Genomic DNA, 984944 nt, shown 5'->3' with positions numbered 1-984944 from the left:
TGAGGTCCTCAGCAGAGACTCCTTGTAATAAAAACACAGATGAAGTAGAGAAGAACAAACAGAGCTTTAATAACATGCATACCTCCTATAAACATGAGAGAGACCCAGGAAAACTGAGGAACTCCCCAAAATGGGCCAAGCCTTCACCTTCTCACCAGCTTCAGCTAGTGACACAGGACAGGTGTTGCCAGTGGAAAAGGCCTGTTACCGAAAGGTTACCAGGAAATAACAAGTAACAAGAGTAAGGTTGTTACAGAGATCTAAATAGTTGCCTTGTCCGCTGAGAAGTTTCTGGAGACTTACTCATCTTTCCCTTCCCAGTACAGGGAGGGAGAGAGCCTGACCAATGGAGTTGTCCCATATAAATCTGAATGCTCTTGCAAAAAGGTGACACATAATTGGTTTCCGGAGTTTTCCCTGTGTCTTAGTTCTTAAAAGTAATCAGCCCAAAATAATCCTTATGCTAAGCAGGCATACTTGGGGGTGACCAATTCTGCCCCCCTCCTTCAAGGGAGAGCAGGCAGAAAGGTAGGTAATGGCAGGTGAAACCAAAACCTATAAACCATGTCCCTTTTGTGCTTGGTTTTTGCAACGGCATGCTATTCAAACCATGGAACTCTTTTAAATAGCAAGAAGCATAAGCATGGGAACAGAGGGTCAAATGTACCCTCGCTAGGCAAAAAAATAAAAAATAAAATCAAACTGGAAAAAGAACGGTGGAACGTGGAGAAGGAGGAGAGTGATTAAAAATGCAAACCAGAAGGAGACTGGCTCCTATAATATTTATTTGTGACAGGTAAGTCAGTCCATCATATCACCTGAACCATGGAGAATTGTGCTATTGTATTAATTACTCTCTTTAGTGACTCTCTGAGCTTCGGACTATTTAAATTCCAGGATGAGAAAGCACTAATGGATACGGTATTGTAGATGTAATGAATTAGTATTTCACGCTGTGCTACTATCAGAGAGGGTTTTCAATGGTAACCCACAGACTGGCAGCGCCCCATGCTTTTAGTGTGCATTCAACCATTCGTTCCTATTAGTAACAGAGCCACTCTGGGGTCATGTAAAAATTCAAAAGGGAAGAAGAGGAAAGTAGGTGTCAGTGGGACACTTCGGGAAGATTAACATGTTTTGTTGTGAGGTTGTTTATGATACACTTTCTTGTGTACAATGACAACAAGACCCCAATAGTTTGTATTTGAAAGGGAAATCACATGTCCTTTAAAAATTACAAATCAAACCGGCTTTCAAACAGGAGTTTTATAAAAAGCATACTTCCCACACAAACTCCATTTGGCAAATTGGCACAGATCCCATCCGTGCCTTCACACTTAACCATTTCCACCCCTAACCTGGCCTTCCACATACATAAGACAGACAAACCCACAGGCTTGTGGCAGAACATTTCAAGGGTCCAACACAGTTGCTCATTAAAACCTAATCAAAGGGACGCCTGGGTGGATCAGTCCACTAAGCGTCTGACTTTGGCTTAGGTCACGATCTCAGGCTCCTGGGATCTCCGTGGAGCCCCAGCTCCCCATTTAGTAGGAAGTCCGCTTCTCCCTCTGCCCCTCCCCCCACTGTGCACTCTGGCTGTCTCTCGGATAAAGAAATGAAACCTTCTAAAAATAAAAATTAAAAAAAATAATAAAAACGCTAATCAAACAATAGAGTGGCACTACGTTGCACTGCACATGTGCTCTGCTCAAAGTGTCTTCTGAGAAGAGTCCAGGCCAAGTTTTCCAAGAGGAGGAAAGAGCCCGGAGATGAGTGTCTCTGGAGAGGTAGGCACCAGGCCAGGTGTTAATGTCAGGAAAAGCACAAATGAATTGGTCCCCTTCTTTATGTATTTCATAATGTTACTTTCCACTCTTTCTAATGTCTTTTTAATAATATTATAAGTCCTCATGCCAATATTTCAAAATGTCTTGAATTGGAAAACAGTCAAGAAGAAAAAAGACCCTTCCCCCACCTCTCAGGCACATCTCCCCCTCCCCCGCTGCCCTGCTAAACATCTGCTGTCTGGATCCTCTGTACAAACTCAGTCTACCTCAGATCTCTGTGTTCTTCTCACTTCAGCCTTGGCTAGGCTTCCCAGAAAGCAAAGCCTGAGGCAAAAGCTTATGTGTAGTATTTTATTAGAGAGTACAATCCCAGGAAAGTGGGATTTAGGGAAAAGGGGAAGAAGAGAAGGATGTGAGACCCAGTATAGGGCAGGTTATCATTCCAAGCTAGCCACTTTGGAACTGAGTGGCACTGGTTGCTTGATCGCATAGGACTGTCATCCAAGGAGCCATGTGAACAAGTGTAACTTCAGACCACGTGTCTGGGGAAGGAGAAAGGAAGGCCTTCTCTGCCAGCTCCCATCTCTCACCGGTCAAGTTCCTCTTTGTGGGATAACTGCCCCCATACATCTGAGTTGCCCAGGTGTGGCCATGAGCAAGTCTCAAGGCCTCTCTTGCTTCCGTTCTTATAAAAATAGAAGGCCCAGGGCATGATGGCAGGGATACTTGCAGCAAAGACAAAAGCTGCTCTTGAGTGGTGCCTGCAAGAACTTGGCCAGAACCCAAGCAGGGCTGGATATACAGCAGTGGCTAAGCCAGAGCCAGTGGCTTAGGACCCCGGAGGGAGATGAGTCTATCAGAAGCACTCCAACCCCATTCTTGCAGTGGGCCCTGAAGCCATGATCGATCATTCCCCACCCCCGTTCTGAATTTCCCTTATGCTCACCCAGCACTGTGGCTCGTCTGTGTTGCTTACCAGGAGGGCTGACCCGAGCTTCGTGGCTGAGGGACTGGTTGGCTTTCCCTTATTGGGCTGCAGTTGTTTTAATTGTCCGTTTCTCATCCCCACTTTACACGAAAGCATCAGGAGACACTACAGTGCATCCCTGGATTCCAGACATACTCTCCCTGCCCCTCCTAGTACCGCATGATAGGCTCGAGCTACCAATTTACAAGAACTGCTTTACTGGCTTTTGACACACAGACCTGAGAAACCAAGAATGCTGGTGGAGTGTTTCAGCCACCAATCATGGAAACTAGAGCCTCTAACCTAGTAGAAACTAAGATTGCAGGGGCCGGAACCATAAATGCAATAATTTGGCCTTTGGGTGATGGCCAGACGGGCCCTTCTTGTTTCTGTCTTTTTGGTTCCCAGGTTCTTGTATTCTAACTACTAAGAACATAACATATCAGACACTGGTTAGTAAGAACCACATGTACATTAATATATATAGGATCACATACTGACCTGTAAGATGTTTTCCCTAAGCTGGTGCCTTAGCTGAGCCTTTGACAGGCCAGTCCTTTGCTCCATAGAACAAGCTCTTTCTGGGTAATGATTTGTATAGAATAATGAGAGAATTCTCTTGCTCTATGCTCAAGGCTGCACTTCCTTTGTCATAAAACATGTCAAAGATGTTCTTATATGGGATGGGTCAGTAGGTTGAGACCCTGACAAGAAGGAAGGTGAACCACAAACTGCTATCTCTATCAGGATAGAAGGGTCTGGTGTAAGGGACCCGTACTAGCATCTGACTGGGCTCCCCAAGGAATGGTGCAGAGGAAGGCTCAGCACCAAGCTCTGCTTCTGGGAGGCTGGGTAGTCAGCCATAGAAGTATCTAGATGTGTCTTGGTGAGATGGAGACCATGCTGTTGGGCTCATGTTGAACTTCCATCCCTGCCACCATGGCTACTCTGTTCATAGGCCCATTACACCTACACCGGAGCTGCCAAAGATCAAAAGGCTGAGTGTACACAATGAGTCATCCTATTCCCTAGTTTTTGAGATCCTCTAATTCACTGGATAGTCTCCCTTGAGCATTACCATGAGACACAAAGACCTGCATGCTTCGTGCCAACTCGCAGATGCCCATCCACGTATATCTTCCCCAGACCTCTTTGTCCCTGATCTCCAATATTTTTTCTTCTAAGTCCCTGAACAACCAATCAATTCATTAGCTGTTCCCAAGGGTCCATATATATCCATATCTCAGAGCACTTCTCCATCAATCCAATAGGAACAACTAAATATACTGCCAGAAGTCCTGCCCAGTGGGTATATTTCTTTTCATCACTGTCTTTTGGGATTATGCTTGGTTGGAGCTAAAATGTAGCACTAGTCTAATATATACCAGTATCAGTATATCATGCTGACTTATCAATGAACTATAAACCAGCCCCAACACATTCAACTGATCATACAAAACCCTACCACCACCACCATGTGTGAGTTGAAGGACAAGTATTAGCACTTTAGAAGTAGATGACAAGGTAGATCAAGCCACTTGTTCATGTAATTTAATCATGTCTTCTGGATCTCCTTGGGGCTAATTCCAAATCAAGAGTTTCCAAAACGATATCCTTAGGGTGTATTTTCAAGGGCCATACCTGCTACCAACTGGCTTATCCTGGGTCCCTGAGAGAGCAGAGCCTAGAATTAAAACAATCATAATAAAATAAATTTAAAAGGATACGTTGCTGTATTAGGGAGTACAATGCAAGGGAAGCAAGATGAGGGACAGAGGGAGTGAGGCAGAGAAAAAGAGAGCCCATGCAGAGAGTGTTAGGAAGCAGACTGCTACTTCGTATTCATCATGATTGATTATTCAGTCTCCGGGGGGTGTCTTTGAAAGGGCTGTATGAATAGATTCATCTTCAAACAATCCAACTGTGGGAAGTAGGAGGTAAAAATTTATCTGCCAGCTCCCATAACCAGCTGGTCAAATATTTGGTCCATGCAGCAGTTGCCCCCAATTTTCCAGGGTTGTGCATGCATGGGACATGGGGGAATCACGAATACCCATGGGGAAGTCATGAATACCCATGGGACAATCACAGATCCTTGTTGCATAGAGACATCTCACACCTCAAGCGTCAAAAGCAAAGCCTGAGGGTAGGGGATAAGAAGTAATGTGGTAGGAACATGATGCAAAGTGCTAGCAGGTCAGAGCTCTTAAGAGTTTGCTGAAGCAACTTCTGGGCAGGAACAAGTGGCCAAAGGCCCAGGAAACCAGGAAAGTCAAGAGGATTTGAAAGGCAACTGTCTGATACAAGCTTTCTACCTCTGCCATTCCCCTTCTCTAGGTCCTAATCTTTCTTTCCTAATTTTTCTTTTCTACTAGCGTCTGTATCCGTACCCATAGCTATCATCTACAATGCTAATAATGCCCTCTCCTCTCCATCCTTCCTTCTGCCCACCAAATGTATGCTCCACTATAAACAAAACTACAAAATAAGCACAGGGAGTTTTTGTCTTCTTCCTTCTTACTACTTCCTTTGGGATTATCTCACCAAGTTATTCTCAACTCAGTATAACAGGTATTTATTATATGCTTGGCATCTGTGCTACAGAATAAGAATTTAGACAGAGATTAAAGAAGTGACTCTTGTCCTGATAAGCTTACAATCTAACAGGAGAGACACTACAAAAGTAGGGCACTTCTAACCTGGAGGACTAACCAAGTTTTCCTGAAAAAGATGACTCTTGAGCTAAGTCTTAAAGGAAGAGTAGGAATTGGTCCAGCAAATAATGGGAAAGGAATTCCAGGAAAAGAGAATCACCTGATCATGGCACAGAGACTACACAGGGTACAGAGAGAACTGCAATCCATTCCATGTTACTTGCACATAAAATGTGATATAGTAGCTGGCTGGGGACTAGTACATCATGGGAGATCTTTTATGTCATAATCAGGAACCAGATGGTGATTCATTAGGTACTGTCAATCCACTGTAAAATTTTAAACAGAAAGAGTAAAAATCAGAATTACCTCTTACATACATCACTCTGGATGAAGAACAGAGGATCAATTTATACCATCAGGGAGACTTAGTTGTAATGTTACTGCAGTTGTCCAAGCAAAGGGCGATGAAGGTCTGACCCAGTGGTTACAGAGGGTCAGAGAGAAGGAAAGAAGTTAAAGATATATTTAGTGGTGATATCAGTAAGACTTCATAACCAATTAGATATAGAGATTGAGGTGAGCAGAGGTGATTGAGGTGAACAGAGGTACATTGGGTAACTTGAGGATTTCTGAACTTGAATTCCTGAGAGGATGGGGTACAATTAGCTGGGATTGAGAATATGAAAAGAGATACAGCTTTGGCAGAAAAGATGATATAATCAGTTCTGGATATGTTAAGATTGACATGCCCATGGAACATCCAAGGATTACCTAGAAGGAAGCTAGGGCTGGAAATATTTGTGAATCATCAGTCTGAAATTTGTGGTTAAAACTATAAGAATATATGAAATTACCCAAGGCAGCAATCTAAAGGGAGGAGATGAGTGGACCATGAATAGATCCATAACTAGGTCCAATGTGTAAGCAAGAGGCAGACAATGAGTATGGCACAAAGAGAAAGAAAAGGAATAGAGAGAGAGAAAACAGGACCCACAGCAGAGTTCTGTTGGTCAGGAGCATGTAGCGATGCTACCATGAACAAAAAGAGGAATGCTTCATTCTCTGAGAATAAAGAGAAAGAGATAAGTAAGGATCCACGTCTAGATTCAGTGAAATTTGATGTTCAGTTTGGTGGGGCTGGATGGCCCCAATTTTCTCAGTCAAGTAGAGAAGGAGGGGCATGATGGACCTGAGGGTTGAGTGGATGGCTTGATGAGAACAGGGCAGGTATGGCCTAGTCCCTAATAGTAATAGGATAAAGAGGGAGCATAATAAATTAAAACTTTGAAGTATCATTGTACAATTTCCTCAACAGTGAGCAGCACCTGGCAAGTAGGAGGGAATAAAGCAAAATACGGTACTGATCAAAGGCTGAGGTCCGGTGGGCTAGGGGTCCTAGGAGGAGGAAGTTAAAAAGGAGTCGAATCAGTTCTATAGTCCACACTAGTGGGAGAGTAGAATGAGGCCAGCATTAATTTAGGAAAACAAAACAAAACAAAACAAACCCTGAAAAATCATGAGCTGGAAGTTTAAGACTGAGAAGAGGTTGCAAAGAACAAGAATGTGAAGGAGTTAGAATAATAGACTCTGGTCAGAAATTGGAATATGAGTTAAGATCATTTGCAGCTGCACAGGGCCCCCCTGTAATGCCACATCCCACCTCTCTGTACCCAGGCCAAGCCCCATTAGTGCCAGCCCCAGTTCCTCTTCTCTTCCTCATCAAATTGTATTCATCCTGCATCCCATGCTTTGGAAATTCAGTTAAATGAATTAGGCTAATCTGTTGAACTAATCATGATAAGATATTGATGGCTGATGAATGCTTGGTGTGTTATCCATCCCAGAAAATAGACTCCTGATGATAATGACTTAAAACAGTGGTTCTTAACATAGCAGTCTCCTGCCGTGCTATTTCAACAATAAGCTCCCCCGGGGCTCCAACTTAAGAAATTCGGATTCAGTTGCTCTGCGATGGGAACTGAACGTCTGAATTTTTGCAAATATCTCCATTAAAGACATAGGTCAATGGAATAACCACTGGGGAATAGATGAGCCCTCTTCCGGTTCCTCAAATCAATAACTCCTTCTATATGTAGTTGACTTTGGTGGTCATTGTTGCTATCTCTCTGTGAAGCTTTCCTGTGCCTCATCTTTTCACTTTTGTATTCATTTCTGATCCATCTTGCCATATCCGAGACAACTTTGGTGTCATTTTCCTCTGGACACAATGAGATTTATGACCTAAGAGGAATTCATCAGAAACTTTTTTTTGAGATTCAGAAATAGATTTGGGAGCCATCATTTATAGTGGTGTTGCTAATTCAGTGTAATCTCCAGCCACCGGTGGCCATCTTCCCAGATATTGGTAGGAGTCTGCCTACAGAATGAAGCCAAGCAAAGGTAAGCAGAAATGACATATGAGTACCTATTCTTGTCTCTGGTTCCTGGAAATCTTCCTTCAGTCCTGTGAGCTGCCCCAGTATCCTTCCCATGTATGAGAGCCAAAAATATCAATTTCAGTCTCTTAGAAGAGAAAAAATCCTGATTAATACATATGCATGGAAGGCAAATTTTTCCTGAAAACATCAACCTATATTCATTTCTCTGGATTCATTTATTTGCATGGATGAGAAAGCCTTTTACAATAACACATCTGATACTAGAGAAGACTAGAGTAGACTCTCATTAATGTGACTGGCCAACAGGAAGGGAAATTGGGGGGAAAGTTCTAGATGGTAGAATATATTTTATGAGAAGCATTATTACATTTAAGAGCAAAAACAACTGGAACTAGTGAATAGTTTCCCAGGGATGTGTTTTTGGTGAATAAATGCAAAGGCAAGTCAGCCTATTAATGAATCTGTGAACTTGCCTTCCAACCTTGGTTTTGGCACTACCCCGACACATGATCTTAGGTAAATCGTTCGAGCTCTCTCTGTCCAGTTTTAACTGTAAAATGTCAACAATATGATTCTAGATTTTTTAAAAATCAGCTTTAGAAGTATTAAAGCTAAATGATAGAAGCATTACATAATTGTTAAATGTGCAAAGGTGCATAAAATTAGTTTGGCCTCAATTCAGATTCTCTTTTATCTTTTTTATATTTTGCAAATTTGCAAAGCAAACCTTTGTGAAATGCATGCCATCTATGTCAGCCCAGTCCCAATGTGAATGTTCACAAATTAGGGTCTGAATCAATGAGCTTGGGTCATACCCAAGTGAACAGGTGGGATCAGTACTCTCACAGAGGGAACTCTGAGAAATCTCTATCAACAGCCAAAAGCTATAAACTCACCGTTGCTTCTTATTCCTCTTTAAGGCAGAACTAGAGAGGAGAAGCTCTAGATTTCCCTTTAAACTGTCCCCATGAGATAATTAAACACAGATCTTTTACTTCTTAGGCCGTCTCCCCTATGGGTAAAAGATGTGAAAGACCAAGGCAACATATGTGAAAATGTGTCAAGCAAAAAGAAAACCCACTTATTTGAACATCTTAAAAAATCAAGATAAAAAGGAGAGTACCAAGGGAGTCATAAAAAGTTAGCTCTAGGCCAGAGAAATGTTGCTTTTAATTTCTATATAGTAGAAGAAAATTTAGCAGCATGATAACACTTTATTAAAAGGTATATCTTTAAAGATCTGTCTTATCAAATTTGAATTGGGGAGACTACATAAGGAAGTTTAAACTGACACATGCTGACTGAGCGTTTATTCGGTAAACAGGATCTACCACTTACTGAGAAATACATAGGGCATCTCTTTCAACCCAAATATTATGTAGGTTTCAATGAAATATGGAACAAGGGAGGGGAAAAAATAACGCCCATCTTTTATCTTCACCTACCTTTTAAGATTGCTCTCGGTCCAGGGGCTGTTGTGCTGTGTGTGTGTGCCCATGCAGATGTCTAAGAGCCCATCACTGTAGGCATTAAAACACACAAAATAGAGGTATAAAAACTGAAAATGAGAAATTTGCCTATAACTTTGAACTGAGAGCTTTTTGCTTCCTTTTGAGTTCCAAATCCAGCATTATTTTTTGCAGTTTGATTTAATCATGACATTGAACATTCTTTATACATATACGGCTTACTCCTTTAATTTAAAGCTTAGTGTGTTGCATCAGAAAAATAAGCCATCGGAACAACTCAGGGCTAACTATTTGAGCAGCGTGCCTGGTTAACCCGGTCAATCTGATACATTTGTTCTCTGCCTTCAGTGGTTTTCAATCCTGGCTGTATATTAGAATTGATTGAGGACACAGACGTCGTTATATGTGCCCCCCGTTTTGTGATTCTTCATCCTTGACTTTGACCTTCCCCTGTCCGAGAACTTTGCCCTTCTCTCTTTACATCCTTCCTGCTGTGGCCTGGACCACACCCCCCATCTGTTCCATCACCTTCCTCCCAAGATTTACTGTAAAACTATGACTGTGGGTCAGTGCTATACTCACCACTTTCTACCCTCATGGAGAGAATTAGCCAAGATTGGTGCTGCCAGAGACTCAAAGTCCCAAATCTAAGTCAGGTCTTTAATGCTGCATGGTAACTTTTACGTTTTTGTTTTAATTCCATTTAGTGAGCATACAGGGTTGTATTAGCTGCAGGTGTGCAATATAGCAATTTATCCATTCCACACAACATCTTGTGCTCATCGCAGTAAGTGTACTCCTTAATCCCTTATTTTATCCATCCCCCACTCACCTCCCCTCTGGTAACCAGCAGTGTCTTCTCTATAGTTAAAAGTCTGTTTCCTGGTTTGTTTCTCTTTCTCTTTTTTCTTTGTTTTGTTTCTTAAATCCACACATGACTCTCTAGCTCCATCCACATCATTGCAAACAGCAAGCTTTCATTCTTTTTTATGGCAGAATAATATTTCTCTGTGTGTGTGTGTATCGCTGGACACTTGGGCTGAATCCATATTTTGGCTATTGTAAATAATGCTACTAAACATAGCAGAGCATATATCCCTCTGAATTAGTGTTTTTGTACTCTTTGGGTAAATAGCCAGTAGTGTGATTGCTGGATCACATATTAATTCTATTCTATTATTCTATTTTCAGTGTTTTGAGGAACTTCCATACTGTTTTCCACGTTGCGTTCCCACCAACAGTGCATGAGTGTTCCTTTTTCTCCACATCCTTGCCAACACCTGTTGTTTTCTTGTGTTGTTGATTTTAGCCATTCTGACTGGTATGAGATATCTCATTGTACTTAACGGTTTGCATTTCTCCAATGATAAGTGATGATGAACATCCTTTCATGTGTGTCTTGGCCATGTGTATGTCTTCTCTGGAGAAATATCTGTTCATGTTTTCTGCCCATTTATTAATTAGATTAATTGCTTTTTGAGTGTTGAGTTGTATAAGTTTTTTATATATTTTGGCTACTAACCCTTTATTGGCTATGTCATTTGCAAATATCTTCTCCTGTTCCATAAGTTGCCTTTGAGTTTTGTTGGTTGTTGCCTTCACTATACAGAGCCTTTTCATTTTGATGTAGTACCGGCAGTTTATTTTTGCTTTTGTTTCCCAGGAAACAATGTCTCTCAATATGTCTCTCAGGAGACATACCTAGAAGGAGGTTGCTACAGCCAATGTCCGAAAAAATACTACCTATGTTCTCTTCTAGAAATTTTATGGTTTCAATTCTCATGTTTTGGTCTTTAATCCATTTTGAATTTGTTTTTGCGCATGGTGTCAGAAAGCGGTCAGATTTCATTCTTTGCAGGTTGCTGTCCAGTTTTCCCAGCACCACTTGTTGAAGAGGCTTTTCCCCCCATTGAATATTCTTGCTGCCTTTGTCAAAAAAGAAGTGACTATATAATTGTGGGTTTATTCCTTGATTTTCTATTCTGTCCCTCTGATCTGTGTGTGTGTTGTTGTGCCAATACCATCCTGTTTTGATCACTACAGCTTTGTTATATAACCTGAAGTCTGGAATTGCGATGCCTCTCACTTTGCCTTTTATCCCCCGTGCTTGCTTTGGCTACTCAGGTTCCATACAAATTTTAGGATTGTTTGTTCTCACTCTGTGAAAAATTGTTGGTATTTTGATAGGGATTGCCATAAGTATATAGAATGCTTTGGGTAGCATAGACATTTGAACAATATTTGTTCTTCAAATACATGAATGTGGAATGTCTTTTCCATTTCTTTGCATTGTCTTCAATTTCTTTCATCATTGTTTTACATTTTTCAGATTACGGATCTTTCATGTCTTTGGTTAGGTTTGACTCCTGGGTATCTTATTATTTTTGGTGCAGTTGTAAATGGGATTGTTTTCTTAATTTTTCTTTCTGCTGTTTCATTACTGGTGTGTAGAAATTCAACATATCTCTATACATCAATTCTGTGTCCTGTAATCTACTGAATTCATTTATTAGTTGCTTTCTTTTAAAAGACTTATTTATTTATTTATTTATTTTAGAGAAAGAGAAATACATGTGTGAGTGGGAGGGGGAGGGGCAGAAAGAGATGGAGGGAGAGAATTTGAAACAGACTCCTCACTGAGCGCAGAGCCCAAGTGGGGGCTCAGTCCCACAACCACAAAATCATGGCCAGAGCCAAAACCAAGAGTTGGATGCCCAACTGACTGAGCCACCCAAGCACCCCGTGTTTATTAGTTCTAGCAGTTTTTTGGTGGAGTCTTTCTGGATTTCTATATATAGTATCCTGACATCTGTAAATAGCGAAAGTCTTTCTTCGTCACGGATTTGGGTGGCATTTGATTCTTTTTCCTGTCTAATTGCTGCAGCTAGGACTTCCAAGACTATGTTGAATGAAAGTAGTGAGAGTGGACAGCCTTGTCTTGTTCCTGACCTTAGGGGAAAAAGCTGTCAGTTTCCCCCTATTAAGGATGGTGTTCACTGTGGGTTTTGTTATAGATGGCCTTTATTATGTTGAGGTATGTTCCCTATAAACCTTTGTTGAGGATTTTTATCATGAATACATGTTGTACTTTATCAAATGCTTTTTCTGCATCGATTGAAATGATCATATTGTGCTTGTCCTTTCTCTTATTGATATGATGTATCACACCGATTGATTTGCAGATATTGGACCACCGTTGCAATCCAGAAATAAATTCCACTTGATTGTGATTAATAATTTCTTTAATATATTGTTAAATTCAGTTTGCTAGTATTTATTGAGAATTTTTATATCTATGTTCATTGGTGATATTGGCCTGTGTCTTTATCTGGTTTTGGTATCAGGGTAATGCTGTCCTCATAGAATGAATTTGGAAGTTTTCCTTCCTTTTCTATTTTTTGAAATAGTTTGAGAAGAATAGGCATTAACTCTTCTTTAAATGTTTGGTAGAATTTGCCTGTGAAGCCTTTTAGTCCTGGACTTTTGTTTGTTAGGAGTTCTTTGATTACTGACTCAATTTTTTTGCTTTACTCAAATTTTCTATTTCTTCTTGTTTCAGTTTTGGTACTTCATGTGTTTCTAGAAATGTATCCATTTCTTCTAGATTGTCCAGTTTGTTGGCCTATAGTTTTTTTATAGTAGTTTCTTATGACTGTTTATATTTCTGTGGTGTTGGTTGTTATTTGTAATTTTATTTGAGCCCTTTCTCTTTTTTTCTTGATAAGTCTGACCAGAGGTTTATCGATTTTATTGATTTTTTTCAAAGAACCAGCTCCTGGTTTCATTGATCTATTCTTTTTCTTTCTTTCTTTCTTTCTTTTTTTTTAGTTTCTGTATCATTTCTTTCTGCTCTGATCCTTATGATTTCTTCCTTCTGCTGGTTTCGGGTTTTGTTTGTTATTCCTATTCTAGTTTCTTTAGGTGTTAGGTTAGGTTGTTTATTAGAGGTTGTTCTTGCTTCTTAAGGTAGCAAGAAGGTATTGAGCTGTTCCTATAAACTTCCCTCTTAGAACCACTTTGGCTGCAACCCAGAGGTTTTGGATCTTTGTGTTTTCATTTTCAATTGTTTCCATGTATTTTTTTTATATCTTCTTTTATTTTTTGGTTGACCTATTCATTATTTAGTAGCATGTTCCTTAACCTCCGTGTATGTGTGGTCTTTCCAGATTTAGTCTTATGGTTGACTTTGAGTTTCATAATGTTGTGGTTAGAAAATACGCATAGTATGATTTCAGTCTTCTTCAATTTGTTGAGGTTTGTTTTGTGGGCAAATGTGTGATCTATTCTGGAAAATGTTCCATGTGCCCTTGAAAAGAATGTATATTCTGCTTTTTTCAGATGCAATGTTCTGAGTATATCTGTTAAGTCCACCTGGTCCCGTGTGCCAATCAAGGCCATTGTGTTTGTATATAACTTCTTCTATATATAGCAGTCTATATTGTTGATGGTTATTTCAGTTTGAATCCATTCTTCTGTCCTCCCCATATTTTAGGTATATGCCATTATATTTCATATCCTTTTTTTGAAAGTTCCTTGACTGGCATTTTACAGAATTTTTTTTTTTTTTATTGCTTATGTGTTTCCTACCTCTATACTGTCACTTGGTCTATCTTTTCCACTCTAAGAGTTCCTTTTAATATTTCTTACAGAGCTGGTATAGTGCTGGTATAGAGCTGGTATAGTGGTCATGAACCCTTTCAGTTCTTGTTTGTCTGAGAAACTCTATCTCTTCTATTTTGAATGATCACTTAGCTGGGTAAAGTGTATTCTTAGCAGCAGTGTTCCCATTCAATGCTTTGAATATATCATGCCACTCTCTTCTGGCCTGCAAAGTTTCTGTTGAAAAATCTCCTGCTAGCCTTATGCTTTTTCCCTTATAAATTTATAATTTTTTGACTTGTGCTTTAATTTTTTTCTTTATCAGTATATTTTGTGAATTTAATTATATATTAAATTTATATGGTATCGGTCTATTTTTGTTGATTTCATTGGGCATTTTCTATGCCTCCTGGATCTGGATTATCTTTCCTTCCACAGAGTGGAGAAGTTTTCAGCTATTATTTCTTCAGATAAATTTTCTGCCTTCTTTTCTCTCTCTTCTTTAGCTGGGCCTCCTATAGTATGAAAGTTACTACATTTGATGGAGTCACTGAGTTTCCTAAGTCCATTCTTATTTTGCTTAAGTCTTTTCTCTCTCTTTTGTTCAGCTTGATCACTTTCATAAATCTGTCTTCTAGGTCATTGATTCATTCCTGTGCTTCCTCCATCCTGCTTTCATTCTGTTTATTGAGGCCTTTGTCTCTTCCATATTATTCCTCATCTCTGTGTTAAGGGTCTCGCTCATGTCTTCCACTGTTTTCTCCAGTCTGGTGAATAACCTTATGATCGTTGTTTAAATTCCCTTAGATCGGGGCACCTAGGTGGCTCAGTGGGTTGGGCCTCTGCCTTTGGCTCGGGTCATGATCCCAGGGTCCTGGGATCAAGCCCTGCATCGGACTCTCTGCTCAGCAGGGAGCCTGCCTCCTCCTGCCTCTCTCTGCTTGCCTCTCTGCCTACTTGTGATCTCTGTCTGTCAAATAAATAAATAAAATCTTAAAAAATAAATAAATAAAATAAAATTAAAAATTCCCTTAGATTTCTGGCTGTGGCCTTGTCCTGGTCTTTCATTTGGCATATGTTTCTCTGTCTCCTCATTTTGTCTGCCTCTCTGTGCCTGTTTCTGTGCGTTAAGAAAGTCTGTGTATTAAGCAAGTGTCCTTTGCTCTTGAAAGTAGTGCTTTTATGAAGAAGAGGTGCCCTGCTGTGGAGTGTCCCCTGTTCATCAGAACCTGGGATTCAGGAGAATGTCCTAAGGTTGTTATATCTGAGTCATTTTTCCTTTCAGCACAGTCATCTACACTGACTCTACCTGTTGGGGGCTGTGCTTGCTCTCTGTGGTGTTAGTGGGATCCAGGCAGGCCAGTTGTGAAAGGGCGTGCCAACTGGGGAACTTGGGAGCAAGATAGTGTTGTTAGAAAAATTTGCACTGGGCCACGAGTCCTGTGCTAGATCCCTGGAGGCACGGTTGCAGCTGTGCACCTGGTGGCTGAGCAGGGTGCATGAGCGGCCTTAACAAAATTTGCCCGAGCCCAGGGCTGAGGCCAGCAGGCTTGGAGTGGGCAAGTCTTCAGTAGAACTTGTGCCTGTGGTGCACTGTTAGCGGGTTAGGTAGGAAGTATCTGTGCAGCCCTGCCTCCCTCTGGCGGTTCTGTGTTTAGGCTGGGAGTGAAAGAAAGAAAATAGCACCCCCCAGCTCCCTTGTTTTCGGGGAACCTTCAACATGCTCTGAAATGAATAGGAACACAGGTCTGTCTCCCATTTGTTCCAGCACTGTGGGAGTAAATTGCCATTTTTTATGCTGCCTCTTTGGGCAGGCTGCTGTCTCTTTAAGAGCAGCAACCCAGCTGTCACTTGCCTTCCTAGCTCACTGAGTCAGCTGAGTCAGCTGACTTTTAAAGCTCCTGGCTCCAAGTCCCCCTGATTTTACAAACTTAGAGAATTCAGAATCCCCTGGTTTCTGACCTTCCTAACCTTTCAGATGCAGCTTCTTTATATTTATTTGTGGAGTTTGTTCTGCTAGTCTTCGGATTGCTCTCTAGCTTATTGACTTGGATATGGGTGCTTTCTCTTTGTAAATGTGGGACGGGTTGAGTTCAGGGTCCTCCTAGTCCACTACCTTCCCGAACACCTGCCTGGTAATTTTTTAAAAGAGTGTTCTTTATGTGTTGCCAACACGTCCAATCAGCCAAGAAATAGTCATCGACCCTTTACTCAGCACAGTTTTAGGTGCTGGAAATATAATTTCAAACACAATAGATAGAGTCCCTGACTTCACGGAATGTACATTTCATGGAAAGACACTAAAATAAGTATACACAAATAAATGGGTATGCAAATGTGGAGAACTGATACATAATATTAAGAAGCCAAAATAGGATTGTGTGGTAAAGGGGTGCCGTGGGTGGGGTAGTGGTGACGTGCTCTCAAGATTGGTCTTGGGGTGAGGTGACTTTTGACTTGAGACCTGAAATATACGGAGACAAGCCTGAAGATAGCGGGGGGAGAGCATTAAAGCAAAGGAGCAGCAAATGCAAAAGTCCTGGAACAGGAATGAACTTGGTGTGTGTGAAGGGCAGAAAAGAGGCCCGGGGCCTTTAGGAGTGGTCAAAGGAGAAAGTAAGACAAAACAGTCAAAGAGATGGGCAAAGAACAGATCCTGGGGGCCTTTTAGGTGCTGTAGCCGATTTCAGATTTTTTTCAGATTTTATCCTAAGTGTGATGGGAGACCAATGTGGGGTTTTAAGTGGGGGCTCCACATGAGCTGATGATGGCTTCTTTTAGTCCCATTTGCTCCTTGGCCTCTGGCTCTGTTTCCCTCATTCTGCCAGTGATCTGGCAAAAGTGACCTATTCTCTTCCATTCTTCTCCATGGCACTTGGCCCAATCACCCAATCTCTTCTTCCCTAAAATCCTCTCTTCCCTTGAGTTCCATGGCACCTAACTCTAGAATTTTATTCCTAGTCTCTGCCCTTTCCTGACTCCTCATCTCTTTTATGGGATTCTCTTTTCCATTTACTCTTAATGGGTGCTATACTTCGGTATTGTGTTTTGGGCCCTAATTTCTCCGTATTTTACACACCCAACCAAGAAAATGTCTTCTACTGCCCATGCTTCAAATACATCTCTGTGATAATGATGCCTGTTTCAGCTTTCGCCCAGATCTCTTTTCCACGCTCTGGGCCTGTATGGCCAACTGGACCCTTCACATCCTCACATAGATGTCCCAAGGTACTCCAAATTCGTTATATCCCAAACTGAATTCATAAACATTTCTCCAAAGCCGTGCCTCCTTTGTACTTCCTAGCTTAAAGAATACCACCCCATCTAATAAGTTGCTTAAGCTAGAATCAGACATCATACCCGACTCCTCTCTCTCCATCTGATGACTGGCTTGGTTCAATCTGGTTTTCCCTTCATAGCATCTTTCCATTATGCCCACTCTCCTCTACCCCCACCACAACTGCCCTGATTTGACCCTCTCTCTATCTCTTGCCTCTGTCAGTGCTATGCTCCCTAATTAGTCTCACTTATTTAGGTCTTGTTTCTCTCAACTGCACTCAGGGTGATATTTATAAAGCACAAATCAATCACACAATCTCCCACTTAAAAATCTGTGAGTGGCCCTCCACCCCAGGCCTCTTTTCCTTGAGGATGAACCAAAACACCTAAGCATGATTTCAAAACCCTCCATGATTTGGCTGCTGCCTACCCTCCTCCAAATTATCACTCCCTACCTCCAAGTCCATGTCCTGATCATGACAAACTATTGGCAGTCCCTTGGCCACCCCTCCTCTCACTTCCCTCAAAGCTCTTCTCTCTGCTTGCACACTAGTCTTTGGGTTACACCTCTTTTCTCTTTGGCAACTCCAGGTCTCAGCCTAGAATTACCTCCTGCAAGAGTTTTCCAAACACATGCCCCACCTCCAACCCGTTTTTCCCTCTGAAAAACTGATAGGATATGATCCTATTGTATCATCAGCCACAATTTTTTTTTAATGAAATAGAGAAGAAAGCATCCCCCTCTGTATTTAGACCACCACCCAAAAAGCCTGCTTCCTGATGGGAGTAGATATTGGCATAGCTAGGTTCAAGGAGAAAGGGGCCCTGGACCCAGTTTTTGGAAAGATCTCAGCATAGTAGCAGCAAACCTATGATTGAGCTTATGACTCAAGAGGGGACAAGCATGTTGAGGCATTAAGAATCTATCCCACTTTCTTGGGCATAGTACCTAGTGAGGTCAGGTTCCCAGGGAAGATTCAACAGGAATCTTAAGTAAATACAATGACCTGAGAAAAGAAGCCATCCAGCCTGGAGAGGCCCATTAGGTGAGAATGTGAGATGTCTTGTTGCCTTTCTGCATGGATGTCCAAACAAGCACATGCCTACACAGATGCTTAAACATCAGGTGACCCTCCTGCGTCCAAAACCTTAGTAAATTGTAAGTTCCCGGAACTTAGACCAAAGCTAGGAAAAGGAGGAGAAATTACACGTTAACAGAGAGCTGAGCTTCCCTGATGACATAGGAACTCAACAAATAAAGCCAAATTAAAGAAAAAATAAAGACATATTTCTTCCACGTCTGAGTTATGAACCGAGATTTGTACTACCCCTCTTATTCTGAACAGCAATCACCTATTTGTCTGCTTATCTCTCTAACTAGACCATAACACGCCTTGCCCAGAACATAGAGGCTGGCTAATAATGGTGATCAGTACATATATGTGAGTCACAGTTAAGAGCTCTGTGACTCTCAGTCCACTGGGGAGACAGACAAGGATACACATAAGTAACTATGGGGCAGTGGGTTCTAGTGGAGATACATATATGGGGCGCTGGGAACACTGGAGGGAACAACTGAAATGCTCGCTGAAAGTCCAGGAAGGCTTCATGGAGGAGATGACATTTGCACTTAGATGTGAAGATAGACAACAGGTCTTGATAACCAGTTGGATCCTGCATCAGACCTAGCTAATGATTTCATCCACTTATAATTTGGATACACACCACTTCCACTGAGAGTCAACACAAAAAGTGCAAAGATGCATCAAGGAGGGCACTGAGTGCAGACTCTAGAAAGAGACATTTGCAAAGATAACAGGATAGTGTGCATTTGACTCTGTGTGAGTCATTCATTCTTCCTTCACCTTTTTTCCACCTACCTATGCTGGTGTCATCTCTGCACTTTACATTTGTATTGTGGGTTCACAAACTGTGTGCTAGAAGAGCACATTGACTCTGTGCTAGAAGAGCACATTTGACTCTGCCATCTTGTAGAATAGTGCTAACTAAGGTTTAAGGTCAAAAAGTAGAGTTGAAACTCCGGAGCCAGATATTTTGGGTCTAATTTTGCCCTATTTCCTCTGCCATAATCTTTTCCTACACAGTCAGTTAAGCAAACACAGTATGTGGTCAGTAGGGAGGAAGAAAATGGGGCCATGTGCTTTGCAAATGTCAAATCCTTATTCAAGCCAGGGGCTGCCTAGGAGCAGTGGGCTCTTCTAGTCTTTGGCCCCTCCCATCCCACCTTTATAAAACTTCCAGTCTCTCCTTTCTTCTTCCGATTTGTTCTTTTCTTCCTCTTCCCCTTGTCCCTTCTCTAGACTCTGACCCCCTGCTCCAGCATGGAGCGCCGCAATGTGAAGCTTTCTGTTAGCAAGCACTGGTCCCAGCTCTACTCTTACAAATTGAACAACTGGGGTCATCTAGCCCGGTGATTCCAACACTTCACTCTTCATCAGATTCATCTGAGATTTATTTTTTTCTTAAGATTTTATTTATTTATTTGACAGAGATCACAAGTAGGCAGAGAGGCAGGCAGAGAGAGAGGAGGAAGCAAGCTCCCCGCTGAGCAGAGAGCCTGATGCGTGGCTCGATCCCGGGACCCTGAGATCACGACCTGAGCTGAAGGCAGAGGCTTAACCCACTGAGCCACCCAGGCGCCCCTGAGATTTTTTTTTTTAAGCGAGTGCTCATGGCCTCATTTCAAGGTGTCTGAATTTAAATATTCTAACGTGAGTTCTGGGCACCGGTATGTCTCAGTGCTTCCCCAAGAGGTTCTAAAGTGCAGTCTGGGGTGAGAATCACTTGTTTAAGCTTTCCCTCCATATTAGGTTTTGGTTTTTGTGGAGGTTTGTTGTTGTTGTTGTTTTCTGTAAAATGGTCATTGGCCTAAACAATATTTAAGAAAACTGATATCTTTCTAGTCTCTGACGTCCCACTCAAAGGCCCATATTGGTGGATCCCTGGTGGAAAAGTTGGGTCAGGATTGGGAGTTACAGAGGAAGAGACAGTGAAGTTCGTTGCAGATAAGATGCAGAGAGGGAGAGAAGGGTGGGTTCTGACACTGCGGATCTGGTTAGTCCTGGTATCTCTGATAGGAGAAGGTTTTGTGGTTTGGTTTGGTTTTCCTTTGCTTTGTTTTTCTCAAGAGAGATAAGCACACTTTCTTTGAGGAAAGTGCCTTTTAAGTCCTACCTTGGGACATATACTGATATGATTTGAATACTCTGGCTCTTTTGTTTGTTGTTTGTTTTATTTTAATACAGAATCTACAGCCAAACAGCCATTTTGTGGAGCTCCCCAGTCCCACCCAAATTCTGTACATATGAATATCTGTCGAGAATAAGAACAAAAGATTCTCAAAGGCACTTACTCTGGGCATTTTTAGTAAGAGGAGAGACACCCAGTGTTTTCCTGTATTGCCGGATCGGCAGTACAGATCATTTACTCTAGAGATCTCTTCCCTTCCTGATTTAAGAAGTGGGTTGCTAACAAAGGAAACACTTCAAAAGCCAAGGAGCTCAAACATCTGTGGCCTCCGGTATACGCAAGGGTTTCTATGCGTGACACCATGAGCTGGAATCCTACACATCAACACAACTCTGATTAGTTTGATTTGTCAATGGGTATTAAGTTGGGGTTATTATAGACTCTGAGTAACTCTTCCACTGGGGGCTCAGCATGTTTCAAGAAGCAACATGCCATGTTGACAAAACATTCTACTCTTCTTGAGTCATCACAGAAGCACTAAGAAATCAAACAATTCCATCAAAGAAAGCATTTGTGAAAATGAACCCACTTACCAAAAGAGGGAGTCTACAGTTTCCTTCTCCCCTTGTCAGTTACCAGTATTTATGGGAAGCATTGAGTTTCCTTTTTTTCCCCTCAGTGTCTCATTTTGAATGCTCTGCTCCATGAGGGAGAATAGATTCACCTTGATTGTCTACTCATGGTCAGACCATTCAGGTTCTTGGTGACAGCAGCTCAGTCAAGGTGAGGATTCTCAGCCATCATGTTTCATGGTCTGTGATGAATCAGGCTGGACCCCTAATTTACTTGAGGAGAGCAGTAGATTGTGGGGTTGGATGACTGAGCTTCAACCACAGACCGCCCCCTCCCACTGCCCTTACTAGTTGTGCGGCCCCAAAGTGTTTAATTGAACTCTCTGATTTTCATTATTTAGTAAATCTAAAGGGTCCCTGTGAGAGTTATCAGTGTCCAAGAATATGTTTTCTAAGCTTTGAAGTGCTATCCACATTTTAAGATAGTTCTTACCATCTTTCAGAAAAATTAAGAAATGCCCTCTCATGGGGGATTTTCACAATTTCTAGTTAGCAATAACTTCTTTCCATTGGCAGACAGTATTTGCTGCGGGCGGAGTTGTGTCCCTCTGAAGGATACTGAAGTCCTAACACCCAGGACCTGTGGAAAGAGAGTCCTGGGAGGTGATCAAGGTGGTGATGAGGACATGACAGTGGGCACCCAATCCGATATGGACTATGTCCTTATGAAAAGGGGGAATTTGAACACAGAGGCAGAGAAACTTAAAGAAAGAAGACCGCCATGTATCAGCTAAGGAATGCCCCAGGCTACCAGGAGCTGGGGAGAGGCCTCAAACAGCTTCTCCTTCACAGCCCTCAGGAGGAACCAGCGTTGCCGGCACTTTGATCTCAGACTTCTAGCCTCCAGAACTGTGAGACAATAAATGTCTGTTGTTTAAGCTACTCAGTTTGTGGTATTTTGTTATGGCGGCCCCAGGAAACTAATACATTATTATTTCCGGAAGACCTGAAATGCCCCGCAGCTCAAATTCTGAGCAAGAATCTTTTCCAGTCTCCAGCAGAGGCTGTTCTCAAGCAAAATAAGAATGGGAGGTCATGATCTCAAACTTGCTGCCTTTGGGAAGGTTTCTGGGGTTTAGATGGCTTGAGATACCTACCTGGACACATGGGGACGCACATCACCTGTACGGGAGGCTGATGTGTGGGTGCCTGTCCTCCCCATACACTTAATCTCCACTGCCTGATTTCATATTGGCAGGCTTGGATCCGTGAATGCTTACAGCAGAAGTTCAAATTGCTTCATTATATAATTTTAACTTTTCAAGTCGAATTCCACTGTATTTGCACGCCCAAACCATGATGAAGGTTTATTCTCAAATATAAAATAAAGATTCATCCAACTTCCCTATGCATTCAGCTCAAGTTTGAATTATAGCCAACACTTATTTTAGAGGGGTGATCAGTAAAGAAGTTCCTCGGGGTGCCTGGGCGGCTCCGTGGGTTAAGAATCCATCTGACTCTTGGTTTTGGTTCAGGTCATGATCTCAGGGTCATGAAATTGAGCCCCATGTCTGGCTACGTGCCGGATTGTCTCTCCTTCTTCCTCAGCCCCTCCCCCACCATTTACGCTCTGGAAAGAAAGAAAGGAGGGAAGGAAGGAAGAAGAGGAAAAAGGAAAGAAGTCCTTGTAGTGACATGGTATTAACCCACCCTGCACATGAGCATCACCTGGGAGTTTTTAGAAATAACTTTAGAAATAACCCTCAGAGATTCCATTTCAATTTCATCCGGAGGATGTCCCGGATATTGAGATTTGAAAGCTCCAAGCCAAGAGAGTGAAAGACTAAGAAAGTGTAGGTTCTGGAGGGAGTCACCGGGGAGCTGGGATTGTGGTCTGCCATGTAATGGCTGTGTGCTTCATCATTTGTGAAACGGGTGATATTCTTACATACCTCATAGTCTTTTTAAATTTTTAATTATTTATTTTTAGAGCAAACCCACATGAGTGGGCAGAGGGAGAAGAAGAGAGAGAGGAACCTGACCTAGGGCTCTATCTCAAGACCCCCAGATCATGAGCTCAGCCAAAATCGAGAGCCTCACTCACTGAACCTCCAGGCTCATACTCATAGTATTTATGTGAGCATTAAAAGAAAGAATGTATATAAAGTGCTCAGCCCATATTAAGTGTTATCGGGAACAAATATTTCCTTTGACTGTCCACTTATGGATTTCTGGGCATGTTGGGTATTTAGAAAAGGCATTAAAAATGACCCTACATTAGCACATCACAAAGCCACACAGTTGGCCAGTCATAAAACTTAGATCGGGATGATGAGAAATCTTTAGTCACAACTTATGATTCATCTGGAAAAAGAAAAAAAAAAAAGGAAGAAATAAACATGTAAAAGGTTAATTCTTTTAAAAGGAAGTTAAGAGCAGAAACCCTTGAAATATTTCTACATTTCTCAATCTGCTCTGACAGGTTTTCTGCACTCTGTGATTCAACTCAAAGAATGGAAATCAAGTTAAGAGGAAATAAATGGCCTAGTCTTATTTTCAGGGGCTCACAGGAGGTCAAAGGTGCTATAGGAACAGAAGCATTCTACAGTTAAGCAAAGTGAAGGTCACAGACATAGTGAGTTTAAACCCTCTGTAGCTTCTGCCCCTACAGGAAATACTTACCTTCTACTCCTTTTGATCTTTATTTGCCTGTAAGGATTATGTTATGAGAACACCCACACAGACATTAAAGGAAAAGCCATAGAATAACCCACCCCCACTTTCACAAACAACTCACCATCTCAGAAAACTACTTTCAAGTTTTAAGGTTAGTGATTTGAGATGCCTCCTTTGTAGAGACAAAGCATGGCCAAAATGGGGCAAGAATCACATAATGTAGTTTGTGTTATAACTGTAATGTATGTTAAATATTCAGTTATAAAAAGTTTCCCTTTGCATTCATAATTATAAACTGACAGGTTCATTTAAACATTGTCAACAAGAAATCAGAATTCTCACTTTTTAATGCTTCAGTGGAAAGAAAGCCCTTAAGGTTTGATATCACACACACACACACACACACACACACACACACATAATTTTAAAGATTCTACCAAGCCTTTCTTTGAAAATAAATTACTCTACTTCCTGATCCAATAATGTCAGCCTAATGGCTAGGATACACTTGTTTTTATTCTATAATAATGTGAACAATTTTCATTTTCTCTTTTTATTTAATACTTTTAAAAACGCAATATGCTTTCAGTAAAATAGAGAAATTAGAAAAACAATGGCTGGTTAAAAATGAAATCCAGATTTTTCTCTCTATGTTCCCAATTTTCATAAAATGCACGCTCTGTAAACAAGAGAAACGGTCAAACAAGCTTGTTTCCAAGAAGCCTCACCCTTTAAACAGAAGACACCCGGAGGGGGAGGTGAATAACGATTGCTATATGTGGGCAGCCATAATTCCATAATTAATTTGTTTTGAGCTTTGTGAAAAGCATGCTTTGTCCCAGCAGAAAGAGAGGGCTTTGTCGTTTTCACCAGTTATATCGTCCTAACCCTCAATTGCCTGAGCCTGTTACATTGTTTTTTTTTTCCCCTAGACTGAGTACTGTACTTGTTGGCTACATTCCTTTTTCTTTTTTTAATCCCCTTCTGTTAAGGTGACTATCCAGAGAAGCAGGCGTCCTGGAGGCAGCACCACTAACTTAAACCTTGAGGCTTTCTTTTCTGTTCCCAAAGCCACCCCTGTCCAAACAGCTACAGAATGTCCTAATCGTTTAAATAATAAAAGGCACTTTGGCCAATGAACTGCCAAAATCATGCCATCAAGGTCTCTACCACTAGATTAGAAAATTGCTTAACATCACCTAGCTATAACTGAAAAGGTTAGATGTGATTCGAAGGAGAAAAGAAAAACGCAGCTGAATTTAAGCAGGAAATGATGGGAGTAAGCCACAAAGGAGGAAAAAAAAAGAGAGAGAGAGAGAGAGACAAGTTTTTAGACCCCTGTTTTTCAAAGAAGCTTCTGGTGGCTAGAAGTAATGATTTCACGAATTAGAACATGATCTATAACCATGCAGGTGTGTGAACATATCTAGAAATGTAAGATCGGAGACACACCTCAAAATAGGACCATGCATGTTTTTTAAACTACTCTGTATCTCCCAAAAGGATTACTAAGTAGATACAGTAATATGAGAGGAGGTCATAAATCTCTGGTTATAAAAAGAAATACTTGGAGAGAAAAAAATACATGAAGAGAACTAAGGAAATAGCAAAGGTGTAAAAGAAAATAAAACGACTGAAGTTCTGCTAGCTGCCTACAGCTACACAGCCCACCCCCGATGCACCCAATCTTGTCCAAAATGATGCTAGTCGTATTTTTGTATGTTTCTTTCCAGTTGTTTTTGTATTCGTGCACTTAAGTGTGGGTGCTGTAAATGTGGATGTCACAAACTTGAAATCTCTCAATGTGTTTTGCTTGCTCTCACCGTGTGTGCGTGCGTGTGTGTGTGTAAAATCTTAAATGAACAATACCAATCAGAATTCACCTAAAAAAGTAAGATTTCTCTCATCCTTGAATGAAGTGGTAAGTGGGCGCCACCTGTTATGGCAAGAAGAGATTGGGTAGGACTCCTGCCCCCTGAGGTCCCTCTCTCTAGCAGGCCACGCTCCCTCCTCTCTATGCTGTTCCTTAATATGGCTCAATTTCCATTGCAAGTAATTACACATGTGTACAGCATAGATAGATTTTTCAGTCTCTGGTCCTTAATAAGGGTGGGAAAAAGAAAGATGGAGGACAGGGGGAGGAAACTGATGGTAAAAGAGAAAGAAGACTGCATATTCCAGAAAAACTGGAGAAAGGAAGATTGTTGCAGTTTAATGGGTATCTTCCTTGCCAGTTTCACTCACTATGATGCCTCTGTGGACTGCTGGCAGTTGTGTTTGCAATCCCTGGTAGCAATACAAAACATTGATAATACGTAACATATAACATACTATGACCTGCACTTTTCACTTATTTCAAAAGTCTTTCAAAGTTATTCCACCAAAGCATGGTTTATTGGCTTCATAATGTCCTACAACATTGTGTGTGTGTGTGTGTGTGTGTGTGTGTGTGTGTGTGTGTGTGTATTCATGTACCTTAAGTTGTTGGACATTTAGGTGGTCTTTAATAGTTCATTAATATCATTAGCATCGCAGTGAATATCCTTCTACATAAACCTTAGAAGTAAAAACCTTTAGAAGTGAAATTCCTGGGTCAAATAGTAAGGATCTTTCTATAAACATTTTTTGGCACTTATTACCAAGTCACTTTCTCAACAACAGTTTAAACATTCCCCGGTCATATATGAATGGGCCCATTTAATTGTACCTCATTCTGCCATTACAGATCATCGTGTGAAGATGTTTACCAGTTTGATGGGTAAAACACTGTATCTCATTGTATTTTAACTTATACTTCTTGATTCTTATAGAGATTTTATATGCACATCTTTGCTCTGGTAGAGTATATATAAATGACATATATGAAGGTTGAAGCAGAGGTTGTTTCCTCCTACATAGGACCAGTTAGGGATGGATGTTTACAAAGGAAAGTATGAAGGCAAGCAAGTGGTCATTATATTACTATAGTTATCACACTCAGAAAGGATGCTGAGAGAAATGGTTTGAAAGGGAGGTGAATGGATGATCAGTGCCATCTTCAGAGATCCAAGAATAAACCTGTGGTGGGGTGCCTGGGTGGCTCAGTCAGTTAAGCATCTGCCTTGGGCTCAGGTCATGATCTCAGGGTCCTGGGATGGAGTCCTGTGTCTGGCTCCCTGCTCAGTGGGGAGTCTGCTTCTCCCTCTGCCCCTCCCCCTGCTCATGTGCATGCTCTCTCTCTCCTCAAATAAGTAAATAAAATCTAAAAAAAAAAAAAAGAAGAAAAAGAAACCTGTAGTTTCTGCTTTCTGCCTTGATCTATGAGTTAGATATGTTCACAGAAAGTCTTGTTGAAATCACCATGTTCATTAATTGTCCACTTGAATTACATTTTGACTTTAAAATGCTTTACACTTGTTTCTGATTGTCAATTACAAGATACCCGCCATGTAAGGAACAAGGGTGACTCTAAAGCCAGACCAGTGGGTTTCCAATGTTGCCTCTGTGACACTACAGCGATCATTTACCCTCTCTGTTGCCTAAAAAGTTTCCACCCCTGTAAAATGAAAACAAATAGAATCTGCCCCATAGGTTGTTATGAGGATTTAGTGAGTTAATTTTTGTAAAGACTTTAGAACAGTGTCTAGTACATAGTATGTGCTATAGGTTTGTTAAATCAACACACTGTGCCTCTAATTTTCACTTCTAGGCCCTTCTACTTATAACTGTGTCTCAACTGTTTAGTGACCTAAGGGAATGCTTAGGTGCACTAGCGGAAATCAAATATATTGAGGGACTCTTCACAATATTTTGTAATCTAAACATAATCTTTGGGCATTACACTTGGATTTTCATATATTGAGATATCTTAAATTGTGGCAAACTGGCAGCTGTGTTTTGTTTTCCTCTCTCTAATGAAGAATAAAATAGGAATTAGAGGAACCAGTTGGAGCTGTGTCACAAGCAGTTAGTAATTTCCTAACTTGCCAGTCAACAAAGAATTATTTTCAGTGAGCTCGAGTCCCAATTTTTAGAGCATTAATGTAATTATAAGTGATTTTAAAATTTCTCATTAAGTGGTGACTTAAGGAATCTTTGGCATCGATTGGCTATTGAGTTAAATGATTTTAATTGTTAATCTTTTACTAGAAGAGTTTAGTGTATTTTTTTGTTTCTTCAACAATATAAGTGGATATAGTTTCTATTTATTCAATACAGACCCTAATAAAAGTACCTAATTTTTTTTTTTTTTTAAGAATTGTAGTATTCTTTGTATCAGTAACCCCTCAGTGTGTAAAACAGAGCAGTGCAGGTCTGTAGACTGTAACAAATTGTAAGCAAAGTTTATAATAGTTAGGGGTAAGAGTTCACACATGCATAGCAGTTTTATAGAGTAAATTTTATGACTATTAATTCAAAATAATTTAAAAAGGGGGTTTATATTTTGTGTGACTTTGCTTTACATTTTTCTAGTAATTCAATTTTTTATGAAATTTTTTATGTATTTTATGAAAGTATTCACTTACAATGTATTGGAAACTAAAAAAAAAAAAGAAAAAGATGGTTTCTCACCACTGCCTTCTCTAGGGTCAAGAGGGAACCTGCTTTGGCATGCTAATGGATCATTTGATTGCCAAAGAAACACTTTCTACAATCAATCATCACTCAATATGTTTTTGTTGGTGGTTACCACGTGGAGTTAAATTAACAAGTTACGAAGGATTTAAATCCGTATCTTCAAGTGAATTTGCTGCATACCTCAGTTTCAGCTAAGTCTGTCGGGTTTTGGTTCAGGGAGAATGATGCGAAGCTTATCTTTTCTTCCTCGTGGTTCAGGGGCAATCGTCCTGGCCAGCCCGCTCACCTCTAGGAGATGTTGACACTGTCTCATCGGCTGGAAACTTGGTCATTGTGTTTGCCTTTTCTCGAAAACTCAGATCTCCCTTTTAAAAACCGGTGAGGAGTCCTATCTGTAAGCTCACGAACCATTTCAAGAAAAACAAAACAAGATTATAAGATCCATGTTGCAGGTTTTATTCCCTGGCTTGGGACCCAGGGACCGTCTGAACAATACATCCTTCTTCTGGGCATTCCTTTGTCCCTGTTGGAGTGAGCCGCGAATCCTAACAACAGCGGACTGGGAATTCAAAGAAGGACATGACACAGCTTTGAAAATCTCATCTTCCGTGGCAGTACAGGAGTTAAAGCTTGAATTTCTTTTTTTCCCACTGTCTGTATCAAATTTGGCCTGTGATTCCTTTGCATGGCATGAAAAGCAGCGGGATGGGTGTGAGTCTCCTCTCTCTTCCTTTCTCACTTGTAAAATATGCCTGGCAAAGACCACATACTCCCCTCCCCCCAGCTTTAATCCATTTTGCCCTCCTGTTCAGCTGACTAAGGCTCCAAATGTAAAAAGCATTCCTTCCCAATTACTAGAAGGGCCTTGGCATCAGTAGAAAATATTCGGTACATATGTAGACCCTAAATAACACATTTGGCCTTTCCCTATATTTAGCAGTTTCATAGCAATCTCTTTAGAGATTCTTTAGAATTTTAACAAAATAAATAATAGCCATTTTTTTTTTTAGCGCCCATAATAGCAATTCTCAAGTCATTGACTAAGCAACAAAACACACGTCTCTGTTCACAAAGCTTTCCATTGCATCAGGTGTTATAAGCCAAACATGGAAGCCCTTGAAATTCCATTCAAGTTATATTCATTTATTTAAAAAAAAAAAGAAGAAGAAGAAGAAGATGAAGAACAAGAAGAAGAAAAACCGACCGCCTTTGGAAGTGCGTCTCTATAGACATCATTAAAGTGAGGATATGTACAATACACATTTTATGTAACTGAAGATGAATGGTTAACTATTCAGGTACAGATCTCTTCCAGCAGGAGCTGATGCATGCTGCAAAAACACAACACAGCAGCTGTGTTAACTGCCAAGTCACTCTGTATAAAATAAATATAATAGAGAGACGAGGCCCAATTTACAAAACATCAGCTTCAGTCCATCTGAGCCTATCAGAGCTACCAACAGTTGAAAATGCATTCGACTAACCAGGCTTAAGAAAAGAAGGCTGGGCGGCATTTCCGAGTGCCCAATATTGATATCCAATATCTAATAAGATACAAGCGTACTTTAATCATGTGCCTGCTTGGTTGACAAACAATCTCAAGTGTGGCTTTTTATGTTTGGCTTATAACAACTAATACAAGAGAAAAGCTTTAAGAACATTTAAATAAATGCATTTTGATGCCTACTGGATGACATCGGGTGCCTTTATAGACAACCAGAAATGAAAAATAATAATCACAGTGATCTTGCTGTTTTTGTTTAAAAGTCAGTTTAGCATCGGGTTACTGGAGTCAGCAAGTAAAAACACAGGGGCCGTAGTTAAAGTTGGCATTCAGGGGGGAAAAAAAGCAAATAATTTTTTTTTTATTATAAGTATGTCCCATGCACTGTTGGGGAAGGCATACCTACACTAAGAATTTGCTCGTTGTTTCTCTGAAATCCAGCTTTAACAGAGTGTGCTATATTTTATCTGGCAATCCTTGTCTATCATCATCGCTACACTATGGTTTGCTATGAAAAGCATGCAAAGCTGGATCCTATTCCAGGGTCAAGAACAAGTGCTAGAGATTCTGAGCTCATTCCATCTGCCAACTTTAAAACACTGGCACATCAACAAGACCAGGAAAGCTTCCTTAACAGAAGTAGAATGAATGCATTTCCAATTAGTCATTTCAGATTCTTACAGCGAGAGAGGGACTTTACCCACTTGAGCTGAAGTTAAGAGGTGAAAAATAAGAAAAAAAAAAAATCTGGGACAAGCTGAAGGGGAAAGAATATTTATCAGGAGATAACAGAATTAGGAACAAGTAAGAGTAAAGTAAGACTTTCTAAAAGGAAAAAGATTATTTAGGATAATCATATTCCTAGGACTCAAGAAACAGAGAATGAAAAAGAGGACATAAAAAAAGTATATATTTTCCCCCTAACGAAGCACTTTTATTTTTATTTTTTTAATTTTTAAGTTTTTGACTCTAAGGAAGTTAGACGTTTTGTCTTTGAGAAATTTCCTGAGACATCATACCTGCTTTCCAAACCTCTGTTCAGTAGTTAGTCTAACATCCCGCTGATGGAGAAGGCCTGTTTTCTTTTATTCTTTGGCTAGTTCATGCCTCCAGGTGCTTCCTGCTCCTCTCACGTGTAAGATGAGCTTTCCACAGACCTTCAGCTTTGGCTCCGATGGCATTGACCATGCCCCTGTGAGAGACTATCTGACTGGGTAAATTTCATGCTCGCTGACTCTCTCTCAGCATTTTTCAGGGTCTTCTGCAAGGACCTGGGTCTGGTGTGAAATGCAGACTCCTGGGCTCCTGCCATTGTCTCCCTGCTGAGATTCTGCCTTCCAATGTGCTTTCCAGGTGACTTTAAGCCCAATACCGGTGGAGAGCACAGGGGTGCCCTTTGGGTGGAAAAGGTACAGACAGTGGGGTTGCTTTTGTTTAGATTTGGGTTTGGGTTTCTGTACTTGGGAAGAGGCAGGGATAGCACAAAACCTTTATTTATACGAATAGGAGAATGTTGAGTCTTATGCTGGCGATAGTAGGACAATTCATGAATATTGCTTTATATGGATTGGATTCTTAACACATTGGGAGAATTGCCAAGAGCCAACTATTGAAGAGACATTATAAGCAATGACAAAATAATCTGAGTTTTTAAAGGGGTAAATTTGTCCAAATATGAGAAAAAGAACACAAATCAAATTAAATCTTGTAATTCATACAGTGACATGGAAGAAGATTATATTTTTCAGCCCAAGTTTGCACAAGGCTAAGCTTAACCTTTGTGTTTTATGTATAGGACTTTTATTCTTGGTTTTCCTGACTTACAGATGAAGAGTTGGCCCAGTTTTGAACAGGGCGATATTTTTATTTGCTTGTTTTTAGTGAGCATGTTCACAGGTGAAAGTGAGCAAATCACTCTGATGGGCTTTCTCTTGGTAGGAAGGAGCCATCTGATGCGAAGCTGTTCTGAATCAGGAACGTAGTGCTTGGAGGAAGCTGAAAAGGAATCCATGAGATAGAGAACGTGGAATTACTCTAGGGGGTATATAAGGAAACACTTGGTCCTCAAAGTTGAGAAAGCAAGAGCAAAATATTCCGTGTGTTTTGGACTCAGTATGACCTTTAAAAGATCATTCATCTCCCTCATCACCAAATACTTACAGGAAGTGGGTCTCAAAGTGTGTCCTGAAAGCTAGGGTCTCTCTAGGGGGTCCTAGGGATATAAGCCTGAGATTGAAGCAACCGCTCTTACGCATCCCTAACCTGATCCAGCCTCAGTCCTCCCCGGTGAAAAGAGGCTCTTGGCCTGAATAGTCCTCTGCTGGAGGGAGGGCCTGCCTGCAATGGTCCTTCCTGGGGTCCCACAGGCCCACCTTCTGGGTCCCGCTCCTCCCCCAAAGGGCGACTAACCCCGGGAGCTCAGGCTATTTGCTTACTTTTTGCGTGTGCAAATGTCCTCATCCGCATTAACAGAATGGGGGTGCTTCTGGTAATTGAGTTCATTAACAAGTTAGTCATGAGGACTGAACAAGTTAATACCCCGAAAGAAATAAGAACCTTTCCTTCTACCTAGTAATAAACTTTCACTCTTACCTCTTTCTGTACTTTAATCTGGTGCAGACTTTATTCAGGGGGAAGTTTATCTTGCCTTTAAAAAGTTTTTGGAAGGACTAATGCCTTAAAATGTTCTTTCATAGTTTATGAGCATGTTTTTGTCCTCTTGTCCTTTGACCAGAAGCCAAGTCCCTCCTCCTTTTACCCATTAACCCTGAACCCCAAGAGTTAAGGATTCCTTCCCTTTCTTTCCCCAGATCTGAATTCAAGGGTGTGTTCCCTTTCTTTCCCCAAATCTGAATTCAGGGGTGTGGGCGAGGGGTTCATGCTATAAGGATGATGTATGCCATTGCAGTCCCAGAAACTATTTCCTTATCGTCTTTTGTTTTTCTCTTGCTAACTTTCTAAAGGGAGAAACATTTTACTAATTATCTAAGCATTGGAAACCCTTTGGAGGTCCACTCTGCACAAATGCTATTATTATCACCCACATTTGGTGACGTCCTTGGGGATTAGAAGTGTTATGTACATGTTTACACATTATTACGATGTGGCCCAGGATCCCCAGGGAGACAATAATACAGCCCAGGAAGAAGCATGAAGCCCCAAGGAGGCAATGGTTTGGGTAAAAGGCATAAACTTCTTTTTAATTTCAGTATAAAGAGGATTGTACTTCTGAAGAGAGTCATTTCCAGCCATTAAGGAAAGTATATTTGTAGAAGAACAAGCATATGTTGGCTGAGCGTTTGCTGCATATTTTAAGGAAGGAGTCCTTCGAGAAAAGGGGGATGGGACACATTTAAAATGCTGTGAGGGGCATTTGGAGTTGACTGGAAGAACTCCCTGATAATAAAAGCAGCCTGCTTCCAATAGCTGTCACCACATCTTTCCCTGTGGAGACTCGGGAAAGAAGAGAAATCTTCTTTCTTGGTAGGTTCTGCCTAAAAGCAAGAGACAGGAACCCTTCCTCCTGGCTGGTGATTTTAAGGAGTAAGGTCATCACAAAATTTGAATCATATCATGTTCTCTTTAAATCTACTTTTCCTGGGGTGGCTGGGGGGCTCTAGGGGTTAGGCATCTGACTCTTGGTTTCAGCTCAGGTTATGATCTCAGGGTCCTGGGATGGAGCCCCCCCCCCCCCGCCCCCCTCTGGCTGCAAGCTCAGGGTGGAGTTTCTGTCTCCTTCTGCCCCTCCCCCTGCTAAAATAAGTAAATCTCCATTCTTCCTTGCTGGGCAAGTCCCTTCTTGGTGCAAGTGTCTCCTTACCACCCCTAACATGGGCTAAACTCTCTTTTCAACCAAGAGGGGGGAAAAAAAGAGCCCTAGATCATCAGTGCCTTTAGCTGGTTTATGTGTCTGGGTCCATTGTTTTATTAGCCCCGTGAAGTTGATTTTCCATTTATGGTAATGACCCTGAAAATTCCTTTTAAAATAAGTGTAAGAAAAAGAGAAATGTGATGGACAGAGAGAGGATATCAAGTAAAGCTCACATGACCCGCAGCTATGAGGGGAATCTTGGTGACCTGAGACACTTTCTGCCTGGAGCCCCCTGTACTGCATGATTTCAAGGTCTTTAATCTCCAGAGTCTTGCCAGGACAGGGGAAGAACTTCAGCTGCAGATTCTCAGCTAGAACGGGGTGAAAGCAGAAAGCCATGCTTAAGAGGCAGTGCTTTATGAAAATAAGGAATCTGGACACTCACAAAGGAACCACATCAGCCGAGAGGAGAACGGGAGATGCTAGAGAAAATAGTCTTGTTCTTGATACATACATACATATATATTTTTCTAACATCTGCTGTGCACAGTTTCAAATGATCATTGAAAAGATGTTCAGCTTTAAAGAAAGGACAAAAGATGCACAAATTGAGGGAGAAAAGCACACACCCTTTTCGGTTCCTGTTCAGAGAGACTCTCCATCCCCTCCTTCATGCTATTTACAAACACAAGAAAGGAGAAGGGAAACAACAACAACAACAACAACAACAACAACAACAACAAAGAAGCCCGGTGTAGCAGAGTCACTGCCAGCGAACACACAGTAAATTCTAGCTTGTTAACAGCTCGATTCCAAATTATTTTTTGAAAAAACCCATCCTAGCAGTCATGTAGTTCCAGCCTCTGAGGGAAGCTCTGAGACGGATGCTTGTGTCCCAGCACCCAAGCCGCGCACACTCACACACACACTCACGCTCACACACTCACACTCACACACACACACACGAGGAAGGAGGAAACTAACCAGTCCTCTGACAGGAATGTGAAAGCAAAAATCCGCGAGGCAGGAGGAGTGCCCCAGAGGAGGAGGCTGCCTGCGGCTCGCCGTAATCTGTAAATGATTGCCGGTGAAGTCTGGAGGCTTCGGGCTTGATCTGTGTTTGTTCCAAAAGAAAGCCAAGGAGGACGGTGTTAATAAAGAGAGATTTAACCGAGAGCTGTGCTTGGAATAAAGTGGGCTACAAAAAGGTCAAATTTGATCAGTCGGAGCAGATTACAGGGGCTTGAGAAGGTGGTGCGGAGAACTGAGCCGGGCCTGGGAGGGACCCAGCGCGGGGCGGCCGCGGGGGTGGAGAGTGGCCCGGACGCGCCCGCGCTCACCGGCCGGGGCGGCGCGCAGAGCCGGCGCCCCCCGCCGCCCGCCCGGCTGCCCCTCGCCCCGCTCCCCGCTCCCCGCCCCGGGCCTGCGCTCGCCTCCCGCCCCTAGACCATGGTGTCCCTAACCTCCGACTCGGAGCCACTCAGAGCCCGGAAAGTTTGAAGGTAGGCCTGCTTTTCTTTCTCTCCCCGGCCGTCCCCGCTCGCCGCCGGGTGCGTCCCCGCCCGCGGGGAGCCCGTGCGCTCCGAGACGGCCGCGCGGGGCCGGCGGCGGGACGGGCGGGCGTGTGCCCCGTACGCCCAGCCCGGGGCGCCCCGGAGGCGCGGGGAGGCCTCGTCCGCAGGGCGGGGTGCGGGCGTCGGGGCGGGGCCCGGGCTCGCGAAGTTGGGGGCCGGCCCCGGCTCCCCCCGGACTCCGCGCCCACGCTCGCGCCCGCGTCCCGAGGGCGCTCGGCCGGGAGCCGGGCTGTGGCCCCCGCTGCGGGGACTGCTCCCAGAAAACGGTGTCCCTGCTCCTCCTGCGGGAGTCTGGGGAGACATGGGTTCCTTCCTCCTCTCACCAGCCTTCTTCCTCTCGCCCGGGTCTAACTTGGCAGAGCCAGCCCTAGGAAAGGCTCAGCAGACCCTAAACCTGAATGAGTACCATTGATGAGCTGAGGTCTTCTCGGACTGACCCTAAAAAGGTGAACTCCGACCTCTTCATCTCTCAGAGGCCCAGGAAAATGAGAATACAAGGACAGCACGGGGGCGGAGTTCATGCATCACCCCAACTTGGGTCTGAGTTGACCCCTTGGTAGGGTTCGTGATGAATCCCAGGTTTCACTAAACACCAAATGCTGTTTGCCAGAAAACAAAACAAAACAAACAAAAAAAAAAAACCCATTTGGGTCAGTTTTTGAAATATGAAAGTGTTAAATTGAGGGATGTTTATCAAAAGTCGTTCTACATGGTGTCATGCTGTCCCAAATGCCTACCCGCCCCCCAAAACATGGCTCCATTGGAACTAAACCAAGACCCAAAGAAGGAAGAGAAGTGTGGACCTTTCTGGGACCTCTTTTTCCTGACATTTATCTTGTATTAGCTATTACTTATTTGCCTCTTAAGAGTGCTCCCTTGGGGTTTGTCTCATTTTATTATTTTTAAAAGCAACAACATACTGGAAAAGAGCAAATAAAAGAAAAAATGGTCAATCTTCATTTTATTTTCCTTATTTAAGATTCATACATCTTGTTTTCGAGAACTTCACGCTATATAGGTATGTCATATAGTCTGTGCCATTCTAAAATCTGCTTTCTCCAGTTAACTATCAAATGTATTTCCATGTTTCTGCCTACTCTTTGTAACCATAATTTCAGTAACTAAATAAGGCACCATGATGTTGATATACCTCATTTTACTAAATTACTTACTTTTTCCGTTGAAGATTTAGATTGTTCCCAGTCGTTGATTTGTATGAACAACACCACAATGAACATCTTTGTGCTGATAACTCAGTATATATATGTAAATATGTGTGTGTGTGTGTGTGTGTGTGTGTGTGAGAGCTAAGTAGTCTTTTCAACTCATTTATTTATTTGGAAACAGCTCTTTTGAAAAGGGATGCTTAAACTATTAGTGATATGTTGATAGTATTTAACTTTTTTGAAGACTAAGAAAAGGGCAGGATGTTTTTTTATTTTCTTACTAAAGGACAACATATTGAGATGTAGTATTTGTTGTTCATGTACCTGTTGAGGTATTTACAGTCCCCAAAGGACTTCTGACTGCATAGGATACAACTCTCTTGTGAGCTAGCAGCCCATTGGTAGTGATGCACTGTTCTGGGTGCTAAGGTTCTTATCACGCAGATGGTGGCTGCAAGAAATCCATTGTTCGGAAGCAGATGAGACCAGGTAAAATGCTACAGGAAAGGTATAAGGGATCACTGGGGTCCCAGAGGAGGCAGACTGTCCATTCGGAACATTAGTAAAGGGTTCCCGAAGTAGGTGACATTTTAGAAAGGTTACTGAAGGATCCGCGCATATAGCTTTTTGCTTTCATTAAATGTTCCCAGGATTTCTAGATGACAGGGCATGAACATTTTTACAGGTTTGTCTGTGATACTTTCTTCTGTTTGTAGGTTTAAAATTAATTTTAATGGAGAGATGGCAAAGTACCTCTGTAAATGTTCTTTTGATGTAGCTATTAAAATAAATTTTATTGTCCTTTTTCTTTAACTGGATTAGTAACCTACTTTTAAAGTTGAAATATGTCTTAAGAGTGCTTTTAAAAACATTGTTTTGGATGAATAACTTATTAACATTATTGCACAAGTGGATAAGGTGAATTCTATCTCAGTAATGTGTGTGACCACGGTTATAAATTGTGGTAATGCAGCCCTCCAAAGGCCTTTTTAATAATATTCCGGGTCTTAACCCGTTAAAAACTCAGTGATAATGTTTTCTTTCCCCTCAATGTGTGCCTAACATACTGAACTTGATTTTATGCCTAAAATGAGTAGAGCTTCACAAACTTAGACTGGCAAGGCCTGAGAAAGGGCATCATTTTTACACTGACCTCTTTGGGTACCCCAAGTTCATTCTGTCCACACCTTCTCTTGGCAAGCATTATTCCGTCAGCTTTTAACTGTGTTGATCCTTTCCTGGGGTAAGGAATTATAAAGGGACTCTATGGATTGTTTATGGATTGCATTTTAAATTCCATGGTTGTGTACAATGAGGCATCCTTTTGGCTAATTTCTGATTCATTGAGCGGTTTGCTGGCCAACAGTAAGTGGCTGCCTAGCATATGTGGGAGGAGCAAAGATATAACATGACCTTATAAATGGGATAATCTAGCAGGAGAATGAAGAGGTGTATGCTAACGCCGTACAGGGTTGTGCATGATAGGAGTTATGTTAGTAAAATGCTTGGGAAATCCAGATGTGAGAGCACCCGTTACAGTACGGAAAGGGAGCACCATTGCTGTCCTTGTCTGACTAACAGATGAGCAGAATGCTTGATATGTGCTAGGGGACAGGCTTTCAGACTCGCATAATCTGGAGTACTTTCAGGTGTTTGCTCCAGGCCATGTACCTAGAGTTCTGCCATACCTCTTGCTCCCGGAAAGTGATCTCCATGCATGATTTTTAAATCTGCTTACATCGCATTTCAGTGTTTCAACATAAGACCTGGTGGTGGCCCCCCAAGTTCGGTCATAAACCTTTCTCAAGAACTGCATATTCAATGTCCTTCCATCTTTGGTCCTTTTTGTCAAATGGAAAAATCAAGGTTGGTAAGGGTGCTGTTGGCTGTTCTAAATAGTGTCTACTTCAAAAGGCATCACTTCCACCAAAATACATGCCAATCATTTTCAACAGGAAGATTCCCTTCTTGACCATCAAGAATGTATAAACACAGAAGCGTCCCTCAGAGAATCAAAATCCTCTAAATCAAGAAAAAATATTCACAGCACACAGAGGAGGAAAAGGAAGTGACAATGAAAGGAACAAGCCTGGCCATATGATTGATACGAGATTTAATATTCACTGGGTACTTCTCAAGGGAAAAACGTTGACAGTTGAGGGGAATTAACTGGGAGGAGCTTCCAATACCCGGGCTCTCCCTGTGCCCTGGCCCAGCCCCTGCGTCACTTCTGTGGAACAGTCTAGAATATACCAAATCTGGTTTAACTCTCCCATTTAGAGATGAGGGAGTTGAGCCCAGAAGATGAAGTGATAAAGGAGGTCAAAGAACTCATCAGTGGAACAAGTTGTCTCCACTCCCCTATCTTCTGAGGGGCACATTCACTTCCATTCCCTCCCCCCCCTCCCGATTTAAGACACTCAGCCCAGACCAGCGCTCAGAGCTCCCAGATGTCTCCTCAGCATAGCCAGCTTTATGTCCCAAAGATGACTCAAGGTTGCAAACTTGCCTATAATCTCCCCCAAGACCTGGCTCTTTTCCGGTACTCACAGACTTATGAATCACACGGCTATCCAGCCAGGTACTCAAATCAGAAAGCTACGCATCCTCCTCGCAGTCCCTCATTTTCCCTCTTAATTACATCCTCACAGTCACCAGCTCTTGTTGATTTCAACTCCCAGACACTGACTCTCCACTTTCCTCCATTTTCCTTGCTGTGGTTTTGTTTTGCTCAGATCCCCGCGCTACCTCCCAACACGTTTCTCTGCTTCCATTCGTGCTCTTGTAGTCTGTTTTCCACACGAGAGGAATGAGAACACTTCGAAAGCCATAAATCAGATCATGTAACTTTGCTATTTAAAAGCTTCCCCTTTACTCATCAAATAAAAGCCAGCGTCCTCATCCTGACCTACAAGACGGCGTCTGACCTAGCCCTCCACTACCTCTCCAGCCTACCTCCTGCCTCTTTTCCACAGCTCATCTTCCTCCAACCCTCTCTGGTCTGCTTTCTCTTCCTCAGACAAGCCAAGCTTAATTTGGCCTTAGGATATTTGCATCAGCAACTCTTTTTCCTGGCCTGGAAATCTTCTCCTTGGCTGTTTGCAGGGCCAGAGGCTGCTTGTCATTAAATTCTTGGCTCAAGTGCCTCCTCCTCCAAGAAGCCTTCTCTGACCGCCCTAATTTAAAGTTGCCCAAAGTCACTTGCTAGCATTTCTCCCTGATAGACTGAACTATATAAAATTGCCATATTTAGCCATTTTGGGTGGATAAAAATCTTAATTTCATATAGTTCAGCTAATATTCTTTTGGTAGCACTTACCAATACCTGCTATTTCCATATGTACTTAACTTGTTCCCTCTCTTCCCCCATTACAATATATGGTTTGTGTGATAACTGGGGTACACCAGTGCCTAAGATATTTCCTGACACATAACAAATAATGAATGAGTTAATGAAGAGAGAACGAAGTGGTCAGTGTTTGTCTCCCCCTTGTCAATTTTACACTCCGTGAGGCCAGAGGCTTTATGTGTTTTGTTCACATCCAAATGCCAGTATCTATCACAGTGGTGGCTGTGTGATGTGGAATGAATGAATGACTCCTGACTCCCAGTTGAATAATTTCATCCTCAGGTTCTCATTCCGGCCCTAATCCACAAAGGGAGTGGATTTGATAACATGGAACAGTTGTAATTCTCTGAGAACCAAATAGGTACCTATTATTCAAGCAGAATTTATTCTTTCTACACAAGAGAATGATCTAGATCAGGGATTGGCAAAGAGAGAAAATACTTCAGGTTTGGGGGGCCACACAACCTCTGCTGTAACTTACCTACTCAACTCTGTCAAGGTAGCGGTGAAAGTAGCCCTAGGCAATATGCAAATGACTGAACTGGGCTGTGATGAATAAAACTTTATTTATAAAAACAGGCAGTGGCCTGGATTTGGCCCATTGGCCATAGTCCACCTCTCATTTATTATCTAGGCTAATGCTTTGACTCACAAGAAAATAGAAGTGGCCTTGACAGATGTTTTCAAATCTCATATGACAAAGTGCATATTATAAACTTGCCTCATTATTGGGGGAAAAAAATTTAAAGGAGGCTTAGTGATATTTCAAAGGTCAGAGATGTCTTAGGTCACGAGGATGTGACCTCACAAAGATGCGATTATAGTCTGGAGGAAGTTTATGGGTTATCATATCCCTTAAATGTTTGGATGAGTCGTAACAGTACAACAAGATACACTTTTGCCTTTTCCACTACGGAGTGTGTGAGAAACTCCCATTAATGAGAACAGCACATGTTGATGGAAAAAATAGCCCAGATCCTGACATGTTTTAAGTAACTGCTTGGCCTCGTTTCTTTCTTTCTCATTGCTTTTGCTCTAGTTCATTTAGGAGACATTCCCCTTTCACATGCCTGATAAATCTCCCAAGATGAATTCCACATTCACAGAGGAAAACATGCTCTGTAATTTTGAATGAAGGCCATGTGTAGATACTCGTCAGCTCCCATGACGTGACCTCTTGGAGATGCCTGGAGTGGGGAGAGGTTATGGCGAAGCTCTGTTGGTGTCCACTGAGGGTAGGCTGGCCATCTGTAGATCAGGGATTAGTCCTCTTTGAGGGTGACATAAGAATTACTCGTGCTTTCTCTGTGCCAGGCGTTATGCTAAGTGCTTTATATTTAAAAGCTCATTGGATCTTTGCGACAGCCCTATGACGTAGGTGGTGGTGCTGTTGCTCCCACTGGCCACAAAGTCGACTTGGGTTTGGCTAACTCAACTTTGAAGAGCCAGAGCACTTACGAGATGATGTCATATACTGTCCTGACATAGCACCTTTCTTTGGTACATTGGTAACTTGATGAAGCATGCTGCCTTAACTTAACTATGTCTCAGATGGGAAAAATGTGCACCACATCATTCTTCCTTTTCCCTCAGGGAAGTCTGAAGAATTGTGACCCAGTTACTGCTGGGTACTTAAAAAAAAAAAAAAAATTCAGAGCAGGGGGATGTAGGCTACGAAAATAGAACATCCAGTAATAATTCTCAAGGTAGAATGAATTATGTGTTTATGAAAAGTGAATACAAGACCTGGGCCTTTTAAATAATTTATTGTATTGGAGAATAATCTATTTTTCACAAAGCATGACTAATGGAGCCCATGACATAACTAATAATGACAAAGGTTATTATAAAATCACATCAAAATGTAAAGTAGAGAAATCCTGTTATCTGTTGGTTGGATGCTACTGACATCACATTTTTGTCTCATTCTGGCATTGAAAACAAAACAAAACAAAACAAATCCCCTCATGAATTGTCTCCACTCCACTGACACAAATAGTAGAGAAATGCTCAGGTGAAGTATGTTCTCTGGCCCCCCATCCTGGATGGGTCCGTTTCACTTGTGGGCTGAATTAGCCAAGTATCAAGTAGAAAACCAACAAATCCAGATCATTTGAATCTTCTGTTAGGAGAGACACAGTGGAGGTGCCTGGGTGGCCCAGTCAGTCTGGCGTTCAACTCTTGGTTTCAGCTCAGGTTGTGATCTCAGGGTGGTGAGATCGAGCCCCACGTAAGTTTCCACGCTCAGCGCGGAATCTGCCTGAGATTCTCTGTCTCTCCTTCTGCTCCTCCCTTCCTCTCTCTAAAGTAAATAAATAAATATTTTTTTTTTTTAAAAAAAGGAATAAAGGAAAAAACTCCTCCTGTGATCCGGTAACATCTCTCAGAGGTCAGAGACCACAGTGAAACTGTTTTCCCCAAATAGAGAAGGATCACATGCCACTTTTATTCCATCATTTGGGAAGAGAAAGCAGAATGTGCTACTTACCTGCCTACACTCCCACACATGCGTTTAGGCTCAAAGGGTCAGAATCCTAGAATCACAGCTGTAAAGGATGCTTAAGGAGAGGACTCAGGGTACAGGTTTCCCGTCCATTCTCAGGCAAAGCCCCTGCTTAACCTCCCCTCCCTTCCCCTCTTTGATGCAGTGAGAGAGAGGGTACCTTGAGAGATCCGCTGATCACTCTCCGTTCTTCGAGCCAGTTAAAAAAAATTTTCCAACCCCCCCCCACCAATACCATATTATTCACAGACCTGGGCTGTCTGTCGTGTTTACTGCTGTGTCTCCAGCTGTGCCTAGTCCTGACCCAGGTTGGATACTTTCCAATTTCAGCTGAGAATTCTCACTAAACCTCTCTCTGCGCCTTCCCACTGCCACTCCAACCGCCCCCACCCCACCCCCACTCTCTTCTCAACAGGAAGATTTTTCTTTCTCTTAGTAATCATAGCACTGAATCGAAACCTTAGATCCTCAAATGCAAGTACACATTTTCTCTCCCGCGACATTTATGTACATGTCAGTTCCGTTAGCGGAACTGAGAACTCCCGGAAGACGGGAAGGTCCCTGTCCGGTTCATCTGACCATCCACTGGCATCCTTTGTATCAGCAGAGAGAGCGCTTGGCGGAGCCGGTATTTGCATGGACGTGCGTACATTCCTCCTTTGTCAAATGGGAAAGCGAACCAGATTATATCTAAAGACCCCCAGCTATAAAATTATATGATCAATGTGCGGTAGAACAAAGAGGCCCCCTCCCGCAGGAGCCACCTCCAAGCTGTCCCAGGCATCCTTCTCCTGCACTGTCTAGTTTTTCTCGCGGCAAAGCAATTCTCTTTCTATTGATCCTCATTTTCTTTCAAGGCTGTTTTATTCCCAATCCCTCTGTAGAGTTGATGGCCTCAGCCACAAACCTGTTTTCAGATGTTCTGTCTCCGAACCAGGGCTCTAATGTAAATCACCTGTTCCAGGGATGAGCTTTGCTGACACGTACTGACACTAGCCATCAGAGGACGGTCCTTCGGGGCTGGATATGGCAGTCTTTCCAGGTTGCAGGTGCATCAGGTAACGATGGCTTTGGAACTCCAGTTTCGTTTTTCATTGCCCTAGTTTTTCATTCTTATAGAGACACAAATGTCTAAGCCAGAAAAAAATTGTCACAGGCCTGTGGAAACGGCAGCTTTATGTATTTTATCATGTTTCCTGGTGGGTAAGTGAAAGATTTTTGTAAACTGGAAAAAACACTGCCCTCGTTTAAGTTTGGTATGTACACGTGGCGCACTTAGCGCTCCTTCTGAGACTCCGCACGTGACCTCTCTTTCCTGCTGTCGTTAGCATCGTTATTGACCATCCCAGCCGTTCTCGAGTGCCGCCGAGCTCCCCTGCTCTTGCCTTCTTCCCCAGGAAACACAGGTGTTGAGAAGGTTTGTTCCAACCGGAGCTCCTGAGTGTAACTTGGTAACCCCGTTCAGATCGGCCACTTGCCTCTCAAGAGCTCCCTCGTCGTTTAGTTCTGACGCTACGGGGATGCAGTTTAAATGACTGTTGGAAAGTGGGTATAATTAATACAGAACATGGTCCGGTGTTTGTGTGCCTTGTGAGGTGATCGCCACCGTAAGCCTAGTTCACGTCCATCCGTCAGCACGTTCCCATTTATAGGATCGTTTTTTCCCTGCGATGACAACTTTGAAGATCGACTCTCTTAGCGACTTCCAAGTATGCAGTACAGAATTATTAACTGTAGCGTCCATGCCCTACATGCCGCCCCTGGGACTTCTGTATCTTATAGCGGGAAGTTTGTACCTTTTGAGCCCCTTTACCCGTTTCTCCCATTCCCATCCCCCCTCAGCACCCCTTCCCCCCACGTCTGGCAACCACCAGTCTGTTCTCTGTATTTATGAGTTGGGTTTGGTGCTTTTCCTTGTTTGTTTGTTTTTTTAAAAATCTACATGTAAGTGAGATCATATGTCTTTCTTTGACTTAGTTCACTTAGCATAATACCCTCAGGGGTCCATCCACGTCGTCACAAATGGCAGGATTTCATTCTTTTTTATGGCTGAGGCATATTCCATTCTGTTTCCGTTTTGTGTCTATATGGGGTGTGTGGGTGTGTGTGTGTGTGTGTGTGTGTGTGTACGCGTGTGCGCGATGTGTGTTTACATCACTCCTCTTCTTTATGCATTCATCTATCGATAAGACACTTGGGTTGTTTCTACATTTTAGCCGTTGTAAAAAATGCTGCAGAGAACATGGGGGTGCAAATATCTTTCCGAATCAGTGTTGTCATTTTCTTTGGAGAAGTACCCAGAAGTGGAATTGTTGGGTTGTATTTTTTATTTTTCTATTTTAACATTCAGTTTATTTTTAACTTTTTTTTTTTTTTTAAGATTTTTTATTTTTTGGACAGAGAGAGACTCAGTGAGAGAGGGAACCCAAGCAGGAGCAGGGGAAGACGGAGAACGGGCTTCCCGGGCAGCAGGGAGCCCGATGCGGGGCTCGATCCCAGCACCCTGGGATCACGACCTGAGCCAAGGGCAGATGCTTAACAACTGAGCCACCAGGTGCCCCTATTTTTAACTTTTAAAAGAACCTTCATAATGTTTTCCACTATGTCTGTATCGATTTGCATTCCCACCAACTGTGCACAAGGGTATCCTTTTCCCCACATCCTCACCAACACTTGTCATTTCTTGTCCTTTTGATAATGGCCATCCTGGCAGCTGTGAGGTGATATCGTTATAGTTTTGATTTACATTTCCCTGATGGTTAGTGGTGTTAAATACCTCTTCATGTACTTGTGGGCCGCGTGTGTGTCTTCTTTGGAAAAATATCTATTCAGATACTCTGCCCATTTTTAAATTGGGTGATTTGGGTGTTTTACTGTTGAGTTGTATGAGTTCTTTGTGTATTTTGGGTGTGAACCCTTTATCAAATACATCCTTTGCAGATATTTTCTCCCATTTGGTAGGTTGCCTTTCGTTTTTTGATGGTTTCCTTTGCTGTGCAGAATGGAATGTGTGTGTTTGTTTGTATTTTCTTATCTGTTCCTTTGGGTTGTAGAGTAACTTCCATGAAAGCAGAAATCACGTCCCTCTCAGAAGGCCCACTGTGCTGGGCGTTTATGAAATGTGCACATTTGAGTGACATAACCAATGTAGTTCTCTTACATGTAGATGGAGACTTAAGATTGGGTGCTACTCAGTGGCATTATGGTCAGGGAACCCAAGAATATTTGGGTTCTGATATTAACCACGGCTACCTTTGATGTACAAGTTTCCAGAGGGACTGAGGAGACCAGACCAAGATGCGGCCCATCATTCTCTCAGCTGAGGATTCTGCAAACCATTTGTTTGGGATTCTTTTTGTAGGGGGGAACGCTGGAACATTCTATAATACTTAGCCTCCCATTCTGCCAGTTCTGCCAGACCCAGACCCTCATGGCCTAAGAAAAACAAGGACAAATTGAAGGAAAATAATAGTTTGTAATTAAATGTAGCATTGTCTCAAAACCCCGATATGTATCAATCCATTGAGTTGGGCCAGACGATGCAGAATATCCATTTTCACCCGCAAATCTAATCTAGATGGTCCCGAATAACTTCTGCTCAGTTTCACGTTGAAACCTCAGTCTATTTGTCAGAAATGTTTCAGCCACAGGTAACCAAATACTGAATATTTCAGCTCCATTTTACAGTGGTCTAAACCAAGGGTTGGCGGGGCACCTGGGTGGCTCAGTGGGTTAAGCCTCTGCCTTTCGCTCAGGTCATGATCTCGGGGTCCTGGGATCGAGCCCCGCATCAGGCTCTCTGCTCAGCGGGGAGCCTGCTTCCCCCTCTCTCTCTGCCTCTCTGCCTACTTGTGGTCTCAGTCTGTCAAATAAATAAATAAAATCTTTAAAACAAACAAACAAACAAACAAACAAGGGTTGGCAAACTTTTTCCATAAAGGGCCAGTTAGTAACTATTTTTGGCTTTGCTGATGAGCCATATGGTCTCTGTCACAACGACTCAACTCTGCCATGGTAGTAGCCGCCAGAGACAATATACAAATGAATGGGCATGGCAGTATTCCAATAAAACTCTACAGAAACACGCAGTGGGCTGGATCGGCACACGGGCCATAGTTTGCTGACTCCTAGGTTAGCCAAAAGACTGTATATGCTCCAGTGAGTTTTAGACCTTTCAGAGCCAAGGCAGCCTGGACAGCAATAGGGGAACTGAACTAGAGAAAACAGCAAGAGAGAATATATGTTTCTCCAGGTGCTCTGTGCTGAGCAGGCCTAAGCTGTACTGGGCATTGGCCCCTGGAAAGAAGAGAGGGTATATAAGGAGTGAGGGAGGGATGGCTGGACTGTCTCCGACCCAGGAACACCTTTCCCTTGGACCGACTGAGGCAAGAACCAGAGCCACACTTTGCTTTTAAAGGGAAGACTGAGCCCTTCTACTCACCTGTCCTTGAGAGTCACCTGGGATCTTATCAGCCCGTAACAAGAACTCATCCCTTTGGGGAAGGGGAACAGGTCATGAAGTGAGACCAAGGAAGGGAAGAAAGGAAAAGAGGATCTTTGCAAAATCTGCCCTACAAGGATTACAGGAATCTGTGGACAGAAGGCAGACGGGATAATTTATTGCCCGATGCCCAAGACACAGTGACTTCTAAAGAAATACAACTTGATTCTCGGAGTCTTTGGTCTATACCCGCTACCGCTGTCTTCATCATCACAAAATTGACCTATTCTTCAGGATGTGGCCACGCATTTTTGTATTAAACAAACCTAAAGCTCATTTATGGAATGAATGCTGGACCGAAAACATGCATGATCGTAGCAAGAAGAGATAGGGCGTCTCCTGGAAGCCCACGTTTTCTGCTTATAATGGTAACCTTTGCCCCCACCCTCAAGAGCCGTTCATCACAGTCATTGCAGAATAAGAGTATCTTTGCAGAAATTTAGGATTAAGACCTGGCCCTGGGGCCAAATGAAGTAATAGGGCTTTTCCAACTTCCTGTTGTGCTGTAGGGCTCTTCAGAGAAAGAGATCCATCAGGTATAGCTTACTATGAATTTAAATCAACAGAAGATGACCTCAGGGTATCTACATCTTAAGACTTACTTCCAATTATACTGCATGGAGTGTGTGTAGGGGGGTGGGAGAGTAGGGACAGAAGAATTCAGGAATTAAAAGAAGTCTGGTGAGGCTCTGGGTATCCCTGAAATCAAGCCCCTTAGGTTCTGTCTAGAAAGACCTGAGTCAGGAACACTCCTTGGTTATGAGAGCTCTCTCCACTCTTGACTCTTACTTAATAAATTACCTCTTCACAATAAATTGCCGTTAAATTACCAGATCAAAAGTGTCAGTTTCCCTTGTCAAAGAACTAGAATTACACGAGAATGGGGCTTAGAGAAGACCACTGGAGAGGAAAGTGGTTTGAGGCAGAATTTCTTAAAGACTTTAATTTCATTTATAATTTCTTCCCCACGGGCACCCGCCCCACCCCAGATTCTAATCAGGTCCCCTCCTGACTGGCTGCCTTTGTCCTCCTCATTCCCTGCTGTCCCCTCAGAACAGGAGGCAGATTTCATCTCGGGGCACCTGGCATTGCTGATGACAGACAGAAAGTGGCAGGAAGGAACAGCATAATTTGCTCAATGCATATTTCTGTAGGAAAGGAAGGAGAGGGTCATTGTTTTCACCGTTGAAAGAGGGGTGAGTGTGTTTGAGGCAAACAGCTCCTGAGAACCTGGATTTTGTTTCATTAAAAACCAGTAACTGAGTTGGAGAGTAAAACCCGTTTCCCTGGCTCCCAGACTAGTATTTGCCTTCCTGTCTTCTCTCATTACAGAAGGCAGGCAGCAAAGGTGGTTTTCCATTTATTGAACATATCTTGGGCAGAGCTCTCATAAGGGAACTGGTGTGTTGTGCTTCCGAATCGTGGTTTTAAGCTCTGTCTGCAATCAGGCAGAGCTCTCTAGAGGATAAAGCTGTATTAAGCTTTAATTCTCTAGTTAATTTTTTTTTTTGTTTCCATAAGATTGGTTTCCTTGTCTTTTACTTATTCTCTGCAGGTCACCATTCAGCAAATCAGCACAATCACCCACACTCTCAAGGAGCCCATTAGTTAGACGGGGATCAGAGAGAAATATTTTGCATATAAACCATGGCATAGAAAAAGAGAGAATAAGAAGATTTGCAGTCCTTGACTCTGTTTCATAGCTCCGGGTTTTCGCCCCAGTAATTGGCTTAAATCCCTTTTGATCATCATTTCGTATTTTTTTGGCAGACAGTGTTTTTTTTTTTTTTCTCTTTATAAAAACAGGGAATGTTTTTTAACTTGTGGTAACACCATCCTCCCCCATTGATCTTTTACTTTCATTGACCCCTGCGACTGCATTTGCTCTGAACTCTCATCCCCAAACTGTGACATAAAAGTGTAAATCACATCTTGAGGCAGTAAGTTTTTGCACTTGCCATTGATACACACAGAGACTTTTGTTAATGTGAGTTCAGACGAGAGAAAATTAAACCTGTTCTAGAAGGTTGTGGAAAATGCCCTAATGTTTCACAGACCCATTGATTTAACATTTTGATTTCTCTTTATATCTGATTTAAAAAAAATAATTGGAGGCAAATTTAGTTAATTTCGTGTTATAAGGTGATTCTGAGAGCTGCCTCTCTGCTTCCGACTTCAGATAAGCCTCTGTTTAAAAAAGTATTTGCTGAAAACCTAATCTACCTGATTATAGCAATCAGGATGTTTCGGGTATACTGAATGTATTTTGCAAATGCATGGTTTAATTATGACATTCTCTGTGTCCCCTTTCCTATAATTATTTTTCTCTGCATTATGCACATACTGAATAGCCAAAGAGCTGTCTGTAAGGAGGAAAATGAATACGGGCAAAATTAAATGTCCAGTAAGGAACGACGAGCCTCTGTGCAGATATGGAAAACCAGTCATATCTTAAAAATACAGTCCATTCTTCAGAGGGGCCTTGGGTAAACAAACTGAGTATTACCCAGGCTGATCATATGGCACTAATTTGCTGCCTTGCTTTTCCATTAAACTCTCCACAGGTGACTCCATATAACAACCGAGTTTAGTATATTTCAGATTCAGGTAATGGATTAAAGTTAAGCAGATATTCTTTTAAAAAAGACAGCGTGTAACCAGAGGCTGTAACTAGAGTTTTCAACGTGAAAACCTCTAGTACAGGGAAGATAAAATATGTGAATAGGCACGATTCTGACTCTTCCTTAAGAATGAAAATCGGGAGCTAGAAAAGAAAATTGGAAGTCTGTAGGTCAGAATTGTGCGGTGTCAGCAATTTAGACAGGGGACTTGGAAACCGGTTCCAGGAGATCCAGATGGTACACAGCAAACACGACAGGCAGTGGAGGGGTCGGGGGGAGGCTGCAGGGAGGAAATCGATGTTTCATCTGAGTCAGCTTTAGCAGACAGGGGATGAGTGTCTCTCCCTATATTAAACTCTCGGTCCTGAATTTTGGGCAATAACACTATTACATGGTCCAGTAATGTCAGCCAACCTGTTGCCGTCCTCACAATTTCTTCTTGCGTAGTTCTTCCTCACTCAGCAAGCGATGGACACTGTTAATATCTCTTGTACATAAAACCACACACTTCTGCCGTTACTGGGATTGGCGTTGAGGTAAATAACATTGTTGGGGCGGTATCCCTTCAGAAACTACATTTTGAGGCTCTCAAGCAAAATCTCACGAGGTAGGTAGGTAGTTTGGTGCTGCTAAGAGTTCAGTGACCCTCACATCTCCAGCCAGACCGAGATGGTCATGTCACTGGCAGGGGCGTGTCGACCATACGTCCAGGTGCCAAGAGCCAAGGACTGGAGCGGATCTGGCTTCCCAGGCACTTACGTAGTCCGTCCAGAAGAAACGGTTTCTCTCTAGGGAGGAGGTCCAGCTTCCATCAAAGACATGATTGGAGAGGCAGATGAGAAAAAACCAGGCAGCCTGTTCTCTGGGGTCTGAAGGAGGTCCCAGCCTCCATAGCTCCAGCAGGCGGCCTGGCTTCTTCCATGTGGAAAATTGAACTTCTGAACCACGGTCAGCTTGGCTTACTCTGTGTGTGTCTGTGTGTGTGTGTGTGTCTGCGTGTGTGTGTCTGTGTTTCCGGTGGTAGGGGTGTGCTTGGCTGATGCTATTAATAGCACGTCACCAAGTAGACCCTGCAATCCCGGTTGCAACAAGGAAGGAGTCCAGATTTGGGCTAACTGTGAACAGGGCGGGGGAGGGACGGGAGCATATAAGTGGTTGTGTGACCTCTGAGCTTCTGTATTCTCATCTAGAACATGGGGATAATTCCTGCCCCATCCACCTGTCCAGGTTATTATGATAACGTGAAGCATTTTCACAATGACTCTCACGTTGATTTTGTTTCAGTTATTCTCTAAGTTTTATTTGGAATTTTGAAACAACATGGAAGGGGAATGTGAGATGCTTGGGTTTAGCAGGAGGGAACCGGAGTTAACTGAGGGCAGGGGCAGGGCTCTGCGTTGACCCCACTTGTAGAAAAAGTACTGAAATCAGCCTGGCTCTGAAGCTGGAAACCATGACTTTTAGCCTAAGTTTCACATGAAACTGCCCCGGCTGAGGTTACTGGTCCGACTGCAGTGGCCTACTTGTAAACCTCATTGCACTTGAGCTCTGAGAGGCGTTAATACCGTTGACTCACCCTTTGTCTTTAAGAAGTTTCCTCTCTTGGCTTCCAAGAGACCACACTCCACTGGCTCTGTTCTGTGATCAGTGTTTTTTCCTCTCCTTTGCTGCCTCCTCTGCATTCCTAGGTCTTTATCTGTGACCTTTTTCTCCCCTCTCATCGCCAAGATACAAAACAGCCCTCCAAAAGGGCTGGGTGGAATTTACACAAGTGTTTTGTCTTGCTGAAAAGATTCTCTGTTTTGATCTCCGTGTGTGTGTGCCTTACAACAGAGCTCACATCCTGTGGTTCATGCCCACGGCCCCTTGTCTCCTGCTGTCCCATGTCACACACATGCCTTTTCTGGGGGTCCCAGGGGGCATGCCGGCTTGCAACTCTTCTCTGTATCTGCACCCTTAGCACAGCAAAGTTTCAAGGACTCACGCATAACGACTCTTTAGTTTCTCTCGAAACTTCTCTCGGAACTATTTTGTATATTCCATCCCCTGCCTGGGTATCCCGGGGAGGTCTGTAACCTGTCCCAGACTGAATTCACGGTCCAGGTCCGTTCTCAACTCTGAGCAATGACTTTATCCACCTCCCTCTTCCTCCTTAGAAACCATGGACTTTCTGGGTTGGTCTGTTTTCCCGCAAATGTTATTGAGTACCTAAGGTGTACCAGCTTTGCCCTAGAGGAGGAGAATTCAGTGGTGAGCATAAACAGACCTGGTCCCTGCCTCATGGATTTTACTGTCTGGTCAGAGAGAAATGCATGAATGAGATAACATAAGAATACATACAAAATGGTGCCCATGCTACAGGGTAAATAGGCGTGTCGTGCCATGAGAATTACATATGGGTCTCTGAGCTGGTTAGGGGTGTCAGGAAAGGCGCTCCTATGGGACAGTTAGGCTGACAGCAGAATGTGTATAGGGCTTAAGTAGCAAAAAGAGCAGTAAAAGGTGTTAAGACACAGTCTGGGCCTCATTGAAGATTGTGTTCATTCATCCTCGGAGCAATGGAAACCGTCCTGTTTTTCAGCAGTGACTCATGAGTGTCTGGCATGACGGGGGTGTCATCTGCCAAGATTGAAGCCTCCAAGAGAGCCAGAGGTGGGTTGATTTCAGGCCTCGTGAGTCCACAGTGCCTCCCATCCAGCTAAGAAGACATCTAGAGCAGTGCGTTGACCCTGTGCTTCTGGGATTCCAACGAGCTAGCTGGAGAAATCTGTGACTCATTTGTGTAGGGGAGATAATTGAAGGCGCATGTGGCTGTCAAATGCCTACATGCGACATTGGCACAGGAAGAGAGCGAGACCTCGGATGGAGGCTTGAAAAGTGCCAGTGATCCGTGGCTCCGCTCCTGTCCCTCCCACATGTATTTCACTGCATTTGATACTTCCATGTTCTCCTTGGAAGCACCTGTTGAGCTCAGGTCCGTCTCCTCTTCCTCACTGCCCCTGCCACAGTGGAGGTCTTCATTGGTTCTTTCATTTCCATTGTTTCTTTCCATTCTTCCATTCTTCCATTCTCACGGGACCTCCTGCCACTTTCCTTCATGACCCCAGAGCTTCCCACTACGCTGCTGTCATTGTCGTCTTAAAGGACATGTGTGCTCGTTGGTCTCCTACTTGCAAGCTTGTGGGACTTCTTGTTCTCTTGCAAGTGTCCTGTTCATATGTCTGCCTAGCAAGAGTCACCTTGTACTGTAGCTACTAATCCAAGAGTCTGTTTCCTCCCTGGCTAAAAGGCAGTAAGCTCTCTGACCGGGGGCGCTAGACCTCACCCAACTTTGCATCTCCAAAGCCTGGAAAGGCATTGGCCTCTAGGAGTGGTTCCTTGCTGTGAACACTGCTGCCCGCTGACCTTCACTTCCGTAGGTACAAATGCAGATAAAGCCCCTTTGCCTCTTACACAGACGGACCTCAGGGGTGCTTTGGCAGCAAGGGAACGGAATCTCCCCACCTAAAGGCGAGGAATTACATAAGTCATGCTTAAAAGAAATAGCAACACATACACAATCTTGTGTTTTTAAGTCAGTAGTCAAAGCTGCTTTACCAGTTTAGGCAGGACATTATTTTTCCTCAGAATGAAATGCCCTCAAAACCCCATTGGATTAAGTTCCATAGAATAATTATGTATGATCGGTGAGAAAAAGTTCAGACTTCAATTGGAGAACCTCAGGGGAAAAGGTGTCTTTTTCAAGCAGTTAACTCTGCATACTACTTGTATGGAGACCTGACTTACTAGATTACTGTTTTTCTCCAATTTGGGAGTTTTGCCTACTGTCTTTTCATAGGAAAGAGGGAGAAGGAGGGAAAAAGAAAGAGGGAGAGAGGATGGGACAAAGAGAAGGAGAGAGAGAACATGCATTTGAGTAAGTTTTGAAAGCTAGTCATTTGAAGAAAAGAAAATTAGACTATTTATTACAGATTTTTATTTTTTATCTTGATGCAGCTGGCTGGCCCTAATACGGGGCCTAAAATTGATACATTCCAAAGAATCCACTTATAAAGACAATTTCTGTACATTTCCAGGATTTTCACTTGTAAGGGCTATGATGGGTACAGATAAATCCAACATGGAATTTTTAGAAGTTATTTACTTATTTTGGCTAGAGTCTACATGTATAGGGGCTCTTAAAAATAGGATATTTTGTAGACATGTAGCAAAAAGGCCCTTAAAAATTCTATTCTTCTGTTGTTTCCTTGGGGCGGGGGAGGGAACCACAATCAGAACGCACATTTTAAAGCATATTTTGGCTACATAGAAACAGGAAAAATATATATAGGTATGGCCTGTATTCTCTTGAGTTCTAGTTAAAAATAAATGTGTAATGAGCCTGTAGCTGAAATTACATACTATTAAGTCAAAATCCAATATCAGGGCCCTGTCTCAAAGCAATTTAGTTGCCCAAATTCTGCTTTTACAGACTATACTAGCACAGCCTTACAGGCCGGAAGGGAAAGTAAGGAGATCAGAGTACTTGCAGGGATGGAAATTGGTTCTAGGACTATTACCCCATCTGGTTCTGGGAATGGGGAGTCTTGATTCATCTCATGCTATGACCTGTCAGATTTAGATCTCCCCCTTTTCTGCACATAATGCTTTCAAAGTATAGGCAGGAGAACTCAGGTAAGTGAGTCTGCAAACTGAGCCGTGCGTGTATGCACGAATGCATGTGTGTATTCGTGTGTATATGTACATGTGTGTATATGCTTTTTGGTTTGAAAATCCAAGTGTGTGTGTGTGCATGCGCACGTGTGCGCGTGTGTGTTTGCCTACAGACAAAACAGTGGAGTGATTGAGTTGTGTCCAATGTATGTGAAAACCATCAAAACAATTTTAGTCATTTAAAAATACTGAACTAAATGTGGTGGAGAAAATATCAATAATAAATACTTTATAAGTATAGTATCAGCTGCTATTTGAATAATGATCATTTGCCAAGCCCTATCCTAAATATTTACACTTATTGTCTCATTTCATCCTTGCAACCGCCCTATGAAGCAGATACCATTATCATATTATCATCCCCCTTATAGAGATGAGGAAAACAAGGCACCAAATTTGCCCAAACTCATACCATTAGCATGTTTGCTTCTTTCAGCTCCATTGGCAAATGAACAATAACTACATTAAACCAAAAAAATACATTATGTATTTATATTTAATATAGATTTTATTTTATGCTTTAAAATGTACATAATTTATAAAATATATAAATTTTATACATATGTGGACAGAGAAAGAGAGTTTTGTGTCTGATAGAATTGGAGCTCATCACAACTGAGAAATCAAAGTTCATTTTCCCTTTAAAGACCATTTAGAATTTGTTCCCATTATACAAGTAATCTTAGTTATTAAAGCTTAAAAGTAGAAAGTCTAGCATATTAAAAATCTATGTAAGAACTTTGTGAAAACCCTTTGTTTTATCTAAATAATGAGCTGTGCTATATGGGTCAGCTTCACTAAGGAATGCTATTAAGTGAGATTGCTATTTATTTGGCGAGCAAAGACAGTTTCCTAGAATTTTCCATTTGTTTCATCTCACAGTATTTCTCACCTCTGCATTTTATCTACCAAACCCCCAAAGTTCAAATGCATATCTGGAACCAGAGGCATTGCACCAAAACTCTGGAAAGAATAAAAGTGAACCGAACTTGAGGGTTTGTGAGATCTGTGTCAGACCAGCCCTCGACACACGCGTCCGGCATCCCCGTTTCCTTCTCCACGTGATGCTGGGATAAGAATTATGTGCGGTCTCCCACCTGGAGGATTTAACACTAGTACCGTCAAGCCAGACCTCCCATAAGAATGCAAAGTGTAAACCCACTTAGAATGACTCCTTTCTTAAGCAATGTCAGAAATATTTAGTCTCTGTTGCCGAGCTGACGGCGAGGGAACCCCAGCCAAAGGAGGTCGGCTCGGATATGTGCCTGTACGTCCAAGCTGCCGGATAGCATAAGAAAATGTTTAGAACAACGAATTGTAAGTTGAAGGCTTCAGTTCTCACAGAAAGTTGGGTCCAGCACTCACTCACACCTCTTTAGCCTCTGATGAGGAGGGAAAACCAGGGGAGGGTTCTGGTGCTGGGCTGCCTCATGGAAATATTTCATCAGGCGGTGACCTTTCTGTGCGTCGTTGTTTGTCGTCTCTGCTTTCTTGGGCATGCTGTTTTAATAAGCATTTGTAATTGTAATCTGCACAAGCATCTTAATAGTTTCCAAAGAGACTTGGATACTCATTTGAGCTGTTTCACAATTGGAAATTGGCATTTGTTTGGAGATGGCTCTAGTAGGATCATTAGCTTCAACCTCCCTGGTGTTCCCTTGTATGATTTCACTGGGTCTTTCTTGGGAAAGATGCCAAAGGTTTAAGCTTCCAACAGTGGTGGTAAAGTCTCTGTGTTCCTATAAACCGTCATAATGGTACGGTTAATATTTGCACACATATTTAAATATACCTCTTATTTTTGCTTTGTGGGGGTAAATCCATCATGAATGATTTCAGCTTTCTAGATATCTCGAGCATTAGCATACATCTCCACAAAGTCTTCTGATGTAACACCAAAGAGCACAGAGGACACCAGGCCGTGCACCTGCCTGGCCAGGAAACTGAGTAAATCACTTAATTTCCCTAAGGCCCCAGTTTCCTTATCTGTTCAATGACAAATTGGTACCAAATCCTCTCTCAGATAAGACGCTCCCATTACAGAATGCTTGTAAATCCAACTCCCGGTTATGGGGTAGGCTATTCAGGCAGAGATATTTTAAGAATAATAATATTGTCTACCTGCGATGAGCAGGGGCTCTGTGCCAGGAGCCGTACTAGGAACTTGAAGGACAATCGTTACTCTTAACCCTTACGGAATCAGATTAGGGGGCTACATAACCAAACAGATGCCAGAGTAATCAAGCCGTAAGAGGCTTCGTTGCTGACAGATTAAAACCTCTCATTTGAGCATTAATGTATTACTAAAATAAAACAGCTTATTCCTACTTTTACTAAGTAAATATCATGCAGGTATTTGATGAATATTAATTGGATGGAGGAAAAAGAATCATTAGTCTTTCCAGGGTTGCACTTGTCTTGAGTTGCCCTTCCCTCGAGGAAGATGATTCTTATTTACATTCAGCAGGTGAGGATACCAAGAAGCATGGGGGTTGTGTAACGTCCTCATTTGTCCATCCACATGTGGCCATGATGGGCTTCACACCCAACGGGACTCATGCTCTCAAGGTCACAAGATTGAGCAAATGAAGACAGAGGCTCTGCAATTGAATTTGAACTTCAGATAAGCCACAAACAGATTGAGGTATTTTTTTAGTATAAGTATGTCTCAAATGTTGCACAGGACATACTTACACTAAAAAGAAAAAGGTATTATTCATCTGAAGTTCAGGTTTAATTGAGCATCCCATATTTTTATCAGGAAGCTCTACCCATGAGAGCATTCTGTGATGGAATCTGGGTCCCCATCCTTTGGTGGATGTGTCGAGGGTAACCAGGAGGCCCTGTCTCTGAGACATCTGAAATCCAGAGGATGAAACCGAAATAATAAATAGAAAATAGAAACATCGGGGGCGCCTGGGTGGCTCAGTGGGTTAAAGTCTCTGCCTTCGGCTCAGGTCATGATCTCAGGGTCCTGGAACCGAGCTCCGCATCGGGCTCTCTGCTTGGCAGGGATCCTGCTTCCCTTCCCCTCTCTCTGCCTGCCTCTCTGCCTACTTGTGATTTCTGTCTGTCAAATAAATAGATAAAATCTTAAAAAAAAAAAAAAGAAAGTAGAAACATCGTCAAGAGCACCCGAATAACCTTAGGAAATTGAGCTTACTCATTTTGCTTTAGAAGCCCTGTTTTGGAATTTTGCCTGTGGGGTTCAGAATTTGCACTGCTGTGGGCACCATGATAGTGTATGCAAAGTAATCACGGGGGCAGAATCACAGAATTTCAGTGCTGGGAAGAGGATAGCCATTAGAATCCACAGATTCAAGTCCCTTGTTTTATAGAGAAGGATACACACTGCAGAGTCAAAGTGACCAGATCTAAAATGCAGTGACTTAGCTTCCTTTCCTTTAGGGAATGAGGGGTGAAGGAATGTTCCAGGTGGTGTAGCACTAAGTAGATAGGAATAAATAATCCTCTGGCTTCCTGAGAATTTTATCGTGCTCAAACTGTTTGCAGGTATCGAGATAGGGAATTCCACTCTCTTGACCCAGATCCTTGGGCCACCAAGGGGCATATTCTCCATTTTACAAATATTTTATGTTCCTATGAACAGATGCGACTGTCCACCCGTAAGTGTTGAAAGCTAAATATCTAAACAGTAGGTTGCATGGGGATTTTCACCTTTCTTCCTACATTTCGCTAACTTGCTAAGAATTATTTCACAGCTAACACTCTGACCTCTCAATAATGTCTCCTTCTGAAGGTATACACTAGAAAAAGAGTAACAAAACATAAATCATTTATCTTTGCAACAAACCACTCTGGAAAAGCATTAGGGAAGAAAATGTGTAAAGAAATGGCTGAATAGGACTTAGCCGTAGATTTTACAAATTCATCATGCCCTTGACCCCAGTTACCGAGGATGATCTGGAGTAGACTGTGCCTGTGGTAGCCCTCCCTCTAGACAGGGAAATTATCATGTTCCCTTGTGTATCCCAGTGGAATGGAATTATGCTTGGGAAGCATAGTTACTCCTTAAAATATGTCTGAAAATTCCTTGTGTCATATTTGGCATTGATTTTGTATTCCTATATGTAGAAAATAACATACAAAAGGAGGGGTGTGTATGTGTGCTCCCGTGCGCACACACGTGCATGTGTGTGAACACACGTGTATACATTTATTACAAAGATGAACGAATGCAAATCATGAGTGGAGAGGTGTGTGTTACAAATCTTATTTTTCACACTTTTAAGAAATAGAACTAATTTGGATTAGGAGCACAAAGCCACAAGATCACACATCAACTCATTAGGATGACACCATCAACAAGTGTTGGCAAGGACATGGAGAAAGGGGAGCCCTGGTACATTGTTAGTGGGACTGTAAAAAGGTTCAGCCAACATGGAAACCAGTATGATGGTCCTTCGGAAAATTAAAAAATGAAATGCCAGGGGATCCAGCAATTTCCCTTCTGGTTACGTAACCAGAAGAACTGAAAGCAGGGTATGAAAAAGATGTCACCACACATGTTCATAGCAGCCCTATTCACGATAGCCAAAGCTGGGAAGCAACCCAGGTGTCCGTCAGCAGCTGAGTGGGTAAACCAAAAACAGTGTTTTGGAATTCCACACGATGGAACACTACTCAGCCTTAAAAAGACCGAAGACCGTGACTGAACCTTGAGGGCGCTACGCGACAATATAAGCCAGTCTCAAAAAGACACAGAGAGTTTGCTTTCACTTGCGTGAGGTGTGGCTATTACTCGGATTCATACAGACGGAGAGTCCAATGGTGGTTTCCATGGGCTGCAGGGAAGGGGAATGAGGAGCCGTAGCTTAATGGTTATAGAGTTTCAGTTTCGTGAGTTGGAAGACTTCTCGAGATTGGTGGCCCAGCAACAGTTGTACCTTTAATGCTGCTGAACTGTATGCTTAACAGTGGTTAAGGTGGTACATTTTACGTTATGCGTATTTTACCATAACTAAAAATAGCGCACTAAATAAGCCTAATTTGGTCATTTGCTCATTTATAAAAGCATCATTTATGGAACATCCATTATGTTCCAAACAATAAGCTAGACCAAGAATGCCCAGGGCTGACACTGATATTCTGAGGTACTTTAATGGGTATTCAATAAATAATTATGGAACAAAATGAATGCATTAAATAATAAATGTTTAGACTTACTGGAGATGACGCTGTGCCTCATCAGTAATATTTATCATGGGCATGGGAAGGGGAGGTTGAAGAGGTGCTTACCTGTCTTTTATCACTGCCCACTGAGTCACAAAATGAAAGCTACCATATGCCTTTAAAAAACTCAACGTTGGGACACCAGGGTGGCTCAGTTGGTTAAGCGTCCGACTCTTGATTTCACCTCAGGGCATGATCTCAAGGTTGTGAAATTGAGCCCCATTTCGGGCCCCTCACTCAGGGTGGAGCCTGCTTGGGATTCTTTCTTTCCCTCTCCTCTGCCCCTCACGCATGCCTGTGTGCTCGCTCTCTTCTCTCTCTCAATCAATAAGAAACTCAAAGTCTCACAATAGCCAAAAGGAGTAAACGTGGAAAGAAACAAATTCTAATGTGAATTTACAGGTTGCAGAATAACCCCATAAAGGGATGGTTAATTATTATCAGTATTACCTTCTGCATATGCTATTTTATCAGTGTAATAGGGACTAATGTTTATCTTGAATATTGATTTCAAACCTACCTACGCTGCTCACTTTTGAGTCATTCTTTGATGAAAGCTAAGTAAATAAGCAAAGAATGATGCTTTACAATAGTTGTAATTATTTGCTTATTAAACATGGAATTGTTTAAAAATACTTTTAAATGGAAATCAATCCGTAATCCAGGAGTGAGGAAACCTGTATTGTTGTCCCTATCTAATCGTTAAACTATGGACCTTCATCAGATAGATCACATTCTCTTTGAGACTCATTTTAAGATCGATAACATCTTTAGACTTCTGGATAAGGTTCTTTCCAGAGATGACTTCCTGTGAATTCATGAATTTGAAATTTTGATGGATTCTGATCAATTTGTCTGTAGTAGGGAGTTTTTAAAAATTCTTAATAATTTCATGTGATTTGGATTTAAAAATCTTCATTCCTTACCAGCAGTTGATCTAAGGGATTTGCTCTGTTGGATTTGTAGGTATAGCAGACTTTGGGATGTAAGGTTGATGGATTTCTTCTGGGTACCTTTCTAGTAAAAGCCTTTAAAATATACGTCTGCCTCTAGGCCTTTGGGTAGCTAGTCTCCTGAGAGACAAGAAGAAAAGGGGTTGGGGGGGGGAGACTGAGGTGCTTGGGACACAGATGAGCTGCTCACAGTTGCCCTGTCAGAGCTGAAATGGTTGGCTTCCAGCCCTGCAGAGTCTGACTTCTATAAATGCCATGTGTTCTAATGGAGTCCCTCCATTCCAAGTAGTTTATCTTTGGAACTTACATAATATCATTTTAAACATACAACTGCATTTTCTAAAATCCCGTAGGAGCAACCTCTAACCCATTGGTCAATTCTGTTTCTCTGACCCCCATTTATTTGGTGTCCTATCGTGTTCACCTCTTTGGCTGCCTGGCATCAGTAGGGAAGGGCTGTTGAACTATTTAGCTAGTGGAAGGTCAGGATGCAACAATTTTTGTCGAGAAGAAGTTTTCTAAGACTCCTTTCTTTAAAAGGCATGGGTGTTATCCCAAAATAGAAGTCCCTCCACTTGGATACATAAAAGCAATCATGTAGCTTAGTGTGTGAAAAGATTTCCATAGGGCAGGACAAATTGTGGGCTATTAAATGCCTTGGATTTAAAAAAAAAAAAAAGATCAACAGGAAGATACTGTAGAATTACAGTAATAACACAAACAGTATTTATGGCAGATTGTTGGAGTCTGAGCTACAATGTAATCATAGCTATTGTATGGCAATAGTGTTGACTTCAATGCCAATCTATTTCCTGAAAGCTTAAGAAAGCTTAAAAAATATATAACATGGATCATATAATATGTCACTCCAGAACGAAGCCAAGATTGACTCCTCATTTTATAATACTCTTCCTTGGGTCCTTGAAGGTTTTATTATTATTTTTTAAATTAATAGTTTACAATCCACTCCCTTCCTTTCTTTTTACAGCTCTTCCCACTCCTGATGCCCTGTGGGAAGGACTGACTAAGGAAAGAAAATAAAAGGACTGTGGGAGAGAAGTTCGTCCAAAATAAGCCCCCTAGACCCAAGGGGCTTTATTTCATTTATTTATTGATTTCTTTCTTTATTTTTACATAGAGAATATTCACATAAAGAGCATAAGAGATTTGTAATTCCCATAATTTGGTTGGAAGAAGCACACAAGTGCATACTTCCTGTGTGTTAGTCATTTTTGGTTGCCTAGCTGCAAGACACAAATATATTGCGAAACTCTTTTTTTCATCACAATCATACACATCTGTCAATGAATCGACTCCCCTAACTTGTTTTGTAATATGTGAAAAACAAAAGACGTCACCATATCAAATTCCAAATTTCTGATTACTCCAAACTTGCTTAACTCTATGCTCAGTCCCTGATCTAGCTTAAGTGTCACGCTGTCTGAGGTGGCATGAGCGAGAATTGCCTCAAATAAACCAGAAGTACTGGAAATGGGTGGTGGTGGTATCCTGGGGAAATTTTTTTTTTTTCCCTGAAGCCAGCAGAACAAAGACAGAAATGTTCTTATACACTGAGATGAATTAAATTCCCAATCGCAAATTTCAAGTATGTTAGCATTATTCTAGAACAAATTGCTCCAGTGTTGACTTCTTATAGTGTAATGAGTATTCTGAGATACTTGAATACGATCCCAGATTCCCTGGTGTTTACCTCCCCAGGGTTGGCTGAGGGTCATGGCTGAGATAAAGGGTAGCAAAGGCCCTTCTGGAACAGGGCTCACAGAGGCACTTCTGTCTTCCCTGTGGCCCACCGCTGGTTCAGGACATTCTGCCCAAAGAGGTGATTCCGTAAGTCCTAAAGGCAGGTGTTGAAAGAACCATGAGAATGGGTTAACAAGCTTAGTTTTCTTGGACTTATCCTGTCCACAAGGTAAGGGTAAGAGCTCTTTATTGTACCCTATACGAGATCATTGACTCTCACAGGCAAATTTGGGACTGCCCTCCACCAAGGCAACTGTCCTGTACCCGTGTCCCCTCAGGGAAAACTGATGGTTTCCGACACATGGTAGGCATTTAATAAATACTTGCTGAATGAACACCACTTTAGGGAACTTCGGGAAGTGGGTTCAGCACAGGAATTCTGGAGCTGCGGATACAGTCGAATGTCCTTGGGTTCTCTCCTAAGACACCAGACATGAAAATAAATGGGATCACCATCACACACAGCACAAGCACGTTCTTCTTTTGCAGTTTCACACTCAAACTCAACTTCTTGACACCTACCATTTTAACAGTAGACTGAAGGAAAGAGTAACCCTTTCTTGGAGCAGTCGGAACTCTGTGATGAGTGTGTAGGTGGAATCAGGTGACTACACAGGCTATGACTTAGAGTCTAGAACCCATCCTGATGGCAGGATCTTCTCCCTGGGGTCCTTGAGAATAGTCTCAAACTTATCTCCTCCCTGCCCAGTGCCATGTTTTTAGAGTGGAAATACCAAACAGACAAAATATCCCCAAGATGGCGCAGGCGACACACTAGAATTCTAGGGGAGAGAAGATGACATGCAAAGTCAGCCCATTGCTAAGAACAGTCCTGGATAAGACGCTTCCCTCAGGAGTCTACTTTCCTCACTAGGAACCACCATCGTACACCATTTTAGAATTCTCCATGCCAGGTGCAACCCCTGGCCATGTTTGAAATTTTTGAGACTAATACACTCGCAGAAGGTGTAAGTGGTATTTTTTTAAATGTAAATTTTTTAAAATCTGGGAAGCAAAGGTTTTAGTAAAGAGGAAAAGTGTAGCCACTTTTTACCCTTCGTATTTTTGAGGATCATTTCTCATGCATAAAACTTTTGTGATAATGCCTTATGTTTATGGTTTGTCTTCTCTCCAAAAAGCTTTAAATCTTTTCAGAAATATGGCATGTAGCCCATTCTCATCAACCTGCTTAATGTAAATGAAGCAATTCCAGACATAATTCAAAACCACGAATAATTTTAAAAGGCATTTATGCTTGATTTTGGAATGTACATGGCATTTTTCCTTACCAACTGTGTTTATTAGACTGATACTCAATTTGAGCTCCTTTTCCATAGCGCTCAGCAACTGATGGTATAAAGAAGCTGCCAAGAGATCTCTTAAGGCCAGGACAAGGCTAAACCAAGAGTGAGAATTTGCTGTAAAGAAGCTACAAAGTGGGAATTTAGGAGCAAACTGTATTATCTCATTTATTCTCACATTGTCCCTGGAAACTAGGTAGAAATATAATCAAGGGTTTTGAATGGTGGAGATCAAGGAGAGGACGGGAACAGATCTGAACTGGAAAGGATGAGGGATGGGTTGGGATGTCCAAGACCACAAGGCCGGTACCACGCCCGTTCTAGGCCATGTGTGTAATTTTAAATCTCACAACAACGTGAAGTTGCTGTTCTCATTTTACAGAAGAGTCCAAGAATCAGAGACATTAATGAACATGCCAAGGACACACACCAGGGAGTGGCATAAGGGGAGGAATACGCAATTTTTTTTTACTTGATCTCAAAGTCTTTCCTCTTTCTAGTAGAACCGGAAAGGTCTCTAGATATCTTAAGTATCATGCTTACAATGGAAATTTGGTTTTATGTGATACACAAGAAAATTATAAAGCTCATGAACAGCACAGAAGGAAACCTGATACACTTAAGGGGCAGAGTGCTAACAGGCAAGCCGTTCAAGGTGCCTTTATCCCACTTCCTCTCCAGAGGACGTGTATCGGTGGTGATCCAGCATATCTGCCCAGGCTTCACACCTTTGCATCATCTCTGTTCCTTTCTTCTCTTCTCCCCAACCTTGTCAAATTAGTAACACAGTGGTGACTGTCTTAACCTTCTCAATATCTCTCACATCCGTGCCTCCCCTTCTCCCTGTTTCCCCTTATATGGGAGGCTGGGATATAAGTCAGTGATGTGATACCTGGACTCCTGCTTTTCTCCCCAACTTTTCTTTGTATTATGTGGCTTATGATCAGATTAACTTTCAAACGTTTGAGTCCTTACCAGGCATCGGAGCCTAACCTCGAATGCCATGGGAGGCAAAACAGGTGTCACCCTGTCTTCTTGAGCCTATGACCTAGGGGAGGAAATAGACCAAGACATGTAAGCCAATTCTTACTCTTAAGATCATAGAGCTCTAAAGGATGTAAGTAGGGTAAGTGAGATAGAGGACGGTGAGGAACCTACTTAAACAAGGGGGCCTCTCTCAAGGGGTGATATTTAAGCTGAGAAGGAGCTCATTTCGTGAAGAATCAAACGGGAGATCGCCAGGCAAAGGCGGCAGCAGGTGAAAAGCACCGGGACGCGAATGAGCTTGTCTGGCTGGATGATGATGGGCGAGGGGGGACGAAGCCTGACAGAAGACAGGTAAAACGAGCAGGGGTCTAATCACACAAAGCCTCGTGGTTCCCGTCAAAGAGTCTGGTCTTTGTTCTGTGTGAGAAGGGGGCCATTGACTGGGAGGGCTCTAGTGTGACGAGATGTGTATTGGAGGTTCTGAGAGAGAGCTGGTGTGGTTGAAGTACAAAGAGAAAGGAAATTGTGAAGCAAGGCGAGGCCAGAGTGGAGATGGGGCAAGACGGAGCAGGGTGTGTTAAGTGTTTTTATTTTTATCCTACGAGCCAGAGGAAGCCACGTAGGTATATTCAGGAGAGGGTAACTGGTTGGCATTGTTACAGCAGAGAAGATTGAGGTAAATAAGAGAGGAAGCAGGAAAACCCAGCAGGAGGCAGCTTCAGGGCCTCATGCAAGAGAGAAGGGAATGGAGAAAATAGACACATTTAAGGTAATTAAAAATTATTTACTTATTTTTAATATTTTTATTTTTGTAATATCACTTAAGATAATATCTGCCCTCTTAGCAAATTTTTAAGTACATGATACAGTACAGTTAAGTATAGGTCCTACGTTGTACAGTAGATGTCCAGAAATGATTCATCTTGTGTAAGTGAGACTTGGTGCCTTTTGAATGGCAGCTCCCCAATCCCCCACCCTCAGCCTCTGCTGACCACCATTCTCCTCTCTGGTTCTAGGAGTCTGACTGTTTCAGATTCCTCATGTAAGTGGAATCATGCAGTGTGTGTCTCTCTGTGTCTGGCTTATTTCATGTAGCATAATGTCCTCTGGGTCCATCCATATATAGACGCATACATTACACACACACACACACACACACATAATATATGACATTTTATTTCAGGTAATTTTCACTTTTTTTGAGAGAGACAGAGAGGAAGAGAAAGTGGGGGTGGTGGTGGGAGGGAATCTTAAGCAGGCTCCATGTACAGAGACCAATTTGGGTCTTGATCCCAGAACCCTGAGATCATGACCAGAGCCACCAAGGTGCCCCTATTTATTTATTTCAGAGAGAGACAGAGAGTGTGTGTGTTGGGGCATGGGGGGAGCAGTGCAGAGGGAGAGACGGTCTTAAGCAGACTCTGCCGAGTGCAGAGCCCGATGCGGGGCTTGATCCTACAACCCTGAGATCATGACCCAAGCCAAAATCAATAGTCAGACACTCAAATGACTAAACCACCCAGGTGCCCCTCAGGAAATTTTTATTTTTTTTTTAAAGATTTTATTTATTTATTCGACAGACAAAGATCACAAGCAGGCAGAGAGGCAGGCAGAGAGAGGAGGAAGCAGGCTCCCTGCGGAGCAGAGAGCCCGATGCGGGGCTCGATCCCAGGACCCTGGGATCATGACCTGAGCCGAAAGCAGAGGCTTTAACCCACTGAGCCACCCAGGCGCCCCACCTCAGGAAATTTTTAAAATGTAAAACTGATAGGACTAGCTAGGGGATTGGTAGGGACAGTGAGGCAAACGTCAGATTCAATATCTCCCATGTTTCTGTATAGAACTAGGAGGAGTGTAGTCCTATTTATGGAAATGTGAGCTATCTGAGCACAATTGAAGAAGGAGGAAGCGAGATCATGAGAACAACTTCAGACATCTTAAATTTGATATGGCTCTGACATAACTCTTAGGCATCCCTGAGAAGCTGTCACAGACAGCTGTATCTGTATGAATGGAACTCAGAAGAATTCTCTGCTAAGGATATAAATTGTGGGATAAAATCAAACAGATGGAAATGAACCAAACCATGAGAATGAAAGAGGTCAACGGGGGAGGAAATATAGAGGAAGAGGAAAAGGGAGCAGGTGGACCGGGAGAACACTGTCCCTTCAAGGTTAGCCAGGGAGCCCAGGAGGAAATCAGGAAGGAGTGGTATTACAGAAGCTCATTTCAAGGGGGAGTGATCCCTACTTCTCATGCCGAGGGAGATGATGACCAGTGGAGGAGTGGCTGGGCAGAAGCCATTCTGGAGTGGGCTGAAAGGGGAGAGAAGGAAAGGGAGACAATGCATGCAGGTGAACCATCACCTGAAATCCTCATCTGATTCTGTTCCTTCCTTAGTGGGAGACTGTAGATGGCTCCCTAGGCACTGCGCTACTCCCTTTACTTTCAGAATTCTTTGTGTCCCAGCTCCCAGGTGGAGGCTTTCATGATTGCCCTGATTTTTTTCACCCTTTGAATTTTATAGCACATTCTGTCTGTAACCCCTGTTGTGACATTTATCCAATACTGCTTTAATTCATGTTATCTTTTATGATTTATCTAGCCAAAGGTTAGAGACCAGGATGGCCATTACACTTAGCAATCTCCCAACATGTAATCTTACACATATTAGTACATGGGATTAATTGCCTGACTGGTGGTGACATTCTCTCCTCATTCATTCCTAATTTTTGGGTCAGTGTCAAGAACAGACCCACCCATACACCTCTGTAGATGCCTTCTTGAGGAGAAAGGCTAGCAGGATGAGATCCAGATCCAGTAACCATGTTTCATTTCACCTTTAATATCTTTCTTTAAAAAATTAGGATGTTTTTAGATTTATAGGAAAATTAACAAAGATAGTACACAGTTTCCATATACCTCACATTCACTTTCCATGATTATTAACATCATATAGTAAGTGGAATGGCATATATATCACATTAATGATCAGGTATTGATACATTATTATTATTATTATTGCTGTTGTTGTTGTTTAATACCCACACTTTGTTGGATTCCTTAGTTTGTACATGTCCTTTTTCTCTTCCAAGGACCCATGGAGGGTATCACATCACATGTAGTCTTCCTATCTCCTTTGTCTCCTCTTGACTGTGAAGTTTCTTAGATTGCCTTGTTTTTGATGATCTTGACAGTTTTGAAATGTACTGGCCAGGTATCACGTCTCTCACTTTGGATTTGTCTGATGTGTGTCTCTTTAGACGGGGCGGTGGGTTTTTGGGAGGAAGGCCAGAGAATTAGCTAAGCGCCACCATTCTTATCATATCCATATCAAAGCTGCATTCTAGCAACATGGCTTATCACTGTTGATGTTGACTTGATCACCTGGTGCCTGCCACGTGTCTCCACTAGGAAGTTGTTCTTTTCCCCTCCTTTCATGCTATACTCCTTGAAAGGAAGTCACAATGCAAAGCCCACACTTAAGGTGTAGGGCGTTATGCTCTACCTACTTGAGGACTGAGTATCTATGAAGCTTATTTGGCCTTCTTCTGCATGGGAGATTTGTCTCTTGTCCTCCACTTAATTAGTTAGTAAACCATTTACTTATATCATGATGAGCTAGTAGATATTTAAATTTTTATAATCTGACACTACTTTCTTCATTTTGTTCCTCAAATTCTTCCAGGTTTGGCTATTGGGAACTCTTTCAGTAGTCTCATTAGTCCCTTCGAAGTAACCCTGTCCTTATGGGATTTTTTTTTTTTTCTATTTTGTTATATTTTGAGTACTTCCTTGCTCAAAGACAAGATGCTCCATGTGCATCTTGAATTTTTCCTGCCCTAGTCTTAGTGTCAGCCATTTCTCTAAGGGACCCCATTTCCGTTTATTGGAGAATAGTATTAGAACCAAGATCAGGGCAGTAGGTATGCTCACTACTACTGGGTTGTCATTCATGTAGGCCCATGGACATGACAGGGCTAAGAAATATGGGTGTATATAATAATGCATGCATATACACATATCTCTAAATATTTCTGCAAATAATACTCCTTAGCAATATTAAGTTAAAGATAAGTTCACACTAATGTCTCTAACTCTAATCCATTACCTTCCCCCTTTTTATGTGCAGATTCCCACTCTCACAGTGAGACACCTGGATCTCAGCTATGCCATCCATTTACTTAAGTGTTCAATTTCACTTGTCATAGTGATTTCAGAATGTTAACCCATACTTATACTGCACTGGGAAACAACACTATCAACTAGGGTACAGTGCTTATGCATAGTTCCTTTTGTCTTTAGTCTTACACACTCCACTCATTTCCTGTTATATGGTCAAAATCTTCCCCCTTTTGTGAGGTTGTTTCATAAGTGTGAATAAGTTGTTTCCTAAGTGTGAATTCTTTTTGTCCCATTCTGAATCACATCCTGGGATCCCCTGAACTCCTCAATTATTTTTTTTTAATGTGTGTAAATTAAGGTTCACTCTTTGTGCTGTAAGGTTCTAAAGGTTTTGGCCCATGCAGTGTCATGTACCCACATTTTAGTAAGAAAGAGAATAGTTTCACCACCCTAGACTTTCCCTTGTGCTCCCACCCCAACCCCTAGACAACTACTCAGATGTTTGGTATCACTTTGGTTTTGGCTTTTCAAGAATGTCATATATATAGACTCATACAGGATGTAGCCTTTTCAGACTGGCTTCTTTAACTTTGCAATATGCATTGGAGATACATCCCTGTTTTTGAATGATAACTTGGTAGCTCATTTCTTTCTGTCAGAGTCGTGTTCCAGGATATAGATATACCATAGTTTGTTTATCCTTTGACCTATTAAAGAACAACTTGGTGCTTCCAGCTTTTGGCAATTCTGAATAAAGCTGCTATAAATATTCATGTGTAGGTTTTTATGTGGGCATAATTCTTTAGATCAACTGGGTAAATAACCAGGAAGACGATTGCTGGATTATAAGCTGAGACTATGTGTAGCTTTTAAGAAACTGCAAAACTGGGGCGCCTGGGTGGCTCAGTGGGTTTAGCCTCTGCCTTTGGCTCAGGTCCTGGTCTCAAGGTCCTGGGATCGAGCCCCGCATTGGGCTCTCTGCTCAGCAGGGAGTCAGCCTCCTCCTCTCTCTCTGCTGCCTCTTTGCCTACTTGTGATTTCTCTCTGTCAAATAAATAAATAAAATCTTAAAAACAGAACAGAAAAAAGAAAAAAAGAAACTGCCAGACTGTCTTCCAACCCAGCTATGCCATTTTGCACTCCCACCAGCAGTGAATGAGAGTTCTGTTGTTTCCTCTCCTCACCAGCAATTGGAATTATCAGTTCTTTGGATTTGGGTCATTCTAAAACATGTGTAGTGCAGTGCTATCTCATATTATTTTAATCAGCATTTTCCAAATGACATGATACTGGGCATCTTTTCATATACTTGTGTACCATGTGTATGTTTTATTTGTTGAGGTATCTATTCCTATCTTTTGCCTGTTTTTTAAATCAGATTACCTGTTTTATTAAAAGAATTCTGTGTATGTTACATACAAGTCTTTTATCAGATATATGGTTTTGCAAATATTTTTCCCAATCTGTGGCTTGTCTTTTCATTCTCTTAACATTATCTTTCTCAGACTAGATTTAATTCTAATGTCTAAATTATCATTTTTTTTTCTTAAATGGGTTGTGGTTTTCATGTAGTATCAAAACAAACAAACAAACAAACAAAACCAAAATCCTCCTCATTAAACACAGAGTCATAAAGATTTTCTCCTATGTTTTCTTCTAGAGGTTTCATAGTCTTGTATTTTAGTTAATTTCTGTGGAAGGTCTAGATTTGTGTCTAGAGTCATTTTTCTATGTATAGATATCCACATAGTATTCCAGCACCATTTGTTCAAAAGACTATCCTTTCTCCACTGAATTACCTTGAACCTCTAAAAAACAAAACTGGTTAACTATGTTTGTGTAAATCTATGTCTGGATTTTCTATTCTATTTCTGTAATCTGTGTGTCTCCTCTTTCACTAAGACCATACTCTCTTGATTATTGTAGATTAATTATAAGTCTTAAAATGGGACAGTGTGGGGGCGCCTGGGTGGCTCAGTGGGTTAAAGCCTCTGCCTTCGGCTCAGGTCATGATCCCAGGGTCCTGGGATAGAGCCCCGCATCGGGCTCTGCTCGGCAGGGAGCCTGCTTCCTCCTCTCTCTCTGCCTGCCTCTCTGTCTACTTGTGATCTCTGTCAAATTTAATAAATAAATAAATAAATAAATAAATAAATAAATAAATAAAATGGGACAGTGTGAATCCTCCAGTTTTGATTTCTTTCTTCTGTATTGTTTTGACTGTTCTTGGTCCTTTCCCTTTCCATATGAGTTTTAGAATAAGTTTGTGTATGTTCTCAAAATAACTTGCTAGGATTCTGAGCACATTAAATCTGTATAGATCCATAGATTTATAAGTTATATATAAGTATATAGAAATCTATAGATCAGGTTGGGAACAATTGACATCTTAATAATATTGAAATCTTCAAAGCATGAACACAGACTGTTTCTCCATTTATTTAAACTTTTGATTTTTTTTTTAAAAGTCACTGTTCTTGTAGTTTTCAGTATATAGGTCCTTTATATGTTCTGACAGATTTATACTTAGTGTTTCCCTTTTCTTTGGTGCTATTATTTGGTGTTTTTCTTTAATTTTAAATTTCAATTGTTTATTGCTGGTATGTGGGGGAAAAAACTGACTTGTATATTGACCTTGTATCCTGCAATCTTGCTTTACTTGTCCATTAGTTCCAGGAGATTTTTGTAGGTGCTTTGCAGTTTCTTACATAGAAATCATGTCATCTGCAATTAAAGACAGTTTTATTTCTTCCTTTCCAATCTGTATACCTTTTTATTTCTTTTCTTTTTTAAGATTTTATTTATTTGAGAGAGAGAGAGAGAGCACAAGAGCGGGGGGTAGGAACAGAAAGAAAGGGAGAAGCAGAATCCGCTCTGAGCAGGGAGTCAGCTACTGGGCTCAATCTTAGGACCCTGGGATCATGACCTGAGCTGAAGTCAGACACTTAACTGATTGAGCCATCCAGGCGCCCCTCTCTGTATTTCTTGTTATTGCCCTTTTCCATTAGCTAAGACTTCCAGGATGATGTTAAATTGGAATGGTGAGAGAGGATAACTGTGCCTTGCTTCTGGTCTTAAGGGAAAGGTAGCCAGTATTTCACGGTTAAGAATGATGTTACCTTTAGTTTAGTTTTTGTTTGTTTGTTTGTTTCTTTGTTTTGGTGGATGTTCTTTATCAAATTGAGGAAATTTTTCTACATTCCTAAATTTTTGAGTTTTTAAAATCATGAATGGGCTTTAGAATTTTTAAATTTTGGTTTTTTTCTGCATCGATTGACATGATCATAAGGGGTTTTCTGCTTTAGTCTGTTGATAGGGTAGAATACATTAATTGATTGGTTAATGTTGAACTAGCCTTACATACCTAGAATAAATTCACTTGGTCATCATGTATGACTTTTTTACAGGTTGTTTGTGATTTGCTAATATTTTTTGAGAATTTTTGTATTTATATTCATGAGAGATATTGATCTGCAGTTTTCTTTCTTACAGTGTGTTTATGTGGCTTTGATATTAGGATAATGCTGATCTCCTAGAATGGGTTAGGTTAGGAAGTGCTCCCTCTGCTTCTGTTTTCCAGAAGATAATGTAGATAATTGATATTTCTTTTAAAAGTGCTTGGTAGAATTTACCTATGGAGCCACCTTGACCTGATTCTTTCTTATATCTATCTTTTTTTTTTTTTTAAGATTTTATTTATTTATTTGACAGACAGAGATCACAGGTAGGCAGAGAGGCAGGCAGAGAGAGAGGGAGGAAGCAGGCCCCCTGCCGAGCAGAGAGCCCGATGCGGGGCTCCATCCCAGGACCCTGAGATCATGACCTGAGCCGAAGGCAGAGGCTTAACCCACTGAGCCACCGTGGCGCCCGTCTTATATCTATCTTTAATAGATATAAGGCTCTTTAGATTGTCTGTTTCTCCCATGAGTTTCACTAGCTTGTATCTTTCAAGGAATTGGTCCATTTCAGCTAAGCAATCTGATTTGTAGCCATAGAGTTGTTTATAACATTACTATATTATCCTTTTATGTTCATGGGATCAGTGATGATGATTCATCTTTTATTTCTGTTACTGGCAATTTGTGTCCTCTCTTTTATTCTTATTTTTCCAGACATTTATTAACTTTATTGATCTTATCAAAAAACCAGCTTTTGGTTTCATTGATTGTATTTATTGTTTTCCTGTTTTCAGTCATTGTTTCCAATTTTTGAATTATTTCTTTTTATCTCTTTGCTTTCAGCTTAAATTGTTCTTCTTTCATTAGTTTCATAAAGTAGAAACCATTACTGATTTTGATCATTCTTCTTTCTAATAATGCAGTTAGTACCATAAGTCACCCTGCAAGCATGCTTTTTGCTACCTGTCACAGATTTTCATAGGTTGTATTTTTATTTTCATTAAGGTCAAATTATTTTAAAGTACTCTAGTACTCTTAAGACTTCTTATTCAATACATGGCTTATTTAGAATGAGTAATCTGATTTCCAAATATTTAAGGGTTTTATGGCCACCTTTACTGATTTAGTTTCATTTAGTTCAGCCTGAGAGCATACTTTTGATGACTTCTACTCATTTAAATTTTTAAGGTGTGTTTTGTGGCTCAGAACGTGGTCTCAGAATGTTCTCTGAGAGCCTCGGAAGAAAATGTATTCTGCTGTTGCTGGATGAAATATTCTCTAAATGTCAGTTGGATCAAGTTGATTGCTGGTGCTGCACAAATCACCCAGATCCTTAAACTGACTTTCTCCCTGCTTTATCTGTTGGTTATGGACAGAGGGGTATAAAGCACTGACCACGTTTTGATCTTTGAAACAAAAGCACCTCCCAACACTGCAGATCCAGCTTCTCTCTGGGTCTGTCCCAGTTGTCTTTCCATGAACTATGAAAATGAGTATCCTTGAAAAGTGGTGGTAGTGAATTCTTTGGCGGTAGAGGTATAAAAAAAAATTAGACTGGGCAATCACCTGTGGAGGATATTTTGGAAGAGAATCATGAATCAGGACAAAATTGAATTTTTGATTTCTAAGGGCCTTCCAAGTATGGGATCCTGGATTCTCGTAGGGATACTTTTCACCTGACTTTTCTCCTTCTTTGCTCCTATTCTGGTTTCTGCCTCATAGACCTGCTAATTTTGTCCTCAGTAATACGAGCTACCAGTTCAGTAAAACCTAATCTGTGAGCTCTGACCAGTATGCAAGAGTATATTTATTGGAAGACCCGGGGGGGATCAAATACCTTCCTAGCTTTTCCCTAGATCATCCTCGAATATGAAGTGCCTCTCTTAAAACATTCAAACCCAGGGAAAAGCCATCCATACCCCACTATAAGCCAAAGGGTCGAGTCTGGAAAAGTTAGAGAAAATAAGGAGCCTCGACCAATACTTGTGGTCAAAACAGTGATTCTCTTGCTGCCTTCTCCTGGAATAAAATTGTAAAAGAGAGAGTCAGAGACAGAAGTAGAGACAGAAACAGAGGCAGAGAAAGAGAAGGAACTCCACATCTAAAACATTTGAACTTGGATAGTACAGGAGATTCTGCTAAGTGGAAACAGACAGACCAGGGAGGATTTACTCTACTGCAAGTTGCACTTTTATCCCCAGAAAAATGAGGAGCCTGGGGCAGTGCTGGCAAGTGACTCTTTTTTATGATACCTATAAATCAGTTGTGCAAATCAGCATGTGTCTTATGCCTGACGCTAAGGAGGTTTTCTAAACCTGTCTCCTCTAGGTACTCTCTGTTGACTTTTCTTAGGCTTCTCTTACTTTAGGAAATTGTAACCATGTTTTAGGTCCATAAGGAAGGGGAGTTTGATTAAGGTTAGGAGAAAAATCCGGCACAGAGCCTGACATATGACCTGACAAAGGGACAGAAAATTTGCAATCAGAATTGTCTTGGAAACTTGCAAGAGTACAGCTGCTGCTTATTGCTCTCCTCTCCCACAAGGACTTTCTTTTGAGAAGGAGCCTCGTAACTAGTCATTAGTTCTCAGAGCTTCATGTTAGATGGATGAATGACCAGAAATTTCATTCCATTTTTGTAGAGAAGAGTGAGAAACAGTGAGGTTTTAATTATTTGCTCAAGGACCAGACTGTCTTCTAATTCCAGTTCCTGTTCACCGCTTAAGCCGTTTCCTAGCCTGTAATATTTATATGACTGCGTAAATGTTTTATTTAATGATGAGTGGCTTTTGCCATCATGGATGGGAAATAGGTTTGACCAGTTTTCATGCTTGAGTAACCAGAGTCTCTGAGAAGGTAAGCTTGCCCTTTGAGGGCCTCAGATGAGAAATTTGTTTTAAACATATTTCCAAGTGCAAATTAGCTTTCTTAAAGGGAAAAAGAAAGAGAGCAATCCCAGTTTTCCATCCATTAGCCTCCAGCAATTTGCTCCAAAGAAAATGGGAGTTGTTTTTATAAATAGCCGTCTGGTATTGTGATGAAATCTATGGAAACTCCCTAAAAGTTTAAAACTAAACAAAGTAACAAAACAATATACACGTGCGTGTACGTGCACATGCGCGCGCCCGCGCACACACATACACAGGGTTGTAGCTAAATTCTGCCATCTGTCCCTGAGCTATTTTTTCCCAAGAGAAAGTGCCTTTAGGAAGAGGTGCAAAGAGCGATTCTAAAAGCAGAAGATGAAAGTGGATATTATGTAACCATTTGGCTCCGTGATGAGCAAATCTTCAATAGCATAAGTCAAAATGTATGTGTATCTGTTTGGCTCAGTTTCCCCATCTGTAAAATGGTTCATTGGCCCAGGAGGTAACTTTTATTTTGGGCATTTGTAGTTTGAACAGATTCTTCCATCCTCCCTGAGTTCAAGTCGGAGCAGACATTTCCTTCTACAATCTTTGGGACTATTTATAGCAAGAAGTCTGTTCCCTCCTCTTCTGCTCAGACCTTGCATTTTCATGCTTAAATCTGTGTAGTGTGGCCTTCTTGTATCCCAAGGTTTCAGTGTTGTTTCCCAGCATCTTTGTGCTTTCCAGGACCTGGTGGTTCGTAGAGCTTTTTTGCTGGCAATGAAATCTCTCCCCTCACTGCCCAGAATTTTTCACGGGTGTTCCCTGTATCAATAGAGCAGCAGCTGCTGCCTGGTCAGTGAGGGGCTAAAGGAATCTGCTGGTGTCTTTTCATCTTGGCAAATATTGTTCCGATAAGCAAATAACTTTCCAAAAATCCCAGAAGAATCTATGTATGTGATAGTTTCCCTGTCACTTTCTTTTCAGGAACTTGTCTTCATTTTGATGTTTTTATCACCAGGGATAAAGATTTAGAAAGGATCCATAAATTGCGGGAGAAAGCAGTAATTGCCTTCTGAGTGGAGGGCAGCATGCAAAGCCAGTATGAGTCCCCGAATGGTCCAGATCTGTAATGGATGTTTTATACCTTAAGTTAGCATTTAACACAAAGCAGAAGGATACCCTTAGAGGTATGCCTGCGAGCAGAGCGCAATACTTACGAATCTTGAGATAAAGCTCTGTTTTGTGGAAGTGAGGTTTGAAAACAATCTAAGGGAAAGTTATGTTTTCCTAAAATAAAAATTGAGTTCAGGCACCAAATTTTGTACATGCTGTTTAAATAAGATTTGAGCCCTTTCAAGTGATTGCAGGTTTTGGTTTTCTGTTTGTAATTCCCTCTCGCAATTTCCCCATACCTGCTTGCCTAAGGTTAAGAAAGCTATATCTGATGTGATTTCTTTTATTACCTACATATTTGATGTACAATTTTGATAGCTAAGTCTGTTAGTAACCTTGATGAAGGAGGTCTAAGAAACCTAAGCTGTACCTTAATATTTTTACTTATGAGAGACGTTTATATAATATATAATATATCTATAAATAAATATGTGTATAAACACAAGGGAAAGATACAGTAATATGCAATAATGTTATATATACCTACAATTATATATTATGTAAAAGTAGTTTCTCTATATCAGTGCATTTATATATGCAGAGAGGGGAAAATGGTGCTGCATTTGGTGTAAAGAAAACTGCTAGTCTTGTCACAAAGAGAATTCAAAAATGTCATTTCAATTCTTTCCAATCCCTCATTAATCTGTGAAACAGTGATGATACCATCTGACCTACTCGCTTTATAGGCTCAAATGAGAAAATGTTCTGGCGGGGGGGGTGGGGTGGGAAGACTGTAATATAAAGTCCAGGTGGTATCCCCGAGCTGCACGTGGTTGAAGAAATTCACATTCATTTGCCTACGTGTATCTCGCTCTGTAAATACTCACGTGATTTACAGCAAATACAATGCAAAAAAAAAAAAAAAATCAGATTCATGTTTCTAAAAGGGAGGATGGCTTTCCTGTTGAAACAGCACCATTACAGGACTTTCAGTATCAAGTTGTTGTGAATTTTTAAAAGGTTTCCGGTGTCAGGAGCACATTTATGCTAGAAAGCAGAATGCGTAATTTAAAGCGGAGGGTCCTGGCCCCTGGTTGGTCCTCGGGGGACCTGTGGCCCCTCCCACGGGGATTCTGATTCCCTGGGTCTCAGCTGGGGCCCAGACCCGGTGTAGCTCGAAGCACTTCCGGGATGCTAATGGACAGCCAGATTTTACAGCATTCTCTCTGAAGTTGAAAATACAATGTTTAATACACAGCCAGGGAAGGGGACTACACTGCAGTGACTACATCCAAGTAAATACTGTAAGCACTGAATTTTAACCGGGAGACTATCGCAGCACGTATATAGAGAATGATCTCTTCCCCCTTCCACGCCTACCTTTCTCTCTCTCCTTTCTCTTAACCTCCAGGTATACAAGTCCATCAGGTAACTGGAGATTACAATTTCCTGCTCTATTGTGCATATCAGTTCAGATTAAATCCTTTAGAGGAAATTTCATTTCCTATTCCTATATGAAATTGGCCTTTAAAACAAGTACATTTTAGGTAAAAGTTTTTCTATTTGATATGTTCAGTACATTTTTGTTGCGATAAAAATAGTATGGAGCTGAATAAGTTTGAACCGTCTTGAGTCAGGGAGGGAAACCATGTCGTGAGTCTCACGTTCGCGCTGACACCTTCCCCTCTGTGCACTGCTCTCTCTAAAATTAGCACCGGTGCCTTGACTGTCCGGGTGGGATCATCTCGTGTATCCTGCTCTTGAAAAGCATGCCATGTGATGCTTAAAAACAGCCAAAGATCAGGAATGTTGCTTTTCACCGAAAGATGCTTCATGGGAAATTCAAGTTTGGTTTAAGTTTATGAATGGGATGAAGACAGCAGTCTTTAATTATAGCAGCTCAGAAGGCTTGCTGAAGCGAGAGTTCTATTTTGTCTCCCTCTCTAGGAGGCTCCCATGGTGGTGTAGGGATTTCTAGTGTCTTCCCTTCAGAGTAGGAGGCAGGGTGTTAGTTTGGGCCCTTGTGTGGCTTCTGTCATCCTCCAGGACAATGGAGCCCACAGAGAAAGGACATCAGAAGAGCAGGTGTGAGAGGGAGTCTGATAGGAGGAGACACCACCTTGTTTATGGCACATTGGAGTTCTGTGTTTAAGAAGTCCCTGCCTTCTCCAGTCCATGACTGTCGACTGCCCTCACATGGTCTCAAGCAGAGGTTGTCCAGCTCTGGGGATGTAGGGGGAAAGTCATGAGGACAAGCTCCCTCTCAGCTGTTCTCGACCCCGACCAAATTCACATGTTGCAGCCCTGATCTCCCATGGGATGGTATTTGGAGGTGAAGCCTTTGGGATGTGATTAGGTTTCAGTGAGGTCAGTAGGGTAGAGCCCCCAGCATGGAATTAGTGTCCTTATAAGTAAAGGAAAAGACCAGCGCTCGCTTCCGGTCTGCGGTGTGTGAGGAGACTCTGCCAGTGCCTTGGTCTTGGACTTGCAGCCCCCAGAACTTGACAAGTAAATTTCTGTTGTTTATAAGTCTCCCAGTCTGTTTATTGCAGCCTGAGCTGACAAGAAGTCTTGACCCTTGACTCCCCATAATTCTTATATATAAAAAGAGAGCTCAATTACAAACAACAAAATCCACTTTGACTAATTTTTTTTACCCTTTATTTTAATTTTTGTATTTCATTGTATTTAATTTTTTTAGTAATGTTAAACTTGCAGAAAAATTGTAAGAATAGTGCAAAGGATACGGTGTATCCTTCTCCCACATTTCCTGTTTCTTAACATCTTGCCACATTTGCTTGAGCATTCTTTTGCACATATTTTTTTTTAAGGTTGTATTTATTTGACATGAGAGAGAAAGCAAGAGAAAGCCCGAGTCAGGGGGAGCAGCAGAGGGAGAGGGAGAAGCAGGCTCCCTGCTGAGCAAGGAGTCTGGCACGGGGCTCCATCCCAGGACCCTCAGATGGTGACCTGAGCCCAAGGCAGACTCTTAACCGACTGAGTCAACCAGGCACCCCAAGCATCCTTTTGTACATATTTTTTCTGAATCAATTGAGAATAAATTATAGATGCTGTCCTTTACTTATAAGTTCTTCAGTGTGTATCTCCTAAAACCGAGTATATTCAGTTAAATAATCATAGTGAAATTATCAAGATCAGGACATTAGTGTGAAACATTACTATGATACAGTCCACCTCATTCAGAGTTCTTCAACAGTCCCCCAAATGTCCTATATACATAGGAATAAATATTTATCTATTTATATATGGCTAAAAGTATTTTCTCTATTTTGTATATATGTGTATGCCTAAAAAATATATTTAAGCCATACACCCCCACACATGTGACTTTTCAAAATTGGTCATTTAAATAGCAAGGAAAATTATTAAATCGTATTAATTAAATTATTAAATAATATTCTATTAAATATTAAATAATATTATATATTATATTATATTAATATATATAATATATATAATATATATAATATATATAATAAATATTAAATAATATTAGTTTGGTAATCTCCAAAAAGGCCTGACAGCCAAACTCTGAAGCTACACAGCTAGGGAATAAAAAGCCAAACAAAAGAGAGGCTGTCTCCGGGAAGAAAAACCAGTGCTTCTCTGCTCATACCTACGTCCCTTGGGACTGAATTCTAGAACACCACTCTGGCTGCCCAGAGTTCTTTGAAGGAGTGAACTGCTGGTACAGGACCCTCTGCCTTTATTACTCACTTCTGAATACCGACACCCGATGGGTAGAACCAAGTCACAGACCTTTACCCCCAGTTTCTAGGAAAGATGGAAATGCAAGTTTTCTGGCTTCCTAGGATCTCGTAATATGGGAAATAGTCAACATTTAGAAGGGGTGCTCAAGGGTGATGAACAGCCACAAAAGATAATAGTAGCAATGCTGTTGCAAACAATGCTAGCTAATATTATTGACCACGCCTTCCACGTTAGGCATTCTTTTAAATACTTTTCTTTTTCTTTTTCTTTTTTTTTATTATTTTTTAAAAGATTTTATTTATTTATTTATTTGACAGACAGAGATCACAAGCAGGCAGAGAGGCAGGCAGAAAGAGGTGGGGGGAAACAGGCTCCCTGCTGAGCAGAGAGCCCGATGCGGGGCTTGATCCCAGGACCCTGGGATCATGACCTGAGCCGAAGGCAGAGGCTTTAACCCACTGAGCCACCCAGGCGCCCCAATACTTTTATTTTTCATACATTGAACCCTCATAGCAACCCAGTAAGATGGATTATACTGTTCCCCTAGTTTATAAGTAAGGAAACAAAGGCATGGAGACATTTAGTAAGTTGCTCAAAATTCCTAAGAAGGAAGAAGCAAAAGCCGAATTCCTACAAATTCTTAATCCTCATGTCTTCTCTTTTCAAACACATACTAAAAAAATTGGCAGTTTTTATTAAAATTCAGAAATTGCATTCTTGGGCATCCATTTCAAAGAAATGAAAAGTAAGTCAAGTTCACACAACAAATGTTCATAGTTTTTTTGGTACCAGACTTGCCCTCCCCCCACAAATGACAAACGATGATGGAACAATTAGAGCTTCATATGCAAAAAGTAAACTTTGATCCTCACAGCACATTCGAAATAATAACTCAGAATGATCACAGACCTAAATATAAAACTTAGAACTATAAAACTTCTAGACAAGGCATTAGAGAAAATCTTTGTGGCTCTGTGTAGGCAAAGATTTCTTAGATGGGACTCTAAAACCCTGATCCAAAAGTTGGTAAATCGGACTTCACTGAAACCAAACATAACGGAACAGTCTTCTCTTTGATAGATATCCTTAAGAGAATAAAAAGACGGGCCACAGTCTGGGAGAAAATACTTACAAATCATATATTTGATAAATGAATTATATCCAGAATATATGAAGAACTCAAAACTCAACAATAAGAAAACAAATAGCTCAATTTTTAAAATAGACAAAAAATTTCAATAGGCACATCCCCAAGGAAGCTATGTGGGTGACCGATAAACACAGAAAAGTTTCCCCACATTGTGAGTTATTAGATAAATGCAAATTAAAACTATAATGAGCTGCTCCCGAATGCCTATTAGAATGGCTACAATTAAACAACTGACGATATCAAGTGTTAGGATGGGAAGGAACTGGAATGTTGTCATAGGGGCTGGTAGGAATACAAAATGATACAGTCACTTTATAAATCAGTTTGGTAGTTTTTTTAAAAAAAGTTGAATATATGGCTGCCACCTGATGCAACCATTCTACCCCTTACTCAATAGAAAGGAATTTATATTTCCATACAAAAATGTGTACATGAATGTTCAGAACAGCTTTATCTGTAATAGCCCAAGCCGGAAGGAACCTGGCTGTCTTTCAACAGGTGAATGTTTAAACGAACTGTGGTACACCCATGCCAGGAATACTACTTAGCAACAAAAAGAAATAAACTATTGATTTACACCACAAATTGGATGGATCTTAAGGGAATTACGCTGAGTGAAAAAAAAGCTAATTCCAAAAGGTGACGTGCTTAAATAATTCCATGAATGTAGAATTCTTGAGATGACAAAGTTAGAGCAATGGAGAACAGGTTAGTCGTTGCCATGAGAAAGGTACGTGGTTAGAGAAGGGCAGCGTGATGAATCATCACGGTGATGGAACTGTTCTGTATCTTCACTGTGGTGATGGATACACAACCCTCCACATGTGATAAAATATGCATGAAATGGAACATACATTAAAAAGTTAATTAAAAAACTAGGGAAGTCTGAATAAGATCCAGGAATTATATTGACATCAATATCATGCTTCTGATATCATACTTATAAATTTTGAAAGATGTTAACAGTGGGGAAAAGTGGGGAAAGAATAAACAATCTCTATGTTCATATAATTGTATATGAATCTACAGTTATTTCAAAATGAAAAGTTTACACATATACACAAACACATATGTATTAAAACAATAGGATGAGATGAAGTACACTTTCTGAGGTCTTTAATTTTCAAAAAGCCGATGTTGGAGGCAGAACCAGAAACATGTAATTTATTTTCGTATATCCTTTTTTAGAACACGGAATTAACATTTGAATTTTACTTGGGCTCAGGATGATTTGTGCATATAGGATACAACTATTAATCATTATTTTAACTTTGTATTTTTCGAGTTTATCCGTCCCAGGTTCTTGGTTGCAGTAATAAGAATGGGCTTAATTATCAGGCTACCATAAACAAACAAACAAAAAAACTATTTGGTAAAAGGATCTGGGGAGCTCAGAAAATCCACTGGAGGGCTACAGAACCAGTTTTGGAAACAAGTGGAAACCAAAGCAGCTCTGGAGGTCTAGGAAACAGAATTACATAAATAGAGTGGTCTTATGGTACGAACAGGTGGCTGGGAAGAATGCACTCCAAGCATTCTTCGGTTGTAACATCACTTGTTCATGGGCCAAAGTCTAGCAGAAAAGCCCTCCCCATCACAAGACTTAAACATCGTGTGCCTCCCTCCTTCCTATATAGAGACAATGAGAGCAAGGATCTGGCTTTCTTGGTTCCCTCAGTGAGGGCCAGACACCAGAGTTTAGCATTGCACTAAAGTTTCCCACAATGTAGAAGGTGTAGCTCCCCTAGAGAAAATGGGGAAGCCATTAGAAAGGAGACATGAATGCTGACTGACCAGCTGATGATGCATGTCTGCCTCCACAAGGATGTCAAAGGGAGAAAAAGACCTACACGTACACAAAAGTCAAGGAGTGTGGTATTTAAAGAGTACTGAGAAGGCAAATTTTCTGCCCCCAAATTCCTTCTTTGTACAGTTTCTAAAATTCTATCATTTGGGAATACTTTTCTATTAAGAATGAACCCTCATTTAACAGTCCATTTAAAATATGCATTCTCCTGGTACTGGCAAAATGCCAAGTCAAGAATCCATAAATATTAACATCGAAGTTGTCTGGGGAACAATTGGAGGGCTCTGTGTCAACAGGAGAACAGATTCTGGAATGTGGAAATTCAGAACAAGGCTGTACCTGCTCTAGCTTTGTCTGGAGCCGGCCCACCCTCAGGAACAATTTTGGGGGCAGTGTACCTATTTTAGATGTTGTCAGCCCAGGCTATGAAAACCTGCAACGCAAAGCAGGATCAGGAGTCAAGTTATGTATGTGCTGTGACTACTCGCGAGATGTTGTGCCAGACCTGCAAATGGCCACTCATTCTAGAAGTGAGCATACAGGTGCAGTCAGCAAAAAGTCCACAGGTAAGAAATTGACTCTATTCAGACATAACCCAAGTAAACCCCAGGATCTATGAAGCTTCTCTCTGGCACAGTAATTCATTCAAAGGAGCAGAGTCCAGATACCTTAAGTACTTACTAGGAAATATGATCCCATTTTTATTTGCATTTCCCCCAAAAAATGTTTAAATGAATTGTGTCTGATTTCTAACCCAAATTTCCCAAAACACCTTTCTTTATTTTTCTACAGTCTACCTCACTATACCACAAACCTGAGGATTCTTTCTTCCCATCAACCTTCAGCTCTTAATCCAAACCCATTCTTACAACTCATCTTTCTGTCTGCTGATATTTCCCGCTTCACATATAAATATTAAAACGTCTGAGTGCAAGCCAGATATCCTCACTCCTCTCCTCTCCCTACCCCAGTCTCCTCGCTGATTGCCTTGATCTGGTTAAGGGCATAGAGCTCTTGGGGGACAAGGAGAATAAAGACCCTTTTCCCTCATGATGATGATTGGTTCTATTACACAAGGTTAATTAAACGTTAGTGGGTAGAAGTGGTTTCCAGGTGAGGAAAATTAGGGACAGAACCCTCAGGTCAAGCATGGATAAGTAAGTTCACCTCACCAACACCCTGGGAATAGATACAGCTATGCCAAGCAGACAGAAGTCCATCAAAGTCCACCTTCGCCTGCTACGGAAACTTCATCTTTGGGTCATAAATGCAGGTCTGCCTACCTCTCTCTGGTTCCTGAATTGTTACCACCTTGTGCCTTGCATTCGAGTCACAGTGAGAATCTGTGCATGAGGCACAGGCTTTATATATTTTCCCAGCACTCACACTGAGGGGCTTCAGGCCCCCTCTGCATGTCAAGATGTCCATTTGGCATCTACTCTCCCAGTCACTTCCTCCAGCCTTGTAACTCAGAGGTGCTCTTGGCATTCCCATCTGCAAGTGTGATCAGGTGTAAAAGAGGATGTGATACCAAAGTGACACTGCTGTCACCTGGGATGGACTTCCTGCAGCTGACACATGTACACACCACAGCAATGCACGGCCTGCTCATCTAAATCCATTGGCACCAAGGAGAGCCAAGGACAAGGGCTCTGATAACAGGAAATATAGTGCCCTGTCACCAAAGACTAGCAGAGCATAGAAAGATTTAATCCTTTCAATATCCCTGGCACATAAATCCTACACAGATTGTGACTTTCAAAGGTTTAGCTCCCAGACTTAGGATATAGCCTCTTTCTGACACACACACAAAAAAGGAAGCTTCCCATTCATTGTGCTACAGAAGGTTTCAGCACAGAGGGAAAAAAATCAGGGTGGTTAACTGAAATAGCTCCATGACAGCAGTTTCCAGAATTTGTTCCATGGAATACTAATGTCCTTGGAGGTAGTAACAGGTACTAATATTCAGCATTAATTCCAACTTAATATATACTGATTTTCTACTGAGTGCTAGGCATGATTCTAGGAACTGAAGACCCATCAATGAGCAAAAGATACAGAAATCAGGAAAGGTAATAAGGAGATCTCGGTTTGGAGAAGCTGGATCTAAGAATAAGTCTTGAGAATTTACTCTACTTTGCACAATTATCTGAAAAACTGAAATGTCAAGGTATCAATGGAAATAGAATACAACTACCAATAATTTTATATAATATAAATATATTATACAAATCAATATAAGCTGTTTTAAATTTTAAATTCATTTTAAATTCTGACTTGTATTTTCAGAGAAAATAAAATCTAAAAAAAATCTCTTGGAGAGAGCTTTTTTTGGACAAAAAAATAACTAAATTCTTAGATTTCTTTGATGGATGGGATCTACTATTGTCTTCCTAGTTAATCTTTCCGGAGAACTTAAAATTTCTAAGTGGAAGACAGAACTATGTAAACAAGATGAGAACTTCCACTACCTAAGGAGAAGATGGAAATTGATATTTCAGTGACAACTGTGGTTGGCACATTGATTATATTTTGTTTTAATCCTAGCACTAACCCTATTATATGGTTATTAATTCCAACGCAAATTTACATTGGTTTTCCTAACTAGAAAACAATAGAGCGGCATTTTTTTTTTAAACCAACCAAGTGACCAGCACCAAAACCCAGAATTTATCTACAATAATTCATATACACATAGTATTTTTTATATCTTTTATTTGATCCTTCTAGATACAGAGATCCTCAAAAGAAATAGATGCATAGTGAAACAGAGGGACTAAATATTTAAAGGCTTGTGATTTGGGAGGAAAAAAATAACTGCATTTTGGCCAAAGATGAAGAAAAAATGCTTTATTTTATTTGCTGTTCTACTCACTTAAATCCTTTGATCAAAAAATACATAATGGTTATAGTATTTCTATTACATACTAAGTTTTGCTTTATTATTCTGACTTTGTTAGCGTATTACTTTAACTCTGGGTTAATAAATAAAATTTTCATTTCCTTATTAAAATCAACCCTTCTAGTTATGCACTGGTTTACATCCATTCTCACTTTCTTAAAGAAAGTGCTTCTGAAATACATACTTCTCTCAAACATCACCAGATTTCTCTTCCTAATTGGATCATTTCCACTGGTGTATAACATTGCTGTATCTTTCTTCTTCACACAAGCAAAGAATCATCTTCTGAACTTCTGTTTCCATACTTGATGGGGAAATTAGTATTGGGCTTGCCCTCTCATCATAAACAATTAGAAAATTGAATAAAATATACAAGTCAAATTTGTTTGGATTTTGGACAGCAGGCACCACAGGAATCTAATCCCTTAGAGAGGGAAACAAGTGAGGTAAGCCCCATAATCACCCCAGATTTCTGCCTAGAGCCATTTTCAGGAGTGCAGCACAGGAAGGGTGAACCCAAGGGGTGAACAGCAGTCTCATTGAATTGAGCAGACAAAGATTTGAGCTCAGAGAGGCTTAGGCAGATGAGATTTTCAGGGGTGAGATCCAGCAAAGTAGCTTTTCAGAGAAAATGCTTTAAAAATCCACAAGATCACCTTAAGTCTTTGGCTGAACTCTAAGCTTCTCATGGATTGGTTGGGTGAAGAAGTACCAATGATACTATAAATTATAAACTTTATCAAGTGTTCAGAGAACGAGGAGATACTTGAATTCTAATCAGATAGAGTGGAGTGACATTGTTAAACTCCCAAATTATTCAGAAAAGACCCCCAAAATATTACTTCTTAGTAGTAGGACTAAATTAGCCCTGGAGGAAAGAATACTATAGACTCACCCTAATAAAGCTAAAAAACAAGTCTCAGACGGATCAGTCTACCCCACAAGTAACTTAGTTGCCTACCCCAAGACATACTTTAGAGGAAGACAGTAGTGTAATATTTAAAATGTCCAACATCCCATCAAGAACTATTAGATGTACAAAGAGGCAGGAAAACTTAATGCATAGCCAAAAGAAAAATAAGTCAATAGAAAAAGACCCCAGAATGACTGTGATGATAAAATTTGCAGGAAAGGATTTTAAAACACCTATTAGAAATAAGCTGAAGAATTTAAAGGAAAACATGGATATAAAGAGTAAAGAAATTGAATATATAAAAACACAGCAAAGATAATTTCTAGAATTAGAAAATAGGGTTTCTAAAAATTTTAAAAGTCACTAAATGGGCTTAAGAGCAAATTAGAAAATATAGAAGAAAATGTCACTAAACTTAAGGACATAGCAATAGAAATTATCCAGAGTCAGAAAGAAACTCATAATAAATGCTGGAAAAAAAAATGAACAGAGTTCCATTGAGCCATGAATGAATTTTAAGTAACCTTAACTGTAATTTGGAGTCAGAGAAGGGAGTGAGAGAAGAATAAATAGTTGGTGAAATAATGACTGAAATATTTAGTCAATGATGAAAACCACAAACACCAAAATTCAAGAATTTCATAGACACCAAGCAGGGATATCATCATTCAGTAGTATGGTGCTGGCTTGTTTATATGGTAGAAGGAGTAGCAAGAGAGATATGACCCTATTATATGACTATTTTTCAAGACTCTAGCTTATGTCCCATTCTCTTATGTCTAGTTGGCACATCAGTTCACAGGATCTGGGCCAGATTCAAAAGCTGGAGAAATAAACTATATCTTTTGATGAGAGAAACAGCAAAGTCACATTTCAAAAAGATGGGTACATTGAGATAAAAGGAATGTGTGGCCATTTGTAATCTCGGTCACTCCATCAGAGAAACCTTTCTGACTATCCTATCTAAATATATCCATTTTGCATCCTATCACACTCTGTATTCTTATTTTGTTTTTCTGCCTAGCATTTATAAGTAATCAAAATTATATGAAATATTAATTGACCTACCCCACTAGGATATAAATTGCATGATATTTGTTCTTTTCCAGTGCCTTATTTACAGCAAAGGCACATAGTACTTGGTCAATAAATGGTTGTTGAATGAATTTTGAAAAAGCAGAAATAGATATATTTTCTGAAAAGCACATAGGATGTACAGTCTTTATTTTTCAGCAGGACATTTAAATAATATTGTCCTGGGGCATCTGGTGGCTCAGTTGGTTAAGCGTCTGACTCTTCATTTCAGCTCAGGTCATGATCTCAGGGTTGTGAGATCAAGCCCCATGTTGAACTCTGTGCTGTGTGGAGCCTGCTTAAGAGAGAGATTCTGTCTCCCTCTCCCTCTGCCCCCCTCCCTCTCACTCTCTACTGCTCTCAGGTATACACACACACACACACACATATATACACACACACATATACACACACCCACACACATATGTACAGATATATAGACACATGCACTTACATATACATATATACTTATATACTTAAATATATGCACATGTACATATATAAAAGATTATATTATATATCTCATGTGTATTATATATAATATATATTATATTTAACTCCATTAAAATATTCAGAAAGCTAAGAGTTTATATACCAAGAAGGAATGTAGTTTTATCTCACAACTCTTGATAAAACTCTATACATATAGGTATAACTTAAGTTAGGACAATGTGGTCTCTTTATCTTCTGTATAATTTTTATATTCCCATAAGGTACTCAATAACTAACAGATGGTAAGTAAATATTTATTTTTCTTGGAAGAACTGACTTTCAGACTATCATGCCTAGGCACTGTAAAAACTGGACTTTTTCTTTTTCTTTTTTTTTAAGATTTTGTTTATTTATTTGACAGACAGAGATCACAAGTAGGCAGAGAGGCAGGCAGAGAGAGAGAAGGGGAAGCAGGCTCCCCGCTGAGCAGAGAGCCCAATGTGGGGCTCAGTCTCAGGACCCTGGGATCATGACCTGAGCCAAAGGCAGAGGCTCAACCCACTAAGCCACCCACGCTCCCCAAAACTGGACTTTTTCAAGAAGTCTTATGGAGATTATGTGTGTTCCCCCCACACACACCTTTTTTTTTTTTAACCACACTTAGTCACTTTTTGCTTGGTTTTAAATAAAAATATGATTCTAAAGACCTGAAAGCAAATCATTAAAAAAAACTACATCAACAACAAATTGCGCATTTCCTTGAAACTTAACAGTCAGATCAAAGCTTGGTCAAAGGCTCAGGTTGGTCAGGGTGGTTAATTTTTTTTACCCTAATTAGAATGTAATTTCAGGATTTCTTAATCAAAAGCAATTTGGTATTTTCATTTTACTGGTTCAGAGGCAAAAGGCTAAATGGAGTGAGTATTAACACTTTGGAACAGGACGATCTGACCATTTTTCGTACTTTTCCTATTACCTACTTTGCTAAGCAAACAAGGAAATGATGAATAGTCACAACAGCCTAACTCACGTTATGTAGTCTGAAAAGAGAAGAGGAGAGAGATTTAGAAAGAAGATGACCTAATCCTTCAATTAGTAGTATTTCACACAGGACATTTTTTCTTGATTTTCTGCCATCCTATCAAATAATCACATGGGCACACACATACCTTTTTACACTAGCTGGGATCTTTGGTTCACAGAACTCCGAATAACTGGCCTACCAAGGTCTATCAGTTAGCCCATATATGACACAGTGATGTTTCTCATTCTTACTAGAATTTTTGAGTATTGCAGAATAATGCAGATTTAGAAGTTTAGGGTTTTGAGTTACCTGGAAGCATGGTGTTGTTAGTTATCATCAGTAAAATAATGTTTATTTCCTCAGATGAATTCCTAACCTAGGAGTTCTCAAAGGTTTTGAGAACTTCTTCACATCTTAAAAAAATAGATTATCATATGGTTTCACTTATTTGTGGAGCATAGAAATAACATGGAGGATACAGGGAGATGGAGAGGAGAAGGGAGTTGAGGGAAATTGGAGGGGGAGATGAACTATGAGAGACTATGGACTCTGGAAAACAGTCTGAGGGTTTTGAAGGGACAGGGTGTGGGAAGTTGGGTAAGCCAGGTGGTGGGTATTATGGAGGGCACGTACTGCATGGAACACTGGGTGTGGTGCATAAACAATGAATTCTGGAACACTGAAAAGAAATTAAAAAAATAAAAATTTATAAAAAAATTAGATTATGCTGAGTGAAATAAGTCAAGCAGAGAAAGTCATTTATCATACAGTTTCACTTACTTGTGGAACATAAGGAATAACATGGAGGACATTAGGAGAAGGAAAGGAAAAGTGAGTTGTGGGACATCAGAGGGGGAGATGAACCATGAGAGACTGTGGATTCTGAGAAACAAACTGAAGGTTTTAGAGGGGAGGGGGTTGGGGGGATGGGTGAGCCTGGTGGTGGTATTATGGAGGGCACGTATTGCATGGAGCACTGGGCATTGTACATAACCAATGGATCTTGGAACACTGCATTCAAAACTACTGTATTTTATGGTGACTAACATAACACAATAAAAAAATTTTTAAGGATCTCAAAGAAATTTTTTATATGTGTTACATCTATCAATATTTAACCTTGGAAATGAAAACTTAGAAAATTTAAAAATATTAATCATTTAATAATCCATTGCATGTTTGTAGTTTTTTAAGAAAATGTATTCATAATTTGTCAACAATCTTATATAATAGTAATATTTTACCAAAATTAATTGGTGAGAAAAGTGGCATTATTTTACATCTTTGTGAACCTTTTTAGCATCTTACATAAGAAGACAACTGGGTTCTCATGCGTAGTTCTGCATTTATTCTGTTGCAGTACCACACACCATGCAGGCTCTAGAAATATGCTACAGTGCACCCAGAAAGAACAAAATCAAAAACAGCAAATAGAGTCTTAACATTATTTGGAACATAATTTGACTTCACAGACCTCCTAAAAATAGTTTCTGGGACCCACAGGTGTCCCCAGGCCACACTTTGAGAATGTCCATCCTAATCAGTTCAAAGGACTTCCCTCTCTGGCTAGAGTCTCCTGATGGCAATTGTATGACTGATAAAAAAGGAAAGACAAGTTGTCAAAAGTATAACAGAAAAAAAGTAAATTGTGTTCCTTTTGATTCTTTTTTTTTTTTTTTTTTAATTTATTTAGAGAGAGATAGCAAGAGAGAGCTCATCAGCTGGGGGAGGGACAGAGAGAGAGGGAGAGAGAGAATCCTCCATGCCCAACAGGGAGACTGATGCAGGCCTCAGTCCCAGGGCCCTGAGATCATCATCTGAGCCTATATCAAGAATTGGATGCTTAACCCGTGAGCCACCCAGGCACCCCTTATTCTTTTTGATTCTATGGCAAAGCTCGGTTTTTAATTCAGTTGATACATTTTGGTACATTTTTAGAAAAGAAAGATATATTTGCATGGTCTTACAAAAGCTGAGTATCCCTAGAATGTTTCTCAGCTTTGAAGGGTGTGGTAGGTAAGTTAATCAAAAAAGTTAGCCTCTGGCCACTTTACCAACCAGTCAGCAACTCTGTGCTTTCCCAATCCCCCTCCTTACCTGTAAATTCCTAATATTTTGCAAGAATTGGAAATTCCCACTTTAGAAATGATTAAAAAAATGTTTTCTTTTAAAGTGAAAAGTGTTCAAAGTTTATATCTTTAAAATTCCAATTCTCCTAGAAGACATGATCAAGGCAGATAAAAATTATATCCTTGAGTTTGTGAAACTAAGACAGAAGATAATTAATATGCTCAAAGGTAGACAAAGGCCCTTGACTCCCTAATCATTATATAATTAGAAATAATCTCTAGAATACAACAGGTCTAATAAAAGGAATTGGCAGAGTGAACCTGTTTTTTAAAATTCTCATTATGTCCAGCTCTTCAAAATGCTTACAGTCAAGGTTCTTGGGACATTTTAATGATAATAAAGCTAGTTCTTCATATTAATATATGATTTCGATCTATGGAGGGATACGTCTTTGGAAATATTAATATATAGTTTGCGAGACTGTAAGTTAGACCAGATGAATAGAGGACAGTTAAGCATGTAACGGTTGTAATATCCATGCATTCTGGTTACTAGCTGTGAATAAATTATCACTGAGCTTAGCTTAAAACAATCACTTTATTTTGCTCACGGTTTTGTAGGTCAGGAATTCAAAAAGGATGTGGCCATGCAGTTTTCACTTAGGGTCTCTCATGTTGGCAGGGCTGCAACCTGATCTGAAGGTGCAACTGGGGAACAAACATCCAAGCTTGCTCACTCATCTGCCTGGCTTTTGATGTGGGTTGTTAATTGGCCCATCAATCAGAATGCCTATATGTAGACTTCCCAATGTGACAGTTTCCAGTGCAAGATTTCAAACTTCTTTTTTTGGCTAGCGGACCCTAGAGCAAATATCTTAAGAGGACTAGGCAGCAAGTTCTCAGTCATTTCTGATCCAGCTTCAGAACTCCACTTGGCATCATTTCCACTGTATTCTTTTGGTTGCAAGAAAGTCATTAGGGTCAGCCCAGATTCAAGAGGAGGGCACATGGACGTTACTTTCAATGAGAGGAATGTTCAGTAGTCTGCGGACATGCTTCAAAATCGACACTCCATGCAAGGTTTAGAGTGCCTGCCTTAATACTTCCAATATTTTCTGTGGAGACAATGTAATGCAGTAAAATTCATTGTATCTTTATTATATTCTAAAATATTCATGATCACATGGAACGAGTTTATGTTCAGAATTCTTATTTTGACTCTGTTAAAAGTGTTGTAGTCTGTGTAAAGGAAGCAACCTCTTTTAACAAACAAATTCTAAGGAATTCTTTTATTTTGAAGTTAATTTGTTAAAAGCTGCAGGTTGCTAAGTCATTGATAGAATTACTGTTCAAGTAGTACTGTATTAAAAACTTTTCGGGTAAGTTCTGTGAAAACTATTGAGAGAAGAATGGTTTTACTCTTCTGGTTGGTGAAAACATGAACATTAAGGGGAAGTTTTGTATATTCTCAACAAAGTTTTCACTAATATAACCTCGTTTTCTGTGTGGATGTAAAAACAGAGAAGAAAACTAAAAAGAAATCCCTCCGTAGGGGAGTCTGGCTGACTCAGTCAGATGAGCATGTGACTTGATCTTGGGGTTGCTAGTTTGAGTCCCACGTTGGGTGTAGAGATCACTTAAAAATAAATAATAATCTTCAGAAAAAGAAAAAAAGAATTCCTTCTGCAGAATTAAATGTACTTCAACAGTGGGCAATAAATGAGGGAAGCTATAAGCCTAATTCCCAAAGCCAAAAATGTCCATCACCTACAAGCTGAAGGAAACTCTAAGGGCTCTGGGGTTGGCCTAATATCCAAGAGCTAAACCAGATTCAGGACGGATTAACCACCAAGGCAGAATTTAGGGTGAGTTAAAATGAAACATTATAACTTAGGACTGAGAATTAGAACAAAATTAAATTGAAATTCATAATAATTTATAGAGACAAGATGGTACTTTATTTTAGAGGAAGAAATTTTATCAGTCACAAGAAAAAGCTTGAAAAGAGAACCCCATATGAATTTTAGGTAAAAGTCCCCCTTTCTGTTTTGCCTGGATTATTGCTGTTACCTCCTAACTATACTCCATGCTTTCACCCTTAGCAGCAAAATTATTTTCAAAGCCTAAGTCAGTTTCAGAATTTTCCAGGTAAAATGCAAAGGCCTTGCGGTGACCTGTGAGGCTCTACATGATCCACTCCCACTATTTGCCCCCTTATCCAGTTCACTCACCTTCTCAATCAGGAACTCATGGCTTATTCTATTTTTTTTTTTTAAGACTTTATTTATTTGAGAGAGCTAGAGGGCAAGAGAGAGCATGAGCAGAGGAGCAGGAACAGAGGGAGAAGGAGACACGGGCACTCCCAAAGTAGGGAGCCTAGGACCAGCCTGGATCCCAGGACCAGGATCATGACCTGAGCCGAAGGCAGATGCTTAACTGACTGAGCCACCTGAGTGCCCCATGGCTCACTCTTTCCCTTCCTTCCGAGAATGCCATCAAGGGTTTGTTTAACAGACAGATGGGAAGTTAGGTCTGGAAATCAAAGGAATGTTCTTGTGTGGAGATCTAGAGTTGAAAGTTGTGAGAATTGCTTTCATAAAAGTAGAGATAATGGAAAGAGGACATCATTAGAAGAAAATGTAAGGATGAGATCTTAGAGTTCTAGTTCAAAGGGACAAATAGAAAAAAATAAATAATAAAAGTAGAGTTCAGAAGAAATGAGGAAAGAAACGTGGCAGCCGAAGAAATGTAAAGTTCTAAGTAGTAGTAACAACGATGTCAAGTTTTTCTGTGCTTAAATTGGAAAGGGTTAAGTGTAGGCCATTGACTTGGTAATTAAGCATCTGGAAGGTATCCACAGAGTTTGAGTCAACAATTCCACTAGAGCCACCTACTGAAACCACCCAGTTGATGTGGTATGTATGTATTATATGATAGCAATATGTGAGTTCATGTTAATTTTCTTCATCAGTTTCCAACTGCCCAGATCAAGACCCAAAGAATGAGAGGGACTCATCTAGAGTTGGGATTTTCCATTGTCAAAGAACAAAACAAATAACAACAAGTCTTTAAAGAGACGCAAAGCCAATTTTATTAACAGCCCAGGCAAGAAAACCTACACCAGTGAGGGGATATTCTGAGTAGTTAGCTGGAAAAGAAATCAGATGCCAGTAAGTATTGGGAGTGGGGTGGTTCACAGTGATCATGCAAATTAAGGATTAAAACCTAGCACTGTACATAGAATGGAATAAATCCATAGGTCTGTACAGGGTTAATTTTTAAAAAATCTCATTGCTTCTTGGTCAGGAAAGAGATTTCTGGTAGGTCCAGTAAAGTCTGGTCTCCTGGGTCACTCAGAATTTAACAGCTTCAGCCTCTAGAACGAGTTGTGATGGAACACAATATTCCGTTTGAATACCTTTAGGCAAGGACTTTAGTAAGTGGGGAATGTTCTCTTCAGGCCACGGGACTGGGAGAGGAGGACAATGGGAACAGTTCTCTGTGCATTTGATGGGCTGTGTCCATGGGGCCCTTAAGCTGGAAGGAGAGGAGGCTGTGATGGGGAATGAGTTGCATGAACCTGTGATTGCAGTAGTGATCGCAGAGTCAAGGGCATGCTGCTGGGATGGGGGCGGGGCAGCAAAGGAAGGGATCCAACCAGATCTGAAAGCCAGAGTGCTGGATGTGTCATCTGCATAGATTTTAGAGTTTCTTAAAATGATGGTAACTGAAATTAAGGGTACTTAGGAAAGATGACTCCGGCTGTGGTGAGAGGCAGGCGCAATCAAATCCTGGGAGCCTCAAAGTAGCGGAGGTTTTGCGATGGTCTAGGAAGAATACGGATGAACAGGGCGGCCTCTCATCCCTCCTCCCAGCTGAGCCACGTGGGCAAAGAGACAGAAACGTTCTCACTAAAGTAGCATTCATCTTCATATTAGCCCTCCGAGGAAGGTATTACCCCAATTTTACTGATGAGAAAATTATCTAGTTTATGTATTTTCATATGTGTTCACAGCATGTTAGCAGATGCTAGGGATCTACTGATCAGCATTTGTTTACAACTTAATTTCCTCCAAGTCATTTTACATCTCTTACCTTCCTACAACACTGATGTTCAGGTACCTGGGTTCAAAGCCAGCCCAGCTCCAGTGGTACGAGCTATGTGACTTGGGGTAAGTTCGTAAATCTCTCTAAACCTCAGTTTTCTCATCTGTGAAATGCGTCTGAGGATGCAATTCGGTATGCATATCAGTGTTTTTGATAATAGCACAGAGTGAGGGGTTAATAACAATTGAGTGAATGAGTAAAAAACAGATTGATTTATATAAACACACACACAAGCTTGCGTAGTATCTCGGATAGTGTTCTGGCTCTGCCACCAACCATTGTTGACCCCGAGCAAATCACTTCAACACGTAGGCCCTTTCTTCACCTTATTATGTATTAGATCTCAGAGAAGTAGGTAAATCCTCAGTAGTGCCTTGGGTTAGCCCCTCATGCGTACGTCTGCCACGGTTCTTAAAGAAATCACGTGTATACCTGCCCCCTCTAGATTGGGCTCTTTGAGGACAGAGACTATGTATTAATTAGCTCAGGCTTCCATAACAAAATATAGCCTGGATCGCTTAAACTACAGATACTTATTTCTAACCATCCTGAAGGCTAGGAAGTCCCGGATCAAGGTTCAGAGCCTGGTGAGGGCTCTCCTCCCGGCTTGCAGACCACCTCTGTCCACAGAAGGGGAATGAGCAAGTTCCCTACCTTTCCTTCCCAGAAAGGCACTAATCCCACCATGAGGACCCCATCATCATGACCTTGTCCAACCCTGATCACTTCCCCAAGGTCCCACGTCCAAATACCATCACGCTGGGGTTAGAACTTCAGTATAAGTATTTGGGGAAGAAACAAATGTTCAGTCCACCACAAACCAGCTTTAATCTCCATGTCCCCAGTACTTCACATGTCATTTTCCTCTCAGGAAAAGATTGTTGAAATGTTAAAGCCCCTGCTTGTCTCCAAATTTCATCATCTTGAAGTACAGTAATGAAAAATATATATCTACAATATAGTCATTTCTCCTTATATAATAAAAGAACCTTGGGTATTTTCAAAGTCTCATAGTGTGTTGTTGTTTTGATATAGCAAGTTTAATTTGCTGTATCATTGCATATTCATTTAAAAAATCCATTTTAATAAGTGCCCTTGGAAAGAGAAATGAGGAAAATTATCTTTCCCTGTTAGATAATTTTCATTCATGAAACAGAGTAACCATTACACAGAATTCACCCTGTGCCTCACTCTTCATCTGTTCTCAGTAGGAAACATGGTCTGTTTCCTTCTGTCTTCAAGGGGAAATATGGAAGGAAGCCTTCCAGTGACTAACGTAACACCTGCAAATGCCTAATGGGATTTTCTGAAGCCACCCGGATAAAGAATGTCACAAAACAGCATTCAAGTGGTGTGCAGGTTGTTAGTGCTTTTCTCCGGTCTCAGAAATACCACTGTGCATTTCAACACGAGTTATTACATATTCATCTCTTCTAATCCTCCCCCCAAATAAAATACATTAATGTGTTCCCATTTAATAGAAACAGAACAAGCTAAAATGCTTCTAATTTTAATGAGACCTTTCAAGTCTGTATTGCAATTCTGAGAGTGAGTCACAAAGCGTTTTATTACCCTTATATTCACATCTAAGTCGTTCTCAATAAGTTTTTATTGCATGAATGGAAAAAAATATTAATATAGTTTAGTATACTAAGGGACAGCTCCAAATTCCCAGGTTTGCTTTGCCCAGCAGATAACATTTTTGCATCTGCCTTCAAATTTATCAGTCTGAGATCCTCCGAGGAGTGTGTTTTCATTCATATTCCTGGTAACCTTTCCTTTTTATTGTGCTAATTCATTAATTTTTGCTACTATCCTAAAACAAAATGAAGGAGAGAGGAAAATGCAGACAGTATTTGAAAACCAAACTGAAAAAAAATAAAAACCCTCTCCAAAAAGATGAAGTGAGGGAATGAACCTGTTTTGCTGTAGATTGCAATACACCAGCTACACTGTGGGGCAAATTGGAAAGGTTAAAAATTTGTCTGAGTGATTGGTTTATTCTTTTCAGTGCCAATATTATAGAGTTCACAAACTAAACGTGGCAGGAACATGGCCATTTGGGGATGGATTTCCAGTCCCGTGACTTGCCAGTAGCAGGGGTGGATGTATTCGCATAGACCCTGGAGGACGCTTATCCTGACTTCAATTCCTCTTTGCCACAAGCCCATGGAGAAAAGAGAACAAAGTACTCCAGTTTTCCCTCTCTTAAAATAATCTTTTCAGAGTTAATCCTTTTTTCAATTCCGTAGGTGTTATCAGACCTACATCTTCACATGGCTGAACTTTGCTTCCTTCAGCTTGTTCTGTTGACTTTTTCCTTCTGTCTTGGAATGTTCTGGCGTAGGAAAGAGGGAGAAGTGTGTCTTCACATGTAATAAATCACTTATCTTGAGCTCAATATTTGTGTTGAAATGATCCTCCACTCACGTCCTTTGAAGAGTAAGGCATGAGTTAGTAGATACACATTTGTAAGAAATGTAGAACATTAAAATCTCTTTCTTGTGGTAAACAGGGTATATGGAGGGAGTGAGTAGTGGTGTGCTGATAAGTGTTTCACAGCCCACCCTCTGGCAGACCAAAGCCCTGAATTGTTGTGTCTGCAGATTTCTGTAATGCAGATGTTCCACCACGGCCGATTTCAAGCTACCTCCGTGATGTCAGTAAGCACAAATCTAGGAAGATACGCACAGTCAGCTCTCACCACTGCATATTGGCAAATAAAGCCACAGTCCGAGCCTTCCTTGTGCATCATCTTCCTATCTGGGGATATTTACAAATTAATGACAGGTGGAAATAGTAACTGGCTTGGATTTTTTAAAATCTATTAACCTTTAAATATTTTATGGGTAAAACTCTTAAGTACTAATGAGGTCATAAAAAATACAAGTACATCAAAGAATTCAATAACATTCTATTTTTGGATCAAAACTTCTCTCGCCAGCTTTCTCATCCCTTGCTCTCACATAGCTCATCTTTTATGCCTCCACTTTCTGCAGATTCTTTTCTTTCACTTCTAAAATCAGGCAGGTCTCTCCCAGTTTCATGTCCTTTCCCTATACAGGTTAAAAGCCACGGTCCGTTGCTTCAGTTAATACCTGCCAGAACCCACAGCTGTACTATTCTCCCTTCCTTACCTGCTCTTTAAAATTGCAGTCCAAGATCAGTCCAGTCAGATGATTTCTCTCCTCCCACCCTGCACAGCGAAACACAGATGGAGAAAATCCCAGCCCCAGGCAGGTGTTGTTCTTCGGGATGATCATTTGCAACATCAGCCTGGTCTTCAGACGTGTCTGTAAACTTCTGCCGGACTGTCTCCCGTTGCCTGCATATGGCATTTCGAATATCTATCCTTTTCCTAAGCCTGATACCCCATCTTTTTCTCTTTCTTACCAAATGCCAGTGCTTCCAAATTCTCACCTCTCGTTTCTCACCCATTCAATCTGTGAATATATTCATCCTTGTGCTTGTTCTTGTCCCTTTTCTGCTCTCCTCCTCTGAAAGTGAAATTTCTGTATCAGTGTTTTGGTACCTGTTCCAGTGATCTGTGTCTGGTTGACCTACGACCCCCCAAATGAGTGGATTTAAAGCCATTTATTGTTTTCTCCCATGGGTCTGTGGGTTGATTGGGCTCAGCTGGGCATTTCTCACTGGGCTCTCTCATGCGATTGAAGTCAGATGTTGGCTGGAGCCACAGTCATCTGAGGTCTTGATGAGCAGGCTACCCAAGATGGCACACTTGGGTGGCTGGCCATTGATGTAGGCTGTTGGCTGGAAGTTGAGCTGGAGTGTGACCAAAGAACCTACACATGGCCCCTGCATGTGGTTTGGCTACTAACAGCCCAATGCTGGGTTCCGAGAGACAGCATGCCAAGAGCAAATATTCCAAATGATGAACGTTGAAGCTACTAAAGTGCATAAAGTTTAAAGGTTGTGCCCAGAAATAACACAATGTTCTACTTGCATTCCGTTAGTCAAAGCAGTCACAGAGCCCACCTAGATACGAGTGGAGAGATAAACTCTACCTCCTGATGAAGGAGTAAGCAAGGCCACGCTGCAGGACCTATGGGATGGGAGGTATTATTCCAACCACCTTTAGGACCTCCAATCTGCCAGTACTGAAAATCTCCTTGTTTTCATTCGCTTTCCTCCTACTTGCTCCCCTCCTGACTTAGCCCAGAAGCAAGCTCTTATCTCTGTGTCACTAAAAAAAAAAAAAAAAAAAAAAAAAAAAAAAAAAAAAAGTGTAGAGGTCAATGAATTCATTACTTATGTAAGCTTTTCTCTGTGTATTATACTTCAGTAAAAAGTTTAGGGGCACCTAGGTGGCACAGTTGGTTAAGTGTCTAATTCTTGGTTTTGGCCATGTGATCTCAGGGTCGTGAGATCAAGCTCTGCATCAGGCTCCCTGCTCAGCGTAGAGTCTGCTTGGGTTTCTCTCTGCCCCTTGCCCCCAGTCTTGCACGCTCTCCCTCCCAAAAATAAAGAAATAAATAATTTTTAAACAGTTTAAACATAGTAGAGAAGGGGAAGAAACAAACCTGTGGACCTTCATTACATGCATTTTTGGTACTAACTTCAATGCTCCGTATTACCTCAGGCTTAACATCTCTCTTCTTAGACTAGAGAACTAATTAGTGTTTACCACCAGTATAAAAGTCAGAATAACATCGGGATAAATAAAACTACTACAAATATTTCTAACATCGGGATAAATAAAACTACTACAAATATTTCTAACATCGGGATAAATAAAACTACTACAAATATTTCTATCTCTATATATCTATCGCCCACCTATCATCTTTCTATCTTTCTATTTATCTAGGAAAGCAAAAAATTTCAATTTTTGCATGCCTTACATTCTTCAATAGCAAAATGAGGTAATAAACTGGCCTCCTAACTCAGATGTGGGGGGATCCAATAAGGTGCGGAAGAGGTTTTGAGGTCTATGGAGAGAGTATGTTCATGTAAATATAACATATTCGATTTCTGTTATAGTTCCAATGAAAGGTAAAATAACACCCCTTCCAAGTTGAAGTAAAGATGGTCCTGTGTAAACATTTTAGGATAGAATTTCTCTGTCCAAGCAAGCAGGACAAAACATTTCCTAAGCTCTGGATGTAGGGAGAAACATGAACTAGGGAGTGTTCGCATCATCTGTCTTCCCTCCTGTGCTGTGTCCGCTTTTTCTGTGGACTCCCTCACAGTGCACGCATTCCCTCTGTGTCATTCCATAATGGATCTCTGAAAAATTCAACGATTAGTCATTGAGATCCTTTTATCTGGACGCGTCAGTATATTAGCACCGCATATAGACATTTAAATCTTCTCTCTAATTAAACAGTAGTTTTGGTTTTCTTTCCATGCGAAAGCAATTTGGGCATCAGGGCACAAGGGATAAAGGTCCTCAGAACCCCTAACAGGAACACCACTGAGGCTCTCCATGTCACTCCATACTTCAGTGATTTCTAAAATACCAGTAAATCACCCAGAAGCTTTAAGAAATCCATCCTTGAACCAGTCCTATGTCAACAGTCAGGTCTTCTGATGCTCAGTGTAAAGCCGTTTTGACACTGAGTACATATGTGAGCTAAGAGCAAAACTCGGAAGCGGGAGTTTCCAAATTAGCCAAAATCCCTTCACAAATTCTTGACTTTCTTCTTGTGTCCATTTTTAAAACCTCGCCTTCTATCCATGTGGTCCTTAGCCCATCCCCTCCCCCACCGTCCCCAGCCAGGCATCCGCAGACATCCACTGTGTCCCAGGCAGAAGCAGAGCACAACGGCAGCCCTCGCAGGGGGAAAGTCCTCTCCAAACAGTGAAAAGTGATTTACTGCCTCTTTTTTGTTAATACATCTCGGTTGCCTCCAGCCTTGTTATTTTTCTCTAGACATTACTGGACTTGAGAACGCAGTGGCCCGGAGTAGACAACAGGCAGAACACACTCTACCCCACCCCCACCTTGCGCAGAAGAGCTACTCCCTTGCTGTTGCACCATAAATAATTTAACAATCTCTTCCAGGCAACACAGTCAAGATGCAGATTTAATTTATTCCCTGGGAGGACTAAAGGTGGCTCTATAGACCTGGTTCACAGTCAAGCAGAGTTGGGGACACTAGTTCTTTTCAAAAATGTGTCAGACTTACAGAGCGCGTGCCCTCAGGTCTAGCACCGAGCACCATGGCCAGGAATGGCTGGAGATATTTCGTTTTGTTTTTCCCCGGAGTGCTCGCCATCAAGGAAAGAAACTTGACTCCTGCTGGGAAAGGGAGATGGTACTGATGTAACATGTGGCATTCTGTGTGTGTGTAAGTTCACAGAAAAATGGAGGCAGCGATTCGCATGTTGACTGGTGATTATTTCATCTTTTTTTCCATCTCGTTACTTTCTTTAGAAGGCTCCTTTCTTAAAAGCACCCCAGTGACCTGATGTCTGGAGTTGTTGTCTGAGGTAACACAACCTGGAAAGGACACCTAGTAGGAGCTACAGCCCCTTTGCTCTTGTCAGTCATGGTCTTAGCAGGAAAAGAAAGAAAGGAAGAAAGAAGTTCTCAGTCACAGGGTTCCAAAGCCTTGTGATGAAGGACTGCTGGGTATACAGCCTGCCGGGCTGGCGGGGGGTTGGGGGGGGGGGGGACGGGGGCAGGGTGGGGCAGAGATCGCACCAGAAGCAGGACCCAGGAGCAAGGAGAGGGCATAGTTTTTCCAAAGAGGCAAACATAAGGAGCCGCAGGGCAGAAATGCCCCCATCTCTCTCTCTCTCCTTCTGCCCTTCTATCTCCAGCTGCTCTCCTTGGCCCAACCCAAGAGGAGCCAGCTGGCAAGGGCTGGGAGACACAGTCTTGGGGCTCAGCCTCCCAGAGCCCAGAGGGATGGTTGAGATCGGGGGTGGGGGCAGATCACAGGGGGCTACCCAAAGCATAATGGATACAGAGCGAAACACTTAGGCGTACTTAGGTCACCCGTAACTACAAAATTGAATATATTGCTTTCCACGTGTCACCTTCCATCGATGTTTTACAAAAACATATTTTGCATTTCAAAAAAGCATCCATTTGAAAGATCTTCTGGTCTGCCTTTTAGTTCCTCATTTCTAGAAAATGCTTCAATGTTTTTCATGTGAAGTCTTTTCCTTTGGAAAGCATTCCTCCCAGCCTGTCTCCCTCCCTCACCTTCTGCTGTGAGGGCATTTTCAAACTATGCAGAGTATGGCTGGATTATTTTTTTTTTTTAACAAGTACTTAATAATGCTCAAACTTTGTTTTCAAGTCTGGGTTGCTATGATTGTATTCCTAAGGAAGTTTGTTAAGTTTTGGAAAGCCTTGTCTAACTCGGAGGCCTGACCTGTCCCTCTGACCTTGGAGGTGATTTGAGGAAGTGACATAAATTCTCAATTGTTTAAATGACTTTGAGACACAGAGAGAAGACTCAGTGCAGAAGGTCAAAGTAGCGGCGTTCTGCTAACATTTTACAAAATTCTCAGTGAAAAGTTCCCAAAGAATGGAAAAAGATCCCAAATTACGTGTCATCTGATTCACTTCACACAGCTGCCAGCTGTCTCCAAACGTGGATGGTTTTCACAGAGAGCTCGGAGGAACAAGATAAGGATTCCTTCTGATCCATCTAGACTACTGACAAAAGTCCAAAGCCATACCAGCTCTACTGTAAACATGTAAAGTAAGCCCATAGGAACAGCAACAGAAAATTGCAAAATGTCTTCTGTAGGCTAGTGAGCTTTTCGTGTTTTGGGCCCCACCGGGAAAGGAAAGAGGAGAATGTTGTCTTTTTGGTGAAACCTCTTGCCATGGAGGACCTGTAACATGAAATTATGTTATTTCTGAAGTTGTGTTTGTGCTTTGTATGATACACAAGATTTGGGGGGGGAGAACACGCTTGGTTATAGGGTTCTGAGGTCCCACTTCATAGGTTGCTTTTTCCAGTAGTTTCTGGGTGACCCTTCCTGGCACTTAAAACACAAACTTAAATCACTCAAGTTTCTCCCTCACTTCGTTGAGTCAGCGCTCCTAGCTTGGTGCATATTTGGGTAAATGTAGACACATCCTCTCATTGGCTTATGTACACACATATATTGTACCAAGCTGGCCAATGTAATATTTATGTTTGTACTTTGAGCTGCCTAAGATTTTGTCATAAAATCTAAGGCTGCTGTAGGGGAGAGAGCACATAAAACTTTCATGACTAGTATAAAAAATACAAAATGTTATCATTAATATTTAATAAAATTTGCAGCAGTCAATGAGCAAAATCAATGTTTTTTAATTAAGTTATTCATTTGTAATATGAGCTGTACCTTGTGTGTTAGCGTGGCATTTAGTGGGTTGGACTTAAAATAAATAAATAAACCTAATTTTAGCCCTTGGGGTAATGGTATTAGTAATAAAACTATTAATTGGCTGCCTTTTCTTTGGTAAGCAAACAGTGTTTCTCCAGTGACAGCATCTCGTATTCAGAGGTGTTTTATGATTCTCGAGCTGGCTGGTGTCCAAGATGTTTAGTAAGATGAATTGCAGTTCAGACTGTTTATAACAGGTACCCTCGTGCTCCCAGCATATTGTTTGTCTCGCTAGGTCTCCTCTAATAAGAATCCGGGAGGCTGAGGGCTAGAAGTTTATACAACATGCGTTGGGTTTTTCACCAAGGCTTAGAGTTGTTGTCGTATGTTAAAGAAATTAGGGGTAAGCCATCAGCTGTTAACCTTCACCTTCCCCCCCACCTCCCTCTGGAATTCATCTTTTCCCTCTGTAGTCACGTGTGCTTCTCCTTCTCCGGAGTCATTACGGCTGATTTGCAGAACTTTGCTCCTCGTCCAGCCACTGTTGTAAGGGTGTGGAGGAAAGGGTTTGCTAGAAGCAAAGCTGAGCTGTGGGATGCATTCTTTTTTCCTTACGGCCGCTTAAAATTCAGGTTTGATTGGCATGGTGTTAAGCTAGCCTCTGTATATTCCCTAAACCTAGCTGATATAGATAACACACTGAAATTACGCCTTAAAAACCGTACTGCTCTATTCATGATATGCTTTACCCAGATTGAATGTGAAGAGGACGCTTCACCTGTGCTATACAATGGTGCCCGTACCATATGGACCGTACGTTGAACCGTCAGTTGAATGCTATAAGCAGAGCTCTAGGGGTTTCTGACACAAGCTTTTGAAGTTTTCAAGAGAAATGGGCATTTCCCCACCCCCCCTTCAACCGTAATCATTAAAAAAATGCAAATTATTGGTGTGATTTCTAAATGCAAAAAAACTTAAGCACATTTTATTACATTTATTGAATTTACCTATGGGGACATCACGAAACCCTTGAAGGCCTAACGCAAACAAAATATCCTGAAATGAATAAAAAGTAGTATGTATTGGTAAGGTGTGGTAAAAAAAAAATGGGGCTAACTCGGTAACTTCTACAGAATAAGCAAAGGGAGACATGCATCTCGAGACATGTTCCAGACTCACTGATATAAAATTGAAAGTCAGGGGAGGGAGGGAGATGTTAAACAAATTTAGCAGGGTAGCCACACACAAAAAAAGTAAATTTTAAGAACCTCAAGAAATAAATATCAGATTTAACCTGTATTTAATTAAAATAGCTCAAAGATGATTTCTGTGAATACATACCCTTTGGGGGTTAGGAGAGGGTGGGAAGAAAGTGTACTACCTTCTCTTATGCGTGGCTTTTCTAGCGTGTTGAAATGGGTCAACCTTACTGCCAGTCCCTCACAGTGGTTCCTTTCTTCATCTCTTTAATACCGAATTCAGTTTAAAATAAAACCCAATATTCCAGCTAAATATTTCAATTCCCACCAGAAGTATAATTTAATTAAGCTCCAAATATTTTTTTTAAAAAATACAAAATAAAATCATCCTCTCTACATATGCCATTTCTGCTCAGTTCCAAAAGGATAAAAAACTGCATTTGTGTAGTTTTGGTTCATCTATCACTTTGTACATTTTTATGGATTTTTATGTGTAATCACATTTTCAGAGGGGATTTTTATGTGGTCTGCTCCATTTCTGCAGAGTTATTATCTTTTGGCTTTAAAATTATAAAAATTGATACACAATCTTTGGTTTCTCTCTCTTTGGGAAAGTGATAGGTAGCCATTTATCACTCACTGTGACAAGCTAAACTTGCTTTGTTTGCTGGAGTGAAAGATGACTTTTACTCTTGTTTCTGGTACTTCCCCCTTCTTACTAACAATGGCGGTGGCAATCATAGTGGCTTTGATGTGTGTGTGTTGGAGGGGGAGGCTGGGGATAGGCACCTTCTTCCCAAGCTTCAGAGAGAATCTGCATTTTTTTCTTCCAATAGCTCAATAAAATATGTTATTTAAAAAGGAATTTATAAAAGAATTTAGACTTCCATCTGCCTGTCCTGGTGAGGCCACTCTCCATACATTGCTTTCCCCTGTCTCTCTCTCCCAATTTGTTCTTTACAAGATGACTGCTCTATCAGACATAAAATGCTGCCTTTTCCACTTAACTATGCAACGGCTGCTCTCTGTACTTCGAGGGCAGATTTAATGGTGCATTTATATTCCATTCAGACTTGAACACAGCAAGAGAAAACTTACCCACCGGGATCGTAAGTACTGGTGGCATTTGTGGGATCTGAAAGCTTTGCACATGGTACTGTATTTACCTGAGCCATTCCAGGGTGTTATCATTAAAACACAATTGTGCTTTACAGGTGTCAGCTGAGCATAGGTGAGGTTTAGAATCATTTTTATACCTCTTCCCCATGGTTTATGTCGAGGCTCATTTTAATCTCTGGGTTGGAGGAAAGGGCCCTATAAAAAAAAAGCCTCACACATATCAGAGTGTCTTAGAAGTGAACCAAATGTCAGTTTCCATTTGAATACCGACTGGAGAAATGCCTTCTTCTGTAATATGGTAGAGGAAATGCTAAGTGGTTAAGAAGCAGGGCGATGATTTGGAGGAAGCTGTCACAATAGGCTGGTCTGCTGAGATTTCATTTAACCCTACAGTTAAATGTGCTCGGAGACTGAGTCCCCAGCGTGGCCCAAAGAGGCCTGCCACTGACAAGAAGGTCACAGTATATCCCCTCTCTGACTCTCCTCTCACAGAATGGGGACTCTCACTCATGGACAAGTATGTCCTACCACAAATGAGATGCGGCCAATTGGGCTGCATTTTATAAAGCCAGTCAGTTTTTAGGGTTTTTGTTTGTTTGCTTGCTTTTAGTTATTTATTTGCCAGAGAGAGAGAGAGAGAGAGAGCACAAGCAGGGGGAGCAGCAGGGAGAGGGAGAAGCAGGCTCCCCGCTGAGCGGGGCGCCCGACACGGGGCTGGATCCCAGGACCCTGAGATCATGACCTGAGCTAAAGGCAGATACTTAATTGGCTGAGCCACCCGGGTGCCCCCAAACCAGTCATTTTTAATGCAGTTTGACCACTTTGATTTTCTGATGGCTGCAAGAAAAACTTGTCAAGTATGGACATGGCTCTTCACTGGTCACAGCCTTCCCTCCATAAGCCGGGATTCCTGCTCCGTGCAATGCTCCCCCACTTAAAGGATTGATTCTCCTAGGTTTTCCTCTGCTTCCTTCCTCCTGCTAAAACTTGCTGGGAAAGAATCGTCATCAAACATTCCTTCATCTGAAGGTGAAATTGCAGATAGAAATTCAGAGCTGCTTTTCTTAAACATAGCAATGTTCCATCAGTGTTGGTACTGAGATCGAGCCACCCTTGAAATTCCTAAACTTGTGTTCCCTCAGCTGGAAAGTATATTTTTACAGTCCTCTTCATGATGAGCAGCTTTACATTGCTTTTGAAAGAGTCCTAATCCACTGTACGTCTAAAAACTCCCAGCTATGGCTCCATGATGGTGAGCAACGAGTGTAGACCACGAATAGGCCAAATGGGGCTCCTTTGGTGATGCAGGCAGGCAGGGATTCAGCCTCCCTTCATCCCATCCTTCAAGCAAGTGTGACTAAAATGTTTTTGAATAGATGGAAGAATCTCTCTGCTACCCAGATTTGGGGAGGAAGAGCTAGTGAGGCTGGGAGATAATGAGTAAGGTGGAAGGGAGGGAGCCTTCATTCCCATCCATAGTTGGATAGGTTCTCCATCCATCCAACCATCCAACCATCCATCCATCCATCCATCCATCCACCCATCCATCCATCCAACCATCCAACCATCTATCCATCCATCCATCCATCCACCCATCCATCCATCCATCCATCCAACCATCCAACCATCCAACCATCCAACCATCCACCCATTCTACTTTATGCCTGTGATGTTCAACAGGCAGGCACAGCCTCTGGCTTCCTCGGTTGACAGCATGTGTCTCTTTTATTAGTCATTCAGCCAGAAAGGACGTGATTTTCTAGCAGCTTGAACCAGAGCATGCCAATGAAGATGCACCCTTCCAAGATGGAAACTTCATAGACCAAGGGGGATGGCCGATAGAGGAAAGAGCAGCACTGGGTCACTGGGCCTCCCTGCCCTCACAAGAAGCCCAGCAGCCCAAGCTGGAGATGGGCGGCCTGACAGCAGAGACTTCCCAAATGTGCACAGAACGACTACTACCCCCACACCATTCAGTGTGAGGAGCCCAGAAGCTTCCCCTACACACACACGATAGCACGCACGTGCACACACACACACATGCGCATGTGCATACACACACATGCACAGTGTGACTATATCGGGATCCTGTGTCCCTAAACTAGAGGGAAGACAACTGATCCCAAAGTCAGTGTCCATCAGCATGGGCCCAAGAGCCACCCTGTCCTCTGCTACATGGAGGCTCTGGGATATAAACCATAGATCTTTCTGTGAGGCTCTGAGCACCAGGAGTTAGCCTCCTGAAGGGAGAGGAAGACACCGCAAACTCCTCCTGCGTGTGAACCCTTTAACAAAGCCTCGAGCCCTGAGCGTCTGTGCCACGCCGCTGTCCATTCATCTTCGCAAGCCTGCGGTTCGGGGCTCCTGTCCTCTCTGTGGGTAGAATGCTACCTGAAGATCTTGCCTACAAATGACCAGATGGGCAGCCGAGCGAGCGGCTCTGCACTGGTAAGCACCTTCCTCCATTGCACAGACGCCGTCAGTTTCCGCCTGAGTTCTCTCAAGCTGGGGCGTATGCTGACCAGACTCTCCCCATCTTGCTTTTCCGAGGAGCGACACGGATCTACTTGTGGCCAAGGGGGTTTGTTTCTAATTAGAATTGAGACCACGTAATTGTTTGGGACAGAAAACATGGACTTTCTTTCCCTCCCATGCACAGATGAGACCAGCTGTACCTATTACGGCCTTGTCCCGGCACCTCCTTGTCTCTGTCATGCTCTGGGGAAGGTCAGGGTCAGGGAACGTGAAGCGCTCAGGCCGGTTTGCCACTTCAGTCCCTCCCGCTGCCCTTGAATGCATTGTCTGAAGAAACAAAGTTTTGATCGTGTACTTTCTGCATGCCCAACTCCTAGGTCTATCCACAGCCTTTTTTGGTTTTTGTAAGGGTCACATGGGGCCGTTAATTCCTTGTCTCTTCGTGTCCAGGGAAATCACTGGGATGACTGTACCCGCAGGTCGTTATCCTCCAGCTAATCGAATGATAACGGGTAACTCCAAGCCTGCACAACACTGTACTTCCTCATAATGGAAAGTGAACACTGTCGCTCTTCTGACACAGCTGCACGTTTAAGGAGGAGACCTGGAGAGTCCAGCACCATGCCCGTAGCCAGGATGGAAAACAACGCTGGCCGCGCCTGGATCTCTCCAGACACCTGCCCCTCAACTCTTCTCAATTGTTTGGGAAGCAGGGCCAGACTCTGGCTACTAGTTTTAAATGCAACTTAGTTAAGCCCAGACTAGAAACCGGATTGACGACATCACTTTGACTATGTGTTTAAAAAGAAAATTAGGATGCGTGGGTGGCTGAGTCATTAAGCACCTGCCTTCGGCTCAGGTCATGTTCCCAGAGTCCTGGAATCAAGCCCTGCATCCGTCTCCCTGCTCAGTGGGGAGTCTGCTTCCTCCTCTGCCCTCCCCACCCCCACCTTCCCATACTCTCTCTCTCTCTCTCGCATAAATAAATAAAATCCTAAAAAAGAAAAGAGAAGAAAAAGAAAATTGAATTGTTTAGAGCCCGGTTGTTGCGAAACTCATTCTTGACGTCATTGATACTCTTGATTCTCAGAATTGTAAATAAAATGGGGTGTTGAGCTTACCAGGACTCTCCCAGGAAGGTCTGCATTGGAACCATTCTCAATGGATCGATGGCAGTTCTATTTAAAAAGCTTTCTAGGAAAAGAGTGTACATGGCAACCATCTCAATCCTTTGACACTTGAGTTCAGGAATCTCTCGTTCTGCCTGATCTGAATTCTTCCCAGTCGAGCATAATCCCATTAGCTCATGTCCGTTAGGCCTTCTACACAGAAAGAAATGCTGCCTCTCTATAACTCTTCTCCTTCATAACCTGAAACCCTCTTCCTAAGCCTCCTCTTCACCCAGTCGAATAATTCTGGTGTTTTCAGAGTGTCGCACTGCCTGCGCCCGCCCACCGCCTCGCCACACACACCCCCCCGCAGATTTTGCGGACTCCCTCGTCTAGTCCGACGGTAATGGCATCACAGAGCTGACCATCTTCCTAATTAGAAAACCTGACATCTAACCTCCTGAGAAATCTGACACGGAGTGAACTCAAGCAGCTCAATTTTCATTTTTAAATCCATTTAGCAAATATTTATTCAGTCCGCTAAGTAGAAGAAAATGTGCTCCATCTAATGGGAGTCAGGAAGGGTAAGAGAAGGTTCCTATCTTCAAGGGCCGCAAATCTTAAGTCTGTGAACAGCTAAATACGAGAACACAGCATGAGTCGGGGGCAGCACAGGGAAAGGCTCTTCCTTACGCCCTGAGGAAGTATTGGCTCCTACACATTCTGGGGGGACTCTTAAGGGGTTGGGCTTTACCAGGGATGATAAGCATGGGATTTGGGTTTGGGAAGCCTTAGCCCTTCTTCCACGCCTACTGTTAATGTAGTTTTTGCCATCTTTAACTTACAAGTATCTGGAAAACCAAGTGTACTCGCATGTTAGGCCAGAATATTCAGAGCAGAGAGACAGTAAGGATAATGAACCTATTCTAGAAGTTCTCAGGCCTCATTTCTTAGTATGGTCTGATAAAGAAAGATCCAGAAAAGCACATCCCCTTATCCAAAGCCTTTTAGGAAATGGTGACTCTAACCTGGAGGGTTCTTCAAATGAGTTTTGGGTTAGAGAGACACTGGCTATATTCTCTGCTGCAAAAATCTGTGTGACCTATGGTTTGTAGAGGAGGGCCCAGTCTCCGTAGTGTGAAGAGCAGGCTAGGGAGACCTGTAATATTGCACATCCCTGACGTGACCCCTCTTCTGAGGAGCTGCAACCAGGCCAAAGCCAACAGAAGTGGAAGTAAGTCTCCAGGAGGGGATGAGGACACAATCGCACTGGCAGGAAATTGACTCTCTGTGGCCCCCAAACACAGATCTGAAGAAAACCTGCTATCCAAAGGGTGAGGGCCAGGGGAGGACTGGACGGAGCAGCACATCCTTTGGTCCTGAAAGAGTGGGACCCCTGTCCAGGGCAAAGAGAGGATTCTTGCACAATAACTAATTATAATCCAGTGCTTCTGATGTTTTTCCTTAGGCTCAGAAACAAATCATATAGTAGAGACTGATCAGTGCCTAAAAGTTGGTGGTGGTGGTTGTTTTCTTTTCAAGTGTGGAGGGTTTAAGGAAAAAAGAAAAACCTCACTGTAAACCTGATAATGGGAGCCTATTAAGAAGGTCATTTTTCCTACTACTTTTTGGTGTCAGTTTTCTTTTTTCTTTTTTTTTTTTTTTCCAAATCTACTGAGGTGTAATTGACAAATAAAACTGGAAGGGAAAATGTACAAGGTGATGACTGGATATCCGTATAGACTGTGAAGGGAGCCCCAGCTAGTTAATTATCTCATACATCACCTCACATCAATGCCTTTTTTTTTTCTTTTGGTGAGAGCATTTAAATTCTACTCTTAGCAAATACCAGCTGTACAGTATGGTGCTGTCAGCTAGAGTCACCATGTTATACATTAGACCCTCAGACCTTACTCATCTTGTAGCCGAAATTTTACTGTTCCTTTTTGTTTGTTTGCTTGTTTGTTTGTTTTAGGAAAGGAATGAGAAGGGGAGGGTGTGGGGCAGAGGGAGAGCGAGAATAAGCAGGCTCCCCGTCTAGCACAGAGCCCAACGTGGGGCTCCCTCTCACAACCCTGAGATCATGACCTGGGCAGGAATCAAGTGCCAGACACTCTACCCACTGAGCCACCGACGTGCCTCTGGTAGCTGAAATTGTGATCCCTTTTACCAGCCTCCCTGCTTCACCCCCCACCAGCCCCCGGCAACCACTTTTTTCTTTCTGTTCCTATGCGTTCCACTTCTGTCTTAGATGCTACATATAAGTGATAGCATACAGGATTTGTCTTTCTCTGGTGATTCCACCTAGTGTAATGCCTCCCGGATTCATTAGTGTGATTGCAAATGCCAGGATTTCCTTCTGTTTTAAAGATGAACACTATCCCAATGTATATATACTATTTTGCGCATCTTCTTTATCCTTTCATCCGTCTTTGGACGCTCAGGCTTCTTTCCATACCTTGCCTATTGTGAATAAAGCTGCCATGAACACAGGCATGCAGCTATCTCCTTGAGAGAAAGACTCATTTCCTTCAAATACCCACCCAGAAGTGGGATTGCCAGATATCTGGCAGTTCTAGTTAAAATATACATATTTTTAACTCTCTTGAGTAGCCTCCATACTGTTTCCCACAGTGGCTGCACCAGTGTACATTCCCACCAACAGTGCACAAGGATTCCGTTTTCTGCACAACCTTGTCCGTACTTGTCATGTCTTGTCTTTTTCATAATCGCCATTCTGACAGGCTTGAGATGATATCTCATTGTGGGTTTGATTTGCATCTCCCTAATGATTAATGATGTTGAGTGCCCCTTTTCATATACCTGTTGGCCGTATATATGTTGTAGGGTTTTTTTAATGTTAATTAAGATCCTTTGCCCAATTTTTAATAGTCTTTTGGTTATTGAGTTGTCGTGTTCCTTGTCTATTTTGGATATTAAACCCTCACTGGGTATGTGGTTTGCAAACATTTTCTCCCATTTGGTCAGTTACCTTTTCATTTTGTTGAAGGTTTTCTTTGCTGTGCAGAAACTTGTAAGTTTGACAATGTCCCACTTGTTCATTTTTTGCTTGTGTTGCCCTCGTGGTTTTCATGGTCTTGATTTGATTTCATTTTTCTACCCCCCCCAAATAATTAGTTCACTAATTAATTTCTGAATTTGTGTTTTCTCTTTCTATAATTTCTATTATCTTTTACATCTTCCTGTTTTCTCTTTTTCTTACTCTCGTAAATATGATGCTTAATTTATTTTTATTCGTTGCTTAATAGATCTACCCATTTGTAAACTTTCATATGTTGTGTATTAACATTCTTAGTACATATTAGTTAGTAAAGGTTTTAAATTTTTTCTAGTAGTTTGTAAATTTTTAAATTTTCTATTTAAACGTTATTTAGCAGAAGTATATTTTTTTGTTTTGCTTTATTTTTTCAGATTTCCAAGTGGCTAGATAATTTTGGTTACATTTTCATTATGAAATTCCAGTCTTACTGGATTGTGATTGGTCAGAATCTATGGCATTTGTAATTCCTTCTTTTTTAGCGATTAAAAAACTATTTTGATAGCCTATGATTGGATCAAGGGTTTTGTAACAATTCCCTGATAGCTGCCATGTAAAATTAAATATACATTTATTCAATTTCCCCATTTTACAATATTCCGATCTTTTATCTCCTTGCCTTTTTAAAAGAATTCTTCATCTGTCAAAGACTGAGCGAGTTGTAATTCTCACAGAGTTTTGGTTTTGGCCATTTCTTTATTCCTAAATTTTTGATTTAATGACATGCTACCAGAATTGTCACCTACATGTTGGATAATTTCTTGAAGGATTTTATTTTTTAATAGTGAAAATGATGTTCTTTCTCATTTAATGTTTCTTGTCTTTAGTTCAGATTTACTTTCAATTATTATTGCCACCCCCACACTCTTTTTATGTGTGGCTGCCTGGTAAGTATTATCTCTTATCTATTTTTTCCTTTAACATTTATCTGTTCTCTTGATTCCCTTTACGACAAGTTTATAGTTGGGTTTTTTAAACCAATTCTTCAAGTCTTCATTTTTAAAGGGGATTTTAAACCTTGTTCACACATTGATTTTCTGTCTCAGCCATAATGTGTGGACCAGCTTCTGTCATTTTATACATTTCACATTTACGTGCCTGTTTGCCTAATTTTGTCTTTTTTCCTTTCATTCTTGCCAGTGATGAGGAAGGTACGTTTCTGGAAGGTAGAAAAGCTTTATTCACTCTAATGACACAAGTAAAGAATCATTATTTTCATTCCTCCTTCTTGTATGATGAGAAATTAACCTTCTGGTTAATCCTTGTGTGGTAGAGAAGTCCAGACCCTGGTCATTACTGCTTCGTAATTTTTATCGCTAAATTGTTCATTGTCACAGGAAGATTTTCTTTCAGAAATTATTTTTAACATTTGTGTTTGGTTTGCGACTTTATTTACAGCTGTGATTTGAATGTAATCCTATGGGTTTAGCTTCTTTATTGCTTACCACAATCCTCTCACACCTTGACATTCCCGGGCTTCAAGTTTTGACTTTGATTCATCTCGCTCGTAACTGGAATAGATTTGCATAAATTTTTAGAACTAGTACACGGATGATATATTTTCGGAGACCTTGCATATCTAAGCAAAGGCTTACTGTTGCTTTAAGATCTGAAAGCCATCTGGCTGTGTACAGAATTCTTGAGAAACCCAACTATTGCCTTCAGAAAAAATTTTGACTTCATTTTTTTACTGGAGTTTACAAGTTGAGAAAGAAAAGTCCGAGCAAGGAAGACCTGCCTTTATTAAATGTAAAATATTTCAAATCTATGTCCCCATCCAAAGATTAGTAAAATTAGTCAAAGGGAAACCCATCATCCAGATGTAACATAATAAAGTGGTTTTTTTTCACCCATACCTCGGATCTCTTTCCCTTTTTACAGGAATAAAATGTTAAGCGTGGTGATGTTCCCAATCTCACGTTTGATGAGAATATTTTGCTTCAGTCTTGACATTTTAAAAATCTCGGTCTACATGTAGTTATGTATCTCTTTAGACTTAATATTCTTTTCTGGAACACAGATCTTTTCCCATTGGCTGGTTTTACTTAGTTCAAGAAAGTGTTTACTGAACATTTTTTTAAAATTTTAAGATCCCACCGATTATAACATGCATCATTGATTCAGTTATAGTTGTGTACATACATGTGTACGTGGGTGTTTGTGTATGTGTGTGTACGTAAACCTACATCAACGAGAAGCTTCCACAGTTATTAACAGATGGGGGCGGGGGACTGTTCTAGCGTCCCCGAGATGCGGTATATTACATATCTGTTTTGCTTTGTTTTGTTTTCCTTTTGGTTTCTTGGGACCAGTGGATTTGTTAGACACAGAATTATCAGTTTGATCAGTCTGATCTTTTTTACTTGTTGTTGTTCTCCTTTAAATTATCTGTAACTTTCCCTCGGCATCCGTGTGCTTCTCTACACGTCGTTCCTTCTGTGCTGTCGCTGCCTTAAATGCACATTTTCATGTACTCAGGTATTCGTGTTTATTTTCTTAGATGAATTTCTTCTCTGTCAGTTGCCTTTTCACACCTTGACCAGATCCCTGCCTCCTCTAATTTTGTCATCTCTTATTTTATATCCATGACCTTGTCAGGGGCATTATGTATATTAACTGATTTAATCTTCACACCACACGGTGTGCTGTTATCCTCTTCCTTTCGCAGATGAGGAACTGGAGTCCCAATAGGCTAGATAACCAGTAGACGGCCAACTTGGGATTTCAGGCCAGAGATTTGGCTTCCAAACCTCTCCTCCCACCCCTGCTGCTCTTAATGATGAAATAATCCTATTGGTGTCCTCGCTTGTGAGCTATATTTCCAGTGTATCTGCAGGATGGTGGAGCCTTTCTTTTATGCTAGTGCTTCTTCTCATAGACCCCCATATCAAATATCTGTTGTTGTTCTTTTGACTGATTTTTGAACAAAGAAAGATTTCCTGCACCCAGTGTCTGTGAGAGATTCATCTCCTCTGCTACCTGGTGCTTCTAGAACCCCTGGTAGACTGCTACTTGGTGCTCCCAGAACCCCTTTTGCCCTCCCTGAAGCTTGAGAGCAAGTGGTTGGGTGCAAAGCCCCGTGACGTTTCTGCCGTGCAGCTGGCCAGGGTCCAGTATGATTCTACTGTATTGAGTTTCGGAAGTCTCTGCGTGGCAGGATAGTACTTCTTCTTCAATATGACTTGCCTGTTTGGCAGTGGGGGCAATTTCTGCCAAAGATCAATGACATTTTCAAGAGGTGGTTTTCTTTGGTAGTGCTACTGCACTTCTGTGTCTTTTAATGTATTTTGAAGGGCACTGCAGAAAAAAATTAGCAAGGGAACCTGGCACCGCTAGCAGGTCACTGTCATAATTTTGAAGAATGCAGTTATTGTTGCCATATGCATTTATTTGGCTAGATTTCCCATTTCTTCCAGAATGGTCATCAGCCTCACTTCGATTGCTATGAGCTGGCTTTCTGTTACTTACTTTTAGTGTTGTCTCTCAAAATAAAGCCGTTAGCAAGAAGAGGGAAGTTGAAATACTCAGTGAGGTAGGGAAGTGGGGAAAGAAGAAAAAAAGAAGTCACAGACTCCCTAGAATGGCCCCAGGACTGCTTATACAGCTATGGTAGAGCCGAGTTGAAATGTGGATTCCCTTGGAGTTTCTGACATTCATCTCTACTCTCATTACTTGACCACAAAGGGAAAGTGCTCTGTTGTCACTAAATTACTTGCCTGAACAGGGAAGAAAGTTTATATTGGTTTAATCCTCATTCACAGCTATGAAAATGGGCCCTCTTTTTTCTTATGAAATTCAATTCATTATTGGAAAATCCCACTGCTAACATGAACAAATTGAATTATTTCATTGAGTTTTATTGCTCTAAAAAGCAATTCCTTCATCGATGAGAGGAACTCGGTAATGTACTAAGAGAGGAAAAATGGTATACTTAATGACAAGGATATGCCCCATGTGAATTTCCTCCCTGAAGGTTTTCCTGTGATTGGGGCCCTTGATAAATAAATAAAATGCCTCTTATTTTTCTACTCTTCTTGTGTTATTATTCTATTATTCCAAAATTTAAAATATTAAATAGTCACAGTCAATGTTGTGGGTACAACACTAAGCTTTGGGCCGCTTGCTTGCCCCCTCAATGCAGCCTCGGGCTAAGTGTGCCCTGATGTGTGGTCTTGTTGTGACTATAGCAGAGCTCATTTTCACCTAGTTTCTAAGCTCTGCACATTGGAGGATGACAAAAGTGCTATTGTCATTCTGCCTGTCTCTTGAAATGCTAGTTCCACACTTTTTAATTAAGATAAGATAGCACTGGGAGTAAAAAATAGTTTACTTTCATTCTTATTATATTTTAACAGGCCATCATAAGATACCCCCCCAATACTCTGTCATTTTGGTAACTTAGTAACAGACACATTCACCCTTTCCGTGGGTGGCCTTGCCTATCTATGCCACTTTTCAAGAGCAGTGCCTTAGACAAGCTTTGCACATTTAAATAATGAGAAGGGGGGGGCGCCTGGGTGGCTCAGTGGGTTGAAGCCTGTGCCTTCGGCTCAGGTCATGATCTCGGAGTCCTGGGATCGAGCCCCGCATCGGGCTCTCTGCTGTGGCGGGGAGCCTGTTTCCCCTCCTCTCTCTCTGCCTACTTGTGATCTCTCTCTCTCTGTCAAATAAATAAATAAAATGTTTAAAAATAAATAAATAAATAAATAATGAGAAGGGGAGCAAATACATGTACGTGTGTGTGTGTATGTATATGCATATATGTGTATATATATATGCATATACATACACACACACATATACACACAAACATGTACATGTAAGCAAAACAGAACGGAAATGAGATCTGTGTTAACTGACCTTCACTGTGTTTATTTCCAGCTTGAAAAGTCCCCATAGAAATTGGGCATTTAAGAAATAAAATTTAAGAAGGACAGCACTTACCACGTTCCAAAATGTTATTTCCTGTATCATAAGGAAAACAAAAATCTCTTACTCACGCGATAGTGTTGAGGTTCCCGAGCATCTCCGCGAGGGCGTGCAGAGGGCTCGCCGTTCTTTCTGAAGCCGCCGTTACTGGTCATGGCCGCACTGCCCAGAATGGCGTTTCCAGCAGCAACTGGAGTGAGCTGCGGGCTCCTCAGGCTGCCCTGGGGAGAGTGCCCCTGGGGACCTGTGCCCGGACCCCACCACCTAATGCTGTCTCTGCTGTGGTGCCCTCACTCTGAGATGACGCTGGGCCTGGGTGTGTCCAGGGGAGGCTCGTCTCCAGGGGGACTGGGGGAGTGGGGGAGAAGGACAGGTTAAACCAGGTCGCTGCTGAGACTTGACCATTGCCACTTATAAAAATGACTATTCTGTGTGGTTAACCTAACACATTCCTGTCCTGCGGCTGGGTATTAAACAGGTGACATGAAACGTTAGGGAAAAAAGGAGAGGGGGGAACAAGGCATAAGAGACTCAAGGATAGAGGACAAACTGAGGGTTGATGGAGGGAGACCGGTGGGGGGATGGGCTGGATGGGGGGTGGGGATTAAGGAGGGCACTTGTTGTCAGAAGCCCAAGTGTACGTAAGTGATGAATCACTGAATTCTACTTCAGAAACCAATATTACACTATATGGTGTAATACCCAAATTTTAAGCTTAAATTTAATAAATAAATAAATATTTAAAAAGAGAAGAAAAGAAAACTTAGACACTCTCACAATGATTTCCCGCCTCTTTCCTCTTTGCTTCCTCTGCTCTTCATCAGAAGCTGTTTGGCAGTATGATTTAGGAATTAGCAAGGAATCCCAAGGAACACCGAGGAAACTTCTTTTTCTTTCAATTCTATTTGAAAACAAAACCAACAAAACATACACTGAAAAAACAGCCAAGGCTGAGTCAACAGTCACCTCGGAAGCTATCTTCCAGTTTTGCGGCTCTCTACCAGCGCTAAGAATAACCATGAGTACGTGGATTTCACTGAGAGCAGAAGCTGGGTATTATCCAGTGGCCGGCTTGGGGCGAGCCGGACCCGCGCATGCCCACTGCTGGCAAGAGAGATCTTGGTGATGCAGAAGGTGACCCGTACTTCTCATCTCGATTCTGCACCGAACTGCTGTCCCTTGCTAACCCCGCAGTACTTGGAAAGATCAAAGGTCGGGGTCTCAGTTCACACAAATCTGAACAACAGTGTGCTCTCAGCATTCCCTAATTTTTAATTTCCTTCCATTCAAAGTGATGTCTACATTCTTTATGATGACTTTTAGGACTAAGAACAGAATTCACCCTCTCCTTTCTTGTATGTTTCTTGTATGTTTCATCTCTTTTCTTGTATGTTGCACTCTTTTGCGGACTCCCACTCTCAACACACACACACACACATACACACGCACAGTGTTTTAACCATCTCAAGACCCATGTCATTTCTAAAACATACCTTGTACTTAAGGGACCACAGCTGCTTCATGATGTTTTCCTGAACTTGAGAAAAATCTGTATCAATGAGGGCCCAGATGAAGTTTTCTCTTCTTTGTGAAAGTCTTCCCAATGAAATCCAGTCTTCCATGTCTTGGCAATGGTATAGGCTGCAGGAATTTCTTTGACTCCCTTGGTCCTTTTTTGTATCCAGTGCTCACCTGTGTAAATGCACATCTCTATAGTTCATTAATTGTTGCATTTTCTGCCCATAGGGCAGTGACTGGCACGTGGTTACTGCTGAGTGACTGATTTATAACATTAAGTAATAGGTCTTTACCAGTAGGGTACCTGGGTAGCTCAATCGGTTAAGTATCTGCCTTCAGGTCAGGTCATGATCTCAGGGTTCTGGGATCAAGTCCCATGTCGGGCTCTCTGCTCAGCACAGAGTCTGCTTCTTCCTCTCCCTCTGTACTCTCTCTCACTCTCTCACTCTCTCTCTCAATAAGTCAATAAAATCCTTTAAAAAAATAGGTCTTTGCAGACGTTATGTGGATATCCGCATCACACAAAGGTGTATGTTTAAGGAAACATGCTTTCTAGGTGTGCTAAAAAGTGAAGTCATAACAAAGCTGTCAATGATAGATAGTGGTTGTTTAACATTGTGTAAGAAATGTCAGAAGCACAGTTTTCTGAATCTTAGAATCTATGCTTTAGATTGGCAAGAAACAAACCGAAGACGGGAACTTTATTTGTGATGAGCTGCATTATGAAACTCAAGGAACCTTCTGAAATGTACAAAAACAGTTCCATACAAGAAGAAAAGTAAGTCAAAAAAACAATTCCGTGTAATCACAAAAATGGCTCCATAAGCCCCTGGCAGGGAAAGTTGAAATCTCATTCCTGTTATTGCTGATAACCCTAGTGGCCTAAGTCACGCAAAGGTGATCCCCTGTAGTTCTGGAGACCGGAATTCCTTCTGGAGGCTCTCGGGGAGGATTACCCCGTTGCCTCTTCCAGTGTCTGGAGCCGCCTGCATCCTTTAGACTGTGACCCCTCCTCCAACTTCAAAGCCAAGGCTGCTGCACCTGCAGCCCTCCTCCTGTCTCACCCTTTCTCTGCCTGCACCTCTCCTTCTCTGACTCTGAGTCTCCTGCTCCCTCTGTCCTCTGTAAGGACCCTTGTGATGCCACTGGGCTCAGTTAGATAATCCAGGGTATTCTTCCACCTCAAAATCCTTAACTTGATCATACCCGCAAAGTCCCCTCTGCACATGGTTGGTGCTGAGTGGCTGATTTATAACATTAAATAATAAGTAACATATTCACAGGGTCCAGAGACCAAGACGAGGATATCTTTGGAGGGTCCTTATTCTGCGCACCCTGTCTTTTGGGGCCAGAGAGGGCTCTGTCATTTCAGCTGTTCCAATGGTCTGGACAGATGGTCTTTTCTATTTTTCAATCAGTGTCCCAGCCAGAATCGTTTTCCTTCCTCTCCTCTTTCTTTAGGGAATTAGTGAGTCCCTGCTGAGTGTCAGGCACTGGTTTCAGCCCAGGTGAGCGGTACCAGCAGAAGACACTTGACTGTCCATCCCCCCCCCCTTTTTTAAATATTTTATTTATTCATTTGACAGACAGAGATCACAAGTAGGCAGAGAGGCAGGCAGAGAGCCCAGTGTGGGACTCGATCCCAGGACCCTGGGACCATGACCTGAGCCGAAGGCAGAGGCTTAACCCATGGAGCCACCCAGGCGCCCCTCCACCCCCCTTTTGACTCTTCCTTCGAGACAAAGCTGTTGGGATTCAGCTGTCACTCAACCTGGTATTCCTTAGGGGAGCCTTCCATAAACAAGTTCGAGCATCAGTATGTTAGAACCCTCATTGAACCTTTCAAAATCCAAAATGCTGGCGAAGTCCTCACCGAGGGGCTGCCCTCCTGATACTTACACTTCCTGGCAGGTAAGACTGTTGTGAGGAGATACACAAGCAACAGTCTGACAACTGGAAGGAACAAGCTCGGAACATTTCTGTGCATTAAAGAAGTAAATGAGGAGCATGCCGACATTATTTATAAGTTGTTTGCAGCATGCCAAGCCAGGAGCTGTCACGGGAGTTGCATTTCTAGACAGGGTGGGATTGGGGGTGCAGTGGGGAGGGTACAGATTTTTGTCTGGGTGTCAGAACTTCCTGAATTTGCAGTTTAGAACAGGTGCCTTGGCAGCCTCTCTTAAGACTTAAACTCCCTGTCGCCAGGTCGAAAATAACTGGGGACTGGCAGAAGCCTAGAGCTGTTCCTTCCCAGATACGTAGCATTGTTATTCTTTTCTAAACACCACTTGTGGAATATTTAATGCCAATCCAACTTGCAAAGCCATCTGATATGAACACATCATTCCGTAAGCATTTCTGACAGTGAGTGTCACTACGCATCTTTTTTATCACCCTCCCTTTTACAAGGTATCACAGATAGCACGCCAAGTTCAGCTGTGATTAATAGGTCTCTCTCACCATTGACTTCACTGGGCTCCAGCCTACTAAGAAAAATGTGACTGCTGATAAATCTCGTGTGATAAGAGCTGCGTTATGTAAGCAGGTTGGGCAGGCGTTTCGGCGCATATTATTATGACAGTGCGGTAGTTTGCAAAGTTCAATGGAATCGACGAGGCCTCTTGTTGCATTGATTTTCTGGGCTTCTGTGGAGTGAGAATAACAAGCACTTTGAGTACAGAAACCATGTGTGCACATAATAGAGATTAGATCGTGTGGCTGCTTGTATGTATTTTTTCGAGCCACTTCCAGAATATGGTACACACTTGAAAAGGAATAATTTTTTTATAGGCATCCTTTTATTTTATGTCTTCGAAATTAATATAGCATAGCTCCAGGTAGAACACGAAGTTGAAAAATTAAAAATTGTCTCTGAAGGTCCTTGGAGCAAAGTCGGAACACAGTGACGCTCCAGCTGGGCATGCAGGGGACTGTTGGGCATGTCAAGTTGTATATGTGTGTAAGATTTATGGATGAAATGACACACTATTTGGGTTACTAAATTTCTGAATGACAAGAGATTTAAATGGTGAACAGACCCACCTCGGGTTTGATGGGAGCATAAAGAACATTCCTTCAAGGCATGACTTGCTCACTGGAAGCATTCCGAAGGAATTTAATTGTGCACATGGGGTTTTAAGGGGCACGGAGGAGGCTTTCCTGTGGATTGAAGTCTGGGAAAAAAAGTTGGGGGAGCAGTTTCATGTCAAAGCATCACTCGCAAGCACAGCTAAGAACGATCGCTTGGTTACAGAGCAGCGTGCGATTGTAAGGAGTAGTGAGATACACGAACCCCAGTGTTGATGAATTTCACACGCGGAGGGCGGGGTCTTCTACGTTAAAGGCCTCCGCCAGTAGCTCTCATGTGTGTCCCATGAATGCATGACTCAGGCTGCACAGACAAGCCTGCATTCCCTAAACGTGAATTTTTTCATGCCTCCCAGCTTTGCTGAAGTGGTTCTCTGGGCCTGAAACACTCTTTTTTTTCTTCTGGTGATCTCCTGCTTCTCCTTTAAGGTCCAGAACAAATAGTCATTGCCACCTCTCATCAGAGCTACTGAGTTTCTCTTCTCAGAAATCCACTAACTCATTGTACTTACTTCTTTTATGACCAGTTCATTGTTATTGATCTTCAACATGGTCTGCCCTCTCCCTACTCTCCCCCATAGATTGTGACCTTGGGGGCACTGGGTCCCCGGTGACTTTCCACCTCTATATTTCTGCCTTGCGCAAGCAGACCACAGACTCGGTGAGTGCTTACTCAGTGATTGAAGGACTCTGTGCCCAGAGAGAAGAAACACCAGCCAGTCAAAGGGACAGCCCATCACCCTCTATTGTATTTCTTATCTGGTCCAAGCATGTAAAACTCTTAATGTAAAACCTTCTCTGATGAAGAAAGCAGAAAAGGGTTGTAGAATTTAAAATCCTCTAATATAAGATGTTCATGTGGGCAGATCCAACAGAGAAGAAAGTAAGCCTGGGGGATTTTCACTCTGAAATCCATGGATTTGCTTTCTTGTTGTTTTCACCTCTTTCCAGTAATTCCATGTGATAGAAGCATTTTGCAGGGGTTAATCTACACGTAATGAAGTTTCAAAGAAATCATATACTGTACTCTACTCATGGAGCCCTGGGGTTTTTCTTTTTTAGGCAGCGTGGTACAAAACAGTGATAAATAAGCTGATGTTTATCACTGTAGGTAATACTTTTTTTCTTTTTTTTTTTTTGCCATCCCCAAAACAACTGTGTATTATTGTGTGTAGTTTCTTCATTAAGATCAGGGGTTTTGCACATCGGCCGACAGAACTCGAAAACCAGAGACATGCAAGATCTAGGTGACAAGTTTTATTTCCAAAGATCTCCTGTGGTCCCTAGCCCATGACAACCTGACCTTTGCTTTCTCATAAGAGTAATGATCAATGTCCGGATCTAGCCCGCATTTAAGCGCTGATCCTTCTGCCACCTCCAACCATGGACCTGCCTTCCAAGAAAGCACAGAGCCCCCCCTCCCCTCTGGATTTGTAGCAGAACGGTAACACTAGAGAGGTCCCCAGAGTCATGTGACTCAAATCCTGGTTCTGATTCCGAGAAAAGTCAATAGCCCATCTGGACTCCACAGTAATTCCTTGTTGAGTGTAGAGTCCCTTCTTGTGCATGACAAATTTGGGGAAGTTACAGGAGGACAGCCCTACACAATGATCAGTCAACTTTTAACTTAATTGTCCAGCCTAAAATCAGAAATGTGCAGATTCCTGATACGTAAAGAATGGGGTTGGGGTGCCTGGTTGATGGCTCAGTTAGTTAAGTGTCCAACTCCTTCAGCTCAGGTCATGATGTCAAAGATCAAGTCCCATATGTGACTCTGAGCTCAGCGCAGAGTCTGCTTGACATTCTCTCCCTCTCCCTCTGCCCCTCCATTCTCTCTCTCTCTCTCTCTCTCTCTCACTTTCCCTCTATGATAAAATAGATAAAATCTCTGAAAAAAAAAATAAAGAATGGGATCCAAGAGATGAAGAGGACTTATGGGTGCAGTTAAGTCTTATGACTCTCTTCTCTCCCATTTCAAAATGAGAGTAAAATTAATAGCGCAAAGGAATGAGGTAATGACATACCCAGATGGAAGGTTATCCAGTCATCTGTTCTCCCAACTTCTGGAAATCAGTGGTATTTCCATAGATCTTTATATCTATACCTGAGGTGTGCAGGGCTATATTGTCCATACCACGCAGAGTGAAGCATGGAGGAGGGACCACACATTTGGAGGTGGAGGACATGGAACCACATGTCCCTTTGCCACTCCCCAGCTGCATGATCCTACACCAACTTATCAGACTGGTGAGCTCCATGGAACGTCATGGAAAAGTCACTTTGGAAACTAAAAAGCATAATACAGCATTTGGTGGTTCATTATTCCAACTAAGCCTTGAAAATAGGGCTTTATAATTTTCCTGATTTTTCAATCCAGTCTGATTAACATGAATGTGATTTCATTTACTCTTTGTCCACTTGTTGAAAGCATTTGTCCTGAAGCCCTATGTTCCTCTCCTCCTTGGAAGGGAGGATGCCTCCTGGGAGAGGTGAACTCGGGTTTTGGTAGCAATCCACAGTAGAAAAGAGAGGACAGCGATTAGAGAAGAGAGAGAGTGGGGCAGCTCAATGCTTAGAGTGATTTTCCTCTTTTGTTTACAATTACTTCCAGAAGAGGGGTGCCTGAGTGGCTTAGTGGGTTAGAGCTTCTGCCTTCAGCTCAGGTCATGATCCCAGAGTCCTGGGATCAAGCCCCACATCGGGCTCTCTGCTCAGCATGGAGCCTCCTTCCCCCCAACCCCTCTCTGTCTGCCTCTCTGCCTCCTTGTGATCTCTGTCTGTCAAATAAATAAATAAAATCTTTAAAAAATAAAATAAAATAAAATTACTTCCAGAAGATGTGACATCCATATTTTAAGGCAGAACCAAAGTAAATCACTTTTGGATTGCCTGCGTAGGATTATTCATGCTGATTTCCTGACCACATTAGTGTGAGCAGTTGGGGACTGGCTGTGCTGTCGACCCTCTCTGATAGAAATCCTTAGCTAAAGCAGGTCATTTGGGTGGGAAGGAAGCAGTACTTACTTTATACCCTTCAGAGTCAAACTCAGTAGAAGAATCGCCATTCCTTCTTCTAAAAGAAGTTGGAAAGAGTAGCTGTGAAGACTGGGAATTGAAAGCTGGACGTGACGAGGTGCCTGGGTGGCTCAGTGGGTTAAAGCCTCTGCCTTCGGCTCAGGTCATGATCTCAGGGTCCTGGGATCGAGCCCCACATCGGGCTCTCTGCTCAGCAGGGAGCCTGCTTCCCTTCCTCTCTCTCTGCCTGCCTCTCTGCCTACTTGTCGTCTCTGTCTGTCAAATGAATAAATAAAATCTTTAAAAAAAGAAAAGAAAGTCGGACGTGACAAAATCCAGAAGCTTTATCTTTCATCACCTATGATAGCAATAATTAATAATAATGGGCAAATTGTACTGAATTCCTTCTATGGGCCAGATGCAGTACCAAGTTCTTAACTACGTCAGCTCATGTAATTCCATTCCTACACCAACCCCGGGAGGTATGGATCCTACCCCCCATTTTTCAAAAGAGCCAACAGCAGCTCAGATCGTTGACGTCACTTGCACGGCCTTTAAGAAGCAGAGCTGGGACTTCAGCACACATCTGACCTCGGGCTCCTCTTCACTCCACGACGCTGCGCTGCTCCTTCTGTGTTCATTAGCTAGATGAGCTGGATGGATGGATGGCTTTAGAGGGCTCCAGGCCTTAAGGTCAAACAACCTCTGGCTTCGCATCTCAGTTCTGTCACTTATTACCTCTGTGGTCTTGGAAGAGTCTGTTAATCACTCCGAGCCCTGTTGTTTCATCTGTAAAGTGTTGTTAATGCGGGGCCTCCAAACCTCACAGGATCGCTGGGGGAACCAGATGACATAATGCGTAGTGAGTGCTAGACAGATGCAGGGTCTGCTTACGACCCTTCCTGCTTGGAGTGCTGTCGCTCGCAAGGCTTATTCCTAAAAACACATTTGTCTTAAAGCTTTCGTATTACTGTAAGACGTGGACGTTTATCAAGTAGTACAAGCAATGATAGACAGTAAAATCCTTCATTTAATTAGAGCCCAAATAAATAGAAACTCTTAATTAGCTACATTGTTTTTGTTGTTTTCTTGAACACTGCTTTTGAGAGCAAGAAACAATAAGAAAATAAGTGAAAAGCATGAATTTGCTAAAAATCCTGAACAGCTTCTAAGATTTTTCTGGGGTCACAGTCGAAGATCATTAGATCATGAGATCACGGACATCAAGTCACTTGTCCCAAGTCACTTCCCGGATGAGAGCCTGCCACCCAGACTCCTGGGGCTCTTTCTGTCACATCTCTCCTGAATGTCTCTCTGTACCTCCCCTGTCCTTGGCCTGATGTTGTACACACTTGTGTTCAGAGCGTGAGCTCCCCATCCGTGCGGGAAGGCACACCTGTCCATTCCTGGAGGCTGTGCTCATTCTCAGTGAAATGACTGCTTTTTTTTTTTAAAGATTTTATTTATTTATTTGACAGAGATCACAAGTAGGCAGAGAGGCAGGCAGAGAGAGAGGAAGGGAAGCAGGCTCCCCGCTGAGCAGAGAGCCCGATGCGGGGCTCAATCCCAGGACCCTCGGCTCATGACCTGAGCCGAAATCAGAGGCTTTAACCCACTGAGCCCCCCGGGTGCCCCAAAATGACTGCTTCTTAAAAGACTTTCACCCACAAAGGCTAGAAATAGAAATTGCAAGTTATCAACATGACCCGTTTCCCGAACTGTCTCATGAATGGGTTTTTTTCTTGTTGTTATTAGCCTTAGATGGTACTGGGAAAATCAGTTTGCACGGTAACCTGAACTTCCTTGGGGCACAGACTGAACTTGAACTGGTCATTCCTCTGACCCATGGCCAGCCTCTTTATATGGCCCCAATTCACGGGAAAACTGCTAATGTCACTCCTAAGTCTTGTTTATCACTGTTACGCAGCACTAGAGAAGATCAGAGGCACACGAAGATGATTTTTATTTTTTTGGTCCAAGGTGAGCACAAGAAAATGTGTTTGTCAACAAGGCGTAGGTCGCGTCGGGACCCCCTCTCGGGCGGAGGAAGTAGCGCTTGAGAGAACAGAGGAAGGGCCGCAAAGCCACACGTGGCTGTCACTTTTCGTGGTCCTCCTTTTCTTATGACTGTTTCCTCTTGATTGTTTTCCTTCTAACGCTGACTCCTTTGGGGCATCCTGGACAGTGTGAGAACAGAACATTCACACATTCTGCTTTCAAGCGGGGATTAGAATTAACTGCCCTTTAAATACAGCAACAAATTAATCCAGCCCAAATCCCAATGAGAGAGGTCAGTAGAATTCTTCTTACTTCACAGATGGAGGGCATTTCCCACAGAGACACACGAGAGGGTAAATTACTTGCTCAAGGCCACACAGCAAGTTACTGAATGGCTTGGAAGCAATTACACATATAGAAAGATCTTAATTATTTGAGCCCTAAGATGATAGAAGTGTCATGTTATCTGAGGCATCCGACAGTTACTCCACAGTCCAAATGGTTGCCATATCAACTACCACGAGGTCGGGAGCAACCAGCCGAAACCCCCGAGTCGGGCGGGAGCAGAATGCAAGATTTATAAGAAAAGCTACCGTTGCATTCTTGCCTCTGTCCATAGGACTTAAAACCCCAGCCTGGCTTTCCTGTGCAGGTGCCCAGAGCAAACTGAGTCTAGGAAGGTCAGCACTGAGAGCTCTTCCTGCTTTCCAGAATCCAAGTTCTTGGACTGGAATGACCAGTGATGAATGTGAGTCAGAACCATAAAGATAGTTTTAACAAAAAAAAATGTTTCTGACCTGATTCTCATGGGGCAAAAAAGTCCCGGTGATAGATTATTCATTTGGGGCCCAGAAGAATTGGAGGTAATCTCGGAAGTTTACCTCTTGGGGCCAGAGGCCAAAATTTGCAGCTCAAAGAGGAGGTATGATGGGAGCCTGAAAATGGATAAAAAGCCAAATAGAATAAAATGGGGGTCTAAGTATGAGAGTTGGTAACATGTGACCAGATTTCCGGAGATGAGTCATCTTACCAGGTCCATAGCACCAACACAAAGGCCTTAAGGTAGTGGGTAAAATTGCTAAGCTTTGATATTGTAAGTAGCCCAGCCGCACCCTGAGATTCTAAGAGTAACTTGATTTTGCTGGTATTATTCTAAAGCGGGTCCTCTCTGTCAAAGCCACAGATACATGGGGCAGTTTAAACGATAACATGAAGGGGCGCCTGGGTGGCTCAGTCGGTTAAGCATCTGCCTTCGGCTCAGGTCATGATCCCAGGGTCCTGGGATGGAGCCCTGCATCAGGCTCTCTGCTCATCGGGAATCAGCTTCTCCTTCTCCCTCTGCTGCTCCCCCTACTTGTGCGCTCTCTCTCTCTCTCTCTCTCTCTGCATCAAATAAATAAAGTCTTTAAAGAAAAAAAAAAGATTACATGAAAATTCCTCTATCATGGAGACCCTCAGAGCTACTGGCTTTTGTCCTCAATAGTCAATCATACTAACAGATCTGGGTTATAGGCAGTTAGTATTGAAAGCTTGTCTGAATTTAGGAAAGCATTGGATAGCTAGAAAGAGTAATTTACTGTGATTAACTATAAAATGTGCCCCCTGAAAAATAAATTTGTATTAAAGACAGGCAGCCTGTTGGGCACCATGTGTGTAAATGGCACTAAGCCAATCCCCAAACTTACAATGCATGCCACCTTGTGGCGAATCCCCTCCTTCTACCCCCTGCTGAACCCAGTCTGATGATGGATCCACTGGAAATCTAACATGATTTCATTTTCTCTTTATAAACTGAAAAGTGTCTGTCCACTGAGAAACCCAAAGCTGTATTTTTAGAGAATTTCTCCTCCATTGCTCACACCTGTAGTCTCTGGGCAAGATTGTGAAGTAGAAGTACCAATAATAGCTAACATTTAATTGAGAATCGAGTGCTAGTTGCTACACGCCTGGCACTGTGCTGGGTGTACTGATATCTGATAGCACGTGAAATCCCCCCAGGAGTCCAGATTTAGCCACATTTTACACACAAGGACGCTGAGGTGCACAGAGGAGGAAACCCGCTCAAGGTCACATGCTTACAGGGGACAGAACCAGGACTTGGACCCCGGTGTTCGGACTTTTGACCCACATTACTGTGCCACCTCCTAAAGTCCTTCATGGACTCACCCAGTAATGCTGTTTTCCTAGGAAAGAGTTATTAGTCATCTCGATGTGAATCTGACAGTATCACCCACCTGATGCATTTTAATCTTAGCTGTAATTACAAAATTGGAAACTTATTTTCCAATCCAAGAAAAGTCAGCTGGGGGATTTCTCCTCCTGATCATGGTGGTGTAACAGGCACCCGACTTGGGCTCTTGTCTGACAAAACAATAAGAGAAAGGGACAAGATGTATTTAAGAAGTAGAGTTGGGCGCCTGGGTGGCTCAGTGGGTTAAGCCGCTGCCTTCGGCTCAGGTCATGATCTCAGGGTCCTGGGATCAAGTCCCGCATCGGGCTCTCTGCTTGGCGGGGAGCCTGCTTCCCCTTCTCTCTCTCTGCCTGCTTGTGATCTCTCTCTCTGTCAAATAAATAAATAAAATCTTTAAAAAAAAAAAGAAGTAGAGTAAAAAATTAAATATGTTTTTGAAAAAAAACACAAATTTGCAGGGTACTGGACACCCAACGATGAAGTATCGATAGTGGTCCTTAAGAAATGAGAGACTAATGACGTGAGTTCTCAGTCGCCCTAGTTGACTGTCATGAGGGAATTTTCAGGCCATGGCCGGAGCATGGGGAGGGGAGTAGAGCCAGGGGACTCCCTGAGTTGAGGACACAGAGCTGAGAACCTCAGAAAACTGGCATGGCTGGGGTTCCCATGAGTCTTGGCGAATAGAGAGCTACATAGAGAAAAAACTCCAGACACCTCCGGAAGGTCCCTCTGGAGTAGTCACCCGAGTACTGGTCAGCTTAGGGACGTGAAGAAGCTACTAGAGGCTGGGGGCAGAGCCAGCTGAAAGGATTAGAGGCAATAGTGCCTGGCACTCTCCAAGGGCTGAAAATAGTGCCTGATTCCATCAGCCACACAGGAAGACCTCAAGATTCACAGGGCAATGGCTCCAGCATACGGAGGGGTCTTGTCTTAATAATAGGGTGTAATAAGTCATTCATCGAGCGAGACCTAACTATCTGCTGCCTAGAAGAAACACACTGCCAATGTAAAAATATAAACTGAGTCCAAGGAAAAGATTAGAAAGGTATGCCGTGTGTATTGGGTTGAAGAATGGCCGCCTCCCCCCAATTCACATCCACCCAGAATCTTATGCATCTAATATGCAAATGGAGTGTTTGCAAATGTAATGAGTGACAATGAGAGGGTGTGGGGGGGGGGACTCCTAAACCCAGTTTGACTGGGGAGGGTGACTCCTAAACCCAGTTTGACTGGTGTCCTAACAAGAAGAGGAGAGGAGATGCAGAAACAGGGGTGCTTCCGGGAAAGAAGACCTGGGACCACAGACAGAGACTTGAATGACGGTGCTGTAAGCCAAGGCAAGCCGAAGCTTGGCGACAGCCCGCAAAAGCTAGGAAGAGACAAGAGCTTCTCCCCTAGAACCTCAGAGGGGGGAGCACAGCCCTGCCACCACCTTGACCTCAAACTTCTGGACTCCAGAACTGCGAGGAAACACATTTCTATTGTTTTAATCCACCCAGTTTCTGGTAATTAGTTACAGAAGTCCTAAGAAAGTAACAGATACTTTGGTACCGGGGTACAGTCCTAAGAAAGTAACAGATACTTGGTCAAGAATCCAAGTGTTGTTATCACTAACAATTTGGAAGTGGTTTTGGAATTAGATAATGAATAGAGGCTGCCAAGAATTTGGAGGTGCGTGATTAAAAAAAAAAAAAGCTTAGATTGCCTTGAAGAGATTGTTGGTAAATATTCAGATGTTTAAGGTGATTCTGGTGAAGGCTTACAGGGACATGAAGGCCATGGTGAAGGAAGCTTCTGTCACGGACAATGCATGTGTCATCAAGAACAGGATGTCGGTAGACACCAGCGTTCAGGCGCTCCTGGTGAGGCCTCAGAACAGAACAGACATGTTACTGGATGCCAGAGGGAAACCAGTCCTTGTCGTGAAGCGGCAGAAACCGTGGCTGAATTGCACCATAAGGCTTGGTAGAAAGTAGAACATAGAAGCAATGAACCTGAATGTTTAGCTGAGGAGACTGCACGCAAAGTGTGGAAAGTGTGGCCTGGTTTGTCCCCGTTGCTAAGAGTAAAATGAGAGGAGAAAAAAAAAAATTGGGGGAGGAACTTTTAAGCAAAAAGAAGCAGAACTTGATGCCTGGGGAAATTATCCGGCTATCCATAGTGTATTCTGGGAACAAGGGCAGAGGGGTGGCCGCACAGACCTTTGCTGAAGGGATCCGCTGTGTGAGTCATGGGTTCAGTCAATCACCTCGGCAGAAGCCAGGAATAGAGATGAGTTATCAAGAAAGGATCTGTAGAAATTCTTCCCGTGCAGCGGTGTGGCTCCCCAAGCAGACACGGAAGACCAACACGGCTTCTGAGAGCACGACAGCAGCAAAAACACTTGCAGTTTGGACAGAAGGGGACAAAAGCAGGGTGAAAAGGCAGAAGGCTGTCCGATTTCGGGTTCTAGGAGCAGGAAAGGGCTGATGGAACCCCTTGGCTACAAACTTGCCCTACTTTTCAATAAAATGGAAGAAGGGGTCTGAGGATTGAGCTACAGATGGAGAGGGCAGAGAGGCAGACCCAAGGGAGGGGCCCCTGGGGTCTCCGTGGGCTCAGAGGCAGGGCTTGGTGGCATCTCTGCCAGCCCAGAGAGCTAGGAGCTGGCTCAGCCGTGGTGGCCCCAGAAGATGGACCAAGCCTCAAAGAATTAGTCTCAGACTCTGAAACCCGGTAGAACTTGCCCTGCTGGGTTTCACACGTGTTCAGACCATCAGCTCCTTCATTCCTTCAGTTTCTCCCTCACTCCCTCTCCCTCCTTCCCCCTGCCTCTCCGGCTCCTCTCCCTCTCTCTCTCCTTCTCTTCCTCCATCCCTCCCCCTCTGGATTGGAAGTGTCTATCTTACGTCTGCCCACAATTGTGCTTCAGAAGTGGGTAGGTAACTTATTTTCAAGTATCGCATGCCCACACATGGACAGGAATTTTCCCAGGATGTACCATACCCACCATCTCACCCATATCTAATTTAGATGCTTTATATAATGATATCTGGAACATTTTGGAAGTGATGATATTTAGATAAGATTTTGAATTCGAAGTTAATGCTATGGGTGGGGGGATAGGCTAGATGGGTGATGGGGATTAAGGTGGCCACTTGCTGTGATGAGCACTGGGTGTTGAATGTGATAAGTCACTAAATTCTATTCCTGAAACTAATATTGCACTGTATGTTAACTAACTAGAATTTACAAACTTGAAACATTAAATAAAAATAAAGTTAATGCTGAGACGGGTTACGACTTTGGAGGATGTTGAGATGAAGTGAATATATTTTGCGTGTGGTATGAATGTGAATTTCGGGGGTCTAGACGGCAGACTAGTGTGTCTACTACTGAGTAGTGTCCCTCCAAAATCATGTCCCCTCAGAATCTCAGAATGTGACCTTGTGTGGAAATAGGGTCTTTGCAGAAAACATTCTGGATTAATGTGAGCACTAAATCCAATATGGCTATTGTCGTATAAAAAGAAGAGAGGGGAAAAAAAGGAGGAGGAGACAGAGACACAGACACACGCAGTAAGACGGACATGAGACAGTAGAGGCAGAGGCACACCAAGGATTGTTGGCAGCTCGGAGAAGCTGGAAGAGGCAAGGAAAGGTTCTTTCCTGGAGCCTTCAGAGGGAGTATGGCTCTGCTGACGTCTTGATTGTGAACATTTAGCCTCCAGAAGTGTGAGAGAGCAAATATCGGTTGTTTTAAGCTACTCATTTCCTAGTATTTTGTTACAGCTCTCTTAAGAAAAGAATACATCAGGGTAACACGAATCAAAAGAAAGTTGGAATGGCTTTATGAGTAATGACAGTGTAGCTTTTAGAGCGAAGACTATTACCAGACACAAAGAGGGCCATTTGGTAATGATAAAGGGATCCGCTCATCAGTGTATCAAGAGGAGATAGAAGTCCTGAACTTTTATGCATCTAAAAACAGAGATTCAAAATACGGGAAGCACACACACTGGGAGAGGAGCAGACAGTCCGGCAACAGTCAGAGATTTTTAGCACTCCTGTCTCAGTCACTGGTGATACGTGCCGACGGGCAGTCAGCAAGAGCACGAACGATTGGAGCCACACTTGAACCAAATTGACCTCATCGACATTTATAGGACATTACACACAACAACCGAATTCATATTCTTTTCAAGTGCATATGGAACATTTAACAAAATAGACCACATTCTGGCCCATGAAACAAGTCTCAATGAGTTTAAAAGTATTCACATGGCAGAGAGTAGACCCTAGGACCAAACAATTGAATTAGAGATCGATAATAGAAAATCGCTACATATTTGAAAACAACGTACTTCTGAAGAGTCCAACATACTTCAGAACAACACACACTGTCACCCTTCTGATGTATCAAGTAAATCACGTGGAAAATTGGTAAACATTTTGGATTGAAGAAACACAGACACACAGCAAATCAGTGTCTGTGCGATGTCACTAAGGCAGTTTTATGGGGAACTTTTAAACCCTTATATTGGAAACAAAAGTCTCAAATCAATGACTTCAGTTTCCACATTAAGAAACTAGGAAAAGAAGAGCTAATTAAGCACAAAAGATATGGAAGAAAGGAAACAGTAAAGGTGAGAAGAAACAGAGAAAATTAATGAAACCAAATGCCAGTTTGAGAAGATTGATAAAATGGCTAAACCTCTTGCTAGACTGATTAGGGGGAAAAACACGACTTACTAATATTTAAAAAAAAAAAAAAAAGGAACCATGTGCCATTAGAGATTCTCCAGCAATTTTCAAGGATAATAAGGGAAAATATGAACAACTTAATGCCAGTAATAAAAATTTAGATTAGAAGCCAATAAGCTTTTTCCATAAAGGGACAGATAGTAAAAAAAAAAAAAATTAGGCTTTGAAGACCACACGTGGTGTATGTCACATATTTTCTTTTCAATTAAAAAAAATTTTTTTAAAAAAACACTTTTAGGGTATAGGCTATGGACCAACTGCTGACTTAGAGAAAGTGGCTATATTCCTTGAAAGACAAATTGCTGAAGAAGAAATAAAATACCTGAATAGCCCTATGTCTAGTAAGAAATTGAATTTGTAGTTGAACAATTTCTCACAAAGAAAACTCCAGGCCCAGAGAGGCTCATTGGTAAATTCTACCAAATAGTTCAGGAAAAAATAATACAGTTCTACACAAACTCTTCCAGAACAGCAAAGAAGAGGGACTACTTCCCAGCTCAGCCTATGAGACCAGTGTCAGCCTGTTATCAAAACCAGAAGAAGATGCCGCAAGAAAGTTACAGGTCAACATCCTGTGAATATAGATGCAAAAATCCTAAACGAAATTTTAGCATATTGAATCCATAACTTGTGAAAAGGAAAATTCACGATGTCCATGGAGGTTTTATGGCAGGAATGCAACATTTGGGAATCAATTACTGTAATTCACCATATTAACGACCTGAAAGAGAACAACCCGCCGCCGATCATCTGATACTCGCAGAGAAGGATTTGACAGAACTCAACATCCATTCCTGAAAAAAGGTCTCAGAAAAATGGGAACAGACAGGAACTTCCTCAATCTGTTATGAAAAATTCTCTGCTGTTGTCATACTTAATAGGGAAAGACTTAATGGTTTGCATCTGAGATCAAGGACAAGACAGCATCTGCCTCTCCCTTTTCATTCAACGTTATCCTGGTTCTGGCCAGTGCAAGCAGCAAGGCCCTGGTGTAAAAGCATACAATGAACATCACCAGTACTGAAAGAGAAGTGCAATGTCTAGTCAAAACCAGCATGATCGCCTATTTAGAAAATTCTTCAGAATTTACCAAAAAAAAGCTGTTAGCGCTACTAATAAGCTTCACAAATTGGCAGGATGTAAGATCTATATATACTAGAAAATTGTAGTTCTGTTTACTACCACTTACGATACAATCGAAAATATTAAGTGCTTGGGAAGAAATCTGACAAAAGATGAAAATCTGATCGCTGAAAACCACAAAACTGCGGGATCTTAGGGAAGACCTAGGTAAATGGAAGGGCACGTTGACTCATGGTTCAGAAGAATCACAATCTTTACGATGTCAATCCTCTCTGAATGGATCTATAGATTTAATGCAGTATCAGTCAATATCCCAGCAGGCTTTTCTTGTAGAAATTGACTAAAATTCATGGGGAAAGGCAGAGGGCCTAAAATAACCAAAATAACTGTGAAAAGGAAGAACAAATTTGGAAGGCTAACACTACATGATTTCAAGACTTATTATCAAGCTGTAGTAATCAAAAGAGTGTGATATTGATATAAAATTAGACAAACAGATAAAGAGAACAAAATAGAGAACCCAGAAAGGGACCTACACATATATAGAAACCAGATTTATAACAAGGATGCAAAGGGGAAATGGTGGGTTTTTTTCAGCATATGGTGCTGTACCAATTAGACATCCACACGCAATAAACAGACTTTGATCTTTGTGCCAGATTAAAAGAATTAACCCCAAATGCTACAGGGCTAAATCCAAAACTTAAAACTATAAAACTTCTAGGAGGAAACATTGGAGGAACTCTGTGGTTTTGGGTAAGCAAAGATTCTTAGATACAACTCTGAAAAGAATAACCTAAAAGTTGGTAAATTGGACTTCATTTAAAAAAAAATCTTCTTTTTGAGAGAAACTATTAAGAGAATGAAAAGAGAAGTCACAAAGAGAAAAATTTGTAAATTATAGATGAAGAACCTAAAAACTCAACAATAAGAAAAAAACCATTATTTTAAATGTTGGGTAAAAGATTTGAACAAGCATGTTTCCAAAGAATATATATATATATATATAGATGTCATAAATTTTTTTTTAAGATTTTATTTATGTGTGACAGAAAGAGATAGCAAGAGAGGGAACACAAGTACAGGGGAGCTGGAGAGGGAGGAGCAGTCTCCCCGATGCGGGGCTCGATCCCAAGACTGGGATCATGAGCTGAGCCGAAGGCAGAGGCCTAACCCACTGAGCCACCCAGGTGCCCCTAGAAGATATATAGATGTCAAATAAGCAAGAGAAAAGATTGTCAACATCATTAATTATTAGAGAAATGTAAATTAAATCCACAGTGAGCTACCACTAAACACCTATTAGAATAAGCGTATTTTTATTTATTTTTTTAAAGATTTTATTTATTTATTTGACAGACAGAGATCACAAGTAGGCAGAGAGACAGGCAGAGGGAGAGGGGGAAGCAGACTCCCCACTGAGCAGAGAGCCTGATGCGGGGCTTGATCCAAGGACCCTGGGATCATGACCCGAGCTGAAGGCAGAGGCTTAACCCACTGAGCCACCTACACACCCCGTAGAATAAGCATATTTTTTTAAAAGATTTTATTTATTTGAGAGAGAGGGCAGGAACAGCGGGGAGGAACAGAGGGAGAGGGAGAAGTAGGCTCCATGCTGAGTAGGGAGCAAGATGTGGGACTCAATCCCAGGACCCCTGGGTTCATGACCTGAGTTGAAGGCAGATGCTTAACCGACTGAGCATCCAGGCACTCCTAGAATAATATATTTAAAAAGACTGATCATACCGAATCATGGTGAGAGAAGTACGGGACCTAGCATATGCTCTTGTACACTAATGGTGGGAATTTAAAATGCTCCCATCACTCAGAAAAACTGTTTGGGGATTTCCTTAAAAGTTAAATAAACACCTACCATGTAATGTAGCCATTCTGCTCCTAGATGTTTGCCTCAGAGATTGGAAAGCACACAATTTCTATACAAAGATGTGTACATGAGTGTTTATAGCCACTTTATTTGTAAGAGTCAAAAGATGGAAACAGCCCACATGTCCACCAAGAAGAGAATGGAGAAACAAACCATGGTGTATTTGTACGATGGAATGGTCCTTAGCAATTAAAAGAAGGAACCATCAATATATACTACAACATGTATGGATGTCAGAGTGACTATGCTGTGTGAAAGAAACCAGAGCAAGAAAAAAGTAATGCTGTATGATTGTATTATATAAAATTCTAGGAAACGTGAATGAGTGTAGAGTGGGAGAAAGCAGATCAATGGTGATTTGGGAATAGGGGGTATGGGAGGAAGGGGACTTTTGGGGTTGATGAGTATGTTCAGTGACTTAATTGTGGCAGTGATTTCATGAATGTATATATATGTCGAATTTTACCAAATCCTACATTGGAAGTATATTGAGTTTATTGTGTATCAGTTATACCTTAGGGAAGCAAAGAGGGAAGAGGAGCAGAAAGGGAGGGAGGCAGGGAAAGGAAAGGATGATAGGAAATTTCAACTTTCAGAGAAGTGGTCTGGGAGGTTAGGTTAGTGAAAGGAAAGTGAGAATCTCCTTAAGGCTGCCCCATATCGTTTCCTAATCTGAGTGAGATTGGCCCCGAACTACACATGTAAAGCTAAGTGACATCTTCCACGGGGATGTTTGCTCAGGTGGTTCTATTCACGCGTACTTTTTACGGCTTCTCTGTGATATTTTTTGAACGCCAGGGCTCTGCCGGTGCGCCATCCCAGAAACGTCCAACCTTTCTCCTCCCAGGATGTTAGAGGGAAAAGTGGATGACCACATACATATAGGATGCCGGCCACAGTTGTGGTTTAAGACTCATTTATTATTATTATTATTATTATTATTAATATTAATATTATTATATCTCCTTACTTTCTTCTTAACCCTTACCACAGAGAATTCTATTAATTAGAAAATTTTCCAATAAGCAAAATGATTTGTGAAAATAGTAATTTTAAAACGAGTGAAAGATTGATCACATTCCTTACCAAAATGGGGTTCCCAGAGGGCCCCTTAAAATAGCAAAGAATCTTGAGAGCATCTAAACGTGATTCAATACATTAAAAATCGACTTTTGCACGTATTTCAGGAACCTACCTTCATCCTCTCAAACCAGGCTGCCCAAGTGAATGAGTTTTTTAATAAGCTGCCCTTTCTTTTGCGGGGCCTCTGTGGGACATGGATGTCCACCCTGTATCCCCCTTACCGTCTCCTGAGCCCTTGGTGGAACCTGGAAGGTGGCAGAGAGCGGTGCCTTGTGTGCTGCTGAGCCTTCTTGCAGAGGACCCTCTGGATCTCTAGCGCCCCTGCCGGATGGGAGGCCCCCTACGCGGCCACTGGGGAAGTGACCTCGGCTCATTGTCACACTGTCCCATGCAGCCGACGCCAGGTTGGTGCACACCTGGAGACCGTGAGCAACGTGCTGGGAGTGTGGCTCAAGCTTGAGCACCGTGGAGGGCCCTGACACCGCCTCTCTCCAGAAAGCCGAACGCCCTGTGTTGCCCTGGAAATGCCTCCTCACTCACTGGGCCCTCAGGTCAGCTGGACAACCCTTTAAAAAAGAACAAATTTTGTTTGTCAGCCTGAGCTATGCCCACCGCTCTCCTTCCTGCAGCGGCCACCGCTTATCAGCCTGTGGATCGCCTCCAGGCCTGTTTCTACGCATTTCCATGCTCACGGGGACTCGCGGAACTTCCTGTTCCATGTTTGTTTTGAACATCAACAGCATAAAACGCAACCTATATTCTGCACCTTATTCTTGTTATAATTCAGCACGCCTTGGGAGTCTATGCGTTTTCGACCACAGGACGCTGCCTCATTCTTTCTAACTGGCTGCTCCACAACGGCTATTTCTAAAGCTCTTCGGCAATGGGGATGTCGGGCAGTGTAGCCAGTACCGTGTTTGTGGGCGTTGAGATGGTTTTGGTTGCAGACAGAGCGATAAGGAATGGCCCAGTCGATGCATTCCTGTGCATATGAGCAGGCACGGATACCCGGAAGGAGTTTAAGCTGACCTTTAACCCTAGACCTGACCTATTTGATATCCCCTTTCAGTACCTCTAATGCATATGGATCTTCTTCATGGAAAGTATATCGGAGAACCAGATCTATGAGTAAAGTTGGGAGTGAAACTTTTCCTTAAATCTCTGTTTCCCTCATTTGGGCCATTAGGTTGTATAGAGAACCCCCCCGCCCCCCGCACCGAGGTTGTCCTCCTACTTTTGGTGTCTTTTGACCATGATTCACCATGATTTGTTTTGTTATCTTGTTTTAACTGTTTGTTTTAGAGTTGGACAAGCCTGGGTTCAAATTTACTTGACTTCTCTGAAACTCACTTTCCTCATCTGAAAAATGGGCTTATTAACAACAGACAGTTGTGGAGAATGAGGGAAAGTTTACGGAAGTGCTAAGCAAAGCGATTGAAACGTAGGAAGACCATAGTAATGGATGGCTGCTGTGGAATAAATGATAAGCTTCACGATATAAACTGCACCCAAATGTATTTCAGTAGTTTGAATATGGAGAGTATTTTTTTTTAAAGATTTTATTTATTTATTTGACACAGAGAGAGAGATCACAAGTAGGCAGAGAGGCAGGCAGAGAGAGAGGGGGAAGCAGGCTCCCCGCTGGGCAGAGAGCCCGATGCGGGGCTCGATCCCAGGGCCCTGGGATCACGACCTGAGCCGAAGGCAGAGGCTTTAACCCACTGAGCCACCCAGGCGCCCCTGAATATGGAGAGTATTTTTAACAGGAGCAATTTCTCAGTGTATTAGCATCTCTGATACTGATGGTCTGTCTTCTGGATGGGATTGTAGTTATATGCCCCATACACCACTGCACATGCCTGTGTTAGGCTTGTGTTAATTGCCGTTAAGATTCCGTCTATGTTGGGGCGCCTGGGTGGCTCAGTGGGTTAAAGCCTCTGCCTTCGGCTCAGGTCATGATCCCAGGGTCCTGGGATCAAGCCCCGCATCGGGCTCTCTGCTCAGCGGGGAGTCTACTTCCCTTCCTCTCTCTCTGCCTGCCTCTCTGCCTACTTGTGATCTCTGTCTGTCAGGTAATAAATAAATAAAATCTTAAAAAAAAAAAAAAGATTCCATCTATGTTGAGTATTAGATAATCCAAGGAAAAGGACCTTAAAAGATGACCCGTTCCAACCCCCCGTGTCCAGGTGTGTAGACCTTCTCTAACAATGTCTTTCTCAGGACAACTCATTCAACCAGATAAGTGGTGAAAATATCCTTAATTTCCGGAGTTGTATTACCTAATTTTCTTCTATCTTCAAAGCCATTTGGGTGATTAATTTTCAATTATTCCCAACATAAATGGGAAAGACCTGGAAAAAAAAAAAAAAAACCCTCTTCATTGATCCAACATATTCAACTTAGTGAGCATGTTCTTTACGGCCACTCTCTGATCCGGATACTGGTGACAGAAATGGACAAGAGAGATCATCTCTGGCCTCATAGGCTTACATTCTAGGAGGGGAGCTGGTGATCAGGTCGAGTTGAGTTGGGGTCCAGATTATAAGGAGGTAACATTTCTCTGATCCCAGTGAGGCCCCTGATTCCCGTTCTGCTGATTCGGACAATCCATGAGTTACTAAACCAAGGGACAGGTTTGTCACGATCCAAGGACTTCATTTTGGCATGGCATAGCCTGGATACTGCCTAAATATGCAGCAAATAAACAAAGAGACAGTGTTCCGTAATACAGACCTAGAGAATGCCTCTTTCTAACACAAGCGATTTTTCCCCCAAAAAATCTTGAACCAGAAAGCATACTCTAAAAATGTGGCATTTCTTTTTTTTTTTAATTTCTTAAAGGACACACACACGTGTGCACGTGTACATGCGTGAACATCCACACACACAGACAACTCAAAGGGAAAATCCTTTCATGGCTTGCAGCAGGCCCTGGAGATTTAAATACTGAAACCTCCAATTTGTACCAATAATTCATATACAGCTATATGGGGTGAAAAAGGTTAATGATGGAATTTTTTTAAAAGTATGTTCCATTGACTATAAATGGCAGATCTGACAGTTAAAATGAAAATTGTTCCAGAAGAAACTTTAGTCAAACTAATTATTCGAGACGTTATAAGGATGTATAATTATATTCTTCACCTTTTAAAAAAAAGTTTTATTACAAATGTGCTTTTAAAGAACAAGTAGAAATAAAAGCTGTAATTGTTCTTAATTATAGCTAACTGTAATTGCACTCAATTGCAATAGCTGAGTATCACCAGTGGCTAAAGAAATCCTGGCATACAGAAAGTACACCCACATTCATGAGATGAGGTATAGTTTTATGAATATTCTGTTATCTATAATTTAGCTCTTTTACTGTTGATTCCATTTCTGTTGGTTTTATTTTATTTTATTTTTTTTTTAGTGATTGTAGAGATATAATTGTCATCTGTGAATGTGTTGAAGGTTGGAGATTTCGTCTGGGATGGGTTCAGAATGCCTATTGCCACCGAAAAAGCACATTGGCGATTGTTAAATGAGAGATTTGGACGTGACCCATCGTGGTTGAATACACAGATTTGAATTTTTCGAGGTAGTGATGAATACTGCATTTAATTTACCCAGGCAGAGTCCAAGAAGCGACTGGGAAAATCAGAAGGATCGAAAATAGCATTAACTATCCCTCTGCGGACAGCCCTGGAGTCGTGTTATTTTGAATGGGTGAATTTGAGGAGGTGAAAGGGTCCCCTGGATGAGAAATTTCATCTTGCCCCTTTCTCTGTGCCCGGAACTCAGACTGAATTCTGGGTTTCTGGCCAGACCTCTGATGTCCGTGCCAGCCTTTACAGTCAGAAGGGCTGGGCCCCCCTCACTTGACTATTTTGTCATGAACTCTGGAACCTCTTGGAGCCCCACTTGACTGGTCTGGGAGATGAGGGGTAATAGCACAGTCCTGTTCGTCACTGAGGACTGGCTCAGTGGGTAGATTGAAAATAAGTAAGTACACTGTTGGAGAGAAGAAGGGAATTCTTTAGTTTCAGCATTTTATTATGTGTTTATGGCTGCTTTACTGGAAAGTGAAAAAACAAACAAAAAAATAAGATTCCCTCAAATCATATCAGCACAATATTTATCACCTTTCAATTTCCATGGACGGCTGTCGTGAGCTTTTAACACTACAGCCAGAATCAACATTGACAGAATTTCGGGTTTTTATCTCCCCCTCTTTTTTTTTTTTTTTTCATTAAAAAGCGGGGAGGAGGGGCTCAGTGCATTGGGCTGAGCCCCATTCCCCACTGCAGAGTGGAGGCCAGGTCCATGGATAGATATAGAAGCCCTTTGAAGAGGTATTCATTTGGCAGAGGTCATGGTTACATCCCATGCCAAATAGGAGCGCATCTGTCTCTTGTACTTCTGGATGGTGGGCGGAAACCAGCAAGGCCCCGGGGCCTGGGTCCCAGCCTGTGCTCCTCAGAGCCCTCCTGCAGCCAGCACCTGGCAGGACCTCCAGGTCTCAGCTGTAAATGGGCGGGAAGTAGTCGTACTCTTCTCCGATCTCAAACAGCCCAGGAGTCAGGAGGTGGTGTAACCGTCTCTACGCTGTTTTCATTCTGTCGCTTCATCCCGCCTAGAGTTTGACTGTGGCTGTCAGAAACCACCACCTTCTCCCTCTTGTCTCCTGCCCTGTGTCCCCCATGGGTCTTCGGTCCTCCGCCCCCTTCCGCCAGGCCAGAGCCCATCTCCAGCAGGCGCAGCCCTGCAAGCTCTCACATCCATCTCAGCCGAGCAGTGGTTTTTGAATTTAGGTTCCCGGAAAGGGCAGCATCTGTAAGACAAAGTATCCTTCCACTTGCCAGAGTCTGGTTCATCAGTCAAGATTTCAGCGTTGTTATGCTGTTGAATTCTCTCTGGATCTGTTATTCCCAGAAACATCCAAGGGGATCATCAGGGATGAAGCCAGATAAACTCTCACCCTGCCACTTATAAGCAGGCATTCCTTTGTGCAAGTGTCTGCTCGGATGGTTTCCACACTACGCGGTCAACCTCGTGAGGGAGGGATCTGTGTTTATTCCCCGCTCTGTCCCTAGCACATAGACACTGGCACATAGTAGGAGCTGTAGAAATGCATTTGTTGAGCAAATAGATAAGTACATACTAATAATATACGGTAACGAATTTGGTACCAGTACTTGTCGGTTGATGGATTAGGCCATTAGTCAAACATTACAATGCAGGCTGGTATTTGCAAATCCCTCTTTGATTCAGAAATTATCAGGAGTGGGGATGATTTTCTCTCATTAAGAGGACTTATTGGTGATATTACCTCCCTAGGAATGAATAGAGAAAAATTAGGCATTACTGAAAAATGGGCCTCCTTTCAGACTGATGTATCAAAGAAAAAAAATTATTTTTGATTAATAATTTTGTGATGGAGTTTCCCTTAAGCCCACTTAGGAATTACAGTAAGGCTGAGAACACAATCATCCAGCAGTATTAAATGCAGAGACCTTTTAGTAACCTGATCCCCCTCCTTCTGGCAGAAGCATAGAATTTGAAGAAAATACATCTCTTCTTCTCCTTTGTGTTGGTTTTGTTTTGGTTTTGTTTTGCTTTTTTTTTTTTTTGGAGAGATGTCATTTTGTGAACAAAGCTTTTAAAATGTAAAAAAAAAAAAAAAGGTACACATACAGCCTTGCATGTACATTGTCTGGTTTTTTTGTTTTGTTTTTGCTTTTGCTTTTTTGCCTCTGAGAATATAAGTTTGTACATGAAACATCAAGTGCCACTTGTAGGCTCTGTGACCGTCCTCCAGGGCTGGTTACCTTCGCTATGGCTAAAGTCTAAATAAGTGAGTTTTAGTGAGCAGGAATTGTTACCCGTGGCCGATTCGGGTCCTTCCTGGATACGTGACTTAACCGTGGGGGACTCCGGAGCACAGAGCGGGAGGACGAACAGGTAAACCCAAACGTGTGCAGAGACGCATTTCTCTTCCCAATGCCCCCAGCAGCGCCGAGGACAAGCCTCCCCTTCTCAGGTGTGTTCCTGAGCTAAGCATCCGGATGGCATTTTGGAAAGAAAGGAGAACAGAAGGACAGAAGGGGCAGCAGGGCTGTTCGAACCGTGGCCCCTCACAGGTGACCCCGGGGGGCAAGCTGGGCCGTGTCGCAGAGCTGATTGAAGGAAACCTTTGGCGATTTTGTGTTCAAGGCAGCGGAGCGCCCTAACACAGACAGAGAAAGGCACGCAGTTGCGGGTGTTTGATGTAGGGAGTGCTCGAATGATCCTAAGATGTTTTGAGGCAAAAGTGTTCTTAGCAAGAACTCTAAATAGGGTGTGCCCTATCAGGAGGCTGGATGGGTCCGTGATGAGATTAAATTAATCTTTTTTTAAAAGATTTTATTTATTTGAGAGAGAGAGAGACAGAGATAGTGACAGAGATAGTGAGAGAGAGCACACGAGTGGGGAGGAGAGGGAGACGGAGGCTCCTTACTGAGCAGGGAGCCCAACGCGGACCCCATCCCACCACCCAGGAGCTTAAGGCAGACGCTTAACGGACTGAGCCACCCCAGAGCCCCGAGATTAAACGAAACTTCTCCCAGCCGGTCTTCCGATCACTCAAATTGCACGCGTGCCTGCTGCCTGCGGCCAGTCCCTGTGGCTCAGCACCCCTGCGGTTTGTACCCGTTTCCTGCGGGGACTGGTGGAAGGAAGCTCCATCGCCCCGTGGGGGTGACCCTCGGCCAGAGCCAAATCCCAAAAGTGATAAAAAGAGAAACGCCACCTTGTAGACCTGATGCTGTGGACAGTGCGCAGGAGGTCACGTCCACGGTCGCGGGCTTTGCGGAGGAGCCTGGAGAGCTGCTCTGCGGGGCTGGGCTGCGGGCGGCCCCCTAATGTGAGTGTCGCCGGCTGCAGTGGGACTGGGAGGCAGCGGCCTCTGAAACGGCCTCGAGTGTCTCTTGTCAAAACCCGACGTTCTCGAAGTGTCAGCCTGAGTGGACGGGGGTCTGGTCTCCCTCTTCCTTCGCAGCATGTTGCGTGCGGGGACCCAGACTGCCTGTCGTGTTTTCTCCACCAGAGCGACCCTCGGACTGTCTGCTCCGTGCGGTGGGTCCTGGGTGGGTAGTTGCTGAAAAGAAGTGTGAGACACAGCGGTGCGAAGGACAGAAGCGGGCCACGACGTCAAGACGGGGGAGGAAGTGGCGGTGTTTCACACACCAACGCGTTCCCTCGGTCTCCTCCCAGAGAGCCCTTCCCGGCCACCCTACAGATGATACCCCGTGTCACCCTGCGTCTGTCCCGCTCCTTCCTTCTTCAGCACCCCTGCTGCGGAAGGTGGAATAAATTCCCACGTGCTCACTTGGTTTTGGTCTCTCTCCCCCTCCTCCATGGTAAAGCTGCTGATAGTGGGGCTCACTCTTTGTTACCTGCTACCCAGGCAGCAGCCCTGTTCCCCTGAGAACCCCGGCTCGGGGTCCACCCTCTTTCCAGGCCTGCGCTCCTGGGCCTCTCCCTCCTGTGCTGGCCACAGGGGGCTTTGCTGGAGCCCTGAGCCTGCACTGTGGCCCGGGACAGGCCTGGGCAGCCTGCAGGTCTCCGATGAGACTGGCCCTGCCTCACCCTGCTGCCAACCCGACCCCTTTCAGCAGCTGAGACCCCCCTCTCCTCCTCTTCATGCTGCTGACATAGTGGGTTCAATGTGACCTCCGTCACCAGGCCACCTCGGCTGGTTTTCTTTCCCACCCGCCTTCCCTCCTGTCCCGCCACTGCCCTTCCAACCGATTCTATAGGTTTGCCTCTACCCCTGTCTTTGGGCTGGTCCCATCCTGCAACAAAAAAAAAAAAAAAGGAAAGAAAGAAAGAAAGAAAGAGAAAAAAATGTATGTATGTATACACACATACGTGTGTGTGTGTGTGTGTGTGTGTATATATATGTATATTTTGTAGCTTGTAAATATTGTGTAGCAATATCACATCCTATTCAAAAGCATGGACTCTGAGACCAGCATTCCTGGATTCAGATCCTGACCCTGTCACTAGCCATGTGGCTCTAAGAAGCTACTTACATTTTCCTGCCTCATTTTTCTCATCTCTGTCATGTTTAAATCATAGTGACGACTGCATGAAGCTTTTGTAAGGGTTGATGGAGTCGGTTCACATAAGTGTCCTATAGTAGTGGCTGGTATTAAATGAGAGTCCGAAAAGTGTGAGCTTGGGTGGGTGTGCTTAGTTTTTATGTGGGACTAATTGCTTATGTCTGTACACAGACACTCATGCGTGGCAGCATGCACATGAGCAGAAATTTTAATCACGTGAGCAGAAATTTAGGAGAGGTGGAGGAGGAGGGAAGAACTTAAGAGGGGACAAAATAAAGAGAACATAAAGACAGACCAATGATAGATGGATGAGGACAGTGTTGGATGAAGGGGAATGAGCAGCATCTTTGGGCTTTCTTCATCAGAGAGGAGATCTCTAATGTGTTTCAGATTTCCTGGAGCTAAGGTTCACCATGTAAGACAAGAGTTAACGGTCTCAAATTAATGTATTCATTTGTAATGAGGTTTCTTTTTTTTTTTAAGATTTTTCTTTAATTTATTTATTTGACAGAGAGAGATCACAAGTAGGCGGAGAGGCAGGTAGAGAGAGGGGGAAGCAGGTTCCCTGCTGAACAGAGAGCCCGATGCGGGGCTCGATCCCAGGACCCCGGGATCATGACCTGAGCCGAAGGCAGAGGCTTAACCCAGGCGCCCCTGTAATGAGGTTTCTAAGTGACTCTTCTTGTGGCTGTCATATTGGGAAATAGATCAACTTTAGATGCCCACCCTTTGTCCCACGCCAGGTGACAAAAATAAATGGATGAGTAAAAATAAAGAAAGAAAAAGAAAAAAAAATCTGCTTCGTGGTCATACTTTCACTCTTAATTAAAGAAAACCTCACCTCTTCTACGACTGAAACGTTAAATCATTTTCAGGACACGCAATAAAAATACAACAGATTTTGACAGTTTTAAAGTCTTGGGACTTCTAGAAGAATCCAAGGCACCTACCGTTGGAGAGAAACATCCCAGGTCTTCAAAATATTTATCGTGCTGCCACACAATTAGCATGGGGGCTCTTGTCCTCTGTTTTATAGTTGTCAGCTAATTTTGGAAACTGGCAAGCTTACAGAAATGGATGGTGTGCTCTTGCTTCAACACTTCCTAAAAAAAGAACTGTTTGCATAGTTCAGGAATGGAAAGGAATAGGACATGATGAGGAAGAATGCTATTTCAGACAGATGATAAAAGCTGGCATCACTGTGAACCGGCGAATGCCTTACATACTTAAAGGTTTTTTGTTTTTTTTTTTTTTCCTTAAGGGATGCTAAATAATCTACAAAAAAAGAAAAGCTGTATAATACCCACGGGACACTCATCTGCTTTTGAAAGGTGCTTGTCTCTCTCTCTTTTTTTTTTTCTTTGATAACATTGAATTTATAGCACAACCTCAAACTTATAGGGAGATTTCTTGTTTGTTCACATTGGTGATTGATCCAACAACTCCAGATCAGAGGGCAGCACTGTTATTACATTCTGGGATTTAGAGAGCCAGGATGCAGAAGAAATTGCCCAAGGATATGCAACCTGTCGCGTGCCCTCCATCATTTTAGTCTCCTTCTTAGCCCCCAGGACAGCTCTATGTCTTGGGACACGGAAGTGTGCTTTGTTGTTTTTGTCATCATTGTTTTCGCTTAGTTTTTAGCATTCTGCTCTCTTCATAAAATCAGATTATCTTAGTAATGATACCAAAAGAAAGGAAATTAGTGCAATTGCTGTGATTCCAACAGGCATTTTAAGAAATGAATGTAGGAGATGGGAATTACCTGAGAATGGAAATGTTTCTTGGTTCTGTTCCACTCATATATACTGGTTGTCTGGGTTTTGCTAGGGACTGAGTCTTCAACATAACAAGTAAGTCATGGTCTTTGGCTTAAAGGAGCTCTCAGTAGTATAAAAGTCAAAAGTATCCACCCTTTTATACCTGATATAATATCCCTTATTGGAGTATAAACAGTTGGAAAAAAGGATTCAGGATCTAATTCATCTTGGTGTCTCTGAAAGCACCCAGCGTGGTGTGTGTGTTGAACATATGCTAAGTGTTCACCAAATGTGTTGGATAGATATTAGTGCTGAAGATGAATTATGTTCAGAAAGTCATGGTAATGGTGGACACTGGAACCCCATGCAAGTTCATTGAAAAAAGCCTCGTCTTTATTTCTTAGAGCAGTTTTAGGTTTACAGCAAAATTAACAGGGAGGTACAGAGATTTCCCATATTCCCCTTAACCCCACAAATACACAGCCTCCCCTCACTATCAGCGTCCCCTACCAGGATCGATATCATTGATGAACCTACAGTGACACATTATTATCACCCCGAGTTCCATAGTTTGCATTAAGGCTCACTCTTGGCCTTGTGTATTCTATGAGCTTGGACAAACGAATAAGGACATGTGTCCCCCTTTATGGTACCATATACAGAGTGGCTTCACTGCCCCAAAAATGTTCTGTATGATACTTTGTTAAGTTCTCTCAAGTGGGTTTTGATGGAGCGTTATCTAGATAAAGCATAGCATATTATGCTAAATGTATTTTCCTCAATGATTTCTTTACAAAAGAAATGTGAATGAAAATGTGAATAATTCAGATTATTTATTAGCAAATGGGTAAAAATGAACAGATCGTCACTTTAAAAGCGCTAATGTTTTTGCTGATCTCAAAAATGGCATTTGGCTGGTGAGCCCAGCTGCATTAGTATAGTCAGATACGATGCTTCTTTCCCTCTCCGTGTTCTTTCTTGAAATTGTGGAGCTACATACTTTGATGGAATCATTGGGCTTTTTTAGGTAACATCTGATAATTTAAACTGTGTTCATACATTCATGAATGTTCACTAAAAAATTACTTTTCCTATGAAGTGATATCGGTAATTCTAATGTAAATTTTTGAGTACACAGTTGTATAAAACATAAATTTCCCCTGCAGGTACTTCCTATGTGGAGGGCAGAACTTTCTTTCGTAGCCTTTTTGTGCTAAAAGTAGGCCGACACTTTGAGTGCGTGGACCCCCCAAGTGGAGTCCTGCACTGTCTTTCATGCATACATCACACCTATAACTGACCACCTGTTTCTAGTTTATTTTTGAAGAGGAACAAGAACTTAAAACACATGTGAAAATCACGTCTTTCATCCCCCAATATTTATGGTTTTCTTGCCCCTAGTCTTAATTCAAGATCAGTTTTTTGTAAGCTACTCATCATTTTTACTCTTTCCAAAGAATGTCACTTCATTTTCAAAGAAACGAGAACTCTTCCACAGTCAGTTTTCATTGGCTTTATATCTTGTTTAATTAGATTTGAAAATAAGAATGAGTCTCCTTAACATAAATTGGTTGGGGAGCAAATGTAGCCTACTCGTAGTCAGCGCGCACACTTAGGAGGTGCCACGAGCCAGTGAGATGGGCACTCCTGACCAGGCTCAGCCGCCATGTTTTTCCATGGGAGTGGAGAATATTTCTCAGGCCAGTAAGGTTTTGAAACAGAAGTCAATTACTGATCCGTCAACTCTCTTGTTCTACTGCAAAGGTTCTCCACTGATGGCAGTTTTGCCCCAGGAGCCATTTAGCAATGTCTAGAGACATTTTATTTGTCACAAAGTGGGGGGGAGGGTGGGTACGTACAACTGGCATCTAGTAGGTAATGGCCGACGCTGCTGCTAAGCATCCTAAGAGCACAGAACAGCCTTTATGGCAAAGGAATTTCTGGTCCCAGATATCATTGTAGTTGAGGCTGAGAAATGCTGCTCTACTGTGGGATGTAAGTGGATATATTATAATATATGTCCCACATTTTTAAAAAAGATACAAGGGGGACTCATAGTATTAAATTACATACAATCTGGAAAGCCAAAATAAAGAGTTAAAAGATTGGAAAGAAGGAAAGATCATGTACCTTGGCCCTGGGATGCTGCTATTACTATGAGCAAGCTCACAACATAGATCTAACCCTCCAGGGCAACAAGAAGGTCAGAAGAGATCATTAATTCATTCCTTGCAAATCGAACAAATATTTATTGAGTACTCACAAATGTTGGCCTCAAGTTACAAAATAGTAAATACTAAAATAGAATTTAAAAGATGCTTGTTGCGATCGATGTTATAAAGGAAGACTAAAGGAAGGGGTGTCTCATAGCTGGGGTACCCGCAGTTCTGATTCTGTCGGGAAAGAGAGATTTCTAATGCAGGCAGGGAATTCTTAGAAGAGAGGAATTCATATAAAGCAACGAGTAGTGTCACAGACAGAACTTTCAGCTGTGGTTCTTGCTAAAGGACTGGAGGCTTTTTCTCAAAAACTAGTTTCTGTAGCCATCAAAGCTGTAAGTTTCATATTATCTGGTTATTGGGGCACCAGGGTGGCTCAGTCAGTAAAGCATCTGACTTGTGCTTTCAGCTCAGGTCCTGATCTCATGGGTCCTGGGATGGAGCCCCACATCTGCTTGTGATTCTCTCGCTCCCTCTCCCACTGCCCCTCCCCCCACTTGTGTTCACACTCCCTCTCTAAAATAAATAAATCAATCTTAAAACAATTATCTGGTTATTTAGGAAAGACTATTTCTATAGGAGCCCAGCATAATTCACTCATTTATAAATCGTTAATTTAAGGTAGCATGGCTCTATAGGAAGCAGCAAGCCCAGGGATTGTCACAGACAGTAGGTAGGAGAGAGTTTTAGAGGCTGGGAGGGCCAGAGAAAATTCCCGGAGGAGGAAGTCCTTTATTTGGATAGTCAATATGAGTAAAAACAATGTAAGTTTAAGGCTGAGATTCCTAATCCAGAATACACATGGGAGTTGTAGGAGGTCCACGTCTGTAGTTGTGCACCGTATTTTGGTGCCCATGTACTGGTGTATTACTATTTTATCCTATGTAAGGGGTTTGTATCTTTAATGAGATTCTTAAAGGGACTACATGACCCGAAGAAGATTATGTACCACTGTTCCTAAGAATTGCACCTTTACTAACCCACCTCCACTTTTATCATTAAGCCTCTGTCTCAACCTCTTACTCCTTGCTTCCTGTAATTTCCAAGAATGCATCTCTGATTGAAAGATAGAATATTGCAATTAGGAAAAAGTTAGTTTTGAAATCTGTCTCTTATTAGTACACTGTAAAGCTTTCAATTAGTGACTTGTCTTTCGTGCCTTTTGAATTATCATAGCATGTGCCTTCAAAAATCCCACCTGGTAGGACACTATAATGAAGAAATAAAAAAAACAGCAATTTGCTAGTGGAAGAATTGGATTTTGTGCTGTACGTGTTCTTTCTGTACTGTACGTGAACCTCAGGTGACAGAGGTCATCTACACAAAGACACATGCTTAAAGAAACTTGTTCCTAAATGATTCTTGGAAAAAGAAATACAAGCGCTTTGTTTAACTGGAAAATACCTATAAGGTGGTTGGGGATTTTCTTCCCTTCCCATTTTCTTTCTATATGTTGTACATTGTCAGATTTTAATGTTTTAAGCAGAAAGCAGGGATAGATATTTTGCATGTGTGTAAAATCTCATTGAAAGTAACCATTGAAATGTCTATGGGAATTAATGAGAAATGTGGTTAGTCAATTGTAAATTTCTGGTGTGCATCCTGAATTCTATCTCCCTCACACATATGATATTACCATGCCTTGTTATGTTGTGTTATGGTTTTATAAAACAAATTTTTATGATTTACCAAAATAAGCTAATCATATATATTTTCTTTTTCTCCTCCAGAGAGACAACTACCGAGTTAGTGGGAAGTCTACCAAGGTGAGCAGGCTGGCTTTGCTTATTCTGTGCACGATTTCTGATATACCTCAAAAGAAATCCTGTATCTTCTTGGAGAGGCCTTTGTAATTTTCTCTTCCTCACATTAGATTTTAAGACCTCATATTTCATGATGCAAATGCCAGAAATTGCGTATGAGTCACACATAAGAGATGTAACCAAGAAGATATGAGAGAAATGTCCATGTATGGCTTAGAGAAATCATTCTCATTTTTTGAAAGTTATATCATGCATTTGGAGATATATATATATATATATATATATATATATATGCTATATTCTCTGCAGGAACCATAAACATGTTGCTTCCCTTATTATATTCATGGGAATTAGCAAAATGAATTGTATCTTTCTTCCATATATCTACTATTGTGATTGCGTCCAATGACTTACAGAGTTAGGAAAGAATTCGGAGCTCCCGTGAAAGAACTTACATCATAGTTTTGATGATAATATAAATACTTTTGTATTTCTTATTGTCATTAAAACAAATACTTAGTACTATTATCTCACCAGGAAAAGAAATCAATATATACATTGATCTGTGTGCTTTATATATTTTTTATATTTTATGTCACTGTATGAAATAAGATATGATTAACAGGATGTATATTATAGGCAACTAGCTATCAAAAATGATTACCACCGGGGGACCTGGGTGGCTCAGTGGGTTGGGCCTCTGCCTTTGGCTCAGGTCATGATCCCAGGATCCTGGGATCGAGCCCCGCATCAGGCTCTCTGCTCAGCAGGGAGCCTGCTTCCTCCTCTCTCTCTGCCTGTTTCTCTGCCTACTCGTCATCTCTGTCTGTCAAATAAATAAATAAAATCTTAAAAAAAAAAAAAAAATGATTACCACTGTTTATTAGAAGAAAGAAAAAAAAGAAAAAAGGGAGTGACAGTATTTTAAGAGGTATTTTAGCGGGCATCATAGACAGCACCTCGCATCTTTCCTTCGTTTTAAAAGGTGCTCCGTAACCACTTATGAATGAGTGAATAGGGCATAGGGTATTGCCTGGGAACTGCTAGAAATGAAAATGATGAGAGTCTTGAGAACAAGAAGAAGAGCCAGCAGAATGTGATAATGAACAGCACTAGGAATAGGGAGAAAGTACATATCGTCACCATCTGTTACAGGAGATAAGCACATTTGGTTGCTTTTTTTTATGTAGAGAAAATCTTTGCTTATAGGCTCATGATTAATATTGCCAAAAAAAAAAAAACCCTGTTTACTGTGATCCAAATATTTAAATTATTCTATGTCTTAATTCTTTGGATGCCATCCCAAAGAAACTTTTCAAGTGCGTGCCGGTTTACAGGGTTCAAAGCGGACGTGTGTTCTGGTGTACGTGGTCCCCACTGGGTCTGTTTGTCATTGTGCTTTCGCTAGGAGAAAGTTCACGGTGAAGACCTAAGCATTTGTCATTTTCAGAGAGAGAGAGAGAGAGACTTGTGGGTCTGCCCACGTTTGTGGTGAGGAAGTTAATCCCGAAATAATGGAATGCAGAATGACTTTCAACTTTTCTAGACCAGCTGAGGAGCAGACCACCCTCATATTGTCAGATGAAACCCACATGGAGCTATCATCACGCAGATAAAAATTACTCAGATGTCTGAGAGACCCGGTGTGCACCCTGAATTCTATTAAGTAGCGTGTTCTATTGTGAATACCCAAAGACAGTGCCCGTGTTCACTGCGAAGGACCTTTCACTGTAGCTGGTTTATTACTCGAGGGAGGATCCGATCCCTTCTGCAGTGTGAGGGGAGGTATTTTGGTAATGAGCCTACCTATTTTTTTTCATGGGTTGTTGCTATTGTAATGTTGCGTCGTGTTGAAAATAAACACGACAACAATCCCATCCTAACTGCCGTTCGCAGTCATTGTAACGCACAGCAATTAGGGCGTGAGAAATAATGTCAGTTCTCCCTCAATGACGCTTCTTCTAATGTGGTCTCAGGTCTCGCTTTACTTTCTCCAGGGCAGTGTGGGACCTATCCATTGACAATTATTTCTCTTCCTCGCATTAACATGAAATAACGTTAATACCGTTGGTGACGAATCCTTCTGCTGGCGGCAAACTACTTCTTTCACTTGCACTCATTTGTTTGTAGAGTCTTGTAGAATTCAGTCTGTTCTTCAGCTTCCTGCCCTGTTGCACATTTCTCTCCAGTCTGTCACTGGCGAAGTGCAAATGAGCCCTGGAAAACCTTGGTGCTATTTAGAACAAGGCACCTGTAGTTATTTTGTTTGTGGGTCGGCTAATGATGAGTGGAACATGACACTTTGTGTTTTTTATCCTTTGAGTCCTAAAAATGTGCTTATGCTTTGACATCTAGGAAAAATGGAAAATTCAGGCAATTGCTAACTAGTGATATGTGGCTGGGAAGGAAGACGGTGGCATTTGAAAGCAGTTTTATGGTTTGGTTTTCATCGGCTTTGACTGTCTTGAAATTTTCTGCAAGGCCATTTACAAATATTGCACAGGGGTGGAGAATTTCAACTTTAATTGCTTTACATGGCATTAATTTCAAGTGGCTGGCCGCTGGTTGATGATATTCTGTGAAAATGTACAAATCATGTAGCAGTGGGTTGTGTCTTGGTAGTTAAAAATGCTTTGAAGTTGAAATGAGATATGTGCACAAGGTGCTCGAACAGGTACCAGGGTTGTTTTTCATTACTAATGATAACCTAAATGTGTTTTTGAGTTCTTGCCATTGCTGAAATTAAAGCCCGGGAATAATATGTCACCAGAAAAAATTAGATTATATGAGCAATGTGCGCTAAGCATTGTAATTATATTATACATATTAAAACCAATGATCTCGTTGGGATTAAAACAAATATTTAAACTGGCTACATGTACTATTCATGCTGCCCTCTTTGTCTGGAAGTGTCCTGGAAATGGAATGTATGCTGCTCGTTCTTGAACTGTGAAAATGATCATTTTCCATCTCACAGGTGACTCCCTGCCTTTATTTTGCTGTAGCAAAGAACAATTTAGCATTCTGAACAGTTGGTTGTTTTTTGTTTTGTTTTGTTTTGTTTTTTGTTTCCCATTACAAGCTTGTCTTTCAAGATCCTTTTTAATGGTGAAGGATGTTTAGGTAGATGTGTTTTAATTAAGTTATGGTAAAGCACCCAACTATTCGAATGGAAAGGAGGCACTAAATTAGGCCAGTGGGGGTTTTAATATAAATGATGCTTAAACAGAGCTAGCCCTTGATTTTGGATAGCAGAGTAAAGGTATATGCAAGGTTTATATTAATGGAGGTTTTAGCACAATCATGTACTATTAGTGGCTATTTTTTTTAAGTTTTTTTTAAATTTATTTATTTGACAGACAGAGATCACAAGTAGGCAGAGAGACAGGGAGAAAGAGAGGAGGAAGCAGGCTCCCTGCTGAGCAGAGAGCCCGATGCGGGGCTCGATCCCGGGACCCTGGGATCAGGACCCGAGCCGAAGGCAGAGGCTTTAACCCACTGAGCCACCCAGGCGCCCCTCTTAGTGGCTATTGTTGACAAAGGGAAAGCATTTTAATTCTTTGCTGACATAGTCCACTTCCCTTATATAAACTGAATATTATGGAAAATAAAGCAATGGAATAGACCTTAGTAGAAGTAGCTAAAGTGCTACAATAGTTCATATAGCACAACGAGAGGTCAGGATGCTCATTGAGGATAATTAATAAACAAAGCTTGAAATAATTAAGTATGTAACTCTGAGGCCATGTTTTACGAGATTTTAGCTGTTGGAGTCAGGGGCCAAAGATGAAAGTCATGAAAGAAAAACTTGGACTTTTTTCTCATATTTTAATCCAACAACTTGATCTTTTGTCTATGCCTTCTTTGCGTTGATAATGGAATATAAATATCAAATGTATTGTAACTGAACCCCCGATTTCTAGAGCACCAGCATATGCCATAGGATTATTATTTGAGATCCTCTACCAAGAAGACAGAACTGCTTTTTTATGTGACTGTCGGAGATAAAAGTCATTATATTACAGTTTCACCTATGGAATTTTAGTCTTCGGTTGATCTTTGTTATTTGGAATTTGAACTGAACAGATTCCACGTAGTGGAAGAACAAGACTGAACTTTCTGATTGGCCATATTTCTCAGTCATGGGCACTGGGTTTTAAGTTCAATGTCCGTGCCCCACGGAAGGCTTTGGTAAGGAAAAGAATCTCCTATTTCTTGTTGTCTTCAATATGAAATGCGATCTTCTTTAGAAATTAGAAGATAAAAATGTTGGTGACACCAAAAGAAAGGCAACAAAAGCAAAAATTAACAAGTGGGACCATATATCAAAGTACAGAGCTTCTGCACAGCGAAGGAAACATCAACAAAATGAAGAGGCAGCCTCCGGAACAGGATCAAATATTTGCAAATCATATATCTAATAAGGGCTTAATATCCAGCATATATAAAGAACTCATACAAATCAATAGCAAAAATACAAACAATCCGATTAAAATCTGGTCAGGAGACCTGAGTAAATGTTTTTCCAAAGTAGACATACAGGTGATCAACAGGTACATGAAAAGGTGCAGCATTACTAATCATCAGGGAAATGTAAATCAGGACCACAATGAGATACCTCCTCACACCTGTTGGAATGGCTATCATCAAAAAGACCAGGGATAACAGATGTTGGTGAGCGTGTGGAGGAAAGAGAACCCTAGTGAACTGTAGGTGGGAGTGTAAATTGATGTAGCCACTGTGGAAAGCAGTATGGAGTTTTCCCTAAAAAGTAAAGATCGAACTACCCTGTGATCCAGCAGTCTCATTTCTGAATATAAATGAAAACAGGATCTTAAAAAGATATCTACACTCCAGTGTTCAGTATAGCTTTATTCAAAACAGGCAAGATATGGAAATAACCTAAATGTCTGTCAACAGACGAATGGATAAAGAAGATGTGTCTACATACATACATACATAGATACATACATACACTAGAATATTATTCGTCCATGAGAAAGAAGGAGTTCTGCCATTTGTAACATGAATGTTTATGGAGGACATTATGTTAAGTGAAATAGGCCAGAGAAAGGCAAATACTGCATGGTATCCCTTATTTGTGAACTCTGAAAAAACAAAACAAACAAATGAATAAATGAAACTCATAGAAACAGAGAGTAGAAAATTGTTTTCCAGGGGCTGGGGAGTAAAGAAAGTAGGGGGAAAAAGGTGTTGGTATTTCCAGGCCAACCTCTTACTAAGTAATCTGGAACTGATGAACATTTCATGTCTTTTTATAAACCCTAAGAAAGAATAATTCCCCCAACTCTCCTGGGACCCAAGCCTGGTGCAGTTGAACATTCAAAAAAATCTATCATTTATTCATTGATTCAGCAAAGACGCATCAAGTACTATATGCCAAGGATAGTTGTAGGCTCTTTGGTAGAAAACAAACAGAACATTGTCTCTTCCCCTGAAGTAGTTTAGTCTGGTGTAGCAGGCACAGCTCATCAGAGTGCTGGTTGGAAAATGTTTAATGCCATAAGATAGGTAAGACAACTTAGATAAACAAACAAAAGGCACTAAGGGCTTTCAGCAATAGGATGAGGCACTTCTGACTGGAGGAAACAAGGACAGCATCCTACGGCATCATGAATCAACCTGAGCATGACTTGCAGGATGGGTCAGGATGAAGCATGTGGCGGTAGAGAGGGCTGCACGCTCCACACAGAGGGAGAGTCATCACAGAGGCCCAGGGATGGCATGCAGGGAATGGGAAGTGGTCCTTACTGTTGGATAGTGTGCGGAGGTGGGAAGAGGAGTTTAGGGGGTGACTGGTTGATGTAAGGAGTTTAGACACCAGTCTGAGGAGCTGTTATTCTCTTTGATACTGTTCATCCAGAGAACGTTCTCAAATGTTTTTAAAGAGCAATCTGGGCAAATTAATGAAATGGATTTGGGGGAAAAAAGGAATTAAAATCCCCACAGAGGACACCATTATACCCCAAGACCTTACAATCCTCAGAAACCTCCCAGTCAGATTCACTACCTAGCTAACAATCAAAAAGAAGCCACGCATCTTAGATGCCATTTCTTCTATGAGGGCTTCTTTGTCCTGAAGGGTTTTATGTGCTTCCTGTTAATTTCCAAGGCCCCTGGGTACTAACTCCTATCCTAGCATTTGTGTCATCTGATACTGCAGTTTAATGGAAGACTTAGACACCTTCTCTGCTAAGTAGAAACCACATTGAGATCCCATTATTATTCACTATTTATCCTCAGTACCTAGCAGTGCCTGAACAAAATATTTATATCAGTCTTTGACCATTTGAGTGAATAAAGGTTTGAATGAATGCATGAAAGTTTGAGTTAGTATCTTAGTCAGCTCTGGCTGCTATAACAAAATACCATAGCACAGACTGATGGCTTAAACAACATTTCTTTTCAAGGTTCTGGAAGCTGGGAGGTCCAAGACCAAGGGGCTAGCCAATACAGTACTCAGTGTCTGGGTGAGGACCTGACCCAAGGTTTGCAGATGGCTGCCTTATTGCCTTATGCTCTTATGGCTGGGGCGGGAGGGAAAGAAAGCTCTCTGGTGTCTCTTCTAAGGGTTCTAATCGCATCATTTGGACCCCACCCTCATGACCTCATCTAAATATAATTCCCTCCCAAAGGCCCCACCTCCTAATTCCATCACATTAGGGGTTGGGGCTTTAACACATAGATTCGGGGATTTGGGGGGTAGTAGGAAGGGAGCAAGCAAGCACTGAAGAAGGCTTCTCCCGAGAACCAGTGGTAGACCAGATGTATGATTTCTGCCTTCTCTTACCCTGCACATGCTGCTCACTGCTTTATATACTTGGCACCCAGAAACATTCATCTTCATGGCTGAGAAGTTACTAACCTAAATTTGACTGTTACTATGCTGTTTGGAGCTGTTGCTGTTGAGTTTGTGTTAGCATAGAGCTTAGAAGGTTGGGCTTTAGATGTGCTTGAGTCTTGTGTCTGCTGTTTCTTAATTGTGTGACCTTGAGCAGGTTAGTTAAGATCTGTCTCAGTTTTTCATTTGTAAATTTGGAAAAATTATGATACCTATCTCAAAGTGTCAGTGTGAGAAGATAAAGCACATAATCAGTTTAGCTCAGTGTCTGGCACACAGAAAATGATCAATACATGGTAGCTATTACAGGGGTCCATTCAAAATGGATTTATGCTAATTATTTTCACCAACATTTGAGCACTGTCCATATCTAAGACAAGCTCCCTTTTGTACTGTAAAAAGCAGCCGAGTGAAGTGGCTTCTCACATTTGCTCTGGAGCCAAACTCCAACCCCTGCTCAAGTCACGTTTGGCCACTTACTAGTTCCGTGATCTTGGATGAATGTCTTCCCCTCTGTGTGCCTCATGGTCTTTCTCTGTAAAACGGGGATAATCATAAGACCAATAGTCCTGAGAATGAAATGAAGTGATACCTATAAGGTGGTCAACACAGTGTTAAATTTGTTATTTTATTATAAAGAAATTAGAGTTGCATGCTGGTTGAAATTTGAGGTGGAGAATGGAGAAGCAAGCCAGAGGCCATACACACCTCTAAGTCATAGGTTAATTATTCAGTGGCGGAAGTTTTTGTCTTGCTATGAATGATTATGGAAATAAGGGAAACATAATAAAGCAAAATGCCCCAAACATGAAATAAAGAATTCCCTTGACCTTGCTATCCTGCATGGAAATAATGATTACCCAAAGACAGTGTATACGAAGACACTGGCCATCCAACATGGGCAGCTCTTTCAGAAACGTGCCTTTCATCACTTCTCTAAATTATCTAAATCAAAACATTTCATTCTTTATAGATGTATATGAGCCTGTAGTGACTAAATTAAATTGCACTTGTTTTATAATATAGAGTTCTGGTGTGTAACAGACTATCAAAAGAATGATCTTTACATGGAAAACTTTAGAATACTGTTAAGTTACTCACTGCATGACCTATTTAAACAGCTCAGATTCTTCTTGTTGTAGACTGCATAATTAAATTTTAAATGGAACATGATAAAGAAATTATACTGGTGATCTCCAGAGATTTTGATACCCTATTTGGCTCTTTATAAGAGTATGGCAAAGGCATACTTTAAAATTTTAATAAAGGCCTGCCCTAATTTTTTTTTTTTACATTTTTCTTATCTGCTCTGTAACTCAAAGCTATGTTATATTATCCACAAGTGTTACCTGAAATAAATGATCAAAATAAAAATTCTTAAAAGCACATTTATCCCAATTTGATAATTCCATTATTGGCACGCACGAGAGCTTTTTGTGTATCGGTTGAACTTTTTAAGATAAAACCTGCCGTTTTCTGAATTTGTCACCATAGAGAATTGGGGCTTCATTCATTCTGTTTGTGGAAGCATCCCTATCTTTAGAACTTCCAGAGCGAAGGGGTAGAAAACGGTTTCCATGGAAGATGTAATTTTGCAATTAGAATTCCTTATTTGCAATGTCAGAGTTCCGCTTCCTGAGATGGAAGGGAAACTACACACGCATGCACACACACTTGCATACACACACACACACACACACGCACACACACACACAGAGCCTGCAGGAAGGTAACCCAGAGCAGAATGAGGAGAATTCCTGGCCCCAGCATTCACAGAGCTATTGCGGCCTCTTGGATAAATAATTTTGTTTCCTAATCGTCCATCATTCATTTTCTTTTGCATTTAAAGGGACATCACCAAGATAAAATGATGTGTTAAATACAGTTTTCTCATATTTACTTAATACCACTTTGTCATAGAAAGTATACTCGGGGGGGAGAAAAAGTTGTTCTCGCTTCCCTGAAGGGTTCTTGATTTTGCTGTCTGCTGAGCTTTGACAAAATACCAGGTGGGAGAGTTGCTCTCCCTGTTCGGAGCTGGCTTGGTTTTTGCACCTTCGGAAACACTAGCCTCCACTGAGGTTTGGACTTTCCAAGCTACCAGTATTCTATAAATTAATAAAATTCACCTTTATGTATACATACTTTTTTTTAAACCTCATGAACCTTTCTTTTCCAGTTAGATTTTGTAAATGTTCCTGTTATGGATTTCCCTTTTCCTTCTTTCTGGCAGAAGTACAGATTTCTTTTGGGCCCAAACCACTCAAGCATCCTCTGTTGTTTCCATTTTTCAAATAAGCAACATTAAACTCACATAACAGTATATAAAACCAAACTGGAACAGTGACACAAGCCAACAGAGAAAATAAATTCACCATTTAGCCCGACTATTCATCCTTAACTCTCTGTTTTTCATGCTTTTTTAGGGGGAGAGAGATGTAACTTTAAAGAGTAATGCTGGGCTGCAGAAGGGATTCTAAAGAGAACTCCGTATGGGGAGCATGAATAGTGGAACTTCTACTTTACCACTAGAATACAACATTCGAGACCCTTCCTCACCCAGATTCAGACCGATGGAACTAGCATCTACAAGACTGACATCCGGTGCCTCATAATTCATTAGAGCGCACCAAGTTCCCCTTCCAAGGTAAAGGGACTTCATCCCCAAATTAGGCTCTAAGTGAAATTAGGTTTCTGTGGATAGTTCACCATTAAAAAAAAATATTTAATGAATAATGAAGATGATTATTGACATAATAAATAGTGAAATTTTAAAATGCCCCTGTTGGTACTAACAATATCATTATTGCTAGCTGCATCATTGACTCACCCATATGAACAAGGAAATTTGTAAGGCTCTATGGAGGTTGCAAGGTACCATGATCCCTGCCTTTAAGAACCAAAAGACTCGAAAGGTGGAATTGTGAATCGTAGTAGGAGAAAGAATGCTTTTCCTTAGATCCTAGTCCCTCGCGCAGTCTGTCACGTAAGAAGTTGGGAACATTTTTATTGAATACCTTAAGTGTTATGTAAATTGACCAAATATTTAAGTTCAGAAGGGAGAAAGGCCATTTTTTTTGTATGACAGTCGAAAAATGTCATGATGGAGGCTGTAGATCTTCTGGGAAAAGAAACAGCAGTAACAAAGCAAAGAGTAAGAAATAGGGAGTGTCCCGAAATGGAGACTCAGCTGGCTGCTTTCAACCTGACAGTTTGTTGAGAAAATAGTAAAATAGGGGATTAGAGAAGCAGGTAGAAGCCAGCTTGCAAGCTTTAAAATGATGGGAAGAGTTTTGCTTTTGGTTTGCTTTGTTTTCAGTCGGCTGGGGGAGGCATTTGAGCAGGATGAGTATATGATTCAGAATGTGTTCTTAGGTGACTTGATGGTGTCCTGCAAAAATGTATCCCAATGGGGATACACCAGCCTGTGAGCTCCCCGAGGACGAAGACCATGTGCATTTTGCTCATCTTTTTATCCTTGAACCCCTAACACAGTGCCCACAGCACATAGTAGGGGCTCAGACATGTGCCAAATCAGTTAATGAGTAAATGGGAGTTTTCTTTTCTTTTTTGAAATGGGAGTCTTCTAAATAGCTCCAGTGAGGATAATAAATGCATGAACTAGACTGGGCTCCATAGAAAGAAAAAAGCCATGGTTGATTACAGAAAATATTGGGAAAAACAAATCAACGTGACTTGCTTCAACCTGGGCAATGAAGGAGGGAGCAGTCCAAACGATGATCAGGTTTCCGGGTTGGGAATGTCCTGGTATCACCCACAAAACCCAGGGAGGTCTGGAGTTAGTGTTTGCTGGGAAGTGCGGGGTTACAAAGAGGGTTGTTTTCTGTTGAGTTTGAGATCAGGCCAGATATCCAGAGGAACGTTGCTGGTGGTCTTGGGAGCTGTTTGCACGAAAGTCTCACTGTCACTGTGTATACACAAATGGGTTTCGCCGTCATCTTTCACAGTGGTGCCCCTTGCCAAGTGAGGCAAGATTCAAGTTTGACCAGGGAGTCCTCGAGGACAAGTAATGTCGAGGCAGAGATAAGTGTAATACTGAATGGTTTCTAGTTCATTCTGGCAAGTTCTCAGGGGAATAAAGCGAAGAGTTCTCTGGGGTGCCTTCCATATTCGACTACGCTTTCCTTTTAAACACCCACCTTATGTGCCATCTTGTTCCTAACATTCACCACAAAAGTCTGGTACGTGACACTGTTCAAGGGGTTCTCTTGGCAACAGAACGGTGCATGCCTCCTGCTCTCATTTGGCCTTGGCCTGGTACTGCTTGGCTAATTCCGTCATGACTGGAGTTTTATCTTTTCTGGGTTCTTGCCTGATGCTCCAGCAGCTGACAGTGTTCAAGCTGAGAAAGTCTGATCCAAGTTCAACGTCCACGATGCAAGAGTTTCTCTTTAATATCACGGTGACTTGAAACCCAAAAGAAGCGCAATGTATTTGCTGCTTATTTTGTAAGCTCACCGTGGCATTGCCTAAATATTATACATTACCGTTTCCTGTAAAAGAGTGGAGATTCGTTTGGGGATGCCTCCGGACAACTTTTGGTATAGCAGTGAAGGGAAAATCGGTCCCAAAGAGGCTACCTGGTAGTGTACAGCCCAGGGGCTGTCGAGCCGTGTAGATTTTAAATTTTGCTTGTGAGTGTGTACACTCATTCATACATCATACGGGGATGCTTGTGTCAACTGAAACATGATGTTCCTGTGCTAGCTACAGTAGAGGACAGGGCAGTAGTCCACCCTCTCTGTAGTGTCACTTTCCATGGTTTTAGGTAGTCGCGGTCAGCCACACCCAGGAGCAGATAAGCTTCCTTCTGGCCAAGAAGGGGGATTGCAACCTCACGCTGTCATAATGCCTACATCATTCACCTCTCTTCAGCTCGTCACACAGGTATCTTATCATCTCACGGCATTGCACAGAGTTAGGGGGAGTACAGTGGAATACAATATTTGGAGAGACCACATCCACGTAACTTGTATTACGGTATCTTGTTATAATTATTCTATTTTGTTTATTGTTCATCTCTTTCTGTGCCTGATGTATGAATTAAACTTCATCATGGGTGTGTTTGTATAGGAAAAAACACAGGATATATGGGGTTGAGACGCCAAGGATTCAGGCGTCCACTGGGGATCTTGGAATGTGTCTCCTGTGGATAAGGGGCGGGGGGGGGTGGTGACTGCATTACTTTAGAATTGGGAAGTGAGACCCCATAAAAGAACCAAGGTCTGGAGTGCACGATGACGTCAGCGTGGGCGCCATTGACTTCTCAGCCCAGTGACCGCAGACAGTGCTATCATACGTCACTCCTCTCTCTTCCTCTCCACCTCTGGCTGGATTCTCTCCCTTCTCTGCTACGTGTGTGCAGTGTACTTGACTTCCAGAAAGCAAAAGAAGCAGTAAGACCTTTAGAAGAAGCAAGGTGAAGAAATGGTTTCTCTCACTCAATACAAAAATAAACTTGCCACAAATAAATGTTTTTCCTTTAAAAAAAAAAAAGTTACTCAGTGGAACAATAATCCCATTTTAATGTAGAAATTGCCCAGAGATCAGAAAGTAATCTGCACAAGAATTGTGAAAATATCCTTGTGTTGGGTGAACGTTCTCCTCCCCACCCCCACCCCCACCCCCACCCCCGCACTGTATCTCCCAGCTTGTTGCTTTTCTGTCTGTTGAATGATAGGACTTTAGAGCTAGATGGAGTTACTCTGTGTCATCTCCTTGTTTAACAGATGAATAGAGCTTCAGAGGGTCCAAAGGAAGTCCTCATGACCACACAATTTGGGTTTGCTGGACAAGCTGGTATTTGCTTAGTGTGGATGGGGTGCAGGTGTCACTAAGGCTTGTTTGGGGGGCCATAGGTGAGAAACCCCTTGACTTTCTGGTTTTTCTGGACCTCATGCCACCGCCACACTTCTCTGGTAACTTCTGGCCCATTCCCCTCCTAACCCTGGGGACAAAAACTTCATTTTCAGTGTTTCCATTTATACCGTGTTATGTCATGTTGTACAACAGTGTTTCTCCAATTTGAGTGCACATGTAAATCACCTGAGGGTTTCACTGAAATGCATATTCTGATCCAGTTGGCTTGTGGTGAGAACCTGAACTTTTGCATTTCTAGCAAGTTCCCACGGGAGTTCTAAGGATTCCGGTCAAACAAGACCACCGTGTCAGCAGCAAGGGACCATGGACCCGCCAGCCACATCTTGTTTGAAAGAAGCAATGGTCACTCACCAATTCTAATCCAAGCCTTCAAGAACGGATGCTTTTAATCATACTGTTCTACCTTATCTGTGGTTGGCTTGTCACTATTTACTTTTTGAGAAGACACTACAAAGCGTTTTGGAAACCGCCACTACAGGAGTAATTTCTTTTCAAACTCTGAGTAATAAAACCACTGTAGAAGCCTGCAGATTGAAAAGAACGAAATAAAGGTGGTGTTCTATTATCAGGCCTGTATGAGTTTAGGATACAGTATCAATCAAGATCTGACTTTCAATTCTGAGTTTATGACAAGTAAGCTATCATCAGAGGAGAGACCAGAAGTTTGCTATTAGAAAGTTTTTATTTTGCAAATAGGAAGTTTTATTTATGTCAAGTAATTGAGTTCCCATTCTGTACAGGGACTGTAGACCATATAAGTCTAGGTGGCATGACAGCATGAAAATATATATCCATATTCAGGAATCAGTTTCACCACTGTCGTCAATTCATGGAGTATGGAGCTGATTTCTGGAAACTGACATTTATAGACTATGCAGATGTTAAAATTGTCTTTGGTTTATTCATTCCATATGAAGCTGAAAAGTATTAGAGAAATAATATTGCTTCTCTCTTTTTCCCTCTATTTCCTATTCATCCCGTCCCCTTTACTGAAGTAAACTGAGGTGTCTTGGATATAGCGATCTAATTTGCAGTGACTCAAGAGGGGGAAAGAGAGAGACAGGTAATCCTGAATATTCAGAATTCAGTAATGAAAAATAATCACTTTAGTGAAAAGCCAGCTGTTCTTTGTTTTCTAATAGGCATGTGATGTTGATAAAAAAAAAAAAAAATACCATTCGAGTAAAGTTTACCAAGAAGAATTGGTTTGGTTCAGGGTCTAATGCTGTTTTGCAGAATAGGAAATGTTTTTTTAGCTTTCACAGAAAGCTGAGTAGTACAGCCAGTCCAAAGACCCAAATGCCAAAGGATTATCTTTAAGTTTAGAGAATGAAAAATGCCAGTCACATGGTAATTCTTTCAGAGAATATGCCTGTGTTTTCTGTGTCCTTCAAATTTCACTTGAATGAATACTTTATGGATTTTCACAACACTTAGGGATATGTTAAAAATACCATTGCAAACCTACCAGGCAGCTTAACTGTAGAGGATTCTGAATTTGAATTAGTTTAGCATTCTGCTATTTTCCTACTTGGGAAAAAAAAAAAATAGGAGTGTTGTGGCAATTTGGTAACTTTTCTGTGTCCCCGCAATGAGTTTGTCAGGTCAAAGAGTTTCCCCCAAAACTAATCCTGAGCCAAAGATTGGAGTCCAGGGACTTGAGGGAGTGGGAAAGTGACGCAGGAAGGGAGGACAGCCAGTAAACATATGCTTATGAGTGGGTTACTGCCCAGGAACCCCAGCACACCGGGCACCCTCGGGACACTGTCCTACTGAGAGGTAAGCCAGCTGGGCTATCGTCCATAATGGCTTATCCTTCAGTGGTTGATGGTCCTCTGAGAGCATCACTCTTGGGCACTTCCTCTCCCCCATACTCGGACCACACACTCCAAAGTCCAGGAAAATAGCTCTTTCACTCCCTGAAAGACAGAAAGAGGCAGAAATTCACAGGCTCCTGGGGAAGGATCTGCAGGGGACCCACCAGACACACTAAGGGCATTAAAGCAGGGCATGGGCAGTATCTTATCAGTGCATCACTGTTATAGTCCCAGCACTGGTTACAGGGCCTGGAACCCAACAGGTGCTTAATGAATATTTATTTAGTGAACGAAAGACGGAAGAGGGGGAGGGGAGGGAAAAAAATGAATGACTCAGATTCGGAAAAGCCAGCATTGGCTACACATTAGCCAACAGTGTTGCTACATCAAGGATTTCAGAGAGGTTTTTTGGTTTTTGTTTTCTTAAGGTTTTATTTATTTATTTATTTTGAGCGAGCGAGCGAGCGAGCGAGAGAGAGAGAGATAGCGAGTGCGCACACGTGCGCATGAGTAGGGGGAAGGAGCAGAGGGACAGGGAGAGAATCCCAAACAGACTCCAGGCTGAGCACGGAGCCCAATGTGGGACCCGATCCCGGGACCTGGGATCACAACCTGAACTGAAACCAGAAGTCAAACACTTAACCAAATGAGCAACCCTGGTGTCCCACAGAGTTGTTTTTTTTCTTTTTTTCTTTTTTTTGTTTTTTTTTAATGGTATTTTACTTCTGACTTAGGTCCCCAAGCTCATAGCTACATTCTGTGCTCACCAGATTTATTATGCATGTGGAGATGGGCAAAGGAAAGACAGGGTAAGCATGAGAGCAGGTAGCGCCACGTATCTACCCCCTCAACTCGAGGGGCTGGCTCTAGGGGACTTCCTCCTTAAACATCCAGGGTTAGGTTCTATCCACATCATTTTTCAAAAGGTTAAGCCTATGTTCATCTTTGACTATTTACTATACATGAATTTCCAACATTCCAGTCAGTTTCTAGTTATTAGTGAATCATTGAAGAGCTTGCGGTGTGCATTATCTGTGCTAAGCCCTAGACTAGAAAACAGGGAAGTGACTGGCTTCTTGGTTGTGGGGAAAAGGACCGGGACAGCAAACATCTGGCCTCTCGACAACAACAGAAACATGACTTTGCTTACCTGGATGTTTCCAGATAGCAAGATGTTAGTACAACACAAATGGTTTTGTTTACATTCTACTGACATATTTGAACGAAGAGTACAAGATTCAGTAAATCACACAGATGCTTCAAATACGTGACGCTAAGCGTAGGAATATCTAGAAAGAGCATGTATTGCCTGGAATTATTGTTCTGTTATTTCTCATTATGTGGGTAGATTGTTATCACCTGAGAGTGTGTCTCTGGAACCAAGCATGGATGGGAATATGTTCCTGTGTGTGGGTGGTATGTATGTGTGTTGGGAGGAGGCCTTGAGGGAGGGACTCCTTCCAAAAATAAGTGGTTTTGTTTTGTTGTTGGGTTGTTTTTTTGTTTTTGTTTCTGTTTTTGTTTTTATTTGCTGGTTTTGATCATGTGGATCTTTTGAAGCATTCACGATTGTCCCTTGATTCAGCAAATGTGTAAAAAACCTCAAAGGGCCGTTTCTCTACCAGGCAACAGTCTCCCACTATGACAACTGTGTTAACTTCGTAACTGATAGTCCAGGCCTGCTCTTGTGTCCCTTTCTCTGGGGCATAAGTGATGTTGCCATAGATAGATCACACCAGGGGAAAAAAAAAAAAGAGGCACGTGGGAAAGCACCATCAAGTGTGCAGAGTTTGACAGTATTAGCAAAGAGTTAATAAGTTAGAAATACGTATTCCTTGCCAGAAACAGAAACACAAGCAAAAAGAGTTTGGCAATGATTGCTTTTTTTTTTTTTCTTTCCTGAATAGTGGAGAAATGTGCCTCAAAGACACTAAGGCCCACACGGTCCCAGACTACTGAAGTGTTTCCATGCCCTCGGGTCTGCGACTGCCTCTCTTTCTCTCTCTCTCTCTCTCTCTCTCTAGGCCTCCCATGGGCCTGGAATTGGGGGTGGGGGGTGCAGGCTGGTTACACAGTGCTGTGGGAATTCACCCCATAAACACTTGCTTTCTTCTAGCAGGACTCCTAGCGCCTGACAATTTCCTCATCCTGATTTATTGATTTAATTTTTGGTTGGCAGTGGTGGTAGTTATAAAGTAAATCTACCCCAGAAAAAAAAGAATATTTTGGGAATTCATTAATGCTAACACTACACTTGGATGCTAGACTTTTTCCATCTGCCCAAAACAGCTACATAAAACAAGCAAGTGACACGAAGCAAGCAACAACTAATTATCTCCTCCATTTATTCTGTTGGGATGGTGGGAATTGAACGCTATTTTCTTCTAAATAGTTAACCTTGAAATCAAAAGTCAAATGACTTTCACTGATGCCACATCTGTCATCATGTTTGAATATCAGCCATGCATTTCTCTATCTCCATTTTGACTTAGGATTCAGGGGGAAAAAAAAATGTCTTGGGTATATTTCTTCCCAACTCTTCAACCTGTTTTTGTGTAACAAATTACCCCAAAATTTAGCAACTTCAAGCAACAAACACACTGTTATCTCAGTTTCTCTGGGTCAGGAATCTGAAGGCTTGCGTTTCAGGAGCTCTCACAAAGCTACAAGGGAGGGTTTTGGCCAGGGCTGTGATCTCATGTGAAAACTCAACCGGGGAAAGACCCACTTTTAAGGTCATTCACGTGGTTGTTGGAGGGATTCAGCTCCTTGTGGGCTATTAGAATGAGGCTCCACAGCCTGGTTTTCTGTCAACCAGGGCTCCCCCCACTTTCCTACTATGTAGGCCCCTCCATAGGTAAGATGGCTTCTAATATAGTCAGACATGAGATATGGTCTGCAAGATGGAAGTCACAGTCTTTTTATCACCTAATCTCATCAGTGACATCCTGTCACTGTTACTGTATCCCCTTCATTATAAATGAGTCATAAGATCCAGCCCATACTCAAAAGAGGGATTGTACAAGGACACAAACCCTAGGAGGTAAGGATTCCTGGGGGCCATTATAGAAGCTTCTTACACAAATATGATTCCAAATTGCAAGCTGATGGAGAGTGTTTTGTTTTGTTTTGTCTTGCTGTAGCTTAAATGTTGTGTTCTAGGACAAACTCAATTATTTGTGGTGATGTGGATTAGTATTTTGATGGTGAAGAAGAACGAAATCATAGGGCCAAGAAAAATATGATCATTAATTATTTCTTCCGTAATAGAAAATTGCCCCCACCCTAGCTAAGAAGGAACCAAAGTCGAAGCCCAGTGTAGGCTCAGGACAGGACTCTGCGTCTGCTCTAGGGGATGGTGAGATCCGTATCATTATGGAAGGACTCCCCGTGAGGGGCAGAACTCCCCCAATGGCACTGAAGCGAGAGTTGGTTGAGTTCTGAAGGGAGAAGGACTGGTAGACCCGGGATCTAGACAGATGGCAGGAAGAGAAACGTAAGTGTGCACTTCTTACTGGAATGAGCAGATTCTCATATAGATTCTCATATATCAGGTACCTGATATAGGACTGGATTGGAGGGGGGTGGGGAGGGATGCTCTAGGACTCTAGAGCCCTAGGCAAAACACTGTTCTCAACAAACTACTTCTGTCACCTCCCTCAGATGGTTCCTGAAGGGGTTGACTTTGTAACTTGACCATCTGAGGGTGGGCTGGCCATGGCCCAAAGGGGAGTGTTCTGCCGACACAGGAGTAAGAAAATCCAGACCGTAGTCCCTCCGCGATGATATAGACAGTATGTCTTGGGCACACGTTGCCTCTTCAGGCTTACGTAGCTGATCTGCAAATGAGAGCTTTGCCTCTACTCCCACCAACAGAACCTTTCAGAGTTTGCCAGTGACTCATTACAGCCAAATCCAATCCCACATATAGACACTTGAGTGCCCACACTGTTGAGCCTCTCAGCAGTATTTGATATCGTTACCATTTCCTTCTTCTTGATATACTTCTTCCCTCATTGTGGATATAAATATGATTTCAGAAGTCATTAGCAAACAGATAACCTTTGAAGCTTGGGAGCATACTTGACCCGGGAAGGAATTTTACATGTGAAGGGCAGGGAGCCTGGACTAGGACCTCAGGAATTACATGCACAAGGAAACAGGGGGATAGGGATATCCAGCACAGTTATTGACCTGAGAGGTAAGAAGGTAGCCAGGTTGGAGTGGGTTTAGAAGGGAGTTGGAAGTGAGCAAGTCTAGAAGGTTCATTGAAGACACTCAGCATCAGAGGGGACAAAGAGAGGCAGTGGTCGCTGGTGGGAAACGATGGGCTTTGAGGCATGGTGTTTCTTAAAGACAGGAGAGATGTGTGTGTGACTAAATGCATAGAAGGAATCGGTAGAGAGGTTGGGGAAAAGGGGTACAGTCCTTGAGAAGGCAAGAGGTTATGGCTCCCAGAGCACAGGTCAGCTGAAGAGGAGAGAGCCCACACTTCCATTTAAACAGGATGGAAGAAAGAGAAGGTACCGGGGGATTCAGAGCAATCTGTGGGACTGGTGGCATCCGTGGGTGTCCTGACATTGTACCCAAGAGTAGACTGGGACAGTCGGCCGGTGGCCCAGGAGCGTGGGATGCTGTTAGTGAGCTCGAGGCAGGGCAGGGAGGACAGGGTTAGGGTGGAGACAGCTCACTTCATATCCCCTCCTTCCTGCCTTGCCACCTGCTCTTGGGCAGTGGGACGAGGAGGGGTGTATAGCAGGACAGACGAGAGACCAAGAACAGGAAGAGGGGAAGAGTTCCCAGCAAGGCCAGGAAGGGAGCAGTGCAAGCGAGGAGAGTCTGGGAAGGCCTCATGGAGGAGGAGGTGGGACTCAGCCCAGGCCTGGGAGGGTGGTCAGGACTTAGGTGTTCAAGGGAGGTGGGAAAGCAAGTAAGGCGGGCTCAGACTTGCTCCCTGCCAGGGCCTGGCCCGTGTTTCCCTGTCTCGCCACAGCCTTTCGTCAGAGATGCCAAAGCTTACCTGCGGGCTTGCGGCCGGCAAGACGAGTAGGCAGCCCTCGACCTGAGGCCAGTGTCGCCTCCACTTCGTGCCACCCTGCCTCTAGAGGGCTGCAGGCTAGTCGAGAGCCACGTGTGTGAGCAGTAGCTGGGTTTGCCAGGACCCTCTGACATTGGCAGTATCCATGCCTCGCTGCTGGACCAGTGTCAGTGAGCCTGGGACTGGTGCTCCGGCCCAGTGCAGGGGCTGAGACCTCTGGGGGCCCTGTGTGCATGAGTGGCGAGCAGTGATCAGAGCAGCCCCAGAAACTGAACCCCACCGGGCGGGTGGCTGCCGCATACCTGACGTCCGGGGGCGGGGAGGCCGCGCAAGGGCCCGGGGGCAGCGTCAGCAGCTGTTCCAGGACGGAAGCCCGGGAAGGTGGCGGTTAACGATGTTGACAAATTTCTGACTGGGCTATTACAGTGTGTTAATGTGCTCGCTCAAACAATATGTCTCCATCTTCCACTCTCTTTCCCCCTGCTGGTGTGATTGAGAAAACCGCCGCGACCGCCAGTGCGAGATTTATACAAATCGCGTAGCAGGGGACTTGGGTAGGAGCAGGGGGCCCCCTTTGGGAGGAATTTACCTTTTAAAACCAGAGGGGGAACAGGTGCTCTGGAAATGGCTTGTAACTGCACGAGGGTGGGGATGGCATTCCTGAAGGGAAAGGTTACTTAGATTAACAACACTCCGCTGAAAATGATGACATCCTGGCTCTGTCATTAAAACAGGTGGCTGTCATTATGGCCGCTCACTCATAATGGGAAGAGAATACTGGTGAGAGAGATTTATGTAGGCCCCGGAAAGATGAAATTGCACATAAAGGAGGAAACAAGGCATAAAGAGGGCCAATTTGGGGAATTTCTCTCCCCAAAGGGCCGCACGTGATGCTCGTTAATGCGGTGGCGAGCGTGTCACCTACGCAGAGGCTTACATCACCCACCAAGCCCTCGTTTGTTCAGGTTTATTCAAGTACCATTTGGAGAAGATTTTTTCCCCCTCCTTTTTGGACGTTTTCCCTTCGTTTGAGAGAGTAGTGAGTATAAAAATTTACTGTGTACAGCAGAACTTACTCTCCTCCTTGTCCTACAAATAATGTTGGCGGCCCCCTCCCCGCCCCCCACCGGTGGGAATGGAGAGTCATTCTACACATAACGGTGAGGTCGGGGGGGGGGGGGCGGCGTGCTGTGTGGGGTTACTGATGGGCACAGGGGCCCTCTGCCTCTTTTCTTAAAAACGATGCTTTAAAAAAAATGGTAGAGTTTCAAGAAAATTTTTTTGAAGATTTATTTACTTATTTGAGAGAGAGAATGCACCCACAAGCAAGGGGGTGAGGCAGAGGGAGAAGCAGACTTCCCGCTGAGCAGGGAGCCGGACGGGGGACTCGATCCCAGGACCCTGAGATCACGACCTGAACCAAAGGCAGACGTTTAACTGACTGAACCACCCAGGCACCCCCACCCCGGCCGTTTTATTTTTAATTTAATAAACACTTATATGGTGCTAATGCTTGCCAGGCACTGTTCTAAGCATCTTTTAAATAGTAATTCACTTAATACAGCAAAACTTCTAAGGACTATTATCATGTCCGCTTAGAGATGAAGCAGAGATATGGACCTCCCCTGACGTCACACGGCTTGTGCGTGGCCGAGTTGGGGTCCCGGCCCAAGCAGACTTGTTCCGGAGGCTCCGAACCACGACAAGACACCCACTACCCACATCGTCCTTAGTTTCAGTTTTAGGAGGCATTTCAGCTACTCGCTGGCCCTGTCTCGGAGTCTCCCGTCTGATGAGAACACAGTCTTTAAATCTCAGCGTGTTAGATGTTGGTGTATGAAAGGTCGGGAAGATACCAGAATGGCCCTGGAGCTTGAGCAGACAGTGGTGTTTTCCATTTCTCGGGGCCCCTCTGAAATGGGCAGCGTGTGCCACAGTCAGACCCTCACAGCCCCGCTCTGCGTGCTGTGCGGATGGTCGGGGGAGGTAGGGTAACCTTTTAAATCCGTTAGAAGTGCTGGTGCTCTCTCCCAAGCATAAAAGATCACTGCAAAGTTTCAGATAGGCCTACCCACCTGCTATGGCCGGCCGCTCACCGACTGCACAAAACCCTGCTTTCTGAGGCACCGTTGGAAGGATCTGGCTTCGGCGATCCTGAGCACATTTTTCCTGGAGATTTAGAGCTGACTGGGCACAGATGGGAAGCAGTGTAATTTACCCTTTTCCTCTCCTCGCTGTTCACCGGTTGACACAAGACATGAACGGCTCTTTTGCCTTACAAGGCCTAGCCAGATTGCCAAGTAATTACCTTGATTTATGAGGGCAGGAGTAGAAGGTAGCGTGAAACATACTTGTTAACTGAGGATTACCACTCCCGTAATTTGTAAATTATTTCGTGTTGTGTTAAATACCGAACAAGCAGATTGAAGGGGGATCAGTATCTTACTACCTCTGTGTCCTTCATGCCTGGCTTTCGATGTTTGTGGAATAAAGATATTAATGAGTGGTGAGGACATGAGTAATGAGAATAAAGAAATTAATGAGTAATGAGGATCTATACCCAGGTACCTAGCACCTAGGTACCTAGCATCTGGAGTACTCCCTGCCAGATGCATGCAGGCGTTCAATGATGCCTCCAACTTTCTGCATCCAAGGTCACCCATAGTGGAGTACGACCAAAGTCCTCATCTGTGCCACAAATGCGTAAGAGAAGCGTGTCATTTTAGAAGAGAGAGGAAGTGCTTTGGCTTTGGGGGAAAACGAAAGTCTTCATGAAGAGGGTAGCCGAGAAAGCTGGTAGAGGACAGGTGGGACTCCAAGCTCCAAGAGAGTGAGGCCGGAATGTGCAGAAGACACGCGAGTCACGTGCCGCGCAGGCTGCGGTGTGTCGAGGTTACACAGAGACAATGAAGCTGGAGATGGGTTCTGGATGTATTTGGGGGGTTGTTAACTGCATGCAGGGGCACGTGCGCCCGTATACCAGGCAGTAAGGAGCTGTCGAGGAGTTCCAAGCAAGGGTCACAGCTCATCTTTGGCCAGCTTGGGCTCACAAGTGTCCGTAGTGACGGTGGATCTGGGAAAAGCGCAACCAGTTGGGAGACCATCAAAACCACCCAGAGAGAGGGAATCGGGAGGGACGTTGGCATGGCAGTGGGCAAGGAAAGAGAAGACGTCTCAGAGAATAATTTATAGGAATCGTAGTCATTTGGTCACGAGCAAAGAGCAAAGGAGGATTCAGGTACAACTACAGATCCGACCCGGGGACCAGTGGTCGGGAAATCCGGGGGATGGAGAGGAAGAGCCGCGTGGGAGGGACCGTGGGGCGGAGTCTGTGGGATGGGAAACAGGGAACCGTAGATGCACACGTGGAAGTTAGAGGCATGTGGGCTGGGGTGTGGAGTTCAAGGTGATGCCCCGGGAAGTATTGGTTGAGGAAAAGAGGAGGACTGAGTCCCGAGGGAAAGTAAGTGAGGTGAGGTAAGCGGGCAGGGCTTACACCAGTAAGCGCAAGTCACCGAGAGTGTCAGAGGGTAATATCTGGTGAGTGCACAGGGCAGCCGAGAATGGAGACTCGCATTTCCTCTGGTGTTCAGTCTCCGGACCCTGCTCCGCAGGTCGCTGGGTCTGTGTGGACGGCGCAGCTGGCGGGGCCTGCACAGCCCCGGGGCATGTCCACGCGGACTTCCCCACGAGCCTGGTGGGGCCCTCGGGCCTGCTGACCCCTCCTGCCTCCTGCCCACTGTGGCATTTCTTGGGTTGCTGGAGCTCGGCCATCCTCTGACGGCTTTCCGGGCTCCTGCCCTGGAAACCCGTCATGTATTCTCAGCCCAGCAAGAACTTTCGTACGAAAACCAGACCATGCCCCACCTCCCCTCAGACTCACACCGAACGCCACAGGCCTCCTGTGAGCTTCCAAGCCCAGGAATCTCTGCCTCATCCCCCGCTGGTCCCCACCTTGGTCACTCCGCCCCAGCCAGGCCAGCCCCTTCGTCCTCTCCCTCCAGCTTTGAGGGCTTTGGAGGGAATGCTCTTCCCTTGGGCAGACTCCTGTCTCCCATCCTCACCTCTGTGCAGGGTTTGCTTAACTGTCACCTTCCCTGTGAGGCTTTCCGTGGTGTCCCTATTTCAAATCACACTCCCAGCCCGACCCTGCCCCCAGCATCCCTTCCACTCTGCCCCCCTTTCCCCTGCAGTGTAAAGACGACTGGGAGTGTGGACTGTGGGGCCATATGCCCAGGGGAGAGGGAATTCTTGGCTCTTCAGTTTCCCAGAAGCAGGACCTTGGGTGATTACATCAACCTCTTGAGGCCTCAGTTTTCTCATCCATAAAATAGAGATGCAACAAGAATGGGGCTATCGTGAGGACAGACGAGGTTCACATAGAGAAAGTACTTAGAACAGTGCCTGATAGATAGAAGTTCTCTGGGGCACCTGGGTGGCTCAGTTGGTTAAGCAATTGCCTTCAGCTCAGGTCATGATCCTGGAGTCCCAGGATCGAGTCCCGCATCAGGCTCCCTGCTCAGCGGGGAGTCTGCTTCTCCCTCTGACCCTCTCCCCTCTCGTGCTCTCTTTCAAGTAAATAAATAAAATCTTTAAAAAAAAAAAAAAAGTTCTCTGTAAGAGTTCCCAGTCATTATTCCGCAGTGTCGGGCACCACTGGGCATTCTGTGTGTTTACTAGTTTATTTGTTTCTTGGTCCATCCCTGCCCACTAGTACGTTAGCCCCACCAAGGCAGGGATTTCCGCCTCTTGTTCACTGCCATATATCCCCAGGGCCTAGACACCTGACGTAGAGTAGCCTCTCCGTAAGCATTTGTTGAACAAACGAACGTTGTTGTTGTCTCATCTTGGCGCTTTTGTGTGTCTGGTGTGCTTCGGACATTAAGAAGAGCAGGTCATAAGCTGACAGCATCAGCTGGTTCCGACTCTGGACCCTGCAATCCTGGGTCTGTCTCCCATTGGCGAGTGGCCATTCCTGCCAGGGCCAGAGTCCCCAGGCCTGTGGAAGAAACCTTCATCTCCTGGTCCCCTCGGCCGCCTCCGCAGCTCCGGATCTCCTCCTCTTCTCCCTCGGTTCTAGTCTCATAACAGGACTGCCAAGGTGGAGCCCCGGAGGGACCCTCAGACTTTGGACCACGCCCTGCAACGCTCCCCCCCCCCCACCCCAGTAGAGAGCTAACCCCAGGACTGGTCTCTCAGATGACGGCCCCGCCTAGGCCTCGGCAACAGTGTTGGCCTCTCTACTGCTGAGCCCAGGCGAACACTGGAGGCCGAAATTCTGCTCTCTCAACGCATGCCAAGGCCACATCCAGCGTCACCCCGGCCAATGCGCAGCTGAGAACATGAGTATCCCCGCAACCCTGAGAGGGCCGCACCCACGTAGTCCTTCACCTTTCCGCGAGAACAGCAGCAGAGCGCGGTAAGGCATTGCATTTTGCTATCCGAGTCTAACTAGGCGTGGCCATGCGGCTCCTTCTCTGAGGGTCCTAGAGGACACTGACCTGCCTCCCGCTTCTCACAGCACGTTTCTTTGTGTAATACAAAGGGCCCTTCGATTTAAATTAGTTTGGTAATCTGGTCCACTAACTTCCCAAACACCATGTCCTAGTTCCCAGTAGCCCGGTAGTTCAGAGAAACAGTGGGCCCGCCCGCGCATTCATCCCTCCGTGGGCTGCCTCGGGCGGTAGGGCCGGTCACTGAGCGGGCCAGCGGCCGTCTCTGATAATACCACAGAGCCCTCGTGTCTTGATCCGCTCTCCGTGGTTAGAGGGACAGGCCTGTGTTCAGCGCAGAAGGAGGACTCGGATCTCTGATTCCCTTGGTGAGTACATACTGTGTCCTACGTTGTTCCCTGGAGTTCCATGAAATGGACACGTATCAAAGGGTAGTTTTAAGCATAACCTTATGCGATGACCCAACCTGGTGACGGAACCACTACTCATGCCCCCTGAAGGCCTTCTAAGTGTAATGATTTTGCTGAACAACACCAGCCCCTCCCACTCGTTTTCCCAACTAGCTCTTCCGTGAGACACAAAGCCTGGGGTGCACTGAGGCATTCCCTGTGCTCGCCTTCCTCTCTGCCCACCCCTCAGTGTAAGGGGCTGCAGACCCCGACCTTGCATGGAGCCATCTCGTAGACTAATTGAGCGGTGCTCTAGGCCTCACCAGCTGGGTGAGCCAGAAGCAGCTTCTCTTTGCTCCCAGCCTCCACCTGGCTCACGCAAAGGCACATGGGATATGCAGTACGAATTAGCAGATGTGAGTTACCAGCTCGGTCCTGGTCACACAGACTAACGCTCAGAAGGGATCCGGGTTGGCATGGGTCTAGGATCCCGGCCCAGCCCTGCTGTACTGCTCACTTCTCTCAGTTAAACTAGGGGATGGACCTCTGCATTATACCAGAAACCCCATCAGACCACATAACGAGAGAGTAGGTATGGTGACACCTGTGGGAGGACTCAGGGGAACAGCCTGGTGGACCTTCTTTGACCATGGCCCTACGATTCCGTACTCTTGGGCAGCCCTGCAGTAGAGCTCACTGTCCAGCAGAGCCCTCGCTATGCCTTTCTTCTCTATCACCAAGAAGGGAGTCTCTGGGAGTTTACATCTTACCATTAAATCTCTTTCTTATCCAAAGTAGAAGCAAAAAATGGAGTAGCCTCACAAGGATGCCCTTGAAGGTTAGGCCTGGAGTGCTGTGCCCTTGAATGTTTGGGTGGTCCTAACCATGGGGCCCACTGCCAGAACCTCACGTTGTCTCATGACGCGTCTGGGTTTGGCCATAGAACTTGAGATTCTGCTGCTTTATCAGGCTTCTTAGAGGTCTGTGGGCCCCAGCCTTGTCCTCTACCAACTACCTTGGCTCTTTTCAGAACATTTCAGAAGGCCTTGAGGATGGTGAGGAGGTCAAGGCAAAGTCTGGCCGTCCTTCAGTAGGGGGGGGGCCTTCTTCTCGGCTACAGACTCAGTTCTGCCCAGGGGTCTGAACCACGGAGCACTTCCCCTCTCTGCCTGCACACATCCCTTTCTAAGACGAGCAAACTCCCTTGCGCAGAAGCCATCACGTTTGACCTTCTAAGTCATGGACCCTTGCCACCTCCCATGGTCCTTCTTCATGTGACCGATCCCTTGTTGAAACTCCTTCTGCCCCATGTACTGGCTGCCACTGGCTTCTTGCACATCTTCCTAGTTTCCATTATACTTACCTAAAATGTATGCTGCCTGCTGCTGGACATAGCAGAGGGAGAGCAACTGCCTTTCCTGTATTATTGTCATTTAGTTCCAAATATTGCCTTGGCCTTGGTCCCCCGGAATGAACACAGACACACAATGAGTGAAGTCAGTATTTATTCAGACAGAATTAGGAGTGCGGGGGAGGGGGTGGGGGGCAATCTCCAGGGGGAAGGAGAAAGAAATACAGGGTGAAAAATACTTGGTTTATGATATATTTTGAATGTTCATGTCTCCCCAGAATCCATATGTTAAGGTCCCAACCCCCAAAAGTGATAGTGTTAGTGGGAGGGATTTAAGTCGTGAGGGGGGAGCCCTCATGAATGGGATTAGTGCCCTTATAAAAGAGGCTGTAGAGTGGACCACTCAGCCCCTTCCACCATGTGATGAAATACCAGCTCTGAGCCAAGAAGAGGGCCTTCCTGAGAATATGACCTTGCCAGTGCCTTGGTCTTGGACTTCCGGTTGTCCAGAACTAAATTTCTTTTGTTTAAGTGCCACCCAGTCTAAGGAGTTGTGTTATAGCCCTGGGAGAAGACCGTGAGAGCACATGAAGTCTCCCCTCCCCGAACCTGCGGGTGTTCCCTGTGGATGCTTCCTCCTCCTCTAAGGCTGCCCCTGAGCCGCCTCCTTCCCATATTCTCTCTCTCTCCATTCTCTCTGTCCCAATTCCAAAGTCCCTGCATTTTCTGGAATGTGCTGTCAGTCCCCAAACCCGACTGCTTCCCAAGGGGGCCGTGTCTCTAAGGGGTCTCTCCCCAGACTCCTTTCACCACCGTGGACAAGAGAGAGGGGACGCAGAGTGCAAAGTGGAGGGCAGGATGGCGTGGATGGGGGATGACAGGAGGGGCTCTCACTCGGGGTTGTGGACGGCTGCTTCTTAAATCCCACCCAGAAACCCAGACTCACACCATAAGGATCCGTTTCCGGCTAAAAACCCTTCCTTTATCTACATCAGAGATTCACATTCTTCTGGTTGACAGAACTTTGACTTTGTTCTATGCTAAAAGAGTATTTGTGCCCTTTCTGATCCTGGGTTGATTGAGGGGGCTGTCGGATTACTGTGGCGAGCAGGAAGCAGTCCCTGCTCACGCTGCCCTCCTTCAGTCTGAGTTTATCCCCTGGGGGAGGGCTGGGTTGGGATCTGGCCACGCTTGTGCCTCTTAACTGGTTTGCAAGTTCTCTGTGCCCTGCTCTCACTGTGTGCTCTTTTTTTTTTTTTTTTTAAATAAAGATTATTTATTTATTTGGGCTCCTGGGTGGCTCAGTTGTTTAGGCAACTGCCTTCAGCTCGGGTCATGATCCCGGAGTGCCGGGATCGAGTCCCACATCAGGCTCCCAGCTCCACGGGGAGTCTGCTTCTCCGTCTGACCTTCTTGCTTCTCATGCTCTCTCTCACTGTCTCTCTCTCAAATAAATAAATAAAATCTTTAAAAGAAAAAAAAAAGATTATTTATTTATTTATTTATTTGACAGACAGAGATCACAAGTAGGCAAAAAGGCAGGCGGGGGGTGGGGGGTGGGGGGAAGCAGGCTCACCACGGAGCAGAGAGCCCGATGTGGGGCTCAATCCCAGGACCCCCGCATCATGACCTGAGCCGAAGGCAGAGGCTTTAACCCACTGAGCCACCCAGGTGCCCCTCACTTTATGCTCTTGAACAGAGCAGGAAGCTTGAGCTGGGGAAGGACCTTGTAGTTTTGGGTGTCTGGGGACCCGGAGAAACTTACTCTAAGTTTGTTTCAATTGAGAGCAAGTGCCTCGCAGTCCGTTAGGATGGTCGGCTTCTGTCCGTGGCCCCAGCGGACACCGGGTCTGAGCCAACAGGGCAAGAGGCTTATACCCATCAGGGTTGCAGAGGGAGGTCTAGACAAAGGGGCAAAGGAAATGCACAGTGTTCTTACAAACAGTAGCAACCAGAGGGGGAGATGGGTATGGCCCTTAACATGCTGTTGATTTCATTCTGAGGGTGGGAAGAGCGGGGAGTCTGCTCTCACTCCACACCCTCTCCCAGGGGCTGCCCTTTACTGGGAAGTGTGGAGGACGTGCAAGGATTTCACCACAGAGACGGGAACTGTCACTATGTCTATGATTTCCCACCACCGCCACCCTCTTGGATACTGAACGCCATTTACTTATTTATCATTTTTTGCATAGAAAATTGCAACTTTTGTGATTAAGTTGCCTCAGGCCACAAGTTTAAAACATAAAAGCTCGGGTAAAAATATATGAGACAGGAGAGCAGCCGGCAGCGCACATTAAGATGTCTCCTGTGAACGCCTGTTACAAAGGTAGGTCACGCCTGGTGTCCGACGAGCTAAACCCACACCAAACCGAAGGAGAATTTCCATGAAAAACACCTTGTAAGTCAAGTTTCAGCACAGTCAGACTTTCACTTTTGGGGATGGTACAGGGCAGCAGTCATGCCCTTGAGATCTCATTGTAGTAACTCGTGAAAATAGCTCATGTCCCATTGGTGACCCTCCCTATTCTGTGATCTACTATTTAGCTTGACTTTGGGTGTCTATAAAAGTCAGTCCCCACAGTGCTCAGGATGCACTCTTTTAGCCTACCGGGCACTCATCTTCAGCACCTCCCTCTGGTTTGTAGCTCCAAGTACTCAAGCCCGGATTTTGGTAAATTTCTGTTCAGTGAATAGCCACCCACCAGCGGAAGGGCGGTTGGGTGCGTGGACATGGCGCCATGCCGTTCCACTCCTCCGAGGATGCTAGTTTTGAACATTGGAGCCTTCCTCAATTCTATGCATTCTGCTCGGGCTTCCCAGTTCAGCCAGTGTCTCTCCCTTAAAAACAGGCCCTTTACTCTTGGGCAAAGAGGAAGGAAGTCGACTCACACTTTTCCATTTGAAGGACCCTCTGGTCCCCCATGCAACTGCACATCTTGCCTTTTTGGCCCTGATATAATGAGGCCATGGCCAAGCACGCAGACTCATGTGAGAGGGGACAGGCGCTCTGTGTGGAGAGAGGTCTGGGTCTCTTCTCCAAAGACCAGTCACTTCTTCTAGTGACAGATTCCCTCTTAGTCTTTTACACTTGGAGCTTCTGGAGCTGTCCCTTCGGCCCCACCGTCCAAAGTGAGGAAGGGGTGTGGGGGAAGGCAGAGAGAGACAGGACAGCATCAAGCCAGGGCAGTGCTCGGGGTCAGGCAGGGCAGGAGCCACGCTCGGGAGTGAAGGTCATGGGAGTGCAGGCCCCAGAGCTTTTCTACAGACGAGAATGTTTTTGGACATTTTCAAATGTCAGGGAATAGCAACAGGGAATTAGTACATCAGAATTCCTGTCTTAGTTGTACGTTCTGAGGGAAGATCCATGTCATAAAAAACTCTTCAACCTTACCTGTTGGAATTCTGCACCTATTCTGTACTTTTCTCATCACGGCCGTGTGGTCCACACCAACACAGGCAAGAGCCGAACTCCCATCCCTTTGAAAAACTGGGTGCTGCACCAAACCTCCAAAGACGGCAGCTACAGCTGCACACGGCTTTGGAGTCGGAGACCCTTGAGGTGGAGAAGGAAACCTTTACCTGAGGAGGTAGACGGGAATTGGACTCAGGGCAGGAATGTGGCAGGGCATGGACCCCGGGAAGTGACATGTGCTGGGGAGTCCCAGAGTCTCTGTCATAGTGTCCCTTTCTCTACATAAATATTTTAACACTAATCTATATCCATGTCTGGCTACATCTATTTATTAAGAAAGAATTAATGACCATGAGATGGTCCAGGAAAAAAGATTAGTGGCTTAAGTGTCTACTTTAAAGTGATTTTTTGTTCGGGTGCTTGTAGAACACAATTATGGCCTATGGCTTTATGGGAAGGATATAGCCTAAAAAATCAAGCGAAGATAGTGTGGAGTAGTGATGCCTTGATTGTTGTTCACCATTTGGTCCATGTGTAATTAATTTTCCTCGTCCTTCCTGTAATCAGGCATCCAGAATGATCTGTACATTTTTAAGGGGCTCAGGTTTGATGACAGTAAAAGATGATGCTAGAGAAAATCAGACTGACGAGTCGGTTCAGATGTCTGCATGATAGAAAAACAGTAATAAAAATGTCATCACCTACATATTGTAGGAAGATAAAATGCAGTGCTCCTCACGGATGAATGGTTAGTCTCATTCTGTCCTCAAGCCATAATCAATTGTGCATCATTAACAAGACACAAAATCTTTACTAATTAGCTTTTATGATTATATTGTTATTGTACTGAGGCATTTAAAGCATTGGAGATAAAGGAGACAGGATTGCCCACACGAAGAAAGAGTCATTGGAAAGGGGGACAATGATGCCATCTTTAGAAATTTTCACTCACTGTTACCATCTGTAATTTTTAATTCAATTCACTGTGAAGATTAATATTTTTAGTAAATGAGTGACAACTGTTGAAAAGAAGGAGAATATTGAATGTGCGTTCACACCAGGAAAACGGAAAGAAAGTCGGCTGTTGGTTACCTAACACGAAGGACTGTTCATTTTCTCTTTGCTTGAAATTTTCAGGGCTGTTTTTTTATTTTCCTTACCATACATATAATTTCTTAAAAGTTTTTCTTCTCTAAATATAAGTAAAAGAATTAAGTCAATTAAAAAATAATAGTTAGATACGTACCTTACACCAGCATGCGTTTCAAATGGATCAAAGATTTCAGTGCAGAATACAAGACAATAACTCTGTCAGAGGAAACCAGGAGAGAATTCTCCAATAACATCAGAGTGGGGAAGCCTTTTTAAAACTCTGATACAAAACCCAAAAGCCATACCAGAAACAGTAGATAAATTTAACTTCTAAAAAAAAAAAAAAAATTGGCATGGCAAACTAACAAATACAGGGTGGAAGAAATAGCAATAAGAAAAGTCAAAAAATAAATGACAAGCTAAAAGAAAAATTTGCAATTCATATCACAGACCAAGGCCTGCCAACTCAAATATGTAAAGAGCTGCTATAAATCAAAATGACAAAGTCCAACAAAACGACAGAGAAATGGGCAAAAGATAGGAATAATCATTGCCCAGAGAAGAATATTGAAAGTATCCTAAAACATACTAAGATAGGCACCACTGTACTTGTAAGGCAAATTAGACTATGAGGGACCCCCTCGTGACCATTGGTAAACCAGAGGTTTGGCAAGAGAGTGTGTTGATGGGGGGTATGAGAAACTGGCTCCCTCTTGTTGCCGATGTGGTTCCAGATTGGCCCAAAGTCTACAAAGGGTGAGTTGGTGATTTCTAACAAAATGAAAAATACACAAACCTCCCGATCCAGCGATTTCTCTTCTAGGAATTTATCCTGCAGGTGTATTTGTGTGAAGACATTTATTTAAGAGTTACTCAGTTCTGCATCATTTGTACGAGAAAATGCTAGAAAACCACCTACCTGCCCTTCTGTGGGGAACCGGATTCAGTCATGAGACCTCACTTCAGCAGAATACCATGTTTCTGTAGAATAAAAATGAGGATCTTCTGTGTGTACTGATTTGGAAAAATCCCCAAGATATATTGTTAAGTGAAAAGAAAAGAAAAGAAACAACAATATGTAGCCAAGAGTACATAAATTTGCTTTGTTCAAAAGGGGGGAAAAAGTAGCATACAGGTGTATTTGTTATCTAAAAAAGATAAATTATAATTCATAGTTCTTAGAAGATTCGCTGCCTATTCCTAAGGCCTCAAGTAGCCAGTACTTCTCCCATTTCTGTTGTCTTTCCTTCTGGTTTGAGCAATCTGTGTCAGGGTAAGTGTACAATTTTTAAAGTTAAGTGTACGTTGATTGCCTGCTGGAGCTCCGCAGATCTATCTCTCTTTAAGCCTCACAACCACACGCTCAGCAAGATGGTACTAACTCTCTCCATTTTACAGATGAGAAAACTGAGACACACAGGAGGGAAGTGATTCGCTTCAGGCCATGTGGCTAAGAAGTGGCAAAGCCAGGGTTTGAACCCAAGCCTGTCTGAGTCGAAAGCGTGTGTGCTTCTCACTCAGCCATATTGGGCAAGTCAGCCTCTGGGGGCCACGGTGTCTTTGCCTCTAGCTGTGCCTCAGGGCGCCCCCCCATCCCCCGTGGATTTAGCAGCTTCCTAGGCCCAATCCCTAAACTACCACTCCCGCCTTCTGGAGTAGACCCTTTACATGGGGGTTTTTCAAAGCCCCACAGATGATTTGACCCATGGAGGACACTGGCCCCCCATAATAGTAATGATGACACCCACTCATTCACTCACCGAACGGCCAGTCAACCACACGGTCCAGGTGCCGTCCATACGCCCATCTCACGGATGCAGAGACTCGGGCTCAGAGAAGGAGGGACGTTGAAGGCTTTGCAGGTCCCACAGCTGGTCCGGGGTGGGAGCTGAGATTGAAGGACGAGCCGTCTGGCTCCCGGGCTGTCATCCACAGTGCGATATTCTTAGCCACATGCTGTGCTCAGACGCACTAATTTCAGTCATGAGACAAGACGTGGGGATGTTGTCACGGGGATGTGCTGGTGTTTGTGTAGGCGGAGGAGCCAGTGGCCGCGGGGGTCCCTTCATGCTACTCACAAGGAAACCAAAGCTCAGAGAGGCAAAGGAGGCCGAGGCTCGAATCGCTCAGCGGAGCTCCCTGCTTCCTCCTGGGCCCATCGCTGCAAATCACGTTGTCATTTGGAATTGTTCAGACGGAAGTGAGCAAAGATTGCCCTTGTTAGACCGAAATGGGAAGGGCAGGGCAACGGAGGGTCCGCCTGCCCTGGCTTGTAGTGGTCTCACGTAGATGCATCAGTCCACGGGTCTTCGTGTAGCAACATCCTTCTTCTTCAACATCCTTGTTTCTGGCTGTTTGATGGGGAGCTTCCCTAATGTCGATGCTGAGTTATTTTACTTTATCGCTGCCGCAAAACTGCCCTTAAAAAGAAGTGAAGGAAGGACGAATGTAAGCTTGGGGTCTCTCCACTCTATTTCTTCAAGCGCAGCCCGTAATCAAAACTTTAGGGTTTTAAGATTCTTTTTAGAGGAACTTCTTTCTGTCACAGGGGGAAGCTGTTCCAGATACTGTGTTTACGTGCATGTTCCTGGCCCTTCCCAGCCATTTCCCTGCGGGTGGCAGCAGGCACATGGGCACGCTCTTGGGGGTGGCCCAGACGTGGATCCAATCCTAGTTCTGCCTCTTATAAGCACTATGACCTGAAGCAAGTGTCTCACAACTTCTCTGATCCTTGGTTGCTAACTTCTCTACCACGGTATTATGGGGTGGTTTTTTTTTAACATCTTGTTTATTTATTTGAGAGAGAGAGAGAGAGAGAGAGCATGAGCAGGGGAAGGGGCAGAGGGACAGGGAGAAGCAAGCTCCCCGGTGAGCAGGGAGCCCCACCCGGCCCTCGATCCCAAGACCAGGACCTGAGCCGAAGGCAGACCCTTAACTGACTGAGCCTCCCAGGTTCCCCACCAAGATGTTAAATAACATCTACAGTACAAGATGGGGGCACGCGGTTCTCTGGGCACGCTAGGAGTGACTCACACCTAGCAGATGGCCCTGAAATCCCAGACCCTTTTATAACGTAACAAACTCTGCCTCCCTGTGTCATCAGCGGCAGGTCCCAGCTCTGTTTTCTGGGCCCCCAGGAGCATGCGTAGAATCTCCCACAGGGCACCCCTCAAACGATGTACAAGCAGCCATCTTCTCTCCCAAGTCCTCTCTTGGCTTCGGCACTCTGGAATTGTTGACTTTTCCCCATGTGGTAATTCATAGTCTCTTTCTCAAGTGACCCGTTTTCCTACTAATTCTCTCAAACTGGTTTTTGTCTTCAGCCATGACCACGGGTATTGGTTAATTTATTGAAAGCAGTAATTACTAGTAATGGTACCTTAGCCCTGTGGTCGAATTAGCGTGCTTTTTTGTGTGTACGCTTCCTAAGGGAGTCATTCCCTCTCTGGGAGATGATCCCAGGAAGCCCTCAGTGTGAATGTAAAAGGATGAATTGATCCACTTGTGAGGCAGTGTGAGCTGAGGTCAGAGGAAACTACTGGAATTAACCGAGTTCTGCTTTATTTATTTATTTATTTTTATTTTATTTTATTTTTAAACGGGGTTCTGCTTAAAACAGCAGTTCAGGAGTTTGCCTGGTGGACTGTTGAATAGTCCCCTCTCTCCCTCCTTCTCTCTCTCCCTCTGTCACTCACTTACTAGAAAGGAAAAAGACAGGTCAAGGTCAGTGGGAAGACCTCACATGGCGGCTTTCAGGGTCCCGGCCTTGCAGTAGAATGACTGGTCCTGACAGAGCTCCCCAGCTTTTCACTGGTCTCAGCATTTATGTCTCTTCAAAAGAGCTGCCCGCTGGTGGGTGAGACCTGGTTTGGAGGCCAGAACAGACCTACGAGTCCTTTACTCTCAAACTGACCGAGATTTCTGTCGTGTCCCCATCGCCCTCATTGGGATGGTGTCGTCTGCTTCACCGTCGTGCCCGGCCGCGGGGCTGCTCACGGGGGACCACGTTAGAAGTGCGCCCTGTTGTTCGGGGGGTGGTTCTGTGGGGTCCCGTTGGCGTTGGCGTTTCTGTTGTCTGTTTCCGAGGGGCGCGGGGACTTGGAGAATGTTCGGGAAGAGTTCCGCAGGCAGGGCTGAGGTAGACAGATTGGATGTGAGTGATTCTGGAGGGACACGTAACCGAGCCTGGCTGAAAGCTGTACTTCGTCAAAGAAATGTTTAGACCAAAATAAGCACGGATCTGTCTCCTTGTCTGTCCATCTGTCTCGAGAGGAGGGCGGAGGGAGGGAATTGAACGGGTTTCAACGAGAAGGGAAAACGTGTTCAAGCTTGAGGGAGATGTTCCCCTGAAATGTGGGCTTGGCTTCTTCCCAGAGATAGCGCGTCTCCCCGGCTCCGCGGCGGACTTCCCGGGGATCTATCCTCAGAAGGACTACGTGTACCAACTCATCTGTTTCTAGAATGAACCACATTTTGAAAGGGGGAGATAGCACCAACCGTGGAGCCAGGGAGATGGAAGTGAGAAAGCCAGCCATCTGCCCGAGCTATTTTGCCCCAGGCTGACTGGCTGCAGGGCACGTGCGGGGAGCGCAGAGCCTCCTGGCAAGGCTGGGACCCAGGGCCTCGGGTTGGGAAGGCTGACGGCCCTGCCCTCCATGTTGAACTGTGTCCTCACTGCTCCGCCTTTCCGATACATTAGAAAACACCCAAAGACTAGGGCCGCGTTACCACCGCTGTGTACCTACGTCCTGTGTTTGGTTGGCACGTCACAAACTAGGCCAACACATTTTTTGTCGTCGCGGGAAGCTCCGGATTCGGGCTAATAATGCCGTGGACTGATGTCTGAGCCCTCCCCCCACCCCAGATTCATATGTTGAAGGCTTAGTTCCCAGGGGGATGATATTAGGAGTTGGGGACTTTTAGAAAAGGTGATTACCTCAGGAGTGTAAAGCCCCCTGGAACAGGCTTCGGGTCCTTATCAGAAGAGATCTGAGAGAGATCATCTCTCCCCGCCATGGGAAGTTGGAACAAGAAGGCGGCCATGTGCAAACCAGGAAGAATGTCCTCACCAAGAGGCGGAAACTTCTGGCATCTTCCTATGAGACTTCCGGTCTCCAGAACCAGGAGAAATCAATGTTTGTTGCTTATACCACCTTGTCTTCGATAGTTTTGTTCCAGCAGACCCAAACAGACTACGCCAGATATGTTTCATGGCGCTTTACAGCTATGACCTCCTGCAGATCTGTCATCAGCGTCGGTAGGCTTTCTTTACGGCCCACCATGGTTTCTATGTTGCATTTTACTTTCAGTGGCAGACTGTGATTATCGTCCTTAAATATTTCCTGAGCATTTAAAACACTTTGAGTTCTGCTCAGAAAAAAAAAAATTTTTTTTTTCTTTAAAAAGGAAATTGTTACATGCATTTTACAAGGGAGACTGATCCGCCTCCAGTTGGGTGCTCTGACAGACGTGGGATGGCAAGAATGTTCTTGAATCTCCAGCCTGTGTGCTTCAGTCCGGTTCTAGTAACGAATATGACATTTTCTCTCCTCGGGTCTTTCTGGCCCGTCTGCAGAAGGCGCTGTCATCACGTAGGCATTGCCTGGACTTTTCAAAGACAGAGAATGACCCATACCCCAGGGGGAAGTTACCTTATTTTCCTTTGTATAAAAATGTTTTTTCGTCTTCTGGATGAAAAAGCATGAGGTAGGTGAAAAGTGTTACAGCCTTGAATTATCGTTTTCCTTTTCAATTAGCACCAGTAGCTGTCACCTTGTGTGACCCAAACTGAAAAAAGATTAGCAGCGGCATCCTTTCATTCCCGCGCCCCGTGCTTATCAGCATACACGCGAAGCTGTCAGGATTCCTGCTTCGGGCTCCAAAACTCTCCAGCTGCTCAGGATGGCTTTAAACTGCCATTCGGATTTTATAGCCAGGTAGTAAAGCTCCTAGAAGACCCTCCAGCCCGTGGCACACTCCTCCTTGAGGATACTGGAGCTCTAGAAGCCGCAGACTTGACAACTGGAAAGCTTTCTGTTATGTGTGCTCTAAGGATAATGGTGGAGGACTTGAAGCAACATGTACTTCTCTCTCCATTCCTACCCATTGTTAATGGCCAAGGGTCTTTTCTTTCCCCTAAATCTTTGCCTTTCAAACCGCAGGAGGCCAGCATCTTTGAGGCACTGAACCAATGGTCTGCCTTCCCGTGCAAAAAAAATCCAAGTGATTGGTATTCATGGTGTGTCTCCTACCCACCCAGTAGAAACAATATACTGGGAAAGCTGGTTGTTAGAACGCTCTGTCAAATGGAAACCTCTGTTAATTGATAGAACCATGCTTCCCTGGGCATAGTGAAAACTGAGGTTCGTAATGGTGACCGAGAGGCAGTGAAATATTCTGAAATATTCTGAAATGTCTGGAATCATCAGAGAAAGACTAAAATGTGTTCCGTGTGTTTTAGTGTTTAAGTATTTTCTTATATTCCATATCTTGCAAACTGGTAATGCATACCTGGCATTTTTGATAATACTCTATTAAACAGTTTTTGATTTGACACAGCATCCCATTTCCTACCCGAGCAGGGTGGGTAGCAAAGACTTCTTGTTAATCTGGCTGGTTGTTCTGCTCAAGGCAGAGTTAGGTCATTCTTATTTTTTATGGCGAACCTAATAGGTATTAGAATCTGCCTCCTTTTTCTTCTTAATTGGGCATTAGCTTTATAGATTTAAATATGCTAGGCACATTTTAGAGGGGGAGGTATTGTAACTAGTTGTGCCCCCAGCCAGACAACTCGCTCCTCCTAAATTTCCCAAAGTACAGCAGTCTCTTTGGCTAATGGGATTAAAGAGAACAGAACAACGATGAGAATCTCATTGCTCTGGTATCTCTACCTGTTTCCTTAGCACAGCCCCCAGCTGCTGAATGGACTTTGAATTCCAATATGATCCTTTTACAACTCATTTTTTTTCTTTTTTTCTTTTGAGGCCTGAGGAAGGCCAAAGAGTTAATTGGGAATTATAAGGCTTCTGTTCTTTTCCCTAAAAAGAGAGAGAGAGAGACAGAGAGAAGAGGTAAGTTCTTTAAGTAGGTGAGGGGATTTGGAGTAGGGGATAATGATCTCAAGTTTTAAAGGAGACCCAAAGGAAAGCTGACCTCATTTTATTGGCAGAAGATTACACTGTGTATTTATAGTTTGGGATATTGACTTCCTGAAGAGAAAAACCAAAAATACACTGTGAAATATTACTGTGTTGAAGGAGTGCATGACATTCTCACGCAGGTAAATTTCTTCATTTGACTCATTAAACAACATTACCAGGGACACAGATTTAGTTCAAAAAAAGAAAAGATGTTTGAAATTTTTTCCACATTATTTAATTTAGGCTTTTTCAGTTAATTTTTCATTGTCTTTCTTGGTATACTTTTTCTTTTTTCTTTTTCCCACCTCAGATTTTTTTTTTTTTTTTCCAATCCAAGTCCAGATGAAAGGTGAAAATCGAATCTAAAGTTAGAAAAGGCTGTTTCTTCTTTCCCACTTTTAACCCAAAAGCCCCACGGGAGCACATGAAGGTTTCAGAAGAAGCAGAATGGGGTTCTGGGTGTCAGTCCTCTAGCCCTGCCCTGTCTCCTTTGGCTTTCTGTAGCAACACACAGGTTTCAAAGAGCCCTTAGAACCTCCACTTGTTCTAGAATATGACCATAATTCTGCCATAAGAGGTTTTTGTGCTTGAAGTAACAGAGAAAATAGAGTATAACAAGAAGTCTCTTTCCAACAACTATAGTGAGGGAATAGAGGCAAGAGGGGAGATGATGGGAGAAAAGTCAGAAAAAAATTTAATATTTCTTTGAAGATCTCTGAGGGTCATCCAAACCCTTGGCTAATGCCAAGGTAGGTTCTGCTCTGTTGCTTGGCCTTCTGATCCCTGCATTCAAGTGTCATGATTTAATGTAAAATACCATCTTGGTAAGTCAAATGGCTTAACCTTCTCTCTAAGTAAATTCTGTTTTTGTCAACACTGAAAAAGTATTTCCCTTCTATTCCACGCTTAAGGATGTTGTCTTTAACCTTGGCCACTGAATGGGGTCTTTCACATTCCTCCCGCATCGAGGCTAAGAGCTTTCCCTCAAAATTGGTCAGAAGTATGTGTACAAGCAACCCATGAAGCTAAGACCTAGAGACGTAAGTGAAGAATGGGACAAGAACGTACACGGGCTGTTGCCTGATAGACGGAAGTCTCTCCAGAGTTCCTCTATGTGTTCACATCTAACGAGAGGTTCGCTGTATCCCACATTTGTTTGTAATGACCAATTTCTACTTCGAAGGAACCTTTTAGTCACTTGGTTTATTGGACAATAATAAGGTAACTCGTGAACTAGACTTAACTTATGACTTTTGGGGAAGCATAGCAAACTTAAGTCAGGCTAGAAGTCACATGAATAGGGCAGCGGTGACCCATTAGGCGAAGAAGGGGGCTCACCCTCCTGAGGTTGTCAGCTGACCATGTTGACCCCAGTATAAGTGTAGCAGTGAGTCCTTAGCCATCCCCGCTCTAGCCTGAAATTGCCTACTGACTCCTGGAGATGCCTCATGAGCAAAGCTGTTGAGTGCCCACCATATTCACAGTTGTCCAAAAAAATTCAGAATGATGTTCTCCTAGGCCAGAATCTAAATTCTTTTTTTTTTTTTAAGATTTTATTTATTTATTTGACAGAGAGAGATCACAAGTAGGCAGAGAGAGAGAGAGAGAGAGAGAGAAGCAGGCTCCCTGCCAAGCAGAGAGCCCGATGTGGGACTTGATCCCTGGACCCCGAGATCATGACCTGAGCCAAAGACAGCGGCTTAACCCACCGAGCCACCCAGGTCCCCCCACAGAATCTAAATTCTAATACCATATACTCCCATTCAGCCTGAAAGGATAAATTAGAATCAAGAAGATATTAAACTAGATGGCTTCCTTGTGACACTGAGGAAAAAGCATGACCAGTAAAAAAGAAAGCATGATGTTTGGATAGTATTTTGCAACGACTGGACAAATTTATAATTAAAAATTTTGAAAGCCATGGTATTCCTTTACCAGGGAAATTCGAAAATCATTCGGTGTGGGGGGGGGTGCTCTCCTTCCCCCACCCTAACTTTGGTGTTAAGAATAATTTGATAATGTCGGGGCACCTGGGTGGCTCAGTGGGTTAAAGCCTCTGCCTTCGGCTCAGGTCATGATCCCAGGGTTCTGGGATCGAGCCCCACATCGGGCTCTCTGCTCAGCGGGGAGCCTGCTTCCTCCTCTCTCTCTGCCTGCCTCTCTGCCTACTTGTGATCTCTATCTGTGAAGTAAAAAAAAAAAAAAAAAAAAAAAAGAATAATTTGATAATGTCTATAAAAGTGCTTTATATTTATCAGAATCTAGCACTGAAGAAATTGAAGCTATTTGGATGGATGCTATCAGTGATTAAGGGGTAAACTGACCACTTTTAGAAGGTGATTTAACACTTTCAGACCTTTACGATGTCATTTAGTGCCTTGGAAAAGGTAATTTACTAAATGGTATGTTTGTAACTTAAAAGAATTAATGACCACCAAAAGTGAGCCAGTTATTCCCTTTTTTTAGTTTTAGGATCAGATCTATAGAATTATATGTGAGGCCATCCACCTTTCAAAGGGATTTGATTTCATGTCATTTCAGCAACTTAGGAAAAAACTATCTTGAGAGCAACAGAGAGCCTGGGGCTTTTGATTTGTCTGTTGCACATTTTCAGACACATCTACAGACAGAATGAGGAAACAGGGGGTTTTGTTTTGGTTTTTGTTTTTAATTTTAAACTGCATGTGAACCTTCCCTTCTCACGTTGTCATTTTGGAATCAACACAATCATTAAGCCTTCTCAGGCAGAAGCGGAACCTCTGTTTAAATCAGACAATAGTAATAATAACGGTAGCAAATATCCAACTTATGCAGAACTTTTCAACTTTACAGAACATTTTCCCGTCCCACTGCCTCACAGTTGCAATTATGAATTAGCTATGAAGAGCTTTTTTTCTGGTCAATAAGAAAGGCTCTCAGCTGGGCATGAAAACCTCTCTCAGCTCCTACAGCATTAAAATACTGCCATTATTTGCTGAGAAAGGCTGTGGAGTCACTGTCTTTGAAGACGGAAAAAAAAGCACATTTAAAGACAAGATTAAATTTAGCCTAACCCAATTCTTGGGGTCCAGGGGAAAAAGCTTTAGCCTCTTTTTTTCCTCACTTACTAGAGGAATATCTGGCCATCAGTATTAATTATCGGTTTGTAAGGCAAATGTTGAATCATATTCAAGTAGATACAGTCCAGCAATATGGTTCCCGCCCTTGAATATCCTGTCGTACAGTTAAGTTGGTGCACATTTGATGATGTATTGTCCTGTCAGCTTTCCCTTGATTTCATGTGTGTGAATTTCCCCAACTGGATTGAAAACTCTTTTAAAAGTCAAGACTCAGGACACCTAGGTGGCTCAGTCTGTTGAGTGTCTGACTCTTGATTTGGGCTCAGGTCATGATCTCAAGGTTGTGAGGTCAAGCCCCATGCTGGGCTCCTCACTGAGCACGGAGTCCGCTTGCCCTTCTCCCTCTGCTCCTCCCCCTGGTCATGCTATCTCCCTTTCTCAAATACATAAAATCTTAGAAAAATAAAATAAGAGGCAAGACTCATTCTCGGAGCTGTTTCAGGGCTCTCTACAGGGATTATTACCTCTAGCGCCCTTAAAACCACGTACAGAACCCATGATTGCTATAATCCCTGGCCTAAATGTGGTGGATTCATGAGGCCAGTGGTTCCCAAACTTGAGCATGGATCAGAATCATCTGGAGAGCTTGTTAAAACACAACTCTCAGCCCCACCCCCCAAGAGTCAGGTTTAGAAAATATGGAATGGGGCTGATAATTTGCATTTCTGAGGACTCCCAGGTCATGCTGATGCTGCTGATCCCAAGGCCACATCCTGAGAATCACTGCATCTGATTAATGCTTAAAGTCTCCTTCAGATTTTATTTGCTGATATGTCAGATCTCTACCAATTTTTAATTGGAGTTTAAGAGCACAAAGCAACATCACTCATAGAAACAAATGTTGTCAAGTAACTAGCTTCTGAGTACAGAAGTTAAAGAAATCAAGCAGAGCTCCAAAAATATCAGACCATGAAAGAAGAGCTCGAACTGAGAAATGATAATAATTTTCTAAGTGAGGATGTATTCCACATCCTTAACATGGCTACTACTCAGCCTATGAATGGATCATATTCTGGTTTATTTAGTGTCTGTGGTTTGGAACTCGAAATGTGCTTTGCCATTGAAGACCTGTGATAAACAAGGGTAGCAAATGTCTCTCTAAGTCATAATTCACCTGGAGATAGTTCTAATAATACCACAGGTTCTAATACTGGGTTTCTCAGGGGGAAACCCTTGGGATTCACAGTGGTACAAATCACCACCAACGAAATAAGGGCCCCAGACAGCAGAGCATGGTTGGGGGGTGGAAATTCTGTTTTGGGCACACGGCGGTTCCCTTGGCAGAGTGGGATGTGCTCCGCCATGCCGTATTGTGGGGCTACTGCCTCTTCCATGGCGGCTCCCTCAGATTCCATCCACCCTTCCCTTTCTGTCAGCCAGACAGTGATGTGGGAGAAGGGTGTGTCTTTCTTCCATGGATGGTCATGGCAAAGCCCCATGGGGCTGAACGGTTCAGGGAGAGCTCCCCGTATGTGGCATAAACCACTGGGGATACTTCTGGTCTTCTTTCTCGTAGCTTCTATCTTTCTTCTCAAGGGCCAGCAATGGACAAGCCTACTTAGGTATTTCAGTCACCATCGTGGTGGCTCTGCCTCGTCTCTCACCTTCTTCCGTAGGCTTCCCACTTTACCCTCAGTCCTACTGTACCTTCAATCTCTTCTTGATCCGATTTACAAAGAACTTAGAGCGGCTGATCGAGATGTTTCTTGGGACACCCGCTCACTTGCTCTTTGGGGGAACTCTCATAGTACCTGATGCTGAGCTGGTCTTCTCTGTTGAGAAAGGGAAGCATGTCTGGGAAGAGGAACTTGAGATTGGTAGACAGGACCGGGTGGCCAGAGACAGGACCAGGATAGCCACAAGGCATCATGAGTTAGCCTCAGCCCCGTAGCCCTGTGTCACCGCTTGGACTGCCTCAGAACCCAGCCCGAATCCCACATAACAGCGGGTTCTCTATCATTTGGGACTAAAGGAATAGAAGAAAGTAATCATCATTGGCAAGTCAGAAAGAATAAGAAATTCCTCTAGCCACCTGATGAGTATTGTTTGAGGTGAACTAGAACAGTTATTCCGAGTTGGCCATTTGTGAACCAGGGAATTCCTGAGTAAGCACACACGTGTGTGCACACACTCGCAAAGACACACACACACACACACACACACACACACACACTGTAATGCCTACATGGATTTCAGTGATTCCTAATTCATTCTTCCCTACACCTGATTTCACACAGAATTATAGTCTGTATAGTACGAGTTTGGGTACTTAGAGAAACAAGCCTCAAGAAGGAAATAAATGTGTAAGGATTGTATGAGGAGAAATGTCTATGAGAGAAAATGGGGCAGGAGCTGGAAGAGGCCGGGAGAGGCCAGAATGCAGTGCACGGCTGACCCCGAGGGAGGGGAAGGCTGTTTGGAAGCTCCCAAACCCAAGGACAGTCTGACGAAGATTCCACAAGGCTTCAGGAGTCCTTGAGTGAGAGCTGGCCTGTGTCTTCCAGGAACAGGCTTGCCTCAGTATCCCTTCTGGGCCCAATCAGTGGGGAGCAGCCCGTGGGAAGCGTGAGCTGGAGCCAGTGTGCTGATGGATCCGGAACTCAGCAACTATGGTCCGTTACGCTTCTTGTAGCTGGAACGTTCCGAGAGGGGGGTGTCCTTCTGCGTAGGCCAGCGGCCAAAGCGTCTCAGGTAAATGTGAAAATTGGGCTTTGCAGTGGGAATGGTGCGATGATATTTGTTATTAAAGTCAAGAAGAGGAAAGAAAAGAAAAAGAAAATGCTTCATTATCTTTAGTACTTAGTGGAGGGCACAGGTCACTAAAAATCCACTGTGATCTGAAAGTTTTGCTTTAAGCCTACGGGTTCAGCCTGTCTGTCCCTCCAGACTGGTATTAAGACCCGGTTAGAGTAACAAAATGAACTGCCTTGGCCTCCCTTTACTCTCAGTGCTCCATGAAGCAGCAACAAAATGCTATAGAGTTGTCAGCCGTGGGAGGAGGGGACAGTGGCGGGTGGGGGTTGGGGAGGGACATAGAGGGAGATGCTGGGAAAAGCATCAACTTAATCATTGCTGCCTAATAAGCAAGAATTGGCAGTGCATCTTTTTTTTTTTTTTAAGGATTGCTAAAACTTTCATTCTTTTGACCTAGAAAAAAATCTTGGCCTTTAAATGTGGAGCACCTAATTTTTCATTTTATAAATAATCTGTATTCCATTGCACTGGGTGGAATGCATAATGATGTTTAGAATACCAGCTGCCACCTAGCGATGTTCTCAAAGTTAAATATACATATATACATACATCATGCTGTATTTTAAACTATGTAAATAATTTGCTTTGTGTCTCTTCTGATGGCGAAATGGAGAAATGAGGAGTTATGATTTCCAAAACTCAACACTTACTGTACATTTTATGCTGTTTGGGGTGGGGTGCACAGGGAGCAGGAGTCTTTTAGATAATTTGCTGCTGCCTGTGCATTGTGTTCTAATTGTATCATACTTCGCTCTGTTCTTTTGGGCTGAAAATAATGTGTAACAAAAATGACACCGTATCAGTGGATTTTGCTTAAGAAGTGGTAAAAGAAATTCAGGCATCAGTGTGGGACAGTTGCTTGATGTGCAGTATTTTCTTGGGAAGATTCCAGACTAAAGGTCCAGCCATTATGATCACTGATAGAATTTCTTTTTGTGATGGTTAAAGAGATACACTTCTAATGATTGGAGGTAAAATTCATAATGAGGTAATGACTCTAAGGTCTAAAAGACCTTCTTTTCTTTTCTTGTTTGGAATGAGACTACTTTAACTGACTACTTTAACTACAAAAACGGGATTAACAAAGACCTTGATTTTTCTGAGAGGAAGAATGGCTGAGGTTGGGACTATGATTGTACAGAAGTACCCAGGGGCTATTTCAGAATGTGGGACTTGGGCAAACCCCAAAAGGCATGGATTAAATTCCAATAAGTCACAGGCAAGGGTGGGCACGAAGGGGAGACAGAAACAAGGATGTGTCTGCGGACCATGACTCGCGAGGGCTTCCAGGATTTGAAGAAGGTGCATTTTCTTATGTGAAATGGAGACTTATCCATTAAGTAGAGCAAATAATTGCCTGTGGATCAACCAGTCTGTCCCCCTAGTTTACATAATAATGAGCAAACGACGAACATTCCTATTTTGCCACACATTCAGAAACTCATGCAGTATTGAATTCGGGCTCTGAGTCTCTCTGTCTCTTACAACACACACACACACACACACACACACACACACACACTCGTAAGCACGCACGGTCATGTGTTCACTAACCCACTCTACAAAAAGGAAGGAATGGTTTCTACTTCCTTGCCTCAGAAGACATATCAAATACAGACGCGTGTCCTGTACGTCTGAAGTAACGCGCAGTTACTTGAGGTCTGTATGGAAGGCTCCCCACAGAAATGGCAGTGTTGGTCCTCAGGTAAGTGAATTATCTGTAGCAATTAAAGATATGTACATTTAATGGTCCTGTTTTCAGTGGGATGTTGGTGGTGCCGGTGTCTTAGGTTACCAACTTGCCACTTAGTAATTGTTGTTTAAACACTAGTTCAGGATGAGGAACAACCTCTCCCAGCAACTGTGTAGACTAACAGTGAGGCCTCCTCAAGGAGCAGAGGGGGGCAGCCTTCTGATTAAAACTATACTTTTAGAATGGAATAATATCCATTTCTGTTATTACTTCCTTTTTTTAATTAGGTTCAGTTAGCCACTGTGTAGAACATCTTGAGTTTTTGATGTAGTGTTCAATGATCCATTAGTTAGGTCACAGCACATGCCCTTCTCAATACCCATCACCCTGTTCCCCCCTCCCCCGACCCTCCTCCACTCTGAAACCCCCAGATTGTTTCTCGGGGTCCATAGTCTCTCATGGCTCATCTCCCTCTCTGATTTATCCCCCTTTGGATTCCCCCCTCCTTCTCATATGGTCGTCCGTGCCATTCCTTATGTTCCACACATGAGTGAAACCATATGACAATTGTCCTTCTCTGCTTGGCTCACTTCACTTAATATAATTCCCTCCAGTTCCATCCATGTCAGTGCAAATGGTGGGTATTGATCCTTTCTGATGGCTGAGTAATATTCCATTGTGTATATGGACCGTATCTTCTTTATCCACTCAACTGTTGAAGGGCATCTCGGCTCCTCCCACAGTTTGGCTCTTGTGGACACTGCTGCTATGAATATTGAGGTGCACGTGCCCCTTCTTTTCACTACACTATATCTTTAGGGTAATTATCTACTAGTGCAGTTGCTGGGTTGTTGTTCTTAACATCTTGAGGAACCTCCACACTGCTTTCTAGAGTGGCCGCACCAGCTTGCCTTCCCACCAACGGTGTAAGAGAGTTCCCCTTTCTCCGAATCTTCACCAATGTTTGTTGTTTCCTGTTTGGCTAATTTTTGCCATTCTGACTACTGTAAGGTGGTATCTCATTGCGGTTTGATTTGTATTTCCCTGTTGGCCAGTGATGTTGAGCATTTTTCGCATGTGTCTGTTAGCCATTGTATGTCTTTTTTGGAGAAGTGTCTGGTATTATTTCTTAACAGGGCGTTAGATAAAAAGTTGAAATATTGTAGAGAAAAACAGCTGAGAGGCTTCTGTTTATGCAGTCTGCGTAGAGCAAAAAATGTTCTGCAGAAATGTCTTCTGAGTACACCCAAGCCCACTTTATCCAAAAGTTAGAGATAACTTAGTAAGTTCTTGCTTTGAATTGCACAGGCAAGAAAAGCCTTTTAAAATAATTGTTTTTAAGACGATTACCAAAAATACTGATTATTTCATACCTGTAAGTGGTAAACAGTAATCACCAAGAACAACTCCCATCTTCTTGTCTAGAAAAAGATGTAGTTCCAACAAGGTGGAAAATATAATCTTGTTCAGATCTATTATACACTCCTCTTTCCAGATTCTGGTCTTGTATAAATTGCCTGACTGAACTCTTAGTTCCAGATTAGCAAAACGAACATAAAATTTTTTTTTTTTACCCACAAGATTGTGGTTTGTCTGGGCTCAGCTTGTTTATTTATACTCTTCAACCCACTGAGAGTAAACTGTGTGTTTCTTTACTCCTATTTTTAGTTGAAAATTTGGGTTGTGTGACTTCAGGTATCGGGAATCAAATAATAAAATAGGGCCCCCAATTACAAATCAACAGATGGATGGGCATGCCATTGTTAAGGACCCTGTAGTGAATTAGACATCCTCTTACATGGAATCATTGACATCCAACAGAAAGGCAATGAGCTAAGATTGAAGAGGCCTGGGATGTGGATCGCAGATGTCCTTTCTTGGACATAGTCCGTTCTTCGGGGTCTTCATATCTCTTCTTCTGGCTCCTGTCCCTTTGGAATGGCTTGCATTTCTGGCATGGCTGTCTTCTCCACTTCTCTGCTGCTCCTTCCAGGCCCAGGTCAAAGGCTGCCTCTTGCAAGGAGCCTTGCCCAGTCCTTTCCATCTGTCCTGAGCACCTCCTTCTCCGTATTCTTGTGGCTGGCTACTTTATTTGTATGTGCAAATTCCACCATCCCTTTTCCATCTGGTTCCTATCTGTGTCTTCGGTGCCTTGTCCCCACACCTACCCCTTCTACCCACTCTCTCAACCCACATATTCGTGGCTTTTCTCTATCTCTTATTTTTCCTTGCAGCCTATGAATGTGCACAAGGCTCTTCCATCCTTAAATGTCCTGTTGACGCTACATGCTAGTTCCTATATCTTCTGTGTCTTGCCTTTCAAACCCAAGGTTCTGGAGGGAGTAAGCAACGGGCACTGTTTTCACATTCTACCTCCTTATTACTCAGTCCTTTGCTGCCTTACCTGTGTCCTTACTTCTTCACCGAAACTGCTCCGGGAAAGGGACTCGATGCCTTGCTAACTGTCAAAATGTAGCCCGTATCGAATACTTCTATATTGGCTCTCTCTGTGTACTGAGGTCATGATTTCTCATTTAGGAAAACTCACTCTAGGTTTTCCCAAAGTGTGCTCTAGGGGACCTGAGTTTTGAAGGATGGGAATAGGTTTTATGTAAAAGGAAGAGTTCTGTGGTCAGATATTTTTAGAAAGCTCTCTCTATATAATCCTCTTTAAAGATTCATGCCACAAATTAGCAAGGCAGTTTTACTTTAATCTGTAAAGCTTATCTTACTATAAAACTAGGGATACCCTTTGAGAAATGCTGCCCTTTAAATATGATTCCCCATCACTGTTCTCTCCTGGTTCTCTGATTTCTATGATTATCCTCCTAATTCTCTTCTGTTTCTGTCTCTGTCTCTCTATCTCTGTCTCTCTCTCTTTTTCTCTTTTTTATTTCCCAGTGTTGACCCATTCTTCTTCTTTTTATATATTCTCTCCTTGGGTGAGCTCATCCTCTATGGTTTGGCGTGTCTCCTCAATATCAGTGATTCCCCATCTGGGTCTCTACTTCTGAACTTCCCATATACTAGAAACTCTATATCCAGTTTTCTAGCATACATCTCCCCTGGATGATCTTCAGGAAATTCAGGTCTAACATGTCTCAAATTGATATGGTTATTTCCACCCCCACCCCCCGTTTTTGACCTGTTCTTGTTCCCGACTGGATGGTATGAAGTAGTGGCATCCATTGAGTCAGCCTTCCCAGAAAACCTGGGGCACAGCTGACTTTGCCTGTGGCTTCACTCCGGATTCGGTGATAACAGGATGGCCATGTGATGGAAGGCTATGAACGGAGGATGGAGAGTTTCTTTCCTCGCAAAGAATACAGAACTCTAGGGAGATGACAAGACAGGACAGAAGACAACAGAACAAGCTCCCAGATGCGGTGCGACTTCTGGGGCCCCAGCTCTCCAGGCCACGCCATCTGAGCGGAGTGCACATTCCACTGAGTGTAAGAACTTTCGCCTGTAACATTTTTAAAGGCCATTACACCCTGGCAGTCGCCCACGCTGGGCTCTCCTAGAGACCGTGTCCATAAGCCTGCCTACTCACCATGTGGATGAGGCGTGGTGTGAGTGGGACGATCAGTCACCAGCTCTTTAAAGACTGTCTTGATGTAGAATTATGACAGTTTGACTCAGGTCCCCTTCTTGAGTCCCTGGGTCCTGCTGTCTTCTTGGTTTGGGCTTTTCCTTTACAGCTCCATTTTTGGTGCCTTCCATACACTTTGTTGTTACTTTCTATATCAACGTGCGGTGGTTGTAGGGCAGTGTACGTAAATGGAATGTCATGGATGTGGGATCAGACACACCTGTGTTTAAATCCTATTCTCCTTTTTCAGCTCAAATGGCTTTGGACGGAGCATTTGGAAGCCTCTGTAAACTGGGTATAAAAATATCTACCTTATAGGGGACCCGTGAAGATTCAACGAGGTAATTCCCATTAAGTGCCAAGCACGTAGTAGTCATTCAATAAATGGTGGTTAATATCACGTACCATGTTGGATTCGTCTTTGCTTCATGGACTGGATATCCTTCCTCCATTCTTTCACCAGTACCGGAAGTTTACATGTATAAATTATATAGTTCATATATATTCTCATCCTAATTAAAAGTTTTCACACAATTTCCTCGCTAAGTGCTGGGAAGGTGTTAAGAGACAGTAAGCCTGAAACTCAATATTTAGATAAATAAAAAGTACAGGGTATTTTGAGTCTCCATAAGATAAACTGGATTTGGGTTATAAAGCCTTATTTGAGTCTCTCACATAATAAAAATCTATGAAATGTAATTGATCAAACTCAAGGAGATGAGGAGTCCTACAGACTCTTCCGGGATTTGAACTTAAGGTTTTAAACAGCCTAGGCATAGCAAACCTGAAGCTTAGTGCATTAAGCCATGCCCGCTGGCTATTGGATTATAGGCAGCAATTTACTATTAGTGAAAGGAGAAGAAATTCTTGATTTATTGCTTCTTTCCCTAGTCCCACCTCTCAACTACGGTAAGTAAATTAAAGAGACTATCTTAAAGAAACATTAGGTCCTGCCTAGTTCAAGTCTCATGAACTGAGTAGAGTTGAGCTTCCATTTTTACTGTAAAGGCAAAGTACATAGTGATTTTGCAGTGTTCGGACTCAAAAAAATTTATCTTCCCATGTTGGCCAGGACACTATTTAGATATTTATCTGAAAATGGGTGTTAGTCACTTGTAATCAACAGTAGATAGATGGTGGAGAAGAACACCGGCCATGTTTAGGGTTCATGGGTAGGAAAACAGGTAGCAGAAAGCTCACGCTCTCCTCTTTTCTCCTTGTGTCTTGGGAGACTTTATTTCAATGGTTGATTTTACCCCCGTGAAAAAGATGCAGGGGTTGGAACTGGGAAGACCTAATTTCTAATGCCTGGTCCACAAACTGACCATTCAGTTTCCGTTTTCCTTCGTTGTCGGATGGGAACAACATCAGACTCATGGAGATCTTAGACTTGAATTTGTTATCATGAGCCACCTTTGGAAGTGACCGAGAGCAATTGGATTATCGTTTTAAGCTGACATTCCCACGTGCCTCCTAAACACCCAGCAATACCATACATGCATTTGCATAGAGAGTGGTAGGCAGGTCCCTTCACTGTTGTTTTGCAGATAAAGAGCGGGCTGGGGTTTGGTGAGCGACACACCCCAGGTGACACGGCTGGTAAGTTACTGAGCCCAGTCCACAATGTCCGTCTTCTGGCGGAGAGGGCATGCTTCTCCCGAACATCACGGGCTGGCTGCGGACGCAGTTTGTGTCCGCATTTATCTCGGTGACATAAACGTGTCTGATCTCATGTCAGGCTTGGTGATTCTTACCTGAAGCTCTTTTATCTTGCCCCTTTCTCATGTCTTCAGTCTCAGGGAGGAGAACTTGACATCGCCTTTAATTTTGTCCCCTTTTACTTCTACCCTCTTTCCTGGGCTCAGGACCTGGTTCTGCTTTCTAGTCCTAGCTTCCTGACTGGTTGGATGATGCAGGGCACCTAGCGAGGCTTTGGGCATCACAGAGTGATTGTGGCTCTAAGGTTTTGATGATCACCAGCCTTATGGCTGACCTCGAAGCTCAGACCACAGCTGCGTATCCGTTTCTATTGACTGTCATTTTCCCTCCGCCTTTTAGGATCTGAATTTCAGAGATGTCCCCTGTTTTCCCTTGAGGGAACTCAAAATGCTGCTTGTTGACAACCTTGGGTCCCTCTCTGGGTCACATCCTGTATGTCAGGCCTCATCATTCACAGAACATTTTCCAGGTAATTGTTCTTCTGCTGGCACAGCTCAGCTATCGTCTTTTCTGCTGTTCCCATCACAGAGTTATTTTTGACTACAGATTCCACCTACATATCTGTGTCCCGGAAAGATATTCTGGTACCTAGAAAGTTCCCGCTGGTTAATTTTCTTCTGTCAGGAGCATTGCCCGGATTTGGACCTACTCTTGACAGCTTCCCACGGGCGAGCACCTGCAGAAACCTGCCGGTCACCACAGGTGGATTCCAGGACCTGCACGGGGTCTAGCGCTCCTTTCGGAAGTCGAAGCGAGGATGAAAACTCCTCGGTTCTTCCTGAAACTGTTGGGGGAAAAGCGAGGGCAACTTCAGCTCCCCACAAGTCATTTTGTTATTCAGAGGGAACAGCAGGAGCCCAGAACATCTGTTGTTTCCAAGGCGTTTACACAGACACTTAGCGATGCATCAGGTCCAATGGTGTTCGCGTGGTATTTCCAGATACTCTATCAGCAAGCGGTATTTTTAGTCTCCGGGGAATATTGTACATGGTAGACTCATCGTTGACATCTGGCTGGTTCGTATGCAGCCACAGAGATCTTTCAAAACAAAACTGTTGCAAAGGAGAGTTAAACCCAGAATGTCACTTGGGAATAAAATGTTCCCTTCTCTGACTGTCTTTCCTGGTGTGAAATGTACAAATTCTTAAAGATTAGGAGTCAGTTGATTTAGATCCTCCAAAGCACAAGAATGGAAAGAAAGCATTTTTTGGAATGTCATCCCCTTCCGAAATTATGGGGGAAAACTGTACAGTTCTTTCTTTAAAAAAAAAAAAAAAAAGGAAAGTAGAAGAATTTTGCGCGTTGTCTTCACTGGGTTTATTATTCAGGAGCATCACTATCTGCTTGCTGGTCCGTTCACTGCTGTGTGCCCCGGAATTGGATTCAGGTCAAATTCTGCCTCCACTGCTTCATAGCTATATGGCCGTGAACATGACGTCTGACTCCTCGGGGCTCAGATGCTTTCCCCGTAACATGCAGATGTGGGCAGCCCCCATCTCTTCAGATTGTCGTCAGGAATAAATGTCTTACCTACAAAGAGTTAAAACCAGGGCCCAGTGCAGTGAATGTGTTCGATAAATGCCGTTTGAGCGGCTATTCGGCTATTACATGGGAGTGAAAGGACTAAAGAAGGTATAAGGGTTTTTTTCCCCCCCTTTCAGAGAAAGGTGCTACATTAGATGATTCTTTTTTGAAGTTGATCCTAGATTTACAAAAAATGTTTCTGTGAAATCATCATACTTGACTCATATTGAAATTACATGACTCAAAAATCAAAACAAAACAACTGCTCTCAAAACATTTCCAGACTTCCCAAGGCACGGGTTGTACACCACTGTTCAGTTATTCAGAAACCAAATGTCTAATTTTAGCCTAATGCTTGGCAAAACCCAGCCCTGTCGTAGTTTAACAATTTCACTGCCGTCTTGCTGCTCTGATCATTTCAGTCTTGGGGGAAAAACGATCAAATGTGACTCAGACAGGATTTGCTTCCTTTTAAAAAGCTATGTTAAAAAGTAGGTTAGCTCAAGATTTTATGCTTCTATTTCTGCCTTTGTTGATGACCTCGATTGGTGGCAAATTAAAAAGGCAAGACCAGAAGCGTCCCGGGTAGCACTTAGGTCTCTGCTGTGGTTTGTGTATTTTCGAGACATAAAGAGGTAGGAGAATGGTGGCCACAAGTTGACCAGCGTCCAGGACGATTGAATTAGAACTCAAAATTGTACCCTACGTGCCAAGAATGCAATAACAACAATTTGGAATATTATAGTAGCTTATGAATGGGATACGAGAGCCACATCTACCAACTGTCTAGGAAGCAGGGGGCAGGAAGAAATTGGCCAGCCTCAACATCTCCTGATTTTGTTGGAGGCTATCACGCCAAGCCTGCAAACTGAATAGGAAAAGAGGAGAAAAAGTTCGGAGCATAGGAAGAGACAGTTGCAAAGCTGGTTTCCAAACAATATCAGGATTTCTGATGCCTGTGAAGAAACTTACAAAAATATTCAGGAGCAAGGAGAGTCGTATGTAAGCATATTTCATATCTTTTGAGAAGTTGGGAACCAGTTTGGGCTCCTTGGCAGGACCCAGTTGGTGTTTGCCTCATAGCCCATTTCTAGGATTCAGACTTCTTATTTCGAAAACCCTAGGAACTGTATTCCACCTTTCAAGATCCAGTCAGTCCTCCGCCCTTGAAGTTCTTCTCTTCATTCTCTGGCCCCGGGTTTGGCCGGCATTTTCCGGGAGGAAAGGTGATTGAAACACAAGGGCCTGAGAGCAAGAAAAGACTGAAGTGGAGTGTATTGGGGGTCCCCTCTGCACACCCTCCCTTATTCTCTCGGTTCCAGGCATGTGTCTTCCATCTGGCCAGATGAGATGAGGCCCAGGAAGTCCCTGATCCGCAGACTTCAAGTTGTAAATCCAAGAAGATGGGAGGGCATCGTGGGAGTTGCTTAAATGATCAGAAATGATGACAATTACAATAAAAATCACATTGGATTATAACTCTACAATTTGCAGAGTGCTTCCGCTAGAGAGCAAATCAAACTTTATGATGCTTGTAGGAGCAGCACGACCTCAGAACACATTTGGCAAAGCTTAGGAATCGGGGAAAATGGAGTAATGACACTAATAAAGTGAAGGAGAAAAATTCTATAATTACAAAGGTTTGCATAACTATGTCTCCAGCCCCTTTTTGATAAAAAGAGATTTTTTTCTGTTCCCCGGGGTGGTTTGAAGAAAGCCAATGGACATTCTAAAATGAGAGAATGTTGACAGCCCTTATAGAGACAAAAACAAAAGGTGATAAAGAAGACAGTGTCAAGTCAACACGAGGCAAAAACCAGGACCCTAGGCCCCATAATTCAGTTAAAAGACATCTGACCCCCTCCCCTGATAAATTGCTAAAAACAGAGGAGATTAAAAAAATGCAAGGAGAGCAAGAAAGAGAAATTGCAGTCGCTTCAAATGTCAGAGAAAGTAACGACAGAGGAGTCCTCACAGATCACACTTGACCGCGTTTTAGTACAATACAGTTTTGTTAACCGCGGGCACAGCGTTGCATGGCAGAACTCTAGAAGTTACTCCTCTTGTATAACCGAAACTTTATGCCCTTTGATTAGCAATTAGCCAAGTCCTCCTCTCCCTCAAACCCCCTCCTGCCCCACCGTCCTTGGCAACCACCTTTCCGCTCTCTCCTACGTGTTTGACTCTTTTAGAAAACTCAAGTCAATGAAACAATGCCATATCTGTCCTTCTGTGAGTGGTTTATGTCGCTTAACATTAGGTCCTTAGAGTTCATCCATGTTGTCAAATACCACAGGGCTCTCTCTCTCTCTCTCTTTTTTTTTTTTTAATATTTTATTTATTTGACAGACAGAGATCACAAGTAGGCAGAGAGGCAGGCAGAGAGAGGGGGGGAAGCAGGCTCCCAGCAGAGCAGAGAGCCCGATGCGGGGCTTGATCCCAGGGCCCTGGGATCATGACCTGAGCTAAAGGCAGAGGCTTTAACCCACTGAGCCACCCAGGCGCCCCATCTCTCTTTTTGAGGGTGAGTAATATCCCATTGTGTGTATGTGTGTATATATGCGTGTGTGTATATAAGCGTGTGTATATATATGCGTGTGTGTATACATGTAAGTGTGTATACATGCATGTGTATATACACATTTTCTCTATCCATTCATCCATCAATGGACATCTTGGTTGTTTTCACATCTTGGCTATTTGAATAATGCTGCTGTGAACTCGAAAGGGCACATGGCATTATAAAAACCTGATTTCAGTGCTTCCAGAATATGTACACAGAAGGGGGATAGCTAGATCATATGGTAGTTTTATTTCTAATTTTTTTGAGGAACCTCCTTATTGTTTTCCATAGCAGCTCTGCCTTTTGTCTTCTCACCTCTTGCATACAAGGGTTCCAGCTTTTCCGCATCCTTGCCATCCCTTGCTGTCTTTTTTTAAATACTGAACAGCCACCCTAAAAATTGTGAGTGATAGCTCATTGTGGTTTTGACTTGCATTTCTCTGATGTCTAGTGTCATGGAGCGTCTTTTCGGTACCTGGTTGCCATCTGTATGTCACCTTTGGAGAAATGCCTATTCATGTCGTTGGCCCATTTTTAAATCTAGTTGTTAGTTTTTTTGCTGTTGAGTTATAGGAGTTGTTTTGGTTTTTTGTTTCTTTTTTTTGTTTTGTTTTGTTTTGTTGAGAAAGAGAGAGTGAGCCGGGTGAAGGGGCAGGAGGAGAGGGAGAGTGCAGAGCCTAGGGTGGGCCTTGATCTCATGACCCTGAGATCATGACCTGAGCCGAAATCAAGAGTTGGACACAAGCAACTGAGCCACCCAGGCACCCCAGGTTGTAGGAGTTTTTGATATATTTTGGAAATTAGCTCCTTATCAGATACTCCGATTTGCAAATATTTTCTCCAGTTCCATAGGTTGCTTTTTCACTCTGTGGTTTCCTTGGCTACATGGACGTTTTTGGACCTTTGTCTTGTACCACACACCAAAGTCAATAACTCAACGTGGATTGAAGATGTAAACATAGGACCTTAAGTGGTAAAACTCCTAGAAGAAAACAGGGGGAGGGAGGGGGACATGGTGACCTCAGTCTTAGCAATGATTTCATGGATGTGACACCAAAAGCACAGACAACAAATGCAAAAACAGACATGTGGGATGTTGTCAAGCCTTGGTTGTGTTTTATTTTCGACCATTTCCAGTGTTTGTGCCGGTGCTCTATTTGTTACGCATTCGAATTTCTCTTCCCAAATCATAGAGTTTTATCTTTACAGATGGGCCTGTTTATTTAAAAGAAGCTGTGCCATTTTCTCTCTTCCCTCCCAAAATGCTCTCCATCTTATTTTACCAAGAATATTCTCTTCAAAGGCCTTCTTGGCTCCGAGGCTCTGGGACGTCTCTATTTTCACTGTGTCCTACAAAGCCCACATTCTCCGCAGCCCAGCTCTCTCCTTTACCATGCTGTACTCAGCAGATCTGCTCAGCTGTGCGGGCTGTCTTACTGGTTCTCAGCAACACCAGTAGGATCCTGCCTCCGCAGCCTGCGCTTGCTCTTTCCTTGACTGGAATGCTTTTCTGATGGCTCATGTGCTCTCCTTTCTCCCTCTCTTTCTTACACACTTGTTATTTGAGTCTGGTCTGATATCACCCCCTCAAAAAGGTCTTCTCTACTGCCTCAAATCAACACAGCTTTTATTGCATCTTTAAGATACCACAAATAGGTCTGAAAAATCATCCGGCATCTTGCTCTTTCTGTAGCTGGACAGCTTAGATCTTATTCGTTAGCTTGCGGAACTCTTCCTTCTTTCAGAAGCATAGGTACCGCCCCCAAATTTTCTGATATCCTTGCTTTTTAACTCGGTGGCTTGCTAAATCAAAGCATCTAAAGTGTGATACAAGTTCAGTGTCATTTCCTTCAAGATTTAACTCATCTTTCTGGGCTTGAGATATTGAACGAGCAACACCTGGCCTTATCCAAACCCTGGGATGTGGTTTTCCACCAAGAAATTTCAGATTTCAGCAAGAGAATATTCTCCCAAATAACAACGTTGAGGGGGAAGCAAGCGCACACAGACCTCATCTTGTAACCGAAGTCCAGTGCAGCACCCGTGAGCACACTCTGTACGTGACTACAGATAGAAAAGACCTGGCTACTGTTTGCACTATTTCTCCACCATTTGTCACGTCAGAGCTTCTTCTTTTTCTTTCCAAGAAGACTGAGTTCCACACTGATCTGATTGAAGTCCTTCTGCAGGGTTCCTCTGGGGCCCTTCGCAATAACAATGCATCCCTTCAGAGCGATGTCGACATTTCCTGGAATGTCCACGGTCTGATTGCCGAGATGGTCTTCCTTCTTGCAGTAGATGAGCAAAAGGTACAAAGGCCTTCTTTACCAGCATATATAAAATATCCCTTAACCCACCCTACCCCCCTCTCATCACCTTTGCCCTCCTTTCCTTTTTTTTTTAAGATTTGATTCTGTTATTCAATACCTGTCCTGGGATCGCATATTAATTTGCACATATCTACACGTAGGTTTTTACACCAAAGGACAAAATCCTGAACTACTAGCATATGAGAGCTATGGGTTAGTAGCCCACGGCCTATCAACTGAATTCCCAGAGCTGGTGTATATTAGCTGCCCAGTAATACTATTAAATGAATGAATGTTCCCTGCTTATCTCATTCCTTTCTTCTCATTTGGATCCCACTTTATTATACAGACTTCTAGAAGATACCTGTAATCAAAGATCTTTTCTCTTAAGTCAGTGCAGATGTTAGAACAATGTGGTTTGTTGAAAGGCTAAGGGGGGGAAATGAACTCACTCACCTGTACTCACCTGTCAAAAGCATTTATGGGCTTTTACCACTCACTTAGCAGTACCCTCCTACTACATTTTGAGAGCACTAAAAAGTAATAGCTGGAAGAAGGGGGATGCTTGTGGTCTGAAAGATTGACGCTTGGACAATCTGCAACTACAGCCATTTGCACAGGTTAATAAGTACTGCACAGGTTGGCATCTATATGTGTAAAACCCTACGTTGCTACACCTGCTTTATAAAAGCAAAGATATATACATCATCGTCTGGTGCCCAAGTATGCATTCTTTTCACAGAGATTCTTAGGAAACGTAAGTGTTTTGAACAGTGCTGGCTATAGCTACTCCCCTTTCTAGGGTTTCACTAATTTTATTACATTTTGCACTCACCTTTTCCTGCCGAGATATTACAGTAATAATAATACCTAAAGTTTTTGTGCACTTTCTATGTGCGAGGCATTGTGCCAAACACTGTTCGTGCATTTCCTCATTTAATCCTCTCTACTCTGTTAAGCAGGTAAAATTATATTATTCTCATCTTAGGACTGAGAAAACGGAGACTTTACAACAGCCACACAGTTACTCAAAATTTCAACCTTGGTCTCTCACATTTCTAAGCCTCTGCTCCTGACTGCTTCGTAGACCACCTCCTCTACTTCCTCGCACCCTAGCCCGCGAAATTTTGCACTCTTGGATCACACAGAAATCATAGGTCGAGGTATAGGATGACCCTGAACCCTCCAAAAGCATGTCCCTCGTGTTCTGTTTCTCAAGTGACAAAACCAGCTTCCAGATTAATAGGACATGAATCGTTAGCTGCAACAGAAATGTATGAACTTGGCTGTCCTGGGGGCAGACTTGATCCAGCTTAACCTAGAAATATCTAGATGCCTTGAAGAAAGGGTAGACTAGAACCCAGTCCTGCCAGGCTAGAGGCCTAAGAGAAAGGAGGGGAGGTCAGAGCGAGGAACAGTGAGGGTCAGGAAGGAGCTCCTCATCGAATCAGAGGATGTTAAGAAAGTGTATCTCACACCTTCCTATCACCTGTACTTTCAGCTCTGGTGTGAAGGAAGCAAGTTGGTTCCGTCTCCAGACTAGATTTCATTTTATGACCTGAGGCATATTCATTCAGGCAACTGGAGTATTACATCTTCCCTGCAGCTATTTTAAAGCTAATTAATGTATCAAGCACTTTCCAGTTTTCCCATTCTTGTTCGTAACTACCCCAAACCTTCAATTTCTAAAATGATTTTGCTTTTGAAGTGACTTTCATTTCTTAGGATCTACTAGAGCTTTCCTCTCGATTTTTTTCATATTGGAAATTTTATGAGAACACCATGCTTCTATATTTGTGCATTTAAATTGTCAAAAAGTAAGTTGTCAGGATTATAGGCTGAAGAAGTCCCTTACCCCAGCAGTTCTGCTCTATGAATGGGGATATTAACCCTTCACTGACTTGAAAGCTGCCTCTTAACCTGGCAGGTTGGCTGGGGTACTAATTTTCTCTAGTTTTCCAGAAGATAACTGCAGAGACATGGGCTCATACAAGATGAAAATATTAAATAAAACTAGTGAAACACTTAAATGATGTACTTTAAACATTTTTACTTAAATACCCCATATCCCTGTATAGCATTATATACACACGTCATAGTGAAATGAACCAAAGGTGTTTGGGGGAGGGTCTTCATAAGTAACCTGTACCCAAGTTGACAAATCTTCCCTCGCCTCACAGCTTTCTTGGTTGACCTGAAGAGCAAATACACATATAGTGCAGCTCTTCCCCTGCACTCAGAAATTGGATCTACGATTTTTATTGTCCATAAAGGCCCAATGCTCTGCTAGGCGCTATTGAAAATATATATATATATATATATATATATATATATATATATATATATATATTTTATTTATTATTTTTTTTAATGTAGGTTTTGAACCTTGCCCTCAATGATTTAAAAACCAGGCTTTCAATTTGCATGTACCCTCTGCATTCAGTTATTGAACTACTGAGTGGAGCATGAAGTCTCATCTCTATGAGTTTGCTGATTTTTTTGTTTTTTAAGACCTCAGGGATGGAGAGATCATAAGGAACAATAACACTTATGAAGTGTCTATTACGTGACAGGTCCTTGACATCTATTCAATTATTTTATCTTTGCAACATGCAAATAAGGTTTGCATCATTCCTGCTCTCCAGAGCGGGGGAGTGGGTTCAGATAAGAAACTTGCTCAGGGAACCACAGCAGGTCACTGAGTCAGAATTGCACTCTCTGCTCTGTCTTACTCTAAAATCCATCTTCTTTCCAGCACACTTGACATCTGGCTGTAAAATACAAAATTAAATAAACTTGGGATAGCTGCTTAATGTGATCAATGTAGGCAGCCCAATAAAATAAACGAAGGATCTAAAATAGGTATTTTGCTTTCACTAATTTGGCTTATTTAACTGTCTTACAGTTACAAGTTAAAGGGATAATTGTGAAGTCTCTAAATTACTTTAGGTTATGTGGACATAAGCCTGATGCTGTTTTATTCTGACTCTAATTATGTTTAATTTCATATTCCTAATAGCTCCTTGTCTAGTGGGTGTCCTAGAGGATAGGGCAAGGTACATTTTCAGCTTGTCTTTAGTCGTGGATTTTCAGAGGTCCTTAGAGCAGGACAGTGTGTCCCCCTTTAAAGACAGTCCATTCAGAAAAGTCAGGCTTACAGATACACTAGGAAATAATTTGCTTACAAAACAACTTTTCTCTCTTAAAGGAATTCACTGCAAATTTTGTTTAATCAGCCAGGCCCTCGAGTATATCTAAAATAGTATTTTAATATATGAATGTCAACAACACTTCTTTTAAGAAATATTTTTGTTTTGTGGGTCATCTGGGTGGCTCAGTCCTTAAGCATCTGCCTTGGGCTCAGGTCATGATCTCAGCGGGAAGCCTGCTTCTCTCTCTCCCTCTGCCCCTACTTGTGTTCCTTCTCTTGCTGTCTCTCTCTGTCAAATGAATAAATAAAATCTTTTTAAAAAGAGAGAAATATTTCCGTTGTGTTAAGTGGGGCACATCCGCATCTAGAATTGATCAAATGTGTGTCCTTATGTAGAGCACAAGACACTTTTCTCATGTGATCTCATTCATTCTTGTAATAGTTTTCAAAGCAAGGGGCAAGTGCAGAGATGAAGGGAACCAAGGGGTGTGAGTGTGTTCGCCCAAGTTCATTCTAATGACCCACATTGCAAACCTTGTGAAACTTTGGGAGGAAATGTGATAATAGGTTGCCCCCACTTCTTCTTCCCATTTGACTGGGAATTAGGTAAAATTTATTCTATATATAACACACAGGAAGATGTTTAAACTGTAATTGTGTGCAATTTGAAGGAAATATTCTTCCAGCGGAATAAAGATTGACCTACTCAGGAATATTGAAAGGTACAGGGTTCACACTTTCGTGGTAGTATTTTATCATTTCGAAAACTTATTCTTAATAGACCGCCACATTACATTTCAGTAAAGTGGTTTCATTTTCTTTAACAACCATTAATAGCTATTAGAGGTAAGAAAAAAAAAATAAGGCTTTATATAGATCATTAAAGTACACTTAAGTAATATGTAATTGACAATTAAATCAGCATGGCAATGCATTATCATAAGTTTGATAGATCTGCCTTTTCTGAAGTACTGAGAAGAAAGGACTCTTTGTAAGACGCCCCGCTACAGACTAATCTTGCACTTTAATTGATCACAAAGAACACATTGTCTTCATGTATGTGCTTGGTAATCATCTTCTTACAAGTTGCCTTTTGTGAGGATTTTGATGCCGTGTGTGGGAGTTCGGTTCATGCCAGAAACAGTGTTCTTGGTGAGATTTGGAATTAGCAATAGCCACCTTTAACCCTTTGTCCTTGTTGTTGTCATAATATGTAAAAGTGTTGGTGCTTTCTTTCCACTCTGCAAGCCCGCAGTGCCCCTTCTCGCTCCTTCTCCTTTCCTTCACCTCTCTGAAGACATACGAAAGTGTGGTCATGGGGCTGGGTCTCAGCACTCCCAGAATGCCGGCCACACTGATGACGCGGTCCCCTGTTCCTGGGCAGCCAGTGGGCATTGACCTTATCCCGTCAAGCCATTGAAGAAACACGCAGGCCATATCTGTTTGGGAAATTTGAACTCCCAGCATCCCCCGCACCCCTCCCCCCGCCAAGAAATTTATGGACTTACTGTCTAGAAATCGTGGTGTACACCGTTTCTACATTGAGATCAAAATATAAAAGCATAACTGCATTTGAGAGGAATTCTAACCGTTCCTATATTTTTCCCCAAATTTTAATTAATTCCCACTTTTCTTCATTCCCTTTTACCTATAATAACAATGGAATCTGTTTAGTGTAAGCCTTAAAAATATAGAATATATTTTCTGTATTTCGAATTATGAAAACGAAAAAAAAATCAAAAGATTAATTTCCACCTAATTTGCTAGACTCTGAGATAGGTTAAGGTACCAATAGTTTTTTTCCCCCTTAATATCTTATGAAGATATTTTATAATCTGGACATAGTAAAGTTTAATGTGAGTCTGATGAATCACATAAAGATTTATCTGCTACACTCCATCTTCCTACTATTATTTAATTTATGGGCTTTATGTGAGATACATGTATCACATTAAAAGTGAAAAAGCGTGATGAGTGATTTTTAAGTAGTTTTAAAAATATTGGGATGAGTTAGATATTGATACCCAATCAGTAGAAATTATGATTTTAATTTACCAAGGAAGGAGAAGGAAATCTCATACAATCAGACTGAGTTTCTTTATGCTGTAGTATGGCTGCATGCACACAGCAGCTTCTGGGTGATTTTTTTTTTTTTAATTAAATTGAGTTCATGAATTCAAAAAGTTTAATCCACACCTAACATGACTGGGGCACAGCCATAAGGGGTGATTCAGCCGATCTCCCCAGGCCTCCCTCACCATAGCTTGGCCAGTCTGGCTGGAAGGAACGTGTGAGACAGGTTAGCAGCCAGAACCCCAGTGCTCATGCGTTCCTAGTGCCATATATAAAGGTACGTAGGAGATGATTAAAGAAGGCACTGAACTCACAGAGGGCCCCCTGCTCTGCGGACTTCGGGCAATAGTAGCAAGGCACGAATCCAAGGAGTAACTGATGAAAATGTCAAGAGAATGCCGTAGAAGTGTATCAGCTACTTATGTTATGGGAAGAAGCTTTAAGTCGCTGCTTTTCTGAACGTCAGCCATGGACGGACTTCTTGGCAATGGTGATCTTTAATTTTTGAATCCCGCCATCTCAATTTGATTCTGCTCCTTGAAACGTGTTTCATGGTAGTAATGAAAGAAATTAAGATTGGCAAGGCTATCGAGAGCCTTGACGGCGGAAACCAGCAGCAAGGTGGCTGGTAACTTTAAAGCATTGGGTAGTCAGCAGTGAGAAGATCCTAACCCAATTTCAGAGACTTTGTTCTTCATTCCTGGGGGTGCATTAAAACCTCCCTAATTCAAAGCAGTCTCTGAAAATTGGAGAATTTCCCAAATGTAAACTGGGTTTGTAAATATTGTACTAAACTAAGGCACACACATACTACTTAGCTGTATGAAGTAAGTTAAATGAAAACAAATATATCATTAGGGCGCCTGGGTGGCTCAGTGGGTTAAGCGTCTGCCTTCAGCTCAGGTCATGATCCCAGGGTCCTAGGATCAAGCCCCACATTGGGCTCCTTGCTCAGCAGGGAGCCTGTTTCTCCCTTTTCCTTCTCCCTGCTCATGCTTTCTCTCTCTCGCTTACTCTCTGACAAATAAATAAATGAATGAAATCTAAAAAAAAAAAAAGAAAGAAAGAAAACAAATATGTCACAACAGGACTATATTAAATATGCTTTCTAAACTTTAAAATGGCAAGTTGCATCATTAAAAAATTCTTAATTTTAAAATTTTACCCCCCAAAATTACATCTATGGGGGGATTTCTGGTTACAGTGGTGTTTTGATGTATACCCCCTGACATAATTCAAAAGTAGAATATGTTAAAAGAATAATCCTCCACAACCAATTATGGTTTGTGCCAAGAATAAAAAGATATTTTTGTTTTAGAAAATCTGCTAATAAAATACATCACCTTAGCAGGTCAATGAGAAAAAAAAATGATTTTAAAAGATACACAGTAATTGAATTTAAATAAAATTTTTTAGAAAAAATACGCAATAAAATTAAACTCAAATCCTGGGGTGGGGGATGCTCTTAGAAAACCGGGAACTTTAAAAACTTAATAAACAACAAGTATTTTAAGCCAATCACTGGATGAGAAATGAGCAAGCTTACAAATTATCATGGTTCATCAAATGATGTTCTGAAAGCTCTGGTCATAGGAATAATACATGGAACTGAAATACTGATATGGTACTTAGAAACAAAGATGAAAAATGTATCGTTTGCCCGTGGCGTGAATATAAACATGAAAAGCAAGGTGATTGGCTGAAAAATCTCTAAGAATTTAAGTACAGTATAATAAAAAATGTTTTAAATCAACAACTTTACTAAAAGTCAGTAGTAACAGACAAAGAAACTACTCGAAGAAAACATTAAGTCCTCCCTGAGACAGAAATAAATGAAGATTTTAGTAAGTTTAGGGTCAACCCATCTTTCCAGGTGGAAAGAGCAAATATTATAACGATGTTCAATTTTCCCAAATATATCTAAATTTTCCCATCAAGTACCGATCAGAATCTCAGTAGAGCTTTTTAAATGGGCCAAGGTTGTTCCAAACTTCAACTTGAAGTTCCCTTTGCACAGTTAGAGTAAAAATTAGGGTACTTGCCATCCTGGGTGATATACCAAGTTCTCCTGTTTAAATCAGTGAGGTTCCAACATAAAGAATGACAGAGAAACTCAGTAGCACTGAAGCTAATACATAAACACACTCATCATACGCTAAAAACCATTGGGAGAAGAATGGATCACGTAATCAAGGATACTTGCAAAACTGCCTATTTGTGAAAGACAGAAAATTCAGGTGGAAGCTTACTCACCAAAATAATTCTAAATGAACCAAATAGTAAAAATAAAAATGAACAAAACACAAAGGCAAAGATTAACCTACTTTTAGGATGAGCCAGACATTTGATGTAAAAAATAAAATTATAAAGAAAATTATTAAAATATGTAGCTATATAAAAATACTAAAATTTAGTACCAGAGGGAAAAAAATTTAAGTAAAAGTAAATAATGATCTGGGGGAAAATTTATGAATTTACAAATCCTTTTATAAAAATAATTAAAATACAGAAATACACGTAGAACGACCCAATTCAAAAATCTCCAGTTTATGATGAAGGCACACGAAGTGACCAGTCATCAAAGAAGGCAAATGACAATAAATATTAGGGGAAAATATTTACCTTCAGTAGAAAAAAATGGAAGTGAAACCGTGAAGTAATACATTTCACTCATCACATTGTGAAATTTAAAATTAAATAGTGGTGTCTTTGAGAGGATGTGGAGTCATGTACTTAGGTCCTGTGGGGGAGTGTCAGCTGTTGCAAATCTGCCAAGGAATTTGGTAATATATGTTAAGACTTAACACAGTTCCCTTCTATCAAAAGAAAATCAGAAACACTCACATTCACATTTAAGAGTTCTCATTTCAGTGTTACGCGTGAAAATGAAAATTGGGAAGCACCGTAAATATCTAACCTTGGGAAAGTAGCTAAATAAACTATGGGACATCAGTAAAACGAGATGAAATCCTTGGAACACATTTTCAAAAATCATTACTTATGGGAGAAAAACTGCTCATATTGGGAATAAAACCAGGATTAAAAATAATACGATCCATGCAACCCCAATTTTATGTGGAAAAACGAAGTCTATGCATTGAAAACAATTAGAAGGAAATGTGCCAAAAGTTACACAGTTCTTTTTCCTAGTCAGATTTAGGTGATGATAATTTTTCTTCTTTATACTTACATGTATCTCTGAGCAACATTGTGAACATGGATTGCTTTTGTAATCCTTAAAAATAATAAATGTTATTTTTGTAAGACTCACACTGTATGTCCAAGTTATCACAAAATCTGAGTTAATGGCATCTAAATTAAGAACATTTTAATGGTAAAGTTTTAATAGTATGATATTATATGCTCAGTGGGAATTCGGCATATTATATTGATAAGTTTCATTTGTAGCAAGATGCTAAGTATAGACTATACAAAGGAAATTATTTTCCAGAGATTTCAGGATGAGTAATTGTTCCAACAAGCTTTGTTCAGCCTGAAACAACCTTGCAGTGGGTTTCAGTATAGTGCTCCCCATCCCATTGACCGACACACTGTCCCATGTATGTCAGCATGGCTCGGGGATCATGGTGGACGGTTTGGGTTCCCTGTAGCTTTGTACAACCTTCGTGGCTTTGCAGGTGTGCTGCCTATAAGCCTTCATGTATAGAAATGGGAGCAAAATGCATTCAGGTCCTTATAGCATTTTTGGAGGGGTGTATGTGTGTGTGTGTTTTCCTATGAAGTATTCCTTTTGAAGTTCAGAGCTTAGGCAGAGAAAGCATGCGTTTGGTGGGTATAACTTTCAAATGCTTAAAACAGCAACTTTAATCTCAAGTGCTGATTGACACCAAGCAAAATGCAGCCTCTCTTTGTTCTCCAGCACACAGTGGAATGTGTGTGTGTGTGTGTGTGTGTGTGTGTGTATATCTGTGGTGGATCTATATGCACGTGTATGTGTGTGTGTGTGTGTGTGTGTGTTGTTTCATGTAAGGAAAAGCTTTGAAAGGTTCCCCCGAAGACACTAATGAATTTGGCACCCTTCAAGATGTGTCTCATAAGTAGTAATTCTAATGACAGGCCCGTGACACATGCTCTAAGGGAATGTGACAACAGTCCCAGTTGGGAGGACGGCTGCTGCAGAGACCTGCTTTCAGCCCCCAAGCTCTGCCCTGGGGAGAGCAGGCTGTATAGACCTCTGCTGACCAGGCTGAGAGCTTCAGATACGGCATCGCACAGGCCTTTCAAGAGCAACAAAGTGATCCATGGGTCAAGGTGACCATAAACAGCCCACATCAGATTAGATCATTACCCAGAGACAAGGGTACCTGAAGGAGGAGTAGGAAGGTTTTACTTTCCAGGTATTTTGTTTGCTGATTGTTTTTGGATGAGGTTCAGGCTTTTTATCCTTGTCAATTTCCCCAATAGTAGAGGTGGCTACAGAGGGGCATGGGAGCTTTGGTTGCGAGCGGTCCCCAAAGATTTATGAGAGTGTACCATAGGAAAAAAAAATGCTCTTCAAAGATGGCTTGAGTCACATGGAACCTCTGTGGCCTTTTGAACATGTGAGCATCTTAAAATAGAAGACCAGTGGGACGCCTGGGTGGCTCAGTGGATTAAGCCTCTGCCTTCAGCTCAGGTCATGATCTCGGGGTCTTGGGATCGAGTCCCGCATGGGGCTCTCTGCTTGACAGGGAGCCTACTTCCTCCTCTCCATCTCTCTGCCTGCCTCTCTGCCTGCTTGTGATCTCTGTCTGTCAAATAAATAAATAAATAAATAGAAGACCAGTAACTTTTGATCATTTAATTGGGCATGGACCATGTCATGCTTTCCCTTTCTTCTAGACTCATCTCTCCCGTTTCCATTTCATGCACCTCTATTACTTTCTACTTCCTTACACCCCTGTGCCATGCCTCTCTCCATTACGGTTCTTTGATCATTTGGTCCTCTGTTTATTTATTTTAGTATACAAGTATTTATTGAGTTTCTACTAGGTATGGCATCTTGGAAGGCATGAGAGATATGGAAATTATCATCATGGCCTCTAGTCTCAAGAAGCTGACACCCTAATTGGGGCACAGAAGAGAAAATTAATTAGCTAGTCAATTGCTGCAATAAAGCTGCATACAAATGATTACACAGTATAGTAGCTTACAACAATACATGTTTGTTCTTACACTTATGGGTGTGCAGGTCAACGGTTGTCTGGCAGATGTACGCTGGGTAGCGATCTTTCAGGCCGTGAGTCAGCTGTGTGTGACTCCAGGCTGCGGATTGGGCTCAGATCTTCTTCATGCATGTTTGTTTTGGGGCCCAGGTAGAAGGGCAACAGATTCTTCGGGGCATGCTTTTCTTGTGGCAGGTTACAGAATGAAGACCCACACTAAACCACACAAAAACATTTAGTATAATGCCTAACATTTCAAAGCTGAAACAAGACACATTGTTCTGTGTTCGGTTGTTTTAAAGATTATTTATTTGAGAGAGAGCAAACATGAGCAGGGGGAGGGGCAAAGGGAGAAGGAGAGAATCCGCAAGCAGACTCCATGGTGATCACAGAGCCTGACGTGGGGCTCAATCCCAGGATCTTGAGATCATGACCTGAGCCAAAACCAAGAATCAGACACTCAACCGACTGACCCCCACCCAAGCTCCCCTAAAGCAAGTCACATTGTTAAGCCCCGTGTCCATGGAGTAGAGAAATATATTCCACCACTCTCGTACATTACAAGGCAACATCGTACAGGGAAGGCATGAAGAATCGGCAAGATAATCGAATCTACCACAGTCGAGTCTGATAAGTGGTACAAGAGCAGTGTATTCAAGGTTTCAGGGAAGTACGGAGGAATATCTTAGAGGAGGGGTATATCCATCCGGTCCAACCAGGCAAGCAAAGCCAGTAGGATGGATAAATAGGGGATGAATGGGTAGATAGATAGATGGAAGATAGATAATGAATGGCTAGGGAATATAGATTAATAGTAGATAAATCATCGATGGATGGATGGAAAAGTAGGTAGCAGATAGATATACAGACAGATAATGGATGGATAGATTGATGATACATAAACGGTAGCTAGATGATTAGCTAGCTAGCTAGATGCCTACATAGTTGTGACAGGGGGTTTTGATTTTACACAGCATGGTGAAGCAGTCTCTGTAAGATTTTCCTGCACCTGCTGATGGAACTTGACATTCAAAGGCCAGATAGTCAAGAAGGGAAAATGGATGCGGAGTGGAGGACATGGAGGGCAGACTGGAACCCATTGACACTGAATGCTTGTGTTCAAGGGTGGACTGAAACACATGTCAGCTCTTGTTGCCTCTGCCTTGGGGACCTTGATGACAGAGGTGAACACACACCTGGCCCAGCAGTCAGAGAAGCTCAGGGAGGATCTGAGGAAGGCAGAGCTGTTGCGGGCTCAGCAGCCGCTTCACACCAAGGAGGCAAGTCAGCACATCAGCAGCAAAGTGTGTAAGCTACAGAATGACTGCTGCTTCCCTCTGTCCTTCACATCTCCTAAGAATCTTCCTGTGGCTCACCCGGCCAGAAACATTAAAAGAATAAGAAGTAGAAGAAGAAGGAGGGGGAAGAGGACACGAACTGAAAATCTGGGAAGTGCAACTGAGCATAGGCTAGTCGACACGTGACCCAGCCATCACAAGGGAAATCGTATCCAGCTCCTAGAAAGAGTAAATTAGAAAATGCTTTCAGGGAAGGTGATATTCGAACTGAATCCTTAAGTCCTTAAAGGTGAGCAGGCGTTAACCAGGAAGGAGGAATGACCATTTAGGCAGGTGCGGAGCGTGAAAAAGGTAAGGCTCAAGAATACGGCCAGACCCACCGGGAATACATCATAGTCGATGTTGGGTTTAACCTGCTGCCGCAGAGGAGCATGTACACCAGGGGTGTCATGGGGCACCTCAGGGAAAGAATTGGAAGAGGCTTATTATAAACAAAATAGGGCTTCTGCAGGTGCCACGGAGGTTCAAGGACGTGGGAGTCAGTTCTCATTGGCTGTTTTTGACAAGTATTAGTCTCGTTATGGACTGAATCACTCTCCACCCCCCAAGTCCATATACCAAAGTCCTAACCCCCAGGAGGTCAGAATGTGATTGTATTTGAGGATAAGGCTTTTAAGTGGGTAATGAAGGTTGACGAGGTCCTGTGGGTTAGATCCAGGAGAACTGGTGTCCTTATAAGAAGAGGAAGGGACACCCGGGGGGGTGTGTGCCCAGAGGAAAGCCGTGTGAAGAGGTGCTGAGGATAGAAGTGTCTGGAAGCGGGACCCCTGGGTGGCTCAGTTGGTTAAGCCACTGCCTTCAGCTCAGGTCATGATCCCAGGGTCCGGGGATCGAGTCCCGCATCGGGCTCTTTGCTCGGCAGGGAGCCTGCTTCTCTCTCTGCCTCTGCCTGCCGCTCTGCCTGCTTGTGTTCTCTCCCTCTCTCTCTGACAAATAAATAAATAAACAAAATCTTTAAAAAAAAAAAAAAAAGAAGAAGAAGAAGTGTCTGGAAGCTAAGGGGACAGGTGTCTGGAGAAACCAAACCTGCCAACACCTTGATCTTGGACTTCCAGCCTCCAGAATTGCGAGAAAGCAGATATCTGTGGTTTAAGCAACCACCCACCCTGCCCCCAGTTTGTGGGATTTTGTTACAGCAGCTCCCACAGACTCATACAGGTAGCTGGTAGCTTTTGTCCAGAAAGCAGGAAGGCGGGAGCAGAGCTGGAGTCGTCCCTGGTAACGAAGCAGTCGGAAGGGAAATGGCGTTATTTCTGCGGTCGCGGTGTCTTTGTCTTTCTCTTGTGCCACGTGGTCTCCAAGTCTGGTTATTTTTCTATTCTGGGAGAGTTGTTTGTGTTTCGTTGGGAACATCACGGCCTACCTGTCAGCTACCAGCTGCCGGAGCTGCTCCCGGCCTTCCCGATGGCGGACGCCGAGCGCCGTCTTACTCACTGATGCAGAAATTACACGGAGTCTCCTGTGCTTATTTTGTTGACTCCAGATGCCTTTGCTCCATGTACCAGAGTCGCACCCCGGCCTCACGCTTCCTAGTCTCTTGTCTTCCCTCACGTTGCCCAGCACTTGTGCTGTTCCACACAGACTTTCTCTTGGCCGTCGCCCACGCAAACTGTCCTCCTCAGACTGGCCTCCCCTGCTGGGGGTGTCCTCACACTTCCCTTGCACACCCTCCCCCAGCGCAAGCGCACCCTTCGGGATCCTCCGCGGAGGACCCCGCTTACTCCAGCCCCGTCTCCCCATGTCTCCTTCCCTGCAACTCCCAGAGAATGTCGCAGCAGCGGACCCCGCTGGGTTCTTTGCTCCCCGCAGCTAAATTCTGTGTGTCTTACAGGATTGTCTGTTCCCAGGGGGCAGGGGCCATTTCTAGAACCTCTTTTGAATTCCACTGCAGGTAGCGAGACGGTAGTCTCCTTCAGATACAAAAAGGGTGGTTGGTTTATGACATCATAGTTTTGTTTCCTTTTTAAAGTGGGACCGTCTTATGACATCTTTGTGTTTCCTTCGCTGCCGGGAGGGTGTCCTTGACTCACTCCTGTATCCAGCCAGCGAGCCAGCAAGTATTTTTGAGTGACTATTTTTGTGCCCAGCACTCGATGTTTAAGCCAAGCCCTGAAGGATACGCAGAAATAAACCCGGTGAGGGGGTGGGATCGCCGGAGAGTTTTGCGCTGGTGGGCAACCTCAAAGCGTAGCGCAGAGGCGAGGGGGACCCCATGGGTGAGGACCGGGAACAGGGTCCCAGTGCGGAGGGCACGGTGCACCAGCCGAGAAGACCGGGAGGTGACGCTGGTGTGGGAGGTGGGGCTCGTGAGTCATGGTCTGTGACTTGGACTCCATCCTCAGGGCGGGGAAGGGGGTAGCCTCTGAGGGGGTGCCGAGCAGGAGGCAACTGGGACCATGTTGCGGTAGCAGACACACAACCGCTGATGTGTGCAACGTGGTCCAGAGCCAGTGGGACTGGAGGGAGGGAGGCCCCTTAGAAACCGGTAGCCCGAATTCGGGTCGTGCAGATGGTGAAAAGTAGGTTGAGTTCTTGAGAAAGTTTGGTTCAAAGGACCCTCTCACTGTCTCTCGGGCGAGTTTTACTTCCAAGCATTCTAGTTCCTAGATATTTCTATTCATCAAATCCTGCTTTGGTGATGGAATTAAAAGCAAGGTTTGGTTTAAAAAGCACTGACAGCTCTTCTTCTCTAAGTATATGGTGCTTCGCGAAAAAGTTGGAAACAATCGGCCCCGGAAATGTCATCCAAGTCTGGAGTTCTGTGGTTCCTTGTAACTTCTGGAATCTGTATCTGGCAACGTCCACAGACACCTTCAAAAACGACTTTGCTGTTGGCCTTTTTGAGCCGCTGGATCCAGCCGGCCCGTCGGCCGCGTCTGAACCCGGGAGGTTCTGAGCCCGTGTTCTGTTCTGCCAGCTGGGTGCCGCCTCCTCGCTGGCCAGCCGGGGGTTAGGGGCGGCGAGGAACAGCGGGGCGCCTCTCCGTTCGAATTCAGGAGTCAGGGCGAGCCGCGGGGGGTTTGGCTAGAGCCTGAGGCTGGGGCAAGCCAGACAGTCCTGCCCGGCTCCTGGTCCGGTGACATGTGGTTGTGGAAGTGGCCCGCGTCCTTTTCAAGCGAGGCCGCCTTCTAGAGTTCTCACCGCCGTGCCCAACTGATTCCTGAAACTTTCGAAACGTTCCTGCCTCTTATTTGTTACTGCCCTGCGTTTTCGTTTCGCATCCAAACCAGTAATACACGATCTCCTAGCCAGCAAGGTGAGTCTAGACTTCAGGGGCATATGTTCTGTCTCTCCAGTGACGTCTGAGCCCCTTAGTGATGTGCCTGCTCGTGCCTTCGCTGGGGCATCTTGCTGGCAAAGCCCCATTTACCCTGGGGTTTGGGCCTTGTTCCAATTCTCATTTTGTCCACGCAGTGCTCCTCCCCGGGGGATCTCACCCACGCCTAGAGGTCACTCTAACTGCCTGCCACCTCCATGCAGGAGGCCTGCCTCCCGCTTCTCAAGTTGAGCTCGTTCCCCATGGACCCTGCACCTTTCTTGTCTCCTTGCCGTGCCTTTTGGGCTCCCTCTTGGTTAGCAGATCATCATCTACCAAAGCGACTTGTTAGCACCATCAGAATGACCCTCCCTCCTCTGTTGTCTCTGTTCCACGCATCCAGTTGTCCGTGAAATGGTTCTGTCCCTAATTACATCTTTTAACCGCCCGCCCCTTTCTGCCTTCTGGATATCTACTGCATAGACAGTGTGGGATAGGGAAGAGGACTGAGCCTGACCCCTGATCTCTGCCACATGCCGCCTTTGTCGGCATGGGCTCTCCTGACCCCCAGCTCCCCATGTCCTAGGTAGTGTAATGTGGGTGATGATCTCCACTGGCTGCCTTTCCCCGTGAAGGGAGTGATCCGATCTTACACGGAGCGTCTCCAGTAAAGCCCAGCCGATGGGCAATGGTCCACAAACAGAGGAACCCACTTCGAAGGCCACCTCGTCTTCTCTTACTTGTATGGTGGCCTCCCTCATGCCCTCCCTGCCTCCCAGACTTCTCTGCATTCTTGCTGGAGTCTCCCTTCCAAAACAGCCATCCATCTAGGGCCAGAGACGCTGCAGAATCGGTCCTGGCTTCCTGGCGCGAGTTTCTAGTGTGGAATGCAATGTCCTTCCTTCCTTAGCTGCAGGCTACTTTCTGTCTCATCTCTGGTATCCCTTTGGCCTCTAGAAGCTTCCCTTGAAGATCAGAACTCAGTCATGTTCTTAGAACATTTACCATAAATATACCAACATTAATGTATGTATTATTATATATAGGAGTTATATATAATATTAATATGATTAATATATGTAACTATATTTAATGTGATATATACATATGTGCATAGGGGTGTGTGTATATATAAATAGGAATAGGAAAGTCAAAGTAATGTTGAACATCTAGCCCTGCCATGTAAAACAAAATCAATTTAATACACTTTTAAAAGTGAGGATACATCCCCTGAGGAGCTGAGTTAAGGAAATCTGCGTTCTGTCTTATTTCTAGTAACAGATGGAGGATGGAAGTGATAGGAGGGTAAGCTGCTGTCGACCTCGGGAACCCCGGTGAGTGACAGGCATGAAAGGCCAGACTTCCCTGGCATTTGCATGTGCCCAGTCCTGGCACTGTGGCACAGTTGGCTACAGACTGAACTACCTGGTGTAGATCTCCTCCTGAAAATGAACAAAACCAAAATGAGACTGGCCTCTGATTCTTAATCCCTGCCCATTAAGGACACTGGCTTTATGCAGGACGTCACAGAAAACACTCTGTGATGTGCATTGCTCTCGATTCTGGAAGTTTTTCCCATGCATGTCATTGTCAACATCCAGTCCTACCTACTTGGAATTTATCAAATCCCAAACTTAAGCATTATGGGAAGTAAGGAGGGAAATACATCTGTTGATCACTTGATTGTCTATAAACCCATATATAGGGTACTTTAAAGTTAAAAAATAAAGATTAAAACAGCAAGCTTATCATTCCATCTCCGTGACTCTATACCATACTTAAAGCCAGGAACCGGCCCTCCTAGTTTCCATAGTTGAGCATGGGAAATGTTTCACAAATTGTATCAGAGAGCTGTGAGCCACTGAGATCCGGTCTCTTAACAAGAAGAATGTGCCTCCCAGAGAAATCGAGCCATTGAACAAATGCTTATTAAGTGTCTACCATATGCCACACAGCGTTCCGAAGTCGTGTTAAAATGGGGTGAGTCTCTGCTTTCGCGTGACTTCGTTTCAGGTGCAGGAAACAGATAACAAACAAGTAAACAAGCAGATGATTTCATTTCAGAGTTATATATAAAGAAATGTAACATTTAAAACACCTGCACATTCTGGAAGAGCTGTGAATGTGTGGTGGGGGTTTGGGGAACCCTTTCCGAACCATCTGAGTTTCTCTTTCGTCTCTGCCGTAGGGTCATGTGAATCCCCATCTTGGCCTTATCTTCCTGTGAGGAAGACTTGCCTGCTCCCCCCACAACCTTCCTTATACTTGTGCCATTTACTCCTTAGGATCCCCTAAGATCAAAACCACCAAGCAGGGGCGCCTGGGTGGCTCAGTGGGTTAAAGCCTCTGCCTTCGGCTCAGGTCATAATCCCAGGGTCCTGGGATCAAGTCCCGCATCGGGCTCTCTGCTCAGCAGGGAGCCTGCTTCCTCCTCTCTCTCTGCCTGCCTCTCTGCCTACTTGTGATCTCTGTCTGTCAAATAAATAAATAAAATCTTAAAAGAAAAAAAAAAACAACACTAAGCAATAGGGATCCCAAGGGCACCAAATTCTACATGTCCATTGAGCGCTCGTGGGCAAGGGTCAAGTTACAGAACCGCTTCACCATGGCCATTTGAACAGGTGGAAAGGCAGCTGTGTGTGCACGGGTCTGTCTTAAAAATAGCAATAATACACTTGGCCCATTTTTCATGCGAATGTTAATGCCTAACTTAAGTATAGTCACCTGTGGCCTTCTCAAGATTTCCCATCTGCCCATGAGTGGTCCTTGACAAAACATTAGGCCAAAAATTGCTGCTCGGTTGTAAACATGTTGTTTGCTAAGTCATAGGAGTTCATGAACCAAAGTTAGTTATTTGATCAACTAGGTAGCCCATGCGTTCCGTAGGAATTCCTTTCCTTTCTTCAACTTGTCTTCAGAAGACCTTTCGCTACCTACCCAGAAATAGTTGTCCAGACACACTGGTGTCTGTCTTTATAGCATCTTCCCTTTATAACAAGCAGTCATCCTTATTCTTTATAATACCTCTTAAATGTATCTAGTGCATATCTTCAAGTGGCTTCTTGGAGCTCTAAGTACTTTATGGTTTATTATTTATATCTACTTATTGATAAATATCATACTTTATCATTTTAAGGGGCTTTCCAATTATTCTTGCTAATTACTCAGTGCCATGCCCCACTCATCCCAGTAAACCTCTCCATTTTGACATGAGTACGGAGTCCCACGGCTCGTAGAAGGGATGTTTGTTTAGAGCTGGGAGGCCTAGGACTTGCTGGGATAGTGGCCTCCTGCTTCTGCAGCCTGACTTGGAGGTAACATTTGAGCGCTCCCGTGACAGGAACTCGTGTTACGTGAATCCTCGGGTTACCATCAAACCCTTCCTTTACTAACGCTGCCCGGGTTTACTCTAAAGCAACTGTCAGTTTTATGCGTTAGGTAGCGATTTGTGATAGCTATGTCCTTTTGGCTTTGGAGGGTTTTCTCCTCAAGGCCAAAGAGAGCCCGGGAGTCTGAGAGAACAGAATTGCTCCGTAGTCTGTTCATTCCGGCTCCTGCGTCTGGTGCTGCTCTGGGCTCTCCCCTGTGGGCAGACTTCACTACTTGGCCTCCATTTTGCCCATGGAGACCCTTCCTTGGAGGCTGATCAAGCTGATCAGAGAAACTCTGGATCAGCTCTGGACAGATAGACATTTATCTATTCACAAACAGAAATATCAACTTTATTGAAAACCTATTATGTGTCAGGCACTGACATACTAGAAATCCATTTCTTGTAGACCTCGATCATTGCTTCATGTTTACTTCATGCATTCTCTGAATGCTCTTTTTGTCTTTTGTTGCAATGTGATTTCTTAATTAAATCTGCCAGTTCTTTGTATCTGCTATGGTTTGAATGTTTGTGTCCCCCAAAATTTATTTATTGAAATCCTAATGCGCAATGTGATGGTACTAGGGGATGGGGCCTTTGGAAGGTGATGAGGTCATGAGGCTAGAGCCTTCAGGCATGGGGTTAGTGTTCTTCTAACAGAGGACCCCCCCCGCCCGAGAGCCTCTGCTTCTGTCACCATGTGAGGACGCAGTGAGAAGGTACCAGCTATGAAACAGGAAGGGGGCCCTCCTCCAACGTGACCATGCTGGTGTCTTGACTTGGCAGCATCCAGAACTGTGAAAAATAAATTTCTGTTATTTATAAATCACCCAGTCTGTGGTATTTTGTTTTAGCAGCCCAAATGGACTAAGATAGTCTCTAAAACTAGCAGCAAAACAGATGTAATGTCCTTGATGCCTCCATATTCCAAGATTGTTCTTTTTGGATGGGAAGCTAAGAGGTGGGCTACATTTTGGTACTATCCCATCCGTCATCAAAGAAGGACTCTGTATTGCCTGGCCCTCCTTCTCTAGCACAGGTCATCTTGTACATGGCCATTGAAACACTCTTTTCTACTTACCTTTGCAATGTAAATGTCAAAGTGCAAAACTAAGGTATAGAAGCCAGAAAAAAAGGTATAGAAGCCAGAAAAAAAAGTTGTTAGTGTTGCATTTAGAAATTCGGCTTTTAATTCTAGAAATTACCGATAACATAAATAGATGCACATATAATTTACCTTTGAGAAAATTTTTGGGAAACTCAAATCTAGAAAGGTCAAGAAATCTGACTGATTCTCAGCTCCCTCCCATTGTCCCACATTGCAGGCATTTTTTTAGTTTTCCCTCCTCAAGCTTGGATTACTAGGTAAAAATTTCATTTATATAGTTAAAAACCTATATAGAGGGATACAGAGGCACTGAGATCAACTAAGTTTTGCTGCTGTTCTTTGCCGATTACTGGCCACAATCTTTTTGAAAGATTTTCTCTACAAACCATATTTCAGGGTTGCTAAAAATCAACTCTCTTTAAATGACCTCAGATAAAATAAAATAAAATAAAATCATCCTCCAGAGTTCTTAGTCTGTCTAGTTTCCACTCAATCTTCATTTGAAATAAAGTTTTGAAAGGAATCAGTAAATACTAGTAGCCAAAACATAATCTTTTAATCAATCTTTCATTAATCTACTATCTATCCTCTGTGTTTATTAACATTGCGTTAGAAAAGCATAAGGTTTGGGGCGCCTGGAGGCTCAATTGGTTAAGTGTCTGACTCTTGATTTCGGCTCAGGCCGTGATCTTAGGGTGGTGGGATGGAACCCCATGCTGAACACGGAGTCTGCTTGAGATTCTCTCTCTCCCTCCCTCTTGGCCCCTCCCCCAAGTGTGCTCCCTAAATAAATAAATAACGCTTTAAAAAGAAAGGGGCATAAGGTTCATTGCACTAAATGCTCCTTAAAAGCCGTGCCTTGCTTGGGTGTGCTGGGAACACCTGGCCCCAGTAGAAACACTAGATCACCCTGCGGAGCAGTGGAAAGAATGTTGGCCCAGGGGCTGGTTTAGACTGGATTTCCACACTCAGTCATTATTGCAACTTCTGTGCTCAGTCTTTCTATGTGTGAACTTTTTCAACTGTGAAGGTAATGGTACCGGGTCCTCCTGCCCCACAGTGTTGTTGTGGGGATAGAATGGTCTAAATGTGAAAGGGTCCTGAAATTTAAGACACAGCAACATGTGTTAAGGAAATCTCAGTGCCTTCGGCTACATCAACTGAATGCGTGAATTAGAATAAAAAGTGAGCCGTTGTGGGTTTTTTCCCACATATTTGTTAAGGAAACCACATAAAGGAATTGTGAAAATGAAATGGTCTTTTCCCCAAAGTTCCCATAGTTAAAAATAAATTTAGGGGCGCCTGGGTGGCTCAGTGGGTTAAAGGCTCTGCCTTTGGCTCAGTTCATGATCCCAGGGTCCTGGGATCGAGCCCCCCATCGGACTTTCTGCTCAGCGGGGAGCCTGCTTCCTCCTCTCTCTCTCTCTGCCTGCCTCTCTGCCTACTTGTGATCTCTCTCTCTGTCAAATAAATAAATGAAATCTTTAATAAATAAATAAATAATTCATTCCTTTATTTAAAAAATATTTATTAAGTACTAGCTGTGGGAAAGTTATCCTATTGGGTGGGTTAAGAAGTGCAGAGATTAATCCCATGGATGTGGAGTCAAAGATTTACCACCCAATATGTAAATGTTAGAAATAAGACAGCTTCTTTCTATTCACTCACCTTTATGACCCCAAATTCAGCACACACGACTGGTGGGTATAAAAACCTTAATCAGTTCATCTTAGTGGAGTTTGGACAAGTACTAAAGTCTTACTTACCTCAATCGCGGTCTCATTATTTAGGTCCCTAGACTAAAAAGGGAGTGGAGAAAATGTAAATATTTATATATTTATATAAAATATATAATTTATATAAAATATATAAATTTAAAATATATATGAATATATAAAATAAATATATATTTAAAATAAAATATTAATATTTATATAAAATATAAGTATAAATATTTAATGGTTTGATTCACTTCCATTCCTTACTACTGTGGATCCATAATTCATTTCCCTGTAGGAAGAGATGCATGTACTGAAGCACTGGCTTCTGATGCTTTGAATCCATTTATGGATATGCAAATGCATTATTGTTATACATTAGTACTTGCCTCATAATTTAGCCCCCTTTAGATATTGTATACAAGTATTCAACAAGGTGGGTGTAGAAAGAACGTACTTTAACGTAATAAAGACCATATATGACAAGCCCACAGCTAACATTATACTCAGTAGTGGAAAGTGAAAAGCTTTTCCAGTCCAATCAGAAACAAGACAAGGATACCCACTCTCACCACTTCCATTCAACATAGTATGGGAAGTCCTAGCCAGAGCAAGTACGCAAGAAAAAAGAAATAAAAGGCATCCAAAATGGAAAGAAGGACATAAGATTGTCATTATTTGTGGATGACATGATATTATATAAGGAAAACACAAGAGTTCACCAAACATTCTGTTAGAACTAATGAATGAATTCAGTAAAGTAGTAGGATGCAAAATCAATATACAGGAATCTGTTGTGTTTTTATACACTAAAAATGAACTATCTGAAAGAGAAATTAAGAAAACAATTTCATTTACAATTGCCTCAAAATGAATAAATTACCAAGAATAAATTTAACGAAAGTGAAAGAGCTATATACTGGAAACTATAAGACAATGATGAAATTGAAGAAGACATAAATAAATGGAAAAGATGGTCCATGTTCATGGATTGGAAGAATTAGTATCATAAAAATGTCCAAACTACCCCCCAAAAATCTACAGATTCAATGAAATCCTTATCAAAAGTTCAGTGGCATTTTTCACAGAAATAGAACAAACAGTCCTAAAATTTATATGTAACCAGATAAGACACCAAACAAACCAAGCAATTTTGAGAAAGAAGTACAAAGCTGGAAGCATCACACTTCCCAATTTCAAACTATTTACAAAGCTATAGTAATCAAAACAATATGGTATTGTCCTAAAAACAGACAAATAGATCAATGGAACAAAACAGAGAACTCTTGGGGCACCTGGGTGGCTCAGTCAGTTAAGCCTCTGCCTTCGGCTCAGGTCATGATCCCAGGGTCCGGGGATCGAGCCCCGCATCGGGCTCCCTGCTCAGCGAGAGCCTGCTTCTCCCTCTCCATGTCACTCGCTCTGCTTGTACTCTGTGTGTGTGTGTGTGTGTCAAATAAATAAATAAAATCTTAAAAAAAAAAAAAAAGAACAGAGAAGCCAGTAATAAACCCACACTGATATGATTGATTAACTGATGACAAAGGAACCGAGAATATACAATGAGGAACAGAGTCCCTTCCATAAACGTTGCTGGGAAAACTCGACAACCACATGCAAAGGCATGAAACTGGACTATTTTATGCCCGACCCAAAAATTAACTCAAGATGGATTAAAACTGGAATATAAAATCTGAAACCATAAAACTCCTGGAAGAAAATATAAGCAATAGGTTCATTGACGTTTGTCTTGCTGATGATTTTTTGGGATCTGACACCAAAAGCAAAGGCAAAAGAAGCAAAAGTCAGTAAGTGGAACTACATCACAGTAAAAAGTTTCTGTACAGCAAAGGAACCATCAACAAAATGAAAAAGTGCAGTACTGAATAGGAGAAAATGTTTGCAAATCATGTATCCGATAAGGGGTCAATATCCAAAATATAAAAAGAACTTCTACAAATCTATAGCAAAAAAATAAAACAAAAGAAAACAAACAAAAGAAAAACAAACCAAAATAAAACAAAAAAAATTGAACAAGCTGAATAGACATTTTCCAAAGAAGACATACAGAAGCCACACAGGAGATGCACAGAAGACACACAGAAGACCAGTGGGTGTATGAAAGGATGCTGAACATCAAAAATCACCAGAGAAATGCAAATCAAGACCGTAATGAGATCACTTCCTACCTGTCAGATTGACTATGATCAAAAAGATAATAAATAACAAGTATTGGAGAAGATAAGAGAAAAGAGAACCCTTGTGCTTTGTTGGTGGAAAAGTAAATTAGTGCAGCCATTGAGGAAAGCAATATGGATATTGCTCAAAAAAAGAAAAAAATAGAACTATCACATGATTCAGCAATTCCACTTTTGGGTATTTATCCAAAGAAGATGAAAACACAAACTCAAAAAGATATATGCACCCCCATGTTCATTGCAGCATTATGCACAAAATCCAAGATATGGCGACAACCTTAGTGTCCATCAATGGATGAATGGATAAGGAACACATGTACACACATACACACACACACACACACACACACACACACACACGCACACGCACTCATTGGAATATTATTCAGCCATTAAAAAGAATGAAATTTTGCCATTTGCAGCAACATGGATGGACCTTAAGGGCATTATGCTAAGTATAGTAAGTCAGAGGGAAGACAAATACCATATGATTTCACTTATATGTGGAATTCAGAGAACAATCTGAACTCGTAAATACAGAGAACAGAGGGAAACATGAGCAAAGTTGGTGAAGAGAGCCAGAAGGTACAAATTTCTAGTTATCAAATAAATCATGTTGACTTAATGTACAGCATGGTGAGTTTAGTTAGTAATACTGCATTCCATATTTAAAAGTTGCTAAGAAACAAACAAACAAATAAATAAATAAAAATTTTAAAAAGGGGCGCCTGGGTGGCTCAGCGGGTTAAAGCCTCTGCCTTCGGCTCAGGTCGTGATCCGAGTCCTGGGATCGAGCCCCACATCGGGCTCTCTGCTTGGCAGGAAGCCTGCTTCCTCCTCTCTCTCTTCCTGCACCTCTGCCTACTTGTGATCTCTGTCTGTCACCAAAAAAAAAAAAAGAAAAGAAAAAGAAAAAAGTTGCTAAGAGAATAAATCTTAAAAGTTCTCATAAACAGAAAAGAAATTTTGTAGCTGTATATGTTAATGGATATTAGCTAAACTTACTGTGATGATCCTTTTCCAGTATATACAAACATCAAGTCATTATGTTGTACACCTGAAACTAGCATTATAGGTCAGTCATACCCCAATAAAATTGTTTTTATAAAAATTTTTAAAGAAATTTATGAAAATATTAAGAAAAGAGCTTTGTGTCTTAGCAGCACAATTTCCCCTTTTTCTAATACACAAAACCATGGCCAATGTCAGGCAAATCCTTCCTCTTTTTTAAAAAATTATTTTATCATATATTATATATATGATATTAATATATCATAAATATATAATATAATATATAATATCAATATTATAAATAATATTATTTTAATATTATATTATTATTTTGTTGTTGTTAATATTCACACTGACAGGGGGCTCCCAGGTGGCTCAGTCAGTTAAGCACGGGGACTCTTGATTTTGGCTCAGGTCAGGATCTCAGAGTTGTGAGATCCCGCTGGCTTTGGGCTCCACCCCGTTTTGGAGCCTGCTTGAGATTTTCTCCCTCCCTCTCCCTCTGCCCCTCCTCCCACTCGCTCTCTCACTCTCTCTCATCCCTAAAAAAATAAATAAATAAAAAATATTTGCACCTACAAGACATACCCAGTTTCATTACAGGATCTTCAGGGGCTTTAAACAAATTCATATTTGTTGCCCTCCATTTAAGAACGGGGGTCAGAGAGAGCCACACTAAGTGATTTCTGCCTCCGCGAGTCACTAGAGGAATGGCTCCAACTCCTTCTCTCCCTCCAGGCTCTCTCTGGTTCCATGCTCATTTATGTGATGCTTATCTTGCTTCTAAGGAACATCTTGGGTTTTATATGATATCTTTCATTGGCAAGGTAATTCATTTTTGCATATTCACTCCATTCACTTCCAGGTGCTATAATGAAGGACGGAAATGTGAAAATACGAAGTTTTAAGGACAAACATTATTTCATTGTTTGACCTTTGTCGAGTTATTCATCATGTTGTCTTACTGTCTTCCGGAGACAGGGATGGGGACTGCTATCAGTCACGGCTGCGTATTGTCCTCAGTGCCTTGATAAGCTATGCGAGATTATTGTCCAGTAGACTGAAGAGCCCTCAGCACCTTCCAGAACATCTCCATTTCCCTGGCTGTGGGCCAAGACTAAGTTCAGAGGTCACAGATCTAGCAAGATACTGGGTTGTAGTCCAGATCCTCAAATAGGAGAGAGACAGAGCGCACCATTATTCTCCCCACCCCACTATTATTCCCATGGGCGTTGTAACTCCAGATTATTACTGAGGTGCTGCTTGTGCTAATGCAGGACAGGGACCTCCTTTGAACCTGGGAGTGAAGAATCCAGCGTTCGGTGACCCAGCCGTGTTCCAGGCTGTTCCCTGCTCCGTTCCACCCAACTGAGAGCAATCTTGGCTTCCTGGGAGCACAGAGCACACTGATGCCCTGGTTTGCACTTTCGGACAACTGACCATTCTGTTCATAGCATCTCGTCTTTTCTCTCTGTGTTTAGCCTGCTGTTTTGCTTGGCTAATCTGCATGGAATTCTTCTAATTCCAATAAACACAAGTATAATGGGTATTTCCCTGGCCGACTGTATCTGCTAAGCCCGTTGGGTATAATGAAGCAGGGAAGCAGATTTTTCTTACTTCAGAAAAGACCATTTAATTGGTCTTTTGAGGAGGAGGCTCCGGTGTCAACTAGGACTTCAGTGTGACCAAACAATCTCGGCATGGCATCGCCTGCCTCCTTTAAATGCCCTGCTTCAGGTGAACTCTGATCTGCGAGAGCTCTGGAGTGCACAGAGTTAAAATATTTCCCAGTCCCCCAATCTTTGTCTTCTGCATCCCTGACCCAGGGTGGGGCTCAGGGTCTTGCCCTTGTCACTCTTCCTGAGGACAAGAGGCAAGGAACAGATGAACCCAACTGTGAATTCAGTGTCCCAGAAAAGAGAAGCAAAAATCCTTTTTAGCACACTGACCTATCCAAATCCTCTGGTAGTCATCTGTGATGCTTGCGGATCGCAGTTGCTAGCCTGAAGAAAATGTGGCATTGGCTTGGCTAGGATATGTATGAGAAAAAGGTAAACGAGTTACTTCTTTTTCTTTCCCATTTTTGAGGCTGGTAAGTAGGAGAACGAACACCAGGCAGGCTTGGGTGAATGCAAACAAGACCCCTATAGGCAGCACAGTGTATTCATGTAAAAATATGCCTAGACAACATAACTTGTCAGAGAGGATTATTTCTACTTAGTGAATCTGCAGGAGCCCCTTTGCTCCACCATTCAGAATTTGACTAGAGAGGAGAGTGGGGAAAGAGAGAGAGAGAGAGAGAGAGAGAGAGGGAGAAAGCGCGCATTAGTGAACAGCTACTGTGGCATTGATGTTTGAGCGTACTTCTGAACCAGCTTTTGTTGAGACTATCAGTGTATCAGTGTAGAAAGCATGCGCTGTCCCAAATCCGCTGTTACTATGAGAAATGAGGAGCTGCTTTTAAGGTATGTTGTTGTGTCCTTTGTTTTTAATGTGTGCTTTTCTAGTTTCTAGAGCCGGCTGAGACAATAATCACGCTCGGCATCAAGTAGCTTCCTTATCTTAGAGGGGGGGAAAAAGAATCGAGAGAGAGAGAGAGAGAGAGAGAGAGAGAGAGGGAAACGAAATCGAGACCAAGGACTGGGAGAAAGGGAGCCAGCGAGAGAAAGAGAAAGGACTGCCCAGTGCGAGTTATATTTGCACGCGTTGCCTTTTGAAAGCATATCATGAATTTGTTCCCTGCTATTTGTGAGTGGCCAGCGGATAATTTTAAAGGCTCTGAATCTGGCTCTTGGTTTGTCTTTTCCTTTGCAATGTCTAAGCCTCTCATTATCATGCACTCTGCATGGAATAATCACCGAAAAAGGAGCTAAGGAGACTCCATATTAGACTTGCGTTCCCAATACCGCTCTAATCTGGACTTAGCCTACCTAAATAGTCCTTCTCTGTTACCAGGTTTGGATCAGTTTATCCTGTTTGCCAAAATGTGTACCTGTTTAAAGACCTCTGTTCATGCATGGCGTCCTGGGTCCCTATGTATTGAAAGCAAATATTTGTCTCCTGCTTCTTGTGTTAGGGTTCGATCACATACCAAGAATGAGCCACCACTGACCTTTTGGGAAGCAGAGAAAGAATTATGATGGAATTGGCATCCTGCTTTGAAAAATGTAGTCTTTTGTTTATTTGCTAGCAGACATTGTAGCACTGAATACATCTTTGGGTCTGACAATGGGACCGGTTGAACAATGGAGCTGTCAAACTAGCTTAATGCATGTCTGGGTCTTTTTTTTTTTTTCTTTCTCAACACCCTTTTTATCTGCTTTAATCTTGTTTGTATAGACTCTACAGAATGAAGAGCTTTTAGAGCGGCTTGTTTGTGGTTTTGTGCTTTTAAAAAAATTTAATATCTACCATTCATAGAGCTTTTTGCATTTTGCAGCGATGTTGGTTGGATTAAGTTAGAGATTTATTGCTTACCTCTCTGTTAACTACAGAAAGCAATGTATTGATTGAGACTGCTTGTAATACCATTATCATTCTGGCAAATACCTTGTTATCAGACATGCCTCTACAGTGTTTAATGCTGGAGGATTTTAAATTTGCCTGTTTGGTGGACTCCCGGAACATAGCAGGAAAGAGAAGTTAAGGGGCATATTTTTGATATTTAAGTAAATTGTCATTTCTAGCCTCTTCTTCCTCTTTTGGCATCCAGGTAGACAGATGGTTTGGAAATTCAAGGACACGTGAGAACTTTTGCCCTTAGAATATTGGTCATAAACTATTGTTCCATAACCTATTTAAGTTATTAAGTTCAAGGTCTCTGTGGAACAAATTGATTGTTGATATATGGTTATGTGCTCATCAAATGCATTTTTATGCAGAGCAAACATTTCTCATGTCTTCAGAAATCTTGCTTTTTACAAAAGAAGCACTGGTTTCTAAGGTGAAAACAGTTCAAAAAGAGGAAATGGAGAAAATCTGCTTCAAACTTCTCAAATATTGAAACCATTCTTACTCTCATGCTTAATGTAAAAGAACTGGTCCTAGAATGCTCAGTGGCCTTGATTTACATGAAAATCGTCTTACTAAGGTTGGTTTCTTTAAAGAATTTCTCTTATCTAACACTTGAGTGTCTGGCTTAATTGGTTGTTCTTGCCACAGCAAAATAATGAAAACTGTTCGTAAATTTACGAAGGAAGATTAAGGACCTAATTTTTAAACACAAAAGGGAATCACCTTAAAGGGGAAAAAAATTTTTTTTAAATATTTAGTTACAAATATTTCCTCTTGAATTGTACTGTGGTTCAAATTAGGGATGCTCTCAGTAAATAAGGAACAAAACGCATTCCGCATAAAAAACACAGTTAGGAAACAGTAACTATTTTTTAGAGTTTGGACATGCATTTTAATTTTTTTTAACTTAAGGTGAAATGTTATGAAATATCTAATTCAGAACTATTAAAATTAATGTTCCAGGCTAAATAAATTGCATTCTCAAGTGTAAATTTTCTGTTGCCAGTATATTCAGAGCCTGGGTGGACCCAAAAGGTATTTGTAAGCATAATAATATTTCAAAAGTTATCCATTGTGAATAGAGTGGATTTTAAATGCATACTTAATATGTTCTCTTACTTCCAATGGGATCTGGACTGCTCATTCCATCGGGTATGCCAATAATTGCTTTTAGGATGAGCTCATAAAAGGTAATTGGCGAAGCTTTATATCTGAAGCCCACTGTTACCAGCACCCCTCGATTCTGCTTTCCTGGGAAATTTTTATTCCAAACAAAGGCTGCAAAGCAATTTTTTGTGGTTTGGGAGAAAAGTAGTCCTCTGTGCTCCCTAGCTGCTTGTCAGTAGCACACTGAAATAAGGAAATAACTTGGAAGCCTCCATGTTGAATTTTTTGACTATATTACAATTATTTACCTGTGATCCATTCACTTTAATCCCTGGGTGGTCATAATTAGGTCCAAGAACAAGGGAGATCCTTTCTTACTTTGCTTCTCCTGTGGTTTGATCGATCACCAGCTTTCGGAATTCGGGGACCCCCATTCCTGTGTCCAGCTTGCGGGTATCTTTTCCTTTAGCCTCATGGGGACGGTATGAGGCCGGAAGTTGGCAAACTTGGCTGTATCTAATTGCACAGCAGAAAGAAGATATGTAATCTGTATCCTGCCATTAGCCTCCACGTGGGATGATCCCCCCCATAGTGACCTAAACAAATGTCAAGGTAAATTTTAATTCTAAGCCTCGACTTGCAGAAAAGGAATAGCAAAAGATTCAAACTGGGAAAATGGCTTCTTTCAATAGAGTAACGATTGTGCCCAGAGTCCCTTCACACACGAGCCTTGGGAATACTCACACAGCTGTGTTCGGCCGAACACAGACCGAGATCTGTAAGCTCCGCGTATTAATACTCTTTTATTTGTTCAGATGAAACCTCACATTTTTTTTTCTTTTTTAAAATAGGAGTGTGTGCTGTTGCAAAAATACGTCTTTGGGGCTGAAAAACAAAGAGCATTTGATTAATATTCTTATCTTGAACTTGATGGCAAGTGCAGATTGTGCTTGAATACCTAGGAAGTCATTCACAGAATGATTCAATACCAATTATTGTCATCAGGGGGGTTAATTAGGTGAAAATGTGACGGATGGAAAGTTCATTGCGCTCCGCCCTGGAAACGCCCAGGACAGGTAAAATGCAGAAGGAGGAGGGTTGTGTGGAGATGGTGGTTCTGGGCTTAAGGGGCCAGAATTTATAGACGAAAACCATCCCATGAGTTGGTGTAACTGTGGCAGTGGGGAAATAAGAAATGCCCAACTTCTTTTCTTGAATGGAGAGGTCTGTAAAGTCATTAACAAGACGCAATTCATTCATCGGCACCTTCCGAGCCCCGTAGCATTTCTCTGAACCTTTTCCAGCGGGAGAAAGTATGGTCCATTCTGTGGCGCAGTAATGCCTTGGTTCGTCTTCATCAGCCGTCACTGACTGCATTTCTTTCCCCACTTTGGTAATTCCCAGGGGCGCTGGTGGAGAGGGGCGGGTTCCCCCCCTCCCTGAAACTGCTGCTTCTCCGATGGTTATTGGCTTTGGGAGTTTTTCTGGACTCACGGTGACTTGTTCTGCAGGCAAGACCTAGGCAGTGGTTTGGAGAGGACTGAAGTTCGTGGCATTTTCTTAACTGACATTGGGGAGAGGGTGTCCGAGGAAGGAAAGCATGTATGAGGCTTTAATGTGTTGCCCATTAAGAACTGAAATGAGGGGGGCACCTGGGTGGTTCAGTGGGTTAAGCCGCTGCCTTCGGCTCAGGTCATGATCTCAGGGTCCTGGGATCGAGCCCCGCATCGGGCTCTCTGCTCAGCAGGGAGCCTGCTTCCCTCTCTCTCTCTCTGCCTGCCTCTCTGGCTACTTGTGATCTCTCTCTGTCAAATAAATAAATAAAATCTTTAAAAAAAAAAAAAAAACTGAAATGAGGTGTCCAGGGGCCGCAGCACCTTTCCAGTCACATGGTAGCAGTCTACAGAGATGGGAGTGACACGGAAGCTAGGCGTACACGTAAGAGTGTGTGTGTGTGTGTGTGTGTGTGCGCGTGTGTGACCCTCCATGCAACTCTGAAAAGTGCTTGTTAACCCTAATTTGGGATGAGGTACCCTTTGTTCCCACACCCAACCTTCTGCTTCATGCAATGTCGTTAGTGATTATCACGCACAGGTATGTTTTGTGGCTCTGTCCCTTTTTTTTCTGGCGGTGACTGATCTCAGCGCATTTTCTTGTATGTCAAGACCATCACGGTTAACAGGAAATGGCGTCTGTGGGGAGGAGATGACACCAGCCCGGAGTGACATGTATTACCAGGGCGGTTTGGGCTGTTACCTCAGCCCATTCCAAGTATCCACCCGTGACTGGCTGCTTGGGATCGGGGTGAATCACTGGGGTTTATAAGGCACAACTTACCAGCATGCCCTTCAAGAACAATAAAAACTAGGATCTCCCCCAGAAAATCATTCAGCTTGACAAACTTAGGAGGGCTTGAGGTTGAAAGTTGTAACAATGATACACCTACGACACCTGGCTTTTTTAAACCCTGTCTTGAGAAAGGTTGCAGCTGCAATGGGTTAAAAAAAAAAAAAAAAAGCTTTTGGACTCTTTGAACTGGCTTACCCATTCATTCAGATGTGATTCAGGAAACGTCTCTGGAAATGAAAACTCCCAGAGTCGGTGGTAAGAGGCGTGGTAAGTTCCAGCAATTAGGATTCATTTGGACAGTCTCTTTGGAAACTGACCCGATGAAAAGAGATAGAGACCTCACCCCAAGCCCCAGGATGCTCAGGGCCCGCTCTCTATAAACCACAACCTTCCCCTTCCCTCTGGTTTAGGCTTTTGGCCCTCAAAATGGAAGGTGTCAGTGAAACTTTAATACTGTCCGAACAATACGTTAGACTGACTCTCTCTTTTCCTTTCTGCCTGCCCGTTCCAGGTTGAAACAAAGATTGGGTCGGTGGGATTGGGGGGTATGGGGGAGATAATGATTGGAAGTAAGGAATAAAACCAAAATTTAAAAACAGTCTATGCCAGGCACTGCATTGGGTGGGTTTAAAAAATTTTATATAAGTTAATCCTCACAGACATCCGAGAGTGACAGGTAGACATGTTTCCATCATTTTAAAGATGAAAAACTGAGACGGAGAAAGGTAGAACAATAGTTCTGCAGGCCTACAGCTTGTAAGGGAGGGATTTGAACTCAGGACTCAGCCAAACTCCTTCCCCGCTAAACTGAAAGCGTAACTGTTGGGTATCTGACACTTTAAAGTCATCCGTTCCTCTCGTGCTGCCTTTGCACCACGGCCTTTGACTTGCACGTGCCTCAGAGTGTTGCCACCGAGGAAGTGGTACCGTAAGAAAAAAATAATGAATACGAAAGGAAAACTCGCAGTGGTGTTTGCTTCTGGCTTCTAATGACTCCCCTTCTGTCCTCACTCATCTGCCTTCTAGTTCATGAGGTCTTTGAATTAAAGCATGCTTTGCCTCGCTTTCCTCGGGCCTTAAGCTCTACAGTGGGAATAGGTGTTGGCAGGAAAAAGAGAGAATTTTAAAACATTATGAGGTTGAAATGTAACTTTCGGTCCGTCAGAGGGGCCAAAACCTGTCCTCTTACAATCATAACCAATCAAGGCACAGGTATATGTTGAAGTCCATCTGAGACATAGTTCCAGACATCTAGAAACTCACAACAGTCATCAAATGGTGGAAACATAGCAAGTAGAACGCATCAGGGTGTGAGGCAGAGGACTGGGAATTGAACTGGCCTGTGCAGTAAGAATGAGTGATGAGGATAACTGTCCTGTTATTAAAACAAAGCAAAGCAAGATCCTTAACTTCCTCTCCTTTCTTCCCCAGGCCCAAAGTCTTTCACACCTCTCCTGCTCCCTAACTGTGCCATATTCCTACGAAATAGGACAAATGTACCTATCAGCCCCAAAAGCGCCTTGAGACTGAACTATTGGGTAACGTAAAGGTTTACACTCAGCAGTGGAGATAAGATAGGATAGGACACGTTCCACTTAGCTTGGGAAGATAGCTAAGTCACCTGTTCCCAAAGACTTAGGGTAGTTCTTTTAAGCAGAAGAAAAAAAAAAAAAATATTTGCCCCTAATGGACTTTAGGGGAATTAGAATCAAAAGCAAATTTAAATAAAGAGTCATCTGGGATTTTCAAAAACTTCTATCATAAGCTAAAAATGGCTAGAGATTTGAACCATATTATAGGGAAAAAATAAATTTCCTGTACTCAAAACCTTAATGTATTTTCAACCTACATGTCATTTTAATAGCTTTGTTATGTAATTGCTATAGTAATAATTAGGTTGGCACATTACACCTTTTATTTGAGGATCATGGTGGACTTTGATTTTTCGGCATTTGTCCCTATGAGGAAACGATGGCCATGCACATGACAGAGGTCTAGCTGATGAATCAGTACATCAAATGACGCGTTCCCCGTGTCCATCATCAACTCTTTGACAGAATCAGATGCAGAATCAAACAGGTTTGGTTCTTAAATCTTCTCACGTTTTTCCCTCAGTTGGAAAGGAGCATTTGCCTTCGAGAGTGTGACCTGCACACACCCTGTCAGATGGTTTCTGGTCCTGGTAACCAAGGCTCTGTGATGGCGACCGGTCATCATTGTGGGCAAAGCGGATTCTTGTGTTTTGTTTTACAGAAACCCGAGATTTTGCCCCCTTCATTTTCATTCTTCTTCCAGATGTACTTGTTTAGGAAAAAAAGAGAGAGACGTTCAGGCACATGGGGCTGTCACACCTCTGGGACTGCCTCTCCAGCTGAGGTTTGGACTGTTGCCAAGATCTGCCTCAGACAGCCCCACCCCAAGGCAACTGGCATTTCCTCGTCCCCCCCCCACCCCCGCCACCTGTTGCTCTCTCTCTCTATTTCTCTCTGGACCTCATGTCTGCCCCACTGCTGTACCCACCCAGCTGTTGGGCTCAGCTGTTGCATTTCATCAAGCAGAAATTTCTCCTTTTTTCATGGAAGAACACGTGACAGTAAGATGAGAACTTGTGGCCAATCGGGGACAATCTTTTGTGGGGGTTGGGAGGGGGGATGTTGGAGGGCACATTGCCAGAGAATTAAACGCCTCATTCTGATGGGTATAAATGTTGTTCCTGCCGCCAGCCTGGCACCAGATAAGGGTACCTGGTGTAGTCCGACCCATCTCGGGATCTTCCGGAAGCCAGTGGAACATTCCTCCAGAGGTTTTCACTGAGTGCCTTCGTGTGCAGGGCACCACACTAGACCTTTTGCCTCTGCCCACTGTTTCTTCACTCTTCTCCATGTGCCTGTCCTGTGTCCTCACTTCATGGGACACACAGACTAGCAGCCTCCCCCTCCCGCCCTCTGGTAATGTCTGGAAAGGAATCCCCTGGCTCCCTCCAAGACAGCTGCTCCCAGTTCAGAAACCAGCTCTGGTCAAGGCGAGGCACACTTGCAGATAAGCAACCAACCACAACTCCCTTCACTTTGATAGTCACCTGCCTCCTCAGACATGCAGCTGTAGGGGGGAAGCTTCTGGCATTGCCTGGCTGCCATCTGAGAGAGAAAGCGAAGAGGGGGAACAAGAAGAAGGCAGTGGCGGAATCATGGAGAAAGGCAAGGGGAAGGCCAGGGTGGAGAGGGAAGTGATGAGCTGGCTGGGCTCTGGGTCTGACAGACCCACCGTGTTAGCATTTCATCCCCTTGGAATGGAAGCTTCTGGAAACTCTAGAGGGGCGTCTCATTTCGGAGCACGAAGGTATGTATACAGAGAACCATCTTCATTTTGAGGACCTCTTCAGAAGGAAGATAAATTCGCCATTCTGTATTTTTGCTTTATTAAAAACAGATTCAGAAAAACACAAGATTGCAAAAAGCCAGTAGCAGCTGTTCTCGAGGGAGAGTGACTACTTAAAATTCCCGTAAAAATGTAAAATAAGACTTTAATAACTACTTCATCTTTATTGGCATTTAATTTTATTTAAGTCATTTTAGGGATGTGACAAAGTCACCATTCCAGAAGCTTTCGATTGAAAATAGGGGCTGGGGCGGGGGGGGGGGCGCCTAATGAATAATAAAGTGATTGTTTTGAATTTATAATTGGTGATAAAGGCATTTTTAAGGGATACCTTTATGGGATGAAGAAAAAATATATTTAAATGTATCACTGAAGGATCTGTTTGGGTTTTTTTAAGCACATGAAAAACACCATTGTTTATGTTTGCAAGTTGCTAATGATACTGGAGTAAGCCAAGAACAAACACATGGCCACAAAGTCAGATACTCTCTCAGGTACTTAAAATTCATGTGGATTTCAAATTTATTGGCTAGAAAGGATGGGAAATCCCCTCATAGGGCCTGTATTTCTTGCTCCAAATGGCTCTGAGCACATTAGGCTTTTTTTTTTTTTAAGCTAAAACAGCTCTGTTAATAACATTTGAATTTGAAAATGTGATAGGGGAAAGATGTTTTGGATTCCAGTTTGTAATGGTGAACCAGAAGTGGAGAGGGTTGGGGGAGAGACCCTTTTGTGAAGGAGGCTTTTTGAGTAAACGGAGCAGGACTGATAGAACGATGATAGCGTAGCCGAGAGTCTGGTGCTTTTAAAGAGATTGCAATGTGTGACGTCGTGTATGGGAACAATTAAGAAATGGAAACTTGTCATAAAATAGACAAGGTGGTCTGTAGGGGAAAAATAATTGTTTGCTTATAAACACCAATCACCATGTCTCAAGCACCCATCTCTAAGTTATGGTTGTAAACTTTGTGCAAAAATGTTGAAAGCTCTCTAATCAAGGGACTATATTCTGGCTCATTGATGGAGTGGGGTGACAGCGATAGGATTCTTCTGGTTATCTCAGTGTGTACTCTGTGCACAAATACATTTTATTAGCACGCCGCTGCTATTGAGAGTTTTGTGGGTTTTGTTTTTTTTTTTTTAATGCCAGTGATAATTCAGTGCTCAAACAATGACCACTGGAGAAAACTCAGTTTGAGATGAGGCATGGGGGCGGGGGGGAGACTTGCTGAAACAGCACAGTTCCCCCCGATTGCCTTGGAAGGCCTCATATAAAATGAGGTCATTCAGAAACTTTCCCTTGAAGTGCTTCCAATTCTTGAATTGCCTTTTGTTTGGGAAATGAATAGCAAGTTGATTAAAAAAAAAAAAAAGACAATTAGGGAAGGTAGGGGGATGGGCCTAGGGAAGAGGTTAAGGTTTTTCTACAGTGAAGTGAAAACTAGGAGGAACCTTCGTTGTTCCCAACAGACGGGTCCCCAGTGATGGCGGCACACAGTGGTGTCCCCAACCAGGTCAAGTCCATGAGAGGGCCCCGCTGAGGGCCTCATCCCGTTTCTGGGCTGTTGATAAGATCCTTGGATATAAAATAGCTCCATTGAACCCGAGTGTTCAACAGCGGCCCAGTGGAGCTGTCTGCCAAAAAACCGACTGCCAAAACATGATACCTGATGGCTCATTACTGCATGAAAATTAAAAAAGGGGCCCCATTGAGTTGTTTTTAGATTTTGGTTTTTCCTTCTGCCAAAGCAGTGAAACGAGAAATTTATGCCTTTCATCAGGTGATATTTGGTTGGGTGTTTTTGTTTTGTTTTCGTTTTTAGACTCAAGAGCTTTTGAAATTGGTATTTTTTTAAAAGGGCTATTGTGCATGTGCTATGATCATGGAAACAACACCCTATGGGTGTGTGCTTGTGTGTGTGTGTGTGTGTGTGTGTTTTGTTTCTCTTTGGCACCTACATCAGGTACCTGTACAATCACTGTAGTATTTATGTATTTGGCAGCCAAACTATTTAAACTCAGCTGCCGTTCATAAGCGTTCCTTGGTTCTCATCGTCACGGTATCCAATGTAAGAGTGAGTTTTCTTTTTGTATCTGACCCTGGTTTTGCTTCTAACTTTAAATGGCAAAAGCAAATGTGCTTTGAAAACCCGGGTACGCTGTAGTTGTTAAATAAGGCAATAACCTATGCACTTGTAATTCTGTCTCTATGACCTACTTACACACTACTTCACCCTCCTCATAGTATGATTAAAAGCTGCTTGGAATCCACTATTGCCTCAAGGGATTTGAGGCTAGAATTTAACAAACTGCTGAGAAGGCTTAAGTCAGTAAGAAGGCTTCCCTACAGCTTCTCCCAACTAATTCACATGCAATTAAAGAGAAAATAAATATTTCAGAAGTGTACATGTTAATGAAGCTTCTTTTACCTTATAGAATGTAGATATGTAGCTTTTTGGAAATATTTCTCCCTTTGATTAATGCGCTTGTGTTTTGCTTCTGTTCTGGAGGCCAGTTCTGTTCATTCTTAAAATAAATTTGTTATACAGTCAGCTCATTATATACATTTGGGATTTATATAAATAATATATGAAAACCAAGAACTGACAAGGTTGGTCTCATTTATCCAGTTAATTACTTTATTAAGATTATTGAAAGACCAACAAAATTCTTATAATTTCAAAGGCAGCCTGTAGTAGCAGAGCTAGAGAATAAATGGAAATTAGTGCTATCAGGAAAAGTTTGGGTACTTTGGATCCAAGAATTCATTTTATTGTGTCTGTTTTTCAATTCCGTATAGGAACCGAGACCTTGTTCCTCAGAAAAGCAGTATTTTCAAATGAAGGTTAGTCCTAGCCCTACATTGGCCTTGGAATTAGAACTATCTCGGTCAAAACCAGATACGTGGTTCAGCTGAAGAAGGAAATCGGGTCCATTAAGTATGTATGGACTTAATTGAATACTCCAGGCCTGTTACTTCATAGCGCTCAGTCCATCAAGCCTGGATTTAAAGTTGGTATATAAATACTTCTTTTCCTTCATCATCTCCAAAGATGGTCAGTTTTCTCATCCCCCAAGAAGTTGGTGAGAGTAGATCTTTTCTCCATGTTATTGTGTTTGATAACATCTCACACCTGATACATCTGACTACACACGTGACTTAATTGTTTAACCCCCTGGTTACTGCGACTACATCGCCAGGTGTGAAAAATAAGTGATTACCAGAAAGAGGCAAACTGGAAACTTCTGGTAAGCAATTAATGATGCTGCTTTGCACATGACCTACGAGAAGTTTTAGGTACTTGTGACATTGTGAGATGTTTGGTTTCATCCTAATAACCAAACAACGACAACAGTGAGTGAGAATGCCACCATTTACTTACCATTCGAGAATTTTGCAAATCACTTGGGAAAATTAAACTCCCTGCTTCACTTCATTCGTGAGATTTTGGCCATTCTCAAGCCCTATTAGTAAATAGTTGCAAATCTTAAAATGGGTGTTGAAGTTTCACGTCCACTACGTTATAGATCTCACAGCTTTTCAATAAAGTCACCATTGGTTTTCGGTAGTTGTATTAAATCCTAGGAAAATGACAGATTTGATTTCTTCTTAAAAGAAAACGTGATTACTGCCATTCACATTCTCCCAACTTCGTCTTCGTTGTGGAGAGGATACAAAGGCGATGTAATTGTGTGGAGATTGAGTCCTCTTTGTCCTTAAAGCATTGGGCTAAGTGCCTAAGTGTCACTTGGGCCATTTATCTGCTATTTGCTTGGACTAGCCACGAATGCTTTATCAGTTGTTATTGTTAGTTCATACCCTGGCGAGCAGATGCCCAGAAAAGCGTTTCAGCAAACACCCCCGGGGGTTCCGTGTCCCTCGGGCTTGGGAGCTGGGTTTTGCCGGGCATGGGAACTGGGCTCTGGCAATACGGTGGCACTAAATCTACCAGAGCGGTTGTTCGGGCCTCGTGCCAGGCGCCGTGGAATCAGGGAATTGAGCGCAACTGGCCCGAGTCAGCGTGCTGAACTAGTTTGCCTTGCTGCAGGCTGGGGGCCCTCGGAAAGTCGGGCTATTTTTAAAGCTGGTGAGCTCAGCTTCCCCAGCCGCCGGCCTCGGGCGGGTCCCTCCCTCCGGGGGCCGGGCGGGCCCGCAGGGGTTAAGCGGCGGCGCGGCGGGCGCGGAGCTCCGCCTCCGCTCCCCGCACCTGGCGCTCCGCAGACCGTCGCCGGGGCGCTGGCTTTCGGAGGGGATTGGCGGAGAGCGGGAGGGGAGAGGATGTGACAAGTGCCGGCTCGGGCGGCCGCCGCCGGGAGGCCGCGCGCACCTGTCCCTGCCCGTCTCGCGCCGCCCGCGGCCGCTCGGACGCGCGCACAGCCGCCCCCCGCCGCCCGAGCGCAGCGCAGCGCGCGCGCCGAGAACATGACTTCTGCCTTCAAGCTGGATTTCCTCCCGGACATGATGGTCGAGGGCCGCCTGCTAGTTCCCGACAGAATGTGAGTGTGAGCCCCCCCACCCCCGGCCCCGGGCACGCGTGGCCGCTCTCCCCCGCGCCCTCGGCCGGGCGGCTGCCGCCGGGTCTCCTCCCCGGAGCGCCGGGGAGGGCGAGAGCGGGCGGCGGCTCGGGGCCGGCCGCCTCCCCTGGGCTTCGGAGGCGGCGCTGGGCGCGCGGCGAGAGTGTCCGGACGTGCGGCGCCGAGCCGCGCGGGGACCGCGGTCGGGGTGGGGGAACCGGCGAGCGGGGCGCGGGGACCGGGGCCGGGGTGGGGGACCGGCGAGCGGGGACCCGGGTCGGGGCGAGGGGCGGCAGGCTGGGCGCGGGCTCCAGGCGGGGACCGGCGAGCGGGGGAGCGACGAGCGGGGGACCAGGTGAGGAGCGGCGAGCCCGACGCGGGGTCCGGGGGTCCGGCCGGCGGGGCGCGGCGAGCGGGGCGGGGTGTGCGCGTGCACGCTCGTGTCATTTGAAATGCGGGGCTGATGGGGCTCTCGTGGCCCATTTAAAGATCCCTTCTCACCAAATGACCCGCTCCTCTGACTTCGATTTGCGAAGACTCCTTTCTGGTGGTAGGAAGAAGAGGAAAAAAAGGGGGGGGGGAGGGGGACGGATAATTATAAAGTATTAAAATAACCCGGTGTACTCTGTTGCAGAAATTAGAGGTAATTTTTACGTAATCATGGTGGTTTGTCTGATATGCGGTCTGTAATTTAATAATTAATGTGATTCTGGTGGTTTTGCGTGTCGTCAAACTAGGGTGGAGAGTTTATTGGGAGAAGTAAAGAGCTGGGATTTCGGAGGAAAGTGGATCTAATTTTTATCTGGCTCGTTAGTCTTGACAGGAAAGTTTGTCTTATCAGCTCAGGCGCTATGGGGTCCATAGCGTCCACTGGTATTCAGTCGTGTTACGAAAAAGAAACCTGCAGGGATTGCCAGAGCGGGCCGGAAAGGTCTGTGTCCATTTTAGACTGGGAATGTGTAAAATTCTCTCTTACCAGGCAAGACATCTGCTAGTGAGTCCGGGCTGCCGATGATCTAGTGCAAAAAGGGACTGTTCTCCTTGGGAAGAGTACATACAAAATGTTTCCTCTTCTACCCGCCATACGATTTCACACCCATATTCTCTCTGACACCTTACTATACCCTTTGCGATCCGTAGGCCATTCAGAGCTTTATGATCCATTTCTCTAGCAACTAACTTTCCCCTTAGGTGCTAGATTCATTTTCTAGCATGTTAAATGTTGGAGAGATTTTTGAGAAACTCCTCAGTGGCCAATTATTTGAGCCCCTGGGATTACCAAAAAAAAAAAAAAAAAAAGTGGGGGAAGGCAAGCATAGAATCTGTTCAGTGCAATTGCCCCTCCAGTCGATATGAAAAATGTGGACTTGCTTGCACACACGATCAGGTTCATTGTCCCAACTAAGATAATCACATAACGTAAATTAAAATATTGAACTTCCTTTTGGCAGTTTTCTCTGGGAAATTTATCTTGATTACTAAGGTTCCCATGATACTTGTTTTGCAAGATCTTGGTCCTGTCCCCCTGAATATAGACAGGTAGATATAGATAGATAAATGTAGTCTGTATAGATGTGTCATATTTGTACGTTTGCTATTGAAAGTTTTGTATTTTCTGCTCTCTAGAGGAGTGTGGGGGAAAAGGAATTGGCTTGATCGTGAACTTATGGTCACCTGCTACTTAGGTGATTATAATATATCTAATGAATGCTCTGTGAATTTAATATGTTAATGGTCTCCCAAAGATGCTGACGCTTGTCAGTTAAATTATGAATTACGAAACTGTAACTTGTGCTTTTCGTTTGGTGGATGAATGTGACTTTTTCAAACTGTTTGCTCTGAATAGAGCTTTTGTATCTCAGTCACGGAGTCTCCTGTGCAAACCTTAATATAACTTCTACCCTACTTCTACACGCTTGTTGTTTCCAAACGGTATCTTTTGGAACTAAACTCCCATTGTTTTCGGTGCTGTCAACTATCGCTTAATTGAACTTTCTTTTAGAAAAGAAAAATAGAGGTTTTGTAAATATTTGTTTCTGAGGTAACTATTCTGTTGTCTTAGTCCCGAGAGCACTGTAGCATGTTTTCCAAAATAGTTTGTAATTAACTCACATTGGAGACTGTCTTTGGGGAACAGAGGTGTGTGGGAGGGCATATGACAAGCTGAAAATGTTTGAAACCAACCTAGCAGTGTATCTGATCGCCATATGCATGCGGTTGAGAAGATAGCTGTGCGGATTTATTGTTTTGGGGACTGGTTGTCACATATGGTATATTGCTATTTGGACTAAATTGCAGTCGGCTTGATGTTGGCCTGTTCCTAAAAGGAACTTAAATAAGCATAGGGGCTTTTCTGGTGTTGATTTTTCTAAAGCAGTAGGACATATTTGCAATGGCGTTCTCCCACAAGAATATATTACATAAGTTTGCAAGATGTAATATGTTTGAGTCCTCAAGGCAGATGAACAAATAGTTTTTCAGATGAATTATTATGCTTGATGGCCCCACGAGCCATCCAGTGTAAGGCTCTGCAGTGGGTCTGAATTGTTAGGACCTATGCTTCAAAGTCTTGGTTTTTTAAGCATTCAGGGTCGAAACTATAAATGGAAATAGACCTTTTGAATAATCTTAACTACTAATGTTTTGTCTTTGTGTGGCTGTAGAATATCATTTGCAGCAAAGCATAATGAAAATAGAAATAGGAACTGAGTTCAAAAACGTTATTTTAAACTGGGGCATTTCGGAACGGGGGTAGAGATGCGGGTTTCCTTTGTTTAACCTTTTTAATGATCATGTAGGTATTTGGGGGTTTTAGATGTTTTCAAATTTTTAAACAGAAAAATCTAAGAATAATGTCTTGGAAATGAGAAATTGCAGGTGGAAAAAAATCTACAAATGCATCTTTAAAATTATCATCATCTGTGATATTAGAATAACACACCAAGAAGCTAGCAATAAATTAACATGAAATTTTTTTTTCTCACCTTCAGTCAGTAACCTTGTTAGAAATGAAAAGAGTTAGCCTGAGTGTAAATCCGTCAACTTGGTGAATTCACCATTTTTGTTTATGAAGTCCTCCCAAGTTAAGATAACTGGAAAAATGTCCGTCAGTGTCCAGTTAAACTGAAAGGTGGTTCTAAGGGACTTTCATTGTTCAGGTTGAAAGGGGCTTTAGAGACCATCTGCATCTGGTCAAACCTCCTCGTTTTATAGATTAAGAACATTTTTGGGGGCAATGTGGCCAGTTCTGGGAGGCAAGGCAATTACTGCTTTTTCCCTTTACCTCCTTAAATGACGATAACATGAGTCTTTACCTGAACACCTACTGCGCGCCAAGGCACTTGATTTATCTGTCTCTAACCTTGACGATAGATCTGCAGGGGCCATATTATACCCATTTTACAGGTCATGCTTAAGGAGGTTCTGTGCTTGCCCCATGCCTCAGAGGCAGTAAACAGCAAAGCTATGGTTGGCTTGTGCGTGTGTTATATAAAAGCCAGTTCACACATTGCTGGGGAGGGAGGACAGAACTGTGAATTAAATATTCGATGTCGATTTTTATCAGGAAACCAGAATTGTGCCACATGAGAATGGTTGACCATTATAGGAAATACATAGCACTTGTCAGGATTGACTTCCTTATTTAATTCAAACTCACACTCTTACTCCATCCGTTAATTAAAGGGAATGTATTTTAATTAAAAATACTTTCTGGTTTAGAAGGTACCGGCAAGATGAAGGTCAAAAGCGCGAGGGTCTCCTTTTTTCACCCCCAGATGACATCTGATGTGTATTTGGAAAATGCCAAAAATAAAAGACAGCAATAACTGAGACTTGTCACCTGATTCCTGGATGATTGTGTGAGGAATTAAAGACAGAAGTCTCCAAAAGAAGAGTTCTGTATATGGGTTTTTAAGGAAAAATTTAAAAGTATACTTCCAGGTAGCATTTCTCAGTAAGGAATACATGCGTTAGCATCGGCTACTTCCTGAAACCAAAAACTCAGGCCATATTGGCAGTTTGGAACACTAATGTTATCTTTGATCTGGGTTAGGGGTATTATGCTAATTGTTAAGTATGGCTGTTTAATTGTCATTTGCTGGATTGGGATTACTCTGGCATCTCTTGATGAGATGCTGTGAACTAGGGGCCACAGGAACCTTGCAAGACAAGATAAAAAAGGAGATAAGATTTTTCAGATAGGAACCTAGTAATTAAGATTTCATGGGCTCATTTAGAATGTTCTCCACCTCAGAGCGCCTCTCCCCTCCCCGCTCCAACAGCTGTAGCAACAGTGTACTTGGCCTCTGATAAAAGACTGAAATCTACTGCACGCCCCCCCCCCCTTTTTTTTACATAAACTTGCAAACTTTGCATTTCTCCTTACCCCTTCCTTGTGGTTTTGTGGCTTACAGATGAAATGCAGTTTCCAGTTAAGGACAGGTACCATGTTGACATGCAAATCTTCTGATAAACTTGAGTGTCCTACGACCAGCACAGGATGTGATCTCTGGCTGTCCTGCCGAAATGCAGAATTGTGCTCATTTTTGAGGCCTGTGTGCAGACTTCTGCACGGTCACTGATTTATGTCATTGCAGCACATTCTCAAATCCACCTCGCAACTGGGAAACAGTATCTGTAAGCATCCTTTATCTGATCGGCATTCCTCAGGAAACCTGACATTTTCAACATGTTTCAAGGAGCTAAATTCATAAGCCACCAATGTGTCGCATTTCTGGTGCTGAACTTAACCCAAACTTGAGAAGTCTGTATTTCCAATTGGAGAGTATTTACTCTGGAGGATTGTGTTTTTGTTTTTGTTTTTGTTTTTCAGGGAAGGCTCAGATTTTTGCTTTTTATTTGCAGATTAGGGCCCCACGGAGGGTCAGCTGTTTGACCCTGCCTTGCGTGTTCTGCATGACACGGAAGGGAGGGTCTGCAAAGTACTCCTGGTTTCCAGTTCATTAGCACCCATAAGTTCCCATGCCCCCATGTCTGTTTCCACTATCAGGGAGGGACCGGGAATACGACAGGCCAGCGTCACCGGTGTGCCACTTGGGTAGCAGTGCAGAAAATGTGTTTTTATTTTTCCTTAAGAGAGAGCTGTTGTTGCTAAAGCTAAGAGACATAGAGCTGCACATCCCTGGAAAAACCTTTGTGGGAAACAAAAACTAATTAGCGCCGTAAATGCAATGCTCTCAGGTAATTGTAAAATAATTATTCCCCTTTAGCATTATCACTGTTTAATTGTGCCATCCAGTCGTCTCATGCTCTGAATCTAGATGCGAAGGGATAGAAACCTCCTTCTCCTCCTGGGGTTTTCTTTTTTCATTTACTGTGAGCTTTCGACTCCTCCTAAACAGGACTTTAAAAAGAAAGGGGGAAACGGGGAGATTTTTGAACGGTTTCACCCTTTCCATTTGGCCTAAATCACGGCGGAAAGTGATTACTCCACCTGGTTTTATAGATAGACAATTCCGGTTACGTGGTTGCATTGCCTGGTGAGAATATCTGAGGTTTACACGTTCCCAGAGCTGCACCCGGAGTTTTACGAGCGGTCTGTTTCATGAACTGCAGATTGTGTATTATGTTCAGATACTGAGAGTGATACTTCAACATCAGCTGATACTTTAAAATGGAATGCTAATAAATATGTAATCCTACGGCTCTCAAAATGACAGATGAGTACAAATTCCGTTTTTGGTTAAATTTTAATTACTCCATTTGAATGAATGCCTCAGAGCCAACTTGCCAGCAAATTATTAGACCCATTTTTTTCCCCTTCTGAAGATTTATGTAAATTAGGTTTAGGCCGTATTTAGACTAAAACATCATTTTGGTTTATTATCCCGAACTTCTCTACCAGACTCCTGTGCCCTTTAACTTAAGGTCGGATTTTAAATAAGTCTGTTCTGAGGAGGTCTCACTTTCAATGGTCTGTGCTCCCTTTTGGTCCATAGGACGGTAAGAGTCAGTCCTACAGATACATGACCGAGTCATGAGATTCCTTTAATAGTAACATCACCTTAAAAGTGGGGTTATGGGATATTTTGATTTTTTTTTAAAGATTTTTTTAAATTTATTTGACAGAGATCACAAGTAGGCAGAGGCAGACACAGAGAGAGGAGGAAGCAGGCTCCCCGCTGAGCAGAGAGCCTGATGCGGGGCTCGATCCCAGGACCCCGGGATCATGACCTGAGCCGAAGGCAGAGGCTTTAACCCACTGAGCCACCCAGGCGCCCCGGGATATTTTGATTTAAAGTCTTTTTTTTTTTTTAAGGTCTAATAATTAAGGAAGTCAGAGTCCTTCATCTCCTCAGTAAGAGTGCTTATGCCTGTGACTTACGACTGTGGACATCCAGTTCCCCCAACCCATCAGCTGCTTTGTCTGGCATTTATAAGGTCCAGTAGGGCCCGAAGATCCCCCAGTGGCACAGATGATGGTGGTGACTCACTCCTCAGAATGCAATTAATTTGACATTTTGACATAACTTTTGGACGGCTTAAACATGATTTTTGTGTTTTAGTACCATGGGAGAGTGACTTAGTTCTTCAGCTTTCCTACTAGGATCTAAAGTTCTCTGATTTTTACACTGCAGTGCCTAACTTCCATGCTTTTTTATAAAGAAAGTTCATGGTTGGACTTGGGCTCACTAAACTTTAAGGTGGTATTTTATATCCTTTCCCATAAATTATGTCTTCGTTTTTTCCTGGGTTCCTTCTATAGGAGAGTTGTACCACATGTATCTGCCAAAATAAAATCAACTGGTCCTCTCATAAGTTAAAAGAGCAAAATAGCGCTCTTCACTTGGCTGTGGTCAGTAGACATAAGGGCTGTGTGTGTGTCTGTCTGTCTGTACACATACATATGCGCATATGCATATATGTGAAAATATGCATATATGTGAAAAATATATATATGTTAGAAATGATCTTACTGGGCATAATTCTTTACTTTCTTAAAATATCTTCCGCTTAGTGATCTTTGGCTATAAAAGTTATGAAATTGTTAGATACATTGTAACATAGGAAACATGTTGTAACATATGTAAACGTGCCTATGTTTGTGCTTTATTATCTTCACAACTGAAAATTTCAAGATTTGGGAAGCCTCAGCATCTTGACGAGGGATGGAGTCCGATGGGTGGTCCTGCTGGAAATAGGGCTCAGGGCCATGTTCTGACCCTTTGGCCTAGAGCTTCTATTAAAGGTGAGAGAAAAAAGTCCCCCCGGTGGTGCTGTCCCAACTTACTGGGTGACCCTTTCTGTCCTCGCTACAAAGTCCCAGGACCTGGGGGCCCCTTCTGTTTCTCAGCTGCAGTCAGGACGTCGCTGCCATCAGGATCTTTCAGGTTTGGAGTAGGAAGGAAGACCCTTCACAGATCAACCTAGACAGTTGACCCTAAAAGGCCATTTTCTTGGGTGGACATAGCTGATGCTGGCCAGACCACACGCCTCACCTTGTGCCTCTTGGCTGCTGCCGACCACCCTCCTTGGAGATGCGGATCATTACCCTAGAGCTTGCTGGCCCTACAGCGCAGAGTGCTTGACACTTTCATCGTGCCTGGTGAGAGTTCCGCACGTGAACGGAGCCCCTTAAAAAGGCTGCCGTGGCAGGGATGTAGGGACCTGTGAGGGGCTAGAGCGAATCGGTGGAAACCATCCTAGCACGCACGGTTGTTTTCTGCCTCTCTCCCTGCATCTCCAGGGTAGGACGTTGGGTGTCGCGCAGGTGAAGCAGAAAAAAAGTTGAAACATGACATTTCATTTGTTCCTTGAAAAACCTTAAGGGAATAATAAAGATGCTGTGGGGAAGCAGGAGAAAGGCAGGTTCCGGGAGAGGACTCCTGTGTGTTGATGGAGTCGGGCTGCTCTGTTTAACCCTTCACTCCCGATTCCCTGCACCCCCCTCAGATCTCCTTTAGGTCCCGAACAGAGCAGGTGCTTCTGAAGTTGGCTTTCTGCCTCTCTCTAATTGATAGCTCTTTCCTTCTCTTCTTTTCCTCTTCCCCAAGCCTGTTTTATTCAGCCCTGCCCAAGAGCCTTCTCCGCTGGGCAGAGAAGGGGTCCCCTGCGTCCAGCTCTCGGAACCGGGAGCCCGGGGAGGAGGGCGGCGTGGGAAGCCCTCGGCCATCACTTGGAGGAGACTCCGCGGAGCAGCTGCGTGTTTCTGTGCATCAAACTGTATTTTGCCTTCCGACATTAGAGAAGGGGTGTTGCGTTTTCCGCGTGAGCAGAAGGGGAGCGTATTTCAGAATGATTAACTTTACGGAGGCCATTGTCTTGGGCAGCTATATTTGGCTCTGCTGCAGCTGTGTTTGCTTTCTCGAAATTGTCACCAGGAGGCCTCCAACGGCAATTATTCCCTTCAGTCCACGCTGGTGACATCTTTCCTCGTGACGCCCGTTGTCCACCCAGCCCTCTCTCCTTGGTGTCAGGATTAAAAGGCGACCCACCAGTCCTTGAGAAGCCGGATGCCGCTGAACACCGCTGGCGCCTCCCCCCCAAAGCGATTTCTTAATATCAAGTCGTGTTTATCTTGCATGGTGATGCTCCCTGGCAGGATTCTTTTTTTTAAATTTTTTTTAAATTTTTTTTATTTACTTATTTGACAGACAGATCACAAGTAGGCAGAGAGGCAGGCAGAGAGAGAGGAGGAAGCAGGCTCCCCACTGAGCAGAGCGCCTGATGTGGGTCTCGATCCCAGGACGCTGGGATCATGACCCGAGCAGAAGGCAGAGGCTTAAACCACTGAGCCACCCAGGCGCCCCTGGCAGGATTCTTATTTCTTTTCACAAAAAGCCGTATTTTCCTGCCTCTCCCCCCCCCCCACTTTCTCTCTTTTTTCCCTTCCTTTTCTTTTCCTCTTAGATGTCAAAGGTCACTTCTAGCACCTGCTTTCCTGCCTTAACCAGAGCCGTCCCGAGCAGGGTTCCTCCCTTCCCATCCTAAGCGGTCCCTGGCAAACCCCCGTGCTGGAAGAGAGACTGAGGCAAAGCACTTCTCTCTTAAGAGAACACTGGCCACAGAATTCACTTTTCTCCAAGGAAGAACCTAGGAAACGTTTTCATTCCACTGGCTTAGTGTGTGGGTTTGAATTTTGACTTAGAAATAACTTCCTCTTGGATTGTGTGCGCGTGCGGGGACACTTGCCCTGTGTTGGGTCTGCTTACGGGCGGGGGGTGGGGAGGAGACTGACGTCACTGGGCGTGTGGCCGTAGGGTGTCTCCAGCGCCGGGCTGGACGTCATCCTTCACTCAGCAACTATTCCCCGGACTTGTCTCCTGGTTAGTTCCATGCCCATCTCTGGTCTCGGGGACTTGTCAAGATTCCCCATCTAGAAAATAAGGATATTAAGATACACTCCTTATCTGTCCCACAGAATTGTTGTGAGGCTAATGTTGGGAAGAGAATGATAACCTAAATATTTTATAGCTTCATGGTACTTGAAACTGCCCACAAGTTCACCTGCATTTCCTGGGAGAGTCAAGTACAGTGAAACCTCATTACACTGACGAGTTAATGTGTTCTCCCTCAGAACATTTGTGCTTTAAAGTCTCAGCCAAAGACCCATAAAGCAGTATTGCTCCCATATAAACTTCCAGAAAATGCTCAGTCCCCAGGACAACATTGTAAAGGCTGATTTTTTCCCCCCTCTCCCTTCTCTGCATGATGATTGAGAAATAAAATGCAGTTCATCTTTCAACCGTGAACTTGTGGTCCGGCCTTCCGTCCTGGGATAGGGCTGAAGCAAAAAGCAATATCTTCACCCAGTGTACCCATATGCGTGTTCTGAAAAAGCCCATCTCTACAGCAGCCGAAACAGATTTTGATTTTCTTGCGGGGAGAGAATGGACCACACAATACCCAGTCTGGTTCCCAGTAGTGGGACTCCTAGCCCTAACAGAAACCCAGCCACTGGGAAAACAATTTCAGTGATGTGCATATGGAGAGGGCCTGTTGTAAACCCTGGCATCTAACCACCTCATTAGGAGCTCAGGCCCCAGAATGCCTAGAGCTGAGAGTCTCCAAAGTGGGAAATGACTTGGAGAAGGAATCTGTGATTTTTACGAGGTAGCGCAATGGGTCTAGGGTGTCTGTCCAGGTGGCGCCCGGCTGTAGGGTACGTCATACTTATTCTGGTCTGTGCCTTAATAAATGGTCCCTGGCTTCTCCCAACAGAGCCGATAGGGTCCTTGAGGTCCTAAGAGACCAGAGCTGCCTGAGCTAGTGTGAAGATTTGCTCCTAATGTTATAAGTCACTTGATTAAGATCACACCTGTTCAGATTCAGTTGCGAAGCCGACAGCCTGTCTGAGCCCGTTGGTTGAAGGATGTTCCCCAGGGATGGGCCAGGGGAAGAGTCCGCACCTGTTCTGGCTGAGACAGTGACGCTGACCGAGGATCTCTAGGTCACGAGCATGACCTCCAAAGCTAAGCGTGCCCCGCCTCCCAGAACAGACCGCCTTGCACGCGGCTGAACCGGGCCGTCAGAGTTGATGGCCGGTCCTCGGCTTGTTGTGCAAGGAGAATGAGGCCTGGGGCCCAAAGCTGGCGGAACCTTTGGAGAAGGGGCCCGCCACCCGGATGCCACAGGTGCTCCTGAGCAAATTGACGGGCACTTTGCAACCAGCACATTCTGTCTGCTCAGTGTCAGAGAAGCCGAATTAGCTTTGCAGGCAGCCTTTCAGTCGGGCCAAGATTTTGTGCCCAGTTGTTATAAAAAGTGACCAAAATTGGACGGTTGTTAGCCACAGAAGCCACGTGGTGGCCTTTGTCTTGCCCCAACGGTGTCTTGTTTTTCGGATCTACTCAGAACGTGATACTTTTGATCCAAATTGATTTCTAGTTGTCTGTTCAATAAAATAATGATGTCTACCCAGAAGCCAAAAAAAAAAAAAAAAAGTTTTCTCATGTCAACAAAGCTATAATTCTTTGACAACTAAATACTCCTTGTCAGATGTTTTTCTCCTGATCACTGATACTTTAAAGGATGCCGCCCTCCTGTGGGTATACCTTCTGGAATGTTTTATGATACTAGCTGAGGATAGGAGCCAGCCACTAGGCTAAGGAATTTATATAAATTATCAGTAATCTTCAGAAAAATTTTTCAAGATGAGTTGTATCGTTCCTATTTTGCAAATGAGAAGAAGTTCTAGACAATGGAAGGAGGTGTCTGCTTCGAGGCACCCATTTCCAAAGCCTGAGGTCTTTTCCTTGTGCCTCCTAACGTTGTGGTCCGGGAGGCTGCTTCTGTCTTTGAGGGATTCTTAGACCCTTCCATACGGTGAGCAGATTGCATTTCTGGGTATGCTGGCGAGTGGGCAGCTGATAATGTGGATTCTGAGTATGAAATACAGTTTCTTAGCTATGACCTAATCATGATCTTCTTTTTACGTGCTCTTTCCCATAAATTACTTGTGCTTGATTTCATTTCATAGCCAGACCAATTTCTGAGTCTAGAAGGCAAGAGTGTTGGGAGTGATGTCAGTAGGAAGGGGCACCATAGCTGTGTCAAGCTCTCTTAACGCCTCCGATCACACTCACTGCCGAGATGAAGAAGCCACTAACGTTGAATGTTAAGGTGGATACTTCTCCTTCCTTCGAGATAACCGTACGTTTCGCGAAGAGGTTTCTTGTGAGGACTGAGTTTGGCACCTGGCTTTCTCCCTCATTTATTTCCAACTTCTTAGTTTTTATATCCGATGGACAGGTGCCCTTTCTCAGGGGCACCTTGAGTTAGAGAAAGGCTCTTGTGAGTTAGAAAAAGGCTCTCAGGTAACATTCAGCTCCACCGTCCCCCATCAGTCGGTGACTCTAACTCTGTGCAGTACCCTGTTCCCTGCGGTCTCACCACCCCCTTCATAAGTGGACCTGATAGGGAGGCAAGAGCATAAGCCAGTCTCTGGACCAAAGGATTTCAGATGATTGACAGTTCTGTCACCTTGAGTTTGGTGTCCTGTCCATTCCCAATGTCTGTAAACGTCAGCCCTCCCCATACCTTTGTGCACAAGTGCAGAAGCATCTGATGGGACTCTGAATTTTCAGCCCTATTTTCCATTTTGTGGCTATAAACCCAATGTAAAGGACGGGGTAATGGATGAGGTAGGGTAGAATCCGTGCAGGGGTTGGTCCAACCCTGAACCCATCTCCTATAGAGTATTAGCTTGTTGAAATGCCTTTACTCTTGGCAGGAGACAAGCGTCACAACCCAAGAGGCTGTGATTTGAGTGGAGTGTTCGCGCCCCGTGCTTATTGTATTCTTGCTACTGATGCAAACATTATCTATAATTACATTTTCAAGTGACTGAAAATTGCAGGCTTTGTTGAACAAAAATACAGCCAAAGAATGGAATGTATACCCACTCCACCCTCATTATAAGGCTTTCAGAAATCAGCCTGGAAGGCCCAGCACCATGGCTCTCAGCTACAGGATACCAACTCCATTCTCCGATGTTTGAACACTCTGTCGAAATGCTGGGTTCCCAGTGACGATCATATAACTGGAAGAAAATGCGAGGACTGTTTCAGCACTTGGTTTGCGCCGTTGTCCCCTCAGTCACAGTGGCGTCTCCTGTCACAAATCCTCCATTTCCAGGATGTGACACGAGAAACCACAGTTGGATTTAGATGCAAGCATGATGGGCCAAGTTGATAGAGTTGGTTGAGATACAGACGCGGTTGCTTTCCTGGGACAGACACTATTCTGTTGCTGTGACATTGTGTTTTTACAGTGCCCCCTCCCCCCGCCCCCCCATAGGCCATGATTGAAACAGACTCTGATGTAGACAGTCCTGTAAGGTAGGCTCTTCTTTGGTCTGAGAGCCTGGCCGCGAGGCACGATAGACATGCTGGCCAGTTTAGCCTTCTTAGACACAGATGAGATCCTCTTTCTAATTTTAGTGAGAGCTTACACCACTTGGAATTTAAAAAAAAAAAAAAAAAAGAATCTGACATGTTAGAACTTAGTATTTCACTCATTGTTGATTTCCGTCTTAACACCCAGGGAACCAATGAAATAGAAGAATGTTCCTTGGTTTCGGAGGTAAAGCAAACAGGAAGAAGAAGTCACCATTAGCGTTGTCACTCTGTCTGTTGTTACTGTTTTTAAGGTATTTGTCATTTATGTGATGGTTCAGAATGCCACAGCTCACTCTCCAGACCCTGGTAGAGTTCAGATTCTCAGGAAACTGAAGAAAAATCATGGTGATGCTTTAACCCAGAATAGGAACAGCGGTTGACTGGGGTGGTTCAGAGAAGCCAAAGGCTGTTGTTGCTGATTCTGTGGAGCCCTGACAGGTAGGACAGACATGCCGTCAAACAAGTGTCTGTTAGGTGATAATTAAATTGTAAGCAGTTGAAATCTGTTTAGGAAGGCCTGCTGTATACCTGGTTGGATGTTCCCATATACATATATATGGGGTTACACATTCTAACATAAATTAAGAACTCGAAGGTGGGCTGGGGTTTGGACAGACCCCTTTACATATAACATGAAAACAACCACCTATACTCATTGTTTTTAACATTCATGGAGTTGAAATTAAATAATACTGGCATCCAGTTAAAATGCTTTCTATGTAATACAACACATCAACAAGTGTTGTGGGTTTTTATCATATATACTTTTATTTATTTATTTTTAAAGATTTTATTTATGTATTTGTCAGAGAGAGAGAGTGAGCACAGGCAGACAGAGTAGCAGAGGGAGAAGCAGGCTCCCTGCAGAGCAAGGAGCCCGATGTGGGACTCGATCCCACGACGCTGGGATCATGACCTGAGCCGAAGGCAGCCGCTTAACCAACTGAGCCACCCAGGCGTCCCTCATATATACTTTTAAATGTAAATGGATGACTGCAGCTTTTGAGACAAGGCCTCTGCTGGGAAAACTCTTGAGATGTAGCCAGTCTCCGTAATCTCATTGCCCAGTTGCAAGGTGTAAATGAGGGCAACTCAATTTGTGTATTTCACAGATTCCCTCTGTGAGTCACAAGTACCCTTCTCTGATGTTCAGCCCCCCTCCCCCTTTTTTTGACAGTTTATGTGTTTATGTCTCTAAGTGCCTGGGCTTTTGATAGCTTGGATTCTTAACCAATCAGCAAATCTGACTTTAAGAAATGTAATTATCCCAGAACCAAAGTAAATTAGCTTTTAAAGTTATCTGACTCTCGAGGTTTTTTGTCTGCCCCTACAATAGCAGATTGATTCCACGGCGGTGTGGTCAATTCAACACAAGTCAGAAAGTACAGGGCAGTTTTTCAGTTTAAACCACAGATTGAAGAGTTAAAATTAAGTTGGACAGCAGAGGAGTTTAGGATTTATGAGTCACAGCTGACCTATTATTTGGCTGAAATCAATCAGTTTGTTGTCATGTGGAAACCACCTAAACATTTTCTGTACTGAAAAAAAAAAAATCTTTTTTTTTCCACTCTAAACTGCCTCCCAGTGAACAGGAGTTGTAACTTACCTTCATCATCGTTCTCAACAAAAATACTTTAAGTTTCATAATGTACTGGCTGGTTGCCTGCCTGTTTTGGTGTTAAAAGTTTTACAAAATGTTAATAGCAATTCCTACTCTAAGTGCAACATTTGGTGACTCTGAGCTTCAGTCATCCCTGTTGACTTTGTTTCTTCTTTGGGGAAACACTGGTTTAAAAGAAGACGGGTCTGTGCTGTGCGCTGCTTGGGGCTAATAAAGGATTCTCTTGTTGGGAAGTAAGAATGTACCTGTTCCTTCCGAAGACCTCCATTCTTCATCTTCTACATCCCATTAGGTAAATTACATAATACTGCCTCATCGCTTTTTTTTCCCCTTTATCTGGATCTTTCCTAGAGTTCTTACAAACCCTATTTCACGTGTTCTTCATTACTAAGAACCCAGTAGAGAAGACAGAGTTTCTTGGTGGAAATGTTCATGGACGTTAGCACTTTGATCATCTCAGGTGTTTGGATCGCAGAATCCAGGTAGTTTGAGGGATGGGGGCAAAATCAGCCTCAATTATTAAAACCTGGGCTGTTGCAGTTCTTTTTCATCTAAAACAGCTGCCCGGGTGTAGAAGGGCCGTGCTCTGTCAGGTCAGATAGGATCTGGTGTGATCCACAGAATTAATTGTGCAAGCAAAGAAATCTGGGTTCTATCTAGTCTGCCCTCTTGCTCCCTGAACTTCCTTTAGACACGCTCTGTAATTTACACTCGATCTGGAATCCTGAGGACAAGTAGCCATGGAGAGTAAAAATAAGCCATTGGGATCGCAGCCACTTACCTGGCATCCCAGATAGGACCTCAAGCTCCTTTCATGCTCCTGGTGCTCGAGGTACAGGGAGTAGGTGTCCTGGTTAGCTGGCCTACTCCCAGTTTATGCCATTTGTCCTGGCATTGTCATTACTAGCATCCCTCTGTCAGCCTAAAAAGTGTCTGAGTTTGGGTGATAAATTCTCGCATCGGGTGCCATTATCACTAGCTTTCTTAAATATAATACAAACGTGTTGGCCAGCTTTGAAAAGTCTATACATAGGAGTAACCCAAACCTCCCCCACAAAAAGGGTTTTCCATGCTTTTAGACATTCAGAAAAAAAGCAATTTCTAACCTCTCTTTCTCTGACCCATTCCCATACCTAAATCCTCATTAAGAGAAAATTTGACAAAAAATTGTCTTAATTTTTTAAAATTTTTTTCCTTTCCAAGATTCATTGTTTATGAACCACACCCAGTGCTCCATGCAATCCGTGCCCTCCTTAATACCCACCACCAGGCTCACCCAACCCCCATCCCCTCCTTTCCAAAACCCTCAGTTTGTTTCCCAGAATCCACAGTCTCTCATCTTTCATCGTCCCCTCAGATTTACCCCCAATCACTTTTCCTTTCCTTCTCCTAGAGGAGAACGTAGGCAGTAACCTCTTCGACATCGACCGCAGCACCTTCTTGTAAGACGTGTCTCCGAAGGCAAAGGAAACAAAAGCGAAAATGAACTTTTGGGACTTCATCAAAGAGAATTTAACAAAATTTAACCAAAGCTTACTCTTGTTCCTAACGTGTCTGCTCCCTGCTGGGCACTTTGGGATGTGCTGTCTCCGTCACTTAGGTTTCTCTCTGACCTGAATCTGGCGTCCCGGACGTTCCTGGCTACAGCCTCGCCTGGACACCCTTGCCGCCACACCCGGGTTCCCCGTCGGGGGACCGGACACCAGCCGCCTCGGTGTTTAACGCCTTCGACTCCGTTAAGCTCATGAGACGGGTCCCTCGTTCTGAAAGCTCAAATAGGAAGCTCAGTTCCTCCTGCTGACTTCAGCTGGAGCATGACCAGAGCGAGAACATGATCCGATGGCACTGCCTTTGTTTGTCCCCACGCTGTCTTTTGTGAAAGAGTAACAGAAGAGCCGGCCGAGGTATAATGACCCCGGGGGGGGGCGCCCAGCTATATTTTTGAATTCTAACCTCCGGGATACTTTGGCACTCTTCAGTGCTAATTGCTTTCTCATTCAGTGCTAGGATTTCAAAGGATTTGTGAAATATGTGTGTTTAAAATCGATTTCCTGATTTTTACATTTATACCCAGCTGTTTGTTATTCAGTTCAGCCATCAGCATCTGAGTCTCAATGGACCATGTAATGTGCAGCTGTAGCCAGATGTAACGCTTCTGCTCCCTAACTGTTTCTGTGAGAAGCTTCGAGAGGCAAGCTAAGGACTGCTGATAACCATGTTGCCCACACTAATTTACCCTCTGGAGCGACACAGATTCTGCTTGGCAGTTTTGTTTCATGACCAACAAGCAGAGCAATGTTTGCGATCTCCAGGCCTGGTAGTAATGTTGACACTGTATATATCAAGTATATATCTGCATTGATATGAAAGGTACTTGTACAGCTAATTCAAGCCGCGGGAAGTTGTCTGATCCGCATACATAAAGACTCTGGAAGCAAGGTTGTACTTAAGAGACATCAGCCGGGTTTCAGATCAGACCTTGGCCTGGATTAAAACAGGTTCATAACCTGGTCTCTTGAACAGAGAGACTGAGGATTTTAGGATCATTTCTTTTCTGTCTGTAGTCGAACCTTGTTTCTAATTTGCATTTATTATTCAGATCTGTGTTTCCTTTTGTATGTGTGTTATGTGTCTTTGTTTAGAGGCTACCGCGTCTACTAAATTTAATTACTTCCCTTCGAGGCTTTAAATTGAGGGCAGCTTCTATTAATTGTTAATTACTCTCCCCTGCCATTTAGACAGCAAAGGTACAGTTACTAATTGTGGGTCTGTTTTGTGCAGTGACAAGAGGCTTCTTCAGCCTCAGTATTTACCTTTCTATGGGGACCAATTTTTATTTCTCTAATCTTATCTTTTATTAAACATAAAAGTAGACATTCTAGTGATATATTGGCCATTCCTGTGATCCAGTGTTGTTATGTATCCTAGAGGAGTGAGTGGAATCGTATTTGGCTCTGTGCTGCCATCTGGTGGTGCCTTGGATCTCTTTTCGCCCCCTAAGAACAATTCCTCATGGGAAGGTGGTGGTACCCTTGGGTCTCTGCCTTTGCTGGTGCGACCCCACATCCTCTCTGGGGATTTAAAATGAACTTCATTCCTAACTGGTGGCTGAGGGAGAGCATCAGTGTGGCTCGGTGTTTTTCACATCATCAGGTGCTCATTGCGTATCTTCTAGATATTTGTCAAAATGACTGTCGTCTTAAAATTCCTTACTTGGTCTCCGTGCGTGGTTCTTTCTCCTTTTCGGACTCTTCATGTCTCTCACCTCCCGACTCCCTACACCCCGTTTCTTGCCTCCTGACTGTGGGCCTCTTGCATCCCGGCCCCTTGGCTCTCAGCCTGTCATCCTGAACCTTCGCTTTCTTAGAAAGCTCGTATCCTCAAGCGGGTGTCTTTTGGTGAGCTGTGTTTCTGCCTCGGTAGCCTGCACTTGGTGGCGGTCACGGGGCTTTGGGGAGGGGGGAGGGGGGCGGGGGGCGGGGGGGGACGGAGCCCGTGTGCTCTGCCGTGGCTGCTTCCTGAGTGTTCTGGAGTTGGCCACGGTCCCATTTCAACAATTTATTAAGAGCATTATAATCCCACAAAGGGTTTTGTAAGTTACTGAAAGAACACTTGGAGTTGTTTCTTCCTTTATTTATTGGACTCGGTGTTTCACAAGATGAAGTTCCCTCCCAGCCCAGCCTGGGCTATTTCGTTTCTTACTGACATTTTAGTCTTCTCTTTGAAATGGATTTGCTGTCATCTTGGCTTTCATGTCTTGATGTGCTCTGGTCCACAGCCCTACAACTTTAGTTTAAAAAAAAAAAAAAATCATAAAGGTAGAGGGCAAGGAAGAATCAAGATATAGGTTGAATTAATGGGCGTGGCAAAGTAAAAAAGCTTTAGATCCCTCGGGAGCAGGCTTATGGCAAAACCAAAGTGATTTGAGTTTGGGGTTTTTATTATTGGAGCTTGTATACATGCTCTCCAGCACCTCCAGGTAGCCCCGTTCCGTGATAAGTCTGCCTCCCCTGACAGTGATCATAGGCACAGGAGCCCCAGCAAGTATGGGCAGTGCTGGGTCCCTCTGTCCCTGGAAGTGGCTGCCCCTGGGGGGACCGAGCCACACAGACAAGGATGAGCAACAGGTCAGGGTTCCCCAGAGATATGCGTCAGCCTCATTTGAGAAACGACTTCTCCGTTCTCTCTTCTCCACCCGTGTCTGGGCTTCTGTTTGAGCAGAGCCTCTGATCTACATTTTAAAGAAAAGAACGCCCCAGAGGTGGTTTGCGGTGTGTTACATCACCAGGTTGTGCAGGTAGGGGTATGCAGTGTGTGAAACTGAATGTCTTTCCGACTGCAGTGCTTATTACTAAGTTATTGATACAGGATGGTTGTCGACTTAGGCAGAGTGTGAAGGAACCGATTACTCTTCCCAAATGCATTCAGAGGGTAGTAGTTCTGGTGCAGGAACAGTAGGAATTCTGACGGGATTTCTGTGGTCAAACGTTATGCACTACACAGCTCTAAAAATGAATTCCACAGTGAAACTCAGAATATCCATTGTAGCACTGATTTTGTACATATTACACCTGTAAATTTATGTATCGTGAGTTACAGATGGAAGGGGTTTGATAAAACACTATTTCATAAGGATTATGGTCTTAAAATGTGCTATAACCTTTGTGTAAGTATCCCACATGAAACCATTTTAATATTTGGAACTTCATACATGAGCTTGAAATCACGATAATTATTTTAAATGATACTGGTTGGGTTCACTTTTATTAAAACATTTCTGGCAGTAATGAAACTCACTTATTAAATGTGATTTTGGAATTAAAAAATGGAAGGCTCTACGAAATCTTTAAACTGGAGGAGGGCAATGTAGGCCCTTCTGTAGGGAGCCAACTACAGTACCTTCTCATTCCAGAGCACCCCTCCCCCATCCCAGGCTGAGCATCCCTCTCCTGCTATTGGGTCCTGGGCACGTGCATGTGCAGGGACGCATAAGCCGCAGTGCTCATCGGCGGCATCTACCATGGTCTTACAGCAGCTTGGGTCCTGGCCAGGCTCTCCCATCAGACGACAGGATCCTGAGCCCGGAAACCAAGATGAAGTGAGCTTTCTGACCACAGCACCGACCAGCTCCCACTCCATATGGCACAGAGTAGGCACGAGCACATAAAATCAAAGGAAAACGGAAGAAAAGTCGAGAACTCCCTGTTTTGAGTATTGAAATGAACTGAGCAAATGCTCACGGGGCTCCTACCATATGCCAGGATGTGGGACGTGAAGACAAAAAGCCTGTCATCGGACCTAATGCCAGTGCTGCCTGAGCTCTTGGCGTTCCGACTCTGGGGGTAGGGACCCCTGTAGTCATGGGGAGCGCTGCCAGTGCCTCCAAAATACAACTCGAGGTCCGAAGCTGTAGGCTTCATTATTTGCCCCGAGAGACACGACTCTGTTTATTCCGGATTTGCCCACGTGCACGTTGTCTTCCTTGCCTGAGCTCTGTCAGCTTCTCAATGCACATTATCGAAGAAAACATTTTGAGTCACAAGTTTATTTTTGAAGCTTTATTTAAAGCCACTCCGTGGAAGATAAATGTTAAATGTGCTTCATAACTTTTGTCACTGAAGTGAGAACTTCTATATCCGTTTTTCAGGCTAGTTTTATTACAAAATGAGGAAAAACTACATATCAGTTACATTTCACACCTTCACGCCAGTGCTCCTGAAGGAGACCATGGGCCCAAGGCAATTCAAATATGCAGATACATTTTTTTAATTCCTAGTGACTTTGGGACACGTCATCTGTGTTGAGTGGCGGGGGGTGGGGAGGACAGAAGTAGTATTTTCTCTGTGACGCTTCCATTAAGCTAATATTGTATCACTTCTACCAAAAGGATTTCAAAAACTTTCAAGGGATTGAAGAAGAACAGAATGTGTTTGGCTTTTGCAGATTTTTAACTGAAGATTTCCCATCTTCAGGGACGTCGGCGTCTCTCAGGGAAATGGCAAATTTAGAAAACTTGTACAATTTTCATGTCCTTGACAATGGGACCATGGGGTTCTAAGGCAAAGGAGGACAGGAGGAAGTGTCAGGCCAGGCAGGACAAGGGGAAGGGCAGAGTGGCACCCGTGGGCCCGGCCACATCCTCGCCGTGTCCAGGTCCTTGGCTGTGCGTCGCCTCCGACCACATGGAGATAACATGACACACGCAATCGCGAGACTGACGCACCATTCTGGAGAAGATGGAAAATAGGTTCTCCTATACGTGAACACAGTGACTCCTGCTTAGTGCTTGATAAGATCTGAATCTGCTATAACGATGTTTTCATGTCGAATAAGTTGTATCCCAGGATGAAAGGAACAAGAGTTTATGGAAACCTTTCAAAGGTGTCATTTCCGTGGAATTCTCATGATGGAGCGGTAGAGCTCGGAGCCACCAGGAAGCCCCTGCTGGAGGCTGCATTTCCCACGTGGTGGTCTATTTCGTTTCTGTTCTTCGTCGCTCCGGTCTGGTTGATCTCTCCCTTTTCCCTGCCGGGGTGGGGGGGGGGGTTCATTCTCCTTTCGTGGGGCAGCACGTGCTAAGTGCTCGCTTCCGGGCCGGTCCCTGTTTACTGCCGCTGGGGGAGCCCCGCGTCTTCGGAGTTGTCTCCCATTCACAGAGAAGGTCCTGTTGCCAGCTTCCTGTCTGGCGAGTTCTCGTCCAACCACAGCGCCTTCTCCCCTCCAGGCCGTCTTCCACGCCCCGGCTGTGTGGTGCCTGCTGTTGGGCTCTGTCTCGGTGACAGGCTATGCTAGTGGCTGTTCCTCGAGCCCCTGCCACTCACGGGGTCTTACTCAGTTAGGGAGGCTCTAGCAATTTCCCACACACTGGGCGGTTTACACAACACTTACTTCTCACCCAATGGAGACTTGGAGGTCCAACAGCCAGGTTGGACCCTCTTCCTGCCGGTCGGTGGCCACCGTCTTCCTGCCCGTCGATGGCCATCAATGGCCACCGTCTTGCTGTGTCTTTACATGCAAAGCAGAGGACACTGGTCTCTTCGTCTTCTTACAAGGGCACTCGTCCCAACAGAGGGGACCCCCCTCATGACCTCATCTCAACCTAATTACCTCGCCAAAGCCTACCTCCAGATAGCATCATTTTGGCAGATAGGACTTCAGGATAGGAATTTGGAGAGAGAGAGACACAGATACTCTCCACAACAGGTAGTGAGACTACAAAGACATAGAAGCAGGCCCCGAGAGAGAGAGAGAGAGAGAGAGAGAGGAGCCACAGTCTCCACTACTAAGAAGGACTGGGAAGGTGACCAGATGACATCAAGACCCACCAACTCTGAATAGTGGTTTACTATAAACACATTCTTTGGGATTTGCCTTCAAACCGTGGGGCGGGAGAACTTGAAAAGCCACACCAGAGAAGGTTTCCAAACCCTCTCATTTCATGAGGCTTAGAAAGTAACGTTAAAATTGCAGAGAGAGAGACGACACCGAGATTGTAAGACTTCATACGAAAACTGTAACTCCTGTCTCTTAGTTCGACACATGTCGAGTTTCTTCTGCCCCATCAGGTCACACAAACTTTGCACATCTGGGTTTTCCAGATCATTATCTTGAGGAAGTTACTTTGTATGAAGACATATCTCTGGGCCCTTTTCCACAATGTTTACCCCATAGGACCTTTGTAACCTTCCATCTGGACATGACCAAAATCCCTTTGGAATTGAATGGATCCTGGAGATTTTTAAAGTGTTGGAAGCTGATCTGGTTGGATAGTCACATTACGGTCAGTTCTGCCAGGATTGTTTTGATTTTCCTGTCTTTGGTGCAGACCTAGCTCTAGCTTCCTGAGGTTAGTCTCAGCACCCTGAATCTGGGTTTTACTAAAATTATATTGTGATCGAATCATTGGGACACATGTGTGGGTCCACGGTTAGTGATGGTTAGAATCAGGATAGTCTGGAATGTTTGTGGTGAACTATTATTACGTGATTAGGATTTCATTAATAAGATGAACAGGAAAGTTGGGGGCTTAGCACTGGGTCGATACGTCAGGAGATTATCAAGGAGCTGGTTTTGTGTTGGGGGAAGGAGGTGACAGGGCATTTTATATTTACCCCATTTCTGTTTGTGTTTTCGTGAGTGTTCCTTAGGAGACGCTCTTAATTCAGAGCCTTTTAAAGCCTGACAACATTGCTGTAAGTTAAGTGAACTTACACAGGGTGCTTAAAGGTTCAAGTTGTTTGAAGCCTGAGGTGCTGATCGAGGCAGACATGAGGACAGGATTGGCAGACATCAGTAGCCGTCCCAGCTCCCACGTGACTTCACTGTTCCCTCTGGACTTGAAAGGGTCACCTTGACGTTTCTCCTACAGCAGAGTTCGGCCCATTGTCCTTTTCTTTTGCTCTGAGAAACTGTGGCAGTCTCTCCATTCCCTGCCCAGTATTATTCTAGTTTGTTTTTATCTGAGATGGAATTCACTTAGCACCATAGTCACCCCCCCCCCAAAGTGGACAGGGGTCTGAGTGTATTCCCAAAGCTGCACAACCATCATCCCCCCAAAAGTGTATTTTCAGAATATTTTCATCACCCCCAAAAGGAAGCCCCATCTACCCCCCTTTGCCATCCCCTCCCAGTCCGCCTCCCAGTCCCTCGGGCAAGCAGTCTGCTTTCTGTGTCTGTGGGTTGGCCTGTGCTGGACATTTCACATGAATGCAGTCGTGCACAATGTGGGCCCTCGTGTCTGGCTGCTTCCACGTAGCATATGTTTTCAAGGGGCTCGGGGTTGCGGGGTGGACCAGCACTCCATCCCTCTTTAGGCCTGAGCGTTACTCGGCTGCCTGGGGAGACCCCGCCTGATGCATCAGCGGACGGACATCTAGGTTGTCTTGGCCGTTAGGGACAGTGCTGCCGTGAGCGTGCGTGTACAAGCGTTGACGCAAACGTGTGTCCATTGGGTTTATGCTTAGGAAAGCAGCCGCTGGGGCGTGGGGTGATCCGGGGCAGCTGCTGCACTGCCTCCAGCATGAACGCCCCATTCCACATTCCTGCCAGCAGCAGGGGTAGCAGTGTCTGGTCTCTCCACATCCTCACCAGCACCTGCCGCTGTCTGTCGCAGTGTCATTTCTGGTCCTGTTTATTTTGTCGGTAAAGGAAAGAATATGGACGGTGAACCCCAGTGTGCTAGGCAGGGCCAGGGACGGCGCGCGTGTCTCTGGTTGTTCTCACCGTTGTGTCTGCCTCGCTGCCTCAGGGAAAGCCGGGTGAGGAAGACGGGAGAGAATAATTGTTCGGGAATTATCCGTGCTCCGTTGGCCCTCACCAGAACAGGTTGTCTGTGTCCTCCTCCCCCTTGATCGCATCCGTGGTGTCTCCACCGCAGCCTTCTCTCCCAGCGGCAGCTTGAACAGGCAGCCGCCGCCTGGTCTGTCCCCGCTTGGGTGTGTGGCCGGCATCTCGGACTTGTCCCCAGCCAAATTCTCGTCCCGCTCCCGCCTCCCGTGCCCATCTCGCTAACGGGTCGCCGGCCGCCGGGGCCAAGCCCTCAGCTCTTCAGTTCCCCTGTCCTTCTCCACGTGCAGCTCCTGGACAAGTCCCTGTGCCCCGTGCCCACCCGCAGCCCCCCGTCTTCAGGCCCCTCTGCTCGCGCTGCCCGGATTGAGCCGTCGCTGCCTCCCCCGGACATGGTCTTTCCCCGGACGGAGGACCATACGAGTCCCCGGCCCAGCGGCTCCCTTTCACACCCACCAAAAAATCCAATGTCCTTATACTGTCCTAAAGCCCCCTCCTGCCCACTTTTCTCGTTCCCTGCCGCCTCCGTCCTCCCCTCAGGTGCCCTGCCCTTGCTGTCTGCTCTCGGTCTCGAACCCTCATCCCCCAGGCGTCCTGCGCGGCCTTGCACTCCCTCTACGTGTCTGCTCGAAATGTCGCCTCATCCGTAGGCTCTCTCTGACCCTCCTTGTCAAAACTCGCAGTCCCACTCCCTTCTATGCGCTTCTACTTCGTCTCCCTGAATGGTGTTTCTCATGTAACCTACGGTACACATTTACCCATTTATTCATTTTCCACCTTGTCTTCCGGGATGCGAGCCCCCAGACAGCGGACACTTCTTGTCATTGGTCCGCGGCTCTATCCTCCTGCCTGGAATAGTACTGGGCCTGTGTGGGGCTCTCTGTAAATTACTGTCCAGTGGGCAGGCTATTTTATTCTTCTTGACATCACTCAGAGTCTTTTTGCTGTCAACCTATATTGGGTGAGCATTTAATCTTTCTCACATTCTGCAAAAGATTTCCAAGCATTTTTGCGTAAATTTGTGTAAGCCTTTCTCTAGCACACTTCCTTCATGTATAAATTTGCTCTAATGCTAGGCAGGTGCTTTGGAGGCCTCCTCTGAAAACTGTTTTTCCCCCCAAAGTACCAAAGATGATGATTATATTATTGTCATTTTTATTACTCAATCTGGTTTTAATACATTATAACAGTATGGACCCTATTAGCCGAGTACATGATAATAGCCTTGTATTATAATACCCTAGGATATAATAGTGCGGTGATACCTAATTTCTGTGGTTCTACTAATAAGGACCTCACTTATATTCACGTAGAGCTCGAATGGTTTAATAATAAATATACAAGGATAAGAATCTGCCACTGAGAGTCTTATCTAAAACAGGAGATACCGCTGTACCGAAAGGGATATTGACAAAGTATACCCACATATTTTCGTACGTTAGTTTTATTCTTCTTGCTGTGTCGCACGTTATGGCCAAAGATTCCAGATTGTGCAGGTACTTTCCAACCTTTCTCTTGTCTGTTTATTCCATTTCATGCAATTGCCAAAAATAAGTGAGGCTAATATTAACTTTGGTGGAGGTAATGTTCCAAGGCCTTCCAGTAGTACACTGAATCATTCAGGAGAATGTGAGGCAGTGGTTAGACTGGCTCCCTGCGGGCCAGCTCCCCTGACTTTGAACCTGCCTTCACTCTTGAGGCACTGTGTACCAGAGACGTTATCTCTGCCATCTTCCCTTTCCTCACCTGTACAATGGGGGGAGTAGCAGCCGCCTCGTGAGTCTGAGAAGTCTGGGAAGGTGATTTATATCAAGTCCGTGGCACGTAGTAAAATGCCCAATAAATGTGAACTGCAATTATTATTACTATTATCATTTTAAAATATTTGCACTCTCCGAAGAAATATTCTTTAGCAAAGTGGTGCTGGGATGGTTGTCAGGTAAAGAGTCGTAAAAGGGCTTTAAATGGGGCAATAAAATGCAAATGTTTTCCCCCAGAACACAGAACCGCATTGCATTCAACTCGTTGAAAATAACAAACAGAACACAGATAGAGACCCCCTTAAGGTACCATATATGTTTATGGCCTATTTAAAGAATGAAAATGGATCTTCCTACAGCACTGATTCTGGCCGAGATACTCCCAACACCCATTAGCTTCTGTGCTCTTTGAACTGGGTTGAGAGCCCACACTCTTCTTCCCTTTGGCATAAGCTTCTGGGGCTGGAGGGGAGAAAAAGGAGAAGGGCCGGGAGGTTGTTCTTAAAGGCCGTGGCGTCTCTTCAGGGAGTCTGTGAGATCAGTGAGACTGAGCTGTCCGCTCTCTCTGGCTCCGTTTTCTGACCCGCTGCCATTGAAGGTTTCCATGTCTCCCAACCAGACTGTAGGCCGGTGGTCCCCGAACCCCCTTGGGTGCGCGGAAGGCCTTGAATGCAGGGCAGGCCGTGCCCAGACCTTCTCATGTGCTGGGTCCCCGAGGTGGGGCTGAGAATCGGCCTTGAAACGGGTTCCCAGGTGGTTCTGCTGCTGCTGGCCGGGACACCCGACATCCCAGACCTCGGCTGCAGTTTGAGACCTCCCCAAGCCCTGGGCCCCAGGATCGGGCACAGAGTATGCGCTCAGTAAATACTTACTGGTTCGATGTGCCTAATGACACCGAAATGAAAGATAAAGGGAAGATAAAGTATATTAAGGTTCTCATTAAGTGCACTGCCTGATTCTCATTAAGAATGTCCTGATTTCTTTTATGTCCTGGGCGTGTGGGCTCCGTGCTCATTTTCATGGCTCCTTTGTCCCTGACGTGCTGTCATTTTTATCTTCTCCAAGGTTCTCCTCCTTTTACCCTTTCTTTTCTCGGTGTGTTTTAGAGAGAAGCTAATCACAGCCAGCAGTACCCTCAGGGCCAGTGCAAAGGAGAACCCGTCCACCTCCCAAAGAATTTTGAGAAGTCCCTTATCCTTAATCTCATTTCGCTGCGGGTCTCCACCCCTGAACCAGCCAGTTGAAGCTCTTGGCCTGTTGCTTCATTGTCTAAAAATGTTACATTTGATTGAGATGGCCCCCACCAAGATAACATTTGATTGAGTCACTGGGGAGAAGAAAAGATTTATGGAGAAATGATACAAAACAAACTGGATTTGCAGGGGAAGGATTGTTTGGAATCATCACGTTGCCAGATTCATTGTTTATTTCTCCCCTGTTTTTCTGACTTGTGAACACTTGGGTATATCTTCACCAGAAAAGAATTTTTTTGTGGGGGGGGGTGAGAGGAGGAGGGGGGAGGTGGGTTGTTTTGCACATCCTTTCAAATCTTCCTATTTGAGCATCAACAAATTATACAGGAAAGTGATATTCTCCTTCATTAAAATAAATTAAAAAACCCTCTGAGTTTCAGTTTCCCCTGACCTGTACCACTGGCCAGGGAGCCTTCTATGTGAAGATGAAGACATTTAAATACATTCTCTACCAAGTTTTCTGAGTCTGATTTTCACTCTGCTCGCAGCCAGCACCTAACTTGTTCTTAGATTAGTGTTTTCCAAAGTGGGTTCTGTGGAACACTGTGGGGGCGTGTTTGCTGGAGGAAGAGAGCCCTGGAGCAAAAATCAAGCAAGCTTACAAACACAGGCTTCAAGTGTCTCTGCTTCTTTCATTCGGGAACTGTCAGAACGTTAGTATGGCTGGTGGGCATCGTAGACGCTCTAGGCGCTCAGTGGCCGTGGAAACTTTCTGTAGGGCATCCTGTGGCATCACTTGAAGAGCAGACCTTGTGAGGCTGTGTGAAAACCCTCGGTGGGCTCACCCTCTCTGGTCCCTCAGGAAGTCTCAAAGGTACAGGATGTAGAAAGCCGCTCTCCCCCGAGCAGTCCCATACGAGAGACACAATTTCAGGTCCCTTTCCAAAGCAGGAAACCCCATTCGTTAGTAATTCTGTCACTACTTAAGGCTTCGGGGCTTTGCCTGTTCTGAATGCTGGCTTCTGGTTAAATTTCTTTGGAATGTAGAAATTTTCACCCTGTACTGTTTATTATATTCAGACTAAATTTCACTGCCTAATTCACCCGGCATTCTGTGGCTAAATCACTTCTAGGGTAAAGTACAGCAGAAAGGTCATGAGTTTGGGGTTTTTGGTTTTGTTCCCCCCTCCCTGAGATGTCAGTTTTCAGGTTTATGGAAAATTCAAGTTAATATTAATTTGAAGTCAGACATTCATAATGTAAGCAAGCCTACGAAGCCACATCTCCGAATGTCAGAATTATTGCTTGCCAGTTTTTACTCTTTCAAGGTCATCATTTGCCTTCTGCCCTTCCCCCAGTGCCCGCCTCGGGCCACATTCCTGTTAGCAATATTCTGTGTGTCATGTAGCTTTTCTCAGTCACTACAAAGTGCCAAGGAAGTGTCGTTGGAGCAGGGAAGGCTATTAATCTCCGAGGCTCTGTCAGAGGAAAGAGTAGAGTTTTATAGCTGCAGGTTATTAACGCTACTGACAATAGAAAAGTTGACTTTTTTTCCTTTGCGCTGGGGCGATGGCTGCTTTTTTGAACTTGGCAATGAGCAGCCTGTGCATTTTTAGCTGTTTCGGAGTGCATGTGTAAATGTGAGGAACGATGAAACCAGGCATGCCCTTTATAAAGAGATGGTTCAGTTTTCTGGACACACTGTGTTGTCTGTCACTGCCCAACTTCACTCCTCACTGCAGGGTGTCCGCTGTGATAGGGAATGTCCCCAAGCCACCAGCCCTTGTTTTCCATGTCATCCCCCCCACCGCGCCCCCACTTGAGGACTGTTGACATCTGGAAAGAGTTAGATCACCCCCACTTGACAGCGATATTATGCTCGTTAAGATCTACTGAGCTGTGAAAACACATCCATAAAACATCGAAGGTAGAATTTAAGAGCACGGTTGTCCTCTCTTCTCGAGGGGCCATCCAAACTTTTTTAACGTGCTCTGTTACAAAGCACTGTCATTTTCTGTTGCAGCCGGTCTGGTTCTCATTCATGGACTCTAATTATCAGCCAGGTATGTGAGTGCGTTGGTGAAAAACTTTCCAAAACGCACACACATGTCAGTGTGTGGCACGTACGTGTCCTGAGCGCAGCATACCTCATCTGAATGAATGGCAGGGAGCGCGACATCATCGAAGTTGTCGGGAAAACAGAAATTAGGTATTTTATATCCCTCCCTTTGTCCCTGCACGCTGCCTTCCTGTATCCAGAGCGAGAGGAGCTGCAGAATGTGTACAGAATCGAGTGGGATCTGGGGTGTGACCTATTACCCTGAAACATTGGCAAGAAGGAAATCATTTCTTGTTTTCTGCATGTTCTTATGTAACCTTGAACAAACTGTTCTGTCTTTTACTTTTTTCCTTGCTGGGGAAGAAAAAAAAAAAAAAAAACCGAAAACTTCAGCCTTGTTTTTGATAGCTGTACTCGTTTATTGTGCCTTTTTTTTTTTTTTTTTTTTGGAAAGCACATCTCTGTCCACGCTCCCCCCCACCTCCTCTGCAGACTTCCCAAGCGTTGGATTACAGATGCGAGCCTGGACTGAGAGTCCCAGGAACTTGACTTTTAGCAATATTTTAATTATTTGGAAGATAACAGAGTGTTCAAGTAGGCTGGTTCCCATCATGGCTCCGCTGTTGCGTTCTGATGTCAACAGAATTATGCGAGCCTGGGTGATCTGCTTCTGTCTCCTCATTTTAGGGCAGAAGTGGATGGAGAGAGGTTAAGACACAGCGTACAGAAAAACAATAACACTGCAATACGCTGGACCTTTGATTTTTACCTTGTTCTGAGCCACTCAGAAACTGCCTTTATTTGGTGCTTTTCATTCCCCTTTTCCTTCCAACTTTTTTTTTTTTTTTTTTTTTGGTCTCTCCTGTCCTTTGCTTAGTTCGGATCTCTTCATTCTCTTTTCCTGTCCCAAACAATCAAACTTGCCTTGTCATTTCGTTTGTGCCCCCCTCCTCTCAAGCAGCATGCCCCACTTCCCAAGTGTGCCGGGACACAGGAGGGAGAACGGAACGGTCCCCAGAGAAACCGTGGATTGGGATGTCCTGTCCACGTCCTTCACACGGTTGGATTTTTCTCTTGAAAGAGGTTGTGTTTGCACTCCAGGTGTCACGGGGAGGAAAGTGCTCGGTGTGACAGCCTTCGCCCACTCTGTTCCCACAGTTGGAGGCAGAGTGAGAATCCTGCATGGCACGTGGGAGAAAGAGAACAATATGGAGTACAGGTCCTGTCCTCTTGGAGCCCTGCCGCCCCGTGCTCCCTCAGATGGGTGATAAACATTGCTGGTCCCCGGGGCCCCCACGCAGGGACAGGCTGTCGACGGTTTCCTCGGTTCGTAGCCCAGGCAGGCTCCCTCCGGGTTTCCTGACCCACTGGCCTCCTGCTAAGGGCGGGGAGCTCCATGGCTATGGGAGGAATTAATGAGCCACGGAAAGTGTGTCTCTTTGAGGACACAGCATCGTGTGTGTCCCAGCCTCTGTCCCTGCAGCTCCCGGAGAGAAATCCAGTGTAAGAGGCTTGAAAACCTCCTGCCTGTGTTGCTCTTTTGAGTGGAAGAAGAAAATGCAACGTTGAACAGTCATGATGGCACGTTGCTGGGACATCTTGATGGTTTGGGGTTTTACCTCCTTCTGGGACATGCAGGAGATGCTGGACACTACAAAGGGGTGGAAACTGGCGAGTAGGGGACGCCTGTATTGTCAGAACGCGGCCTTTTGTGAGTGGGGCTGTGTCTCTCACTTGGTTCTGCTGGGCCGGGTCTGCTGCTGGGAGGCCGCTCTCCCTGACCCACGGCTCCGGGCAGACACCACATGTTCTCTTCCAGTGTTCGAGTGTTCTCTTGTATTGGGTGAGCAGTTGGTTCTGCAGAGCCCACGTTTGTCAGTCGTCACCCCTCCATTCCCGTGTGGTCACTCTGTCCCCCCAGCTGTTGTGCCCCTCTCCAATCCCTTCCAGCCCACGTGGGCAGGCCAGTCAAGCTCCGGGCATCTGGTGGGGCCTCTTCCCAGAACATCTGTGCTCACCCTTCCCGCTCTGGCTCTCAGAGCTCTGCAGACTGCCACGTGTCTCTTACCTGTCACCCCACTTCACCCACACTGGCGAACACATAGTTCACTTACCTGCCTCCTTGCCTGTGTCCTGACTCCCTCTGGGTAAAACTCCCCTTCATGAGGGAAGGAGAGTGCAACAAGCCCACCTGCGTCCCAGGACTGGGTCTTCCTCATCTGAAGGCTCAGCTGGGCACGCCGTGGGATCCGGCGTGATCTCTAAGCATGGGGACATTCTTAAAGGTGGAAGATGGCGGGGTCTGGGAGAGGTGAGGACTCCAAGCTCAATCTCAGAGTCTCTTTGGCTTCTAGCTTTTCTTAGAAAAGGCAACTCAGCTTGAAAAGCGTAGCCTTTTAGATCCTTCTTGAAAGAGCACTTGCGCTGGGTTGAACGGGGGCCCTCCAATGATATGGATACTGTCTGGAAAATATCCTTTCAGCCACATGTCACATGGGTTGCTAACTTACATTGTGGATATTGAAAACAGCAGAAACCTACACGGTTCTCTTTCAGTTACCCATTTATTATTTATGGAAAGTATTTAAATCCGGCACGGTTGGTAGCCTCACTTCTATTCTTCCGGGTTTGCCTCTCCGGCTCAGCTGGCTTAGGACAAACCTGGTAACCTAACTGAGCAGTGCATGTTCATGAATCCCAGCCCAAGGCCTCCCCAAATCAGAAACTGCGTCTGACCGGTCGTTCAGTGCGTACTGAAACCCTGCTAAGTGGCCAGCACCACATTGTGGGCTGGGGAGGGTTTCAGAACAGCTGTGAGGACTCCCTTCATAGAGCTTCTATTTGAGAGGAAGAGAGAGAGTGTGTCTCCACAATTCCAAGCTGTTTAAGATGTATAAGCAAGGGATTTGATTTAATTCAGGGCAGAGCTGGTCAAGGCTTCACTGAGGAGGAAATGCTCAAGCTTTGTATAAAAGGTCTTCCCGATGTCTACTGTAGAGGATGGCTGCGCAGTTCGATGACCCGAACTGCTTCCTAGACGTTCAAGGTTTTTTCCTCACGTGTGTTGTGTGCATTTCTTGTTACTACTTCCTGCTTTGCTAAATTGGGTCTGTGGACCGTTGAGGGTAACTCTGAGAAGACTTTAACCAATGGAGACCATAACCTTTTTTCAAGGACATTGCAAAATTTTGTTCAGATAATCTAGTTTGTAATTGCTCTGATCTGACCTTGGTTGATGCAGACACCTAGGACACATTTTTTTTCTTTCTTTTAACATTTTATTTAGTTATTTGAGAGAGGGGGAGCAAGCACAAGCTGGAGAGAGAGAAGCAGGCTCCCCACTGAGCAGGGAGCCCGATGTAGGACTCGATCCCAGGACCCTAAGATCATGACCTGGGCTGAAGGCAGACCGCTTAATCAACTGAGCCACCCAGGCACCCCTAGAATTTTCTCTATACGATTACCCGTCTGTGTTATTCGGCCTTAGAAACCACCAGACTGGAGTGTGGTGATACATGTTTCTTTAGGAAATGTCACAGGGGCTTTGGCTGCTGTCCTGGGCTTTAGCAAATGGACTTCTGCCCTGTTCAGAACCAAGCAGTGTCATATTTAAAAAAGTGAAAAACTAACTGCAGATAGAGAAAATATTACTCACTTTTTATCATGTAACGGTCTTGTTTGTTGGCACTCGTCTGGGTCCTTATAAATTTCTCTGACACTTAGAGGTAGGATTCTCTACAAAGACAGCCTGTCTTCTTGTCTGATCCAAACAACGAGTCCATGAATGAGACGGTCCTGTCATTGTGGTGGGAGACAGAAGGAGACTGGAGCCCAGGAAGACGAAGTGGGCGGTCAGGTGCCACGGCCAGCAAGTCAGGTAGCGGAGGTCTTCCAATGTCAAAATCTAGTCTTTCTGTCTCAGTAACAGACTGTGCTGCATGAATGCGTCAGAGCTGGTTATCCTCCTTAACTTGCCTCCTGCCCAAAGACTGAGTTATTAAAAACAAACAAACAAACAAACAAAACAGCCAAAAAACACCTCTTCCCTATAATTTTGTAGCAGAGGGTCCTCTCTTTCAAAGATGGTTATTTTATGGAAAACCAAGGTCATAAGATAGGAAGCTGCATTCTCACAGGTTGGACGAGTCCTTCAGAAGAATCCAACTCATCTCTGCCTTTAAATTATCCGCCATAAACACTATAATTATGTGACACATTCTCTGGATATCCATTATTATTATTATTGCAGCCAATTTCTCAACAAAATGTCACACGAGAGGATTCTTTTCTTCTTTAGATCAACTGTTAATTAGTTTTCCCTCAACAGTCTGTCTTCAGTTAAGTAGACGGATGCTCTGGTCTCCTTCAGAGCTTTCCGGTGGGCAGCTCCATCCCCGAAAACGGCTGCGAGTCTGTTCTAACACCTGAGAGACTTCCAGGAAAATAAAACTCTTCCAGCACGTTCACTGTCCGTTTCAGCTGCATGCTGTGGCTGGATCAGGAGGCGCACTCTCAGGGTGTGGTCATCTTCTCTCTTTTCTCCCGTTTGTAGTCTAAAGATTTTTTTTTTCTTTTATATCAATGCATTTCTGTTATTTTTATCCCAAGAAACACATGTTTAAAAGAGACGGAACCAATTTATCTGAGCAATCGTGGATGTATGCCCATTCTTCTCTCTGTCAACTCATCTTGAATGTACTTTTGGCCATTGGTTTATAGTTATTAATGATACATTTTATAAATAAGGGAACTACACTTGGATCATTTGGAAAATATGGGAGAAACAAATATCTCGTTTGGTGTTGTCCAAACATAGCCACAGTTAATTTCCATGTGTAATGGCTAATGTGTTTAGAAAGCAACAGATTCTTTAACTCAGGTCCTCAAGGTATGAGGAGTCATGAGATAAGGGACTCAGAGAGCCTGCCCACGGAGTGTGTAGTCATTGCCCAGAGGCCGCCCCCGAGCTGATGCGTGTTTAGATAGCAGTGGTGGTGGGGTCCGTCCATGTCTATGCCTCTACTACTTCTGTCGTGCCTCTCCTGCACCAATGATTCGGTCTTTCGTCTTCCTTTGGATTATGTTACCATCCCATAGTTACTGCCATGTCTTTGGGAAGACACCATTGATATTTAGGACTGAGGCTCTTCTAACTACACAAGGAGGGGTGGGCCTAAGGTGCTAAGGTTTTATTTTGACATTAAAAAAAAAAAATCTAACATCAGCTCTCATCATAATTCTTAAAATAGTGTAGATAATCTCAGTGACTATTAATAGGACTATCTTTTCAATAATTTCAATTTATGAAAAATCTACTGCATGGTCCTTATTGATTTCATTTCACAGTGGACCAGAGAGGACTCTGTGCACAGACACTGCTTAGGTGAAATGTGAAAGTCAAATAAAGATCTGAACAGTAGAGCCACGACACTATGAAGGGAAGACCATGAACTCCCTCTTCCAGCATATGCTATGAGCTATAATCCACGAGCTAGCTCTAGTAGCTGCTGAGAATTGATTGAAATGTAGAAATTACCATAACGGTCATAATCTTTACTCCATGTGTCATATGTATCATTCATACAAATTTTTAGTTGCCCAGAAAAACTGAGAAAAAGTGTTGATGCTTCCTCTGTCTTTTCTCTCTGTGTCCTTTACTAGTCCGGAGTAAGTGTAGGTGACACATGCATACACAGTCACACAAAACAAGTAGGTAGGCTGTCCGTTTGTAGAATGCCTTTAAAAGTAAGTCTTAATGATACTCATTCTTACTCTACAGTTAGTTCTACAGTTTCACCACAATCAGAGCACCTTATAAATAGGGCAAATTCTTATTTCTACCAAGATTCTGAATCGGAATAATTGAAAGAACAATAAGGTGAATTGTTGTCCTGACAAAGTGTGATCATTTTTATATAGAATAGTTTTAACAGAGGTATGGATAATTTAAGTTCATATAAGTGCATTTCCTCCTTTCAATAATTTCCTTCTTCTCCACATGTCCTCATGACTTACGAGCTCCTGAGTAGGTGAGCAGGAGAGATGTGCTGGTCCTAGATGGTTTTGAAGACCTGTTGTGACGCTGATACTCTGTAGAATGGGTTATGAGGAAGAAAAACAGAATTTTTTTTTTTTTTTTTAGTCCCATCTGCTTACCCAAACTCTTGAGAGCTCTGAAAAAGCACCTCACGTAGCTTAAAGCCGGTGCCAGCGCTAGCCGCCATCTTGGAAAGTCTTACCAGTGACTCTCTCCTGCCTTCCCTCTCCCCATCTGGTCTAGCCCCTGTTCAGCCATTTCTGAAGGTTCCTTTTCAGTCCCAACTGCTGTATTATTTAAATCCCATCTACAGCACTCACTACAAGCAGTGCTCAAATCTGCTTTTGTATTTGAAAACAAAGCTTTAAAAGCAACCAGGGGAGCCACACAGAAGAGTGGTGATTTTGTGACAATGGCCTAAATCCAAGAAATGCATTTAGAAAGAGTTTTTGTTTGTTTTCGGCAGAATTGCTTTCAGTGTGTTTGTCCATTGAAAATGGAGAATCCTGAACGCCCATGTAGATCAAAAAAATCTCTGAAGGAAACTGGAGATTTTTTTGTTACAGGTAGAAGTGTATGTGTACCGTGGTATTTTATGTTCCATTACCTTATAAAACTTTAAAATGTATTTTATAGTCATACAGGTAATTCATCCTGCATATATATATACACACACACACACACACACACACATATATATATACACACACACACATACATACATATATATACACACACACATATATATACATATATATACACACACATATGTATACACACACTCATATATATACACATACACACACACACATATATAGATATGCATGTATATGTGTGTGTGTGTGTGTGTGTGTGTATGTATATGCCCTTTTACACTCTGTGGTATTTTTAGAGTTATTCCGTAAATGGGGCTTTGTTGTTCCTATAGGACTGGAATGGCTAGAATGAATGGTTAGATTTTCTGCCTTTTTCTAAAACGCATACCTAGGAACCCATGGCTAAGAGCATGCTCTGTGGTTTGTACTCCGTCAGGCAGCTTGTACAAGGATCTCCATACTGTGACTATCTCTGTACAAGATCAACAAATTGTAAAATGCAATTATAAGCATAAATCCCACAAAACGCATGATGCAAAATGAGGGAGGGGATGTAGTTGGAGCTCTGAGGATCCCTTCTATAGGAAGGGGAAAGTGTCTGACTTAGAAAGGAAGGGAGTCAAGGGTTATAAATTTTACTAGTTAAGAATGCAATTTTTACCAAGAATGTGGATTTATTTTTTGATAGAAGCCTGAGAGTACATGTAAGAGGAATCAGAGTTGGAGGATTTATTTTCGTTAAAATAGTGGACCACGACTCCCAGAAGAGGGCAAGGAGACGTTAAGAAAGAGCTGGTGCCAGATGGGAATCCTTGAGATCAATCAGGGCATTCCGTTCCAAGAACAAAATTTTGAAAGGGCATAGGCAGTGGAAGTGACTTTGGAAACTTAGTCTCCCCCCCCCCCCCAAAAAAAACCCCAAACATGGAGGTCTTAGGACTAGGTGACTCTTATAGACAGTGGAAGGTGAGGCTCCTAAGAGGAAAATCTAGAGCCAAGGCCAGGCTCCTAAGCACATACTGGGGAAGGGCGCCCTCCCCCAACCCCTCACACCCTCCCCCCCCACCCCAGGAGCAGAAGAGCATCAGGACCAGCTGAGTGGGCGTATCCAAGTCACCTGCTCTCAACTGAATATAGAACACTGGGCCCAGGGGAGGCCATGCTGGGAGGATCAGCAGGCAGCTGCACCGGTAGGCTCCGGAGCCATCTGGGTAATAGGGAAGCTGTTTGTCCTGATGAAACATCCATCTCAGGAGGCAGCACGTACAGCCTCTGAAAGAGTAAGAGGTCCCAGCTCTGATTTTTAGCAAGATGCCCTGGAGCTAATGAGCCCTGGACCTTGAGAGCATCTCCAGCCTGGGTCTGGGAGGACGCTGCTGGCCCAGGGTGGCAAAGCCCAGCGAGCTCCCAAACCCACTGCCCTAATTCTTCTGCCCGCTGAGCGGAATCCCTCACCGGAGGGAACAGTAGTTCTTGTGACTGCCTTGAAATACAGCCAGGTAATTACCTGGAGGAAATTTTCATTTTGCTAAATGTTAATCTGTAGAGAGAATGAGAGGAAAAAGAAAAACGAGTTAATGGCATGATAAACAACCGCTCGCCACGGAACTCTTAGAAGGAAGCCCCAGACAGAGTCTTGTGGGGGAGGATTTCATTTGAATAAGTGTTAATCCAAGAATGTCTGGCCTTTTTGGATACAAACACTAATTATACACTCAAAGGCATTGAAATATTATTCCTTTTTTTTTTTTTTTCCCTCCAGTGAAACCCTTGAAGCTGACTTTGTAAGGGTGAGGGCCCGACTAGGGATGATGACTGTTGGGGTATAGACTTGGGGAATACAAGAGCGGCAAAGTGTTTCTGCTTTGCCTGCTTGACCAAACCTTTTTCTCCATCTTCTCAGAGTGATGCATTTTAAGATACTACATCCAGTAAGATTCTGAGATATGCTCGCAGTCCACCACAAAGAACGATCCTAAGAAGCAAGACCAGGGGCGCCTGGGGTGGCTCAGTGGGTTAAGCCTCTACCTCCGGCTCAGGTCATGATCTCAGGGTCCTGGGATCGATCCCCATGGTGGGCTCTGTGCTCAGAAGGGAGCCTGTTTTCCCCTCTCTCTCCCTGTGATCTCTCTCTCTGTCAAATAAATCTCTAAGAAGCAAGACCATTTACACCTACATGGATGGAACTGGAGGGGATTATGCTGAGTGAAATAAGTCAATCAGGAAAGACAATGATCATATGGTTTCACTCATATGTGGAACAAAAGAAATAGTGTGGAGTACCACAGGGGAAGGGAGGGAAACTGAATGGGAAGAAATTAGGGAGAAAAACTGTAAGAGACTCTTAATCCTAGGAAACAAGCTGAGGGTTGCTGGGGGGGGGGGGAGGGGGGGTGGAGAGATGGGGTCACTGGGTGATGGACTTTGAGGGCACATGATGTGATGAGCACTGGGTGTTACATGCAACTGATGAGTTACTGAGTGCTGCATCTGAAACTAATGACGTACTGCATGTTGGTTAATTGAATTTAAGGGAAAAAAAAGCCATGCAAAAAACAAAAACAATAAAAAAGCAAGACCAGGAAAAAAAAAAGGCAGCAGGACGACTAACTCTGCTTGCCGTTTGCAGGATGTATATGAAATGGGATTTTCTTCTCCTCCGCCTCCTCCTCTCTTCATGTCTAGGTCTTAGAGTGCCTAGAACTAAAGAAGAGTCTGCACAAAATGGGGAAAAAAAAAAAAAAAACCTTCGTCCCCAGCCAAATGGGAATATATTATTCGAAGGAGAGAGCCCCCCTAACTCTCATGTTAAAATGCCCTCCCCTGGGACAGTGGGAGAGTTCAGCATGCCCCCAGCTGGATTTTAGCATTTAAGTGCAGTGCAGGAGGTGAGAAGGAAAACAGACCCGGCTGGCCTGAGCGGAGCCACGTTGTCCCGTCGGTGGACGCATTCGGCTTCGACTGTTCTCCTGTAGGCTTCCTTGACGGAAACTCCCAGGGCTCCTTGCAGCGCGTTACAGCACATCTGCTTTCCGCCTCGCTTCTCCAGGCTGTACGAGCTCGGCGATAATGTGTTGCATGCAAGTGTCAAGCGTTCTTTTTCAGCACCCCTCCCCCCCCCCCCGAGCCAGTTGGGCAATGCCCCGCTTACTATATTTTGACTGTGAGGGGTGCTGCAGACATATGAAGGACCTCCTTCCAGGTCCCACAGCAGGGGGCAGAGCCGCCCCTGGCATACAGGTGTTCTGCACCACCCCACCTGGTCGGTGGGACCGTGTGGGTTCAGCGCACAATGGTGTGATTTCGGTGGGTCAGCCCATAATCCGTGTTCTGATCCTCAATCCCTTACTTTTTAATTTGACTTGAATCTAACATCTGTATGGGGACGGTCACCCTGTCCTTCAGTTAGTCTGTCTTTATGGGGGGGCTTTATGTGGCCTGCCTTGTGGGATTTGCGGGGGAGGGGGGGTTATCAGTACAGAACGGTAGGCCAGTAAAGAGCCCTGGATAAGCAGGTGCTTAGGAAGAGGAGTCCTTGCCCCACAGCGAGGCAGTGCACCCTTGCAGAGGGAGAGCGTCTCGAGGCTGGGCTTGCTTGAAGGACAACGTTGGGTGTGTGACCACGTTCCTCTCTCTGCCTCAAGGCCCTGAAAGCTCAGACAGAGGCAAGGAGGGAGGAAAGGTGTGCACAGTTGCAGTAAGCACGGAGGCCCACGCTTTAAGGTCGATGAGGGTCAGGACAGAGGACGGAAATGTGGTAGATGAATCCAGCCAGGAGGTAGCTGGGACAGAACCAGAAAGATATTAATACCTAGGAAAACTTAAGACCCCCCCCCACCCCAAACCCATCTTGTTGAGTGTCTGAAATGCCTCCAATGTGCAGGGTTTCTGTCTCCTGCAAGGGTGTGTCAGCGAGAACCTAGATCCCTTCCCTTTCAACTTGAACTTGATCTGATGAACCACAAGCTTCACGCTTCCAGTGGTCTGCACAGGGCAGAAACTCAGAAACAGCAGACTTGGCCAGAGCCCTCTCTCTGTCTTGGGTTCTCTGCCTTTAAAAGCTTATCTGAAACACTCATCTTTGGAATTAATTAGAAGCTTGTGCTCCAGATGGAAGAGAAGAGCCATCCCGGCAAGGTGGGGATAGAAGGCTGTGGACTGTCCGGGTCAGAGAGCAGTTTATCTGAAGAGTCAAATTGCCCCTTGTCTCATCAAGTCACGGAATAGCTGTAGGTCTCGGAGGTGCCCGAGGGAGTGTCACTTTCTTCAGATACCTAAGATCACGTGGGTATACTTCGTAGGTGCATTTGGCTTCTCGGTTCTGCGTGAGCGGCCCTCAAGCAACAGCTCTTCCCGGGTAGGTCAGCCTGGGAACCACTTTTCCACCATGATTCACACCTCCTGAGGCGTGACGTGTCCCCATATCAGATTTGGTCCTTACAGTCAAAAATATACAGGAAAAGTACAATTTAAAGTATTTTTGTGGTAGAGTTTCTAAGTGTTACAACATTCTCTGTATTTCAAAGCCCCAAATCTGCCCCCTTTAACTTTCTCCTCAGGTGCCCTGAGTTCAAATCCTGTCTTGTTGGATGGGTTTTGAGACTGGCTGTGTTGGAGCCTGTTACACGTGGGGGCGGGGCGGGGGGGGGGCTGCTGTGTCTTTGACATTTGCTCCCCGCTGGAGAGCTATGACACGATTTGAAATCACTAAACAAGAAATGCTGATTTGAGGTGGACCAGGAACTGCTACAGCCCTTGTGATTTATCTGGAAAATGTAGACCCAGAAACACGATCACGTCAGTAGTTAAAACTGTAGGGTTTTATTTACCGATTTTTATTTGAAAGCACCACTGCACGCAGGGAATGTACAGAGCATTTCTATCTCAGAGGAATTTGGGAATCACGTTTTAAGTTAAAGCCTCCTAGAGATGAGGTTTATTTCCTGACTTGATGTGAAATGTCCTTGGAATGTGCTTCTTGCTTGTCAGTGTAGATAAAACATCATTATATAAAAACGTTCAGGTTTAAGATTCAGTGTCGTACAGATCAGTGGTTTTTTTTAAATTTTGGCTACGCATTAGAATCACCTGGGTAATTCTCGAAAAACACGGGTGCTTGGGTCCCACGCCAACCCGTGAAGTCCGTCTTCCTGAAAGGTGGAGGCTGAACATCTTTGTGGTTTTTTGTGGGGGTGGGGAGGAGATCCTGTGCTTTTTGCTTTCTATGTATGTGGCTCCCAGAGAACAATGTTCGTTCACTGGGGTTGTCTCCACTCCGCCGAACTTTAGGAAACTTCATTCGAGAGTCTGTCCCACCAATACTTTAAGGCTGTGCTGTGTACCAGGCCCTGTTCGAGGCTCCGCTGGGGAGAGCCTTGATTCCCTCCTCTGAGTGTACATTTCTTGGTTTGGGTAAAAGATTCTTTATCGCACCTTCTGGAAGTCTGCATGTATCACTAACAGGACCATCTCGTTCTGCTGATAGATGTAGCACCGTTCTCGGGTCTGGGTCAGGTGGTCAGAATCGCTTCGGAGTACTTGACTTTTTTTTTTTTTTTTTTAATTTCCTCCGACCTGGGATTTCGTTTCTCTTCAACCACATGTAGGATTTGGATTAATTTGCCAAGTTTAGCAGGTTCCTCTGTACTCCTCATGGAGCTCTGTGGTCATTGAGCCAGAGTCATTTTTGTTTGCCTGTTATAAAGAAGCAAATAATACGCTTTCTTTTTTCCAGAACCCTGAGCTTCAGAGTTAAAATGTAGCAATACTTCATAGTTTACAAAATATGTTTAACACTGTGGAAGAAGGAGTCCATACATAGTATCAATTTAAATGGTAGTGATTCTGTTTAAAAGTAAACCCAACGTTCAAGAGTGAAAGACTTTAAATTATTCGGTCATTTTGAGTTGTTCTGTGTCAGACTGAGTATGATTATCACAGTCCCTTCGGCATCTCGAAGCCAATATTTTCTCTTCCCCGTTCCCCAATAACTATCTGAAACCCTGATATATAGAGCATGAACACCAAGGATAAAATGCACATTCAATTAGGCAGAGACTCTCCGCTGACCTAAATAGCAGTTCATTCGTGTGATAATGTGACCTGAAGTCCTAGAGACGAAAATCTGTCGCGTGAGCTGGGGTAAGCCTGGCACAGTGCAGACTCTCCCTCCGGTGGTCAGGCGATCGTCTAAACTTAGACCAGGCAGAAAAATGTGGCAAAAGCTTTGCAGGCCTGGTGTCCATTCCAGGAATGTTTCTTTCTCAAGATGTGTGTGTAATTTGTCACCCGGAATATCCCTGGTAATCCTCCCAAGCTCATCTTTATTAGCGTGACGCACGTTGGTGGAAAAGGAATGGAACCCTTTAACAACTGATACAGTTGGGAAACGTGCCTTCTGTTCGAGAAGGTTATCTCTTCGGAGACAGCCAGCATGCTCCAGTATCTGGGGGAAGCCACGAGTTTGACAGCCATTTCTATTACCAGAGCATCTGTACCTGTCTGTATATGCAAGTGTGTGTTTCTTAATCACAGTGAATGCTTTTTCAAAGAAAAAAAAAAAAGGCAAGGGTATCCTTTTCTTCCCTTCAGGTGTCTTCCAGTAGATCTGAAGGTAAATTCCTATATTGCTGAAAGGCGATTTCTTACCACTGAAACTACCGCAGATTTCTTTTGGAAAGAGATGGGTAGAGACAAATTCAACACTAGTTCCTTTACTACCCAGAAAAGGGTCTGTTGTGATGGTTAGGGATTTTTCCTGGATCATTTGAATAATAAGGGATCGTGAGGTCACCAAGGCAAGATGGGAAGAGGATGAGGTTTTCTTCTTCAAACCAGTAGGGGAAAACGTAAAGACAGTCTAAAATATTAAGTTCCACAAATATCTATGGACCATCAGTGAGCAAAACAAATGCCCTAGCCCTTTTGGTTCTTACAATCCAGTGAGGGAGATGACAGGTAGACACTAATTAGAACCCATAATTGACATGAGAAAGTGATTAAGTGCCCTGGGGGGAAGATAAAGGGGAGTAAGGGGAATTGGGAGGGGCATATCTTTTGGAGGAAGGGTTGCAACCTTAAACAGATGTCAGGGCAGGTTTCACCAAAGGGGAGGTATGGGGACAAATACAGGAAACAGGTGGGGGGGGGGTGTTAGCCGGGTGGTCATGCGGGGGAGACAGTGCAGTGGAAATGCTGGGAGTGTGCCTGGCAGGTTGGAGGGCGGGCCAGAGGGAGTAAGGTGGGGTGGGTGTGGGAGGTAGCAGTAGATGAGGTCACAGAGGAAAAGGCGATGGAGACCACGTAGGGCCTGGAGGGCCTTGAATGGACTTTGGCTTTATTCCAAGTGATGCAGAAAGCCTTGAGAAGGACCAATCTGCCTTTACTCCGTGTTTCCCCACCCATCAGATATCTGGGCACTATTTTTTTTTTTGCCCTTAAATTTCATTTCTTTTCTGGAAATGCAGGCTCCCTCTTCATTTTTATGTCTATGACAAGTATAACAACAATGGCCAGTGTTGGCTAGACTGCCGTTCCCCGTATGTGCATGAAGCCCTGCGACCCTTACAATAGGCATGAGCAGTAGATACTGTCATTTCCATATCACAGGTAAGGAAAGGAAAGTGAGACCTGGCGGGTACAAGGAACTTACCCAAGGACCTTGGGCCTCACAAGTGGCAGAGTCCATATTCATGCCCAGGCAGGGTGTCTCTAGATTCCTGGCTCTTGACCCCAGTGGTAAAACACTCATGCCTTCCCTGCCCTAAGTCGTCCACAGCCTTCCTGTTAAGCAACCTGCACCCAGCGCCTCCCCTCCCCACACCTGGATGAGTAGAGGAAGCTGTAAAGCCAGGCTGGGGAGGGCGCTGTTCATGGGTTATACCTTATGGGTCGACATGTGGCTTCCAGGGGTCCGGAGCGATGCGGTTGTCGGAGTCATCTGTGGGGTCGTATCAAATTATAAATCCCCCAGTTATAACCTAGTGCCCTCTGTGCCCCAGAGTAGGGGTGGGGAGACACAGAGAGACTTGTGTATGTGCCCGAGCAAAGAACCGCAGCTAATGCTAGGACCCCTCCCCACCCAACCCACTCGTGTGCATGTTGCCGGGTCGTAAACAGCACAGTCGAGGGGACACTCCCCCGGGGTGTGCAGTCACCATCACGGGGCCTGAGAAATGTCCTCACCTCCAGGTGGACGTGATAGTGAGGGAGTGGAATTTGTGACTTCACTCCCAATTCCCTCCTACAGCCAGTTCTTAGTCACTTAGCGTCCCTCTAACCTTTTTATGGCTAGTAAGGATGTCATCTCATGAATTCGCCTGTGCACTGTGGAAGGAAGGACCCAAGCCTCTAAGAGAAATGAATGAGGCAAAGCCATTCGGGAGGAGGCAGCCAGTGCAGCCTCTTACACGAGCGCCTGACGGATTCAGAGACACCGGGCTGGCTTTCAGTCATTCTGTTTTGTGGCAACAGGCATGATCAGAGCCAGAGGAAGTATGTTTTTGGGGTGCCGGTAAGAGGCAGATCCCTCACGGGGGAACTTCCTACATTGGCAGAGGAAGCCTGCCACGGGCGGGCGCCACCTACATAGCGCGATGCCCTTCCGGATGCGTCGGAGCTGACTTTCTGTTTTCCGGGGGTGTGGCAGGCGTCCCACTTCTGAATAACACCCCGCAGGAAGGCAAGGGGAGAACAAGCCTTGCAGAAAATCCTGCAACTACCCACGCAGATAAACCAGATCTAAATACTGATTTAAATGGAATCCGAGCCCTCTAGACGATACCGCGCGGTCCCCGCTGCCTCCCGAGCCAGACACTCCGTGTTTGCGGATCCTTGTAGAAGAAATAGAACACGCTTCCCTGGTGGACGGGGGCGGACACAGACTGGAGGCAGATCAGGCGTGAATTTGAATCTCTCATTTCCTGCTCGTTGGTTCTGTGACCTTGGGCAAGTGATGTAACCTTCTGGCACCAGCTTTCCATCTGTACAAATGAGAATAGCATCATAGTCACTTGACAAGATTTTGAGACTTTAAAGACCAATCAGTGTAAATCTCCTGATTCCAGTAGGGACTTGAGCAGGTGTTTCCTTCCCTGTCGTCCCTCATCATGCAGGAGGGGGTGGGATGGGCGGGGGAGAAAATATATAATCTTAAAGGGAGGAACTATGAAACGATAATGGGCACTTAAAAGTATTTCACATAACGGAGAGAAAAAAAACAGAAGTGAGTTTGGACTCACTTCCCTAAGATCCCTGTTGAGAACCTACTGTGTGCCATGCTTGACTCGGGGGTGCTGAGGTGACACGGGAGATAGGATTCCAAATAGTCCCTGTCCTCCCAATCTTGACGGTTTTGTGAAAGAGCAGACGCTGAGTAAATACTCATCTGACCAATAAATCAGAGTTGTGCTTAGTGCTCTGAAAGATGAAATGATAGGGAAGTACGTAACCGGGGAATTGGACATAGTTAGGGAGATCCAGAAAACCTTCCGTGAAGAAAATGGCAACAGTGCTGATTTTAATGTGAGTGGCTGTCTTTAACCCTCAGTTTACTATCAGGGGCCATTGGGTCCGGTTTTTGGCTTTGGAATTTCTTTTTGAGCAATCTTAACTGTTTTTACATATTGCTTCTTCATAAATTTTGGCTCTTAGAGGTCTGCCAAAGAGCAAAGAGAAAATTTACTAATTTCTTCTAAAGCAGGAAACAGTGGATTCTGTCTTAGCATTACTCTGTGGTTCCACTGGACTCCTGCAAATCCAAGATAGATTGTAGGATCATAGTGATCTTCTATTCCCTGTATCTTGAAACAATCTGAGGCTGAGTGCATCCTTACTCATCAATTATTTCCAGCCATGCTAAAAAAATAAACACTGAAATGGTAGGAAATCCAGAGAATGATGGAATCATCTATATAGATGATGAAATGGTGAAATAAATTGTTCATTATTATATTGTCCTTGAGTTTCCTTCCTGTATTACTGCAGTCTTGCATCATCTTTCAAGAAGGTATAAAAGAAGTCTGGAGACACCATCTTTGTACCTATTTTTTAAAATATTTTATTTATTTATTTGACAGAGATCACAAGTAGGTAGAGAGATAGGCAGAGAGAGAGGGGGAAGCAGGCTCCCCGCTGAGCAGAGAGCCCGATGCAGGGCTCGATCCCAGGACCCTGGGATCATGACCTCAGCTGAAGGCAGAGGTCTTAACCAACTGAGCCACCCAGGTGCCCCTGGAATCTTTAACTGAACATAAGAACTTAAGAATCTTTAACTGAACATAATTGAGCTTTCAGAATCCAAAGATGGCGAAGAAAATTGATGGAGGGAGTCATCTCATGATTATTACATGAATTAGAAGGTAAATGCAGAAAGACCTATAGAAGCTCTCTGGACTCTCGTGAAATTGAGTGGTGAAATTGATTGTGAAATGTAAGACTGATTCTTCAGACAAAGGTATCCTAGGTGAATTTTCCCCAACTCAGGAAATCAGTGAGCCAACAATGCATTTCAAAGGGCAAAATGGAAATACGGTATTCTTATCTACTTACCCATCCAATAGAACATACTTTTTCATGAATTCTGCAACAAAAACCTGGACCACCCCATTTCGCTGAAAGGTGGTGTGACCGTATTCTTTCATCCTTGAGGATGTTTATGCACCAAAAATTTTCTTCGTGTGCTTGGTGACTGGACACATGTGGTAGGTACACAAAGGCGGTTAGAAGAAATAGATGGTGTAGAAATGGAAGATCTTCAGATCGTCTTTCTCATTCGTAGCAGCACGACTACATCTAAAAAGGAAAATACGGTGCCGTCAAGCCAAGAAAATGACTGTGCTCTTGTCAGCAGAATTACGAGGCATCAGATTGTTCAAAGATACTTTGTTTTGATGAAGCAATTATAAGAAGAACCCGAAGTAATAACAAGGTGTAACTCACTAGGGTTGCATATCGGGAGCTGGAATCATTGTTTGCAAGATGGGTGTGTTCCAGCTTAGTCAAGACTACTGATGGACAGCCAGTTGGATTCAAAGGATGCTGCCCAGTTAGGATGTCTGGACCTTCATAGGAAAATAGAGAATACAATGTTGGGTTTGCCATGTAAATTCTTACTAACATTTCCCTTTTTTTAAAATGGTATTTTTTATTTGAGAGAGCAAGTGAGAGAGCATGTGAGGGGTAAAGGTGGGGGGGAGAGGCAGAGGGAGAGAGAGACTCTCAAGCAGTTTCCATGCCCAGGACAGAGCCCGACGGGGGACTCCCATCTCATGACCCAATGAGATCACAAACCTGTGGGATCACAACCTGAGCCCAAATCAAGAGTTGGGTGCTTAACCAACTGAGTCACCCAGGTGCCCCTAAATTCTTCCTAACATTTCTGATAAAGTTCTTTCCACTCTCCCTTCATTCTTTTGTAATTATTCATTAAATTTATTCCAAATAAGTTTTTAAAAAATTCAAAGGCTGGGGTACCTGGATAGCTCAGTCAGTTAAGCATCTACCTTCAGCTCAGGTCATGATCCCAGGGTCCTGGGATCGAGCCCTGCGTTGGGCTCCCTGCTCGTCGCCCTCTCCCTTTGCCCCTTCCCCCCACTTGTGCTCCTCTCTTTCTTGCCCATTCTCTCAAATAAAGCTTTTAAAATTTTTTAAAAATTAAAAATATTAAAGGGCTTATTGGAAACAGATGGCAAATGGTGGTGACCACTTTCTTGGAATACAGAGGGTTCATCAGGCAAAATGTGAGGGAAGAGAAATTAAGAGGGAACAGCGTGTGCCAAAGCCCTGAGGTAGGGGAAGAGTGTTTAATCTCAGGAACTAAATGCTGTCTCATGAGACCACAATGCAGAGGGCAGGTGGAGCAGACTGATATGGGGCTGGAGACAGGACTAGGGGTGCCCCGATGTATGCTCTCTAAGCTTGTTGAAGATTTTTGTCTTGATCCTAAGAGCAAGGGAAGCCAACACAGGGTTTTAAGCGGAGGACCAGCCTTATCACCCTTGCATTTCAAATGAAGATTGCTACATTTGAGGTGATTTTTGAAGTATTCAGGAAGTATCAAGTAGGTAGTCAGGTATGTGGGACCGGACCTCAAAGAGATTTTCAGGCTGGAAATTTAACATTGTGGTTCATTTACATTTAGTGGGGTGGAAGATCTTTAGTTACTAAGATCCCCTGCAAATGTGAAATCAGCCAGAGGAAAGCGTAAAGTGAGAGAAGATCTGCACCCCGGCCTCTGTGATGACCAATAATTTTTGCCCGGAAGAGGAACATGTAAAGGAGACAGGAAGGGGCCACGTAGCAGTGAAGAAAACACAGGGATGTGGTGTGAAGGAAACTGGAGGGGACAGATGTGCCCCTAGTGGTCAGATAAGAGTGATGCTTTTCAGAAAGCCAGTTTTGAACTCAGCATGGAGATTTTTGGTAACCTCGGTGAGCACAGCTTGGGTAGAGCGATGGTGAGGTTACAGGCCAGATTGGGGTTAGCTGTGGGGTGAGAAGTGAGGAAAGACATGCAGCTGACTTGATAAATATGGCCGTTAGGAGCAGTCTGGTCATGTCACATAGCCGCGTAAATACAACAGAAAATTTGCTTTAATCTCATTGAATTTTTATTTATGCAGGCTCATTCTGCTTTAATTTAAATGAGGATTTCCCTTTATCTGAGCCATCAAGAATTTTCTCAGATTTTGCCCAGGTTTTGGGGACGGGCCTGTCCCCAGTCTGTGAAGGGCATCCAGGTTGGTTGCCAGGCACCCAATAGGTTCCCCTGGTCTGTCCCTCAGCCTGGTGCTGCAAGCTTGGCTCATTACGTGCATTTTACAGATGACAAAACCAGTCAATTCCCGATGTGTTTCCTACCCATGATAGCATCTCAGTTGAAATAACGGGCTACTTCTCCCAAGAGATTTTTCACGTGGAAACCCAGAACCTTGGGGCTGTTTTTACTGTTGTGGTTTGACCTATACTCTTAGGATCAGTCAGAATGGAAGCAACGGAAAACCCAGAAGTTTTCCTTCCTTCCCACCACTGCCTTAGGGGACATTTCTCTCGACTTCCTTGTGCCGGACTTAACCCTTCTTCAGAATGACAGTGATGACACGGGGTTGCTTCCCAGAGGCTCTGGCAACACAGAAAGGTGTAGGATTGGTTTCCACGCCCTCACACCCTAAATACTGTCACCTCAGCGCTTTGTCCAGCGTCGGTGGGGTCACGGCGGGAGAATATTCGGACGTCTGTACAGAGAAAACCGTGAGCGAACAGAAGTGTCACCAGCGTCGTTCTGCTGGGTCGGTGCCACCCCGGGGTAGACGGAGGAGTCCATGGGGACTGCCGGGGCTCAGCGACGGCCCCGCACGGCGCGCTCTTCTGACTCCACGGAGGATGGAGCCCACGTAGAGCTGGAATACCTGCTTCCGAGTGAAAGAGAAGAGAGGCTCGGTGGGAGCAAAGGAGAACAGGAATGTTGGTTTCTTCTGCGGCCATTTTCCTTCCAGATCAAAGCACCTGTTGAATGTGCACTTGACCCCGAGGCGCGGGCTTGGAAGCCGTGCGCGTTGTGCTCTCCTAGAGTTTGCTCCGTGTCTGCATCTGCGGGGAACTCAGAGGACCCCTTATAAGTGCCTGTGACAAGACGTTTCTTTGCCTTCAGGGGAAGATTCCGGGGCCACAGTCGCGGTCAGCAGCGTTAAGGACTTGGGCGTGTGTTTTCTGTGTCAGCTCAGGTCTGTGCTGAGCCCGGCGGGCTGGGGCACGACCACCAGCCGCCGCAAAGCCCCGGCAGCCTCGCGTCTGAGCGGTGACCGCTCCAGCTCTGGGTGGCACCGGAGACCGGGGACTGGGGGCAAAACCGTGTCCATGTCCTCTACTGAGCCCGATCTTCCGTCCCTCTGGATTGTAAAACAAACATCCGTAAAGAGGCAGCCCTGCCACAGACAGGTACCCAAGAGTACTTTTGTACTCAGATAAGGTTAGCAGCATATAGCCATTAAGTCTAGAAGACATTTTGAGTTAGAATGGCCAAAATAAAAAAGACAGGAAATAACAAGTGTTGGCGAGGATGTGCTAAAAAGGGAACCTTTGTGCACTGTTGGCGGGAACACAAACTGGTACAGCCACTGTGGAAAGCAGAATGGAGGTTCCTCAAAAAATTAGAAATAGGAATACTGTATGGTGTAGTTTACCCAAAGAAAAACAAAAACACTAATTTGAGAAGATACATGGACCCCTATGTTTATTGCAGCATTTTCTGCAGTAGTCAAGATATGGAAACAACCTAAGTGTTCATCAGTAGATGAGTGGATAAGGAAGATATGGGGGGCTGTGTATGTATGTAAAATAGAATAGTACACACCCATAAAAAGGGATGAGATCATGCAGTTTGAGACAAAATGGATGGACCTGGAGAGTACTGTGCTAAGTGATATAAGTCAGACTAAGAAAGAGAGATACCATATTATTTTATTCGTAAGTAAAATCTAAAACAACAACAAATGAAAAAACAAAAGGCACAATCAGACCCGTGAATACAGAGAACAAATGATGGATACCAGAGGGGAAGGGGGTGTGGGGGTTTGAGCAAAATGTGTGAAGGGGAGCGGGAGACACGGACTTCCAGTGATGGAATGAGTAATTCACAGGGATGACAGACACAGCGTAAGGAGCGTTATCGATGATACTGTAGTTGCCGTGTATGATAAGTACACCTGTGGTGAGCATAGCATAACGTATAAACTTGTGGAATCACTGTGTTGTGTACCTGAAACTAATGTGACACTGTGTTGTGTCAACTATACTTAAAAAAAAAAAAAAAAGACACAAAGGCTGAATAAGTATTACTGTCATTTTGAAATATTCATTTGGTGATGTCCTTTTAGGTGAATTCTGTTTTCTCATTATAAATCAGAGGTACATTAACTGGAGGGGGAAGCAAATGTTCCTGAAATATTAAATGTATTTTTAAATAGAGGAAAACACTGAAAAGAGCTTATTTTGAATAACTATATTGAAGTGCTATACTAACTCATATCATGCAACATAATTAATACATATTTTACAAATATACTCTTGTAAGAATGTATTATATAAATCTATAATAATACAAAATATAAATTCTGTATTACACAAAATGTATATTACACAAACTAAATACAATTCTTTAATGAATATTAACGTACTTAAACTAAAATATACCAAATCATAGCCATAATACTGTAATCATAAAATACTGGAACATCTCAAAAGTTACGAGTATAATGTTTGCCCTCAGTGTCACTCCATTTGCCTTACAGATCGCCCCCCTGTGGATGGACCCATCTCTGAAGCTTTGACCATTTGTCCTCACAGTATTGTAGCATTTTCCTCTAGAAAGGCTTTTTTGGGAGAAGGCAGCACAGATCTGAAAGAGTGCAGTGAACTTGTAGGAACGTCTGCAGCATATATCAGTTATGGGACGTTTCCTAGCATTTAGGATATATTGATAAAAGCACAATTCAACTGCGTAAATTTTTAAGATCTTCCTGGCTTTATTCAAATATTCATGAATCGGGCAGCATCTAATCTAGCAAGGAGAAAGGAGCTCCACAGAGCTGTACAGAATGAAAGACTTTTATAGGCAGAAGAGAGTGGGAGCAAGGACATTCCACTACACGAAAAAGCAGGTTGGTTATGGCAAGTTCACCTTCCTTTAGGGGGCGGCAGGGGTCTATCAGGCAAGTTCACCTTCCTTTAGGGGGCGGCAGGGGTCTATCAGGCAGATGACCTCACTTGTGCTGACCGGCCAGTTCCTGACGGACTGGTTTAAGATACCATTTCTGGGAGAGTCAAAACTAAGTTAAGCCTCGGTCTGGTGATGTGGGGTGTAGCATAAGCAAGTCCTTTTGGGACTTGTCCTCTGGTTTTTTTAACAGTGTCTAAGTTTAATGAGTTACTAGCTTGGGGCGGTTATAGGACTAGCCAGATTTGTGGACAGCTTCTGTGCATCAGCCACTGTGCCTACACACTCGTGCAGATCATGTGGTTTCAAGTGGAGAGGTTTTTATATTAGGGTCCGCTGTGCCTCACCGGTGAGGGGTTAGCATGGCCTGAAAATGGCCTGGAGCCCTGCAGCATGCTAATCCTCCTAAACACCCACCTTGTGGAGACCTCCCCTAGGTGCAAGACGGAGAAGGGGAGGGTCACAGGGTTACACGTGGCCATGGAAGCCCATGGGTGTACTTTTGTATTTTATGTAGTTCTGTGAAGCAAAGTTAGAATTTAGTTCAGAATTTCTTTAGAGTCCTTATTTGGCCATTCATTTTGAAATAATTCAAGACATTTTCATAATACAACCGGATGTGAAGAAAGTGAAAATATTATCGTAAGAGTCTTAGAACTTGGAATCTTGGGATTTGAAAGGCTGTTTTAGAGAAATTATCTCCAGCCTCTGTGTCCCAGGCCCCTGAGGGGACGGAAGTTATTCCCAAAAGTTCTGAAATCTTTGAACACATCAAGCTTTGGTTGTAGACTCACGTATGAAGTATATGTGAAAATGTCTGTATTACAATATTTGTCCAATCTAGTTGCAGTTTTGATCGGTAAAAAAAAAAAAATACGTATTAATAAATTCAACGTAGCCTTGTATCCTTTTGTGTATTCTCAGTCATCAGAAACCAAATGTTCGACTATTGTCACCCAAGGAGTCTAAAACTTTTTCAAAATGGGCTCAAAAGGAGTGGGTATGACTGTTCAAGGGAGTTTTTTAAAAACAGCCAGAGATTGGAAATTACTTAGTGATTTTGGCTTTTAGCCTAGTTCTCCATTCTTGGAAAGTAGGTCTGCTTATTCTCAAGTAAAATTTCATCATTGAACACCTTTGTTTTCAAACCACCTTGCACTTCCTTAGAAGACACTTGGGATTAAAGGGAAAGGTTTCGAGCCCATGTCTGGTTGCCGTTCTTGGTTTCCCTAATTAATATTCAGTGTGAAATAAATTGCCTGCTCTTCTTTGAAACGGACTAAAAAATGCCCTTCATTTCCCTGTGGTCACTCTGTGAGCGAGTGTTGTTGGCAACATTTGTGTAAGCAGAGATAAAGCGTGTGGTACAGAAATATATCCAGTGCAGTGGAGAGAGCAGTGGCGGTTCTGAATGCCACAGAAAGTATAAATCATGCATTACACATCTGAGTGATCATATGAGCAAAGTTCTATTTGAACCTCTGCCTGGGAGAACCATTTCTTTAGTGAGTACTCCCTGGCTACCTTGCCCAGACATGGGATCGGTGGGTTGTTACTGTGTTCAGTTCTCCAAAGCAAAACCACTGAATGGCCTCTAAGTGGCAGATTCGTTGAGAGCTCGTTTGAAGTTACGTATTTGAATTTTGGAATTTATTTTCCCATTAAAGTGGTTTACGTGTAGGTTCCCCAAAAAACCTCCTTGACTCCGAAGAAAAGGGAAGGATTTTATTTTGTTTTTGTTTTGTTTAGTTTTGTTTCTAGGTAGAGAGAGGGCAGGGGAGGGGCAGAGGGAGAGAGAGACTCCCAAGCAGGCTCCACCCAATGCCAAGGCTAGGCTGGATCCCAGGACCCTGAGATCATAACCCATGACCTGAGCTGAAATCAGGAGTTAATCCCGTAACCCCCTGAGCCACCAGGAGCGCCTGAAAGATGTTTTCGATGATACTCTTCTGGTATGCTCTATTAGGATGGAAAGATGTTCCTCTGTCCTCATCTTCAGGCCCTACGTCATCTTTCAGGAATGATCTTTCCCTTTGCCGAGGACCGTGTGATTATCCCCTTCTTCCTTTGCGACTGCTTCTGGGTGGCAGGGACATGGACGAGCCCCACGCTGTGGCTCTTCATGTGTAAGGGACATTCGTTCATAAGTCATCTGAAGACATGTTTATATTTTATAGAATGGAGAAACATAGTGCTTGCTCCGTGCCCACCTCCCAGCATCCCCCTGGCTCATCATGTGCATGTACGAATTTTAAACAGAAGAGAGTAGAGGTTAGTGTGAAAATTGCCCAATAAAATGATGACCATCCATGACACACCACCTTATGAAGAATCACAGATTCAATCAATGTGTGGGGCCCCAGCCTGTGGACACCTGACATGTGCTCAGGGAGGTCTGTGGCACACTGTCACGTGACTTGCAACACGTGCCTCTGGAAGGGTTTGTTTTGTTTTTTTTTAAAAGATTTTATTATTTACTTGACAGAGATCACAAGTAGACAGAGAGGCAGGCAGAGAGAGAGAGAAAAGGAAGCAGACTCCCTGTTGAGCAGAGAGCCCAATGCAGAGCTCAATCCCAGGACCCTGAGATCATGACCTGAGCTGAAGGTAGAGGCTTTAACCCACTGAGCCACCCAGGCGCCCCTGGAAGGGGTTTTACTCCAGAAACCTAGACTCACCCATGCTTTTAAAGGGAGGTTGCTCCCTTTAAAATAAATAGACTACATGAATTCAGGTGTCCAGGGTTTAAAAAGCAAAATGTACGCTCTCTCCTTTGTTTCCATTTGGCTTAGCATTTACTAGAGCCCTGTCTTGGGGGAATAAAATACACGCAGCCAAGCCCTTGACATTGATCCATCGGCAAGGATGAAATGGGGAGTGAGAAGCCCTAAGAATTCTTAGAAGCCAAGAGTGGTCGTCTTCAAGGAGCCAGGCAACCAGATACTATGACATAATGGTTAGAAACATTTTAGGCAAGAAAAAAAAGACTAGTATTAGAGCAACATCTCAACTAACTGCAGTCTTTAATTTACTGCTAACGTTCACAGTCTCCAAATGACCAAATCAAGACAACTTTGCTTTTTCTTCCTGTTTTGCTAAAAGCTTCTTAAAAATGATGCATCATTTTTTTAGTGTGAAAAAACACTGATTATCTCCGAACAGTAAGGGTTTATTTTTTTAATCTTGAGTTATTCAGAAATAAAATTCATGATTTCTTGGGCTTGTTTTTTGTTGTTGTTGTTGTTGTTGTTTTTAAAGTCCAGTTAGGTTACTGGTAGACATAAGAAAGTAGTTCTTTCAGCTTTTTAAAAAGGAAATGGAATATTTATCCTCCTAGATGGAGGAAGCTTGTTAACAATATTGCCAGGTGCACGCCTGCCTCACCTGACTCCTGATGGAGAAAGGATGCTAGAAGTAATAGGACCTTCATCTCAGAATCCCAAGTGATGGTCAGGGCGACTAGATTTAGCAACAGGCACAAGGGGACAGAATCTGTCCTTTGGCCAGCGTAAGGACAAGGCAGCCGCTGTGAGGTTGCGTCTGCATTGCAAGGAGCTGGGCTGGCTACATGACCCAGCCAGAGCTGGCTAAGCACAGCCTGAGGGCTTCAAGTGTGCATGCTTGTTTCAATATCCACAGACAGATCTAGATCCACGGCTGCCTTTCCCTGCCCGGATGTTTCTTAAGTGAGCCTTCTAAGGTTGTTTTACAATCCAGAATTAAGTTAAGTAGTGGCTGATAACAAGGGAAGTTTGAGTTCACAGCGTAACCCCGAGCACCCCGCGTTTCTAGCCGCAGTGGTCCTTTGAGCCTCTCGCGCTTCTCGCGCTGTATTCTAAGATGCTGTGCATTCATTAAAGGGAAACTTGATGGGACAACTGGCATCGCCTGGATTGTGGGCATTACCAGTTTGCAGCTTCCTAAGCCTGAGGAAAATTTAAATTACCTGGTTTGAGCTCCACAAATCAAGGCATTGGTAGTCAATAGCAGAATTTCAGGCTTAAAGGGGATTGGCCAGGGGGAGGGGGATGTGTGGGGGAGGGGGTGGGTAGCTTGCCTTGCAAATTTAACTGGGTTATTGATGATAGCGTGTAGCTTGCAAGAAACAGGTTAGAGTAAAGGAGAAAGGTGTAAGAGCACTGCTGGGCTTGGAGATAAGGTCTGGCTCGGAATTCTTGCTCTGTTACTTAATGCCCCGTGACCTTAGGCAGATGACTTTATTTTTCTGGACCTCCACTTCCCTCACCTAAAAAGTGGCAATTTCCTGAGTTCTTTGCAGTTTTAAAAACCATTAACTCTGGGACAAGCGAATGTCTCCGTGGTGACTGTGGTTCATACAGTGCCCAGGGTTATCGTTATAAATACGAGATTTTCAGTGTGCAGAGTGGTTGTAGGAGCAGCGTTTGCAAAGTTGGAAGGAATATATGCCACAACATGCCGGAACAGGAGACCTCTCGTTTGCTTCTTTTATTTTATTTCAATTCAACTTAAGTAACAGTTTAGTCAGTTTCAGGGGTAGAATTCAGTGACTCATCCGTTGCATACACCACCTGGTGCTCATTCCGTCATGGGCGCTCCTTCACGCCCATCACGGGGTAACTGGCTGATGGGCTTCTTTTATTCTGATGGAAGTTTTTACCATGATTGTAATCGCTCATGTTTTCTTTCTTTTTTTTTCTTGAAGGCAAATTCAGGTGAAGTAGGGAATACTACACTGGGAAAAATCCTGAATAATTCCTAGTGGGTTAGTCCTGATTAGTCCAGCTTTTAAGGTGTTCTGTAATGCTTTCATAACTAGAGACTTGACACCATAAATGTGAGCAAAATATCAAAAGTAATTAAGTCACCTTGTCGGCATTAGAAAGTTCTGTCTTCCAAATAAGCAGACTTGTATACATATTCTTCTGTCTCCTGGAAGAGGATGCAAGTCTTCTGAGCCCTGTAAAAATGTGTTGTTAGTTCTCTTAGTAAAACATAAAGTGGAAACTGGAAATTCATTATTTCCAGAGGTAGTTATTTATTGCCGAACGTGTTAAATAGGCTGATGTCCTCTGAGATATATTGAAGTACAGGGTGAGCCTCTCGACAGATGAATTATGAATGACTCACCCATAATCTTAACCATACAGTTCACATAAACATAAAATTAATTTCACTTTTATGGATTCCGGTTCCCCTAGAAATTATGTGAGTAGCAGCAAAATTTGTAGGAGTCCGATTTTCAAACGGTTACATCAGGATGTAGACATAAATAATGCTTTAAAAAAATGTTAGGAGCTTTGCAACTGAAGCCCAGAATAATCCTCGAGAAAAGTATTCTGTGGGGAATGAAAGTTTCAAATGAGGGTTGGGAAGCGGCCCGTGTCGGTAGACTAGAGCAGACCGTTTTCTGCTAGTTCAGGGTCATCGTTTACAAGACTTTATGTTTCATCCATTTAAGGTTTGGATGCATTCCTCTGGAGGACAGGCTGACAGAGGGATCAAGGGTTTCTTGAAGGCACTCGGCCTAAATTTTCTTTTAATTTCCCCTTCCAGTTCCTCCGTAATTGCGCTTTCTTGTGTTACCCTAAAAGCAGTTTGTGGGGAATGTACGCAATGGGAAACAAGAGTTCAGCAACATTTCTCTCGTGGGTGCTACAAATTTCACCTTTCATAAATGTATGCTTTGCTCAGAGAAAATGAGCGCAATGGGAATGAAATCATGGCTTTTCCGGGGTTGAACAAGTTCTGCCCACATTAAACGTGCAGATGAACGGAGAATAATCTGGTTCCGAGTCCTGGCAGGGAGAGGTTTCCTGAATGTATCTTTCACTGTCTTCGCTTTAGTGCGGAACCCGTGCGTACGGCTGGCAGCTTTATTCTCTCGGTTTCCTCCCATCTTTCGTGACCTGTCTATACCCCCTGCAAACGTACTCCTCCAAAGGCTAGGTCGAAATATAACACCCACTAAAAGCTTGAAGAAGGCGTAATTGTATCAGATCACAGAAGTGTGGATGGCTCTGTCTCTTCAGGCACTGCCTGCGGAAGTTATGGAGAAGAACCCAAGACAGCAGTTCCGTCTTCCCTTCCCCTGGCTGTGCCCTTGACCCGTGTGGGGGAAGGTTCTAGAGCTGTGGCTGCGTGGCAGGCATGATCGGGGCCTGATGGTGCTCTTGGGCATGTCCGTTTCTTTCATTCAGGGACTCCTCCTACTCCCGTCTTTGGTAGAAATGTGATATGATTAAAGAATTAAGTAAGCAAACACTTTTGGACTGAAAGAGATTTGTTTTACAGTAGATGAATTCGCTTGAGCAGATCGCAGCCTCTTTTCAGGGGCTGTTTGTATTTCGTGAGTACAGCTAAGGTGTTATGGCGGTGTCTGTCCTTCACGCCCTGAACGTATAAAACTACTCTGCCTTTTATAATTTTTTAATTTTTTTACCTCCTTACCCTCTCTGCGACTTTAAGCATCCTCTCGAATTTATTGGCCTTGAAGTAAAAAAGAAAACATTCTTAAATTTGTTCCAAGGGCCTGGGGCGGGGGAGGGGAGCACATCAGAAAAAAACATGTAAATTTTGTAAGTTGTGGGGTTTTTTTGTTTTTTGTTTGTTTGTTTGTTTTTAGGATCTACTGGAAATAAAGTCCTATGACCTAAAGGATTTCTTGTTCTGTAATTTCTTCATACTTTATCAGCTAGAGCTTAGTTTTAGCATATACCTAGCTTTTGGGTTGATGTACAGCTATTACCTTAACAAAAATATGGGGAAAATGCAGATCAGTGGAATTTAGCTATTCAAAATAGAAAGAGGAGCTGTCACTCAGCCTTATCTCCTGGGCTGGCTTTTCCTACCACCTGGCTGTATCGTTGTGTGTGATCAGAATTACCACAGTACAGTGCAAACAACAATACCATTTAGTAGTAAAAAATACGACTTTGAGATCTGTCAGTATGCTAGCCATTTGTAGGACTCATAACACTAAAACAAAAATGAATCTGGCTGAATAACCGAGAGGATCAAAGTCATTTGTTCCCTGGTTTGTAAACGTTTTCTCCATGGTGGTGAGTGCTAACAACAGAATGGAAAGAGTTTTGCCCTGGGCAGGCAATAGTTCAAATGCTGGCTCTGCCACAGTCACCTTAAACAAGTCCTTTCACTTTTCACAGACTTTAATTTTTTCACCTAAAAAATGGCAATAATACAGACTCATTATGAGAATTGAGTAATGTATAAAAGCTCTAAGGAGAGACCCCTTTAGTGTTTCCCTTTGCTTTTTTCTATCTTTGTTTAAATAAATGTGTCTGCTTACAAGTCTTTTACCATCTTTAATGAATTATTTCTGGGCAAGAGCCCAGTGCCTACCCCATTGTGATCACTTAGTACATATTCGTAGAATGAATGAGTGAATGATGACGTGTGTTTACTGGGATGGGGCTATTCTATTTCCTCTACCAGACAAGGAATGTAGAGTTTGAAGTTTACCCAGGATCACCCAGAAGGTGGATTCCTGGCCTACAGGGGACATCTAGAGAAGTGTATGACCTTGTAAATTTCAGGCAGCGCCGGTGTTAGACTGGGAGGTTTCTATATGTGTCGATCTTTGCCTCCCTCTCAAACACTCATTTTGGGCGCATATGATGAATGCAGGACTCTGAGTCACATACTGGGGACCTTTTCACTGTGTACTGTGCAGAGAACCTCACCACGTGCTTTGTTTAAAACTTAGGTGGTAAAGGGCATCTGGGTAGCTCAGTGGGTTGGGCATCTGCCTTTGGCTCAGGTCATGGTCCCAGGGTCCTGGGATCGAGTCCCACATTGGGCTCCCTGCTGAGCGGAGAGCCTGCTTCTTCCTCTTCCACTCTCCCTGCTTGTCCTCGCTAGTTCTCTCTCTCTCTCTTTCTCTGTGTCAAATAAATAAAATCTTTTTAAAAAAGTGATTAAAAAAAGAAACTTACATGGTAAGGAGAGGAAGGGGCTGTCCTGGGTGTAGAGGAGAATGGTGTCCCTTTGTTGGGACAGCATTTAATTTGAATCAGAGTCCTTATAGTCACTTAATGGAAAGGAAATCCTATGTGCTGTGATTTGACCCCTGTCTGCTGTCATTCGAACTAAGTCTAGCTGGCTGTCTGTTCCTAGAGGACTCCATGCTTCTGTTTTCTGTTTCTAAGCTGGCTGTGTTAGAGGAGTTAGTTTGGTATTTGAAAAAATTGGTGTTGAATTTCTGAAATGTTGCTTGAGCATCTATTTTGTAGAAATGTGCAAAAATCGTTCTTTAAAAGGTGCTTATTGGGGCACCTGGGTGGCTCCGTGGGTTAATAAGCTCCTGCCTTTGGCTCAGGTCATGATCTCCGGGTCCTGGGATCGAGCCCTGCATTGGGCTCTCTGCTCAGTGGGGAGCCTGCTTCCCCCTCTCTCTCTGCCTGCCTCTCTGCCTACTTGTGATCTCTGTCAAATAAAGTAAGTAAAATCTTAAAAAAAAAGTGCTTATTTTGGAGAAGAGGGCCACCTCAACCTTGTCATAAAGTCTGTAGTAAAGTGAGGAATTACTAACCTACCTTTGCTTGTTACAGGTAACGTTTTTCATATAGCTGGGTCTTGTCTCATGTTAATAGCATCAGTTAGAAAGTAAGGTGGTTTGAAGAAGCTAGCTTTACCAAGTGATGTCCTGTTTACTAGGTTGGCAAAAAGACCAGAAAAGAGGGAAGAAATCTTGAGGGTGAATGTCTCAATCTCAGTACTGTAATTGAAAGAGCATCTCTTGAAAATTCAAGTTCACTGTTTGGATTGACATCAAGCTAAGTCATACCCGGGATAATTCGAGTTTAAAAAACTGGCTAACGAATGCTAGGACAAGAGCATGGCACTCATGATAGAATGTGTTCCCAGGAAGGACCTTACATCAGAAGCCTGCTTCCCTGTTTGTCACTGTGACAAATTCCAGATTCACATTCCAGCCAGAACCTTGAAGGGCTGAGAGAGGAAAAAGAGAGAGGGGGAGAATCCACCAACCACACACGTTGGAACCTTCACGTAAAGATTCTCGTGCGGGGTCCGCGTAGAAGCAGGGGGCAGTTTGGACTAGGGTGTTTTGCTAAGTTCATTTTTCTCTGAAGTACGTGACACAGTCTCTTGCCCACTCTTGTAAATAAGTGTTGCTACAGGGTTTCTAGTATGCATGACCTGGGAATTCTCGATATCCTTTCTTGGGAAAGAACAACTTTCAGGGTATGTTGGTCATTTAATGGATGCATTGTCCTGGGACTCTAGTTTCCCTATTATATTGACGCTTTCTTCCATAACTTGTCACTCACACATTTTTTCTCACGGAGGCCAATATCGCACTATCCAGGCCTACTTTTCTTTCCCCAGAACTTTGGAATTTTCTTGCAACTTTGGCCAGTGTATCAGAGAATGGTAAACATTCTACTGGACTGGGGATGGAACCCCGCATTCCTCGCTTCTGGTTGGAGCCAGGGTTCTGTGGAGGAGAGAGGAGTAAGGGAGGTTAAATAATTTCTGGACTCCAGCCCTCCCTGCTTCCTTACCCACTCCTCCCCCCCACGCAAGTGCTCTCTGAGTTCAGAACTCTAATTACTCCCAAAAAAGCACACCCCAAAATGATATACAGCCTGCCGCTCTTTCCAGGAGAGGACCCTTAATAAAATCTGTCCAGCTGCAAGCAACAGGCGAGCTCATATCTCCTACTGAAATAATGGCAGACAGGAGTCCCGTGACCTGGCCCAGGTGGTGATATCTCTCTCTTAAACTCTCTTCCCTCCAGGTTTCCTAGAGTTCCAGATCACCTAGCTGTTTACTGAGCAACAAGTACTGGTGGCTGTTCCTTGCAGGGCCGTGTGCGAGGTTTCCCTGCAAGGTGGAAAGCATGGCGGCCTGGGAATCCTAGAACTTGGGTTCCGGACTTGGCTTTGCTATGAGCAGCTGTGGAACCGCGTATGAATTCACTCCTCCCACCTGGCTTTCTCTGTTCTCATCTGTAAAAGGAAGGGGTTACTTAAATAAGCTCCGAGGTCCCTTCTACATGTAAAATGCTGTGATTTCCTGAAAACAAATGTAAATGGAAACCTAAATTCTTTCTACTCTTGGTATGAAGCACATGGTAGTTTACGGCTAATCCCGTGGTTTGTGGTTTGGTTGGCCACAGTGCTAAACCCATTCTACCCATGGGAGAAACAGCCTGGTGCTCTAAGGTACTTATTGGAGCTGGCAAAGAAAGCCAGACCTCCAGGCAAACACACCAGAGCTTGGCCATCCTTCAAAAAGCCCCTTTGAATGTAAGACCCAGCCCTTAGGAAATCACTGGTGTCCTAATACGTAGAGCGGGATGAGGGTCACTTTAGATTAGTGTCTCCAGATAGATGCCAGATCAAGAGTTCTGTTTATTCCAGAAAGAAATGTTCCTGTTCTCCCTGCACAGAAACTGTCACCTGTGAGGAGGGATCCTAAACCCAGGTCCCGTCCCGATATGTATCATGTCCTTCGGCCGTGCTTTCTTTTTCTATCCTGACTGGCAGCAAGGTCGGAGGTCACCCCGACCCTTCTGTTCCTAGCCCAGCCATCTGTTGACAGCTGACACCTCTGTTGGGAGAACAAAAACGAGCACGGTTATCGTTTTGACAGATGCCCATTATTGGGGGCTATGCCAACTGGCAGCTTCCTAATAATAGGAAGCAAACGTGTCCTTCAGTTTCTTGGCTCGTCTGCGAGTGGCTTCTAGGAGCTCTTGAACTTAAATGTAATTGAATTTAAATAACAGAGAGGTGGAGAAGCCAGTGGGGGCTGGTGCTCAGGGCAGTCTGGGGACCGTGCTATGTATTCGATTCTGTCGTTGACGTGAGCGGGAATGTGCCCAACAACCAGCCCGTGGATGGAAGAGACCTCCTTGGGTTCTCCCTGAAAGCTTTTACCAGGTGGTGTGTCACGCCTCCTCCCTCTAAAACCTCTGCTCAACCGTCTGCTTTTTTTTTTTTGTCTTTTCCATGTTTCCCATTCCTCTTTTCCTGCAGTGAGTGAGAAATGCATTTCTCATTGACCCTTCCAGCAGAGTTAAGTGGTTCAGAGCAAGGACTCTGTGCTCGGCCCGAATTGGGAGTCTTGGTTCCAACACTTACTCGGGCAAGCCGCTCAACTTCGCTATACCTCGGCCGCTTTGTCTTTAAAAGTGGGGGGTGGTGCTGAGTAATGCTTTTCCCGTTGGGTGGTAAGGAAGAGGAAATTAGAGAAGGGACCAAGAGGGTTTTGCAACAGAGCCTGGCGAGCGGTAGTCAAGTCTTCATACTTCCCGTTGCCAGTCGCTGCCAATCGGAACCACCAAAATATGGGCTGTTTTAGGCTTTATTTACCGTTCTCTCAGTCCAGGGAGCCGAACCCCACGATCAGGGCTTCAGAGCAGTCAGCAGCCCACTGACTGATCCAGTCCGTGCTGATGATCAGTGGTCTGAGCAAATAACTTCAGTAAAGAAGAACAAAACTACCATTGGGTAATTCATTTCCCTCCAGAAGAATCCAATTTCTTCTTCTCTGGCTGGGGATAACCCCCACAAGTGAAAAAACGTAATTCTACAACTTAGAGCGGCAGCTTTACAGATGGCATTTGTCAGAAACTATGGAGGTAAACAGTAATGAAAACCTAGTCCTTGTTTTTTTTTTTTTTTTTTAATCTAGTTGGACAGATAGAGGTATATGCAGACACAAGGTTGACTGTATCTTTGGATAAATACGGGCCAGAAATGGTCCCTGTGCTTAGTCTCAGTGTGCTGTGTGGAATTCTACACTCGAGGTGTGAAGGCTTAGTAGGGGGCGGGGGGCTCTGTGAAGGGGGAGATGAGCATCGTTTGGAAAGGTTGATGATGACATATTGGAATTTGATTAGGGCTTTAAGAAGGTAGTACATTAGCAGGCATCCTCAAGGGTAGGGTTGGGAGACAGAAATGAAGAAATCGTACTCTTGAATTTATAAGTGGTATAATCCACAAGCAGCAATTTCAGCTTTTAAATTGAAAATAAATATGTTGCTGAAAAAACTAGCCGATTTTCTATTGGTGTTGAAAGCTCAGGCTCTACCTGGTAATTAACAAGTCCCTGGGAAAAACATAAAAGAAAAAAAAAACAATATTCCAGGTTCTGCCAAGAGAATGTGAAAATTATGGTCTAGATTATAAACCCTTTCAACAAAAAGGCCATTATCGTGTAAGTGCTAAGGTCATCAGTATATATGCTTTTAAATAAACCCAGTGGCCCTTTTAATATCATTACGGAAATGCAAGCTCGAGCACATTAAAAGTATCCTATTGGGAGACTTTGCTATTCCTGTATTTTGCAAAGTAAGTTTTTAGGAGGCTTTGACTTACTAAAATGTCTGCAAGTAAACACCCTGTGGCTTTATTAGTTGGTACGGGAAGTGATCTTCTAAATATTCAGATACAGCACCGATAGGGTTGTCTTCCGTTCACATAAAGTTTCAGATGTGTTACACTGATTTTGCGTTCACTCCGGGTGCTGTTCCGCCCCCTGACACGAAGAGTGAGTACAACCTGTAGCTTTCTGTGACACCATCACGGAAGATACCGGAGATCATTTCCCCACTCTGTCCTTGATAGATTGGAACACTAGACCCAAAGATAGGAAGTGCCTTGACCAACGTCACACTGCTAGTTAGTGACAGAGCCGGGTCCAGAAGCGAGACCTTTTACCCCCTATTTGGGATTCATTCCTTTTTACCCTTTTTCTGTCCGTTGGAAAACAAAACAAAACAAAACAAAACTGGGCGCTTGCAGATTTGAACCCGTATTCTGGAACACCACGAATGCAGAGTCCAGGGGATTACAAGGACATTTTGACAGACAAACTTACTTAAAGCAATAACCATAGTTAACATTTATGAAGTTCTCCTGAGAACTGGTACCTGTATTAACGCACTGAAGCCATCCCAGCAACCTTGTCCTACCAGTGCTGTTATTTCCACAGTTTACAGATGGACCCTGGAGGCTCAGACACCGACCTCACACATGGCGGGGGTGCGCGGTGCCGAGAGCCATGCGCGCGCAGGCAGGCAAAGACACCTTTGCCCTTACTTGACACCTTCTTCTGCTTCTCCTAACCGGGAGCTGGTCACTGGAGCTTTTTGTTTCTACCTCCCATCTGCGTTGTGTCCAAAACAGTCTTTGCAATTTTATGTTAACTATAGCAGCAGCCCTGCTGGAGTTGCATTTGAATCCAGGATCACTGCTCCGTTTCCAGAGATGCCCAGGACACAGAATGATCGGGAATGAATCAGGCATTCCGAACAAAGGTACATCTGCACTGCGACATTGGTTTTGCCATCAACGGCAGCCCCGGAGCTAGGGGACTGTCCCACAGAGGGGACATGGCCCCTCCCTGGTTGAGCCAGTGATTGAAACTCCCTTCACATGGTCAGCAGGGGCGACCATAGTTTTCTCTCCAGCTAGGGTCAGTGTCCACTTGGAGACAGGACTCCCAGGTGGACAGCCCATGAGCCAGGTGAGCTAAACATTCCCTACCTGGGTCTAAAGCTAGATGGGGATAGAACTCTAACATCATTAAATAAAATAAAACCATGTCATTGGGAGAGATGGGACCAAGCAGTCCCCAATATTTGATAACACTGGAAGAGCTCTTTTCCTCTCCACAATTAATCCATGTCTCCATTTGCATTTGTTTAAAAAAAAAGAAAAAAAAAACCCTCCCTGACAGCACCAACAACACAACAAGAGAAATGCACAGCCTGAGCAGTAAATCTCCCAAGGCATTCAGCGAGTGCCACAGGGCTCATTAATCTTGATTATTTCCCGTAATAGATAACTTCACAAATCAGCTATTATTCCTAATCACGCACATAAAGATAACGGACGGGTAATAGCTTCCTGCATGGTGAGACCAAAATAAAATTTCATTTAAAAATATATTTCTGCAAATTCCGGGGAAGGTTGTTTTCAGCCTCCTTAAAGGGGCAGGAGGACATGGGGAGAGCAACCAGCAAAAGAGAAATTGATCCTCAGGGATTGGGTTTTTTAATAGAATTAGGGGTTTGATTTTCTTGGAGACGTTGGCTGTCTCATGTGTCACGGTGTCACTGTGAGGTGGTTTTGGGAGACTTCCGGCCAGAGGAGGCAACAGAATTGTACAATTGTGATCTCTAGAAGGAATTTAACCAGAACACCCAAGAACAAGGAAACTGCCCAGGAGTATCAGGGCTGTCTTGTAGCTGTAAAGTTAGTGTTAGAGTTTTTGCTAAGTTTGTTGAAATTGTTTATCTTCATGCAATATGTGGGTTATCTCAGATACCAGCTACCACACAGAATGAACAACAACAAAAAGGGGGGATTCCTAGGTGATGAGAGATGAGTTTCTTACATATTTAGGTAGTGTCTGGATGCTAATCAAGCAGCACCCATTAAGAAAACACTTTAATCTGAAACCTGAAAACTTCCAGCTTTTTTGCAAGAGGCAGAAACACATATGTCACTGAGTGCTGGAAAGAGCTGGCCAGAGTTGCACAGGTGAAAGAAATTAGCAACTGGCTTACCCTCCTAAATTAGGCCTTTCTGAAGGCTTCTCGATTGACATGGGAAATGGCCTTGTTATTATACAGTGAGCCGCACCTGTCCATCATTTCGTTATCAAATGCCAGTGCATTCCAGCAGGGCCTGGAATGAGATGCCTCCCATTTATAATATGGACTCCGTGTTATTCAATCAGTAGGAATAACTTGGCCTATCCCAACAATACATATCCACATAAATGGGTTCATAACTTAGGCATTTTAAACCGACTGCATTACCACACAGCACTAGCAGGAGTATGTTCCTTTACAGACCTCTTCTCAAAGCACCCAGAATTAAAACTGCACTCGGAGCTTCCCCCCCCCCCCAAAGTTAGGGAGTGCTGCCTTCGCAGGACTTCCGAAGGACAAACCAGACGTGAACCTTTGGAGGGCCTTGAATTTGTGTTTTTTTAAATGTTAAGGTGAACGAAAATTTCCAGGCAGACGATTACACTTTCTTTTTCCCTCCAATGAAGTTGTGTTTCTGATAGACTCCCAGCAATGATTGAAATACCAAATGCCCTTTATGTGCAAGGCAGCGTTTTAGGCAATGGAGATAGAGAAATATCCAAGACAGGAGACGCGTTATTAATGAAGTCGGCAGTAGAGCAGAGGAGAAAAGATGCCAAACCATATACCCATACGAGATGAAAGGTGAACACACCAGAGTGAAGGTGATGAAGGGCTGAGGCCGTTTGCTGAGGCCGAGCCGTACAGAAAGGAAACACACGGGTATCGTCCTGGCGATGAGAAGCGGCGTTTGAGGCAAAGCCATAGAAGAATTCTGGACATCTCTGGACAAGAGTGACTAATCCAGTTGGATTGAAATGGGCAGTGCAAAATGGGTGATAAGGCAGGGAGCATAAATTTAGGCCACATTTTAGAGGACTTAGCATGCCGCGCTGAAGAGTTTGGACTTTGCTCTGTAGACATTGGACGTGTTTTAAAGGCTTCGTAACAGGGGAATGACATGGTTAGGCCTGCGGTTTAAAAAGATTAATTCAGTAATAGACAGAATGGATTAGAGGAGGCAGAGCATGGGAGCAGAGCCAGTGTGGGTGACTGCTGCTCCCCTAGCTTCTGCCCCAGCTTGCGAATGCATATGCCAAGAACTCTGCCGTGGGCGACAGGGGGAGCCAGGCAGAGCTGGTGGGTTTGCTGGCTATAGCAGGTCCGTACTGCTGTGTAACAAATCATCCCAGACTGTGCGGCATTAAACAATGACCCTGTCAGTATGGAATCTGCACAGAATCAATATGGACAGGGAAGGGTGGTGATGTCTAGGGCCTCAGCTGGGAAGGTTCAAACAACTGCCTGTGTCCCAGGGGCCTGAGGACTGGAATTGTTGACAACTTCTACACTTTACGTGTGTGTCTGAGATAAAACAATGGCCCACACCAGGTAGGGTGCTCAGGACAGGTTTTAATCAGCAGTATATACTATTGTAGCGGAGAAGAGAGTCCAACATGACATGAACTCAACTTTGATTTGTTTGGAGGGGACTGGAGTTTTACAGGGAGAATGACAGAACAGGGACCCCATGGGTGGGGCCCCAGGTCAGGAAGTGAAACAGGACAAAAAGCTGGAGGGAGGAGGGATTGGTTTATGTGACACCCCTCTGGGTTTGTTAGCTGGTGCTTAATGGAAGTTGGGATCCTACCCTCCACAGAACCTGGAAGACAAAAATCTATCTAAAGGTGTTGGAACAAATGGTAAATGTTTTTGGCAGCTTTGAGTTTTCTTAGGCAGATACTTGAAGGGAGGGCCAGGGTCATCTCAGGGCTGGAGCTGTTGGCATCTATGTCCCTGTTTGCATAAGTCTTTATATGCCACAGTAAAGACTTCGTGGAGGAATGGCTTGAAGGGGAGAATCTCTGCCCTCGGACGTGCGGGGTTGCTTTACTAAGAAGCCGGGCACTGCCGGAGCCAGTGGCCACGGTGCATGCACGCCTGGCCGTGCTTGCTCACTGGGTTTCCTGCAGCATAACTCATGGGTTTTCAGAGAGAACGCTGCTGGAGGGGGCATGTTCCAGCAGAACCAGCAAGAGCTGCACGGCCTCCGTGACCTAGCCTCAAAAGTCAAATAGCGCCACTTCCCGCTGGGCTCCTGCTCTCCATGGGTCTGACTGCAGAAGAGCCGGTGGGATGGGGAGGTCATTCCGCCACCTTTGGAAGACACAGCCCGCGCCACAGAGGTTGCCAGTGACCGCAGCAAAGATGACCGGTTCAGTTTTGCACTTGCTTAGTTGGAGGTGCCCATAGGACTTGGGAGGGGGGCAGGGTATAGTAACTGAAAATACTGGAATTAGACTCCAGTCTTGAGACAGCGCAACATTTCAAGGAGAGGGTATGTGCCGAAGAACGTCAAGGACCATCACAGCTCCTTCCAGCCCTGCCCTGAGAAGGGCAGGCTGAGGAGCCCCCGACCCCGAGGAAGGGGACAGGGGACTCAAGAGAACACGGTCATGGAAGCTGAAGGAAGGACAAGTCTTTAAAAGGAGTGGTACTATGTGATCTTGAGAAGAGTTCCTTTGGTGGCTGGTAGAGGCAGGAACCAGGCAGCAGAAGACTTATGGAGTAAGTAGTTAGTGGAAAAGGAGAAGCAATCAGGAGCATTTTATCTCTGGAGTCAAGAGCAAAAGGTAGTTCAGAGACATGGCCAGCTGAAGAGCAGATTTCTCTCTCTCTCTCTCTCTCTCTCTTTATCTATATATCTATATATCTATATATATAGATATAAATAGCATTTTCCTTCCAGATTGAATTGGAGAATACAGAGTAAATCATGTCTGATCCTGGATATTTCTCTTTTTAGAGAAACTTCTCTTCCCCCTCCCAAATGAAAAGGAATTTCCGTGTTTCTTCTGTTTAATAGTTTAAAAGGAAACATGGGCTACAATATTCAGATGTTTTAACAGACTTGCCTGAGAGCTCACCAACAGATTTGTAATTTAGAAATGTAGGTAATGAAGTTACAGCATTGTTTATGATTAAAAGAAATTAGGAGTAATCTAAACATCCAGCAGCAAGGGAAATACCTAAAGAAATTATGCCATTTCTACCTAATGGAATATCTTACGACCACTTTTAATTAGAATAATAATCAGGGAAAATGACTAATATTTATTTACTATTTTCTATTTGTCAGAACTTGACTGGGACATAAGGGATCTAGTAGAAATTCACAAGCAATTCAGTGAGAGCTAGGCTTGACCTTCATCAATTTATAGGTGAAATTAACATAGTTTAAGTGAACAATTGTGCATGTGTGTGTGCAATAAAACTTAAAAATACAGGCTGGAAAAATATCAAAACACTAACGGTGGTTGTCTCAGGCTGTATGTCTTCTTCTGTTGCCTAAATTTTCTGTAATGTGGTCATGTTTTTTAAAAAGAGAATTGTCACATTCAGCATCATTCCTTTATCACTCTTAGTTCATGTATGATCCTGGGTAGACTTTTAAGTAACAATTAGCTGAGTTACTTCTGAAATTCCTACCGCAAGGGACGATCTCAAGAAAAAGGTACAAAGCAGTACACCCACAACATGAATGTTTGATTGGGCTTTTGTCCCGCTGGCTTCCTGGAGGAAGGGGCTTGTGCTTGGGAGCAGCGGGCCTCCCCCACCCCACAAATGCAGGGCTCGTCCTTTAACCCACTGCTAAGGCATCCCTGCACTTGGGGGCGCAAAGTGAAATTGTGGGTCTCTCAGGAGATGTGGGCAAGGCAGTTGCCCCTGGGGGCTCTGCAGCCCAAGAATGAAGACTCTTGTGAGAAACCTGGCCTCTTTTATAGAAGTTAATCAACTTCTTTCAGCCTTGAGAGAAGACTGACCCACATGCCCAGGACCTACAAGAAAGGAGGCCATGAACACGTGAGACAACCCCTCAGAGAAAATTAATGTGCTCTGACTTTTCTTTTAATGCCTTTCCTGGCTTTTTTTTTTTTTTTTTAAGTTGCTAAACTATGCTTGTGAGGAAATATTAAAATGTAGGTCCCTGCAGTCAGCTGAGCATGTTCTCTGTTGATAGAGCATACAAGGAAAAATTAAAGGTGGAGGGGAATAAAGGTGGGGTGTTTTTTTATATATATACCAGCCTGGTAGTTTCTAAACTCATTTTTGTAAAATTTAACCCATAGAAAAATGGAGAAAGGTCAGCATTAGAATCCTCCTCCATGAGTAAAAGTGACCTTGCTGTCAGAATTGTCTCCAAAATGGTCACACGTAGCTCTCAGTCAAGTGTAGAATGAACGAATGTCAAAGATTTATTTAACTCATCAGGAAACCTGTAAGGTGGTAACACAGATTTATGGAGCATTTGAGTAACTGGGCATTTATAGGCATTTAGAAAAGAATATTAGCATAAATTTTCGTGATTGTATATAAAACTGATTAATATCCTAGAAAGTCATAAACCACACCTTTGGGACCTGTACTATCAAATGAATCCGTATGTAGCAAAGTCAGACACAGACGCATTCTAGAGAATTAAGATAATCACGGGGCAGAACTCACAGTGCCCCATCCTGAGACGACGAGGGGCGTGGCGTGCTACCCCAACCCATCTTCCCTTGTAAGCTTCAGGTCATTTTTCTTACCACCACACCACGGTCCAGGTTTTTTCCTCTCTGCTTTTCAAAGAGCCTCGAGAATTTTAATCCAACTTCCAGCTCTGTTCATTAGAACAGAAGTGACCAAAACAGAGTCAGGCTCTTGCAAGGGGGCCTTGTGGACACCCCTCGGTCCTCTTGCTCCTTAATTTCAAGCCACGGCAGCTCAGAACGGTAAATAAATACGCACCCTCCCAGCTGCACGAATAGCCGTCCTCACACATGGGCCCCGGATAGCTTACTTGTAGCCGTGCTTGAATCTGCAATTTCACTGGCCTTTGCACTTCTCGCTTAAAGAGGAGACGTACTTCCTGGTGTTTTGGATGCTGCCCAGTGCAGTCCCTCCCGTCCAGTGTGTGACAGGAGCCTGTGCAACATGATTGGCATCAGTCTTAATTTCCTATTCTGTCGGAGAATTAGCATGCCGGTAGATGCAAAATGACGTGGTCGCTTGCAGTGGTCTCCGCCAGCCTCTTTGTTGGTGGTGGTGTCGCATCTATAGTCTGTTGGTTTTCTTGACGGAAGACAGAGTTAATGCTGCTGTCAATCATCTTGTGGGACCCTTGGCCTATTGGTGCTTCTCATAGGGCAGTAGTTTGGTGTTTGAGAATTCGTTAATGTGTTAATTTCACCTGCCTAGTCCCAGGATTGGAGTTGAGCCTTAAAAGCCCTGACAGGCAACATTGTTTTCACCTCGGGGTATCTCTGCCCTCGGAAAGGGTACTGTGAAATTCAAGCTAGCATCAGTTTTAATTTATTTCCATATTTAAAGTGCACACGTGCCATATAAACGAGGAATGGAGAGGAAGAAGGGTGTGAGAGGTGCCACCAAACTGGGCTTCCCAATGAAATGGGTCTGACACGTGCTGCAAACTGGGGAACAAACTTGATGCTAATAGCAGTCCGCATGCATAGAACAATTGAGCAATTTTGAATTCACCGGGGAACAACTTCTTTTTCACTTGTGTTCATCCAGGCCCTTTTTTTCCAGCTCAATCAGCCAGTCAGTTCCGTGAACTCGACCCAAGTTGTCAATGCGATCCCAGCCCACCGCTCTTTTCTTGATTTCGGTTTTACAGCTAGAACTCCAGAATGGCTAATTAATAAGGTCAGCTTGTGATATAATTATGATAGCTTCAGACTGTACCTCGACCACTCAGCCTAAATGAACTCTTCTGAGGTTGAGCTGGTATTTTCCATCATTGTCATGGGCAATTAGTAGCCACTTACAATTGGTTACAGTTCATTTCTGCTAATGGTATCGGGATGAGAGCCTATCGACCACATGACAGGCCGCATGAGTTCTAGGAGACCGGATGTCCAAGTGGTAGGTTGGAAGCCGTTCCATTTTTCACGCCAGTTTGGAAAACTGGCTTTTGTGGGTTCCAGTGCTTTGTTTTTACTCAGGTTTATGAAAACGTGTCTCCGTAGCAAATTAACTTGCTGGAGACCTAGTTGCCTGATGGAATTGAATCGTGGTGCATTAACTTTCCACCAAGTAGGGAACAACGACAGGACCTGCGTGCTATTTTAGAACTCTCCGAATCTGTGTTGTTTTTCTGCAATGCCATCATTTCGAAGAGTAGCTTCGGAAAGAAAAGTGTGTCGGAAGCAGCCCTGATTACTGAGGTCCCAGTTTCTCCGCTCTGCGTCGTCCATTTACGGGCAAAGCCGCTGCATTGTTTTTTTTTTTTTTTTGAAATCACCTTGTCTGCCTCTTCCTCATTTTTATTATAATGAACTCGGGAATGTTTAGTAGATCAGGTGACTTGAAACGGTTGACTGTTTTCCAACCTTCTGATACTGAAGTGGTCGACAGTAAAGCTTCCATAACAACCAGCCTCTTCCTGAAAACATTTTCTCTGGAAGGGGAACAAAAAGCAAACGGAGCTGTGCCTCTATGTTAAATACATTTGCCGATTTAGTTTTAAAGGTGAAAAAACGAGAGAGTGAGGTCGTTTCAGGCACTGTGGGAAAGGCCTGCCTGCACACAGAAACCTTCAACATCAGATAAACATGTGCGAGCGGACTTGGTAGAAACTCCTAGAGTGGGGCACGTTGGCGAGAGTTCCAGTGCAAAACCTTGAAGAACGCACTGCGCTTGTTTTAATTGAATATCATTTTGTCTATTAATTAATGTGTCCGTTCTAATTCCCCAGAATGGCAAATAATGATGTGTGAAAACAGTATAATTGCATTTTGATATTTTTGGTAGAGTAATAACGGGATTCGATTTGCTTTTGATCTGGGAAGTTATTTATTATTCCTACCCGTCATTCATCCTTTCTAATCATATCTGCGTCCGTTTTTTGTGGGTATTTTGAATGCTGCACCGAGGTCGGCGCGGGCCCTGAGATGTTGCCCTGTGAAACTTGGCGCAGGGGAGTTCCTTCCTGTGCTCGTGAGCAAAATGCTTGTGCAACTGTGCACTGGAGAAGGGGCGTGCATGTGTGCACACAGGTCCACTCACATACACCGGCTGAGGTGCCAGAGTTTGTGACTTAATTAAAAGGAGAATCCTTGCCCTTTTTTTTTTTTTTAATTGTCTGCCCCCTAATTCCAGAACATGTCATTTGGATGGAACCGTCAAGGGCCATCAGAGTGGCCGTCAGTGATTGCCCGTGGCCCCTGTTTCCGCTCTGCCGGGGCTGGCTTATTTTCTCCATCCACTCGTGCTGGTTTACCTGGGCCGGGATGCAGCCTGGGATGTTTTAATCCGTGACCCGCAGAGAGCTCAGGGCAGCCAGGATTCACCAGAGGCGTGTAAACCTCCATGTCTGTCGTTCACATTTTAACTGTGACAAGGAGTTGTCACTCGGAAACCGCCTCTCAGCTTGGGAAAAGGCCTTATTTATTGCCTTTCAACTGGAGAAAGGTGGTGGTGGGATTTTTGTCTGGAGACCAGGGAAAAAAAAGAGTGACTGAGGCAGACATGTGATCCTTCCCAGTAGGAGAAGCCAGGCTCCGGCATTCATCATGATGACGGGAGACATTGAGATGAAATTCTTACAAAATATGAGACCAGCACTTAGGACAAAAGGGATGAAACCCTTTGTGAAACCCCTTTGTGAAAGAAGATCCATTTATTGTAGCAGATTTTGGGAGTAAAACTATTAAAAAAAAAAAAAGTCCCTGGTCTTCACAATTTAACATTTTGCCATATTTATTCTATATTGTCACACAGAGTGCTTGGGCATCTGTGTCACATTCCTAGGTATTAATAACCCCTTTTATCTCCCCCTGCCTTTGTGCTGACATCAAATCTGATTTTACAAAGACAAGTAAGTAGCCTCACATTGACCTGCATTTATTTGAAAGGTATTACGAGCCCAGTGCAGAGAAGATGCGTTTACCTCTAGCTCCAAACAACTAAGACTTAAATAATGCATTTTCAGCAAGGTAATCTATTAGAACAGCTCTCCGGGGAAGTGTTGTGTTATGAATGGATTCTGCTTTTAAAAATCTCCATTTTGTTCTTCCCTCCTACTAATTACTTCTTTCTTTGTCTCACCTCTCATTTGCATTACTTAATCGTAAGAAAGGGAGTCTAGTTGGTTGTTTTCCCCTTTACAGATCCGTACACTTAGTAGTGGTAAGTGTAATGTTGACTTAAGCTCATTTCCGTTGACGGGAAACTGCATTGCCAAGGAAAAGATGCTTGCTAATCGCTACATCTAATTACAAAGAAGAGTAAATCACTAAAAACAAATTAAGTATCTTAAATAAAATGGAAAATGAAAGCAGTTAACAATCAAAGAGGGAAAATGCTGCTGTCTCTCCAGTCTGTTTCTTGCACTAATTGAAGGCAGCCGAGGTTTTTGGAGGGCTGGCCAGAGTAGGGTTTTGGCAAAGCTTTTCTCCGTGGAACCAAAGGAAAAAAAAATCGGGGCATCTGGGTGGCTACAATCAGTTAAGCCTCCGACTCCTGGTTTTGGCTCAAGTCGTGATCTCAGGGTTGTGATCAGAGCTCTGCGTCCAGCACTCCGCTTAGAGTCTGCTTGAGATTTTCTCTCCCTCTGCCCCTCCCCTTGCTGGCACTCAAGCTCGCTGGCTCTCAAAATAGCCTTAAAAAAAAAAAAAAGGCTTAGATCTTAGTAACTCTAAGTATCTTTTGCAAAAGGGGGAACCACAGGTAACTTTCCCTGTTGGGCGCTGTGGACCCGCTCACACACTTCTTCTTAGCTCCGGATGATGGAGGTGACTTTCAAATCACGGCAGCCCTGATTTAAATAAACTGGAAACTAATGAGAATTTTATACTTGACCTTAATCTGAAGAGGTCTGAAATAAGCTTATTACTAACCAAATCCTCCTTCTCCTTCTTGCGTTTCTTTAGTACTAGTTCCTTATGCTTTCAAATGCATGCCAATCTGCTAGATGTTAAAGCCAACAAGGAAATGAAGTTTCTAATCACTGGTTCAAAAAAATGTGGTCTGCGGAATACCATTGTCCCTCACAAAATTCTTCTGACCATGTTTTATCTTGACAATTTCCATATTTTTCTATCTTCACCCAATTTAGCGATTTATGACATTTCCCATTAGTATCCCAGCAAAAGTTGGGCTGACCTTCCCATTCTTTTCCGTGTCTGTGGCTATTGTAATAAAAATCAAGAGAGCAAAGATAGAATTATTTCATTGAACTGTTAACATAAGAAACTTACCTTTAAAAATGCTTCTATCGCTTCCCTTTGGCTATGTATCCATAAAGTCATTCCATTTGCTTTTCAAAGTCCTTTGCCTACTCTTGATCTATGTGAAGAGAGATCAGAAAGGTTTTAAAGTAAATTTATGAAGAAGGGAGTTTAGGTTAAGAGAGATGGATTGGAGGTGGAAATCTGGCCTGGGAGGATTAAAATGCCCAATAAAATGACCTTCTCGGTTCTATTCCTCGACCTAAAAACACTCGCCTCCCACTCTAATAGGCTTCCACTTGACCCTGAACTCTGGGACCAGGAGATCTGGAGCGGTGCAGTGCTCCCGTTCAGTAGCTGGGTCTCAAGCCACCTTGACTCTGTCTGGGACGTTCTGCCTTAGTTCTGGAATCCGAATCTTTGCATGGGCTCCTCATGACCGGTGCCAGCGTGCAACATGACCTGTTCTTCCATTCCGATTTTTAGGATCCTGTGGGTACCTGGGTTTCTCCGGGGTTTTCTAATATGCTAAGCTGGGGCAGGTTTCTCTCACCAGCTGATACGCTCTGCCATTACAGTCACCCATGATCGGGGCTTTCCCAGGTTGGCCCGAGGTCGGTCTCTTCTCCAGGCTGTGGCCTTCTGGAACATGACCCGTCTTGCCCCCAGCCACGTAAAATTCTAACGTAAGTCCCGTGAGGTGGGGTGTCACACTCCTGTGTGCGTCAGTTGTTCCAGTCTGACAAGCAGTGACCACTCATAGAGGGGATGAGGTCTTGCCAGGAAGTGGTATGTTGTCCCCAGACGCTACCCAGAAAAGCAAATGCAGGATTATGAGGCAAAGAAAGCCAGAGAGTGAGTAAAGGTTTAGAGTTCTGCCTTTTTGAACTGGTTTTTTCTACCCGTATGTTGTATTGAATGGGCTAAGCAGGCCTGGGATAAAGAAGCTGGTGAATCGTGTTCTTCACCCTGGACCGAGAGAGGCCCTGGGGAGCCGTTGCCTTTTCTTTCTGTGAAGGGTCGGGATCCCGTGTGCCCTTGGCTCTGGTTCAGCCCAGAGCAGAAGACTCAGGTGTTCAGCCTTAGCAGGTGGAGGGATTCATCTGATTCTCACTTCCGCTCGGCCCATCGGCCTCGCGGACAGAAGAACCTGGATGTCCGCTCAGACCCCGGTGTGCTGTAGAGAGAGGAGGATGCCAGCCTCAGAAAGGGAGGACTTAGTGGGGAGGAGTCGGGGATGGGGGGGGAGCAAGAGGAGGGAAGAGAGAGGATAGCCCCTGAAATCTTGTCTGCCCCGGGAGAGAGGAAGCAGTCCCTGTGGGCGCTCTCATTTTTTAAAATCTAAGACAAGGAATCTGTGATATGTACAAATACGTATAATGAGTTTATTATTTTCTCTGCAACAGTAATTAAGACCCCAGGCAGTGGTCTCTCTGATCTTTCAATCCGCGGATGGGCCTCCGGGTCCTTCCTCAGCGTGGCTAGTCTGGGGGCTGAGCGGCAGACCGGGGCGGCTGGACTCTGCCTGCAGTGATAACCCCCGCCAGGCCGCCGGCCAGGGCTGAGGGTGGACAGGCTCCCCGTGCACACGCCGGGCCTCCCCCCCGCCGGAGTGGGTGTAGGAAGAGAATATGTGAAACTGGGTTTGGCTCAAAATGCAGATAACGGGCAGAAATACAAACAGGGTTACACTGTCCAAAACACAGGCATGCCTTCGGGTAGAAATCTGGCCAGAGAACTAGGACCGTCCTCCTGGGGCAGCGTGACAGCCCTTTCCCACCAGCCAGCCCGTCCTTCAGGACCCTCAGAGTACGCGAGTCCGTTGGAAGGAACTAGTTGGAAAGCCGGGGGAGATGTGACATGTGACTTTATGGGGAAATGAATGTACTCTCGGAATACCTCACCTTTTTAATAGTGGTGTGTAGCACGGGCTGTTCTGCTCCTCACTAAAAATGATTAATAGCCCCCATCCATCATATTGTACAGTATGGTACATCTGAGTAGCAGAGAGCCTATAAAATAAACTTGGCAATAAGTCACAAAAACATTCGTATTTTTTAATAACATTTTTGAAGGAGAAAAATCTGTTTTTCAATAAATTCTGGCATGGCTTCCTTCCAGATTTTATTTCTCATTTAAAATTATCTTGGGGTCGATTTTTTTTTTTTTTTCTCTTCATTGGCGTTTTACTAGGTGTCTGCCTAAAACAAACACATTTCAGAGACGGATTAAAAAGAAGACTAGCGCCTCACATGCACTTCCAGGTTTCTTTCTATTCCTGCTTTTCTCTAGTAGTGATGGCATTAACACCAATGTAATCAGTTAAATTCGACTGAAATTTTATAGTCCCTGTGACTCATGATCATGTAAAATTACTTTTCAGCTCAACACATTCCTATGTAATTACCTCTCTAGATTTGACCTTTCTTCACGGAGTAACTTATTTCTGCTCACTGCTGTGTAAATTACAGCCTTTATTATACAGTGGTAGGTTGCTATCATTTTTAAGGATAGAATTCTGAATTTAATGTGTATTACAGAACTATCCTGATGATCAGGAACAGAGTTTACGTTTATCATGCATAATCACCCAGGGCCAATACAATGGAGCTCTGGGATATCAGCTGAGAGTGATACTAATTGTAGAAATGCTTCTGTCCCCCTTTACATTCCTAGAAAGTGAGCACATTCTTCACAAGTGGCAAGGGGCCGCCTTTGTGCCGGGCCAGATAGGCATTCCTAATAAATATAGGTGGATTATATTGTCTAGGAAATGGAAAAGGAATTTTGGAAGTCTGTGAAATTCATCCGTGTACCTGAAAGGAAAAATACGACACCCGATCTACTATTGTTCCCCCACCAACCAGCAGCTGAACATTAAATCTTAGTCCATGAATATAATTACGTACATGTTCCTGTCTAGAAAGTAGTCCCGTGGGGCGCCTGGGTGGCTCAGATCATGATCTCAGGGTCCTGGGATCTAGCCCTGCATTGGACTCTCTGCTCAGCAGGGAGCCTGCTTCCCCCCCGCCCCCGCTTGCCTCTCTGCCTGCTTGTGATCTCTCTCTCTGTAAAATAAATAAATAAATAAAAATCCTTAAAAAAAAAAAAGAAAGAAAGAAAGAAAGTAGTCCCATAGCATTTTTGTAGTGTGAGACTTTTCAAAGCAGAGAAGTGACTAGCAATCACGCATGTTCAAACCCAATGAACAGATAGCTCAGGAGAGGTAGGAAAAGCTACCTCTCCTTCTGTGTTTGTAGTACTAAGAGGTCTTGTATACCAGCTGTCCAGTCTTCTTCTTGTCTGTGAAATGAAAAATTTAATGCAGTGACACAAAATCCACATGAAAATGCAGATGACCAAATGTCAAACCAGCAGGCCAGGAAGAACTTTTTCCACTCGGTACCTTTGGTGCCATCTAGATTTTGAGACTTGATGATTGTTTCTAAAACACTTTGTTTCGGAATCTTGGTAGACAGTGAGAGGGGAAACCAGTGGGATGATGTGATGAATTATATTTGGAGGGTGAGAGAGGGGGAGAGGCTTAAGTGATAGCCCAGGGTTTCTTGAGTGCTCGAGTGAGTGAAGGTCCTGGTTGAGTGGGGAGTGTTAGTGTCTGGGAGGGAGCCAAGGTTGGAAGAAAATGATCATGAGTGCTGCGTGTTAGGTATGTGGAGTGCTCTGCGGTACTTGGAGACACCCCAATGGACTTGTCCAATAGGGAATTGGAGGCACAGGTCTGGACTACATGAGGCGGGCCAGGGTGGAGATACAAATTGTGCCTATGTATAGGTAGGAGTGATTTCAGTCCTGAGTGTGAGTGAGGGTGCTTAATAACTCCCCAGCTTGTAGAGGAAGATGAGCCTTCCCCGCACACAGAGGAGGAGTGGCCCAGGACGCTGTATGTCCTAGAACCCAAGGCGGAAGGGCATTTCAAGGTCAGAGAAATTGACAACCTAGACAATAAGACACGCGGCTTTCTCTGTTAAACTCGGGCATAGTCTAGGTTTCTTTGTAAAAAATCAGCTGTGCTTTCTAAGCAGCAAGGATATGCCCTTTCTGACTGGCTGACTGGTATATTTTCACCTCTCTGACACAACAGAAAAACTTCCAACCTCTACCTACCCAGCATTGTCTCTCCCTTGCCTGGAATAATTCTGCTTTAATATCATCCTGTGGGAAATGTATCTAGTTTATTGCTCCATTCTTTCTCTCTTATATGGGATCATAATGATCTCTCCTTTTGTTGACAATTTGGATAATGACGGGAAAATATCATTATTGCTGACGTATCCTGGTTTAAAGCTGTTTCCTGGGAGAACACGTTGAACTCCCATAATAAAGTTATAGTCCAGATTTAATAAATGTATTTTTTAAAGTGTATTTTCTTCCACATCGAAGCAGTGGGGCCCTTTATTGAACTAACGATAATGACAGAGCTCTTGATCAAGCTACCGTGTTAGAACGAGAACTTCCCTTCTCCCTTTTCTTTACTACGCTGAAGTTTCAGTTGCAAAGTTTGATGCTCACCCTTAGTGGGACTATAATCCAGTGAACCCATTGCGTAAGCAGAAATAAATTCACAAAAATAGCAATTGTTGTTTACTTAAGCTTTTCTGTCCGTGATAAAAATAGACGTTCAATAGATTGTAAGATCCTTTCCCTAGTATGCCCGTTTTAAAATCATCGATTGAAAGAAAAAGGCATTAATTGGTTATTTTTGGGGGGTATGAGGTAAGAAAAAAATTAAAATATCTAAGCAACTCTCAGTTCACAAAGTAACTTTACTTTCCCTGTGTAAACAGTTTCTGCCCTAGCTGAATATGGGACAAAGGTAGATGGTATCGATTCCTTTGGAAGTTAAACTCTGTCTTACTGAGGCTTCATTATATTGAAGTGTTTTCAGATCTTAAAATACATGGGCTTCTGTTCTAGCATCAGAATCACAAATGGTGGCCTGTAACGTCGGTGGGGATGTGCTGTTTGTCCCTGAAACTCAGGGCCCAGCTATCCTCCAGGTGCCAAGTTCAGCCATGCTTGTGGAATTTAAACATCATCCATACTATATTGACTTCTAAATCTTTATCTCAAGCCTTCCTTTCTTTTCTTGAATTCCAGTAATTTTCTGTTGGAAATCTCCATATGTCCCATAGGCAACTGCATTCCACACAAAATGGAATTCCTAACTCCCCCTCTAACTTGTCTGTAGAAGCCTTAAAAAAAGTCGCCCAAACAGTGCATCAGAATCCTGCTTAACCCCTTCTCTCTCCCTCGACCGCAGCTCACAGAACTCTCAGTCCTGTGTTTTCTTAGTAAATGCATTTTTAAAACTGCGTCGCCTTCCCCTCATCATGTGAGAACAGACCCTCACCCCATTGCAAAATTACTCTCTTGGGCCACCTTCCCTGCCTCAATACAGAAGTCACAGATTTTTCTAGAACCCAGCCATGTCATTTCCTATTTGAGTTTCTCTAGTGCCTCCCTTAGCCCAGTGCCTGGAGTTTCAACAGCTTAGCATTTCCACAGGCACCTCACTATGTGGCTCCAACTTACTTTTATCTAACTTTTTAGTTAGCAACTTGTATACACTTGTCACCCAGCCATACAAGACCAACTACGGGTATTTGAAGAAATGTCTGCCTTCGGGGCGCCTGGGTGGCTCAGTGGGTTAAAGCCTCTGCCTTCAGCTCGGGTCATGATCTCAAGGTCCTGGGATCGAGCCCCACATCGGGCTGTCTGCTCAGCAGGGACCCTGCTTCCCTCTCTCTCTGCCTGCCTCTCTGTCTACTTGTGATCTCTCTCTCTGTCAAATAAATAAAATCTTAAAAAAAAAAAAAAAAGAAAGAAAGAAATGTCTGCCTTCTCACAGCCAACCCCACAGCGTGCTTCCTTCTTTGAGTTATTCATCATTTAAGATTCAGCTCAGATGCATTGTTTCTGTGATGGCCTCTGGTACATTGGTGGCTACATTTTTTATGTATTTACATTGTAAATATATAGCTGGTTACATTTTTTTATACATTTTAATATTTTGCAAGAGACAATACAGCCTAGCGCTTTTTTTTTTTAAGGTACAGGATTTTAAACTACCTAAACCTGAGCTTGAAACCTGATTTCACCAGGACCAATGACGCTCAGTTTATTTGACCTCCCTGAACCTCATTTTTCTCATCTGTAAAATGGGGATCACAGAATACTCTTTCTCTTAGGGTCTTCATAATGACCTCTATAAACTTCATAAAGGTCTTGACACATGAAATTAAACCCCGTACCTGGCACATACTTATTTGTAAGGTCATTCTCTTCAAGATTGTAGGTTCCAATAACTGGTCCTTAGTAGAACCCCAATAAATATCCAGTAAGTAGATAAGCATGGGTGAATTCACACAGGCATGCAGTCCCAGAGATCATGGTAAAAACTATTATAAGACATATTGTTATTAAGATCAGAAGGAAAAATTATTGGGCATTTTAGAATTAGATGAGCAAAACCAAATAACTCCTGAGTTTATCCTCTCCTGAAATGTGAGAAGCCTGGGTAGTGCTGTTTATGGTGGGTCATTCTGTTTTCATTTAGCAAAGCACAAGAAGTCCTGAGACAGAGAAAGAAGGACCGACACCTAGATTTTGCTCTTAACCTTTTATCTCCAGCACTAATACGGTTATCACTGGTGTTGACTGCTTTTTACATCATACCGCAATTAAGGTACCATAAGTTACGTCATCGAATACAATTCCATGCACTTGGAGGAAATGAATTTTTAGAGTCTTATTCCTCTTGTATTTCTGAGTTGCTTGCATTTTGCCATGTGCTATAAACTATTACAATTTTCTTCCAGATGATCACGTTCTGTAACCTTCGTATAAAGAAAAAACTGGGCTCAGCTTTCAGGAAACACAAAATGTTCTGGTGAGGCTTACTTTGTGAACCTAACGTATTTAGCAGAAGTAGTGAGAGATAAGAAATGCTCTTGGGGAAAAAAAGCAAAATATCCTTGAACTAAGAAAAAAATCATTAGACACAGGTTATAGATCATTTTCTCATAATGGTCAGTGGAGTTGGTAGGTGTGGGAGTCATCGGGGGAAACCATGGGACGTTAGAGCCTTCCAGTCCTTGTATGCAGTTGATGTGTAGCCTGGCCCCATGGCACGGGACTCGCTCTGGTGACCTGCTGGGGAATGGGGGACCCAGGACCCCGGAACAGACTGCCACTTACAGCTGTGGGGTCACCTTCTCTGTAGATCCACAAACACTGAAAAACCTGGTCGCCTAAGAAGCAGTGGGGCCCAGGATCTTCTTTCCAATCCTCTAATTTCCTGATTGGCAAAATAAAAACAGTGGTCTGGAGACCCATCCAGTCGGGTTGGTGTGATGGGGAAGTAACTTTCTGCAATACAGATTGACGAAAGCATCACCTTTTCACTGGGTGAAAAATTGTAAGTCGTCCTTTTTATGGTCTCCATGGGTGATGGGGGCCAGAGGTCCCAGAGCCAGACTATCTGGGTTGGTATCTGGGTCTGCAGCTTTCTAGCCGTGACCTTGAATCAGCTGGTTTGCTTCCTGAGGTCCCTTGCCTCATCAGTGGAGGGGATGATGAAGTCCCTTCTCCAAGGATGTGCCGCGGGGATGGTGTGTGGGTGAATCTGTCGTTGCTGGTGCAGAGAACAAGTGCGAGCTGCTGCTGGGATGAGCGGGCCATGACTTCACTTATTTCCAAAACACCAGCGACCCCGACTACCTCTGCAGCCCCTGCGTTCACTGGCATCCAGCTGTTGTTTCTCAGTTATCCCGCTACAGGTCAACTCTGAGTTTCTTTCAGGGCACAGGGTACCCCTCTGAGTCCATAACCTCCGTGATGTTCTCTCCTTGCCCCTGTTCCCCACGTCAGGACTCCGTCCGCCGCTCATACTGCTCCTCACCCTGGCCTCCCTCTACTTCTCCAAGCGCCCCGTGCACACCTCTGCCCCGGGGCGTAGCACCCGCTCTTCCCCAGTATCCACCCAGGCCAGAGCCCCCCCGCTCAAAACAGTGTAACACCCTAGTTCCGTGCAAGCTCCTACCTCTAAGATCTCATCATAGCTCTTAGTGTTACCTGACTGTAGTGTGTTATTCGCTTACCGAAGGTCTCCGATGGAACAGAAATCAGAACAAAGCGTGTGTAAGCAGCGCCTCGACTGTTTTCATGCAACATGGCGACTGTACCAGCACTTTCCATTTCAGAGAATCGACCTAAGGTCTTTGTCAATCCCATGTGTGCACGGCATCACATACGTCCTGATCATTTGAAGAAGGTACTACTAGCCCCTTTAAAGACAGACTGAAGCAAAAAAAGAAAGAAAGAAAGAAAGAAAGAAAGAAAGAAAGAAAGAAAGAAAGAAAGAAAAAGGCATTTAAACCCATCTTGAGACTTGTAATGTTAATCCTAGAACATAAGCAGAGCCTTCATTTCCATGCAACTTTTGTAATGAGGACGAGGACCCAGCATCCACAGGACATTTGAAGGAGACGTGTGAAGCAGGAGTGAGAAAATTAATACATAGATTAAACAGTGACTGCTGTGTGGAGTCGAACAGTCGTTGCTGGTGTTTTTGTCCGTCTTGCTGGACGGTGCTAACTGCCGACCAGGGAGCTGGGGTTTGTAGTTACAGTGACCGTGAACAGGGCCCTGGCCCTGGGGGGTCAGGAGGGTTGGCGTGCAGGCGTCCTCTCACACGTCCAGGGTTACTCTCACCTCCCTTCCGAAAGGTCGTTCTGGAACCCCATCTGCTTGAATATGTTCCAAACGCAGGAGAACCAGGCTGCTTTCCTTTCCCTGCCCCATTTCCTCTGCTAATTCTGGTGCATTCCGGAGGGAGTAAAGCCCTTCCAGATGTCCCACTTGAAACGGGCTTATGCTTGTTGGAAGCTAAGACTTACATCATTTCCATTAGCGACCCGCTCCGCTGCGCCAACCAGCTTCCTCTGTGGCTCCGGGCTGTGGAGCCACCTGTCATGCCCGGCAGCCGCGGCGTCACCAGCGCAGAGGCCCGTGTGGGCCTGGCGGGCGCTGCAGTGGGGGGGTCGAGGGGGTGGCGGAGGCCTCTTGCACACCTGAGGCCACACACCTGCTCTAGGAAGGCAGCTCTGGCAGATCCAGGCAACACTGGCGTGCAGACCCGTTGTCCCAGATTTCTCCGGTGTTCTGCGTGGACCAGGGATCCGTTCTTAATGCAGAATGTGAATGTGGGCAGCTAATTCAGTGACTCGTCTAAGCGGGATCTGATGCCTGGTCCACCTGCCTGTGCCCTTTGTTCTCGAAAACAGTCTTTTCCCTTGAGCCGCACTGCACACCGACAGGAAGCATCCCAGGTCCTCGCGCGGCTCGTACGGTAAGACCTGTGGATTTGGGGGCTCAGGTAGCCAGGCTGTCAGAGGACGGTGGGCATCTCACCACATCCGGGGAATGGCTGCTTTTAGTTTGAATCTCTGCCTCCTACAATCTTGAGAACCTGGTAAATAAGTACCAGCATTGATCTGCACCGCCTAATCTTACTGAGTGAACGCTGCGCTGTGTTTTCACCGAACGTGTATTTCTAGAAGTGAAACCATCTCAACTCCTTTACTGAATCCTCTTTCAAAGGTCCTCACACCTTGATCCTGTCCACATTCCAGGTTTCAAGAGAAACAAGCAAGTCAGTCTCCAGCCAGTGACCCCCTTTCCTGCCCCGCCGCCCCCTCCAGTTCCTCCCCTGCCCATTCAGGTGTCCAGAGCTGGGGGACAGAATCACTCTCCTCTGTACGTGGCTCGTCACCACCATCAGGCCGTGCGTCTCTCTCCCCACGCAGCCGCCGTCCCCATTCCCGTGCCCTTCAGAGTTCACCGCTGTCATGCAGTTGATGCTGCTATAGACACATCTGTGACCTTGGAAAATGCCTCCTTGCACGGGTGAATTGTATGATCTACATAGGCGGTATTATAGATTCTGGTTCCTATTTTTTTCCTCCCAGACAGCTCTGGTTCCAGAGCTGCTCGTGCTGCTGGTGTGCATCTCATTCCCTCCCCGTGGCTCCCCCGTGGTGTGCCCTCCCACAAATCTGCCACGTTTTATCCGTTGGCTTCCGTAGTGACGTCATCGTCACCGCCTCCCAAACGATGCTGGGATGCACATGCATGTCCTCCTCTGGCTTTGTGGGAGAGCCAGTGTGGGTTGGGGTCTCGGGATCCTGGGGCATGAGCACACCGCATCTCCCCAAACACAGAGCACTGCTCAGAGCAGTGGACGCAGCGCATCCTCCCTCCGCCAAGAAGGAGCCCGGCTGCTTTCCCACGCTGCCGCGAGGCTCTCTTTGACTTTCCAGTTCAACTCTGATGCTGGCTGCATCCTTGTCATTTAAATCGGCATTTCTTGGAGGTCTAGTGAGCTTGGACTTGTCTTTCTATACTTCTTTGCCACCGGGACTTTCTCTTCTCTGAGTTCTGTTCATATTTTATGCAAATTTTTCTATTATTTTTTTCTTGCGGATCTCCTCTATAGTCTAGATGGTAATCCTTTGTCCACTTTTTACAGATGGCAGGTGTCTCCTGTCAGTTTTGCCGGGTGTCTTCTGTTGTGGGCAGATCCATCAATGCATCAATGCATTCCTTTGTGATTTAGAAAAACATCATGCTTAAGGACGCCTCCTTCATCCCCGGTTATCGAGAATACTTTCCAATACCTATTTCTAGTGGTTGTGCCTCACGTGTAGACCTTTATGGCTTACCGAGGGGAGCTCTGGGGCATTTGTTCTGTTTTTACGGCAGAGAGGTATCGATCCAGCATTTTCTCTCTATAGAAAGCTTGTTTTTATAGCACCATCTCTAGAATTTCCCATCTATTTCCCCCTAATTGGTGTCACTCAATCATAGGACAAGTTGTCGCATCCACATGGATCTGTGGTAGGACCCTGATTCCGTTTCTCAAACAGCAAACACACCTGAGCTTCCAAAGTACCAGGAACCCCTGGGCCCTCACATACCTAGTGTGTGGACGGACTCGAGGCGTTTCTATCCAGAACTTCAAAGCTGAACATGCCTTTAAATATCACCTACTTCATGCTCTTATTTTTTCATATGAGCCTGAAATTTAGTGAGATCCAAGTCACCTCAGGCACGTGGCAGACGCAGGGCTGTGCCCCAGGTGCGTTCCAGAGCCACCTGTGTTCTCCGAATGGCGCACGGCTGCCTCCCTCTTCAGGGGAGAAGCAGGCTGGTTTTCAGCCTCACTTTCTACTTTGGCCTGTCCGTTTTATGGGTTTCTAGTTAGTGATCAAATTTGTTGGTGTTTAGGTGTGGTTATTTTTCATAACTATTGGGTGCACATGTTTTGTATTTTCTGATCTGTCCGTCTCCCCCCCCCCCCACTTCCTCCCTACATTTCTCCCTGCCTCCCTGCCTCCCTGCCTCCCTTCTTACAAAAGGTGAATTACTGGTACGAGTCTAGGAAGCATGTGGGAATCTAGCCAATCCAGGACTGCCTGGGGTCCTCTTGATGCTTTGCATTTTAATAGATGTTTCAGAAAAATTAATGTTATTCCTTCCCTGATGCATTATCTTTGGAGGCATCACAAAAATATGTGTCTCCATGCGAGAGGCACTCTCTCCATCACTGAGTGGAACAGAAAAAAATGTCGTGGAACAGAAAGAATTATGTTTTAACCCACTCTCCTGCTTGTGCTCTGCCCCGCCTTTTGCCTCATGTGGACCAGACCCGGTCCAGGCTCCTACGTCATGGCTTTGCTTGCCCTAGACACTGCTCGGTCTGTAAATACGCCGGTTCACGAAGTCGAAGCCGAAGAACTTGAATCGGCAGTAGCAACCTGAGGTGTGGAGCCTCGGAACCGAGAGGGAGAGGAGGGAGGTTCGGTCCCTTGCGTCTGCTGTCTGCCGGGGGAGGAAGGTGGAAAAACCGCTGGCGTGGTCTTGCTGGTGCCGTTCTCAGCAGCGCACAAAGAGGGGCCACTTCCGGAATAGCGGAGTAAAACGTGCTGGAGGAAGCGTCTCCCCCAGTGTGCCGGCCTGACCGCGAGCCCCTTGTCATGGAGCGTCGTGGCCATGGCTAACAAGGCACAAGGCCATTGGGGAAGGCAGTAGAACCCACGTTTTACTCTATCCTCCTGCTCGGAATGGCACAACGACGTGCATGTGTAGCAAGCATGTTGGGAGAGGGGCCGGCCGGTTGGAAGGTAAGCACACTGAACATTTAGTGTGTGCTCTCGGTTTCCACTCTCTCATCTGCCTCTGCCCCGGGAGCTGGCAGTTGGAAGTGATTGGAAATCCTTTGATGAGATACTAATGTAGCATTAGCAGAATGGTGTTTGTTTTGTTTTGTTTTGTGTCTTGTTTTTTACTCTGGGCCTCCTAATGTGCATCTTCATCGTGTTCTTGGGTGTTTTGTTTCCTAAATTTCTCTGTTGAAGATGGGCATAATGACCACACAGAGTTATCGACCCACCTGCCTTTCTTGGCAGGTAGGTCCTCTAGCAAGATCTAGAAAGAAAGGAGCCAGAGAGATGAGGGGCACTGTTTGGATGCTTTCGTAAATGACGGCTAGTGGTTGGTTTAGTTAGGATTGATTCCTAAGAAGAATGAGCTGAGTTTTTCGGGGGATCCGCAATCAGTGCACCCTGCCTCCTAAACTAAGAAATTTTTCTCTTCCCAGCAAAGCCTCGCAGAGTTGCGGAGGAAGGCTATTTTCAATTAAAAAGAGGATTTATTTTTCTTTTTCTTTAAATGGGCAACCATTCTTGGTTTCTGGATTGCAGAGGATTGTAAATGCTTGTCTGGCTGATGTGAAAGCATTCTCTCTCTCACTAAGCAACTTGCCCTTATGTCATAGAGGTTACAGATGAAAAATGATTGAAATCCTATGAATGACTTGTCTGCTGCCTGAGTTTCTGGTGGATACATTGAAACTCAGTGCGTTTCCACGAGCAGTTTGAGAACAAATCAATACCTCAGACAGCAATACATTTTGGAAAGAGACTTCTCCCTTAAAGCGGAAGTTGCGTCTTACGAATTTGGTTGACTTACAATAATCAATAATCAAATATTTGCGGTAGAAGAGGCCAGTTCTCTGACGAGACTGTGCAACCTGTGTGATAGACCTGGTTTTCGCACAGAAAACATGGAATATCTTGGGGATACCCCAGGATAGCCTTTTTTTTTTTTGGATCTGTTGTTTATTTCTCACGTGCATGTTTGGTTTTCAAGGGGATTGTCCATATTTGCATGTTCAACTACATGTGAAATATGGCAGAATTTTGGCAACGTTTGCAACAGATTCCGAACTGACACTCTTCTACATACCACGTCTTTATTGGACGTTAACACCTCCTCGAGAAAATCTTGATTTCTAGGCTCCTCCGTGTTGTTCTTCATCTCAGCCACGGGGGTCATAAGCCTTTTATTTTCTTCAAGCTCTGACCCAGGAGGGAGAGAGCATTCTCCAGAGATCAGTAACGAGGGAATACATACAAAACTCGAGGTTATGGGTTATTTGATTTTAGAAGGAGAATCAGAAACTACAGAAGTTGAAGAAAGGTGAGGCCAGATTGATCTTTCTAATGAAGTGCGTGTGTATTACACATGCACACATGTATTCCCAGCTCTGATTTTACACACACACACACACACACACACATTAAATGGGAAGGAGTAGAGCTGTTGGTTGAGCTACTACTGGTTCATCAGTTTTTCCACTGGTAGTGGAAGTGTGGGATGCAAAATAGACCACACGTGTGGTTTTTTTGTTGTTCTTATTGTTGTTGCTGCTTTATACATTTTTAATAACAAAGGAAGAAGGACACGTGGTGGGTAGCCAGAGAAACACCTTTATGTTTATTAAAGGAGAAGGAATTCATGTGGCAATAAACTGGACAGTAAGACTTATTTAGGGGAAAGCACTGGTGATTATCAGTGCTAACATAGGCATCTGGGAGGCAAGAGAAGTTCAGTCAACAAAAATTATTTACAGAGAAAAGACCTGGCCAGTGCAATGAAATAAAGACGGAGGGCAGTTTGGGAACTGAGACTTAATGAGAAAAAGCATTGCATTTTCACACACGTAGCCCATACCTGAAGCTTGGGCCCCGACTCCAAAAACACCTTATTGTCTTACTACCGGTATTTGGAAAGCCAGTGAACAGGGAAATGCAATTTTCAATTGCTCAGTGAATCAATATCTTCTTATTTTAAAATAGAGATGTCTCCACCTTGCCTTCTAACCCCGAGACCTCGGTGATTCTTGTCAAGGTAATACGAGCGCTTCGTTTCTCAGGAAGTGTTTCCAAAAGGACAAATCAACATTCTTTTCCACTCCCTGTTAAAGTGGCCTCTTTAGGTGTTTTAAATTCATTGAGAATACCATCATCAGCATCATCATTACCGTTAATATAATTATCATCACCACTAGATGGTGCGTGGGGAGTTGGCGGCACTGGATATGAGAGGATTCGTTCTCCCGCATGCTACCACTAATTGGCTGGTAAGGGAATATAGCAACGTTTCCGAAGGTAGAAGAAGGGGGATGATAACAGTCTATGGACTTTTCTCATTAATTAAAATTATGCTAAAGACAGAGTGGTGGGGTTAGCAGTGGCAGGAGAGGCAGTCTTCCGTATGAGCACCCGTGCACACACACCGCCTCCCCAAGTAGGGAGATGGTGTTGACGTGTCCTACATGTCCTGTCGCAGAAGCAAGTATCCCTTAGGTCAGAGTTGGGAAGGGCTTCCGCTGTCCTGGGAGGGCTGGATCCTAGAGACGCCTCATGAAACGCGGCAGGCTGTGTTGACTTCGGTGCCCGTGTGCCGAATTGCCCGAGTTACGGTTCTGCCTTGTTTCTTCCCTCCCTCCCCCTCCCGTGCTGCCAGGCCAGGAACATAAGAAAGGAAATCACGGTTCTGGACTTGTCGGGTGTCATTTCCCAGGACCATCACTTGTTGATTTCTTCTTTCTTCTGGCGATTTGAATAGACTTGAGGGAGTTTCTGCTGTCAAAAAATGTGCTGGCTTCTGGCTTTGTGGCTAACATCTTGTGTCTGGCTTCCTCTAGACTAAGGATGTAAGAGGAAGGAATTATAGATGGTTCAATTAAAGTAGTAATTGGGCAAAAACAGCTCATAACAAATCCAATTCCGGGAAACGCTTCCACGCTTTGAATATTATGTTCCTCCCTATTTCTCCTGCTTAATTTTTTTTTAACGTGATACAATAGTTCAGTTAAGGATTCTCTGTGCCTCATTTGTCTTTCTAGTCCTGGTGCCTAACATAGGGCCTGGTGCGCGGAACATACTGAGAGTAAAAAGGATAAGTGAAAGGAGAGCGAATGATGGTCAGAAAGACCTCTGAAAAGGTTTTGAACCCCAAAATAGTCATTTCTTAACATCCACAGCATTAGAGTCCAATAGTATTTATGTAGAATACCAGGGTAAAACAGATGTGAAGGGGCGTTAATGAGAAAAACTGACAGTGTCCGTAAATACACAACATGTTGAAGAAAACTCGACCGTTTTACATGTTATGTCAAATCTTTGGATAACACCAAATTTGGATTCATCAGAAGTCACTGGTGGCTATTTAAAGCAGCTAACACTGTCACTTAGCTCTACTCTCCTAGAGTCCTAATCAAAGGAGGACTTGAGGTTAAAGCCCATGGCTGGAATTTCAGTGCAAACACCGCTCTCCAGGTGGTGGTGGTCGATTTTGAAGAGCAAAGGTTCTTATCAGGTGGTTGTCTAGTTGTAATGGGCTGGTAGAGGCCCTTTAATTCTTTGGTGGAAATGTAAATGTATCCTAACATCTTAGACCTCACAAAAAATGTTTATACTCCGGAAAGAGCGTTGCCTTGTCTGAACACCCACAGCAGAAAATGCAGTAATCTTAGTGAGAAGCATATAATTGTAATCTCTGATCCGCCAAAACATACAACCAACACCGCACAATCACTTGTTTTTGTAAGGTCATCAGTTCAATGAGTAAAGAACTTTGTGCATTTCTGTCTGTTTTGTATCACCATTGAGTTCCCAACACACAGTGCATGGTGGTGGCACATATTAGGATCTTAATCAGCGTGTTTGAGTGGGTGAATCCAGATTCCACACCTAGAGAATAAAAGTGACCCTCCATAAGCGTGCAGAGATGTGCCCATTGCAAATTGTCGAGTACTCCGGATCCTGGCAAGTTGTCCAGATACTCGAGTATCTGGAGGTCAGCGAGCTAGAAACAGGGAGGTGTGTACGCACACAAAATTTTTTTTTCCTCTTCATTTTGATTGGTAACATTAATTCAGGTCGAGTCATAAGCCACATACTCACAGACTTTCAGACTTTTAGAAGGATGTGTGTCGTTTTCTGCTTTTTATATCCAGCCCAGAAGCTGCACAGAGCCTGAGTCCATGGACGTTTAACCAGTGTTCATCAGCTTGTTGGAAAGGGGAAGGGAAGAACGCATTGGGTCGTTGGGGATCCTTGCCCTTTCTGGTCTGGAGAAGGAAGCGCTTGCTGGTAGTAGGAGGGAGTTGCGTCCGTGCGTCACAGGGACCCATTATCCGTATGTGCTGAAGGGCTGTCAGATCTGAAGTAAATTTAGAGACCCGCTTGTCCCCTTAGCCGTTCATCACTGCTGATCGGCTTCGGTGGCAGGCAGCAGTATTTTTAGAGAAGCAAATGATATGGAATTTCTTCATGTACAGAACATTAGCTTACCCCATTACTCAAAGCTACTCAGAAAGTCACAGCTGACACTTGACTGAGCTGCCAAGGAAAAACAATAGCCCTAAGAAACAAAATCCTGAAATGTGTGATGAAAATATACGTAGACTCAAATTACTCCTCACCATTGTTCATCCAGTGTGGTGGTGCTAGCGGTCCGTGGTATGAAACACGGACTTTTCACGGCAATCGATTTTATGAAGGTCTCTTCACCCTATCGTAGAGGGGGAACACTGGTTGATTTTTCACATCTTCTGCCACTCTCCTTTGAAACCTACGTGACACTTCGGCTTTGACAACTGTTACGTGGCGACGAAGCATGAAGGGCCGCGCTCCCTGTGGCAGCCAGCACGGGGCGCGGATGGCCTGGTTTTCAAACGATGAATGCAGGGAAATAGCAAATGATTTTTTAAATAGTCATAATCCGCTGGGATGGTATTAGTAATTTCTAAGATAAAATCCTTCCAATACTATAAATGAATGCATTTGAATTGTTTCCCCGCAAGAACCCTAGACTGCAGAAAGTTACAGATAATCCTTCAGAAGATCAAAAGACTAAGCCATATGAAGTTTTAACTAGCGGTAAATGGCCGGGTCTCTTCCAACGAGATCATTTTCAGCACTCTGTCGTTGAGACGGAATGGTTTTTAAGATGCAGAGATTTCGCTGGTGAGTTTGATCAGCTTATTCTATGTGAAGTCTGTTTATTCATATATATGCCGTATGCACGAGGCCTCGTAGACTCGAGGGCTTACCCAGACTGACGGCTGGAGTCCGCCGTGTTGGTGCTGCAGGAGAACTGGCGACCACGGTGGCTGGATAGGTTTCTTCCTTGGATCAACCCATGTTAATTATTTGGTAAGATCAGTCCATAGTTTTTCAGCTGTTGAGAGAAGAGTAAGCCTCATGAACCCAGGGACTAGGTTGGATCTCAAGTAGTGAGAACAGACTAATGGTCACCAGAGGGGGGTGGGGGGGAATGGGTTAAACAGGTGATGGGATTTAGAGACACACTTGTTATGAGGAGCCCCTGCGGATGTATGGGACTGTCGAATCACTATATTCTATACCTGAAACTAGTGTTACACTCTATGTTAACTACCTGGAATTTAAATAAAAACTTAAAAAATAAAATAAAACCTTGCCCTTAAGTTCTACCTGTAAAAAATTTTTTTAAACTGAAAAATAAAGTCAGTGAGGAAAGAGGCCCTCGGTTCCTGCAGGTTCTATTACCACGCTCACTTGAAAGATAAGGAAACTCACATTCTTAATGGTGAGAAACAGAAGCCTTTCCTGTAAGATCAGGAGCGAGACAAAGATGTTTACACGCGCCACTTTTTCCCCAATAATTTTGGAAGTCCTAGCTGCAAATATCAGACAAGAAAAAGAAAGAAGAGGCATCCACATTGGTAAGGAAGAACTAAAATTGTCACTATTTTACAGATGATCTGATACTACATATAAAAAACCCTGAAGACTCCACCGAAAACTATTAGAACTAGTAATGAGTTCAGTAAACTTGCAGGTTACAAAATTAATATACAGAATTCTGTTTGCTTCTGTACACTAGTAATGAAGTAGCCAGAAGAGAAATTAAGGAAACTATCCCACTGGTACCAAAAAGAATAAATGCCTAGGAATAAATTTAACCAAGGAAGTGAAAGACGTATACTCTGAAAACTATAAGACAGTGATGAAAGAAATTGAAGGTGACCCAAACAAATGGAAAGAATCACCATGCTCATGGATTGGAAGAATCAGTGTTGTTAAAATGTCCATACTACCCAAAGTACTCTACACACTCAGTGCAATGACCATCAAAAGACCAGTGACATTTTTCAAAGAATTAAAACAAATCTTAAGATTGGTACAGAACCACAGAGACCCCAGATAGCCAAAGCAATCTCGAGAAAGAACAAAGCTGGAGGTATCAAATATCCCAGATTTCAAGAAATGCTATAAAGCTGTAGTATTCAAAATAGTATGCTAATGGCACCAAAGCTGACACGTAGATGAGTGGAACAGATTAGAGAGTCCAGAAATGAACCCACACTTATATGGTCCATCTCTGACAAAGGCGCTGGGAAAACTGGACCCACTCTTTTTTTTACACCAGATAGAAAAATAGACTCAAAATGGATTAAAGACCTAAACATGAGACCTTAAACCATAAAACTCCTGACAGAAAACAGCCTATGGTGTCAGCCTTAAAGATACCACTTGTCTCCTCAGGCACGGGAAACAAAAGCAAAAAAACCCAAAAAACAAAAACCTATTGGGACTGCAGAAAAGTAAAAAGCTTGTCCACAGTGAGGGAAATGATTGACAGAATGACAAGACAACCTACCAAATGGGAGAAGATAATGGCAGATGATAGATCAGGTTGGGGGACTAATATCCAAAATACATAAAGACCTTTTACAACCCAACACCAAGAAACCCCAAATTAAAATCCAATTAAAAAACAGAAGACCTGGGGACGCCTGGGTGGCTCAGTTGGTTAAGCGGCTGCCTTCGGCTCAGGTCATGATCCCAGCGTCCTGGGATCGAGTCCCACATCGGGCTCCTTGCTCTGCAGGGAGCCTGCTTCTCCCTCTGCCACTCTGTCTGCCTGTGCTCACTCTCTCTCTCTCTCTGACAAATAAATAAATAAAATCTTTAAAAAAAAAAAAAATTCTAAAAAAAACAGAAGACCTGAATAGACATTTTTTTTCCCCAAAGAAGACATCCAGATGGCCAACAGACACATGAAAAGATGCTCAGCATCACGCATCATCAGGAAATACAAATCAAAACCATAATGAGATACCATGTCCCACCAGTCAGAATGGACAGTATCAAAAAGACAAGAAACAGGGGTTCAGGAGGATGTAGAGAACAGGGAACCTTGTACACTGTTGTTAGGAATGTAAATTGGTGCAGCCACTCTTGAAAACAGTGGAAAGGGTCCTCAAAATATTAAAAATAGAAATCCCATGTGGTCTTATAATTCTACTACTGGGTATTTATCAGAAGAAAACAAAAACACTAATTGAGAAAGGTACATGCTCCCCTCTGTTTACTGCAGCATTATTTACAGTAGCCAAGATTGGGAAACAACCTAAGTGTCCATCATAAGTGAAGGGATGAAAGATGTGGCCTTCAGATACAGACACGCGTATACGTAATGGAACATTACTCAGCCATGAAGAAGAATGAGATATTTTGCCATTTGTAACAACGTGGAGGGGCCTCGAGTGTATGATGATAAGTGAAAAATGTCAGACGGAGGAAGACGGCGAATACCATATAATTTTACTTATATGTGAAATCCAAAAACAAAACAAAACAAAGCAATAATCTCTTAAGTGCAGAGAAAAAAAAAACTCATGGTTGCTAGAGGGGGAAGGGGGAGAGGATGGGTGAAATAGGTGAAGGGGATTAAGAGATACAAACTTGCAGTTATACAATGAATAAGACAAATGAAAAGTATAACATGGAGAATATAGTTGATAATATTTAAATAAGGTATGGTGACTGATGGGAATTACACTTATCGTGGTGAGTATTGTGTGATGTATAGAATTGTCAAATCAGTATATTTTACCAAAGAGAAAAAAAAGATAAGGCAGCTCAGCCACAGAGAGTTGAGTAATTTGTCCAGGATCACACAGCTGGTAATGGCCGAACTTGGATTTGAATCTGGGTGGTCTGGCTCATGACTCCATGCTCAAACCACTGTGTTGGGCTTCCTCCCAGCAGTTGAAGGCATGATTTGTGAATCACACTGACAACCAGTGATCCTTTCTCTAACATAATGTAGTTTACTCCTTTATATCATCTCTCTTCACTGGCATCTTTTGTAAAGACCATTAAGAGAGATTGTCGAATGGGGTGCGCCGGTTTAGAAGAGCCTGTGTTTGAATTCGGACATTTACTACCCGTGTGGCTTTGGAAGAATCACCATCCCATGTACTCTCATCACCGAACGGGAAGAGTGATATAAATCCTATCACCATCACAAAGTCAAAGTGCTCTGTAAAATGTAGAGCACTGTAGGAATGGGTTGGGTATCGTTCAGGAAGACCAGTGTTCCTCCAATGTTGAGAATGTCCAAAGGGTCCTCACTGTCTTCCTATAGCTCTGGCTTACCTGTTCCTCCCTGCACGTGCCCTGGAATTCCCCTCTAAAGCTGGGTCTCACTTGAGGTCATGCTGGACAACTACTGGGGGTTTATGTCTGACTGTTTAATATTTAGGATAGAAACAAAGACGACAGATACGATGGGGTCAGGACGTGAACGTGATTCCTAGAACAGAGTCTTGACTCGAGGTGATGAATAACACATTTGCTCAGATATTTTTAAAAGTACCAGGCTGTCCAGAGAGGATCCGCTTTGAAGGGGCCCTGTCACTGACCCCAGGTGATGTGACATTGAACTTCTGAAGGGTCAGGCTTAGGTTAATAGCATTCATCTGAGCTTCTGGTTCTGCTCGTGTAGCAGCTAACTCATGCATGCCCAACATCACGGGCCATGTCATGCCTCACAGCCTTTTTCTGTGCTGTCCTCTTATATGCTTCTTGTTGTTGTTGTTTTTATAAGGCAAAATGTATTCAAAGCATTCTCCCTCAAAAGGCATTTTGCTCTAATGGCTGTGTAGAAATGTTTACTCTCTGAGTCTATGTTTTTAAAAAACAAAAGGGTAATCAGAAGCATTTAATTGTCTTAGATGCTCTCCAAATAGTAATTAAAAGCTGTTTTTTTGTTCGGTTTTGCAGACGTATAAGCATGCCTGTGAATTAAATAAGGCCCTGTGTCAGGCCTGATTTGCACAGCAAAGGTGAACTATTTCAGTAGTGCCAGAGCCCAGGGCTCCTCGCCCAATTGCACAATGAGTAAAGCCCCGTTAACTGTGTTGCTTCCTCGTCCCTGTTCTCAGTAGTCCTAAGCCAATGTGCAGAGTAATGTTCTCAGGATGTCTGCGCTCCTTGGTCCTTGTTTTCTTTGTAAGTGGCATGCTCAGACACTTGGCATTCCCACAACTTTGAATAACAGGACCCGAAGATAGGTTACTTAGGTGAAAAGTTAGTATATTCGATACCCGGTTCAAAACATTCCCACTTAATGGAAAAATCAAGGCACGGCTGCCTCCCATTTTTGCTTCAGGTTACAGCCAGTCCCTGGAGAAGGTGAAGTCTTTAATTTTTGGATTCTTGGCCTTTGGTTTCCCCACCAATTCAACAGGCTCGCATTTGGATACCAGCAAAACAAAAGGTACAGAAGTGCCTCAGCTCATCCTCTTCAAGGGAGAGAAAAATCAAAAGCCTGTGAGCGTGATTTTATAGCTCAGGAGTGACTTCTCTTGTCCTTGAAGCATTTGAGCAAGAGACAAGGAGGTCAGCGAACCCTGAGTCTATTTTGGTCCTGACCAGTGACTGGTGGCTTGACCTTTCTCAAGTCACTTAACTCCTCTGTCAGTCTCTGTGAAATGAGGGTGGAGGCACTCTGGTGTCCTGCCTGTCTCAGGGGGTGACTCCATAAAGAAAGGGGAGCAGAGTCGCTGGGCAGAGTGGCCTGCCGAAGGCACGTTCCCAAGCCACCCTGGTTGACCAGATACATAAACAAAGCCAAAGCCAGATGGGGACTAATGATTTCTCAATAAGGAGACCTACCAGGAAGGCGGTGTAACCTTGACACCCTGTCTCCGCGTGTTAACAACGGAGGTGTGATGGTCCAGAGGTACGATTTCTTTTTTTCCCCGAAACTTTACATTTCTTGAGTAAACCAGAACAGATCCATCGGAGAGGACTGGATACAACAGAGCAATAAACCGAGGAGGTGAAATTCCGTCAACGTGCTTCCTAAAACTCCGGTTTTACTTCGTGCTCATCCGTCTTTCCTGAGGAAGGGTCAGTGTGGACCCGCTACTTCAGAGAAAGCTTGGGAAATTCTTGTTTCCATCCAAATTGGCCTGCTCAGAAACCTTGCATTCCGACAGCTTTCAGGGATTCGGGATAGCAAGCGTAACTTTTCTGTGAAAGCATGCGGCAGGCGCTCTCGTGGACCTTTCCCTAGCATTTACAAGAATAGAGAAAATTTCTGTCGTAACATGAATCAAATGCGTGGTTCCCTCTCACACAGCCTGTTCATTATTCTCTCCGTTTCGGGAGGGAATATCATCTTCAGAAATGTCATGTTTGCACTGTAGATCTTTAGTTTCTTTTTTGTTGACAAAGTTAATATTTTAATATTTAAAAATCTTTTATACATTATAATGTGGAATTCAGAAACCCAGTAAAGAAATGGGCAAGGGATCCAAATAGGCTTTTCACAGAAAAATGCAAATTGCTCACAGGCACAAGCAGGCACGTCCAGCCTCGCTCTGAAATTGATCGGAGGGCCTGGAACCCTTCATGGTCACGAGGATGGCTCTGTCTTCGTCCGCATCCCGGCCGCACCATGTACTTGGCTGTGGGCTCTCCCCCACCCCCTCTGTTCTCTAAGGTGTCACTTGCATACGGCAGATCTCACTGAGTGCGTCGCTGATGCATTTTGGTAATGGTACACAATCCTGTAAGTCTCCCAGGGACCACTGTGTTCCTTCCTCCGCCTTCGGTGTACCAACAGTTGGTTTTCCGGACACACCCAGAATTGGACTAGAGGCAGGTACAGTGCTAATTCCCCAGGGGAAGGGGAGGTTCCTCCTAGTGCTTGAACATTCTTGGAGCACTTTCCCCAGGGGCAGGGGACACCGACTTCAGTGAGTTTCCCTACCAGGAAGTGCAGGCGGTTGCAGACAGGAAGGATGCGCATTTAGCTGTTAATTTACCGCACTGAAGGAAGAGGATTCCTGGCTTCTGGTGCTGGGGAGCAAATATTTCCCCAGGAGTTGACTTATCAGACGCCAAGACTCTCCCCATCCCGTGTGCTCCTGCCTTCCAGAAGCAGAAAGGAAAACTTTGCTGGGTTTTCTTCTTCGGTTCTTAATGTTCTAACGGGATTTCATTTCCATTGTTGTGGGAAAAAAAGAGGAAATTTACCGAGGGAAAAATCAGACTCCAAGCTTACTTTATATTATTCGAAGACACGCTTAACCCCTGCCGTCTCCAAAGCTGAAATTCCTGTAAATCACAAGCATCTCCAAAGACCCACCTCCAAGGACCAGCTTGCCCTGGGGGAGCACGCTTGCTCTTCCAGAACCCGAGGGACGGGAACGCTCCATTCAGCCCCGAGACTCCGAAAGAGCCTCCGCTTCCACCTTTCCTGCGTCGGGGGCCTCTTGCTTCATCCTCCAATCCCTGTCCCAACCTCCAGTCCTCCCAAGCCCTCCATCTGCGCTGGCGGTGTGGGCCCTTGATTTCCTAGATGACGATCTGGAGAAGGGCCATAGTGGGACCCGCCGTGGGAGCACTAGAGGCAGCGCTCAGGCCCTTATAAACACTTGAGCGGTGCTCCTGTCGGAGGCCTGCAGTCCTTGACATGCAGCGTGACGGCAGGTGTGGATCAGACGGCGCGTGGACTGGCCAACCAGTGCCTCTCGAATCGACGCCTAAGAGCTGTAAACGGCCTCTGTCCATTTGAGGCGCCGAGAGCTGGCAGGTAGTGGTTCAGCCTGTAAATGAGCCCAGTGTCTGCGGTTTCCATGATATAGACCCCCAGGTGTGTTCCTGCCAGGGACACGAATCCCCAGCTTGGGCCCAGATCTGGCCTTAGAAGTTGACAAGTCCACACAATTGGACCTTTCAACCGAACGCTATTTTGCAAATTCAGAAATAATGAAATTCCCACCAATTTCCAGGCATAGCAAACCAATTTCTCCCTTGATGGGTCCAATTACATGGTTGGTGTAAAATTTTAAGACCTATCATAGTGTTTGCTGAGGCTAGCCACTCTCCCTGGGCTTATGAATATCCAGCACATGTAAAGTGTCTGACTATTTGTAGGTCTGCACTATTTGTGTGAAATCGAACAGGCAGATTTTTCTAACCCCCAGCCAGTAAGCAGCATCTTCTCTTTGGCAATACCCCTTGCTCCTTCCTCTGTTCTCTGTCTCTCTGCTCCCCCCTTCCCTGACAAAGATTTGAGGCCCTACTAAGTGTCAGACTGCGAGTTCTGCTGGGGAACCAACAGAAACAAAGCCGGTTCATGCCCTCGTAGAGCTTGTGGTCAGATAGAGGAGACAGGTGTCAGCCAGACAATCACAGAAATAAGCGTAAATTACAACTCTGATCACTGGGATGAAGAAATCGTGCCCACTGCTGAGAGGTTAGAGTCTTTCCTTGCTGTCTTTGACTCCAAGAAAAGAGTGATTTTGGCTGTCTGTTTCTGAATGCAGCCCCCCCACCCCCCCGCAGGGCTTTTTGCCGATGAAGTCTTTTGGGAGGTCTCCTTCTGGGTACGTAGAGCCTAGCGTGCTGAGACAAATGGTCTGAAGACTAGAGAATAGAGTTTTGTATGTCTGTCATGGAAAGTATTATATCTTTTACTGAGGAAATTGGCTCCTCAAGGAAGGGCTCATATAGATGGTGGAGGGTGGGGGAGGGGAGGGGCATTGTCCTCCTTTTTTATAATTTTATCTGTATTTGCCAGGTAACCGCATAGCCTAGAACCGTGGCCGAATGTGAGCCCATTGTCAAAGGTCTGGCATGCTTCAGCTCCAGGTGGTAAAGGCATCTCTGGGAGCTACCTTTGGTTGCTGTCCTGCCTTCTATCATATTTTTCAAGCAGCCCCTGAGAGGAACGTTCATTTTTTAAAAATACGCAGCGCTGTTGAGCATTTGAAGCAGGGTTTTACTGTAAATGGGTCTGTGCAGCAAGGCCGTACCTGCGTACCTGGGTCCTTTCTGGATATAACATCCCGTCAGCCCCGATACCGTGCAGAACAGCCTTGCTTCGCAGCCTTACTCAACTGGGTTTCTTTTTGTTTTCTTTTCTTTTCTTTTCTTTTTTTCCAATAACGATGGTAACCATTAGAATAACATAAACCACTTGCTAATCAGTTTAGTAACCAAGGACATCGGCTTTACACAATACAGAGCCAAACCGAGAAGGCGTTTATGATGTTCAGAAATTACCTGTTAGACAAAGTCAAAAACCCTAAAGATAACATCAGTTGACTCTGTGCCTGTTTCCAGCCACCTGAACCCTTCAAACTCTGACTGCAGAAACTCCCCAACTTATGCGCATTCAGATTGTCTTCAGGAACGCCTGGGTGGCTCAGTCAGTGAGCATCCAACTCTTGGTTTAGGCTCAGGTCATGACCTTGGGGTCTCGGAATGGAGCCTCACATGGGCTCTGCTGTCAGCGGGGGAGTCTGCTTGAAGGTTCTCTCTCTCTCTTCTTCTGTCCCTCCCCCACTTGCACTCGCTCACTCTCTCTAAAATAAATAAATCCTCTTAAAAAAAAAGTCTTCAGAAAGTAATCCCTCCGTAGATAGTATTCCAAAACCTTCCTGACTTGATAATGGAGGGAGCGGACCCTCCTTTTTCCCTCCTCCTGCATTTGGTCATTTAAAACCAGGAGGAATGGACCTCTTCAAACCAAGAAGTCATGGGGAAAAAATGGTCTCATGCGGATCTACTCAACTTTACTTACGCATATCGGGTGTTGATGATGGCCAAGCTCTCTGTGTAACAAAATAAGACTTTAGCCCTCGGGAAACTTATAGTCTTGGACACGCATCCGCGAAGCCGTTGTCAAGTGGGAACTTGCTGTCGTGAAATAAATACTTTGTGCCTGGGAGCCGGGAGCAGGGGTCCTGATCCAGTGCAGGCTGGAGGCAGGAGGGAGAGAAACTCCCCAGAGGAGAAGGGAAAGCATCTCTCTGTCCTTAAAAGCCTGTAGTATAGTTGCAATGTCTGGTGCCGAAATGTACAGCTTTGGGTGTCAGTCTTTCTCAAGTGACCAAGAGGAAGAAGAAAATAAGGGCAGATAAACTGGACCTTTGGAGTTGCCCCCATTTTCCGGGTCCCTCAGTCTCCAGTTGTAGATTTGTGGCATGAAAGCCACAGACATGAAGGGAGGAGCCCTTTTCCACAACCAGGAAGATCCGTGGTGTCCAAAGTGTTCTTGTGTCGTTGGACATTCTGAAAGGCCACCATCAGGGGCGTGAACGGGCGGTTCCTGAAGGCACACACCACACCACGGCTCGCGTTGCCAAGGCTTATGAGCCATGATTTTTCTACCATCAGGCCTTTTCAGAGGAGTCCTTTATGGTTAGCATTTCTGACACTGTTCCTGTTCTCATCATTGAGCTACTAAAGACACAAGTCGAAAAAGGGGTTTGAAAATAACAGGCCCCAGAGCAGTCCGTCATGACTCTAGAAACTACATGGGAACCGGGGAGCCTGGGGGAGCCTGAGTCTGAGGCAGGGGGGCAGGGAGAAGAGTGTGGTGATGATTCTCTGTAATGTTCCGTCGTGCTGCGGAATTCTTGCTCTTCGTGGAGAAGGACCGGCTGTGCCTACCACGCAGGGCAGTGGCCAGCCTTCTGGAGGGATGAGGAATTGGCAGGTCCCAGTCTGTAAGCTCTTCTGCCAGACCTGGACCTCTGGTGGAGGACGTCTAACGAAACTACGAGACATGGCATCATTATAAAGTGAATGCCTGTAGGAACGTGAGGATGTGTGTCCTCCCTCTCTCTCTTTCCCCCTCTCCCCTCTTCCCTTTTTCTCTCTCTTTCCCCTCTTTTCTCCTTCTCTCTCTCCCTCCCCCCTCCCTTTCTCTTTCTCACCTCCTCCCCCTCCCCCACCTTGTCTCTCAACCCTGAAAGATGAGACTTACGTGTATATGCAGGCCTCCACGCACTTACTGTGGCCCTGCTTGTTCTTAATGACGTCCCTGTGAACAGAGATTGGCTCCAACTGTCTTCGTGCCTGTTTGGGAAAGGATGATACCACTTAGCTTCTTTATACCTCCTAAAGGTGGAAATGTTGCTCAGTTGAAAATAAATTGCAGTACAAATATGCATGTAATTCACTTGATGTTTACATATCTAAAACAAAAAAGGATTCAGCATTTTAAAATGTAATGTTAAGTGACTCTTGAAAATTTTCTTAAAACTTAGTGGCCATTTATTTCAGGCAAAGAGGAGATTTAGTAAAGCATTGTCCCCCACGTGTTCATTTATTCAACACGATTTGCTGATGCCTGCTCTGTGCCCAGCGCTGTGAGAATTTCTAGGTATACAGTGGCTCATACAACATTTTTCATTCCTCTCATGGAGCTTACAACCTGTAATCACGTGAAAATTTTCAAAAGATGTTCAACGGATTCAAAATCCCTCTGATAGATATTCATAAATTCCTCTACTAATCACTTTCTGTAGCTTGTGGATGATGTAATACTTCCCTCTGACTCCCGTGCGCTCATTTTAAAGAAAAGCATGAGGTGGTTTCTTGTAGACCAGGATGGCGGAGGAAAGCACAGGCTGAAATTCTCTCTGGGAGCCGCAGGTACATCCCATACAGGCACACAGTCAAATTTACCTGCTGACCACAGGACATTGTTTGTTTGTTTGTTTTAAGATTTATTTATTTATTTATTTGACAGAGATCACAAGTAGGCGGGGGTGGGGGGGGGAAGCAGGCTCCCTGCTGAGCAGAGAGCCCGATGTGGGGCTCGATCCCAGGACCCTGGGATCATGACCTGAACTGAAGGTAGAGGCTTAACCCACTGAGCCACCCAAGTGCCCAGGATGTTGTTTTATAAGTCACATCGATCTAAATGACTCCCTTTCTAATGGGTCCTTCTTAGCTGGACCATTACAGATGATGGTTTCAGGTTCAGCAGGCTCTCTCTTGAGACTGACCTGATGAGTGGTGGAAATGGCCAGGAACTTGCACGGACGCCACGTGGGGACCTCTGTGCCCACAGATCGTTTAAAGAGCAGGTGCCGTTTGCACCATGCCCTGAGCCTCATACCCTTGACGCTCGGGAGGAAGAGTCATCTCTCTTGTGGGCTGTACAATGAACTTGCTTGGGCATAAATCCAAACTTTGGTGAACCAGAAATTGGGATTATTCAGAGACTTGGATTATTTGTGATGTGGTCACAGGGAAAGAGCCTCTGGGTATGACACACTGATACAGAGAGGCAGGTGTACAATGGCTAATTCGGTAAAAAATGAGAGTCTCACACAAGCAGCCGAATCACTCAGAAAGGATAAGTCACCCTTCACAACTAAATTTTGAAAATACTCTTCCTGTGAGGGATGGAGTTTCTCCTTGCACTCCTGTTTTTAATAAACCAATGATCTATTATCTAATAACGCGGCTTCTTCATTTTCAGTTACTCTAAAATGGCACAGTGGTCCAGAGTTGATGCTATTAAAATAGTGATGGTGACGTTTTGTCACACCGCCTGTCACCTCTCAGTGTCTCTGTCCCACCTCCTTCCTTTGTCACTATAGCCTTAAATCCTTGCTGCCCCCATTAAAGTGTCTACTTGTCTCCTAAAACTCATTTATACTGTTTGTTTTTGATGTCTTCCTTGGCAACTTAATTTATATGCCTGCTATTTTTCAAACAGAGTAATGCTCTGTGCTTACTTGAATTTCCTGTTTTTTAAAATCGCAGCCTTTGGGCTTGTGTGGCTTCTGCCAACCGTTCATCTTCTTCTGTCAACATCCGCTTATAATTTTCGGTAGATTTCCTCAAATCTTCTTGCCATCACTCAGAATAAGATCTCTCTCTCCATTTGACCAAAAAAAAAAAAAAAAAAGTACTAAATATTTTTTGTACAACTCCGGCAGCCATTTTCACCTCCTTTGAGTAACTAAAATGTGCTGTCTAGAAAACCATGATGGGGTAACAGGAATTCCTTGATGGTGACCCGTGTCTTAGAAGACAGTTAAACCTACACCTGAGTTTGTGGTTTCGTGCCCTGTATTTATTTCCAGCTTCTTGTGTGATAACCAGGGGATCTTGAATCCTGCCAGAACCCTGTGTCCCCTCTGCATCAGCGAAGGCCTTGCTCGCACGTGACTGCTCTCGTGTCTCAAGAGGCCAACAAGAGACCAGTCTACTTACAAGAAGATCAATATCGCCCTTGTAGAGTAGATTCTAATATTAAGCAAACAAGGAGTAAGAGAGGAGTCTGACCGATCTCCAGAATGTCCAAGATAGCATTATCTACATGCAAGTAGAAACCCCCCGGGCGTGTATTAGTAGCTAGAAGACAGGGATCATCTTTTCAACTATTTTCTGAAAAAAGAAAACATTGAAACCTTGATGATGTGGACAAAAACGGCCTTTCCCTTGGTTAACTCTGGTTGCAGCTGATTAATACGACCCACAGAGCTGTGTCTAAGTCAGTGTTGGCACACAGAACGCAGTGTTCTTAGTAAGAGGAGAGAAGGAAGCTGTCATATCGGTCGAAGCCGAGTGCGTCTGGGAGGTCTGGCCGGTTTTATGATGGACACATTATTAGCGGTTGGCATTTTATATTTCCCACAGCCTTGCGATATACTCCGAGCGTTCGCCCTCCTAGTTCATCACACACCAAGTCATCTGGGCTCATTCATACTTTCAGCCATTCATTCCGCAAACACGGACTTCATGCCGGCATTGTCACAGCTCACAATCTCCCCAATACGAAACCATTTGGGGCACAAGCTAACCCTGAGGAGATTGGAGCCTTCTCGACCATCTCTGCCTTCACGGACTGCCTGCCCGTCCTTCCTTCCTTGCCATGATGCAGTTTTGTCTTCTCTGATGCCCCGCGGCATTTTCTTCTTCCCAGGCACTTATCACTACTTTGTATTAAAAGTGCTGAGTTCCGAAGTGCGCATGCGTGTGTATATATCCTCCTGCCTATGCGTGTATACGTACATATATGTATACATAAAATATATTTATATTAATGGCCCTGAGTTCTGAAATGTCTGTGGTTTTCATATTTCTAACCATATTTTTGAGAGTAGAGTGTATTTCTTTTTTATTCCCCATAGCACCACTGACATAATCTTTAACATTTGTTTGTGTTTATGCATTGCGAGTGGACATTTGTATACGGGCGTGCATTAGTTTAGGCGTATTTGTATAGCTCTGTGTGCCTGTATTTGTGTCTGTGTATATGTGTCCTTGTGTGTGTGCGTGTATATGGCTATTTGTGTTTGTAAACACCAAGCGACTAATTGTTGGGGGAATGCATATTAATGAAGCCCAGTCTGTTACAAGAGCACTTCCTTTCTCTTCCCTGCTGTATCTTTTCACTGTTGGTTTATGCACAGCCCCATGTTGAAACTCAGAGAGAGGTGACCCCTCCAGTGTTAGAAATGTGAGAAACCCCGAGCTGTTGAGTGCATTGACTAATAAGACAGAGAGAGATTCACTGGACGTCCAAGACGAGCTCAGCCATTGTTGCACGGAAAATGTGGTCTTTCAACGAAAAGATACTGTAAAACAAAATAACTTGCATCAAATTGCAATTCCATTGAAAACAGTTCCCGGCAAAACAGCTTGAAAGTTTGAGTATTTGACTTTGTCAAACACTTGGCAGGGTAGTGAGGGGTTGAGTTGGTGCCAGGAAGCCCTAGAAACCTGAGGACCAGAAGACAGGTTCAGACTGAGTGCCTGTACGTTTGTCCTAAAGGAAGCCAGCCCTCATCTGTCTGGTCCATGGGGCGTCCACTGTACTGAGAGCCCAGAGGACCTCCGGGTTCGTTATGGACATTGTGTGCTCGGTCGCTAAGCAGAAACTGCCATGACATCTTTGCAGGGCTTAGGTTGCTAAATTTTATTTTTATTTTATTTTAAGTTTTTTTTTATTTTTTAATTTATTTTTTATTAGGTGGCTAAACTTTAACCCTGAGATCCGTCCTCCTAGCTGAGGAGGGTTTCCAGTTAGCTGCTGGTGGTTATCTCGGACTTTACAGTTCTCTTCTGAAAGCTGACTTGGGTGCCCGTCTTTGTGACCGTTCGTAAAGTCCAAAGAAAACAAGTCAGCACCACGAGTTTTGTGGATAAAGAATCTTCTAGTGTTCTTCCAGCTCACGCCACCTTCCCAGTATTGTCTGTGTGCTCCATTAATACAGATCCATGAGCCACCGTGAGATGTCCCCCACCATGTTGTGCTTGCTTCCTGGTACTGACAGGGAATAATGAAATGTTATACGGAGGAAACACTTTGCAGCGAGTGGCAGCTCGGTAGTAAGTTGGTCTTGGTGATTTCTTCAGGGAAAGAGAAGATCGCCTGGTGGAGAAGAACAACCGTGTAAAGGGTGGGCCCCAGAATCTAGTTTTGCAGCTGGTGACACGTAAAAGCCAGCACTCCGAAAGATCACTCTTAATGAAAGAACTGGTTTTTTAACACTAACTCACAGAAAATCCGTAACAGATTTTGAATACTAATGTGGATGGATATTGACCTTTAAATCTTGTGTTAATGATATAACCCTCATTTTTAAAAAGTGGAGAATGTGATTATTCAGACCTTGTTCTAAGAGAAGTTACAGTTCATGTCTAACGGTGTGGTTCCGTTATCCTCGGGTCATCCTGCTTCATCCTGATTCGCTCCTTCCTGCTTTGTTCTTAGGAGTGTCACTGCTAACTCACATGTCCACCAGGGTGTGGTCAGTTACAGGGGAGAGAAAAATCATCCACATCCTTGCAAAAAAGTTGCTTTTTAATAAAGATCTAACCTCTAACACAAGCTTCCAGGCCAGTTTTAATCGTTGTCTTATTTGTCCATTGGTACCAGTTCTTACAAGCAGGTCATGGTTTTACAAGGGCAAAAGCCTGGTATAGATGAGGGTAGAATATCAAGGGAAGGTAATATGGACATATTTTTATCCCAGCGAAGCTGAATGAGCTCAAGAGAGCAGCCAAGGGATGAAAATAAACCACCTTCGTAATTGAGCACGTGTGGGCAGTAGAGGTAATGTCATCGAAACCCACATGATCCGCAGTACTCAAGGGACTGTGTGTTAAACAGTGACAGAGCCCAATGAAATTGTCTTTGTGTTATAAATTTTCAATTGCAGAAAGTTACAGCTCATTCAAGACCTAATATCCATAATACAGTCTGACGGCAGCAAAATCACTCCAGCGGCGAAAGTCTGAAATGAGAAGCAGTGCTGAATGCCTGCCTGGGAGAAGAGACGGACACAGCGTTAACCGATGCCATGTCCGAAGGGTGACCTAGAACGCAGAAGAACGGGGCCACCAAGTGGACCCGGGGGCCTCTGCGAAGCATGCGTCCAAAAGATTGGTCATTTGTGCAGTGAAATTTGCTTCGTTCAGGCACCAGCTAGGTTTCTCAGCCTCAGAACGGGACAAATACAGATTCTGAATAGCCCCAGGCTTCCAGTGCTGGTGGTTATACGCCTAGGGTATTACCGCTAGGAATGGCGGAAATGTTGGGCCACCTGTGAGTGATGGAAATGCCATTAATTAGTGCCCTCATGTTCGAAGCTCTTAAACTATAAGGAGCTTGAAGAACACAGCGAGGCTACATGTGTGCTCTGCCCTAGAACTCCAGCGAGCATTCTGTCATTAAATAGGAAAGTAGGAAAGTCCTAGGAGGGAGGGAAGAGACATCTCATTTCTCCTAAAGAGATCCTTGAGTGCATAAGGAACCATTAAGGAAGAGAGCATTCAGTAAAATAATAGCATCTTGGAGCCCTGAATCGACAGATAGCAAGACCCTCGATTTCTTACCTTAGATCACTAGAATTCTTTAAACAGTTAGAATCTAGAAAGCTAGAGCTATTAAGGGTACCCCCTTTCACATCGCAGTCTCCTCCCTCTCCTCCCCCAGTGAAATGCTGGTTCCTTTCTTCACGTGTTGACCTTGATCTCCATCGAAATACTGGTTCCTTGATCCCAGAGTGTCCTCTCTGGTACCAAGAACAACAGTGAGAGTACAGGGTGCTCCACATTTCACAGTTTAGAGGCGAGCACGGCGATCGTGCAACTTATGACGGTCACAGTAATGACCATTGTGAGGGGGAAGTCTTGTGCATACCTGTAAAGATAGGGAATGGGCTCACCTCTGAACAAAGGGACCAATATATGAGGTGTGTGGGTGGTTCAGTCAGTTAAGCATCTGCCTTCAGCTCAGGTCATGATCCCGGAGTCCTAGGATAAAGTCCTACCAGCATCGGGCTCCTTGCTCAGCGGGGAGTCTACCTCTCCCTCTGCCTGCCGCTCCCCCTGCTGGTGCTCACTCTCTGACAAATAAATAAATTCTTGAAAAGAAAAGCCAGTATTTCTTTAAAAAAACCAATTTCTTAAAAACAAAAGGGAGGGGCGTCTGGGTGGCTCAGTGGTTTAAGCCTCTGCCTTCAGCCCAGGTCATGATCTCAGGGTCCTGGGATCAAGCCCCACATCTGGGCTCTCTGCTCAGCGGGGAGCCTGCTTCCCCCTCTCTCTCTGCCTGCCTCTCTGCCTACTTGTCATCTCTGTCTGTCAGATGAATAAATAAAATCTTAAAAAAAAAAAAAGGAAATGATATACATTAGGCTAATCTGAGACACATTTATTTGTATCACTTTACTTAATCCAGTAAGTATCCAAATTGGATATGATACTCATTAGAGCAGTCCCTGCTTCGTAGAGGAAATAGGAATCTCAAAAGAGTCAGTGATGTTCCAGGCTGCACACCACACCGTTGCCCGTCCTGGAGTGTCTGTACTATTCGCCTGACTTCCCTTATCCAGCCTCTTCCTTAGCAAAGACACGGCTGCCTCACAGAAGTGAAGAAGTCATTCCTTAGGACCGAGCCTGCGAAGAACTCTGAAATCTTGCAAGATTCCTGTGCCCCAAGTTAGCCAGCACTAAGCAGAGAGGGAATAATGTAATACCTGTGCAGCAAAGTTTGTCACGGTTTCACAGTCAGCAAGCCTCTGTCATGCATAGGTTCCCGTGTATTTTTTTTTTTTTTCTGGTTAGAATTTTGTGTGCTTGGCTATTTTGTGTACAGCGTAGAGTTAGGGGCATAATCATATTTGCATGTGTCTCACCAAGAAGGACATTACACTCCCTTAGGGAGGCGAATACCGCTCTCTTCCCTGTCTTCTGCCTGAATGGACACGTTGTAGTGAAGCCAAACATTCCAGCCTGGAGAGACATTGTTCCCCAGCAAGAACTTATGGCTCTCCCACTCCCCTGTGAGTCTGCAGTTACTGTTCAGAAATCCGCATTTACATCCCACGGTTTCGCTTCTTGGTAGTACAGAGGTACAGTGGACTTGGTCTTGGACGCCCTTCAGAACCGGTCTCCAAGTGTCCCCTGAGAAGATGCTTCCCCTTGGGAATTGAGAGAGCCACAAAGAAACCTTTAAATCGAATTTGTTCTTACCTCATCGGAGATGTGGGACTTCGGTGTGGTCCGGCATCCCTGTTAAGGTCTCCCGAGGCATGATGGGCTTTTCCTTCCTGCACTCCTCTTTCTTGCGGTTACCTGTGGGGGAGCTGGTCCTCTGTGCTAGGTGCCGTCTGTGAAGGGGGGGACTACGGGCCTCCACTTCTCTGCCATCCCAGCACCTTGAGGAGAGTGCCTGCCGCGCCACCGACCTTTGGTACGAAAGCTTGTCTGTAAGTGTTCGTGCTTCTGTTGGCGGTGGGACCCGCAGGGCAGGGCAGGTGAAGAGAACCGGGAATGCTTGGGTCCTTGATTTTCCTGCACCCTCCTCCATGCACGGAGTGTTGCTCCTGGTTGGAGGAGGTGGGGCAGAACTGGAAAACCTGGGGGGCAGATGTCTGTAAATTTGAATTGAAACGCTTTCCTTTTAAAAAGTTGAAACCACTCTGGCCACTGGCTTGAGCAATTAAAGCCCAAATCCCAATGCCCAGCATCAGGGCTGTTGGAGCAGATCTCATGTGACCCTTCATTGCAATCCTGCATCTCCCTGGAGTTCTAAAACAGTGGGCATTCATACTGACTGGTGCTTTCAGCTGAGTGACCCCAAGAGGAAGGCTGAGTCCCTGGTCCTGATTCTCGTGCGTGGTTCCTCCCAAGAAGTCACGTGACCTGCATTGCCCCATTCTGGTACAATGTCTTGTAATGTTTTATGCCCCATCTCAGCTTAAAATACTGCTTAATTTTCCCCCCACAGTGCCATCAATATCTCGGTGCTTCTCTGAAAATAAATCATGTGCAGTTTCTATATTAACCTGTGCACCTCTTTTTAGGAATTTCTCCATTCCCTGACTCATCTTTTTGTGTGTATGTGTGCATGACAAGGGGAAGGTGAGGGGCCAGGACCAAGAACATGGCTTGTACATTGTTTCTTTTGGTTTGTCCAAAAAACTGAGCTTTCATCAAAGAAAAATTCATTTCTTCGAACTTGTCTCCACTGTAGTTCAGGACTTAGCAAACAGATTTTCTGAAAACGAAAATAATTGTACCAGTGGCCATGATGTACACTATAAGGAAGTCTCTTGCCTTTCTAAGAAATATTCTAAATATTCATAGTCATTGTTTCCTTTCTTTTTTTTTTTAATTTTTTATTTATTTGACAGGCAGAGATTACAAGTAGGCAGAGAGGCAGACAGAGAGAGAGAGGAGGAAGCAGGCTCCCCGCTGAGCAGAGAGCCCGATGCGGGACTCGATCCCAGGACCCTGGGATCATGACCTGAGCCGAAGGCAGAGGCTTTAACCCACTGAGCTACCCAGGCGCCCTGTTTCCTCCTTTCTTAAAAGATAACAAACTGAGGTCTCAGAGCCAGGGGTGCTGTCAGCTGCTGTGCCTTCGCGACACTTCTCGTTGGTCTTGCCTTTATGAAATTGGCCGGTACTGCTCCCTGCATTGTGGCCCAAATAGCACAGGCTCCCCTGACCAAGGACCTTTCATGGGAGTCCGGGCAGCAGGTGGATAAGGTTGTGCTTGTCTGCGTCTGTCAATACCAGCGTGCCTGGGGGAATTGGTGCAGAGTCTAGGATCCCTCCCTCGACCCCCAGAATCAGACTCTCTGGGGTGAAGCCCGTGATCTTGGACTTCTGAGCTTCTAGGTGATTCTCAGCTCGTTGAGAATAGTGGCATCCACTGAGTAAATATTTATCATGGTCTCGAATGCACCAGGCGCTCCACTAGGTGCTGGGAATAGAGAAACGCACAGAAGCAGATGTGGAGGCCCCAGTCTGCTGCTCGACACTTGTTTAGAAATGTGACTCAGCTTTGGACGGTCAGGTTCAGGGAGACGCCTGAAAACCCGGGGCTGACATTTCCAGTGTTCGTTCTGTTCCTCAGAGAAAGGCACTGTGCCGATCACTGGTGCTCATAGTATAACATGGTTCCTAGGCTCTACGAATTTTACAGTCTGCTTGGGAAAACAGCATGTATGAAAGTTAACAGTCAAATAATTCGGTCCTCTAACAAAGAAACCACAGTCTGGTACATGGTTAATTGCTGAGTGGTACTAAGGGTAATTAGCAGTATTTGGGGTGTTACTCTTTACTTCTTCCATCTGGATTTTTCCCCATGCTGAGTCCACTTCATGAATTTAAAAAAAAAAATTTAATGTATAGCCTTAAGTAGCACTTAAAATATCCCCTATTACTTTGTAGAATATTTGGAATTTTTGAAACAAAGGCCACTTCTTCTTCAGAGAGCAAATCATTCTGTGGCTTTGCCGTTAGCCAGTCATAAAGTAAGGGTTAATTATCTAATTTTGTAGAGGTATATTCAGATAAACTCAGCATTTTTGTTCTCAAAATGCTACCTACTTCGAATGAATCCGTGTGTGTGGATTATGCACATGTACATGCATAGTATACAGACATGAGAAAAAGCCTGGGAGAAATGGAAATATATGATTCCAGAACACATTAATTCAAGTAAAAGTTACGATAGAGGAACTTTTTTGTGATCATTTGAGATAGTAGAGATTGCCACAGGCTCCTGTTGTGGAGGATACCAGAGTATCCTCTCTGGGAAATTGTGAAGAAGTCAATAGATTAGAGTGAGTTAGAAATGTCCTATGTGATATTCCTCAGTTAGGTCTCCTGGGATTGGCCTTCGGGGATTTAAAGACTCGGGATGGAAGGTGCATTCTTCAGGACGTGGATGCTTACAAGTCCCAGAGGGTAGAGGCCACCTCCATACAGGACTGCGCGTGGGTACAGGGCTGGGCTTCGTCTTTGGGGTCAGAAAATTCTGTGTTCATGTCATGACTCTCACACTTCACTCTGCGGCCGTGGGACTTAATTCTTAGACTCATTTTTCTCATGTGTAATGCAGCCTCTGTAATCGTACTTGCCTGGTAGGGATAGAGAATTATATTAAATACGTGAATAGATGTTAAATGCTTACCCAAAGGCTTGGCACAAAATAAGCTCTCCATAACTAGTAGCTCTGATTATCATCGTTATTTATTGTGCTTAGAAGAAGCCAGTATGTATATTTTTTATTTGCCCTTCCCAAAAAAGTAAGGCAAGTTAGGTTCTACAAAATAACTTTTCGACCTTTTTCAACAACCATTTCTGTATACACTTCAACAAACAAGTAAACTTTTCTTAGTAGAATTGCCCATATTCTTTCATTGATGTGTAATCTTCCGGTGTCTTACTTTGTAACACATACCCAAAGGATGATAGGAATTTACAATTGCATTATTTACTGGTAGATCTACAAAGCAGTAATAGCTCAATTTAGGGTGGTAACAATAATCTGAACAAAGTTAACACTTTGTGGGGTGCCTGGGTGGCTCAGTGGGTTAAGCCTCTGCCTTCCGCTCAGGTCATGATCTCAGGATCCCGGGATCGAGCCCCGTGTCGGGCTCTCTGCTCAGCAGGGAGCCTGTTTCCCCCTCTGCCTGCCTCTCTGCCTACTTGTGATCTCTCTCTCTGTCAAATAAATAAAATCTTAAAAAAAAAAAAATTGGCACTTTGTAAAGCTGGGCTGAAGAAGAATATGGCAATTCCCATAAAAGAGGCATTGGGATATTGACAGTAATAATTATGGGATTTTCACTTCCCACCAGCTGTTTTTTCTTAAAGCTGTGTACCTATTAAACATTAGAGTGTTTCCTTTTTTAAAGATTTTATTTATTTATTTGAGAGAGCAAGCATAAACTGGGAGGAGAAGCAGACTCCCCACTGAGCAGGGATCCCCATTCGGGACTCGATCTCAGGACCCTGGGATCACAATGTGAGCCGAAGGCAGACACTTAGGCACCCAGGCACCCCTAGAATGTTTCTTTAAAAAAAAAAAATGAACAGAGATACAAAATAGAATTACCTTTGCGCTGAGGCTAAGGCCAAAGGCCCCAGAGGGGACCCTGGGCCACGCTGGAGGACACTTGCTAGGGGTCCCACCCATAGCTCTCCACTACTCCGACCCAGCTGCCGGCTGCAGCCCGGGGAACTTTCGACCGTCCAGTGCTGCCCGAAGCAGCATGACTCTTCCTTGCTTCTCCCCTGGCTTTTCCTTTAGAGACTTGCTGTTATTCCCTGTGCGGACACACATCCCAAGGGCGTTGAACACGATGACTAGGGCCGCATGGCACAGTGGTTACCAAAAGAAGCCAGCCCTCTAAGGGTTGATAATCTAACAGAGTAGACTAGCCTGAGTACATGCCGGCAGATTTCTCTTGTCAAAGGATCGGGGCAGGTAGCACGAGCTGCTTTTGCCAAACGTACCTCAAACCCTGTTCTCTGTTAGGGAGCGGGGATGGTGAGGGGCCTGGCACATGCTCAGGGGAAACCGTCTGTGGAGTGCATCGAACAGGGCCACGTTCTCTCCCCTAAGCAATGTATGACGTTTTCAGATGGAACCTTGGTGACTGGGAAAGGCTGTAAATGATCAAGCAGAAGGGAGAGAAAGTCATTGCTTAGCGCATAACGTGAGCCTCAAACGTCCTGAAGGAATTCCACGCAGTTATAGGTGACTGAACCGGTGGGAGTTAATATGCAATTACTCTTTTTTACAGTATGGTTGGAGCAATTACATCCTATTTATTCTATTTTCCTTTGGAAATACAGTAGAAGGTAATTATAATTAATAACTCTAAAGATAGGCTCAATTACTTAAGTCATGAAAATGAATTACCATCATCACATTGAGAATTTAGCAACAGCCCCATATAGAGAGTGTCTACAGAAACGATGATGCTTCCGAGAATATTCTTGTGAAGAAATCGAGATGAGCAAAGGCTCCGTTTATGGTGAAATCAGTACAATTTTAAACAATGGGAAAAATTACCTGGATTTTGTGTCTTGCCAATACCTTTAAATCCTTTTATACTTTTTAGGAGTCTTTCATACTTTTTTTGTTTTTATTTTTTTTTATTTTTTTTTAGAGAAAAGGCGTATGAGACGAAGCACGGAGGAAACCAGGCCCAAGCTTTTTTTGCTTTTTTTTTTAAGATTTTTTTTTTTAATTTACTTATTTGACAGACAGAGATCACAAGTAGGCAGAGGCAGGTAGAGAGAGAGGAGGAAGCAGGCTCCCCGCTGAGCAGAGAGCCAGATGCGGGGCTCGATCCCAGGACCCTGAGATCATGACCTGAGCCGAAGGCAGAGGCTTTAACCCACTGAGCCACCCAGGCGCCCCAGGAGTCTTTCATACTTTAGTTGGAACTATAAATTTTTAAATTATAAAAATTACGTTTCAGGAAAGCTTATCTTCGCAAAACACAGTTTAAAAAATAGTTTTAAAAGAATGAGAAAAGAGATCCTATTAAATTTCGGGATTATTTTTCAACCATTGATCTACTTTTTGAGGAATATTTTTAAATAACTAGAAAACCATACATGAATATTAATGGCATTATGTGCTAAAAGGGGCCGTATTACTGTTTCCTTATAAATATTTCAGTTACTTTTTGGGATGAAACTTTCATGCAGATTATGTAATTTTTATGTAAAAGCGAGACCTACAGGCGAAAAGTTACTATCAACAATTTCAGTGAGTTATTTCAGTGCAATTAATGTATACGTTTTCCCGTTACTCTTCTGCTCCCTCCTTCAGGGGGCCATGACTGTCAGAGAGCTAAGAGGAATCCCCCTGGGTCTTCTAGGTTATAAAACCTATCAAATCTTCACTGCTTTCCTCTTTTCTCTTCCCCCTGCCACCACGTCTGGTTACTTGCTTTATCCTGTAAATCCTAGTTCTACAAATCCCTATTCTTTGCCCCTCCTCTTTCCATCCCCAGCACCCCAAATTAGGCCTCCTCCTTCAATTATGTTTTATTCAACATACACCCCCTCGAGTCATAGAGACCAGACTCTCAGTAAATCCCTCCACGCCGCCTTTCCTTCTTAGTCCCCTTCTCCTCACCACCGTTGTTACGCCTGTGGACTAAGCTACCTTCAGTTTCTCATCTGCATTCTCCTCTAGGACGTGAAGCCAGAAATAGTTCCTTGGGATTTCACTTGAACTGAAAGTCAAAATGCCCACTTCCAGTTTTTATGGGATGTCACGTGAGCTCAGCATTCTGTCTTGGAAAATAGCCTCACCGCTTAATCAGTTAATCAGAAATACCAAACAGGAACTACATTTGCCTTAAACGAAATCTGGTTGGTAGGTTTTTACCCTTCCCCATTTCCAGGTACCCAAAAGAATGGGAATTGTATCTTAGACTTCATCCCTGCATGTATATATAAGTGGCCCATTTTGTCATCTAGGATGCTCAGATGGTTAAGCCACCATCTAGGTGGCTCAGATGGTTAAGCCTCTGCCTTCTGCTCAGGTCATGATCCCAGGGTCCTGGGATCAGGCCCCACATCAGGCTCTCTGCTCAGCAGTGAGTCTGCTTCTCCCTCTCCCTCCATAATCTCTCTCATTTTCACTCTCTCTCAAATAAATAAATAAAATCTTAAAAAAAAAACAAAACAACACTATGGACGTTAGACTCCTCTTCATTCTGCCTCGGTCTACCTTGTAACCTCAGGCAACTCTCCTCATCAGTGATTGTGTTTGCTTTGACCAGACACATTTTGTTTTATAAGAACATGGTTCTTTTATCTTCAAATTTTAATTTAACCTCCAGTTAGTTAACACACAGTGCAATATTGGTTTCTGGAGTAGAGTTCAGTGATTCCTCACTTACGTACAACACCTAGTGATTCTGACCGCAAGTTCCCTCCTTCATCCCCATCCTGCGTCTAGCCCATCCCCCAACCCCCTCCCACCATCAACCCTCAGTTTGTTCTCTATCTTTAAGAGTCTCTACAGTTTGTTTCCTTCTCTGTTTTTCTCCCACTTTTTTACCCCCCTCCCATATGTTCATCCATATTTTCTTAAATTCCACATATGAGTGAAATCATATGGTATTCGTCTTTCTCTGACTTATTTCACTTAGCGTGATACATTCGGGCTCCATCCATATTGTGGCAAATGGCGAGGCTGCATCCTTTCTGATGGCTGAGTAATACTCCATTGTATATATATCCCACATCTTATAAGAACATATTTTTAATTATGAAAGAATATTTTGATATGTTGAAGAGTTGTACAAAATGCCAGATTCTGCTTATCACATAAATTTAGCTCTTTGACATGTAATGTGTTCATATTCGTGATAAGTTTCTGGAAATAATGCCTATCCCGACTTGCATTAAAAATAGAGTTGCTGGCTTAATTTTCTTGAAATTCATCCAGAGAGTCGTTCATTCGGTACAAATTTTAACCACTCACCCTGTGCCAGGCGCTGTGTTGCGCTCTAGGGTGACTATTTGAAGGTATGCCCCCTTCGTCAGGAAGGCTACCCACTAAGTCATTTATCTGGTGTCGTGGTAATCTGACGTAGTCTGGAGTCAGGGACTGGAGTGAGAGTGGACAATTCCCTAAAGAGCATTTCAAGGTCAAGTAGGATTTGGTGCAAGGAATGGACCTGAGGCAGCCCAATGTGGCAGGACAGTGGGAGACTGAGTTCTGTCCATTGGAAACCACTGGGTCTGGAGGACATGCGGAGGAGTAAAAGAGAGGTGGTGGAGTCAGCCCCAGAGAAACTCTTAAAATTTTTTGATCATTCTGAAGAGTTTGGAGATTATCTAAGGGAGCTGGAGCAACAGAGACAGGTGTGCATTGTGAAAAGCCTCCTCTGGGAGCCAAGTGGAAAACGAGTTAGTGTGGTGTAGACCAGGTATTCCTGGAGCGCAGGGGGAGACCAAAGCAACAGGCCTTGGTTCCTCAGGCCCTGTGCTATTGACTTTGAAGTGCAAGACAATGAATCATTGCATATTTATTTAATTCCTGTTGCATTTACTTAGATCCTGAGGTGTCTTGATAGATGAAGTTGAGAATCCCAAGGACTGTTTCCACCTGGTTCCTACCCTGGAGACATTGAGAGTCTAGGTGGGAAGAAAGAACAAAAAAGAGGATATAGTAGACAGTTTGTCCTAGAACAATACACAAGCTTGGGCCACCAGCCCTCGTGCAATCAGAAATCCACAGATAACTTTGGACGACCCCCAAAACTTAACTACTAATAGCCTACTGTTCACAGGAAGCCTTGCCAATAACCTACAGTTGGTTAACACATACTTTGTATGTTCTGTGTATTATTGTCTGTATTCTTACAATAAAGTAAGCTAGAGAAAAGAAAATGTGACTAAGAAAAATCCCAAGGAAGAGGACGTGCATTGACAGTATTGTATTTGCGGGGGGCGGGGGGTGGTGTCTAAGTGGACCCATGTAGTTCGAACCCATGTTGTTCAAGGGTCAGTTGTATAATATTGTCCTAGCGTGCAGAGTACTTTCACATACAGTATCTTTTTTTGATCCTTAAAGCAACTGTGATGTATCACATTTTTACAGGTGACATTTTATTAAAGAATGCCTGTACCCCAGATGTATTTTCATGTTCCACAGCCCTGTTTGTGAGCACTGGGGTTGCAACCCCAACCAAGGTCTTTGGACCCCGAGGCATGAGATCTTGGCACTGTACCACACAGTCCCATGTGTTAAATAATATAATAATGGCGTAAATGTATAAGGTGAAAATATACAAGATTACGTAAAATGTGATTACTCATCAGATGGCTTATATAGACAAGAACTGGATGGTTGGTTTGGAGAAGAATTAATCACTTTCTGTATCTTGGATGGTAATTTGCTTCTTGATGGAGTAGGAAGCTAATTCTAGGGTACAGAAATGGAATGAAGAAATGTGCAGAGGCAGACAACAGGATAGAAAAGCTTGTGCTTGAGGGTTCTGGTAGGGAAATAGGGAATGAGTGGGAATTGCCAGTCAGACTCAAGGGTGAATAATTTGAATGTCAAGATTAAAAGTATGTGTGGGCGATCCTCAAGAGAGTGGTGATGACAGGGGCTTTAGGAGTCGTGCTCAGAAAAAAAGAGCTCAGTGGCCATGTGTCACATGAACGGGTGGGAGAGGTTTAAGGTCAGGTCGGTTAGGAAGAGGTTACAGGGAAGCCAAGGTGCTCCCTCCTCCCCAGGAGGGCGTCCTCCCTGCTGCCCCCTTCACCTCTCCCCGTTCTCCTTGGAATGCCTCCACCTGTCCCTCTTGGACCCGGAATCACATACTTGGGATGCCAAAGTGGTCCTCAGCCCACCAGCTCCTGAGGGACTCCTTTCTGTTACTTTCTCTTGGTCCCAACACCCCAGCTCAATCAAGCATTTGGCTCGTGTTGAATAATCATGACTCCTCAATGTTCAAAAATCTTCTCCCTCTTGAAATGCTAGGGACTCTCAGAAACCCACGGCTGTCCAGGTCTTGGGGACTCCACCAGGGCAATCTGAGATGTCAGGGCGAGGCTTCCTGTTCCCTTGCCGCCATGTTTGGCCCGGCTTGTTTCCCGTCACGCCGCACAGTTCTTGCTGGTGCTCTCTACCTACCCTCGTCGGCACGTAGGATGTCTGTGTTCGGAGCAGTTTTCACCCCAGGCGGTTTGGTGGGAAGTTTCCTGACATGTATGTCATCCTGTCCCCTCGTCGTCCCATTTTTCTAATCTCTTGCATCCCTCACGTCAGTGACCTTCACCCTGCACACAGCTCAGCGTGCCCCGTGTTATGTCATGAGGTTTCTCCCCCAGTTCCCAATCCTTACCAAGGCATCTGTCTTCTCCAGACCCCGCGTCAACCTTTCCTGTGTTCCTTGGAGCATCTCTTTGCACGTATTGTCATCTTTTATTAAAATACATTTCTCTTCAAAGGCTACCCCTGACTTTTTTTTTAAATATGTTATTTTGAGAGCAATGAAATGTCTTTGCCTTATTCCTCAAAGAAAGGGGGAACTCTCAAATAAAATGCACACACTCGCAGTGGCCTCTGTCCCTGGCCTCTTCATGGCGCCGCCATTATCCCCAGCATGGTGGCCCGGACCACGCCCTCCTTCCCATTTGGCCCCGTGGCACAGTCCCCTTTCATCTGCAGGGATGCGCGCTGGGCCCCCTCGTTGGTGTGTTTCCTATGGACATGACCTAGTGAAAATGCCACATCTCATAATGCTGGGACAAAGCGTCCCCGTAATTGCCTCCAGAAGACATTCTACCTTGACAACTCAGTATCTCGCTAATTTATGGTGAGGTCAGAAGAGCAGCAGACTTGTTGGGGGGGAAGAGAAGCAGAGCTTCCCCTCGTCCTCGCCACGATCTGTGTAGTTGGGCGAGCAGGCCGAATACACAAGTCGTAATCTGATGTGGTCTTGCCAGATTGCGCCATGAGGGGATGTCATAAGGAATGTCATCCGCTCGGGACAAGACCCAGCGCTCCGTGCGAAATGGTTCATGGTTGGCTCCATAAAATGGGCAGTGTGTGGTTTTCCAGTAGAATTTTAGGGCTTATTTCACTTTGTTCTCCAGATTCCTTTGTTAGCCTGATGTTGGGAAAGTAGATGACACGATGGTAAAGGAAGAAGGAAACCTCAGGAACAAATTGATAGAAACCTAGACTTTTTTTTTTTTTTTTTTTTTTTGAAGAGCTTTCTCCCTCCTCCTCCACAGTGGAGGCCTCCCAAGGACATGCTGATTGGGGGCCAGGAGCTGAAAACATGCTGTGCACTGAGGCTTCCTTGTTTATTCCTGTGTTTCTCAGCAAGGCGGCTTAATAGAATTGGAATATGACTAAAGCCAGCCACTTAGTGTAACTGTCTGCATCCCTATAATGCAATAGCCAAAGGTAATCTGCTTGTTAGGCACTTTCCTTTATGATCCTAGCAAGTCCCACATTCGGGAAGCAAATGTTGTATTTACCATAATCCACGGAAGGAAAAAGCCAGGGCTAAAAATACAAAACAGAACAAATGTAAAACATTGCTGCCGCTCCAGTCTTGTAATTGGTCTACAAATGAGTCGCAGGCATCTGTGTGGTGGAGATACTTTTATGTGTCGCCGAAAGAGCTGGCTCCTCTTCAGATGGCCCGCCAGGGGCATCGGGATTCATAAGCGGCTCTGAGACGCCTTTTGTGCTGACCAAGCAAGTAACAGCAGGTTGTATGTGGGGCTCCCACGGTGGGAAACGTGGCTGCCTGGTGAGCGATTACATTTACTATGAGAATCAGGTAAGACTGTTCGCTCAGAACCGTTGGGTGGGGTGGAGATTTTCAAGGGGGGCGTTGCTCTGGGAAGTCTGTACTGTGAAATCAGCCAGTCAGGAGAGGGGAGCGATGTGGAGGGACGGAGCACGGAGAGGAAGTGAGCTGCAGGGTAGGGGCGTGGTGTCTGCGTGGAGACAGGGGGGGACACTGAATCTGTTTCGACCTGAGCATGGCACGGCTGCAGGGAAACCAAGCAGCACCCAGAACATCCAACCAGTCCCTCTAGTGTAGATGAAGGACCTTCACTCTTCGTCCTTTAACATCGTTTTCAATACTGGCTAAGCTTCGTGGCGCATCCTGGTTGCTTGGATGGTGTCAGGCCACGTGGCTTCCATTTAAAATGTGACTTTTATATGCTGCTGTTTACCCTGTCTGAGAAACAGTCACTCCTCACTCGTGTGTGCATGTTTTCCACATTCAGGTATTACTTAACTAAAAAAATCAAAGAATGTTGCGAGAGCGCCCATACTCTTTCCAGGTGCTGGATAGGTGTCCTTGCAAACTCGTTGTTTAGTGGAGGATTTGGGGTCTTCAAGTAATTAGCCCAGGGTTAGATAGCAAGAATGCTCCTGAGCTGGGATTTCAACTAGGGTCTGGCTAGCAACACCCTCCCTCTTTTCCATTCATCACACTTCTAAGAACAGTTTGTAGTACTCAGTAAATATCGGATGAGTGAATGAATGAATCAGTGATTCAAATAATAATATCTTATTAGTATTTGGCACACAATCGTATGAATTTTTCCAGACGGGCTCAACATGTAACTGACCATGCTTTTCACTAAGTTATCTTTTTTCTAACATAACAAATGTATCTCTACACCTACTATAAAAAAAATAAAATGGCTTAAAAAATGAATAAACATAACTGGGGGCACCTGGGTGGCTCAGTGGGTTAAGCCTCTGCATTTGGCTCAGGTCATAATCTCAGGGTCCTGGGATCGAGTCCCGCATTGGGCTCTCTGCTCAGCGGGGAGCCTGCTTCCCCCTCCCCCTCTGCCTGCCTCTCTGCCTACTTGTGATCTCTCTCTCTCTGTTAAATAAATAAATAAAATCTTTAAAAAAAAAACAATAACTGTGTTTCAGATCCCAATAATCACACTTATTTGCATTTTATTTTTTCTAGCTTTATTGACATATCCTTGGCTTGTAACACTGTGTAAGTTTAAGGTGTACAAGATGATGATTAAAGCAATCAAACTTTCACAATAAAGGAAGGAGACGTTTTGTTACAATGCAAACCAGAAACTTTGTTTTCCCCTTTGGCTCTATTGTTGTTATCCCTCGTGTGGCCTGTGTGTCTGCTCTTCGTCCTTAGCTGGCGAAGGAAAATTGCATGCAAGGAGGAATGAGTGTGTCATTGGGTTCCTGAGCTCGAATCCGGCGTTCCCGGATGGCCACGGGCTTTGGTGTGCTCCCTGTGGGAATTGTTGCCATTCACGGTCCTAAGTGGGGAATCTTTCCTGTAATCTGAGCGGTCTTTTCAGGATTCTTTGTTTCTGAATCCAGACCTGCCTTGACTGCCCGTGTCATTAGATCGCCCTTCCTCCACTTACAACCCACAGCCGTGGCCCTCAGCGTGTTCAGCCGCACAGTTTTATCTTTGCCTGATCCTCCCTCACGTCTCCCAGGTGAAAAAATAAGACAGTGCAGCAGTCAGCCCAAGGCCGTCGCACACAAAGACAGAACTAGATGAGACGGGATGTTTACTTAAAAGGATGGTGCCAAAATGGTAAATACGATTTTACAAATTTGGACTCAGATTGAATGGTGCCTTAATAAAAGTTCCAGGGAGTCCTTAGAATTTTGGATCAGGCCCCGGGGGAGACAGATGATTCATCTGATCTATCCATCCACACACACACCCACCCCCCCATCCCTGTATGCATCAGGCTCTTTGCCTGACACACAGCAGCTTGAAGGCGATGACCGCAGAAATGAACGGGAGGGGAAGCACCGAGAAGAAACCGCTACCTGAGATTTTCAGGTTTTTGTTTTTGCAAAGGTTGATTCCTTGGGGAGAGGAACTTCAGCTTTTTATCAGTTCCTGCCTTGTCCCATCAGTGAGAATCCTTCATGCCTGCGGCAGTGGTACAGGCAGAACTTGAAGGCTGGCCAAGTCAAAAAGTCTGCACTTGGGTTGGTCTCTGAATGTGTAACGAATTCTTGCTTGAACACGGTTAGCTTCAGAGGTAGAAGTAATTAAAAACCAATGCTACTTCCCTCCCTTTTTGTTTCCTTTAATATGATGAGCCCCAAGAGCTTCTGTAGTCATTAAAAAATAAAATAGTTGTGCAAAGCTTGTCCCCATAAGCCTTTTTGAGCATGGCCCCCATGCATACAAACCAGGATGTCTTTGTTAAGTAGAGTAAGCCTGTTAAAATGATTGAGCTCAGTGTTTCATAATCACGTGGCAATGGATGTGAGGCAAGTGGATTTCTCCTGGATTGAATGTGGACTGTAAGTTACAGGGGTCCACACGGTCAGGTTGGCAGCTTGTACTGGGAGGAAATTGCTCTGCTCATAATCATCTCCATGGTGTAGACTGGACCTTGCAAGCTCCTGTGTCACTTGAAAGTTCGTTTTTAGGAACACCTGACCGCAAGTGTGTAAAACGGCCAAGCAGAGCCTTGCCCAGGCTCCCCACATTGGGAGATTTCCTTCCTCCCAGCAGGGGCAGTGGTCGCAGTGGCAGCAAAGAAGGTTCTCCCCCACGGAGAGCCACGCATCAGAATGACGGCTGCCCTGATGGCGTCAGGGGTAGTGTGCATATGTTAGGTTAAAACAAAATTTACATTAAATGAGTTCTAGAGCTTAGTACCATCGAAGCTGCCCAAGAAAACCCCACATTCTTGTTTATTTGCGATACGACAAAGACCTGGTTTAATAAGGGGTTCCTAGGCCTTTCTTTACTGCATTCATCAGACTGCCTGGTCTTAAAACTGACCGAGTGAAAGGTGGTCCTTGCGCTCATTCACACCGTGCAGACTGGTTAGAACTGCTTTTGCTGACCGTTTGGGATACGCAAAGTGTAAATTTTGGAAGTGAATTTGCCCGTTGGCTTCTTTCTCCTGTCTTTAGCCAACGGAAATACGGGGCTGTGACTAATTGAAGCTGAGACTCAGGCAGCATAGAGACATCCATGAATCATAATGAAAGTTAAGGGCAATTGATACTTTGGCCGGCTGGCAAAGGGACACACCTTTTATATTTTGGGTCAGAATAACATTGTGTCCTTTCTAATTCTTGAGATGCTTGGCTTCCTAAAATGACCGTCTTTATTTAGATTAAGGACCCATTTAGAGTAGTTTTAATAATGTATGGTTTCATACGTAAGTGGTTCCATAATTTATTTCACCATTATTCTCTGTCAGGGTCTTGAATGTTATTGTTAATTAAGGAGGAAAATAAAAAAAAAAGAAGAGCCGTATCTCCCTCCAGTCAGCCAAGCAAGATGCCCTTATTATCGATTGTTGTCTTAAAAACAAACCCACAACAACCCGGGTAGCCTGTCAATAATGTCCAGTTAGTGAATTAAAAATGGTCTCGGTAGAGCTCATCATGCCGGGTTCACAGGTGAACTGCCTCCTCGCCAGAACCCATTTATCACAAGTAACCAGGGGAACCTTCTCCTGATTGACGCCCAGTGCCTCCCCTCCCACACCTACATTATTAATGTGCATATTAAGGAGATCCTCCGCCTTCCTGGGCTGATGCATTTTGACTTTTCCACACAGCTGAAGCCACAGATCTTTAGGTTTTCTGTCCTCTAGGCAAATAGTCCCAAAAGAACAAATCCCTTTTATAAATGCAATACACACGACTGGGAGCCTCACGGCCAAAGGGGGTGGGATTTCCAGAAGCGGAGTCTGAAGTCAACAGGAGGGTTTGCTCCTTCTGGGCGCAGCTTCAGGACACATCTGGCGTTCTGTTACTTCTAGACCTTTCTGTGCTTTGCACTCCTGGTCCCCGTGTGCCGAAGTGGAAAGTTGCCAGGGTATCCACAGAGATCCTGATGTTTTGGGTCACTAATGAAACCTCTATGTGCAAGCCTCAAAAACACACTGATCTCAAAGCATGTCTACAGTTTCAGCAGGTACATAATTATCATCCTGGATGTTCCCCCCTGCAGAAATGAACCCTGTCCTCAGGGATTCATGCCTTCATTCAGGTGTACTCTCTCTAGTCAGCTGATCTTCAAAATCCCAGCGCCTTTGTGCTGTTAAATATATTCATGATCCCGCGGACACAGGAAACCTCACGCAGTTCTCTATCCCAGGAGAAATGTGGTTTCCAACACTGATGCCGTATGACCTTGGGAGGGGAATTAAAATCATTTTCATAGGGATTTGGGTTGTTGTTCTTAAAAGTTCTGCATCATCCTGTCCTGGATAAGTTTTTTGCCTTTCAGCCTCAGTAGTATTTCTGTTTCATTGCTGTTTTTGGTAACGTAAGCCATGAGTCCTTCCGGGTGGTTTTGCTTTCCCTCCATCAGTCTTCGAGGAAACCAAACAGATCATGATTTTCAAAGTAAACCTGCAGTTAAAGAGACAAGATCATAGGTATCGAACTGTCCGTGGCTTAAAATCGTCATGCTCTTGGCGCAGTTCCTGACTGAAACACTATTTCCGTCATGTGTCCCATTTTCAGAGAAACATGAACCCCGTCACCCCCAAGTCCCAGAGGAACTTATGATCTGTTCCACGTTGTCCTGGAAGGGCTTCTTGCGTGGTAGTTTTAACGACTCTAACGGTTATGGAACTACCTCTTCAATGTATTTGATTTGATCGTCCTTATAACATTATCTATGAAAACAAACACACAAAATTGGAAAGCTTTTTGTGACACCTTTCAAAGCGGAGGGTGGGGCTCTGCTGGTCATGGTGGGCACCTGTCCCCTGCTTGCTGTCACCTAAGGCTGAGACACCAAAGTGTAGTCAAACCTCTCAACATTAAGCAACAACAAGAAGAAAACAAAACAAAACAAAACAGAAAAAAAAAAAAACAACTAAAAAGCAATTTGTTTTCTGCTTTCACTTTTGAACTCCCTGTTTAAGCCCTGCCACACTTAAACTGTAATCTCCTATTTATTTCCCACGCGTATAACCTCCTTCTCTTCAAGGAGTCTATTTAGCAAATATTGTCAGTTCTGGAAAATTATGATCGTAATTTTGGTTGCCCCAGTTTGGAGCTGTCATTTTAAAATTGAAGAACTATCGTAATATGCTTTGTGGCGGTGCTATTAAAGATAACAGTAATTATTTCAATAATTTAAAAATACCAACAATAATCATCGCAGGTGACTTTTCTGTCTCAAGACGGGATTGCTCCAAAACCTTTCAAGACTGATGTGGAATGGTTTGTGAAAAGTTCGAACAGGAGCAGAAGAGAATGAGGAGTGCTGGTCAGAAGCCGAGAGGTTGAGGATACTTAACTGACTGGTCCGAGTTGTGCTGTTTATAATCTTTCTGTTTCCATGACCACAAATGCTTCGGGCAGTTTTTAGTAACATAGTATCACATTACTTGTTACTTGATTTACTTGATTTACAACTGAAAAGGTTTCAGTCTCTAAGCCCCATAGTTCAAGTGGAGTTGCTAAACTTAAGCCTCACGACTTTCCCGTAGTGTTCCCTGGATTCAGGCGACCCCTTTGGCCCTACTAAAGAATCCCATCGCTTGTGTCTTGAGATTTGTATGTGCTCTTGAGTTATTTTTCCTCCCATCCTATCCCCCTTGCGTGGGATAACCAGAAGAGAAATCAAGGAGTCTGGGAGTGTGCGATGATGTCGTAGGCTGTCGTCGTGCTGGTTGTTGCTGGGTTTTGGGTGGTTTTGTGTTGTTTTATTTTGCTCTGAGGGAAGGATATGTTAATTCCTTCCTCCTGAGTGAGGTGGAGAGGGTTTTGAACTCTGGAGTCTTCTGTTGGCTTTATCACACCTGCACCTGGACCGTAAGGCACGTGCAGGGGACAGCGTGTGTGGCGACAAGCCGTGGCGTGGGTGGGACTCCTGTCCCTGGAGAGCCAGCCTGGCCACAAGAGAGCCAGGAGATCTTTGTGTTCCGTGAGCTAAACCTTCTGCTAAACGGAAGCCCAAGACTTTCTTGTGGACCAAACCGTAGCTGGAGTCGTCACAGCCTCACTGGGATTTCAGGCAGGGAGGAAAGGCTGGAGGGACCGGCTGTTAGGAAGAGAAGCGCAGGCTTTCTCCCCCAAACCGGAGCGTGAGGTTTGAGCCGTTCTGTTTCCACTTCCCCCTGGATCTCCCTCTGTCTTGCTGGATCTTGCAAAGCTGGGAGAGGCGCCCACCCCTTAGAGTGGGAGGCAGCCCCAGCACGTGATGCGGCAGCCATATGGAGTGACAGGGAACATTCTGAAGAGAAGAATGCGCCGTGGGGAAGCAGTAACTTGTAACTTCTTCAAAAGCTGCGCCACACGTTTCTGCCCTAGCACCGAAGCCCGGTGACGTCCAGAACGTTGGGTTTGACACCATCCGTCTTCTTCCTGGAAAGCGGAGCGGCAGGAAAGGAGTTGAGAGGAGTGATGAGTGTGCCTCGGACTGCATGTTTGTTCCCCCAGAATTCCTATGTGGGACCTGACGCCCCGGGTGATGGTATCCAGAGGTCTCTGCACGGGCCTTTGGGTGATTGGGTCATGAGGGTGGACCCTCCTAATGGGATTAGTGCCCTTATAAAGGAGAGTGTCTTCACCCTTTTCATTACGTGACGGCGCAGCAAGAAGACAGCTGTCTGGGAAGCAAGAAGTGGCTCATCAGACTCGGAATCTGCCAGTGCCTGGGTCCTCGACTCGAAGCCTCCCAGCTTATGGTATTTTTGTTAAAGCAATCCAGACAGAGACAGGGGAGGTTGGAGCAGCCCGCTGTTCCCAACGTAGACTTGTAGCAGAAGGAGTTGTTTTGCCCCAGAAAAAGCATAGTCATGTAGTCCCTTCAAAAGGGACCAAACATTGGACAGAAAGAAGAAAGGAAGGAAAGGAAGGAAGGAAGGAAAGAAAGAAAGGAAAGAAATATTATGATACTTGGTTCAAAACCTTAGACATTTGGTTGCACCAGGCCCTAAGCAATGAGAAATGTAAGCGTGGTGACTGTTTTACTCGTCATTGTGTTTTGAAACGCAGTGCCTGGGCACTCAATAAAGTTGTTAAATAAACAAAAAAATAACGGTGGAATGAAAAAATGGTTGGCGCCCTATGGCCAGGTCACAGAGTATTGAATTGGGAAGAATTCCTCTGGGGAGGGGGGGGCTCCTTTTGTCTTCAGTTGGCAGAATTCTCACCCTCGTCATACTGCAGGGTCTTCACGGATGTTCACAAAGAGAATATAAAAAATGTGTTCCGTGTCGGAATCCTCTTTTCCAAACAAAGGGAACCTTCTTTTTTCCTGCAGGGACTTTTCGTCAGACCTGGCCCTACACTGTTTTCACAGTTCGACAGCACGAGCCTGTATGTTCCCAGTGCATCAGGCTTGCAGACACACAGAGCTGGCAGTTTGGGGGACCTGACAGGTTCTTCTGGGGAAAATTTCAGTGGCACACGTTTGACGGTTGACTACTCCAAGGTGGTGTCAGATTCTGGATTCTAGCGACCCAGTTATTGTTAGCCAACAATGAAGAGAGAGGCAGGAGGCCGGTGGCCTCGACCCCGTTACCACGAGGCTGGCTTTAGCGTTTATTTCCCGGACAGTTGCCGTCTGCCATGGTCAGGCCTCATGAGCTGAGCTCTCAGCTTCCGGAAACAGAGATTAACCACCTTATAAGAAAAAAAGTCCCGTCCATTAGTGGGTGCAGTAAGGCCTTGCCTCATGTCAACAAGAGCATCATCGGAAACCGTCACCGGTGCCTAATTTTCCCACAAAACCAGCCGTTACTTTTTTTTTTTTCCCCCTTCTTCTTCTTCAGACTGACCCACCATATTTTAAGCCACTCCAGGGGGGAGGGGGGTCTGTCCCCTCTCCTCTTAAATACAGATAGATAGATATTGCATTCCTAATACTCTCTCCCAGGTTTTTTGACAGGTTATACATATGCTAATAGAAATAAGCTTATTATTTGGAGCACAGAGCTGCTTGTCACCGAAGCTTCATTAACACCGTTATCACCACCTGACATTTATCTTATAATTTTCTAGAGCTGACTGTTGTGTCTCCATGGAAACCCAAATTGCAATTGAAACAAGTACGGTAATAAAGGCATCCACCGAGATTGACAGCGTGCAAAGCCTGGTTACATTTGTGTCTAGTTCCTTGAGTCGCTACAGCTAGAGAGGGAGAACGCTCACCTTGGGTGCTTGGGATTAACTCTGTCGCTTCGTGGGTCTGCCACAATGGACTACGTATATGGCCAGTGGTACCCTACCGTCGCGGGTCCTGATGTTAGCAATTAGGTCGCTCATTTTCCCTGGACTCCTCCCAAGCCCTTGTGACTATTGGATGTAAAATTAACCGTGATCCTATTTGGATCCACAAGGAAATTCTTCCTGGATGACTCTGACACGGTGAAGTGTTGGCCAGGCCTCCAGATGGATTCCTTTCTGGGCACGGGGAGCGACCACGGACTTGTACTATTTCTCCCCGTTGATATCAAGGAACCTGTGCTCTTTTAAGTTCATGACTTCCCATCAGTTTGGTTGATGCCTCAAAGCGAAGAGTCATGAAACTGGAGTGGGTCCAGAGTGAATTAATCTGAAATTAATTTGATTCTGAAAGATTCCATCTGGCTGTGTTTGGGAAAGGCAGTTAGACAGATACATAAACAAATGATCATCTGTATTCATTGTGCCAGATGTAGTGTCAAAAAATGAAGAAATGGCTTTAAAAAAAATCAACTGTGGGGAATCTTGATAGAACGATATTCAGCCTCTTGGAATAACAGCTATTAAAATTTAGCACGTAATCCTGCTTTTATTCTTATTTGTTTAGGGGGTTCGGTCGGATGGTGTGTTTCTAAAGAAATCAGCAAATTAAATGTCAAAGCCTATTTTAATTGGTGATTGAAGATGCTAAATGGAATTTATGAGATGCTGGGGGAGGGGGTTTTATAGATTTCTCAATCGAAATGTGGTATTTGGTATTGATTTCGTCTTAAGGCATGATGTTGGAATTTGAGGTTTAGCATTTGGATTTTGCCTTTTGATATGTACTTTTGTAGCATGACCAACTGGCATGTTCGTATCATAGGGAAACATACCCGAGGAGCTGACGTGCATGGAATTCTGGAAGTCTTCCTTGAGTAATGCTACAGACTTGGCAGTGTTTTTCCATTACTTTTGCGAATTTCTTTAAGCAGACTATGGGAGAGGCGAGTGTTTTGGATTGCTATCTAGGAATTTCGTGCAGTCTCTATAGATCCTCTTGTTTCCTTTTCTTATGCTCGGACAGAAAGCTTCTAGAAAATTCATGACTAGTCCCTTGAATGGTATCCCAGGCATCCATTATGGGCTTTTTAATCTCCGGTTTTCAAACCGCAAACATCATCTTTTGTGATGTCTTAAAGAGAAAGAATTAAAGTTTACTTCTTGATCAGTGAACAAACATAATTTACTTTAGAAAAACAAAATCCCCAAAGGGAGCAACTCCTCTCTCCCCAGATTCCCACCCACTTCCCTCACTCGTCCCAGCCAAATGCAACAAGAACCACAATAACAGACTGGTAAAAATAGAACAGGCAACTCGGAAAGATTAACCCCCCAAAAGCTGAAGTGTCTTGGCAAAAATCAGCCATTGCATTTAATGGCAGCAAATTAGATGGTATCCAGATATCGAATTTTGATGCACAGCGAGTATTAGGATGAGAGAGAAAAGTCTCAGATACCTGGGGCCCCTGCGGGATGAGTCGGCCTTATTAGCTAAGTTTGCCCTCGAGTGGAAAGCGTATCCCTTAAGGCACAGGTTCTCTGTTGTCTCATTTTGAAGGAACCCTTCTCAACAATGAATTCTATATTTCCCTGCCTTCTGACCCAGACTTAGTGAGCATCATATGGCTCTTTCGATGAGCCAGGATTGCCATCATACAGGTTCACTATTCTGCGGCGCAGCTGTCCTTGGGAACTCGTGGAGAACAGACGTCAGCCCCAGCTCGGCATGGGCTTTCCACTGCTGTGCGCCTCCGAAACCATCCAGAGGCGCTCACTCCCTGGGCCGCCATCTGCAAACCCTCTCCTTTGCTACCTGTGGTCTCCCGTGGGTTTGAAAGGCCGATGATCAAGGCTGTGAGAAACCAATGTAAAACATGGGAATCTTTGAGGAATGGATCGAGAAGCTCCCCCAAAGAACTGAAAGGGAATAAACATCAGGGGAAGAGTTTGGTGACATACGTTTTGACTGCTCTGAGGTCCTCTTTTTCCTGAATTCTCTTGCTGACAACCCACAAATGTACGAGTTTGAAGGCATTACCCCAAAAAGAAATACAACTGAACCTAACAAATTGTTAGTCTACAGAAATACTTATCTTCCCTCACCAGTGGATGCCGTTCTGTGATCTGAACGGTCATTCATATGACGTGATTAGTTTGTATATATATATAGTCAGCTTTAGACTTTCCAGATCAGTGGAAGGAAACAGTGGCATGTCTAACCTCCAGCACATTCATATCAAGCCTTACACTGCTGGCTGCCTCCCTTAGGCTGGCATTCATTTTAGCTTGTGCTCCTTGAGTATACATCACGGATGACTGAGGAAGGCAGGCCAAATGCAGGTTGAAGAGAGACCAGCCTGAGATTCAATTTGGGCATTGATAAATGATAAAACGAGATGAATGGACTGATAATCAATATTTAACAGAAGGGTAGATAGAGTTCTGAATACAGGGCAAACAGAGGTCAGTGAAATCTTCGTCCTTTCATCCAAGGTAGGAGAGCTCCCTGAATGGATTTTTGTTTGTTGGTAGGTTTTTAAGGATTTATTTATTTATTTCACAGAGAGAGACACAGCGAGAGAGGGAACACAAGCTGGGGGAGTGGGAGAGGGAGAAGCAGGCTTCCCGCCGAGCCGGGAGCCCGATGCGGGGCTCGATCCCAGGATCCTGGGATCATGACCTGAGCTGAAGGCAGATGCTTAACAACTGAGCCACCCAGGCGCCCCTCCCTGAATGGTTTTATCACCAGAATGGCCAGAATTAGGACAGTGGCAGAGCGAGCTGGGGCAAGTGGACCCAGCGGGCATTTAGAGAAAAATAGGCATAACTCAGTAACTCATTTGTAATAGGTGTATCGACCGTCAGATTCAATAAAACAGTGCCAAATGGGATAACGTGGTCCTTTGTAATCGTGGTTCTTTATAATTGTGTAATGTGGGACTTGAATTTTACAACTTCAAAGCCTTCTTGCTCTATCAAATCTCATTATTCAGAATATATATGTTAGGGCCACCCTGAGACTGTGCAGGCCCCGTGCTCGCCTTCCAAACGAGGTCTTCGCTAAACATCGTACTTAGAATCGCACCCCTCCACCTGGCACTCCATGTCTCTGTCCCGGCCTTCATTTTTCTCCACTGAAACAAACTTTCTAACTTTCTCATCTCTTGAAAGATTGCCCTGTTTAGCCGTCTTACACTCCCTCCCATCCCCCGTTGATACAAGCTCCTTAAAGGTAGTCTTAACCTCACCTTGTTCATTGCGCTCTCTCCAAACCTTGAAGAATGCCTGGACCGTGGGGTCACTGTATCAATACCTGTTGAGTTCGTGATTGAGGAAGACATCCCCCACATGCAGAATTTCGAGGCATACGGTGTACCGGACAGAGGGCTCAGTTAGTTACTGTTTCCGTAGATTCAGCGGTCGGAGATGGGCGAGGTCTTGGGCTGGCAGGAGATCTGCATGACGTGTGTGTTCTGTGTAAGACATTCCTAGTCTCAGATTTGGCGCAGGGTAGGAGGCCGTGGGAGGCACTCAGAAAAACAGGGACGTCACACGTGAAGCCAGACTGGAGGAAAGGAAGCGAGTTTGCGGTGGTTCCAGAGCCTTCTGCTGGCCGTGGCTGTAGGAGAGCAGATAGGAGGGTTGAGCGGCCCAGGAGGGAGGGGACTTCTGCACACAATGTAGCAAACCACAGGAGCACCAGGGTAACTGGCCTCCGCGGGATGTCGTGGGGAGTGCTGGATGCCCCGGGAGGGGTGCGGGAGCTTCCGTGGATGCCGGTGGGCCCCCGCTTTCTGGCCTCCTTTTCATCTCTCCTTCACACCTAGCACCGCGCCTGACGTACAGCAGGTCTTCCGTAACTGCGTCCTCTGAGGGAAAGGAAACAAGATTTGGGGAGAGAATCCAGTCCCAGTGGGTTTGACAGAAACCTGCAAGGGAGAACCGTCCACTTCGGCCACCGGTGTGTCTTCAGGGTGTGGGGAGTGTTGCCGGCCTCCCTGCTGGCTTCCTCTTGCGTCAGTAGCTCCTGGCAAAATAGTTGGGCCAGGGCTGGCAGCAAGAGTGACATGACATGCCTCAAGGAACGTGGTGGCCAGGACCTGGGGACACGGTGTCAGTGCTGTTTGCCCTCTCCCTGTGTGTCCCTCATTGTCATCGTGTGCTGCTGGCAGGTGACTGCGGGAGACATCTTAGGTAAAGATCCGCACTCAGTATGGGGAGTCCCCCCACATTTGTCTTCATTTCATGATTCACATTTTACCTTACTTGACAAGGGCCAGACCGGCCTCTTCCCCATCAGCCAGAAGGACCACGTACAGTGACTTGCGCCAGCAGACAGGTGCATTCTGCGGCACTGAGCCGTGGGTGCCTGGGGAGGGCACCGAGAAGGGGCATGTACCCAGGGGCAGGGTGCCCCCCCCGCCCTCTTCCCATCTACAAAGTGGGGTCAGCAATACTGACCTCAGCCTTGGCGGGGGGGATTAATTAATGTGAGCTCCTCGAGGACTTGGAAAATGTGAAGCCTGATCTAAATCTTCTATGTGACTATTATTTCCCTATTGCCATTTCTGAAAGTTCATCTAAAAAACCTCTCCCTGTGCAAATGCCTTCTGCTCTGCTCTGAAGTCCACTGAACTATTTCTGGTAAATCACTGAGTGAAATGAGTTCCCTGGGCGGAGGCCACCCAGAGCCAACACCTCGTGGCGTTCCCGGAGAGGGTTATTGTACGTCAGACTGCACACACCCCAGGATGCCTCCAGACTTACTGCTTTGTGGGGGGTTTCCACCTATCTGCTTTTTACTAGCAGTCAAGTTGGGACAAGGTAATAAGGTTTCCCTTTTCCTGGGTGAGTCCAGATGCCTGTGCTGTGTGGCCTTTTCTGCGGGAGTCACTTCCTGCGAGGCAGGGTTCCCTTGCGCCCTGGTGAACAAGTGCATAGGTTTGAGACCTCCCTCCAAATACAGCCCAACATTAGGTCCCGAGATCCAGCAGGATGCCCATCCCAGGTGCGCTCTTTCCTGGTGAAATTCACCCAGGAACGAAATCGATGTCCCGTACATTCTCGGTAAGCCGGGTTTTTCCGCCCCGCCAAAGCACAGGGATGGACATTGTCTCCTTCAGCGACTTAGGGTAGGACTGGCTCTAGTTCATCTTCTGTGAGTTCAGCAGCTGACCTCCAGGTGTCTCGCCTCGGGGATTTGGGGCCTCATCCTGTCACCGGCGTGGCCTGGGCTCGCAAAGCTTTGGTGACCCGCGGCAACACTACCTCCCAGGCGAATACAGGAGTGTCATTGGTTTCGTCCTCTCATAGGTGAGATAGCAAACATCCAGAGAATTATGTTCCATTTACCCAAACCATTCAGCGACTCCGAATCCCACTGTCATTAAAGAGTAGCAGTGTCAGTCCGGTGGCAAAGGTGCCGTGTTGAAAGGCAGCCACAGAAGGTGGACGTTTCCCGAAACGGTACGTTTTCGAAAGGACATGTGATTCCCAGGCTTGAAGTTAGAGGATGAGCGATTCCTTTCTCCAAAACGAGAGGCCATGGAAGGTTTAGAATTAGAGGGTGGTGCCTTCTGAGCGGGTCCATGTCCAGGTCTCTGCCTGGTCACCCGTGGTGCAGTGGGGGACGTGGCTGGTGCCGAACCCCGGGGGCCACATTGCCAGTGGATGGTGGAGAGAACTGTGGTTTTTTTTGTTTGTTTTAAGATTTTATTTATTCACTTGACAGAAAGAGAGAGAGAGAGAGAGAGCGCCTAAGTAGGCAGAGGGGCAGGGAGAGGGAGAAGCAGGCTCTCCACTGAGCAGGTTGCCCGATGTAGGGCTCTATCCCAGGACCCTGGGATCATGACCTGAGCCGAAGCCAGTCACTTAACTGGCCGAGCCACCCAGGTGCCCCTAGAATTGTGTTTTTCAATAATCTTCAACACCCTGGACAGTGTGAAAGGTGGTTCACAGTACTGGATCTCATGCCCGTCCTCCTGCTGCCCACGCCCGCCGGAAGGCACCAGGCTCCTTGCCAGCTTCCTTCTGCCTTTGCCTTATGCAGCTCAGTCTTGGACAATTTCCTTTGATCAGCAAACAAAGCCTGTTTCTCCATGTGCTATTACTTAAGTACAAGTGATATTAAAAAAAAAAAAAAAAAAAACAAAAAACCATGCCCAGGCCTTTTGAAAGAGTATCCTGTCATCTGACTGAAATGTTGGGACTGCAGTTGGGATATTGGGACGAAGTGGCACAAATTGAGAGAGATGACACCCGGGTAGCCGCTCCGAGTCATCAGCCAATCAGCGTGGCCGTCTGAGCCCACAGGCCACTCTGCATGGCGTAGGGACACCTCGTCAATGCCTAGCCTCTGCCTTAGTCACCTCTGAGCCCCAGGGGACTGTATCCAATACAGACGGGGAGTCCCCTCAGGCTGGAGGCAGCTGGTCTTAGTACCTAAATTATCTTCTCCATACATCATCACCTGGGCCCAAACCAGAGTCACAGGTTTATAGAAATGAGGAGCCAGATGAGAACGAGTCTCTCTCTTTGTTCTGCCAGTAGGGAACCCGAGGTACACAGGGGTGATGGGGTTTACCTGGGACCCCCCAGGGAACGCAAGGCAGAGCCATGCTGAGAACCCAGGCCGTGCAGTCCACGACCCCACACGCTTGCTCTCCGGTGCCTCCGGCACTGGGGGCATTTTCCTGGCCCCTTATTCTTGTTTTCCCAAAACCTCCTGATGAAATCATGTTTTAGCGAATTTCAACTCTCCTTACTTTTGTTTGTTTGTTTTTTGAAGTATATTTGCAGCTTGAAGTATTTAATTAAAATTAAAAATTGTTTCTCGGTGGCTCTAAGCCCATTCCAGGGGTCTCGTAGCCCACTTGTAACTGGTGGCTACCATGTTGGATTGTGCAGTTAGAGAACGTTTCCATCACTGCCCAGCATTGGGGCAGCACGGAGACAAGATCTTCTAAAACACAAAAATAAGATAGAGGAAGAGGATAGGAACAGTAAGATTGTTGATAAACCTTCAGGGAGATTAGCTGTCTTTATACAAAATTTTTCCAAGGCAGGGCGTCCTTTTGTGTTGATTTTGGGTTGGTATGTCTTCCGAAGGGGCATTTTATGTCTTTTTTTTTTTTTTTTTAACATAAGTACAGTTACTTATAGCCACTTACCATTTCTTATACCCGTTTTATAAGTTTGTTATTCTCCCTTTCCTATAGATTAAAGGAGATAGAATGCAGAAAGTTGCTCTCCAGGCCATAGGATGAAAGGAGCTACTGGTTCTTTTGTTATCACACTCCAAAAGGGAACCTGCAATTCACCTGGCCTTATACAAGCTTGTTGTCCTGGAATTAATAACAGTGATATATTGAATCAATTATTATAATTTTGGTAACATTTGACTGCTTAGAGGAACCTCAGAAGATTTTGCATATCCTCTGTTGATCTAGTTTTCTTTATGCAAAAATGGAGTAGGGAAGTAGGTCAGTGCCTGTGCTAAAAGCAAAAAAGTAAGCGCACTCATTTTTTTTTTCCCCAAACGTCATTATATTTTCGTCTTGGCTCGGAGACTGATACCACCAGTGCCCGCTGGCTTGGTGCTCTCTAACTCGTGGTCCGATTCCATATGGCATCTGTCCTAGAGGAGCCTCAGGTTTGGCTCCTCGCCAAAACCAAGAGCGGCATTGGCGCTCAGTCTCTTGTAGCTTGGAGGTGAGGTGCCGGCAGAGATACGGGCGCTTTCGTTGAAGGCCTGCGCGTGACCCCTGAGTCCTCCAGGAATCGCAGCCTCCAGAAACCCTACTCATGGAATAGTGAGTGATGACAATTGGCCTTAACATCTTAACGTGTCCAGATTCTGCAGACACCTGTTCTTAGGGGTGTGGCATTGGAAAAGTCACTTTACCTCCATGCCTCTCAGTGGCGTCATTTCCTAAACAGGGCTGATAAGGCCACCCCGTGGAGCTGTTGCCATACCGTATGTCAGGTACGTGGCGAGTGTTCTGGCAAAGAGGAGGCTGTCAGTAAGTATTTGCCTTCGAATCTGATTCCCATACAGGGCTAGGTGCTAAAGATGGCTAGGGAGTGCAGAGAAGTGAGCCAGTCCAGTTTTCTAAGCCTGAGGTCAGTCTAGTAAACAGAAGATCTTACTGAGACGGGGGGTCTCTGTTCCCATAATTATTGCTCTGTGAAGGGCACATGCGTTCTCTGTGGCCTCTGGCGGGCGGCCCCAGTGGTCTAGCTGTGGACACATCATTTCCGGCTTCCTTAGAAGTGTCAGCATGCACAGCCTCCTGAGGACAGAAGAAGTCAGTAAGTCTCTGCTAGAAACACGCATCAGCCAGGGAGAAGACTGGGAGTGCAAAGAAGGGGGAGCTTGCCTGCATCAGAGCAAAGTTAACCAGTCTGTTGTGGTACCACTAGGATCTCGTCTGGGGGTCAGCCATGTGGGGTCGGCGAGGGTTCGGGCCGCCGGTCCCACACAGAGGCTTTTGATTGAGAAGATGTGCTTTTGCGGTAGTTTGTGTAAGAAATAGACGCCGTTGGATCTACTTAAGGGATTGTCAGGCGCTTAGCATTTAACGATAATCTTTGGAAAGGTTCTTTGCAAAATGGCAAGTAGTTGGGAAATGACGTGTCCATGTGGGTGAGAGGTGCTCATTGATGTTACCCTGTGGGGATAGAGAGGAAGGGAATCCATGGAGATGGAGACGTTGTTATGTGGTTATTGAGAAAAATGTGTTTTTTAACATAGGCTCAATGGAGTGTCAAGTTCAGCATTGACCCCCTCCTTTCCATAGATATAGAAAGGGGTGTGTGTGTGTGTATGTGTGTGTGTTTCTCTTCGTGCTGCCTTTTATTCGGCTGTGTGATTCTAGGAACCCAGCAGGATTTGCTCTTGGCCTTGTCTTCGCTCGGATTTACCCTGAGCCATTCCCTCACAGCCCAAGGGAGACCTGACACAGTGTTCGGCCACATGATGGATTAGAAATGTTTCGTGCTTTGGAGCCCGTTGGGCCTAGGTTTGAATTCTCCTTCTATAGTATATAAGCCAGTCATCTTAAGAAAGGAACTCAATTCTTCGATGTTTGCATCTAGAAAATAATACTTTCTCATTGGGTTGTTATAAGGATTAGAAATGAGTGTAAAACGCCTCCCACAGCATCTGGCATGTAAGTCCTCACTGAAAGATAGGCAGTGTTGTTTAGGGTATGAATTGTGTTTGAGTCTCCTCTGTGAAAAACTGAGGATCGAGAAGAAGATTTGCAAAGGGTCAGTCATTTCCGAGCGCATTCCGAGTGCAGAGACGCAGTTTAACAGCAGAAAAAGCTAACACTGCTTAGACCCTTATCCCGGGCCGCGTTCTGTATCAAACACCCAACTCTGTGACATGGCATCTGTCACTCCCATTTTTTTAAATTAATTAATTAATTTATTTGACAGAGAGAGATCACAAGTAGGCAGAGAGGCCGGCAGAAAGGCAGGCAGAGAGAGAGGGGAGGGGAAGCAGGCTCCCCGCTGAGCAGAGAGCCTGATGCGGGACTCGATCCCAGGACCCTGAGATCATGACCTGAGCCGAAGGCAGCGGCTTAACCCACTGAGCCATCCAGGTGCCCCTGTCACTCCCATTTTATAGATGAAGAGTTTAAGGCCCAGAGTGGCACAGTTCAAAGGGGGTAGCCCCGGAATTCAGAGCCCATGCCCTGAGCCCTGACAGCCCACTCAGATCAGAGATCTGCAGGCATCTCTGCAGGGTGGCTGATGGGGAAGGTTTATAAATAGGCACCCACAGAAAGAGCAAAGGCATGAGGCGCCAGCCCTCTCATCAGCTTCCCTTCCTTTAGGCACCCCCATGAGTCTTTCTTGAGGAAAGGAGAAAGGCCCCCATGGGGCAGGCGGTGCCGGGATGCTTGCTCTCAGTTCTGGCATGAGGACTGGTGTACCGTCCCCAACCCCTCCATTGTATTAACTACGCTCTGTCCAGACAAGATGCAAGAGCCCCATTTGTGGAACTTCCGTTCCCCCTTAGCTGAGACCTGTGGCAGTGCCTTCCGCTTTTCAGGCTCGCTGATTGTCAGCAGCGGTAACCACAGCCCTTCCTGGCCCAGAAATACATCTTGCCACACTCTCTGCTCTCAGTGAGCTGTGAGCATGACATTCTGTCCTGCGTGGGGCTCTGCCGCCCACACTGTGCGGGAGTCAGCTGGTGGGTGTGGGGGTGGGTTGCAGAGTTCACTGAATCCTCCAACGGCGATTTGTGAAGACGTATAGGTGCCTGAGAACAAGGTGAACGATCGTCCTCTACCACAAACGAGCATCACACTGCACCCAAATTGTGGAAGGCAGATTTTGCACTCAGTATTTTATTCGGCAGAACATTTTTATAATAATAAGTTTGATTAGAGAAAAGCTCCAAAAGTGCTTCAAGTTAAGACAGTCTGATTGTTTATCTCAAGAATTTATAAAAAAAAAAAAAAAATTAAGTGGTAAACTGGGAGGGGTCAGAAGAAGTGGAAATCAGAGCCAGGACCTAGTGAAGAGTATTTGCCGTCATTTTCCTCTCGGGATTAAATTGAATTCAGGATTTCTCCTCTCCACAGGCTTTTTGTTTGTCTTTTAGCCATCACGCAGGGTCTTTTTTTATCCAGAGCTGGGGGTGATCTGAGCTAGGTCCACAGCGGACGGAAGGTACTCTGGTGGTCCTTGATTGTGGGCTTTAACCTAATAAGGAACCCGGCTTAAGATCCTTGAGAGGCTTCTCATTATTTCCCCCAGGCTACCCGGAAATAACACCTGCCATTTGCAGTGAAGTTTTAGTCCCTGTGGCCCCTTTCTGACCTTTCTGCCTCCTGAGCTGGGGGCTGGCAGTGGCCATGGAAGTGGCTCTGTAGGTACCGTATCTGCCCGCCCGTACTTGCTTGGGTCCATTTTATTTTCACAGGATGGGATGTGAAATCAGAAACCCAGTACTGCAAATGAATGCCGCTCAGGGCATTCAGCCTTGTCACTTGGCTGAGTGGATGGGTTTAGGGTGCATTCAGGAGAGTCGGGGTGGGGGTAGGGGGGCGAGATGAAGGAGGGTAGGGGCTTTTGCTTTACTGTTTACTGCAGCTCAAATAGGAGGGATCCAAAGTTAAAAAAAAAAAAAAAAAGAATACCTTCATCATCATATTACATGACGTTGACTAGAACGGCAGAACTCTAAACCTGAGCCTTCTCTCTTCCAAATGATGGTTTTGGAAAACAGCATTAAAGAAGACTGATATGTAAAAGCTTATGGTCTCACTCTTTGTATCAGCCCCAAATATTTACTGAAGCTAGGAGAAGAAAAGGCAGACTTTCCTCTTTTCTCTCCCAAACGTGTGATTGTTTAGAACTCAAGTACAACATCTGGAAGTCAGATATACAGAGAGCAATTTATGGAGTGTGAAAGATTTGAAATATTCAGTGTCCTTTAGTGGGAACTCAACTTTCTGGGGCTGCATTTTTTTTTCCCCCGGCACAAAGCAGGCATTTCTGAGATCGCCTTTGCCTCTCTGAATTAAACCCTTTGTGCCTGGATCCCATAAACAATGTGCTTTTTAAACGGGAGCCCCCTCCCTGCCCGGCCCTTTTCTCCAGCGTGGGCAGCCAATGGGCTGCGCCGAGCCGCATTGCTGGAGCACTTTCCATTCTGAGCAGCAACAACGTCCTAATTTGATGCACACATGGATGCCTCGCGCACTCTGCAAATTCATCACCAGCGTCTTGCATTAGTCATCTGACGGACTGCCAAGTGTTTCATTTTCTTTTCATGTGACTTTATTATTACCACCTCTCTCCTCTCTTCCAAAACCCTCCAAAAGGCGGGGGGGGGGGGCGGTGGCAGAGGGGGAGAATCCGACAGAAACCCAGCCCTCCCCTTCTTTGCACACGAGATCCAGTGTGGGGCTGATAAGGCTGCCGATGCGTTGGTGGCAGCCTTGCAGAGCGAGACCTGCACTTAACTTGCAGCTGCCTCCCGAGCCGGGCTTCAAGATGTCCACGCCCCGGGTGACAGCCGGCGGGGCGCTGCCCTGGGCTCGGGCGGCGATGCTGAACCGCAGCCTGCAGTGAGAGCCCGCAGCCGCTGCCGCCGCCGAGCAACCTAATGGTGCCTGTGCTTTGTTTTAGTTCATCAAATTTCTCCGACTCATTAGGCACTTTGCCCCGTGCTCCTCTTCCTCCTCCTTCCGCCTCCCCGCCCCCACCCCCACCCCCATTTTTTTTCTTCCTGTCCCTCACCGTGCAGCCCTAACTCTGGCTCCCGGTTCCCTTTTTGACAGTAACGGCACAGCCAACAAGATGAACGGCGCTTTGGATCACTCAGACCAACCAGACCCAGATGCCATTAAGATGTTTGTCGGACAGATCCCCCGGTCCTGGTCGGAAAAGGAGCTGAAAGAACTTTTTGAGCCTTACGGAGCCGTCTACCAGATCAACGTCCTCCGGGACCGGAGTCAGAACCCTCCCCAGAGTAAAGGTACAGACCGCTGGGGGGGGGGGCGGGGGGGGGCACCGGGTGAGGTGGAGGGGGGCGCGCAGTCGGGGGTGCCGGGGCTGGCAGGGGCGTGGGGGGGCACGCGGGCCCTGCGGGGCTGCCCAGCGCCCCAGGGAGGGAGGACCACGCGGGGAGCCGCCGCCGCCCCGGGGCTCGGGCCAGCCGGGCTCCTCCCCGCGCCGGCCCCCGCGCCCCCGCCCCGCCGGACAGGTGGACCGAGCCGGCCTGGGACGCGCGGGAGGGAGGAGTGGCGGGAGCGCGCGGCCGCGCCTCTGTCCAGGCGCGTGATTGCTCTCCCGAGGTCACTTCCTCGGCGGCGCAGGCTCCTCTCGGGTGGAGTGCCTGCCTCTCCCAGGAACCGTGCTGCTCAGCCTGGCGTTGCCGGAGCTAACTCTTTCTCCCTCTGCCTTCCCCTTCTTGCCGGTGCAATTACGATCGCACTGGACTTTTCCACAGCGTGTGGGGACCCTGAGATGCCTCCCGCACAGTTAGTGCAGTGCCACTGGTGTAAGGAAGAAAGGGTGTACTTTTTAAGAGGGACATCAATTCTTGGGGCTTAGATGGGGATCCTTAAGTGAAATGTGCCTTTTCGGGCGGGAAGAAGCGCCCTAGTGGCCTGAGATAGTTAGCGCACCTTCAGAAATGCGTGTGGTTTACGCCCTTGCCAGTGGTGAATTTCGAGTGTACAGTCTGGTGGTTTTTACTGCCTCCATTTTAGGACGAGGGTGATGGGGAGAGGGGGTTTCAGTTATTAAAATAGAGATCAGAAACCTCTTTACAGCACGGAAGCTTCTGTGTACTGGAGGCATCCTTTGTAAGCTCTGTGCAAACTAAATTTAAAAAACATCTTCTCTGCTGCTTGCTACTGTTCAGTCTTTGCGGATGTTCTAACCTTGCTTTCTTATTTTTGTTCTTTCTGTTCTTGATGTCTTGGGCTGTCTAACCCAGGGCTCCCCTGTCTTCTGAGTGGATCTTGCACTTTATTTTTCTCTGCTCCTTGGAAATTGGGTCTGCCCTATTAATTTATTTCTCTGTTGCCTCTCAGGAGAGGTCATGCAAACTCATGGTTGGGCTTTGTACCTGTGGTTGACTTGAATGCATGAACATTGGCACACACGTTTTCTCTGAGCCTCCTTCCTACTGTCAAGGTGAAGGGAGAGGAGGAAATCATCCTTGAGACTAATGCTCTGTGACCCTGAGAAATGGTGGGCTACCTCATGTTCTCTCTAGCCGCTGTGGTCTGATAGCGCTTTGGGGAACCTTTGAAGAATTTTAAAGCCGGCACTCATTTTATAAGGGTGGACAGACACACCTTCAGATTATGTTCCTAGGATTCTGTTTTCTGTCTCAAGGCATCTAACACCAAGAGTGTTCTTGGCTTACGTGGAATTTTGTCCCCACAAACTCGATTGTCCCATAATTTGAAAAAAAGAAAATCACCTACCTAAAATTCAGTAGGATTTAAAATGTCATAAATTGGGGCAACATTGAGAATGTTGTCGATAATATTCCTGAATTATTTACCTGCGTTACTCCCAAATGGAGAAGACTAGAACTTGTTTTAAAATGTAATTTCCGTAGTATCCTACTGAGGAAAGATGGTACAGTGCACCAGACTAGTGCTAAAGAGTGACCAAATAAGGGCCACCCCGCCCTCTAGAATGATACCCCCGGAGAACTAGCCCAGGGGCAGTAAGCGAGGGTTTTGGAGCCACAGCCATACTTCATCCCAGTCCAGGAAAACATGCCTCCAGATTTCAGTTTGTCAGCATTTTTCAGGATGACATATGTGATCAAAACTCATTTCTTCTGTCACCTGATTACTTGCATTTCATTTGACTCAGAGGCTGCCTGAGCCAGGAGACCCTCCTCTCAGTCAGGCAAGTGCGCATGGCCTACTTCTTCTGCCATTTTCTCTCTTTTCCCCAGCGTTCCCCTGAACGCTGTCTTGACCTGGCCGTGTTTGAGACTATGCAATTTGTTGACCTCATTCACTAGGTCTTACCACCAACCTCATTTAAATAGTTGGCATAAGCCCACCGTCTCGGAGGGGAGAGGAGGCCAGAGGAGGGAATCAACTGTTTTTGAGCATGCAGGCTATACACCGGCCTGTTTTAGGAGTCCATTCCTTCAGGTCTTATGAAAATCCTGAAAATAGGTGTTGGTCACATTTTAGAGATGAGGAAATGGAGGCTCTGTGGAAGTTAGGCAACAGCCCTGCAGACCCAGCTAGTAAGTAGCAGAGTAAGAAACTGAACATGTTCCTCCTGGCTTTGTGTGCTCTCCCGCCATGTGCTCACCTCGCGGAGAGGAGGCCACACACCGGCTTTGCGCCATGTCAGGGTGTGGGCCAGAGGCCTTCTCCTGTACCTAAATGCTCCCCCAAATGAAAGGAAGGAATTCTGCCCTTCACGAGCAAGGTTGATTTGGTCCCTGGCTTCGCGTTTGGTTTTCATGCTCACGGGTTTAGATGGTACAGGATTCCAACTCATGGTACCATGGGATAGAAGCTACAGATGAAATCATTCAAATCTTACCTCTGGAAATAGAGGTCAATTCCCATTACTGCGGACTCCAAATCTCACATCAAATATTGCTTGAAGTACGTGGGCCGTCAGCCAAAGCTTGAAAGGATTTTTGTTACACAGATATCTCTGTTTTAACGGTATTTGTTGTGATGGGATTTGAGCTGCATAATGGTATTCCCTTCAGAGGATTACAGCCCTTAGCCACTTGCAGGCACAGCTTGTCTTGACCTCATACCTGTGTGTGCCACGTGGTATTTTCCTGTGCACACGTGCTGTGGGACCTCGCGTTTGCCCTGGTCCAGACTCTGTCAGCAGAGTATGGTCGTCATGTCTTCCCAGGGCTGATGGCACAGCTTCAGGTAACAGAATTTTCTACATAACCATGGTCTGAATGATCTACGCAGGCCTCTTGGTGTGGCCTTGAGTCATTGCCTCCCTGACACGGGAAAGAGACAAAATCGGGTCATTACCTAATCCAGGTGCATTAGGTTTTTCCTGTCATTGTGCACCTGATGTCCTTAAGCCTTGAAGCATCAGAACTTTCTTCTGTATTTTTAAAGCATCCTCTAAGCGTTAGAGCCCAAACTGTCTGTGCCTCCTCCCTATTACTGGATGCGTTGGCTTAGCAGAGTCAGCAACTCGGGGGAACCCAGCTCAGAGAACTGTCCCATGTCCCGCGACTCATGGAGATGATGTTTTATTTGGAGCCGTTGGTCGAGTCTGTGAATGGTGAGAGATACCACCTCGTAGCTCAGAGCATCGGTTTTGAAGTCAGACAAGCGTAAATTCGAGTTCTGGCTCTACCAAGCCTTGGGCATGTTACCTAATCTCCATCTGAGGAGGGAGGCTGTGCTCCTGGGGTGGCTGAGATGAAGGTGGGAGGAGCTTGTGTGGCGCCGCTGACTCTTACAGGGGCTGTTATGGGCGCTGTCCCCAGGAACCTGCGATCTAATAGGGACAATGAGGCCAGCGCACAGGTAACGGTAATATTGAAGACCATGGGATAAGGACGAGAAAGAGAGGGGCCTGTTTGAACTCTGGAAGTTCGGGGAGGGAATGAATACTTAGCCGCTGCGGAGGCAGGAAGACAGGGCATCTTTTCCACATCTCCAAAGAGAAAAACAGGGTTTCCTTCAGTAAAGACAGTGTTGAGCGTTACAGGTGGATGGCTGGGCCTGATTTCAAGCATGGGGGGCCGGGGGGAGGGACGTGTGGGGCAGGTTCTGGGAGCTGTGAATCCTGCTAGAGTTCTAAGGAGATGTAAAGTCCACGAAATGAAGTGCCAACGGGGAAAGTCACGACACCTGGAAACAGAGGCCGGAGCCAGTCCTTAGAAGGCCTTCCCTCTCGGGTTAGAGTCGAGAAGCTGACGGGAGAGACTGCTGAGGGTCTGCGAAGGCCATGGCCGTGAGGGGAACAGAGACCAGGAGACCAGTGAAGTGTGTCGGCTGCCGCCCACGGGGCCTGAACAGAGATGCCGGTGGCCGTGGCCGTGGCCGTGGAAAAGGCGCGTCCTGAGTGACACAGACATGGCGGTGGTGGGAAGAAAGGAGGCTCGATAGCTCAGCCGAGGCGGCGATGAGCAGGAGGGCTTGGCCTGGCCCGGGGGGCGTGGGGAAGCAGCCGCGGAGGGAATGGGAGGGAGAGGGAGCCTGAGTTCAGCTTTCAGCGCGTTGAGTCTGCGATGCCACGGTAGCGTCAAGAAGGATGTGGGCCAAGGAGAGCCACTGGCTTTGGTGGCCGGGAGGGTGCGAGAGCGTTTCAGAAGGTGGAGGCCGTGGGTTGTGTAGGTTTACATGTGGGGCTGTGCATAGAGACTGCCCTTTCTAGTGGGCCGGCCTTTTTTTTTTTTTTTTCTTTAAGAAACTAATAAACACAGAGAGCAAAAGGACATATCGAAAGCACAAGAAAGACCAGAATCAGGGTGCGTGAGGAGACAGGGTGGCTGAAGGGCACGTGGAAAACGGTAGAAGGGGCCCTCAGCTGAGACAGCAGAGCCGTTAGAAGGAAGTAGCAACAAGCACATTTCAGCCTCCTGGAGCGAAGTGGACAGTACAGGTGCCCCCGTCTTCTTAGGAGACAGGTGGAGGCCGGTGGAACGGAAGATGTGAGGAGAAGGGATCTGACTTAAAACGACTGCTTTGGAAAACCCAGTGCGAAAGAAGAGCGGGGTTGCTGATGAGCAGGGAGGCCCCGTGACCCCGGGAGGGTGAAGACTGGGATTAGGGCCCTGAGGCTTGGGGCTCTGTGAGCGAGCCTAGACTGGGGATCACCTGTTGCTGGTGAGGCCGTGGACAGGCGCAGGACAAGGTCAGGAGGGGTACTGGAGTGTGGGGACTGTTCCCTGAGACCTGAGGTAGGGGAGCTGGTAAAGGCAGAGGGGTCGCTCTGGCCCGGGACTGGCAGTCATGAGCGAGGAGCCCACGCCCCACGCCTCCACGTGGGGGTAAATGCTGTTCCTTGGATCGTCGCTCTCTTGCTCGCTCTGTTCTCCCCGAAACCCTGACCCGGGACCCTAGCACCCTGGAAAAGCGTACTCCGTCACCAGCGCTAGCCACACGGTGCTCCGCTCAAGTATTCAATGTTATCCTCGAGTGTCGTCAAGTTAAATGTTGTTCCTCCGATTCTGCAGGGAGGGGAACTGAGGGGTCTCAGCATCCAGAACGCAGTCGTTTAACATTTGACATTGGGGGGTGGAACCAGGCCCTGGGTCCTGACCCGAGGCCTCCCTGATCACCCCTGCCTCCCTCCCCACCTCCCCCTCCCTCCCTCTCTCTCTTTCTGCAACTTCTTACCCCAAGAGAGGCCAAGAACAGGAAGTAGCTGTGTCGCTATCGCTGCGTGCCACAGGCCCGAGGAACACCACTTCCTTTTTTCTTGAAATGTGCTCAGAGGTCGTGGCAGAAGGGTCCGCACAGCTGCAGCCCCCGCCGCGCCTGGAGGCCAGAGTGTTAGGGAGGGAAAAAAATAAATCCCTGGCTCCTCTGGGAAGAGTTCCTAAGTTTCAAAAGAGCCGTTCTGTGGTGGTGGCGGCGCCGGGTGGCATGTCATCTTCTTGATGGTCGGGCTGCTACTGGGCCGGCGGGACAGCAGCTCGCCTCGGCCGCCCGTGCCCTCGTCCCCTCCGGCGCTGCTCTTCCGCTCTGACCGACCGGGGCTCCCTCCTTCCCTGCCAGACGCTTCTGCTTCAGGCTGCGGGAGCTCACCGATAGCCTCGAAGTCTGGCCTCCTCTCCAGGGGAAGGGCGAAAGGCACCCAAACCCAATCGTACGCATTTCAGAATTTGCCAGGAAGACAGCCCCCCCACCCCCAGCCCCAGTCCCAGTCCAGAAGATTCTCCCATGTTAGGGTAGAATGAGAGCAAACTCCAGAGCCTGTAAGGGGCTTAGAACTATGTGTTATCTCAAGCTCCTGAAGAGGATGCCTCTTAGTTTCCTTTATTGTTACAGTAACACTGTCACAAACTCCCTGTGGTTCGCGCATTCAGTGAGGGGACAATTGGGCTAGCTGCCCGTGTGGTCTGAGGAGAGGTGACATCTTCTCGAACTTTCATCTTTAAAATGTGAAAGGCTGCAGAGAACACCTTTGACCTTTTTATGGAAGGAATCCCATTGGAGGACTGGGGTGGGAGTGTTTTCACGGTTCATGCCTCTCCTTTCTTCCTCAAAGAACTCTTGTCAGAAACTTCCCTTAAGTACCAGAAGTGGACTTGGAACCAGTTTATTTAAGCGATGTCATCTCAAAATCCGTAATTGAGAAAGAATTCAAAATGCAAGAAGGTGAACCAATTTTACATTTCAGTGCACACAGGTAGTTACAGGATTTCTGCCCTAAATCTCTTGGGAACGAGGGTTGCTGCCCTCGATTTTCTGGGACAGGCCCAGTTTGGGTAGCGCTCTCTCAGTGGCCCACAGGAAGGATCTTTCAGCCTGAATTAATTTTACGTTAACGGAAATCGCTGTGTAACTTCCTGTGCCATCTTTTTGTTGTTGGCTGACCGAGGTCCTACAGGATAAATGTAAAAGGTGGTCAGAATTTTTATATTCATGCAGGCAGGGATCCTGATCACGTGCCTATGAGAGGAGGGGTTCAGTAGTTTTATCATATGGCTCTATGAAAGATTTAACAATTCATTGTTTTAAATGGACTTCTACATTATTCTGACTCATGCACACTGCACCCACAGCACTGATGGGGATAAATTAAGAAAAATGTTTATTAGCCTCCTTTGGGTTACAGTGAGACGGACTCCCTTTAAATGCCCCCTCCCCGCCGCTCTGATGCTGACACTCCCTGGACCATGCTTGTCTAGCCCATCTCTGAATTTCTGTCCCTTCTATCAAAGGGCAGCTTCTTCCCCAGCAGATAATATCTGTCTTGGGCACATTTCGATCCTTACATCTCTGGAGAGGCAAAGAGGAAGAAAAGGAAGGAGGGAGCCCCAGAGGACACACAGAGAGAGCCAGATTCAAGGACGGAAAGAAACTACTTAAGGCTGCTTCTAACCATTTTGTCTTCTTCTCCTCTGTCTGGGACATCAGCTGGTCCCCAGCCATCTTGTCCCTGGTAGGTTTGCTTTTCTGGAATCAACGTAACAAAAGAATAAAGAAAACAGGCTCTAGATGAGAGGGGAATGGATTTTTTTGGTAGAAATTTACATGAAAAGTAAGCCCAGGGCTCCATGGCTTATGTCTGTTGGGATCCTTCCAACACATGTTACGGGTTGACTAGAACAGCGAAATCTAGATGATCTCACAATTTGCATTTCCCATTGAGTGCATTGTACTTTGCCAGCCTAGAGGTCTTATTTGCCTTTTGATTTGCCCCCAATGAGATTTCTCCACATTAGACTTGTTCTCCCATCAGTTACACAAGTGAACCACTCTGGCTTACCATATGGTGGGTCATTGTGAAACCATCTTTGGAAATGACAAGTCCAGGTTCCCAGTCAGAAAGACCGTGTTTTCTTAGAGTCAGTTGCTCTGAAACACATATCCGTGGCTCGAGAGCTGGCGTGGCATGACCTGCCCTCCCTTCCTCACTTCCACTCCGAAGACCCCAGATGATCAGGCAGTCAGGTTGAAAGCTTAGCTTTCTTCCTCCTTCAGGCTTTGCTTCTAATTAGAATTTAGCGTTAACCATAGTTAAGTTAGATTTTAGAAGTGTTTAGAATCCTGGCACTAAAAAATGTAAATAAAGTCATTATATACCTTGTGAAAAAGCGTATTGTCTTTAATCATCCCAACCATGGTGAAACGCACAGGGCTGTTAGGACAGCTACAGTCCTTCCTCCTGTGTTCTTAGATGCTTCAGAGACTGAGTCTTCTTCTAGGACATACGGCCCCAGACGTTGACAGGATTTAGGCACGAGGTCTCAGGTTCTTTGTTCCTTGTCCAAACCTCGCTGATCCTGAGATCATCCACTCACCTGCTTTCTTCTCTGATCCTGGCTAGCCCAAACCTCCCGTGAGACCCGGTCTCCCTCCAGACACGATAGTGCCAGGATGTGCCGCTGGGAATACATGTACGACGGTCACATTGACCTTCAAGACCATTGGAAACGAAAAAGGGTTGAAAAGATAATTGGCCAAATGGTGGGGGTGGGGGGAGGTAGAAGGTAGGCTAAAGTAATAGGATTTAGCAGCAGATTGGTGGAGGTTTTCGTATTCTGGTAACAGAAATGATGGGTGATAGTCCATGGGCTTTCAGGACACTCGGTCAAGAGAATTGGAAACGTTCTGACCCCTGCTGTGAAATTCAGCGGAAAATCAAACATTGGGTATCTCGGTGATACAGGAGGTATCATGCTAGAGAAATTTGCAGTGAAGAGGCCGGTTATATGAATTAAAGAATTAGGGCCTTCCAGGGTGTGAGGGTATTTTCCAGTCGACTTTGGTGAGCACGGGCGATGGGGAAGGGAGCACATCATAAAGGCATTCGTGGCAGGATGAATGATGGGGTTCACGGACTTCTCAAGGCCCGTGGACAGACACGTAGGCAGAAGCATCCAAGCAGCTTTCTGCTCCAGATGGAGAAGAGAGCTAGTTCGCTGAACAGGGTCAGGTTATAATGGTAAAAACTAATGGGTCTGGGAGAACGGGCCTGGCAATTGAGACACCACAGGCATAGGTGTACGGATCGATATTTTTTCACTCTCTATGTAAATTACTGAGAAAGATGCCCCTAATCCAGTTTCCACGTTCGGGCATTCATTCAAATTGGAGAAACCCGATCAGAGAAATATTCTTTGGACAGTGATGGGTTTAAAGAATAAAGAAATGTCATTTCTCTATTTCCATTAGGGGGGATCATAAATTGGAATCAGAGATGAATTAAAGGATTGAAAGGGAGTATCCATTCATCACACTCCTTGATTGACCCAGAAGCTGATCAGTATCAAGTATTTGGGGGTGCAGCAGGCCTGCAGTCTATGGAGATGAGTCCTGAAACCCAGCACGCACATGGCTTGACACTTGTCTCTCTGTCGTGGTCCTGTGTGTCATGAGCAGTGTTCAGAGTCTCTTGCCAGCGAGGCCCATGAATTGCTGCTCCTTTTTTCTTTTTTTTTCCTTTTTTTCCCCCCTGCCTTCTTTTTAGTTTTGGGTAGAAGAAAAAAATTGCTTCCTAAATTCCTATAGTTTAAGGGGAGCTGCATCATAGACACTGGAGGGACACAGTCGTAGGGACCCTAGGGGACACGAGAGACAATGCCTCCGCCAAGTTCATGGTCAAAACGATCTGCGAATGCTAAATGTTACGAATGAAGATAGCAGACACCAAGTGGTAAAGAACAGGTAATCCGCCACCTTGCACAAAGAGCTTTTTTGCTCTGCTCTAGGCCGCTGTGCCCGATATCAGGAAATGGTATTGAAGATGGATCAAGGAGACGGAGGCTTTCCAGAGGAGAGCAGCATGATTCACAGAGGTCTAGGAAGGTGAGCCCATATGGAAAGGTCCAGGAGGTTAACTTAAAAGGCCTGAGAGCATTGAGTCACAGGAATGAAAAGGGAGGAAGGCTGTAGCAAAACATGAAAAGAGAGGGATTGTGCTCTCAAAAAAAAAAGGGAAAGAGAATATGATTGAACTTTTGAAGATGCTTAAGTACAGAGCGAGGCTATATATAGAGAAGGTCTTTGAATTAATGCTAGACCCCTGGATTCTGCTGCTCAGACTTAAAATGTTGGCACAGCAGCAAAGTGTAGAGTTTGAGCCAAACTTTGACACAGAAGAGGTGGCGAACTCAGAACATGATGAAAGTTACGGAGATGGCCGGCCCGCTGACCCCCGGCCCCCAGCTGTGGGCCTCCGGCCGGCGCTCTCCTGAGGCCTCATGCCTGGCTCTTTTGTAGCAGGGATTGGAGCCTTGAAAGCCCTGGATCCTGTTTCATGTCGACCAGAAAAGATGAAAGACGTGGCCCGGAAAGCTAATGCCGCGTTTGCCGAAGCGCCATCACGGGGCCATAAACGTTTATCGGCCCCTACTGTGTGCAAGGCGTGGCACTCCAGGCTGGGGACGGACAGACGAACAGGCCATGTCCGCTGCCCCAGAAGGAGAGGAGGAATGGGACAGTAGGAAAGACAGGGTGGCCATAAGTTCTTCGAAAGCAGAGAGTCGGCTTGGGGTGACACAGCGTCCATTTTGTGCATGGGAACGTTGTCTCTTTGGGAAAGGACACTCCAGTGGCCGCGTGCGCAGGAATCTTTGGTTGTTTGTGTAATAAAGGTGAAGGGAGGGAGTTCGGGGAAGAAGGCGTCCGATGTTTATTTTCCAGCAACGGGCCCCCGATGTCCTCGTTCCCCTTTTCCATCGTCTTTAATTTTCCCACTTCTTTCTCCTCCCTGGAGGGCGTTGAGGACAGGAGGAGGCTAACGTTTTCATGAAATGAACCTTCTGGAAGGTTCCCCATAAAATGCGAAGTGGTTTGCTGCCCTCCTGTAGGAGAGCACAGACGTGGGTGACACGTCCGCGGGCCCTCGGTAGCCTCTTTCCGTGGAACATCTGTGGTTCACGGTCCTGTGGAAGGATGTCTGCCCCTGCCTGACACAGCTACATCCAGCTGGTGCTCCACAGTGACCAACAGCCTCATCCATGTAGGAGGCGTGCGTGTGCGTGCGCTTGTTGTGTACTTACACAGCACACACATCCGTTTTAAACTCTGTGGTGACACAAAGGACGTTTCTTCCAACACCGTTTCTTCAGATGGTTGTGTCATTTCCTCCGTGGGCGACCACTGAGGAATAAATTATTCATAGAATATTGAACGTAAAGTGCCTCTTGCGGGGCCTGGCCTGTGGTAGGGAGTGGGTAAAGCACAGGAAATAGCATAGAGTAGCGCGAGCCCGAGGAGACAGGGATGGGGACATCGTCACGGCCTCCAGGCTGCATAAACTGTGTGTGTTAGGAAGACTTTACAGAATTTTTGTGTGCGCAGACACCTCCGAATGCTTCTTTCTCAACTAGTTTGCTAGGAAATACTAGACGTGATTTAAATAGGCATTTTACAGGGAGCAGAAAGAACGTGGTGGGAGGAGGCAGGGGGAGGGGTCATCAGTAAAAACCGGTGATTTCCGGAGACAGAGTATAAATGTTGGCAAAACAAATATTTGAAACTCTGTAGCGGGCGGCCTATGGATTCCAAACCCGAGCAGTTATTCAGAATTCTTGGTCCTCTTGTCCTGGCCTCGAGGACAACAGGCTCTTTCAGAATAATTGTGTCTGATTATCTTGCTTTGGCCCAAATTTCCATGGACTCTGGATAATAACTCTAGGCCTTACGTCATGTTGCTCGGCACACTGGGCTCTGTTTAATACTGAGACGCGTTGTAGTGATTGACACCAGCGTAACCCGGAGTCGGTGCAACCCGGGAAAGAGGTCAAGTTCCTATTTTTCACTCTCTGGGCTGCTGCTTAGAGATCCTCCTTCAAGCCAGGTTGGTGGGTGTTTGTATAGCTGAGTGCTTGGGTTTTGTTTATGTGTGCGTGTGTACGTGAATATTTTGTAAAGGATTTTCGGTTGTTCAAGAGAGGATGTGAACCAAGCTGTTTGGATGTGTTAAAAAAAAAAATCAATGGAAAGCATTGCCTAATTCATAAACCCCCACCATGCAGGAAACACACCTCTCTTTCGCACCTCCCACTTCCTTTTCGCTGAGGGGGAACCAGATCAACTTGGTTTCACTGTCTAGATTAAATCAAAAATGTCAACGGCCGAACTGCAAGCGGGGTTCTCGTGTCTTGAGTCCTCTGTAAGATGCTCATGAGTTGTCCAGGCAGATAGGACATTTTGAGATAAAGGATCACTGGTTTTGCCCTTTGTCTTTAGGACCGAATGCTGTCTTGTTTGTTTGGGGCAGGGATGCTCGTTATGAGCCAGGAAGGGTTGAAGAGGGCCCTTCTTCTGCCTGCCCTGCCCCGCGTGTTCTCCCTGGGGCCGGGATGGAAGCTGGAGAGAGGGATGCAGGCAGGTGCAGTCTCCGTCAGGCCCTGGGTGGGGTCGTGGTGTCCCGGTGGTGGTCTTAAGGGACAGCCACCCAGTGGCTCCATAAACCAAAACCTAGTTTGGCAAAACATTGCTTCTCAGCAGGGTGAGTGAGAAGACCTCGGAGATGGGTGTCGAGGTATCTTCTAAGGGGTGAGACAGATCACTGAACCTAAAGTAGTCCTCTGAGAGCTGCTGCCGTCTACCTGCCACCCTCCCCCCAGCCCGCGCCCCCGAGCGAGCCACAGGGCTCAGGCGGAACCAGGAAACACAGTTTCCAGGCTCGGGCCTCTCTCGTCCCTGCCAAGCCCGCTGCTGAGTGCGGCACTCTCTTTGTGAAGTGGACATCTGTCTAACGGGAACTGGATTGTGACCACCAGTTCATTTTCCGCGGGGCCCGTACAGCTGCCAGATGGTGGTGGGGCTTAGCTGTTTTGCAAGTCCAATACGGGTCGCGTGCCACCCCCCGGGGGGCGGGCAAGCGAGGGGGTCCCACCACCGCGCCTGCGGCCCCGCAGAGGCAGTGCCTCCGAGAGCCCAGGCTTTGCTCTAATCTCCCAGAAGGAAGGCTTCAGGCAAGGTAATGAATAAATTAAAGCCCCATTTTTAAAAAATCAGGTCTGTGGGGTTTTCCTCGCTGTCTAATTGTTCGCTAATCTGGACTTAGGAGAACAGTTTTTAAGTGGGACATGTCAGGCTTTTACTGCACAGATTAAACTCCGAGGCAAATAAAACTGTGACAGCTTAAGAGGCCACCGGAAGTCTGCGTCCAGTGACAGAGTTGGAGCGTTAAAGCTAGGCCAATGGGTCGTTTGAAGGCCTGCCTCCTCCCTCGAGGGTACCGCGCCCAGAACGCTCGGACGAGAAGAGCCAGGCCTGCCTCTCTGTGGCCCGCTCTTTGCCTGCATTAGCCGAAGGAAGCCCACCAGTCGGACTGCCCTAGCAACACGGAATGCTGTGTGGACACAATATTCCGAGCCACGTTCGCCATGAAGACGCTTTGTTTTTAGAACACTTCAAAGCGAGGAAACCGTTAAGCCCTATCGCATCCTCTCCGCACCCCTCCCCACCAGCCACTGCCCCCACTGCCCCAGGCAGAGGATACCCCCACTTTATGAAAGAGGAACCTGAGACAAAGATTAAGTGATGTTTGGAGCAAGGCTGATAATGCCAGGGAAAATCGCTGATCTGGTCTTAAAATCGAACACATCCTTCGGAGTAATTTTTATAATGCGCCTCCTTCTTTTACCTACGCCACGTGGGTGCCATATGACCTTCCATCTAAGCCTTAATGTTGTATGTGGAGTTCAAAAGGCAATTCAGCTTCCCATTTACTTCCCTGGCATTCATTCAAATAAAAATAGGCGCATAATACCGCACCGTAAAAATCAAAGCCCAGGGCACACTTTGAAAATCTTGGGGAATTTACAGTACTTATTTTCATAAGTATCTTTCATGCGACGAGCATAAATTTCCTTGTTAGAAGGCTGTGTCTTTTTTAATCTCTGAAACGCCTGTGCCGAGCTCGGTGCCCGGCATGAGACGGGCAGTCGGAATTAGCTGCAAGTTGAACGGGTGAGGAGGCTACTCCGTCTCTCTGATCCAGCACCAACGTGCCCGTTTTTTGCAGAGTTACTGCAGAGAAGCGGAGAGAGGCTTTTCATGGCTCTTAGAATGTGTTTTAGGAGCCTTCCGTGCCAGGCAGTGTGCAACGTAGGGTCCTGGGGATACAGAGATGGAAGGTGTGGCCCACGGCCGCAGGGAGCTCAGGGTCTGGTGGGGGGATGGTGGGGTGCCCCGGGGGTGCCCTGCTCTGAAACGGAAACCTTTCACTCCGTTCCCCGGGGATGCCTGCCCCCAGGTCACCTCTGTCGACACTCCCAAATACACAGGCCTGGGGCTTCCTTACACGAGGCTCTACTCATTAGCCTGCTTATCAGCAACATGGTGTCAGGGGAAAAGAAAAAAAAGACAAGCCAGTGAAAGAGTTTCCTAAATCGTAAAACCCTGTACAGATGTGAGATGCAGTGGATGGTTAGGTGCGTGCTTTTCCCGGTGCAGGTTGATCTCCATGCCATGTTTCGCTTTCACTCACCCTCTCCTACCAAATCAAATGCCGGCTCCAATAAAATGCTATTGGAATTGGCCCGTGGTCAAACCAGAAAGGCTCCATGGCTCTGGGGTGCCAAATGGTGGCGGGGGAATGCTGAGGATAAAACGCTAGTTTCTGACCCACCTCCCCAGGCTACTTGGCTTGTGACCAAGAGCACGTTACTTGACACCCCCGTGCCTCGGTTTCCTCATCTGCAAAATGGCTCTGATGGTCCGCGGGTTTGCGGAGATCATACGTAGAGCCCTCAGCCCAACAGCAGGTTAGTACTCCCCGTCCCCTTGGGGAGAGGACACTGAAACCCACTTCTGCCAGCAACACCCCCGCGTACAGCCTGCGGTCAGCACCAACTAGGCTCTCAGTAAGAGCGGGGTCGGTACTCGGTCGTATGAACCCCAAAACAAGTGATCTTTATGCGGAGTCCCTGCCCCCGTGCCAGGTCCTGCACTAAGGGTGACAGTGTTATAATGTTACAAGGTCCTGTGATCGCACAGATGCTCGCAACTCTCCTAGGAGGCAAATACTCTGTACTGAGCCCATGTTACAGCTGGGAAGACAGCGACTGAGCAAACAAACGCGTCCTAAGTACTTTGTCCTGAGAATCCGGCCTCCTGACTGCCTGGCCTCCGGAGCTCCTTAGATCACGCTGGGTGTGTCTGTGTTCTTGGTGTTTGTTATTATGCTGAAATCATCCATTTCACTTCAAAAGGCACTCTCCTCTGGCATCTCTGTACGCCTGCCACTTGGCGCAGCGGGTAACCAACAGGTGCTTAATAATGTTTGTTGAACAATATTGAATTCTTCCCCAAGCACTCCTTGGCTTTCAGCAGGCGTGCCTTGTGTCCTGTCCATCTCCTCTACCTAGAGGTGTTACTTCTTCTTCTTCCCAATTCCGATCGCTTGTATGCTGGCCTTTCAAAGACTAGTGCGAGTGTCATTTCATCCATAGAAGCTCCTTCTGGAAACCCCATTAGAATTATGTCCTTTCCACTGAGATCCCCGGGACACTATGTCTCCCCCTCCCCATGCACAGTGGTTTCTCTGTCACGCTGCAGTAGCATGGGCGCTCATCTTACTGAACCGGAAGCTTCTGGCCGGCATTCGGGGCATTTCAGTCCATTGGTTCACCTTCTAGAACCTCACAGAACTGTCTTACGACAAAGCATTCAAACCATCCTGGGCATCAGTTGTGTGAGTGTTTGCAGAACATTCAAGGGAAAGAGCTCCTTTTTTCCCTCCAGCCTTGTCCACCTGTTCTTTCCTCCTTTCTCTTTCCATGGCACGTTGGAAGAGTGGGTCCCGTTGCATTCCCAGGTTTGAATCAGCCGGTGGGCACTGCACGGAGCATGAAAATATATTGTTTCAACCGAAGCAATGGAAGAAAGAGAATCATTTGAGGGTGTCACTGTAGTGTGAAAAGCTTTGACATTCAAAATAAAACAAGGAAGGAGAAAAGCAGTTGACTCTGTAGCTAGAGTCTCCAGCAGGGACAGGCTCCGCGCCCTCGGAGCAGTGCGCTCACCTGAAACCCCGCCAGACTTACAGATGTTTCCTTTGGCTCGGGCGCGAGGAGCCACACAGCCGTTCTCAGGAACAGTTCCAATCTGGCAGGGACTGATGTAACAGGGAGTGGGGCAGCCAACAGAGAAATGACTTCATAGGTCTTACCCATTTCTAGTTCCTTAGATCCTGGGGAGCACATGGCTCGTTCCCTCCGCGTTTTCATACATCACTTTATTCACTTTGTGCCAACACATACAGCTTTTTATGAGCCTGGGAAAGCTCCCCTCCGCCGAGTGCATTTCTGGAACTCGGTGAGATGAAGACCTGGTGGGCTTCACCTCTGGGCGTGAGCCTAGAAATTCCCTGCAGGTCACATGTAGGTGAATGGAACTCCTCCAAAGTGGGGTTTTTCTTCCCTCCGGGACTCAGATTATAACACAGAAGAAAATGTATCCGCCCAAGAGGGCCGAGGGAGGGGGTGAAATTGAAGGGAGGGAGAGACCATCCCAAGGCTATGTCTCTTGCCTCTGATCTCTAGCCTGAGGGTTTTAAACTGCCCCTTGGAACGAGACGTCCCGCTGGCACACACCATGCCCACAGCCTGAACGCGCCTGTCTTCTGCTGCCTGTCCCTGTCGATGGTGCCACCTCCTTCCCGTCAACCAAAGCTTCGGATCTCCGGAGCTTGAATCTGTTGCAGTCTTCTAGCCGTTCTTTTCCATTCCTCCCTCAGTGTCCCGTCTTCTTAAAGTATCGTGTGTCGACCCAAGAGCCTTTCAGAGGCATAATAAATGCAAAATACAACGGACACAACCACACGTTTAAAGTTTAGTATCTTGTAATGGGGGTACACCTCTGAAGCTATCACCACAAGGAAAGGAACCTATTCATTACCCCAGCAACTTCCTCTTTTTCTCTTGCGATCCCTTCCCTTCCCGACCCCACACCCAGGCAGCCAGGGATGCTGTCTGCCATCGTTAAGTTTCTGTTTCCTGGAATTCGTGTAACTTGTAAAGATGTGCCTTTTTCTGACCCGATGCCTCTCACTCAGCTTGTGTTTCAAGACTCAGGATCAGTACTTCCTGTCTCTCAGCACTACGTTTTAATGGCTGAGTCACATTTCGTTGAATGGCTATACCTCTGTTCTCCACTCTGTGCATGGGCCTTTGCGTGGTTTCCAGATTTTACTGTGAACTTTACAAACAAGGCTGCTGTGAACATTCACGTACAAATGTCTGTGTGCTTCTGTGTCTCTTGGAGACATTCAGGAGTGGAACGGCTGAATCAGATGGTAAGCGCAGATTTAACTTTGTAAGAAACTACCGAACTGTTTTCTCAAATGATGGTACCGTTTTGTGTTCTCCCCAGCGGTGTGGGCGTCCCAGACCGTTCATGTCTTCGCCAGCACTTGGTATAATCAGTGTTTCCAATTTTAATCATTCTAAAAGGTGTTCATTGCCATATGTCATTGTGATTTTAATTTTCATATGACTAGAGACATTAATCATCTCATGTTCTTATTCAACACTCCTCTTCCTGGGGAAGTGTCTGTTGAGATATTTTGCCAGTTTTTTTTCTTTTTAAAGATTTTATTTATTTATTTGACAGAGATCACAAGTAGGCAGAGAGGCAGGCAGAGAGAGAGGAGAATGGGTAGCATTATCATGTTTTTTTGTTCCTGAAAGAAAAATCATTCTTTTACCATTAAGTATGATATGAGCTGGAGGTTTTTCATAGATGCCTTTTTTCAAGTTCAGCGTGTTTCTCTTTCCTGTTTCCTGTTTCACTGAGAATTATCATCAGAAATGGATATTGGGTTTTGTCCGTGGCTGCTTTGGTGTCTTTTGAGATGATCCTATGAGACTCTGGCTTTCTTTTTTAGTTCAGAAATTTGGTGACTCACACAGATTGATTTTTGACGTTGAAATAGCCTTGCAAACAAAACAGGGCGCCTGGGTGGCTCAGTTGGCTAAGCGTGTGCCTGCGGCTCAGGTCATGATCTCAGGGTCTTGGGATCCCATCGAGCCCTAAGTCCGGCTCCCTGCTTAGCGGGGAGCCTGCTTCTCCCTCTCTGCTGCTCCCCCTGCTTGTGTGTGCGTGCATGGGTGTGCACTCTCTGTCTCAAATGAATAAATTAAAATTAATGTTAATTAATCTATTAATTAATTTTAAAAATAAAGTGACCTTGGATTGCTGGGACATAAACCCCATTTTATTATGATGTGCAGCCCTTATGGGATTCTATTTGCTCAAATTTTACTCAGAATTTTTGCATCTGTGTTTAAGAGGAGGGGTATTGTTAAGTGGTTTTCTTCTCATTTCTTTAGCTGATTTCGGTTTGATGTAATCCTGGCCTCATGAGTGACTTTGGGAAGTATTGCCTCCATTTCAATTTCCTGGAAAAGTTCATGTTGAGTTGTGTTACTGTTTTCTTAAATGTTTGGTAGAGTTCATGCAGAGGCCATCTGAAGTTCAATTTTTTTTTTTTTAGAAAGTTTTTACACACAGATTTAATTTTGTTAGTACATATAGATGTAAATGTTCTTAATGTATGTATATATGTACCTGTATGTACCTGTGTTAGGTTATATGTTTCTTGTTGAGTTTCTCTCCTCCAGAGAATGTCTGTTTCATCTACCTTGTCAGCTTTATTGGCATGAAAATGCATGTAATGTTCTTTTATCCCTTTAATATCTGTAGAATCTATAGTGATGTCACCTCTCTCATTCCTGATACTGACAAATTATGTTTTCTCTCTTTTTTTCCTTCATCGGGCTAAAAGTGTCTCAGTTGTATTTGTCTGCTCAAGGACCTAGCATTTGCTTTTCTTGATTTTGGTTTTGTCTTTGTTTACTCGATTTTATTGACTTCCACTTAGATTTTTATTCTTTGTTTCCTTTGGTTTTAATTTGCTTTCATTTTTTTTGGTTGTTTAAGGTGGAACTGAGGTCATTGATTTAAAATCTCCCTCCTTTCTTGATGACCCCTTTGAATATTTCTCTCCGAAGTACTGCTTTACTTACCTCCCACAAATTTTGATGTGTTGTGGTTTCATTTTCATCCAGTTCTAAATTCTAAATTTATTTTCAAATTTCCTTTTTGATTTCTTCTCTGACCTGTGGTTATTCAAAGTATGTCATTCAGTTTCTAAACATTTGAACATTTTTCAAAGACTGTTCTATTATTGATTTCTTATTCTGTTTCATTGTGGTCAGGGAACATAACACACCTTGAATGGCTTGAAGACTTTGAAATTTGTCAAGAATTACTGCATGCCCCATAAGATGGCCTGTCTTGGTAAATGTTCCATATGTGATTGCAAATCAATATCATGCTGTTATTGGACTAAATATGCTACAAATTTTGGCTTGGTTGATAGTGTGGTACAAATCTTCTGTATACTTACTGGTTTTCTATATCCTCATTTTATCAGTTATGGGGAAAAAAGCTATCGAAATCTCCAAATATTATTGTGGATTTTTCTATTTATCCTTTCAGTTCTGTTATTTATTTGCTTTATGGATTTGGAAGTTCTCCTATTCAGTGCATAAATGTTTAGAAATTTTTATGTCCTCTTGATGAACTGACCCTTTTATTATTTTGAAATAACCTTTATTTCTGGTATTATCCTTTGATTTGAAATCTCCTTTGATAGGTATCAATATAGCCACTCAAGTTCTCTTTTAAGGAGTGTTACAATGGTCTATCTTTCTCCATTCTTTCATTTTTAACCTGGTTGTATCTTTATATGCAAAGTAAATTTCTTGTGTATAGCCAAGAGTTGGGTCTTACTTCTTTTTCAATCTTTGTAACAAGTTCTACCTTTTAATCGACATATTTGCTTTGAACGTTTAATGTGATTTTTGATCAAGTTGGGTATAGGTCTACCATTTCATGGTTTGCTTTTTATTCCTCCTATCTGTTCTTCGTTCTCTTTTTCCCTTTTTCTGCCTCCTCTTAAGGTTGTTTTATTCCATTTTATCTTCTTTATTAACTATAAGACACTCTGCTTTGTTATTTTAGGAGTTTCCCTAGGGTTTACAGTATATACCTTTATCTTACTACAGTTTACCTTCAAATGATAGTATACAACTTCGCATATAATTTGAGAACCTTACAGTAGTATACTTCCATTTTTCCCTCCCAGACTTTGCACTATCATGGTCAGACATTCAACTTTGACATATGCCATAAACGACACACTACCTAGTTATTTTTATTGAGGTGATCAGATTTCCTTTAAAGAGATTTAAATAATAATAAGGAAAATATTTTTTTTCTTATTTTTATGTTGTTATTATTTCCAGTGCCTTCTATTCCTTTGTGTGGACCCCTATTTCCTTCTGGTTTCATTTTTCTTTTGATGAAAGACTTCAATTAACATTTCTTATAGGGTAGATCATATGTTTTTAAATTCTTTCACCTTATGTATGTCTAAAATCACTTATTTCACCACCTTTGTTTTTGTAGTATATTTTCACTGGGTATAGAATTCTAGGTTGACAGGTATTTTTCCTTCAGTATTTTATTTTTTATTCTTTCCAGTTCTTTTGAGAGTTGACATACAGCTTTGTTTCGTTTAGGGTATAAAACATGGTGATTTGATTGATATATATATATATATATATATATATATATATATAGTAAAATAATCACCACAATAACTTCAGTGACCACTCATCACTTCACATTGTTACAGATTTTTTTCTTGTGCAGAGAACTTTTTTTAAGCTTTTTTCTTGACCACTTTCAAATATACAGTACAGTATTTTTAACTTTAGTCACCATGCTGTACAGTAGATCCCCAGGTCGTATTCCTCTTACAATTGGAAGTTTGCATCTTTGACCACCTCTGCCCATTTCCCCCACCCTTCCTCCCCCACCTCTGGTAACCACAGTCTATTCTCCGTACCTGTGAGTGATTCACAGTCTTTTCATTTGTATTGTTCTGGATAAGAAATTTGATGTCATCCTTACCTTTATTTCTTCATTTATGACTCTTCATTCCTCCATCTTCTTTTAAGATTTTTTTCTTTATTAAGGTTTTAAGAAATTTCATTATAAAGTGTTGTGATTTAGTTTTCTTCGTATTTCTTCGGCTTCATTGAGCTTCTTGGATCTTTGTGCTTACAGTTTTCATCATAACTGGAGATTTTTCAGCCCTTACTTTGTTCAGATACTTTTCCTGTTCCCTTTCCCCATTCTTTCATGGATTCCAATTACTCACATATTTGACCACTCAAAGTCACCCTGTGGCTCACTGATCTCCTCCTCTTCCTCTTCTTAAGTCTTCTCTCCGGATTTCATTTTGAAACACGGTTCACTAATTTTTTTCTTTAATGTTTAATTGGCCTTTCATCCCATCCACTATCTTATGTATCTCAGATGTTACAGTTTTTAGTCTCTAGAAGTCCATTTTGGGTGCTTTTGGTATTTTCCAAATTTCTACTTCCCTTTTGAAATATACAAATACTGGGATAAAAGTCATTTTAATGTTCTTGTCTGCTAATTCTAACATCTGTATCCATTCCAAGTGCTCTCAGTTAGTTGATTTTTTGCAACGTGGACCATGTTTTCCTCCTCCTTTGCATGGCTAGAAATCTTCACCAAGATACCAGACATGGTGAATTTCATCTTACTGGGTTCTGGACATTTTTGTATGCCTCTAAAAAATGTTGAGCTCTGTTCTGCACTGCAGTTAAGATACTTATGAGCAATTCAGTTGTTTTGAATCTTGCTTTTGGGATGTATTAGGCCCGTCTGGGACAGGACCCAGCCTTGGGCTACTACTTCCGGGGTCAGGCCTTTCTGAGTTCTCTACCCAGTGTGCTATGAAGTCATTTCTCTAGTCTGGCTGGTGGGGATGGCATTATTCTTAGTTATTAATGCTTTGGGGTGCCCCACCACCCCATCTTTGATAGTTTCTTCATGCACGTGCCCTGACTGGTGTTCTACCGTAGCCTTCAGGGGCAGCCTTTTCAGGTGCCCGGGGTTCCGTCTGTGTCGTTCTCTCCCCTCAGGACTCTCTGTGAGTTCCACCTGTCCGTCCTCCCCAGACTCTCAGCTCCAAATTCTTAACATAGGTTGTCTGCCAAGTTCCAGCTGGCTTCCTGCTCCCCGTGCTGTGGCCTGGAGACTCTTTCAAGCCCTCAGCTGTTTTGAGGCTGGACGTTTATCCATCTCAGCCAGAAGCAGAGGTCTGTTCTTCCGGATTCTTTCTCTTACTCTGGATTCATTTCTCAGGGCGCCTGTTTATCCAGAGGAGTCACAATACTGATAAGAGCATGTGAGCGTTTAGTGGCACCACGTTGCCTAGTCAGTAAAGGCCAGAAGCTTCCACCATGTTAGTCAGATCTTCCGTAATCCCCCACACCCTGCTTTTCCTAATTGCCTTCATAATCTCTGTTCCTCAGATTGATTCTTTATAAAATGGAATTCCTGGACTCCTTCCGTTTCTCTCTGTAGCCTGCCTTTTTTTGAGCACCTGCCTTTTCCAACAAATTTTTATTTAATCTCCAGGTTGAAAATAATCTTCTTTCTCCAATTCCTTGAAGACTCCTACGTGCCTCTTGCATTCCCCCGCTCACCTTCTACCGCGTATTAACTTATTTATGCACAGATCTTAGCTCCTCTAAGTATCCATAAATCCTTTGAGGATTTATTCATGTCTCATTCAGAGCCTTTTAGAAAAATATATGATGTGGACAGTGTAAAGCAATCCTTATATGTCTGTTCAACACACACTTAATTGGAATCAACCCAGAAAAGTTATCGATGGAATTTTAGCCCATTGATGAAGAATATTCTAGGCTAAAAAGCAAGTGGAGAGATTCGATAGTCTGCAGGATGCTTTAGTCCCACTCCTAACTGAGCTGCTGCATTTCCTTTCTTCTCTGTGTCTCATTTTGAAAATGAGAGTTGACATTGTCCCTTTAAAGAATGACTCTCAAGCCAGGGATTTTTATATTGCTATCTTTGTCTTCCCATAACCCAGTGCTGTACCTGGTTCAAGAAATAGCCCTCTAATCACAGTGGTGACTCTCAATGGGAGGTCCTCACAATAGACTTGTTCTTTAAAATAAAAAAAATTCCACAAAGTAGACTGGATCAACGGATGTGGCAAGGACAGTTTTTTTGTCTTCCTAATTCTGTCTGAAATACTGGAAGCATTCAAGAGAGGAGAAGGCACAAAACTGAACTCTTGACTCTGGGCTTTCTCTCTTTAAAAAAAAAAAAAAAATCCATTGAAATGGTTCTACTTATTTGAGGTGGCTAGAGTAGTCTGACTGGTCTGATTCTGAGAGACGGAAAGTAGAATGGTAGGTGCCAGGCACTGGGTGCCAGGAGAGGGGAGGAGGAAGAGTGGTCCAGCGGGCACAGTTTCGGAAGATGAAAAAGTTCTGGAAGTAGAAGTGGTGATGGTTGCATGTCCCTGTCAATGGACTTGATACCACTGAGCAGGACATTTAAAAAGTCCATGTTATGGACAGGTGATAGGTAAACCTGAGGTTCAAGTCCAGTTCCTGTACCTGCTGGTGGTGTGAAGGTAGGGAAAGCTGCTTATGTGCTCTGAGTCTGTGTTCTCCTCTCCTTGTGGGGCCCGATGCACTGAGCTTGAAGTGCCTGGTCCGGTGCCTGGAACATAGCAGGCGCTCACAAACGTTCTCTCTGTTCTGCCCTGCTCAGCTTTACAGTGATTATCTTATTTTGAAAACTCTGCCCATGTATTTCTAATGTACAGAGTAAATGAGGCAAGATTGATGGCTTGGGAAGGCGCATGGTTTGGTTAAGCTCAGCCTGTCTTCCTGTTGATAAGAGGCTGAACCACGAGAACCCTGGGACCGCGGTCTCAGGAGATGGCCCCAGGAAGGAAGACTGTCACAGGTCTGCGAGTTTCTCGTGTCATCCTTGGGGAGACACCCCTGGACCAGGACTCACCAGGTGACCAGCTCCCTACATTGAAGGCTCAGAAAGTGACCCGTTAGGAGGCACGAAACGGGGACCCACCAGCTAAAACCCTGGAATCCCTGAGCTGCTGGAGGCAGTCGGAGCTTCAGGGAAGCCTCTGCCGCCCTTGCTCTCCGTTAAGTGTGGACTTCTCTGCGTACATACCCTCAAGCATCCTCATTTTCAAAGCTCAGATCTTTTCCAAATCACCAGGCTGCTTTTGTAAATAAAAAATAGTTAATGGTTGTTTCATTAGTGTTTAGATTTCCAAGCAGAGTGATTATCCACCCTATGAATGGAGAGAAATCTCCAATAAAAAGGGAGGGAGGGGATGTATGTGGGTGCAGATGTCATCCCTCTGGTTTCTCTTGCACCCCTCCCCCCACCCTCCCGTGCAGAGTCCCGTACCCACCTGCCCCTCCCCCCATGTAGCTTTCACCTCTTAGAAACTCAGTAACGCAGAGAATTTTCCCGTGGAGGTATGGAGACAGACAGCGTGATCTGAACTGCTGCCAGTGGCCTAGAGGAGCCAGTTAGCAGTGAGGAATCGTCCTCTGTTCCTCTCCGGCCTCACGTGCCTCTGTGGAAGCCCATGCATCAGTTTTAAGGAGCGAGCGGTCCCGCGTGCACAGCTGTGGGGCCCCTTGGGCTGTGGTCGCGTCAAACCCACTCACACCAAGTGGGGTATGAGAGCCTGGTTGTGGTTCAGGTGGCGTTCCTCTGGCACATGCCACCCCCAGTGCCCCTACACCCCTGAAGAGGACCCCCGTTCATCCCAGTGATATTCAGAGGGAGATAAAAGGATGCCATTCCTTAGAACCACCCACCAGGCTGCCCCCCTTTATTCTGGTAGCATTACAGGGCACTTGCCGTGTCCATGAACCGCGTGCCATTTCTCACCTGCTCGTCGCCTTGAGGGTGGGTGTGCCGCCACCATCCTGCCTGGCCTTGCCACCAGGCCACTGACTGGTGGGGGGAAGCTGTGGCAGCTGCAAATACTGGTGGACTAGATTTGGGGGGAGCTGCTGCTAGTCCATGGACACCACCCCATCATAGGCCCCCCCTGTGATAGTCTGTTACAACGTCGCAAGTGAGCATGTGAATTGGGAAGTGTCTCTCCAGGACTTCCCGGATTCACACTTAGAATGTTCTCCTGCATGACCTGGAGTAAGTTGCATGCCTTCTCAGGGCGCTCAGGGTAGGAGACTTTGAAGAGAGGCACTGGTCTGCAAGAATGCCTGTATTAGAATCACCTGGACAATTAAAGCAGCAGGAGGATCCGGGCCTGGACCCCACCCTCGGGAATTCTGATTTAACTCCTCTGTGCGAGGGCCTGGGCAGCATCTACACAATTTCAGGTGAATCAGATGTGCAGCCGGATGTCTGAAGACCCTGGACGGACAGGAAGAGACGTTCTGAGGCAGGGTCAGGCACTGAATAAATCCAGCTGGATGGTCCTATCATCACGTTTTCCACTCACGTTGGCGATCCCTAAGATTTCACCTGGCCAAGTGTAAAGTTACGGCCATCGCGACCAGGTTCTGCTTTGTTTTTCTTAACATTGTTTCCAACACCCTCCACCGCCTCTGTGTTTGTGTGTGTGTGTGTGTGTGAGAGAGAGAGAGAGAGAGAGAGAGAGAGAGAGACTTCAGCGTGGTGGTCCACCCTCCTGAACCCAGATGCTCCCACTGGTGAGCCCCTCCCAGAGCGTGCAGGGATCATCCCATGGAGTGTCATACTGGCCTTTCTGGGGGGGGGACGTGGTTCCAGCATGGACTGTGAGAGGCCAGGCTCTGCAGGCAGCAGGACTGTCCTGGCTGGAGTCCTGTCACTCTCCTTCAGTGACGCCCTGCCAGGTACAAGGGGAGGGAAGGGGTTTGGGTGGATGAGGCAGTTAGTTTCCGTCTCCAAATCTTACAACGAAGAGTCTGCAAGCAATCGCAGGTTTATGTGAATGAAGGGTACAACTCAGAAGGCTCACCTTGACAAGATAAGTGCAGCCATTATGTTTAAAAGAGCCCAGAAGAACATTTCAGCACGGACCATGTTAACTAAGCAAGGGTGTAACTGAGCTCACACACAGATCTGCGCGCCCGCCCGTGCCCCATCGCTGCTGCTGCTTGCGGCATGCGAGGCCCGGAAGGTGAATCAGACCTTCCGAGTGGCAGAATTTTACCATAGGAGAGACACCTTCTGTGGGTCCAATTCAGTTTTTGCTGCAAGGAAAAAAATAGTGCCCGTTTAACCGGAAGAACGTGATCTGTATAAGGCCCTGTTTTATCTTACGCATGTTTGTATCACTTTGTTAATGGAACGGCTTTTCCAAGAAAAGCTAGGACGCATGAGCTTATACGGTGCCTCACACTTACAGATGTGTACTGGAGCAGTTCTCAGGAGAATCCTGGGGAGGGGGCGAAGAGGGAGCCCGTTTCGTGGAGGGGCAGGTGGCTGTGTGCAGTTGAAGCAGTCACAGGGCTAGGCATGCGGTCACCCTGGGGATCGGACTCATGGTCTTGTTTCGGTGCTTTCTCTGTTGCACAACTTTCTGCCTTTTTTTTTTTTTCTTTACATCGAGCTTTAAAGAAGTAAAGATTTTTCTATTCTCATCTTGAAATGAAAACATGAGGAAATCGAAAAATTTTTGAAGGGAGAAAATCAGCTTCAGCCTAGTAACGCCAGTAAAGCCACCGTGACGTTCTTCCAGCCCCTTGAGAGTCATGAAGTTTTCAGAGGGTCCCCTGCAACACTCCAGGTCCCAATCCTGATCACAGACGCGGGAGAGGAAAAGTATAGGAGAAACCACCGAGATCCCCGAAGTAAACAGTCCCGAACATGTGACCTGGCGCCTCGGGTTGCTTTTACCAAAGCTGAGCGACATGCTCACATCTTACGCTTTTTTACTAGGAACAGGATATTACGTTACAGAGTCGGGTAGCAGTGTCTGGCTCTGGAAGAAAGTAACAGGGTTGCGAACACGCATAGGTATCATTCGCCAGGGAGGAGTTGGACTCCCTTTTTTACGTGCAGCCTGTTTCACGGAAAACAATTCACAGCCATATTTTATAGCGCCGTATGGGTTATAAAATTACCGGTGGCTCCATGCGGGGCATGCCAGGATCTCGAGAAGGAGTGGCGGTGAGCTTTGATCTCCGTGGCCTCTGCTCTGAATTCTCATTTCCAGCAGGCTCCTTGTAGGTATCCTGTGCAACTAGTGCCACCGCAGCGTAGTGGGGAGATGACAGCGGCTTTCCCTCCTGCAGCTGAGAAGGCGCTTCTGAAATGCCCTTTGGGAAGCTGTAGAAACATCTGATATTTACTATCCCCGTTCCTCTCCGAACTTCAGCTCACCTCCTATCACACCTCTAGGTGTGATAATATTTCTCATTCTCTTACAACAGAGTAATGTCACACTTGGCACTTTTACTGTCCTTTTCCTAGAATCTCCCCCAGAGTGCTTTCGGAGAGTGTTAACTGCTATTTGGCTCATTTTTCTGCAGTGGAGAAAACAGAAACCCACCAGGCGCCCCGAGGAGATTGAGTGTGCCCTCAGTGGGTGGTTCTGACCAGCAGTGAGTCAGATCTGGCATTCCCTGACCCTGTTTCTGTGGTTTGTCTGTGCTGGGCCACCAGGTCTGAGAGCCAGGCCTTGGAATCCTTTCTTTTTATCTCTGACTCTCCCCAGACCATCAGGCGTGGCCGTGCACCTGCCACATTCACTCAGACCAATAAACGTGCTTTTACAGGAAGCAGCGTCACCAAAGAAAACAAGACAGGAGATGAATTGTGTTTCAAGTGTTGGCTGGCCTCTGATTGGAGTTAGGACAAAAATTAATTTGCCATTACCTGGGTACAGCAAACCAGGCTGTACTGGCAGGCCTTGTCGTCGCAACCCTCTGCTCGCTGGAAAGGCGGGGTGGGGGGGAAGGGGTCAAAGTCACTAAGACAATAAACAAGCCATTTCCAACCTGGTAATATTTTATATGAACTGGCAGTGCTGTGCTTTCTGTCATCTGTCTTCTGATGCCTCGTTCAGCGTTGCCTCCCACTTGAGGCCAAGAACATTACAGCTGTGCCAAAGAGTGGGTGGAAAAATAGCCTTATTATTAACCTATGTTGAAAACATAATGGCTTTTTGAATGTCTTCATTCACCGATGCAGTCACACAAGATATTAATACTCTTTTTTAAACATGGCAGAACAGAGTCTTCCTTTAAACCTCTTTTGTCCGTGTCTGTGGGGCACCAGCACCTCGTGGGAAAAAATTAGCCCCTTGAAAATGACTTTCTTTTTTGCATGGCCATATAGCCTGAGTTCATAATTGGGCTATTTTTATTGGTTAGCGGCTGTATTATCATATAAATCCGTGAATATGTAATTTAGAGTCATTTAGAGCCCTCATTCCACGGTAACCCTGTGCGGCACACGAGCGTCGTTAGCCTCTTTGTAAAGGGAAAGGAGACACGGAGAGTAATTTGCCCGAACCTGCTCAGCCTTTGCTGCGGCTGATCCAGGTTTATATAAACTGGGGCGTTTCCATCGCCTGTTGGATCAGAACTTCCGTCCGCATGGACCCCACCTGTCCATAGAGCATGTCGCATCGTCCTCTCCTTCATCCCCCACGGTGGCCCCCGAGAGTGGGCGGGGGGGAGTGGGGGTTGGCAGGCAGCGCAGGGATCTGTGGTTGAGGGAGGCTGGAGACTTGCCCGCGTTCGGACACTTGGGACTCAAGCAAGCCTGTGGGACTTGGGCCAGGGCCCGAGCTGTGACGTCGAGCATGCTGCAAAACCCAGGGTCCTTCCGTTTCGGGGGTGGAACCGCACCCCCTCCCCTACCCGGTCTCATCCATGAAAAAGGCTTTGTGGCTTCAGGAGCATCCATTCACCTCTCCAGTTTCAGTTCCCATAAGAGACGAGGGCGCTAGGGGAGCCAAGGGTTCCTCATCCAGTGTCACCGGGGAAGGAGAAAACCAGGATCATTTTCTGCGCTCGCCAGAAGACAGTTCATTGTCCATGTCTCCCCAGGGAAAGCCGCAGTGACATTTATTGACTGTCCCTGGGTGAGCCAGTCTCTGTTAAACAACACACAGTAGAAGTGACAGGGACGGCCCTCAGGGGGCGGGGCTCCCGCCACTGCCCAGCATCTCTGTGCTGTTCACCTGCAGAGTCAGAGGCGGGAGGCGGGGCAGGCACCTCTGCGATCTCCCTTCCCAGATGGGCTCCTGGTATTTCGGTACACGGAGACCAAATCCGTTCCACTTCGTGCACGCTTCCTTTGTGGCTGTGTATTCACTGCTCAGGTCAAGTCACGTGTCGGTGAGGGACCTTCTCTATCTCTTCTGATGCCGTTGATGGCTTTCTTAAGGATATTTCTTTGGATTTTAAAAATTGTGTTGTGGTACCTTCGAGGCCGTGGCAAGATAGTCCTTTTTAATACAAAAGTTGGGTCCCCCTGTACAGTCGCAGTCACTCGCTAAGCAGACCCCATCTAACTATGTCAACGTTGCCGGTGATTTATTGCTTAAAATTGGAATCAGCTGATAGTCGGTTCCACCGGTTTTAACTCGGCAGGGTTAATCTGGAACCTGCTGGTACACACGAAATAGTTGTTTTATCTGCTGTTTGAGACTGATGAAATGTGCAGAAGACGGCTGTGTAATCAGTCAGGTATCTCTCCGGGTTACAGCTTCTTCTGTATGGCAGTGCACCATCTCAGAAATAATTATTCTGCCGCAGTTAAAACATGGGAGCCGAAGGCCGGGGAGCTGACAAAGCCACGGTGTTCAGCGAGTCTGTTTCTGAATTGGGCTGTTGTGTTTTGTTATCTCCCGAGAGGGAACACACGAGTTGCGATGGGCAGACCTCCTAGGAGCCTGCGAGCTGAGGGCAGAGGCCTGGGGCACGGACACTTAATCTGGTGCCAGTGTCCTCTTCTACCTTTGATCTTTCATTTTTAGATAAACTAGATTAGAGGAAACGTCTCGTTCCCTCCTCGAGACCTAGACAGGCCCCTTGGAAACAAGGATGCTGATGCTTAGAATTTTCTTTTGTTCTGAAAGCAGTCAAAAGATATCGAAGTTATGTGAATTTCCGGGGGGGGGGGGGAGGGGAATAGATTCTAGACCACTCTCTACTTTTCCACGTCTTGCTTTCATAGGCAGCTACTGAAGAAGACCTGAAAGGTCCCTTGGTCTGCTCCAGATCTAGTACCTTCTACAAAACTCCTCTGAAAGGCGAGCACCATAGTGTTTGGTTTTGTTTGTTTGTTTGTTTCCCATAAACCGTGATGTCTCAAGGGATACTTTTTCCTGTTGACCAAGATGCTAGGAGTAATCCGTACGCAACTTACTGACGTTTCAAGGAAGACCCAAGACTTGAAATAAAGTCTTTTTTGTAACGGTCTATTGGTGAGGTTATAGGACCTGTCTTTGAAGCAAAAGTGGAATGTAAGTTTTTCTGTGTCTAGGAAAAAAGACTACAATGAATTGTAGTCTGGGGCAATTCTCGTCTTGCGGACCAAGCGTCCCTTATCTGTTGGGTGGCCAGGGACACCTGATGGGCAGGGGTTTGTAGAACGGGGATGAGTCCGATCTACAAGTGTGTGATTACTCTTTACAGATGAGAGTTGATCAAGGAAAAGATGATCGTTTTATTAGAACCCAGGAACATTATCTCTGGCACCAGCATCTTTCATGGAGGCGCACGGAAAGCCGTTCGGTTAAGGACACATGTGAGATGCTCTCTGTGTGCTGCTCTGAGGTTTTACCCTCCTTGGTTCAGTTGCTGGTTGTCTCTTTGCCCCTCCTTTCCCTCTCAAATATACAGCAGGCTCCCTGCGAGCCGACTTCCATCCCTCCAGCCAAGCGCGGCTCCTGTCATTGCCTGAACAAGGGCCCTGCTTCCTCTTGCTGGTGGTTATAAGCATGAGAAGATGTCAGGCTTGGGGACAGAGCAGGCCCAGAGGTCACTTCCCTGTCTGCAGTCTGGATTAGACCCATCGGGCCTAGCAAGAGGGACTGACGCATGTGGCCCCCCGCCCTCCTCCCTGAGTATGCCTTCTCTTGAAAACTACATTTAATTACATGGAGTCCATTTCTAGTCACAGTTTGGAGCAGGCTGTCCAGACTCCAGTCAGCTTGTCTGTTATGAGGAAAAAGCCATCAATATTTTAAAAGCTGCTGACAGGCAAGAAGTTTGCCCTGATGCCTGGAAACTTAGAATTTTTTTTTTTTTTAACTCTCTGTGAAATCTAGTCATTGTGTCTCTACAGTTGTACCGAGGAAGGCTTAACATAGAACAAGGGACGTGATGAAGACTAATGAGATAAAACCAATCAGAGCCGGAGGCGTCAGATAACCTAGATGTGTCCTGATTGTATAGCCTGAATTTCTCACCTGGGAGCTTTCCGGAGCAGCCAGCACCCAGAGATGCCCCAGCATCAATGTCACAAAACTGGGTCATGGGAGGTGTGGTCTGCTCTCGAGAAGGTATTTGAGGGCAGGCCTTCCAGGGGCGGATTTTTGACAGTCCTTCCAGATTTCACCTTCACCCAGACTTACTGGCATTAGGGAAGTGCTCCCGTGAGGGGTTTGGAGGGAGGATATGAACTCTCCAGGGTCACTAAAGAAGCTCTATTAATAGTGTGCCAGGACCAGAACCAGAAACTGTAGGTTTCCCAGCTGCCCCCACACTCACTTGTTCAGAACCCGTTTATGCCCAGCTGTCTCTCTGCCGTCCAGCCCCACCCTTAATTCCATTCAAAATGTTAATTTTTCTTTGTTCTGAGATCACAGCTCTGAAAACCTCTTCTTAGAGCAAAGATACTTAGTCTTTTTGTACAGCTGTTTAGAGTCCCATAAAATCGCAGCCAAGGAAGATTTAAAAAAGAGGTGAATTTATTAAATTTTTTCAAATGCCTGTTTCCTAGTTATTCATCGCAAACACCTCGGCATCTCATACATGCTGTTCTAGTGGGGCCTGTGCTTATTTCTGTGATTGTTGAGAGGGCTTTAAGACAAGGAGGGAGCTACCTAGGTACCAAAAGGGCTTGAAGACACCAGTTGCTCGCTCCTGTCTCAACCCAGGGAAGTGGTCCAGGATAATACCCTTGCCCTCTGCCACGTCCAGACCCCCCGCGACTTCTCCAGGTCAGATGTCTGTGTCCACCTGCACAGCACCCCTGCCCAGCACCCACACTCCTTTGAGATTTGCCCCTGGGTTGGGGCACTAGAGGAAGGGAGCTGGGAGTAAGCCTGAGTCACTGCATCACTGGATTTGCACATCCTTTCACTTGTGGACGGACTGTCACCCTACAAGCCTGTGGAATTAAGAGTTGCTCCTCTCGGGGCGCCTGGGTGGCTCAGTGGGCTAAAGCCTCTGCCATCGGCTCAGGTCGTGCTCTCAGGGTCCTGGGATCGAGCCCCGCATTGGGCTCTCTGCTCAGCAGGGAGCCTGCTTCCCCCTCTCTCTCCCCACCTGCCTCTCTGCCTGCTTGTGATCTCTGTCAAATAAATAAATAAAATCTTAAAAAAAGAAAAAAAAAGAATTGCTCCTCTCTGAGGATTGCAGTGGGTAGACGTGCCTCTCGAGAAGCATTACCTCCTCTCAGTCTAGCTAATTTTACCAAGTGGTTCGGTCAAAAAAAAAAAAAAAAAAAAGAAGGAGAAGAAGGTATTCTGACCATGAAACGGATTTAAATGCATTGCGCCCGTCATCTCCCTGATTTCACTAGACACACACCCCCTTCTGGCTTCTGAAACATGCTCTGACCTCCTGGCCTGTTTGAATCCGGGCCCCTTCGGCAGATGTGCTGAAGGTGTGGGGGAGGGGCCTGACATGTTACTGTTTCAACTGTGTTTTTGTATTTTTTTACCACTAGGTGTTGCAGTAACCAGAATAGGCTTGCATCCTATGATAGACCCCAAAACGGGTCAGGGCCTCAGACCCAGCAGAAATCTCTTTCTTGCTCATGTCACTAGTCCTTTCTGGGTGTTCTTGGTGGTGGGCAGCTGTCCCCCACCTGCTGGTCCAGGGACCCAGCCAGCTGTATCTTCCGGCTCCGCCTTCTTTCCTGTCTGATCCATCCAGAAGAAAAGGAAGAAAAATATGGAAAAGTTAGGTCCCATCTACTAAAAGCCCTGGCCCAGGGCACCGGGGGGAGGGCTCAATCCGGGAAGCATCTGCCTTCGGCTCATGTTGTGATCCCGGGGTCCTGAGATCGAGTCCTGGGTCAGGCTCCCTGCTCGGTGGGAAGTCTGCTTCTCCCTCTGCCCCTCCCCTCCACTCGTGTGCTCTCGCTCTCCGCTCTCTCTCTCGCTATCAAATAAATAAAATCTTTAAAAAATTTTTTAAAATAAATAAAAGCAGCAAATACCCCTCACACTTCCCTCCCTTAGACTGCCGTGAGCCACACCGCAGGAGGCTCGCTAACACGTTCCCCCGTGGGCCCTGCGCCAGTCCTGGCCGGTGGTAGGAGAGAGGACGTGTGCAGTGGCAGCGCGTGGCATCTGCCATGGGGGGGTCTTTTCCTGCAGAGCTCCCCAGGGTTCTAAGAGAATGAGTCTCGCTGGGGACATTTGTACAGATTTTCAGCCCTTAGCCCAGGACGTCCCCACCCAGTAGGACCCCAGAGTGGTTCCAGGAATCCATTTGATTACGCACACTCCCAGTGATGATTATCTTTAGGAACAATTGAGAAACACTGTTATCGATGCAATTAGGTTGTAGAAAGACTGTAGAAAGGTGCATTTTTGCACTTTGAGGCTGGGGATCATAAGTTACAAGGTAGGGTGGCAGACCAGATGAATGAGATATAACTCCTGGCGCCCTTGTTTGACTGTCTTTAGCCTTAGAATTTGGCTGTAGGCCTTGTTGTATAGACAAGGTTATGCTCTGACTCCCGTGGGTAAACACTGTTAGAAAGCTGTCCATACAGTTACTACGGTTTCTTTTAGGCCCAGAGTTATTTTACGGTTTCTGTCAGATGCTTGGAATATACCAGCTTATGACAGCTCTTAACACAGGAGCCAGTGTGTAAGATGGACTGGGAATGAAATCTTGGGCATTTATTTTGCCTCCTGTCATAACGTTGAATCTTTTAGAAACCCACCACCGGGGGAATTAAAAGCGTAACTGTATCAGACGGAGAGTGGTTGAATTATTTATCAGTGACCTCAGTCCAAACATGAAGGACGGAAAGTTCGCCCCCCAGCCTCCTGCACCTGCCAGACAAGTGACACGGGATGTGAGGGATTCCGTGTGTTGCTCCCCGCGGCACACTGGGGTCCTGGATGGCTTTCTTGGCCTCCTGGCCGTCACGAGGACCACATGCCCCTCGACGGATCTGCATGTGCTCGGGGCAGTCACACCGACGTTAACATTAGCCCAGGACAGTCACACTTTGGAAGGTGACCCTTCCTCTCTCGCCAGTGTAGCAAGTGCTCCGGAACAAACCAGCAAAGAGACCTGTGATCCACTGTCGGGGATGGCCTGAGCCCTTGACCTCCCTGAGTGTGAATAAAATCTCCAACTGCCTGGGAGACCCTACGTGGTGGGGCAGGATCACCTCTAAGTGCAAAGAAGTGTCATCATCATTTGTTATCTGCACAGTTAGGAAGCAGCCGAGGCTTGGCTGTGGAAGGGGTCCGTGGTGCCCCGAGCCCGGGAGCTCACTGCCGAGGGTCTCGCAGAAGGCCTGCCTCCCACCAGGTCCGAATGCTCTCGCGCGCAGGATCCAAACAAGCAGCGGCCCTTAAGTCCAAAAGAGCTGCTTGGAAATCCATCTTCATCCAGTCCTCTCAGGATGGAAGGGGAGGCTGCGGGAGACTCCTGTTCTCTTCTCTCTAAAGGTGTCACAGAAGAGTAAGTGTCATTGGCAATGATTGAGAGAAATGGAAGTTTTTAGATCCGATCCCGCTTCCGTGTGTGCGGCGTGGGGAAGGCTGGCTGATCGATGGCGCGTTCTTCTTGAGTGAAACCAAATGGCCGCTAATCAGCGTGTGGCGTGTAGAGTTTTCTGTAATCTCAGAATCAAGGAGATATTTCACTTTTCCCTCTGAGGTTTCCCAGGCGGAGATTCTGTAGGCGAAGAAGATGGATCTTCTCTCCACCTGCTAAAGAATGAGCACTTACATCTACCGCTAAGTTTTAAATACATCAAGTGCGCGGACCGTATATTATATTTTTCTTGTATCCATAATCTGTTATACTTACTTAGTTTCCTGAAAAATGGAAGGCCGTGCTCAGCAGACGTGAGGGTTGAGATTTAGAACAATGAGGCACAGTGGTCTTCGGCACAGTCTGTGTCGTTGGATCCAGGGCCCAGGATGCAAAGTGGGGAGAAGGAGTGATGGAGAGAGCGTGTGGAGCTTTGCCTGTAGTATCCTGGGTTCCTGTCTCTTGTCCCAGGATGGTCACTGACATTACCCCCTTCTACTTGCCCAAGTGTCCCCACTGGCATGAATTCTTGAATCACCCTAGATGTAGAAGGCGGCTTCCTGGTGCCCATAAAATGATGCCCTACAGTAGAAGGAAGAAAAGCACCTCATCTTTCTTCCATGGGCTCTAGGGGCCAGATTCTGAGCTTGGTGCTCTGTATACATGATCTTGCTAAATGGATGAAACAAAATCTGTCTCACCCAACCGGTAGGCAATACCCATCTTAGCTCAGAAACTGGTCAGTTGAACCAGAGGACTTTCTCGGGAAGTGAGCGGGGTGTTGCCTGGACGGTTTTTATCTCCAGTCGCCCCAGTCAGGGAGGCTCGTGGAACATGGAGTCTGGAAGGAAGCCGTGTTGCTGTGCGGCCAGCACATGGGAAAATGGCCCCAGGACAGTCCGTTGAGAAGTGGATGCCCAGCATCATGCTGCGCCTTGTGCACGGGACCGAGGAGCCTTTCGACGTGGCCCCCCGGCCCTCTGAGACCTTTAGGGGTCCTTAGGTGGGCATGATGCTAAGGCGGCGCCTCCACTGTGATAAGACAGCAGTTGATCAGGCGGCCAGTGGTTTTCTTCTTGCGTCTTTTCATGGTGACGGGAACTCTCAGAATGAAATCCAGCCCCTGGGAAACCCTCTGTTCACAGGGTGACTGAATTCACTTCTGACACATGTACCCCAGTTCTCCTCCTGACCTTGTCCTCCCCTGATCCGAGACCTTTAGAGTGGCCTCTCCTTGTGCGCAGCCCCGCGTCCCTGTTTACCCTCCCCTGTTGTTGCCGACAGAAAGGGAAGTGACAAGCCTGTGGCTAAACTCCTTTTATAATAATGAAACCCGGATGTGCCCACGAGATGGTGACGGGTTTTATTTCAAATCACAGACTGTTTCAGGGAATTTTTGCCTCCTGGGGGAGAACCATCAAGCGTACAGTTGGCTAAAATTTTGTTGGCCCCTGAATAGGGAAGTCATCGAGAGAATCCCATTAACATTGATTGACAGCTCCGAGGCCATGTAATGCATGTTCAAAGAACTCGGAGGCCATGCAAATGGGTGAACTTGGCTGGTTCCAAGTAATTACTTCAGAAAGCAAGACAACAAAATCAATTCCAAACCCTATTAAAGGGTGAGTGGTCATCACTTACGGGAGAGGCTCCCTCGTCTCCCTCCATGGAGAGATCGGCGGGGAGCTGTGCGACACTGTGGCAGGCGTGTCCATGCAGCCTTTCTGTGCCTCAGTTTCCCGTGTTACAACATTGGGGTGACGCTATTGTGGCCTTCACCTGTCTCTTTGGGCGTGGGGCTTACAGAGGAACATAACCAATTCAAGGTGGACGAGAACCTGGCACATTTATGAAGCCCTTTGATGTCTACGTCAAGAGCTGTGTCCCTCCATTTTCATCAATTATGTTGTTTAAGAGCATAACCCCGAGGCGTAATTGCTGTTCCTAACCCCATTTTACAAATAAAGAAACAGAGGGGGAGAGAGGTTAAGAAATTTGCCAAACACCCCGTCAGTCCGAAATGCTGATAAGGGCTGACTACTTCCCTCGCCGGCAAGCTTTATGAATGAAGCAGGACCGAAATAGCCAGTGTCGCTTTGAAAACTGTCACAGTCTCTGCCATGAGAACTCCAGGCCCAAGGATACTTGCCTTTTATCCCCAGAACATCAATTTATAGTTGGCTGCAGAAGCGCATTTCTCCTATGAGTTCCGCTGTCCCAGGCGATTTGTAAAAATATCTCCCTCCCTGATCTCCACGCGCATGAAAGATGACTCAGTTACCAGGGGAGTGGGTGAGACAGTTAGCACGGCCAGAAATATCAGCTCTAAAGAATCCCCACCACAGGAAAAAGACCGGAATCGGTACAGATCTTGACCTTAACCGGCACCCAGTTTCGTGGCTCTCTGTTCCAGGGTGGCCAGAGAGACCAGAGTTAGGAAGGAGTTACGACTTTCCACACTTCGATTCCAGAAAACAAAACAAAACAGAAAACACCTTGCTTCTACCTCAGAGTGAACTGCTGTTAGAACAGTGCAGCCCCAGCCTAGAACAGGCCCTTAGAACACGCGGATACAGCAGTATCAGGGATCAGTGCAGAAGGAACCAGGCTCAGCTTGATTTTACTCATGCTAACGATACTGGGCCCGCACTCAAAATGTCCATGAATATAAGCCGCCCCACCCTTGAAGCTGGATCAAGAAGTTGAGACGAGACTGGCCTGGCCAGAAAGCACCATACAGCCCAGTGTGCTGAGCTGAGAATCCTAGGAAAACAGATATGATTTTAACGTGCCTCTCATTGCTGCTAGGCTCCTAATTATAATGCCATCCTGATCTCAGGAGAATGCATCCTACGAAATAAACTTATACTAGAAACTACTTTTAATGAGGTCCCTCAGTACTTGGGAACCTAAATCCTTTTTAATTGGATTCAAGGTAGAACTACCTTCTACCACATTTAACCCTGGGATGCCTTCCTTCATCTCTGTGAAACTCCCTTGGTTAACCCAGTCTGGAGCCCTGTTCAAGTGGCCAGGCCCTTGGAGAAGGGGGCATTCCCGCTGTCCCCTTGGGTACCCATGACTGCCTCATCACCAAGACTCTGAGGAGACTGACCTGGCCCACCATGTGGGTTTTAGGGAGACTTCTCCATACTTCCTTCGGTTGGCTTATCAGGTTCAACCTAGAGTTATTTTTTTTCCTTACCTTCAAAGAAAAAATAAGGTCCTCCTTTCAACTGTAGAATTAGTCTTTTAGAATGGAAAACCAAATCCAAAGCTTGCCTGTTACCTTGCCTTCCAAAGATCTAATGACTTTCCCAACAAAGGAGGCTGCTTGCTTGCTTCATCCTGCCCCCTAGGGCTCCCTGACAAACACAGGCACCAAGGCCTCTCGCCTTCCCATGCTTAGAGTGGAGTTGGAGTGTTCGAGAAACGGCTAAATGCTGTGATTGTCCTATCTGGGGAAAAGGTGACATTAAAATTCTTCAGATACTTCTCTACAGCTATTAGACATCTGAAGTGGTTCATCATAAGTGGGTTGTTTCAGAGGCGCAGGGATGGGGAGAGAGCAGATTCCAGCAACTTTGCCCTTGACGTCTTTTCTGTCTATGCTGCGTTCTTGTTGGGATTTACATAATAATGGTGAGGCAGTGTTCATGGCGCACAAAGCTATGCACATCCGTCCACAGTTGCTTTCCCAAAAGGCCTGAAAATGCAGTAGATTTAATCTAGGTCAAAAAAAAAAAAAAAGGGAAGAAGAAGAAGAAGAAGAATTAGAAAAAAAAACTCAATTTTCTTGGCAGGAGATTTAGAAAGTGTGCCTGGGTTCGTTCACAGGGCCATGGGAGTATCAGGAGATAGTTCCTCCAGGAGAAGTCCCCAGGGCAGCAGGAGAGGGGCAGTAGCCTAGATCTGGTGGCCAGTTAACAGAACATGGTCACAGCGGGTCAGGTGCGGAGTCTGAGGAAAGTGGATGGAGTTGCGCAGAGTGGGTGAGATCCTCCTTTCCTTGGAAATTCGATTGAGGTTTGCTGTGGAACAGTAACCGTGCTGGGGACAGGAGTCTGGGTTCTCGGAGGAACATCGATTCCCTGCCCCAGGCACCCAGAAATGAGAAGCACAACTCCTGTCTTCTCGTCGAGATTCCCAGGGGGTTCCCCAGGAATCCAAACCGTGATGTCCACATCATCCCAACACTGAAGGCAGAATGGGAGCGTTGTTTCTCTGCTCCCTAGGTAGTGGCCAGATGGTAATACTTTTTACATCAGGGTGCCAATTATATCAAACTCTATAAAACTCAGCTAATTGGATATGGTTTCATTAAAAGTTGGTTTCTACAGGAAGTGGCCTTTGTGTTGGGTAGCTGGTATTGTAGCTGGGGAAGTCCCAGTCTCAGATAGAGAAAAAAAAGGTTGTCCCAGGAGACTGTCCAAAGTTTAAAACGAGGGGTTTCTAGGTTGCAAGAAGACATTTTTGGTGCCATGGAAGGTGGCAGCTGTTCTGGGGATCTTTCAGAGAAAGGCAGAACCTCTCAGGTGGCGTATTCTCCTTTGACGGGCATTGTTGTTGAAGGCGCTGTCAGTCAGGAATTACCCAGATGGTTATGCCTTTGCTCTTAGCTGCTTGTGCGTTGGTCGATAGTCTGCTGACTTCCTCCACGGGTGATGGAGAGTTGGGTTACTAGCATTAACCGAATGGAAAATCCCGTAATTCCAATGAAGAGGTACAGAAGCCAAGAGAAGTCCATGCCCTCTTAACTTCCTCTAATTTTTTTCTCCTCAGTTTTGAGTTTAAAGCAAAAAAAAAGGACTGGGACGAAGAACAAAACCCTTCATCTTCTTGGAGGTCCTTCCCATAGATGACCCACGTATGCTTGTTTTATTCCTTTCCTTCACCGTGGCCATGCTGGTGTGGCCTCCAGGTTCAGAGCTGCCGCAGTAAGGAAGTCGTGCACGGGGCCACGTAGACATGCTCAGCCCGGGGCCTGGGTGTTAAATGTGGCATGTGAAATCAGAGCATGAATGGTGACATCCCATCTTGGGATCCTCTAGAACGAGCCAGGTTGCGAGGGCAGAGTAAAAGGGATAAACACCCAGGACCATCGAGGCCGTGAGTTAACAACATTGCATTTGCTAGAGGTCTCCCCTGGCGGGGCCAGCTCTTGGAGGGTAGGCTTTGGGCTGAGGGAGGAGAGCCATCCATGCCCCTCCAAGGGACCAGTTTGCCTCCCAAAGGGCCTGCGTGGGTTGGACAATGGCACCTCGTCATTGTCTCTTTCCTTGAAATGCTAAGGGTCACCTTCCAGACCACTGGAAACTACTTCCCGTTTTTGTTTTTGTTTTGTTTTGTTTTGTTTTAAGGTCATTGCCGAGTTTTCTTTAAAAATTTAATGCAGGGGATTTTTGACGGGGTTTTTTTGAACCTTTCACTGCTTTCTAGAAACTGAAAGTCGGGGGTCTCGTCAAGGGGGAGGCCAGTGATTGATAGTCGAAACCTTTAGTGTGCGGAAGATTCACTCGAGCACAAATGTACCACTTAGATCAACAACCTTTGGACTCTGAAAAAAGTATTAAATTCTCTATACAGTGGCTAAGGTTGAAGGAGAAAATAGATTACAAGAGGAATCAAGCATGGGCAGTATGTCCTCTTTTGACTTAAACTGGTTTGTGTGCTGCTGACTTGACAAGAAGCCAAGATCCCAATGGCAGTTCAACTTGCGTAAAGCAGGCACCTGCTTTGCTTGCAAATGTGCATACAAAAGAGAGCCTCATTCACAGAAAGAATAAAAACATAGCGGGTTCTCTCATTTAGCCTTCCAGGGCCTTGGTCCCTTGATCCGTTGGCCCCTCGGAATTCAAAGACAGCCTTTAAAGGAATTCTCAATTCACAACATGATGGCTTTGTCGATGTCCTGAATTCAAATGTATCTTGAGCTAAATATGTCTGCCAGGACTCTTACTTTGTTTTTGAAGGAAGTAAGTACAGTGTTCAGTCATTAGCTGATCATTTTGTGGCTGTCTTCAGGTGTTTATGGGCTGAGATTTAGAAAGGCATGTAAATGTCCCATGTCTGATATGTTGAATGGCCTTAAAGTCGTGGACAGTCCCATGGATGGAGTTCACATGGGGAGACGGGTGTTCAGGGCAGAACCCCATATGCTCCCAATGTGAAATACTTTTATCAGCTTAGCCAGAGTGGTGGGAAATCTTTTTTTTTTTTTTTTTTTTTTTGCTTTCTCTCTTCCGTGCTGACACTCTTCTTCGGGAATAATAACTTAATATGGAAAATTGTGTATTTCAGAAAACGCTCCATGATTTTCCATATTAAGATACTACAAAAGAGTAGCATCAAAAAAAAAAAAAAAAAAGAACCGTTAGGACTAGAACATTCCAGAAAGGCCCTTTCTCCTATTTATGAGAGTACCTTCGAAGGAGTGTTTACCCCAGCCTAGGCCGATAGCTCCTTGAGAATCATGAGGAACTTTAGTAGGATAGCCGTGGGGAGGGCTGGTTCCCTGTGCCATTGCGAGTGTAGACTACTGGCATGGGATCTGAAACTTCCATCCCGTAGCTGACAAGTGACTATTCCAATAACTGAAAATCACGAAGTCACTGACCTCCTGTCTTTAAGCCTGCGTTCTCTAGTACAAACTGTCTTGTCATCCATATTGTAGAGTAAGACTCAAAGCCGTCTTTTTAAAATGGCCCCTCCAGAGCAGGAATCCTTCATTCCATTCCTCCCCAGTGCGACAGGGTTTGGCAACCTCAGAGGACATTTCATTAATCAGTATGGTGTCGGTTTTCCTAAGGGCAGAGCTAGTTTTAAAACCTGGTTTTTGGTCTCTTTCTCTAAGGCTGTGTCTACACTGCCCTCCAACTGAAGAATAGAAACAGTGCTCTTTGACTCAGGGCAAGGCATGATATAAACTGGTGATCTCTACGTAAGCAATGCGTTTATTTTTCTCTGTGAGTATTATTACCGAGAGTTTCCAAGTAAAGATTTTCAAGAGAAACAGCTGTGGTTTGAAAAGATGTGTGATAATCCAGATGGTTTCTTTGAGGATAAATCTACTTGATCATTTAAAATTAAAGTCTTTCAGTAAAGTTGAGTATCTTTATGATTTTAAATACACTACTGGTGCGTGTGTGTGTGTGTGTGTGTGCACACACGCGTGTGTAGATATCATTGGCCTGTCTTGCTTGGGGCTTTATCTTTGGAAACAGCAAAAACCTCCTGAAAGTGTCTCAAATTATTCTGCAATTAAGCCAGCAAAATACCTGAGGGAACTCTTCGTGACAGGCAGAAAACTCTTTGTGAAGAGATAAAGTCAGACGCCAACTACCCTGTTTGGAGTAGGTAGCACTTAGCCTCTGTGGGAACTGCCACTCTCAGCTTCTGAGACAAAATGGTCTAATCATATCTCACGATTCATTACAATGCTGATTGCACATGGTTTCACACGTGGAACATACGCAATCAAATTGCTAAACTTGTCACTGTGTGGGGATCTGGGTGACCAAAGGCTCCCCATCCCCCTCCCCAACTCACTCTTTCGGGGCCCAGCGTCCATTTGCTGCTTGCGAACCCCCCAAAGACTTGCGCTGGTCGGCCTTCGTACATGGCTCTCTGCCCCCCAAGATCTCCCCAGGCCTTGTCTACCGTCAGCGTCGCTCTCTCTTACGTCGCCCTCCTAGGAGCTCTGCTAGGTGTTCCCAGTGCAGCCGCAACAGGAATTCCCAGGGAGATGTGAGTGACCCTGTGTGGGGGCCTCCCACACTGGGACTTGGTTCTGGAACCCCCTCCCAAGTTTTACCCCCAAACCTGTAGCAGCCACGAATTTAAGAACCCCTGGTGGGGAGTCATGGGGCGGTGTCGATAAACAGACCCGTGAGAGGTGGGTTGGGGGGAGGGGGTGCTCTGAAGTCCAGAGCCCTTATGGATACAATGAATTGTCAAGTGTTGGAAAGTGAGACGCTGTCTAGGAACGACGGGCGGGACATCACGTTTGTCCTTTCAGAGTTTCGGCCGCGGGCAGAGACTCCGGAAGGGGCAGATAGAGGTGGCAGGCCTCGTCGGGCAGCGCGGTTGTGAGCCCGTGTGGTGTGGTGGAGACCTGCACGTGGGGTGACTGAGCCGCCTCGAGCAGGATCCGGGGGGCCCGCCGCACCCCTGACCGGCCGGACGGCACCCGTCCCCGCTAGCCCCCCGTGCCCCTGGCCGGGACACTTTGGTCTGCGCCATGGAGCAGAACCTTCTTCGACACTCCACGGGCAGCTGGGAGGGAGGGGATTCCAGAACGATGCCGATGCCAGAGGGCTTGAACCTCTTGGTGCCCGCTGCAGCCGAGGGCCTTGGCCTCGCAAGAGCCCCTGGGCACGTCGGTGTTTAACCGCCCGCCTCGCAAGGGTGTTTGAAAAAGGACCCGCTGAAGGAGGGAGGTCTGTCCCCTGCCCCGGACTGCGGAGCCATCTGGTGTCGCCGCTGACCTGAAAAGGATTCCAGTGACTTTCAGAGCTGACTTACAGCTGGCGCGGGGAAATCTAAGGGACAGGTGGTTCCCTGAACAGCTGTACGGCCAGATAGGGGAGGCAGGAAAGAAAATCCCACCTTGGCTGAACCGCCATGGTTTTCTGGGATCTGCGGTAGCTCCCTGGCCTTTGGCCATGATAATGACCACATCAAGGCAAATAATACTTCTCCCTTCCTTTCGTTGAAATAATCTCAGCAGGTTAATGAATCTAAGATTTTAAGTGAGCGTATCAAGTGAGGGATGGATGAGAAGGACTGGTTATTAGCTGGGAGGGTTCTCTTAGAAATAGGGGTCTTACTCTGGTGGTGTGCAGGCTCCTGGGTCTTTGGGGGGAAAGCCACAGATTGCTCTATCGAAGGTGGTCCCCTGAATTGGTAGTTCTGTGTTTATCCTGCAAATTGAAGATAACTTAAATCCAACGCTGTTTTTAAGTGAATTAGTTTGCGTGCTGAAATGAAGCACAAGTTCTTTGTAGCCCAAGAAAAGTAAAGAAAAATTTTGACTTTTTTAAAAAAACTTGCTCTAAACGAAACCCTTGGGCTGTATACCCATGTTGTTTTGAGGACTGTAGGCAGCCCTGGGTTTTTTTCGCTGATGGAGAGGTAATGAAACCAAAGTGGCTAAGGTACAGAGGAAGTAAGCTGTTTCTGCCCAAGCCACTCAGGAACCAAACATATGAAACTGAAAGTAGAGTCCGGGGTGATAGTCCCAACCCTGTTGTCTTCCCCAGAACCCGCATGTTTGTGCAAGTTGTCCGGTGCATGAGGGTACCCAGCCGAGGCTACCAGCAGAGGCAGAAATTCAGCCCAGACCCCGCTCACCAAGCCTGGGGCCAGGCGAGGAGCCGTGCTCACCTTTCCCAAAGCTGCTCGGTGTGTTTCCCGAGCACAGCACTGAGGGGGCTGAGCTGCTGGGTGGGGGGTCGGGAAGCAGATCGCCGGTGCACCCACGATATTGTGCTGTGCATTACAGCTACAGCCAGAGCTGTTCTTGGCATCATCTCCAAAGACTTTGGTTCAGATGGGTGTGGAGTAAAGGAAGCAAGAGCTGTGCACAGGCTGAGGAGGGTCTGTCGCGGGAACCCTGACTTCACTGTATCAGCTGTACAAGCAGAGAGGACCCTGGACGAAACTGGAAGGAGTCTGAGATTTGGGGTGTCTTCCCATCTGCCCTTTTGGACACGAGACTCCTCTCCGCATTCCTTTCCTCTCTGCTTCCCCATCTCCTGCTCACTTGCCTTTCCCCAAACACACGCGTGTGCGCGCACACACACACACACACACCCCACACTGCCTTCTACTCACTAAGAACTTTGTTCAAGAGGAAAGCGCTTTAGCCAAATGTACACAAAGATGTAAACCGCTAAGAACAATTAGATGATTCCATCCCCACGGGGGGAGCATTTTAATACTTAAATCAGAAACAAACTGCACCGTCCTAGTGCGTTTCGGGCGGCGAGAAGTGGTGGGGATTTTGTCGGTTGTTGAAGGCAGGAGCACTTCCTGTGTTCCCAAGACCTTCCCGTCTGGGCCTGAGCTCGTCCAGCTGGACCCACACGTGGGATTCACTCAGGAGCCTCATCTCTGCTCCTTGGTGCTTTTATCTTTTCACTGATTCAGTTCTCCATTCGCAGTGCCCCTGCCCTTCCTTCCGCCGCCCCGTGCGCGGGTCTGGGCTTCCTTCTCAGCTCTGACCTTGGCCACGCTGGCCTTTCTTCTTCTTCTTCATCTTCTGAATTGCTTTCTCTCCGGCCAAGCACATGCCACTCCACTCCTCGGTCTTCTTTCTTCTAAGCTTCCCGCTCCCCAGATCCGTCGGCTCGAGGGTATCAGACTCTGCCTCCGTCCAGAGCTCTGGTTATCGCGGGTGAAGTTGCGAGGTTCCCCACTGCTCCCTTCTCCAGTGGCCACCACTGTGAGCCCAAGAGAGGGAGAGAAGAAATTACTGAGATTCCGTGAGGACCTTTCAGAAGGCAGGGGTTATGTCTCTCTCTGCTTTTCTTACTATACTAAGCCCAGTGAGGCGTAGTTGGTAATTTTTGTCTTCTTCTTCTTCTTAGAGTGATTACAGTGGGTTGTTGGAAGCTGGGACTTGACTTCCTTGTTTAAACTTATTCCTAGATCCGAAGCAATTCCTGTAGCGAGTCTTGGGCTCACATCATGCCACTGAACCCAGAGTCACTCATTAAATTGAACATTTCAGTAAAAATCAATCCATCAATCAATCAATCAATCTACATCAGGCCAAATGAACTCTGGTCACAGAAATCAAAATAGCTGAAGTGAAAAACTCGTCTAAAAAATTGGCCAGTCTGGGGCACCTGGGTGGCTCAGCCAGTTAAGCATCTGACTTGATTCCGGCTCAGGTCACGATCTCATTCCTAAGATTGAGCCCCACGTCAGGGTCCACATTGAGCTTGGAGCCTGTTTAAGATTCTCTCTCTCTCTCCATCTCCATCTGCCCCCCCAACTCAGTGTCTCCCCTCTCTCTCAAAAATAAATAAATAGTAAATAAAAATGGTCAGTCCATCTGTGATTCTTTCAAGAAACTCAACGATTTTCTATTTCTTCCATCACGTCCGTGAACTCCGACATTTTAGGAGTTTCTGATCCTTGGATGCCTGTAGTTTGAGTGCCAAGAAGCAGTGATCATCTTCTGCTTTGGCCAGAAGGTGAAGGTTTTGTATATTTTGTATAGTTTAATCTTGGAAGACTAAAACAAAATCAAATATACAAGTTTCCAAATCTCTTTTCTAAATGAGGAGGAGGTATCGTAGATGTGTTTAGATGCTGAATGAATGGAATTGAACTTTATTTTCTCCTGTGCTTTAAAGATTTTGTTTATTTGTTTGCTTGTTTGTTTAGAAAGAGAGAGAGAGCAAGCGAGTGAGCATACGTGCGTGACGGGGGAGGAGCAAAGGGAGAGGGAGAGAAGCTGTCTCCAGCAGACTCGGAGCTGAGTGCAGAGCCCGACGCAGGGCTCAGTCCCACGACCCCGAGATCATGACCTGAGTCGAAATCAAGAGTCAGACATTCAACTGACTGAGTCACGCAGGCTCCCCTCTCTACTCTTTTGAATGAGTTTTTGTTTTGAAAAACGACAGTGCCAACCTTTGATGGCTTGCAATGCCAACTCCCGTTGTCAACTCTGCCTTTTTTTTTTTTTTTTTTTTTACTCTTCTTTGTCTTGTTTACTTTATTCCCCTAAGTAGAAGCAAGGCTGATGCCAGAGTGCTGTGCATTTCTTTCATGGTCCTTGGTGAATGTACTCTATCTGGTGTGAGTGAGTGCCCCTCCAAGCCCTCGCCAGCTCCCTGACCCCATGCTTTAGGGTGCTCAAGTACAACTCAGGGTCAAATATTTCGTCTTCCTGAGCACATCTCCCCGCTTTCCTGCCTCAGCACAACTTACAAAGACAACTCAGCTCCGAGGCATCATCTTTTATCTTTAAATTTTTAAAGATTTTGTCCACCCCCCTTTCCCAAGCCTGACTGTACTAAAACCTACCTGCTGATGAACAGATCATTAACTGGCATCACTATCTGATTTAAACCGCTGTGCTTACCAGCATCTTTGGCTGCAAACTGAAGGAGGGGTCAGCCATCCTTCAGAATGCAGAAGTAATGGTGTAAGGCTTCAGCACCATTTTCTTGGGTGGAGGAAGGTGGCTGGGAAGAGGGGCTTTGCTGGTCTCTCCTGGGGGGGCATTCAGCCCAGACTCCCATCAGCTCTTAGATATAAGGAATCAAAAAGTTGCCAGTTGGTGTGCTGTAGCCCTACGTAATAAGACGTGGGACAGTGTGCAAACATGTGTCTGGGTGTGTGCCCACCTATACCGTAACAAAATTCCCAAACTGGTTAAAACAGCCCTACATTTTGGCCCACAAATACTGAGTATCTCATATATGGAACTTTGCATTATATACTATTGGTGGAGATAAAAAAGAAAGAAGGAAGCAGCATCCCAGCTTTTCAGAACCTGAAACGGTGTTCTACACCGCTGAGTTTAGATAGTGTTTTAAAAATGTGATGTTCTGGAATATTCTTTAAGGAAATGAGAGTGACTGCAAGTTTCTGCCATTGTCACTGTGATTAAGCCCTTCTCTGTATGCAGTCGCTACACCAGCCCCATTAACATGTCACCCACCACTTACCCACCCCCCCATCCCTGAAGAGCTGCGTTCCAGGCGGTTGGTCCACAGAGTCATGAATTGATCTCCACGCGGGTAAAGCTCGTAAATACGGTTTGGGTGAATGGCACTGGTAAAAGCCTGAGATGTTATTACTCTTCTCATGCCACTTTGTTATTTTTAAATTGCGCGTCCTTTTAAGTTGATTATTTGTTCGCCATAGTGTCCGTTATATCTAAGCAAAGCATTCACAGAAATTTCTAAAACCTTTTCATTTCTCTCTGTAGGTTGTTGTTTCGTAACATTTTATACAAGAAAAGCTGCACTTGAGGCCCAGAATGCACTGCACAATATTAAAACTTTACCTGGGGTGAGTCGGTTTACTTTTGTACCAAAATCACTTTATTGCTTGAAAATGGTCCTTTCAACTGAAGGTTCTAGTTATGGGCTCTTAGTGGCAAAAATGACTTTGGTCTTTTGAGGAGTATGAGCTGACCCCTCTGTTCCCCCCTGCAGCAGCCAGACCAGCTGGCCGGCCCAGAAAGGACTGGCATTAATGCTGATGGAAAGAGCTCTCAAATAGTACGTCCCCTGGTCAGAAAATCAGAGTGACCCCACTGGGTAGCAGCGGCTGCCAAAGAGTATTGGGTGGGCTAAGATTTTAAAAGGGAAAAGAAAAAAAAAATCCAACACACAGGAGAAAAGCAGATGGAAAGGGAAAAGCTTTTACTCACCAGGAGCCCCTTTTGAAATTTAGTCTCAGATTTTCTTTTGAAAGGACAAAATGTACCCTGTACAGCCATAATATTAAACCTCCTAATGGTTTCTCAACAGTCATTGGTGGTTAACAAAGTCAGTGTTTTAATGCCTAATTTGTGGCTTCATGTTGATAGAGAACAGAAAATACAAAGCTTACAATTTTTTTTCCATTTCCTTCCTGGTAATATTTGATGATTAGTACAATTCACTAGAAGCAAACTGATGTTGTATGTAACTACTGCATCCGAATACATGATTTCTGGGGGTTTGTGGCATTTTTATATATTGCATGCTGGCGTAAAGTGTCCTGTGCTGTTTGTATATTTTCCCCAATGACCCGAATATCGGTGATGAATTCATTTACTATCCTAACGGTGTGTATTGGTTCTAATGAAGAACATGTGGTGAGCCATGTGATAATAATTTCATTGCAACCTGGTTTGATCAGAGTATAAGAAAGATAATACAGTGTCCCTCGTGTTTTCAGGGCGTGATTCTGGCTACCATTTTGCCGTCTCTGTAGATACATGGACACCTGTGTGTACACAGGCTAACATACGCGCACACAGGCATTTGATGACCCATCACCCCAGAGAAGAGAACATTTGTTTAAATCACCTTAGGTCCATTGAAAATTTCATAGCATTTTGTAGTGGCAAGATACTCAAGAAAACGTTTTCAAAACATTAGCTTCTTAGCCACCCCAAAATAATAAATTATGAACCGTGGTCTTCACTCCTACCCTGTGGCTTCTCCCTTTTCCTTAGAGGAAATCAAAGAGCAGAAGAGTCAGAAAAGCAAGCATGGTCTATCAGACTTTGCCCTCCCTGTTTTGCTACTTCTCCCCAAAACTTAAGGTGGTTTTAGTAAAAGTCAGCTTTTAGGACATCTAAGTGCTTTTGCTCAATGACTTTTTTTTTTAAGTATTATTTCAGCTTCGTTTTCCTTATAAATGGAATTTTTTTCAATGTAAATTCTAGAAGGTCGCAGGGTTAGGTCGCATTACCAAATGAAGAACCCAAGGCAAATATTTACAGGCTCAGTCAGTAACAACAGAAAGTTTTTTGGTTTGGGGTTTTTTTTTATTTGTTTGTTTGTTTTATTTCTCAGTCTCCTAATCACACCGAAAGACCACTTTGTATTCCTTCTTTTAAAAAGAAATACTTTATAGTAATCAGCACACCAGATCCCTCCTAGGTATGTTCAAAAAAATTCCCGAGGTGATGAATTTATTTAGCATTTAGGGTATATATCACATTCTAATTTAAGTTAATGCACAGCTGGGGGCATTTGAATTCATCCACTCCGCTAAAACTTGCACAGCTCCTCAGGACGCCATCCTTATTGGCAAAGACACTCTCAAGAAGCCCCGAGTTCATATGATGAGTGGGCCATGTTGAAAAACCTACAAGGGGGCTGGCAGGTCTGCCTCTGTTTAGGACATCTTACCCTGACCCTTTCCTAGCAAACAAGGAACATCTTCAGTATTTAAAAAAAAAAAAAAAAAAAAAAAAAATTGCATATATGGTCTGTTTTTCTCTTCTTAAAAATTCTGCATGCAGAAATCAGGAGCGGTGATTTTGGAGACCCGTTAGTAAGCGCAAGAGTTCTGGAGTTGGAAAAGATAGCTTGGGGGTTGTTTTTTGGTTTTCTTTTTCTCCGGTTCGGCTTCCTTTGCCCCATGACCTACAGCGGGTTAGAGGGAAATTGTGAGGAGTCTGGTCTGATTTGTAGGCTTCCGTCCTTCACGGCACGCGCCGCAGGTCCATTCGCCACTTCAAATGAGGTAAATGGGCACAGGGCTCCCTATGTTGCATTTAGGGATAGTTCTGTGTGAAAAAACAGCACCCCAAACAGCTAGAGGCAAAACATGAAAGTTGGTTTCCTCTCAGCAGCAAGCTTTTGGTGGACAGAAAGCAATGCGACCAGACATAAAAGATTAATGCATATTTGGGGGGAAAAAATATTACAGGGTGGCTTGCTGTTTGATTACAAGCCTTGGAATTAGTCAACATTTCCATAATTCTAAACCAATATACACCTGTTTTCCCACTGTGATGTGAAGGCACAACTTAATTTAACAGAACCCCTGCTGTGCTAAATCTCTCATTAACTACCAAGTGAGTTCGGTAATTTAAAGTTGTAGCACTACTATTTTAACTGGTTGCCTTCATATTATGAAATTAATAAGAAATTAATGATGCACTTTGCCATATGCCTTCAATTTCTTTCTGAATAAAAATAAAAGGGATAAAGAAAAATGCATCAGCAGCTGACACTTTAAAGCTTTTCTGGTTGTAATCATTTTTCCTGCGGATAAAATCCATTAAAAAGGCACTTGCTGCTTTTTTTTTCCTCCCCCTAAAGTGTCCAAAACTTTCAATTTAAAACAAGATCAAATAGTGCTGGGTTTCCCCCGCTCCCTTGTTTAATTTTCTTTTGCAGCTGATGTTTTATATCATAGGGAACTTTCATCGTGCACCCAAACTTGATTGATGGTTAGGGACCTGTCTTTCAGTCTTGAGAAAAGCAAAGAACTCAGTATGGCAGAGGGAAAAATGCTGATGGAACTATTTTACTCTGTTGAATGAATTTTTCTCTGGAGGCACCCCTCCTTCATGCCTCGTGTGGGTCCTAGAGACCCTTTCCATAGTGGATGGGGGATAGAGCGAAAGATCCGGGCAGAGTCCTTAAGGACACACTGTTCACCCCGGGTAACTAAGGAAGACACGGGGTCTTCCATTCTGTGAAACGCTCACCATAAATCCTAGAAATACACTGTTGGCACTGGAGGGAGCTGATTCAACAGCTCAACCCAGGGAGCAGCAAAGAAGGAGCATCTGGGGTCCTTCCCCTGGGCTGACCGTGGTCTCCTCCGGAAAGGGAGGCTTGAGGCCTGGCAGCAGATCCCGTCTCAGGCACGAGACCTTACTTACTCCTGACATCTCGGTAGGTGAACAAAACAGTAACGATTCTCAAGCGCCTGCTGGGCACCAGGCACTAGGCTGGAGCAGGTCATGCGTGCTCGCAGGCCTGTCCTGGAGGTGCGGAGTGAGACTCCCGTCACCTCAAGGGAAGACTTCTGGGACGTCAGGCAGGGCCACGTGACCAGCCGTTGGCTTGGCTGCAAAATTGTTAGCTGGGCCTTTTCCGAAGCGCAGCCGTCGGTGTTCCTGGACAGATTTTGGTTGCCTCTGCCTTGACAGTGTAGCAGACCGGGCCCAGAGGTGGCTCCTTTTGTCCAGGAAGGCACAGCCTACCTGGTAGGGGTAGTCAGGAACAATGTCATCGCCCACCGTTGTATTTCCCAGAGACAAATCTGTGTGAAGGCAACTTGCAGGATTCATTTTCATTCTCACCGACCTGATTTAGCTTAATTAAAAAATAAAATAAAGACCTTAACTGAGGCAGGGGAAGACCACCACGATCTCTTCCGTAATCAGACGCCCAGAGCCACAGAGCCCCCGTGCCAGGGTCAGCACCGCGCCTTCTGTCATTGCCTTTTCAAGGTCTCCGCGCATATTGTCTCTAGCAATAAGGCTTTCTGATTGAAAATCTACAGCAGTATCGTTAGAGCATTCACTGTATAAATTAATTTAATTAAGGATGTAATAACAGAGGAATACAGTTTTGGAAAAGCTCTTAAATTTTTACAGCAAGGAGGAATCAGAATCTAAATGTCTTGTAAAATATTAATTGCAAATTTCTTCCAGACATTTTCTCGGCCTGTGCCTTACCTTCTCTTCTCTTTAGAATCACGACCAGTTTTATTAAATGCGGTTTCTGTGAAGGGGCTGTTCCCCGAGAGAACATTTGTTTAGAGCGCTCCATTTTCGTGGTGGCTGACTGAAAGGTGTTTTATAATAGCACATGCGACGGGAGCGAGGACTGCACGTAGATTGGAGATATAAAAACAAATGAGCCTCATCCAGTTGGAAGAAGCAGTGAATAAAACTGCCTCCTGGGACCAGTGTGTTCACCCACATGAAGTGAGGTGGCCCCTTCCTGGCTTGCCCTGGAAGACATCAGTTCCTGACGTGGATAGGCACGTCCCTTCCTCCCCGGTGGCCTTCCTCGCAACTCTCTGTGGAATTGTACCCCTGTGTCCTTTAAGAGCGGAATCCTGGGATTTAATATGCTTTCACCAGAACAGCTTGGCTCTCCCTGGGACCAAATTCAGTTTACCCATTGTAATGCATTTTGAGGTACTCCTTTTCCCTGAGCCCCCCCCCTTCTAATTATTAATATGTGTTTAACGCCCTTGTTCTCAGAGCCACGATAATTATTTTATCATTACCATCATCTTTATTATTTCTGGCATAAAATCCCTCAAACCCCATCTCATCCTATCTTGGATATTCCTTGCCCCTCCCCCCCCCCCCCCCCCGCCCTCAAACGACCTTATTTAATCCAGGCCTAAAGAGGCCGGGCTCGATAAAGTTTCTTCTCAAATGCCATTTATTTAAAACAGGAAGAAACAGCCGAAACATCTGCCCAAGCAGATTTCCGGCCTCAAAATCCTGTTTCATGGAGAACCCACAGAACATCCATGCACTGCCTCGACAGGTCACCTCCCAATTTTTATTGTTGGCCCAGAACTGCTCTGAGAGCTAGAGAATACGGCAGCAGCCGCGCCGCCTGGAGCGGAATCACCCCAAAACGAAGCGAGCCCCGCACGCCTGTAGGTGCTTCATATTGAGCAAATAGCTCTGGGACGTTTAGTGCCCAGACGAGTCAGTTTCATACAACCTTTCCAGAGATGTCAAGTCTTGTTCCCCCATAATGGCAGTTCTGCCCACACGTGTTCCGAGTGCCCCAGAACAGAAGATGAATGTGAATTTGCTGATGCGCATGTGCACGCGCGAGGTGCCATTTACATCCTGTACCCAGAGCGCCCTGTACGTCTCTGTGAACCTAAGGCGGATACGTGTCACACGTCCACACGCGGGTATCGGTGTGGCCAAATAAATGAAACCGGGAGGAGAGAACTTAAAATCCCCTTTTCTGTTCGTCCCGCCAGCATGGTCGTCATTGCCTCGTAGTCACCTTTCTTGCAGGAGGCATCGGGAGCCGTATCTTTCTTATGTTCGTTGGTCTCGTTGGTTGGTTTCTTTGAGTCAGGATCAAGGCAGACGCTCCGTCCCCACGTGAGGGTGCTTGAGAGCTGCCGTTTACGGGCGATAATCCCTGCCTTCCACCTTCTTAACAGAAGAGGAGGCGTCGAATGAGATAATGTATGTAAAGCTTTCTGAGCCGCTGAAGAAATGTGCTTCGAGGACCTTGTTTCTACTTGACAGGTTCTGTGGGTGTGAGCTCCTCTGGGTAGCAAGCCAGCGCACCAGCGCATGGGCCACGTAGCGTGCCACGTAGTGTGTGAGCTGGCACCTGGGCTCGGGGTACGTTCTGGGGGTCTGCATCTGCAGAATGGGGCCTGGGCCGAAATAGTTGGCCTCGTAGGGCTTGCCCAAAGCGGCCGTTCTGCTGCCTGCATAGTTTTTAGTGTAACACTAAGTTCTGCAGAAATGAAAGCGAAACAGAAAGCAAGGACTCTTTTTTTTTTTTTTTTCTTAAGATGACCTAGTGAGGGACCGTGGTGGAGAGTGAGTGTCACGGTGCGGGTAGGGAGCAGCGGCCCTGGCGCACCTGCCCACCTGCACCACGCCAGCATGGAGAAGGGCTCAAGCTACAGAAAGAAGCAGCCGCAGGTGGGACTCGGCCGACATGGCCGGGGTGCTGCCGGCTCTTGGTTTAGGCCTGGAACCGATGGTGAGAGGTTGGAACAGTCTCGGGGCCCAGCGGGTTCCCAGGCTGCAGGCCCATCCCAAGGGGTCTGGGGAAAGCACGTTTTAATGACTTAACCACAAGCTGTTGGAACTCGTCTCTTCCACCCACCTTAAAATCCTCCCCGGCCGCGGGAGCGGAGGGTCTGCTTTAGGCCGGTGGGCATTCGGTTCAATAGCTTTGACCGGCAGGTGGTGATACGTGGCTTTGATTAGCTAAAATGAAAAACCGGTTACTTTTAAAATAGGACGCACTCAACACAAGGAAGTCTGTGGGAGAAAATGAATGACAGGTCGTCGGTGGTGAAAAGTCAGAGATGACTGAGCAAAGCAGCATAGCCGGCCCGGGGTTCGAACAGGCGGCGGCGGCTGCACCACCTTTTGATGGTGGAACTTCCGGGAAGGACTTGCTTATCTGGTTTTGCAAGCAACGGAGTCTCAACTCATTACCTAGTCACCGAGACCGTTGGGAGGGCTTCGGAGAGCATCCGTGCAAACGACCGAGCTCGGGGGTCCGGCCAGGGGTGCAGAATTGCCCCGTGTTGTGGAGCAGGACTGCGATCCCACTGGTGACGTGTGAGGGCACCATAGGACGGCACGGTGGCCAAAAAAGAAGTAATAGTCAGATATCAGACGTACTCGTTTCTCTTCGCTATCCTGAGACAAACTTGGGAATATTAAGCTCGCTCATCAGATCCCCGTTCCATTAGAGACTGAAAGGTTTTAGGAGATTGTGGGGAGAATCCATGAATTTGATTAAAGGTGTGGATGGACTTGCAGAGGAAGGAGTTAAGACAAATGAAAGGGGAAAGGTTTTTTTCAAAATTTTTGAAAGATTTTATTTTTAAGTTCTATACCCAACATGGGGCTCAAACTTACAACCCCAGGAAAAAAATTTTTTTTAATAAAATTGGAAAATAGTTCAAATTACGCCCTCAGAGTATTCTACAGTTTTCGTGAGAACTCATCCCCTGAAAATGTTACTGTTGTGCCGGATGGATCATGAATCTGTCATGTGTGGGGTGGGCACAGCTTGGGAGACTGGGTCCAGTGCCAGGGGGCTGGCTAGTTCTCAGTCTCAAGCTCTGGGCCATGAAACAGTATGTGACATGTGGAGAAGGTTCTCCCCGGGGCCCCAAGGTTCCTCCCACCCACTGAAACATGGAGAATGGTGGAGCCGGGGGAAGGGGGGCCAGGTTCAAAGGGAGTCTTAGAACCCCTCTTAGAACCCCCAGTGGGCCAGATCCAGTGCGGCTGGGTGCAGGGCCAGCAGGCCGGCCCCTGGGAGGCAGGGAGGGGAAGACGCTTCGTGTCCCCTTTGCTCATTTGAGCCACAGACTGTCACCGTGCACAGGTGCTCAGGAAGTCTCATTAGCATTATGACATAAGCTATTAAAGTTGTTTTGATAATAACGCAGTATCTCAGGACCATATCATTACTGCTGTCCCTACCCACGAGCCACCAAGATGAAAGCACGCACGACAAACAGTTGCCTGCCGGAGATTGCAGAGAAGGGATACGGTGACAAATGTTCTCTTTCATACTCTGTATTGTTCCTGACTGTCATTACTTCCCACCAGCACTCAGAACGAGCACGTGTGCTGCCGTCCCCTCTCCCACCAGCTCCGAGGAGCTCTGGAAAGTGCTTCCTCTCTTCCCCTGGGAGACGACATGGTTGCCCTCGTTGCTTCTTTGAGTCCTTTCTAGTTGTGCAGCACTTTCTCCCTCCCGTGCCTTGTCTACAGTAGTGTCCTGCTTAAGGAGGAACGTCTGGGTGTACCTCTGTCTGTCTGTCCGCCTGTTCATCTGAGCAGGGAGCCAGGCGGATGGACATGAGTTGGTTTGCTTCAGGGCTGGGTTAGTGACTTCAGAGGACAGCTGACACTTGAACCACACTGGTTAGAGTGGCGTGGGTCCACTTACGGTGGAATATTTTTATATACATGCAGTACTGTAAACTGGATTTTCTCTTTGGATTTTCTTAATGGCACTTTTTTTTTTTTTTTTTTTGCCAGCTTACCCTGACTATAAGAATACAACGCATAATACACATAACATAGTTAATGGGCTGTTCATGTGACCAGTGAGGCTTCTGGTCAACAGTAGGCTTATCAGTCATTAAGTTTTTTTGAGAGCCCAAAGTTATACATAGATTTTTGACCACACCGGGAGACGGCGCCCCTAGCCCTCCCACTGTTCGGGGCCACCTGTGCCTCCTAGAGATGCATCTGGACCATTCAGATCCCCCGGACATCTGCTTCCCATGCCCCTCTGGTTTTCAACCAACAGAGAGCTGACCACTCATAATTTTCCTACCACAGGAAAGGAGGGGGAGGTGACGAGGGGTGACAAGTCTGTCTGATTCCTTGCTTACAGCCTTGGTTTGGCAAGTAAGGGTGCTAACCTGATGAGGCTGTAGGATTATTGGTGGATTTCTGTTATCTGTTTGATTCCTGTCCCCAGTTAATGCGGGTAAGTGAGTCACCTGTGTTTGTAGATGGCTTTACGGTGTTGTCATCCCTTCTAAAAATATTTCAGGTGATGTATTGATAGCGTTCACCTTGTTGTACTGAGGACACTGAGGCACTGGGAGATTAAATTAACTTCTCTGACCTCCCCTAGCAGAGCAGTGACAGCACTAGAATCGGAAGCCACAGTTGCTGAAATTCCCCAGTCGTGTGGTCTCCTGCGAGTGGGCCGGGCATGGTGTTCACCGCATCCTGGGGGTGGGGAGCGGGACTCGGGAGGCCGGCCCAGCGCAGCAGCGGGGACCCTTGCAAAACTGACCGTGTGTTGGCTGCCCAAGTATTGGGCTCCATGGGGAGGTTCCATGACTCTGTTGCTCAGAACAGGCCCAGCATCTCCACAACACAGGGCAGGTAGCCTCTGGCCCCCGTGGGCTGGTGAGGAATGGAAACTCGAGAGTGACTTGTCTGGGGTTAGACAGCTGGTGACCGTGAGTCCCTGAACTTAGAGGCCCCTGTCGGGGGCGTGGAGACTTGCAGGTCCTGGGCCCAGCCGGGTCCCGCCGTTCCAGAGGCCTCCGGCGGCAGGTACGCTCCCTTGGCACTCCCACGGCTCCAGTGATACTCAGAGCGCCCGCGTCTACTCCCCGGGCAGCTGTCCTGAACCGAATCTGTATCCTCAACTCCGCAACCACGTGAGCTGGCCGTGTCCACAGTGAGCTCCCCTGAGGGGCAGGGCATCCGGGTCCGGGTGCTTCGCTAAGCAGGCCGCCCCGGAAGGCAGCTGGTGCCCTCCCCCAGGGGCCGGTCCTGACGCCACCCGGGCACGGGCCCTGGGCCGTGCCGCCTGGCCAGAGAGCAAAGCCACACGCTCTGGCACAGGCTGACCCCACCCGTGGGTACAGCGACTCGGGTCTGAGGTTCCTTACACCAGGCCCTTGAAGAGGGAGCCCCCCTGGCAGAGGCAGTCGTTCCTGTGAGAGGAACTGCTTTGCACGAGTGATTGTGAATGCAACACCTTTCTTCAGAGGGGTATGGCTTTACCAGCACCATCTCATCAACATTCATGTTATTAGGGTCCTTTTCTTTATCCGCATCCACAGGCGCTCGGTCCCAGTCCCCAGGCTGCATTCTAATGCCCGGCTCTGTCCAGCTGGCCTCCCCTCCAGCTCTTGGCTCTGCGTCCATCCGCAGGGGAAGGGCAGGCTGGGGGCCGGGCTCATCTCAGGAGATCGGGCACAAACCCCGTGGCTCACCACCCCGAGCGTGAAGCAGCAGGCCAGCAGGCAGGCCGGGCCGGCCGAGAAGTAGGCGTTCTGCCGCCCTCCATCGGCACACCCTCCCCCGACCCCGTATCCCCCTGATGAGTCTGCAGGGCCCCCGGAGCGTCTGAATCCTCCGCTTCTGAAAACAGGGGACCAGGTGCTGCACCCCAGAAGAGGGCGCTAGGAAAGAAGCAGCAAGCACCGTGGCGGGGGGGGGGGGGAGGGGGGTCGCACACAGCCCCTCCACAGCTGCCCAGGATGGCAGCCACACTCACAGCCACCAGAGAGTCAGGGCAGGGAGACCGGGTCAGCAGGGCACTTTCCCTCAAGTCTAGGGAGCCTGGATGTCCTCCTCTCTCCGTCCCCATCCATCCACCTGCTCTGTTCTCCCCCTTTGCTGAGTGCCAGCTGCGACAGAAGGGCTAGTGACGTGGTCGGTTTTATCTGGGCATCATGCCGTGATTGCTTGGTTGACCTGAATGGAGACACGTGGGTGTCATGGACACTCGGTCATGTGGCTTCCCCGCCGCTGGCCTGGTGGTAGGAGCAGGAGACAGGACACCCTGTGATGGCACGTGGGGTTAGGCCGGGAATTCTGCGATCTCGAGGCCACTGAGTCCTGTGCCCCCTTCCTTTATCAGGGACCGGAAGGACCAAATTAAAGTGAAGAACTAGGTTCCCTAGACACTCACCTCCACCCTGAAGGTTAAACTGGGTGACCGCGGGTCAAATTCTGCCCTTTGTGCGCTTACCCACGATTGTGCTATGGTTCATTTCTTCAGAAAAGCACGTATGTAAATACAGTACAGGGAAACTATCCCAGGTGTTTTGTGCTGAGGGGTACGTGAGGTCCAGTGCACAGTAGAACCAGTGTCCTCGAGTCACATGGGTCAGGAAATAGTTAATTACGGTCATTGCATATATACTGTAAGCTGGACATAAACGCAGAACAGTAGTTCTGGAACTCCAGAAGTATGTTTCTAACAAATTTTGGTTTTATAAATGTTTTGTCTACATGACCGATATTTTTCAGTGACTTTCAGAATTGAGATCATTTTAACCAAATAGCAATAAATGTTCACTTGATAAGAAAATAATGGTAATAGTTAACGTTTACTGAGCGCTTACTATGTCTTGGGCACTATGCCCAGGGCTTTAATTATACACCTGAGCTCATGAAAAGAATAAAATACTCGGTAAATAATAAAACAGTGAGTAATAATTTGTTTCTCCCTCCCCTACCCCCCAGTTGCCCTTTAAGTGGAAAGTCTGCCATTCCAAATTTAAGAGCATCAAAGTAATTTCTACTATTAGGGGAAAGTTCTTTAATGAATCTCTGGATGTCTCTTCTGGCTAGTAACTGACTTCCCCCACTAGACACAAGGGTGGTGTGAAAGACAGCTGTCCTCTAATTGCGTTTAACTTCGCCTGTAATCCTAATGCGTCCCTCACATCTGATGATTCACTCATACTTACCGACTAGCACTTAAATACGAAGAGGCACTTTATCCTCGGTTTGGACGAGTCGTATCTGAGATTTCTTCTGCAGCTCATGGAGGCGTTAACTCTAATCACAAATCCTACCAAAACTCACAAGTGCCATCGGGGCATCAATTAGAGGATCCTAACCCCTGAGTTACCCAGATCATGCCTGAGTCAGCATTGCCCAGGTGGAAAAACCCCTGGAGGGTCATTAACCAAAACTAAATGATCGTCAGTAAGGAAAGGAGGAGTCCCAAACCTAGGAAACCCTGGGGCTGCTCTCGGGCTTGCTTTCTGTTTGCTTGAATGTGGTTCTCTGGGTCAGCAGAGGAAGACAGGGCGTGTGGGGGAAAACAGACCCTGGCTCATCACAGGTCATGGACTGTGGAAGCTAAAAGTGTTTTTTGGAGACAGTACTGATGTCTCCAAATGACAGATGAGGAAGCAGAAGCCCAGGACAGTTAGGTGGCAAGGTAGAGTGGGAACAGCAGCGTGTGTCCCCCGACCACAAGCCTGTTGCTCTTGTCTGCATCTCACGCCACCACAATTTCTGTACGAGACTGTACCAGACACGTCACTTAAAGAACCAGGAATTCAGGGCCAAACGCCCCCTCTGTCCATGGCATTACCACTGTGTGATGTGAGGCAGGTGAACGTATGGTGGTTCCTTTTCTCCTCTATTCTTAGATAAGAATAATGTTCTTCCTGGCCATTTGCCTAAAATCACAGGTGAACTGCGATGAAGAAAAGCAAAAGCGGCCCCAAGTTTAAGTCCGTTTGCATCTACAGCAAGGGCAGCGATTAGTAACTGGGGCTGCCCCACAGACTCACCTGGGAGCTTTTGAAATTGCATATGCCCAGGCAGATTAAGCAAGGATCTCCCAGGGGCAGGGAGCCTGACATCCGTATTTTTAAAGCTCTCCAGCTGATCCCAGTGTTTAGCCAACTTTGGAAACCACGTTGGAGGATGATCACCCTCAGCGCCAAGGGCGAGGTGACAGTGATGCACCCTTTCCCTCCTTCTGCTCATCTGGGTGCGTGGGAGCACGCCCACCGGCGGGTCAGCCTCCCACCGGCGCAGGTAGCCTTGCTACTCCGAGTGTGGTCCACGGGCCAGCAGCGATGGGATCCTCAGGAATGTGCTAGAGAGGCTGACTCCAGGGCCTTGTCCTGGACCAACGTTTGCCCTGGATCCCGGGTGCTGGGTACGCATGGCGGTTTGGTGCCTCCGCACCGGTGCCAGGCCTCACCAGGACTGTTCCGGGACTCGGTCCCACATCACTCTAAGCTCCGACTGCTCGCGCACACCTACCTCCTGTGGCGGAGTGGGTGTGTTCCCGCCTCTCTCTACCCGAGAGGGCCGAGCTCCTCCTTGGCCGGAGACGGCACCACCTTCCCTCACTTCCTTGTGGATGTTCTGGAAAGTGATCTGGGTGACCTGACCATGTGGGGACAGGTCGGGAAGGGGGTGAAGAGGTCGCTGGCGTAGGAGCAGGTCCTTTGTCGCCCCGCAGCCTCTTTGTGTCTCCCGCAGCCGTCATCTCTCAAAGACCTGCCGGAAAATCTCGCATGAGTGAGACTGACACAGGATTAATGTGTCCCGGCCTCTGAGAGGATGAGTGCACTGGGTGCTGTTTCCAGCACAGGCTTCCTGGCCAGCATCAGCTCATGCTAAAGCAAGAGGAGCAGGTCGCTGCCACACGGAGTCAAGCTGTAACTCGGCAGCGCGGTCCCACCTTGCACAAACTATCACCTGCCTCACCTTCATGGACCTGCAGGTCCTTACCAGGGGGCAAAGCCCTTACCACCCCGTCTCTCTCGGCAGCCACAGCTTGAGAGGCTCACGCGGACCGAGAAAACGTAACGACCACATGAGCGCGAGGGTAGAACATCCTGCCTCCTGAGAGGTGTGTGTGTGCGTGTGTGTGTGCGTGTGCGTGTGCGCTAGCCCGGGAGGCCTGGAAAGCACGTCCCCTGTCCTACGGGGCGGCTGTGGGATTTCCCCGAAGTGGGCTCTGACGGTCCATCCCACCTTCTGGCCGAGCTGGGATGGGTGTCACACGTCGGTTGTCCACGGTCCCTGGAAGTACAACAGAATCCCGGGCCACGGTCTCTGAGCACGGAGTCCTGTGTTGCCACAGAAAAACTCAAACCGCCGTGGCCAGCGCTCGCCTGGGTCCCGCCGCTGCTGTCAGACCCGTGTCAGCGCTTGAGCGGTGGCCGTGACCCAACGGGAAGCAGAAGGTGAACCGAGGAGCGAGGGCGGAGAGGAAGCCAAGAGGGGCCGGGCCGAGAGAGGAGCGCACCCTGAGGAGAGGACGCATTTGGGGTGCCGTTCCTCCTGTGAGGGTGTGTTGGACCGGCATGGGAAGGGGGCCCCGGGAAAGGCATGTGCGGGAGAGAGTCAAGTCATCGGGCCTCCCTGGGAACTTCGCAAGCACACGCCTGTGTCTGTTTCGCCGACGTCCTTGCGAGGACGAGCCCTCCGCTGAGTTCGTGCGCCCCGAGGGCAAAAGCATCGTCGGCATCGTTCTTTTCTGACCTCACCTCAGAAGCCAGGCCACATCCCCTGTGCCGCCTGCTGTCAGCCTACGGTCCACGCACAGCCCCAGCCAGACCCCCCTTGACAAGGGAGGTGCCGAAGGACGCGGGAGGAGCGCACGTCGGATGCCGCGTTTCTTCCTCGCGCTGCTCTCCCCACTTCTGCGTTTCGCTCTCTGATTGGAGCTGAGTTAATAGACTGGGGCTACAGAGGAGCTTCTCCTTCCTAACCGTGCATTTTTGGAGACACCAAACCATGCTGTCCCATCGCTGCTCACAGTGACTCTGATTGCCATGGGCTGAGCCCCTCGCCCTTGGCCTTGGGAAGAAGCCCGAGTCCGTACCCCTCATGGCAGCAGGAGGCAGCGGCCACCGTCCTCACATCAGTTCACTAGAGAAGACGAGCTCTAGACTCCCAGCCCCACTGATGCACCGTGAAAGGGAGGGAGTGAGCAAGCGGGAAGACGTTTTGGTCTTTGTGGCCATCTTTGGAGACGCCTCCTCAGGGCGCTTTGACGTGCTGGCCAAGCAGAAGTGTGTCGCACCCATCCGTAAGGGCGCACCCGTGTCACAGTCCTGTGCGATCGCCTCATGGGAGGTCGTCACCCACGTTCAGGGACGGGAAGAGGAAAATGGAAAAACCCTCTGCGTGCACGTCACGGACCTCTTGGGAGGCAGGTCTCTTGAAGGCGTCGGTACACATTGCCTGGGCCCCGGAATAGCGTCCCATGGACCGTGACCTTCAGTATCTTTGGCAGCCTTTGGTTGGGCCGATGTTGGAGCTGGAGTTCTTTGGGTGTGTTCACAAGCATTTTATCTAGACTCTCTTCTCTCAACATGATACGCCCTGCAAGTCATACGGTAATGCCGATATTAAACATTTCCCATGGTAACTTTAAAAGGGCTTAGTGGGAAAACAAAAAGTTACCTTCGACTTTACAAAATTCTAAGCGATGAAAGAATAAATACGCGGGCTGGCGGGGCACGGCACTGATTTACGAAAAGGAAGTTGGGTCTGGCCTAAAGCTTGGAACGGGGAAAAAGCTGGGGGGGTGGGGGGTGGAGCAGAGTTCACGGCACAAGAGAACCTCTCAAGACACCTCAAGCCACACGTCTTCCAGGTGCCTCCATTAGGCAGCAAAGACAAGTGATTGATCACCTACTTTCTCCCGATAAAAGGGACCGTGCTGTTCCTTGCAAGGATAGCGAGCAGAGAACTCTGCCCCGGGGTTCTGTTTTCACCCGTTGGCTCTCACTCTGCATGGGTTCTGATTTCCGTCATTCATCCTCAGACTTCCTCTGGTTCCGGTGCCTTGCTGCCTCCCAAATCTTGATCTTGAAATCTGACTTCTCTGATTCTAGCTGGTTCTGGAGAGTTCCATGCTGTTGGTCCACAGGCAACTGTAATACTAAAGCCATCTTCCCGCCAGCACCCAGGCCCCCGTCACGTGGTACCTGTCTGAGGGGATGGGGACACCCCCCCAGGACAGAAAGCTGGAAGTCCTCCTCAACCCCTCCTCTTCCCATATGGCCCCATCTCTGGCCCCATCGAGGAAATCCCGTTTACCCTCTTAGCAACATCTCTGGAATTCTGACGTCTTTATGAGTTGGGACTAGCTGTCACCTCAGCTAACGAAAGCATAGAAGGGATTAAGAGATTCTCGAAGCTCCCCATGTAATGACTACACTCTTTCGTCTTCCAGGCGCTTCCGTGAGTGGGAGAGGATAGGGTGGGATTAGGACACTGGGGTCGCCCATGATGCCCGGTGTGCTCAGGAGTGTGTGAATATGGTTGTGTTATGTCATACGGCAGAGAAAATGGACACACCTGATGGTCTTAAGGGTGAGATCCGACCTCCATACTGTGTCCCTTCCTTTTTCTCCAGCTTCTATGATATTCTTGTTCACACGCTGCGTTCCAGCTGTAGGCCCCCACACAAACGTTGTTTCACTTCCATGAGGGTGAAATCGAATATTCCTTCACTTGTGGTCCACTGGAGCCGATGCCGAGACTCAGCCTGTTCTTGCTGAACGTTATTCCCCGCAGTCGTTCATCTAACCCTCTCTCCTGTAGTGAGCTCCAGGCACCTCAAGGAGAGCGAGCATTCTCAGAGCCCAGCCTCACACCGGAAATGCTGCTCAACAAATGTGTGCTGAATGCACGAACTCAGGAATAGCTTTCATTCATCGAGACTCTCAATATAAAAAAATCTCAAGGGTCCTTTACAAACTGGTGGGGTACACGGAGGGGGGTGGGAGAGTGGTCCCTGTACTTGGGCTCTCCCTTGCAATCCTTTGGTCAGGTTAGACCCCTACTCTACTTTGTTCCTTTTTTTCTAATTCAAAATTTTTTCAATCCAGAAGACCGTCATTTTTGGTGAGGCACAAACATGTGTGGTCACAGTGCAGTTTTTACTCTGGTTGTAACTCCTAAATGAATTAAGAAAATAAGAGTTGATAATCCCAGGTTTCTCTGCATCTTATTATCGGATTCAGTCCTCATAATCAAGCATTGAGGTTTCCATTATGATCCTTGCTTCAAATAAGAGTTCCCCGAGGCTTAAGGAGGCCAAGAGGCTTGACCGTAGGTACTGGACTTGGCCCAGTTGGGCCACGACTCAACCCCAGACCTTGTGATTGTAACTGTGATGTTCTTTCCACTATAGAACTAATAAAGCAGCCCCGATTTCCCAAGACCTCAGTCAGAGAAGAAACCATCAAAAGAGATCAGTCATTGCAGTCCAGGTGCCATCAACAAAGGCTTCTTGCGTTTCTTCCTTAATGTAAAAGTGTCTCCCATATTCATAATGTGCCCCCGTTCTGAGTTTTCCTCTGCCGTGTGAATTTTGGTTACAGTACTATATACTCGAAGGCCCAAACCAGAATCTGGTCTTTAGAAGACGGAGCTGCAGGGTAAGGGTATTTATGGAAATTGAACCATCATAATTTCCCTGAGCGCTGCCAACAAGTAATTTACAAAGTTGGTAAACGACCTCACATGTGAGAATGGAAGGTAGAAATCAAAATGAGACAGGAGAATCAAACTCCAACTCATAAAGAATTAGCCGCGCTGGAGGAGAGATCTTCATTTGGCAAAATATCAGCCAAAGTTGAGGACTACTGTGGAAGGCGAGATGAATAAATAGAGTTGCTAAAAACAATATCAGATGTCTCGCTCAGACGTTTAATGGATTTACATTTTAAACATGGCTAATATGAAATGGCCCTTACGGCATTTTTTTTTCAAACTTGCCATCTCTTTTTAGTAGGGAATCATTTTTTAAAAACCAGCCTCATTTGTTTAAAAAAAAAAAAAAGGTACTTAATCATTTTTGCCTAAACGTGATTAAGAGAGGAAAATGATACAAGTTATCTGCTTCCGTTCACTTAGTATAAATCCCAAAGGCCACGGAGGGAGCTAAGGAAACAAATGGAGAGAGGCCACCGAGTGAGGTGTGGTGTTTGTCTGTCTGATGTGAGGTGTGGTGTTTATTTGTCTGATGTAAATGGAGTTTACATCCTAAGCCAATCAAACCACTGCATTTTTTTTTAAGATTTTATTTATTTATTTCGCAGAGAGAGAGAGAGCAACAGCGAGAGAGGGACCACAGGCATGGGGAGTGGGAGAGGGAGAAGCAGGCTTCCTGCTGAGCCGGGAGCCTGACTCAGGGCTCAATCCCATGACCTAAGCCAAAGGCAGATGCCCAACGACTGAGCTACACAGGTGCCCCAATGCATTTTTTTTTAAAAAGATTTTATTTATTTTTTTTATTTACTTGACAGACAGAGATCACAAGTAGGCAGAGAGGCAGGCAGAGAGAGCGAGAAGCAGGCTCTCCGCTGAACAGAGAGCCCGACGCAGGGCCCGGTCCCAGTACTCTGGGATCATGACCTGAGCCGAAGGCAGAGGCTTTAACCCACTGGGCCACTCAGGCGCCCCCCCCAATGCATTTTTTATTAGAGGTTGCAACTCACAGAGATGGAAATGTTAGACACTAATTAATAACGTGGCTATGAGAGCAACTCAAACAGCTCCCGACTCTGACACTAAGCTAGGGAAGGATCAGTAGAACATGAAACTCAGTGGGGCTTTTCTGTGGATTTGATGAGACGCCGGTACCCTGTCAGAAGGTTCAAGAGCAGATGCAGTGGGCTTAAGTTTCCCAAGTTAGTTTTGAACCGGAGGTTTTAAAGATTTGCTTGATAGAAGGGTATTCTTGTGGTGGCTTTAGTTTGCCTTGAAGTTGAAAGGGAACCTGAGATTACAGGATAAAGCGGCACTAATCTTAACAGTGTCGAAGCCGCAGAGAGTGGACGAAGGGAGCCCGGCGCAGCCCGCAGAACACCCATGGGCTCCACGGTTGGTACGGGGAGTAGTTTTGCTTTGTGTCAAGTTCACGTTTAATTGTGCTCATATAGCTCGTAAATAGTGCTGATGAATTACTGGAAAGCTCTCTTACAAAGGGAAGAGCCTACCTGAATTGAACATGGGGACTTTTCACGAGTGCGTTGGAAAGAACGTCATGCAGGTTCATTGCCGTGCAACAGACAAGGTTGCGGTCTATGACGTTGTCCCTGTTCAACTGTTTATGATCTACAAAAGGGCAACGGCACACGATTCAACCCAGTAGCATATAGGAGTTCCCAGGTGCCGGATATACAGTGGCCGTGCCGGCAAAGGAAACGCCGCCTCTTTATGCCTGGGGAGGGTCACTGCACCTTTTTGTGGATAAGCGTATGGATGCAGTTCACGTACGAGGAAATTGTCCAGTTCGACGGGAATTGAAGAGAAATGTTGAGCAATCAGGAGAAATAAGCCTGAAAAGGTAATTTGGGGTCAAAGCGTGGAGTTGTTTGGAAGGCCAAGGAGCTGGAATTTAATTTGGCAGATCATGGAAAGTTTTTGAGTAAGAGACAGAAATTACTAGACCAGAGTTTTAGGCAGATTAAAAAGGCAGTGGTGTATGAGATACTTGGGTGGCAAGGACTGGAAATGGGGGTGGGGGGGTGTATTTCAGGAGTCTGAGGGAGCAAGAACCAAGAGCTAACAAGGTGGCAGCAGCAGAAGAAATAGCAGGGAGTAAAGAAGAAAAACAAATTGAGGGGAAATGAGATCTACACGGAGAATTCCTAGGGGAAGAAAACTCAGTGAATGTAGGGCCAAGCCAGCGCGGCGGTCAGGTGCAGGTCTGGGGAGACGGACCCAGCAGCTGTCTAAGCCAGTGTGCCAGCCTCCAGTGGGTGACCGAAACTCGGGGGCAGGCCAGCAGGTTGTGCCGTCCAAAGGGTATTTCCTGCGGGATTGCGGCGGGGCTGTGGCTGAACGGCTGAGTGAGAGGATTCTGGGAAGCAGTACCAGGAACTGGGTCGAGCCCCAGGGAGGAGGAGAGCTCCCAATGTGGCCAGGCCTCCGGGCTGGGGAGTGAACAGGTGCGGAAGGGCCAGGGCGACAAGGAGGCGTCCCCACGCAGAAGGAGGCACCGTGATCCGCGCTCCAGCACGCAGGGCTCAGCTCATCCCCACTCACAGGGGGGCAGAGAACAAGGTAGTGGTGAACGACCTGAAAACGGCTGGTGTTGGGGAAAGGAGCGCTGTAAGCCTGGCTGTCTGGGTTCCCCTTTATCCCAAGGCTGTGTGAGAGCTGAGCCCAAGGATGGCCGTTACGGGCAGAGGCCAATGTCAAAAGGACAACTTATTTTTAAACCGGACTCATTTGTTTTAAAGTATGAGATTATGCTCAGTTTGTGGCATGCGGAGTCATAGTATCGGGAGTATAAACGGACTCCCCAGGCCGTTGACCCCTCCTTAACGACTGGGCCAGGCCTTATTACTTCAGCGTGTGTTTTGTGTGGCTCGATTAGGCAGTTTGTCGAATTTAGCATCTGGGTAACATCTGGAAGAAGGGCTCTTGGAGCATCCATCACTGGTTTTGGAAGACAATTCCACAATCAAAAAGAAATCATGATTAGAAAGGATATCTGTGTCTTTCCCATTTAGTAATAAGGGCAAATTATTACCTTTCTCTTAATTTTGGCTCATTAATCAGTAGTGATTGTGATCTCCCAGCTGTCGCATGAAACCCTCGTGTGGTCTTCTGCTGCACTTGGGGCGGTCCCAGCAGCCCTGCGATCCTACAAGCCTTTCCTTACAGTGAGTCTGCCCATCCGTCTTCATTTCTAGAATGGTTTTGTGCCCTCCAGTGTTTTTTGGTCATTAAAACATATAGATCTCAAGAGTCTAGACAAAGCAAAGTACAGTCTTACAGTTTTAACTAGTCATGCTCTGCTTTTCACCAAATTTATTTGGGAGCTCAGCTTCTTGGGTGAATGGCCGCTTGTATCTGAAAGATGCAGTGACCAAGAGGGGTGGCCTGAATTGTCATAAAAAAAAGGGGGGGGCTTTCTGTTTACAGTGTTGCTAAACACAGTAGCAGTGCCCTTCTACCGGAACAGCTAATGAGGTACCAAACTTGACTGGAGGGTTACAGACAGACACAGGTTAACCTTTCTCAGTAATATACTATAATAGTTTCCAGCAAAATCAAACTAGGAACCCAGCAACATTCTCCTCGAACAGCCAGGCTCCCGAGAGCCAAGCATTCCCACTTTGTTATAACACTTCCGTTTCCCTCGCATCCCGCCCCTCCTCCTTTGAGCCTGTCCATTTTTCTTGTAATTTGAGGAGTAAATAAAGCAAAATGGGAGCTTGTGTAACTATTTAATATGAAAACACAGAACCTAATCAGAGCTCATGAGAATAGTAGATGCCGGGCTGGGGCTTCTCTTGGGTGTGTGGGTGCGAACGGAAGGTGACACAGGCTGTGACGAGGACACTGGCTCACAGATGGGGTTGTGCCATGGTACTTGACAGCCAATTAGAGGAATCTGTCAGAAATGATGACTTAATCACCCTAACAGACTCCAGATTCCCTTATAGAATTCCACCCAGAGTAATCTGATTTTCCCGCCACATTTTATTTTACTTACTTTATTTTAAAAAAATTTTCCCCAGGACTGAATGGTTATGCTGCTTGCTTTTTCCCCCCTCTGGTATCGCATATGATGGTACTAGGAATGCAAATAGTATCCTTACAGCTAAGCAGGCTGCCCTGCTGCCCAATGGGCCAAACACAGATCTATAATTTGGGTTCTGTGGGTTTTTCTCCTGGGTTCGGGAGTTGAATGAAACTAGCTGCATGCATCCCAGGTGAGCCAGAAAAGCCATTCTTCCCCAGTGTGTTATCCTGGCTTTGAAGGGACTTTTCTCCCCACCTCCGGGAAACCTTTATGCTCCGTGAAATACTAAGGATGGTAATGACTTCATTCTGCCTTCTGCCCTGGGGGCTTTAAGCACTTTGCAGGTATCAGTCAGGGGCTATCGGGAAGAAATAGTTCTTTCCACTCCGAGTGTTCTCCCCTGGTTGTGATTTGCCGTGGGAAGAGAAAAGGTGACTCTTGTTTCTTTACTGTCATCATGTTCAAAGCCACTTCTTCCCCCTGGCTTGGATCACTTTTATAAAAATTTGGGTTAGATCGCAAGTTTTCTATACCCTGACCGCGTCAGCTCTGTTCGTGGCGGTGCCCAAAAGCGATCTGGAACACCCGTGGGCTCCAAAGTGGAGACGGATCCCACGCGCTCTGCTTCCACCAAGGAATTCCGTCTTGAGAGGGCAGCTGCGAGCTCCATTTTCTCCAGACTTCCCAAAGCCATGTTCCAATAGATGGGCATTGTGCAATCCAGTCAGTTAACATAAAAAATAAAGCTGCCTGCCAGGGCTTTCTGGTGTCGGAGATGCTCGGCCAACTCCAAGGGGTCCACATGGATTGAGTACTTTACTGCACCACCCATTTGGGCGGAAACCACAAAATGTAGGATCCGTTCTTGGCAGGGATCCTCTCTGAGGCTAGATGATAGTTAAGGTTGGTCGTCGTCAGTCCACATCTCATCAGGGTAAGGGGGAACATTTCAGACAGCCTGGCCCGTGAAACAGACCTCAGGGTCTGATGCCATGGTGTGTGTCTTGTTCAGAAGGGCCTGACAAAGGGGCTGTGGGAGAAGCGGCACTGAGCATCTGCCCTAGGACATGCATATGGTCGGACGTCTCGTCGGTGGGCAGTACTTTCCCAGCACGGCTGTAGGGCTGTGCGCTTTGGTTTCCTTACAGCCATTTGTGTTTTCTTTCCCATGTTTTTCGTGGAGGAAACCTAGCAATTCCTGTTTTGAGGCTAACTTACAATGTGTCTTACATGCGTGTGAAATACACACACTAGTGTATGTCCACACACATGCCTGTGCACACTGCCCACGTGTGTGTATGAGCTAAGAGGGAAGAAACTTACAACTAGATAAGCTTTGTGTTTCATGTGGAAGAGGGGAACTTTGGTAATTTTACTGCTTCTTAAAAACCCCGAACTCACTCACAGCACAACTGTGTGGATATGTGCCAGAGGCAGGGTGGAGGGGTGTCAGGGACGTACGCTCCAGCCTGGGACAGACCCGAGTCAACCCCTGCTCCACAACTGACTTGCTCTCTGTCTGGACCAGGTTACGTGGCCCTCCCTCTCTCTCTCCCCAACCCTCCTTGGCTCCCTGCATGTACCTGCCTTGGGGTTGTTGGAACAGTTGAGACACATAAAGAGCCTATAGCAATGTTTGGCACAAGACAAATGAAAAGGAAGGATTTCCTCTGTTTTCACACACACACACACACACACACGCAAATCTCACAAAAATTGGGGTTGCCCAGGTGGCTCAGTCGGTTAAGCATCTGCCTTCAGCTCAGGTCATGATCCTGGGGTCCTGGGATTGAGGCCCACATCGGGCTCCCTGCTTAGTGGGGAGTCTGCTTCTCTCTCTCTCTCTGTCCTTCCCTCCCATTGATGTGTGCGCGCACGCTCTCTCTCTGAAAATAAATAAAATCTTTATAAAAAAAAAAATCAGAAAGTTGCCTGAATTCTCTACTTCCCTTACCAGGTGTGACTTCCCTTACCAGCTCGTTGTGGCCAATGCCATACTCGATTTGACTCGTCCTGTTTCCGGCAGACATGCCATTCTGTTAGAGATGTCTTCGCAAGTTGACCGGACTAAGGTTCTTAGTAAGGCTCAGTCAACATTCCGGAAGCCACCTTTGTCTCTCTTCACCCTCCCCGACACCGAGCCTCGTAGAACCATGACCGAAAATGCCACTGTCACCTGCCTGGAGAGTCCGGCCAGCGGACGTGGCTTTGGGGGGCCTCGCCGCAAGGGAGGACCCCTTGACAGTGCAGGCTTTCCTCTGCGGGCATGGCACGCCTCCGGGGGAGGCGGATCTTTTGAAACTTCTTTTTCCCGCTTGAACCACCTTTTTGGAGAAAAATGCAAGAAGTACAGGTGCTCTGGGTGTTTCACGGTGTCCTGTGCTGCGAGGCGGGCGGTGGTCTGCACCAGCTGGGTCTGCACCATCACGGAGGGAAAGGGAAGTTCCCGTTGGTCTTGAGGCGCTGGAGCGCTGTCATTTTCTCACCTGGTGCGTGGCTCTTGTGTGAAGTCACGTCTTTGCCTCCCCTCCCCTTCCCTCCCTTTAAATATTTTATGGGCAGTGAGCTTATAATATGTACCATCACGGCTGTCCCCTCAGGGGTCAAGACAGGTTTAGTAATGAGATGCCGAAGAGTGACTCTGTAAAACCCACTTCAGGTTCAAAAATGGCATGTTTTATTGAATCTCGTGTTAAAGGTGGTTCACTCATCAATCGGTGATGGCTGGGGTTAAACAAGTTTCAACACAAGTTCTCCTCGGTGGGAGAAGCCAGCTGTGTCTCCCTCCCCCGGGCCCTCCAGACTCAGTGTTAACACCAGCTCTCGAAGCTCAGACGCACCCCCCCCCAACCTTGCTGGTCACCAGGGCAGGAAGGTTTGGAGAAACCACGCCAGACCTCGGATTTCACACGAGCTCCCGAGAGCACGGCTCGGGAATGCGGGCGCTCGGCGGGCTCAGCGCATCTCTGTCGCTGTGACATGACGGGACTCGTGAGGCAGTCGGCGACAGCCGTCCCCAGGGTCCTGCGCCATTCCCTGTACGTGCGGTGACCTCCACGGACTGGGCGCGGTGGCTTTGCACCAACGTTACGTCCTCATGTTCATTTCCGTGAGCCGCAGCCAGGCGCTTCCGTGACGACCGGAGGGCAGCGCGCTCAGGAGTGAGGAGCGTCTGGCCCTGTCAGGGAACCCCCCATTCTGAAGACCAGCGGTGGGAAAGCCCAGTCTGGGGCCCTATGTGTATACAGGGGGACGAGGGGATGGACACCCAAGTGCCACTCACTCGTTAGGAGCTCGGAGAGGGGGAGGCTTTGTACCGGAAGGCTGGTGCGCCCCGACGCCGACCAGCCGCTTCCCACGAGAGGGCCCACGCCAGGGGAGAGCAGCCTGCATGTCCCTGACGCCGTGCTCAGATCTGCTGCGAGCCTCCGCCCTTGACCTTTAAGAAGCCCCCACTCCCTGGGAGCCTGAGCAGGTCCCCAGGAGATGGACCCCAGTGACCCGCCGTAACTGTCCTCTTCTCTGGGAGGTCCCACCTTCTGTACGAGGAACGGAGCCCTTAATACCCAGACGTCACCGAAATTCAACAGCTGATTTCTAAGGAACACGCCTGGCTCCAGTCTTCACCGCCCCCCTCCCTGCACCAGGGGGGTAGGAGCTTTTAAAATGTCCCCTCTCATTAGATTGCATCTGTTCTTAAACAAACAGGGCTAGAGACCAAGAAGTTCACCAGTTACCTTCATGTGTAACTTGAGGCAAAATGTTGTTCTACAGTGAAATGAAAAATTCATGGGCAAGGAAATCTTCAAGGAAATAGATTTAGAAGGCTTTCTTCACAGACGTGCAAACTTGACGCGGTATGTTAAGTCAAATTTACTGCCACGAACAGGATCCGTTTCCAAAACGATTGATCTTGGCGTGTCCCCAGGACAAGCACCACGCCGACGGGGGGTCCTCTTGTCTTGCCTCGCTCCGAGGACAGCTGACTGGGACACGAGTAGTAGACTCGCGACTCCTGTTCCACCGCGCCTCCGGAAGTCGCCCTGGGGATGTCACGGGCTGGTGTGGGTGCGCCAACACCATGGACAGATCGGGACAGTACGGTCCCCTGGGGACGTTTTCAGACACCGCCCACCCCGTATGCTTAGGGAGATGCAGATTTGACCTCGTTAGCAGGTGTCTCCTAGGAGACTCCTTGCAAAAGTTCCTGGAGATTGTCCTCCTCTAGGGAACCACCCTCGAGCCTGACTCTGACATTGCCTTAGGATGGGTGAGGCATGAGGGGATTGGAAGCCTGACGGCCAAATTCCCGGGCCCTTCCTCTGGTCTGCAGTTGTCAGCTGGGACCTCCAGGTGTAGAGCAGAGGCTCTGCCCCCCTCGCCCCTGCACACACACCCCCGCCCCCTCAGGCGGCGGGGGCAGCCACTTTCCCCCATCAGACAGTCTAGAGAAGCAGCAGTCAGGCATCCTGGGTCTCGCAACTTTAGCTCTCAATGACGTGGTGAAGGTGTGCTGCTGGCCATCAGTCTGGTTCTGAGTTTTCATTCAAGCTTGAGTTTCCATCTTGAAGTTCTCCGCTCCCCGAACACATCCCTGGTTCTTAGCCTTGTCGTGCTTTAGGTTATTTCGTCTTTGGTGAATGATCTCCTTCAGTGACTTCTCTTCCTTCTTCTCTCAGTTAGAAGGTCATCACCCCATTCGCTTGTAGCAACAGAGCTGGTTTTCTCTTGTTCTGTGCCTTGGATATGTGTTTTCTGCTCTGAGACATCCTTCCCTCAGGTCCTAGGAGCATTAGGATTCCTTCAGAATTGAACTCGAACACCGCTTGGGCTCACACCCCTTCTCTGGCTTGCCCTCCCTGGGTGTGCATCCGGCATCTCTGAGTCCCCACACCACGGGTCTCAGTGTGCGTGTGCCACTGATGTGTCTGTCGCCCCCACCATATTATAAGCTCCATTGGGTCCAGACTCATCCATCCCTGTGTTCGCAGCATCTAACAGGGCGTCTGGTAAACGAAGAAATCAGTGAACAAACGCGTAGTGCTAGTCTGGGTGCATCAAATCTTTGAAACCATTTCCTGTGGTAGGAAGGGAATCTCTTTATTACACCTTGAAACTTTCTACTAGAATGTGGGCTCCTTTCCAGTCACTTTCCCACTCCACCCAACAAAGCTCCCAAACTTCTTTGGGCTCAGGAGATTTTGAGGAGATGAAAGACCATTACACGAACAATTCCTCCAAACTAGGTTTTTTTGGTGGTGGTGTTTTTTTTGGTCTTCCTTGTTTCCCATAAAACTGTAACTCAAATGAACTGTTATTGACAAGGAGCCGTTCTTAATACAATACCGATCGAACACCTTTCTCCAAGAAGGTCACGGTGCTTTACACACATGATCTCTGTAGTCTTCAGAACATACCTGAAGGGGGGCGACTGCCCATTCAGAATTCGCCGTGCTCTGACAGCCCAGATTTGTGCAGCTGACTTTCCCTCTCTCGGGGCTGGGGGAAGACCACAGTGGAGTTCAAGTCTGTAGGAGCAATGGCCGAGTTCTTACTAGTGATCTTCTATCCAGAGCCTTTGGGACAGTCTCAGGTCAGAAACAGAGCTGGGTCTCCTGGCAGCTGCAGGAAAACCAAGAGTCGAGTCTTAGAGTAATACTCGTCACCGAGTTGCATAGATGACGGGTTCGGGGAGGTCAGAGGAGGGAGGGCGACCTCTGCCTGACGGGGGATAGCAGCGTCTTCAGTGGGTGGGGCCTGCACCCTTCATTGTAGGCTCGTGTGTCCAAGTCCTGTGTCGGGCGGTTAGCAGAGAAGCAGTGTGATCTGTGGGTCAGTGGCCCTGGGTTAAATGGCAAGAGCTTAGAGTTTTGATCCCAGATCTGGCGTTAGTCAGCTGTGCGTGTCCTTAGTGAAGCCAGGCCTCCCTTCAGACGTAGAAATGAAGAGCGTTGGGCTGGATGCTCCCCGGGCCCTTTCCAGCTTTAGAGCAGAATGATTTCTGTTCTTGCAGAAGCTCCCAGAGCTCCTGCCCCAGACCTCCCTGCATGTCGGAGGTCCATCTGAATGCCCGTTGTGCTCTGTCTGGGGGCCTTTCCTAATGTTGGCCAGTTTGTTCTTCTTTCTCTTTGTGCACCTGAGCCACCATGATGGATCGAAAGCTCGCTGAGGGCAGGAGCCCTGTTGGTTCATTTTCGTGCCCCGTAGGTAGTGCAGGTACACTTGCCTCCTCTCTCCTTGCCTCAGCCTGAGTCTCACAGCTCGTTGGAAACGCTGTATGGAAAAGACAAGACTGGAAAAGACAGACTCTGCCTTCTCATTCTCTGCCCCTGACTCCACTGAGCTTTTCATATTCCCCTCCCGCCCTTGGCATCAGATCTTCTGGAGATAGTCGTGTCCATTTCTCCTCTCTCCTGCTGCTCTCCCTGTGACTCCCCCACTCTGAATAATTTAGTGTTCGGGCCCACCACCTCACAGAAGCTGCTTTTGATCAGTTCCCGGAAGAGTATCGTGCTGTCATAGCCAAAAGGATCCTTCGGCGTTTTCGTCGTAGCGGCGGGCGGCGCATGCTCGGACCACCGCCTTACTCTAGAAGCTCTCCCCCGAGACTCCTGTGGGACCGGCTGTTCCTCTCCATCCCTCTTCCATTCCTCTTTCTTGATATTCTCTCATATGATTCTCTTGATATTCCTTGCCTCTTGGCTCTTTTCACTTCACGTTTCCTCCCGGACAGTCTCACCCACGCCCACGGCCCCAGAGCCATCGCTACAGCCTGAGACACACACTCCAACTTCTCTCCAGCCCCAGTCGCATCGGGTGTGGCATGTCCAGACCTGCACTAAGCAGTCTCCCCCAAAACCACTTTCTCACGTTTCCCCGATTTGGGCCATGCTCCCGTGATGGTTCTCTCTCCCCCGCCTCCCCACAGCCAGCCAGTTGCCTCTGGGGTTTAGACCGTCATCAGTTTCACTCAGATATTCCCAGTAGCCTCTCAGCTGTCTCCCCACCCCCCTCTGCCCACCCCAGTCCCTCTCTTTTATAATCCGCCCACCACACTGTAGCCAGAAAGGACTTTTCTGGAATTCAGATTTGCTCTTGTGGCCCTTGCTCCTCGAATCTTCTATGCCCGCCTTGACTTGTAGACACAATTTCAGTCCCTTTGTATGCAGGATCTCGGAGACCCAGGACCAACTGTGTCTTCTTGCGCCCTTCCCCACACATGTGTTGGCCTCCTTGCTAGGAGGAAGTGTGCTTTCTCTCACCGCTGTGCCTTGCACACGACACTCTCTTGGTTTCAGACGCCATCTCCCCCTTTTCTACCAGCAAGTCCAGCGTGGCCTCTAGGACTCGAATCACATATCCCGTTCACTAAGAGCCTTCGCTTTCCTCCCCAGGCAGAGTGAGCGCCTGCTCCCATGAGCTCCTGCACAAGCTTGCTCTGGGTCGAGCAGAGCACTTCCCACGTGGCTCCTGGCGCTGTTGGCACATCAGCCGCCTCCTGTACACACTGAGCACCCGAAGGGCCTGAGCTTCTTCTCTGGGCCTCGTCCCCCAGTTCCTAGCCTAGAGCCTGAGACCCAAGTGGGTGCTTCACCCCTCTGTGCTGAGTGGGTGGGCAAAGGCCGGTAGAGGGGTAGCCCCTAAGGGACGCAGCCTATCTTCGCCGAGCACTAGTGTAGGACAGAGCTCACCCTACCCAGCCCAAACCAGGCCTTTCCACATTTTAGTTCTGTCTGCTTTTTGGAGATAAATGCCAGTCTTTTCTGAATAGATTGAAAAGTATCTTTTCCGAAACGATACTTGCTGACCCGTGGACGTCCCATTGTCATTCCAGTCTGTCCTCCACAAACTGAATGTGTTAATAGAGCAGGAATCCGAATAGACCCCACATGTCAAGGCCTGTGTCCTGTGCACGAGAGCATCTTGCCTTTTAGAACAGACGAGGCAGCCATGGATTATTTAGCCCCTCGTCCTCTGATGGTACTCCCTCTTTGCTGTTCCCCTTGTGTTTTGAAGACCCGGCCAGGCGTTAGCTCCACATGCCCCTGACTGTCTGATGATAATTTCCCATCATTTAAGTGCCGGAGCCAAGTACCATACTGCTTTCCTTTAAATTAGATAAAACCCAGAACTGGGGCTTGCAAGTGCTGGAAGTCCACTGGGGGGATTAGAGGTTCAGCGAGAATAGGACCCATTCGAAAAAAAAGCATTTGCACGGCCAGTGATTCCATCTACACCGGGACTCTGAGGTTCCTCGGGGTCTAGTGAAGTATGAAGTGCGAGGACCTTTGAACGTGGTTGGAGGAATTTATTTTAATTGGAAATGGTGGTCACATTCAGTACTTGGTGGATCGCGCACAGCAGTGAGGTGGGCATTGTGTAAAGAGCCACAGAGCGCTGGGGCACCACGACTCAGGACCTCGGCGCCGCGTTGTCCCAAGGTCCTCCTGCCCCTGCACACGGACCGAGTGGACCCGATCGCAAGATCCGTGCCTCCTGCCCTTCCTCCCCCGCCCCCTCCATCCCTTCAGTAGCTCCGCATTCCTGGGTCAGACTTTGTGTTTGGAGAACGTACATAATCGCGCCTCAGTCAATCCACCGCTAGACCTTCAAATTACCCATGACCGTGAGATCTAAGAAAGATCATGCAGCAGAGCGCTTGGCCGCCAGCAAAACAGAGAGCATCTGCACTGAAATGTGTGACATACTACAGAGTAACAGTAGCTCACTTCTCTCAGCGTGTCCTGTGCGGTGTTCACGAGACCCCCTTTATGTGCCCTTTCCTCATTTTGTTCCCGCCGTGCTGGTGTCACCTCTGTTGCACGGATAAGGAAACTGAGTCTCAGGGAAGTTAGGATGCTCGCCCGAGATCACGTGGCAGTGGTAATGACCATGAATGGCAGAGCCAAACCTGCCTGCCCGATGCGGGCAGAAACTCTGCTGAGTGTCAGAACCGGGTTGCAAGCTCAGGTCCGGCTGCAAAGCCCAGTCCTGTGCCGCGGGGCCAGGTGGCGCAAAGGGTTCTGTTCCTGAACTCCGCAGCAGGCGTGCATTTTCGCGGGGTTACGTTTGATGGAGAGAGATCCGTTATTACTGATGTGTCCTCGGAGCAGGGCGAGGTCTTGAGCGTGCGAGTGCGGGGTTTCTGAGGCTGTGCGCGCAGTTGTTCAATCTGCCTTTACTGTCTCGCTTTTGTGTTTTTAGATGCATCATCCCATCCAGATGAAACCTGCAGATAGTGAAAAGTCAAACGGTAGGTGGTGACCGACTGTCTCGTGTCCTGCTGTCTGTCAATGAGGAAGTCAGCGGGGGAGGGAGGAGCCGGCAGGGGAGGAGGCAGGGGAGCTGCTCCTGGGATTTGCCCCGCACCTGGAGGCGGAGAAGTTCGCCCTCCCGCCTCATAGGTCTCTGGCATCGAGATGTGTGAAGACGTTACAGGAGATGGTTTTTTGTGCCCCCCTGTTCGGGGCTTGCTCTGTGTGGTGACTTGGTGGCCTTTGCCTCTAGTTGGTCCCCCGCCCACAGATCATGCAGCCCAGGAACCCCGATGGGGAGGAAGGACCTCAGGGTGTGCAGAGCAGAGGAGTGGAAAAGGGCTCGCCCACCAGGAATCCCACTCTCTTTTCTCCTCCTCTGGTGTGTTCCTCCCTGGCACTCTCCTCTAAGTTGTACCGATGCATTTGCATCCGAATTCATTCAGAATTCAGCCAGCTGATTACATAAACGGATGCTCAGTGCTAAAATATGCATGGGACACGGTCTGTGAAATCATTGAGACTTACCTCTCCACGACGTGGAGGGGCCAAGAGCCGCATTTGTCTCCCCCAACTTGCTGCTTGCATCTACACCTGTCTTCTGTCCCCGTTTTGTTCTTTGAATGTACTGAAGTGTGTGTTAAGGAAATCTTCTACCTTCTCAGACCGCGGCACGTCTCCGTCCCCCAAGACTGACATAATCAGCACTGTTTGCTCCCACAGGCGGGTTTGCAGCTCATTAATTAGTAATCAGGGCAGAAGCCATGCACTCAGAGATCTGCATATCTGCAAATGTAAATTATGATTGGGGTCTAACTCTCTCCACAAGGTATTTTTTGCTAATTGTAGTGCATCCCATTTTCTGGCTTCTTCACAGACTAGGAAGTTGGGAAGAAAATTCCAAGTCGTAGCGTGGTACCACCAGCCCCCCATTGGTCTGTCAGGGACTAGACTTGGGTGCCCGCCTCCCACCCCCACCCCATCTTCTCCGCCACCGCACCTCTGACAGTCTGCTCCCTCCTTCCTGTACTGTGTACCGCAAACCCTGCATCCGGCATCAGAGGGTCCAAAACCTCGCCCCGCTTTCCTGCTGGACCCGGGTCAGGTGACTTCACCTGTAAATTCAGCAGTTACCCCGTGATGACTTCCTGTGCCCCAGGCCTGTTAGCTGGGGCTGGGCTGTGGCCCCAGGTTTGAAGCAGAATAAGGGAAAGGACTACAAAGACACTGTCCTGACCCCATGGAACTTACTGACGTTGAGTCTGCTGATCTGACGGTCACTTAACGACTGAACTTGGATCTCCTCATTCATGAAATGGGAGTGATGGTCACTACCTCCGTAGATTGGCTTTTTTTTAATTTAAAGACTCACATAAGATACTCACAAAAGTGTTTTGCAAATGGTAGACCACCACTTCTATAAAATGAGGGTTATTGTTACCTCCCAGATTTTTCTCTGGCCTCATAGGGCTCTGCACTGAGAGAGTCGACAGGCGGAAGACCACGTGCCCGTGCTGACTCCTGGGCCTTTTACCCCAGCAGTACACAGTCCGTCCTGTTCCTCCTGGGAGAGAGGAGTTGTGTATTTGGGGGATGAACCCTGTCTGAAGGTCATCTGCGAGCTCCTGGCCCCTAAGAGATGCTCCTCCTTTGGACCCTGAATTCTCTAGCCTGTCTCAGGGCAAGGGCCGTGAAGGAAGCTTTGTCTTATTTCTGAACCTTACATCACTGTTATAAAATCAGGGTGAATAGGAGACCACCACTGGAAACGTTTGACCTGACATACCCAGGTGGTGGGACCATGAGAGGGTTTCTTCTTCTGCATTTGCTGCTCTAGGACACAACGCCTGACTCAGAGAATCCGTTCCCTGGGCTAGCCGCCTGGAGGTCGTACCTGGCTGGCCACCCTTGTTCCCAGTGTCGGCTCTGGATGCTGAGGCCGATGTCCGCTCTGGGTCCAGAACCACAGCAACGGAGTAGGACTGCTGTCAGCCAGCCATTTTGCACAATCTCAGAAGCCAAGCAGGATTAGACACTGTTTCACTAAGACACAAAGTTACCTAAAAACACCATTGTCCAGGAAGCAGCTCAGGGTAGCTGGGAGAAGCTATTTCGGGGAGCCCAGACTTGACCCCTGACCCAGCACGTGTTAGCTGGGTCCTTGGGCGGGTCCTGTGACCTCACCCAGCCCCCGTATCTCCGGCTGTGAGAGGGGGTTGCGCAGTCCACAGTCTGAATTCGTGTAACGCCCACCTTGCAGGGGGGCTCTGGGAGCACACGAGCTGACGTCTGCAAAGAGCTTCGCGTGATACCCGGCACTTAGTAAACGTCCACTCGGCCGGGTCATCCGCGCCCTTGTGGCCGGTTGAGGCAGCTGCGTTCCCGTATTTTGAGCAGTCAGGGCTCCCTTTCATAGCAAGGCATAGTTCTGTACACACGAAGGGAAAAACCGCCTCCGCAAACCATCCCGTTGGGCCGGATCTTCCTTTGCTCTGCGGAGTGACCTTCACTTTCTGAGTTTCGGGGGGGGGGGGAGCGGGGTCAAAAAGTATAAGCGGACAGAAAGCGCCCTTTATAGCATTTTTCTTCATGGAGGTGCAAAGCCTATGCCGAGTGTTTCGAAGACTGAGCAGGCTTCAGGGTTCTCCTCGGACCTGGCCGAGGAATCAGGAGCGTCGTATCATTTTCTAAAGCAAGTATTAAAAGGCGCAAGTCCTTTCTGATTTCACATGGCAGTTTTGACAGGTAAGCGTAGTTTCCAAAGCTCAGAGAGCACAAAGATTTCTTTGGCTCAGATGCTCTCGGTAGCTCCTGGAGTTGTGAAAGGGAGATAACGAGCTCTAATTGCACCTTTATTGAGTTTACTGACATTTATGGATAGCACAAAGGACTCATCACAGTTAGACAGTTACCATCTTCATTATCAGTATGTTCGGCTCTTGGAAACTTTGTATTTGCTGAGCAAGAAAGGGCTGCTAATCACGGATTAATTAGTGATGGACAGATGAATTCCAGAAAGCGATCACTCTCGGAAGCCCTTTCGTCCACCTAGAGATTCTGACGAAGGGAACCGCCACGGCGAGCCCAGAGCCGCTAGGCTGCTCTTGGATCCACCGTGCCCTTCAGGATTTTCCTGCTTGGGCTTTCCAGATCTCCAGGCCTCCTAGAGCCTGCCCTCTTAATTGGCTCTGATTTAAGCTGCAGCCTCTAGCGTCTTTCTGCAAACTCACAGCATTTTACTTCTGCCCTGGTGCTCCTAACTGTGGCAGGTGTTCAAAGAAAAAAAAAAAAAAATCCCATTCTGGATCAGCAATAAAATGCTGGGGTCTTTAAGAAGAACACAGTGAATAAATACCCAAAGTTCACAGATTGCAAGTTGTCTTACCATCCTTCCACCACGTACACTCGGTAGCGGCTAGGCCAGAGGCTTGAGGAGAGGCATGGGTTCCAGATGGCAACATACCCTAGTGCAGACAGGGTCACCATCTTTCATTCTGTATGCCATGGGAGGGCCTCTTTTCCAGCTTTGTTTGCTGTGCAGAAAAAGGTACCAGCTGTGCAAGATGGAAAAGTAAAGTCAGTTGCCGGATCTGAAGTCGGTCTAGCAGTAAGTGCTAAGAAAAGCGTAGAGGTCACCTTCGGTTCTGGAACTGGGGGTCTCAGCAACCAGCCAGTACGAACCAGTGTTCACTCTAAGGTCATGCCCCTGCTTGAGAGAGTTGGTGTTTTTGTTTTGTTTTGCTCTACTTTGCTTTGGTTGACTCTGTAGACAAAGCATAAATGCCCCTGCTTTAACCCTCCAACCTCACAGCTTGTCGGCGTCGCTTGGAGCCGCACATCCAGAAATGCCAAGTAAGCCCTTTCTTCCCAAGGCCTCCCAGACCCCTGGTGTCCGTGCCCTGAGTTCGGAGCTCGTGGGTGCAGATGACGGAACATGGTCGGGGAGCTCCTCCGAAGATGGGATTCATGGGCATCCCCGTACTCTCGCTTTCGGAGGCACTGGAAGAGGAAGAAATAATTTTGAAATTCAAAGTGGAGAGACTCACGGATTTGGAGGCAGTAATTAAATGCCATATGTTAGCACTAACACATTGAAAAGTTGTTAATTAATTCAGGCCGCCCTGAATCCAGGTGTGACTTTGACAGATTGTACACCAGGGTGTTCGCACAGACTCACAATTAGGGGTTTTTCAGAAATGAAGTTTCTATTCCCCGAACTTAGAAAAGTCCCCACTTGAAACTTAAAATGTTAACCCTTTCCCACACCACGGGAGGACAACTTGAAATGGTCGCTGGTTATGGGATAGCTTCCGGTCCCGTCGTAATGGGCGATGGGGTCAGCCCACCTATACGGCGCACAGTGTGAAAGGTGTCATCCCTTGGCCGGTTGTCAGTTATCCTTAAAGAAAGTAGACTTTTCCCCTGAAGGCAGGGACCTAGTCTTTCCTTCCTTTTTTTTTTTTTCTTTTTTAAATTCCCGTAAAGCACTTAACACAATACTATAGACACAGTATGTTCCTTTAAGCAATCCACATTCCCGTGGATTGGAAACCAAAGTGAGCCACTGCCTGCCCATGGACACTGAGGAATAAACCCCACCAAGAAGTTCATCAAAAATCGATGGAAAGTTCAGTGAACGCAGGATAATTATGTTTGTTTAAAATGCTGACAAAGCCGTCTAGGGATCCTCAGCCTGGGAATGCCAGGAATAAGTTCTACAGAAAAGTTTTCACCGGGAAAATTCAAGGGGGGAAGAAAGCAAGGAGTGAGCCATTCTCCGCATTTGCCCTTTAAAGCACACGCGGCCCCAGCTGTCAGGACCACGGGGGACTAGGGCGATCGAGGGATTGCAAACATCCAGCTTCCCTGATGGGGCGTGTGCACGGGAGGGCATCAGCATTTCGGAGAGCGTCTGGATGGTGTAGGTTTCCGTTCTATTTCCTTAGCAACAGTTTGGTAATGAAAAGAGCGTTCTCTTCCATCTCCCGACCCGGGTTTAGCCGGCGGGATGCCTCGGAAGCCAGGGTTTGTTGGCAGGTGGTTTCCAGTTCTTACTACGCATCTTAGGAAAAAATCATTCTTTTGTTTACTCGGGAGCTGCTCATTGAGCTTACGCCAGCATCCGCCAGAGCCCCATGCCATCATGATAGGTTTCCTAGTGAAACCAAGGACTCCCTGGGAATTTATCATTTGCTTCCCTTTGAAAGAGCTAAAATGGGATCCTTCAGGATTGAATTCTATTGAATTTCTTCAATAGAATTTTTTTTTTCACTCTCAAGATACCAGTCACAGCTTCCTCCCGTAAAAGTCCCAGGGATGGTGAGGGGCGCAGGGGGAGGTCACAACCGCAACTCCAGGTTTGCGGCTCCCTGCTCTACCATGTTCAGTCCGTTCCTTCCCATCGGGGGGATGCTGTGTTCCCTCTGGGCCACTGCGTCACCCTGGTGGTCCCAGTGTTGGTGAGCACAGATGCTTCCTTCCACCACTTTTCTGTAGATCTCTGGTTGCTCACCTACACTGATGGGCGAGAAAAGAGCTTAAATGTAAGATTGTTCATCTAAGGGAGGAAGCGAGGTCCTCACCAGCTTCCCCCGATGACTCAGAGCCAATGACACCATTGCCCACATCCACTCTGATGAGGTTTAACCCAGGACAGGGTGCTTCTTACACCTTGAGCCCCTCTCGACAGGAGCAGCAGGAAATGATGCCTGTGGTGCCAAAGCCTGGTTGCTTTCCTCTGTCCGCCTCACCGTGTGCTGCCCCCAGGCGTCTCCCAGTCTCGCCCTTGCTCCTTAAAGTCCAGCTTGGATGCCGCATCCTCCGTCGGCCAAGCCTTTCTCAAACTCTTGGCGCACGATCCGTAACTCATGGCGCTACGGCGTCGCAGCCTCCGCCCGGGTTCCTCAGAGCCCCCCGTTTCTCTGCACTGACTCAGGAGCTGCCCGAGGGCAGAGTTCGGCTGGCGGGTGGGATTCTGGGCTTCAGCATTTCCGCCCCGCCCAAGTACTTCAGTCACCCCAGCCGGGTAGCAGGGCCCCCCTCTCTTTGCTCCTTAAGAAGGACATCAAGAAAAGAGAAGAATTTAAACCCATCTTGTGGGTGACAAGACCAAGGTCCTCAACTAGGTGGCAGGGCTGGGACCAGGTGGGTCTCCTGACCCGGCCCTGCTGTCCACTGGAGGCCTCCTCTCCCTCCTCTGCTCTCCTAGGAAACGTCACAGAGGACAGGACTGGAGCCAGGAGTGGGACAGCAGGTGTGGTCCAGGCTAGGACCCCCCCCCCCTTGCTGAGTGACCCCAGGCAAGTTCCTTCCCTGTCCCACAGGGTTGGGGGGGTGTCTTTTAGAAGGACACAAAACCTCTTTCAAATCTCTCCCTTCCAGTGGCTGTATGGGGGGGAGCCTCTCAGAGCTGCACTGTCCTCTAGAAGGTCACCTGTGGCTTTTTAAATTTAAATTAGTTGCAGTTAAATCACAGTAACTATGCAGTTTCACAGTCACACGGCTGGCCACGTTTCAAGTGCTCAGGAGCCCCGCGAGGCTTCGGCTACTGCAGTGGACGTCACAGACTGATCGTTCCCCTCCTGGACGGCGCCGCTCCAGAGGGCACCTCCCCGGGTCCCATCCCTGCTTCCCCGACAGATTCCCCCCCCAACCCAGCCAGCTGGACTCACACACCGAGAGCACCTCACCCTACACAGTCTAAAATGCATTCTTGTTGTTTAAATGAAAAGGAGACACTGACTGTCCAGGGCAAGAGTGAGGGAGACAGAGATGAGAGCCCGTTAGAGAGCAAAGGTAAGATGACAATGCAGCAAAAAGGTGTGCACACAGCGGTGGACGGCAGGGCCCTTCCCGAGCCAGCCGGTGTGAGGCGCTGCCCTTGCTTGCAGTTCTAAGAAATGGATTAAAATGCAACACAGGAAGTAATAAGCAAGACTCCTCTCCGTGGACGTCTGGAACGGGGTTTTCTCTCTCTCTCTCTCTCTCTTTTTCTCTTTCCTAAAAAAGGCTGCAAACACTGTCCTGAAATCAGTGATAATTGAGCCTTTGAGGCTAAATGTAGGCTTCTTATCCTGAGCGCAAGCTTGTAGATTTTGAGGAAAATCTCATCAGGTCATCAGAGGCAAACCTTTCTCAGTCTTTCCCTCCTGGCCATTTCCAAGGTTAGAATTGGCGTGTGGTTGTCATGACACCAGAACTCATTTCTGGTCATCGAGAGTCCTGTCTCCCCGGTTGCCGAGAACAGTTACGGTTCCCTCCTTGCTCTTTTCTCTTCTGGGTTCCAGCCCGAGCCTGGTGCCACCCCGATGGGATTCTCCAGTGGCCACAGTCCCATTCTGTCCTGACAGCTGCTTTGCTCTTCAGTTGCAAATGCAGACCATGTCTTGTCCTGGTTAGAGCTGCATAGCCATCATGACGGACAGACGGACGGATGGACCAACAGCAGGTCATTTACTGGCTCTCCAGAGAGAGGAGCATCTCCCTTATCTCTTCTTATTGTCTGGATCCATGGAGTCAAGCTATTCGAAATTGGGGGAGAAGATTTTCTCCAACTGCCTTATTAAAAGTTGTGTGGCGGGGCGCTTGGGTGGCTCAGTGGGTTAAGCCTCTGCCTTCGGCTCAGGTCGTGATCTCAGGGTCCTGGGATCAAGCCCCGCATCGGGCTCTCTGCTCGGCAGGGAGCCTGCTTCCCATCCCCCTCTCTGCCTGCCTCTCTGTCTACTTGTGATCTCTGTCAAATAAATAAATAAAGTCTTTAAAAGTTGTGTTTCCTATCGTGCTTCCTCTGTTCGTCCTATTTTTCTTTCCCTGACTCTTTCTTTCTCTGTCATTCAAGTTAAAAGAACATCTACAGAAAAATTCAAAGGCACATTCCGACGTATGTCTCAGTCACGGCCGCCTTGGGCCAGTGCGTGGGGCTTAACCTGTCCATAAGCTCTGCAAGTTTCCCAACAGGGTGGGGCGGGGGCTGGGACTTCACAGCGTCTGGTGTCCTCTCAAGGTGTGGCATGGGTAAGGACGAGCTCACAGAGGAAAGCAGTGTCTGGGAAGGGCTGGGTGGAGAGCGGGTTGGGTGGGGGGGGTTGGCCGGGGAGGAGGAAGCAGGCCTGGAAGGCGGAAGGGCTGGCCTTGGAGCGCGGCTTCCTCTCACATGACCGCCCCCCCCACCCCCACCACCACCACCCCCCACCCTGGGCTTGGTGCAGTAATGAGGCATTGATTACGAGAAAAGGGATCAAAATGGCCTTTGCTCATTCATTATTTTTATCTCCTAGCCGTGGAAGACCGAAAATTGTTCATAGGAATGGTTTCGAAGAAATGTAATGAGAATGATATCAGGGTGATGTTTTCTCCATTTGGCCAGATAGAAGAATGCCGGATTCTCCGGGGACCCGACGGGCTGAGTCGAGGTGAGTGGGCCGTCTATCAAGTCTCTCCCCTTAAGTGCTAATTGGAACTCTGTGTCACAGTCAAGGTAGACGTAGCCACCGCACGCAGCAAGAGGTTACCCTGTAACGTGTCCCCTGCGGTCGAGTTATCCACCGTGAGCTTTTCACCGTAGTGGAAGGGATCGCCTTGTATCTCTCAGGTCGAGAAGGTCTGGAAGCCAGCGTGTTGTCTCAGGCTCTCCCGGCCAGCGGGGAAGCCGACGGGCCGCCCTGTGGTTGTACAGCCCTTCCGACCTCAAACTGAAGTACGTTTTGGGGGTGAGGGAGAGATGTGGAGGAGGAAAGAGAACATGGGTTGTTTTCATCTCAGTCTCTGGCTTCCTGCTTGTGCCCAGGAGAAACGTGAAGTGGATGGGCCCCTTGACAGCCATAGAAACCAAGGGAGAACACCGGTGTTCCCAGGCAGTGCAGAGCAGGTAGGGGCTCAGAAGAGATGGGCCTGTCTCGGGCTACAAGGGTTTTATTTTCAAGATCAAAACTCCTGGAGGCCTGAGCAGGGAAGTTCATGAAGTGGCAGAGAGGTGACCTGGTCCCGGAGATCGTAGGCTCAGCTCTGTCACCGTGATAGGAGCAGAGGCGGTGGCTTCAAGCACTGACGGAAACCAGCAGTTTCACAAGCAGCTCTCCAAGGGAACTGGAAAGAACCGCTCTCTCTCCATGTTTTCCTCTCCTCGGACAGCGCCACACAGACCCTTCCTAAACCACTCAGGAGGCTGCAGTCAGAGTGTATGCATAAAATGTATTTTTCACCTCTTCTAAGAAATCCCCGTGTTTGTAACACAGAGAGGATCTCATTCTATTAACGTACTCGCTGGTGCAGTTTCCGCGGGGCTGATCAGCACCTTCTTGTCATTCCCAGTCTCTGGTTCTGGGCCAGCACCGCCATCTCATACCTGGTGCTGGAAGGAGAGGTCGGGCCTTAGGTCTCAAAGCACTGATTTTCACCCATCTCCCTCCTTTTAGCTAAACGCAGCACCATGTGGGGAAGAACATTTGTTCTTTTGACTTTGAGACACGAAACCGCATGATGTCAGCTGCTAGAGGGGGAAGGCACGGGGAACAAAAGTTTGCCGCCTACACCCACCTCCAGAGCCCTGCACGGAGGTAGTCGAGGGAACAGGAGAAGGAGGCGGAACAGCTTCCGGCTTGCGGTGCTCGTGTTTTCTTCCCAAGGTGGTTTTAAAAGGAAGGAGGCAGGGGAGTGACAGCTGGAGCGTTCCCCAAGAGTTGCGAATGTTCTCATTCTGCCTCCCTGCAAACGCGGGCCTCTCTGAAAGCCGCCCCAGATGGGTCCTGAGCGGGACCCTAGCCTGCAGACCCTGAGCCGTGGCTCGCCACCCATGCAGTCACCGGCGTCACCCACGGCAGCCCCCCAGGCCCGTGGCCACACAGCCCCAGGGGGATAGGAGGAGGCTGGGATCGCCACCCCGGCACACCCGCTCCCCAAGAGCTCTCCCATCACCTGGGGTCCTCTGACTCTGCCAGCAGTTGTGAGAGATACCCACCCGCCCAAGGGGACCAACCCGGGGTGGAGGAGAACCCCATGAGAAAGGCAGTGAGGCTAGACGAAAAAGAAAACACGGAGGAGACGCGTGATCCTGTCTTTGCAATCCCTGTCCCACTGCCAACGCAGCAGCCCGAACCCCTCTTCTCTCCCCTTATTCTCAGCCACACGCCCGTCTGGGCAGTTTCTCATTCCCCAAGGCATGTAGCACGGAGACAGAACAGAAAGCAAGGCCCTTCACTTAATCGTGGTGAAATTTATAGGGCCCAGAGGTCAGTGACCCCGAGACCCAGTCCCAGGCCTTCCGAGTTCCTCATCCTAGCTCTGTGCCTCAGTTTACCCTTTTGTGAACGGCAGCAGTCACCGTAGCTGCCCCGCTCCCAACCCAGGGCTTGGCTTAGGAGAGACCTCGGCTCCTGCTCTACCTCTGCGGGCCCGGGGTCCCCGGGCACGTTCCCCGACCATCCAGGGGAGACAGTAATGAGAGCGTCTTCAGTTGCTTGAGCCGACGGGCGTTATCTCTGCGGACGAGATCTGCCAGGCGCCCGGGCCCCGCAGGGGAGAACAGGACGAGGCTGCGGACACGAGGGCTCGGCTAACTTGATCTGCCGGCGGTTGGTGAGCCAGCACGGGACGCCGGAGCAGCCGATGTCCGCGGGCATTTCAGGAACATTCTCACCCGCATTTTATGCAGATGCTGGCTCGCTGTAAAAAGTCGACTCCTCCTCCCTGCCTTTTTTTTTTCTTCCTCCTCCTCATCCTTCTTCTTCTTCACAGAAAAGTAATTTCTGGGGACCTGATGAGAATTCCCTATGGCAAAAAAGAAACTACTCATTTATAACCACTTGTTCTGAAATACAAAGCTGGACAGTGGTCGGTTTTTCAAGCAGGGACTCCCGGGTACAGGGGACAGCTCCGGAATCAGTGTATTTGTGAGAAGAACAATCTTTTTTGTGCCACTCTTTTGCTTTCATTAAAGAATTGCAGTTTTCAGTCAAATATTAATGAGTGTCTCCCATTAGTGGCTCTGCAGATAAAGGGTGTTCAGCGTTTCCCATCTCCCTGCCTGTTGCTGGCTCAGCTGTTTGAGACAAATAAATAAATAAAAACTAAGTGAAAGGAAAGGTGGGCTGCTCTGGAAAGCACCTTCTAAGCCAAACGGAGTATGAGCTAGTTCAGGAAAAAGGTTTTGCACTCAAACCGTTTGGTCGCAAGGGAGAGGTCCAGAGAAGTGGTTCACTTTCCCGGCTTCACTCCTGCCCAGTTCCGCTACGAGAATGAAGACAAAAGAGGCGGTTCTTGTCTTTCTCCGCCACGTGTCTCCTGTCCAGTCTTCTCTGCCACCTCCATCGCTTCCCTTCCTCCCTGCAGGCTGCGAAGCCGAGGTTTCCCCAGACTTGTAGGATCGGGGCTCCCCCACTGATGTGGAGTAGTGGGCTGCCGGGACCCACAACTCTGGACTTTGGCTTAGAATCACCATCTTTAAAACAAAAATCGTCATCTCCATATTGGCAAGAAAGAGCGTTTGTAAAGTCCTGTCAGGACTCTGCAGCCCCCCGATTTGTGCCATGTTCCACATCAGAACCACCCCCCCCCGGCCCACCCCTCCCTAGGAATTGTCATGGCTGCACACGGACCAGCAGCTGGCATCTACCAAGCACGCTGAAACCAGCGCTCAGCAAGTATCAGGAGTCTGACTCTCTACGCAGTGTGCCCACAGCTAAGCATGGATTTTCCCCTCTGGGGCCAGTAACCCATTCTGCCATCTTTTCTCATTTGAAAAACCTGGTTTGAGGTGCTTTCCGGCCCCTTCATTATACTCAGATCCTTCTGCAACAGCAGGCGGGCCTCCCAGGCCTGCTGAATGGACCTTCTTGGAGAAAGCGAGCAGGATGCCACGAGCCCATGCACAGGAAGTCAGATGGGGCATCTGCTCTCAAAATCTAGGCTGGAAGTCTTCTCCGCCCGTGAATTTACTTATCAGTGTCCCCTCAGCCTGTTGGTTTCCTAAAATGCACATGTTCTCACTTACCCGTAACCCCACAGTCAGAATGGGCTGTCTGGGTATAGTCTACGCGGCTTGCTTTCTGCACCCTGGCAACGACTCTCCGTAACTTGGAGACCAGGAAAGAGTTTCTCTCCTTTTTCTTTCCCCGTGAAGTGTAGTCAGATCTGCACTGCCATGTAAGGTAACTTTCTGCTTGTTTAAGAATATTCCAGCTGTGTTTACAGTGTTCCAACGTCCTCCTGCCAAAACCCTTGACAAATGAAATTGGCAATATTTTCAGGGATGTCGGCAAGCCCAGACTGGCTTTAGCCCTTAAATCCTCATTTGTTTCCATTATATCTGATCAGAATATTAGGACAGGGCTTTTGACTTTGGAAATATGTACCTGGAGCGGACTCGGTTTTGATCTGGACGTCTTAGGCGTGCCCGCTTAGCATCTAAACAGACGTGGAGGTGCGTAGCAAATACCCCAGGGTTATTAACTGTATTTTGTCATTCTGAGGGCAGTCTCTGAAGCTCCTCGCAGGGGTGAGATTTCTGCAAAGCAGTGAGTCCCCCTCCGCACTCAGCCTCGGGCAGCACGGACAAGCCGTCTCTCCACGCCAGTTCCAAATGAACTAACCCAACCCTGGGGATGGTCCATTTGTGCGGTAGTCGGGAAGTTCTCATGTTGTAGTGATAGGTACGCTTAATAAATTCTGCCACTGCTAAAAAGATACAAGGAAAATTGGCTGCATTAAGAACTTTCTCTGGCCGAATGGGAATTTACAAACAAGTCTTCCCTAGGCCGCAAGTACTCTCACGCTGCCCAAGTTATTTTAAATTATCCTCCTCGTTTGAAATCTAGCAGGCTGCTGCTTCTCTTTCAAAGAAGAGGCAGAAAAGCAAGAGGCCCTGGCGTTAGACGTGCTTTTAAAAATTCCTTCCTTCCTTCCTTCTTTCCTTCCTTCCTTCCTTCCCCCTCTCTCTCGCTCTCTGTTTTTTTCTGGCGCAGACCAAGAATTCATCTCGTTCTCTCAAAATTCTCCTGCAGCTGAGAGAAAGGGTAGAACACCTGAGCGAAGATAGCTTTTCGGTTGAGATGACAAGTGTAATAGATGTGTTCCAGAATTTTCTCTGTGACAGGGCCACGTGCTTTCCTTAGATCCCGTCTGTAGGAGGAAATTACTTGGAGAAACCTTTCTCCAGTCAATCATTTATCTGTTTTAGCAGTAAGAAGGCAACCTCACTGAACTAGGAGGAGTTCGGTTCCTTTCATTTCTGTGAGCAATCTCTGACATTCTGAAAGTAGTAGAGACAATAAATAATTGTAAGGTAAATGACAGGTTGGCCACAGTTAAGTTATTTTTTTCAGCTATTATGTATATGGAGAGGCTTTAAGACAATGATAAACAGACTACCTCACCTAAGGAAAACAAAACAAAAAAAAACAACAACAAAAAAAGATTTTTTTTAAAAAAGCTTCATTATCTTGGTATATGTGATCTTTTTTGCCCCATTCTAGTTTCTCCTGCGTTTTAGTCAGTAGCCAGAGAACTGACTACTGAGACAGGACATCCACTAGTCTAGAACAGAGGAGGGCTGACCCTGAGACATTCTAGAACAGTGGAGGGCTGACTCTACAAGGTCAGAGAAGCTGGCAGCCAGTCTTCATGGAAGGAGCTCGTATGACCCTATATTAGTGAAAAGCCACAGATCTGAGGCGTAATCCTAAAGTCACCACCATGTTTTCAGTGGTGGGGAAAAGAAAATTAACGTCTAACCAGAGGACTAGAGCAGAAATTACAAAGGTTAACAAGCTACCAAGCCATGAAACATTGGGTTCTGAAGTTGTGGAAGTTCAGAATGGCAGAGGGAGGGAAATTTTCAACATGCACACTCCCTTTACAAATGACAGTAATTTCCCTCTTAAGTAATTGAACACCGCACATAGTCCGAACTTGACAGACCCCTGACGCGACAGGTTCTCTCTTGCTACACCACTGCCAATAGAGTAAAAAGGTTAAAGGAGTCATCAGATTTGTCAGATTTTTTTGGGGGGAGGGCGTGCAGTAAGGGATCTGTAATTAGAAACATCAGTCGAGCTTTTAATTGCAAGTTTCAGAGAGTAAAGAGCAGTCATTCAAGTTTATAGAGACGGAATTTTATTGTTCTGTTGCTAATACTTCTGAGACCTGCTAATTGCTGTATCTTTCTCACTAAGTTACTGAAAAAGTTCTGCTTGTTCTGAAATTGTGGTAAATGCATAAACTGTGCCTTATTGATTTCTGTTGACATTTTATATGTGTTTTTTTTTTTTAATGCATTCTTAACCTCCATTCAGAAACTGTCAGTTTGACACATGTTCCTGGATAATAAGAGCAAATAAAGTGAATGAAACAGCCTTCTTGACTATTAAAAGCAGAGTTAGGCCAGGCTTCATGTGATGTCAGGTATATCTCCATTAGAGGATTTGCAAAAGCAAATAATTCCATTGTGGTCTCAAGAAATGGAAGAAGACACATCTTAGTGTTCTCGCCTCTGTTAACGATGTCGGTGATAATCACAATGCTCTTGAAGGGGTATTATTCGGAGACGGACGGTAACTTCGGGGCTCTCGGATTGTAGAGCTGAGTCACAATATGGAAGCGTGTAGACGTGCTGTCCCCTGTCACAAACTGTTACACACACCTTCTAGATGCCTCAAAGAAGGCTCCAGATCGCTTTCCCTGATGACAGAAGCTACAGCCAGTGGAGGAGCAGGCAGTGTGTTTAAATAGTAAGCTTCAGTAGCTGCTAGAATGTCAGAGAAGTGTATGAAACTGCTCGGCATTCATAGCAAGCTAGACCTCGGGCTTCTTGAGGCTGGCCTAACTGGGAGGTCAATGAGAGAAGACTCTCCCGTGTACTCAGAGTTTTGTTGTATTCAAAATTACGGCATGATGCACCAAAAAAAAAAAAAAATGCATTGACTTATTTTCATGACTGGATGTTTTTGTGCTTTGGGGATAATGGGCAGGTGTTGCTTTCTCTTATTGCTGTTTGATTAAAAGGTGCTAATACAGTATTGACTTGATAATCTCACCAGGTACTCAGGCAGAGCAAAAGAAGAAAATATATTTTATGGCTCACAAATTGATTTACATAAATCAAACAATCTGCTGGGGGGGGGTATTTGTTTTTGGTTTTGGGTTTTTTTTTTGTTTTGTTTTCTTGGTTTTTTTTTTGGATGTAGAACATTCTGTTTGGCTTACTGGCCACAGGGGCAATAATCTTGCATTGCAGATGCCAGTATCCCACTTTCATGCATTTACTCTGAGATGACAACAGGCTCCCGCCTCTCGGTGTTTAGATCTGCTTCATTTGGAAATCTTTTAAGTAGTAATAATAATAATGTTTTGAAGAAATTGAGTGGAACACTAAATTATTCTCTGATACCTAAGTTCAAACTGTGCAGAGCTAAAGAAGCTGAAAATCAATGCACTTTTAAAGTCATTAGAGATCATAAGTGAAATAAGTCTGCATTGCTTTAGCTAAGCTTTTAGTGTGCTGTGGTATTATTATAAAATCAGCCTGAATCTGCATTAATTTCACAGTCTTTTTCTCTAAGAAGCCCAAGGGTGCACGATGAATAAAATGTAAATTTCAGCAGACAGTGTTTTTATTAGTGAAAAGGGCAATGAGCCATGTAGTTGGAACGGTGACCTGCACGGTGGCTAGCACCTGCCACCAGGCACTGGGGCAGGCGCTGTGGGTTCTGGTTATTTTACAGCACGAGAAATAAAGAGCCATGGAAAGTTCAATGGGTCTCACCGGAAGCGTTCAGAGAACTGTACATTGTCTGCTGGATGTTAAACCTTAGGTCAGATCCCAGATGCATAGCCGAAACCACAACTTGGAAAAGTCCTAAAGATTTTCTACAACTTAGAAATCCAACGCAGGTTTTAAAGTTTTGCCTCATATGTACTATCGACTATTCTCAGAGTAACAGAGCATTTGTTTTTGTTCATAATTAATTATCCCTAAACAGGTCCTGCAGGCCTGGGGTACATTTCTCTGCATCTGAATCATATCAGTGTATGCGTATACATGTATATGTTTTAACTACCCAGAAGAGATCAGATGTATTAATTTGCTGACGTTCTGAGCCTTTGGAATTTTATTTGCTGATTTGCCCTTGGTGTCGAGGATTTTATTATTTGCTGCTTAAAAAATCAACGCTAGAATATGAAATCCAAAAGCCCGAATGTGTGGATGCCCTGAGTCGAGATGATCAGCCAAGGAGAAAAATGTAAAATAGCAACTTTTTATTTTAGAAAATGCAGACTAGATCTTGCTAATTTCAGACCCCCCGTTTAAAACCAAAGTGCCCAACTACGTTCCCCTCGTCTCCATTTTAAAAAATAAACTAGTCAATACATAAATCTTTTCTGCTTTGGTCAGATTAGCAAGTCAGCACTGTGAGTCAAAAGCAAACTAAGATAAAACCAAGAGAGAAGTTGTTGATTTTTATGTACTACTGAGAACAGTGGCGTCCTGTGGCAGTTCTCGTAGACTGTGTTGGTTTAACAAGCGTCCAACCCTTTTGTCTTGTTGTTTTTTGTCTTTCCTGCTCCCTGTCCCCTTGTTTCCCACAGGCTGTGCGTTTGTCACATTTTCTACAAGGGCAATGGCACAGAATGCAATCAAAGCCATGCATCAGTCTCAGACCATGGAGGTACTGTATCATCTGCCCTTTCTTTGTTTTCTTTGTGCAAATGATGGGGAATGGTAAAGCAGCTCTCTCCTGTGCGGATTGTTCAGTGACAATCACAGATGGACACTTCCACCATCTCCTCCATTCATTCATATTCATCCTCTCTCTCTCTCTCTCTCTCTCTCGCTCTTGCTCTCTCGCTCTCTCTCTCGCTCTCTGAATTTTGCCCCTAATGACTTGAAATGCATTTAGTAGAACCTTCCACGTGCTGTACATTATTTTTTGAGCCTTTTATTGCAGCGGCCCTGGGCCCTGCCGCACAGCAGTCATGATGCGATGTCAACCACGACTCCTCCTCGACCTCTCAAGGACCCAGCCCGTTCCTGGTCCAGGGTTGGTACGGAGTCAGCCTTAACCGCCATCCCTCCAAATCACAGCCCGCCCGGTGCCAGTCACAGGGCTCTTTTTAATTTTTTTTTCCTTTTTCTGTTTTTCTTTCTTTTTTTTTTTTCCCTTCAATGTGGGCTCAAGTTCTCTTTAGTCCAACAGAATTGTGTTTTTGCATCAAGAATGTCGGGAGAAAATTAAGACCTCTCCTACATTGTTTAACCAATGGAAATGTTAATGGATGAGAATCCTTTGAAAAATTAGATTCGTCTTTTTGCAAAAAAAAAAAAAAAATGCACGATGAAAGAAACACGAAGGCTCAAATCTGGTCTCCTAATGAGAGATAGTGGCTTTGGGGGAAGACGGATACGCCGATGTGAGTGTTTCACCCACTCACGTAGATAGATGGCTCTGTACTTCTAGTCTGTGATTTGGGTCTGGCCTTTCAGAATTTTGCACAAAAGCATTCCAAGAGTGATATGCTGTGACTTACTCTGTACTGTCTGGTAGAATCATTTGGGAGTGCATGTTCTGTACTCTGTATATCTGTGTACGGGTGATCTTTTCTCAAGGTGGCCCTGTGGTGTTACCTGAAGTTACGTTTTCATCTTCTGGAAAGCAAAATATTTACAATTTTATTTAATGTGCAAAAATTTCTTTACGGATCGTTTGCGCTTCTTTTTTTTTTTTTTTTTAACCTCCTTTGGGGGGGTTTATTTTTTATTTATTTTTTATTTGTTTGTTTTGTTCGTTTTTTGCAATGCTGCATCTCCCAAAGCATGCTGGGAGCTAAGTGATCATTCCACGTCATGTTTTGTGGGCAACTTTTTTTACAGTGAGGCGGAAGGTGGGTGGACAAGGGGGGCAAGGAGTGTGCATGGCCTTGTCATTAAGTGTTTCCTGTACTTTTCTGAGTTTTGATATCAGCATTGCAAAGCCTATTGTCTTTTTTGAGCTTCATTTTGACTTTGATATTCCTAACATATCTTATATAATCACTGTGTTTTCCTTTCAGTGCAATGCATTTTTAAGACACTCACACCCCCCTACCTGAAGGCGAGCTCAGGTGAAAATCGGCCACAATAAGAGATAATTAGCAGGATTTGAAATACCTAGGGATCCAGTCTTGTACGACGTGCAGTCACACTTGATGCTGTGTTTGTCCCCCACTTTCTCTCCAGCTGCTCCATTATTGGGATCAGTCTGAATCCCAGCCACCCTTCAGTTTGGAGATAAAAAAGTACGGTTAGGAAGGAAAAAAAAAAAGTTTTCACCTGTATTTACTATCTTCCATACATGTGCTTCTTTAATCATTTTTATTTCCTGTAATTTAGTGATTGGTACCTTAGATGATTTTTTAACCTAAATTCTTTCAGCTCTAACCCCAGTTCCTCCATCAGGGCCCCCTGAGTAAAGCTACAGAGGACGCTGGTCTGTGTTCTCCTGTGTTCCCGCAGGGAGAGAGCTCAGGAACATAGCACAGACCTGGGTATGAACCAGAACCAAAGAAGAATAAGGCTCAGAATGAAAAGAATCTGCAGGAGAGAATGGGGCGTATTCATTCTTAAGAAATCCTTGACCCTTTGGTATTAACATCTGTAATATTTTTTTTTAAAAATCAAATTTGGTGCAACTTGTTTTTAAATCTGGAACACCCAGGCTCAGACAGAGGGACCCTCAGACATTGAAATTTCTCGTTGGATTTAAAAAATATTGACATTTAAATGGAAGATTTTATCATATGCCAGTCACATTATAGTTGTACAACCGAAGTTTGTTGGATTTTTTTTTTAACTAATTTTGTTATTTTCAGGACGCTGGCTCACATCTTTAACCAAGATGTATTATCTAAGAAACTTGAATTCAAAATGATTTGAATATTAAAGTTTGAAAGAACATGTTCTTTAAAACAATTTTTATATCGTACCTTCTGTTTTTCCACCTTCCTCCAATCTGCACCCATCCCAGTTTCCCTTTTTACAGCTTAAACAAGTTATTTTGGACCTAAATTTTGCTTCTTTATCTCTCTTTTTTTTTTTTTAAGAAGAAAAAAAAACAGTAAAGGTACTCTTAGGAGGAGAAGCTATGATTTTTTATGGAACAAATTAGATACAACAGTAACAGCCCTTTCCATACAAAACCCTCCCTCTGTATAATTTCCATCTCCAGAATATTTTGCTCTCTTTAAAGCAACGAAGTGCTGAAATACAGAGCAGAAGAAGAAAAATGAAGTATAGATTTTTTTTTTTTTAAGTGGTGGAAAGATTATTTTCATGCGGTTGACTGACATTAAACGTTCTGTCCTGTGGCCATGGCTACGCGCTGAAGACCGGGACACTGCAAGTTCAAACTGAAACCAGCCACCTCGTTTTTCACACATTTTTAAAAATTTTGCTCATAACAGACACGGTAGCCGCACGTATTCACAGCTACATCCCCAGTAACTACTCAAGGTGATAAGAAAGACACACGCAGGTTTGTTTTCTAGGAGAAAGAAAAATGACCCAAGGGGAAGGGAAAGAGAAAGAGAGAGAGCTCATTTAAGTAGGAATACAAAATTTCTGAGACGGGAGAGAGAGGTCTATTATCATGCTGAGTTTCAATACAAGTTTTGTTGTTTTTTTTTTTTAATCACCTAGGTAGAATGACTTCTTTTTATCTCAGCAAAATTTAACAGCTTTAATGGTGAGGAGATGTGTAGGCAAGCCATAGTAAGAGGGAGAAGGGTGGGGAGGGAGGAACTCGTGTCTCTGCCGCGTGTTGGCTGAGGGGCGAATGTTCCAGAGCGGCTCAGGGAGGGACGTCTTCCTGCTGGACACTCAGGCCCTTAGTTTCCCTAATGAGTTTCTCCATCTCGGACATGAATTCGTCCTAGTCTATAACCCTTGGCCACGTACTCCCCCACTGCCCCTCCTCGCTGCCCTTTAAAGGGAACGGAAACTGAAAAGAAGCACCTAGAACGGTGAGCTCCGTTGACGAGAGAAGCCAGGGAGAGGCCTCCTGCCGTGCCCCGTACAGCTGCTTTCACTAGAATATGCTGCGGAGACCGGTGGTTTGCAGCGGCCCTGGTGAGGGGGATAGAGTAGATGCGTCCGAGAAGGGAGAGAGGCCTCCCTGTGCCGCTGGGCCGGGCCGGGCCTGTGTCCTCAATCTCTCCTGCCCCAACCCACGTTTCCTAAAACAAAACCCCCCTCTCCCATCTATAGTGCTGCGTCGGGAGGACTCCCGCACTCCAAAGTTCAAAAAAGCAGCCCCCACAATGAAAAGAGTGAAAAAAGAAGTACGAGGACAAGGGACATGTTCCTTCCCATCGCAGGATCTCTCCTTCTCTGTCCCCCGCTCACGCGTGGGGACTGGCAGACACACAGACAAGTCTGTCTTGCAGGCAAGCGAAACCACGGAGCTTAATTAAAGAACATTGATAAGGTCTCTTGTCTCTAAGGAGGTCCTGGAAAGGTTGGAGGAAGACAGCGAAGAGAGGAGGAGAGGCAGTGTAATAAGCAGAGCAAGAAAGCAAATGGCTTCACCGACCACCAGATCCCCCGAGAAAGCAGTGGCAGTATCTGGAATTTTCGGTTGATGGTACTGGTCAGAGAAGAAGAAGGAATATCAGGCCATTAAAAAAAAAACAAACAAACAAACAAACAAAACCTTCCAGAAGGTTCCATGTGCTCCGAGATAGTTGAGAGAGCTAGGTCCAGTGCTGAGTGTCACGGGAGGATTCAGCCAGGCGGTAACCCCCCTCTTCACTTTCCGCTGTGTCTGACCACAGGGCTGCTCCTCGCCCATCGTAGTGAAGTTCGCGGACACTCAGAAGGACAAGGAGCAAAGGCGCCTCCAGCAGCAGCTGGCCCAGCAGATGCAACAGCTCAACACTGCCACCTGGGGGAACCTGACGGGTCTGGGCGGACTCACCCCACAGTACCTGGCGGTAAGTGCCCGGCCGGGGCCAGCGCCGGGTCCCCGAGAGGGCGGAGGGGGCCGTCCCCGCTGTGGCCTCCCCAAAGCACCTCACCCCCCCCCCCAACAAAGTTCTCAAAAGAATTCCGTGTGCGGCATTTCGAATCTATTATTGAGGAAATTATTGAGATCAGCATTGATGCAACATAGTTGTCCGAGTTAACTCGATTAGCATCAGGACATGACTCATTCTGGCCCGAGGTCGGCTGGGCCGAGGCCCACGGGGCTAAGTCTCTAACCGCTGTTTCTGAGACCTCGTAACGTCTTGTGTGACAGGGGGTGGCACGCTTGAGGACAGCCTAGCGACCCCAAGGCCAGTGTGGCCCGAGAGGTGAGCGCGTTCCATGCCGGGACCGCCAGCGAAGCCCCCTCGGCCATGCCATTCGGTGGTCCTGGCCCTTCCCTGCGGAACCGCAGTGACAAAATCAAACATTTCTCCATCTGTTTGGGACCCAAACATGAGACCCTATTTCGGGGCAGATAAACCCAATTCTTTCAACCACCCCGGTAAGATACCGTGCGTCGCTATGAATACAGCGACCGGAACAAAGACCGTTCCCATAGCAAGATCTAAGCCTCACACGGACCACTGACCTCCCCGTGGACGTCGCAGGATCCTTGTGTAGCCTGGGAGGGGCCCTCGTGCTGACCTCGTCGCCCGTGAGGCAGATGGCAGCTAACACGGGTCCCGGTTTTTATTTGTTTCTAGTTGAGCCCCGCGAACCCCTGGTACTCTAGCTTGTGCTCCTGCTTCGGCTCCTACAGGCTGGACCCCCCACTGATGACTGTAAATTCGCATCGCGAGTTTGGGACTGGTGCCCTGGCCTGTCCGGTGTGCCCATGTGGGGCGCGTGCATGTGTGTATGCGTGTTCTGTCCTAATTCTGCCACTTGGCACTTTAACTGTCCCCCTCGGGACCGCGGGGTCCATTAGCCTGCGCAGCTTGCACGACAGCCCCCCGACCATGAAGGGTAGGTCCGGGGAGCCGGCCGGTGCAGGCGAGGAAGGAGGCTCCAAGAGCTTTCGCAACCTCACCGAGCCCGAGCTGCTGGCGGGCGGGGGATTCCTGCCCTCTGCTGTGGCTCACGTTCCTCTCGGTGCCCACCCGGCCGTGCCCAGGGGGGTCCAGCTGTTAACACCTCCTAGTGCACGTTTGCTCAACGAAGGCGGCGCCTGCTTCTCCCATCCTCGCTGGTGTCGTTAGTAAGAGCATTGACTGACTTTCCCGTCGCCCTATAGCCATCTCTGAGTCCTAGCCACAGAGACCCCGGGAGCGATTGCATCAGAGGTCTTGCTAAAAAAAAAACAAAACCCGTACTTGCTCTGCCATATCGTTTTCTTGGGCTTTCTGTCTGAAATTTAATGAAACAAGAAAGGAGTCTTGTTAACGACTTACGAGCTGAACGGCCGTTTGTTTCCACCAAACTTGTGCTTTTCACTTACTCATAGACCATCTGTTTGTGGATACCAGAACTGGTGTCCGAGATGGATGTCAGGCTCGCCTTTTCATAATTTCTAAGAATCCAGCTTCCTGCTCCACCGTTTCTAAAAGCCCAGACTCCTGTGCCTGTCCCCCGACTTCCGGCCCCTCTCCCACGCCCCACGGCAGACGACTGTCTCTGGCATGTGTTTCTGTGACCGCAGCTGCAAGTTATTTCATACCCTGAAAAAGAATTCATCTCAGCGTCATTTATAAAAACATATTTTTCTATGATGTGAATGATGTCTGCTCCTACTGTGGGCTTTCACTCGTTCTCGACCGTGTCTGTTCTGCCCCTTGCCCCCGGAAGACCCGTTTCTTCCCAAGAGCCCTCAGCCTTCAAGGCGGCCCCTGCTTGTGGGCTGAAGGGTCGTTTCTGACTCTGGCCCCCAGAGAATGGCCATCCGTGGATGGAATCCTGGGTAATAGTTTAAGGACACCCCACGTATTTCCACATACCTCAGTAGGTATTATTAATTCCTCGAAACATCTTCAGAGCTGATTTAATTTGACTTCGCTTTAATTTTTAAACATACCTGGTAGGAAAGGGAGTAAGGGCTTACAACCACCAGAGAATGGGAAACCCATGAAATCGAATCAAAATAAGGGATTTCTGTCCATGCAAAGGGTTAATCCCTCACTTCTCCTTCCTCGCTGTTCCCCGTGTGTGTGTCTGAGTCTGTGTGTAGTGCAGTGCATTTCAACAAGTCAGAAGGGATGAGTAAACATCACAGATGTTCCTCTGGTACCTGTCCCTGCTGACCCCCTTACCATCATGGTAACCGAGACTCGGGTCAGATCGGCCACTGGATTCCGTTCCACTTGGTGCTTCTCAGTCCGTGGAACGAGCCCATTTCTGAGTCCTGCCCAGCTGTAGATTTCGCTTGCTACTGAACTCAAAAACAGCCTCCCTGACCCAGAGGAGTGACTCTCTGTGTGGCTCTGCCATGCTCCAAATAAATTCTCAAAGCTATTTGTAAAATCACAAATCGGTCCTGTCCTCCTAAGCACATAGTATCATAACATTTCTCAATAATAAGTCTGGTGTCTGGGGACATCAGAGCAAAGGATAACTAGATGCTCGCTGCTCTGTACAGCAATGTCTGTCTGATCTACCTTCCCAAAAAGCGGATATCAAAAAATCTAGGTCAACGGTACGGCCCTCACGTTAGCCTATAATTCAGCTGAATTGGACCGGTAAAGGAGCACTTGAGGACAGTAGCCACACGCCTTTATCTTGGGGTATCCACTGATTTGGGGGGTGAGATGTGTTTTTGAATGCACCAGGGAAGGATGCAGGCACAGGGATTTTAACTTGTGTTTTGAAAAGCAGCCGACATACCTGTCACGCCCAGTGTCATTGTACCTCACACCAGACACTTCTAAATTCTGACCAGTCATATGTCCCCCTCTGCCAGTGAAGACCAGCTTCAGATGGGGCCCAGGTGTCCCTGGGTGGCCGTGCACAGGTGCGTGTGTGTGTGTGTGTGTGTGTGTGTGTGAGAGAGAGTAGTTATCGTGGTGATGTCTCTCTCGGCCCAAGAGTCCATGAAGCCAGGCGCTCCCCGGGGAGGACGAAGACTGCTAAGCTGTTAGACCGAGGGATGGGCCTCAGTTGACGGAACTGAGCTGTGGCGACCACTAGGCTACAGGGAGCCTGCCTTAGTCACGCTGCGTTGGTGTCAATGGACGTAACACCTGTCGTTAAAAAGACCAAATGGATTGTTTTAAGGCAGCAATGGTACTGAGTTTCCCCAGTGTCTGCGTTTCTTAACAGAGATTAGACTTTAATATGGATTTACAGCCCATGAATAGGAAGCAGCAAGCGACTGTATAAACGCACAGGAAGCTGGACAGCTCCCCCCCCCCCCCCCCCCCCCCCCCGCCTCCGTCCAGAAGCTTCCTCGTCCCGTGTGCACTTTGGTCTGACGGTCCGCTTCTCCCTCCCTTTGCAGCTTCTACAGCAAGCCACCTCCTCCAGCAACCTGGGTGCGTTCAGTGGCATTCAGCAGATGGCTGGTAAGTCGTGGCGCGTGCCTTTGCTTTGGACCATGCTGTTGGCTGGACTCGGGTGGCTCCCGAGGGCTAAGAAGACAAGCAGGGAAGAAAGAGAGAACAGAGAGCAGGAGAGCCGTGAGCAGCCCTATCGGCCTTCGGGCTCAGGTGTTACCATCAGAGTCCGGGGCTGGGGAGCTGCCCTCCACCTTGGACCTCTCCAGCCAGGGCAGGGGGCTGGGGGGTGGGCAAAGGGCTGCGAAGCCCGTCGTAACCACCAGAGTTGTTTGCTATTTTTGTTTTTTGATGGGATTGATTGCTGGGGAATTTCCAACAAGATTCCTTCTATCCAGGGCAGTCGGAATGATTGACGTGCTTCTGAAATTTTAATAAGAAGCAGTCAATAAATATTCTGACCTCCATAATGAAAGCCAAGATTGTAGGCCTATCTTTGATACAGTTTGCTGTCCCCTGATAGCCGTAGACAATTAACAGGGTGCATTTCTTTTTTTTTTTTCTTTTTTATTTTAAACTTTGGTACCCTCGGTTGACAGAACTGTGCACGAGAAGCTTTTATGCGCAAGTATAATCTTTGTTCTTGAGAAAATCAAAGTGGGGCTGGATCTGAAAGCTGGCTCATGAAGGATTTCTTTGTAGAATGAGCTGCGTCAGTAGTAACCCAGGTGCGATGATTAGTGAAAGGTCACTCCTAAGGCGTCACCTTCCGGGCTCCGGCCCTAACTTCCTTGGGGCTCGAGAAGGTGGCCCGCACCATCCGTCAGAACACAGATGCCATCCACCTGCCCTGAGGGCCAGTGAGGGAACGTTTCCCTTGTTTGATTCCAGAAAGATGAGGGAGCGAGGGCAGGAAAAGAACAGATTTGGGGCATATTAGAATCAAGCGCCATTTGTTTTTAACAAAGGACACCCTGACTCAATGAAATGAAACCTTGAGGGTACAGAATACAAACCAGATTTTTTTTTCCCCTGTCTCTGTGAAAACACCTTTTTTCTCGGTTTTTTTTTTCCCCCTAAATAATAACTATCCTTGGTTTTGTTTGTTTGTTTCACTTTGAATGGATCTGGAAGGACTTCCTCCTCACGTGTGTTCCGTGATCGCCAGCCCAGCCCTCCCCCGTGGCCCCACAGACTAAGGGGAACCTGTTGTCTGACAGGATATGTTGGCCTACAGTTAAAAAAAAAAAAATGCAGAATTATTCATTGGGCTTTAAATCTCATGACAGTGCCAACGTGTTTTATTGTAATACTGCTCTCGGTTTACTAGGGGGAAAAAATATGTTAAAATGGTAAGTAGTTCAGTCCTTCAGCAATATATTTATGAATACGGTTTTAGAGGCTTGCCTTGAATCTAAGGATCACAGGAAACGGTTAATGTTTAGTTCTGCAAAGGGAATTGGAGAGACAAAAGTGAAAAATACTCAGGGAGTGCTCTGTTTTCAAGAGAAAACCTCCAGATTACGGCTCTACAGGAAATACGAGGATTTGTCATGTTTTCAACCAATGCAAAATTTATTTTCCCCTGTAATGGTATGGACCCACCCAGATCCAAAATTAGGATCTTTCCTTAGAGGAAGCCTCCGGCTCTCCCACTCCCACAGTTAAATTATGCAGAGAAGGTCACTGGGTCCTGAGGCGACGGCCGAGCGCGTCTTCCCAGGTGGACAGAGCGCCCTGTCGCTTTTCAGTGGACCTGGGCTCCTCTGTCTCGCCAGCCACAGGTCAGGATGGTGGCATTTACATGCTCTGTGTGCTCATTAAAAAACTAAGCTATCCAGGAGTCACCTTAGAAGGTCCACGGAGCAGATGGCTAATATAAAGGCAGTCTGTAAGTGCTCTGGGCCTTCCAGAATACCCCCTTCCTGAACCTTCAACATATAAAATTCAGCACACTAAGTCTGCACAGGCTGCGAAATCAAATGTTGAGCGGTCCATGATCCACCCTCACCTTGAGCGCTCCGAGTATCGAGGATGTCGATGTCAGGGCTCCGTGTGCTCCGTGATTTCCAGGAAGGTAGTTTCTTCATTCCTAGGGAAAATCCAGCTCCTTCTTCCTGAGTGTTTAAAGCACGGTGGTTTGGACTACATAGTCTATATATTTTCTGCCAATAAAATCAAGTTATAAGGCTTCCTGCTCTTTTGTCATCTCCCGAAGTAGGACTTCGCTTTTGTCTTTGCCAGTCATCCGGACCAGCATTACAGAGTGAAATGCTAACAGAAGTACCTCTCTGAAGGAGGTTTCCGTGGGACACCCAGATGGCACAGTCGGCTGAGCATCCGACTCTTGATTTCATCCAAGGTCACGATCTCAGGGTCATGAGATCGAGACCTGCATTGGGCTCCACACTCAGCGCAGGATCTGCTTGAGATCCTCTCCTGTCCTCTGCCCCTGCCCCCTGCTGGCTCTCGCACTCTTTCCCTCTCTCTTTCTCTCTCTCTCTCTCTTAAAATAAGTAAGTGAATCTTTAACAAATAAAGGAGGCTTCCCTGATACCCCCATATGGGAGGGGTGCCCTAAAGCCCTTCCTTCCTGCCTTTCCTCCCCTACCTCCCCAAACGCTCCCAAGCCATCAGGCCCCAAGAGGCACTTGGCCTGGCTCTGCTGAGAGGTGCTACTGAGTGGACGAGTGGACGGCTGAATACGTGTATAAATCGACAAACACAAATTGATATTTTGGATACGTTCCCAGGGGAGCTTAAGTTAAACGCCCTATTTTTTCAGTGGAGAAATTTGACCTTGGCCTTACCTTCTGAGCCAAGAAAACATTACGTAAGCTAATGACAGTATCTTCACGGTTGGGTTGCCGAGGATTTGGCAACTGTGGGTTCACGATCAAACATGTGGCCAAGCACATGGCCCGCGGCATCCGGTGAAAGTGATAGGAAGAAATCCAAGAGGCCGTTTATCCCAAATCCCACCCGAGGTTCAAATGCTTATTGAGGGCTTGAGATCGGGGCCCACTTCAAATGGGAACCTACATGATTCAGACACAGTTTTTATGTCTTACGGCATAAAATATACTCCACTTGTAAAGTTCGAGCGATCCAGCTCGGAACACTACCACCAGAGAGAGAGAAACATTCCAGACAGCAGCAATCATATTTTGTGAACAACTCTCAAAATATAGTAGTCTGTCCTTCGGGGGATTGAAGTTTATCACTAAAGTCTAAAAAATGTTTCATTTGAATGAGCAAAACACTTTCTGTTTGAGCGGAAAATAAAGCCACAAAAAGAAAAACATTTTCGACAAGTCATGAGGTATTGGTCTCAATAAAACGGAATGAGGCATCGGCTAGTTTCCCCAAAGTGACTGACCATTTCCCTTTCAAACTGAAAAGAACTTCACATGTGTTTCATGATTTTATGGAAGGGAACCTTTACTGAATATGGAATTTAAGAGCAGAAACTACATCAGGCTCAAATCTGTAGAAGCCAAATGATTTTACCTGTACTGCCTGTGTGTCCTTAAAGTTGGCTGATTTTTTTTTTTTCCCCGCCTAAAACTTCTAAGAAAAACTTGTCCATTTCTCACCCAACTGTGATATTTATCCCAGGAATTTCTGAAATCTCAGAAACTTGGGCCAAGAGTCTGGATTTTTTTTTTCTCCCTGAAGAAGATGGAATTAGGGAAAAGTGACTTTTTGGTCAATAATTTTTTTTATAACCACTGTCCTCTCAAAAGAGCATCGCATTTGATAAGCAAGGGTCCTATTCCACAGTTTTGTTTTTAACAGGGCTCCTTGCAGTTATCACAGTTTATCCTCACTGCGTGCCAAGGACAAAACCTGCACTTCGTTAACTCTGTTGCACTTGAAAAACTGAAGTGGGAAATGTTAGATAATAACTCGGTGAGACCCGCTGGACGGACTGACATCCAGAGTTCCAAGGAAGCCCTGGCGTCCTGCTTCAGGGGGGCAGGGGGCCACCGAGGATTAGAGGGTCATGAACACACTTGCCCACGTCACTGTGCTGGGACGCAGCAGGTCCAAATTTCCAGCACATCGGAGCCCCGAGCTCCCGACCACCCCAGACACGGTGTGCCTGTTCTCAGCAGGTGCAGGTCTGTCCACAGACACACAGACTGCAGTGACCTTCCCCTACACACGGTTTCACGGGCCGAATCACGAATCCAAGCCACAGATCAGTAATGCAGAGAGTGCTCCAGAACGCCACAGAAAGCAGCAACAGTCCCAGGAAAGCTGCCTCCCTTCCTTCTGGAAGGCGGCGCACGTGTGTTCAGAGTGGGCTGTTTGGTGTTGGGGCAGCTTTGTTTTGTTTTGTTTTTTTCCCAGCATGCGGAGGTGTTATTAAAGAAATTAAAGATTTACAGAGCTCTGACGAAGAAGAGTTCGTCTGTTGATTCACAGAGCTACGACCAAAAAGAATGTATATGTTGATGGATGAGACGAAAGGGCTGCACTTGGCGTAGTCCAAGGAGGTGGTAGTGATTCTCTTCCAGAACATCCGGCCTAAGTTTTAAAAGTCACAGTGAGAGTGCACACTGTTCTTTGCTTAAAACAACAAACGCCCTCTCCCTACATGGGTGTGGGATCCTGTCTCTACAGAAGGCCATCCTGGAATGTCTGGGACGAGGGGACAGGACAGGAGGCGTTTCCAGAAGCTGGTGTCCGCGCTCCGCGGCGCCTGGGTTGTGAGGGCTGGGCTCTGGATTCGAGAAGGCCTTCCTGGAGCAGAGCCTCCCACCCTCTCGCTGCAGACTGCTTCCCTCGAATGTGCTAATAGGCCTTATGAGAACATTCCATAACCACCCATCTGTCACTTTTTAACAGACCTGATTGGCAAGCACTTGTAACAACTGACATCTGTTCTCGCTTATTGATATGCAGATTTATGGTAATTGCTATGAACAATAAGACACAAAATTACCTAAGGTGAACATTAAATTAAATTTTCATGCCCTTCTCCTTATAAATAATTTTTTTAAATCTTAAATTTCAAGTAGGCATATTGCACATCTGTTCTGTACATCATTTCTTCGTCTGGAGAAGGATTTTTCTTTTCCCAAGTAATGAATGAAAAGTTGAATGCCTACATTCCCCCTAATTTTTTTTTTTTTTAAACTGTCTTGGTCTTGGCACGCTGTGGGATTTCGTAAAATGTATTTAGATGTTTTGTATTTCTAGTCACCCAGATTGTCCCCTGGCTTGCGTGGCGCCCCTCGGAGCAGAGTGCTCGGTGAGGTGAAAAGCGGTTGCTTTCCTGGGGAGACAGCTGATCCCGGGTGCAGCGGGCTCTTCCGGTGCCCCGCTGGGATCACGGGGGGGGGGGGGGGGGGGCCGACAGAGAGGGTGACCGGTGGGCGGGCGACCCGGAGGGCCCGGGAAGAGAGCTGAGGAAGGAACAGAGTGGCTCACACACCGCAGAAACAAGAAAACGACAGCAAAGAACCAAAATGGGGCTGCAGAGAGCGTGAGAGGGCCCGCAGCCGGGGCCACCAGTGTTGGCTGGGCCCAGAGGGGGCACGAGCCCAGGGAGGAGTGTGCAGACACTTTCCTCTGAGAGCCAGAGTGGCCGCAGACAGCCTGGGGTGGTGGAGGCGGGAGAGGATTGAGGGCACATAGCTGGGGGGCTGCTTTCTCTACTCAGGGCAGGTGCCTTTTCTGGAAGCCGCGTGGGCCCCCCAGGCCCTCAGTAGGACCGATGGCCTGTGTGATGTCCGCCCTGGCTGGGGGAGCCCGGGAAGGGGCAGGAAGAACCAAACATCCACCACCCGGCTTGTGTGCTGTTGGCAGGGAAGGGCCCAGATCCCTTGGCCCGGTGACACCCTGGGGGGGTGTGCCTGCAGCATTTAGAAGGCCCTCACCCCCCAGGGGAGGCTGTCTTCCTGGAGGGACCCAGGAGAGGGCGAGCCTTGGGCCTCCGTCGGGCTGGACGAAAGGCCACGGAGCGGAAGTGGAGCCTCGCTGCCCCGTGGACAGGCCACAGTGAGCCCCGCAGAGGGGCCTGACCCGCCGGCTTGGGCCCCGGGGTCCCGCCTCAGCCCAGGAGTTGGGGAGAATCTCTGGCTCGTGGGGCTTCCTTGCGCGCCCTTTGTTTGTGCATCGGTTTTTGTCTGGAGCGGGAGCTAGAGCCATTTCTGGCCTCGGTTTCTCTCCTCGGCACAGTCTGTTCGGAGCCCTGGTTTCCTCGGGTCCCCACTGCCCCCCCCCCCCAGCCAGGCCTCAGGCCTCTGGGCGGGTGGAGCCGCCCCACCGCGGGGCTCCCCAGCAGCCGCGCGCCCAGGCCACCGATTTTTCACAGGATTTCGGGGAGTCCCTAGCCCCCGGGTCTTCCCCCCCCCCCAAGTACAGCCGAGGGACACAGCCCTGCGCTCGGGGCTCGCGGGAAAGCGGTCCGGGCCCATGTGGGCCGCGAGGGATCGGGAACCGGAGAAGGCGGACGCCGGGGAGTCGGGGGGTCGGTGACGGGCAGGAGGGAAATCACAGCCCGAAACCAACGCGTCGGTTCTGCGATGCGGAGAACAAGGCGTAGGCAGTTCCCGGTCCCCTCTGGGCTCCGCGCCCTCCCGGGACCCCGCGCCCCCGGGCCTGGCTCCTGGGGCCCCAGCCCGGAGCCAAGCGGGGAGCGCTGGGAAGGCCCCCGGTCAGCTCCGGGGAGCCGGGCCGCACCCCTGCCGCCCCCTGTGTGCGCCGCCCACCCCGTGCTGGCAGCCGGCCCACCTGGACCCCAGCGTCCCGGGCCGTCGGCTTGGGAAACCCCGTGTCCCGCCACCCCTCCCTCCTCCGCCCCATCGCCCAAAAGTTCTGGGAGCGGAGCTGGGAGACGCGAGCGGAGCACAAGCGCGCGCAGGAGGAGGAGGCGGCGGCGGCGCAGAGGGAACCGGCAGGACCGAAGGCGCGCGGGGAGGCCTTGGTGGCAGGGACAGGCCGGCCCCTGTGAGGGGCTCCGCCTCCGCAGGGTGGTCCTCCCCCGGGGCTCTGTGTCCTGGGCCGGTGCCTGGGTCGCACGGGCCGGTTGGGAGCGCCGGGCGGTGCCGGGTGCGAGAGCGCGCGTGAGGCCTGAGGAGCCCGCCTGGCCCCGCGCGGTCTTCCCAGCGCGTCGTCCTCCCTGGGCCGGCAGCGCCTCCAGGAAACCGTGGCTCTTGTCTCCGCGCGGAGACCCCTGCGGGCCAGGCCCTGCCACGCGGGGCAGGTGGAGGAAGGGACGCCTCTGCGCGGAGGGAAGCAGGAATGGGGAGGATCAGGCCTGGGAACTGCTTCTCACTCCAGAAAGTTGTTGGGGAAGCCCCCGTCCACCTACCGCCTGGAGCCTACTGAGCCCGCGCTTCTCCGTGGGGACGGGGGCTGTGACCCTCCCAGCGTCAGCACACGGGACCCCGAAAGGACTAGAGTGCAAGGAGTGGCGTGATCTTTGGGGGGGGGGGGGCTGCCTCTGTCAGCTGCCCAGTGCTGTCCCGGGTTTCTCTTTTCCCGTCAAAGACCAGTGAGAAGGAGCTGCTGGGTCTGGGGCTCCTTCCAGCAGCAGATGAAGTAGGACTCCCCCCGGGGGTCTCCTTGCTTTCTGGGGGGCACACCCCGAGTCGTCTTCTGCTCCGTCCCTAGTCCGGTGGCCGGGGGCTGGCCTGTCAGGGCCTCGGTACCTGCTGATGGATAGACAGATGTGTCGGGGGCTGGGCGGGTAGACAGTTGGGAAGATAGGTGGATAGACGAGGGAATGAGTGGACAGATGGACGGATGGAAGGTGGGTGGACGGACGGAGTGGTGAGCAGGCAGGGACGCGTGGCTCCTGCTGCTCGCTGCATCTCTCCGTCTGATCCTCGCCGTCTTCCTTTTTTCCCAGGCCCCTCGGATGCTGACCCTCACGGTGACCTGTCCTTCCCACTGTCCCTCTGTGCGGCTTCCTTGGGGCCCATATTTTTGCTTTCCTTGCAGTGTGATTGTTGAACACAGTCGACCCCCCGCCCTCTGTGGTGCCCCAGAGCTGAGGTCCCTCTGCCTGGCCTGCTGGGTGGAGGCAGGGAAAGGTGGACTAGGACGGCAGACTCCCCTGAGTAGTGACACGTGGGAAGAAGGGTCGAGGGGACCCTGAGGGTGACACACCAGGCCTCAGCCCTGGGAGCGTGAGCAAAGAGGACAGTGGAAGAGAAAACTCGAGTATTGTCACCGGGGCCCCAGCCATGCCAGTGGTGAAATAAGGAAGGTGCATCGTTCTAATAAATATTTGGAGAATGGATTAGTGACCGTTGAGGAGAACAGTCAGTAGGGAAAGCCGCGCTACATACTGAAGGACGAACAGCGGAGAAAGCGACAGCTCGTGTGGGTCTGCGGATGGTCCCAGTATATTGTGGTTCGTGGGAATTTCATGCTGTCGGATGCCCCGTCCGTTCGCCCTGCACGGATTCACCCATCGCCTGCTGTGCCTACAGCTGCGAGTGTGTGTCTGTCTGCACAGGCGGACAGACGAACCTTAGCCCTCAGGGAGCTCAGTATCTAGTTACGGGGGTAAGAGATACACACCCATAAGGTCAAGGTGAGATGTGGCGAATGCCGCAAGTCATAAACGGTGAGACCAGTGACTTAGCAGAGCACACACAGAAGGGGTGTTGAATGCAGACTCGGTCTTCAGAGCGAGGCTGTGCGGGCCGGTAGGAGTGCTGCCTGGACTCAGGGGCCCACAGCCAGCTCTCTGCTGTCAGGCCTCAGCCCAGGACCTGAGTCTCTGAGCCAAAGCACGGGCTAAGTTTCTTGGAGTTCTGGAATCTCCTCTGAGCGCCATGGCCCGCATCAGGGGTGGGTCAGGGGAGTGGTCTTGGAGGCCAGAGGAGCTCTGTGGGACTGGAACCAGGAGACAGGCTCTGCTTACCATTGACTCGTGTCAGGCAGGTCCCGTGGGTTTTCCTCGCCGGCACAGCCGCGCGTCGGGGATGTGGGGTTGTGGGGTCTGGTTGTGGGGTTTGTGCCAGTAAAGCATCAGAAGGACCGTTAGCCACAGGAGGGCCAAGAGGGACATGATGGGTCGGAAGGAACGTCCCTCACTGCCCCTCCCCAGCATCCCTCAGGGCCCGGGCCTCTCAGCACACGCAGGTGTGAAATGCACTTGAGCCCCTGGCGGGAGCTGAGCCCCTCACTGCGTCCAGGTGGGTCTGTGCTGAGGCCGGGTCTGTGCCTCCCCCATTTGCCCCAAGTACCCCAGAAAAATAAGACCACGCTGCCTCAAGTCCCACGTCCTCATAAGGATGACCCTGTCTGACCCTCGATCAAAGGGAAGGAGTGAGCTCTGTCGCCAGGTGCACTGACCGGAGGGGACAAGGCTGCTGGAAGGCTGCCCTGCGCTTGCAGAAGTTAGCAGGATTCCACAAATACTCGTGCCCCACGTCTGAGCCTCCCCAGCCCCTACGTGGATTTTGAAATCAGGTGCTTGGCTCTCTCCCTAAGCCAAGGAGGCTGGATGTCTCCTGGAAGAAGACAGAGTGATGTTTTGAACAAAATGAAGAGCCATTTTGTGGCAAAGACATCAGGAAGTCTTTTCTGAGTAGGAGTTGTGACTGGGGCAGCCAGGCTGGGGGAGCAGGATGAGGGAGCCTCGCGGCCATGCTCTGAGCCATGCTTAGGCGGAGGGCTCCACGCCGTGGCTGGGGGCTTGCACAGGTATGTTGCTAGAACATTCTGTCACCACTCCATCCACCACCACCCCCAACGTAGAAGGAAGCTGCGATCTGGCCAGTCTCTCTAAAGCAGATTAAATTTGCGCAGTAGGCATGTATTAAGTACCTGGATTTGAGACATGAGAAGAAGGTAAAATTAAGCGGATTACTTAACACTAGCATCTTTCTGTTTAAAATTCCTGTGTGTGGGGAGAGAACCATTGTTGCCTGCTTCTTGAATGTGCTTTAGTGTGAAGTGAATCATGAACAAAGACTGGATGTTCGGAGACCCTTGGGGTGAGAAACAGAGGTGGGGAGGTGATGCAGGCATGACCCCCAAGGCCCCCCCCCAAGGTCAGGCAGCCTCCCTGTGACAGTTGACACCCCCAGATCTCAGCTGACCCCACCCTCGTGTTCCTGTAAAGTTTCACTTCTCTCTGCTGCTCTTTGCTTGATTTTCAGTAGCCAGAGATCCATTCCGGTTAAACACAGTCCTTCTCTGAAACCCAAAAATGCAAATACAAGCACTTTACAAATAAAAATAGGACAGGCATTGCCGTTTTTATTCCTTCGTTTTTTTATTCATCACATGTTTTGTGAGTTCCTACCACGGTCACGTTTGGATTCACATTAACAGTGAGTGTGGAGGGAGGACATCGGTGGCAGTTGTGACAGTGAGAGTCGTAAGGGCAGTGTTGGCGCTGGGCCCATCGCGGCGCTGGGCGATCTGCGATCTTCATCTCATTTAATCTGCTGTCCTTGGTCGTGAGGAGCAGTGAACAGTCCCAGTCACGGAGCGGCAAACGCAGAGGGAACCAATTCTCCCGAGTCCCCCAGCTGATAAAGTGGCAGAGCCAGGAAGCCCGTTCAAGTTCCCAGCAGGAGCGTTTGACCTTCTTGGTGCGCCTGACCTTCTTGGTGTGCCCGGTGGGCTAACCGGGTGGCCCGTCCTGCAGCCACGGGGCCCCTGACTCACGGTCTCCTGACAGCGGCGTGGCCCGTGCACACACAGTCTTCCTGTCCTTCCCGGTGATGTCTGCGGCCCTGGGAGGCGGCAGCTGGGGACCCGTCCTGGGTGAGGACAGGCAGCAGGACACACAGGCGGCGGCTCCGCTGGGAAGCGTGGTGGCGCCCTGTCACCAAGGCAGCTGGGCAGAGCGTGCCATCACAGCGCCCGCTGCCCGGGGCCCCTGCTCCTGTCGTTGCCCCCGTGTTTGGAGCCGGGCCAAGCGGGCCTCTTGCTAACGCGGTGTCTCTCTTCCCCCCGCAGGCATGAATGCTCTGCAGTTACAGAACCTGGCAACGCTGGCGGCGGCGGCGGCCGCGGCCCAGACCTCAGCCACCACCACCAATGCAAACCCTCTGTCCACCACGAGCAGCGCCCTGGGAGCCCTCACCAGTCCCGGTAAGGGGGTGCCCTCCCTCTGGGGGCCCGGGGGGCGGGGGACTGCACCCAGAGGGGGCGCCCTGGCTTTCGGGGGTGCGGGGCTGCTGGATCGCTGTAAAGTTTCTTAAAGACTCGGGGCGTGAAGGCCAGTGCGTGCGGTTTTCCAGGGCAAAGGAGGGAGTGTTCTGGAAGGGTCTCTCCACCACCTTGCTGGGGGCATCTCCCGCTCACTCCGGCCAGTGCCGCTCCATCGGGCACCTGGAGGAAGGGCCTCCCTCTCTCCCTCTTGTTTGCTCGGGCGTCTTTGTTGTGCTCCTTAGCAATTCCGGAACATTCTGTTGCATATCAGAATCCCACGTCGTTCCGCGTTCTGTCTCACAGTGGCTGGGTCCTGCCCCTGCCCATTTGCTTTTACAACCCACGCTCTGGGGAGGACCGGCCTGGTACTGGGGCCCCGTCGCCTCCTGGACGAGGCAATTGAAAGTCTTTCTCCTCAGAAGTGTTGTCGCCCGATTCCAAAGCAGATGCCATTTTTCTTTTCATCTGAGCCAGAGGTAACGTGGTTGCCTGGATACCATGATTTGTGCCTTAAAAACTGTTTTGCTGGCTTTCCTTCGTCTCGAGTCTTCTAGGCCTTGACAGATAAGCTCCGGCGCACACCCCGGGGCGTGGAAGCCGAGGCCCGGCGCTGGCCCCGCGGAGCCCACGGGCCCTGTGCCGGCTCCGCCCGCAGCGCCGCCGGGAGCTGGAGGAGGCCCCAGGGGCGAGCGCGGGGCTGGCCTTCAGGAGAACCAAAATTCGAGCAGCACCTGGCAGGGCGGGCTTGCTTACGGCTTCGGGCCGCAGGAAGCAGTGGGGCTGCCCAGGGAGCCCGCATCCCCCCGAAGAGCCACAGCCCGTGGCCTGGTGCGGAAACACCGGGTGTTGCACGCGTTTCCCCGAGTCCCCACTGCAGGGACACGTTCGGGGACACGTAGGAGAGGCCCCGGGGACTCGTCCTCCCACCCTGTCCTCTCCCAGCCGCAGCACGGAGGAGCGTTGACTTTGTACTCTAAAATGTCTTCCAAAACGTGCCATTGCTCTCTGCGGGCCTCGTCTGGCGCAGTCGCTGGTCTTTCCAAAAAATCAACTTTCACCTGTTTCTTTGTTTTTTTTCCCACCAGCAAATTAAGTCACAACTCTACTGCACGGTACACAGACTTGTTACTTAAGTAAATTCTCCAGTGACTGTGTTTAAGAAATAGACCTCTTCAGGGCGCCTGGGCGGCTCAGTAGGTTAAGCGTCTGCTTTCAGCTCAGATCATGGTCCTGGGGTCCTGGGATGGAGCCCCGCGCCCTCGGGCTCCCTGCTGAGTGGGGAGCCTGATTCTCCCTCTCCCTCTGCTGCTCCCCCTGCTTGTGCTCTCTCACTGTCTTTCTCTGTCAAATAAATAAAATCTTAAAAGAAAAAAAGAAATAGACATCTTTGGCATAAACTCCCATTTATAAAAATAGTAGTGACTTTTCTTAAAAGCAAGTTCAACCTTTTGACCTCACTGATTTGCCTCTTTTATACTTCAGATTGAAAACCGTTTTCTTAAATAAGGATGTTTATCTCCTTTATGAGGACTATGGAATGATTAAATTGGAAGAGCACTAAATGTCGTATACCAGAAGCCGGTATCTTTAACTCTGTTTTACTTGGAGAGAGAAAAAAAACTAAAAGTCATTTATAATGTTTGCTCTTTATTTGCTTATATAAAAATAAAGAGGATTAGGTGTTTTAAAAAAACAAACAAACACGTTAGCTGCATTTGGCAAGAGGAAATTATTATAATTTTCCCCCCTGGTCTTCATTTTCTCTTCCTTTTATCAGGAGTGACCAGCAGAAACTGACAACATCATTGGCAAAAGGTGGAGAAAAAAAGAAGACTCGTCCTTAAACGGCAGGGGGCCATTTAGCCCACAGTTTGAACCACCAGCCCTTAAAAACTTGAACTTGGATATGTTTAGTGTTGTAGGGACATGAAAATTGTTCTGCCGTTCCAGAGACAGGCCATTATCATAAGAGGACATTTGGGCTAATGGTTTGTGGCCTATCGTTTGCTTGTGAGAGTTCATTTGACTTTATTAAAATATGTTCTCCCAGTGTGATATTTGGGCTGGAATGTGCCTGGGCTCTGGGGAATCAGAACCAATATTTGAACATTTCGTTCTTTAAAAGAAGACTTGTCAGTTTAAGAAGGCAAGTGCAGACGGGCCATGAGCTGTTCGGTGTCGACGGTGGAGTTGGTGGGGAACCGCTACGAGGGGCTGTCCGGTGTCAGGCCCTGGCCCGGGTGCAGGGGGGCGGGGCGGAGAGGAGGGGGGCCGCCATGTCCCCGGACCCAGCGCTTTCCATCCAGTAGGGTCACCAGCTCAAAGACATCGGAACCTTCTTCCAGCGACGGGGGACTCAGACAGCTGAGGAAGATGGCCTGTGTGTTTCAGGAACTTTAAGCACATTTGACCATTTTCAGGTTTTTCCTGAGCTCTTAGTGAAAGGGAAAATGTGTCCTGAGATCTATTTTCCTTCTCCCCATAGCAAAGCGTCCTTAACCTTTGCTCTCAAAGAGGCATTCTGCCCTTCCAGAAATTCTGCTGCGGTACCACTGAAAGTGGTTTTTCTCCTCTCTGTTGAGCAATGCTTTGCATAATAGCTGAAAGTATTTCATTAGAATCCTGAAGTGTAGCAGCAGCCACGATGTTAAATCTACATTTCAATTATTTTTCTTAAGCGTAACTAAAAAAATCTGGCATTTAAGTGAAAGTAAGTGATTTGTCTAATTTCCATCAGGGACTTTTTCAAAGTCACAGAAAATGTGGTTGGTAGAATTCATGACCGTCCACTTCATCAGAACAATTTCCTACAATATAAAAGGGATATGAAGTGATTCCCAAGGCCAATGCCATTATTTATTTTTGAATAATAAAAAACAGGGCCTGCTGTCAGGGTACCCCTAGCAGTCCAGTCCATCAGTGAAAGGCACAGAGGCGCCATCGCGTGGCTCCCACACGGGCCCTGGCTTGACCCTGTTTTCAGAGATGTCCCCTGCACCTCACACCAGTCCATCTTGAAAGGGACAAGTCAATCCCCCAAACTATTAATATTTTTTAATAATTGTAAATTTATCATTTCAGTTTTGCATACTCAGGCATAGTCTCCCTACAGCATTATTATAAATGATTTTAAACAGTCTCTGCTTTAAAACATGAAAGATTAAGCTTTAATTTTTGTTAAAAAAAAATCCCCTTAGGCAATAAATAGGTTCCTTTGTCTCATGGCCTTGAAATAGAAATTAAAATAGTTTAAATTGCCCATGGTTAGAATAAGTGTTTCATGCAATTATCAGATGGTAGTGAATAAAATTAGAAATTAAATCATGAAAGAATAAAAACCAGGTAAATGCATATTACGCCTTTTATGGGTTTCTCACGGGTCTTTCAAAGCCTAATTTAATCGTGTTTCTTGTCTTTTATTTTGATATGATAATTTCTCCTTTGTTTACTTCATTCTCTTAATTAATTCTTGGGTCATTTCCTCTCCAAATTTTGAACCTGTTCTTGAGGAGTGTGTCTCTGTGTTGGTATAAAGAAGAAATTGTGCAGTGAGGTCTTAAAAATGATGCTGGTCTCTCCCCTGCTCGTGGGCTTGTTTTTGCCTGGTGATTTTGACAGCTCGGGAGGGGGCGTTATTAGCGCCACACAGGCACGTGTCGTTGGTATTTTCTGTCTCAAACATAATCTTGCATTCACGTACCCCGTTATTCCACTGACCGTCTTCTGTTTTGTTTTTAACATGTTTTAAGATTCTCCAAATGCTTCCATAAGTGTGCTCAATCAGGCAACACAGTTCAGGATAGTAGATAATTTCTTTTCAAATTAAGTATATAAGGCATTTTAAATGTAGGGGAGGATGTTTTCCATTCCCACCGTTGGCTTTTCAAATAGTTCCCCCTTTAAATGCAAGGCACTATCCCCCCCCCCCCCCCCGGCTTCAGAAGGTCGCCTGCCTCCTAGTAGGCTGTGACCAAGACAGTCCTGAGGAAACGGTGGCCCTTCCTCGGGGCTGTTAGAGGTCACGGAGCCTGAAGTTGTTTCCCTGTGATCCTCACTGCCCGCGATCCTCAGGTCAGAAGGACCGGTAGGTGGTTATCCTCAGGGTCACCCCAGAGGCTGTGTGGCCAGAGGCATTTGGGTACCTGTGGGAGTGCCCTGCGGGAATCCGTGTCGCCCGAAGAGGTGTGATGGGGCCCACCTTCCCCCCTCCCAGCCGTCACACGCCGGGGCCGGGAGCATCCAGTGGAGTGTGATGGGGCCAGCAGAGGGGCTGACACGCAATGGGCGCTGGGCGGGGCCATCTCCCCCGAGGCCACTCCAGTGACCCCCCCGACCCAGGGAAGCCTGAGAGTCCATCCCTGCCCCTCGCCCCCACACCCGGGCCCGCCGCGCCTTCCCCGGCCGCCGCAGACCGGCCTCCACGCTGGTTGTGCGTCTCCTCTGCCTCGCAGCCGGGCAGTTCTGGTTTCTTCTCTGGAACATCCTTCCCCCCACCCCCCACCCCCGGTCGACACCCCAGGATGAAGCTCTGGTCTTCCCTTTGTGCCGTCGCAGCAGCCCCCACATCCGCTCTGGCTCTCGTCCGTCTTGCCCATGTCGGCAAAACAAGACAGCTGTCACTCCCTACGCCGTCCGGTGCAGCGCGGAGTGAGGCAGCCCGCTTGGCTTGGCGCTTGGGGTGCTCCCTGGCCCTCCTCCGCGCTGCAGCTCTCCTTCAGCTAAACCAGGCCCTTCGTCCTCCCCAAACACACTGTGGGCCCTGATGCCTTATTCCCGGGGGCTTCTCGGCTGGATGTGCCTTCTCCTGTTTCCTCCTATGAGAATCCCGGACATCACTGATTTATGGTAGCCTCAGTGCTTGGAAAGCTTAAGGTATGGGTGTCAATTTGGTGTTCTTAAGGCACATCATAAAAAGTATAGTTTACACTATGTAAATTAAGCGGCAGGAGAGGAAGGTTTTCTAGTAATTGATTAAAAATTGCTTTATTAATACTCAAATACTTTTAAGAGTCATTGCAAATGCCCCCTCCGCCGTGAAGCCCTCCAGGAGGAATTAAGTGCTTCCACGTTTCATTTCTAAGCTCTTCTCATTTCTGAGCTCTCTGAGATGTTCCTTATGGGTGGAGAAGGAAGGGAAACGTGCAGCGTCAAGCAAGGAAGAGGCTTCCGGAGACGCCATCTACCCTTCTGGGCCACCCCGGTATCCTTCTCTTACTGGTACTAAACACTCCGCGCACTGTTTCTGCAGGTTGGCTGTTTGGGCACATGCGCAGTCTCTCTCTGTCCAGACAGTAAGTTCTTACAAAGTAGGAACGGGTTATTTACGTGTAACTCCCCCGCTTTGGGAACCCTCAGATGGTTTTTCATCCCGTCGTGCAGCCGGGTGACAGTGTCGTGAGGCAGGTGTTGTAAAGTGTATGTTCGGCCTAGTACAGCGCCCCCATCTCGAAGCGGGAAGCCGGCTCTGCCACGGTGACGAGTGACAGGGTTCCCACTCCCACCTTCCACCCAGGACCCGGTGCTGCCAGAATCCCAAAACAGCCACACCTTCCAGACGAACACTCTGGTCCGACAGTTCCTGAAGACCCAACCCTACCAATCTCCATTAGTACAAAATCACGTAAGACATTTTTTTTATTCTCATCATTTTACAAAGATTGACTTTCGAAATATTCTGATGTCACGGTAGAAGCATGAGAGGCTCCCGTCAAAGGCATTTCATTTTGTCGAGAACCACCTGCTTGAGTGCGGGCTTTTGAGAGCATGTCCTTAGCGCCCTGAAGCCCACGCGCCTCACGCGGGCCACCGTCACCCTCCAGGCACCCGCACTGCTCAGCGACAAGACCCCCGCCAGCTGTCCAGGATGCTCCTGCTTACGCTGCCCCTGGCCTTGACCTGCGTCTCGGACCCTCCCATTTTCCTCCAGACATTCTTCTGTTTTCACTGCTTGTTACCAAAGAAGTCTCAAAACAGTCAGTTTTCCCCATTATTAGCGACACTTTTTAAGTGTTTTAGTCAGAAAGGTGGTTAAAATTGGCTATTTGTGGGGTTGAATCTAACAGCTTTACACCCTATTGCTACCGAAAGAGAACTGACAGTCCCATTCTTGGCTCACTTCCTGCAGCCCTCAACATTTTTTTTTCTAGAAGGTTTCTGTGTGTTAACTTGTTCCTGACATTACGGGACTCACTTTATTTTCATTGACGCTAATGGAGTCGAACGTGATGTAAAAGCTCCGTAATGACATGTCACCATAGTAACGGTAATTTCCCGGATGTATTTTTTCATCCATTCCACACACATTTGCTGAACGTCTCCTGTGCACCTGGGACTGTTCTAGGCATTTGAGACCCTTCACGGTGGAAGATGCAGACAAAAATCCCCTTCTCGTGGAGTTTGTATTCTAGCATTAGTTTTTCAGAGAGCCAAATGTCCACTATGGTCAAATGATCTGGTGGGCCTTGAGATATGAACTATAACAGTGACACCCTTTATAAAACCATAACCAGTGCTTCTGTTTATGGTGTGTTAAAATTCTGTGGATTAGACCAAAGTGGGGAAGAGAAGAATCTTCTTCCTCGGCTTTCTCCCTCCTCCGTAAGCTTTGCCCGTTGTTCTGCACCTTTACCACGGCAAAGAGCCCTGAGAAGGTGTGCACCCCTAGAGTGGATGGGGCAGGTGGTGGGAGCCCAGACGGTGTGTGCGTCCGTGTGCTTCTGTTCTGTGGCTTCTCAGCGGAAGCGTTTCCTGAAAACTAAATGATTTCCCAAGTTCTTAGGCATTCGAAACCCATTTGAGGGGAGCAGAAGTAACTGGGAGTGGTCTCGTGAGTGGTTCTTTATTTGGCACGGATCATCCTACTTCTGGGGTTTCAAAAGAGAGACAAAAAAAAGTGTAACTACCTCCCGTGCAAGGGGGGTGTTGCTGGCCTCCGCAAGTGCTGGGCATTTTGATGTGGAATTCCCTGACGTTTCACTCTGCCTCCAGAAAATGAGAAGTCTGTCGGGCCGCATCGGCAGAACGGCAGCTCATTCCCTAAGCCATCCTGGAGTCGCGGTCGGCTGGCAGGCTCTCCGCTGCTGCCCTCCGAGCAACTCTGCACGGTGCGCGGTCGCGGAATAGCCCCCGAGCTGGGGCAGACTGCCGTCTCCGGACAGTCCTGAACTGCTTTAAAGCTTCATAAAGCTGCGCCTGACGGGGTAGAGACGCCCACTTCTCTGCAGAGCTCGGACTTACGCAAGCCAAGTCCACCTGTGCCCTGAGCCCTGCTTGTCCCGTCTTCCCCGGGGTTGGGGGGGGCGGGGAGCGGACAGGTCCTGTGTGCGTGCCTAGGGCTGTCTCCCCCTACCACTCTGTGCTTTGCTCCTGCCTCGTTTTGGGTACACTTGTTAATATATTCAGATACTGGCTCTCGTTCTTTGTATGTTCGCTTGGAGCGGCTCTGGAGCACGTGCTGAGCCCAGGATTAGTGATTCGTCGTAGATCGTGTTCTGCTACGGTGTGCGGCAGACCCACGTCAGATCCGGTGGTGATGTGCGTACAGGCTCAGAGGTGTATTTTCTGTACTACTCAGTGAGTTCCTTTTCCCACTAAGCTACCTATGTTGTGTCTGATATAGGCATATTATTACTGGTAGCACTGGCAAAAAACATTAATGGCTTAATTGTATTTTGTATCAGTGGGAAAAGTAACCAACTTTTGCAAACAGAAGTTGCCAGTCACAGCTTCCCAGGCGTTTATGATCTAAGGTCCATGTTTTAAGACTTGAAAGCAACAAAGTAAGAACATTTAGGTCACAGATGGTTTAATCCCATGAGCCGCTATAAACTAGATGCAGTGGTCACATGCAAAAAAAAAAAAAAAACAAAAAACGCAAAATGCACCACTCAGATCAATCTAGCTGAAAAGCAGGAAGTCAGATAAGGTACAAGTTATCGGTGACAGGAGAGATTCTGTCTTGAGGAGGTGGGGAAATTTTTAATAGAACAGCTGATATTTGAGCCCAGATTTTAAGCCTAGGTAGACTAGTCGTGAAACGGACTAGTTGTGAAATGGAATTGTTCACTTTTACTGAAACATTGAGGGTAAAACATATGTAGAATGCACACCGTCGCTTTTTTTAAATGACAACATTAAAGTATCTTATGGCAAAGATTATTTCATTATTTTGAGATGATATAAAATTCCCCTGTTGACAACAGGAAACTAGGTTAAAACTAGAATAAGATCCAGGGATATTTTTCTCTGAACTTTTCGCCTTTGGAAAAAATGAGTCTTCCCACCCTTCTGAAAATACTAGAATGCAAATGCAGGGAGTAGCCCCGTGCCTGCCTGCCTTCTGCTCGGGGGCTCAGCTGGACCAGTGGGCAGTGAACTTCCCACAATACCTCACGTTGGACTTGAAATTGTAGAAGCAACACACCGTACTTACCAGAGATACGATGGCACAGTTGGCTTCGAGAACATGGTTCGAGGGAACCGTGATGGGGCAGCACATCCTCGGAGTGGCCGCCGCACAGTCAAGCGCTGACGTTCACAAGGGCGGCCACCCCGCTCACGCACACGGTCACGCCGCGCGGCCCACGCCTTCCCACTGGAGGACTCTGCTGGCTGAGCACTTGGCCCCTGCAACCTCGGCCTCTTCTCCAAAGGAGGATCTGCCCCTTAGAAATGAGTGTTTTGTCCCTCTGGGCAAACTGCCCCCTGCTCCCGGGCCTCCCAGAACCAGATTCCGACAGGTTTTCGGTGACCTGCCGACACGCACCTGCTTCCCCCAGAGGCTCGTCTCCCGCACCTTCTCTCCCAAGCGCAGAGCTGGTCCCGTTGGCACATTCTGCCGTTACGAGGAGTCTTGAAGGTCATCGTTCATGGTCCTGAGACGCCCACAGGAGGCTGCAGGGTTAAATGATTCACCGAAGGAACACGGGCCATGAGCAGCAGAGGTGATGACAGTCGTCCTGCCGCACTCCCAGAGATGCAAAACCACGAACTAGGGGGGACATGACGCTGCAGTTCTGGACTTTCCACTCACATGTTCTCACCCTTGTGAGAAAATCAACAATTTCTTCTATTCATGTTCATGACAAAAGCAAAACCTCTGGGGCCATCTGAGGGGATGTGTGTGCTTGTGTTTTGGTAAATCATTAAGCAGAATATCGCTGGAAGGGAAAACCAGTCCAGTTTTCTCTTGGCTCCTGTCTTGTTAGATCCATATCTGCTGAGTTTATATGAACAGACTTTTTCAAACTGGAGGCCCCAAATGACACCTTGCGAAGTGTCTGTCTTTATGGGACTGGGGAGGTCCCCAGGTTTGCTGACAACTGATGAAGTCAATGTCTCTCTTCGGAGTATCAGCTCATGAGAGCTCCAAAAAGCACTTGGAAAGAGAAGTTAAAGTGACGAAGACCGTGGGCTCCTTCCATTTCTGGACCACTTTGTCACCCTCTGCTGTGTCTCCTGCCCTTGAATAAGACCTAGAGGTCTGTCAGGGTCCAGACAAGGGGCTTGCTTCAGCCAGTTCCCTAGACGCTGAGAGTTCCTCTCACGCATGTTCCAGAGAACCAGGGGGACTGGCCTGGCCCCATGTCGCATCGTCTGCTGTCCTTGGAAGGCGAACCGGGCGGGAACAGATGTTTATGGGACCGAGGATATGCCAGCTGCGGACCATCGAGTACTGACATCAGAACCCTTTGCATCCGACCTTCTGACGCAAACAGCCTCCTCTTCCCCTCCCCTCCCTTCCCTCTCCCCCCACACCCCTAAAACCTTATAGGGGAGAAATGCAAATAAGAGGTGTGGTTCCTGTGCAGTAATCGGCCCCCTGGGAGGAGGGAGGGCTTGGCATTTTGTTCATGCCCCGGGGCTGGGATTAGCCAATAAGGATAGCGCTCCTGTCCTGGCCTAATTATCCTGCCTCCTCACCGGCTCCCCGCACTGGCGACAGTGTCTGGGCCTGTTCAGGGCAGAAGAGCGACCGAGGGCTCCGACGTCCTCAGTACGTTTGGTCGGGGCAGGCAGTTTGCCATTTGGACTTATCTTATTTTCTAAACCACAAAGCCACTGTGCTTCCGCCATCCGATTGTTGGTGGAAAATTTTAACGAATGAGCTGAAGGCAGATTCTCGCCGTCCACTCTTAATGCTGTTTCGCTGTAGCTCAGAGCAAAATCTCTTGCTCTCCAGGGCAAGGGGGAGGCTGGTTAATGTGGGGAAACGGATGCCCAGGGTTCCCAGGAGGAGCTCATTTCCAGGGTCGATGGGAGCTAGACACAGTTTACAGACAAGGAGGGGCCACGGAAGTAGGAGGTAGATGGTAAATGGGGACGGGGTAAGTGGGAGACTCCTAAGCCCCTCATGGCTGTCTTTCTACTTTCCCTCTGGGTCCGGAATCTGTAAGAGGACAGAAGAACGGCCACATGCCCTGCGTGCAGCCGCCACCCCTGGAACTCCGGATCCTCATCCCACCTTCTACACAGAAGGAGCCAGTGTTTACCTGTGTGTCTGTGATCTGGCTCAAGGGGAAGGGCAGGTTCTCCAGGCTGGTCTGGGCACCGGGCCCCCTGCCCACCCCCCGGCACCGAGGAGGCCCACGGGGGTGCCGATGTGGCAAATGAGAGCGGGCGTCTGGTTCCTTCTATGACAGAGTTATGTCGGAGGATGGAAAGGTAGTTCTGCCCGTCTCGGTGACAAGGCAGCAACTGGCTTTGTCCGTTCTGTTTTTCAAAAAAGCCACACTCTTTGTGGCCTGTGAGCAACAAGGAACAGTTAGAGGAGAGTCTCGGCTTAGCCAGCAGCTCAGCTGTGGCCGTGAGGCCCTCCGTGAGACAGAGCGGAAGGCGGACTGGGATCCCCTTGGCCGCGCTCATCAGGGACTTCCACTGGCCTCGTCCTCAGAGAAACTGGACACGGCCTTCAATGTGCCTGCCTCAGTATTCCGTATTATTTTCTTTTATTCGTTCAGCAAATCTCTAGTGCTTGTTATGTGTCCGTTACTCTTGCGGGCGCTAGGAAATAGGACAGGCACAACTTCTCACTAATAAGCTTATCTGCTGGTAGGATTTTTTTTTTCTTACAGAAGATAGAACCGTAACTCAGTAGTCTCACGAAATTTTTTACTCCTGGTTTCCTGCCTCCCAGCATCTGTTCCCTTCTTATCACAAGCCAAACCTTACCTCCCCTGTACCCTTTCACCTTCTCAGGCCCCAGACGTCTCACACCCAGCCTGATGGAAGCAGGTGCCACCGCGCTCGGACGCCTCCGAGGCTGGGGGCTGTCACGCTTCCGGGAGCAGGAGCCACCCCGGAGGGCGTGTTAAATCCGGTCCCGCACCCGGCACCCAGAGATTCTGGTTCAGGGCATCTGAAGGGACCCCCCAGGTGATGGTGGTGCGGGAGGTCCTACAGTGTAGTTTTTTAGGAAGTGAGTTTTCTCCGTTGAACGTGCACATGGTTACCAGCGCTCAGAGGGCTGCGTGGCCCGCGCCTCCCGTCGACAGGAAAACGCGCCGAGCTTCTCCGGGCCCTGGGCCCCAGGTCAGAGCGTTTCCGCCCCCAAAGTCTGGTCTTTCTCTCGTCGTTTTCTCTGTGATGGAGTCACTGGGGATTCGAGTCGGCTGTGCTCCGTGGGGCGGCTGCTTCTCCTCGGAAAGGAGCGGTAGAAGCCACGTTGCGTCTTAAGCTTGCCTGGCTTGTGTTGGCGTAGACCCTGCCGGTCTGCAGGCGCTCAACGCGCTGTGGGTTTTCACGTCCTTCAGTTACGCTGTGGGCAGTGAAGACGGGAACGGTCACCACAGTGCTGCCTTAAACACCCCGAGTTCTGCCTGCTTGGGGTGCGGGACCTTTTCCCTGCCAGGAGATGCGGCCAGCCTGTGCTGGGCACTAGCAGAAACAAGAAGAACTTTTCCAGGGTAGGACCAGCTGAGCTCCAGAGCCATCCCACGCCGACCCAGGGTCTGCACAAACCCCGGAAACAGGACCACCTGGTGGCCTCTGCCTTCCTAATTCCACAGACGGGGGCGGGGGGGGGGGGGGACATGCGTCTGTGGCCACTTGCCCCTTGCAGAGTGGCCTCCTTTGTGCCGCACCCGCCTCCTTGAGGCCTGTACCCCGTGAGCCTCGTTTTGGTCTCCTGAGCTACAGAGAACACCTTTCCGACGTCCACACCCCACCCCGGCTCTCCGCTTCGTCCTCTCTCCGGGCTCAGTTCTACCTTCGCATCAGCGGGGTCTCGGCTTGCCTGGCAGGCCGCCCGCCCTCCTCCTCGCTCTCAGAATGGCACACACGGCCAGAGATGCCCAACGATGAGGCCAACGACCCAGGCGGCGGGGTCTCCGGGCACCGCGCACTTGCTTCCCTCTCGACAGGGCAGGGCTGGCTCAGAGTGAACCTGAGGACGGCATGGCCAGCTCCGCATCCCTCCGAGGCACATCGTCTGCCGTGTGGATCGGTCACGTCCCGTGCGTCAGACACCGGTGCCACCGCCTCATCTGACCTCCTGAGTATACTGTGTCACTTCTCGGCGTGGGAGGGGGGCGGGGGGGGCCTCACCGTATTCCCACATTGAGGATCATCCTGAACCTCAGCTAAGCGGGGGGACTGCCCAAGTTCTTACAGGTTCCGGAAGGGCCCAAGCCCCAAAACCAGGGGCGAGTCCGAATGACGGCGAGCTCACTACTTCTCTAAGTCAGTCGCAGCAGCAGCCACGACAGACGCAAGATGCAACACAGGAGTTTAAGTCTGCATCCGCGTACCGTGAACTTTCTGGGGCCGGACAGGTGGGTGAAATCCCGACTCGGGCCTGCAGCCGCGTGTGAGCTTCCGCCGGCGACTGCCTCGCCGGAGAGCCGGGAACGGTTCCGGAGCCACTGCACGCGCGTGCGAGAACAAAGGGAAGCCTCCGTCCCGTGTGAGCCGTCACCGTGGTTTGCTCTGTTGCTGCCGGAGCTGACGCAGAGCATGTGTTCGTTTTCTGTCGCTGCTGTGACAGACTGCCGCAGACTTAGTGGCTTGAAACAACACCGACGTCTTATCTCACGCCTCCGCAGGTCAGAAGGTCAGCGTGCTCACTGGGCGGGCACCAGGGTATCACCAGCCCACGGTCCTTTCTGGAAGGTCTAGGGAAGAATCCGTTTCTCTGCTTTTCCAGCTTCTGGAGGCTACAGACTTTTCCTCAACGAACAGCCCCTTCGTTCCTCCATCTCCACTGCACGTCCTTCTCATGCCGCCACCTCTCGCACTTTTCGAATCCCCCTTCCACTGGCGGGAACGCAGGCAGATAATCCAGGACGATCTCCGCACCTCCAGGTCGGCCAGAGAGCAGCCTGTAATCCCTCTTGGTCATGTCATCTGGTCATGTCACCTTGGTCATGTCACCTAGTCACAGGTGCCTAGAATTAGAACACAGACCTCTTTGGGGGGGACCATAGAGCCCAGAGTGGTAATTCTGGTCTCTCTCCAGACATAGCTCTAGGACCAAATAAACTTAACTGGCCCCAGTGACGTAGAAATTAGAACGAACAGGAAGAGAAGAGAGAACAGGGATGCCTTCGTCAAGCACCTGCCGATGTGGTGTGTTTTCATTCAGTGGTCCCGCGGAGGTCAGGTCCTTTCCAGCCTCTCCAGCTGCGTTAGGCACCCTGCCTCCTGTTGGGGAGGTCAAGGCTGGTGGGGACTGGAAGGGTAGAGTCCCGTTTATCCATACAGCAGAGGGGGGGGGGATTTCTTCCTGGAAAGAGAAGTGGGGTGCAGGGTGGGGGCTTCGTGTCTCTGCCTTCCATGTCTGGGGTCTCTGTTGTGTGTCTGCTGGACACTTGGTTTTCAAGCACATGATTGAGATCGGTTGTGTGAGGAATTTGAGGGTTTTTGCTCAAGTGGGTGCTCTGCTGGAGTTCAGCAGGTCCTCAGCGGCGGCCAGAGAGGCAGCGGAGGTATCTTTTCCAGCTGAGACCTGATCACGGTGAATTTTCAGATTCTGCCCAAAGCCAAGGACACATGGTGTCTTCTCGTGGAGGCAAGTTAGGTAGTTCCCGTGTCTTACTGTCCTGCTTGATCCCTCTCCTGCCTGGGCGCTCCCAGCCTTCCTCCAGGCCTGGCCACAGCCGCCGGGAGCCGCCCCACCTCCCTGTGTCCCTCCTCCCCGGCTTGAGTAATAGCAACCAGACCTGGAGCCCGCCGCTGTGCCTACTGTTGGTGTTGTCGGTGACAAGCGGCCTCCCGGATTCCCTGCCCCCCCCCGCCCACACCTCCACTGGGCGCACGTGTCTGTGTGTCTGTCTACAGAGCCCGCTCTCCAGCTTGCCGTTCGTCGTCATAATTGGGAATTAGCCACACCAAGCGGAGTGTGGCCTCCCCCACCTCCTCCTCCAGCCCGTCTTAGAGAGGTGGGGGCGGGACAGGTCACCCACGAGACGCGGGGTGAGCCCATTCTATGGGGGGCTCCTTGCTGCCCCCGCCCCCGCCACCACGGGAAGCTCCGGCGAGAAGCGGGTGCCGGGCGCGGCTGCTCGGGGTGCCGTGGCCGAGCCGAAGCACGCGCTGTCCTCCGCGCCCCGCCGGGAGGAAGGACAGGGTCGCCCTGCGGCCGTCCAGGCGTCGGGAGCCGAAGCTGAGTGGACGCCTCGTCTCCCCTCCCGCCGTGCTAGAGGTACCCGCCGCAGGTGCGTCCCCTCCGCGGCTCCGCGCCCGGCAGGCGACGCTGGTCCGGGTCCCGGCAAGGTTCCAGACGCGGCGTCCAGCCCGTCCTGGACGTCCCGTGACCCGGTCCTCCCGGCCTTCTCAGTCGGGTGTGGCGTTTGGTTTGTCTTTTCCGCTTGCGAATGATGACACCGAAGCCGGGGGAGATGAGGAAACCGACTGGGCCCCGCGCCCGCAGGCTCAGCTCCGGGCCGGCCGCCTCGGGTTTTCTGTGGGTACCAGGGGGGAGGAGGTGTCGCTTCGCAGCGGCCGCGGGCCCGGCTGGCAGCGTCCTCCCGTCCTGCTCAGGGACGCCCGCGCTAAGCGACCTGCGTGCCCCTGCTGCCGCCCAGGGGGCCGCGGAAGGGACTAGAGACTGAGGAGGTCTGTGCTGTAGACGAGCTGTGAAGGCCTGGCCCCGTGTTTCGTCTCCCCCCCCCCCACCCCGGGCGATGACGAAGACCCCGGCGTCTGGGGACGGCCGCCCGCGTCGTCTTTCGGGACCGTCGTGCAGGCGTCCCTCGCGCGCTCTCCAGGCAGCTGACCTTGAGCTCGGGCCGCCGCTGAGCCTGGGGCCGTTCTGGTGGGAGCGGCTTGTGTTTCCCGGGGAGTGCGAGAACGTTCCGATCCAGGCACTCCGCTGCCCCCGCTGCAGACCTCGCCCGTCCGCTTCGCACCCGCTTCCCGCCCCCGCAGGAGCATCCCCGCGCGCGCCGCCTTCGCTCTCCTCAATCGGAATGAGGAGCCCCGGGGCGTGGGAAAAACACAAACAAACAAGACAGCGCGCTGACGAGGGTTTCTGACCGTCCCTACACGCTGGCACCGGAGGCCTCTTACGAGCTCTGTTTCGTGGGGACGGAGACAGATTTTCACGGAGGTGCGTCCGGTCCCGCGCGCGAGCCGCTGACCCGGGCCTGGTCCCCGCTCGGGCTGCGGGAAGCCTCCGTCTCGCTCCACCTCGGCCAGTCGGGCTCCCGGGCGCTGTGCGCCGCCTGCGTCTTAACATCCTCTTACTTCCAGCCTGTTGTGTTTTTGACTCGGAAGTGTGTCTGCTGTACCCGGTACCGGCAGATCCGGGTTTTGCGGGTTTGGTTTTTTTAACGCAGTCTGACGGCCGCGGTTCGGATCGGTCCGCGCGTCCACACCGAGCACCCTTCTCGGCCGCCCGTGGGTGTGACATGCTCCTCCTGCTTCCAGCAGGTCTCTAGTTGCTTGGTTTTTGTTCCTCCTTCACGGCTTGATTCCGCATCAGTGAGTATTTTCTAGTATAACATTTGAACTTCGGTGATTTAGTATGTTTTCCTGGTGGCTGCTCCCCGGCTTACCGCGGGTCGCGTCTCACCGGGGTCTGGCTCCGGTAACACCCGCTGAACGCCGGTGGGACCCACAGCCCGTCCTCCGACCCGCAGCTCCGCCCCCTCCCCTTTGTGCTATTACATACATATTATGTCTATGTATGTTACAAACCTAGTATGTAGTTATAATTATTACTTTCTCTATTTTAAATAAAGAGAAAAGGAGAGCAGGCATGTATCTGTCCAGTCTGTCTGTAACCTCCTTATTTACCATCTCTGGGTCTCTCTGCCTCTGTTTCTCCGGTTACTATCTGGTATGGTTTCCCGGTTGCAGCGCAACTTTGTCTCCCCCACCCTCTTCCTTTGTGTTTTTACTGTCAAATGTATTTCTAGATGGTAGAGGCCCAATAGCACAATTATATACACGCTTTCAACAGTTGATTTTTCAGTCAATTAAGAGAAGAAGAGAAAAATGCAATTTTACTGTCTTTTGTAAGTATCTACATAATTACCTTTCTTGGTGGGGTGTGTGTGTGTGTGTGTGTGTGTGTGTCTGTCTATTATTTTGGGGGGTATTGATTTCAGCCTGAGTAACTTTAGTATTTCTTGTAACACAGGGACGGCTGGCAACAAATTCCTTCAGTTTTTCTTCATCAAGGAATGTTTCTCCTTCAGTCTGAAGCACAGCCAACCGAACCTCATTTAGTGAGATCCATTGGTTAAAAAAAAAAAGTCTGAGCTTTTACATGACAGTCACTTTATTTTGTCCTAATTTCGGAAGAATATTTTTGTTGGATATTCTAAGTGGACAGTTAGTTTCTCTCCGCACCTCTAACCTGTCTTCCATCATTACTGTTGAGATGCCAGGTAGCGAGGTGTCTGTCACCTCAGTGACATTGAAGGTATTTTTTCTGCCTGGTTGTTTTTAAGATCTTCTCCTTTGGTGTTCTGCATTTTTGTTTGTTTGGTTTGGGTTTTTTGCTGTAGTGCATCTAATTATGTGTTTTTATTTTTCCTGAATGGAATTCATTGGAATCCCTGTATGTATGGATTTTGGAGAGGGGCAGGGCATCTTACCAGTTTTGGAAAATTCTCAGTCATTAACTCTTCCCATACTGCCTTCTCCCCATTTTTCTCTCTTCCTCCTGAATTTCACTAGCCATGTTAGATCTCTTGTGCAGCATTTTAACATCTCATGTTTGCTTAATTTCTGTTTTGTGTAACTCCTCAAATCTGTCTTCAAGCTCCCTAAATTCTCTCTTCTACTGTATCTAATATACTGTTAAACCTATGTATCCAGTGAATTTTGTATTTTATTGTATTTTTCATTTCTAGGATTTTTTTTTAAAGATATCATTTTAGAGAAGGAACATGAGCAGGGGGAAAGGTGGATGGAGAGGAAAATGGAGAGAATCTCAAGCAGACTCTGCACTAAGCACTAAGCCTGATGCAGAGCTTGATCTCACGACCCTGAGATCATGACCTGAGCTGAAACCAAGAATCAGACACTTAACCAACTGAGCCACCCAGGTGCCCCTCTGGGATTTTCATTTAGTTATCAGTGTACTTGGTCATTTTTTATAATAAACTGCTTTTTTCACTTTTCAGAACCTTTTAAATTTCTGCAAACATTTTAAATGCACTTCCTTCCTATTGTGTGCCAGCAAGTCCAATATCTGAAATCTTGGTAGATCTAAATATGGCATCTAACTCTGTGTCTGCTGCTGCTTATTCTTGGTACTTGGTTTAGTTATATATTTGGGGGGGGGGGTTGTTTGTTTGCTTTATTACTGTCAGCTTAACTATCTTGGACTTAATTTCTGGGAATTCTTTGGGGGTAAAAATAGGTCCTTTTAAGGATGAGTTATATTTGATTCTGTAGATGCTAGAAGTATAAGGCTGGGATCACACTAAGTTCTAGACATTGAGCTTTGGACCACTCAGATGAGAGAAAGTTGGGTTGCAAACCCACATGAGGGCTTGATTGATTAGTGTTAAACATTATCAGAGAAATTGCCCTCATCCTACTCAGCACTGAGTTTTGAAACAAGCAGTTTTCCCTGTAGTTTGCAAAGAGGGAGTATTCCTCGTTCATCCTAGATTGCTTGTCTTAGCTTTTGGGGTTCCAGACTTACGTGGGGGTGGTGTCAGTCTACATGTGACAGCCTTCACCAGACTGTTGTGCCAGGGAGTGAGGAATAAAAACCATCCCTAATGCATGTTCTGAGTCTGCACTGGTTATAAAAGCCTGAAGAATTTTCACACAGTTTTAGGTGACACCAGGGAACTACTTCTAGAACAGAAATATGAGGATATCTGTGAACTGCTTCCCCAGTGAAACCACCATAACTGGTGGAAATTACAAAAGTCGACCACTTAAAATCTCTAGACGTTGTCCTAAAAACATACACCAATGGAGAGGCATTCTGACAAATGTTCTGGCAAAGGAAAAAAGACAATGATTACCTTTGATTTTTATAAGTTACATTTGACTGTTAAAATTGTTAAAGTAGCACATAAAAGAATAGAAATAGTATATATTACCTTCAGAGTAGTAGAGGAGAAAATGGAATGTGAAAGAGTAATAATAATAGTCCTGAAGGAAGGCAAGAAGAGGGAAAGTGATAGGACGTCCTGCACACTTACAATGTGTGCGCCGAAATACTGAGAGAACATTAGATTGTTAGGCTACAGTTTTTGAAACCTGTGTATATATTCAATATAAGAGACACAGCTGAAATACAGACAGAAAAAAGCAAAACCGTAACAAAAGAGGCCTTCAAATAACCAAATCCAGTGCTTTTCTTTTTTTAACATCATACAAAAGACTTGAAGGTAAAAGTAGAAATAAGATCACCACACGAAGTTTATTGTACCAGAAAATAGAATAATTTACAAATGTCTATGCAAGTAGTAACATAGCTAGCTTCAAGGTGTATTCCAAAACATTTCCACATTTACCTGGAGAAACTGATTTTACCATAGTGGAAGATTTTCACAGGCTTCTCTCGGTAACGGACAGCTCAGGCAAACCCCCCAAAAAAAAAGACTTAAAGGTAAATATTCCTGATTTTAAAATTTTATTAAGAGCATATTATGGGTAATTTTATGCCACTATAAATCTGATAACTTAAATATACAAGTTCCTAGAAAGCTATGACTTAATCAAACTGGTTAAAGCAGTTGAACAATCCTATTTATTAAAGAAACGTAATCTGTATTTTAAAACCATCAAGTCCACATCATTTTTACTGGCATATTTTCCCATTTAAGTTATAAGTAATTTCAAACTTGCACAATTTATTCCAGAAAATGCAGAGATAAAGGCACTCTCTGAGTCATTTTATGAGGTTAGCAAAAGCTAATGATTTGGAGACCTTAAAGACAACATCCACAATTCTTAGAGTTGCATACTGAAGTATACAGAGGTGAGACGATATAAGGTGTGAAATTATGCCTTAAAATAGAGGAAGTTACTTCTCAGATATTCTAGAGTATGGATCCGAGTTTACAGGAGTCTCTCATGTTATTGTCTCTTGTGTGTGTTTTTGAAATGTTTTCTAATACAAAAGGATGGAATCATTGGATTATATATCATTTTCTTTTTAATAAAAAGAAAGAAAACACATTATGAGGTGTCAGAAGCTAATGCCATGTGTGGATGGAAATGTTACAAGATGGGGAATTCATTCTTTAGGCATTTGATCTGGCCTCATCCGGAAGGGATCCCAAGCAGGGTGCATTTCAAGCAATGCTCTGTATGTGGCTTCTGAAGGCAGAACAAGGATGAGTTCCAGCTGAGCCGGAACATTCCAGAAGGATGGATAAAGTTCCGGGCCATCCTAGATTTCACAGCCAGAAATGGACCAGGTGCTGCTTTTAGCACTGGCTGGAGTTCAGTTTAGCTTTTACCCTCCATCGTCAGGATAAAGGGAAGGGATATCCGTGGAAAAAGTCAGCAGAGTGTAAAGCAAACAACTGTGCACAAATGTAAGATACTTGAAATACTATTTACAGAAGCCATTGTAAGTGTAGTAGGGGTAGGGAGTGCAGCTGCTCCAGAGAACAGTCTGGCAATTCCTCAAAATGTCAAGCATAACTTTATCCTCTGACCCCGCAATCCCACTCCTGGGTGTGTGTAGAGATAAAGATCCAGATATACACACACTCAGGAGAAATGAAAACATATGGCTACAGGACAGCTTGTACACCGGTGTTCCCAGCATCATCATTCATACTGACCCAAAAGTCGACACGTCCAAATATCCCCCCCGATGAGCAGATAAACCGATGACGGCGTTTGCGTACAGCGGAGTATTATTCAGCAGTCGGAAAGGGGCTGAAGCTCCACGACTCGTGCCATGCACGTAGACCTTGGGAACGTTTGGCTATGAAGGAAGCAGTCATAAAAGATCACGATTTGTATGATTCCAGTTACATGAAGTTATCCAGGAGAAGCAAACCCAGAGACAGGGAGAGACGAGTGGGGGCCAGTGTCGGCAGGGGGGAACGGGGAATGCATGCTAAGGGGGTTGGGTTTCTCGGGGGGTAAGAATATTCTGTTAGGTGGCGGCGCTGGCCATATAACCCTGCGGACAGGTGAAAACCCATGAACTGTACACTTGAAAGGGATAAATAAATCTGCTAACCCTTTTTAAAAGGTGGAGGGGGAGGTGGGCAGTTAAGAGAGAGACAGTTTGGGGCAAAGTGGTCTCGTCTCCTACCCCTCCTCGCTCTGTCACCACCACCACCTGGGCCCTAAAGTCTTCTGTCAAATTCAGGAAGATGTAGGATTTTTTTTTTTTTTCCAAATTTCATTGAGGAAAGAAAAAGCTGAGTCTGAAGCAGAAACAGTGAGAAAGCCAAGAAGTGTCACTTACCAAGCCCCCGTGCCCCCGCCCCATGTGCTGGTCCCTGGTGAACCTGGGTAAGTCCCCAGCCTGGAGGACGGAGGCTCCTCCTGCAGCTAATGGGGCTTGGCAGGGGGCGGGGGGGGGGCAGCCTCCCCAGAAGACAGCTGCCCCCTCGCAGACTCACCCCCCCGACCAGCGTGGAGCACACCCACCGACGGGCCAGACAGAGCTGTGACGGCCTCTTCTAATCACCAAGCCTCACGGTCGGAGCGGCCACCAGGGCGGTCCCGCGCGTCTTTCGTGGCAGTGCTCCGTCCGCAGCAGTGAGGACGATGACCTTCCAGGCCGGCTGGCTTTCACTCACCTTGTGCTTTCTCTCCCCGTTTCCGTCTTGTTTTGTGTTTCAGTGGCTGCTTCAACCCCCAACTCCACTGCTGGTGCAGCCATGAATTCTCTGACCTCTCTTGGGACTCTGCAAGGACTGGCGGGAGCCACTGTCGGACTGAATAATATTAATGCACTAGCAGGTACCATAAACAGTGAGTATTTGCTGCTCTGGTGGACAGCCTTCCCCCAAATTCTGCCCAGCAAATGGTCAGCCAGTAATGACCTGCAAAGGAGAGGGAACAGGGAGAACTAAAACTTGGGATGGAGGAGCGCATGCCGTTCCAGGCACATGCTGACTATGCTCACTTTGCCTCCCAAACCAGCCCCCCTCCCCGCCTGGTCTCCCAGCGGGGATCCATCCATAGGCGCCTGGGGCTGACAGAGAGGTGCAGGTTTCACAGCAGGGTGGTTTGGGTTTCGCTGTGGTCTCTTCTTCTGAGAGGCAGTGTGTTTTATTAGAAAAATGAACTAGAAGTCAGGACGCATGGGTCCAGTTCCCAAAACTGCAAAAATCCTGAGCAAACACCGGCCCACCCACCCCAGGTTTCAGAGTCCCACTTGAAAACTGAAAGTTCTGGATTAGATCATCTCCTAGGACATGTGTCCTCTTGCTCTAAAGATCCATGACATATATAGAGAAGGAAAAACGAGGCCCTGGAAAGAAGGAAATAGAGTGGAGTGCGGAGCCCCGCCAGCCGTAGTATGAGTCTGTCAGCAACTCCAGACAGGACTCCCTCCGCAACACCTCCCTCTCTGAAGAGCATGTCACCACAGCACGGCAGAGCCGAGCAGCCGGCATACAGAATCCCTTCAGCCTGAAAGCTAGGGACTCAGTGAGGAACTCCAGGTTCTGTCCTGCACAGCTTGCCCATTTCTGCCATTTTGGATCTTAGGAGGGTTCGGCGGGGGAGTGGTCGGAATAGGCCCCAGACAGAGAATAAGTCCTATTTTAGCCTTGTGCTTGGCACTGGCTCCTACAGTGGGGGAAAGTGATCCTCTGCCCACAGAGAGGGACTTTTGCCTTTCCCTCAGTTCGGTCCTAAGTCGGGAGTAGCCCAGCCTAGGAGAGCCCGAAGAGATTCTGATCTGGGGGCCCAGTGACTTACCATGCAGCCCGGGCAACCCAATGCCTGCCCACTTTCAGCTTTCAGAAAGGGGTCCTTGGCAAGTTGGTTTCAGCCATGATCCAAGCAGGGAACAGTTTTTAAGAAGTGATCAGATGGTACACTTTCTTAAAAACAAAAAAATCCCAATGATTATATACTTTAAAATCTCAAAAAGAATGCCTTGTAGCTTATTGGATAAAAAAAAAAATCTAGAACTTATCAAGTTTTCAAGTTTTATTAAACTCTTTATTCAGATGCTCTGGGAAAAACAAAGTGGGACTGAGTTTTATCAGACCGTAGGCCAAAAAAAAGAAAAAGATTATTCCTTCCAGATGGGACAGTCTTGATTAGCAAATAGTACATGAAGTGGGAACCATGTGACAACAGAATGTTTTATTCCAGTAAAACCGCCTCCAGCTCCCCAGTGTCCAGCGGCCCAGGAGGAGCCCTCATTGCCTTGACTCCTGTTTCTGACCTTGTTCTGCAGACGCTCCAACCCACTTCCTTCCCCTCGGTTGCAGACAAGTGTGTTTGCACACATCCCTTCATGCTGCTTCTCTTGCCCCAGGACCTAGTTCCCCTAAAACAAGGACTTTGATTTGATCGCCTGCCTGTCCTGTCCTTGGTCTGCAAAGTAACAGGCCAGTGGGAATGGCTGTCCTCCTCAGCACGTGCTCATGACTGCTGTGTGCTGTCCTCCTGTCTGTGTGGTCCTGTCTCTCTCCATCCCAGTCTCTGGTGCTTTGCTGGTGTTTCCCATCGGTGCCATGAGGGACTAGAGAGGGGCTCTGTTGAAAGGCCGAGAAACCAGGACTAGTTCTTGCGTGGGCTCTACATCACACCAATTTTGCTTCTGGCAAGGACAACAGGCTTAAATTTTGTTTTCTAAATTTTTTGCGATTGGGGCACAGTAAGTACAGAGAGCTGACGGGGAATGGAGACGGTGTCTCATTTCAGATAGCCCCTGTGGGAGGGTGTGAACCAGGAAAATGTTTAATTGCTCATTTACGAAAATCACAAACAAACAAAATGATTTGGTAAATGTTACTAGCACAGAGCTATTGAACAACCCAACATTGGCTTGGAGCTGGTATTTCTTTTCTCAACTACCAAGAGGAATCCGAAATACATAGAGGATCCTCTTTCAGGCCATTCTGCCTGAACACAATCATGCTGTCGGTCCTACTGGGTGATTCTCAAGGTACATCCCAGGAACAAGGACTCGCTACTGAAAGAAATCTCTGGTTGTCCAAATAGAGCCATCTCTTTCCCATGGACAAAGGAGCCAGGAAGAATGTAGGTAGATGGAATCCAATTAATTCCCAATTAGCTCATCTTTATGTAAATGTTACTATGCTCTTCACTGCCAAAAGGCCCCACTCCTTCTCCCAAAATGAAGTTTTAGCTAGAAGACAAGTAACTCAATTAAACTCAAATTTGATATCCCATTTCTCCCCTTACATATTTATGAGTGGAGGGACTAAAAAAAGGAGAGTGGAAGCCTAAAGCTAAAAGCAAAAGTTGCCAAGATCAGAAGTAAGGAGTACGGGTGACCTTGAACAACACAGGTTTGAACAGTGCAGGTCCACTGATAGGCAGATTTTTTTCAATTAAAAAGGTAGAAAGAAAATTCACCTGACCTGGATGATTTAAAAGAAGGGGGCGAGTACTGGAGAGGAAGGGAATCAGGGGCCACGGCGACCTCCGCAGTGAAACACCAGTCGTGTGTCTGGCCTCCGGTGAAGCTGCAAAGCCCAAGGAGGCACACTCCTAAGGCTCCTATGTGGCAGGGGCTGCAAACGGCCAGGCCCTTAGCCGACAAGGTTCTAGAGACATGGCGCTCTGTTCCGTGCTGGCGGCAGAGCGCCCGTCTTCAGCCGTGCCCTGAGCAGCTCCGTAGGCTGCGATGCACACCTAGACTCTCAGGCCATGGGGTATAAGTAGAGGGGCAAGTCCCCACTCACTCTCCCGCTAGAATTCCTTCCCGCACAGGGATCCGGCTTCCCAGAGGGCCGAGCCCCATGGCGTGCTGGTCTGTGTCCCCAGCACCTGCACACAGCCCGGCGGCCACGAAACGAACAGCAATGAACTGTGCCCGGCTCTTCCAGAGTCACTGTACACCGTCCCCTCCCCATCCTAGAAAAGAACGAGGCTGTTTGTTTGCATTCACACAAATACTGGGAGATGAGGCTAAGATAAGACTGAACGGGGGGGAAAAGCGAACTCACTCCCCACCCTTCAACGGCCCTAAGAACACCAGGATGGAGGAGGAGAGAGGCCTGAGCGGGGTAAAGGGGATTAGCGGGTGTCTGGGGGACTGTTCAATTAGGACACACTGGTTCAAGCTCTTTAAGAGCATTTACTGGGATGAGCGCAGACTCCTTCGCAGTAAGAAACGTGAAGCAGAGTCCACGGGACCTCTGCCGGCCAGCACCTCGTCAGCTTACTGCGTGTCTGCTAGGTCTGCCTGCAGGGATTTCGGCTTTCAAGAGGCCCGTCCTTCCATTCTCCTGTCCTTCAGCCGCTCACCCCCTGCCCCCCCGTCGCGCGGGGTCTGTACAGAGGAGGCCGCACATGGTAACTTCACCCAGCGCCCACTCCTGTCCCCGCAAGCCCCCGGGAAGAAAACCGGGCCTGAGGCACGATGCGTTTCCTCTGCTGTTAGGCCTCTTGCATGCAGTCCTTCCGACCTGAGGGAGGGAGGTATCCCAGCAACACAGGGACGCTGAGAGGAAGCAGAACCCCACCCGCTCTGTCGTCTGGGGTTGGCGCACGAGAACACGGCGGGCGCCGACGTGACTCGGGGTTGGCTTCCTCCGGTCATTTCTAAGCCTTCTCATCTGGTTCCTCGACCCTGTTAGACGTCTTGCCAGGTTTGGTTTTGTTTCCCAGTTAGTCATCTTTGCTGTTTCAATAGCCCTAATCAATTGCCCTAATCCATTCAAGAGTGTCCTTAATGTTTTCAGTGAGTTCTTCCCAGAAACGGATCTCTTTTTTGAAATGTTTTAATCATAAAGGCAACTGAAGGCAATGATGATGTCCCCTCCTCCACCTGTTGAGCTCCTAGGAAAGTGAGCACTCTGTAAAGTGTTGCTTGTTCTGACCCCGTACCCGGGGCCCATGTGGCACAGTCGGCAACCATTCTAGAGCCAGAGAGCAGCCAGGCGACAGGAAAAAAAACCAAAGTGTGCCGGCCAGCAGGTCCCCTGCGAGAATAGCCGAGAGCCTGCCTACGGAGGGGCGTCACTGCAGTTACCTGGAACACACGGCCCGGCGCGCTGTCGTGGGCGCGCACCCCGCGACCCGGGGCACGGGCTGATACTGGCCCATGTGTCTGTCTGCGGCTGCCCTTGGCCCCATTCTGTTTTGAGCCTCTCCTACCGAGCAGCCTCAGTTCTCTGCAGTTAGGGTCCGGTCCCCATTTTGTCCTATGCCTTCATTCTTCACGGCTGGACAATGCTTCCGAAGGGCCTAGTCTCAGGCGCCATCCCTCAGCTGTTTGGGGGCCGGCGGGGCAGTGGCCGCGCACAGGCGCACTGGGGACAGAGCTTGGCTCCGGGACCCTCTCATCGGCCTGCTGAGAGAGCGGTTCTGTCCCTTTCTCCGTGAACCCCCGAGCCGTCCCATGGCTCCTCTGAGCGCCCAGGAAACGGACTTAGGTGCACGGCTGTTCGCAGCCGCCGTCCCGCACGTCGTCCTCCTCGCAGGGGCACGACCGGGAGAGACCTTCCTTTGAGAAGGACGCGCGTTCTTGCCAGTAGCAGCGTGCATGCATCCGCCGTGTGCCGTCTCGCTGTAGCGCCTCGTGCCGTCTGCTCGCCGGCCTCGGGAGGGACGGCGTCCGCGCGCAGGGGGTTTCTCGGGTCCTGTTGTGTGTCCACCGTTGTGACGACCCGTCACGTCGCAGTCGCGTCTTCACGTCGCGTCGGGCTGTCGCTGTGCTGGCTGCATGCACTTGCTGTTGTACTTGTGTCAAATGACTCTCTGACTTCCTTCGGAAAGCACTAATGAAAAGTGCTATTTCTCTTCTCTATTGTTGGGTTTTTTGTAAAGTTGCTCAAATGCTCTCAGGTATGGCGGCTCTGAATGGAGGACTTGGCGCCACGGGCTTGACGAATGGCACGGCGGGCACCATGGACGCCCTCACGCAGGCCTACTCAGGGATCCAGCAGTACGCGGCCGCGGCGCTGCCCACGCTGTACAGCCAGAGCCTGCTGCAGCAGCAGAGCGCCGCGGGCAGCCAGAAGGAAGGTAGGTGCCTGCCCGGCCCGGGGGGCAGAGGACCCTCGAGCGGGCGTCCACGAAGCCGAAGAGGAAGCCGGGCCTTCGGTCCCGCTCTTCACGGGCTGGGTTCTCCTGGTTTGCTTCTGTTGAGAAACCCAACACGGCTCAGCCAGCGGCCTGCGGCTCCTCCCCGGACTCGTACTTGGGTTATCTCGCAACGGGTCCCGAGTCTCGTAATTCACCTCCTCAGACGTGTGTCTCCCCCACTGTGTGCTTCTAGGCGGTTACCTAGTAGCTGCTGCCCTCGACACCCTGGCAGGAGCCCCCCGCCCGAGTCGGCAGGGCCCGTCTCTGACTCCTCCCCTCCCGCATCAAGTCCTCCCTCGTGGAGGGGGTCCGCCGGGGTCCTCCCAGGCGTGTCGCAGGTCGCTCGGCGTCCCCGCGCCCTGCCCCTGGCTGGCCGGCCTCTTGGCAGGCGACGGTCGCCAGCGTAAGGACAGAATCCCCCGTCAGGATCAGCTGGGGCTGTTGAATCCGGGGTCTCCTGAGGAAGTGAGTACGTGATCGATGGGCTTGTTTCTCTGCCAACGAGGCAGAGTGAGTCTCAGGAAGTTAAGGCTAAGAATAAATTCAAGCTAATTATAAAACAGTTAATGAGCCAGTCCAAAGAGGGAGAGCATGTCTTTTCCTTTCTTGCTTTTGATCTCTTCTCCGTAGTAGAAATTGCTTTAAAGCAAACTCTGCCACGTGGTATTTATTCTCTTCCGCACCTGTTGGGAGCGTGGCAGAAGAGGCTAGAATAGGAAGAATGGCTGAGGAGGGTTTTACAAATTTCTTTCCCTTCTTTACCTTCACTTTACACTTCCAAAACGTTTTTGTCTGCATACTTTAAAGATGGTGTTCTAGAAGAATAGAATATGTTAACTTAAGTTGTGAACTTTAAGAGGGACAAGAGCTTTAAAGATACTCTTGTAAAGCAAAAAAGTCTTGCTTCCATTTGTAAATAAGGGATCCTTGAAAAGGAAAGAAACATGAAAATCTAAATTCTTCATTATTTCAACTTTCTCTTTACTCCTAGCTGGGGGCTAGTGTAGATTTTTAAAACCCTGCACAGCTCTTCAGGCAACTGTGTTTCCCTAGGCGTGTGAGACCCTACGTCATAAATCCCATGCCTTCCCGAAGGAACACCTGCACGGAGGTCCCTCTGTCTGGGGTCTGACTACCGTGGTGACGGTGGTAGGAGGGGGATCTGTGAGATGATGTTCTTAAGAGGGAGCTTTTAACTGGATTTTGCCAGGTCCCTACAGGATTCTTAAAGAATGCTGGCCACTTCACTGTCCAGCAGAGCCTGGGCACAGGCAACGTGACTGTGTCGCAGAGAAACACCAGTCACCAGTGGAGTCACCATGCACTGGTGCAAGGATGAAGTGTGGGCCCTGAGATGACTTTCCTCTGCTGCCTCACCGCAGCCCACTGCCCCACATTTCCATGCCTTGACTTTTGGGGATTGCCTGTGCAGTAGCTAACCCTCTGGGATTTATGTGAATAATGGCTGCCAGCCCGGGATCACTGACATTTAAGTATTGGGGCTACCGGCAGCATGGTTTAGTTTTAATTTTGTGTGTGTGTGTGGTGGTGGTATTTTTGGTTTGTTTAGCAATTTTAATCATCTCCCACCTTCTCATACCTATCTTCTGATCACCTTTCACCCAGTTGTGTGCTCAAGAAATTTAAACTGTCTTAGTATCACTTAACCACAATATAATTTTCAAAGCAGGTTATACTGGGAAGGAAAAAAAACAACAACAACAATGAATTCCACAGCTAAACAGATTTTTAGATTTTCTGCTCCACAGTTAAGAGAGTTGAAAGGTTGATGCACTTAGTCATGTACCCTAGTATGTATTTTCCCACGGGAAAATGAGCCGGGCTGGCTTTGGTGGTGGTGGTATTTTAAAGCGGCTTTGATAGGTTCCCCAGCTAAAGCTTCTGAAGGGTTATGGTGTCCCTACTGACCTCAATGCAGAAAAGCTGACCACCTTCGCTCTCACTCCTGAATAGCCTCTGACCTCTGTCATACCTTCCCACGTTCCTTGATTTGCAGGAGGCAGTCATGCACACACAAGCAGGCAGAGCCTCGGGAAGGCCACCAAGCAGCCGGGGGTGGAGGGGTCATTGGTAATGTGGCCATTGGCCACAGATACGCCAGTGCTCTATGCTAGACCTGGTGCCCTATGAGAAATAGGAAATGGCAGCACCCAGCCAGCTGGGACCAACACTCTAACAGAGAACTCCAGAAAGTTAAAATGACAGGTACCGGGAGAGAGCTGAGGAATGTGTGATTTGTCAGCAGGTTCTTACTAAAGGGAAGGCTGAGGTGGACACACAGGTGGAACCTCAAAAACGTGTTTTTGTGTTTCTACCCTTGGTGTCTGTTGCAACAGCCGCCTTCATTGCACGGAAGAGAGGTTTTCCACATCGAGTCACCTTTTTCTCGTTTTAGTGTTCACAATTTCGGCAGTTTGCAAAACCATACTCTTTCTGTGTGATGAAAACTGGGAAGTCTACGCTAGGAGATGCTGGTGGCACATTTACCTGAGAAAATGGTGAACAAAGGACAGAGTCTCCTTAGATTGACCTTTTCCCTATTTTCTTGGCCCCCCCATGTGGCACAGATACAATCGGAACGTACGGCATTCTAGAATGCCAGGACTATCCAGGTGTAGCCAGTAATCTGACAGAGTGCATTAAATTGCATTTTCTCCCCAGGCTTCAGGAGTTGAGAGTGGGTCCCATAAATCCTCATTTGTACATGTGGATCTTTTATTGAGAAGGAACACGAAATCTGGGTGGTGCCAGACTTGCCCAATACATACTGCCGAAGCCGGGCCTGGCCTAGTGGGGCTCTGTACAACCCTTTCCGGTGTTTCAGTTTTGCACCTGGGTTGTTTCAGTTTTGCACCTGTTCATATTAAGTGTTGATTTTTTAAGAATTTTTTTAAACCAGGAAACATTTGGGGACCTAAGACCTGCAACTGTGTCCCTTGAATTACAGACTGCCTCCTTGGCACTAGAATGTGGGTATGTCCATGGGAATTGTGAGCAACACACAAAGTGGTCAGGTTGACACGTAAAGAAATGCTTCATTTCTGTGGCTTCAGAAACTTGCCACCAGAAGACATCCTCAGGAAAAGTCCCACACGTTTGTGGGAAGAAACTTGGTTTGACTCTTCTTTACAAAGATGCTTCCTCTCTTATTTTTACCAAGTTATTCTTACCCTAGTTTCACTCTTCTTAGACCCAAATATTAGCCACCACGCCCAGCCCTGCAGGAACCCGCTGCAGGTGCTCCCTGTGGTGTCCCTGGCTCCTCCCCTGGGTGCCAGTTAAGGGTGCAGGAGTCAGCTGCCAAGGTTACTTCAGTTTTGTGAGCACCCTTCCCTCCCAGACACCACGCCCAGAACTCAGAACCTCCAAGAGCCATCCAGCCCTGGGGCCTCTCCAGAACAGCGGTGGGGGGAGCATCTGTAACTACCCCAGGCAGCCTTGGACCTGGCAAGGTGGATGATCACCTCCCTTCAGGTCATTCAGATTCCCTCCTTTTCACCTTGAGATGGCTCTGTGCAGGTGGCTAGAGAGATGGGGAATGAGATGGGAAGACGAGGAGGAGAGCTGACCTCTCTAAGCAGTGTAGCTAAGAGGACCTTCCGTACTCTGCCCTTTCTTCCCGTTTCTGGAAAGTGATGGCTGAGCGTGAAGAGCATGGCTGAGCCTGGTCTCTGACTAGCTTCTGTACCTCATGCGTTCATTTCCAAGGCTAATCCCCAGGGGTATAATTCCCATCACAGCTGTGAAACTCTACCTATTTTTTCCTGCCTTGACTCACTGCCAGTCATTTCTAATAAAAATGATTATTAGACTGTGTGTTAAGAGATTTGGCAAATCAAAACTGGATGGATAATTAGGTAAATGATTGAGAAATCCAAGCAACATTACTGCTATATCCATTATTCTAAATTGCTGCAATTTGCTAGAATACACAGGATACTCTCAACTCCAAGAGGTCGTGTATACATACAACAAAACACAGCCACCCGGGAAAAACCCAGCCCTGCATTGTCCTTCCCACCTCTACCCCACGGGGGCCACCCTCACCCCCATGAAGAAGACACTGAAAATACGGACACTAAGCAAACGTGAGCCACAGAAGATGATCCCTGAAAAGACCCTGTTGCTGACCAGTGTCTTTGGAAATCAGGAACATCTGAGGGATGATTCCTGTCTTGAAAGACATCCCAGCACTTGACATTTACCCATCTATCTATCTCCTTCCCTTCTAGTATGAGAGAGAGAGGCAATGCTTAGCCTGTCTGATATTAAAGCAGTCCTAAGAAGAGGCCTTGGGAACTAAGAAGCGAAGAATACCTTACTCTGATTTTTTTTTCCTCTTTAGGTCCAGAGGGTGCAAACCTCTTTATTTACCACCTTCCACAGGAGTTTGGAGACCAGGACATTCTGCAGATGTTCATGCCTTTTGGAAATGTTATCTCTGCTAAAGTCTTCATTGACAAACAGACCAATCTGAGCAAGTGCTTTGGTATGCAAAAGAAACCAAGCCAGAATGTTACAGTAAATTCCCACGTGAGAAGGCACGGGAAGGAAAACGTAAATGGCAAATATCCGAGAAGTCCAGATAGGGCCTTCCCTGGGTGGTGCTGTTTCTTGGTTTTTTGGATCCATGTGAGCAGACTGGGCAAAGTCATTTAACCCAAAGCAGAGGAAGGGCCTATATAAAGGAAGCATCTGGGAAACGAAACTAAATGCCCGCATGTTAGGTAACGTTGTATGCTGCGCTCCTACAGTCTGACTACGCGCATCCAGTTCTCTCTCACTAGAGAGCAGCGGTGGTTTCTTCAGGCCCCACAGCTGGAACCACAAACCTGAGCAGGTGGAAATACAGCTAACAGACTGGAGGTGGTTTGGGCTGCCCTGCTACAGGGCGGCACTGTAGACACTTTGCCTCGGATGCCGTAGCCTTCTAGGTTCGGGAGGCGTCAGGCACTTGTGGAATCAGGTAGCACGTTGTATGGGGAGGCTGCCCACATGCTCACAAACCTTCGGTGAGACCCGTCCCTTCACGGCAGGGCTGTGGCCAGGCCACCCTCAGCACTGCAGACACGCCCCCCCACACCCGGTGCATAGGACAGGGATCTGGTGTCTGTCACGGTCCCGTGGAATGCTGTGTTATGCTGACTCGGGAACCGGAATTTGGGCTGATGGGCTCTGCACAGCCTGCCCGAGTGGACGCAGAGCCCAGGAAATGCAGGCATTCAGAGAACGCTGGAAAAACCCAGCTCCTCCGTGGCCTGGGCTGTCGTGCCCTCCTTCCTCACACAGCCCGGACTCCGCCTCCTGGGGCAGTCTGTGCTCCCCGGGAAGGCACACTCACTCTCCCCTTGCCCTCATGTTTTAGAAGCAGGCGCACAGAGCATTCTTTAAATCTATTTCTTGTTTTGCTTTTTGAACCCCTTTGGTCTCCAAAGTGGTTTAGAGGCTAGACTGTTCAGATTATAGATCACCTGCCTGGCAAGTTCTGGGCCAGTCTGAGATCGAACATTTGCCTTCCTCCTTCCTCCAATCTAGTCATTCATGTAGGTGGCAGGGCGTAACAGCAGGAAACAGTGCAACAGATGCGGACCGGAGGAAGTACAAAGAGAACTAAATGCGGTGGAGAAAAACATCAAAGGTGGTAGGAATGGTACTCAAACATAGCATCTGGCTACTGGTAATGGGCACCGGGCGTAGAGAGAATGTTCTGGCTTCTAAAACCCCGTTATCGTCATGTCTTTCTAATCTGTGCCATCACCCAGGAAGGTCTGAAGCCTCTATTGTTAGGGGAACTAGTATGTCCACCACTGAAAGTCACTGTTTTTACCCAACTGGAAAGGCTGTCTCCACTGTCACTGCTATGAGAAGTACATACCCTCCCCACCCTGTGATGGTTCACCAACGAGCGAAATGGAAAGGGAGCTGTTCCACTGTGGGGCGTGTGCACTTGGTGGGAGCTTACCACGCCGAGCTGCCCTGCTCGAGGTTCTGAGCCAGACTTTTACTCCTCGTCACTAAGCAATGCCCTGGGTTTATCTGGAGATTGGAAAGGTGTTGTGCTTCAGGGTCTGATTTTGAGAAAAATACTTAGTGCCTTGAAAAGAGATTATATCGGTCCACAGACTACTCCTCCAAGGTGTAATAATGCAGACTATACCCATGAATGTCGGCAATTGTATTTAATACTATGCTCTGTTTTCCATTTTTATCAAAAGCCGCAGCATCCCAAACCTACATTTCTCAGTGAGCTGGCCTAATTTGGGGGGGGTCCCAGATTTTATAGTCTTAAGTAGCCCATTCTTTCATGCTCACCTCTTGGCCAGGTTTCGTTACCCATTTCACCCTTGACCCATTTCCATTCTTTAATCATCTTGCTGCTTCTGGATAAAGACCTAGAAGGAAAGGAGAAAATCAGAGCCAAAATCTTGGATTCGAGAGCACACACACTGGGAATTAGATTTAGTAAAAATCTGTTCCACCGTTTTGCAGTACAGCCTGCCGACGGAAAGCTTTTCTGCATTATACCATATGCTCATTTTTATCAGCTGAGAACTCTGCTAAAGGTATACTGATGTCCTTTTCTTCCTCTAGTTTGTAAAGGAATTTGCTCCTTAGCTTTACCAGATAGTTGTGAAGAAGCTTAAAAATAAACTAAAAAAAAAAAAAAAAGCTTAGTATAGAACCTTCTGAACAGTTGATGTTGAGAACATAAATTCACCCAGTGTAATTGCTTCCTTTCAACACCAGAAGTAGGGACAGCACAAGCTCAACCCCTAAACATGGGCATTAATAGCAGAAAGCTGTGTGTCCCCTCCCACCCCCACCCCCAGGGTTAGAGCAGACTCTGCGATCAGAATTCTGTTTCTGGGTCTTTGCAGACCGTCACTGCTCTTTCTCAAAAGCATGCGCTCCCTGCCATTTTGGTGGTGTCAGCACAGAGAAAGGTACTGGGAAGTCTGTGAGGATGGATCTTAACCCCTAAGCTGTTCAGACTCTTTATTCTTAGGGGGTATAAGGTCGCAGTTTCCAGTCTGCTGAATGCAGTGGTGCTTTGAAAACGGAAGATGATATAATGAGAAAGGGCCAGCATTTCCCTTGGGTCCCTAGGTCCCTCTCAGAAAGAATTCCACAATGTTAAAAATCAAGTACAAATACCGTAGAGTCAGTTCACTAACGGACCCCATCCGACAGTCGAACAGGTGTGGGCTGTGTGGGTGAAGATGGAGAACTGGAATGAAAGTCAGGGTCTCTGCAGTGGGCGGTCACCAGCCCTGCGTTTAAACTGTACCTGGTTGGGACACGTGAGCCCCTGGGCACCCTGCAAGCCCCAGAGTATCTATGCCTCCGCCTCTGGGAACACACTTACTTAGGCACCAGGGGTTTTGTCAGAAGGATTCCAAGGGGCTTGAAACACAAACAGACCTGACTGAAATCAGTAAACAGACCAGAGAGTCTGAGAGTCTGAGATTTCGCTTTTCACAGAGGAGGGGTTTGTTCTCATGATCCCAAATTCCCAGTCCAACCAGCTTTGTTCACCGCTTCTCAGGGGACGTACCCAGGGGTGGCCGTAAAACACACCCCACCCGTCCACAGCCGGCACCCCCCAGAGAACTGAGCATGCTCTGAGCCCGAGCCCACAGGACGTGCCCACGCTGCCCTCCACATATAGTCACGCTCTCCAGCTCCCCCCCCCCAACGACGTCCTGCTCCCTCCTGTCTACTCCCCTGCCTCTCCCTGGTGACCGCCCTGTCCTTCCCCTTGTGTCTTCCAGGCTTCGTTAGCTACGACAATCCGGTGTCCGCACAAGCTGCTATCCAGGCTATGAACGGCTTTCAGATTGGCATGAAACGCTTGAAGGTCCAGCTGAAGCGCTCCAAGAACGACAGCAAACCTTACTGATCCCAACCCCAGAGGCTCCCTGCTCTTATTTTAGCTTTCTTAGGGTAAGTCCCACAAGCCAGCCTGTTCTCAACAGGAAAGGCAGAGGAGGACCACATTGCCAACTTTTACCAAGAGAGACGGTTATTTTTACAATAAGGCCTCCATGTCCCCTCCCCATGCCCCCACCCAGTTCGCCATAATTAAAAACTTGGGCTACCTTGTTTCTATCGAGTAAAACTCCTCTTCCAGTTGTGCCACTGTATTTTCCTTTGTTTTGCAATTTGAATCTCCTTTTACCTTTTCTGTTTTGTTCTCATTTTTTGGCTTTTTTTTTAAAAGAAAAACACACATGAATAAATGACATCTTGAGAGTTTAAAAGGCAAACAAAGGCTAACGTGCAATTCTAACTCTGAGACCCCTGGTGCCCCAGAGCACTGCCTGGAGAATTCACCCCTCCTGTCCGCGCCCACCCCCTAGGAGGGCGCCAACCGTTTAGAGGTTAAGGTGGTGGCATAGCACGAGAGAGAAGCCAGGAGAAGCACTTAAAACAATACAAACGTCTTTCCACTACATTTGGTTTGTTTTAACAAGTAGGATATTATTTTAGGGTTCAAAGAAACATAACATTTATCGGTCAGATTATTACACTGGTTGTCTATTTTGTTATTGTTTTATTTTAGTTTTTAGAAAGGATTAATGTAAAAAAAAGATTTAGAGATCTGTTTCTTAAAGCTACAGGGTTTAAAAATAAAATAAAAATGAGTGAAAATACTTGATGTTTCTTGAAAGATAAATTTAATAATAAATAAATAATACATAAATACATAAATAAAAAAGAAAGCCACAGGCCTGTAAATTTTATTTGTAAAAAAAGCATTTCTATTTTTGTACAAAATTTTTACTGCCTCAGAAATAATGGAAGTTATTTATTGCCTATTGTTAACTTATTGGGTACCTAAAGAGCAGTTCTCTGTGCTAGCTAGAGCCTTTTGAAGTAGTCTCTAGAGGAATCGTTCTAGGAATGGGCTTTTTTTCACCGTTGAACCCTAGGCCTACAGTTCATGCTTTTCCCTCTTGTTGTTTGTATCTGTCTGACGATTTTGTTCGTAGCTTCCATGATCTATCTAGTTTATAGTTCGGTCGTCTGACTCTCCCCCATATGTCACATCCGTTGAAACTGGATCCTCCCCCCGCCTTGTCCCTCCCCAGCCCCCACCCCAAAACTCCCGGAATCCATCCCCTCTCCTCCTCCGGATGGATTCTCTTGGGGTTCCATTGTGCTGTGGATAAATATCGTAAGAAATGCAAATTACGGGAATGGCTCGTAGACTCCCTGATGACCTAAGATTTGCATTAGTATTTCTCCTGCACCCTTAAGAGTGATTTTGTTGCTGCTGCGTAGATTCTGTGTAACTTTTTACTCTCCCTTGTTTTCTCCCTAGACATCTTCATGCCCGTTAGTTCACCGTTTGCCTAGCATGTCCCTGTGGCGTCTCAAAAAAAAGTTTCATCGTCCCGTCATTGTTTCTGATGTCTTTCTGACCTCACATCACATTTGGTTCTCCTACTGACCTTTGATCTAGTTTGACCTTTGAAATTTGCATGTGACCTCATCTAGCTATGAATTCTGGGAAGTCAATGTGAAAAACATTGCTGCATTCATGCAAGACTGAAATTTATTATTAGACAAATTAATTATAGAAAAAAAACCTGTGGCAAAAACGTTTCTTTCTTATTTTTTTTTCTTTTCATAAAACAGACTTGAAAGTATTATACAGGGATTGGCATTCTTCCCGGTCACTGGTAACAATAGCAATATGTGTCCAGGGACACAGAATGTTGGTTTCTAACAGACTACTTCCAAAAACAGTTTGAGAAAAAAAACTGTCTGATTTTAAGTCTCTAGAGGTCTGTAATAGTTTTTACATTTTTCAGGCAGTGTAAAGTTTTTTGATAAGGCCATTTTAGGTGGCTCACTTTCTCATTAAGATATATATATAGAACCACTTTTTGTAGATTAGTATAAGAAAAATATTTACCCTGTTTTGGGGCAAATGCTACCTATTTGTGTCACCTTTTGCTGAACTGACTCACAGTTAGACAATCCATGGTTTAATGCACATGAAATTACCTATATTTTATACTGTTTCAATGTACAGGAGAAAGGTTACTGTAAACTGTGTTATGTTGGTGCTTCTGTGAATTAAGTTGTGGTTTCAATCATGAGTCTTATGGTCTTAATTGTTCTCTGTTGATAAGACAAGTTTAGAATTGGTTTACTTAAAGAATTAAAAAAAAAAAGTTTGCTTAAAAAAAAATTTCATGTGAGGGAAAAAAAAAAAAAAAAAAAACCCTATTCCAGAATAAGTTTTGTGTTGGCTTGTAAAGCATTGATGTCATTTTTTTTTTATTGTGGACTATTTAGATGTGTTTGTGTTCAGCAAAATGTGATTTTTTTTTCTTTTAAAGAAAAAAAGTGAAAAATATATAGTGCCAAATTCCAAAGGTACTTCCTTCCTAGAGCTTCAGTGTGTTTCTTGTGAGAAGTAATTTGATAACATGGGTATTTTATTATGTGTTTTGTATAAATCCCTAATATTTAAAAAACAAAAAACAAAAAAAAAGAGGTTAAAAAGTTTGTTAACTTGCTATCCTGTGGTCTTGTTGCCTGAAATTGTTATTGTTTGTTATTTCTCTATGATGTTTTTTGTAAGACATTGTATAAGTGCCCATGTCTCACTTTTTTAACCGCTCTGCACATCAATGCTGTGACGGCAACCTCACGATGTATTTCCTTCATAATATATGGAAACCTCTAAGGTGAGAAAGTTTTGAACTTCTAACCCTTTCTACCCAGAGCTGTCTGGAGCGTTGGTAACTTTTTATACCATTGTCATTTTTGTTTATTCCAGGGTGTTTCTAATTTGGATCCCTCTCCCCTCCCCCCATACATCTTTGAGGTTTGGGGTTTTTTTTTTTAATTTTTTTGTTTTTTGTTTTGTTTTGGTTTTTTGTCTTTCCTACCTTTTTTACCTATTGATTGAGATCCAAAAGAAACAAAACTCCACAAAGCAAATCCGAAGGGAAAAAAATATATTTTCACCATCTCTGTTTTTTGTTGTTTTTTTTCTCCCTACACCACTTTTTTTTCTTTAAGTTTTGATTATTTCTGGTCATTTAAAAAAAAACGAATGTGCTGCTGAAATTCCTTCTCTGGTTTTAATTAGAAACAGTTGACTGAATAAAACTTCTAAGGGGGACATTAGGTAGATTCAGCACCTACATTAACCTTAAATTCTATATGCTTTTGAGATCAGGTGTAGGGGTATGTTCTAGTTCAGAATATTTTCATATACCTTCCAGTTAAAAGACTTTGTGATGAAGTAGTATTTTGAGGGATTTTGTTTCTTAAATACTCTCAGTTAATGTTGTTTCTAATCAGCCAATGTGCTGGGCATTCTCTGATCCCAGGAGATACTTCTGATTAAGCAAGGTGTCTGGGGTTAGAAGATGATAGTCCTTTCTTTTCCTGCCTTTTTATTAACTTTATTAATTGAAATCACTGAAAGGGGCCTGACCATCTAAGTCCAGCTCTGTTCTTTGTCACAGTTACTGACCAAATACCTAGCACCAGATCCTGCTGCCACTCTGTAAAGTGCCATATTACTTTGACTTCAACTTCACGTTGAACAGATCTCTTGCTGTCTTGACAAACCCCAGTGTCATCCCTGAAGCCCCAACACAAACTCCTGCCTTCTTGAAAGCAGGCCCTGGAAGCTTCTTTATCTCTAAAGGAGTTCAGGAACTGCTGGCTCCCTTTCCTTCCTCCTTTTCCCACTCACTACTCTGTTCAGTAATATGTGTATGGATGTGATAGCCCTGGGATGGAAAGGACTAGCCTCTAATGATGAAAAAAAAAAAAAAAAAACAAAAACAAAAAACAAAACAAAACAAAAAAAAAAACAGACACAAAAACTAAACACAAAACAAGTTTCCTTCTTATAGCACATGCACTTACAATGAAATGATCTGTATTATCCTCACACGTGTTTACTACTGCTGGGGCCTTCCTTCATCCTTTGAGGGCTATTTTGTACTTCCTGCAGCCATCAGCTTAATGCCAGGAGTCCACGCACATCTCTCTCACACATACAGCATAGGGTGGTTTGTGGACGCACAGCACACAAGAGAACACCATCTGAATTTCCAACTGTCCTCTCCTTTCACTCACCCGCATCTCCCCAAGAGGAGCCTGAGTGCTGGTGACAAGAGGCTCAGGGTGGCATTTCACATTGGTGGTTTCTTATTTTGCAGGTGACCAAAACAGTACATGCTGGGGGGAAAGTCGGGGTTTTTGTTTTTTTGGTTTTTCTGGTTTTTGGGTTTTTTTTTTTTTTGGCATGTTTGCATTGTTTAAAAGCTGACCCTCCTCAGAGACAAATTGTCCTTTTACTCACTTTATCTTTTAATATCAAAAGGAAAAAAAGCTGCAAGGGTGCAAAGGGCCTGTGCCAGAAGGAAAAACACACAGGGAAACTGCTTTTTTTAAAATCAAGTGTAGAGAATAGTCGTTTTTACACTAAATTAGAGAATTGTGATAAAATGGCAGTCCTCAAAGGCGTAACAAGTTCATCTTTCTTTCACCATAGGGGTTATAGTTCTTTGGCTTGTGCTACTCTGGACTCATTTTACTGTTTGTTTTTATTATCTTAAGTGCTAATTAACAAGAAGAAATAAAATTTTAAAAAAGCCTGTAGTTTCATTACCTTTTTGAATAATGTCATACAAAAAATGTATTTGTGTTTTTTTGTGCTGTGAGAATTGTTGTTTGTAGATTAATAATATCATTTTGTTTAGAATTACAAAATAGTTTTTAAATATTGTCTGAGAAAAGCCAAAGTTAATGCAACCTAGTGGAAACTGTAAGACCATTTGAGTATTGTTTGTTTTATTGATGCATTTGGATTTTGTTGTTTGATGGAATTTGAGCCAAAAAAAAAAAAAAAAATACGCAGGCTTTCCTATTTCTACAACTGATTGTACTTACGCATTTTGTACCAGTGGAACTTTTTATACTGGAGATTAAAAAAAAAATGGAAATTTTTGTGGCTTACTCTAGTGGGCCCCCTGACAATGACTGATTTCAAGTTTGATTTCTGACTGATAGAAAGAAAGTTGCTTTTCTTTTGAGAATTAAAAACTTTGGCTTGATTTCTTTTTTCCCTTTGCTTATATCTAGCATTAGAATTTTGTCTTAAAATACAGCGGTAAGTTTCACTTTTTATTCTGTATTGTGCAGTTACACAATAAGGTAATTAGATTTAGAAGTACTCAGTCACTTTAAGTGGATAAATGTATTAGTTACAACTTTAGGGGTTTGCTTTTTTGCTGTTTAGATCCAAGTTTTTTCTGATTCTTCTGTCCTCATTGTGAACATAACCGTGTAGTTGAGACAGTCAAACTTATTTTTGTAACGTATGTTATTGTGTGATGCAGTTTTTTGCTTCTGTCTCCAATATTAAACCATTTTCCTAATACTTGTTTCTCTCTCTGCGTGTTGTATTGTTGGTAGTCATTATGTGTTGGTGATACATCTACACACCTCACTGTTCCACGTATCTGTTTTTTTTCTCTATGTTGTGTAAAAAGATACAGTCGATTCCACCTAAGTGAATATCTGATTTGGGGAAAGGGGGAGACTGCACACCAGCCACCTCTGATTTCTGTACAACAGCCCGTTTTAACCACTGCTTCCAAGACTGCTGCTTATTTCTCTCATTCACCTAAGTAACTGCCTACAGAGTTGGATTTGCCAAGGCCTCTTCTGGTCTTCTGACCCCACTGGTACCTGGCACCCTCCTTCCCCTCTCCCTCCCGTGGGTGCGCGGGTGCAATCCCAAACGCTCGCCCACAGCGGCCGCTGCTTTGCTGCATCCCTTTAAGAAATGTAAGAGGAGCAGCAGCTGAGCTGGGGTTCCTTCTACCTCCCCACAAGTCTAAAGGCATATCGTTACCAACTCTTCCAAGGAATGAACCACGTTTTTTAAAAAGAGGTGAGCTCGAAGGGAAGAAACGACACACTGACCCAGTCAACAGAGATGCGAAAGGATTAAACTGAAGTTTACACATTCCTATCCACCACTACCTACTTATAGAAAAGTAATTTAAATTATTTCTTCTTAAGAGCTGATTGAATCCAGGGGCAGCTTTAATTACTGAAAATAACAAAATAAAGGGACCATTTCCAAGTGCTCAAAAGGAAGCTCTTACTCGGTGAGGTGGGAGGGGAAGGAGGTAAAGGTTCTCACACTCACGTCTTCATGATACATCATCCCTTTCCAAACGAAAGTCAAGCATGCCATAAGCATCCACACAACTCCCTCCTGAGTCAACACCTTGGCCCTCACTATCACCCCAACCTCAGTTACCAAAAGAGAACTAAAGCCCTCTGACACCGAAGCTCCAGGCCCCCCTCCCTTCTCGGCCCAACTCTTATGCTCAGGAATCTGACTGCTCTCCAAGTGCTCTTAAAAGATTCCATTGATGTCTGCTCCCTCTGTCTTAGCTCTCCTTCCAACTTTTCAGCCGCACAAACTCGGTCTGACTCAGGCCACCCAGCACCGGGCAGCCTTCCTCCCGCTGCCCGTGAGATTGTCCCCGCAGGTGCTCAAGCCCTTCACACTCTGGTGTCAGCGGCCCCTCTGACCCCTAGATTGTCTTTTCTAGTCGGCTCAACCACAGAGGGACCTGGAGAGGTGGAGGAGAGGAGGCTCTTTCTCCCGTAGGCCGAACACCTCAGTGAAGTGACTTCCACCAGCTCCAAACCTGCAGAGACGGGAGCTGACTTCCTGCCAATACTTCTGCTTTAAATCTCATAGCCTCCATCAGATTGCCTCTGAAAACCCACTGCTTACCTTAGTGGGGAAAGATGGCTAATGGTGTGATTTCTTTTTTTCTTTTTTTTTGATGGGAGGGGTGTGAGGGAGGGAGAAGGGGGCGAAGAGGGTGATCAATTCTTTCCAAGATGCAAGTGTTTATTTTTAAAATCTGCACATAAGAATGAATGAAAATATATATATATATATATATATCTACATAGATATATATATATCTCTCTCTCTACCATTTGACACAAGGCAAAATACTCATGCTAAGTAAAAGAAGGGAAAGACAAAGCCAGTTTTTTGTTGTTATTTTTTAGAAAAACAACAAAAACAGTAATTCTCCAAAGAAGGGGACAAAACTGCTAGTTCCCTTAAGCATTCATGATTGTAAAGTTGGTCCCTGCTTAAATTCATACTTATCATTTTGATTCTGTACACCACCACTGCAGTGTTAGTTAGCAAGGTGTATGTTTGCCACCCACGGATCACCTTGGGAAATGACAGGCCTGTCAACGTTTACCTGCTGACAGCAGCCACACCTCTGCCCAGCCCACGACACTTCCCAACAAGCCTCGGGCTGGGCCTCTCAGCGGCCAGGCTAGGAAACACAGTGAACATCAATGTACTGTGAATCGTTCCTGATAAGTGAATAAAACATTGTGACCAAACAATCAGCTTATTCACTTATCAGGAATCGACTGTTCTGCTAATTTGCTGTTTTTGTTTCTCATCTCTGTTGTAGCTCACTATTTTTGCTGTGTTCTGTTTTCTCCTCTCATGCTTGGGCAAAAATCACTGGGAATATTACATGTGACCATAAAACGTTTATATCGAGTGAAATGATATCTTAACAAAATCTATGCACTTGCTATCAGGAACACAATACTGGATGTGTCTTATATATATTGAACTATATAGTACTCGATTTCTTAAATAAAGCTTAAGAAAGGACTCTGTTGTGTGTACAGTTAATGTGATTATTTTTCAAGGCAGTGTTTCTAAGGGGTATTTTTGTTCTTTTAAGTCTTGAGTGATACAGGATATTTTTCATTAAAATTATATCACTGGCTTTATGACTTAATATTCAATAAATTTTCTTTGGAAACAAAATGGAGTGGGGGGAAGTTCTTCTGAGCACATTTAGCAACAGACATCTGGAAAACCATCCCCTCCCTGGTGACCATGGCAAACCTCCACCCAGGGCACGATGGGTGGCAGGAGAGAGCAATCCCTTCACCACAGCCCAAGGCCCCTGGAAAGCATCTAGAATCCGCCCTAAACTAGAAAACCCAACTACCTTTCTGAATGTGATCCCTTCAGGCTTGAAGAAAGGAGACAAAAAAAAAGAAAGCTCCAGGAATAATGCTGGCTTGCTGTCAATGCTTTTCCACAGTGACGTGACACCAAAAACTCTCTCTAGGCCACTGGAGCGCAATGGCCGCTCTATTCAGGACCGCAAAATGGGCAAGAGCAAGAGAGGGTGTTTGATCATTCAGGATAAGAAGGGAAAAACTTCAAAGCCATATGCGAGGGAGACATCCTACAGCAGCTGCGGTGCTTAAATGGGAGTCCTGCTGCTTAGCCCCTTGAAGAAATACTTTTGAAAAATTTCCTACAGGCCTTAAGTCTGAACAGAATGGAGCTTTCTCTCGGATTTTTTTGCTTTGGGGTTTTACGGTAGATTTGTTTTTCTTGATTGATGTTTGATTCTACGAAAAACTCCTAAACTTCTACTTGCAAAACAGCACAGACATCCTAATCCTTTATAAAACAAATCTTAGTAATCCCTGATAACGAGGGACGGAGAGAGCGCAGCTCATGGAAATCCACAGACAGATCGGAAATTCTTCAGCCGGTCCCTGCCTCCTCCCACCCCAAACCTCCTACTCATCAATTCGGCACAAGAACAAAACAACTTCTAGTGAAAGTGAAGGATCAGAGAAATAGCCAAGGGTAGTTAAATCAAAGGGTCTAGACGGACTTTGCTTGCTGGAGCCACGTAGTTCAGGGTTAGAGGAAAGAGGTTCTCTTTTAAAAATTAAAAAATAAAAAAAAAATTAACATTTTGAGAACCACTGCTCTGAACGACCCGGGCTCCCGCGTTGAAGAGCAGGCTCCGTGAGGAGGTGCCGGAGGAGATAACTTCTCTCGTAGTCTTGCCTTGAGCATCAGTAACATAGAAAACACCTTCTTTGTGTAAGAGAATACATCCAAGGTAGTAACGGCAAGACTCTGAGGCGCAGTGAGGTAAGAAGGGGCAGCAAGAGATGTCCTCTCCATCCGAGCCCCAATTCAGTGGGCCCCCCGCGGTGGGCCCAGCACCCGGGGGCTGCGCGCTGGCAGACGTGGCCCCGAGTGAGGCTTGAGGGTCTGTCAGGTGCTTTATGGAAAGGCCACATTTCTTTTCCCCTTGTTCTGTGGGGCAGCAAAGGCTGGTACCAACTCATACCTGCCCACATCTGTAGGATGTTTTTAAAAATAAAAAATACACAAATATAGAGATAATCAATATATAAATCTAAAAGACTGGTCAATTATAGTTAAAGCCCCAAATAAAAATCCCCTCTTTTGAGACCGCATGAACTTTCTACCACGAAGCTGGTGTTAAAGGAAGAGGAAACACTTCAGAGCACTCCCTGGTGACTACTGCCTCAGTCTGAGTGCCAGCTCTACCACTAATTATCCACATAACCTCTCTGTGCCTTAACGTCATTAGAAATATTGGGGTTAAAAAAATACCTTCCACGTGGGGTTATGATGAGGATTAATTAAGCCGATACAAAGAAAACACTCAGAGCAGGGTCTGTCACATCGCCGATACTCAGGAAGGTCAACCAGTTAGCAGCAGTGGGAGAATCTACCGACAGTCAGCCCCTCTCTGCTGGCCTGGCCTATTACTCTCTCCTACCATGTGTCCCCTCTGCCAACCCCAGAGGGCCCCACAGCTCTCCCTGGGCTCTTGGGACAAATACGGACAAGGCGCAACCAGATACCACAGGTCCTCAAGTAGAGATCTCCACAGGAACAAGCCTCGGAACAGGCTTTCTCCTCGTGAGAAACTACATTAGAAGCTCGCCCACCCTTCCTCGTGGGGTAACACACCCACACAGCCCTGCCCTAAGTCATGAGGACCGAGAACTAACTCCATTCTCAAAAGGGGCGACTGACCCCTCATTCGGATGCACCCCTTCCTAGCTCTAAGTATTATATTTAGGCCTCTCTTCCCCCAAAGAGAAGCCCAGCTATCCAGTTTGGGTCCTAAGTGGGTGTCAAAATCACCTAGAGATTTGCCTGTAACTCCTATAGGTTCTATGCCCTTCCAAGGCAAAGGTGTGTCCTCAACAAAAACCAGAATCAAAACAATTTTGACCACCTTGGGAAGAGCAGAGGGCAGGGTGCAGAAGGCTGGATGCGGCCAGGCAGAGGTCTTCCTAGACCATCACCCCCATCTCTACCCAACCCCCAATTTAATCAAAGGCTCTCTGCTTTTGCTTGCTTTATTTATCGGTTGTTTCATGTAAAATTTTATTTAGGAAAAAAAATTTTTTTTACTAAAAGCAAAAAAAAAAAAAAAATTTTAACACTGCTTCAGAAGAAGGTAATTCTGAAAGAGGCTTATCAGTACTTAAGCCTTGTGACAAACATTCACTCCTTTGGAGTTATTCTCTCCTTCTTTCTTTCCTCATCTCTCTACCCCTCCTATCTTTTCATAGTTCTTTGTCCACAATGCATCGTAACATTCACTATTGTGCGCTGTTCACACGTTGCTTATGTGTCTCCTGAGGCTAGAATGTGAGCTCTTTGATGGAAGAGCCTGTCTCTCATTCATCACTGTATCCCCAGTGCCTCACACAGTACCTGCCATACACTCAGTGTTCAAAAATGCTGGCTGGAGGGACGGCTGACTAGGGAGACGAGTAGATAGAGGGGTGGATGGAGGGATGGGAAGGCAGCAAGGAGGGAGGGAGGGCGGGCGGCTGGGTAGGAGGGTCAAAGAGTAGGTGGGTGGATACACAGATAGATGGATCAATGTAGCAGGTGATCTTTCTGGGGCTGGGGAAGAGCATTCCTTACTAAACGGACAACTCAGGAAACACCCTTGGAGAGAGAGGTCTGATTGTGGTATGGGTTGAGGATGGTGGAAACCGGAGGCCTCTGGGCAAAAGTCAGGAGCCACTATAGGAGGCCTGGGACATAGGCAGGACAAAGAACACTCATCTGTTTGTGGGTCCCAAATATGCAGGCTCTTCCTTGTTGCCACAGGGCTAATCGGCCACCGGGGCCTGAATGAAAGGACATTCCTATCACTAAGCCACGCCACCTGCAGCATACTGTCATTTTTTTTAGGTCAAATTTTGCACCCTCTCCAAAATATTTTAGGGCTGTTCCTAGAAAGGTTTTTAACATCTAAGGGACCAGAAAAGCTACAGAACGGAGTACAAATCAATAAGAAAACAACTACAAGTACAGGCATATGACCCCAAGGCATTCCTGAGCAGCAGGTCAACTGCCACTTGCCGCCACTGCTCCTTCAGGCAGCTGAGTACCTCGAGCAGGATGGGGCCTGGACCAGCCCACAGGCAGCACGGTACGACTAAGTCACTAGAACAGCTTTGAAAAGGCAAAAAGTTGATGCTGCTACTAGGCTGCCACTCAGCCCTGGCATCCAGGAAATGTACCCAGTAATGTGTCCCAACTTGCCAGTAACTACCACAGCAATAGTACATAATCAGTTAATCGCTCATTTATCTAAAACCTATGTATTAGGCAGCTACTCCTCGTGAGACCCTCTAGGAGGGGGAGGGACCGTAAGGAGAAGTACGGGATCCTGCCTCCAGGAAACTGCCGTAATCAGCACATGTGCCAGGTAAAGAGAAACCCCTCAAATGCGAAAGAGTAGACGGGCCAGACAAAAACACAGTCTCTGCACAGCAGACGGTGTACCCCACAGTGCCTGCGCGGGATTACATACTGAAGATCCACAAAGAGATGGCAGCTCTTCCAGGTTTTTCACGCCTTGGCAGAGCTCAGCACTATCAGACACAATGTCTCCCCGGCTAGGGCTTAAAGGTTTGTCCAGAAAGACAATGATTAAAATGGGGGATGGAGGCGGAGGAGCCGGCCCTAAAGTCTTCCATTAACCTAAGTCCCTACAAAGGGCAGAACTGAGCCAAGCGGCTGTGTGGGCTCAAGTGTCCCGTCTCTGAACCAGCCAGCTATGGCGCATCCCCACCAGTCCACAGAACCAGTTCCAGCCACTAACTCCATCTCTTTAAAAACTCTGACCGGACACAAATGAGAACCTTCCCATTAAAGAGTATGATGACATTGGGAGGGGACCGGTAGAGACAGAGCCTTGGTGGAAATGATGGACGGGGACATGGCACGAGATGTCCTGCAGAGCTGACGGCGCAGTCACCATCCACCTGTACGCAGTTCCAAGGCGCACAAGCTCGCTGTCCGCCCAGGTCCGACTCTGCCCCCCTTCCCAGCCCCCTGTGAGTCTGTGCCCACCACCCAGGAGCCTCCTTCAGCTCTCCGACAGGACTAGCTGCAGCCCCGTTCCTAGGAGCAACTTCAGCCCAGCACTGTCAGATGCTGCCGACACCTGCCAGCTTCCCCTGGTCCCCACCCTCTGCAGAGCGAGCTTCAGAGAGAAAGAGCTTTCCAGCTCAATTCAACTTCCCCGCTCCTGCGGTAAACGGTGAGCAAGGTGGCCCCTCGCGCTGGCTAGAACAAGCGACAAGGAAACACTGGGGACTCTGCCACTAAGGAACGAGCCAAGGCTGCTCTCACGAAGGTTGTTTAGGTTGTTCCAGACTCCACTTCCCCTCACAAGAAGAACCACTAACAACTACTCACGGATAGGACAGCACTGAGGGAATCCTAGAACTTGGGCGTGAGGACAAAGCACTCCCCAGCAGCACAGAGCGCAAGACAGACCACACGGGAAGGGCAAGAGGAGCACCAGGCACTGCCTACACCGCCCCGCCCCCGGGCCAGCACAGCACAACGCCCCCAAGTCTGCTCTGAGCATATGCTTCCTCCAGCGGGAAAACAGAGCCCAGGGATTCTCCTTCCCCAACACTGTGGGTGGCTTCGTGGGAGCCCCTACTCTGGTTTTGCTCTGTGGGGCACTAAAAAGATTCTGTGGGGCTTGATCCCGGAGAATGTGACTGTAACAGAGAAGCCAGGAAAGGTGTGCAACAACTAGCACTCAGGTGTCGGGAGACTAAGTTCGCCCTGCAGATCCCGAGCAGCACCGCTAACCAGCGGATCTGCTCATCTGCAGAACCAAGTCGGCGACACAGTCTGACCACGAAACGCAGCTGCCTGTGCATCTGCCGGACTCGGGTCCTCAAACAGAGGGTTCTGCTGGCCCTGGAGCCTGGGCTACCCAGGTCTAGACAGAAGAGCTGAGTCAACCTCTCCTACTACAAAGGATGGCTCCCAGCCCCTCCCAACCAGAAAGCCTGTTAGGGAAAACTGAGACGTTGCCCTCCCAATGCCACCCAAGCAGGAGAGCTAAGCCATAGCCCCATCTGCAGCTGAGTACGGCCCCCAGCGCCCTCTGACAGAAAGAGCCCACAGAACATCTCGAAGCTGCTGCGTAACTCAGCAATGCTCCAGCCAGGAGGGAGGTGGGCAGGGCTGATGACGTCCAGAGCAAAGCCAGGGGTCTTGCTTGGCCAACGAACCTGGACACAGGTCAGCTTGAGCTAAGTCCACAAAGAGCCTCAGCGGCCTTGGAGCTGCTCCTGGGCTACGCTTGAGCAGGAAAACTAATTCATAACTCTACCTGCTGCTGAACACAGCCTTCAGTCGGCCTGACGAGAGAACCTCACCAGGAAGCGCAGCATATGGCTCTCCCTGTCTGCAGAGCAAAACCAATGGCCTCACCTAACCAGGATATTCAGTGGACACTCGTGGTTCCCAAACAACAGAAAGCTAATTCGTAGTCCCGCCTATTGCTGAGCACAGGACCCAGTCCAGAGCAACCAGCAAGCCTGACCGAAGACTCCACACAACCAAGGAACCTATTCTACATCCTCATTTTGGCAGGAAACCAAGGTAACAGTCCTACCCAGCTCTTCTCAGCAAATGGCCCAACCCTCCACTCTGACCTCAGAACTCAAACAGTTCCTTCCCCCAAAAACAAACCCTAAAAGCAGGCCCTGCCAGCCCAAGGACATTACTAACAGACACATCCAGAAACCCAAACTGAACCACCGCATGAAAACTACCTCTGCGAAAGCAAACTGGCAAAAACTTAGAGGAGACACTTACTCAGATGTGCAGATACCAGTGGAAGGTAGCAAAGATCACAAAAAAAAATTCAGGCAAATTTGACACCACCAAAAGAAACTAGTAAATCTCTAATAACTGACCCTAAAAAAAGACATCTATGAACTCTCAAAAATTCAGAATAATCACCTGAAAGAAGTTTTGTGAACAACAAAAAAACACAGAAAACTAAATATTAGGAAAGCAATGCATGAACAAATGAGGACTCCAGAAAGAAACAAAAACAGTTAAAAAAAAAAAAATTCTAGAGCTAAAACATACAACACTGAACAAATGAATTCAAATCAGAGCCTTAAAAGTGGATTCGACCAAACAGAATAAACAATCAGTGACTTAGGAAATAGGACATTTGAAATTATTCAGTCATTAGAATAAAAACTTAAAAAGAATGGAAAACAGTGATAAAAGCATATCAGATTTATGGGACAGAATGGAAAAAAAAAACCCAATATTCACATTATAGGAATCCAGGAGAAAGGAAACAGAGAAGAAAGTAAGTATATTTTTTGTAAAGATTTTATTTGTCATTTGCCAGAGAGAGAGAGAGCACAAGCAGGGAGAGCAGCAGGCAGAGTGAGAAGGACAAGCAGGCTCCCCACCAAGTAGGGAGCCAACATGGGACTCAATCCCAGGACCCTGAGATCATGACCTGAGCCAAAGGCAGACGCTTCAACCACGGAGCCACCCAGGCATCCCAAGAAAGCATATTTAAAGCAATGACTGAGGGGTGCCTGGGTGGCTCAGTGGGTTAAAGCCTCTGCCTTCAGCTCAGGTCATGATCCCAGGCTCCTGGGACCAAGCCCCACATTGGGCTCTCTGCTCCACGGGGAGCCTGCTTCCCCCTCTCTCACTCTGCCTGCCTTTCTGCCTCCTTATGATCTCTGTCTGTCAAATAAATAATAAAATCTTAAAAAAAAAAAAATTTAAAGCAATGACTGAAAACGTCCCCAACCTGGCTGAAGAAGACCTCCAGATCCAAGGAGCCCAAAGGGCCCCAAAAAGGGTGAACTACAATAGGTCTACACAGACACACATTATGATTAAAATGTCATAAGTCAAAGGAAGAAGAAAGAATTTTTAAAACAGCAACAGAAAAGAGAGAAGTTACATACAGAGGAATGCCCATAATACTAGCCACAGATTTCTCAATAGAAACTTTTTAGGCCCAAAGAAAAGGGATGATATATATTCAAAATATTAAAAGAAAAAAAAAACTCAACTAAGCATGCCAAACCCAATGAAACTGTCCTTCAGAAATTAAGGAGGGATAAAGCCTTTCCCAGACAAACAAAAGCAGAAGAAAATCATTAGATCTGCCTTACAAGAAATGCCCAAGGAACTTGTTTGAGTGGAAACAAAAGGATATTAGATAACATCATAAAAACATAACAAGGCAGTGTAAAACTCACTGGTAATGGTAAGTATACAATCAAAATTAGATTCTGTAGTACAGTAATGGTAGTATGTAATTCACTTCCAACTCTAGTTTAAAAGTTAAAAAAGTAGTAAAAATCCCATAACTACAAAAATTATTAGTTACATAATATAAAAAATTTGAAGATGTTACACCAATTCCTAGAATGTAAAAGGGAGAAAAAACAAAAGTATAAGGCATAGAAATTATATGGAAGTTACTTTGTTGGTAGTTTAAAATAGAGTGCAGAGCTTTAAGATATTTTATGTAAGCCTCATGGTAACAAGGAGAAAAACCTGTATAAATTACACCAAAGAACATGAGAGAGAAGTCAAAGCATATGGACACCAGAAGACATGAAAAAAACACACAAAAAAGGCACCACAGTAAGAAATAAGGAACAAGATCTACAAAACAATAAAAAAAAAACATTTTGCAAAATGCCAATAGTAAGTCCTTACTTATCAATAATTAATTACATGTAAATGGATAAAATTCTCCAGTCGAAAGATACAGAATGCCTGAATGGATAAAAAGACAAGCTCCAACAATATGTTGCCTACAAGAGACTCACTTTAGCCTTACAGATAAACACAGTCTGAGAGTGAAGAGATGGAAAAAAATATTTCAAGCAAATGGTAACCAAAAACAAAAGCAAAAACTGGGCTAGCTATACTTCTATCAGGCAACACAGACATTCAATTAAAAATGGCTCAAAAAGGGGGAAAAGGTCATTATATATGATAAAGGGATCAATACAACAAGAAACCATAACCGCTTTAAATATTTATGCACCCAATATTAGAGCAACTATATACATAAAGCAAAAGCTAATAGAGCTAAAGGAAAAATAAAAAGCACTTCAATAAGAGTTGGGAACTTTACTATCCCACTCTCAACAATGACAAATGAACTAGGTAGAGAAAAAATAAACCATGGATTCAAACAATGATACAGACCAAATTGTCCTACAGACATAACAGAACATTCAATCCAACAAAACAGAACACACATTCTTCTCAACTGCACTTGGAACAATTTCTAGGATGGACCATATGTTAGCCACAACACAAATCTCAACAAATTCAAGACTGAAATAATATCAAGCATTTTCTCTAACCACCGTGAGATGAAACTAGAATTCAATAACTAGAGTAAAACCAGAAAATTTACAAATACATAAAAATTAAACCACACTCTCCTGAACAAACAATGGATTAGAGAAGAAATTAAGGAAAAATAAAAAAAATATTTTGAGAAACAAAAATGAAACCATAGCATACCAGAACTTGTTGGATGGAGCAAAAAAAGTTCTAAGAAGGAACTTCGTAACAAAACAGGCATACCTTATCTCCCTGCACTTCATCTGTGCCTCACAGATAGCAGGTGTTCTACAAATCGAAGGTCTGTGACAACTGCGCATCAAGCAAGTCTGTCACTGTCATTTTTCCACCACCATTTGTTCACTTCATTTCTTTGTGTCACATTTTGGTAATTCTCGCAAAGTCTCAAACTCTTTCATTATTATATTTGCCGTGCTCATCAGTGATCTTTGGTATTATTACTGTAATTGTTCTGGGGCACCACAAACCACACCCACACAAGATGGCACACGCAACTGACACGAGTTATGTGAGTTCTGACTGCTCCACCAACCAGCTGTTCCTCCATCTCTCTCCCTCTCCTTGGGCCTCCCTATTCTGAGACACAACAGTACTGAAATTAGGCCAACTGATAACCCTACACTAGCCTCTAAGTGTTCAAGTGAACTCTCTCACTTCAAATCAAAAGCTAGATGTGAGTCAATTTAGTGAGGAAGGCATGTCAAAAGCAGGGATAGAGAGAAATCTGGGTCTCTTGTGCCAAACTGTTAAGCAAGTTATAAATGCAAAGTAAAAGTTCTCGAAGAAAACTAAAAGTGCTACTCCGTGAACACACAAATATTAAGAAAGCAAAACACCCTTATGGTTGATATAAAATTTTAGTGGTCTGGATAGATCAAACCAGACACAACAATCCCTTAGGCCAAATCCTCATCCAAAGCAAGGCCTGAATTCTCATCTACCCTATGAAGTCTGAGAGAAATGAAGAAGCTGTAGAAGGAAAGTGTGAAGCTGGAAGAGGTTGGTTCATGAGGTTTAAGGAAGACAACATCTCCACAACATTAGAGTACAAGGTGAAGCAGCAAGTGTGGATGCAGAAGCTGTACCAAGTTCTCTAGGAGATCTACCAGAGCTAATAAAGCAAAGTGGCTACACGAAACCAGAGACTTTCAATGTAGATGAAACAGCCTTCTTTTGGAAAACGATGCCCCATCAAGGACTGTCATAGCTAGAGAGAAGTCGATGCCTGGCTTCAAAGCTTTAAAGGACAAGCTGACTCTTTTTAAAAGCTAATGCAGCTGGTGACTTTAAATTGAAGCCAAGGTTCACTGACCATTCCAAAAACCAGAGGGCCCTTAAGGATTATGCTAATTCTACTCTATGTTCTAAAAATGGAACAAGAAAGCTTGGATGACAGTGCATATGTTTACAACATGGTTTACTAAATATTTTAAGCCTACTGTTGAGACCTACTGCGTACGGGGGGGGGGGGGGGGCTCTTTTCAAAATATGACTGCTCGCTGGCAATGTACCTGGTCACCCAAGAGCTCTGATGGAGATGTGCGATGAGATTACTGTTGATTTCATGTCAGCTAACAGCAGCCATTCTGCAGTCCCTGGATCAAGGAGACATTTCAACTTCAAGTCTTACTATTTAAGAAACACATTTCACAAGGCAGTACCTATCACAGATAGTGATTCCTCTGATGGACCTGAGCAAAGTATACTGAAAACCTTCTAGAAAGAATTCACCATTCTAGATGCCATTAAGAACATTCATGATTCACAGAAGAGTTCAAAATATCAACACTCACAGGAATACGGAAGAAGTTGGTTCCAACCCACATGGGTGATTTCGAGGGGATCAAGACTTTGTGAAGCAAGTGACTACAGAGGGCGTAGAAAGAGTAGAAGAACTAGAATTAGAAAGGGAGCCTGAGGGCATGACTGAATTGCTGCAATCTTATGCTAAAAATTTTAACAGATAAAGAGTAGCTTCTTATGAATGAACAAAGAAAGTGGTTTCTTGAGATGGAATCTACTCCTGGTGAAGATGCTAAGAAAATGTTGAAATGTCAACAAAGGATTTGGAATATAACATGAATTTAGTTGATAAAGCGTGGCAGGGTTTGAAAGGAATGACTCCAATTCTGAAAGACACTCCACTGGGGAAAATTACTATCAAACAATATTGCATGCTACAGAGAAATCATTCATCAAAGAAAAAGTCCATCAATGCAGGAAACTTCACTGCTGTTTTATTTTAAGAAACTGCCTAACCACATAGAACAAGCAGGTGGTTACTAGCAGGGGATGAGCAGGGGATGGGCAGGGGAATGGGTGAACCAGGTGAAGGGGATGAAGAGTACACTTAATCATACTGAGCACTGAGTAATATAGGAATTGTAGAATCACTATACTGTCCACCTGAAACTAATAAAACACTGTATGTTAACTACACTGGAACTAAAAATTTTTAATGAAGTTAAAAAATTAAGTAAGAAATAGAGACAACCCAGCCTTTAGCAGCCACCACCCCAGAGTCAGCAACCATCCACATCAAGGCAAGACTCTCCACCAGCAAAAAGACTATGACTTGCTGAAAGCTGAGATGGTGCTTAGCACTGTGAGCAACAAATTATTTTTTAATTAAAATAATAAATAAAATTTTGATTACATTTTTAAACATAATGCTGGTCCACACTGATTGTACTACAGAACAGTGTAAACATAATTTGGATAGGCCCTGAGAAAGCAAAAAATGAATCTGAATAACTTTATTGAGATATGCACTTTACTGTGGTGGCCTAAAATCAAGCCTATAACATCTCCAAGGTATGACGGTAAACACCTACAGTGAGAAGCAAGAAAGATCCCAAATAAACCACCTAACTCTACATCTTAAGGAAGTAAACAAAGAAAAACAAATTGAGCCCAAAGTAAGCAAAAGGAAGAAAATAATAAAGATGAGAGCAGAAAGTAACAAAATAGAGAACAGGAAAACAATAGAAAAGATTAATGAAAATAAAAGTTGGTCCTTTCAAAAGATGAGCAAAACTGACAAAACTTTAGATAGACTAACCATGAAAAAGAGCACAAGGACCTGAATTAAGAAAATTATAAATGAAAAAGGAGAGATTACAAGTGATAACAGACACGTAAAGAATCATAAGAGGCTTCTATGAACAACTATAGGCCAACAAACTGGACAACCTAGAAGAAACTGAAAAATTCCTAGAAATATACAAACAAGATAGAATCAGGAAGAAACAGGAAGTCTGATGAGACCAGTACTAATAAAGAGATTACATCAATAACCAAAAATCTGACCCCTCCAAAAAAAAAATAAAATAAAAAACCAACCAGGACCAGATGGTAAATTTTACAACACATTTAAAGAAGAATTGGTGTCAATCCTTCACAAACTCTTTCAAAAAACTAAGAGGAGGAAATACTCCCAAATTCATGTCACAAGGCCAGTATTACCCTGATACCAAACCCAGAAAAGGGCACTACCAGAAGAGAAAGCTAATGACCAATGTCCCAGATAAATATAGATGGAAAAATCCTCAATAAAATACTAGCAAACAGAACTCAGAAGCACATTAAAAGGATCACTCACCATGATCAACTGGGATTTTCACCTGAGATACAAGGGTGATTCAGCATATGCAAATCAACTGATGTAGTTTGTCACATTAATGGGACGAAAGAAAAAATCAGATGATCATTTCAATAGATGCAGAAAAAGCATTTGACAAAATTCAGTACTGTTCATGATAAAAACTGTTTACAAATTAGATACAGAAGGAACATACCTCAACATAATAAATAATATATATGATCTAGTTAACAACATACTCAATAGTGAAGAGGTTGAAAGTGTTTCCTCCGAGAGAGGAACAAGAGAAGGATGCCCATTCTCACCAGTCCTATTCAATATAGTATTAAAAGTCCTTACCAGAACAATCAGACAAGAAATAAAAGGCACCAAAACTGGAAAGGAAGAAGTAAAACTGTCTCTGTTTGCAGGCAACACCCAAAGCACAAGCCATGCAATAAAATATAAACATACGGGACTACATCCAATTCTAAATTTAGGGGACACCTGGGTGGCTCAGTGGGTTAAAGCCTCTGCTCAGGTCATGATCTCAGGGTCCCGGGACTGAGCCCCACATCGGGCTCCCTGCTCAGCAGGGAACCTGCTTCCCCCTCTCTCCCTGCCTGCCTCTCTGCCTACTTGTGATCTCTCTGTCAAATAAATAAAATCTTTAAAAAAAAAAAAAAAGAAATTCTGAATTTAGTTTCTGCACAGAAAAACAATCAACAAAGTAAAAGGACAATCTACAGAATGGGAAAAAGTATTTGCAAAGTATGTATCTGGTAAGGGTCTAATATTCAAAATATGTAAATAATGCATACAATCCAGCAACAATAATAATAACCTGATTAAAAAGAGGGCAAAAGACAAGAGAGAGTATGTAGAGCAGGAAGATCCTGAGCTTACCACCTCCCTCCCAGACACACCAAGGCAACAACTAAATGTATTACAACGAACTTTGAAAACAACCTGAAGAGTGGCAGATCAGATCTCCCTAAAGTTGTAAAGAGAAATCGACACTGAATAGAACAGGAGAAACAAACGTGGTCAGGAACTAAAACGCCAACCGGGCTACCCACAGGTGGAAGGGATAGCACAGCACGGAGGAGCAAGGGGACCAAGCCCCACAGCAGCCCTGCGGAGGTGCACTGAGATGATGAGGCCCCATGACATCTGGCTTTGAAAATCAGTAGGTACTCACTCCTGGAGCTTTAAAAATCCACAGGGCTTAACTCCAGGAGAGCTGGAGAGCTACAGGAAACCAAGTCTCTGCTCTTAAAGATCCAGCATATAGTCTCACTCAGGATGAGACCCAGCATGGAAGTAGCAATTTGAAAAGTGCACAGGTTATACATAAAGGAGATTTACTGACGAATTTTAGGACATGTGCCAGAGGGGAAGGGAACTGCAGGAACGGTCTTTAAAAACAGAAGTACTGGCGGGCACCATTTTTCTTACCCTCCTGCATCCTAGATAGCTAGACATTTGCAGGAACCAGTTTTCACGCTCTCCATCTACCTTGTTAACACTGCTTGTCAGGCCCCAGCATTCCCCTGTGGACTGCCCACACCAAGAGCCCACCCAGACAGGTGACCCTCCAACGTGGCTCCCATGCCACCACACCCAATGGACAGCCTGCCTCAGTACTGACAACCCCCACAAAGCAACTGCCACCCCACACAACCCAGTGGGCAGACCCAGGGAAACAATTGCCCTCCCAATCAACTCCTGCCTTGAGGAGTGGAGGAGCTCACCCCACACACAAGCATGCCAGGATTAGCTACAGCCAGGGCTCTCAGCCAGGTGTGGCACAAGCAGACACTGCCCGGCAGGAACCCCACAGTCGCTACAAAGAGAGCTGGTCTCCCAAACACCTATGGTGGGGGCAGGCACTGCCCATCCGTGCCCGCACAGCAAGAGAGGCAGACTGCTGCAGCCGGCCAGGCTGACTGTCGGCCTTGCCCCCCAGCATATCCACCGAAGCTGCAGCAAGACTTCTCAGCTAGCCACGGGGGGGAAAAACCCTGCCCACCAGTGGGCCTACAGCAGCCACAGCTCAGCCACAACAGGAAGGCATACACAGCCCACACAGGGGACACACCGGGAGCACCGGGTTCTAGTAGTCTGAGTGACTACAACACCTTCCACAGAAGGCCACTACTTTCAAGACCACACGGGAAAATGGAGAGTCAGACAAAAAGAGAAGACAGAGGAATTTGTTCCAAACAAAAGAACAAGATAAAAGCACGGGAAAAGGGGACGCCGGGGTGGCTCAGTTTGTTAAGCAGTGGCCTTTGGCTCAGGTCATGATCCCAGGGTCCTGGGATCGAGTCCCATATTCGGTTCCTGGCTCAGCAGAGAGCTTGCTTCTCCCTCCCACTCTGCCGGCTACTCTCCCTGCTTGTACTCTCCCTTTCTGTTAAATGATAAATAAAACCTTTAAAAAATTCTTTAAAAAAAAAAAAAAAGCACAGGAAAAAAAAGCTCAGTGGAATGGAGACACACAAAACACCTGATAAAGAGTCGAAAGTAATGTTCATAAAGATACTCACCACACTTGAGAGAGGAGTGGATGAACTCAGTGAAAATTTCAACAAAGACACAGAAAATATAAAAAAGGACCAGTCAGAAATGAAGAATACAATTATTGAAATGAAAAACACACTAGAGAGAATCAACAGCAGATTAGAGGAGACAGAAGAAGGGATCAGCAATCTGACAGACAGGGTAGTGGTAAGCACCCAAGCTGAACAGCAAATATAAAAAACAATTTAAAAAATTAGGATAGGGGCGCCTGGGTGGCTCAGTGGGTTAAAGCCTCTCCCTTCGGCTTGGGTCATGATCTCAGGGTCCTGGGATCCAGCCCCACATCAGGCTCTCTGCTCAGCAGGGAGCCTGCTTCCTCCTCTCTCTCTGCCTGCTTCTCTGCCTACTTGTGATCTCTGTCTGTCAAGTGAATAAATAAAATCTTTTAAAAAAAAATTAGGATAGGTTAAGGGACCTCTGCGATGACATCAAACATAACGTTCGCATTATAAGGATCCCAGAAGAAGAAAAAAGGGGGAAGAAAACTTATTTGAAGAAATAATACCTGAAAACTTCCCTAACCTGGAGTAGGAAACAGACATTCATGTCCAGGAAGCACAAAAAGCCCCTAACAAGAAGAACCCAAGGAGATCCACATCAAGACCCATAATAATTAAAATAGCAAAGGTTATGACAAAAAGAAAATTTTTAAAGCAGCAAGAAAAGAAAGAAAATAATTACATATGAAGAAAGCCTGTAGGCTATTAGCTCATTTTTCAGCAGAAACTTTATAAGCCAAAAGGAGTTACATGATACATTCAAACTGCTGAGAGAAAAACTACAAGAAAAATCTACCCAAAAAGATTATCATTCAGAAATGGAGAGACAAAGAATTTCTCAGATAAATAAAATTTTAAGGAGTTCATCATCACCAAACCAGCCTTACAAGACATATTAAGGAAATTCTTTGAGTAGAAAGAAAAGGCCATTAATTAGAAAAAACAAGAAAGAAAGAAATTTGACAGCTAAAAGCAAACATTCTGTAAATGTAGTAAATTAATTACTTATAAAATCAGTGTGGAGATTAAGACACATAAACAGTAAACTCAATTTCATCTGCAAAAATTGGTGGAGGTATACGCAAAACAAAAAGACGTAAAATATGACATCATAGACATAAAACATGGAGGGGAGAGTAAAATTTAGTGCTTTCAGAATGGGTCTGAACTCAAGTGACCATCAACTTAATATAGACTGCTATATTCACAGGATATTACATACAAACTCAATGATAATCAAAGATCAAAAACCTGCAGTAGATGTACAAAAAATAAAGAGAAGGAATCCAAGCACAATACTACAGCAAGCCATCAAACCACAGCAAAGAGAGCAAAAGAATAAAAGAACAGAGAAAAAAAAAACACAAAAAGAACCAGAAAACAATTTTTAAAATGGCAAATAAGGGTATCCCTATTGATAATTTCTTTAAATGTAAATGGAGTAAGGGCTTCAAACAAAAGGCACAGGATGACTCAATGGATTAAAAAAAAAAACAAGATGCATCTGTATGCTGCCTACAAGAGACTCACTTCAGACCCAAAGACATACACAGACTGAAAGTGAAGGAATGGAAAAAAGAAAAAAAATATATTCCATGCAAATGGAAGCAGAAAAAAGCCAGGGTAGCAATACAGCAGCCAAAACAGACTTTTATGAAATACTGTAGCAAGGACAAAAAGGGATATTAAATAATGGTTGAAGTATCAATCCAAGAAGAGGATATAACAATTGTAAATATCTATGCATCCACAATAGGAGCACCTAAATACAGAAAGCAAATGTTAACAGACATGACAAGAGAAACTGACAGTAATACAGTAGCAGTAGGGGATTTAATACCCCACTTTACATTGATGGGTAGATCATCCAAATAGAAAATGAACAAGGAGACAATGACTTTGAACAACACATTCGACCAGGTGGAACTAACAGAAACAAACAGAACATTCCGTCTAAAAACGCAGAATATATATTCAAGTGCACACAGAACATTCTACATGACGGAGCCCATGTTAGGCCAAAAAACAAGTCTTGATACATTTAAGAAGACTGAAATCAGGGGCACCTGGGTGGCACAGTCAGTCGAACATCCAGCTCTTTGTTTCCGCTCAGGTCATGATCTCAGTATCACCGGATTGAGCCCCACAACGTGCTCCATGCTGGGAGCAGAGTGTGCTTAAGATTCTCTCTCTCTCTCTCTCTCTCTCTGCCCCTCCCCTCTGCTCTTGCACGCACGCTATCAAATAAATAAAATCTTTTAAAAAAGAACAAGAAGACTGAAAGCAGATCAAACACCTTTCTCACCACAATGGTATGAAATTAGAAATAAATTACAAGAAAAAAATACTGGAAAAAAACACAAACACATCGAGGCTAAAAAACATGCTACTAAACAACTAATGAGCCAACCAAAAAAATCAAAGAAGAAATTTTTAAAAATACAGGGAGACAATGAAACGCAATGATCCATAATCTCTGAGATACGGTGCAAGCAGTTCTAAGAGGGAAGTTTATGGTGATACAGGCCCAACTCAGGAAACAAAAAATGTTTCAAAGAGTCTAACTTTCAAATAAAGGAACTAAAAAAAGAACAAACAAGGCCTGAAGTTGGTAGAAGGAAGGAAATAATAAAGATCAGAGCAGGAAAAATGAAATAGAGACTAAAAAGATAATGAAAAAGATCAATGAAACCAAAGCTGCTTCTTTGAAAAAAATAAAAGCACCGGCAAACCATTAGCCAGTCTTTTAACAAGAAAAAGAGAGACAGGACTCAAATATATAAAATCAGAAATGAAGAAGGAGAAGTAACAAATGACACCACAAAAACACAGAGTTATAATACAAAAAAAAAGTTTATGTCAACAAATTGGACAACCTACCAAAAAAATGGATAAATTCCTAGAAACACAAAATCTTCCAAGACTGAATCAAGAAGAAACAAAAAATCTGAACAGACCAATTACTAATTAACAAAGTTGAACTGATAATCAAAAAACTCCCAACAAACCAAAGTCCCGGACCAGGTAACTTCACGGATGAGTTTTACCAAACACTGAAAGAAAATTAATAACCACTCTTCTCAAACTATTCCAAAAAACAGGAGAGAAAGGAAAACATCCAAATTCATTCTATGAGGCCGGCATTACTCTGGATACCAAAACCAGACAAAGACATGACAAAATAAGAATCAGAAGCCAATATCCCTGATGAACATAGATGCAAAAATCCTCACCAAAATATTAGAGAGGTATTCAACAATGTATATTAAAAGGCTCATCCACCACCAAGTGGGATTTATTCCATGATGCAAGGTGGTTCAATATTTGCAAATCAGTGTGATACATCATATTAACAAGAGGAAGGATAAAAATCATATGATCATCTCCACAGATATACAAAAAGCATTTGAAAAACAACATCCATTCTTGATAAAAACTCTCAACAGTGGGTTCATAGAGAACATACCTCAATATAATCAAGGCACTGTATGAAAACCCACAGTTAACATCACATACTCGTTGATGAAAAACTAAAAGTGCTTCCTCTAAGATCAGTAACCAGACCAGGATGCCCTGATCCAACATAGTGCTGGAAGTCCCAGCTGCCGCAATCAGACAAGAAATAAAAGGCAGCCAAATTGGTAAGGAAAAAAAATCAAACTGTGACTTCCTGAGGCTTACAACTAGATAGAGAGAACCTTAAAGACCCCACCAAAAAAACTATTAGAATAAATGAACTCAGTAAACTTGAAGGATACAAAACCAATACATAGAAATTGTTGCATGTCTATACACGACTAATGAAATAGCAAAAAGAAAAATTAAGAAAACAATCCCATCTATAATTGCACCAAAAAAATTAAATACCTAGGAATAAAAAACCAAGGAGGTGAAATGCCCCTACTGTGAAAACTATAAGACACTGATAAAAGAAACTGAAGATGACACAAACAAATGGAAAGACTTAACAGTGCTCATGGCTTGGAGGAATTAATATCATTACAATGTCCATACTACTCAAAGCAATCTACAGATTCAATGCAATCCCTATCAAAATAACAACAGCATTTTTCACAGTAGTAGAACAAATAATCCTAAAATTCATTTGGAACCACAAAAGACTTCAAATAGCCAAAGCAATCTTGAAAAAGAAGAACAAAGCTGAAGACAGCACAATCTCACATTTCAAGTTACATTACAAAGCAGTAGAAATCAAAACAGTAGAGTAACTGGCCAAAAACAAACAAACAAAAAAAAAAACAAAACACAAAAACCAGACACACAGATCAGTAGAACAGGACACAGAGCTCAAAAATAAGCCCACACTTACATGGTCAATTAATCCACAACAAAGGCAAGAACACACAATGGGAAAGAGACAAGTCTTGGGCTCAGTTGGTTAAGCAACTGCCTTCCACTCAGGTCATTTTCCTGGACTCCCGGGATCATGTCCTGGATCGGGCTCCCAGCTCCATGGGTAGTCTACTTCTCCCTCTGACCATCTCCCCTCTCATGCTCTCTCTCACTCTCTCTCTCAAATAAATAAATAAAATCTTAAAAAAAAAAAAAAAAGGGAAAAAGACAAGTCTTTTCAATAAATGGTGTTGGGAAAACAGGACAACTACATGTAAAAGAATGAAACTGGGCCACTTGCTTATACTATATGCAATAATAAACAGAAAATGTATGAAAGATGTAAATGTGAGATCTTAAGCTCTAAAACTTCTACAGAGGCAGTCATCTCTTGGACTTCAGGCTTAGCAACATATTTATGGATATGTCTCCGGAGGAAAAGGTAAGCAAAAGCAAAAATAAGCTATTGGGACGGTCACAAAATAAAAAGCTTTTGCACAGTGTAGGAAACCATAAACAAAATGAAAAGGTAAGCTACTGAATGGGAGAAGGTATTTGTAAATGATATATTCAACAAGTGGTTAATATTCAAAATATACAAAAACTTATACAACTCAAGGCCAAAAAAATAGACAACCAAAAAAAATCTGCAAAAAAGGGGCACCTGGGTGACTCAGTGGGTTAAGCCTCTGCCTTCAGCTCAGGTCATGATCTCAGGGTCCTGGGATGGAGCTCCGCATCAGGCTCTCTGCTTAGTGGGGGAGCCTACTTGCCCCTCTCTCTCTGCCTGCCTCCCTGCCTACTTGTGATCTCTCTCTCTCTCTCTCTCTCTCTCTCTCTCTCTCTCTCGCTGTCAAATAAATAAATAAAATCTTTTTCAAAAAAATCTGCAGGGGCGCCTGGGTGGCTCAGTGGGTTAAAGCCTCTGCCTTTGGCTCAGGTCATGATCCCAGGGTCTTGGGATCAAGCCCCACGTAGGGCTCTCTGCTCAGCAGGGAGCCTGGCTTCCCTTTCTCTCTCTGCCTACCTGTGATCTCTGTCTGTCAAATAAATAAATAAAATCTTTAAAAAAAAATCTGCAAAATGGGCAGAAGACCTGAATAGACATTTTTCCAAAGAAGACATAAAGATGGCCAAGAGACACATGAAAAGATACTCAACATCATTCATCATCATGGAAATACAAATCAAAACCACAATGAGATCTCCTCACACCAGTAAGAATGAGTACTCTCAAAAAGACAAGAAATAAAGGTATTGGTGAGGATGTGAAGCAAAGAGAACCCTTGTGCACTATTGGAGGTTCCTCAAAAAATTAAAAATAGAAATACCACAGGATCCAGTAATTCCACTTCTGTGTAATTACCCAAAGAAAACATAAACACTAATTTGAAAAGATATATGCACCCCTATGTTTACTACAGCATTCTTTACAATAGCCAAAATATGGAAACAAGGCAAGTGACCATGAACAGATTAATGGATAAAGATGTGGTGTACACATATATGATGGAACATCACCCAGCCATAAAAAAATGAATTCTTTCCATTTATGACAACATAGACAGACCTAGAGGGTACTAGGCCAAGTGAAATAAATCAGACAAATACCACATGATTTCACTTTTTCATGTGGAATCTAAAAAACAAAACAACCAACCAACTACAAAAATATAAAAACAGACTCAAATATACTGAACAAAACTGGTGGTTGCCAGAGGGGGTGGGTGGGAAGATAGGCAAAACAAGGGAAGGGGATTAAGAGGTACAGACTATCAGTTATAAAATAAGTATGCCACAGGGCTTAAAAGTACAGCATAAGATATACATACATATTCAATAATATTGAACAATTTTGTATGGTAACATACAAAAGATGGTAACTACACTTAATGCGGCGAGCATTTCATAATGTTTGTAATTGCCGAATCATTACGTTGTGCACCTGGAACTAGTGTTATATGTCAACTATTCTTCAATTATTAAAAAAAAAAGAAGTGGGCAACAGAATAGACATTTTTCCAAAAGCGATATACAAATGGCCAGCAGGTACATGAAAAATTGCTTGACATCACTATCGTTAGGGAAATGCAAATCAAAACCACAATAAGATACCACCTCACACCTGTCTGGATGTCTGTCATCAAGAGGAGATACTGGGGATGTGGAGCAAAGGGAACTCTTTGGCACTGCACTTGAAATTGAAAACTAGCACAGCCACAACACAAAACAGTATGGAGAATCCTCAAAAGATTAAAAACTGAACTAATCTTTGATCCAGCAACCCACCTCTGGGAATACGGCTGCCTCTTGAACATGGGTGTGAACTAGGTGAGTCTACTTGTATGTGGATTTGTTTCAATAAATACATGCATGGGACTGTAAATGTATTTTCTCTTATGATTTCCCTAACATTTTCTTCTCTCTAGCTTACTTTATCATAAAACTACAGTATAAAATACACATAACATGTAAAATATATGTTAATCAACTGTTTATATTAACAGTAAGGCTTCTGGTCAGCAGGAGACTATTAGTAGTTAAGTTTTGGGGGAGTCAAAACTTATACACACACTTTTTACTGTGCAAGGGGTTGGTATTGTTCAAGAGTTAATTGTAGACACAAAGAAAAGGAAAATGCTGACTCAGAAAGATAGCTGCCTACTTACATCACAGCAGCATTATTTATAAGAGGCAAGATGTGGAAATAACCTAAGCATCCACCAATGAATGAATGGATAAGGAAGTTGCAGTGTACATATATGATAGAATATTACTCACCATAAAAAAAAAAAAAAAAACCCCTAGAAAATCCTGTCTTTCGTGACAACCTGACTGGACCTTGAGGACATTATGCTAAGTGAACTAAGTCAGGCAGATAGTCAAATACTATCTGATCTCACTTATGTGTAGAATCAAAAAAACAAAAAAACAAAAAAACCCAAAGTGATAGATAAATTGTGGTTACCTGAGGGTTGGGCGTAGGGACTGGGAGAATTGGAGGAGGACAGTCAAAAGATACAAACTTCCAGTTATAACAAAAATAAGCACTAGGAATGTACTGTACAACATGATGACTACAGCTTACACTGCTGTATAATACATAGGAAAATTTTTACGAGAGTAAAGCCTGAATTCTCATCACAAATGAAAAGATTTTTTTTTTAGCTTTTTCTGTTTACTATATCTAAATGAGATGATGAATGATAACTAAGCCTACTATGGTCATTTCACAATAAATGTAAGTCAAACCATGATGCTGTACACTTATAAGTGATACATGTCAATTTTATCTCAATACACTGAGGGTGGGGGAGGGGAGAAAGTGACAAATATATAATATACACATATACAATTACAACTGTCCAGTTTAAAATTTGGGTAATTTATTAATTACAATGTGGTATGAATTTGGAAACACTGATCTAAAGCAACGTTTTCCAAATTGTATTCCACAGACACAGACGTGCAAGATAAGCTACCCTGGGCGGGGGATAAAGTTTGATAACCAAGAATGGGTAAGGAATGCTGTTAATTCTATCCTCCCTTTGAAAATTCACAACGTGCATTAACATACAAAAAGCACTGAGAAGTCTCTGTACCCTGCAGCAAAGATCCACCTATTTGACTTGGTTTAATCTGGTGTTTATTAAATTGGGCATTTGTTCCTGAAACTCTGTATCACATAATCCCTATTTATCTGAGAGGCAATATACCTGTAGCCTGATGGAGAAGACAATGCTGCCTGTGTCTGAACCCCGATGGCTCCCCCTAGCCAGTATTTTCTTCATCAACACAATGGATATGGTAATAACAATATCTACCTACATGCAAAGTACTTATAACACCATGAGTGGCTTATAAGTGTTGATTAACATCCAGCAGAACCAGTGTTCTGGGACACACTTTGGGAAACACTGGCAGAGAAACTAATCCGTTAGTGTTCTGGGGGCTCCTGTCTAAGAGATAATCACAGACTAGCTGGACAGAGGTATGTAATTATGACACAATCCGGGGAACCTGGGTGACACAGTCCATTAGTGTCCAACCCCTGGTTTCATCTCAGGTCATGATCTTGGGGTCACGGATCAAGCCCACATCTGGCTCAATGCTCAGCATGGAGTCTGCTTGGGTTCTCTCTCCCTCTGCCCCTCCTCCTTTACACAGCACGTGCTCTGTCTCAAACAAATTAAAAAAAAAAAAAAAAGACTAGGTTCAGGATATTGCAATAGTTCAGCTATACAGAGAAAAAAGGAGCAGTCAACACAAGAGAAAAGAAAAACAGGTTTAAAGGTACTTCAAACATAGCTAAATATCAGGTGTGACATTTACAGAAAGTTTAAGCATGGCAAAAAGGGGGAAAAAAAGGACATTAGATGTGTGGGATGAGAAAACCAAAGGTGGTAGCAAATATCCTTGAGATGAACACAAGAGAAGCAGAAGCATATTCTGCGAGGGGACTTGTGTAGTTAAATCTCTCTTGGACTTGATCTCAGGAGGTGGGGGGACAGAAACTGCTCTGGAAGACTTGAGTAATGGGTAGCCTTTAGAGTTAGTTACAGAAATGGTTGGGCTCACCCTTCGAGAGAGGCAACAGGAGGGAAAAAGGCCTGTACTAAGATGTAGGATGGGGTCTTCTCTCTCCCCTTCCCAAAAGGAGATCAGTGTGGGGACTCCGGGAAAGTCAGGCTGTGGCGCGGCAAGCTCCAGTCCATTCAAATCCCATTTGCTCCCTCAGCCTTCCTCCTCTCCCCACTTGATGACAGAAGCCTGGGATTTCTATCAGGTAGGAAGGTTTTAGTCGCTTCTGCCTCTTCCATGCTGGCCAGAGGATTGCCGAGCTCCACACTCATCCATGAGACTATGAAATGGCTGCCTGACACAGGAAAATCTTTCATAGCTATATTTATAAGCCCCTACATTTTCATTTTCAATATTCATTATGCTCAAAAGCTCTCACCCTATCCCTGATGCCCTTCACATCCTTATCCCATTCTTGGCTTAAGCGCACACTTGAGCTTCACTGAGGGATAAGAATGAAGTTCAGGATGGGTGAAAGGTCAGAATGTGTGAATAGGCCCACTGCTTGGTAATAAAGAACACTTTCTTTTTTTTTCTTCTTGCTATGCCCATGTCAAAGTGACTGCCTCAAAACCACCACAACAAAATTTCCTACATGGAGCAACGACTCTTGTCAGCTGAAATCCCCAGGTCGTGTTACCTCGTCGAATTAGCTGCCTTCTCTCTCCTGCAGCTGAAAACGGAACCAGATATACATCAGCCATGTCCCTCCCTCCCTACGCGAAGGCCTTGTTCTCTTCCTGCTGACTTTCCGCTTTCAGCCTAACTGTCCCAACCCGGAGAGACATCTGCGGCAGTGTGACCCTGAAAGCCCACAGAGTCACAGCTTGCAGTTTAGCCCCCAGGCATCTCCCAGCCAGCGGCCAGACACACAGGCGCATCACCGTTTGCCAGAACCAGGGCCAGCCCAGGGCCTAGCATTCTGACACCCTCTTCCTCTCGGGCTGCACCCCCATCTACTACGATTTCCACAGCAGGGGAAGGCTCCCTGCTCCAAAAACTCCTCCCTTAACAAGCTTCACTCAGAAACTGAAGCCGCGCATCCCACAATTAGATAAAAGGCAAAAAGGCAATGATCCTGAAGACGGTAAACGTTTTCTCACCTGGAAGCTTGAACGGCCCTTCGCTGAGACGTGATTGTAAACCAACAGGGCAGACGGCCGAAAGAGCCTGGAGGGAGGAGAGAGGGGGCAGTCAGGGGGTTGCGCAAAGACAAACTGCCTCTACCCCACGAAAGTGACCTCCGGCACCTTGGCTACGTGCCAGGCACTGCACTGTACTGGCTCTAGAAGTGACCCAATGAAGGGGCATTACATTTACCCATTACAGAGACGCCAGCTGAGTTTCAGGTGTTTGCCTGAGACCGCACCGCCCATAAAACAGCACGGGTTTCCCGTGGTTTCCCTGAGAACCATGGCGGCGCACAGGTGCTAGGAGCCGGGCTCGGGAGGGCAAGTGTGGCTCGTTCCCACCGCCCACTGGACAAGCCCTGGCGGCCACGGCAGCTTCCAGGGCACAGTCAGCTGTCCAGTGCAACGCAACAGTGCGCTGATATATTGGGGGGCAGAAGGACACGTTCCGGCAGGGGACAGGCGAAGGGGCAGCCCCACGTACCTGCGGAGCGCATCCTGGGACACAGCGCTCCCCTACGGAAGGCAGAGCGGATCCGTAGAGCCGCAAGGAACGCCGGGAAGTTCCTTGCGCACTGCACTCTGGGACGGGGCGGGGCTTCTCTAAGCCACGCCCACACCCTGTTCCCTGGGTAGGCCGCACCAGGGTTCCCCAGGTTAGTCTGGGGAATGGATTGTCCTGTGCAGAGCGAAGAGAAGCCTGGACAACAGCTGCGCTAACCACTGCGTCTTTCTTTTCTGGCTCCAGCCTCTGCCCTTTCCCCACGCGGGAGTTCTTTTCTTCTCATGCAGAAAAATAAAACCACTCCAAGTAGTCTTCCTGGTATTTTTATTTTACACGAACCCCACAGTTTTTAAACTTAAAAGCCAAGCATTTGTTAATTTGGGTTTTTGATTTCACCCAACTTTGGGGTAGGGTTGCCAGAGAAAATCCGAGTCATTTGAATTTCAGGTTAAATGACAAGTACTTTTTTAGTATACGTCCCCAAAACTGCAGAGGATGTAAATATGCAAAAAGTGCTATGTCCGTCATTCTGATTTGGATTGAGCTGAGCATCCAGTATATTTAAGTGCTAAGTCTGGCCAGCCGCACGCTGGGAACGCAGAGGCCTGTTTTCTGATCTCCTCAGGCAGGGTAGTGTCAAGGGGGGAAATGTGTGTGTCCCTTCGAGATGGGAGACTACGTTAATATTTCACACCAGCGTCCCACACACACAAAAATAGGCACACATTTCCTAAATGTTTTTAAAGGAAGCATAATAGGGGCATTTTATCTGCACAATCCGTGGAGTCGGATACTGTCAGGAATCGATTTGGAACAAATGAAACTGTCATATATTGTGCAAGGTGGGAAGCACACCTTCCTGTAAGAACGGTTACCGCAAGCCGCTCTCTCATAACTGTGTTTCAGGCACTGACATTCAGACCATGTAGACACCAGGGAATTCAACCAAAGAAAATTCAGCAAAGCTCCAGTGGTCCCTTGTCACACACAGACACGCTGGCGCTTGTTCAAGCAAGCAGAATGGCACAGCGCTCTGGAGGGAGGTGTCCCCTCTTTGTGTGAACCTGGACAAGTTACTTCACGCCTCTACACCTCAGTGAAGGATCTGGCACGAAAATAAACACACCGTGATATGAACTCTTTTGGTCAGAATTGGTGACTGAGCTGAGGTGGCAGATGTGACAGTTTCTAAGCAGTTTAGATCCACGGGGACAGGGCTGGCCTCGGCAGCACACAGACTAGATCCCCTGAGAAAGGAATCGGCTACTCCCCCTTCTGAGACAGAGATGCCTGAGTGAGAACATGGGACGGCGGTGGAGCATCTCCAACAGGTTATTCATAAAAGCCAAAGGGCCGTGTTTGGGAACGACTGCACCTTGCCTCATGTATGTCATTAGCCCCGTTCTAGAGAAGTCTCTGCCCTAGACTCAGGAGGGCGTCCAGGCAGAAGAGCAGGGCCCGCTGCAAACAGATCTAAACCGTGTGACAGCTTTTCCCAAAGATGCACCAGAGCCAGCCTTACCCAAACGTCTGGGACCTCCCGCCACTCCCATCCCTTCCCTAAGCATCTTCCCTGCCCCCGACCTGATTAATATTCCTTCCATTTTGCACTTCTCCCTCGGGATCGAAGTTGCCATAGTCACAGCAGCTGCCTCCTGTGTGATAATACTGTGACCGCTCACGTGCTAACCCGGACCTCCAAACCCATTTTCATTCTCTTTATCCTTTCTTTTTAAGTGTGTGTTTGTGTGTGTGTGTGCGCACACGCACACAAATGCACACCCAAGTACAAGAATCTGAGACGGAAGGTAACTTTAGCCTTGAGAGAAACGTTGATTTTTCTTAGAACTAATGGGCTCTTTTTCGCCTGTCTCGCCAACACAATCAGGGCCCATTCTAAGTTTGCCTCTCTTGTGCTCAAAGAGAGATTCACCCGGGAAAGAGCCTTTAGGCTTGATTCAAGGTCCCCTGGACAGTAAAGGACAACAATAGGACATTTTTTTAATCTGTCATCAACTAGGGCCTCTATGGCGCCCACTTTCCTGCACAGCGCCCAGGTGGGAGTTCCCACGTGGCCCCCTCTGCCCACGTTCTACCCCAACGAAGAAGAAAACAGACAAAGATCCTCTGAAGGACTGACTCTTCTTTTTTTTTTTTTTAATAGACTTTATTTATTTATTATTATTTTGTCAGAGAGAGAGGGAGAGAGCACAGGCAGACAGAGTGGCGAGGAGAGGCAGAGGGAGAAGCAGGCTCCCTGCAAGGAGCCTGATGTGGGACTCGATCCCAGGAGCTGGGATCATGACCCAAGCCGAAGGCAGCCACTTGACCGACTGAGCCACCCAGGTGTCCCTGGACTGACTCTTCTAAGAAGGGTCAGAGATATCCCCTTGCATTCTATCGTCCCTAGAGCCACAGGCCCTCTAAGGTGGGCATCACGCACCAAGAGCCGTACACGTTTAAACGAGCCTCCCGCGTGACCAGCATATCTTTAGATGTGTTACAGTGACCCAAACAAGCAACAAACGAAGTTCCAGAGTCTCTCGTGTGCACCCTACATTTGTCTAGGAATTGTAGGCGGATACAAGGAGCAGGTCAGCCTCCGCCTTCAAAGAGCTGACAACACTAGACAGTCCCCAGTGGGCCTCCGGGTGGGTAAGTTTATCTAGTTTGTGGGGAAGAGGGGTTTCCCACCACGTCGGCTTCACCACGGTGGCCACCCTGTGACCCAGTGGACTGCAGCCCGTGACAGCTGGAGGGGAAGGACCTCAGTCAGAGAAGGCTCTCCGCAGTTAGAATTAAACCTTAGGAATCTCAGGGGACCGGCACCCCTGATTCGCCATTTGTAGTCCTGATGTCCACGCCACCTCTGCGAGGCATAAATTCCTCCGGGTCTCCTTTTCTCAGTTTCGCAGTTTCTCTTCATCCCTGCTCCTGGAGAGCTGGGCCTCCTGTTTGGGTGCAGAGGACAGGAATGCGGCAAAGAAAGGACAACTGACTCCGGGTCCTGCTTTGTTTGTAACCAAGACTCCTGACTTAACCATTGCTCTCGGGACTGGGGAGAAAAGGGAAGGAATAAACGTAAGGCGTCACGATGTCAGGCATCTGCTCAGAGCTATAGGAAGAGTCAAGGTCAAAAGCAAAACCAGGTTGGAAGGTGAGCAGAAGAAAACATCAGGCAAAAACCAGGAGTAGTTAACCCTCCTTAAGCAAATGTTGAATACACTTATTACAGCAATAAATAACAACGCGGACGGAGTGTACATGGTGTAAACACCTTTAATACAATTCTAATTTTGTCTTTGCTTCAAGAGCCACCGATTGTTATGGCAACAAAACAGAAAAACAGATCACGGTATTAATTTCATATCTCGGCTTCATTTGCTCCACATTTGCGATACAACACACGCATGACAAAGAGGCCGGGCCCAGCCAAAGCAGGGAAAACACTCCTACCACACAAGGGCACAGCAGAGCACCCTCTCGGCCTTGAGTTCTGTTCAGCAAAAAATAAATAATAATTTTCTACCAGGAATAGAAGTTTGGCGGCCCACACAATTCACCATTTGATTGCTAACACTTGAGCAGCGTATGGTTCTGTCCTTGCCAGCCCGATGATACGAGGCACAATGGGAACAGGCAGCAGAGCCTCTCCCTCAGAAAGTTGTCCACAAGTTTTTTAGCTGAGGAGCCTTAAACTTGGCTGACCTGGCTCCTGGCTCCCATGTGCCTGGGCCCCTGATGCAGCCCCCAACCCCCACCCAGCTCACTTTGTACTTCACGCCCAGATCGATCTTTTCAGAACAAAAATCGGTAGAATCTTCGTCAGATGGAAACTTGACAAGATCTAGCAAAGCAGAACATTCTCAGAACCTGTGACCCAGACACGCCTTTCTTGAGTATGGAACTTTTGCTCGCGTCTCCAAGGAAGTACGTCTGAAACTCATCCTTCCCATATTGTTTACAGCAGAAAAAATTTAGAAGCCATTTACTTTCCTATCAACAAGAGAAAAGACGGACTATGAGTATTAGAAGTCATACTGTGTGTATCTTACCATAGTTTTTTTTTACAGTAAATAAATTAAAAGGACAACCCAGGAGTCCCCGTGGTGCTGGGACCGTTCTGCATCTTGACTTTATCAGTGTCAGAATTCTGGGTGTGACCTTGTGCCATAATTTTGTACAATTTAGCAAAATAATCCATGAAGAGGAATAAGTTTGGGAGCAGGGGTGAGTGGGGGCGATCAGATCAATCAGAGCACAGGGACGTCGAGCTGCCTTCCAGGTGATACATTCTCACCTTGACGCCTGGCACTTTCTGTTCACCGAATACTGGATCCTTGGGGTGATGGCCCCCTACAGATGTCTGGGTCCTAATCCAATTTCCCATCTCTCCTCATTTCTTCAGGACCCACCATGGTATATATCCCATATTCATGCCCAGATTGGATCTAGAGGCCGTCCATGTTGGGGGAAAGGGGACAGAAGTGGGAAACCAACACTTAGAATATGGTAAATCCATAGATCACAGAGTTATGAAAGGTCTGGACTCGATCTTGAAGCAGTTGGCTCCAAAACTAGGAGATCAGAGATCAGCATTCCGGGTGTGGGTCAAAGAAGCTTGGCTGATCTGTTCCTCCAAACGTCCTAGTTTATGAGGACCATCGTAAATGCTAGAACAAGAGAACAAAAACCAGGAGTGGATTAGAAAGAAGAAACAAAGGCAAAGACAAATGAGTAGAGATAAAATATCAACAGAAATGAGATGAGAACCCCAAATTCAATTCTACACACTCTGAGCTATGGAGAAGGGACGCTTACCCAGATCAAATCAGCCACTCAGTAAAAAACAATTAGACACTATTCAAGGATAAGACAAAGAAATCCTCACAGGAGAAAAACCTACCGATCAATGTCCTCAAAAGCTTCCTTCTAGGACACAGTAATGAGCTCCTTGGGACTTAGTATAGGCTGGTGGCTTCACACCAATATGAAACTTGGCCACTCAAGAGCCACAATGCACTGGCCTTCCGGTATGCAGTTTCTAGTGGCTCTGGCTAAACTCTAAGAACTATTTCAGCTCACTTGGATGTATGGAAAGACCATGGATCCGTCAGTGATCGTTACTGAATATTGTTTCCAACTAGCTTCAAGATACCACATAAAGACGTTTCTGGTAACTTTTCTTTTTACATTCATCCCAAATAGTAAAGAAAGAAAGAAAAAAATAGTAAAGAAAGAAAAAAAAAAAGAAAGAAAGAAAGAAAGAAAAAAACCAGAAGTACAGACTTCATCTTCAATGGAATGAAAGGATTTTTGTAACAGAATGACACAAAGCGAAGGAAAAAAGGAAATAGAAATGACCAAGCTGGAAGCAGGAAGGTCACACCTAAGGGCTCACAGAAAAGAGTTGGATTAAGAAGAAAGATTTACCATGAAGCCCAGAAAGCCCCCAGGACCAGAGGCACAGGTGCAGTGAAAGGCAGGAAGAAGTGAAGACGTGAAAGCAAGAAGTGTGTTTGGAAGTCTGTAGGAGGAGAACTTAGACTCCCGGGCCCTAAGTCCACCCATTCTGGTAACAGATGCTCCCCACCCCCCCAGGAATGGTAGGACCTTGAACCAGAAGGGGAAGCACAGCTGCTAGGCCTTGAGGGGGGTGGGTGTTGGAAGGCCCAGCACCAGACACAGGGAGGGGAGATAACCCACCCTCGGTTCCTTCCTGGCTCTAGAACTCCAGCAAATAGGGGGAAATCCCATGGTAGGGAATAGAAGATACTTCTCTTGAGAAGTAACAGGTACACCTTCGAGAAAAGAAAGACCCACAGATAATGACACATGGGGGGCTCCAAGGAGAAAGCCCACTGGCCACCGATCCCACCCCCAATACAGCTTCCAAGGCAGGCAGCCCCACAGGGGCCCACAGAGCGCCAAGCGATGGCTTGTACCGCAGTCACTCTTAAACATGAATGGACAGCAAGGGGCTCCCGGGCTTTGGAGGAATGACTTCAACATGAAAGCGAGGTAGGCAAACAAACAGAACTTGGGGAAAATAGAAATTTCAAGGCATAGAATAAAACTTAGGGGAGAAAACCGCCTATAAATAAAATCTGCAACTGGACAGGGAAAACCTGAACAGACAGAATAACGCAGTTATTAACTCCAGGAAAAATAAAAGTTGAACGACAAATAAAATATTGTCACGGTACATTACTTGACTCAGCAATGAACAATATTCACAGAGTCACCCCAGAAAATATGGAAGAAAGAGCTAATAAAATATGTGATATAACCAGAGTGGGAGGATAGGAAACGAGACAGGTGTAAGGAAGTAAAATTCCTCATCTTCCACGAAACTGATGAATCAGGATACAGAATACTTATATTATTTAGGAATGTGGCATTAAATACTACCAGAAATAATAAAGACAATGGAGGCGCCTGGGTGGCTCAGTGGGTTAAAGCCTCTGTGTTCAGCTCAGGTCATGATCTCAGGGTCTTGGGATCGAGCCCCGCATCGGGCTCTCTGCTCAGCAGGGAGCCTGCTCCCTCCTTTCTCTCTGCCTGCCTCTCTGCCTGCTTGTGATCTCTGTCTGTCCAATAAATAAATCAAATCTTTAAAAAATAAAAATAATAAAAATAATAAAAATAAAGACGATGAAAAGTATTCTTTAAGGAAGAAGATAAAATGGCAATATCAGAGGAGTCCTTTTTTCTGATTTAAATTTTTAGTTTTCATTTAACTTGTTTGACAATGTGCATGCTTTCCTCAGATAAAATAAAAATTGATTTAAGAAACGTAATGTGTCTCTCGGCCACATGTGAAAGGTGTTAAGTGATGGTCAATTTGCAATCGTGTCACCTAGGATTCAGCCGTTTGACCCAGCCAGCACGGTAGGGACGTGGAGTTGCCACAATCCGCTGAGCTGGGGAATGGAGGGCACATCTTGTAGCACTAACTGGGGGCTCCATGAAGGCGGGGATCACGCCCGTTACGTCCCCTTAGCACGGCCGCCACACCTGCCACAGTAAATAATCATAGCAAACGTTGTTGTTATTTGCCACTTGCTATGTGCCAAGCATTTTCTATATGGCAAGCCATTGAATCCTGCCAACAGTCCACTGTGAGCCCCCGTTCTGTAGCTGAGACAACTGAGGGACACAGAGGGCAACTAATTCATGTGACATTCCCACCTAGTAAGTGGTGAAGCCGGGATTTGATTGCAGTCTGACACCTTCCCTCTCAATGACTGTGTGCAAAATAAATACTGACGGAAGGACGATGGTGTGGCCAAAGGTAGGAGGGACGAACACTTAACAGGAAGAGGGGGAGAAAAAAAAAAAGGAAAGAAAGGCCTACTCTCCTTAGAAAATAAATTGGAATCTGGGGCACCTGGGTTGCTCAGTGGATTAAAGCCTCTGCCTTCGGCTCAGGTCATGATCACAGGGTCCTGGGATCGAGTCCCACATCGGGCTCTCTGCTCAGCGGGAAACCTGCTTCCTCCTCTTTCTCTGCCTGCCTCTCTGCTTACTTGTGATCTCTGTCAAATAAATAAATAAAAATCTTTAAAAAAAAATAATTTGGAATCTGATGTAATCCCCCCCCCAAAATCTCCAAATTCCACTCCTGCTCCCAGAGAACAGGAGTATAGTCACTGCAGCCTGGAAAAAGTTGGAGGCACATCTCTGCAAAAGATGCTTCCCGAGGATCAAAACCCAACACCTGCAGACTGGCTAGCTTTGGGCAATGCTGCTTCCTGGCGTCTTCTCCAAAATTACCTCACTGCAAAATGTAGCTGAATTAATGACCAACACAGCTCACTCCATGAGGAGGAGACTGGTAGGACTGTGGGCACCTGACCTCGTGGGACTTACCATCTAGACCCCAAGACAACATCTGCGAGCGTAATACCAGACTTCACTTTCAAAAATAGTAATCAGGAGCACCTGGGTGGCTCAGTGAGTTAAAGCCTCTGCCTTCGGCTGAGGTCATGATCTCAGGGTCCTGGGATCGAGCCCCACATCAGGCTCTCTGCTCAGCGGGGAGCCTGTTTCCCCCTCTCTCTCTGCCTGCCTCTCTGCCTACTTGTGATCTCTGTCTGTCAAATAAATAAATAAAATCTTTAAAAAAAATTTTGAAGGTCACATTTACATTTTTAAAAAATAGTGATCAACACACAGATGATAAAACAGGAATTCTCAGCTCCACCCCACCTGCCATCCCGGACCTTGGCAACCCCAGCCTGAGAAGCTCTCTCACGCACTCCTGAGCGCAGTCCTCAGCCACTATGGGCTGGCCATGGTCCACCTCTCCCACTCACCTCCAGCGGCCACCAGGTCAGCTGCTCACAAACGCCCCCATGTCACTCTGCTGGCGTGGGAGCCACAGGGTTCGAGCAGGTTCTCTTCTCTCTTCCGTCTGCCCCCCACTGCCCCTCTCCGGGAAGGCCCTCCCGCATCCATCCACACAGGGACAGGTGGCTGAGCACCCCAGGGGGCCACTTTGGCTCCTGGTGCCCCTCAGATACACAGCAAAACTGTTTCGCTGCTTTCTACTTGCAGCCCTCGCTTTCCAGAATGTGGGCACAAATCCGCAAGGCCTTGTTGGAGAATAGATCCCACCCGGGTGCAAATGGCAGGCCCTGTCTCCCTGCTGAGCCTGGGGCCATGACTGCCCTTAGCTGCTGATTTTCTTTCTCCTTAGTTCCTTGGGCCAACAGAGCCCTGGAAAGAATCCTGGGAGAGATGGGGAAGGGAGGAGTTTGAGAACAAAAACACAGAGACTCTCCTTTGGGGAAAAGAAGACTCTCACCCGCGGAATTGGCCAGGAGCTCCGTTGAGAAGATGTGAGCGTAACTGAGCCACAGAGGAGGATGAGATCTGGAGAAAAGTGATGTGGAACCTTCCAGGAGAGCGGGCTCCAAGGCAGGGGTGTAATACAGCACGCGGTACTGTGTGTGAAACTGGGTGTGTTGAGCCAGAGGGACAGGGAGGAGAGCACGAGATGAGGCTCCAGATCTTAGATCTGAAGTTCTTTTTTTCTTTTTTCAAAAAAAGATTCAAAATTTATTTGAGAATAAATGTGAAAGACAGAGCCCAAGCTGAGGGGGCAGGGCAGAGAGGGGGCTGGGAACCTGATGTGGGACTCGATCCCAGGACTCTGGGATCGTGACCTGAGCTGAAGGCAGACGCTTAACCCACTGAGCCACCCAGGCACCCCTGGGTAAGTAAGTTCTAACTCTCACTAAAATGAACAGAGTTAAGTGCTTTGGGAGACCATCCTCTCGAGGTCTAGGACTTTAGAATTCCAATCAGTCCCCACCACAGAGACAGACGGCTGTGTAGACAGGAAGGCCCCTGGGACTACCACGGTGACAGCATGACCTCTGGATCTCTGCCTTCTGGAGACCTAGAAATGGAGTTCTGACACCCCAAGCAAATAAGCACTTGGGCCAAAGAGCTCATTTTTGACACCCGAATCCAGCCAAAATGCCTTGCCCACTTCGGGTGGGGGGCTCTCCACAGCCTGGGCGTACCTGGCCCAGGCTGTGTGCTATACCTGTGAGGTCGGAGGAAAACCCCCCTTGGGCCCCAGCCCTACCTCCTGTGCACGGACCTAGGAGTCTGGATGGAGACATCCCCATCCCTTCTCCACAGCGCCAAGGAGGGCCCCGGTGCTAGGGCACTGGCCTGCTTCCGACCTCCCGGGCTCTTCCCAGTGTGGGTCCGCTGCACACCATTAGCAAGCGAAATGGATGTGACCGGTGAGTTTCTCAGCTGCTCAGAAGGATAATCGCTCTAATCTAAACCATAATGGGTGTGATGGAGAGTGTTCAACAGTGGCCACCCCGCATGCCTGAGGACATCCACAAGCATGTTCCCTGTGACCTTGTCCTGGCCGGGCGAGCGAGGGCCCAGGGTGGCCAGGGCACTGCAGGGTCCGGTCCAGGAGGAAGGATCCACCGGCTGGCGGGGGCAGGGAGCTGACCAAGTCCTTCAGGGGCATTATGTCAAGTGAGCGCAGATTAATACCGTGCAGATCACTTGCGGGAGAGGCGTGGGGCAGTTTCCCATCAAGGATGGCAGGGGAGCCTGTGGGAGAAGCACAGGTCTCGCTCGTCGTGGTGCCTGCAGCCCTGTCCCGCTGGCTTTCCTGCCTCTTAGGGCCAGGGCACACTGGCGTCGGCATCTCCACCGCTCCCCGCCTACTGTGCGCCCAGCCCGGTGTCTGCGCTTGCTGGACGGGGCTGGGGGTGGTGGGCAGCTCGGAGCCCGCGGGGGCCCCAGCGGGGCCGTCAGCTGTCGGGGTCAGGGAGCATGGGAGGGACACAGCGCTACAAGCTGGGACCAGAAGGGCACTGCAGAAGGCCACAGAGGAATCCTGCCTCTCCACCTTCCACTGGGGGAGGTGGTCAGAGCCCCGACGGCGCAGGCTTCCATCTGTGGCTGAGCCTGGGGGACTGGAGTTCCCGCTGGGGCTTTGGTAGAGGCTGAAGGGTCCCTGGGAAACAGGCGATGGGGTGAGACGGAGGTGCTGGGGGTTCCTCTTTTCCTCTTGAGGATAATGTGTCGTTGCACTGCACCCCTTCATGGCGGTTCCGGAGACCCCAGGAATAACCTCCCCCACCCCCACCTTCTCCTGGACTCCTCCCCCATCTCCCTGACCCTTCTGCACCCCAAGCACCACTCCTGCCCTGGTTGTCCCTTCCTTCTCCTGGAGGGAGGAGTGATACCATTTGCGAGGGGACTGGGAGGAGGAAGAGGGGCCCAGGCCTCTCTCACCTCACCGCCGGCCGCTCCCCCCAACTTGCAGCCCTGAGGAGGCTGAGCCCCCTCAGCAGTCTCTAGTCCCGCCCCTCTGCCACCTGCCCCCCCCCACCAAACGGGACCTCTTAAAGGAATTGGCTTTAAAAGGGGGGGACCCCAACCCTCCAAGTAACAAAGAATCATATAATTACTTTGCAGCTACTTGTCCTTGGTAATTTGATGCTCGTGTTGCTGTAATCACACATCCGTGCAGTTAGAGAGTCACAGGGCGTGTGTGGCCCATCCCGGACATCTGTTCTCAAGTGGAGAGAACGTCGGAGAGGGCGCCTGGCTGACGGGGGGCCCCAGACTCCGGCGGGGCAGGTGGGGGCAGGAAACACAGGGTGGTGAGTGCAGGTGAGCCTGGGGTGAGCCGAGGGGGCCTGGAGCGAGTATTTACGGGGGGTCCACAGTGCGGGGCATGCAGCCCGGTATCCGGAGTGTGGGACCCCCACGCCCGGCAGCACCTCCAGTGCCCACAGGCTCATGTCCCAGTTCAGCTCTGAGGCCAGCTCTCACCTGCCCCCCACTTCTCCGCACCCCGTGGAGGCTACCTTTCACTCAGTCTCAGCACACTCCTGCCTCCACCCTCCTCGGGCTGGGCCATGTCCATCCGTCCTCCACACGACCTTCAGACGATCTTCTAAAAAGGCAAATTTGGTGCAATTACTTCCCGCCTCCCATTCACCGGCTTGGCATTGGCTTCAGGAGAAAACGCAGGGCCCCGGTGTGGCCCACGTGGTGGTCCAGCTGCCCCCACGACACCCGTGTGACCCACACCGTGAGACCCACATCACCCACGTCTCCCGACAGCCCCGACCCTAGACCCACTGCCACTCCCTCCTCCCCTCATCCCTGCAGGCCACCACCAGGAAACTTAGCGCCGCCCTGAAGGGACCCGCTTCTGGGCAGCTCTCACCCCTGCACAGCTGTCCACCTCTGTCCACACCTCCCTGGTCTTCCCCGAGCGGACCCCTCCCCCAGAGCCCTCTGCAGCTGTCCTCCCCAGGAGGCCCCCTGCCTCCCTGGCCACTGACCCTTGGGCTCAAGGGTCCTTGCTCCTTGCTTTCCTGCTCCCCCCACGAGGACTCTCCTCAGCATCCTTGCCCCAGAATGAAAGTTCCACGAGCAGGGGACTCTTCACGGCTTTCTTGCTGGGACGTCTTGTCCCTGGTTCTCAGGGAGGACTCGCTGAGTGGCCGACTGACGGGACCATGTATGGGTCCGCGGAGGGTTTGTGTGGACTGTGCCCGTGCTCAGGGCCACGCTGCAAGATCCGGGGGTCGGCTCGCTCGCTGCCTCTCTTCCTCGGGCCCTCGGGCGAAGGGGGTGCTTCTGTGGCGAGGCGGCTCTGAGGACAATGAGGCGGGAAGGGGGGCACAAAGGAGGGACAGACAGGAGGCGTGTGCACGATGTCCCGGCCCGCAGCCTGTGGGTGAACAGCAGGCCAACAAGAGGGGCTTCCCGGTTCAGGCAGCATCTGGGTCCTGTCAGAGGCGCGAGCAGGGGCTGGGGCTCCCCGGCACAAAGCTGTGGCCCCAGGAAGTCTGGCTGACAGGGCCAAGGAAGGCCTGTGGCAGATGAGGGCCAAGCCGGGGCGGTGGGGGGGGGGGTGGCGGGTTGGGAGGGGGTCCCTGGCTGACCCAGATCCCCTGGCTGCCCTGGGGCACAGGTAGGATGCGGGACAAGTTGACTGCCCAGGGCACTTTGCCTGGCTACAAGGAGCGAAGGACCCCTGGTGGTGGGGCTGAGTTTTGACCTTCGCAGTCAAAGTCGTTCAAAGACCCCTCCTAGTCTGCGGGCGCTTCTCCTGCTCCTGGGGCCACGGTGGGTCCAGGCTTGCTGAAGCCACCGCTGGAGATGGTCCTGTCCTGGCTCAGAAGGGCCTGGGGGCTCTGGGAGACTGTGAGCTCTGTCCATAGAGTCCCCACCCACCCCCACCCCCGACCCTTCCCCCTCCCACCCCCACCGCGTCCCACCCCTGCCCTGGGGTGAATCCGTGTGGGTAAGAATGGGAAGAAGGGAAGGGATCCAGTGAACTTTCTGCAGCATTAATCCCCACCCCACCCCCCACCAGGCTCTGCTCTGCCCCATAGGAGCCTCCACCAATCACCCGCCAGCCTTCTGGGGGGTCTCCCTCAAGGGACGCCCCTTCTCCTCCCTGCAAGAAGCCTGTGGACACAGTCTAGGCTACTCTTTAAAAGGAAGACGGTAATCCCTCACTGCACTTTGTGACGAGCAGACTGGACTCGTTTCGTAGGGCTGCCGTAACAAACTCCACAGACTTAGTGGCTTAAAACAAGAGATTTCTCTCTCTCCGTTCCGGAGGCCAGAAGCCAAAACTCAAGGAGTCCGCAAGGCCACACTCCCTCCGGAGGCTCGGGGACCCAGTCCGTTCTTGCCTCTTCCAGCGTCTGGAGGTCCCTGGCAGGCCTTGGTTTCATCTTCCCCCGACTTCTCCTGTGTCCGCGTGTCCTTTCCTGCCTCTCAGAAGGACACTCGCATTGGACTTAGGACCCCCCCCAACTCAAAATGATCTCATCTTGATTCTCCCCTTCATTACATCTGCAGAGACCCAACTGCCAAATAAGGTCACATTCTGAGGTTCCAAGTGGACGTGAATCTGGGGGTCCCGCTCTCCAGCCAGCTACAGCTACTGTGTGTGGGCATCAGGCTGCGTGTGCACCTCGTTACCTGACCAGCTTCACAGGCCGTGGTCCTTACTCTCATGTTCGGTAAGAAACTGCGGCTAGAAGACACGGGTTGTCCCAGGACCGCCCCCCCCCCCACACACACACTGGGGCTGCCTCCAGCATCCTTGCTTATCCCCCCCAGGCTGTGCTGTGGCTGGGATGGGGTCCTCCCAGGAGGGGGTCCACAGCAGGGAAATGGCCAGGCTCTGCCCGGCGCTCTCAGCTATGGAGATTTCTGGGGTCTGTGATGGGGGGAGGAGCTAGTCAACAGCCCAAACCACTAAGTATTATATAGACCCGGACAACAGAGAGGCTGGAAGCCCAGAGAAGCCAGCTCCAAGAGTCGCCCCCTCTGCCAGCCACAGAGCATGAAATCCATAGGAAAGGCCGCAGTCGTCGGGGTCCGCTTCTCTGCAGAGGCCCGCAGCAAGGAAAGGGCCTTTTCAAAGGTTCCCTTTGTTCAAATAGCAATCATGTCCCACCCTATGCAGGTGGCGTGTTGAGTCCTGGTTTCGAGAAAATGTTTTTAGCGCATGGCCCTCTGAGCTTTAAAGAGGGGTCAGTCACCTGGTGGCCACGCAGAGTGCACAGACGTGGAGAGAAATGGGAGACGCCGGCCGTGCCCCCAAGAACCGATGCGGAGACGTGCAGGGGGGAGGCAGAGCCGCTGACTCGGAAATGCACCGAGAACACCACACAGTGGCCCTTCGTGGGAGGCTCGTGGCTGTGGTGACCGTGCAGAAGGGAAATGAAATGAGGCCGGAACTTTCCATGTGCACGACCACCCGAGGACAGAAGGGAATGGAATCGCTGGTTAAGAGAAGAATCAAGCAGGTGTCCGACCACTTAAGCACTGAGGCCCTTGGTCTGCATTTCCCGGGTTCACGTGGAGGATGAGTCTCATGTTTCTGGAAGGAAGAATCGAAAGGGGCTCACGGTGATGCGGCTGGAGAGGGCTTCTGCGAATGGCTCCTCTTGAGGGCGAGCGATGAGGGGCTGAGGGTCTGGGGATACCTGCCAGGGTGGGAGCAAGGAGCGTGAACAGCCGGCAGGCAGCCCCCCGCCCCCGACCCGGTGCAAACCAGGCTGGGCCAGCTGCAGGTTGCCCCTTTCTTTGGATTCCGGTTCTAAAGTGCCGAGCAGTCTCTCAAGAAAGTCAGATTCCGCTTCTTGCATTCCCCAAGGCACGAAAGGGAGGCCGAGGGAGGGAGAGATTTGCCCAGTGGGCGAACAGCAGCTGGGGTCCCGGGATCTTATCTGGAAGGTGATTCTGTCACTGCATGGGGTTGGGGTCAGTCAACCCAAGTGTCTTCCCTCCAGAAGCCAAAGTCATCTTTTTTTAAGATTTTATTATTTATTTAATTATTTTAGAGAGAGTGTATGAGGGAGCAGGGGGAAGGGCGGAGGGGGTGGGGGAGGAAGAGGGAGAGAAACCCAAGCAGACTCCAAGCTGAGTGCAGAGCCCGAAGCCGGGCCTGATCTCAAAACCCTGAAATCATGACCAAAACCAGGAGTTGGATGCTTAACTGACCGAGCCACCCAGGTACCCCCAAAGACATTCTTTTTCGATCTTTTTTTCTCCTGGAATCCTTCTGTGACCCAATATTCTGATAGATTTTTCAAAACAATTTGGCTCTCCTAGAAGATGCTCATGCCCTTTGGCTAGCACGTGCTAGGTGCTCCGTAAACAGTGCCCAGGAAATGCAAGAATCCTGTCACTGTCTCCAACTTCAGCTCATCTGCTAATCACTTGGTGTGCATTTATTTTTGTGCAAAGCTACCTGCCAGACCGTATGGGGACATAGAGATCCAGGGCACAGTCTTTGCCCTCAAGGGGCTTAGAACCCAGGTGGGTGGCACGACCCCGTCTTGGGACAGGCGGTTGGACCTAAGGCAGCAGCATGTCAGGGGTGCCAAATGAGTGGCCTGCACAGGCGCTGTTGGAGGTGCTCGTGGGAGGAGCGAGTCCACTGAGCTGGAGGGTTCCGGAAGATGCCCAGAGCGGGGAGAATTTGAGCTGACTTTGAATTATGATTTCCAGTGTTTTTTGTTTGGAAAAGAAAATAATTTCTTTCTGCTTCGGTGGTCTCTCATTTTTCAGTCTTCTTCGTATGTCCTCCGATGGCAAACACAGACGCGCCTGAGGTGTGGTCATTGAGTCCCTCCCGTATTCCGTCTTCACTCGTTCCTTTGCTGACCCAGAGTTAGACCCCCCACACGTGGACAGTTGTCCCCTTGGCTTCTGCCCCTGGATCTCTCCTCTGTACCACAGACTTGAACACCCAACTCTCCGGGTGACATCCTCACTAGGACTTCAAAGAGAACTTTCAGACTTACGTCCCAACTGCCTGATCCTCCCTCAGTTAAGAACACCACCGCCTTTCCAGCGAGTCAGCCCAAAAGCCTGAGCACTTGGCGCCCGCCTCTCTTTCCCTGGGATCAGATGTCTGATTTGTCAGCATATGGCAGGGAAGCTACTGCTTCTGACGCGGCCGCCTCGATTCTCCCCCTGGAGTTCCGTGGTAGCTTCCACTCCTGTGTGCTACACCGTCTGCCTCTCCCCCCCTCTCCCTCTCCGCTTCTCCTCTCCCCCTCCCCGCCTCTCTCCTCCCCCTCTGGGATCCGCTCTCCTGCCATCTTCCTTCTTGCAGACTCTCCGCAGCCACCTTGACCTCCTGGTGGGCCTCTGGCTCACCACGCATGTTCCCACCAGAGCTGCTTCCTCGACGTGGAACCCCCACCCCCACCCCGCCAGTAGCCTTCCAGTCTCGCTGGGGCCCACCATGACCAGTCCTTAAGCCACAGAACCCCTGCTTCATCCAGTCCTTAAGCCACGTAACCCCCGCATCATCCATTCCTCATACCTGTGATGCTTTCCCACATGTGGGACAACTGGTTTCCCAGCCGCTGCTCGTTTCCAGGGGTGACTACCCCTCGGGCCCGGTTCCCACTTTCCCTCCCAGAGCTCGCCGGGTGCACAGCTGGGCCGAGATGCACACAGCAGCTCCACACACGCTGCCCGCACCCTGCTCTGCCTCTCGACAGCACGGCCCCCCACTTCTAGCATTCTGGGCAGATGTACTCATTGTGTTTACTGTCTTGTCTGGGCCCCGGCCCCCTGCTAGAATGTAGGCTTCAGGGAGGCAGGGTTTCTGTTTCTTCGTTTGGTCTCATTTATCGTACCCCAACAGCTACTCCAAGACCCCGGAGCAGGAGCCCGGCACTGAGCCTGGGCGGCCTCTCCCAGCCCATCAAGGCTGGACACATTTTACCCAACGATATCATTTCCTCTGCACGCAGAACCCTCGCAAGTTCAGTCCTTTAATTCCCATGTGACAGAGCGAAAACAGAGGTTCCAGAAGTTTAAGCAGCACCCTCCAAGTCACGTGGCAAATGTGTGACAGAGTGGGATCCGAGTCGGACCCGAAGCCCCAGGCTGTCCCGCTTCTGCCCGCTTGTGACTTGTCTGCCTCCGCGGGGGCCATGGGACCCAGGGCTCAGCCTCCCATGCTGGAAATAAGGGAACAGGCTCGGTGACATTTCCGGGGGACTTCAGTCCCTAATGCGGCGGCATGAGTTATTTTTAAAAACAACGGAAGCAGAACTGAAACTCATTTCACCCTGAAATAACAGTACCAGGAGGTGCTAACAAAAACAGGGCGGAGGAGGTTTCTCTGCAGGGACCGCGGGCTGCAGACGTCAGCCCCGGCTGCAGAGGAGGCCACACGCTCTTTTGCCAGTGGGGTGAGAAAGGGAAATCGGTGTTTCTGTTTTCACAGAAAGAGGGTTAGCCACAGGGCCAGGACCAAAACGAGGGACGATGCGGGGGCACAGTCCATTAAATGTCCAGGTCTAGATTTTGGCTCAGGTCATGATCTCTGGGGGGTGAGATCGAGCCCCGTGCCAGACTCCACACTGGGCACGGCGCCTGCTTGAGATTCTCTCTCTCCCTCGGCCCCTGCCCCTCCCCTGCTCACTCACCTGCTCTCTCTCTCAAATAAATAAATATTTAAAAATAAATAACTAATAAAAATAAAACTGGGACATCCGATTCCAAGCCCCAGCCCTCATAATACAGTGACTCCACACACGTTAGTCTCCTCTCGGGGCAGGTTCTAATTCAGTTCAAGGGTAGATCATACGTTAAATTAATGTGACTCTGGGATGATAGTAAACACTCAATACATTATAAAGCCCCAGTAATCTGGAACCGGCTGGGACCCTGGAGGCTATGGGGCCCGTGGCTCTCAGCTGTGTGCCCATCTCATTCACTCACAGGCCGAGTGGCTTGGTCTGGGGAGGGCCAGGGCATAGAGACATTCTAAAAGCTTCTGAATTTTTTACATGAGGGTCTGATGCTGGAGATTTTTAAGGGCTATTCCTCCGTTAGCACAGAGCAATCAGGAATGACCCAGGGACCCAGGCATGACTCCCAGGCCACTGATCTTTGTTCTGTGCCAAGCTCCACCCTGGCCAGGCAATCTACTAGTGAAGAAATAATCATTGCAAGGGGCTGGTAAAGTTGAGCCTATTTGGAATTTTCTTCCAAGGAGCCTTAACGTCCCCTTGGCCCCAGACTGTCCGTGTGAGAGACTGACATTATTGCCCCCTTTTACTGTTCCGGGAAACTGAGGAGCTGACCTTTCAAGTCTTAGGAGGCGGCAAAGCCCGATGGTAAAGCCCGCCGGTTGTGGACACTCACGACCTGGGTTCTGTGTGGCTCTGCCCTCTCTTGCTGTGTGATCTTGGGGAAATCACTGAACCCCTCTGAGCTCTGGATCTGCTGTGAGTTGCGTGGGAAATAATGGAATAACAAGTTCCGTGAGCATTAAGGGGCCTGGCCCACGTGAACACTTGCTGAACAAGCACATGTGCTGTTAGGACCAAGTGCTTCCCTATCACTTGTCTGTTGAGCAGCCAACGATAGTGGTAGATGATTTACAAAGGAGAAAGCTGACACCAGAAATCAAGGACTTCCCCAAGATCATACAGCAGGCCAGGAGACGCGTCTGGGACCAGCGAGCCCTCCTGGACACTCCCATCTGGCCCGGGGCTTCCCACAAGCACTTCAGGAACTCAGGTATGCGAATGTTCTCCCCAGGCCTGTTCATGCTAATGGGCTACTTTTAATGAGACTGGGAAATCAGCACTTTGTCGGGACTCCTGTGCGGCGAGCGCACAAAAGGCGAGACAGAATCCACTGGCCCGATAAACTCAGGCCCCCAGAAGGAATGTAATTAAAGTCATGAATCCTGGAAACAGTGGCTGCTTCACATAATCTCACAATCAGGGGCCAGGACAGAAAGAGCTGATTTGCAGATGAGTGCAAACTGCTTAGCTGTGGATTTACTGTCCCGTAAGAGACCGTCCATCATGTTTATGGGGAGATGATCACCCCCGATCACCAGGAGCAGCAGTCTGGGCCACCACGGGAGGCTGGCCCATCCAGCCCCAGCTGGGCCTTGGGACAACCGTGATGACGGGACCGCCTCTGGAATCAGTGAGAACGAATGGGACAAAGGCCACCAGGGAAATGCGGCAGGGAGAAATGGCCTCCCATTCCCCATGGGTCTCTCTTCCAATAAGATTTGTTCATGCTGCATTCATTTCCCCTGATGAGCAACCGCCAGAGACAGTGGAAAGAAGCCGGAGGCGGGGGAGGAGGAATATTCGACCAAGGAGAGTAACCAACACGCTCCCAGCATGCAGTGGGAGTCCTGGCCAGTAACTGCCTGGTGACAGGAGCGTGTCCCCGGCCCTCCCTGGACCTGTCTCCTTCATAAAGTGACCAGGTGAGAACAAGCTCTGAAGTTCTGTGAGGCTGCGGCCCCCCGCCGGAGAGCGAGGCCGGCTGCTGCCGGGGCTGGGCCCTCCAAGGAGGGGCATGGCGCCCAGGGCCCCCCATCCAGCCCACAAAGGGTTTGAGGATGAGAACATCACATCTCCCTGGGAAGTTTTCCTCTAGGAACTGAACTCAGTATTTGGGGTGCCCGGGTGGCTCCGTCGGTGAAGCCTCTGCCTTCGGCTCAAGTCATGATCTCAGGCTGCTGGGATCGAACCCCGCATCGGGCTCCCTGTTCAGCGGGGAGTCTGCTTCTCCCACTCCCTCTCCTCCCACCTCATGCCCCATCCCTGCCCCACTTATGCTCTCTCTCTCTAAAATAAATAAATAAAATCTTTGAAAGATTTTAAAGAAAAAGAAAGGAAGGAAGGAAGGAAGGCAGGCAGGCAGACTAAGAAACTGGGCCTCTTTTGTCTTGGAAGAGTGAGACTTTGTATATGTGCTGCCGAAGCGAGCACAGAAGAGTGAGACTTTGGATGCCAGTATGGGACATTCGGATCCTATAAGCACTGAAACCATCCAGCCTGTGTTTAAGGATGTCTGTAACAAGGAGACCAAAGGAGAGAGAAGGGTCGGGGCCCAGTGCTTTCCAAGGCAAGGCCTGGGGCCTGGGAGCCTCTTGGAGCCCCTCTGTTCAGCCCTGTGTGTTCCCATTACATCTGAAAATTGGAGCCTACCTAAAGGCTTATCATTATTATTATTATTAGCTAGTCTTTTTAAAAAGACTTAAAGGCAAGAAAAGCAAAGAAGGAGAAGAGGGAAAAAAAGTGCATCCAGCCAGAGTTTGATTTGCCATTCTGGAATCTCTACTTCTCATTAATTAGAGGAGCCAAGAAGTCACCCTTCAAAAACCGGCTTTTCCACCAGAAATGCCAACTGCTCAACATTTTGTGGGAATGCGCTGCTGGCCCCCCTCTGGAGCCCAAGCCCCAATGGCAAAGCGTCCCAGCCACGTGGTTGAAACTGCCACTCGGGGCCACCTTTGCAGGTTAACTGCCACGTGGAGGGTGAGCCTGTCTTGACCTCTTCGTCACCTCAGAAGCAGGACCCTCCTCGGCGCCCCGCCCCGGGGCCCAGGCTGGCTGAGCCGCCCCCTGCCCCCCAGAGGCCCAGCCCCGGCTGCAGCAGCAGCTGGATGTCTTGCTCCTCCACGGGCTCCTGGCTCTGCTCAGGGCCACGCAGAGCAGGGGAACAGGGTGGGACGAGTTGGTCAGGAGCTCCGGCGCTGGCCCCCCACACGGGGCGGCCTCCTCGGCTGCTCCGCTGCACTGGGGCGATCAGAAAGGGAAGCAGGTGACCCTCGGTCCTCTGGGCCCACCACACGGCACATCTGGAGCTCAGCCTCACGGGGACTGGGAAGGGGACCCCTGGGACGAGGCTTTCCACCACGGAGGACTGTGATAGAGCAATTTACAAATTATAAAAACACATATTGGTCTTTGTCCCTGTTTCTGGCGCAGAGCTCCTAAAACCCTTGGAAATTCCTAGGTGGCAAGAGCACTAAAGGGGTCACCGTCAGTGTTAATGAGGTGACTTCTGGAAAACATCAAGGTCACCTAAGGACCAGGGCTGGTCACCAGGGGAGCCAACCATGTGTTTGGATGGTTGGGACTTTGCGTCCCTCCGCTGACCTCTGAGATGGGGAGAGGGACTGGAGATTGAATTATCACCGACGGCCAATGATATAATCAATCGTACCTATGTAATGAAGCCTCCATAAAAACTTAAAAAGACAGGTCCATAGTGCTCTGGGGTCGGTGAGCGCATGGAGGTGCTGGGAGGTGGCGCGCCCGGACAGGGCATGGAAGCTCGGCGCCTTCTCCCCTTTCTTTGCCCGGCGCATCTCTCCCGTCTGGCTGTTGCTTTGCTAACCTTTCCCATAGACCAGGAATCTCTTGAGTAAAACGTTTCTCTGTGCTCTTTGTGCCACACAGCAAGTTATTTGAACCCAAAGCCGGGGTTGCTGGAACCTCCGATCCCCAGGCAGTCGGGAGCACAGGTGACGACCGGACTTGGGATTGCATCTGAAATGGGGCAGGGACAGACTGGCAGGACCCAGCCCTTACCCTGTGGGATCGGAGGCTACCTGCAAGCAGGCAGTGTCAGAATCGAGCTCGCTGTCTGGAGGGGTGCGACACACACACACACACACACACACACACACACACACACACAGATATTAGTGCCGGAATCATAGACAGGAAACAGAGTTGTTCCCCCAGGAGAAGAGAAAACAAACGGATGGACTGCAGGCTTCCCACAAGAGCTGTCATCGCCATAGGAGGGATCGGAGCGACTCGGGACTGACCCCGAGAGGTAGAAGCCGGGCCTCTGATGCAAGCAACAAAAAGACAAAATTCAATTCTGCCAAGGAGAGACCTGCTCGTCAAAGGTGTGTGGGCTGTCCCAGGAGATGGCGAGTTCCCCCGTGAAGGGGCGGGAGAAGAACCCAGGTACCACTGCCGGAGGCGCTGGAAGGCTGGACTTCATCTTATTACGAGTCCCTGGGGCTGTCCCAGCCCAGAAAGCGAGTGCACCCTCCACCAGGCGGAGGGGAGGGAAAGACCACCGGCTGGAGAGTCAGGTGGGACGGCTTCCACGGCCAGTTCTGGCACCCGTTTGTTGACCGTGGGATTTGGCAGGTCACTTAACTTCTCTGAGCCTTGGGCTTCTCATCTGTAAGACAGCAGGTCCCAGAGAAGGTCTTCTCCCGGAGTTATTTCCAACCTTAAGTGTGACCGCACTGCCCCACCCCAATGTCCACCCCAACGCCCTGTTCTCTGGCCAGAGAGGGGCTGGGCATGGGGCTCTTCAGAGCCAAAACAACGGAAGACGTCTTCACAAAGCCGGGAGGCACAGTGGGGGGTGCGTCAGGTGGAACGTTTGGCAGAATAAGGTCAGTGACTCCAGCAGAGCAGCTCTGAAGCTCAAATGTGAAAGGGACGGGGCTCGTGGCGGAAAGCACCCCTCGCAACTCGAGATGTTATGTGATTGGCTTCGGGGAGGTAAAATAAATAAAAGGGAAAGACAGCTGTCACTGAGAGCAGATCACCACCATCACCCCCTTTTATTCCGCCAAGCAGCAAAATGGATGGCACCGCTGGCTCACGGCTCTGTCCAGAGAAAGCTCACAAGACGGTGAGAGAAATGTGAAATTCCTCATATTCTGGTGGAGGCCGGTGGTGGGGAAGGGCGAAGGAGAAGCAGGGGTCTGTAGGAAGGAGTTAAAAGGGCAGAAAAATCATATGGGGAGGAAAGAAGTAGCCAATAAAGCAGAAAAGGCGGCCTAGGGGATATCTATGAGGGGTCATCCCAAGAGTCTGAGCCAAGATGGCCCCATTCTTTGATAGTACAAGGCACAAGATTTCTAGACCAGGCCCAGGGTGGAGGATTCAGGGGAGAGGAGGGAGGTAGACATCTAACACATGATTTTTCTTCTATCCCCACCTCTGAAGTTTAGATTTCTCACCAAAGACCTTAAAATCTATCTGAACAGCCTTGGTATCTCCTGGGCTCATGTCTGTTTGCTTTAGTGGGATGGTGGCCAAGTTGGTCATAGCCAAGGGCATAGAATACGTCTCAGTTCCAGTCAACCCAAGCAAGAGACTCATCTTCAACCATTGTTAATGGTTGAAAAAATAACAAGATAGAGTCCTTTGGGTTGTCCCTTACCCACTCTTTACTTCATACCCTGGAAAGAGATAAGGAGCTCAAATGACAAGTGAAAAGTGGGAGAGGCCGCCATCTTGGCTCTCCAAACTTTGATGCATGGTTTCACGGTGTCAGAATCATACAGAGGGTCCCACAGAGTGAGAGACTGGGCCTGCCAGGCTTCAGAGATGTTACAGGGGCCAGGGGTATGGGAAGGAAGATTGGAATGGCCTCCCAGAGTGAGAAGGTCTTAGAACCTTGGTTCTAGAATCTGCTTGGGAGGGGGGTATGAGCCTCTTCTTCTGATCCAAAATTTTCAAGCAAAGATATCTTCCAGAAAGGGGAGGCAGGTCTGTTGGAGAAAAGAGTTCTGGGAAAAACCAAGCTAAATTTCTTACCTGCTGGCAGAAAGGGGGTGGGAGGCCCGGAGTCGGACATGAGACTGGAGAGGTTCTTGGACGAGGCCGTGAAGGGGAGGCAGGGAGTCTTAGCAGGGCCCAGCCAAGACTTGGCTGGAGACAGTCACAGTGTTAACAAAGAGCCTCGGTTTCATGAGCTGCCAGAGGGTCTCCCAGAGTCTTCATGATCAGCCTGGGCAGAGGAAGAGAGAGTAGAGGCCGTAGGAATTTTTTTTTTTTTTAAGATTTTATTTATTTATTTGACAGAGAGAGAGAGAGATCACAAGTAGGCAGAGAGGGGTGGGGAGGAAGCAGGCTCCCTGCTGAGCAGAGAGTCCAATGCGGGGCTCGATCCCAGGACCCTGAGATCATGACCTGAGCTGAAGGCAGAGGCTCAACCCACTGAGCCACCCAGGCGCCCCGGCCTTAGGAATTTTAAAGAAAGACAAATGTTACAAGCTCAGGTCTTTTAGTCTTTTAGAGACTAAAAGAGAAATGTCACAGAGAGAGAGGGCAGTGGCCACCCCAAACAGGACAGAGGTGGGGAAACTCCGGACCCCCCTCTTAGGACAGAGAGCCAGGCCTTGCTCAGGGTGCCGCCATCCCGCTCCGGCTCCCCACGGTAAGAATCAGGTGGTATTAAGGTGGTGTTTGCAGGGTATGTACAGCCTGTGACCGACGCCTGGTGTGGGGGAAGGTGTGAGTCAGGCAGAAGACAGAGCCACATTAAGAACACCTAGTTGGTGGCATCATATGGGAACCCCCAGGTGGGCAGAAGTAGGGAAGAGCGGTGGGAGGTACCTGACTGCCACGGGCTTTGCATGCTAGGTCAAGAGGGACGAGCTTTCTCCTCTAGCAATGGGAAGACGCTGACGCCAGGCAGGAGGCTGACAGACTGGTGAGACCGCCAGTGTGTGCGGGGGGCCTCCTCTAGTCTCCCAGGTGGCCACTCTCCCTTTGTGCCCCCAGTTTTCCCCAGCCAGCTTCCCACACCAGCATTTGGCACAGAGAGGGTACTAAAAAGAAATTCCCGAATGCATTCACGGACAGCGTGGTAGTTACAGGAATCCAAAGGAGTGGCGTCTAAGGAGTGTTAAATACGACACGTTTACAACCACCAGATAGAAAGCCAGTGACAAAAAAAGAAATTTTTTCAATTATTTCTCGTAGGCAGAGAAATCTCTTTGAAATGAATATTTGGATAAGTCACTTATGGAGAGTGATGTAATTAATAAGCGATCGCCTAACTGCCTTTCATGGGAAGTGGGTCGAGTTAATCGTGTAACCCTGGCCCAGGGTTTTGGGGCAGGTTTCAGAGAAGATGGGGCAAGGCTGCTGTGCTCTGTGGGAATGCAGGAGGGCGACCACACAGGTCGCGCACTTCCAGAGAACAGGGAGCTAGAAAACACAGAGAGAAAAGATTTAGAGCCACAAAACATCCAAATGGATCTTTAAGTCGTTAGCTGTGATGTCAGCACCTCTTCCCGTCTCCCTGCGAGAGCGTCTATAAATCCCATGGGGACACTGCTGCCATCGCGTGCAGGAACGAAAATGTGTTGAGTTCTGCTCCCAAGTTGGTGCAAGATAGAAATAGAGGCCACTCCCCCAACTGCTGGGGCCAGAGGACCAGGGAGACATGTGGGGCCAGCGGAAGGACCATGGAGTCCCCCATACGGGTCGTAGCTTACAGACTCCTGAAGACATTCCCTGGGAGGAGACAGGCCGATGGGTATGAAACAGTGGTGGACACGGGTGTCCTTGGGGCCACGGCGGGTCAGGTCCAAAGACACACAGATAGGGGGACCGCCAACAACAGCACCGTTGGCATCCCCCATTCTCTCCATCTGCATGGTGGTCTTTGAGTCTCACAACCCAGCAGGGCCACCAAGAGGGAAGGAAACCAATGGGACAAAGACTCAAAAGGTCGTTTCGTGGTGGCGTGGGGGGTAAATGGCAGTAGGCTTTCACACCGAGTGGCGCTCTGGGAACCCACCTGTTCACCCTCTATTTTCAGTGTACGTTCACTGAAAAAGAAAAACAGAGCTTCATGAGAGCCGTTGGAACCCTCCCAGGAGGAGGGCTCCCCCTGCTCCCGCGGGTGGCTCTCCGGAGCCGGGCGTGGCCCGCCACAGGAACGAAGGCCCTGGCCGGTGCGGCGGTTCCAATTAAACTTCTTAAACACACACACACCATTTTCAATAAAGAGAGGCCAAGCCCAGCATGCCTGAGTCAGTCCTGTAGTACTCTTCTTCCAGGAAGATGAACGAATATGGAGTAGAGGGCTGAGAAATTTTGATCAAGCGATGTGTTTTAAAGGTTTTTATTTCCTTCCTCTTTCATTAGAATCACACTGCTGTGATCCTCTTCTATATATAACGTAGCTCTCTACGCACACAGTGTGGGGTTTCCACCCACGGAGGACAACAGGACCCTCCCTGGGAACTCATATCTGCTTTAAGATCTGCTGGGGAAAAGCAACACATATAAAAATATAAACGAAAATGGCCCCAGATATGACTATATAAAAACAAGTGCTTATTTCCATTGCTAGGGTAGTGGCTTTGAACTTGGGAGCACAAGAGAGATATACTTATTAGCTCCAAGAAGCAGGCTGAGATCTGGGGGGGTAAGTGAGAAGAGGACAGCAAGCGGGGCCTGGAAGTCCCCCTCCAAATGGCTGCGCTGACAGGAACTCACCCCAGCACGTTAGTTCTGTCCCCAACACTTCCCCTTCCCTTCGGCTCAGTGATCGGAAGGGAAGAAAAGGGAACAGAGGGGGACAGGGGAGGGAAGGGGGAGGCCAGCTGGGGAGAGAGAGAAAAGCAGGGAGCAGGGAGCAGAGCAAAAGGTCACAGGTACCTCTGGTCACAAGGATAGAAACCAAATGAGACCAGCCTAAGAGGAAAGCAGTGGCAGGCCACAAGGACAGTGGGGTTAGTCATGGAAATGCCCTTGGGTGGGCCTAAGGCAAGTTCTGAAACAAGGACCCAGGAAATCTCCAGAAACCAGGCCTCTCCCAGTGTCTTCCTGCTTCCCACCCGCTCTGCCTGCACCCCCTACCTCTTCCCCACTCCCCTCTCTCTGCAGCCCCGTGCCCGCCGCCTCTCAGCCACACAGCGGGCCGTGCAGGCCCACGGTAGGTAACGATCCCACACCCCCAGCTATGCGGAAGACAGCTGCCCCCCTCTGAAGCCCAGGGTGAGAATCTGGCCAGCCCATGGGCCCATCTCAGTCCAAGGCCAGCAGAAGGGGTGAGGAGATGCACACGCGGGCCAGAGCCCTACGGCAGAAGGGATAGGTGTCAAGGAGGGGTGGGCTTCTGGGCTAGAGGGGTCACCCAAAAGGTTAGATGACAGGATGCTCTGGAAAGCGGAACATGGAATATGAGAAAAGAAGGCCAGAGCTGTCTCTCTATCTTCCTGTTCTGAGGAACCTTAGTCCCTCTCCCATCCGCAGTGTGAAAGGACAAAATACTACACGGAGAAATTTAGTCTAAACAGACATATGCTGGGGTATGTCTCATGGACCCTTCTGGAATCCCTCCCTCCACATCTCTTTCACTCGATAGCTACCAAACAGGAGCGGCCTGTTGGACCCTCTTCACTCCAGGGAGACCCAACCAGAGAGTGAGTCATGGCTGAAGGGTGTCTTCCTTGCAGAAATCTACCTTTCCTACATTCTCTTCCCCACACACCTGCCATGTTCCCAACCCTACCCTGACACCCTCTGGCTGCTTTCCCTGACACCGTCTCCTCTCTGCCATACCTTCCTCTCTCCTGTTCTTTTCTGGATAGTTTCTTCACCAAAGAGGTGACCAGGATCTGACTATCAAATCCGCACTGCCACTCTAATAATATCTTAAAATTTCGCTATCATTGGGGTGCCTGGGTGGCTCAGTGGGTTAAAGCCTCTGCCTTCGGCTCAGGTCATGATCTCAGGGTCCTGGGATCGAGCCCCGCATCGGGCTCTCTGCTCGGCAGGGAGTCTGCCTCCTCCTCCCTCTCTCTGCCTACTTGTGATCTCTATCTGTCAAATAAAACAAATAAAATCTTTAAAAAAAAAATTTCACTATCATTTAGCTCACTCCTACACAAAGAGGTCAAAGGACACAGACAAGACCAAGGAATCAGGGTTCTGCCTTGCCTCCCTCACAGCCCCCCAGTCGGCGTGCGAGAAGCCGGTGGTCTTCCGGCTCAGAGGATCCTCCCATCAACGCCTTGAAATCTGTCTGCTTGTCTATTCAGGCGGTCACTTGTCTATCCAGTCGGCCGTTCAACCACTACTTGCATCTTCTAGACACCGAACAATGAGCTTGACTCTGACCACGCCCATAAGCAGGACAAACACAAGTTCCTGCTCCCGCAGACCCTCGAGGCCTTGCCAGGAACACAGCCACTAAAGAAGAAATGATTATACGCGTAAGAAGGGTTACAAAAGGGAAAAGGATGGTATGGGAAGAATTTACGAGAGTGAGTCAAGGAAGGCCCCTCCCTGGCGAGGTGACACTGAGGCACATTTAAAGCTTATGTCTCAATCTGCCAGGGCTACCAGAACAAAGTCCCACAGACTGGGGGAGCTTCAACATTTATTTTCTTCTATTTCTGGAGGCCAGAGTTTGGCAAGGTTGCTTTCTTTTGGAGCCTCTCTCTCGGGCTTGTAGATAACCATCATCTCCCTGTGTCTACACGTGGTCTTCCCCCTGTGTGTGTCTGTGTCCGAATCACCTCTTCTTACAAGAACACCAATCACATCGGAGTAGGGCCCACCTAATGACCTCACTTTAACTTAATTACCTCTTTAAAGCCCCCGTCTCCAAAGACAGTCGCATTCTGGAGATTAGGGCTCCCAACTCAACCCCTGAGAGCCTATGACTCGCTAACCAAGTGCCTGATCCTGGAAAGAGTGTTTCATAAAGAAAACACCTGCAGAAGAACAAGTGTGACCATGAAGGATCCAGTAGGTAAGGTGAAATGTCTTAGACCTTAGCTTCAAGACCTTAGATTACAGAAGAGTTTGAAGCAGAAGAGCGGTGTGCCAAACTGGAGGTAAGATCATCCTGGTGTCGTGGTGGAAAATGAGCTGGAGGGTAAGAGTGGTGCCTCTGGTGGTCCGGGCGGCAGATGAGGGTGACTGGAGCAGAGGACAGCTCTAGGTCTGGGGAGCCGTGGGGATGTGAACGCAAACTGAAACAGCAAGATGGGGCTGGAGACAGAGGCAGAGCAGAGCCCCGGGGAAGCACCAGTATTTTAGAACCGCGAAGAGACGTCAGTAAGAGCCAACCAGGTTGGTGAGAGCAACCAGAGCCAGGGGCCAGAGTGCTCCCACAAGGGAGTGCTCAGCAGGGCAGAACGGCCAGAGCGGCAGGGACAGAGGCCGTGAGGGTCATCTACCTTGAGGCCATGCCTCACGGGGTGAGGACACTTGCAGGGAGCATAGGGCTGAGAGCCCAGTTCCCATAGGCAGAGGAGGTGAGGGGACAGTCCTAGCACGGTGGGGCTGGGTGTGAGAGGAGAGGGTTGGAGTCACACCTGGAAGGGTATGGACCCCAGTGGAATTCTTTTCATTAAAATTTTGGGCACTTAACACAGAGCACGAGATTGGTTTCTGGAGAATTCATCCCTTACACACAACACCCAGTGCTCGTCGGGACACGTGCCCTCCCGAATGCCCATCCCCCAAACACTTAAATGATGTCAGAAAAGAGCCTTTGGATCCTGAGGAAGCCAGAGGGAACACCGGCTCTGGGAAAGAGAAGGTCCGACTCTCCCATTTTGACCCAAACGAAGGAGGAAAAGAGGAACAGGGCCGGAGGGAGTCACGGATGGAAGCCGGGGACGCGGCGTATGCAGGGGGCGTCGGCGGGAGCGCGCTGCTCTCGGGGGGTCAGGAATGTGGGTTGGACTGATGATTTCGTGAAGAGTATCCTGATGGGGGAACACACAACAGGTTTGGCGAGAGAGAGACATAAAGATCAGAGCCCGTTTTTTTTTAAAAATAAGGTTTGTCCCCAGATTGCCGCCTGTAGCCCATGGCCAATCGGGCTCTAGACCAGCAGACAGAACCATCCCATTAGCACACGGAAGTAGGCCATCAAGCTGCCCATAGGCAAGCCGCATTTTTTCCTCTGGAACATTCTGAATCGACTATAAAAGCTGGAGGAGTATGATGAGGCCGCCAGAGCTGTGAACCACAGAGCGTGCAGGAACCATGGCCCGGACCTGGGTAATTTTAAGGGTCATTGTTATAAGCAAAACCAACAGGCAGTTCTTCCTTTGCGCTTGGCTTCTCTCCTCCCTCCTTCTCCTCTCTCCCTCCCCCTCCCGTCCTCTTCCCTCCCTGCCTTGGGACCCCCTCAAAACCACAGCAGGTGCTGGATCCGGCTGTGACAGGACACCCCCACTCTGCGGGCTCTGGGGTCCAGAATAAAACTGGACCATTGAGTTTCAAATTAAATCACCCCACAGGCCCTTCTTCTCCAGGTACTGGGCTCATTAGAGCTCAGATAATGGAACATCTTCTCCCACTCATGGCCCATGAGAAGTGAAGGAGAGACACCAACCCCTGTACCACGTCACAAAGAGAAACGGAGAGGAAAAAGTCACTGACTATAGCCCAGTTTTTAGTGTTTTGGAAGAACTTCCTCCTGACCATGAGAGATCTGGAGCATGAAGAAAGGATTTACCAGGATGTGGTGGTTATAAACAGAAGAGACATTCATTTGTGTGTCCTAGTGACTAAGCCAGAGTTCTGGAATTTATCATTCCAGAAGGTTCCATGGCTAATTTCCTTGCTAGGCAGGGGGCATGTGAGATCACTGGAGCCAGAAGAGGCTTTTAGAAGCTGTGGGGGCTGCTTGCCAGGAAAAGGGAAGACAGCTCGGCCCAGCCTGGTTTGCGTTGATGGGCCCCGCAGGAACCACAGGGTCTGAGCGCGGACCCCTTCTTCCCGGTCAGGGAGGGATTTGACAGCGACCAGCTAACCGGGATATGGAAGTTTACCAAGATGCTCTGAGCACTCAGCCATGTGTGCAAACCGGCTCCCACGTGTCTGCAGCTGCTAGAAGGCAAGGACCATTCTGGGGCTGAAGTGTTTCCTGGCCAGGACTCTACCGTGACCTGTGCCAAGGGCCATAAGAAAATGGAATGCCCCTGACTGTCCACCCGTCCGAGCCCGAGCCCCAGCCCCCCTCCACTCCTCATCACTCGCTTAGAAATAGGCTGACTTTAAGAAAGTGCACGCAGCGGAGGAATTCAGTCCAGGGGTTCCAGGCACGAGAAAGCCAGGAGCGGTCCCTCATGGCGGGCTGGCCGGCAAGACTTCCCTCACAGAGCAACTGCGGACGGTTCTCCCCACACACGGGAAGTGCTGTCAAGTGCTTTACACACACAACGTGGATTGCTTCCAATCGGCCCCATTAAAATCACTCACACTAAAACAAATGCAAAGAGACTCAGGGTTCTGGGTCTTTCCGAGCGGTCAGGCTGGGATTATCTCCTGCCGGTGAGCGGTGTCCCCGGGGGAATCAGGACCCCTCGGGCAAATTCCCCTTCAGTGCCCTGAGCAGTGCTGGCTGTCGTCTGAGGGGGAGGCGCCTCTTGGAGGCGTGAGCGATACAAGGACCCACCTAAGTCTCGTCCCCCCACCTTCCCATCCGTCATAAAACCTGCACAGGGAGGAATCCCGACAGCCTGCAGGAGCAGGATTTTTGAGGAAGGAGGATGTGTGGGGCGTGGGGTTCCAAGCGGGACGTGAGAGTGTCACAGCCCGTGGCCTCGGCTGGCCCAGTTACGTCACACTGGGGGGGACCAGGAGAGAGCCATCACTGTGGCAACCAGAGGGACCACAGTGAGGGTTCACGAGGCCCCTGTGACCCCGAGAGCTCTCCTGCTGAGGCGCCCTAGCAGGGCTCCTCACCGCCCACCAGGCAGGGAAAGGGGGGTCACCAAGGAGACACCCCACAAAGACTTCCTGCTCCTGCACTCTGGCCCCCTGCTCGCCCTCTCCACGTCCCGTGGGTCCTGCCACCGCCTTTTCCTAAGTCCCCGGGCCCTGTCACTCATCGTAGGGGAAACTACTGATGGACGGATCATGTTTAAGACGGTAGGAGGAAGCTACCATTTGCCAGGCAACCACTTTGTGCCGGGCACTCGGCTTTCCTCCACAGAGGACTTCCTTGTAGGCTCCAGTGAGCCCAGGGACATGGGCCCTGCTATCATCCCATCTTACAGACAAGGAGACTGAGCTTCAGAGAAGAGAAGCGGTCCAAGCTCATGGCCGTATGTTCGACCCACCACCTGTCTCCCTCGCCTTCACTCCTTCCTGTTCATTTCAACTCCCAGGAGCACTTGAGATCTGGTGGGGGCCACTTGGGAGGAGGCACCGGTGGGCCTGAAGCCTTAAGCACTACTCGCGATTCGGCACAGGACTCCCAGATAGGAAGAAGACCTTGGGGACCCTCTCGCACCCACCCTCCTTGCCAGGCGATCACTGATGCCCCCCATTGCTAACTGGGCACTCCTCCTAACCTCCCACTTCGTTCATTCTTGGGACTCCCGCGGGCTCCTCTCCCAGGGCCCCAGGAGCTATGGAGGGCTTGCCGTCATTACCGTTTTGGTGGGTGATTCCTAGTCTTCTGGGAAACTGAGGGACCTTTAGACAGTGGTATTTGGGGGGAGGACTGTTAGGATGCCCTCCAGGAGAATGAATGGCCAGACCTCCTGCCCCCAGGCCTCACTGGGTCAGTGGGAAGCAGCCGTCCCTATTTCCAGATGCCGAGCCCCCTGCCTGCAGGGATCCGGGAACATTCTGGAGACTTGCTCCAGCCGAGTCAGGCTCGTCCTGCTGATTTACTCAAGTGTGGGCATTCGGATGTGGTCTTTCTCCCAGTGGGTGCGCTGTCACTGAGCCAGACGTGAGGATCGAGCTCTCCTGGGCTCCAGGCCCTCATACCCACGACGCCACGCAAGAGGTGCCCAGCCTGAGACAGTGGGCCCCGCTGTAGATAATAGGCACCCCTGTGGGCCTGCTCACAGATTCAGGGGTGCTGGAGGGTACAGAAGGGGGTGTGGCTGTGCTTCAGGAGAACGTTAGACAGGTCATGAGGAGCTGAGGGAGTTCTGGTCCTGTCTCTGCCCATCACAGGCGTGTGACCTCGGTTTCCCACATGCACAAGGAGGAGGTTGGACTTGGATAGTGGCTTTGGGCCATGCTCTGAGGGGCCCCAGGATTCTGCCTCAGATTCTGCCCAGAAGCCCCCATGAGCTGCACCAGGCATGAGATTCAAGCCCTGAAGGGTGGCAAGGGGGCGGGCAGGGGGGAATGAACCAAGCAGCCCCGCTTTGCTCTCTGCTACCCACGAGTTGCAAGAAGGGTTCTGTGTCCGGGGTGCCCAAGCAGCACTGGGCCGGGTACTCTCCAGGTCCTTCTGGACAATTCCAAGACCCAAAGTGCATCCCGTTCAAGTCAGGAGACGGAGACGTGGCAGTAGAAGACCCCCCTCAGGCAGCACCCCCCACAGAGCCAGGCTGGACCCTGCAGGGCTGTGGCCCAGGCGGACGCATGCTGGGTGTGCGCTGCTCAGAACCACAGGCCCCTTGCTCTGCCCCTTTGTGAGCTGAACAGGACAAGCCGACAGGAAGGCCCTGACACCTCCTGACCCCAGCCACCCACGTCGGTCCCCGAGGTGTCCCAGACCCCAGCAGTGGCAACAGGGACTGGAGCTCCGGAAGCAAGGCCCCCGGTTCTGCGCTGTGTCTCCGCCTTGTGAGACAGCTCCTAGCAGCACAGGCAGCGGACGTCACTCTGAAAGCTGATTTGAAAAAGCAAACGCAATGACAACAGTATCCAATTGTGACTGCAGAGGGAGTTTAACAGGCGGAATGTAATTACTCAGCCTGGAACGGGTCCAAGACCTCGGAGCTCCCTGGGAGCCCACAGGGTCTCAGCAGCGCGGGCAGAAAGCAGTGCCCCAGGCCGCCCGCCCCCCAGAAATCTGCGCAGAGACTGGGATGTGGCTGTCAAGGCTGCCTGTAATGGCAGCTTCCGAACTCCCAGAGCGGAGTGTGCACACGTGGGGTACCTGGACCCTGAGTGTGACCTGAGGGGAAGCACCTTCAGGATCATTTTGGCCCTAGGTCCTCAATGCACTTGACTTCAGAGGGACAGAGGCAGCTGCTCACGGGCTCGTGGAAGGAGCTGAGGGTCTGGATTCTGGATGAGCATCTCCTGGCCAGTGTCAGACCCCATGAAGGGCCAGGCTGCCCTTTCTTGACCGGTCTCCTCCCTCTGCTTTCAGTTTATGGTCAATGCCTGCCTCGCCTCACCTGCCAGGGGAACGAGGAGGCCAGTAGACAGGTTTTAAATGTCTCCCGTGTGGAGTTGCTCTGGGCTCCCTTGTGGGCCCTGCCTCAGGGGGATGCGTGGCAGTGGGGACAAGGGACCAAACACAATCTACCAAAATGCAAGTGACTGTCATCCAGGCAAGTCTGGATGGGAGCTGGGGAGCCTGGAACAGGGCATTATTGCCCGCAGGAGATGTCACAGGGGAGGTGCTCTCGGAGCTGGGACTGCAGCAGATCCTGAACAGCTGGGCTGGGAGCAGTTCTCAGCTCCCCCCGGGCAGAGAAGCTTGTATGTAGTCAGGAGCCTGGGTCCTCCCAGGCCCACTGCCAGGGGTACACTGTTGGGGGCTGGTTAAAGGCTTAGACCCAACCATGCCTCTCCCTCCCCATGGCACCCTGGACGCGGCTCTGGTTCATTCTCCCATCCCTTCTAAAACCTCCTCGCCATACACGCTGCTCCGTTGGGCAGAAGGCATCACCACCATCACTCACCGGAAGCACATTTTAAATATATGCCAATGCAGAGAAGATCATCCCATGCCCTCCTATCTCCTAAATTCAACGATTTCCAATGCATAGCCAGCCCTGTTTTATGCCTAACTCCCCCCGCCCACTTCCCCAAATCCCACCTTTAACATGATCTCATCTCATCTGTAAATACCCCAGAAGCTTTCTTGAAAAGATCAGAGCTTTTTAGCACAAGCCCACAAAACCATTATTCCTTTTAGCAATGAAATCAATTTCTGATTATGATCAAATATCCAGTCAGCAAGGCCACGGTCTGCATTTTGCTGGTTACATCCCCAAATGTCACTTAATACATTTCTCTCTCCTTTGAATGTCCTACGAGTTCATATTTAGATTGAGAGACATAATCCAATTCAGGTACGACGGGTTTGGGCAAGAAACACCCAAAGCGGGGACGGTCTTTCAGAAGGAGGCTTGGTACCCACCTGGTGAGCTCTCGTTGTGACACGGACAGGCCCTGGTGCCAGATCCATTCGTTTGCTCGACACACGGCGCTGCCCGAATTCTCCAGCTCCTCCTTCACGCGTCAGCTAGAACACATCTACGAGCAGAAACTGCACGGGGCAAAAAAGGGAACGAACCTTCGAGACTTCCCCTTCTCATATGCATTTCCCAAAGAATGAACTGCCTCCCTGACATCGAGACTTGGCCAATGAGTTCTCCTTGCAGCATTGTCATAAAGGCCTGGAAGGGGAGCACATTCGATGTATTTTAATCCCTTGCAGTCAATCTCTTGTAGTTATTACCCTAATTGATGTTTGAACAGCCTCGTCTTCAGCCAGTAGGAACCACTTTGGCTCCCGCACCCACTGTGACAGTTTCCTCACTTGCCGGTGTGACAAGTTGCTCTGGGCTCATCTTGCACATCCGTCTTACTTTCATTTATTTCAGTGGAAAGTCCCCTGACCCCAGCCTCCAATCTGTCTGTGTCTTTGCTGCAGCCAGATGAATCTTCCCCTAAATTAACTTTAGCTCTGCTGCTCTTCTTGGGAGGCAGCGTGATGCTGGGAACAATCAGGAGCTTTGGAACCGGGGAGAAGTGAGTTTGGAACTGGCAACATGGGTAACACGTTGCACCAGCCCAAGCTGGTGAGACCATCTCCCTGAGCCTCAGCCGCCTCGTTTGTAAAACTAAGAATAATCATGCCTTGCCTCGCAGGATTACGGTGAAGGCTAAACCAACATGAAGCCCCGGGCATAGGGTCCGCTGAGCAGGAAGGGCAGGTCAGTATCTATTCCTTTTCTTCTTGTTCTTTTCAAGGAACATCAACGGCGTCTAATGCCCACCCCACGGTGCAGACTTTTGAGCCCCTCGTCTGACCCACCCTATCTGCCCAGCCTCCTTTCCATGCTGTTCTCCCCAACCACCTGCCATTCTGGTCCCACCAGCTTGCTCTCACCAGACATACGAAGGCCCTCAACCTTCATTTGCACGGGCCCCTTCACCTTAAATGTCCCATGTGCTTCCATTTATTCAACTCCTACATGTCTGTGAAGACCCATCTCAGATCCTTCTCCCAGACCTCATCTTTTTCCCATCCCCTGAAAGCCTGTCTGCCCTCACGAGCCTGGTCGGAAGTGGGAGGGGCTACCTCTATTTTAAGCATCGCCATCCACCACCTATAGACTTGGTCAGAATATACTTCAAGAACTCTGTTTTCTGAAGCTAACCTGGTCTGCACACAGATCCCTGGGCCTGTGATCTATGTGTGTGACTGTGACCACAGCCAAGTCACTAGGGGTGGGCTTGTGATGTGTACCTGGGCATGCACGTGTTTGTGTAAATATATGCATGTGTATACATGCATGTGTGTCTGTGTGTGTGTGTGCACACGTGTGTCTGTGTGAGTATATGCACACCCCTGCACACCCAAGCCCCTCCGGAAGCCGGTGTCCTGGGCTGTCCTCTCGGACTCAGACTCACCCAGAGCCCCTGAGGCTCTGCCCCACCCTCGGACTTCAGCCAGGACGTGGGAGGACACCTGGACCCTGATCTTTATAGAGATCCAATGATGATCTCCTTGGGGTTCTTGGTTTTCTAAACCAGATGTGTCCCCCATCTGGAACATGGAGAAGAGCCACCAATGACTAGGGAAACTTCTCTGTCCAGATCACAGCTGGATCCAAGACCAAAGATGATCTCAGTGCAGAACTTTTCCATGGAAGAACCATCCCACCGAGCAGTGATGAGTAACGACGCTTTACAAGACGGCCTCGATCCCTAAGCAGGATAATCTCATCCGCCGACTTGACAAACCACCCTGCGCACCACAAAGTCAGGGAGGCTACTAGGACGTGGGACGCCCCCTCCCTCCCTGGACCCTAACATCTGTCTCGGGATGGCGCCCACAGGCAGATCCTAATCCCTGCTGTGTAGGATGGAAAAATCCTGTCTGGGCTTTCCGCTCCTTCCCTCAAAAGGCATCACCCAGATAAAAGGGATCTAGCCCAAGTGGGATTCAAAGCTCAGCATAAAAAAGCAAGAGCTATGCAAGCAGTAAAAGTAGGATTTCCCTGGAAGATTGGAGAGATGGGGAGCTCTGGAATGAAGAGGGGTTGGGCAGCGCCCTAATAAAAAGGTGGCCTCCAGAAGGACTGGCAGGGGCCCCCTTAGCACAGAACAGCCACATTTTAAGTGGCTGCCCGTCGGCTCTGCAACGAGTCCGCCTCTGCTGTCCCAAGCTGTCAGGAAGACACCTGGGCTGATGTGCCCCAGCGGACGAAGGAAGCAGGCAGAACCCCCGGGCTGGTAGCTCTGTGCGGGGGGCACTGGAAAAGCCAGCTGCAGCAGGGCCACTGCTGGAGCCGAAGTGAGACAACCCCAATTATTCTAGAAGAAAGTGGCCTTTGTGGTGAGCGGGGATGGGGGGCTGTAAATGGGGTCTCAGGTTGTTTTATGGGGTGTTAAAGGAATGGTGCCATCCTCCCCGCCCCCCGGCTCTGGCGGAGTGAGTGAGGACATCTTGGTGGCAGCAGACTGCTCGGCTGGCGGGTGTTCATTGATTAACGGAAGCCGCTCAGGGGTCAAGCCTCTTGGGAACCGGCTGTTGTGTGCCCCCCTCTCTGATCCCAACCCACTTCCGGGGTTTTGTGGGGGTTGCGAGCAGGAGGAGGAGGTTCCCAGCGAGGGACGCGGCGCGGCTAATCACCACGTGCCATCACATAATAACATTTAATAGCAGCACACAAAGCACCAGGTTGCACTCGAACATCAAACATCGGCTTGAAAACGCAGCCCCCTTTCCTCCACAGGCTTGTCAGAGGAGCAGCATCTGGGGGCGTGACAATGCGGCCCTGCCCCGGCTGCCAGTGCCCCCCCACCCCCCAAGAGTCCTCGTCCCCAGCCCTGTGTGCCACGCAGAGCAGGGAGGTTTGCCCACGCCCACCCTCCTGGGGGCAGTGGTGGGGGGGGCTGATAGAGGCCAAGGCCGGGGCACACGCCTTTCAAAAATCCTGCGGCTGCTTTCCGTTTCTAACATATAAATAGAATGTGCTTTTGTGCGTCTTTCTGGAGCAGGTCCTGTGTGCAGGCTCTCTCCTCCCACCGCTCACCCTATGTGGGCTGCTGGACCAGAGCAACCTAAAAGAGGCAGGGTGCCCTGGGCCAGGCCTCCCAGAGGCTCTGCGGGTGGGACTCAGAGCCCATCTCCCTGCTGCCTGCTCAGGGCAGGACAGGGTCCCCCAGCCGGGGCGCCAGGACACCCTGGATTGCCAGCTTGCTTGCTTAATTCAATCGCCTTTAAGTGAGCCAAAGGCCAGGACCCTCCATTGCTGGCTTTGTGCTTTTCCCCACCGGAACAGAGCTCACAGTCAGGGTGCCCGCTCCCTGCTTCCCCCCGGGGCAGGCTCCCTGAGCCGGAGAAGGAGCCAGGCACCCTTTCTCTTCTTCGGCAACTCTCTCTTCCACCTCACTTTGCTCCTTATTTTTTTTTTAAGCCTGATCTCCCCCATATTTTGCAAGCTCTGTTAGAGGAATGAGTTTCACAAAACTTTCCATAAGCGTCACTGTCACACGTGTTTTATCTTCCTTATAGCTATCCCTTTCCTTTTCACTCAGTGTCCACTCGGTGCAAACCCTGGGTCAGGGCCCTGGGGATCCACACTGAGCAAATAGACGGCGGGACCTTGCAATGACCTTCATGGGCTCTTCCTCCAAAAATTCAGATAAAAATTATATTTTACAACTGCGTTGGTACAAAGATGAGTACATTAATAACGTATATGGCAACTTTTTTCAATGTATAGATTCACTTGTTTCTTCTGATTTTATTTTTTTTAAGACTTTATTTATTTGTCAGAGAGAGAGAGAGAGTGCACAAGCAGGGGGCGGCAGGCAGAGAGAGAAGCAGGCTCCCCACTGAGCAGGGAGCCCCATGCGGGACTCCATCCCAGGACGCTGGGATCGTGACTGAAGGCAGACGCTTAACCAACTAACACAGGTGTCCTGTGTTTCTTCTGATTTTAAAAGAAATGAAAATTAGGGGTGCCTGGGTGTCTGTTGGTTTAAGTGCCTGCCTTCAGCTCCGGTCATGATCCCAGGGTCCTGGGATCTAGCCCTGCATTGGGCTCCTTGTTCAGCAGGGAGCCTGTTTCTCCCTCTCTCTGCTCATGAATGCTCTTTCTCAAATAAACACATAAAATCTTCAAAAAGAGATATAAAAATTTTGTTAAAATATACAAAACCTAAAATTCACCATTTTAGCTACGTCGAAGTTCCATGGCACTAACTACATTTACGTTATTGTGGCCACCTTCCGCACCATCCATCTCCAGAACTGTTTCATCTTCCCAAACTGAAACTCCGCCCCATTGAACACTAACTCCCCACCCCCCTGCTCCCCAAGCCCCTGGCAGCCACTGTTCTTCCTGTCCCTGTGAACATGACGACAATCGGTACCGCGTGTGAGTCGGATCACAACACGTTTGTCCTTCTGTGCCTGGCTGATTTCTCTTAGCCTACTGTCCCCAGCATCCATCCGTGCGCTGGCAGGTGACAGGGTCCCCTTCTTCCTTAAGGTTGAACGATATCCCGATATCCCATTGTGCGGACGAATCACACTTTGTTTCTCCATGGGACTCTGCCTCTTTCGTCCCCTGCTATGCTACGGGAACTAGAACCTTGCTAGCACATGGGGGGTGTGCAAGTAAGTGTTGCAAGGATGGCTTACATGAAATTATCCACGGAAAGCACGACTTCGAGGCACACAGCAAGCCTTCCAAAAGCACGAGCCATTGCTGACACCAGTCACCATCATTCTACACTCGTGTGTATAAACAGAAAGCACACAGGAGAGCGGGTCTGGGTATCACCAGGAAGCAGGTGACCTCCTTGCTGCCACCCCCAGCAGAACAAAGAGAAGCCACAGAGCTGATCATCACTGGTGCTTTTGAGCTTGAGAGTTATAACCTGACACTCAACCAGCTTCTGCCTGAGGACGTGCCACCTGGAACCAGGCCCTCCCATCTTGGTGACTTTTCCCAGGGTCCCTTCGTGGCGGGAGCCCCAGCTATGAGCTGCCCTCCGTCATTCTCCGTCTTCTCAGGGACAAATTACTCCTTCTAAGCGGGCCCAGTGCAGCCCAGAGCACACTGTCAGCCCCCTGCAAGCAACAGCCTGGGAAATGGTGGGAGGTGGCAAGTGATGGTGTCGGCTACCCCTGCGCGAACTCGGCAGCACCCCTGGGGTTTTAAATAGGTCATTTCTCCTTAGACGAGAGAGCACCCTCTCCACTGCCTCTTGGAACAGATTCCAGGAGATTCAGGTTATTTGCCCTGAAGATGGTTAGCTGACAGCCCCAGGCCATCCTTCTCATCCCATTTTCAGTGCATGGACCCAGGCCCCAAGTCAGTGCCACAGCCAAAGGCCTCTACTCCAACAGAGGGATACTGCAGCCTGGTGAGATCCTATTTAGGAGGATAGCAGGAGGGAGCACAGGAAAGGCTGTTATGTCTTTCCACAGAACATTCCAGAACCTTTAACCCACCACTGGAGCCTCGCAGCCCAGAGTTTGATGGGGGCTGCTCTATCTTTTCCCGTCAGATTTAGACAGCTCAGCACGGCGCCCTTTTGACATGAAGTAATCATTGTCAGAGAGGGTCAGGGCTTCACCAGCTGAGAAAACAGCAGAGTGACCCTTGAAAGGAAAACAGGTCCTGCCGAATCAGGACACAGCCCATTAGCGGGTCAGAGGACCTTCCCTGCTGACATTTGCGTTGACGCTGCCTCATCAAGAAATTTGACGTGGGGGGCATCCTCTGGGTAGTCACCTTGACGGGGGGCACGCGAGAGCTCGCCTTCAGAGCGGCACCCGGCAGACGGCTTTAAATGCCACGGCGGGAACACAATAGAAGGCATTTCACGGTGACTCCTGCCTTAATACCAAGGAATAAATAACCATAGAAATGGTGGCGAGAACCACATAGATGGATGCCCCCACCCAGAATTTCAGCCCAGGAGGCGAGAGCTGCGGCCGCGACAGCACCGAACCCTCCAGTATCTGTCCATGCTTATCCGTGTACATACACCTACGTGTGCACGCGTATTACATCTGTGTGCATGTATGCATGTGTGCGTGTGTGTGCACATGCACGTGTCGTGTATGTGTGTGCACATGTGTACAGATGTGTGTGTACGTATATACATGCAGGGCTATTTTCATGAGCAAACGCTTTGTAACAGAAGCCAGTCACTAGTATAAGAAAAGATGTTGTGAGATCAAAAGCATTTTAACATTTAAAGCTTTAAAAATGAGTGTAGGCGTTTTTCCTGTTTTTCAGCTGCAGCATTTTCCAAACTGTGTTCTGCCAAACACACACATGAATTAAAACAAAAGCTGGGACATGCTGCAAGCCACAGAGAGATTCCCAGAGCGCACAGGGACTGAGGAGCCCGGCAGCAAGGAACCCCTTTGAACACGGTCTAACTAGCGCCATCGACCACGGGCTGCTTTTTCTCCCACGAGAACGCGGATGCACACTGATCTACATAACAAGGAGAATCCTGCCTTCTCACACCCTCCCTGAAGCCAGTGTACAAAGCCTCTCTGGTCCTTCTGGGTCTGAGGAGAGGCCAGTCCAGGATCACGGGGGTCTTCTGAGAGCAGAAAGGACAGGCAAAGTGCCCATAGGTCTTTGTTGGCTGCGACTGGACGCAGCTCAGTAGTAATTTCCCTGCACCTTCTTCCCAACTCCTTCTGGGTGAGGGATGAGGCAGGTGACAGAAAACGAATTAAAACCCTCCGTTCTCCAATATGCGAGGTGGCCGTCCCTGGCCCACCTGCTTCTCAGGTCAGCATTCTAACCAGATGACGGGAAGGGGTCAGAGGCGGGTTGATAGGCAGTGGGAGGAAGGAAGGGAAGTCCAGGAAGCTTTTCCTGTGAAATGAAGAGCTTTTCTCTTTTTCTTTCTCTGTTTTATAAATTTAGGGTTCCATTGTACTATCCATTTTTGTAATTTGCTTTTTTCACTGAATGTATCATGAGGATTTCTTCCAAGGAATCAAATAGTCTTCTAAAAGATTATTTTGAATTTCTTCATATAATTTTAACTGATGGATAAACACCACAATCTTTACCCACGTGCCAGCTGTCGATGTATTTCCTGGTGGGCCCAGATTCACCCTCAGGACCTGCGCGGTGACAAGGGGCGGCCCTCCAGCGTTTCTCCTTTGTCGTCAGTGCGACGTTAAGCGTCGCCAGTAGAGACCGGGAGGGGGACATCACGGGAAGAGGTCAGCCACCCTTCCATCACTGCTTGATAATTCGTCATATTCAACTTCCCTTGCCCCATTATTGTGTGGTTTCTGTCTCCTGACTGGACCCAGACTGAGACACCTGGCAAGGACCAAGCTTTAAGCACGATTTCTGCAGCTTTTTAATTTGGGCACCAGGAAAGGATAGTGCGAAGGACATATTTATTCAAACAGCAAATGTTTACTGAGCAGATCTACTACGACAGCTGGGCCCCAGAGATGGGCTGTCAGAGAACAGTAACATTAACTAAACCCCTGGTATGGGCGTTAACTCCTTAACTGTCACAACAGCCCCGTGAGCGGGCACCAGTACCAGGCCCAGGTGACAAGGGGAGAACCTCGGCACACGTGGCTAAGGTCACTGCTCGAGGGCCCAGAGTCGGTGGGAGACGGGCCCCTGCGGAACTCACACGTGGCCGTGCATCTCTGCCCACTGCTCCTGCTGCCTCTCGAAGACGGGACAAGTGTGATGGTGGAGACCTCCTTCACCCGAGGACCTCCAGCCCCAGGACTGGAGAAAAGAGAGGATTCGAAGCAGAGAAAACGAAAGTCTCAGAGATTTAGAAACAGAGCTCACGAGGAAAATCGAGAGGATCGTGAGCCTGGAAGTTTCCGTGGCCGTGGCTGTTGATTCTCCCCAGAGAAGGAGAGGAGGCTCTCCCTGAAGAGACGCAGAGAGAGAGGCTGAGGCAGCCCAGGCATGTGGGACAGGGATCCCGCATCCGCCATTTCTGAGGTTGCCTTGATTTTGTATTTTTCTACCCCTTTCAAGGAATGACCTGATGGAATTTAGTATTTGTACTTTCGTGCGACTCTTTATGTAAAACCCTTCGCAACGCGGGCACAACGCAGTCCTCGTTCTGGTTTTGGGAGCAGCTCACCGTCTGCTGCATCCCAGGGGCACGGCAGTTTTTCTGAGACTGGGCCAGTTACGAGCAGACAAGAGACGAACCCTCCTATGGCCAGTTTCTCCGCTTGGAGAGAGTAAGCCTGGGCCCGAGGAAGGAGAGAGGAAACCCTCATGGCAATGAGGCAGGAATGGAGCGCAGGGGTGTCTGGGGGGGATGAAGGCGAGAGCAGAGCCTGGAACCCCCATGTCTCCATGGACTCCACCCTGGGGCCATGTCCACGTCCGGGACCCTCACAAACCTCCCTGAGCAGCGGGTGGGGGCCTAGATGCCCTCCATTGACGGGCAGACGGAAGCCCTGGCTCCCTTACCAAGGTGGGACTGAGCCCGACAAGGCGGGGGACTCCACAGAGAGCAGAGAATAGCTGTTGGCTAAGGCTGCCATAAGGAGCACCATGGACTGAAGCAGGTCCACAGTACAACCTACTCTCTCCCAGTTCTAGAAGACAAAGGGCAAATCAAGGGCTGGCTCCTTCTGAGAGCAGGGAGCGAATCCCATCCCAGGCCTCTCCTCTCCGGCAGCCTCTGCTGGTGCGCGGGGTGATCCGCAGTGCTCCTTGGCTTTTCTAGGTCCCCACCTGCATGGTCCTGTAACCTGGCCATCTGGAAGAGAGGACACCACCCCACTCACACCCCTCCCCCGGGTGTGAGTTAAACCAGGAGCTGTGTGACGAGATGCTGAGCGGCAGAAAATGTCCGTCCTGGGCAGCACAGATTTAAGGAAAAACACCCCGGGGCGAGCTCTAATTCCAAGGGCAGGCTAGGTGTGGCAGAAAGGTTTATTGTACCTTAGGATCTATTTGGCCTTTTGTCCTTTTAATAGCAGAACCCCTGCTCTGAATTTGGCTGGGCACATGGCCTCTCGCTTAGAAGTGACATTTCCTGGGCTCTTATGCATGTGCGTGTGACTGTATGGCGACATTTTGACCAGTGGACTGTGGACAGAATGATTTGTGTAAGTTACAGGTTATTTTCACAAGGAAATTCTTTGCAGTCCACTTCCTCATCTTCTGCCTAGGTCTGGGCTGGAACGCGGATGGGATGGAATGAGTCAAGTTCAACCCCACGGTCAGACAGTGTTAGCAGCCAGGCGGCAGGCAGCGAGAAAGTCACCGTGCAGGCCAGAGAGCTGCTGATCCGTGAGATTAGACGGCAAGATACTCGGCAAATCAGTTGCCTCCGATAACTCAGAAGGTGGACGGGTACCTCAGGAGCCTGCAGTTCTAGGAAAAGTAACTTTTCAAATGGGTGGGACTGTTTCTTGCTGCATTTAGCAAGGTGCTGTAAGGAGAGACATCAAGAGGGAGGGGACAGCTCCGCTAAGGGGACAGCTCTGCTAAGCAAAGGCCACTCTGCCTGTGTGGCCTGCAATCCAGATTGACTAGAAAAGCCAGCTGCCTCCGTACCCCGCAGCACTATCTCCCGAGGCAAGCTCAGAGCTCTTCTCAAAGGCGTCTTCTGGAGGCTTCTCAAGCCAGCCCGCAGGATCCAGCCTAGAAGCACCCGTCAGAGGAAGGGCGTGGCTTTCCACTCAGACTTATCGTTCCAGATGCCCCCAAGAAAGCTACGTTAAAAAGGAGCAAGAGGGGGTTCGCGGGGAGTCTGCTTCTCCCTCTGCCTCTCCTCCTACTCGTTCTCTCAATCTCTCTCTCTTTCTCAAATAAATAAATAAAATCTTAAAAATAAAATAAAATAAAATACACGAGTTCATGTGAAAACTTCCAATTCAAATTCAGGATTATGGGATTTTTATTTACATCACTAAGCGTACATGGGCCCTTCCTTCTGGAGCAAATCGTCCTGTCTCTTTCAGTGGCACGCACAAAAGACCTCGGGGTCTCCACTCCATGGTGTACACACTAAAGTCTTGGAATAAAAATGCCCAATGCTACCACAGACAATAGAGTCCACGAATATAGTTTTTAAAAAATGTTTTACAGTTCTTTGGTTCTCAGGATGCAGCCCAACGTGGGACGTAGCGTTAAACTCCTGTTGAACTAGTTCCTCTCTGACGCCACCGGTTCAAAACCCAGTGCAGCTCCCTTGTTTCGCTTTGCCTTCTTCTTAATAAAATTAATTTCATAAATGAAATTTCAGTTCATAGTTATGTAAAATATCTACATGATTCCAAAGTCAAATGAACCAAGCAAGGTGAATTTAGTAGACTGCCCATAACACCTGGGGGCCCTGGGACAAGGTAACAGAGGTTCCTATCGCATAGGTAGTTCAAGTTATAAGGCAGGCTGCCAAATTCTAAAGTACATCCTTTTCTCCTACTTAGACGGTGCTTCTTTCCACGGACATGGAGACCGATTCCCCACTCAGAATTCTTGGTTCAGAGTTTGGCGCTGGAACAGGTGGCCTGGGGAGAGCCTGCCCCAACTTTCCCCTGACTCTTCCCATCTCTCATGCCCTCCCATCCCACAAGAGGACTTGCACACACACCTGTGGGTGTGTCAGGCCCCGGCCAGCTCTCAGGTGGCAAGGCGTGTGTCCCAGAGGTGTTGTTTGCCCATAGGTAGAGGGACCCGGGATGGGCTCTCCGAGTGGGCTTGGAGCCACGGAGAAAGGAAATTTGAGTCCCAGGACCTAGAAGGGAGGGTGTCAACTCTACTGCTCCTGGCCCTGCAGACCCCTTACCTCAGGGGACCGGGGGTGGGGGGGCAGACGGCTAGGGACAGGCCAGAGCAGGGGTGACCTCATCCAGACCCACAGGCAGCCCTACCCGAGGAACCCAGCTTTTCTCCCTGCCCCCTGCACCTCTGCAGTCTGGACTTTATCATTATTTTTTATAAATACAAGCAAATTTCAAGTACACACATACTTCTCTCCATAGACACAGATACATGCACGTGTGTACACGTAACCACACACATTGGCACGCAGACCTTCTGCTCAGGGTCAGGGCGGGAGGCAGGGGGCGGGAAGCATGTGGTTACACAGCCAGCCTCCCGCAGGTGCGCCCTGAACCCGCCCGTTAGGGACGGCAGGGACCCAGCTTCCGAGCACTCTACGGCGAGTCCATCAAAGAAGCCAATGGGTCTGAACAAGAACCAGGAGGAAAACAGAGCCTTCTGGACAGACCCAAAAAAGGCAAGTTGGACATAAGAGGAAAAGATCCAATTAGGTTCCTGACATAAGAGCACCACGACCTTGAGCCAAACCACGGGCAGGACCTACTTCTCTTTCCTTCGCAAATGCCTCAGTGTCGATTTTTGCCCCCCGCCCTTGCAGGGAGCGGGAAGTAAGCCCCCCACTCGGCCCCAGCCGGAGGAAGCCCGCCTCTGGCTTCCTCAACTCCATCGCCCCCCTCCCCCGCCAGGTCGGCCCCGGGCCTCCCCCTGCCACAAGCGGCCAGTTCACTCCTGAAGGGACCATTTCCGCGGCTGCCCAGGAACGAGGTTTGCACCCGTCCTGCTGAAGAGTACAGGGCAAGGTGCAAGTCAGCTTTCGTGTCTTTTCCATCACTAAAAAGGAGACGGCGGCCACAGTGGTTCACCGTGGACCCTCCCGTGAGCCTCCTGGCTGCTCCGTGGCCTGGCGGGCCCCAGGGCAACACCCCTCCATCGAGAAAAGCTGAGAGATGACAAAGCCTAGGAGCCGGTGAAAGTTGTTCTTTACCCCCAGATAAACAAATAAATGCATATACTGTTTTCTTGCATATAGGTTTTCTTGATAAGAACAACATGATGTCATTAAAAACTCTAGCGCAACAGTGGCCTGTCCCAGGTCGCCCTCCAGTGCCCTCCAGGGAAAGAAGTCTCCATTGTCTCCCTGAGTAAGAATCAGTCAGAGCTTTGCTGGAGGCTGTCCGCAGTGGGCTCTGATCCCCTAGCCTTGGTTTGCTCCCCCTACGGGTAATTAAAGAAGAAATCTACAGGGAAGCATGCCCCGCCCCGCTGGTTACCATGGGCAACCCCACTGGTCCCTGGGCTCGCTAACGAACCCCTCCTGGGACTGAAATCTTTCCTTTGTTAATGAAGGCCTTCCCTCCTTCATACCTTCAACTTCTTCCTGAAGCCTCAGACCGACCTGCTTTATTTCCTTCCTAAATACTCGCACATCCTGAGCAGAACAGCTGGTAAGTAGAGGGGATTCGGCAGTTTCCGCTAAACTGGCAAGCGGAGGTCAAACCGCTGGGCCGCTCGGTGTCACTTGCAGAAACGACATCGTCCACAGAACACAGCCGGTGTGGAGACATTGTTGTACCCTGATCTCAATCTAAAACATTCTGCCTGGAGATGCGACTCTCAAAAACAAGCCCAGACAAAGCCACCTGTCCGTTGCCCCCCCTAACTTTCCTCCTCACCCCTTCCTTCCTCGGTGTCCACAGTGGCCACACGCCCAGCACCAGATCCTAAATCATGACAATCCTGTTCCTCAGTGCTCTGGCTTCCCTCGCAGCTATGGGTGGCCCCGTGACCCACTTCTAGCCAATGAGGTTGAGAACGAAAGTAGGTTGAGAACGTTTCTGGGAAAACTTCTACTTTCCCTGTTAAAGGAATAGACATGGAGGGTTCTACTTTTTACTTCCCTTCTTTCTGCCTTGAACACAAACATGATGTCTGGGGCTGTAGCATCCATCTTGTAACCATGAGGCAAAGAAAGACCTTGGGTAAGCATTGCAGATTAGCAGGACTCGTGGCAGCCGATGCCTACCTCTGAACCTCTGGTTATGTGAGAACAATAAACCTGTATGCGTTCAAGCCATTGAAGCTGGCTTTCTGTTGCTTCCAACTCGACAAGTTCTAAACGAGACACAGCACGTTTGGCCTCCTTCCATTAACCCTGCTCTCTGAAGGCATCTGAGGCAGAAGGAGCAGAATCTGCACCCTCCTCCACTCTCCACCACCTCCCCTTCGTAGGACAAATTCATGGAAAGTCAGGTTAGGTGGATGGGGCTGTGAAATGTTCCAATCTGATCCAGGGATTTGGGTCCTAAACAGCCTTCTCTGCACCTGTCTCCCTGCGGCTCAGCTTCTCTGCCCACCACAGCGTAGCCAGAGCCCGCATTGGAAGCCCAGATCGGACCTCGTCACTTCTCGGTTCACGGTCCCTCAGTGACCCCTGCGGCTCTGATGGTCGTGGTCTGTGTGTGTGTCCCCTGAATGCATATCTGAAATCTAATGCCCGGTGTGATGGTATGAGGAGACGGGAGTTTTGGAAAGGGGCTTCACGCCCTTATAAAAGAGATGCAGCTAGAAGCCTATGACCTTGAAGAAGACCCTCCCCCAACCATGCCAGCTCCTTGACCTTTGACTCCCGGTCTCCACACCTGGGAGAAATACATGTCTGTTCTTCGAAAGCCACCCAGTCTGTGGTGTTTTGTTAGAGCAGCCCAAACAGACTAAGTCACCGATTAAGACCAAAGACTGATACATTGTGGGGTTTTTTTGGTCAAGACTCTAGACTTAGAGTTGTGAAAACCCATTTTCACCATGAAAAACGGTTTGGTGATTTCCTCAAAAAGTTAAACATGGAGTTTCCGTATGAACCAAGAATTCTGCTCCGAGGCATATACCCAAGAGAATTAACAACGTGTGTTCAGATAAGTACATCTGTACAGATGTTCACGGCGGCGTTATTCACAATAGCCAAATGGGAGAAACAACCCAACCATCTGTCACACCGACAACAATGTGGGTAAGCCTTGAACACATCAAGTCTTCAAGAGGGAAGTATTCAACAGACACAAAGGTCACGTGTTGTACGGCTGCATTCATACGAAGTACCCAGGATCGGCAAAACCCACAGAGACCGAAGGTGGGCTGGGGGTTGTGAGGGGCTGGGGGGCAGGGGGGCATGAGGAGTGGTTGCTCCACGGCTGTGAGGTTTCCTTTTGAGGTGACAGCACGTTCCGGAATGAGACATAGGTGGCAGTTGTACACCGTGGTGAATGAGCTAAATGCCGAGGGTTGTTCACTTGGAAATCATTAATTTAATGGTCTGTGAATTTCACCCCAACTTAAAAAGTGACTGAAAGGAGAGGAAGGAAGGAAAGGAGGGAGGGAGGGAGTGCAGGGAGAGGAGGGGAGGAGGGAGAGAAGAGGGAAGGACAGAAGATGAGAGGAAGGAAGGAATTTACTGGCTCATAGAACTAAGTGTGCCGTTGAAGAGGGGGTGTCCTGAATGAGGGGCAGAAACAGAACGGGAGGGGAGGGCTCTCCCTCCCCCATGCCACGGCGCCTGGGATGGCCATACTCCGCCTCAGCCGCCACGAGACGCTGGCTTTCCCCCCAGCAGAAAGACTAGGTCCTTCCTGGGCCACCCCCCCCCCAAACACACACCACAATCTAAACAGTCTGTGTACTCACACACCCCGTAGGCGATAACAGAGAAGTTTCTCTCAGTTTCTCCGAGGGTTTCATTTCTTTAAGGCATTAGGAACGAAGAAGGATTGATTTTGGCCACTTTCATTTTTCTGCAGGAAAGGAAGGCGTCCTGGCAGACGAAACAGACTGCCCTGTGTACTTGCATGGGGACATTTAAGATAAAGAACTGTGACCTGAAACTATGGAAAGGCTGGAAGGGACGCAAAGGGGCCCAGAAGGGGGCGGGAGCTGGAGTGGGACGACGTTGTGGCAGAGGGAGACTGGGCACAAGGGAACACGGAGCAGGATGGGGGCCACCCCCATCCCGAGCCTGGGACCCCATCAGAGACACCAGGCTGGTGGGGAGACACAGCAAGAAGAACTTGCTAGAAGGACAGCCCTCCTCCACTGGCAAAGGAGAAACGCCGACAGGGTCCAGCTCCAGTGCTCCCAGCAGGGCACAGCAGGACGGAATCCGGGCTGACAGATGAGGAACTGACTGAAACAAGAGATCTCATTTGCTGGGTCTTCGGGTTTTCTGGCGAAATGAAAACGGGAGGGGCGGCTGCTGTTTGGGGCACTGTGTCTGGCGATACTGTCAGGGGATCACCACATCTCTCGGGTAAGGCCAGTTCGCGCGGAGCGGGGCCTGGGGCCTGGGGGGCCTCACGGAAAGTGCATCCTTGGCTTTAGCCAATGTCCGTTCTGACCTGTTTTGGGGACAAGAGCTGACAGGTCTCATGTCACGGATTCTGTAAGGACATAGGCATCGCAGGGTAATGAAGAGGAGGCAGGGCTGCCCTCTCTCCCTCCCTCCCAGGGAGAAGGGAAACAAATTCGGGCAAGGCCTCGAGCACCACCAGGCGGTTTCTTCCATCTCTTTTCAGATGTTCCTCTGGAGGGACAGAGTTGATGGCCCTGCCCGGCCACTGTGCCCTTGCCTCCTCCTTGTTGATGTACTGGGGTGTAACCTGATTTGGTCTCCCGTCTGAGGCCCCAGAGCAGAAGGTGATAAAATGTTGCTGGTCTCGACCATGTCTGTGGGTTCCCGCAGAATGCAGCCCAGCTTTGGGACGCTGACCTGCGCCACGATCCCGTACTCGCTCCGCTGCTGCCGACGGGGTACCTGCTTCCCCATTCGCTCCTGCCCCTTCTGACTCAGGCGCCCTGGAAACGAGCCAGGCAGGAAGGGGCCAGGACACAGCCCCACGTTCCGAGCTCCCTGCAGGTGAGAACATCCGCGACGGTCACCCTGATCCCTCCCCACAGCTCTTCCGGCAAGGTCCACCGGCCGCACGCGAGCCCCGCGCTCCGCGGAGGAGGCCAGGCTACGGAGTGTCTCAGCTGCGCGGAGGGCACGGAGACCGGCCTCCTGAAGCTCTCGGAGGCGTCCCACCCACGTACCTCAGCGGGATGAAGCACGGGAAGGTGACACACGCCTCGGAAGGAATCTGGCGCAGAGCAGATCCCGCGGAAAGCACACGTGGAGGCGCAGACTCTGAATCAGCTGGGGGCTTGGCGGCCCCGGGAAGCACGTGTCCAGGCTGGAGTCGAGCTCTAGGTAGAAGAGGAGATGCTCCGCCTGCGTCTGCCCTCCAGTCAGAAGGCAAACGGCTCCTTTCCCCGAAAGGCACGTCCCTTGCACACACAGCGGCCGTCAGAACAGAGGCTCTGTTCTGGAGAGGCCATGAAGCCTCCGGCCTCGGCGACAGGCCCCGAGAACGCACACGTGCACAAAACCTGAAACCGCCGCCGAGATGTGGCCGAGTCTGGGAGGACAGAGACCCACAGACCACAGGGGAGAGACACACAGGCCACTCCACCGGGCATCACCACGGCCCGGCCCCAGGGGCAGCCCCCCACAGAACAACGACCGCCCTTCTTCCCCAGCATGAAACCCATGCCATTTACTGTCAACCAAATAACGACCTCGTCCAGGGACCCACAGGCCCGAAGACACGGTCCCCCGGGGACAGAGAGGACAGGGCACGAGGTGGCCCAGTGCCCTGGGCCACCAAGTTCACGTTCAGTCGCCCAACTCTGCTTTCCAGAAGAAAGAACCACCTGTCTGGGCTCCGCATTCAGTGATGTACGCGGGGGACGCCTTCCATGTGAAAAGTCTGACACTGAAAGCTGGATTTCTCTGTTGAGAGTCAGCTGCAAAGGCCCCGAAGCTGGCTTGCACCGAGGCTTTGTCCTCGATTTAAAAACATGCTTTTCCCCGAGGGCCTCTGAGCAGGCCCTGTAAAGAATTGCAACGAGGCCCTTGAAGTCAGACGGAATTAATGTGACTCATTCCTCCTGCTGGATCTCGATCGGACACTTGAAACCCAGGCCACATCCTTCTTTCCCAGGACCGCGCGGCAAGGCTGAGCTCGGTAAAGCTGCAGGGATGATTTGTACTAGAATCAGAGTCAAGGGTTTGGGGTTTTGTGTGTGTGTTTGGGGTTGGGGGGGGTCTTCTTTTCAGCTGCAAGCACACCTTTCCAACGAAGCACCCAGATACACATATTATCAGGGCAGAAACAGTGCATGGAAGCCAGGACTGAGAGGTGGCCGGACGGAGCCGGAGGGGGAGAGGTTCCATTAAAGGCCCTGGAAGGAGGCAGAGTTTGGCCCAGAGGAATCTGTGCTTTAGTCCCAGTGGCGCCGGGTGGTGGAAGGACAGAAAAAAGAGAAGGCAGAAGGAGAGATGACCCTGTGGGAGTCACTGCAGTTTTGCCGAGCACTGATTACGTGCCTACAACAGGCCGGGTCCCGTGGACATAAGCGATTTAGGGCAAAGGGAAAGAACACTCAGAGGCCGCAGGAGGGCCGTTTCACCCCAGGAACGATGGCCCAAGATCCTCCGAGGGGCCGGCTTAAAGACGAGTCCAATCCTCCACATTCCAGGTAAAGAAACCGAGGCACAGAGATGATAAATTAAATGTAAACTTCCCCCCTCCCCCCCAAAAATAAGAAGGTCTATGACTGCTTCGAAATCATAGGAATCGTGTGTCAGGAAACCTCTGATTTTATCTTCATTCCAATTAGCCATGTGGACTGGCTTAGTCGGCTTGGGCTGCAGTAACAACATATGACAATTTGGGGGCAGAAACAACACGCATTCACGTCTGGGGCTGGGGGCCAAGGTCAAACCACAGGCAGACTGTCCTTCTGGTCAGGGCCCACTTCCTGGCTCGCGGGCAGCTGCGTGCATGCTTGTCCTCACAGGACAAGGGGCCGGGGCTCTCTGGGGTCTCTTTATAAGGACACTGATCCCATCCTGAGGGCTCCCTGCTTATGACCCAATCACCTCCCAAAGGCTGCATCTCCTATTACCATCACCTTGGGATGACAAATGACACGTCTGGTGGCAGGACACACGCATCGGGTCCATATTGTGGCCCTAGCAAGCAACACGACCCACAGACAGCCTGATACTACACAGGAGGGACCCTCACTGCTCTTCCGTGGGGAGGCACAGAATTTCATGTTCCTGCAGTGTTTTTTTTTTTCTATATTAAGCAGAGATGAGCTAATTTTTTGCTTACTCCTAAACCCCACTTTTTCCTAAATAAAAAACTCTTCTTTTATTCCTAAATGAGGTAACATATATTTTTTAACACCTCCAGTTTGTCCAACATGGCACCAAATGCTTTAACCCTTACGACACTGCTAAGAGGTTGGCATCCCACTTGGTGGATGAGGACGCAGAGGCTCAGAGAGGTTAAGTCACCTGCCCAAAGTCACAACGTGGACCGTGATCTGGTTGACTCCAAAGCCCGTGTGTGCCTCTCCAATATCAGCAATGCCCTCACAGGCCTCTTTGCCACCGATGAGTGGGCTGTCATGCCTCCTCCCACGGTGGCAGAGGGTGAGAATGAGCAAATCGCACTCTGCTGGCCCTTCTCGGACCGAGGCTGATCTCGGTGACTGAGATCAGGTGCTGCTCCCTCCTGTGAAGGGGATTGGGGGTGGGGGGCAGGCAGCAGGAAGCTGTTTCTAGCAGGGCTACGGTGGTGTGAAGGTGACACAGACGTGACTCCAAGGGGCCACGCGACGGAGCGGAGGGATGCTGGTTGTGGCGGCAGCAGCCATTGTGTTCTGGGTGTCACAGGTTCCTTACAAATGCCTGGACTCATGCTCTGATGGCAGCAGAGATGGGACACCACAGCTGATCCCCTGGACCTCCCTGAGCATACATCTGGTCAACCTGTCGGGTCTGGTAAGTCACTGGCATTGAGCTGACCTTCCCCATCGTAAGCACCTGCAGAGGACAGCAGTGTGCCTTTCCACCTGTCTAACTGAATCCCCCAGCACCTGCGGTTTCCACCACGGAACCTGGGGACGTAGCAGAAGCGACTCAGAGAAACCCTTTCATGCATTCAACCATTCTTTGAACACTGGCGGGCCCCTTAGACAACACGCTGTTGGATGTGTCAGAAATGTCGTGGGCTTGTGTGAAAGACTTGTTTTCAAATCTTCGCTCTGCCATAACCCGTGTGCCCTTGAGATAATTTTGTGACCCTTCTATCTTCTCATCAGTGAAACTGCCTCTACGGGCTGTCAAGAAATGAACTGGGATCACACCTAGATGGCAGGTGGCATGATGGGGCTCTGAATGACAGCATGACGTGTGCATGGGTGAGAAGGCTCCTGCTCTCCTCTTGACCAGGGACCCCTGCCTCTTCCACATCAGACAGGGACCTGCGGTGGCTTCAGTACTTGGCCAAAATCTTCAGAGCTGCAGTCTCTGGGTAAGACAAGAAGACTAAGGTGTATCTGACCAACGAATCACCCCACCCCATGAAAGAGGGAGAGAGAGAGAGAGGAAGTGAGCGAGAGGAGAAAAACAGAAGAAGGTTGGAGGGGAAGGAGCTTGCAGAGAGCTAGTGAGAGCTGGTTTTACAAGAAGGACCCCTCGTGTCTTGGTACAGAAGTTCCAGATAAGTTTGGGGACATTCATGGAAATTTCCCTTGTGGTTTGGGACCTGGTCCTGTAGGACCCTGAGGGACATGTCACTGAAAACTTGAATGTCCTTGAAAACCTGACCACAGAAGCATGACTGTCTTCGAGCGAGGCCTCCAGTAAGGGCTTCAGGGACAGAGAAAACTCAAGGATGAAACAGTTAGCAGTCGTGGCAGGAAGACTCCCAGCCTCACTGCCTAAAGGAATAGAGGAAGTAGAAAATGTGCCCTACACCCGGGGTCATCTGGCTGAGGAGATGGTCCACACCGAGAGTGGGAGATGCCACCTGCCTTCTTGCTGCTTCTGGTAAAAACCAGAGGGAGAGGGAGCTAAAGGAAGGGCCCTTGGACAAAAGGGAGCCACTGTCCTGTTGGGGGAATTCTTGACATCTCTGGATGCCAAATGGTGTCAAAATTAAGAAAGGGCTCCCGGGCCAAAGACAAGTGGCGGGTGCTGTCCAGAAAATCGGATCTAAAGATGAATCCCGAAGCGAGACTAGTCTGCATCTGCTTGGATGACGTGACAAATAGCAAGTAAGGCCCACAGACGGGGGCTGGAGCAACCCTGTGCTCCGAAGGGCTTATAGGACACCTGAGGCTCTTCTTTTTCCGGATGGAATGAGCCCCGAGAAGACTGGAGACCCACAAAATCTCACAGAGAATTGACATGGAGGGAACACGGCCAGCTTGGGCTGAACGGCACAGACAGTACACACTGAAATGACGTCTTTGGCCCCCGGGCCCTCTACAGGTGGGAAGCCAGCTGAGAAAAGGAAGCCCCAGGGAAAGGAAAGATGACCCAGAGGGAGAAACAGAGGCCGGCGGAGTGAGTCTGAGAGCCGAGGAAAGTATCCCGGAGCTGCCCACTGGTGCCCGCTTCCTTTCATAAGTGCTCTGAGCCCATGACCTGGGTGTATCCCCACCTTCCATCCAGGCCGAACGGGAGGGCCCACAGTGTCACCCTCTGCTCGTCCCATCACTGCCTGTTGTTGAGTGTGGGAGTGGACGGGTAGCTGGTGTCTCTAGTTCACAAATCTCAGATCAAAGAGAACTGGATTTGAGGGCTCAAGGAGCCTCATTAGTATGGATCTGGTTTGGATAAGATGAGAGTTTGGGGGCCTTGGGAGAGGCTGAGCACATCTTGCCCATGAGAAGGCCCTCAACCACGGTGGGACAGAGGGCAAGTGCGGCCGCCTGCCTCTAAGATACCCCTACTGACCCCTCCCTCCAGTGTTCTCAGGCCTGTGTCGTCCTTTCCTTCTGGAATGGGACTGACCCAAGCCCGGGGGCCGTGCTCTGGGAGAAGGCAGCAGTCATGTCATGTGGACACCTGAGCGGGCCTCTGCCAGGCCCACCTGGTGAGAGACCGAAGCCTCTGCCCACAGACAGCATGGACTTGCCACCGCGCGGAGCCATCATGGTGGGCCAATCCGCCAGCCTCCTTCAGATGGCCGCAGCGCCTGGGCTGGCTGGCCCTTTCACAGCAACCTCGGGAGAGAACCCAAGCCCAACAATTGTACGAACGTGCTCTCCAATTCCTGCCCCACAGGCACTATGTCCAAATAATAATAATACATTTAGTATCGGTTTCGGCCGCTACGGTGTGGGGTAATTTGTTACCCAGCAACAGGTAACTATTGCAGGATGGAAATAAACATGTCGAAGATTTCATTCAATTCATTAACTAACGATGATGAAAATAGGAATTCGGTTCCCAGAGCATCTGAGGAACTTGACGTTTATGGGCAATTTAAGGATGAGCTGTTAGAGTCCAAGGGCTGGGTTCATACAAAATAATACGAAACCAGTTCCTGTCCTACGGAGTAATGAACAGCCATCTTTGGGTTATCTTTTCCACCAAACAGAAATTAGTTTCATCTGTGTCAGTCAAATATCTAAAGTTCACACAGAACTTCCAACATCTTGAATCGACTGAAAGCAGGGAATGGAGTCATTCTGTGCAGGGAGAGGCTGCTCCGTGGCTTCCGGCGCATTCAGCAGCATCACTCCCTTATCCACTACTTGTCAGTGACCCCCCCCCCAACACCGCACTCTGCACCAATCGTGACAATCAAACATGTCTCTAGACATTGAAAATGTCCCCTGAGGGACCCAGGGTTGAGAACCACTAGCTCAGATCATTAAGTATGCTTGGGCAGACCTATCCAATGATGCTCATTTTGACACTGACATGACATGCCTCCACTTTTTGGCCTCATTTCCAACTTATACATACTCTCTCATAACAAGCATCTGTGAGCAGAGAGCCGAGAGACAATGCTCCCTCCCAACTGATGCTTCCAAGGAAAGGGGGTTCCAGCCCCTGCTGCTGCCGCCAGCTAAAACCGGACATGTGACATGGTCTCCTTCACCCCCATCCAGAAGGGGCCAGGAAAGAACGGGTAAACAGGGCAAACACAGTCAGAGCAGGGCACGGGGTCAGAGAGCTTCCAGGGTAAGCCACGCGGCACTATCGATAAAGACTTGTCTCCAAGCAGCTCAGGCGGGAGGATGAGTTGTTAGCCAACAGAAAGGTAAGGAGAGGAATAGGATTCCCAAAGAGAACCCCAGACCCTAACCAACGTTTTTTGGGTTTTGTTTGCTACCTTTTCAAAATCATTTTAAACAGGCAAGCAGTATATTTACCTAATAAAAATAGGTATGATTTTTTCCTCTCTGAAAAAAAAAAAAAAAGAAGAAATTTGAATTCACCTTTGGGGGCAGATTGATTCTTTGTTTTGAAAGGAACCATTACATGAATTCCTTAAACGAATTCCCCTTTAAACTGATGAGGGATAGAAGCAGAAAAATGTTCACTCTTAGCCCAGAAAGCTGACCTACAGCCTGCCTAGTTCTGGTGAGGATCAAATACGTGCTGGTTGCTACATTCTTAAAGGGTCTTGTGACTGCCTGTACATCTCACCCCTAGTTAATGTCGAGCTGAATGATAAGCAGCAGAGAAATCGTGCAAAAGTAGTTCTATGAGCAGAAATTTGAGGAAGATATTTATGATCTAATACTCCCTGCCCATCCCCTTCCCTCCCCCTTGAGCACCAAGCATATAACCACGAGCCTCAACCAGCAAAAGTGCAGCGCTTTCTGCCCATGGGCCCTGTCCCCACGCTACTGAAATAAACTTACTAAGTTGCACCATACAAAGTCTCAAGAATTCCTTCCCAGCTGTCAAATTCGACAATCTCACAGGAAAACCATGACTTCGATGACTAAGCATAAAGCAAATACTCACCATGCTTGTTGAGTCTGTTGGCCTGTAGGTGGATGTTTGAGGCTGAGAAGCTCCGTATTCTGTGCAGAGTAAATGGCAGAATCAGAACTGGACCTGGGACCTGGGGGAAAAAATTGGTCAGTAAGGGGTAGAGGAATGTTTGCTGTGACTGTACCTATAGCCTGTGGGGTGATGTGTCTGCTGGAGGCCAGACTGGGTTGGAGAATTCCCCCACAAGGGAAGGAAGGAAGGCTAGGACAGGAGTCTGGATGGGGCTTGTTTCACTTAGCCTTTGTGGATGCTGTGGGGCTAAGCTTAGTTTTAAGGCCCAGTTAAGACTCCTGCTGGATAGTTACATTCCCATGGACTAGTTTCATCAGGGACCAGAAGGCAAGGGAGCTCTCCAGAGGCCAAGGGGGTATCCCTCAAACCTAGGGCGATTGCTGTTGTCAGTCATCCTGGGAATGGGCTGGTCTTGAGATAGGGAACAAGGATCAGGGAGCCCAGCCTCTGGCAAGAGAGACAGCCCTTCTTTCTGGGCATCCGAGCAGTGGAATCAGGGACATCCACAAAGCCCTTCTGGGGAGGGAGGGGACCCCTCCTTCCCATGAAGGCCATGTGGAAGCCAGGTGGGGGAGCCCTGGAAAGGACACCCAGGCAGACCCACCTAGAAACTCCAAGAGTAGCCACATCCAGTAGGCTTATCACTTAACTATGCTGTACCCTCTTCCCCCTCTTTCTTCCTAGCTCGTCAACCCAGTCTGGTTCCTGTTGTGAGGGAGGAATTTAAGGGAAAAGTCTGTTCTATGCCTAAAATGCAGTGCCAAGTGCCCAAGCTGGCAAGGACAGCAGCCTGAGGGAGAGGAAGCATGGCCTGGCCCAATGACAGAGCATGTATGGACCACCACAACCTCCAAATCAGACCTCTGAGAGATCTCAGGGGGACTGAGACTCTGGGCACAGAGGGAACCCAAGGTTAACAATTCCCAAGACTAATGTGCTACTGAGGAATTCATGGAAAGATGAAGTGTGGTTGAGGGGTGGTCACAGACTGGTAAGGCCCAGACATGCAGGCTATGGGTGAATGATGGATAGACAGACAGGCAGAGACAGAGGTGGAGAGGATGGATGGATGGGTGGGTGGGCAGATAGGCATGTAGACAGATAGAGATAAAGGACAGATGGTGAAGGGTTCAGAGCATGTCCCCCAAAGGAAGCCACTTTGGCATATTGATTATTTGACTTAAAAGTCTTGAGAAATAGCAGGTATGGGGCACCTGGGTGGCTCATTCAGTTAAGCAACTGACTCTTGATCTCAGCTCAGGTCTTGATCTCAGGGTCATGAGTTCAAGCCCCGCATTGGGCTCCATGCTGGCCATGGAGCCTACTTGAAAGAAGAGAAAGAGAAAGAGACAGAGAAAGAGAGGGGGAAGGAGCAAGATGGCAGAGGAGTAGGAGACTAAATGTCATCGGGTCTCAGGAGTTCAGCTAGATAGTTATGAAACTATTCTGAACACCTACAAACTCAACAGGAGATCAAAGAGAAGAAAAGCAGCAATTCTAGGAACAGAAAAGCAACCACTTTCTGGAAGGTAGGACGTGCAGAGAAGTGAATCCCAGGCGACAAGTGGGAAGAGAGACTGTGGGGGGAGGAGCTGGTTCCCGGCAAGCGGTGGAGCAGCGGAGCACAAAATCAGAACTTTAAGAAGTCGGTTCCACTGAGGGACCTCACTCCCGAGGCTAGGTGGGGTTGGGGGAGTGGGGGGGGGGTGGTGGAGACCTCGCAGGGACAGTGTGGTCTCGGGACCCGCGGGGTCACCAACAGACCACGGGTGTCTGAGTGTGGCAGAGCTCGCAGGTATCAGAGCGGGGAAGCCGGCAGCAGAGACGGAGCCGAGGAGGGGCTCTCAGCTCGGGCTTACCTTAAACCGTGATCTGAGACACAGATGGGACACTGCTTTTTGAGTAGGGACCCCACAAGTGGCAGATATGGGGAGACTCACCTTCCTCCTCTGGGAGGAGCAGCGCAGGAGCACAGCACAGGAATCTGCTGGGTTAGGAGACTTCAAACGGAACCGTGCGCCAGAGAGAAAAACACTCGGTCACAGGCCGGGTGAGCTCGGAGCATGGCCGGAGACCGGGGAGACGGGAGGGATTGATGGCTTTTCTCCGAGGGCGCACTGAGGAGTGGGGCCCGAGCTCTCGGCTCCTCTGGCTGGAGATTGGGAAGCCGCCATCTTCATTCCCGTCCTCCGGACTCTACGGAAAGCGCTCAGGGAATAAAAGCTCCCGAGCGCGAACTCGAGCAGATTCCTTAGCCCGGCCCCTGGCAAGGGCGGGTCTATTCCACCTCAGGCAAAGACGTTTGAGAATCTCAGCAACAGGCCCCTCCCCGAGAAGATCAACAAGAACATTCTGCTGAGCCCAAGTTCATGGATCAATGAGAACTATGGAACTCCAGAGTTAGGGGAAAGCAAGGCATAGAATTCATGGCTTTTTCCCCATGATCCTTAGGTCTTTCAAAGTTAAATTTTTTTTTATTTTATTTTTTTCTTAATTGTTTTTAAAATCATTCCTCTTTCCTATTTTAACATTTTTTAAACTACTTTATCTTATCAATACCTTTTTATAAAAATCTTTTTAAATTTTCATTGTTATACTCATATTTTATACCTTCATTGTATTTAACCTTATTCTTTGTGTACATATAGGTTTTTTTTTCTAAAAAATTTTGGGATACAATTTCACCTAATAGACCAAAATAAACCCTAAATCTAGCTCATGGCTTTGTTCTAGTCTCCAGCCTAGATCACATTCTCTCTCTTTTTTTTCCCTTTTCTTTTTTCAACGAACTTCTTATCAATTCCTTTTTTAGAATCTTTTTAAATTTTCATCTTTACAGTCATATTCCATACCTTTATCATGTTTACTCTTCTTTTTGTGTAAATATATGTTTTTCTTTCTTTAAAATTTTGGGAGGCAGTTTCTTCTAATAGACCAAAATATACCCAAAATCAAGTGTGTGTCTCTGTTCTATTCACCAGTCATATATATATATGACTTTCCCCCCGCTTCTTTCTTCTCTCCTCCGTTTCAGGTCTCTTCCAATTTGGTTAGTGTATATTTTTCTGGGGTCGTTGCTACCCTTTTAGTATTTTGTTCTCTCATTCATCTATTCTTATCTGGATAAAATGAAAAAGTAGAAAAACTCACCTCAAAAAAAAAAAAAAAAGAACAAGAGGCAATACCAATGGCCAGGGACCTAATCAATATGACTTTAGGAAAATGTCAGAACTAGAGTTCAGAATGATGATTATCAAGGTGCTAGCTGAGCTTGAAAAAGGCATGGAAGATACTAGAGAATCCCTTTCTGGAGAAATAAAACAACTAAAATCTAACCATTTAAAATTTAAAAAGGTATTAATGAGGTGCAAACAAAAATGGAAGTTCTTACTGATAGGATAAATGAGGCAGAGGAGAGAATTAGTGATATAGAAGACCAAGTGATGGAGAATAAAGAAGTTGAGAAAAAGAGAGATAAACAACTTGGACTACAAGGGGAAAATTCGAGAGATAAGTGATATCATAAGATGAAACAATATTAGAATAATTGGGATCCCAAAATAAGAAGAAAGAGAGGGACAGAAGGCATATTGGAACAAATTATGGCAGAGAATTTCCCTAGTTTGCAAAAGGAACAAGCATCAAAATCCAGGAGGCACAGAGAACTCCCCTCAAAATCAATAAAAACCAGATCAAAACCCTGTCCTCTAATAGTAAAACTTACAAGTCCCAGGGACAAAGAGAAAATCCTGAAAGCAACTCGGGACAAGAAGTCTATAACATACAACAGTAGAAATACTAGATTGGCAGCAGACCTATCCACAGAGACCTGGCAGGCCAGAAAGGACTGGCATGACATATTCAGAGCACTAAATGAGAAAAAAATGCAGCCAAGAATACTATATCCAGCTAGGCTGTCACTGAAAATGAAAGGAGAAATAAAAAGCTTCCAGGACAAACAAAAACAAAAAGAATTTGCAAACACTAAACAGGTGTTTCCTGTTTCCTGTTTCCTACAGGAAATATTGAAAGGGGTCCTCTAAGCAGAGAAAGAGCCTAAAAGTAACAGACTAGAAAGGAACAGAGACAATATACAGTAACAATATACAGGTTCCTTACAGGCAATACAATGGCACTAAATTCATATCTTTTGATAGTTACCCTGAATGTAAAGGGGCTTAACGCCCCAATCAAAAGACACAGGGTATCAGAACAGATTAAAAAAAAAAAAAAAAAAGACCCATCGATATGTTGTCTGCAAAAACTCATTTTAGACCCAAGGACACCTCCAGATTTAAAGTGAGGGGGTGAAAAACAAGTTACCATGCTAATGGACATCAAAGAAAGCTGGGGTTGTAATCCCTATATCAGATCAATTAGATTTTAAGCCAAAGACTATAATAAGAAATGGGGAAGGACACTATATCATACTTAAAGGGTCTGTCCAACAAGAAGATCTAGCAATTTTAAATATATATTTAAATATGCCCCTAACATGGTAGCAGCCAATTATACAAACCAATTAATAACAAAATCAAAGAAACACATCAACACATCAACAATAATACAATAATAGTAGGGGTCTTTAACTCCCCCCTCACTGAAATGGACAGATCACCCAAGCAAAAGATCAACAAGGAAATAAAGGCTTTAAATGACACACTGGACCAGATGGACATCACAGATATATTCACAAAATTCCATCCCAAAGCAACAGAATACACATTCTTCTCTAGTGCATAAGGAAACATTTATATTTATTATCTCCCTAAAATGTGAGCAAGGGGGAAAGAAAGGATGTGAAAACATAAATGAGTGAGAACCACAGAAGGCAAATTACTTGCTTTTGCTTGTCACAATCCAGAACGTGCTCCAGAGGCCAAGTTCAAAACTCCCCAGGGGTCCTCTGCTCTAGGAATGTGTGATGGACACATTTCACAGCAGTTTCACCCAACACCAACCAGGATGTCACAGTTTAGCATGAAATAGAAGTTCGAGAACCAAAGGGTGGGCCCATTGTCGTAGGAAAGGCGGGAAGAAGAGGAAGTTGTCCAGATGGGCCCTGAAGGAAGGCTGGTCCTTGTGGGTGTCACTGTGAGCTCCCTGACACCACAGCCGTGGGGTTCCTTCCGGAAGGTTCTGCTGCCCTTCACCTGTCTCCTACAGAAAGGGAAGGTTATCATACATTGCTTGCTTCCCTATTATATGTCAAACAGCTCAGAGAACTATTCTAAAGAATGTGGCTGTTTGTGGAAAAAGACCTTATGCAGGGCTACCTAACGTCACCTAATAACCACACAAGGCTCCCAGAAACATGACAACCCAACAGATTGTGCCAAAGGCTTTCATGATGAAATGGAGCCCAGTGGGGCATTGAGAGTCCTAATCTTCTGTGAAAAGCCTAACTGGGGAGCCCAGTCATAGTTAATGTGCGTATTTTCCACACATAAAGCTGATTATCTCCCCCTACCTGGAAACAAGGGAAAAATTACTTATAATTATTCTAGACTAAAAAATAGTGCGTTCTGGAAGTTTTTTTGACTCCCTTCCTACCATGCCCGTTAATAGCTTTAAAGAGGAAAGAACACGGCGCTGGTTTGGAGTGACGCGATGGGTGACAGCACGCTTCACGTCTTAAGAGGAGGTGGGCGAGAAGGATCTACCTTTAAAGAACTCCAATTACAGTAATTACCATTGTTACCAAAATTACTGTTTTTAAAAGCCTGAAGTCCTCTATTGGAGAACACTTCAGAAAGCTGTGGAAAAAACCCACATGACCAGCACGATTAGGGAGAACAAAAGCCAAGCATTGTTTAAAGCGAGCTGCTTAAATCCTCCCATGCCTCCGTGCTGTGGTGGGAAGTTACCATTCCTGAAAGCCTGTCATACTTTCTTAAGTTTTCAAAGAGCTGTCAGCAATATTCCCAGGGTGGGAGGCCGACTGGCACGTGAGCGGAGCCGCACGTCTCCTTCTGGCACCTCCTGAACTTCTCTTCTGACCGGGCACACGTCAGGGCTCCTGTTCTGGGCCACGGGGCGGACGGGCCACAATGGGCAGTGACAGGGGATGCTAGGAGGTAGTCCAGATTCCATCTGGGATCACCTTTGCGCTCTTGGTGTGGTGCCAGAAAGATCTAGATGCTGGTGGGGATGCTCTCAGATTATGAGGACGAGGGCTATTTTTGCACATTTTCAGTGTGTTGCAGATGGATGTTTTCTGTCAAGAACCCTTAAAACCTAACTACTAAGAACATAAAATTAATAAAACAAAGAAATATAAAATATAAGCTCCGTGACATTGTTATCAGGCTCAACAGGCAAATACAAATTACTCTGTGCAGTTGCTAGAACAGGGGCTAAAACTTCCCCACTGCAGACCACCAGTCCAGGGCTACCCTCGAAGCAGCTCTGGTGTCAAACAGAGCATCCCGAAGTCATCGCTCGCCGACTAAGTCACCCAAGGTGGTCACAAGCAGATGGTTCCACGGGTCAAGTGAGGTGTGGAAAATGCTAGATCTCTTTTTGGGCAGTCACAATGGATAAAAGGCTCTGAAAGATCTGGTTTCAAAAGAAGCAAAATGCTCCCTTTCTTGAGGCCACCTTTCCAAATTTATTTGCTCACTTTCTCTTTCTCTCTCCATTTATCGTTGACTAACTATTGTTAACTGACTAACTGCAGAGCACGTGCACTATTTGCCTGGCCACATCCCACCGATCCCACACTAAGAAATGCTTGCTCGGGGTCCGGCCTTATGGCAAGTCGGTCATAATGCCGGACCTGGACCCCAATGTGGAGAATCCCCAGTGTCGGCGGGTCTCTGCCAACCCGCGTCGACCCCGCAGTGGTGATGTCTGGGCCCATCTGTAGACACTGCTGAACGGTCCAGGGGATCGCTCGTGGTGACGGTCAGGTTCCTCCTCCTCATTCAGCAGCAGCTGATAGGAACCCCAGCCGTTAGCGCTACGACGCTTTGGCAATGGCCTAGCACGCTGGGACACGGTGGCCTTCGGCAAACGTCCGTGAACAGAGTGAAGTTGATCAAGGTAAGGAGACTGCGAGCTACATGGGGGGACGCCAACGCACCAGCGACAGCCACTATGTTTATCCTTCCCTGGGCTCACTCTAGCGGGGCCCACAATGGCTTTCCCTAATAAGCTGGCCTCAGGCCAACACCGCCTGGTGCGATCAGTGTCCTTCCACGAAGCTTCCAAATACTGCTCGGAAATACATTTGAACGCGCTAAGCCTCCCAATTCCCCTCTAACAAAACAATTATCCACAGTCCAATTTCCGCCGTGGAACCCCGTGTGCCATTCACATGGGGGTCAGTAGCATGAGGGGCTGGTGGTGCCAGGCCTCGCTTGCCAATGGCTTTAACAGTTGTGGAGACAGCTGGTGGCTGCCACGGGTCTAGGGCACCACTGTCTTCCCAGGACAGGCCTTCTCCGCTGCTGCATCACCCATCAAAGCCACACTGAAGCCAAGGCCCCTTTCTTGGTTCCTGCTCAGTCTCTACAGTTCCCTGCGTCCCTAACACTGTCTTGTACCTGTGGGTACCTGTGGGTACAACGCTGTGGGATCACTGCTTCACAATCTACTCCGACACAAGAAATCGACGCTCCTTGTCCGCGTGTCCCCTCGTCCCTCCACACATCCGATGTCAATCTCCAGCCACTGCAGACACCGAGAGACTTTCTGCTGACCCAGACACGCCTAAGAGGACCCCAGACTACGTCACAGGCTTCTGTGCAGTAACGAAACATGCCAGAAATTTCTTAAATACGCCCCCCAGCAAAAGGTGGCGTCTGATTCCCCTTCCTGTGAGGAAGGGCCAGTGGGGGAGCTTTGCTCCTGACAGACTGCAGCAGGAGAGATGGCTGCCTGTCTCCCAAGGCAAGGTCAGAAAAGGGGGACAGCTTCCTCCTAGCTGTCTCTCTCTCTCTCTCTCTGGGGACACACAGCTTTGGAACCCTGAGCTGCCACATAGGAAGGGTCACCACCGGGAAGACGCCATGCCAGAAAGCTGCTGTTTATGGAGCATCCACAGGCTCCGGGAGCAGAATGAAGCTGATAATCTCTCACTGTTCCATAGAAGCAAGGAGAGGAAACTCTTCCTTTCATTAGCAGGGGGATGAGCCAATGACAACCAGGAATTTGTGCAGCCGGGACAGAGAATGGAAACTGGAAAGATCGGCCTTTTGTGGTTGTAGAGGCGCGAGTTCCTGTAAGGCTGTACATGGCCACCACTGCCAGTTTTGTCATCTCTAGAACACAGCTGGGAACAGCGCTACCATAAGGAGGACGATACACGTGGGGTGATATAAGTGAGATATTGGACAATATACGTGGGGTGCTTCGCCCCGTGCCTGATGTGCAGAAGAGCTCAAGGAACATAGGCTCTTCTCACTCTCAGGACAGCCTATCTCAAGCTTACTGTGCCCTGCGCTGAGCTCTTGGCACCTCCCTCATCCTCCCCATCCCGGCTAAGACCACGTCAGCCTTCAACTTACTCAGCTGAAAAACCCCAACACTGCTGGGGGGATGCTGTCTCCTTTCCTTCTCTCCCATTCTACATGCGACCGAATGGCAGTGCGTTTTGATTCTACCTTCAAAATGGATTCAGAACTGACCACTTCTCCCAGTGGCTGCTCTTACCCTGTCCAAGCTCTCATCACCTCCCCTCAGTTCCCGGCTGAGACGTGCGGACTCCCCTGACTGCTGGGATCCTCTCTCTCTGAGCCGCCCTGACCGGCTTTTTGGCCTGCTGCCAGGAGGACTGTGGTTAAACAGAAGTCATATCAACCTTTTTTTCTCAAAATCCAGTGGTTTCTGACCATTCTCAGATGAAAGCCCATTCCTAATGACCTCAGGATCTAATGATCCGGCCCCTGTTCGGGACTGCTCTCTCCCATCGCTCTCTCACCACCACTCCTCCTCCCCTGACCCCTAACACGTTGCTGGATTCAGCTTCTCTGGCCTCTCTTCGGTTTCTCAAGCACACCAGGCCTGCTCCTGCTTCAGGACATTTGCACTTGCCATCCCTTCTCTCTCAAAGACTCTCAACAAATACCTGAAGGGCTAGCTTCCTCAGCTGCTTCCGGTCACCTTCTCCGGGAGGTCTTTGCCAGTCATCCGAATCACAATTGCAACCCCTCCCAACCCTCTCTATGCTTCCCCCATGCTTTCCTTTCTGCCACAGCCCTTCCCACGGTCTACCATACCGTGTAGCGACTTTGCCTTGCTTCCCCTCCCGGCGTGGAACGTGAGCCCCGGACGGTGTGGGGCCCATGGCACACTGCTCGAGTCCCAGCACCTCGAAACTGTGCCCAGTACGTGGCAAAGGCTCAGTAAGCGTTCATGGGGGGCGGGGGAGGGAATACAGTGTATTGTTTCTTTGCCTCATAGGATGTAGGAAAAATCCAAGCCGATCCTTGTGGATCCTTGCCGGGTCTCTAAACTGAGATGGCGAAAACGTCTGTACGTCTTCAGTAGGTGAGGGAAAGATGGCGGCCCCTTGGGTACATTTCCCTTCATCGTTCACTTGGTTGCAGGTACAGTGGAATCACCACTAGTCTGTGGCTCCCCCTTCTGCTGGTCGTAGGCATCGTCCCCATCTGCATGTGGGGGCAGAGGTGACCTCTTTGATAAAAACACTCGCTCAAGATGCAGAACAGAGCGGAGTCAGAGGTCAAGTCTTACTCTGGGTTGCTAGTTCTTAGGGGTCCCTCTGACATAGTCAGTGGCAGGTCTCTGAGTCACTCAGGGTGGAGTGAGCATTTCCTGGATGTGTGAACGGCTTGATCAATCAGAAAGCATGGGAGCTGCGGTCACAATCCCATCAGCTGTGACACGGACCAGACCCACGGGCTCCCCGACCTGCAGGAGGCCCCTCTACATCCGAGGAACTTGCCACGACCCACGAGCTGAGCTGCTCTCCACCTTCTCAGGAGGGTGACATCGCAGATGTCTCAGAGAGCCCAGCAGTTTCAGACAAGAGCCGTACACGCGACCAGTGGGAAAACAGGAGGACAACTGAGGCCTTTGGCGGGGTCAACCATGCTTTGATACAAAAGCTTTTTCTTCTTGCTTTTCTTATTCTCACTCATTCATTCTTTCCACAAATGCTTATTTAGCATCCACCTAGGTAACAGAAGTTAGCAACGGAGCTTACCTTCAGAGAAGCCTCATTTCCCGCGTCCTTGACTCCATTTTCCCTCTCGGAGCCGTTTACGCCTCACCTCTCCCTGCGGTGAAGCTCGGGCCTCCACCGGAGAAAGGCGACTGGCTCCTTGCCGGACGGTCAACAGGCCGCGGAAGTTACAGCCCTCGGAAGGCCCAGCTGAAATCTGCTGGCAGAGGCCGACATTCTGTAACCCCGTAGGCGTGACAAATGGGGCTGGGCAGCCCATCTGCATGAGAACTTCAGAAAGTACTTTAGGAAAAAGCAGTTGGGGGAGGCAAGGAGAGCGATGACTAAAGATTTACTGCAGGCAAACATGTCAGAAGCTCCGGGTTCGCAGGGATGGGTTTCTCGGAGTTGGCATCTACCACGTGGCACGAGGCCCAGGCATAGCAGGTGGCACGGACATAGCTTTAATTGATAGCTTAATTAAGGAATTAGGTAGGTTATAACTTCCCCACTACAGCCTGCTGCAGCTAAATTTTATCATCTTCCTTTTCCATAGAAAGACACATACAGAAGCAAAGGGGGGCTGGCTGTCACACACCCAGAAACTGTTGCTCGGACGGTCTGGCCTATCTGTGTGGATGAAAGAAGAAAAATTTGTGTTAGGGAGGAAATGGCAACAGGTACTTCCTTCGCTTGTGGGAAGCTGCCCCAGGAACCTCCCCCAAGGGCAATGGTTTACAATTTCTCCTCAAGGGCTTGCTGGGTTGCCTTCCAGAGGAGAAGCACCGTCTCCAACAGCCAGACTGGAGCCTCCAAAGGGTGCAGGCCTGTAAGTGTGCAGAGACCCGGACGGAGAAGACGCGCAGCCGTCTCACCGGTGTCCGTGAGCAGAGGCCGGCCGCTGCGCGCTTTACGAGCCACAGCAGTGAGCGGCCTCAGGCCCCCGGCAAATGCGTGGCCCTCTGGCGTGGGCGGGATGGGGCTCGGGAACTTGAACTTCTTCCCGTTTCTCAGTGTGGTGTCCTGTCCAGCGGCGTCAACGGCACGCGGGCGCTCCTAAGGGATAGGGAACCTCAGAGTAAAGTGCATTTCAGCAAGATCCCCAGGGCTTTTCGGTGCACATTAAAAGTAAAAACTGAAGAATCAGTGACTTGGGGACGCCTGGGTGGCTTGGTCGGTTGAGTGTCTGACTTTGGCTCAGGTCATGATCCCGGGGTCCTGGGGTCCAACCCTGCATCAGGTTCCCTGTTCAGCAGGGAGTCTGCTTGTCCCTCTCCCCCTCCCCCTGCATGCGCTCACTCATGCACGCTCTCACTCTCTCAAATAAATAAATAAAATCTTTAAAAAAAAAAGTCAGTGACTTGGACAATAGAGGGACAGTCCAGCTTCCAACTTAAAACGGACCCTTTTCTATAAACTTTCTGCCTTGAAACTGTAAGTAGAACAAGGTCTACAAAACACCTAAGCTGCTGGATTGAATATTAATACGTCAAAGTTTGCAAGAGAAGTGATTCCAGAAGTGGGGAGAGTCTCGGATGCGGGAGGAGGTACAAAGCTTTATAGACTAGACAGGAAAGCGTGGGGAGCACTGAAGGCAAACCAGGCTCTGTAATATTGCCAGTGGCCTGGGCGCCATGGACGGTGGCCCTCCCACTGTAGGGTCGTGTGGAGTTTAGAGCATTGGCCGAGTCTGGAAACCAGTAGTCCGCGAAGCTAGGAGTTCCGGTCTGCTGATCTCTTATGCCGCTGAAGCCCCTTATTTCTCACCCAAACCTCCAACTTCGCTACCCCCACGTGCATCACTGTCTGAGTCATTTCCGGGGAGGCTGGGGCTCTGGACAGCTTGGACAGGAAGCTGACACCGTGTCATGGGCTCCTCGAAAGCCAGGCTGAGTGAGGACGTTCAGTCTGCCGGTCGTGGGGAACCTCTGAAGGAGACAGACAGAATCCGAATGGGCTTGAAAGGCATGATTTGAGATCGTGTGACTGAGCAGCAAGTTGTTGCAATAATACGCCAGGTGTACTGAAGACTCCAAATTGGGTTGTTTGTTTTTTTTTTTAATCGGGAGTGTAGTGAGCAAAATGCCACTTTATTCTGATGGATACTGATTTATTCCGAGGGGCACATAGCAGGCATCCAGTAACACTGGGTTGCATGAATGAGTGTAGAGCGACGTAGGGACATCATTACACAGGCCAATCTACACGGAGCTGCAGTTAAACCTTGAATGTCATTAAGCGATTTTCACCCACATTAACTGGGCCAAAATACCGTTTCTTGAATATTGGCGCCTGGGGTGGCTGGTTGGTTGGCTGGTTCCCCACACGACTGGGTTTCCGTCAGGCGAGGGCTCTCTGGCCGCAGGCAGGGCGCCCAGTCCACCTTCCATCTGCTGCGGGAAGCAGCCACGGTGGGGAAAGGTAAGTTCTGGTCCTTTGCTCAAGGTCAGGTCACTGGACAATTCTGGGCTCGTTTCTTCATCTGTCAACCACCCATCCCCCAAACGGGAAGCGCATGAGGGGCTGAGCCCGCCGCAGACAGGTTTCCTGGGCTTGGCTGTGGTCGGGCATTGAGAGGTGCTCCGACAGGCACACATGGGGGACGTGTGCTTGCTCAGGCAAGGTTCCTTTCGGCCTCACGTGTTCCGGTGAAGCCGCCCGGTGATGAGATTCGGGAGAGGTCCAGTGTCTCTGCTTCTCACCAACATACTTCATGGTCAAAGTAACACCTGCTTTTCTTCGCATGAGTTAGGATTTCCTCTATCAGCTTCCATTAGGTTCTACTCCACGCTCTCTCAGCATATCTCCGATTTAACTCACACAGCACAGATCCCTTCTCAGGACTCTGATTAAACTTGCACACTCCATCTGGTGTTCCAAAAGCTGTTTCAAGCCCGGATTCCTTCTCCGAGCTTATTTGCCAACAACCTATCCATAAATTAATAGTTATGGTGTGTTTATTAGTTTCCGGGACTTCTAATAGCATATTGATTCTGGGCAGAAGCTTAGCATCTGGTTTGGCTAAAGAATTTAATTTTCTACAAACCACACAATCTAATCATATCATCTGGGATTGAAACAAACACTGATTCGGTGGCCTTTAAATGCTGATGTGTGCATCAGAGCTGAGCCATACAGTTTCACCCTCTTGGAATGAGGTGTTAAAAAGAAATCAATGTATTACAAGGGTAAGTATATTCAATGTAAAGAACATTTTTTTCTGAGTTTATGCTTTCTTCTCTTTCATGTGTGTTATTATAATATTCTTTAATGTATTTTTAATAAACCTATTGGAAAAATAAAAATGGACAGTGCTGTGACAGTGCCTCAGATCTTGGGGAATATTTTCTACTGATCCATAAAATCCAAAGGAATAGCATGCCCTGGACTAATAGAGCATCCAGTGATATTTAAAGTACGGGACAAGTCTGGGCTTAAAACCTCCTCCATCCCTTTCTGGTACCAACAAACATCGGCCATTGTTTCCCAACAGGGCCGGCCAGGAAGGAAAAGATTGGCTTCCCAGATGGGCTTTTAAATAGAAGCCCTTAAATCCAACACGGACTCGTGCAGCAGGAAGACGGTATGAGGCACCTGACCTCCCCCATGTTTCCAGGTCTTCATATTTCTAAGATTTCTGCCTTTCCAAAAATTTATTACTGCTTTTCTAACGTTCACTCATGGGCATCACTGACCTTCAGCCTCAAAGGCAGAAACAAGAGAGCCCTTTCACCCCTAGGCTACCCCGAGCTCCTGGCCGGTGACCACCTGCTGCCTGCCAGAGCTGTGGGCAGGACCGTCTGTAATTTTCTTGCCCCTCCCTTCCAAAGACCAGGAGCAAACGGCACTGCTGAAGGGAAAGGAAAGAAGTCTGAGAGCCTCTCCGTTGAGGACCGGCACTTGCTGAGTTCCCCCCGAAGCCTTGTCATGTTCACTTTTGGTAAAAGCCTAAATGGTGGCCCCAGTTCTGCTTTGCTCCCACTTCCTAGTCCTGTCCACCTGGGACAAGCCCTGCCCCTTCTTAGGGGTGATGGCCCCTCCTCACCTCCCTGTCTTGCTTCAACTGATTCTTACATCCCACATTCTAAACCTTTCTTCCCTGTCTGTCCTAAAAGGCCCTAAAGCCTTCATGCAAACTGAACTTCCACGGCCCTCCTAGAGAGACCACACTTCCTAAACCAACAGTGAGCAGCCTGCCACGCCAGGGCACCCATGACCTTCACCACCACAAGGCTGAGCTGAGCTGTAGCCAGAAGCTGGAAAGGCAGCCAAGGGCTGCGTGAATACTGTTTGCAGCTGTTTTCACCGAGTGGTAAATCATGGACATCTCTCCACATCAACACATGTAAAGCTACCTGCATAGCCTTAAAGGGTGAACAGTATTCTTTCATGTGGTTATACTAAATTTAACGTATCCTTTATTGATGGGCATCCAAGTTATTTCCAATTTTTCTCAATTTCAAATGCTGGTGCAAGAAATATCCTTTCACATGTATTTTCTCCATTTATATTTTTGTTCATGGTAGTACTGCTGGACCAAAGATACAACACGTAAATGGAGACACTGGAAAGCGGGATGTTTGGGGGCTGCAATTTTCCTCACGCCAGCGGGGCGTGGACATCCTTTCTGCTGTCTTTGCCAACCACTGTTTCAATTTCAATTTCCTTAATTAATGGGGATGTAGAACATGTTTAATAGCTTTGGACTTCTTTATCTGTACTTGTTCTTTAATATTCTCTGCCCACATTCCATTTTGGGGTACAAGTCTCAAAGAAAAAAAAAGCTCTTAAAATATGAATATCAGCCCTTTCCCCATAGACACATTCATCACTAAACACTTCGAAAGCATCTCTGTTCCAGGCACTGTGACATGTGCATCACCTGAATTAATCTTCAGGACAACCTGGTAGGGAATGCCTCATTTTTCCTATTTTGTTCACGAGGCAGGTCCAGCAAGGCTGGTGGAAATGCTGAGACGTCTCCAAGTCTGTTTTCAGGCCCAAGTTTTTTCATTGCACCTCTCAAAACCTCCAAATAAAAACGCCTTAATATGATCTCCCGTTGGTTTCCCGGTAGGAGTAGGAGGACATGGGAGCTAGAAACCTGCATGGGGCCTGGAGAGAGTGGGATCTCCTTTCTCGCTCTGCAGTCCACTTTCCACATTTTATTCCAGTGTATTCTACACAATTGCCTTGTTGAGCTCTAGGTATGCAACCCTAAGGCCGGGCCCACTCCGGGGGGATTGCAATGTAACCGGTCTGGGGTGGGCCCGAGCATGAACACTTCTGGCAGCTTCCAGGTGACGCTTACTTGCAGCCACAGCCGGGATCCGCCACCTTAGACCACCTCCATCAACTGTTCAAGCTCTAACGCCCACATGTTATGGTGGAAGAAAGCGAGGCCTGGAAAGGGAACAGGACTTGCCCAAGATCACACTGCTCGTCAGTGGCAAGCTCAAACCACAGTGCAGATTTGATGAACCCCAAACCGTGAATGCACAGGGCCACCGCTGTCCTCCCTTCTCCAAGGTGACTCCACTAAGGGCATGACTCGCAGGTGCAGACTTGGCTGACAGCGTAGAACTGTCTGCAGGGTAGGAGCTGTTCAGGTCAGTACTGGTTACACAGCTCTCCTTACTCCCGGGCGGCACGGGGAGAACTGGGTCATCTTCCACGGTAACGTGCCGGCATCCTCTGCCCATCACTGTGGCTGCTTCCCCCGTGTCCAACTGAGGCCACGTTGGGTCCCGTGAGCCTCATCTTCCTGCTTGCCATCATCACAGGCCCCCCGTGTGCTGGGCATGCCTCCTCCTAGGTCCCTGCCACACGTGCAGGTCGTCTGTTGTGCTGGTAACCACGTAATTCACGTGAGCCTTCCCCACAACACTGTCTGCTCCCCGAGAGCGGGGACCTCCGACCCTGGCTTACGGCTGCTCTCCCAGCACTCGGCAGGACACCCGGCACGAAACAGAGAGGCCTCAGGCACTTTCCTCTTAGTGTTTGGGGCAGAACCCTTGACATATCCCCCTTCCCCACCTCCAGAGATTATGGAGCAGAAACGGAGCCCCAGAGGGCCTTGCGATCTGCCCCAAGTCACACCGTGGATTTGTGGCAGAGCTTAGGGACTCATTCAAGAGTGACTGGGCTTTTTGGTGAGCCGCAGCTCATCGCCGACTCCTAGCCAGCCGAGAGCAGCTCACCTCTCCAGCGTCCGCACACCCACTCCTGCGCCATTCTCATCGGGAGACAGCAAGATACAAGCAAGTGGCCCACAACGTCAAGGATATCCACAGGCAGCACTCAAGGGCTTTCTTGATACAGCGGGCTTTACACTGATTGTGCCAACTGGCCTCCAGGTTAAAGTGAAAACTCAGAATTACAGAAAGTTTCATGATTGGTATTTTAATACTCATGGGTACATCAAGTAGCAAACTGGAATAAAACCAAGGGCTGCCTTGTACAAGAACTGGAGCGTTTGCACGGTCAAAACTCATTTCCAACTAGCATGACTTTTTTCTGTGTCAATACCTCTGACCCCCTGTCCCCACCTTTACCCATCAGGCCCTCCAGCTCCTATTCAGCCCGTCCTCCCATTCTCGTGGAAGCCTCTGGAGAGAGCCGCATCGCCTCCCTCTTGTGTCTGCCAACCCTGCCATCTGAGGCAGGAGGAATGACAGCAGATGTCAGATCCAAATTCTCTCCAGTCCCAGTCACCGGGCCATCCTGCTGCCGAACGTTTCCTTCTGGAAGTCTCGCTCCTCTAGCCATGGCCCTCTTCTGTGTCACGTTCACATCCCTGCTGGTCTGCGTCTGCACTCCTCACCAGACTCAGCTCCGGGACGTCAAAGCTCACGCTCTCCTCACTAAACCTCGCACAGTCGTGGCATGTGATTATAGATCACATCTGAAATTATTACTGTGTGACGAGGCTGTGCTGAACGCTTTACACGAAGTAACTCATCCAACTCACAGCTCCGTGAAATGGAGACCAGTCGTCATTTACAGATGAGGAGGTGGACCAGGGCACCAGCCCCCCGAGGACGGGGACCGTGTTGCTGTGTTACATCCCAGTCGCACCACCCATGCCAAGTGCAGGCTCGAGCCTGTCTGGCTCCAAAGCTCACGGTCAGTCACTGGGCGCTGAGCTCTCGCAGAGCCCGTCCGTGAGCGCTCCCTCAGAGTCCTTCACACGCTCCTTTCTTTCTGGCACCTCTTAAATGCCAGTGGCCCCCCCCATCTTCCCATCCTTAGCTTGCTCATCTCCCTAGACAAGCACTCTCACAGCTTTACCTCCTACGTGCTGGCAAGCAAGTCCTAAATATCCCTGAACGGTCAGCTGTCTGTCAGACACCACCATCTGTCAATCCCCTATTCCTCACATTCTGCATGTCAAAACATGTCATTTTCTCACTAAATCTGAGCCTGTTCCATCTTCTGAGCTCTGTCTATCAGACGGCGGGCCCCCGATCAGGCCCACCACCCAACCTGGGCACCGCAGAACTCGACCTTATCACTTGCTCTCCCCTCGCCAGTACAGAATGACGGGGAAGCACGTGGGCTCCGCAGGAAACAATCCATGCACGAGACCAAGAAAAATAAAATACTCAGGGACAAAAGAACTGCGAGACATACTAAAGCCACAAAATGTTGCCAAGAGCAATTAAAGAAGATGAAAATAAATGTAGAGACTATGTCTACGGCTTGGAAGACTCAACATTGTTAAGACGGGATTTCTTCCCAGGCGGATCCATGGAGTCAAAGTAACACCTACCAAAAAATCCCAGCAGTTTTTCCTTTTCTTCTTCTTCTTTTTTTTTTTTTTTTTCCATACAATGGCAAGCTGATCTTAAAACATATGTAGAAATGCAAAGGACCCAGGGTAGCAACAAACATTTGAAAAAGAACAAATTTGAAGGAGGTACACTTTCTGATTTCAAACCTTAAAATAAACACTTATAAATATGGTCAAATGAGTTTTGACAGAAGTACCAAGGTACCCAATTCAAATGAAGAAAGCATGGTCTTTCTGTGACACATGACATTCCCATGAATTTAGGTCCTTACCTCACACCATACACAAAAATTCATTCAAAATGGCTCATAAACCCACATGGAACAACTAAAACTATGAAACTTCTTAGGAGAATAAAACAGGAGAAAATCCTTTGTGACCTTGGGTTAGGCAGACAGATACATAAAGAAAAAAACTGAAAAAATTGGACTTCATTAAAATTAAAAACACTTGCACCACAGAAGAGACCATAAGACAGACTGGGAGAAAATATTTACAAATAATGTCTTATAAAGGACATGTATCCAGAATATATTAAGAATCTTACTACTCAATAATAAGAAAATAACCCAATTCAAAAGTGAGCAAAGGATCTGAACAGATATTTCCCCAAAGAAGATACAAGAATGGCCCATAAGTACATGAAAAGTTGTTCACCATCATTGGCTTTTAGAGAAATTCAAATCAAGGCCACAAGGAGATATCACTAGAATGGCTATAACAAAAAAAAAAAAATTGAAAATAACACGTGTTGGTGAGGATGTGGAGAAATTTGAACCCTCATACAATGCTGATGGTGATCTAAAATGGTGCAGACACTATGGAAAAGAGTCTGGCACTTTCTTAAGAAATCAAACATAAACTTACCATAAAAGCCAGCAACAGCCCAAGGGAAATGAAACCATGCCCCCACAAAGACTTGGACACAAACGGTCACAGCAGCATGTAAAGACAACCCACGTGTCTACAACTGATGGAGGGAACGAACAAAACATGATGTAGTCCCACGATCCAACACTACACAGCAATAAAAAGGAATTCCTCACACCCCCTACGACATGCATAACCCTCAGAAGTGTTATGCTAAGTGTGAAGTCAGATGCAGAAAGCCACAGACTGCCTGATTCCATGTGTACGAAACGTCCAGAAAAGGCAAACAAGGGAGAGAGAGGAAGCGGCTTCGTGGTTGCCGGAGGCTGGGGGCAGGAATGGAGCCTGATCGGAGATGGGTGTAAGAGATCTTTTGCAGGTGTTGGAATGTTCTGAAATTGGTTTGCTGTAATGGTTGCGCAGCTGTGTAAATTTACTAAAAAATCCTTGACATGTATGCTACCATGGGTGAGTTGTATGGCAGGTAGACCAGAGCCTCTGAAAACTGCTGGGCTGGGGAGGAAGCAGAGGCTCTCGACTTCGACCGTGTGGACTGAAGTCCCGGCTGACGCAGGCTGGCTGTGTCACAGGGCGCGAGTTGCCTCAACCACCTGTTGTCCCAGATGAACAGTGGCTTAGAGGGCCCAACCCTCACGGAGTTAGGCTGAGAATTCAATGAGTTAATGCAGGTTCAGTGTTTCGGCACAGGGCCAGACACACAGCGAGCACTCAGTAACGTTCACTGTTTTTCTTATTATGATTATCATGATGACATTCCAAACAATTATCAAGTCAGGCCAACTTTGCTTCGTAATTCTTAAGTTAATCCCCTTTCCTCTGAAACTGCTTCCCTCACACTCCGTACCACCTTGGGCATGAACACTTGCTGCGGTCTTCCTAACTTCCTCCAGGCTCGCTCCCTCGCTCTTAGCCTCCACAGATCCCCCAGCGAGTGGGAACATACCACAGAACACCGGCTTCCGGTGTCTAGTTCAGTGGCACAGAAGGCCCCTGCCAGACAGTCTCTCTGCGGAACACTCCACTCCATCAGCACACACACATCACAGCGGCCAACGTCCCCCTACGTACCATGCATGTGCTCACGCCATATGCCCTCGGCAGCCGTGTCCCGGCCCTCCCTTCCCTTCATCTGTCTGTTCTACTAATCCTCATGCTCAGCAACGGAAGCAATGCCCCGGCCAGCCACCACTGCTCCTTCTGAGGTGCAGCCTTTCCATGCCTGTGATAATCACCTGCGCATGTCTCCAAAACCGAACCGAGGCACACAGCTTAAAGAACGTGTCTCCCATCTTGAAGCGTGAGCCTAGCACAGTCCCTGAAACAGCTAGGATATTGTAGGTGCTCAATAAAATGCTGCCTGGCCAGGTGGATAAGCAGACCATGCACATTTTCTCAGCTGCTCAAATACGGAAAATGCACTTAGGTTTGCAAATAGCTCAGGCATGTTTTTAGCATGTCGCTTAAAGAAAATGACAGAGGTTGTCCAGGAAAATGGAAACCTTAGTAAGGCTCTACCTCGTTTGAGGCACTACTGTAAGCAGTAATGAGAGAAGGTACAGGGTCATGCCACCTTCCCTTTGAAGCCATTTATGCTTTCCAGAACTGTTGGTGGTTCACCAAAATTTATAGAGATGGCTGGTAACATGAATCTTTCCAGTAGAATTTTTCCTAACTTACCTGAAATCAGAGTTCCTAAATCTGAAATTGATCTGTTAAGAATTTTTGAGACAGTTCATAGTGGGAATCTAAGACAATCAAAATCAAATTTAGGGGGACTTTTTTTTTTTAAGAGTTTTGCTGACTGAATGGGGAAAAAATAATTACCTGATGTCTGGGTTTCACCCCAGAGATTCTGATGTAAGTGGCCTAAAGAAGAAACCAAGAGAACCTTTTTTAAGTTCCCCAGATAATACTAAAGAGGAGCAAGGGTTGAGATGCACTCCTATGAAATCTAAAATGTGTTCCTTTAAGCCTCATTGTTCTTATGTATAAAACAGTGGCAGTTATGCTTGGATTTATGGATAACTGAAAATCCTTCTAAAAGTACAATTCATAACTAAATGTTAAGTGGAGTCCTTTCTTTTTATTCTCACTACCATGGGTCACTGAAAAAATAAAGTCTGACTTACTAAAACCACCTGATCGATAAGCATTAATATCCATATTACAGAAGGACATTTAAAATCCATTATAATCCATTACAGGATTTTTTTAAAAAAAGATCCCCAATCTGTAAACTTAATTAACCCACAAACAAATGCATACTAAAAATAAAAGTGTGAGTCGGAAAGATAACTGAGAGTAATAATATTTCCAGAAGACTGAGCTGTAGGTCCTCTGTGAATAAATCCCTATTTGTGGGCCTGGTATGTTTTTCTCTAGTCATGGATATGAAAGGAGATCTCAGCAAAGTATTGAAGAGGTACTATTTCCGTGCTTGCATTTCAATGGGCCCTGGGGGAGAGATCTGAAATGACAAATATGAAACTTCACTGTAAGATTACACTGGGTATGACATAAAATTTAGTATTAGAATCTCCTTAAAATGAAAAAAGTTAAAGCAATCACACCACATCCTGTAAACATCTATTTTTCTTCTCCTGAAATGTCCTATTCAATCTTTTTTTCAATTCTTCCAGGAAACATTCTATCATTGCCACTGAGGGGGATCAGGGCACATCACCCCAAAACACACCACTTTGGCATAAGAACGATTTTGAGCTGAAAGCATCTGAGTTTCTGAAATTGCTTATCTACCTGAAAGCAGAGCCTCCCCTCAAAATTCAACTGTCATAAATCCTCTCCGGGGGCAACTGTGCTCTCTCCAGGCACCGAACCCAGACCCTGCCACACACCAGCACACCGCCCATCACTTCTCCTAAGGGTCCACTGATCTTTCCAAACAGTCCCGGGCTCTCCCGTAAGTGCCCTTCTCCTCCTCCCTCTCCCTGCTAAGTTAAGTGCGCCGACCCCACGTCCGACCCTCCCTTGAGTTGCTGAGGCCTGGGCGCCGTGTGAATGCAGGAGGCCCCCGTTAATAAGCTCCTGTTTTTCTCTTGTTGATCTGCTTTCATCAGACCGTTTACAGGGCCAGGCTGGAGAACCCAGCAGGTGGAGGAAAAACAATTTATTTTCTTCCCCTACAATACTTCGATATCTGACTTTACATTTATGTATATACATCTCTCTCAGCTTTAAACACCTAGTTTTTTTTAATCTGGCTAAAAAAAAAAAAAAAAAAAAAATTAGTACCCAAAAGAGTCAAAGTTTTAAAACCCTTGGAGACTCTGGGTATAGCCCCTCTAACGTTTCAAACTAAATATTAAAACAAAAACCATACCGGGGTGCCTGGGTGGCTCAGTGGGTTAAAGCCTCTGTCTTCAGCTCAGGTCATGATCCCAGGGTCCTGGGACTGAGCCCCGCATCGGGCTCTCTGCTCCGCGGGGAGCCTGCTTCCCCATCTCTCTCTCTCTGCCTGCCTCTCTGCCTGCTTGTGATCTCTGTCAAATAAATAAATAAAATCTTTAAAAACAAAAGCAAAAACAAAAACCATACCAAAGTGCTTATCGCGCGAGGCAAGACTGCTGTGAAGAAGTGGGTGAATGAGGACAGAGCACTCACAGCGCCCGCCGCGGTCAGTGACCGGCCTCCTCCTCGGGGCTCCTCACCAAATACAGGGCGGTGATCCCGGTTCACCCACTTTACCAATACGAGTTCATCTTTAATCACCATTCCGTTATTTATCTTTCACTAAAAGATAAGTGTGAAAGACTAAAATTGTACAGTGGCAAAATAAGCGCCAATTAAATTTTCCTACTTGGAAAACAAACAGAGAGCTACATTTTATAGTGGGGAAGACTGGAAATACCTTATTGCTATTAATAATGGCAGGTAAAATAAAGGAAAGGTAATGTAGTTCTAAATACAGAGCTCCTAGAAATTAATAAAGCATTTAACATACAACTGTGATAGATGTTTAAAGTCACATAGGCAAACACTGAGCACATTGCCTCAATTAGAAGAAAATTAGCTTAGACGCATCAGAGATGGAGAGCATTTCTACATATGAAAAAAAGCACATGAAAGACACAAAACAAAATATACTTATTACTTTTAGCATGTTAAAAACAATCACATCCAAAAAAGTATACAGATAAAAATGTCATAGATGACATAAGAAAATAGTGTGTGTATATATATATTTTGCATATATATATATATATATGTATATATATAAATCTACAGTATTTACCACTGTTGACATATATATTTTGGAGCAGCTCAGATGCTGCTATCATACCCTAAATTATACAGCTTGGTTTATTACAAGTCACAGAATCATGGTTTAAAAACTGGAATTAACATCCTCAGCTAAACGTCTGATGTACAATTCTTTCTAAGCCTCCACATGATCTGAATCGAGGCCCAGGGAGAGCGGGGTTTTGTGCATGCTTCAGCAGAGAGCTGAGCTGCTAACACACGGCCATTTGTTTTGCTGTTTAATAACATCATTACCAAGTTGATTAAAATTACATTAGACTCATTATATACATAAAAAATATTGTCACATTCACTAGCTAAACAAATGTTACTCTCATCTGAAAAAGACATACTTCGGTACCTTGAAAGTTTAAAGCCCCAACTTGCAACCAGAAGAGCCCGTGGTGTTAGGTTTTCTACTCTTGTCCTTGTTCAAACACGAGGAAAGCATGTTGAAAATAAGCTCTCCAATTAAACACAAAGTCAGACTTTCTGGGGATGCCTAAAACTGTCCCTGTGTTTTGGTAATTGTAGTGTAATAGACTGTTTTTGAAAGACGTTGCTAATTTTTTAACCATGAACCTGAATTTGTTCTCACTGCAAAAGAAAAAAAAAAGATTTTTAGAAGTATGAAAGTCACACTATTTTTTTTAAAGATTAAAACCTTAGACTCCTTACTAATAATTAGGATCATTTTTTACAAGTTTACACAATGATAATTTAATGGCCTAAGTGCAGCAATACCCCTTGATTACCACCTTTAAAGAAAGAGTGCCAGGAAAAGCTCATGTAAGTGAACAGCCCGGGCCCTGCAGAAATTTAAAGGGCAGAAGTAAGAAGCGACCACAGCATTAAGCCTGCTATCAAACGATGTCAAAGGAGCCTGTTCTGCGCCCGGCCTGTGCGAGGGGCCCGAGAGCAGTAACTTGCAGCCTCTCCCACTGGCATCCGCGGACGGCAGGACTGCAGCCCTTCCTCTGGGTCGGGCAAGCAACATTCTGCTCTGAGCTTCCTAAGAGTCAGACCAGAACAAAGGGCACAAACGCACTAAAGCTGATCTTGGGGTACGAGCAGCGCCCTGCCTTTGGCCATAAACTTACTCCAAGTGCCCCAGTGTTTAAGCACCATTCAGTGGTGAGCTTTTCTCTCCAGCGACTTTAATTTTCAGAAGGAAAGAAAATGGCTACAACCGCAGAGAAGCTGAATGGAGTCGGGGCAAATCCTGACGGCACTCTAGGATCTGGGTGAAAAATGTAAGGGAGAAAAAGAAAAAAAAAAAAAAACAAAAAAAACTTGGCTGAAAGACAAGTTAAGGAAAGGAAGAATAGTAAATTATTCCATGGATGTAGATTAAAATTAATTTTTTTAACGTTTCTTTAGTTCTGTGTTCAAATATGTGTGCATGGAGGCTTTTTGGTATCTACTGAAAGACACGCACACTGTACATATAGCCTTGAAAGTATCTAATCTACACAGTTTCTCAGTGCTTTGTAATGTTACTCAGAACAGGATGGGCTAATGGCGCAAAAATGCTGAGGTTCTGGAGGAAGATGTAAGTGAAACTGAGTCCCGAATTATCATTATGTGTGCATCCCTAAATGCTATTGCTATGTTTCTGTGTTGAATTCATTTCAACAGGTTCAGTGATGCTGCAGTTTAAAAATGCTCATCACAAACCGCGTCTACGTGGGGCTGAAAGGCTCCTATGTATTCTTAGTATCAGCAGACGCCGGAACTGTGCAAGATGTTTACAATAGTATAAAATACTGCTTTGGCAATTATAAACATAGCAATGTAGGTTTCAAATGGTTTCTATTCTCCTGTCTTTACCAAGTATAGATAAATTCTCACAGCAATACTGATTCTTGAATAGAAAGTCCATCCCGATTTCTGTAGTGGTACACTGGAGGCGAGGGCCCTGAATATTGACAGCCAGAGGAGCCGGCGTCTTCTAAGCCTGGGGAAGTTCTGTATCGCACTGGACTATCCACTGAAACCGCCGGCAGGCTATGGTCCTGGAAGGGAACGTGCTGAAAGGTGGAATATTTTGGTAAGTTGCTCAAGTGGCCCCGGTTAGCGTCTTGAGTCCACAACGGTCCATGAGTCTCGGGTCTGTAGGTGTAACTGACTTCCGACCATTTTCTGTTATCCGGCAGATAATCCACTGGAGGAATGATGAACTGTCCATTCTTTGGCGACTCTGGATTGCCTGCATATCCCCCGGCGCCAGGATCAATGGGAAGGACTTCTATGCGGCTGGAGGGCAGCACGACAGGGAGCGGGCGGCCGTGCGACTTCTCTGGAGAAGTATTGACTGAAAGAGTCGAACCATAAGGTCTCCGGGAAGGATGCATTTGAGTCCCATGGGTAGACTGCGGAGATGCAAAGCTGCTGTTAGCAGCAGGGATGTGTCTGGGAGAATTGCCATGGTAAACGGGGGGGTTACTGTAGGACGGCGGGAGCACTGTCCTGCGATCCTCCCCATCCAACGGAGGTGGGTATTTTGCGTAACCTGCAGGCTGCACTTTAAAAGTAAACTTGTTTGATACTCTCGATGGACTAGAACTTGGCTCCACATACTTCCTTGGGCTGTGAGAGTAAACCACGTTCCGTGGACTTTGGGAGTAGGCTCTTTCTAGTGCCTCTTCGATAGAAGCGCTGTTGTCGTTTTCAGGTACGTTGTCATACTGGGACGCGTTAGAGCCCCGCTTCCCTTCGTCGGCATCCAAAACCTTCATCTTCTGCCTCACATTTGATACCCGAGGGTCCGCAGAATTTGGGATGGAAACTGTGAGTGTGGGGTGTCCTGACCTACTTTTGCCTTCGATGGCGTATTTGGCAGTTTTTTCAACAGCTGAAGTATCTGAAGGTTTGTTCCACTTGGGCACAAATTCCTTCTTGGTATTGGACGTGGCGTTGCTATTCTGGTTTGCAGCTGCATGATTGTACTGCCTGGAACTGTCTTGTGGACCTGATGGAAGTTTCCTTTGAAGATCTGCTTCATCTTGAAGCTTTTTACTGTCTTCATCTTCTGACTTCCGTCTCAGCGCCCTTACTCGTTCGGGTGTACCAATCCTCCTCGCATGGAGAGGGGAAGGTTCGTGCTTTTTGTGAGGTGATGAGCTGCTTCCTCTTCTGCTGCTCACATGGGGACTTGACCTGCCCACACTTCTCTGTCCATTGCTCAGGTGACTGATGCAAGCAGCTTCAGGGGGCAGCTGTCCCAAAGGTTTCTTTGGATACTCATCCTCTTTCCCTAAAGAGAAAGAAAGATTCGTAAGTAATGTAGATACAGGAGTAAACGGTATCAAATATAAGAACCACAACAGAACAGCTGCATGCTTTTCGTACGTGCACTCGCACACATACCTACACGCCACAGGACTGTACGGGTTTAGAAGAAGCACTATTTATTTTTTATTTTTTTTAAAGATTTTATTTATTTATTTGACACCGAGAGAGAGAGATCACAAGTAGGCAGAGAGGCAGGCGGGGGGGCGGGAAGCAGGCTCCCCACTGAGCAGAAAGCCCGATGCGGGGCTCGATCCCAGGACCCTGAGATCATGACCTGAGCCGAAGGCAAGGCTTAACCCACTGAGCCATCCAGGTGCCCCTAGAAGAAGCATTATGTAGAGACACTGATAACTAAAACACAGCAAAACTCAAAATCTTTTTACACGGCAGGCAGGTGGAAATATTTTATGAACTAATGAGTAAGGTTTATACAATGATGAAACACGTGATTCTTAGGTTTTCTTAAGATCTATTGTTGCTGGGGCACCTGGGTGTGGCTCAGTGGGTTAAAGCCTCTGCCTTCAGCTGGGGTCATGATCCCAGGGATCAAGCCCCACATCGGGCTCTCTGCTTGGCGGGGGGACCTGCTTCCCCCCTCTCTCTCTCTGCCTGCCTCTCTGCCTACTTGTGATCTCTGTCTGTCAAATAAATGAATAAAATCTAAAAAAAAAAAAAAAATCTATTGTTACTTGCTTTTTCAAGAACACAAAGCTGATATTCATTCTCTTTTTTATTACCAAAACAATCGTGCAGGTCAGTAGTTCAATGTCTTACCATTATATTACTTTTGCTTTAATCTACCTCAACTAAAATGGTTTTGAAATCAGTAAAACCTCTCCTATCAACTTTAGGCAGGTCTAAAAAATTGAAAAGGCAGGGGATAACCAACTGTAGTCTCAACGATGTCCCAAGACAGCTTATTATTTACTATTATTATTATTCTCTCAAGTACCCGCCAGAGGATAACTTCATGATAAAAAGAAATAGTACTCCATCTCAAAGTTAATAACTCTAAAATATCCTAGTGCAAATGCAAAAAAGGAAAAAAAAATTAAGAAAGAAAATCATACTGGCTACTTTTAGTTTTACATTTTACATAATGAACATCAGAAAATTAATGAAGAGGGGTGCCTGGGTGGCTCAGTGGGTTGAAGCCTCTGCCTTCGGCTCAGGTCATGATCCCAGGGTACAATAAACTGGCCATTCAGTAACCAGTTTTAGGATGTTCAGGCTCAAGACTTTGATTCAACACAATACTTGAAGTCCTGGCCACAGTCACACAAGAAAAAAGAATAAATGACATTCAAATTGGCAAGGAAGAAGTAAAACTGGACTATCAGCAGAGGATAAACCAAGACAGATTCTTCACTGCAGAGAACAAACTGCTGGCTCGCACAGGGGAGGCGGGTGGGGCACGAGTGCCGGGATTAAGAGCACAGTCATTAGGGTGCGCACGGACTCATACACGGCACTGCTGGAAACTGTACACCTGAAGCTAGTATAGCACTGAACGATACCTCCACTGGAAGTAAAATACATAACTTAAAAGAGTTTAAAAAAATTAAAAAATGGAAAATAATTATAATGTAGATATCCAGTAAATATCATCCTGAAGAAACGACAGACTTCGTTTGTAAACATTCCATGGTTTAAAATACGTTTTCCATATATCACAGAACACGAGTCTCACTTAACAGTGTATTGTTGCTCTCTTCGTGTACGCGCCCACCCACCGCCCGTGACACCGACCGGGTGAGCTCGGTTTAGCCACTGTGCTATGTGATGCGTCCATGAAACGTGAGCAAACAGACACGGTCTTTATTTTCACGTAGCTCACGGTCTGGAGGATGATAATTCTGTCATTTACCCGCATATCGTACTTCTAAGATATATTTTTTTAAATATTCAGTGAACTTTTCTTTGGGGGGATGGAGAACAGAGAATGATGAAGAAACAATATCCTTTAAGGAATTTAGCTATGGGAATCAGAATTATTAAGCTAAAAGTGACCTTTGTGCTCTTTTCTTTTTCCTTTTCTTCCAAGTAGGCTCCACGCCGGGCTGGCCATGGAGCGCAGTGCGGGGTTTGAGCCCACGACCCTGAGATCAAGACCTGAACTGAGGAGCAACAGCTGGAGCCCCCCCCCCCGGCGCCCCTACCTTTGTGCTCTTCTAATCCAGTAGTCTTTACACTTTTTAAAAGCAGACCCTTTTCTTTTCACACCGAATTCCATATGAATCCCCAATATAATGAGAAAATATAAACACAGCTGCTCTGATCAAAATGGAAAGTCACCCCATTTTCCTCTTCCCTCAGCTGGGCAGCTGCGCAGAGTCCGAGGGCTGGAGAGCTAGTTCTGCCTGTAGTTTAGAGGTGGGAAGCAGAGTCTCAGAGCAGCTGGGAGATCTTTCTTTTTTTTTTTTAAACATTTTATTCACTTATTTGACAGAGAGAGCATAAGCAGAGGGAGAAGCAGGCAGAGGGAAAGGGAGAAGCAGGCTCCCCATTGAGCAAGGGAGCCCGATGTGGGGCTCGATCCCAGGATCCCTGGACCATAACCTGAGCCGAAGGCAGACGCACCGTTGACTGAGCTACCCAGGTGTCCCCCGTGTGAATCTTTTGTGGCAGACACTGAACGAGAACCAGGACCCAGTGGTTTCATTCTAGCTCTGCCATTTATGTCACATTAATTAAACTCCAGAGATCCTTTTGATGATTTTAACTGAACCTAACTTTACTTTGGCAATATTTGTACAAGCCCTTTATTTTGCACATTTGAAAGCACGCCCAGTGAACTGGCAATTACAGGTTGTGTTGCTCATGTCTGTATTAATATGTATGTATCGAGCAACTACTACGTGCCAGGCACTGCTTAGGGAGCTGGCCATCCAGAGGGGACACAAAGGATGAAGTCCCTGTCCTCCTGGAGCATATATGCTGGTCGTGCCGAGCTAGGAAGACAGTCAGCACCAGGAGAAGACAATTGAAGTGATCTGGGGTGGGGCGGGGCCGAGCAGGGCAGAACTCCGGCAAGAGCAAGGGCGCCCTGTGCCTTGAGTGGGAGAGAACACTGGGGCGAGGCCGGAGCAACGGAGGAGTCACATCACACAAGGCCTTGAAGACCACGGTACGGACTCTGAATTTCTTCCTAAGTTAACCACAACCTACCAAGGGCTTTTCGGCAGGAGAGTGACATCATCTGATACCTATCTTACCAAGTTCACCTTGGTGGGACTTGGATTATGTAATAATTAGTGCTGATAACAGTAACAATAATGGCTAATATTCATCACGCACTTACCATGTGTTAGCCACTGCTCAAAAAGCTGTCCATACAGCATTCAGCAATAGGCATGTAACTGAGGTCACCACTGTGACTCTCACTCTAGAGAGGAGGAAATGGAGGCAGAAGTGAACCCGCTCAGGGGCTCCCAGCTGGTAAGTGGCAGACGCACAGTTCAAACCCAGAGCTGATTGCAGAGCCCTCTGGATGGAAGGCAAGAGAAGGCGCTGCTTCTTGTATATACTGTAAGGTCAGGGCCACACACTTGTTCCCGCGCTAGGTGTGGGCTAAGACATGAATGGACCACAGGGGCCATGGGGGCTGGAAGATCCTGCTCAGTGACAGAGGGTGCGACCAATACTGTTCTCCTATCCTTTTTTTTTTTTTTTAAGGTTTTATCTATTTATTTGCCAGAGAGAGAGAGAGAGCACAAGCAGAGGAGTGGTAGGCTGAGGGGAGAAGCAGGCTCCCTCGCCCCCCCCCCCAGCAGGGAGCCTAACGTAGGACTCAATCCCAGGACCCCGGGATCATGACCTGAGCTGAAGGCAGAAGCTTAATCGACTGAGCCACCCAGGCATCCTTGTTCTTGTATCTTTTTATAAAAAAGACATTTTATGGTATGTGGACACAATATTTTAAGTGATAACCCAAACTTTAAAGGTTGTCCGTGTTGGAATGACGGGGGGGCTCAGTCAGTTAAGCATCTTCCTTGGGCTCAGGTCAGGATCCCAGAGTCCTGGGATCGAGTACCACGTCGGGCTCCCTGCTCGGCAGGAAGCCTGCTTCTCCCTCTGCCTGCTGCTCCCCCTGCTCATGCTCTCTCTCTCTCTCTCTCTCTCTGACAAATGAAATAAAATAAAATAAAACAAGTTGTCCATGTCTGTCCGTGAAATAGTCTGAGGCAGTTCCGGTTCAGTGTTCAACCAGCCTCAGAGGAAATGGCTAGAATCAAGGTAAAGAAGGGGACTCAAAAGCCAAAAGCCCCCCGAGTCAAGAATATTCACAAGCAGTTATCATAACAAGGAGTTATTTAGCCTACTGGGTTAAAAAACCAGCAACAAAAATAAAATCAGAATCTGTGTTCCCCAAAAAGCTTTCACCAGCTCTACACATAGTGTCCCAGATAAACACAGGAATTCCTTCTTCCCTGTAGGCGGGTAATACCAACAAACAAATTATCAAGAAGATATAAAGACCTCTATAAAAGAAAAACGGAACTTGGGAATCTCCTCTCGGTCCCCACTCAGACAATTTCCTAAGGGCACAACGCAGTAACCTGGGCGGCTAAGTCAACGGCCGGCCGGCAGTTCGTCAGGTAGAAACGTCAGCCAGTCACCACGACGCCCCTTCCAGGTGGGTGAGTGGGAGCCCGACGACAACCATAACCATTAAAAGGAAAAGGAAAGCAGCGGCGCCCGGAGAGTGGTTAATTCCCGCCTGCGACATGTGCTGTTACAGGGACAAAACTGGATTAGCTGGAGAGACTCTCCCGCTGAGCCCTTTAAGCTGCTCCTCTCTGCGCCACTCCAGCCGCTCTGGGCAGCGGGGGCCGCCTGCCGTGTGCTTCACCCGCTCTCCAAGCGCTCGCACACCACCGGCGCGCCGCCACCCGGTGCTGCAAGGCGCACGGGGCCTCCCCAGGACATCGGTCCACGGGTCCGAGCCGCGGATGTTTCTCAGCCCGCACTGGATGTCCTCAGTGTTTCCATCTGCATCAGTTCACAACCCACGAAAGCCGGATTCACTTGTAATTAGGTCTTTCAAAGGTTCGCTCTCTGCTGTGGACTGAAAGTTTGTGTCATTCCAACCCGCCCCCCCCCCCCCGCCAAAATTCATATACTGGAACCCCACCACGGAATATGATATTTGGAGATGGGGTTTGGTCATCGGGGAGAGACCTCATGATGGGATCAGTGCCCGCACCTCTCTTCAGAGTGGGGCAGTGGACAGGGCCACCAAGAGGTCTGATCCGCCCTGCTTTTACTGCCCCTCTGTGAAGGCTTCCAAGAGCAGCCAGACTACCACAAGGACTGCAGCTGATGGGGTCCTCCCAGTTGGGGGTCAAGAGTGGAGTGAGGAGTGGCCCCTGGCAGAGCGGGGGGGGGGCACCCTGTGGGAGGAACAGCGGTCAGACAGGGAGCTCTGGACCAGATGGGGGACAACCCTTCTCCTTCCGTCATCGTAGCTTCCCAAATACCCCAGACACGTGACACTCAGAGGGAGGGAGAGTCTGAGCCTGAGTCACGCGTGTGAGGCAGTGGGCAGTGCCCGGCACGTGTTTGCCCCAGAGAAGAGCTGTAGGGTCTGTGTCCTCTGAGGCGGACTGGGCACTAGAGCAGGTTTCATTCACCAGAGGACCGATTCAAGTTTTCCCTTTTACAGCAAAGTCTGTGCCTAAAAATTACCTCACTGTTCTGGGCTGAATTGTGTCCTCTCAGAATTCCTGTGTTGAAACCCTAATCCCTCAGTATACAACAGAATACAAGGCCTTGGAGATAAGGCCTTTACAGAGGTGATTAAGGTAAATGAGGTCATTGGGGCGGGCCTCTTATCCAATATGGCTGACGTCCTTCTAAGGAGAGGTGTACGGTCACAGACAGGTATGGAGGGAAGACCATGTAGGAAGACACCAGCTAACGCCAAGGATGGAAGAAACCAATCTTGCCAACACTCTAATTCTTGACTTCCCAAACCCCAGAGTTATGAGAAAACATTCCTCTGTTGTTAAAGGCACTCAATCTATGCTATTTCTATTAGAGCAATCAGAACAAAGATATTACCCTAGAGTCTATCCTCAATCTCAAAACTGATTTGCTGTACCAAACAGATTTTATGGATTGAGTTTTTCTGCTAGTTAAAAATCATGTTTCACTTTTTATAATCATCTGCTTTTATGGTCCCAGCATATTTTCTTTTCTTTTTTTTAAAAGATTTTATTTATTTATTTGACAGAGAGAAAGAGAGAGAACACAAGCAGGGTTACTGGGAGAGGGAGAAGCAGACTCCCCACTGAGCAGAGAGCCCAAAGCGGGACTCGATCCCAGGACCCCGGAGATCATGACCTGTGCCAAAGGCAGATGCTTTAACCGACTGAGCCACCCAGGCACCCCGGTCCTAGCATATTTTCAATGTTGACAATGTAATGAAACCAACTATAGTAATGACAATTTATTTTACATGACCACATCAAAAAGACAACTGAACTGAACAAATGTGGAAGGCAGACACAGGCAGTAAGAGATCCACAGTGATGCGAGATCCATTACTTTGCAGGTTCCCATATGCCATTTTCTGTGTTGTGGCTACCATGGTATTGCTAGGGATGGGAACCTAGGACTGGCCTCCAGAGCGTTTTCCATAGACACACAGCTAGACTGGCTTAGTGACAACGATGGCAGAGGGCACAAGATGGCATCTTTGTAAGTGTGCAACCCAGAATTTAAGGAGGATTCCAGGTTTGGACTAACTGAACTAGAGCAGAAAGGGGTTACTAAGGGACCAATCCGTGGAAGGATTAAACAAAAAAAAAAAAAACAAACAAAAAACTTGGGGTAGGTGGAAGGAAGAAAGTGGGGAGAAGAAAGGGCTGTGAGGGAAAATGGAACATCTCCAGGGAAAATAAGGCCACGTCGCACACTGTTCCTCTACGCTAGTACCTACAGACGTGCGTCCTAAAATCCTCTAATTACATAAAAAGCACATACTGGTAAAGACTCACAGGACACAGAGTAAAAATGTAGGATTACAGATATAAGGCATATCTTTCTCAAGAGAAGGAGTGAGAAGATTGAGAAAAAGGTAATAGAGAGACCGAGGCGGTAATTCATGCACGAAACAAAATGGAAAGGTATGTGTCATACATACATGCATGCAGCAGTTAATTTTTCAATATAAAGGTAGGAAAAGTATTCACCTTACATTTATTTTTTTTTAAGATTTTATTTATTTATTTGACAGAGAGAGAGAGAGTGCACACATGCAGGGGAAGCAACAGGCAGAGGGAGAAGCAGGCTCCCCGCGAAGGAGCGATCCAGGGATCAAGACTGGAGCCAAAGGCAGGTGCTTAAGGGACTGAGCCTCCCAGGCGCCCCCTTCCCCCTGCATTCAATACCACTTTATATTCAAGTCAATACAGCAAGTTTTCTGAGGAAGGGACATTAATGTCCTGTGCATCTACATATCACAGAATTAAAAGAAAACTTTAACATGTTCCATTTACCAAACGGGCAAGAGGCCCAAATCCACACTGGGGGAAAAATTCTGTGACTGTTCTAAAATATCCAAAAAGTGGCATCTCCAAGCTCCTTCCTGGTAGCTGGAAACACATGTCCCTTTCCCCTGGTAGACAATAACCTGCTTCAAGTGACTTCCTCCACATTCCAACCTCTAGTATCTAAGATAGTCATGGAATTACAAGTGAGGTGGTGACAAAATGTCCATTCATTTTCATGTTAGCCTAATGACACACTGTCCCTATGCATGGCACAGAAACATAATGGTTATAAATATCCAAGATCTACCAGCCAAGACACTAGATATAGCAGGGTTTAAACGAAAAAAAAAAAAGTCCAGTGCAGACAAAATGACACTGCATTTAGTTAATTTCTAAACGACAATCCCTCATTAGGCACTGGGGCCTATAGCAGGCACAGGGTGAGTACCACAAATGTACAAAGACATTTAGAGGATATGGCTTCTCTGTCCCCAAAGAGATTTTCAACAAGCATGGAGGGAGGTAAAACAATTTGAAAGAGGCAGTAGACAGAGATTTAAGAAAGAGCCTTCCAAAATGCAGGGGCTTAAAAAACCCAATTCATCCCGATTTTAAAGATAGTAACACAAGTGAGACTATGGAGGGCCAGGATATTCACGGGCGCCGGGGCCAGACTGCAGACTGGCATTTGCTTAATTTACAGCAGGGTCTGGTCAGCCCTCCTTCCCACAGTCATCTGTGACCCGGGGGCGAGCTGAAGATGAACAGGAGGCACTAACATGTGGCTCGGGGTCCTGGCATCAGCACCTACTCTCCATAAACGCCTGCTGACTGAGGACACTGTGGGATTAGGCTGTGTTCGACTTATTCCCGTAACTGACCGCACATCTCTAACTGGCGTAGAATTCTCAGTAACCCAACAACGATGGAACACGTTAGAAGGTGGCTGGGTGATGGACGCTGGGGAGGGCATGTGCCGTAGTGAGCGCTGTGAAGTGTGTAAGCCTGACGAGTCACAGACCTGTGCCCCTGGGGCAAATAATACATTATAAGTTAATAAAAAACAAAAACAAAAACAAAAACAAAAACATACACACGCTGTCTGCACCTCAGCGCAGGATCTTGGCCCTCCGGGGCAATGCTGGCTGGGGAGGAGGGCTGTCTCTCTCAAGGGGAGGGGAGATGAGAAAGGGCAGAAAGAAGTGCCCAGAGGGGAAAAGACGAGGTGAGGAGAGACGGCAGGCGCCGGAGGAGAGCCGAATGACAGGACCCGACAGGAAGGGGAGCCCAAGGGCAGAAAGTGGAGGCGGCCGCAGGGAAAAGAGGAGCAGAGCGTTCACGTCTGAGCGGGGGGACTTGCTGGAGTTTCACAGAAACCGGGCGGGGCAGAGGCCGCTCCATTCCAACGGCAGTACCCAAACTCGAGGACCCGGTGCCAGGGCAATCCGACCTCGGTAATCATGCAATCTGGAAGAAAACCATCTGACTTTGTGATAAACGCAATGCTTTCCTGAAGATGAATTATTCAACCTTCACTGAGCTGAAGAGAGACCCTGTAGACCGCTCAAGGAGGACAAATGCCATCACCTGTAATACTTTCCTATGCTAGTAAATATTCCTCGCCATTTTCCCATAAATGTGATCCAAATAAGCATTAAACATTCTTGTACTATCCTTAGACCCACCTTAACCTATCTGAACCCCCACACCCACATACACGAACGCTGCTGAACTGGGCTTTGTCTGGTTTACCTTCTCCTTTCACTCCAAGCGGTCAAGGGTAATTGTAAGATTCGAGCCTGAGCCTAACTGATGTCAAAAGAGATGGCTCTACACAGGCAATACGTATCAACACTTATTCTCCGTACTTAAATTCTGAACTCTTCAACGGTCACAATACTGTCTGTGCTCGTCCCACTATAAACTCCATGCCTGTAATTGAATTTTCTTCTTCCCCTTGGAAACAGAGGTGTCTAATTACTGCCCTACTCTTAAAGGGTGGGAAAGCACCACAATTCTTATCATATACGACAGGGACACCTTTGTGAAAATATCACATTACTGATTCCGTCAAAGTATTTTTATGCCACTGTCAACTTGATATATTCTAAGAAAGGCAAAAGAGCTTGTTAGTTGCTTTTTGGAACTTTTTTTCTTAAAAAAAAGGGGGGGGCTCCAAGAGAAAGAATAGTTTAGCCATCCCTTAAACAAAACAAACAAAACAAAATTAAAAAACAAGAGAATCCCTCAAACCCACCCAGGTTTGGCCATCTTTGCTCTTACTCAGGTCTCTGCTGCCACCCTGTGGACACTACACCAAATTACAAGCCTTGCAGGTCAATGGTCTCAGAAGGCATTACCAGTTTCATGCTCCCAACAAGAGACACAGAATTACAGCAAAGTGCTCAAAGTGCTCTCTCATGAGTAACATCCTACTCTTCAATTTCAACAATAGAATATATGTACTCTCACTGTTCTAACAGTTTTCAGTAAGAACTGGCAGGGGCTGTTGTTAGGAAAATTATTCTGGGAGTCATCTTATTCCTTTCCAGATCAAATATTACGTCTGAGTTTGAAAATATTGTCACAAAATCAGCGGCTTCACGTTTACATCTGAAAAATCAAAAGGCTTTATTTCTGTTTAATGTATCATTAGCCAGAAAAATATACAATTCAAGGATTATTATAGCCATCAACAATCATACCTCCTTTCTATAGGGAAATAGTGTACTGTATTTACAGCTAGAAAAGGGAAAAAATATGTTCTTTAATCATTGTAGTTAGTTCATAGGCTTGACTTTTTTTTTTTCATCAGACAAAACTTGAAAGACGGGAAACAGAAAGGAAAGAATTATTTAAACACATTTATAAATCTATTATAAAACCATTTAATACCAAAAAATCAATAGATGTTGTGAAATAACTATTTTTAAGATTGACTTATTTAGAGAAAGCAAAAGCACAGGAGTGTGGGGGAGCAGAGGGAGAGGGAGAGGAAGTCTCAAGCAGACTCCCCACTAAGGACAGAGCCCATGCGGGGCTCCACCTCACGACCCTGACATTCGGTCCATAGCGGAGAGCCAAGCTGAGCTGAAACCGAGAGTCAGACACTCAAGTGACTGTGCCACTCGGGCGCCCCTGAAATAATTTTTAAAATCTGCACTTTGTGATCCTAGTGTTTCAATTCACACGTATACATATGTAAAAAAAACCTGCTGAGCACATTTAATATCAATTTCTGTTACATAAACAAAAGTGAAAACCCACCTAAACCCTCAAAAAGTGGGACAGTTCTTATTTTTCTTTTAACTGACAACACAGTTGACTCCTTTGTATGTGTGTGTGTGATCAGGATACAAACCAGTTCCATTACCTCAAAAAAAGGCCTCATGCTAGCTAACCGTTTGTAGATGGTAGCCTTTATTATCTAAAGAATAGATTAAAACTTCATTAGTTCATTAAAAAATACTGACTGAATGGCCATTTTATGCCAGGCACTGAAGTAGGTGCTGGTGACACAAAGACATGGTCACTGTCCTCAAGAACTCCCTGTCCAACAGAGACATCAAGTGAACACGAGCAGCAAAGCACTGGGAGCACGCACGGGGTGCGCGTCAGGTACAAAATCCCAGGACTCGAGTTCTGTGGCTCGGGAGGCTGCGGCAGGCTGACAAGGCAGGAGGAGGAGATGACCCTGAAGCCAAGTCGTGAAAACTAAAGTAGAATGGAGGAGGACAGAGACGCCTGGAGAATTGTTCAGGGCGTCCTTGGGGGAGAAGCATATCCCAAAGCAAAGAAGGGGGAGCGCATGACACGGCAGCGGGGCCCTGAGGGGGGCAGGCGGTCTGCCGTAAGGTGGGGTGCTGGCTTGGCAATCAGGCCTGGTCACGGGGGTGGGACCTTGGGCACTGCTTAAGCTCCAAGCCCCAGGTTCCTAATCTCTAAGCTGCTACTACTACTACTGATGGCAGAACAAGCATGAAAGCTATTTAAAATTAAAATGTCTCTTAACACAAGATTTAGGGTCCTTCATGGGTGCCTGGGTGGCTCAGTCAGTCTGCCTTCAGCTCAGGTCATGATCCCAGGATCCTGGTTCCCAGGCATGCCTGCTTCTCCCTCTGCCCCTCCCCACCCACTAGTGTGCGTGTGCAAACTTGCTTCCCCTTCCCCCCCATCTCCTCACCCCAACAGACCCATGCTAATCTTAAAAAAAAAAAAAAAAAAGATTTATGGTCCTTCCAGATTAAAAAAACAAAGAAACACAAGATTCCATCATGTTCAAAGATGTTGAAAGGTAAAAGGTGAAAGCAAAAGTCAAAAGTCAAAAAAAAAAAAAAAAAAAAAGGCAAAGTCCAATCGTCCTGGGTGGAAAGCTGCGGCCTTCCTCAAGGAGAAGAAAGAATTAGGTGGTGTGCAAGCAGGATCCATGGTGTCTGACCATGTGGCTGAGCCATCTGGGGGGCATGGACCCAGTGATAATAAAAAGTGGTTCTGCTTGTAAGTTCGGTGACTGATGAGAATTCAGTTGGAGTCCTGGCTCGTATTTTAACTGACAAAGTACCTTCCAAATATATTTGGAATTCATTTTTTTCATTCATAAAGATCTAGAATTAAGTATAGAAAAACTGAAGAGAATTAAATACAGGATTAATTCTGTATTTTTTGCATTAAGGAATCTGTCCATATTTAGTATTTTATATATTTACAGTGAGAGAATTTGTCCAAGTTGCTTTCTCATGCCAAACTGATTTGAACTTAGGATGTGAAATTTATAAATAGTAGTGTAACTAATTTTTAAGGGACTCGAGGTTCAGCAAAGTCTTAAATTTATCACAGAAGTTCTTTAAGAACTAGGGAAGGTTTTGTTTTGAAATTTAAAAGTTATGTTTAAGGATCTGCATATATTAAATTTATAAATGCAATTTAAAATGTTTGTAGGAGTTCATTTGTAAATGGAACCAAACATTAACTACCATTAACATTAACCAAACATTAATGTGCCCTTTAAAAGAGAATGGTAAATTTTCCCAGATTTAAAAACAGTCTACTGACTTTTACAAACTGGATTCCCAGACTAAAAGAAGAACTAGGTTTTAGGACTTGTAACTTTAAGAAATCAAATACTAATTTTTAGAAACCTCAATAATTCTGTGCACCAAAAACTGTCCTCAAGGATATTAACAAACCTGAGTCAACAAAAAACCTTATTCCAAAGGGCCGTTGAAAAAAATTAAGTGACATGAATATGTAAAGAACGCATTTTGGGAGAAGACTATCATGTAAGACTCAAAAGTTTGCCATGACTGTTACTATGTTAAAAGCGTCTGAGGAGGTGGGAAGGATGGAAATAGGAAAATAAGCAGACGGCAGACTGGGAGAGTATCTTAGGTCAAACTAAGGAGCCTGGATCTTCTCTGTTCGACATAGAAGCGCCCCCTGACGACTCCGGCAAGACAAGGGGCAGCACTGGAGTCAGTGCTCCGGGTGCGGACGACTCAGCCTCGCAGTGAGGCTGGAGAGGAGGCATCAAAAGAAACACAAAACCTGGTGTCCGAACGTCTGAATGGACTGTCACTGGGAGAAGAACTAGTAAGCGGGGGTGATGGGGAGATTCTGGAGACTATGAAGATGAGGTAAAGTTGAACATTTTACCAAGACAGGAAATAAACAGGAAAAAAATGGGAAAATGAACATTTTCTTCCTCCATTCCTGTCAAAACTTCTGGTGACCGTTACAAAAAAAACCATACAAAAGGGAAAAGGCAATCTGAAGCTGGCAAAGTTTTGCTGTAAAGAGACAAAGTTTAAAAAATCCAATTTCCCTAGGATGAAAAAGGACATTTCCCACAGCTAAAAACAACAAAATGCTTTCCTTTCTGAACAAAGTTCCTTAAGTTTCATGTTTTCTGATACCTAAAATAAAAGATAAAAATTAAAATGGCTCTCTCAATTATTGTAAGAAAAGTTTGCTCTTGATTCTTCAAGGTCATATGGTCACAAGCTAGAGCTGGGCCAACGGGCAGTCACCATGGATCAACATGGGCTTCCTAACCAGAGGGACTTCCCTAACTGACAAAGTCTTTACCAGACAGTCTCCTGGGAATAGAAGATAGCTAGCTGATGAGAACCACGGGATAGTTCCACCTCAAGATCGTGAGCCAATGGGGTATGTGGGAAACGATGTGAGTCATCTTTAATGCTTTACTTGTACACTTATTTAAACTGGGGTCTTCAGAGATGAGTCACATTAAGAGATGGAAAGATGCAACTTTCTAACTACTTTATACATGGTTACTGCAGCAGTGGTCAAAAAGAACGGCATGATAGAATTAATCAATAAAACAGAAACAACGTAAGACAAAACACAAATGGCTGGAAATCAGGTAAGTGACATACAGGAAAGGCTTGATATACTCCTACTAAACAAAGACAGACAACACAAACAAGAATATAAAGATAAACAGCAAATTAGGAAGAGAAGGAAACATTTGTTGACAAAAGATTGTTACGAAAAAGCTGTGTACATTTATGTAAATATAAGTGCTTTCAATACAAGTTTATAGGTAAAAGCAAAGAAAAGGACTCAAAGACTATTCACCAACCTGAACTAATGGAAAGCCTTCATACTTCACTCAACATACTGCAAAGATTATCTACAGTTCTTATGAGGATATATTCATAAATTATTTCTGTAATAAAACTGAGAAATAGGGGATTTTTAGGGTAAGCCAGAACTATCTTGGTGCACATAAAAGCAAGGAAGTATTCAAGGACGAATAGTGTTGAGTCAGAAGAACACAGAAATCAGTTTAAGGGAGCTCCCACTGGCCAAACAGAGAATAATGTGGGCATTAATGATTGAAACATTAAGAATATAGCAAATTCCATGGGTTCACAGCGAGAAAGCCAAAACAAAAGCTCACTTTCTGCCACTGGAGATAATCAAGAACATCAACTCCTAACTTTGAAAATTGGTAAAAGAATACAATTAAGTATTTATTCTGCCTCTTCAGTAGGAAATACATCGTAGGGTAACTAAAGAGCCCCTGTTGGTGAAGGAGAGAAAACTCTTTTATAAAAGAATATCTGTTGCTAAATGTAAAAGAAATAATGGAATTTGAAAAATTACTACTATACAACCTGTAATGAAATATTTGTTTTTTGGCAAAGATTATTAATGGAAGCTAAAACCATCGAGGGAAAGATTAAAAACAAAGTCACTATCTATCAGAGAGATGTGGACAAAGAGGCGGAAACCACTTTTGTTGTACCTCTCCCATTGTGGCAAACCCATCTAGGCGACTTTCAGGGACTTCAAAGGGTCAGTCCCCTTTTTCTTCTTCTCTTTACTTTTCTCCCCTTCTGAGAGGCAGATATTAAAGACTAGGACATTTGAAAACTACTACATATGTGGGGAAAATTGGAAAGTGATGACTATACATGTTCAGGGAAAGTTTCAGAAAAGGTTCTGAGAAGAAGTTAAGTTTACATTTGTGGCTCATCCTTGCCACAGACACAGCCTACAACAATAAAACAAACAAACAAAACAACAAAAAACAGCAAACTTGGGGAAAAGGGAGAAAGCTCCAGACTTACAGCACTGGATACAAATGTCCAGTTTTCAACAAAAAAAATCACCAGAGATACAAAGAAACAGGAAAGCATGGCTCATTCAAAGGGGGGAAAAAAAAATCAAACTGAATTTTGTCCCTGAAAACTGTCCTGAAAAAGACCAATGGCAGATAAACTAGACAAAAACTTTAAAATAAGTGTCTTAAGATCAAAGAACTAAAGGAAGATGTGGATAAGGTTAAGAAAATCATGTGTGAACAAAATGATAATATGAATAAAGAGACAGAACACATAAAAAATTATGGAACTGAAAAATACAATAAATGAAATTAAATGATCACTAGAGCATTCAAAGGCAGATTTAAGCTGCAGAAGAAACGATCAGCCAACTTGAAGATAGGACAGTGGAAATTATCAAATCTGAGGAAGAGAAAGAAGAAACATTGAAGAAAAGTGAAAAGAGCCTAAGGGACTGTGGAAACCATCAGGCAGATAAACAAATGCATTATGGGAGTCCCAGAAGGAGAGGGAGACTGGAAAGAGAAAATATTTGATAAAATAATGGCTGAAAACTTCCCAAATGTGATTAAGGACATGAATATAAATATCCGAGAAGCTTAAAGATTTCCAAGTAAAATGAACTCAAAGAAACCCACACTGAGACACATCACAGTTAAGCTTTCAAAAGACAGAATCTTAAAAGCAGTAAGAGAAGCAACTTATCATATACAAGGTATCCTCATAAGGTTATAAGCAGATTTCTCATCAGAAACTTTGGGGGCCAGAAGGCAGTCAGCCAACATATTCAAAGCATTAAAAAGAAAAAACTATCAACTAAGAATCCTATATCTATTACAAATGTCTTTTAATAGTGAGGGAAAAATTTAGACAATCCCAGATAAATAAAAGTGGAAGGAGTCTGTTACCACTAGACCTGCCTTGAAAGAAATGTTTAAGGGTGTAGTGTTAAATGAAAGGACATTACTCAGAAATTCAAAGGCATAAAAAGAAATAAAGATGTGATGAGCACTAGTTGTTATATGCAACTCATGAATTATTGAACATTACATCAAAAACTTATGAGGTATTACATGTTGGATAGTTGAATTTAAATTAAAAAAAGAAATTAAAAAAAGATAGCAATACAGGTAAAAACACGGGGAATTATAAAAGCTATTATTACTATAACAATGATTTGTAACTCCACTTCGTCTACATGATTTAAGAGAATAATAGTTTTAAAAAAACAATTATTTGTCTAAAAGCTAGTATTGTTGTAACTTCAGTTTGTAACTCCACATTTTGTTTTCTCCATAATTTAAGAGACTAATACATTTAAAACAATTATTGCTGAGTGGATGGGGCCGCGAGGGATGCGGTGGCTGGGTAATGGACACTGGGGAGGATATGTGTTGTGGTGAGCTCTGTGTAAGACTGATAATCACAGACCTGTACCCCTGAAACAAATAGTACATTATATGTTAATAATAAAAAAATAAAAGATAAAATTATAAAATTATTATTACTTTTAGGTTTCGGGCACAGAATGTATAAAAATGTCATGTGGAAACATCAACAACTGAAAGGGTTGGGGAATGGAGCCGTAAAGGAGCAGAGTTCTCGTATGTTATTGAAGTTAATCCAAATCCAAATTAGAGAGTTTTAACTTTAGGATGTTAAACATAACTCCTTTAACCCCCCCCCCCGCCACAAATAGCTATAGAATATACACAGAAGAAAATAAGTAATTTCAACATTTCACAATAAAACAATCAACCAAAATGGAAAGTAAGATAGTAAACCAGGAAATAAGAGACAAAATGTCTATAAAGTATATAGAAAATAAATACCAAAATGACAGAAGTCCTTCCCTGTCAGTAATTACTTTAAAAGTACATGGTTTAAACACTTAAATCAAAAGACAGAGATTGGCAGAATGGATAAAGACACATGATCCAACTGTATGTTACCTTCAGGAGACTCTCTTTGGATCAAAAGACACCAACACACACTGAAAGTGAAAGGATGGAAAAAAACATTCCAAGCAAAAAGTAACAAAAGGGAGTTGGGGTAGCTATACTACAGCAGACAAAATAGACTACACATCTAAAAAAGGTTACAAGAGACAAAAAAGGGACATTACAGCTTAATAAAATGTTCAATACAGCAAGCAGATATAATAATGGCAAACATGTATGCACCTAATAATAGACTATCAAAATATATGCCACACAAACTGACAGAAGTGAAGGGAGAAATAGTTCTACAATAATAGCTGGAAACGTCAATAACTGGCCCACAGCAAGGGACAGAACAACCACATGGAAGATGAGGACACAGAGGATGGAAACAACACAATAAACCAACCAGATCTGACAGAAAATTACAGAACTCCCTACCCAACTACTACAGCATACACACTTTTTTTTGGTTTTGTTTTAAATATTTTATTTATTTATTTATTTGTCAGAGAGAGAGAGGGGAGAGTACAAGCAGGGGGAGCAGTAGGCAGAGGGAGAAGTAGGCTCCCTGCTGAGCAGGGAGCCCAGACCTGAGCCAAAGGCAGATGCTTGACCGACTGAGCCACCCAGGTGCCCCCAGCATACACATTCCTCTCAAGTGCATGTGAAACATTTTCTATTACATGTTACATGACAAACTGAGTCTCAACAGATTTTTAAGAGACAGATTTCTTACAAAGTATCTTCTCTGAACATGACAGGATAAAGTCAGAGGTCAGTCAACAGAAATAAAACTGGAAAATTCGTAAATTTCTGGAAATTAAAAACACACCCTTAAAACTCTTCCCTTAAACCAAAAGTAATTCGAGATGGGCTAAGGACTTAAGCATAAAAAATCAAAAACATAAAAGTTGCAAAAGAAAATGTGGGTAACCAAAAATCTTTCATTCAGCATGTGGAAAATTCTTTACCTAGGACACAGAAGTGAGATAAAGGGAAAGACTGATTAAATTTTTAAAAATGCTATATGAAAAGTATCTATAACACATATAATAAACTGGCCAATTAATTTCCTTTACTTAGGAAGAATGTGCATGGATACAGCAAAGAGAAAAATGGGCATTAGATGAACAGTTTAGAGAGAAAGAAATAAAATGCCCAACAGAAAGAAAAGAAAGACACTCAATCAAAATTAAAGAAATGCAAATCAAAACAACGGAAAACTCGATCCAACCAGAAAAAAAAAATAAATTAACAATTCAAAATACCACGTGCTGTGCGGGGCTGGGAAAGCCAAGTGCAAACTGAGGGAGCCCATCAGGAGCCACCAAGACATAAGATGCTTATGTGTGCTTTTAAGATGATGGGATGTTAAAATGTCTTACTGCAATGACCATTTAATGACCTTAATGTTACCACAGACAGCTTGCAATAATTTAAAGAGGATACGACTGGCCAGGCTGCCAAGCGCAAAGCCCAGACAGTCAATGTAGCAGAAGTAGAGATAGAGAGGAGAGGCAGATTATTGTCCCAGAAAAAGCGCAGAGCCGCCTCACCGCTTTGCCCTTTATCAGTAAGATCAGGACGAGCTTTAGCCGATGGGTCTGGTGTTATTTATCTTTCCCTCTCCCTTTATCCGCACCTCCCCCTCAATCCCTAGTCTATCATCTCCTAGTAAAAAGATCTTACAAACTACTACTACTAAGTTTATTCATGTGTAAAAGGTGGGTGAGTGCTTTTTTGGAGCTATTTTTAGGGATTAAATGAGATAGTGCATGTAGCCTGTGGCCCATGCTAAGCATTCAATAATAATATCTGCTACTTGGATGCTGAACCATCCTATTCTGCAATATTTTATTCTCATGCTTGAATAGTTCTACTATATATATTTTTTCTCTCTGTATGCCTTTTACTAAAACGTGTCTTGACTTTCTTAGAAAAAAAGGCAAGATATTTTGGACCAAATGTTAATACACTTAGTCCACTGCTGTTCCACGGGTGTTCCCTGCTACAGTAAAGAATCAGCAGGGAACGGACGTTATCGCACTGAGCACGAGAGCGGTGTCCTCACTTAGCAAACGTGATGCTTGCCAAGGCCTCTGACCACCAGCAACCACTGCTGTGACGGTTTGTTTTCTAGTGGTTCTTGATGACCCATAACGAACTTGGGACAAACACTGATTAGAGCCCTCAAAATGACGTACCTAAAAGCAGAGCATCTTGGTTTTTACAAAAGGGAAAAAAAGATGTGCTTTCCATGAATGTACGTCTGCTCGTTCTGCACAGACATCTCTAAGAAGACATCAAAATACGGACCAGACTGACTAGGAAATGCTACCTCCAACTCTACCTGAGAATGTAACAGCTGGATTGCCTTGGAACAAAGACAAGAAAAGAAATGGGCGAAAAAGGACTCTTTCTCACAAAACCATTTCTTGTCAAATAATATCTCGTCAAAACTTTGAGTTATTCCTGCTGTGATCTTTCCACATTTTCTTTCTCTCCCCTTTCATCTGACCCCTCCTTTGATCCCTCCCCCTTTGTCCTATTTACTTAGACTTCATTTGCCATCAGTCACATAAATCGTCTCCCCTGTGTGCACCTCAAGACAAGAAGCATGTCTTTCTCTTCAGTTGCTGAATTTCCTGCCCAGCACCTCACAGAAAATCTACTAGGAGGTGCTGGAAGAGGTTTTGAAATAAGCAAAGAAAATATTATCTACATGGCAACATCCTGCCAAGAGCCCTGGGTCAGCAGTCAGAAGGCTTGGACGCCAGTGTCAGTAACGCCATCTGCTGGGTCTGTAGCTTCAGACAGAAGCATGTCAGTATCCGGGTCCTCTTCTATAAAATAGTATCTTTTATTTTCTCTGCTACTCCTTATGGTTTTACAGACTGAGAGGCTGAAAGTAAAGGTCGTTGTTTATGCTCATTTAAAGCACCACGATTACTTCTCTTGATCAGTATTATTTGCCATCCAAACCTTCTGAATTTAAGCAGGGATAGTACAGTTATGCTATTAGGAGAGGCAGATTTCATTAATGCATTTATTTGCTTTTTCTTAAAATAAGCACAAAGCCATAAACAGCTTGCCATTACAAATACACATAATGCTTATGTTCGGAAACAGAAATGACCTGTGTTCACTGCACCATTTCCCAACTTTAATTACGACTTAGATAGAAAGTGTTTGAGTATTTCTTACCAGGTTCTGGAAGGTCTAATTTTGCACGCTTTAGTTCCACCATAGAAATCTGAAGTTGCTCTATTACAAAGTCATCTTCGAAGAAAAAATCCTTTGCCAGGGTCTCCTGAAGAAATTCTACAAGTTCTTCCATAGACAATTTCATTAGATGTTCTAAGAACAAATCAGAGAAATACAAATGCTGGGTTAACAGTTACTCAGGTTGAGAAGGTAACATATTCTATTCTGGTGCAGTATTTTTTAAAAGGGGCACAGCATACAACTCACACATAGCACTGTGACCATCACTGACACTCAGTAAGATAAAGTATTTTATGATACTCAAGCAGTCATATCTATTCTTCAGGAAGACGGGGAGAAGTGATTACTGCTAAGTACCTTCTCATGGGTTTATTTAAGAATGTCACACCTTAGACATTAATATTAACCCAGAGCAAGTACTTCTTAGAGACACAGGCCACCCAGATTGACATGAGGGCTTTCTGTTTTATTGTTATGGAGCTCCACCTCCCATAGACACACCTATTTCAAGTCTTTGTAATTACAGTTTCAGAATTTCTAAAAATCTGGATTACTAACCTTCTTTGTATTCCTATATATGAAATTAGTTTTATGCTAAAAAATTCAGATTATGGTGCCTCGCCTGAGTGGCCCAGTCGGTTAAATGTCAGCCTTCGGCTCAGGTCATGATCCCAGGGTCCTGGGATCCAGCCCCGCATCGGGCTCTCTGCTCAGGTGAGAGCCTGCTTCTCTCTCTCCCTCTCCCTGCCACCCTGCCTACTTGTGCTATCTCTCTGTCAAATAAATAAATAAAATCTTTTAAAAATAAAAAAGAAAATTTTTAAAAATAAAATAAAATAACTCAGATTACAGATACAAAGTAGAAAGCAAAAATCAGCTATGACCCCACTAGCCACTGTCCTATAAGCAGATGTGTATGGACACGTATCAATTTAAAAAACTGATCACACTTTGAGTCCATCGGATATGCTATAATGTACTATAATTCACTTAATCAGTTTTCTAATACTGGACATTTAGGTTATTACTAATTTTTTTTTTTTTACTACTTAAAACTAGTAGTGTGTGATAAACCTGCTGTAACAATGTCTCTAAATGTTGATAAAACAATCAGGAAAAAAGAAAAGAACAAAATCTTAGGAGCTTTAGCTAAACTCTTGGTTAAGGTGCCCAGAAAGTTTATGAAGCTTCACAGAGCGGTGAAGAAAGTTCATATAAGTAAGTCCTTGAGCTTTTGTCTTCCTGAGAAAAAAAAATGACATTATTTAGTCTGATGATATGATGGGATCTAAAGTAGCTATTAGGCTTTAAGTTTATTTGCAAAGGGTGAAGAAACTTTCCAGTTGCCAAAATTAATCAAGACTCATAAATAAAACAGAATTTCAGACGGAGAACAGACCTATGGAGAAATACATCATGTTTCCACTTTCTCGCTGTTTAGTGAACATTAAACGAATATGCATATATCTTAATAAAAAGTATACTTTTGTTCCACATCTTGGTCAGTTCATAATCCAGAAGGAGAGGAAAGATAGGGAGAGAAGGAAAGGCAGGAGAGGGAAGAGAAGAGGAGGAGGTGGGGAGGTCAGGTGGGAGAGAGACAGAGGTTGACTGCGGTTTTCCGACAGACCGTGAGCCTTGGGAGACAGCTGTCCCAGTGCTGTGGTTTGTGCGCTGGAGGAGTGAGGAGTGGGTGTAAGGCAAATGAACCAAAGCACTTCTGAATCCTTATCTTTCCGAATAAGCAATACAAACTTGATTTTAAAGGGAGTTTTCATTTCTCTCTAAAGTTTGGATAATCCAAAGGCCTGCTTTTCAAGTAAGCAATCAAACAATTTTACATTAAAATACGAAACATGTACTTAGAACAACGTCAAGCACAGCAGGGAAGAAAATACACACAAAAATGTGACCCCGAGTACTCAATTAGCTTATAATTTCAGTTGGGCAGCTGAACAGAAGAATCATTCAAGAATAACCTAAGGGAGGAGAATGATCAATGAATGTGAAACCACATTGTAAGACCTAGACTCCAAGTGCTCCTTGAAGTTCTAAAGCTTTCGATGATTCTCTTCTCTGCAGAGTTACAAGAGGAGTACTAGGAGGAGTTGTAATTTTAAAGACTGAACTGAGACTTTAAGATGAGTAAGGCTCTTCACATTCAAGAAGAAAACTCTCATTTCTTGATTTTTAAAGTAAGGCACTGCATGCCCAATGTACAGGGCCCTTGAAATGCTGCAGTTGACCATTGCATTTAGGCAACAAGTGACTGTACTTGCCCCAGAGGCCATCTTGCAGTTAAGCAGAGAGACGAGCAGGAGGTGTACCCTTTGGTCTACAGCTTGGAGCTGGGTGCTTTTTGCCTGGATGGAGGAAACAATGATGGGGAAATGTCTCCACTAGACTTTTTAACTAAGGGCCTGGTTCCTTTGGTCTCTCAGTTCTCTGATTACAAACCAGAGATTGAGACTGATGAAAAGCAGTATTAAGAGTATGAAAACAAATACTTAGTAAGAATAATATTATTAGTGAAACCAACACATTGCATTCTACTGCTTAAGTGGGAAAATTAAACTGAAATAGGAAAAAAAAATCAAAGACCTCTGCAATATAATGAATGAGCTTCTAGCCAGGAGAAAGGACTGATGGAAGCCGATTACCAACTGGACATGATTTCTTCACTTTCAAGAATTTTTTAAATCCACCACTAAAAGAAAATGAATCTGAAGTTGGGTGAGGAATGAGAAATCAGAGTTAAATCAAGCCTTGATCTTTGTGAAATCTTTATACTTAAACATTTTCTTACTTTTGTGTAATTTTAAGATTGTGTAAGACATAGCGGTAAGAACTCGTTCTCCTTCAAAGATGTAGATATCCCATATTCTGAGGTTTAGTGTAAAGGGAGTCTATAATTAAAAACAAAACAAGATAAGATTAACAGCTCACTCTTGCCTGGTATTTATAATTTTATGATTGGGTTTTGTAAAGAAATACTCACACGATCAAGGAAACATTGAAAAAACCATTTCATTGTGTAAAAACTTGTGTAGATTTCTTGAGAATCCTGAAAAAAACAAAGGCTTCAAATTTCTGGATTGCAGCAAACAAAATATGACAATCTAATACCAAAAGCTAGGAAAGCTGTTGGAGGCAGCTGTCAAAGCTAAGCACAAAACCGTTTCATTTCAAATCTTTTACATGCTGGAGTATTTCTAGTTTTTTCTTCTTCCTCCTTCTCTTTCTCCCTCAATCTCACTTTTGGAAATCACCTTAATAATAAATCCTTCTCCTACAGGATTGTAATACACTTTGATTCTCTGTATTTTACAGTGAAGCATCTGTGCTTCACTAAATTATCATGTTTTATAGTAGAGCACGTGTATGGTTCACTAAGGACGAGTCTGTATGACCCTTAAAGTATTTTTGGTGCAATAAAAAGGCCTCCAAAATTACTGAGAAATCATATGTCTTTAAAAGCTGCACCATTTGTATATGTCATCTGCAAAGAAATGGTTTCGTTTTATGAGTGAGGGCTGTGATGGTTCATCAATACTAAATTCCACAAATCTCATGCTCTTCAAACACCTGGGAATTACAACTGCATAGTAAATGAAATGGGTAACACTGCAAATCAATAAAGTAATTGGGACCAAAGACTGCACTCAATTCTTCTAGCTTTGTTCTTGATGTAAGTGGGTACAAGTCAATGTCACATCTACCTACCAAGTGTTGCTTAAGCTTCGACAGAAATTTATTCAGTATTTTTTCATGATGTTCTTGAAACCTCAAGAGTTTAGGAAAACCTTGAACAAAAAAGCCTAGAATATAAACATAAAAACAGTATTTCATAAACAATAGCAACAAAAACCCCTCTTTCAAAACGCAACACATTTCTTTCATTTTTCACTGTCAGTAACAACAAAAATCCAGTAGTTACTAAGATACTTGTCCTCCTCACCAAGGAATTGATTGTGTATGAGCTCTGGGTAATAAAATTTGCAATCTAGTACTTGTATGCTAAAGATCTCCTTCAACCTTATAAAAATATAAAAGAGAACAGACTATTTCTGAATCAAAAGGGAAACTGAGAAACCAAGAAAAAAAATGAAAACTGAAGCCATTTATGTGTTCTCTTCAAGTATCTTAAAGCATATCTTAAATGCGCAAAATTTTTTAGGTTATTCTAATCTTGAGGACTTATTTTGTTTTATTGTCAATATGCTATGTAACAAATATTTTATTGCTTTTTTTCAGGTTTACTCTAAAAGCTTCATTAGTATCATGTCTCCAAAGTTTTTATCACTTTTTAATCCCTTCTGTGATATTCAGCTAAGACATAATGACACTAATGACTAATGTTATATCAGAAACTGGAGTTTATCCCATCTCCTTATACAAGAGATCTCTAAGATCTCTAGGAAGTAACTAGTTGTAAATGGTTAAGTTAGTACCGATTTTGTGTATTTTGTGGACCTTTACGTCTATTCTTACTTACGAGTTTCCTTTCAGAGAGTCTACATGATCCATTAAAAAGGTCATACACTCAACAGATTGATCATTTCTCCACATTAGTTTTCCTCACCGTGGGTTTTATGTAGCTTTGACAGATGTTAAGAGCTGTCCTGTGTTTTTTAAAAAGCATCTAGGGAAGTGCTGTGTGTTCCACAAACCCTTCCGGTATGTTCATGACACGTAAGGGCTTCTCAATCTTTCTAACGTGCTTTCTAAAGAAACTTCGTTGGTTTGCTTGATTCACTCCTTCTGCCAGACTGATTTGATCTGGGAATCCCATTTTTTCTCCCCACAGAACATCGCTTCCTAAACAGTGAAACTGTGTTCTTCCAAGAACCAAGAAACATCCTTTATGTGTAAAAATTTCCAGAGAGAGAGATTCTATTTCTCCCATAGTAACATTTTCTGATGTCATAAAAAAAAATATGCACGTACGTATCTATCTGTGCCACTTTCGTGGTCAGTTTGATAGGAATGGGAATTAGAAGGATTTCAAGAAAAAGTCTCATTGTGAAAAAGGCAATGCCCTCAGTAATAAACACTAGCTCAAGGAGAGCTAACATTACTTCACTTGTTAGCGATATCCCAGGCTTGATATTTTAAAATCTCATTTTCTTTAGCCCTCACTTTATTCTGTACGTTTCTAAGTGACATCACTTAGAAATGCATCACTTAGGACGCAAAGAACTGAGGCAAGCCTCGGTGAGAAAACTCCATAGGCAGACCTACAAACAAACATCTCTAAATAAAAATGTCACCAAAATAGTGACCTAAGCTGCACTGTGAATGCAAATATTAGGATAGTAAAATTACTATTACTTTCTGGATTAGACTGGTGACCAATGCCGAACATAAGCTATCAGGTGTGTTCAAAAGAAATGACGTTCCCAGACTTGGGCGGTTTCCACGTCATTACACACTACTGAAACTGCAACATCCCTCTGCACTTCCCACACAGACCCACAACACCATTCATTCCACGGTGAAGCAAAATAAAGGTGGGTGAGGGGAAGTTATTTTTCTTCAAGATGCCTTTTCAAATGATACTGTCGGATGGCAGTTCGATACAGTGCGTCTTACCTTTGGAGTCTCTTGATGGGATGCAAAGTGTCCAGAAACAGTTATCAGTAGCAGTATTCATTTAAAAAATATTCACAAGGAAAAGTGAGGGAGATGGCGAAATGCGTGTGTGAGCACGCACACACACACACACAAACACACACACACAATACCACCACAGAAACCACATGGTAAGAATGTGGAAATTAATAAACTACAGTCATAATTTTGAAAATGTTAAAATATCACTATAAACATGTGGCAGGCTCCTCACCACCTAAGGCTTACGTACAAATGGAACTTAGATGATCCATTCTTCAAGTGATTTGTGTTAAAAGTTTGTTTTTAACTTGGTATTATCACATGGATGGCACCGGGAAAATAACTTTGCATTAAATGGGCAAATGCCACTTTTATTTCCCGAGGAAGATGCAATCCAAATTCTAAAGCTTCTGGTATAAGCTTGGCAGATGTAAGGGAAAGGTTATTAAAAACAGTCTAACTTGAAAACCAAAAACTCATGCAAGTTTTGAGATATTAAATAATGAAGAACCCACGACATGTTAGCAGCAGCATTTTATCGTAAAATGGAATCAATTTTATGGCTAGAAGAACCCAAACACGCATTTCACTGAAATGATCACTGCATGACGGTCTAAAAGTCTTAGTCAACAGCATCTTTTATTTCTCCAGGTAATAGAGCTTTCCTAAATTCCTCCAAACCTACATTAGTTTATTCTGACTGGGGGCAAGTAAGGAAGGATTTCAAAATGCCAACAGTGTGCCTTGAGGTAAGCACAAAGGAATATAAATGTGAACAGAAAAGTGCAGCCAAGTTCAATAACGGCGGAAGTAAGAAGTGATTCACAAACACTGACTGACTGAACGGCCCCAGACATCATGTTTCTGTGCTTTACCCTACCACGCATCTTCCAAAGTTTGATTCTGCTTTAATAACCTTTTTCTCCCTTCCTTGTTTACTGCTTTTGGTAAACTACAGGGCTTTCTTACCATGCATGGCATGTTTGGGGCCTGAGAATAGTTTGACCAGGGCCCAGAAGGCATCTTCTTCGTTCATATACATAAGGAGCAAAGCTGTGATCTGGCTCATCCCCTGACAGTATCCAACTTCCTGAAGATAAATGAGAACAAAGAAACTGGGGATTTTAAGATCCAATTACATGCATACACACATGCAAAAACCTGCCCACCAAAACAGCCAGAAAATGCCTGAACAATTAAATAACGGACAAGTCTACAGATAAAGACTACAGTTTCTACAACATTGAGCTATATCTCATTGAGCTATACATCAAAAATAAATGTAGAACTGTGGACCAAGTGTCAAGCTACATGTATTTTTGTTGTCCCCTATTCAATACCATTATACCTTCTGTAAAGAGGGCAAATAGTTTATTTTTCCTTTGTATATATTATTCTCAGTTCAATATTCCCCCTTTGTTCAAATGCTGGCAAGTTTCTCTCCTGCTACAGCTCCCAAGTTGCTGTCTTGTCACCTCTGGATTTCCCAGCCCTTGGAGAGACACATTTTGGGATACCCAACCAGTCCATGTCCCTTCTCTGAGAACTGCCTACTCTCCCCATAGTCCCTGCTTGTAATGTGGCCTCAGAGTTTCTTGTTTGTGCCATATGAACCGAAGCTGATGGAGCAGAAGAGGTCACTTGACCCCAGGGGAACAGTTAATTGGGCACTGCTAATCACATACTCTCTCCAGGACAGCGGTAATCAGATGGTGAGACGGCATTTAAACAGAATGGTCATGTTGAGTCTGTGGGTGCAATTTCAGCCATGAGAAAACCGAAAAGTAGGCAAAGAAAGCAATCTGGAGAGAGAAACAGTGGAACAAGCAGTTTACGGAGATAATCAGTTACCATGTGGCCCCAGAATAGAAGAGCTACAGAGTGTGTGTAGTACTACTTTCTCAGCGAAGGCTTCTCACTTTCCAGCTCCAAGTCCCATGAGGCCCAACTACTGCTTCCTTTCTATGAAAAGGCCTTTAATAATTCTTTTCTAACTTGCCCTAATTTGAAATTTCTTATAACTTAGAGGTTTTAATAGAAATTACACACCCAAGGTTCAAGGTTGTCCTCCATAGAACCTACTCAATAAGCATTTAACATCCGCATTAGGTACAACACTAATTCGTCTCTCCCCAAATTATCATCTCCGCCTGAATAATAGATATGTTAAGGACGACATGTTCTATTAGCAAAACGTTTACTTTTAGCCTACTCCGAGGGTTAGCAAGTAGGTACACAAGGTCTCCTCTTTGGCCCTCGCTGGGTAAACAAAACGTGACCTTGAAACGCAAACTCCCGGCGGGTGATGAAGAGTGAGCAAGGGTCAAGCAAAAATTTATCTGCCCAATGACTTCTTAAAAACTTCTAGCCCTCCTCACTCTCCTGACAACTGTGTAAAATAAAAACAAGGTAACAACACCACAACAGAATCATTCAGAGAAAGCAGGAAAATGAGAGCTTCACTGGTCTACAGTGGTTTCTCCCGCTTCTAAATCAGCTCTGTTCTGAGATCCCAAGGTCACCAGAGAAGCCTTGAAAAGATCCACAGAGGCAGGGGTGCCCAGAGAGTTCCCCTAGCTCCTCGGAATACCCAAAAAGACCTGAGTGGCTGTGCTCCGACTTACCGTGTTATAAATAGAGTACGCAGCGAGAACATGGAACAGTGACTGTTGCCTAGAGAAAACAGAGTTCATGTTGAATACATTTTGGTTATTTCACATAGTTTTAAAATCACAAACTTAAAAAAATCAAGTCTGCCAGAAAACAGATAATCCAGACAATAGTACTACTGTAATAAAGAAATGATCCCAAGCTCAAATGTACACAACACTCTGTACAGTCTAAATTTAAGATTTATTTAGATTTATATTAGATTTAGATGACATTCTTTTTTTTTTTTTAAAGGGGGTGGAGGAGCAGAGGGAGAGAGAGAATCTCAAGCAGGTGCCATGCCCAACATGGAGCCCTGTGAGGGGCTCGACCTCATGACCCTGAGATCATGATCTGAGCCAAAATCAAGAGTCAGACTGAAGCTTAACCGACTGAGCCACCCAGGTACCCCTGACATTCATTCTGATACAATTTATACCAAAAAACCATAAACGGCTTCACAGTCTCTTCAATTTGTTACCCTCCTTCCAGTGAAGGAGGGCAACCACCCTCACTGAAATCATCCTCATGGGAGCAGGCAGCCTGACAGAACTGGGGAGGCCCTGGGAAGCCTCAGTTACAGTGGCGGCTAGGCACGAGGGCTGCGGCATCCCCTGGGAGGCTATGTATGCTCTCAATGAGCCATAGTAGTGCTCTCTCCTACAGCCAGGATGCTAGGGTCCAAGATTCAAGGGGCAGAAACGAGGATGACTCTATCCACTACTATCTCTAGTGGTCCACTAGCAAAATGCTCACTTCTCGTCCCAACAGCCTTAAGCTTTGCTGGTCTAGGACTCCTAGTTCCAAAAGGAGAAATGCTTCCACCAGGAAACACAGTGATTCCACTGAACTGAAGCCGAGATTGCCACCCAACCACTTGGAGCTCCTTGTGCCTCCAAATCAACGAGCAAAGAAGGAGGTGACCATACCAGCTGGAACAAATGAGCCTGATTACTAAGGAGAAACTGAGTTGCTACTACACAATGGATGTAAGGAAGAGTAGGCCTAGAACACAGGAGAATACTAGGGGTGTCTCTTAGCACAGTGTGATTAAAGTCAATGGAAAACTACAGCAATCTAATTCAGGCAGGACTGCGATGGCCCAGAATGAAAATGTAGGTCACCCCACCAGGTACAATATCATGACCAGGTGCCTGTGGAGGACAAAGGGAATATGAAATGGGTGGTGGAAATCAGTCATAACTACATACCCGGCCACAGAAATGATTATAGGGGCACCCGGGTGGCTCAGCTCGTTAAGCGTCCAACTTCAGCTCAGGTCATGACCCCAGGGTCTTGGGATCAAGCCCCACACCAGGCTCCCTGCTCAGCAGGAAGCCTGCTTCTCCTTCTCCCTCTACTCCTCCCCGCTGCTCGCTCGCTCTCCTGCCCTCTCTCTCTAATAATTAAGTAAAATCTTGTTAAAAAAATAAAGAAAAAAGAAATGATGATTATAATTTTTGTGAGCCATTTCTTCCTTATTTTGGTGTATGTTTATACATACGTATTTTAAAATATTTGTTTTCCTCCTTCGTTTTCCCTTTTCATCTAACATATTAGCTATATTAGACAGATCTATTATTAACAGTTAAATTTATATTGCAGTGTTTAAGTTTTAGAACGTCAAAGCAAAAGAGTAAACATCACCAAGGACTTTGTATCCTCTTGTGGGGAAAGGGTTAGACTAGTTTCAGCCCCAGGCTAAAGAGTTATATCATGTTAGGTGAAGTATGACCTTGTATTAACCTGTATTTGGAAACTGAGTTGACAAGGATGTACTATAATGGTCAGTACACCATCGGTGTCACCCTGGCTAGGCTACAGCCCCCAATTATTCGAAAGCTAACCTACATGTGGCTATAAAAAAGGCATTTTGTAGATGTGATTAAAATCCATAAGCAGGATTTGACTTTAAGTAGCAGAGATGATCCTAGTTCCTAGATCATCTTGGTGGGCCTGATCCAATCAGTTGAAAGGTTGTAAGAGCAGATGTGAGGCCTCCCTGAAGCAGCTCTTCCTGTGGACAACAGCTCGGCTTGTGCTCAGCAGTTGCAGGCTGTCCCTGCTGGCGGCCTGTTCTCCAGATACGGGACTTGCCTAGTCAACCCCCACTACCAAGCCAGTTCCTCTCAATAAATCTCTGAATACACATCTCTTACTGGTTTCTGTTTCTCATGTTGAACTCGGCCAACACAGAGGTCAGCAAAACTATACCGCTCATGCATAAACTGTAATACTCATTTCAGACATTCACTCCTCATCTGTTTTAGTTTCAGCTATGCATTGGGGTCAAGTTCATAGGGATCTATTTGTCTCTGACCTGGTCCTCAAACACAACCTCCCATTTCTTCACTAAGATTTTAACAGAAGTAGCTACTACATTTCTAAGAATTCCCAGATCATAAAATGACTCTTTGCCAACCAAATAGCATCTACTATGTCAAAGGCTAAAAAATTTAAGGGAACCTAGACACTAGGTTTCACACAACATGGACCAAACAATCTGCAAAAGCTTAAACCTTTAGGACCTATATCAATATTATAGTTCACACAAGACATTCTACTCATTCATGTTTTAAGTGAACAAAGACTTTAATACTCTTTATAAATGCTATTTACATTTCATCACATGAAAGTTTACTTACTTAACACCATATCTGTCTCTAAACATAATATGGTCCCTAAATGTGCGGTTGACATCAAGGTCTATCTGTCTGATATCAGGTGAACAACCCCGTGCTCTGTGTTTTAATTTCTGAAGAGAAAAAAGAGGAGAAGAAAGCACATTTTTAAGGAAATCAGTTATTGAAAATAATTTTCATTAAAATGTGAAATCATAAAATAATTCTTATTAAAAAGCAGTCTTGGTTTAGGAAAGCCACGCCTGTGGTTCACCAATGAACGTGGAAAGGCACACAGTGAAGAGCTTCCCTCCCAGCCATGTCCCCATCTCTCCCACACCCATCCCTTCCCTCTTCCCACCACCCTTCCCTTTCCATCTTAACAATACAATTCAATTTTAATTAGGAATGAAGCACTTTTCGGAGTCTGCCTTGATAAGACTACGTAAAAGCTCTTCATGGCAGAGCCACAGAGTCTACTAGGATTTCTTTTTTCTTTCCGGCACAGTATTTTTGTTTTACTTTGAGCTAATCATTGCCTTATTTCTTGATCTGCTTCATTTTCTACAGGCTTGCTGCTACTCCGATCCCAAACTCACTTTAAACCACATCCATCTCCCCGGGCGCTGGAAAATTGCAATGGAAAAGGTACTCTCTGATTTCAACTTTGTGCAGATGTCTCTCCAGAGCCTTCAGACCTGCTCTAGCCTTGGGCTCCTGGACCTCTGGGCCTGCTGCACAGCTGGGGTCCTGGGGTCCCCCTTCACCGTCTGCTAGGCCTTCCTTCACCTGGGTCCCCTGTCCCCTGGGTCTCACGTCATCTTCTTTCTAGGTTTATTCCCTTGTCCTGGAGGAGCACATCCTCTAGTAGCCCCTGTGGAAGGGTGTATGGAAGATAAATTGTTTTGAAACTTCAAATGTCTGATACGACGACCTCCTTCTTACTCAACTGTTGGGCTGTTTTAGAATTCTCAATAGGAAAATATTTTTGCTCAAAAGGCACTGCCTTTACTGTCTTCTAGTTTATGGTGTTGCCACTCTAATTCTGGTTTCTTTGTATGAAATCTGCTTTTTCTCTAGAAGCTCGTAGGCATTTTTCTCTCCATGTCCTGAAACTTCACATTTCTGTGCTTGATTTGTATCTATTTTTATCCACAGGGCTGGCACTTGATGGATCTTTTCAATCTTATAAACGGAGACTCACGTCTCTCAGTTCTGAGTGATTTCTTCAGTAATTCCTTTGTCGATTTCTTCATCTCTCCCGCCTGCACTCCCATTTCCTCTTTCTGGAACTCTTATTATTACAGTGTGGAATCTCCAGCTGTCATTTAACTTTCTTGTATTTTTCTATTATCTTCCATTTCTTTGAATTTATCATTTGCTTTCTGGGAAATTCCTTCAATTGTTACTCTCAAACCTCCTCTCAAATCTTTCAGTTCTATTATAATTTTTTATAACTAAAAAGCTCTTTGTTTTTCTCAAAGGTTCCTTTTTATAGGCTTCTACACTTGCTGTATGGATGTAATACCTATTTTGATCCCTCTGAAGATACTTGTGATCATTTTTCTAAGTTTTCTTCTTGCTCTATAGTCTGTTTCTTACACGTTTCTTTTTTCCATTTGTTCTCGTGTGTCTTTCTGTTAGCTCCTTTTCTCAAGTGAACAGCGGTATTTCGCTGTCTGCTTCTATTTAAAAGTAGAACACCAGAAAGCTGATGGCGAGCTCTGTGTGCAGAGGTGGGGCTTCACGACTGTGTCTCCACTGCAGATTGATCCGACCAGGCAGTGTCACTGTGGTTCCCCTGAAGTCAGTGTCTTTGGGTTTATGTTCTGTGGCTGGGCAGATTCCTCAGAGAAGTTTCTTCTGGTCTCCGGTCAGGAAGACAAGCACCTGGCCACCAATGTGCTGGGAAGGAGTCCAGCATGCCCCCAGCTCAGGATATGCAGTTCCTCTGCGCCCTCCCCCCGGGGAACATCTGGGTCCTCTCCAGGCCAGAGGCCCTCTCGTTCATTCTCTCCAAATGGTAAACCTCGGACTTGCCCCGGGGTGGGGGGGATGTCAAGGCTCTAACTCCTTCTGCGATGGACTCTGGGCCACTTCCACAGTTCTGAGCTTCTCCTCCGCTCCCTGGGTCATCTGCAGTTGACAATTACCAATGCTCCTGGAGATTCTGAGATCGAAATCAGGCAGCCGGGGCTTCCATTTTCTCAGGTTTGCTGAGTATAGTGAGTGTCTGTCTGGTTTCCAGATACGGGCAGCCATGCTCTCTCCTGTTTCTTATTCCTCATGGGCTTTGCCTTTACAAAAACTCCCTGCTGTCAGTTTCATGGCATTTCAGGGGAAGGGAGCTGAATGAGGATATTTAATCTCCCAAACTGAACTAGATAAAAGAGATTAAAATGTATACTAATCTATACTTAACCACGCTAATGTATAATTACGCATCTATATACATATATTATACTGACTCGTGTTACCATGTGCTGGTGATACAGATCTCTGCCTGAATCAACTCCAATAAATACATATGAAAACATAACTGCTAATTCCTGACTTTAGCTAAAAGCAGAAAGAAGCAGGCTATCTGGAATATGGGTGTATGTGTCAAGTGTTTTGTAACTATGTGTACTTTCTGTGTCTTGAGGTGGGAGCTCAGACAAGGGCAGCTTCTATAGCTTTTAAAATCATGAAGAGTAATCACAATATAATTCAGAGTGCTAAATACACAGGAAGATATTTATAATATTGTACAAGAATCACACAACCACTAAAATATTACTGTATACTATCGCTGATAAAAGTCAGTCCAGAAGATATTACCAAAATTTAGTTTAAAAATGGTAATCTGTTCATATTTGTTCTTTTTTTTCTTTTTAAAGTAATGGGCAAGTAAAGAGGTTTCAGTTATTGTTCTACAGGCCTCCTGTTAAAAAATGAGATGTCAAAACATAGAAAGAAAATGTCTGACAGGACATGATAAAATGTTCCTTACAATAAAATTTAGTTCAAAGGCAGAAAATCACCCAAACGCACCTACAGTATCAGTTTCTCTAGAGGACAAGAAAATCCAACATAAAAAGGCCTCAAGAAAGAAGCAAATTTCAGTTAGCAGATAAAAAATAGTAGGTCAGAACGATTATGTCCTAGAATATTTACCAACGAATGTACAGAATACAGGAAATCAAGTGTATTTCTTACCTTAGTGCAAGGAGGTAAAGTAGCTTCTACAGTTATCTCTGAGATTGGGTGGGCTGAGACCCATGAGTGTCATAATAATACAAGAATATACATTTTATTTAAAAAGAAATACGATCTAGGGAATCTGTAAACCTGGAGTGGAAGGACAGTGGAAAGCTCCGCGGTATCGTGGCTCCTTTGGCCAACAAGATTATGAAACCCCAGGAAGGCCACAGGTGAGGCTGTTAACCACAACAGACAGAACTGCCACCTGTGGGCTCTACCACGACACACACAAGAGACAAGTGACACTGAGGGACACCTGAAAGAACAGGAGGAAGTGGCGGATGAGAGTGCCAGCTCAGGACCAGCGACAGTCTCACCCACCCGAGAAAAATCTTAGTAGTTCTCTTCCTCCTCAAGTTACCACCTGAAGAGAGCAACTCTGACCATCTTTGGAGAGACAGAGTAAGAAGAGTGGGAAAGGAAGACCACCAAATAAGGGTGCCAGGAAAACTCAAAGAATACAAATTTAAAAAAATTTTTATGAAAGTGTTAGAAAAAATAACCCTTAAAAAAGTACTGGAAGGCAAGTCATTTCTTTTACTGTTGTTACTGTATGTCCGGCATTCACTAAATAGATCTCTCATGTCAACCAGTGCCTGGATCATTTTATTCCATGTAGAAAAGGTCTAAAAGATCGCTGAAAGTGGAGTTCTGCTAGTAGAATGTGTGCCGGATCGAACAGTGCCCCTTCCCCAAACTCATGGCTACCCAGAACCTGTGAATGGAACTGATGTGGAAACAGGGTCTCTGCAGATGTCTGAGTGAAGACGACATGTGCTGCATGAAGGCGGCCCCACGTGCGAGAACTGGCATCCGAATCAGGTCAGACACACAGACATACAGACACACACACGGAGAAGGCCATGTGAGGAGAGAGGCAGAGAGCAGACTGAGGCAGCTGAGAGCCCAGGAGTGGTGCCGGCAATGCCAGAATTTAGGAAGAGGCGAGGAAGGATTCTCCCCCAGCCTTGAGACAATGTAGGGTCCTGCTGACACCCTGGTGGCTGACCTCCAGCCTCCAGACGTGTGAGAGAAGACGGTGCTGCTGTTGGGAGCCACTCAGTTTGCGGCACTTTACGGAGCCCAAGGAAACAAAAACAGCATGCAAAAGAAGGGTAACTGTCTTCTCTCATTAATTAAACAAGAATTTAATGAGCACCTACCATTTACGACACACTGGGCTAGGTACTAGGGTTAGATTTTCTTTTAAGAAATTTTATTTATTTATTTGACAGAGATACACAGTGAGAGAGGGAGCACAAGCAGGGGGAGTGGGAGAGGGAGAAGCATGCTTCCGCTCAGCAGGGAGCTGGATATAGGGCTCGATTCCAGGACTCTGGGATCATGACCTGAGCCGAAGGCAGACGTTTAACAACTGAGCCACCCAGGCACCCTGGGGTTAGATTTTATATGTTTTCTCAGACACCATTTTCAATACTGGCTTTAAGACTATGATACTAAAAGCAAGTATCTAATCAACAGACTAAAATAACTTGAAACTCTAAAACTCTTAAGACATAAACTCATAGTCTGTGTAGGGCCCAAACAGCTAATTTAAAAAACCTTTTAGACACACAAAATAAGTAACTCTTTAAATTAGCCAGTATTTATTATCTTTCATCTTGATTAAATATTACACGCACAAACACATTACATGAAAAAGGAAAGAAAATATCAAGAGTATTCCAAAGTTCCTTTTATAATTAGTTTTGAGTTTAAATTATAAGCAATTTTTCTTTCATCCATTTTATTCTATTTATATTCACTTTCTGAGGGACAAATTTCAAAAAGATTTTCAGATAATCATTCCTTTCAAAGGTTATTATAAACTTCAGATTTAGAAAGGGGTATACCTGAGATGACAAGGAGGTAAAGGTAATGTATTACCTAATTTAAGGAAAGCATTACTGATCATTGAGTTAAAAGTTTGACCTTTGATTAACAAACAACAAAACCTGGAGATACCTACTAGTCTTGGAGAAAAATTCTTTTCTTACACCCAGAAGCAAAGAGTCAACCACATACAGGCAGCTGTTGGATAAACTGAATCCCACTGCTGTTTTCCCACAAAGTCTAGAAGCAACACTGTAGATCTCTTTATTAACACTATATGGGGGGGCGCCTGGGTGGCTCAGTAGGTTAAGCGTCTGCCTTTGGCTCAGGTCATGATCCCAGGGTCCTGGGATTGAGCCCCACATCGGGCTCTCTGCTTGGCAGGGAGCTTGCTTCCCCCCCCCCCAACCCCCCTGCCTACTTGTGATCTCTCTGTCAAATAAATAAATAAAATCTTAAAACAAAACAAAACACTACATGGCACACGAGCAGCTACAGTCAGGTGTCAGTCCATTTTCCTCATGAATATGCCCCAACATTGGTCATTTCAAGTATGTGAAAAGCACTGGACACTTACTGACTGATACAGAAAATATCATTTTCCCTGAAGTATTTGTTCACAAATCAGGAAGTACATGGCACTAAACCAAACAATCAAGAAAATAATAGGCTTCTACAACTCAATGTAATATCAGTTTACTATAACTTCAAATGATACGAATATCTTACATCACCTTGAAAGTGAAAAGAAATGGGTTTTACTTTTCAATTTCAAAATAACAAGTTAGCTTTAAATACTCACACTATAGAGGTCTCTTGTTTCTTCTTTCATTTTAGGGATCTCCAGAAGCAGAGCCCAGACTTCACCTCTGAGCTGGAGTGGGATTCCTTTGTAAATTCTCCTATGAAACTTATTGAAAGAAACAAATTGAAGGTTATAAATGACAAAAATCTTAGGCTGATCCCTCAAATCAAACTAATTAATATCCGTTAGTCCTTTATTTTCAAAGCATCCATGATAACTGATACACTTTAACATGGGACACTTGGATCCCATCATCTCTACTTTTCAAACCCTGGCTGGGAGGCATACACACAGGCCGGCAGAGTACACAACAAGGAAAACGTTAAGTACGCCTAGTACATGAGTATTTTCATACAGTTACAAAGTTGCTCCTCACACAGCATGACAGCATGATCAGTGCTCTTTTTTAAGGTGTGAACATCTGATTTACACATTCCCTGTTGATATAATTAACTAGTTACATACTTTCTTCCTTTTCCCCCACACATCTAAAAGGCTTCAAATAGCAAAAAGATCTCCTTGTCCCCAAAGTGTTTTCATGGAGTGTAGAGAATAGTGTAGCCCTAATATCCTTTCCTGTAGCATCTTCTCCTGGGGCTTTCCAGAGCCTATCAACATAACATACCCTGTCTAGCTCACAACTTGGCTAAGGCCCCCCACAATCTTTAGTTCTCTCCCCACTTCCCAACTCCCTGTCCCTCCTCTCCCCTCCACACCTCTACCCCATACTCCCGTCTCACTCTCCTCTTTTTGATTTTGGCAGTTCTCCAGGAATAACCTGCCATCACTTTTGAATGAGATAAGGAATAAATCATCAGTTTTGTCAACTCTTTGGATCCTTGTACGCCATCATTCTATGAATCCTAAGACTCCATTTGCTTCTCCATCTTCCTATAATTGTATCCTTTCTCCTCGAAGCTATATATTCAAATAACATACAAATCTATTATGGTTATTACAAAGTTGTGCAAAATAAAACTTTGAAATTTAAAAGAAAATGTCTAAACAAAGAAATGGCTAAACAAATTATGGCAGAAACCTTGGGGACTGAGGTAAGAATAGGTACATAATTACCTTCATGATCAAAATAATGTATTTGAATAGAATGGCTAAGGAAACAGGATGTAAATTCTAGTAATTGAAATGCTGACAAGATATGAGTTAAGAAGCAGAGTTTCAACTACTACTACTCTACACTACCTCACTTTTAAAATTTTTTTAATTTAAAGCTTCAGAACCTAAGTTATGGTGTAGTTTTATAAACTGATGCTGTGACTTAGAATGAGTAACAATGTAGAACAACTCTTACTGTGAAATAATGGATATTGTGAAATTGATTGAATTAGGTAATGCCATATGGAGTTCTGGCTTTGTTCTTTTGGTATAAACACACTGTGCCTCAAATTTGAAATTTCAGTAGATACTGATTAGAATCCTGGAAGTTTTTTTAACTCATGCAGTAGCTTTGACTGGGAAGAATATATATAGAGAAGTTCTGTGTAAACCAGACTCTGCTACGTGCAACATTTCCCACATAGGAAAACAGCTACCACCTTTAATTGCAAACTGAGTGTCATTTTAAAAAAAATGAATTTAAGATTTATGTTTTTAAAGAAAGTCTGTCATCTACGTTCATACCAAAGTCGTAACATTTACCATTATACTAGAAGTATTTTCAGTTTATCTCCTGAACTTCTAAGTGAAGATGCTCTACTCTAAGCATCAAATATGAGTATCAGAAGGTGTGGAAACTACTACAGAAGTGAAAAGTGGAAGTTTAATAACCAAGTAGAATATGATGACAGGTGAGTAAATTAACTTCGATGGACGTGAATCTCCATTAGGCTGATGTTTTCAATGAGTTAAACAAGAGTTCTGACATGTCTTTCTCACACTATATTCCTTGAAAAGACTTCAGACATTATTTTATTGCTCTTAAACCAATTCTGTATTCAACAACTATATTTAAAGTGTGTAAATTTTTAAAAAATTAAATTATGATTATATTAATAAGAAAAAATAGGGGCACTTAGGTGGCTTAGTTGGTTAATCATCTACCTTCAGCTCAGGTCATGATCCTAGGGATCAAGTTCCACATTGGGCTCCCTGCTCAGCAAGGCGCTTATCCCTCTGCTTGCCACTCCCCCTACTTTTTGTGTTCTCTGTTGAATAAATACATAAAATCTTAAAAAAAAAAAAAAAGAAATTTCTGGTAGAAAGCAAAAATTAATGGTCCCAGTGCTACTCCAGGGCTAGAAAAATGAGGCACAACTTTTACTGGGCATTTACTATATGTAGGAAACTATTTTAAACTATATATAGATGTTTCTCTTATTTAATCACATCAACAATTCCATATTTTATTATCCCAATTTTACAGATGCTGAAAGTGAATCACAAAAAAGTTAAGTAATGTGCCCAAGGCACACACAAGATGTCACCATCTTTTAGCAAAAGATATTTATTTTACATTTTATAAAAAACAAAGACCATCTTTCCAAGACCATTTTGCATGTAGCTAGTACCCACTGTTCTGCTCAAGTGAACTTACTAAAATACACAGATCAGAAAATATTAAGGGAATCCAAGAGCAGAAAGCATTAAAATAATGATAATGAAACTGTATTTAAAAGGTAAGCGTAACATACAGAGTTGTCAAATCATTACGTTGCACACCTGAAATTCATGTAACACTGAGTCAACTCTACTTCAATTTAAAAAAAAGGATAAAAAGGGATGTGTCTGGAATTCAGCTTTAGGAGGCAGTGAAATTAAAAAAAACATGCATACAAAGTCACATATACCAGAACAAGGATTAAATTATGAGACCTTAAAATAAGAATTTTAAATTGTGAAAAAAATATAAATTATGCCTACTGTTTTTCAAATACAACTCTTACAGGACAGAAAGACATTATAGAAACATAATTTTCACAAATTTTCAACCATCATAGAAATTTTGGAAATTTTGTAAAACACAGTAGGAATTACATCAAGTATGACATACACAAATAAAATCTGCTTCTTTTCCAGAACAGTGTCCAGTTTACATTTGCCGAGAATCCTTCAACTGACAAAGTAATACCTCATATTTTCTATGATAGCCTGTAATGTAGGCAAAGCGAGTACTTTCAATGCTGGAGACCATGGCACTGAGAAGTGGCTTGCCTCGGTCAAAGAATTTCTCTTCTTAGTCCTATTTCAGGGCACTTCTGCCAAATCCCACAGCCTCTTAAGAGATTACAGCTTTAAATTAAGTAGAATTCAGCCGCAGCAGGTGATAGGTGTTTATCCCAACTCCTAAATGAACATCGCTCATTCGTTCTAAAAAGGAACTTGTTAGTGACTGCCTGCTTTGTGGCCAACACTTACTAGGTAGGTGCTCTGGCTAGAACATGAAAAAGTTCTGTGGAGCTCACAGTAATGGGGAAAATCGGTGTGTAGGCAGATAAACTGATACCATAAACTGATAGCCCTTTATTATAAAATACTCCCTGCTACAGAGCTGAGCGTCACACCGTGATGGGAGAAGTTGGGACAGAAACAGACTCCCCAAAGGGGGCCAGAGTGGGAACAGGAGAACAGTAGGCACTGCGCTGTCTAAATGTGCACGAGCCGTTAGCCCTTCTGTCATAGGACACAAGAGACTGGAGGGGAAAACCAGAAAAAGTTGAGGAATAAAGATGTCGGGGTGAGGGCAGTGAACGCGGTGGTTACTTCTCATCGGACCAACACAGCGGCTCTCCCCTTGAGACTGTATGAGAAATACTGTATCCGAGGAAGGGAGGGATGAATTCCACGTGACAGAGTCGGCGAGGATCAATACTGAAGGACCCACAGGGATTTGGCAGGAAGGGGCAATGCGGAGATGAGGGTGAGGCAAATAATGACTTTAATAATAAATGTTACGCTAACACTTTGGGATTATTTATTAGGAGCCTGCATATACGTTTCTATCTCAATTTATTCCTTGTCATACTATCGCATTTTCTTTTTTTAACATTTTCTTTGTTTATTTGCCAGAGAGAGCGAGGGCGCACAAGCAGGGGGAGCGGCAGGGGGAGCAGGGAGCCTGTACCATCGCTCCCCTGAAGAGGAACACACTATTGTTAACATCCCCATGTTACGGATGAGAAAATGAAGATGTGGAACAGTGACACCAAATCATACAACTAACAAACTGTAGAAGAACTGAAATTCAGTTAGTCTGACTTCAGGGACCACGGTTTCTGGTTTTGTTGTTTTGTTTGTTTTTTGTCTTTTTTAAAAAAAATTAACATATAATGTATTATTTGCCCCAGGGGTACAGGTCTGGGAATCATCAGGCTTACACATTTCACAGCACTCACCATAGCACATATGCCCCCCAGTGTCCATCACCCAACCACCCTCTCCCTACACCTCCAACCCCCAGCAACCCTAGGTTTGTTTCCTGAGATTAAGAGTCTCTTATGGTCTGGTTTTGTTTTCAAGATTTATTTATTTATATGTGAGAGAGAGAGAGAGAGAGAGAGCATGAGTGGGAGAGGGAGAGAGAGAATCTCAAGGAGACCCCCCATGCCGCTCATGAAGCCTGACACAGGACTCGGTTTCACAACCTGACCTGAAACCAAGAGTTGGGCTCTTTACCGACTTTGCCACCCAGCGCCCCCAGACAGCAGTTTTAACAACAATGATACAGAATTTCTGTATGTTGGATTTAAACAGCATTTTAATATTCTAAGTTAAAAAGTAGTACCTTTAAAATCCTGTTAGAAATTTTTTTTAGGGATATGATACATAAAATCTTGAAGAAAAAATAAATTAAGGTTCCCTGAAATCTACCTTTTGCTTTTAGTATCTCTGTTCCCTTGCCAACAGAAACAAGTTAATTTATTTCAGTCACACAGGAAAATTTAAGCATCCATCAACTAAAAAAATTTCCACTGACTGACCTAACATTTCCAATACCTCTTTCTAACCTTAGTGATTTCACAGTAGTGATGAACGTGCCAGTCCAGTGCCAGTCCACATCACATGCTGGCCTGCGAGCTAACTTTGCAGCCAACCCAGAAGGGTTCCATCTGGGGGACTTGCAACACCCCAAGTGTATTACCAGGAAACAAGAGTTCGTGCTGAGCTGCTGATCGCTTTACCGCCTCTCCATTTTCTTTGCGCATCCCTGTTCCATTAGCGTCTCCATCTCGGCCTCCAGACAGGCATGAGTCCCTCAAGGCCAGATGTGAAACAAGTTTTAAACCATACACAAGGCCCTATTGGCTCTTATAACCACATTCTATTTCCTTCTGACTTTTTATTGACAAACACCAAAAGGGAAAGCAAACATGAAAGATGGTACAGGAAACAAAACTTCAAGTGTGGACATGGGACCTCCTGCTGCAACTAACAGTCTGTGCAACCTTAAGAAATTTATTTATAAATTTGATGCCTCCATTCTCCCATCAGTAAAATAAAATGCAAACTAATATAAGGTCCCTTCAATTACTTGACTAAAAACAGGGAACAAACTTTATCTGTCATAGGTACTCTGCCGTGACATAGCTTAGACACAATTATACCACGACTAATTAAATCATAATGTCTCCACTTAACAGAGATGACTTCATTTAATAGACTGTATTTTTTAAACCCAGTACTACTGAACCAGGGGCCGTGAGAACTGTGAGACACAGGCAACACAAACAACCTTAACGGAAACTGTCTTTCATTAAAGTTTAGATTTTAAAGATCCAAATATTCTCTATCACAGCTATATTTTAATTTCAAGACACTTTTAGAAATTTCTTTGTATTACCATTATATAAGTGAGGAATCTGTGGAGAGAAAACTTCCACTTCCTCTTGGAAGAGAAGAAAAACACACGCTTCTTTTTTTTTTTTTTTTTGCCTCAGTGCAATTTAAAACGAGGTATGAATTGAAAGCAGCAATTCTTTTAGAAGGTACATTCTGTTGCTCACCAAATTGGACCATATATTATCAAATAATTCCAGCATTTTAGTTGTGAGAAAGTGCTTTAAAATTATACATCAAGGAAACTGTTCTGTTAAAAATCTCTCTTACTGGGAACTACATTAGCCAGAGTTGTTGTCAGAATAATGGTAGAATTGCTCATTTTTATACCGGCTTACATACTTTCACAGATATATGTATACTCGAGGAGAACATAAAGCCATATAATTCTACAAAATCTCTTCTTAGACCAAATGTTGAGATGAAAGTGGAGGCGCCGCACATCAACATTTACCCTGTAATTACCAGTTGAGCAATCTTCCCACAGACATGGAGTAAAGTAGGCGCCAACTTTAGGCCACTCTGGGAGACAGCATGATAATGAACAAGGGCACAGATGTTGTAACTAACATTCTACTCTGAACAGATTCCTCTCAAAAAAAATCTTGAGTTCCAACCTAATGCTAAAACACACACTTAATAAAATCAACAACCTCAAAACGAGCTTACTCCTGATGAAAATAAAATAATAAAAGAGTCTAACAGATGTTAAGTAAGGGTATTTCAGGATGTTCAAAAAGAAAAGGGGCACTAGTCCTGGGAGATGCTCTCTGACAAAAACATTTCCATGGTTGAGTAAGTTCCACTCAGTTTAAGGTCTGTCTCGAAGGTGTGGTCTCCCTGCCACGTGTTACAATAGTAAAGACTCGGAGGAGTCCTGTCGTAAAGGACTTAACTTTGCTTCACTTGGGTCAGCTCTGATATTCCCAACTTTACTGAACTAGAGAGTCCTTTCCTCTTTTAAGGAAAACTTCCACCACCATGAACTCCACAGCTTCCCAATATTTAAAGACTTTTGTGATGAGTGGCGGTGACAGTAATAGATGTCTGTGTTACATTTTAACTGGTTTAAAACTCAGCACCAACTCTGCAGGGCAAAAAAATTTTGGAAAGACAGCTCCTGCTTCAGGGAAAGCTTTCGAGGCCAGCCTTCTTCCTGAGCAGTGTGACCTGTGGGTATGAAGTCCGGAACTGCTGCAAGGATTCTGATCCCAGGGGGAAGCCAACCTCAAGGTAAAGTTGGCACTGGAGAAGGCAGAGGAGAGAGAGGGAATGACACTAAGTCACAGGCAACACGATGGAGTGTCTGATGGGAATCACTCCTGAAACCATCCTACCTCCGGACTACCTGGTACATCCTCTAAACTGCTGAAACCGATCTAACATGGAAATTCCATTATAACGTAACGACTTCTAATTTGAGGCATCCCACTAAATTAAATTCTACTGAAAGTTTTAGAAGGAATATGAACACGAATACTTCTATAATTTAAAAGAAAACTTTTACTGGGACAATCCACATTGAATTTGTGTAGTTTCAGAGAGAAGTAACATTATTTTAATTACCTTTTCAGTGTTCTTGTATTTTTCCCATCCTTTTAGCATTTTCAACCACTTAGTAGTTCTTTCAATTTCCAGCTGCTTTTGCTAAAATAAAATTGAAATTCATTGTTACTGTTTGAGGCTTTATACTTACAAAGTAAAAAAAAAAGGTCAAAGAAAATGCTGCTTAAAAAAAAACCTACTAAAACAGTTAAGCACTTAGATTGCAAATACACTATCTAACTTTAAAAAGATAGATAAGTGATTATAGTTGTAGCAATAGTATTCCACAGCCGAAGTTAATATATATGGGAGATGCTCCAATGGGACAGGTAAAAAGAAAGGAATTGTTTAAATTTTCTAATGCTTTTAAACTAATCACTGAAAACCCCGTGTATTCTACAAAATTAAACCAAAAGGAAGTTCCAAAATATTGTGCAATATTTTTTATGCAGCAACCAAAAAACAACTTAAAATTCCATTCTCTGACATTCTCCTGAATTCTACCATCTAAACGTTTTCAGTGACGGAGATGATTCTTTAAAGGAGAGCTGGGTGTTTGTTTTGTGGAGCAAGTGATATCTACCCAGCAAAATGTTGTGAAAAATTTATCCAAAGTTAAGTAAGAGTTGTTGCCCCAAATAAAGTTCACGGCAACTGTCATGGACATTGATGGTACTGTGACAGGTATGACAACACACAGTCAGAAAAGGTGACCACAAGGTCACAATGCAAGAAGTCAAATCCAGCGAGGGATGTTAAAGAAGATAAGCCTTAAATAAAGAATGGTGGTTTGCTGAAAGATTATTAGAATTTTTATCACGTGCAACGCGGGACTGAATATTCCATGAAGCATGGATAAATGTTGAGACAGTGTGGCACCGTGGGTGGCCCACAGTAGTTCTAAAGGGCTAAAAAAGGAAGCATCAGGAGATGGGGCTGAAAATGTAGGCAGGGGTCTTGGCTGTCACACCAGATTGGAACTGGAGCAAAGCTGGGGAACAGGGAAGGTGGTACAGAAAATGCTTCTTCCTCCCTTCTTTGGTTTCCAGGAGGAGGAATGTTTTTTTCCTAATTATTTGGACCTGCTATCCAATCTCTTATTCACTCTTAAGGTAGTAAAGTGACTTGTTTAATTAGTAAGTTTAGAAAAAGGTCTGGGCATCTACAGCTCAACTGTCCCTATGAAAGCCTGAACGCTCAGAAGGCACATTTGTACTCCATCCTTTCAGAATGGGGGAAACACCCTCCTCAGCCAGGAAGTAGGTGGTGACCTGTCTGTGACCAGGTGGTAGGACTGTCTCCTATCAGGCTTCCGAGTTAGGGTGCCCACAGCTGTTGCACACCTAACCTGCATTCTCCCCTAAGGCCTGTGTGCCCCATGGAGGTAGACACGTGGGCGTTTTCCCCAATCCCTGGAACAGTGCCAGGCACAGAACAGCATCAAACTATTTCATTTTCATGAAATGAGACCAATGTGATCGTTTCTTATGAGTGAGCTGAGATTCCGCTATTTTGTTAATTCCCAATGCCCACATTTTCTTTTCTGGAGGACTCTGTAAGTCTAATAGGTCTATGAATAAAAAACAAAGGAAATGAAAGACTAGACAGCACAGAAAACAGTTCTGAAGATCTACTTTATGCTCAAAACGGTGTGTTCATTACAACCCTATGAAGTACGTATAATCATCTCTATTTTACAAATAAGGAAACAGAGGCACAACGTGGTTTATTGGCTTTCAGAGTCCCCTATGTAGTAAATTCAAGTGTGAAGAGCGGTTCACAGCCAGGCAGTTTGGCTTCAGGACCTGCCCTCTGAGCCACCATAGCGAGGTCTCCTGTTCCCACGTGGCCTTCGCGCAGGTCACGTGACTGCAGTTTCCAATGAAAGCAATGGCTCCTTATCAACGGTCTTCAACACAGCCCCACACAGGCAGATGACATTTGCCCACCAACAGTATTTTTAGATTTAGAAGAAGCATAAAATCCCAAAGAAAATCCTGATTTTAGGAAAAGATCCTCATTTTCCAAAAATGAAAATATTTTTAGAGAATTTTACTTTTAGGCATATTTTTTAAACTCTTTAATTACTTAACTCTTTCTAAAAATTGTGATGGGTTTTTCATAAAAAAAGATGATCACTCGTGAGCAAAACATATTGCTATAATTCCCATATTTCAAAAGACTAAGCATATTCTTCATTATATTATTAGTGATAAAATGTTGCAGATGGTTCCAGAAATATGTTTAATTGTAAAGCTCGGTGGGGCACTGAAATCTAATTAATGTTTCTGCTAAATGTGACTTTAGAGAAGGCCAAACTGTGAAAAATTAAGATTGATCTAAGTTGAATATTTTTTTGTTCCTCTGTACTTCCTCCCCTGACTTCTTCAAAGCACAATCCCTTTCTCCTCCAACAGGAAAACACCAAATAATTCAAGCCAACCCAAGAGTATAATAACACACACTTGCCAGGAACAACCCTGCTGAGACCTAGCAGGTCTCTTGCTATCTTTCATTTTTATGACTATGAATTATCAATGAATCTCTTTAAGAAATAGTTATTCTTTTTTGTAAAGGCATATTCTGTATTCCAATTCTTACCATATACGTAATGTTAAATGCTACACATTAACATACAAGGACAAAACACACACACACAAACACACACAATTTTAAAAACCATTAATAAGTATGCTTTTCTTTCCCCTACAGGGAATGAAAAAAAAAAAAAAAAAGACACATCTTTGAAAAGCTCCGAGCTGCAGGACTTAAAAATTATGTATCAGCAGTTCCATCAGGTTTAAGTGTTAATTCCATAATGCCATCAACTCAGCCACACCTGACTTGAATGCAAGTGCCTGTCCCCCTACCCCACTCATGAATCTCTAACTCGTGGATAAAATATACTTTATCACCAAACATGCTACAACTAACCGTTCCAGAACTTATTCTGAAGTAAGAAGTAACTAAAATCGCAAGTAACAAGTGGGAACTTGAATACTCTAGAAAAACAGGCTAAGGAACCCCATCTTGTCGTGGACTCAGTAACATCAAGACAAACTAGAATACAAGAGAGCAAGTGAGAATCTTGACGTACAAGCTCAGCAGACACTCCATCTCAACATATCCCAAACTATTTCCCTGACCATGCTGCTGTCACCCTGCTCTTCCCAAACATGAAGTAACAGCACCACTACCTACTAAGGCCATCAAACTAGAACCTCGGTTTTCTTCATCCTTTCCCTTCCATCCCACTCCCCAAACCACACTCTGCTGGTCCCATCCCCGCCTCTTGCTTTCAACATGCCCCCTACCCTAGTTCAGCATCCTAACTCCTAGAGGAAGGCACCAACTCCTTACTCGTAGCCCTGAGAGTCTTCAATCCCATCTACCAAAACTTTTAGAATGTGTCACGGTTGAAAACCCTTCAATGGCTACTCACTATCTACAAATGAAGTTCAAACTTCTACATGGACGGCCCTTCACAATACGGTCCCATTCGCCTTCCAGTTTCACTTCTTGCTACTTGTATGACCTGGCCACTCTGAAATACCTGTCACTCCCAGCACATGATCTCATGTCATGCCTCTTTAACCAAAGTTTGCTATTTGTCTGCCAGTGATGCTCTTCCCCACCATCATTTAGATAAAATGTATCCTCTCAAGACCCAGTCAGATGTCAAAAGTCTGGAACCTTTCTCAAATGCCTCCATCCTCCAACCAGAATTAACTGTTCCTCAGTATTTCATGGCATGGACTAAGGTCCCAGCTGGCCTGGATTCAAATCTTAATTCTGCCCCTTCCTATCTGTTTCATTTGGGGCAAGTTACTTAATCTCCCTATATCCTAGTTGTCTTGTCTACAAAATAAGAATTATTATGATTATTGTTCTAACACCTAACAGCTGTGCTTTAGTTGCCCTAAATGCCCAAATCTTATTGTTATTATTATTATTCAAGTATAAACTCCTTGAGAACAGGAACCATATCATATACCCCTATTTTAATTTCATCACCTAAAATAGTGGCAGTTTTACTTTAAAAGTCAAATAAATATAAACATAATTTATGTAAGAAAACATAAGTAAACAGCACTGTGAAACAATTAATAGCATTCTGTGATCCCAGAGGTAGAGGGGTAGAAAGAAGATGAAGGATGGAACAAGATCATAAATACTTTTGACAGCAATTCAATCACTGTGATAGAGAAATAACCAGAAATGAACTAAAATAGTCTCTCTTATGTAGCATAATGGTAAAAATGGTATCAGTCCTTCATATTGGCAACACTTTTCAAAGTACTGCCAAAAGGCAGAACTACTAATGTTAGAAGTCCGAACAAAAGTGATAGTAGATAACTCTGTTGACTTCAACTACAGACAACTTACTTCTCCTAACTTTTATTTTGAAATACTTTAAACCCACAGAAGATTAGAAGAACAGCGCACCACATACTTCTACAGTTCCCCCTGGAACAACACGGGTCTGAACTGCATGGGTCCACTTATATGCTGACACAGCATGGGACTGTAAACATATTTTTCTCTTCCTTACGATTTTCTTAAAACATTTTCTTGTCTCTAGCTTACTTTATTGTAAGAATACAGTATTTAACACATAGAGCATATAAAATACATTAATATATATTAATATATTAAATACATTGATTAAGATAATTGACTGTTCATGTTACCCATGAAGCTTCCGGTCAACAGTAGGCTAAGTAGTTCAGATCTGGGGGAGTCTAAAGTTGTATGTGGACTTCCAACTTCATGAGAGGTCACTCTGCTGTATGGTCAACAGTCAACTACAAAATCTGTGTGGCACACTTTGAGGGACTGTGAACATCCTGGTCCTTAACAAGTCCGTGGTCTTATCATCCACTGATAATCTCTGCCTGAATAGATTCTGATTCTGATGGTGCTAAAATGATGTGGGTTTTTTTTTTCGATGATTCCTTCTATATTATTAATTGTTACTTTTCTATTTCAAAGTTTTTCCCTTCTAGCCCCTCCTCCCTTTGAAACAGCACTATGGTATAAAAGAACTATTTCATTCAGTGTGTTAAAACTCACTTATCATCGTTATTCTTTTAGAAGCTCAAATTGTCCCAAATTTGGCAGGACTTTCTCTTATCTGGTTGGAGGTTTCCTCCTTTAATTCAAGTGGATCCTTCAGACATGCCTTACCTGGCACAAAATAATCAGGTTCACTTTACTTTTTACTTTTTCTACGCTAAACCTAGACCAGCCACTTCTTTAAGAAATAATGGTTCAGGGGCACCTGGGTGGCTCAGTGGGTTAAGCCTCTGCCTTCGGCTCAGGTCATGATCCCAGGGTCCTGGGATCGAGCCCCACATCGGGCTCTCTGCTCAGCAGGGAGCCTGCTTCTCCCTTCCTATCTGCCTGCCTCTCTGCCTACTTGTGATTTCTCTCTCTGTCAAATAAAAAAATAAATAATCTTTAAAAAAAATAATAATAATGGTTCAGTGTGCCTGGGTGGTTCAGTGAGTTAAGTGTCTGCCTCCGGCTCAAGTCACGATCCCGGGGTCCTGGGACGGAGCCCCACATTGGGCTCCTTGCTCAGCAGGGAGTCTACTTCTCCCTCTGCCTCTGCCCCTCCCCCTGCTGGTACGCTCTCTCTCACTCAAATAAATAAAAGTCTTATTTAAAAAAAAGAAGAAGAAAGAACGAAAAGAAACAGTCATTCTTTTTAATAAGATCTGGGTACTAGGTGAGTTCATCATTACAACTGTTAAAAGCAGATAGAAGACACATTAGTATAGGAAAATTCTATTCTCCCAAGAATATAAAAACAACATCTATCAAGAGGAAAATAATGCCGAGGTCTTTGTGCCTATGCTATATTCCCTTTGCTACCTCTCTGTCACCTCCACTGACTATGGAAACGGTATATTGTTGTGCACTTTTCCTCCCCTGAGCTGTTTTCAGAAAAGGACTAAACTTCCACTTGAAGTTTGCAATCTGATACCCGATTGTCCTAAGTGATGCCCTCTGAATTGGACTGGCCCCTCCTGCTCAGGCAAGAAAGGTATAAAGGATTAAAACTGGCTGTGACCAATGTCTCCTTTGCTGCTTCTCAATCTCCAGTGATTTCAGACTATATTTTTCACCCTAGGCAGGACCAACTGAACAGTAAGTGCGTGCAAACTGCTGAATCCACGTGGTACTAACGTATCCCCTGCGTAGTCACAGGCTTTCCTACGGCTGACAACATCAATAACCCTGAGAGTAACGGCTACACACATACACATGTACACATGTGCACCACATATGGATGGATGTTAAATGGCCTTCTCTTCTAGAATAAGAAATCTTGGAACGTTACCAAAGTTCAAGTCTTCAGATCCTTTCCTGTCTCTCTGAGTATTAGGACGAGTGACTGAGGACAACGGACCGGAGTCACAGACACCTAGACCTCACCAGCAGAGGTCAGGAGAGGACAAGAAGTACTGGAGGGAGCGTCCTGTTTTGACAGAATAACGACACTGAAACGTCTACTGGTCCTGTATTTTGAGTAAGATCTCACACCACATAAAATTAAGATACAGTTTTTAAAGATATGAATAGGCTCCAATATTCCATAAGCTATGCAAAATACTGCATCACATAGAGGAACAGCGGAATTCATGAAAATTCATAGCCTTACATATCCTTTCCTCTTTATTAAAAACATCAATAAGCTCAAAGAAACAATATAATCCATTATTAATATTGTTCTCTGCTGAGTAAATATAATAAGTGTAATTGTTTATTTGTTTAAATGCCTGTTTGGGGGAACTCCAAAGCACTCTGCAAACATCAACACGAATCCTCTTATGAGGGGCTGCCCACTACTACCCCTATTTTAAATGGATAACGGCCTCAGGCAAAATAATGCATGATGAAGCTGGAACTAAAACCATGACGACTTGACCAGGCGTTAGTGTACACATCTTCCCAAATGTCAGTAAGCGCACGCTTCAAGGCTATGCTTTGTAAAGATTAATAAACACGTGTAGGATTCAGCAAGGTACTATTTCCACAGATGTTATTCAATGAAGTAATACATGCAGAATTTTTTATTAGCCTCCTAGAAACTGTAGGCTTGGCTATTAGGGCCAGGCAGTCACTGAAAAACAATGAACTAAACTTAACCCAGAAAAACTGGGGGAAATTCTGATAAACTCAAAAGTATACAGTCTTAGACTACTTTGCATATGTCTAAAGTTCTCATTCCACTCTAAAGAGACCAAAAGTATACAAGGCAGGTCATGTAATAGGAGCAGAGTTTTAGACAAAACTTATACAAAAGGCATAAATGGAATCTCAATGAGCAGCCTCAGAATCCTGCATCTTTCTCAGTAAAAGACTGGCAAAGGCATATAAAATTACATCTTAACGTTAAATTATTAGGGTATGCATAGGTTTTTTTTAGTGACTTCCTATTATACTCTTTAAAGCAAACAACCAATTAATTATAAGCATAACTGCACTGGGTGGGTCTTTTATTCTACAGGCAAGTCTCTTAAAAAACAAAAATGTAAAGACAACCTCCCTCAGGCATGCATCCTCCGCTAGTTTTTGCCTTCTATTTCTTCTTTCCCTCATTGTCACCCTTCTTGAATCATCTGTATCACCAGTTCCCAGACTTCTGAACTTTCTGCACCAGAAAACTATGCAAAAGAAAAAGAGAAGCAGAGGCACCGAAGGGAGAAGTCTACACTGAGTTGCCAGATTTCGTTTTGCCAAATATGGATATTATTTTGTTAAAAGATACCTTCTAATTCTACTCTCCCTAATTTCTCAAATAAATGTCATTATAATATTCAAAAGTGTTTAGGTCACTGTATTTAGTGTTAAAAAGCAGCCGATAACTTCACTGAATTATGCATTCGGCCATCCCTTACTGAGCATATATACTATATGCAGGGCTCTGTGTTCTGGGGGTACAGCAGTGAACAGAGTAGATACCCCCCCCAAAGAGATGACATCTCAGTGAGCAAACAGACAAACTAAAGATGTGAGTAACATATTTAAAACGTGAAATAGTGTTAAGTGCTAAAGAGAGAAACAGGGGAAAGAGAGGGAAAATTAGCATGTGTGGGGGGAGGGAGTTCCCAATTTTAGATATGATGGTCACGGAGGAGGGTCTTATTCCGAAAGTGACATGTGAGAAAACAGCAAAGGAAATGGAATGTATGTATCTCCTAGCTATTGGGCAGTGAGGCAGGGAAGCACCCAGAAGAGGAAGCAGCCAAAGAAACAATATGGCAGGCATGCTCTGGAACCACTACGGAGGCCAGCGAGTAAGGAAGAGAAGGCAGTGAGGGGGAAATGAGAGCCTTAACAGAGACCACGTCATAAAGAGCTGTGAAGGCCACTCTAAGGCCTTCCCGTTTTACTGTGGATGTGACTGAGAGGCAACACAACGTTCCAATCGGAGTGTCATAATCTTACGTATTTTAACAGGCTCATTCTGTCTCTGTTGGTGAACAGGAAGATCATGGTGGAGGAAGGGGGACAATAGCAGAAGCAGGAAGACAGAAAACTCCAGAAGAGAGGTTACAGCGAACGGGGTGGCAGAAGTGGTGACGGTAAGTCATCACATTCTGAATACATTTTGAAGGAAGAGCTCACAGCGTTGATGAAATGCGGACTACGAAAGAGAGAAAGTCAAAGGTAACTTAGAAGTTTTAGACTGAACAAGCAGAGAAGTGGAGCTCCCATTTATTGACACAGGGAAGTGTGTTAACAGAACGGATTTAAAGAAAATACCAGACTCCTGTCTGGACATTTGTTAGACATCTAAGTGCACAGATTTAAGTCAGACATTTAAGTGTAGACATTTAAATGTATATGCAAGGATATACAAGGATGGGATTCAGGGAGCCACGGATATGGTTGGCATTTAAAGCCAAAAGATGAGATGAGACTAAAAGGAAAAAAATACAGACAGAAAAGAGAAGTTCCAAGGCCTGGGCCCTGGGGTACCTCAAAGTACAGAGATCTAGGAGATGAGAAGGAACAAGCAGAGGAAACCGAGAACGAGCAGCCAGTGAGGAAAGAACACGCGGAGAGCCTGAGGGTCTGGAGGCTGGGAAGAAAGAATGCGTAAGAATGAGACCGGAGCCAACCACGTCAAAAGCTGCTGGTAGGTCAAGAGGAAGACTGAAAACTGCCTACTTGATGACACAGTGTATTGGTAATTCGAGACCCTAATACAGGCCAGGAGGGGCGTGGGGGAAAGGGTGGGAGTTAAAAATCTGATAGGAATGGATGCAAGAAGGAAATGCAGGAGAGAAAGGAACAGAAAGGGTGTAGGCACCTCTTTCAAGGAGTTTTGCTGTAAGACCAACAGAGAATCTGGGTAGTTCTGAGGAGGAAATGGGACAAAAGAAGACTGGTATCGGGGTGTTGTTTACAGAAGAAATAAGAAATTTCACTCTGATGGGAACAGCAAGCGGAAAGAGAAAGATTTTGGAAGAGGGGGAGAAGAACAGCTCAAGTGATGTCCGTGAATAAGTCTAATCACTCACGGTGACGAGAGCCTCTAAGCACAGATGAAGACAGGTGGGCAGGTGTGGCTGTCGAACTCTGTGGAAGTTCTCTGATTGCTTCTATTTTCTTATAAGACACAAGAAGAAGATGAGCTGAGAGGACAAAGAAAGTACTGGAAGTCTGAGGAGGAAAAGAGAATGTTCCAGTAGTTGAAATGGAGCAAAACCTGACCAGGAATAGCATGCTTTCCTAATGTGCAAGTTGGCCGGAATCAGGGCTGGACTTTAGTTCAGAGGAAGCAATAGAGGCGAGGGAGTAAAGGTACGCGGGAGTGATTACACGGACCTACAGCAGAAGTTCAGCGGGGGAGAGAGGGAATGAAGACACGAGCTAGGTGAGGGATAATGGAACAGTGGTCGTATCAGTGAGGTTCAAGGATAAGTGAAGTCAGGACACGGACAAGAGAGAAAACGGTCACAGAGTGGGGAGAGAGCCTCAGATTCCCATTTCAAACGGGACTGATACTGGCCACCAAGAATCTCCCGCCTAGTGTCTCACTTGACCCTCCTCTAGTCATTGGATGACAGTGAGTGGCTCCACGGCAGATACTACCTCTTATTTGACCCCAGTATTCTAGGCAGCACCTAGTCCACTGCTTGATACATAGCTGCTACTCAATGTACCTACTGTAAGAAACTCATCTGCTAAAACATCAAGGTTATGACACGGGGAGAAAACGAGGCAGACACAAGAGAATTCAACCGCAGGAAGTACCTGTAAGGATCTTTATATATTTCAAAGGACAATCCTGTCTGCATCTTAAAGGTATGCTTCATTTTCTTATTTTCAGAAATGTTTGACTTCAGAAAGATTTTTCTAAAGTGTTTTTCGCATTCTCATTCGAATTCTTTACCTCCATTATCTGAAACTCAGCCTCTTTCCCCCACCAAACATAAACAAACCAAAGATAATCCCAACCAGTAGCCTGCCTTTCATTCTACAATTCATTTTTTAGTACAGAAGAAAAAAAAAAAGAAAGAAGGAGAGAGAGAGAAAGGGAAGAAGATTCTGGCAAACCTTAAAATATTCAATCCCTAGTTCTCATGCACACACAGCTATGGGGCACGCTCCCTCGCCAAGTATAATGAACACAGGGAGAACACTGAGTTTAAAAAAAAAAAAAAAAAAGTGACAAGTTTACTATACATAAGATTTTTTAAAGTCCTTAAAAGCTAATGGACTTATCTGACTAAAGCAAACTTCTGTTGTTATTTATAGGAAATTTGGTTACAAGCTCACGGAATAGCTCTCTTACAAAAAGCTGCTGGTCTACAATCCTGCTTTACTAGCTACAGAGCACATGAAAATCACTTGCGAAGCTTTCCGCAAATGACCTACCTGGGCTCCTGCCCAGAGAGTCTGACCTAACAGACGGAGGAGGGTCCCAAGCACCTGCGCTCTTCAAAGGCTCTACATTCGAAGCACTCCTAGACTGAGACTGTCTAGCAAACAAGTCTCGGAGAACTGCTACTTTTCTTTCTTTCAAGAATCTATCAGAAATTCCAAAAAATCTCCTAAAATTGATTCACTGTTAATTACTTTCTTAGTGATACACTCTGGGTCAAATTTAAATGGCTGCACAATTTACATAACAAGGCACTCAAAGTCACAAAGGTGGAGATTTTAATCCTCTGATAACGTAATTCACCAGTGATGATAAAAACATGCAGAGCTGGACTCACGCGTTCCACAGCTGCGTTATGATATGGGAGCTCCTCCTCACTGCAAAGGAAGAACAGTAGATGTGAAACAGTTAAAATCACAGCGAACTTTTAAAATATTATATACGTATAGATATAGATGATACACATGACCATCATCACAAGAATGGATCACAGTACATAAGCTTCCATGCTACCAAATTCAATATAAAACAATTAGTGACCCTGAACCCACAAGGTCCCCTATCCTCCAATCTCTAGATATACACTGTCCAAGACAGTCTTCTCCAGCCACGTGTGGCTATTTAATCTTAAATGTTAAATTCAAATTAAATAAAAATAACAATTCAGTTTTTCAGTCTCACCCTAGCCACAGTTCAAGTGCAAGACAGTTATGCAGATAGAGGCTATCATTTTGAACACTGTGTATATAGAAAGAATATTCCCACCACTGCAGGAAAAGTCCTACTGGACAACACTCCTACAGACCAGGAGTCAGCAACCTTTTTCTGGGAAGGTAAATATTTAAACAGTAAATACACTAGGCTTTGCACACCGTATAGTCTTTGTCATTAACTATTCAACTGTAACGTTGTATTGCACAGACAGGTAATAGTATACTAAGTGTGGTTTTATTCTCACAAAACATTTTCAAAAACAGGTGGTGAGCTGACTGTGATGTGGTCATAGTTTGCCAACCTCTACTTGACAACATCACCTCCACTCCGTGGCTCAAACTATGGCCTATAACAAATGACTGCTTTTCACAAAATGATAAAAGGATCGGGGCACCTGCCTGGCTCAGTCAGTTAAGTGTCTGCCTCCAGCTCGGGTCATGATCCCAGAGTCCTGGGATCAAGCCCCGCATGGGGCTCTCTGCTCAAGGAGGAGAGTCTGGTTCTCCCTATCTTCCCCACTCCTGCTCTCTCTTGCTTTCTCTGTCTCAAATAAATAAATTAAAATCTTAAATAAATAAATAAATATTTTTAAATGGTGTAAGAAAATAAAACAGCCTCCAACAGATTAATGAATGAAAAAGGAAAATCTAATTCTATACATCAGGAAAGCTTCATTTGTCAAAACTCCAACGGGGATGAGATTTTTAAATATGCAACAAAAGATCGAATTCATTTCCTGATACAGTAATACTGTGAAATCAGCTCTAACCTGAAACATGCTGAGCCTCTTGTATTAACAGAAAAACAATGCACTATCTGTAACAAAGTTCTGAGCGTTGAACTGTGACCTCAGTAATACTGATGGTTGGGCAATGATACAGATTCTCGTCTTAGTTTCTCTTAAACCACATAATACCACGCACATTAGTATTCAAGAACCCAGTATGTTCGAAGGCACTCTTCGGCTACTTTGAAGAGTCCTCAGGTGAACCACAAACCAACCTACAGCAATGGAACCGAAAGAAAGTCCAACAGCCGAAGCAGATCTTAGAGAGATAGTCCAAACCCTTCACTTCAGAGATAAGAAGCTAACATTTCACTTAGTTACAGTCATTTAGCCTAATACAGAGATGCTCAATCCTATCTCTCTAGCCCTGTGGGTTCAAACGAAGATGAACAAGATCTTAGGTTTGTGGAGCGGTATATGGAGAAAAGGCTAAGAAACCAATTCTTAAAAAGAAAAAAAAAATTGAGGATTTAATATAAAAGTTTTTTTTTTTTAATGTAAAATGTCCACTCTCACCTTACTGAAGGTGACACCTGGGTGTTTTTTTTTTTTAATTTTCATTATACTCATAGTCTACATTTCCCTGCTAATCAATCTGTACTCCTGATTACTAGAGCCAACGATGTATGAATGGTACAGGATGTAACTTCTAATTTAAAAGTACATCTATCTATCCCTTCTTCACTTACTGGCAGAAAAAGGGCTTATCAACACCGCTGGAATTTGTTTCTTAGGCAAACAGGGTCAGCAGGGACTTCTTGAACGACTAGGAATATCTGACACCCTTTGCGCACACTGAGACCGGTATTTCTAGGGTAAGCAGGCTGCCCTGGGCAAGAGCAGCTTTTTGTGCGGCTGATTTGAGCAGCTCCTGATAACTGTTTATTTGAACTTTCCCAACTGCAAATGAAGCGCCGACCCCGGTGGCTTACTGCAGGACTAGCTCTTTGAAGGCGCTGGGTACAGTTCTTTGGCATCCTCCTACTGACTCGACGAGACTAACAGACCTCACTGTGCCTGTTCCCAACACTGAATCGGAACCAACTTCTACACTCGTCCGTGGAGTGGGGCTGATCATCTATCTGCTCGGGCCACGTGGCCTGTGGTGCTCCTGTCCTACAGACGTGAATTTCACCTGTGAAATTCAACATAAGACAGCACTGCTCTCAGCATCCCGCCCCACCTTAACATCAAGCCATACTCCTGGAAAGCCCCGGGAGAGCGAGATGCAGGACCAAACGCACAACTGAAGTCAGCCGGAGGCGACATCCAGAAGTAGACAGACTGGGTGTTGAATTTCTCTCCACCTTGATATATTACGTGATTTCCTTTTGCCCTGTCACAACCCCCACCCCAGGACCTGCTTGCCTATGCAGGAACACCATCATATCCCCAGACAGTTACTGAATTCCTACTAACCAAGCTTTTTTTCATATGCATTTTTTAAATTTATTTTTTAAATTTTTGATTGAGATATAACTGATATATAACACTGTGTGAGTTTCAGATGTACAACATAATGATTTGTATATATATATGTATATATATCACAAAATGATTATTATTTTAAGTTTAGTTAGCATCTATTATCACATACAGCTACACATGTTTTGGTTTTTCCCTTGTGATGAAAACTTTTAAGATCTACTCCCTTAGCACCTGTGAAATATACAACACAGTATTATTAACTATAGCCACCATGCTGTACACTCCATTTCCAGGACTTATTTACCTTATTACTGGAAACTTATACCTTTTGACCACTTCGTCCCATTTTGCCTACCTCCCAGCACCACCGCCACTCCCCATCCCATCTCTGGCAACCAGCAACCTATTCTCTGTATCTATGAGTTCATTTTTTTTGTTTGGTTGCTTTAGATTCCACATATAAATGATAACATACAGTATTTGTCTTTCTCTGATTTATTTCACTTAGCATAATGTCCTCAAGGTCCGTCCATGTTGTCAAAACGCTAAAATTTCAGAGGCTGAATAATATGCCTCTGTGCGTGTGCGTGTGCGTGTGTGTGTGTGTGTACACATTTTCCTTATCTGTTCATCCATCAACGGACAACTTAGGTTATTTCCATGTTTTGGCTACTGTAAACAATGAAGCAATTAACCCGCCGGGGGCGGGGTATAAAAATCTTTCTGAGATAGTAATTTCCCTTTGGATAAATACCCAGAAGTAGAATTGCTGGATCATAAGTAGTTCTATTTGGGGGGGTGGGGTGTGAAGATTTTATTTATTTGTGAGAGAGCACAAGAAGGGGGGATCAGCAGGCAGTGGGAGAAGCAGGCTCCCCACTGAGCAGAGAGCCCAATGCCAGAGTCAATCCCAGGACCCTGGGATCATAACCTGAGCTGAAGGCAGATGCTTAGCTGACTGAGCCACCCAGGCTTCCCTAAGTAGTTCTAGTTTTAATTTTTTAAGAAACCTCCATACTGTCTTCTTCCATAGTAACTGCACCATTTTCACTCCTACAGGCAGTGCACAGGGGCTCCCTTTTCTCCACATCCTTGCCAAAAGCTGTTATTTCTTGTCTTTTTGATTATAGCTATTCTAACAGGTATGAGGTGATATCTCACTGTGATTTTCATTTGGATTTCCCTGATAATAGGGGATGTTAAGCATATCTTCATGCGTCTGGCAGCCATTTGTATGTCTTCTTTGGGAAAAGGTCTATTCAGGTTCTTTACCCATTATTTAATCAGATTTTTTTTTTTACTTATTTGCATGAGTTCTTTATATATTTCGGATATTAATCCCTTATCAGATACCTAATTTGAAAATACTTTCTCTCATTTGGTAGGTTGCCCTTTTTATATGCTGTACAGAAGCTTTTGGTTTGATGTAGTCCCACTTGTTTATTTTTGCTTTTGTTGTCTCTGTTCTTGGTATCAGATCCAAAAAATAGAGCCAAGACCAATGTCAAGGAGCTTACAGCCTATGTTTTCTTCTAGGAGTTTTATGGTTTCTGGTCTTACGTTTAAGCCTTTAATCCACTCGCTCTTCTGCATATGGCTGCCCAGTTTTCCCACCACCATTTAATGAAGAGACTGTCCCTTTCCCATTGTATATTTTTGGCTGCTTTATTGTAAATTAACTGACCATAAATGCATAGGTTTACTTCTGGACTCTCAATTCTGTTCCATCAATCTATGTCTCTATTTTTACACCAATACCATAATGCTTTGACTACTCAGGATCTGTAATAGAGTTTGAAATCATGAAGCACGATGCCTCCAGCTTTGTTCTTTTTTCTCAAGACTGCTTTAGCTATTTTCGTCTTGTGTGGTTCCATACAATTTTAAGACTGTACACATTGTATTTCTGTGAAACAGGTCATTGGCACTTTGTAGGTATTACACTGAATCAGTATATAGCATTGGGTAGTATGGACATTTTAACAAAACAATTCTTCCAATCCATGAGTATGGAACTTCTTTCCATTTATTTGTATTATCTTACATTTTTTTCATCAATGTCTTATAGTTTTCATAGTATGCCTTTTTCTCCTTGGTTAAATTGATTCCTAGCTATTTTATTCTCTTTGATGCAGTTATAAACAGAATTATTTTCTTCAATTCTTTTTGATAGTTTTTACAATGTATACAAATGCAACTGATTTTTATATATTGATTTTGTATGTCACAACCTTACTGAATTCATTTATCAGTTCTAACAATTTTCTGGTGGAGTCTTTACGGTTTTCTATATATAAAATCATTTCATTTGCAAATACAGACAGTTTTACTTCTTCTGTTTCAATCTGGATTTTTATTTCTTTTTCTTGCCTAACTGTTCTGGCTAGAACTTCCAGCACTATGTGAATAAAAGTGGGAAGAGTGGGCATCTTTGTCCTGTTCCTGATCTTGGAGGAAAAGCTTCAGCTTCTTACCTTTGGGTATGACGTTAGCTGTGGGTGTGTCTTATGTGGCCTTATTCCTGATGAGGCCCATTCCCTCCACAATTGATGGATGCTGAATTGTGAAAACAGTCTTGAGACTGCTTAGACGGATGAAAGAGCAACAATGTGGTCAAGTTTTCCCATATGGATTTTCTTGCATTGCTCCATATCTAAAACCTTTTATACAAAACCTGCTGTGTGCACAACACTGAATGCCACAGAACTTTTCCTCCTTGTGCATTAATCTTCACAGCCTTAAGGAGAAAGAAGAGGACGGCTGCCTTCCCAAAAGCTACACACAATGTCTAAAATACGCATGTAAAGTAAGGCACCAACCTCAGACACAGTGGCTGGTAGGCTGCCGGAGGGCACTAAATGCTGCTGAGTGAACATATGAAAAAAAAAAAAGGGTGAACGCATGCCAGCACGCACATATGCACCTTCCCCTTGCCACTTAAGTATTCTCCAAGCAGACGAAGGAAAGACCGAAGTCTGGATGAGTGCGTAGTATTCCTTTAGGTCAGCAAACTACAGCCCCATGGGTCAAATTTGGCCCACAGCATGCATTTGGAAATAAAGTTTCGATGAACACTGCCACGCTCATTCATGGATGGTCTGTGGTTGTTTACATGCTACAACAGTAGAGTTGAATCATTAAGTTTTGAATCATTAAGTTTGAATAACAAAGATCACAAGGTGCACAAAGCCAAAGATATTTCGAATCCAACTCTTCAAAGAAAATGTTTGCCTAACCCCACTTTAAAAAACAAAGGTTTGTCCTCTGAAGGAAAGCGGTCCATAGAAGTTGCTAAAAGAAAATGCCAAGCTGACAGCAAGAAGCCACGCCTCGTAGAAACACATTAAGTAAAAACAACAACATGGTCATCCCTGGAAAGAGAGGGGCCTTAACTCAATCTGTTTTCATCTGCTTTAAACTTAAAAGAATTATTAACTAGAGTATATGTGCCTGTTATTTTTCAATACCTCAGGTGGCATATTTCTGTAAGACAAACTTTCAGTGGGAAACTAAAACTTAATTTGTTAAAATCAGTAAACTGAATATGTTGACTAAATTTTGTTTCTGCAGTTAAGTATGTCTAAGTTAAGATTCACTCTAATCACAAGGATTAGACAAGTAGAAAGAGTTTGCAAGCTCTTGTCATCAAAACAGAGGTTCTTCAAAAACAAAAACACCTTTATTTTGGCTTTCAAATATTTATGTAGTCATAGTAAACTACAAACAATCTGCTAATTTTTGTAAATATACATGTTTTGATTAGTTAAAAATCTGAAGCTTGATATTAATTTTATCTTTATTTTTGATACAATTTCCTTCTAATTCTATTAATAACTTCTGACCTAAAAGCTCTATCATTATCCAAATTCCAAGCATTCCAAGCTGAACAGACTAGCAGTGACTATTTTTTATAACAATGCTGAAAGTTCAAATTTCGAAATTTCTCTAACTCTTAAATGTGCTTGGTTTCTCCATTCTCCAGATGGAACTCTGTCACAGGCATCCAGACCAGGGATAACTCCCCATTTCTGAATCCTAAACAAAGACTTTCCTGTTGCAGCATCAAGCCAAGCTGGTTTGGCAACAATTTTTATATTTATTGTGAAATCTCTTAAAAAGCCAAGTTAGGCCTATACTGCAGTTGCTAGTACTGTCACATATCATAACAAGCAATTTAAGTTACTAAAACTATAATCAGATATGAAGTCAGCAGCCTTCGGAGAAGATCACAAAGTTACTTTTGGCCACTGTATTGTATTGACATTGACACTTAAAACCCAATTTCACTGCAGAACCAATGAAAAATTGCACACAACTAAAAGAGCAGAAAGAAATGCTCTTTGATCAAGGTGTGATAGAAAGCAGTATCTAAATGCCTAGGCCAAGTTTATTTATTTATTCAACAGTGCAAAAAAACTTTAGGCTACAGTGACAAGCAATGGAAGGGACCAGCAGCAACCTCTCGAGGAAAGTGTTTTACTTATATTAGGCATTGTAACAAAAATCAGTTAGTTTGGTGAAATTTAACAAAGCCTAACATCGTCTTAAAATCCATTTCTCTGCTTCATTATTTTCACTTGTGCTGGGTGCTGCAGGACTGCACCATGGTATAAATTTAAAAATTAGTGCGATCGTATGAGAACTGGTACCAACCAGTTTCATTTTCAAATAAGTGGTGAGCTTAGCTATCTGACTTTACCGTCATACAAATGACTGCCTTCAAATTTCTTTCAAGGCGTGTCAAAGCACTTTTGTGTTTCTCTTAGTTAAAATACAGGACAGCAGTAACAGGCAGTATACTGCAGAAGTTCAGAACACAGGCCCTGCTGTAAGACTGCCAAGGTCTACATCCCACATCTAACATGGTCAACACAACTTGGGCCAGGTGGTTGACCTCTTTCTGCTTCAGTTTCATCTGAAAAAAAGATAAAAAGAGTACCTATCCCATAGAGTTTTTGAGAGAAATAAACGAGCTACCTGTGTAAAGGGCTTAGAACGGTGCCTGGCACACAGTAAGTGCTCAATAAATACTACCTAATATTATTAAGATAAATAATGGACTGACTAAACATGTTTCAAGCAATAAGAAAAAGAGATTTTTAGGTAATTACTAGATCCTTTTGGAATACACAGGTTTTTCACATGTAGTTTGTATTATATTAGACCATTTTATGATACAAACATCTCTTTGGTGGTTCACTCCCAATATACAGTCACTCGAGAAGATCAAAATCAGGTAAGTTATAGTGCACCCTCTGAACTGAAATCTGGGACAGAGCCCAGAAATTTATTTTTAAGAAAAATTTCTCAGATAACTCTAGTGTGCAGACAAGTTTGGGACCCACTGATCCTGACAGGGCTAAAAGCTCAAACTGTCCTTTAAAACTCCATCACATACCTCAGATCTGCACACTAACCCTCACAAATATGTAACCATTTCCTGCCACATTTGTGGTCAAGCTTGATTTATTTAAAAAAAAAAAAAGTGGAAGTGGGGGTTTAATTTAAGAATAGTGTTTCATCATAGTTAAATACTGCTCTGCTAGTCTGTTATGTTCAAAGTCTTCTAATTGTAACTACTCAAGGGAACACTCCGGTTATGTCAATAAGTATAATAATAACACCTTATATTTGTCCAGAACTTTATATGGCATTATTTATATGGCATTCTATCATTTTATTTCTTCAAAGATCCCACCATATTCTAAAGTATGCAGAGCAGTGGTGATTCCATTTTACAAACGAGGCGTGAAAGGGTTAACTGCAACAAGCGAAGGCACTAGAAGGGCACACATTCTCTAACTCCCAGAACTGTTTCTCTTCACTTTGTTCACTTGCTCTATCCAAAGAAAAACAAGATACCGAAAAATACTTTCTAAATGCAAGAAAACTCAACAGAAGGAGAAAACAAAGTCTGAGTACTACAAGTTACTGCTATGAACTATCAAAAAAATTGTATTTTTTCCTTCAAAATGTAATCATATATCCTAACATTTAAAAAAAAACTCTAGCTTTTTCCTATTTATAATTAATGGGACTGGAAAAGAATAAATTTGAATGAGAAATTACTCACTAAATTGGAAGCAAGCAAACTATAGAGTTGAAGTCTCTAGACTGTAGGGATCTGCCCAAACACCACGGGAACCGGAACAGACAGAATTCACATCATTAGCGGGATGTTCTCAAGAGTCAAAATCACGTTAGCCCCTTTACAGCAGTCCAGTCCTCTCTCAACTCCTTATATAACATACTCAGGATAAACGGAATTATGAGAAGCAATAACACAAAGACATTTATAACTATGGGAAAGATCAACAGTAGTTCCTTTCATTGCTAATTTTTAGGCTGCATAACACTGAAGTTCTAACTGCTAATTATTTTTAAAATGCATTTACATAAAATGAAATGTCTTGTAATTATTTTTGAAATGCAAATTATTATTCATTTCCATTTAATTCTGCTAAATTATTAATACGACTCACTTATTACACTTTATGTTCTTACTAAAATACAACAAGTATTAAAGACTGTATTCTTAACAATGTAATTCAATGTTAATCATAGAGGTTAAAAATGCCAGGAATTTAATAACAAAAGCACATTGCAGGACTACTCCTGGAACCTTATTCATAGCTGTGGGATTAAAAATGAAGAAAATCAATATAACAGGTCACCATAGAAACATTATAATAAAAAAGTCAGCTTTCAATCGATGCAACTTACTGTAAAAAGCCAAATCTATCCGTGACTTTGTAAACAAGGTAATCAGCATCCTCCCAAGGTTCAATCTCTGCACCTTCTCGTCCCTGTAATTGGGGACAAAGAAGGGTATTATTGGGAATTTATAAAACTGAACAACTACTTAAAAGAAAAAGTCCACAAAAGAGGAGTTTTTTTATGAATTAATAATAAGAGCTAGAAATAAGGCATTATCAGCCTAAATTAACTTAAAAAAAAAAAACAACTACTTTTGGCAATTTAATCACTATTTCCCAGTGATAAGCTTCAGAAGATCCTGTGTGCCAGCAACAGCTGACATGCAGCTAAGCCCTGATCAGACTTGGGGCTGTGTAAGAAGTCAACTGGGAAAGAAAGAGCAATGAAGGGTAAGAAAGCCACTCTGACTAAAACACGTGTTATAGAAAAAAACTATTTCTTACTTCTCATCCAAACTTCCCAGAAGAGTAAGCTAGCCACCTTGTCTCTCTACTTCTTTACTTCACAGCTACATCAGCCTCGACATTACTCTTGCCAACGTCAAAGATTATCTGCCACTGTTCAATCCAGTGGATGCTGTTCAGTTCCCATCTAGTAGATTCCGTTCAGTGCGTTTGTCCGCGTTGCTCGCCCCCATTCCTCAAACCTCATCACACCAGTCTCTCTTGGCTCTCCTCATACCATCCAACTCTTCTTTTCATGGGTCTTCATGGGTCCCCCTTAACCGTCCGTGTGCCCACAGCTCTGCCCTCAGCCCATTGCTCTTCTCGTTCTACTTTTGAAGCCATTAATTAGCATGGATTAGAGAAGGAACATCAAATGTCTACAATGGTCCATCAAATTTCAGACTCAATACCCAACTGTCTTGTGGACCCCTCCATGTGCATATATTTTATCAATGACTGCACAATGGCTAGCCTAGCTCCTAAGTGTGATTTAACTGCATGGGAAAAAAAAATACATGCAAACATGAATGAATGATAGTCCTACTGGTTTTAAATTAGTTAAGCAGTTAAATAAATTAATTAGGTTTTTCACAGATTCCACTAAAACCTATTCACAATAATGGGAAATTGTGTCTGATGCTGCAAACAACCAATTCAAAAACAAACTCTAGGAACGTAACTATTAAGTAGAGCAGTGCCTGCCTGTATGCCTCTCCGGGAGCAGGGCATAGTCCAGATGGCTTTCTATAATTTCATGTTCCTGTTACTCTCCCAAATAATCAAAAATAACAGATATGAAATTACATGCAACTGAGATAAATATAAAACATGACATTTATAAATCACTGCCTCCAACCCATTATAGACCTCAAGCGGTAAAGTAATAATAAGAAGACATGTAAATTGTCAACAACTGTGATATTCTAGGGCACCGAAAACCAGATTCCTTAACTAACTTCGAGATAAAATGCTAATGGAGAGTATACATAATGTATAAGTTCAAATTTTCAGATGTGTGTTAAAATTTTAAGAGCATATATAAATTATAAATAAAATGGGTATTTAATTCTATATGGTGCCATGGTCAAATATTTACTGAATACCTAGCATGTGTTAGGAACTATTCCAGATATTTGTGATATAAGAGTAAGTCAAACAAAAGAAATCCTTACCCTCAGAGTTTACCTTCTAGGAGTGAGAGCAGACAACAAACAAAATAAGTATAATATGAAGTATGCTGATATAGGAAGTGCTATAGTGAAAAATAAAGAAGAGACAAAAATCCAGAGAGCTGAGGAGTTATTAAACAGTGTGGTCAGAGAAGATCTCACTACGATGGCAGCATCTGGGTAAAGATCTGAAAAAGGTGAGGCAATGAGCCATGAGAATATCCAGGATAAAGTGTTCTAGGCAAAAGAAACAGCCAGTGCAAAGGCCCAGAGGCAGGAGCAAGCCTGGTGCGTTGGAAGAACTGCAGAGACCAGAATGGCCACAGTACAGGGAAAGTGGGAGAGAAGAAAATCTGGAGATGAAGTGAGAGAAAGAAAGATGACTTCCACTGTCACATGAAGTAAACAAACTGCTTCTGAATTTAAGCTCTCCAAACACGAAATCCACGTCTATTTATATGTCTTTTCCTAATAAATACTTACTCAAAGAGTAAATATGAATACTTACTCTGTCATATTTAGCAACTATTTCAGCTCGCTCCTGGGCAAGTTTGAGTGCTACATCCTGGTCCGAATCTGTGGAGATCAAATTTAGATGATCCGTTATTTAAAGAACCAAAAGTTAATTATTATAAAACTAAGACAAAAAAGAAATAAAACAATAAATTGATATTGCCTAAAAGGACAAACTAGCAAAATCAAATAAACTTAAAAGGCTGAGTTAAGTATCTATAATTACAACTTTGAAATATCGACGCATCTGCCATTTCAATAGTATAGATATTTTTAAAAAGCAAATTTGTCAACATAGCATTAACTTAGGGGAGATGACAAATTTTATCCCTTAAGAATCAATGTTGGATCTAATTTCAGAGAAATAAGTATTAAAGTAGAAACAAACTGAAAGCTCTTAAGTTTTCAGATGAAATCCATCTGGGTATATGATGAGAACATTCAAGATGGCTTTTACAAATTGAGGTAATTTGTCCACAGAACAAACCAACATACGATATACTTCAGGAGTTAAAAAAAAATTCTTTCTCCTACATGATGAAAATAATTACTTCTTCATTTGGCCTCTGAGGTCCCCCTCATCAGCTGTCCCAACTACTATGATAATCTCCAGTCTTTCCGCACAGACATACCCTTCTGTCTTACTACCACCCTGTATCTTTGAAAAACACAAACCTGACAACAGCAGTGGAGATCATAACATGAAATAGTATGCATATGATTACATCCCAAGTACCATAAAGAAAAACAAAAGACCAATAATAACAGGCTATATCAAAAGCACCTCTTATCAAGGAGAAAAAAGACAAGCATTTCATTGATACTTGGGCAAAGGCCATGAGCCAGAAATTCCCAAGAGTAAGGATAGCAGCCGCAAGCATGTCTGTGTTCTCGGGAACTCTCTGGCAGACAGTAAGAGATCGCCAGGCAGCAGATACCATGAAAAGCACTTTACGTGTCTTATCACATTTATGTCTCACGACGACACTCTAAGATAGGTATCACGTGAATTCTATCACACAGACAGAAAAACATGAAGCCTAGCGATTTTAGCGAACTTGTCGAAGGTCACAGAACTAATAAAGAGCAAAACTGGGATTCACATCCAGCTACGCTTGACATATAGCCAGTATTTTTAAGGGTTACTTTCTAAAAATGATTACTAAAGACACCAGAAATGGGACTTCCAGGGAGAGATGGCCGATGGAACGTACATTTTATATCCATTCTTCTTGAAACTCACTAAAATGACAACAGAGGGATTCTTTAAATCCCCTCCCTCAAAGGCCCAGCAAATGGTGGCTCCTAAGGGGAGGGAAGGATGGGGTTGAACACAACGCGGACGAAAGGGGTCAAGTCCCTGAGACTGAAGGGATGTGTGAAAGAGGTTGGGTGCAGGGAAGAGAACCCCATGTCGGCCCTGCACAGCCGGAGACCAGCGGACCCGGCCTGGCTGCGGAAGCGGGAAGGGCAACACAGACACGCCACCCAGCGCCATGGAAGAGGACAGAAAACGGAGCGGCCCGGGAGTGGAAGGTGGTTACTTCTGTGCGGCGGACTGTGGGGAGGGAGGAGTACGGCAGTCAGCTGTTTTTCAAAATAAGCCATACAGACTGCTGAATCTTTAAACCAAGTATAGCTCTGATAAAAATAAAATCTAAATATAAAAGCCAAGGCATGGGGAAAAGAAATCAAACTTATTAGAAACTAAAGAAATACAAGCTTTAAAATATCTTTGTACTTATCTCAGACTGACCAAAAACTGCACTGATGTTACTCAATGTTGACAAGAGCGTGGGGAAATCGGCAGCAGCGTACTGTGAGGGGAGACTTATCAGGGTATAAAAATCTTTGTGGAGAGCAATTTGATAACATGCCTGCAGAATCTTAAAAACAGGTATACCCCAACAATTCCAAGTCTGGGGAGTTAGGTCAATGAGATCATCGATAGAACAATAAAACTTGGAAAAAGGGGGAATTTGTAAATTGTTAAACGTTTATCTGGGGGGAAAATGCTCATTCACTGCTTTTCTCAGACTACAAAGTGTCAATATGCTATCCTTTGGGGGAAACGTGAATAAGTAATAGAATGGTTCAATAAAATAACAAAAATTCAGACCAGTTTAGATTTTCACAGTGAACTAATGTAGTCAGAAGTCTGGGATAATCAACTCAATTATATATTCATAATCTCAGTCCAGACTTAGATACGTCTGCCAATACCTTTTCTCTCTTCTATTGCCCAGCTTGACAACATTACACCCCTGCTTTTACAAAGGTGTAGGGACAGCAAATTAATAGAAATTAAACTCAAACTAGGAAAGTTGACTGCTTACTAAATTCCACTTCCATTATCAGAACAACTAAGCGTGAGTACCTATGGTGATCAGGCCAAAGTCAGTGGATGAGCGTGTTCTTTAAATACAGTCAATACCAGACCTTCATTCCTAGTACCAGTCCTATAGTCTGAACCCTATTTCCTACTTAACAATGACAGGTTTCAAAGCATAAAGACAAGAACCGGAAACAGTATGGAGCTGACAAGATGCAAAGTATCCCAAGAAAGCATCATTGTGGTGAACTGCAAGACAGAAAACCTCCCACAGATGATCTCTAGTCTAGAGATTTCAGGAAAGGAAAACCTAACCATGTAACAGAGGCCATACTGGAACTGAATGAAATTCTATCTTAATTTTATGAGAGAAAGACCATGTACTTTCATATGATTAGAGTAGTTGACATAGCTCTGTATCAAAGAAAGTAAGCTCTAAATCTTTAAATTCCTTTAGAAATTTCTTATCATTGCATTTCCCTGTGGAGAGAAAATTCTGTAATGTTGACAAATGTGTTCTAAAAAAAAAGCATGAATCTGAAGTCAAACTGATTTTATAAAATACAGCCAAACCTGATTCTTTGAAGAGACTACATCTAAATGTCAATTCTTTCCAAGAGGGAGTAGTAGAGACATAATTTAGTAATCCACATTGTGAGGCAATCATCTTTAGAGTAAGAAGTAATATCCCTACGCAGACTTCACTGTAGTTATATTGTTTCATAATGTCTGATCTGTAGTTGAGAAGTTTATTAAGAATTACACCAGAATCCTCCCTTTGGTTTCATTTTGAGTGCTTATTTAGAAATTCCATTGCAAGAACAAAGAGTGCCCTAAAACATTGATTACAAAGGGATATCAACAGCTGTCTTGTGTCTGGGCACAAGTGTGCACGAAGTTCCAGGCACCTATTTAACAAAGACAGTTGTGTTACTCAGTACTTAAATCTCATGCCATTATTAAATTTAAAAAATCTCTATTACATTACTCAAGCCAAATTAAATCAAATTATTTTTATTGACTTCCCATCTAACGTAACAATGTTCCAAAGTAAAAGAGGCATATCTGGGGCAGTAAAAATCAAAGACATTGGATTAAATACTCAAGTATACATACAGGAAAACATACCTGGGTACAAATTTATGGAAGACAATGACAGCTACTGCATCTTATGAAACATTTAAAAAACTGACAACTACAACATTTTAAGAAGACGTCTAATTCCCTTTAAACATAGGAACTTTTAAGAAGCAAGCATCCTCCTGAATGGCATTTTTTAAAAGCAGGCATTGTAACTTAGTATCACTCAATTAATCCCAAATTGTAATGAACAAGTCAGTCAAAGTTATTAAGTTTCAAATTCAAGCCACTAAAACAAAACTGACAACAGACATTTTTCCTCCCGCATAGTCTGACAGATAATTATTATGTATAAATCAACTATTCCAATGTAAGAAGTACTTTACCCTTTGTTAGACAATTGGTCTGGCCTTGGGAATGACCGGCAGCTTCAGTCCTCATAGAGTAGACTTATCTACTCCAAGATCTCATTATTATTTTACAGTTCTCAGGCACACCAGGAGTGTTAGGTGGTGCCTCACACATTCTTGCAACAAACTGAGACCGAAAAGTGGAAGGCAGCGCTGCTTTAAACTCTTTGTGAAACAAGTACAAGAAAGAAAACGTTTCTAGGGGAGAAGAAAAGACCTTTCTGTGGTTACACGGACTACAGATATCCAAACAAAGATGATGTTTGTTGAGGGTAAAAACATGTCTTTCAGGCTAGATCCCGAGTATGAACCACACCAGCCTACACCCAGCATTCCATCTGACAACAAACAGGACCTTGAAACAAGCAGCTTTACAGCATGTCATCTTGTACTGCAGAATCAGCCCCATGCTTACTACTTTTCATAAAATTTGTCATGAAGCAACAAAGACAATTTTAATTGAAAACATTAAACTAAAGCTAAGTAGGAATATTCCCCTCAAACACATGTTACGTCTTCACATAATTTTTAACATGAAAACTGCAGCCTCTGTTTCAAACACTAAGTAGAATACATGCTAAATTTTGGAAGGTTTTGGAAAGTTTGGGTAAGTTTTAAGACGCCACACATATACAAGTGAAACACATGTTTTGTGAAACAATGTGTGTAATTAGTGTAGGATGGCACTGTGAAATGTTCTCTTCCATTCTATTTACTCTGTCTTCCCTTCAATGCTTCCTTCTTTCAGATGGTCAAGGGCCTACACTTTGGAAACCACTTCGCAAACACAACAGCCATGTTAGAGGTATGCTTGTGAACAGTTAATTACACATAACTGGACACTTAATGCATTAAGTTTACACTTAGCTGAAGTCATCTGTAACATTTAATATAAGCAAAAGATCTCAGAAGCTTAGAGAGAGGGAAAAATTTCAAGTCATATACCAAGGAATGAGAATCAAACTGGTATCAAACAGTTAATTACACATAACTGGACACTTAATGCATTAAGTTTACACTTAGCTGAAGTCATCTGTAACATTTAATATAAGCAAAAGATCTCAGAAGCTTAGAGAGAGGGAAAAATTTCAAGTCATATACCAAGGAATGAGAATCAAACTGGTATCAAACAGTTAATTACACATAACTGGACACTTAATGCATTAAGTTTACACTTAGCTGAAGTCATCTGTAACATTTAATATAAGCAAAAGATCTCAGAAGCTTAGAGAGAGGGAAAAATTTCAAGTCATATACCAAGGAATGAGAATCAAACTGGTATCAAACAGTTAATTACACATAACTGGACACTTAATGCATTAAGTTTACACTTAGCTGAAGTCATCTGTAACATTTAATATAAGCAAAAGATCTCAGAAGCTTAGAGAGAGGGAAAAATTTCAAGTCATATACCAAGGAATGAGAATCAAACTGGTATCAAACTTCTTACCAGCTAAAAGGTAATGAAACTCTGCTTCTAAAGTTCTAAGAAAAAATTATCATTCTATACCAAGCCCAACTATCAATGAAGCATGAAGAAAAAATAAAAACATTTCTAGATATTATGAGTTGTGCTGAGCTCAAGAATGACACCTCCTTCCCAGAAAATGTCCACATCCCAATCCCTGGAACCTGTGAGTGTACCTTATATGGCAAAAAGGATTTGCAGAGATTTACAGGCGTAATTAAGTAAGGCTCCTCTGATGGGGAGAATATTCTGGATCATGCAGACAGGTCCGACGTCAATCATAAGGCACCATATACAAGGGAGACAAGAAAATGTGACAATGGAAGAGGCTGGAGTGCTGTGAGAAAGGAAGGGGTCACCAGCCAAAGAAAGCAGGTGGTCTCTAGAAGTTAGAACAGACTAGGAAACGGACCCTCCCCGGTGGCTCCAGAAGGAACCAGCCAGCCAGACACCTTGTCTTTGGCCCAGTAAAACTGATTTCAGGCTCTGGCCTCCAGAACTGTAACAGAGTCAATCTATGTTGTTCTAAGCCACCACGTTTGTGGTCATTTGTTATTGCAGTGATAGGAAACCAATACAATGGTTCAAAGTTCACTGCCTATGCAATATTTCTTTGAAAAAGAATTTCAGGATACACGACAGAAAAACAAGACAACAACAGAAAGAGCAGAAAAAAAAACAGAAACTCTCTCCTTTTTCAAACTTTAGTCAGGCCCCTCCTAACCCTCTTCCTGACGAGGCCTCAGCCTGTGTCCAGCCTGCCTAGCCCAGCTGTAGCAGGAGTCTGTAGCTAGTCATCCTGGCATTGCCTCCACCCAGGATCCTGTTCAGTCAGTATAGCAAGGACCCCCGTACCCTTGATGTCACCTCTTCCCGCAGACTCCTTCGCTCTGCCTGTTGGCTAGAAACCCCCGTTGTCCTCACTGTGTCTGGAGGGGAGCCCAATCTCTCTCCCATATTGACAACAGTCTCGACACTAACTGCAATCATCCTGAACAAAGTCTTCTTTGTTGTTTTAACAAGTGCCAGAATTTTTTCTTTAACAGAACCAAAAAGAGGGGCAGACACGGGAGGCTAAAATTAGACACTTCCAGATGACCAACTGTGTAGTTGCCCAGAGAGCAGCCAGCCTACATTTGAACAGGGAATACAAGGTGTCTTCAGGAAGAAAGTGGGTATTATTAGTGATACAGTAAAAGCTTATACATAAAAGACTCCAAAAAAGAGGGTAAAAGGACTTGGAAATCTCAGAACAAGCAAAGCATAAAGTGATAAAAGTCACAGTCAAATGTAAAGAAATGTATATACAAAGCATTTTTACATTTGAATTGGATGGCACATAAGAGAAATGAATTCATGCGACCTTGACACTTTCAACAGTAGGATTTTACTTCCTTCCTAGGTACATCATAACATTTGAGACTGAGGTAAATGATACTGACATTATTATGATCACATAAGAATTTTATCAACTTTTAATGTTCACAATCAACTTCAGACCAAGTGTCCAATCAAACTCTGATCTGCAAACACAGACCCCACTCCAAACCTAAATCCCCGTCCCAAAAGCAGCTGCTGTGACCTATGAAAAACATTCTCCGCACTATACAGGACCCTGCCTGTATCCATGCATACACACAGACATCAATTTCCCTTTTCTAGTCAAAAAGCAGAATCATTCTACAAATAATTCTACACCTTACTCTTTTTCATTTTTACCAGTTCATCTTGGAGACTGTGCATATCAACATCTACAGATCTACCCAGTGGTGTGCCAATACCACTAAGAAGCAACCGATTCTTAGACGGTAGAAGCAAGGGCCCGGGGACCTAGTTTGCAGCATTTCCCAACTTCCGACGGCGGCGGCTCCCAGCACTGTGGTGGCTAATTAGCAAGCGACAGAGCGGCTTCACAGAAGACAGAGTTCAGCTGGCTCAAACACTTCAACAGTATCTACCGCAACCTTTCCACAGGTGCAAAGCTTCCTGATGCCTTAATTTCTTCGACCGGTCTTCTCTAAGGGATGTGAACGAGGATAAAATGAGAGTCCATTTTTAATGGGAGTTAAAGATAAAACATCAGGAGGTGAAGGGCTTACTAGGCAGTGGTGACCAAAGGCTAGGGGGAAAACAGAGGAAGCAAAAACGACCAGGAAACTGAGAAAAGCAGCTGTTGCAGAGAGGAAAACAGTACCTGGCATGCAGAGCAAAGCGAGTCACCGCGACTAAAAAAAGACACAGAAGGCCCTCTCCCCGAAGCCGCTTCATGCTTCAGCTCCCAGTGGCTTTCACTTCCGGCTCAACACAAATAATGCTCTTTTATCTTGAAATAACTTGAGGAAGTTTTTCTCGTCTGTGATCTGAGTTCCTTCATTCCACCCCATCTTTCAACCCAAAGAGGCCTTCGGCACCGACGGGGCCTAAGCGGGCTTCAGGTGTTTGTGATCACTTGCTTAGCACGCCCCGGACTAAGACGGACCAAAAATGAGGCTCTTTCAATGGTAAAATTGTTAACAGGCACCACTCCTAAAAACGTCAGCATTGATTTTTGTCATGCTCGAGATCCGAGGCTGGAAGGAATACTGGAAGGAGGAACAGGCAGAGTTAAGAAGATTAACACGAAAACGTAACTAAAAACAAATTAAATAAAAGCAGGTGCACTAGTCACAAGAGAACCTGAAATGCCACTTACTGTGACTGGTCACTCTGTGTGAGATGACATGAAGTGCGGGCACCTACAAGTTCCATACACCCGAGCGCCAGCCCCCCACCCCCGAAAGCTTATTCTGAACCGGCATGGCAGGATACCACGCGATACCGACCCCCTGCCGGTCCTGTGACAACTAACCCGGTGTCTCCGCCCATTCCCTCCACTGGGAGGTCATCTGTAATCCAACATTCCTTGGCACTCCAGCCCAGCCCCACTTCCATCCCTCATAACTCAATTCCATATTAAACAATGTCTTATCAAAAACTGTACAACCCCCCAAAACCTACTTCTCTCCTTCTTCCTCCCTCCACTAGAGTTAATAATCTTAGAAAATCTGTCATTGGCTTCCTTCTCTCTTTCTCATGTTCACTGGGAATAAGACCACAAAAGATTCGGATCATAGCTGCAATTGTAAGACTACTATAAATAATCGTGATCAAGGAAGGGACAGCCAAAGGCAGGAAGCTAAATATATGAAAGAACCAATGCCATAACCCAGTCTTCAGAAATGCCCAGATTTGCTCTCAAAACAGCCACACAAGTGTCTGTACAATAGCTTCATATTTCTTTGGTTTAATATGCATTGTCTGAGACCATAAAAAAATTTCAAAATATATAAGCTTAAATACTCTTCAATTTTAGCTTTTATTTTAATTATCAGTGTGAAGAGGATTTGTATCTTTCCACTCAAAATATTTCTATTATAGCACTATCAGCATGGTATCAATATTTTCTACTATATCATACTTTAAATGAATAGTTTTTAAATTTTTCATTAAATTTGCAGAACACATTACTTCAAACAAATTCTTACACAGAAGCCCAACTGCCCGGCAAAGCGGGTAGGTAAGGTTAAGGAGAAAGGGAGCAAAGTTCCCCTGACGTGATGTGATCCCCCTCTTTCTTCCACAGTGATCCAGGGGACCTGCACGGATCTATAGTGCTATACAGGCCAAAGCAAGCTGTACCCACCGGCCTTCTTTTTTGCGTACCTTTGTAAATAAAACTACTGCTCATATGACTTCTCTTCCAATCAGCTTCCCAACTACATCTCAAGCTCCCTTTCACAGAGTCTCCCCATAATTCTCAAGGTCTGAGTCTTCCTTATATAAATAAAAAGATCAACATTTTATAATTGATAGGTTGGCTGTTTGTTTTATTTTGTTTGTAAGCATATACTTTTAAGACTCCTCAGAACACAGATATTTTAAACACTAATATTTTAAACACAGAGTACCTGGTATCAGCAAAGGTATTTAATATTTCCATAACTAAGAAGATACTTAAACTTATAGTCTTCACAGTAATTCCTGGGTAGGCTTCTATTACTTGCTTCCTAATTTCTAGAAAGATGAGAAACAAAATAATTTTTAAAATAAAAAAAAATTACTGACAAAGATTTATTATAATTGAGAAGATCATTTTTTCTCAAATTCAATCTTGAATTATAGTGGACCTACCTTACCAATGCCCACTGGTATAAGGGAAAACTGGCCACTGCTTCATTTGTTCTAGCATACTTCCAAACTGATACCCATAATATCTCATTGAATACATTTATTGACATGTCTATTTAACTGTAAGCTTCATGAACAAAAGACAGGTATCTCATTCACCTTGGTATCACTAGTATCTATCATAGTGCCTAACACAGGGTAGCTGCTCACCAAATATATCTTAAAAAGATAAAAATATCTGCTCAAAATGCATCACTATTGTGAACTATTCAACCAACTAAACGCTAAGATATCTATCATTTTTAACCATTACATCTTTATTTTATTTTATTTAGTTGAGAGAGAGCATGAGTCTGGGGAGGACCTGAAGGGGAGGGAGAGAGAGAACCTCTTAAGCAGACTTCATGCTGAGCACTGAGCCTGAAGGTAGCAGAGCTCCATCCCATGACCTTGACACAACCGGAGCCAAAACCAAGAGCTGGACGCTCAACTGATTGACCAGTTGCCTGAACAATTAGATTTCAAACTATTTTCCAGGTACACTTTCACTGCAGAAAGCATACCTTTACTAAAGATTATCAGCTTTGTTTTTTATTCTATTTCAAGGTAGCATTAAAAATTTTTTATTAAAGCACATGGGTGGCTCAGTTGGTTAAGTGTCTGCCTTCAGCTCTGGTCATGATCCCAGGGTCCTGGGATCGAGTCCTGCAACAGGCTTTCTGCTGGGGTGCCTGGGTTGCTCAGTCGGTTAAGCCACTGCCTTGGGCTTGGGTCATGATCTCAGGGGCCTGGGATCGAGTCCCGCATCGGGCTCCTTGCTCAGTGGGGAGCCTACGTCTCTCTCTGCCTGCCTCTCTGCCTACTTGTGTGCTCTCTCTCTCTCTCTCTGTCAAATAAATAAATAAATAAATAAAATCTTTTAAAAAAATTTTTATTAAGACTGTAAAATTCAGATATAAGAAATCACAACCTATTTCTGATTAGCACTTCTAATTAATTACAAGTCCTTCATATCCATTAAGGAAGAAGGAAGGAAGGAAGAAAAGAAGGGAGGTAGGGAGGGAATGAGAGAGAGAAAGAGAGAAAGAAAAAGATAGGGGAGCCTCTTGAAAGATGAAGAAAACCAGAGACTTGTGTGTGATGCTTGTGTTCCAATCTACTCCCTTCCTTACGTTGTCCTTGAGCCAGCTCCCCAATCTACTCATAGAATCTTGCAGTCTCACTTTCCTGACACGAAGTCCTGTTCACTTGGCTGAATGTGCTACCATCGTGTTTCAAGTCTATGTGGAAACACTTCAGCTAAAGGAACACTCCAGAACTCTCCCGCCACTTATCCCTCACTCCTCTCATGGGGTCAGAAGGACTTTGGAGGTTGGCTTGGTTGAACTCCTCGCTCTCTCTCTCAGTCCCCCTGGGGGCATGCCCTCTGGTCTACTCTTCATGCATGAAGGCACCCATCTTGAGGAGAGGCCTGCAGTTGCCGGGCCGTGCTAGTCACAGCGTAAGTCTAAGTCACGATGGGCTACTAAGCCCTTTTCACTTCCGCTCTAATGTCATGTCCTCAGATGAGCCAACAGAGTAGACATTTTGACCTCTATCTGTCAGTCTCTTGTGTTGTATTTCTTAAAGAAAAGAAACAGTATCATTCTCAGTTCCCTAGAACTCCCCAAATCAGACTAGAACCTCCTACGCCTATGTGTAAGGTGATTCATAGAGAAAAAGGATATGGAGTGATGTAACAATATTTAAATACCATTACTACTGATGAGAAGCATAATTACTAGCTGTTGAGTATGAGTCTAACTCCCACATTTGGGGGCAGGGTTGAATGACAAAATTGTCAACAACAGATACTTAGCACCAAGACAAGCTTATGAGTCATTTCACTCACTTAGATCCGCCTACAGGTTGCTGGCAAACTCAGGATTATACCTTAGCTGCTTTTCCAGCAGTATGATTGCTTTAGAAGATGACACAAGACTCATTGGTAACAACTCCCTGTTTGTGGATACTTTACAACCTATCTAGTGAGAGTTTACTAGGTGCCAGACACTGTGTTGAGCATTTACTACCCATAACCTCACATACACAAGCTACTCTTGTAGTTGTATGTCTATCCCCAGTTTACACATGGGAAGCCTGAGGTGTGGAGAGGTTAAGTCACTCTGGTCCTAGGGGAAGTAAGTAGCAGAACAGGACTTAAAAGTCAAGGCTGTGTGACATCAAAGCCCTGTTTTTAACCACCAAGCTATTCTGCTGAAGTACAAATGGTTGATCTTTTTATATTTCTTCTCACCTCCGCTGGTCCTTACATCTTTTTTCTTAGAAACAAATCTATCTGTGATTCTAACAGTTGTTTTCTACCTTCCAGTATAGCCTTCTAAACTGACCACGCTGAACTGTCTACTATTTGTGCAAAACGGACTTCAATGAGGCAGAGTCCAAGAACACCTATATGAAATATTCTTTGTGATCCTAAGCAATTGTACCTCCTATGTTGTAAGCTGTATGTCTTAGGATAATAGGAAATGTTCAAGAAACATGCGGTGCTCGCTTCAGCAGCACATGTTCTAAAAACTGGAACAATACATAAGATTAGCGTGGCCCCTACACAAGGATGACATGCAAATACATGAAGCATTCCAAAAAACACACAAATACAACAAAAAACCCTGCAAAAATAGTTGAGTGACCAGTCATCACATGGATACTAAATTTAACTCTGCTAAAATACTTTATGCATTTAGTAGATACTAACTCAAGTGCCCTCACAATTAATTTCTATGACTATGTTAAGAATTCTGTTGAATCTACTTCATTTACTTGACTTCCACAACTTTCAGTTCATTCAGAACTGAGCGCATGTATGGTTATATTCACTATAAGTTCGTGTTGAATTCAGCCCATTGGGTACCAACGAGAAACAAAGCAATTATAGCAGATTCCTAGAGACCACACATAAGGCAAAGGGGATGGAAGAGAATTCACAGAATGTCCACCTCAGTAGTACAGAACTAATTCCACAGATAATTTGGCAAACCCTATTCTCAACCTGATGGTAACTTTTCCACTCTTTAAATAAAAAAATGATAAGCAAATAGTAAACTGTGCCTAAAATGGCATACAAAAACAAGAACTCAATATCACCTAGTACAACAAAGTAACACACAAAAAGAATTGGATTAACACTTTTTTTTTTAAAGTATGACTATTCAAGTATTATTTGGTTCCTGAATGGCTCTTAGGTTCCAATCAGAATATAAGGCCATTGAAGAGTCCCTAGGTGGCTCAGTCAGTTAAGCATCCAACTCTTAATCTCAGCTTAGGTCTTGATCTCAAGGTTGTGAGTTCAAGCCCTGCACTGGGCTCGTGCTGGGCATGGACACTACTTTAAAAAAAAGAAAAAAGCTATCAAAAGCCAGCAACTTGGGAAATAATAAATCTAAGTGTTCAGATCACACTGAAGCTGTCATCCATTCAAATAATTTTTTTACAGAAGTCCCCTAAGCTCCAAGCACAGCACCACATAATTCTCATAACATAGAATTACAGTCATCACCTCCTGTAATAAACCCTAAGAACATCATATATGCACATCTCACATTTGTATGTATGTTTAATATAACATGTATTCTCTCCATTGTTACTGCTACTGTACCAATAATTTTGTGTTGGCCTGCCTCGTATAAGTGAGATTTATTTTATAGAACAAACATCAAAAGTGCTATACACATATGAAAGTCACTGATCAGGAGACTAGATATAATAAATACCAACTAAGAGTCTGGCTCATAATAATAGCTAGCATTTCTTTTGCACAATCTAAACATCTTATGTATGTTATTTCGTGTAATGACCTCACATCCAAACTATGAGGTAGGTATCATTATTGTTCATTTCACAGACAAGAAAATTGTTGGGTTAATTAACTTGCAAGATCACACCGCTCTGCAGTGGCACTGGGCCTATGCAATAAGGCCCCAGAGTGCTCTTAATCACTCCACGTAATCTTTGAATAAATGAAATGGCAAGCAAATGTACAAAGGTTTGTCAAGAGAATCTGTCAAAAGGGATCCTCAAAGTAGCATTAAATCAGGGCAAGAGGCCAAGGAAATGCCCTCCAATCAACAGGAAGCCAAGGAGGTGTTTTTGAAGGGAAAACTGGCCAGAAGCTGCAGCTACAATGAAGGCTGCTCGGGAAGGAAGAATGTGCTTATTAACAGCTCATGTTATTGAGCTTCTGTTACTCAGTAGGCACTGTGCTAGGTACATACAATAGCTCACTGAATGCTCAAACAGCCTATTAGCATTTATATTTTACAGATGAGAAAATGAAACTTGAGAGGTTAAGCAACTCGTCTAAAGCTACATTATGGGTCAAAGTCTCAATACAAACCCATTATCTGCAAGGCTACAAAGCCTATCCTCTGGCCAATAACGCCATAAAAGTGAAGCGAGAAAGGGAATGTCTGCATATCTGTAAATTGATAAGGTGTAAGCTACCAAGAAACTAATGCACCGTAACCAGGAAGTGGTTTGGCTGAGTCAGTGTGCTCAAACCTACGTGTGCTGACTGTGTTTCCGCAAATGCATATCCTCCTCCAATAAAAAGAAAAATCTTCCTAGATCTGAAAATGACTTCCCCAAATTCCTTATTCCTGTGTACTTTCAGATAACCAAGTTCTCAAAGTTCCTTCCACTGATATCAGAAAGCTGCCATAGAGTTTTACACACACAAAAAAATGCATTTTCCTAGTTTGTGATTATTACAAACGAGCAAGCAAAATTTTCCAAATGTTACACTGGAGCAGTGCAATATTGATACAATCAAACCTACTTTTTTTTTTTTTTAAACGCTTTACCAGCTGCCAATCACCAGACCCTGGGAAGGGAGCAGGAAAACATGGGTTTCCTGTCAATGGTTTTTAGTTGTCTTTGATTTATACCCTCTATTTAATATTCAGTCTTGTATTTATTTTTTTTTAAACCCTTTAACTACATCATTTTTCCCCCTAAGTACAACACATAGGTTCTTCAGTATAAAGATTCATTAATTTTAAATTATACCAAACTTTAAAATACAACATTTCCAACACACTACTACTGGCAATTTGTAGTATATAAATATTGCACAAAACACTCCAGCTCTCATCATTGGCATTTGAAGATTTTAATGTTTCATCAGTTTCAACACTCCTAAAGGTCATCATATGTAACAACTGGTAATTTTCCTTCGGCATGAATCTGAATCATGGACTGTGTGTACGAAAGCGGGTCACCTAGATGACGAGTGAGCCTAGATGTCTGGTTAGTGCCTATCAAAGTAGCTTTGTTTTTCTCCACTCATTTCACAAACACCAAATCCCATGGTGGGAGTGAAATAAAACCAAAGCAAAATACAAAATTTAGGGGCCTCAAAAAGAAAGCAGGTAGTATTTTGAGAAGTACCTCTGATTTGCTATGGTAACACAGCATAAACTCCCGAGATGTGACCTACAGAGGTCATGCAATGTAAATGATAAATTTCTCCAGAACTGTGCCATATGAAGACTAAAGTTACTTCAATACCAAACAATAAAACAATAATCAACTACCATGGGAAACAAAACAAAAAAAGCACATGAACAGAAAAGAGACAAGTCACATGCAACTCTTGTTCTTAGGGCTGTGAGTCTGAGCCCCTGGTAGGGTGAAGAGATTACTTAAAAATAAGTTCTTTAAAAAAAAAACAAAAAACACCGAGGGACGCCTGGGTGGCTCAGTGGGTTAAAGCCTCTGCCTTCGGCTCAGGTCATGATCTCAGGGTCCTGGGATCGAGCCCCGCATCGGGCTCTCTGCTCGGCGGGGAGCCTGCTTCCTCCTCTCTCTCTCTGCCTGCCTCTCTGCCTACTTGTGATCTCTGTCTGTCCAATAAATACATAAAATCTTAAAAAAAAAAACCAAAAAACAAAAAAAAAAACACCGAAAATAAGAATGACATGCATCATAATTCTAACTATCATTATAACTCTCTGAATTCCTCTGAGAGGATGAACTACAGACAATTTTATTTTCTTCTTACCCTTGTGTATTTTTTTTCTGCATGGTCATTAATAAGTATATATTACTTTTATTATAAAGTGTATTTTTAATATAAAGACAGATCACATTAATACCATAAGTCAAAAAATTAAAAACCATTTTTCCCAAAAACATTTTAAGCTTTTTAATAAAACAGTATGCTGTCTGGAAAACAAACTTGCTCCCCAGTTCTCTAATGAGGTTTTAGATGGAAATCTATAAAACATTTTTTGAAGAAAGTTATCTATAGTCATCAAAATAATTCTCCCCTATCTCTATGGACACCTAAAATTCTACTTGGAATACCAAGTAATAAGTCATGTAAGTGAGTGAAGATCAGATTAAGAATATAAAGACCAGCTTTCCCCTGGAAAAGTGGTAGATTAGATTTTCTGATATTCATTAAATCAAAAACTACTGCCACTGCACTAAGTTACTATGAAGATAAATATGGATAAAACGTAGTTTTTCATAAAGATGACAATCTCCTGAGGGGATCAAACACATAAAAAATCACTGTAAATAATGTGATAAATCCCCCTTCATAGAGGTCTTTTTAAAAATGCTACAGAGAGGGGCGCCTGGGTGGCTCAGTGGGTTGAAGCCTCTGCTTTCGGCTCAGGTCATGGTCTCAGGGTCCTGGGATCGAGCCCCGCATTGGGCTCTCTGCTCGGCGGGGAGCCTGCTTCCTCCTCTCTCCCTGCCTGCCTCTCTGCCTACTTGTGATCTCTCTCTGTCAAATAAGTAAATAAAATCTTTAAAAAAAAAATGCTACAGAGAAATTAACAGGAAAAAAAAACGAAGACAGAAAAAGATTTTCACTACAAGGCAACATTTGAGCCACGCCTTCCAAGAATGGTAGATACTTAACCACGTGGACAAGGACAGAAAGCCACAATGTGTTAGTAAAGAGGTAGGGTCCATAGAAGCAAACAGAATAGCGCATGTAACACCTGCTGGGGGTTAGGGATAGGCATAAATACAGAGGTTCATCTATTCATCTATTTCAACAGCAATGTCTACTGCTGGGGTAAAAAAGGCAAGTCTCCTAACTTTTATCATTTCTCCCTTAATGATATTCTACCCAGTACAACTGGACAGAAGGCAATACCCTGGGGCAAAAGTTAAGTGTATGCAGGAAAAGAACAAAAGGCAACAATTCAGGATCAGAAATTAGTTTTAGGCCGTGAAGAAAGCAAAATAAACATAGTAACAATTTCATAACTCTGGTTCTGATACTACCAACATATCATCACTACTTGGGTACTCATTCATTACGACCTGAGTCATTAAAAATTAAATGACTAAGATAATGGCGACTGGAAACCTTTTTTAATGATGCAAATTCTGTTCCAAAAGCCAATTCAAAAACCAATCTAAGCACATTCAAATAAATATTCCTTCAATATTATGCCAACATAATCCACCATATACATTATTTTCCTTGAGAAAAATAGCAGTGGTAGAATGTAGATTTCCACAGAAAGCAGCACCACTGTACTCAGGATTTTTTAAAAGACAATAATCTTAGATGCAACTGACCCATGAAAGAAGAGCAAAGGGCTACCACTGGGCTCCAGATGACATCTTGTCTGGATATCCTGAAATTCCAACTTAGGTTTCTTTACTGTTAAGCTATATATCTCATCCCCATCCCAACGTCTCACTCTCAATTACCTGACCAAAACCATATACAGGTTACATGAAACTCTAAGTGAATTTTTTATTATCTCAGTTAAAGAGTAAACTCAAAGACATGATTAAAGTAGGGGGAAAAAAGTCTCTTTGAGAATGCTACACCTGATGAGTTATACCAAATCCCACATGAAATATCACCACACGCCAGGGAGACTGATTATAAAAACACATTTACATAAAAGACCTGCCATCCTTCTCATTGAGGAAAACATTTCTTAGAAAGCACTGTCTCCTTCCTACTCACTGAGTATACCATCTGAAGTTACAGAATACATTTATAACAACCACCCCAATTCCTCTTTTACAAGAAAATAAGCATGACCAACTTCACAAGCCATCAAAAAAGACTGGAAGCAACATAAATGCCCCTCAATTCAGCTATTAAAAATCATGATGTAAAATTACATACTGATTTGGATTCATTTCCAAGATATACTGGAAATAGGGAGAAAAAAAGGGCAAGGTTCAGAATAGTGCATATAACACCCTGCTGGGGGTTAGGAATGCACAAAAATACACAAAACTAACAGTGGTTGTCCTGGGGAGATTAAAACCAGGAGAGTGAATGGAAAGGGCACTTATTTCTCAATGGCTGACCCCGAGTACACCTTGAGTCGTTTATCAGGTACATGTACCACCTTATCAAAATATAAAAAATATATATTAACAATTGTAAACCCAATTAATGTTAGGAGAAAAATCCCTCCTCTGGAAAAGGTTAAGGTTTCATACTACTCCAGCGTAGCTCCCTCTACACAAGCAAATGTTCCCTTCTCTACCAACCCTTCTTCTAGCCTGCAGGGACCTCAAACAGGAGGAGGGTCAAGCACAGGGCCACGTCAGCTTCTATGACAGAATGCCTTCACCTTCCAGTTTCCTTACTGTTCTAAAGGAAGGAAAGGAAGAACGTAAATTCAAAGAGAGAAAAACTCTGTCAAGTATGTAACTATTTCCTTCCCATAACCATGAGAAAACCCATTAGTACTTTCTCCTCTAGCAGGCCATCCAGGCACAGGGGCTGTAATGGTGCGGAAAGAGGAAAATTAAGACTCTATATCCCACCTTCTCGATATATGAATAGAAAACCAGGCCCAGGGAAACAGGTCTTTATCCAACACAATGATGTGTGAAACAGTCAATATTTTACTGAGAACGGCAAAAACTACAAAAAGGATAATACGAATGCTGAAGTCATTAAATTTTAGGCTATCACGGGCTAGATCAAACACCTTAAAAATAAATATACAAGGGGCCCCTGGGTGGCTCAGTGGGTTAAGCCGCTGCCTTCGGCTCAGGTCATGATCTCAGGGTCCTGGGATCGAGTCCCGCATCGGGCTCGCTGCTCAACCGGGAGCCTGCTTCCCTCTCTCTCTCTCTCTGCCTACTTGTGATTGATCTCTGTCAAATAAATAAATAAAAATCTAAAAAAAAATAATAAAATAAGTAAATAAATATACAAGCCTGGGGGCCTCTGGCTGCCTCAGTAAGTACAACACACAAGTTTTGATCTTGGGTCGTTGAGTTTGAACCCCATGGTAAGGCACAGAGCTTACTTAAAAAAAAAAAAAAAAGTACAAGCCAAAAAACAAGATTTACAGGAAAATCTGCTTCAGCAGATCACACTACAACTTTCCTAACCAATTCACTTACTTATTCAATGGGATTTTTATTGCTGACAAATCTAGGTTATTTTTGAAATCCATGTCTCCTACAACTTTCACTTACAGTGTTCTTGAAATGCCTTTAAAGCCTTTTAGTGGGTATTTTTTTTCCCTTAAACTTTTATCATATGACACTGATCTTGTCAAATGCAGTTTTGCCAACAGCCGTTCTTTTCAAGAGCATAACTTTAATAAACTCGCTGACAAATGGACTACATTACTATCATTGTGAATGGTAAGTTACTCTAAATGACCATTTTTAATACAGCCAATCTAATGAGTCCCTTGGCTTCCAATAAAACCACCAATGCTTTGACAATTTCACAAACTCAGTGTGGACAAAGGCTCTTTGCAAGTACTGAGAAACAGATATTAAGACTCCCTATCTGCCCTCAAGATGTTCACAACCTTGTAAATGAATAAAAGAATCATTACCTTAAGGGATGTGCTCCCCACAGGACCTTACTAGCAAGGAGAAAAAGACAAAAGTAACAATCTTTCTTAAAGCACATCACACAATCTGCTGGGGACAAGTGTGTTACTATACCATGCAAACTATTTCTAACACGACTAGAAAACCAGAGAGCATCTAATGAATGAATGATTAAAGGGGATTATCTAAAGATAGAACAGAATTTTAGTGAGATTGTTTTTGTTCATTTCAACACTATAAAGGAGAGCCAATTTGGACTTCTAGGAGATGCCTTCAGATTGACTTATATCCCTCTAGAGACCTAATGACAAATCTAGCAATCAGAAGCTCAAATTGCTTGGCAAGTATATTGGAATGCCAACACAAACCAAAGCTAATTGCCTACTTCCTTTTACATGCTATCAAGCACTATAAATCTTTTGGAAAGTATGGTTATCTTTATTTGCAATATGCTTTAGAAAGTATTTTCCTACTGAATTATGCGTGGAATGTGTCTGTATATATATAAACATATGCAAACAAAGCTTTCCCCAAAATCTGTAATAATAGTTTCACAAGAGTCTGATGGGTACATATAATAAATCAAAATGAAATTAATACTCTTACACAAATTAATACAAAATTAGTCCATATACCAGTTATTTCACTCCCATTTCTGATTTTGGTTTTGTTCAATTCAATAGAATTCGTAATAACTGATCTACCACTTATTACTGATATAAACTTGGGCAAGTTACAAACTCCATGAGCATCAGTCTCTTCACCTGTAGACGAGAAATAATGACAATAAGAGCACTAGCTAACATTAACTAAATGTCTGCTGTGTGTCAGATACTACTCTAAGCATATCGTGTTCTAAGCATATATTCTCAAGCATGTGCTCATCAACTCAAACAAACCTATGGTATAGACACTATACTGAGAGAATAATATATCAGCACACTCCAGATGAGGAAAGAGAGGCACATGTTTCTGAAGGTCTCATGGCAGGTGGCAGAGCCCAAATGGTCTGGGATCCAGAAGCCACACTCTCGAAATCATTAAGGTACAGCTGCTTAAAAACTGTTAAAACATCTCCTGCCCAAGTTGTAGAATTCTTGTGAACATCACATTTAACTGGGCTCATAAAAGTATTTTATAACTTTAGGTGTCATGTAAGATAGGGTATTTATTATTAATAAAGTTTTAAGGACAAGACTGGTAAAAATTGACTGTGGAGGTATCAAAGCAAAAATTTAAGTTAAAAAAAAAAAGTTAAAGGAATTGTAAAGGACCTTCAAGTGTATCTAGTTCAACTTTCCACAAATGTTAATATCTGCTGGATGACACTCTTAATAAGCTGTCACAGAATTTCTCCATTAATGCCTCCAGAGATGAAAATTTCCCAAACTCACAAGTCAGCCCATTCCATCTTGAAATGTTCTAATTATTATTAGAAATGTCATCCTTTCAGCTCTAAACAAAATTAGGCTTTTCCACATGATAAGCCTATAAATACAAATCACTAAGATAGTCACACTGTTCAACACATGACATTTTATTAAAGTCCCCTTTAAAATGTGACACCCAAATTCAACATAAAATCCCCGAACAGGTCTAATGTCGGGAAAACAACAGCTCAATCACCTTTCTTGATCTGCACCTAAATTCACTTTTCTTTCCCAGTTGTAGTCAATTTGTTGAGCTCATATTTGGCATATGCTTAATTGAAATATCTCAGTCCTCTCTTGGGGGCTATCTCAATCACAGTGTAGAACATGACATTTTATCATTTTTAATCTTGTTTTCACTCTGGTCTATTATTCTAGCCTGAAAAGATCTTGGCAAATCTCAATTTTATAACCTTACTTTAGCTATCTCTATCAACACTGTACTCTATCTCTTCCTTCAAAAACCCAGAGATTATAGTGAAATTTTCTCCCTGGCCACTGAAAAACTGCTAAATAAGTTAAGATCCTAGGACATATTACAAAGATCTTGACTCTGACAGAATAAATGAATTTAAATATGATCCATCAATCAAATGTAAAATCCTTACAAGACCTATCACATCTTGTAGTCTGTGGTGGCATCGCAGAAGCCTTTATCAAATATGTTTCTAACACCCAAATAAAATCTATCTCTTGGTGGGTTGGGATCAAGACAGCAGCATAGTAAGATCCTGAACTCACTTCCTCCTATGGATACAACAAATACACAACTACAGATGGAATAATTTGCTCTGAGAAAGACCAGAAAAACAGATGGATGAACAGAGTCTCCGCAACAGAGGATAGCATCAAGGATAGGAAAGGCAAAGACAGCAAGAGAGGGAAAAGGGAGGAACGTGGGAGGGGAGAGAAGGAGAAGAGGGAGGAGGGAAGAGAGGAAAGGGAAGAAAGGGAAAGGAAGGGAGAAAAGGTAAAGAGAGAAGAGAAGGAAGGATGGGGAAAAGGAAGAAAGAAAGAGGCACAAGCAAAAACACACCCCAGGCACAATCAGGAGGGATCCTGCGAACAAAGAATTCGCTCACAAGTGAGGGGTTTGTGCTCTTTATCAGGCACCCAACACTTAGACCCTGAATCCCAGAAGACCCTCCTAAATACTGGGCTTTGAAAACCAAGAGGGATTACATCCAGGAAAGTCACTGAACTGTAGGGAATGGAGAACCCACTCATAAGGAACGGTCACATAGACTTCACTCACCCCAGGACCCAGTGCAAACAACACCGGTCTGAAAAGCACTTAGATTTTATGTGGAGACCCACTTATTAAAAACACCTGCCATACAGGCAGGAAACCACTGAGGGTTTCTCTGGGGATGGAGACTCTTTTTCTCCGGGGTAGTGCCATTTTTACCACCTCATCCTACCTTGCTAAACTCAGCACCGGTAAGCTCCATTTTGAAACTATCTCCCTAACCTGTTAGACCCAGAGGGGCGCACACCTGAAAGCCCACTCATTCGCACAGCACAGCCAGCAAGTCACAGCTGGGCCAGGTGCCAGCTTTCCTCCCAAACCTATGCCACATGAGATGAGTGCATGCAGCCCACACAGGGAACACCCCTTGGGTGTCAAGATCTGCTGGTGAGACGCGATTGCACCACTGGGCTCCACATGAAATTTCTTACACAATGCCACTCCTTCAAGATTGGGAAAGGGATGGGGAGCCTGGGTGGCTCAGTGGGTTAGGCCTCTGTCTTCGGCTCAGGTCATGATCGAGCCCCACATTGGCTCTCTGCTCAGTGGGGACTCTGCTTCTCTCTCTCTCTCTCTGTCTGTCTGCCTCTCTGCCTACTGGTGATTTCTGTCAAATAAATAAATAAAATCTTAAAAAAAAAAAGACTGGGAAAGGGAGTTGATTTATCTAATACATAAAAACAAACACAAAGAGGCAAAAGGAACAGATAAAGGAATGTGCTCCAAAGAAAGGACAAGAAAAAGAAATCAGGCAAAGACTTTAATGAAACGGAGAAAAAAAGCAAACTACCTAATAAAGAGTTCAGAGTAATGGCCATAAAGATGCCTACTGTACTCAGAGAAGAATGAAGACAGTGAGATCCTCAACAAAGAGACAGAAAATATAAGTCAGTTTGAAACAAAAGTTATAGAGCTAAAGAATAACTGAACTGAAAAATACAAAAGGAGTTCAACAGCAAAGTGGTTGGGTTAATGACTGAGTCAGTGAACTATAAAACAAAGCAAAAGAACTCACCCAGACAGAGCAGCAAGAAGAAAACAGAATTTTTAAAAAGCAAAGAAAACTTAAGGGATCTTTGGGATAGCATCAAGGAGAATAACCATCACAAAATAAGGGTCCCAGAAGGAAAGGAGCAAGAGAAAGGGCCAGAAAACTTATTTGAAGAAATAACAGCTGAAAACTTCCTAATCTGAAAAATGAAACAAATGTACAGGTCCAGGAAGTCCAGACAGTTCCCAAAAATGATGAACCCAAAGTGATCCATATTAAGATACATTATAATTAAAGTGATAAAAGTTAAAAAGATAAAGAGAAAATCTTAATTACACACAAGAGAAATTCCATAATGCTAGAGCAAATTTTTCAGTAGAAACTCTGGAGGCCAAAAGAGAGTGGCATGACATATTCAAAATACTAAAATGGAAAAACTTCCAAACAAGAATTCTCTACCTGGCAAGATTATCATTCAGAAATGAAGTAAGCATTTTCCAGATAAACAAAAGCTTAAAAAGTTCATCACCATCAAACTGGCCTTATAAGAAATGTTAAAGGGAAGTAAGTCCCTAAACCAAAAAGAAATGGCACTACTTAAGAAAACATCCAAAAGTAAAACTTACTAGAATATAGGTAAATACATAGTAAAGGTATACAAAGTATATAAAGCAAGCATGAAGGTTAAAAGACAACAGGAGTAAAAATAAATAAAACTATAGTAATTAGATAAGAGGCACATAAAAAGATCTAAAATACGACCAAAAATATAAAATGTGGGAGGCACTGAGAAAAAAGTGTAGTTTTGGAATGTACTAAAATTTAAGTTGTTATCAACTAACCAGACTATATATACTTGATAAGTTATATACAAACCTCATGGTAACCACAACCCAAAAACTGAGAGCAAACACGCAAAAGAAAATAACAAAGAAATCTAACATAAAACTAAAGAAAGCCATCCAACCACCGAGGAAAGAGAAAGAGAAAAGAACAGAGAGGAGCTATGAAATCAGCCAGAAAACAACAAATAAAATGGCAATAAGTACATCTCTATCAATAATTATTTTAAATGTAAATGGACTAAACTATTCACTCAAAAGACACGGAGTAGTTGAATAGATTAGAAAACAAGACGCACCTATATGCTGCCTGCAAGAGACTCACATCAGAAGGACACACACAGATTGAAAGTGAAGGGATAGAGAAAGATATTCCACGAAAATGGAAACGAAAAGAAAACTATAGGGATTACAGGAGTAGTTATACCCATAGCAGACAAAACAAACTTTAAAACAAAGACTGTAATAGTAGATAAAAAAAGCCATTACATAATGATAAAGTAATCAATCCAAAAAGAAGACATAATATTTATAAGTACATATGCATGCAACATACCTGCACACAACCAAGATATATAAACCAAATAACAACAGACCTAAAAGGAGAAATTGACATCTGACAATGTAGCATACTTTAACACCTCATTTATATTAATGGATAGATCCAAACGAAAAAATTAAAAAGAAACATCAGTCTTAAATGACACATTAGACCAGATGGACTTAATAGACATATACAGAACACCATACCCCAAAGCAAGAGAATGCACAGCCTTTTCAAGTGCCCATGTAACATTCTCCAAAACAGATCACATGCTAGGCTACAAAACAAGTCTCAGTAAATTCAAGAAGACTGAAATCATATCAAGCATCTTCTCCAACCACAATAGAATAAAACTAGAAATCAACTACAAAAAGAAAACTGGAAGAAACACACCAAAAGAATGTGGAAATTAAACACGCTGTGAACAAATGGGTCATCAAAGAAAAAAAAAATACACCTAGAGACAAATTAAAACAGAAATACAATACATCAAGATCTTTGGAATGCAGCAAAAATGGTTCTAAGAGGGTATATTGTAACAATACAGGCCCACCTCAAGTGACAAGAAAGATCTCATATAGCCAACCTAACTTAACACCTACAGGAGCTAGGGAGAAAAAAAAAGGGGGGGGGGGCAAAGTCAGTAAAAGGAATAAAGTAAGGATTGAAGCAGAAATAAACAAAATAGAAATTAAGAAAAGAAGGAAGAAATTAATGAAACTAAAAGTTGGTTCTTAGAAAAAACAAACAAGGGCTCCTGGGTGGCTCAGTGGGTTAAAGCCTCTGCCTTTGGCTCAGGTCATGATCCAAAAGTCCTGGGATCAAGGCCCAAATTGGGGCTCTCTGCTCAGCAGGGAGCCTGCTTCCCTTCCTCTCTCTCTGCCTGCCTCGCTGCCTACTTATGATCTCTCTCTGCCAAATTAATAAAATCTTAAAAAAAAGAAAAAAGAAAAGACAAACAAAATTAACAAAGGTTTAGCTAGACTAACTGAGAAAAAAGAGAGGGCTCTAACGAACAAAATAAAAAACAAAAAAGGAGAACTTACAACTGACACCACAAAAACTCATAGGATCCATAAGACACTACTGAAATAAGTATACATCAACAAATCGAACAACCTAGAAGAAAGTTTCTGCTTTAACAAACAAACAAAGGCAAAAACCAAAAACCAAAACAAGCAGATGGAAGAAAATGTCTGAGACATGTTCTTTCTCTCTCATGTTTACAGTACATGACCTGCTCTGAATAGCAGGCCTGTGTGGTCAGTACAGATTTCCAGGAATCAAACTATGCTTTCTCGGGTGTTTTTCTCATACCCCACAATGTTCACAGATGTCAATTCACCTGCTCTTGATTCTTCCTGACACTATTTTTTAAAGCACTTACTACTCTTGTTCATTCAGTATAGGTTACAAGCCTTTTCTTCCATTTTTCTTCCATCTTTCATTCAAATCCTTAAACTCAGAGGGTACCTTCAACAGCTTTTATGTGTATTTTTACTTATTCAGTGTAAATTCCTTTATCATTTCTTTCTTCTTCGAATCGGTAACCACTGCAGATTTTTTTTCCTTTTTTGTTTTTTAATTGGCCCAGGTGTCCTTTTAAAGTCTGCAAATGTATGAAAGACCACCTTTACTCTTACATTTTTTAATTCACTTTTCTAAAGATAATCACATATCACTAACTTGGCACAGAATTTCATTCCTTAGCATTTTACAAATTCTCAGAAGTTATCAGCACTTGAACCTCACCAGCAAGCACTTTCTTATTAACTTGAATTAGCCCTAAAAAGCAGTTCCTTTCATTATTCCCACAGCCTCCTAAAATATACACTTATCAGTAAGATTAAAAGATGGATTTATTTATATTTGATAAGCTCTATTGTCAGGCTCAAATTCTTGTTGAAAGAAAATGGTTACAGATGATAACAAGATCTCATAGTTTCAAGGTTTCATAATAATTCATGGAGAAAATATCTTTTCAATAAATGATGCTGGAATAACTAGATATCTTTACAGGAAAAAAACAAACCTTGGCTCTTAACCTCACACAGTACACAAAAATTAACTTAAAAAAATTCAGTACTTGTCAGATGAAATGGGGAGACCCTGGGCCCTGCGGCCTTGAGTTGGCCCATCGCAAAGGAGTCACCAAATGTTCCTAGTCTTGTTACAAGAAAGAATTCAAGGACAGACATGCAACACAGTGGACGAGCGACACAAGCGGGAAGTTTCTTAAAGTGAGAAGTATATAGTCTCGAGATGTGAGAGTGGGTAAGTTCAAGAGAGGGAGCTGCACGCCCTGGGGGTTTCTGTCTTTTACTGACAGTTGTTAACTAGGGATCAGAACATTCATTACTTGGGATAGGGATTTCCTGGAAGCAGGGTTTCTTGCCATTTCTTCCTTATGTGGTCAGGGGTTTCCTGTCATGTGGGAACCACCATCTTGGGCCTGCCTGGATCGACCTGGCTTCTTGTGGAATGCTGCCAGGACAGGCTTTCCCTATAGCTGGCCAAGACCTCCTCCATGCTGGCCTCCAGGTATCCTGTTAGAAACTAACGCCCTACTCTAACAAGAGATTTACATGTATGAGCAAAAACTATCAAACTTCTAGAAGAAGATACAGGAGAAAATCTTACTACACTGGGTGCCCAAAATGAAAACATGTTCATAAAGAATTTTATGTGAATACCTTATTCATAATAGGCAAGAAACTAACCCAAATGTCCATAAACTGTCAGATAGATAAATTACGGTTAATCTGTACTTGGGACACCACTCAACAAAACAAAGGAACAAATTTACTAATACATGCAGCAACATAAATAAAACACAAAAGCCTCATAATGTATAACTCCACTCATATCCGAGCCTAGAAAACACAAAATTATAGTGACAGAAAACACATTAGGGGCTGTCTGAGTGAGGCTGGTGGTAGGGCAAAGAGACAGAAGAAAACAAGAACTTTCAGGATTCTTGATGGAACTTTTCCATATCGAGATGTGGTGGTGGTGCCCTGACTTCATAAAATTACCAAAATTCATCAAAGTTCCATGCTTCAAATAGAGGAATTTCATTGTCTGCAAACTGCACCTCAACAAATCTTTTTTTAAAAGGTTTCATAACCTTTTTTTTTTTAAAGATTTTATTTATTTGACAGAGATCACAAGTAGGCGGAGAGGCTGGCAGAGAGAGAGAAGAAGAAGCAGGCTCCCCGCCGAGCAGAGAGCCCGACGCGGGGCTCGATCCCAGGACCCCAAGATCATGACCTGAGCCGAAGGCAGAGGCTTAACCCACTGAGCCACCCAGGTGCCCCCATAACCTCACATTTTTAACAATCACTAATCACTTTGAGTTTTATTTTTACTACTGCAATGTCTTGCTGTTTGTGGAGAATCTCTAAATTTACACCCAATTTGCCATTTCTAGGCTGTAACAAAATTGAATAACCAAATTTATGTGAACAACGTAAAAAATAATCAATAGGCCCCGAGTGAGGGACTAATGGTCTCTACACACAAACACAAGTTTCAAAGCGTTGACTTTGCTGAATCTGCTTTGGAAGCTACTTGCTTCCTTTAAGTTTTTAAGTGACCTCTAAATACAGAAATGATTGTAACTCTAACACTGATAGCAACTAACATCCATCAGGGGCCATGGCTAGGCACTGCACAGATCACGAACAGCTACCTATCCCACTTTTCACTGTCTCCAAACAAGAACTCCCACCACACAGGCCTTATTTTAGTTCCTACTAGCACAGCACCCCCCTTCTTCATTTTGCCGCAGGGCCATCCCACATCTTCTATTCCGTCTGTCTGGAATTCTCTCTCCTCTTTATATGGCTCACAGCTACCACGGTCCCCATGCCAACCTAAGAGCTACCTCTTCAGGGAGTTCCTCCTTCAGCTGTTCTCTTTCATGGCACCTTGAAACCTTCTTCACAGAAAATACTACAATTTGTAATTATTTTCTTTGTTTACTTGTTTGTTTTCAGTCTTCCCCACTGAACCCACACAGCAGTCCGTACCATTTTATTTACCACTCTAAACCAGTGCCTAGCACAGTACCTGACACATAACTGAGCTTCAGTAAACTTCCCGAATGACTAAATGAAGGAACAAGAATTTTCTAATTTAATCCCAATCACAACTCTAGTGACACAGGTACCATTGTAGAGAAGACTGAGCCTTGGACAGGTTAATACTGGATGGTGATTATAGAGCCATTAAGCATTAGTACCACAAACAGGCCTCTATGTCTCAAAATCTTGTGCAAGCAACCAAGTGTTAATGTCCATATGCAAGGTAGCAAAACTCACTGAATTTCTATAACGGATTGTTTAGGTCTGCTCACCAAGTCTTAAGTTATTGGTTGGATCCTATCATAAACTCTAAGAACTATTAAGATTATTTGCCTGGAATTTTGTTTGAGCAAATATTCTTTCAAAACAATCGGGCCAGCTCAATGATGAAGCCTGATGGCAGTTCCTGAAATAGGCTGTAATTGGGTACAACTAAATTTATAGTACATTCCTAAACAAAAGATGCATATGTTCACTAACATAAATTATGTAGTATTTATACATTCATTCTATTAACAAGTGAACTTGTCTCACTATTCTCACACACTACTAGCTGTCACTCTGTTATACTTCCTGCCAAGACTGAACAGCAAAATGCCAGCCATCAAAAGTAAAAGCTTTGAATATGCCTAGAGGCGTGGCATATACGCACCAATTAAGAAAAAACAAAGGTTATATTCAGCAATGTGAGACTTACTACAATAATTCTATTCATTGGGGGGAAAAAAAGAAAAGCCAGAAAAAGAAAAGCAGAATGAAAGAGCTTTTGAATGACAGTGAACTTAAACAAGTGAGTCAAGATAGTGAGTCATTCTTAAGTGTATACCTCAAAAATGTGAACAGATACTACCGTAAGTCCTAAGATGCTAATTATAACTTTGTCAAAACATGGACATAATGCTGCTTTATGGTGAATTCCTGTTTTCAATGGAGTCATAGTTCTACCACATACATTCAAATGTAAATGGTTTTAAAACTAGTTTCTAAAATACTGCCTATGAAAATAAAATAAAATAAAATACTGTCTATGGATAGAAGCAGCTTTCGAATATGTGAGAGAGCAGCTGCAACCTGAGGGTAGGTAAAGTCCTACACGATCCTTTAGGGTGAGAATAAGTTAAAGAAAACTCTTTTATGTTGGTGTGATACAACTCACATTATACAAAGAATTCATATGTACCAAGAGGAAGAATTATTTCTTAAATTGAACATATTCTTAATTTCAAATAGTGAAACATTTATTTCCTTGCAAGGAACCTCTCCCTAATTTGCCTATTTCTGTACCAATAGCATTACTATGCCAGATTTTAAGTTCAAAAGCTTAGCATCATCTTTAAATTTTTTCTTTGATCTCTCTACATGCAATGAGTCACTAATTTCTGAATATTTGTTTCAACCACCCCTTGCTTTTTTCATTCTCCCCACTACCACATTAGTCTACAACCATATTTTATCCATAGAATGGTATTGTTGAATGAAAGGAAGACACTGTTTCAAGACAGTGCACTATAATCCCCCTGAATGTTCTACTGGGATAGTGTGGTAGGTGTAAGTAACTTGCCAATAACCATAAGTGACAACACTAGAATTTGTCAAGTCTTTCCTTATAGGAACATTCCTCTCACTAACTTGAATTTTCATGTTCCCTTCTCGGGGAATTAAAGTAATAGCCTTTGGGCAAGTACACCAGATATATTAAGAGGACCTGTCCATAAGATTATTCACTCAGGTGCATGATACTTGTTATGTATGTCACAACTAAATAAAAGATTGAGTAGTGATTCTTAGTAAGTTATGTGACTATATACTTATACTGATTCCAGGAACCCTCATTTTATTAATCGGTATTAAATTCACCTGGGTATATCACAAAACTTACAATCACGAGGCTAAAACAAGAAAAGATGTTGATTTCTTTCCTAATGTCTAGGGAATCTAGAACTAAGTCATCCAGGTGTGATACGAGGACTCTATTGAGTCAAAAGGCTTCTCAATCTTTCTATCTTTCTTCTCCACACCCTCTTTAAGGCTTATATCCTCACAGTCACCTCATGGTGCCAAGATGGTTGCCAGATCTCCAGCCATCATATTTGTAATATAGATAGTAAGAATGAAGGAAAATATGTAGTGGGAGGGGAGTTGCGGGGGGGGGGGGGCAGGGAACAGTCTGCACCAAAGAAAAGGAGTAAAAATACTGCCTGACCCAGATAAAAACTGCTAAGAGAGAGAAAATCAGCATTTCTCAGTCTCACACTAGAGCTCAGGGTAGCCAGGACCTGAGGGCCAAGATCCTACAGAGCAAGAAAACAAAGAGAAGTTAACCTAAAATTTCAGCTGCTCAACTCCTCAACACATTTGCCCTGTCATAAGCATCACAGACTGCCAAGCAGACAGTATCAACAGCACTTAAAAAGCTAAACAGAGTTGTTATCAATCTCAAAGTCCTAAGAAGACAAAAATTGGAGTTCAGGACCCATCAATGAGGAAGGAATCTAGTAGGCACCCTAGACTTCCAGCTCAGGTCCCTGAATGACTATATCTTAATATTCATGGAGAGCTAGAAATAAACAGGCCTTATAAATCCTAAAATTCATACAGCTCAAGTATGATGGACTAAGTTGCTCTGCCTCTTCTCTAACTGCCTGCTAAGAGCTACAAGTTTATCCAAAATCTCTACAAATTTTTGATATATAATAGCTACCATTTTATAAAAACTTAGCAGGCATATAAAAGAATAATTTCCCCCAAAAAAGGCAAGGGGAGACCTACAAGGTAAGACAGATAATGCAGTATCAAATTTTTTTTAAATCTGTAATTAGTATGTTCAGGAAAAGTGATAACAAGATGATAACCAAAGATTTGTAATATCTTCTTCTTCTTCTTCTTCTTTATTTTTTTAAGAATCATATGAATATTCTAGGACTGAAAAATACAATCACTGAATTAAAAATTCAGCAGACAGGCTTAACAGATTAGACACAGCTAAAGAGAGGAATAATAATCTAGAATACAAATCAAAAGAAAATATATAGACTGAAACAAGAAGAGATAAAAGGATGGAAAATATATGAAAGAGCATAGGACACATATACCTACTAGGAAATGGACTAACACACATGTAATCAGAGTCCCAAAAGGGAAGATAGAGAAAATAGGGCAGAAACAGTTTTAAAGAACTAATACACAAAAATGGCAATCCAGGGGCGCCTGGGTGGCTCAGTCGGTTAAGTGTCTGCCTTCAGCTCAGGCCATGATCTCAGGGTCCTGGGAGTCCCACACTGGGCTCTCTAATCAGGGGGAGCCTGTTTCTCCCTCTCCCTCTGCCTGCCGTCTCCTGCTTGTTCTCTCTCTCTCTCTTTCTGTCAAATAAACAAACAAATAAATCTTAAGAAAGGCAGGGGGTGGGGGGAATGGCAATCCACAGATTCAAAAGGCAACACAAACTCCAAGCAAAATGCAAACAAAGGAAAAAATACCTGGACACATCAGAGTAAAACCTGTGAAATCTAAAGACAAAGAAGAAGCCTTAAAAGCATCAAAAAACAGCAACAACAAACAACAACAACAACAACAAAAAGAGATAACCTTCAAAGGCACTGGAATAAGACTTAGAGCAAATTTCTAAACCAAAACTCTGAAAAGTCAGAAGACCCTGAAATAACACCTTTAAAGTTCTGAAAGAAAATAGCGAGCAACTTAGAATTTCAAGAATTTCAAAATTGAATCCAAAAATAAGACATTTCCAGACAAACAACATCTGACATATTTAACGGTCAGCATACATATACTAAAATAATAAAAAGACTTGTTCAGGTGGAAGAGTATAAGCCCTGGTAGAAGAAGAGACATGAAGGAAGAAATAAAGAAAATAAAAAGAAATAAAATAAAAATAAAGAAATAAAAGAAAAGGTAAATGCATGGATATTAAGAACTTGGGACTTAAAATATATATAGAATTAAAGCATACATGAATAATGCCTAATGGCAGGTGAGACATAAGTGGAGTTAAAGTATTTTAAGGCTCCTAGATTTTTCTGGGAAGTGAGGAACAGCACTGATTTATTATATATTCAAATAAGTCAAGATGAATAATGCAATCTAACAAACCAAAGAATAGCAAAAGAATTTATAATTAAACTAATAGGTTTGAAAACGGATAATAAAAATTATTTGAATAATGTAAAAGATGGTAAGAAATGACAGAAAAAGAATTTAAAATAGGTGGGAAGATAGAAAGTCAGATTTAGACCCAAACATGATAGTAATATATATAAACAGACTGAGCCATTCCAATTAAAAGCTTAAAATAATCAGTTTTTATTTTTAAAAGGTTTTTATTCATTTATTTGAGAGTGAGAGAGAGAGCACAAGTTAGGTGAGGGGCAGAGGAAGAGGGAGAAGTAAACTCCCCACCGAGCAGGGAGCCTGATGCAGGGCTTGATTCTGGAACCCCAGGATCATGACCTCAGCCAAAGGCAGATGCCCAAATGACTGAGCCACCCAGGTGCCCCTAAAATAATCAGTTTTTTGAAAAACCATATAGATATATACTACTTAGAAAAGACCCATCTTGGGGTACCTAGGTGGCTCAGTCGATTAAGCAGTTAGCGTTTGACTTAGGTCATGATCTTAGGGTCCCAGAATCAAGCCCTGCATCGGGCTCCCTGCTCAGCAGGGAGTCTGCTTCTACCTCTGTCCCCCATTCATGCTCTCTCTCTCTCTCAAATAAATATTTTTTAAAAAGAAGGAGGAGGAGAAGGCATAGAAGGTATAGAAGACAAAGAGGAAGAAGAAGAGACCCATCTTAAATATAAGGATGGAAAGTTTGAAAGTAACAAGAATGGGGAAAGCTATACGATACAAACGTGAATTTAAAGTTGTTATCACTGTATGCTTGCTAGACAAAGCAGACTGAGGCAAGAATCATCACCAGAGATAAAAAGGAACATTTCACAGCAACAACAGAATCAATCCAGGAGGAAGACATAAAGATGAACCTAATAACACAGGTTCAAAATATATAAAGCCCCAAAATGGCAGAATTAAAAGGAAAAATAGACTGATTCACAGAGTGGGAGATTTTAACATACAGAAAGGTCAGAAAGAACCAGACCTCTATAGATCTCTCTTTAACAACAAATTAATTAGACTCAATACTTTTGAGCCAATTAATCTTCCTCCGAACTTCAGGGGTACCAACAACTGAGGAACAGGATTTTTTATATTCTTTTTGTGAAAGGAAAAAGCCCACTGACTATTTCCTCTGGAGTTGTAACCAGAGAATTTTAAAATAATTCTAAAACAATTCCATATTCTCAAAAGAATTTTTAACAGATTACTAAAAGCTAAACCATACAGCTCTGTATCAATTATGGATATAATTAATTATGCATCAGATTAACTTTGCTGAATATTCTGTTTTCTTTCGGTACTAAACCTCCTGCACACGAATTACTTTCATGCTCACTCAGCTCAGTTATTCATTCAAAACATCATTCAACATATTAGAGGGAAACCTGACACCATCTGTTTGGTCAAAGCTAAACAACTTCTTAGTAGTAGGAAGGATTAAGGAACAGTCACAAAAAGGACATATGGGGCCCAATATTACAAAGCCAACAAGAGTGGTACCCAATATGACAGAACAGCAATTAAAATTTGTTTCCATTTTAAGTTCCTCTTTATGGTACAACCATAGCAACTACAGATGAATGGTAAAGTCTATACATTTCCCTAAATATATTACACTTAACACAGGAATATAAAGTGGCATGAATAACATATTCTAATTCAAATAAGGCTTATGATTTTAAGAGCAAATTTTAAATTGGATTATCATCAATGTTAAGTTGGAGACATGGGCCTGAAATTCTGGCTAAGACAGATTTAAAAGAAAATGGAAGAGCAGACATTGAAGCCAGTGAGTACGGACAACTCCCTGGGGGAGCTTTACTGCGAAAGGAAACAAAGAAATGGAACAGCTGCTGGCCGGAAAGGAAAATTCAAATGAAGAAATTCTTCATTCTCTCGTTTATTTGAGAGAAGTAACAACCTATGGTGTAATGATGGGAAGGATCCATTAGAGGAGGGAGACTGATGACACAGAGAAAGAAGAGAGAGTTGAGGGAGCTCTGTCTGGCAGTGGAGTGTGGAAGAGAGGCCGGAGGACAGCGTGCAAGGAGAGGGGTCGCACCGCATAGGGACAGGGACAGTCCATCTGCAGGAACAACAGGCGCGGTACTGGGGCTCAGCTGATGGGATGTTACCTAACTCTGACAGCGCTAGGCGGGTAGTCCACTGAAGCAATCAGCTTCACGTTTCTTAGTAAAGAAGGACAATAACCAGATGAGAAGTAGGTATGGGGAAGAGGTGTTGAAGGTTTGAGAAGACGGGAGAAACAGAGATCGTCGCTGACAGGAAGGCAGTAAGATAATACAGTGTGACAGCTAGGCAGCATGAGAAGCTGCCTAACGTTCATGACAATGAATTTAAAGCACAACTAGTCAGAATGTTGTGCTGGATTCTCCAGCCACATGCAGATGCACGGGTACAAACACAGTGGACGCAGGACTGCCAAGAGCCCTGCTGGAAAGTACCAAAAAGACTCGGAGCTCCGGCCTCTTGTTCCCCTGCTCCCGACTAAATTCCACCTGCACAAGCATATGCACTCATGTCCTCGTACAGGAGAAGATCGTCGTCTCAGGGGTCTGTCTCCCTTACTAACAGGATTTCCTTAGGTTTTCTCTCCTCATCCTCTCTCCAGTGAGTGACCACATATATTCCCAAAACGATGAATCCTACTTCTCGGTCCCTCCACCCTATGCCACCTGAATGCTAACTTCATATCCTGCTGCTTTCTGGGTATCTATATCTGGATATCTACAGGATAAATCTCAATATGTCAAAAATAATCCTTGAAAAGTCTGGTCCCAGTTTATGGCTGTGGAATTTCCAACACATCCCCTACACTCCCCATCCACGGACCCCATAATCAAGACACACTACACTTCTTCCCCAAACACTGTCAGCCCTTTAACAACCTCACACCTCTGCAGATGATCACATCTAATTCGCTACGTTAACTTTATATAAGCTGTACTCACTTAATCCTAATCCTGCTGAAAGCCACACTACACTGAAGTGTCTAAAGAACTCAGATTCAGCCCTCCTCTGCTACAAATACAAAACAAACGCAGTACTTTTTCTCTGGAGTTTTTATTGAGTTCAAAGTATAATTCTAAGTTCAAAGCATAATTTCTACAACTATGCATAGCTTATTCTGCTTAATATTAGTTCACGTTTTGTAACTGCCTAGATGAACACATTCTAATCAACTACATTATTTAAAAACAAAACAAAAGGGGTGCCTGGCTGGCTCAGTAGTTAAAGTGTCTGCCTTAGGATCAGATAGGTCGGGATCCCAAGGTCCCCCTGGGCTCCCTGCTCAGCCAGGAATCTGCTTCTCCATTTCCCTCTGCCTCTGCCTCTGCTCCTCTCCCTCTCCCTGCTTGTGCTCCCTCAAAAAAACAAAATCTTTTAAAAATATATAAATAAAAACAAAACAAAACCCTGCTTGTGAACAAAAAATCATTTAAAAAGCAATGAAAGCCATTAAGTCAAGCTTGGTTACATACTTCTATAATAATGACAGTACAATCCTCAAAATACTAGAAATAACAGACTGCCAAATTTTCTAAGTAAAGGTCCAAGTGTAGCAATGAAGGTTAAGTCCCGGTAAGGAAAAAGATTGTGTGTGTGTGTGTATCATGTAAGCAAAATATACAATATAATATACAAACTAGTTGGGCTTCTAAATATTATAAACAAATGTGTAAATGCTTTAAGTTGTTCAAATTAAAGGCAATATTTATTAGCCCAAATAACCATTTCTCCTTCTTACCATGAACAGGAAAACCAGAAATTCAAAAAAGTCATAAAAATAAGAATATAACTTACTTCATCATTTTTTGAGTACAATAAAATATTAACGTTAAAATCATTTTCCAGGAGCGCCTGGGTAGCTCAGTTGCTAACCATTTGCCTTTGGCTCAGGTCATGATCCCAGGGTGCTGGGATCTAACCCCCCCATCGGGCTCCCTGCTCAGCGGGAAGCCTGCTTCTCCTCCTGCCACTCCCCTGCTTGTGTTCCCTCTCTCTCTCTGTCTCTCTCTGTCAAATAAATAAATAAAATCATTTTCTAAACCATTCAGTAATTCAACATCTTAGGTGTATACACAGTGCTTTCCAAGCACCAAAGTAATAAGACTTTCCATAGCTCCAAACACACATATCATCTAAGTGACATTATATTACAATAATATACGGGAAAACAATGCATTAAGCCCAAAGCTTCTTTGCTTTCTGGACCAATCATAAAGTAAACCTAAACATCTTATAAACACAAACTGCTATAAAAATGATCACAGAGAGAGAGGACTACTTTCAGCTAGGTGGGGAGGGGAGCCCTGCATCGCTCCAGTGCTGCATTAGTCTTGATGATGAAAGCAAGCTCTACTGCTTATCAGCAACGATATCTTAACCTCTCTCAGCCTCATTTTCCTTATTTGTAAAACTGAGATACCACCACACCATGCAAGGTTGTTTTAAGGGTTCAGGATCTAGTCTATAAAGCAAGTAGTAGTTGCACATGGAAAAAAGGCTGGAATGATACACAATAAAATATTAACAAAGATCTTTCCTGTGAGGAAATTTAAGGATCTCCAACAAAATCCTTCCCTGTGTGTTCTGTGTTCTCCAGGTTTTCTGCACTAAGGATAATAATTCTCTTAAAAATAAAATGAAAAAAAGAGAGTTTTGTTCTATTCCCAAAAAGCACAATACATTACACAAATCTCAAATTTCATATTATCCCAACAAGAACAGTCAACTATGTGGGTCTCAGTGTGTACCAGATACACCCCATAAACTATGTCCACTTCATGTTCACAGCAATCTCTGAAAGTGTCATTTAGGCAATTACAGAGTATGTACTGACAGTAAGTAAAATAGGCTTTAAAACTGAAGATCAGAAAAGTCACTCAGCTAATACATAACAGAGCCAGGATTCGAACCCCAGTTGACCTATAGGCTCTAGACACATTATAGTGGTTAATTATGAACTTGGCAATGAAGGGAAGAATCATCTTATCATGAAGGAACAAAAAGAAAATGCAAATATTTGAAGGTGTAGGGTTTGGGTTTTTTTTCCCCTTACACAACCCTGCCCTAAAACACCCTGTGTGTCCTTTCCTTACTACTGCAGTATGTTTCTCTAGGAGAGGACACTATTTGGTTATCTGTTTGTAAAAGATCCCTAGAGATGTAGCAACCTTCACATCATGCCCCCACAAATAACTAAAACACAGCTAGCCAAAGAACAAAAGGCCTCCAAAAACAGGTGTTCAAACAATAAAGTCTGTGTACATTCTTAGAACATCCCTCAAAACTTTCATTCAGAACTAATTTATCTGGCTTTTATTCAGAACTATTTTTAGAAATAGTTAAAACCAGGTTGATAGTTGCTTCATTCCCAAGTCAAAGAAGATTAAAGCAGAAAATTAGAATAGAAAGGACTTTTAGAGGCAGATACACTGATAATGTACAAGTAACTGCCCGCCTAAAGTTCAGAAAGTTAAAATATTTATAAGGATGATTTTAAAAAGCATTTAATCTAAATCTATTTGGAGTAAATTCAGCAGCCCTAAATATCTCATTAGATCCTGAGTTACTCAGAAAAAATATTTAGTATACTCTCTGGCATAAAACGGCAAAACAAAAATTTAAGTAGTTTCATCCAGAAAGTTAAAATACAAGTTTGTAGTTCAAGCATCCAAAAAAAATTACATTATAGAACACTTCATTTCCTAACTGAACAGTTATTACACACTTATAAAATAGTCAGACAATACAGATGGGTATAAAGAAAGTAAAATCTCTTTCCCACATACTGCCTTCCCGAACCCACTTCCCAGTGTTAACTGTGTTTGGTGTGTATCTATAAAATCTTTTTCTTCTGCATATTCCAAAACAGATATAATCATACCACACGCGTGCACACACACATACACACACACACACGCACTCGTGCAGAAGAACACATCCATAAACACATCCATACATACCAGTGGGCAGGCAACAGAACCAAACTATACACACTGTTCCGTAATTTGTTTCTACTCACTGTATCTCATGGCTATTTTCCAGATCCGTTCATACAAATCAAACTTTTTTTTTAAAAAAGATTTCTTTATTTTAGAGACAGTACACGCACACGTAAGCATGAGCAAGGAGAGAGGCAGAGGGAGAAAGAGAATTCTAAGCAGACTCTCCACAGAGAAGGGAGCCCAAGGCAGGGCTTGATCTCACAACCCTGAGATCACAACCTGAGCCAAAACCAAGGGTCGGTTGTTCATTCAACCAACTGCACCACCCAGGCACCCCTCAAGCTCATTATTTTTAATGGCTGGCTGTACTGTACTCCACTGAATGGATATATCGTTTTGTACTAATCTTCCTCCTGATAGTTATTCAGATAATTTCAGGTGGTTTCATATTATATAAACAATGCCACAGATCTTTATATACATATGCAAGAACAGTGTGTTCTACAAAACAGAGTAACAGGTTTGAAATGATGGGCCAGATAAAGCACTATTTTTAATTCTGATGAAGACTACCACAATTGCCCACCAAAAAGGTACACCAAACAGTATGCTAGTACCTTTCATCACTCTGAACATTATTCACATTTTTTAAGTTTAGCCAGTTTTAGGCACACATGATATTTCATTGCTTTTTTTTTTTTTCATTGCTTTTTAAATCTACATTCCCCAACGAACACTGCTAGTTGCCTATCCAATATTCCTACATTGCCCTTCCCAACAGAACCCCAAATCTTTTCAGTAAGAATCTTTCAAGTTAAAAAATACTTGCTACTAGGGCCACTTTGCAGCCATGTGATACAGTTCTGGCTGGCGGTTTAAGGAAACACTTATGCTTTCTTTATACAGGTGACACCCATTCTGGATTTCCCCTTTTCCTTCTTCTTCTGGTCTGGCTCTTGGACCTAAGGATGGAGATGCAGCAGCTATCTTGCAAACATCAGGACAAAGACCGAGTGTGATGGAAGAGAAAAATGAAAAGAGCTGAGTTACTCAAGGCATCACTCTACCCCTGTAAGTACCCTACAGAGCGTACCCTGCCTGGACTTTCAGCCATTCTGCCTGATTGCAGGCATGGTGGTCACACCAATCCATACATAAACTACACAATACACACACAATGCAAACAGAACTGTTAAGTTGCAACAATGTCAATATCCTGGTTTTCATATTTACCTACAGATCTGAAACATGCTCTCATGGCGGGGGATGGGTGAAGGGTACATGGGACCTCTCAGTACGATGTTTTGCTACTTGCTATGCTCTATAATTATTTCAACTGTAGTATATGCCAATTCGAGCACTGTAACTGTTTCAAAATTTAAAAAATACTTGGTCCTATTTTTGAAAACCCCATAATCAATATACCATCTCTCACTTTTCAACCTTCTCCCAGCAGAGTATGGATGAACTTTTCTTTTCTTTCAACTCCACTCCAAATCCCACATTTCCAGTCAAGATTTCAGAGGATAAGCAGAATGCATGAGAAAGTCACTGCTTCCCCCCCACCCAATTCTGCACAAAAAATTCCTAGGCACTGAGAATTCAGCCCAAAGGATGCCAGGCTTACCAAGTATAAGCATTCTAAAAGTGTTTTACTGACATTTTTGATTGTTCATTTTACAGAAAGATAAGAGCTTTCCCTTAATTATTTAAAATTTAAAGAATTTTAAAATGTTCTTACATAGTAATTTAGATTAGCCCAAGTTAGATTTCCAAAGTATAGCATCTATACTGTGTTGGATGTTTTTGGTAAATGCAATGATGAAACCAGCAGATGTTCAGGTAATAGTCATTAAAGGCTCTCCACGACTAAGTAGCATAATGACCTTTATTAATTACTGCATCTGGTGACTGCCAAATGTAAAAGAAACAATACTCGAGCAGCCCATTTTTAAAGGGTAAGAAATTATCTGAACGAAGACACTGCAGTGCTTCTAAATTACACTTAGAGTATAGCAAGATGGTGGTACAAATAAACATTTAATTCCAACCAGCATTCTAAGTAAAATAACGCAATGCAAACCTAATTGTTCTCTAGAGAATGTTTATAATATCGATTGGGCAGTCTGTTTCAGTAATAAAACAATACAAAGTAAGAATCAAATCCTCTCAGTCATTAGGTAACTGATTAAACATCCCAATTATCTATTATCTATATGTGCATTCATCACTTTGCTAATAAGCTATAGAGAAACAAATATCAGGCAAGTTCATGAGCCACTGCTTTCCTCAGAATTAACTCTTCTCTAAAATAATGAATGAATTGTGGTCCTTGCCTTCATGAAGCTCACAGCTTAATAAAGGCACAGCACTTTAGGAAGTAAGCATGAGTACATACGCTATAGGAGAAAATCAGAGATACATGCTCTAAATACATTACTCTAAATCATTGTCTGGTAGAACTTAGAACCTCTATCCTACCAGTTCCCAGCTATGCCCCCATGCCATCTCTAAAAACCCCAAGAAAGCAATAGAGGATACTGAATCAGTGTCTTCGAAGAGATGTCTGAGAACTTCCAATGACACAGCAAGACCACATATAAATCTGACTCACGTCACTGGTTTTATAACAATCACTCTTTTCCCCATGATATAACGTACAACACATGGTAACTTGCACATGCATTTGTGACAGCACATGCACTTGAAAATGCACCAATCCAGAGATGATCACGGATTGCCTCTGCTATTCTCTCACATGAAGCAACTTGTAGTAAGAGACATTGCGCATGACCTTACACCGCAGGCATACACCATTTCACAGCAGAAGTTTGCATTCAAGTTTTTACACTTTTTTCCTCTTATGGAGATAATAACCTGTTTAAAGGGAAAAATAAATTATACCTAGATGTCATTATTATAAAAAAATAAAAAATAAAAAAAATAAAAACAAAGTTTTCCTTGTTATATGAGATGGTATTTTCTCCTTTTGAATTGACTTTTTCCCCCTTTGTTATATCCCTCCGACAGGCACGTGAGTCCAATCAGGAAAAACAGAGAGAGAAACAAACAGCAGACCGAAGAGTGTGGAAGATCACTTAAAGAAGTGGGGAAACCAAGATAAAATCTGCATCCTTTAAAAATGTATCATCCAGAAAATCACCAAATGTGTCACCAAAGGGTGCTTTTCATGTCACCACACTGTAACGTAGAGACCTGCAGCAACAAGAACTATGACCCCTCCCCACTGAGACAAACACAGACAAGTGGCAGAGTCCTGCACGATGGAGCACATTCCGGATATCGACATCACAGATGGTGGAAGGGGTTTTGAATTCCCTTTACTTCAGAGATTACTTGAACAAATGTGTTTTGATATTAATAGCAATACTGATTGCATTTCAAAAATCTGAAGATTCTTTTATTCAACAAGCATACTCTGAGCATTTACTGAACGCACAGATCCTAACACTACATACACATTCTGGGAGAGCTTCTATACCATTTCAAGAGTGAAACCATCACCATTAAGTATTTTTAACAACTAAGGCAGCGATTAACTTAAAAAATGGAACAAAGGGCTAGAATTGATGGTACTGAAAAATGAGTTGGGACAGGCAGATGGAAGTCCCAAAATGCCTAACAAAGGATACTACGCTTCACCCTGAGAGCAATGAACACTCATAACGAATTTTTAAGCTAAAATGCATGACAGAAACATTACTCGACATGGTGGTCCAATATAAAAATGAAAAATGCACCCAAACGGGTTGGTATATATAAAATTTTTTCTCAAACAGGCAATGAAAAAAAATACATTAAGGACAAAAATATAATCACTACACATTACTAACTTCAAAGCATGATAAATCTAACACACCATGCACATTTGTTTATATAACAAACACGTGGCTACTATGTGCCAGGGCCTGTTCTAAGCACTTTACAAATGTTGATTCATCTGCTCCTCAATAACAACCTTCTGAGAACTTTTGTCTGCTGTTATTGATCCAAGTTTACATGTGAGGAGACTGAGGCACAGGAAAATTAAGAAACTTGCCCAAGGTCACATGACTAGAAGGTAGCAGATTCCAGATATAAGCCCAGGCAGTCTGGCTATACAATCTATCCAGTGGTGTCCAACAGAACTTTCTGCATCGTGGCTACTGGGCACTTACGATGTGGCTAGCATGACTGAGGAGCTGAATTTTTTATTTTTCTTAACTTTAATTATGTAAGTTATTAAGTTGTTGAAGTTTAAATAACCATGCACTAGTGGCTAGTGTACATGTTGGATAGAGTTCAGATGACGCTCTTAATTATTACAGAGGACAACCTTAGTGACAAGCAAGAAAGGACAGTTACTCTGGACGTCCATGCACTCAATTTTAAGCTTAAACAACCTACAGAAAACCTTTCAAATAATTTAGAGTTTTAAGCAATGAGTAATTGCAAAATTCACTGCATTACTTCCCAAATTCTTTACCATAGTTAAGACAGTGACACACTGGACCAATGAACAATAAAATGAACCCTTGTTTCTCTAAAACAGTATCTTTTAAAACAGGTAATATTAATTAAGATCTGTACATAGAAATATACTTCCCTGACAGACACAAAGTTTTAATTAACTTTGCCCACAGCGCACATACACAACTTTGACCTCAAATAATACATATCTAAATTTAAAGAATAAATGAACTATTTAAAGTTGTTCAAGTATAAAGGAAAAGAAACTGTTATAAAGATACTGAGTCTGTCCACTGTGCACAAAGAACCCTGTGTTCTATCCTGGACGCAAACACCTGTAAGCAAGTTAGTATCCAAATAACATATCAAGAGTGCAGTATCAATGACAATAAGAATGACAATAAAACAAAAAAAAAAAAGAGAGAACTAACAAAAACACTAATGGCAGCTTACATGCAGCTCTCACCACATGCCAGCCACTATGCAGGTCCTTTATATCAATCCTCATCTCAATCCTCACAACTCTTATGAAGTACATCCTATCATCATCCCTACTTCAGATAAAGAATCTGATGCACAGTGACGTTAAGTGACTTGCCAAAGGTCACACAGCTTGTAGGTGCAAACCAACTGCAGGGCTGAAACCCCAATCTCCTCGAATGTAGTCCATGACCTCAATTAGCCTCTTCTGTGCTGCCTTTCTCTTCGTTAAATCACTCACATTACAGTGTATCAACATAGCAGTAAACTGGGAAAAACTTCTGAAGGCTTTTTATACTTAAGCCAATTACACAACCTTCTAAGACTTCTGCAACCCAATTTACTATGTGTGTGTGTAGAAAAAGTGAAGATAGCCAGGTAGGCATTATGAATCTGCTATTTTAACCTAAGAGGTTACCAGAAAGGGGAAAAATGGCTTTAAGAGAAGTAACAGAATATGAATGTCAATGCTCTCTGAGATCTTAGGGGACACCTCATAATAGAATAGATGGAAAACTCCATGACACAAAGACATTCATTGACTTGCCTAAAGTCACATGATGGTAGAGCTAAATCATAGGTCTTCTGATCCCCTCCCATTCTACTATAATGGCCACATCTATGTTTTAACTTAGGATAATTGCTACTCTTCATTAAGACTACTCAACCCCAACAAAAAACAAAATAGACTGTAACAGGGCTTGAGTTGCATTTAAGAAATTCTGCTACTTAAAAGATACACTTTTGCCTCTTATTTTTTATCAGATTGGACACATACTAGTGAGGATGCTTTGACTACAAGTAATAAACTAAGAAGTCTAGAGGTAAGTCAAGGTGATACAAAACCAGGTGGCTCACTGGTCCCATTGGTTTCACGAAAGACCAGACTTCTACATTTCTTTTCCACCATACTGCTTTTGTTCTCATGGTCACATTATGGTTGCTACAACTCGAGGAATTCCATTCACGTTCAGGTAGGAAACAAACAAACCAACAAAAGATGTAAGGGGAAGCAGAGATGACAACTATCTCAAAAAGCAAGGCTTTCCCAGAATTTCCAGCGGCCTTTTATTTCCACCTCAGAAAATATAGTTTAATTGGTTTGTTTTTTTAACTGAACACAATATCACTCCAAACAAAATCACCATCTTGTCATTAGTAAAGATTTGAGTGGATACGGGGTAGGCAGTGAACAGTGTTTGCCACAAGTACTCATTTCTCAACTTTTCATTAAGCAATTTCTTTTTGCCAACAGCTTGAAATTCTTTGTAAATCATAAAAAAAACTTCAAACAAACAACTAAATCAAGAATACCAGATGCTGGGGCACCTGGCTGGCTCAGTCAGTTAAGCGGCCAACTCCTGATTTTGGCTCAGGTCCTGATGGCAGGATCCTGGGATGGAGCCCCGGGTCCGACTCTGGGTTGGGCAGGGAGTCTGCTTGAGATTCTTTCTCTCCCTCTCCCTCGGCCCCTCCCCCCAACACTTGCGCATGCATGTTCTCTCTCTCTCTCTCTCTCTCTAAAATAAATAAAATCTTTAAAGCCAAACTGTGGAAAGCGCCTAGATGTCCATCAACAGATGAATGGATAAAGAAGATGTGGTATATATACACAATGGAATACTATGCAGCCATCAAAAGACATGAAATCTTGCCATTTGCAACGACGTGGATGGAACTAGAGGGTATCATGCTTAGCGAAATAAGTCAATCGGAGAAATATAACTATCATATGATCTCTTTGATATGAGGAAGTGGAGATGCAAGGTGGGGGGGTTTGGGGGGAGGTAGGAAAAGAAAAAATGAAAAGATGGGATTGGGAGGGAGACAAACCATAAAAGACTCAATCTCAAGAAACAGACTGAGGGTTGCGGGGGGAAAGGGGGATGGGAGAGGGTGGTGGGGAAATGGACATTGGGGAGGGTATGTGCTATGATGAGTGCTGTGAAATGTGTAAACCAGACGATTCACAGACCTGTACCCCTGGGGATAAAAATACATTATATGTTTATTAAAATAAAAAAATTAAAAAAAAAAAAAAAAAAAAAAAAAAAAAAAAAAAAAAGAACACCAAATGCTCTGACTTCAGTTTTTTAAGCTTAGTCAACATGTGTAGCAAAATATGTGTACTTTAAATATAAGCAGAAAATCATTACCTATCAGCTGAAAACCATTATCTATCAGATACTACAAAACACCTCAAAAGGAATCAAACCTTTCCCTGCCCACTGTTACGTCATTAGCTAGGATATTTCATTTATCTAAAGATCAGCTGTCGAAAATCTTAACTCTTTTCTAAAACACAGCTAAAAGACAGAATGGAAGCAAAAACGTTCAGATCCATAACATTTACAGTTGACCCTTGGACAATATGGGTTTGAGTTATACAGTCATACACAGGTTTTCTTCAATAAACACACAGGAAAACTTTTTGGAGATTTGAGACAATCTGAAAAAATTCACAGATGCAGAGCATAGCCTAGAAATACAGGAAAAAAAATAAGAAAAAGGTGTGCTATGGATGTATGAAATATAAGTAGATACTAGTCTATTTTATCATTTACTACCATAAAATATATACAGATCTATAATAAAAAAAGTTAAAATTTATCAAAACATCTGCACACACTTACAGACCACAAAGGGCACCACTCACAATCTAATGTAAACAAATGTAAAGATGCAGTATTAAACATAACTGCACAAAATTAACTGTACCACTGTAATAATTTCATAGCCACCCCCTGCTGCTACTGTGGTGAGTTCAAGTGTTGCAAGTGTCCACATAAAATGCCAACCACGTGATGCTCATCACTTCCACATGAGGAGTCTGTCTCTCCTATGAATTGCATACAGCAGTAAAAAATAATCTCGGGTGGTTCTCGCGTATTTTTCATCACGTTTAGTCCCATAGCGTCAACTCTGAGTAACACCCCGGGACCTACACGAAGTGCCAGTAGTGATGCTGGAAGTGCGCCCACCAAGCAGGGAACAGTCATGACATCACAAGGAAAAGTTCAACTGCTTGACACGTACTCAGACTGAGGCCTGGTCCACGCCATTGCAAGAGAAATGAATCGGGGACAAGGACCATTGTAAAAAAAAAAAAAAAAGAAAAGGAAATCTGTTAAGCCATTGCCTCAGCTATGCCACCAGACGTGAAAACTGTGCGCTTTTTATGAAATACCTTTTATCTCAGATTGAAAATGCAGCATTTACGTGGATGCAGAAGTGCTGTAGGAACGGCATACCTATAGAGAGCCGATTGGAGAAAAAGCAAAGTCATTATGTAATAACTTAAAGAAAAAAAGAGGATGAAGGAACTAAAGTCAGATGATTTAATGCCAGCAAAGGATGGTTTGGTAATTTTAGAAAAAGGTTTGGCTTAATAAATGTCAAGATAACAGGAGAAGCAGCTTCTACTCTCCAACAGGCAGCAGACCATGAGTTTCCAGATACCATTAAGAAAATCACTGAGGAGACAGGAGATCTGCCTGAACAGGTTTTAAATGCAAGTCCCCTCCCCCACCTCCCAGGAAGGAAAAAAAAAAAAAAAGAATGCCACAAAGGACGTTTATTAGTAAGGAAGAGCATCAGGATTTAAGGAAGGAGGGGACAGGTTAAGTGTACTGTTTTGTGCAAATGGAGTTAGGTTTATGATCGGAGTGTCCTTATCTATGAAGCCTGAGCCTTGAAGGGAAAAGATAAACACTGGCTGCCAGTTTCTGCGTGGTACAACAAGAAGGCCTAGACAATGAGAACCCTTTTTCTGGATTGGTTCCACCGAAGGTTTGTCTCTGAAGTGAGGAAGTACCTTGCCACTAAAAGACTGCCTTTTGAAGTTCTTTTGAACAATGACCCTGGCCACCCAGCACCCCATGAGTTCAACGCCAGAGGTGTTGAAGTGGTCTACTTGCCTCCAAACGCAACATCTCTAATTCAGCCTCTAGACCGGTGGTCATAGGGACCTTGAAGGCTCATTACACAGCACTCTAAAAGAAAGACTGTTATCACTATGGAAAAGAGATAGAGAGAAGAACATTATGAAAGTCTGGAAATATTCCACTATTGAAGATGCCATTGTCATTATAGGAAAAAACCATAAAAGCCAACAAGACCAAAACAATAAATTCTTACAGGAGAAAACTGCATCCAGATGTTGTGCATGATTCACAGGATTTACGACAGAGCTGATCAAGGAAACCCCTGCTTTCTCTTCCTCCTCAGCCTACTCGGTGTGAGGACGAGGATGAAGACCTCTATGATGATCCACGTCCACTTCATAAACAGTAAATAATCATCATGTCATATAGTTAATAAACGTTATCTGCTGTGTATGTGTGTCTTCATGTGAATGTCTAGTAACTGCAGGCAAGAGCTGTGGGCAAGAACTGTGTCACCATCATCACCTAAGTATTCGTCATGTAGAGCATCGTGCACAAGATTCATATGGAAGAGGATAGCCTAGCCTTAGACAAGCGTAAGGTGAGTGATATTTAATATGAAATCAGTAATGTGTTAGTTTCCTTACTGATTATAACTTTCTTTTCAAAGAATTACATTACAGGATAGTATGCTTCAAAGAACTGCATATCAGCCTAGCATCACAGGTAAGTGCTTTTTCTTAAAAAACCTAACAATGTTGCCCAGACTGTATTAGGAATATGACCATAACACTGCATTCCATAAAAATTTTAGATGATTTATTCATTAGCGTACAGTCTAGGTTCCCATGAAGCAATCATATTGATTACACTAGGCTACCATAAAGCAATCATACTGCTGCTTTCTTATTATCAATGCATGAATTGTTATACCTGATAGGAGTTTCTTTTCCACTTTATCTTTCCATTTTTGACATCTAGTGTTAGTAAGACAAGCTACAATGTTCTGTATCATATAAGACAATACCGATGTAGGTACTCACGGATGATTCATCTTATAAACAGATGATGTACACTTACAGTATCAATACAGAACAGTACTGTAAGTATATTTTCCTTATGATTTTCTTGATAACATTTTCTTTTCTCTAGCTTTATTGTAAAAATACAGTGTATAATATCTGTAACACACAAAATATGTATTAATTGACAGTTTATGTTATTGGTAAGGCTTCCTTCCGGTCAACAGTAGGCTGTTAGTACTCAAGTTTCGAAGAGTCAGAAGTAATATGTAGATTGTCAACTGTGTGGGGGTTGGGACCCCTAACCCCCACACTGTTCAAGGTCAACTATTTCAATTAACATTGGCCAACTTAACAAATATAACCATAATGTAGAGAATGTTAAAGGTATAATAAGAGGCCAAAGTAAAATGCTAAGAGAATACAAAGGAATGATTAATTCCAACGCAGAAGGGTGAGGGGAGAAAGTTAGGGAACGCTTCCTGGAGGGGTAGCATTTGAGCCTCGTCGGCTGACCTGGTAAGAGAGCTACTTGTTGGAGGAGGGAAAGGACCCGCCGTCCTGCTGGAGCAGCGCGACAGAAACAACAAGCATTCTGCAGAGCTGACACAGAGGCTGCACGGAGATATCCAGTAAGACAGCTAGAAATACACCGTAAGTCCAAATTTTAGGTTCCGAGACAAACTTTGAGAAAGCTATTTCAGATAGCAAGGGAAGGATGGAATACAGGGTTAAATGACCGAATACCACATGACCACTCTTCTTCTCACCTTCTCCCACTATCATCTAAAAGTTTTCAAACTTCTTCACCTGGAATGTAAGCCTCCCATGCTTGGCTACCTGAGCTCCCCTCTACTGTGTATTTTGCTTAGGATGCTCGTACACACTCTCCGCCACTCCATGCCCCAGCTCGCTAGCTTTTTATGGATCCTCTGATACTTGGCTCAAATGAAAACATCTGCCACTTCACTAAGAGTTTAATTCCTTTGCTCTAATTACCAAACGAGGGCCAGTTCCCTGTGGGGTTCCCACGACACTCTGTCTACCATAACACCTATCATACCATTGTAATTACTGACTTTTGCCTCTTGCTATTGCACATACATTTCTTGAGGCTACTGGACCCTTCCATCCAAGAAGTCATAAGTGTTCAGTGAATGTTTATGAAATAAAATGAGTGAGGAGGCTAGTTTAATAATCTAGAGGAGAGGTATTAAGGCATGAAAGTAGGAATAGTAGGATATCAAAGCTCGCATGTTTTTGTTTTGGTTTTTTTTTTTAAAGATTTTATTTATTTATTTGACAGACAAAGATCGCAAGTAGGCAGAGAAGCAGGCAGAGAGAGAGGAGGAAGCAGGCTCCCCGCCGAGCAGAAAGCCCGATGCGGGGCTCGATCCCAGGACCCTGGGATCATGACCTGAGCCGAAGGCAGAGGCTTTAACCCACTGAGCCACCCAGGCGCCCCAAAATGTTTTACTAACAGGAGGGATCTTCAGGGTGTCACTCTAAATCTACTCTTCCTTTAAGAATAATTTTTTTATTAACATATAATGTGTCATTTGCCCCAGGGGTACAGGTCTGTGAATCGTCAGGTTTACACATTTCACAGCACTCACCATAGCACATACCCTCCCCAATGTCCATCACCCAACCACCCTCTCCCTACCCCCCACCCCCAGCTACACTCAGTTTGTTTTGTGAGATTAAGAGTCTCTTAAGGTTTGTCTCCCTCCCGATCCCATCTTGTTTCATTTTTTCCTTCCCTATCCCCCAAACCCCTTGCCCTCTCAAATTCCTCATATCAGAGAGATCATATAACTGTATTTCTCTGATTGACTTATTTCACTCAGCATAATACCCTCTATCTAGTTCCATCCACATAATCGCAAATGTCAAGATTTCATTTCTTCTGATGGCTGCATAGTATTCCACTGTATAAGAATAATTTTAATAAACATGGTCATAAGCTTTTGCCCCCTACAAAAAATATTTTAAATAAAGAACTTGAATCATACTTATATTTAGCAGACTTTCATTTTACAAGATAGGGAAACATGTATTATTTAAATATTTTTATCCAAACAGACATGAAGCTTTTAGAGGCGAAAACCAGGCCCCTGACTACTACATAGCCACAATGCTTGCATGTGTGCCTCAAGTACATTTGAACAGACTATACAGTTTTACTTGAGTCATTCCATGGTACTGAGCCTTCCCAATCCACTCAAGCGTGGCCCTGAAGATGGGAGCCTCACCAGGATATTCAAGAGGAAAACTGTGACAGTTGGTGCTTCCACTTAGCATAAATCACTCACTCCATCCCTTTCTTTGGTCTACAAGAACACATTGCTTTAACTCTCAGACTAGTTTATCTGAACAAATGTATAATCTTCCATTCACTGACGGATTCATTTATTCAACAAACAGATGAGCGTGTACTATGCCCCAGGCATGGCAGGGATCGTATCTTTTCTTGTGTCCCCAGTGAATAACACAGCGACCTGCAAATAGTGAACACCTGATAAGGCCTTTATGAATAAATACATGAGAGATTGATGAATGGACAAACCAGTGAGCATGTGCATGTATATGGGACCCTCTCTCCAATAAGGCAAGAATACTTTTCCAAAGACCCCTTATTCTTTGCTTAGTCTTCCTTTATTTTGCCCAAGGCTGTATTACAAAACATCTATGCCTATCCGTTTCAACCATCATACAAATGTCAATCATTTCCATCACCTCCCCAATTCATTATTGGAAAAAAGAATGTAGATCCACTAAAATTACCCTTCGAATAACATTACTAGTTCTCTCCTTCCTTTTAACACTAAATGCTGCAAAATTCTAAGTTTCCTAACGAACATTAACATGAACTCTTAGCATGTATTTCACTAAGTGCTGGGTAGGTTAGGATACTTCAACTAAATGACAGAACAGTCATTTGGCAGATATTTTGAAAATTTTAAAGAAAATATTCATGAATATTGCATAATTCCCCTCCTTCCTCAAGATAATCCTTCACCAAACTGTTGAGTCCTATTTATAGTCAAGGAAAACTAATTTATGAAAAATTTTCAAACCATTTATCATAACATAAATATTTCATCCCCAACTTTGATACTTTCCTTCACATAGCAGTTTTTCCATACTATTTGCTCACATGAATGTAACCAAATACTTTGAAATGTTGCTCTCTCTAATTCATCCAAATTCATACTGTATTTTAAAGAATTTAGTTTAAAAACTCTCTTTTTATAGGTCACTGATTCATATTTGTTTATAGAACTTTGTTTTTCTCAGTTTATCAATATTGAAAATTGGTAAAATGTAACAATATTTTACAAAAGGATAAAACTAACAGTAAATATACTAGCTAAATGATTAAAAAACTGTTAGAATAGGTTTGAAAAAAAGAAGTGTCTATGAAAAAAAATCCATATACAATTTGCCTCTGTTTTTCCTGGTCATAGAAAATTCTGCCTGAATTAGTATATAGCATCTTTTAGTACTATTTTTTCTATATTCATATGGCATTTCCTATCAAATATGATTATGTTGTGTATGTATATGCATTCTGAAAAACAAGAATATTACTACTTTTTTTCCCTGGGTGTATTCCAAGTAATTATGATTATGACCAAAAACTTATAAACTAGAAGAAACATTCCAATAAAAAAAAAAAATTCCATCTGTAAAGGTTAAACCATGTGAATCTGACATTTTCAAACAGATTGCTGTTAAATTAACTAATTTATATTCCCTTGAATTAGTAAAAGCAGTCGGCTTTTTTTTAATGCCTAATTGTTAGAATCCTGCTATCCAGAGATAGGAAGACAGTACTTTTTATTATAGAACAAAAAGAAGAAATAAAGTAGAAAACAGGAGGTAATTGTAAAGTATCCTAAATATTATTTTTTCAAAGGTAAATGACAACAGTTTCTCTGCTTTTGGACATGCATTTTTGTCTATTTAAATACCATGTCCTTCCATAAAATGAGAAAAGACAAGATGGGCTAGGGTTTCTTTCAGCTGTAGTACTCTACATGTGGCTAATTATAGTATATGTCACAATATCATTTCATACCTTCACCCCAAATAGCGTTGCACAAGACTTAAGGAATCTCATGAGCTCTACTTCAAATACAGATCATATCAAGTTTTTTTTAAAAATCCAAAATAATCTGTTTTTTATATTATCTGAGGTATATTTATGCTATTTGAATCATATAAAGATAGAATGCTATATCTTTTACATGTAAAAAACCTGATATACAAATTTATCAACTGACTGATTTTAAATCATAGATTAAATTCATGAAACTGACAGCTTTATAAACTTACATTTGTTAAATCAATTCCTAATTGTCATTTTGGAGAGTTACTATTTGAAATGTTTAAAAAAGCAAAAACACAACTACTTCTTCAAAGGTATATCTGCATTAGTTCATTTTAAGATCTGTAACTCAGACGTGCAACTTAGAAAGGTTCTGAAAATGGATTTCAACATATCCCAAACTGACACAGGCTATAAATATAAAACTATCTTAAATATAAGCAGCATTGATTAAGCATATAATCCTAAACAGAAAAAAGTAACTATTCACTGAAAAAGGCCAAAAAACCCTACCATTCAGTGGCTGAATTAATATTTGTAACTATTATTTCATCAGCTGGCCACACAAATAAGAACCATCTAGTTCTTTTGCCCTGCTACAGGCAGAATCCTAGCTTGTTCCTTTCTGATTTCTGCCATGAACATTTGTATTTTAAAATTGAGAGGATTATATAAATTATTCTCCCTCCTCCAAAATACATAATAAAAGAGGATTTTTCCAGTGTGAAAAATACTACTGCAGTAGATATGCCATAACCTCTCCTTACTCTTCATCCCTTTTAATAAGAAGATATGCTTCTAATTTGCCATTTAAGAATCAGAATAATAAGACGGGTTTACAGTTATGCCATTACCTGATCCTTTTCAGTACCATTATATAAGAAGAGCAAAAAACCTCAAAACTCCTTTTTTATAAAGCTGTTCTTTAGGTCGATATTTGTAAAAACCTCTGAGTGCTCCGGCTGTTCATTCTGACGATGTTCCTACCTTCCTTCACTCGGGCTGCTTTTTGCCTTGATGGTGTCACCAGCTCCTTCACAATCTGCAAGACTTGAATCATTGCTAGTTAACAAGCCAAAGACTCCAATGCTTCCTCCAGAAATCCAACAGGTTCCATCACCACGAGTTCACGGCTGTCTCTGCTTTCAGGAAGCTCGGGCAGGAGCACAGTTGAACTTCAGAGAAACACTTACATGCTTTGCTTAGCTATCCGTGCAGGCTCGGAAGCAGTTAATAAGAACCAAACGGAAGGATAGGCTGTATCTTCTTGAAATGGATTCAAAGTGATTTCAGCACATACGAAAACCACCATCCTCAAAGTCCAAATGTATCACTTTACAAAGCATTAACCGATTATAAACAAAACAAAACAAAATGTGGGTGATCTGCTGCAAATCACTAAGCAAAGTGAATGAAAACATTTTCCCACAAAAGTCATGACAGGAGAAACAAAGTGCTATGCTATAAATTCTCATAGAGCCGATCACAGATGCTATGTGCAAGTTTTTAAAAGCACTCAGTAGTCAACCAAAATACCCTGCACTGCAAAGCCTTAATACTCTTTTCCCATTTCTCAAAAATCTCATATTTGAAATGCAGAAAGTAAAAAGCAGATAAAAATAAAGCACTATCTGGCTAACTCCAAGCTCCCAGGTCTGCCTAACAGATATGAAACTTCAAGAACTATCCTATAAATTCCTTGCCCTCCTCCTCACACAGACACCTCTGACTGCCATCCTAGTCCCTGAGGAGAAGTCCACATTCATGCTTCACTCTAGAAATTCCTAAAGGGTCTGTAAATTCGTTGGCCTCACCAGAAGAGGCTTGGGCGAGATTTTTCAAATCGAGCATAACCACCATTTTCGCCACTCGGTTTTCAACAACGAAGTTGCACCGACGCTGTTAATATTGAATACCTTCAATACATATTCTGTTTACCACACAGCAGCCCTTTTCAAAATCAACCTAGAGGCTTAACTAAGAGAGAACTGACATCGGGTTCATGTCGTTAAATGTTCTGTTTATTAAAGTGAATCTCCACCAGCAATTTGTTCCCCTTACCATACTGCCAACTGTCCTCCTAGTTTTCCTTCTTTCCCGTTCATCATTTTGAGATCCTTAATGTATCATTACATAATGGATCCCAGAAGAAACCAAAGGCAGTACCTTTGCCTACACTCTTAAAGGCTTACTTGTTATTTACCCGTTTTCTAATTGGACAACCAAGGTACACAGTCAATCAACCAGGGTTGGAAGTAAAACACAGAATCCAAAACTCTAAGACTTCTGCTTTCTCTGATATCACGCCTTTACTGTCAAAATGGATAGTTTTAAAATTCAGGGTGAAGTTTTCAGCTCTTCAAAAAAGAGGTGCTATAACATGTGCATATATATCCGCCTGTAATGTATTCTCCATATGGGTGGTAATTTAAGACATCAGATTACAGATCCATGGCAGTGAGAAACTGTTTGCAAATGGAGGACAAAATTGGGCAATAGTCCTAACTACCTGTTATCTTTAAAGAGAATATCTGTACTTGCAAACTAAATCAGAAAGTTCAGAGGAGTCAATGACCAAGTTTCAAACCTCAAATCAAAACTGTGCTCTTTGGACTCCCTCTCCAGACCGCTACAAACAAATCAACATCTAAATCAAGTTCCCCCAGTTCTTTCTGCCCGTGGCCCCATCTCCCAAGGCAGTTCAGAACATGAAATAGATGTTAGGTATACACTGACTTTATTTTCATGTCTTTGAATTTCCAGATCCAGAAAAATCACTTCCACTTTTCTAGAAAAACATAATGTTTTTGAAAGTTACTTTCTGTTAGCTTTGCTCTCTCCCACTGTATCTCTCCTTCCATGCAGGGAAGGAGATATACAGAGATAATGACTGAAGCATTATCTTCAGTCAACTCTCTCCTCCAGATCTCTGATCAATGAAGAGAAGACCATCTATATTCATGTTTCCATAAATTTCAATTATCATCACCCCTATCTCCCTGATAACAGTATTAGTTTTGAAAATGAAAATCGCAATCAGTTTGACTCACTACTGTCAGTCCTTAACTTCTGCTAAGCAACCAATAGCTTTTCTTGTTTCTCTCATTCTCTTCTCATTTTTTTTTAATCACATGTTGCAACAGTAAATGTATCTGACTACATATAATAGAGTAGATATAACCAAGTTGTAGTCTAAACTGTCAAGATCAGGGCACCTGGGTGGCCTCAGTTAAGCATCTGCCTTTGGCTCAGGTCATAATCCCAGGGTCCTGGGATCGAGTCCCGTATTGGCCTCCCTGCCTAAAGGAGAGTCTGCTTCTCCTTCTACCCCTCCCTCCTGCTCATGATCTCTATCTCTCACACACTCTGTCTCTCTCAAATAATTAATTAAATCTTTTAAAAAATGAATAAATAAAAATAAAATGTCAAGATTGGGGCAGCTGGATGGCTTAGTCAGTTAAGCATCTGCCTTCAACTCAGGTCACGATCCCAGGGTTCTGGGACCGAGTCCCATATTGGGCTCCCCGCTCAGTGGGGAGCCTGCTTCTCCCTCTGCCTGCTGCTCCCCGTACTCATGTACTCTCACACTCTCGCTCTGACAAATAAATGAGTATTTTTTTAAAAAATGTCAAGATTATGAAAGGCAAAGAAAGACAAAGGAACTATTACAGTTCAGAGGAAATTCAAGAGTCAGGTTAACTAGAATGAATACATGATACCAGGTTAGATACTGGACCAGGGACAAGGGAAATGTGACATTTGGGGACAACTTGTAACGTGTGAACACCATCTACAGGTTATCAGTGTTAATTTCCTGACCATTAGACTGTAGTTACAGAACATCCTGGATTTTAGGAATACACCCTGAAGTATTTAAGGGTAAATATTTTAATTTACCCCCTACAGATCCAGAAAAAAAAATTGTATTAATACAGAATGAGAAAGTAAATGTGGTAAAATCTTAGTATTTGGGAAATCCAGGTAAAAGAATAAAAGAATTGTTGTGTTACTCTTACAACATTTTCCTAAGTCTGAAATTATTTCAAAATAAACTTAAATTCTGAGTACTTTGCCCAATCTATGTACATTTATTTGTTTATACAGGGTATATATTCACATTTATGTATACTGAAATCATACAAAGCAAAAGATTTTTAAAGGCTCAGATAATATAAAAGAGAATTCCACATTTGTGAAAACGCTGTGTTAAGTCTGTGTATGTGTATATACACATACACACATTTATATGCATTCTCATATGCTTCCTTTGCCCCAAAGATCATTCTGCATCCTCCTGGAATGCAAATTGTGAAAACACACATACCTCTGGGCTTACTCTGGCATGGGCACCCTTCAAAGAATTAATTTCCAGATCCTTAACTCGTACATGTACTCATCACTACAGCTGAGCTGCTTGAGGAGACGCAGGCAGCAGGGGCCCGTCTCCATCTCCCTTGATGCAATCACCTTTGACCCATTCGCACGAAAAAGGCCAACCCTCGGGCACCTCATTGCGGCACGGTGCTCCAAGAGGAGAAACATGGGAGATGGGGAACAAAAATAATCCAACGATTCCTTCAGTCAAAGCACAGTTAAGTAACATCAGCTAAAAATTCATTTAAAGTGAATAATTATTCATCAAAATTCATCATATACTTGTTGTTTTGACGAAGTACATTAGGAAAGACCTCTGTGAGGAAAGTGGAATGGATACAGAATTTCAGAGAAAAGTATATAAAATCTCTGGCTACTAAGGCATAGCTTGTTTATTTCTTTTCTTTTCTTTTCTTTTTTTTTTAAAGAGAGAGAAAACATTCACAATGGGAAGAATCTTAAGCAGATTCCACACCCAGCACAGAGCCAGACACCGGGCTTGATCTCACAACCCTGGAATCATGACCTAAACCTAAGCTGAAATCACAATCAGACACTTAACCAACTGAGCCACCCAGGCACCCCTTCCTTCTTCACTTTTCAACTGGATGGCACCGGGTATAAAACCACTATGAAAATCAAACCCTACTAGATAAACTTATAAGAGGAATGTGGTAGTTTTGCTAACCTATTATTTTTCCTTATTGGCCCTCTGGCACAAAGAATTGGTTTAATCACATTCCTTGGATCTTATCATGGGTCCGTGCATGGCCCAGTTTTATTTATGCATTCAATTATTTATTTTTAATAATACACCACAAAGCAACCACTCAAAAAACAAAACAAAACAAAACAAAAAACTAGGACATTAACAATAATCTTCATTTAATCTACAGTCCCCCCAACCACTAACCCATCCTCCTGCTTCAACCCAAAGTAACAAACATTCTAAATCCAGGGGGAAAAAAAAAAAAGAGTTTCTAATAAAACTCCCTTGATTCCCTTGATTTCACTTGTATCAATCGATCTAATATTATCTCCTCCCCCATCTTACACACACAAACACACACGGACCCCTGTGTTGCTGTTTGGTTGTTCCAAACTTTATAAAAAGGCTACCACAGTTCGTTCATGTTATCTTTGAGGAGTTATATTTTTTCTTAAATATTGAGATCAGTGGTTTTCAATCTTCACTACACATTGAAAACCCCTGGGAAGTTTTAAAAAGTATGATGCCTTGGTCCATCTACAGGGATCTGGACTTCACTGTCCCAGGTACAGCCCAAACATCATAAACTTTAAAGATTCCCTCAAATGATCCTAACATTCAGCCAAGGACCACTGTTCTAGAAGAATGACAAAGGGAAAGTTAATGTGTACAAGTAAACATGAAAGGTCCAAATATTATGATTCCACTATTACTATTCCACTATTACAGAATTATACACACATGCACGTGTGCGCACACACGCGCGCGCGCACACACACACACACAGATGTATGCACAAAGAAAAAATACCAAAATGTTACCAACCACTTTTTCTCTGAACAGTGGTATTATATATCAATTTTCACTGTCTTCATTTTGCTATACTTTTCTACACAGAACACATTTTACTATTTAAAAAAATGAATTATATTTTGGTTTTTAAATATTCCATATCATCTCACCAAAAAGGATACACAGATGGCAAGTTAGCGTATGAAGAGAGTTGGTTCAACATCACATGTCATTAGGAAATTTCAAATTAAGACACTGACATACCCCTACACATCTATTAGAATGACTATAATGTAAAACACTGACAACACCAAATGCTGCCAAAGATGTGGAGGAACAGGAATTCTCATTAACTGCTGGCAGGAATACAAAATGATACAGACACTTTGGAAAACAGTTTGGTGGTTTCTTACAAAACTAAACAAACACTTACCATCTTATGCAACAATCATATTCTTTGTTATTTACCCAAATAAGTTAAAAACTTAAATCCACACAAAAACCTGTAGACGAATGTTTATAGCAGTTTTTTATCTGTAATTGTTAGAATTTGGAAGTAATCACAGTTCTTCAGAGCATGAATGGACAGACAAACTCCTACATCCAGGTTATGGAATATGGTTCAGCAGTAAAAGGAAATAAGCTATTGAGACACACACACACACACACACACACACCCCATGGAGGAACTTTAAATGTTAAGTAAAGAAAGCCCATCTGAAATGGCTACATGGTGTATGATTCTACTTATATGACATTCTGGAAAAGGCAAACCTATGGAGACAGTAAAATGATTAATAGTTGCCAGGGAGAAGAAGAGAAGGATGAATGGGGGAGGGGGCACTGGGAATTTTTATGGTAGTGAAACTACTCTGTATGCTACTGTAATGGTAGATACATGTCATTATACATTTGTCAAAACCCATAAAATGTACAACACCAATAGTGACCCTTCATTTAATCTACGGACTTTAACAAGAATGCACTGATACTGGCTCATCAACTGCCATAAATGAATCATACAAATCATACAAATGCAAGAGGAAACTGGGAAGGTGGGAGTATTCTTAGGAGATATGAGAGAACACCTAGCAGTTTCCACTCCTTTTCTGTAAACCTAAAAGTGTTCTAAAACATAGTCTCTGAAAATCTTATTTAATATGTACTTCATAATCTATATCTGAAACAATGCAACGATAAATCCAAAAAAGTACAGAGTTTAACTGACGTGCTTAAGACAAAAACATTGCTACACATGAGAGCTCCAATGTGGCTCCGTAGACTTTCGAAATAGAATACGTGCCCTCCCGATGGACTACCTGCAACCAGCTGTGAGCTAGCTCTTTTTTGCAAGGAAAAATTCTGTCTTCAGTCTTGTTTCTTATGTTTGTATTTTTGTTAAAGATGGCCACCCTCAAAACCACAAACTTTAGACTAACCCCCGAAAGCTTCCTCCCCATCACTTCCCAACCCAGCATTCCCAGAGTGGGGCAAAGGGAAGAAGCTGGGGAGGGCCCAGAATGAGACAAGAGCACAGAGAGAAGTGCCACAGGCGGCAGGGTGGGAGTACTCCCCCACACACCTACAGGGACACTCCAGGTTATGTCACTTTCCTTTCTCCCAATGAAAATACAAAGCCAAAGTCAACTTCTTTCTGCTCAAAAGGGATCCAAAACAGGAACTGTATGTCAAATGATATAAAGAAAAATCAGCTAGGCAGAGGCAAGAAATCTTCTTCCACCATGCCTCACTCACCAACAAAACAAAACACCAGGAAAAGAAAGAAAACAAGATTGACTTTGATCTCATTTCTTTTCTTTCTCTCATTCATGTAATAAAACCATAAACAAATTCACTGGACCATCTTTCTTGACCCCACGTGAAAAGAAATTTGGAGAATCAGTATATCTTAAAACAAAATTATATTATTATTTCCCACAAATAACGCTGTAGATAATTCAGACCAACACCCTAGAATCTTAAAGAATTACAAACTAATTTAAAAGGTCTCTATCTTCTTCTTTCTGTAAATATACGTCTCTAATAGTTATTCTTATTACTAAAATAATGCAAGATCACAGTAGAAAATAAGTAAATGAAAACAAATCCAAAGAAAATAAAATCTCTCAGGTACCTGGGTAGCTCAGTTGGTTAAGCAGCTGCCTTTGGCTTAGGTCATGATCCTGGAGTCCCAGGATCGGCTAAGCAGGGAGCCTGCCTCTCCCTCTGACCCTCTCCCCTCTCATGCTCTCTCTCACTCTCTCTTTCAAATAAATAAATAAATAAACTCTTTAAAAAAATTTTTTAAATAAATAAATAAAACAAAATCTCTCTTAGACCTATACCATACAGAGACTACCTTTTAAACTTATCTGTGTATTTTTTGGTTGCTTTTACAAAAATGAGGTAACATTATATATATTGGTTTGGAATCGGTATGTTTTCACACTTTAGAATACTTCATCAACATTTTTCCAAAATAAACACAGACAAGGATATTTGTACTGTGTTTTGTCCAAAAATTTTTTGATCATATGAATAACAACCCAGCATCTTTTCATTCTTGGCAATGATTTAGGGTTTTTTTCTACACACTTTTCAGAAAACTGTTTTGGCTTTCCTGGAAATATATTTTAGAATTAAACTACTGTCAGTTTTTCCAGAACATGTAGATAAATGAGGGAAAAAAAAAATGTGAGAGGCCACACTTGTTGTGACAAAAACGATCTGTAAATAGTCAGGACATCAACTGGCCAGCAAATAGAAAAAGACTTTTGAATATCAAACCATAAACCCATTTCTGACCGGTCTCCTCTTGGGTTAATAAATCAGCTTAATATATTTCATTCCTTTGTCATTCTACTTAGCTTTTACAGGTGAGATATAAACACTTTGTTCCACAATTTTGAAAACCAATCACTATAAACTCATCAATATGGAATAAAATGTATGTTGATTATAAAAGTTGTTGACTTTTGTCCATATTCCTTTTTCCATACCAAGTATCTATAATATTTTCTGTCTAAATAGTGTTGAGGTGCTCTTACAGTAATTCCTAATAATTTATATGGGGTATTTAAAAATTAACAATGTCAAAGCGAAGCAACTATCTTTGCAGGTTTTTTTCACAGAAAAAAAAGTAAGATAAAATAAAAAAAGATAGGAAGGTAAAATGTCCTGAAGTTGGGACGCCTGGGTGGCTCAGTTGGTTGGACAACTGCCTTCAGCTCGGGTCATGATCCCGGACTGCCGGGATCGAGTCCGGCATCGGGCTCCCAGCTCCACGAGGAGTCTGCTTCCCCTTCTGACCTTCTTCTCGCTCATGCTCTCTCTCACTGTATCTCTCTTAAATAAATAAATAAAATCTTTAAAAATAAAATAAAATAAAAATGTCCTGAAGTTGCAGAATGTGGAAAGAGCCACAGAATATGTGTTACGGATGACATTATCCCTCTTTCACATAATCTCAAATCATATTAGACAGCAGTAACTGTTTATGAACGAAAGTAACTGTATTAATGTAATTAAGTTAGAAGTTCTTTCAAACCCAGTTTTTAAAGGTATTTTATAAAAGGGCAATTCATTCTGCTTATAACAAGCAGCCAAGAAACCTCGGTAGCTTGGTAGAAGCTTCTGTACTTTCTGTGGCTCAGCGGAAACTGCCATAAATATGCGCAAAGTACGCTTCAAAAACGTGGAGAATGAAAATATATTATCCCAATTTATCCTCATAACACCTAGAAATTCTTCATATACTGCCATATTGCAAGTTCATTTTAAAGGCAATAAAATTTTGCTCATCCATACAAAAACTATTAAGCACGGACCAGGTACAATGCTAGTTGCTGGTATTACAAGGGTGATCAACCTCCTTCCACTCTACCAAAAGAAACTGACACTAAACACATTTACACAACTAGCCATTGAATTACAATTGAAATAACTCCTGCAAGTAAGAACAGAATGACAGGAGAGTGTCCTTAAGTAGAAAAATAGCAGGAATTAAAGGATACACACAGCACATTGTAACTGAACACATTCCAATTCCTGAATTATCACATTTTGAATTTTTAAAGAAAGCTTCCCTTTATGTAGAAACTGACTCTTCTGACTTTCCAAAGCCACATATGCAGATGGACATAAAAGTTACAAGGTAAAGAGGCTTTCTAGGCATAATGAGGAAATTTAAAAATGACTTTATTCCAAAATCAAAAACTCAAACACACCATCCAAACAATCTGACCTACCCCAGATTCTAACAAAGCTGTCAAATAACATTAAAAATTCTTAAAAATTTTTAAAAATTCATTACCATAAAAAACACATACTGAAAAGCAGTCAAGTCTTAGAATAAATCATAATTCAATCTAGATGAATAATTTAATATAACATCAAAGATCAAATGTCCATATGCACACACACATATGTATTAAAAATATAAAGACATAGGAATTTCCACAGAATTTACCAAAGCGTTTTGTATATTGAAACACAGAAGTCCCTCTAACATTCAAAAAGATCTTTCTGGAGTTTCCACTATACAGAATCTAAAATTCACCATAATACATTAATTTTAACAGGAAGTAAGACCACCAACAGAGTCCCTGACAGAACAATACATCAGGCAAAACTGATCTTTGGTACCTATTACTCTCCACTCTTCCTTCCTTTATGAAACCTTTTTCCTCTCTCTGACTTTTCTGTATACTATGCCTTGTGTCTCTCTGCTAACCATCACAAAATGACCCATGTCCCCAAAGAAACATACACAGTTCCAATGCACATATTAAAAAACTAAATTTCTTCATAATAAATTTTTAGAGACACAAAAGCATCATCCAGAGTTAAAACTGATTTTTCAATAAGCATTTTGGGAGAAAGGTCTATTTTAAAAGGATATGATACAGGAAAAAATGTAAACAGTGAACACATGAAAAAAGTTATCCTAAGAATGAGATAGCACCTCAACACCCATTAGGATGGCAGCTATCAAAAACACAGAAAACAGAGTTGGCCAGGATGTGGAGAAACTGGAACCCTTGTGCAATGTCAAACGGCGCAGCCGCTATGGAAAACCATACACAGTTCCTCAAAACATTAAACACAGAATTACCATATGATCCCGCAATTCCACTTCTGGCTGTACACTCAAAAGAACTGGGTATATACTCAAAAGAAAGGTGAGCCTCAAACAGACGTTTGTACACCTATGCTCATAGGAGCATGGCTCGCAATAGCAAAAGGTGGAAGCAGACCAACTTGTCCATTACCAAAACGGGGTAATCCAAACAACGAAACAGTTATTCAGTCTTTAAAATAAGGAAATTCTGGCGCCTGCTACAACATGTGTGAACTATGAGGACATGACACTGAGTGAAATGAGCCAGTCACAGAAGGACAAATACTGTCTGATCCCATTTACATGAGGTATCTAGAGTAACCAAATTCATGGAGACAGAAAGTAGGATGAATGGGGGATGCCAAGGGATGGAAGAAGAGAAATGGGAAGTTGCTTAATAAGTTCTTTAATAAGCACAGAGTGTCAGGTTTTCATGATAAAAAGAGTTCTGGAGACTGGCCGCCCAACCATGTAAATATACTTAACACTACTGAACCGTACACTTAAAAACAGTTAGGATGGTAAATTTTATGTTATATGTATTTTACAATTTAGACAAAAAAGTTATCCTGTCTAAAAATCAAATATATGCAACTAAAAGCAACTTTTAATGCCATTTTGAGACTACTAAACTAGTCATAGTGAAATATATCCTTGGATACCAATTACCACAGTAACTGTAAATTAGCACAGTCTTTTAAGAGAGACAGGCAGACATAGGCAAAAACATGTCAGTACTGTAAATCTAGCCTAAGGAATTTGCTCTAGTTTGTTTTATTAAGAAAAGGGGCAAATTTACCAGTGATACTCATTGTGCAAACATTTTTTAAAAACTGAAGCATCCTAAATAACCAAACAATAGGGAAACAGTTAAGTAAGTTACCATGCATCATTATGTTTAATGAATATGATAATTAGGAATTTGAATAATGAAAAACAATTATAGAAATAGCAGAACTGTCTAAATACAACTCAATGTCAGAAATCCAAATATAAAATCATATATACATTATGAATCCAATTATATAAAAATATATAGTATTGGGGGCACCTGGATGGCTCCGTCAGTTGAGGATCTGACTCTTGGTTTCGCTCAGGCCATGATCTTGAGGTCATGAGATACAGTCCCATTTCAGGTTCCGTGCTCAGTGGGGGGTCTGCTTGAGGATTCTTTATCTCTGCCCCTCCCTCCACTCTCTCCTAATAAATAAATCAATCTTAAAAATACACATACGTGCACACACACACATATTATCTGGATAAGACCACCGGGTCATATGCAAAAAAGCAAAAGCCTGCTTTAATGTAATGGGGTTACAATTTCTTTTTCTCCCTATCTCCAAAATGCATTTACTTTATTGTCGTGATTATACTTCAAAAACAACAGGAAAAGGGGACTATAAAGATGAAGGAAGCAGATTAGTTTCTGTGACATCAGGTAAAATATAAAATGCAGGCAACATTGTGGTGTTTATCTAAACTAAAATTACTAACTTAACCTCCTCCCACTACTTAATTCTACCAATGCTAAATTCTCCTTCATTTCCTAAACTTAATCTCAACCTCTCAACTCCAGGTCTTCACGCACGCTGTTCCCTCTATTCAGAACCCTCTCCCAGGGCACCTGGGTGGCTCAGTCGGATAAGCATGGACTCTTGGTTTCGGCTCAGGTCAAGATCTCATAGGTCCCTGAAAATAGAGCTTCTCTATGACCCACCAATTGCACTACTGGGTATTTACCCTAAAGATACAAATGTAGTGATCCAAAGGCACACATGCACCCGAATGTTTATAGCAGCAATGTCCACAATAGCCAAACTATGGAAAGAAACTAGATGTCCATCAATAGATGAATGGATAAAGAAGACGTGGTATGTGTATATTTGTATGTATACACACACACACACACACACACACACACACACACACACACAATGGAATACTATGCAGCCATCAAAAGAAATGAAATCTTGCCATTTGCGATGACGTGGATGGAACTAGAGGGTGTTACGCTAAGCGAAATAAGTCAATTGGAGAAAGACAACTATCATATGATCTCCCTGATATGAGGAAGTGGAGATGCAACGTGGGGGATTTGGGGAGTAGGAAAAGAATAAATGAAACGAGATGGGATTGGGAGGGAGACAAACCATAAGAGAATCTTAATCTCACAAAACAAACTGAGGGTTGCTGGGGGGCCGGGGGCCGGGAGAGGGTGGTGGGGTTATGGAAGATCAAGCCCCACATGGGGCTCTGTGCTCAGCTCGGAGTCTGCTTGAAAGAGTCTCTCCCTCTGCCCCTCCCCCATCGCATGCAGGACCATGCTCTTTCTCTCAAATAAATAAATACATAAATCTTTAAAAAACAAGACAAAACAAAATCTTTCCCTCCTCCTCTTCACTTAGCCAGACCTCGGCTGGAATGTGATTTCCCAACAGTGGTCTTCCTGACCTTCATGCAGATAGGTTCCCTTGCACCCCCAGATTCCTGCATTCCCCTTTTCATATTAATCATACCATGCTACTTGTGCATTACTCGTCTTCCCCACCAGTTCTATGCTCTAGAGGCCACCAACCACGTTCATCTTGTTCTCGTCTATATCCCCAAAGACCAACCCAGCAGCAGTATACCTGGAGACACTCATTAGTATCTGTTAATACTAAAAGATATTATTTATTCAAAATCATATATTCCCTTCCTTAAAATTTGTCTTAAAAATCAGATTCAAACACCATGACTCTTATTTAAGAAATCAATTTATAGCATCATGTGTCTCCAAGTTGTCGAAAAAGCAAGATTTAAATCTCTTATACTCTGCAATATTCCAAACTAATTTTCCAGCTTTCACTACACCCTACAATTATTAAACTTTTAAGAGTCGTAACTATAGACGGTAAGTATCCTGACATTTCACATTAAAATCTAATATAACCCATAAATCTCTAAAACCTAATGAGAATCAGTCTTGATATGTTCATTTATTCTATTTTTAGCTGAGGAAAATTTATTAGGACAAAGACAAAGAGGCACCAGGTTATACGAAAAGCTAACCCTTAGTGAAGCGATCTCAAGTGATAAAAAGCTTCTGCTGTTTACTGCTACAAAGCAAATTCAGTATTGCTATACCTTTTACCTTCAAAATATTTGTTCGACAGCATCTTGAGATTTTGTCAACATAATTCAAAACGGGAATTGTGCAGAAAGAAACTTCTCTCAATAAAAGTTGAATGTTGTCCCCTTTCTGGGTCAATCTCATATTCTAGAAAATACCTCACCACCTTTTTTCTCAAGCCTTCATAATAAAAGCAAAACAAACTAGTAAAGCAGACAATAAATCCCATTCTTATGCAACATTATGAATCCTATTTCAACTAAGGAAGAAATGGGAAATTTTTCTGTTAAAGAGCTAAATGGAAAAAAGTGGAGAGATCACCATGCCATCTTCCTTTCTCTTCCAGACAAGCTTCCTGAAGGAATGCCTCCAAACCATCACACGCATTAGGAAAGACCCCATTCATTAGAGGAACCTCCCACCAGAAAACCCTCACCTGAGGGCTACTTTAAACACCAGTATTGTGAAAGATTAAGAATTCCTGAGGGACTGTCCCAGGTTCAAGGACACTACAGAGGGCCGACAAAGAAATGAAGCTGGTGGGTAACACCCAGATGGGCCCTGCACTGGCAGCCAATCTGCTCTCCAGGACACTGTTGGGAAACTGAACAACAACAGAAGGACTGTAGACTAGATAAACATAATTCACCTATGTAGTCATTTTACTGTGGTTACGAAAAAGAATGTCCTTGTTCTTCAAAGCTACACACTGAAGGACAAACGGGTAGAGGAGTGTGATACATACAACCCACTTCAAATAGTTACAAAAGAATTTTTTGTATATACAAAATTTTTTATATATTTTCAGAAATACAAAAAAAAAAAGGAATTGATCCTGTTTAAAAAAATTAAGCTGTACTGGTTGGGAAAAAGAGGCAGAATTTCACATGCTGAAAAGAGATACACACTAATCAAAGGAAGAAATAAGAAGGAAAACTTTGCAGATCTCAACATTGTCATTTTCCATCAGAATGCAGTTCAGCACTGAGTTAGAAAAGCTTATCTCTACAGTTAGATGAAAACCTCTGATGGCTAACAATTTTTACAGCACATTTTAGGGGGAAAGACAATAATGACTTCATCTTTGTAATACAAATCAAACATTTTATTTTATTATTTTTTAAAGATTTTTTTTTTAATTTGACAGACAGAGATCACAAGTAGGCAGAGAGGCAGGCAGACGGGGCGGGAAGCAGGCTCCCCGCTGAGCAGAGAGCCCAATGCGGGGCTCAATCCCAGGACCCCGAGACCATGACCCAGGCCAAAGGCAGAGAGAGACTCAACCCACCGAGCCACCCAGGCGCCCCACATATCAAACATTTTAAAGTAATTTTTTAAACTACAGAGTTACCTCTACTAAGAAATCATTTGAGACCAAAGTTCCTCTTAACAGTTTGGGTACCTAAAAAGTTGGAGTGGGGTGATTCTCCTGTCCTGGGCAATGTTCCCCATATGTATCAGTACATACACCTATAGGTACATGTAAGTACAAAGTTCCCATAAAAGGTCTAAGGCTGATTTGGGTAAAAACAAGAAAATCAAAATGGCCCTGCTGACTCTATAGGAGGTAACCTGGACCAAGACCATGACAATAGAGAAGCATCTCTCCTCAGGAGACTCTGTGACAAGGAAGACTTCCCCTTACTTAGCAGTAAAGAAACCTTCTTTTAAATAGCATCTAGGTTATTTCTACCATCAGAAATAACATTTTTTATAACAAAGCGTGCCAATGAAATACATTTTAGTGATCATATTTTAATAGTATAAATCATAAAGTTATGTTGATACAGTTAAAACAACAAATCTAAGCTGGTTTGAAATCAAATTCAAATTCTGTGGTACCAAAATTGTCATAAGTAAACAAGTTTACAATGTTCTTCCCACACTGGTAAGACCCAGCCCCTCCTTTCCTAATCCAGAACACATCCCACCTCATTAGATCTACACAATACATAAAGAAAATGACAAAAAGTTATTATCTAAAGAAAATACACAAGACCAACTACTATGAATTTATATAAAAACTTAAAGTGTGTGTATATGTGTGCATTCTCAAATTTCTTTTAGATTAGAATCAACCATATTCTACTTCACTTTGCATTAGAACGTAACAAGGTTAACCAGTAAAGACATCAAACACAGTACTTTACTGGAGACTGATTGTCAAAAACCCTTACTAACATGTCCTATAACTTCCATTTCTATCCCATTCTTCTAGAATCTTCAATAGGCAACTGTATTTTTTAAAAGACATTGTGACTCCAAATGCTCTACAATTTAATACAGATGAAATATGAGTGTACATCAGCGTCTTACTGAAATCTTTCCATGTTTCACTGTTTAAAGTTGAACACCTGAATGCTCCAAACATGTGAGTGGGAAAGAAAACTAGTTCGACTCCAGGGTACCTAGGTAATGCTAGCAGAAGTCAGCTTCTGAATTCAGGGCAAAAAATAGCACTCTACAATCAACTGCCTACACACGACCACTATCTCTGAACACGAATTTAATAACTAACCTATGACTCAGTGCTCAAAGTAGGAGAGGGAGACTGAGCTAGGGGAAGAATAGGGAAGATGTTTTCACTCTTATTCCTGACCCCTTCTAACCAACAGCTTTAATGAGAAGCTAGAAAGAATTACTTTCATAGTCACCTTGTCCATCTCCAAAAAAGAAAAAAAGAATATAATATCAAAACACTATTTTAGATCAATTTTGAGGGAGAAAGATACAGGCTTGGAAATTTCTAATATCAATTCCACACTTTTGGGAAATGAGGAAAAAATGATATAATAACATCCATCATACAAATTGACAGGTTCAAATTCCCTTACCAGAAAGCATCTACTTATGTTTAAGGCAAAAAAGTGTAATATATAGCTGTCCAGATTCTATTTTTAAAAAAACCACTGAATATTAACATATGTAGATCTATTAGCCAGACCATATAATACGTATCACTTACTTATGTTAATTATAGTTGAAGTAAGACACTTTGCCAAGTTTCCTCCGCATAAAATTCACTTACGTCTCAAAATTTTTCAATTCAGACTTCAGCCTTTGCACTCAGGAGAGTTCTGCACCAGCATGAGCTCTTGTCCTCTACACAGGTCTAATTTATACAGTGAGTCAAGAAGTAGAAGAAATGATCCAACACAGCCTTTCTTTTCCTTTTTCCTCTCCTTTGAAGTGAGTTGAGTTCTCATTTAAGGTTTGTAACACAGCTATTCCCTAGCGTAAAGTTATGCCTTCCTCGGTGCCATTGTTGTAAGGTGTTTTTCCCTAGACCTTCCCTTATGTGGTTTTACCTTTGTTGAATTTGTATAAACAACTGTACAAAAAAAAAATCACTTACTAAGTTGTGTTTTCCACTATGTCTTTCAATAAATGAGAAATACCAAAAGTCATTACATAATATTTTCATACAGAAATTCATTTTTAGAGAAGTTAATGTAACAGAGAAATGGAAAATTTTAAGCCAGTACATCAGTTCTAATAACACGATTCAAGTATAAGCTGTATAAATCAAAATATTTTCTGAAATTAATGAAAGAGATAACAAGATGAATATTTAAGAGTATTAATTTTAAAGAAATATTCTGGTCCATCTCTACTTGCCTAGAGAATAAGCAGGAAGAACAGAGAACATGTTCCTACAGTTGGAACAAGGTGCCTCTGAAAGTAACCAGGACAACAAGCAGCAACAGATGTAGGCCCCCAAACCCCGAAAACCGCATGTTTAAGTTTTCTTAATTTAGCCTAATAGAGGCATTTCTCGTTTCATTCAATAACTGTGTTCCTACCAGGCAAAATTGGAAATGAAAATTTTCTCACAGATATTACCATAAATTTTAGAACTAGAAGGCTTCCAGACAATGTAGGCCAGTCCCCATATTTAAAACAAGGAAATGGGTAAGGGTGCAGCAGGAGGTGTGGGGGGTTGGGGCGGAGAGTGGAGGCACATTAAAGAGGTCAAGCCAATGGCCAGACATAATATGGCTAGTTAACAGCAAAGCCAATCCAGGTCTCTGGGACCCTTAAAGAAGACTGTTACTGGAAAACTTACTCTCTCAAAATGGGATTTTAAAGAATTTCTCTTAAGAACAGAGTATCCTGGGGTGCCTAAGTGGCTCAGTTGTTAAGCATCTGCCTTTGGCTCAGGGCATAATCCCAGTGTCCTGGGATTGGGCCCTGCATTGGGCTCCCTGCTCCAAGGGAAGCCTGTTTCTCCCTCTCCCACTATGTCTCTGTCAAAAAAAAAAAAGAACAGAGTATCTTAAAACTATTATAAAGAGGCTGGAGCGCACTAGTTTGTGTTATACTAAAGAATTTTAATTCAAGTTAATTCAGATACCAAGTTTATCTATATTATGCAATATATTGTAGCTTAAAGCAAAAATGTTAATGACAGACTTACAAAACCTATGTAAATAATGTCATTTTTAAACAACAATAGCAGGTAAATGGTTTGAAATTTTAAGATTTAGCTAGGAAATTTAGTAATTTAGAAGCTTTACTGAGATTATATTGTAATAGTACAGTAAGTGACATTTATGCTATAAATTTAAATGACTTTTGATAAAAAGAAAACTAGATTTTCATAGAAAATGTTCTGTTTAACTACAAACCAATTTATTTTATATATATGTAAATGTGTGAGTGTCTGTGACACAGAGAGGAAGAAAAAGGGAGACCAGGAAAGAATTAAATGGACATGGGGCGCCTGGGTGGCTCATTAAGCCTCTGCCTTCGGCTCAGGTCATGATCTTCGGGTCCTGGGATCGAGTCCCACATCGGGCTCTCTGCTTGGCAGGGAGCCTGCTTCCTCTTCTCTCTCTCTCTGCCTGCCTCTCCGCCTACTTGTGATCTCTCTTTGTCAAATAAATAAAACCTTAAAAAAAAAAAAAAGAATTAAATGGACAAAGTGTGAACAATCGGTAAACTGGATAAAAGATATATGAGAATTTGGGTTCTAAAATTTTACAACTTTTCTTGTTACAAGTTTGAAAACATATCAAAACAAGAAGATATAAGATGATGCAAATCATCTCACAATAAAAACTTAATACTATACTTATATTTGAATGCTACAATTGAATATACTCTATAAGAAATACTACATTAAATTCATGTTAAATTTCCTAGTTATCAAACTAAGAATTACTCACTTTTTTGCAACAAATGGTCAAAAAGATGATAAATTAGCCAAAAGTAAAGTATATTTCATTTTCAATAGTCAGTACTAACACAGTGAAGTGCCTTAAACTAAGAAACTGATCAAATAAATTATCTGAGAAGCAATTTTTGCTGGCATTCTTCACCACCGCACCTGCAGTGTACCACACCACAGCTCTGATGGCTTAGACACAGGCTGTACCTCAACACAGACTGGTATACACTGTACCTGGCCCTGCCCACTAAATGCCAGCAGGTCTCCCCAAAACTATGACAACCAGAAAGTCTCCATACACTTCCAAATCCCCACTGCCCCCATGAAAATTCTGATTATACACTTGACCCTTGAATAAGGCGGGAGTTAAGGGCACCGAACCCTGACACAGTTTGAAAATCTGCCTTTAACTTCTGAGTCCCCAAAAACTTAACTACTAATAGTTAAGTGCCTTACAGATACAGAGTTGATTAACATATACTTCCTCAGAGGTCCCGCATGCTGTATTCCTATAATAAAGTAGGCTAGAGAAATGAAACTATTATGAAAATCAGGAGGAAAAGACATTTAGAGTACTGCACTGTATTTCTTTAAGTAGAGTCGCCACACACTGTTAGTTTCAAGTGTACCGTATGGGGGATCAGACAGCTCTAACTTCGTGTGCTATGCTCTCCACAGGCCTACCTACCATCTGTCACCATACAGTCCTATATCGTACTCATCCAAAACTTCCACGATACAAGGGGACCGGCACTGTTCAAACCTGTGTTATTTGAAGGTCAAGTATATAGTCAATTTAGTTAACATTTAAAATTTTATCTTCCAAAATCCAAACTTATCAAGCATAAATGTCTTAATATAACAAATACATACGTATACTTTACAAAGGGATTACTTTCAAGAGTCTGTTAAATGCAAAGACCCCAGTATTCAAAACACAATTCAAGGTAAATTTTGTTTTCTTTAACCTCTACCCAAATTCTAAGGTACACAGCTCTTCCATAAAACAAGATATATATCTACATAATTATCCTACACAGAAATTTTAGCCAGTACTTAGGGAAAGCCTTATATTATTCGTTGCATTAGTAAGACTCAGAAGACTCCTTATGCCACCACTGAGGGACTTCGTAATCTACTCACTTATTTATAACATTATCTGTTCTAACAAATATTAAATTGTTCTCACTTCAGCATGAACTTTCAGTGTACAGCTCCGCAGAATGAAGGTATTTGTTCCTACTCTATTAGAAAGCCACAAATAGACTACACCCCAAATTATTCATTGCCATTACTTTTTCCTCACTTAAATGAGAAATGTTTCATATTCAGAAGTGACCTCAAAAAACTCACTCCTTTATTTAGGCCAAAGGGCGGATCAAACACTCTAGTGCAAGATTCACTCCTGGATTGCCAAGTCAGAAGAAACTTGACACAGAAGTCCTCTCTTAGAAAATATGTCATTATTACTTACAGAGCCAAAGTTTCCTGAAGAAAATGAAATACAATATATAAGATAAAATTTACAAATAGTAGAGCAGATAAACTTTATTTTTTCAAGTTAAAAGACATTAAAATTAAATAGCACCCTAAATAATCATTTTTGGGTTTTGGTGCTTTTTTGGCTTGTTTTTATTTAACCCGTCCCACCAAAATAATCATCTAGAAACTGTTGTGCAATGCTCTGTAACAACTCCTGTTGTTACAATCTCCATTAAAGATCTAAGAGGTCCATTTCAAATTATAGCCCAGTTTAAAATAACAACTTTTATATAAATACTTCATCTTGGGCACCACCTGATAAAACAAAATTTTGAAAAAAAAACCTTGACAAGTGTTTAACATTGCAACATATGCAAATACAGAAAAACAAAAACAATTTAAGCACTAAAAAAATCAAAAGGCTTTTGTGGATTGTAACAGTCAACAATCCACAATGAAATGCACAACTCATAGCAGCACCACATAATACATTTTCCACCAGATAAATATCTAGCCTCAGAATAGGGCAGAATATATAAAAATCTAGAGCAAAAACTGAAAAACACTTTAAAACATTTAAGCAGTTCTCTAGGCTTTAGCTGGGGCATCCCAACTGGGGTGCCCAGGTGTGCCCAGTGTGACCAGGGTGCCCAGGTAGGCAGAGAAGGGATCCCTGCCGCTTACAGGACAGTTGGGCACAAGCAGCAGCCTGGTCTGAGGGGGCAGAGCCCGTCGCTCGGAGCCCCGCACAGCTCCATCAGCTTACCCGCATGCAGGACAACTTCCACCACGCAGTTCATGACACAGGAAGGGCTAGGAAATGCTTTTGAGAAAAACCCACCCAGACATAACACATATCAACATTTCTTTTAATCTCTAAAGAAATACTGAAGGGAAAAAAAAAAAAAAAAAAAACTCTAGTTACCCATCATTCTCACCCAGATCTAGGTTTGGAAATTCTTCTAGACTTCGAAGATGTATCTTCCTATTTTTTAACCTGTACTATGATTCTTCACTATTTTTTTTCAAAAACCGAAACTCTGGTATATTCACTTTCCACCTTTTTGAAAACTTACAACCCCCTAAAAACTACATCTTAAACAGACACTGTAACACTCCCTAACCTATGGTCACAGTGGTCTACTCAAGAATGACTTCTGTCAGTAGAGAAAGCCATCACATTGGCAAGAATAAGAAACTCATAGCCTACTTCAAAGAAAGCCTAAAATGGGCTGAAAACTAAGAAAAAAGCTAGAAGGCAAATACGGCCTATAACCAATCTTTTTAACTTATATCTAACAAAAATGTCTATTTGTCAGAGTAATTTTTCCATAACGAAATCTTCAGTTGCTCCCCTAACTGAAATCCTTCAACAGCTCCTTCAGCCCTGCAGGGTGAAGTGCGAACTTCTGGAACGTCCCTGCCCCAGCCCCTGACTGCACCTGCTCCAGCTTTCTCTCTCCCTGACTCTACTTCATTCCTCACTGCTATGCTCCCAAATGCTCAACCACGCACAGTCATGCCTTCACGCCTTTCTCAGACTGCCCCACTTCCTCGCAACACTCTATCCTATGCCACACTCCACACACACACACACACACACACACACACACACTCTCTCCCCTCACCCTGCCCTTCAATTCCCCTTCACATGGGATCAGCTTAAATTTCACCTAAAGATAGTAACACATGGAACAAAAAAGGATGTTACTTAGGAACACCCAAAGCCATGTGTTATTTATTGAGCACCTATTAAGTGCCAGGAAAAGTGTTTCACGCTAGTAATAAAAATCTTTGCCCTCAAGGATCTTACATTACATGAAAATAAGAACGAACAACCGTGTGATTTTAAAGAGTAGGACAGGAACTAGAGTGAGGCAAGCAGGGTGCTACAGGGAGGAAGCATGATGGGGCTCGACTAGCAAGGAAACGTGACGCAAGGATAACAAAGAGGAACCCTAGGAGCTAGGGAACTAAGCAGAAACTGGCTGGGGTTTTTTTTGTTTTTTTTTGTTTTTAAAAGATTTATTTATTTATTTATTTATTTATTTGACAGATAGAGATCAAAAGTAGGCAGAGAAGCAGGCAGAGGTCAAGGAGGAAGCAGGCTCCCCACTGAGCAGGGAGCCCGATGTGGGGCTCAATCCTAGGACCCTGGGATCATGACCTGAGCCGAAGGCAGAGGCTTTAACCCACTGAGCCACCCAGGCGCCCCGGCTGGGGGTTTTTTAATCTTCAGTGCAAAGTAAGAAGTTTGAACTTTATGGTCATAAACTTCAATGACATGTTCATTCTTTATGACTCTCCTGTCTTCACAACAAACAGAGAAGTAACCAGATAAAACATAAAAAACAAGTCACTAAAATGACCCACCTATGCCCCTAAACATGTTCAACATCTCTCGATCAGAAATCTAACAGGAACACCAAGTGTGAGGCCCCAAAGCAGGAAAAGGCAGCAGGAAGTAAATCCCATGGGGTAATTGTACATAAAGGAGTTTCGTGTGAAGCAGGGTCAGTAACCAGGCTCCTTGCCTAAAACCAGGGGCAGGGGTGGCACTCGTCCTGGATTACGAAACTGGACTGAAGAAGGCTTTTTTGCTAAGCGTGCTGAAGCCACCGCTGAGGAAGCTGCTGACCTAATGCCAGCTGACTCTGTGAGAGAATCTGTGATATCACCAGCATCACCACGGGGCTGGTGCTCTGATCCACTAACACAAGACCTGATTCTGATCTGGGAATTCCAAAGGCAGGCAGAGACAACTGCAAAGCTGCCAGACCAGCAGGGAAAATCACAAAAAGACAAAGACATAGGAGAAAGAGAAAGAATTTTCATCAGAATGAGCCTGCAAAATTGCAGAACATGATGAAAACTCCAACAGCATCAAAAACCACAATACAAATTCACTGGAGACAAAACAAAAAATAATCAAGTGATCTGAAAAAGACTTCAAAATAAGCACATAAAGATCCACAAAGAGATAAAAGACTAATAAAAGAACCAATTTTTTTTAAATAAAAACAAGCAGAAACGAGAAAAGAACTAATGGATATAAAAAAAGACAAAAATCTTACAAATGAAATACAGCCATTGTGTTTACAAGTAAAAACTTGTACAAGGTTCAGATAATTTATTATTAGTCGCCTAATGAGCTATCCCTCACCTCTGCCTTTGTCCACACAGGGCTCTGAATTTTTAGGGGCAGCGGCGTACAGGACACTGTTAGACTCTGAGATTCAAAAATGAAAGAGCGTACCTGGCCTCAAAGAACTCTGTAATGGTGATGCTAACCGAACACTAAGATTACAAAGTAAAATGAAAATTTCCCAAAATGCAGTAAGCATTTTTAAGTTAAAATGCCTGACATTTCTTAGCTTTCATAAACTCTTATTTCCATCTTTACTATGAGCTGGCACTCTTCAGTAGACAAACGTTCTGACAAAATTTCGTATGAATGGAGCGGAAATATCAAAAGCTACTTCTCCTCTAATCTGTATTTGAATTCATCTAGCAACTATCCTGGTTTATTCAAAGCACACCACTGACAAAGTAGCCCACTGAAAAATCTCAAAAAATCAGAGCTCACTTCTTGCAATATTATTCTTAGCAGAAAGCACTCAAAGATTTCACAATAACAACAGCCTCATTTTCATTTATCAAAAACAGCCTAATTATTTCAATCAATGGTAGGAATAACTATCCATATTAAGATAAATACAATCATTATGAATTACATGTGAAAATTTTTGAACTCTCCAACATTATATTCCCCAGTAGGCAGTGCTCACTCTATTCCAAAGTTCTCGTAACCAGAAACTCTGTACTTTTTTAAAAGTACATCAAAACTATCATATGATCACAGTTAGGGTAAAATCTTAATTCTTTCCTTACTCTCTAAAAGTAAACAGTTAATACAAAAGAGTAAAATCCAGCTCTCCTCTTCATGGAAAAAGTGGATTGGAATGGCAGAAAATATTACATATAGTACAATCCCTTTACAACTGAGAACATAAAATCTGTATCAAATTTGCGAAGTCTTTTCGGATATACTTGGTTCTCATTCCACCAAAGACATTATCAAAGACATCTTTTTTTTTTTTTTTTTTTTTTGCTTAAATAGAATACTGACCCACGTTATCCAATGATTAAGCTTCATACCTTAAACCTCTGCTAATTAGGTCAATTTAAATTTAAATTTTCCCTCTTCATATTTTTCTTTTTCCCCCCCACCCACTTCTCCTCTGGCAACGACTAGCTTGTCCTCCATATTTATGAGTCTGTTTCCCTCTTCATATTTCTAACAAGTCCCTTTCCAATGACTAGTCAACAGAATATTTTGGGGAACAGAACTAAATCCAGTCAAGAAACTAACGACACGGATTTCCTCAGCACATCTAACCAAATAAACGAAACATCAGAACCGATCTTGTTCTAACAGAGACAGGTGCACAACTGGGCTGAACCAGATTATCCAATCTCTGTTGAGTAACATAATTCCAGTCTGTCCCATAACAAACTTTTTCTTCTCTTTGAGTACTCCACAAATGCTCCTGAGGCCCCTGAAATTAAACAAAGATGGACACTTACTCATGACTGGAGATGTCCCTGTAGGCTGTCCCGATCGGAGAGTAAACCAGAATCTGCTGCCCAAAGTTTCTCAGAAGAATACATGTCCTGCTCAGAAAACAAAGAGAAAGAAATCATCTTTTCTAAAGGTCAGAAATAAGTAACAAAATAAAATAAAATAAAAATAAAATCTTCTAAAAGGAAATGAAAATAATCATTTCGACAATTTTCTATTTCTAAAAGAACCCTCTGGTGTCATCTAAATATTAAAAAAAGACCAATCTTTAACATTCATCTTTTTCTTTGTAAGAAGTTATCTCAAAAGCAAATAGTGTATATAAAGTAATTATCACACAGAAGCTTATTAACAGGTGTCCTTGGTCTTCACTTACTAAAATCTTATTCCTTCCCTGTTTCCCAGATAAGTGAGTCCTAGAAAGGAAGCACTCCATCTAGGGTAGATACAGCACATCACAGCTGCTAGATTTATTTTGATTACACATAAATAATTCATATAAACTATCAAAATAAAACAACCAAAGTTATTCCTATAAGCCTTCTCTAATAATGGGCATTTTCCTCATTATAAAATATGGTTTCATTGTCTTAAAAAACTGGAAACAGCAGCAAAATAGAAAAATTCTCTCACCACACAACACTATTACATCTATGCAACTATGTGGGGCACGTTTCCTTTCAAGGGATTTTCTATAAGTATTCTTAAAATATACTTCAAAAATACTACATAAAACATTTCATATTTGGTTCTTTTCACTTCAAGGTAAGATAAAGCATCACCCTGTATTAGTATAAATACGAACTATATCTTCCTTACTTCATTAACATATTAAGGAAAATGAGGCATAAAGACTAATGCTGTATTTCAATGTATCCATGGATGAGAAGTGCCTCCCCAGATCTAATAATGAGATTCCACGGATAAATTAAAATTCGGTACAAAATTTGCACTGTGCCTCCTCATGTACAGCTTTCTTCACTAACTGATAAACTACTTTTTGCAACTACAAGAAGTGACGATTATCTTCTAAATCAATTAAGAAAATAGCATAGTTCTAAGGACCTCTGATTCTGAAATCGATTAGGGTTCAGGTAACATTTTTTGAAGAAATATTGCTTGTCCCATCTATAAACTTTTCTACTCGTGCCATGTAACATACATGAGAAATACAAATTTACAAAATGAAAATCTGTATGCGCAGCATGACTCGCAGACTGTAATTAGCAATGGCATATAATCATGGCACTGCTGCGTAATCACCTAACCCCCACCCCATACGCTTTCTTCTTTATCTATGCAGTAAATACTATGATTTTCATTTCCAGATAACCCACTTATCCCAAAGGAAATGAGAAGTTGTATGGAAAATCTAAAACAACATATAATCTACATGTTAGTTTTAGAATACAGGATGTAAGCTTCTCACTATAAATACACTCTCTTGATGGTGCTTCACGGAGTCCATCAGACCTGTTTTCCCTCCCAGGGCACTATGAGGTCAGACGTGCTGACCCCCGGAGCATGCTGAATGATGACGACATGGGAAGGCAATCCCACGTCACAGATACACAAAGGAGATTAACGTTAGTAGATGATCCAGGAGCTCCCTTCCTCCCTAAGAGTCTCTTTAGCTGGGGACTTTTTTTCCTGTTTATATTGAAGTTTTCGATCTTAAATTTAAAATTCCTAAAGGGCAGCATCAAAGCACAATGCACTAAGAAGTGCGCCCGTCCTACCCATAATCATAAAATGTTGAACAAATACGTATTCAAGACTTGAAGTTCCTAAGATATCAAGAATTCTCTTAGCACTGAAATTAGTAACTTCAAAAATGCCAGGATAATAAAACTCATAAACAGTGCATTGATAACCTTACCATCTAAAGTGATGAATATACTTTACAAATCTGCAACAACGCGTGTATTGGAATTACTGCGCAATGTCATGGAGCAGTTCTTATTTAGAAATATACTTTGAGGGGTGCCTGGGTGGCTCAGTGGGTTGAAGCCTCTGCCTTCGGCTCAGGTCATGATCTCAGGGTCCTGGGATCGAGCCCCGCATCGGGCTCTCTGCTCAGCAGGGAGCCTGCTTCCCTTCTTCTCTTTCTCTGCCTGCCTCTCTGCCTACTTGTGATCTCTATCTGATAAATAAAATCTTTAAAAAAAAAAAAAAAGAAAGAAATATACTTTGAAATTACTTATAACTGAATACACTGGTTCAAGATTCTTTACCCTAATCACAGCTTTGAAATGTAGGTCTTCATATCTACTCTCCAAGCAGGTAGTCTGGAAATTCTTTAAGCAACAAGGCAGTTCAGAAGAACATGGCATAAAACGTGCGCATTCTCTTTCTCCTTCTCTAAATGCTATCCCCTCCCACTGGACATACAAAAAAGAAAAAAAATCTAACTTTGTTTTTCACACCATCCAAGAGGGGGAAAAAAAAAGTAATTTGTCTTAATTCCACAGCTTCGCATAAAAGGTATATTGGCGTATTTCCATAAAATCTGGCCTTTAAACTCATTTTCTAGGAACTTGTGCCAAGCTGTTCATACTCAGCATGAGAATTTATAATCACGCTAACCTAATCCTGGTTCTTTCAAGTGACTCCTCTAACTTTTCTGACAAAACTTGATAGACATGAATGGTGAGCCGGCCTAAGGATACCCAACCCATCCTGACAAGGAACTCAGGGTCTTCTTAAAAGTAAAGCAAAACCACCAAATCCTTTTCTTTATTGCAGGCACTACACGACCTAAAAATAATTTCTGATACTTTTAGACAGTTAAAACCTCCCAAAGGATCTGAAAGGACTTCTGCTTTTTATAACACCAGATAATCTATTCTAGAACTAGCTCAGCAGTCCCTATGTTAATTATGTTAAAACTTAAACTGAACAGAATTATGAACCACAACATATGGTATCACATTCTATTGTTTCTAATAATATTCTTTCAGGAGATCAAACTAACAGGAACTTATTGTACTGTTTACTAACTTCTCCTACTGGAAGAAAAACACAAGAATGTCAATGTCCACTACAAGCTGATGGACTCTCCATTCTTTCACTCTCATCACAAATTATAATTTTAGAAAATCCAATTTAATCTTGAGAACAATTATGCTAAGTGAAATAAGCCATTCATATGTAAGACGAACATCCTATTATTCCACTTATATGAGGCACCTCAAAAAGTGAAATTCAGGGACAGAAAGTACAATGGTGGCTGCCAGAAGCTGGGGGTGGGGAAAATGGGAGTTGGTGTTTAATGGGGACAGAATTTCAGTTTGGGAAGATGAGAAAAGTTCTGGAAATGGACAGTGATGGTTGTACATCAATGTAAATGTGCTTAATACCACTGAACTGGGCACTTAAAAAAGGTTAAAATGTTAAATCTTATGTATATTTTACCACAATAAAAAAAAAAATCAAATGTAACTATACCTATAGCTCCAAAAGCACAAAGCAAATCCTAAAATAACAGTCCCACATCGGGCTGCTCAGCAGGGAACCTGCTTCTCTGCTTGTGCATGCGAGTTCCCTCTCTCTCCCTCTCTGTCTCTCTAACAAATAAATTTTTAAAAATACTTAAAAAAAAAACCTAGGCATTTTTTATTAATAAACATCAAAACCAACCACACAGTTATAAAGTACTGCACTAACTGTCAACCTGAGAAATAGCTAGGACTCATTATTTTGATTTTTTTTTTAATCCCCCCAATTAAATACCTAATATAGGCCCTGTTAGAGCCAGAAGTGAAACAAATACTTTCAGCACTGAATGAATGTCAAAGTCCTTTCTTATCCCTTCACCACCACCACTCCCTACAATCTGTCAAGTTCATTTGGGTTTTTCAGTCCATCTGCAAAATAATTCCAAATTAAATATACACACCACTTCATCCAAGTGCTCTTGTATAAGTAAAATACTTACTCACACCGAGAAGGTAAAGATGATATGTAAGACTTTAAAAACTTTAGCCACAGCTCTACTTTTATCTTTCAGCATCTTTAAATTTTTGGTAGAATAAGGACAGCAAAGAAGTATTTATTTAATTCTTCCTCACAATTCTTAACTTCATGGTCAGTTTCCACTTGAAGAACTTCCACTACTCTACTGTGAACTTTCCCATTTTTATCATTCAAGATAAGTACCTCTCCAACTAAAAATACAGTTGTCAGGTATTTGTGTCCGAGATTCTCGTGTCCAAATGGACTGGGAACGAACCCTCTTGTGACATGACATCAAACATATTTTATAAAATACAAGGTTTATTCTTTTAAGTGCATAGCAAAGCTCATAAGGAACTAAGAGAAATCCTTAGAGACCAAAAAAATGAACAGGAGCACAAAAGAGAATGGTCAGTAGGCAAGGTTGCCAGCAACGGCCTTAGAGGCATTTGACAATCTCCCATAACCAAGCTGCACTGTCCAATACTGTAGCCACTAGCCACATGTAACTTTTGAAATTTAAATTCATTAACACCATGTAAAATCTAAAATTCCATTCATTTGTCACACTACAGGATTTCTAATGTGGCTACTGGTTGCTGTATTAGCAGAGATGTGTAACATTTCCATTATCATAGAAAATTCTATTGGACAATGCTGAAGGGCTTTCAGTGTTGACAGTCACACATGGGACAAAGTTAAAGCTTCACACTGTACAACATGGGAAGTCAGACTACAGTTAAGCATATAGCACCTGGCCCCTGAAGAACCACATCTTCGATAAAAAGAATAAACTATGAAAAAAAAAAAAATCTGCCCCAAAGGAAGGCTGAAGGAGAATTTTCTCCCGAGTCTAGGTTTATTTGTATTTGGGGAAGGGGAAGGGAGAATTCACTGTAGATCTGTAACCAAAATCAAACTTCACCCAGGTTTCAAGTTCAAATCCATACACTTGCATGTTATAAAAGTCTCAATCCTAGAAATCAGGTCACCTTGGTTTAAGAGTGTCCTCAACCACAAATTCTTTCTGGGAGAAAGCACTCTTAAGCCAGGTCTCACAAGCATTTCCACAGATACAGTTATAGTAAAAATCAGCTCAAACTTTTAAAAACAGGCATAAGCGAGATTCAAGAGAATTAAGTAATCACAAATAGTTAAAAAGGAAAGGACGGTAATGTTTCAAAATATAATAGGAAATGGAAAATACGAGCAAAAAAGAAGGCAACAGATTAGGAAAAGAATCAGGTGAAAAACAGGATAACTAAAATTAAACCTCAATAGACAAGTTCAGCAAAGTAGGTTCTGCTAAACAGAGAATTAATGAACTAGATGATAGATCTGATAACTTTTTTTTTAAGTTTATTTATTTTTGTTGGAATCTCTATACCCAACACAGGGCTCAAATTCACAATCCACGGATCAAGAGTCACATGGTCTCCCAACTAAGCCTGCCAGATGCCCCTGAACCGGAAGACAGATCTAAAATTACCCAAAATCCAACAAAGAAAGATAAAAAAAAAAAGGAAGATTAAGGGACATGAAAAATAAATTAAAACATCTAATATGTATATCTACATGGAGTTTTAGAAAGAGAACATTAAGAATGAGGGAGTAATAATCTGCAAAAAGAGAACAGCTAAGAATTTTCCTGAATTGATGAAAGATACTAAGGTACAGACTCAAGTTCAGCAAATTCCAGAAAGTATAAATAAAATGGAAACTGACCCTGAGAGATATCATTGTGAAACTGTGAAACATCAAACACAAAGAGTTCTTACGAGCAACCAGAAACAAAAGACAGATGGCTTATAAAGCAACAGACTTACACCTGACTTAGTAACTGCAACAGGAGCCAGAAGACACTAGAATAATATCTTCAAAGTTCTAAGAGGAAGAAATGTTAACTATAATTATATACTCAGCTAAACTACCTTTTCGAGAAAAATGACAAAATAATGAAAATTTCAGATACCAACCGAGGGAATATACAGTAAACAGATCCTCAGTAAGGATGCTTCCAAAACTATAGTCACAAAGTAGGCAAATGATGCCAAAGAGGAGTGAAATACAGGAAAGGATGGTGAGAAAAAAACTGTAAACATGACTAAATGCAAACAAATATTAGAGGTATGATTTCTAAATTAGGAGTTAACAACAACAACAACAACAAAGGAGTTAAAGTACTGACCAACAGCATGTAATCCAGAAGGGAGGTAATAAGAATGGAAATATCCCAAGTTTTTATGCTGTTATTCAGCAGGAAGATACAGCAGACACTGTCTTTTGTTCCTTTGTCTTCCTTCCCCCACCGCTCTTGCTGTGGCTTCCCCAGGAGGGGCATATACTCCCCACCTCATGGATTTGGGGGCCTGACCATACGACATGTTGGACTGACACTGCACCAGTCCTAAGTGGAGATTCTAAGAGCACCGTGCTTGTCTGAGTTCTCTTGCTCTCCGACCATGCACCCCACATAGCTACTGGTCCTAGAATGAGTAGACACCTAGCACATAACCGAACCCAACCCACAGCTTATAGACAAACCCAGCCACACCTAGCAGAGACTGCCAAACCCATGAGCTAAAAAAAAAATGTGTGTCAGGGCAGCTGGGTGGCTCAGTGGGTTAAAGCCTCTGCCTTCAGCTCGGGTCATGATCCCGGGATCCTGGGATCGAGCCCCGCATCGGGCTCTCTGCTCAGCAGGGAGCCTGCTTCCCCCTCTCTCTCTGCCTGCCTCTCTGCCTACTTGTGACCTCTCTCTCTCTCTCTCTCTCTCTCTTAAAAAAAAAAAATGATGTGTGTCATTTTACACTACTGGAATTTTGCAGTGGTTTGTTACAGAGCATTACTACTGCAAAAGATGACTAATACAGAGAATAAGGACATTAACTTTAAATGTAAATTAAATTTGTGAGTTTTAGTTTTACTAGAAAACTTTACTCACTAAATTTATGAACACATACACACACACATAGTGATACCATTTACATGAATTTCCAAAATACATAAAATTAACAATAATTTGTTTAGGGACATAGAGACATATACTTTAACAGAAAAGCAAGAGAATGTTAGACATGAATGTTGAGGCTTCTGGTTTCCTCAGGACAAATAGTGGGACAGAGGAGAACCAGAGATGTGATCCTAGAGGTACTGATCATGTTCTCCTATCATTTAAGTTGAAGGAGCAGATAGTACAGACACCATTATGTAACACACCTTACACATAGTTTTTTGTATAAACATAATATTTAATGATATTTCCATATAAAAAAGCAAAAAATTTCCAATAAAATTCGTAAGTGAAATTATTATAAATAAAAGTAACACAACACGGGGCGCCTGGGTGGCTCAATCCATTAAGTGCCTGCCTTCAGCTCAGGTCATTACCAGGGTCCTGGGATCAAGCCCTCCCCTGCTCAGTGGGGAGCCCTTCTCTCTCTGCCTCTGCCCCTCCCCTGCTCATTGATTCTCTCTCTCTCTCTCTCAAAGAAAGGAAGAATAAAGGTCACATAACATGTGTACTCACCTATATAAAGGAGTTAAATGCATTTATGATCTTTAAACTATAATTAAGAGGCAGAAGGAGTTGTAGTGACTCATTCATTCTCTAAAAGCTAAGACAATACCAAGTGGTAGGCAGCTCTACTACTAATTGCAAGAGAGCTTTCCTGTGCAAAGACTGATGATTATACATTATCCACACTTAAAAGCAGAAAAGAATTGTTACCATTTGTGCTGGCTGAACTCAGCTGTCTGATCACTAAAGCTTCTGATCTCACCTTCAGATTGTACAATCCAAGTTCATTTTCTAGTAGAAATTCCTAAATCCTGTTTTGCAACATGGCTATGTGTTGAACTGCCATCCCAAGAAAGAGTTTAAGAAAATTTCCTTCATTGAGCCATTATTTCTAACAGAAAAAAAAAAAAAACAAACAAACAAACAACTTAAATGTCCAATAATAAGGGATGGACTAAATGAGCCACTGTTAATTTATATATAAGTATAATATATAATAATAATATATATAATAATATAAAATAATGGACTCACATGTATCCATTTTTATTTACTTTTTTTTCACATATCCAATTTTAAATGTCACAAGAAAATTTAATGACAGGGAGTGAATGAGTGCTCAGCATTGTACTTTATGCAACTTTCTCACAGGAAGAATTACCAGAAATGATGCCTCAACCAATTTAAATTTGTTTCCCAGAGGCCTATAAACCTTAAATGATTTATGTTGGATTTTTAAATTTAAAACATATAAATAATACATAAGTTTACTATTCCTTCAATAAATATTTACTGAGCAGCTATTATGAGCCAGGCGGTGTTCTAGGCTCTGGAGACACAGCCAAGAGCAGAACAAAGATCCTATCCCTGTGGCACTTACAACCCAGTAATTCCACTACCTTTCTTTCTTAATTTAGATTCACAGTTCATTAGTTCAAATGTATGTCGAGGCAAAATTCCCAGGTAATGCCTTCTCACTCGGATAAAGAAAGAACTTCAGTTAGTATTAAACTCATCATTTACTGACGCAGAAAGTCTCCCCACTGTACTTGGCCAATTCTTGGTCATTCTATAAAAAGTGTTCTTTCTACAATTTATATCCCCTGAAACACAAAGCTAAATTTGAACAGCTTTAAATACTTTCCCAGCTCAAGAGAAGTAAAGCGAATCTTCCATCATCACTAGAGTGAAAGGAGGTTTGTTTATTCTAGTCACTAAATCAACAACATATTTCCTCCTAATAAGATCGAGAATGAGATAGGCAAAATGTGAAATCATTTGATTTCCTTGGTTTGTTTACACGTGTATGTTAATGAAGCATCAGATAAGAATGAGGTCTAATTTCCCCTTCTGCAGGTAGAATTCCAGTCAGGTTTCCAGAAGGACTTATCAAATTCTAGTAGCTATACACTGGTAAACAGGTCAATTTCTAGGTATTTAGAAAAACAAAAGTCCTTTCCCAAACTTCCTTACTTATAGTTACAGAGGGAGAACCTTTCAAAAGAAGCTTATAATTTGTTCACATGTTGAATTTGCTTAATGCAATTGATACATACTATCAGAACTTCACATAATGCCTGAGCTCTACAGATAAAAACTAAAATGAAGGATACAATATATCTGATTTTCAGGGGCCTGGCACCATTTTAAAAAGTCAGCTAAAAATTCCAATCTCCAGTTAGATTCTAAGTATAAGAATCCATCCATCCATTCAATAAATACTTATTCGGCTAGACAATATGCAAAAACTTCTCAAGGGGCTTGAGATTAAAAAAAAAAAAAAAATCAAGACAGGGCGCCTGGGTGGCTCAGTGGGTTAAATAAAGCCTCTGCCTTTGGCTCGGGCCATGATCTCAGGGTCCTAGCATCGAGTCCTGCATCGGGCTCTCTGCTCAGCAGGGAGCCTTTTTCTCCGTCTCTCTCTGCCTGCCTCTCTGCCTACTTGTGATCTCCGTCTGTCAAATAAATAAATAAAATCTTAAAAAAAAAAAAATCAAGACAAACCCGGTTCCAGCCATCCTGCCACTAACAAAACATAACCAGGACAAAAGTACTGTGAGGGAAACTGGAGTAAAGAGCTTCAGGTCATGCAAAGACCCTGTGCTGAACAAAAATGAGTAAATTTATGAGCCATAAAATGTAAATACTGAAAGCTGAAGGGAGGAAAATTCATGTAGTCAATAAAATTGGAATTCAACAGATTGTGAGCCTTGCAAGAAAAATCACTCAACATATAAGAAGTCCTAGATGCAAGAGGCACAGCTCTGCCATTAACCAGCTCTAGGACTTTAGATCAAGTCACTTCATTGCTCTGAGACTGTCTTCATCTGTGAAATGAGAGTTCAAATTTCTAACCCACCTACCACTCAAGACTGTCAAGGGATTATGCATGAAAAATGATCTGGTAAACTAAGTATTTTTTATATACTACTACTGGCTCAGCTTTATTCAGGTCTTATTAAGTAAATAAGTTGAAATGATATTTTTTAAGATTTCATTTATGTAGGGGCGCCTGGGTGGCGTCAGTTAAGCATCTGCCTTTGGCTCAGGTCACGATCCCAGAGTTCAGGGATGGAGCTCCACATGGGGTCCCCCCCTCGGCAGGGAGTCTGCTTCTCTCTCTGCCCCTCCCCCTGCTCATGCGCGCTCTCTCTCTCTCTCTCTCTCTCTCAAATAAGTAAATAAAAAAAGATTTTATTTACTTATTTGAGAGAGCACACACAAGTGTGGGGAAGGGCGGCAGGGGGCGGGGGCGGGGGGATAAGAAGGAGGAAAGAAACTCAAGCAGACTCCATGCTGACCGGGCAACAGGACACAGGGCTCCATCTCACAACTCAGTATCATGACCCAAGCCAAAATTGAGAGATGCTTAACCACCTAAGCCACCCAGGCACCCCAAGTTGAAATGATTTTTAAGTTTTCATACTTTTTTTTTTAAATTTAAAGATTTTATTTATTTATTTAACAGACAGACAGATCACAAATAGGCAGAGAGGCAGGCAGAGAGCAAGGGGCAAGCAGGCTCCCCGCTGAGCAGAGAGCCCAATGCGGGGCTCGATCCCAGGACCCTGAGACCATGACCTGAGCTGAAGGAAGAGGCTTAACCCACTGAGCCACCCAGGCGCCCCAAGTTCTCTTTCTAGCACTGTAAGATTTATGACCTAAAAACTAATCTTGATTCAATGAATAACTAGGAGAATTTTAACTTCCTAAACATTATTATTAGTAGGACCAATCAATAAATTATTGCAGAAAACCAGGTATGAGCTGAAACAAACTGGTCTAAAATGTTGGTTGAACAAAAGAAAGAGCGAGCAAGCAAATCAGATTCAAAGATTCAAATGACACTTGGAAAAAAGTTAAAATGACTATTAATAGTGAAGTAGTCAAACGTAACCCTGAGTTTGGGGAAGAACCTAGATGGCATTCTTCTGGCAATCCTTTGTGATGGCATATTATAAATTTTGTAGGAAAAATTTTGTGCAATTGAAAAATATTTCCCAAGCAAGTCTAGTGAATGAGTTTAGAATTCGAACTCATGATATAGCATTGGATCAAAAAGAAAGTGATATAAATTGAGGGACAGGGCTCAATAGTCCCGGAAAGCAAACTGTAAAAAAAAATTTCAGAAATTTCTCTTCAGCAATTAATGCAGATGGCCCACTAATGCTAGCTATAAATAGCACTAATTTGAATACATATTCTAAAATGCTTCTTTAAAAATTACTGCTACTGTTACTTCACAATCAGACTATTCTACCTAGTCCCCATTTTCTAATAATTAAGCATTTGGCTGGGAAAGCAAAAGATAAGATAAGGGACCTATATTTCCAACAAAGCTAGACCACATATTACACACCAATCCTCTTGCTTTAAAGACAAATTAAAAAGCTAGACAAAGGGACATCTGCGTGGCTCAGTCAGTTAAGTGTCTGCCTTTGGCTCAGGTCATGATCCCAGGGTCCTGGGATTGAGACCCATATTGGGCTCCCTGCTCAGCAGGAAGCCTGCTTCTCCCTCTGCCTGCTGCTCCCCCCACTTGTGCTCCCTCTCTCTCTGACAAATCAATAAATAAAATCTTAAAAAAAAAAGTTAGATAAATATATATATTTTTAATTCTTAAAAATATCAGAGGATATTACATGGTGTGACCACTTTGAAAAACTGATTATAACTACTGAAGCTAAATTATATCTACTCATTACTCAACAGTGCCATACCCAAGGATACTTCCAAAAGAAGGAAGTACATAAATCCAACAAAATACACATAGAAGAGTACTCACAACTGCCTTATTGTAATGGCCCAAAACTGGAAATAATGCAAATGCCTTCTGAAAGCAGAATGGATAAACTGTGATAGATTTGCATATGAGGCTACTCCCATGGCACACTATATTTTCCAATAATGGTGACTACAGTGTTTCTGGTCTCACATGCTCTTCCAGAATCTCAACTCTCGCCATCAAGAGGGACAGTTGGCTTCACCTCTCTTTTAAACCTAGGCAGGCTCCTAACTGCCTCAAAGAATAGACCGCAATGGAAGGAGAACTGCATTAAGCTTCAAAGCCAAGTTATAAGAGGCAATCTAGCGTCTGTCTGGCTCATGGGCCCTCCACCCTTGTCCCCACGGCACGCGGGTGCAGGACGGGCCCTTGGAACGCTGCCACCACCGAGCTGTGAGCACACTCAGGCCACATTTAGGTGTTGTGTCATCAACCAGCAGACATGTGAGCAAACCTTCAAATACTATTAGGCCCAGCCTTCAAGCAGCCCAACTTGAAACCAAACGAAGCTAAGACAAGCACTGCCCAAATTACAGCGTTGGGCAGAACATAAATGTTGTCTCTGCTTACATCACTGAGTTTTGAGGCAATTTTTTAGGTGCCACACAGTAACTAGAACAAGTACAGGGCAACAAAGGAGAAACACTACTGCTATGTGCAACAACATAGCTAAACTTCATTGATACTATACAATGCTGAATGATAAAAGCTAGATCAGACACAAGAGAATAGAACATACTGTGTGATACTATTTTGACAAGAAGACCAAAAAATGCAAAAACTAGTCTATGGTGATAGAAAATGGAGTAACTGTTACCTGAGGCAGGGAAGGAAGGTGCTATGGATGGAGAAGGAGTGTGACAGGGCCTTCTGGGGTGGCAAAAATGTTCTACATACTGAGCAACTGGGTAGGATTATACATTTCATTACATTTATAAAAATTCTTTAGGGTAGACATTTAAGATCAGTGCACATTATAATATGTATATGACACCTTAATTTAAAAAGTGGGGTGGGGGGCACCTGGGTGGCTCAGTCGGTTAAGTGACTGCCTTCAGCTCAGGTCATGATCTCGGGGTCCTGGGACTGAGCCCCATGTTGGGCTCCCTGCTCAGCAGGAAGCCTGATTCTCCCTCTCCCCCTGCCTGCTGCTCTGCCTCCCTCTGTGCTCTTTCTGTCTGTCAAATAAATAAATAAATAAATAAAACCTTTAAAAAAAAAAAAAGTGGGGTAGGATGGTAATCAAAAAACTGACATGGTAATAAGGAATTACCAGGCACAGTCCAAGAGAATAGAGAGGAGCATGGCACCCTGGCGTTTCTTCGCTCCTGGAAATGTTTGCCTAATCAAAAAACTGGAAGGAAGACAAAATGTCAGAGTACAAGATCCACCAAGGGGGCCATCCCCTGCTTTGGAATAAGACCCCAGAAAGCTGAATCCCAGAAGAGATAACACAGAAGTAAACTAAACCAGTCCTTCCATAGACACAAAAAGACCTCAGTTTGAATAAAGGTAATCCCAAGTGCCTGGCAAAAGCAACAGAAAAATCTTTACCTAAATCTGTAATTACTTCTGGAAATATCTCTTCAAATAGAATAAACAGTATGCAATCAAAGATAAGCAGGCACATAGGGAGATAAGACCCCTCAAGAAATAAAAGATCACAGAAAAAACTTATGGGATAGCTTACTCTGTTCACAGATGTATGTGCAAAGCTTGAAAATTTTGAAAAGGGAATTAGAAATTATGAAAGCGGCATGGCATATTTTAAAAGGAACCAAACTGAAATTCTACAAAATTCTGCAAAATACAATTAACCAAAATTAAGAACCCAGAGAATAACATTTAAAGCAGCTTAGACGGAGGTAAAGACTAACTTAGTAAATGGAAGAGAGACCACAAGAAAATATCCATTACAGAAAAGAAACAGAAGAGTGGAAAATACAGAAGACAAGTGAAATACACAGAGGAGTGGGTGAGCTCTGACACCACGGAGCTGAAGTCCCGGAAAGAGTAAGCAAGAGAACGGGGAAGAAGCAGTATTTGAAGAGGTAGCCGAGAACCATCCAAAACTGATGAAAGACAGCCAGATGCACCACCAAAAGGTATACACCCCAAGCAAGACAAGATTATTTGAAATCCAAAGACAAAAAGAAAATCTCAAAAACAGCCTGAGAAAGAAACATATTACCAATAAAGAAGTGATAAACTATAACTGACCTGTCAATAGGAACAAGGCCAAATATTAGAGAATAATCTCTTCTCCAAAGGACTAATACGTAACTACATGTATGTATGTATCTCTAGTCTAGAATTTTTTTTTTAAGAATTTTATTTATTTATTTGACAGAGATCACAAGTAGGCAGAGAGGCAGGTGGGGGGATGGTGCAGCAGGCTCCCTGCTGAGCAGAGAGCCCGATGCAGGGCTCGATCCCAGGACCCTGAGATCATGATCTGAGCCGAAGGCAGAGGCTTAACCCACTGAGCCACCCAGGCGCCCCTCTAGTCTAGAATTCTATACCTAGCAAAATGTCTCTCTCAAGAATGCAGCTGAAATAAAAGCATTCTCAAATAAAAAGTTTGAAAATTTGTCAATACAATACCTACTTTAAAGAAAACACTAACGGGTATTCTTCAGGCAGAAGGAAAATTATTTCAATTGGAAGGTCGATAACACGAGAAGGAACGAAGGAAGAAAATGAAGTAAGTCTAACTGAATGATGACAGTGTAAAAAATACATCTTTGGGGTTTAAACTATATATATGCATTTTAAAACATGGTACCAATGAAATAGGTTAAAAGAAAGAAGAAAGAAAATTAACTTAAATGTTTTAAAATGGTTCGTTCTCTGGAAAAAAGGGAAGTCTCAATTAACACTACACTCTGATAAGCTGAGAAAACATATTAGAATTTCTTAGGCAAACACTTAAGGAACAGCAAAGGAATACAAAATCCCAAGCTAATAAAAAAGAAGTAAATGAAATAATCATTTTTAAAATGACAATCTAGAGGCGCCTGAGTGGCTCAGTCAGGTAAGTGTCTGACTCTTGATTTCGGCTCAGGTCACCATCTGAGTCATGAGACTGAGCCCCGCATCTGGTTCCACAGTGACTGTGGAGCCTGCTTGGGATTCTTTCTGTCCCTCTCCCTCAGCCCACCCCCCTCCGCCACTTGTACCCATGCACTCTCCTCTCAAACCAAAAACAAAGCTAAAATGAGAAAAAAGAAACACGAAAAACAAGTAGATTTTTTAAAATTTTTAAACATTAATGTAAACAGTTATTGTATGCCAATTCATTTTTATAAGTCACAAGCAAAAGACACAGAACTACCTGGCCAATGTACATACACCTCTTATAAATTTTAACCACATCTATTCAATTTCTTCCCACTATGACTGACTTCTCAAAATCTTACTTCACCTTCTCTTTTCTGATCTTACTACAGATATGCTAACAAGCATTAAAATGTCCAAACTGAATAAAAAGGAAGGGGAACAAAAACCCCGGGGAGCCAACTAGCTTATAAATACTGCATTAATTCCATAATAAAATATTAATTTGCCACTACTGATCTATATAAAATTACTGAAATTAATATATTAAGAAATTTAAAAACAATGTTCTTTCACTTATTTCATGAAAAATAGTACTCTAATATTTTTTAATTCACCTGTTAATTTAGTGAGAGGAAAATTCCAGGATACAATTACAACTTTTTCTACACACCCCCAAATGTCAGCAAGACACAGGTGCAACAGGTACCTCTATCAGAGAATAACTAAACATCTATTTAGTGCCAAAAACACGAAAGCAAACAAGATATGAAACTCTAGTCACTCCTGATCTTCCTATCGGCCATTGAAACTACCTGTCACTTAATAAATATATTTTATTTTAGGATGGATTACTACTATCATTTTGGGAGAAGTAGATATTTTAAGTAAGGTAGCGTAAGCTCTTCCAAAGAAACAATGCTAGCAAATATAAATCAAAATGCTATATTCCTATCATATAGTATCTCTGTAAAGAAATCAAAGAATCTTATTCAACATTTAATTTCCGTCTTTCAGATACAGAAACTCACAAGTGAATGGTGCCAGAGTTTAAAAAACTAGACACCTAAGTGTACAGAGTCTCATTTGCGGGTCTACTGTGGCTAGAGTCAACTAGGCTGACTCCCTTTCCATAATGGCTACAGAACAAGACTGAGCCCTTCGTTCAGATGGCTGGAGTATGGTGCCAAGAGCCTTCTCTACACGAGGAACAGTGGTTGCTGCCAAGCCGTGTGGGGAGCTAACTCACACACAAGCATCCTTATCTAACCTCCACTGACAGTCTCTTCAGGCACTGTGTTCGTGCTCTTCTCTTATCCTTGGTGCCCCACCCACTCCCCTCCCCTTTTCACCCATGAACTCCTCTGTATCCTTCAGCTCTTACAAGTCACGCCCTCAGGAAGGCTTGCCCCAGCACCCCCAAGTCAGGCTAGGTTCCCGAGTCACAGGTTTTACAGCTCCCCGTGCTTTACTTCAAAGGACGTATCCCCCTGTGGGTGAAAACAAGGTACCTAACAGGGGTTCGTGAGGTACACAGCAGGCATTGGAGAAATCCTTGCTGAATGAACAAATCCGAATTTATGATTCCCCCCAATTTTACAAAGAAACAAGCCCTTAAAAATTATTTACCTGAAAAATTAAGTTATTTACATGGAAATGGCATAAAAGTTGAGAATCCAAGTGTTTGCAACTCTAATTCCCACGCTGTGACACCCATGTACTATGAGGAAATTTGGTAGAAGACAGATTTCTTTCAAATTCGTATTCCTTTTTATTGACTTCCACTGTAAAAAAGTGAGATACTTTTTAATGGGGGGGGGGGAAGATTCTAAATACAAGTGAATTGTATCTAAATGGAATATGGATTTCAAAAATCACCCTGAAGGGACAAACGATTACATTCTGGTAATAAGTGGTTAGAATATTGTTGATAACAATATCACTGCACTAAAACAAACCAAGAATGGTTAAAGTTAAATTGCACACATAACCTGCCTCTTTCTAACTACAGGAGCAATTCCCAAACTTTTAAGGTTGTGGCAAAGACTTCTGCCAGCTTCAGACCATCTTAACATGCCTAGCCCATTTTAACCAAAGTAATTTTGTTTTCAGTTTGCCACTACCTAATTTACTGGCCTCTTTTTCAACCTTCACAGGCTACAACACAGAACAGGAATTCGAGATAGATGGGCACACGGTGACCAAGACTGACAAATTCTGCTTGGCACTGGAGGCCCAGACTGAATCTGCCCTGCCAGGAAGTTGTCCTGGTTCCCCAAAAACGCTAGGGATGACCAGTCAATTAACAGATGGCTGACACTTGCACTTACTGGCTTGTTTGAACCAGTGGCAGTTGTCCTCACTAGGAGACATTGCACATCAAAACACTGTTAAAACTGATAATGGACTATCCTTTTCAGAAACAAGTACACCAGGGAGTCTGACAGGCTAGCTCAAAACAGTAAGTAGGCACAAACACCAAGACTCAGGGCCCAAATTCTTAATGTTTGGCAAAAGATGCTCCTGCAAATGCCTTTGGGACGACTCACTAATTTTTTATGAAATCAGCAAAGGAATGTCTGTTAACTCAGGATACCTGCTTTCTTTTATAAATTTATATGTTTATTAGCATATTTTCTTTTATATGTTGACATATTTCAATTGCCTAGGTAGACTACAATATAGGGTCAATATTCATTTTAAGTAAAAACATAAACTAAACTATCCTTACAAACTTTATTATCACAAACGGCAAACTCGGAAATATTTCTAATTTTAGGGTCTGACAGAGTGAGAAAAGCAAATAAACCACTGTTCATTTGATGCTGGCTAGCTTAATTCTTATTAAAATGACTTCAAAAAAGAAAAAAGTACCCTGACTTCCCTCTAATAGAACTTCCCAGAGACTCAGCTTACTAGGGAACTGGCCACGATGATCTCTGATGTTACTGTCCAACTTTTCTGAGCTACAAAATATTAAGTATGTATCCCAGAGACTTAATTCCATTAACAAATAGATTAATACGGGATTAAAATCGCTTTCTTCCAGCAAGCAAAATATTCAGGATCGTGTCCCCACTTTTTCCCCCCATTTGGGCCACATTATTCCCCATGACTGGGTATTGCCCCCAATTCAAACACCCCTCCCAGTCCCAGAAGGGACTCATTTCACTCCTGTTCAAGTCTACTCATTAAAAAGCAATTGTGGATTTAAAATGGGGGAGAATGGGGGCGGGGGAGACGGAAAGAGCTTAATATCCAATTTATAGAAATGTCTTTCAATTTATAGAAACGTGGATTCACGGACTCCTCGAATTTCCTGGCATTAAAATACCCGCGAGTTCGATATGCCGCACCATCACGCGGCTGTTAGCTCTAAACTACTTTGCAAACTTCGCAAAGGCGCACAGATTTCCAGGCTCTCCAGATCCCTCATTCACCCCATCCTCCTCCAGCGTAGTCGAAACAAAGTTCCGCGGCTCGAAGGCAGTAATTTAAAAGAACGAAGTTTGCCTCAGTCCTGCCCACTTGGACTCCGCAGGACGCAAGTGAAACTTGCAAGAGAGACACGTCTCCCGGGGACCGGAGCTTGCTCCGCGGGGGAGGGGGAGGCAGCGGAGCTCCCCTCCCCCAGGACCTGGTAGACCCCGGCCCCTTCCCCCCGCCCCCTTCACCGGCAATCAGGTCCCCCTGCGCACCGTCCCCCACAGACCCTCCCCACACGCCCCACGCGCCCCCCGCGCCCCCCACCCGGCGCCCGCCAGCCTGCCAATCATTCCCGCGGAGCCCCACGATCGAGGTTCCCGGGGGCACGAGGACGGCCCCGCACACGTTTCCGGAGCCTGACCCTCGAGGGCTGAGGCGGGGAGCCCAAGCTCCGTCCACCTCCCCGGGGCCGGGAATGGCGGCGTCCGGCTCCCCGGGGCCAACCCTAGTCCCTGCCCGGAGGAAACCCCGGAGACCGCCGCCGCCGCCGGCCGGCCCCCTGCGGTGGGAGATGAGGAAATGAAGTTACCTCCGGCCGGTCCCGTCGGCGGAGGCTGTGGGAGGGGACAGAGCGGGGAGTCGGGGCAGCCGAGCAGGTCCCGGCGCGGCGGCGGCTACCGCAGTGCCCTCCGCCCCATTGTTTCCCTTCCAAGAGGATCCCGGCGAAGCCGAGCCCGGGAACCAGGAAGTTCCCCGGCGCGACACCTCCTGCTGCCGCTATGGAAACGGCCCCCGCCTCCCAGGGCTGCTCGCCCGGGACCCCGCCTCCGCGCCGTCGGCCCCGCCCGCCTCACGGGCCGCCGCCAACCGTCGCCGCTGCGGCCGCGGCCGCCGCCATCTTGGCGCGGCCGGGCGGCCTCTTCCCGGCGGCACGTGCGCGCCGCTCCCGCGTTCCCGCCGTCCGCGGGGACGCGCTCCCAGGGCTGCGGGATGCGGGCGCAGCTCCCTGGTATCCTGGGAGAGAAGCGGCGCCTCTGACCCTCGGCGGCCGAGGGGAGAAGGACCCGCTCGGCACCGCAGACCCTGAACCTGGATCGAGGCTTCGAGGCAGCGCGCGGAAACGACCCACTTAGGCTGTCCAATCGAAAAGGTCAAGGGATGGGTGAGAGCAGGGGTGAAGCCAGTGGAGCAGTGGCCAGATTGCCGCGTGTTTCATTTCTGGGTCATCTTACTAGCTGTCAGAGCTTGCACACTCTAATTTTCTCTGTGCCTCGGTTTCTTCATCTGTAAAGTGACATAATAATAGTGATTTCCTCCTAAGTTTATCTCCTGGAACAGGGAAGTGCCAGGTAGTTAGTAGGTGCAAAATGATCGTTCCTTCAATAAAATGGTATTGCTTCTTACGGAAATCACATTCCTGTCATTTTTCAAGAAACACGACTTTAAATAGGCTACTGTTTCAGATCCCACTGCTGCAGAAAATTTCCCAAATGTTCATCTTTTGTCCCATCTTTCTCTAGGTCAGCTTTCCTTTTTTATGTCATGGAAATTGTCAAGAGTTTTAATCTCCAGAGTCTTCCATTAAGAGGTGCCATAAAAAGATGAATGATGTAAACTTTCCGACACTGTAATTAGCTGACAGTTAAGTGATTTATTCAATAGAAGCTAGAAAAGTTAGGGTGTGCAAATAACAAAGGCTTCCTGTCCTTGATTCCAGGAACTAGAATTACCAAAGCTGGCAACTCTGCACTGTTGTCATTATCTTCTTGCAGCTGGTGAAAACGGACACCAAAAAACTGGGTGCTGTGTGCAATATGGAAACAGAGGATGGAGAGAAGAAGTGGGGTCACAGCCTCTGTTGGAGGACGCAGACTTCACCACCTGTGCATAAGACTGGGTCTTAGATGGTCTCCAAGGCTCCTTGTAGCTCACAAGTGTTGATCTTACTTGCACATATACTCCTTAAATTAATACTTCCCTTTGGCTATTCATTTAAACCAGATTTGTGAAGACTAGTGTTTAGTAAGTCTGATCCAAAACTGGATATAGGAATTGGGGTAAAAAGAGATCAAGAGCTGGCAGGACATGGGAAACTTCTTCAACACCCAAACACTTCTCCAAAAGTTCTGGAGTGCTCTGATTAGCGATTACCCAGATTGAGATAACTTGAATTTCTAAAAGGCAGGAGCCCCCCGCTCATACAGCTTTGTAGCCCTGCTGGACCAGCAGTTTGCTTTGCACACTGTAGGCCTTCAGTGTTTATTGAATTAAATGGCCCTGTCTATGGCTGAGTGTAGTCATTTAAGGAGACCTTGGGAACCACAGAGACACACAAGAAATATTACTCAAGGGACATCACTGCAAACATCATGAAACAGGAACCCCAAGTCACTAGTTAATGAGTTAATGGGATTCTGGTATGAACAACCCTGGCCAGAGGCTTATTTGGCAAAATAAAGTGGAAATTTCAGATACGTTTTTTCCATAACTTACATGGGTAATTTTTAAAAACTCTATTTTGGACCTAATTACGAGTACTGCTGATTCATTTTTATGCTTCAGTAATCGCCTTCTGACGCTATAGTACAGTTCAAGTTCAGAAATCCCCACCTTTTCCCCCAAATCAAAGTGTCATTTCAATATAAAACTAGTATTTGTTCTTAGGTATAACTTCAGGGACTTGTCAAAATTTTTGTGTATTTAAGCATCTTGGAGGTACTGTTAAATGGCAAACACAGATTTTTGTCTTTATATATCTGGTGTTCACTACTCTGTGACATACAGTAAACATAGAATTGATGTCAATGATTATCAAGGAAATAAAGATAAAATCATTTTTCCTCCAAATCAGGGATGGGCAAACTTTTCTTAAAGGGGAAACATAGTAAACATGAGGGCAACTATAGACAGTATCTAACAGGATGAGTGGACTTTATTCTACTAAAAACTTACTCATGAAAATAAATGGTATTTATTTTGCTGACCCCTAAGTCATTATATTTATATTAGATTCATTCCATTTTTATAGTGACTCCAATGTGAAATGCCAGATATTAAAATACAAAGGGTAAAAGCTTGATATCAATAAAGCACCAAAAAGTCAAAAGACCTACAGAGTAAGTTTGTGTTACCAATTAAAATATTTTACAAATACCAAAGGCTGAGAACTACATCTCACGTACTACAATGGAATAAGATAGACGGATATTTGCATTTCATTTTTGCAAAAGTTATGTTAGGGTAATGGAAATACTCAAAATGTTGACAAAGGTAAGAGTGCATGTTAAACCCCACCCCACAGGATGCTATAATTCACTGAAGCCAGAAGTACAATTTGAAGTGAGAACATAAGAACATAGAGAAAAATATCCTCCAAATCATCCATCCTTCCCTGTCATCTTCAGAATGTGGATGACAGTACAGGTCCCTTGAGTCTCCTGTAAACTGAGAATTCGAAACGTGAATCCGTGGCTATGTGGAAAATTCTGCTGTGGACGTTCTCATCCTCACTAGAAGCAGTATGTTCTGAAATTTCATAAGGAACCGATGCCGTTCCCATTAGTTAGGAAAGTCACCTACAATGACACTGCATTTAATTGTTCTTCGCTGTCGGGAAAAAGACAGACTGGTCAGTATCTGTGCACCCAGAGTAAGTGAAAAAGCACTGGATAGCCAACCGCCACATCCATCCTGCTCAGAGGAAAACGTTCTTCTTTGGTTCCAAAGAGAAGTTATTGATGCAGAGTAAGGAAAAATGTGGAAGAAATGTGAGCTCCATAAAACTGTATGCAAGATGTTGTGTTCATAGCTCGTGACTTAAAACTATCTGGAGTTGTCTTATGTATTGGTGTACTTGGGTTTTTGTTTTTTTTTTTTTTAAGATTTTATTTATATGTGAGAGAGAGAGAGAGAGACAGCATGAGCGGGAGGGGTGGAGGGGAAAGAATCTCTAGCGGACCCCACACTGAGCGCGGAGCCCAACGCTGGATCCCCTGACCTGAGCCAAAAGCAAGAGTCAGATGCCTAACCGTCTGCACCACCCAGGCGCCCCTGGGGTGGGGGGGGTGGGGTTCTATCTTAAGAATGTGCATGACATGAGATTGGGTAACTTATCTGTCTTCTTCCCTATTTTATCCTTTGGTCCAGATCAGTGTCTGGTACAGAAACAGCTCTCTATAAATAACTGTAGAAGGAATGAAGAGAAGGAGGAGGGAGGGAGGAACAAAGGTATACAAATATCCATGTTCTCTGGGTAAACATTTCCTAACTCCCATCATAAGCTCAAAAGGGTCTGTGACTCAAAACAAAACAAAACAAAAACATAAACAAAAACCAAAACAAACCAACAACAACCCAAATAAGAATGACTGGTTTCCAACTACAAAGGCTGCCCTCATTATCTCCTCTGCTCTTTTGCTCACCCGCCACCCCGCTCACATAACGAAATGGTTATCACGGTTTGCCAGAAATCTACAATGATGCCCTATGTTTTGGAAAGGGTCTCATTATGTTTTTGTAGCTCTAGAGAATTGCTCTCCCTGCTCGACTTAAAGTTGTCATGCTTGAAGTCTCCGTTTGACCACCTCCTCGACGCCATCCCCTTTATGTTTTTAAATATCCTCGAACAGAATTGTATTTTGGGGCGCCTGGGTGGCTCAGTGGGTTAAAGCCTCTGCCTTCGGCTCAGGTCATGATCCCAGGGTCCTGGGATCCAGTCCCGCATCGGGCTCCGTGCTCAGCAGGGAGCCTGCTTCCTCCTCTCTCTCTGCCTACTTGTGATCTCTGTCTGTCAAATAAATAAATAAAATCTTAAAAAAAAAAAACAGAGTTGTATTTAAAAAGTACTATACAATATTGAAATAAACATGCAGTACTATTTCAAGGCATTTTTGTCCCCATTTTACGGGGATAAAACTTTTGCCTCTGTGTGTATGATTTTTTAAATTAACGTTTAAACCCTTGTGGACCTGCATCCATGTGAGCTGTGTGGCAGCTAATTTTCAAAGAAGTCCCCCTCCCTCCCCCGTGACCCATGCCTCCAATGTTCACATCTTCAGATACCGTCCTCCTCTGGAATCTGGGCTGGCTCTGTGACTCACTTCTGACCAAAAGAATAGGGCAGAAATGATGCTGAATATTTTCTTAAGGCCAGAATGATAAGAAGTCTTAGAGCTTCTGCCTGGGTCTCTAAGAGACCCGTAGTAGTGGCCTCCCTCCCCGAACTCAGCTCCCATGTCGCGGTCCCATACAGGTGACAACCTTTGCCGAACCCCCACCTGACAGCCAGCACCAAACTGCTAGGCATGGGTGTGAGCCATCCTGGGCATTCAGCGCAGCTGAGCCTTCAAATGCCTTGAGCAGCTGGGACCCCATGAGAAACCCCAAATCAGGACATCTCAGGTGAGCCTCGTCAACCCATGAACAATGGAAGCAACAAGTAATTGTTGTTTTAAGCCACTGAGTGTAGGGCAGTTTGCTACCCACATACTGATAACTACAATAAACTAATTAAATATAAAGTGCTAAAGCTACACTTAGCTGTATTTAAGCTGAACCCTTAATAAATAACGTCACCCAAATTAACAGAAATGTGATGTAAGAAGACCAAGTTATAGAAGAACAAGGTGAACCGTAAAAGATCCTAAGGCACTCCAGGGTGTCTTTCTGCTGGTTTCGTGGGCTCTTGTCCTGTGAGGTGGGGTGCCGCTCTGGACAAGTGAAACGTCACAACGACCTTAACCTTCTGGTGTCTACAAAGTAAATGTACTTGCAATTCAATGTGACTTAGACAGACATGAACCAAGTTCCTGCCCACATGCTTTGGCTAAAAAAAGAAAGGAGTGGTCACAAGTAGCCAGTACTACAGATTCAATGAAAATGAGACAATAGATGGGAGAAAAAAAATTTTTTTAATCTACTCAACTTCTCTTTTCTATTTGCTAATACTTCATGAAGATTGCAGGTCCATAATTCCTAATCAGCAATTTTGAAATCTAAAAAGCTCTGAAAACCAAAAGCGTTTTTCCCCCTAAGTGTGGCACCTAAAACTCCTTAGGTAGCAACTGCACTTTCCTTTGGCTATGTATGGCCTCTATTTTATTCCATATGAACCCTCATCCCATTACAGAACTAGCAGTGTGTTTGATTACAAGGTCCTGCCACCCTTCTAAAAATCGAAAGTTCTGAATTCCAAAATAGTTCTGGTTTCAGACCTAAAGTAGACTTTATTGGAGACCTGAAGTAACTTTTTGTGTGTGTGCAGGGGTGAGACAATATCATGTGGAGTCATTGAACACTCGATTCAGACAGCCTGAGTTCAAATCCCTCCTCTACTGTTTGTCACCTCTGAGCCTAGGTCAGGGAGTAACCCTCTGCCTCAGTTTCCACCCCCTGCAAAATGAAGACAGTAATAGAAATCACCTCATAGCGTTCTTAAAAGAACTGAATGAGGTTATACATGTACACGGCTTATCCCAATGACTAGGAGTTAGTAAACACTCAACAAATGTTAACTCTTATTGTATTATGATTCAACAGAAGCTTCTTTAAAAATTCAGTAAAACTAATCATATCTCCATTAGGGTTCCGGAAATGACTCAAGGTATCACCAGCAGGAAAATATTTAAAGATTTTATTTATTTATTTGATAGAGAGAGAGAGATCACAAGTAGGCAGAGGCAGGCAGAGAGAGAGGGGGAGGAGGCAGGCTCCCCGCTGAGCAGAGAGCCCCATGCGGGGCTCGATCCCAGGACCCTGAGATCATGAGCTGAGCCACAGGCAGAGGCTCAACCCACTGAGCCACCCAGGCATCCCAGCAGGAAGATATTTAACACAGGGAATCAGAGGGACAAAATCTTTGGAAGGAGCGAACTGGGGAAGGGGACCAGCACCAACTCCCGGGTCAGTCCACCACGGGTGTGGACCCGATCGATGTCAGGAAACAGCTGCACCCATAGTCAGAAATCACGGGAAATGACATGGAGTCACTGCCAATGTCACAGCTGCCTTGCAGCTTGGAAGTTGGTAACTATCAGGGGCGCTCTTTGTAGTCTCACCTCCCTGCAAAAATACACGTCTTCCAAAGCCTTACGTCAGCCCGGGCTGCCAGAGGAAGAAAGGCATCCCAGGAGGGCATCTCCCTGGAAGGACGACACCTTACCAGAACGGTGCTGGCAAGGGACCCTGGGAAATGCAGCCCTTGCAATACAGATGCTATCCAACACAAATAATTTAATAATGATTTACATTTGTAAAGCATCCGCCGTAAAGGTTCCATAGAGGTACGAAGAAACCGAGAGCACAGAGGGGCTGAGTGGCAGGTCCACGGTTGGCCGTGTAGCGAGACACTCAGGTGTGCATATTCCAAATCTAAAGTGTATCTTTATGCTGGTGCTCATCGGAGTCCCAGGTTTTTCCCCAAGTCCTCACAGCATTTATATTATCATTTACACATTGTTGTTAAGTTGACTCACATTTCTCCTGAAATTAATTTAAGTAGGAAATTTTGCATCACCGTCGAAGTCTAATGCAAAGCACTGAAGTGGAAAACAGGTGTCACGTAACATAAATGCAAGATAAAAGTAAAAATAAACGTACAGAAAACACCAATGATATTAAGATCACTTAGACAGCACTGCCCACAGAGGGCACTGAGCCTGAAGCCTGCTCTCTCCTTGTTGAAAATGGGACTTAGCATGTGCTGGAGAGGTTAGACATACTAACAGCAAACATCCCGACACCAAACTGAGCCTCTCTCAGCGATATGCTCACAGGACTAAACGCTGACTAAAATCCTTGAAAAGAAATTAAATTTCTCACCATATGAGGCAAAGTTATTTAAAGCCTTGCTTACGCATGTTACCTTCCAAGTACATCCTTGTACTTCCAAGTACATCCCACACTTCAGGTAACCCTGACTTCCGTCCTATCAATTTTGAAAGTTGAGCTCAGAATCAGAGTATCGATTAATTCAATTTTGAAAAGTACTTGTTAACCGGGTATTAAATACATGTCAGCATATTTTGCTCCTACTGATTTATTCACAGAAGACTTTTTTTTCATGTGGAGGTAAAATCCCCATCACAGAAACCATTTCAAAGCAAACAATTCAAGGGCTGAGTGGCTCAGTTGGTGGGGCGTCTGCCTTCAGCTCAGGTCATAATCCCAGGGTTCTGGGATCGAGCCCCACATCGGGCTCCCTGCTTGGTGGGGGACCTGCTTCTCCCTCTCCCTCTGCTACTCCCCCTGATTGTGCTGTCAAATTAATAAATAAAAAATATTTTAATAGGGCACCTGGGTGGCTCAGTTGGTTAAGCCACTGACTTTGGCTCTGGTCGTGATCCCGGAGGCGTGGGATAGAGTCCTATATCCAGCTTCCCCTGCTCTGCAGGGAGCCTGCTTCTCCCTCTCCCACTGCCTGCCCCTCCCCCTGCTTGTGCCCGCTCTCTCTCTCTCTCTCTGCCAAATAAATAAATAAAATCTTTTAAAAAATAAAAGATATTTTTTAAAAAACAAAATGAACAATTCAGTAGCATTTAATACATTTGCAATGCTGTACAACCACCACCTGTATGCTGTTCCAAAACACATCCATCACCTCAAAAAGAAACTATACCCCGTAACCAGTTAGTTACTTTCTCTTTTCTCTCTCCCCAGGCTCTGGCAACCACTAACCTGCTTTCTGTGTCTATGAAATTACCCCGGATGTTACATGTAAATGGAATGATACAGTATGTGACCTTCTGTGTCCGTCTTCTCTCACTAAGCAGAGGGTTTCCGCAGTTCACACACACTGTAGTGTGTACTGATCCGTCATGCTTTGTTATGGCTGAATAACACTGCACTGATGGATAGACCACATTTACTTACTGATTCATCCACGGATGAACATTTGGGTTGTCTCCAACCTTGGGCTATGTGAACAGTGCAGCTAGGAACATGCCTGTAGACGCATCCGGTTTGGTATCTGCTCCACAGTGACTTTGGATGTACACTGAGGACTGAAGTGTGGGATCGTATCTTGAGTCTATGTTCACCTTTCTGAGGAACTACCCAAGTGTTTCCCATAGTGGCAGAACCCTTTTACGTTCCCGCCAGCAGGGACATATCCCACCAGCAGGGACATTCCATATCCTTGCCAACACTATTTATTCTCTGCTTTCGTGATCATAGCCCTCACAAGTGTGTGAGTGTAAAGTGATGTTTTTCCGTTTCACTAATTACTAATGGCGTTCAGCATCTTTTCACATGTTTATTGGCCATTTGTGTATCTTCCTTGGAGAAATGCCTTTTCAAGTCCTATGCCCATTTAAAAAATTGGGTTATCTTCTTATTGTGGAGTTGTGAAAGTTCTGTCTGTATTCTGACCCTTCTCAGATAGGAGATTTGCAAATACCTTCTCCCATTCTGTAGGTTTCCTTTTTACTCTATTGGTAATGTTCTCTGGTGGGCAGGGATTTTCGATTTTGATGAAGTCCAATTTACCTATTTCTTTCTCTTCTTTTGCTTTTACTGTCATATCTATGAATCAACTGCCAAATCTAAGGTCATGGGAATTTACCGTCATGTTTTCTCCTAAGAGGTTTACGTCTTCGCTTTTATATTTATATACGATTTTTAAACCTTACCATAAAATTTTCACAGAAATAAGGTAAATCCACTGACCTAGATTAACTCCATAACCACTGAAATTCATTCACCCTGGAAAGTCATTTGTTTCTTTAATAAATGGGTTTAGCCATAACTGTGAACAAATCACTATACTAGATCGTACATATATTCGTAGACCATACACACACATGTGTATTAGTGCATATACTATTTATTAGTAGAGTATATTATTCTTATAGACTAACAGGAAGATTGTAGAAGTGCTAACAAAAAAGACGAAATTGCCAGTTTATGAGAAGAGGAGCATTATGTTCAAATTTAAAAAAGAAAAACAAAGCCAACTCAAACTGGCTCATATATACAATAATACAGATGAGTTATTGGCTCATTTCACTGAAAGCCGACAGAAGATGGGCTCTATGGGGTTCAATGATATTGTCAAGGACCAGCTTCTTTTTCTACCTCCCATCGTGTTGGCTCCATCCAACCAAGATGGCTGCCAACAATTTCCAGAGCTATGTGCATCCTCATCTCAGTCAGGGAAAGGGAGCAACCCCCAGCTAATACTCGTCTCTGCCTCTCGCTGGTATGGCCTGATTCACATACCCATTGCTGGGTACCCATAACTGTTGATTTATGGCCAGGATGTATGATTATGTCAATTGCTTTCACTGCTGTTTACATCAGAATGGAATTGGACTTCTTCCCACATGGGGAAGATATGGTTCTCAAATGGAAATTGGGCAAGTGACAAAGAAAACAGGAATGGATATGGGGGTGCCATCACAATGTTCATCACAGGTAATTCAGAGAAGTCTTAACAGAAAAGAAGGGATCTGACCTGGTCAGAGGGAATCGAATAGAATAACAGTGTGACAATGGAATATTACTCAGCCATCAGAAAGGATGAATACCCAACTTTTGCATCAGCTTGGATGGGACTGGAGGAGACTATGGTGGGTGACATAAGTCAAACAGAGAAAGTAAAATATCATATGGTTTCACTTATTTGTGGAACATAAGGAATAGCATGGAGGACATGAGGAGAAGGGAAAAATGAAGGGGGAGAAATCAGAGTGGGAGAGGGACCACGCGAGACCACGGACTCCGAGAAACAAACGGAGAGTTTTAGAAGGGAGGGGTTGGGGGGAAGGGTGAGCCTGGTGATGGGTATTAAGGAGGGCATGTACTGCATGGAGTATTGGGCATTGTACATAAGCAATGAATCTCGGAACACTGCATCAAAAACTAATGATGTACTGTGTGGTGACTAACACAATAAATAAACAAATATTTATTTATTTAAATAAATAAATAAAATAAACTTGTATTCAATGAAAAGAAGAAGAACGGTGTGAGGGCTCATTTATAAAAATAGGGAATAATCTTCCATTTTAGTTGGACCACTGGTGTCCGTTGAAAGTTAGTAAGCCTAGCAGAGTAACTTGAGAACATATCATAATGGAGGACTTCAAATGCCTGACTAAGCAGTGTAGACTCAATTCTTCAAGCAACAAAAAGAAAAATAAAATAACCTTATTCTCAGGAAAAAAAAAGTATTTCTCTAATTAAAACTATACGAAATGAAAGAATTTTAGAAGAATTCATGTTAATGCTAGGTCTTGCTGTTTGATAAGCTACATTCCCTGATAGAAACCTATTCATTCAGTTGGCAAATACTGATCATCTAACGTGTGCCTGGCACTGTTCTGGCAGTAGCTGGACACTCAATGGTGAAAAATAGTAATGTCACTGCCCCGGTCAAGGCTAGGGGCCTATGGAGAGCCTATCATCTATGGCATCATGGCATCAGGTTCTAATGTCTCACCTGCCTTTGGAAAGCATTACATTCTGGGTCAGAACTGTCACTCACAGCCAATGGAAAACAAGGTAAGAAAGCATTCAAACCAGAGTTCCCAAACCAGACTGAAAGCTCCATGTGCCTTGTCAAACTAATCCATCCCTCTTCTAAGTCCTCCAAGGCCAGTTGATACCTCACTACAGAGACGTCACTCTGTGGCCCTGCTTGGACGAAGGGACATGGGCTTCACCTAAAAGATTTTACTTAACCTCAAGCTCAACATATTCATCTTAAAAATGGTTGACTTTTGCTTTACCTCAACTGTAAGCCTAAATATTGTCAAGCTAAAATCAAAGCAGAGACTAGATAATTAAGTTAAGTTACCCCTAATGTACTTGGAAATTCCTTCTTACGTCTCCCCACCCCTCCCCCATCGCTTTCTTTTAGCAAACCTCTCCTGTGTACATTCGAGGGGGCAGGACCGGAGAAGAGCTACACAGCCCTTCACCTGCCCAACTCCCTAACTTCTGTTATGAGTCACTCCTTTCTTCCCTATGTTCCCTGAGCAGTGAATGGTGCATTTGAGATGAAAACAATTCCCTTCCCCAACCCAGAAAATGTAGCTTTACATGGGTCTGGGGAGTGAAACAGCCTGACTTAAAGCTGGTAATAAGAAGGTAAGTTTATACTTACAGGACAACTTCTTCAAAAAACAAACAAACAATGAAAAAAACCACGTACTGTGTGATTCCCACTCTATGACATTCTGGAAAAGGCAAAACTGTGGAGACAGTAAAGGGTCACTAGTTACCAGGGGTTGGGGAGTGGGAGGGAGGAGTAGGTAGAGCAGGCAAGATTTTTAGGGATTTTAAGGATTTGTACTATAGCGTGGATACCTGTCACTGTACATTTGTTCAAGCCCATGGAAGGTCTGAGACCAAAGTGAACACTAAATAGCAGACTTTGGATGATGCTGATGGTAATGTCCCCACACGGGTTCATCAGCTGTGAACCCTGTGAGGTTCTGGTGGGGATGTTGTTAATGAAGGAGGTTATGCATATGTGGGGCAGGAGTATATGGGAAATACCAGTACCGTCCACTCAGTTTTGCTGTGGATTTAAACCTGCCCTATATAAAATCCATTAAAAAAAAAAAAAAAAAGCAGTGGGGTCGGGGGCCTGGGTGGCTCAGTTGGTTAAGCATCTGCCTTTAGCTCGGATCATGATACTGGGGTCCCAGGATCCAGCCCTGTGTTGGACTCTCTGTGTGAGACAGAGAGGTATAAACAGGGTCCCTACAGTGCTCAGACAGGGTGTAGAGCAGGTGACACAGAGGAGGAAAAAGAGCAGCCTGAAGGAGCAGTGAAGGCCTCTGGGAATGCTGCCCCATCTGGGCATTTTGAGGCCGGAACACTGGCATTCTCCTCAGATGCAGCAGCACAGACAGAAAACCCAGCTGCCTTAGCCAGAGCAGGCTGGGTGCAATGGCCAACCCACGTGGGAGAGGGTTGGATGCGGGGTAGGTAATGGAGGGGATGAGCAGTACAGAGAGGGTTTCTAAGGCAGGAAACAATGGGAGCTAAGAGAACCATCCAGTAGGGGGACAGAGGAGGGGGAGCTCTTCTCAGTCCACCCATGGTCTTGATCTGATCTCATCCACACCATGGTTTTAACTACCACTTGTATGGTACCATGGTTTTAACTACCACTTGTATGCCAGAGCCCAGGCATACAAGGAAAGTGTATTAGACAGATGAAATTTTCTGCCGGCTTCCGGTTCCAAATAATTAACTCCTCATGTCTCTCTCAACAGCTCCTCTGCTACTAACTCAATACCAACCCCCCGCTCCCGACACACACTCTTCCTTGGGTCTTGACTTCAATGAATGGCGCCACCATGCACCTGGTTGTCGAGCTAACCACTGAGCCTCCTCCTTAGTGCTCCGTCCCATCTTTCCCCGTAGCCAACAAGTCAACAAGTGTAGATCCTCCCTTTGGAGAGCTCCTGAACCCATTCCCTGCTCGTTATTCCCACTACCACCGTTCTAATTCGGTCTCTCAACACTTAGTGTTTGGGTCACTACAACTCATATTTCCAGCCTATGCCTCACACTGCTAACAGCACTATTTTCCTAAAATTTGAACCTGACCACAGCATTCACTCACCCATTCTGAGCTTCAGAATGAAATGCCGGGTAAATATTCAATAGATGACCCACTGATTTACCAAAGAAAGGGAGGACTCTCCTAGGAACAAGATTGCCAACCCTTCCCAATCTGGGATAACTTTGGGCTAATCATCCTTTATTATAATAATCAAATGCCAGCTGGTCTCCAGGCAAAGCATCAAAACAGGTGTTCTTAGGTTCTGTTACATGATGCTTGTTCGTATTTTTTACTATCCCACAAGAAGTTCAAGGGGGGCACTAGTATGTCTTACAAGGGCACAACAATTTTTTGTGGGTGTAAGAGAGGACCCAGCATGACTAGAATTGGAAAAAGTCACTTTTAAAGTGGAAAAATAGGGGCGCCTGGGTGGCTCAGTGGGTTAAGCCTCTGCCTTCAGTTTAGGTCATGGTCTCAGGTCTCAGGATCGAGTCCCGCATCAGGCTCTCTGCTCAGAGGGGAGGCTGCTTCCTCCCTCTCTCTCTGCCTTGTTTCTCTGCCTACTTGTGATCTCTGTCTGCCAAATAAATAAATAAAATATTTTAAAAAATAAAGTGGAAAAATAAAAGATCACTTTGGTAATCACATATCATGCATTTAGCTTTCGCTACCTGGAAGATACTAAGATAAACTATGAAATAATTCATTTCCAAATAAAATGAGGAGGAAATAAGGGCATAAGGAGCAGCTAACTGAGCTTGGGAAAGTGTAAGCCATGTAACAATAATTAACAAGAATTTCTTTCTTTGCAGGATGAACTGGCGAGCTGCGCTGATAAGGAGGAAGCCATAGCTATAATGGATACAATCTACTGTGCAATAAAGATTCCGATGGGATATTGTCCCACGAAGCTGGGACAATGCACCTCAGCTGAAGACCGCTAACTTCGGTTTCATATGGGATGCCAACACCAAGGCGTTTCTCAAAGAACAGCAAATATACTCTTTTTGACAAAGGAAACATTAAGATCCACCTTTTCTGGGGCACCTGGGTGGCTCGGTCAGTTAAGTGTCCAACTTCAGCTCAGGTCAAGGTCCCAGAGTCCTGGGATCGCGTCCCATATCAGGCTCCTTGCTCAGCGGGGAGCCTGCTTCTCCCTCTGCCTGCCACTCCCCCTGCTTCTGCACTCTCTCTCTGACCAATAAATAAATAAATACCTTTAAAAAAAAACAAACACCTTCTCCAATGTTTCAAAATCTAGAACAAAGAATCAAATAGACATAGGAACCCTCTCTCATTTTTCTTATATCAAGAAACTGAATAACAAAATCTGCACTTAGATAGGCTCAAAATGGTGGCTGATGTTATAGATAATGGTTAGCGATAAGCTATCTGCATCGTGTACTTACTTGGGCAATGTATAACCTGTGAGTGTCATTGAGTAAATAGGGCATATACAAATAAAACAATAAATAAAACATAACCATGTCGAGGTTAAAAGGAATGTCATCATTTATTCTAGCAGTATTGATGCCTGTGGAGATTTGGAGAAACTGCTATCCTTCCTTAAAATATTAATAATAAAAATCAACTGAAAAGGCATTTTAAGCTAAGCACTAGGCATTTTAATCTAAGCACTTAGAAAATAATTCTTTAAATAAGCAGGATATCCTTTTCCGAGGTTTATTTATTTTAGAGAGAGCATACGCAGGAACGGAGGGTATGGGGAAAGAGAGGCAGAGACAGAAGGAGGGAGAGACCTAAGCCAACTCCATGCTGAGCCCACAACCCAACTCAGGGCTCAGTCCTATGACCCCAACGTCACAACCTCAGCCAACACCAAGAGTCTGACACTTAATGGTCTCTGTCACCCAGGCCTCCTTACTTTCGTTGTTTAAGTAAGCCCTACACCTAACGTGGGGCTTGAACTCACCACTCAGAAATCAAGAGTCACCTGTTCTACCGACTAGCCAGCCCCACACTCCCAGGACATATAGTGCTGTCTCCCTCATCTCAGAGAGAAGATGCTCTCTATAAGAGATATGGAGATATATAGAGATAACCTCTATAAGAGGATAAGATGATAACAGTGGAGAACCTGCCTCTATTACCGAGTTTCATTTCCCCTTGGAGCTTTCTCAGTGGGTGTGACACAGTCATTAATGCTGTTCAACAAATATTTCTGCACATAGAGTAGGACTGCTTCCTGGCCCCAGTGCGTTGGGTACATTCATCCTGGCTAATGAACTGTGAACAGAATGTGGCATATGTAACTTCCATACAGAATACTTAATTGCTGGTGTGAGACCCTCCAGGGCACCCTTTCCCTCCTCTAGAGCAACCAGCAATGCTCTAGTTGGTGGCTGCTCCCTGGATGTCTGGATTACAAAACAATGCAGAGTGGAAACCCCCGCTTGTCCTACTATAGAAATATAACATGAACAAAAATGAGATCTTATTTTCAGCCACTGAAATTTTGGAGTTTTTTGTTAGCGCAGCAAAGTCTAACATATCCTGACTAACACAGTAAGTTGATGATGATGATGATGATGATGATGATGGTTATCACTAGCACCTGGATCCTCATTATAAATTTTCCTTTAAGTGAGATCCTGACATGAAAATAACTCTTTCTTACGTTCCTGTTGACTTCACTGGTAAAACTGGAACTTTCAAAATGGCAGTAATAAATGCAATGGGGAAAAAAAGAGGGGGCGGAATGAGAGTGAGCCAGGAGACAGACTAGCTGGGTCCCATGTCTTCTTCTACACTGTGTGACCCTGGGGCAGCTGCGTCATCCCCCCAAACCCCAGTTTCCTTAACAATGAAATAAGAGATGATGGTAATAGAACCTAGATCACTGAACCATTTTAAATGCTCAATGAATTCCCATTGAAGAAGGTATCTTCTCAATGGGCCCTTTCCTGCTATGATCTTGGCTTAGATTACCCCCCAAAAAAACAGAATCTGAGAAAGATGCTTCTTGTACTTTATTGGGGATTGTGATTTGGGGGATCAGAAGACAGAGGGAAGGGACAAAGCAGGGAGAATGAGCCAAAACAAGGATGAAAAGTAGCATTACAAAATTGGTGACTGGTCACTCAGTCCTACAGGACCAACTGAGAAGTCTTTCAACAGGTCCCTCAGAAGCCTTCATTTATGGGGGCAGGTAGAAAAGAAAGGAGGAAGCATGCATGTATCTGTCAGCTCCAAGGTTAGCCTCTGCGGGTGTTGGAGAAAGTAATCTAGAGGACATGACCACTGGTTGAACCTCAAGCTGGACCTGGGCAGTCAGAGGTCCTCACCCCCACTCCTGTCCTTAAGAAGTACACTCTGCCTACAGTCCTCAATAGTTGGAGCTCTTCCAAAGACCCAGCCTTGAGAAAGTAAGGTGTTATTGAAACTATCTGGATGGTATTTGTGACTGAACCCAGTTAAGGCCTCTGTAGGCTTTTAAAACTTGGCAGGCAGGTGTGGAGGTCTACTCGTCTTGCCTCCATCTACGAAAGCCACATATGTAAGTTCCCTTTCTTACTAAACCAGCCACCTACCAATCTGGAATAGCCTGCCTCTTTCTTTGGTCTCTTCTTGCCCTGCACGCACGGGGGTGAGTTTGCAAACCAACAAGGGGCATTAAGTAACCCGCAATCTGGGTCATGCCTGCACAGGACTGGGCGCTGAGAGGTGTGTCCCACACCTTGTCAACAACAGAGCAGCCCTAGACTGGGAGACAAGAGGGAGGTGGTGGCTACCAGGTTGTACCTGGTTCAGGCTGATCAGAGTCTGCAGTCAAGAGATTTGAAGACAGAAGAGGCGTCTAACCCACTGTCTATTTAAAATTGTAAATACCTCACTCTGGAGTTTATCCCTCTCCCCTGCTTATTTGTCTTCATTTCACTTATCACTATCCAAAATACAGTATCATTTACTTCTTTAGTTCATTCTGTCTCCCACAAGAGGATGTAAATGATCTGATGGCCAGAGTTTTCTTTTGTAAACAGCTGTGTCTCAATAATTAGAATGTCTGGCATAACAGAAATCTGTAAAAATTATTTTTTACCTTCTGGTTTTGATAAAATCTCAAATGCATAGAAAACCTACCCAAAAAAAGGTACAGAGAACTTCTACATATGCTTTAACCAAATTTACCATTATTAACATTTTACATTTGTGCTCATGCGTGCTCTCTCTCACACACACACACATATTCTGAACCATTTGAGAATAATATGTGAGCATCATGCTCCTTTACTTTCAAATATTTAAACACGTGCCTTCCAAGAATAAGGACATGCTATAACATAACCACAGCACAATGATCAAAAACAAGAAACTTAACAAGTTGATGAATATACATTTTATATTCAAATCTTATCAATGATCCCAATAATGTCTTTAATGGCAAAATTTTTTCCTAACATGAGATTCAGTCCATCATCACAGACTATGCTTAGTAGATATGTCTCCTTAGTCTCTTTAACTCGGAACAGTCGCTTGGCCTTCTTTGCCTTTTGTAACAGTGACATTTTTGAAGACTACAGGCTTGTTATTTTGCAGAAAGATCCCTCAATTTTGATTTGTTTGATGCCTTGTCATTAGATTTCTGGTGATAAATGATGCATGAATAAATTATTATCATCACACATGGTGGTTTTCCAAGCATCTTATCTATTCCCACCCATTTGATATTTTAACTATAGTAAATTGGGAATTCAGTTGCTGTGACTTCTCACATTCCTACTTTACCTTCTCACATTCTAACCTTACGTCACTAGAAGTTCTGGAATTGAATGTGCAATAATGGAAATAAAACAATTCACTCTAAAGAGGCTCAAAAGCAGTTTGGATCAGATGGAAGAAACAAAAAACTTGAAGTTAGATCAACTGAGAATATCAAGTCTGAGAAAAAGAAAAAAAAGAATGAAGAAAACGGAATCTATATACAACTTCAGAGACCTATAGAACACCATCAAGCATACCAACAGACGATAATGACAATCATAGAAAAGGAATAAAAAGAAGAAAGAATATTTGAAGAACTAATGACCCAAAACCTCCCAAATGTGAAGCAAAACATTAATCTACACATCCAAGAAATTGTTATCCAAGAAGTAGGGTAAATTCAAAGAGATCCACATCTAGACACAATATAAACTGTCAAAAATACAAGGGGCACCTGGGTGGCTCAGTGGGTTAAAGCCTCTGCCTTTGGCTCAGGTCATGATCTCAGAGTCCTGGGATCGAGCCCCGCATCGGGCTCTCTGCCCCGCGGGGAGCCTGCTTCCTCCTCTCTCTCTGCCTGCCTCTCTGCCTAGTTGTGATTTCTCTCTGTCAAATAAATAAAATATTTAAAAAAACATTTTTAAAAAATGCAAAGACTCTTGAAAGCAGCAAGAGAGAAGTAACTCATCACGTACAAGCGATCTTCAACAAGATAAACAGCCGAATTTCATTAGAACCACGGAGGCCAGAAGGTAATGGGATGATGTACTCAAAGTTGATGAGTGAGAAAACCATCAACCAAGGATTCTATAACCAGAAAATTATTTTTCAAAAATAAAGGAGAAATTAGGTCATTACTCAATAAACAAAAAACAGAGGGAATTTGTTAATAGCATACCTGAAATACAAGACATTCTAAAGGAAGGTTGAAATGGAAGGACACAAGATAGTAACTTATATTCACATGAATAAAGAGCATCAATAAAAATCACTAAAGGTGTGGAACAAACAGACAGCATAACTGTATATTTTGTTTATAACTTTTTCCTCCCAGCTGATCTGGGGATCACCAATAATCCTGGGCTGGGAATGTAAAATATAAAGATATAATTGGTATGAAAATAATAACACAAAGGAGGGGGAAGGAAGAGAGATACATAAGAGTAAAGGTTTGATATACTACTGAAATTAATTTGGTATTAATTTGAAACTAGTTTGTTATAAACTAAAAGTTTAATTAAAATCCACTGGTCAAGCATGAAGAAAGTAACTCAGAAAAGATAATAAATGGCAATTTAAGTAGAATTTAAATTCTACTCTAGAAAATATCTTTAAAAAGAAGACAGTAACAGAGGAATAGAGGAACACAAAAGGCAAAAGACATAGAGAAAGCAAATAGCGAAATGACAGATGCAAATCTTACCTTACCAATAATTACATTAACATAAATGGGTTAAACATTCCAATTAAAAGGTGGCAAAGACTGGAAGGATGGATAAAAACACATGATCTACCTATACGCAGTCTACAAGAGACACACCTTTTAGATACAAAGATACTGATAGGTTTCAAGTAAAAGAATGGAAAAGCATACCACGCAAACAGTAACCAAAAGAAAGCTGTAGTGACTATACTAATATCTGAAAAAATAGATTTTAAGTAAAAAAATCGCTACTTGCAGCAAAGAAGGACATTTATGATGATAAAAGTGTCAATCCATTAAGAAAATATAATAATTATGAAAACACTGCACTGAATAATGGAGCCCTAAAATACATGAAGCAAAGCCTGTCAGGAGAAACAGACAACTCAACAATGATAGTTGGAGACTTCAGTACCCCATTTTTAATAGCAACAACCAGGGATGCCTGGGTGGCTCAGATGGTTAAGTGTCTGTCTTTGGCTTTCTCTGGTCCTGGGATTGAGTCCCGCATCAGGCGCCCTGCTCAGTGGAGAGTCTGGTTCTCCCTCTGACTCTCCTCCTCTCTTTCTTCTCAAATGAATAAATTTTTTAAAAATCTTTTAAAATAGTGATAACTAGACAGAAGATGAACAAGGAAATAGAAAACTTAATACTTTAAAAAATATATATATATAAATAACTCCTTTTTAAAAAGATTTTATTTATTTATTTGAGAGAGAGAAAGAGCGAGCAGAAATGGCAGGCAGAGAGAGAAGCAGACTCCCTGCTGAGCATGATCAGAGCCAAAGGCAGAGGCTTAACCAACTGAGCCACCCAGGTGCCCTATATAAAGAACTCCTACAACTATAATTTAAAAAAAATTTTTTAGAAGACAATTAAAAATGGGCAAAATACAAAAAAAAAAGGGTGGAATAGTTGGATAGACATTTATTCTGTGGCCAAAAAGCACAGGAAAAGATGCTTAAAATCCTTAGCCATTTGGGAAATACATGTTAAAGCCATAATCAAAACAACAAAAATAACAAATGTTGGCAAGGCTGTGAAGAAACGGAAACCTTTGTGTACTGCTGGTGGAAACGAGAAATGATGTAGCTGCTTTGGAAAACATCTTGACAGTTCCGCAAAAAGCAAAACACAGATTTATTATATGACCCAGCAGTTCTACTCAGAGATAAGTACCCAAGAGAGCTGAGAACAAGTGCTCAGATCAAAATTTGTCTGTGAATGTTCATAGCGGCATAATTCATAATAGCCTAAAAGTCAAAACTACACAATGTCCATCAAATGATGAATCAATAATCCAAATGTGGCCTATCCATATAATGAAATATTATCCAACCACAAAAAGGAATGAAGTAATGATACGTGATACATGCTACAACATAGATAAACCTAAATCATTATGCTAATTGAAAGAAGCGAAATGTAAAAGGCCACCTGTTATATGATTCCATTTATCTGAAATACACAGGTTAAGCAAATCCATACAGACAGAAAATAAGTAGTTGCCAGGGGTTGGGGGCAAGAGAATGAAGAGTGACTTCTAATTGAATGTGGTTTCTTTTTTAAGTTGATGAAAATGTTCTGGAATTAGCAGCAGCGATTACACAGCCTTATGAATAAACTAAAAAAAAACTCTGTTCACTTTAAAAGGGGGGAATTTTATTTTTTGTCAATTATGGCTCAATAAGAAAATTAAAAAGAAAAATTCAAAATGAGACTAGCTATCTGGAGATATTAATAACTTGTCCAAAGCACTACTATGAAATTTGGACTATGTCCTAATCCTCAATTTGATTAAATAGAATGATTTCAAAGTTAACTAACTTAACACCAAATAGAAAACAAGTCCTCGGGCACCTGGGTGGGTGGCTCAGTGGGTTAAAGCCGCTGCCTTCGGCTCAGGTCATGATCCCAGCGTCCTGGGATCGAGTCCCACATCCGGCTCTCTGCTCAGCAGGGAGCCTGCTTCCTCCCTCTCTCTCTGTCTGCCTCTCTGCCTACTTGTGATCTCTGTCTGTCAAATAAATAAATAAAATCTTAAAAAAAAAAAAGTCCTCAAATGTAAAGGTAGACGTCTAGGGGCACCTGGGTAGGCTCAGTCCTTTAAGCATTTGACTCTTGATCTCAGTCAGGACTTGATCTCAGGGTCATGAGTTTAAGCTCTGCATTGGGCTCCCCACTGGGAGGCTACTTCAAACAAACAAACAAACAAACAATAACAACTATATATATATATATATATATATATATATATATATATGTGTGTATATATACACACACACACACACACACACACACATTAATTCTTGGGGAAAAAAAAGAATCAAAAGGCAAGAATTTGTGCTTATTCAACCTTCCCCACCAAGGGGAAATGCTACATCGATAGGGATATTTCCGCAAGAAAAACCTATACCACATAATCTTATGGAGATGATTTTCCAAATCCTATCATGGCTTGGATGAACTATCATTAAAAGCCTTTCAACACCCTTTACTCAGGTTCTATTCTCTCCAAACAATTTTCTCATTGCTGTTAGGTTCCTCAGGCAAATTCTTACCAAAAGAAAAAAAAGAACATTTTGAATGAAAGACAAAAGAATTTGAACTATTAAAAATTTTATATTTTCGAGGCACCTGGGTGGCTCAGTGGGTTAAAGCCTCTGCCTTTGGCTCAGGTCATGATCCCAGGGGCCTGGGATCGAGCCCCGCATCGGGCTCTCTGCTCAGCGGAGAGCCTGCTTCCTCCTCTCTCTCTCTCTCTTTGCCTCTCTGCCTACTTGTGATCTGTCTGTTAAATAAATAAAATCTTTAAAAAAAATTTTTTTATATTTTCATTTCAAATTAATCCTGGACACCAAAACGAACACAATGATTCCTCAGTAAGCCAACCCGATGCAACGGTGTACAAGAGTCAGGCAGCAAAAACTAGCAGAATGTCTAGAGTTAGACCAAACCCAGCAGTCCACACTGAGAAGTCTGCTGGCCATGAGAGGCAGCACTTCCTAAAGAGGGGAGACAGTAATCCTGCAGCTGTGCATGAACAGCGACCTCTGGTTTACCCACAACACCTATATTTATTTCCATTTGTCCTCCCTTCAAATTTGGCAAAGTCTCTCTGGAAATGCCATCTTATCCCAGCTGGGTGAGGCTGGGTCTTGTTTTTACCAGGTGTGGGATGCTCATGGAGAAAGGCACCACCTGTGGCCCCGGTGCCAACAATGGTCATCACTGTGACCTCCTCACTGTCACATCCAACCCAACACAATTCAGTCCTTACGGAGTGGCTTTCAATAAACAACAACAAGTAGACCTCAAGAAGTGTTTATGTTTCCGCCTGTAAAACTCAATATTGCTAAGCTTCCCTTTCCCACTGGGCAGGGAAGACATCCGATCGTAGCCATGATTAGGGTTCCCATGTCTTGGGTCACTCAAGAGTCAAGAGGGGTATAGAGAGCCCAGAACACTGGGGATGGGGTATTTGGTTCGTAAGAGTCCAAGTCTACTTCCCTTGGGGACAAGTGTCACCCCTCCTTCTAGTCATAGCTAGTCTAGACTGAACACTGGGTATCTTCTTAGGTCCACATTGTACCTGGCACCTGCCCTGGGGGTCCTAAGCGGGAAGGCCTTGGACCCCACTGCTCTCAGAGCCCTTGGGCCTGGGTTCATTCCCCTACCCTTTAGGACACTTTGGTTGACTGACGCACCCCAATCACCCTCAATTTTGCAATCTCCTTGGAGCTCCTCCTCTGCTCTCAAACAGATCAACTTTTTCTCAATCCCTAGAGGGGCTAAGGAATGCTTGATCTCCAAACTCAACATCCCTGCTTGGACAATCGAAAGGCAAAGATATCTCCCACCGACACACACTCATGAGTCAAAGCCTCAAGAGGTGATGCTGGGGCATCTACTTGCCTGAGTCTCTCTGAGGTATAGAACAATTCTCCTTCCTCTAAAGTCTCTCCTTCTCTGAATTCTCTGCACATTCTTTCTGAGTTTCCATTCTTTCTCTGTGGTTATTCGTTCTCGGTCCTCTTTGCTCTGCCAATTTATTATTATTATTATTCTTAAAAGCACCTTGAGGGGCACCTGGGTGTCTCAGTCAGTCGTGTCCAGCTCTTGGTCTTGGCTTGGGTCCTGGGATCGAGCCCTGCATTGGGCTCCACGCCCAATAAAGACAGGGAGTCTACTTGCCTTCCTCTGTCTGCCTCTCTCCCCTCCCCTCTCACGCTTTTTCTCTCTCTCTCTCAAATCAATCAATCAATCTTAAAAAAAAAAAAAAAAGTACCTGGAAAGATTATATACTATTCCTGTACATTTGTAAGTTGATATTTTTAAAGTATTATCCTAAGTCTAAATAATTACAAAGAATGAACCTTCCAATATATTGTAAATCTCATTATCTGGAAATGAAACTGTTGTATCATTCTTTTTTTAAAAGCTGTTATTTATTTATATGTCAGAGAAAGACCAAGAGCACAAGCAGGGGGGCGGTGGGGGACAGCAGGGGAAGCAGGCAGAGGAAGAAGCAGGCTCCCCGCTGAGCAAGGAACCTGATGCAGGACTCGATCCTAGGATGCCGGGATCCTGACCTGAACTGAAGGCAGACGCTTAACCAACTGAGCCTTCCAGGCATTCCATGTTATACCATTCTTTTAAGTAAATCTAATGGGATCTATGAAACATGGTGTTTGTTTGTAATTCACTATCATTCATATTTTAAAACATTGAAGCAATCTCTATTTTAACCTTTGGCATTTTATAAGGCTTCTTTCCCCCTTTGATATCATATTTCCCTTTCCACAGAATTTAATCTTAATATATTTTATATTTTACAGCTCTGGGAAAAAAGTATAAATTAAAATCTGCTGTGTTTCCCGTAGCCACAAGCCTCTAAATGTTAAAAATTTCTTGTGTTGAGTTGCCATTACATTGATTACTAGTACATAATTGAGCAAAACAACATAAATACTATAAATTTGATAAATAAAAACTAAACAGAAAAGAAAACCTTTTCTCCAGCTTTAATGAGATCATTAAATAAATTAGTTACATCCAATGAGATACATCTAAAAAAAAACTTCACCCACTTTAGGTGGACATACTGATAAATTTGGACAATTGTGTTCACTTCCATAACCAACACCACAATCAAAATCAAGATATAAAACTTTACTCTAAAACCTCCCTCTTGGGGGCGCCTGGGTGGCTCAGTGGGTTAAAGCCTCTGCCTTCGGCTCTGGTCATGATCCCAGGGTCCTGGAACGGAGCCCCACATCATCATCATCATCATCATCATCATCATCATCATCATCATTGGGCTCTCTGCTCAGCAGGGAGCCTGCTTCCCTCCCCCCTCTCTCTGCCTGCCTCTCTGCCTACTGCGATCTCTGTCAAATAAATAAAATCTTTAAAAAAATAAATAAATAAAACCTCCCTCTTGCCTCTTTGCAGACAATCCTCAACTCTTATTCCTGACTCTAGGCAACCACTCACTGATCTGCCTTCTAGAAGTCACTACGGTTTTTCCCTAAACAAATTTTTATTGGAAATTGCTGTGGTCTGGATGTTGGTGTCTCCCCCAAATTCACATGTTAAAATCCTAATCCCCCATGTGATGGTATTAGGAGGTAGGGGCCTTTCGGGGTGATTAAGTTGGGGGGGATTAGTAGCTTTATAAAGAAACACCACAGAGCTCCCTCGCCCCTTCCCCCAGGTGACGACCCAGGGAAAAGATGTCATGTATGAACCAGGAAGAAGGCTCTTACCCTACTAGAGTCTGCGAGCATCTTGATCTTGGACTTCCCAATGCCCGTTGGGAAATAAATCCCCATTGTTTATAAGCCACCCAGTGTGGTTTTTTTTTTTTTGTTACAGCAGCCTGAACTAAGACAGAAATGTATCTCTTAATTTCTGGGATTGGAGAGATATATATATTCCCCCTGCCAAGTTTAGTCATCTGCTAGTATTACTGGTCTCTAGAATAAGACAAGGTTCACCATCAATTCTATTCCTATTTTTGATTTTTACAGATGGAAGCTTTGAGAAACCTTACTCACAAATAGATGGATAGAAAAGGAAGAAGTTTTCTTTTTTTTTTTTTTTTTTTTTTTTTTTTAAAGATTTTATTTATTTATTGGTTAGAGAGAGAGAGAGAGCGAGCACACCCAGGCAGACAGAGTGGCAGGCAGAAACAGAGGGAGAAGCAGGCTCCCCACCAAGCAGGGAGCCGGATGTGGGACTCGATCCCAGGACGCTGGAATCATGACCTGAGCCGAAGGCAGCCACTCAACCAACTGAGCCACCCAGGCGTCCCAAGGAAGAAGTTTTCTTTTAGAGCAATGGCGCTCAAATCTTTGAGCTCCTTTTGAGTTTGCCCCCAAGTCAGAGCAATCTATAATCACAAACGACTTGTGATGGCTTACCGGGAGACAGGCCAGTAAGGTCTGACTCCAATTCTGTTGCACGCAGAGCTGGAGACCGACAGCGGGGAGGGTCCGCTACTAGGCCTCCAGAGTCATGTGCTTTCTCAGAACCAGCACCAATATTTCTAGTTGTCCCTTTGTTTGCTGCCCTAGAGGTTTTCCCCATCCAGGATAATGCAACATGGTGCTGTGAACGGTGCGCCTTTCTTTGGGAAAGGGGAAGAAAGGCCAGCATGAAAGGATTAGAGAGGAGACGCTGTCCCCCGTTCCCCATGCCCTATCCCCCATCCCATCACAGGTCAGCTCTGAAACAGAGGAAGTGAGGAAAGGTTAGAAACAGCAGCTGAGGATCTAGAAACAGACTCCCTTAAAACACCGGAGTACACGTACCCCTTCGGAAGTCTTCACAAGGAGGGCTCTATCCTGGTTAAAGACCTCTAACTCAAACAGCTAGTATTAGCTTGGGTTCAGTCCCTGGTCATCCTCACCTCTTTTGGTTCTATACACTCTCCTCCTTATGGGACCTAATCTGCATCTCTGACTTACCCAGCTTAGACCCCTGGCCCAACTCTAAGAACCATGTATCCACAGATGGCTGGGGGGCTCTGTCGGTTAAGTGTCCGCTTTCAGCTCAGGTCATGATCCCAGGATCTTGGGATGGAGTCCTGCTCAGTGGGGACCCTGCTTCTCCCTCTCGCTCTGCTCACATACTCTCTCTCTCTGACAAATAATTAAATTTTAAAAAAAAATCTTAAAAAAAAAAAGCCATGTATCCAACTGGCTCTTTCCACTTTCTACTCTCCTGACTTAGGCTTGACATGCTTTCTCATATATACAAACTTATCCTGTCCTAGATTTAGGGAAAAAATAGTCAACTCCCATACACTGAATTGGAAACAAAGTCGTTAGCATTTTTCTATCACTTACTATTCACAAGTACTTTCATCTCTATACACGTGTTTACAGTATAAAGTGTATAAGGTATGTACGTGGCTCTTTACAGTAAATGCTTACGTTTTACAGATGAGGACGCTAGAACTATTGACAGGGAGTGAAAAGTCAATTACATTCAGAAAAACATGCCAGAAATAGGATTTATTTTCTGCCTTGACTAAGTCAGAGAGAAGTTACTTAAAAAATCTGAAAAATCAACACTAGCCTGCCCAAGGTAGCAGCCAAACTCCTGTTCAAGCAAAGGATATTTTCCTCCTAGTTTTGTTTTTTTTTTTTTTAAAGATTTTATTTATTTATTTGACAGACGGAGATCACAAGTAAGCAGAGAGGCAGGCAGAGCGAGAGGAGGAAGCAGGCTCCCTGGTGAGCAGAGAGCCCGATGTGGGACTCGATCCCAGGACCCTGGGATCATGACCTGAGCCAAAGGCAGAGGCTTTAACCCACTGAGCCACCCAGACGCCCCTCCCCCTAGTTTTAATAAAAGGTAGACTAGATTTACAATCGACGTAAAGGCACTGTTATCTCATCTCCTTAAGGAAATATGAGAAAATTAAAATTTGTTGACTGGGAAATAAATTCATTAACCTACAGTACCTAAGACCCAAAATGATTTGATGAACCACTACTGTGGGTTTAAGGATTGTTCATTCAGCCAGAAACAGGAGGTGAAATGTGTCACTTCCTTGGCTTCCTTCCAAGAATTTAATTCCACACAAAAGAAGTACTTTGTCCATTCTCTTATGGGTTGTTTTTTTGACATAGTCCTTCACTGAATGTACATTTCCTCTCCTGAGTGAGGTGTTTGTGGGTTGTGGGGAGAAAAAACACAAGGTCTCACTCTCTGGAACAAATGTTGTTGATAACGAACCCCAGGCCAAGAGGGCACCTTGGTAGTCTTGGTTCTCAACCCAAAACACACACATTTTATATTTTCTTAAGATGATGGTCATCTTGATGAAGCAATCAACCAAATCTTTAGAAATTTTCTTCCTTCATCTTTTTTTTTCTTTAATTGTTTCCATATCTCTCATCTTTAGGTCTTATTCAGCATTTGTACTCTTGATCTCTGTTGCCTTATCTTCACACAGAAATCAAAACTTTCAGCTTCCCTTAGTCACACGTGTTACTCTCATCTTCCTCTCCATTGTTTGTACACATTTGGACTTTGGAGACAGAACTCCAAGCTATGTTGGTTGATAATGAATGAGGCCTCCTCAATTATCCTATGTTTTATCTGGCAAAAGCCTGCAAAGATAAAAATGCAGCCAGCCAATGACCAAGGGAGCTGGGCTTTGAGTAAAGGAATGGATACAATCCTACACATTTCAAACCCAGAGGAATCATGCCAGGGTGAGCAAAGGCCTGAATTCCGCATTGGGGTGTGTCTTAGTCCATCTGGATGGCTATAATGAAAATACCATGGACTGTGTGACTTCAACAGTAAACATCTCTTTCTCACAGTTCTGGAGACTGTGGAGTCCAAGGTCAAGGTAGTGACAGATTTCCCTCTGGTGAAGGCTCACTTCCTGATTCACAGCTGTCTTCTTCCTGTGCCCCCATATGGCAGAAGAGGCAAGCGAGCTCTCCAGGTCCTTTTATAAGGGCACTAACCCCATTCCTGAGGTCTCCCGCACCTCCTGACCCAGTCACTTCACAAAGTCCTCATTTCCAAATACCATCACCTGGGGGATTAGGTTTCAACATAGGAGTTTTGTAGGGGACGCAAACGTTCAGTCTATGGGAAGGCAGGACAAGTCTTCACCGAACAGGATTGTTGCACAGACTGCAGGACACCTAGCATCCTTGACTCTTTACAACAAGTCTCTTTAAACTTAGCATCTTTAAAAAATGACCTTTTATTATCTCGGTTTCTCTAGGTCAGGGCACCTTAGCTGGGTGGTTCAGACTCGGAATCTTCACAAGCCTGCACTCCAGGGGTCAGCTGGGGCTGCAGTCATCTGAGACTTGACTGGGTCTGGAGGGCCTGCTTCCAAGGTCACTCACGGTTGCTTTGCAGCAGGTTTCAGTTCCTTACCACACGGTCAACTCCATCATAGAGCTGCTCACAAGGAGGCTTTTGATAGAGCAACTGGTGAGAGAGAGTCCAAAAGGGGAGCTGCAGCACTTCTTCTAACCTTTGGAAGTGGCTGATCTTCCTTCACTCCTGTGGCATCCTACTGGTCACACAGACCAACTCTGCTGCACCATGGGAGGTACCACAAAGCGGTTTTTGACCACCGGAAGGGGAGGTCACTGGAGGCCATCTTGGAAAATGGCTGCCATATACAGAATACGTCCAGTGGCTACCAAGAACAGAAACGTCCTACACATATTCCCAACCACCCTCCCATCCCCAGGTAAAGGATAATCACCTCCCTGGATGGCAAGGAAACAGAAGAAAGGCAGACAGTGACTTGCTTAGATTGTATGACTCATTAGAGACTCTCCTGCACCCTACTGCCTCTCAGTAAATGTGTCTGTGGATAATTTCTGAGAATCATTCATGTTTTAGCTGTACTCCTCAGGAAAAAGGAAATTCTGATGATTATCACATTTAGGTTAATGGCAGATTTTTTTTCCCCTTGCCCAGGAATTCTAGTATCTCTTCATCTTGGACAAAGTAAGCTTATAATTAAAAATTCCTCTCTGATTTTCTCAAATGTGGTTAAGACTCAGCCTGGTACTATAGTTTTTAATATTTTCAAAACGTGAATTAAATATTTGGTGGGGGGAGGGTGCCTGGCTGGTGTAGTAGAGCATGTGACTCTTGATCTTGGGGTTGTGAGTTCAAACCCCACACTGGGTGCAGAGATTACTTACTTACAAAAATAAAAAAATATATATAGAAATATATATATTACACATATATAAATATATATAATATTCTATATTTATGCCAAAGAACTGCTCTTCTTGCAAAGAGCTCTCTAATTGGGATGGGAAGAATGGGGAGGATATGAATAATGGCACTAAGGTTATTTATTGATACTGCTGCTGATCAGTCCAGAGCTTTCGAGACATCATCTCATTTAATCCTCATACCAATCCAGAGGAGGTGGGCGTTATTACTCCTAATCTGCCAGGTTAGGAAACCAGTGCTCAAAAACATCAGACGGTGAGGATGAAAGCCTGGTCTGCTTGAATCGAACCTCAGCTCCTACATGATTAGGACTGAATTCTTTACACTAAAGACAACAACAAAGAACACAAATTAGTTCCTTAAGAAAAGCTCTAAAGAAGACCAAAAGCATTATAATCCTCAAAGACAAAAGAAATAATTATTTGAATCCCCAGGAATGGACAGTGTACCAAAGATTTTCCCAATTTGATAATAAATTCATTTAAAAATATTGTGATTAATGCTGGATTTTTGGACAGTTTGGAACAGGTGCAACTATCTTGACACAAATACAGTGGGGCATTACAATGCGGGTCAAACATCCTAATGGGCAATAATGTGGATTTGTAGTTGGTAGCCCTAGGTGCCAACACCCACCCTTTGCTCAGTGGGTCTGATTGGACACAGCCCTCTCTATGGTCAAACCCATCATACCTCTGAGCCTTACTTACGTAATCTGCCACCATTTTGAGTTCTACATTTATTCTAGTCCTTCTCAGTGTCTAAAACTGATAATAACTACTATTAGTGGACACTAATAGAACTCTGTGGCAGGCACAGCTTTACACATACCAGCTACAAGACCTCATTTATTTTATTTTTATTTTTAAATATTTATTTATTTATTTTAGAGGGAGAGAGAGAGAGCAGACATGTGTAAGAATAGGAAAGGGCAGAAGGAGAGGGAGAGCAGACTCCAAGCTAAGTCCAGAGCCCGACACAGGACTCAATCCCATGACTCCGAGATCATGACCAGAGCTGAAACCAAAGTTGGTCATGGAACCAACCAAGCCACCCAGGGGCTCCTATAAGATCTCATTTAATCATTGTAACACTACTCTACAGACGAGAAAACCAAGTAATTAAAAAAAACCTCCCAGTACTGGGGTGTTCAGTCATTAAATGTCTGACTTTGGCTCAGGTCATGATCCCAGGGTCCTGGGATCGAGCCCTGTATTGGGCTCCTTGCTCGGCAGTGGGAAGCCTGCTTCCCCCTCTCATACTCCTCCTGCTTGTGTTCCCTCTCCTACTGTGTCTCTCTCTCTGACAAATAAATAAATAAAATCCAAAAAGCAAAAAATAAAAATAAATAAATAAATAACTTCCCAGTGTCAAAGTTAGTGAAAGCATCAGTGAAAATCAGAGTTGTCTCACTCCCAAATTTGTGCTCCTTGTTACCACATCACACTGCCTCCCAAAAAGCCTTTGACATGGGAAGGTTGGCAGATACATCCTTTTGACAGTATGGACACCTTTTTCGAGCAATGGTGAATTAGTAGGTCTCTCCTTTCTTCTCCCTTCCGTGCTTCTCTCCATCCCCAATTTTAGTTGACTGTGTATCTTTAGTTCTTTTCTTTATATAGTTAAGTATTTGCAGGCTATTTGAAGCCAGACTATCAAGATGAAGGTACTGTAGTAGTTTGATGGGAGAAAAATGGTGGGAGAACTGAGTCATTGAAATACGTATGATGATACAAGCACACTGACCTCAGAGTGGGCATCCCAGTGGCGAGTTCCACATTCACACTGTGAGCCATGAGGAATAAGGATTGCATGATAAGAACACATACCAACTTACCACACATCATTAAGATGCAGAGTGAACAATCAATGAATAAATTTTGTCATAACGTTTGAGATACACTATTAGACTATCCCTTCTAAATAACAAATAAGGGATATAAAACAAACTTTGTTAAAGAGAAAATAAAAATAAATAAATAAAATTTAAAAAGAGAAGAAATGTCAACACAGATCATGACAATTACTCAAAGGATGGGCAGTATGCTCAAAATCAAAACAGCCAAACCAACAAGTGAAATCTTGACCATATAAATAGATATTTCTACTATTACCACCAAGCGCAGTGATTTTATTTCAACAAAACAATTCCATCTGTCATTCTGAATGTTAATTTTCACTTTATGAGTTTCGTAGCTTTGCTAGCTAGCATCTCATATGTTTTGATTTTATAATCGTGTAAGAGCTATAAACATGGGTTTACATCCAGTTTTCAACATTTAAATGTGTATATTACCAAAACCTTTCCACTGTAAGTGACAAAAACCCAAATCAACTTGGTTGTGCTCATCCCATCCAGCCCTCTTATCTTGGCTAGGATCAGCATTTTGGTCCAAGACTTTGCAGCGGTCTCCTCTCTCACACCTTGCAACGGAATCCAGGCATCACCCACCATCCTGCCCTTCGTTTGCTTCTCTTCTCCTTCTACACCCTTTCTTTTGGGGGAGCTCATCCGCTCATGCAGCCACAATGATTGTGAAATGACTCCCTCATCTCTATGTTGTGATCTATCATCTCTTCAAACCCACATTTCTGACTGCCCAATGGGTGCCTCTACCTCCCATTTCATGTCACAAATGCTGATAAACTCTCCGTTGTCTTGGTCTTTTACTCTTTTTTTTTTTTTTTTTAAGTAAGATATTTTAACTATAATTGGTTAATACCATTATCTCTGTCCTCTCGGATTTTCTCTCCACCATACTTCCCCCGGTACAGATACCACTGGAATGGCTGTGACATTTTGGACGCCAGCTAAGGAGAAGTTGAGTCAGGGGGTGCCCAGTTGGCTTAGTCAGTTAAGTGTCTGCCTTTGGCTCAGGTCACCATCTCAGAGTCCGGGGACAGAGTCCCGCAACGCGCTCCCTGTTCAGCGGGAAGTCGGCTTCTCCTTCTCCCTCCGCCCCGCCCCCTGCTCATACGCATGCGCTCTATCTAGCAAATAAATAAACAAAACCTTTAAAAAAAAATTAAAAGGGGAAGTTGAGGCAGGGATGCCAGGGCTTGGTGGGGTAGAGCTCCGTGATTCACAATCAGCTGGGTGTATGGTGATTAGTAGCTATCCTCGTGTGGGGGCGGCTTCTAGGGATATCCCTGCTGTTCATAAGGCTGATTCAAGCAGAACGTATGTCATGATATGAACGTGTCCCACTAGGCCCAGCCCTGAAAAGATACAGGTAGTAAAGAGGAAAAACAAATTTGAAATGTGCAGCTAAGATGATTTTACCATTTTATTTGCACCATTTTTTTTTCTTTTTGATGGAAATTGTGTGAAATAGAATGATCATAAATTCCATATTTATAGGACACAAATTATAACAAGACTACAAACAGCAAGAACATTTATAAGAGCTCATATATATTTTAAAAATCTCTTACTTCCGGAATTAAAATCCATAAAATAAAATATAATGAGATAATCTACAACATAAATCTATGAAATAAGAATGTTTTGTCTCATAACTTATCTTATTCAATCTCTGTGGCATAAGTACAGCGGGCTTATTTTCTCCGATTTTCAGATAAGACCCAAAGAAATGGTCCAAGCCTGCACTGGCAGCTGAACACAGAACGACCCTCAGCCCCGGCCAGCTGGTCGACCAATACCAGTCTCGGCTCTTCTCCCTAGTTCTCACTGGGGACAGGTCCCCATTGAACACTGCTGTCTGCTGTCAGCTCTGCTCTGCTCACCATGACTGATGGTGCTGGGCACACAGATCGGAGATACACGTGACTTATGTTAAGGTGCCTGGTGGCATGTCTGCCCCTTCAGGGGTCCTGTCAGTCAAGCAAGAGAGTCTTTCTGCCCTTGATGGGCTAGGAACTGTGTTCCTCCTTGATAGGTAACTTGAGCTAGGAAAACTTTTCTCCTTAGTTTATTTTTAAAAAGTCTGTCCTACAGAAAAGTGAAAAAAAAATAGTATAATAGCTATATACTCTTGGCCCACATTCAAACAACCGTTAGCATTTTGCTACATTTGCCCTCTCTATCCCTCTCCCCACTGCACCCTCTTTCTCCCCCTCCGAATCTCTCCCTCTGTGCCTCCCTCTCTCTTTCCTTTCCCCCCTCCCTTTCATCTGAAACCAAGCTGCAGACATCAGGGCATTTCACTTTAAAATTGTTGGCATGTATCTTCAAAAAACAAAGACATTCTCCTACACGATCGTTACGCCCAAGAAATTTAACACTGATGCATAGGGTTATCTGTGGTCCCAAATCCCAGTTTCCTGAGTCGTCCCCTCAAAGTCCTCGATAGGCCCTTTTCAATCTAGGTCATTAAAAGTCATGCAATTCACTTGGTTCTCATGTTTCTTTATCCTCCTTTTATCCAGAACAGCCCTGGGGTGTTTTTCTTTTCTTTTTTTCTTTTTTCTCTTTTCTTTCACTTTGTAAGGGTTCAGGCCAGTTGCCTTGTTTGGTTGATGGCTTTCTCATGATCAGATTCACAGTCAGTGTCTCGGGCCAAACACTACATGGTATTCATATCAAGAGACACATGATGGACATATTGTCTCATTGTCAGCCACACAGAATTGTTCACTTGGTAAAGGTGGATTCTGCCAGATCTCTCTATTGTGAAAGCATCTTTCCCCATTTGTGATTAACAAGTAACCTCTGGGGTAATAAAGGCAGACATCAATTGTGTGCATATTCTTTTCCTCGACAATTTTTAATCCAATGGTTTTAGAGCATCACTGACATTGGTGACTGCAAAAAATGGTAATTTCCCTAATTCTTTATCATTCTGTCTACATTTACCAGCAGACATTCTTCCTAAAATTTTCCATCCCTTCCATACACATCTTTTTAGTATCATTATAAACCCATGGCTTCCTTCTGATTTTGTGCTTTGAAACCCACTGCCGTTATTATTGTTCTTTGGTGCTCAAATTGTCCCAAAATTAACCAGCAGGAACCCATTGGAGCTGGCTCCTCTGAACTTCTAACACATCTTCCATTATCAGGGTCAGCATTGAGGCATGTGACCTGGGTAGCTGCACAAGACTTTGCCCTTGGGAAAGTCACCTGCTTGCCTCACTGCTCTGCTATTACTTTTCTGACATTCCGGTCATTTTTCAAAAAGGGGCCTGCATTTTCATTGTACTGGGTCCTGCAAATTACACAGCTGGTCCCACCCACTGGTCTTTGAGACTTTCTTTCTGGACAAGATGTTCCAAACACATTGTACTTTCCCTGTCCCTAATCCGGAATCAACCAGTTTATCCAAGGAGACTTGTTCCTTTTAAAGGGAATGGTATTTAGAAACCAAGATCTGAGGACTAATGCGTCCTTTGGTCTGGGAGTGACACTGCTTCAGGTCACTTTCAGTAGTAAGAACTGAACACAACCATCCCTTCCAAACCTCTAGGCCAAGGGACACCAAACTCCAGCATGACTTCAAGCAGGTAAGATGATGTCCCTAGGAGGCCCCTGCCTGGAACGTTCAGCACTGCCAGGAGAATTCTGTTCATTCCAGCCAACAGCTGAGATAGGCTACTGACTCCCCTGTCTTAAAGCATTCACTAAAAAGGGTTTAAAATTGTGAATCCTTCCCTGGACCCTTTGAGATGTACATGCCTCTCCTACAACTCAGGAATGCCTTTCCTGGGGCTCTGAGAGTCATGCCTGTGGAAGGCGGTCAGCAGCCAGGATGGGGCCTCTGTCTCCCAGTCTGTGGGAGGAAGAATCCTGACTCCTTCTACTGCCAGCCTGCAGGCACAGCTGGCCTAAGTCACACTGACACTGACGGATCCTTTGTCATTTTTCACTGAGCACCCCTCCATCCCCCTCCCCATGGCCTCGTTCTCACTTTAAAACACCAGTTACCCCGTGCAAATCAGTACAGGACTCAGATCCTGTCCCTACGGTCAGTAGTTCTTGCATAAAATCTGCTTTTACAGCTTAACTAATGTCCCGGTTTATCTTGGATTATCTTGGACAGCAGATAGAGCTGGGAAATCGTGAACTCATACCAATGCCTCCAATTCTAATCCAGGAGCACAGCATTTCTCCATTCCATGTAACCCCCTCCTCCTCTGACCTCAAGAGCCTGAGGTCACCCCACACAGTCAGTGTATTTACACATTGGCCGGGCCTTATAACACAGAGAGAAGAGTTTCAGCGTGATGACACTGGTATTACTATCAACTACAACCCAAATGCATAAGCCTCCTGCAAGTCTGTTTTCCCTTTGACCATACCCCATTAGCAGAGCATGGGGTTCAAGAGTTACCAACAATCCTCATCATGCCATCAATTTTCTAACCACTTAGATTCCTTTGTTTCTGTGTATGTTCAACTCTTTTCTTAATTATCTTTAATTTTTTAAGTATTTAAAGCAGCTACATGGTTCAGCTTCCTTTAGTCTGAACCGCCATCTTCCAGTAACTCACCAAAATGACCAACACAAAAGGAAAGAGGTACCTGCTCTGTGTTCTTTAGGTCTTTTTTTTTTTTTTTAGAAAAAAAAACAGAACAAAACATTTTTTTAAGATTTTATTTATTGGGCCCCTGGGTGGCTCAGTCGGTTAAGCCTCTGTCTCTTGGTTTTGTCTCAGGTCATGATCTCACGGTGGTGAGATCGAGCCCCATGTCAGGCTCTGCTCTCAGCCTGGAGTCTGCTAGAGGTTCTCTCTCCCTCTGCCTGTCCCCTGGCTCACTCACACATACCCTCTCTCTGTCTCGCTTGCTCTCTCTCAAATACATAAAATCTTAAAAAATGATTTTATGTATTTGAGAGAGAGCACAGAGGGAAGTGAGAGGGAGAAGCAGACTCCCCGCTGAGCAGGGAGCCTGATAGGGGGCTGGAGCTTGATGGGGGGCGGGGGGCTCGATCCCAGGACTCTGAGATCACGACCTCAGCCCAACGCAGACGTCCAACCGACGAGCCACCCCAGGCGCCCGTTCTGTAGGCCCTTTAGAAAACATAGAATTGTTTCTTTGGCCACTTACATGAGACTCTGTAAAAAAAAAAAAAAAAGTGATGCCATGGACATCAGGGGAATGGCACTGTTCATGAAGGGACGTCCCACAATATTGCTATGTTCAAAACCGGAAGAGTCCACAGTGTTACCCGGCATGCCTGGTGTTGTTACAAATAAACAAGTTAAAGGCAAGATTCTTACCAAGAGAAGCAGTGTACATATTGAGCATGTTAAGCGCTCAAAGAGCAGAGACAACTTCCTGAAACGGGCGAAGGAAAATGATCGGATACAAGCCAAAGAGAAAGGTACTTGGGTTCAGTGGAAACACCAGCCGGCCCCACCCAGAGATGCCTGCTTTGTGAGAGGGGATGGAAGGAGCCGGAGCTGCCTAAACCCATCCCTTGTGAATGCAAGGCATGAGAAGCGTAAAAAAAAATAAAAGCCCTCAAGACTATAAAAATGTGTTTCTTAATGGAGTAGAAGTATGGTGCCCTCTCCTCCAAAGAAATATTTAAAGCAAACTTTCTGTCCTAAATAAAATTAATTAATTAATTAATTAATTAAATAAAATAATAAATAAAAAAATAAAATAAAATAAATAAATAAAATAAAGTAAAGTAAAAAAGTAAAATAAAACATTGGCATGGTTCCAAATTCAGAACTGCGTGAAAAGATCCTCAGAGAAGTTCACGGTCCCTCTCATCCTTCTTGCTTCCGTGCTGTTCACACCTATGCCCTCCAGGTAGTCATTTTCCTTTGTTTCTGGTTTACCTGTCCTGTGATTCTGATGAGACCAGGAAACACACACAAACAAGTCCTACCCCCACCTCTTTGTATATAAATGGTAACATGCTTTACGTATTCTTCTCCACATTACATTGACCACTTACCAGTATGGCTTAGAAATCCTTTCCTGTCAGTTCCCAGAGTCTTCCAGTCTTTTCTCAGGGCTGTTCCGTGACTGATTCAACCAGTCTCTGACGGGCAGGAGCCTTGGTTGTGTTTTCAGTGTTTGTGATTGTAACGTAATTCCTCAATCAATAACCTTTCTTCTGTATGTTGTTTTGCGTTCTGCGGGGCATTTCTTTGGAATACTATGATCTAAGCTTGTTTGCTTGACCCCAGGGAATGCAGCCCCTCTGACACCTTGATCCCAGCCCAGTAAAAAGACACATTTGATTTTGTTTTATTAAATATTTCTTGGGGCGCCTGGGTGGCTCAGTGGGTTAGGCCTCTGCCTTCGGTTCGGGTCATGATCTCAGGGTCCTGGGATCAAGCTCCGCATCGGGCTCTCTGCTCAGCGGAGAGCCTGCTTCCTCCTGTCTCTCTGCCTGCCTCTCTGCCTACCCGTGATCTGTCAAATGCATAAATAAAAATCTTAAAAAAAAAAAAAAGTTAAAAAAAAAGGGTTTGAAAAAATATATATATTTCTAACTCTCCTCATTAGTTGTTTAACTGCTCTGTATTCTTGCCAGCCGTGCCTGAAAATGCCTCTATCAGCACGGAAATGCTGATGTGGAGAAGCATAACTGTTTCAGGAGCCTGAGATTGGAGGGTTTACTCCGTGGGTATTGTCCACTGCCAGAGCGCCAATCTCTTAATCCTTTCCACCATGAGTTTGCTATATTTGTATGTCCAACAGATTGAAATGAGAGTTCATGCAGGCAAAAAAGAGGCTCCCCCAAACCAGCAAGACTTTTGCATGATGGATCGGTCATGAAGCTGCCCCCAGGGAGAGCTCTAAAAACAGAGTGTGGGGCTCAGAATTGGGCCACAGTCCTGGTCTCTCAAAGGGGACAGATAAGACGCAAAATGAAAACCACATTGATCAGGCATCAGGGTGACAGCAGCTGAATGAGAATCTGGGTACCAAGAACAATGGGTCTCCTACAGCCCTGGGAGCAAGAGGGAGGCCTGGCCTGCTTGAGCTGGCGAGCTTCTTAGTGAGGAGTCTAGTAGTTAACAAAGCCTTCATTGGTCAAGTTTACAAGTTTTGCTGTAAATACAGTACTTACGGTGATTATAAACAGCTCCATATTTTTTAGCTAACTTCGCCTCAAACTCATAAAACCCAAGTGTATTCGTCTCTTATTGCTGCTGTAACAAGTTACGACACATTCAGTGGCTTTATTAAATAGCACAAATACATTATCTTATAGTTCCAGAGGTTGGGACTCTGAAGTGGGTCCTACTGGGCTAAAATCAGGGTGTTCGGAGGGCTTTTCCAACTCCCAGAGGCTGCGCCTCACTGCCTTGTGTCTTGCTTCCATCTTATGAGCCAGCAACCACCGGTTGAGTCATTCGCACGTCACCCGGCTGTGACACTGACTCTTTAGCCTCCCTCTTCCCCATGAAGAGCCCTTGTGATTCCATTGGGCCCACCCAGACAACCAGGATAGCCTTCCTACATCAAGGTCAGCTGATTAGCAGCCTTAAATCCATCTGCAAACTGAACTCCCCCTTTCCACATAAACTGACAATATTCACAGGTTCCAGGATTGGGATGTGGACATGTTTGGGGGTAGCTATTCTGTCTTGGACTTTCTTGTTCCCAGGTATACTCTGACATGGTGTTGCACTCACAAGTCTACAAGAGCCTTGACCATAAAGTGTATCTTTACTGAAGATCTCTTGAGGACACTGAGAAGGGAGTTCTAGGTCTTCACACAGAAAATTCTCTTTAACTGTCTCTTCTTCCTGAACTTTCTAGCCAGCATTCCTAATGAGAACTCTTAACTCAACTTTCTCTTCATTCTCCCCATCTCCCCTCTCCCTCCAGACCTATTTTTCTTCTGAGTATCTTCCACTCTTTCTCTCTTCAAGGAACTCAGCCCATTTCTGTTCTCAACTTCTCTGTCTTGCATCCCTGTTCACCCCTCACTCAACTCCTTGGGGAAGGGGGGTGTGTTGGATATATCATTTGGTCCTCCAGATCCCATTTCCACCCTTCTGCACACTGCCTGTGCCCAGGAAGGTCAGTCCTGCCCTCTGGCTCCTGGTTGGGTTGGGTACCACAAAGCGTGGTGGGTGAAGGAGGGAGGTAGGGGTCTCTGCTCCCCTCGCCCCAAGGCTTCAGCTCCTGTCTGGTGGCCTTACCTCCAGCTACAATTCTCCCTCCAGGTTCTAGTAATCATCACCCCCCTACCCCTCCAGGCAGTAGCCCTGCAGGTAATCATCACCCCCCACCCCTGTTGGCTTCCTTAAACCCACACACTTATGAATGATCCCTTCATTAAATTCTGTTCAATGTCCATGTCAATATCTAAAACCATGTATTTCCTGCAGGGACCCTGACAACAGAGTGGGGAAGGGGCCTTGGAAATACTTAGAATTTAACACACACACACACACACACACACACACACACACACATCTTCGACATCTGCTACAACACAGATGAACCTTGAAGACATTAGGCCAAGTGAAACAAGCCAGACATAAAATCTGTTATGATGCCACTTACATGAGGCACCTAGAATAGTCAAATAGCGAGAAAAATGGTGTTGCCAGGGGCTGAGGGGAGGTGGACAATTTCAGTTTGGAAAGATGGAAAGAAAGGTCTGGAGAGGGCTGGTGGCGATGGTTGCACGAAGGTGCGAACATAGTTGACGCTGTGCCCTTAGCAATAGTTACCATGGCAACTTTTATGTTATGTCTATATTTTTTGTCACAATAAAGACAAAAGAGAAAGCGTTTCAAATACCTGTCACCTACACAGTAGGGATCTCAGCTTGAGCTCCGACTATGACCACGTCCTATGATGGCATATACGTGGGCAGGTCTGGACATAGCAGGGTAGCCGAGAGATGGGCACCGGGGCTGAGAACTTATTTTAAATGTGGAAAGATCCAGGCCCCAGGCACCTGACCCAGAAACAGAGCCTGACTCATCAGGAGGCAAGAGCAAATTTCCAACTCTGGTAGGTCCCCCATAATACAGTCTCACCGCTAGTCTTCGTAGCATTTCCTGCAATCACCTCTAAACATGTGTAATGCCTCTCTCCCTGCACTGACAACTACCCGAGCGGGCCCGTCTCTGTTCTCCCAGGCGTCTTACAGAAGGAGAGAAATCTAAGAGAACCACAGGCCAGGTGACTTACAGACAACAAGCACTTCTGTCTTACAGTTCTAGAGGCTGGAAGTCCAAGATCAAGGTGCCCACAGATCCAGCATCTGGTGAAGACCCGCTTCCTGGCTCACAGATGGCATCGTCTACATCATGGGGAGGAGGTGAGGAAGGTCTCCGGCTTCTTTTCTGTGAGGGCACTAATCCCATTTACAGGGCTTCCCTCTCATGACCTAGTCATTCCCAGAGTCCTGGCCTCTGAGTACCATCACTGGGGGGGTTAGGACTTCAGCGTAGGAATTTGGGGTGTGTGTGTATGTGTGTGTGTGTGTGTGTGTAGGGGGGCACACATTCAGTCTGTGGCCAGGACTATGAATATTTATGTATGGCTTTGTCCCTAGCACCCAGCTTAAGGACCCTGGTGGGCATACCTGCTCATGCCATATTTGAGTAAATGAATGAGTTCTGGATACAGTGCAGTGATTGTGAGCAGAATCTCTTGCTTCCCGGCTCTGGGGGTACTTGTCTGGGTCCTGGAGCTATCCCAGACTGTCAATGACGCAGCAGCCGTTGCCCAAACCCTGTGATACTTCGGGAGCCTCAGCAACAGCACATGGGACCTTCAGGGAACAGGACAGACAGAGGAGAGCTTCCCAGGATGAGTCTCAGATTTTCAGGCTTCACAGCAGCAGATTCCCTGCCGGGGAGGCGGCGTCAGTGACACTCTGTCTCCTCTTTCTCTCCAATCCAAACTCAAAAGATCTCAGATTTCAGCCATCAAACAGCTTGAAAAACGGCCCTTTCTCTCTTTTCCTCTATGAAAGTTTTGGAGCCACATTCATCACGTTAATTATATTTAACTGTAATGGATTTTGTAACTATTAATATAATTTTTGAGATACTCTGGCAAGAGGAGAATTTTCCCGGCCTGCTCACAGAGTCCCTTCTTAGCCTAGGGTGCCAAGTCACACCAACGGCCTGTCATTCTTGACTTTAAACACGTCAGTTGTTTTGTTTCTGAAGGCTACACGGGAGGCCCGGGGAAGGTGTCTGACCTCTGCCAGGAAAACAAAAGAAATCCAAGACACCGTGTCCTCAACTCCCTCTCCACACACGGCGACCCAAGTTCCCTCACAGGTGCCCTGCCAGACATTAGGTCTCCCGGCTCTCTCCTTTCAATGTCTTGGGTCCTTTTTCATCTCCTCTTGACTTGTGAACATACTTCTTTTTCAATCTAGCTCCGCCTCTTCATCTGGGCCCCTTCAAATTCCCGGTAAAGGAATCGTTTCCCTCCTTCTCCACCAAGACCAGAACGGAAACACCCTCACGTGGGCACAACCTCATGGACACGTGGTCCCACGCAGACGGCTGCTGCTCCTTTCCACAGAAAGACCAAAGGGAAGAAGGGAGATGGGACAAGGGGAGAGAGTTGGGAGCACTGAGATTGGCAGGAAAGAACTTTCTAGACCGAGCCCCTCCTCTATTCTGGAGATGACATCCTATCTTCTGCCAGGGTACATTTAATGGTCCTCTACACGCTTCCAGGATGGTAGGTTTGTCAGCGCCTTGGCAAAGGCTCTTCCCATATTTCAGTCTATCTCTTTCCACGGGATTCAGGCTCCTCCTCACCCCATCAGACTCTTGGCCCAACCCTCGGCCACGCCACGAGGACACGGGACGTCTCTGGGCGTTGGCAATAAAAACAAGGCACTGAGGCGTACTAAGGCGCCAAGGAACCTTGAAAACACAGGCAGAGTGAAAGAAGCCAGTCACAACAGACAAATGCTACATAATGATTCCATTTATGTGAAACGTCTTGAGGAGGCAAGTCCAGAGACAGAAAATAGAACGTGGCTGCCAGGGGCCGGGAGGAGGGTGAATGCCGATGGGTGCAGGATTTCTTTTGGGGGGAATGAAAGTGATTTCAAGTTGCTTGTGAGGATGGATACACAGTTCTGTGAATATACCCAGAACCACTGAATGGCGCGCTCAAAATAGATGAATGGTGTGGTATGTGAATTACATCTCAGTAAAGCCACTACAGAGAACGCAACTCACGGTGAGAGTAAGGGGGTAAAGGATGAAGTCGAAGTAGGGGGAAATGAACAAATGAGACTTTGGAAATCAGAGGGAGATAAAGAGAAGGCTTTTTCGTTTTGTTTTTTTCTTTAAGAGAAAGGGGAAAATATGCTCTTATAAAAAACAGAGCTTTTCGCCCAATGCCTGAGACGAGTGCTGTCTGTAAAGTATGTTCTGGAAACTGCAGGAACCAGCAGGAGGGGGAAAAAAAAAAGCTGGATCAATGCAGCAAAAGTGGAAACCAGACAAAGGGCCAGGCGAGCAACAGAATCAGGCGCCCCAAAGCGAATTGTCAGAACATTAGGAAATGGAGTGAAAGAGACAGCTGGGAACAAAGCATCAGGAAAAAAAATTTTGTAAGAATTTTGAATTTTGAAATAAAAATTAAGTTAAATGGGACAAGAGAGCTCGCTTTCTTTCTCCTGGCTTTTTTTTTTTTTTAAATACCACCCTCCCACTCGCGCCCACCAATATGCACACACCTCTCTGTCTCTGTCTCCCATTCAGAATCCGACCACCTGACCCTCCCTGTCCCCCAGGGAGCCTACAGACACGCCTATGGACCACCCTGGGGGTCAGCAGTGGCAAAGGCCTGCGTGATCTTCCCCCAACACCTGGCTCCGGAGCACTGGTGTCCCCAGTCCTCACCCCAAGGTCATTCACAGATCCAGGAGGAGCCACGTTCATAAAGTGGCCAGGGATGGTCCCTTGATGCCAGGCTAGTCCGCCACTTGCAAGAGCGCACGTTCTTGGAGCTGTTTCCCTCCACTTCCCGTCCCATCAAACATCTGGCCCCGGGCGCTAGACCACCCGTCAGGAAGTCCTGGGCTCTTTTTTGTTTGTTTAAAGCTATGCCATACCGTCCGGGGCCAAACCCTTTAAACACGGGCTCCCTTTCTATTCTGCATTCACTCAGCAATTTTTTTCTGGGTTGCCCAGGGTGATGGACATCCACCTGCTGTTACGATTCCTGTCTTACAACTCCAACTTACACGGTAAAATCAACAGTCTCACATCCCAAAGTGGGGCGCTGGGTTGGATCAAGATGAGAACACCCCAGGCGCCAGACCCAAGTCTTATCATTGTCGGCCTGGCACGCTGCTAATGCCTGATGACATAAAGCTGCAAGAGGTCATAGATTAGTCTACTCACACCTTTTCAAATATTACTACACGTGTTCTGTTGTGACAAAGGAGAATTTTATAGATTCATTACTTTTTATAGATTTTTATCTATAGATAAAATCTATTTATAGATTTAATTTATTACTTTGTGCATGAGCAAGCATGGGCGGGGGAGGGGCTTCCGGGGAGAGGGACAGCAAACTCCCTACTGAGCAGGGAGCCTGATTCGGGACTCGATCCCACGACCCTGGGATCATGATCTGAGGCAGACACTTAACTGACTGAGCCACCCAGGCTCCCTAAGAAGGGTTAAGTTTCATAAACGAAAACAAACAACCCCAAACAAAAACCCACAGCTTTTTCTGATTCCAAATACTATATACCTCCTCTAAAACATTCCGTCTTCAAATAAAACACATACGCCCACAGCCCTCTCCAAAAAAATGTCATACTTTTCAAAAAATTCTTTAAGTTGTGTAATTTTAAACAAGTCCTTCAGCTGTAGACATTTACTGTTAAAAAAAAAAAAAATCTGACAGAACGCAGAATCCCCTGGCCATGGGAGACTTTCTTGAGAGAGTCTGGAAGGCACAGGGATGGGGAAAGATGCCTTCCCCTGCGATTTGGTTCAGTCTCCAAAGCAGAACTGGAGTGACTTCATGCCAAGGATGGGGAGAGCCTCATTCATGTGTGTTCAGATCTGTGCATGGCAGCTCCTTCGGGGACTAAATGTGACCCTGACTTTGGAAAGATGATTAACATCTCCAGACATGCATGAGATCAGATCCTCCAAGGAATAGATGAAAATAAGACACTCGACCCCTGAGAAAAAGTCTTCAAAAATAATTACCAGCCTTCCACCCCTCTTCCACCCACCTTCCAACCGGCCAAGAGGTAAGTCCAAGAAAGTCCCAGAACGACATAATTAAAGAAATAATTTTTTGTTTTTCGTATTCTACCACCAGGACGTATTTCCCGAGTTCCTAATTGCTTATAGCTTGAGGCTAAGCCCTGTTTAAAGAGAAACGCATTGAACCAGTCTATCTGACTGGCTCCTTTATGAAGACTTTATCAGGGAAAGGTAGTTTGCACTCACCTGGGCCAACAGGTTCAGGAACAGCGAGAGGAGATGGGGAACTGAAAGCACAGCAGGGCCCGGACACCGGTGAGTCCATCCACATGGTCAATGTCAGCGCATTTTCAGGGCAGGGAGCCAGGAAAGAGAGCGTCCAGGGGCGAGTAGCTGTTGGGTTTCTAGGGATGCCTACGTCCAGTGGCAGACACTGCCCACACCTCTCAGAAGATACCAGGTCAGTCTCCTGGTGGGCAGGGGAGCCTGCAGGATGGCGTTGCAGGCAGGCGGGACGCAGCTGGGGTACACGGCTGGGCTGGACGAGGAGGAGCAGAGGGCATGCACCAGGGGTGTGGCTAGCAGGGATGGCTGTTGGGGGGTGGGGTGGGAGGGCAATAAAACAGCGGCCGTTGCTGGCAGCCCCACCCACGCCTCCAGCCCGGGGAGTTCTCCAGCCTTCAGCTGTGCTCAAGACCCAAGGTGATTCCTAGAACACTCGTTGGTGGAAACAGAGAAGAGCGTGTAGGTCGAGCTTAAAACGTGTGATTGGAAATCAAAGAGGGAACGGGATGAAAACATGTCCTACTCAGAGGAAATGCTGGTAAGTGACAGGATCAACCACAGCATGGTTAGCCAGGAGGACAACATCCTTGGATCTGCTGTTGATGATGAGAAGCTCCCAGCAAAGGCCCAGGTATTTCTGCAGGTGAGTGAAAAACACAGAGCAGAGGATGAACAAGAGACGTAAGGTTTCCGTTGACTAGCTGACCGGAGTGAGCATCAGACCCTGTGAAAGCAATATGGAGAATTAGCAAAAGCTGACTCGGCATCAACAGCCTCAAAAGTACGAGAGAATTCTGTCTTTTTTTTTTTAATTTTAAAAAAATTTTTTTATTTATTTGACAGACAGAGGTCACAAGTAGGCAGAGAGAGAGGAGGAAGCAGGCTCCCTGCTATGCAGAGAGCCCAATGTGGGGCTCGATCCCAGGACCCCAAGACCATGACCCGAGCCAGAGGCAGAGGCTTAACCCACTGAGCCACCCAGGTACCCCGAGAATTCAGTCATTAAAAGCCGTCATGCTGGGGCACCTGGGTGGCTCAGTCATTCAAGCATATGCGTTTGGCTCAGGGCATAATCCCAAGAGTCCTGGGTTCGAGCCCCGCCTCAGGCTCCTTGCTCAGTGGGAAGCCTGCTTCTCCTTCTCCCTCTGTGGCTCCCCCTGCTCGTGCTCGCACGCTCTCTCTCTCTCTCCCTGTCAAATAAATAAATAAAATCTTTGAAAAAAAATAATAAAAGCTATCATGTTTACTAATTAGTAACTATAAGCCTTCAAAACTATTCTAGGTCGGGGCGCCTGGGTGGCTCAGTGGGTTAAGGCCTCTGCCTTTGCCTTGGGTCATGTCCCAGAGTCCTGGGATCAAGTCCCACATTGGGCTCTCTGCGCAGCGGGGAGCCTGCTTACCCCTCTCTCTCTGCCTGTCTCTCTGCCTACTTGTGATCTCTGTCTGTCAAATAAAAAAAAAAAAAAAAAAAAAAAAAACCTATTCTAGGTCAACGGCAGGACCCCTGGTCCCCCCACAGTCCAGACCCCAAACATAAGTAAGTACTGTAGCTGGTGGCAGGTTGGGGTGGGGGGCAGGTCCAAGATGACTGAATCGCCGTTTCAACCCCCTCAAATCACGCACATCTTTCTGTAATTATGCACTCACACATTTGTGGAAAGAAACATCTAAGGCATCTTAACGAGGAAAAAAAAAAAAGATCGGGCATGTGGGTAATAAGTTTGCTCAACCCCCACCGGTCCTCATGGAAATACAGATTATGATAGGCAGCAAGATACTACATTTTGGCAAAACAGAGCAGTAAACATTCAAAATTATCCGCAGCCACAGTGGAGAAATAGATTCTGTCTTATGTGCTGGTGGTATACACTTTTTAGGGATGGCAATTTGGCGGTGTCTATCCTTATGAAATAGCCATGCCTTTCATCCAACAATTCATTTCCCCGTGTCTCCCAGTTTCTATCTGTCCTAGAGCATCAGTCAAGTGTATGCACAAAAAAAGCAAAGAATGTTTCTTATAGCAGTGTTTAAAATGTTTTAAAAAAGGAAACAAACTGAAATAGCCATCACTAGGCAGATTGGTTACAGTTTGGAACATCCATGGAATATAATGTAGCAGTAAAAAGAGAATGAAGTGAATTTACATGGAAAAGACCACACAAACGATCTCAAGGAAAGACCTCGGAGACATACAGTTCCCTGAAAGCCACGGGTGGGAGAGTCTACAGAAAGCATGACATCGTCCATGCAAATGCATAGAGAAGACTATGCATTTCTCTACATAAATACAGTCATGCAAATGCAAACAAGAAAATCTGGACAGATTTATACCAAACTGATAACAGTGATGACTTCTGAGCAAGGAATAGGTTGGGAATTGGGGAGTTAGGAGGCTTTTTAAAAAAATCTGTATAAGAAGTTTCCTTTACAATGAGAATGTATTCATGTGTTACTTGTGCAAGGAAAAATGAATTTTAAAAGAATGGGAAAGAAACAAGAGCGTCTGTCTTCGTGAGGCAAATAAATAGAGTTGACCACTGAGAAGGACGGAGCGTCTTCCTAAGCAACTAACCAAGCGGGTCTCCATTTTCCCCCTCATGCCCTCTACCTCCAGAGTGGACCGGATGTTTGACACACGGGTCCCACCTATCTCCATGAGCTGGGCAGCCCCAGTAATTTATTCTGAAGCACTGTAATCCCACAGATGGCACTCCCACTCCCTCAGAATGAGGCATACACAGGCCTAAGGACGATGGCTGTGGGAACCTCACTGGGAGGAGCCTCACTTTGATAGAACTATCTATAGCTCCCAACTGAACATCAGATCATTTCTCTTGACCCTCCTCTAGGGGAGTCTCATCACATCAGGAATCCAAAGGACCTCACCTCACACTACTCCACCTTTGGGATGCCAAGGCGTCTGTGATTTTAAAACAGAGACGCTGGAACGGTTTGCATTTACGGAATTGGCATTTTAACCGATGGTGTACATCTCTCCCGCCTAAGAACTGATAGACACAGAAAGCAACGCTGGGTCAGACTGAAAAACAAACAAACAAAAAAGCACCAATAAAAACAACTTAAAGCAAGCAATAAAAAAAAACCTAGAACAAGGAAGGAACCTGGAAATTAAAAAAATACTACAGACAGTCCCCAACTCAACAATGGTCCAACTTAGAATTTTTCTACTGTATGACGATGCAAAACTGCAAGCATTCAGTAGAAATCATACTTGGGATTTTGAAGTTGGACCTTGTCCCTGGCCAGTGATGTGCGGTTGGTCCTCTCTCAGACGCTGGGCAGTGAGCCACAGCCCAGGCAGCCAACGATCACGAGGGCGGATGATCCATCCTGACAACCTTCCCTACCCATCACCATTCTGTCACTTTCAGGGCCATCCTGAACACGTGATGCGAGACAGTCGACCCCTGATGATCAACTAGGCTTCACGCGGGGTGACTGACCCACCTTCCGGCGGATGGGAGCGTTGTGGGCACGGTTACGGCAGGCCAGGCTACGTAAGCTCTGATGCCTGGTAGACCAGATGTGGGAAATGCATTGTCCACGGACGCTGGTTTTGACCTCTGATGGGTTTATCGGGACTCAGCCTCATCGTCAGTTGAGGAAGACCGGCACAAGGCAGGCCAGTAAGTATCGTTCTCCCCAGTAGTTTCACCTTTATTCTTCACGCTTTTACTTTTCTTTTTTTCACATGAGAGGTTCAATTGGTAAAGCATGAACAAACCCTTCGTCCTCAGAAAACATTTGGCATAAAATCTTAACCACACAAGCTTTTATTTTCTTTAGAGAGGAACAAAACAATATTTTTCATCTCGACCCACCTAATGTGAACGTTTAAAAAATATTTTGCTGGCAAAAGATTACAATCACAGATGCGCTAGGCCACATTGCCTTCCTCGCTGATTTCATAAAATGTGACTTCATCTGGAGGTTCATAGTCAAGGACCAAGTATACCACAAATGCTATTAGAATCTTGCCTATTAAAACTCTAATGAGGTGGCTCAGTTGGTTAAGCCTCTGCCTTTAGGCTCAGGTCATGATCTCAGGGTCCTGGGATCGAGCCCTGCATCGGGCTCTCTGCTCAGCCAGGGAGCCTGCTTCCCCCTCTCTCTCTGCCTGCCTCTCTGCCTACTTGTGATCTCTCTCTGTCAAATAAATAAATAAAATCTTTAAAAAAAAAAGAATTTAAAACTCTAATGAGAAAATACAATCACATGTTGAATCTGAAGTCTTGCTGTAACAACTGGGAAAAATCTTTTGTATCTATAAACTATTTACTGTAACCTACCATTTTTTGGTTCTCAGTAAGCTAAATAAGATCCAATTAAAATTGTTGTTTCAGTGGTTAAATTGAGGCTGTGTGTCTATATACATATGTATGTATAATGATAAACAACATCTTACATATTTCTCTATGTTTGAAATCTTTCATAATAAAAATTTAGAAAAACTTCTGTTGTTTCTTTCAAAATCTCTTTCACATCACCCTTGACCAGCACTTTGCTCAGACCCTCACTTGCTTGTGGGGGACGACCGTGTACCTGGTTTATCGGACTTTCTCTGACCCAGTTTCCAGGCCGACCTCTACAGAGCGGCCACGTGACTCTTCTCCCAGGAGCTTTCATCCCCGTCTTCTCTCTTTGCCACTTGCCACAAAGAGCCAGAACTCTTCTGCTTGGTTTTCAAGGTTCTCAGCCTCCACGCCCCCCAACCCTGCCCCCATCAGTAATGAGGCTGCTTTTCTGGCCAGCTCTGTGTCTTCCCCCCTGCACCTCTGCCTGCGGGGCCCTGCTCCCGTGACCTTCCTCCAGCTCAACTTGAGCGGGGCAAGTCCTGTCCTCAGCCTTCCTCCTCACTCCTCCCCTGTCATTACCACTTGAGGTCTGAACTGTAAACATCCAGAAAGAGTGCACATTGGCTTCCATTAGCAATAAAATTACCACCTCAGTGATTGCCTCTCAGTCACTTAAAAACCAGGAGACGAAATGAATGAGCACCGACCAACAGATGCTGGTAGGTAAATTATTCATCAATTTCAGTGACACGATGATTCTAAAGGTGAACAAAAGTAGGGGTACCTGGGTGGCCTAGGCCCTTAGGCCTCTGACTCTTGATTTCAGCTCAGGTCATGACCCCAGGGTCTTGAGATTGAGCCCCACCTCAAGCCCCATAGTGGGGCCCATGTAGGGCCCACGCTCAGGACAAAGCCTGCCTGAGATTCTCTCTCCCTCTGCCCCTCCCCCCACTCTTTCTCTAAAATAAATAGATCTTTTTTTAAAAAAGTAAACAAAAGTAAATTCACTAAAATCATGTGACCATGTGTGCGTTCAACACAGATTCGGTGACCATCTACCATATGCGGACACTTTTCTATGCACTTAGGATACGCCAACCAAGAAAACATATGAGCCCTCACAGAGCACAGGTTCTGCGAGTAAACATAACTAAGGTACAAAATAAATAAGTGTGTTAGATAGTATATTGGAAGACGACGAATGCTATAAAAAGAAAACACTGGGAAGGTTACAGGGGATTTGAGAGTGCAAGGCAAGGAATGTTCTAGAGGGGCAAAGTGTTGCCATTTGAAATAGCATTGATAGCATGGAGAGTGTCTTCGTCTGTTCAAGCTGCTGTGACAGAATGTCGCAGACTGGGTGGCTTCTAAGTCAGAGAAGTTTCTCACAGGTCTGGAGGCTGGGAAGTCCAGGATCAAGTCACCGGCAGGTTCCAGGTCTGGTGAGAGCACACTTTCATGTTCCTGGACGGCCATCTTCTTTCTGTGTCCCCACATGAGGGAAGCCGTGGGGGGACCTCCCTGGAGTCTTTCTCTAAGGGCACTAATCCCACTCCTGAGGACGTCCCCCTCAGGATCTGACCACCTCGCAAAGGCCCCGCCTCCACATACCATTCTAGGGTTCCAACACAGGGATTCTGGGGGAAACGCAAAATGCAGAATGTCACAGACAAGGAGGCTCTGTTGACAAAATGACATTTGCAGAGAGACTTGAAGAAGGCGAGGCAGCTGGCCGTGCAGGTATCTGGGCGAACAGCATTCCAGGCAGGTTGCAGAGGGAAGCTACACCGTTCTGAGTCTCGTGAGTCTCATCCCTCAGCGCGAGCACTCAGTACCCCACACACAACACCACGTTCCCTCACCGACCTTTCCTTCCTTTTCTCTTTAGTGCTGACTGTCCAGCTCCAACACTACCTTCCGCGCTGCGTGCAACAAATTTCCAACGCACATTAAACCGGGAACACACAGATAATCCTAAACTGTCCAACTCCCATTCAATTATGATAGCACAGATCTCAGAGAAGGCTCTCAGAACACGTCTGCTAGCCAATCATGAGTTGAAGGCCTCCTACATCACCAGCATCTTCACTGCTATTTTGAAACCCTTCTCTTCAGCTGATTTCATGTTTCCTTTGGCAAAACTGTAACTAGAACACGGGACACGATAAAGGAATAAAAGAAAGAGCCCACTCCAAACCACCGATGGAAACAGGCCAAGGCCATACGTGAGAGGACGGATGGAGGCAGGAGGCAGAAGAGCTGGAAGAAGGAGGGAAAGTGCAGGACCTTTCAGAGCAGTGGGGTGGCTGGCCCGCCCGCGGGAACCGGGAACCCAGCACCAGTGAGCGGGGCCTCACTCTTCCCGTGTCCAGGAGGCCTCAGAGCTCAGGGACAACCTGGCTTAACAGGAAGTCTCCACTAAGAGAAAGGAATGAGGCATACCAAGGAGCTACAGTCCCTACATTTCCACTTGAAAGCACAAGTTATGAATCACGTGTATCCCCACATGGAAGTCGTTATGGAAAGTGGGAGATGGATAAAGTGAAGACATGACAATTAGGATTTCATCCTAGCCATTGATTATCTTCCAGCTAGACACACACTTACCTGACTGAGCCACCCAGGCGCCCCTAGCTAGACATACACTTAAAAAACAAAAACAAAAAAACTACAAGAAAAATTACCGAACTAGAAAACACCTTGTTGCCTTAATTCGATGGAGTTTTTTCTTAGTCGGGACAGACAGAGAAATAGTGATTTTCCTAACTAGTAGAAGAACAAACACCTTTCTCTTCAGGATTGACAGCTCTTGACACAGACTAAGGCACGCAGGCAATTTATTTTTTCACCTTGCCCTGACATTACTGTTGTCTTCTGCAGAATGTAATCACTTCTGGTACAACACCAGCTAGAAGCACGGGGGTTCCCCCCACCCCCCACATGGCCTTGTGCCACATGCTGGGACCACAGCGGTGAAAAGACTGCTGTGGTCTCTGCCCTCAGGAAGCATATTGTCCTGGAAGGGACACAGGTATTAAATAAATACATAAGTCAATCTACCAATAAACATTTAAATTACAGTTATGGTAAGTATTTGGAGTGAAGTTTAGAGGGACTTAGTCCAGATAGTGGAGGTAGAGGGGGCCCAGTGGGGGCCGGCTTTCTTAAGGAGGGGATGATTAGGCTGAGACTTGAGGTGGAGCAGCCTTTAGCCAGGACATAAGGGACTTAGTGCTTTCAAGGAACTGAAAGGTATGTGTGGCTGCAGATAATTAGAATGAAAAAGGATTGCATTAGTCATGTTTCTCCAGAGAAACAGAACCAATAGGATGTATATGTATATATACACAGGCTGTGTATAACCTATAAGAAATAGGTTCATGTGTTTACAAAGACAGGCAAGTCCCAAGATGTGCCCATGAGTTGACAAGTTGGAGACCCAGGGGAGCCGACAGTGTACCTCAGTCTCACCTCTAGCAGACTCGACACCCAGGGAGAGTCGATGTAGTTTGAGTCCAAAGGCAGGAGAAAAGCCGATGTCCCATTCTAAAATCTGTCAGGCAGGAGGAAGTCTCCCTGCTCTTGGGAGGTCAGCCTGCTGTTCTATTCAGGCTGTGGACTGATTAGACAAGGCCCACCACACCAGGGAGGGTGAGTGATCTGTCTTACTGAGTTGAACAATTCAATGTTAATCTCATCCAAAACACTCTCACAGAAACACCCAGAATAATGTTTCACCAAATATCTGGGCACCCAGCGGCCCAGTTAAGTTGACACATTAAACTTAGCATCCTAGGCATGGTGAGAAACGAGGTTCCAACATTAGACATAGAGCAGATGCATGGAAGATATACAGAAGCCTTGTCAACAATGTCAAGAATTTGACTTTGTGAAACATAACTGTTTACAGTTACCAGCACTTCACAAAAGGCCAGACATTGTAATTCCACAAAACATAAAAGCCATCCTCCCAGAATAAAGAAGGCTCCTTTAAAATCAATAGATTTAGGCTTCTGAAAACCTCCCCCAAGCATCCTCTTTTTCCCTGTGTCCTTCCTCCAGCTCAACTGGAGGCAGTTGAGGTGGCAAACCTAAGACACTTGTGTCATCGTCCGTCCAGTCCGCATGTGCCCAGACTAAGACATGAGGGAAGCCCAAACAGTGAGATGTGGGGAGAACACCTTGGAAGAGGATTTAGAAAGCACATCAGAGAAGGCAAAATGGGAGAGGATAAAACCTTAACTGGGGTGGGCAGAATGGCAGAGCAAGGAGGAAAAACAACAGTAGAAAATGAGAATAAAAAAAAATAGAGGGGCACCTGGGTGGCTCAGTTGGTTAAGTGACAGGACCCTTGGTTTCAACTCAGGTCATGATCTCAGGGTTGTGAGATCCAGCCCCTGATCAGGGTCCGTGCTCACCGTGGAGCCTGCTTGAGACCATCTCTGTTCCTCTCCCCCTGCCCGTCCCCCTAAAATAAATAAGTAAATCTTAAAAAAAGAAAGAAAGAAGAATGATCCTTCCACCTTTCCACTGCAATCAGATAGTAACTCTTACTCTCATCCCTGCCTTTGTAGAGAAGGGATTTTCATGAGAGTGGAAGGAGGAAGTTGTGCGCCCCTAGTGGCCAGGAGGAAGATTAGCATGAAAGCCGCAAACCAGAGCAGGGTCAGCTAACTATGGCCCATGGGCTAAATCTGTTCTACTACTACCTCTTTTTGTACAACACATGGACCCTCTTACTTTTTTTTTTTTTTACATTTAAAAAAATTTTTTAATCAAAAGAAATCTACTATTTTGTGACATGTGAAAATTACTTGAAATTCAAATTTTTATGTCCATAAATAGTTTTGCTGGATTACAGTCACCCTGAGTCCTTTACCTGCTGCCTGTGGCTGCTTTCATGTGACGTGATGGAGTTGAATAGTAGACATTGTGTGTTCCACGGGGCCTAACGTATTTACCATCCTGCCTGCAATTGGTCTGAATGTTTCTGTGCCTCCAAAATTTACATGTTGAAACCTAACGTCCAATGAGATGATATGAGGAAGCAGGGTCTTTGCCAGGTGATGAGGTCATGAGGGTGGGGCCCTCATGCATGGGGTTCCTGTCCTTATAAAGGAAGCCCCACAGAGCTCCCTCCCCCACTTCTGCCATGTGAGGCTGTATCTAGAAGGCACTGTCTAGGAACTGAGTCCCCGCCAAACACTGAATCTGCTATACCTTGACCTTGGATTTCCCAGTCACCTGTAGGAAATAAATGTCGTGGGGCGCCTGGGTGACTCAGTTAACTGTCCAACGCTTGATTTCGGCTCAGGTCATGATCTCATGGGTTGTGGGATCGAGCCCCATGTCAGGCTCTCCACTGAGTGCGGAGTCGGCTTGAGATTTTCTCTCTCTCTCCGCTCCCTCTGCCCCTCCCCCAGCTTACTCTTTCTCTCTAAAAATACATAAATAAATCTTAAGAAAGAAGAAAATGTCTGTTGTTTGTAAGCCACCCAGTCTGTGGCATTTTGTTCTAACAGCCTGAACAGGTAAGACATAGCACTTTAAAGAAGAAAAATTGCCAGCCCCGGAACTGGAAGCTAGAGGGAGGGGGATGGGCAAAGTGGGAACCTGGGAAAGCCACAAACAGGCAGGGCTGTAGGAGGTGATCCCTTCCTACCTACATTTCAGAGGGAGATCCTCTCAGGGACTTCTCGGCCCAGTACATACGTAGCCTGAAGGATGCCAGGTGTCGTTCAGAGGCCCACGGAGGGACAAAGACTAATGGACACTCGGGAGCATGTCAGTCTGTTACAGACAGATCTGCATTTAGCTTCTTGTTGTTTTCTCTCTCTCTCTCTCTCTTTTTTTTTTTAAGATTTTGTTTATTTATTTGACAGACAAGAGATCACAAGTAGGCAGAGAGGCAGGCAGGGGGAGGGGGGTGAAGCAGGCTCCCTGCTAAGCAGAGAGCCCAATGCGGGCCTCAATCCCCGGACCCTGAGATCATGACCTGAGCCGAAGGCAGAGGCTTTAAGCCGCTGAGCCACCCAGGTGCCCCCTTCTTGTTAAAACCTGTGTGTTTTTATATTAACTTGGAAAATTGTTCCTTTAAATGAAAATGGACTCTTCCTTTAGAGCCTGACTTCTCTCCCCAGCCCTCGGTACTGATTGCTGGGGCAGAGTGACATTTTCCTCCAACGCGGGCTCATTCTGTTGCTTCTGGAATGGCGAGTACAAGGCTCACACGAGCGGTCTGAGTACATCGAGGAGGGGAGGCGATCCCACCAGAGGTGCCCTGAAACAAAGGAAACAAATAACTTCAAAACCACATCAGGCAATCTGGACCTGTTACAGGGCAGATGGAGCTCTGAATTGTTTGATTCTATCAGCAGAACAGAGAAAGGAAATGTTTTAAAAGGAGATTATGTGATTTTCCCCAGGTCTCATTATGCAACCTTCCTGCGCCGAACTTTAAATATCAGCAGCCCCTTTCATGGCGATGAATGGGATCCAGCCGGCAGGAGCTGTGCGGGGAAGTGGCTCCATTAAGACGACCATGGAGAGGCAGAGGCTGAGATGAATAGTGGATCCCTGCGGGAACCTTTAGCTGGGTGAAAAATCGGGCTCTGAAACACAGCTGCGTGTCCCAGAAAGGGATGGGTGTCTTTGAAAAAGCTGTGCACCCCATATAAACATTAATTACGGGGACCTTTTCGAAAGACAACCATTGTAATGAATAAAAGTCTTCTGCGTCCTTTGCCCTCGACAGGAAAATGATTGGCAACTAGTTATTGTATGAAGAAGAAAAAAATATCCTGGAAGTTGGGAAATCTCCTCCAAACAAAACCAGGCAATAATTCTTTATAATGCGAGGCTCTCAATACAAGATTTTCCAAAGGACGTTGTATCATTCAGCCCCAAACCCTGCTAAATGATAGTAATTTTTTTTTTTTAAAGTGCTTTGCTCTTGTTCTCTAGTCAATGACCGTCCAGGTAGGATGATATGGATGAGCGAGAGGTTCGTTCTTGTGTCTCCTTTGCATGGATGTCCTCCCACGTGCATCCTGCAGTGTTGGGGTCCACCAGACCCTCGGAGCCCCGGAGGCCACATCCAACCAGCAATTGACTAAGCAGTCTGGGAACATCTGAAATTTAATTACCTCCCCCTTCTCCTGCCAGCCTTGACAACTCTGTGAATCGCACCCACATCCGTCTACACACCCAGACAGAACTTAGGGTTTGTCCCCAAATCTTCTATTCTCATTGTCCGGCTCCCAGACCATTCTTGGCAGACTTAAAAAGAATGACATAGAGAGGCATAAGGAAGACCGTATCATCGCCCTGCGTAAATCCTTCACGGACTTCCCATTGCCCTTAGAATAAAATTCAAACTCTGTTCCTAAGCCTACAAAGCCTGCGTGATCTGACCTGGTGATTTCTCAAGGCTTTTCTCCATCATTCTGTCCTCAGTCATGATGTCAAGCAACTTCAGTGTTGATCAGTCTCTGAACACTTTTTGCTTCTTCCCACTCTGAGCTTCTGTGTTTTCTCTTGTCCGCGCACTCACCCCACACACCTCAGAGACTGCCACTTTGGATAGAGAACCTACTTCCGATCTCCTTTTTCCTTTTCATTATCAGGGCTTGGGGCTGAGCTGACTGTCTCTACTGGAGTTTCATATAGCCCCAAAATAGCACCCTTCCTTTCTGTCCAAGTTCTGAGCCCTTGAGAAATACAACGAAGAAGCCAGCAGATGGAGAGAAAAAAATACCCCATGTATTAGTGACAAAATCGGTCTCGGAGAACGTGGCTTACAGTATCTGCAAACAAGTGGCTTTCTCATACCATCCCTGGGTTCGAGTACACTGTCCACAGTCACAGGCTTCGCTGTGTCCCGGAAGACCTCCCCCTGGGGGTCCTGGTTGGGGGGGCCGCAGCGCCGTCTGCAGGCAGGCTGGCTCTCCGAGGAGAGAGGAGGACATCTGGACTCTGCAATCCCAGTTTCTCTTTCCAAATCTAAGTAATCCTGCTTCCTCTAGGAGCAGATATGGCAGACAGAGACCAGAAGTATTATGCTGGCAGAGCTCCCTCTACATGGAAGGAAACACCAGGAGTTAAGAAACGTTCCCCACTGTGCTCCCCACCCCCTAAATTCTCCTCCTCTAAAATGCCCGAACTCCCCTCATGTGGGCTGGGCGAGGGGACTTCACCTGGCTCTCCTGGTGCCCTCAACTTCCCTGCATTGACCTGGCCTTTTGCCCTGTAACAATCTATTTACTTGCCCACCGTCCCCATCCATCCGTGACCTTCCCAAGGGCAGAGACCAGGCAGAAGAAAGAACAGAGGGGAGAAGTGGGAGAAGTGACTAGAGGGGTCTTCCCTGCGCTACTCCACGGGTTAAGGGATGATGCACGTTGGGGATGGACTCCCTGTTAGGACGGGACTTGGAACGAAGCGAGAGCCCGCCCGGGGGACCACAGCAGGCTGGCCGGTGCAGGGAGGCCCATTCCCAGAGAGCTCTGTACCCCTCTCTCCCGGCCTCAGCTAGCAGGTATAAAAGGAAAGGAACATCTGGGCTCCTCGCACAGGGCTTTGGGAGACTATTTTTACTTAACATTCAGAAGATAGAAAAATTGTCCGCCAGACTCAGACTGCCCATGACCCTGAGGTTAAACGGTTCAATCCATGTCACAGTCAGTGGCTTGGGCTTCCCCGTCGACAGAACAGACCCTCAAACCTTAGACTGATCTCGGTTTAAAACCAAGGCAGCTGCGTTCGGAGCCCCTGTCCTCCGAGGATTTTAAAGCAGCCCCCAGATAACGGGGTCCAGCACAGACGCGGGGCTGATCGCGAAGCTGGCGTTACGGAGAGAGTGATGAAGTCACCGCTGATGAAATCAACCATCGGACTCTCACCACCTCGCCCTGGCGATCCCCTTCCTTGCAAAGGGCAGTGGTTAAGCCTGAAATACTGCAGAGAACAAGGGAGAATGCGCTCGCATGTAGGGCAAGCAGCCCGCAGGGGAGGTCTAACCCACCAGATTGAGGACAGCGAGAAACGGAGTTCTTAATATATAAGTGTCACACCCCAGATGGAGCAAGCACTGTTCCCGGGACAAGTCACGCGCCGCCCTGCTCCGGCTCCCACGCCAGGCCACCCTGGGGCCCAGGGGGCTTGTCAGGGAGCCGGTGCTGCTCATGGCTCCCCGAGAAAGCCCGAAGACTCCTGTGGAGCGAGGTCTATGCACTGAGATCGCACACAGAGCCACGCCTGTAGATTTCTACAGCGACTCCTTCAAGGGCCATCACCATCCCACTAGATCCCCGGCCAGCTTCTGGTCACGCAGCGACCGTTACTGGCTTCCCGGTGTTTCTGTTAACCTCTTCCAAGGATACGGAACTGTCCACCTGAGGAAGGACGGCTGCCCAGCAGGACTCACCCGAGCCCACGCCGTTCACAGGCACGACAGCCTCCAAGACAGTACTAAGATGGTGAGTGCATTTCGCCAGGAAAGACAGCGAGGGTGATGCTCTTCTCTTGCTTCTTCGTCTGGGGTCTCTCTGTGTCCGGCCACGGAACGAAGCTTTCTGGAGGAGCGTGTTCTCCACCTGAATCTCACAGGAGAGATCGGATCGGGTGAACTTGGAGGCATGGGTTTGGGGGTGGCGGGCGGGTGGGTGGCATTCGGACGGGACAGCAGACGCGGTGAAACTACGAGTAACCATGACGTGAATGGCGAGAGGCAGGGAGGGGCGGTAGGGCCCCGCTCCCGAGCTCAGCCTGTGCCCTGCGGGCAGTGGGAAGTGATGGGGTCACACCGGCATCGTAGCCGAGTGAGTCTGGGGCTGATGAGAAAGGCGGATCTGCAGGAACCGGGACAGGTGGCCAGGACGCAGGCTGGAAGGAAGGCTGCCGCTGTGGCCCGTGCACGGGGGAAGCCTGGCCAGGTGAGGGCTTTAGGCTGATCCGTAAATGTTCCAGTGGCCGAGGGAGATGAAAGGTGTCTTTGGGGGAGAGTGAGGACCCGAGCAGGAACCGGACCCCAATGGGCAGATGGCTACTTCCATCGTGTCCATTAACATTCTTGAAAGTCAAATGTGCTGCAGGTGAATTTCAAAAGAGAGGGGACCCCCTTCTGCGTATATACACAAAAGCGTTGAAGACAGGGACTGGAGCAGATCATTTTTTGTCCGTGCAGGTTCATAGCAGCGCTGTTCACAACAGCCACAAGGTGGAAACAACCCGGTTGCCCGCTGATGGATGCACGGATAAACCAAACTCGATCCATATGTAGAAAGGAACACGCCACAGCCTTATGGAGGCAGGACATGCTAACACGCGCTAGAGCACGGATGGGCACGGAGGAGTACTCTGTAACCAGAATAAGTACTTTAGTAACCGGAATAAGCCAGTCCCAAAAGGGCGGATGAAACCACAGAGAGAAAGAGTGAAGGCTGGCAGGGCTGGGGATGGGAAATGGGGAGTTACCGCTTAACAGGGACAGAGTTTCAGTTTAGGAACATTCCAGAGAAGGATGGTGGTGACAGCTCTTCATCAGCGTGAACGGATTTAAGGCCGTTGGACTATATTCTTAAAAATGGTTAAAATGGTCACTTTCATGTTATATATATTTTACTACATTTTTTTTTTTTTAAGAGAGAAGGCGAGGTACCTGGGTGGCTCTGTTGGTTAAGCATCTGCCTTCGGCTCGGTCATGATTCTGGGGTCCTGGGGTGGAGCCCTGCACTGGGCTCCCTGCTCAGCAGGGGGTCTGCTTCTCCCTCTCCCTCCCCCCAGCTCATGCTCTTTCTCACGTTCTCTCTCAAATAAAAATAAAATCTTTTAAAAAAATAAATAAAAAGTAATAAAATAAAAAAGAGAAAGCAAAAATGATTTAACATTCACTGAGCACCTAGTATATATCAGCCCTGCCCTAAGTGCTATAAAGGCTTCAGTTTATTTAAACCCAAACAGTATCCCTGGGTTCTGTGTAAGGTCGCTGGCAGCCACACCTGGTCACACGCCAGAGTCGTCGCCCACCACCTTCCCACCCCCTCACCCCGCCATGCTGGGCTTCAGGCCCGGCTCTCTCTGGGAAGAGAGAACACAGCATTCTCTATGCTCCTGTCCCCAGCCATTGATCGAATCCGCTGCCCCAACTGGCCAGTACTTCATGAGAGGAGGCCCCCATCTCGCTGCCGGCTCAGCCTGCCAGTCTCTGCCCTCCCCTGCCTCCCGGCCCAGATGTCGCTGTGCTCTTGGAGAAAGGGGACCTGAGGGCCCCCGAAACAGCACTCTTGTGACCAGCATCGCGTGCGTGGTGGGGATGAGGAAAGAGGAACACAGCCTCCTCATGTCCTCATGAGACAGCCCGCCGTCTGAGGACCTTCTGGGCCTCCTGACAGCCTCGGCGAAACCCGATAGTTAAGACAGAGACTCAGAGATCGTCTCAACACAGCATCCTGGGAGCCGTGGTCAGATGAGGGACAGCCGTCCCTTGGCTTTTGTTTTGGCTTTTCCCAAAAAGGTCCCATCCAGGCAACTGAGACGCTATACCCAGCTGGCTTCCCAGGCAGGGCACTGAGCAAATATATCTCTGTGTCCTAAGAAGGCACAAAGCTGCAAGATGAACTCAGCCCTCATCCCATCGCCTCTCTCCAGAGCCTGTCCCCAGTGCGCGTCTCCTCTTCCTCTCTGCCCACCATCACTAAGCCAAGCAGAACAGAATTACTTGTATATGTTGTTCCCTTCCGAATCTCTGCCTCACATGACAGAAGCCTACACAGGTCTGCATTACCATCTGGTCTGTGCTTCTTTCTTCTCTGGTGGGGTCACATGGACCTAAGCCTCTGGCACTGCCCTGCTCCCGCGGGCGTTAAACAAAGGGGGCTGGGGGACAAGGGATGGTGGATTATTGCTGAATGGGAACAGAGTTTCACTTTAGGAAGATTCTGGAGAAGGCTTGGGTTGGGAGACCTGTCCTGTCCCCTGTGGACATCAGCCCTTCTTGTTCCTGTGCACACGCGTGTGAGCACCCTTGTGTGTATAACACAGAGGAAGACCCACCTTTTAGATTCCAGGCCTCCTGGATCATGGGGAAAAGCAGTCCCTTGACAGTCACCTGCCTCACGCCAGAGCGCAGGCCACGGGGGACTGCGCTGGGCCAAGAGTCGAGGGGGCACCCTCCCCTGGGGGCTTGCACACGCAGCCTCTAAACCAGGTCTGCGGGCTGAGTGTCCTCTGTTCCTTGGGGCCTCTGGGGTCCCTGTTAAGCCAGGGCTCCGACTGCTTCCTCTTAGAGAAGACAGAAGGTGACTACATTTCATCTAAATGAGCCAGCCTGCCTGCACCTTAAAACCGTCACTGACCCTATGGGTCACTGCTTCTTCCCTTGCCAAGTCCTTCAGGACCCCGGCTCCCGTGGCCCTCCCCTCCTATAGGATCTAGAATCCCGAGAACCCCGGGCTTGGGAAGAACCTGGAGCCAAGAGCGAAGACCCTGCCCCGTGCTCCTGCCTCCAGGCAGTGGGGGTTTGCTTTCAAGGCCCAGTTGCAAAGATGTGCTGGGAAGTAATTTCCACTAGTGCTGTGGGATGGGGCTAGGGACGGGAGTTGTTTCATTCATCGTGGGCTGGAAACAAAGGGGCAGCCCAACCTGTTCTCCTTGCGCCAGTGGCTATAACAAGCATCTCAGACTGTAATCACCCTTCGCCAGTTGGACCGGTCCAGGAAACGGATGACTTCCCCTGGAGCTGTGGGGACTGCCAGCCCGGTTCTTGGGACTATCCCTGAACGCCTTGGTCTGGCTTCGAATGCACTTGACTTGTTACGTGAGTCACAGCGCAGTCAGAACAAAAGTGGCTGAGGCAGAAGGATGGAGAGAAAAGCCAGAGCTATGTAGGGAGCACAAGGCAAGGAAACATTGATGTCATGGCCCGACTGTGAAAACACCAACCCAGATCTCAATTGACGACACTTTGGCTGCCTGGTGGAGAGGCGATTACGCGCCTTACAGAATGTGATTATTTCATTTTGCCACCAATCACACACACACACACAAAAAAGCACCCAAGCTTCCCTTTGGCCGCTTCTCTAGTGAATTTCAAATATTACCAAATTTTCTGAAACCCGATTTATATACATACTTTTTTGGACGCCTCTATGCAAGATATTCTTGGATTCTGAAGCTAGCTGCCTACGCTTGGAAAACACCAAATGCTTTTGTAATTCTAGATAATAATAAGTACTCACTTGGCAAGAAAGAACATGAAGTATAAACACCAGCTCATCAAAGGACTTCAAACGTCTTAAAAATACAATCCAGGAGCCAAACGTGATAACAAACCCGACTCATAAGACTGGTCTTCAGAGGCGAGGCGGGGTCCCCAGGGCAGGAAGCCACGGTGGCCGTGCTCCTGGTGCTTCCTCCTTTGTAACTGGACGGGCTGGAGAGGTGGGGTTGGCTTCCTGACCGCCCCCAGAGCTCACCAGGGCTCCCCATGGCAGCCGTGAAGCCAGGCTAAGGTGTGGCGCGGGCCCAGGAGGAGGTGCATGGGGGTAGGCTTCTCACGGGCTCGTCTTCCCGCTGGCCCTCTTTCCCGCATCCGGCCCACAGCTGGACGTGCCCAGAGCCAAAGTGCAGAGCATGTAAAATGAATCTTCAGCCTGACCACCTGGGGGGGGTCTATCATTCCTTTCCTTCGCCAGGCAGTCCCCGGCCCGGGCCTGTGTTCTCCTCCAGCTTCGGCTTTAAGCAAACTACCATGGCCCTTCACCAAAACATTAAGTGGATGAACTTTGGCTGCTGGGACTCTCTGAGCAGCATCTGTATTCTCGAGAAAACCTCCAGGAAGGGGCGGTGGCTAACTTTATGCACCAATTTGACCGGGCCAAGGGATGCCCAGGTAGCTGGAAAACATGATTTCTGGGTGGTCTGGGGGGAGGTTTCCAGAAGAGATTAGCATTCGAATTGGTAGACTGAGGAAAGAAGATGGCCCTCCTCAGGGTGGGTGGGTGTCCTCTGCTCCTCTGAGGACCTGAGGAGAATAAAAAGGCAGAGGAAACGTGACTTGCTCGGTGCTTGAACTGGGACGTCCATCTTCTGCCTGTGGACACTGACACTCCTGGTTCTTAGTTCCTTAGCCTTGGGCCAGGACATGCCTCCTGCCCCCGAGGGTTCTTGGGCCTTTCAGCTTGGACTGAGACTTTCACCATTGGCCGTCCTGGTTCTCAGGCCTTTGGGTTTGAGCCTGCGGCTCAAAGACAGCAGCTGAGAAGACTTTCTAGCCTCCATCGTTGCCAACAAATTTCCCTGTGTCTGTCTATCTACCTACCTATCTACGTATCTCCTATTGTTTCTCTGGAGAAGTCTAAAACAGAAAGGAATTTCGGATGGCAGGAGGAAGAGGAGGTTCGGCCAAGTGTGAGGCAGGGCGAGGCACGCTGCAGAGAAACCCCTAAACCCCTAAGGCTCACTGAGGTGGTGTCACCTGTGAGCCACACACAAGAGCAGGCCAGGTACCGTGGGGGTAGACCAGTTGTCCAGGAGAAACCACTGCACAGTGTCACAGACCTTTCTCCTCAACTACCTCTGATGATCTCCTTAGCCAGGGGACAGGAGTGACCCAGCTGCCGTGGGCTGTGTCTGGGGTGGCCCAAGTAGTGCTCTGTGCTGGGGGATGCGGGCTCTGACTCCCAGAAGAGAAGACCTTCCCGACAAAGGAGCTTCACACACAGGGCTGAGGGAAGTATCTGGAAACAGAAAATGGCACTGCCGAGAGTCAGACCGGCCCCAGGTGTGTGCCCTACTCATTACCCCAGGAGAAAAGCATGCAGGTATTCTGGGCTTGTGCCATTTAAACACACAGGAAGGATGGCTTGCCGGTGACCTCATTACTGTTGTTGCCCAGAGAACCAGTTACACCTGCTCACCGCCCACAGCCCGCTGATGCTGGGCTCAGACGCCAGGCCCAGGAAAAGCCTCCAGGAGACCCAGCGCCTGGGCAGAAATGCCTCCCTTCCCAGCTGCATCAGAGACTTCGAAATATTTCTTCTTGGGTGGAGAAATAATGCAGAAAGAATAAGACTTTCTGGGCTCATCAAAAAATAGATGACCCTTGGGGCTCCTGGGTGGCTCAGTGGGTTAAGCCTCTGCCTTCGGCTCGGGTCATGGTCCCGGGGTCCTGGGATGGAGCCCCACGTTGGCTCTCTGCTCAGCGGGGAGCCTGCTTCCTCCTCTCTCTCTGCCGGCCTCTCTGCCTACGTGTGATCTCTGTCTGTGCAATAAATAAATAAAATCTTTAAAAAAAAAAAAAATAGATGACCCATGACTCCCAAATGGTATGAACAGTCCGCTTTCCTACGTTCCTCTAGCATCGCCCAACAAAGTTGTTGGCAAAGTTGTGGGCCCCACAGGTGAGCACGCTGGAGCCCGGACCACACCACAGGGCAGTCCCAGCCCACGACGGCCTTTGGTCACCAGACAGTCCTTGGCTTCCAGCTGCCCTGTCCATCGCGGAGGCTGCGTACCGTCCTGGGCAAGGAGGCAGCTAGACACCATTAGCAGCCAACACGGCCTGTCCGAGCGGCGCTGGAGAAGCCACCTGTGTCTGTCACAGCATGGAACATTTAGGGAATCTGAATTTAGTGTGTTTCTTTGGTTCATTTGTTGTTGTTGCTGTTGTTTTCTCCAGACAGGTTTCTTCTTCCGTCATTGGTACGGATGTTTCTACGTCCCTTTGTTCCTTTTCTTATTTCTGCATGTCTGCTGTGCCAACCTTCGGTTCCTCTCTCTCTCTGAGTCTCAGAGTCTGGGGAATCCTCCAGGACATACTTCACTCTTGATCTGATTGTCTTTATGTCGTCCCTTCTGAGATACAGTTTCAGGTTGGGGGTGGGGCGGGGGCGGGGAGGGCGTGAGGCCACAGCCACTTTTCAGTGCCTGGTGACTTGGCACGGACAACACAGCAGAGAGCTGCTGTGGGCTTCTGCACGGACTTTGTTGGCAAAGCTGCAGCCTGCCTTCTCTTTGTGTGAAATATCCTGGTCCGGTTTTCAACCCACTTTGTTAAGAACATTTCTAGGGGCGCCTGGGTGGCTCAGCCAGTTAAGTATCTGCCCTCGGCTCGGGTCACGATCTCAAGGTCCTGGGATGGAGCCTTGCATTGGGGAAGGAGGGCCCCACCTTCCCTCCTCAGCCGGGAATCTGCTTCTTCCTCTCCCTCTGTCCCCAGCCCTCCAACTAGCAAACGCTAGTGCATTTGCTCTCTCTTAAATAAATAAATAAATAAATAAATCTTTAAAAATTTGGTCATTCCTCCAAATTTTGTGGAGCTCTGGAAAAGGGCGAACCTCCCGAGAGCCTTGGGGGTGAGTAAGAGCTTTTACCCTCAGGCGACTTCCCTGTTTACTTGAGAGTGTTCCTGAGAATTCTCGGGATCTTCCTGATTAACCTTCCTTTTCACATCCTGGTTTAGGGGTGTGGGGGAGGGGCAGGTAGAGTCCGGAGCTCCCCCAGGTATCAAGCTTCCTTCCTTGGTGCCCATCTGCCAAAGCTGGCGTTGTGGGACCGTATTCCTTTCCGTATTTGATCATCGGCAGTGGGTTTTTGTTTTTGTTTGGTTTTGTTTCTGCAGGCAGGACCGTGTTCTCTTGATCTCCTTAGGCTTCGGGGAGAGAAAGAGAGCTGTGGTCTGACTTTGATTATCCTCGGGAAAATGTGCAGGGCCGTGGAGTTAGACACCAGCGTCCCACCAAGCAGGTTTGGGGCAGCAAAGGACAGAGCAGGATATGAGGCTGCGGGGTCACCTCGTGGTTCTGAACAGTGGGCCCCAGGGCCACCAGACAACACCTTCGCCATCCTTCAGTCCTGGAGATGAACTTCCTCTTGGCCTCAACCACAGCCAGAGAAACAGAGACCTGGTTTCAACTCCGCTGACATCTGAGAGAAAGAAATCCTTTCATTTCTGTCAGAAGCCTCCACCCTCAAAACTCGTCGGCCTACTCACACTCGGCCCACAAAGATGACTTCATTGGCTGTCACCTCAGCAAGACCTCGTAAAGGTCCCGCATTGCCTGTTCCTTCAACAGGTGTGCGGGACTCTGTCTTCCCCCACCAAAGAATCTTCCCAAGGCAGGAACTAGCAATTTCAGCATTTTGGGCTAGGAATATGAAAAGTGTCCTTTTCAAAGTGAAAAGTGAGGGGAGAGGGTAGCTTGCAAAGCCACCTCCATGCGCCCTGATGTCCGTGGTACCTGACACAGACACCGGGGCCACCTTGCCTCTCCAGCCAGAGAGCTGCCCTCGGGGTGGTGATGGGAGAGGGGAGAAGCATGCTACAGCATTTCCTCAGGAATTATCAGCTTAAAACTTTGTACAGTCTTTTAAAACCATTATTTGGGGGCACCTGGGTGGTTCAGTTGGTTAAGCGTCAGCCATGACTGTGGCTCAGGTCCTGATCTCAGCATCATGAGGTCGAACCCCGCAGGCAGGTCCCACGATGGGCGCGGAATCTGCTTGCGATTCTCCCTCTCCCTCTCCCGCTGCCCCTCCCCCTGCTCACATGCCCTCTCTCTCTCCCAAACAAGAACAAAAACAAAAGCCCATTATTGCAAACAGTCTACAGTTCGGGGTTCTGCAGCAAAGGACAAGCTCCCTGTCCTGACCTGGGCTTCACATCGTCCAAGAAGGGCTCCTGGTGGACAGTGTGCCCTGGGGTCGGTTCCTGCCTCTCCCGGCATCAGGGTCCCCGTCTTGGGGCACGATCGCATATTCCCTCACATTCACACAGCGTATGACGTGGCCACGGGTGCAGGGAAACCAAGAAAGAATCTGTCAAATGGAGCAAGAAATCAGGGCGCCAGAGCCAAGCGCTGCCATAAGCCTGGAGCGGGAGAAGGAACACGGCGGGAGTCGGAGACATACTTGGCAGACCCAGCACTCGTCTGCCAGGGATGTTAGGAAATCCTCACCCGAGCCCTGGGCATAGCCGCTCCTGTGACAACAGGACCTCCTCCACCGGGCAGGGCCGGGAGGCGTGTGGCTCTGCACGTGTGGTGTGCAGGGGCCCAGTGCTGGCACGGAGGGAGCTGGGGCTGGGTGTCGGCTTGGCCAAGGTGCAGGGCACCCCGCTGCACTCCGCCGCCCCATCTCTGGCTTAGGTAGTAAGTTGTATGGTAAACATCGGAGCACCTGCATTGTAAGAATGTTTGTTTTGAGAAGCGGTCACAGGTCTGGAGACACGCAGAGTCACTACTTTCAAAAGCAGCTCCCGGAACAGACTTACCAGAGCGGGTCCAGCCCTGCATGATGGGTAGAAACAGCTCCAATCAGTGTGTCCATATGTTCCCATCCCCCACCACCAACCTGTTTCAGACCCTGAAGACTCAGACCGTCTAATTCACAGGAAATCCATTTGTCTCCTTCATGGGACTCTCCCTTTCACTCCTCACCCCGAGAAGCCAACACCGTCTGAGCAGAGAAAACCCAGAGGTCTAAAATGTCTTTGCTTCTGGGGGCCCCCAGGGGGGTCAGTCAGTAAAGCGTCTGCCTTCAGCTCAGGTCATGATCTCGGGTTCCTGGGATCGAGCCCCACATTGGGCTCCCCGATCAATGGGGAGCCTGTTTCTCCCTCCCCCTCCGCTCCTCTCTCCTGCTCTTTCTCTCTCCCAGGTAATTAAATAAAATCTTAAAAAAAAATAAAAAGTCTTCGCTTCTGACGGGCACACAGCATTACTGCCAGAGGTGGGTCGTACTCATCCCACCACCCAACCAGAGCTGTGCACAAGTTGCTTGAGTTCTCAGAGGTCGGGTGAGCCACTCCCTAGGGACTCCATCTAGCCCGGAGTGCCCCAGACATGTGTTCTCAGGGGTACTGTTGCACAGGGCTGTCATTACAAGAGACCACAAACCGGTGGCTGAAAACAGCAGAAATGTATTCTCTCACAGTTTCAGAAGACAAAAACGCTCCAGCAAGGTGTGGGCAGAGCTGGTGTTTGTGGGCGCTCAGAGGGAGAATAGGTCCAGGCCTCTCTCTTTCGCTGGGGCTGGCGGCCAGTACTCCTGTGCTGTACCGTTCCAATCCCTGCCTCCCTCTTCACACAGCCTTCTGTGTTTCTCCTTCTCTTCTCTCTCTTATAAGGACGTGTCATTGGATTTAGGGCCTACCTGCTCATTCCAGAATGTTCTCATCTTGAGATCCTTGACTTAATGACGTCTGCAAAGACACTTTTTCCAAATAAGGTGATATTCTCAGGTCTGGTGGACATATCTTCAGGGGAACGTCATTGGACTCAGGTGTCTTTGCTCAGGCAGCCATAAGGAGGTACCACAGACTGGGGGCTGGAAAGACAGACTTTTATTTCTCACAGTTCTGGAAGCCCAAAATCAAAGTGTTGGCAGGTTTGGTTTCTCCTGAGACAAGGCAGAAGGCAGCTTTTTCCATATGTCCTCATATGGCCTTTTTCTGTCTGTGCCTCCCTGATGTCTCTGTGTCCAAACTTCCTCCTTGAAAAGGACACCAGTCAGGTTAGGGGTGTCTGGGTGGCTCAGCCGGTTAAGCCTCTGCATTTGGCTCAGGTCACGATCTCAGGGTCCTAGGAATGGGCCCACGTCGGGCTCCCTGCTCTGCGGGGAGTCTGCTTCTCCCTCTGCCCACACTACCCCTCCCCTGCTTGTGTGTGCTCTTGCTCTCTCTCTCTCTCTCTAATAAATAAATAAATAAAACCTTAAAATAGGAGGGAGGGACACCAGTCAGGTAGATTAGGGCCCACTCTAATAGCCTCATTGTAGTTTAACCACCTCTTTAAAGACCCTAAGTCCAAATCCACTCACATTCTGAGGCACCAGGGGTGAGAGTTTCTACCTATGAATTATGGAAGGACTCAAATCAGGCCTCAGCACCACATAAGCATCTCTCAGATCCCACTCAGCCCCTCGGCCAGGGACCTCGGCCAGCTCAGGAGGCCCGAGCCACTTGGGTCAGGTTCCTGTCCGCTCTGGAACCTGGAAGGGGGCCCAGGAGTGAGACAGCTTTTCCTTTCAAACCCTCTGAAACAAAGTGTCTAATCATACCCCCTTTTCCTGTACAAACTCAGCTGAGAAATGCTGCTCTGCCTCCTCCAGAGGGAGCCGCCTTTAGGGTCTCAAGGGTGCCCATGTCTGCCTTTCTTAGGGCCCTCCATGGACGCCGACAGGCCGCCCTCTCTTCTAAGGGGCCCGCTCTCACGGAGACCCGCGCCGAGCGCCTGAGCAGCACACTGGGTCCAAAGTAGCTCCCTCGACCTCCCATCCCATCCTCCTCTCATCCTCATAGGGAGTCCCACTCCCCGACTTCTCCCTTGTTCATGTTCTAAATTCACTTCAGCAACTCCCGTTTTCCCAATGAGAGCATGACCTTGTACTTGATATCCAGAAAGTGCTCAATACATTTTTTAAAATATTTTATTTATTTATTTGACAGAGAGAGACACAGCAAGAGAGGGAACACAAGCAGGGGGAGAGGGAGTTGGAGAAGCAGGCCTCCTGCCGAGCAGGAATTCGGGGCTCCATCCCCGGACCCTGGGATCATGACTTGAGCCCAAGGCAGACGCTTAGCAACTGAGCCACCCAGGCACCCCAGTGCTCAATAAATATTTGCTAAATATTTAAATAAGTGTATTAGTTTGGAGGGCTGCTAAAAAAAAAAAAAAATACCACAAGTTGAGGAGCTTAACTGAAATTTATCTTCTCATGGTTCTGGAGGCTAAAGGTCCAAGATCAAGGCGTCGGTGGGGTTGGTTTCTTGGCTTTAGATGTGGATTCTTCCCTGAGTGTGCACGTGGTCTGTCTGCCCCGTGCAGATCTCCGTCTTACTGCCTCTTCTTACAAGGACCAAGACAGACTGGACTAAGACCTGCCCCATTTCATTGATCCTTAATTCATTTAACCTTAATCACCTCTGAAGAGAAGCTGTCTCTAAACTCACCACCTTGGTCCTGGGAGTAAGGACCACAACACAGGAATTCTGAGGGGACACAATTCAGCCCAGAATAGTGAGATAATTTTTAGGCACAGACTTTGCTGAAGAAGGGAAAACTCAAATCGGTCCTCTGGCGAATGAAACCTGCTCTAGTGACCAGTCTGCCTCACAGGATGCAGACCGTACAGCTCTTCTCTGGGGCAAACACGTGCCAGGCACTGCCCACTGCCTCACACACGTGACTCAGGCTCAGACTCTCCCTCCCTCTGAGTGTCACCCATCTGGGGTATTTGGGAAGCTACGATGATGGAAGGAGAAGGGTTGTCCCCCATCTGGTCCAGAGCTCCCTGTCTGACCACTGTTCCTCCAACAGGGTGTCCCCCCTGCTCTGCCAGGGGCCACTCCTCACTCTACTGTTGACCCCAACTGGGAGGACCCCATTGCTCCACTCTAAAATCGTATTCTTACACATGCTCTGTCTGTTGCGACGCTTCCAATGGCAAGTAAGAGCAAACCTAACTCCAAGTGGCTTCACCAACAGGGGGAACTTCTTGGTTTACATAAATGAAAAGCCCAAAGGTAGATTAAGCTTTAGGTGAGGCTGGATCCAGCAGTTCACAATGCCACCAAAAGCCCACCTTGCTTTTCATCTCTTGTCTCTGTTTGTTTTCCTGGGATTGGCTCCATCCAAGGGCCTTCTCCTCTCTAGTTATAAGGTGGCCACTAGCAGCTCCCGGGATATGCTGCCTGGGCCCCACAGAATAGGAAGAAAAATCCTTCCCCCAACTGGATCAGAAGTCCTGGGCATCCCCCTGACGGACACCGTTAGTCACGTGCCCATCTCTGAACCAATCAGCATGGGTGGTGGTGGTGGGGGGTGTCCGGTGGGACCATCCTGAACCGCTTAGAAAAACCAGGACCCGTTTTCGGAGCTGGAGGGCGGCAGAGTACGCACCCATCCAAACCAGGGCAGGTCCGGGGGTTGATAAAGAAACACAATTTAAAGGCAGCTCTGACTAAGAAAGAAACACAGAAACGCACATGGAAGTTCCCGAAAATAACTCCCACCTATTTTGAAATTGGATGACACTGTATTATATAAAAAGAACAGCAGCGAACCCTCTCCCGAGCTGCCCAAAAGGACGTCACCGCCGCACGCACACCCGCATATGGATCACTCGGCACCAAAATAGCGAACGTTTCCGTCGAGCTTGTCACGCGCCACGCCAAGCGCGAGCGCCGCACGTCCCTTCGCTCTTGGGGCGAAGAGGCCGAGACAAAGCCCTGAGCGCAGTGTTCCAGGTCCCACTGCGTCCCCGCAAGCAGCGGGCGGTGCGCCCCTGGGCCCCGCGGCCCTCCACCGTCCACCCCACCTGCGGGGCACAGAGCCCGGGAGCAGGGGCTCCTAACGCGGCCCTCTAGGTCCCCCGCTAGACCCGCAGCCACAACACCGAAGCTGGTGAGGGAACAGAAGGCAAGCTGAGGACAAGCCACACGCTGACACCCCCCAACTCCCGGGGGGGCGCGTGTGACATTCCTCAGGCCCTCCAGGCTGCCCTACCGCTGAGGGAAGGAGAAACAGACGGTGAACTAGTGAACATCATAGTCCAGCAAGATCCGCATCTCCCTGGGCTTACAAATGCCTTCCTGATTTCCAGGAAGAAAAGCGTTCTTACGGCTAACCTACCTTCCAGAAGGAGACTCCCAACAGTCCTAATGCTTTGCTAGAGGGAGAAACCACCTTTACCTGCCAATGGCAAGGCCTCTGATAGCGGGTAAGTCCTCTTTAGCATCCAAAGTTCTTTTGAGAACCTCCGCTTTCCTTCCGCATCCCCAATGCCCAAGTACATAACCAGCCAGGCCTGACCCCGGCAGCAGCTCTTCCTGCCCACGCTCCCATCCCCGTGCTCCAATAAAAGCAACATTTTGCACCAAAGACGTTGCAAGAGTTCTTTCTTGACCATTGGCTCCGGACCTCACCCCCGCCCCCCAAGCCTCACCACCCCCCTCCAAATCTTACCTCCAAACCTCACCTCCTCTCCTCACCACCACTCCAAACCTCACCCCCCTTCTCATCCCTTCCTTCACTCCTCACCCCTCCTCCACTCCTCACCTCCACTCCTCACCTCCGCTCCAAAACTACATCAACCCAACATCCAGGGTGAGGCCCCGGCAGCAGTATTTTGTCTTTAAGCTTCTGAGGTGATTCCGAGGAGCAGTGGAGGCTGAAAACCAGGGTTTTGCACAAACGCATCCCCCAGGGACAAGCATTAATTCTCAGAAAGAGCATATTATAAACACACAGCGAGGATTGTAGATGCTGATTTCAGACTCGAGCTATGGAAACTTGACTAAGGCACAAGGGCCACCGCGTCTCCCGGGGCTGAATGCAGGCAGGCCCATCAGGCCCTAACTGACCTCAGAATACCCACAGGCCCTAAGTGACCAACAGGCTACTGACAAGCAGTGACCAAAAACGGGAAAATTCCCTAAGTCCCTATTCGTCCTCACCTTCCCCCTTTAAACCCAGCCCCCGCCCACTGCCTCCTTACCGACAGCCGCTCTTCTGCTGTCCTGTGTGCTGCTCCCATGGGGTTAGGCAGTAAACTTCTAGCTCCTTTGTTCCGCCTCAGCTGAATCCTTTTGCTGACCATGCCACCAGCCCCCTCAACCTGATTGGGTCGCCCCACATTTGCCCCCCCCCCATCCATTGGAGTGACACAACCAGAGTGACATTTTCCTATCGGCCTCACAACTGGCAAGAATGCCTCTTTCACAACTGGGTACGACTTCACGCTCTGACCTTTCAGAGCCAAAAAATTCCCCTCGTCCCCGCTCCATTTCAGTCAGGCTCCTCGTAGCCGGCCAGAGATACAGAATGGGGCGCATGGTCACTGGGCTAATTGTTAGCAAGTTTGGGATTTTTTGGTAAAAGCTTAAAAGCGCTTCTTCATAAAGTTCAGAGGCACTTGGGAGTCAGTGCACAGGGGAGGTGTAGGGAGGGAGTTTCCTCCTTCCCTGACTTAATCCAGTCCTTCGGGCTCCTCCACAGAGTGGGTACGAGCTGATGGGCGCAGAAGCGGGGCGAGGTAAGCTTAGCCGGGGCATACGGCTAGGAAGTGCTGGGAGCCGAGGTGCTAACTCGGCCTGGAGAGTTCCAGAAGTTGCCGTTTGCTCCTCTCTCCCCCTAGGCTCTGGGCCCCTGGACATCCGGCCGCAGGTGACAGGGGGCTGAGCTCCCAGGAGCCAAAGCTGAGCTGCATAAACGTTCCCTGCGGCCAGAAGCAGGATGAACTACACAACTTAATCCTGGTTTAAAAAACAAAAAACAAAAAAAACCAGGGGCACCTGGGTGGCTCAGTGGGTTAGGGCCTCTGCCTTCGGCTCGGGTCATGATCCCAGGTCAGGGTCGAGCCCCGCATCGGGCTCTCTGCTCAGCGGGGAGCCTGCTTCCCCCTCTCTCTCTGCCTGCCTCTCTGCCTACTTGTGATCTCTCTCTCTCAAATAAATAAATAAAATCTTTAAAACAAAACAAAACAAAAACACCTCAGGCCCCAAATGGCAGCACAGGTCGAGTCCCCAGACCGCAGCTCTTGATAGCTAATCTAGATGCAGTTTCAACCTCCCCCAGAAATGCAGTCTTAACTGGTCGGTCAGGAATTTTCGGATTGGCTCCAGTGAAGTCATCCGCCAATCTGCCACGTGGGCCTTGTCCGCCCCCAGACGAAGATGAGATGAGATGATCTGCAGGATAAGACCACCCCCCCCCCCAGCTCCTCCCACCAAGGGCTAGCAGCCGGGCCTAGAACAATCCTTTTTTTTTTTTTTTTTTTTTGCTAATGATGTCTTTGCCCCGCCTCCTTCCTATAAAAACCGTCCATTTTGTACAGTTCCTCAGAGCTCCCCTCCACTCACAAGTCGCTTAATGTGAGATCTTCAGATTAACGTGTTTTGTACCATCTCTCACGTTCTAGAATTCTGCTTGCAGACAAGTCTCCCTGTCCCAGAGGGTGCACAGAGCCAACCCGGGGGACACAGGATTTCATCTGCAAATCTAAGCTGCGAGAAGTCGTGATCCAAAGTGTCCGGAAGCCGGGGCGCCCGGGTGGCTCCGTCGGTTAAGCGTCTCCCTTCGGCTCAGATCATGATCCCAGCGTCCTGGGATCGAGTTCCGAGTCGGGCTCCTTGCTGAGCGGGGAGCCTGCTTTTGCCTCTGCTGCTCACCCCTGCTTGGGCGCCCTCTCTGTCAAATAAATAAAATCTTAAAAAAAAAAAAAAAAAGGTGGCCAGAAGCCATGTGGATGCAACCAAGGAGGGGAGGGGCAGGACCAAAGTGTGAGGGGCTGTTGTGGGTGAACGGTGTGGCCCCCCCCCCAGACCCACGTGCTGAATACCGCAGAATGTGACTATATTTGGAGACAGGGCCTTTCAATGGGTGACTCAGTTAAAACGAGGCCATCCGGTGGGCCCTCCTCCAGTCTGACTAGTGTAAGCAGAGGAAATCTGGACACACGACAGAGGATGCAGGCGTATAGGCAAAAGAAGGTGAGAACACAGGACACCTGCAGGCCAAGGAGAGCAGCCAAAGGAGAAACCACACTGGCCCACACCTTGATCTCCAGCGTCCAGGCCCTGAACTGTGGGGAATAAATGTCACTAGTTTCATCCCCGAGGCCTGTTGTCAGGGCCACCTGGGCTGACAAGGACAGCCTGAGCAGCAGCCCCGGGGCCTGCACCTTCAGCACGTTCAGCGAGGGCCCTGGGAGGTGTGGGCGGGTCCGCGATGGTGAAGGGCCAGGTCCGGTGGCTTCGTCTGGAGGAAATGGAGAGGTCGGCGGCTGCTTTCTGAGAGCAGTTTTTTCTGCTGCCGTGACCAACGGGAGACAAAGGGCAAGTGTCCTCTTCCCAGGATGGAGGCCCTGCATCTGGGGCTCCGTCTCCTTTCATGTCGACGCAGGCTGGTGCTCCAAAGTGCCCCCGGGGCAGCTGTGGGGTCCTGCAGGCATGGGGTACCCGGGTCTCGGGGTGCAGGCTGGTGAATGTCATAGACAAGGCCAAGGACTACCTTGTTCTGAGTGAATGGGGCGGCTCCCATCCAGCCCGTGACTCATGCCCTGTCCAGCCCCAGAAGCAAGGCCTTTCGGGGACCCCCCGGGCCCTGTTTATTCCCCTTTCATTTCTCGGGGAACTGCCCCTTCTTCTCAGTTCCAAGAGCCTGTGCCCCCAGGGCAGGCAGTCTTTTTCTTTTCCTTCCTCTTGGTCACTGGAAGAATAAAGCCCTGTTTGGTCCACGCAGTGGCTCTCTCCTCTTACAGCTTTCAGTACAAACTATCCCCTCCCCGGGCACCTGCGTGGTTCAGTTGGTTGAACGTCCGACTCTTGGTTCTGGCTCAGGTCATGATCTCGGGGTCGTGAGTTGGAGCCCCGAGCAGGGCTCTGCACTCAGTGGGGAGTCTGCTCGAGATTCTCCCTTCTTCTGTTCCTCCCCTCACCCGTCCCCACACTCTCTCGCTCTCTCAAATCATAAATAAATCTTTAAACTATTCCCTTCTCAACACCTGACTCATCCCTCGGTGCTGTTGGGAAACCACACCCTACCCAGCCAGCACTCCTGGTTCAGGTTTCCGACTTCAATTTGAAACTCTTGGCTCCTTAGAGACCCCTACTCTCCTAAACCACAGAAGGTCTAGAAAGCTCCCAGTTTCCTAATTCTCCCGCCTCCCATTGCAAGTAAAGTTTCTGGTCCCCAATTCTAACGAGTGTGGGGAGGAGCTTCCCCACACCGCCAAGCAACACTCAGACACCAGCTGCGTATCCTATGATTCAACTGGGTTCTGACACAATCTACCCAGGGATACCACCAGATCCCACAGGTGAAGGGCTCGATCCTACACAACTGCCCCACGCACGTGCAAACAATTCCGGTGTCATCACAAGCCCATATTGTCCCCTCGGCTCTGACCAAGCTATCAACTGTAGATTAGAGGTTCCAATGACTGTCACCTTGGGTTCACTTCGTTTCCTAGAACAGCTCACAGAACTCAGGGAAACATTTCACTTACTAGATCACCGGTTTATAAAAGCACAGGGGCTCAGGAACGTCCAGAGGGAAGATGTGTAGGGCAAGACATGGGGACGGGCGTGGAGCTCCCAGGCCGAGCGAACCACTCTCCCTGAATCCCTGCAGGGTCACAGATCTGGAAGCTCTAGGAACCCTGTCTTTTTGGGGTTTTTAATGGAGGCTTTATTACGGAGGCATGATTGATAAAATCACTGATGACTGATTCAACCGCCAGTCCTTCTCCTCTCCTCAGAAGTCAGGGGGTTGGGATTAGAAACTCTTACCCTCTAGGGGCACCTGGGTGGCTCAGTGGGTTAAGGCCTCTGCCTTCTGGTCCCGGGGTCCTGGGATCAAGCCCCTGTCGGGCTCTCTGCTTAGCGGGGAGCCTGCTTCCTCCTCTCTCTCTCTCTGCCTGCCTCTCTGCCTACTTGTGATCTCTGTCTGTCAAATAAATAAATAAAATCTTAAAGAAACTCTTACCCTCTAGTCATGTGGCCTGTTCTCCTGGCAACTGCCCCCAGTCTTAGGTGTGGTCCAGAAAGTTCCATTAACATAACAAAAGACACCTCTGTCACTCTCAACTCTTGGGAAATTGCAGGAGTCTTATAAGCTCTGTATTTATCATACAATGAAGTAGAGAAGAGAAACAGAGTATATACAGTTGGACCTTAAACAACAAGGGGTTGAACTGTACAGGTCTATTTATATGTGAATTTTTTAATAGCACAGTACTATACATGTATTTTTCTTCCTTATAATTTTCTTTCTCTCTTTAAAGATTTTATTTATTTTTGTGACAGAGAGAGAGAGGGAATACGCACGAGCCAGGGGGTGGGTAGAGGGAGAGGGAGAAGCAGGCTCCCCACTGAGCAGGGAGCCCAGTGGTGGACTCGATCCCAGGTCCCCAGGATCATGACCTGAGCTGAAGGCAGACGCTTAACCAACTGAGCCACCCAGGCGCCCTCTTCCTCCTCTTCCTTGTGATTTTCTTAATAACGTTATGTTTTCTCTAGCTTACTTTACATTTTAAGAATTCAGTATATAATATAGATAACATACAAAATATGTATTAACGATAAATTGTGCTTTCTGTAAGGCTTCTTCTGGTCAACAGCAGCTAGGCTGTTAGTAGAGTTTTCGGGAAGTCAACAGTAACACTTGGATTTTTGACTACACAGAAGTGGGGGGGCAGCAGTCCTAACCCCCATGTTGTTCAAGAGTCACCTGTATATTGATATATAGAAAGAGATTTATTATGAGGAATTAGCTCACATGACTGTGGAAACTGAGAAGTCCTCCAGCTGGTGTCCGAAGGCTGGGGTCCAGGAGAGCCGGTGGTGTCGTTCCTGAACTCCGGAGTCCCAGGGGGCCGATGGTGAAAGTCCTGGTCTCAGGCCAAAGGACCAAGAACCGGGAGCACCAGTGTCTGCGGGCAGGAGATGGACATGTGAACTCGACCAAGAGTAAATTTGTGCTGCTTCTGCGTGTTTGCTGTGTTCAGACCCTCCGCGGACTGGATGAGGCTAACCCACACTGGTGGGGGCCGTCTTTCCTGAGTCTACGGACTCAATTGTTCATCTCTTCTAGAAACACCCTCCCAGACACACCCAGAAGTAATGTTTTACCAGCCATCTGGACATCCCTTGGCCCAGTCAGGTTGACGCATAAAATTAACCCTCATGGCGCAATTACTTTCCTGTTTTACAAATGAAGAAACCAAGGCACCGAGAAGTTAAGTGACTTTAAAAGGTGGCACAGCCAGAAGGCGCCGGGCCCGAGCTCTCGAGGCCGGCAGTGTGGCTCCAGGCCCTGTGCTGTCACTATTGCACCAATCCCGAGAGAGACACGCACCTTCAGCAGCACACTTATTTTTCAACTTCTTAGGCAGACGGGGCGGGCTCCCGTGGCAGGAGAAGTCACCAGGGCAGGGGACACGCAGCCCAGGTTTTGCAGAGTGAGTCTTGTGGACCTCACTCGGCAACACTGAAGACGCCGCGTTCAGAGGTGAGGCTCTCTCTGCGTTTTCAAAGCAGCCTCCGAGGCCTTGGTGACAATTACCCCGTGTTGTCCTTCTGCAGGATTCGGTTGCAGGAAGGAATGACGTCGGGCTTTGCCCTCTGATGTCAGGGCGGGATGACAGTCTAACTCGCCCCTACTCGGCTCTCCCCACGCCAGGTGCTGGGCCGTGCGCCTTAACACCCTCCAGTCCAGGCTTCACACCAGCTTCGGAGGCGGACGGGAAGCTTCTCTGGGCGGAGCCGCATGACCTCGGGCTCTGAGAGGCCCCGCCACCGGTCGGAGGTCGACCAGCCAGGACTCAGTGACCTGAGCCCCAAACCCCAGAGCCTGAGCCCGTCCCTTCCTCCGCCTGCCAGCTGGAGAGGACAGGGACAGGCGCAGTGGGCCTGGCGCCCTCCGGGTGGTACAGGGTCCCGACAGGAAAATTAGAGGGTATGTGGCAGTTTCTGAGCAGGGCCTGGCTCTGCAGTGGGGACCAAGAAAAGCTATGCACAAATGAACACCTTTTCTTTACAGCGTGAGACGGTTGGTGCTAGAACGTGCTGTCACCAGCCTTCAGGAAGCAAAGCGCTAGGTCCACGGTAGGAGGTCAGAGGACGAGCTTCTGGAGGGTCGCACCATGCTTCTGCCAGGTGCTGGAAAAAACAGAGTCCCAGCCCCCTCCCCAGATCTATCCAGTATCAGAATCTGTGGCGGGTTCTTAGATTTATGTATGTATTTATGTATTTCAGCAAGAGAGGGAGAGTGTGCAGGGGGAGGGGCAGAGGACCAGGGACAGAGAAACCCCAGAAGACTCCCCGATGAGCCCGGAGCCCGACACAGGGCTTCACACACGGCTCGATCCCACGACCCCGAGAGCAGACCCGAGCCGAAACCGAGTCAGACACTCCACCGACTGCGTCACCCAGGCGCCCCTGGTCCCTCCGTTTTTAACAACCCCCCAGGTAATCTGTAGGTACTCTGAAACTTAAGACTTATTGACTTCTTATAGGTTGAACTGCATCACCCCCAAATTCCTATGTTGGGGCCCTAACTCCCAGGACCTCAGAATGGGACCTTCTCCAGAGACAGGGTCTTTAAAGAGGCAGTTAAGTTAGATTGACGTCACCGGCGGGGCTCTAATGCAGTATGACTTGTGTCCTTCTAAGAAGGGGACATTTGGACGCAAAGGCGAGCCCAGAAGGAGGACCCTGTGAAGACCCAGGGAGAAGAGGAGCCATCTACAAGCCAAAGGGCAACAGATCCTAGAGGTTCAGGTTCAGGGGGAACCAGCCGTGCCCACGCCTTGATCTCGGACTTGCTACTTCCAGAACCGTGAGATGGTAAGTGTCTGCTGTTTAAGGACCGGGTCTGTAGTACCTCGTTAGGAAACTCCAGCAAACGAACACCCTGGATCCCTCGGAAAAGGGATCATCACAGCATCCTCATACGTTCCCCGTGCGGTGGGAGTCAGGGCACATAGAATGTTCTGAGCCCCACCAGGGAGACAGGGAGAGCACTTCCCCCAAACAGAGAGGAGCCTTTCACACAAAGTTCTTCGAGGGAAGTCACCTGGGAGCAGCGGAAAAACCAGGGTCTGTCTTCTGGGTCGGCAGGGAGGGATGGAACCAAAAGATCTGGAGCCCCCCAAAAATGGACAGAAGAGAGGAAGATTCAGAGCTGAAAAAGTGAGAAATAGATCCTGAGAAAGAATGGTTTTCGCTTGTTATTTGCTATTACCTTCTGGGCTGAAGCTCTAGGGGAGCGTCTCTCCTGCACAGGGGGTTTCAGCAGGGCTCTGCTGGCCTCCTGAGCAAGGCTGCTCCTCTCTGAATTAAATGCTGCCCTGAAAGTCTCCTGGGTCGGAGGAGCACCCACGGGCTTCTCCAGGATCCTGGCCTCCGTTCTGCTCCGGGGTCTCTGCACCGGGGGCCGGGCTAGCAGCCCTCTGGTCTCCCCGGTGTCCGACAGAGTTCCTGCTCCCCAACACAGTGCTGCAGGCCTCATGCCTCCCTGGAAATCTCGCCCTTGAAAGGAGAGAGGGGCGCCTGGGTGGCTCAGTCGGTTAAGCGCCTGACTCCTGATTTCCGCACAGGTCACGATCTCAGGGTCCTGAGATGGAGCCCCGTGTCGGGCTCTGAGCTCAGCGGGGAATCTTCCTGAGGTTCTCTCCCTCTGCCCCTCCTCCCTGTTCTCTCTCTAAAAATCAATAAATAGAGCTTTAAAAAAGTATATTTTCTCTGTCTTCCCCCTCCCTCCCTCCAAAAAAGGAAAGAAAGAAAGAAGAGAGCACATGAGCATCTTAAGAATCCTGATGTCTGCCACTAACTTACTGATATAAAATATGAGGCTCAAAGAAGTTAGGGGCGTTGTCTCTTGGACAATTACAGGCAGTGTGACATCCGCAGCCCGAGTCTCCTGGATCCTGGCCAGGGGTCTCTCTATACCAGCGAAGCCCAATTCTAGTCCCACAACCTACTGGACAGGTGCAGAGAGAGTTCCCTGATCACAGTTGTTTTCAAGCCCCTGCAGAGACGCCCAGCCCTTTCCCACTCGGGACCTTTCCATAAACTGGCCTCGCGCCTAAAATGGTTGCAGCCACACCCCTTCCACTCAGCCCACTTTCCTTGTCTTCCTCATCCCTACCTTCCCTGCACCTCGCATGATACAAGGCACACAGGGGGCTGTCTACAGAAAGGTGCTGAAATTAGCAGGTTAAGGACTCTGAATAGTCCTGCAAGAAAGCAGCCTGTATAACCTTACCTTCACTCAGCATTTCCCAGCCCTGCTGGACCACGGCATGCTTCTCTTGAGAAACAAGAATCTGAAGGACTAAGTTTTCCATATTACGGGCTCACCCTTGGGGTGTATTTCCTTGGGGAAATACCATGCTGTGCTACACATGGACCCCCCCCCCGCAAATAAAAAGTTTCTGATGCTGCCTGCATCCCCGTCCCAAAGAGAACTGTGCATGGCTTCTTTTTTAGAGATAGAAACAAGTTAGAATCACTGTCCGCACCATCAGAGAAAATAAATACACGGCTACCACGCCCAGATTCCGTTCTCAGGTCATACAGATCTTCAGAATCCAATACTCTTTAAAGTCGGGAGTGCCATCCTTTGGTTCTGACAGGAGTGAAGAAAGAGATCTTCTTTTTTTTTTTTAAGATTTATTTATTTATTTGACAGACAGACATCACAAGTAGGCAGAGAGGCAGGCAGAGAGAGAGGAGGAAGTAGGCTCCCTGCCGAGCAGAGAGCCCGATGCGGGGCTCTATCCCAGGACCCTGGGATCATGACCGGAGCCGAAGGCAGAGGCTTTAACCCACTGAGCCACCCAGGTGTCCCGAAGAAAGAGATCTTAAGGGCCTCTTCAGCTACAGCTCTTGTAAAGAAGTTGGAATTTTCTTCAGAAGCCAGTGAAATTAGCGTCAACGGTGAGTTCTAGACAGGGCAGGGCCTGACTCCCAATGACGGTGGAGGAGAAAGGCAGATATTCCAAGGGTGATGGTTAACTTAAATATCAGCTTGATGGGGCCACGGGATGCTCAGTTCTCTCTATATGTCATATGTCAGTATGTCTTTGAGGGGGTTTCTGGAAGAGGTCAGCATTCGGGTTGGTAGACGGGGTAAAGAAGAGGTCTCCTCACCAGTGTGGACGGGCCTCAGCCAATGTGTGGAGAGTGGGAACAGAACAAAAAGTGGGAGGAAGGGCAAATTCACGCTCTGCCTGACTGTTCAGCTGGGGGATGGGTCTTCTTGGGCTTTTGGGCGTCAGCGCTCCCGGTTCTCTGAGTCTTCAAACTTGGACAAGAGTCACAGCACCGGCTTTCCTGGAACTCCAGCTGCTAGAGAGCCGCTCGTGGGACCTTCTCAGCCTCCATAATTGTATGAGCCAATCCTTCCTAAGTCTCTATGGATAGATGGATGAATGGATAGAGATAGACAGACAGACAGATAGACAGATCCTATTGGTTCAGTTTCTCAGGAAAACCCTGACTAACACACCAAGTGATAACTACTGCATGAGGAATCCAGGTGCCCGTCGAGGAACAATATCAGGGTGACCAGCCCCTCGGGCCCGGGAACTGTATCTGGGACAAAGCAGAGGGAGCGGGCCTCAGGGGTGGGCCAGCCCACAGCAGCATGAAACCAGGAGGAACAAGGGCAGAGCCCAGGGGAAGGGAGCGGGGCCGGAACAAGCGGCTGTCCCCTGGGCGTCTCCCGGAAGGTCGGAGCCAGCTGGAGGACCGTGGGCACCCCGGGCAACTCCAGCTGCTCTCGGCCCGTGGTGGCCTCCATCTTGGTCCAGGAGACAACGACTTCATGTCCAGCAGCTGCAGCAGCAGCTGGGGGAGGGGCGGACAATGAAGGAGAGCAAAGGACCACCACAGATACCAGAGGAAGCTGGCAGAGGAGAGCCATCCGAGGAGTGGCGAGTGGGTCAGGGTGACCCAAGCTCAGATGGAGGGACTTGGAGAAAGACCTCTGGCCCCTTAAAGATGTCAGTGACCTCTGGAGAGAGAAGCCTTGCTGCAGAGCAGAGACAGGAGGGACATGGGAGGCAACGCGAGGGAAGGACTGAGTTGAGACAAACACGGCTGGCATCAGCCACTCCATCCACCGGGGAAAGCTTCCAGGGAAAAGAAGTATGGAAGCCAGAAGTTTGGGTTCAGGTTGTTTTAATATGGGGACAAGTTCAATGCTCTCCACCCACATGACCGTGGGCCTACCAGGTTTCTGCGGGTCCTGCTACCCTAACCAAATGGCATGTGGAGGGAAGCCTAAAAAGTAACCCTGAGGTTTATTAATCACAATACTTACATAATATTCTTTCCATAGTATTTTAAATCCGAGGACGCCTGACGGTGTTCTCTCCGTAAAGGGGGAAATAAATGCCAGGAGCTGAGAACGCAGACGCGCCCACAGCCCTCCTGACCACTGCATACTCAGTTCACGCAACAAACACTTCCCGTCCAAACATTTGCCAGGAACTACGCTAGGCACCTGGGACACAGCACAAAAACAGATGTCCCCATGAAGCTCACGTTCCAGCGGTTTCTGTTACCAGCGGCTCCAAGAGGAAACAGCTCTCCTGTGGCCCAGAAGGTGCGTTGAGCCGGGTCTGATCACTAGAGGACCAGGAGCAAAGGTTCGGGTGAAGCCCTGGGACAAGAGCCACAGGGGTGACCAGACGCGTGAGGGGAGGGGCAGCAGCCCCCCTGCAGGAGGAGACAGAGGGTCAGCGACCTCTGGCTGAGGGGCCAGCCAGGGCAACCAGCCACCTGACCTCCCCCTCCCTGCCCGCCCTCGCCTGGAAGCCAGGGACAGGAGAGCCCACGGGGCGCTCCTATGGGGCAGCGTGCTGTCCGGACAGCGGGGGAGAAGGCGGAAGAGCGATCTGCCGGGCAGACAGACGGCCAGCCGCGACGGGTCATTTCGGTCCCTCTTTGGTACAGTTAAGTCCTGCGACCTCGGCAAGTTTGGGGAGCAGGGGGAGGGGAGGAGGCTCCCGATGCGGGGAAGGGGCATTCTCACCAAGTCGCCCTTTTCTCTCCGTACAAATTCAGTCCCATGGAGAGCCGCCTCCCCTCGCTGCGGCCGTCTCTCCTGACGGTTCTCGTGGGAAGAGCGCGGGGCCAGGTGTCCCAGCGTCGGGATCGTGCCCCTTCCAGCTTCCCAGCCGTATTCCGCAGCTAAGGCTGACGCAGCAAATCCCCACACACTGCGGGGCTCAAAGCAACAGAAATGTACTCCTCCCGGTCTGCAGACCAGAAGCCTGAAGTCACCTGGTCCCCCAAAGGCTCTCGGGGAGTGGTCTGCCCTGCCCGTTCCGCGCCAGGCGGCTCGCGGCGTCGTGTGGCATCGGCGCCTTGCCTCTCTGCTCACAGGGCCTTCCCCGTGCTTCTCCGTGTCTCAAGGCTCCCTGTCCTTTCTCTTCTGGGGACATCCCCGAAAGACAGAATGATCTCATCTCGAGACCCACAGCTAGATCACATCTGCAAGGACCCTCTTTTCAAGTAAGCTCACCTTTACAGGGACCCGGAGTTAGAACTTGGACATATCTTCTCTGGGGTCACAGTTCAGCTCAGGAGCTGTGTGGCCCTGAGCAATTATTTAATCCTTCTGAGCCTCAGTTTCCTCACATGCCAAACACGGAAACCCAACGTAAAGGGTTGTTGTAGAGGTTTACAAAGGAGGTGGGTGAAACCGGGGCGCCTGGGTGGCTCAGTCGGTTAAGCCTCTGCCTTCGGCTCAGGTCATGATCCCAGGGTCCTGGGATCAAGCCCCGCATCGGGCTCTCTGCCCAGAGGAGAGCTTGCTTCCTCCTCTCTCTCTCTGCCTGCCTCTCTGCTCACTTGTGCTTTCTCTCTCTCTCTGTCAAATAAATAAACTAAAAAAAAAATGTGGGTGAAACCAGAGGACATGATACTAAATGAAAGAAAAGGCAAGTCATTAAAATGAAAAATACTGCGCGATCCCACTTATACCAGGTTCACAGAGACAGAAGGAGAATGGCGGTTGCCAGCGGCTGGGGGAGGGAAAAAAGGACTCACTGTTTAATGGGAATGAATTTCAGTTTTCCAAGATCTGGGAATGTGTTTCACACCCATGTGAGGGTACCAAACACCACTGAACTGTACACTTCAAAACAGCTGAGATGGGCTAACCTGGGGGCTCAGTTGCTTAAGCGTCCGACTCTTGGTTTTGGCTCAGGTGATGATCTCAGGGTCGGGGGGATGGGGCCTCATGCCGGGCTTCGCGCTCAGCAGGGAGTCTGCTCTAGAGTCTCTCCCTCTCCCTCTCCCTCAGCCCCTCCCCCTTTCATGCTCTCTCTCAAATAAATAAATCTTAGGAAAAAAAAGAATAGCTGAGATGGTACATTTTATGTTATGTGTCTTTTAGCACAATAACAAAAGTGCACAAAGAAAACAAAAAGATCAGGTGATTGAAGCAAAAAGCTCTTCACAAACAGTAAAGCGCTGCATACGCGGAAGGCTTCACGTCAGGCATATCCGCCCTCACAGAGCACGGCCTAGTGTGTAGTAGGTGCTCAATAAATATTCACTGGGCAAATGATCTTAATAACCATTCTTATTAGTCACAGTGGGCGAGAAAAGGACATGAGGAAGGGGGGGAAAGCGGCAGCCGAGCCTCACTCTGGTGAACACACAGAGGATTTTCAGAAATGGAAGAGATGTTCTCTGTGAAGTAAGTCTCGGAAGCATGGCCGGCTTCTAACGGACACTTGGGGTTCTGCAGTTGACTCCCCCCACCTTTCCTGCAGGGACAAGGGCTGGTAAGTGGGAGGGATTCTGAAACCCCAAGACAGAAAGGCAGGTGCTGGCTGGGAGGGCAGCTCCTATAACCTCACACCTGCTCCTGATCTCCGGGCTGCCTTTCGCCCCCGGCTGGAGAGACCCCGGGGAGCATCTTCGGGAGATCTCTGAACAGGGAACGAGACTCCAGGATGCACTGTGTTCTCGCAGCCAGCAGCCAGTGGAACCCCGGGCACCGGCAGAGCGCAGGCAGAACTGGCTCACTAGGCTCTCCTCTGCCCCGCCCCCCAGCAGCCCCCCTTGGCTGTGGGGGCCCCAGCCCCGCCTGCCCCCTGCCCCCCCACCTTTAGTGTGCAAGCAGGCATTCTGGCCAGGAGCCACTCTCAGCTCCTAGCTACAAGGCCCCGTAAAAGTCACAAAATCCTTGCTCTATTTGTTTACTTCCAGAACTATCTGCTATTTCAGGTGTCCAGAGGCTCCCAGCTGCCGTCGGGGACGCCGACTGCTGTGACGGTGTCAGGACACCAGGTCCAGGACAGAGCGGGGGGTACACACCACGCCTGTGCAGCATCCCAAGGAACAGGCGTGGGATCCGCACCTGCAAGGGAGTTGGTTTGCACTCCTCCCCCCCTGAGTGTGCAAACACTCGTGGAGGAAAGCAGGCTAGGTGTGGCGATCCAGGTGAAAGGCCGCCCGCGCGTCCACACACGCACTGTGAGGAAGCCGGTGACAGCCAGCCAGGATGATCTTCGGGGCGGGGGCCGGTCAGCGCGGACTAAGGTTCGGGCACCACACACCTACCCCTCACCCTTCCAGACCTTCCGTACCCTCTGCTGGAACTTTCTCCCTGCCCCCCCCCCCCCCCCGCCCCAAGCTCTACACCCTGCCTGGGACTTGAACTCACAACCCGGAGACCAAGAGTTGCATCACCGACTGAGCCAGCCAGGAGCCCCTCCCGCATCTGGAACTTCTGTGAGAGTCACAGAATGCACCAAGCACCGACTATGGGAGGTGCTGGGAAAACAGTAGGACCATCCCCGAAAGACTAAGATCTTGGAAAACGTTCCCGTGGGGGCGTAAGGTGTGCAGTTTGGGAGGAGCGGCTTGAGAAGTGAGGAGACTTCAGTGTTGCCCCAGCGGTGGCCTGTGTCCCCGCGTCTGACTGGAATGGACCTCCACCTGCCTCTGTCTGACGTTGCCTGACAGCCTGGGAAGTCTGCGAAGCCTCCCTGGGGGTCCGGCCCTAGTCAACACGGAGCCCCAGGCCCCTGGGAGGAATGTTAGCCCAAAGGCAGCCCCAAGCAGAGACCCGTGTTCCATCCCCCATCTCCTCCCCTGCAAATTTGCCTGAAAATTCACCCCAAACCACAGGGGTGATGCCTTTGCACCACAGACAGGCGGGGGACCCAGAAGCACCTCTCAGGATGGGGGGAGAGGGAGCCACGTTGGCCCCACAGAAAGAACCTTCCTTTCATGAGCGGAGCTGGCGGGGCGGGCAGGGAGAGGATGAGGCCTGGCTGGCGCTGGGGAACAAGGAGGGAGTGTCTGTGCTCCCAGCACCTCCCGCAAGGAGCCTGAGGGACCTCCTTTGTGTCTGGCCTCCCCACGGGGGCCCCCTCCAGCCCCTGCCGGAGCGGGGCTGACTGAGCGCCAGACCACAGCGGAGCCAGAGGGAAAAGACCGCTCAGGCCCATGACCCCACCAACCACACAACAGAAACGCCCTCTCTGTTGACACAAAGATCAGTCAAATCCTTGGCCTGACAGGCGTGGCCGATCTCAAAGAGAAAGGAGGCAGGAACGAATGGACAGAGAAGGGAACACGGACTGAGAGTCGCTTTTTTTCTCGACCGGTTTAGAAAGGGGGTGCTTGGAACCAACAAACAATGATGGGAGCAGGAGGGAGGCTAATGGGTGTCTTCCAACTCAGAGCCCGGACAGGACCCACCCGCCGAGACTAAGGTGGGTACCCCTGCAGGGGACACAGTCTGTAGGTCCCACAGGGTGGACAGAAGGCCAGGAGGAGCCAGCTAGAGGGGTGGAGGTGAGGTCCAAACCTGGCAGGGCAGCCGGCCCAGAGGGCCCTGACCTGGGGGCCCAGCAGGGGCCTGGAGGAGGAGGCTGTCAGCCAAGAACAAACAGCGGGATCCAGGATGGGGCTGGGCTTCCCGGCAGGGGCAGCGTGGCTGGGGCCCACCCCACAGAAACAAGGAAAGGGCCTCTGGGATTGGGGGGGGGCGGGGGAGCTCAGCTGCCACCACCAGCAGCTGGTACCAGACACCGGAATTCACCTACGGGACAGACTTTCCTGTCCAGGGAACGCCACCCCGGCCCCCCAGAGTGAGCAGCGCTAATACGTGTTGCTTCGTTCTTGGCGATGTTGTGAAATCCCCTGAATGGGATGTTGTCCACCGAGAAGCTGACTTTTCAGTTCAGTGGTAGGAAACGTGTGTGTGCACGGTCCGTGGTGCGGCCAAGGGCAGGACTCCCTTCTTCTGAGGCTGAATCATACGCTCAGTGAAGTCAGCCAGACACGGAAGGACAGATCCTGCAGGATGACACTCACACAAGGACCCTAAACTAGTTGGGCTCAGAAGCAGAAGGGGGGGAGGGGAGGGGGGCAATGAGGCCAGAAGGGTGGGAGTTTCAGAGCACGCAGGGTGGTCCGGTCCTGGAGAGCCGCTCTCCAGCAGGGCACCGAGGCTAGCAAGATTGTATTGCCTACTTACAATTTTGTAATGAGGGCAGATCTTATGTTAAGTGTTTTTATCACCAAAAAGAAAAAAAAAAAAGAATGAGAGTGGGAGAGAACTTCTGGAGATACATTTAGGCAGGGACTGTGGTGACGGGGTCACGGGTGTCCACGTATCTCCAAACCCAGCAAGTTCTCAACACTGAAAATGTTTGCATCCGTATGTACAAATGCAGCTTTCCAAAGGTCAATCATGCCTCAAGAAAGTGATTTTTTTTTTTTTTTTGAGAAATACGTGTGTATACACTTCAGGGGAGGCCTTCAAGACCCTGAAGACGTGGCTGTTTTTTGAGAGACGAGCTTCTTTTCTCTGCCTGGGTTTAGAGGACACTTTGCAGGAATTCTTGCTTATTCTTTGATTCGAACATGGGGTGTCCTGTTGCTGTCGTGTTCTGGGAGGTCGTTTCTTGTTATAGCTGCCCACCTCCTACCCAAGGAGGGGCTGTGAAAGCCACCAGGTTGTCCAAGATCGAAGGACTTGGAAGGGGCTGGTTCGGACGACTGAGTCCTGTTGGGGGCCGCTGGGCCAGAGCACGGCTCACGAGTGAGGGGCGGGCGTTCCCAGCGTCCCCCTCCCTGGAAGAGGTCCATCCCGGAGTGAGGAAGTAAGGAGCGAGAAGGGTCTGGAGGAACGGCTTGGTCCCTTCAAGGCTAACGTTGGGCCCAGCCTGCAAGGTTGGGATTGGTTCAAGGGGAAGCTGGTTCCGACCTCACAGAACATCACAGGCAAGGAGTCCTGCAGCGTAGGCCTGCGGGCTGTGGGCGACGTTCATTAATTCAGCAAATATCTACTCAGCCCCTGCTCTGTGCCGGTCACTGGTGTTATTCTCTGTGTTATACTCTCCTAGAAGGAAAGTCTCGCCGAATTCACAACCTGACCCGTGTGGTCACACTGGGGGAGGGGAGCAAGGGAAGGGTCTGTGCCCACCCTGGGCAGAAGTTCCAGAAAAGACGGGAGGTACTCCCCCAGAAAGGGGAAGGAAGGGGACGGGAGTGGCAGTGGCTGAGACTCACCTCAGAGTCCTGGTCAAGGCCCAGGAGAGGGTGGCCACAGCCAGCATGCGTTGCTGGGAGAGCCAGGGATCCCTGGAAAGCTCAGAAGGAGGCCCTGGAGAAGAAGCCGCTCTAGGAAAGCAAGTCAAAAACACAGCCATATTGCAGGGGAAGTAGCGAGACCTCCCCCGCTGGCGATGTTTGGGGTGGACCGGCTACAACAGGGACAAGGAGAGTGGGTTTCAGAAGGAATATAAAAGGAGGAGAACAGTACATCCAAACACACACACACACACACACACACACACACACACACACACACACACTAGTTCCCAAAATCTAAAACCTCCTACCAGGACCAATCACAGACCCACCGACGACCCTTGAACCCTATAACAGGGAAAAGGGTTCTTGACACGGGGGGGATGCAGAACCTACTTTGCATCGGCCGCTTTCCACCCGTCACCTCCGCTGAGGAAGTGAGTCTGGGACTGACCACGTGAGGAAGGGGAAGTGACAGCCCCGTCGCAGCTGCACCGGATGGCCGAGCGCCCGGGGCGACCCAGCAGTCGTCCTATTTTGGTCTGGTCTGTGTTCCGCTCTTTTCTGCTGGAGCGGGAGCTCAGGGCCACAACCTCCAATGTGCAGGCGTGAGTTTGCTCTGTTTTCCTATAACATCATTTCTGTCTTGATAACAAATCACTTCCAAGCAACCCACGTCTGCTCACTGGCTTCCCGGTCTTTCTGAGTCAGTTAGATGGGCTTTTCCTTCCCTTGTGTCTCTCCAAGAGGGGAGGTCCTTCGGCCGAGGGCGAAAGGAAGGGGACAGAGGAGGCCTCCTTCTCTCCTGCGGGCTTTGCAATGATGTCACTTACCCTAGCAGAGGTGACCTCTCCCCCAGGCTTGCTGACTCCACGGGCTTTTCCAGAAAACCAAGGCACGAGTCATTCCTGCCTGAGAACCTTCCAAACCTACCTTACAGTTTGTCATACCCCACCGAGTGTTTAAAACTGTCATGAAATACACATGGCGTAAAGACACCGTCTTGACCATGTTTAAAGGCACAGCTCGGCGGTTCCAAGTACATTCACAGGGTGGTGAAACCTTCACCACCATCCTTGGCCAGAACTCTTTTCCTTTTGCAAAAATGAAACTCTGTTGCCATGACACAACAATTCCCCACTCCCCTTCCCCACCCCGGCACCCCACCTGCCGTTCTACTTTCTGTATCTATAATTGTAGCGACTCTTGATGACCTCACAGAAGTGGAGTCCTGTGGTATGCGTCCTCTTGTGACTGGCGTGTAATGTCCTCATAATTCACGCATGTGGAGCTGCTGCCGGGAGCTTGCTTCCTTTTTAAGGCCGAACGATATTCCGCTGCACGGACGGACGGTGTTTGGTCCGCCCATTCCTCTGTCGATGGACACTTGGCTGGTGACCACCTCCCGGCTGCTGTACATCAGGCTGCTGGGAATTGTGATTCTCTGGGCGCACACCCAGAAGTGTGATTGCTGGGGGACTTGGTGATTCTCTGTCTCCCTGCTGAGGGCCTGCCATGTGGTTTCCTGTACGGGCCGCCCCTATTTGTAGAGTCCCACGGGCAGGGCACAGGGTTTCCGGTATATCCAGTCGTCTCCTGCGCTGGCTATTTTCTGGGTTTTTGATAAAGCCATCCAGTGGGTGTAGCGTGGTGTTCCATGGTGAGATTCTCCTGAATTTTTTAAAAAGTCCATCCAATCCACTCCGACTCCAGCAGGGAAAGCCCTGCTCAGGGTATCGCCTTCAGCGTCTCACTCCATTCTCCGCTGTCTAGACATTATTTTTGTCTCTTCTTTATGGGAAACCTCGCTCGGGCATCGCTGGGATCCCTCCTAGCGCCCGATGTTGGGCAGCAACCAGAAGGAGAGGGGTAAGACGTCAATCTCTTCACCACTTAGGGGGCCGGAAGGGGCCTGAAGTGGACAGTCACCCTGGGTTGATGGCAGGGGTGTTGCAGGTTTACTCAACAAATATGGTATCACCGCTTTCGAGGGGGGGGGGCACAAGATGGAGGGGGTTGGGGAGTTCTGCCCTGGAGTATAATCTTTGCGCTTTGCCCCCTGGCATCCAGTGTTAGACTCTGGGAACACTGAAACCCTTCCCCTTTCAAAAAAAAAATCTCAGTTCCTGTAAACGAAGTGAGGCTAGGCTTTAAGTCAGGAACTATGACCATGAGTTTAAGCGTTCTCTGAGGGGCATGGGTGGCGCAGTCGGTGAGGCTTCCGACTCTTGGTTTCAGCTCAGGTCATGAGCTCGGGGTCCTGAGATCGAGCCCCACCTCAGCTCTGTGCTTAGCGCACAGTCTGCTAGAGAGATTCCTCTCCCTCTGCATCTGCCCCTTCTTGCCCCCTCCCGCGCTCTCCCTAAAATAAACAAATAAATCTTAAATGTTATCTGAAACTCCGTTGACTGCTTGGTTGTCTCTGGGTTATTCTGTGAGGTCCCTTTTGAATGAGTGGCTGTAGGCTCGGGGGGGAGGGGGTCAATGAGGGCGGCCCTCACTGACCGGCTGGAGCAGGAAAGGTGTCCTCACCCTCCTCCGTCCCAGGAGCCCCCAAAGGTGTGTCTTTTGACTGTGGCTCCACCTTTCCAAGCCCAGAGGCTCCCTGGTTGGGCACTGCTGCTGATCTGTGCTGGCTGGTTTCCCAGAAAAAGATGAAAAGAGAGAAGCACTCCGGGTGCCATCAGGAGATCAGAAAAGAGAAATGAGTCTCCTCCCAGCAGGGTAGCGTTTAGCAAGAAGGGAACTGTTTTTCGGAAGTTCTGGTCCTCATTCACTCCCTCGGATACACAGCGGAGCTATTTGAGGTCAGTTGCTTATCCGTCGTGTGTCCCAGTTTTCTCTTCTGCAGAAAGACACTAATCATACTCCTGCATGGGTTGTGGAAACGGATGAATAATCAGGGCCTCCCACAGAGGACGAACGCCCTCAAATGCAAAGTCAGGAGTGGGGATGAATACTTATGGCTGGGAAGCGGGAGAGACGCGCTCCTCAAATTCCGAATTTCAGCATTGGCTGCAGAAATGGCGCCTAAAGGAAGGGTCTGTCCTTGAAGGGAACGCTTCTCACCGAAGGCAGACTGAGCATAGCAAGTTTCTATAATTCATAAAACGCCTCTCTCCCTCCTGCGGAGTTCCCTGGGACATCTGTCAGGAAGAAAACTAAGCCCTTAGCTTGCGGGAGGCTGACTTGAAACCCTAAAATGGTGTGTCTGGATGTGTCTTCACATCTTCTGGTTTAACGGTCCTCAAAGGTTGGAGAAAGGGTTCTGCTGCTTTAAAACAAACGGGCAGAAAAAAAAATGTATTTAGGGGCACCTGGGTGGCTCAGTGGGTTAAAGCCTCTGCCTTCGGCTCAGGTCAGGATCCCAGGGTTCTGGGATCGAGCCCCACATCGGGCTCTCTGCTCCGGGGAAGCCTGCTTCTCCCTCTCCCCACTCCCCCTGCTTGTGTTCCCTCTCTCTCTGTGTCTCTTTCTGTCAAATAAATAAATAAAATCTTTTAAAAAAAAGTATTTAAACCCTTATTTAAATAAATCTTGTTTTCAGAAAAAAAAATGTATTTAAACCCTTATTTAAATAAAACTTGTTTTCAGAAAAAAAAATAAATAAGACAAACTGGCAGATTTTGGATAGAAACCAATACATCAGACAGATAAGAGTGGAACCGTTGGGTGGACCGTGAGGTTGGGGCCTCTGAACACCTCACCCCCTCCGGCAATCCATAGTCCTAAGGTCCCTCCTGGGAACCCCAAGGGCTTCTCATGACGCAATGTGGAAACATCCTGACAAAGATTCTCTCCACAACCTAACTTTCCCACCTGGCTTCAACTTCCGGACTCCCCTGTTTGTCTCTGCGTGGTCCAGTTTGGGCAAGAAAGCTGCTAGTTTGCTCCAGCTAGAACCCCACCCCCTTCATACCTACTCCCCTCAGTATCAGATCGGGTTCTTTACCCTCCTGCATGCCCCACATGACGTGGTGTTTGATCACCCCGGGCCTGCCTTCAGCAAGAATCCTGCTAGGTCTGTTCGCCCCTGATGTTTCTTTCTGGTAGTTTTCCACCTACTGACCCCCGCCCTCCCGCCCCCCATGGCTATAAACCCCCGCTTGCCCACGCCATATTCAGATGGAGTCTGGCTCTATAATGAGGTCTCTCTTCCCCTACTGCGATAGCCCCGAATAAACTGTGTTCTTACTGCTTTAACTGCTAACCAGCTCTGGTTTTTCTTGAACAACCTCAATTAACTCACCTCTCCCATTTGATGGATGAGTAGACAAGTCTACAGAGGCTAGGTGCCTAAAACCTGAATGTCTTGATTCCAGGCCCAGGTCGTGTCCCATTCTGTGATGCTGAGCATGGCGGAAACCATCGATAATGGCGTAATGGGAGTGGTGATGGCAGGTGGCATAGCAGAGAGGCAAGGGGGAGAGGGACAGGATGCGAAAGATGGATATGAGCAACATTTCTGCACCAATGACAAAAATCAGTAGGGCGGGGCACCTGGCTGGCTCAGTGGGTTAAGACTCTGCCTTCGGCTCAGGTCATGATCTCAGGGTCCTGGGATCGAGCCCCACATCGGGCTCTCTGCTCAGCCAGGCGCCTGCTTCTCCCTCTCTCTCTGCCTGCCTCTCTGCCTCCTTGTGATCTCTCTCTGTGTCAAATAAATAAATAAACTCTTAAAAAAAAAAAAATCAAGAGGGCATGTCTGACTGAAGGAGGTTGGAGGCAGTTTCTTCAGACATAAAAGACCCTGCAAAAAGGAAGAGACCCTTTTTCCCATGAGTTGGGGAGAGCAGAGATGATGCTGTGTTGTTTCCGTCCCTTGGGCAGGAAGACCACATCTCTCGTGTGTATGTAGCGGCACAGATTACTGAGACCACCAGTGACTGAAATAAGCATTTTTTGAAACTCTGTTTCTTTTTTTTTCTTTTTTGATAGAGAGAAAGAGAGGAAGTGAGCGCATGCAAGTAGGGGGAGGGGCAGGTAGAGGAGAGAAAGAATCTTAAGCGGGCTCCACACTGAGACCCCAAGATCATGACCTGAGCCAAAATCGAGACTCAGACGCTTAACCAACTGAGCCACCCAGGTGCCCCTCAAAACACTTTTTCTTACATCGGTGATAATATAACCTCAAGTTGCCAACATTTGGGTCTTTGTCTGGAGTTTTTGCTCATCCATCTGTGCATTCTCTGGAAGGGGAGAACAAGGCAGCAAAGTCGGAGGGATTCTTGGCACCCATTCACCCTCCACCCCCCTGTCGCGCCTGCCCCCTGAGCCTCCGTGTTCTGAGTTGTTACAAAGGGCGAGGAAGTCTTTGAAATACCTAGGAAACTACTCATTCTGCAACGCTCTACGTACACGTCAGTGTAAAGGCGTCCAGTGGGCATTTTAATCTTGTGGAGCCAGTTCAGCTACATCAAGAAGTGATTTCTAAGCCTAACCCAAGATCACATTCCTTCCTTTAAAAACACCCAAGAGGGGTGTGCCTGGGTGGCACAGTCCGCTCTGATATTTATTGATTTATTTATTATTTTATTTATTTATTTGAGAGAGAGAGAGAGCATGAGCAGGGGGAAGGGCAGAGCAAGAGGGAGGAGCAGATGCCCCGCTGAGCAGGGAGCCTGATGTGGGTCTCGATCCCAGGACCTTGAGATCATGACCTGAGCTGAAGGCAGATGCTTAACCCACTGAGCCCCCCAAGCGCCCCAATAAATAAATCTTAAAAACAACAACAACAACACTGGAGAGAAGAGGAACATTGCTTCTGGAGGACAGTTTGGCAACAAATACTAGAGGCCTTCAAATAAGTTCATATCCTTTGATCCAACAAGTATGCTTCTAGGAATTCAACTCAGAAATATCAGAGCTGTGCACCAAGCGTATGCAAAATGTTCACTGTGGTCTTACAATAATATTAAAAATTAGGGGCTCTTGGGTGACTCAGTCGGTTAAGCGGCTGCCTTCGGTTCAGGTCATGATCCTAGGGTCCTGGGATCAAACCCAGCATCAGGTTCCCCACTCAGCGGGGAGTTTGCTTCTTCCTCTCCCTCTGCCTGGTGCTCTGCCTACTTGTGCTCTCTCTCTTTCTCTCTCTCGCTCTCTCAAATAAAGAAGTTAAAAAAAAACTTAAAAAAAAATTGGGAACAGGGCACCTGGGGCAGCTCAGAGGGTAGAGTGTGCGATTTTTGATCTCAGTGTCATGAGTTCGAGCCCCATGTCGGGGAGAGATCACTTAAAAATAAAATCTTTAAAAAATATTAGGAACAATTTAAATGTTGGTCAAGACAGATTGGTTAAAAAAAAAAGACAGATTGGTTAAGTAAACTACGGTAAAGCTATACAATAAAGTAGCATGATGTTATTAAAGCCATTTGTAGGGGAATAGTGTGTCATGGAAGTATTTATAAATTATTTTACAAAAAAGTAAGTCGTGAAACATCGTGCTGTATTATTCCAAGTTTACGTTTTATGTTACAGGATATACGCATTTAGAAAATATGGGTACCTTAGACATAAACTGGGACTTCTCTATGTCTCAAGATGTAGTTGTAATTGGTTTGGTTCTGCCTCGTGAATTCCACAGATTGTGGAAGTTCAAAGCCTTCCCTGAGACTCCTGCTGTTTTCAAGTAGGAGGGGAGGGAGAAGACACATTTTCATGGCTGCATCACATTGACCCAGATGTGGAACTCAGCCCTGACTTTAATTTATATGCACCTATGATTCCGCACAGACACCCCCCTCCACGTGGAGATGAAGCACCTGGCCGGGGGGCGGGGGGGGGGATGGAGGACAGGAAAGGAGGGGTTTCTATTTCAGCTGGTAAACCACTTTAAATTGCACCTGTTCACTACATGCCTCTGAATTCTGCCAGTGTGTTCAGCTTACTCAAATTCAGTCTATCCAAATAAATAAACAGGTGAAGGCAAAAATGCAAAGGTCTTACAGGAGAGGATCGTGATGAGAAACCCAGAAAACAGTGGTCTGACACCTGTAAATCCAGGCGTGGCAAAGTGCCCAGGCAGCACTGACATCCCTGGATTAATTACACGTGACCCTCGATCAATATCAGAGTTAAGGGCACGGACCCACCACGCAGACGAAAATCCACATGTAACTATGGACTCCCCCAAAACCTTCACTACCGACGGCGTAAAAGACCGATGAACATATTTTGTATGTCGTATGTATTACATACTGTATTTTCGTAACAAAGCAATCTAGAGAGGAGAAAATGGTACTAAGAAAATCACAAGGAAGAGACAGTACATTTACGTGCTGTGCTGTAAAAAACCTACCCCTCAGGGGCGCCCGGGTGGCTCAATGGGTTAAAGCCTCTGCCTTCGGCTCAGGTCATGATCCCGGGGTCCTGGGATCGAGCCCCGCATCAGGTTCTCTGCTCTGCAGGGAGCCTGCTTCCCCCACTCTCTGCCTGCCTCTCTGCCTACTTGTGATTTCTCTCTCTGTCAAATAAATAAATAAAATCTTTTTTTTAAAAGATTTTATTTATTTATTTGACAGAGAGAGATCACAAGTAGGCAGAGAGGCAGGCAGAGAGAGAGAGAGAGAGAGGAGGAAGCAGGCTCCCCGCTGAGCAGAAAGCCTGATGTGGGGCTCCATCCCAGGACCCCAGGATCATGACCTGAGCCGAAGGCAGAGGCTTTAACCCACTGACCCACCCAGGCGCCCCAATAAATAAAATCTTAAAAAAAAAAAACCTTATAAAAATCTACCCCTCAGTGGACCCGCACGATTCAGATTTGCACTGTTCAGGGGTCACCTGCATAACTCACGCTTTGCGTATTTAGACCAACAGTGCGGGGCGGGGTGGGGGGGGGGAGGTACGTCGGTTTAGCCTTGGTTGTGACTTTGAGCCTTGCCTTGGGCTCCATGCTGGATGTGGAGGCTACTTAAAAAAAAAAAAAAGGAAAAGATTACATTCAACAATGGAAGTAAAAGGGTGGTCCAAACTAACAAAAGAGATCTGCACTGACATGCGGTTATGAAACAAGAGAATAGTGGTGCTTCTTTATTACATGTAAGTGAAGTTCTCAAAGCACCACATTACACAGTAAGAAAACAAAATCAGAGGCTCATGGGGGGTTGAAAGCCCCTTGTGTGTTTCTGACAAATGTTTCAGCATTTTCTTTCTTTCTTCCTTTTTTTTTTTTATAAGATTTTATGTATTTATTTGGCAGAGAAAGAGAGATCACAAATAGGCAGAAAGGCAGGCAGAGGGAGAGGGGGAAGCCTGATGCGGGGCTCGATCCCAGGACCTGAGATCATGACCTGAGCCGAAGGCAGAGGCTTAACCCACTGAGCCACCCAGGTGGCTGTTTCAGCATTTTCTTATCTGAATGTCAATCTCTCCGTGGAAAGGCGAAGGGCACGGAAGGCAGCCCGTTTCTGCGTGTGGCCTGCGGTAATCTGCTTGGGCTGCGGTAACCACACGCCTTGGACTGGGTGGTTTTCAACCGCAGAGATGCACTTTGTACGATCCAGAGGCTGGATGTTGGAGATCGGGGGGCAGCAGGGCTGGGCTCTTGGCGAGATCCTTCTCCCTAGTTTGCTGACGGCCACCTTCCCGCTGTACTGCCCACAGCACAGACCACATTCTGGGCTCCTCTTCTTGTAAGGACACTAATTCCACCTTGGGCACCACCCCCACGACTTCATCTAAACCTAATCTCTCCCAAAGTCCTCTCTCCAAATACCACCACGCTGGGGGCTTGGGGCTTCAACATACCAGTTTCGAGGGCGCACAATCCGGTCCATATCACAAGCTCCAGCCCTTCCTCATGTGGGGGACCACGCTACCGATGTGACATCCAGAATCTGTGATCCTAGGACCCTTCGCTCAGAGAAAGCGGGAGCATTCTGCCTATCTCTGACCAGGGGCGGTCTTTGGATTTGATTTACTAACTCTTACTTTGCCCACTAAATTGTCGTTTGTCTTTCCTTCCTGTCATCCACAGCTGATCAATACGACCAGTGAGACAAAATTCAAGAGAAGCCCCATCATCTTTAAGATAATTTAGAAAGGAATCCATCTAGAGCCGCCCACATAGTTTTGCTGGGTTAGAGCACCCCCATGCGTTTCCAAAGGGAACTACCTACAGAAAAATCGACCTTAGAAAAATCATCATCGCCTCGAATCAATAACCCATAATAATTTTTTTGGTCTTCGCTCACACTGAGCACCTGCAGCTGAAGCCTCCTGGTGGCAGACACAAAGGAGATTGGAACACGGATCTTGCCCTTGAGAAGCTCACGGTGTAGTAGAAAATCAGCCACATGGAAAGAAACTCGAAAGGAGAGGTAGAATGTGACAAATTTCTTTAACGGCCACAGAGAAAGTGCTAGGGAGGCCCGGAAGAAGGGACACTTCCTTCCAGCTGGGGGTGTCTGAAAGGCTTCATGGGAGACATGACATTTGATACCCCTGGAAGACTGGGTATCATTTAGGGACCGTCATTACTTCACCCGTGAGATATTGTAAGTAGTGGGGAAATAAAGGCCTCAAGGCAAAAACCTGTAGAAAGAACAGTCTAGAGTTTTAAGCTACCGGAGTGTGCATTTGTGGAGGGTAATGACATGAATTAAGATCAAGCAAACTTGGGGTTCTCTGGGTGATGGAGTAGGAGCCAAAGAAGGTTTATGAGCACAGGAGAGATGCTCATTTATTCTTTGATTTACCCAACAATCTCATTCAACAAATGTTAGTGTGCCGATCTGTGCCACGCACCAGCGTCGGGTATACAGAAGTAATGAAAGCGTACGCGGGCTCTGCTCTCACAGAGCTTAAGGCAGAGAGAGGATAAAGAAGTGTTCACCCAAGAAATACTTGACTCAAGATACTGACAAGGCAGAAAAAGAACAGGAACTTATGAGAGAATAAGGAAGGGCTGGGGACTTAACTGAGACTTGGTGTCAATGACAATGACATTAGAACTGAGATCTAAAGGACACGGGGGGTGTCAGCTAAGTGAGGATTCAGGATATGAACCTTCCATGCTCGTGTAAAGGCCCTGAAGGAGTAAGGGGTCTGCTGAGCTCAGGAGACTGGGAACAGGCTGATGTGAGTGGGGTCACAGCAGAGGAGGAAGGTGGCAGAAGGCAGCAGACGGAGGTGGGCACGGCCTGTGCTGACCTTGTAAGTCATGGCAATGAACTTGGGTTTTAAGTGCCCTGGAAAGCCAAGGAGAACTTGACCACATGGGCAGATATAAACACCACTCAGGTACAATGTGAAGAAGGTACCAGAAGGGGGCATGGGCAGCTCTGGGACATCAGTGGCAAGGTTTCTGCAGTTGCCAGTGGTGACTGTGTCAAAGCAGCTATCAGTGGGGGTGGAGAGAAGGCTCCCAGAAGGCTGGTCTGGCCTCAGTATGGACTTCGAAGGGAAAGGCTAGACACAGGGAGGCCACTGCAAGTGTCTTCATGGGGGATGGGAGTGGAGCATGAGAGGGGAGGATGGTCAGTGTGGAGTTTGGAAAAACCCCACCCAAACTCCCAAGGTGGGGAACCCCCAGCCTAGGGGGAAAACAAGCTAAGAAAGGCATTCAAGGAGACATGAAAGCTTTGAGACTGTGCAGAAGTAAAAGGAAGAAATGGGATGGAACGAGGACAGAGGATGAGTCTGAATGGGACCTCCCAACACGGAAGCGAGGACGACACCCAACTAGAGACATCCAAGAAGGGGTGAGGAATGAGGTGGTTTAAGGGATGATGATTCTCTAGCTTCTGACCAAGCTAAGAGTCCCTTGGGGAATGTGAGGGGGAAAAAAAACACATTTTGGGCGTTCAGGGGTGCAGTGGAAGGGCGGTGAGGGCATCACGGTGGGGAGGGTCAGGGACGTAAAGGCAGCTCCAACTGAGAGAGAAACAGAACCGCCAGTGGAAATTACCTAAAATAACCGCCACCTACTTTGAAACTGTATTACATTGTTACATAAAAACAATAGCAGCTAAGCCTTTACTGAGCTTCTCGAGCTCATATTACAACCGCAGGTATGTAAATCCACTACGTATGTATCATTTAACATAAAATAGCTCCAGGTCACATAGCATTTACTGGTGAAGCCAGGATCTGAACCCAGGCTGCGTGGCTCCCCGGTCCAGGCTCATCAACAACGCTCCACACCACTTTTCCTGTTGTAGAATACGCAGCTTTTGGCGTAAGATCAGCGCTCACGGCAGAACACTGAGTCATCCCGGACTCCTCTCCTTCCCTCGCACCCACACTGACCCATCAGCACGTCCCGCCCACTCTACCTTCAAAATATACCCAGACTTTACTGCTCACTTTCCGCACCGCGGACTCCCAGTGCAGGACCACCTCCTCTCCTGCAGACTGGGGCCACTTCCTTCCAGCTCGTGGCTGCCTGCCTTGCTCAGCGTGAAAAAGCCGAGGGTTCACTGCCACCTAAATCTAGGCCACTTCTGCTTCTGCCTCTACTGTCCCACAAGCCTTCATGCCCCTCTCCCCCAACCCCAGCCTCAATGCTTGTCCCCGCCCCCTGATACTTGCAAGACTCACTGCCTCACTTCTGTCTGGTCTCCACTCCAACTACAAGGGTTCCCTGACTCTCCCCCGCGCCTTATAATAAAATAGCAGCCTCTCTCCCTGCCCTTGCCCTGCGGTGTCCTTCCTCGTGGCATTCATCAGCATCTGACGCCCTGTTTCTGTTCTGCTCCCTGCACTAGAATTCAAGCCCTCTGGGAGTGAGGACTTGGATTGGTTCTCTGCTGTCTCCGTGGCGTCTAGATCAACACCTAGCACACAGTCTGCTCAATGAACATTTTGTGAAAGGATGAAAATCTTGTTTCCCCCATTTTACAGATGAGAAGGCAAACCCCTCGGTGAATGTCTCACGACCATCAAACCAGTGAGGGAGTAACTACCAAAAAAGGAAACCTGCCCCCTCCTTCCCCTCCAGCAACCAAGCAGGAAACTACCTCCAGTCCAGCCAAAGCTCCCTCCTTCTCACTCCCTCCGCCAGCACCTTAACTCCCGGCTGGGGCTATCTGGAATATTCAGGCAATAGACCACTTGGCACAGTGGCCTGTATGTGCCTCTGGCTGGACGTTCACCTGTCCGATGCCGGGACATCTGCTACTCTTCCTTTCCTCCCAAAATACTGAAATAGAATGTAACCTTCTCTCCGTGTGGTGGGACTGAAATTACTGGGAAGCGTGGTGAAAGGCTGGAGGCCCGGCAGATGGGAACCCTGGACTCCCTGACCTGCAGGGGCTCCAGGACTTGCCCTCCTGAGGCTGGCTTCCCCCTGGAGCCTCGTGGCCCTCCCTCAGCAGGGGCCCCTGAATGCAGAGGAGTGGCCAGGCTCTGCAGCCTCCAGCCTCCGCCGGGCTGTCTTTTCTCTAGCATCATTTAATGGATCCGATGTTGACCATTCCTCTCCCAAATGCCCTCGTGTCCTCCAGCAAGGAGCTATCAGTGTGCCATAAGGATCCTTTCTCTTAGCAAGCTCATTCAAGCCCCGATGTCCAGCCCCAACGTAGTGCGACACATGCGCCCCTGGCAGCCCACACCTCTCCCCCCATCCCTCCTCGGGGCTTGCGGACCTTGTTTGGTTTAAGGCATGGGAGAAAATGCAAGAATTTGTGCAAAGTGGGGATGAAAGGAGCTTAATTTCATCCATGCACTCCTCCTCCCTCCCTGCCCCCGTTTAGTTTCTAAATTAATTATCACCCAACTGGAGGTTATGGCTTTGTCTGCAAAGAAGTTTCAGGTTTGCAAAAGGCATTAGGATAATGACCGGTGGATTTTAAATAAAATATACAGTAATAGAATCAGGGCATTGAAAAGCATCTGTAGCTGTGAACCAAGCAAAGTCTGAAATATTTCTGGTTTGGGGGGACTGACCTCCCAAATGGCTTTTGGGGGAGGGACAGATGTGGGGAGAATCAGAGGTCTGAGGGGGCAGCCAGACTCGTGGAATTAGCCCGGTGCCAGAGGGACCGCCAATGAAACTCAGCCCCACTTTCTCATTGTACCTCTGAACTGTGTCATTACATTGCCTGCCTTAGAAGGGCCTGAAATCAATAAAAAGAAGTTCAAAAACCACTCCATAAGCAGCAGAAAATCTGCCCTTCACTCTTCTTTCTCTGCACGCGGAGGAGTTCTTAATCTTCCTTCCTTTCCACATCAAGCCTGAGATACCAGGCTCCCAAGAACTGTCTTTAATTCGGCATTATTTCCGCAACATTTCTGCCAAGCATCTGTGGGTCTTTAAAGGGAACGTGAAAAGGTAGCAAAGACACAACTATACAGCAAAGGCACGTGGCACCAAGAAGGGGCACATAAATCAAAGCCAGAGAGAAGCCTGCGAGCAACCTGGAAATCAAATTGTGCCAGGGAGAAGGTCCGTGTGGAAAATAGATTAGAAGGGCGCTGAACAAGAGAGAAGAAAGACAAGCAACCCCTCCGAATTGAATGAGAGGCAGAGGAGGCCTGGAGAAAGGGCCTGAAGGAAAAGACTCTTGGCCAACTTAAAGCCGGAGGGGGGGGGGGGGCGGTTCTGCCGTGGTTCGAGTCCCTCTTGGACCCTGCGATGGTTGTCCATCTCCACTGTCCTGTGTTGCTTTGCCACTGTCAAACCAGAGCAACAGGGTCTGAAGGAAATGACGGGAGAACGGAGGCAGGAAAGGGAGGGGAGAGCAGGCACCAGGATTTAGATGAGTGCAGAAACCCCCATCGCAACCCCATCCTTCTGGTGACCTCCAGCGTCCAGCCCCAACTTTGCACCTACCATGCTGAGTGCAAGGGCCACTGGCCAGCCCTCTCGGAACCTGGATCGTGAGAGCTGCCTCACCAGTAACCCTCAGAGGGCAGATGCGGAGCAACAAGCACAGGCACTGGGCCGATGGGGGGAGGGGGTGCTCTCAAAGAGCCACTATTATTATTATTAAATAAAATGTAGAAGTACTGGATGCTGTCTCTGGAAACTTCCATTTTTGTCTGTGATTTGCAGATTCTGAGGGCTCTCCTTGTCCCTTCTTTTTCTCAAAACCGTAAACTCCAGATTTCTCTTCTATTCCAACCCCTGTGTTGGGATACAAAAGTCTCTTCATCTCCCAACCAAAGCCCCCATCCTGCCAGCAAAACTAATCTTGGTAAGACAGTGAGAAATGTCTTCCGGGGGTGGACTTGGGCTCATGGTGGTGATCATTCTGCTCTTGCTTTGTGATCCTGCATGACTTGCCTTTCTGCGGGATGTGGCATGACCAAAGGGATAGATTCAAGTCCCAGTGCACAGACTCAGTGTTCTAGATTTTTAACTTCATTTTGTACATCAGCTTAATTTCTATGTCAGATCTCCATTCTGCCTGGAGGCAGAAACTTAACCTAAGCCAATTCGGAATTCTAGCACCAGTTCCTGAATCATAAGCCTAAGTTAGTTAATCACACTGAACCAAGGCTCTGTGCTTGGGAGATCATGGTAGTCATTAGGCAGTCATTGCTGGAAAAGATTCTGGCTGCATGCTTCCAAACTCATGGCAGGATTGCACTTCCCTACAAGCTCAGTGTGGCCACGTGGCTTGCTTTGGCAAACAGGACGTAAGAGCAAGTGTCAGTTCCAGAAGGAAGCTTTAAATACCAGTTCACGCTTTTCCTCATTCTTTGTCCCCCTCTGCCACAGAGACTGGCAACTTTCCAGATAAACGCTGCTCCAGTAGGTCCCGGGGGGCCCAGGACGGGGCTGACCCAGCACAGCGCTTTCTCCTGATCTCCAGTCAACCTGCGGTGTATGTGAGAAATGAGTCCTGTTGTTTCAGCCACTTAGACCTGTTTTTGTTATTTTTGTTAACCTGGGCACAGTCTAGCTTACCCGAAGGGTACGGTTGATGACATCCATCTGAGATGGCCTCACTCCCTCTTCAACTTGGCATCCATACTTCCTGAGCCGTCCTCCATTCCCCACTCAGGACCTCCTGGTGTCCTGACCTTTGTCAGCTGTTTCTGAGCCCCTCTCCAAGGACAGAAACCCACCTGTTGTCACAGCATCACACTGGGCCACGGGGAATTCTGTGGGAGGTGTTCAGGCCCATCGGCTCAGACATTCCATGGCACCTCGAGTCTCATGACTTCCCCGGGGTTCTATCAAGGAAACAGAGCAAGCCTGCCTCTGCCCCAGCTGGGGCTTCTCGCCATTCCCACTTCTTCTCCAGGAGTCTTAGACCCAACGATTTTCCCAAGTCCCATAACAGTTGCCTCTTCTGACTTTTCCCACAAGCCCCACTGCCCTATCCTTGTCCCCAAACCCAGAGAACTTAAATCTGGCCTCAGGCTGGAGACCTCATTCTTACTCACCAGTACCACCTTCCCAAATCTATTATGTCTGTTTGGTGTTCCTTCCAACCCCCCAGTGCTCACAATCTGCAAGCCAAAATTTGCCCTGTGTTTGTCTCTGAGTCCTGCCAGACCCCCTCTTCCTCTGAGACAATGGATGAGGGATACCCCAGCTCCCTTCATGGAGCAGGGACCAAGGGTCAGGGAAACAGAGCGGTGGTGGTGGTGCAGGAGGTCTCAGTGGATATTTCAGAATACTATTCTGTACATAAGTGTTCTGTCCAATGATGAGGCTGAGAATTAAACCCAAGTGTGTGACTATTTGAAGCCAAAGTGCAACCCCAACGAAACCATTTGACTATGTCTTTGTATAATTGCGATCCTTGCAAAACTTCTCAGTGTACAGCGTGTGGAGGGTCCTGGGCACAGTGTCTCTCCTAGATACTGTAAGCCCCTTGAGGGCTGAGACCATTTCTACCATGTGTCCTGCCAGTCTCCAGACTTGGATCCGTTGTGTACCCGGAGCATGGACAACAGCGCAAGACAGGCTGGAGTGCGAGCACGGGGCCACATGTCACAGTGGGAAGCAGAGAAGTGGTGTGATCAGATAGATTTCATTTCTTTTGTTGCTTTTTTTAAAATAAAGATTTAATTAATTTATCTGTCAGAGAGAGAGAGTGCACAAGCAGAGCGAGAAGCAGGCTCCCCACTGAGCCGGGAGCCCGATATGGGACTCAATCCCAGGATCACCAGATCATGACCCGAGTTCAAGACAGACCCTCAACTGACTGAGCCACCCAGGCATCCTGATCAGACATATTTCTTTCTTTCTCTCTTTTTAAAAGATTTTATCTATTTATTTGACAGACAGAGATGACAAGTAGGCAGAGAGGCAGTCAGAGAGAGAGGAGGAAGCAGGCTCCCCGCTGAGCAGAGAGCCCGATGCGGGACCCTGAGATCATGACCTGAGACGAAGGCAGAGGCAGAGGCAGAGGCTTAACCCACTGAGCCACCCAGGCGCCCCCCGATCAGACATATTTCAAAAAGATGCTTTTGTTGACTAAAATACTCGAAACAGGACAACAGTGGAAGATACAAGTTTGTGTCCTGAGACCAGAGCAACTCCTGTTGAGGGTATCTACTACTGAAAATGAGTATGTTGTCAATAAAAATAAAGTATTTAAGAAAATTTTTTAAAACCTCCAAACTTCGAGAGTTTAGCTAACACATGACAATGAGAATATTCTCATTATACTTAAGCTTTCAGCGATAGGAAATTCTCTGTCTCCTGTAGGGCCAGCCGATTAGATCCTAAGAAGGATCTCCCTTTCCCTCCTGGGTGCCTTTGAAACACCCAAGAGATAGATGTAGGGTTTTCGAGGAGAGGACTCGAAGTCCTTCAAAAGTCAACGCCTGTGTGGAACGCGCCTCCCTTCGGGACCTGTGATCACCCGCGAGGCCTGCGCAGTCGCCACCTGCTGACACTCATTCTCCTAATCCACGCATACCAGTCTCGGCGTCGATGCAGAAAGAAACAAGCCCTTTCCTCGCCTCCCCTGAACTCTTTATCGGGCTGTACTAACGCAAACTTACGGCCTGCAGGGGTGTCTGCGCACCACCCCCGACTCCACCCCTCAGCCCCACGGGGGCGGGGCGGGGAGAAGGGGGCGGGGCCTGACGGCGCGGAGCCGGCTGTGCGGGCGGTGAGGAGGGGGCCCGACGGCGCAGACAGCGGGATTCACGGTGGCGGGGGGACGGGGTGGAGGTGGCGGCGCGACGCCGGGACGCGGAGTGGCGGGGCCCGACGACTGGGCGGGGCGGCGCGAAGGGGCGGTGCCCGGCGGCGGGGTGGGGCGGGGCGGGGCGGGGCATGCGGAGGGGCGGGGCAGGGGAGGGTCTGGCCTGCGGGAGGAGACCGGCCTAGACCCGGCGTGGGAGTTCTAGCTGGGTTTCCCGGTTTTGCCTGCGCCCCTCAGCCGCTGCGGCGCAGCGGCCCGGTTCGCACCAGCGGCCCTCGGGGCGTCCGGCCCTCTGGGGCACGTCTCTGGCTGCCATGGCCGCCGCCGGCTTCCGGGCCTTCGGAGCAAAGGGGCCCGCCTGCCTCGGGCGAAGCCGGTGGGCCCAGCTCTCCGCCGGCTTCTGCAGCAGGGGTCCGGCGGGGGCCCAGCGGCTGGAGCTCCCGCCGCGACCCACCCGCGCGCGGCAGCAGGACGGCATCAGGTCAGCGGCAGGGCCGCGCGGGCGCCGGGCCCTTCCGGACCGGCCCACGGGCCTAGCGGGGCCCCTCCCAGGTGGGGGTGGGCGGCAGGGACCCGGGCAGAGCGAGGTGGGCAGTCACCGCACGCGGAGGCCACGGGGGCCTCGGCCAGGGGCCAGCTATATCCGCTGGGGACACCAGTTTGTCCGTCTCGGCCAAAGGAATCCAGCCGCGGACACGGTGTTTCCTCAAGTCACTTGCCTGGGCACTGTAGCATTTTGGATCCTGCAGGACACACCAGAGAATTTCAAACGGGACAGCCTCGGAGGCCGCCAGCACTGCCCCTAAACCCCCGGGGCAACGGATCCGAGTCTTCAGTGGACTTTAGGCTCCGTGTGGGCAGCTCGGCAGGTGGCCCCACCTCTGCTGTGGCCTTGAAAAAGAGGTTCTGTGCTTCTCACAACCTTGACCTGGTTCCAACGCCAGGTTAGGCAAAGCCGAGCTGCTCCTTGGCCCTGCCCCAGGAGTACCCGAGTGGGGGCAGGTCAGTATGAAGGACGAAGGGCACACTGTACTGAGCTCTGCCCTTTGCCTCAACAAGCCTAAAATCCTTTAAAAAAAAAAACCAAAACGAAACGAAACAAAACCGGTGCACAAACTGGAATTGGAGTAGCAAAGGCTAAAGGACCCCTAGCCCCATCCGGGCCTCACCCTGTTGTTTGCCCCGCCAGGGCAGGGGTGCAAAGAGAGGCTTACCCAGCGTGCCAAGTATTTAAAAGTCACAAATCAAACTAACAGCTAAATACGTTTTCTTCTCCTACCCTGAAAAGTGTGTCTTCATAGACCTGGAAGACCATGCTCAAATTTATAATCCTGAGGCTCCTAGGAGTTCCCCCAAAGCAGTGGCGAGCCAGCTGCTTGCTGGCCTGCAACATTCTTTTCGTCCCACACTATGTTCACCGCCTCTCATTCTCCACCCCTCCTTCCTGCTGCTCTGCCAGGAGCTTGGCACACAGGTCTGCAGACACCCCATCCAGTGTGCCCACATTCTCTCTCCCCTCCCCTCCTAGAAATAATTGCTCTTGGCCACCCCAGGGGCTTAAGGATGCCCCTCTGCAAAGCCAGAGAATTTCAGAGTCTCAGGTAACCGCAGCACGGTCTGGAAGGGGGTGGTGACTTCCAGGTAGGCATATCATTCTATTCAGGTGGACTCTTGGCTCATCTGGCAGGGCACAACTGGGGCGGGGGTACCCAGGGCAGGGTACTCGGAAGTGCAGGGCCCGGGCAGGGCTCCTTCCTTGCTCATTGTCAAGGGTGCCCCTGCTTCTGCAAATCTGGTTCAGAACCCTGACATCTGGCACAGAGCCAGTGGACTGAAGGTGTGGGTGAGTTCTCCTGAGCTAAACATGAGTCAGAAAGGGAGACTATGGGAAGAATCAATCTGACATAAATGCTCGGAATTAATAAGTAGGAACCTCCAAGCCCACCACAGAAGCAGTGGTTTGTTGGGCATGAAGCTGGTGAGCTTGAAGAACTCAGTCTCACCTCAAGCATCCCTTTTCAGAGCTGTTCCTCTCAGCAGTGATACTATCATGGAGTGAAAAGCAGCCAGGAATTGGGGTACCGTGCTAGACATGGTACAGTTGCTACCCTAATCCCTCTAGAAGCCTGCGAGGTAGGTCACGTTGTCCCCATCCTACACTGAGGAAACAAGTTCAGAGAGGTGGCCACTGGCTCAAGACCACACAGCTGGGAGGAAAGAAAGCCAGGAGGCAGGAAAAGGTCCGTCTGCCTCCAAAGTTGTTTCCACTCTGCTGTCTAGCTCAGTGCCCTCGCCACTGAGGCTTAAAAGAGGTGGCAAACAAACAAACCAACCTACCTAGGTGAGATGAAAATTTCCAGGAGTTAGTGAAATTGGCTGGCTATTTGGGGTCATTAATTCGCTCAGCAGGTGTCTGTGTGAACACGACAGGTGCCTCACCTCATGAACTTTCTGGGGGTTTACAATGATGTGATGAGCTCCAGATAGCTCATCGGGGCCTCCCCAGGGCCCCTCTCTTGCCCTGCAAACAGAAATACTACACTTTTTGTCACGTGCTCTGGCAGTGACCTCCCTCTTAGTGATTCCCTCTTCCAGTGGTGGTGTTGGTGAAGCTGTAGGTGCAAGGCGTCACAGGTTTCGACCCAAGATAGCCACTGGGAGAATTCAGACTGCTAAGATTCTTAGCAGGTATTACCAGCCAGCTTTGACGGCCAGTTAAAGAGGCAAGAAATAGCAGTCTAAGAAGGCTTTCAGTTTCTGGCAGAGCAACTGAGTGGTAGCATTAAGATAAAGGGAGTTGGGGGACGATGCCCCAGGATAGCCCAGGAGACATGGGAATGAACTTGTAGAGAGTAGACCTGGAGCTGAGGACAGAGGTTTGGGTGAGGGCAAAGGTTGGGAGTCATCAGCATAGCGGTGCCAGGCAAAGCCAAGTCCACGGTCAGGTTGCCTCGGAAGAGTGAGGAACAAAAAGTGGCGGGGGGAGCTCTGAGAATCATGTAGGGGTGAGAAGGCAAGGAGCGCCCTGAAGAAGGAGAGGAGGACAGGCTAGAGAAGCACCAAAAGACAGGAACCAGAAGGAGAGCGTGATCCCAATGGCCACTGGACTTGTTCTGACAAGGAGGAGATTCTGGGCGAGGACATACTGAGTGGAGTAGCAGGAACAGAAGCCTGGCTGGTCTGAGTCGAGAAGTGAACTCAGCAATTCAGAGCACTCTGACAGGGTGTGCAACGCGCAAGCCATGGGATTGATGGGCCACATATGACCAGACACTGCCGCGCAGCAAGGGGATCTGGGCACTGGCATCTTTCTGCACAATTTTGCCCGAGGCTTTAGAATTTAATTTAAGCATATGTCACTGACAGGATGGCAGCTCTGAGATTTGCTACAGAAAGCACACTCATTATCTTACTGGAAGGTTCGTGGACACTTCTTTTACGACACCCCAGAATGCGGGTTTCATTGCGTATCTGCCTATCAGCTGCTAGTCATTCTCAGCACTCAGGAGGAAACGTGACTGTCACAGCCATCTGAAGATGGCAGCAAAGCCAGAATGGTGTCCCGAAGAAAATGGGTATTCGTATAGCGCTGGAATAAAGTCACTCACCAGAGTGGTTTTGCAGAAGCCGGTGGCCCAGAGGGCGAGTTTAGGAGGATCCAGGCTGACACATAGCAGGAGTATCAGATCCAGAGAAAGAGTGAGAACGGCAGAAACCATGGAGGTGGGGACAGGGGGAAACAGATACAACGTACAGAACAGTAGCCTGGGGTCTGGTTCCCTGCCCGTTCCACGTAACCGCACAAAGAAGACAGTCCTGTGTACAGGCAGCCCGACCCCAATATAGCGAGACCTTGGCATGCCAGCTCCTAGCTGGAGGACATGTCCCGAAAGAGCCCCCTTGCTGTCTGCTCCTTCCTTCTGCTCTCCACACATCACCCGTTCTCAGCGCGAATTATTCTGCAGAATTGCAGGATGCCGCCTAAAAACATGGAAAGATGCGGTCGAGATGTGTTGGCTGCTGTGACCGCGCTGCCCCCTCGATGGGGTGCACAGGAGATCTGGGGGTGTGTTTCCATTCTTGGCTCCTTCCCTGACCTTACTCTCTTGAAGAACAGCAGAGAGAGAGAAGTGGAAGGTTGTCACGTGTGGCAGCTTCCTCGGGCTCCCGCTGTGGTCTCACGAGCCTCACGGCCTCTTGGAAGGATTGGTGGTGGTTTCTGGAACTGCCGTAACCTACCCTTTGTGGGGAGGAGGCAGTCATGTTTCTGACAGCAAACCTGGAGAAAAAAATCCAGGGAAAGGGGGTGGGAAGCCCAACCCACATTTCAGGTAGTCTCCTTGTTTTGCCTTAGCCGTATCTCTCCATAGTTGGCAGACCCTCTCAGTAGCCTCTAAGCACCAAGGGTTCCCTTTCCTGGTGTTTTAAAAAGAGCCCCCGGGGTAAGAAAGGAATCGGGGTCCTCATTTGTTTTGACACGTGTACTTATAATTATACAGTGATTACAAAACGTTCTTCCCAGGAACATCGTCTTGAGTGATCCAAAGAAGAGGAACGCGCTGTCGTTAGCCATGCTGAAATCTCTGCGGAGTGACCTTCTGCACGAAGCCGACAGCAAGGACCTAAGAGTCATCATCATTTCAGGTACTGACCGGATATCCCGCCTCAGTGTTCTGTAATGACCCAGAAGCAGCTTCTCAAAATTCTTTGGTCAACTGAGGCATTCCTTCCCCCCATGGGAGAATTGTTTCTGAAGCTCCTTTACAAGAACATTATGAAAAAAAAAAACCCTGTGTAATTAACGGTGGAAATTATAGGGAAGATTACCGTGCGGTGAGAATAAGTCTTTCTCCATTTTGTCGTACGTGTCAGGTAGGAAACATTGCCACCCCTGGCCGTGCTGGTCTCCCCATCAAAGTTCGAGAACTGATGTCTTCATGGATCCGATCAGATGGGTTTAATCACTAAAGCCTTTGGCTGACTACCTAGCCGGCCAGGACAGGCTGCTAGGAAATTGATTGGTTTCTCCCATTCAACTGAGATCTGTGGTCTTCTCAGGGGTCCCAGGAAGCATGATTTATTTTGGTCATTTCTTTCCTTCTCTTTTTCCAGTAAGAACTTTTACCAAGTCGTCTGGTAATGATGACAGCGGCATAAATAACAGCATGCCAGCGTTGTAAAGCAACCACAGAAAACAGATGGCGCCCAATGATGCACTATTTATTTTTAAAAAGTTAAAAAATCGGTGTTTCTGGAGGCAGATACTTAGAATGTTACTTTCTTCTCTGTGGTTGAATATAAATTTTCATCTTTTTAAAAAATCTTTTAAATTTTATTTATATTTATTTATGAGATAGGGCATGTTCCCGCACAAGCAAGGGGAGGGGCAGAGAAAGAGAATCTCAAGCAGACTTCACGCTCATCACAGAGCCTGACACAGGACTCGATCTCATGACCCCGAGATCATGACCTGAGCTGAAATCAAGAGTCAGACGCTTAACCAGCTGAGCCACCAAGGCGCCCCCAAATTTTCAACTTTTTATATGGTGAGGGGAAAAGAAATAGAGCAAATATTGTCCGGGAGCCATGGGGGTGTAAGCCGGGTGCAGTAAGGGCCGCTAACTCAGAGCCACGCAATTTTCTCACCGACGTGCAGGGAGTAACATCGTCTGTCCCAGCAGCCGCAGCCAAAGGGAAGTAGGAGAAAGTGCTACCAGCTGATGGGTGGTGTCCATTTCGTCATTGTTGTTAATGGCAACAGTATCAGTAAAACCACATCGTCCAATCCCTCGTAAAAATAAAGGGGCTGTCTTCACACTCGGACCTTCCTGATTCCAACCTGTGTGGGTGGCCGCTATCTGTGGACCGAAGGACAGGGACACTGCGGGAGGCAGGGTGGATTTGATGGGCCCAAATGAGTTTATACAGTCAGGCTGGACCAAGTCCAGACACAGAAGTGTGAAAGCGGAGGGATAATTCTGGAAGGAGTACATTTGCCATGGTTACTGAGCCTTCTCCTTGTCGGCATGGCACATTTTTGCTGGTTCCACCACAGACCTTCGAGAACCCATGTCTCACCTTACTTTGTCACCACAAAACCCTGGCTGTCACTTTGCAAGCAAAATGGAATTATTCTTACCAAAAATTATGAGCCATCAACTCAAAGTGTCCACGGCATCAGTGCGATTGCTATTACATTACCCGGGAGGTAAGTAAGGGAACGTTCAAGCTCTGGCTGCTTACTTCTCTTTCTTTTCTTTTCTCTACTGGAAACATGCGCAGCTGAGGGGCCCGTGTTTTCTTCTGGGCATGATTTAAAGGAACTGACGGATGAGCGAAGCCCAGATTATCACGCCGAAGTGTTTCAGACCTGTTCTGAGGTAAGCCGGCCTGAGGGGCGACATCACAGCCCAAAAATGAGAGCTACATGAAATACTGAATTAGGCTTCCTATGGACAGACGAGACTTTGTCTCTGAGACCTAGTCCCTGCAGACTGGTCGTTGGCACATCCTTCAGCCAGGCCACTATTTGGTTTCAACTTTTAAGAAGTGGGCATGGTTTGCGAGTGATCTTGTTACCTGCCGGAGAAAGATAGATACGGGCTGGTGCTGACAGTGGCCACGTCCGGGATCGCGGGGGTGTGTCTTGGTAGACATGTCTCAAGTCACAGGCAGAGGGTGGATGTGAACATCTGTAGAGGGGAAGGGCCCAAGATCAGTGTAACTTTTTAAAAATTTTAAACTAAAACAACTCTGTTAATGGCAGAGAGAGAATATTTGTGAATGGAATAACCATAATGATTTTAAAGATTATTTTCAAACCCTTCTTCCGATCAACCTTTGTAATCACCACCTCCAAGTGGAAAATTAACCTCTTCATGTTTACTTCTCACGGTCTGTGTCTTTAACCATACAAAGGAGAGAAACTCCCAGCAGAGAGGAGCAAGAGGAACAAAAGGCTTGTGATGATTAGAAACATACTCAGTCTACGCCTGGATAACGAGAAACTGAATACAGCATACAACTTCAGGTCACGCTGTGCTTGTTTCATAACTAGTTACTGAGCACTACTGTATGCACAGCACTTGCCAGGCACTGAGGGAAAAAGAAGGAAAAACAAACTTCCTGCCAAACTGAAACTGGGAATGTAGGTGAGAAGCAAGACAGAACACAGCATCAGGGGTGCCTGGGCGCCGCAGTCCATTAAGCAACTGACTCTGGGTTTCGGCTCAGGTCGTGGTATCAGGCTGTGAGCTCAGGCCCCACGTCGGGCTCCACGATGAGCTTGGAAACTGCTTGAGATTCTCTCTCCCTTACCCTCTGCACCCACCCCCCGCCATGCTCTATTTATTTTACAAATAAATAAATAAATCTTTTAAAACTCTCTTACATAAACCAATCTTAAAAAAAAAAAAGATCAAAAGCAGTTTCATAACTTGATCCTAAGATTATTTCACCGAATTTTTCATTCATTCATGGATTTGCTCATGTATTTGGTCGTTAACAATTCAACAAGTATTTCACAATACCTTCTCTACAGACAAGACAGAGGCACACACCAGGGACGCTGGCAGGAAGGTGACTGAGATGCCTTCTCGGCCACCATTTGTTTCCCTTGCCCGTCCAGAACGCCATACAGAGAGCCTGTTAAGAGTTTTCTCATGTTGACAAGCCAGGAAAGCAGTTGACTTGAGGCTTCATGGAGACGCAGAAGCAACCCGGAGCTAAGGCTTCGGTGTTTTGTTCCACATCAGTGATGTTTATGTAATGTTCTGCTCTGGTGTTTGGCACGGCGCTTTAGAAGTGATTTCTCTACAATATCCACTGTGTTTGGCTAAAACAGAAAAGCATCAAAGAGAACCACTAGAGCCCTTCCCTCCTCCCTCAAGGGCCTGCTTTGATCACTCTGCCATGGTGTCTTCACGAACTGAGATCCCAACGGGTTAGCCAGAGGGCCACAGGGGAGCCCGGGGCTACTTCAGAGGAGAAAGGCCAGATTTCATGGACGCTGGCAACCCCTGGATGCCTCGGGCTCACTGAAGAAGACAGAGTGCATAAACAGGACCCTGTCCTGACAGGGAGATTGGAGCGGAAGTGCCCTGATTTCTTGAATACTTCTTCTAAGAAAATCACAATGTCCTGGACAAATGGGAGCACCATGAACTTGGAAGATTTCCATTTCCAAATGTGATCAATGGACAGATTGGGACAGAATGAGCTAGAGATTTCACTGTTCTGTTCACACACAAGAAAATGCAGGTTTAGAGAGGAAGACAGAGATTCCTGACTTGGCTCGGGATCTAAACTGTAGCAGATTCCTTGCAGATGCCAAGTGCCACCTAATTGTTAATTATTTACAAACCAGGGATAGGGTAAATGGAGAAGGAGAAGAAATCGTGGCTACGGGAGAGCAAAAGTAACCCTTTGTGGAGCTGACCTGACACATTTTCCTGGAGACCCACCCCTTGTGTCTCTTCTTTTGTCCTGTTGAAGTCTGAGGCGGAAACCTTAGTCCAGGAAGAGAGTCTTCTCTTTCTCCTCGGCCTCACCGTTGAAATGGCAATGGGACAAGGCTGCTCGCAGAACCTGCAGTCACACTACTGAGTGAGGCTAAGCTGTAGTTACACTGACGTCACGTTTGGAGAAGGCAGAGAACCCAGGAAAAATACTTAGTTCAGGAAGGTAAACTAGGAGGGATAATCATTTCTTGACTACCAAGGGATTGGCTGCCTCAGCTGATTTGTTATTTAGCTTGTCTTTGTCTTTCCTGTATTGCTAACTTTATTTAAAGTATGTTTTGGGGGGCACGCGGGTGGCTCAGTCGGTTAGGGGTCTGACTCTTGATTTCTGCTGCGGTTGTGATCTCAGGGTTGTGGGATCAAGCCCAGCATAGGGCTCCTTGCTCAGCAGGGAGTCTACTGGAGAATCTCTCTCTCCCTCTCCCCCATCCCCCCATGTGTATGCACATGTGTGCGTGCACACACTCTTTCTCTCAAATAAATAAAAAATCTTTAAAAAATAGAAAAATTTAAGAAATAAAAGACATTTGGGGGGTACCTGGCTGGCTCAGTCAGTAGAGCATGTGACTCGATCTCAGGGTCATGGGTTCAAGCCCCATGTTGGGCATGGAGCCTTCTTTTAAAAAGTTACTTAATATATGTTTTAATTACACAAATAATAAACATGGAAAATTTTGAAAATCCAGAAAAATAGAAGGCAGTAAAACAAACTGCTGATACTAGACCATGATCATACCACCCAGAGAGAATGCTAATATTTAGCCGATTTCTTTCAAACCTTTCCCCACATGAACCTATTTCTCTGAATAATCATACGTAGGAGCAATTATACTGTATAACTGTATAATGTGATTATAGCATGGAATGCTTAACCATGTGCCACGTAATGTGCTTGAATACTTTAGACATATATAGAATTCTCATGTTCTAGAAGACTGGTACTATTCTTGTGCCCATTATTATACCCAGATGTGAAGACCGAGGGATAACCAGTGGGTAAGCAACAGACTGGGCATCAGACCCCAGGAGCCTGGCTCCAGCCCATTATGCAAGGTCAGACCATGCTGCTATGTCCGGTGGAAAATCTCGGAACGAGAACACAGCATTCCATTAAGTGGACAATTAGTTTACATGGTCACTTTCTTATTTATTTATTTGTTTATTTACTTATTATTTTTTAAAAATTTATTTGAGAGGGGGAGAGAGAGAGACAGTGAGAGAAAGAGAGCACAAGCAAGGGGAAGAGGGAGAAGCTTGCTCCCCCCTGAGCAGGGAGCCTGGTGCGGGGCTCGATCCCGGGACCCTGGGATCATGACCTGAGCTGAAGGCAGATGCTCAAGTGAGCCACCCAGGTGCCCCTTATTTATTTTTATATATTCATTACTTACTAGTTTTTCACCACTATAAAATAATTTTTTTATAAAATAATTTTTTAACATCTCTGCCTAGACACCTTTTTACCCTATTTTAGGATTATTCCTTAGAAATGTTCCCTGGATGAAAAGTATAGATATTTTTAATATTTTGGGGATCTATCTCAGTATTTTCCCACCAGGTGGTATAGAATCCTAGGGCTTCGTAGCTGGCACATGGGAGACACAGACTGCTCAGCGCGAATCACGGCCAAGTGACTTTCATAAGTAACCAGCTCATTAGGCGACAGACGACACTCAGAGCCAAAAAGAATCTTTCTTTGCTGCGAGACGCTACAAGTTCTCGAGCAAGAGTTCCTCCGTATGCTGTGGTAGTTCTCTGGGAACGAGCTCAGCCACTGACCACCCTCGTCCTCGCCTAGAGTTCTCAGAGCCCCTACGTCCGTGAGCCGTTTGGCGTGTGGATATGCACACGTGCGTTCTTCTGAGGAGAGAGTCAATAGCGTTTATCAGATTCTCACAAGGTGACCCCCTAAAAAAGTCCAAACCACTATTATAGAACATGATGTCATATCCCTAAATATATTATTATTTTATAGTAAAGCTGCCGAATAGACCACGTTTGTGAATGCAGAAGGCTGAGTTCCTTGGGCAAAACCTTCAAATCAAGGAAAGTCATTTTTTCAGTGGCCGCCCTAGGAAACGAACCCAGATGTAGTAGCTCCTTCCCACGTGCCCTCCTTCCCTGCCAGGGTCCAAAGTGCAACTGTGTATATGTCCAAGTTACCATAGCGACACAATCTGTTTTTTGTGGCATAAAAAAAAAATGGGAGAAATCAACCAAAGTATTTGGTAAGCTGCAAAAATAAGTTCCAGAAATTTATGGGGTAGGGGAGGGGGGGTCACACGAGCCAGTTTTGGGCTCCTCTCTGTGCCAGGGGCCCTGTTTAGGGAAATTTGTTTATTTTAATCATGACAGGGTGCCTCCCCACCATTATAATAGAATTGAGAGAATATTCAGGGCAGTAATTTGAGAAGTAATTTGTCTTCCAGCTTCATTTTTCAAGGAAGTAGCAAATACCAGTTTCAGACTTGCAGCGGGTGCGCTCCATGCAGGCACAGTTGCCAGGAGATCAGAATCAGCTCTGTGCTTCATGCGGGTGCTGCTGGGGACGTGGTCAGAGGGGACCGTGACCTCACAGAGGGTCCTGCCAGGTGTAGAAGGACCAGGGCTGTGCCATCAGCCGGACGCAGGTTCAGATCTCCCCGCCTGGGCGAGTTCCTTCCCCGCTGAGCTTTCTGGTCCTGGTTGTCACCTACTGTCCCCTCCTCCCCTGGGTCTCTGGAGGACCAAACAGTCAGTACTTGATGCCGAGTTAGTTCTCTTCAGGCTTCCTTTCACCCTTTTTTCCCCAAGACTCTGATCGAATGCATAGGGGACATGATCTGGGAAGGGTGAAGTCACAGAAAATCGTCCGCGTGCGTGTTGCGTTTTGCTTTGGGCCGGAAACAAAGTTGTGTGTTTGCCCTTTCAGGTCATGCTGCTGATCCAGAAGCTCCCGGTCCCTGTCATTGCCATGGTGAACGGCTTGGCCACCGCGGCCGGCTGCCAGCTCGTTGCCAGCTGTGACATTGCCGTGGCAAGCGACAAGTCCTCTTTCGCCACCCCCGGGGTGAACATCGGGCTCTTCTGCTCCACTCCTGGGGTGGCCCTGGGGAGAGCAGTGCCGAGGAAGGTAACTGAACGCCCTGTGGGCCCTCCCCATGTGATCCCCCCAGGGCGCGGGGTGGTCGGTTCCAGAACTCGCTGGTTACAAGGACCGTTTGGATCAGGACATTCGCCCGGAGTGCGGTTGGCGGGCTGCGCAGCAGTGTCCCTTCTGAAGCCATGTGCGGGGGAGGGGATGGCCGGCACCTGTTCCTCTGAGCTTCTCACCGCGTGTCACCCTCGCAGGCCCGTCAGGACGACTAGTTAGGGTCCTGCTTTGTTTGTTTGCACACATTCTTGTCCTCTTACTGGCCCTGCCGTTGAAACTCAGTTTTGTTGGACCACCTGGGAGGACCTAGGTCGGTATCAGGAGGCTAGGATGCTAGTGTCCCTGGCTTATTATTTGCTAGCGATCTGTCTTGTTCCAGAAAGGACTGAAAAGAGCTGATTCCCTGAGTGTGTCAGGTTCGCAATGGTTACGTTTGAGGAGCAAGACGAGCCCGTGCTTGGTATATTGGATCTGCCCTGGAAGGAGCTACATTACATGAGGTGGTTGGTCGTTGCTGACAATGGTGAAGTCCACGTTCTTCATAAAACTCGTTCTTCCTATCACATCATAAAATAAGATTTACTAAGGAGCTCTTAAGTGTAAACCAGGGGTTTCCCTGTTCTAGAAAAAATTCATCCTCATTCTCAACTAGAAATGTGTTTCCAGAAAGGGAAAGGTTGGCGAAGTTGTAGAATGTAGGGAACCCAAACTGCTTTCCAGAATATATTATCCATTTTAACGTTAACTACAAAAATTAGCAGTTTTCCATATGCCTGAGGCACAAAAGAGATGAGACCCCAGGGAAATCAAGTGGCAGAAACAAGAAGCTTGGGGATGCATTCCTTTCCTTTTTGGTGCCTCATTTGTTTTTACAGAAACGTGTATTTGTGAGAAAGGTCTGAAGGTGGAGTGTGCGAGCACACACCCTCAGGAACAGCGGCTGAAAGCGGGCAAAGGTGAGCTGTCAGACGTAACAGCTGCCAAAAGGTTTGCAGACTAAGCGGGTCTCGTCCTGTCAGGAGACAAGTTCACTTTAAATGCACGTACGGTAATTCAGCAAATACTTCTTAAGTCTCTCCTCTGTGCCAAATACATGAAATCGAAGTGCATCTCAAGTAGATTGTCATAGCTCGTTGACAAACTGCCGTACAATTGTGCAAATCAAGTCATGAGGCCTGTCGTGTCATCAGCAGGTGCACTGGTTACCCCATTAGCAGGTTGTTCATCTTCCTTAACACCCGATATTCTGGAAGGGTCCACAGTGAGGCACTCAAACCTTTGTATCAGCCTGCTGTTAGGATAAGAATCCATTCTTTCTTAACACAAATAAGCTTTTCCCATCGAGGCTTACAATGGAGTCCTAGAAACGTAAACATTGTTATCACATTTGTCAAATTTTAAAATAGTTTTTGAGAAGAGAAAAAAACCACATGTGACACACACAGGCCTTAAGTTTCCAGGAAGTCCGGTGCTCAGAACCACCCTGCATAACTACTTGGCGTGACAGGTGAAGGGGCAGGACATTGCAAGAACAAAAGTAGCTCCGACTTCCCCCAGGTAGTTTTGGCAAGGGCCAGGCCTGCTGAGAAGACGAGGGCAGAGTCTCCAGTATCGTCCCCACTCAGCTCCTTGATCTGTGCTCCTTGTGATCTGACCCCCGGGTTTCTTCCCAGTTAGCAGTCTGAAAGTGGTTCGGAGCTATCTGTAGATGTCTTTGCCTGTTGGGTTCATTACTCCACAGAGGCGTGAAGGGGATACACAGTTTGGGGTCAACACTCATGATCTGAAATCACAATACTGATAAAGGGAATTCAGTGGAAGAAGTCGTCAGAACCTAGGGCCTTTGCCAGGTTGCTGGATCTTCAGGTCTCACCTGTGCCGCCCCCTGGAGGCAAGTAGGAATTCATAAAAATCTAAACCTTACCAGAAACACCCCTCCCTGCAGTCACTGCTTGATTGCACCCCTATGAACACATCCATACACAGGCCCGTGGGCTTCGCGGGGGGGGGGGGGCGGCGCACACGTTTCCTCTGCGCGTAGCCACAGTGAAGCAAGTGCTTTTGCAAACTTGCCTGCTCTGGGAGCTCTACCTTTTCTGCCCCAACTAGAGTCATGGGTGTGGGTCACCAGTGCCCCCTGCTGGTCACCGTGGGAAACGGCTCGGCTGTGCTGGAGATGGAGGGTGGAGGTTTCTCCCCGGGGCCCTTGTGTTCAAGCCAGACTGAGCCCCGGCACGAATAATGTTCCACATTTGTAAACCGTATCTCTCCTCTGGCATGAGTTAAATAATGCATCTTCATTGCACCTTCTAAACACTGCCTGGTGCAGCTGCTCTTCTCCCAGCCAGAGCGGGCCCTCAAGCAGCTGGTATCCCAGGAGAGCATGGGAAAATCCAAACCCCCACTCCCCCAGCCCATCACTTCTCTGTGGTGGGAACGCTGGCTTCCGTCTAGTTGCCTGGGGTATCTGTGGAAACTTTGGGTATTTGTGGAATCGGATTTCCTCAAATCTCATTAGAACAGAGTAGAACTGGGTGCCTGGGGGTTCAGTGCGTTAAGCCTCTACCTTCCACTCAGGTCATGGTCTCAGGGTCCTGGAATTGAGCCCCAGGTCGGGCTTTCTGCTCAGCAGGGATTCTGCTTCCCCCTCTCTCTCTGCCTCTCTGCCTACTTGTGATCTCTGTCAAATAAAATAAATAAAATCTTTAAAAAAAAAAAAAAAGAAAGAAAGAAAAGAGTAGAACTTCCAAGCTGGAAAGAGTGTTAACGTCTTGCTACTCAGCCTGGTTTGGAGACCACCAGAGAGCCTGAGAAATGCAGGGTCCCAGCCCCCCCAGACCGACCACATCAGAATCTGTACTTGAACAGAGAATTGCATGGCCTTTGGTCTCCACGCCTTTGAGACCATATAGTTCAACCCCTGATTTACAAAAGGGTTTGAGGGGCAATTCAGGGCCTTACCTGATATCTCCCAGCAACCAAACCCGCCTTGTGACTCTCTGTCGGCTTCCTTCCTTCCTGAGCCCTTACTGCATCGCCAGCCAGTTCTTACCGTAGGTGTGACTCGAGGGGCCCCCAAGATCCCTCTGCCTTAAAGAATCACCCCCTTTCAGGGCTGTGATACCTAATAGCCAATCAGAGTCGTACAAACGTACAGTTGGAATAGGCGTGTTAATATCATTAGTGCATTTATTAGGTGCCGACTGAGTGCCCAGCAGGGTAGCGTTAGCTTTACACTTACTGTCTCTCATCTCCGCACTCCTGCGGGAGGACGGAAGGCTCATTCCCACCTTCAGAAGAGGAAACAGACTCTGAGGGCTTAAGTTGCATGCTTAAGATTTTGTGGTTAGCAAGTGGCCCATCTGGGACTGGAACTTGGGGGACCAACTCCAGACCCAAATCTTGCTGCTTCCGAGGTTTGCCTTGGCCTCAGGTGCTGTTGTTTTTAACGCAAATGCCCCAGGAAGAGGAAGTGTGAAACCCCCAGCTGGTTACGGGGACCCAAGAAGTGCCGTCATAAAAGGCAGCTTGAATTGATGAAGGAAAAGGATGAGAGAAGGTGCTTTCTCTCTCATCTGGAGTTCTGGGGACACTACATAGAAGCGTCAGTCATAAGCAAAGATGGTGCTGATTAGCTAGAGAATAAACAGGCTTTCTTTTCTTTAGAGAATACAGCTCTTGTTATCCAACCCGCCTGGGTAAAATCTCTGTAAATCAGTATGAGCCCAGGAAGCAGATGAGGAAACCAAGGCCCAAAGAAGGGGATGAACCAGGCGAGGATGCTGACCTTCCTCCCATCAAGATGTTCTTTAAGGGTGGTGTGAATCCCTTTAAGACCTCCCTGGTCTCCGGGAATGAAAGGAACGGAAGCGCCCGGGAGAGCGTGCCCCTGCCTGGTCCAGGTGGACGCCGGCGCACCTGTCTCGGGGCTGCCCCGGGCCAGCGATGCCTCCGTCAGGAAGAGCCATGGGGGCCCTTTCCTCCCCGTTCCCATCTAGTCAGACGCATCCGTCGTTCGCTAGAAGGAAGCCGCTCAGCCAGCCGCCTCTCCATCATCCTGGTTCTTCACCTGTTCTCTTGACTTCTTTGCCTTTGAAAACTGGCCTTGCTGGGACGCCTCCTGGGAGGTGACATGTCTCTGGTGCTGCCTGGGTGTGAGGAGGGATTGAGAAGCAGAGCCCACGTGCCCGACTCCAAGCCCCAGGACCACACCGAGGCCACCCAGATTAGGCTCCAAAGCACGGTGAGACTTGGAGCACAGCCCCTCCTCGTGACCCCTCTTCATGGGACAGTCTGTCACTCTCCATCAAGTGGGGGAGAGGATGGGGACATAAGTGAACTCACTACCATTTAACATTTCGGGTTTTTTTTTAACTGTAAGTGAGTCTGTGTAAGCAATAATAAAGGAATTTTGCACCCAGAAGTGAGGAATGGATCCAGGAGTGGAGGGGACCTGTCCAGATGTTGTGGTCCCTTCACCTACCTGCAGGCAAGGCTGTCCTTAGAGCATTCCAGAAAGATGAGCGTCTTGTGTCTGACAATATTGCCACGTGAGGAGATTTCTGAATTTAGCAGTTCTCATAGCCACTGGACAGTAGGTGGTAGGAGAGGCCGGGATGGTGTGTAGGCGCCATTTTACTTCCGAGTGTGCCGAGCACAAGGCCCAGAACTTGGTGGGGACCCTTCAGAGAGTGGACTGATCTCTGATGGTCTCTCACGTTCTGACCATCTGTCTGTCTCTGTCCTTCTCCGCTTGGCTGACTGACTGACTAAGAGGGAAAATATCTTCTGTCCAACGACAACCCCTCATGCTATAGCTCAAGGTCACTTCCTTTTTGTGGATATTAGAGACCCTGAAGTAACATAGGAATCATTTATCTAGAAGGCAATTTAAGAGATCATGTGTTCTCCCATGGGCAGAGCTGCCTGGGCCTGACAGACAGGGGTGCCCTATTCACTCCTCTCCAGGGGTGAGGACTCCACATTCTCCCAGACTCATTCAGTTCAGGAACTTGGAGGTCTTTTTTAATGTGTTTTTGGCGTTGCTTCAGAATTAAGACATTACAAAAACACACAGTCTTCCTGTGTATGTATTAGTCACCTTGGGCTGCTGTAGTACATGCCAGGGACTGGGCGGCTGAAACAGCAGAAATTTGCTCTCTCACAGTTCCAGAGGCTGGGCGCCGCAGCTCGACGTACCGGCAGATGTGAAACCTGGTACGAGCTCTCCTCCTGGCTTGGAGCTAGCCACCTTCCTACTACGTCCTCATATGGCGATGTGAGAGAGACATGAACACAGAGATCCCTAACTCTGCTCCTAAGGCCCCCAATCCTATGGAATCAGGGCCCTACCCAACGACCTCAGTTAACCTTAATTACCACCCCAAAGGCCCCAGCTCCAAATACAGTTGCACTGGGGCTCAGGACTTGCACACGTGCATTTTGGGGAGACACAGTTCAGCGCATAGCACTGCCCTGGATTCTTGGAGCTCTCCTCTAAGTCTTTGTGGGGTGAACGGATGCCCAAGAGAAGGTTGGCTCTGCCTGGAGTTCCTGCTCACGGAACCCGGCCTCTAGCCCCCAGCCTCAGACACACTAGTGCTAGGTCCTGCGAGCGAGCGGAACCATCATAGTTCTTTCCCCCGGTTCACGTGTTGCTGGAATGGACCGTTTTCCCTTGCATTTCTGTCGCACTCCGTGTGACTGTGAGCCCTGCGGTCCTTCATTAGCTGTTCTTTGCCGCATCTCTGAGAGTCATTCGTACGCATGCGTGCCAGCTGGGGAAAGGGGACGAGAAGCAACGTGCCCAGGGGTCCCTTGGAGGAGCCACACTCCGCAGACAGGACAAGGCCCCTGCCCACACCCTGGCCTGTGCCCAGGCCTGCAGAAGCTTGGACTCCAAAGGACTCACTCTGAAAACTTCTCGATCTCTTGGACCCTGGGCAGCGGCAGAATCTGAGCCAGACAGGAGCTCGGTTGGTGGGTCGTGGAAGCAGGGGAAGGAGAACAGAGCCAAGGAGGCCCAGGAAGACAGCGACGCTAATGAAAGCATCCGTCGGAGGAAGGCATTGACGAGGGGCCGTCCCACGGACAGATGATGAGCCCGGCCAGCAAGTAGGGACGGCCCAGGATGGATGAATGCCTGTCCGCTGAGCCCGCCAAAGGAACACTGATGCTTTGATTGTAACAATTTCCTCCTTACGACTCTCCTACCATTCACAGCTACTCGTTTTAAGAAGATTTTTATTTATTTGTGAAAGAGAGAGAGTGAGGAGAGGGCAGAGAGAGAAAGAAAGGGAGAGAATCCCAAGCAGGTTCCTTGCCCAGGATAGAGCCCGCTGCGGGGCTCGATCTCACAACCCTGAGGTCATGACCTGAGCTGAAACCAGGAGCTGGACACTCAACCGACCACGCCCCCCCGGCACCCCTCATAACTACTCTTGGAAGGCTATTTGAGGTCTTGCCCATTGCTGTAAAGGGATTGCTGTAAAGTGACTGATGACTGTAAAGGGTCTGATGACTTGTCTTCGCCAGATTCGATTTTTAGCATTGTTTTCAGGGCTGGCCACTGTCTGCTCTGTGGTCCCATGAATTTCTGGAGAGCCGGCTGCATGAACGGAGGACAAAAAGGCTGGAAGGTGCAGTGACCCTGCTTTCCCCTGGCTTCTGACCGGGGTCCCCGCTGACATGTGCTTGTCAGGCAGCGACAGAGCAGACATTGTCCCGGCCCCTTCATGTGACTCACTGGGTGTCTTCTGCGGGGTCTTTGCAGCCCTTCCTCAGCAGGACCTGGCTTTTAGCTCCACGTTCAACCAGGGGCTTCCAAGAGGCTTTGGCGCCATGATACTATTCCCGGTCAACTAATGCACAGTCTCTGGGGTGATCCACAGGCATAGACTGACCCACAGGCATCATGTACTTGCTGCCTCCCACGTGCTGACATCACACGCCCCCAAACTGGACATGCTGGGATTTAGTCCACTGCCTAACCTTGCAGAGGGGAAGCCGGGTCCCAGCATTACGTGCCCTAACCGCCAGTCCAGTGTGTTTCCCACCTGTCCCCACGATGGCAGGAGTCCTCAAGCCCGGCCTTCTGACCGCTCCCTTTTTACCAAAGCTCTGCCCCTAGCTGCGACAGTCTAGCCTCATGATCTAGAAAAACCATCTAAATCAGTGGTTCTCCCTGGGAGCAACACTGGCTCAGGGGGACATCTGGTAGTGCTGGGGGGACGTCTGTGAGGATCGCAGCTGTTGGGGTGGGACACAGAACTGGCACCTGACAGATAGAGACCAGGGACGCCGATGAACATTCCGCAATGCACATGACAATCCCGCACCACAAGCTACGACCTGGCCCCAAATATACGACGGCACCAAGGCTGAGAAACCTAGTCCGTAGCATGATCTAAATGCTAATGACCCCAAATTTGTATCTCAGCCTAGTCCCATTATCCACTACTGCAGAGGAAACCACCCATAACTCAATGGCTCAAAGCAACAGCAGGAGATTGTTGAGCTCGTGAATCTACAATCCGGGCAGGGGTCCCTGAGGAAGCTTCTCGGCTCTGCAGTGTGTGTGGTCTCAGCTGGGGGAACTGAAGACGGGGGTGAGCATCATCTGAGTGCTTGTGGACCCCCGTGTCCGGCTGCTGGGTAGCCTCTCGGCGGGGACCCCAGCTAGGCCGGTCACTGGAACACTTCGCACGGTCTCTCATGTGTCTCAGACTTCTGCACACACCATGGCAGCCAGGTTCCAAGACCAGGTGGCCCAAGCAGACGAGCCAGGTGGGAGCTGAGCCACCGCTCTGACCAAGCCTGCGAAGAACAGAAGCCTCCCCCACCGCTGTCCCACCTGCTTTCATCCATCCACCCCTCCAACCACACTTCAATACTTAGGAAGCCGCCTACTGTGTGCAGGAACTGAACACAGAACTCAACGGAACAGTTTTGAATAAACTCCGTGATCTGGTGGCATTAACCTGCCAGCAAAGGCGATCACAATACACAAGATCAACGTGTCGAGCATGCGGTGTGCTAAACAGCAGAAGCACAAAGGATGAAGACACAGCTGGGAAGGGGGAGAGTGCTGGGTATGACCTCCAGGTTGACTAGCCTGGTCCGGGAGGACCGTGTGGACAAGAGGACGCAGGAGCTGAGACCTGACGGGGACAAGGGCACCAGTCCTGAGGACATCTAGGGATGGAGCATCGCAGGCTGAGGGGACACCAAGTACAAGCACCCCAAGGTGACAGCATGCCCAGGGCGCTCAAGGAACAGTGGGGCTACAGGGGGTGGGGGGAGTAGAAAGGCGCCTCCCCCCTCCCCATCCCGTGCTCTGTGTCTCTGTGTGCAGCAGGAATCATAAATTTGAATCTCAAGAGGCCAGGCTTTGTAGAATGAGAGAACTGAGGTGCATACGCGGCAGGCTCTGGGACAGAGCAAACCACGGAGAGCAGGGAGCCTCTACCCTCGTTCTGCAGGCCTGGAAAGTGTGGGGGGAGAGGAGTGGTCAGAGGGAGGCAGGCTCTTGTGTAAGTTACATCATGCCGGGATCCTGAGTCTGGTCCCTGAAAGGCATTTCCTTTCAACCCCTCCTTCTCTGGTTTTGGGGGGCTGCTCTTTCAATCAGACTATGGTGGTGGCATCTCTGAGCATGTTCCTCCTTCTGGAAAGTGGCCCCTCTGTTGGTCTGGGGCAGGCCTGGGGCTTCAGTTTTGGTTCCCTCCCATCAGATGTCCTGTACCTGGCCCTTGCAAGAGACAGAGAGGAGCCCCTGGCTTCGGGGGGTGCTGGGAGATCAGCTCTGGTGAAGGAGCTAGGGAAGGGCCTGACTCTCTGCCTTCTCCGGGAAGGCGGAGAGTTGGGCTCTTCCCTGGGCCCTTGCCTCCTCCTTGCTCTTGGAAAGATCCAGCCCTGTCCCTGGCAGGAGTCTGGGTGTTGTAGACGTCGGGCCTGACGGATGACACGTTATTTGAGGAAGCAGATAACTGGGCTGAGGTGGTAGGGAAGTAGGCAGAGTGGAAGGGAGAGGGTGGCGCTTGGCTAGCTGGGGGTCACAGGGAGCATGCCTCAGTAACACATTTCCTCCCTCAGGTGGCCTTGGAAATGCTTTTCACCGGGGACCCCATTTCTGCTCAGGAGGCCTTGCTCCACGGGCTGCTCAGCAAAGTCGTTCCAGAAGAGCAGCTGGAGGAAGAGACCATGAGAATCGCAAAGAAGATTGCCTCCTTGAGCCGTCCCGTGGTATCTCTGGGCAAGGCCACCTTCTATAGGCAGCTGCCCCAGGACCTTGGAACAGCCTACCACCTCACTTCCCAGACGATGGTGGACAACGTGGCCCTGAAGGATGGGCAGGAGGGAATCAAGGCCTTCATCCAGAAGAGAAAACCCATCTGGTTGCAGTGAGTGTTCTCCTCCGAGAAGCGGAGGAAGAGGGAACCTCCACTCCCTGCCTTCTGATGCCCAAACTCCTCTGCTGCCTCTTGACTGCATAGACAGCAGCCTGCTGTGTGGTCCATGTGAAAAGCTGTGATTTCCTGGGGGAGGGAAAAGGTGGCGAACAAATCAAGTGGAAGCCAGCCCGCACCTGTGCCGGCTGACTGTGGAGGGGCAGCCTGGCCCTTCAGGTGATCCTTCAAGGACCCTAAGTGGGGGAATCACCTGACACAGGAGAGGGTGAGGGCAGCAGGAGGCTGCCAACCGGGCTCCACCGTCAGAAATGTCCCCTGAGATCGTTCTGGCTGCCTACTGGTGGCCAGACGTTTCCAGTCTCCACAAGACCTTCTCCACACTGAAAATCTTGTTTCTACTTCTCATCGGAAAAGGCTTTGGGATAATCTTCTATGATTTAAAAAGATTAAATATTGAGAGGGACTGGTAATTTTATCTTTCCCCAGCCAGACCGCAGGGTGTCCGAGAAAAGAAAGGGAAAAAAAAAAAAAATCAATGTCCTCTTTTTGGTGAGCCTGTCCCTGGGGCTCACACCAGGTGCCTGACATAATGAATGTCCCGGCCATCCGAGATTCAATACTGGGACCCCGGGCTAAAGCCGAGGATGAAAACATCAGGGAGAGGTGGGAGGGACACGGGACACGTGTCCTTCCCACCACACACCATTAGCTCCGCTCAGCTGCCGGGCAGACAGTGCCCCCGAGGAGGGAGCACGTGCACCACGACCTGAACCTGCTCTTCTCCGGCTTTGGGTCCAGACCCGCCCAAGACATGTTCCAAGTCTCTTGTCCTCAAGCTTTCACACAGGGCTTGGTTTTTGTTGTTGTTGTTGTTGTTGTTTAAAATCAATTTATCTCCCCTCGGAGTAGAATGTGGACATGAATGTGGTCAGTCCCAAGGCTGAGATGAAGTGTGGGGCTCTGCTCTGGGGCTTGCATGCATAGCAATAGATGTCCCCAGTGTTTCCACAGGTTTCTATGGAGATGGATAATTTTTTGCTTTGCCAGAGTTTAGAAAGGTTTAAAAAAAAAAAAGAGCATTTTCTTGGAAAGAAGGAACTTGTTACTAAGATGCTGGTCATGTGTAGAGGTCACCAGAGCTGCCATTTGCCGGACACCTGGGACGTGCCTGGGACCCTCTGTATATTCTCGTGTCACCCCGTGGCACAGGTGCTCCGATTATCGCCCCCTACAGCTGAGTCGTTAAGGCCCCCATTGTGCTAGGTCCAACAGCTGCCCCTGGGTAGAGTGAGGGTCCCCAACTCTGCCTGAAAGAGCCATGGGTGCACCTTCCCCTGGCCACGCGGCCTCGTGGGGAGATCCTGGGCCAGCCCTGAGGCTATGACTCCCTGGCTCTGCGGCAGCTTTCCAGAATGAAGGAATGGACCACGTACTGCCGAGGCAGAACTCGACCAGTGCACGGGGTACGCCAGATTTGACTGCAGACCACAGCCGGCGTTTTTACTACAAGCCGATGAAGAGCCGGCTGCCATTCTAGGCTAGATTGGGAAGGACGGGGTCATCATGGTCTGCTCGGAAACAGTGTTGGCCATGGGGCCCCTGCTGTGCCTTCCTGCCCAGGTGGCCTGATGGGGAAGTTCCCCCTTGACAGCTCCGAGATCACACGGTGTGGGGAAGAGGGTGTCACAAAGGCCCCAGACTGCGGAGAAAGTGGCAAAGCCTTCTCACATACACATTTAGCAAATAAAAATCAAAAGTCAACTTTCCAGTTTCTGTATGAACATGCACTGTCCTCTGAAACCACGAAGTCCCCGGGGCTCTGAGCTGGCTTCCCAGTCTGTGAGCCGCGCACACTCAGGGACTAGCTATAAATCTCAATCCTCGCCTGTGGAGCAAATAATCCAGAAGGAAAACCTGCGACCCACCCTCTTGTGTCACACGATTCATGCCCCGGCAAATATAAATTTGGGGTTAATTTGTATCCCTGCTTCCCTCCACTGGGACATGGAATGACATTTTTTCTGATAACCACACATGAAGATTGCTTTGGGGAAGCCTGGAACGTCCATCTTTCTGTCCGTACCATTTCCTTCTTGGGGAGCTTTGCTGAGCTCAGCCCCGCAGACCACATCCCAGCAGCCCAGGCTCCAGGAAGTCAGGGGCCGGGGTCCCCACACCCGCCCCGTGTGAGGGAGCATTCCACGAGGCTGGCTTGAGCCCGGCAGAACACCAGCAAGTGCAGTGAGACCCGCTCCCCAGGAGCTTTACACCAATGAACTTCCAGGTAGTTGCCCTTCAGGAACCAGGGCTGATTTAAGGAGCCCGAATTCCTAAAGTAGCTCTTGACTATCCCTCGCCCCCCACCTCCAGCATGTAGGAGACTCAGAGAAGGGAAGGCATTTGTCTCGGTCAAAGCAGTATGTGGGTTTGGATCTGCAGGATCCCGCAGTCTGTGCTCATGATTCCCGCGCCATGTTCCTCCCAACACGCGGAAAAGATCCCTGTCCCAGCCTGGAGACACTAGGAACGCGCTCCGAGCAAACCACGCAGCAGTGCCACAGCCCAGGCGACACAGTGTGCTTACCGGAGGAGATTCGGGAGGGGCAGGGATTCGAACCCGGAGATCGCGGCGATCTGGTCCGTGGTCTGCAGGGCGGCCGCGAGCGGGTGAGGCTCCTTTCACCACGCGGCTGACCCGTGGGTGAACATGACGCCATCCGACTCCCGTCCTCTTCCTCGTGATGTTCCCGGCTCTGCAATGCTGGAATTCGGAAACTTGCCCCAGAGCTCGAAACAGGTAGCTTCTGCTCAAAGGAAATGCTCTTTCAGGAATGGAGAAGGTGGGCCTTTTGCTTCCAGAAGTGGTCAACACTGGCAACACCTGAGCGCATTCGAGAACGAGAAATCCATGCCACGTACTCGCCGCCTCGGGGCCGCACCTGCACCTTTCGAAGATGTGGTCCACTGGGAAGCCTTGACCTGAGGCACAGCTGTGTCCAAACTGGCAATTACCCTTCATTTTGCCCACATGGGTTATTCAGCCAGCAACGCCCCCTTCCCCACCCCCACACCCCCGCCCCTACCCCGACCTTTCCTTGGCTTCTTCTGAAAACCCCCTGCACTAAAAGTAGCTGTTTCCAAAGTGTGGCTCCAAAGTGTGGCCCCTGGATGGCCTGGATCTTCACAAGCAGATTCCCGGACTCCTCACCAGACCTACTGAATCACAAATTCAGACATCCAAGGCCAAAAAAAAAAAAAAAAAAAAAAGGTTTCCAAGTAATTCTGCTGCGCACGAAAAACGTATTTTTCGAAAAACATATGAACTCTGGCATTCCGGCGGAAGCGACCCATCTCTCTCCAGCTGCACCGTGTTTTAACCGTGAGCCCCGGCAGCTTTTACGATGAAGTTGTGGGCTGTCACCGCTGGCTCCGAGAGGAGCATGAAGAAGCTTGAGCTCTTCCGAGAGCCTCCGGAAACCTCCACGCGGGCAGATTTTAGGGGCTTCCAAGCCCCAGGTGCTCCGGCCTCTGCCGGCCCCACCCCACAGCACCGTAAACATCAGAATATACACGTGCTCCCCACTGCATGTCATGCTTCTTGTTAGGGAAAGGAGACCCATGATTTGCTTTTTGAATTACTTTTAAACATTTGATTAACGATTCTGATTTCTTGGCAATCATTGCGTTAAATCGGGAGTTAAATTCAACATCATCAAACTTGACGTGTTGCAGTTAATAAAATATTAAACTTCAGTCTTGCAAGGGTTTTTCTTTTCTATTTTGGAGCCCAGATTTTATTTCTTCAGATCCGTGGGAAGCTGGCAGGCAGGGTCTCTCTGATGACATGGCATGGGGCCTCTCCAGCTCCTGGTGTAGGGGAGGAAGCTCTTCCAGGCAGCAGGGGTGGGGGTGGGGGTGGGGGTGGGGGAAGGGTAGAGTTGGCACATCCCACGTTATGGGGTTTCTACAGCCAGTGTGGCAGACTTCTGACATCCTTAGTGATTTCAGAGCAATAGTTCCCTTGGATCTTCCTGTCCTGAGCAGGACTGTTTAAGCACAGACTATAAAACCAACTTGCACATTTTTGTTTATGTATTTAAGAAATCTTTCCTTTTTTATGTCATATGTTTTCAATATTTACCTTACCAAACAAGATAATTTTTAGAAATTATCTAGATTTTAGAAATTTCTAGAAAATTAGAAAAAGAAAACAATGCATCAGAGGGGAATGCGATTTAGAGACCAACAACCCTTACATTTATTAGTCATATGCTTTGCACTGTTTTAAGCATTTTGCAGATATTAATACACTAATCCTCATATGAAGTAGGCCCTATGAATGCCATTATACAGATGAGAAGCCAAAATATGAAGTTCCTGAGTGACTTTCTCATTATCACACAGCTAGGAAGGGGTGGGCTTTGGTTAGTCATTTCACTTTCTTAAAACTGATCAAGGAAATGTGGTTTGAGAATTTCAAAGACCTTTCTGTATCATGTGTCCTGTAGAGGGGAAGTGGTTATGGGTTGTTTTTTTTTTTTAGATTTATTTATTGGAGAGAGAGAGAAAGAGAGAGAGAGCGTGCACACATGCAAAAGGGGTTGAGGGGGGATGGGAGTCGGAGAGAGAGAAAATCCCACGCTGACTCTCTGCTGAGTTTGGAGCCCGCCTTGGGGCTCGATCTCGTGACCCTGAGATCACGCCCCAAGCCGGAATCAAGAGTGGGACACTAAAATGACTGAGCCACCCAGGCGCCCCAGGGGAACCCAGCAGGTCTAGTTCTGGGGCATAGGTCTGTCCTTTGCATCACGTTGTAGATACTTCTGCTGTGCGGAAAATTTTTTTTTCATCCATAGTCTAGTGTCCTATGAGCTCCTGCAGGGGCGGTCAGTCCTTACTCAGCTTTTCAACCTCAGAGGCTAGACCCTGCTCAGCACCAAGTGGGCTGTCAGTGAGTTTGGCTGGGTCCAGTCAAACATGGCCAGGGTACAGCCTACATGATACGGACAGGCTTTCTAAAATTCTCTGTTCACATTTTCTGCATCAGTTTTTGGAAAGTGAAATCGCTAAGCAGAACATGAATTAATTCACTGTCTTCTTTGTGGATCCGGTGAAGTTGGTATAAGCATCTCTTAGTAATTGTAGGCCAACATTCGGGAGTTATGGTGCTAAACTGAGATGGAATCAGTCACAGGCGTTCTGTGGAGCCTGTTTTCTTTCTCTAAAGGCATGGCTGAAGCATGTTTTCATCTCCAAATGTTAACATTTCTGGTGGTAAAACATTCTCCACCTAGAGAGACGGATAAAATACAGGCAAGAGGTGACGACAGCTAACAGGTTTGCACTTGATAGAATCTATCAACATGGTTAACATGCTTGTTTGAACCTTATGCCAAAATTGTCTCATTTGTTACTGTCATCAAAGTCATTACTCTGATCATTTGATAATTATCCCTTAGGATAGCAGTCTGTCCAGTTTCTACTAATGAAGTTTCCTCAAAGCCCCTTAGTTCCTAGATCAGCAAGCCCTCCCCATCCCCAGGCTGGTTGGTTGTGCCCCTCACCCAGCCCATACCCTGCAAGGACCATCACAGGGGCCCCAGGGTGACCTGTCCCTCAGAGGTTACCGTGTTCCCATGAAAACAGATTTAACTTCCTTTTAGTTGCATAGATTCCACTTCCCATCCCAATCTATTTCCAAAAGAGACCGCCAAGAGGTGATTTTTTAAAACCTCAATGCCTAAGTTTATGGAGTGTTTACTTAATTGCAATGCCGTATGCTATGCACTATGGGATGGCTTTTTTGTTTTTTGGGGTTTTTTTTAAGTATAAGAAAATTCCAACCCTCCAGGAACTGAGGTAAGTCATGAACACTAAAATTCAAATACAAAATAGTTATCATGGGCCAAGAGTCAGAGTTGAATTAGGTCTGGGCTTACCCTTATCACTAACAGTATGATATTAGGTGTTGAACTTCTATGAGTCTGAGCTTCTTTGTGATTATAAAAGGGGTGATAACACATACCTAAGTGATTAGGAGGATTACATTAATAGATGGGTGGCGATATTGCTGATGACCCACCCCCATTTCCCCTGCAGCTATGGTGGGCAGTTTCCACAGGGAAGAGCTTCCCGCTGTTACGGACTGAATTCTGATCCCATAAAATTCATATGTGAATCCCTACTCCCCAGGGTGACTGCATTTGGAGAAAGGGGCTCTAAAGAGATAGTAGGGTTAAAGGTGGTCCCAAGGATGGGACCCTAATCTAAGAGGACACTAAGAGAGAAACCCTATCACTGTGCACATACCACATGGGGACACGGCAAGAAGGCAGCTGCCCGCAAGCCACAGAGAGAGACCCTAGGAGACATCAACCCTCCCCAAGCCCCGATTTCAGACTTTCCACCTCCAGAACTGTACAAAAATAAATTTGTTTTTAGGCGTCCCAGTCTGTGGTATTTTGTTAAAGCAGTTTGAGCTAACTCATGCACCTGAGTAATGTCATCCAAATTAATTAATTACTCAATTACCCAAGTAATTTTTGGCACTCCCAGGAGCTTGCTTAGCCTTCAACAGGCCAACCTAGAAGTGTGTGGGGGGTGAAGGCCTCAAGGGACACCCCTCAAATAGCAGCAGGATAGGAGACTGTGGAAGAATGTCCCCACCCCTTCTCGTTGGAAGGAACTATGCTGAGGTGAGGTGCTATCTTTTCTCAGAAGGGCACAGCAGGGTTGAGTGCCATCCCCCACAGCACCAACCCATTTGCTAATGCAGACTTTATCAGCTTTTCTCCTTCACTCCCTTCCGTTGTTCCACACCCTCGCCTGGGACCACTTTCCAAATAAACAACCTTCACATAAGTTCTTGATTTGGGGTCTGCCTTTGGGGGAACCCCAAACTCAAGTCCAGGGGCAGATTCACATTAGCCTCTCTCAGTGACCAACAAAAAAGTGAACACAAGATTTAGCAACAGAAGACAAATTACAGTGAAGCAATGGGGTCGGCTGCCACATGAACACCACACACATCAAGAGGAATCAAGAGGAAAATCCAGTTTGATTCCTGGATGAGCACATAGGAGCATGATTTGGGTAGAAATCTCGTGAGAACTCATTTCAAATATAATGAAGACTCAGGGAAATCATGTGATCTCAGTCCAAATCTGGTGAGAGCTTATTCCAAATCTCGAGAGATCTCAGTCCAAGTCTCCTGAGGACTTGGGCAATTCTCAGCTCTCAATCCAAATCTCATGAGATCATGGTCCAAATCTTGTGAGATCTCAGCCTAAATCTCGTGAGAACTCAGGCTCCTCCAACTAGATTTCTACCCAAATCTCATGAGAACTCATTTCATATATCTTGACATCTCAGGGAAATCTCATTATCTGTGTCCTGAAGCTCATGAGATCTTAGTCCAAATCTCATGAGATTTCAGTCAAATCCCAGGAGATCTCTAAATCTTGTGATGTCTCAGTCCAAAAACTCCTGAGATGTCAGGCACATCCAACAAGATTTCTTCCCAGATCTCCTGAGAGATCTCAATCCAAACCTCATGAGATCTCAGTCCAAATATCGTGAGAATGTACCCAAATCTTATGAGATGTCATTCCAAATCTCCTGAGAACTCAAACATTTCTCACTAGATTTCTACCCAAACCTCATGAGATCATGTGAGATTTCAATCCAAATCTTGTGATCTCTGTCCAAATATCATGAGATCTTAGTTGAAATCTCGTGAGAACTCAGTCACATCCTGTGAGATCTCAATCCAAATCTCCTGATATCTCAGTCCAAATCTCATGAGAACTGGGGCATTTCTCATGAGATTTCTGTCCAAATCTTTTGAGAACTCATTTCAATAATCATGAGAACTCAGGGAAATCTTGTGAATTCTGTCCAAATCTCATGAGAACACAGGCACATCCCACGAGATTTCTGCCACTTGCATTGGTCAGCTGCAGTGCAAGATGCCTGAAGGCTTTGCAGTGCTGCTTATGGCCACTAGAGGCAGTGCTGAGATGCAGCGTGAGACCATAGGCAGTCTGCCTGTGCAGTTTGTCATTACTGGAGGCCGTGCTGAGCTGCCATGAGAGATACTGGAAGGAGTGAAGTGAAGTATCCCACCACTGGAGGCAGTGCTGAGCTGCAGTTTAAGATGCTGCAAGGAGTGGCAGTGCAGTTTCCTACCACTGGAAGCAGTGGTGAGCGGCAGGGCGAGACACTGAAAGCAGAGTCAGCGTCTGTTCCCGCCACTGCAGGCAGTGGCCAGCGGCAGTGCTAGGGAAGCCAGAAGGATCTGCAGTGCTACCTACCACCACTTCAGGCAGTGTTGACATACAGGGTGAGCCCATGTATGGCGTGGCTTTGCAGCTTGTCACCACTGGAGACAGTGATGAACTACAATATGAGATGCTGAAAGGAGTGTGAGTGAAGTATCCTGACACTGGAAGCACTGGTGAACTGCAGTGCGAGAAGCTGGAAGGTGTGGCAGTGCCGATTCCCGCCACTGGAGCAGTGGTCACCTGCAGTGTGAGGGATACCTGAAGGTGTTGCAGTGCTGCTCACCACCACTAGAGGCAGTGTTGAGAGGCAGTGAGAGGCCCTGTGTGGCATAGCTATGCAGGATGCCACCACCAGAGGCAGAGGGGAGCCTGACTCACGTCCTCAACTCAACACCACGGGAGGCTCTCCTGCGTGCCTGCCCATCGGGCCTGCCATGCCCCTAGGCCCTAACCCTGGCTTGAGATTTCTGGCTTTGGTGCCCCGAGGCCTGGTACCCAAGCCCTCCAGACTGGGGACAGCTGAGCCATACCCCAGACTCTGACTTCCACCCAAAAGGAAACCGTGCCATTTGGAATTCCACAAAGGATTGAGAGCAGGAGAAATTTGCATGCCCACCTGAGGCCACCCCTACTTTCAGAGGTGCCCTGGACACAAACCTGGAGCCAGACACTCAGCCTGACTCATGCCCTCAACTCAGCTCCCACAGGAGCTCACCTCAGCGGCAGCAGATCAAACCCCAATGTCCCTAGGGCCTACCCCTAACCCTAGTTTGGGTTTCCTGGCTTCTGTGCCCAAGGCCTGGCACCCAAGTCCTCCAGACTGGGGATACCCGAGGCATACTGCAGGACTCTACCTGCCACCCAGAAGGAAACCACGCCATTTGGAACTCCTCAAAGGATTCAGAGCAGGATAAATCTGCATGCCCATCTGGAGCCACCCCCAACTTCAGCGGCCCCTGGACACAAACCTGGAGCCAGACACTCAGCCTGACCCATGCCCTCAACTTGGCTCCCTAGGGAGTTTGCCTCAGTGCTGGCAGGTTGGGCTTACCATGCCCCTATGCCCTAAACCTTACCCTAGTTTGGGGTTCAGGCTTCTGTTCCCAGCCTGGCACCCAAGGCCTCCAGACTGGGGACACCTGAGCCATACCAGAGGATTCAGCCTGCCACCCAGGAAGAAACTGAGCCATTTGGAACTCCAGAAGGGATTCAGAACAGGAGAATTCTGATGGAAATAATCAGCAAATCCCTGTTTATGTATATGTTTGTTACCATACTGAACACAAACCCTGAGCCCAACACTCTCCCTACCTGTAGCCCTCAAATCAGTCCCCTGTGACATTCTTCTCTCATCAGCAGATCACACCTTCTGTGCTCCTGGGCCTTAACCCTAACCCTAGCTCAAGACATGTGTGAAAACCGGAACAAGCATTCCCTGTAGACCATATACAAGTGACTAACAGACGCATGAAGGAATGCTCGACATCACCAGCCATCAGGGAAACACAAATCAAAACCATGAGATACAAAAAACAAAAACAAAAACAAAACCATGAGATACCACTTGACACCAGTTAGAATGGCTAAATTAACAAGTTATGGAATAACAAACGTTGAGGATGTGTAGAAAGGGCAACTCTCTTCCACTGCTAGTGAGAATGTAAGCTCATACAGCCAGTCTGTAAAATGGTATTGACTTTCTTCAAGAGGGTAAAAATAGAGCTATCCTATGACCCAGCAACTGCACTACTGGGTATTTACCCCAAAGATACCAATTGAGTGAAAAGTAGTGGTACCTGCGCCCCAATGTTCATTGCAGCAATATCCACTATAACCAAACTGTGGAAAGAGCCCAGATGTGCACGGACAGATGAATACACAAATACAATGGAATATTACTCAGCCATCAGAAAGGATGTATACTTACCATCATATCAACCTGGATGGAACTGGAGGGTATTATGCTGAGCAAAATGAGTCTATCGGAAAGAAAATTGTCATAGAGTTTCACTCATATGTGAAATAGAAGAAACAGCACAGAGGATCATAGGGGAAGGGAGGGAAAGCTGAGTGGGAAGTCATCAGAGAGGGAGAAAAACCATGAAAGACTCTTAACTACAGAAAAAAACTGAGGGTTGCAGGAAGGGAGGTGGGTGGGGGATGGGGTAAGTGGTTGATGGCATTAAGGAGGTCACATGATGCAATGAGCACTGGGTGTTATAGACAGCTGATCTTTTATTGAATATTGCATCTGAAACCAATGATGTACTCTAAGTTAGCTCATTGAGTTTAAGTTAAACAAAAAGAACTCAAGCAAACATTTCTAAAAATTTGTATGGAAGCACCAAAGATACTGAACAGTCAATGCGATCTTGAGAAAGAAAAAGCTGGAGGAGTCACAATTCCAGATTTCGAGTTGTACTACAAAGCTGCAGTCATCCTAACAGTATGGTCCTGCACAGAAATACATGCAGTGACCAAGGGAACAGGAGAGCAGCTCAGACATAAACCCACAATTATGTGACCAATTAATCTTCCACAAAGCAGGCAAGAATACCAAAAGGGAAAAGGACAGTCTCTACAAAAAATGGTGTTAGGGAAAACTGGACAGCTATGCAAAGAAGAATGAAATTAGACCTTTTTCTTACACCATACAGATAAACTTAAAATAGTTTCAAGACCTCAGTGGAAGACCTGAAACCATAAACATCCTGCAAGAGGGCACAGACAGTAACTTCTCTGACAGGGACCACACCAACATTTTTCTAGACATGTTCCCTGAGGCAAAGGAAACAAAAGCAAAAATAAACTATTGGGACTACATCAAAATAAAAAGTTTCCACAGAGCCGAACAATGAAAAAATAATCATCGTAAGACAACCTACTGAAAGGGAGAAGATATTTGCAAATATGCTATGGAATGAAGAGATAGTGTCCAAAATATATAGAACTGATAAAACTCAACACCCCCAAAACAGAATCTAGTTAAAAAATAGGCAGAAGATATGAACAGACATTTCTCCAAAGAAGAAATATAGATGGCCAAATGTCCCGTGAAAAGATGTTCTCCATCACCTATCATCTGGAAAATGCAAATCCAAAGTACAATGGGATATTACCTCACACCTATCAGATTGGCTCACGTCAACAGCACAAGAAACAACAGGTGTTGGGAGAATATGGAGAAAGGGAAACCCTCGTGCATTCTTGGTGGGAATGCAACCTGTTGCAGCCACCATGGAAAACACTATGGATGTTCCTCAAAAAATCAAATTAAGAACTACCCTATGATCCAGCAGTCACACGACTGGTGTTTACCCAAAGAATAGGAGAACAATCACTGAAAAAGATATATGCAGCCTTGTTTCTTGAAACATTATTTGCAATATAACAATAGGGAAGAAACCCAAGTGTCTATTTATAAGTTGATAAATGAGACAATAGATATGTGTACACACACACACACACACAAACACACATACACGATGGAATACTACTCAGCCATAAAAAAGAATGAAATCTTGCCATCTGCAGACACATGGATGGAACTAGAGTGTGATCCTAAGTGAAATCAGTCAGAGAAAGACAATACTATAGGATGTCACTCTTATGTGGAATTTAAGAAAGAAAAAATAAAGGAGAAAAAAAAGACAAACCAAAATACAGACTTTTTTTAAAAAGGTTTTATTTATTTATTTATTTGACAGAGAGCTAGAGAAAGAGCACAAGTAGACAGAATGGCAGGCAGAGGGAGAGGGAGAAGCAGGCTCTCTGCTGAGCAAGGAGCCCAACATGGGGCTTGATCCCAGGACTGTGGAATCATGACCTGAACCAAAGGCAGACGCTTCACCGGCTGAGCCCCACAGGCGCCCCACAGACTCTTAACAACAGAGAACAAACTGATGGTTACCAAAGGGGAGGTGGGTGGAAGGATGAGCGAACTAGATGAAGGGGATTAAGAATATGCTTTTCATGATGAGCACGAAGTCGTATGCCAAATTACAGAATCACTCTATTGTACATCTGAAATGAATACACCACTGTATGTTAAGTCAACTGGAATTAAAACAAAACATTAAAACGATTTTTCTTTCAGTAACCTATTTGAAAAAGCTTTTGCTATGCAATGTTCATAAGCCCTCCTTGGGAGTATTTCCTAGACAATATTTATTCACTCTATCCCTCAAATTCAAATTTCGCTGAGCTCTTACACTTTAACTGTTGATCCCAGCCCATGGGAGCCATGGTCGCTTTCTGTCCCGGCTCAGCACCTAGCATTCAACAGTGTACACGGAGACAGATGCCACTTCACAGTCCAGAAAGCTGTTACTGTTTCTGCTTTAGTGTGAGACAGTCACAGAGCGCGGGACAGGTTTCAGAGCAGGCTGGTTCTCTATCCTGGATCGCTAATTCAACGGTCGTTGCCTGGATCCCTTTGGCTGATAGGTTCCCTGTGGATGTGCGTGCTTCCAAGCACATCCACGGAAGGTGCAAAGGTGGGTGGGATCCGTGCAGGACAGGAAGAGGTCAAATTACAGACAAGGGTACAATCCCCCCCCCCCCATGATCCAGGAGCTATCATGGGAGCGGGTATGGGAGACAGAAGCAATAGGAAATCACCAAGGTCACCAAATGAAGGCAGGAGGCACAGGTCATGGAGTCTTGAGATGCGGGGCTTGGAGGGTGCTCTGAGCTACCTCTGGGAGAAAGGGGGTGAAGGAATGAGAAAGAGAAACTGCCTGCCTCTGGCCCGTGCCACCTGCTCACCGCTCCTGACACACATCAGTCTACACAGCTGACAGCCTGGGCTCAGGATGGGCTGGCTCAAGTCCCTCAACCCTCAATGGGACAGCTGGCCCCAGGGCTCAGGGACATGCTGAGGAAGGTGGGAGGGAAGGTTGCCCCCCCCAGGTCACTTCGTCTTTGAGCAGACAGCCCTGCAGGACTGCTGAAAACTCACTAACAGGTCTGAAGGATGTGCCATGGAGGAACTAAGGCATGGAGAAACAGAAAGCAATATTGGCTTTTAAGGTCAGAGCTGTCAGCTCAGAAAGTGGGGACTGCTTGCCTGAGGAGGACTGAGGGGAGGGTAGGCCAGGCTGAAAACAGAGACGTGGCTCTCCTGATTGGGGACCTGCAGCCCCCTTTCAGGGCAGGGCATCGTCCTCACCTCACAGGGGATCCACGGAAGTGTTCCATCAGGGGACTGACAGAGCTGCCTCTCAAGAAGGCTACCCTGGCATCGGGTTGCACAGGGTCCCAGGCAGGAGGGCCAGCTGGAGGGAGGGCAATAGCCCGGGGGCCATGGGGAAGAGCAAAGGCTCATGACCATGAAGATGATGAAAAGTAGGAGGCGGCAGCATGGGTGCCAGCTCAGAAATACCATGGGCACCACGCCCACAGGTACATTGACTGGGTGCCTTCTGAGCCAGGCATGGCTGACCTCGGTGGGCTCCAGATTAGTCATGACCACAACCCTAGGAAGTGTGCACCACCACCGCCCTCCTCTCCCCATGCTGCTGCTAGGGATCATAGTCACAGAGCCCGGTCAGTTTGTATGGAAATGAAGGAGTGGCTGCCCCCCCCCGCACACTGCCCCCTGGTGGCAATCCAGGACACCTGCCCCTGCCCCAGCCCCTGCCCCTGCCTGTGCTCCAGTTCTCGCCCCTGACCCAGCTCCTGCCCGGGATCCTGCCCCTGTCCCTGCTCTTGCATCTGTCCCGGCTCCTGTCCCTGCCCCTCTCCCAACCCCTGCCCCGACTCCTGCTACTGCGGGGCTCCCAGAGCCACATCCAGAGCCCAGAGCCCTGTTCCCTGTACAACTATCCATTGTTCTATCCCCCAGCCCCGACGGCCTGTAGGAATGTTTTGTCACCTGCCAGTATATTCTTTCTCTCTGGTACATATTAGCTGTTATTTTATCTTTCCATGTTCTGCATACTGTTTATCATTTGTTTTAAGTAAAATTGCTTGTTTTCACTTGAACATGTCATGAGCACCAAGTACATTCCCAACCCTGCGCCACCACACCACAGAGCATCACTGCAGGATATTTCCTTCCCCAAAGGAGACCCTGAACCAGAAGCCCCCCCTGCCCATTCCTCCCCCAGCCCAGACCCTTGCAACCCCCAAGCTGCTTTCTTTCTCTGTTCCTTTACCTGTTCTGGATGTTTCTGTGCATGAAATCACGCAATAGATGTCTTTGTGTCTGCCCACCGATTTTCAAAGGGAATTCATTTTTTTCTGTGTTTGTGTGACATATTCGATATTGAACCCCCTGATGGATTACAGATGAGATGTAATCACAGAGGCCCCCTTAGGAATTATGAGCACAATCTTGGGGATGAGACCCCTGTTCCTGCTGGGACACCACAGCCTGACTCCAGACAGGACATGGCTGGTTCCTCCCGTAGCCCACACAGAAACCAGGGAAATGCAGAAAACTGGAAGACACACCACAGAGGGCAAACGCATCACTCACAACCCAAGGCCAGAAAACAGTCCACCTGATTCTGCTCCAAACCAGGCTTCGAGTCACTGGGTCTCACAGGGACAGACCAAACGCATGCAAGCCCAGGGGGGAGGACAGGCATGTGGGGAGTAAGTGTCAGAGATGCGGCAGCTCCTGGGAAGGACTCTGGCAAAGGAAACCCTGTGGAGGCAGCGCTGGTCACCCTCAGAGCGGCAGGTGTCTGGTCTGGGGACCTGCAGCCCTGGGGAGAATGTGAAGAACCGGAGGTCCACTGCAGGTCTCCTGGAGAGAAGGGTGATGAGCACTGCTGTCTGGGAGAACAGTGAGCAGCACCCATCCCAGGCTGCAGGGGCACCCCTCACCTAGCGGTTCCTGGACTCAGATTCACCCCCAGAAACTCTGGTGCGGCTTTTCACAGATGTATTGTCAGGAGTATTCAGCACAGTGGTGGTGGAGAGAGCAGGGAATGGAACAACGCTAATGCCCAAGGAGATGGATGGGATCCTGGGTCCAAGTCCTCATGATAGAATGTTCTGTAGCTACTGTCCCAATGTTGTCCGGGCACAGGATCCGGGAAGCCCCTCCTGAGACCCCCTGCTGCCACCCTGCTCCTGGGAACATTCAGAATTGTTTGAGGAGGTAGAGAGGATCCAGGATGACAAAAGGCCAAGGAGAAGGAAGGTCAGCACTGGGAGGACAGATGGACGAGCCCGTGCCACCATCCAAGGCCTGAGCTATGATACCTTTGGACCTCATTCCAAATATTGGCTCCTAATGTATGCACCCAGCTTCGTGGTTTCACTCCCTCCCTCCCTACCTCATTTATTCACTCTCTCATTCATTACCCCCCCTTCCCCTCCACTCCTCCCTTCCCTCCCCCACTGCATCACCCTCCCTTCCTCCCTCCCTACCTCATTTATTCACTCTCTCATTCATTACCCCCCCTTCCCCTCCACTCCTCCCTTCCCTCCCCCACTGCATCACCCTCCCTTCCTCCCTCCCATCGCTTCCTCCCTCCTCCTCCTCTCTTCCTCCTTTCCTTCCCTCCCTCTTCTCTCTCCCTCCCTCTTTACCCTCCCACCCCTCCCTCCCTCTCTCATGCCCTCTTTCATTCAGCAGAGGATCTGGGGTCCCTGCTCTGTACTGAGCACTGGGGATTCATCAGTGAACATCCCCCCACCCATGTGGTCATGTCCACTGTGGGAGGTGACAGGGGGCAGTCCTCAGGGCTAGCAGTGGTGATGAGCACCAGGAATCTGCTCCTGAAAACAGAGGCCGGTTGCACAAAGAAAAGAACGGAGAGACCCATGCTTAGTACTTCCTCTAGAAAAATCTAGTCCTGAAAAGTGATGAAAAGTGAATATATCATACAAATGGCTGACAGACACATGAAAAAAGGTTCATCATCATTAGCCATCAGGGAGATTCAAATCAAAACCGCATTGAGATACCACCTTACACCAGTTAGAATGGCCAAAATCAACAAGACAGTAAACAACAAGTATTGGAGAGGATGTGGAGAAAGGGAAACCCTCTTACACTGTCGGTGGGAATGCAAGTTGGTACAGCCGCTTTGGAAAACAGTGTGGAGATTTTCTTAAGAAATTAAAAATAGAGCTACCTTATGCCCCTGAAATTGCACTATTGGGTATTTACCCCAAAGATACAGATGTAGTGAAAAGAAGCGCTATCTGTGCCTCAATGTTCATAGTATGGCCACAGTCACCAAACTGTGGCAAGACCCAAGATGCCGTTCAACAGATGAATGGATAAAGAAGATATGGTCCATATATACAATGGAGTATTATGCCTCCATCAGGAAGGATGAATACCCAACTTTTGTATCAACATGGACGGGACCGGAGGAGATTGTGCTGAGTGACATAAGTCAAGCAGAGAGAGTCAATTATCATGTGGTTTCACTTATTTGTGGAGCATAAGGAATAACACAGAGGACATTAGGAGAAGGAAAGGAAAAGTAAATTGGGGGAAATCGGAGAGGGAGATGAACCATGAGACTATGGACTCTGAGAAACAAACTGAGGGTTTTGGAGGGGAAGGGGATGGGGGTGAGCCTGGTGGTGGGTATTAAGGAAGGCACGTACTGCATGGAGCACTGGGTGTGGTGCATAAACAATGAATCTTGGAACATAAAAAAAAATAAAATTAAATTTTAAAAAAAATTTTAAAAAGTAAATATATCCTAGATTTCATGCAACGTGAGTGCTAATGGCCCATACCCCCGATTCCTAGAAGCAACAAAGAGTCAATCATCCAGCATTGATTGACTGGGGGTTTGTGACACAACTTTTCTGACCCAATAACAGTGTTTCAGCCAACATCTCCAGGGCCTCCGAGTTTTCCCAAGGGTCTCTGTGAGCCTCTGATCCTTCCATCGACCTCCTTGGGAAGCTTTGTCCTGTCATATTCCTTGTCTCTGGCCTTTTCTGTGACCCTTCTGAGGTTTCCCCTCCCCCCACTAGGCCACCCTTGCCAGGATTCCCTGTGCCCCTTGGCTGGGTGCCCACATCCCACACTGGGCTCCATGAACCCCATGTTTTGTGCAAGGCCTGTGCGCTCCCTCTGGGGTCACCTGGCATCTCCCTTGCAGTGGTCTGCATCTTCTTGCACTGGGACTCCTCTGACCAGTCTGTGAGGCCAGCCTGTGCCCATGTCAAGTGATGGAAGTGTGAGTCCAGAAGGTCCAGATGACCAGGAGCCTGGGCCAAGGATGGTCCCTGAGCAGAGGAGGAGTTGAGTCCAGGGAGGCTGAGGGAGGACATGGCACAGTGAGCCACCAGGAGGAGAGTGAGCACCGTGGGGGCCTGGCACTCAGGCCTGCTGGGAGACCACGTCCCACCCGCACTGGATCTGTCCCCAGGGCTGGAGATCATCAGGGTATCCACCGTCCCTAGCTGCAGGCTGGCAGTGACTGGCAGGGGAGGGGCATGGCTGGTGTAAGAGAGAGCCCTCTGCAGAGAGGAGGGGGCAGGCACTCCCCCAGCAGCAGGTGCACTGGGGAGGGCTGAGGGGGCATCAGTGGACAGCAGTGTCTGCAGGTGAGGTCTCCACACAGGTGCCCTCCTGAGGCTCAGCACAAGCTTGTCTGGATGGCCTGTGACCCCAGACTCAAGTCTGACCAGAACCTCCCCTCAAGCCCCAACTCCTAATCCCTTTGTACTCAGCTCAAGTGACAAGAAACGGCCAATAGTTGAGATGGTGTTGGGCACACAGAAACATGTGATTTTCTGGCCCATGCTGTAACATTGCTGGCATTTTAAAGATCTCAGGGCTTTGATTCAAAAATGGTAGGATGCCAGGGACCCCAGACTGCTTTCTGGAAACCTGCCTTTGTGCCTTGCAGCCCTCCCATCCCCCTAGCTCTGCTCAGAACCCCTCCAGACCACAGACCCACAGTCTTGGATCCTTAGATGGCCCAGACGACGTGCCTTCAAACAGCAATCCAGGTGGGGCAGCAGGACACACTGCGGATTCCAGCTAATCCCCCTCCCAAGAAGTGAGGGTGCCGCGCTGGACGAGCTGTCCAGAAACAGCCAGGCCAGGGTTCCAGGGAGACACCAGAGGCTCAGGAGTAACTGAGGAGCATCTGGAGGTCAGGTAGGGACCGTGGGAATCTCGGGTGGTTTTGCCTGGGGGCAGGTCCCATCCCCCTAAACCCTCAGTGTGATGGCTCCACCGTGGGTTTGGGTGGGGGGGTGGAAACCAAGCCTGGAGGACCCACAGCTCCACTGTCAGAGGTCGCCAACTTGATCTGTGCACAGGTGGGGAAACCCGGCCACACCCTGAAGAATTTCTGGAAACAGTAGCCATCTCAGTGGCAGCCAACCTGGGAGGTCAACCTTCCAGCTGCCTGAGGCGGGATCGAGTCAGAGCCCAGCACACCAGCCAAAAATGGAAGAAGGAGAAACAGTTCTTCATGTCAATAGTTTCTGAGTTACCGGTTTGTTCCTATGGTTAGTATACCGTGCAAGGTCTTGAAAATGTTCTTCTCGTGTTCTCTGCCAGAGAGGTTCTTGAAAAATCTGGTTTATAGGTAAAATCACCCAGAATTGACCTTGGTTGGCACAGCCATGGTGGGAAAGTATGGAGTTTCCCCCAAATACTAAAAACAGAACTCCGATGTAATCCCAACACCGGGTAGACATTTGCAGGAAATGAAGTCAGTTTCTCGAAGTAAGATCTGCACACTCTCACCCAATGTCCTGGAGGAGGGGTGGCCACCCTTAGCAACAGGGTACCTGTGTGGGAAGTCGTAGGCAACCCTCCCCTAGAGGCAGGAGCCTCTCTGGACAAGGGGCTGCCCCAGGGCTGGGAGGTCTCTGCAGCACATTCAATGTCCTGGACACTAGGAGGAGAAGGAGCACAGCACCAGGCCAGTAAGGGTCGGGATACAGTATCCCAAATATGGCACCTTGGCAAATTAAATATAGAAACTGAAAGAATTGTTCATAGAGCAGAAGCAGGAAGTTCCCTCTGATCACCTTGAAGCAGGTCAGATACTCCCATATGGTACTTTCTCTCCCCAGACTGCAGGGAGGACATGCTGATCACCAGAGTCAAGGAATTTAGGGCCACAAAGTCTGTAGGAACAAACCTGGTTAAACTAACCTTTATCTTCCCAGTTACTTCTTTATCATTTACCAGCCCAAGTCCAACCCCCTGTGTCTCTCAATTCTTCTTCACACACTGATTGCTTCTTTGTCTAAAAGATAGAAGGGCTGTCTGTTCCAGTCACCTCTGCTGGTCTCCATGTTCATGTGAGGCTCCCACCAAAAAAGAAAATCAATACACTTTGCCTGTTTTTCTCTGGTTCATCTGTCTTTGTCAATTTCCAGACCCAGCCAGGGACCTTAAGAGGATTTGAAGGAAACTTTCCTCTCTTGCAGCCCTGGGCAAGGGGTGGTGGCAGGGGGAGGCGGGAAAACCCACCCCATCTTCCTGACCTTGGTTAAAACCGCTTCTGCAGTAGCAGCACAGGGCTGTGCTTGGCTGGGGGAGCCAGGGAGAGGCAGGTGGAACATGCAGGAAGCTACCTGACCCCCAGCCCGGGGCCTTGGCCCCACTGACAAGTTCAGGGTGTGATGATGAATATTATCATGGAGGCATCCTGAAATCAGACCTTCCTCACGCCAGGCTTTGTTATGGCTGGTTGTGGTGGCTGCTACTGTTGGCTTAGTGACTTTTCTAAACAAACTTTGTCCAGTCTGTGGTCACTGGATCCCTGTGCTGTTAACTTAGTGGTCAGCCAGTGGCTGGGCAGAGAGGTCACCATGTTTCCAAGCTATGGGCTACAGATTGGAGGTCCCCACAACCTCCTCCTCAGGTTCGAATAGTCTGCTCGAGCGGCTCATGGAACTCAGGGAAACATGTTACTTACTAGAAGACCAGTTCATTAAAAGGACAGAACTCAGGACCAGACAGCTGGAAGCGATGAGCAAGGCAAGCTGTGTGGCAGAGGCTTGGAGCTCCCCTGCTCTCAGAGTGACCTTCGTCTGTACCTCCTAACTGATGACCTCCCTCCTTCCGCCTCATCTGTTAACTCAAGTCAAAGGCCTGGTGGGCACCAAAATGACCCCTCAAGCAATAGCCACTCCCAGACACCAGCAAGACCCCGTGACATGGACCCTAAGACAATGATTGACCGGAAATTTGTAGCCCCCTGCACAACCCACCGACCTTTGTAATATTCTGCAAAGTTACAGGACAAAATATTAATACACAAAAATCTCTCTTAAGGGCGCCTGGGTGGCTCAGTTGGTTAAGCAACTGCCTTCAGCTCAGGTCATGATCCTGGAGTCCCGGGATTGAGTCCTGCATCCAGCTCCCAACTCCAAGGGGAGTCTGCTTCTCCCTCTGACTTTCTCCCCTCTCATGCTCTCTCTCACTCTCTCTCAAATAAATAAATAAAATCTCTCTTATTTGTATACACTAGCAATGAATCATCCAAAAAGGAATTTAAGAACACAATTCCATTTTAGGGAACATCAACATTGACAAAATACTTAGGAATAGATGTAATCAAGGTGTAAGTCTTGTATACTGAAAATTACAAAGCATTGCTGAAAGCAAGTAAGGGAAACCTAAATAAATCTGAGGACACCCCATGGTGATGAAAAGACATACTATTGATAAGATGGCAACAGTACACAAAGCAATGTGGAAATTCAATGTGTTCCCAAGAAATTTCACAAAGACCTTTGGGAAGAAATGCACAAGCTAATTATAACAGTCATACGGAATTTTAAGGAACCATAAGATAACCAAAACCACCTTGAAAAAGAAAATCAAAGGTGAAAGGTCATACTTCCAAAGTTCAAATCTTAATACAAAGCAACAGTAAGTAAAACGTTGTGATACTGTTGTAAAGGTAGGCATGCACCCTGAAACAAATAATACATTATATGTTAACTAATCGAATTTAAATTTAAAAATTTTTTAAATAAATAAAATATATATATTTTTAAAGTATGCATACAGATCAGGGAGATTTAACTGAGAGCCCAGAAATAAACCCCTTCCTCTATGGTCCTCTGAATTTTGACAAGGGTGGACAACATTACACTGGGGGGACAGAATGGTCTTTTCAACAAAGGGTGCCAGACAATGGGCTGTCCACGTACTGAGGAGTGGAACTGGACCCTTACCTCACACCGCATACACACGTTAACTCAAAATAAGTCAAAGGCTTCAAGGTAAGAGGCAAAATTATAAATTCTGGGGAAAAAATGGGGATAAATCTTCATAACCTTGGATTTAGCAATGCTTTTAGATCCGACACCAAAGCATAAGAAGGGAAGGGAAAAAATAGATAAAATAATACCCTCAAAATCCTTCTCCCTGAAATGACAGTCCTCTCCTTTGTTGCTTGCACTTGCGGTGATGGGACTGTAGCCTGCTCGTCCCAGTTTGCTACCCTCTGCTCTTCCCAGATAAACCCGAGTTGCTGCTCAAAGAACTGGCAGTTTGAGTTCAAGGCGAAGGGAACTAATAAACTCAAGAAACTTGCAAGGAACAAATCAATATACGCAAATCAATGGCGCTTCTGCGTGCTGGGAAGGAACCATCAGCGGCTACGGAGAACAATCTCATTCACTACCTCGTCCAAAAGAGCAAGACTCCTAGGAGTCCCCTGAACCCAGGAGGGGACAGGCCTGTCCTCTGACAGCCGTGAGGCGCGGATGACACACACGGAGGGAGACACACGGAGACGGGGACACACTCTGGGCTCAGGGAAGAACCGACACCGGGACACGCTCCCCACAGCCGTCTACAGAGTCCGCGCTGTCGCTCCCGAACTCCCAGACCCGGGACCAGCCCTGAGAAGGTGTGGACGCGGGAAGGACCCTGCAGGGCCCAGGCGGGGGGAGCACGAGGCCCGAGGCGGCGGCCGCTCCCTGACCGCAGACCGTCTGAGGAGCCCCAGGAACTGAACCCGCGGGCGCACAGACACAGTCATGGGACATGGGGAGCATCCGAGCCCAGAAAGGGGGGACCCCACAGCCCTGCACACAGCACCGCAGGGGGCCACGTCCCCACACATGAAGCCACCGAAACCCCAGGGTCTACACAGCACAGCTTTCCTCCATGGAGTCCTGAGAACACGCACCGCCAGGACAGTCCCCGCTGAGGTAGCTTCTCACCTTCTCCAGGGGCCGTCCGGAGGGGGCTGGACTGCTGTCAGTGCGCAAGCGGCCCCACGTCCTCCCCAGCTCGTCCTGTTGGCGTGGGAGGGGCACCACCTCCTCCAGAAGTCTCCACAGCTGTCGAGGAGGCCGGGCTGCTGTCCCCTGCGGCTGCGCAGGCCAGGCTCAGGGTCGGAGCTGGGGTCTGGCGCCCTCTGCAGGCGGTGGAGGGCAGTGCAGGACCAGGGGAACTCCCCCTCCCCACCACCACCCCCTTCAAAGGAAGCACCTGCTCCGTCCTGGGGTCCCGCTGAAGCCAGCTCATTCTGGAAATTCAAGCTGCATGGAGCCCAATATGCCCCCAACTTCTCCAAAAATAGCTAAGGAACAATGAATTGGAAACAATATGGAGTGGCAACAGTCCCTGACCCAAACAGTGGCACCAAACATGACCCTGGCCCTGACACAGACCCACACTCTGACTTCAACTTGCTCTCAAGTCTGGCCCTGACCCCAATCCAAGACCCTAACCCTAGCCCCCAACCCAAACAAGAATCAAAATGAAGAAACTGCAAATAGCCATCAGTGGTGAAAGCATAAACAAAGTGTGGCGAAGTGTTTGAATTTGGGTTCAGGTTCGGGTTTCAGTCAGAGTTCTAGGATCAGGCTTTGGGTTTAGGGTCAGGGTGAGGATTTAGGGTGAGGGGAAAGGGAACAGTTACAGTTTAGGGCTTTAGGTTTATGATTTTGGGTTTAAGACTCAGGGCTTCTGTGATAAAGTCCAAGGTCAAATTTGGGGTTTGGGTTCATGCTGGGCTTTGGGTTCAGGGTCCATGACTCAGAGTTCTGGTTTAGGGTTTGGGTTTGTGGTTCAGGGTTTGGGTCAAGAGCTCAGGTTCAGATTCGAGGCCTCGGGTTCAATTTCAGGTTTGGGATTCAGGGTTCCAGTTTGGGCTGTAAGGTCAGGTTAGGTTTCAGCGTTAAAGTTAGGGGTTGAGGTTAGGTTTAGGGATGACACATTTTCTTCAGGTGTCATCATGCACACAAAATTTCTATCTGAAGTTTCTAAATCTGAAATGTATTTGTCTGGGCATTAGGAGCTGGTTTGGGATTTAGGATCCCAGTAACTCCCTACTGAGAGCATTCTGATCCTAGAGTCTCCCAGTCACCCAGAAGCAGCTTTTTTCTTGGGCCAAACATACCCTTGGCAGAGAAGGGCAAGCTGGTGCCAAGGTTGTGATGATTTCACAATGGTAGAGGTGTGAAACCAAATATCGTGTAAATGAAATAGGAGACAAGTAATTAGCCAACTCCTGATTCTTTCATAATAACAAAGACCAAATTTCCAAGAGAATCTGATAATGGTGCCTAGGAAGGCCTATGGTACTCATTACCAGTACCAAAAGAGGGTCCCCTCCCCAGGTTTAAACTAAGAATCACAGCAGGATACTTCCTACTTTGTGTCAAAATAAAATTTTATCATTTGGCTGTTCCAGTGTATAGTTTGTGGAAGCATTGACAACACTCTCCTCTCTCAAATCCTCATCAACACACGGGTAAAATGCAGGCAATGTTGTAATGCACTGCTCATTGGAATACCAAGTACAAGGAAGGCTATTAGCAGCAACAAAAAGATATCGAATTTGAACCTCAGAAAAAGCACCCTTGATGGGCACTTAGTGAGGATCCCTAACCATAAGATCTAACCTCTCATCCTATGGAATTCACCCATAAAAATCATCACTAACAATAGCCTGCTGAGCACTGTGGTATCAGTGGTCACCGTTGACCTCTAGGCTTGTAATACACACTCCAACCGCTAGGGACACACTTCTAGGCAGCAGAAGGGGACTTCCCTACATGCAGTGGACCAACTCTTAGAGTGATGCCAAAAAATCCCACTCCTTGGAAATCCCAGCCATTAGAACACAGTTCCAGAAAGCACACCCAGAACTCAATAAAGGACAGACATCTCATGAAGCGGATGCTGCAGATCACCACCACTCCCACGATGTAGCTCTACAGTGGACTCCAGATCTGTCCCCTTCCCGGGATTACACGGGGCACCGCATTCCTCCAAGACCACCCTCAGAACAAAACCATGAACTGTCCTTGTCAGCCCTGTGCTCAGGCTCACAGTGAGCCCTGCGAAAGCCAGACACCTTCTTGAGAGCACTCAGCCTCTCATGCCGATCCTAGCAGATGGAGGGCACTGCTCTCCACGACTTCAGTACCAACTAGAGAAGACTTGGAACAAGTCTTGCCAGACTCCATGCAAAGGCATGTTCTTCATCTGCAAAATGATGGACGTTGAAACACCATGGATTCCCCGCACCTCCTTGAACATAGATAAATTGGAGGTACTTGGCCAGAACTATTATCCCCAACCCCCTACACACACACCCTTCCCTTGTGTACTCCGGACCAGTTTCCATCCACTCTGCTCATTCTCAGCCATTGTCTCTGCAGAGTAGTACAGGAGTACCGAGGCGCTGGGACTGAGGTGCTAGGTGCTAAGCCAGCACCTTGGACCCAGTTACTATCAGAAATTAATATTTGTTTTATTAACAAATGCATCCCAGAAGATCTTGCCACCACGGCCATTAGAAAAGTCATTACAACAGAGGTCCGTTATAACAACCTGTGCCAACCTCCACGGCTTCACTCCCTGGCTCCAGGGATCGGCTCATCCATGGGCACGTGACCTGGTCCCAGCCGATGAGGTGGGAGAAACCTTGGGTCTCAGCCTGCAGAGCCAAGGATGGGGTGGTCTACCCAGGCCAGGGGCTTTTCCATCACAACTGCAGAAGTGGCCTAGGCCAGGCCCGTGCCAGTGCCCCAGAGGACCCAGGAAGCCAGGTGCTCCATAACATTGCTGAGGACTGAATCGGACTTGTCCTGAAGCCCACACATGCTAGATCCTCCGCTAGCTCAGGAGAACCCTAAATGCGCTCATGGTCTTGACCTGAACAAGACGACCACCTGTGTGGTATAGAACCTGCAAGATATACCCACCAGGCAATGGGGACATACTCGGCCAAACAATACCCACATGGAATTCAACCACAGACAAACATCTTGTAGGAAGCTCGAGGCCTACAGAGAAATGTGGGGGAATTCCTGAGGCCTTAAGCATTGGCCAATCTTACAATCAACTTTTTTTCCTCTCCAGTATAGGGTCCAGGGTCAGGTAGGATAGATCCCAGTGTATTCCCACTCTGCTCCTGGAAACGAAGAGCTCTCTCTCCCATCATCCATCATGTTGCAGATCTGGGGTGTGAGCAACTATCACCCATGGGCCAAATGGGACCCCCCCTCCGTCTTCTCTCAATCAAATGTGGCTGGTACAGGAGTTATGGATGGTCTGTGGCTGCTGTCAAGCCACAATGCAGGAGTGGAGTCATTGTCAGAGACACCACATGGACTGTAACACCTGACAGAAAATCTTTACAGAACACTTTCCAGAAAAGTCTGTGTCAATCCCCGGTCTCAAAGATCCTAGGATCATGTCACTTCTTTGAGTAGAACATAGTGCCTTCTGGTAAAATCTAATTTTTTCACCCCCAGAGGTAAGGACTTCCATCCTTTTAGCCATAACTCAATCACCATCCTCCTCTACTGACACCTGGAATGGCACGTCTACAGGTCTGCAGCCCAATGGGAATTCACTGTCGTTTCCATGGTAGTGATGCTCAGAAACGGAGGGTAAGTGTGAACTTGTGAGTGTGAATGTGTGCTTCTTCTTTGTTAGCCACAGTGTGCGAGGAGAATACAATACAGTAGCATGCTTTCTGTCCCACAGGAATGGCCGACCACACAAGGTGTTCCAGAATGATCTCAGAAGGAAGCCACCTTCAAGAAAAAACTTCATCTGGGCGGACTCCCAAATCCCTTCCTTGTCCTGGACACTAGGTTCCACCAAGGCTCGTGGCACACAGAGGGACAGAGACTCTCCCTGCCCATCAGGGTTTTGAAGGACGCCTGCTGTTCCAGGACAAAAGATCCCGAAACCATTCATCCGCCTGTCATCCAGCCAGTCATCTGTGAGAGAGATCTACTCCAAGCAGAAAGGACAGACCGAGAGACAACAAATGACAGTCTCGTGTGACAAGTGCCAAGGCATGGAATACTCAGGAGGACTGGGGGTGTGCAGGTTTGGCCAAACCTGGGGCCAGGGCGCCCTGGAATGCTCCGGGAGGATGATCACAGCTGTGTTACTACAGGGAATGCTCCGGAGGACTGGGGGTGTGCAGGGTTGGCCAGACCAGGGGGCAGGGATCTGGGAATGATCCAGGAGGATGTCACAGCTGTGCCCTTGTGTGGCTACATATGTCAGTGTGACCAGGAATTGGTCAGACCAGAAATGACAGGGCGGGCAAGGGGCGGTGTCCCTAAACTGTCTTCTGCAAGGCAAAAGTTTGGTAACGAGATTTCTTTCAGCACGATTTCCCGTCGCACACATCTGTGAGTCCCTAAAGCTGATTGTGCAGAACATCAAGGACGTAGCTGGCCATTGCTCTCAAGCTTGAGGTGCCGGGGCAGCGCACACTTGATATTTCTTTCTGTTGCTTTCAGAGTAGGATGACTTTTCCTGCCTTCATCTCCGACCTAAGCACAGGGAACAAAGGCAACACAGATCTACACTTGAAAGGGCAACAGAAATCTGCAAACCCACATTCTCCCGGGAGCTAAAGGCTCAGGACCAGGCTGACAGAAAGGGGAGGCAGGTAGCAAGGAACCAAAGGAACATGTCATGTGCATGTGAGCTGGCCCACTTCTCTGCCTGTCGGAAGCAAGCCGTGCCCGACAGGAGGGAGTCCCCACCGGCACCTGGTCCGTCTGTTTGCTGCCCCTGAGCAGAGCAGAGGATGTGCTGGGCTGGGTGTGGGTGTCGGGGGGGAGATGGCCAGCTGGCCACAGATGCTACCCACTGAGGACCTGCAGGACCAGCTCTGATGGTCCTCAGCTAAGATGAAACAATACTTATGTTTAGTGACCTATTTCCTGGGACAGGAAATGTGCTCAGTGCTTTGGTGACTCTGTCCTCTCCCATGTTATTTTTAAAAAACACTTTAGGCAGGTAAGAGACATACAAAAAGCTGTCCCTAGTTAATGTATGCAACTTGACCCTGACCCTAACCCTAATAGATAGTTAAGATATGCTCTATTTAGAATATCGCTCATAAATTAGAGGATGGTTTTTAGGAGCTAAAGAATTCAGGGTCCAACCTTCTTCTGTCTTATTCTCCCTTGAATATGCGAAGTTGGAACACATTCGGCCCGTGCTATCTGGAGAGTGGCCACACGGGGGCAACAGTGAGTAAACACTGGCGCAAACCCCACTACGAAGCCAATTCTTCCTTCATCCTGTCAAGCCTTGTTCCTTCAGTGTTTACAGATCATTTTGTAGATTATGAAAAGTGTGACTTTGTTGAATTTTTTAAAAACAAAACTAATTCTTTCAACCTGTTAAAAACAGAAGACGATTTCAAAAATCTCAGAGTTGGCGAGCCGATGAAGGCCCAGAGGCTATGACTATGGAATCTCTTCAGGTCTACTTAGGAGACAAGGGTGACTTCTATCCCACTTCTTTTCAGGAAGAATTTGTGTCAACTAACAGTTCTGAATCCACACAAGATAGTGCAGCTCGGAGGAAAACAAAAGGAGAATCCACAGCCTCCAAAAGCAGAGAAAGAGCCACACCTAGGAACCAAGAAGACAGACCACGGAGGCTCTGCTCAGGCCAATCTGCATTTCTGTAGACCCTCTGGAGCTAGAATGCCCCCCAATGACTCCGGGGGTCGTGGGTCAGGCAGAGCGCACACCCTGACGCTGCACTGTTGGAACCCGTGACAAGTCTCCCGGTCCCTTCCTTCACTAGACACCCCCAACCCCCTGACGACTCCAGCCTGGTTCTCGGAATGCCCATTCCCTTTTCCAACACCATCGTTCACTTTTCCGGTTACTGCCATAGTACAGAGTACGTTTAACTACATACTTTTCTGTCATTTCAATGGTTTTTGTCATGTTTGCTGTGAAACTATACCTTGCATCATCTACCCTGATTGTAGAATCACTTGAACCCACATGGCACCTTTCTGTTAGAGAAGGCCACCCTGCACCTCCTACAAAATGTTTCTAAGGAAGTACAAGTCCATCACGGCTATGTTGTGAACGGTGGTACACAGCCTGCATGGTAGTAGTCAGTAATCTAACATGGGTTGACCGCCCCCACCAGTCTCACAAAACCTTCCTCTGTCCCCATGGAAGTCACGGTCTGCTCTCAGAAAACACCCCAGGAAACTAAGCTTTAAACTGAATGCTCTCTTCATGCTCTGGTTCAAATCTTGTCCAATCACTATAGTATGAAAGTAGAAATCATTCACAAGAAGAAAATAGGACAGTCAAAAATACATGGAAATTTAACAACATGCTAGTAAACAATTAACGGTCAAAGAAGAAATCAAAAAAAATTTTAAAAGTACCTTGATATATGAAATGAAAAAGAAAACCTATGAAAAGTTATGGGATGCAGGAAAAGTAGTTCTAAGGGGGAAGTTCATAGAAATTCAGGTCTTCATCAATCCACCTCAAAGCTCTCCAACAACCAAACTAATTTTACATGGGAAAGAAGGGGGGCAGGGAGAAACAAGCAAAGCCCCAAATCAGTAGATATAAGGAAATAATAAAATAGAATGTGGAAATCCAATGGGGACTAAAAAGACAAAAGATCAATGAAAATACGAGCTGCCTTTTTGGAAAGATAAACAAAATGGACAGACTTTTAGCTAGACTCACCAAGAAAGAGAGAGGGCTCAAATACAATCTGGAAAGAAAGATAATTGATTCCTGTCTTACATCAAAATCTTGGAAGAGAACACAGACACCAACCTCTTCGACCTTGGGCACTGCAACTTCTTACAAGACATGACTCTAAAGGCCAGGGAAACAAAAGCAAAAATGAACTACCAGGACTTCATCCAGATAAAAAGCTTCTGCACAGCAAAGGAAACAATGAACAAAGTTAAAACGCACCCTACAGAATGGGAGAAGATATTTGCAAATGGCATTATAGATAAAGGTCTGGTATCCAAGATCTATAAAGAACTTCTCAGACTCAACACCTAAAATACAAAGAATCCACTCAAGAGATGGGCAGAAGACAGGAAGAGACACTGCTCCAAAGACACACAAATGGCCAACAGACCATGAAAAAATGCTCCACATCACTTGTCATCAGGGAATTCAAAACCACAATGAGATACCACCTTCCAGCAGTTAGAATGGCTAAAATTAACAAGACAGGAAACAACAAAGTGTTGGCAAGAATTCAGAGAAAGGGGAACCCTCTTACACTGTTGGGAATGCAAGCTGGTGCAGCTGCTCTGGAAAACGGTGTGGAGATTCCTCAAATATGTTAAAAATAGAGCTACCTATGACCAGCAATTGCACTAATGGGTATTTACCCCAAAGATACAGAAACAGTGAAAAGAAGGGGCACATGCACCCCAATAGTCATAGCAGCAGTGTCCACAAGAGCCAAACTGTGGAAGGAACTGAGATGTCCTTCAACAGACGAATGGATAAAGAAGATGTGGCACATACATACCATAGAACAGTACTCAGCCATTAGAAGGGTTGAATACCCACCATTTGCATCGACATGGATGGAACTAGAGGTTCCATCTAAGTGAAATAAGTCAAGCAGAGAAAGACAATTATCATATGGTTTCACTCACATGTGAAACACAAGAAACAGTATGGAGTACCACTGGGGAAGGGAGGAAAAACTGAATGGGAAGAAATCAGAAAGGGAGACAAACCATGAGAGACTCTTAATCATAGGAAACAAACTGGAGGGGAGGTAGGTTGGGGGGTAGGGTAACTGGGTGATGGGTATTAAGGAGGGGACCTGTGGTGATGAGCCTTGGGTGTTATATGCAACTAATGAATCATTGACCATTACATCAAAAACTATACCTTGGCTAACTGAATTTAAATTTAAAAATTTTCTATTAGATTATAGGTCTACTTCTTATCTGAAAAAAAGTGTGAAAAACATAAAAAAAAGAAAGATTGTCTATTACAATGAATACCACAAAAATACAAAAACATTTAGAATACAAATGTAAACTAAATAAAAATAAATAAATAATCTCACTGATAAGAAAGAAACAAAGACAGCAGGCAAGCAAGCAATTAAGCGAGCTGGAATCACCACACTCCAATTTCAAGCTAGATTACAAAGCTGTTATCTTCAAAACAGTATGGGACTGGCATAAAAACAGACACATATGTCAATGGAACACAATAGAAAGCTCGGAAACTGATAATCATAGTACTTTTGGCAAAGTTTATTCATTAGTATATTAAAGGTATATTTAAACTTAGCTCTGATAGAATTATTAACTCTGAATGGGAATTAATAATATGGATGTCCTGCTCCAAAGTTTGTTTCCAATAAATGCATTTTTAAACATGCTCTTTTATATACATACATATTATAAAATAAGGATGACTTAGAATCCACACTTTTAAGAGAAATTAAATTCACTTAATAAACCTACCATGGAAAAGCAAATAGAGGTATCCATCATCACAACTGAGAACATCACAAAAGAAGACAATGAGACACAATCTGGTGTCTGATGGAAGAACAGAATATTACTTAAGTAGTTCTGCTTAAATGCTCAACCTGTTGAAAGCTATAGATCCAGCTACTTATTTACAAAAACACAGATGTCAGAGAAAAGTCCTAACAAAGAGTATGAAGACGTTGCCAATGAAGCCCACACTGCATATATTCCGACAGAAAAACTATTTTCCCAACAAATAAACTGTAAGACAAGAAAGAAAGGAAGAGAGAAAGAAAGAAAGAAAAGAAAGAAAGAAAGAAAGAAAGAAAGCAAGCTAAGAAACGAACCCACACATGTAAAGTCTTAACTTATGACACAGCAGCAGAAAATACACAATGGGGAAAGGACTGTCTCTTCAGGGAATGGTCCTGGGAAAACTGGACACTAAATGCAGAAGAACGTGACGGGGTCACATCTTACACCGCACATGCAAATCATGAATGGATGAATGACTTGAACGTACGAACTGAGTCCCTAAACCTCCAAGAAGAAAACACAGGTAGTAAACTTCTCGATATTGGTTTTGGGGAAGAGTCTCTTCCATCAGACACCAAAAGCAAAGGCAACAAAAGCAGAAATAAGCAAGTGGAAAGACACCAAGCTGAAATTTCCGCATGACAAAAGCAGCCGTCAAACCCTTAAAAGGCAACCTCCCCAATGAGAAAAAAATATCTGCAAATCCTATGTGTGAGAAGAGGCTAATATCCAAAGTACACAAAACACTCATGCAAATCAAACACAAACTGAAAAAAAACTGGGGAGAATATGAGAAGAGACGCTTTCCAAAGATGGCATCCAAGTGGGCAACAGACACGGAGAAAGTTGTTCAACATAATGAGTCGTTGTCAGGGAAACGTTAAGTCAAAACCACAATCAGCTGTCACCTCACAACAGTGGGAGCGGCAATCGTCCCAGAGACAGACACCCGGTGCGGTCAAGGGTGTGTAGACAAGGCGACCCTGTGCACTGTTGGTCGGAATGGAAACGGGTGCAGCCACTGCCGGAAACGCTATGGAGGTTCTGGGAAAAAAATGAATACGACCACCACATGACCCAGTAGCTGCTCTACTGAGTACTTCTTTAGAGAACACAGAAACACTCCCTCAAAAAGAGAGATGCACTCCCATGCCCACGGCAGCAGTATTCACAAGAACCAGACATGGAAACATCAGCCTTGGGAGCATTATGCTAAGTAACTCAGACACAACAAGACACCAAAGGCTCTCATGGACATTCCACATAAAATCAAAAAAGTACTGAACGCATGCATACTGAGAACAGATGGGTGGTGGCCGATTCTGGGATGGTGGGGGGGAAGGGGAGAAGGTGGTCCAAGGTGCCATGTTTGAGTGATACAATCCGCACGTCATGGAATGTTCTGTGCAGCATGGAGACGGAAGCTAACCCTGCAGGATGGGGTGCAGGCTCTCCCGCTACTTGAAAGTACAGTGTTCCTAGGACACCTTTCACAGCAGAAATGGTGTAAACTGAAAAGGGAACGACCATTCATTTCTACAGAAAAATGAGTGAGCACGCTCAGACACCAAAAGTTCTTCTCTTTGGCTCTTCTTGGGCCTCGGGACACAACTTCCTAACGGAAGCCCAGAGTGAATGGAGAGAAAGCACAGCAGATGCTCACACACCCAACGGAAAGCGCTGGTGGCTGGACGCGGAGAGCAGTGCCCTGGAAGGAGCTGGTTGGGGTGCATGCTGCCTCTGTGGTGGTTCCCCACAAGACAGATGCTGAACGCGATGCCCACTTTTTGACTTTTTTCATAAGAGGGAAATCCTCTTCAGGTTTCTTCCTGCTACTGGGGCTGCGTAATAACATAGATCTTTCCAAAAAGCCAAGTGTCTTACCATGAACTCTGAGAAAAGTGGGGGAGACTTGTATGTGAAAGTTGCTGAGAGGGGAGAAGTTCAGAGTTCTCTCAGCAGGTTCACTGTGAAAGGCACCTTCTCAGCAGGTGGAACACGGACTACCTCCTTCCCCCAGAAACCTCCTTTGCCTCGCTCAGGACAACCCACAAGAGCTGGGAGTTACCTCAGTTCCTCCTGTCTCCCATTCGCAACATCAAACCCAAATCCTATGAGCTCTATCTTCAGTAGGTACCCAGAATTACACTAACCCCTCCTTCCAAGGCCTCCTGTCTGATCCACACTGGAGCTCATCTCTTGCCTGAGTTCCCAGAAAAGCTTCATCATTGACCTCCCTTGCCCATCCTCAACCCTGTGTCCTCTGTTCTCAACACCGTAGCCAGGATGGCCCAGAGAAACAGGGTCCCATGGGGTCACGGCCCTGCAATGGCTTTCTGTCACCCTACTGTCACCTCCCTGAGGTCACGTCCTAAGCTGTCTCCTGTGACCACAGGGCCTTCTTGCTGCTCCTGGACATACTTGGTATGCTCCTGCCCCAGGAACTTTACATATGCTTTCCCTTCCATTTAGAAGGCTCTAGATGTGGTATCACTCACCTTCTTTTGAACTTGACTCAAGCATCACCTTCCTAGTGAAGTCCCTGCTGGCCCCTCTGTGAATAGCAAACACCACTGCCACCTCCCCTCCAGCACCCCAGCCCTATCTCCTGCTTTCTATTTCCAGAGCAGTTATCACAGTCACCAGACCATCTCGGCAAGGGGGAAACGGAGCCCTACTTGGCTGGTTTCACCACTGACTCCCTCTGATTCCCTAGTCCAGTGCCCTGGGGGAAAGGGTGACCAGAGCTCTCGCACAGCCAGGAACCCCAGACAATGGGCCTCCCTATGGCACCACGAAGATCATCAGGAAAATGAGTCATAAGGGGAATCCACTTGCACATGAAACCTGAAACCAGACCCCTTCCTCCATCCCAGGTGAGCACACACACGTCCTCCCCTTACCTGATGTCCTCACCTGAGAAAGCTGAGCAGAGAGGCATCCCAGGGTCCAAATCTCCCTCTGGCCAAGGCCCTGGGAAACAGACCTGTTCTCCCTGCACTAGCCACCTGCGACAGACGTCCGGCGTCCTCCTGTGCTGGGGCAGAATGTGCACCTGTCCTCTTTCCTGGGATGTCATCTCAAACCAGGCTTTGCCGCACAGTTTTCAGGAAGGAACCTGCAGCAGCGGCAGCCGACGCCCAGGGTCGGTCTCAGTCTCACACATGAGGCCCCATGTGGAACGAGAGCTCCGAGGAGACGGGTGTGCCGTGTGGCCTTGGAACCTAATAGCAGGAGTTGAGATTTCAGTTCCAAATGAAAACTGGCCTCTTCCGCACGGCACAGGAAAGGGGAGGACTTCTCAGGGCTGTGGCTCTGGAAGAAGCGCTTCTGCGGGCTGAATTCACAGACGCCAGGAGAGGACACCTGCGGCGCCTCGTCCGAGGAAGCGAGGGGCACGCTGGGCAAGAATCCAGAATGCTGCCTGGGGGCTGCTTCCCACCAAGCTGCTGAGACGAGGGCTGGAGAACCCAACAGGAAGCAAGTTTCCTATCACATCCGCAGCAGGAGGGCTGGCTGGAGCAGAGCCCCATCCCTGGAGCAAGCTGGCCTGTGCATCCAGAGCGAAGGCCACCGCCACGGCTCACGACCTCCCAGCTATGATCTGACTCCCATGCCAGGCCCACACCTGCTGACACGGTGACTCCTAACACCCGGAGACTGCTTTCCTCCCCAGCTCAATGCTGCTCACAGAGAAGCCATCTCCAGCCTCAGAAACGTTCGTCATCAGCTCTGGAATTCCCTGGGCTTGTCTACACTGGCCCACCCAAGTGTTCCTTCCAGATCATTCCTCAAGTGCCCTAGGGTTTCAAGCCACCTTCAAGCTGCCCTTCAAAAGGCAGGTACAGGTCCGTTTAGGCAGACCAGCCGGTGACTCTGTGTGCGGGAAACTCAGACCACATCCTCCCTGAACACCAAGCTTCCAAGTCCAGGCTTCAAACCCTCACTCACTGGGCACGGAGCACCACGTCAGCATGAACACGGCTCTTTCACATCTCTTGTCTCCCATTCTTTCAAATCAGAAACCAAGCTCCAGGCAGGCACCACTCCATTTTCCCTTCGGAGAAGTAAGGAAAAGGAGAGAATAAAGCACTCCGTGTGCACAGCACTCTTCCATCCACATAGAATTCCGTGTTCTTTCTCATCCGGGCAGCCCGACCTTGCCCATACTAACGAGAGGCGCCACAAGTTCAGTCCTCATAGATATATCTGACCTTGTGTTTTTCCTTTAGATGTTTGTATCTCCAAGTCAATGTCTAGATGGCTTTCTTAAAAGAACAAGAATAATGATGACGTGGTCACGTAAAGGTCTGGGTCTCCATCACCAGACAACACGGGATGAAGACACAACCTCTTCCCACGAAGCAAAGCCCACACCCTCAGGGATCCTGACACGCCTCACGGGTGATGGGTTCCTTTGCTCCATGGAGTTGTCCGAGTGCAAAGCATGCAGGCACCTTCTAGGGTTGATTCTGTTTCCTTCATGAATTCCCCAGTTCAAGTTGCAAGTGATTCACCGGGTCAGGTTTCAGAGCCCAGGATGGGCCGCCAGGTGAGCAGCACCCGCCCCGGACCCTGCCACCGCCACGGAAGGCTCGCAGGGGCTTGTGTTCCATTGGGAGCACAATGAGCCACTCCCCGGGCTCCTCAACAACCTACACTCCTCCTCCATTTCTCCCCCTCACAAAGGTCACTTCTCATGAGATTTTTACCCAAATGTTGTGAGAACTCATTCCAAACATTGTGAGCTGTCAGGGAAATCTCGTGAGATTTCAGTCCAAATCTCGAGAGATCTCAGTCCGAATCTCGAGACATCTGAGTCCCAGTCTCCTGAGAACTCGGGCAATTCTCACGAGATTTCTACCCAAATCTCAGGAATGAAGACCAGTGTTGGGCAGCAAAGTAGAGTTTATTGAGCGATAGTACAAAGCTCTGGGAGAGGGAGGGGGCTCAAGGGGGCTGTCATGGAGTTTTTAAGTCTAGGGGTTTTGATGGGCTTGTTGGCGGGCTGTTTTAATCTGATTCACCCTCCAGGAGCCTGTCACCCAATCAGGTTTTTGTCATCTACCTATTAACGTGGGAAAGAAAAGGGTGGAGGGCTCCTTCCAGGGCGATATAAAATGCTTTTAAGGGTGGTTTCCTTTTATTTATTTATTTATTTATTTATTTATTATTTTTTAAAAAGATTTTATTTATTTTTTTGACAGAGATCACAAGTAGGCAGAGAGGCAGGGAGAGAGAAGGGGCGGGGGGGGGGGGGGGAAGCAGGCTCCCTGCTGAGCAGAGAGCCCGATGTGGGGCTCGATCCCAGGACTGTGAGATCATGACCTGAGCCCAAGGCAGAGGCTTTAATCCTCTGAGCCACCCAGGCGCCCCAAGGGTGGTTTCCTTTTAGGGTATGAGGCGGGGTGGGGCTTGTCCCTTGCCTGCCTTTCTTCCAGCTATCCCTCATTACGGACACGCTAGCCTTGGACCGTCTGCCTCTGGACTCCTTTGAAATGTGAGAGAAATCAGCTTTCATCTCATTTAGACCACCGCTGTTTCTAACTTTCTGGTGTAAGCCACTGAATCTGATCTTAACAAATTCATTTGGGATTGTAAGCTGTTACCTTTGGGTTTCCTAGCTGGAGAATCATTGTCTCATCCTCCTGGGAGGCAGCAGGCTAAGCTGCACAGCGTGGACTTTAGGTTAGAACCCTGCTCTGCTGCTAGCCACATGCTGCTTTGTATCTCCTCTTCTCTGTACCTGTGTGTCTTTCGAAAAGTGATATGCATTAAATTCGTGCATACAACATACCTGTCGCACCACAGGGACCCAACAGTGAGTCCACCATGACTCAGCACTCATCCCTGTGTTGAGCATTTTATTTTAAATACTCAAAAGAAACTCTAGGTAAATGCACACTGGAGTTCATTTCTCGACACGCTGACCCTGCCATCATCTGTGGGGAAACACAGGTGGGGTTAGGCTAGGTTAAAAACAGCCACAGTGAAGGCAGCGGGAGCGCAGGGTGGAGGGAAGTTGCCAGAAGGAGAAGCGAATGGAGTCTCCGTGTGATCTGGAACCTCCTCTCACTCAGAGCAGAGCTGGACTCTCCGCCTGAAACCAAACCAGAGGCCCACGGGACCTGGGAGGGCGAATGCCCCCCATACCCTACAGAGCTGTTGTCCCCGAAGGCTAAGCACGGGGGTGTGCGACAGCATTTCCAGCCGGTGGGACACAAGCTGACCACGTGGGGGAAGATTTGTGTGTGGGGTAGAGGCAGGAAGGCTGAGTGAGCGGGTGAGGCACCAACATCTGCGTTGAAAACTCCATTTAAAGGACCCCGAGCAGGCAGATTGTGTGAAAAGCGCTCTCCACGGACACTACAGATGAATGCTTTGGGCTGCCCGCCAGCCTCGTAAACGCCCTGTGCCCTGCTCTAACATAAGAAAAATAGGCTTGGGAGAATTCAACATTGTCCGTCTCTTGGCTGGTTCCAAAGTACGGTAAGGAGGAGAGAAGTAAGATAAGTTACTGGAATGGGGAAACGGACCACCCTGGTGAGCAAAATCATGGCGGGGCTCCCTACCCCCGCAGTGACCCGGTCCGCAGGCCTCTGCAGCGGCGGTTTTCACATCAGTTTCCTCTTGGACCCTTCTGGCGGGGCAAAGACCCTACGGACTTCCAACTTCGCCAAAAAAATAACTATATAATCTTAGAGTTGGAAGAGACCGGTTAATTTAGTTCAGTCCCGCTTCTCCACTTGCAAAGTGTTCCAGAGAGAGAGCAGGAGAGGCAGCCAGAGTCCCGGCTAGTTAATGTAGAGCCAGGCCCGGGATGAGTCCCCCTGATCCCTAGGTTGTGTGTTTCATCTTATAGCATTAATCTGGTCAAGGGACTTTTTTCTCAGTTTTATTTTCTTACGTGGATTCAATTACCAACCAGCTGGGAACAGCTCTTACTTTAAAACCGGCATTTGAACAGGATCTGAAATTTCAGACTCCTGAGAGGGCCTTGGAACCCTCGAGCATGGAGATCCATACACGTGGGGCCAAAGGAGGAATGAGGACAGGTCTACAGAAGCGAGTGGGGAGGAGAAAGAGCTGAAGCTGGAAACAAAGACCAAGTCATTTTTTTAAAACTCAGAGACAACGGCTTCTAGGTTTCCTAGGCTACTAGAAACAAATCGAGAGCATGACGGGGTACGGAATTTGCATCTGCTTCCAGAACTAGGATACTAGAAACGAGCAGGTGAATCCCCGTAAGAGCACTAAGTCCTGGATTTGCAAACCTACAAGCTCGCAGTCAAGCATTTCCCCCGTACCCTGTAAGATACAGGTCTAACTCCATGCTCCATCCATTGATGATCCAAAGTGTGGGCTTTTCTAGATTTTTGGTTCTTATATTCACGGTGTAGGAGAGGCAGATGAGAAAACAGAGGCCAGGGAAGGGACACAGGCAGGGCCACTTGGCTCACAATTGAGCCCAAACTCAAACCCTGTCCCCAAACTGACCGTAGGTCTCTTTCCACCCTGTGGTGAGTCTTTTGTGGGAGATGCGAGGGGAGCTTAAACACCCAGGAAAAGCTC

The 984944-nt window shown here is 45.5% G+C and overlaps 3 protein-coding genes and 1 long non-coding RNA gene across 10 annotated transcripts; 2 read left to right on the top strand and 2 right to left on the bottom strand.

The window, feature by feature from the left end:
• The first annotated feature begins 34828 nt into the window (after nucleotides 1-34828).
• On the top strand, nucleotides 34829-540763 carry CELF2 (CUGBP Elav-like family member 2). Of its 6 annotated transcripts, none has more exons than XM_080810117.1 (15): nucleotides 34829-34992; nucleotides 151386-151421; nucleotides 390159-390355; nucleotides 437817-437899; nucleotides 468043-468091; nucleotides 476369-476503; nucleotides 484671-484750; nucleotides 488889-489047; nucleotides 492512-492575; nucleotides 503445-503579; nucleotides 524862-524993; nucleotides 530019-530198; nucleotides 534625-534768; nucleotides 538052-538223; nucleotides 539605-540763. In XM_080810117.1, the coding sequence occupies exons 3-14, from the start codon at nucleotides 390178-390180 to the stop codon at nucleotides 538177-538179; spliced, it is 1467 nt and encodes a 488-aa protein (XP_080666243.1). In that variant the 5' UTR covers nucleotides 34829-34992; nucleotides 151386-151421; nucleotides 390159-390177; the 3' UTR covers nucleotides 538180-538223; nucleotides 539605-540763. The 6 variants fall into 6 exon arrangements, with proteins under 6 accessions (XP_080666243.1, XP_080666244.1, XP_080666242.1 ...); XM_080810118.1 differs by having other exon boundaries at nucleotides 34968-34992; nucleotides 524862-524981; XM_080810116.1 differs by lacking the exons at nucleotides 34829-34992; nucleotides 151386-151421 and adding an exon at nucleotides 248048-248397 and having other exon boundaries at nucleotides 524862-524981.
• Nucleotides 524409-571645, bottom strand: LOC308346962. The gene is made up of 5 exons (XR_013967220.1): nucleotides 571603-571645; nucleotides 571092-571158; nucleotides 536592-536671; nucleotides 525948-526072; nucleotides 524409-525064 (listed from the first exon to the last, which is right to left on the bottom strand). It is a non-coding gene; the product is annotated as an uncharacterized lncRNA (long non-coding RNA).
• Nucleotides 571646-653543: 81898 nt separating this feature from the next.
• On the bottom strand, nucleotides 653544-819410 carry USP6NL (USP6 N-terminal like; the record flags this gene model as incomplete). Of its 2 annotated transcripts, XM_080810661.1 has the most annotated exons (15): nucleotides 653544-655415; nucleotides 675686-675838; nucleotides 678513-678612; nucleotides 678705-678770; nucleotides 679430-679524; nucleotides 682289-682409; nucleotides 683944-683992; nucleotides 686614-686723; nucleotides 692468-692575; nucleotides 699827-699907; nucleotides 711046-711085; nucleotides 720361-720443; nucleotides 722478-722545; nucleotides 800351-800437; nucleotides 819177-819410. In XM_080810661.1, the coding sequence occupies 14 exons, from the start codon at nucleotides 800352-800354 to the stop codon at nucleotides 654007-654009; spliced, it is 2487 nt and encodes an 828-aa protein (XP_080666787.1). In that variant the 3' UTR covers nucleotides 653544-654006. The 2 variants fall into 2 exon arrangements, with proteins under 2 accessions (XP_080666787.1, XP_080666788.1); XM_080810662.1 differs by lacking the exons at nucleotides 800351-800437; nucleotides 819177-819410 and adding an exon at nucleotides 726281-726335.
• A 106037-nt stretch (nucleotides 819411-925447) lies between these two features.
• ECHDC3 (enoyl-CoA hydratase domain containing 3) lies at nucleotides 925448-947425 on the top strand. Its single transcript, XM_080812403.1, has 5 exons — nucleotides 925448-925785; nucleotides 929827-929948; nucleotides 931587-931684; nucleotides 936732-936932; nucleotides 946047-947425. Exons 1-5 carry the CDS (start codon nucleotides 925619-925621, stop codon nucleotides 946356-946358), a joined length of 900 nt encoding a protein of 299 aa, XP_080668529.1. The 5' UTR covers nucleotides 925448-925618; the 3' UTR covers nucleotides 946359-947425.
• Nucleotides 947426-984944: the final 37519 nt, after the last annotated feature.

Source organism: Martes martes (assembly GCF_963455335.1).
Source record: "Martes martes genome assembly, chromosome: 8".
Classification (NCBI taxonomy): Eukaryota; Metazoa; Chordata; class Mammalia; order Carnivora; family Mustelidae; genus Martes; species Martes martes.
Note: the sequence above shows the minus strand (reverse complement) of the source record. Positions and strands in the feature narration are given on the sequence as shown.

Excerpts from the sequence above, each read along its gene's own strand:
- CELF2 (XM_080810114.1), top strand. The coding sequence starts at position 248,324 with ATGACTTCTGCCTTCAAGCTGGATTTCCTCCCGGACATGATGGTCGAG. Across the intron at positions 492,576-503,444 it reads TGGCATTCAGCAGATGGCTG|GCATGAATGCTCTGCAGTTA; the intron begins GTAAGTCGTGGC and ends TTCCCCCCGCAG. Across the intron at positions 503,580-524,861 it reads GGGAGCCCTCACCAGTCCCG|TGGCTGCTTCAACCCCCAAC; the intron begins GTAAGGGGGTGC and ends TTTGTGTTTCAG.
- ECHDC3 (XM_080812403.1), top strand. The coding sequence starts at position 925,619 with ATGGCCGCCGCCGGCTTCCGGGCCTTCGGAGCAAAGGGGCCCGCCTGC. Across the intron at positions 925,786-929,826 it reads CGGCAGCAGGACGGCATCAG|GAACATCGTCTTGAGTGATC; the intron begins GTCAGCGGCAGG and ends CGTTCTTCCCAG. Across the intron at positions 931,685-936,731 it reads TGTTTCAGACCTGTTCTGAG|GTCATGCTGCTGATCCAGAA; the intron begins GTAAGCCGGCCT and ends TTGCCCTTTCAG.